At 50.2% G+C, this 917168-nt stretch overlaps 319 protein-coding genes and 5 non-coding genes across 324 annotated transcripts; 156 read left to right on the top strand and 168 right to left on the bottom strand.

Annotated features, from left to right (window-relative positions):
- Positions 1-1720: 1720 nt before the first annotated feature.
- BO88DRAFT_t154 lies at positions 1721-1832 on the top strand. The gene has a single exon. It is a non-coding gene; the product is annotated as a tRNA-Leu (tRNA).
- Positions 1833-2530: 698 nt separating this feature from the next.
- Positions 2531-2628, top strand: BO88DRAFT_t155. Its single transcript has one exon. It is a non-coding gene; the product is annotated as a tRNA-Gly (tRNA).
- A 37-nt stretch (positions 2629-2665) lies between these two features.
- BO88DRAFT_390046 (C6 transcription factor) lies at positions 2666-5031 on the bottom strand (the record flags this gene model as incomplete). The annotated part of the gene is made up of 6 exons (XM_025704940.1): positions 2666-3352; positions 3409-3756; positions 3805-3978; positions 4040-4191; positions 4266-4835; positions 4909-5031. The coding sequence occupies 6 exons, from the start codon at positions 5029-5031 to the stop codon at positions 2791-2793; spliced, it is 1929 nt and encodes a 642-aa protein (XP_025562509.1). The 3' UTR covers positions 2666-2790.
- A 1844-nt stretch (positions 5032-6875) lies between these two features.
- BO88DRAFT_444388 (2-heptaprenyl-1,4-naphthoquinone methyltransferase) lies at positions 6876-8654 on the bottom strand. Its single transcript, XM_025710102.1, has 5 exons — positions 8412-8654; positions 8293-8355; positions 7605-8225; positions 7265-7546; positions 6876-7211 (listed from the first exon to the last, which is right to left on the bottom strand). The coding sequence occupies exons 1-5, from the start codon at positions 8628-8630 to the stop codon at positions 7089-7091; spliced, it is 1308 nt and encodes a 435-aa protein (XP_025562508.1). The 5' UTR covers positions 8631-8654; the 3' UTR covers positions 6876-7088.
- A 1132-nt stretch (positions 8655-9786) lies between these two features.
- BO88DRAFT_405566 (bifunctional terpene synthase/polyprenyl synthetase family protein) lies at positions 9787-12465 on the top strand. The gene is made up of 8 exons (XM_025706915.1): positions 9787-10102; positions 10169-10197; positions 10274-10536; positions 10588-11188; positions 11237-11391; positions 11446-11609; positions 11663-11910; positions 11961-12465. Exons 1-8 carry the CDS (start codon positions 9814-9816, stop codon positions 12273-12275), a joined length of 2064 nt encoding a protein of 687 aa, XP_025562507.1. The 5' UTR covers positions 9787-9813; the 3' UTR covers positions 12276-12465.
- Positions 12466-12512: 47 nt separating this feature from the next.
- On the bottom strand, positions 12513-13652 carry BO88DRAFT_463993 (DODA-type extradiol aromatic ring-opening family dioxygenase; the record flags this gene model as incomplete). Its single annotated transcript, XM_025711291.1, has 5 exons — positions 12513-12876; positions 12956-13084; positions 13166-13352; positions 13415-13558; positions 13613-13652. 5 exons carry the CDS (start codon positions 13650-13652, stop codon positions 12513-12515), a joined length of 864 nt encoding a protein of 287 aa, XP_025562506.1.
- A 749-nt stretch (positions 13653-14401) lies between these two features.
- On the top strand, positions 14402-15934 carry BO88DRAFT_426202 (putative exo-polygalacturonase; the record flags this gene model as incomplete). The annotated part of the gene is made up of 5 exons (XM_025708887.1): positions 14402-14680; positions 14736-14992; positions 15059-15141; positions 15203-15514; positions 15576-15934. 5 exons carry the CDS (start codon positions 14402-14404, stop codon positions 15932-15934), a joined length of 1290 nt encoding a protein of 429 aa, XP_025562505.1.
- A 243-nt stretch (positions 15935-16177) lies between these two features.
- Positions 16178-17530, bottom strand: BO88DRAFT_463992 (FAD-dependent oxidoreductase; the record flags this gene model as incomplete). Its single annotated transcript, XM_025711290.1, has 3 exons — positions 16178-16431; positions 16481-17384; positions 17465-17530. 3 exons carry the CDS (start codon positions 17528-17530, stop codon positions 16178-16180), a joined length of 1224 nt encoding a protein of 407 aa, XP_025562504.1.
- Positions 17531-17851: 321 nt separating this feature from the next.
- BO88DRAFT_436008 (alpha/beta hydrolase) lies at positions 17852-19060 on the top strand (the record flags this gene model as incomplete). The annotated part of the gene is made up of 3 exons (XM_025709540.1): positions 17852-18177; positions 18252-18926; positions 18993-19060. Exons 1-3 carry the CDS (start codon positions 17883-17885, stop codon positions 19058-19060), a joined length of 1038 nt encoding a protein of 345 aa, XP_025562503.1. The 5' UTR covers positions 17852-17882.
- Positions 19061-19445: 385 nt separating this feature from the next.
- On the bottom strand, positions 19446-21191 carry BO88DRAFT_426199 (Zn(II)2Cys6 transcription factor; the record flags this gene model as incomplete). The annotated part of the gene is made up of 6 exons (XM_025708886.1): positions 19446-19597; positions 19647-19746; positions 19794-19903; positions 19947-20640; positions 20690-21126; positions 21164-21191. 6 exons carry the CDS (start codon positions 21189-21191, stop codon positions 19446-19448), a joined length of 1521 nt encoding a protein of 506 aa, XP_025562502.1.
- A 1809-nt stretch (positions 21192-23000) lies between these two features.
- Positions 23001-23417, bottom strand: BO88DRAFT_63621 (uncharacterized protein). Its single transcript, XM_025713028.1, has one exon. It carries the CDS (start codon positions 23323-23325, stop codon positions 23113-23115), a length of 213 nt encoding a protein of 70 aa, XP_025562501.1. The 5' UTR covers positions 23326-23417; the 3' UTR covers positions 23001-23112.
- A 1166-nt stretch (positions 23418-24583) lies between these two features.
- Positions 24584-26115, top strand: BO88DRAFT_341873 (putative RNA binding protein; the record flags this gene model as incomplete). Its single annotated transcript, XM_025703119.1, has 2 exons — positions 24584-25969; positions 26014-26115. 2 exons carry the CDS (start codon positions 24584-24586, stop codon positions 26113-26115), a joined length of 1488 nt encoding a protein of 495 aa, XP_025562500.1.
- A 405-nt stretch (positions 26116-26520) lies between these two features.
- On the top strand, positions 26521-28142 carry BO88DRAFT_405563 (thiolase family protein). Its single transcript, XM_025706914.1, has 3 exons — positions 26521-26775; positions 26825-27769; positions 27823-28142. The coding sequence occupies exons 1-3, from the start codon at positions 26641-26643 to the stop codon at positions 28021-28023; spliced, it is 1281 nt and encodes a 426-aa protein (XP_025562499.1). The 5' UTR covers positions 26521-26640; the 3' UTR covers positions 28024-28142.
- Positions 28053-29805, bottom strand: BO88DRAFT_390029 (NAD-dependent succinate-semialdehyde dehydrogenase). Its single transcript, XM_025704939.1, has 3 exons — positions 29717-29805; positions 29581-29668; positions 28053-29514 (listed from the first exon to the last, which is right to left on the bottom strand). Exons 1-3 carry the CDS (start codon positions 29741-29743, stop codon positions 28133-28135), a joined length of 1497 nt encoding a protein of 498 aa, XP_025562498.1. The 5' UTR covers positions 29744-29805; the 3' UTR covers positions 28053-28132.
- Positions 29806-29927: 122 nt separating this feature from the next.
- Positions 29928-31964, bottom strand: BO88DRAFT_405561 (putative alpha/beta hydrolase). The gene has a single exon (XM_025706913.1). The coding sequence runs from the start codon at positions 31637-31639 to the stop codon at positions 29999-30001; it is 1641 nt and encodes a 546-aa protein (XP_025562497.1). The 5' UTR covers positions 31640-31964; the 3' UTR covers positions 29928-29998.
- Positions 31965-32212: 248 nt separating this feature from the next.
- BO88DRAFT_405560 (CCDC90 family protein) lies at positions 32213-33761 on the top strand. Its single transcript, XM_025706912.1, has 3 exons — positions 32213-32871; positions 32939-33272; positions 33325-33761. Exons 1-3 carry the CDS (start codon positions 32337-32339, stop codon positions 33380-33382), a joined length of 927 nt encoding a protein of 308 aa, XP_025562496.1. The 5' UTR covers positions 32213-32336; the 3' UTR covers positions 33383-33761.
- An 863-nt stretch (positions 33762-34624) lies between these two features.
- BO88DRAFT_390020 (uncharacterized protein) lies at positions 34625-36435 on the top strand (the record flags this gene model as incomplete). Its single annotated transcript, XM_025704938.1, has 3 exons — positions 34625-34808; positions 34870-35690; positions 35829-36435. The coding sequence occupies 3 exons, from the start codon at positions 34625-34627 to the stop codon at positions 36369-36371; spliced, it is 1548 nt and encodes a 515-aa protein (XP_025562495.1). The 3' UTR covers positions 36372-36435.
- Positions 36436-37071: 636 nt separating this feature from the next.
- Positions 37072-39680, bottom strand: BO88DRAFT_367110 (putative FAD monooxygenase). The gene is made up of 3 exons (XM_025704061.1): positions 38638-39680; positions 38287-38580; positions 37072-38224 (listed from the first exon to the last, which is right to left on the bottom strand). The coding sequence occupies exons 1-3, from the start codon at positions 39289-39291 to the stop codon at positions 37262-37264; spliced, it is 1911 nt and encodes a 636-aa protein (XP_025562494.1). The 5' UTR covers positions 39292-39680; the 3' UTR covers positions 37072-37261.
- A 1070-nt stretch (positions 39681-40750) lies between these two features.
- BO88DRAFT_405558 (putative C6 finger domain protein) lies at positions 40751-43596 on the bottom strand. Its single transcript, XM_025706911.1, has 7 exons — positions 43154-43596; positions 42982-43094; positions 42063-42923; positions 41927-42013; positions 41573-41868; positions 41078-41513; positions 40751-41001 (listed from the first exon to the last, which is right to left on the bottom strand). Exons 1-7 carry the CDS (start codon positions 43310-43312, stop codon positions 40824-40826), a joined length of 2130 nt encoding a protein of 709 aa, XP_025562493.1. The 5' UTR covers positions 43313-43596; the 3' UTR covers positions 40751-40823.
- A 1050-nt stretch (positions 43597-44646) lies between these two features.
- On the top strand, positions 44647-46256 carry BO88DRAFT_405557 (carnitine:acyl carnitine antiporter). Its single transcript, XM_025706910.1, has 5 exons — positions 44647-45227; positions 45280-45328; positions 45391-45407; positions 45472-46085; positions 46145-46256. The coding sequence occupies exons 1-5, from the start codon at positions 44979-44981 to the stop codon at positions 46191-46193; spliced, it is 978 nt and encodes a 325-aa protein (XP_025562492.1). The 5' UTR covers positions 44647-44978; the 3' UTR covers positions 46194-46256.
- A 144-nt stretch (positions 46257-46400) lies between these two features.
- BO88DRAFT_63499 (D-arabinono-1,4-lactone oxidase) lies at positions 46401-48868 on the bottom strand. The gene has a single exon (XM_025713027.1). The coding sequence runs from the start codon at positions 48439-48441 to the stop codon at positions 46702-46704; it is 1740 nt and encodes a 579-aa protein (XP_025562491.1). The 5' UTR covers positions 48442-48868; the 3' UTR covers positions 46401-46701.
- A 210-nt stretch (positions 48869-49078) lies between these two features.
- On the bottom strand, positions 49079-51518 carry BO88DRAFT_405553 (putative ABC transporter). The gene has a single exon (XM_025706909.1). The coding sequence runs from the start codon at positions 51488-51490 to the stop codon at positions 49295-49297; it is 2196 nt and encodes a 731-aa protein (XP_025562490.1). The 5' UTR covers positions 51491-51518; the 3' UTR covers positions 49079-49294.
- Positions 51519-52666: 1148 nt separating this feature from the next.
- On the top strand, positions 52667-54826 carry ugd2 (putative UDP-glucose dehydrogenase Ugd1). The gene is made up of 4 exons (XM_025704060.1): positions 52667-53093; positions 53158-53477; positions 53526-53663; positions 53711-54826. Exons 1-4 carry the CDS (start codon positions 52880-52882, stop codon positions 54653-54655), a joined length of 1617 nt encoding a protein of 538 aa, XP_025562489.1. The 5' UTR covers positions 52667-52879; the 3' UTR covers positions 54656-54826.
- A 548-nt stretch (positions 54827-55374) lies between these two features.
- BO88DRAFT_488589 (DUF3632 domain-containing protein) lies at positions 55375-56381 on the top strand. The gene is made up of 2 exons (XM_025712623.1): positions 55375-55801; positions 55862-56381. Exons 1-2 carry the CDS (start codon positions 55408-55410, stop codon positions 56293-56295), a joined length of 828 nt encoding a protein of 275 aa, XP_025562488.1. The 5' UTR covers positions 55375-55407; the 3' UTR covers positions 56296-56381.
- Positions 56382-57209: 828 nt separating this feature from the next.
- On the bottom strand, positions 57210-58525 carry BO88DRAFT_63446 (uncharacterized protein). The gene has a single exon (XM_025713026.1). It carries the CDS (start codon positions 58331-58333, stop codon positions 57230-57232), a length of 1104 nt encoding a protein of 367 aa, XP_025562487.1. The 5' UTR covers positions 58334-58525; the 3' UTR covers positions 57210-57229.
- A 222-nt stretch (positions 58526-58747) lies between these two features.
- Positions 58748-60214, top strand: BO88DRAFT_341923 (TPR domain protein; the record flags this gene model as incomplete). The annotated part of the gene is made up of 1 exon (XM_025703121.1): positions 58748-60214. The coding sequence occupies one exon, from the start codon at positions 58748-58750 to the stop codon at positions 60212-60214; it is 1467 nt and encodes a 488-aa protein (XP_025562486.1).
- Positions 60215-61183: 969 nt separating this feature from the next.
- BO88DRAFT_405547 (uncharacterized protein) lies at positions 61184-62608 on the top strand. Its single transcript, XM_025706908.1, has one exon. The coding sequence runs from the start codon at positions 61223-61225 to the stop codon at positions 62504-62506; it is 1284 nt and encodes a 427-aa protein (XP_025562485.1). The 5' UTR covers positions 61184-61222; the 3' UTR covers positions 62507-62608.
- Positions 62609-62809: 201 nt separating this feature from the next.
- On the bottom strand, positions 62810-69369 carry sidD (nonribosomal peptide synthase SidD). The gene is made up of 2 exons (XM_025713025.1): positions 68763-69369; positions 62810-68691 (listed from the first exon to the last, which is right to left on the bottom strand). The coding sequence occupies exons 1-2, from the start codon at positions 69153-69155 to the stop codon at positions 62905-62907; spliced, it is 6180 nt and encodes a 2059-aa protein (XP_025562484.1). The 5' UTR covers positions 69156-69369; the 3' UTR covers positions 62810-62904.
- Positions 69370-71413: 2044 nt separating this feature from the next.
- Positions 71414-72984, top strand: sidJ (putative siderophore biosynthesis lipase/esterase). The gene is made up of 2 exons (XM_025706907.1): positions 71414-71479; positions 71550-72984. The coding sequence occupies exons 1-2, from the start codon at positions 71426-71428 to the stop codon at positions 72591-72593; spliced, it is 1098 nt and encodes a 365-aa protein (XP_025562483.1). The 5' UTR covers positions 71414-71425; the 3' UTR covers positions 72594-72984.
- A 338-nt stretch (positions 72985-73322) lies between these two features.
- Positions 73323-74990, bottom strand: BO88DRAFT_405544 (GNAT family N-acetyltransferase). Its single transcript, XM_025706906.1, has 2 exons — positions 73897-74990; positions 73323-73833 (listed from the first exon to the last, which is right to left on the bottom strand). The coding sequence occupies exons 1-2, from the start codon at positions 74863-74865 to the stop codon at positions 73462-73464; spliced, it is 1341 nt and encodes a 446-aa protein (XP_025562482.1). The 5' UTR covers positions 74866-74990; the 3' UTR covers positions 73323-73461.
- Positions 74991-75179: 189 nt separating this feature from the next.
- On the top strand, positions 75180-76378 carry sidH (enoyl-CoA hydratase/isomerase family protein). The gene is made up of 2 exons (XM_025706905.1): positions 75180-75469; positions 75541-76378. The coding sequence occupies exons 1-2, from the start codon at positions 75241-75243 to the stop codon at positions 76128-76130; spliced, it is 819 nt and encodes a 272-aa protein (XP_025562481.1). The 5' UTR covers positions 75180-75240; the 3' UTR covers positions 76131-76378.
- A 940-nt stretch (positions 76379-77318) lies between these two features.
- Positions 77319-79720, top strand: BO88DRAFT_405541 (MFS siderophore iron transporter). Its single transcript, XM_025706904.1, has 4 exons — positions 77319-77664; positions 77736-78006; positions 78072-78408; positions 78472-79720. The coding sequence occupies exons 1-4, from the start codon at positions 77405-77407 to the stop codon at positions 79401-79403; spliced, it is 1800 nt and encodes a 599-aa protein (XP_025562480.1). The 5' UTR covers positions 77319-77404; the 3' UTR covers positions 79404-79720.
- A 776-nt stretch (positions 79721-80496) lies between these two features.
- Positions 80497-81491, bottom strand: BO88DRAFT_405540 (uncharacterized protein). The gene is made up of 2 exons (XM_025706903.1): positions 81149-81491; positions 80497-81058 (listed from the first exon to the last, which is right to left on the bottom strand). The coding sequence occupies exons 1-2, from the start codon at positions 81426-81428 to the stop codon at positions 80664-80666; spliced, it is 675 nt and encodes a 224-aa protein (XP_025562479.1). The 5' UTR covers positions 81429-81491; the 3' UTR covers positions 80497-80663.
- Positions 81492-81683: 192 nt separating this feature from the next.
- BO88DRAFT_405538 (methyltransferase family protein) lies at positions 81684-82633 on the bottom strand. The gene has a single exon (XM_025706902.1). It carries the CDS (start codon positions 82431-82433, stop codon positions 81690-81692), a length of 744 nt encoding a protein of 247 aa, XP_025562478.1. The 5' UTR covers positions 82434-82633; the 3' UTR covers positions 81684-81689.
- Positions 82634-82950: 317 nt separating this feature from the next.
- Positions 82951-83863, top strand: BO88DRAFT_405537 (uncharacterized protein). The gene has a single exon (XM_025706901.1). The coding sequence runs from the start codon at positions 83096-83098 to the stop codon at positions 83669-83671; it is 576 nt and encodes a 191-aa protein (XP_025562477.1). The 5' UTR covers positions 82951-83095; the 3' UTR covers positions 83672-83863.
- Positions 83864-84510: 647 nt separating this feature from the next.
- On the bottom strand, positions 84511-86231 carry BO88DRAFT_341874 (putative histone acetyltransferase Spt10; the record flags this gene model as incomplete). The annotated part of the gene is made up of 2 exons (XM_025703120.1): positions 84511-85587; positions 85734-86231. The coding sequence occupies 2 exons, from the start codon at positions 86229-86231 to the stop codon at positions 84511-84513; spliced, it is 1575 nt and encodes a 524-aa protein (XP_025562476.1).
- An 823-nt stretch (positions 86232-87054) lies between these two features.
- Positions 87055-89616, top strand: BO88DRAFT_405535 (DEAD/DEAH box helicase). Its single transcript, XM_025706900.1, has one exon. The coding sequence runs from the start codon at positions 87123-87125 to the stop codon at positions 89157-89159; it is 2037 nt and encodes a 678-aa protein (XP_025562475.1). The 5' UTR covers positions 87055-87122; the 3' UTR covers positions 89160-89616.
- A 2151-nt stretch (positions 89617-91767) lies between these two features.
- On the bottom strand, positions 91768-96240 carry BO88DRAFT_367057 (ABC transporter ATP-binding protein). The gene is made up of 2 exons (XM_025704059.1): positions 94938-96240; positions 91768-94883 (listed from the first exon to the last, which is right to left on the bottom strand). Exons 1-2 carry the CDS (start codon positions 95869-95871, stop codon positions 91873-91875), a joined length of 3945 nt encoding a protein of 1314 aa, XP_025562474.1. The 5' UTR covers positions 95872-96240; the 3' UTR covers positions 91768-91872.
- Positions 96241-100323: 4083 nt separating this feature from the next.
- Positions 100324-100874, bottom strand: BO88DRAFT_415840 (uncharacterized protein; the record flags this gene model as incomplete). Its single annotated transcript, XM_025708224.1, has 2 exons — positions 100324-100563; positions 100605-100874. The coding sequence occupies 2 exons, from the start codon at positions 100872-100874 to the stop codon at positions 100324-100326; spliced, it is 510 nt and encodes a 169-aa protein (XP_025562473.1).
- Positions 100875-106719: 5845 nt separating this feature from the next.
- On the top strand, positions 106720-107478 carry BO88DRAFT_415837 (uncharacterized protein; the record flags this gene model as incomplete). The annotated part of the gene is made up of 3 exons (XM_025708223.1): positions 106720-106950; positions 107004-107070; positions 107111-107478. The coding sequence occupies 3 exons, from the start codon at positions 106720-106722 to the stop codon at positions 107476-107478; spliced, it is 666 nt and encodes a 221-aa protein (XP_025562472.1).
- A 2022-nt stretch (positions 107479-109500) lies between these two features.
- On the top strand, positions 109501-111086 carry BO88DRAFT_405533 (NAD(P)/FAD-dependent oxidoreductase). Its single transcript, XM_025706899.1, has one exon. The coding sequence runs from the start codon at positions 109675-109677 to the stop codon at positions 111010-111012; it is 1338 nt and encodes a 445-aa protein (XP_025562471.1). The 5' UTR covers positions 109501-109674; the 3' UTR covers positions 111013-111086.
- A 109-nt stretch (positions 111087-111195) lies between these two features.
- BO88DRAFT_405532 (uncharacterized protein) lies at positions 111196-112295 on the bottom strand. Its single transcript, XM_025706898.1, has 2 exons — positions 112068-112295; positions 111196-111987 (listed from the first exon to the last, which is right to left on the bottom strand). Exons 1-2 carry the CDS (start codon positions 112224-112226, stop codon positions 111298-111300), a joined length of 849 nt encoding a protein of 282 aa, XP_025562470.1. The 5' UTR covers positions 112227-112295; the 3' UTR covers positions 111196-111297.
- A 311-nt stretch (positions 112296-112606) lies between these two features.
- Positions 112607-114619, bottom strand: glr1 (glutathione-disulfide reductase GLR1). Its single transcript, XM_025706897.1, has 3 exons — positions 114104-114619; positions 113188-114020; positions 112607-113118 (listed from the first exon to the last, which is right to left on the bottom strand). Exons 1-3 carry the CDS (start codon positions 114523-114525, stop codon positions 112685-112687), a joined length of 1689 nt encoding a protein of 562 aa, XP_025562469.1. The 5' UTR covers positions 114526-114619; the 3' UTR covers positions 112607-112684.
- A 439-nt stretch (positions 114620-115058) lies between these two features.
- Positions 115059-117047, bottom strand: BO88DRAFT_444355 (uncharacterized protein; the record flags this gene model as incomplete). The annotated part of the gene is made up of 4 exons (XM_025710101.1): positions 115059-115920; positions 115991-116685; positions 116782-116895; positions 116960-117047. The coding sequence occupies 4 exons, from the start codon at positions 117045-117047 to the stop codon at positions 115147-115149; spliced, it is 1671 nt and encodes a 556-aa protein (XP_025562468.1). The 3' UTR covers positions 115059-115146.
- A 1449-nt stretch (positions 117048-118496) lies between these two features.
- BO88DRAFT_426167 (uncharacterized protein) lies at positions 118497-119642 on the top strand (the record flags this gene model as incomplete). The annotated part of the gene is made up of 4 exons (XM_025708885.1): positions 118497-118712; positions 118790-118860; positions 118921-119195; positions 119284-119642. 4 exons carry the CDS (start codon positions 118497-118499, stop codon positions 119640-119642), a joined length of 921 nt encoding a protein of 306 aa, XP_025562467.1.
- Positions 119643-120436: 794 nt separating this feature from the next.
- Positions 120437-121018, bottom strand: BO88DRAFT_415831 (uncharacterized protein; the record flags this gene model as incomplete). The annotated part of the gene is made up of 3 exons (XM_025708222.1): positions 120437-120576; positions 120669-120753; positions 120815-121018. 3 exons carry the CDS (start codon positions 121016-121018, stop codon positions 120437-120439), a joined length of 429 nt encoding a protein of 142 aa, XP_025562466.1.
- A 2132-nt stretch (positions 121019-123150) lies between these two features.
- BO88DRAFT_405530 (inositol monophosphatase family protein) lies at positions 123151-124856 on the top strand. Its single transcript, XM_025706896.1, has 6 exons — positions 123151-123478; positions 123544-123595; positions 123651-123739; positions 123806-124244; positions 124316-124447; positions 124503-124856. The coding sequence occupies exons 1-6, from the start codon at positions 123298-123300 to the stop codon at positions 124609-124611; spliced, it is 1002 nt and encodes a 333-aa protein (XP_025562465.1). The 5' UTR covers positions 123151-123297; the 3' UTR covers positions 124612-124856.
- On the bottom strand, positions 124723-126042 carry BO88DRAFT_405529 (shikimate dehydrogenase family protein). The gene has a single exon (XM_025706895.1). The coding sequence runs from the start codon at positions 125960-125962 to the stop codon at positions 124925-124927; it is 1038 nt and encodes a 345-aa protein (XP_025562464.1). The 5' UTR covers positions 125963-126042; the 3' UTR covers positions 124723-124924.
- Positions 126043-127229: 1187 nt separating this feature from the next.
- Positions 127230-128466, top strand: rad14 (DNA repair protein RAD14; the record flags this gene model as incomplete). The annotated part of the gene is made up of 3 exons (XM_025710800.1): positions 127230-127331; positions 127388-127973; positions 128051-128466. The coding sequence occupies 3 exons, from the start codon at positions 127230-127232 to the stop codon at positions 128464-128466; spliced, it is 1104 nt and encodes a 367-aa protein (XP_025562463.1).
- Positions 128467-129176: 710 nt separating this feature from the next.
- BO88DRAFT_63241 (carbonic anhydrase) lies at positions 129177-130293 on the bottom strand. The gene has a single exon (XM_025713023.1). It carries the CDS (start codon positions 130092-130094, stop codon positions 129294-129296), a length of 801 nt encoding a protein of 266 aa, XP_025562462.1. The 5' UTR covers positions 130095-130293; the 3' UTR covers positions 129177-129293.
- A 1107-nt stretch (positions 130294-131400) lies between these two features.
- Positions 131401-133579, bottom strand: BO88DRAFT_435972 (glycoside hydrolase family 1 protein; the record flags this gene model as incomplete). Its single annotated transcript, XM_025709539.1, has 5 exons — positions 133071-133579; positions 132798-132989; positions 132242-132714; positions 131605-132190; positions 131401-131542 (listed from the first exon to the last, which is right to left on the bottom strand). Exons 1-5 carry the CDS (start codon positions 133130-133132, stop codon positions 131401-131403), a joined length of 1455 nt encoding a protein of 484 aa, XP_025562461.1. The 5' UTR covers positions 133133-133579.
- Positions 133580-135734: 2155 nt separating this feature from the next.
- Positions 135735-138379, top strand: BO88DRAFT_444350 (L-ascorbate oxidase). The gene is made up of 3 exons (XM_025710100.1): positions 135735-136307; positions 136391-136874; positions 136977-138379. The coding sequence occupies exons 1-3, from the start codon at positions 136058-136060 to the stop codon at positions 138094-138096; spliced, it is 1854 nt and encodes a 617-aa protein (XP_025562460.1). The 5' UTR covers positions 135735-136057; the 3' UTR covers positions 138097-138379.
- Positions 138380-139376: 997 nt separating this feature from the next.
- Positions 139377-140295, top strand: BO88DRAFT_488566 (uncharacterized protein). The gene is made up of 4 exons (XM_025712622.1): positions 139377-139573; positions 139675-139748; positions 139878-139922; positions 140011-140295. Exons 1-4 carry the CDS (start codon positions 139496-139498, stop codon positions 140105-140107), a joined length of 294 nt encoding a protein of 97 aa, XP_025562459.1. The 5' UTR covers positions 139377-139495; the 3' UTR covers positions 140108-140295.
- BO88DRAFT_405524 (uncharacterized protein) lies at positions 140191-142602 on the bottom strand. Its single transcript, XM_025706894.1, has 2 exons — positions 142205-142602; positions 140191-142115 (listed from the first exon to the last, which is right to left on the bottom strand). Exons 1-2 carry the CDS (start codon positions 142381-142383, stop codon positions 140627-140629), a joined length of 1668 nt encoding a protein of 555 aa, XP_025562458.1. The 5' UTR covers positions 142384-142602; the 3' UTR covers positions 140191-140626.
- Positions 142603-143355: 753 nt separating this feature from the next.
- Positions 143356-145377, top strand: erg1 (squalene monooxygenase erg1). Its single transcript, XM_025706893.1, has 2 exons — positions 143356-144636; positions 144710-145377. The coding sequence occupies exons 1-2, from the start codon at positions 143469-143471 to the stop codon at positions 144976-144978; spliced, it is 1437 nt and encodes a 478-aa protein (XP_025562457.1). The 5' UTR covers positions 143356-143468; the 3' UTR covers positions 144979-145377.
- Positions 145378-146841: 1464 nt separating this feature from the next.
- BO88DRAFT_341435 (PAP/25A associated domain family) lies at positions 146842-150255 on the bottom strand (the record flags this gene model as incomplete). The annotated part of the gene is made up of 4 exons (XM_025703101.1): positions 146842-149255; positions 149324-149542; positions 149604-149675; positions 149730-150255. 4 exons carry the CDS (start codon positions 150253-150255, stop codon positions 146842-146844), a joined length of 3231 nt encoding a protein of 1076 aa, XP_025562456.1.
- Positions 150256-157811: 7556 nt separating this feature from the next.
- Positions 157812-159520, top strand: BO88DRAFT_341807 (uncharacterized protein; the record flags this gene model as incomplete). Its single annotated transcript, XM_025703115.1, has 5 exons — positions 157812-157896; positions 157970-158026; positions 158188-158292; positions 158347-158568; positions 158736-159520. 5 exons carry the CDS (start codon positions 157812-157814, stop codon positions 159518-159520), a joined length of 1254 nt encoding a protein of 417 aa, XP_025562455.1.
- Positions 159521-160289: 769 nt separating this feature from the next.
- On the bottom strand, positions 160290-161234 carry BO88DRAFT_488560 (alpha/beta hydrolase; the record flags this gene model as incomplete). The annotated part of the gene is made up of 1 exon (XM_025712621.1): positions 160290-161234. One exon carries the CDS (start codon positions 161232-161234, stop codon positions 160290-160292), a length of 945 nt encoding a protein of 314 aa, XP_025562454.1.
- Positions 161235-161708: 474 nt separating this feature from the next.
- On the bottom strand, positions 161709-163161 carry BO88DRAFT_405519 (DUF914 domain membrane protein). The gene is made up of 2 exons (XM_025706892.1): positions 162774-163161; positions 161709-162705 (listed from the first exon to the last, which is right to left on the bottom strand). The coding sequence occupies exons 1-2, from the start codon at positions 162982-162984 to the stop codon at positions 161846-161848; spliced, it is 1071 nt and encodes a 356-aa protein (XP_025562453.1). The 5' UTR covers positions 162985-163161; the 3' UTR covers positions 161709-161845.
- Positions 162835-163597, bottom strand: BO88DRAFT_62842 (uncharacterized protein). Its single transcript, XM_025713022.1, has 2 exons — positions 162994-163597; positions 162835-162931 (listed from the first exon to the last, which is right to left on the bottom strand). Exon 1 carries the CDS (start codon positions 163512-163514, stop codon positions 163026-163028), a length of 489 nt encoding a protein of 162 aa, XP_025562452.1. The 5' UTR covers positions 163515-163597; the 3' UTR covers positions 162835-162931; positions 162994-163025.
- A 2028-nt stretch (positions 163598-165625) lies between these two features.
- Positions 165626-166225, bottom strand: BO88DRAFT_405518 (uncharacterized protein). Its single transcript, XM_025706891.1, has one exon. It carries the CDS (start codon positions 166126-166128, stop codon positions 165886-165888), a length of 243 nt encoding a protein of 80 aa, XP_025562451.1. The 5' UTR covers positions 166129-166225; the 3' UTR covers positions 165626-165885.
- A 179-nt stretch (positions 166226-166404) lies between these two features.
- Positions 166405-170197, top strand: BO88DRAFT_62775 (SMEK family protein). The gene is made up of 9 exons (XM_025713021.1): positions 166405-166794; positions 166933-167029; positions 167117-167198; positions 167268-167317; positions 167398-167721; positions 167773-168573; positions 168639-168806; positions 168870-169303; positions 169360-170197. The coding sequence occupies exons 1-9, from the start codon at positions 166681-166683 to the stop codon at positions 169957-169959; spliced, it is 2670 nt and encodes an 889-aa protein (XP_025562450.1). The 5' UTR covers positions 166405-166680; the 3' UTR covers positions 169960-170197.
- A 726-nt stretch (positions 170198-170923) lies between these two features.
- Positions 170924-172336, top strand: BO88DRAFT_426154 (bifunctional triacylglycerol lipase/ester hydrolase; the record flags this gene model as incomplete). The annotated part of the gene is made up of 4 exons (XM_025708884.1): positions 170924-171517; positions 171595-171779; positions 171867-172198; positions 172275-172336. The coding sequence occupies 4 exons, from the start codon at positions 170924-170926 to the stop codon at positions 172334-172336; spliced, it is 1173 nt and encodes a 390-aa protein (XP_025562449.1).
- A 59-nt stretch (positions 172337-172395) lies between these two features.
- Positions 172396-173655, bottom strand: BO88DRAFT_405513 (Dcp1 family protein). Its single transcript, XM_025706890.1, has one exon. It carries the CDS (start codon positions 173535-173537, stop codon positions 172509-172511), a length of 1029 nt encoding a protein of 342 aa, XP_025562448.1. The 5' UTR covers positions 173538-173655; the 3' UTR covers positions 172396-172508.
- A 138-nt stretch (positions 173656-173793) lies between these two features.
- On the top strand, positions 173794-177674 carry BO88DRAFT_405512 (phosphatase family protein). The gene has a single exon (XM_025706889.1). The coding sequence runs from the start codon at positions 174236-174238 to the stop codon at positions 177410-177412; it is 3177 nt and encodes a 1058-aa protein (XP_025562447.1). The 5' UTR covers positions 173794-174235; the 3' UTR covers positions 177413-177674.
- A 154-nt stretch (positions 177675-177828) lies between these two features.
- On the bottom strand, positions 177829-179642 carry BO88DRAFT_488554 (uncharacterized protein). Its single transcript, XM_025712620.1, has 2 exons — positions 179091-179642; positions 177829-179033 (listed from the first exon to the last, which is right to left on the bottom strand). The coding sequence occupies exons 1-2, from the start codon at positions 179501-179503 to the stop codon at positions 177989-177991; spliced, it is 1458 nt and encodes a 485-aa protein (XP_025562446.1). The 5' UTR covers positions 179504-179642; the 3' UTR covers positions 177829-177988.
- On the top strand, positions 179643-180042 carry BO88DRAFT_405511 (uncharacterized protein; the record flags this gene model as incomplete). The annotated part of the gene is made up of 1 exon (XM_025706888.1): positions 179643-180042. A coding segment is annotated over exon 1 (220 nt), but the record flags the coding sequence as incomplete, so codon positions are not given.
- Positions 180043-181160: 1118 nt separating this feature from the next.
- On the top strand, positions 181161-182654 carry BO88DRAFT_435959 (pheromone receptor; the record flags this gene model as incomplete). Its single annotated transcript, XM_025709538.1, has 3 exons — positions 181161-181722; positions 181783-182266; positions 182327-182654. The coding sequence occupies 3 exons, from the start codon at positions 181161-181163 to the stop codon at positions 182652-182654; spliced, it is 1374 nt and encodes a 457-aa protein (XP_025562444.1).
- A 494-nt stretch (positions 182655-183148) lies between these two features.
- BO88DRAFT_405510 (single-stranded DNA-binding protein) lies at positions 183149-184406 on the bottom strand. Its single transcript, XM_025706887.1, has 3 exons — positions 184023-184406; positions 183781-183869; positions 183149-183682 (listed from the first exon to the last, which is right to left on the bottom strand). Exons 1-3 carry the CDS (start codon positions 184310-184312, stop codon positions 183603-183605), a joined length of 459 nt encoding a protein of 152 aa, XP_025562443.1. The 5' UTR covers positions 184313-184406; the 3' UTR covers positions 183149-183602.
- Positions 184407-186563: 2157 nt separating this feature from the next.
- Positions 186564-190364, top strand: BO88DRAFT_389910 (uncharacterized protein; the record flags this gene model as incomplete). Its single annotated transcript, XM_025704937.1, has 5 exons — positions 186564-186702; positions 186903-187032; positions 187086-187134; positions 187190-187577; positions 187634-190364. 5 exons carry the CDS (start codon positions 186564-186566, stop codon positions 190108-190110), a joined length of 3183 nt encoding a protein of 1060 aa, XP_025562442.1. The 3' UTR covers positions 190111-190364.
- A 175-nt stretch (positions 190365-190539) lies between these two features.
- On the bottom strand, positions 190540-195478 carry BO88DRAFT_435956 (putative leucine permease transcriptional regulator (SAC3)). The gene is made up of 6 exons (XM_025709537.1): positions 194490-195478; positions 194237-194416; positions 193220-194180; positions 192113-193075; positions 191713-192057; positions 190540-191653 (listed from the first exon to the last, which is right to left on the bottom strand). Exons 1-6 carry the CDS (start codon positions 195018-195020, stop codon positions 191007-191009), a joined length of 3627 nt encoding a protein of 1208 aa, XP_025562441.1. The 5' UTR covers positions 195021-195478; the 3' UTR covers positions 190540-191006.
- A 1000-nt stretch (positions 195479-196478) lies between these two features.
- On the bottom strand, positions 196479-198290 carry BO88DRAFT_426147 (uncharacterized protein; the record flags this gene model as incomplete). Its single annotated transcript, XM_025708882.1, has 5 exons — positions 196479-197215; positions 197276-197458; positions 197516-197938; positions 197997-198201; positions 198255-198290. 5 exons carry the CDS (start codon positions 198288-198290, stop codon positions 196479-196481), a joined length of 1584 nt encoding a protein of 527 aa, XP_025562440.1.
- Positions 198291-215790: 17500 nt separating this feature from the next.
- On the bottom strand, positions 215791-221350 carry BO88DRAFT_62429 (ATP-binding cassette glutathione S-conjugate transporter YCF1). The gene is made up of 9 exons (XM_025713020.1): positions 220971-221350; positions 218081-220897; positions 217917-218020; positions 217807-217852; positions 216969-217753; positions 216747-216901; positions 216616-216684; positions 216434-216525; positions 215791-216342 (listed from the first exon to the last, which is right to left on the bottom strand). The coding sequence occupies exons 1-9, from the start codon at positions 221262-221264 to the stop codon at positions 216079-216081; spliced, it is 4626 nt and encodes a 1541-aa protein (XP_025562439.1). The 5' UTR covers positions 221265-221350; the 3' UTR covers positions 215791-216078.
- A 1734-nt stretch (positions 221351-223084) lies between these two features.
- Positions 223085-225311, top strand: BO88DRAFT_405500 (putative C2H2 finger and ankyrin domain protein). Its single transcript, XM_025706886.1, has 2 exons — positions 223085-223179; positions 223271-225311. The coding sequence occupies exons 1-2, from the start codon at positions 223131-223133 to the stop codon at positions 225145-225147; spliced, it is 1926 nt and encodes a 641-aa protein (XP_025562438.1). The 5' UTR covers positions 223085-223130; the 3' UTR covers positions 225148-225311.
- A 237-nt stretch (positions 225312-225548) lies between these two features.
- On the top strand, positions 225549-227685 carry BO88DRAFT_435953 (serine/threonine protein kinase). Its single transcript, XM_025709536.1, has 6 exons — positions 225549-225769; positions 225817-226096; positions 226213-226476; positions 226528-226574; positions 226624-226908; positions 226956-227685. Exons 1-6 carry the CDS (start codon positions 225639-225641, stop codon positions 227566-227568), a joined length of 1620 nt encoding a protein of 539 aa, XP_025562437.1. The 5' UTR covers positions 225549-225638; the 3' UTR covers positions 227569-227685.
- Positions 227686-231417: 3732 nt separating this feature from the next.
- BO88DRAFT_426140 (uncharacterized protein) lies at positions 231418-232311 on the top strand (the record flags this gene model as incomplete). Its single annotated transcript, XM_025708881.1, has 1 exon — positions 231418-232311. The coding sequence occupies one exon, from the start codon at positions 231418-231420 to the stop codon at positions 232309-232311; it is 894 nt and encodes a 297-aa protein (XP_025562436.1).
- A 113-nt stretch (positions 232312-232424) lies between these two features.
- BO88DRAFT_62394 (uncharacterized protein) lies at positions 232425-232901 on the top strand. The gene has a single exon (XM_025713019.1). It carries the CDS (start codon positions 232537-232539, stop codon positions 232801-232803), a length of 267 nt encoding a protein of 88 aa, XP_025562435.1. The 5' UTR covers positions 232425-232536; the 3' UTR covers positions 232804-232901.
- Positions 232902-233366: 465 nt separating this feature from the next.
- On the bottom strand, positions 233367-235188 carry BO88DRAFT_435951 (AP-2 complex subunit mu). The gene is made up of 3 exons (XM_025709535.1): positions 234803-235188; positions 233751-234729; positions 233367-233674 (listed from the first exon to the last, which is right to left on the bottom strand). The coding sequence occupies exons 1-3, from the start codon at positions 235137-235139 to the stop codon at positions 233668-233670; spliced, it is 1323 nt and encodes a 440-aa protein (XP_025562434.1). The 5' UTR covers positions 235140-235188; the 3' UTR covers positions 233367-233667.
- A 147-nt stretch (positions 235189-235335) lies between these two features.
- Positions 235336-239247, bottom strand: BO88DRAFT_444330 (ERF4 family protein). The gene is made up of 8 exons (XM_025710099.1): positions 239091-239247; positions 238872-238934; positions 238640-238774; positions 238409-238484; positions 238210-238261; positions 237659-237995; positions 236546-237608; positions 235336-235797 (listed from the first exon to the last, which is right to left on the bottom strand). The coding sequence occupies exons 1-8, from the start codon at positions 239177-239179 to the stop codon at positions 235684-235686; spliced, it is 1929 nt and encodes a 642-aa protein (XP_025562433.1). The 5' UTR covers positions 239180-239247; the 3' UTR covers positions 235336-235683.
- Positions 239248-239279: 32 nt separating this feature from the next.
- On the top strand, positions 239280-240573 carry BO88DRAFT_341736 (putative protein N-terminal asparagine amidohydrolase; the record flags this gene model as incomplete). The annotated part of the gene is made up of 2 exons (XM_025703111.1): positions 239280-239451; positions 239627-240573. 2 exons carry the CDS (start codon positions 239280-239282, stop codon positions 240571-240573), a joined length of 1119 nt encoding a protein of 372 aa, XP_025562432.1.
- A 3230-nt stretch (positions 240574-243803) lies between these two features.
- On the top strand, positions 243804-245185 carry BO88DRAFT_62252 (putative HLH DNA binding protein (Penr2)). Its single transcript, XM_025713018.1, has 3 exons — positions 243804-243895; positions 243965-244522; positions 244581-245185. The coding sequence occupies exons 2-3, from the start codon at positions 243991-243993 to the stop codon at positions 244931-244933; spliced, it is 885 nt and encodes a 294-aa protein (XP_025562431.1). The 5' UTR covers positions 243804-243895; positions 243965-243990; the 3' UTR covers positions 244934-245185.
- A 1545-nt stretch (positions 245186-246730) lies between these two features.
- BO88DRAFT_341737 (putative extracellular cellulase CelA/allergen Asp F7-like) lies at positions 246731-248382 on the bottom strand (the record flags this gene model as incomplete). Its single annotated transcript, XM_025703112.1, has 3 exons — positions 246731-247144; positions 247210-247725; positions 248167-248382. 3 exons carry the CDS (start codon positions 248380-248382, stop codon positions 246731-246733), a joined length of 1146 nt encoding a protein of 381 aa, XP_025562430.1.
- A 1106-nt stretch (positions 248383-249488) lies between these two features.
- On the bottom strand, positions 249489-257146 carry BO88DRAFT_341839 (exocyst subunit SEC8; the record flags this gene model as incomplete). The annotated part of the gene is made up of 20 exons (XM_025703116.1): positions 249489-250472; positions 250529-250636; positions 250725-250870; positions 250926-251061; positions 251115-251555; positions 251605-251721; positions 251783-252771; positions 252822-252995; positions 253086-253501; positions 253895-253899; positions 254790-254950; positions 255036-255080; positions 255130-255214; positions 255279-256113; positions 256182-256227; positions 256283-256504; positions 256562-256623; positions 256677-256842; positions 256943-257002; positions 257071-257146. 20 exons carry the CDS (start codon positions 257144-257146, stop codon positions 249489-249491), a joined length of 5274 nt encoding a protein of 1757 aa, XP_025562429.1.
- A 1242-nt stretch (positions 257147-258388) lies between these two features.
- BO88DRAFT_341464 (putative importin 13) lies at positions 258389-261671 on the top strand (the record flags this gene model as incomplete). Its single annotated transcript, XM_025703103.1, has 4 exons — positions 258389-258451; positions 258514-258704; positions 258766-259252; positions 259317-261671. 4 exons carry the CDS (start codon positions 258389-258391, stop codon positions 261669-261671), a joined length of 3096 nt encoding a protein of 1031 aa, XP_025562428.1.
- A 335-nt stretch (positions 261672-262006) lies between these two features.
- BO88DRAFT_62088 (uncharacterized protein) lies at positions 262007-263638 on the top strand. The gene has a single exon (XM_025713015.1). It carries the CDS (start codon positions 262286-262288, stop codon positions 263507-263509), a length of 1224 nt encoding a protein of 407 aa, XP_025562427.1. The 5' UTR covers positions 262007-262285; the 3' UTR covers positions 263510-263638.
- Positions 263639-264141: 503 nt separating this feature from the next.
- On the bottom strand, positions 264142-264465 carry BO88DRAFT_488534 (seipin co-factor family protein; the record flags this gene model as incomplete). Its single annotated transcript, XM_025712619.1, has 1 exon — positions 264142-264465. One exon carries the CDS (start codon positions 264463-264465, stop codon positions 264142-264144), a length of 324 nt encoding a protein of 107 aa, XP_025562426.1.
- Positions 264466-265793: 1328 nt separating this feature from the next.
- BO88DRAFT_389871 (pyridoxal 5'-phosphate synthase subunit PdxS) lies at positions 265794-267042 on the bottom strand (the record flags this gene model as incomplete). Its single annotated transcript, XM_025704936.1, has 3 exons — positions 265794-266607; positions 266674-266856; positions 266926-267042. The coding sequence occupies 3 exons, from the start codon at positions 267040-267042 to the stop codon at positions 265978-265980; spliced, it is 930 nt and encodes a 309-aa protein (XP_025562425.1). The 3' UTR covers positions 265794-265977.
- Positions 267043-267475: 433 nt separating this feature from the next.
- Positions 267476-267937, top strand: BO88DRAFT_62038 (uncharacterized protein). Its single transcript, XM_025713013.1, has one exon. It carries the CDS (start codon positions 267539-267541, stop codon positions 267806-267808), a length of 270 nt encoding a protein of 89 aa, XP_025562424.1. The 5' UTR covers positions 267476-267538; the 3' UTR covers positions 267809-267937.
- BO88DRAFT_405489 (uncharacterized protein) lies at positions 267693-268816 on the top strand. Its single transcript, XM_025706885.1, has 2 exons — positions 267693-268443; positions 268529-268816. The coding sequence occupies exons 1-2, from the start codon at positions 268066-268068 to the stop codon at positions 268679-268681; spliced, it is 531 nt and encodes a 176-aa protein (XP_025562423.1). The 5' UTR covers positions 267693-268065; the 3' UTR covers positions 268682-268816.
- BO88DRAFT_62057 (origin recognition complex subunit 2) lies at positions 268684-270821 on the bottom strand. The gene is made up of 2 exons (XM_025713014.1): positions 270692-270821; positions 268684-270616 (listed from the first exon to the last, which is right to left on the bottom strand). Exons 1-2 carry the CDS (start codon positions 270692-270694, stop codon positions 268916-268918), a joined length of 1704 nt encoding a protein of 567 aa, XP_025562422.1. The 5' UTR covers positions 270695-270821; the 3' UTR covers positions 268684-268915.
- A 151-nt stretch (positions 270822-270972) lies between these two features.
- Positions 270973-272918, top strand: BO88DRAFT_62028 (bifunctional ornithine acetyltransferase/N-acetylglutamate synthase). Its single transcript, XM_025713012.1, has 3 exons — positions 270973-271106; positions 271278-271780; positions 271853-272918. The coding sequence occupies exons 2-3, from the start codon at positions 271293-271295 to the stop codon at positions 272769-272771; spliced, it is 1407 nt and encodes a 468-aa protein (XP_025562421.1). The 5' UTR covers positions 270973-271106; positions 271278-271292; the 3' UTR covers positions 272772-272918.
- A 7-nt stretch (positions 272919-272925) lies between these two features.
- On the bottom strand, positions 272926-275099 carry BO88DRAFT_405487 (translocon subunit SEC61). Its single transcript, XM_025706884.1, has 5 exons — positions 274904-275099; positions 274714-274814; positions 274488-274655; positions 273342-274417; positions 272926-273284 (listed from the first exon to the last, which is right to left on the bottom strand). Exons 1-5 carry the CDS (start codon positions 274911-274913, stop codon positions 273203-273205), a joined length of 1437 nt encoding a protein of 478 aa, XP_025562420.1. The 5' UTR covers positions 274914-275099; the 3' UTR covers positions 272926-273202.
- A 181-nt stretch (positions 275100-275280) lies between these two features.
- On the bottom strand, positions 275281-279441 carry BO88DRAFT_444320 (uncharacterized protein; the record flags this gene model as incomplete). Its single annotated transcript, XM_025710098.1, has 9 exons — positions 275281-277157; positions 277403-277483; positions 277831-278077; positions 278196-278284; positions 278325-278401; positions 278546-278550; positions 278844-278896; positions 278995-279307; positions 279383-279441. 9 exons carry the CDS (start codon positions 279439-279441, stop codon positions 275451-275453), a joined length of 2631 nt encoding a protein of 876 aa, XP_025562419.1. The 3' UTR covers positions 275281-275450.
- Positions 279442-280436: 995 nt separating this feature from the next.
- Positions 280437-282242, top strand: BO88DRAFT_405484 (ATG3/ATG10 family protein). Its single transcript, XM_025706883.1, has 2 exons — positions 280437-281252; positions 281327-282242. Exons 1-2 carry the CDS (start codon positions 280726-280728, stop codon positions 281877-281879), a joined length of 1080 nt encoding a protein of 359 aa, XP_025562418.1. The 5' UTR covers positions 280437-280725; the 3' UTR covers positions 281880-282242.
- Positions 282243-282666: 424 nt separating this feature from the next.
- Positions 282667-283775, bottom strand: BO88DRAFT_454312 (putative cell wall protein; the record flags this gene model as incomplete). Its single annotated transcript, XM_025710799.1, has 2 exons — positions 282667-283629; positions 283692-283775. The coding sequence occupies 2 exons, from the start codon at positions 283773-283775 to the stop codon at positions 282667-282669; spliced, it is 1047 nt and encodes a 348-aa protein (XP_025562417.1).
- A 772-nt stretch (positions 283776-284547) lies between these two features.
- BO88DRAFT_341996 (uncharacterized protein) lies at positions 284548-285834 on the bottom strand (the record flags this gene model as incomplete). Its single annotated transcript, XM_025703122.1, has 1 exon — positions 284548-285834. One exon carries the CDS (start codon positions 285832-285834, stop codon positions 284548-284550), a length of 1287 nt encoding a protein of 428 aa, XP_025562416.1.
- Positions 285835-287700: 1866 nt separating this feature from the next.
- Positions 287701-288447, bottom strand: BO88DRAFT_341536 (uncharacterized protein; the record flags this gene model as incomplete). Its single annotated transcript, XM_025703106.1, has 1 exon — positions 287701-288447. One exon carries the CDS (start codon positions 288445-288447, stop codon positions 287701-287703), a length of 747 nt encoding a protein of 248 aa, XP_025562415.1.
- Positions 288448-290074: 1627 nt separating this feature from the next.
- BO88DRAFT_405480 (dolichyl-phosphate beta-glucosyltransferase) lies at positions 290075-291962 on the bottom strand. Its single transcript, XM_025706882.1, has 3 exons — positions 291503-291962; positions 290577-291371; positions 290075-290516 (listed from the first exon to the last, which is right to left on the bottom strand). Exons 1-3 carry the CDS (start codon positions 291617-291619, stop codon positions 290172-290174), a joined length of 1257 nt encoding a protein of 418 aa, XP_025562414.1. The 5' UTR covers positions 291620-291962; the 3' UTR covers positions 290075-290171.
- Positions 291963-292741: 779 nt separating this feature from the next.
- Positions 292742-304104, bottom strand: BO88DRAFT_426123 (uncharacterized protein; the record flags this gene model as incomplete). Its single annotated transcript, XM_025708879.1, has 6 exons — positions 292742-292921; positions 292963-294449; positions 294507-295087; positions 295241-295400; positions 302786-303883; positions 303942-304104. The coding sequence occupies 6 exons, from the start codon at positions 304102-304104 to the stop codon at positions 292742-292744; spliced, it is 3669 nt and encodes a 1222-aa protein (XP_025562413.1).
- Positions 304105-306275: 2171 nt separating this feature from the next.
- BO88DRAFT_444314 (putative NUDIX family hydrolase) lies at positions 306276-307711 on the top strand (the record flags this gene model as incomplete). Its single annotated transcript, XM_025710097.1, has 2 exons — positions 306276-306701; positions 306778-307711. 2 exons carry the CDS (start codon positions 306276-306278, stop codon positions 307282-307284), a joined length of 933 nt encoding a protein of 310 aa, XP_025562412.1. The 3' UTR covers positions 307285-307711.
- Positions 307342-308632, bottom strand: BO88DRAFT_405475 (MutT/nudix family protein). Its single transcript, XM_025706881.1, has 4 exons — positions 308436-308632; positions 308243-308335; positions 307846-308086; positions 307342-307710 (listed from the first exon to the last, which is right to left on the bottom strand). The coding sequence occupies exons 1-4, from the start codon at positions 308484-308486 to the stop codon at positions 307472-307474; spliced, it is 624 nt and encodes a 207-aa protein (XP_025562411.1). The 5' UTR covers positions 308487-308632; the 3' UTR covers positions 307342-307471.
- Positions 308633-309021: 389 nt separating this feature from the next.
- Positions 309022-311368, bottom strand: BO88DRAFT_366923 (dihydroxy-acid dehydratase). Its single transcript, XM_025704058.1, has 3 exons — positions 311267-311368; positions 310894-311197; positions 309022-310825 (listed from the first exon to the last, which is right to left on the bottom strand). The coding sequence occupies exons 2-3, from the start codon at positions 310974-310976 to the stop codon at positions 309100-309102; spliced, it is 1809 nt and encodes a 602-aa protein (XP_025562410.1). The 5' UTR covers positions 310977-311197; positions 311267-311368; the 3' UTR covers positions 309022-309099.
- A 427-nt stretch (positions 311369-311795) lies between these two features.
- BO88DRAFT_61078 (HAD family hydrolase) lies at positions 311796-312960 on the bottom strand. Its single transcript, XM_025713010.1, has 2 exons — positions 312816-312960; positions 311796-312750 (listed from the first exon to the last, which is right to left on the bottom strand). The coding sequence occupies exons 1-2, from the start codon at positions 312822-312824 to the stop codon at positions 312025-312027; spliced, it is 735 nt and encodes a 244-aa protein (XP_025562409.1). The 5' UTR covers positions 312825-312960; the 3' UTR covers positions 311796-312024.
- Positions 312961-313457: 497 nt separating this feature from the next.
- On the top strand, positions 313458-314187 carry BO88DRAFT_61530 (uncharacterized protein). Its single transcript, XM_025713011.1, has 2 exons — positions 313458-313938; positions 314062-314187. The coding sequence occupies exon 1, from the start codon at positions 313594-313596 to the stop codon at positions 313936-313938; it is 345 nt and encodes a 114-aa protein (XP_025562408.1). The 5' UTR covers positions 313458-313593; the 3' UTR covers positions 314062-314187.
- A 461-nt stretch (positions 314188-314648) lies between these two features.
- Positions 314649-316520, top strand: BO88DRAFT_463895 (initiator tRNA phosphoribosyl transferase family protein; the record flags this gene model as incomplete). The annotated part of the gene is made up of 4 exons (XM_025711289.1): positions 314649-315001; positions 315095-315129; positions 315190-315362; positions 315423-316520. The coding sequence occupies 4 exons, from the start codon at positions 314649-314651 to the stop codon at positions 316317-316319; spliced, it is 1458 nt and encodes a 485-aa protein (XP_025562407.1). The 3' UTR covers positions 316320-316520.
- Positions 316120-317547, bottom strand: BO88DRAFT_405471 (aldo/keto reductase family protein). Its single transcript, XM_025706880.1, has 2 exons — positions 316795-317547; positions 316120-316712 (listed from the first exon to the last, which is right to left on the bottom strand). Exons 1-2 carry the CDS (start codon positions 317308-317310, stop codon positions 316377-316379), a joined length of 852 nt encoding a protein of 283 aa, XP_025562406.1. The 5' UTR covers positions 317311-317547; the 3' UTR covers positions 316120-316376.
- Positions 317548-319138: 1591 nt separating this feature from the next.
- On the top strand, positions 319139-321390 carry BO88DRAFT_341590 (alpha-actinin, sarcomeric (f-actin cross linking protein); the record flags this gene model as incomplete). Its single annotated transcript, XM_025703108.1, has 4 exons — positions 319139-319194; positions 319364-319430; positions 319527-321134; positions 321196-321390. 4 exons carry the CDS (start codon positions 319139-319141, stop codon positions 321388-321390), a joined length of 1926 nt encoding a protein of 641 aa, XP_025562405.1.
- A 605-nt stretch (positions 321391-321995) lies between these two features.
- Positions 321996-323890, top strand: BO88DRAFT_389819 (putative RNA binding protein). The gene is made up of 7 exons (XM_025704935.1): positions 321996-322120; positions 322215-322277; positions 322562-322593; positions 322677-322714; positions 322793-322853; positions 322900-322975; positions 323039-323890. The coding sequence occupies exons 1-7, from the start codon at positions 322082-322084 to the stop codon at positions 323732-323734; spliced, it is 1005 nt and encodes a 334-aa protein (XP_025562404.1). The 5' UTR covers positions 321996-322081; the 3' UTR covers positions 323735-323890.
- Positions 323891-323909: 19 nt separating this feature from the next.
- BO88DRAFT_405468 (WD40 repeat domain-containing protein) lies at positions 323910-325931 on the bottom strand. Its single transcript, XM_025706879.1, has 6 exons — positions 325486-325931; positions 325316-325429; positions 325227-325266; positions 325069-325164; positions 324364-324989; positions 323910-324276 (listed from the first exon to the last, which is right to left on the bottom strand). The coding sequence occupies exons 1-6, from the start codon at positions 325493-325495 to the stop codon at positions 324140-324142; spliced, it is 1023 nt and encodes a 340-aa protein (XP_025562403.1). The 5' UTR covers positions 325496-325931; the 3' UTR covers positions 323910-324139.
- Positions 325932-326733: 802 nt separating this feature from the next.
- On the top strand, positions 326734-329405 carry BO88DRAFT_435919 (WD repeat PLAP family protein; the record flags this gene model as incomplete). Its single annotated transcript, XM_025709534.1, has 3 exons — positions 326734-326781; positions 326871-327324; positions 327396-329405. The coding sequence occupies 3 exons, from the start codon at positions 326734-326736 to the stop codon at positions 329243-329245; spliced, it is 2352 nt and encodes a 783-aa protein (XP_025562402.1). The 3' UTR covers positions 329246-329405.
- Positions 329406-329471: 66 nt separating this feature from the next.
- On the bottom strand, positions 329472-330786 carry BO88DRAFT_366904 (NADHX epimerase). Its single transcript, XM_025704057.1, has 5 exons — positions 330603-330786; positions 330423-330531; positions 330301-330366; positions 330139-330233; positions 329472-329981 (listed from the first exon to the last, which is right to left on the bottom strand). The coding sequence occupies exons 1-5, from the start codon at positions 330684-330686 to the stop codon at positions 329550-329552; spliced, it is 786 nt and encodes a 261-aa protein (XP_025562401.1). The 5' UTR covers positions 330687-330786; the 3' UTR covers positions 329472-329549.
- A 231-nt stretch (positions 330787-331017) lies between these two features.
- Positions 331018-331545, top strand: BO88DRAFT_454295 (mitochondrial 37S ribosomal protein bS16m; the record flags this gene model as incomplete). Its single annotated transcript, XM_025710798.1, has 3 exons — positions 331018-331094; positions 331210-331405; positions 331507-331545. 3 exons carry the CDS (start codon positions 331018-331020, stop codon positions 331543-331545), a joined length of 312 nt encoding a protein of 103 aa, XP_025562400.1.
- Positions 331546-336558: 5013 nt separating this feature from the next.
- On the top strand, positions 336559-338582 carry BO88DRAFT_60829 (RNA binding protein). Its single transcript, XM_025713008.1, has one exon. The coding sequence runs from the start codon at positions 336703-336705 to the stop codon at positions 338530-338532; it is 1830 nt and encodes a 609-aa protein (XP_025562399.1). The 5' UTR covers positions 336559-336702; the 3' UTR covers positions 338533-338582.
- Positions 338583-338928: 346 nt separating this feature from the next.
- BO88DRAFT_60837 (uncharacterized protein) lies at positions 338929-339828 on the top strand. The gene has a single exon (XM_025713009.1). The coding sequence runs from the start codon at positions 339148-339150 to the stop codon at positions 339718-339720; it is 573 nt and encodes a 190-aa protein (XP_025562398.1). The 5' UTR covers positions 338929-339147; the 3' UTR covers positions 339721-339828.
- Positions 339829-340093: 265 nt separating this feature from the next.
- Positions 340094-341522, top strand: BO88DRAFT_454293 (mitochondrial 37S ribosomal protein mS45; the record flags this gene model as incomplete). The annotated part of the gene is made up of 2 exons (XM_025710797.1): positions 340094-340591; positions 340854-341522. The coding sequence occupies 2 exons, from the start codon at positions 340094-340096 to the stop codon at positions 341520-341522; spliced, it is 1167 nt and encodes a 388-aa protein (XP_025562397.1).
- Positions 341523-342539: 1017 nt separating this feature from the next.
- BO88DRAFT_60598 (response regulator) lies at positions 342540-345607 on the bottom strand. The gene is made up of 3 exons (XM_025713006.1): positions 343859-345607; positions 343105-343781; positions 342540-343040 (listed from the first exon to the last, which is right to left on the bottom strand). The coding sequence occupies exons 1-3, from the start codon at positions 345471-345473 to the stop codon at positions 342654-342656; spliced, it is 2679 nt and encodes an 892-aa protein (XP_025562396.1). The 5' UTR covers positions 345474-345607; the 3' UTR covers positions 342540-342653.
- A 796-nt stretch (positions 345608-346403) lies between these two features.
- On the bottom strand, positions 346404-348461 carry BO88DRAFT_405461 (PQ-loop repeat-containing protein). The gene is made up of 8 exons (XM_025706878.1): positions 348127-348461; positions 347981-348015; positions 347829-347914; positions 347652-347742; positions 347467-347596; positions 347357-347413; positions 347247-347295; positions 346404-347163 (listed from the first exon to the last, which is right to left on the bottom strand). Exons 1-8 carry the CDS (start codon positions 348296-348298, stop codon positions 346896-346898), a joined length of 888 nt encoding a protein of 295 aa, XP_025562395.1. The 5' UTR covers positions 348299-348461; the 3' UTR covers positions 346404-346895.
- Positions 348462-349079: 618 nt separating this feature from the next.
- sho1 (osmosensor SHO1) lies at positions 349080-350930 on the bottom strand. The gene is made up of 4 exons (XM_025713007.1): positions 350481-350930; positions 350259-350414; positions 350076-350198; positions 349080-350012 (listed from the first exon to the last, which is right to left on the bottom strand). The coding sequence occupies exons 1-4, from the start codon at positions 350616-350618 to the stop codon at positions 349494-349496; spliced, it is 936 nt and encodes a 311-aa protein (XP_025562394.1). The 5' UTR covers positions 350619-350930; the 3' UTR covers positions 349080-349493.
- Positions 350931-353536: 2606 nt separating this feature from the next.
- On the top strand, positions 353537-354233 carry BO88DRAFT_405457 (uncharacterized protein). Its single transcript, XM_025706877.1, has one exon. It carries the CDS (start codon positions 353858-353860, stop codon positions 354143-354145), a length of 288 nt encoding a protein of 95 aa, XP_025562393.1. The 5' UTR covers positions 353537-353857; the 3' UTR covers positions 354146-354233.
- BO88DRAFT_60556 (putative nuclear distribution protein RO10) lies at positions 354217-355198 on the bottom strand. The gene is made up of 3 exons (XM_025713005.1): positions 354764-355198; positions 354336-354694; positions 354217-354308 (listed from the first exon to the last, which is right to left on the bottom strand). The coding sequence occupies exons 1-3, from the start codon at positions 354993-354995 to the stop codon at positions 354288-354290; spliced, it is 612 nt and encodes a 203-aa protein (XP_025562392.1). The 5' UTR covers positions 354996-355198; the 3' UTR covers positions 354217-354287.
- Positions 355199-355351: 153 nt separating this feature from the next.
- Positions 355352-358087, bottom strand: BO88DRAFT_426107 (uncharacterized protein; the record flags this gene model as incomplete). The annotated part of the gene is made up of 8 exons (XM_025708878.1): positions 355352-355564; positions 355625-355726; positions 355789-356228; positions 356286-357500; positions 357559-357694; positions 357773-357806; positions 357870-357943; positions 358001-358087. 8 exons carry the CDS (start codon positions 358085-358087, stop codon positions 355352-355354), a joined length of 2301 nt encoding a protein of 766 aa, XP_025562391.1.
- A 1684-nt stretch (positions 358088-359771) lies between these two features.
- Positions 359772-362689, top strand: BO88DRAFT_463849 (carbon catabolite derepressing protein kinase Snf1; the record flags this gene model as incomplete). Its single annotated transcript, XM_025711288.1, has 4 exons — positions 359772-360449; positions 360536-361371; positions 361451-362083; positions 362142-362689. Exons 1-4 carry the CDS (start codon positions 360043-360045, stop codon positions 362687-362689), a joined length of 2424 nt encoding a protein of 807 aa, XP_025562390.1. The 5' UTR covers positions 359772-360042.
- Positions 362690-363062: 373 nt separating this feature from the next.
- BO88DRAFT_426105 (uncharacterized protein) lies at positions 363063-365183 on the top strand (the record flags this gene model as incomplete). Its single annotated transcript, XM_025708877.1, has 2 exons — positions 363063-363103; positions 363263-365183. 2 exons carry the CDS (start codon positions 363063-363065, stop codon positions 365181-365183), a joined length of 1962 nt encoding a protein of 653 aa, XP_025562389.1.
- Positions 365013-367339, bottom strand: BO88DRAFT_60444 (putative MFS transporter). Its single transcript, XM_025713004.1, has 6 exons — positions 367065-367339; positions 366878-366952; positions 366559-366811; positions 366449-366490; positions 365898-366381; positions 365013-365828 (listed from the first exon to the last, which is right to left on the bottom strand). Exons 1-6 carry the CDS (start codon positions 367086-367088, stop codon positions 365243-365245), a joined length of 1464 nt encoding a protein of 487 aa, XP_025562388.1. The 5' UTR covers positions 367089-367339; the 3' UTR covers positions 365013-365242.
- A 1337-nt stretch (positions 367340-368676) lies between these two features.
- Positions 368677-370483, top strand: BO88DRAFT_342025 (putative monooxygenase; the record flags this gene model as incomplete). Its single annotated transcript, XM_025703124.1, has 7 exons — positions 368677-368724; positions 368806-369596; positions 369658-369713; positions 369777-369825; positions 369884-370073; positions 370149-370252; positions 370342-370483. 7 exons carry the CDS (start codon positions 368677-368679, stop codon positions 370481-370483), a joined length of 1380 nt encoding a protein of 459 aa, XP_025562387.1.
- Positions 370484-370816: 333 nt separating this feature from the next.
- Positions 370817-375018, bottom strand: BO88DRAFT_426102 (RmlC-like cupin; the record flags this gene model as incomplete). Its single annotated transcript, XM_025708876.1, has 11 exons — positions 370817-370912; positions 370985-371315; positions 371379-371553; positions 371623-371954; positions 372070-372181; positions 372238-372271; positions 372320-373137; positions 373207-373244; positions 373347-373478; positions 373918-374633; positions 374716-375018. 11 exons carry the CDS (start codon positions 375016-375018, stop codon positions 370817-370819), a joined length of 3087 nt encoding a protein of 1028 aa, XP_025562386.1.
- A 4722-nt stretch (positions 375019-379740) lies between these two features.
- Positions 379741-382421, bottom strand: BO88DRAFT_389774 (FHA domain protein; the record flags this gene model as incomplete). Its single annotated transcript, XM_025704934.1, has 5 exons — positions 382214-382421; positions 382030-382112; positions 381754-381959; positions 381547-381679; positions 379741-381467 (listed from the first exon to the last, which is right to left on the bottom strand). Exons 2-5 carry the CDS (start codon positions 382043-382045, stop codon positions 379741-379743), a joined length of 2082 nt encoding a protein of 693 aa, XP_025562385.1. The 5' UTR covers positions 382046-382112; positions 382214-382421.
- A 1110-nt stretch (positions 382422-383531) lies between these two features.
- tom70 (putative mitochondrial outer membrane translocase receptor (TOM70)) lies at positions 383532-385966 on the bottom strand. The gene is made up of 6 exons (XM_025713003.1): positions 385913-385966; positions 385484-385843; positions 385330-385412; positions 384485-385256; positions 383958-384431; positions 383532-383896 (listed from the first exon to the last, which is right to left on the bottom strand). Exons 2-6 carry the CDS (start codon positions 385794-385796, stop codon positions 383649-383651), a joined length of 1890 nt encoding a protein of 629 aa, XP_025562384.1. The 5' UTR covers positions 385797-385843; positions 385913-385966; the 3' UTR covers positions 383532-383648.
- Positions 385967-386124: 158 nt separating this feature from the next.
- Positions 386125-387667, top strand: BO88DRAFT_389768 (aminotransferase class IV). The gene has a single exon (XM_025704933.1). It carries the CDS (start codon positions 386375-386377, stop codon positions 387185-387187), a length of 813 nt encoding a protein of 270 aa, XP_025562383.1. The 5' UTR covers positions 386125-386374; the 3' UTR covers positions 387188-387667.
- A 552-nt stretch (positions 387668-388219) lies between these two features.
- Positions 388220-389546, top strand: BO88DRAFT_405444 (MSF1 domain protein). The gene has a single exon (XM_025706876.1). It carries the CDS (start codon positions 388379-388381, stop codon positions 389186-389188), a length of 810 nt encoding a protein of 269 aa, XP_025562382.1. The 5' UTR covers positions 388220-388378; the 3' UTR covers positions 389189-389546.
- On the top strand, positions 389289-390002 carry BO88DRAFT_60034 (uncharacterized protein). The gene has a single exon (XM_025713002.1). The coding sequence runs from the start codon at positions 389389-389391 to the stop codon at positions 389857-389859; it is 471 nt and encodes a 156-aa protein (XP_025562381.1). The 5' UTR covers positions 389289-389388; the 3' UTR covers positions 389860-390002.
- On the top strand, positions 389697-390937 carry BO88DRAFT_60019 (uncharacterized protein). The gene has a single exon (XM_025713000.1). The coding sequence runs from the start codon at positions 390065-390067 to the stop codon at positions 390920-390922; it is 858 nt and encodes a 285-aa protein (XP_025562380.1). The 5' UTR covers positions 389697-390064; the 3' UTR covers positions 390923-390937.
- A 331-nt stretch (positions 390938-391268) lies between these two features.
- BO88DRAFT_60031 (uncharacterized protein) lies at positions 391269-391820 on the bottom strand. Its single transcript, XM_025713001.1, has one exon. It carries the CDS (start codon positions 391697-391699, stop codon positions 391418-391420), a length of 282 nt encoding a protein of 93 aa, XP_025562379.1. The 5' UTR covers positions 391700-391820; the 3' UTR covers positions 391269-391417.
- A 5251-nt stretch (positions 391821-397071) lies between these two features.
- Positions 397072-397935, top strand: BO88DRAFT_341581 (uncharacterized protein; the record flags this gene model as incomplete). Its single annotated transcript, XM_025703107.1, has 2 exons — positions 397072-397615; positions 397682-397935. 2 exons carry the CDS (start codon positions 397072-397074, stop codon positions 397933-397935), a joined length of 798 nt encoding a protein of 265 aa, XP_025562378.1.
- A 216-nt stretch (positions 397936-398151) lies between these two features.
- On the bottom strand, positions 398152-399315 carry BO88DRAFT_60014 (phenol acid carboxylase). The gene has a single exon (XM_025712999.1). The coding sequence runs from the start codon at positions 399146-399148 to the stop codon at positions 398630-398632; it is 519 nt and encodes a 172-aa protein (XP_025562377.1). The 5' UTR covers positions 399149-399315; the 3' UTR covers positions 398152-398629.
- Positions 399316-401644: 2329 nt separating this feature from the next.
- Positions 401645-403177, top strand: BO88DRAFT_389756 (MARVEL domain-containing protein). The gene is made up of 3 exons (XM_025704932.1): positions 401645-402036; positions 402142-402408; positions 402564-403177. Exons 1-3 carry the CDS (start codon positions 401995-401997, stop codon positions 402780-402782), a joined length of 528 nt encoding a protein of 175 aa, XP_025562376.1. The 5' UTR covers positions 401645-401994; the 3' UTR covers positions 402783-403177.
- Positions 403178-403464: 287 nt separating this feature from the next.
- BO88DRAFT_405439 (zinc-binding alcohol dehydrogenase family protein) lies at positions 403465-404636 on the top strand. Its single transcript, XM_025706875.1, has one exon. The coding sequence runs from the start codon at positions 403561-403563 to the stop codon at positions 404596-404598; it is 1038 nt and encodes a 345-aa protein (XP_025562375.1). The 5' UTR covers positions 403465-403560; the 3' UTR covers positions 404599-404636.
- A 529-nt stretch (positions 404637-405165) lies between these two features.
- Positions 405166-409782, top strand: BO88DRAFT_444282 (multidrug resistance protein MDR; the record flags this gene model as incomplete). The annotated part of the gene is made up of 6 exons (XM_025710096.1): positions 405166-405378; positions 405429-405954; positions 406004-406224; positions 406284-406797; positions 406864-408129; positions 408179-409782. The coding sequence occupies 6 exons, from the start codon at positions 405166-405168 to the stop codon at positions 409780-409782; spliced, it is 4344 nt and encodes a 1447-aa protein (XP_025562374.1).
- A 925-nt stretch (positions 409783-410707) lies between these two features.
- BO88DRAFT_341847 (terpene synthase family protein) lies at positions 410708-412312 on the bottom strand (the record flags this gene model as incomplete). The annotated part of the gene is made up of 10 exons (XM_025703118.1): positions 410708-410813; positions 410868-411085; positions 411144-411177; positions 411225-411314; positions 411370-411526; positions 411580-411592; positions 411650-411807; positions 411862-411880; positions 411950-412076; positions 412137-412312. 10 exons carry the CDS (start codon positions 412310-412312, stop codon positions 410708-410710), a joined length of 1098 nt encoding a protein of 365 aa, XP_025562373.1.
- A 1242-nt stretch (positions 412313-413554) lies between these two features.
- BO88DRAFT_454269 (oxygenase MpaB family protein) lies at positions 413555-415099 on the top strand (the record flags this gene model as incomplete). The annotated part of the gene is made up of 3 exons (XM_025710796.1): positions 413555-413956; positions 414016-414744; positions 414797-415099. 3 exons carry the CDS (start codon positions 413555-413557, stop codon positions 415097-415099), a joined length of 1434 nt encoding a protein of 477 aa, XP_025562372.1.
- Positions 415100-417825: 2726 nt separating this feature from the next.
- BO88DRAFT_435893 (uncharacterized protein) lies at positions 417826-418408 on the top strand (the record flags this gene model as incomplete). The annotated part of the gene is made up of 5 exons (XM_025709533.1): positions 417826-417907; positions 417933-418000; positions 418022-418036; positions 418103-418248; positions 418309-418408. Exons 1-5 carry the CDS (start codon positions 417862-417864, stop codon positions 418406-418408), a joined length of 375 nt encoding a protein of 124 aa, XP_025562371.1. The 5' UTR covers positions 417826-417861.
- A 341-nt stretch (positions 418409-418749) lies between these two features.
- On the top strand, positions 418750-419837 carry BO88DRAFT_405436 (AP-1 complex subunit sigma). Its single transcript, XM_025706874.1, has 5 exons — positions 418750-418820; positions 418880-418913; positions 418984-419101; positions 419202-419476; positions 419756-419837. Exons 1-5 carry the CDS (start codon positions 418810-418812, stop codon positions 419786-419788), a joined length of 471 nt encoding a protein of 156 aa, XP_025562370.1. The 5' UTR covers positions 418750-418809; the 3' UTR covers positions 419789-419837.
- Positions 419838-420583: 746 nt separating this feature from the next.
- On the top strand, positions 420584-421648 carry BO88DRAFT_415742 (RNA polymerase III-inhibiting protein MAF1; the record flags this gene model as incomplete). The annotated part of the gene is made up of 2 exons (XM_025708221.1): positions 420584-420589; positions 420668-421648. The coding sequence occupies 2 exons, from the start codon at positions 420584-420586 to the stop codon at positions 421646-421648; spliced, it is 987 nt and encodes a 328-aa protein (XP_025562369.1).
- A 560-nt stretch (positions 421649-422208) lies between these two features.
- BO88DRAFT_444280 (uncharacterized protein) lies at positions 422209-424978 on the top strand. Its single transcript, XM_025710095.1, has 3 exons — positions 422209-422340; positions 422469-423308; positions 423391-424978. Exons 1-3 carry the CDS (start codon positions 422284-422286, stop codon positions 424708-424710), a joined length of 2217 nt encoding a protein of 738 aa, XP_025562368.1. The 5' UTR covers positions 422209-422283; the 3' UTR covers positions 424711-424978.
- BO88DRAFT_405433 (COPII-coated vesicle protein) lies at positions 424949-426774 on the bottom strand. The gene is made up of 3 exons (XM_025706873.1): positions 426496-426774; positions 425757-426347; positions 424949-425679 (listed from the first exon to the last, which is right to left on the bottom strand). The coding sequence occupies exons 1-3, from the start codon at positions 426584-426586 to the stop codon at positions 425162-425164; spliced, it is 1200 nt and encodes a 399-aa protein (XP_025562367.1). The 5' UTR covers positions 426587-426774; the 3' UTR covers positions 424949-425161.
- A 180-nt stretch (positions 426775-426954) lies between these two features.
- BO88DRAFT_59770 (uncharacterized protein) lies at positions 426955-427809 on the top strand. The gene has a single exon (XM_025712998.1). The coding sequence runs from the start codon at positions 427149-427151 to the stop codon at positions 427674-427676; it is 528 nt and encodes a 175-aa protein (XP_025562366.1). The 5' UTR covers positions 426955-427148; the 3' UTR covers positions 427677-427809.
- BO88DRAFT_59764 (uncharacterized protein) lies at positions 427765-428293 on the bottom strand. The gene has a single exon (XM_025712997.1). The coding sequence runs from the start codon at positions 428148-428150 to the stop codon at positions 427854-427856; it is 297 nt and encodes a 98-aa protein (XP_025562365.1). The 5' UTR covers positions 428151-428293; the 3' UTR covers positions 427765-427853.
- BO88DRAFT_59763 (putative protein kinase) lies at positions 428294-433261 on the bottom strand. The gene is made up of 3 exons (XM_025712996.1): positions 432882-433261; positions 432617-432797; positions 428294-432479 (listed from the first exon to the last, which is right to left on the bottom strand). The coding sequence occupies exons 1-3, from the start codon at positions 432985-432987 to the stop codon at positions 428438-428440; spliced, it is 4329 nt and encodes a 1442-aa protein (XP_025562364.1). The 5' UTR covers positions 432988-433261; the 3' UTR covers positions 428294-428437.
- Positions 433262-433964: 703 nt separating this feature from the next.
- BO88DRAFT_444277 (putative ABC bile acid transporter) lies at positions 433965-441066 on the top strand. Its single transcript, XM_025710094.1, has 7 exons — positions 433965-434209; positions 434285-434425; positions 434481-435758; positions 436348-436468; positions 436551-436856; positions 436907-437417; positions 437469-441066. Exons 1-7 carry the CDS (start codon positions 434049-434051, stop codon positions 441038-441040), a joined length of 6090 nt encoding a protein of 2029 aa, XP_025562363.1. The 5' UTR covers positions 433965-434048; the 3' UTR covers positions 441041-441066.
- Positions 441067-441181: 115 nt separating this feature from the next.
- Positions 441182-442690, bottom strand: BO88DRAFT_463789 (uncharacterized protein; the record flags this gene model as incomplete). The annotated part of the gene is made up of 4 exons (XM_025711287.1): positions 441182-442259; positions 442313-442356; positions 442418-442549; positions 442620-442690. 4 exons carry the CDS (start codon positions 442688-442690, stop codon positions 441313-441315), a joined length of 1194 nt encoding a protein of 397 aa, XP_025562362.1. The 3' UTR covers positions 441182-441312.
- Positions 442691-442848: 158 nt separating this feature from the next.
- Positions 442849-444027, bottom strand: BO88DRAFT_366819 (nucleolar protein 16). Its single transcript, XM_025704056.1, has 2 exons — positions 443840-444027; positions 442849-443763 (listed from the first exon to the last, which is right to left on the bottom strand). The coding sequence occupies exons 1-2, from the start codon at positions 443968-443970 to the stop codon at positions 443175-443177; spliced, it is 720 nt and encodes a 239-aa protein (XP_025562361.1). The 5' UTR covers positions 443971-444027; the 3' UTR covers positions 442849-443174.
- Positions 444028-444193: 166 nt separating this feature from the next.
- Positions 444194-445933, top strand: BO88DRAFT_366815 (Zn(2+) transporter YKE4). Its single transcript, XM_025704055.1, has 4 exons — positions 444194-444420; positions 444521-444671; positions 444728-445673; positions 445764-445933. The coding sequence occupies exons 1-4, from the start codon at positions 444277-444279 to the stop codon at positions 445777-445779; spliced, it is 1257 nt and encodes a 418-aa protein (XP_025562360.1). The 5' UTR covers positions 444194-444276; the 3' UTR covers positions 445780-445933.
- A 132-nt stretch (positions 445934-446065) lies between these two features.
- BO88DRAFT_444273 (mannosyltransferase complex subunit MNN9) lies at positions 446066-449933 on the bottom strand. Its single transcript, XM_025710093.1, has 8 exons — positions 449456-449933; positions 449362-449371; positions 449104-449259; positions 448761-449034; positions 448288-448703; positions 447959-447962; positions 446429-447562; positions 446066-446372 (listed from the first exon to the last, which is right to left on the bottom strand). Exons 1-8 carry the CDS (start codon positions 449631-449633, stop codon positions 446352-446354), a joined length of 2193 nt encoding a protein of 730 aa, XP_025562359.1. The 5' UTR covers positions 449634-449933; the 3' UTR covers positions 446066-446351.
- Positions 449934-450700: 767 nt separating this feature from the next.
- Positions 450701-452106, bottom strand: BO88DRAFT_59529 (uncharacterized protein). The gene has a single exon (XM_025712995.1). It carries the CDS (start codon positions 451822-451824, stop codon positions 450820-450822), a length of 1005 nt encoding a protein of 334 aa, XP_025562358.1. The 5' UTR covers positions 451825-452106; the 3' UTR covers positions 450701-450819.
- A 1775-nt stretch (positions 452107-453881) lies between these two features.
- BO88DRAFT_405422 (uncharacterized protein) lies at positions 453882-454648 on the top strand. The gene has a single exon (XM_025706872.1). It carries the CDS (start codon positions 453965-453967, stop codon positions 454295-454297), a length of 333 nt encoding a protein of 110 aa, XP_025562357.1. The 5' UTR covers positions 453882-453964; the 3' UTR covers positions 454298-454648.
- A 2537-nt stretch (positions 454649-457185) lies between these two features.
- BO88DRAFT_341794 (SDR family NAD(P)-dependent oxidoreductase) lies at positions 457186-458034 on the bottom strand (the record flags this gene model as incomplete). Its single annotated transcript, XM_025703113.1, has 2 exons — positions 457186-457505; positions 457563-458034. 2 exons carry the CDS (start codon positions 458032-458034, stop codon positions 457186-457188), a joined length of 792 nt encoding a protein of 263 aa, XP_025562356.1.
- A 494-nt stretch (positions 458035-458528) lies between these two features.
- Positions 458529-459219, top strand: BO88DRAFT_405420 (uncharacterized protein). Its single transcript, XM_025706871.1, has one exon. It carries the CDS (start codon positions 458954-458956, stop codon positions 459200-459202), a length of 249 nt encoding a protein of 82 aa, XP_025562355.1. The 5' UTR covers positions 458529-458953; the 3' UTR covers positions 459203-459219.
- Positions 459220-459278: 59 nt separating this feature from the next.
- BO88DRAFT_389715 (putative GABA permease) lies at positions 459279-461104 on the top strand (the record flags this gene model as incomplete). The annotated part of the gene is made up of 5 exons (XM_025704931.1): positions 459279-459366; positions 459413-459473; positions 459526-459758; positions 459821-460663; positions 460731-461104. 5 exons carry the CDS (start codon positions 459279-459281, stop codon positions 461102-461104), a joined length of 1599 nt encoding a protein of 532 aa, XP_025562354.1.
- Positions 461105-461261: 157 nt separating this feature from the next.
- Positions 461262-463012, bottom strand: BO88DRAFT_59424 (agmatinase). Its single transcript, XM_025712993.1, has 8 exons — positions 462579-463012; positions 462322-462516; positions 462115-462268; positions 462029-462052; positions 461949-461970; positions 461852-461894; positions 461553-461778; positions 461262-461485 (listed from the first exon to the last, which is right to left on the bottom strand). The coding sequence occupies exons 1-8, from the start codon at positions 462837-462839 to the stop codon at positions 461274-461276; spliced, it is 1137 nt and encodes a 378-aa protein (XP_025562353.1). The 5' UTR covers positions 462840-463012; the 3' UTR covers positions 461262-461273.
- Positions 463013-463278: 266 nt separating this feature from the next.
- Positions 463279-464311, top strand: BO88DRAFT_389708 (GAF domain-containing protein). Its single transcript, XM_025704930.1, has 4 exons — positions 463279-463359; positions 463442-463551; positions 463714-464065; positions 464131-464311. Exons 1-4 carry the CDS (start codon positions 463357-463359, stop codon positions 464239-464241), a joined length of 576 nt encoding a protein of 191 aa, XP_025562352.1. The 5' UTR covers positions 463279-463356; the 3' UTR covers positions 464242-464311.
- Positions 464312-464702: 391 nt separating this feature from the next.
- On the bottom strand, positions 464703-467261 carry BO88DRAFT_59465 (putative NAD+ kinase Utr1). The gene is made up of 3 exons (XM_025712994.1): positions 467031-467261; positions 465371-466878; positions 464703-465314 (listed from the first exon to the last, which is right to left on the bottom strand). Exons 2-3 carry the CDS (start codon positions 466836-466838, stop codon positions 464803-464805), a joined length of 1980 nt encoding a protein of 659 aa, XP_025562351.1. The 5' UTR covers positions 466839-466878; positions 467031-467261; the 3' UTR covers positions 464703-464802.
- Positions 467262-468473: 1212 nt separating this feature from the next.
- On the bottom strand, positions 468474-469314 carry BO88DRAFT_341442 (putative exosome complex subunit Rrp46; the record flags this gene model as incomplete). The annotated part of the gene is made up of 2 exons (XM_025703102.1): positions 468474-468887; positions 468979-469314. The coding sequence occupies 2 exons, from the start codon at positions 469312-469314 to the stop codon at positions 468474-468476; spliced, it is 750 nt and encodes a 249-aa protein (XP_025562350.1).
- Positions 469315-470217: 903 nt separating this feature from the next.
- On the top strand, positions 470218-471589 carry BO88DRAFT_59320 (putative EF-hand calcium-binding domain protein). The gene is made up of 2 exons (XM_025712992.1): positions 470218-470668; positions 470732-471589. Exons 1-2 carry the CDS (start codon positions 470605-470607, stop codon positions 471457-471459), a joined length of 792 nt encoding a protein of 263 aa, XP_025562349.1. The 5' UTR covers positions 470218-470604; the 3' UTR covers positions 471460-471589.
- Positions 471590-471650: 61 nt separating this feature from the next.
- Positions 471651-475188, bottom strand: BO88DRAFT_366789 (uncharacterized protein). Its single transcript, XM_025704054.1, has 9 exons — positions 475149-475188; positions 475062-475089; positions 474890-474986; positions 474416-474830; positions 473306-473563; positions 473040-473246; positions 472556-472975; positions 472164-472531; positions 471651-472087 (listed from the first exon to the last, which is right to left on the bottom strand). The coding sequence occupies exons 1-9, from the start codon at positions 475160-475162 to the stop codon at positions 471720-471722; spliced, it is 2175 nt and encodes a 724-aa protein (XP_025562348.1). The 5' UTR covers positions 475163-475188; the 3' UTR covers positions 471651-471719.
- A 550-nt stretch (positions 475189-475738) lies between these two features.
- On the top strand, positions 475739-484212 carry BO88DRAFT_454246 (type I polyketide synthase; the record flags this gene model as incomplete). The annotated part of the gene is made up of 14 exons (XM_025710795.1): positions 475739-476374; positions 476438-476786; positions 476842-476926; positions 476975-477134; positions 477184-477717; positions 477766-477886; positions 477937-478096; positions 478158-480507; positions 480565-480900; positions 480947-481008; positions 481062-481150; positions 481197-482956; positions 483004-483324; positions 483388-484212. The coding sequence occupies 14 exons, from the start codon at positions 475739-475741 to the stop codon at positions 484210-484212; spliced, it is 7788 nt and encodes a 2595-aa protein (XP_025562347.1).
- A 264-nt stretch (positions 484213-484476) lies between these two features.
- On the top strand, positions 484477-485621 carry BO88DRAFT_341407 (D-mandelate dehydrogenase-like dehydrogenase; the record flags this gene model as incomplete). The annotated part of the gene is made up of 2 exons (XM_025703100.1): positions 484477-484789; positions 484891-485621. The coding sequence occupies 2 exons, from the start codon at positions 484477-484479 to the stop codon at positions 485619-485621; spliced, it is 1044 nt and encodes a 347-aa protein (XP_025562346.1).
- A 64-nt stretch (positions 485622-485685) lies between these two features.
- Positions 485686-487983, bottom strand: BO88DRAFT_59188 (ferric reductase family protein). Its single transcript, XM_025712991.1, has 6 exons — positions 487253-487983; positions 487139-487203; positions 486894-487079; positions 486402-486810; positions 486195-486356; positions 485686-486141 (listed from the first exon to the last, which is right to left on the bottom strand). Exons 1-6 carry the CDS (start codon positions 487869-487871, stop codon positions 485750-485752), a joined length of 1833 nt encoding a protein of 610 aa, XP_025562345.1. The 5' UTR covers positions 487872-487983; the 3' UTR covers positions 485686-485749.
- A 1852-nt stretch (positions 487984-489835) lies between these two features.
- BO88DRAFT_59184 (basic helix-loop-helix domain-containing protein) lies at positions 489836-493408 on the bottom strand. Its single transcript, XM_025712990.1, has 2 exons — positions 493236-493408; positions 489836-493131 (listed from the first exon to the last, which is right to left on the bottom strand). Exon 2 carries the CDS (start codon positions 493051-493053, stop codon positions 490093-490095), a length of 2961 nt encoding a protein of 986 aa, XP_025562344.1. The 5' UTR covers positions 493054-493131; positions 493236-493408; the 3' UTR covers positions 489836-490092.
- A 2658-nt stretch (positions 493409-496066) lies between these two features.
- BO88DRAFT_59135 (NAD(P)-dependent alcohol dehydrogenase) lies at positions 496067-497777 on the top strand. Its single transcript, XM_025712989.1, has 2 exons — positions 496067-496690; positions 496748-497777. Exons 1-2 carry the CDS (start codon positions 496536-496538, stop codon positions 497685-497687), a joined length of 1095 nt encoding a protein of 364 aa, XP_025562343.1. The 5' UTR covers positions 496067-496535; the 3' UTR covers positions 497688-497777.
- A 333-nt stretch (positions 497778-498110) lies between these two features.
- Positions 498111-500181, top strand: BO88DRAFT_366775 (serine carboxypeptidase). The gene is made up of 3 exons (XM_025704053.1): positions 498111-498474; positions 498525-499069; positions 499127-500181. Exons 1-3 carry the CDS (start codon positions 498198-498200, stop codon positions 500000-500002), a joined length of 1698 nt encoding a protein of 565 aa, XP_025562342.1. The 5' UTR covers positions 498111-498197; the 3' UTR covers positions 500003-500181.
- Positions 500182-500685: 504 nt separating this feature from the next.
- Positions 500686-502168, top strand: BO88DRAFT_389679 (FAD-binding oxidoreductase; the record flags this gene model as incomplete). The annotated part of the gene is made up of 2 exons (XM_025704929.1): positions 500686-500941; positions 501003-502168. 2 exons carry the CDS (start codon positions 500686-500688, stop codon positions 502166-502168), a joined length of 1422 nt encoding a protein of 473 aa, XP_025562341.1.
- Positions 502169-502285: 117 nt separating this feature from the next.
- On the bottom strand, positions 502286-503457 carry BO88DRAFT_454238 (oxidase ustYa family protein; the record flags this gene model as incomplete). Its single annotated transcript, XM_025710794.1, has 5 exons — positions 502286-502587; positions 502645-502714; positions 502779-502804; positions 502865-503083; positions 503148-503457. The coding sequence occupies 5 exons, from the start codon at positions 503455-503457 to the stop codon at positions 502286-502288; spliced, it is 927 nt and encodes a 308-aa protein (XP_025562340.1).
- Positions 503458-504275: 818 nt separating this feature from the next.
- On the top strand, positions 504276-504778 carry BO88DRAFT_463737 (uncharacterized protein; the record flags this gene model as incomplete). Its single annotated transcript, XM_025711286.1, has 2 exons — positions 504276-504415; positions 504465-504778. Exons 1-2 carry the CDS (start codon positions 504352-504354, stop codon positions 504776-504778), a joined length of 378 nt encoding a protein of 125 aa, XP_025562339.1. The 5' UTR covers positions 504276-504351.
- A 418-nt stretch (positions 504779-505196) lies between these two features.
- On the bottom strand, positions 505197-506491 carry BO88DRAFT_463734 (Gfo/Idh/MocA family protein; the record flags this gene model as incomplete). The annotated part of the gene is made up of 1 exon (XM_025711285.1): positions 505197-506491. The coding sequence occupies exon 1, from the start codon at positions 506472-506474 to the stop codon at positions 505197-505199; it is 1278 nt and encodes a 425-aa protein (XP_025562338.1). The 5' UTR covers positions 506475-506491.
- Positions 506492-506673: 182 nt separating this feature from the next.
- Positions 506674-508899, top strand: BO88DRAFT_463726 (putative MFS transporter; the record flags this gene model as incomplete). Its single annotated transcript, XM_025711284.1, has 8 exons — positions 506674-507350; positions 507397-507494; positions 507545-507607; positions 507660-507898; positions 507952-508213; positions 508284-508376; positions 508469-508569; positions 508656-508899. Exons 1-8 carry the CDS (start codon positions 506864-506866, stop codon positions 508897-508899), a joined length of 1587 nt encoding a protein of 528 aa, XP_025562337.1. The 5' UTR covers positions 506674-506863.
- A 154-nt stretch (positions 508900-509053) lies between these two features.
- BO88DRAFT_366768 (glycoside hydrolase family 75 protein) lies at positions 509054-510326 on the bottom strand (the record flags this gene model as incomplete). Its single annotated transcript, XM_025704052.1, has 5 exons — positions 509054-509228; positions 509284-509550; positions 509602-509750; positions 509801-510003; positions 510057-510326. 5 exons carry the CDS (start codon positions 510321-510323, stop codon positions 509056-509058), a joined length of 1059 nt encoding a protein of 352 aa, XP_025562336.1.
- Positions 510327-513323: 2997 nt separating this feature from the next.
- bgt2 (GPI-anchored beta-1,3-endoglucanase EglC) lies at positions 513324-514895 on the top strand (the record flags this gene model as incomplete). Its single annotated transcript, XM_025712618.1, has 2 exons — positions 513324-513675; positions 513741-514895. The coding sequence occupies exons 1-2, from the start codon at positions 513469-513471 to the stop codon at positions 514893-514895; spliced, it is 1362 nt and encodes a 453-aa protein (XP_025562335.1). The 5' UTR covers positions 513324-513468.
- A 2351-nt stretch (positions 514896-517246) lies between these two features.
- On the top strand, positions 517247-519347 carry BO88DRAFT_463720 (tannase). The gene has a single exon (XM_025711283.1). The coding sequence runs from the start codon at positions 517579-517581 to the stop codon at positions 519289-519291; it is 1713 nt and encodes a 570-aa protein (XP_025562334.1). The 5' UTR covers positions 517247-517578; the 3' UTR covers positions 519292-519347.
- Positions 519348-519501: 154 nt separating this feature from the next.
- BO88DRAFT_444260 (FAD-dependent oxidoreductase) lies at positions 519502-521512 on the top strand. The gene is made up of 3 exons (XM_025710092.1): positions 519502-520202; positions 520288-521027; positions 521078-521512. Exons 1-3 carry the CDS (start codon positions 519550-519552, stop codon positions 521170-521172), a joined length of 1488 nt encoding a protein of 495 aa, XP_025562333.1. The 5' UTR covers positions 519502-519549; the 3' UTR covers positions 521173-521512.
- BO88DRAFT_463712 (sugar transporter) lies at positions 520993-522946 on the bottom strand. Its single transcript, XM_025711282.1, has 2 exons — positions 521588-522946; positions 520993-521536 (listed from the first exon to the last, which is right to left on the bottom strand). The coding sequence occupies exons 1-2, from the start codon at positions 522799-522801 to the stop codon at positions 521194-521196; spliced, it is 1557 nt and encodes a 518-aa protein (XP_025562332.1). The 5' UTR covers positions 522802-522946; the 3' UTR covers positions 520993-521193.
- A 594-nt stretch (positions 522947-523540) lies between these two features.
- On the top strand, positions 523541-526256 carry BO88DRAFT_463707 (beta-glucosidase H; the record flags this gene model as incomplete). The annotated part of the gene is made up of 4 exons (XM_025711281.1): positions 523541-523658; positions 523717-524323; positions 524387-525653; positions 525708-526256. 4 exons carry the CDS (start codon positions 523541-523543, stop codon positions 526254-526256), a joined length of 2541 nt encoding a protein of 846 aa, XP_025562331.1.
- A 37-nt stretch (positions 526257-526293) lies between these two features.
- BO88DRAFT_463700 (beta-glucosidase) lies at positions 526294-528071 on the bottom strand (the record flags this gene model as incomplete). The annotated part of the gene is made up of 4 exons (XM_025711280.1): positions 527863-528071; positions 527325-527805; positions 527203-527249; positions 526294-527146 (listed from the first exon to the last, which is right to left on the bottom strand). Exons 1-4 carry the CDS (start codon positions 528036-528038, stop codon positions 526294-526296), a joined length of 1557 nt encoding a protein of 518 aa, XP_025562330.1. The 5' UTR covers positions 528039-528071.
- A 401-nt stretch (positions 528072-528472) lies between these two features.
- On the bottom strand, positions 528473-530628 carry BO88DRAFT_59008 (neutral amino acid permease). The gene is made up of 7 exons (XM_025712988.1): positions 530204-530628; positions 530127-530140; positions 530001-530073; positions 529612-529943; positions 529191-529549; positions 528938-529135; positions 528473-528877 (listed from the first exon to the last, which is right to left on the bottom strand). Exons 1-7 carry the CDS (start codon positions 530368-530370, stop codon positions 528647-528649), a joined length of 1374 nt encoding a protein of 457 aa, XP_025562329.1. The 5' UTR covers positions 530371-530628; the 3' UTR covers positions 528473-528646.
- A 3109-nt stretch (positions 530629-533737) lies between these two features.
- Positions 533738-535299, top strand: BO88DRAFT_463686 (uncharacterized protein; the record flags this gene model as incomplete). The annotated part of the gene is made up of 2 exons (XM_025711279.1): positions 533738-534786; positions 534855-535299. The coding sequence occupies 2 exons, from the start codon at positions 533738-533740 to the stop codon at positions 535270-535272; spliced, it is 1467 nt and encodes a 488-aa protein (XP_025562328.1). The 3' UTR covers positions 535273-535299.
- Positions 535300-536174: 875 nt separating this feature from the next.
- On the bottom strand, positions 536175-537461 carry BO88DRAFT_463682 (concanavalin A-like lectin/glucanase). Its single transcript, XM_025711278.1, has 4 exons — positions 537082-537461; positions 536892-537016; positions 536486-536816; positions 536175-536418 (listed from the first exon to the last, which is right to left on the bottom strand). Exons 1-4 carry the CDS (start codon positions 537360-537362, stop codon positions 536352-536354), a joined length of 804 nt encoding a protein of 267 aa, XP_025562327.1. The 5' UTR covers positions 537363-537461; the 3' UTR covers positions 536175-536351.
- A 1819-nt stretch (positions 537462-539280) lies between these two features.
- On the bottom strand, positions 539281-540883 carry BO88DRAFT_463678 (aminotransferase class-V; the record flags this gene model as incomplete). Its single annotated transcript, XM_025711277.1, has 1 exon — positions 539281-540883. Exon 1 carries the CDS (start codon positions 540760-540762, stop codon positions 539281-539283), a length of 1482 nt encoding a protein of 493 aa, XP_025562326.1. The 5' UTR covers positions 540763-540883.
- A 459-nt stretch (positions 540884-541342) lies between these two features.
- On the top strand, positions 541343-541988 carry BO88DRAFT_58988 (uncharacterized protein). Its single transcript, XM_025712987.1, has one exon. The coding sequence runs from the start codon at positions 541522-541524 to the stop codon at positions 541846-541848; it is 327 nt and encodes a 108-aa protein (XP_025562325.1). The 5' UTR covers positions 541343-541521; the 3' UTR covers positions 541849-541988.
- A 3786-nt stretch (positions 541989-545774) lies between these two features.
- Positions 545775-546707, top strand: BO88DRAFT_463677 (NmrA/HSCARG family protein; the record flags this gene model as incomplete). The annotated part of the gene is made up of 1 exon (XM_025711276.1): positions 545775-546707. One exon carries the CDS (start codon positions 545775-545777, stop codon positions 546705-546707), a length of 933 nt encoding a protein of 310 aa, XP_025562324.1.
- A 237-nt stretch (positions 546708-546944) lies between these two features.
- Positions 546945-548415, bottom strand: BO88DRAFT_435863 (O-methyltransferase; the record flags this gene model as incomplete). Its single annotated transcript, XM_025709532.1, has 4 exons — positions 546945-547122; positions 547184-547530; positions 547595-548119; positions 548179-548415. The coding sequence occupies 4 exons, from the start codon at positions 548413-548415 to the stop codon at positions 546945-546947; spliced, it is 1287 nt and encodes a 428-aa protein (XP_025562323.1).
- Positions 548416-548822: 407 nt separating this feature from the next.
- On the bottom strand, positions 548823-555488 carry BO88DRAFT_389664 (type I polyketide synthase; the record flags this gene model as incomplete). Its single annotated transcript, XM_025704928.1, has 7 exons — positions 548823-550400; positions 550449-551213; positions 551261-553503; positions 553551-553744; positions 553794-554794; positions 554841-555132; positions 555193-555488. 7 exons carry the CDS (start codon positions 555486-555488, stop codon positions 548823-548825), a joined length of 6369 nt encoding a protein of 2122 aa, XP_025562322.1.
- Positions 555489-556231: 743 nt separating this feature from the next.
- Positions 556232-556768, bottom strand: BO88DRAFT_435861 (EthD domain-containing protein). Its single transcript, XM_025709531.1, has 2 exons — positions 556584-556768; positions 556232-556534 (listed from the first exon to the last, which is right to left on the bottom strand). Exons 1-2 carry the CDS (start codon positions 556734-556736, stop codon positions 556283-556285), a joined length of 405 nt encoding a protein of 134 aa, XP_025562321.1. The 5' UTR covers positions 556737-556768; the 3' UTR covers positions 556232-556282.
- A 644-nt stretch (positions 556769-557412) lies between these two features.
- On the bottom strand, positions 557413-559198 carry BO88DRAFT_435860 (FAD-dependent oxidoreductase). The gene is made up of 4 exons (XM_025709530.1): positions 559049-559198; positions 558376-558970; positions 558039-558323; positions 557413-557973 (listed from the first exon to the last, which is right to left on the bottom strand). Exons 1-4 carry the CDS (start codon positions 559133-559135, stop codon positions 557672-557674), a joined length of 1269 nt encoding a protein of 422 aa, XP_025562320.1. The 5' UTR covers positions 559136-559198; the 3' UTR covers positions 557413-557671.
- Positions 559199-560044: 846 nt separating this feature from the next.
- Positions 560045-561659, top strand: BO88DRAFT_426051 (cytochrome P450; the record flags this gene model as incomplete). The annotated part of the gene is made up of 4 exons (XM_025708874.1): positions 560045-560077; positions 560122-560419; positions 560469-560654; positions 560704-561659. The coding sequence occupies 4 exons, from the start codon at positions 560045-560047 to the stop codon at positions 561657-561659; spliced, it is 1473 nt and encodes a 490-aa protein (XP_025562319.1).
- A 294-nt stretch (positions 561660-561953) lies between these two features.
- BO88DRAFT_435858 (cupin domain-containing protein) lies at positions 561954-562900 on the bottom strand (the record flags this gene model as incomplete). Its single annotated transcript, XM_025709529.1, has 3 exons — positions 562607-562900; positions 562413-562546; positions 561954-562340 (listed from the first exon to the last, which is right to left on the bottom strand). The coding sequence occupies exons 1-3, from the start codon at positions 562692-562694 to the stop codon at positions 561954-561956; spliced, it is 609 nt and encodes a 202-aa protein (XP_025562318.1). The 5' UTR covers positions 562695-562900.
- Positions 562901-563156: 256 nt separating this feature from the next.
- On the bottom strand, positions 563157-564739 carry BO88DRAFT_405393 (S-adenosyl-L-methionine-dependent methyltransferase). Its single transcript, XM_025706870.1, has 4 exons — positions 564223-564739; positions 564081-564176; positions 563945-564030; positions 563157-563888 (listed from the first exon to the last, which is right to left on the bottom strand). The coding sequence occupies exons 1-4, from the start codon at positions 564705-564707 to the stop codon at positions 563278-563280; spliced, it is 1278 nt and encodes a 425-aa protein (XP_025562317.1). The 5' UTR covers positions 564708-564739; the 3' UTR covers positions 563157-563277.
- Positions 564740-565012: 273 nt separating this feature from the next.
- Positions 565013-566164, bottom strand: BO88DRAFT_389648 (iron-containing alcohol dehydrogenase; the record flags this gene model as incomplete). The annotated part of the gene is made up of 1 exon (XM_025704927.1): positions 565013-566164. One exon carries the CDS (start codon positions 566162-566164, stop codon positions 565013-565015), a length of 1152 nt encoding a protein of 383 aa, XP_025562316.1.
- Positions 566165-566932: 768 nt separating this feature from the next.
- BO88DRAFT_488444 (uncharacterized protein) lies at positions 566933-569288 on the bottom strand (the record flags this gene model as incomplete). Its single annotated transcript, XM_025712617.1, has 4 exons — positions 566933-568219; positions 568275-569001; positions 569054-569217; positions 569274-569288. 4 exons carry the CDS (start codon positions 569286-569288, stop codon positions 566981-566983), a joined length of 2145 nt encoding a protein of 714 aa, XP_025562315.1. The 3' UTR covers positions 566933-566980.
- A 2092-nt stretch (positions 569289-571380) lies between these two features.
- BO88DRAFT_t156 lies at positions 571381-571452 on the top strand. Its single transcript has one exon. It is a non-coding gene; the product is annotated as a tRNA-Glu (tRNA).
- A 317-nt stretch (positions 571453-571769) lies between these two features.
- On the bottom strand, positions 571770-572695 carry BO88DRAFT_488443 (xyloglucan-specific endo-beta-1,4-glucanase A). Its single transcript, XM_025712616.1, has 2 exons — positions 572284-572695; positions 571770-572230 (listed from the first exon to the last, which is right to left on the bottom strand). The coding sequence occupies exons 1-2, from the start codon at positions 572622-572624 to the stop codon at positions 571825-571827; spliced, it is 747 nt and encodes a 248-aa protein (XP_025562314.1). The 5' UTR covers positions 572625-572695; the 3' UTR covers positions 571770-571824.
- A 969-nt stretch (positions 572696-573664) lies between these two features.
- On the top strand, positions 573665-575068 carry BO88DRAFT_405390 (glutathione S-transferase omega-like 2). Its single transcript, XM_025706869.1, has 3 exons — positions 573665-574124; positions 574192-574656; positions 574703-575068. Exons 1-3 carry the CDS (start codon positions 573741-573743, stop codon positions 574868-574870), a joined length of 1017 nt encoding a protein of 338 aa, XP_025562313.1. The 5' UTR covers positions 573665-573740; the 3' UTR covers positions 574871-575068.
- Positions 575069-576560: 1492 nt separating this feature from the next.
- Positions 576561-578224, bottom strand: BO88DRAFT_405389 (spherulation-specific family 4 protein). The gene is made up of 3 exons (XM_025706868.1): positions 577519-578224; positions 577111-577468; positions 576561-577027 (listed from the first exon to the last, which is right to left on the bottom strand). The coding sequence occupies exons 1-3, from the start codon at positions 577857-577859 to the stop codon at positions 576713-576715; spliced, it is 1014 nt and encodes a 337-aa protein (XP_025562312.1). The 5' UTR covers positions 577860-578224; the 3' UTR covers positions 576561-576712.
- Positions 578225-580150: 1926 nt separating this feature from the next.
- Positions 580151-582952, top strand: BO88DRAFT_426043 (uncharacterized protein; the record flags this gene model as incomplete). The annotated part of the gene is made up of 11 exons (XM_025708873.1): positions 580151-580165; positions 580333-580434; positions 580758-580779; positions 580808-580893; positions 580969-581118; positions 581176-581392; positions 581457-581802; positions 581858-582028; positions 582081-582400; positions 582459-582599; positions 582657-582952. The coding sequence occupies 11 exons, from the start codon at positions 580151-580153 to the stop codon at positions 582950-582952; spliced, it is 1866 nt and encodes a 621-aa protein (XP_025562311.1).
- A 340-nt stretch (positions 582953-583292) lies between these two features.
- BO88DRAFT_463650 (ankyrin) lies at positions 583293-584860 on the bottom strand (the record flags this gene model as incomplete). The annotated part of the gene is made up of 2 exons (XM_025711275.1): positions 583293-583560; positions 583767-584860. The coding sequence occupies 2 exons, from the start codon at positions 584858-584860 to the stop codon at positions 583293-583295; spliced, it is 1362 nt and encodes a 453-aa protein (XP_025562310.1).
- A 1145-nt stretch (positions 584861-586005) lies between these two features.
- Positions 586006-586988, bottom strand: BO88DRAFT_405386 (uncharacterized protein). Its single transcript, XM_025706867.1, has one exon. It carries the CDS (start codon positions 586972-586974, stop codon positions 586246-586248), a length of 729 nt encoding a protein of 242 aa, XP_025562309.1. The 5' UTR covers positions 586975-586988; the 3' UTR covers positions 586006-586245.
- A 282-nt stretch (positions 586989-587270) lies between these two features.
- Positions 587271-588578, bottom strand: BO88DRAFT_389630 (alpha/beta hydrolase; the record flags this gene model as incomplete). Its single annotated transcript, XM_025704926.1, has 2 exons — positions 587678-588578; positions 587271-587627 (listed from the first exon to the last, which is right to left on the bottom strand). Exons 1-2 carry the CDS (start codon positions 588086-588088, stop codon positions 587271-587273), a joined length of 768 nt encoding a protein of 255 aa, XP_025562308.1. The 5' UTR covers positions 588089-588578.
- Positions 588579-589791: 1213 nt separating this feature from the next.
- On the bottom strand, positions 589792-590481 carry BO88DRAFT_405383 (uncharacterized protein). Its single transcript, XM_025706866.1, has 4 exons — positions 590386-590481; positions 590258-590326; positions 590051-590204; positions 589792-589987 (listed from the first exon to the last, which is right to left on the bottom strand). The coding sequence occupies exons 1-4, from the start codon at positions 590438-590440 to the stop codon at positions 589870-589872; spliced, it is 396 nt and encodes a 131-aa protein (XP_025562307.1). The 5' UTR covers positions 590441-590481; the 3' UTR covers positions 589792-589869.
- Positions 590482-591612: 1131 nt separating this feature from the next.
- On the top strand, positions 591613-592285 carry BO88DRAFT_463643 (uncharacterized protein; the record flags this gene model as incomplete). Its single annotated transcript, XM_025711274.1, has 1 exon — positions 591613-592285. The coding sequence occupies exon 1, from the start codon at positions 591632-591634 to the stop codon at positions 592283-592285; it is 654 nt and encodes a 217-aa protein (XP_025562306.1). The 5' UTR covers positions 591613-591631.
- Positions 592286-593698: 1413 nt separating this feature from the next.
- Positions 593699-596399, bottom strand: BO88DRAFT_463637 (uncharacterized protein; the record flags this gene model as incomplete). Its single annotated transcript, XM_025711273.1, has 11 exons — positions 593699-594287; positions 594357-594478; positions 594551-594837; positions 594898-595303; positions 595332-595337; positions 595413-595566; positions 595607-595620; positions 595646-595936; positions 596026-596048; positions 596076-596261; positions 596324-596399. The coding sequence occupies 11 exons, from the start codon at positions 596397-596399 to the stop codon at positions 593699-593701; spliced, it is 2154 nt and encodes a 717-aa protein (XP_025562305.1).
- A 2035-nt stretch (positions 596400-598434) lies between these two features.
- On the bottom strand, positions 598435-600399 carry BO88DRAFT_389627 (catalase; the record flags this gene model as incomplete). Its single annotated transcript, XM_025704925.1, has 7 exons — positions 598435-598910; positions 599049-599133; positions 599210-599629; positions 599715-599807; positions 599887-600121; positions 600192-600321; positions 600369-600399. The coding sequence occupies 7 exons, from the start codon at positions 600397-600399 to the stop codon at positions 598435-598437; spliced, it is 1470 nt and encodes a 489-aa protein (XP_025562304.1).
- A 943-nt stretch (positions 600400-601342) lies between these two features.
- On the top strand, positions 601343-603451 carry BO88DRAFT_366716 (GMC family oxidoreductase). The gene is made up of 3 exons (XM_025704051.1): positions 601343-602961; positions 603020-603183; positions 603246-603451. The coding sequence occupies exons 1-3, from the start codon at positions 601425-601427 to the stop codon at positions 603324-603326; spliced, it is 1782 nt and encodes a 593-aa protein (XP_025562303.1). The 5' UTR covers positions 601343-601424; the 3' UTR covers positions 603327-603451.
- An 85-nt stretch (positions 603452-603536) lies between these two features.
- On the bottom strand, positions 603537-606560 carry BO88DRAFT_463632 (NRPS-like enzyme; the record flags this gene model as incomplete). The annotated part of the gene is made up of 1 exon (XM_025711272.1): positions 603537-606560. The coding sequence occupies one exon, from the start codon at positions 606558-606560 to the stop codon at positions 603537-603539; it is 3024 nt and encodes a 1007-aa protein (XP_025562302.1).
- Positions 606561-608084: 1524 nt separating this feature from the next.
- On the top strand, positions 608085-609665 carry BO88DRAFT_415676 (uncharacterized protein; the record flags this gene model as incomplete). The annotated part of the gene is made up of 1 exon (XM_025708220.1): positions 608085-609665. The coding sequence occupies one exon, from the start codon at positions 608085-608087 to the stop codon at positions 609663-609665; it is 1581 nt and encodes a 526-aa protein (XP_025562301.1).
- A 2833-nt stretch (positions 609666-612498) lies between these two features.
- On the bottom strand, positions 612499-614448 carry BO88DRAFT_463627 (uncharacterized protein; the record flags this gene model as incomplete). Its single annotated transcript, XM_025711271.1, has 3 exons — positions 612499-613071; positions 613131-614316; positions 614392-614448. 3 exons carry the CDS (start codon positions 614446-614448, stop codon positions 612539-612541), a joined length of 1776 nt encoding a protein of 591 aa, XP_025562300.1. The 3' UTR covers positions 612499-612538.
- Positions 614449-615461: 1013 nt separating this feature from the next.
- On the top strand, positions 615462-617887 carry BO88DRAFT_463618 (Hsp70 family protein; the record flags this gene model as incomplete). Its single annotated transcript, XM_025711270.1, has 9 exons — positions 615462-615560; positions 615632-616224; positions 616292-616336; positions 616439-616508; positions 616561-616928; positions 616995-617101; positions 617158-617362; positions 617425-617554; positions 617679-617887. The coding sequence occupies exons 1-9, from the start codon at positions 615494-615496 to the stop codon at positions 617885-617887; spliced, it is 1794 nt and encodes a 597-aa protein (XP_025562299.1). The 5' UTR covers positions 615462-615493.
- A 2305-nt stretch (positions 617888-620192) lies between these two features.
- BO88DRAFT_389620 (glycosyltransferase family 2 protein) lies at positions 620193-622671 on the top strand. Its single transcript, XM_025704924.1, has 3 exons — positions 620193-620625; positions 620715-621827; positions 622026-622671. Exons 1-3 carry the CDS (start codon positions 620412-620414, stop codon positions 622541-622543), a joined length of 1845 nt encoding a protein of 614 aa, XP_025562298.1. The 5' UTR covers positions 620193-620411; the 3' UTR covers positions 622544-622671.
- A 267-nt stretch (positions 622672-622938) lies between these two features.
- On the bottom strand, positions 622939-624266 carry BO88DRAFT_341727 (multidrug transporter; the record flags this gene model as incomplete). The annotated part of the gene is made up of 2 exons (XM_025703110.1): positions 622939-624149; positions 624203-624266. The coding sequence occupies 2 exons, from the start codon at positions 624264-624266 to the stop codon at positions 622939-622941; spliced, it is 1275 nt and encodes a 424-aa protein (XP_025562297.1).
- Positions 624267-625105: 839 nt separating this feature from the next.
- BO88DRAFT_488433 (methyltransferase family protein) lies at positions 625106-625846 on the top strand. Its single transcript, XM_025712615.1, has one exon. The coding sequence runs from the start codon at positions 625167-625169 to the stop codon at positions 625833-625835; it is 669 nt and encodes a 222-aa protein (XP_025562296.1). The 5' UTR covers positions 625106-625166; the 3' UTR covers positions 625836-625846.
- Positions 625847-627245: 1399 nt separating this feature from the next.
- BO88DRAFT_405379 (aquaporin) lies at positions 627246-628621 on the top strand. Its single transcript, XM_025706865.1, has 4 exons — positions 627246-627587; positions 627665-628219; positions 628270-628340; positions 628398-628621. The coding sequence occupies exons 1-4, from the start codon at positions 627329-627331 to the stop codon at positions 628476-628478; spliced, it is 966 nt and encodes a 321-aa protein (XP_025562295.1). The 5' UTR covers positions 627246-627328; the 3' UTR covers positions 628479-628621.
- A 45-nt stretch (positions 628622-628666) lies between these two features.
- Positions 628667-630438, bottom strand: BO88DRAFT_463610 (tetratricopeptide repeat domain protein; the record flags this gene model as incomplete). The annotated part of the gene is made up of 2 exons (XM_025711269.1): positions 628667-630386; positions 630431-630438. The coding sequence occupies 2 exons, from the start codon at positions 630436-630438 to the stop codon at positions 628667-628669; spliced, it is 1728 nt and encodes a 575-aa protein (XP_025562294.1).
- A 536-nt stretch (positions 630439-630974) lies between these two features.
- BO88DRAFT_463609 (o-methyltransferase) lies at positions 630975-632482 on the bottom strand (the record flags this gene model as incomplete). Its single annotated transcript, XM_025711268.1, has 5 exons — positions 630975-631288; positions 631337-631797; positions 631846-631969; positions 632016-632142; positions 632198-632482. 5 exons carry the CDS (start codon positions 632480-632482, stop codon positions 630975-630977), a joined length of 1311 nt encoding a protein of 436 aa, XP_025562293.1.
- Positions 632483-634042: 1560 nt separating this feature from the next.
- BO88DRAFT_389615 (uncharacterized protein) lies at positions 634043-635401 on the top strand (the record flags this gene model as incomplete). Its single annotated transcript, XM_025704923.1, has 6 exons — positions 634043-634213; positions 634258-634642; positions 634689-634806; positions 634852-634919; positions 634966-634996; positions 635053-635401. 6 exons carry the CDS (start codon positions 634043-634045, stop codon positions 635399-635401), a joined length of 1122 nt encoding a protein of 373 aa, XP_025562292.1.
- Positions 635402-636529: 1128 nt separating this feature from the next.
- BO88DRAFT_463601 (putative MFS transporter) lies at positions 636530-638462 on the bottom strand (the record flags this gene model as incomplete). Its single annotated transcript, XM_025711267.1, has 7 exons — positions 636530-636757; positions 636829-636933; positions 636992-637687; positions 637757-637828; positions 637875-638166; positions 638219-638289; positions 638337-638462. The coding sequence occupies 7 exons, from the start codon at positions 638460-638462 to the stop codon at positions 636530-636532; spliced, it is 1590 nt and encodes a 529-aa protein (XP_025562291.1).
- Positions 638463-639159: 697 nt separating this feature from the next.
- On the top strand, positions 639160-640127 carry BO88DRAFT_463598 (GNAT family N-acetyltransferase; the record flags this gene model as incomplete). Its single annotated transcript, XM_025711266.1, has 3 exons — positions 639160-639252; positions 639309-639742; positions 639801-640127. Exons 1-3 carry the CDS (start codon positions 639210-639212, stop codon positions 640125-640127), a joined length of 804 nt encoding a protein of 267 aa, XP_025562290.1. The 5' UTR covers positions 639160-639209.
- A 24-nt stretch (positions 640128-640151) lies between these two features.
- BO88DRAFT_444240 (Zn(II)2Cys6 transcription factor) lies at positions 640152-641876 on the bottom strand (the record flags this gene model as incomplete). Its single annotated transcript, XM_025710091.1, has 5 exons — positions 641832-641876; positions 641480-641769; positions 641355-641423; positions 641031-641302; positions 640152-640961 (listed from the first exon to the last, which is right to left on the bottom strand). Exons 1-5 carry the CDS (start codon positions 641864-641866, stop codon positions 640152-640154), a joined length of 1476 nt encoding a protein of 491 aa, XP_025562289.1. The 5' UTR covers positions 641867-641876.
- A 324-nt stretch (positions 641877-642200) lies between these two features.
- Positions 642201-643905, top strand: BO88DRAFT_463594 (acetylcholinesterase; the record flags this gene model as incomplete). The annotated part of the gene is made up of 2 exons (XM_025711265.1): positions 642201-642391; positions 642444-643905. 2 exons carry the CDS (start codon positions 642201-642203, stop codon positions 643903-643905), a joined length of 1653 nt encoding a protein of 550 aa, XP_025562288.1.
- Positions 643906-644026: 121 nt separating this feature from the next.
- Positions 644027-645580, bottom strand: BO88DRAFT_389609 (NAD(P)/FAD-dependent oxidoreductase; the record flags this gene model as incomplete). The annotated part of the gene is made up of 1 exon (XM_025704922.1): positions 644027-645580. One exon carries the CDS (start codon positions 645578-645580, stop codon positions 644027-644029), a length of 1554 nt encoding a protein of 517 aa, XP_025562287.1.
- A 537-nt stretch (positions 645581-646117) lies between these two features.
- Positions 646118-646764, top strand: BO88DRAFT_463591 (DUF3237 domain-containing protein; the record flags this gene model as incomplete). Its single annotated transcript, XM_025711264.1, has 2 exons — positions 646118-646378; positions 646432-646764. The coding sequence occupies 2 exons, from the start codon at positions 646118-646120 to the stop codon at positions 646762-646764; spliced, it is 594 nt and encodes a 197-aa protein (XP_025562286.1).
- Positions 646765-647161: 397 nt separating this feature from the next.
- On the top strand, positions 647162-649060 carry gmdB (general amidase GmdB; the record flags this gene model as incomplete). The annotated part of the gene is made up of 5 exons (XM_025711263.1): positions 647162-647467; positions 647529-647804; positions 647857-648732; positions 648794-648881; positions 648948-649060. The coding sequence occupies 5 exons, from the start codon at positions 647162-647164 to the stop codon at positions 649058-649060; spliced, it is 1659 nt and encodes a 552-aa protein (XP_025562285.1).
- Positions 649061-649295: 235 nt separating this feature from the next.
- On the bottom strand, positions 649296-651210 carry BO88DRAFT_444238 (MFS general substrate transporter; the record flags this gene model as incomplete). Its single annotated transcript, XM_025710090.1, has 9 exons — positions 649296-649560; positions 649621-649734; positions 649788-649977; positions 650031-650131; positions 650181-650454; positions 650499-650638; positions 650688-650754; positions 650800-650915; positions 650961-651210. 9 exons carry the CDS (start codon positions 651208-651210, stop codon positions 649328-649330), a joined length of 1485 nt encoding a protein of 494 aa, XP_025562284.1. The 3' UTR covers positions 649296-649327.
- A 1485-nt stretch (positions 651211-652695) lies between these two features.
- Positions 652696-655037, top strand: BO88DRAFT_389604 (C6 transcription factor; the record flags this gene model as incomplete). The annotated part of the gene is made up of 4 exons (XM_025704921.1): positions 652696-653073; positions 653139-653651; positions 653693-654024; positions 654521-655037. 4 exons carry the CDS (start codon positions 652696-652698, stop codon positions 655035-655037), a joined length of 1740 nt encoding a protein of 579 aa, XP_025562283.1.
- Positions 655038-655165: 128 nt separating this feature from the next.
- On the bottom strand, positions 655166-656362 carry BO88DRAFT_366695 (sulfurtransferase). Its single transcript, XM_025704050.1, has 2 exons — positions 656175-656362; positions 655166-656107 (listed from the first exon to the last, which is right to left on the bottom strand). Exons 1-2 carry the CDS (start codon positions 656327-656329, stop codon positions 655342-655344), a joined length of 921 nt encoding a protein of 306 aa, XP_025562282.1. The 5' UTR covers positions 656330-656362; the 3' UTR covers positions 655166-655341.
- Positions 656363-656860: 498 nt separating this feature from the next.
- BO88DRAFT_t153 lies at positions 656861-656944 on the bottom strand. Its single transcript has one exon. It is a non-coding gene; the product is annotated as a tRNA-Gln (tRNA).
- A 1027-nt stretch (positions 656945-657971) lies between these two features.
- On the top strand, positions 657972-659356 carry BO88DRAFT_366692 (putative histidine acid phosphatase; the record flags this gene model as incomplete). The annotated part of the gene is made up of 2 exons (XM_025704049.1): positions 657972-658571; positions 658633-659356. 2 exons carry the CDS (start codon positions 657972-657974, stop codon positions 659353-659355), a joined length of 1323 nt encoding a protein of 440 aa, XP_025562281.1.
- Positions 659357-659984: 628 nt separating this feature from the next.
- On the bottom strand, positions 659985-662125 carry BO88DRAFT_366688 (MFS transporter; the record flags this gene model as incomplete). Its single annotated transcript, XM_025704048.1, has 10 exons — positions 659985-660313; positions 660379-660474; positions 660529-660596; positions 660653-660859; positions 660917-660994; positions 661051-661226; positions 661278-661472; positions 661518-661681; positions 661734-661776; positions 661844-662125. 10 exons carry the CDS (start codon positions 662123-662125, stop codon positions 660099-660101), a joined length of 1524 nt encoding a protein of 507 aa, XP_025562280.1. The 3' UTR covers positions 659985-660098.
- Positions 662126-662699: 574 nt separating this feature from the next.
- BO88DRAFT_405375 (alpha/beta fold hydrolase) lies at positions 662700-663748 on the bottom strand. The gene has a single exon (XM_025706864.1). It carries the CDS (start codon positions 663632-663634, stop codon positions 662774-662776), a length of 861 nt encoding a protein of 286 aa, XP_025562279.1. The 5' UTR covers positions 663635-663748; the 3' UTR covers positions 662700-662773.
- A 1740-nt stretch (positions 663749-665488) lies between these two features.
- On the top strand, positions 665489-666705 carry BO88DRAFT_426014 (kinase-like protein; the record flags this gene model as incomplete). Its single annotated transcript, XM_025708872.1, has 5 exons — positions 665489-665619; positions 665672-666006; positions 666118-666290; positions 666322-666558; positions 666580-666705. The coding sequence occupies 5 exons, from the start codon at positions 665489-665491 to the stop codon at positions 666703-666705; spliced, it is 1002 nt and encodes a 333-aa protein (XP_025562278.1).
- Positions 666706-666937: 232 nt separating this feature from the next.
- BO88DRAFT_389589 (Zn(II)2Cys6 transcription factor) lies at positions 666938-669346 on the top strand. The gene is made up of 4 exons (XM_025704920.1): positions 666938-667083; positions 667141-667815; positions 667870-668701; positions 668779-669346. The coding sequence occupies exons 1-4, from the start codon at positions 666998-667000 to the stop codon at positions 669301-669303; spliced, it is 2118 nt and encodes a 705-aa protein (XP_025562277.1). The 5' UTR covers positions 666938-666997; the 3' UTR covers positions 669304-669346.
- A 444-nt stretch (positions 669347-669790) lies between these two features.
- BO88DRAFT_342054 (O-methyltransferase) lies at positions 669791-671278 on the bottom strand (the record flags this gene model as incomplete). The annotated part of the gene is made up of 5 exons (XM_025703125.1): positions 669791-670110; positions 670179-670633; positions 670703-670826; positions 670876-671005; positions 671054-671278. 5 exons carry the CDS (start codon positions 671276-671278, stop codon positions 669791-669793), a joined length of 1254 nt encoding a protein of 417 aa, XP_025562276.1.
- Positions 671279-671927: 649 nt separating this feature from the next.
- Positions 671928-673428, bottom strand: BO88DRAFT_415649 (FAD-binding oxidoreductase; the record flags this gene model as incomplete). Its single annotated transcript, XM_025708219.1, has 2 exons — positions 671928-673229; positions 673312-673428. 2 exons carry the CDS (start codon positions 673426-673428, stop codon positions 671928-671930), a joined length of 1419 nt encoding a protein of 472 aa, XP_025562275.1.
- A 911-nt stretch (positions 673429-674339) lies between these two features.
- Positions 674340-680351, top strand: BO88DRAFT_366681 (non-ribosomal peptide synthetase; the record flags this gene model as incomplete). The annotated part of the gene is made up of 1 exon (XM_025704047.1): positions 674340-680351. A coding segment is annotated over one exon (6012 nt), but the record flags the coding sequence as incomplete, so codon positions are not given.
- A 675-nt stretch (positions 680352-681026) lies between these two features.
- Positions 681027-683075, top strand: BO88DRAFT_488420 (uncharacterized protein; the record flags this gene model as incomplete). Its single annotated transcript, XM_025712614.1, has 4 exons — positions 681027-681300; positions 681363-681639; positions 681890-682396; positions 682463-683075. The coding sequence occupies 4 exons, from the start codon at positions 681027-681029 to the stop codon at positions 683073-683075; spliced, it is 1671 nt and encodes a 556-aa protein (XP_025562273.1).
- A 9961-nt stretch (positions 683076-693036) lies between these two features.
- Positions 693037-693422, bottom strand: BO88DRAFT_415646 (uncharacterized protein; the record flags this gene model as incomplete). The annotated part of the gene is made up of 2 exons (XM_025708218.1): positions 693037-693235; positions 693292-693422. 2 exons carry the CDS (start codon positions 693420-693422, stop codon positions 693037-693039), a joined length of 330 nt encoding a protein of 109 aa, XP_025562272.1.
- A 3543-nt stretch (positions 693423-696965) lies between these two features.
- BO88DRAFT_454173 (Zn(II)2Cys6 transcription factor) lies at positions 696966-698248 on the bottom strand (the record flags this gene model as incomplete). The annotated part of the gene is made up of 3 exons (XM_025710793.1): positions 696966-697389; positions 697439-698133; positions 698180-698248. The coding sequence occupies 3 exons, from the start codon at positions 698246-698248 to the stop codon at positions 696966-696968; spliced, it is 1188 nt and encodes a 395-aa protein (XP_025562271.1).
- Positions 698249-698832: 584 nt separating this feature from the next.
- Positions 698833-700003, top strand: BO88DRAFT_463564 (RTA1 domain-containing protein). The gene is made up of 3 exons (XM_025711262.1): positions 698833-699133; positions 699185-699427; positions 699481-700003. The coding sequence occupies exons 1-3, from the start codon at positions 698983-698985 to the stop codon at positions 699942-699944; spliced, it is 858 nt and encodes a 285-aa protein (XP_025562270.1). The 5' UTR covers positions 698833-698982; the 3' UTR covers positions 699945-700003.
- A 3608-nt stretch (positions 700004-703611) lies between these two features.
- Positions 703612-705190, bottom strand: BO88DRAFT_341481 (class I SAM-dependent methyltransferase; the record flags this gene model as incomplete). The annotated part of the gene is made up of 9 exons (XM_025703105.1): positions 703612-703845; positions 703894-704248; positions 704296-704326; positions 704378-704403; positions 704460-704578; positions 704630-704759; positions 704869-704922; positions 704987-705021; positions 705134-705190. The coding sequence occupies 9 exons, from the start codon at positions 705188-705190 to the stop codon at positions 703612-703614; spliced, it is 1041 nt and encodes a 346-aa protein (XP_025562269.1).
- Positions 705191-709086: 3896 nt separating this feature from the next.
- Positions 709087-709173, bottom strand: BO88DRAFT_t152. Its single transcript has one exon. It is a non-coding gene; the product is annotated as a tRNA-Gly (tRNA).
- Positions 709174-714867: 5694 nt separating this feature from the next.
- On the top strand, positions 714868-715786 carry BO88DRAFT_405368 (DUF2406 domain-containing protein). The gene is made up of 3 exons (XM_025706863.1): positions 714868-715311; positions 715364-715435; positions 715510-715786. The coding sequence occupies exons 1-3, from the start codon at positions 715182-715184 to the stop codon at positions 715614-715616; spliced, it is 309 nt and encodes a 102-aa protein (XP_025562268.1). The 5' UTR covers positions 714868-715181; the 3' UTR covers positions 715617-715786.
- Positions 715787-716335: 549 nt separating this feature from the next.
- BO88DRAFT_405366 (glycoside hydrolase family 72 protein) lies at positions 716336-718688 on the top strand. The gene is made up of 5 exons (XM_025706862.1): positions 716336-716450; positions 716501-716538; positions 716589-716614; positions 716666-717415; positions 717488-718688. The coding sequence occupies exons 1-5, from the start codon at positions 716373-716375 to the stop codon at positions 718201-718203; spliced, it is 1608 nt and encodes a 535-aa protein (XP_025562267.1). The 5' UTR covers positions 716336-716372; the 3' UTR covers positions 718204-718688.
- BO88DRAFT_488415 (gamma-glutamylcyclotransferase family protein) lies at positions 718299-719162 on the bottom strand (the record flags this gene model as incomplete). Its single annotated transcript, XM_025712613.1, has 1 exon — positions 718299-719162. Exon 1 carries the CDS (start codon positions 718848-718850, stop codon positions 718299-718301), a length of 552 nt encoding a protein of 183 aa, XP_025562266.1. The 5' UTR covers positions 718851-719162.
- A 274-nt stretch (positions 719163-719436) lies between these two features.
- BO88DRAFT_415640 (FAD-dependent oxidoreductase) lies at positions 719437-719790 on the top strand (the record flags this gene model as incomplete). Its single annotated transcript, XM_025708217.1, has 1 exon — positions 719437-719790. The coding sequence occupies one exon, from the start codon at positions 719437-719439 to the stop codon at positions 719788-719790; it is 354 nt and encodes a 117-aa protein (XP_025562265.1).
- Positions 719791-720063: 273 nt separating this feature from the next.
- On the bottom strand, positions 720064-721008 carry BO88DRAFT_435826 (aromatic alcohol reductase; the record flags this gene model as incomplete). The annotated part of the gene is made up of 2 exons (XM_025709528.1): positions 720064-720921; positions 720976-721008. The coding sequence occupies 2 exons, from the start codon at positions 721006-721008 to the stop codon at positions 720064-720066; spliced, it is 891 nt and encodes a 296-aa protein (XP_025562264.1).
- Positions 721009-721286: 278 nt separating this feature from the next.
- Positions 721287-723157, top strand: BO88DRAFT_58133 (uncharacterized protein). Its single transcript, XM_025712985.1, has 5 exons — positions 721287-721431; positions 721491-722096; positions 722150-722476; positions 722563-722879; positions 722939-723157. The coding sequence occupies exons 1-5, from the start codon at positions 721325-721327 to the stop codon at positions 723028-723030; spliced, it is 1449 nt and encodes a 482-aa protein (XP_025562263.1). The 5' UTR covers positions 721287-721324; the 3' UTR covers positions 723031-723157.
- Positions 723158-724494: 1337 nt separating this feature from the next.
- Positions 724495-728980, bottom strand: BO88DRAFT_488412 (uncharacterized protein; the record flags this gene model as incomplete). The annotated part of the gene is made up of 4 exons (XM_025712612.1): positions 724495-726021; positions 726078-727651; positions 727705-728075; positions 728127-728980. 4 exons carry the CDS (start codon positions 728978-728980, stop codon positions 724495-724497), a joined length of 4326 nt encoding a protein of 1441 aa, XP_025562262.1.
- Positions 728981-729747: 767 nt separating this feature from the next.
- On the top strand, positions 729748-730529 carry BO88DRAFT_405365 (uncharacterized protein). The gene has a single exon (XM_025706861.1). The coding sequence runs from the start codon at positions 729872-729874 to the stop codon at positions 730397-730399; it is 528 nt and encodes a 175-aa protein (XP_025562261.1). The 5' UTR covers positions 729748-729871; the 3' UTR covers positions 730400-730529.
- A 622-nt stretch (positions 730530-731151) lies between these two features.
- Positions 731152-733004, bottom strand: BO88DRAFT_366669 (FAD-dependent oxidoreductase). The gene is made up of 2 exons (XM_025704046.1): positions 732734-733004; positions 731152-732679 (listed from the first exon to the last, which is right to left on the bottom strand). Exons 1-2 carry the CDS (start codon positions 732994-732996, stop codon positions 731242-731244), a joined length of 1701 nt encoding a protein of 566 aa, XP_025562260.1. The 5' UTR covers positions 732997-733004; the 3' UTR covers positions 731152-731241.
- Positions 733005-733720: 716 nt separating this feature from the next.
- Positions 733721-735436, top strand: BO88DRAFT_444226 (uncharacterized protein; the record flags this gene model as incomplete). The annotated part of the gene is made up of 8 exons (XM_025710089.1): positions 733721-734058; positions 734108-734175; positions 734235-734420; positions 734468-734531; positions 734579-734587; positions 734645-734727; positions 734800-734940; positions 735008-735436. Exons 1-8 carry the CDS (start codon positions 733845-733847, stop codon positions 735434-735436), a joined length of 1194 nt encoding a protein of 397 aa, XP_025562259.1. The 5' UTR covers positions 733721-733844.
- Positions 735437-736868: 1432 nt separating this feature from the next.
- Positions 736869-737840, top strand: BO88DRAFT_415634 (purine and uridine phosphorylase; the record flags this gene model as incomplete). Its single annotated transcript, XM_025708216.1, has 1 exon — positions 736869-737840. The coding sequence occupies one exon, from the start codon at positions 736869-736871 to the stop codon at positions 737838-737840; it is 972 nt and encodes a 323-aa protein (XP_025562258.1).
- A 518-nt stretch (positions 737841-738358) lies between these two features.
- On the top strand, positions 738359-746032 carry BO88DRAFT_415633 (uncharacterized protein; the record flags this gene model as incomplete). The annotated part of the gene is made up of 1 exon (XM_025708215.1): positions 738359-746032. One exon carries the CDS (start codon positions 738359-738361, stop codon positions 746030-746032), a length of 7674 nt encoding a protein of 2557 aa, XP_025562257.1.
- Positions 746033-747060: 1028 nt separating this feature from the next.
- Positions 747061-748440, bottom strand: BO88DRAFT_342024 (uncharacterized protein; the record flags this gene model as incomplete). Its single annotated transcript, XM_025703123.1, has 1 exon — positions 747061-748440. The coding sequence occupies one exon, from the start codon at positions 748438-748440 to the stop codon at positions 747061-747063; it is 1380 nt and encodes a 459-aa protein (XP_025562256.1).
- A 6166-nt stretch (positions 748441-754606) lies between these two features.
- On the top strand, positions 754607-755925 carry BO88DRAFT_463518 (pectinesterase; the record flags this gene model as incomplete). The annotated part of the gene is made up of 7 exons (XM_025711261.1): positions 754607-754723; positions 754787-754923; positions 754974-755053; positions 755104-755250; positions 755301-755361; positions 755414-755607; positions 755666-755925. The coding sequence occupies 7 exons, from the start codon at positions 754607-754609 to the stop codon at positions 755923-755925; spliced, it is 996 nt and encodes a 331-aa protein (XP_025562255.1).
- A 379-nt stretch (positions 755926-756304) lies between these two features.
- BO88DRAFT_425998 (fumarylacetoacetate hydrolase family protein) lies at positions 756305-757292 on the bottom strand (the record flags this gene model as incomplete). Its single annotated transcript, XM_025708871.1, has 3 exons — positions 756305-756603; positions 756684-757053; positions 757107-757292. The coding sequence occupies 3 exons, from the start codon at positions 757290-757292 to the stop codon at positions 756305-756307; spliced, it is 855 nt and encodes a 284-aa protein (XP_025562254.1).
- A 412-nt stretch (positions 757293-757704) lies between these two features.
- On the bottom strand, positions 757705-758964 carry BO88DRAFT_444225 (2,4,5-trihydroxytoluene oxygenase; the record flags this gene model as incomplete). Its single annotated transcript, XM_025710088.1, has 5 exons — positions 757705-758184; positions 758231-758462; positions 758514-758661; positions 758714-758891; positions 758944-758964. 5 exons carry the CDS (start codon positions 758962-758964, stop codon positions 757705-757707), a joined length of 1059 nt encoding a protein of 352 aa, XP_025562253.1.
- Positions 758965-759442: 478 nt separating this feature from the next.
- On the bottom strand, positions 759443-759710 carry BO88DRAFT_454154 (uncharacterized protein; the record flags this gene model as incomplete). The annotated part of the gene is made up of 3 exons (XM_025710792.1): positions 759443-759478; positions 759536-759601; positions 759654-759710. The coding sequence occupies 3 exons, from the start codon at positions 759708-759710 to the stop codon at positions 759443-759445; spliced, it is 159 nt and encodes a 52-aa protein (XP_025562252.1).
- Positions 759711-760186: 476 nt separating this feature from the next.
- BO88DRAFT_415627 (uncharacterized protein) lies at positions 760187-760687 on the top strand (the record flags this gene model as incomplete). The annotated part of the gene is made up of 1 exon (XM_025708214.1): positions 760187-760687. The coding sequence occupies one exon, from the start codon at positions 760187-760189 to the stop codon at positions 760685-760687; it is 501 nt and encodes a 166-aa protein (XP_025562251.1).
- Positions 760688-760965: 278 nt separating this feature from the next.
- On the bottom strand, positions 760966-762218 carry BO88DRAFT_415626 (uncharacterized protein; the record flags this gene model as incomplete). Its single annotated transcript, XM_025708213.1, has 4 exons — positions 760966-761016; positions 761067-761573; positions 761626-761820; positions 761877-762218. 4 exons carry the CDS (start codon positions 762216-762218, stop codon positions 760966-760968), a joined length of 1095 nt encoding a protein of 364 aa, XP_025562250.1.
- A 676-nt stretch (positions 762219-762894) lies between these two features.
- Positions 762895-766113, top strand: BO88DRAFT_488407 (chitin synthase; the record flags this gene model as incomplete). Its single annotated transcript, XM_025712611.1, has 9 exons — positions 762895-762984; positions 763039-763393; positions 763445-763806; positions 763872-764535; positions 764590-764772; positions 764819-765002; positions 765054-765615; positions 765672-765693; positions 765751-766113. 9 exons carry the CDS (start codon positions 762895-762897, stop codon positions 765822-765824), a joined length of 2496 nt encoding a protein of 831 aa, XP_025562249.1. The 3' UTR covers positions 765825-766113.
- On the top strand, positions 765970-766536 carry BO88DRAFT_58086 (uncharacterized protein). The gene is made up of 2 exons (XM_025712984.1): positions 765970-766462; positions 766518-766536. Exon 1 carries the CDS (start codon positions 766050-766052, stop codon positions 766350-766352), a length of 303 nt encoding a protein of 100 aa, XP_025562248.1. The 5' UTR covers positions 765970-766049; the 3' UTR covers positions 766353-766462; positions 766518-766536.
- Positions 766537-766733: 197 nt separating this feature from the next.
- Positions 766734-768869, top strand: BO88DRAFT_341843 (fungal specific transcription factor domain-containing protein; the record flags this gene model as incomplete). Its single annotated transcript, XM_025703117.1, has 5 exons — positions 766734-767172; positions 767237-767553; positions 767606-768022; positions 768090-768316; positions 768392-768869. The coding sequence occupies 5 exons, from the start codon at positions 766734-766736 to the stop codon at positions 768867-768869; spliced, it is 1878 nt and encodes a 625-aa protein (XP_025562247.1).
- Positions 768870-770077: 1208 nt separating this feature from the next.
- Positions 770078-778354, top strand: BO88DRAFT_488405 (fatty acid synthase S-acetyltransferase; the record flags this gene model as incomplete). Its single annotated transcript, XM_025712610.1, has 13 exons — positions 770078-770700; positions 770781-771294; positions 771350-771473; positions 771527-771639; positions 771701-772133; positions 772189-772635; positions 772683-774935; positions 774986-775011; positions 775089-776222; positions 776277-776351; positions 776397-776737; positions 776797-777274; positions 777337-778354. 13 exons carry the CDS (start codon positions 770078-770080, stop codon positions 778237-778239), a joined length of 7464 nt encoding a protein of 2487 aa, XP_025562246.1. The 3' UTR covers positions 778240-778354.
- Positions 778355-778808: 454 nt separating this feature from the next.
- BO88DRAFT_405362 (putative monooxygenase) lies at positions 778809-781258 on the bottom strand. Its single transcript, XM_025706860.1, has 6 exons — positions 780787-781258; positions 780654-780733; positions 780322-780605; positions 779955-780272; positions 779766-779908; positions 778809-779710 (listed from the first exon to the last, which is right to left on the bottom strand). The coding sequence occupies exons 1-6, from the start codon at positions 781010-781012 to the stop codon at positions 778845-778847; spliced, it is 1917 nt and encodes a 638-aa protein (XP_025562245.1). The 5' UTR covers positions 781013-781258; the 3' UTR covers positions 778809-778844.
- Positions 781259-781533: 275 nt separating this feature from the next.
- On the top strand, positions 781534-784122 carry BO88DRAFT_425991 (C2H2-type zinc finger protein; the record flags this gene model as incomplete). The annotated part of the gene is made up of 7 exons (XM_025708870.1): positions 781534-781688; positions 781737-782529; positions 782575-782775; positions 782830-782919; positions 782970-783020; positions 783066-783187; positions 783234-784122. 7 exons carry the CDS (start codon positions 781534-781536, stop codon positions 784120-784122), a joined length of 2301 nt encoding a protein of 766 aa, XP_025562244.1.
- A 753-nt stretch (positions 784123-784875) lies between these two features.
- BO88DRAFT_454146 (sterol desaturase family protein) lies at positions 784876-785839 on the top strand (the record flags this gene model as incomplete). The annotated part of the gene is made up of 2 exons (XM_025710791.1): positions 784876-785737; positions 785787-785839. 2 exons carry the CDS (start codon positions 784876-784878, stop codon positions 785837-785839), a joined length of 915 nt encoding a protein of 304 aa, XP_025562243.1.
- A 715-nt stretch (positions 785840-786554) lies between these two features.
- On the top strand, positions 786555-787468 carry BO88DRAFT_463503 (GNAT family N-acetyltransferase; the record flags this gene model as incomplete). Its single annotated transcript, XM_025711260.1, has 2 exons — positions 786555-787098; positions 787212-787468. 2 exons carry the CDS (start codon positions 786555-786557, stop codon positions 787466-787468), a joined length of 801 nt encoding a protein of 266 aa, XP_025562242.1.
- A 1405-nt stretch (positions 787469-788873) lies between these two features.
- On the top strand, positions 788874-790061 carry BO88DRAFT_366649 (NAD(P)-dependent alcohol dehydrogenase; the record flags this gene model as incomplete). The annotated part of the gene is made up of 3 exons (XM_025704045.1): positions 788874-789047; positions 789099-789710; positions 789760-790061. The coding sequence occupies 3 exons, from the start codon at positions 788874-788876 to the stop codon at positions 790054-790056; spliced, it is 1083 nt and encodes a 360-aa protein (XP_025562241.1). The 3' UTR covers positions 790057-790061.
- Positions 790062-790114: 53 nt separating this feature from the next.
- BO88DRAFT_454143 (uncharacterized protein) lies at positions 790115-790928 on the bottom strand (the record flags this gene model as incomplete). Its single annotated transcript, XM_025710790.1, has 2 exons — positions 790115-790677; positions 790727-790928. The coding sequence occupies 2 exons, from the start codon at positions 790926-790928 to the stop codon at positions 790115-790117; spliced, it is 765 nt and encodes a 254-aa protein (XP_025562240.1).
- Positions 790929-791363: 435 nt separating this feature from the next.
- On the bottom strand, positions 791364-794304 carry BO88DRAFT_389551 (cytochrome P450; the record flags this gene model as incomplete). Its single annotated transcript, XM_025704919.1, has 10 exons — positions 793876-794304; positions 793799-793829; positions 793610-793750; positions 793430-793559; positions 792755-793385; positions 792596-792706; positions 791892-792133; positions 791626-791835; positions 791487-791554; positions 791364-791426 (listed from the first exon to the last, which is right to left on the bottom strand). The coding sequence occupies exons 1-10, from the start codon at positions 794187-794189 to the stop codon at positions 791364-791366; spliced, it is 1941 nt and encodes a 646-aa protein (XP_025562239.1). The 5' UTR covers positions 794190-794304.
- A 777-nt stretch (positions 794305-795081) lies between these two features.
- On the bottom strand, positions 795082-796135 carry BO88DRAFT_415614 (BTB/POZ domain-containing protein; the record flags this gene model as incomplete). The annotated part of the gene is made up of 5 exons (XM_025708212.1): positions 795082-795134; positions 795227-795345; positions 795406-795757; positions 795815-795917; positions 795971-796135. The coding sequence occupies 5 exons, from the start codon at positions 796133-796135 to the stop codon at positions 795082-795084; spliced, it is 792 nt and encodes a 263-aa protein (XP_025562238.1).
- A 499-nt stretch (positions 796136-796634) lies between these two features.
- On the bottom strand, positions 796635-797994 carry BO88DRAFT_405359 (MBL fold metallo-hydrolase). Its single transcript, XM_025706859.1, has 3 exons — positions 797624-797994; positions 797306-797566; positions 796635-797252 (listed from the first exon to the last, which is right to left on the bottom strand). Exons 1-3 carry the CDS (start codon positions 797940-797942, stop codon positions 796663-796665), a joined length of 1170 nt encoding a protein of 389 aa, XP_025562237.1. The 5' UTR covers positions 797943-797994; the 3' UTR covers positions 796635-796662.
- A 177-nt stretch (positions 797995-798171) lies between these two features.
- Positions 798172-800585, top strand: BO88DRAFT_435809 (flavin-containing monooxygenase). The gene is made up of 4 exons (XM_025709527.1): positions 798172-799104; positions 799157-799410; positions 799458-799594; positions 799645-800585. The coding sequence occupies exons 1-4, from the start codon at positions 798467-798469 to the stop codon at positions 800512-800514; spliced, it is 1899 nt and encodes a 632-aa protein (XP_025562236.1). The 5' UTR covers positions 798172-798466; the 3' UTR covers positions 800515-800585.
- Positions 800586-800640: 55 nt separating this feature from the next.
- Positions 800641-801889, bottom strand: BO88DRAFT_463498 (alpha/beta-hydrolase; the record flags this gene model as incomplete). The annotated part of the gene is made up of 3 exons (XM_025711259.1): positions 800641-800788; positions 800848-801595; positions 801670-801889. 3 exons carry the CDS (start codon positions 801887-801889, stop codon positions 800641-800643), a joined length of 1116 nt encoding a protein of 371 aa, XP_025562235.1.
- A 958-nt stretch (positions 801890-802847) lies between these two features.
- Positions 802848-804434, top strand: BO88DRAFT_463491 (FAD-dependent oxidoreductase). The gene is made up of 2 exons (XM_025711258.1): positions 802848-803659; positions 803699-804434. The coding sequence occupies exons 1-2, from the start codon at positions 802853-802855 to the stop codon at positions 804074-804076; spliced, it is 1185 nt and encodes a 394-aa protein (XP_025562234.1). The 5' UTR covers positions 802848-802852; the 3' UTR covers positions 804077-804434.
- A 272-nt stretch (positions 804435-804706) lies between these two features.
- Positions 804707-806470, top strand: BO88DRAFT_389544 (Zn(II)2Cys6 transcription factor). Its single transcript, XM_025704918.1, has 2 exons — positions 804707-804916; positions 804976-806470. Exons 1-2 carry the CDS (start codon positions 804877-804879, stop codon positions 806388-806390), a joined length of 1455 nt encoding a protein of 484 aa, XP_025562233.1. The 5' UTR covers positions 804707-804876; the 3' UTR covers positions 806391-806470.
- A 6136-nt stretch (positions 806471-812606) lies between these two features.
- BO88DRAFT_463482 (vitamin H transporter) lies at positions 812607-814443 on the bottom strand (the record flags this gene model as incomplete). The annotated part of the gene is made up of 7 exons (XM_025711257.1): positions 812607-812796; positions 812865-812930; positions 812991-813143; positions 813194-813590; positions 813645-813815; positions 813875-814212; positions 814283-814443. The coding sequence occupies 7 exons, from the start codon at positions 814441-814443 to the stop codon at positions 812607-812609; spliced, it is 1476 nt and encodes a 491-aa protein (XP_025562232.1).
- A 955-nt stretch (positions 814444-815398) lies between these two features.
- On the bottom strand, positions 815399-817558 carry BO88DRAFT_57837 (sulfatase family protein). The gene is made up of 5 exons (XM_025712983.1): positions 817088-817558; positions 816549-817027; positions 816007-816499; positions 815833-815954; positions 815399-815780 (listed from the first exon to the last, which is right to left on the bottom strand). Exons 1-5 carry the CDS (start codon positions 817401-817403, stop codon positions 815445-815447), a joined length of 1746 nt encoding a protein of 581 aa, XP_025562231.1. The 5' UTR covers positions 817404-817558; the 3' UTR covers positions 815399-815444.
- A 517-nt stretch (positions 817559-818075) lies between these two features.
- BO88DRAFT_389539 (putative glucan 1,4-alpha-glucosidase) lies at positions 818076-820760 on the bottom strand. Its single transcript, XM_025704917.1, has 5 exons — positions 820284-820760; positions 819925-820208; positions 819774-819870; positions 819075-819712; positions 818076-819016 (listed from the first exon to the last, which is right to left on the bottom strand). Exons 1-5 carry the CDS (start codon positions 820495-820497, stop codon positions 818330-818332), a joined length of 1920 nt encoding a protein of 639 aa, XP_025562230.1. The 5' UTR covers positions 820498-820760; the 3' UTR covers positions 818076-818329.
- A 425-nt stretch (positions 820761-821185) lies between these two features.
- Positions 821186-822865, bottom strand: BO88DRAFT_341476 (extracellular lipase; the record flags this gene model as incomplete). The annotated part of the gene is made up of 1 exon (XM_025703104.1): positions 821186-822865. One exon carries the CDS (start codon positions 822863-822865, stop codon positions 821186-821188), a length of 1680 nt encoding a protein of 559 aa, XP_025562229.1.
- A 746-nt stretch (positions 822866-823611) lies between these two features.
- On the bottom strand, positions 823612-824644 carry BO88DRAFT_57829 (UbiX family flavin prenyltransferase). Its single transcript, XM_025712982.1, has one exon. The coding sequence runs from the start codon at positions 824463-824465 to the stop codon at positions 823782-823784; it is 684 nt and encodes a 227-aa protein (XP_025562228.1). The 5' UTR covers positions 824466-824644; the 3' UTR covers positions 823612-823781.
- On the bottom strand, positions 824621-827082 carry BO88DRAFT_57820 (Zn(II)2Cys6 transcription factor). Its single transcript, XM_025712981.1, has 6 exons — positions 826414-827082; positions 826110-826366; positions 825828-826059; positions 824997-825779; positions 824864-824937; positions 824621-824817 (listed from the first exon to the last, which is right to left on the bottom strand). Exons 1-6 carry the CDS (start codon positions 826998-827000, stop codon positions 824777-824779), a joined length of 1974 nt encoding a protein of 657 aa, XP_025562227.1. The 5' UTR covers positions 827001-827082; the 3' UTR covers positions 824621-824776.
- A 457-nt stretch (positions 827083-827539) lies between these two features.
- Positions 827540-829186, bottom strand: BO88DRAFT_463475 (UbiD family decarboxylase; the record flags this gene model as incomplete). The annotated part of the gene is made up of 2 exons (XM_025711256.1): positions 827540-828165; positions 828218-829186. The coding sequence occupies 2 exons, from the start codon at positions 829184-829186 to the stop codon at positions 827632-827634; spliced, it is 1503 nt and encodes a 500-aa protein (XP_025562226.1). The 3' UTR covers positions 827540-827631.
- A 922-nt stretch (positions 829187-830108) lies between these two features.
- Positions 830109-831089, top strand: BO88DRAFT_463473 (BTB/POZ domain-containing protein; the record flags this gene model as incomplete). The annotated part of the gene is made up of 3 exons (XM_025711255.1): positions 830109-830289; positions 830336-830462; positions 830532-831089. The coding sequence occupies exons 1-3, from the start codon at positions 830234-830236 to the stop codon at positions 831087-831089; spliced, it is 741 nt and encodes a 246-aa protein (XP_025562225.1). The 5' UTR covers positions 830109-830233.
- Positions 831090-832082: 993 nt separating this feature from the next.
- Positions 832083-833065, top strand: BO88DRAFT_425973 (uncharacterized protein; the record flags this gene model as incomplete). The annotated part of the gene is made up of 2 exons (XM_025708869.1): positions 832083-832317; positions 832371-833065. The coding sequence occupies 2 exons, from the start codon at positions 832083-832085 to the stop codon at positions 833063-833065; spliced, it is 930 nt and encodes a 309-aa protein (XP_025562224.1).
- A 452-nt stretch (positions 833066-833517) lies between these two features.
- BO88DRAFT_405353 (flavin reductase family protein) lies at positions 833518-834552 on the top strand. The gene is made up of 2 exons (XM_025706858.1): positions 833518-833638; positions 833862-834552. Exons 1-2 carry the CDS (start codon positions 833585-833587, stop codon positions 834528-834530), a joined length of 723 nt encoding a protein of 240 aa, XP_025562223.1. The 5' UTR covers positions 833518-833584; the 3' UTR covers positions 834531-834552.
- Positions 834553-834609: 57 nt separating this feature from the next.
- Positions 834610-836473, bottom strand: BO88DRAFT_341682 (putative extracellular lipase; the record flags this gene model as incomplete). Its single annotated transcript, XM_025703109.1, has 7 exons — positions 834610-834941; positions 834992-835207; positions 835255-835552; positions 835601-835716; positions 835763-836077; positions 836135-836213; positions 836261-836473. The coding sequence occupies 7 exons, from the start codon at positions 836471-836473 to the stop codon at positions 834610-834612; spliced, it is 1569 nt and encodes a 522-aa protein (XP_025562222.1).
- A 612-nt stretch (positions 836474-837085) lies between these two features.
- BO88DRAFT_488388 (uncharacterized protein) lies at positions 837086-837843 on the bottom strand. The gene is made up of 3 exons (XM_025712609.1): positions 837515-837843; positions 837428-837467; positions 837086-837357 (listed from the first exon to the last, which is right to left on the bottom strand). The coding sequence occupies exons 1-3, from the start codon at positions 837653-837655 to the stop codon at positions 837245-837247; spliced, it is 294 nt and encodes a 97-aa protein (XP_025562221.1). The 5' UTR covers positions 837656-837843; the 3' UTR covers positions 837086-837244.
- Positions 837844-838806: 963 nt separating this feature from the next.
- Positions 838807-840480, top strand: BO88DRAFT_389524 (PI-PLC domain-containing protein). The gene is made up of 3 exons (XM_025704916.1): positions 838807-839427; positions 839476-840075; positions 840142-840480. The coding sequence occupies exons 1-3, from the start codon at positions 838863-838865 to the stop codon at positions 840366-840368; spliced, it is 1392 nt and encodes a 463-aa protein (XP_025562220.1). The 5' UTR covers positions 838807-838862; the 3' UTR covers positions 840369-840480.
- Positions 840481-842885: 2405 nt separating this feature from the next.
- On the top strand, positions 842886-845325 carry BO88DRAFT_366616 (putative MFS peptide transporter; the record flags this gene model as incomplete). Its single annotated transcript, XM_025704044.1, has 6 exons — positions 842886-843536; positions 843584-843706; positions 843751-843973; positions 844021-844389; positions 844437-844591; positions 844642-845325. Exons 1-6 carry the CDS (start codon positions 843203-843205, stop codon positions 845322-845324), a joined length of 1887 nt encoding a protein of 628 aa, XP_025562219.1. The 5' UTR covers positions 842886-843202.
- Positions 845326-845532: 207 nt separating this feature from the next.
- BO88DRAFT_435798 (NACHT domain protein) lies at positions 845533-852025 on the bottom strand (the record flags this gene model as incomplete). The annotated part of the gene is made up of 4 exons (XM_025709526.1): positions 845533-850790; positions 850846-851395; positions 851420-851521; positions 851576-852025. 4 exons carry the CDS (start codon positions 852023-852025, stop codon positions 845674-845676), a joined length of 6219 nt encoding a protein of 2072 aa, XP_025562218.1. The 3' UTR covers positions 845533-845673.
- A 306-nt stretch (positions 852026-852331) lies between these two features.
- On the top strand, positions 852332-853193 carry BO88DRAFT_405350 (uncharacterized protein). The gene has a single exon (XM_025706857.1). It carries the CDS (start codon positions 852783-852785, stop codon positions 853107-853109), a length of 327 nt encoding a protein of 108 aa, XP_025562217.1. The 5' UTR covers positions 852332-852782; the 3' UTR covers positions 853110-853193.
- A 1371-nt stretch (positions 853194-854564) lies between these two features.
- Positions 854565-855140, top strand: BO88DRAFT_405349 (uncharacterized protein). The gene has a single exon (XM_025706856.1). It carries the CDS (start codon positions 854654-854656, stop codon positions 854867-854869), a length of 216 nt encoding a protein of 71 aa, XP_025562216.1. The 5' UTR covers positions 854565-854653; the 3' UTR covers positions 854870-855140.
- On the top strand, positions 854978-855340 carry BO88DRAFT_57694 (uncharacterized protein). The gene has a single exon (XM_025712980.1). The coding sequence runs from the start codon at positions 855085-855087 to the stop codon at positions 855265-855267; it is 183 nt and encodes a 60-aa protein (XP_025562215.1). The 5' UTR covers positions 854978-855084; the 3' UTR covers positions 855268-855340.
- An 851-nt stretch (positions 855341-856191) lies between these two features.
- On the bottom strand, positions 856192-858031 carry BO88DRAFT_57681 (salicylate hydroxylase). Its single transcript, XM_025712979.1, has 3 exons — positions 857616-858031; positions 856628-857558; positions 856192-856550 (listed from the first exon to the last, which is right to left on the bottom strand). The coding sequence occupies exons 1-3, from the start codon at positions 857934-857936 to the stop codon at positions 856453-856455; spliced, it is 1350 nt and encodes a 449-aa protein (XP_025562214.1). The 5' UTR covers positions 857937-858031; the 3' UTR covers positions 856192-856452.
- Positions 858032-858734: 703 nt separating this feature from the next.
- BO88DRAFT_366607 (flavin-containing monooxygenase) lies at positions 858735-860224 on the bottom strand (the record flags this gene model as incomplete). Its single annotated transcript, XM_025704043.1, has 1 exon — positions 858735-860224. One exon carries the CDS (start codon positions 860222-860224, stop codon positions 858767-858769), a length of 1458 nt encoding a protein of 485 aa, XP_025562213.1. The 3' UTR covers positions 858735-858766.
- Positions 860225-860295: 71 nt separating this feature from the next.
- BO88DRAFT_444201 (lipase/thioesterase family protein) lies at positions 860296-861798 on the top strand (the record flags this gene model as incomplete). The annotated part of the gene is made up of 4 exons (XM_025710086.1): positions 860296-860339; positions 860360-860803; positions 860860-861005; positions 861077-861798. The coding sequence occupies 4 exons, from the start codon at positions 860296-860298 to the stop codon at positions 861796-861798; spliced, it is 1356 nt and encodes a 451-aa protein (XP_025562212.1).
- A 338-nt stretch (positions 861799-862136) lies between these two features.
- Positions 862137-863536, bottom strand: BO88DRAFT_389508 (SDR family oxidoreductase; the record flags this gene model as incomplete). The annotated part of the gene is made up of 5 exons (XM_025704915.1): positions 862137-862419; positions 862477-862870; positions 862921-863263; positions 863366-863398; positions 863462-863536. 5 exons carry the CDS (start codon positions 863534-863536, stop codon positions 862137-862139), a joined length of 1128 nt encoding a protein of 375 aa, XP_025562211.1.
- Positions 863537-863802: 266 nt separating this feature from the next.
- Positions 863803-865656, top strand: BO88DRAFT_463432 (cytochrome P450). The gene is made up of 4 exons (XM_025711254.1): positions 863803-864000; positions 864055-864470; positions 864541-864925; positions 864996-865656. Exons 1-4 carry the CDS (start codon positions 863809-863811, stop codon positions 865608-865610), a joined length of 1608 nt encoding a protein of 535 aa, XP_025562210.1. The 5' UTR covers positions 863803-863808; the 3' UTR covers positions 865611-865656.
- Positions 865657-865701: 45 nt separating this feature from the next.
- BO88DRAFT_444198 (CobW domain protein) lies at positions 865702-869699 on the bottom strand (the record flags this gene model as incomplete). Its single annotated transcript, XM_025710085.1, has 9 exons — positions 865702-866545; positions 866608-867057; positions 867130-867447; positions 867497-867585; positions 868158-868520; positions 868572-868817; positions 868881-869054; positions 869118-869285; positions 869358-869699. 9 exons carry the CDS (start codon positions 869697-869699, stop codon positions 865702-865704), a joined length of 2994 nt encoding a protein of 997 aa, XP_025562209.1.
- A 939-nt stretch (positions 869700-870638) lies between these two features.
- Positions 870639-871832, bottom strand: BO88DRAFT_405346 (MAPEG family protein). Its single transcript, XM_025706855.1, has 5 exons — positions 871772-871832; positions 871647-871724; positions 871330-871596; positions 870981-871273; positions 870639-870892 (listed from the first exon to the last, which is right to left on the bottom strand). Exons 3-5 carry the CDS (start codon positions 871332-871334, stop codon positions 870690-870692), a joined length of 501 nt encoding a protein of 166 aa, XP_025562208.1. The 5' UTR covers positions 871335-871596; positions 871647-871724; positions 871772-871832; the 3' UTR covers positions 870639-870689.
- On the bottom strand, positions 871519-874246 carry BO88DRAFT_57641 (putative C6 transcription factor). The gene is made up of 2 exons (XM_025712978.1): positions 873402-874246; positions 871519-873349 (listed from the first exon to the last, which is right to left on the bottom strand). The coding sequence occupies exons 1-2, from the start codon at positions 873951-873953 to the stop codon at positions 871703-871705; spliced, it is 2199 nt and encodes a 732-aa protein (XP_025562207.1). The 5' UTR covers positions 873954-874246; the 3' UTR covers positions 871519-871702.
- A 2393-nt stretch (positions 874247-876639) lies between these two features.
- BO88DRAFT_435788 (wax synthase family protein) lies at positions 876640-878520 on the top strand. The gene is made up of 3 exons (XM_025709525.1): positions 876640-877581; positions 877642-878382; positions 878466-878520. The coding sequence occupies exons 1-2, from the start codon at positions 876747-876749 to the stop codon at positions 878082-878084; spliced, it is 1278 nt and encodes a 425-aa protein (XP_025562206.1). The 5' UTR covers positions 876640-876746; the 3' UTR covers positions 878085-878382; positions 878466-878520.
- On the bottom strand, positions 878121-878577 carry BO88DRAFT_57635 (uncharacterized protein). The gene has a single exon (XM_025712977.1). The coding sequence runs from the start codon at positions 878421-878423 to the stop codon at positions 878157-878159; it is 267 nt and encodes an 88-aa protein (XP_025562205.1). The 5' UTR covers positions 878424-878577; the 3' UTR covers positions 878121-878156.
- A 54-nt stretch (positions 878578-878631) lies between these two features.
- Positions 878632-880362, bottom strand: BO88DRAFT_463418 (uncharacterized protein). The gene has a single exon (XM_025711253.1). The coding sequence runs from the start codon at positions 880108-880110 to the stop codon at positions 878692-878694; it is 1419 nt and encodes a 472-aa protein (XP_025562204.1). The 5' UTR covers positions 880111-880362; the 3' UTR covers positions 878632-878691.
- Positions 880363-880939: 577 nt separating this feature from the next.
- On the top strand, positions 880940-881344 carry BO88DRAFT_454107 (uncharacterized protein; the record flags this gene model as incomplete). The annotated part of the gene is made up of 1 exon (XM_025710789.1): positions 880940-881344. The coding sequence occupies one exon, from the start codon at positions 880940-880942 to the stop codon at positions 881342-881344; it is 405 nt and encodes a 134-aa protein (XP_025562203.1).
- A 306-nt stretch (positions 881345-881650) lies between these two features.
- BO88DRAFT_415582 (DUF1996 domain-containing protein) lies at positions 881651-882890 on the bottom strand (the record flags this gene model as incomplete). Its single annotated transcript, XM_025708211.1, has 4 exons — positions 881651-882067; positions 882119-882299; positions 882359-882480; positions 882561-882890. The coding sequence occupies 4 exons, from the start codon at positions 882888-882890 to the stop codon at positions 881651-881653; spliced, it is 1050 nt and encodes a 349-aa protein (XP_025562202.1).
- A 1550-nt stretch (positions 882891-884440) lies between these two features.
- On the bottom strand, positions 884441-887114 carry BO88DRAFT_57596 (repressor protein). The gene is made up of 2 exons (XM_025712976.1): positions 884855-887114; positions 884441-884799 (listed from the first exon to the last, which is right to left on the bottom strand). Exons 1-2 carry the CDS (start codon positions 887018-887020, stop codon positions 884548-884550), a joined length of 2418 nt encoding a protein of 805 aa, XP_025562201.1. The 5' UTR covers positions 887021-887114; the 3' UTR covers positions 884441-884547.
- Positions 887115-889966: 2852 nt separating this feature from the next.
- On the top strand, positions 889967-893767 carry BO88DRAFT_366588 (putative C6 transcription factor). Its single transcript, XM_025704042.1, has 2 exons — positions 889967-890351; positions 890770-893767. The coding sequence occupies exons 1-2, from the start codon at positions 890274-890276 to the stop codon at positions 893335-893337; spliced, it is 2646 nt and encodes an 881-aa protein (XP_025562200.1). The 5' UTR covers positions 889967-890273; the 3' UTR covers positions 893338-893767.
- A 604-nt stretch (positions 893768-894371) lies between these two features.
- On the top strand, positions 894372-895082 carry BO88DRAFT_57558 (uncharacterized protein). The gene has a single exon (XM_025712974.1). The coding sequence runs from the start codon at positions 894566-894568 to the stop codon at positions 894950-894952; it is 387 nt and encodes a 128-aa protein (XP_025562199.1). The 5' UTR covers positions 894372-894565; the 3' UTR covers positions 894953-895082.
- BO88DRAFT_57562 (protein phosphatase regulator REG1) lies at positions 895083-897432 on the bottom strand. The gene is made up of 2 exons (XM_025712975.1): positions 896360-897432; positions 895083-896303 (listed from the first exon to the last, which is right to left on the bottom strand). The coding sequence occupies exons 1-2, from the start codon at positions 896974-896976 to the stop codon at positions 895214-895216; spliced, it is 1707 nt and encodes a 568-aa protein (XP_025562198.1). The 5' UTR covers positions 896977-897432; the 3' UTR covers positions 895083-895213.
- A 5061-nt stretch (positions 897433-902493) lies between these two features.
- On the bottom strand, positions 902494-902954 carry BO88DRAFT_57512 (uncharacterized protein). The gene has a single exon (XM_025712973.1). The coding sequence runs from the start codon at positions 902899-902901 to the stop codon at positions 902671-902673; it is 231 nt and encodes a 76-aa protein (XP_025562197.1). The 5' UTR covers positions 902902-902954; the 3' UTR covers positions 902494-902670.
- A 192-nt stretch (positions 902955-903146) lies between these two features.
- On the top strand, positions 903147-904230 carry tma22 (putative RNA binding protein Tma22). Its single transcript, XM_025704041.1, has 4 exons — positions 903147-903256; positions 903342-903361; positions 903514-903601; positions 903688-904230. Exons 1-4 carry the CDS (start codon positions 903193-903195, stop codon positions 904107-904109), a joined length of 594 nt encoding a protein of 197 aa, XP_025562196.1. The 5' UTR covers positions 903147-903192; the 3' UTR covers positions 904110-904230.
- On the bottom strand, positions 904070-906171 carry BO88DRAFT_57441 (uncharacterized protein). Its single transcript, XM_025712972.1, has 2 exons — positions 905066-906171; positions 904070-905009 (listed from the first exon to the last, which is right to left on the bottom strand). The coding sequence occupies exons 1-2, from the start codon at positions 905680-905682 to the stop codon at positions 904283-904285; spliced, it is 1344 nt and encodes a 447-aa protein (XP_025562195.1). The 5' UTR covers positions 905683-906171; the 3' UTR covers positions 904070-904282.
- Positions 906172-906400: 229 nt separating this feature from the next.
- BO88DRAFT_454100 (CGR1 family protein) lies at positions 906401-906886 on the bottom strand (the record flags this gene model as incomplete). Its single annotated transcript, XM_025710788.1, has 3 exons — positions 906401-906541; positions 906605-906750; positions 906835-906886. 3 exons carry the CDS (start codon positions 906884-906886, stop codon positions 906401-906403), a joined length of 339 nt encoding a protein of 112 aa, XP_025562194.1.
- A 298-nt stretch (positions 906887-907184) lies between these two features.
- Positions 907185-909017, top strand: amcA (putative mitochondrial ornithine carrier protein AmcA/Ort1). Its single transcript, XM_025704914.1, has 2 exons — positions 907185-907678; positions 907746-909017. The coding sequence occupies exons 1-2, from the start codon at positions 907568-907570 to the stop codon at positions 908622-908624; spliced, it is 990 nt and encodes a 329-aa protein (XP_025562193.1). The 5' UTR covers positions 907185-907567; the 3' UTR covers positions 908625-909017.
- Positions 909018-909182: 165 nt separating this feature from the next.
- BO88DRAFT_405335 (cytidine deaminase) lies at positions 909183-910625 on the top strand. The gene is made up of 5 exons (XM_025706854.1): positions 909183-909522; positions 909602-909735; positions 909868-909953; positions 910195-910276; positions 910349-910625. Exons 1-5 carry the CDS (start codon positions 909438-909440, stop codon positions 910388-910390), a joined length of 429 nt encoding a protein of 142 aa, XP_025562192.1. The 5' UTR covers positions 909183-909437; the 3' UTR covers positions 910391-910625.
- A 416-nt stretch (positions 910626-911041) lies between these two features.
- On the bottom strand, positions 911042-915973 carry BO88DRAFT_389482 (vacuolar protein sorting/targeting protein 10). The gene is made up of 2 exons (XM_025704913.1): positions 911989-915973; positions 911042-911900 (listed from the first exon to the last, which is right to left on the bottom strand). Exons 1-2 carry the CDS (start codon positions 915798-915800, stop codon positions 911261-911263), a joined length of 4452 nt encoding a protein of 1483 aa, XP_025562191.1. The 5' UTR covers positions 915801-915973; the 3' UTR covers positions 911042-911260.
- Between the last annotated feature and the right edge of the window lie 1195 nt (positions 915974-917168).

Here is a 917168-nt window from a genome sequence, read left to right as displayed (position 1 = left end):
GCGGGCCTGTAATTTATCAGCCAGACGCATCCAAAGTCGCGACGAGCCTGGCGTTCGTCTTCGCAAGTCTCGTTACAGCAACAGACATCGAGGGAGTAACCAGTCTCGTAGGTACCGCTACTTGTTGCATGCCGGGAAATGCGACAACTGTAGCCCAAGTTGCAGCAGAGGTCGTCGCTACTCCCAACGGCCAAGGTTGACAGCACGGCATAGGAAAGGTCGGCCATGAGGCGCTCTCCGATGCGGATGGGGTCATTGGTACTCAGGGTTCGGCCCTTAAGGGGATTGTAGGCCTAAGTCGGATGCGTATGGAGGAACAGATTGCTCGAGTCAATGGGTTCGCAAACTGTGTGTTGCGGATCTTTTGACCGACAATACAGTTGAAGTTAGTATTGATTAGGCAGTTGTGCTGCAAAGAAGACAGTGATCCGATCATTATGGCTGTCCGCATCGTATAGCTAGTCCTTGATGGAGATACGTAGAGAAAGGCACAAGACATACCCGGTACCTCGGTAGATAGCGCCACCGTTGAGGTGACTTCTTTAAGGTCGGAAAGCTAGTAGACTTGGCCGATGGTAGGTATATCTCTTGGAAGGTGAAAAGAAGAAATAGATATTTCGTCGTGTGTGGAATCTTGTAGCCAGCTTTCTGATAATGGCCTCTCATTTCACCTGCAAGAAGCACGTATTTATAGCCGCATCTTACACTCAATGATGGCTTTCCGCCATCGATGTCGCCAAAACCTATCTTTAGTAGCAGTTGGGTATCTGGGACACGCAGTTCGGGTTGCCTCAATCACGCGAGTGGCTAATACCCGCCATCGGCGTGCATCCACTGTTTTCGATCATCTGTTCGCCACGAGTCTTTTAGGAAACCACCTCCAATAGTCCGTAAAGAATGCTCGTATCATCAACAATACCAACCCTGTCCGGTCGAATGCGGACAAACGGTACCTGCTGAATATGGGGCGAGAAGGTTTCAGTATTCCCACTGCCAAACGTCTGGACCTGCCTGAATCAAACGCCTTTGTGCGTGTCCTTCGGAGTCAGGTCTTCTGCATCTTCCACCGTAACCCGGCGGATCACAAACACGTCAACACTTTCCGCAGATGATTTTACCTTCCTCGAGCTTTCCACTCTTGAGGGCCTCCAAAAGCTCTTTCTTCAATCAGAAATTCAAATCTGCAATTTCAACAGTAGACTTCTCATTCGTCTTCGTGGGTTCACATCTCTAGCCCACATCATGATCAAATCCACCCAAAAGGGAGACTTCCGAGCCCATGACGAATATGGTCGAATCCTAGCCTAGCAGATGTCTACTCTGCTAATCAATCGGCTTTTCCTACTATCTGATAGTGCTCGGTTTAGACACTTGATAAGTGTGAATAATAATGAAAATGAAGTAAAGCCGATACCGGTTATATATATACTATCTTAACCAGAAGTTGTTTCTAGATAGACCGGGCATGATCATAGTAGTAGTACGGTGACTGAGTTAGCTACGAGATAACATCATAATCGTGCTGTTGCCTATACAAATAAAAGGATAGCAAGTTAATTCGAGTATCGTTCCTAGCTGAAAGCCATGATGGTATGCGTACGCTTATGCTGCATGCTCATCTGCGCCATCCCTCGCCGACGGCTGGATCAGAAAGGATTTAGGGTACTCCAGCATGGTTTCCTTTATTAGGCAAAATTTGTTGCGTTATTTATATAATCAAGGCAAGATGGCCGAGTTGGTCCAAGGCGTCAGGTTAAGGTCCACCTTAATACCCAGCTTCACAGCTTCCTGATCATCGTAAGATGGCGTGGGTTCGAATCCCACTCTTGTCATTACTTTTTTTCTTCGCCACCATTTGGTAACTAGAATTGTTTTTGTTTCTTCACTACATACAGGAAGGGATTCTTATTATTTCCCCCCCCCCCTAATCCTTTCCTCCGTCTCTCCTACAATCTCCACCTTTCAGTTAATTCCCTTCACTTCCTCATAGATAAACGCTAGACTACAAGCATTTCATCCAGCTTGCTCCGCCCCAGAAACAAACAATAACCTTTTTACTCATTCCCAGTGATATCCAACGAGTCCGATCCTAGCAAGATACGTCAACAAACGAATGAATGGCAAATGAATGTGCCAGCAATTCTCACTCAAGAAGACATCCAGCGTTCAAGATACTAGTATATATTGAAACATACGATCAACCTAGCACCCCGAGAAAAATATACTATTACTAGTACTACTAATAACTTCTAACACCGGGCATCCCACCCCAACATCAACACATGGATAAACCACATCACCCTTCCCATTAAAACCTACTCTACCATCCCTGTCAACCCACCCGCCTTCTCCTACCCTACCAACCACTCCCTAACCCTAACAACCCACCCTTGACAAATCTCACTCACCTCCCTCCTCCTCCTCCTCGCCCTCGGCGGCACCTCACCATACGTGGGCTACAGGTGTTTTAATAACGGGATAGTATCATGTTGCTTATGAAGCAAAGAGAACAATTTATTTTTCACCCCATGCGTTAGTGGTGTAACGGTAACATTCAACCCTTCCATGATCTCTTGCAATAGCAAAGATCGAAAGGTTGGGCCCTGGGTTTGACTCCTAGCTAACGCATTTTGAAGCGTATCTTTTTGCATTCTGCTCAAGGTGTCTGTTATTATTCTATCTGCTGATGTTATTTTTCTTTTGTGATGAGAATTCGTGTTCTTATCTCGCTAATGATACATGAATTTGATGGCGTGCTGCTTGCCTCAATCAATCGTACTCGTTGCTCACCTACAAGACCATTTCATCATCTTCCGCAAGGGCAAGAGTCTCCAGGTCATCCTCCTTCTCTAGAAACTTGTCCATTTCAACGGCTTCGTTTCGTAATGTTCCTGTCAAAACAGCAAAATTGGGATACAGGCTGCTGAGTCCATTGCGCCCCCTAGGTCCCCAAATCCCCTTTTCGAAATCTATGAACAGCGGATCTGTCTCAGGCGGAAGCCTTACCCCAAGCTTTTTCGCCGTGACTTGAACAGTCCGTAATGTGCCCCGTGCAAGAGGCCAGCGTCGAGAGGCTATTTTTGCCGCCACACAAAGATTGGTGAACGCCTCTTGGTTCGCTGGCACCTCAAGTCGTCCCAAGAGAGTGAACATGGCCACTGCAATCCAATGAATGTGACTTGCTGGAAATATATCAATACCCCAGGTAGATCGGTGTATTTCCATTAACCCGGCGATTTGGCGAGCAGATGAAAGAGACATTTCTTCCGGTCCCAAATGCTGATCTTGTGTGTCATGCTCTGCTTTCTTGGCGAGCTCGGTAATTGTGATAGAGATATCGTGATAATACATACTGCGATTGAGCGTTAAATGGAATCGATAATCCTGTCAAACATGAATTTGACATACTGTAGACATAATATGTGGGGGAGGACCACACGCCCAGTTTCGATCCTGAGACATGGCGTGAGGGTCTTTTCCCACACTACCAGACGTTTACGGACTTTTATTTCCATATCTTGAACCTCATCAGGCGTCGGATTCGTAAAGCCGTCGAAGAGCAACGTGCACCAATCGTCGACGATTGCTGTTAGCTCAGATAAGCCATTGAAATAGCACATGTAGTGCCCCTGGAGACCATCGCCGTCGTGCGGATAAGGGTGCCACAGCGGACCGTCATTGTCACGAGAACTAGGCGGACATGGACGGCTAGGCTTCTCGATTAACGGCGGCTTTTGGTAAGCGAAGGCGGTTGCGCTAGTAAAAGTCAGTTTGACCTCCCACACAATCACTGGTCTGACATACATTGTCATGTTGTACAAACCCCAAAGGGTGATATCGGTGACCCGTCGTATATCAGATGCCTCATTAGAATAACCGGAGGGTGCGGTGCGAAGGGTGCGTTGAAGCTCCTTCGCAGCAAAAGCGAGCTGGCCCTGGTATATCCATCCCCGTCTGTCTTTGCCCATCAAGCATGCACTAACCCTCATAATCAGCATCTTGTGAAGTCGTATAAGACGAAAGACATATTAAGTCATACCAAGTTGATAATACTGCGAGCCCTTGTACTGTGGCTAGAGTTGAATGCCCATCTTCTTGTTCGAAACATCTCTTCGCCTCGTTGTAAAAGTGTAATCCTCGCGTAGACGGATCGCTGGGGACTTCGTACGCCTCTGCGAAGTCTGAGTATGCCTGGATGAATGATTACATCAATTTAAATGTCTATCAAAAAAGAAGTCGTCTGAGAGAAGTTGTCGGCAGCTTACACAGGCATCAGCCAGGATGGCGTTAACCAGGAAGGGCGAGCAGAACTGGGAATTGAGCTTGGCTGTTTTCATGTCGCGTATGAATATGTCTTGATCGAGGCAGGGAAAGCAGGGATAGCGCCACGTAAAATACAAGGAGACAAGGTGCGAGACAAAGTGATCATCATCGGTTATTCTAGTCCAAGGTATTGCGGGTACACGAAAGACAGGTTGATCGGCGAGTCGCTTGATGTTGAGCACTCTCCGAGGGATTTTGACGATAACTTCATCTGACAACCGGACTTCATCTATTGAGGAATCGAGGGCACTGATATCTTTTAGCTTGTCCTCGACAAAGAGTTGAAGTTCTTCCAACGACGGATTGCTGCGAATCAACTGTAATAGGGAATGCACCCGTGTGACGCCACCATTTCGTAATATCTCCAGTACCTGCACGAACAGATCGCGGTCGCCTTCTAAGCTGTCAATTTTCCGTTTAAGGTGAATTTTGCGGCGGGAGTCCGTGGCCTCGTCGATATTGCATTCGAGATCGTGCTTGACACAGGAGTCGCATGGTGCTGTTCCGCTGCACTGGAAGAGATGCAGTGTTAACTTTGTGAACGGTCAAAGTACAGGCGATGTATGAGGAATCGTGGGAACAAACCCTCGCCTTCTTCAGGCGGCAATTTGAGCAAGCTGTAGAAACTTTTCTTGTCGAAGGTCGTGGCACGGGGTCCTTAACTGGGGCTGCAGGGGCCAAAATCCGCGGTTTTCTCTCCGAGGTCATAGATTGGATGTTTTACTGCCTTCGAGACTTGACAATAATGGACGTCCTAGGAGCTCCCAACTGTCCAAAGAAAATGAATCATGATGGATAGAGTAAGGTGGACAGTAATTAAAGCTTATAAAAGGACGGCAAGAGGGAGTGTGCCTGCCTTAGATACTTACTTCAATCCTCAGACGGTCAAGTGGTCACACTTGGCGGGGACGCTAGTAAATGGAAATGACTTCCAGCCAATCCCCCCGAGGCCCACAACAGTGCGGGAGGAACTGCCAGACCAATGATCGTCCACTTTCGTCTGCCTGTGACATCTTGTTGGTTTAACCCGGTTCCTCACCATTTCCTTTCTCGGGCAGTCCCGTAAAATGTACATCCGCACTGAAAAAGCCGTCCGCCTATCCGCCTATACATGCTGCGGGCGTTGCCTCTTGCGTCACCGCGAGCTATCCAATCTGGGACGGGATGCATGGAGAATACCGCCACCATCAGAGCTACGTAGTTTATCGATCGCACAATACTTGCCCAAAGGAGAAACATTCTAGAACTCCACTCGAACCTTTGTAGTCTGAGCTGCTCTTTGCGGGGCTTTCCACAGCTCGAAATTTTGGTTGGTAGATTCATACAGCTAGCTCATCCACCCCTGACTGTTCCTTATTCAGGAATTTCTGTTTGGTGGGTCCTTTTCGATGCAGTGGTCTCCGCGGACCGACTACGTACTACAGAAACGGCTTCTTGAATTGTAGCGACGAGTAGGGCTCAGGATCTGTCATTAGATAAGCCCGATGATATAATTCGGTGTTTTATCGGTCATCGACTTGCCACGACCACCTGACAGTCAAGCTTGCCTCTTGAACTGCGCCCTGTTTTTAGTCACTTGGTGATCAACTTCCTATTCGAACTACTTTTGTCGTGCGTTCCCTCAGGCTGGTCGCATCATTGGTGTGCATTAAATGACCGACGATCTCGTCGTCACAGGTTATTAAAGTCTAGACCACAGAGATAACCTAAGGGCTAGCTGTGATTAGTGCAGCCCTGTGGAGTTCATATCTTGATCATTATTCTGTACTGCTACTTTGTACGTATGGTGTCTGAAGGATGACCGACCGTGCTTGATTTTGCCACACTTTGTGCAGGTCTTTTCTTCCTTTCTTACTTTCTTTCTTTCTAGCTGAAGGTTTGACTGCCGGGAAAGTGGTCTGATAATCATCAACGAACATAAATCTCAGCTCTTGCCCCAGTCAATCGCTTTGGGGGTGCAATACTCCTTGATCATGCTTCTTCATCTGTTTTGTATACAAGATTTAGAGACTTTGTTCAGAAGAGGCGTCTTAAAGATATGATCCGGTAAATACCCTACCTCATGAATGGGATCTAAAAGGATGTATCGTCCCCGTGACCGAATTTATTACCAATAGCAGCAATACCGAGTATAAGCTCTCATTAAACTCGAACACCATCATTGTGTATACTCCCTATTTCTGATCCAAATTGCAGCTCATTCCTTCCCTCTTTTCAGCTGCTACTTTTCTCCTCACAGCAGCCCCCCGCTCGCCTCAGCCCTCCGTCCGCGATAGCAACCCAGCAGCGTCGGCTTCGTTGAGCAATGGGTAATTTCTCTCTCTCACCACTGGAACAGATCATATGACAAAGATATCTAAGAAGTCTACTCGGACAAATCTGTGTCTGCAACTCCAAGGACGGATCTTAGAAATCTGCTAATTCTGCAGTAGTCTGCACTAACCTCAAGTGTTGTAGTTCAAAGCAGAGACCTTCATTTGGTATGTGGTATTGGGGTTGGGAACCGTATCCTACAGGCTACCGAGTCAGGATGTGGTGAGTTGTACACACTTCGAAAATTAGCAGATTCTGGGGGCAAGTACTATATAACCTCGGGTAATTTGCTGGTGCTACCATGGCAGGGGCCAAAAGCTTAGCCGAACTCTCCCGATCCCAACCATACTATAAAGCCTACTTATCTGACCAACATCCAACGCTACCTCGGATAATAGAACTACGAAATCACAGCCACAAATTTGGACTCGGAATACTATGAGTAAACAACCCTAAGCATCTGCAATATCCAGATCCTCATACCCAACAACCGGCTCAGGGGCTCGAACTGCGCAAATCGTATAATTACCCAAGATGCGATTACGAAACCCGGCTTCGCAGTACTCGAAGTAATACTAAGTCATTAGCAACTCGTGATATTCTCAAAGTAACATTCGGGAAAGCTCACCAGCCAGCGTCGTCGATAAGCCTCAACCTCCTTTCCCGAAGCCTCAGGGTGCCGACTGTAAAAGTCTGATCTGATATCTTCCCAATTTGCGAGGAAGTTATCCCTCCATCCTAGTAAGGTCTTCCCGTAATGAGGGCCCGAACTGAGCACCGAAGTCACTTCCAATGATCCTTTGCTGCCGCGATGTAGAGAATCGAAGAGAATGTTCGGGGTGGGGAGGTACCCGCCTGGGAAGACGTAGCGGTCGATGTATTCACCCATTCGGGGGTTTGTTTCGTGGAACTGCCAGATCTAAGATAATCATTCTATGTGACGGAATCAAGACGGGGGAGTAGCATACTGGTTGTATCTTCGTTATCCCATCAATCACCAACACACCATCCTCCGGCGGCAGCAGTTGCGAGATTACTTCGAAATACTGATCCATATACTCAGCGCCGACGTGCTCAAACATCCCAATCGAGATAACACGGTCATAGTATCCACTCTCAGGTCGGGGTGCGTTGCGATAATCGCACAGTAAAACGCGAATGCGGTCCTGCAGGCCTGCCTCGCGGATCCGCTCATCGGCAAGACTCTTCTGTTCCTCGGAAAGAGTAATTCCCGTCGCTTTGCAGCCAGTGAGTCGTGCTGCTTCGATGATCAGATCTCCCCAGCCGCAGCCAATGTCCAGTAAGTGGTGCGTTGATTGAAGCCGCGCCTTTTTGATCATGTAGTGAACTTTCCTTCGCTGGGCTGTTTGAAGGGATTCTGCTGCATTACTCGAGAAATGTGCGCAGGAGTAGTTCAAGTCTGGAGACAGAAAGTTGGTGAATAGTCCGTTCGAGGTATCGTAGTGAGAAGCGATGTTGCTACGCGCATTCTCAATGTTGTTTTTCGGTCGCCACCATTGGGCTAGGCGGACGAGAAGGTGGAACGGTGAGCCTCCCGAGTCGAGCGTGGAGCGGTTTTGAATGTATAGCTGATTGACTTAAGTTTTAGTTTGACATGTTCTGCGGCATTGTTTCTGTGAGTAAGAGACGGCTTACGTCGAAGATCTTGGACACGTTATCACATTCTATTTCTTGGAACATGTAGGATTCTGCAAATCCCTTCAATGTATTAGTTGCTTATAGCCAATCTCGTTGGAAGCTCGCCAAATGCTTACCAGATCGAAATCTAGGAAGGCCCTCTTCCAAAAGTTCACATCCTTAACGCGGACAATTGCTTTCTCAGAATCGGGGATGGTCGGGTCATCATACAGAACTTCTTCCTCTTCACCAACATGGTCGGTCAATTTCACTGGGGCTGAAATTCGCCGCAGGGTGTCTTGTACCATGCGAAGAGCATAAAATTGGAATGACTGAGTGATAGCGGTTAGCACCATGTTCACGGAGTAGCAGGATTTCACAAAATGTGGAGTTTACCGTTCATTTCGCAGGGGTGAGCACTACTCTTTAAGCTCTTCAATACAGCAGACGAGTCCCTAACATACGGGCAACATAATACGGACACGATTTCTGCATTAGTTTCCTGCTCTAGTCAAACTATTTCTCGTAATTCTGCAAGCCAAGGATCATTTATAGTCAGAGACGGTGATTGAATAATAGAAGCCAATGGCATGTACTGCGCCTAAAATCTCCGTGGATGATAGCGGCTAGTGCTGCAGAAGCATAAGCAGCTCGACGTAAACGAGGGCAGGGACTGGTCCGATTGCCAACACGGGCGAGTTACATTGCCGGCTGGACAATTCGGGCTTAGCGTTTTCGCCCCTATCGGGTCCAAATGAGACGAGGATATTCGCAGCGTTTCGGTGTCCGCCCATGGGAAGAATGCATAGCAACCAATAGGGACAATCTGGAGTACCTGAGCGCCCTTAAGTGTAGCCCTTCAATACTTTTTAAATTTCGAGTGGCGTGGTGTCGCGATGATCGCAAATCCAGTTCCACAAAGGCGAGCCTCACACGACTTAGAAAGCTTTGGGTAAAATGACCTGTTAGAATCCTCTAGGTCGAACTGCAGATGTCTCCTGTTGTATTTCGATTAGCATAGTTGCAGTGATATATAACTACGTTGATTTCACTTGGTGTAGCCCATCCGAGAGTTAGGGTTCTCCCAGATTAAGGCCCCCGGGACACATTCGCCATAAGAGTTGTCTTTGAAGAGCTAGACAGCGTAGCAATTACATTCTGATGAGGAATCGTAGATTAGAGTCCTATTTGAGGTACAAATGCATATCGTTTTGGCAGTCTACTCGATTTGTCGTGGGGTGAGTCTGCAGGTAAGCTGGCCTAAAAGGGTTTAATTTCTCTGCAGGAAAAGGCAGGCGAGCAATTACCGATGGGATACGTGACCAGAAATGCATGCTGGTAATATATGCGGGAGTTGGAGTGTCCATTGGCTGAAACGCATCAAGCATGCAGGATGGAGAATCTCATCACTTCCACACTATTTCGGTGGGGAGGGGAAACGCTCGGACGCGTCACCGCTTATTTACCTGCATTAAGGCTACCCCCAACTTCCAGACGCTTCGTTTTCATAATCTGCAACGTCTCCAGCCACAGATCATCATGTCGGTCTTTAACGATTATTCCTTCCACCACTCGCGGCCGATCGAGGCTAGTGAGCTGCCGGAAGGCTATTTCCATATTATCCCTAGTCGCGTATCATCTTCGCCTGTTGACAGCGGTGTCATCGACCAGATAAGAGATGAATGGAGCCGAGCTTTAGGCAAGGAGTCGACTGTTCCCATTCTGGACAACAAAACCCTCTCTAGTTTCTTATATGTATACCCGGAATGTCCGCCAACCGAACGGGGTGCGATGTTCAAATTCGCTGCCATTGTCGCGCTGTGGAGCGGTAAGCACACTTCACGTGCCCTGGTATCTGAGAAGTGAGTGAGTTAACGTGAAGGGGAGAATACAGAAGAAATAGACAGATTTGACGCTGCAGAGGTGTGTTGTGTCTGTCTCTAATCTCTAGTCTATGACAATTCAGATCTATACCATTGTGTTTATTGACCTACGTCAGCGCAAAGTAATTGTTCATCATCTTGCCTGCCAAATTCTGACTAGAACCTACGGAGTAACCTCATTTGGAAGCGGGTACGAAATCAACGATCCGTATTATGACGCACTTACAGAAATACTTTGGCAGCCTGGGTGTCATGAACATGAGCAGAAAATTCTTCTGAAAAATATCTCGGCAATGCTGGAAACTCCGACGAGGCCCTCTCTAGACAAAATGACATTTGGTGCGTACAAAGAGCAGAGGAGTCAAAATAGTGCTGGAAAGTAAGTGCCCGATACTACGCGGGAAAGTAGCATAGCGCTGACATGGTAAAGGTTCGCTAGTTTGGTCATTCCTATCTTTCACGGTTTACATATCAGTGAGAGTGAACAGGCCTCAGTGGCGTCACTTATTAAGCTTGGTAGCTTAATTACCGGGCTAGCCAGCGATTTTGAGAGTTTTCATGTAGACTTCGAGAAGCATGCCACAAGTGACAGCCTTGACGTCATATCCAATGCAATGGCTGTCCTGATGGCCAACTATGGCTACACTGAAGAAGAAGCGAGCGACATCCTGAAGAGTGTGATACTGTTTTTTGAGCGACAGTTTCTTATTGATTACGATGATTGGGAAGCCTCTCCGGGCTCAAAGTCAACTGACCTGCGAGCTTACATGGCCCTCTGGGTCACAAGTGTTGGAGGGGCGTGTTATGCACAGGCCATCTCACCAAGATATCATGGACTCGAGCGAAAAACAACCGCAGAAGACAGAGCACAGCTTACAGGTCGCAATAAGATACGCTATAATCTCCATGGTTATCCTCCACCAGCTTCAAGCCAGAAAACTTCCAGTACACCCAGAAAAGATGTTACGATTTTCTCAGCGGGAGATCAACGGGACATTCTAGCACCATTTCAGAAGGCACCAGCAGAGCAGGTAAGACCATTTCCGGACCTACATCTGGCACACTACTGACAGCAGCAGCTATGCATGGCTCCGTACGAATACACGAAATCAACGGCCGGAAAGAAGATGATGTCTAAGTTCATCAAATGTCTACGGACTTGGCTCGATTTGCCAGATACTTCAGCCACAATTATAGAACACGTCACAGATATGATCTTCCAATCCACTCTCATGTTTGTACTCCCCTCGATAACCGTCCCTTGCATAAACTCAGACCAACCAACCAGGATTGACGACATCGAGGATGATTCAATGCTCCGTCGCGGGAAACCAGCTGCGCATCTCGTATTTGGCAAGTCACAGACTATCAACAGCGCAACCTACCTATTTGCGAAGGCGAGTCGTGATCTGGACCAGCTGCAACAGGAAGCGTGCAAAGCAGCCTTTCTCGGTCCGTAGCCACCAGAACCCAACCCTCTTCTAACCCGTTTCTAACGTCTACAGACGAACTGGAGACGCTAGCCCTCGGGCAAGCTCTTGATCTTCACTGGAAGTTTCAGAAGAAATGCCCAACAACCAGCGAATATCTTACTATGGTCGATAACAAAACCGGCGGGCTCTTCCGAATGGCATTACGCGTTATGGAGATTGAGTCAAAGACGGAGCCGTGCCCTGATCTTATGCACCTCATAACATTGATGGGGAGATACTACCAAATCCGAGATGACTACATGAATTTGACGTCAGATGAGGTATGTGCCTGGAATAGATTGGGATTAAAGAAGGTCCTGACATGGCATAGTATACCGAAACCAAAGGCTACTGCGAGGACCTCTCGGAGGGCAAACTGTCCTTCCCGCTTATTCATGCCTTGCAAAACAGCCCTGCGGCAGACATGATGCGAGGGCTATTGTTTCACCGAGAGAATGGTCAGGAGCTGTCGTCAGAAATGAAGAGATATGTTATCGATGAGATGAAAAAGGCTGGTAGTCTCGCATATGCTCGAGATACTGCAATGCAGCTTTTTGATGCAATGATGGAAACGCTGGAGCGAGTTGAGGCTAAACTCGGTCCGAATGAAGGGTTGAAGGCTTTATTGCGTTTGTTGAAGCTGTGATTGATGGTGGATAATCTTTCAGGTGTTGTAAAGGGAAAGTAGTGTGATGGGGGGAAAGTGCGCACAATCACGAGCAGGGAAATGGCTAAACTGAAAGTATTGATAGCTATCTGGATAATATGATGGAAGGAGATGAGGTTTAAAAGTCCGGGAGGCACACTCAGTCTGCGTTGAATGTGATGGTGCAGCGAATTATTGGTATCCTAAGAACTAGAACAAATTTCATAGTATTGGCCATCACAGACGCCCACTCAAACCCTCATCCGCTGAAGGCAGTTTTCCAAGACGGAACGACAGGTACGACTGCCCTATAATATACCGATCCTGATTCCAGACCTTATATTCCGACCAATCGCGCCCGACACCCAGAGTCATATATAACGGTAAAACATGTTCCTCTGTAGGGTGAGCGTCCAACCAATCCTCACGCTTTTGGAATGCTAGAAACTGCGCGTTTCTCTCTATGGGGGTCGGGGCAGACAAGGCCTTCAAAGCCGCTTGTTCTATTGATCTAGCCACTGTTGTGTCGGTCTTTCCTTCGCGGGTCGCTCGAAGGTTGTGAACGATCATGCCTGATCCAATGAGGAGAATGCGACCCGGTCTAGTGAGTGAATTAGCTTTGTGTCCATATACTGGCTTTCCAATGATTGTCGATGAACGAATGACGGTGGGGAACATACAATGACGAAAGTGCTTCGCCTAGCCGGACGTGTGCATTCAGATCGTTTCCTGCGTAGGTGGAAATCTGCAGGATGGGGATATCCAGTTCGTCCTCTCCTTCAGGAAACATGAGTTTGAAGGGTACCCATCTGGATATAGTTAGAGCACTTGTCTAAGTAGTTTGAGAGAGAGAATCTTGGCTTCTCAAAAGTGCAGTGAAGGCAACTCACATTCCGTGGTCAAGATCGCGTTCCACTCCCTCCGCTTTAATCCCTTGATCGAGGAGATGCTGCAATACCTTCTCTCCTAGGGCTCGAGAGGACTTATGCTCGTATTGATACTCGAAGACGTGTGGGAATGTCGTGTGCCAGGAAGAACCCAAGTCATGCCACACCTTGGTGGGCTCTTTAAGGTTCACTGTGGCAGAATGGTTTCAGATTTTTTGTCCAGTGGATGGATCCTGCTTCTATCCCATTTACCTTCAATAGCGTCACTTTCGCCTTGAAAGTGACCGCAAGTGACGACGATTGCTTCCGGTTTCAGGGCCTTGATTTCCTTCCCGATCTCGCGAAGATCTTGTTGAACGGGCCCATAGCCGGGTTTAAAGAGGATGCTAACTCCGCCTGGTGGTAGTCAGAAAAATGCTTTTACGCTTTAGCAACTATAGGCTCTCGAACCGTGGCCGATAAAGTATGTGGGGAGTTTCTCATCCGACATGGTGGACGTTGCTGTTGCTTCGGCGTCCCCGACGGCGCGCATATCCACTCAGAAAAGCCAAGCAAAATGAGGGGATACAAAACCTAACATAAAAGGCGGGGCTGAGGGTCGATTTTATATGCCGTTAGCCTTATTTGCCAGTATCATGGAAACGCACGTTAGCGTCCAGCAAAGCAACGAGATTGGCTCGACCAGGGCAAGAAGTGGAGAGGTCTTAATGATTTAGCCGCTAGCTAGATGGTGGACGATGGCGATTGATAGGTGAATATTGCATCATCAATATGGTTGTTCGTAGAGAGTATATGTAAGTGTATACTGATATGTAGAGTGTACAGGTTCAATGATGGGTGGTATACAGAGCCAAGGGTGCCTGCCCAAGCCTCGACTCGAGGTGGAGAAATTGTAAGTACTAGTACGCGCGGCCGCTTCCTTGAAGAACCTTGTTGGTATGGATGACAGCTAACGCAGACAATTAAAAACTCTGCATGATGAAAGCGCAATATATATTCGAGTACAATGATAGGCTCATACCCCTGGTAACTGTAGATCATGGAAAATTGCTCATGATGTTTCGCACCTATCACAGCTGGGCTTTGTGCACGTCGGGGTAAACCTACCCCGGGATGAGGGGTTGCATGTCAGGGTCCAGTCCTGCAGACTTGTATATTTACCTGCTTGATATTCAGTTACATTTCTGGTTCATGCGAGTTTAATTCTTAAAGACAGCTTCTATACTGATCAATCTAGTCATGGCGCTTGTAGTATTGAGATTTCTCTTTCTCGCCTCTCTCATCATCCCATCCATCGCGCTATCGGACCAAGCTAGGAACGGCAATGCAAGAGCCCAATGCGAAGTCAAACCAGGTGGTTCATCAGAAATAGATGATGTGCCTGCTATCCTCGATGCGCTGACAACGTGTGGTTCCGGTGGCCGGGTGACATTCACCAATCACACCTACTATATCAATTCCGTCATGAACACAACATGGCTAGATGATGTTGAGATTGATCTGCAAGGTACACTATTGGTAAATAGAGACTTTATGTAGCCCCGACCTCTTCTAGCTTGTTGACACTGGACAGTGGAGCACTAACATATCTTACTGGCTGAACCACTCCCTCCCTGTCGGATACCAAAACCAATCCACTGCCTGGATCCTGGGCGGGAAAGACATTGTCTTTGAAGGACATGGATATGGAACCTTCAATGGAAGCGGACAGACCTGGTATAAATATGTTGGATCGACATCGAATTACCCACGGCGACCGAACCAGTTGACGGTTTCGGGAGCAACAGGTGCAGTGTTCAAGGGATTGCGATTCGTGCAGAGTCAGATGTGGTATGTACCAACCGATGATATTGTGAGCCTTAAGATATCAGTCTATGAGCTGAAAAAGGAAACCAGGACGATGTCAATCATCTACACCTCGGACTCAGTGTTCGACTCCATCTACGTGAACAATCTGTACGATGACGGTGATTCAGCGCGTTAGTACCATACCTTGTATTGACCAAGGCAAAATCCACGCCTCTAACTTAATCTAAATAGAAAACACGGATGGCGCAAATACCATCTACAGCAAGAACATTACATTCACCAACTGGGAAGTTGTCAATGGCGATGATAGTATTAGCACGAAAGCCAACTCCACCGACATCACGATCGCCAACTCGACATTTACCAGCGGCCTCGGCATTGCCATTGGGAGCATTGGTCAATACAACGGTGCTTTTGAGACAGTCGAGGGTCTCAGAATCTCCAACATTACATACGACAAGACCACTCATGCCGTGTACTTCAAAACTTGGACAGGTGACCAGGTCGGATATCCGCCTAATGGAGGGGGCGGGGGTTTGGGATGTACATTCCACACATTGAATATCCAACCCCTGTGATAATACAAACCCTAACATGAGAGCAGATGCCTCCGACATTGTCGCAACCAACTTGAAAACCCACAATCTCAAAGGCGCTCCTTTTACAATTTCTCAGTGCACAACGTTCTCTGGCGCCTCAGGAAACTGCACCAATTCCAAATTTCAGATCCGCGATCTTGTTTTAACTGATATCTCGGGTACGGTCGATTCAGCGGAGGTTGCAAGTTTCCAGTGTAGTGCTGTTGCTCCGTGCGAAGATATCACTATTGAAAATGTGAGTTTGCGGATAGCGGGAAATACGACCCTTGCAGATGAGTATCTTTGTGGGAATGTGGATGGAACCGTTGGGTGGAATTGCACTGGGGTGGTGTGTGTTGGGTCAAGTGCTACTGGGGGATGTTAGCCCAGTAGTTGGGTTATATCTGGAACGGTTGATAATCTGATAGTCGTGTGTAACAATGTTAATGGAACTACATGGGATATATCACAGCGTGTAGGAAAGATATATCCGAAGGCATGGACTAAGGCCTTTCCAAGACCTGAGTTGATATATCTAACGTAACGAGAAATTAGAGAATAATCAAGTGTCATTTACCAGTTTTCATACATGCATCTATTCATAAACAACAATATCTCATTCAATGCACTATAAACGCTCAGCTTCGCCCGTGACAGCTCTTTTAGTCAAGATGGCCGAGTGTTCATTCAGCTGTTCCCAAGCATGTGCATCATGGCAGGCCTGTCGACTCAGCCGGACGGCGCGTCTAGTGCGCGACCGCATTTCTGCCTCATACTCATCCAATGCATCCTTGGCCCCTTTCTCACCCGAGTACACCTTCTTCAGCGCCTGAAAGAGATTAAAGGCGTCTAACAGCCCATGGTTCGCAGCTTCTCCCCGATCTGCTCGAGTCAGAACAACATCACCAGAAAGTCGCAAACAGAAACTTACACATTGTCATAGCGTGGGCCGCGTCTCCAGCCAGAGTGACTCGACCATCACAATTGTCCCAATCCAAACATTCCCAATCTGCCAGTTTAATTTCAACTACTGGCGTTCCTTCCGGGATGCCTTCCACAACCGATCGCAGAAACGGGACGAATCCCACTGAGCGTCGCTTCATATTCTCCAACCGCTCAGCATCAGTGGCAGCCACTTCGTCTACCTCACTTTTCACCGGCCATGACATACATATCTGGGCCCGATAATGCTCATCGGGTGTTCCCCGCGTGCCATTCCTGTCGGGAGTCTCAAGCATGGAGAACCAGAAGAACACGCCCGTGCTGGGATGACAACCCTGGAATAGCAATGGATCCATTGATCGCAGCGGCTTGATTTCCTGCGGGGACAAATCCACTGCTACCCCGGTGAATCTGATGGGAAGTACAGAGTTGCTGTATGCATCAGGTCGCAGGACTCGTCTCACCAATGATCGGCTTCCTTCGACGCCGATGACGAATCTTCCTGACACGCGGGTGCCATCTGCCAGGACCAGACACGGAGCAGCAGTAGAGTCACTTTTCACATCCACGTCAACCACTTGAGAATTCCAACTAACATGGTGTTCGATCCCCCGGAGCAAGGCTTGGCGCATCTTCTCCCGGTTGACCCGCCAGCGGGTACTAGGGGGAATCTTGAACTTGGGCTCACCGGTCGCGAGGTCAATGAAAAGGAAATTCCCATTGTCGTTCTTGGCCACTTGGGGGTCTACCTGTACCTCCTGGATAGCTTGTAATGTCTCCTCGGGCAACATCTTTTGAATGTACTCTAGGGCCCAGTGCAAAGTAATGGCCCAGCCTTGACCGCGGGCATCCGGTGACGCATCACGTTCGTAAATGCGGAAGGGGATGTTGGCCTAGACGTGTCTATTTAGCATTCATATATTACTGCTGATATTGCGAACAGCTTATACGGAGTATCATCATTTAATCATACCTTCTGAAGAGCCTGACCGAGAGTCAGTCCGACAATGCCGGCACCTACAATGAGAACGGGTTCCATGGTGATGATTCTGGGGTATAGTTGAGGATCTATCTGACCGGCATTTCCTCGCCTGAAAATAATTTACGCGTCATTTAGAACTATCTGGCCTGTAATATATCCTGCTGGTCAAGTGGCTTATCCGTCGGTTGATCGGATAGTACGTACCAGTGGCTGATGCTAGCGTCGTCGGACCGTCGCATAGATAAGCTGCAACTGCGGGGATGGCTGCAGATGCATATCAATAGCCGAGGAGGCGACATGCGACGGGCGTCGCCTATCTATTAATATATAAATAAGATAAGCCTCGCGAAAACCAATCCAACCAACTACCGACAAGAGGACAAGGACACCCCAATTCTCATATACCACCATGTCGCACGAAGCCCTCAACCCTATTCACCCGTCCGTGCTGCCGCATCTCGACCCTACCTTCATCGAACTCTATAATAAGCATGTAGCCAACACCCCCAGCGGGCCAATTGATCTCGCCGTCCTTCGATCCAAATATTCCGTTCTCTACTCCTACGGCACCGGTCCTGCGCCGGAGCCCGCTCGCGTATACGATGCCACTATCCCAGGCCACAACGGGGATTTAATCCCCTGCCGAGTCTACGAGCCCGATAGCCCGGGACCATGGCCCGTCCACATTGACTTTCACGGTGGTGGTCCGTCCCCCCACCCCCCGTCCCCGTCCACATCTTTCGTAAATCAAAGCTAATTCAGATTATATTATATGTAGGCTGGGGCCTCGGCGACCTAGACACCGAATCACACATCTGCAAGCACATCGCCGTGAAGGCCAAAGTCGCCGTGGTCGACATCGCCTACCGTCTCGTACCCGAGCACGCCTTCCCCATCGGCATCCAAGATTCATTCGCAGCACTCCAACACCTATCCTCTCCGGCCGGCCGCACCCAATTCCCAAACCTCGACACCACGCGCATTTCCCTCGGCGGAGTCTCCGCAGGAGGCAACATCGCCCTCATCCTCGCACACCTAGCCCGCGACCACCAAATCCCTCTCCGTCTAGTAGCGGTAGGAACACCCGTAATTGACGACATCTCCCAGTATACCACAGCGCACGACTCGCCCTTCCCCTCAATGCAGGAGATGGAGCACGCGCCGACTCTGAATTGGGCGCGCTTAAAATGGTTTGATCAGCTGAAGTGGCGCAGTCTCAGCAGCGAGGACGAAGATCTGCGTCAGAAGCAGTTGGCTGAGGTGAAGTGGTATGCTAATGCGCTGAATGCGCCGGATTTTACTCGTTTGCCGCGCACGGTTATCTATACGGCGGGGTGTGATCCGCTGCGTGATGAGGGTGAGGCGTATGCAAGGAAGTTGGTTGAGGGTGGGTGTGAGGTTACGGTGAGACGGTTTGAGGGCGTTCCTCATCCGTTTATGCATATGGATAAAGGTGAGTTTTGTTCTTTTTCCCCCGGGGGCACTTTTTTTTCGGGTGCGTGCTGATGAGAGGTACTAGATCTATGGCAGGCACGGCAGTTTATAGATTTGATCGCGGGTCATATTAAGGGAGCGTTGCATGATTAGATAGATGAATAGCGATGAATAGCCTCGCAGTGTGCATATTCAGTGTAGACTTTTAAGAAGTAAGCATTCACTGCAATCAGCTTCCCAAACATATTTGCCACCAAACAAAAACAATAGGCCAATAGTAGTAGTAGAAGAAGGCCCTGTAGGCAACTCAATGACTTGCCCGTTGGTCGTCTCTCCTCGCAACGTCGGATGATTTTCGACCAATTATTTATAACTCAATTTCGGCGGGTAAGCTGTATAATGGCTAAGTTGATGGCTTTATAATTGCAGGATATATTTATTCTTAACCAGACATGCGAATCATTTGAACCCTACCTAGACGACCCTGATACTCCATACTCCACACTCCACTCCATACCATGTATGGAGTATGTGAACATCAATCCCATCGATCCATCTCGGCTAATTCTCCCCATTGAGCCTCAAGCTCCCGGATCATCCAGTTCGTTCGCCACCCAACCGCCTTTTCTACCCGGCGGAGGAATTGCAGGGACCCTTGTTTCTCAGAGGGGTGGCGGAGGCAGTAGCCATCTAACTCTTATTAGCGACAGCCATGTGGGAATGGCATCTGTAGACTCACATCTATGTAACAAGTGGCACGCCATAAAGTATGCATTCTCCACAGTCTCGTTTGACATGGAAAGTCCTATCGTCCGGACCAGATGGAATGCTATGGTCCTCTGTATCCAGTTAGAATGGACATATTGTCACTTCTGACTGATCATACCTCTTCTGTTCGTCGCAGCCGCGCCAGCTCGTAATCGCTTGATACATTCCAGTGCCGGTGAGACGAGGTAAGAAGGATACACGATGCATGGTAGTATTGTAAACCGACGACTATATGGTCAGCGACGGCTACACATCAGGTGCCATTACATACCTGCTGATGGAGACATCATCCATAACTCAGGGAACGGTCGATTTTCTGCTGGATCTGAATCCTTGTATTGCAACGGTTGCCAGCTGATTGGTCGCCCACGATGCCACTGCTCCACGCTTTCAGATAAATGCTGCCACTCGCCCTCATCGACAAAGCTGCAGTGTGATCCCCAGCAGGACTGGATGATCTTCGCACACAAAAAGATAATTACGTTGGCATATGAAGCGTCATCGCGGCGCTGGAACACGGACGAGAGCTCGTAGTTGGCTAGATCCAGTTGCATCGGTTGATGTTGCACCAGGGAAGCATAGATTGCCTGGCGGAGGAATTGCCAACTGACTGCTTCGGCGAGACCGCCAGAGGAAGCGGACTTGGACATAGTATTTAGGAGCCTGTTTGACCCGACCCAGTGGCACTTTTCATCTGTTGCGCGCTCGAGCTCTTCATATATTCGCAGGGTGACTACAGTAATAAGCAGGTTATCATCATAAGTCTCCTCTGGCAACGCTAGAGCAGAAATGAGAAGCTCTAGACACTGTCCATGATATTCGGAGGCCTCCCAGTCGCTGGCGTTGGACATGATTGCATCGTGTCGGGCTGCGAGGCACAGTACGGCTTTCAGCACCATCGGGACTTGCAAGGCTCGACGAGGGACTTCGGTACTGAAATGGGAGCGAAGATCGCATATATCGGCCTAATAAAAGTATTAGACTAATAGATTTGTTTTCTACGAAGAAACTTACCCATGGTGCAATCTTCTGGATGAACAGCCGTAGTAGATGGGCTTCACGGGAGCTCAACGGCGGTGAGCTGCTCGGACGGGGACTCACCGAGCTTAGCGGTGACGCCGAGCTCGCCCATGTACTCGCAGACGCCAAAGGCGAGACAATATTCAAAAGAGAAGGAGACAAGCCGGCAGAGGATGCAACGATTGGGGGATCGTTGAAGACAGGGGACCCCACAGGGGGACTTGAGTCCGCATGTGGATGGCGGATATTCTCATCCTGAGAATAGAGGACTTCAGGAAAGGGCAAATGATTAAAAATGGATATTTGGTCGGAGATATCTCTCTGAGCCTCATCAGAAGCATCCTGATGATCGTCGTTATCCTGGGCATCAGGTTGAGCATCGGTGGTGTTACCCTCGTCCGACTCATCGGACGATTCCTGCACAAACTTTACTATACAACCAATCAGCATGCCAAGAGATTCACAAACAACCAACAGGGTCGGTTCCAGCATACATGACTGAGGGAGATTAACCCATGTCTGACACGGATCCCAGGCTAGCTCAAACTTAGAGGCTATGCCATTACTCTTCTGGTATACATGTCGGACGGCTTTGAAACGAAACGGCGGATCCAAGCGACAGACCCGTCCCAGACGAGTACAGGCATTACAAGCCGAGGCGCCCGCGCGAGTGGTGCATCGAATATGACGAACCCGACAACGTTCACATCCTCGTCCGATTCTCATGGCAGGCTGTGGGGCAAGAGGCCCTTAGCGTTCAGCGCTGCGGGGAAAGGGCAACAAACGGACAGGGACATCGGCGGGCTAAGGAGATTCATCCAGCCTACTGAACAGGAGGACGAGATTGACGGCGAGTGTGGCCTGATGGGGGGAGGGATGGGATGAGGACACGACAGAGGAGAGGAGGACGGGTATAGCTGCGAGGTGAAATGGCAGCTTGTCGGCTATTGATTTGTTGCCAATGCGGAGTCTGTCTCCCCCGCGGGGCCTGGGGCCAGCAATTTCCCGTTTAAGTCTAGCTCTGTTTTCCCCGCATTGTCCCTGTGGCTGATTCAGCATTTAGCTTTTGCATGCTTTCTGATTGGTGGATATACACCTATTCCTATGGGTGATGAGTTTATGGGACGGACTGTTGCTTACTATTTGATATGGATTGTTTGAATCAAAATGATGTCATTATCGGATTTTAGAAAAGTTTGGTTCTATATCTAGTAAAGAACTTTCCAGATCTGTAGAAGAAAGGAACTAAATTTAGATTATCTTACATATCTTGATGGTCAATTGAATGTCCGGTAAGCTTTTTCCCTTCCCTTCAACTTATATTGTTAGTTTCTTCTACTGATCCGGTTCCTTTCTGTAAATCCATGTGGTAACCGCATAATAAACCATGGGATCCGAGGTCTTACAGCTCCCCTGCAAGAGCAGACACCCTGCCAAGACGCAGCCATGACCAGAACCCACCTGTTCAATGACAGCTAGTTTGTAATCTGGGTAGTAGGGTCCCCGTTCTCCTTCCGGACAGCCATCTGTGACAGGTGTGGAACTCTGCAAGGTACAATTCCTGGTCTCATATTCCACGGGATCACTGCACACAAAAGAGGTGGAAGGAATGATGTTTCATGTGCTGTGTTGTAGCAGTTGATTCTTTTTGAATGTTAGATACAAAACGTAGGATAACAGGAAAACAGGAGAAGAGAGCGTAGGATAGTATGATGTTCTTCCTTAGAAGGAAGGATCGTGACGCTGCAAGTTGGTAGTATAATACAGGGCTGGGCTGGAATAATGAAGATAGTCTAGCTCATTTCAACCGTTTACAGTAAATTCCAGTGTACATAAGGCTAAGTGGTAAGAGCATGATACGCAGCTATGCCTCCAAGGTATATATTCAATCAGGGTCCCCACTAGAGAACGTTACTCCATGCTCCCAACAGACAAGCCTACATAGCCAGCATCTTATATAGCGGGCTCAATTATGTATAGGCATGAGAGTGGATTGCGGGGAACCCTACCGGCAAAATACATCAAGCGGGAAAGCACTTTTCCGGGCCTTCAACACCGCTTACCCGGTACAATATGCCAGGCATATCGCCTATCAAAGAGTACCCTCATAGACACAACCGCATTACTATGCACCGATATATGCATCATGATACATCGCCTCGATCAGGGACCACATTTACTCCGTTTGTGGTGAGTGATTGTGCGCCGTCGCCGTGAAATTCCGAGGTCGGGCAGGCGAGAATTCGATCCCCAAGGCGGGAAAGAGATGGGTAGGAGTGGGTTTTCTATAATTTGGGAAGTCGGGAGGGGGGGAAGGTCGAGCGTGCCGGATTCGAAGAGGCGGAGTTATGATGAGGCTGAAAGGTGTGGAGTGAGAAGTTGAAGGTGGACATGTATGAGGTCGATGAGGTGCGGCTTTATTTTCCGTTGAGGCAATTTGTGGGTGTATTAAATGGGATGGAGTGAGGCGGTAGTAGTAGAGGTTCGATTAGTCCAATGGAATGGGGATATTCTTTCGACGATATGTTGGTGCATGTGAATGAATGCCATTGTTTATCGCGCAATGAGGCTGTAGCGGAGCTAAGTGAGAATGGAATCATGGAATGATATGCGTCGGGTCGGTCCGTCATGTTTGTTGCGCCACTATATGATCTCCAAAAATCCAAAGATTTGCAACCAAGCCCTAATGGGACATGGATAACCCGTCACCAGTTAGGAAGGAAAACAGGCTGGCGCTAGGCAGAACGGACCAGGGGTCTCTGCCTGTCTCCGACCGCTAGTTTTCCTCGAGGACCATTGGCCATTCGAGTTACTCTCAGGTTGTTAGTTGTCTGTAGGCTCTGCGCGATCGCATCCAGACCAGTGAATAATGCAGACCCATTAGGCAGACATGCATGTCAACCGCGTCCCACGTTGCTTGCCGCATCCCACAGCCTCCCTGCGTCGAAGATCCATAGAGGCTCTGCTCTGCTGTGGTCCACTCGTTCAACATTTGTTTTCTTTTTCTCACTACTCATTATTGAATATTTAGAATGTTGGTCATGTAGTAGACAAACTGATGTCATCTGTCCTCAGGGGAATCCTCTTGACCTCGTCCCTGGTGCCCGGCTGACTGATTTCTTTGCTTGCCCTGTGACCGACCCGAGCAGCCACACTCCATCGCCACACTGCCTCTGCCTCTGCCTCTGCATTCAACCAAGTACGCACACAACATCCTGGCTGTTGGTAAGGCTGGAGAAAGCTCCAGCCGTGACACCTTGCTCAAGCAAACCGCAACCCTCCCCCTCGCAGCTGAGCCACAACAGTTGGTTCAATAAGACTAGCGAAAAGCAGCTATGCCCCGGCTGATCCTGACGTGCGGTCATTGTCGCCGCGATTTGCAATATCATTTAACTTTATAAGAATTCCACCGAGTCGCAACTCCCACCCGACCTGAATCTTCATCATCAGGAACGATCATCTTCTTAATGGGATCGTTTGCTATTTTAATTCTGCCCTTCCCTTCCTTCGTTCTGTGATTTCCTCCTTTCCGTCTGCCTTCTTCACCTGTGGACACACGCGCTGTTCACTCGTATTCACCTTCTCCTTCCTTTTCCCATCCTTCCCCCCTCCTTCACTTATCAGGCGCGGTGAACCCATGACTTCACCCACATGTCTTGGATCCATGACATCGTCGCAACGTGCTGTTTACTACAAATTTCTCAAATGAAAACAGTACCTTCGTCTGCTTTTGCACGCTGCCACAATGTGCCCTGTCCATCTATAGTAGTGAGCTCTACGGACCCTACCGCGCGAAAGCGGCTGTTGCCATACGTCTACGTCTACGCCTCATACCACCTACTACCGCAGATTCCGTGCCTGATCCAGCATCGCAGCGCAAGATAGGGCATGTGTATTGTCGAAGAGTATACCGCCTCGTACCCTGACGTCCGACGAAGGCGGGTCCTTCAGCGGTGCCTCTTGGGGAGATCGTTAGGGTACTGTTATCGCACCCAGGTGGTCAGCCCTGGCGAGCGCGTCCCTGAGCGCCCGGCCAGTCAAATTCAGTACGGGAAACCCAGAAGTACTTATCGACCGGCCATGCAGTCACTGCGCGATCTGATCGTCGATCCACGGGAGCCGGCACGGCGGAGAAAGTCCCCAAACTATCCGCGACGGATGCCCTCGCGACGAAGTGACCCTTTCCGAGTTTTCTTCCCCTTCCTTCGACGAGCATCCGACAGCGATGACGTGTGGAAGGACGACGAATATCGGCCGCGAGGTCGGGGACGGTCGCCTCGGCCAGTCAGTATGCCACGGGACGTACCTCCCATCAAACGTGAACCGCGGAGCGTTCCAAAAAGACGGCCTCTAAGTTCAAAAATCAGGGTGGTCACCCCACCACCAAAGCCTCTATACAAGGAGGAACCACTGCGACCACGGCCCGCAAGGTCACCTGCTTCGCCTTCTCTCTCACCCCGGGATCCAGGTACCTTCCGTCGTCCAGTCATTATTCATCAGGAGCCAAAGCCACGACCAAGCCCAATCCCTTCTTCAGGCTCATCTGGATATCGATTCAGGAATCCATGGCACAGTAGATCCCCATCTCCAGGCCCCTCCAACTGGCGTCGCAAGGAGCCACGACCGAGTCCATCAGTATCCCCAGGACCAGCAAGACCTCAGGGGCCACAGCCGCAACCATCTCCAGAAGGTGCACCAAGTACTAATGCTCCAGCAGCACCCGTCACCCCTCCCCAAAAGAAAGAGCGACGCCCCAGGGAGCGGTCCCCATCTGTTGAGCGTGTCCCAATCCGCAAGACACGTTCCACCCCAACCGTTCCGGTGGAGGTGCACAACCCTCCAGCTCCAGACCCTGGCCCCAAACCAGTTACAACGTCAAACACCACATCCCCAGGGAGTGGATCCCGCCACGTGCAGTTTTCTGACATAGTGGATCATCTCTCTATATCCGGAGAGAGCAATGCTCCCTCGTCTCCTACCGGCCCTCCGCGCTTCTATAAACAATTTGCCAGCGCAAGTCGCCGTAGGTCCCCAACTCCGGGGCCTACACCCAGAGTAAGACAAGGACGAGTTGATTCAAGCTCCCAAAGAATCCGATATGTGTATGCGTCTCCTGCTGCGAGTCGTTCATATCCCCGGGGCGTTGAGGTGCTGATTGTGACTCCGCGCAGGTATCGACCAGGAGGAATCACCCCACCAGTGAACCGGGAAGCCGTTGACATTCACGAAATTGAACCCGAGAGAAGCAGTTCATGGTCTGGACAGGCTGCTAGGGTGGGTTTAGAGGGGAGCGGTTGGCGGGTGGAACGTCGGCCCAGACGTGGGATGGGGAGGGAGGTGCTGGGAACAGGCGCGAGGCCGAGGATCGTATCACTTTCACCGCCGAGAGCGCGATGGAGACCCAGAATGCGCCAGACTGAGCGGTATGGGGGGTTCGATTCGGGCGATGAACGGGTAGTTAGGGATGGGAGTGGTTCGGGGCGAGTCTGGAGGTGGCTGTAAGAATTAGGGTCATGGTGGAAGTTGTAAGATGTGGTTAGTAGTGGACATTTTTTCGGGCTATTCCTTATGTTGACCGTGTTTGTTGTCTTGATAAGAAAAGAAGACCGTTATTTATTGTTTGAAAACGCTATAAGGATAGAAAATGATATATGTCGTTGAACTGAGAGATGAAGCAAGGAGCAGGTAAGATGTAAACTGGAGACAGTTCCCCACATGACTATCACCACGTGACTTCAAGGGGACCTCGGCAGCGGTTAGCGGCGGGCCGGCGGGCGGAGAAGAGGAGAAGCAGCAAGCATGCATGTGCATCTCATTCCATCTCTCATCATTCTCCTGTGCTACAAATCTACCTGTTTCTTGCTTCTTCCCACTATCTCATTGTCATCGCTACCTTATTCAAGCCTAGTTATTTCCCACTTTCTCTCCTACTACTGATACCCACAATGCTTGCCTCCCGTCTAACCCCGCGATCCATCCCCGCACGCCAATGGCGTCGACACTTCAGCGCCGCCCGACCGGCTCTGAAGGAGATCCAAGATGCCTACATTCTCAGTGCGGCGCGCACTCCAACCGCCAAGGTACGATTCTTTGCACCCAACGTCCACAGCCATACTAATCGGAATACAGTTCAACGGCTCCTTCGTGTCTGTCCCGGCTCCTCAACTCGGCGCCGTGGCCATCAAATCTGCAGTCAGCAAATCCAACCTCCCCGTCGAGAAGATCACAGACGTGTACATGGGCAATGTTCTCCAAGGCTCCGTGGGCCAAGCACCCGCGCGCCAAGCCTCCATCTTCGCCGGCCTCGCCCCCACCGTTGAAGCCCTGACCGTGAACAAAGTATGCGCATCAGGCCTGAAGGCCGTCGCTCTGGCGGCCCAGAACATCCAGCTCGGACTAGCGGAGGCACAGGTTGCCGGTGGTATGGAGAATATGTCGCGTGTGCCGTACTACATGGCACGGTCTAGTCAGCTGCCTCCTTTTGGAGAGATTAAGCTCGAAGATGGCCTAATCAAGGACGGGCTGTGGGACGTGTACAACCAAATTCATATGGGGATTTGCGCAGAGCAGACGGCAAAGAAGTATGAGGTGTCACGGGAAGAGCAGGATGATTATGCCATTCAGTCGTACGAGCGGGCACAGAAGGCGTGGGCGGAGGGATTATTCAGCGAGGAGATTGCCCCAGTGACGGTGAAGGGCAAGAAGGGGGATACGGTGGTGGAGAGGGATGAGGGCTTTGAGAACCTCAAGGCAGATAAGCTGCGCGGATTAAAGCCTGCGTTCTTGCGTGACGGCACTGGCACTGTCACGGCGGGTAACGCGTCCACGATGAATGATGGCGCGTCCGCCGTCGTGGTGGCTAGTTGTGAATTGGCGAGGGAGTTTGGCACGGGAAATCGTGCTCTGGCAAGGATTGTTTCTACTTCTGATGCCGCTATTGACCCTGTCGATTTCCCTGTGGCCCCGGCCAAGGCGGTCCCGATTGCGCTAGAGCGCGCGGGCATCAGCAAGGACCAGGTGGCGGTTTGGGAGTTCAACGAGGCATTTGCGGCGGTGATCAAGGCCAACGAGAAGGTGAGTGCTACACCTACGCCTTTGACATTCATTGAATATGGCTAACCAGACAGATTCTGGGACTGCAAAACGCGCGAGTCAACCCGCTGGGTGGAGCCATCTCGCTGGGTCATGCGCTGGGCAGCTCGGGCTCGCGCATCTTGGTGACCCTGCTGCACCAGCTACAGCCAGGCGAGTACGGTGTGGCAGCCATCTGCAATGGCGGCGGAGCAGCTAGCGCGATGGTCGTGCAGAAGCTGGACCGGGTGGATTAAACATCCTTGTACGGAGTACATATGAAGAAATTGATGCCAACATGTTCATACTAGCTAGCGGTCAATTTAGCCTCAGCCTTCCAAAAATCAAGCCAAGCCAAAGGCAACCCTAATAATGCCCCTGCACCGTCAACGTCCCCGTCTTGGTAACCAAATACTCATCCACAGCCACATCCTTCCCACTCTCCTTGCCATACCCACTCTCCTTCATGCCCCCAAACGGCGCCTCTGCAGCCGACATACTCCCCGTATTCAAGCCCACCATACCGGCCTCCAGCTTCTCAAACAACCTCCACAAGCGATCCGCATCCTTCGTAAACGCATAACTCGCCAGCCCCAAACTAGTATCATTGGCCCACTGCACGGCCTCATCCTCCGTATCAAACGCATACAACGCCGCCACCGGCGCAAACGTCTCTTCCCGACTAACCAACATCTCCTTCGTCATCTTCGTCAAAATCGTCGGCTGGAAGAAATACCCCTTTTTCCCCTCGACCCTCCCTCCACCCAAAATAACCTCAGCCCCCAACCTCCTCGCATCCTCAATCTGCATCTCCGCCTTCCCCAGCCCCCTCTCCGTCGTCAACGGCCCCATGCCCACCCCCTCCTCCATCCCATGCCCCACCACTAACTTCTCCGTCCTCTCCCTCAACAGCCCCGCAAACCTCTCATAAACCCCCCGCTGCACATACACCCTATTCGCCGTAATACACGCCTGGCCAGCATGCCTCCACTTCAAATTCATCAACGCCGCCACAGCGGCCTCCAAATCCGCATCCTCAAACACAATAAACGGACAATTCCCCCCCAACTCCAACGTCACCTTCTTCAACCCATCCGCACAAATCCCCGCAATCAACTTCCCCACCCTCGTCGACCCCGTAAACGTCACCTTCTTCACCAACTCATGACGACACAACGCCTCACTCAACCCAGGCGTATTCTCCATATCCGTCGTCAACACATTCACCACCCCCGCCGGGAACCCCGCCTGCATCGCTAACCCCGCAATCGCCAACGCAGACACAGGACTCTCCGGAGACGGCTTCACAATCATCGTACACCCCGCCGCGATCGCCGCCGCGACTTTCCGCAGCACCATCGCCACAGGGAAGTTCCACGGTACTAGCGCGGCCGCTACGCCGATGGGCTGCTTGATCGTCATGATGCGACGGCCCGGCACGGCGGAGGAGCTGATCGTGCCGGAGACGCGCTCGGCTTCGCCCGAGAACCAGCGGGTGAAGGAGGTTGCGTAGTCGATCTCGCCGAGCGCTTCGGAGAGAGGTTTGCCCGTCTCGTAGGTGATGATTTTGGCTAGGTCGGTTTTGTGCGTACGGATGAGGGAGTCCCAGGCTGTGAGGAGCTCCGAGCGGTAGCGCGCGGTGGTGTGGCGGAAGCTGAGGAATGCTGTGTGCGCGGAGGTTACGGCGTCGGGGACGTCGAGGGCCGTGCAAGTCGGGATTTGAGCCCAGGGGTGGGAGGTGCCGGGGTCTGTTGTTGGAGTAATTGGTTAGGATGGGGTGAAGAGGGAATGAGGGGGCATGGGATAGAGATTACCGATGACTTCGAAGTGCTGGTTGCTTTGGGATTTGATCCAGGTGTTGTGGACGAAGGCATCGAAGTGGAGGATGGAGGGGTCGGAGAGCTAGAAGTGTGAGTTAGGGGAATGGATATCCGGGTTGGGGAGGCCTACTTGGAATGGAAGCTCGTATTGGGCCATTGTAGCTTGAGTTATTTACTATCTGATGGATAATATAGAAAGTAGGGATTGAGGGATGAGACACCAGGGACATATCACAATATAAGGGATATGGATGAGAAGAGGGGAAGATAAGCTGACCCCGCACCTCGGATATCGGCAAGTTTCCTACAAAACAACTTTTAGAATACGATTGAGCAAATACCATGTATCAACTTTATCATTCGCTGATCATCTATATACATAACAGCTTTGTAGTCTGTACATCGGCTGCTTCTAGTGCAAGTACTCATTCACCACTTGCGTAAATGCCGTCGCATTTTCCAACATCGGCAGATGACCCGCCTTTGGCACCAACTTCAACTCGGACTGGCTCTTCAGGTCTGCCACCATCTGCTGCATCGTCTTGGGCAGCACACCGTCACTCTCGCCGGCCACAAACAGGCCTGGCACCTGTGCCTGTGCCATCCGGTCCCGCACGTCATACGCACACAGGGCCTGGACGCTCTGTCTGAATCCGGGGAGACTGTTCGTCCGCACCAATTCCTTGGCCTTAGCGGGCAGATGGGGCTGTGTCTCGTACGACTCAGCTGTGAACCAGCGCCGCACGGTGATTTCGGCCAGCTTCTCGCCGACAATCGCCTGCTGCGTGGTGGACGACACGGCACCCTCGCTGGCTGCCAGCTCGACACGCTCGTTCCAGGCCTTACGGTTCGTCTCGGGGCTGGAGCTGTTGGTGTCGCAGGAGATGAAGCGCTCCACGCGCTCCGGGTACAGCAGGGAGGTGTTCAGCACGGTCACACCACCCAGACTGACACCGATAAGGGTGGCCTTGGGAACGCGCAGAGCATCCAGCAGCGCGATAATATCCGAGGCGAGTAGATCGATGTTGACCGGCTTCTCGCCGCATTCTTGCTGGCGGCCACGGGTGCAGTACCGGACAATGCGGAAGTTTTGGTTGCGAGGGTCGGAGAGGAACTGGTCGACAAAGTCGTCCCAGATGGTGTAGTCCACCAGGATGGAGTTGCTGAGCACGATGACCGGGCTGTGGGGGTCGGTGCTACCCTCCAGGCGGTAAGGGAGCTCAACGCCGTCGGCGGTGGTGACGAAGGACTCGACGGCCGGGCGGGTGGGAGAGGGCAAGGTGCGGGTTTTGCCGTCAATGGACGACCAGGGACCGATAACATCCGGGGAGGTCAGGGAGGACAGCTCGCGGGGAGCGGGTCCGAAAGTGTAGGCCCACTGGTAGGTGCGACGGCGGGTCTTAGCCACGACGTCGGTCATGATGCGGGTGCGCCAGGGAGTGTCGGTGGCGGCCTTGTATTCGGGACCGCCCAGGCCATTCTGGGCAGCGTACTCGTGCACGGCGAGGTATTCGCGCGGGGCTTTGGGGTCGATGGTGGAGGTGACGAAGAGGCGGGAAGAGCGCCAGCCGGGCACGCGGGACAGCATGGGGATGTGCTCTTCGCGGTACCAGCGGGTGAACTCGTCCTCCTTAGCGGCGTCGGCGGAGGAGAGGGAGAGGGAGACGGCGACAAGGGCAGAGCCGGCAGCCTCGGTGTCGGGGGTGAGTTCGAGGGGTTTGTAATCAGCCGCCTTTTGCTCGATAACAGTATCGTAGAGCCGGCGATCGACGTCAATCTGGGCCATGGTCGCCTTTTCCCGGGGGGTCTTGATGGTGTCGCCGCGGAGGGCGAGGTAGGTCTCGCGCGTCAACTCAACCATATCAGTGATGTCGTAGAGTGCCACCCACTCGGGCTCCTCGCCGTCGGTTGCGCGATAGCGGAAGCCATTGGTGCAGAAGGGCAGACGCAGGCGCAGAGGACCGTGTTCGGTATTATACCAGTCGTGGAATTGGGCCTCAGGGAGAGAGGGACGAGGGTTCATCGTCACCCAGAGAAGGCCGGGAGTCGTCATTTTGAATATGATGTTAAGCAGGGACAGCTGACACCAAGAGAGAGATAGAGAGTAACTGCAACGAAATCAATGATGAGGGGCAGATGGCGGGGTGACCGGCGATAATAATCATTATAATGAGATTCCGACTGACTGCCGACCACACAGCCGATGGCGGCCGATGGTTGAAGTCATCGGCTATATCTTTAAGTTCCAGTCTTCATCTCCCAGGCACCGGTGGCGGGGAGCCACTGGGGAAGCCACTGGGGTTTACGGGGTAATTTGAATCCCAAGATGTCATGGTAGATAGACAGATGGGAGATCCTCCAAACATACTTGACTGGCGAGAGGAAGTTGTATAGAAGGAAGAAGGGCTCTCTCTATGAAATGCCTGGAAAATGTAATAATTCTGCAGCCTGGGAGTTCAGGCATGAATTTCGGTAGCCACAAACTGCCGAGTCACCTGATGCTATACTCCGATCATGATCACGTGTGACCCTCCAGATTCTGACCTGGGCGGTGAGGTGACTGGCAGAATGGGAAACCGGGCGGAGTTAGTCACTCTCAAGCCGAGATGCAACCCGACGATAAGATCATCGAACAACATCCAACTCAACTACAACTACTCGACCAGCTTGCCTGTTTTCACGGCTTCAGGCTAGACCTCTTCTCTCGTCATATCCCTCGCTGTCTGGCTCACGCATCTCGTAGCTGAGTCATGGCGCCTCAGAAATCGGTGGCAGAGGTGCCCCGTTCCCTGATTCCCCGTCTGACTTGGAACGGTTCCTCGACTCGCACTACTTTTACCTCTCCCCAGACTACCGCCCTGCCGGCGAAGCGCCAACAAAAGCAGTATATCGTACGGAGTCGGATTTCTGCTGGACGACAACTGCATACCTCGACTTCCCCGTCCACTGCCTCTTCAACATTCCCCGCAGCAGCCCGAGATCTAGGCACATCGATCGCAAGACGCTTCCCTTCCACAACCAAGCCGGCCAGCCAACCAGCCGCACCCCTTGGGAACCCCATCCGACATAATGGTGTCTATGTCGCTGCATTCAACCCAGCGCGGAGAGCTTTTCATGCGTCCGCTCCACGCCAGCGCGACCATCACTTTGATACATTGAAATTCGTCCAGCGATTGAAAGATGAGGGATTCAGCGAAGAGCAGGCTGTTGCCATGATGCGGGTCTTGAACGACGTCATTCAGGAGTCCATCCAGAACTTGACTCGGACAATGGTGCTTCGGGAAGGTTAGTCCTCCTGTGATTTATGCATACGATACCCAAGAGCATTTTCATTCTAAGTCCATTTCTACAGACACGGAACGATCCGCCTATACACAAAAAGTCGACTTTGCCAAACTCCGCTCCGAGCTCCTCAACGCCGATTCTACCGAAGCGCAGTTGACTCGCTCGTCGCACGAAAAGATCGCCGCTGATCTCGCCAAACTCAACTCTCGTCTACGCGACGAGATCGGTCGCACGCAGGCGTCAGTGCGACTGGATCTGAATCTGGAGAAAGGTCGCATCCGGGAAGAAGCCAATGGCCAAGAAATGCGTATAAAGGAGACGGAAACGAGAATTGAGCAGGAGGTGGCTGGATTGAGAGAGCGTGTAGAGGCTGTCAAGTTCTCCACGCTACAATGGCTCATGTAAGTGGTACCCGACATTCCACACAGTACAATGCTGACAGATCTTCTCTAGGGGTGTATGCACTGGTACCGCTGCTCTAATTCTTGGTGCCTGGCGTCTCTTCATGTGAACCCATCATTCTGTGGATTTCGGTCAAGTCAGCCGGATTAACATGCCTTGTCTGTTGCCTTCATATCAACTCCCCGCTTCTCCTTACCGCCGAAAAATGTGGCGGAATCAGGAACCGATGGCTAGTTTTCTCTTCTCTTTTGTTTAATTAGCGATGTGGTGGCTTCCGTAATCATTATATATATATACTATTGTTTTATTTATTATCTTCCGGGGGTGTGGTACATATATAGTGGGACGTGCTCCTATCCTGCCTGTGGCCGGCGGCCGTGATGCCGGCATGGAATGAAGCGAGCTGTGAAGTGATATGATGCAATTCCGCGACACTTATTATGTTACCACCACTAAGTGGCTCATTCTGCATTAGATGTCTGCTCGCCTAAACAACTGCTGCAGAAGAAAGGTGGGGGTATTGCGAACCATGCGATTTCAGTGATAAGGGAAATGAAGGGGCGGAGAATAGAGCGGTGCAGTGTCATACAAGCCATGTAATACTCAGGACCGACGGGGTCCGCCGGCCTCAAAAAGAGGGGGAAAACACGCTCATTTACAATCAGGCAATGATTGGCCCGGTATGCTCTTCGTTCCTGTCTTTGCCAGGTTCTTCTCGCTCCACTCTTCGGTAGTAGTACTAGTCAACTCCTCGCGTCTGCGCCGCTCCAATGGCATCCATATCTTTCTGCAGCTTATCATCGGCTCACAGCAAGAACAAGGGGTAATGGCGTCCTAGCTCGCCTGCCAGATAGCCAACGAACATGCTTTGTTCAAACTAGCACGTCTTCTTCAAGTGTGACTGACGATATATCACCGTATAGCACTATGCTTGGAACTGCCATGGTTTGATCCATCACAGTCGGGCTTAGTTGTACACTGTCAACAAGAAGCACGCTAAAGCAATCTCCGCATGCAGAGCACAGTCATTTCGGAAACTTATCACCCTACAAAACCCAGCTAGTTACTAATGTATCATGCACCATGGCCTCATACAAATACCCTTCCCGACCCCCTGGGGCGTCAACAATGGGCATTGTTCTGCACTCATTTACAGGCATCTTACCCTATCCGGCTGAGCCCTACTAGCACTTAGTGCTTCTCTCTTGCGCATTGGGACTTTCTCAGGGGCTTACACTTCATACTCGTGTCGCCCACGTGAAGTTTCCACATAGTCGCAACACCATACAGAGACATCCTTCTAGAACCGCACCGATCAGAGTAGATCCCATCCTGCAGGAAAGCCGCGATCATGATGGTCTCTTTCGGTGTCGCATTCTACCTAGTATCTCTACTGTTTACTCCAGCGCGGGCTCTGCTAGAGGTCTTCGAGGTATACCAGCCCGTCCCCACAGGCCATGGCAGCGTTGGGTGCAATGAGGAGATCCTCCTGATGGACCATGTCTTCGGCTATAGCTATGGGGAACCATACGTTGGTAGGATAGAAACAGTGTCTGATCCCACCAGTTTGTCCATAAGCTAAACTATATGAACCAGGGATCTACGAGCCACCAAACTGTACCTTTGACACCGTTCGCATCAACTTCACTGTCACCTCCAAGGGCAGACAGTATGATCGTCTGGCGCTCATGTACTTAGGGGACACAGAGGTGTTCCGAACATCAACTGCTGAACCAACGACCGACGGAATCATCTGGACCTATATCAAAGATATGTCTCAGTTCAACGTACTGTGGAAAGAAAAACAGAGATTGATCTTCGATCTTGGCAACATCATTACTGATATCTACACCGGCTCTTTCAACACCACCCTGACAGCCTACTTCTCATATGAGGGCAACGTCAGGACCCCAGATGTCATTCTCCCAATATCTGCTCGCAAATCCGCCCAGAACGCCTCGAGCGACTTTGAGCTTCCATCCGACAATGCCACAGTGCAATATCAGATCCCCCAGACAGCATCCCGTGCAGTCGTGTCCATTTCCGCATGTGGCCAGTCAGAGGAAGAATTCTGGTGGTCCAACGTCCTCTCCGCCGATGAGTACACCTTCGACAATACCATCGGCGAGCTGTACGGGTACTCTCCATTCCGTGAAGTCCAGCTCTATATCGACGGCGTCCTTGCGGGTGTGGACTGGCCATTCCCTATCATCTTCACCGGCGGTGTCGCGCCAGGATTCTGGCGTCCAATCGTAGGAATTGACGCTTTCGACCTACGCCAACCCGAGATCGATATCACGCCCTTCCTCCCCTTGCTCAAGGACAACAAGTCCCATTCGTTCGAGATCAGAGTTACGGGTCTGAGCGTTGCCGACGACGGAACAGTAACATTCGCCAACACCGTCAACTCCTACTGGGTAGTCACCGGCACTATCTTCCTCTACTTGGACTCCTCCTCCTCCTCCTCCTCCGAATCACACAGCATAACCACCGGCCAAGCGCCCGAAATATACGCCCCGGCGCCCACCCTCACCGTCACACGGGACCTCACCCAGAGTTCAAACGGGACCAACGAAACACTCTCATACTCAGTTACAGCCGAAAGAACATTCACCGTAAAGTCCTCCGAATACTCATGGAGCCAAAACCTCTCCTACTCAAACTACGGATACCTCAACCAGCAAGGACTAAGCCAGAAAAACAACCAACAGACCTCCGGCACTAACACCATCACTCAACTCACTGGGGACAACAAATCTACAAATGAGGTCACATTCCAGTACCCTCTAATCTGTAACACGACGTACGGACTGCAAGATGGCCTTTCCATCAGTGCCTGGATCCGCAGAGGCCTGGATATCAGTTCGACCGGTGGTGATGGTGAGCTCGGCGTCTCCACGTATACGTTTACCTCGGGGCCGTTGGATCTGCATACGGAACAATATGGAACGGCGTATTATTTCGAACCCGAGGATGATGAGAGTTCGGTCTCGTATGGTGAGACGGTTGATGTTTGGGGAAGTAATGCTGGGGGTGTGGAGTATTCGAGGAATGTTCGTGCGGTGAATGGGACGGTTGTTTCGGATAGTGAGAGCTAGATTATCATTATTTAGTTCAAATGTGTATGACAGGTGGGTATGATTAGGATAGATGAGGTTGAGGATATATCTACATATATATATATATATATATATATATAACTGGGGATTGGTCAGTTTTGTAATCTGAGAAAATACATTTATATGCTACATAAGTAGTAGTATTACATGGAACATAAATATAACAAACCCTGACTAGTAGACACTACTCACGCTGCGTTATCTCATGAAAATGAGGGATAGCACTCAGTTCATGAAACAATATCCCACCTCCCATGAATATGAATATATACATTTTCTCCTGCGAACTTGACTCTCCGCGAGATGATCGTAATCTCTCATTTCTGGTTAATTTGGCTCTACGATGAAATCTTCACCGGGCTGGGACAACGGGCTGACATTAAAGGAACATCGGCAATGAAATCCAATAGTTTAACAACCAAATATGGCAATGCTCGGATCGGCAAAGCTCCCTCCCCCCTCCCCACCGGATTACCGGCTTAGGTGACCGGTGTGAAAGAAGGTTGGATCCGGCTTGCCGGCTATCGAAACCTGAATAGGTAGTTAGTTATTGTGGATATAGTAGGTAAACCGAGATTGGTACTAGTGAGTCGGGTACTAAGAAGTTGGTCATCTCTGTAGTAAGTAGCACGGCCCTCTGTTTACGAATACTACAATATCTGAAGGCTATAATATCAGAGATTTGGATTGAATTCCTTTATTGAAGACAAATCAACTCCAACCATGCCGGTTCATAATCAGTCAGGCTGAACGAAGCTAGAAACCAAAATGTGAAACCAAAATGTGAAAAGACTATGTACAAAATCCACCCTCAAATCGAAGGGAAATAATTTTTACAAGACAAAAATTGTGCTTTGCGAGGTGGTCATTTACAAACGGCTTTGCTGGGAGTCCTGGCCAAGAGGCTTCGTCGTAAACGAGCCGAAGAAGGCATTGAGGGCGTCCACGGTGCCGCTGCCCTCGGACAGCTGCACGGTACAGGCGACGTGGCTGTCCGGGCGAGTAACGACAACACCACCCTTCTCCACGTCGAAGCCCAGCTTCTCGTGAGCGGCGTAGGTGGCCTGGGGAACGCGCACGTCGGGGATGTTGTCGGCGTAGAGGTGGTGGTGGTAGTCGCGGAGGATCTTGGGAATGGAGTCCACGTCGATCTGGTTCTTCTCACCAGCGTAGACCAGGCAGATGGAGAACAGCTTGGAATGAGGCAGGTGGTTTTCGAAGAACGACACGTCGGCAATGTCGGTGCGGCGGTACACGGAAAGGAACGAGCGTTCCTTCTCGAGGTTGGCAGCAAGATCGGTGATCGCCTTGCTGGTCTTGTCCTGCTTACCGGCGAAGATGAAGATCCGGAACGCACCGTTGGCAGGGATCTCCTGTTCCAGGTGCACGTGGTTGGAGTCTGCCAACCGGGTGACGGTGGTGGGCGTGAACGCGCGACCAGGGGTCAGGCGGACACCGGGGACGTCGAACAGCGGGGATTGAGCGGGGTGGCTAGCGTCCCAGGTGAACACATTAGGCTTGTAGGCAACACCGTATCCACTGGTGAATTCACAAGAGGACTTGAAGGTCTTGACGAATTCGTCTTCCTCGCCGCCAGCCGCAGCAGTAGTGTGGCTGGCCTCGCCGACCTCGCCGGCAGTAGGGCGACGCTTGGAGAACAAGGCGGCGTATTTGTTGTCGAAGCTCAGCAAAGTCTCAGCAATATCTTTGCGCTCAGTCTCGTAGGTGCTGAGGATGGAGCGCTTAGCCAAACCAGACTCAACGGCGTGGAGCTTCCAGGCCATGTTCAGCGCATCGTGGAAAGCAGTGTTCATTCCCTGACCAGCCTTGGGCTACAGCGTTTGTTAGAATGCATATTCAACTCGCAAGATATCTTGAAGACGGGCACACTTACACTGTGAGTGTGGCAAGCATCACCACCCATGAACACACGCTCATCGAGAGTGTACTTCTCGGAGATACCCTGACCGATCGGGTAGACGGAGTACCACTCGACGCGATCCCATTCCACCCAGTACGGCTGAAGAATCTTCCGAGCGGTGGCCTGAACATCCTCGGCGGTTGCTGTCTTTCTAGGGTCGAAGTCGGGGTCGTCCGACGAAGCGATCTGGACATACAGACGGACCATGTTGTCCTCACGGGGAATAACCATGATAGAACCGGCATCAGAGTGGATAGTGCACTTGGTCTGTTGGCAGATAATTAGCGACTGTTCGCATTGTGATTAAATTTTGAATTTGCTTACCTCAATGTCAGGGAAGTTGGTCCTCACGACACCATCCATGACACCCCAGACATAAGAAATGGGATCCTTGTACTGGATCTGAATACCAAGCTGCTGTCTGATGAAACTGCGAGCACCTTCACCGCTGAACAGATACTTGGTGCGAACAGTCTCGATCACGTTGGTGTCAATGCTCTTGAGCTGCACTTCGACGGGGTAGGTCTCGTCCAAGCCGTCGTTCTTGAAACCGACGATGGTCCACGGCCTCTCGACAGTGGTACCGGCCTTCTCGATCTCATCCAAGAAGACGCGCTCGATCTTACCCTGGTGAACCAGGGTAGTGAAGGGGTATCTTGTGTCGATAAAGCGGGGGCAGCTGGGCCAACTGCCAGTACGGTGGATACCTTGTCCACCCGGGAGAGGATCCCAGAAAGCAACATCGTACACCTTAGCGGGCTTGAAGGCCATGATTTGGCGCTTCAAGCCCAGGTTGCGAAGGATTTCCGTCGAACGAGGCTGGATACCATCGGCACGGCCGGTGGCGGTGGGCACCGGACGGTTGTCAATGTGCTTCACCTTGTAGCCCCAGCGGGACATGCAAAGCGACAAGACAATGCCAACCGGGCCAGCGCCCACGATGACAATGTCATACTTTTCTTGTTGTGAAGGGGCCATGGCGGCAGTGTGCAGGCGAGAGAGCGGGTCAAGCTTCGGGGTAGTGGTGGTGTGGGGAAGTCAATAGATACAGAGTGGGGATGGGGTATATTCACAAGAAAGAGACAGACTGAAGCATCACCCAAAGGTGGGAGAAGAAAGCAAATAAATAGAGAGAGATGAAGCTGATCTGGAAAGAGAAACCTTCATGATGAAAGGGAAGGGGAAATGGCGATATAAATACCATGTGGTGAGCTGGGGTGGTGGCCCGAAGGCACACGGCGAGACAGACATCGGGGAACCACAACGGCATTCATAGTCGGCTGGATCGTGGAGAGTTTGGGGGGAGAGCAGCATAATAGAGCGTGGGGACGAGCAGGAAGCACAGAGAGGGCTGAAAAACCCGCGGTGTCAGCCATGCAGGGGGGGACAGTACTGGCCAGAAATGGCCAAAGATGGCCAAAGAAGGGCCGTGGGTAACCAATACTGGGGGAGATCCACTGGGGCTGCGGGGACATGGGAGGCGCTGGGAGAGCGCTGATTGGTTCAGGCAGACTGCCGTTGCTCGATCCGAGCCCCCGGACTGACTTGGGATGAACTTGGGACGCTCTGCGGCTAAGCAGCTCGGCAGGTGGGATTGGTGGGAGTCACGTGGCTGGCCGTCGGTCTCCCGGTCAATCTTCCGATCCCGGGTTTGCCGGGCATTTTCATGTCATTTGCTACACTTTCTACACCTTGAGGTAACAGTCACTGACTCGGCTGTATGATGCCGATTAGCAATCTGAATTACGTTTGTGGTAACTCGAGTGGACTTACTAACAAAACACTCTACTCCTGGTCAGCTAGTTATACAATAACTTCCATGTTAGGTTAAAGTGGCTAAATGAATCGGTTGCATAAATTTATACCTGCCAGTCGACGCATATTGCATTTTCCCTAGCACCCAATGAAGGCTCGTGTAGTTCAGATGAATAAGACCCTTGAAGAGGCAATTTGCGTCACAATGTCATAGTATTATTATTCCTGTGATGGCGAGTGGCTCTTGAGATCACGTGCTTTGTTTGATCTGTTTTGCTTATTGGTCACGTGGCGCTCACTCAACGTAAGTAGTATAACCTGTAGTCTATGGGGAAGCCTGGGGAAGGAAGAGATCATGACTGAAGGCATATTCAGGAGGATCAATTTACCAGAAAAGGGCAGGTAGTTTTATTAAGATTGCTGGGGCTGTTTTTCCTATACTACTTGCCAATGGTGATTTACACGCCCAGATTGAGGACCAAGGTGTATATATATATCCAAACTATAGCTCATCTAGTAGGATATCAGTCTAGTACTTCTTACTACTAGTACTAGCCCATCTCAGCATTCCATCCGAGAAGTTAGCTGCTACTTACTACTACTAAGTTCCCAACGATAAGTAGGGCAGCAATGTTTGTATTCTTCGAGTTATATCAAGATATTTTGACCTCGAATGTTATTTATTGGGTTCATTCATAGACACATACAGACATACATACATACATCAAGACCATACATACACATATTGATTACAATTACAGTAACCGCAACAACTCCAAATCCTTCGCCACGGCCGGACTGGCCTGCGCACAATCTTCCAAAAACTGCATCATCTCCTGGTTCCATTGCTCCCATCCCGCCGGCAAAGTCTCCTGTAACCGTCTGTCCGAGGAGTGAGATATACAGTAGAAAAGGAGGATTTGGCCGAAGAACCTACAGAAACCTGGTAAGCACGTAACAACATCTTACGGGAGGGGAAATTGGAGTTGGGGATTGGTTGTTGACTTACTGAGAACAAAAAGCGAATTTAATCGGGATACAGCTCTTCATGCGCTGGAAGATGCCGCCCACGACAGGCCAATTCATTGCATTGAGCAAACCACTGTGAATCTGCTCGAGATCTTTGTCTGTTAGGGCGCCGGGCGTGTGGAGCGCCTTGTAGAGGTAAGGACGGCCGATGTGGAAATTGGCGATCATATACCGGCCACGAAGCATGGCTTCGGAGACGGCGATCGCGGGGGATAGGGCGTGGCGGTGGGACGGAGTGAAGGGAAGGTGTTGCTGGGAGGCTGGAGATGGTGGGATCGGGGTGCTTGGATTCGTGGTCAGGGCAGAGGTGGTGTGGTCGGGAAATTGGAGGGCGGCGGGGAGGTTGATACGCCATTGTTCTAGTTGGTGACGGAGTTCGGCGTTGACTGCTGGGTGGGGGAATGTGCCGGAGTCGGCTGGTAGGAACGGAGTGTTAGTTGGATGAAGATAGCTGGATGAGGGTAGGGTAACTCACAATGAAAGTAGAGCGAGTGTCGGATGCGGGTTAAGATGATTCGATGGGCGACCTGCGCGAGGAAATGATATTGGAAAAACGAATCGTCTATCTCTTCTAATGAGAGTGAGCGAGAAGCTGGAAAGCCCACGCTTTCGAAGGTGATGAACTTGGGAATTGGGACGTATTCTTCGAGTCGGGAGAGACCGCTGGGCGGGACGTGTAATTCTTGGACGAGAATGGTTTCGTTCATTAGGCAGTTCCAATATACTCGAGATTTCATATCGCCTTCCCATTCATCGAAGTGTACATCATGACTGGCTAGTGTCAGTTTTGCGAGGACCATTTATGCGATAATAGCCATGGATGGCTTACTTGGTGAGCATGGACAGACAGCAAGTGGCCGCTCGATGGATCATGGCCCACGAATCCATGGGGCGAAGAATTTGACTGTAGTAGATGCTTTACAAAGTTAGCATTCCATCAAGGATATTCAAGCGGAAAGCCTTACAATGACAAGAGGTAAAATTGGCAGCTTTGGAGATTGTTGTCACACATCAGAAATCCAATGCGCTGGCGAGCAGTGTTGAAGAAGCGCAATCCCGGGGGGTTCTCGTAGACCACCCCCATCCAGTCGGGAGGCTCGAAACGACCACTGCGCGTCCCTAGTAATGGGAAATCCCCTTCCTGGTAGGCGTGGACAGCGATGCAGCCCAGCGCCATGATATTGAGAACCACACAACTCTCGATGTTGTAGCCAAAGTTGCTCTCAATAGCCGCGCCCAGGGTGAAAGCATAATAATAGTTCTTGTCGATTATAGGGGTAAACAGGTTGAAAGTGGTGAAGTATGCGTCCGAAAGGCCTTTGACCATGGCCAACGGAAGTGCGTTCAGCCAGTTGTCCCCGGCCTGCGCTGGGAAAGGGCAGATGTACATAGGCAATTGGGGGCGCTTCATTTCAATGTCAATCACATAGTTTTTGCCCAGTTTTTCGTGTGCTGCAAGTAACCGTTGTGGAAGAATCTCTTGAGCACCTGCCCAGGAGATCACTCCATGCTGGCTGAATGAAATCGAGACTAATCCGTTTGCCTCCGTCGGATTGGGATGCAGGTGTTGGTCGTCATGCTCCACTTCGTTCAGTCTCATTGCCTCTGGCGTGAGAGCCTGAGAGGTCAAGCGTTCCAACCTACCCAAGCTGCTCGTGCTGCGAGAATGATGCGCGAGCGAGCCTATCGTCTCTGTGCCATCCAAACTACGGGGCATCTGACCCCGAAGGGATTGGATTTCCTTGGAAATGGCCGTGGGAACATTTTCCAGCTTGGTTTCCAGTCGATGCAACGTGCTCATTATCAAGCTGAGAGAATGATCTCGTCTACTCTGAGCATTAGCAACAATGAAGAAAGGGACTGGTGAAAGTGACTCGGTCTTACTTGGAGGTCTTGCGCTCATTGTAGACACACTCGAGGTTCAGCGACTTACACAAGCCGCACTTCGGTCGCGATTCATCACATCGCGTCTTCTTAAGCCTGCAATTCTCACATGCCTAAGAGAAGTGGTTACTACTACTATCGCGCACATTACTGGCAACGGGGAAGAACCAACCACTGTGGCTATAAAGTTTCGGGGCTTTTTGCTGGGCCCGGATGCATGATGCTGCTGCTCTGAATCCCCGGGCGAGAGACCCTGAGGGGTGTGATCCACCAGATCGGGGGACTGGGATGCAGGGCGTGGTGGGGACCCTTGATGAGGACGCTTGCTCATGGTTGAGATTGTACGCGATAACGCCCACGGCTCCCTACAATTAGTGGTGGGAATCGCACATTGTGATCCCGACTAGCTCTGCTTCCTGTTCGTGCTGTAAAGGGCTTCGACAGTCCCAATCGGCCGTTAGATTAATTGTTAGATCCGGAATCTCGTAGAATTTCTTCAGCAAAAGACTGGATAGACTCATTTATTATCTCCGATTAGTTATCAGATAGTCCCGGTGACTCAAAATGATGCCCGGAGAAGGTGCCCTTTTCCGGAGTCACCTGACTGGGCCCGTTCTCTTCCTCTTTAGCCTCGGATGCCTCTTTATTATGCTCACGTGACCCAAACCACTCCTAGGACTAGGAAAGACGAGAAGGATACCTGCTTTGAATAAAGCTGGCTAGATTTTTTCCATTGTAAAAATCTTCTTTTTTTCTTCAATCATCTAAAGTTTATTTTATGTCATTAAGTGAATGTACAAGCTTTCTGTGATATTAACGTCATAGTACTTTGGACATCATTCCTGGACTGTGAAACTTGGCCAATCAAGAATGATCTCCGTCTATAATGTACATACTCTTTGTATTACCGCACATGCTAGTCTACTTCATATTTATATGATAAGATATAGCGTTTTCAGATGAAGCTCATATATTTTTATGACGCAATCTGGTGTAGAGAAGCCATTTTAAGCTCAATCGAACTCCATTCCATCCAATGCTTATTCTTATGCTTGGTCGAGCCCGCAACTATGCAGTTGCTTCTGTAGGGAAGTAAATCCTTACAAAGAAGGGTATTACCCGCCTCCTCCCACGTGTATTTGAGTACGTATATAGGGGATTCTAGGGATCCGCAGAGTATCTGCTGGTAATGATGGCCCTATGGTCTTGTCTTGAACTTTGGCCCCTAGAAAGGTTGCTTAGAGCTTCACATTCAAACAAATGTCATAACTGGCTAACCAGTAGTCTGCGAGTCAGTATCCTCTCCGCTCTTCGTCATGTTGCATATTACATGCTTTTATCTTCAATTTTCTTATTCTTCCTTTTCTTTTGTGGTAACACATCTCATCTTGTATCACGTGCGGAGATCATCACTTTCTTATCAGAGATAAGTAACTAGTCACATGTTCGAGCTCATTATTCAGTATCAGCTGCATGATCATCACGTGAACGAGCTGATTCTGAATCAGGAATCCTGTAAATCTATCCAACCATTCGCCATCTCCAGTCAACCGCAAACTGTCGCACTAAGTTCCGGGCGGCCGGCCAAAACTTAAGGTACGTACCAGACTAGTACTTCGTATATATACCTAGCAGTTACCTATGTAGCATTTACCAGTCCGGGGAGCCTGTCTCGGATAAATACTTGATCCATACCGAGCCGAGGTCCGGGGTATGGGATTGCCATGCTGGTCGGCCGGATGGAGAGCGTGACCGTCGCAATCAATCAGTCGCGAGCTTCCTTTTTTCTTTTCTTAATTCCCCCTTTGCTTTTAATCCGTGTACGCAGCTTTTTTTGTAAACTATCCCATCTATAACTAACTGCTTTTTCTCCCCCCCCTCTTTCCAAAGTCGCCGCTTCTTGCTTCTCCTGCTACAGCGCTCAAGAAGACACGACTCCTCCCCGCTCCCTTCTCCCCACTTCTTATTCTCCCCGCTCATCCGCGCCAGCCACCACCATGACCGCTTCTCCGTCCGCCGCTGAATCAATTCCAGAGGAAGTCAGAGTTCCGGAGCCCAAGCCCGTTAACCAGACGATTGCTCAGATCCGCTCGCTTGCTGCTGGTGCTGCCGGTGGTGTGTGCGCCGTTGTTGTCGGACATCCTTTCGATCTGGTGAAGGTGCGCCTTCAGACCGCAGAGAAGGGCGTTTACTCTGGTGCTATCGATGTTGTGAAGAGGACTGTGGCCCGGGAGGGTCTCGCTCGAGTAAGTTATCTTGATAGCTGGCGTTGGACACGGTTGCTGATCATCGGAATAGGGACTGTATGCAGGTGTCTCTGCTCCCCTGGTGGGAGTCACACCAATGTGTAAGCTTCCCTCTACTTTTTCTATTTCCGTCGCAACTGCTAACAGATCGCGTGTATTCCAGTCGCTGTCAGTTTCTGGGTATGTCTACGAGTTTATGGAATGTGATCAATCTCTTTTCGCGCAGACGGCTGACAGCTGGTAGGGTTATGATGTGGGTAAAACGCTCGTCGGCAAAATGTCCGAAGTTCGCGTAGAGAACAACACCCCTCAATACACCATTGGCCAGATTTCAGCTGCTGGTTTCTTCTCTGCCATTCCCATGACCTTGATCACGGCACCCTTCGAGCGCGTCAAGGTGCTCCTTCAGATCCAGGGTCAGAACCCCCCGCCTCCCGGCCAGAAGCCCAAGTACTCCGGCGGTCTGGATGTGGTCCGGCAGCTATACCAGGAAGGTGGTATTCGCAGTGTGTTCCGTGGTAGTGCAATGACCCTTGCTCGTGACGGCCCTGGTTCTGCTGCGTACTTCGCCGCCTACGAGTACATCAAGCGCACTTTGACTCCCAAGGATGCGGAAGGAAATGTCACTGGCCAGTTATCCATGCCAGCCGTCCTGGCTGCCGGTGGTGCTGCTGGTATTGCCATGTGGATCCCTGTCTTCCCTGTCGATACCATCAAGTCTCGTCTGCAGAGCGCGCCTGGTCGTCCGACGATCGGCGGCACAATTCGCACCGTCTATGCCAACGGTGGCTTCAAGGCTTTCTTCCCTGGATTCGGACCTGCTTTGGCAAGAGCCGTTCCTGCCAATGCTGCTACTTTGTATGTTGTTCTAACCCTGACATGTTCTGGGGCTGTCGTTGCTAATATATGCCGAACAGTGCGGGTGTTGAGCTGGCTCATCAGTTCATGACAAAGCTCTTCGACTAGACGGATGCCTTGCGCGCTGCAGGTACGGTGGTGTAAGTCTATCGGTTATTTGATATTGTGGCGTTCGTTGTTTCGTCCTTTGTGAAAGCATTTTGCAAGCCTGGATATTCTTTTTTTTTTCATTTAGACTAGACGGTTTCTGGCTGTCTGTAGTGCTAGGAATCCAATACTATATCAGTAGAGAATCTGTCGCTGGTTTGACTAAGTAGTTAGTACGTTCGACTGTTAGACTGATAGTAGGCTATTGCCTGTCCAGAATCAGGATCACTGCTGTTGCTAAATGAATAGAATGATAGAGTATTGACGGAGATATTATGTAGAAAAGAAAAAGGAAACAAGAAGATAACGGAACAGTGAGGCAATAAAGTACAGGGTCTCTCGAAAAATCACCGAGTCGGCGATTTCAACCGACAACCCTCAAAAGCGGAAGGGGCGCGCGACCGGTTACTTTGTTGCTACTTGGCCAAACCTCCTTGTCCCGATTCCATCATTCCCTCACGCATCAAATTCAGGGAAGGACAACACTGGCCTCTCCCGCCGCGAGAAAATCGAAGCTCTCTTCGCTGGTTGCTGTTGTGGGAGGACTAAGACTAGTACCCTCAGACGAAACTTGAATTTTCTCGTTGCCTAGCGTGGACACGAACATTGCAGCCTGACGGCCCTGGTTCCCTTGCCATTGTTTGTGTCCAATCCACTCGACGCCGTCACCGGATCCCTGGATGTTTGCCTTGCGACGAGTCTTTTCGCGTTCGAGGAGCGGAAGGTCGACCGGCCCTGATGCATTCGACTCGTCCCCACTCCCTGGCAAGGGGAGGGTTCGGTAATGCCATTCACCAAGGAACATGCCGTCGGGGTCCACGTCCTGGCGGACCTTTAACCATTCCATCATATCATCTCCATAGAGAGACTTTAGCTCATCCCTCGTGGTCCGGAAATTCTTAGCCCAATGCGGTCTTGCACCCATTTCGCGCATAAGCCACTCAAATGCCTCGTAATACCGTTCCGTGCAAGGAGGATCCCGATGGTACGGGCGATAGAGCGTCGCATTGAGATACAGGGTCGGTCCGCTGGAAGAGGTAGGATCGAGGAACGGACGGGGTGTCTTGTTATAGGTAGAGTCCGCGACTCTGACTTCGATGGGGCAATGCACCCACAGGCCGTCGACGGAAAAAGGGATGCGCGCTGTTTCGTGATCGCCATTCAACCAGGCGGAGAGACGAGTGATGACTTCGGGGCCCTTCTCAAGCGGGAGTGCCCATTCATTGACAAACTGCGAGTACAGACAATTCATGAGGAGACCTGAGCGGGCTGGTTCTACCGCTTCCGTCACGACGGCTTCCGGTTTGAAACCATACTGCAAACCAAAGACCAGCCATTCCACCCACGGGAGAATACGGGGGAAGTAGTTGGCCAAGGCCAGCAGATTGTGGTAGATGTGGTAACCGAGTGTCTCTCCATAGAAGGACTTGGGCGGTTCCCGCAGCGGGAGATCGGTCTTGTCGGCGTGCCAGACAACGGCACTCTTCTCATAGGGCATCCACCATACCCGAACAAATTCATGCGATGTCCACAGTCCGGATGACCATTGGGCCAGCACAGTCGACAGTTTGCGCCGCGTCTGTCGCCAGGCCACCTTGAACGCGGGCTCCGCCTGCAGCGTGACCTCGACAATAATACCAAGTGCACCCAGAGAGATCAGCGCAGCCCGGAAGAGCGACGGGTTACTGGTCGCGCTACACCGCACCAGCTGCCCATTAGCCAGCATGAGAGTCAGTGATTGAATACACTCGGAGATCAAGCCATGCTGGAGAGAACTTCCATGGGTACCCGTGGAGATCACGCCGGCGATTGACTGTTCATCAATACTACCCAAGTTAGACAACATCAAACCATGTTTCTCCAGCTGTGCGCCCAAGTCTCTCAACCGAATTCCCGCCTGGACCGTCACAACCCCGGTCTCCGGCGAAACCTCCAACACGCGATTGAAATCATCCAAGTTTATCAGCCAAGCGGAGGTGCAGGTCAGATCGGAGGGGGAGTGGCCACTCCCCACGGTGACCAGACGACGGCGACAGTGGCGAGCGAGGTTGACGAGCCTCCGAATTTCCTCGATGGATTGCGGGCGTACGTAAAGTTCGGGACGCGAATAGAAGGTCTGCGCCCAAGTATGATGGAGATGATGGGTGGTTGCGCGAAAAGGAACCGCAGGGTCGACACGGGAGACCTCACGCAGGATGGCGGGGTCCATGATGGAGGGGGGAGGGGAGGGAGGATCCCGTCGCTGCACGATTGATTATCTGCACGATATGCAATATGACAGGTCGGATCAGCGGTTAGAGGGGCAGAATTCTCCGTGTGGCTGGAATTTTGATTTAAGAAACGATAAGGCGAAGAGGGACGATCGGGGATACGATCAATCACGGCATGATGAAGGAAAGGGGAGATGCACGAGATGCTAGGAAATCGTAAGTAGCAAATTGGTGAGTAGTAGTAGGAGGTTAAGTAGATTACTAGCAATTTCCCTTCCAGCAAAGCGGCGAACTTTGGCGTGAACCGGAACCAAACGGCAGACTCTGCCTGAGGCGATCATAAGGCAGCAGAATGCGGGACCGGGTCGGGACGGCGGTTTATCCGGCGGGACTGCATACCTTATATCTTAATAGATAATAGATGATTTAGATAAGTACAGAGGAATATCTTATACTACAATTGAGCACCGTCTTCGCATGTCTATCGTTGACATCGGGGGAAGCTATATGGCTATGGTCAATAAATACTAGTCTTACACAATTGCCTACGTCGGAGGTCTAAGGCTTACCCTTTCTTTCCTTTGTTCCTCAATCAGCAGCTAAATGAGCAACATGCTGTGCTAGTAGTAGTATAGGCTTCCCCAACTACCAGTAGTAAGTACTGAGTAGGCCACCTCAGCTCGCTCTCACCAATCAGTTTGAGTTCCCTCTTCCAAAGAACCCCCCCTCTCGCTCGAAGAGGTATACCAACTCAAGATCTAGAGAGGCCGTTCTTGAATCAGATCTATGTATGTGTTGTACATAATGAATAAATATATACTACTACTACTACTACTACTACTCTCCCACCGGTCATATAGAATACCACTCGAACTTTTCAAAATCCTCCCGCACAGTCTCCCCTTCCGGCACACCCTCAACCCCAGCACGTACCGCACCTTCCTGGAAGTTCGCTGCCCAGGCCTTATCCCAAACTGCAGGCTCACTCAGGGTACTCCCTGGCTTTAGGGTGCCGAATTTGAAATCCAAGTGTTCCCCCGCATCGGAAGGCAGGCGCATGAAATAGCGCACACTGGAAGGAATCTCCTCCTTCACGTGGGAAATCATGACCAAAGCTTGATCATCCGTGAGTCCACGGAACCGAGCATCTTCGGGGGCAGGGTGCACTTTAGTCACCCGCTTAGTGACGAACTCGCCGTGGTCGATGAAGTTGAGACACTTGTCCCGGATGGAGGCGGGCATGCCGGAGAAGGCTTCGTCTAGGATGACGATGTCGGGTCGGTGGACGAGAGCGCGGAGAAAGAGAACGAGGCGCTGCTGAGCAGTGCTCAATTCAGCGAAGCGAACTGTGTCGGCGTACTCGACTCCGTGGTCCGGGTTGTAGAAGTCGGTGTCGGATTTGACGAGGGTGGGGAAGAGATCGCGGGGAGTGGTGACTTTGGTGGGTTTTTGGGAGATGTTGGAGACATCGGGGTCGAGTTCGGCGCGGAAGAAGCGGAGGATGGCGCTGACGTCTAGGTCACGGTCATGATTGAGAGTGGGTTTGGCGAGGAAGGTTTCTGCGAAAGCGGATTCAATGGCTTGGCGGATGGTCAGTTGACGGGGGAAGAAGGCGTGGATTTCAGGAGACGAGTGGCCGAGGCGGGATTGGAGCTCGAAGATCGAGAGGCCTGGTTTCCCGGCTTCGGGGAGCCGGGTACGGCCGAAGAGGCGGATAGGGAGAGCGTAGGTTTGGGGATGATCCGAGGTGATGAGAGAGAGGAGAGTGGTTTTGCCGGAGCCGTTGGCACCTAGCACGGCCCAGCGCTGGCCGCGCCGGACTGTCCAGTGCAGGCCAGCTTGTGGTTTGTTGTGTACGTGCTGGGTCCAGTCGCCCAGGACGCATTTGTCACCGTATTGTACACGGACGCCGTCCATTTCAATCAGTGGTTCACCGCCCTTGATAGGGAAGGATGGGGTAGCGCGACCCTTTCCTTGTGGGGGAGCTAGTCGCATGTCCCATATCAATTGGCGATCAAGATAGCCCGCATCGATGGATTCCTTGGCCTGTTCGTACGTCTGGTGGACCCACTGGTTCTCCTTGGCTGTAGGCTTCTCATAACTGCCTAATTTCTTCCATACGTTGAACACCTTCTCCGCCTCCGCGCGGGGAGCTTGGAGCAGAACCCGGTGGGAGTTCCCCAACACCATGATATGCGTGATCCAGTCGGGCAGGGGGTCTTGGGGCCGGAGCGCGAGAACCAGTCGGGGGTCCGACTTGGCTGCCAGGCGCTGGAGGAGGCTTGAGATGCTTCTGACAGTAGCGGGATCAAGGCCCATGAACGGATCATCAAGGAGGAGCAACTCCGGCTTGCTGAGGAGGGCCTTGGCAATTCGAGTCCGTCTAGTCTGACCATTGCTCAAGTTGGCAACCGGCATATCGAGTAATTCCTCCAGCCGGAGCTCGGAAACGACCTGTGCCAGCAGCTGCTCATCGTGTATCTTTCCGTCTTGCTCGGATTCCAACGGGTTCAGAGAAGTCTGGCCTTTGAGATATTGGCGGACTGACCAGTCGGTTTCCTCGCGGAGACTCTCATATCGGGCACTCAGATAGGCGCCGCGAGTGCCCCCAATGGCGCCGGAACCTTCACCACTGAACCCGATATATTGTATTGCGTTCCCTGCAAACCGTAGGCGGTGATCTTTCTGGGCGATCTCGTCGCTGAGGAGGTACGGATAACTGCGCGCCGTGGGCGGTGTGCAGATGTATTGACCACGGAGTACGTCGAGCATCTGCGTTCTTCCCCCGGAGCCAATCACCGCCCAAGTCTGCGGAGTATCACCACCGTTGTCCCCGGTGAGGGTGGATTTCGCGGGTAAAACGAAGTTGAAGTCGGGAAAGAGGGGAGGATTGCGGCCTTTGGCGGCATCTTCGGGAGTAGGATAGTTCTCGTAGAATGTGGCATTCTGGATCCGAATTAACGGCGGCGCAACGGATGACACTGAGCGGGTGGCGCGAAGGAGAGGCGAAGACCGCAGTGGCCTTGTCCTGCAAGCTAGCCGGAACATGGCACTGCCGGAGAGAGTCTGTAGGTATTAAGTATATTTTTATATCGTATTTGTACATCCAAGGAAAGGAGAGAGTAGTTCGATTGGTCACTCACCGGATCAGCGTTAGTCCGGCTCCGATTAAGTCTTGGCATTGTTGATAATCCATAGATAAGAGAGATGGTATAATGATCTTAACTCGAGCTAATCAACTATATTCATTATGGTTTTTATAGGCGGCCCCCAGAAGCAAGCATGAGGTATCATGAGTGCAGTCATATTAGTATTGAGTGAACTTCTAGCTGCATATGTCCATCACACCAGCGATAAGGCGACCGAGGAGGATGCGAGGGTAAGTATTTCCTGGTCGTTTGGATAAGGCTGGATAAGATTACCCGCACCTGTTGTGGGGGTGCTGTGATTGTATAAAGTAATTCTATGTTTGGCTTCCGCAGAGTTTCCGGGCAGATATACTACTACTATTCTCACGATCTTGTTTCATCAGTCAAGTTCCATACTGACACCTAATGGAGCCCTAAAACACAGTAAAATCACGGGTAGCGAGATACTATAGTTCGATAGCAGCCATTCTTGCTCCCGCCATCCAACTCAACTAATCCATATCTCCTGTACTTAGTACCAGCACATCTGCATCCTAATCCCAGTGACTGTATGTTGTCCCTGTCCACTCTCATAGCCCCTTGTTAAAAACCACATCATTCCCATAATTTGGTGACGTATGTCGCTGTCGCATCTCATGCAGTCCAGTCCCACGTTGTTGCGCAATGCACGTTGAACCCGCTGTCTGATGAGTGTCATTGAAATTGTGCATCAAGAACAAAAACATTATTTTCCTGGAAAGCAGCACATGCAAATGCAATCCATACTAACTAAAAATAGTTTACTGACATGAACCCGTACCGCCAAGAAGAAACAAAGTGAGGCTGCTGCCTTACTAAAATAGGACAGCACCTCAATGAGAGAGTGGGTCCAGCAGGTAAATCAATCATCATCCAGACCCGCTGTTCCAATCAACTGTGGAATGCAGTTCAGTAGTGGTAGTTCAGAGTGGATTCTCGTTGCGCCACGAGCTTGTCCACGTAGATGGACACAACCCCCATGTCCAATGGTGCGACCGTGAATCCATTCGGATATTTTTTCGGGGCAATGAGGGCTCGCGATGAAGTGGCTAGTTTTGCGACCAGACCGCCCTTTTGGCCACGACACGCCCAAACCACCCACAACGCGTTCGCTCGCTGTCTCTTTGTTTTAATTCTTGCTGAATATGTGTCCCGGTCGGTGGTTAAGGGGTGAGAGAAAAAAGAGAAGTAGAGAGAGAAAGCGAGAGAGAGAGAGAAAGAGAGGGTGGTCAGTTAGTTGTTGATTAGTTGATGATACGGATGTGCCGCCATGATGCCATTCTTTCCACTACTCTTCGTCCTGGCGAGTATAACTTTGTTTTTTTCGCGACGTCGCTATAAGACAATCGAGAGTGCTGAGCCGCCGGTTGTCGTCAAGGGTCATACCTACTCTGATAGCGTGGATGAGACCGAGCTTCAGCCGTTGGAGAGTAAGAAAGTTGAGGATGTTCGGAGTGCTTGTATAATTGGCGCTGGACATGTGGGTAAGCGCGCTGCTATTGCCTTCCAGTCCAGTATCTTAGAAGAAGAATAACTAATGTCGGCCAGGTGCATTGACGGCGGTTGTACTCGCTTCCCAGAATCCCCACATCCAGTTCAGTGTCGTTGACAACGATGCGGATCTCATTAATGCGTGGAACTCCGATCGCCCCCCGGTGTTTGAGCCTGGGCTGGAGGAGATGTTGTTCGAGGAGATATCAAGTCTCAGTCTGGATGCGTCGGCTGTCCCGAATCAGTCTATAGCTTCAGATAGTGGTCAGCCTCGAAAAAGGAAACTGACGAACTTGACGTTTTCCACCAACATCCACGCTGGCGTGGCCGCAGCAGACCTGATCTTCCTATGTTCGGAGATATCCTCAACTATAACAGTAAGATGCCCGCTTACAAATGGAAGACAAAGCTGATGGTTGGTATAGATTGACGAAAAGGAGCGCTTAGATCTGTCCCAGTTGGAGTCTGCAATCCGAGCGATTGCTCAAGTCTCAACTGGCCACAAGATTATCGTACAAAAGAGCACAGCTCCATGTGGTGTCGTTCAGCGAATGAAGAAGATTGTTTGTGTGTCCTCCCCTATATAGCAATAACATTCTAACGAAAGCAGTTGCGAAAAACCGCATCTCCATCCGCTTCATTCGATGTGCTATCCAACCCCGACTTTCTAGTTCCAGGCACAGCCCTTCATGACCTCCTTTACCCTCCCCGCATTATCATCGGGCACATATTTTCGGAAGACATGTCCCCCGGAGCATTAAGCGCACTAAAGAAGCTTTACATCCCCTGGGTTCCAGAAGAGCGCATCATCACTATGGACGCATGGTCTTCTGAACTGGGCAAGATAGCCGCGAACGCATTCCTCGCCCAACAAATCAGCAGTCTTCATTCGCTCAGCGCTATTTGCGAATCCACCAACGCCAACATCAACCACATAACCCAGACCCTGGGGCTACCGCAACGAGTCGGTTTTGGATTCGGCAGCTCGCACTTGCAGACCGAGGTTCTCTGCCTAGTATATCTGGCCCGAGAGCTAGGACTACAGCAAGTAGCAGAGTACTGGCGCGCTGTCCTGCGCATGAACGATTCGCACAACCGACGTATCTCCCAACGCGTCCTGTCGCAGTTATCCGGCGATCTCACGGAGCAGAAGATTGCTATCCTGGGGTTTACCCCGAAGGAGAACAACAATCAGTATTCTGTGGCGCTGGGTCTGGTCCGGGACTTGTCGAGGAATGGGGTAAAAGTAGGAATTTATGACCCGTTTATACCCGCAGGCCAGTTGGAAAACACGCTGCGTGCGAGTAATGCGTCTCTTGAGTCGGTCACAGTGGCTGAATCAGTGGAGGCGGCATGCGCGGGATGCAGTGCTGTCATTCTTCACACGGATTGGGAGACATTCGGACATGAGAAGGTTCGATGGCAGGGCATTGCAGGCCAGATGCAGAGCCCGAAGGTGTTCTTGGATCCGTATGGTGTGTTTGACCAGTTCAAGATGCAGCAGTGGGGATTCAAGATGTTGCAGGTGGGTGTGAGGCAGGTAGAAGCAAAGTAACATTTGTGATGTCGTTACAACTTCTGTCTTTTTATGATCTGATTTGTTTGTTTTAGCATATGGCGCAGATGGAGAGGTTACTAGGTGTCATGATTGTGTGGTTGAGCGATTGATGTTTGATTTTTAGTCTCTTTGAGTGTTAGGGTCAGCGATTTAAATGTTATTGTTCAGTGCTTTCTGTTTTGGTTTAAGTGCTTCGAATTCTCTAGCTATTACTGTGTACAGCCCTGCGGGTGTGTTAAAACACAATGAGTCCAAGTGTGCTAATTGGCTGCCAGTTCCAGGGTACTCAGGTGCATTGGTGAAAGCCTTATAGGCAAGATTTTGTGATGAGTCGATATCGATCGGGTCGTATACTGTCTCATGCTATTATATTTCTCTTTATAGATTAGCAGGGCGAGCAGGTCCATAAGGAAAATGGGGGCCGGGCGATCTACGAGGTTGTGGCTAAGGTACAGGCCAGCGGCACCTCCCGCGCATCATGTCAGAATCCTTACTCCTTACGATATGAAATTCACCTGTCAGATGAGGAGACTTACTTTGCGTAGAGTGGGGCAGCCTTACATTCCATGCTCTTTTGCTGGACGGCGAAGGTGGCGTGTTGGAAATAGTTGTTGGCTGAACAATTCTTAGTGCTGGCCGCTTCTACACAGCCCCAACGCCCTTTATTTAAACCTCTCAAGTCATGTCTGGAACACTTATTCCCTTCAGCCTCCTAACTCCAACACCCTACTCTCAAGCCTTCCCTCCCCATGGAAGGCCTCAATGAAGATTCACTTCCCCGACCAGAATATCCAGTCATCGATGAGCTAGTTCAAAACCCTGCTGTCTCTCCCGCCGAGGCAGTCCAGCATCTCCTCCGCGTTCGCGAGGCTTTACATCAGGAGAGACAGGAATCCGAATCCCCCTCTGATATCGATGGTAATCATACATGGTATGCCATGACCAAAGTTGTGGACACGGCGAACATCACTCCAGCAGATCAGCAGGACAAACTTATCGACTTCATTTTCGAGCTACAACGTACCAAGGTTATTAACCCCGTCACAGGCGAAGAGCCAACCGCTGTTGATCTCAAGCTATGGATTGAGGTTCCATACCTGAGCATATATTTGACTGATTGCTATTATTTCAATTTCAAGCCTGGTATATCACCCCTTCACCCCTAATTCATTTTGTTGGTTAACACGTAACTAAATCCGTCAGATTATGCCCGCCAGATAGATGAGGATCCCCAGAAGGAGTATCCTCCAAGTGACCTTCAGGAGTGGGAGAACCGGAATGCCTTCATGGCGCACCTTACGAGAAGAGTAGAATACCTCTGCCATCTTTCAGACGCATCTCTGTATGCATTCTATTCGTGTCGATCAGCGTTCGAGGAAGGGCCGTTGATAGAGGAGGCTGTACGCACTGCATGTATCTGGTATATATACGCCGGTCAGCGCGTATGGGAGAACTGTCAGGTTGGACGGCTCTTTGGGGATGAGGACCAAACTCCGCGCCGAGATATGCACATGGATAGATGGCGCCTTTGGAAAGATGGATTGAAGGCGGCACAACGGGAGTTTCCTAGGGAAAGTACGCAGGAGATGATACGGAAGGCGTTGGAAGAGATTGAGAAAGCAGAACAAGGAAATTAATAAATCAATCAATAAGAATCATGGTAGAGAATCCACGGAGACGCAAAATGATAGTGATGACGGCTCAAGCCCAAGCTGTTAGCCGGACGATGGGCAGCAGCTGGTATTGTGCTGCATTTGTGCCATTGACTTCCATAGATATGGTATATGCTACTCTGGAGCTAACAGCCGTATTCTTATTGCTTTTATGTTTCGATCATCAGAAGAACAAGTGTGCAACTCATATTTCAAAACGGTCCAGTAAGCAGTACCTTCGCTCTTCAAGGCTATATACAGCCTTAAATACTCACGGTATACAACATACATTCTAGAGATAAGACCTGAATTGTGAAACGTTTCCACCACCCCCAAGAAAGGTCATCAACCATCCTCCTGCAAATCAACGCAGGCTAATCCCACTTTGTTTCCGCGGCGCCCGTCGCTGTAGTCAGCTGCAAGGTACCAAACCCGGTGCCCAGTTATGGGGGAGGCGGGACTCCCGTCCCGTCCGAATACTCCTACGCGATCGTCTTGGGTAGAGTTTTCTGGCACCGATAGTCAAGTGAAGTTGGCGGCTGCCAAAAGTCGATTGACGGAGTTGAGAGAGAGGAAAGCAAGGAATCGAATATCAGGGTGAAACGAATGTCCCGCTATCAAGGCAGTGTCACCGGAAGCCTGCGTCATCTATTGCCGTATAGAATTTGCCGCAGGTGTTGTCCTTGCCGGTGTCTTATTGGCAGTCCTTGCAGGCGTATGCCAGTGCATTATAGACGTAAAAGCAGGCTGGCACCCGCAATTCGGCTTATCTCATGGAGCGGAAGCGAGTTCGAAGAGATGAGTCAAATCGTATGCTTCGAGCGATTTCGAGGGCCTCGCTTCCCCAAGATCCCTGTAATAGATTGGATAGACAGATAGGAGGGAAGAAAGATACATATACGAAGCGGAGATGCAGTCACTAATCAAGCTGCTCGGTGAACTCCTCCAACCCACCCACATCCTCCCAGAACTTGGAGAAATCGACATCGTTTTCTTCGAAGAGCTGCTTTACCTGAAGCATGGCGGACTGTTGCCTTTCCGGCGTGAACCCGCCCGGCTGGGTACTCTCGTATTGGACCAACTCAACCCACCGGTAGAAAAGGTCCTCCTTGCCCATGGCGGTCAATTTGTCCTTAAACACCAAGATCTGGTCTCTTTGGGCAGATCGGGCCGGGTCGGCTGGGATATTGATTGTATCGGGGTTACTCCTTTCGTTCTCATCTCCGACATGCCAGATCAACCAGCCATGGGCATCCGTATTCACCAAAACTGCCGTGCGGAACTCTTCCAATGAGACCTTATCGTCCGATTTCCGATTGTCAACCATCTCGTGAGCCTTAATCATGGCGTTGTAATCGAGGTCGAAGTCCTGATCTATAAGCAGGTATCCCGTCTTTCTGATACGCTCCGGCGTGACCGCCGCAACGATCTTGTCTCGTGTTTCCTCGTCTTCACGGATCCAGCGATCACGTTTGAGGCCCTGAGTCATGTCAGGTTGGCTTCGCCGAACAATAATCTCGTATGGCTGGAAGCCGATGTTGCGTCGCCATCTGACTGCTCCGAAGAGGAAGCGGATAGGCCAGGCCAGGAACATAGTAAACAGGAAGTAATCAAAAAGAACTGTTCCTATGCGACGCAGAGCCACCATGAAAACTTCGGCCCAGTCCATTGTCGTTGTGTCCACCGTCATAGAGTTGTTCATCCCGACCAGCGCTGCTATCATGGCGGGATACATGTTGCGGACCATGTAGACTCGGAAAGCGAGGAGACCGACAACGATGGCATTAATTGCACAAGGAACGATGAAGGTTTGTTTCTTGACGTCCACCGGGCAGGTATCGACGTGGATAAGGTAGACTTCGCGCGGAGAAAGCGAGTCGAGGAGCGGTTTCAAAGATTCCGGTGCTCGAACGAACGGAGGGATAGGGCCACTTTGCGAGCTGGGAGTGGAAGTTCCCGACGAGGTTGCGGAGGAAGTAACTGAGGCCTTGCCCTTGGGGCCTCGCCTGGCGGATTTGGCCATCCTTATGCGGATACTCGGGGATGTACAGTCTTTCGCTTTGCAAAAGTTGGAGACGCGAGACAAATGGTGGCCGTTAAGGGGAAAAGGGGAGAGGGAATGGCAGAAGATTTCTTCAATAGGTCCACATGAAGGACTGGTCCTCTGACCCGGAGGCTCAGCAGTCGCGGCCAAAAATATGCCAATCAATACAAATGAATTGTAGGTCAAACGACCTCCGCGCGAGAGCTCAAATGACCCGACCCCTTTGCACGTGACTATGACGGCCATGAAGCTGGGATGATCTAATCGGACTATCCATTGTCCGTCCCGGCCCGCTTCCGCATTCCGCAGCTCCAGAGTCTCTCGTCTTGTCCGTACAACAACTAAGGAATAGCTCGATGCTATCAACCTGAAAGTTTTGATACACATCCCACAATGTTAGGCGCAGCATCCCGGCGCGCTGTCGCCATTCCAAGGACCCTTGCACATCGCCATCATCAACATGCATTCTCATCCTCGTCATTCTCGACACGCACAATACCCTCCATCCTCCGTTCACGGCCGACCGGTGCTGCTCCTACATCTCTCCTACGAACCGTCCAAGCCACCACCATGCAGACTCGTCCCCTCTCCTTCGCGCAGAAGATGAAGCGCGGTTACCAGGAAGCTTCCCGTGGCATTTGGCGCAATAACCCCATCCTCCTTCCCCTCGCACTCCTCTCCGTCGCCACCGCAACCGCTATCTTTAGCTACATTGCCTACAAGGAAGCCACAGAAGTCGGCCCGCAATACCACAAGTTCCCGCCACCGGTTGCAGAACGTCTCCGTACGGCAATCTACTATACCGACGTGAAGCTGAATCCCGTCAAGGCTATCGACGCATACAGCGAGGCAATCAAGTTAGCAGCGGAACTGCAAATGCACCCTTACTCGGACGAAGTGATGGGAATCAGGTTGCAGGTAACCAAGTGTCTAGAGATGGCGGGGCTAGTGCCAGCTGCTATCCAAGTCTTGGAAAAGACACGAGCAGATGCATATCACTGGGTGAAGACGAATATGGAAACAGAAGCATTCAAAAGGGGGGAAAGCGATTATTTCTTTGCCCGCGGGCCCTCCGCAGAGAAAGGCGAATTGGCCGCTGAGCCAATGAAGGTTGACCCCGCCATTGCAGAGTCATACGAGAAGATGAAGCAGGCGGAGATCTATGAGTATGAACAAGTAGAGAAGACTCTCGCCAAGGTTGTGGGTATGTCCGTAAAGCTCGCGGAACTATATAAGAGTGATTATGTCCAGGATGACAAAAAGGCCGAAGAGGCGCTCGAATTTGCCGTTCAACTATCTCTCGGCGAAGTGCAACGTCGACACCAAGCCAAGGTCCCCATCGGCGGTGGCAACTGGTTGACTCTAACGGAGATCGGAACTGCTCTATCCGAGTTGGGCCAACACTATGCCTCCAAGGGGAAGTTGGACCTTTCGTTGCCGCTGTATCTGCGCGCCTTTGACCTCATCAATGCCAATGAAGGCGGAGTTCCATCATGCAAGCAGGTCACCCTCATGTACAACATCAGTGGCTGTATCGGCTACCCAGCTCTAGACGGTGTCGCACCATCGTCGGACCCCGGTGTTTCGCGTGCTGAGGCTATCGAGGCCGCACGCAAGTGGGCTCAGGGCGCGATTGAGAGGGCTGAGAAGGTCGAACCCTCCGAAGATTCTGCGGAGTGCGATCACAGCTGTGCGTCGGCTAAGGTTATGCTGGGACAGTTGGCAGTGTTCCATAATAAACCAGAGGAGGCACTGAAGTATTATTATGAGGCCAAGGATCTTTACAACCGCCTAGAACTTAGTTCTGATGCGGAGGATGTCTTAAGGCTTATCAAGGATCTTGAAAAGAAGAAGAAATGATTGAACTGATGGATGCGAATCAGATTGGGAGGATTGTGTTGACGGGGCTGATCAAGACCAATATCCACCAGCATGCGGACGTAATGTCACTGCCTTCTTATTGGGGGTCGAAATGTGGCGTCGTCAACCACTACACCAGCCTACGCGGCAACATATCAGTGAGTCAGTAACCATTAAATTCATTGCGGACGTTTTGACCTGTTCGAGCCGCTGAATTAGGTGCAGGCGCTTCGTTGTCTTGAAGCAACGATATTGCGACGGGCTGTGATGGGATGACCTAGGGGCTACCCTACTCTCTTTCCTCTGGCATATTGGATCTTCCTGACACACGCCTCGAGCTATTCGTCACCCCCCGTAACCTTCACCAGCGATGTATTCTACTACCCTTATCTCAAACTTGTACATTCAATCTTGGTGGTGAAGCCATGTGATCACGTCCAGAATATACTCTCTTCTTCTCCCTGACCTCTCTGGTTACTTTCATCGCAGCCCAGTGGTCCCTGAGTTGCCATCCATGTGTGATACCAGTCACTTTTTGCAGTGCCGTCCCTTGGCACCGGTAGCTAGTGTGTCAACGAGCATTCCTGCCCAATTATATCATCGCACCGAGCCGCTAAAAATCAATCCATAGAAGAGATGGATAGCCGGATACCATGTACTCGATGTGCAGATAATAGAGGGAGAAGCTTACGGATCATGCCCAATTGTAGCTTGAAGCCATAAGGCGGTACCTGCACGGAGTATTTATCTTACTTCGGGAGGGGAATAGTCGGATCAAAGTAGGACCGGGGCCTCTTCCAGAACAATTTCCGATGCCTCGACTTTCCACGCTCTCTTCCATGCTTAAGCAATTCACTAAATATGGATGGATGAAGCACACCAAGCAGTCCAGCTGAAAATACTTAGCCGGGTATGCTCACGCCCATACGGGTTCGCGGTCGCAGGAGAAAATACCCTGATGATGGAGCCCCCAAACCAAAACCCACTGGACCCAAGGGTGGGCGACCCATGATATCTCACCAGACAAAGCTCGAATCATCTCAGGCGCGAAGCCACAAACGAGCTCGTCTACTCGTCGTCAAGCCCACCAAACCCCGGCAATCGATCCTGGAGTCTCTCCCCGTCGAGTTGATTGAAAAGATCTTCCTATACTCTCTCAATGTGAACTTCGCTCGCTGTTCCTCAGCCCTAAGCGCAACCGTTTCGAGTGAGCGCATATACAGAGCGTTGATCCTGTTGGCGTTTTGGGATGACTCGTCTGCTACTACAGGGGTAATAAATCAGGCCTCAGAGGCCGCAATATCCAGGATCCTCCGACCAGTCGATTACCACCCTCTCAGCCATGCGGAACGGAGACACCTCCAGGACACCATCCTTCGCTGTAAATGGTGCACGATACAGCGGCTTCTAGCGCAGCTGCCGGACCTTATGAACCTCACCATTCAAAGGCACTGGTTCGGTGCAGGAATCAGCATGGCCCCACATGATCAAGAATCATTGACCCGATTCCTCGCTCAGAAAGCAGACAATCGCGTCTTCGAAGGAATAGACACCAACGGAGCCAATCACTACACCCTTACTGTAGCACCCCTAGTTTCAGTAACAATCACCCACCATGAAACCAACCAATCAACGACCTACCCCGTCCTAGGCGTTCTTCTTATCCCCGATAAACTCGTCGAAGACCTCTCTACCCCCGATCACGTCACCTACCTCGAACTCCTCCGCATAGCCAGCGGTTTGAACCGCGCCGACCTCGTCAAACCGACTGTCTCTGTGTCCCATGAATCCCTGCAAATCGGCATCCATAATGCCCTCATCGAAAACAACTCAGCGGCCTTATCCACCCTCCTCAAGATCGATGAATACCACTTCCGCAGCGAGAACCAGTCCCTCAATCCAACTACTGCTGTCCCTTACGTCCTCCCCGCAGAACATTTTCGCACGGCTGTCCGGTTCGCCCGGCATGACACGACGTTCTTCCAGCTTCTTGTGCGTGCTAGTGCGGAGTCTGTTCCGGCCGATGATTCGGAGATTACAGAATGGGCTGTGGGCTTGAATAACGCATTTGGGCGCTGGCTGTTGATTTTGATGGAGCACTTGCCGCAGCAGATTCGGGCCGCACATGCGAACCCGGCGGAAGATGCAGTGTTTTACCTGGGCCGGGCGAACGGACAGAGAGAGCTGGCAAGACGGTACTTGAGAGAGGTGTTGGGGTTGGAAGAGTTGGGATGTTGGATGGAGGAGACGATATTCGATGCGTCAGCGTTGTGGAAGGTGGACGTCGACTGATTCTATTGCAAAAGCCTGCTCTAATTGTGGGACTATATGCCCTGTCAGGACGGGTCTTTTGACATAGCTTAGGACAGTCGAATAGTTCGTTAGAGGCCTGGGGGGTTTTAAGGGGGGGGGGGGGGGGGTGTATATATTATCAGTGGAACTCGAGTGACAGTTCGTCAACGAGGCTGAACGCTACAGTTGAGCATAGAAGTATATAACTTACCGACCTCGTAAATGGCCGCATCGTATACTTACTACGTAACCTCTTCCTCTCGTCTCCATATTACGGGCTAGAACAATAATCCAAATAATAAAGCCATTTTATTATCGTAGCTACTTTGCTAAAGACACAAACTCTAATCTAACTGATATACTATGCAACATTCAAACAAACGCAAATAACAAACACATCAAACCCTCACCTCACCACCACCCACCAGTTCCCCAACAACACCAACCAACTCATTCAAAACCTCATCCACAACAGTCTCCTCTCCCTCCCAACCAACAACACCAACATGCATGACACCTTCCTTAACAAACGAAACGACCTTCATCTGATCCGCCGCATCACCATCCGGATTCAAGATATCAACCTTGCACTTGCCTCCCGCAAACGGCATCTCATCGAAATCATCCCAGTCCTGATGATGAACCACAGACCCAACACTCTTATCCCAGTTCAGAGCATTGCCGATCTTGTCTAGACCCAGGAAATCATACTCGGCAGATTCCGCAGCCTGCGATTGCACGGCGCGCAGGAAGTCCATTGCCTGCCAGCTGGGTTGGATTTGGACCCGGGTGGGCGTGAGCTGGTAGCAGGCGCCGACGATAGAATCTGGGCTGGGGAGGGAAGAGAGGGTTCGGCCCGACGTGACGGTTGCGAAGGTGATGTCTTGAGTTTGGAGACGGCGGGCGAGGAGGAGTGCCCAGGAGGAGGTGAGGAGGGTGGCGGTTGTGATTCCTTCGAGGTTGAAGGGGAAGGGAAGGGGGATGGGAGCGGTGTGGAAAATGGATCTTGAGCCTTGTTGTTGTTGAGTTGGAAGAATGGAGGGGGTAGATCCTTGGAGGAGGTTCTTCCAGTAGGTGAGGGCTTTGTTCTGAGGTGTCGGCGAGAGGGTGTGTGAGATGTAGGAGGAGAAGGGAGTCGGGGTGGGGATTTGACCGGATGTGTAGAGGGTTTCGAGGTCGCGGAGGAGCAAGGGTAGAGAGACGCCGTCGTATTGGGCGTGCGAGAGACCGAGGATCAGGCAGGATTGCTGGGTCGGGGTGTGTTCGATATGGAGGAATTGGGTGAAAGAGGAGCCGAGTTGGAAGGCGGACTCGGAGTGTGTCTTACAGAGCGACTTGACTTCGTCTTCGAGAGCAGAAGTGGTTTCGTGAATCGCGATGGGGGCAGTGATATCATCGAGAACAACTTGGAGGAAGCTGGAGTCGTGCTCGATGAAGACGGTGCGCAGGATGTCGTGTGCCTTGACGAGCTCGTGGCAGGCCCGGTGCAATTGTTCGCGGTTGATGTCCTGGTCGAAGTATAACATCGTGTATTGGATGGAAGTGCGCGGTGCCTGGACAGTGCCGCGGACATCGAGGGCTTGGATATCGGTGACTGGGAGGACGTCGCGGATAGACCACTCAGGGTTCGCCAGCTTGGGACGGATCACCTCGGACAAGAAGGACTCCAGGTTGTTTTGCTGGCCAATAGTCGAGAAGGGATGGTAAGGCTGGACCTTCTCTTCCTTTGACACAACATCCACCCGCAGCGCCTTAGCAGCATCCCCGAGACGCATGCGCTGGAAAATATCGGCCACGGTCAGACCGTGTCCTTGGGCACGCAGGCTGGATACAAGCTTCATAGCAAGCACAGAGTCACCACCCAGGCGGAAGAAGTTGTCATCAACGTCGATTTGTTCGGGACTGAGCTTGAGGATAGCGGCCCAAGCGGACCGGAGGATGGCCTCGGAAGGTGTCAGGTTGGTCTGCGCGGCGGCCTTGGCCAATGCCTGCTTAAAGGCATCCCTCAGTTGAACGAGCATGTCGCGCGGAATGCTCGAGGCGAGTTGATTGAGGACATTATGGTTGGGCACCCGGTCCACCACAATGTAGGCAAAGGGCGCCATGTAGGATGGGAGTGAGTCGTGGATGAACTTGTCGAGCTTCTTCAATGCCACGGCCAGGCTGACGGAGATCGAGGCACAGACCGTTGCCTCGAAGCTTTGGGAGTCCGCATCGCAGCGGATCTCCTGTTGTGAAGGCAGCAGCTCCAGGCCATCTTGGATGGAGGCTGACTGCTCGATGAAGACGACCAACTCGGGCTCCAGCTCGGACGATGGCTGGGACACGGCCGCAGCGGCACGAACAGTAGAAGGAAGGTTTTTGGTGAACTGGGCTTCGACCTCCGCAACATTCACAGCGTGTCCCTTGACCGACACAACATTCTCCTTCCGACCCACAAACACCAGGCTACTATCCTCGCGCCACTGGACCAGGTCTCCGGTAGCCTGCACCCGTCCAGTACGACCAGAGTACCCAGAACTACCCGACACAAGCCACGCAGGGGAGTCTACCGTCTCGCCAGCAAGAATAGCTCCTTCCAGCCAGAGTTCACCAACGCAGCCAATGGGTGAGAGGAGGGATGGGTTGCGTGCATCACAAACCCAGGGGACCACAGCAGGAGGGTACTTAGACCCTTCCTTGATGCCCTCTTCGGCGCGAAGTCTTTTCGAAGACTCATTCAAGGACAGCGGGGCCATTTGGTTCCAATGCCAGATCTGGTTCAGTTCAGCCTCTGGGAGACAGGAGATTTCGTCAATCCTCCGAGTGAGACCTTGGCTCAACTGCGAGCAAGCAACTTCGATCTGCGCAAGGATGCGCTCCATCTGCGAAATCTCGACGAGACTGCTGTCAAAGCTGGCGCAGATGCGGAAGCCACCCTTCTTGATACCACAGCCCAGCATGAGCGGGTAAGGGTTGAAATGAAGGGCTTCGCGCACCACGTCCCCAACCTCGAAACCAAGCTCACTGCCCGCGTACTCGGGCTCCGGCTGCACAACTAATCCGGTGGGTGCTTCACAGGCATGCTGGGCATCATGGCTGACCTTACGAATATTCTGCATACCCATGTGCTGGTACTGGGTTCGAGACAATATACCTTGCTGCACGGCCTGGAGGTACGATTCAACGGTGCCAGCACGGTTGATATGGATCCGTACCGGAACCGTGGCAATCAAGGGACCGACAATGCTCTCAACACCCGCCAGCGGAATGTCTCGACCCGTGAGCGTCTCACCAAAGACAACGTCATCGTTGCCGGTGTACTGAGACGCCACGAGTGCCCAAGCAGCCCGGATAAGGGTAGCCATGGTGAAAGGGAATCCAGAATTTGTCTCCAAGTTGATGTGCCGTTCAATCAGACCATCTGGGATGGGCAGGTAGTCTCGCGAAGGCAGACGCGGGAACTGAGGTCCAACAGCGCCTTTCAGTTCGCGACGCCAGAACTCCTCCATAGCGGCTTCGTCGGTGTCACGCACATATTTGACGAAGTCCCGCATCTGAGCCTCCACCTTGGGCTGCTGGCGCTGCAGAACCTCGCTGACCTTCTTCAGCACGATGGGTTCAGACCAGCCATCGTAGAGAACATGGTGGACAGTCCAGACCATGTATCGCTTGCCATCAGCGGGGTGATCGATGATAGCATAACGAGCGAGATTCTCTCCGAGGTTCATCTTCTCATCACGATCTTCCTCGAGGTACCGGGCTAGATCAGTCGAGTGCTTCCAGGTGATTCCATCCTTGAGGACGACCTGCTGCAGGCCGGGTTCCTGGAGCTGAGCCAGACGGGTGCGCAGGATTGGAATGGCTGAGACGACCTCCTCCCAGGCGTGCTTCCAGGCGTCGAGATCCACGTCGGCTGGGATGCACGCCAGTCTCTGTGCAACATATGCCTTGACTGACTTGAGCGAGAAGGTAAACAGAGACTCCTGCGTTGGGGTGCAGGGATAAATATCCTCGATCGCTGCTTTGTCGAACCCGTATACTTGAGCAGCCTCCTCACAGGCGCTTTCGGCAGCTTGGGAGATCAACGAAAATGGTGGAATCTCGGTCTGGGTCTCGACATCGCAGATGAGGACCTTACTGGCCATAGCAGACAGAGTAGGATGTCCAAATGTGTTGGCGACTGACAGATCCAGACCTTGCGCCCGACAAACTGATGCCAATCTCATCGCAGCCAAAGAGTCACCACCCAGGGCAAAGAAGTTGTCGTCTGGCCGGATGGTTTCGGCGTCAACCTTCAAGGTCTGACTCCAGGCCTGTCGCAGACGCTGCTCCAGTTCAGTGAGCTCCCGATGGGCGGTGCTCGCCGCACCCTGGTCCAGCTCGCGCAGGTCCACAGTGGTGCCAAATTGACGCAGTCGTCGACGATCTGTCTTGCCGGAGATCAAGACCGGAACATGACTGACGGGAATGTATGCTGTAGGGACCATGTACCGGGGCAAGACCTTCTTTACCTCCGCATCAGCCTTAGACAGTGTCTTGCTCAGCTCCTCCGGAAGCTCTACCGAGGTGACTTCAGTGCTGTCGATGCCCTTACTGGCCTGAGAGGCAACAAAGGCTACCAGGGTCGCCTGGCCACCGGATCCCTGAGGCACAATCACTTCCGCAATGACTGTAGCTTCCGACGGCAGTCTGGCCTTGAGCTGACTCTCAATCTCTCCCAGTTCGACACGCTGTCCGCGCAGCTTAACCTGGGTATCCTTTCGTCCCGCAAAAACGATACCTCCAGATCCATCAGGATCATACATTCCGAGATCTCCAGTCTTGTACATCCTTCCGTGACGACCAGCGTAGCCCTGATGGCCGGCCACTAGCCACTTCGGGTCCTCAATAAACGCCGCCGCCGTCTTCTCGGGATCATTCAGGTAGCCCTGGCCAACAATTGGACCCTCCACCAGCAATTCACCCACCGCACCGACCGGCATCAGCTCATCATGGTCATTAGGGTTCACAATCCAGATAGCCGCACCATTGCCAGTTCCAATGGAGATATAGTCCCTCCCGGTGGCTGCGCTGCTATTCACCGTGCATCCAATCGTGCACTCACACGGCCCGTATCCAATAATAATCCTCGTCTCCTGACCCCAGACTGTCACGTCGCGGGCCGACGCAGCCTCACCTCCCAATCCCAGCCCGCTGAGCGACGCAATAACATCCGGTTCTAAGATGCGGGCCACGGACGGCGTGATACCCGCATAGTTGACGCGCATATTGCGAATAACGCCGTTAATATCGTTCAGTCGATCCTCATCGGATGGAATGCAAAGGCAGCCGTTGTTACCCAGCGTCAGCAGCATGCTGTCAATACTGACATCGAACGCGTACGATGCGAAATCAAGGACCCTCGAATTCTCATCATATCCGACAGCCTTGGCACGTGGGAACGCACTACTTGTGTAGCTACCATGGGAGACCTTGACGCCCTTGGGAGTTCCCGTGCTTCCCGAAGTGAAAATCAAGTACATGATGGTGGTTGAGGGAACCTTGGGTAAAACTGGAGTGTTTTCCAGCGGGGGAACATTCGGGAACGCACCCTCCTCCACAACAAACAAACCTCCATCTTGAATGATCTCTCTCGACAGGTCCTGCTGCATGGACGAGCAGATCATTGTTCGCGCATTTACTTGCTTCGCCATATTCTGTAGCCGAGCCAGTGGGAGAGTAGGGTCCATCATCGCGAACGTGCACCCAGCTTTCATGACAGCCAACACGGCAACAATGGTCCACCGCGACTTCTCAAAACACACCGGGATGAAGTCTTCCGGTTGCGTGCCCATCTCCTGGATCTTCATCGCGACATACGTCGAGTACCGCTCGATCACGCCGTAGGTGAGACTGCCGTCCCAGGAGTCAATTGCAACCTTGTCGGGAGTTTTGCGCGCTTGTTCCGAGATCACTTCGTGCATGCCAAAGTCGTATGCTGGGGGGAGTTTGTGGTTCCATGACCAAATATCAGAGATGTCGCTCGCGGTCGGACGGAGGCACTCTTCAATAGTGGCATCGGGGTTCGAGAGGACCAGTTGCACCGTGTCGATGAGGCTGTTGATGTGGCGGGTAAGGGTATAGGGGAGAATGACTTCGGAGTGCCAAACGGGCTTAATTTCGAGATTAGTGGCATTATAGCGCGCTTCCAGGTGGATGATGCCCTGTGCGTTCACCTCATTAGCTTGGCTCTCTTATAGTTGGTACGACGGTATAAGTTGCGGTCGCGGCTTACCTCGTTCGGCTCTTCAGTGGTCTGAGACAGCGCGCTGGTGCTGAGGAGCACCGCAAGGGATCTCGATGGCACTGTCTCGGGGGTAGTAGTGTGCTTGCGAGCAATTGCGGCAGCAGTCTGCCCCACACTGCTTCGCAAGTCGGCCATTACCTCTGTCGACAGACAGCGGTTGGCTGGACTGGGCTCGTCGCCCTTGTAGGCCCATTCAAAGGATGCCTGGCCATCTTCTCTCGTACGCAAGAGCACAATGAGCCACGAAACCAGGAGAAGCTCTTCCTTCATTCCTGAGGGGGTAGTGTCGGCACCCAGGCTGGCAGCCTCTAGTGTATATACTCCTGCCATATCGTGTGAATCTTCTTGTCCCTGCGGACTTGTAGTGTGTGTGTTGCCCATTCGGCAATTCAGTAAAATCCAGTCCAGCTGCGTGGGAGGAGAGAATGAGAGGCGAGAAGAGAGAGAGGGGGGAAAAGAGGGGCAAGTAGTTAGGAACCACTGAATGACTTCAATCTCAATGCAATTATTTCACCCAGGGTCAAGTTCAATAAGTGCCCAACGCACGGAAGGTGGACACCATGTAGTATATTATTATTATTATCTGATCCGAGGTCCCAGAAAACACAAACGGATCAGATTACTACTGACCCTCTTCCGAACATCCCGTGAAGTTTTACAACCCCCCCAGTCCTAAGATTATCATCATTTATTATGATACTACCGAGATCGGCGGTGGATTCCACCACGCCTGCGGGTATACTGCAGTTTGCAGCACTGGAACACGAGATCAAACGGGCATTAACGGACAGACCAGCCGGCTTGTGAAAGTTACCGGGCAAAAGAATTTTGCACAGACCACGTACGCCAAGCGTCTAGCCGAGAATTAGTGAGACACGGCATGACATGATTTAGCCCGCAGGCGTGAGAAGTGTAACTGGGAAAAAGTTATCTGATCTAAGTTGTTTGGTAGGATCCGGTCTTGTGCGAGGACTGGAACTTAGGTAAGGGTTATACTACGTAATTTGCAGCGATGAATTAAAATGAGTCATAGAATTCGTTAATTGTTTATTGTCTTCTTGACTAGCCTAGTTACTGTTTACTGTTACATAGGCCTGTCGGAAATGAGCGACCCGTGGGTCCAGTTATCAGGATATTTGTCGTTGAGTGGGGGTGATGGATAACAGGTCGTTTGTGGTGTATGTAAGAAATGTATCTGAACTAGTAAGTGTAAAGGGCGCTAGTAACAACGCTAGTATGTGACAAGTGGGGTTGGTGATTGATAAAACTAATCAGATCAGATAGCTGCAGGTCCACAAACAACCAGGAAGTTAGCTGGTTAAGGTATCCGAAACAGGTTAGTTTGGGTGAGGAGGTAGGATTGTCGTGATTAATCCCTCATACGAATTATTTCTCCGAGCCATGGGAGATGCATATGTTCTCATTCAATGGGATATCCTGATCAAGCTACAGCGCAGCTTGATGCAGGGGAGTGGCAACTGGGTTCTGCACAGTGCACACCATATTTCTTTTTTTTTTTTTCTTCCTTTCTTTTTTTACCCATTTTTGTTACTTTTTTTTCTTTCTTCAAGCTATACTGGGTAGCGACGTCTGAGACTATACATTTGGTATCTATATCATGCTACCATTGTCCGAGTCGTATGATAATCGCGCTGCCTAGCCCGATCGAGTGTTATCGCCGAGTATCTGATCTAATCTGATAATCCGTTGATTAACGGAGTATGGAGTTTGGAGTAGGAGAATCTATTGAGACTTCAAAGTAAGGAGTTTCGGCTCTGAGGAACCTCGAGTCCACAATCAGAGTCCACTCGTCTCGCACGTGGCATTTACTCGGATTCAGATACTGACTTGGGTTGGTGTCGCATGTAGGAAAGTTTCAGCTAATGTAGGATAACCAGGCAGCTATAGCTTGCAGATGGTGTCCAGCGACTACCCAATATTTGTATATTGGCCTCTGTTGTATCATTATAAAATTGGACCGAAGAAGAACAATCGTTAGTATACACATTAACATATCAAAGAAATCACTGTGTCAAGCTCAGGAGTAGCTGATGTAGTTCGGGCCTCCGTCTATGTCGCTTCCAGTATGCAGTCTAGCATCACGACAACTAAGGCATCACCGCATCTTGCATATACCGACGGCTACAACCGCCGGAGCCATCTCGCATTCTCTCAACTAATTTCTTTTATCCGCCGGTGGATCAAGAATACGACAAGCGCGTTAGGGTCTGTCTAGGTACCCACATACCATCCATTACCGCCTTTGAAATACTGCGTATTCAGAAACACCCCTTCAGTGTCCGACTGTCACCCGCTTACCATACATCCATGGCAAATTTGTCTCACTCATTATCTGATGAACCCCACCAGCACCCTCAACATCCCAAAATTCTTGAAACAGCCGAGGATTCCATTCCCGGGAGTACTTGGTTCCGGTGATAGCCACGCCGTCAACTGCCGTAAAGATAAGCGATTACAAAGTACATAAGCCAAGCCTAGCTGCAGTGATTGTTTCTGGAATTTTGGCTCAACCTTTTACACACACCTCCTACTCTACACACATTATTCTACTTGATTTTAACACAAGGCAACTTCATCTTACACACTATCATTAAACACATACACGTATAATCACTTCACAACAAGCAATTATGTACTCCAAATTCTGGCCCAAGGGCGGCCTCCCGGGAATCCTCCACCACTTCGTATGTCCAGCCAGTCCTAACCCCTCCGAATCCAGCCCACCAAACTAACACAACATTCCCTCAATAACAGACAGAAACCCTTGTAACCTTCGAATATACTACCACCACCCCCTCCCTCTCCCAACCTCACACCCTCCTCTTCGTCGGCGGCCTCGGCGATGGCCTCGCCACAACATCCTACATGGCCGACCTAGCCCGTGCCCTCCACTCCACCCCCTGGTCCCTCTTCACCCTGAACCTCACATCCTCCTACCAATCCTGGGGCCTGGGCCATCTGGACCGCGATACCGACGAAATTGCCCAATGTATCCGCTATATCAAAGACTACAAAGCGGATAAATACGGCTCTGCCTCTGCAGCTAGCAGCAAGATCGTCTTGATGGGACACTCCACCGGCAGCCAATGCGTCATGCATTACCTAACGCGGCCGAACCCCCATACCACCAAACCACCCTTTGATAAGTACTTGGAGCATGTGGAACGGTTGCCGCTGGACGGAGCTATCATGCAAGCACCTGTGTCGGATCGCGAGGCGATATTGTGGGTGTTGGAGAACGGGTTTGGAGGCAGATCTTCTGCGGAGTGTAAAGCGGTCTATGAGAAGCTGGTGAACATGGCAAAGGAGGCAGAGGAGAAGAGAATCAGAGAGGGTGGAGAGTTTGATGTGATTCTGCCGATTGAATTGACTAGCTTCGCCTATCCGGCTAACACACCGTTGTCGGCGAGGCGGTTGTTGAGTTTAGTGAGTCCAGATGCTCCGGGTAACCCTGGGGAGGACGACATGTTTAGTTCGGACTTGGGGCCGGAGCAGTTGCAGAAGACTTTCGGGAAGGTAAAGAGCGGCGGCTTATTGGCAGAGAAGGCGAAGTTGATGGTGCTATACTCGGGTAAGGATCAGAGTGTTCCTGACTGGGTGGATAAGGAGGCATTGTTGAGGAAATGGCGGGGGATCGCAAACGCTGGATGTGCAGAGGGCGAAGAGATCTGGGATGATGAGCACACTGCCGTCATTCCGAACGCGTCGCATGCCCTCAGTAACGATGATCAGGCAGAGCCAAGACGATTCCTTGTGGAAAAGGTCATGGGGCATTTGAAGACAGTGGTTAACGAGTAATACACCTTTTTTTCTTTCTTCGTGTACGATGATGTGTGTTGGGATTTTCTGACCTTCTGAAGTGGTACGTTCGATGAATCTTGTGCTTTGTCGGAGAAGCAGCAGATCCACGAGACATGGAATGCTGCCAATCAGCTTGAGACTGGGTATAGATATCCTACGCAGGACTCGACCGGCCTGCGGGCTCGACGGGACTGGGTGAAGTATGGCCTGGTAGCAACAGTTCTGTTGCTTGCCTCACCTTATGTCTATCCGCACTACGGGGGCAACTGAGCTGGTGATGCTTTGAGTTTGTTCTGCACAGGAAGCCTTTGTCCACATCGGATGTCTACGTTGATGTATATATGATGGTAGATAGTAATGGAGATATCAAGATACAACTTAAGCCAGGTACTCACGCAGACACTACTATGTTTGGAATGTTCAATCTCTGTTGAAAACAGTACGGTCAAAGCGCTCGTCAACTCTAAAGATATATATGGTTAGGCTTGTACACGAACAACCACACAACCCACCAGTGCCCCTTCAGTCAGTCTGACGACTGGTTGCCGTTTATTCCATACATCTATTTAAGGTCTCTCGAGCAGTGCTATCATGGTAGTGTGGATGTTGGCCAGCTTGCAGGGTGACTCCAATATTTCCTCCGGGGTGGTGTGGTCGATAGCGATGCGGCCGGATACGGCGGAAAAGTGACCGTTACGGAAGTGGGGACCAGAGCAAATGAATAATGTACAGTATGGTATTGAAAGATTGCTATCTAGGGTTAGATAGTGCGGCGGTGGGGCCCTCGCTTCCACTGGAGGACTAGTCTCCGTGCCATGTCCGGCCAGTACGTATTTTCATTTCTCGTTGATGCAGACCAAGCAGCTTACAGCTTGGCATTCCACGCCGCACGGTCGGCCGATTCCAACGGTCGCTCACGCCCATCCCAGAATATCGGGCACAGCTGGAACCACTTCTCGCGGCTGCAAATGGAATGAACTGACCGTTTGTGGCCCAGGTCGACGTACTTGCCGATCGTCAGACCCTGCGCATTCTCATACGACAGAATCGTTGCCCCTGTTGCGCGTGGCTCACCCACCACGTTCACCGTCCTTGGCTCATCCAGGAAGCAGTAATGGATGCAACTCGAATACCACGCGTTGACTCGCTTCGCGCCACGGAAGGACGCATCACCCACCAATGAATGCCTTCCGCGATCGTAGTCATGGGCGTCATAATGCGCACCATAATGGTCCTCCTATCCCAGTGTTAGCAGCTGTAAAGATCACGACCATGATACAATCAGTGGACAATGACATACCTTAGACCAATAGAGCTCGTAGTATGAGAATCTTGTCTCATTAAAGCGCCCAAACAAGCAAAGTACATGCGGATCAACATGCAACTTCCGGAGGTACTCGCGGTGTTCATCCAGTGTACCTGTCTCATTCCATCCCTTTGCCACACGGGGATCATTTTGCCAGGTGTTAAAGAGCTGTAAATGGCTTGGATTCTGCCAATCTACAACTTCCAGAGAGAAGTGCTCATCCAATTCAGGGATATAGCGACTGTAGGCAATCGAGCCAGGAGCTGGCTTGGGCCGTCGGATCGGGTGTCTGGCATAGATGGGCTCTTCGGGAAACTTCTGCGTGAAGTGATAGTTCTCCGGCATGGGTGGGTATTGCGACAAAGGCTCTCGCAGAGAGCCATCGGTGCCATCACCCACCACCCAGATGGGACGCGGGCCCATTGGCGACGCGGCGCCTTGCCAGAAAGAACTGCGGAGGATCAATAGGTCGGTAGAGGGTTGGACTGCGCGGTCATCAGGCCGTGTGGCCTTAGGATGCTCAATTCCAAGTCCGGTCGCGAGGAGCTCAGTGCGAAGGACATCCTGGCCTGCGCCGGACAGGGCCAGGCTGAAGTATTCATGGGTGGGATGGGCAAGGTATATAGCATGGACAACGTTCCAAATCTGCCCCAATGTCGGTGTGGTGTCAGTCCATTGGAATGTGGTTTTAGGTGCACGACGGGCTCGTGCCCAGGCGGTGTTGTTTGAAGGGGGAGGACAAGTCTTCGGGGAAGGGGTTGCTAATTCAAGCCACGAAAGAGAGTCGAGGTGTAGAGGTTGAGGGGGGGATCGGCCGGCTGGGGGCTGATCATGCAAAGTCAAGCTGAGTTTGGCTGGTGACGTTTCGGCTTCCGCAATGGTGCGCACGCGGTATGCGGTCAGAAAGGGATGGGGAAGCTTCACCAGTGGGTACTGGGAGCTGGCAGTGGTATTAGGACTCATCCTCGCTCGCTGTGAAGTGTCTAATGAAGACAATGTAGAGAGGAGAGACAGGGCGCGTTTTAAGAAAAAAGAAGGAAATGAAACAGGAGCGCTGCGACCGAGGCAAACGGTTATATAGAAAGCCGGGGCAATTTAGACAGAACAACCGAGGAAGACAGATAACGAGCTTGGAAGGTGTCTCAGGTGGGTGTCCGCCAATGGCCCGTCCTTGGTTGCTCTCGACCCCCCTTTGGCACGGTCTTGGGCCCACCGATATCGCATATTATGCCGCCTTCTGGACCCCAGCATAGTCCTTTACAAAAGTATAAAAGTAGCGCGAGCTGGTCCGGATGTCCCGCGATCAGATAAGCCTATCAATCATTCACACCCTCGACCATGTCGCTCCGATCGCATTCCATACAGCATCCAAATTTCCATGTCTCGTTTCCCCACGAGCGTGTGGTCCAGGTGACCTTAAATCGCCCCAAAAAGCTCAATTCTCTTGATCTGGGTACAAGTCGAGAGATTCAAAAAGTCTGGGAGCTGTTCGACCAAGATGAGAGCTTGTGGGTGGGTATTATTACTGGTACAGGGAGAGCGTTTTGCACTGGCGCGGATTTACAAGGTATAATTATTTCCTACGCTCTCGCATACTTCTGTACTTTGACATGATTGCTTACTTATTATTTTGGGTAGAGTGGAATGCTATGAACGAAGCTGGAGTTGTCAACGACATGTCCCCGCCCGGACTAGCAGGCCTGCCCCGACGAAGCGGCAAGAAACCCATCATTGCAGCGGTCAATGGTATTTGCATGGGGGGCGGATTTGAAATGGTAGCAAATTGCGACATCGTAATCGCTTCGGTGTCTGCCATCTTTGCGCTGCCAGAAGTCAAGCGAGGGATTGTACCTGTGGCCGGCTGCCTGCCACGCCTGACCCGGACATTGGGGTTGCAGCGCACGATGGACCTGGCCTTGACTGGCCGCAGCGTGGACGCAAGGACACTCTACGACTGGGGGCTGGTGACTCGGTTGGTGGATATTGGTGACGATGTTGCACAGGCAGCACTTCAGATCGCCCGCGTCATGTGCAATAACAGTCCGGACGCGCTCATTGTTGGCCGCGAGGGTATCCGGTTGAGCTGGGAGGCCGGTAGCGTGGAGGATGCGGTGTCGACGCTGGCGGAACACTCGTACCCGCGCCTGGTGGAGGGAGCTAATTTTGCCGAAGGTATTCGAGCGTTTGTAGAGAAACGTTCGCCACAATGGATCAACTCCAAGTTGTGAGACAGAAGAGGGGGTTTTCACGTACGGTCTGCAGATTACTCCGCAATCAGATAGCCAGCCGGCATTGTGTGCCTGTTCGGCAAGGGGCGTCCGGATCATCTGGCGTTGTACTTTGTAGCTCGCTCATTATTCGGCGGAAGAACCCGATGGAGCCACTCACGCTGCAGAATTTTCCAGCCGTGTCCTGGCCTCGAATTACTCGTGAGGAAAAATTCCTTCGACCTACTTGGAGACAAGAACCATGGAATAATAGTTTAATGTACCCCATCGCTTAATTTAGTATCCACTGGACTCATGAGAAAAGTGAAAACCCCTCAACAACGGGTGTTGATGGCATTCGCATCTTATCATGGATCAGATTAGATTTAGTCACGGACTAGCCGTATTTCGTCCACGGTCTCCAGGCTCGTTTTTCCCGGTGGCCGCCAGGGGAAATTGGATTGTGTGGTGAGAGTGGGTCCGTTAGTTAACATTTTCCCGGTGACCGCTGTGACCATACAGTAAGCAGTATCGTACGGTTCATACGAGTATTCTCTTAGTATCCATACCGCGAGTGGGCACCGAATTGGGATGTTGACCCGATCCAGCATCATCAGACGACTCAGCTCGACCCGGATGTGGGTGCCTCCCACTCCTTGACTCTGTCTAGCCTAGAGACCTTGGAGCTATCGATCAGGTAAAAAGACGCAGAGATTACTGGTGCCTTGAGTGGATCGCAGGAAAACATGCCAGTCATACAGTGCCCACTACTCATCTCCGGGTGGAGATCACGGATTTTTATCGTGCCTCACATCGTGTCTTCCGGACAAGTACACGCTGCGAATCAGCTAGTTAGACTACACACCATCGCCAGACTAACTGTTGGCGCTAACAATCTCTGCACCTGTGCTAGAATAGTTACGTAGACCTTGTAGGGCATCATCACCAGCTTACGACCGCCATTGGTTCGATCAGATAGGGGAATGCGCAGGACAGCGCCATCATCTGATTAGATTGGCTCGTCTCCAGGGATCCAGTGGTCTCCAGTTGCGCTCGAACCTAGCCACCCTTCGATTCAAGATTTCAGATGCGGCCGCTGCGGCCGCCGCAGCCGACTTCGGGGTTATCAATCTGTGCGTGGGCCTGTCAACACTAGTCCTCCGCCACTCGTAGCTAGCTGGGTTCGCCTGGGTATAAGGGCCAAGAAATCCCAGATTTCTTGTCCTTGTCTTGTCCTCCTTGGCTTTACCCGCTCGATCATCTCTTCTGCCTTCTCGATAGGTCGGTCTATCACTATGGCCGTGCTCGAAAAGTTTCGTGAGGCCTTTGGCCGTAGCCCTTCTATTACCGAAGAATCCGGCAACAATGTTACCATGAACACTGTCGAGGAAACCAAGCATGATCCCATTGCTGATGAGGCAGTCCGTGGTCCTGAAGACTCGGAGGAAACCGTTTCCGAGGATGCCTCTTCAGCGCACCTTCAGATTGGTGTTAACGACGTCGAGGCTATCACCAAGTCTTGGTCCAAATGGTCCCTGATCGCCGTTTTTGCCAAGTATGTGGTCTCTCTTGGTATCTGTTCTTCCATTGTATTCCTGCTAACTTTGTTTGCTTTTTCTCGATTAGCATCTGGCTCTTATACTTTGTGAATGCTTTTCAGTCCTCTATTCTTTACAACCTGCTCCCCTATGTCACCAGTTCCTGGGAGTCCCACTCCCTCCTGAACGTCATCTATGTCGTTGCCGACTGCATGTCGGCCGCCGTGTACATCCCTCTGGCAAAAATCATGGATGTGACTGGTCGTGCTGAAGGTTTCGCGACCATGGCTGTTTTTGCTACGCTGGGACTGATTTTGATGGCCACCTGCCACAACCTTCCCACCTTCTGTGCTGCCTATGTAAGAAATTCTTCCCTACCAATCGATTGAGAATTCTGTTTTGTGCTAATCAGTCCATTTACCAGGTATTCTACACCATTGGCTTCGGTGGCATGACCTACTGCGTGGATGTCATCACTGCTGATGCCTCCAAGCTGAAGAATCGAGGTCTGGCTTACGCCTTTACCTCCTCCCCTTACATCATCACGGCCTTTGCTGGCCCCAAGGCCTCGGATGACTTCCACCTTAGCTGGCGCTGGGGTTTCGGCATGTTCGCCATCATTTTCCCTGTCGTCGCTGCCCCGTTGTACTTCATCCTGAAGCACAACCTAAAGCGCGCGCAGCAGCAGGGTTTGGTCGCCGTTAACCGCGACGCCCGCACCTGGTACCAGCTTGTCTGGTTCTACTTCATCGAGTTTGACAGTACGCAATTATCCCCCCTAAATACCCCAAGAGTCTCGTCTCAACCTAACTAACCTCTTCCAGTTGTTGGTGTCCTTCTCTTCTCCACCGGTCTCTGTGTCTTCTTCCTTCCCTTCGATATCTCCTCCTACGCCCCCGACGGCTGGGCCTCGGGCTACATTATCGCGATGATCGTCGTCGGTGTCGTGATGCTGGTTCTCTTCTGCCTGTACGAATGGCTCGTTGCGCCCGTGCCTCTCTTCAAGTTCGGCTTCCTCTTCAACCGTACCGTTATCGGTGCTTGTCTGCTCGACGCCACCTACCAGCTCTCATACTACTGCTGGGACAACTACTTCACATCTTTCCTGCAAGTTGTCAACGACCTGACCGTTGCCGAAGCCGGTTACGTCAGTGACACTTTCGACGTCGTGTCCGGTGTTTTGCTCCTCTTCGTCGGTTGGTTGATCAGCAAGACCGGCCGCTTCAAGTGGCTTCTCTACATCTCCGTGCCCTTGTACATCTTCGCTCAGGGTCTGATGATCTACTTCCGTCGCCCCAACCAATCCGTCGGCTACCTCGTCATGTGCCAGATCTTTATCTCCATCGGAGGCAGTATCTTCATCATTATCGAGCAGCTCGCTATTCTGGCCGCCGTCGACCACCAGCACGTCGCTGCTGCCCTGGCCCTCCTCAACGTCGTCGGTACGATCGGTGACGCTATCGGTGCCACCATCTCCGGCGCTATTTGGGATAACACCTTCGAGAAGGCGCTTATTCGCTACCTGCCTGAATCTGCCATGTCCAACCTCGAGAACATCTACGAGGACCTGGAAACTCAGCTGAGTTACCCGACTGGTAGTGTTACCCGCACTGCTATCCAGCATGCCTATGGATATGCCCAGACGCGCATGTTGGCGGTTGGAACGGGTCTCATGGCTCTGTCCTTCATCTGGATCGTCATGATCAAGAACATTAATGTTGCCAAGGTCAAACAGGTCTCGGGTATGGTCTTCTAGACTGTCGATGGTTTGCGTGTACATTACCATATTACATACATACATACATCGGTTTGAATAGAACCTCTCATCCTGAATGCACCATTAGTTGCCTTGTCTTTTTTTGTTTGTTGATTAAGGAAACGGTGTATATGTGGGGGTTGGTGCATCATTCACCGCTCACTTTCGTCGTTTCTCTTCTCGCCCATATCATACCCATATTCCCCCTTTACATACCCCCTGTGTGCCTGCTGGTGCATGGACCTTTGCTTGATATATCCCCGCTACATTGTATTGCATTAGTATAAAAGTTATACTCCACTAATTAATAACCTTACATTATACTATTTTCTTCGATGTAGATCTGTGTAGTTGACGGAATAGAAAGATCCTGAAAGAACAAACAATTCTTGATCGTGGTCTTAACAACCATTTGCAAAATAAATTATTCCTATCGTCTCTCGCAATAGACAAGATATTGTCCGCTACCATGGCCTTTGAAGCTTATGGTATGCCCGATCACAATATAGTCCATCGAAACCATCATCTTCTACTACATATTTGACCTCCCACCAGGATACCACATCAGTCAATATACTTTCTGGGAAATTTGCAGGTGAAGATGGTCTCTCAGTAATATTACATGCAGAGTATCCGTCTACTGTAAATAAAAGAAGAAGACCAAATCTGTTCAATATATATATAGCGACCAGCAATCCTATGGTTCGCAAAATACTTCTAGTTATCCTTTGCGCCGGAGTCCTCTGAACCATCATGGAACGATTTCTTCATTAGGCATTCCTGATTTCTGGGCTCATGGGGCTCACTGCCTCGCGATAGTCTGTTGGGTGATATCCGTCCAAATAGAATCTCTTGGTTATGCTTCTTTTCTTGCTTCCTTTACTTTGGCGTTGGCACCGTGTCTTTGGGGAACGGTAAGCGGGGTTGCATACTTGACTAGTGTGATGTCCTGGTCAATGTATATTTGATAGCAATGGTGCCTCTCAGGCTTGGTGCTCAATCTCGCGGCCAAATCTATCGGTAAAGTTTAGATTGGTTGTGTAGCTCCTGTGACCCTTGCTCTTAGTATTTTTGTTGCTGCATAGTAATTCAGGTTCATGTTCAGTATGCACTACTTGGGTTTTAGGCTGCAGTAGCCTGGGCGTGACAGGTCAGTAGACAGCTAGGTGCGAGTCTCCATCGAATTAATATATGAGGCAACTGATCTATTAGATGCCCATCCAACACTACAAATACCTCCATCCCTCAGGTATAAATAAATCACCGCCAAATATTTCCCAACGCCGTCTCCAACCACAATTTCGTATACTGCTGATGCAACCAGACCACATGCGAGGGCATCGGCTCACTCTCCGCCTTCCCCTTGCCTTGGAAAAAGAGACTCTTGAGTCGGAACTCCGCAACTCCCTCCTGGGGCTTGACCTCCGTCGAAATCTCAAACAGTCCATCCGATTCCCGCACGTCCTTCTTGCGGGGGGAATCTCCGCACCGCACGACAATCCGCTCCGGCGTCTTTTCTACCACTTCGAAGTGATCTGTGATCAGCGTGCCCACGTCGTATGTCGCGGCGCGTAGATCCGCGCGCGTCCAGAGGTGAGATGCGGTTTCGGGGCCTTCGTATTTCTTAGAGAGGTAGCGGCGTTGGTAGGCGTATCCTGTTTGTTTAAATTCATTCGATCAAGGTGTTAGGTATGTTGTCCAGTTTATTATGCTGGTAATAGGCTGGGTGGGTGTATGTGACGCACCGAATCCACTCCACACACCGGCGCAAAACGCCTCGGTCAGTCGGCCTGGCTTTTCCAGCAAGGCGGGCTTGATGTCCTTGAGCGGTACGCGACGCACACAGAGGTCATGGGTTGTGGGGTTGTTGTTGGGATTGAGTTTCTGGTACAGTGGGTGCTGGAAGAGAGGGTCGCTTGTGGGCATCGGCACGAAGGTGTTGTGACGGACGGCTGCGAAGAAGAATGCCGTGCCGACGCCAGCGCCGATGGTGGTGATCTTGGCGACGCGTTTGAGAATACCCATGGTGTAGGTGGGAGCTGCAATTGAATGGTTGTTGGGGAGAGGGGGTGAGTGGGATGAAGGTAGAGAAGGGAAAGAGAAGAGAGCTGAGCTTGAGCCGGAGGATGAAGAGGTGAGATCATCGGGACTGGCGGAGATGCGGAGTCGGAGGGTCGGAGTTGTTCCGGTGGCTGGTTGTAGCATTGAATCCTGGGATTTATATAATATTCACATCTCTTGACTTCACTTTATATACATATATATACATATATCATACAGTATCTACTATATTAAATATGGGATGAATCGCGCCGTCCTCACATGCCATTCCTCCCAATCCCGCCCGAATTGGTCCCGCAACATCCCCTCTTCGTCTCGCACACGCATCACCGTTGAATAGATCAACCCTGTTACTATCACACTTACTACCCATCCTCCCCATCCAGATAGCCGCTCATGCACCGCTTCATCCATAGCACAGGCCACTGCGCCGTCCCATCGTGTCACCAATCCCAGATGTCCTACTGCGAGGAACCACAGCCCTGTGTAACTGGGATGCTGTACCAATCGGTACAACCCCCCAGTTACTAGGGTATTTGGTTGCGTCAACTGGAAGGTAAAGTTCTGACCTAGAAACTTGAATGCAGAGAGCCGAAGCAAAGCGCCCATGATGATGGAAACGAGGCAGAGTGTGGATGTGATAGTCCAGGTAAAGAGATGCGGCGCAAGGTTGGTCCGGTGGGGACAGATTGCTTGAAGGTACACTCCATCACCAGAATTGGTCAGCTCTTTAGCATTGTTGTTACTGCTATCTATATAGAACAGCGCAAGAAGAGCATGATAGATGGTGCAGGCCGTATTGAGATGTAGTGTGATGGTGGTGATCGGGCCGGCGATCAGACTAATGCGGTCTGGCGGCCCATTACCTTTGGATCTGGAAGGAAGATTTGGGGGTGTGAGACCGCGGAAGGTGAGGTATCCTGCGGTTAAGAGAGACGTGGACAGTGAAATTGATGAGGGGGAGGGCATATTGGGCTTGCAGCTGCTGGATATGCAAGGAGGTCAAGAATGCGGCGGATGATGTACTCTTTGACTGGTTGGCCAAGGATCCACTTTCTGCCTGAGGCGTCTATGTGTTTACACATGGATCATGTGCACCTTGTCTCCAAGAGTCCCACAGTTGACGGTCTGTTATTACTGCTTCATTGGCTTCTGACTGTAACATCACACATAGCCTCAATAGACAAAACAAGAATCGGTCATAGAACAGTGCATATCCCCTTACGCTTTATATAAGACACAAGGACAAAGCGTCAACGTGGAATAGTATCGATACAAACTGTCGAGATGGTACAAGAAAGAGAGAAACCAAAAAACAAGAAAATAAGAAAACATCGAACCCGATGATTCTAGGAATTCTTACTATAGATGGCTGGACGATGCTTGCCAGACAATGTCACGTGAGACTTTCATATGATTGATAGGTAAACGGTGTCACCTGACTGCGCCAACGGTCTGGATCACCTACCGTAAATTTCCTTCGAAGAAGATGCGATAATCGATCTACGATCACTACAATTACAATCGCAATAACGCCCTCACAGATCTACTTGAGTCTGCTGACTTCTTACCATAATAATCATCATTACGCAATACCACACCGGCTGAAGGAACAATCCGCTACCAACAAAATGACCACACCACCATCGACGGACGATCTCCAGTCACGCCGAGAAGCCGACTACGAGCGGTTCAAAACCGCGGCCGCATACACCTTTCTCATTGCATCGCCTGTTCTCATTGCCCTACCACCCAGAAAGCTTGATAACCTGACGGTTCTTCTCACCAGCGCCTTCTGTGTTTCCGCAAACCACCTCACACGCGAACACACCGGGCGGAGTATCGTGGATCGGATCGAGGCCCGGATCTCAAGGAACCCTATTACAGCTTTGTCGGATCTGCCAAGCCAACGGGCACAGGAGATACAGGCCAAGTTGAAGGCAGCGAGGGATGCACAGATCCGAGAGGGGTCAGCAGTCGGCGAGGAATTAGAGAGGCTGAAGGCTAGGCAAGCGCAGGAGAAGCCGGCGTTGGAGAAAATCTGGATGGGCGGTGAGACGGAGGGGTGGAAGGAGAGAAGAATAAGGGAGGAGCAAAAGGCCTTGGAGGAGGGGAAGGGATATGGTGACCTGATCAAGGAGCATATATGGGATGTATGGAATTGGGGCCAGAAGGGAGATGAAAACGAAAAGAAGGAGGGGAAATAATCGGGTTTTTGGGAAAGTGAAACCCTTTCGCAGGGCCTGTTGACGGCCTTTTCCTTTAGCGGGCTTGCATGATATAGGCGGCGTTGATGATAAGGGCTGGGTTTATGTGGTTTCTCGTTCTGTGTAGTTATAGTTGCCTGTCCTACCATATGTATAAAGGCATTGTATATTAGTGTATCATTGATCTGACTATCTCTTATCATTGCTATCCCGTAAAAGGTTGTGTTATATGATGCTGTCCAGCTGGTTCAGAGACTAGTGGAAAAGCTACGAATTCCTCAGGTGGTAGGTCCATTTGCTGTCCGTAGAACCACTCGTCAAGGGAGCGCATAGAATCACCAGGAACGACTGGAGTCGAAACAGAGATCTTCTCTGTAGCGTAAATCGCAAATCCTACTCCGTCAACGGCATTATAACAATCGAAACTGGACACTTGACCGTACGATTAATCAGCGCGAAAGCTTCGGCCCATAAGCGTTTGGTGCCTGAAATATCATGAAGCTTGAAGTCATATCTTGAATTGGTGTGTAGTGATCTTTAAACCAGGGAAGCGTAATCATGGCATGGCGTCATCATTGTTATTGATTAATATATGATACATTCATCTTTAGTTATATCGCGCTCCGTAAACCCTGACATTCAGTTCATGTCTAATATAATGGCTCAGCATTCCATAACAGACCAACTCCTTCCAACCTTAAACAACGCCGAGAAATATGCATAAAACCCTAACTTAGTACTGCCGAGAGTAGGTCCAGCAAGGAAAGGACCTGAGGAAAGATGTGAAAGAGAGATGGTGACGAAGTAAAAGGTAAAAGTAAAAGAGACAGGGATGTATGTTATGTAAAATCCAGGCCATCATCTGGCTGATCCACGTACTGATACTTCGCCAGAATCTGCTCGTGATGGACGTCGTGTGCCTGAGAATGTACCAGCCCCAATACTTCTTGATGAAGCGCCGCGGACGGATCAGGGTCGGTGGGATGATCAACCATCATATGATAGTCATGGGCTGCATGATGACGGACATCATTGTCGAAGCTTGATGCATGCAAACTATGTGCAGCGTGGGTATATGGATCGGCCATAGTATCATGAGGATGAAATCGAGGGAGCTGCTGATGTATGTCGATGATTTGTGGGTCGAGTGGTAAACCCGTGTAATCAGTAATGGAATCCACTGATCCTTGCACTACCGAATGGGCGGTCACAAATGGGTTCGTATTGTGAGCATCCATGGCGGCGTGGTCCATCAGCGCATGCGTACCCATAGGATCACTGGATGCCATGTCAACATCATTCTCCGCCAAGTCAGCCTCATCGATTCCCAGATCGTCATCATCATCTTCGGGGGTACCCTCGTGCATAATCCCATTAATTAAAGGCGGCTTAAGGATTTCTTTACACTGTGGACAGTCCCGGATCACCCGACTGACCGTTTCTTTAATCCGCACCCAATGGTATTTGACTGCAATGGCAGCTGTGGTCTTGTTGATACCTGCATGCTGCTGCATATGCATCTCCCGAGCAATATCGTACTGCTGCTGCGGGTCGGACACAACCTCCTTGTCTTTCAGCATCAATTTCTCACCGTCCCCATCTTTACCTCCGATCAACTTGTAGTGGGTAGCTGCACTCCGAAGCCGACTTTTCTCGGCCCGGTCAGCCCCCCTAGGATACTTGGAATGCTTGAGATAGTATCGGATCTTGTCAAACCGATCTTGTGTGACAGAATCTTCCCCTTCCGGGCCTAGATCCCGGCCGTAGATGATAGCATCTACGTACTGCCCGGGATTGGAAATGAGCCGACCACCCCCGGGGACCCTGCCAATTCGCTTAAACCCCAGAGCATCCCACAGGCGGCAAGATGCCACGTTACTCTCATAGACCAGGTTAAAGACCGCATATGTGTACCCCTGTTGAACGTTAGCCGGATGTCTACTAGGTCAAAGACCACAACGATGAGGTAGGGTAAGAAGTGGCTAAGGGGAGTACTAAGTAGTTATGATAGGCAACAGGAATAGTGGTTTGAGTCAAGATTACTGGTATTTGGTATACTAACCATCTTAGGAGCCCATTCGAGATACCCTTCCCCCATCAGTCGACCTACACCTTTGTTTCGGGCGGCGTCGGTGACCAGAAACATGCCATTGCAGACGTGACTACTACGACCGGGATAATTGGGACGGATATTGAAGCTGCCCAAGCAGATCTTGGACCAATTGGCGCGGTTCCGACCTAGTGCTTGAACCTCTTGCACACTCTTGATGTCCCCCATGAGCATGATCGCGCCAAAATTGGAGAACCAATACGGCCCAAACTGCTCCAAGGGAATGGGATCAATCATGGCATAGGTATCACCACCTTCAATCTCCTTGTTCAACTGATCGGATAGGTAAGCTAATAGAGATCGAGGGATCGCATCCGCTGAAGTAAAGGGGACCAGCGTGGCGACCGTGACTCGGTCCCTGAGTATGACCTGCCGCGGCACAATGTCAAGGGGCAACTCCTTCTCCGTGGGGACGACCGTGGTCATCAAGTCCCCGTGTACGGCAGGCATGATGATACCGTGAGCCGGATGCACCAGTCACGAGACTGCATGTTAGTGTTAGTTGGGTTACCAGCACAGTCCATCATGGCGACAATGATCGTGAGGGTGGTGGATAGTAAAGACAGTAAAGTGAAGGGACATGATAGTTCCACCTCGGATAGCCGTATATGGGGGAGTATGAGGTATGAAGTGTAAGGCGTCGATCCCGCCTGAGGCGAGAGTTGAATAGAGGGAGATTGGTGGAAAAGCAGGAGAATTACCAAAAAGGGAATCGGGGGGCAAAACAGGGCAGGAGTAGAAGCACTGACCGAATTTAGGGTATTCTAAGAGGGGGTGGGAATATAATTAGTTCGATAAGGCACTTGGGCTGGCGTGCAAGCAAGTGCTGGGTGAGAGCACTTCAAGGACCGCTGAGTATTCTCGAGTCCGGAATGGGTTGAACGCAGATGAGAAATTGTCGTCCCGCTTGCTTCCTGCTGACTCATCGAAGTATTGCTCACCGCCTGGGATTCTAGTCCCGAATTCTGCCGTAGGAAATGAGGGCGGCGAAGCAACCAGAGAAAAAAAAATATTTAGAGCTACGGAGTCAAGAAGTAGGGAATTAATGAGCGCTTTTGTTTAACAGTCATACATAACTAGGCACTTTATATACTCCGTACACAATACGGTGGACCTTTCAAAGAATTACTCTAGTATTACTGGATGGCCTGTGGGTCTTCCTGTTCGGGGAAATAACGTAAAAGCTACAGTCACATGATCGCGCGCGAGAGAGAGCCTCATCTCAAGCTTCTTCGGAACAATGACTTTCCGATGCCGAACAGCTTCCCATCACCATACTTGCATCGAGCCTGAAGTCACTCGCACGGCTCTCACGAACTGATTCTGCTTCATGGCATCTGAATGGATCGCCTTCGCCAGAAACTGGGGAGATTTCCCGTTTCCAGCGTCCTGAGGGCATTTAGAGGTCCGCAGTGGTCCCTTACGTCGATCCATTATCCGCACTTGCGCTTCCGCTCTACAGTAACATCCGACACCCTTCCCTCAGCAATTACAGCCCCAACAGAACCCCCGCTGATCGTTCTCCGCGACTACCAAGAAGAATGCATCCAGTCAGTGCTGGATCATCTGGCCCAGGGTCACAAACGTCTAGGTGTCTCACTTGCCACAGGCGCGGGGAAGACGGTCATCTTCACCCAATTAATCGGGCGAATACCGCCGCGGAATGGTGTCAATGACAAGACCCTTATCCTGGTTCACCGAAGAGAGCTAGTCGAGCAAGCTGCCCGACACTGCCGTCTTGCCTACCCTGATCGAGTTGTAGAGATTGAGATGGGCAATAGTGTCGCGTCTGGTTCTGGGGATATCATCATTGCTTCCATACGGAGTCTCACCTCCAAGGATAGGATCTCCAAATTTGATCCTAGACGTTTTAAGCTTGTCTTGGTGGATGAAGCACACCATATCGTTGCACCGACGTACCGGATTGCACTCGAGCATTTCGGCCTCAGTAACCCTTCGCCAGACTCGCCAGCTCTCGTCGGAGTCTCTGCCACGTTCTCACGCTTCGATGGACTCAAATTGGGTGCCGCAATCGACCATATAGTATACCATAAGGATTACATGGATATGATTGACGAAAAATGGCTGTCCAATGCCATCTTTACCACTGTTCGGTCAGAAGCAAATCTTTCACGCGTTAGGAAGGACAAATTCGGTGATTTCGCTATCAGCTCGCTCTCTGAAGCCGTCAATACCACGAGAACCAATGACATCACTGTACGCGCATGGCTGGCTAACGCACGCGATCGGAAGTCTACACTGGTATTTTGTGTGGACGTTGAACACACCAGACAGCTTACTGAGGCGTTCCGCGCATTGGGCTTTGACGCTCGGTATATCACGGCGGGAACTCCGAGGGATGTGCGCGATGAGCAGCTGCGCGCTTTCAGGAATCAGGAGTATCCCGTGCTTCTCAACTGTGGCTTATTCACAGAAGGCACAGATATCCCCAATATTGACTGCGTCCTGCTGGCGCGTCCGACACGGTCTCGGAATCTTCTCATACAGATGATCGGACGAGGCTTACGACTGCACCCTGGGAAGAAGGACTGCCATATAATTGACATGGTGGCTACCCTGGACACTGGTGTCCTTTCTACCCCTACACTCTTTGGACTACACCCAGACGAGCTTCTAGAAAGCGCGAGAGCAAAGGACCTGAGAGAGAAGAAGGATGCCTCAACGGGTGCCGAAGATCGCACCGATTATCCGCCAGAGACAAACACACCCACTGAGGAAGCCGACACAACCGACGACATCCAACTCACCTTCACCAAGTACGATACCATCTACGACCTCATTCATGATATGAAGTCTGAGAAACACATCCGCTCCCTCAGCCGCTACGCCTGGGTCCGCGTAGATGAGGACAAATATACACTGTCTGACTCAACAGGATGGATAACCCTTGAGAAGACTAAGAACACATCTAACAAGGGACAAAAAGGTGATCCGCCAGCTACATACACCGTTCACCATGTGATGAAGTTCAAGTCTGCTACGGAATCGACCCAGTACACTCGACCACGTCTGATCGCGACTGCCATGGACTTTGAATCCACAGTTCGTGCCGCCGATACCTTCGCAGCCTCTGAGTTTGATGAACGGTATATCTCCACCCGGCAGCCCTGGCGTCAGCATCCGGCCACTGCAGCACAGGTAACGATGCTAAATAAAGCTAAGATCCGGAACGGACGGATTGCGCCTGGCGATTTGACCCGCGGCCAGGCCGCAGACCTGATTACGAAGCTGAAGTTTGGTGGAAAGAAGCGGTTCGCGAGCAGGCAGAAAAAGCGACGGGCTGCCGATGAGAAAGCACAGGAGTTGGCCGAACTCCGGAGACGCGAACAGGTGAGGGTGGGACCTGTGGAGGGGTGAGTGCTCCAGCCACAGTACCAGTAAAATCCAGAATACAAGGAAACCCCGACATCTCCCTCTTCGACCTCCGAAGCGTCCGTACGACACGTCTCTTCGTCCTAACGACCCGCCAAAGAGACTAGGCGAATCGTGGGTACTTGCGGGCTTCTAAGCCTTAGTATATGGCAGCAAACAAGCGCAGCTGTGAGCAACACATTGCTACCGTCCGTCAGGACTTTTGCACCATCCGATTAACCATCTCGACAACACTGGGGGCCGCGTTTAGCGCGAAACATCAAAGACCCTTTCTGATGCAGGATAAGTCAGTTGCAACACCAGTAGTGTGGAGAAGGCCTGGCTAGCGTAGCGGCAGCGTAGCGGCAGCGTCTTCCAACCGCCAAGGTTCTGGGATAGAGCACCTGCACAAGACCAGTCGCGGACTTCATTCCACGAAATCCCCAATACAAAATATCTTGCAAATATATTACTCCTAGGCTTGTATCACATTGTAAATCATCAACAGTGGCCTTTATGCATACAAATTTCTTTGCTTTTCGGTATCACCTCTTACGGTTGTTGAACCCATCACTATAATGTATTTATTTCTAGAAAGGAGGCACATGACCAGTAAAAAGATATAAGCCTCCAATTAAAGCCCCCCGTCGATTTCCTTCAGGGTGCGATCATCGGACCAGTGAAATGACACAATACACATGTGCCCGATGGCGGCTTCCGAAATTCCCACCCTAAGCGCGATAAAATCCACTGGTCCGAGGCCGGGTAACATGTGACTGGACTGGACACAAAAGTTATCTGATCCGAGATAAGTTGCTTGGCAGGATCAGGTTTAGCGAGGACCAGCTGCTGTCCTTGGGTAATAGGTAAAGAATTTGCTCGGATAAAATAAAAATGAGTCATAGAATCTCCTAGTTTGACTTCATTCTCTTTATTCTTTTTATTATTGCTTTTGTAGGCAGGGGGTTATGGGATGGTGCGGATGCTGGTGGAGTCAATCAGATAACTTGTGTGAGACACGGTTGTTTTGGTGTGGGTGAGTGTATACGGTAAAGGGGTGACAGTCGGGTACTGAACTGACATTGTGGATTACAACTCATTTCAATACGGGTATTATATGGTACACGGTGTAACCCTAATGCACTTGCCGTAATCTTGGCCCCAGCTGCCGCCGGATAGGAGGATTTAGTTGGAGGAAGATCAGGTGCAAGGGAGGGGGACTAGATAGATGTTCGGAGGAATGACGGCCTCTTTTTGCAGCCTTACTAGGCAGGAAGCTGTCGTTAACACAGTGGCAATCCTTATGTGCGCGCCGAATGATCCATAAATAGGTTTAGTCTGGTGGAATGAAATCAAGCAATAGGTTCAATGAGGAATATAGAATGTTAATCATTTCAGCCAGTGCTGCTGCTGCGTTACAGTACTCCATCGCCAGCTACAGCTAGCTACACTCCAGCTACCCTGCATACTAAGCTCGAACCTTGTTGCATGCAAGACCAGCCCGAATAATCCCACGAAACCCACGTGCAAGCCGAATGGGCTCTCTCAATACAGTTTAGGTTCGATTCGTTTCAGAGCCCAAAACTTGACTCAAGTTTCAGGTTCCAGCTGAATTTCCTCCATCAATAAAGCAATCAGATTAGATTAGATACTCGTCGGTGGTAACTCTAGTTCGGGCTAGACTGCGCGATTATCATACGACTCGGACTGTGGACTAGACTATTGTATGGTGGCAAGAACCCCCCAAAAAACAGCCCAGCCCTGTTCCCAACAACATATTGGCAGGGGAAAAGAAAAAGTTGTCCAGAACTCGCTTGCAGCTGCTTGCACCAGCAAGCTGGTACACTCACCAAGAAATTCCTATTGGTCGAGGAATATGCATCTCCCATGGCTCAGGGAAGATGATATTAACCTTGAGGGATTAATCACGCCTACGTACCCTATCCATAGCTCCTTACGATTTATACGAGACTAAGATTCTTCCGGATACCTTGGTCGCACAATTTCTTGGACTTGCAGCTATCAGATCTGATTAGTGTTATCAATCAATATCCCCACTTGTTATGTACTAGTATTGTTACTAGCCGCGTACTAGGTGGTTTACTAGTGCAAACAGCGCCTTTACACACACACAATAAACGACCTCGCCCACATTCAGCTGATTGATAGTCTCTCGGGTCGCTCTTTTCCGACACACCTGCAAATATTTAGGCTACTGAGATAGCTAGCTGCCTGAGTAGCTATGGCATGGCACTGAAACAGCCCAAGACTCTGGTTTCGGAAATATATGGTTCCGGTGGTGAACACGATTCTGAAGATGGAAATTCTAAGGCTGTTTATGATGATTTGATGGCTATAGTAGTAAAGACCGAAAAGAAGATAGTCAATGTAGAGGAGAAGTCGAGATGAATGTATTCAATGGCAAGACAAATTGTTTATATATCCGGCTAATGCGCCATTGTTTTCGAGGAGGTTGTTGAGTAGACTATGGTTAGGGGAGCTTACTGCAAGCATGCTACTCATCTAGAGACTACGTGCTTGATGATTCCTACTACGACAACGGCTACAACAGGGTCAAAAATACTGTGAATGTCAAAGAAACACATGTGAATATCAAACGGCCTTTTTATGCAAACGAAATATAACAGAATGGTATATACAAGCATGCGAGGATTCTATATTAAAGTCTATTAAATAATCGAAAAGAATAACCGTAGGTTTACTCCACGGTTTGATGCAACACATTCTCCCTATAGCTCGCCGATCGCTCCATAAGCTCCTCGTGTGTTCCACGATCAACACAAACACCTGCTTCAATCAGACAGATAACATCCGCCTTGCGGATGGTCCTCAGTCGATGCGCAATTGCAACGACTGTGATACCCTGTGCTGCTCTCTCCAGGCCCTCCTCCAACAACCGCTCACTCTCTGCATCCAACGCACTCGTGGACTCATCCAGAATCAACAGGCGAGGCTTGCGCACCAAGGCCCGCGCAATCGACAACCGCTGCTTCTGTCCACCCGAGAACTGGTTGCCATTCGGTCCACACATTGTTTCATATCCATCTGGCAGTGCCATGATGGTATCGTGAATGTTAGCCAGCTTGCAGGCAGCTTCGATTTCTTCCTGCGTAGCAGTGTGGTTCGGGGGTGCACCGAGCCCGATGTTGAAGGCGATAGTGCCTTCGAAGAGAACACTTTCTTGAGGTACGAGAGAGATGGAGTCGCGGAAGCTGGGGGGTCGGTTCTTCAGGTCTGTGTGGTCGATGGCGATGCTGCCAGATTGCGGGGTGTAGAGGCGTTCGATGAGGGAGATGATAGTAGACTTTCCGGCTCCGGAGGGGCCAACTAGGGCGAAGAATTTACCGGGCTGGATGTCGAGGGTGAGGCCTTTGAGGACTTGGATGTCTGGCCGGGCAGGGTAGGCGAAGTGCACGTCACGGAGTTGGATACTGGCGGGGGTGGTGAGTTTAGGTTCAATAGTGGTGGAAGCTTCAGGATCGTGGGAAGAATTGCTATGGTCTGGCACTCGGCCTTGCATCTTGTCGGAACCGATCTCAATCAGACTAAGGATGCGGGCCATAGCAGAACGCGCGCTGGACAGTTCTGGAGCCAGTGCAAACATTTGACTCCAAAGTAGGGCGCTAACTAGCAAAGAGAACACCACAATCAGGAACTGTGTCTGCGTGTAGGTGCCATTGATGATCTGCTTTGCACCCCACCAGTAGGCGAGCGCGTTGACGAGGTTGCCCAGGAAGTAGGTCATGGCCTGCCAGAGACTGGCTTGGAGAGTTACCACGAGGGTCTCCATGCGGGGACCCTTGAGAGAGGCGCGGTAGGTTTGCAGGATATCTTGCTGGATAGACAGGGAGGAGATGGTCTTGATGGAGGTGATTGCTTCCACTCCAATATCCACCGACTTGGTGTAGGCAGTTTCGTGCTTTTCTTCAAATTTGCCGAGCACAAGCAGCTCCATGATACCAGCACCAAGGAGCAGCGGCACCAGGGCCAGACAAACAAGGGCAATCTTCCAGGCAATGATGTGCGTGAGAATGATTGCAGCGATGAGGTTGACTGTAATGGAGAAGAGCGTTCCGATGACCGAACCACTCAGTCCAGCCAGGGCATTGCCATCACGTGTAATGTACGACAGCAGTAGGGCAGGGCTGCGTCCATTGGACTGGTGCCAATGCAGGTCTTGCTCGAACAGCGAGCGGAATGAAAGAACACGAACAGTGTAAACGATCTTCTCGGACACCCAACCGAAGCCGGACCAGCTGACCACGTTGGCGAAGAACTCAATTATAGCAAGGATGAAAAACATCAGTCCGTAGAAGTCACCGCGGTTGCTGATACTGGAGGCGCTGTGGCAGATGCTCAGGCTACCGACGGTGTTACCGAAAATAACGGCCTCACCAGAAAAGGCTCCACCGACGATACTGGAACCAATCAAGGCGAGAAATATATACAGGAGGTGTGGCCGCAGTGAAGGGGCATATCCCTTAGCCAGTGCCCACAGTGACTTTTTAGGCGTCTCCAGCTCTTCCTCCTCAGCAGCCTCGTCGCCGGCTGGGGTTTCGGTTTCTGAGACCTTGGTCTCCTCCGCCTTTTCGAGGGTTTCCGGGGTGAGACTGGCCATTTCGTTCTCAGCTTCCGTCAGCGAGGTGTCGTCAGACTTGCTAATACTGTCCACGCTTGCGGAGGTGTCAGTCTTGGTGGACGAGGTTCCCAGCGTCTGCAATTTGACTAGGTCGAAATACGCCCCCTCCTTGGCCATTAGCTCAGTGTGAGTCCCTTGCTCCAAGATTCTGCCCTTGGACATGACGATGATGTTGTCCGCGCTGGTAATTGTTGACAGTCGGTGAGCAATTGTGATCATGGTCCTGCCACTGGCAATGCCGGCGATGGCCCGCTGGATGCGCTGTTCACTGCGAGAGTCCAACGACGCCGTGGCTTCGTCCAGAATGAGGACAGCAGGGTCTTTGATCAGGGCTCGAGCTAGGGAGACACGTTGCTTCTGACCACCACTGATGAGGCGTCCGCTAGATCCAACCATGGTGCCGTATCCATGCTGCAGTGCTGAAATGAAGGTATCCGCATCCGCCAATTTCGCAGCGTGACAGGCCATCTTGACGACCTCGACAATTTCCGCGCCGCGTTTCTCAGCGGCAGCCATAAGATCCTGGCCCTCGCGGACTTCGCGGGCAACGTCAGTCAGGTCAGAGCTCATCAGTGCCATCTTCAGGCGATCGTGATCAGGGTTACTCGAATTCATCAGGCCGTGGGCAATGTTCTCCAGCAGAGAGCGGTCGAGCAGGGAGGGTTCCTGCTGGACCAGACTGAGGTAGCTGCGCAAGTCGCGGACATTGACTTCACGCAGGTCGTGACCATCGAAGAGAATCTTTCCGTCCACTGGATCATACAACCTAGTGACAAGGCCGGCAATGGTAGACTTTCCGCTTCCTGACAAACCGACCAAAGCCGTGTGTTTGTTGGCGGGAATCGAAAGACTGATGTTGTCAAGAACGGTAACCTCGGGACGTGACGGATACTGGAAGGTGACATTTTGAAACTCAAATCCGCCCTCCGCTTGTGAGATACGGATGCCTGACTCGCCGGTGCTGTCGATCTGGGGTTCGCGATCCATATCTTCGCGCAGTTTCTCGTACGAAGCGGTAGCGGCAACAAACAAGTGGAGGAAGGGAGCGACCTGACTCAGCAGCAGAGTAGCTATGCATTATGGTCAGCATTAGCTAGGGCAACAGTACAAGTTAATCAACTCACCCTCGATCAGGACAAAAATGACAGTAAAAGTGGCACCAACAGTGACACCTCCCGTGCCATTTCTCACTGAATTGGCGATATGATGACTTCCCTTCCAGAAAGCCAGACCGTTGGCCGAATAGGCGATAAAGTACAAAACACCAGACTGGATACCCACAGCGGTGGCTTTCTTCAGACCCTCGGTTTCAGCTGACTTGAGCGCACCAGCAAACTTTTTCTCCAGGCGGTCATTGGCCCCGAAGGCCTGCACTACGACGATGTTTGACAGGGCTTCGGAAGCAATGGATGCTGCACTGGCGGCATAGTCTGACATGAGCCCAGAGTACTTCTCAATGTAATGACTGCCCACAAAGGACATCAGAAGGTAGGCTGGGATCAAGGAAAGCAGAATGGCAGCCAGCTCCCAATACTTGATAAAGGACACGATGTACGCCGTGACGAAGAAGGAGAAACTTGCGAGGGTGATGCCGACTTTCTCGGAAGTACCCGAGCGAATAGTCTGAATATCGCTGCTCAGTCGCGAGGCTACCTCACCAGGAGGCAGGTTATCGAAGAAGGAAGGTTCCTGGCGGAGGAGGTTCTTCAGGTAACGTTCACGGAGGCGCTGGGTCAGACGAGCGCCGTACAGGGTCCAGCACGTGAGGTGGCCATAGATGAGGACGAACTGGGCGATTGCCAGGTAAACGATCAGGAGAATCTCGTGGTTGATGCTGTTGGAATCGGAGGAGGTGCTACCTCCGCCGTTTTCTTCTGTACAGGTCACGTCATTGAAGTTGTCGAGGAGCTGACCGAAGACGATGGCGATGATGGGAAAGGGGACACCCGAACCGATGGCAAACACGATGGCGGAGACTAGGGTACCCAAATCGTACTTGGAGGGGTTACCGGCCAGCAGCAGGCGGGGATAACCCGCCAGCTTGGTGAAGAATGCCATGGCGACGAGGGTCGATGGTCGGAAAGCCTGGACAGCAGCAGAAATTCTGGCCGGCGCCGCGGTTGATTTATTGCTTCGACGACGCGGCGTTGTCAGTGCGTCATGGGCGAACAAGGCCGCTTTTCGGCTGCCAGAATACTGTGAGGGGGGTTCCACAGTGGACCAGCTTCAGTTCGAGAAAAACTCAACCAGGGGTCCTGCAGACGTCCGAATGGAGGAGGGGATCATCTGCGCCATCCGGGTGGGCTAGATAGATACTACGTATTGAAAGCTCTCGTCTAGGTGAGAAGAAGGCCCAGATTAGATGGCCGGTCTCGTTACGTTACTCAACTGGGATCGCGGACATCTTGGAGGCCAAGGCTACCATTATACGGGCAGATTAACAGTGGAAATAGGAGTGGAGAGAGAGCGAAAGAGGCAGAGAGAGGGGAGGGAGGGAGGGGGCGCAATTAGTGCGATGGCCACGATGAGCCAGAGGTGGGCATCAAATCAATCCATCAAAATCCACTGTAAGACATGATACTTGCCAAACGATGTAAATACGAGGGTGACGAACAGTAAGATTACTGTAGTGGAGCCTGTAACAGAAGCTAGAGTGTAAGATACATCAGTAATTGCGCCAAAGTGAAGTTGTCTGAGAAAAGTGTTAGGTAAATTGGGGTTGATGCAGGCTGAGGATTTAGCCCGTCAGTCTCCACCCGTAAGAGACAATGTGTGTGACCGGTATGCAGTTGTAGTGAAAGATGTATCGTATGTACCGTATGGTATTGAAAGATGGCTATCTATCTAGGGTTAGATCCTGCAGGGGATGTGGGGCCTTCGCTTCTTTTGGTCCCGCAAAAAGAAAAACAAAACTTTCCGGTATTTCTTCCCGCAACAGGAAAAGAAAAAAAGATGAAGACTGCAGCTTGGCGCTCCACGATGTTGCGCGGTCGGCCAATTCCAACGGAGCCACTGTTGAAGTCACAATTCCCAGCCGGTGATGGATTTAACGTGGTATTCCCCCTACATTGGCCATCCATGGTTGACCCAGGACCCAGTAAGCACATCCAGCCAATTGACTAAGTAGTGCGGTTGTCCCGCGATCAGATAAGCCCAACAACGGATCACTACCGCCCTTGAGGATGTCCACAAGAGTGCAATCCTCCTGATTTGGCTACGCGTCGGACCATCCCAAAAGTCTGGGAGCTGTTCGATTCGGCTACAGTGTTCCATATAGTCGGACATTTACCGTTCCGGTCAACTGTATACTGTGGGCAGATTTCGGTCAAAAATCTAAGATAGAATTTGTAACTTTCCCATTACTTGCAGTTAGCTTTGCCAGATTGGGCATAGTCGGCCGTTGTGCCGCCCTGTCACCAGTCACGCTATCTCAATGTTGCAATATTGACTTCGATCTCTCCATGATAGTCTGCAAACACTCGAGCTGTTCGACGCTTATCCTGCTCTCCAGAAAGTCAGAGAAATCCAGTACCGCACAAATGAGAGAACTCACCCGCGAGTAAATGATCTAATCTTGCTCGCTAGACGTAGAGACGCAGCAATAGCTGTTGTTGTATGCATGGTTCGCGCAGGATCCCAAGGTCTTAAACGCTGAATCAAACCATCCCCCTACACTTATTCTAAGAAATTCCACACACCCTTTAAGCAAGATCTACAGCTAGGAAAATAGCTCCCAACGCCATGAGCGTTCCGAAAAGCGCAATCAGCGAGGCCCAGTTGTTTGTGCGTCGACCAGAGCACCGGTGGCCGGAATGCCGACTAAAGCTCTGTAATTTCTTATTGTCTGCGAACAACAATATGGAGGGCAGAGAGGGAACATAGTAGACCGATGCAGAAGGTCAGCCAGCCAACCGCGTTGTGGTGTAGTCCCTTGCATTTGCTAACGGGCTTCTGAGCTACCTCATTGGGATCCGAGTTATCTGTGATGCTCTGCTATGGGGATACCTGAAGAGGAACCCTAGCTAATATTCTTCAAGCTAATTGCTGCAATACACTAAGGAGGAAATGATTCCTTAAACCGAAGACGGTGCACCAGGCTTTGAACCCGTCATTGGGGCGTTCAAAGTCAGTATGGACTAACTTGGCCTTGATGTCGGAAGAAATGATTGAATCAAAGGACGGCCGAAGACTTCGCAATCATCTATTTATCACTGTTTTGTGTCCCTTTCATATACTTCACATACTCTTTACAGCTCTGTGGAGTAGGGATTCTGAACCAGACAAACTCCGCAGACTGGCTCGGGATGTTCCCTCTTATCCCATCTGCTCTGAATAAAGCTGGGAAGTCATTGACAATGAATGCAACCATATAATACATACCAAGTCCTCTCCAATAACTCAGAATGACTATTCAGTCCGCAGAGACACCCCATCTCCCCCCAAGCTCCGCATCGCTCGGCCCTCACGTCTTCTATATGTCCCCTCACTGATACTACTATGGCTCACATTGTCCAAAAAAAATCCTGTTTTCCTATCTGAAGCAGTGGATCTTTGAGTCAGGAGTTCAGTCCGACCATCATCATGAACCGATGAGAGCTAGGTGTTTGTGAGTCTATGCAGAACGGTCTTGCAAGCAAGCAAGCGCACCACCTCAACCTTCTCTCTCTGTATCTCCTATCAATGTCTAAAGGGAATTGACTTCTCCCATACCGATTTCACCTAGGGATAGGCACGTTTTCAGGCCCTATGATGTGCTGTTCGAAGACGCTTTTCGTCGCCTTTTCCCGTCAATTTCATCCAAAGTGGGTCTTTTGGTCTAAGCTTTGCCTTTCCACGGAGTGTACACGTCTCTCATGTTGGCGAAGTCCGTCCCACGCCCCAGAAACGGCTTTCAGATCGCTCTCATCTCTCACAAAATGAACCAGATTTATCAGTGGGCCGTCGACCAACGATTCCTATACCGCTGCCTCCCATTCATTCATAATGCACGGCCACTCTTTGATCACACTGTATTCACATCATGCACCAGGACTTCGGCGTGCTACATATGTTGTCCACCCGCACCTTCGTGAAGAAAAGCTACATCGGGATGAAAAGCCATGGGGAGCTGTCTGTGGTTCTATACCTCACTATCTCCGTCAGCTCTACTGTCGTCTAGACCCCGGAGCTGCTGCTGCACTTGCAAGCCACCCTGCCCAAGCCAAGGACGCAGATGTAGCATAGCGTAAATTGGTACTCGAACTTTCAAATCATATTGCTACCCCCTCGATCACGGCCCTCGCCGTTATTAGTCTGCTCACATGCCCTCACACCAATGGCGACTGCCTTCCAAGCACAGTGCTGTTGCTACGTGCCTGCGGCCTACTGATGACATGAGTGATGCGCATCTACAGCCCATATTATCCGGGGGAATACGAGCGGCGGCGATTGAAGGAGTGTGCTGGAGTTGAGGCTGAAGTATAGCAGTGCATCTGGTGGCACATGGTCTCATTGATCTATTTATCTCGTCTTAATCCTCCACTGTTCCTAGAACGCCACAATAATTTCTGCAGGTTGCTGGCTTTCCCCGGTGGGCTACAAGAAGATACCACCGTCTTCCAACGCCGATATATGAGGCTCATACCCAAGTAATACGGATGGTCAAATTATTATCGACGCTGGCATGAGCTGTAAGTCCCCTTGAGAAGTGATAACGGCCATGTCAGCCTCGATCGCGCGAATCGAACTTACCTCGTTGTATGAGACTGTCAAACAATAGCCAGCGAGTAGATTTGATTCAAACAAGTGTGATTGCGAGGCTATTCTGAAGCTTGATGCCCGGTTCCTGTGAGGATCCAACATCCCTCACATTTAGTATTCACTACAGGTTTATAGGTGATGCGCGTCCTGAATCTGTTGACTCAGAATTTTAGTCTTCTACCGGATAGCCGAATAGTTAGTAGTCTGGATGAATCACACCTGAAGCGCACCAGGACTGGATCGTGACACTGTCTCTGCCGCCCAGAGACTATTCTGAGCCAACCGATAGCTTCATCTTGAAGTGCTGCTCGAGTCGAAGGTGCAGTGGCACTGGAAAGTGCCAGGTCCCTAGCATCCAATAAAAGATGGTCAACTCGACATGGCCCAAAAGTTACATGCCTTCAGGAATCAGGACCACTTCTCAAACATTGATAATTATAAATGAAATAAAAGGTTTGAGAGCCTAGCACTTTACGAGGGCAAAGTAATGCGTATCTTCGTTTCAAAAGCCTTGTATGTTGGTTCCTGGCTATTTTCCCTTACTACTGACTTGACTTGGTGGATTCTCTACGGAAACTTCGAGGTTAATTGAACTGGCTTTTATTTTGCAGCGTGGTGGGTTTGCTTTATAAGGTTCAAGATGAATACTTCCCTCTGCATTCGCATTATGATATAGGAAAAATACCCCAAATGAGCCAAAAACCTATATCGAGGTAAGGTAGACAGAAAGGAAAGGTCTCCCCAGAAAGTACATCCCTTGGAAAAGGTTCACTAATGGGCGGTAAGAAACTTAGGTATCCAATCGCCCTTGTCGTCCTCATATGCACACGCAAAACCATTATCTCCCTCCTTTTCCTTATAGTGCACATATACTCTCTTTTTCGACTCCACGTACCGGGCATCAATTCCACTACCAAGCATGGGCCGAAACTCGTTTCCCAAGGTCCATTTACTCCAGCCCTTGGTGAGTTCTTCCTGCCTGGTGTCCCATGTTATCTGCTCCAAGTACCCCTCCTTCACGTAGTAGATTCGAATCTATTTAGACAATTAACATCATACTGTCTATATTGATATAGGGAACCGCTTGCCTCGACTATGTTTTTTTGGTCTTTTTCGTCGTAACGTGGGAATGAGACTGCGGTAATCTGTGTGCCTTTGTCTGGCTTGATGTAGCGTTTCTCAAGCTGAATTCTGTGAGGACCCACAAAATTATCGGTGACTTCGGGGTCGCCACTTAGAATGGCCAGGTTTCCGTCTTGGTCCACGAAAATCTGATAAAGCTCACCCCCGTTGTATACCGCAGCAAGAGTCGAGCTTGACATTGCTTAAGAAGGGTTTGAGAAATTCACTGAATAGAGGTTTGAAACGCAGAATGACAAAATAGGCGATGATGATTTCGTACTTGATGCTATGGAAAATGACAGCACCAAAGCTATCACCCATGTGGGAGGTTGTCCTTTATAAGTTCCATGGAGCTTGTGGCCAAGGCCAGGCACGCTAATTGAAAGTATATAATGTATTCGGTGATTTCATCCTGCATTCTTGCTTTCACAAGCACCTATTATGTTAGATGCTCATAGGATCGTATGACTTGGGACAACCCATGTACGTGTACGAGCATAAAAGCGACTCTATGGAACAGAATTAAGGCAGCGATAATGGTCACAGAGCGTACGAAAATGATCATCCAACGCGGGTTTCCCAAATTGGCCATCCGATGCAGGCTGCCGAAAATGTAGCTGTACTTTACTGGTACCTACAGGGGATAATGCACTAAATGATGCATGACACATATGTCGAGCTTATCCGCTAGTTACTCGCCATATATTTCCCCCCCAATCAGGATGGGTTACCTGGAAAACCACCAACAACTCAAAGCCACATATATTGCAGGAGTACAAATGGGATATCGGCTGTCCCATGTGGAGCACCATGTTAGTTTTGTATATATCTACTTTGCTTCATCTTCTTGGCGGGGTTTGGCTCGGGGGTCAGAACCCAACGCGTGATTTCTTGAGGTCTAATAACAGCTATAAGATTTGCTACTACTGACTCGTTAGGGGCGAATTAGATTCGGACACAGAATGTCATAGCCACCACCTCACTTATCCTCGCTAGCCATCGGCATATCCGACACACGAGTAGGAGGCCTCTCTCAAAGACCCGCCAAGAATGGGTGTGAGTAGAACCCAAGCCCAACAAAGCAATAGTCCGCAGCCTTGCTCGTACATGACTTTGGGTTCCTGGGCCGCGCGCAAGACCATCCGTATGAACCTGTGGGTGCGACCTTGGAGTCCTTGGACGAGGTTGAAGACAGAGAAACTGACCCATTCAGTGTGTGTCTGGCATGAAAAATGATGCATTAGCCCCGCAAGATCATGTGTGCGCCAAAGACCACGTACTCCGTACAGCGTCAGGTGTCTAGGCAGAATGAGTTAATGCGACTAGCGACACCAGCATGTATGGCAACATGGGACGGACCAAACACCGGTCGTTACAGACCTGATCGACGGGCACTTACAGATCTAGAAGGAAACTAAACGAGTCAGGTAACCAGGTGACATGGCCTGTATTGGGAATCAAGTGCATGAGACGACATGCTCCCGTCTTTGCCATGTCCGGGCTTTGTTGATCTACATGAGTGAAAAGCAAGGCTGACAAAGAATCCAGGTGTGGCCGAATGTTCAAGTCCGACAGAAACCCAGTCATTGATTATATCAGCCGGGGACTGAACCCCCTGGAGCCGGCCGCTAGAGATGGCCCGTCCCCTCCCGCGATTGACAGCACATCCTCGCTCATACCACGGGGGAAAACTTAAACCTTAACTAAAAAGCAAAATCTCTTGTTCTTGGCATATGCCTCAAACGTTCAATCACGATCCACCTCAGATATTGGTACTCACAGCTCATGTATTGGTCGCATAGTGCGGCCCCGGGCTAACGCAATTGAGATATATACTATGTAGGGATTATCCTCTATTCAGGTATACCGGCTTTCGGAATAGTCATGGCAGCAACATGTCTATATTTCTGGTGGTGCAAATGTATTCCTATGAGAAGGATACCATGAAGAGACTTGTTATACTCTGCAAAATCCTAAGAGAATGGGGAACAGCTGGTGCGCAGGCGATCAATAAGTCTATGTTCCAAGTAGTTTGTTCCTACCTTACCAATACTAGACCTAGGGATATTGGATATAAATCAACACTAATGAAAGGACATTCATGGTCCTGCGCCATCACAGTCAATAAATTCGTATTCAGAAGATTGAGAAATTCCCAGTTACTTGGCACTTTCTACATGCGTTGTTCGAATGTCATTACTGTAAAGGGTTGTGATAAGGGGAAAATTCACTCTCATGTTTATCAATTTCTTCCCCTCCCACTGGCGAAGCAGAGAACGCACGGAGGTCAGCAAGGCAACTACAATGTCAAGGATTAGAGTCAGACAACACACCAACGACTGCGATATTGGCGGGGTCAGGGAGGGGGCCTTAGCGCCAGAGGAGAGCTGTCGGGTAACGCGGCATTATATCCATGTGGTGCCTATAGATGGTGACTAGCGATAGGACAACACTACTGCAACATTCGAATATCCAGCCTTAGCTGCTGTTGTTCCAGATGCATAGGCTCATGTAGAAGTTACCCAGTTCTTTAGGTCATCGGGGAACCAAGCGCCGAAGAGAACGAATCTATTTCAGAACAATGTAGATCACCAGATTACCAGAGTCTTGATCACGGAATTGGGAAGGGAGATTACCCGAGATAATTCCATTGTTCAGGGTTCTGACTATGCTACCGGATTTGACAAATTTTGGCTTGAGGTATTTTGGGGAGCGAACTTGCAAATAACTAAACTGAGAAATCTAGTATACATGGTTGTATTATGTACAGCTGTGACCGTAGTATCCTCTTGGCTGGACTTGCCAAAATTTTGAAGAAGTGCCTTACTAATTATATTGAATGCAAAAGATTCCCAGGTAATCGATGTCAAGGAATAGGTAACCAAAAGCCCGCCGTAAGCGCTGCATCTGATGTATAGCTATGCCACCTTTTAGGACTTGTCACCAATAGCAATGGTTGGGGGTAGCGGAAAGGCTATAAATTGATATGCTAGACTAAGTGAAGATGGTTGTCGATGGTGGAGAGTCAGGTCTCCAGCTATATATTGTCCGTTGTGATAACCGGGAAGCACGCTCAACTTGGATTTTTTCAAGCTCACCCATACTAAACAATGCCCGACTTCTCATCCTACTTTCGTGTTCACAACAAGCTCGGTGTACCCTTGGTACAGAAATCTCAGAATGTGTACTCCGGCAGTTGGCAAGTTTGGCCAGCAGATAAGATAGACGGCTATACTAAGAGTGACTGGTTCCAACTCAAAGATAATTACGGTAAACGGCCGTAAAATCTCAAAAAAAAAGAAAAAAATTTGGTTTACTCATCGTCACAGGATCATTCGGCTCAGATGGCGAAGTGCAATATGAAGCACATATTGATGGCGTAACCCACCGGATTCAGTTCAAAGTCAAATGTCCATTTACAGATCCAAATTATGCAGCTGTTTGGATTCTCAGTTCTGAGCACAATCCACCGCTGGTGACCGTGACGAGTGTACCGAAAGAAGGAAATCCTATGCGAGGTAGGTATATATGCACTTCCATTTGTTCAATAGCTAATATATCATCATACACAGCCGAGTTTGTAGTCATGTCTAGAGATTACTAGGTGAGCAAGAGCTAGATAATGTGAATCTCTACTAGTATTCTCTAAGCAGATTATGCGGTACACTGATTCTGAATGGACCCAATTCCTTCTTCAATATACGTTCTCATGCCTGGAAGGGTACGCAAAACTTAGCACAGTATGAATATTGCAACTCCTTGGATTATCGCTGGGCTTAAATAACGCGTATGACACACAGTTCAGGCGTAGACATCTTGAATGGTACTCCAGTAAGGAGAGTAATGAAAATTCATCATCAAATCGAGGGACTATATTTCCAAAAGGCCGTTGTTGAAGTATTGTATTTTTTTTTTTTTTTTTTTTTTTTTTTTTTTTTTGTGTAAAGAAAAACCCGGTATATGTTGAAGTTGTTCTCAAATTCAACACCATATTTACATTGGTGGTCAAGGGAGCTTTTCGCTATTTGCAAATGATGGGAAGGCGCAATAGCCACGTATTCAGATCCCTGTAACCCTTAATGCTAGAAGACTACTAACTTCAAGAGCTCGCGCGGTTGATCTACTATTGGAAGATGTCTCGGCTAAATCTCGACAGGGTTGATCTTTCTAGCCAGCAAATACCACTGCATGTTAGAAAAGTGTGTACAGTGCGCATTGGGATGAGGCTGGGGCCAGTGCGACAAATGCTGAGGCCGTCTCGATCAACGGTTAAGGGTAATGCCCGGGATGAAAAGATGCAACAAATTAAATTCTTCTGCGAGGCTTTAATTGCGGGAATGGATGGTAGTAATTGCTGCGGGCGGGCAGATGTCGCTTGGGTCGGATACGTTCCAGGGTAACGAAACTGAATATTTTCTCTCCATCTTAGATCGTGAATACCCAACCACGGCAAGACCATAAAGTCCAATCACACCTGAGGGAGGCTCTATGAACTTTCGGAACACGGTCTAACAGATGCTAATGCCCTGTAGGAGGGCACTACTAACATCCCAAATGGTGGCCTGCTCCGTGAGACAACACCTTAGAAGTAAGTGAAGACATCGGCGGACCAATAGATCTGTGCAGTGTCGCCTCAGCCAAAAACCGTACGTACATACAGGCGTTAGTGCGGCCGCCACAACTACTTAGTTTTCAGGTACTAAAGTCTGCTGTCAGCCCGACCATCATGTGAAGGCTCCGTCCAAACTATAAATCAACTAGCTCAAGAGATATTGCGGACAGGATACTGTATTATTAGTGCCCTATTTCCAATCAATGTTATTTTTGGTAAGATTGTCGAAATAGCAATCTAACGCTGTATGTGAATCTCCGCTCAATGCAACCCCATCACTTTGAGTCGTGAACCAGTAACGTAACTCCCGGCCGCATCGGCCACCCAGTACACCGCTCAACACGCTACTGCATGTAATCGCTCTTTCTATCAAACGCAGTGAATTAAAAATGAGTAGTACAATGATTTTAGGGCGGTGTACTGGGTGGCCGATGCGGCCGGGAGTTACGTTACTGGTTCACGACTCAAAGTGATGGGGTTGCATTGAGCGGAACTACGATGAAAACTATAGTAGTCATTAGGTTCATTGCTCTAGTAGGTACCCGAGGGAACTAAACAATAACTTCTTACCTGTACTTGAACATCTAGCCTTAACCGGAAGTCCCTATAACCATAGCATGCAACCAATTATAAGAAGACACATAACCATCCCCATTGATATCCCAAAGTAGATCTTGCCAAAATGAGGTCATTTGGCGTCAGATTGGCCTTCAATCCATAATAAGTGAGCTTGCTAGGATGTCAAGTGAGCTATGTTTTGATATATTAGGCTATTTTCTTATGATCAGGAGGACAATCTCTCGCAGGTCGTAGCGCAGGTTACAATAGGTCTTACCCCGCATCCTCGGGCGGCACATAATACTGCATTACTTGACGCAGGAGGCGTATAGGATCATTCGGAACTATAGTGCGTATCACCTGATGGTGGCGTGTTTTATTCTGCATGCATATAGTGGATGTCTTACCTGCACTGTGATACGATGCATAGATAACGATGTACCAACACAGTACATGTGAACCTGAATACCTTAGATGGCAGTTGGTATGGTTGTGGCCCACCATACAGATAAGAAAGTACGGGATATTTCTCCGTGGAACTTATGATGTTCTGTTAGTGTAGTAGCTTGCCTATCAGAAATTCATCCTAGCAGCAGGCTCGTAGCATGGCCGAGACCCGCATGCAGCAGGTTTGAGTTGTCAGTTACCTTGTTACTACAACAGCGGAGAATGTGATCAGGCCTTTTACATGACCTTCCCAAGTTGGTATAGTATGGCTACAGTCATTAGCGGCTATAAGTCCGGGATCTTCTCACCTTGCTGGTAAATAGGGCCGTGCAATAGTCAAAGGCCCTATTCTATCAATAGACTGCCTCCTCTTCAATTACATGATTTCTATTTACTTACCACACGACTTATACTACTTTATAGTCAAAATGAGTGGTTCTTTGGCATGTCTCTCTACTGTCTACGTTGGGGATCGAACTCATACATACTTTATAGACAGCACTGGAGCTCTGGCGGTTTTCCGAGGTACTCCAGTGATAACTGATAATGAAGAGGGTCCCATTCGGATTATAGTGAAGAAAAAGTACATCAAACCAGACCCCGGGACACAAATTGCTTCTATCTCTTTCCCAAGCCCTACGGTTCCAGACTATATTGAGGTATGTTCTATGTGAGCTCAGGGATAAGAATACAAGGCTAATTGTGTAATAAGGTCAGAGTATATTACATCAAAGAAGGTTACCTGCATGAAGTCTCCTGTGATTGTAGCAAAACCCTGAGTAAGTGGTCCGACACAGGGACAATGTCTACCCAACACAGACCAATGCAAGGAACTGGGATCGCCGCGAGATATGTACGGTCAAATGGGAACAAAGTGGTATATTACCGCGAACGCGAAGGGGATACTGGCTTACGAGTTTTGTACCAACACGTTAACGGTAGAACACCTTGGCAACTCAAGTATCTTACCCCTAATTAATTGTGTGGATTTATTATTTTCTCTATCCTACAATAATACTCATGGACCTCGAAAAATATGCACAAACCTGATCAATAACATGATAGCAAAGAAGAGAAAAGAAAAGCCTGGACCCCGATCTCCTCAGTCAGCAATTCGTCCTCAAACAGATGTAGTCGCATCGCACATCCACCATATCAACGGTGATCCTCGTAACGTCGCCATTTGAGGCCTATCCGCTGGCGGAGGATCCGTAGTCCCCCAAGTCCTCGCCAACGGCCGCCATGGGAACCCAAAGCTCTTCTCCAAAGCGCTCGCCAGCTCGCCCTTCTGGCCCAAAAACCTACCACTACGACGGCCCTGATCCCGAAGCCAACTACTCCCAGCTCCTTAATCTCACCGGATGCGCCACCGCCTCGGACTCTCTACGGATATAGGCGGCATTTGATGGGGCACGGCAGACAAATCAAAAGGTGAAACTGTGATGCCAACAAGCATAGACCCGTATTTGAAAGGTACCAGGAAACACTATTTACCGCTTTTGATAGTCATATTGTGACAAGCCAAGAAACGATGATAACTAAGAAAGCCAGAGAAAATCTGGCTTAGAACACATAACGAGTTCAATGATCTTGATTCAACTGATAATAGTAATAATGATAATAATACTAATACTAATACCGAGAAGACTAGATAGATATTTCTAGGAAAATTATATAACATATGAATAGATATCTTGCAGCAGTAGAAAATTAATGAAAGCTGAAATGTACCAAGCAAAACGAAATATTAAAACGGGGTGTCATGAAGTCCCGACCAGTATCCAACAGAGTAATATGATCTGCGAAGAGTGACCTACATGGCCTGGCAGCAGCTAATTTTGCACTTCAGCGCACATACACGGCTGTGCTTGCTGCACCGCCGGTTCCATTATGGAAGCATGGCATAGAATTGATATGACTATCCCAGAAAGCTAGGCTTCCCGACGACATGGGTAGTCCTAGATCTCCGGCTATTGGTGAATGATACATGTCCGTTAATGAGCGTGGACCCATCCCGACTGTGGTCAGTCAGTCATGGGGCATGTTTTTCATGCTGCAGTTCTGTTAGTCAGTGATGTGTCTTTATATTTGACTTTGGTGAATGCAGCAGTGTGTCCAGAAGAAGTGTAGGCAGCTCGTCAGCTACTGGAACAGTCGACATCTCATGTGAAGGGCGTTCCTTGGGTGTTACGGACTTTGCGGGTGACTCTGCAGGGACGGTGCTCGCTACCGGAGGCAGAGGAAAATACTGCATCGCCTGCAGAGGGCCAACTGGAGTCAGCTCTGGGCCAAATCGTCAATGCAGCCGCAATCGGACTTGCAATAGTGGACGTCACTTCTAATTGATATTGATGAGACACAAGGTGAGCCGTCCATAGAACCGTAAGGCACGAAGGCTTGTCTATACTGTCAATGTAGCTTCTAGGAGCAGTCATTGGGTCGATATGATGAATCGGCGAACATGCAAAGCGCTTACGAGCTGACGAACGCCGATGAACTCGGACTTCTCGCCCATCTGGTGCTATAGCATGATCAGATATAGATTCCTTCTGTTCCTCTTTCTGCTTCCCTGTTTTGTTCTAAAACCCACAGCCCGGAGGAACAGGCACTAATAGGGTTCTCGACAATGATTCGGGATACGAGAACCCCCTACAGTGAATAACAACTGTCGGTCAGCCAGCACACTATGGGCTAATGGCTTCAGATATATTTATCTACGTCGGAGAGGACGGGAATATTCGGCGGGGATGGATTGATATCTTGCATCAGATTGCACCCTCCAAGAAAACCAGCCGTCAAATGCCGCTCTCCTGCTTGAAGTATTTTAGACGCTTCTATGGCCGAGCCAAGAAACATACTGAATCATCAAAGATATTCAAGCCGCTACCTACACGAAGACCTGGGAGGAATAATGCCAGCGACGGCTACGAATGAAACCTTCCACTGCATCATAGGCCGGACCATCATTCTCGCTTTTCTCCACCCACAGCTCGTATTCCCAACACCATTCAGTACCAGAATGAGGTGAGTCCAATTGAAGGGTTCCTATATTATCTACCTTGAAATTAAATATCGGGGAGCCGGTCGGCGACCAGGGCAAACAATCGGCGACCGAGACGGGCCGAGCGTGATGACTAAGTCGGCGAGCAGTGATCACGCCATCGTACTTAAACAGTGGAGCCCCGAAAACTTTGGGGAATAAAGACTACTTTGTACTAGTGGCGTGGGCTATAGACTCTAGGAACGCGGGTCTCGTCCAGCTCGTGGTCCTTTCCCCAAATTTCTTTGCAAAGCTTCAATTTCTTTCCTGTGCATACAGTGTATATTACATCCCTTCATTGAACCCAATCAATCACACGCTAAAGATATACACACCAAAAATCATGTTCTGCCGCAACGTCACGTCGGCAGCATCCACGGCTGGCCGTGCAGCACAACGGACTTTCGCAACCGCCGCACCTGTGAGCCCCGTGGCACGCAGCCACAAGGTGGTTGTCGTCGGCGGAGGCACGGCCGGTCTGGCCATCAGCCATCAATTGATTCGGTCGGGCAAGTTCTCCCAAGATGACATTGCCGTCATCGATCCCTCCATGTGGCATCACTACCAGCCCGGCTGGACCCTCGTCGGTGGTGGTGTCAAGACCAAGGAGGATCTGCGCCGCCCAATGCACGATCTGATCGACCCCAAGTTCAAGTTCTACAACCAGAGCGTGGGCACCTTCCTGCCGGAGAACAACTCCATCACCCTGGGCAATGGCGACAAAGTCAACTACGAACACCTGGTCGTCGCCCCCGGCATCAACATCAACTACGGCAGCGTCAAGGGTCTGCCCGAGGCTCTCGCCAACCCGGACTCCCTAGTCTCCTCTATCTACGGCTACGACACCTGCGACAAGGTCTTCTCCACCATTCAAAAGCTGCAGAAGGGCAACGCCATCTTCACCCAACCCGCCGGTGTCATCAAGTGTGCCGGTGCCCCGCAGAAGATCCTCTGGATGGCCCTGGACTACTGGAAGCGCGCTGGTCTATACAACCCCAGTAACCCCGCCAGCTCGCCCATCAACATCAGCTTCGCCACCGGCATGCCCTCCATGTTCGCCGTCGCCAAGTACGGCGCTGCGCTCGAGGCGCTGCGCAAGGAGCGCGGCGTTGAAGGTCTCTTCCAGCACGATCTGGTCGCCATCGACGGCAACAAGGCCACTTTCGCCCTCCCCGATGGCCAGGAGCAGGTGACGAGACAGTTCGATCTCCTGCATGTCGTGCCTAAGATGGGTCCTCACGCGTTTGTCAAGGATAGTGCTTTGGCCAACGAGGCCGGCTATGTCGATGTGGACGCCGGCACTACCCGCCACACCAAGTACGCTAACGTCTGGTCCGCCGGTGATGCCTCCAGCTTGCCCACCTCTAAGACCGCGGCCGCTATTACATCCGAGGCCCCCGTCCTCGTGCACAACCTGCTGCGCTCTATGGAGGGTAAGCCAACTGATGCGGTTTATGATGGATATGCCTCTTGCCCGTTGGTTACGGAGTATGGAAAGGTCTTGCTTGCCGAGTTCAAGTATGGTGGTGAGCCTAAGGAGACTTTCGGTAACTGGTTCGGTATTGATCAGGCTGTTCCTCGTCGCTCGTTTTACCATCTCAAGAAGCATTTCTTCCCTTGGGTGTACTACCAGTCCTTGGTTAAGGGTACTTGGGCGGGACCTAAGGGATGGACGAACTAGGGTAGATGGAGGAGTTTAGATCTTATCATGTATAATACTAGTTAGCGTTATCATTAAATATTAGCGACGTGGGATTGTTAATTAGCGTGTTTTATACCGTAGAGGTGGCTCTGGATTCGGGAGTACTTGGTAGGTCATCATAAATATACTAGTACTCGGTAGATGTCATTGAAGGTAGTTGCTCTCTGAAGGATATCTCCAGGGTGTCACCCTTGAACTCTTGTTATATTTTCATCTAGGATGTAGTGACAATGGTTCCTTCTATAATACACGAGTATATACTATTTATATCTTCGCCGATCTAACAGGTGCAAAATTCGACCCCAACCCCTCACCAATACTCTCAACAATACTATCCACACTGCGTATAATCCAAGTATTCCCCTCATCACTAGCCAACCACTTCGCCCCCTCTTCATCCTCCACATCAGCCACCCACGTCCCATCCTCAACCGCCTTCCTCAGTCCAAACACATGTGACGTCACCTGCGGACCAACCCCCGTCTGCGCTCTCAAACAAGCGATCGCAACAACCGACGTGGCCAATCTGCCCACACTCGCCCCAGTAGTCCGCTTGGGATCAGACAACAACGCCCCATAATTAGCGTTCAGAATATGAACGGGTAAGTCCGGGTGCGAGTCCGCCAGCTTATTGTAGAGCTTCTTCTCGAAGGGTCGGTAGATGGAGTCCCAGAGATTCTGGCCCCTCGTACATATTTCCTGGATATTCTCGGGGTTGGGTGTGCGGGTGGGTGTTTGTGATAGTTGTGAACTGATGGATTCAGGGAGACTGGCTTTGAAAGCGTTGAGGCAGTTGATGGTCCGCGGGATGCCGTTGAAGCTGATGCATTTCAGGCCGACTTCGCGCATGAATTCTGCTGTTGCTAGGCTCTCTTTGGCCGATTGGGAGGTGCTGGCGAGTTGGTACAGCTCTGTGAGGGATTCGGGGGAGTTCATTGTCATCGTGGTGGCTGTCTATTGGTGGTAGAGGAGAGGTTAGCCACTGCTGCTGCTGCTGATGCGAGTTAAGGGGGGGATTGGGAAGAGAAACTGACCGATAGAGCTAGCCATGATGATTGGGATAGGTTCTGGGACTGCGCGCCTTGTTGGATCTTCCTGTATATAGATTGGATGTTTGACGGTGCGGGGACTGTGTTGGGGCGCGCTGCCGGAGCGTTGATTAGCGCCTTGAGTTGATGGGATAGTTTGGACATTCTCTTTCTTTTGCGACTGCCACCTGAAACGTTCATCGGGGTTGGGGGAGTTGAGAATAGAGGAGGTGCAGGCGGGACGGAGTGCATATGCAGGCCGATGCGCGCTTCCCTTGTCTTATCTACTGCCTCGGCTTCCAGAACTGGCCCCGAGCACTGCCGACAAGCCCCGCTTGGGATTATGATTGGCCAGCTGATGGTAAGGTGGTCGGAGCGGGTCAATGCCTCTTCCGGGGGGCCGCTAGGCCTGAAAGAGATATAGAGTAGCCATGCCAGTTGTTGGATGGAGAAATGATCAAGAGGATGGTTAGATAGTACTATTCATGTAGTAATACGAAAACAATCATGATTCGTACTAAGCATTACTGATGTCATAAGAACAATTCTAGTCTCATCGTATCTGTATATACTCTATACATCTGAACATAACCTATAAGAGTTTAGTGTACACCTTATCTAGTCTACCGCAACGTAACCAATTCCTCAGCGCTGGTAGGATGAATAGCCACACAGCTGTCAAAGTCCTTCTTGGTAGCGCCCATCTTCACAGCGACGCCAAATCCTTGGAGCATCTCGCCCACTCCCAGACCCAGGATGTGCAAGCCAACAACCTTCTCCTCCGGACCGGCGCAGACCAGCTTGAACTCGGTCGGGTTCTTCTTCTTCTCCTCGGCCGGCATCACGTCGTAGTACATGGCCGTGAACCGAGTGTGGTAAACCTTGATCTGGTCATCGCCGTAGCGCTCACGGGCTTCGGGCTCGGTGAGACCCACGGTACCAACCTCGGGGTGAGAGAAGACCACCGTGGGGATGTTGTCATAGGAAAGCTTGGAGTCACGGACTTCGTCGGGGCCGAAGAGACGGTTGCCGAGTTGGCGACCGGCGGCAATAGCAACTAGATTGGTATTAGTTTGGCCATAATACGAGAAGGGAGAGCAGGAACAGTATGGAGGGGGAAACATACCAGGAGTCAATTCGGCGTGACCAGTCACATCACCCAGAGCATAGACGCCGTCGACACTGGTGTTCTGGTATTCATCGACTTCGATATGGCCGGACTTGTTCAGCTTAACGCCGGGGACATCGAGGTTCAAGTCCTCAACCTCGGGCAAGCGACCCACGGCCCAGAGGAGCTCGTTGACCTCCATTTCCGAACCGTCGTTGGAGATAAGCTTGAGCAGCTTGTCCTTGCCCTTACCATCGCGGATGAGCTGCACCTCCTTGAGACCAGGGTGCTTCTTGTGGATGTGGATGCCAGAGGCCTCGTAGCGCTCCGTCATAGTGTTCTGGATCATGGGGTCGAACTTGCGCAGGAACGTCTCGCCACGGATGAACATGTGCGTCTCACATCCAACAGCGCCCATGACACCGGCCAACTCCACCGCAATGTAGCCCGCACCGACAACGGCAATCTTGGGAGGCAATTCCTCGATCTCGAAGAAGCCATCGCTGGTGATACCGTGCTCGGCGCCCTTGATGTCCGGGATGCTGGGCCGTCCACCGACCGCAATCAGAATGTGAGGGGCCGAGTACCGTGCCTTGGAGCCGTCCTCGAGCGTCACCTCGATGGTCTTGGGCTCGACGAAACCGGCGCGGCCGTGAACAAGATCAATGCCCTCGCGGCCCCAGTTGCGCTCGTAGATTCCGTTCAACCGCTTGATAGTGGAGTCGCGGATTTCCTTGAAGTGGCGGTAGTTCTTGTCGACATTCTCGGAGACGTCGTAGCCGTAGTGCTTGGCGACGTGGAGAGTCTCGTTGATGGAGGCGAAGTTCCAGGTCATTTTCTTGGGGACACAGCTGCACGGACAACACTGCGTTAACGACCAAATTGTCTCATATAGTAGGGGGAAAGGAAGGAAGGAAGAAAGAACGCATCTTACCCGACATTGACACAGGTACCTCCGGAGCGACCACTTTCCACGATCAAGGTCTTTGCGCCATACCAGCCGGCAGCTCTGCGTCCGCTACCGCTACCACCGCTACCACCACCGATGACAATGTAGTCATATTGCTTAACCTCAGTGGGGGCCATGTTGTTTGCGTCAGCAGCCGAGGAGGAGGATGAGAAATGTCTAGTGAGAGTAGAGAGACGGGATGCGACCGAAGAGGAGGAGCGGAGAGCCAGAGTGCTTTGTCGGGGAAGAATGGTCGACGGGGTGGCTGTAGCAATTCCTTTACCCTGGAGCAAAGGTGTCGCAACGATGGGAGATGAGCGGGCGCGGATGGTAGAAGTTGGGGAGAGAAGAAGCCGGTTCTTAAGAGCCTGGGCGGGACGATGACGGAGAGAGGGGCAGGAGAGCATGGAGTGCTGATGTGAGGGGAGAACAACAGCCACTGGCAGACAAGGGAACTTAAAGGTCGGAGGGACGGGGCGGAGGGGCTCTCAAGAAAAAAAGCTGAGGGAGAGGAAGACGGATTGATGATTAGCTGGCCGGGGAATGGCGTCAATGACGGAAGCCCGCAATTAGTCAGTCAATCACCTTCTTGAACTAATTCAACAATCAACCAATAACTATTTATTAACTCTGAATAACGACGCAACTATTTAGACTATGAGCGATATGTTGATCGGGAAATAATACTACCCGGAATAAGCAACTATTGGATCATCCACGCCGATTCTGACGCAATGGGCGAGTTGTAGGAATTACTACTTACTCTGTATATTCCCCGACTCTCGGGATGCACGTGACAGAAACGCCGGGGAAGTGATTGATAAGCAGCCAGTCAGTCTAGACTTATAGCAGAACTCGTGGGAGAAGCATCTAGTGAATTATATTATCAATCTAGTCGGGTTTCAGAGCCAGGATTTTATAGCTACTATCTTTAATGGGGCAGTGACTCGATTTGACATGATCCTTTGCAGTGCTCTCATTTTTCCTTCCATATCATCATAACCTAGTAGTAGTAATTTCACAAAGGATCAATCATAATCATAATTCGGCCCGCCTTCCACATGGAAGATAGCAAGACGGGTCACCGTAAAGCTTGTTTCACGTTCCTGCTGATCCCCATTCATGGCATCACATCCGTCATGCTTCCTAGTAGAAGTTGCCTCTTCATACAGTCCTGATACCCGATTTCTGGCCGGATTATTGCCCCGGAAAAAGGTAGCGTGACTTGTCGCAGGGTCAATCTTCACTCCAACCCTCGATTGAGTGAGTTCCCCCATGCAATTATGAGAGTCCGTCTTTTCTGTGTCACTTTCATTTACGGGCAGTAAAGCCCTGATGCGCTTTCCACCCAAGTGAAAGAGGTCGAGGCTTGGCTGAAGCTGGAAGAGAAGTCGCGGAAGGGCGATACTCTCCCTTTCCTCGTTTGCAGCAGGCGACTGCGTATCGCCAGAGAAGAATGCCCCCACAACTACTCTCGTTGAGTCCTGGCCTTGGTGTCCCAAGAGAAGAACAAGATGCGACCGATGCTTCGGATCGTCATGACGAATATGCTGTAGAACATGGCCCAGATCAAACCTGTCCGTCGAGTCATGACATTTGGAAAAGACGATCGGTTTAGTCTTTCGATGCAAATCGGTTCTTTGATGGAGCTCGGACGGTGGGACAAACAATGAGACTGCACGAAGGATTCCATTCCAAGTGGAGTCTGGGGATAATGCCGTCTCTAAAGTTGGCAACTCGGTGGACGGGGAAGGTTGGAAAAGTGTTGCCCAAAGCTGATGGAACCATTGCTCTAGATTTGGCTAATGTACGTGACATTGTTAGTCAATCTTGTAAGAGTAGTAGACAGATAGCAAATAAGATCATTATTACCAAGATTTCTAGAGCCCTGAGAACTAAGTCGGGGGACAGGGACTCGTCCTGGTCATGGCTGAATGATTGGGCCAGGACGTTAGCCAGTTCTTCCTTCTCTGGGCTAGGCTCTTCCAAGGAACCGTAGTGAAAGCCGCGGCCCCAAGTCGTTTTGTAGACTCTTAGTCTCATGATCAGGCAGATTATATGAGCCAAGTCTTTGACCTTCATCTGAAACTGGACGGTCCTCCCTTCGAGTAAGCGTTCCGCCAGCGGCGTCAGCTTCTCGGGGGTTGCAGACAATTTGGGATGGGAAGGACATATTGTAAGCATAGCATCGATGGCATCTTCGGTAACGAGGGTGTCGAAATTAGTGACGTGTGGATGTGAAGTTAGATGAGGACTACCAATGCTGATGCTTCGAAAGATCCGATTAATCCTAACTTTGCAGTTACATTTTTCCCGAAAAGGCCCCCAGCGACGACCGAAGCCGTCGTCTTCAATCCCGAGAAGCTCCGTGCCTTGAAGAGATAATAGGATCAGCGCACGCTCAAAGGCTGGCAGCTCTAGCTTTCTGTCGTCTGCTCCGATGAGTGGGAACGGGTGATAGGCGTAGAAGCAGAAGCAAGACCAGAGAACATCAATAGCTGTCTCTGGGATGGTGGTATCCGGATGATTCCTAGCAAGGCAACTTTGAAAGCTCTTTTTCGTCCAATCTGGAATAACATCCAAGTGTCTTCTTAGCTAGTGTCCAGTATGGAATATCCAATTCGCTCACTGGGGTGGACTCTCGTGTGGGTAAGAGTACGTACAAGGCTGCTCCTGGGACGAGTCTTGAATGCTATGTGTGTAGAAGATGGCCCGTGGTGTCAATGTGGTGCTTTCTTTTTGGAGTAGACAGGTATGTAGATGTGAAAGCACAGAGTCTGAACAATTCTAGTCAGCACCATTCTTTCAGCCCTCGAGAGTACCAGCCATTTACCGACTAACCCGGTGTGGTAGTGCGAAGGAATTGATCAAGCCTCTTCTTCTGATCTCTGAAGAGTATGTTGAAGGCTACCCTATCCAAGACGGCCATCATGACTGTTGTTCTGAATTTCCCTCAGGGGAAGAGGAAGCGGTTTATCCCAGGATTCTTTCTTCATACAACAAATCCGGATTTATGGATCTCCCTGCGGATATTGATTAATCGATGGGGCCAATGCGACATGGGGGCTACGGCTAAGGCGGCTGAGGCGGAGGAGTCAGCAGCTACAAATTAGATAGGTTAGTACCCAAGAGCCTCTCCACTGCGAAGGCTATTAGAGGAATTGGTGCCTATTCATTCCACTTACTGTCTACAGACCACTCATAATGTCTTATTTGCCGGCTAACCGGCTCAGCCTTGTTACTAGTAATGCACCTAGCTGGGATTCCGAGGGACGCTACCTCGCCTTAGCACCTTCTTAGTTCATTGCGGCTACTTCATGTCGCAAGGCGCAACGGACAGGGTTGGCCTGATATTGTATAGGAACAACCCTCGATGGATACTACTTTCGAGTAGTAAAAAGGACGATGATAAGACCTTCTACTGTTTCTAAGTACAACTTTAGATCGACTTGTCGGAGGTTCTCATTCATATGCTTCGATTATTGACAGGACATCAAAGAGCTTACCACAAAACTTTCCTCACGTCATCTTGGAAGGATCACAGAACCGCTGGGCTGTGCAGGCATACCAAGTAACGGTTGTTGAATATTACCGATTTGAGGAAATGATGAACGCAGTATCTTGAACCGCTAGGCGATCCTAATAGGGGCCAAAATTATCGGAATCCTGCGGATCATCCTTAATCCCTATGCAATAAAGGGAAACCCTGCGATCCTGTAACATGCCTGCTATCTAGTCTCACTATCTAATTCTAACGTAATCTGGTTCTGCATTGGGAATGATGATAGTCTACATGTACTCCTAGTCACGGTCAACGAAGTAATCAACAGCTTCAATTCCTGTGACCTCCAAGAAATATAGTAATGACACCAAAAGGATTCATAATGGAACAAGCGATATTTCAGAACTAAAGTGGACCTTGAAGCTGCCCGCCCCCAATGCTCGGTGGGACCTCGCCGCCTTAGACGCCTGTAGGGCTCTTCAATCCAGATTAATTCTGTTGGTCCAGGGTCCAGGTACAGAATGCTAGTTGATCTGACCCGCCCGAAGCCGAAGACATGACTTTACAGCCCCTGGTATTCGTTCAATATGTCACTGGATACACCAATGTAGCATGATACTACTCTTCTAGCTACTGAAATCGCCCCAATCCTTTCACTGCATTGCCTCGATACATAGGAGAGCGGCCAATGTATATAATTCCAGGTTGTCTGTTCCTCTTCGTTGTTCATCCATCCGTTCATTCTACTGTATAACACTCATTTACTATCAGTTATTGCCCTCATACGCTCATTCTATAGACATTTCGTTCCTTTCTTATATTGTTATTATTCATAAATTTTTATATATCGTTGCCGTTGAACCATTCCATGACAAGATGCGCTTCAACCCTACCACCACACAGAAGGCCTTCGCTTTGGCTTCTTTGCTCCTGACGCCCGGTGCCTTATCAGCTGCTATACCGCCAAGCGATATCAACTCTGAGTTGACGACGCCCTCATTTGTTGCTGATGTTCCGACGAACACACACGTCCCTACAACTGGAGCGGATGGAAGCCTAACCTCCGACCCAAATGTAGGTGTGACCTGTCGGGTGAGTACCAATGCTTTCTTCTATTCTCTTCTTATTTTCTTTTTGTCGCTGTTTAGGTCTGACCAATCCAATTCCAGACCTGTAATAAGGACGGTACCCCGGAGAGTATCTGGGAAATTATTTCTGCTCCGCCGGATACTACTCCCAGGTCCGTTGACGGGGACCCTTCCCTGACCGAGCGAGACGACGATGCGGAATCGATCACTAGCCCTCACAGCTACCAGCCTTCCACCTCTGTTGACGAAGCCTCGTCCCTGACAGAGCGATCCAACGTGGAAGGGAATGACATTACTTCCGAACTTCGAGAGGAGGACACCCTAAGCGGACCTTCAGATGATGACGTTGCTCCATCCAAAACTACACGCCAGCCGTCGACAGAGGTGAAACGGGCTGCAAAAGTCACCGGGGATGCCAAATACAAGAAGCTTAAGGAAGCCCTCGGGAAAACACCGGAAGTTGGCCAGGGCTATGCCATCAAAATCAGTATGTACCAACGATTTCCCGTTCCCAACTTGCCACACTCTCATCCCAGGTGCATGGTGCAGTAAATCTGATTGAAAAATCTCTCTAGGGAGTGAACGAGCTCGAGTCGCCGGCAAGAAGGTCCCCGACCATTACCTTTTAGCTGCAGGCTATGTGACCGAGCAAAAAGAAGGCGGCGTCACCTATCTCAAGTTTTCCTCTGGATGCTGGGACATCCAGCTCGAGGGCAAGAAGATTGTGTTCACGGACCGTGGTGCTAGCAGCTGGTATGATTGGAGCGAGACTAAAATGGAGGTGCTCGGTAAGATTAGGTCGGGCGTGGACAATACGGAGATCGAGAGATATGGGGAACAGATTGCCGCCAAGATGAATAAGAAGGGTTATAACACCCTTTTTAACAATTGTCGGGATTTTGTGCTTAAACTGTATGCCGAAATCAAGGCTTGATTGGAGGTTTTGGTGCTTGGGCTAGGGTTTCGGCCGGTTATACTATGTTAAGAGGTGTTCTATTATGCATTCAAGGAGCACTCTTGTTGAGTGTGATAGCTAGTGGTATCAAAGGTCAGGTCGCTTTGGGGTTACTCCCAGAAGTACGAACTTTCCAGCATTCATCATATATAGCCGAAAATTAGTCCATTGTTGGACATAACTTAGAATTTTTGATTCGTTACTGACCTGCGTTATTCGATTGAAGTAGGCCAATTGAGTCAGGGGGAGCGTTGCTGCCCAGGTGATTGACATTGAGGCCGGTTGCTAACCAGTAATCCCTAGTAGTACATGGGGGCCACGCCAAGGGTGGCCAGATGAGGGACGGAGCATTAACAATCTTAGCTTTCAGCGCTTGGTAGTGCTTATTTATATACAAGGGTTCTGAATGGGGGCCAGGGAATGCCACACACTCAACCACACATGTCCACTGTTATCTATTTCCTGTTGGTGAAGCTGGTCTTTTGCTGGTAAATGATGACTAGGCCATACTTCAATTAGTATCAAATTCAATATTCTGGGTCATTCCACTACACTGATGTCTGCGCTAGTGATCGAGAAACTGAAAAAAAAAAAATGAAGAGACAGTTTTCATCTTCGAGTATTCACTCAATTAACCATCCGTAATCAATAGAGCCTAGTAAACACAGATATTCTCCACGTGCTAGAAAGTACTATGTCCACTTAACCTTGATCTTTTTACCACCTCCAACTTGGCCTTGCGCCAATTGCATCCAGCTCTGCCAACGGAGCTACTACCCTAAATGCTGTAAGATATAAAGTATCTCGCAGGCCCCGGCCCCATGACACTTTTCGAGAGCTTCTTTTTGTATCTTCTTGGCTTTTTCCTCCTCGGCCTTTTGCTCCTCGGGAGTAAGCTTTTTAGAATCAGTTCCTGAAACAGATTTTCAGATTTTGTTAGCTTCGCAACAGGATATACCCAGAATAGTTTGAGGGGTAGGGAGCAATGGTTGAACCAATACATACTTGCTGCGATAGTGTCGCTCTCTCGTTTCATCTGCTTTGCAGATTCGTCGGTGATCTGTTCATTGTATTCGTCTTCACGGCAAGACTGGAGATGATTGGGTTAGAATTCAGCAAGACCGAAGTTAACGGGGGTCATTAGCACTTACCTGACAGTCTGGAACACCTTCGTAAGGGATGGGGGCTGGACTGACATCCCCTTGACCGGCAGGGACTTGCGTGTTTGTTGGCGCCACAGAGACCGATGCCGGATCAGGAATGCTCGCGGGGATAGCAGCTGCTGAGACCCCAGATGCCAGGAGCAAGGAAGCTAAAACAAAGGCTTTTTGCACATTGAGACGTTTGAAAGACATTTTGGCAATAGATATGTTAATGACGACAAAGTAACGATTGACACTTGAAATAAGAAAGAGTAATGGGTAAACTTGTGCAGTAGTAAAGGAGAGTGAGAGTAATGAGAGCAACAGCGGACAAACGCGAGATTCTAAATGAATGATTGCCTGGTGATAGTAGCATTGAGGAGGGCATAACAAGGCTATATATAATTACCTTGACCTCCTATATAAAACTAGTAAGATATTTCATGTAGTAGTTCCAGCACAGTAGTATTGGGGCGGTTTCAGAAACTACCAGGGTATATAGCTGCGCCAACTACTTACCCCGGCATAGAAGGTACACATCGAGTATGAGCAGGACTTGGGGGCCAGCACGTTTCCTCCAGTATATGACATGAAGCCGATGTAATCCGTTCACTTCTTGTGATTTGGCCCCCGACTGTGCAAGCCTAGCACCCAGTACTGCGTTATTTTCTCTGGAACCGAAGTGCTGTTGCACTGAAGGGGCGGCGACTAAGTCAAGCGGACAGGGATTGTAGTGACAAGGCTGATCCAAATGCAGCCGACAGACCTAGTGAACCCTGAGCAAGAATCACCTCTCGAAACGCATCTTCAGTCCTTTCTACTTAGAGTGTGAAATGTTGCTGTCAACTACTTAGTTGACTGTAATAGTAAAGCGAACGGAAATATATACGAGGTTTATGGTGCCAGCTGAGACAGAGAAGCTCGGATAACTTTCTACCATGTAGGATGAGATACACAGTACTAGTGGGGAGCAGAAAGGCTGGGGCGAAAATAACTAGCGGCTTTCCATCCATCCACCCACTAGATATGTACGCTGTACGTACTTTGAGTCTAATTAGGATGAACTCCGTGCGTTGCTCAGCCTCTCTCACAAGACCCACCCTATGGACCCGACGGGTCGTCCCACCATCATGATACTAGACACAGCCAGCAATTCTCAGGAGATACACTCAAGCGAGGTAGTCTAGATCTAATATCTTTACGGTAGAGGCTGATTGGTGGCATTGTGGTGTCAAAAGCCGATCTCCTGGGGGGTCTTTCCAGACATCCGGGGTATGAGAGCGGAGCGGGAAGATCACTTAGCCGCCAAGCATCCGTAGCCAACCGTCAAACCAAGAAGTCGAGGTCTTTAGTTCACGATATAGCAGCATCGCAAAACCAATAGCGGGTAATCAGCTGCAAAGAGCCTACTGGTCTTATCAGGCAGAGTTAGCGCCTGGGAGCTATGATCTGTGAAGTGTGAACTACCCGAATTTGCCGTTCTCTCCGCATCATCCATTTTAACCGTTTGCAGCAGCCTCGGCTGTTCTTCGCAGCATTCAGTAACCATTACCAGCCATGAAGGAAGGACACTCGCACATATCTGCAGGTTCTAATTCTCTCAGGGACTCGTTTGGCTACTGGCTTCTGTCTAAATGAACGAAGGCAGTTAATCTAGTTCATTGTAAACCAGTTGTGAAGATACTCACAAGTGCTTCTTCGATGCCAGGGGGTAGTTAGGGTAATCACCTAATCTAGGCATTGGTAGTACACCTGTGGTGCAACTTCATTGATAATTGTAGAATCTTCTCCAAAGAGCCAAAGACGGTATATTCGACTATATTTTCTTCATAGAGGGACAACAGGTAATGCCTGCCAGTGCTCTTCTACAGATTTACATGATCGCATCTACACATCCTTCAAAAACTTGGCTCTTCATATAAAGACTATTTCTGCCGATTGTTCATAGTCTACTGAATGTCATAAAAATAGAATTTTGACAGAGCCATGTGCGACACATAGAAGTTCTATAGTTATTGATTATACAGCCTCGCCTCGTAAACTCGTTTTCTAGCAGTCTTATAAAAGAAGTCATGTTCCCCTGTTGACTTTTGCCGGAGCTCAATACTGTGAGTACGAGCCCTAGAAGCCGTTGAAGACACCGGGCAAGAATTCTTGCCTCAGTACGTATCTCCTGTGCCCTGAAATAGTAGTTTATAGTTGAACCATAGGAATCCAGAGCAATCCGGAGTTTGAGGGGCAGCCCCACCGATAAGGGCCGGGCGGTTATCGGCGGCGTCTCCGGTGAGAGACTCCATGACTCTCTCTCTCTCTCTGTGTCTGACTCTTACACATCTCCCCTCTTCCTCTTCCTCTCTTTCTCGCTCTTTCTCACTTCCTTTCTTCCACTCCCTCCTACTCCCCGTTCTTCTCTGTAGCTCCCCTGCATCCCCTCCCCTAGAATAAACTAACACCATCCCCGCCTCGCCAACATTACAGACCCCGCCATAAAAATGGCTGCCGCGGAGCTGAGTCAAGAGCAGCTGGACCAGATCTACGCCTTTGCGGTCGATCTGGGCCGGAAGGCCGGTCAACTCCTGATGGACAGTGTTGAGAAGCGCATCGGCGGCGGAGCCACGCAGGAAGCTGAGGAGAAGGACAGCGCCGTTGACATTGTCACCCAAACCGATGAAGGTATGCTCTAACCCGCCCTCAGCCTGCCATCGACTTGCATCTCACCAATGGACTGCCCTGCACAGAAGTAGAAGTATTCATTAAGAACGCAATCCAATCCAAATACCCCACACATAAGTATGTCCCTAAGCCACTCCCCAGTTCACAAGCAACCCCCAGCTGACCTATCCAGGTTCCTCGGCGAAGAGTCCTACGCCAAAGGACAGTCGCGCGACTACTTGATCGACGAGCACCCAACATGGTGCATTGATCCCCTAGATGGTAATAACCACAGCCATACTCTTTCCCTGCCATCATGACATGAAATAACACTCCTCACCTGACCAGGAACCGTCAACTTCACACATATTTTCCCCATGTTCTGCGTCTCCATAGGCTTCATCGTCAACCACCGTCCCATCATTGGCGTGATCTACGCTCCTTTCCAAGACCAGCTTTTCTCATCCTGCCTGAACCGCGGCGCATGGTTAAACGAAAAGCGCCGTCTCCCGCTCATCCGCAATCCGACCATCCCACCCATGCCGCCCAATGCTCCCAGCAAGTGCATTCTATCCTGCGAATGGGGCAAGGACCGTCGCGACATCCCCGACGGGAACCTGTATCGCAAGATTGAGAGTTTTGTGAACCTAGCAGCAGAAGTAGGTAGTCGCGGTGGCAAGGGAGGTATGGTGCACGGAGTGAGGAGTCTGGGTAGCGCTACGTTAGATCTGGCGTATACGGCTATGGGGTCATTTGATATCTGGTGGGAGGGTGGTTGTTGGGAGTGGTATGTTCCGTTTGCCACGAATCTTTTCATATTTGAGAGTTGTGTTTGGCTAATCCGAGTGTGGTGGGTAGGGACGTCGCAGCGGGTATCGCCATTCTGTTGGAGGCAGGCGGCCTGGTCACAACCGCCAATCCCCCGGAGGACCCGGACACTGCGCCCATTGAAGATGTTCGACTCGGCAGCCGACTCTACCTTGCTATTAGGTATGTCACACTCATTTTCTGCCTTGTGGCTTAGTACGGCATCTAACTGTAGTAGACCGGCTGGTCCGTCGGCGACGGAGACCGGACGCCAGACGCAGGAGCGCACTGTGCGGGAAGTGTGGAAGCGCGTGCGACAGCTGGAATATACCCGTCCGGGCGCGTGAGCACCTCGGCTATAGATATACACCGTTATATACTACTGATAGAATATCCATAATAGTTACTATACAGGACAGAAGCGACAAGGAAGGAAAGGGATGAAGACATCATATTGCACTATATACAGCAGCCAGATCCACGTATGTACCTAATCAAACACACGTCATATCTATCATCGGGCTCTCTTCACTGAGCCCAGTTCCGTTATTTTTGGTCTTCCATAACAAGCAATGCACCGGGTATGCGAGAGTCTATACAGGAATGAATCATCATGAAACATATCGGATGTTCAGAAGGAGGGCGAAAGGAAGAAAACTTTTACAGAGTAGCCTTCTGCCTCTCAGCCAAATTCTTGGCCACAAGCTCCTTGACCATATCCAACAAGCCAGGAACAGCCACCACATCCTTTCCAGTCCAAAGCTTGGCCTGCTCCAGACCCTGCCAGAGCAGCGCCTCGGAGCCAACGATAACCTTCCACCCGGCGGCATCAGCCAACTCGGCAATCTCGGTCCAGATAACAGGGTGGTAGCACATCTCCAGAATAACGCCCTTGGGCTTGCCATCCTCCTTGGCGCCCAACAACGCCGTCAGGACATTCCGGGCACGAATCTCCTCCTCGGTCTTAGGCGGGTAGTTGGGGATACCCGAGACAATAGCAGCGGGGGTCTCCAGGGTCTTCGCAACCTCGGGATCCGTAACGTGAATCAAGGGCGCCTTGTCCGCGGACGGATTACGCTGCTGATCCTCCTCCATGATGGCCTGAACCTCACTAGCATCACGGTTCACAATGTAGATCTTGCTGGCGCCGAGCCACTTGCGCATGACATAGATGGCGGAGCGAGCGGTACCACCACCACCGACAACGAGGGCAGGCTTGCCAGCGAACCGCTCGGCCGCGTTAGCGGTGTTCTGGACGAGGGCTTCGCGGATACCGATGCAGTCGGTGTTGGTACCGACGTAGGAGCGGGAGCCGTCGGCATTGTCGCGCAGGAAGATGGTGTTGCAGGCGCCGGCTTGGCGGGCGTCTTCGGTGAGGTCATCCAGGTGCGGCATGATGGAGACCTTCCAGGGCATGGTGACGGAGGAGCCGACGAATTTCGGGTTGGCGCGGATGGAGGACAGGAAGGTGTCGATGGGCGGGGAGCGTGTGTACGGGGGAGGGTAGGTAGCGGAAGTGCCGCAGACGCTGGAGAGGGGGATCTGAATCCAGTTCAGCCCGAGGTGGTTGTAGATGGCGGCATGGAGGGGAGGAGAGAGCGAGTTGAGGAGGGGGTGACCGTAGAGGTAGGCGACGCCATCGCGGTCCTGGGGGATGGTGATGGGTTCTTCAGGTTGGGTGTTGTTGGAGGATGCCATGTTGGGCGGATTTGTATAGTTAGCGATTTGTGGAGGATCGCAAGGAACTGTTGTTTTTGTTTTCGGAGAGGAAGAATTGGAGGGAGGGAGGGGGGAAATTGAAATGGGGAAAGAGAGGGAGAAGTGGGAAATTCAAGGGAATGTTTTAAGGGCCCCGCGGGCCACCGATGGCGGAGAAACGTTCGACGAGCGATGGAAGCGGCAGGGTGAACCCTTTCCCGCGCTGAACTTTAGCCGGCCAAGTCCTTTCCCCAGCCTACTAAATCTCGTAGTTCAATCTCCCCCGGAATCCCCCCGAACTCAAAATCACGCGCATGACATTGAACCCATCACCAATGAGGTGCTGATCGGCTAAGTCCACTCCGTATTACTGCTGAGAATGCTCCGATGCTGCGGAACAATTGGATTTGTGTGCCCCTGGTTGGAAACTCAGCACCCCGCACTTGTAACGCTTGGACTTTTTGGTTCAATATCCCGGGGTTTGACTACTGACTTTGCCCATTCATACTGCTTCTATTACGGAATTTGAGTTCACGACCATGCACAAGCGCAACGTCAACACCGACTGCAAAGCATGAGCAAGGAAGTGATGCTGAGAGTGGACTTTTAGAGATCGCAGTTCTTCCACCAGCATGATAACTAACAAGAACCCTCTTGGAAATAATCAACAACAATGCCAATGGTGCATACACACACAGAGCACTGCAGAGTTGAGGAGATCAAACTCTCCACTCAACCTAGGGACCCACAGGTTTCATTCGTGACAAGAACTCCTTGGCACATGTTCCGCCGGTAAAGGGTTCATTTGCTTCTGCCCCGGGTATTCATCGCACGGGGTGTTCATATCCGGATTTTCTAGGAGTCTATCGAATTCTCCCCGTAGTTATAACATTGCGTACTTTGGGCAGGTTTGTAAGAGTTAAAATCCAGTTGGCAGCTATATCATGGACAACTGGTGGGTTACTGCACTTTGAGGCCGACAGTATCCGTGTCTACCTACTTAGTATGGAGGTAGAAGCAACTATGAAGCAGTACTACTGGTATGCCAGATTTGAGCTCTCCAGGGTGATGGCTTTCGAGGGATGCAACCTGCTGCCAGCTGGGAGTTGATGGATATGATAAAGTCACGTGATTAGTATGCGGTTATCGAACCGGCGATAAACGCGCCGACGATTTTCCCGCCTGATAACGCCACCCTTGCGATAGTCACCGTCTACCAGTTCGATTGTCAAGCTCGTCCTCTCCCAGTCACTCTTTCCAAGAAGAAATGGTGGCAGAGGAGCAATCAGCTCCCCCGCCCGAGGCGGCGATGGGCACCCCCGGTGGTCCGAAGCGGACTCCGCTGACTCCAGAGCAATTGCGGAGAATAGTACATACTATGATCACGGTTCCTCTAGTTCGGAGCTAACACGATACTGAAATTAGGAAAGCAACCGCCAGAAGGCCATAGCAATACGGGAGCAACGCGAAGCAGAACAGGCTCGGGCTGATCCTTCATCTACCAAAGGTGTCAAGCGAACCTACTCCTCCATGACTGCCTCCGATCCCCCGGCGACTCTGCGCGATGCGGCCTCTACAGATAATCGTCCACTAGATGGCATCAAGCCGGCGCGCAACTTTACCAAGTTCGTTGAATACGACTTCTCTAAGATTACCGACACGAAGGGTGGGTTCTTAACTGAAGAAGATGACCGGTTCAACAAAGCCCTTCACGTTCGGGATGAGAAGGCGGAGCAGAAGCCAGCGCACATGACGCAGAGGGAATGGGAGCGACAACAGCTGCTGAAGAACCTCCATCGAGATCGTGCGGGAATTTTTGAACCAGGGCTGAGTGTGTTGGATGAGCGGACGCAACAGAAATCATGTCGAGAATGTGGCAGCTTAGAAATCGACTGGAAATGGGAGGAAGCTTTCCGATGCTGTGTCTGCCATGCTTGCAAGGATAAATTTCCGGACAAATACAGTCTGCTTACCAAGACCGAGGCACGAGAGGACTATCTCTTGACCAATCGTGAGTATCCCCCCTGCACAGGTTTGTGACAGGTGTTGCCACTGAGCGTTTTTGCTGATTACGGGACAAAATTACAGCCGAGCTCCAAGATGAGGAGCTCCTCCCACATCTTGAGCGCCCGAATCCGCATAAATCAACGTGGAATAATATGATGCTGTATCTACGGTACCAGGTCGAAGAATACGCCTTTTCCGCCAAAAAATGGGGTTCGCCGGAAGCATTGGACGCGGAATTCGAGCGACGCGAGAATGAGAAGAAGCGCCGGCGGGAGGTCAAGTTTAAGAGCAAACTTGAAGACCTCAAGAAACGTACACGAGTCGACGCATACCGACGAAGCCGTCAAGGAGCAGCGGGTGGTAATTTTGGCGATGACTTGGGGGGTGGTGGACGACATGTACATCAGTGGGGTAGATCGGTTGAAGATCCCAAGACGGGGATTGGGGTCAAGAAATGTGTTGACTGCGGGATGGAAGTCGAAGAACTCGAATTTTAAAGCAACAATGAACATATTAATGTACATGGTACCGTCGCCCTGCTCCAATCTGAGTGTTGCACCTCCACTCGGTCGCCGATTACTGCCTCAGGTATTGATTGAAAAACGCCAAGCGGCGTGGCTCCGCGTACTCTTACCGGACAGACCCTCCGTAATCTACTCCTTCAATAGCCCTTGGTATCACCGATAATCTTGGCACTTGGAAAAAGAGTAGGAGAAAAAGAACCAAGTATCATGCCAAGGATGCTGAGTGAGAGTCACAAAGATCATCCCGAGTCAATGCCGCTTCGGCCGGGACTATACCATATCCAGCCGACCCGGGGATCCACCAAGGTCCCTCTACCTTCCCATCCAGGCAAAGAAGGGCTGTTACCTACATGCGGAGACAAGCAAACAGAATGAATGGTTCGCAGTCTTCGGGGCTGCTTTCCCTCCCAGGCTGCTATGTCAGCGTTTCTTCTGCTTCTCTTTCCTCCTCTTTCTTTCTCCTCCCCTCCTCATCTTCCCCGACATACACGGACCCTTCTGCCCACTCTTCATTTGCCTTCATCCGATTTCATTATTGCATCATCTTTTCCTTGCTTCCTTCATTGACTATTACTGGGACTGCAAAGTGTTCATCTGTTTGTTGTATGTCATGATGGATGGATGGCATGAACAGTGCCCGGTGATTTCACGCTCGCTGGAATGAATGTGAAGCATTAATGGGAGATGGATTATTCACTAGATGACGATACATCGACGTCTGCTAACACTCGCTGGTCGCTGAAAAGCAAAAGAAACAACAGGTAGAATCGAATCGAGAATATACAACCATGACCCCGCCCCTAGACGTCGGTCTTGAACGATGTTAGGCGCGCCTTGAGTTCCGCCTCCGACTCATCAATGTCCAGCTCTCGAAGAACACCGCTGCCAACATCATATATCAACCCATGAACCTGAAGACCCCGATCCTGTACGGCTTCCAGGATGACATTCTTCTCCTTCAACAGCTTGACCCCCTCCAGAACGTTCAATTCCACCAGCTTAAGGTTGGCTTCGTCGGTCGGCAGCGAGTTCAGCAGATCCAGGTGTCTCGCGCGGAGCTGGCGCAAAGGCAGCAGCCAGGGATCAAGAATACCCAGTTGTTTGTTACCCAGTGCTGCAGCAACACCACCGCAGCTGGTGTGGCCGCAGAGGACTACGTGCTTGACCTGCAGGTAGCGGACAGCATACTCGATCACGGCCGAAGAGCTGAGGTCGCCGGCATGGATGACATTGGCGATATTGCGGTGAACAAAAACGTCGCCCGGTTTGAGACCAAGCAGGGTGGTTTCAGGGCATCGAGAATCAGAGCAGCCAATCCAGAGGATCTCCGGGTGCTGGCCGACCGCGAGTGTGGGGAAGAGCGAAGGGTCCTCCTTGGCAATCTGCGCTGCCCAATCCTTGTTCTGATGCAGAGCAGAGGTGAAGCGATCTGAAGAGGCAATATTAGCACACGCTGGTGGCTTGGTGGCTGAAAAGCAAGCGATTTGTCGATATGGGTTTGTGACTGGGTGGAAAAGAAGACGAGGGGTATGAGAGAGTCCGACTCCGCAGCCCTTATACAGTTGTCGCGGTCGCAAAGCAAGCCTTGTGGAATTCATCATGGGGTGAAAGGGTTATGGGGAACAAGAAGGAAGGGTTTGCTCAACCAGAAAACAGCAGAAACGCAGTCAACGGAGGATGAGTCACTCTGCCTGTGGTACAAAGGGACCGGCCTTGTGGAATCACGGAGCCAAATCCAACACGCAAAATCTGGCTTTGGAGGTGTGCATACGCTCAGTGAAACACTGATACAGGAACAAGGATGCAAGAATACAACACAATTTCACAGGGCTCATAAAGTTGGGCAGGGTGGGAAAATCGCGGGTCGCGGCCGCTTTGCGAATCTGTCCAGGAACGTGTCCAGGAACGCCAAGAAAGCATGGCTCTTGAGTTTATGCTCACGTACCTGTGCTAGTGGTCGACGCCATGATAACTATTCTGGAGAGAAATGAGGGTTTGCGATGCTATTGCAGTCGGATAGTTGGTTTTGGATGCTATGGAGTTCTCTGAGCTGGCAAAGGGGCACTCCTTTCCCTCTCCCCGCCGGAATCCGGGGGAGATTCTCCTGCCACTTCCAGGCCTGCAAACAGTGCAAACACCCACCACGTGAGGGTCTCACCGGAGCCCGAAAGTGCCGTCGGTCATGCTATTATCATGCGATCACAGATAAGCGTCGATTATTTGTCTGATCGCTGTTTCTCTATCTCTTCATCGGTTCCACTTCCATACAAGCCACGTCGGAAGTCCGAGGGACTCGCAAACGTCGCATGACGCCGCTCGCGTATCCCAAGGTTTGTCCAGCTAAGACCATCGATATGGCTCAGTACACAGGCATGCGCGGCTCGTCTGATTTCCTGATGTCTTCTGAACCACACAACTCGATCTGCTTCCCTCCGCCCGGTCTTGCTCGATTCGACTCAAACTGACCGCGGTCTGGTCTGGCAATCCCACAGCCTGCAAATACGGTATGCCTGTGTCATAAGCAGAACGCGGCTCCCAATTACGCTTCACTCTGCATTGCCATTCCTATCGCCTCTAATGTCATTCATTCTTGCAGCGGTGTCATCGCATCGATGACAGGAAAATTGGCTCTCATTCTGAAACTTGCGGTGAGTGGGCCCTTTTGAGGTATAGGATCCTCAGGACCTAAACCCCGCGGGGTGTGTAGAGCTGTAGACCCCCACGTAAGAGTCGGTCTCACCCTGAGACTCGCAAAGTAGCATATTCCACTACGCCTATTCGGGGTAGAGAGTTTAATACTGTCCTACTAACTTAACGTTCCTACAACATAACGACCGTGAATTGCCATTCCCTTGTTGTATTCATGAATAGCTTGAATAACAATCGATGCACTCCGCAACGAGCCACTTATACTGTCTTCTCGATATACTGGCTGAATATCTGGCCGATCTGTTTCGCACTATCCTTCGGAATCCTCTTCTGTCCATGCTCATAGTCAACGTAGGTCGACCCAAACCGGGTCTCGTAACCTTCAGCCCATTCGAAGTTACTAGTCCAGTCAGTAAGCGCCACATAACAACATCCAGGGGATAAGTATATCGCAGTACTCACTCCATCAAACTCCAAGCCATATAAGCCCGCACATTCACCCCATCCAGCGTATAGGCATCCGCCATAGCAGCAATATAATCACGGAAATACTGCGTCCGAAACTCATCCTTCAGCAGCTCCTCCACCGGCAAGTCATTCTCGCCCTTCAAGCTCGTCCCATTCTCCGTAACATAGATCTTAGGCCGACCGTACCGATCACTCAGCCATTTCAACAGCTTCCGGAATCCAAGTGCGTACGGTCTCAGCCACGCAGACTGTGTCTCGGGGCCAATGAACTCGCCTTTCTTGTTCTTGAGCAAAATCTCCAGATTCCCAGCGGTATCGTCGGGATCCGCTTCGCCGGTTTTGGCTTTGATGTAGTTGGCGCAGTAGTGATTCATGCCGTAGAAATCATTGCTGCCGTGAACGAGAGCGATATCTTCTGCAGTCCAGCTCGGGAGTCGGTCCCCGAGCTGCTTCACCATGCTGTCTGGATACTTTCCGTGATAAATGGGGTCTGCGAACCATGAGATGGCAAATTCGATTTTGCGGTCGCAGGCTTCGACGTCCGCTGGGTTCTCGGGGTCCCAGGGCTCGGCCCAATCTCCTATATATACAAGGTAAGCAGAAGTAATCGAGAAGAAGTGTCCATACATACCGTTAAGCGTAATCCCTATCTCCCCACCATCCCTCCTCTTAAACTCCTCACGATAAATCTTCACCGCAGCCCCATGAGCCACAAGGATATTATGTCCCACGATCCAGCACTCCCTCGAGCTATCCCCCTCGGCGCTCTTACTCCGATCACTCGTCCGACCCGGAGCAAATTGCCCGACATTATACCCGAGAACGCTACTACACCACGGCTCATTGAATGTAATCCAATGCTTGACTTTCGATCCCAGAGCCTGGAACATGACTCGAGCGTAGTGTGCGAAATCCGCTACGAATTCCTCCTTGTTCAGGAGTCCACCGTACCGCTTGTCGAGTTCATCGGGCAGATCCCAATGGAAGAGTGTCACCAGGGGGGTGATCCCCGCTGCTAGGAGATCGTCGACGAATTTGACGTAGTGTTGGATTCCCTTTTCGTTGATGGGGTCGTTGCGGCCTCCCTGGGGGATGATGCGCGACCTAAATGGATGGATAGGTGAGAACGGCGTTCGGGGTTGTGATTGGAAGGCACGTTTGTCATAATGGTATGTTGTCATACTAACCATGAGATTGAAAAGCGGTAGGCTTGAGCACCGCATTCTTTTAACAGTGCGATGTCTTCCGCTGTGCGGTGGTATGAGTCGCATGCTATGTCTCCGTTGGCGCCTCCGGCTATCTTGCCCGGGATCTTGCAGAACGTGTCCCAGATGGATGGGCCACGGCCGTCTTCGGTTACGGCGCCTTCGATTTGATAGCTGTGAAGGAGTGATTTAGTACTCTACTGGATGACTAGTTGGAGTGTAGTATGGGCTGAGTTGGGAGGGGTGGAAGGATACCTGGCAGTCGCGAACCCCCAGAGAAAATCCGGAGGCAAGGTTGAGGTTGTTGCTGAACCCATGTTTTGAATTTATTCGGCAAGTTGAAGAAGGGGGATGGTCTTCTAGCTTGAGAAAGAGATTGATGTCAGACAGCAGCGATGATGGCAGGTTTATGGGATGTTTATATAGATCATGTTGGATGTCCGCCAAGAAGGATGAATACGCGCTAAAGAGAGTGGGGAAAGCGGGGAGGGTAGTACGGACATCAAGGAAAGAAATTATTCGGATCCTTCTTGACTTCAGAAATACCAACTGATTGAGGGGGATGAAAGAGTAATCATACTAGTAAGTATGATGGAGGGAGAGAAGATGCTGGGGAGGATAACGGCTGGACGGGCCGACCTCCGAAGTGTAACAGGCATAGCGTGGTCTACTATATACACTATCAACTAGTAAGTACTACTAACACTACCATGATGGAACCACCGATGGTCGGATTGCCAAGATATCTCAATGCTGTGACTACGCCCAGGTCCCATTATTATTCCATGCATCATCCTCCCCTCCCCTTAAGAACGAGGTGTGGTTGTGCGTTGAATATGAATTTCCGCTAGGGCATGAGAGTTGATTGATGCCTCTGCCAGGTTTGAAGGCGGGACTGAGTGACGTATTATTGTTCACCACGGAACTCTGATCCACTCTCATGGCAATATGAACACACTGACCTTGGTACATCATTAGATCCCTCCACTGCTATGCTCTTTTGTTTATTTTATTGTTCTTACTACTTGTTGTTGATGAACACGTTAGTGGTTGAGAAATAGCCGCAGCGATGGACCGCGGAAGCATCTGTTTGCATCCATCACTGCCAAGTCTAAAACTGGACCACCTTCAGCATTCAACACACGTGTGAGCCGGAGTGCTCGTGGATGGGGAAGAAGGCGGCCGCGGGTATTTCATGAATAAAATACCAAACGAATATGTTTGGCAGGCACGTCAGCCGAGTCAATTTTTGCAATGAAGCCCGATCGAATGCGACTCCGAAGGCGTCATCAACAGAGCTAAATAGTGGCAAGCTTGAACTGAGTCGCTGTTTCAGACACACAATTCCGAGTCAGAGCATCACCGGCAGGATCGGAACAAGATGAACGGAGCAAGAAGCTACCGACGGGCTCATGCATGACACTGAGCCGAGGAAGCAAGGGGCGATCTAACAATGCGCTTGCAGGAATTTTCCGAGACCCCCTAGATCGATGGCAGACACCCTATAGTGTGGAATCTCTCGTGCTCGATGAATGCCTACTCAAAAGTACTTGATGTATTTTGTGTAGGAGCTGAGGCATCTTAGGTACAGGCAGCCCGGTCATTCCTCTGGGGATAGACGCGTGCGGGGTGAATTTTGTCTTGAAGGTGCTAGTGCTTTCTGTCACGTACTATAGTACTACTATCCTCTTAACAGATCTTTCGGTGGTAACTTCTAATAGAGTAATAGAGGACATTCATAGACACTCTGATCGTTAGTTGTAGAATTCTGCGCAGTCAAACTTCCATTGCCTTGGTAAGAGGGAAAATGCAAGGATCTAATTTTGGCTACACACCCATGATAAGGCATCTAAGTACGGAGTAGAGTGAACGCTCCAAGAGCTGTAAAACGTCAGATAGCATGAGATAAACCGGTCTGTAAAGCAGACCTACACTGCCAGCATACCGTACGAGGAATAGTGTTATCATGAGTGCTAAAATGAACGGAGACGGACGGTCAGTTCCAAGGCAGTGTAGTGATTATGATGCTTATCTGTTAACTTCTGAATCCGAAGCATTCCCATTAGTAGGGTATACAGTTCAGTGAAAAGCATCCATCAGGATGGAATGAATTCTGGGGTGGTCTCCCTGCTGTGCCTTGTTTTGCAGGGAGAAGGGGATGGCCGAAACCGTCTCCGCCTCATGGTATCTGGGTCCTCTGCCATGGAGAAACAGGATAGGGAATCGGTACGAGCCGACCGCGGGAGATCCATACGTACCACGCACTATCCACAGCAAACTTGGGGAATTGTTTTGATATGAAAGTGGCTTGATGTTTGAGGATGATCACGGCGTGGCGTCCGATCGGAGCAAAGCTAAGGATGGGAGGGAGGGACGGATGCGGGCAGCTCTCGGTCAGCAAGGGCCTAGGCTAGACTAACCCTACTATGCGGGCCGGTCTCAGCGCATCGGTATGTCATTATCATAATTAACATCGCTGTTGTCAATTCTCTCAGTTAGACAAAATTTACTACTAATGCTGTCTAGAATGTTGGGCTTGGATGCAAGCACCGCGCTGCAATGATGACTGTCTGCATGGAGTTTAAGTAGTTAGTAAGTAGATTGATTCTCTTTAGGGTGCGATCGGGTTGGATCCTCCCGAAGAAGTGGGGAGTTGCAGTGGGGGAAGTGGATGTATAGTCAAAAGTAGTAGTATACTATCTAAAACACACTGGTATAGATAGAGATAACTAGTGTATACCACCTACTTTGGGGAGATGACCTTAAACAAGCCATAAACAATCCAATTGAGCAGATTATTTGTTTGCGGGAGGGTAGACCAAATCACGTGCAGCGAGAGCAGCCCCGGAAGCGAAAGCGATCGAGGATCGAGATCGGAGACGCCCCAATCCTCGCCTCATTCCACCCTTCCCATCCCTGCTGAGTAAAAATTAAAGAGATGCTTCCGAACACTATGAGCACCTTCGAGTCAATATTGCTACCGCTTTCCTCTGCATTCCACTCCTTAGGCCGACATTCTGTCCCGAGTTCGGTAAACCATATTCTATGCTCCAGCTCTGCCGAAACCTCCCCGATTCCTTCATAACAAGCACAATAACAAGTATGGCGCTCCAAACATATAAGTCCCGCCTCGACCGGCGTCGAGATCTCAGATCGTATCCATCGCACATCTCGATCCGCTCAGAGAGGGTTAGTCAACTCAATACGTATCCGCCGTTCCCTTTCCTGGCACTTCGCCCAACATGAAGTGGTCCCAGCTCAACACGCTGGTTCTGCCAGTCCTGTCATGCCTCATCCAACTCTCCTCTTCCCGCGTCGTGGATTTTAGACTCGACTTGACATGGGAGGATAGCAATGTCGCGGGTATTTCCCGTAAGGCAATCCACACCAATGGCCAAGTCCCAGCACCAAATATCCGCGTGAACCAAGGCGACCAGGTGAGAGTTCTGGTCAACAACTCCATGCCATTCGGCACCACAGTCCACTGGCACGGTAAGCTCATCGCAGCGCGGCAACACGCCTATCCAAGCCGCGGCCTTGTTCTCTCTTCTTTCAGATACTGACCCACGGACTAGGTATCCCTCAGTATGGCACCCCATGGTCAGACGGGGTCCCGGGCCTCAACCAAGAAATGATCAAGCCTGGTGAGCAATTCTACTATGAATGGACAGCCACCGATTACGGCTCCTACGCCTATCATGCCCACACCAGAGCCCAGATGGACGACGGTCTCTATGGTGCCATCTATGTAGAACCGCGTGCAGACGTGCAGAGACCGTTTAGCAAGATCAGCAGCATCCCGTATGAACTCCAAGCCATGCTGCAAGCTGAAAAGAACACCCATCCAATCATGCTCTCCGATTGGCGAGTTTTCACGTCCGAGGAGACTTTGCAAATCGAAGAAGACTCTGGAGTTCAGGCGACCTGTACTAATGCCATCCTGGTCAATGGTAAAGGGTCGGTTATCTGCCCCCCGCAGGACCACATTAACGACCTCACCCGATCGGGTGAATGGACTGCGCTTTCAAGCGCAGGAAATAAAACCATGTCTGATATGGGGTAGGTCTATTGTCTTCTTCGTTCTTGATCTCTTCATTCCTTTGCTTTCTTTCTTGTTGGTATTGTTTCATGCTATCGATCGGTTCACTTACCATGTATCAGCTGCATGCCACCCCTTAAAGCCCGTCTGGGCGGGTTCTCCTTCGACGAGAGCAAGATTCCGCCGGGGTACTACCAGGGTTGTGTACCGACCGTTGGGGAGCAGGAAGTGCTGTCCGTCGATGCGAGATCCCGATACGTCAGCTACGACCTCATCAGTCTACCTGGCACGTCCAACTTGGTTTTCTCCATCGATGAACATCCCATGTATCTCTATGCGGTCGATGGCCGCTATGTCGATCCCGTGGTGGTCGATGCTATCAACGTCTACGCCGGATCGCGGTACTCGGTCCTTGTGAAGCTAGACCAACCCATTAGCATATATACCGTCCGCGTTGCTAACAAGTTCGCAAACCAAATCATCAACGGCACCGCCCTGATGTCCTACACTGGCTCCGAACCAAGCCAGTTCAACACCTCCACACGTTACATCAACGAAGTCGGTACCGCGGCTGGTATCAATGGCACTATCATTCTCGACGAGGCCCAAATCGTCCCATTTGAACAGGAGGCACCTGCTCCCGAGCCAGACCAGACCCAGATCCTTCAAGTCAACCTCTATAACGCCTCCTATCGCTGGACCCTCGGCCAAGCCAGTTATCCCATGGCCAATGAGGATCTCACTCCTCCGGCACTTTTCAACTACTCCTCAATCCCCGCCGAATATACTGTCATGACTAAGAACAACACCTGGGTAGACATTATCTTCAATATGACCTCGATCGGGCAGCCGCAGCACCCGATCCACAAACACTCCAACAAATTCTTTGTCCTTGGGTGGGGCTCCGGGGTATGGAAGTGGTCTACTGTGGCTGAGGCAATGGAAGAAATCCCTGATAGTCTCAACTTGGTGAACCCTCAACTCCGCGACACCTTCCAGACGCCGGCATCGACACCGGACCATAGCTGGTTAGCGATCCGCTATCATGTGGTCAACCCCGGTCCGTTCTTCATGCACTGTCATCTGTCCATGCACGAGAGCGGCGGGCTAGCTGTGGCCCTGTTAGATGGGGTGGATGCGTGGCCGACGGTACCAGACCGGTACCAGTTGCCAGCGTTGTCGGACCCGGCGGAGAACACCCCAGCAACGCATGGATTGATGGATCATCCTGGGTTTGACTGATTGACCATCCGTTAGCTGACTGTTTTCTTCACTACCAATCATCATCTTGCATATAGCCGGCGTTCTCGCAATGTGTGAGCGGCTTAGGGCGTTGGGGTTATTATTGGGTTCTACTCTGTTCTTGCTTGACGAATCTTCATGCATTGTTCTTTTAGACTTACATGTTGCTTCCTGTTTTTGTTTCGATGTTCATTTGAGACTGAATTATCTGGCATATACTTTGAAGATGGACATGGTAATCAGTTGTCGTTAGCATGCATCTATTTTATATCATTTAAATATAGCGTATGCAATTCGCTTTACGTGACTCGTCAGAGGAGCACCTTTCAACATGCTCCGCCACCTATAATGATACTAGTAGTACCTGCTATATTTTTGTTTCGCGAGTGCAGCTATGACTTGGTAATTGAACTCATAGTGAACGTCATATGCAATACTACCCCTTTGCGCGATACACACTCACCCATACAGATGTATATATATATATATTTTCTTATATCACCGTTCCTCCCCTACGAAGTTACAATAAAGACAAACATCCAACAGAGATTGCACTAAATTAATAGACAGACTGCGACTAGTACATGAAGCATAAATATCCACGAGCCAGGCGCGGTAGATCAAGAATTAGATATCACTACTACTACCTTCTAAGTCCGATTCAGCGCCCTCTTGGTACAAACTGCATGCTACCACATGCCACTACATAATCTTCTATCTATGTTTAATTCAATTAAACAGGGGTTCTTCTAGCCGAATAATGATATGTATTGTGTTTCTCCCAATCCACCCCTTGTGTATGTAACACACCCGCAATCCCAAGCAGAGTTTATGAAAACGGACCTGGACACCAACCTTTTATGGAATATCCTTCTACGAGGTAAAAAAAAGGATTCACCAAATACAAAGAACGTCTACCCCAAGTCCCTCAATACTCCGCTATCACCACTCGACGACTACCATAAGCACGTATAGCCGCGAAAGAAAGAAGGTCAGCGCCACGCAACGCGCAGCCAGACACCCAACACAAACCTTAGATATTCTCTGCATGCATGCATTAATGTGAACCCTCCTAGCAATCCAATTATCGCGTGGCTGGTCGAAAGGAAAGGAACCTCAACCATCCATCCCCCTGGATTGGGATTGAACGCGATTTGCCTCCCCTCCCACCTCCCCAATGCAAGGGATGGATCGCCGGACGCGGAAAAGAAGAAGAGTTATGTAAGTGTACCTGGCATTTCGCCCTTGGAAATGGAAGGACGGACACATTCTTAAATATGCGCTAGTGCTGCTGCATGCGATTGAGTGTCTCTTTTTCTCTCCTCATTATTGTGGTTGACTCCTATACGTGAGATACGAAGAACATCATCATAATCATCCAGTTATCTATCTATCTATCATGCATTCCTTCAAAGCCATCACCCTATTGAGCACGCTGCTCCTGGCGGGGGTTGGGAGTGCGAGGTTGAGTACGACTGTACGTGTTCTTTCTTAATCACTTAGCGTGTCTGATTACAACCCTACAATGGATGAATAATGGACAAGGCCACTAACTAACTGATTGACTACTGTATCTAGATCGGTCTCGAGACAGACGAAGGCAGCCACTCGGTCCAGATCCCCTTCGATGACTGTACTCAAGTTGGGCAGTTGTAAGTTGAATCACCTACCAATACTATCGACTTCATTTGATATCACATTATTATATACTTGCGAAGAAAAAGAATGAGGGGAAAAAAAGGCCGGATTCAACTAACAACAGTTTTTATCACCTGTCACAGTGAAGTTCGAGGCGTGTTCCTCTCCAAGACGTGTCGTCTTTTCACGTAAGTGTGACTTTCTTTTTGCGCAAGATACTGTGTATGATGCATATCGGGGAATCTGAAGATGCTAACTCGAGATTGTATACAATAGTGGAGTAGGCTGCACCGGACGAAACACCCTCCTGCAGCCTGGTGAACATACCTCGTCGGAGCCAGTTTATGTTGATAGTGTGCTTTGCTATCCGTGAAGAATATACTTGGTTGTTCTTAGGGTGGTCTGATATCGGGTGGTTTGGGGGTGTATAATAGGAGTTGAGGGATGAGTGGATGAATGGATGGAATATTGTGTCATACTAGGTGAATGGTAATACTTGGAGGTGGAATTTGCCTAAGTTCATTCCATCGGAAGCCGGGTAGAAAATATGGAAAGTAGTGCACTGTTTACGACTCTCCTTTGAGATGGGATTTAGATTGATGGGGTGATTCTCAAGGTACCACGTCGGCCTTTCGTATTTGATGTTTATGTAGGTCGTGGGTAGTAGGTCGTAGATGATATGTGCAGATGAGCTCCTGTGGAAGGCGACCTACTGCACGTAGATTCGCCATAGCATGTCGCTTACTGCTCCTGAAGGAACTGAGTCCTAAGAATTACTTTCTGGTTTCCGGTAAGATGCAGGTGCGATAGCCGTGTTTACCAGGCATCTTGACTGGTTTCCTTTCCCAGGCACCACCCCTGATAACTCGTGTATAATCTGCTCATCTCAACATCACTCCTTTTTCCTCCCCTCCAGCACACGCATCACATCCGTCACACTATCCTTGTCGCCCTTCTTCTTCTTCGGCCCTCGTTTCCTCTTCTTCCCGCCGCGTCCCTCGTTCTCCAGCACCACTTCCTCGTCGTCCTCGTCATCGTCATTGCGACTTCCTCCAAAGCCCATGTCCATATCCATCGCATCCAGGGCTTCCCGCCGACGCGCCTCCTCCAGGAACCTCTTTCGTCGAAGCGCCGTCTCGTCGTCGACATCTCCGGCATCAGCATCAGCAGCACCAGCCTCCTCGGATTGTCGTAACGCAGCAGCCCGTTTCAGAGCCGCCAGTAGAGTAGGATCTTTAGCCAACGGGTTCGACCGGTCCACCTCAGGAACTTCATCCGTCGTAGATGTAGAAAAGTAATTTCGAGGCCGGCTGGTTGTCACGTCCGGTTTCTTTGTATCACCAGTAGCAGGAGCTGGTTCTGTAGCCTTTGGTGGCTTGTCGCCATCTTCACTCTCATCCGACGAATCGTCATCATCTGGTAGATCACCAAGCGGGTTATAGTCATCTCCAACGCCAGCAAAAATATCATCGTCGTCATCATCCTCCGCCGACGCGGGAGCCTTGGATGCAACCTCTGCTGGAACCTCCATGCCCAGCGGCTTCGCATCTTTGTCCGGCATCAATAATCCAGCAGGCCCATCACCACCACCAACCTCACCAGGCTTGTCTAGCCATCTCACCTTCCTCTTCGTCTTGCCCTCCGCATCCGTGATCTGCAGAATCTCCTTCCTTCGCCCATTCTCATCCTGCTCCACCCAACGCTTCTTTTCCGCCTTGGACTCTCCCCCGATCCTCTTGAATTTAGTCCCCAACGCAGGCTCAGCCGGCTTCGCCGCCTCAGCCGCAGCAGCAGCCCGACTAGCCTTCAACTCCCTGAGAATCTCGTCTCTTGATTTTCTCTGAGCCATGACGCCCTTCTTCTTCTCCTTATTCTCCTTCGGGGCGGCAGACAATGCATCCACCCCCTCACCCTTTTCTCCCAACACCCGATCCAGCTCCTCATCCACATCTGCTACATCTTCTTTCTCCTTCCCCTCACCCTTTTCCCCTTCCTTTTCCAACACATCAACATCCTCACCCCCCTTAACCCTCCTCAATAACTCCCAATCCAACCCCTTGACCATATGCGTACTCTTCAAATCCCCACCTACCCCCATTTCAGCACGCAGGTTCTCAAACGTCGCCTGGTCAATCTGTCCTAGCTTGACCATCTCCTCCAACGCCTTGACACGCTTCTCCAGATCCGACACATCGCCACCACCATCTCCCCCTTCTTCCGCTTCTTCCTTTTGGCGCAACAGCGCAGCCCGATCTTGATACCCGGACGGTAATTTCGTTCCCTTGGGGGCGGCGGAGGATTTGAATCTCTTGGAAGCGGGTTGGGCTTCGCGGCGGTATTCGGCTAGTTGGCGCGCAAAGTCGACATTTGTTAAGGCACGGCTGTGACGAAAATGGGTGTGGTTAGTGAGATCGACCATTTAGAATGAAAGGTTACAAGCGCAGGTGGTGTTTTGGGGGCATCAGCTCACGGTGTCATGGGGATGCTGGAGCGGAGGCGCGAGCCCAGAGCGCCGGCTGCGGGGGTCGCATTGCCGATGCTTTTGCGTGGTTGTTGTTGGGATGAAGAGGATGCATCTGGACTATTGGATTGGGCGGGTTTAGAGGAAGGGTTGTCGAGGACAAGGCGACGGAATTGGTCGTTGTTCATGGCTGGAAGCGATGCGATGCGGAGGGCGGAGGTTGTCTAACTGTGAGGTGGTTTTGCGAAAGGGGATCCTTTCCGGGGAGGGTTGAAGAAGATGACACTAATGGCACATGTCTCACAGTAAGATGCACGTAGTAGGAGAGATTATGTTTGTAGCGGGTTCAATCAAGATGGGGGAAAGTCGCGGCTTCATGCGAAAGATGTTCAGACGTCAGGTTCTTGGCATCGGCATCGGCGATAACTGAAGTGCCTGAGGCTGACTATCTAGACTAAATACAAAATTACCGCAATTTTGTGTAAGATCGCCTGATTGATTACTTCGCAAAATATAACGGTATGTAACTTCATAATATTATACGCCTTAAAAGGTACATGGTTTAAAGCGGCACCAGAAATGGGGAGAAGAGCGGCGGGAGATTGATACGACTAATAAGCCCTCCAACGGCCTCAAGGGAGGCTCCTAATTACTTTGTCCTACAGATGGCACTCAAGCTAACTATTAGTTAATTTTAGGTTAAAATACTTTGTGCCAGAGGATCTACAGAATGTTTGATTTATGTGTTATTTTATTTTATAATTATTTTTTTTCTCCAACTCAAGTGCCAATTGACTACTAAGATCAATTGTCCTAAATCATCATTGACAATAGAATGGTATAATATGAAACATCCAACATTAGACACAAATTACAAAAATAAAGAGAATTTCCGATGGTCTAGATTGATTACTATCAGAAACTAGTTTAGTCGCGGAGGATTGAACAGGAAGAAAGTATCATATCAGGCCATAAGCTCGCTCCTCTTTCCTCTTTCTCCCGCGCGCGCCCTTTTTGTCCCTTTTTCACATGTCACGCCACTCCCCTTGTGTCAATCCAAACTCTCCAACTTTCCTTCCAACACTTTTTCTTCCTCATCCCTGCCTCATTGCTGCCTGCTTGTTCTTCGCAGCATTATTTACCCTCTATCTCTCTCCTCCGATCCACCGCCATCGAAATATGCCCTTTGCATCCCGCCATTTTTCCTTGTCCGCTCCATTCTGACCTCCCTTGACCTTTCCACCTCCGCGACCCCCCCCCGTCTCCCGCAAAAATGGCCGCTGTTGTCGCCAACGGCCATACCACCCCCTCTGCCGATGTCGCCAAACAGCGCAGGCTAATTCACCACCATGCCGATGTCGTGATTGTGGGCGCCGGAATACTGGGATGTGCATTGGCTGTGGCACTTGGAAGACAAGGGCGTAGCGTCCTACTACTGGAGGCGTCCATGAAGGAGCCTGACCGGATCGTCGGAGAATTGCTACAGCCTGGCGGTGTCGAGGCGCTCGAGAAATTGGGTCTTGCCGATTGTCTGGAAGACATTGACGCCATCCCAGCCAAGGGCTACTATGTGTCGTACTTTGGGAAACCCGTCTCGTTCACCTACCCCAAGCCCTCCCCGTCGTCGCCCGCCCCGCAAGGGCGTTGTTTCCACCATGGCCGCTTCGTCATGAAGCTGCGGGCTGCCGCGCTGGCCTGTCCCAACGTCACGGTCGTAGAGACCAAGGCCACCGACTTGGTCACTTGCTCCCACACCAAGCAGGTTCTTGGTGTCGAGTGTGTGACCGGCGACATGAAGGATTGCTACTTTGGCCATCTGACGGTGGTGGCCGATGGCTACGCCTCCAAATTCCGCAAACAATACCACACCAATACCCCCAAGGTCCGGTCCAGGTTCTGGGGCTTGGAGTTGATCGATGCAGACCTTCCAAAGCTTTACCATGGCCACGTCCTCCTCAGCGACAATGCCCCTATCCTCGTCTACCAGATTGGCACCCACGAAACCCGCATCCTCATCGACATCCCAGAGAATCTCCCATCAGCCTCCGTCAAGAACGGCGGTGTCAAGAACCACCTTCGCAACGTCGTCCTCCCGTCCCTTCCCAAATCTATTCAGCCTTCATTCATTGCTGCGTTGGACAAGGGTCAGCTGCGCTCTATGCCAAATTCATATCTCCCTAGTGCTCCGAACAAGACTCCCGGTCTGGTCATTTTAGGAGATGCGCTCAACATGCGGCATCCGCTGACCGGTGGAGGAATGACCGTCGCATTCACCGACGTTGTGGTCCTGCGTGACCTGCTCAGTCCGGAGAAGGTCCCCACTCTCGCTAATCATGAACAAGTCCTGCGACAGCTGTCCTCCTTCCACTGGCGACGGAAGAAAGCATCCTCAGTCATCAACATCTTAGCGCAGGCTCTCTATGCCCTGTTCGCTGCCAATGGTTTGTCTATCCTCTCCCCCATTGCACCCAGAGTCCCAGCAGCTAACGCCAGACCCCTCTGGGGCAAATCTAGATGAAAATTTGCGTGCTCTTCAACGAGGCTGCTTCCGTTACTTCGAGCTAGGAATGACCAGCGGCCCCGTAGGTCTTCTAGGTGGACTGATTAAAAAGCCCGACGTTCTGTTCTGGCATTTCTTCAGTGTCGCCTTTCTCTCTCTCTGGCTCGTCATCACCGAGCATCCCTTCTACATGCTGCCTCTGGCCTTACTGAAATGCATCATGGTTTTCTGGACCGCATGTGTTGTGATTTTCCCCTACATGCTCATAGAGGCATTCTGCTAAGGGGGAATCGTCACTGCCGTCACCATTACTACCACCATCATCAGCAACATCATCCTCATTTACCCTACATGTCTTCCCCTAACTTCATCCTACGTCTTTATTTATACCTAATGAACCCACACCGGGTTAATTCATTTCAATGAGTTGCAAGTGCCGAAGAAGCCATGACCACCTATCCCGTACTTATGTATTTATCACACCAGATCTGATCACTTTTCTTGTCATATATACTTTGTGTTACCTTTTAATACCTCCCTCTCTTGCTTCTGGTCCTACATGTATTATTAGAAACACCTTTTGTCTTCTTGCTCCAATACAACTACCTGTATCTTCTAGATTCTGTATATACGATAGAATTGATCGCGTCTCATCTTGACGGAAGAATGGCAAGTGTTTGTACCTGTAAACCTCAAACCCATTTAGCCCTCGATGAATAAATTCATAAGGGCCGGATGCATAATCTGCACATATGTGACACCGGAGGTGATTCAGAATGAATTCTTCTGGGTATTGGGGTTGGTTGAAGGAACAATGTAGTTAGCTCCTTAGTCAATGTTAAGTGGTAAGTAACCACTGCATCTTTCTACTTTTCTACAGCAAAGAGACCTGATTGTAGAAATCACATGTATATGTAAATTCCAACGTCTACATTTGCACCTCTTCCAACCCAACTGCCCGAACCCATGACCGATGTGGATGAATACTATGTAACATAGGCAATGAAAGAACAAGAAGGAAAAAACGGAAGCAGCATCTCTGTCAAAAAATCGACACACGCAAACATGAATCTGTGTGAAAGTCAAACCATATGAACCCGCTCGCCCGGCTCCCTGCTATGATGGTATATTGACAATGACAATGATAATAATGATGATGATGATGATGATGTTGGGTGATGATGATGGACTATAATCTTCAAAAGCGGATGAAAAGAAAACAAAACAGAATGATGAAGAAACAAAACGGCGAGACCAATTCAGCCAGACGAAGGAAGAAAAATGGGCCATCTAGGCCATATGCTATTCCACTTCAAATTTGTGTCTTTCAAATCAGCTGACACTTCTTTTTTATCTTCCCCCTCGGAGCTCAATCGCACCCGCGGGGATATTTCATTTGGTCTGCGTATTTTTTTGCGTTTCGCTGCCCTCTAAGCAGCACCACTGCAGGGAGCAAGGGGAAAGATGATACAGCCGGTATGCAAAGTCGTATGGACCCAACAGCCTGGGGGGAAGCCCTCAATCACAACCCAAAGGAGTCAAATGTAAACTCCAAACCACATCAAAACAAAACCACAACGTATAAGATGAACCACGACATAGAGGATGGGGCAACATATATCATATGCAATTCTCACAAGTAATCCATGGTAACCAGCCAAACCCCCCTGACTTGCCAATTTTCCGTTATTTAACCTTGCAAAACGCCAATATTGAACATGAAAAGAGAAAAAAAAGACGGATGAAAAGTGTCATGTACTTCCATAACATGTAGCAAGAAAACAAGTGCAACCGAAATCATGTCATTTGCAAGAAGAGGACGCCGCCTCATTTATACAGTACCATGGAACATCCCTCCAGTTGATCGAAGGGTTCGATAGTATACTCAAGCACTCCCCCAAAAATAAAACGCACTTGTAAAATCGTAGCACAGGCTGTACAATAGCCATGCATGTAACTGGCTATATGGCCGCCAGGAAGCTCTCTACCCGATGCTGGTTCAGTAAACAGACCAACCCGGTAGGTGTTCAGCTATGGCACAGCTTGGCCGAAGGTATCGCGCGTGCGGCCTGTGCTAGATAAGACTGCTGGAGGCAACGCAACACGGACAACAGATAATGCTCACGATGATACATCATCTATATTTTCAACCCCCCTTTCTCAATGACTCATCTGCGGGGAGGGGCTCCGCACCACTATGCAAGCCATGCCTGTGTTCTGTTGAATGCCTGGCATTCTTCTTCGGCTTCCTTTTGGTCGTCTGCCAACCACTACCGGTATGGGCGACAGCCGAGTCTGGTGTCGAACTGACCCCGTTAGACTTGCGCGATTGAGCAATGGGATGACGTTTCTCGTTATCGATTGGTCCGGAAGGCGGATTGTGATTCTTCGATTTCGTTTTGTGTGAAACCCCATTGGCCCGTTCAGAAGCATCCACACCATTAGACCGCCGTTTCCCACTGGAAGAAAAGTGCGAGTCCGCCGCTGGCGACGGCCCTGTGGTCAGTGGCTTTTCCCCTGAGTTTACCTGTTTCGAGCGATGATTGTCTCTGTCCGCTGCTTCGTGGTTTGATTGCGGCACTTTCATCTTCTCGGTACTGTTCTTCAGCTGAGGCTCGGAGGTCTTTTCCGAGTTTGCGAGATGAAGGCTTTGCAACCGGCTCGAGAGCAGGCTCTGCTTTGCACCGTGCCCATTGACAAAGGAATCAGCGGCTTTCCCGGTTTGGTATATGTCAACTCCCTGGCGACCAAAGTAGGGCGGCTGATCAATATCGACCGAGCTATTGTCCTGGTATTCATGAGACACAGAGTCTGAGACGCTCGCTGGCGTATCCATATTCAGGTCATCTGAATTCGACGTACAGTGGCTCATAGCCGTGTACGGATCATAGCTTTCCGCCGATACTGAGAGACGCTGTTCACTAGGGGGTACCGAGCCGTCCACGATCAAGGGTCCGCTCCGATCGCCAGATGCAGCTGGTCGCGAAGTTGCACGCTGCGACGTCGACCCTGGTTTCGTTGGCAATGCAGAGCTGTTATCTGAGGCTTGACCGGTCGCTTCACTTGCCGGAATTGACGTCATATAATCCTGAGGGTTCGTAACAAATGGCACGACGCCGCCGTTCTGCAGTGCCAGTCCTACCGGAGACAGCGGCGATAGTAAAGCGTTTTGATGATACGTCTGTAGCTGCGGGGAAGTTGCAAGGTAATATCCCATATACTCATTCGGTCGGCATTCATCAAAATAGGTGGAACGGGACACGTTGGGAAGGCTGCTCGGCATAAAGGTGTTGTTCTCATCGCCCTGCGTACCGTCAGGTGAACCTGGAGCATTGCGCGCCTTCGACCCCGGCGAGCTGTCCGCCATTTGAGATATCGAATACAGCGGCGCAAAGCTCGGAAGGGAATTGACTGTTCGAGCCGGCTGTGAGTGTGCTCGGAGTGACCCACCCGGAGATCCGTTCGCAACAGATGATCGACGCGGACTACGCCGAAGGTCCGGCATGGCAGTAGTGGCTGAAGGCGACGGCGGATTTGTGTTACTCCCCTGCACGCCAGGGACTCCCACAGGGAGGTAGTGACTGTTGTAATACACATTCTGGCGGTGCGGTGTGCTGAGAGGCGGATGGTTCACGGTGCCCGACCTTGATCGAGAGTTATCGTCGCCAGAGGATTCTTGTTGCTGTGGCATTGGGAACTGAATGAACGGTTGGCGGATGAGAACGGGCGGCGGCCTCCCAGTGAGGAGCGCCTGGTTCTGCAACTGCAGCCGCAATTCTTGCTCTTGGGCCTGAAGGATCTGTATTTGCTGATAGAGATGGTCATGCAAGAGGTACTGTGCGTGTTGCGCTTGCAAAGAAAGCTCCGAGGCGGTCATGCCATTGGGTTGACGAAAGTTACCAGACTTATTCGGTATGTTGGAAGCTCTACGACCACCGGAGTGCCCTCCCCGGGAGAACTGATTCGAATGTCGTCCGCCACGACCACCGCCGCGACCTCCGCGGGACGGTGGCGGTGCTGCAGTGAGAACAGGACGCGGTTGGGGCGGTGGTCTCTCCCATGAGCGTTCTTCCTCCGGTGGATATTCGTATTGTTCGCAGCAGTGCTCCAGGTTCCCTTCGGAAACGGCTTGGAATGCCCGGCGCAGCTCCATATGGACTCCTCGAAACGATGTGTCGTCCGCTGTGTTTCCCAGATTCCGTGAAGTATTGAAAGGCTCTTCCACACATAAACGGTTGTTTTGTAGCAGGTGCCAGCCCTTCGCCTCCTTCGACAAGAGTTTCCCCTCACGGACCGATATCACATGCCGCTCGTAATCAAGTTCATGACCATAGTATTTGAAGAACTGAAAGAGAAGCTCTCCGAGACTCTGCTTGTTTTTTCGCCCATAGCCAACAAGGGAATCGAGGTCATCATCAAAAGAACAGACTATCCCGTCCGCAGACAATTTCTTCTTATGCGGCCGGGCTTGAAGGCTCGGCAAAACGGGCGGGTCTCGCGTTTGTAAGAAATTGATTATCAGGCAAATCCACGTGTAGGAGCTTAGTGTGCCTCCAAGGCCTGTGTGCGGACAGTCAGTCGAAAACTCGCTTCAGTTGTCTGTCCAAAATCGACGACTCGACACATACCGGCATCGTTGAGGATCCTCCGTTTCGTCCAATGCTTGATTATCATAGCCAAGGGTCGCACGCGTTCGTCAAGTTCCACATACGTCCGGACCATCCGCGTATTCTCCAGTGCCATAGTATTATTGACATTCATGTCGCATGCTAAGCGCAGCTCCGGATCCCAGATCTTCACGATAGGTACTTTGGCGTGCGATACGCAAACGACTCGTTCCATACCATCTGTACCCCAAATCATTGTTAGCGACTCTTCACGCAAGGAAGGCAATGGTGGTTCGCTTACGCCTGGCTAGTACCTCCGCCAAGAGGCATACGTGCTCAAGTTCCTTATAAGTGGTAGTTATACAGATGTCCACTGAAATCATCGTTAGAACAGACACAGAAAGTAAGCCGGGTTACCGAAACATACCGTCTGAGTCACTTGAACAGAGCTTGTTCCCCGACGAGCCGAAAACGTGAACCTTGATATTGCAGCCTGGCCACTGATCGTTGAAGAGCTTCTCCAACTTGCGGACTAATTGACGTCGCCGGTCGTCGCTTTCTGCTGACGGCAGGAGCTGATCGTATACCTCCAGCATATCTGCGCTGAGCCTCTTCTCCTCCTCCGGCTCCAACCGCTCCTTGAGGCCATCCTTTTCCTCCGGCAGCAGATCGGCACCTAATGAATACGGCATTCTTCGACGGAAGAAAGCCATGGCGGTTTCATATTTGCAGCCCGAGAACTGTTTTCGCAGCGAGGGGGGGAGATGGGTAGACTCGGAGTGGGTGGAGCGAGGGGAGGTGTTTCCTTGCGGGGGCGAAGGTGACCTGGAGTGGAAAGAAATTTTTCGCGCATGTTGGTATGGGGTGGAGGGTAGGGAATTGGACTGCTGCGAAGTCAATGGCGGCCGATTCTTTGCCTCCGGAGACGTTTCTGTGGATAACTTCCACGGCATGTTCGAGGCCTTCCGTGCTGCTACCGGCGACCTTCCACCTGGGATGGAAGATAGTTTAGCATTCCCATGGGTGTCTGGGATCATATAGCGACTCCAACGTTGATCGAACAACGTTGGCCTCTGGGGAAGAGTGGGACGAGGAAGGTCCGACGGTATTCGGACGCTGATGTCGAGGTCCACCTAAAATCCAACCTTGCGGGCGGAAAACAGTCCGCCACCAGCGAGTGCAGTATAATCCGTCAACGAGGGGAAGCACGGCGAGTGTCTTCGGACGGGGACAAAGGGTAACCGTAGGGAAAGTGAGAGCCGGGGACGAAGAAGGCAGTGGACTCTGTGCAGAACTCGGCCAGCGATATGTCAGCAAAATCGCCTTTTGTGCTGCTGTGCTGTGCTATGCGCGGGCAAAAGGTGTCGCAGTCCTCGATTTGAGGGGGGGGTGTGGGAGGGGAGGCAAAAGGCAACTCTCGCAATAGTGGACCCGCCAGAAAATGGATTGAATGGGAATCTGAAGCAGACCGGAGACAGGAGTGAATGAGGTATGGGGATTTCCAGCGCGAGGTAAATCGGGGTAGTGGGCAGAAGGTTCACTGAGTGGACGGACCGGGCGATCGTCAAACAGATAGACGGTGTTTTAAGGGGAGGGAGCGATGGCCTCTAGCCGGGAAGAAGGGCACACTGGAAAAAACCACACAAGGCGAGCGGAAGAGTCGTATCGCGGAAGAGCAACACCGAATTTGCTCCATGTAAGGACCAGCCAGGTGATTTGAGCGAACGAATATACGAAGAATTCCAACAGGTTGCTAGGCAGGTCAATCGACGAAGCAAGCACCAGGGTGAGGAGGGGGGGTGATCTGCTGGTGGTGGTAGTGGTAGTGGTAGTAGTAGTTGGTTGGTGTGGTTGCTTGGTGGTTTGCTGCAGAGGTAAGCCAAAAGCCAAAAGCCGGAGCCAGAGCCAGAGCCAGGGGGGGAGAACAACTGCAATTGCGTTCCAACGGCGGGAAACTCTGCCAGGCGTTCCGAGAAGTGGGCACGGCTGGGTAACCGCCGTTTATGCTTCCAGCCCAGAGGGAACTATTATCGCTCTATGAGAGATAGACCCCTCCACACAAAAACAGCCTGCGAACAACAAGAGACAGGGGGCAAAAAAAAAGGAAGAAAAGAAAAAAAGAACACAAATAATAAAATCTAAGTCACAGAGCACTGGAAAATGAAAAACAAAAACGGAATGGGAAGAAAAAAAAGTAAGAAAAAGAGGAAGCTATGTCCTTCCTTCCTTCTTTTTCCTTTACTTCGTTTTCCAATAAGGAAAGAAAGGAACTGAGAGAGAAACGACTTAGGGAAAGAATGACGGTTAAAGGAAGAGACCAAAGAGAAATTGAGTGTTTACAGAAAAGAAGAGAAACGGAAAATCACAAGGGAGTCCGTTGGAGGGGTTATTGCAGCAGAAAGGGTGAGATCCAAGAGAAAGAGAAGAATACTACCGAGCAATAGAAAGCGGGAGTTGAGGATGATCGAAGAACCAACATGTTTGGAAACAGAAGTCAACTCACCTAAGCACAAAAGCAAGGAAGGAAGTAATCCCAGGTAGATGACAGGTAGCCTGGTCAGTGTCCCTCCTGAAAGACTCGGGGGACTAGCCGGGGAAGGAGTAAACTACTACTAGTAAAAGTAGCAATAGCAACAACAATACTAGGAGTAGTAGTAGTTCTTGTACGGAGTCCGCGGTGGTAGTGGATGGTGGTGTTGGAGGTAGTAAATACTACTAGTAAGTAGTAGTACTTAGTAAGTGTACCCCGAGGCAGGAGTAATATCGGAAGCTATTGGTCTTTTGCCAAATTAATTGCGGCGGTTGCAAATGGGGAAAAGGGAAGAATGGAAGAATTTCCTATCAATAGGGCAAGTCATGTCATCCACGATGTCTGCTTTTGATTTGTTCCAGTTTCCCCTGTTCCCCTATTTAATTTCTGATTTTTTCCACCTCTGGATTATTTCTTCGTTTCCATCCGTAGTTTCTTTATTCCCCATCGAACCCACTTCTTTCCCCTTCACTGCCTCAGGCATACATACCCACTATAGGATCAAGAGGTCCTGAATATCGATTGCTTGACCCATTGATGATTGTTGAGTACTAGGCAGGGTTGTTTGGTATGTATTACTTCTCGTAAGTAGTATGGGGAGAGGGGAGGAGGGAGGGTAACAAATTACTACGTAGTATTGTTTGGCCTATGAGACTTGCTCTCCAATCTGGTGGTCCTGCTCATATCCATCTGAAACCAAACTCGCTCTTATTATTCACTATTCATGAGGCACTCAATGGGACGCGCCATTGCACACCCACAGCCAACGCTATGCTTATGCTGGTATTTGCTGCTACGAAATGGATATACTGAGTACCTCCATGGAACCTGCAGCAATTGTCATGTTAATCCCCGTCCATGGGCTGGCCAATTGACTAGCTCAGCAGGGTGACGTGCATTCTCCGACTACACTTATTACCACCGATGCATGCGACATCTAGTCCGGCTAAATGTCCTCCGTCCTGCTGGCTGGTTTAAAGTGCAGCCGTTCATCCCTCCCCATGATGTTAAGCAGTGAAGCGCTCCGCCAAAAGAGGGGCGGAGCGATAAAATAGTGAGAGGGGGGGAAAGGAAATCACGTCCCGATCGTGTCCGACGTTCGAAAGTGTCTAGATAAACCCATCTCCTCTGCTTCTTTGTGTGAACCTCAATCGCCGGTACGCGGTAGAGGTCATGTTACTCGACGCCTCAAGGTTTCCAATAGTCGGTTCCTGCCACTAAGATAGCCCGGCTGGGTTCATTGTTCTTCCCCCTTTTCTCTGCCCCGCGTTTCCCGTGCTCCTGTCAGGGAGAGTTTCAACTTTCGACTGTCTCGGCCCTTGGTCCGGTCAAATGCGTCTTGCTGGCGGCACGTGTGGCCGACGCCTCCAGTCAGCGTTCCAATGAACTAACTTTAGGCCAGTTGCCTTGGTCCACCACCTGTTTAAACACCTTCGGAAGCCCGCTTCTTCACGACGACGGTTTGTCTTGGATCAACTGTCTAGTCTACTGGCTTGCATATTATGTCTGAAACTCCTACTCCCTTCTCCGTTCTGAGGGCCAGAATGTTGTCCCACTCTCAGCCACAACACCAACACCTGCAGTGGTGATGGGGCCGATGTCCCTTGACGGATCCTTCTCACATAACGGTTTGAGTTTGTGTGGAGATGCGATAGAGCAGACTGCCACACACTCTTTCTTGGGGTGGGAAATATTCCCAGAAAATCGAATTTCATCCCAATATGCTAGTGAGTTACGATGTTTATAGATAGCTCATATCGCTATGTAAAGGTGGAAGTGAGCGTAGTATTGTCGCTGCCTCGAAGTTTCGTTCCGACTCTCCTAGCCAGTCATACAACGTTGGCGCTTGGCCTGTGTTTCAGTAGGTTAGGCTTTGCTTGTATGGTCTTAACCTCCCTTCGTTCAGGTGACGAAAGTTGCATGCGGGAGCTGGAGTTAGCTTAAGAGCTGGAAAATCGTAAACTGGGCACATAACGATCTCAGCAGCTATGCTGGACATCTCAACTTGATTGGCGAGATCAACTGATAATTTTGGCTGGTGAGTACGTAGTACTCAGTATCTGGTATCTCCTAGCTGGGGACCTCCCGAATCCAATCATCCGGGAGAAGAGGTTGATAAATTTGGTCGGGGTCGTCTGCTGGCCGAAATTGGATAAGAAGACCCAGGACCCCAGAGTGGCGTAGAAGCTATTGACTCGGGTTGAGTAGCGAGAACTAACATGCACGAAAGCCAGCACGGCCAGCCACAGAGGTCATATTTCTGCAGAGGCGCGCAGCAGCTGAGCGAAACATAATATGCTCTATGATGTAGATAGTAGACGTGCAGGTTGAGTGCACATCTCTTGGCACAATCATACTAGTACTGGGTAGGACAAGTTTTTTCCAACGGTCAATCGAGTCAATTTAAGTCCCCCCATCCGATGTCGGCCGATCAAAACGCCGTAAGGACCCTTGAAGTAGTAAATTGGGTTGATATTTCAGTATCAGGATTATCGCCACTGGAAAAGATCCATTTCTATCCCAATGGTTCCCCGATATGTTAGATGGTGGATGATGAATGACATGCTGATCCAAGCCACTGGCAGCATGATGACGACGGGCCAACCCATCTTGTGATTTGGATATGTTCCTACTTCCTACTCGGAGCGAGCCAGGGGGGGCGGCGGTCCGAGTGTTATCCGTGTTGAACTGGCCATGCCCCACCACCAGAGACCTCCTGGATTGCGCGCCCAGGCGATACGGAGTATTTATCCAACATTACTAAAGACGTAAGGTTGAACCGTGACAGATGCCGGACTTCCCACCACTTCTTATTGGAGACAAGCAAGACTAGACTAGTTAGCAGGTAAGAACCTCGCCGACCTTGTGATGCAGCTGCTGTCAAGGAGAGCCCGAACAGGATTACTATGATCACATGATGTGTATATTTCGGGACAGAGACACCTTGTTGGAGGTCACATTCAAGCCCAGCCGTGGAAGACTTGTCGCAACAACATGGAAGAAATATACGCAGTTTGTATACAGTTAGGGATGTGGAATGAGATGCTAATTCCCGGGGTGGATTTTCAAGACAAATCTGACTCGGGGGACCGATGGAGGTGAGATGGTGTACCCGCAAGGAGTGTGGCCGACCACCGCACGCTAGCCCCCTTTGGGATTGATTAGGAGCATACCAAGTTCCAAATTTATCCCCACGAGGACCAATGACTTTGCTGACGCTGTTCAAATTCCGTTTGATTCCAATGTCTTCGTTCTGTAGGAAGCTTTCAAGATCTCATTCAGGCCAGTGCAATCATATGAGAACCAATGTGTAGATTGGATCTGATCATCAAGTCATGCTAGTCTCAACTTACTACTTGATTAGTGGGATATAATACCATTTCGAAACCCGTACCAGTGTCGTACATGTATTGTTTCCTTGCAGGACAATAGTGGTACGATACATATCCCATGTCCCTGGTCTGGGTAGATAAAGACACAACTTCAAAAAAGGGGATGAATGACTGACAGGCTACTTCTGTATAAAATGTGATATCTGGTCAAGTGCTTGGATCAGAACAAGCAGGGAGAGACAAGACATACGGTGAAGACACCGAGGAACTTTCTGAAGTCTAAAAAGATAGTCGAGAGCCTCTTCCCATGGTCAGTCTGCACCTAACTACTATCTATCTACCTACTCACCAGGGTAGTCATCAAATGATGACAACTGAAAATAACATTCCAAGGCGGGTGGGACAATTCTTTGAGAAAAAAAGGTTGACGGGCCGACGCTAACAGAAGCATAGGAATACAAGGTCCTTGCCCAGTGCACGAAATTTCCGGCTTCCGGCTACCACGGAGGGGACTCCATAACTAACTGTTAAAAAGTCCGCGGTGGTGCAACTGGTTCACGGACTTTGTGTAGTGAGCATTCAAGGAAAGATATATTAGTTGGGCTAAATCATACTACAAATGAACAGATGTTCGCTGCAGAAGACATCTAAATCATCGATTTTCCTGCCTTGCCATCGGGTTTGATGCTGTCAGCAAGTCCACCTGCGAGGTCGAACGGGTATCATGAATGTAATCTCCAGTAATAGTTACCGGAAGTACATCGACAATACAAGTGGGACTCGAGGAAACAATACCACATGGATTCATACCTGTCACTTGAAAGAACAAATGATTCTATTGATAGCCAAAGTAGTAGACGGTAAATAAAAGAGGCGTAAAAAAAGGACCGTTTAATCTTCACTTATTTTGCCTGCAATTTAACTACCATCTATGAAGCAGTCAAACAGATTGGAAGGTAAGATATTAAGAGGGGGGGGGGAGGAAATAAAACCAAGAAAAAGCAAAGAGAATAAGAGGAGGACCCTCGGTCGACTAGCGATTCAACAAGCCGAATCTTCATTGCCAACCAGAACAATGCAAATCCGTCCGATGCCCACCCTTTTTTTTCTTGAACCTTTCCTAAACAGGCTGGAGACTGACGGGTTGTGTGTGCGTGTGCGGGTGGACTACTTGGGAAATACTAGCATGAGCTTGTGGTGGTGTGCGCTTTTTCTCCCAAGGTGGAGAGGACGGAGAACTCGATTCAAATTTTTTAATTTTTTTCCCCTCTTCGCACCTTTCCACCTTAAGGTTTCTTTTTGTTAATTTCCTTTTTGGACTCCGTCCCACGACCGCCATCTAATTTCTGGCCTCTGGTCGATGGGGGAAGGATACGTAGATAGATAAATAGATAGGATCTAGTACGGAGTATCTATCTAGTGATGGTGATGGTGGTGGTGATGGTGGTGTCCGTTCCGAATGGAAGTTTGCGGATGGATTGATTGATTGATTGATTGATTGATTAGTGATTAGTTTTGTAGTGAGTTGGTTAGGAGTGATAAATGGTTTCCATTATTATTACCTAGCAACTTTTTCTGGCTGGCTGTCTCTCTCCCTCTGAATCTGCGTTTCTTATCCCCGGGCCAGAAAAATCATAATATCCACGCATCTCGCTTCCCTTCCCTTGCCCCCTCTCTCACTCTCGCACCCTCTTACTCGCTCCTCTTCTTTTCTTGGTCCTCCCCTCTTCCACCCCCGGTCCTCCTCAATCTCCCTGGACGTTGCACCTCTGCTACCCGACGCCTTTCTCCTCTCCCTCCTCTCTCTTACTCACACTCTCACTCTCTCACTCTCTTCCTCGCCATTCTTCTTCCCTCCCTCTCCCCCTTCCCTGTCTTATTTCCCGCACCCACCCCCACGCCTTCTCCAAACCCTTTTTAAATCCCTCACGCCAGACTTTTTATTTGTCTGTCGTGCCTCCAAAGGGTGAGAAGCCGTTCGTCTCGTCCCTGTTCTGCCTCGTTCGCTCGTGGTAGAACCGTCCGGAATTTTTTTGCTCCAGGAGAACACCCATTTGCTTTGGTAAGTCTACAATTTTCTATGAATTTTACCGTCCCGAACCATTGTTATTTTTTTTTTTCTTTGGGCCCAACTCGACCATGAGACATCACCTCCATAACTTATAGAGGAACGCAAATTCACAACTCATCCATTATATCTCACTGCATCTACTTGGCTTTAATCGAAGTTGGTGTCTTGCATCAATTAAAGTTCGTTGCGTCCGCACCTCATTCCTGTCATGTGGAGAGCCCGGAAGGAAAGGGGACAAGATCGAAGGCAGGGAGAAAAAAAAAGTTCGATACCTAAGGAGTCAATTTGGGAGATCTAATAATAAGTCCGATCGATGTCATCGCTGGTCGCCATCCGCCATTTTGTCACTCCTGTGCGCTGACTCGGCCACCTGGCCCGTTTTATTTTCGGCCTCCACCTCGCTCTAGTCGCATCTTGCTTTTTGTCAATGCCGTTCAAGTTTGTTGTCGCACCTAAAACATTTACTCACCCGTCATATCCAGACAGGCCTCTCTCTATTGCCTTCGAGCGGATCCATCTCCATCGCTCCAAAGCTTGACTCCGTCCGTCATCGTACCACGTTCTCTACCGGTAAACATGTCATACTACGAGCCTCAGGGTTGGCAGGCACCGGCCGCGCGCCAGGCCTCTTGGGAGCAACCTGCTCCCCCATCGCGGTCAGGTATGGATGATAACAAACCGGTTCCAAATGCGTGTATCGCTGTTCTCATTACTTACGACAACTTTCTTTGCAGGATCGAGTTCCGTTTCCCAGCGTGACGAAATCCCAGCGTTCTCTTCTCAGTTTGATGGTACGAATAGCCGTCCCCTGCATTATTTCGCCTTCTCTGGTGCCACGACCGTCCAGTAGCGCGCAAGCATATACACTGTTAGCCGTGCCGGAATTCGTGGCCTCCTCCGTTCTGTGACAGACGTAAAAACAAAGACTGGGTTGGATGCTAACATCCATCAGAGGTCGACCGTGCTATTGATAACCTCGTCAAGAGTGGAAAGCTGTGGGCTGCACCCCGGAGGGATTCTATGCCCATGATGATGGGCCGTCCCTACCCCGACTATGGTATGATATTGCGAGACCACTTGATTACATTCGACACGTTCTAAACGTCAGTAGCAGATCCCCGCATGGTCAACTCAATGAGCCAGCGTCATCACTCGATCAGCGAGTTCGATTCCCGGATGCATCCCAGTCCCAATGTCCAGGGCTTCTATGCCTCTCAGCGTTTCCAGGGTCGCCCCAATGAAGTAGAGCAAATGATGCAAGCGAAGCGTCGGATGGCAGCACAGCGTGAGAGGGAGCTCCGCAACTATCACCAGGAGCAACAGTACAACCGAAGTACGTGGTAGCATCTGTCTTTGGAGCCTTTTTCTACACCTGCATCTTTCTTCCCCAATATTCCCCATACATACTTCTTGGCCCATGTGTATTTGTTGGCTTGTATATTACGTTGGGACATGGCTCCCGCTTCGAACATGGTTTTAATTCTTTTCTTCTTCTCAAAGGCCTGCTTGCCGAAATGTCTGGAAACAAGTCCGATCGCTCCCTCAGCCCGGCCGCCATGAGCGAAGAAAGCCGCCGGGAACTACTCGCTCGTCAGCATAGGGCTCTATACGGCAACGACAGCCCTGCCTTCTTCCCTCCCGCCGGTCTCGCCGACGACGGTACACGCTCCGAAAGCCAGGCAGGTGGCACGCCGACTTCCTCGACCGGCGTCCGTGGTGCCTCTCCCCGCAACGTTGATCCGTTCGGTCTCGCACAAACCCCCGTTCAGGGTGGCGCGGACAGTATCAGTCAGGCTGCCGCCGGCGCTGCCTCCCTGCAGTCGCCTTCTCGTGCCAACAGCACCTCCTCCCCCAGCTCTGCAATCAACCCTGTTTTTGGCAAATACGACGGTGCCGACCAGCCTGTAACCTCGACTTCGTCTCCCGGCGGTGCTGATTCTCCTTCCTCGAGACAAGCTCCTTCCAAGTCCATGGCTGGGCCGATTGGCTCTGTTGGCCCCATCGGAACCCGTCCTCTGCCCCAGCCTCATGCGGGACAGGTCTCCAACCCAGCGCTGAACAAGCGCTCCACGACTCCCCTGCCTTCTCCTCTGGGCTTCGGTTTCACTCCGGGTGATTCCGCCTCGGATCGGTCTGTTCCCTCCGTGTCGACCGCACCCAGTGCTGCGGCTGCGACCGCTGGTGTCAAGGATACATCTGGTGGAGTCGGCCTTGGCTGGGGCAACGGCAGCGGTGTCTGGGGTTCCAAGAACGGTCTCGGAGTTCAGGCATCGGTCTGGGGTTGAAGAGTGGGCGGATAATTAACATCACGCATTATTTGTTCGGCATGTGTTCGCTTCTGTGCAGTGGCGTTTTAAAGAGAGGGGTTTCGTTTTGATACTATTGGGAAAAGAGCATGGTACATATTCGGAAGAGGTGGTGGTGCAAGAGTACGTCTTTTGATTTTGTCTAGCGCTCCGTCACATGTGGACTGTTAATTTGGTACATGGCTGGTTTACTGACTAGGGGACTTGGTTGGCCTGTTGGTTTCTGGAGTCGGTATTCCCCATTTGGTGTGCTTTTGTGTGCTTGCATATGGGTTGACGCTGTGATTTTGGTTTACTTGTTTGTTTGATTTTCCATTGGTCTGCATCCTTTCCACTCTACTTTTTTTTCTTTCGTCATGACCAGCCACGACCTGCCAGGTTGGGGTTTGTATTTACCTTCAGGGAGGAGTGTACGTCTCGGGCTCTTGTTTCCCACTCATTCACGGGGGGTTCAGGTGTTATCTATCATCATTCGGGTCTGGTTGCGAGTTCGGCCGAAACATGCGGGTTTTAGTTCAGCAACTGGGCTTTTAGTTTGGGTATGGAAAAGGTTGATTGATTTTGTGACTTACTGCGCTTCATGTGTTTTGGGGACATTGGCAAAAAAAGGAACATTCGGGGATGCAGGCAAAACATCAAAGAGTTAACGGAGTCTGATCTCATGTTTTTATCAATGGTCATATACTATTTGCCATTTCCTATCATCTCTCTTCCATCCGTATCCTCCAGCACAGCACAGCACTAGGTATCAAGCCAAAGCCTCCCTAAAAAACCTCACCAGCTTCGGCCCCGACACCTCCAACCGATCATACAAATCAAAATGTCCCATCCCAGGCACAACAAACAACTCCTTGGGCTCCCTCGCCAACCGCACCGCCTCCTCACTATAATGCAACGTCTCCGCCTCCTCCCCAGCAATCATCAACACCGGCCTCGGCGCAATCAACCGCATGAACGCAAACGAGTCATACACCACCATCCGATCATAACTCTGCAGGGGCACTCGTTGCGTCGACCGTTCATGCTTCCCCCTGCTAGTTCCATAATACTCCGCCGCTGCTTTAAAGAACGAGTCCACATTCTCTCCTCCTTCCTGCAACACCTTCTCCGCATCAAACATCTTCGGCGCCTCTCCATCCCCCTCCCCATGAACGCGATTCCTATCCCCCCTCGCCCCCTCCAAAGCCATCGCAATCACCTCCCCATTCTCCTCCAAGTCCTTTCCCACCCCCCCACACCTACACATCCCCCCCACACAAGCCGCCGACACCGTCGCCACAGCCCTAATCCGCAAGTCACCCGCCGCAGCGAAACAGGCGTACCCGCCGGACGCGCAGATGCCCAGCACGCCGATCCGCGAGGTATCTACCCCCGGAACAGAGGTGGAGAGATACGTCACAGCGGACTTGATGTCCTCGACGCGCTGGAAGGGGTCTTCGAGGCCCCGGGGGTGGCCGGTGCTGGAGCCTTGGTATGCAGCGTCGAAGGTGAGGGTTGTGAAGCCGGCGGCGTGGAGGTGGGTGGCGTAGAGAGTCGTGGTTTGTTCCTTCACGCCGGTCATGGGGTGTGAGAGGATTATGGCGGGGGTGAGGGTGGAGGGCGTGGTTGGGGGGTGGTGGTAGAGGTGCGCGGAGAGGGTGTGTGTGGCGGAGGGGAAGGTTATGGGTGTTGGTGTTGGTGTCACGGTAGACATGTTTATTGAGGTGGGTGGGTAGTAAGTAGTAGGAAGTTGGTTGTAGTATGAGGTTTGTAGTGAATGATTGGGTTGGATTGGTGGTGGTGGTAGTTACTACGAGTAATTTATATAGTTTGGTCAAGTTGGTTGCTGCTTCGGAGGCTGTTCGGGAAGTCCGAAGATTTTCGGGGTTGGAGATTCTTGGTCGGTACGGGTGGATGACGACGGATATAGGAGTTAAGGGCGGGAGTAAGATGTTGATCATTGTTTGTGGGATTGTTGATGTATCTAGTGGTTGTTATTTTCTAGGTATTTGGGGATGGGAATAGGAAAGTTGTGCAGTTGTAGTGAAAAGGTGTTGGGATGATATCGGGAACAGTAGTAGTACTTGGTGAATTGGGTGTCACGACTTACTACTAGCGTTTTAGCTACATCAGGTCTTTACTGTGTCTGATAGTACTACTCTACTGACTGTTGTCATTGTTAAATGGTCAGAATACTAAATTAAAATTGAAGGTGTGTGTTGATACCAATCACTGATACTCCGCCTCGTATATATAATGTCGTAGTCTAAATATGATTGTATGCAAGCGCTCTTCATCATCATGTCGTCTACCAATTCTTCTAACTTAGTCTGTCACACTGGCAGGTAGCATAGGATCTCGCTCAGAACAAGTTGTAGATATAGAGTCGCTACGACTCCGGCCGGCAGCGGTCTCGATCTTTCTGCGTGCTGTAAACAGTCCCGACACGCCACGTTCCTGATTCCGTCCCAGCCAGGGTTTGCGCGCCTCTCCCAGAACGCGCCTCCCCAAGTAGTATATGAGCTGCCCGAGGATAATGAGGCCGAAAGCAATCGGGTACATCCAGTGGATTGTGTAGTGGAATAGCCCGACCCCAATGAGAACACCCCAGAAGTTCATCGTCAGCATTGAGATGTTGAAAAATGCCGCCGATGACAGCCGGAACAGCAGCGGTACCATACAATAGAAAGAAGCCAGACACAGCGTATATCCTGTCAAGTAGATACCAACCTGGCTATTCCAGGTCGCATTCTGAAACGAGCTGCGGTCGAAAACGCCGGCCTGGATGCCATTGATGACCATGCCGTACATGGCCATTTGACCCAGGACTTCGTACACCGGAGCCGTACTGACGAAAAACTCCTCACCCGTGTTGGCAAGTCCGTAGAATGTCGCACCCAGGAGCGCGAAGAGGTCGCCCTTGATCAGGTCCCCGCGCGAATAACCTCCTTCATCGGCACCAGTGATGCGGTCCGAAGCGATCAGGACGCCCATACCGCCAATACAGATCAGGATACCTAGCACCTGAGTGATATGATAACGCACGCGCAAGATCGTAAAGGACACGATGACCACGACCGCAATAGCCCAGAAATTTATCAACTGGGCGCTCAGCATAGTCGTATAGCGATAGGCCAGCACAATGAAATAGTTACCTTCCACGTCGCAGAAGGCCAAAAAGATATCTATTCAAGCCCGCAATTAGAGAGACCTTGGGGGAAGTGTCGGGTATTTACGTATCAGCAAGACTTACATTTCCAACCGTGCTGGAGCACCACTCGTGTCCAGCCATTCAGACCATAACGGTATATGGTATATGGGGTAAAGATAGCGTTGAGTAGAAAGTAGTTGAAGAATGTCTGAAAAGCCGGAATTGAGGTTCCCTCGCTGACTAGTAGTGTACTGAACGTGCTACAGGCAGTGTTGGTGATAGCCAGAACCTGTCTGTGTGACAAGTTAACCATCGAACTCACCTTGGTGCTCCAAGCAACTCCAACTGTAGCACTTACCCAAGAAAAAGGGTAATGTAGAACTCTTTCGTCGCAAGGTAAGCCAGGACATTGTCTTCTTTCTCAACATGCGTGGCAGTCACTTCTGGTAGGTAGTCGGCGCCCTGAGGAGCCTCTAATATTGGAGCAACCTGCTCGGGGGAATGAGCTACATGTATGTAATTAGCGGGTGGTGGAGAGGATCTCTGAGCGGCAAGCCGAGCAGCCCTGGTATCGGACATCTCTGATAAGAGATACAAAAAATTTGAGTTTTTGAGCCGGACAAAACTTGAGACCGACGTGATTACTAGAACCACCGGGTGACTTTGTGACCAAGACGAGCGCAAAGCCCCCAAAAGTCGCTCATCTATGGCGATGGCCTCCGGTGACAAGCCGAGAGAAGCGAAGAGGTATCGAGATATAGGTGCCAGGTAGAAGATACTGCTGAAGCTGGAAGTAGATCGATCCAATGTCAAGGGTAAAGCCGAGGTCAAGGCGGGGAACATTCCTTAGGTAAGACAACCGTGGATCGGATCTCGCCGCTATCCCATTTGAAGTATGATATGCCAGGTCTCTGCTGCAGCTATCTATACCCTGTGAATTTGTAATACTAGTGAGAGCGAGCCAAGACTGGTCACAGATGGCTCGGTATTCGATAATCGAAGCGTTGGATTCAGTGGTCCAAAGATAGACAGCTCACCTCAATGCCATAAGCACCTAATGTCTTAAAGTACTTGGTGGTCTGCAAGATAGTCCGGGCAGAGACAATAACTAGGAAGGCGCAATGGAATTCATAGCAAGGCATTCGCGAATCGATATGCATAGTAGACTGAGAGCCAGGGATATACACTTTGAAAACGAGGTTAGAAGTTATCGCCTGGTGAAGGCACAATTTGACTGAAAGAGGAAATAGATCAGGTGATACATGTCCTAAAAAGGAAAGAAGCGGAAGCAGCTTCTAGAAAAGTGCCCCTTTCAGTCACACCCCAGCAAGAATGGCAGCTGCTGCGCATCAAAGCTCCCCCGGATGCTGGTGCTTCAGATCCTGGGCCATTCTGGGCAGCCCTCGAGCTTGAAGCAGGCACTAAATCCGCGATGTGGGCTCGAATCAAAGCCAAGTGGAGACCCTCCGACCATTTCGTTCCATTGCAGTTTCAACTTTGACAGCTTGCATTGCGATATCCTAGTCATTTATGCGCATCATCATTGCGAGCGCTACTATTGGCAAAATCATCTTCATGTAGGTATTGACTACTTAAAGCATTTCGTTCGAAACGACTCTATGAAGGGTATACAATCATGATTCCGATCGAAGTACAAGCATAGGAGAAGTAATTGCATGGACAACCACCAATTGCCTTAAACCCATCTGACGCCACAGAAAAAGTAGCGTTACACATAGCAAGTGTAGAAAACCCACAAATAGCGGTCAATGGGTCATGGACTATAATATCTCTCCCAATGAAGCATTTCGATACACTTCTTGCATGGCCGATGCATACAAAGTGCTGCAAAACGGATAGAGTATTGTAAGATACGTGCGTTCTACTAGACTTACAGAAGAGCTAGTGGAAGAGGATGGAGGAGAACCTGAGAGAAGCTGTGCACAAACAAACACGGCAGATTTCAAGCAGACATCTAGGTATTAGCTACTGTGTGAAGTGATGTGCTCATCCCTTAATGCGTGACGACTCGATGCTTAGCCATCACATAGAATTCTCGAGATAGTAGGAACTAGGGACATACTATCATCATAATTTTTTTTTGCTGAATCAGAGGCATGATCGATAACTAGCTGTCGCCCAGGAATAGCGGGTACTGCAAAGCAGGTGACGAGCGCGTCGTTGCACAGATCAGGCAGGATTGGAAGTGGTTCGGTCGATGCCCAACATGGAGATGCTCTGACGTTCCGTGATTATTACTAGTTTCCATGAACTCTGATATCGGAGAGAGGTCTCATAAACGTTGCTGAGGAATTCTACTATGCGGGTTGTGGGAGGAGACGAACAAAAGCATTGTGATGTTCCATCAAAACGGTGATGCCCATTAGTTATTGTCCAGACATGGAGATTTTACATAGTTACAATCGGCGGTGGGACGGGCCCAGGCAAAAAGACAAGAGACGTGGAGACTGGAGACCGACTGGGCCAGACTTTGTTTGGTTCGGGAGGAAAAGGATTATAATTAGAAACTCCATGCTCCGATGGCCGGGGGAGGTATGACAACGATGGCTACTGAGGATCACTTGAGAGTTGAGACCCTCGGTGTATAGGCTGATTTGTATCTACACTGAGTACAGTAATTGTCCATGGATTAAATTGGTATTAGATTAGCCCTTTGTAGGGTACAAAATTGTCAGACAGAGTGGACCTGACATTTAACAACCCCTGAAACATTCTGAGATTTGTTAAGCTTTCTGGAATCCAACCAACTTTACCTGACAGATAGAAAGGCTATTTAAAAATCCTCTAGTAATAGTAGTATAGTGAGTACTCCGCAGATACTCCCCAGATATGTATACGGCGGGTGCACGTCATTTGTAACCAGATGACCCCCCTGGTTGACGCTGGTTCCCTTCGGTCGCTTCCCTGCAGATCCCCGTCTCGCGCGTCTTCGGCTCGTCTCCTTTCTTCAGCACATCTTTAACTACTATAAACTATAAGTTAGTAGTAGTGGCTGTGACTAACTATCATGAACAACTTTTGAATGATATGATCGCATTGCTTTGCCGAGTCACATCAGGTCCACACGTCTAGCTTTCCAGCTGGTTCGCAAGAATATCGTCCCAAACAAGTCCGATTCCTCCGAAAGCGCTGCTGGCTGGTGTCCCCGGCGTCCAAAGCAAGCAACAACCAAATCCTTCCTCCCAGTGGCTTCCTAATCTCCGGTCGCGTGTGCTGGGTGAATCTTGTAGCGCGTCGGCACCAAACGCAAAGAACGGATAAGAGACAGACAAAGTGCCAAAGAAGATAGAATAGAGACAGCAGCGCCAACCACAGCCGAGGCCGTCAGGTGGTCCCGACCCCAAAGTTCAGGATCATCATCCATCATTCTCATCCGCAAAAGCAGCGCCAGAGCAGAGCAGAAGCAAGAGCAAAAGCAGCCAAAAAGCACATCCATCCATCCATTGTGCTTTCCCTCGCACACCCAACATCACCCGAACTTATTTTTCATTATTATTATTATTCTTACCCTTGCCCCATCCATTCTCAGTTCAGTTCCCCCGTTCTTTTCCATCTCTTTCAACCTCTTTCCCCCTCCTAAAGCAGGGCCTCTTCGTCATCTTTGACTTAAGCTCTTCGCGCAAGTCTTTTACATCATTCTTCCCCTTCCCTCCGACCAAACTTCCGAACTTTCAAACTTCCAAACAACAACCCACCCCCCTCTACCTCCACCCTTCCCTTCCATTTCTTCTTCTTCCTCCCTTCTTCTATTCCTTTTTTTAATTTTAACCCTTTCCCTTTGTTCCCCACTTTCCTTCCCTTTCCGCCCCCGAAACCAAACCAAACCAAACCAACCTAACCTTTTCCCCCCCTCCTCCCTCATCCAATCTGGACCAAGCCGCGGTCCGTCTTATCATTCCGCCTTCTCGGGGCTCTCCTCGCGCCGGTGCACACTCGTTCCTGAGTTGTCCCGGAGTGACGAGACGCCACCTCGCCATACTGCCGGACCATGGCGTTGGAGGTGCAACCACCCAGCGATCGCAAGCGGGTGAAAGTTTACGAACTCAAAGATAATGACTGGTTTGATCGCGGGACGGGTTTTTGTACAGGGCAGATCCTCGATGTGAGTCCCGGTCGCCGCCCATGTGTCTGGCCGCAGCGCGATCTCCGTCGCCGCTCCTCGGGCGCAAACATTGCGGCTCTCAGGCGCGCGTGCCTCAATCCAGCTGACTGTCGCTAACACTCCCGTCTCTGTTCCCAGGATGAGCCGCGGATATTCGTCGAGTCGGAGGATGAGCCTAATCGTGTGCTTCTGGAGACAAAGATCTCCAAGGATGACGGCTATCAGAAACAACAAGGTCCGCTGCCCCTTACGCCTCTTGCTGCATCGCACGCAGCGAGCGAGATCGCAGAATGCGAGCTGACATTTCCGCGACGTGATCTAGAAACATTGATAGTATGGACAGAACCAAATGGGACGGATATGGCGCTGAGTTTCCAGGAAGCGGAAGGGTGCGCTGTGATCTGGTAAGACTGGCACATGCCATCAAGGAGCTTTGCGGCAATGAATCCAGTTCATCGCTGACGGCGATATAGGAACTTCGTGACTAGCGTACAGCAGCATCTATTGAACCTGGCGCCAGGAGGTTCGTCTCTTCCTATTACTCGCTTACATCGCTTGTCCGGTTGCCATTGCTGACCAATTTCACGTCTGGTGCTCTAGAAGATGCTCTGTCGGACGAGATCGAAAGCTACCAGTCAATCATGCTGCCTCCACCCGAGCTCGGAAACCTGCCCGAAATCGATCATGTTATGAGGGCCGCTAGCATTACCCAGGCCGGACGTGATGCGCTATCGAAATTCGTCATCCGAGAAGAGTACATCCCCAAGCTGATCCCGTTAGTCACGATGGCCGAGGATCTCGAAAGTCTCTCCGATCTACATCGCCTGTGCAATATCATGAAGTCGCTCATCCTTCTCAACGACAACACCATCATCGAGACAGTAGTTACCGATCCTATCATCCTTGGCGTGGTTGGAGCATTGGAATGTGCGTATACTGGTAACCTCCGGACTGACCCGTGTTGCTGACGGATTTCAGACGACCCTGAGTTTCCAACCCACAAAGCGAACCACCGGCAATACCTCGCAGACAAGTCGCGCTACAAGGAAGTTGTACCTATCAAGGATGCCTTAATCCGCCGCAAAATCAGCTACACATGGCGCCTGCAGTATCTCAAGGATGTGGTCTTGGCTCGCATTCTAGATGACCCGACTTTCTCGGTTCTCAACTCCTTGATCTTCTTCAATCAGGTCGAAATCGTCAACCACATCCAGGCAAATGGACCCTTTTTGAAGGAATTATTCTCGGTTTTCGACCCAAGAAGCGCGGACACCAAACGAAAGGAGGACGCAGTCCAGTTTCTCCACCAATGCGCTGTCATCGCGAAGAATTTGCAAGCGCCGGCGCGTGCCAATCTCTTTGCGAACTTTATAAACCATGGGCTGTTTGCCGTCATTGCTTTCGCCATCAAACACCCCAAGCCGGCTCTGCGTACGACTGGAATCGATATCCTAGTGGCGCTTCTTGATCATGACCCCGTGATGATGCGTGGCTATATGCTGAAAGCTGTCAACGAGAAGAAGACCCCCTTGACCGACACGTTGATTGACTTGCTGCATACCGAGTCCGACCTGGGGGTCAAGAACCAACTCGCAGATGCCGTCAAAGTTCTACTGGATCCCCAAATTCCTCTGCAAGATACCATGGGCCGGGCGGGGCCTGAGAATTACAACAAACCGCGTCCGAATATCCTCTCTGATGCCTTTGTTCAGAACCATTTTGATGAATCCGCGAGGCGGCTATTCTGGCCCCTGAAACGACTCGAACATGATGACCACCGTATGTTCTCACAGAAGATTCACCCAGGTATCTGACGATGACTAACTGCCTTGTAATCTCTTTAGTTCGGAACTTGAGCTTCCAGGAAGTGGCGCTGTACTCCCATCTCGTTGATATCTTAACATTCTTTGTCCGCCAACACCTATACCGGAGTCGGAATGTCATTCAAAACGAATCCCTTGCCCCTCGAATCGCTCAATTACTCACGGTGCCCCACAAGCATCTTAAGCTGAGTAAGTTGTCTCTGTAACCATATCATCATCAGGGGAAATGCTCTAACAGTACCGTGTTCTCAGCTGCGTTGAGATTTTTCCGTGCTTTGACTAGTCTTCAAGACACTTTCTACCAGGCTCTGATGACCCATAACAACATCTTCGGGCTCATTCTGGACATTGTTTATGAGACTATGCCCCGTGATAACCTCCTGAACTCGGCCTGTCTCGAATTATTCGAAGCGATCCGATGCGAGAACATGAAGCCGTTTGTTCTCCACGTAGTGGAGAAGTATGGCGAAAAAATCAGAAACATCACTTACGTGGACACATTCCAGAGCTTGATTCTACGCTACGAGCAAATGCAGGGCTACGGTGCTGAGCCGGAGTCATCCCTCATGTCGCACGAGGAGGCGATGCCTTCACGAAGGATGCAAGCCGGCGGCCAGCGTTGGCAAGGTGTCGGGGAGATGGATGCTGCCGAGGAGGAGTATTTCAACACCTCTGATGATGAAGAGGTAAGGCGCTTGGTCCAGCATGGTCCCCTTCGGAATCGGCTAACCATGGATATCAGTGGCAGCAGGAGAGTAGGCAGACCGCATCAGATGCTGCCCGAATGCAGAATGGCGCTGCGTCGCCCATCGTCAAACCGCTCGTCGATTACCCGGATGATGACGACGAGGACGATGCGATGGACACTAAGCCAGAACCCAGCGATGAACAAGCGCCACAGAACCAGGAACAACCGCAGCAAGATGGCCCGGATCACGATGCTGCTGCCGGTTCACCCGCAGACTCGCCGTCCACTCCGATCTCAACGCCTCAAACGCCACCCGAACGGTTGTCGGAAAAGCGTCGGCGCGAAGAGGAAGACGATGATGAGCTGATGAAGCTCACAGCTGGGCCTAAACGAAGAAGTTCCACCAGCGCCGGCCCTGGCACTGCCGGAATGGTGCGGAGGAAGCGAAGTGTGTCGATTGGCTCGCTTTCCGCCAACGACAAGGGGGCAGCGCTGGGGACCCTCAACAGCAGTGCACCACCGAAGAGAATCGCAATCAACCTTAGCTCGGCCACGATCAAGGCGTCTGACCCAGGTTCGACCGATTCTGGAGCTGACCATGCGAACAACGAGAAAGAAAATCGAGATGACAACCACAGCGGTGATGGTGGCTAACTGGAACCCACCACGTCTTTGTTTGATGCCTTGATGGCTCTTGTGTCGAGCAACCGTCTTTTACATTTGCTGCAAGCATCGTTCGCGTTTCGTCAGAGTAACAGGATCTTTCCTTGCTTGTTTTTACGACAGCCTCCTAGATACCAGATGAAGTGATGTGTTTTTCTTTTCCCTACCCCTGTGAGCCGGACGTATTTTGATGTACGATCGATCTCGTTGTGCTGTTCCTTCTGCATCCTTGCTGTTTTCATCTTTCCTTTTAGATATCATGTATTACGGACTCAGCTCTGCGGCGAGATCTTTTCTGTTCCGATTATACCTTTGCCCATTTATCTGATGGGCACGATGTACATCTACTCGCATTCTCTGCCACCTTTTTTATTTTTCTTGTACTGCTCGCTTGTCCCGGAGTTTCCGGTGCTGTTGCGGTTCTTACGCATATGATGGGGCGCTTTCAGCCGTACATTCAAGGGCCACTAGGGATCTCGTTTTACATGGACACTGTTATTTCGCGCGTGATAGCGATCGGTTGAGCTTGGTATTCGGGATGATTGATGATCGTGAAATGGCGCGAGCACACCGTTGTCTCCTTCAGCCTTGTGGTTCGAGGAGCCCTGGATAGATGCAAAATCTAGCTGGAGGACACTGAAATGCATTCTCGAGGAAACCGACTTGCACATACCTATGTTGCCGCAGTCTAATCTGACCCGATCTCTTCGATGTGAACATTCGAACTGATCAGCCCACTGTAGATAGCTGAGCATTTGTAGGGTAGCGATACTGTCCGTGCGTCTGGATAGAACGAATGATCGGCATGCGGGTCCCGAATCCACCGGGTGTTTTATCCCGGGAAACTCTCTTTTCTTTCACCCTGGATCGGCCAACTCAATATCTACTTACAACTATTCTCCCTAATCGTAAGTAACTACAGAGTAGACTACGCCCCGCATCGTGCAGACAGGCCATGGCCCCTTCAATGCAACCCCATGTCACCCCCGACAGCTTCTTCCACACTACCTCGCCGCCACGACCAACCCTATCTACCAATCCACCCCCAGCTCCAATTATAATCTATTTTATATCCGGAAACCCAGGTCTTATCTCCTACTACTACCCCTTCTTCACTTTCCTATCCGACAAACTCCAATCCCTCAGCAGCAGCAGCAGCAGCGAACAGAAGAAAGACCACCATCAATTCTACATCCACGGCCACAGCCTAGCAGGCTTCGAAGTCCAGTCTCCGTCTCCCCTTCCCACGCATTACCACAATGTGGAAGACCAGATCCAGTTCATCCAGCACAAGCTCGACTCCTTCGTGCAAGCCACTACTACTACGCAACCATCTAGTACCGTGAGGCGGCCCCGCGTCATCATCATGGGCCATTCTGTGGGCACCTATATCGCCATGGAAGTGATCCGGCGCCATCGCGAACGCCAATCGTCTGCCCACGCCAATACCACTAATAATACTACTACTGACTTCGACATTATCGGTGGTGTGATGCTCTTCCCGACTGTCATGGATATTGCCAGTTCGCCTTCGGGGAAGAAGTTAACTGTACGTATTCCAATCCCCGGAGACACAAACACTCACTCTCCTCTCTTTAATGAATCAATACTAATAAAAAGTCATAGACCCTATTATCACTCATCCCCCACCTCGCCCTAATCGTCTCCATCTTCGCCCGCATCCTCACCACCCTCCTCCCCGACTTCGCCCTCCGTGCCCTAATCAGACTCTTCATGGCCGATCCGCCATCCCAGGCTGTCGATACTACCTGCGCTTTCCTGAAGAGTAAGAGAGGCGTGAGGCAGGCTTTGTATGTTCCCCTTTCCCTTTCCCCTATCTCCCATAAAATAAGCCAATGATCAAAAGATCGCATATGTTAACGTTTTGAATTGGAAAGACACATGGCCGCTGATGAAATGCGCACCATCACGACGGATAAATGGAGTGATGATGTTTGGGGGATAGCCTCATCTTCCTCCTCCTCTTCTTCCTCCGGAGGAAATGCAGACGACAAGGTGAATAATGATGATAATGACGGCTCACCTTCTCGTTCTCGGATGTTCTTCTACTTTGGCCGGAATGATCATTGGGTTGCAGAGAAGACGAGGGAGGAGATTATCCAGGCTAAGGCTACGGCTAAGAGTAGTAGTATGGTGGACGGGGGGAAGGGAGGGACGAGTCCGACTATGGTGGTTTGTGAGGATGGGTTGCCGCATGCGTTTTGTTTACGTGAGTACTATACTTTTAACTATCGGTTCTTTTGCTGTTGGGGTGCTACGTATGCTAACCTGGGTGAATGCGGTAGGTCATAGCGAGGTTACGGCGGGGAAGGTTGCGGGGATGGTTATGGATATTGTTGATGGTTGACTAAGGTAGTTCTTGGTCTGTTGTTGATGGGGGGATAGTGTGGATATTTAAAGGTTTTGTGGATATGTATATTGTTATCATACTGTCAACTGAAGCGAAGGATGAATTATGGGTATCTAACGTGTCTAACATCTGAAGGGCGAAACAAAAGACAACGGCAAGTAGCCTCGCGCTATTGACCCCCCTGATACGCTAGTCCAGCCCTCCGGAACAAATCTCCAAGAACATCCTGCTGCGGAGGATTCGGATTTGCTCCCACGCCCGGCATCGCCGCAGCCGGCGGGTGTTGCTGCTGCTGCTGCTGCTGCTGCTGCTGCCACTCGTTCGGCGCAAACTGATGTGCACGGACACTCCATTCATCATCCTGTGTCCGTTGTTGTCCAAAGAGATCCTTGAGCGAGATCTGCCGACCCATCGGTACACTTGACTGCACCTCTTCCAGGGGAGGCGCAGTCGCCGACGCCACAGCAGCAGCGACATGCAGACCGTTCTGCTGTGCGGCTTCAAAACGTTCGCGCGCGAGTTTCATACTCTGTCCGGCGTGGCTTGCGCATTCACGAATCATCTGGGCGTTGATGGTGCGCGTCTCGGCGGTCGAGTTAGGCGGAGGCTCCGAGTAGATCCAGAGACCGTAGATGCGGACATTGGTGCCGTCGTTAGCACCTGGCTTGGTGGATCCGTTGGCGCCATTGATACCATTGCTGTTATTGGCTCCTACTCCTTCCGTCTCTGGGCTGTAGTCTGATTTCAGGATGATGTAGTCTTCGGTGATTTCGACGTTCTCGCCGTCAGTGAGGAGGAGATCGAAGTTATTCAGACCTCGTCGGTTGAGGACAAAGACACTGTACCGCTCCTCGCCTAGGGGGCCTTGAGTGAGTTGGCAGACGAAGAGGGAGCCTTCAATGCCGTTCTTTTCCCATTGTCGGGAGCTTGGGCTGAAGATGTAGACGACGGCGTATTGGGCGAGAGAGAGAATGTTGGTGATGGAGGGGTTATGGCGGCGTAGGACGGAGAGGTTGAGCTCCTCGTTGGAACGGAGCGGAGGAGGCATAGAAGGTTCTTGGGGATCCTGAAGTTGCTGGGTATCGGAGAGGTAGTTGTGAAAGTCGGAGTCGTAGTCGGAGGGTTGGGGGATGCCTTGGCTGGGATGACGACGATGGTTGTGATTGTTGTTTTGTCGGCGGGGCTTGCGGCCTGTCATTATGCAGGATGCCTAAACTCTGAGAGAAAAAGAGAGGATAGGATAGGGAAGAAGTAGGAGTAAAACTGAGGGAGATGGAGAGGACGGGGGTGGAGGGGAAGCTGAAGCGATAGCAAGCTGGAGGGGGAGAGAGAGAAGATGCAGGATAACGTCGAAGCACAGCTGGTGCTCTGTTCGGGAAGCGGTCGGGACCCCCGCGCGGTCTGGACTCGCCGTGCCAAACGACTGGAACTGTCCTCATCATCACCTCCATCACTACTTCCTCTGCTACTATTCCCCCTTATTACCATTCCAATTGATCGGTCGCCTTGTCTTGTACATGTCCCGCGGCGATTTCGCAATCAGTCGCCCCGCGCTTAAGCCTCACCAATTCCGGCGTCATACTATCCTCCGTCGGGACTCTTGCGTGCATCATCACCTCCCTCCGTTACATCCGATCGGCTTCTGGGATAGCAGGACCTCTACTACCTACAATACCTTCAACTTGTCCACTACGATAGTCCCAGCAAGGCAGATACTCAACTGCGCGACACAAACCCTCTCCTACCTTCTGCACCGCGTGACTGCCCCTCCAGGTGAATTCTTAGCCGCCGGTCTTCCTACCCCATAAGTCTATACGCACTTAGGGATATATTTATATAACGTCGAGATAGCTATTCTGGGTTTCTCGGTGTGCTACAGTCAGCGACTTCCCCAATATGGCTTCGGGCTCAGCGCAGCCCGCATCGCAGCCTTCGTCCTCCAGCGATTCCTCCAGTAGCAACGACCCCTCTCCGGACCCGTCGGTCGATCCCTCTTCGCTCCCGCAGGCTGTAAAGGCAAGGAAGGCTGAATATACCCATCAACAGACGATCCGTGTGAAAGTCGGCACCTGGAATGTCGCTGCCATTTCGGGCACCGAGAATGACATTGGGAAATGGTTCATACAGCGGGAAGGCGTATGCGAGCAAATATCAGGACTTCGGGTCTCCGACTCGCAACAGCAAGCTAGTGTGAGGAATAATGAATCTGGAAATGGTGGAAGTCTAGCCGAGTTTGCGCCGGACAAGATCGGCCTTTACGTCCTGGGGTTACAGGAGATCGTGGATGTCTCGTCGCCTGCGGAGGCCTTAAGACCCTTTGTTGACCCGGCACCGTCGAACCGGTGGAAAGCAGCGGTCCAGAAAGCACTGCCAGAAGGCTATAAGCTTATTGCAGAGACTCAGCTGGTGGGCTTGCTTCAATTGGTATATGCGGCACCTTTTCTCGCCGATCAAGTGTCGTTCGTTAGCTGCACCAGTGTGGGCACGGGCCTGTTGGGATATATGGGCAACAAAGGTGCTGTTACAACTCGATTAGTGTTGGGCGAAACGACATGCGTGGTCTTCGTGAACTGTCATTTGGCGGCTGGATCCGACAAGAATAGTCTAGAACGACGGAATTGGGATGCCTCACAAATTGTTGGTCGGACGAAGTTTGAGCCCATCGACCCAAATGTAGCGCTTCGAGAAGAACCCGTCGAGAGCATAGGGAAGGAGGACTTTGCATTTTGGTTTGGAGATCTCAACTATCGCCTGGAGGATATCCCAGGTGGTGACGTGCGACAAGTCCTAGCCCGGCATACAGCAAATGACTACGATGATAGACATCAATCCCAGACTGGACCTAAGGACAGCACTCCATCGCTGGAGGCCACGGATGAAGCGCAGAAGCAGGACACAGACAGCCCCCTCCCAGCTGTTTCGGACGAGGATGTGGATCCTCACACCGACCCAGCGTCTCTGCAAACCACCATATCGTCACTACTGCCCCATGACCAGCTTCGAATGCAGCAGGATAAGCGAAAAGCTTTCCATGATGGTTGGCGGGAGGGCCCGATCACTTTCCTACCCACGTACAAGTATGACGTGGGAAGTGTTGCTAGGTTTGACACAAGCGAGAAAAACCGAGGTCCCAGTTGGTGTGACCGGATACTGTATCGGACTCGCCAGGACAGGATGCGATACGAAAGATTGGCCAAAGAAGCTGCCGAGGCCAGAAAACGCGACGAAGAAATGAAAGCCCGGGGCTTGGATAAGGCAGTTGCGGACGATAGCGTCTTGTTTGATTATGACCCTGATGTCGACGGAGCGGACAGTGTGGAGGAATACGATCCAGACAAGGATTCCAACGGCGACGCCTCATTAGATCTGGACGACGATGCGGATAACTCACTGCAGCTTGAGTACTATGTATCGCATCAAGGCATCCTCTCCTCTGATCATAAGCCCTTAGCCGCAGCATTCACGTTGACGTACGACTCGGTGGATCCGCAATTGAAAGCCAAGGTACACCAGGAGGTGGTTCGGGAGCTGGATAAGGCGGAAAACGAATCTCGGCCTGGACTCACTGTTGTGGTGGACCACCACGGCAGTCAACCTACAAGTGAAGACCCCAATGCCGTGAACTTTGGTGACGTCCCTTTCGATGTGCCTGTCACCCGTACACTGACGGTCGCCAACACCAGCGGCGTGCCAGCAACTTTCACCCTAGAAAAGCCGGAACAAGATGTCTCCAACCACACACCATCCTGGCTGGAATACCGTATCGACCAACCACATCAGTCGGACTCAGAGTCCAGCTCAAACCAGAAGCTGCCGTCGCACGAGTGTACCCTGCATCCCGGGGAGATTGCCAACATTGAGGTCACAGCCTGCGTTCGAGACATCGAACTGACTCGTTTACTGAACAGCGGGAGACTGAGTCTAGAGGAAATCCTCGTCCTTCGGGTCGCGCGCGGCCGAGATCACTTCATCTCTGCTCACGGCAAATGGCTACCTACCTGTTTTGGCCGCTCACTACAGGAGCTAACCGTCATGCCTGAATCAGGTGCACGCAGCCTGGTCCCAGCCAAGGCACCCCAAGACCAGAAAGACACCCCGGGCGTGCCTTTGTCGGCTCCTCGGGAACTGTTTCGTTTGACGGAGGCCATATCCGAAATATCAGAACGTGCCATTGCAGAGTGGAGCATGACCAGGAGTGAGGCAGAAGAAGATACGCCACCATGGATGAGAGAGACCTCTGGGTTCGGATGGCCCTTTGAGCCCGAGTCCTGGACCCTCCGCGATCAAGATGAACGATCCCATCTATTATCCCGTGCGCGCGAAGCACTCGACACCAACAAGGATTTCAACTCCGTGTTTGCCCCAGAGGTAACTTCACTCCAACGTCTCGAAATCCTCAGCGAAACACTTCTCGCATTCCTCGGATCCCTGAAGGACGGCATTGTCACTGCCGCCGTCTGGCAAGACCTCGACCAACAACTCCTCACTCGCGAAAAAACCAAACAACCCCCCTTATCCTGGGAAGACTCGCAGGCCTGGGTCCTCGAAAGCCTCGCCTTCTCCCCCGTTCACAGCGTCTCCTTCACCTTCGTCACGTTCATGTTAGCCCGCATTGCCAACGAAGTCGCCCCTGCATCCTCCATCCCCAACAACACCAACACCAACACCCGCGGTTCCACACCCAACCTTCTAATCTCATCATCTGGCAACGAACCCCAACCAAAGCCAACCACCCAGAAGAACCCACCAGAAGATGCACCACAGCCCGGACCTGCCCCCGCCGCCTTCATCCGCCGTAAAACACGTACCTTCACCTCATCCATCTCAAGCATAGCCACCGAACAACCCTCTTCACTCAATTCTACTCCCAGTCCAATGGCCATCCGTCGTCAAGCCGTGGAAACCGCTCTTGCATCCATATTCTCATCCGTTCTCATATCATCGGACGTTACTGTGCCCGCAAAGGAGAAAGATCGGCGTGCGCTAGAGGAAAGGAAACGGGGAATCGTTGAGCCGTTTTTGAAGACTATTGGGGTTGATAATAAGGGGCCTTCTGGGGGTGGTGTTTCTTGAGAAAGGAGAGGAGTGGAGAGGAAAGATGATAGGATTATACTAAGTGGATGGTTGTTGTTGTTGTGTTTCTACTACTCGTTATTATATATATATATATGTAGGTGTGTGTGTATGTATAGAATTTTCCGCTTCGTATCGAACTTCTGCTTGTGGATGGGTTTAGTTTGTTTGTTTGTTTTACTAGTCAGTACGCTTGCTATCATATTCTACTGTCACTTTGGTCGGTGGTAGTGATTGAGATAGAGCTACGCAGATACTACTAGCCGTCTGAAGAACTGGCAACGGAGTTTAGTATGGTCAATGGCTGCATTAGAGAGATTGGTACCATCAGACAACTTGAGATACTAGTAGGTACTAGCTGATGTCATTAGTACTACGTAATATATAGTATCGGACCAAGCAGACGTGGTCGAAGGATTCGGAGACAATCAACAAAAAACAGCGCTCAAATTGCTTTTGACTACAAGCCATCAAGTTCCAAAGAGGGAAATCCAACGAAAAGCAGGACCCATCGCCCGTCTTCTATAATCTAGTTATATAGTTATGATCGGCCAGGTGAAACGCCGGTTGCAAAAGTTATTGAATTTCTTTGATCTGACCAAGGGCCCGGGCATCTGTTGGCTCCTCTTCCGAGGTTGGCCGTGCTGTCTTCTTCGCCAATCGTGGTTTGCCGCGTGGTGCTTTGTCCTTTGTTGGGTGAGATGTTGGAGAAGATTTTGAGAACAGTATGCCTCTAATATAACGCAAGCAGCTTCTCGACATGTGCAATGGGAGAGTGACAATGGACATGAAGGCCTGCACAGGCAGTAAAAAGGCAGCGTAAATGCCATTGACTATCATAAGAAAAGCTCCCTGTGGCCGTTGAATGCTTGTTCGATGGGCTGTTGCCGCTAAGGAGAAGGCGTCGTGCATCTGGGTCTCCAGGGCCTGGAGACGAGAATCCGTTTGGTAGGCAGAAACGGCGGTCCGTTTTTCATACCTTCGTACGGCCCGATTCAGCGCATCAATGTCTGTTTGGAAGGTCTTCCGCACTTCTGCAGCCGTTTGCGTGATTGCCGATTGAATTGTTTCCAGATCTTGCGTATGTGGCTGCGCCTGATCCACGGTACTGGCTGATAGACGTGCTGCAGCAGTCTCCGCTACGTGGGCTTCGAGCTCCTCAAGGCGCTTCGCAATATCATGCACATCTATTCTGTCTGATTCCTCTTCTGACGACAATGCGACAACTCGCTGGAGATGGAGCGTTCGCGCCTGCACCATTCTTAGAAGATGGGAGACAGGCCGGATCTCCGACGCCAGCAGGAATATCGTCAGGTTGTAGTTGGACACTAGCCCTTCCGAAGGGCGCGACAACTTGGATCTGATGGCGTGTAGAATCCATGTCCCAATTACTGGGAATACGAAGCAAGACACAAGAGCTATGATTTCGTGGATCTGTAGCTCCTTACTGGCTGCTGCCGCCGCAGCACTATCACGGAGCTTCTGGTCATCACTCTCAGTTGCATCTCCTTGGTGTGCCTGCGAGGATTGAGGGCCGTCGGCTTCTGATCGGAATGGCGAATCCGTGGCGTCAAAGAACCTATCTGCATGGCGGATAGCTTGTGCGGAGCGATACCAGTCCCTAGATTGAAATTGGCTTAGCATGTGCCGTATGGGGATAGGGAGCGCGTGCCCTTACCACGGCAATCGAACGGACCAATTCAGGAAGACCGCTGCGAGAATTAGAAGGGTGACGTCGGTGACCACGGCACTTCCGTTCTGGAAAAAGATTCCGGCAACCGCAGGCAATAAAGCGAGGCCCAAGGGTGCTGAATGCCAATGTGATTCTTCATTTGTCAGATTCACGTCATTCCTCTTGGCCGCACGTGGGAAAAGTATGTCGTCCGTGGATGACCGAATTGAGTTCCGCGCCTCAGATACTGTGTCGGACAAGGTGGAATTGCGACGTTGATTTCGCAGGTTGGCGGTACCCTCTGCAAAGGTTGCAGATCGGCCTGCACCGCGGTGACGGAGCGTCATGGACTCTCGGGGATGGACGCGGGGGCTGCGATCCTCGGAGGGAGACAGGGATGGATGAGCAAGCTCTGGCATGACACAACAAGCGCCTGACGTGATCCAGCTCTTTCACGAGTCGCTCATGCTCATGGAGAATCTGAACAGTGGAAGGCGAAGGGAAAAGAGGGTACGCGAAAGTTGAAGAATGAGGGAGGAAGAGAGAGGGGTGGGAGAATGAGAGTCAGTGAGGTGTGAGAGAGAACCACGGGAGATTTACCCTGTGCGATGCGCAGATCTCCCTTGCTCAGCTCCTCCTCAGCTCCCACTTCGTAGTACTACACTCACAGCGACGCAAGCCGGGTCCGCGGGGGCGATCCGCAGCCGGAACCCCAATGACGATCCCTCGGGCGCTATGTTTCCCTGCTAAATGGCCAGGCCGTGCGGAGGAAGTAACCGAAGCCGTGACGAGTGACGACAAGGGACCCACGCCTGGCAATGTGGTCGCTGGTTGCCGTTCCAAGGCTGCTTGCTGCAGGTGCCTGTTTGCTGCCTGCCCCTTTGCAATGAACACCCCCCGTACAGAGAGCACGTGGATCGATTTGGCTCTTGTAGAATGATTGGACACTAGACTGGCAAACTAAACATTTAAGCACTGGCCCTGGGAGGCTAGCTGAGGGCGATGTCGGTCCCTTTCCTCCAGCCTCATACCAATAGAGTCTTTCGCGCTGGTAACACCCGTTCGCAATTCCAGTTCTTGGCAAATGCTTTCTGGAGGCCGATGAGAGCCTAGTCTCTATGCTCATACGAATCTTGTGTGATGCGCTCTCCTAGCCGTAATGATTGAGGTGTCAGACATAGCGCTTCTTGTGATGAGCCTTGAAGGCGCTCAGAAGCACCTACTTGATTTAATTTCGTCCAGCAAGGGCCATATTAAACGAGAGAAGGAGAAGAACAGACAGTGGCGCTAGCACTAGTTCTGGCTTCTGCAAATGAGTCCCCGTGTTGGTCAGACAGGAGGATGTGAGTGAGTGAGTGAGTGAGTGAAGCCAGAGGCATGGTAGGAAGGAAGTGGGTAGGATGGCGCTGAGTCCTTTGATACCCAAAAGGGGAATGGCCGGAGGCAGCCCTGTTCCTGTTCTGCTCCTCCATCAACCCTCATTGCATCGCGCCATTCTCGATACTCCACCCCAATTCAGAGAGCCGTGTTCTGGTCTATTGGGGTCAATTCTTTGGTATACATCCATCGACAGGGGAAATTGTCACTCCAGAATCCCTTGACTGGACAACTCCCCTGGTCTATGCTGCTGGAACCCGTCGCAGTGTTTCCCAAGATGGCCACGACATATCACAGCACCCCTCGGTCCTTTTCGTAATTTGCTTCTTCTGTGTCGCTTCAGCTCTTACGAGAAATGTCTCAATTATGCCCCACCAGCATGTTAAGCTTGCCCTCGCATTAACTCTGTCTATTCAGGGTTTTGAACCTCAATAAGAAGGTCGCTGTTGCTCATGTGTCTGTCACTCGCTGTCTGGCTTGTGCTAGATCACCTGGTATTTCAGGATGGCATTTCTCCTCTTGGTAGGATAACGTTGGGTCATACATACCAGTCGCTGTTCAATCATCTCTCTCATCTTGACATCCGGCTATCGCAACGAGAGAGGTATCAAGCAGCAAGGTGCATGACCCAGATTTCAGCAGCTATCAGGCTCATATGCTCTGTTGATACGAACGCCCTTTCGATAAGGAAGACTCAGAATGGCATCTTCAGTGGCACCGGTTTCTTCGCAGGCGATACTCCTTCCGGTTACTGCATTTGTCTCCGTCCTTCTCAGTATCATTCCTCTAGTCCTGCACTGCAAAAACCGAAATGTTGCAGCGAGCAGCTTGATCTTATGGTATATCCTACTCAACATCTTCAATATCACCAACGCTCTGATATGGCCGACGGATGACATTGATTCGTGGTGGGACGGCAAGGGACTCTGCGATTTTGAGGTTAAAGTCATGATTGCCAGCTATGTTGCTATTCCCGGGACCTTGGTTTGCATTTTTCGCACCCTGGCACAGGTTTTGGACACGAGTCGCGCAAACCTCGTTCCAACCCAGTCGCAACGTTGGTGGAATCACGCAGTGGTCCTTTCGTTCTGTGCAATCGCCCCGGTGGTTGCGATGCTTACGCACTACGTCTATCAGTCAAACAGGTACATTCTGTATGCTATTGCTGGTTGCCTCAATAACTATGACCGGAGCTGGGTGACTCTCGTGCTCGCCTGGATCTGGCCACTTATCATCTGCTTGATTGCTGGATACTATTGCGGTTCGTCCACTGGCGTCTGATATCTCCCTTGCTTTGTTATGGATACTAACATTTTACTAGTCATCGTGCTACATCGCCTGACCAAGTACCGAAGCCAATTCGGGGACATCCTTCAATCCGCCAATAGTAACTTGACTAAGTCACGGTTCATGCGGCTGTTCCTGATCGCCTTTATCATGCTGTGGGCCATTATTCCAGTTCAAACATATGTTGTCGCATCGAACATCATCGTCACTCAGCCATGGCATTCATACTCGTGGAGCGTCGCTCACCCACCAGACTGGAACGAGGTGATCAAGGTCCCCGTGGAGGGCCATGTCTTTTACGACCGTTGGATACCGGTGGCTTCGGGTTATATGTTCTTTATTTTCTTCGGTAGTGGGAGAGATGCATTCGTGATGTACCGTGCGATTTTGGGTTTCCTAGGATTTGGCAACTGCTTTACATCTCTTCAGACATCCTCAGCAAACGGTTCCTCTGCGTCAGGATCCCTGGGTAGCCGGGCAAAGCTTCTATTCAATAGAAGATGGACAACCACCGCAAGGTAAGGGAGCCCGTACTCTTACGGATGCGCTGCTCGTGCCTAACTCTGAAGCTACTCTAGGGCATACTCTAACAATTCTGCCGACGCAAGCCGATCTCCTCATGATTATCATGATATCGAAAAGGATGCGGTGTCACCAGGCGAGCAATCAAAATGGAGGTCGCGATACGGACTGCGTTGGTTTTTGCGAGGTCGGCCTTCCGCCCCCAGTCGGGAAACAGCGATTCCTCTGCGCCATATGGCCGAGCAAACAACCACAATTCGTACCAATGCCTGGGCTGGAGTGAGTCAGAGTCGTGGAAGCAGTGATCATGGAGCCGCGCCACTTCCGGATGATTATATCCGGGTCAAGCAGGTAATCAAACAGGAGAGCGAGCTGCATGTGTAATAATATCGATCGCTGGGGTGGAAATTCTTTTCAAGCACTGGAAGGTCGTGCGGGATGGGGGGCTACAGTGTTTTATTTACGACTAATCCCCTTGGTACTTAATAACCTCTACTGTATGCTATCTGATCACCCTACCTTGAGAGACAGTTATTCAAACCCGTGAAACTCATCCAGGAGTTCCCCTACTCCACGTCAGCTACCGGAACTGCCTAGGCTGATCACCAACATCCGGAGAGTAGCCGACGATCAATCAATGTATTATAAATGGTACTACCAGACAGCTCAACGTGCGAGACGCGTAAAACGTGTACTAAGTTTCCGAATACTTGCCTTTGCCTTCTGATATCAATTTATTTTTATCAACAACGGCGGATTACGCGACACAGCCATTGCCTGAGCGGATCGTACGCGTCAACTTAACATGCAGCGGTGGTGCAGCAGATAGATAGAAAGCCGTAGTACGTATAGATAAGTAAGTAGTACGGAGTAGCAGCAGCAGCAGCAGCAGCAGCAGCACCTAGTATGGAGTGAGACCAGTCAGATTATAACACAACTATTTATAGCAACACGAGCCCCAAGCAAGCAGACAGACAGACAGACATACGTACGCGCAAAAATCATGCCGAGAAAAGATAGAGAGCATATCATATGAGGAAAGAAGAAAGAAAAAAGAGGATATTTTACACGAGAAGACTGCTAGACATGATACATATGGCCAAGGAAACTTTGGAGGAACCCAAATGAAAAAGAGTTTCTGATGGCAGGCTGGCTGGCCCATGGTGACCGATTTCACCGACTATTGGGAAGAAGCCTGCATCGAACACCTGAGGCCAGCAAAAGGAATAGGGTGATGTCTGACTTCAAGACAGCTGCATCATCCTGCCGCCCGGTATTATTTGAGAAATGCCAACTCTTACAGTATTATCCGATCAAAACATTTGTTCCCGTTTACTCCTCCTGCTGCTGGTGCTGCTGCTCCTCAGAGAAAGCTTCGGGGTTGTACGGACGCTTGAGAACCTCGAGGGCGCCTGCGGATTAAATAGAACATGTTAGTATTTCCGCAATACAGCATGAGAAAAGTATGTGGTTTGTTTCATCGTATCTAGGTTAAGGGAGGATGACGTACGCTGCGTGATGTTCAGGGCTGTCTGCTTCTTGCCCTCTGCGTTCTCCCACTGGCGCATGGTCGCGTCTCCCTCGACAAAGACGAGAGTTCTGTGATAGAAAAAGAGCAAGTTAGCGCAATGGACATTGGAACTGGAATTGGAAGGGACGTAAACGGCGCATCCGGAGGGGGTCAATGGAACAGCAGACACGGATATCTGCAGTATAAAGAAGAGATTGAAGTTGACGGGCAAGAGAACTTACCCCGTCTGCAGGTTGGTGATGAAATCGCGCTGGTTTCCCTCACTGAAGGCCGAAACCTTGAAGAAGCTCGGCGGGCGCTTATCCCTCGAGTTCTGGTTAGAGGCCACGGTGTATCTGATAACTTCCTGGCCAGAAGCGGTGGCCTGCACCTCGGGTTGGCCAGCCAGACGACCCGTGATCATGATACGAGCAATGGAACGCGACGAGGAAGAGCTGAAGGAACGCGTGGACAGGGCGGCGCCGGAGGAGGCGCGGAGGGTAGGGCGCAGCGCAGAGGCAATGGCCGACATGTTGGAATAGTGGGAGAAGGTTCGGGTTCTAGAAAAGAGAAAAATAAGGGCAGTAGATGCACAGTGACAGGAATGCTATAGCGAGGGTATGGCCTGTCTCCGAGTGGAGTTGAGAGAGCTCTCTTCCGCGGCGTCACCGATATGTCACGTGAAACTATATCCGCTATACCCCATTGGGCCCTCCACCTTCCATGTCTCTCTACTAAGTATCTCATTATCTATCTTGCACAAGATCCTTGTTTGTAGGTCGGCCGTGATTTATCCCTTCCTCTCCCTTGATCAATAGACTCCTCATATCTACGCACATTGCGTATCCAGAAGCATCAGTCTCCAGGCTGCTATCTGTTCAATCTTGCTTTGGCAAGCATGAAAAATAACTTTAGGTGATGCTTTGTGTGTTGCAGGTGCATGCATTTATCAATCATAAACTTTGAACCCTGGGAACATTAAGCGAGTCAACCGCTCAGTTACGAGGCAGTTGGCTTCAATGCAGCTGTAGCCTGTGAGATGTCATATTGTGAACCCATTGGGGAAGCAGCAAGGCACAGATGCGAGGTTTGGCCGTCAACAGTGCATGCCTTTTAAGACTTCCACTTGCCCATGAAACTCTGCTCACCGCACCTACCGTGCATTCTTTATTGGCATGTGCTGGCAGACATTGGATGGGATTCAAGTAACCTCCAAAGTTTCCGTCGGATGGTTTGACCACAAACGGCGCATTGCTCGACACCGCTCGACCTCGACGAAAGCCCTTGTTCACACATACTTTGCTTCCCGGCCGCTAAGTTTTAATGCACCTTATTTTAGCCATGGGCCGAGAATCCACTCGCATATATCTACAGTATACTTCCCAGGATCATGGATTCCGTGTGGCCCGGACTACTTTGTCAATAGTCACGGAGAACCCCTGGGAAATCAGGCCATGTCGGATATTAGACTAGCAGCACGGTCCATTGAGAGCACGGCGTTGTCTTTGTCAGAAACCCCAATGAGCATTGTCCTCCGAGCCGGGGGCACGATAGGCTGAAAACTCCGCGATTGAAATTAGATGTGTCTTGACCTGCAGCCGATCACACGAACAGCCTAACTATGGGCGGCTAGTAGTGCTAGTTCTGATCGCCAAATCGCGACGATCGGTCGTCGCGTCCCTGGATCGTTGCAAACCAAGTTACTCCGTAGCCTGCGCTCTATTGAAAATCTTAATCCGGACCGTAGCCCGCGACAAGGCAGGGCTAGAGCCAATCTTCTCTTACGCTCAATATGCCATCGCCCTTCCGTGGCCAAGTAGGCCAACGCGTTCAGCCGTCCTATTGAAGCCCGGCCATCGCACGCGTGCATTCGCTTCTATGCTTTTCCTTCCAGGTTCCCGAGACTTGCTAACATCTGATGAAATCTGGCCTGCGAAATACAAGTGGTTCTATTCCCACTGCTCTCAAATGAGAGGCTCTCAGTTTTCGAACCAATTAAGTAGGTGGATGTGTTGCGAATGGGGAGACAAAGATTCTTGTCCAGTTCGCTGCTCTTTATAGAAGATGATGGATGATGTCTAATCACGATGCATGGAGTACCCCATGCTTATTCGACAACTCCAAAGTCAATGGATTGCAGGGGCGGATCCTTGCCAAATAATTCCATTTAACATGCACAACCATGCGAAGGATATTGCTTTTTTGGGCGACAGGGAGTGGATCAGCCCGCATCTTTCGTGCAGGTAGTCTACTGCTACCATCGTTATTCTCCTCGAATTGCCGATGAAGCAGACCGTGGCTATCGGACCGGAATGGTTAGGTTTTAAGACGAAAAAAGAAGGAAAAGAAAAAGAAAAGCGGTCATTTTTAGATCACCTCCAACGTGAAGCCTGGGGACTTTTATTTCTTTTGCTCCCCTACTTTGCTTTCTTTTTCGTAGTCTCCTTTGCCCACTATTTCCCTCTCATTTCGCTCTCCCTCATGGCTACATATAGGTGGTATAGATGAAATCATTGTACTGTTGAGCAATCCGCCTGAATCACGCCACGCTTCCCCAAACCTCTCTGCCTATCTCGAGACTTGATCGTGCAAAAATAGGCCTACTCTTACAAGTGTCTGCGGCCTGCATGGGAATTATGTGAAAAAGTGGCCGTTGAGAACACCACAGGCAGCAATCCGAATCCCACTGCCATTGTACGGAGGCACAGACATCGTTTAGTCAGGAACCAGCCTATCGGTAACACTGATTATCTTGTGCGATTCGTCATCGATCTAAACTCGCCATGCGATTCTTAATTGTGTTTGCTCTGCTCGCCTGCCTTGCGCATGGCTTGTTTGTCGCGGCGCAAACTTCAGTTCCCGAACGCCATGAGCTTAACAGCCTTGAAGAAAGAGAGGCCACTCCGAGCACGACAGCTGCCAGTGAAACCTTCAGTGACACAGCATCACCAAGCGTGACAGAATCAGCGATAACACACAGCAATTCCACAGCATCGTCGAATGCAACTCTCCCAGCATCCACAACTATCACGTCCTTGAATACGTCTCAAGCATCGAAAGGCAAGGGAACCTGCAATCCAATGCCCCCATCTATTCCTCTTCGATACTGACCTGGCCCAAAGGTGGCAAGAACTCGACCAGCCCCGATGCCCTTCCTATCCAGCCCACAGTTACACCTGCCCTGGGAATTGGCGGTTTCATTCTCATCGTCACAGGCGCCATTCTCGCAGTGATTGGCATTCGCAATCTGAGGTTAGTTCTCTATATTTCATATGCTTCGATTCCGTGGCTTACGAGTGATCTAGGGTGCAAGTGTTCCTATCCACGGCTTTTCTGACTAGCCTTGGGGTGACGGTAGGTTTTCTCACAAACCTTGATAAGCCAGCTGTCTAATCACCCTATCTTGTAGGTTCTTATTGTCTATGTAATGAGCCCTCCTGTCCGAGTTGCCGTCCAGGGGGCGTATCTCGTTGCCGTATTCTTTACTGGCATTACATTTGGCGCGCTTGCGATCGTTTTCAAGGAATTAACCGAAGGCCTTGGATGCCTACTTGGAGGATTTTGTAGCAGCATGTGGTTGCTTTCTTTGAAACCGGGGGGTCTTCTCACCACAACCGATTCCAAAAGTGGGTTCATCGGCGCAATCTCAGTTGCTTTCTATGCCTTGTCATTCAGTCATCATACACGTCCTTACGGACTTATTGTGTCAACGGGTATTTCCGGGGGCACCGCCGTTGCACTTGGAATCGATTGTTTTAGTCGGGCAGGGTTGAAAGAATTTTGGCTCTACATATGGGGTAAGTCAGTCTCATCTCGGTCACGAATGAGGCAAAGCAACTGACACCTGTTCTAGGTCTGAACGACAATATCTTCCCGTTGAATACGACTACGTATCCAATCACCCGTAATATTCGTGTGGAGCTCGCTGCTACAGTTATTATTGCTATATTGGGCGTGGTCTCACAACTGCGGCTATGGAAAGTGGTTCGTGAACGTCGACGGAAGGAGAAAGAGAAGCGCGATGAAGAGCAGAAGAAGAAGGAAGAAGCCGAGGCCGAACTCGGACGAAAGCTGGAAGAGGATAATATGCAAGAGCGGAAGGAGTGGGAAGCGAGATATGGTGGTGGCGAGCCAGCCGCGGGCGTTTCGGAACTTGGAGATGACACCAAATGTCAGGCAGACGAGATGGATGCTATGGAGAAGGGAGACGTTTACGACATGAAAAGCATAGCTGAGACATCCGAAGGCTCCTACCGCTGTTCGGATTGCAGGGAAAGAGAGGCAAACAGCGATGCTGGGTCCGATGTGACGGGTGCGACTGAAGGAGACTTTGACCACGCACCGGCTGGAACGGCCAAAGAAATATCAGATAAGCTGAAGGAGGAAAGTGGCCCACTGCCGATCAAGGTCTTTGACGGTGCAGACGCAGCCAAGATAAAGGACGATAAAAGTTCTGACATGACGGCTGTCATCGGTTCAGATACTGCAACGATCCGCTCAAAGCGACTATCCGGGCCATCGTGCATGCCACGGACGTCTCGAAACGACGAATTACCCATGTCTCAGTCTAAGGAGGCCCTGGTGTCCGTTGATGATGGCACCTCATCCGTGCACGGCACCGTAGACGAGGGCGGCAACCTGGACTCAGATTGCCCTACTTTTCACAATGATAGTCCTGGACTTACGGAGAAAGTTCCGAAGTCGGATGAGAAGCCTCACGTCGATGAGAATGAGCAGCCGCAGGCAAAACCTAACCACCAGTCCCATGACAGAAAGTCACCAATTGATAGAGATGGTGGTGAAAGAAGCACTCAGCAAGGAAGCGAAGAGTCGCCCACTCTAGCCATCGAAGAGGGACCTGAGAAAGACGAGACCAAAGGGGCCCTCAACGCAGAATCACATACCACAGCTTCGGAGACCTCAATGACAATGGTCAACCGACAGAGTAATGGAAGTTCCGGACGTGCCTCAGAAATTGTCCAAGGAGAAGAAAAGCTTGAAGGACCTTCATCAAACCCCGCTGAATGTCTAGGGAAATCAGCTATTGAGGAAGGAAGACAACCGGGAGATGCCACCAAAGACACAGAGACTGCAGCAGCTGTCATGAAAGATCACGAATGCGATAAACCCCATTCCGACGGTCCCGAAAAGACCGACATCAGCGATAGCGAAGAGAAATCTCATGCAGAAGATCCATCGCCGCCGTCCCCTCAGAGCGGTAACGGAACCAAGAGAGCAGCTCTCCATGACAAACGAAAGTCTCCAGAGCCACTACCCAGAATCGAGCCAGAGCCGATCAAGCTTGAACATCCCAAGTTGAACGAAGAGACAGTGAAGGAACTGCCAAAGCGGACATCTAAAGTGGTACAATCCTATCGAACGAATGAGTGGGCAAAGCATCTGGCCGATGCTGAAGCTCCCGAGTTGGAACCCATCAAGCCGATCGAAGAAGAGCAACCAGAGTACTCCCCTGATACAGAGGAGGCTGCAGTACCCGTCAACGTCGAAGAACTACTGCAAACACCGTTCAACGCACAGCCTCCTCCAGCAGTAGAGCCCCGTGTCCAAGATACACCAAGCAGACGGGAGAGTCGACGGGTCTCCAACAATTCTCATATAGACCAGAACAAAAAGAAGTCACCCAATTCTCCCCCACCAGCTGCACAGCCGCGCTTCAGCAACGGATATCAAACGAACACGCTGCTCGGAAGCCCTGGGCTCACAGAACCACCTCCGGACGAAACCGAGGCTGCTAAACCGCAGTGGCGAGGTCCCGCGCCCCTGATAGCAGTACGAGAGGACATGATGCGAAACAGGCTATCATCATTCTCACTAACCATGGATCCATACTCACGAACCAGTCCCGGACAAGTACCAGTTGAAACCCTGCAGCGGTCGGCTTCATACCGAATCCACGACGGGGCAGATGACATGCCGCTATCGCAACGTCGCGCAATGTTATCTCAGCAGCAGCAAACAGTCATAACCCCACTTCCAGTACACACCCCCTATTCAACTCCCCGGCGAAATCATGCAAATGGTCCTTCCCCAACAAACACACCAGCGGCGATGGCCGCATGGCGGGAATCCGTCCAGGAGGATCTAAGAGATAGGCGTAACCCTCTCGGCAAACAAGGCATCCCTACAGGACCCCAGGACCGAAATAACCCGCCAGCTTATACTCAATCGCAACAGCGGACTCCCTCTGCAAGTCATAATATTGGGAATGCAATTGCCGAGGGTATGCAACGAGGCGATATGAGCGAGTTGCATCGCGAAGCCATGCGCCGGATGCAAGCCAAGGCAAATAAAACTGTGAAAGGGGCGTGATTGACGGGTCAGATCTTAACCACATTTTCAAATGCATTCAGACTTTGTTCGAAATATTCTATTCGGTTCGACAAATGTGTGGGAAAAGTATGAGCCAAGCAATTGCACGCATCGTTATCCAAAAGCTCAAGTCGTGCGTGCGTCTCTGATTCGATTTCAGTGTGTACATCGACGGAGGGTTTTAGTATATGTACAACTACTAGTTAGTGACTTTGCCGCTATACTATCCTCATTTAGAATAATAATAGTACAAGTAGATTAGTGATTAATTGACTTTCAATGATTCTCACTCTTCTCAACTACTAGTAGTCTTATTGGTACTAATATTCGGCTGAACCAATCGTATATTTCAATCACATTAACTCAGCTTGCACACCAACAATCCTGGAAGTAATAGTTAAATCTATAGCAAACTGGAAGACCTTCTTCCTCCATCAATGTCTGTCTCATAGAATATGAACCCCTTTCTCGATGTTATGATAGAGATATACAGGCATGATGTGAACATCTAAATAAGGCTCGGATACTGACTGAAGCATAAAGGGTATGTTCTGTATGGGTATAGAAAATTCTGGTTCTATTTCAATTCGCAGTGGAATACACAGCGCCAATTCCAACAAGATTCCGAGACATAGTGGAATCTCGAATCAAACAGTTTCAACCACAAGCCCGAAGAAAAGTAGACACAATAAAGGCGTACATGAACCTCAAAACGCCGATGCTGAATGCAGTGGTATAGGAGTGAATTGAATAGCCAGAATCACAGTAGGTCTCTTTAAGGTGAAATGGAATCAGATGAGATGAACGTCGCATATCGTGCAGATTGCATATGATTCAGAATCAGGGATAAGGAAAGAACAGGAAGAGGATGCGCAGGGCTAAGATCTACTGTCAGTCTAGCGAGATTTCCGTTTCTTGTCAGGAGTGAAATCCAACGGCTTGTACGCTAGACCCTTAGCTCCTGTCAGTCGGATCCGTTGCTCGGTTCGAGACAACGTACGGCCAAGTCCGAGATCGGTATCTGGGGCTAGCGAGACCTCATAGCCATTGATGTAGGATGATGATTGGGGGGACTGGCTTCTGGAGAATGCAACAGAAGATGATAAACTAGCCCCGGGACTGAAGGAAGAGCTTCGGGGTTCGTAGGATGTAGACCACCCATCGAGGAGCTTTGGTCCACTTCTTAATGATTCGGCGGCAATGCGGGCAGCAGACAAAAGCAGCTCATCTTCGTCAACTTGAACCGATTTCGGCGCCTCGGGCTTGGGCCCCACCGGCTTTCTGGCGGTCATCGATTCGATCTGTTCCAGAATCGGAAGCTTTGGTAAAGGTTTCGTAGATGCAAGTGCCATGGACTTCTTCTGCGGAGTGGGCACGTCGGCTTTTTGCAGTTTCTGCGCTTTGGGTACGCTTTCCACGAGTTTTGGTTCTTCTGGCTCCTCGTGGACTCGCTTACGTCCATTAGACACAGTTTCTCGTCGTCTGTCAGCAGCTCCTTTCAGAGCTGATAACCATGCAGAACGCCGCGAATCATTCGTAAGTTCTGTAGAAACATGAATTAGCGGCACAGTAGCGGTAAAAAGCTCGAGACCAGGGACTGACCGGCAGTTGGTTCTTCAATGGGCCTCTCAAGAGATACAGGCTCGTGTTCCTTTTCCACCTCAACTGGTTGGACTGAACGCTCTCCATCAATAAGGGCGTTCGTTGCCTCCGGTTCCTGAGCAGTCGATGAGTGCAGCGATTCAATGGGAACGTTATCGCTTGGGAGTGATATGTGCTCTTCTGCGACTGACGGTTCAGGTGAGGCCTCTTTCTCGAAAGGAACGGCGGTCTTCTCATCGGAGGGGGTCGATTGTTTCTCTTGAACTGACGGACTGCCCAGTTGAGTTTGGGGCGCGGTGTCGGATGGCACACGAGGCGGCGGAGAGAAGAACAGGCGGGATTGCTCTGAGAAGCGGTTTAGAAATAGATAACGACAAAGATGAAGCGGGAGAAGACATACCTTGCTTCTCCGAGGCAGACGTTTTCGTAAATGGCGATGATGCAGCTGCAAAAGCTTGTGGGGTTGATTGAGGTTGAGGGGGAATAGCGTCAGCAGAAGTTATGCTTTCGTTAGGAAAGCTGAAGATCGAGCTAGATGCCCCTGATGAGTAGGGCCCCTTTACTGTGCTGAAAGGCGTAGGTGTGGGCTGGCCAGCAGCCGCTACGTTGGCTTGGTCGGACTTTGGGGCGAAAGAAACTGCAGGGGTACTGAATGGTGATGTCGGGGCGGTAGTAGAGTTGACGGCATTCGCGAAGCTGAAAGGCGTGGTAGTAGAGAATACGGAAGGCTTTTCTGTGTCTTGTGTTGCGACTGGGCTCGGTGCAGGGGCAAAGAGGGTGTTCGACTGTTGATTTGCGGACGAAGGTGTGAAGGCTGCAATGCTTTCTTTCGGGGGGCTCTTCGATAGGGTGGATGACTGCATAACATTTGCGAAAGGGTTTGAAGGTACACTTGCAGGTGACCCAAAGGCATTGGCTGTGCTATTGGGCGGAAATGGCGACGAGAATGTCTGTTGCTGCGTACCAAAGGGCTGTGATGGTTGTGGAGTCGGATTAGGAGCAAACGCAAAAGCCGGTGGATTCGAAGTTTCAGGCTGTGAAAATCCCGCAAATGCGTTCTGAAGGCTAGATGCAGAGCTCGGCGAGTCGCGTGGACTCTCTTCTTGTGAAGGAGACCCAGCCGTTTTGAAGTTGAAAGGTTGGGAGGCGTTATCATCGTCGCTCACGAAAAGCGAGTCATCATTTGTACTCATGGGCGCGGGCAACGCAGGAATGCGCTCGGACAGATGAGATGAATCGACCATTCCGAGATTTGCAGCTTCTTTGATGTTGAGGCCAAGGATGATGGCAGCCAGTGTTCTGCCTGCACGCTTTGACTCAACATGCTGTTCCGAGAATGAGTGATCTGACGACGGTTGAAAGGCTGTGGCAGTGAACAGTTAGTCGAGTTTAAGTAGTAGCTTCCTATAGGACTGTCATGGGGAGATAGCAGCCATCCTCGGATGCTGATTCGGACGCCACTAGACGAAATCTCGGAAGCAGAAGCGCTGTCGAAAGCAAAACGTACCGACTGTATCAATTGGACGACTGCCCCAGTTAAGATAAAGATCACCATTGGCGTTCTCGGCAAATTCCAAGCCTTGCTCTTCACAGAACTTGATAGTCTGTTCGTGGTCATCAAAGCAAAGAACTGTCGTCAGCTCGTCAAGGGTCCATTCTTCGTTCTTGTGCTGTTGGGATGCAGGATAGCGACAATATCCTTTCCAGATGGAACGAATAGCGGTTTGACGCATGTGGTTGAAGTAGATCTCTGCAACGCAGGCTGTGAGATAGGAAACACCCGGCGAATCAATTATGTTAAAGAACCGTGCGTAGAAGCCTTGCGCGATCGCGTTTGGTCGCTTCGCATCGAGAGTACCCTGATACTCCCATGTATTCCCGGCAGCAGCAAACAATTCCAGGGCGATTTGAACTCGGGGTGAGTTCCTCAGCTCCGCGGGCCACTTCTGGACACGAGCTTCCAAATCAGGCCGTTGGTCATGAATCGAGAGAATTATATAGTAGGCCCTGAACTCGTCTTCGTTCGGAAAGGCGATCCGGCCTCTATTGTCATCATAGTAGTACATCAGTGACAACATCGTGTTGTTCAGCTGCTCGCGTTCCTGATGGCGATCAAAAGGCTCATCATTCGCAGGGCTCGACAGCAGATGTAGTGATATGATGTGGAACCGAGCAATTCTCTCCAGGCATGTTACCGCCATCTTCACATGGTCCTCCTGTGTGAGCTGCTGGACCGAGAAATCATTACGGATTGAGCGAGTTCGGTCCCATACGAACTTATGGATAAGTCCAAGAGGCTCGGGCCCATCAATGACGTGCCGTATGAGGTAGTTCATGGTCTGAAGGAGGGTCTTGGGTGTTCGAATGTCTGACGGAAGCTGTTCATCATAGCCGGCTGCGGATCTTCTGAACCGTTTTAGCATCTTCAGTTCCATATTCTGTAGCGAATTCGTTGCGGGATGCAGAAACTAGTCACTTGGGGTCAGTACCATGATAGCGACAGACTGGATACAACGAGACGTACCTTCTCGCTTTTGTCGACCATCTTTTGAACTATACGTTCCACTCTTTCGAATTCAGGGCACATGCTCGTACACGTGCCCACGGGTGTAATGGCTTGATTCAAGGAAGTCGGTTGATTTGGATCTGCCATCTGCCCCTCTCTAATGGCCTTTTCCCGTTCCTTGGTTCTAGCGAGTTTAAGCTGTTCGACATATGAGTATTGTTTGGAAACCCTTGCGCAATTTGTTCATCCGACTATTGTAATCATAACTGACCTGTTCGTAGCGCTCGGTATAGCTGCTCATATGCGACAGCTCTTCGACGGGAATGCTGGATCCGTTATCTGAAGGCGAGGGCTGCTGGGAGGGCCCTTGGCTGAAACCCGTACCGAAGCCGACGCCATTGCCATCGAAGTTGGGGGCACCAAACGGCACCGGCGAGGCCTTTCCAAACCCTGTAGGAGACGCCTTCTGCTGCAATGTCTGGCCGCCAAAGGGCGACGACGCAGGGGCCGTTTGCTTAAGTTGTGCGAAAGGCGAGGTAATCGGTCCTACAGACCCCGACGGGGAATCTGACTTGTTGCGCCAGGTATTGCTCGCTGAGCTAGCGCCCCTTCCTTGCCCCCGCCCAGACCTTGTTGCTGATGAAGCCCCTCGTCCCCGGCCTCGAACTTTGGTATCGCGTGACGTATTGGCGGCTTTGGGTTGATAAGGTCGGCCAGATGGTCCACCGCGTCCACGTCCTGCTGAACCGGCTGGCCCATCTTTCTGGCCGAGGCCAGCAAAGGGGTTTACAGGGCCGGCCATTTTGCCGTGTACAGCGGAAACGTGGACGAAACCAAATGTCCTCCAATAGTATGATCTTCAGAGCTTCTGAGTGGGGTCGTTAACCGTTAATCCGAGCGAGATGCGGACGAGGTCGTTCGCGAAACGGGCGTAGGTTGATAAATCGTAAAGCTATATAGCGCTATTGTCCAAGACCATTGACACGCGCGTAACGGAGAAGTCAGCTTTTGTAAAGACGGGACGACTTGTGAAACCACATGGCGATGATATCATTTAAGTCAAGGAAAATCGCGAAGGCACGAAAACCGTATGAAAAAGAAAGCGACAATGTTGAAAGAAGCGAAAGACGCGAGAGCAAGCAGCGAGTGATTCGGTACCTTTAGAGGTTCGTTGACAGAAAGTCGGAGGGCAGCAGTCGATGGATGAGAGAAGATGGAGTACGAGCTCCTGGACTCCCCGACCTCCAAAGGCGTGGAGTATTCCGATACAAAGCGAAGCGCTATCTTATAGGAACCGGGTGACGGTTGAGCGCACGATTGCGAATGCAACAAGCTCAGATGCCGGATAATGCAGGACGAGACAAGCCAGCGACGGACTACTGGCTGTTAGTAGTGATGGGAGGAGTGTCATGTCTTCAGTCCACCGCGCGAAGCTCCGATTCATCGGCGGGACAGCGTCAATGCACGCTAAGCCCGTTCAAGCGCAAGCGCCACTGCCGCGCGCCTGATCGGAGCTCCCCTAATTGGTACATTGTTGTCTAGTACTCTATGGTTATTGCATACACTCTAACATGTCCAGTGTCGGAAATTACCTGGATTTTACTAGACTGTCTGTATTGATCTTACGGCGTCTCCTACCAAACAGCTTGAGGAAACAAATTGCTCGAAGAAGTAGATGTATTTTTTGAGTCCACTGATAGAAAATCGTTACAAACGCTAAAACGCTGCTGTCACATGCCTCACAAAAATTTCCATAAACCAAAAGACTCGCTGCTCCCATGGTAGCATCCACCAACCTGGAATTTTTTTCTTTTCTCCATAAGCGCCCAAGCGCCTTTGCTTCCCAAAGTCTATTCATCCGCAAACATACAATAAACCCAAAACATAGATGTGCCTTGAACCCGTGAGAGGTCACCCGCAGTCGGATCTCGTCCATGGTCCTCTTGGACGCCTGGAGATCCGCGAGGCATACACTGTCGAATCGTGCTGATCAAAGTGAAACATGTATATATATTTAAAACATCTCGTAAAGCAGAAAACAAATGAGAAGTAAAGAGATGTTGAAACGAGGTGCCCACTCAGGCAATGAATGAGCAGACCCTCAATAGTATCGCACCTAGGCAAAAGCACGAGAAGAAGGGAAATGCTTGAAGATTCGAAGGAGAAAATCTCATCATGGTCGTACGTGTCGTGAAGTTGAGTTATCCCGCAGACTGTCTGGTTCTCAGACACAATGCGCGACTGCTGAATCCGCCGTTGATCAGCACTGGTGAGAATGAGTGAAGTGTGGATGGCTCAAAGAACCCGTACGGAATAGGGGTCCCCTCGAGCTCATCGGCTCCATATACGCATGCTGATCGCGAGTAAAATCGGGCATGCCATGTATCTCCTCAGGGTGGGTAGCAAATCCCAACGGATAGTGCACACGAGGCTCTGGGAGGCCATGGCCGGCCGCAGAACCATATTCCAAAGGGCTATACAACTCCTCCCTGAAGGATGGAGCCCAGTGGTCATATTGGCTGACGGAGTGCTGCATTGGCACTGTTGCTGCGTGGTGTTCGGCAGTGCTGGAGTCCGGGAAAGGGGCCTGCGTCAGGTATTCGAACGAGGCAGCCTCTTCGATAGGTGTGATCAATCCTTGAGTGGCGGGATCCTCAATAATCGCGCCGGAATAGTTACCGGAGTACTCGCCGGATGAGGTGAAGAATGTTTGATCCTGTCTCGCTGGCTCTCCAAAATTGTAAGACCCCGGCAAAGGGAAAAGCGGATCTTTTCCCTCTCTTAGAGGCATAGTTTGAGGCACTGGCATGTCGCTGGATTCCTTGATGAATGACGCATCAACTTCCTCTACTGAAGGGGTCGGGGTCGCGACCTCTTCCTCCGCGTCTGCTGGCTCCTCTGGCTCGACTTTTGCCTCCGGTCCAGCGACTGAGTCGGCGTCCTTGTCACCCTTAGGGTGTGCTTCACGATCCATCACGTATACGAGGGTTGAAGCATCTAGCACCAGTTCAGCCTCGATCGTCTTTGATGATTATGGGATTTGTGAGGGATACTTACCGATTTCACCTCGCTCATATCTTTCCTCCATTTTGCGTACCTTGAAAATTTCCTCAATAATCGTAAATTTCTCCTGTTCCTTGAGCTGTCTTCTACAGTCGAATGCGATTTCTAGCAGCTTATCGGCTGTGACTCCAATGCGACCAAGCTTGCGCACGATATGGACCAACAGGTCAACTCTCTCTGTTGTGCTTTGTAAGTACCGATGATCCGTAAAGAGACAATAGGCTAGCCACTTACCCTCTTTTTTCAGATGATCTGGCTCCCTATGCACTACACCAGCCGGCCACCACTCGGGCTTCGTCTTCTCTGGGTCGCCTTTGGTGCCAGGGGGCGCTCCGGGCTTAGGCCTGCCTCCGTTATAGGGATGTCTTACTTGCTTGCGCGGCTCGATGAACTTGATGAATGCCTTTGCGACAACGCGGCAGTTGACCTGCTGGAAGTGTCTCAGAGAGATCGTGTAGTACTGTTCCAGGCGATCGGTATCACCGACTTCAAGTGCGATCCGGTTTACTGCAGCGCCAGACGGCGAACTTGGGAATTCGGAACGAGGGTTCTGCGTAACTGGAACGGGACTTTCAACGTGGAGTCTACGTCTCTTGCCATGGCGGTGGCAAGACGCATCGTCGGAGCGGTCATAGCTCAGTGCAGCGGGGTTGATGCCTAAGATTCGCAAAGTCAGCTTTGCTATATACCAGCCTAATGGAGTGAATGTACTTACTCTGAAGTAGAGGCTTCTGATATCCGACTCTTGCTCCAAGGATTTCCAGGAAGTTTTCTCGCACTTCAGATGTGAAGATAGTGGCGTGATTGTCACGGATCGATGGCGACTCCGACACGCGGAGCCTACCCATGTGATCCAAGTATATCAAAGCATAATGTGCGTAGGGCAGATTGATCGATGTACGCGGGGGGGGTAGCATAGCCTTCGATCATCTAGAGTTAGTAAACGACTTCCACGTTGTATTTTGTTACTCACAGGAGCAGTCTCCCATCCAATACCGTCGCCTTTCATGGCGGACGAGGGTCTTTTCCCAAGCCCTGTCCTCGGAAGAGGAGAGTTGAATACCATAGTGGCCCTAGGGCAGAAGCTTGCACAAATGTCGGGATGTATGTATCGAGGCTGATGCGTTTGGAGATGAACCGGCTCTTAAGCACGAGTTCAAAGTGAATAGGAAGAGTCAAGTTTATGACTCTGCAGGATGAAAGAGAATAAGTCTCCGGAAGGTGGCGGGGAATGTGCTCGATTTGTAGGCGTTTCCCGATTCTGGAAATTTAGTGTATGGGTCAAAGAGCTGCTGCAATGCCCCAGATATAGCAATTATGGTGCACTGTCAACGTCTGCCAGCCAGTTAGTGTCTGTATTTGTTTTAAGTATCAGCCGTTGAGATGGCCTATTGGAAGGGAACAAGCATGCATATCCCAACCGATGTTGGAGGCATTTGTGTGCTAGGCAGGAAGTACTATCACGCAAACATCCTCCATGCTAAGGACATGTTGGGAAATGGTTGCATAGCAAGCAGCTACTACTCACCTAGCCGCAAGATCAAACACCACCGGATGGCTGGCAAACAGTAGCTGGACGTTCTATTGGTATAGTAGATTGCAGGGAAACTGCTGACAACCGGTACTGGTGCACTAGATAGTCGATCGAGACCCGGTACTCCCGTGAGGAACGCTGATCACCCAAAGTACTTCTGCCGTTGCGCCGAGATAGTGTGAAGAAGGACGGTGACACAAAGATGTGGATGTGGATGTAGGTTAGGTAGTACAAGGTGCCGAAGAGGATATAGTTAAGGCCGGCTACTAATAGTAACGGAAACGGTTGAGATGTGAAGCAAGCGAGGCCAGAACTATGCAGATCCGATCACGAATGAGAGAGAGGAGAGTGATGGAGGAAAAGTGAAGTCAGGAACAGGCAAAGGATCTGGATCTTGAGGCCCTTAAGTATAAGGAGGAGAGGAAGAACGGAAAAGGACTGGACTTTTTGACGACTGGGGACGTCTCAGGTTTTCCAGCCTGTCTGCTGTCTGCTAGATAGTAGTAACTGATGGATCGAGATTGCATCTGAACAAAAGAACCCAAATCCACTTTCGTTGTGCATCGGGGGGGCCCCTCCCCTCCCTTCGGGCCATCATCCTCTCGATCCCGATTTGGCATCGCACTGGGGACGTGTGGTGGGATCCCAGCAGCATGGATAATCCTTGAATGTATCAAGCCGAAACACTAACGGACAGCTGCTACTCTAGAAAAGCATGGATAGAATCTATTTTACCCATATGCCGCTGTGTGTTTTTGGTAAGGCCGTGCAGTAGTAGGGGGAAAATACTGCCCTTTTTTTTTTATTTCCTGTTGTGGTCGATTTTAGTTTATTTTATTTTATTATTTCACTATTTTTCTTTCGGTTATATTAGAATATTTTATTATCGTCGTCACTTATTTTAATTTATTCCTGAATTTTATTTTTATTTTTATTTTTCCCCCTCCGCATATTGTATTTTCCCGTTTGAGAAAGGTTTTATTTCTTGATTTCTTTTTCCCTTCGGCTGGGACATACCTCTTTACCCTCATTTTCCATCATTATCGTCCCGGCAGAAAAATAAATTGATTAAATAACTAAGATGGCATTTCCCACCCGTCCCACCACACGAAAATGTCCATCATCATATTGACAAAGCGATTCGATTCTTCTGAAGATAAACATCATTTAAAGCACGTACTTTAACTAACTACCTTGACCACTAACCTGACTAATACTACTATCTGTAGATCGACCACTCCGTCGGGGCTGTGGCAGCTGGCCCAGGGCTTTGTTCGGAGCGGGCCACTCACAAGGACACCCGGTGGCGCATCGATAATTTGATTGAACTCCACAACCCAGAGAACTACGAAACTGAGGAAGCTTGAGGTTCGTGCGAACTGACTCCATGATTGCTAAAAGATATCTTCAGTTGCGCAAGTAATACTACTTACCACTACTACACAATCCCCACCAGTCGTCCTCTTGAGCGGGTTGATGATCATCGAGGTTCGCTAGTGCTGGGGCAGCTGGCGGGAGGAGGGAGGGGGACCGAGAATTACCCACTACTATGGAGTACTACTTACTAGATGGTACTATTAGGTTACGGAAGGCGTATTCATACCATGGGCTTGGGCTGAAAGTACGGAGTACACTGTCCGAATAAGGGAAGAACGGGAATGGACTAGGGGAAAGCCTGCCAACCGTCACTCCGATCTTTCAAGACTATCTGTACAGAACGACTTGTGCTAGCAGGAATAATGATAACTTAGCCCGTTCACTAGCGTTGAAGTTGGCTCAGGAGAACTCCAACCGCCACCCAAAAGACATGAATGACTTAGTATCAATCGGATACTCTGACAGTGTACACTGTAACAAAATCCGCTGCCGTAAGTAAAGTACTTACTTTCAGGGATGGCGTTCCCGGCAGGCCGATTCAGCGCGGGACTTTTGGCACTCGCAAATAACTGTCATGATTGGCAGATCTCACACCCACCAAACTGGAACCGGTTTTCTTTCGCCAGCGACACGCGCTTCCCGTCATTTCAGTCCATGTACAGAGTACGAAAATTGGAAGTTTCTGTAAACAACCCAGTAATTACCATTTAAACCTCGGGAAACGTCTGCTCTCGCCTCTTATCCATGCCTGATTGCAGAGTTGTATGAAGAAATATCCAACTGCTGCGGTGATAGTGGCAAGGACTCATTGGTACAATGAAGTGTCCATCGCCAACACAGTGATTCAGAATACCACAGTTGGCGCAAAGTGGATGGAATCTATACCCCTGTACATAGGTAGTACCATGCGATACAGGCCATATTCGGCCCTACTGTAAATCACGGAAAATCCCCCTAATTAACCATTCTCCTCGAACGGTCTGCATGTTCTGTATGACAAGAACGTATTTGAGATAGGACTCAGCGGATGCTGGGGGTGGAAAAAAAAATCACAAGAAATCCCGATTACGCACAGGCCGCGCATATCATCAGGGCCGTTCCACCCAGCTCGCGCTTGGGCCAGACAGCAGGAGATCCTCTGGAGCACGGGAGTATACGGCGTAACCTACTACGTAGATACGAAGTCCATACTTATCCATCAAGTCTCCAGGTATACACCATGTGTGAATTGAATCTCGGTAAGACTGTTGAAGTCGAAGCGAGTGTCCGACAAGAATATACGAATTCACAAGCTAACTATTCCTGTCGGCCATGAATATCATATCCACGCGGCACCGTCGACCTCCTCTTCTCAGGGTCATCAGCAGGACTTCCAGGAGAATTTCGCTATCGATGTACTCCGCACATGTGTAACAACCTTCACAAGTGCGCTCATTCATGCGCATCTGAAACATTCGATCATGACTGCAACTGAGACTACTTCTTTGAAGTGGTGATCGATATCGGACTCGCCGAGTTGCCGCCACCACCAGCTGACTGCCCTTTGTGCAGAAAAGATATGCACCGGATGCATATAGGTCCTCATACTAAGCTGGTTAATCGAAAGATACAAATTCCGGAAGACGTCACATGAGTTGTATTTCCATGCCAGGGTCATCATTGTCACGCACAGAAGCTCTCGCTTGTCCTTGTTTGATTCAACTTAGAATAAGAGCCACGCCCATTATGGGTTATTCTGGTGTACATGGAGAAGTATGGTAATGTGGAAAAACACAGACTGGCAGACCAATATGACACGATACACAGAGCAATGAGGCAAAAAAATACACCAGTTACATGTACTGACAAATTACGATAGACGAAAATTGCGAAGAATCAAATAGCGGATCTAGAGAGATGTGCCCCGAACTAGTGCCGGTGGCAGGTGGACCAATAGCAGGTTACGGATACTATCCGTACCAGGACGATCTACCGTCTGGAGGAGCTTTGGCTTGCGCATGGCCCAAGGGACTGGAGACGGAAGAATGAGCTAACCTGAGACAGTACGAAGTAGTAATGCTTGGGGGGTGTGAAAGGGTGGATTGCTGTTAGTAGAGGAGCTTTCCCGAGCCGTCAGGATGTAAGGCAAAAGGTTCGGGAAACTAAGTACTTAGTTCCTACTGATGTGGGCTGTCGGGGTATAATACTACAGCAGAAGTAGAGGAAAGCAATATAACTATAACGCCTAGTGTGCAAGTACCTGTAGTAAATAATCTCCGATTGCTGGGGTAGATGGGGACCACAATGACAAAAGTATTTGGAATTCAAGGGTAGCTTAATGCTTTAGCACCACACAAGCACCACAGTACCCCGAAGATAGCCATTGGCATGCTTAGTATGGTATACCATGTTTCCACCATCAATCTATAGAGACCCTCTAGTATTATACAATTAAATCTTTCCTTTCCTCCACTGGCTCTCGATCATTCTTGCCGCGAGCTATGTTAGTAACACGCCATCACTTTGCCGGACAAAGAAAGCACCCATAGCAGACACAACGAACCAGATGGGCTGTGCAAATACCTCCCGAAGCGAAGACTTTCGCCCTTCCTAAAGTAAGTACGGTGTACATTAAGCGAATGTTCGGGCTGCTGATCTAACTTTCTATCTGCGACGCTCCCGCGCCCAGGTACCTGAACCGTGGAATTGGCGACGATGATAAGAGGACCCGATATAGTGGCTTCACGTCAGATCAGAGACCCAAACCCCCTATTAGGGCCAATCCAAGACCACGTCCACCCGAGACTTTAATCTAACTAATGGCGGGCGGTACTTTGCTACGAGGTTAAGATTGTCGTTCGTCTGTGCACTTTCCCTTCTGGGAAATCAGCAGTGTCAGTGCTAACAAGAACAGTGTCTAGTCGTGCGGAGTACCTCTAGGTCACGGTCAGTCAGTCAAGCAACATCACACAAACGCCTCGTGTAGCATCCAGTCGGTCTACGAAAGTACCTTTCTTTTGATTACGATGACTGCCTTCTCTTCAGCACCTAAGTTGACACTAATTCAAAAACTTGACGGCCATTTACGTACAGAATTCGCTATACGCACAAAAGAACCATGCCAGGGACATACAACTGCAGAAGAAAATTTCTTTTCCCTCATTGTTTGTTCCTTGACCAATGGGGAACAACTATGGATAGCAAAGTGAGCCGATATCCGAATTGAATACTCCGTCTCCCTGAAGGACGATCGTCGTGGACGGGCCCGAATATTCAGTCAATATGATAAGATAGTGTGACAGGAGGCAAGTTCACAGTCTGGCGAAACATGATGGCAGTATCATCAGTCCCCACAAAGAGTTCCTCACAACAACAGCAAGAGAGGCCGAAGTATGTCCGCTGTGTTTTGGGCGACATTCCCTTGTTCCCCGAACAATTGCCCGAAGTACTGGCTTCTAGTAGTCTGTTTGACTGCCTAACTACTAACACATCCTCTGACCAGAACCAACGAGCTGAGCACTAGCTAAAACATCACGAAAATAGTCACGCCAATTTTAGGGCGGAGGAGCTTGTCATCCCTGTCTGCCTGGTTCTCGGAAAGTGACCGCCAAGCGGGCAGGTGACCCCTTTCATTCCTCCTGGCCGGCTAACCCGAGTCTAGACCTTTTCATAATACCGATACCAACCTCAACAACCGTCTCACAAATATCCTGACTGTTTTGATGGGGTGCGCTGTGATGCAATGCCATCATATCAAGTCGCATTAGATGCTATCGCCGTTCGCAACGTGGCAGCGGCAATCGCACACGAGCCACGGCGCCTTGCATTGAACGGTGTGCTACACGGGCCATGATTACAGGCAGAACCGATGGGAGAGACTCACCGCCACGATATCGCCTCGGTCGTAGACGGCATAGATGCATATGGGCACACCAATGCTTTCTCAGTTGCAGGGCCTGGATCCGATGATTTGCCTTGACGGCTCTATGGTAGCAATCGGTCTTCTTCCCGCCTGGGTCAAACACCCCTCCCAGCTGGATATGCCTTGGACTCTCGCCATCGTTCCCAGTATGGTAGTATCGGTGACATAATTCCCGCACACCTGGGCGGCCATCCTGTCAGGAATATAAGCCGCAATTACCGCTACGCAGGCCGGTCTCCTTCACTAATCACTCGCGCTCTGCACCGAACAGAAAATGGAAGTGCCTAAGGTAGGTACTAAATAGTTACCATCCAGACGGGGTCGATCCTCCAGTCCCGATCTTTGGGACTCGTAGGATGTTTTGCACGCCTAGCGATGGAGGGTAGCAATGTGACGACAACAGTGGGGGGGGAAGAGGAGAGGGCACCAGGGAGGGGAGGAGGAGAGGGGTGGGGGGAGAAGGTCATGCTGGGGCAGGGGAGATTAAACATGAGATTAGCCCCGCTGATTGGCCAGTGGAGGACCTGTCAGACCTCGGAAATCCCTTACTCTGTTGTGCTGGTTGTCCACTCAGCATTTCAGCTACTGGGGCTTCGGAAGTGGCTGGAGCACACCATGCCCCAACAGGGGATAGACGAGGGGGCTAAGTATATTAACCCAGGAACCTCCTAGGTAAAGAGAGGCTAGGCTGCCTGTATCTGGCTGAATATTGAAGTTACACCATTATTGAGAATTTCGCGGGGCACTTCCTCGGAGAATTTCAGGACTGGTGCCCGGTAAGGCAATCTCTGCGATGATAACTGGAGACACAGCCGGTCAGTCTGACGGTCTACGAGGCGGTTGTTAGGAGCGGGGAGGGTCGGTTCCTGGAGCTAACTAGTAGTAGTCCGTCCACTTACTTTGTACAGAGTAGGATCCTTAGTACTTAGTAAGTCAGACGCCGACCTCCAAGCATTCAAAAAAAAAAAATTCACCCGCGATAAGCAGACCATCCCGCAACTACTTTGATACATTGGGCTGATGCCCGCTCACGCGGTATACCCGTATTTGGCATGATCAGTGAGACCTACGGCGCCTAATCCCGACAGGATAATTTGGGGCCTTTTTGGGGAGAGGGGGTGAGGAGGGACTGTGCGGTGGGTCCAGCAATACCTGAAGAAGATACTTGTCGTGATCATATGGACATGCCACTTACATATGATACCTAATGAACAGACCAATTTACACATGTATATCCAGTAGTAAAGTATGTATACTGAAAGTGGCTCTTATTGAGTAGTAGTCTCATGACAACGTTTTGCTGCAATGCAAGAATGAATAAGGAAACCTTGCAGCCGATGCTTGTCCCGCGGCGTGGATTCCAAGGCTGATGATGAAAGCAAAATCAAGTGAATTGCTACGTCATGATCCCTCCCTACACAGCAAGTGGGTGACGGCCTTCAAGAACGTCTAGCAAATAATAATATCAAGCGAGGGGCAGCGCCATGATAGACAAACAAAATAGTAACATACGTACAAAGGAAAGTCCGTCAAAAAGGTGCCCAGCCCACTTGGTGTCTTGAACTAGAACCCATCATTGAGGATTTGGGACCGAACTAATACCGCTAAAGGGTTAGGGCCGTATAGAAGGGGCCCCCACCCGAAATCCAACCCCGTACTTTGTTACCCTCTGGTTCCTTTCGGGAAACGAGATGATTGTCTGTTTGTCTGTCTGTCAGCGTGTGTGCTCAACTCACCAAATACTTATTTACTAGCTCGCTACTCTCTCGGTTAGTGACTAGGTGGTTTTCCTGGGTAAATGAATGCGCTTTGATCAACCTCCCTCCCGGTCGTGTACGTATTCCTCGATAGATGAGAAGTGTGCTTCGTTTCGCTCAACTTTCTTGGTATTGTAATCGCCCGAACAAGAAACTGACGATATTCACCAAAAAAAAAATATAGATAAATAAATAAATAAACCACCTGCTTTTCTATCACCATCAGCCACTCACCAAGCGCAACTCCAAACAGGGCGGGGGCGCGGCCCGGGGAGGGCGGATTGAAGGTCCCAACGCTCGTCATGAAAAAAGCAACTATAAGGATCGGCCGTCAAAAAGCCCTCGTAGGCTGACAGCAAGCAAATCCCTGCCATTGCTTCCTCCTATACGAAGTACGTATGTATTTTTTGTTGTAAGTTGTTGTTGTCGTCACTCCTCCGTAAAAGTACAACAACCACTTGCTGTCAGCACAATCTATCAATCAGCCCAAGGGCCGGTCCAGACTCCACTCGAACCGATCGATGCCCTCCCCCCGCCCTCGCTGACAGTCTTTTGTTTTCCCCTTGCTCGAGAGATCGTGCGTGATTATTGGAGGTTCGTCTGCAATCGTTCATGATCTTCCAAGAACCGATCCTGTTTCCGGGGGACCGAGACGTGACCAGGGCGTCAGTCTTCTTACAGGCTGTTTATATATAGACATGATGGTTAGTAGTACTTCGGGTATTACTACTACTAGTAGTAGTAGGATCGGAAACCACCGCTGCCAGACCTGACTAATGCTTGACAAGTTGCAAAACCGTTTGAAGAAAGGGTCCCTGAAAGCTGCCACATAGATGGTATTACGATTTACGCTGTAGTACTACTTAGTAGTAGTATAGTACTAATTCCCTCCCTACCATCGGTCTTTCGGGAAAACAGTCAAGGACTTTCTTTCGAGCAGCTTCAGCTCCTCTCCTCCCTTCCCGCCACTCCCCCTCCATTTCACTAACGCTAATCGCTTCCGGGAACCTTAACCCCCATCCCAGGACCGGTGTGTACCATGGGCCAGGTTGATGGGATAGAATCCTTGCTACGCCCACGGCCTGAGCGTTGAACAACTTATCCCATGGCACCAAAGCACCTCAGGCACTGGGAGATTAAAGTACAAATGACGCACAATGATTCACGACGTAATCCTAGTCCAAGATCGATGTTTCAAGGGGAGGGGGAGTGTAAGTTCCAGGCATAGTAAGTAGTGATACACACTACGACTTAGATCATCACCCTCTATCAATACTTACTGTGAGTATAGTGTGGTCCACGCACAAAAGCACCTATATACTACAATGCATGGCCCCCAAACAGCCGAATGGTAATTTTGAGTGCATACGCCACCACCCTTCATTCTTCTTCCTGGATTAGATAGCTACTAGTGGGTAGTGCATAGACTTTTCTGCCAGTGTTTCAACAAGCTCACAATCGATTGTCCTATTTGGAAAATAAAACTTTCTGTTTACACGATTCCTGGCACGCTGCGTACCATTTCTTTGCACGGGCATTACAGGTCATAGGGAGGCGGGAAGGGGAGGGGGCAAATCGCAATCATTACCCTCTGCGGGTGATCGAAAATGAGATCGAAGTATCGTGAGTCGCCATATTGCCCCCATCTCCAGGTTACTCGCAGTTGATGTCTCATAGATCATCTTTGTTTGAGGCATATCTCCCGACCGGGCCGAGCCTCTGCAGAGTAACTGCAGGTAAAGTGGTAGGTAGGTAAGGTAAGAAGTGGTGATTATGGAGATGATGGCAATTCCATCACGGGAAGGCCCGGCCGGACCCTCATCGGTAGATTGATCCGTTGTACTGCCGAATGTTGTACAACATCACTACTGTAGGTCTATTATGGAAGGGAAGGAAAAAGGAATGAAAGAAAAACGCCGTTACACAAGGGAAAGAAAAAATAAAAATAAAAGTGGATGACAGAAAACGTTAAGGAATATTTTCCGAACCCGGGAATCCCTATGAGAGTTGCTTGAGAAAGGGCGGCTGTCATTTGCCCCTACAAGAGCAGACAACCTTGTCACTACTAAGTAAGCTGTGGGGTAAATTTTCTCAGCAAGCCATATTGAGTGAGCTTGACAGTGATGATAGTACCTGTTGCATGCAGCACCGGGTTACACCCCAAGTGTTCCTACATAAATTATGATTTCATTTTATTCTAACCTAGTTTATTCTGGTATTTCTTCTCCTGCGCCGGAAAGATCCTCGCGCGAGGGCCATGGCAACGAGTGCAATAAGATGAGCGTGGTCATCTGAGGCCCGATAAACCCCGTGCACAGGTTCGATTTTGATTTTCGGATGTCTCCCACGGATCAAGGTCTGGAAGGTGTCTGACCTGCCTACCTGGGTCTAGTCGCAGTGTGTACAACTCATCGTTCAAGGTTGCGGGTATCTGCCGGAAGACCCTTCTGAACCATGGAACCGCCGACATAGTCGCCTGAACTATATCATAGCTCCTACACGCCAGGCATAGTAATTGTGCTATTTTGACTAGACCAATCGCGGTGGCATAAGACCTATGTCATCCGAGGGCTGGCATTTCCTATCTGGGGAGGCCTGTCATGCCCGGAAAAGAACAGGTGCAGGGCTGTGGATGTTGAGGAAACTACCATGATCCCAGTCCTTTCCCCACCAAAAAAACGACTTCTAGTAGTAGTACTAGAACTGTCATTATCGACGAGTCGTTTTGCCAGGTTTATCTTGTCAATCCGTGGTTCCGTTGGCACTACTATGAAGTACTAACCAGCCACGCCCACATTTTTTCAAAACCGGCCCCGATCGAAAACTCGCCGATTGGATTGTTTCGCGTCTAGCTGGGTAGATACTCCTCTGGCCATAGCATTCTGCAACTCTCTCCATGAGGCGTACGCCATGTGTTTGGCGCCACGCCTTGGAAGCCTAAGTAATTGACTTTGGAGACTTCGTGTTTCAAAACAGAGATGAAGAGACCCTACCGGGCTGTAATTGGTAGGATCTATCATCCAACCAGTCCGGGCCGGATGGATCCTCCAATGACTCGCGTGGGCGGAAGACCATCTGCAGCTGTTCGTTAGTCCCGAACCTATCTTTCTCAGGGGATCCCTGTCCCAGGCTGATGAGTGGCCGAGATGTCAACATGGTTTTCCGGGATGTGGACCCATTGCTGCAGCCATCATACAGCAGTTGACTTACTTACAGGCTGGGCACGGCCTACCCACTCTCTCGTCGCACAGTGGAGTCCTCCTGCTCACCTGGACTGGTCAGAATCATCCTGATGGATTCGTTCCCAAGACCTTCTCGACGAATGAGAGCCCAATCATGCCAATCGGGTGGGAAATCGTGTAGGGATGACCCAGGTAACTGGATGCACGGTGGAAGTTGCTGATCATGAATATCACACTTTGCCTATTTGGTTCGCACTGTACGGTGCCCGAAATGGACACTGGCCATCTATGGAGTAAGTACAGAATGATTGTCGCCGGATTATGACCGACCGATCAGAGGGATTTGCATGCTTTACCTGTCTCTCATCATGATCAATCATCACCACCACCATCACCAGCATCTACAGTAAGTGTGCAGTTATGTAGGTAGTACTCAACGTCAAACCCCCACACGCATGCCCCGATCATGTCCTGACAATCAGAAACAGCAGGGATGTTCGATCTGAGGCATCCGCGCGGCGTCTGGAACAAACTACTGCCTCATCATCTGATTTATCTCGCAACGAGCACCATTCCCAACCCCCCGATCTATTGCCGGCCTCGTCAATTTCCTCCACCCTTACTAATACCCACACGCGTAAGCAATCTAACACACACACTTACACTTGTGAACGGAGTACACCCTTAGGTATATCCGGTTTTCTCAAATCAGATCAACCGCGTAAAATTCGCTGGAAAATATATCCCCGGCGATGGGATTCGCGCAACCCCCTCCGATCGCAATGCCCACACATTACTGGCGCAGCACTAACGACGGATCCGATGGACTGAATGCGCCAATCTACGCAGGGATTTCAGAAGATAATTAGTGCATCTGTCGTCCCGTCCGCTTGCTGCCTCGCTCGCTTTTGTTCGGAGCTATGCACTAGATAGTCTACGTAACTAAGGACAACGACCACTCATTGTGCACGTCAACAATTAAATCCCGAGTTTAGTTAAGGAAGAGGAGGAGCTGAAACTTGACCGACTATTTGTCCGGGAGCGCGGTTGCTTTCGGATAATGAATCCGCAGGGGCCAATCCCCCGCCATGAGCCATCCTGTCATTCAATCGTCGCGGATGGAAAGTACCTACGGAGTGCTAGATGCTCAAGTTTGCGATGATGAACAATCTCGCTTGGTGAAATCAGGAAAATACTTGAATATTGGATAATCGGTCGCTTGCCTCGGGCTAAATGCTTACTAGTACTTTCTAACCTAACTCTCTAGGGTGTACTGTGTTTTGAAGAATCTTCACCGTCGTATCAATTGGACGCAATATGTTTGTTCTGAAGTGCTAGTACTCAAACACCGATCACTCAAACACCGCAAAATCCACAGAAAGATACTGTATACATCCGGTAGGTAGTGATTCGGCCGACAGTTCCGTCTCCCAATTGATCCGTTTCAGATAACCCCCTCTTGGCCATCCGTACCTTTTCTCCATTTAGAGCGACAATCACACCCACCAGCAGGGGTGCGATAGGTTGTGTGCGTGTGGGCACTGACAAACGAACGGAGCGGATCATGTTCCTTGAGGCGAGACAAGAACAACTTACACTAAGGAGACAGAAGACAGGGTTCTCTGGGATCCACAGGGTTCATTTCCTGGGACCCAAAGTCCTATGCAGCAAACTAACACCGGGGTTCCTGGTTCGTACCTTAGATAAGTGGCCGGGAAGGAAGAATTGACCGACAGATAGAAGGATGGGATGATTTGTTTTGTGCGTGCTGCAGCAAAATGATGGTTGTGGCTGGCGGGCGCGGGTTCTGGGTATGGGGTGTATCCCGGAATACTACTCACTATGATGACTACACTTCGTCGGTGGATGCTTATAATAGCGAGTATTATTGTGGTGTACCTAACATGGTTACTTCATTATTATCCATCTAGTTAATTTCCTTCCTTCGTGCTAACTAACTAAGTGCTGATGGATGATGAGGCCTCGCTGGGCACGGAGATATTGCTTGCTTGGGCAATTGGCATCCGGGTCAGGGGAATTCGGGGATTGGATTTGGGGATTCGGGGAGATCTGCAACGAACCAAATGATGATGCTGATGAGGAGGGCAATTGGCGATCAGTTGAAGGTTACTACCTAGTTAGTTAACCAGCTATTCAGTTAGTCAGTTACTGTCAGTCATCCTCTTAGGGAAATAATTTCAAAAATACCCTTATTCAATTAAGTGAGTATGGCCTATGGTCGCTCTACTCAGAGTCGTAATAAATTGATTACTATACCTAGGAGAAGTGATATTAACACACGTACCACAACTCAGTATACCACCATTACTCCACATCTCCAATATTGCGCTGCATACGGAATATTCGTATATATTCCTACGGAGTACTTTAGTATCATCATCACAGCTTCGTCTACTAAGCGAAGCCCCAAACCCTGAAAGGCACAACAACGCAACACAACGACCACCACAAACGGGCGTGTCAACAAACCACCACTACAAAACCTGGATAGTAAGTAACTCGCGGGGCGGGTTGGACAAATGAGCCATGGCCAGCTGTCAAGCTCCATTCCCGGTGGATGCTCTCCGGTAGGGATATCCTGGACAATGTAATTGTCTGGCCCCGTCGAAAACGGCAGGAAAAAACAAAAACTGAAGCAGGACAATCCCACACAACGCACAACAAGCCTGATTCTATCCACACGTACTGTTGTCCCTGCAGACACTTACTTACTTACCCATGGCGTCGAGAATGTTCAAGATGAATCCATCCGTATTCGTCTGGACTCTTGGTCGACTCGTCGGGAACTCCGCCCACCGTCGACTGCTGAACCATGGTTGGCGTCTCGGGGAAGTTGACTGAGTCTCCATAGATAGTCCTAACGGCCTGAGCGTTGAGCCATTGCGGCCAGCCACTGTCTCTACTCCTTACTCACTCTTTCTATATTTACACAGCCGTCATCCTGGCCTGCCATGAGTGTGTAGCCGCTGTCAAGCGCTCACCCCCAAATACTTAGCCAGCCACCCACAGCTGTCAAATATCCCGGAACACAATGTTTGACTATAGTCAATTATTTTCTCGGTTAGATACCGATTTAATTCCCCTCCTCCCAATTCATTTCAATCCAACACCTCTGGTTTTCGCCATCAACACCATTCTCGCTTATCGCTTGGCTAACTAGCTAGCTCTCTCACTGACTTTCCACTAACTCCAATTTAACACAATCCTCATAGTCTAGACACCTGGCCCCGTCGCCACACCCAAATCCCGCGACCACTCAATAACCAGTCGATCCGAAAAACTAGACCTCCTTCCTTCCCCTTTTGAGGTACAAGTCTCGAAACGAACTTGCCCGTCCCACGACCCAAAGCGAACTACCATCCAATCCGTTCGTTCGATTCCCATGCACGCCGCTCAAAGGGGTCATCTTGTGGATCGCGCCATGAGCTGAGTTCCGCGATCCCTCGACCCGACGACCAGGTCCAGCAAGCGGCGCGGCACTTGGCCCATGCAGAACATCATCGTCATCGTCATCATCCTCATCTCAGATCCGCCCTCGTCTAACCAGCTAGCTTAACTATCGCAGCGCTTCTCCTCTCGCGTCAAAGGGGGGCGTGCACTCATTGGCGCATTCAAACCCCGGAACAAAATACCGTGCCCACCCTGCTTCAACACCCTCAGATCTGAAGGGACTTCTGCGAAAGTTTACCAAGTGAGATATGCTTTGGTAGCTTGGTTTCGCGGAGTTTATTTCGCAGAGATGGTGTGGCTAGAGACGGTCTTCTCGCCGCGATGCTAAACTTCACTGGAAGGGTCTGATTGCCACCCCCCCCCTCCCCCTTTTACACGATGCGATCGGTATCTAGACTAGGCAGGAGTTCTGAAGGATGCTAATCGATCGATCGCGCCAGTACTCCGTAACCTCATCGACTAATCGCGACGACGATGATGACGGTGCGCGAAGCAAGGAGGGTAACTTTCTTTCACGATTCACCAGCAAGCTAGCTTATCATGTCACTTACAGTAGAGTGCATACAGATAGAAACTCGTACCCGACAAATATCCGCACAAGCCCCGGCCTATGGTAATCCTCAATGCCTTGTTCATCCTCAGCAGCGATTGCATCTTTCGTATCGAAGCGCTGCCCCTAAGCAGTGGGGTACACAGCATACCAGGCTTCCCTTCCAACCACGTAGACAGAGCGAAGTAAACTATCTAATGATGAAACTTGAAACCTGCAATCTGCAGACACATCGTCAAGGCGCCAATTAAGCGCCGCCACAACCACTCACTCAAGAAACCTAGTATTACTCTTCAGCAAAGTACGTAGACCGTCAAGCTGAAAAGCGCATATCCGGTCTGTCCATCAATTCAGGCTAAACCGCCATTCGCTATCTATCAGCCCTCACATACTCCCGTTATCTGAGTAGTACAGTACGTAAGTATAACTGTGGCAGTGCAAGAAACCAAAAGCCCCAGCCAGCCAGCGGCAAACGAAACCAAAAAATTCTCAGCTCCGCCCAATTCTTCTTCTGCCTCGGTAAGTAAATAGTTAAAGGACCAGGTTAGTCAGGTACCTGAAATTAGTGATTGACTATTCGTTGTTCCTTGGGTTCTTCGAAGTACGTACGTATAGTACTGTGGAATATCTAAGAACCTCTTGGACTCTCTGCTGTTTATTCTCACCGCCAGTTTGGAGAACCCCTCATTTTTACCCCAAGGACAACTAAGTATGTAACTAACTCGCTTATCGCCGTGGCTTAGTCGGTTGGCTAGTCAGTCAGTCAGTCAGTCAATGCTTGCAGTAGCAGGTAGTTACTACGTAGTTGTTATCATTTAGCTAGTACTTGGTTGTTCTAGACTTCGGGGGGAGGGTTGGGTTGGTGGTTACTTGAGCATGTTGAGTTTCGTAGATAGGAGGGTTAGGGAATACGGGCTTTTCGGAGGGGGAATATATATATATATATATATATATATATATATCTTTCTTCGATATACTAGTAGAGGAAAGTATAGTGTTAATTATATACTTGAGTCATAAACAGGATACATAGATATATATATATATTCTATCCCGCTCTATCCTCACATCAGCAGCAGCAGTCGCAGTAGTATTAACATCCCATGACATGAGAATCATATTCAAGTAACGCATAATATGCTGCTACTATACACCACCACGAGGTCATATACCCAAAGAGTAGTAATAAAGTATATGGTATTACCACGACATCTTGTCAGGCCTCAACAAACAAACTCTATCTCATCCACAAACTTGCTGGCATACCTACTATGACTATTACTACTACCTAGCACTGACCGGAAGTATATTTACTCATGACTAGATAGACATACTGCCAGCTTTGAACGCCACCATCACATATATACTTATCTCCCAATGACACACACACGAGGAGGAGGAGCCCAAGCACGAGCACGAGCAACTTAAGCACCATCGTGTGTCTATCTCACCGTCAATTCAGATCAGATAAAACCCTGCCCAGGACAGAAACGACGCCACCTCATGCAAAGCTGATTTCATAGGGCACTGGGCGCTGAACTACTATGAAGTGAGTGAACCACGTAGCAGATGTCATAATATATAGTACTAGTTACTAAGTATGAATGATCCAAAGTACTAGATAGAAAGAACCGGTACTTTGTTTTCCTACCAGACAATACGGTCCCTTCAATGTTGCAAATACTATCAATACCCAATATTCCCCTGAGTGTCAGTATATATACTAACTTACTAGATCGGATCATACCATACAGAGTAGAGAAACAAGTAAGTACTGAGTATGATGCAAAATTGGAAATAAAGGATACTTGGTAGTAAGTAAGTATTACTTACACATTCAAACAAAGAACAATATAAGACATTCAATCAACTACTACTATTAATCATCCCAAATGGGATACTAAAACTAAACAAGCCCACAAGGGCGAGACTTTCAACATAGTACCATACATAGTAAAGTACATATTCTAGGCACTTTTAACAAACCACGTAATGACATCTGATTTCATCGCATATAATTTACTTGTTTTACTTTCCTTACTATACTAGTTCCAAACCCTTCATACTAGTAAGGAAGTAGGTAGTGACTTCATCATCAGCATCAGCATCACATCACATCAGCATCGTGACACCACTGCAATAATCACAATAATAACATGACTGCATCAAAGCTGCTATGAGATTGGCGGAAATGCTATCAGTCAGCAACAAACAGAGCAAGTCCAGTTGTTTGTTCTGGTGTGTGTGTGTGTGGCGCTAGTACATGCATGCCATGCAATGCATCCTGCAGAGTCCGGGTTTTCTGTCTGGCAGGTGCCTGTCCTTTTTTCTACACCGCTACTATTGTTCGTAGCGCTGATTCTCCTCCTCTTTTTTTTTTTTTCTTTTGTCGCTTTGTGCGTGGAAAAGAAGGGAACCTCTTTCCCGGGGTGTGGTGGTTTGAGGGGTAAGAAAGGTTGCTACTAGGAAGTATGAGGAGAGGGTTGATAGTGGTGTGAGTACGGCAGTTGTAGCCACTACTTGTAGATGCTTAAGTCAAAACGCCAATATATATAATACTATGTGTGTGTGCGTATCTTCCAGCAAGATCATACTTTTTTTAGTCACATCCTGACAGAACAGACCTCCACTTCCTATCTAGACCCAGACAGACAAAACACCTCCGAGCAATCCGGAATTGCTAATCACATCTCGTATGATTCCACGCTCGAATCGAATACCTGGTTCCGCAGTGCAATACCGACACCCCTCCCACACCCCCTTTTTTCCCTTTCCATTTTATTTAACGTCCTCACTTTGCGTCCCAATCAGACGCACAGACTTGCTATGGACCCCCATGCAGCGCTCGAACAATAGCTCTGTCTATGTACGAAGTACAGACTAAGCCGAGCCTGTTCCACGGGGTACGCATGGTACGCACTCTCATAACGCAGCCCAGTGAGTCAGGTCGGGGGCGAGGGATCGGCCTGAAACCAGACAGGCTACCCTCCCGGTCATCTAGGAAGCGCCATGTTCGTCATAAGCGCTAGGATTGTTGCGTAACTCCAGGCCCGTCGCTGCTGTCAAGGAGTCCGGCCTCTTTGACCAGCTCATAAAACCGGCCTTCGCGCTTGATCAGCTCCGCAGGCGTGTCGAACTCGACCACCCGGCCCTTGTCGAGCACCACGATTCGATCAGAATCGATGATGGTATTGATACGATGTGCGATAGTAATGATCGTCCGGTCTTGGAAAATGCTGCTGCGCAACGTGCGTTGCAGCAATGCGTCCGTTTCCACATCCACTGCCGCCTAAAGCTAACTGTAAGTTTGGAGGCGAAATGAAAGAAAAACGGGGGTAAAGTAATGAAACAACCAAATTGCAATGCGATTGGCCACGTACCGTTGCCTCGTCCAGCACGAGAATATTACTAGGCGTCAACAGCGCTCGCGCCAGGGAAACCAGCTGTCGCTGCCCTTGACTGAGATTGGACCCTGCCAATAACTAGGTTAATCCAGATCCTTAATGTGGTAAAAACCGCGCAGAATGCACGAGAGAGAGGCCAAAACCAGCCACATGCTTACCTCCTTCCTGAATTTGGGCATCCAACTGACCGTCCATTTGCGCGATGTGATCTTTAAGTCGCGCATGTTCTGCAGCAATCACAGGTCAGTTAATCACGCCTAGCGTTCGTATGCAATGTAGCCCAACGTACCAAGCACGCTCCAGAGTTCGGTGTCATCATGCACATGTCGTGGGTCCAAATTATCCCGTACGGTTCCTTCAAACATGGCCGGATCTTGAGGAATGATGGCAAGGCGGCCCCGCAGGTCGAAAAGGCCAATGGTCGACACGTTCAGCCCGTCGATGCTACACACAGCGTTAGCCTTTGAACCTATTTCGCCATGATGAAATAACGTCGGGCAGCAGTCCTTACCTGATGCTGCCATTATCCGGTTCGATAATGCGGAACAGTGCCAGAGTCAGTGAACTCTTGCCTGCACCTGTGCGACCAACCACGCCGATCTTCTCGTGGGGCTTGATATCAAGATTGATATCTTTGAGCACGAGATCAAGCCCTGGGCGGTAACGTGTGCTGTAGTTGTTGAACGATACCGCGCCTTGCGCCGGCCAGCCAATAGCAGGACGATGCTTGAAAATCACCTCTGGTGCCTCGCTGGGCAGGCTTGCGTACTCTAGTACACGCTCAACCGACACAATGTTGGTCTCAACCTCGACCGTCTGGCGGACGATCCAGTTCAGGGATTGGGTAATCTGTAGAGCATAGGACATGGCTAGACCAACCATGCCAGCAGATATCCCACTGCCGGTCGCTACGGAAACGATAGAAAGTACCGCGGACGCCAGGATGATTACAGAGCCAATGAACTCGAGACGCACAGCCAGCCAACGGTTGGCACTGATGGATGGGAAGTATGCACGCACATTCGCATCCATTCGCCACTCGTTTTCCAGAGTAAATCGGTCTTCCTGTCTATAGGCACGGATCGTCGAAATACCGCCCAGAGACTCCTGGAAATGAGCATAGATAGGACTGCGCGTAACGCTGTCCAAGCGCTTCAGTTCACGCGATGTGCGGAGGTAGTACTTTTGGTAGCTGAAGTATACGTAGCTCAAGGGAATCACCAGAATGAGGAACGCCGGGGTTGAGGATGCGATAACAATCATGGTGAAAATGGCTTTGGCAGAGTTGCCGAAGAGCTATTGGCAGATGTAAGCAACAGTAGCCAATCAGAAGAGTATCTGAAACTCACCATGTTGAAGGTCCGCGCAAGCACTTCATCAATGCGATAGACATCGCTGAGCAAGTTAGCTTTCCCGATCAAATGTCATATCTCGATGATACCGGGAAAAAATAACTCACCTAGAGAATCGGTTAAGAATTCGGCCGGATGGTGTTGTCTCGAAGAAGCTCATGGGAGAACGGAAAATGGCAAATGCCATGCGTTCATGAAGTTTGCGGGAGGCCTAGCATATGGTTAAGCAATCGATCTGGAAGCCTCTTAGGCTACGGGAAATCTAGCATACCTCGATAGAACAGAAGATCCACAAAATCAAATTCTGGATGATGACCAGAAGGGACGATCCCAAACCAAAGGCCAAGTAGATACCAATGTATTTGCCGACAGGCACATCTGGCTGGGCTTCGGTAACTTCAGACCAGTGCTTAAGCCAAAAACTACCTAAGACCTGCGCAGTCTGGGCTCCCAGGAGGGCGGCCAGGTAAAAACAGACAGCAACGATGTTACTGTTCTTAGCGTACTCGCCATAAACGCTCCACTTGACTTTGCCTTGCTGCGATGTCTCTTGGGTCTGCTTGCTCTTCAGAACATTTTCTTCGTCCCCTAGCTTCCGCCTAGGGCCCTTCCAGCTGGCAGTGCTTGCACGTCGCAGAGTTACAGTGCTTGTTCTTCTACCACCACCAGCCCTGATCGGAGCAAGGGCACCAATCTCTCGTTCAGCATCCTCAGGATCCGAGTCAGACTCCGCATTGTCGATAACAGTGACAGATTCCGAGCTTTCAGGGCTCGCTAGGTCACGGCTATCAGTGCCAGACTCTTCGTCGTCGTCCGAGTCGTTCATCGTGGTACGAACCAGGTTCGCGACCTCACCCTTCATAGCCAGCAATTGTTCATAGGTTCCACTCTCGATAATGGTCTTGTTGCGCAGCAGGCCGATGTAATCAGCCTCCTTCAAAACAGGGATAGCATTTGTCGCAAGGATCCTAGTCTTGGTGCTCAGGATACCGTTCTGACCAAGAACTCTGTTGATGAGATGTCTTCCCACATGTTGATCGACTGCAGAGAGCACATCATCGAGAAGGTAGATGTCGGCACGAGCATAGACAGCTCTAGCGAGGGTCAACCGAGCCTTTTGTCCTCCAGATAGTGAGATTCCTCTTTCACCAACTTCAGTTTGATCACCATCCGGCAGATTCTTAAAATCATCCAGCAAAGCACATGCCTCGACGGTGAGGTCGTAGAATTGGGGGTCCCAGCGATGGCCAAAAACGATGTTTTCACGGACGCTTGCGTTCATGACCCAGGGCGATTGGGCAACATAGGCAATGCGACCTCGAACAACAACTTCACCTTCGGTCCTCCACAAATCACCCAGCAATGACTGAAGCAAAGACGATTTACCAGCTCCGACTCTCCCAACAATGCAGCTGAGCTCACCCTTACGGGCACTGAAGCTGATGTTTTCGATCACGTGCGTGCCTTCGTACCTGTTCCACGTGAAGGAAGCATCCTGGATTCTGACAGACTCGTCACCGATATGAGAAACGGTATCCTCAATCTTGACAGCGTCGGTTTGCAACTCCTCTGCGGTGAAATAATCCGTTAGACGCTTGACAGCCACCGACGCCTCAATGACAGCCGTGATGACCATTGGAAGGATAGAGAGCGGGAAAGTAAGCAGGTTGAAGAGCGTCAAGGCCGGAAACACCACATCGGTGGTAAGAGGCTTGTCTTGCGTCAAGGCGTAGACAGTGAACGTGGAGCAAGAGACAAGGAAAGGGGTGGACTGCCAAGTAAAGTTTGCAATGGACTGTGTCGCACCGATTTTGCGGAGCGTGTTCAATTCCAAGTCATTACGGATGTGGCTGAGCTTGTTCATGAACGCTGTGTTCCATGCATAAAGTTTGATACTCTTGATGTTGTTCAGAATCTCCGTCATCAATCGTGATCTTGAGTCCTTGTTCTTCATCTGAACAAGCTGCAGCTTCTTCATCATCCGAGCTATCACACCGTTCAACGGAATCATGAGTAGCATCACACCGATTCCCGCGAACATGCTGTATCCGACAAGCTGATAGAGAGAGAGCATGCAGAGGGTGATCTGGAACGGCGCGGACCATAGCTGAACACCGAACTGGGTGAGATCGGACAAGCGCTGCTGATCGACAGCCATATGATTGACAATGTCACCGGTTGTCTTCGTTGAGCGGCCCTCGCTGGAGAGTCTCAGCGACTTCGCGTAGATCAGGCCAGTCAGAGCAGACTTGACGCGCATACCGGTGTCAAAGGCCCTTTGGAAGTACTGGTGAAGACACATGGTCTGCGATACGGACACCAGAAACATGGCGAGAGCTATGGCCACACCCCGAATGACTGGTTGAGGCTCGTCGGTCCGGTAGGAATTGATGAAGTTGATCAGCAGACGCAGAAGCTGGGGCTGGACGAAGGCCAGCGTGTCGCTTCCGCATTTGATTATTCCACCACGCAAGAAAGAGCCACCGAATGATTTGATCAAAGCCAGCGATAGAGAAGGCTTGCTCTTCTTCAACTCATGTTCCCAGTTCTCCCTCAGTGTCGCTCCAGTCACGCCGGTTGTATCGCGACGGCGGAGGTTCCAGAGATCATCTTGGGTCAAAAAGTTTTTGTAGCCGAATTTCATCATCGGGGTCATCCAGCTGAAAGTAAGGACCGAGAAGATATCTGCATATTCATAAGGGCATTCATCCTCGTCGCCCAACGCATCGTAGGCGCTCTGTTTCTTGGGGACCAAGTACTCTAGAGCGAATTCTAAGAGCGCCAGCCCCAAGCTCACCGAGAAAGTAACGAAGTATGGAAGCTGATCCTGATATGCCTTTCGTGCCACAAGCGACCGCAATTTGATTCCGTAGACGATGGTAAAGAAGAGCCAGTAGAACAAGACGACGCCGTTGGGCTGCCTGCTGCGCCAGTGCTCATAATACTGCACTGCAAAGATGACGCCGAGAGAAGCAAGCACAAGGACTGAGCTCCAAAATTGAAAGTCGGCAAACCAAATATCCGGGTATGTTTCGATCTGAATGGCTGCCTGTAGGGCAGTAGCAAAGATTAAGGCGGACAAAACGACCTAAGCATAAGGGCAATGGGCGCCGGTCAGTCCATAGGCAGGGATGCTATAGGGGAAGGGATAGGATACTAACCAGCTTGGCATAAAAATGCCAGTTCTTCGACACAGGCTGAGGGATTCGCTTTTTAAGCAAATACCACACAGCACCTGTACCCATAAGCAGACCCCATGCTGCAACGACAGCCACTCCGGCATCTAGAAAGCATGGCGTCAAATCGAATCTGAACTTGCTAATCGGGCCCCAGCCCTCGACGTCGCCACAAAAGGGCTGCGACTTGGGGGACTGGAATGCTGTGTTCGGGTTTGACGATAGCAGGGATCCGGGGGTGGAATCCCCCAGAAACGTTTGGGAACTGCCTTCCAGCATTTTCCCCAAATGTAAGTATCCCAACCACTAGATCGCTCGTCCTTTCGGACATGCAACGGGGGAGAAGGGAGAAGCAGTGAAAAGCCCCGAGGTTGCCTTTTCACGCAAGGAAGGATTGCGATCGTGAAGGAAGAACGTTTCGTCGAGGGCGATAAACCACGGAGAACTACTGATTCGTTAGTGAGCTGCAAGCTGCTTACTAAAAGGCATCGGGCCCAAGCTTTTGCGGAAAAGATACAAGGCTAAGTAAGCAGTCATACAAGGGCGTTACCGTTTTGTCTGGCCTGATAAGCGGCATAAGCGCATGGCCCCCTTTTCCCTTTCCCTGCTGCAGTTGCGATGAATGCTAACCCTTTTGTAATCTGTATATAGAGCGTGGATGTAGACTATAAGTTGGAGCGTTGCAGTTGTCCTCCCGTCCTCCTGTACCTTTTCTGATCAAATTCGAGGCGGGAGGGATGTATTCCGACCTTATGACATAATTCGGTCTCTTTCCTCGTGGTAACGGTGCTTGGCAGGGTTGATCCAAGGTTCTCGACCGAAAGCAGCAGTATCCTCTATAACTGCCATTCAATCACTCTACGCGGTCTTACAAGTCCGCTGAACGTTCTATATCCGAGCTTCATACTGTGTCCCAGCAAAGGTTCGGGAATTGAGAAGCGCACAGTCCGACAGAGATGATAGACTGGATGAAGAGTAGGTGGAGGCAATAACCAATGATGTAATGAACGGCTGCTTATCTACGCAGTGCTAGTCTAGTACTAGTCTCACTTGAGTTAACTCCGGACTCGCCGGATCACCCCAGTCCAGCCTCAGAGGAATGGCCGAGTTTGGGTTATAGTCGCTTACACTTCTGGTAAATCATTATGTAACTGCCTGCAGCTTCAATCTGACAGTGTTTTTGGTTGTCTTACTAAGTCCTACAAATAAGGACCAGGACGCCTAGTAATAGAGGAAGTAATTTACTTTCAGAGCGGTGACTCGCCTTTAGATGACGCTAACCGATGTCGTGCTTACCCGCCGGAATGTGCTCAGCCTGATTGGATGTTTTAGAGGTTTCGGGGTCGGCGTTTAAGCCCAAGTTAGCACCGACTACCCCACCCGGAGATACCGCCTGTTCGGAGTAAACTTCCAGAATCTCTGCCCGCCCTCACGGTATCTACATCGGACACCAGACTGCGATCGTCCGTCTGCTCATCGCCTGCTCTATTTCTTGAGGCAGTCAGATGAATGCCATTGGACAACACCATTACTAGTCACTGGGTAGTCTATAAGCCCTGCTCCACTTGGAAAGAGTGCTATCTACCAGATATCCACAGTAGCCCGTGTGCTGATCACAACCTCTGTCATCGTCAAGCAAGCTTCATCGGGATTCTCAATGCGGCAAGACGTCACCATCTTTCCGCAAGGCAGTTTCACGTCTCGGATATCAAGGAAAATATTTAGATAGGAGTATAGAATATATGGACAGAGTATTGGAAGCATGCTCGCCTGACGATGTACAGAAATAGTGATAATAAATGCTTCTGGGCCTGCTTGGTACGGCGTGCCATACAACTTCCAACTTACAGCATGTTCACAACCAGTAGTCCTAGACTTTCTCGCCGGATCCATGAGTTTCAATTTCCTCGAGCTGGTGAAGCAGCAGATACTTAGTATACAATAGTAGATGGCCAGTCTGGGACGGAACAAACAGCTGCCTTCCAGAAGCACTTGGATTGAGGCTCGCGCCCCACCTCCGAGGCGGAAGGCGGTGAGTAGGCTTGCAAGAGGGGTTCCTGCAGCGTCATTCTTTTGGCGCGCAACATTCAAATCCCAGATCGCTCAGAGCTTCAACAACAGGTGTGCGTTTTCCGGGGCGTCAACATGGCTGCAGATACATCTCTTGAGGAACTTATCAAAAGGCCTCTATATGGTAAGAAATGGAGTTCGCTCGTCTCTGAATTGGGACTCTTATTTAATATTTCCATAGTGATAGATGGCTTGCTGACACATTACATCCAAAGTGTACAATCTTCCACAGGAACTCCTCTCAACGCTGACCACCAAGCATGAAAACCAATCGATATTACGGGCGGACACCCCTGAAGCTGTGTCAGACAAGACAGATGAAATAGTGTTGGATCACGCGGTGGCCTCGACGACAAGTTGTACACTCTGCAGGGTCTCGTATCTGAACGTCCAAGAACAACGGAGTCATGTTCGCTCGGACCATCATAGATACAACCTGAAGGCGCAGCTTAGGGGCGGTCCGACATTGGACGAGTCTCAATTTGCCAAGGCTATAGGAGAACTCGACGAGTCTATATCTGGGTCCGAGTCGTCAGAAGCAGAGGATGAGGAAGAGAATGATCAACTTTCAGCATTGCTGAAGAGACAGGCCAAAATCTCCCAGGTGACCGATGAGGATGAAGCACCGTCGAAGAAGATAGGTTCCGGCAGGCCACCTCTTTTCTGGCTCTCTAGCACACGACTGCCTTCCAACATGTCCTTAGGTGTCTACCGGGCCTTGTTCTCAAATGCTGAACAGGATGAGCCCAGACACCTCGTTGAATCCATAAGAAGAAAGCAACTTCCGCCTATCATGCAACCGAGAGCCAATGGAAATGCTCCAGAGGCACCGTCATCACCCAGCCCTCATGTTTTCATGTGCATGATTGGGGGCGGTCACTTCGCTGCAATGCTGGTCTCGCTGGCTCCTGAGATTCACCGGAGGCAGGGCGGTATTGAGGATAGACAAGCTCGAGTCATTGCGCACAAGACGTTTCATCGTTACACCACCAGACGAAAGCAAGGTGGCTCACAATCTGCTAATGATGCTGCCAAGGGAGCCGCACATTCAGCAGGGTCCAGTCTCAGAAGATACAACGAAGCTGCATTAGAGAAGGAGATCAGAGATTTATTGGCCGATTGGAAACAGATGATTGACGAGGCCGAATTATTGTTTGTTCGTGCCACGGGCAGTACGAATCGTCGAATCCTTTTCAGCCAGTACGAGGGCCAGGTTCTCAGGCAAAACGACCCGAGATTGAGAGGTTTCCCGTTCAGTACCCGTCGAGCAACCCAAAGCGAGCTGATGCGTTGCTTCAAGGAGCTCACCCGTGTGAAAGTAAGCCAAGTCGACGAAGCCGCGTTGGCGGCTGCAGAGGCCAAGCAACGGGACGAAGTGTCCAAGCCATCAACTCCACGGCCTCAACAGCAGAAGCCCAAGGTTTCCAAAGAAGATGAAGAGGCTATGCTTCACACAACCCAAATACAGGCCCTTATCCGTCGTTCTAAGATCCCAGCTTTGATGACCTATCTATCCAAGAACTCGATCCCTACATCCTTCATCTTTCGACCTTCCGACTCTCAGCAGAATTTCCGCTGTCCCACCCCCCTCCACTTCGCTGCCAATCTGAATTCACCATCCATGGTCCTTGCCCTTTTGACCAAAACTACAGCAGATCCAACCGCAACCAATGGCGAAGGAAGAACGCCATTCGAGCTTGCTGGGGATCGTGCGACGCGAGACGCTTTCCGCGTTGCGCGTCACGAGCTAGGCGAGTCAAAGTGGAATTGGGAGGCTACCAAAGTGCCGTCACCGATCTCTCGAGACGAGGCCCACAACCGCTCTGAGAGGGAGCGAAAAACCGCAGAAGAAGAAGAGACTAGTCGACGCAAGGCTGAAATGGATCGTTTGAAAAAGGAGGAAGCGGCTAGTGCGGCACAACGCGCCTCCAAGAAACCAGCTGGTCGAACGCTGGGCTCTGTCGAGAAGACGGCTTCTGAGAAGAGAGAAGAGGAGATGCGAGGTATGACGCCGGAAATGAGAATGCGATTGGAACGAGAGCGCCGCGCTAGAGCAGCTGAAGAACGCATTCGAAGAATGCAAGGGCAATGATGGGGTAAACCACTCAACTCTTCCACTCTTTGCTTTTCCCCAGATGTATGATGAAGCCATGGCCTGTAGTATTGCATTGTACGGAGCGTATTTATGTCCTTTGATGAATAGAGATGAATGATCACGGCAGCCAGCAGTCCATTTTCGGTTGTGCTCCGGCTGGCTAAGCCTTGTATCCTGCTTTGCGAACGTAAAAGTGCTGTCGACTAGTAGTTCAACGGCGAGCCCGATTCATCAGCAGCATACTAAATAAGGTGTTAGTGCATTGGATGGTTGTTGCTGCCTTGGAGCTTACCAAATAGGAAGGCAGGCACCTGACCCGTGACCTGCTGGCGCTGGAATTTCCAGCGTGAACAACTCTATACTAACTGTTCAGTTGTCCTATTCCTTGACTCATTAATATTCTCAATTAATCTCTATCTATATCCCACCTAGCAAGCATCCTAATTTATCGTTATCCCTGCAATTTCTCGATTACCCAAGCGCCTACCATGTCCTGGTCTCAGGCTCCCGATGCGGTAGGGATACTATCTAGATGGTATCCAGAGACCGGCCAAGCAGGTGAGCAGCTGATCATTCGGAGCCATCAGACGGTATATATCGGTAGAGACTCGGATAGATGGTATGCTTCTTGTCCCATCTTGCATGTGGAGGTTAACCGAAATAAAGCCATTTCGTCGTGGATGCTCCGTTTATTTCTCGTCAACACCTCCGCATCTACACCGTCCTGTTCGACCATGAGAACCCTGGGAACGTCTTGCCATTGGTTTACGCTGAGAATATCTCGGTAAACGGGGCCTTATGGAATATCTACCCCATGGTAGGCAGGGGTGGGTTTCTCCTTAGTGATGGCGATATACTCCAGCTGCCGAGGAGTATATTTCTCAAGTTCAGTTATCCGATGCATAAGCAAGAACGCCTAGGTGTCATCATGACTAAAGAGATTCAGGTAAGCAGTGTAACTCTATTCTACATTGAGATCTATATGCTTGCTAATTTTCGCGGATTTTCGACAACATGTACTGCGTCACACCACGTAAACTGGGTTCTGGTGCTTACGGACAGGTGTACATGGCCTACAACTCGATAAGTGGTCAGCAGCTTGCTTGCAAGGTTATAAACCTTCGACCTCTGAGGGAAAAGATATTCAGGGGATCATGGGCAGGTGACAATGATGACGACGATGGCGATACAACTGTCTCGCGAAAAGCCAAACTCTTCAGTGTGAAGTACGGGAAGAAGCTACGAAAGCCTGACCGTGAAGCAAAGCTTAAGAAAAGATTGGGAGTTTTCAGCCGCGAGGCCCTAATATTGAAAGATCTATGCCATGTAAGTTGGCGCATCAAATCTCGTTGTTCGCCATTGCTGACACCACAGTAGCCCAACATTATCAGCCTCGAGAAAGTGATACAAACTAATTTTCATGTGTAAGTGTGTCCATGGACCTGCACATGGGTCACCGCTAAAGAAACTTAGCTATCTCTTTCAGGAGCTGGTACCTGGTGGAGATCTGTTCTCTTATATCCAGTACAAAGGGGGAATGCTGACCAACATGGAGGCTGCAGTCATAATCAGGCAGCTGCTGATGGCTTTGGATTACTTGCATGGTCAGGATATCGTTCATCGGGACCTGAAACCAGACAATATACTCATGACATCCTTGGAGGACGGATGCAGGGTTGTGCTTTCTGACTTTGGGTGCGCCACCCGGAACCCTGGACGAATGTCGACAATGGTTGGCACATTCGAATATAGTGCTCCGTTAGTACTCTGATCGTTGCAGTTGTACGGCGCTAACTCCAGAACAGAGAAGTCATAAATCCTAGTCAAGAGGGTTATACGAAAGCTGCAGACATGTGGTCGCTAGGTTGCGTAACAGCGGTCTTACTCACAGGTAGTACTTCGTGTGATGGCTCAATGGCAACGTACGCGATTGACTTGACTAAAATCGGTGGGTATGAGAAGTTGGAAGCGAGTCTTACCAGACAATTTGCGCATCCCCGAGCAAAGGATTTCATTCAACGCCTCCTCAGAATTGTTGTAGAAGAACGCATGACTGCCAACCAAGGGTTGCAACATGAGTGGTTCAGCAATCCAGTCCATTCGTCCGAATTTCGAGAACTTTACTGTCGATCAATCAAAAACTGGACTCCATGCTCAGCACAAGCGCCAATAATTGTGGATATCACCAGCTTGAATTGCTTCAACGACAAAAAGATTGCTCGGGAAGCAGCGAGTAATGATTCCAACCTTGATGGGATTGAAAATATCCAAAAGCCGCTTTCAAGTATAGTGTTCGGAGCACACGGCCAAGCATCAAACAAGACAGGGAGCCCCAGCTCATCACTTGAAAATCTCTCCGGTCACAAGATTGCTTCTCCTACTTTGTCAGATCTCAACTTACCTCCACTCTCAGTCTGAGGGTTTAACAGCGAACGGTGAATTCATGGGACATGGAGGGGGGTTATTCCAGAGAGAGAGGCTAATCTCAACACGCTAGCTATAGCATAGATAGACCCATGGTAGCTTTGAAATGGCAAAACACTGAGTTTTTCAGTACCAAAGACCTAGAAGAAACAGTAAAAAGTAATCGAACAAACAGCATTGCCGTGTGTATCGCAATCTTGAGCAACCAGGCCAGACAACGAACAAGGGCGCACCCCGAGCGCCACCGAAAGGCACCATCTACCCTACACAGCCATGTCTCAACTCCTTCTATAAGTGATTAATAAGCCCCAATACGCTACTACTTACATAGTACCTCAATCCTACCGTCATCCTACTAGACCACGGGTTCCTTGAATTCAAATCGGTAGAACATGGGGTTTTCTTTTTGCAAAAGTCTATTCATTGCTGATGATAGCAGGAAGATCTTATCAAGGGGTGGGTTGGTGGGATGGGATGGGATGGGATGGGATGGGATGTCCCTTTGTCTGGTCTGAAGGCTTGAAGGGAGAGGGTAGGAGAGAGGGAAGGAGGTATTTAGAATACGTAAGTCTTCGTGTAATATAAGTTTTATATGGAAGTATTGTGTTTGATTCGGATGGGAGCTATAAGAAAGCAGGTTGGAGTGAGGCTGAGTTGAAAGTATTACAGACCCTGGCTGGATCCAGACTGTAAATATAAGGTTGCCTTTGTTATAGAATCAAGGATTACTACTGCGTAGGGGTGTTATATAGGGTGAGATGGGTGAGACTAGGTCGATACTCTGATTACTACTAATGGTATAGTCTATAGGTTGGATCAAGGTACCCCAAACTGTATCTATGGGTGTGGGGCCGACGATCTATGTCTTAAGGCTGTACCAAGTAGTGTAGTCGGTTATTACTAGAACTAGTAATACTAAAGACTCCTTTCACCGTAGAGTTCTATAGTAGACGCTTGATATACTTCCTATGTGACGCACGTTGACGTCGTGTGTTCGGACTACTGGTGCTGCGGAGGGACGTAACCAATAACAGTGCATCAAGGGGTAGCTGATGAAAAACCTCCTAGGTGGATCAAGAAACCCGTGCAGGTGTCAATCGCCCTGCACCTGCATGTGCTGTGATTCGCATAGGTAGTTAGTAGATTAGATTCCCCCGGGAACCGGTGGGAAAATTGTCCGATAGGGTGTGGTGTCCCTTGCGTGGATAGTGGATGCTGCGCAGAGGCTGGGGGAGAGTAGGGATGAACGAAAAGGTGAGTAGAGTTGGAGAAACAGGGCAATAGGTTTGAGCTGAGTTTCTCTCGTGCTGATGGTTTGCGCTTGTGGTGCTATTCTAGGGGATCTTCTGAGAGGGTTGCTAATCGTGGTACTGAGATCGTCAACCCTTGTCTGGGTTCTTCGGTTTGGTCTCAGGCTCTAGCTTTGTAGAGATAGGCTGGGGCTTTTTGATATATTTGTCTGGTTCTGGGCTCAGTGTAGGTGATGCCAAGTTGAAGAACGTATCTGTTGTTAGTCGTCCATGCTATGTCAGTCTGAATAGGGGTGTTTGTGGCAAATTCATTGGGGCAGTCGTAGAATATACCCGTCCGGAGATATCTTCAGCTGCGAGATAATGCGATGCAGCAGACCGTGGGCAATTTCTCCGAGTGCAACTCCAGGTTGCACCGATGAAGCAAGGACAAACAAAGGAGGGTAGGCAGAAAGAAACGATGGGCAACATCAACGTGCAGTTATCTGACGCATAATATCCCGAGGCGGCTGGGGAGCTACTAATAGTCGTAGGCACGATCTTTGAGACACGAGCCAAAATAACAGTGCATAGCCACCTGGAGTCACGATCCTGTGTGAAGGAGATCAAAACCTTGCCCTGAGCAAGAATGTGGACTTGAGAAAGGGAAGATCCGTGAGGGTCCGGGAAAGAAGCAAGGAGGGCAGGAGGAGGGGGGGCCCGATAAGCCGGAGCGATAGGAGGAAACAGTGGACGATTGACGATCTCTTGCTTTGCCAGCGAAACACAACTGGTTACCTGAGGGATGCTTGTCTTGTGTTCAAGACAACAACGGCCAGGATCATCAATCGTTGCGGTTCATCGGAAGCCCCGGCTAGAGGAAATTGGATGAATCCCATGAGTGCGATGACGGTGATGCTGATGACCGAGTCGGTCACTTGGAACTGAAGTCATCGAGACATTCGATGAGTCCAGCCGATTGGTCACCTGCGTTGCTCGCCACTGTTGATTGGTGAACGCGCTTCCGCCAGACGCGCTACTAACGCGACGCGACGCGCGACGCGATGGCGTTTCAATTTTACCTGTCTGGGAAGGTGCCCCAAAAAGATGTCCATGTAATTATTTTTTATTCGATGGAAACCAAAACTTCTTAGGGATTTAATCAATTCTACGGAGGGAAAAAGCGCTTCATATGTAGACATCTTGCGGTGATAGGGAGTAGCTGAGGGACTGAATCATTTACCCCCAAGTATCCAGGTTATCGAGGGTTGCCATCCCAACCAAAAACTATATGGACGTATCCGCTGTAAGAGGGATAGGATTCATGATCAATCAGTATCAGCCCAGCATCAGCTATCTATCTACCCCAATTATACCAAGCTGCATGGCGCATCATGGCTTCGTAAATAGGTATAGATCAACTTCATCCAGGCGTATACTCCGTAACACGCAATGCAAGCTGCAATGCAACAGCCTCCTGTCCCACACCGGTCCGGCCCATCCCAGTCCAGACGGATGATAGCTCCTCTCCTCTCCAGCTGGTGTCGAAGCATTTGACATCAAGTGGACACGGCGATGGGGAAATGCCGCAATGGGTGACCCTGCGAGGGGACGCCTTGCAGCGCGCATCCCCTCCGAAGTGGCTCCTGCACTCCTTGTCTCACTCCACCCTCCGGAGGGGCATTAAGAGAGAGGAGATATAGAGGGATGAAGGCAGTGTTCGACCTTCAAAAATAGGCCTTTCCCCTGTTCTCAGGGCAGGAATGAGAGGAGGAAGAAAGCAGAGACATGAGAGACAAAGAGTCAAAGAGACAAGAGACAAGAGAAAAGAACAGCCTGAGTCTAGGAGGCAACGAAAGGCAGCAGGCATGAGGGCTACCGACAACAAGTGTTACTGGTCATTCTTTGTACACGTTCGATGTCATCCATTCAGTTTGTGATATCACATTCAATTCCAGCTGAAGGCCGGTCAATCATTCCTATACCTGCCACCGCATTCAAACCTCTTCTTACTTCTACCCTCCTCCTTCACCGTCCATCGACACAGAGTGGCTTTGTTTAGTGTGTGTTTGGGAATTCTGCAGCCCGGATTTAGACTTTCCAAGAGCCATTGTTGCCGGTCATTGGGCCAGAAGCTGGGTCCCCCCCGTTTGCGGAACCGAACAAAAACGCCAGAAAAGCCCGCTGGCATCGGATCTCTCCTTTTTCGCCCATTTTCCCACCCATTTCCTTTCTCCGACATCATCCCATCATCATCTTCCTCTGATTTGCGCCGCTTGATATCCTCCCTTCGCCTCCCACACCCCCCAATCCTCTTCGCTGTCATTCCCTCGTCGCATTTCCCCGGACTTACTCCAAATCAAAGCGCTTGCTGTTAGCATTTCATTCAATCTCTTTCTTTCCCCCGATCTCTTGTTCTACTCCTCCAAACCTCTTCCGGCGCAAACCTGCATTCTTCGCGGGTTCCTCTTGATCCGCGCACAAACACTCCCGGCATCGACTGCCTCACCCCACCACCAACACCACCACTTCGCCAACTATCCAACTCATCTTCACTCCTTTGTCGTTTCATATGTCACTTATCCCTGGGGAATACTCATCTCCGTCGCGCAAGATGTTACTCCCATCTGCGCTTCCTAGCGACATGCCACAACAGTCGACTCAGTCGCATCTCGCGCCCAACCTACTATTCAACACTCCACCCCCCACCGAAGATGACCTCTTCCCTTCAGGCAATGGCCTACTGGGAACCAGTCGCGCCCTCCAATCTCTTCTTAATATCTCTCCTGCTTCGATCCCCCGTCGCAAGACTCCTCCGCGTCTCCTAAGTCCCCTCCAGCTACGATCCCCTCCTCCCTCCCGGTCGCAGAAGCGAGTGGCCCAGAAAGACTTGAACAACCTCACGCGCTCCTCCCCATCACCCTGCTCTCCCTCCAAACTTACGCGTCGTGCGAACAAGCGCAACCGATCTGCCTATGAAGTAGACCTCGACTCGGAAATTGAGGATCGCAAACCCTCCAAGAATGCCAAATCGCGCGATCGTTTCTCTACGCCCAAGCGTCGCAGACAAATCCCCAATGATCTACCACTAGGTCTTACTCAGGAAGACTTTTACTCGCTTTATTCACCCCCGATCACACAGTCGCCTCTGTCGCCGGCGCATCAACCGCAAGAAGACCTGAGCGCAAGTGAAATAAACCCTTTGCAAACCTCACTATACAATCCCGACGCGCCGCTGCCGTCCATTGAGACAAACGACGAGAGCACAGAGTCCGCGTCACATGAATCAACGCCGATCGATGCATCGCCTTCCTGGGTCGCAGAGGACGATCGACGGCTAGTGAACTTGGTCCTCGAAAGATATCAATTCTCCGAACAAGTCTTGGACGACTGCGCCAGAGAACTGGGCAGAAACCACGAGTCCATCAGACGTAGATGGCATACTCTCCTAGGCCAAGGGGAGATAGGCTTGCGACGAGGAGCTAAACCAGACCCGCTGGGTATCTAAAATGGCCTCTTTTCGTTTATTACTCCTTGTGTCTACCGATCAAACTTTCGTTCGTTTATCCTTGCTTACGATACCGACTCAACTCGCTTCTGAATTTGCGCCTTTTTCACCGCCAATACCCTGATAGCATCGCTACGCTACCTCCTGTATTATGACTTTGACTATTTGGCTCTCTTGTTTTACTACTTTCACAACTCACGGGCTCATGTACGATACGGGATATGGATGGATTTGCTTCTCTTCTTTTCGTCAGGTGTTACTTTCGGGGATTTCAGATTGTGTTACTACAACCCATTACCTTACCTTATTTTCACGGTGCTGTGTGTTTTTGTTTCTACATTTCCGGGGTTACTTACATTATGTTTGTCCCATCCATCCATCTATCCACATACATCAGACTTGATGGATGAACGGATAGATGTGATATGGACGACCTTACTTCGGGTTTCTTTTTCTTCTTCTTTTTCTTCTTCTTTTTCATGTATCATATGACTGACTATCTATGACCGACACACACTGGTTGTGTATGTACTTTATTCTACTGTACTATTTATCTATCTATTTATCTATCATCCTATCGATCCACCAATCTATCCCTGTATTCTTCCTATAAACAATGACAAAAGCGATATAGACCTGATTATTCTATCACATAATCGAGAATTACAGATGGTTCCTGCTCCGCACGTACATACATACATCATGTATGCTTTTCGGAAGCATGTGTGAAACCTTTAGACTCGCCTTCTATGGTTGGTAGATAGGTGAGTAGGTAAGTAGGTAGTACAACTAGTAAGCATATCATGGAAATGGGAGACTGCTACCGCGCTTTAGTAAGTGGAGAAGCTTTGATTATCGATGGTCGAGTCTTTCCATCATTTATTATTACATAGGATCAACCATAACTGGGTAATAAGTAAGCAGTGCTACTAAGCCGGTCCAGTCGTTGCTATGATTTAGTCAACTATGTAGGTATTGACGGGGGAGGGGCAAACGATAAGATCATTACTACTATAAGTATCAAGACGAAGCATGAATTTGAGCAGATGTAAGCAAGCAGTCAGTACTCCGGCTAAGTTGCAAATAAATAAACGAACTACCAATACCATCTAAGTATGTCCATGACCAAACCCAGTATGCCATTATGCCATGCATCAATCAGCCCCTATGTGCAAACAAGAGAACAGAACCTAGTAAGTATGAGTACAACAGTACACACCCAACATGAAAACATGCAATCGATCAGTCAACGCCAGACACCAAGCTCAAAGGTCGGGAAATTGGAATGGAAGCTATTGAGATATAGATAGGGGGGAATAGGACCATCGGCCACCCTGTCTGCACTATTATATCAAACTAAAATCTGTTTCGCTTGGAGTTAGCACAGTAATCATCACCACCCCACATTTATCTGCGCAAGAGGTTCACATCAAACGTACCGAATTTCATAACTGCCTGCGCGAGTCATGTACCGCACCCACTTGACACTGCTGTAATTGCTCTTCTCAAATACCTTCAGGTACCGCACCAATAGTCCACTGCTAGTGAACATGAGAAGACTGAATGACAGACTGAGCGGTGGCCGACTCCAAGCCTTGTGGTGCGTCATGCTCGTCAACGTCGCTTCTGCTGTCAGGACGTATTCGCTTCCACCGGAAAACCGCGCGATCTTCCACACAATGTTATTATGCTCCGGCTCGTACTTGGCCCGACCCTGGCTGGTCCGTTCGGTCGTCTTGGCCGTGTTTAGCGGTGTTGGAATGCGAATCACAACGTTCGTCGCGAAGAGTTTCGAGCTGTAGTTTGCTTTAATAGCAACGCTGTATTCCACCTTGGTAGTGCCGACTTCACGCACGATCGGATGAACCTTGAAGGGCAGGTTGACGTTTTCGGTAGCGCGGTAGCGCATGAGCTCAAACTCGCCATCGGGAGGCACAAAGGAAATAATACGATCGGCGTCGAAGCGGCCCAGCTTGACGCACTGGTGGAACTGGCAGTCTTCGAGTGTGACGGAGCCTGCGGCCGCGCGAGTAGCCTTCATAGTACCGTCGCGATTGCCCGGGGTGGAGGAGCCAGCAGCATCAGTATCGAGGAGCAAGCGGTCATTAAGGCCGAATTTACACTCGGGGGTGCCGGAGAGGTAAGCTCGCATAACGATTTGGCCGTTGACATCGGCGCGAAGGACAGTGCCTGTGGCGGACATGAGGAGGTTGACGTCTTCGATCACGTCGACAAAGGCCTCGTTCTTGCGATATTTGACGTCGGAACGGCGCCAGGAGAGAGCGCCAGTGGCTTGCATGGTGATACGGCTGGAGTCGGTCGCAGAGTTGGCAATGGCGGATTTTACGCCTTCGGTGGTGATGTACATTTTCAGGGTGTCGGTCTCGGTGTTTTGAGGGTATCCGAAATCGAGGATTTCTATGAAAGAGAAAACTGTGGTTTAGTTATCTTTCGATTTGGTAGTATTCTCGGAAACGCAGGTGAAGCGCACCGTCGAGCAATTCGTAGATCAGGACAAAGTTGTTCTTCACGGCCTCCTCATCGAGCTTCCCAAAATAGCTCTTTCCCAGCATAACCAATCGGTATAGAAACTCAAAGACCAGCGCGGCATTGGCATTGCTCTTGGTCACGGCGACCAGGTAGATGTTTTCGTGTTTAACATGACTGAAGGTCGTGGAGCCTAGGGTTAGGATGGGCGAGCGGACTTGAGGGTTGGAGATGACTTGGATGCGGAAGATGTCGGCGAGGCGCGGGCGGCAGTCGCTGCGGAAAGCGCGGAAAATCAGGTTCTCGCCCTTTTGGTTGAAAATGAGGATACCGGAGAGCATGGTGAAGGGGCGCTGCGGAGGATGAGGGGCGGGAGGGGGGTGGAAGGAGAAGTAAGTAGAAGAAGAAAGGAAAGGGGGGAACGGAGAGGAATGAGGGGGCCGCGGAGAGAGAAGGTGAAGTCGGTCTCGACCGGCGGAGGCGATGGATGCGGTTTGCCCGCCGACACTACTACTCCTACTACTACTCGAATTTACTACAGCTCTGTTCGATGCACACTTCAAGTGGCCGGCCAGTATATTGTTTACTCTATCCACTTATTCTGTCTATTTGGTGGATCACTTGGCGATCAATAAATCTATGTTCTAATGCGTGAATAATAGTCATGGCGAGACCACACTTACATACGGAATGTTTGCTCGAGCTGTCAAGGATGAGCATCGACAGCTTTGATCTATTTCTCCATGGAACTGTTGTATTCGCGTGTTGAGAGGAAACCGTCATTCAGCTTCTGGTTAGTATTTTGTTTTCGGGTGCAAAAGAGGTGAAGCAGTAAGAGGTATATAACTTAACAAAACACAGTAAGGATAGTTCTTTCGGCTTCTTCTAACGGCTGCGTCGAAGTAGGGCATATAATTTCTTTTGGAAGGTTAACAAATCCCCGATGGTGCCATGGCTCAAGTAGTATATTGAGGAGATGGTGTTATTTGATCGTATAGGCTACCGACTAGTATTATATGGTTTGATGCGTCTAAAGGGCTATAGGCAACTGATGTAGAGTCGGAGGAGCAATGTCAAAACACCAAAAGAGGACGCTTAGTACACCGTGTGCGGAGGCGCCTATGAAATACTACGTTCATGTATGTGCAGAATCAAACTTGACTAAGGAGGGCGTTGATCTCGAGATCAACCGTGGCAATTTGAAATAGGTATTATGTATGCTCGCATTATTCCCGATTACAGCTCTATTCTAAGCTGCATTCCAGGTCTTTGACGGTCGAGCATACTAGATGTATATATACACAGCTCATATAGGCACCTAAATACATACAGACAGTAACACACTGATGGTTGAGAGGTTGTGCTATGCTCATCTCATGTGCTGGCCGGATGTGCTGTCCACGAGTCGGCATGGAGCGACAGAATGCAACATGCCACTCCGTACTTTCGAAATCAGCAAAACCTCGTAGCGCTGGTTCACATTGCGATAACATGGACTGACGCCCACATGGCGGGTATCAAGGTTAGGGCATGGATATCATGACGGCGAGTCCAGTATCAAAAGAAATCACAAGAAAAAGAAATAGAGAGAATAAGATCTCGGAGATCGGAGTTCGAAAGCAGTCTCCCATCCCGACGAGACATATTAAAAGGCGTAGAGAATTAAAGGAAGTCGTAGAGAATGTAAAACGGGAGTCAAGACCGCAGATGGCGATTTGACGGAAACCCTGCGGGAATTCCATCAGACACCGCTGCTCGGCCGAGTCCCTGGAAGTGATGGAACTCCCTCACTGCGGATGATGCCAACCTTGGGATCCGGAATCTGGATGTCCAACGACATGTACGCCGTCCTGCGGAGACTCCAGATATGTACTCCGTCCTTGGCCCCGACCTCTCTGTTCCACCTCTCCAGCCAAGCTTCCACCCGTTTGAGATGGCTCTTGATTCCTGGAGCGCCTATGTCTTCCCAAATCCATCCCGTCAGAAGGCTCAGCGCACTGTCGATGAAATTGCGAAGGCTGAACGGATCGAACGCCTTAACGAGCTCATCATTTACTGTGGCGATGACCTTTCGAAACTCTTGTTCAGGTAATAGCGGGTCCAGAATCTCAGGGTACAGGTTGGAGAATGTAGGAGCTAGGTCTCCCTTGATCATCCAATCACGCCGGATTCGTATGATGCGGGTGGTCATGTACTCCTCGGACCCGATCGGAACATGTGGGTTGATGTGAGGATAACACGGATGCGCAGGGCCCCAGGCTAACTCCTCCGCCACATCAGCTTCGCCGCCATTTTGAGCGCCGGTAATGGATGGTACAGATGCGATGTGTGACTGCGATCGCAGCGAGGATTGCGACTGGATGTGGCGGGGCCGGTCGTCGTGAAGCGGCCCAGGTCCGTCTACCGCCAAATCGAGGCCCAGATGCGCCCGTTCCGGAGCGCGAGGGTTCTTTACCTCCGGAGCACCATTTGACACTCCCGACTCGGACATTTCTTGTAACACCAGCTGGTCGTCAAATGCGCCACTGCGCCTCTGGCCGCGAGGCACTGCGATGCTGGAGCGTCCACTCTCCGTTTCCCCTTGGCTGCGCTCCACCACCAGACTGTTCGGAGATGGGATCGGTCGACTGCGACGCCGTTCGGGAATAGTCAGCAAAGGGTAGGCGTCTCGGTGTGCGTCGAGTGGAAGGTTCTCGTCGGAGAGCTGCGACAGATGGGGTACCGTGACCGGAGTGTTGCGGGGAACGTAATTGACAGGGTTTGCGAGTCGCACTGACGGCGGGCGCAAGATCGTGGGAGGTATCCAGGAACTCTTTCGCCGATAAGAGAATCTTGCTTGGGAGGAGCTCGCTGCGGTGACCTGATCGGAGGATGTGGGGGGATGTGCCTCGAAGGAATGGCACCGAACGCGGAGGCCTCGCGGGGGATAAGGGGATGCTTCTTTAACCGGGGGCGATGATGTTGAAGGGTCCGTTTGTGAGGCGAGAGGGGACGTTTTCGATGAGGAAAACGACCGAGGGGGCCGCGAGGCGCGCTTAGATGGCGGAGAGGCCGTGGTGGATGAGGAGAGGAGAGACGTTGTGGTGGGAGGATTAGGAAATGATGTCGATGGCCCAAGGATAAGAATCGATCGCAGTGGGCGGCTTTGATTGGCGGGTGAGGATCGAAAAGGGGCGCGGCAAGGGACAGAAGATGATCTGAGCACGACATTCAACGATGGGAGATGGGAGTTGATGCTGGTCAAGATGATGTTAAGTTAAAAAGGAAAAGGACCTCGAATGGCCCTCTCTGAGATTCTGGTGGAACCAAGAGGGTTATAATGAATGATTGAATGGGAATGGAGTAAAGGAAAGTACCCAGTCACTAGATAGTCGGTAGTAGTTAGTATCTAGTACTCCCTATATACACAACTCTCTCTCACTACTAGGGAGGAGGATGATCTCGATGATGAAATGACTCCACCCTCAAAAGAATGAATGCAGTGGGATTGAAACGAGTGAGTATAGTTGACGGTTTCAAAGATTCAACTGCTAGGCCGAAAAAAGAGGATGGCCATGGCTCTTATTATTGTAGCGGAATGAGTTCGCCCAGAGGCCCATCCTTTATCCACCGGATCCCGACTCGAAACAATAAACGAGTCAATAGCCCAAGTAAGGCTCCAACCCAACGCGGGAACTGGACCAGAACTACCTCGATTTTCCAAAGTTAAAAATATTTCCCTAGTACGGAGTACTACCGAGTAGTATTGCATCCATCCATACTAGTACTATTCATTCATCCGTCCACCCAAAATATGGTTGTGCAGCAAATCAGGTACCGCCGACCCTTGGATCAGATGGACTGATTGGCAGGTCCCCTCACAGCACGGTCCAATGTTCTTTTTCTCTTAGACGGCCAAGGACAGGGCGAGCGATGAATGGCACCCTCATGGCCAAGGACAAAGGCAGTCCGAGTCTGAATTAGATTAAATACTGGCCTGGGATGGAATTAAAATGAAGCTTGATCGCCTTCCTTCCCCCGTGCCATGACGTCGCCCGGCAGTCTTTTTGGGGTTCTGGCCACGGGACTATCACGTGAACTCATTGCTTCTCCACCAATCAGCTCCCCTCTCCAGTCCAGTCAAGTCTCTCGCTTCACTCACTTCATCAACAACTCTCAATCAATTGTCTATACTTCGCTACTGCTCCCTTCAGCCACAACAAGGGGACCAAGTAGAAGCATTTTTCTTCGTTCAGCCCGTTTACTTCCCAAGCCAAGACGGGTGGGAAGTTCTGTGCATCATTCGTTTGTACCTCGCAGTCAAAGTGTTCGCACCCATCCATGTCGGACCCTTCCAACGCAGCTTCCGTCTCCTGCATTTGACGCGGCCTCCGCTCGCCATCTGCAATACCAGTATAACTTTGCGCGTTACAGGCAGCTGTGGCCCAGCTCATATTTATCGTCCTTCATATCTGCGTTTGTACCATCAACGGTGTCAAGGAATGAAAGTAGCAACGCTGCAGTTTGCCCCTCGTTTGGGCGATGTCGATGGCAACATCAAGAGAGCCAATGAGCTGCTCAAGGACGGGAAGGTAGTGCGGGGCGTTGGAATTGGGGTTGGACTTGATCTCCTGAAGCCGGATGTTTTGATTTTGCCCGAGTTGGCTTTGACGGGTAAGTGTTACTCTGTCCTCCCCACGAACGTCACACGACGCATGAGCTTCGGGATGTTTGTACTCGGTGGCTTGTTCAGTGCGTCTTAGCCTGGAGCTCTTACCTCTACCGATATCCATTGAGATTCCCTTCGCCCCCGGGATTTTCTACGCAGCACGGTCATTAATTCGGCCAGGATACAACTTCCCCTCGTTGGAGGCTATAAGACCCTTCCTGGAGCCCGTTGGACAAGGTCCCTCAGCGCAGTGGGCTCGAGAAACGGCCAAACGCTTACAATGCAAAGTCTGTGTGGGCTATCCGGAGATTTACACAGAAAATGGTGCCCAACAGGCTGATTCAACTAACTCCACGGAGACTTGCTACAACTCCCTGCTGGTGGTGGACGAAAGTGGTGACATCGTCCTAAACTACCGTAAATCGTTTCTATACTACACGGATGAGACGTGGGCGGCAGAGGGCAACCCACAGCAAGGCTTCCACCAGCTCTCCTTCCGAAACTCAAATCAAAGCTCAGTGGAGTCCCAGATAGCTACCTCTTTCGGCATCTGTATGGACATTAACCCATATCGATTCGAGGCTCCCTTTACTGCCTGGGAGTTTGCCAATCGGGTCCTGGATACGAAGTCTGAGCTGGTCATACTCTCGATGGCTTGGTTGACCTTGTTGGAGCGGGACGAGCTCGACTCGCTTGCTGATGAGCCGGACTTGGACACGTTCAACTATTGGATCCAGCGATTTATGCCGCTTATCAGGAAGGAGATGGGCCATGAGGCCAACTTCGATGGCGATGATGCTAATCGCGGAAAGAAGATCATCATTGTGTTTGCCAATAGAGCCGGAGAAGAGCCGGGTGCCGAAGGGACGAACCCAGCTCGGTATGCGGGCACGAGTGCTATCGTAGCAATCACACAGAAACCACCATCCCGTACATCAGGTAAGGAAACTTCTTCTAAAGAAGGAGACCCTGGTGACGATACGGATGCCGCTGAGACAGAAGCACCGTCATTTGATACGAAAATCCTGTGTTGGGATATGATGGGTGCGACGACGGAAGGTATTTGTTTTGCCGACACTACGGCAGACCCCAGCATGGTGTTTGGATTGGTCAAAGCTTCAAAATGACATTCCAACTGCACATGAGGCTAAAGCCACCTCGGAATTGGTGGGTTGCAGCCTGGAGTGGTGCCCTGCCTATCAATTCTATTTCAGATGGCGTCACTTGAGTCGGCGTTCGTAAATCACATAGATCGTATACTGGGGTTGCTTTGGACGTGGACAAAAACCGAATAAGAGTCGCAATGCATGTCCAAGGATCTATTGTCTGGCACGATAGGAAGTCGTGTATTCGCCCTTTCCCCTGCTGTGTAGGAAGCTTATCAGGGCACCAGTCTCTCGCTCACTTGTTCTGTTCCATGCGCTTTGGGCTCCCCACTCTGTCCTTTGACCTAGTGGGCTTCTTATCGGAGAGCGAAGTGCATATCGTCAACCGACCGACCGACAGACGGGCAGGTTCCAAAGTCCCGAGTTGCCACAGTGAGCCATGATCTATCATGTGAGGCACTTTCTGGCCCCAGTCAGACTCGACCATCATTCATGTGACAGGAGATGGCAACTCGTCATTGTCACTTGGCTGTTTATTCGCATTGGAGCGACCAAGGCGAATCTAGACTCATTTCTGCTCTCCGGAGAATACCCGCCTACTACACAGTAAATGTATACTATTCATCAAGGTCGATTGCGGCAAGAACCCCGGATGATCAGAGGGCTCCGGACAATGATCGCTACAGCAAGCTAAAGTACCTAATGATAGAGTATCCACTCCAGCATCTTATCTCATGACCAACTGATCAGCGAATCGCCCGTCAGATGGACTCCTACTTCCTCAGAGTCAACTGCTGAACCTTGGAAGGAGGCTTTTTTTCTCTTCCTGTCGGGTACCCCCCCCGTTTCTGCATGCAACCCTTGACGCGCATCCCTAGGCAAGGAAAGGTAGCATATTTCGGAGGATGCGCGACCATCTTAGTGAGGAGAAGGCTAGTAGAGATCGCGACGATGGATCTGATAGGTTGCATTGCGCACACATGTGACGGTTGTGAGTTATCGGACAGCCTTGGAAAGATTGAGAATTGACCCGGGTTGGTTCGAAAGAAAACAGAGTTGCTGCGCAATGGGGGAGGGCATGAAGGCCCATCGGGGCTTGATCATGCCAAATGGAGGGTGGATTGCGGGCCTCCCTACCACCAGTACTTTGTAGACTGACGATTGAAAGTCACTGATAGTATCTATGACCCGTTCGCAGAAAACAGGGGGCACAAAGGCAGGTGGACGACTGAACAGTCAGATCATGACGACATACATAGAAAGTTCAGACTGCAAGAGAGATCGGCGGCTAAGGGGAGGGGGATCAGAGACAAGCCACCACCGTAGTTGACTCTTTGAGACTTTGGTGCTGACTCGACACGAAATAACTCATTAGTAGGACTCCATACATAGTCACTAGTCTAGTTGTAACTACCGTCCAGTAACTGGTTGCTACTTGGAAGGGACGGGCCGACCGGGATGAGCAGGCACCCTCCACGGCGCAGCGACGTTTCCACTCCAATAATGGACTTCTGCAGGAATTAAACAGGACATTCCCCCATTCGATCAGTGCTACTGTATGTTCTTGAATAGACCGATCGCAGGACACACTAGAGAAGTCAGAAAGGACACCAATCAGTCCCCTTTTTCCCTTTCGAGCCAAGAGGGCTGCCGGATTCCACGTGATTCCGGGTGAACCCCTCCTCCGACCACCGGGACAGAGGAGGCCTGCCGACCAATCAGAATTGGTGATCGAGGAGTTGGGTGAGGAGGGGGCACGGGATGGCAGCACCTGACAATTTTGTGATGGAGAAGGAGGGAATGGGAAGAGGAAAACCGGTTGGAACGGAGGTGAAGGGGTGGGGGAAGGGAAAATAGGAAGATGATAATGTGCCAGGGTAAAAATAAAACTCAATGAAAATGATGTTTACAGAAAATGGTTGGTATTGGTGGTGGTATGATTCCGGGCTGGCCTCACTTGAACAAGAGAGACTGTTGCTTACTTACTACTAGTAAGTTTTAGTAGGTTTCTACTTTACTGTAAGTTGATTCTCAGAATAACCCCCCTTCTATTTTATTGTCTGTTTTGGATAAGGTACTACAGTAGCCCTGGTTTTGGAGGTAGATGTTGAGTTACTTACTATCTACATTGCAGAAAGTACCACGGGAGTATAACATTAACCAACTGGTTAGTTAGTTAGTTAGTTGCTATCAATACTCCGTGGCTTTTGACTTTTTAGGGAGGGTGGGGTCAGGTGATCGGCCTGGCGTTACATACTACTCACATTATCCTTTACTTTACACCTCGGGTCCATTTGGGTCACCGTAGCGGGCGGTTCTCCTCTCTTTGATTCTCGTCCTTCGTCCCTCGCCACGTGAGCAGTCCCTCTCTACTCGACTCTCTCTCTACTCCTCCATGTATCCCTTTTTTCCATTGTAAAATCCGCCACAACTTTTTGCTTGTTTTCAAAGCCGATCCGTCCGCTGTCTTTGATGTGGATGCTTCGATCCCGACCATTTCTTTCGTGAACAAATTTCGTTCTCCAGCTTCTGCGATCGAACCGGTGTCTTCCCTCTTGTTGTTGCCCGTGGCAGGTGACTTGCTGTCAGGTGATAGATAGACCATCCCAAGGTAATCAATCCAGCTCTCCCTCTCCCCTTCTTCGCTCGCGCTGTGCCCCTCTACTCTCTGTCGCCTCTTGTCTGCTCCGCGGTTCTGCCACGGCCATCAGCATCGCCATAGCATTATGGCTTCTGCTTTGGCAACCCCCCTTGTCCTCTCCTTCTCCGACATGGCCCGGTCGGGCGATGGCCGAGGATGATGATGCTGTTTTTTCCCGCTTCCATCGGTCGCAAAGACGTCTTCGCGACGCGTCGCCGATTTCGCTCCCATCTCAGGGGCTTGCTCTTCATCTCCTCATGTGCTCCTGTTACTGTCTTCACTTCAGTGCCATCTCTCGTTTGTAGTTGTATCTCTGCTGGTGGTCGCGCCGTTCATCTTGTGTTCGGTGCTTGTTGGTGCTTGGATGCGGAGGTGGGCGCGTCAGCAAACGCGTTACTAGCTCACAACCCGTTCAGATCTGGCTCACCTGTGCACCCCAGCAACTGTAGCCCTTCACTGGGACTATCCAATGGCTCCACCGCAATTCAATGAATGCTACCATTTCCCCCCCTTTGCAATAGTGTTGCTTTGTCTACCCGCCGGATCATTTCTTACACCATCTTGAACCGTACTGATCGTGCAAAAGCAACTTGGTTACTAACAGAACTTCTAGAGTTAACGGGAATCGCCTAATCTCTCCGATTAGGCCCCTAGAGCTGGAGCGAAACTCCGGTAACTTCACTGAATCCCTATCGTTAGCAGGTAAGTGCGCTTCGAAGGTGGTGGCTGGCTCCCTAAATGACGCACCGCGATACTAACTGTTACGCACAGGGCAGTCATATAATACATACCTAACGATGTCTGATCCGTCGTTGGGTGCTACCGATGGTAGTGTTACGGCCAAGCGAAAGCGCGACAGTACCGATAGCACCGGTCCAGATGCCCAGCGTCTGAATCGATCTTCCAATGGGAGCAACGGCAGCATTCCCGCCCCAGATACTCAGCCGAACTTCGCCCATAGCTCTCTTGGATCCTATGACACGCATCTTCCAAGTGCTACGACAGAACTCAACATCGACCAGCAAATTCTGCAGCATGTTGGTCCTCAAAACGGTATCTCAGATGATAACGCCCTCACTGCTAAGGCGGCACTCGCCGCCCACACCCCTCAGAACAAATACCCGCCTCCCCCTGATGCGACCTTTGACAACAACCTCGCCCATGGCTTGACGTTTGGAGACGATATGGGTCAGGCTATCGGCTCCGCACATGGTCACAATTCTACTGCTGCCGCCGTCTACGCTGCTCGCGAAGCGCAGAGCATGAACCAGAAGCCTTCTGTAGGTTCTCCCGAATGGCACCAAATTCGCAAAAACAATCACAAAGAAGGTACAGCAATATTTCTCCCCTCTCCACTTTCATAGTGCATCCACTAATGAAGACTTAGTGGAGCGGCGACGCCGTGAGGCGATCAATGAGGGCATCAATCAGATCGCTCGCCTTGTCCCCAACTGTGACAAGAACAAGGGTGCCATTCTGCAACGCGCAATCGAATATATATGCCAACTACACGAAGAAAAGAAAGCCATGAGTGAACGTTGGGATCAGAACAATATGACCACGAGCCATGCAATCAACGAAATCAGCTCGCAGAACTCCAAACTGAAGATCGAAGTCAACCGTCGCGGTGACATTGCGCTGAAGTGGTTGCAGCGCTGCCGCGACGCAGGTCTCGATTTCGAAGACTACGAAGACTCGAAGGAGCTGGAGCCCCTTGACATTGACCAAGGCCAGGTTTGATCTCGACTAACGTGCATTACTGCTCGTGCAGAGAAGTAGTGTGAGAATCACTGCATTATCTCGTTCCTTATATTCACATGTGCTACGACTTGTTTACCTTGGGAGGCATGAGACAGCATCGATCTTGTCGCTTGCTTTCCTCTTCCTTTTTCCCCCTCTTAACACTATCCTAACAGCTTCTCCCCTTTCATTGAACAGACCTTGCCTGATCTCTCCCTGTTTCCACTTTTATTTTCCATGTCAGTTATTTGCAAGGTACAGTCTTACGATGTCCGGTTTTTGTTGTGAGGGAGAACGATGTGGTTCTCCAATCTTTATTTTAATTGCCTAGCCTGGGGTGGGTATCCTGTTTCTATTTCCCCCGTATCTGCTTTTACCCCTGCTGTGATTCTTTCTGTATGCTATTCTTAAGGATGGGACGGCGAAACTATGGCTGGGAGTGGATGATCCGATGGCCATGTAGCCTAGGACACCACGGCGTGTTATCGGAATGCAAGCTCATTTCAAGTCTGATCTCGGTGTGATTCTAGTAATGATTTTGTGAACAGAGCAGATATCGGACGAGGAATCAAACATAAGAGTGATTTGTCCTGCCTGCACTGGAACCAATAGAGTAGTAGATTACATACAGCACATACATAAACGATCACTCTAGGATTCCCCGGTACTGGTGTTTCTTCTCCCCTTGTTCCATTACTCATAGATACACATTCCCCCAACCATTCACACCACACCCCATTTTCTTTTCTTTCTTCCAACTTCATCCCCTTCCCCATAGCATTACCATCAACCACATAAGCAGTAATTACAATTGTTCAACTCGATTCACCTAGTATTACATGAATGATTCCCCCACCATTAGCTACTAGTATCTAGTACTTATAATGTCCGAGCCTCCATTCTCATACACAATTAGTGGTAGTACTACTACGAAGAATATTCTTCTACCAGTCTTACCCCCAACCACACAACATCTGAGTAAGTGTCACAATTATTCATTCGAAATCGCATCGCATCGCTTACTACTAGCCGCACGTCCCATCCGGACTTTTGTAATTGCCCCGCTGTTCAAATCCATCAATCCATCACGTGGATTTACATACATACATTCTCATGCAAAACGATGTGTGTGTGTGTGTGTGATGAGTTCCAAGTTCCGCTGAATTGGGAATACAAATCGTCCAACCTTTTTTTGTTGGTGTTCTTTCTGGCCATCTAGATATCAATAAGTAGTGGCTCGAATTCAATAGTAGTAGGTAGTGGGTTTATAGCCTAAGTAGTAGGCTGAGAGTTGGGGCAGGCAGGCAGGCAGGCAGGCTGATCGGTTATTTGCTACTTGGATGTTTGTGTCTCTTTCTGCGCGGTGGAGGAAGGGGATGATGACTTTGTTTGGGAAGGGGGATATATATAGTGTGGTGGTTTAGAGACATGTTGTGTGTGCAGTGAGTTGGATTGAGTAGGGTTGTAGGTGGAAGTGTAGTATAGTCAAACAGACATAGCTAGGGAAGGAGAACCAGGTGGATGTGGTGCGGTGCGGTGCGATATGTGGCATGAACGGTGTCATTTCTTAGACATAAGTAGTAATAGTGGTAACCTAAGAGGTTTTCGAAATAAGTATATACAGGAAGTTTATAAGATTTGTGAAAAGAAGCCCCCAAGCAAAGCGCTAATACACCAAAGAAGCAGAAGCATGACCAATCCCGGCACACACACTTCTAGAGAATTAAAATTTTAAGAAGAGTACAACATCATATCCCGTCATCGCAAACACCCAGTCAGTCAGGTCAGATCACCAATTTACTCAAAGTTGGAGGAAGCAGTGACAGACGAGCCAGACGAGACGCTGACGTTCTTGACGGTGATCTGAGAACCACCCTCGGCAGTGACACGGACATCGACGGTGTCGGTACCGAAACCGCTCTGGTTCTCGAAGTAGTTGTAGGAGGAACGGGTGGTGGATTGCCAGGTGCTACCGCTGTCGGTGCTGACCTCGAGCTTGGTGACGGGCAGGTTGGAGTTGACGACCTGCATGGCGAACCAGTAGGCGGAGGTGCCGCTCTTGTTGACCAGTTCGATTGGGGAGGTGATACCACAGGCAACGTATTCCCAGTCGATGCTGATAACGCCCTTGGAGATGTCGGCCAGCTCGGAGAAGGCGCTCTCGAAGAGATCGAGGTGGTTGGAGTCGCATTCGGGACATTCATCGACAACCTTGAATTTGTTAGAGACAGGAACGAAAGCATGTAGGGAAGCAGGGCTTGGGAGGTAAGACTTACCATGGCCTTAATCTTGGTACCGCTAGGGCCAGTGACCTCAACACAAGAACCACATTCCGCTGCGTTGTCCCAGCGTTGGGAGGAGAGTGCCGTGCCGAAGAGGCCAGAGGGGATAGTATAGTCAGTGAACGAGCAAGTTCCACCCGAGACGTTACCGCCGTAGAAAGTTGCCTCACCCGAGTACTCGGAACTCAGGGCACTGCTAGAGGTGGAAGAGCTGGAGCTGGAGGCAGACGATGTCGCGGCGCTAGCAGCGGTTGAGCTAGAAGAAGTAGACTTGGATTCGACGGTAGTGGCTGCGGCCTGGGTAGCAGCAGCTTCGGTAGTGGCAGCCTCAGTGGTAGCGGCCTCAGGGGTAGACTGAACAACGGCTTCGGTGGTAGCAGCAGCCTGAGTAGTAGCAGCTTCGGTGGTAGCGGCAGCAGCAGCCTGGCTAGTGACAGCCTCGGTGGTAGCGGCTTCAGGGGTAGGCTGGGCAGCAGCTTCAGTGGTCGCGGCAGCTTCGGTAGTTGCAGCCTCAGTGGTAACAGCCTCGGAGGTAGGCTCAGCGGCAGCAGTGGTTGCGGCGGCATTAACAGCAGCATTGGTCGTCACCTCAACGACCGAGGAAGAGGAAGAGGAGGTAACTTCCACAGCAGCACTAGTCTCAGCAGCAGGGGAAGCTTCGGCAACGGAGGAGGTGGTGGCAACTGGTGCAGCGCTTTCGACCGCGGAGCTCGTGGTGGCGACCGCAGGGGTTGCAGTCACGACCTCAGTCACGATAACGGTTGAAGACGAGTGCAAAGTAGTGACCTGATCAACCGAGGTAGAGCTTGACTCGACAGCAGGGGTTGAGGTTGACTGAACAGCAGGAGCGGAGGTTGACTCAACAGCGGGAGCAGAGGTTGGCTCGACGGATGCAGTTGAAGTGGGCTGGAGAGTAATCGTCTTGTAGTAGACGCTCTGAGTGTAGCCAACAGGACATTGGCCTTCACCTACACTGGCGAGCGTAGAGGTTGGCGCGGTTGGCGCAGTAGAGGAGGGCTGGAGAGTGATAGTCTTGTAGTAGACGCTCTGGGTGTAGCCTTGGGGGCATTGACCCTCAGCTTCACGGTTCAGCAGTGGGTTGGCAGAGACCGTTGCAGCCGCACTCAGGGCAGTCAAGCCCAAAGAGGCGAGGCGTTGATACTTCATGTTTGGAAGATGGAGAAAAGTGTCTCAGACAAGGTGCCAAGAAATGAAATAAAGAATGGATGTCTTTCTCTCTTTGCCGGCCAAGAGATGGCGAGGAATCACAGTAAAGACAGGACGTGTAGTCAACACAATAATGGTCAGTAATAATGAATGGACAGGATTTCAAATCCCAGGGTGTAAAATCTGCTGTTCCAGACAGAATGGCAAAGGAGCGACAAAGAGAGAGGAAGCTGAGAAAAGAAGGAACTTCGCAGAATAATAAGAGGCGAGGGAAGGAGAACGAGCGTTCGGGGGCGTCTGGCCCCAGAGCCAGGATAGTGTGATCCATCAGCAACCATCAATCTAAGGAAATGAACAGTCGTAAAGTTTTTCCCTGATTAGCGCCTTAACTTTAATGACACATAAGCCCGAGGGAAGGCAGCAGCGATTTCGTTCGCGCACCGCGAAATGAGATCGCAATGTGAAACGCCGGGCGTGGATCACCACATTGAAAGACCAGGGAATTGGAGCAGAATGATGGAGAAGCGCCGCCGCTGGGTCTTCCCTTTGCTCCGCACGTCTTAGATGTTGACCAACATCAATGGCTTCTGATATTGAGTAATTAAACTACACGGGCCCGACCCACTGCTCGGAAATCACCTAACGGCCAGAGAAATTTGCCCGGCTAGTAAGCAGTCGGGGGCGATTGTCTCCCCTGCACCAAGCCGCCAATAGCCTGACCGAGAGCTCCAGGGGTGTTCAAGCCGGACTCACCTTTGGCTAGCCAGGTTCAGTCCAGGGTAAACAAAGGGAGTGGAAAATATGGGCTGATGGCGGCAAAAAGAACCATCACCCAACGGAGTGCTAGCAATGAACGGGGGATCCATCCGCTCCGCGGCATCCCGCAGTGGGTCGGGTCTCTGGAGCCGGGAGTTCGTTCACCAAAAATCTCAATAACAATCATTATCAAAAATATCTTAATCTCCGTTGGTATTGTTGAGAGTGTTGTCTAGCTTTCTAATCAGGTAGGGTCTTCAATCGGAAGACCACAAGCGTCCAGGCATGGCCTCCATTGCGGGCTGTGTCTCCAGCACAGTCCTGGTGTGAAGCCGCAAATAATCTATCCGTCACTTGGAATCCCACATTACCTCGTTTAACCTCAAGAGCGCATCAGCGCTGGCTTTCTTTGCTGCCATGAACTCCTCCCGATTCTCCGCACCTCGGGGGCCTAGTAGAATGTCTGAGAAGCAAAGGTCAATGAGGACCTTGAGTTCGTCGTACGTGAACGGTTCGCCATTACCAGCGGCCAGCGCTTGGTCTCCGTGGGTTGCGAACGATTCCTTCTCATCCTTTGCGTAGTCTAAGGCTTTCTCCGCACCTTCCAGGAACCAATCGAGGAATTTAGCGCTACGAGGCAAAGCAACCACCTCGGTGTGCTCACTGTTCTGCTGTGAGTTAGGACTGTCATCTTTCCGTCCATCATCTGTTGGGTCTATGATGATGTTCTTCAGATTCTGTTGCAGCACTAGCACGTCTAGCTGCAGTCGGAGCGCGCCATTTTCGTTCATAGCCCCAATATGACAGGTGTTCGCGACGAAAGTACGGTCGATGAACCGAGCAAGCCCAGACGTGATGAACCATCGCTCAGGTGGTCCAAGGTACGACGAGATGTTGGTGTCAAACGCGATCAAGTCATTGTTCAGCTCAAGCACTGTAGGAGACGCAGCAGTTGGTTGGTTTGAGAGAATGTGCCACCAATTGGCGAGCGAGCTTGGGGAAGGCGTAGCGGGTTCCGAGCTTCGTGTGTTCCGGGGCTTGGGGCCTTCCATTGTCCGCTTCAGCATATGGATGATGCCGCAGCGGATGTCGACATGCAGGGCGAAGAGAGCAGTGCATGCAAGATCACGGAGAGACTGAAGAGTAGTGTCGAACACAGTCGCTGTCTCTTGGTTCAAAGGAAGATAAACTGGTTGATTGATGCCCTCGCACTTCGGTTTCATGGCACCAATCAGAGTCCAGCGGCGATTGGCTGGTCGGGACTCAGCCTGTCGCGAGTCGGAGGCTGGTTGTGTGATTTGACGTAATTGAGCAAGATGGCTTGCGAACCATTGCTGTACCAATTAGCTTCTGTGATTGGAAAAAGCTGGACTTGGATTGTCTAACTAACCATGCTGTTGAAAAGAAGCGACAAGGATACGACTGTCTTGGGATCAGATATGATGTCGTATGGCTCCAATGGAACCTCATTAGTCGAATTGATAAGGATGTCGGTTTCCTGATAGTGTCAGCTGGAGCTTTCCAAGAAGAAAGCCTACCATAGGCCTCCGATAGGATGGAATGGCACGGGGAATTTTGTTAGCTACCTTGTCTACGAGCTCCCGCTTATTCTCGGTCACTCCGTTCCATAACTCTGTGATAATGTCATGAACGTCGCCTGATTCCGCATGACGCGCGGCAGCCTTGAGTCGGACTTCTCCATTGTCTCGGGGAGATGTTTTGGTCACGATCGCTGAGCGGTGCAAATTAGAAGAATGAAACAAGAATGCTGGCCACGGATGTCTCACCTTTGTACCATCCACAACACTTGTCGTAGTAAGTCACAATTTGTGAAAGGAGGAGCTGTGTGAAGGCTTGATCATGTGGGATGCTGGATAGCATTTTACTGAATTCTCGAATAATCGACATGAATTTGACCGTACCCTGCGCGACCAGCTGTTAGCAATACGTAAAGAGTTGCCTAGGACTTCATTTACCTTGAAAACCGGCCGGGGAGAGACCCCAGACCAGTGAGGGTCCTCTGTGAAAGCATCCGGCGAGATAAAGCTAAGAGTGCAGAGGTCTGTCACGGTTTCGTCTAGCTGAGGGAGGAAAACGTTGACCAAGAAGTCATCTAGGAAAGAAGTCAATGTACTCATGGCAATGTCGGAATCCACGGGTACAATCTCCTTCAGCCGCTGAATAAATGATAGCGAAGGAGGAAGAAGGAGGCTCATGTTGAAGACGCTTGGCTCTATGAGGATCTTATGCCCAGTTCCCGAGTTTCCTTGTCTGGTGTCGGATGCATCGATGACAGCGGCTTTCTGGCTTGATTTGGTGACCAAGCCAGGAACCGAAGACCTGAGAATCTCGTCCAACTCATTTTGTTCGGCTTGTATTTCGGAAGTATGGTCCGTTTCGGACAATTTGAACATTTTCTATGGCCAGTGAGCAACTAAATAAGCATGTCTTCGTCACAGCACGCACCTTGTTCTTATCTCTCTGCCCTGTATAAAGTTGTCGTTTCGCTTCAGCCTCTTCGTGCCGGGGCCGGAATGATGATTCTCCATCCGTTGCCAGGTAATCATGCATGAGGGACCGGATCTTGATTATTAGGTGTTAGAAAGACAGACGAAAAAGCCCACAGCAGAGTCCATTCACGCACCTCACTTTGATAAAGCTTCCAAAGTTCCTTGAACCCACCCGCGAGCGCACTTCCCTTGGGTATACCCTCGCGTTCCACGATAGCTGCAATAACATCATGAACAACACGATGGCCTTCAGCAATAGCCTCGAACTTAGCATACAAGGTCCAAAGAAACTCCGATAGCACATGTCCACGTTTTTCGATTATATCTGTCGGCAAATTTGACTTGCTGTCTTGTGAGGTAAAGCCGCGGGTATTGTTTGGATACCTTGCATCAATCTCGGCGTTAGTTTTATCAACAACGGCAAACAGTTCAACAGGCAGGCGTTGCTCTATCCTATCAACTGCGATGTCCAAATGACCCATCTTGTTCAGCGCTTCGATCAGCAATTGTATGTAGTAGAATGTGTCAGCCTCCGGGTTTCGCGAAGCGTCTTCGACCATAGGCGTGGATGCGTCCAACTTCCCAAGAAATGCATAAACGGGTCTCTCCCATGAGCTTGTTCCGGTCCAGCTGGATGGGTGGGCTCCATTTCCTTCACCATCAGCAGTTGGTGGTTTCCAACGGCCTGAACAGTAGGGAGATTTGAGGTAGAGGTGATCGTGCAGCTCCTCTATCAGTATGTCTGTAAGAGATGCTTCTTGGTTTCCAAAGTAGGCTCGAATATCTGCGAGAGCTCCAATATTCTCGAGTTCAGAGCGCCGCAACAGCCGCAAAGCGTTATGCAATACCTCCACAGCCGCAAGGAATCGTTTGTCCGATATACGTGACTCTAGCCTTTCGGGCAGAGATTGAATCTCTTGTATCTGGCTGAATAATTGAATAATGTCGTCATATTTCTGTGACGACGTAGCTAATCCCTTCAATTCGGGCTTAGTCGACAACAATCCGGATTTCGCCTCTTCCAGCGAGATCTTCAATGTGCGGACTCGGCTTTGTGAGCTCTGTATGCTTGACTGGATCTTATGATAAGTACCAATGGAACTATTGAAGCCCTGGTGATGTTCTGGATACTTCAGCATCGTGTGCAGGCAGATGAGGGGTATGGTGGCTTACCATTGACAACGGACTTCAATGTCCTCTGAATCTTATCATTGATTCTTATAAAATCCGGCTCGCGATCGGCTTTTCCCAAGGTACTGGTATCCATCAGCTGCAAAGCGACTTGCACAGGCACACAGTTCTCGGAGGCCACAAAGTCCCATTCTCGTTGAACCATTTGCAGTACGTCTGTGACGGGAGCCAGTGATGTTAGCATGCTTCTGCTCAATCAAACCTCCCCTGGCGAGAAGTAAGAGGAAGAAGAGGCACAATCCGAACCTTCGATGGCCTGAGGACCTGCCGCACGACCGGGAACATTCTCGCCGCTGCTATTATTTCCTAACCAGCTATTGTCTCCGCGAGAGCGACCATCTCGAGAACCGAGTGCCCTCCTATCAGCCTCTCCGTCCCTTGTGCGCGATCGCGACGATGAGTGGTCACCATCTCTTTCCCGTCTTTCCCGTCGTCGTTCGGGTGACTGTCCCGGTGACAAGGAAGATGATGCAGGCTCTGGATAGAAGCCACCGTATCCACCTGGGCGACGCTCTCTCTCCGCACTGCCTCCTCCGTAGCCGTTCATCCCAAGGCTGCTACTGCTTCCGCCATATCCACCATCACCGCGGTCATAGCGGCTGGTATCGGAATATCCGTATCCGTTTGCGTAAGGGTTACTGCCACTCATACCAGAGAATTGCCTTCGTCGGAGACTAATCCGTGGGGAAGCTGATAAATGGGAGTTGAGGCTTTGCTGGCGAAGCGAGGGTAACGGGCTGTTTCGAAACCCTAGGTGAAGTTATGATCATGTAATGTTGTTGTCGCAATTATTCAAGCTAAAAGCAATACTAGCATGATCGCCTGGGTTGAGTTCAAAGCTAGAGAAGAAACGACGCCAGTTCCAACTGCGGAGGGGGGAAACAATAATATTGGCGTTAGGTCGGGGATGCGATGCGGAGAAGGTGTCACCTTGTAGATAGGAGCGGCAGTTTGGGATTGGCGGTCTCAACCTTTACCGCCTTGCTTGTTCTATAGTATACTCCGCACTAAGCAAGCCTGACAAGGTTGCAGAAACAGTACTAATCTTTCTACACCCATTCTGTCTCATAAGTATGGAGGTAAGGATTTTGGAGCAAAGAGAGCCATGTATACTTTGCCTAATGCACGTCATACGATTGAGTTCGTGTTACTGAAAGTTCTCTCAACGCGCATCCGCCTGGTCATGGTTTTACAGTCCATCCAAGCCATATGTCCTATTTAATCCATACCGTACTTCTTCATCATCTTCTTAACTTCTGGGTATCACAAAAGCTTTTTGTGGAGAGCAACTCAGGTAGCTAATGCCCGAGTATCTATCTACGTGCTGGATGTATCTACCTCGCATGGCAGCAGTACAGCCACTTACAGTGATTGGCTTGTTAGCGGGCGCTAATGTCCCTCGACATCATGGAGGTTTGTGACCCACCTTCATGGGACACAGGTAAGCATTTATCTTATCTCGATAAAGTGAACATGTCATCTCCTCGGACTTTGCGTAGTTGGCTGGGGAAGAGATCCAGTCGGTCTTAATACGAGAAGCCATCCTTCTCTCATAGAATGCCAGTCGGAGTTTACAAGGCATTAGGCAACGATTAATCAAGAAGAATGCAGGCGATCATTACATGGGCTCCATGCCACGAAGCCTTAATTCTCGCCCTCATGAGGTTTTCTTCGGACTTGGTAGATTCTAAGACAAAACGGGCTCGCCCAACGGTTTAGATACATGATTATGTATGCTTGTCCTCCAACGCATCTATCAAGCCTAGTAGCGGAAGAGAGACGGGAGCATATGTATTACCAACAGCATAAGACGCCCTTCAATCTTCGTGCTGGTCGTTGTTTCTCACGGTATGTCGAACCAGTCTATTTGGATATAGGCTGGGTCTCGCGCTGGAGCCAACTGCGTGTGTAGTCGTCGGTTTCGAAGAAGCGGTGAGTCTTCTCCCATACCTCTGCATGATAGTCATTTACCCATTTGATCTCATGCTCACTGAGAAGGGATGCATTAATCAAATTGCGGCCCAGTGGAGCCATGGTGACGTGCTCGAATCCCAGCCATGGCTTTTCACCGAACTTATGAGTCGTTTGCACTTCACGCGCCATGATAACATCTGAGTATAGCATTAGTCAAAGCCAATCATTGTAGAACAGCCGCGAAAGAGGTGTGGGGTTGCTTTGGAGAAATCAGAAACATACTCTCAATACGGATGCCGAATTTTCCGTCCTCATAGAATCCGGGTTCTGGTGCTGTTAGCAAGCGGCCTTGTATCTGTATCCCAGCTATCCTTACCGTCAGAAATAACGTTGCCCGCGGCGATGGGAACTTCAGTATACTGAACACGAGTGCCGATACCCATGGGTCCCTCGTGCACATTCTGTCGATACTGTTAGCTAAACGGTGATGTGCATAAGCGGGGAGCTTTGTTTTGTAGTGCTGACCAGATAAGAGCCGATTCCGTGCCCTGTTCCGTGGAGGTAGTCGAGGCCTTCCTTCCACAGGAATTGTCTAGCGAGAGCATCAAGCGCAAATCCACTAGTGCCCTTGGGGAAAACAGCAGTGTCGATAGAAATGAGACCTTTGAGCACCAGTGTGAAAGCTTTCTTTTCCAGTTCGGTGGGTTTTCCGAAATGGAACGTCCGGGTTACATCGGTGGTGCCATCCAGATACTGGGCACCGGAATCGCAAAGGTAAATGGCTGTTGGGTCGATAATGGAACAACTTCCTTTCTCTGGCTTATAATGGATAACTGCTCCATTCGGGCCTGTGGAGGAGATAGTATCGAAGGACAAGCCAGCATACAGTTCATGCTTGGACCTGATCTGTTCCAGCTTGTCTGCCGCATCAACTTCATCCAAGGTAGTTTTCTTGTTGATCAACTCGTTCTCGAGCCAAGCGAAATATTCGATCAAGGCCGCACCATCACGCACGTGGCAAGCGCGCATTCCCGCGAGTTCCACATCATTCTTAACGGCTTTGGCATCAGCAATAGGGCTACGGACCTCCTCAACCTGCTCTTCACCTCCCAGGCTAAGGCTGAGGGCCCAAGAAGCCTTGTTTGACAGCAGGAACTTGGGGGCCGCTCCCGTCGCATCTTGCTTTCGTGCCTCGCTAAGCGCTTTGGCATCTGCGAAGATAGAGTCATACGGCTTGATGACGACATCCTGGCCTAGATGAGCTTTCACTTCCGGCGTTAACTTGTCCTCGTCAACGTAGAGATCGACGGTAGTAGGGGTTATAAGGGCGTATGAAAAGAACACTGGGTTGTATGGAATACTGAAAACCATTAGCACGAACCAAAGGGCGAACTCGAGAGCTAAGCAGACGCGGGGCTTTGGACTTACTCGGTGCCTCTCAGGTTGAACAGCCACGCAATCTCGTCAAGCATCGCTATTGTATTCGTTAGCCGCAACACAATGCAGGTTTGGAAAGCAACATAGCATACAGATAACAATCCCAGCCGCTTTCTTGTTTTCCAACTCCTTGCGCAGGTCGCCGATTTTCTCCTGGAAGCTCTTGCCCGCATACTGCGCAGGGTGCACTCTTACCGCTTCCCTTGGAGGGGCCGGTCGGTCCTTACCCCAAACCAAGTCAACCAGGTTCTGCTCGACGCCCACGAGTGATGAGCCATTCTTCTTGAGAGTTTCCGAGAGACTACGGGCGCCCGCTACAAGATCTTAGCGTTCGGATCGATTTTCGCCATAAGGTCCGTGACGTTGCTTACCAGGTGTAACCAGAGCTGGATCGACACCAACGACTTTTCCTCCCTCGGCTTGTTCTGTAGTCCTATACCCAATTCAGTTTGCGATCCTATGTGTCTTATGGTAGGTTTTCAATACCATTCCTGCCATGTCGGGAATCCCTCAACGCCCCGCTTCAGAAGCGCCCAATTGCTGTCCAGCTGCTTCGAAGCCTGGTTGAAGTAACGGCCATCTGTCGATAGTGCCGCCTTGGTCATGGAAACAATAGCAGTTCCTGCCGATCCGGAGAAACCCGAGATGAATTCTATCGGAAGAAAGCAAAGCGTAAGTTACATGGCGAGGGAGACAAGGCGCAAATGCGAATAATATCCGAATTAGGAAACTGCGGAAGGCGGGATTCTAACCTCGGCGGCCGTCACATGGAGCAATGTATTCGGACTGATGACTGTCTTCCGAAGGAACGACTTTGGCTTCAGTGAGTATATGATTTCCAACGAAGAAGAACAGTGAACAGGGTTCATTGATGCCATACTGTAAACGTCCACCTTACGCTCCTGCATCAACTGCCTTAACCTGGCCAGACGTTCTGACGTGTCCACAGTCTCCATATCGATGATGAAGCGCGGGGCGGAGCTGGAGAAGAGCCTTGAACGGGGTAGGGGTAACTTGCGAGCCGATTGGAAAGCTGAAGTCCAAGCAAGGCGAATTGGAGGGTGAGAAAAGAGCATCGACTGGCAAGGATGTGCAAGAAGAAGCTGCAGGTTTCCGAGCAGAAGGTGGCCTTGGTTCCAAAGACTCCAAGAACACAGCTCTCAAGGTTGCACGGAGCAAGCAAGGGCCAAGGTAGAGGGGGACGGAGGAGGGGGGCAAGGCGGAGGAAAGGTGGGGAGGGGCACCAAGCTAGTTATAGCTGGAATTTCCAACAGGGAGGTCGTGTGCGCAGGTAAAATTGAAGCTGGAAAAGATTTGGCGTGGAGAAAGCGACGACTTAGAAGAACGATAAGCACAATAGCAGTACAAAGTAGACTAGCAGCAGCAGTAGCCGAGCATTGAGACGTGGGAGAAACGCGGAAGTGGGTATTTCCCAAGAGCTGTCCGTTGGAGCTCCGGGTTTGGTGGGCGGTGGGACGGAGTTACTACTGGCAACAATCAACTGGCACCGTAGTAGCAGTAATAATAATTGCCACGGCTGGTACTAAGGAGACGGAAGTTACCATTCATTACCGTCATTAATCTCGCCATCCATTCCGGTCGGGTAGATAGGTCCCGGTGATAGGTCGAGCTAGCTAGCTGGGTTATTAGGCCTCAACACACCTGGAAACCTAGTAGGGAATAGTTGAAATATCAAAGAGTCAGTCATAACCAGTCCACTCGAGATGACTATCCCTACATGTTGCTCGGTCTGTTGCTGACCTTACTCGTCTAGAACTGAGCAGCTTTGTCTGTTGCGGTATTTTAATTTTTTATTTTTCAGTCGCTGTATGATCAGCCGAATGTAGTGGTGAAGCTATGACACCACACCACAGTTGATAACTAACTAGTTATCTTAGTGAATGACTACAGTATTTAGTACTAACCCAATTCATCAGTGTGAATCAAACTGTTGCCCCATTACCTTGGATCTCATTATTATTCACACCAGCCCACTATAGTTAGCTCTGGTATTCCTTTCTCTTGTTGCTGTCTCACTCTGAACCCATCATCACATCCCACCTTCCTCTTTTGCTTACCGCCTGCTACTTTCGTGATAGCATTATCAACACGTGACTCCCCTTTCACCATCTCTCACCAATCTATATTGTGCCAGTGACAGTTCCCCCAGCCTAAACAAGGCCCTCATTGTTTCGGCCATGTCTGTGGACATCCCAGGCCAAGCCATAGACGCGCAAGTCCTCATCAATGAGGCCAAATCGGTATGCTCGCTGCTTTATGTCTCCATATAGGAGAATAATCACTAAGGCATAGTTATCTCTAGCTCGTGTCCCAACTTTATGATCCGGGGAATACTGGGAACCCCGCCAAGATCAAAGCCATCCAAGAGCACCTGCAGAGTCTTCAAAAAAGTCCCCAGGCATGGCTAATCGCCAATCAGCTTCTCAGTGAGGCCAGCACAGACTTAAGGTTCTTTGGTGCTTTGACGTTCACGGTCAAGATTAACCATGATTGGTTCGTTCCGTACGAGCCCCAAATTCCACCAGTGACCGTGGCTAACAGACGACTCATCCAGGCAAAGTCTAAGCCCTGAGGAGGCTCAGGAACTTCTAGGGCGACTGATAGATCATTATGTCTTTCTCGTTAATGGGGGCGAGCGGCCCTTGGTCATACGGAAGTTGGCTTCAAGCCTCGCAACCATATTCCTGAAACCCAACGCTCCCTGGTCCAGAGCACTCTGTAACCTGGCAGCATCACTGGCAAACGGGAAACACGTCTCAGAAGAGCACTGCAAGTCCATTGATTTGCGGGGTGCGGTGCTTCCTGCTATGTCCGAGCGGCATGTAACCTCATTGCTCTACTTCTCCAATATCCTCGCCGAGGAGATTCACAGATGGAGTTCAGAACCACGACGAAGCAGAGAGGAACACCATACATACGTAAATGTCAAGGACGCCTTTGCTGTCGTTGACTATGTTCTTTCTCATATTATGCAGCAGCATGCCTCTGGGATTCCGGTATCAGATGAGGCCCTGGGCACTGAAGCTATCAATTCATATCAAGTAGGTTTCGTTTCTCAAACTATATTAGATTCTCAGTTGCACCTCGTATCTGACCCAATATCAGGCGTGGATGAATGTACGGAGCGCAATCCAGTTGCGTGATTCGTTGTCTGTCTTGGACCTAGCCTCTACGACGGCTTACATCATTCAGAGCATGAAAGTACCTGGACTTGCAAAATCTGCAACACAGGTTGTGGTCGAGCTGATAGACTGGCGTGACAGTATCTTTACCCAGGATCATCTCACTGCTATTATGGAGTATGTTGTCAGTGATTTGGGGGCTGCGCACGTCGCGTCACTTATTGAGGCGGATTTTGAGGACGAGAATATGACGTTCTTGGATCTCCTATTGGCTTACGCAACGTTGAAGCAGAGAGATCTCATGACCAAACAATTAGACCCACAGCATGCGAAAATGCTCACTCTTCTACACACGCTGTTCAAGGCTCCTGGCTATGCAGCGGTGGACGATCCGGCCTCGCCGCTTGTTCTTGAGTGGTGGACAGAAGTCGCCGACGACCTCCAGGATATATATTCGGACTCGGAAGATCAAACGAGTCTTGAGCCTGCTAAAAGGAATTTGGCCGAAGCGGCTTTGGACTGCTTTGAAAAACTAAAGTTTCCTAGCCCAGAAGAGCTGCAAGGTTGGGGTGATGATGACCGCAGCGAGTTCGGTTCGTTTCGGCGTGATGTGTGCGACTTCCTCCTAGCCATCTACCCAATGTTGGGGGTGGAGCTTGTCCGGGTCTTCCAAGAACGAGCAAGAATATCACTGGTACAGCAGGAATGGCGCACATTTGAGGCTGCGATTTTCTGCATTGCTCAGCTTTCGGAGGCTGTCGATGAGAACCAACACGCTGACGAGTGTCTCAATTCGATCTTCTTCTGTGACGAATTCGCTCGCCTGTGCGAAGGAAATGGAGTGCTAATCCCAGACAAACCACGTCAGACCTTGGTGGACATGCTGGGAAAGTATCAGTCGTACTTTGAACGCACACATGCCTTGCTACCTCGCGTCCTTACCTTTCTGTTCGCATCTCTCGATGTTAGCTCGTGTGCGCCAACAGCATCCAAGTCGATTGCATATCTTTGTAAATCATGCCGCAACGCGCTAACCTCAGAACTGCCAGCCTTCATTGACCAATTCGAACATTTCCGCTTCAAACCCACGGCCACTACTCATACCATGGAAAAGGTGTTAGAAGGAATCGCCGCCATCATCCAGACTTTGCCTACGGACGAAGCAAAGTCACAAGTCATTGAACGAATTCTCCGGTTTTTCCACGGGCAGGCAGAGGCGGCCCGTGATGAGGCGGTTGGTGGTTTAGTGGAGCAGGCTCAGACCCGTGGCCAGTTTGTGCTGCGCTGTGTCGCAAGTATTGGCAAGGGTTTGAGAACCGATGGTGAGGTGAATTTGGAGTCGAACGACCATGGAGATGGTGACCCCTACCCCCCCACATTCTGGAATACGGGCAGTGGCGCCGTGTCTCAGAACCTGATCATGCAATGCATGCAGCTGCTCATCACCGATTTCCCTGTCGATGTAACCATAATTGAAGCCGCATGCGACATATTGAAAGCTGGTTATATCGAAAGTACGGGACCATATGTCTTCCCACCAATGGTGACTGTCAACTTTGTCAAGAGCATACCTCTAGGCAGTGTTGGTACCGACATAGTGATGGGTACGGCTTCATCTTTCCTTGCATCTCATAGCTCACACTGTCAGCGAATCCGTGACGAAACGGTTGCGCTGATCGTGCATGTGTATGACACTTTCTGTTGGATGCATGAGAAACCTGAGTACTATGACCCCGAAGTCGCCAACAGTGGGATCGACTTCCTCACACGCTTACTACCCAAATACCACCCTTTCCTATTTGCACTCACGACGCCGCCCCAAGAAGCCAGCCAAATTCCTTCATCCAATGGGGGTGAGCTTCAACGGCCGTCAGTCCTTGAAGCTGTCTTGAATTTCACTCTCCTTTCATTGCGAGGGCCTGAACCACTTCCGCTCCGTTCTGCCTCGCAGTTCTGGGTGAATGTGCTAACGCTTCCAAACGACGGTGGGTCTATTCAAACTGCCATCATGCAGTGTCTTCCAGCCCTTTGTCGTATCCTGATCAATCAGGTGGCCGGGCGATGCGCGCGGTCGGACCTCGAACATCTCTGTGAGGTGCTTCGAAAGCTCATCTTCAAACAGCAAGGAGCTGCGCGCCCCCATCTCGCTGCAGCGCTGGCTGATCTAGGTAGCAATGACGCTTCCAATCAACATCAAGGCGCGTCTACGTCGCCCGAGGACAGGCAACGCTTCCTTGCGTCACTCCTAGCGGCAAGGGGTGCCAGAGCGCCAACTAGTCAGTTGATACGCACGTTCTGGGTCAAATGTCGGGGAGTGAGTTTCGACTACGTTGGGTAGATATTAACGTTATCTGGCTCCAGTTTGGAACAGTATGTGGACAGGCAAGGGAGGAATACAGTCAAGTCGCTAGCATTGGATCAACCAGAGTAAACAAGACCAAAAAAAAAAAGAAAAATGATGATTATTATATAAGTCCAAAGTGAGGCAGGCTGTAATGGGAATGATGCAGTGAATCGCCACCCGAAACGACAACAAGCGCTGCTCATGTGTATGTGTGAAAGCCCCATAGGACCATGGCCGTGAAACTGATGCAAGTTGCGCAGACACGATGACCTGGCAGTCAGCCTTCCTCAGCCACAGAGGCGGTGCATGCTTGGCCCTACGAAGTAAGGGGCAGCACGACGCTTTACTCCGTATGGGGCATCGGTTTCAGGTGTCGCCTCGATTTTTCGCCAGATGCTACTAATTTAGCTTGATCGGCTATGAATATAACGCGATGTGGGTCTCTGCTCCTTAGCCCATGGGCAAATAAAGTCCTTCAACCTCGGAATTCTGCCGCTGGTCTGCTTTTAAACATGCCTGGTGATATTGCCGCGCTCTTTCTTGCCTGTTCTTTCCCACACTTCCTCCATTCTACATACTCTTGTTGAAGCGGTGCACAATCGCCCGCCATGCCTATTATTGCAAATACTCCAGAAGCTGTATTGGGTCGCACGGACTCGCTTGATCCGGCCACAACTTGTCGCGGTGTCACCTCCAATGGGCGGCCATGTCGCCGGGCTCTGGCGTCTCCATCGCCATCAGATACACCGGCTTCAAAGACAGAACAGACCGACCTATCTGCGATGTACTGCTGGCAGCACAAAGATCAGGCAGCGTCGGTTCCGCAGACGAACAGCGGGGCCAACCCTTCGCGATTGAGGCCCCGTGGCAGTATCGACACTTTAATGGAGCGGTTAGGGTTGATGGATCTTAACGACGCAGGTACCTCAGACAAGCGCCGCAGACAGCGGAAACCAGCACCGAAGAAGCGTACCAGACGTACGATATGCTGCTGCTTCGAGGTCATCGAGGAGGAAGACATCCGGCCGTCGCGGCCGGTCAATGCCCCAACGGAGATGCAACAAATTCCCGCTGGGAAGCTGTCGTCACCGACCCCATCCCTGTCTCCTCACCAGGTTCCTGTTCGACCCAGTAAACCTGGCTCTTCCTCTTCAGGAACCGACGACGACATTCTCTCTTGGATTCCGTCTGGCCTTGCGCCGGAGACGACCTCCAACCTCACCGCGGAATTGGCCAAGCCTATTTCGGAAGCCGATGAGCCTGGCTACATTTACATGTTCTGGATGACACCGTCGACATCTGAGTCCAAAGAGCCGCCTTCTTTAGAGGTAGCCTCGAACCTCATGCCGCCAACATCCTCCCCAGGACGTGACCGCCGCGTAAGCGATGCAATTCGGACCGCCCGCGATCTCAATGCCTTGGCATCTGCACCAACTCATGACAGCCCCGGCACGCTCCGTCTAAAGATCGGGCGTGCTAACAATGTGCAGCGACGACTCAATGAGTGGAGCCGACAATGCGGCCACCATCTCACCTTGATCCGATACTACCCTTACACACCCTCCACCCCGCAACCATCGCCATCTCGACATGGCCGCGGCAATGATGACAGTACTGCAACTCTTGTCCCGGGACGCAAAGTGCCCCATGTCCACCGCGTGGAACGGCTCATTCATCTGGAGCTAGGTGACGTGCGGATCCGCGACCTAGGAAAATGTCCGGACTGCGGAAGGGAGCATCGCGAGTGGTTTGAAATCACAGCAGAGAAGTCGTCCCTGAAACGGGTGGACGATTGTATTCGCCGATGGGTGAAATGGGCAGAAACGCATTAGCTATCTACGTATTATTAACATTAATATACTCGTTAGAAACAATCTGCGAACGTCTCTATTATTGTTTCAGTCAAGTATCTGTTGTATGGCATGATAACGATAAGAACAGCAGCAACAATAATGACAACAACAACCTTTTCCTAAACCATTTGTAGTCCCTTCAATCATCCCCAAATTCTCACCAAATACTCTATGGGAAGTCACCGAATATGACCAGCGTACTGATCGAGAACCAGAACCCACCAGCAGCAATAATGATCATAGCTTGTGCTAAGACAACGGCTAGCGCTTGAGCAACAATTATTATACCACCAAGGACTAGGGTTGTTACGGGCATATTTGATAATCTCTCTTGGCTGAGTTCGGATAGTGAGACATTATATCATCATTGTGATGGAGCAGCATGAGAGTAACTGTGTAGACAGTTTACTAGTAATAACAATGACACAAGGACAAGAAACCATAACCAACTCCAACGCTAGTAGCAACTATGATATAAACCCATCATGCCCATAACCCATTCCTATAAACCCTCTCTCCCTCTCCCATCCCATCTCACCCCACACCCAAATTTCCAAACCTCCAACAACAACAACAACAAAAACCCCTCAACCAAAACTGCCCAGAGCAAATCAGTTAGCCCATCCATTCGGCAAAGGACCAGGAGGCCACAACCTATCAACCAGAAGACCAAAGAGAACCGTAAAGGCAAATCTGCACGCTCGATAGGTGAGAACGAAGAACCACGTTATAGCCGCCACCACCAGGATCACTGGACTGATGAAGAACATCGAGAACAGGCCGAACACGACAACCGCGATGACGCCGCATACGGCCACGCAGAAGAGGAAGATCCCAGTGGGGATGGCAGCTAGTATGAGTATAGGGATAAGGAAGATTCCGATGATGATGGTGAGGAGAATGGGGATGGCGGGGATCACGGCGAGGTTGTTCATTGCTGCTGTGTGGTATGATGCACTAGTAGTAGTGGTGGAAGACACGGTTGCAGGGGTTATGGTTGTATGGGGTAGAGTGTCAATGTATATAGTATGATTGAGTTGGGTAGATGAACGAGTGTGTGTAGTTATTAATGATTGTTCTTAGAAAGAGTGTGGTGTAGATGTGGGTGGATTGTGGGGAGTATAAGCTGTAACTACTTACTTCTATATGCTATGTAGCGGGCAGTAAGTAGTTGTGCCTTCCATATTCGGTAAACAAGATGTAAGGAAGTGGCGGCCTGGGGAACTATCAGGGTATACCATACGGAGTGCAGCTTAGCTATGTTAGGTTTATCATACAACCATAATCCCTAACATAGGAAGATTTGTATCTGTTGTACTTCCTCCATAGTGCCTCTGGAGGTGTCCCTGGGAGTAACTAGGCGTAGTAGTGCCCTGGTAGTGGCTCTCGGGAGACTCTTGGGGAGCTTCAGAAGCCTTGGTGCTTGCCCTAGTGGCCTCCCGGAGTGGTAGCCTTGGTAGGGCTCTCTAGGAGAGTAGTCCTAAAACTGCAGATTTTACACTATATATCCAAGCTAGCTATAGTATTCTAGTACCTGACTTTAGGGCCTTACATCCCGTAGCGGCCTCCGTAGTGCCCGAGAAGGTAGTAGTCTCGGGGGTGGGGAGCCCTGAAGGGTCGGTAGTAGCCTTAGTACAAAGTACGTAGCTGTCATAGACTGATTCCCCCCAAGCTCATAGTCACATGACCGTATCTGCTCGATCTGGAATAGCTTTCACGGCTGGAGTAGGAGCCGTATGCTTAACTAGCGGTATGGTAAGAGCTGTCATTGCAGATTACCCGTCTGCAAGGTGGTATGTCACGTACGGTAAGTTAAAGTAACTTTCTCGGCGCTGTCTCGGTGGATGATTTGATTACTCAATGTCAAGAGAGGGCGCAATGGGGTCCCTGTATTCAACTCAAAAACAGATAGTGGAATCTTCTTGGCGTGCTCTGGAGGTTCGAACACGAAGGTGAGTCAATTGTTCACCGGCGAGATGGGTCTTTTGCGCGAATTCATCGGCGGATCGGCGGCAAGCCGAGGGCGCCTTCCGGCCCGCCGCTAGCCTGGAAAACGGAGTTGGGCTGTTGCTCCGGACCCTCCATCGGTATGGGTATGATTGTTTATAGGTATGGGAGATCATTATATCAGAGGCGATATTTTTGGGAAAGATTTGTGAGATTACTGGCTAGCTATAGCTAGGTCAGACGATCAATCTATTATGGAACGCTTAAGTGCGCCAAGGAACCCGAGGTTAAGAAAGTTTAAATGAAAGAAAAAAAAGTCCGTCTAACCACCGCATTTCTATTATTCAAAGGATAGTAGATCATGTGCTCATGGCTCATATCAACAATGTACTAAGACAAATCGCCTTGACGGCAGCAAATGCAACACAAGTGTACAAAAACACAGTAGACCAGCTTTTCCAACGCCCGCGATGAAAATAAGTCTCTAGAATGCTTCTCGCTTACCATCCCCGCTTGGCCAGCTTGTCGGCCTCGGACATCTGCGCCACGTTGATGCCCACCATGGCCTCACCCAGATCCTCGCTCACCTCGGCCAGAACCTTGGGGTCGCGGAAGTGAGTGACAGCCTGCACGATGGCCTTGGCGCGCGCCTTCGCATCGCCGGACTTGAAGATACCGGAACCAACAAACACACCATCGCAGCCCAGCTGCATCATGAGCGCCGCATCGGCAGGGGTGGCAACGCCACCGGCAGCGAAGTTCACCACGGGCAGACGGCCCTTCTCGGCCGTCTCACGAAGCAACTCGTAGGGAACCTCCAGCTGGCGGGCAAACTGGCGCAGCTCGGGCTCGTAGTCGGCAGAGGACTGGTAGATGGCACGGGCACGGGCAATGTCCGAGCTGACCTGGCGCATGTGCTTGACAGCTTCCACAACGTCTCCGGTACCGGCCTCACCCTTGGTGCGGATCATGGCAGCACCCTCGGAGATACGGCGAAGAGCCTCACCCAAGTTACGGCAGCCACAGACGAAGGGAACCTTGAAGTTGTGCTTGGTGACGTGGTAGACGTCGTCGGCGGGGGTCAGGACTTCCGACTCGTCAATGTAGTCGACGCCAATGGCTTCGAGAATCTAGTGGACGGTGTGTTAGTTTGTGGCGAAACGGACATCCATGATAAGAGGTTGATTGTAGCTTACCTGGCACTCAACGAAGTGTCCAATACGAGCCTTGGCCATAACAGGGATGGTAACGGCCTTCTGGATCTCCTTGATCATGCCGGGATCGGACATGCGAGCCACGCCACCCGTAGCTCTGATGTCGGCGGGGACACGCTCGAGGGCCATGACAGCGGCGGCACCAGCCTCTTCAGCAATGCGAGCCTGTTGGCAAATTGAATGTTAGCAACGATTGACTGAGATTGAGTTTTATGATCCTATGTAGAGGCATACCTGTTCCGCGTTGACAACGTCCATGATCACGCCACCCTTCAACATCTGAGCCAAACCGGCCTTCAGAGTGAAGGTGTTGGCAGTGCCGTTGGAATCGCCATTCTGCTGGGAAGCCATTGTGGAGGAGAAGAAGGTTCAATGGGCTGAAGACCAAGAGTATGTATGAGAAGAGAAGTCCAGAAGGAAGAAGGCACCCTAGGGAATGGGGAGGAAGTGAGTAGGAGGATGTCGAGAGAAAGAAAAGCAGGAGTGAGTCAACGGCCGACGAGGAACAACTACTAAGTACTCCGTACTGAACTATCAGTAACGCCGCCCGTTCGCCTCCGCGGAGACGGGGGGCAGCATCTGGACCAACCACTGCCGGTTCCTGCTTTCTACCCCTCGATTTTTTCCCCGCGGCGGCCGACTTTTTCCTGCCGTCGTTCGCAGGGCGGCCGTGGCAACCAATCACTGTCCGTCCGTCCCTCCCTCGCTGCCTATAGAGTTAGTCACGTGATGCATGGCCTGGTGGATTTCCCGCGGTTTTCCACCTTGGCGTATCGTAATGTTGGTCACGTCTGGTCATGCAGGTCGTGTGTATGGTCACATCCGTATTCCTCGTAAACTACCCTTAATGCCTCAGGCATTAGGACTAACTGTCTCCAATCACCTTCCTATCCGAGGCATGCTTGCTTGGTTGCTTCATCTCCTCATTCTCATACTAGCACTGGTGCCCACCTCAACACCTTCTCTCTGTCCACAGCCATTGACTGCAAAAGCTATCCAATCTCTACTTCCTATCTCGCACAAACATCTCCTGCTTCTCTTCGTACAATACACCCTTCCTCCACAAACATCTTCCACCACAAATCACCCAGACCAGGGTATCTACCTCTCAGACTAACCCCCGTGACGTCACCGTACGCATACCGAGGGCGCAACTCCAGAACAGCTGAGAACCATAACCATAATAACCACAACCTGCAGCGCCCTTCCAGGCCCCTCTCATTCCATCTCATCCTTATAATTCATTCCTCCAAACCCATCCCATTACCGAACAACCAAGACGCTAATAACCACTCAATTGCCTCACCACCCTCCTCTCCCAAACAAACCCTCTCCTATCCTACCCATCGCAAACCACAATCGTCGCAACCAACAATGGCCTTCCTCCTGAGCCGCACAACAACCACTCTCCTAGGCACCGGCCTCGGTGTCGGCCTCTCCCTATCCCTCCACCCACTTTCCCCCTTCCGCGCACCCCCAATGCAATGCCAATACACCGCTCCCTACTACCGCCCCGAATCCCAAATCTCCCCGGACTCCGGCTGGGCCATGGACTCCCAGGACCCGTTGCTGCGTAAACAAGGCACTACCAGAAACTCGAGTCATAATACTGCTGGTGGCGGGATCCTGACGGCCTCGAACATGCGCCAGGTCAGTCTGGGCAGCGTGCTGGGGTTGGTTGTGGGTGTGGGGTTGAGGGCGTTTTCGAGAGTGTTGGTGGTGCTCTTGGGGATGGGGATTGTTGCTGTTGAGGTGGGTTGATTGATTGATCATTCCTTACTTCCCTTTCCTGTATTTGGTTTTTGGTGGGTTGTGGCTAATATTGATATTACTTTAGTGGGCTGCGGCGAGAGGATATAATCTGCTTCCGGTCAACACGGTGCAGAAGTACTTTAAGCGGGTGGATCTGCAAAAGACGGTGTCACGTCATATTCCCTTCAAGATTAGTTTCGGGGCTACGATGGGGTTGGCTGCGTTTGCGCAGTTCTAGGTAGACTATGTTGAAATATGCGGTATCAATGTGATTTGGTGGTATCGCATCTCGAAGAATCTATGTATCTTGTCTAGCGAATGAAGAAACACCGGGCTTACTACGCTCCAATTGCTGCAATAAGTATTCCGTGTTATACAGGGTATCATGGATTTATGCCATGCCGTGCAAGGCGCTATACTAGCCTATCTTATACTATACTATCTATCAACCTATCTTTCTGTCAGTCAGCAATCAACTCAATACCAGATCTTCCAAAACACCCTCCATCTCGTCACGCGCCAATGGGACTCCCAGGATCTCCATCCCACTCGTATCCATCCGCGAAGTAATCATCTGATGATCATGGAACTCCTTCAACAATGTCCGGAACATCATCTCTGATGAGGCAATAAACTCCTCCGCTGCTTTCTGATACAGCGTCCGGAACTCAATGCCCGTTTCCTCTCCTCGACCGTTGCTGCCATCCCCTCCATTACCCCCACCATCCATGTCATCATCCGACATATGTCCCTCATCCGCCATGGATAGCAGCTCCGTGAGAAGTAACCGATACAGATTCCTCGCGTTCTCAGGAAGACTCTTCAACACGAACTCAACACCCTCCTTACCACCGACCCGGCGGCCCTTTCTTCCCAGCAGAGTGCTGACCTCCTCAACGACATCAAACTCGGTATCAAACGGCGCGAAGGTCGTACAGTCATGAAAGACGAAGTTGAACTGGTCACGCAGGCTAAGATCCCACATCAGCAACAGATTCGGGGTATCCGCCGTCGCGAGAAGATGGATTTTCGGCGTAGCAGCTAAACGGGCAAGGAGGGCTTGGTTCGCCGCTCTCCGGAGGGCAGGCGCATCGATGGAGTTGATGAGAACGGTGATTGGTTTCTGGGATGATCGGGACTTGAGGACGGACTGAAGCAATTCGAGGACTTCTTGGGGCTGAGAGCCCATTTTGGAAGGAATATCGGCACCCAGGACGGCGGTGACGATCGTGGCGAAGATGGAACGGATGGACATGTTGGGCGTGTGTCCATTCACGATGACTACGGAGCTTGAGGCGGAACTGCTGTGGTGACGGTGGTAGAGCCAGTCTGCGAATTCTTGGAGGAGGCGGCGCTTGGAGCCGTAGCCGTACAGGCAGATATTGAAGCCTTGGTCGAATTCGAAGTCCCACTGGGGGAAGGACCGGCAGTGGAGGTCAAGAAGAAAGGACTTCTCTTGTTTGTATGGGTCTGCGTATTGTGACATTCGTTCGAAGTACTCCTCGTGCGTTAAGAGGTTTACTTTGCCTAAATTGTTGTTCGATGTACGGGGTGGTCCAGCGCGGTTTTGGAAAAAGTATCGCTCGTGAGCTGGGAGTTCTCCTTCCGGGGTGGGAGAACGCTTATTCTTTGCGCCTTTTGGTCGACCTGCACGACGCTTGGGTGTGGGTGCTCCTTCTGTCGCACCATTTGCGGCGGGTTGAGTAGATTCCTCCTCGATGGATTCTAATAGACCTTTCCCTGTCGCCGACGCCTTGCTGGGGGCTTCGTTGGTATCATCTTGTAGGATCTCCTCCGCAAGACGGTCAGCGCCGTCCCAAATGTCTTCGTCATCCTGTTCGAGGAGAAGACGAGCGCTCTTCTTCTTAGCGGACCGGTCGGCACGGGCTTTCGACGGAGTTGCAACAGTTGGCTTTTTTGTGGGCGTTGAGAATAGATTCTTCGCTTTGGCCTTCTGTGTTGGGGTCTTCAACCCCGAAGCTTTAAGAGCGGCTGGGGTGTTATCGGTCGTGGATTTTTGAGGTGTTGATTTCACTCGTTTCGTAGGGGTGGTGGTAGCTTCAGGGGTTCGTTCACGTTCACCGTTGGTGTGCCCATTCACGGTGCCATTGGTGGCCGTAGTCCTCTGCCTCTTGGGCGTAGAGATCGGAAATTGGTCATCGGATTCTGGATGCTTGCGTTTCATTTTAGTCAATGGGTCCGGGGAGGTAATCGAAGCAGCTTCGGGGGAATGGCGGAGAGCAAATACCATTCGGGGCACAACAAAGCTCTTCTGGAGGTCCAGAAGGAACGACGAGCACAACAGAGGACGCGAGGGATGAGCGCGCTTGCTGGGAATGCTGATCGCTGATAGATCTGGTCGGCTTCCTCGTGGCTACTTTTTTGCCCTGCGATGGGCGCGTCTGGAACGCGCAGCAAATCAATCAATCAATCAAAGGCAGGCCCGACGGTTTCTCCGATTCCGCGATATCGGAGCGGCATTTCATCGCCGCGAATCGCATCACTTCACCTTTCCTGTTTCCGGTGCTTTGCGCTTGTCGTGTTCTTATTTCTTCCATTGAGACTGCTCACTTGGTTTATCCGGCAGTGGTCTACACGTCCACTTTGCCTGATCGAATTAGTTGTGGTCGTTAGGCCCCTGACAAGTCGAGCGAGTCAATTCGGTGAGTCATTTATCTACTTCAACTTATCTCCGATCCTCTCTCCTGCAGGTATATATACCCAAGGACACTCTTGCAGCCCTGGAGAAGGCATCCACACCCATTGGATTCCCCCGATATAAATTCCCTCGATCGCAGGGAGCAGGTTTACTAACATCTGCTCATCTGCCCCAGAAAAAAGGAATTCCAATGGCTTTGCCTACCAACTCGGCGGCCTCTACCACCATGGCTACCTTCGCCCGCATGGTGAAGGGCCAGGTGCGTTACTACTCTGCGCCCTTGGATATGGCCATTCCCGCCTCCAAGCAGAAGTATATCCCTGCCTCCGGTACCTACCCTAAGGGCTTCTCCGTCTCCGGAACCCACGTCGGCGTGAAGGCATCCAACACCAGATTCCCGGACCTGGCCCTCATCTCCTCCGAGACGCCCTGCTCCGCCGCCGCCGTCTTCACCACCAACAAGTTCCAAGCCGCCCCGGTCCAAGCAAGCAAGAACACTCTGAAGACCACCCAAGGCGAAGGCATCCGGTCCGTGGTAATCAACTCAGGCTGCGCCAACGCCGTGACAGGTAAAGGCGGCCTGGAGGATGCCGTGAGCATGGGCAGCAAGGTAGACGAGTGCAATGGCCTCGCCCAGCCCAGCACTCTCGTCATGAGCACCGGTGTGATCGGACAACGGTAACAATCCCTTCCCTCCTCTCAATTCTCCCATCATCAGCTCATCACTAACAAATATAACCCTCACAACAGCCTCCCCATCTCCAAGATCCTCAACAAAATCCCCACTGCGCACTCGACCCTCTCCTCCACCCACGATGCCTGGCTCACAACCGCCCGCGCCATCTGCACAACAGACACCTTCCCCAAGCTCCTCTCCCAGACCTTCACCCTCCCCTCGTCCCCGGACCGCACGTACCGCCTCGCCGGAATGACCAAAGGTGCCGGCATGATCCACCCGAACATGGCCACCCTGCTGGGCGTCCTCTGCACCGACGCGCCCATTGCCCCCTCAGCCCTCCAGCCGCTCCTCAAGCACGCTGTATCCCGGTCCTTCAACTCCATCTCCGTAGACGGCGATACCAGCACCAACGACACCATCGCCATCCTGGCCAACGGCGCTGCCGGCGGTGCACCCATCACCTCGACCTCATCCGCAGACTACACGGCCATGCAGAACGTCCTGACCTCCTTCGCGCAATCCCTCTCGCAACTCGTTGTCCGGGACGGCGAAGGCGCCACCAAATTCGTCACGGTCCGTGTGCAGAACTCCCCCGACTACGAGTCCGCCCGACTGATCGCATCGACGATCGCGCGGTCCCCTCTCGTCAAGACTGCTTTGTATGGAAAGGACGCGAACTGGGGCCGGATCCTGTGCGCGATTGGCTACACGCAGGGCGTTGCGGAGGGTACGGTGGTGCCGGAACGGACTAGTGTGAGCTTCAAGCCTGTGGATGGCAGTGCGGAGCTGAAGTTGTTGGTGAACGGCGAGCCGGAGCAGGTGGATGAGGATCGCGCGTCGGTAATTCTGCAGGAGGAAGATTTGGAGATTGTGGTTGACCTGGGTGGTGGTGAGAAGGGCGAGAAGGGTCTTGGTGGAGAGGAGGCGGTTTATTGGTTCTGTGACTTCAGTCACGAGTATGTGACTATTAATGGTGATTACCGGACTTAGGTGAGTGTGAGTGAAAAAGTGAATACCGATGTTGCAGTGTAAGTAGTACTGCAGTTGATTGTGTATAAAGTGTGGTTTCGGTATATACCCGCAATTGTTACCTAGTTATAGATCTGCATCAGAGACCGCCCCCTTGCAGTTGAAGTAAAAAGGCACCCGAGATGGTCAAGCCAATTAAGTTAATTTTAGATCTTTTGTCAATATGGTTACAAACCAGGTAGGTGCTATGTACAGCTGTGGCGTGGACGTATCTTCGTGAAGAAGATCTTCCCCTCCTGCAAATTGTTAAAAACTAGCCATACATCCATCAAGAACTAAATAATCCAGATCCCAGCCACAACAGCACTCTACCCGAGAAGAAACAGAAAGTTGCAAGAACAAACATAAGCCCTCAAACTTCTTCTCATGCTTTCATCAAAAAAGGGGCCTTATTAGTTACCCGGAACAAGGCCCTTGAGGCCCGATCCAATGTCGCCCTCACGGGCGGCAATTTCGAAGTATCCGTATATAATTCTGAAAACAAAGGTTAGTATTCATTCCCAAAGAATAGAGATGAGAGTGAAGACTTACGTAACGGCAAGGAGGATACCAGTACCGCTGCCAAGAGCACCAAGGAGGTCAGAAGCGACGGACAGGGCACCAATGCAGGCACCACCGAAAGCAGCGGCAGTAGGGATGACACGCTTGAGCTCCTTGTACATGCTCTGCTCACGGTGACCAGCCATCACGAGACCCTGGTCCTTGAGCTGCTTAGCAACATCGCGGGGAGCAGAGCCGGAAACCTCGATCCAGGTCTTGGAGAAGAGAGCGCAAGCGACCAGCATGAAGGTGATGTAGACGGCGGTGTGGATGGGGTCAAGAAGGGCCTCCTTGAAGTTCAGGGGAGGAGACATGTAGTAGGCAATGCCGGAAGCAGCGTGGAGCTGGGCAGAACCCTCGCGAGGCTCCCAAACACCGAGAAGCTTGACAAGGAGGTTGTCAGAGAAGCGAGAGTACAGCATCTGACTGATGAGGAAGATGTTGGAGCACAGAGCAGACTGGAGCATGATGGGCATGTTGGAGGTGTAGAACAGGCGAACAGGGTAGGAACCACGCATGCCACGCTGGCGGGAGGACTTGACGGGGATCTCGACACGGAAGCCCTGGAGGTAGATCACAGCGGCGAAAACGAGGAGAGTGGCCAACAGGTTCATGATGTTGGGGAGGTTCTGGCGGTAGAAAGCCTCACGAAGAGCGCGCTGCTTGTCGGACCAGGTCAACAGAAGGTGGAAGAGAGCAATGATGGCACCCTCGAACTCGGGACCACGGCCAGTGTTGATGGTCGTGGGGGAGAAAGCCTTCCAGACGATGGACTCGCAGATGTTGGTCGCGATGAACAGAGAGATACCGCTACCAAGACCATAGCCCTTCTGGAGGAGCTCATCCAGCAGAATGACAACCAAGCCAGCAACGACCAGCTGAACAATCAGGAGGACACAGATACCGGCACCAAGGTCACTGGGCTGGCCGTAAAGACCAGTGAGGACGTAGACGCAGGCCTGACCGAAGGACAGGATGATAGCGAAGAGCTTCTGAGCGGTCTGATACAATTCACGGTCGGTCTTGAGGTCCAGGTTGACATCGATGAGGTGGGTACCAGCGAGGAGCTATCAGAAAAGCCACATATTAGCAAATGCCCAATATTCGAGTTCAAATTGCAATTTCCCCATTACATACCTGGAAAACCATGCCGGAGGAGATGATAGGGGTGATACCCAATTCCATCAGGGTACCCCGGTTACTGGCCAGCATCATACGGAGCCAGTACAGAGGGTCGGAGGTGTCAGAGGAGACAATTCCGTACAAGGGCATCTGACTCATGACCAGGAAGATCAGGAGAGTCAACTGCAGAAACAATCCATTAGCTTAGAAGCTCTTGTCGAGCTGGACAAGTATCACGTACCCCCGTCCACATCAACTTCTGGTTGAAGGGAACCTTGGTTTCCGGGGCGGCCACCTCCGGGAGGAGGGGCGTGAAAGGCTTGATGAGATCGAGAAACCGGACTAGAATTGAGTATCAGCATTTGCTGACCCATTGAGGTAAAAGATGGAACGCTGTCGCGAAAAGGGCAGCGATCGCGTGCAAGACTCACGTCCGCTCATTGTGACTGTTGCACCTCCCAGAGCTGCAGGATTACTCGAATAAAAGGGGAGGGGAAGAAAGAAAGGAAAGCTGGAGGCGAGAACCAGCTGAAGGAATGGAGGGGAATTACAAAAGAAGAAGGAGAAGAAGTGAAGACGACGGGAAGAGAGAGAGGATGGAGGAGGAGAAAGGGAGGAAGCGATGAGGTCGACGGGGATTGCGGGTGCGATCCAGAGTCGCCTCGCTGGCCACTTTGCGCCCACCCAGCCACGCTAACCCGTTGAGGCCACTTGGTCGCTTTCCTCCGCCCCTACAAGAATTATAGTGTTCACGATGCAGCACTATGAGCTGGAAAAGATCAATGATCTGCTTGTATGGTAGGGTATTCGACGATTCTAACAAAAAATAGTAAAAAGTATCTCTCTCAAAAAGTACTCTATCTAGGTATCTCAAGGTATCACTGTATAACGGTCATATTCGCCGTTTCCTCCCAATAAAGGCCGTGACTTTCTGGTATCCGTACGCTTCGGTCAACGTAGAGCAAGCATACCAAGCTGTCAGGGCCCAACAAGACAGAGACAATCATCAATCACGTTCTCCAACTCCCCGAGTCGCTCCTTCAGTCCTTTGTTCTCTTCCTTCAAGATCCCCATGACGCTCCAGGCTTCCGAGGAAGGAACCCCATGACAGATGTTACATTTGGAGCTGTTCGTCCACGAGCTGGCGATGCTCCTCGGTGTCAGCCCTTTTATAACCCGATCATAAGTAGATGGACGCGCAGGCGTTGGTGCTGGTGCAGGTGTTGGCGCTGGTTTGAGCTCTTTCTGGCTCTGTTGTGCAGGAGCAGCTGTACTGGGTGTAGACAAGGCAACCTGCGAGATATTGGGAGATGGCGCGACCGTCGACGCTGGAGACTCGAGCACTTCGCGGCGGGAGAAGACACTCTCTGCAAGGCTCTCATCTCCTGAATCGAAGCCCGAGTCGCTCGTAAATGTACCATTGCTGGCGCGTTTGAGGCTCCGCTTGGGGGTCTGAAGTTCAGCCCCGAGGTCAGAGGTACTCTCGTCGTCGCTAGATCGAACCAGCGTGATGCTGCGCAGGCGTGCCTCTTCCTCTCGGCGACGTAATTGCCGCTCATGCTCCAGCTCTTCGGCCATGGCCTTCATCGCTTTCTCTTGTTGGATGACTTTCTCGGCCATGCCATCTAACTGGATCTTGAGGTTCCCGATGCGTGTCCGAGTAACCTCCAGCTCCTCTTGCTTTTCATTCTTGTCGGCCAGGGCTTCATGCAAGGCGAACGTCCTCTGTTTGTATGCAGCCTGCAGCCGCCTAAGTACAGTATCTGCGTTTTGTCTTAGGGCGTCAAAGGCTTCCCGACCTTCCAGATTACTGAAACCAGTCGGGAATAAAGCGGCGTTGATATCGAGGTTCAAGAACTCGTCCTGGGCAGGTTCGGGCAGCTCCGGTCTGCTCTCCCCCTGTCTCTTTAATCCGAAGAACGAGAAGGGACTTGATGATGTAACCTGTTTCAGAGGCGATGGCGCAGTCATCCGCTTCTGAGTTCGGCTTGTCAGGCCCGTTGGGACGTTAGGCGACCCGTAGAATTCGCGACTGGCGCGCTTCTCCATATCGTCTGTGGCGGCCGAGTCCTGCTCTTCTGACTGATACACTACTCCTAAGTTGACCGGTTCCGACTTTCCTTGAAACCAGCCGGACAAGCGCTTTGCGCCTTCTTCGAATCTCTTTCTGGCAGTGTTCTCAACTGGTGGGTTCGAGGGAGTGGTGCCGGAGTCTAAGTCTTCGTAGGTTTTGGGTTGATCGGAGAAGAGCTTCCTGGACGGCAGAGGGGCTTGCCGCGGGATAATCTCGGTGTTCGCCCGACGGTGAGAGGGGTGTGAAGGATATTGTTTCGGCGGTAGTGGGGATAACGCATCCGAGCTCGGTGCTAAAGAAGTTACAGGGGTATTCTGGTGGGCAGGTTGATTGTCTGCGTAAGGCTGACAAGTCTCTTCGATTTCGGTCGATGCGACCGCTGTCGAGGACACTTCCGCAGTATTGCTACTCGCAGGCGTGGCTGTAGTTGACGGGTGCTCGGGGTCGCGGAGCATTGTTGAGGTCGAAGGTGACTGGACGGTAGGTGGGAAGGGATGGGGCTTGGAATGACGAAGGGTCGCGGTCGGTCGCACCACTTGGACACGGACTGGAATGCCACGTCGATTCGTCGTCCAATCCAATGCACGGTCACGTATGCCGCGGTCGGTCGTCTGCGAGGAAGCAAAAGGGGGGGAAGAGAGGGGAGGAGAAAGACGGAAATGAGTAGCTCCCGAAGCTGTCCCTCTAGATCTTCTCTTCTTTGGTGGATTGCGGGGCGATAAACAAGGAATTGATAGAGGATCAAGCGTGAAAACGGTTTAGCAATGGGCTGAAAGTCGACGGTGTATACGTTATGGACAATAGCCTAAGTGGAAACAGGACGCGATTGTAACAGATGTTCTTCAGGTTGATGAACTCGACCGCCAAGCGATAAGTGATCAGACGGCGTACCCGCACGTGCCCCTGTCAGCGACGAGTGCTGAGGATCCTGCACGATCTATCTAGGAGTGGATGGAGCGATCTTGGAGAATTCAGAGCCGGACTGTCTTAGTTGGTGTTCAGAATGTTCGATATGTGGTCAACAATCTGACGAGGAATCGCGATGGATCCTTTAGGTCAAGGAACCACGAAATATCGCGAGGTTGGGTATGTATTCTTAGAAGTCATGCTCCGCCAAACAGCAAAAAGCCGGTGGCTGAACAACCTTCTCTTTGCTCCACCACGAGGCCCTGCGCTAGATGAGTGGTGGATGAAGCGGCTGGTTACATGGCCTTTGAGTGATATTGTGCTGTCATGATCTTTTATTAGGCACAAATTCGCCCCATTCCCTCAGCTCCCCTGAACCGGGCAAGCAATGACTCCAGACGGCGCATGAATACCTTTCCATGACCCAACGACGTCATCTGTAGCACTGGCAGAGGCAATGGTCTCCTTGACGACTGGATAGTGGCATATACCATTGACGCCACGTCCTACGCAGTGACCAAAACGGTGATGCCCCTTTTCCGCTGTCATTGCTGGGCAGGCCCTGGGGTGCTTAGAGTCTGGACTCTTGGGGTCCCGTTTCATGCGGTTTAGTTCGCAGACGATCCTCTCCTCCGTGAGATTAAGCAATCTCGGGGTTAAGCAATCATTTGCGGAGGATAAGGGGGACACAGCAATGTCCACCTGTGTTCAATCGTTGTCAGTACTCCATCCTTCAACCCGACTGGATGAATGAGTCTGAAGACCAGGCCTCAAGGACGTCTGGCATGTACGGCTCGGAAATATGTACGTAGTCGGCATTATACCGTGGAACCTGCGAGGCATAGATAGATGTTAATGTGGGCTGCGTGCACTCGAGCTGCAGCGATACATCGTTTCTGGTTTACGAGACATGGTTGCCTAAGGCTTGTGGGGTCACATGCTCTAGTCTCTATCAACTGGTTATTTCATTGTCTAGAATGCTGATATGGAGGGTATGAAGTATACTATACGCATAGTACATCAGGGTCTACTTATTAGGATTAGAAATAACTGAAGCGTCTGCTCATCTGGCACTTCTATTAGTACTAAGTACCACTACTGTACTAATTAACTTCCGGTATATATTTCCAAATAGTAGGCGCTAGTATGTAGCCTTAGTAGTATACATGCCACCCCCCCTGGTCTACACCTCCTGAATACTAGTTATTATCAAGGATTACTAGAACCTGATTGCAATAAATCATGATATTACAACAATTTACTTCACAATGTCCATTGTGGGCTAGTACTAAGACTCTGAACCTGAGGATGCATGTCGATGTTGATCACTCCCACTTAACCGGGCGGTGAGCCTCAAATGGCCGCAGCTTTGCAGGAACAACAATCAAGACCAAGCTAACTTATGGATCGAAGCAACAAGATCCTCTTTGAAAAAACTAGCCAACTGCACATTAAGTATCCAGGGGCTTCCCTTTACTTGTGTTCATAATTGTGATTCTCCTCCTTGCAGATTCCTATACGAACTCCCCGGCATTCCCACACCAGCGACATGGCAAGCTCGGCCGCAAGCGGGTTGAAGTACCTTTCCAATGCGCTAGCAACACCAGAGCAGCTATCAAATTCATCATCATCTATCGACGGTGTGCCTCTTGATCTAGAAGCATCTGTCCGATTTGCGGGCGCGCAGCTCACACAAACAGCGGGGGTTCTGTTACGATTGTCGCAAGACATCATCGCGCAGGCCATTGTGACATTTACCCGGTTCTGGATAGGCTCGGAAGGTGGCAGTCTACGAATATACTCGGTGAAGGTAATCAGAGTCGCTAATTTCTCTTCGAACGAAGTAGCAAAGGTACTGACAGATCGTTTTCAACTAGGATGTATCCGCCGCAGCGCTGTACATGACTGCAAAGTTATCCTTCCAACCCACCTCTCCCCGCTCGGTGCTAAACGTCTACGCTTTTCTCCTGTCAAAAGATGCGTCGCCATTGTGGTTCATAAACCCCAAGGGGTTGCCAGACAAGGCAATGCCAGAAACCTATCACCTTACGGAAGGCGATTATCACGCACAGCGACTGGTTCTGCTGCGCATCGAGTCGATCATTCTACGCACGTTGGGATTCAATACGCATGTGGCTCTCCCTCACACTATCGCCTTGACCTACCTCCAGACCCTTGGCGTGCCATCCTCAGCCGTTGCTCACAGAGTATTCGAGCATCTCAACTCAGCGTTGCTGTCGCCGCAGCTGTTATACGTTACGCACCAACCGAACGCCCTTGCCGTTGCTTCGATCTACCTCGCAGCCCGGGAAGTGGGTGTTAAGCTCGTCGATGGCGACTGGTGGGAAGTATTCGACGTTGACCGTGAGGACCTTGGATTCTTGGTGGTGGGCATGAGAAGCATGGAGGGATTTGCGCGGGCGGAAATGGAAAAGTGGAAGGGCCGAGGAATACCCATGACGGTAGATGAGCTGGAGGGTGAGATAGAACATAGGAGAATGATGGAAGAGGGTGAGTGAGAGCTACGCAGCATGCAAGACAATTCTATCATGCGGGCGCAGCTTGCTTGAGGAAGACCCCGGTTACAGGCTACAAATGTTCCAGAACAAGCATCTGGAACAAGAAAGGGCCATGCTGGATCCGATGTGATCAGATATCGGAGATAGCAGCCAGCCTTCCCGAGGACCCGTGGGCGCAGAAACCCCCGCCACTCAAGTGACAGGGCCTCCTTTCCTTCGGAGGATGCCATAGCCAGTTATACTTCCAGGTCCTTCAAATGGCACAAGAAAGGGACCTACGTAATGGTACGCGGGTAAAACCGAGCCCGGCCCCTCTGCAGTCCGCAATCACCTACCAGAAACACTGAGTAAACCAGATGAATAAATGAAAGTCCAGTGACTGGCAAGCCACATGGTTAGCGAAGTAGTAGTATGATCTCCGGGAAGAAAGTGTCCCAGTCCAGTAAACCCATCTAAAAGTGTGTTGCTTTCTGGTGGATGACGGAGCCTCAGCCACCTGATGTACCCCGCGTGCATCGTCCAGGGACTCCGATAAGTTCGTCACCGCCACAGCCAAATCCCATTCCCTCCATCCCCATCATTCCCTCTCTCTCCTTTAAATCTTCCTGTAGATAAGCTTCCTTCCCCTCCATCTCATTTATATTTATCTCCTGACCTCATCCCAACCAACTCTACCAACAGCCCTTCTAAATAACCCAAGGAAGAAACGAAACACCAACAAGACAGACAAGCAAGCAAGCAAACAACTAAAGCAATGAACATCCTCCACTCCACCCTCTCCACCTGGCGAGACCGTCTCGCCCCCGTCTCCCGCACCTCGACCTTCCGAACAACCGGCCAGATCACCCCCGAAGAGTTTGTCCTCGCAGGCGACTACCTAGTCTACAAGTTCCCCTCCTGGTCCTGGGCTGATGCCGCAACCCCCGCAAAGCGTGTCTCCTACCTCCCGCCCGGAAAGCAGTTCCTGGTCACCCGCGGCGTGCCATGTCACCGACGGCTAAACGACAACTTCGCCGGGGACGCAGGCCACGAAGACGAGATTGTCCGGGGCATGCTAGCGGGTGAGGGAGACAACGATGACGATGGTTGGTTGCGGACGGGAGGCGGCGATAACGCAGCATCGTCGTCATCATCTGCTCGGATCGGAGATGTACGGACGGTCGACGAGGCCGGGAATATGGGCGAGGTAGAGGAACCAGAGGAAGATGAGATTCCGGATATGGAAGATGAGGATGATGATGAAGAGGCGATTATTCGGGAACCGGTGACGGGGACGACGCAGTAAGTTGGATCCCTCCTCTATCTGCAACATCAAAGACACCGCATCAACGAAGCTAACAAATAATCCCAAACAGACCAACCCGCACCTACAACCTCTACATAACCTACGCCAACTTCTACCGCACCCCGCGCCTCTACCTCTCCGGCTACCTCTCCGCATCTGAACCCCTCCCGCCCCAACTAATGATGGAAGACATAGTCGGCGACTACAAAGACAAAACCGTCACCCTCGAAGACTTCCCCTGGTTCGAAGGCAGCGTAAAGATGGCGACCGTGCATCCATGCCGGCACGCCTCCGTGATGAAAACCCTCCTGGATCGCGCCGACGCAGCGCTCAAAATCCGTCGCGATAAGCTCAAGGCCGCGGCCTCGGCGCACGCAGAGCCTGATGCGAAGGTCGCTGCTGGAGCGGGCGGGTTGGAAGGGTTAGTGGATGATGTTAAGGGATTGTCGGTGAGTGAGGGACATGGCGGCCAGGGGCAAGCAGGTGGTGATGAGTGGGAGATGCTGCAGCATGATGAGGAGGATCAGGTTGCCATTCGCGTGGATCAGTATCTCGTTGTGTTTTTGAAGTTTATTGCTAGTGTTACGCCGGGGATTGAGCATGATTTTACCATGGGGGTTTAAATAACTGCCTGATCTGAGAGGACCCGTCTCCCTCCCTCTTTCTCCCTTTTCTTCCGTTATTGGGTTGCTTTTCTTCATTGTTTTGTTCTGTTCTGTTGTCGTTGGTTTCGGGGTTTTCTTAATACGGGATCATGAGCTTGATGCCTTTCTGATTCTGCTTTCGTTGTCTATTATCCTGCTCTGTTGGTGGCCATGCAATAACTCTCCTCCTCCCCTCCCCCGAGGTCCCCATGCACTGGCGCTAGGAAACAATTATCGATGTTTATTATGAGACATGAATATGATATCACGAGACATTAATGCAAGATATTCTTATTATTTTCTTTTCTATGTATTCCTATTACACTCAGAATCCATGATAATTAGAAAATCAACTGTGAATAAAAATAGTAGTACTAATACAACCCAAAGAACATTACAAGGTCCATATGCTAACCACCCAGTGATTTAGGAAAGAAACAAGAAGAGAAGATGAATGAGAGGGAATGAACAGGGGGCAAAGAAAAAAAAAAAAACCATCCAGACGAAATCAACAAGCAATAGACACAATAGTGTTTCCAGTTAAACTAGACCCACTCTAGGAAAGAATTTGTATATCGAAGGGAAAGATAAAAACATGGGATTTGGGGGAAGGGAAGGGGTAGGGAATGATGGTGAGTGACAAAAGGAAACTTGGGGGGATGATGGGGCAGGGGCAGATGCAGGGGAAGGGAAATTCATGAATGAGAGTTATGGATAAGATAGAGGCAAAGAAAGTGAAGGGGATGATGGGAAACGTATGTCAAGCTCAAGCAGGGCATTGACAGGTGTATGCAGGCAATGCTGGAGCAGCTGGGGAAGGAGTGGGTATGATTCTGGGCTCGGATGCAGGCTCGGATGCAGGCTCGTGGTCAGGTTGGGGCTCAGGTTGGGGCTCAGGTTGGGGCTCTGGCTGGGGCTCTGGTTGAGGGCTTGGTGTAGGGTTGGGCTGAGGTGCAGGGGTAGGCTCGGGGGCAGGAGATGATTCCGGTTCAGGGGAAGGTTCATGTTCAGCTGGAGGCTCAGGAGATTGCTCAGGCTCAGGCTGTGGCTCTGGCTCTGGTGCTGGGCATTCTTGCACTGGCTCTTCAGGTTCTTCGGTCTCAGCAGGAGGAGCCGGCTCGGAGGGGGTAGACGGAGCTGGGGGTGCTGGAGGAGCAGTGGTAGGGGGAGCAGCTGGGGGAGTAGTGGTTGGAGGAGCAGGAGGAGCAGTAGTTGTAGGAGGAGCTGGTGGAGTAGTGGTTGGAGGAGCAGGAGGAGCAGTAGTGGTAGGAGGAGCAGGGGGAGCAGTGGTTGTAGGGGGAGGAGGAGGGGGCTGGGTAGTGGTGGTAGTTGTAGGAGGGGCAGGAGGGGCAGGAACAGAAGTCTCAATAGGAGGGTTGACTGGCGGAGGTGGAGGGGCCGTTGTAGACTCTGGAATAGTGGTAGTGGAAGTAGTCGAGGGCTTTCGCCGTGGCTCTTCAGATTCCTCATAGTTGTTACTGAAGTAGTTGCCCAAGTTGACGCTGGGACCACCCGGGATGCCGATATTCATCGAGTTCCCTGCGTTGGTGTTGCTGGACTCGCTTGAGCCCTCATCATCATCATCGCCCCCACGGTCTTCACGATAAGCGTTGGAGGCGAATTGGCCAGAGTTGTAGGATGGACCATCAGGGATAGAGAATCCCATGTTAGAGCCGGACTGGGTGTTGGTATTGAAATGGTGGCTCTGCCTTCGCACAACGGCTCCATCCTGCAGTATGTGTTAGCTTCGCTGATGTTTGAACTTGAATGCAAGATTGAGGTCTAACATACTCCAGAAGCGACAGGTGCAGACAGGACGGGAGTGACAGCCAGCACGAGGCATAGCAGTGCCGGAAGGCTCTTGAGGTTGTACATTGTAGAAGGAAAAGAATGTGACGTAATTATCAAGAGAAGGAAACTATGGGAGTTGAAGGAGCGAATAACCAAGTTAGAGACAGACAGGGCTGGAATGAGCTGTGAAAGAATGAATGCTGGAATCTGCAGCGGATGAATGCTCTGATGAAAAGAATGTCAGCATGAGATTTTGGCCTTCTTATACCGAAAGACAGACACTCCGTCCATTGCGGTATACAAGGGTTCCAAGACCCTATCTAGGACATTATCCCGCAGCATAGGGCCGGCCGAAGGGCCATGCAAGGCCCACGAGACAATGGCGCCGATAGTCACGGTGACCTCATGGCGAAGAGGACCTAGCCACTCTCCAGGAGATAGCCCCTCCGAAGGGTGACATCCCTGTAGCAGTTATTAAAGCAGTGTCGAGGTTGAAAGGGAACTGGGATGATAAGATAGGGAGGGATGGGGGCTTGACCGGGTCGGGGGCGGACGCAAGGAGAGCAGAGCGTGTTCGACCAGATGTACACAATACTGCAAAGAACCAAAATGAAAGAAAACACCTGTTCTCAGAAAGACTCCCGTAGCTTTAATATTTACACATAAGTGTCCGATGCATATGCAAAAAGATAAGTTCCGTCATATTCGTCAGTCATGGTATCCATCCAAAAAGATAATGGCCCATCCCGTAATCTGGGGTCCATCGTAACCATAGTCCAAATGTGGCTATGAGGTTATTGAGGTTAACATCCACAACAAAATATCTGCGACCACACGATAATCCCTCCCTTCTACCCTACACCTTCCCACAGTCCGAATTCCCAAAAGCCGTACCAAAGTTCGTCGTATTCTTGAACCTTAATTCGGGCTCATCACCCTGACTGGGGGGCTCGACTTCAGCCTGTTTCTGATCAGTGCTTCGGGGATAGCCAAGGGCCTGCTTGACCTGGTCCAGAAGCTTCTGATCAAGCTCCTTCAGAAACTCACTATCATGCTCTTCCTCATTCAGCAAGGTAAGTGGCCCCTTCAGGGCAGGGTCATCCGCCAAATCCCCAAAATACGAGTCGGAGTTTTCTGCAGGTTGCCGAGGCGCTTCCGAAGCGAGGGGTTCCTCCTCGTTCGCGGTCTCCTGGGGTGACGGCTGCTCCGTGTCGACGTCCCGATCGATCCTAGCCATGGGTGTGTGACCGGCGTTCCTGGTCAGGTTAAACTCTGGCGGGCCAAGTTCAGACAGTTTCAGTTTGAGGCTGTTGCGGTGCTCAGCAGAGGGTCTGGAAGAAAGTGATGGAGAGCCCTCGAGCGATGGTGGCGATGGTGGCGTAATCACACGAGCGACAATTTCTGGCGGCAAAGCTGAGGACTTGAGCGTGATCCCGTCAAGTTTGCTATCAAGCCTCTCAATTGGGACAGGCACGCATGCGCTTGAAGTCAAGTCAGTCGCATGGGACTTTGGTGAAAGGGCAGCGTCCAAGGATGGCGCAGAGACCGATGGATTGCCTCCTTGCTCCGGAAATAGGAGACCTGAGAAGTCTGTCTTCTCCGCGTTAGGGAATACCCTCGTGGGTTTGCTTCCAGGGCTAGAGCCTTCCCACACTTGGGTACTTGTCGGGTGAGAAGAATCAGTATGTTCTGCCGAAAATGGGTGGCTGAACTGGCTGTGAAATGCAGATGATGATGCATAATGTTGAAAAGTGCCGGTCGGGAGCGCGGCTGTACTAGTAGCGGCGGTCCCTGTGGATCCCCTACCCTTGAGCAGCGACTCTAATTCAGAGATCCTCTGGTTTAGTAGCGCACGCTCATTCTCCCATAAGTGTCGTTCCTCGTTGAATAGCTTCCTCTCATGCTCGAAGTTTGCCCGCTGGCGATCGAGGAGCGACCGTACTTGTCTCAGGTACTCGGCGCTTACAACTGAATAACTGGTTGCTTCTATATCTGGGCCGCCAGTATAGTTTGGCCTCGAGTCGAGATGGGTGTCTGGTACTGACTGTGTTCGACGGACGGGAGTTGGTGTAGGCGAAAAGCGAACCTCCTTGTAGAGGCTCCCACGACCATTGGGGGACTTTGTAGCGGTTGCTGGCTTCATTTTGAGACTATTGGAGTTGCTGAGACACTCCCGGGACAGTTTGGGTCGGGTGGATTCCCTTCATAAAGAGGCGAGAATGAGAGAGAGAGAAAAAAGAGAAAGAGAGGGGTAAGGGGAAAGCGAAAGGAGCGAACAATTGGCGAAATAGTCACAACGTGAATGAATTTAGTTCGGTACTAGCTAAAACATCAGCCGAGCTAGATACAGCAGCATCGCAGTGATGATCGCGCGTGGAGCGACTGAATGTCATTTAAACAGCGGTAGGAGAGTAGAGGGACTGAAAGAGGGACAAGTAAGAACCGGGGAACCACACCGACCGGGTAACCTACCAGTGGCAAATGAGATGGGGAACGGTGGGGGAGCTTAGCTACTTAGTTGTCCGGAGTGGGCAATCGAGCGTTGATAAGCCACCGGTGCCTGAAGCAGAGTTTCAATCCGCAGGGCGAGCAGCTTCGTGCGTCGTGGACCAAAGACGTTGTTGCTGGTAGCAGCCTGCGACCACAAGAGGATGGACAAGTGGACGATGCGCTTGACTGCAGACTGCAGCGTGAAAGGCACACAGCATTTATCAGGCGGCGGGAGAGCCTATGAGCAGAGCAACAGCCTGCAGGACGAAGAGATTAATCATTATGCCAATCTTCTCTCAAACCGACTGAGGTGAGAATTGATGACAGGATAGGAAGAAGATCCACCCAAATGCGGGGAGGGCCAAAAAGGAAAATGGAATGAATGGAAAGGATACTACTACTTACTTACTACTAACACTTATTACTCGATATACCAGGAGATCAAAGTGCTCACTGGTTCGATATCAGACGTGGGGGGTTTAATAGCAGGCTGATATCTTCCAGGACCAGACAGGGAAGGAAACCAGGGTAGGGAAACAAAACAGGAGGGAACAGAAGAAAGGGAACATAAGAGGGAAAAAAAAAAAAGAGGAAGAAGAATGGCAATCAAGACGAAGAAGAAGCGTGGGATTGAAATGTAATTTGGCTGCTTCTCTTCAACCACCAAAAGGAACTTGAGGCCGACGATCACGAGGCAGACCATGACGTTATTAGCTTGGATGCTCAACAGAAGCAACAGTCACTCTTTCTTTCCCTGGGGTTTCATCTCCATATTCGACTCATTTCTGCTTCATTCCCCCAGCCTTCACACCAAGTAGTCAGGTCCTCTTCTTCCTCTTCTTCTTCGTCTTCCCCCTCCTTCTAGGCTATGATTTCATGGTCCAGGCGGGTCAATGAATCCCCATCATCTGGTACGTCCAGCAGACGGACCGATCTGAAGCTAACCCACTACACTAACCGTGCGGGCGGCAACGGTTGCTGCTGCCCGCTGCAAGTCCCCCATGCATCTACCAACTATGATCATGCTACATTTCCTAGCTTGCAGGAATAAGAAAATGACCAGAAATGACGCTGATTCAAATAGCTCTATCCATAGTAGGAAACATGACGCTTGAAGACACAAACCTAAACGAAGAAAACCCTTCCAAGAATGCAAAACCTATCGCTTCCCGCCTGTTTGCGACCAAAACACCCATTCTCCGTGCTCATGCCCATCCCCCCACCCCCAAACCTCCAACGTGACATTCCGAGATGATTGGCAATCAAAGAGTGGAGTACCTCAAGACTAAGACAGTCTACTGCGCAGTGTGTGCGCATATTAAACTCTCTTCGCACCGATCTCCCTAAACGTCATCCTGCAGATAATAGTCCCAGTGGGTATCTGATCGGAAGGAGGAGGAAACCGCCCCCCCAGTCGGAAAAAGTAAATGGCAGGACAAGTGAGACAAAGTATTACTAATGTAGACAAATAGGAATAAGAGGAGATAATCCTGACCAAAAAATTCATAACACCCGGTTCCTATGCGATAGAGAGCTTCGTCTGTGACGCCTGCGTCTCAGCCTGAAGCGACTTCTTTGCATCGTCCATAACATGTCGATGCATCGACGGTAGTGGAAAGAAATGGAGATCCTTGTGCAAGGCTCCAAATATCGTCGCCAGATACCAGATACCCCGCGCAGACGATTCCAGATTCCCTACTGCAGCAGAAGGAAAGTAGAAGCGAGGATCTAAGTAAAACATGGTACTTGTCCAGTTCGGCAACATTTCCATCAACATGCGAGCGGCTGCTTTATACTCCTTCAAGGTCCGCTTCGGCACGCCTGTTTGCGAGTGGACAAAGAAGAAAATCTCAAACCCGACGCTGCGAATGTGCTGGCGCGCCGTGGGACTGATGGTGTCGAGGAAGGTGCCCAAACGGTCAAGATTGAACGAGTTCAGGAAGAAGAGGGTGTTCTGCGAATACACGAAATCCTCCACCTCATCGTGGATTTGCCGGTTCACGGAAAGTAAGCTGCGAACTCGACCGTTCTCACCCACCCAGCTGGGGCACATCGAGAGAGCTCGGTATCGGCCGCGGGCAGTGAAGACGTTCCCGCGGTCGTTGATCACGATCATCGGACGATCCGTGAATTCGTTTGGAACGACCAGTGCATATTCGTAGATCATGAGACGAAGCTCCAGAGGCAAATTGAGAAATGGCGATGGTTTGGTTGAATTCGTCTGGGGAGCATCCACCCAATGCTCCTGTGGTCGTGGGATACCCATTGTGAAGAGACAAGAAGTAGATAGTATGTACTAGCTCACGCTAGCTAGTGGGTTCGTTCGGGGTCCGTCGACGAAGCCAAACAGAGATCCACTCAGATCGAATCACTCATAGTACAACAGTAGCACATAGAATAGATCGGATGTGCAACACTGGGGTTCAGTAGCGTATTTGCCAACGCCGCAAGAGGAGTAAGTACTAGTATATAAAGCCACTCCACGACGTCAGCTCCGACCCAAGGAGAGTTCGAACCCCCAGTACGTAAGAAGTAGTAGTACTACTACTAGTAGTAGACAAGATCCAACGTGTCACCACAGCACCACTAGCCCAATAGTAGTATATTACCACCACAGGGCAAGCACAACCGAACAACTGATGATCAGGCTATCACTGCCAAGGACACGGATATTGCTCTAGATGTGTCTCACCATACCATGAGGTATGTAGTAAGGCCAGATTTGACTTCCGGAATCCTTCAAAGCAAGCCTTGTTAATAGCAAACCAAGCAGCACAGCAAAAAGCCACTCAGCAAGCAAGCAAGCACGTCAATAAGTACCAGTTAATGAGGGCAGTATTCCTCCGAGAACCGGTAGAGTATAACGGCTAAAAGCCCATGAGCTAGTAGCGTAGCTCAGTAACCTGCAGAATTGACCGGGGGGCTATAGATAGATAACCGAGGGTATAGGTGAGTCGAATGACTTGAAACCAACGCAATTGATGGGGGGTAAGGTGGGCGTGTGATGAGAAGAGGGAATGGAGCTGAGGGGAAGTTTTGAGAATCAAAAAAATATCAGACCACCTTTTTCAATTCCAAAGGATTGATCCCCTTTTTTTTTGTCTTTTCCATATTTTTATTTAAATATTCGCCTCATTTCGGCATGGATGCGAAGAAAAAAAAAACTTTTTTTTTCTTTACTTGAATGAAACAAACCACGTTACTTCGGACCGAGAGCCAGCCAAGTCGGAATGGAAAATTGACTTTTTTTTTACCACCTTTTCCTCTGTTTCTTTTTTAACTGACAAACTTTATCCTCTCTTCTTCGTTCAGGTTTCCCCTTTCTATGCTTTCGGGTAGGGCCGTTCGGGGTGGTTCCGTAGTACTAAGTAGTACTACTACTAACTATACCGTTGCCTGCCCTCTTACAAATAATGATTCTCTTATGTTTTATGCTAGTTGTTTACTATTGTGTAGTTAGTGATGTCATTAGATAGATACATAGTAGAAGAATATATATATATTGAAAGATATGTACTACTTTAAATGCTGGCTGGCATGATCCAGGAATTTACTGGTGATGCAATGACGGGATTGAGGAAGTGGTTTAGGCTTCTTCCGGGCCGGTTTTGGGATTCGCCACCGGGGCCTCGCATGACATACAATGCACATACGAATTCAGGATTTGAGTGAGGGTGAGCTGTCTGTATGTCTGGTGGTGTGTACTACTATTCAGTATGATTGAGGGTTATTTACTACTAATAGAGGTAGGACTTGCAGTTCCTATTACTACTGCTACTAAGTATAACCGGTCTGTGATCTGGAATATACTTTTGTTGGGAGGTACGGATACTAGGAGTAGTAATAGTAGTTAGTAGATGCTATTTCAACCCGGAATAGATGATTGTATGTATTATGTGACAAAACGATAATGATGATCCTGTTTGTTATCTGCTTCACTACTCTATTCGCTTCTCTTTGGTCTTCTAAATCAAGAACAGTATGTATATCTCAAGTACGCCGATAAACACCAAGTAACCATGCAGCTCGCAGGACAGCCAGTCCCCAAGCCATGCCGATGCTATCGCGAATTACATTCAACTTGCTGCCTTTGACCTCTCTCCATCCAACGGGCACCTCGGCCACGGGGATGTCGGCAAATTCGGCGAGCATAAGCATCTCCACGTCGAAGATCCATCCCTCAGAGTGCATGTAAGGAATGATGTACGGCAGCGACGCCCGGGAAAATAGCTTGAATCCACATTGCGTATCCTTGATAGTGGCCGTTTTGGAGGGTGTCAACAGCCACAGGATCAGATGGAATGAATGCATGAGGAAGTTGCGCAGCTTCGAGCGCTGTATGGGAATCATCGGTTAGTTACGTCGGGCATAGAGAAGGAATATGTTAGAGCATACCTTGACTACAGCTTCACTTCCCACCATGTGCGCCCGAGATCCAACGGCCACTCCGCGTCCTTTCGCGTCCTCGGTTTTCTGGCAGGCCGCGACAAGCTTTCCAAGATCCTCGAATTTGCTCGCTCCGTCGGCATCTGCAAATACAACATACTGGCCGCGGACATGTCGCATACCGTGGGTGACGGCTCCGCCTTTGCCCCTGTTCTCTGTCAGGCACACCACCCGGATAGTGCCTGGGGGAATGCGGACACCCTCATGCGTCCCCGGAGTCCAAGGGCCAGCGTAGCCCTTGGGGTGCAATGAGAGTTGATGATCACGAGCGAATGTGAACGCTATCTCTTCTGTTTTATCCTTGGAGCCATCAGAGACAATGATGATTTCCCAGCCCTTGTTGTCATGTACCGGACGATGAGTCGCAGAGCCATTGGTGTGCCCATTGGCCTGTTTCCGTTGACGCACTGCCTTTTCCGCCGTAACGGTCTCAGCGCCATTGGCGGAGTTTGTTACCGTGCCATAGACCTTTTCCAGGTAATCCACTGCCTCTTCCAGCATGCCCGCCAGGCGGTCTTCCTCATTGTATGCGGGTACTACCAATGACATGAACAAATCGGCTTCCTCCATCGAGGTGTGGTCGGGGACCCGACCGGGGTGTTTTTTAGCGTCTAGGGCATCTTGCCAGCAAGGTAAATCGAGGGGCTCGGTGATCGATCCATTCTTCAGGAGCGTACGATATTTCTTTTCTTCGGGAAACGGCTTCCGCGGGACCGGGGCGACGGTGTACAGAGTGATGTAGAACTAGACAGGGTGAAGGACCGCTAGTTAGCGCTACTGTTTTAAATCGCGTGGCCAACCAAGGGCATCCCCAGTCTACGGGGGAGCCAGAGGCGCAACAGTAAACCCGAGGATCAATGTAAATCTAAACATACCAGGACGGACAGTCCAGCGAGAGTTGCGACCAAGGTAACGAGGAGGACCGAGAGCGGAACGTTCGCCAGGAGCTCGGCGCAATGACCGCAGGTACCGAGGAAGGTACCTTCAGCCATGATGTTGAGATCTGAAAGAGCAGGGGGTGGTAGGGACGTCGGGCGAAGGGACAGATGGCCTCGAGCGGATGAAGATAATCGCGGACAGGCAGCGGATGGAGAGGGGAAGTGAGCTTCAAGGGCTCAACGGGACAGAGACGATCCGATCTTGGCCAGCCATGCGACACGGAAGCTGTCTTGAAGGATTGATCACCTAATTAACATGGAGGGACAAAGCAGCGATCCGGAGCAGAATGACGATGAACAACAATGGCCATCGTCCGGAACCGGGAGGAAGGACTGCAAGGTAATAATAAAGTAGGAGGAGGAGGCGGAGGAGGAGCAGCTCCGAAGGGGAAACGTGGTGAGATAAAGATAGGTTAGTAGAGCGGGCTTTAAGCCTTTAGCATCCAAGCATGAGACGCGTTGCAGACGCCAACTTGTCCTTTCAGTGGGTTTCATTCGTTCTGCAGGCTCCGCTCGGCTTCGGCTCCCCCACTCCTGGCTCGGTTCATCGCTCCGCTCTCTACGTAAGTATGTATGCTTAGGTATTAGTTAGTAGTTAGTCTACGCAGTGAAGATCTCTCCATCATCTGTTTTGTTGGTTCTCTTGATAGCTTCTTCGTTAATTACATACATACCAGTGACTTCGTTTTCTATTTCATGCCCACCCACCATGATGGGAGTAGTAGTATATCTAAATGCTCTCACGCCCGTCTTCTCCTCTCCCTATACCAGTAGGGATGATCTTACACTATTAATAGATTTTGTCGGAGGCCCAAGACAGGCTTGAGTGAGTAGCTGCTGGATAAAACCTGGATCGGGTGGAGGCTGACACTATCCTCCTCGACAGTCCTTTTCATGTCGCATGGCAATCTCATCTGTGATCGACATCCAGAGCGAATGCAGACAAAAGCTAGCTGCTAGGCTTGTGCCTCGACGGGACTCGCATCAATACTTATTTCACCACTCATATGGCTCTCCTTTTTAGAGCGCCCAGATACCGGGCCTTTATGTTATTTCAGCGAGGACTTTTGGTGGTATTGTAATCGATCGGGCCATCCAGATAGCGTCTCTCGCAATGTTCGATACTTCACAAACGTCCAAATTGCATGGCTCACAAGTGGGCCAGCCGGGCCGTCCTCATGTTTCGCGCGTATCGTTGCCTGCACTATCCTGACTGGCCTCACTCGGCGTGGAAAAGGGGTTGTGTTCTTCGGCAATTTTCTCAAGCTCCAGGGCGAATGAGGTAGCAGAGAACTTCCGCTCGTTGGGGTCATATGTGATCCAACGTCCAAACTGCTCGCTATTAGCATGACTCTTCTAACACGATCATAGTATCTTCCTATCCACAGGAAGCTTACCTTGGCAAGCCTGATTCCCAGCCATATGCACCTGTACATCCTTGTGATATCCCGTGACGGCGGCTCAATGTTCCTGCCCTCGCCGGCAGTAGGTGCGTTGTCGAAGAAAGATGCAGGATAGAGACGTTGGCTCCAGATCTGGCCACGGATAAGGAAGTCTTCCGCTACCCAGGTAGTCTCTTCCGAGACGGGAAAGTCTTCCCTCTCGGCGATCTCGGGCCTGATGTAGCTGCGAAACAGAGTATTGAGAAAAGACGCAAGTTTTCTCCACGGTACTGCAACTTCCAGGCGGGTCATACCTCGCGGTGTAAGTGACAAGCACCAGAGGAATGCTAGAGAGACATGGCATGCTGCGTATATGTTCCTGTCAGGGACCTGATTGACTTGTTCGAGCATCACGGACAAAGTGTGGTAAGCGAGGTAGGACCCGTAGAAGAGCAAAGGCGATGGATTTGGGGAGTCCCGAGATGCTAAAAACTCTGCTTGTATGGCCTCGAGGTCATTGACAGGAATCCAGGCCTTATCAGCAGAGTCGTAGACCTTGTCTAGTGACTCTACTTGCGACTGCTCCGCCTCCTGGAACTCGAGGCCCAGGTAAGCGTCGGGGCTGCCATATTCTAGCATGGCGGAAATATTACAAGCGCAAATGAAGAACCCTTGTAGCCTGAATGCAGCCCCCAGTTGGCTTATTGTCTGGTTCAGAAGCGATGCAAATGTGTCGATCGACTTGATAAAGCGATCTCCGACGTCTCTAGTGTACAAGTGGCCATGTGCCGCCACAAAAGCGCTTACTAGTGGCAGACGACCAAGTGCTCGGGGCCCTCTCAAGAAAGGATTGAATAGGAGAAAAATACTCTCCCGTGTGCCCGCGAACGGCTGAACACTGACCAGAGATCTCGTATAGTAAAACAATTGCTGGATGATATCCGGTCGGGCCAAAACCGCCAAATGATGCTGGATTCTGCCCACATGCGGGTTCCGGTCTGCAGCCTGGTTGTACCAGTATCGTGCCACGCCCGCCCAGGCTTCACGTTCGCGAAGGTCGGATTCCTCCACGGCCATCCGGTAGCGCGAGAGATCTCCCAGACACTCGATCCAGGTATCTTGGAAGGCGGGCACCGATTCGAGCATCAGTGTGATCATGGAATAGGCGTAGTAGATGAAGGCTAGCATGTGCTCTAAGGATTCAGGGAGCCGATGGCGCAGCAATTCCAGCAACGAATGGATTCCGTGGCGCCATAGTCGTGCGGGCATGGCATATTTCTCCGCTAGGCGTTTGAGCGCAGAGCTCGCGACAGGATGTTGGGAGCAAAGGAAGAAATCGTGATACTCTTGCAGCATAGTTCCGTGGATTCCAACCAAGCTTTGATATTGAACCTGCGTCATCGTGGGCCATTCTTGGACCCGCTTGTGCCACACCTCGCATCTATTTTCCGCCATCACCAACCCGGCATAGATTCCTCGAACATCCTGAATCAGTTTTTCTTCTGTGCAATAATCAGTTTCTACTAGCTGAAGTATAAGCCCATTTGATGCTGATGTACCTCCGGATGTCCCAGTGACCACGCCGGCGGGACTATGAGCATTGCTCAATTGTCTCGCGGACTCTTGGCCATAGCTCAGACCCTCCGCAGACTCCCGTGACACTTCGGAGAGGGAGGCCATCTCGTCTGGATTGGCGTTTGGGTGCATTGGCGGACGGCCGGCATTCATAATGGGACTGGAGCGAAATGCTTGCGAATGGAGCGGGGATGAGCCGCCGTTGCTGTCGCCTATGTCGTCCGCCGTGGGGGCGGCATCTCTAGGAAGGCGGGAATTGCTGTCAGCCGGACTAGCCTGCCCCATTCGACTTTCAGCTACTGCGCGGCTTGATGGGCGGACTAACTCGGTGTCAGACCGCCTCCATTGCTCCTGCCATGCTTGACGACACCCGTTCGGCACGTTGGAGGAAGCAAGGTCGGCCGCTTGTTCACTCACGCCATCCGAGGCAAAATCATCTGGGATGGCGCCCCCTGAGTCGCCTCTCTTATGCGAAAATGAGGCACTGGCAGAGTGAAACGCTCGATTGGTAGTAGATGATCCGGCAGGGGAGCCAGCATCCGACACCAACGGTGGTAGTGGCTTCCTATATAGGCTGTTAGAAACACCGCAGATGGTAGTTACCCGATAATAATTTGATGGACCAAAAACGCAGCAGACACAATATAAGAACGCGACACATGAACAAGTATTCTAGAATTGGTTCAAGAACCCGGTGTGTGGGGGGAACACTACTCACTTGGGGTGGGAGGAAGAATTCGGATGGATGTCCGGGTTGACGGGCTCTAGTAGGGCTGTTGCAGAAGAAGCTCGATCATGATATGAAACCAGTAGGGAGTCCTGGCCAGCATTTCCGTCACTCATCGTATTGGCTACCGTAGGGTTATGTAACACGTCATCTGATCCGTATCAGCGAGCCGTCCAACACCAGGTATTGATAAGACGATCAGTCCGATGATGGTGGAGCTAATGCGATAGGTGAAGGATGGTGTGGTGGCGGTAGTAGTGGCGGTGATGATATAACAGTAGTGGTCCTGGGGAAGAAGGACTGCAGAGACGAAAAGGAAAGAGGAAGACTGAACAAAAGAGGAGCGGGTGAATGTGCGCAAGTAGGGAGAAACTAATATATAGTAATCGCGGCGCAAGTGAAGTGATGTTGGCGATGACGGAGGAAGCCGAAAGGAAGACAGAACGAGAGACGGGGCAGTGGTTTAAGAGTAATAGATCAGATCAGATCTACAACGACATCAAGGCCTATGTGACAAGCAAAACTGGGAAACCTTGAACAGCACAGCGAATCACAGGGAGATAGTAGATCGAGAGAGCAAGGAAAGAGAAGGAGGAGGAATAGTAGTAGTGGTGGTGGTGGTAGTGATGGTGGAAGTGGTAATAGTAGCAGTAGAAGGCTTTTAAGTAAAAGAATAGTAGACATGGGCAGAAGGAGGTAAATAAACGACAGTCATAATAATATAGGGAACTGACGATAATAATCAAATAATAATGGTAATACTGACCTGGACACGTTGGAGGGACACGGCGGGATTATTTAAGAGGCAGATGACATTTAAGTTCTTTAGGCAACTAAAGTCATCTCTGCCTAGGAATCAGAGTGAGCAAACCGGTTAGGAAAATTGCGCACGAACACCGAAAGCAACGATTGATAGTCCAACCCACCTCGGCGTGATAGTAGGAAGGCTAATTTTCCCTTGAAGAATGGATAGATCGAAGGTCAAATCGCGGAGACAAAATGCGACTAAGAAGAAAGCGGAGAAGAAGAAGAGCGAACAGCAGCAACCAACGCAGCCAGCCAGTTTCCAGCAAGCGGCGGCAGCAGGAGCAGGAGCAGCAGCGGTAGCAGTACATTAGTTACTTACCGTAGGGGGAAAAGGGAAAAGGAAAGGAAAAGTAGTTAGTTAGTCTTCTTCATCCTCTTCTCTTCCTTTCTTTTCTTTCTACCTTTCAGTGTTTTTATTTTTCTTCTCTTGATTTTTCAATTTCTTTTTGGTTGCTCTACTAATGAAAACTAATTTTCACTTCCATTACTTACTTACTTATTACTACTGTACGACTGACTTAACTTTTTTGACTCTTACCGGTGATACTTGGATGGATGGTATTGATACCAGGGAGAGAGGGGCTGGTTGGCCTTTTGGCTGGCTGGAACTTGGCTTGACTGGCCCTTTCATACTAATCACCAAAAAACGGTTTCACCGCGGTAATTTCCCGGTATTGGGGTAAGGATGACTTGGCGGCAATGGCTGCCTGTAATTACCAGAATTACCACGAAAGTGACCAAACTCGGGTAAGGATACGGATGGGGGTTCGTAAGCCGCAGTTTTCGGTAGCCTGACGATTTGCGGGCAGTTGCCTCGTCGGCTTTGTCCCACTCGTTGTTCTCCCTCCAGTCTCTCTCAAGGGATCAACCTGGTAATGCTCTGGGATGATCATCTGGTGAACCTTGAAGATCGGTCCCGATCAGTCTTTTGCCTATATCATTCCCTTTTCACATTTCTGTCTCTCCCCCTCTCTCTCTTTTCCCCCCCAAACTCCGAATAGAACCGCATCGTGGCGAGGTTTTCTTTCTCGCTTCCCGGCCTTATGTGGCGCCGCTTTGCTACTACTATACTAAGAATAAGACTGCTACGTACTACTTCCTAACTATTGCTCCTGCTTCAATCCTATCTGCTTGTGATCACGGCTTGACAAGACACTTCGGCAAGCTCACTCTGGATGGTTCACAAGTCAATGGTCTGTGTCTCGACGGTTTGCTAGCAATAGCCGATCGACTTTCCTTCCCCTCGAGCGCCACATCCTTCCAGAAAGGGTAAATTGGATATCATAGTATACTACCGACTTGGTTACCACCAAAGCTGCCCACGCTCAACATTTCCCTTCTTATGCCTTCTTTCCTTGTTCCTTCCCACACTTGTTCTCTCTCCTAACCCCCTGTCCCCTAAATCTCCACGAGGGTCGTGGCAAACTTATCTGTCACCCCCTGTTTCAATAGTCTCTAATTGCCATCTATCTCTGACGGTCTTCCCGCAAGAATTGAGAGTTGGCAGACAAACCAAAACCTACTTTTAGCTGAATTGGCGTTGTTGATGCTAGGACCCGATGATTTGGGGAGGACCACATTTACCGGAGCTCCTTGCATGCAGCAGCCTGTGGGCATACTTGACTCGACCCTCATCGCCACTAAAACCAACAAGCTTAATTCCAGGAATGAGGATGCTGTTGCCCTTGCTTTATAAGGTGTGTTCCCCTCCCTTGACGAATCCACAGTTTCTCGAATTCGCGCCCACGCGGTGCTAGTATTCGATCTTCACCGAGACAACGGATGCTACTACTGCTGGTCGCCTGAGCGGCGTTTAACCTCCGACCTGTTTGATTTGCCGCACCAAGGCTGCGGTTGACAGCGTCGAACCACAACCCTGTTGGGAACCACTCTTAAAGGGAGTCGCTGCCTGATCTGACCATGGGCGAAATTGCCCGTGTTTTGCCATAGCCACAAGATCCCCCTCGCCCGCCAACAATGGATTTCACAAGCCTTGGCCTAAGGGGTCAGAAGATGACAACCGGCAATGGCCGGTTTTCAGTTCCGGTTGTTCCCCCTCTTCACCGGGTACGTACTGAGCAGACTAAATAATCGGGATTGCCCTTGCATGGACACCGCTACTCTGGTTCAGCTTCGAAACCTACATAGAGTTGGTGACACTTTGCAACAGCACAGCAACGCACTGTTTGCCTCTTGGACAGGAGCACATTTATGTAGGTCGGTTGTTATCAAGTAAGTGCACGAGCACGGCTACCGGCCGACTCCAAGTGCTGCCGAACCGCTTCATACCGACGGTAGCTAGTCAATAGTAGAAAGAACATGTCGCATGTGGGGACCGAATCGCGATCAGCGCGCCACGTTCAACGTCGGAAAGGCTTGAGCTTGAGAGATTGCCAGGTGTGATTCAGGGCTTGATCGACCTGCCGCCCCAGTGAGGCTGGTAGTTTATCAGCTAGTGGTGTGGATCAGTCGTATAAGAGTGGGACGGTCTGCCTTTAACCTCGAGGTGGTGTTGCTATACATATGGCTTCATATCTATCAACATCCCCAATCCTAACTAGAACAATCGGCGTCCGATTGAATATTTGTCAGTGTTGTCACCCTTGGACAAAACACAAGATTGCATTGACAGGCACCTCTAGCTTGTCGTGATACATATGTCTGACATAAGACAGGCAGACAGACAGACAGACACACCTACTACTAAATGAGCCAGGTACTGCAGATACCAGTGCCTAAAAGTAAGGACATTATGACAGGCCCGTCTTTCGATCGTTTGGGCGCTGCCCGCCTGACCGATATTGGGCCCAAGGGGGCCGTGCAGACACAGCCAGTCCAGCCTGTACGGAATTCGCAGTGTTCCCACAAGCCTTCTGAGATCACGCCTACCTATATCCGACGTTCCATGGTAGCACACCCCCTCTAACTTGCCACCCGGCGTGGAATGACCTGTCATGGCAAGGCTATCGTTTAAGAGTCACTGGTACCGCATGACGACTGGCAGGTACTATTGGGGCGGATACTTTCTCACAGGTTTCACGGCGTGGTGATGCTCCAGAAGTGTGAGACAAACTCCCTGCGCGCTAGATAGGAGGAAGAGGAGTCGGACAGCATCCCTTTTCGCAGGTATATATTTGGGTACTACGAGCCGCCAATGAGCTGAAAATAAGCGATTTACCGTTCACGCATCGATACGAACCAGATCAGTACAATTTGGTGACTACAATCAGTAATGACCCAAGACGGCCTAGGTGAAACCAGCAGAATACAAAGGCGAAGATAATGCTAATGCAGCTCAATGGTTACGAATACGGGATCGTCAAGGCTAAGTTGACAAGCCAAAGGAGGACTCCGAAGCTAGTCATTGACCACATAACATATCGTTTCCACTGCCTAGTCATGCCAGGTTAGGCTATGATATATCCCATTGGAGACCGAAAATTGAGTCACCCAAGGCTATCGATTTCTGTACCTTGGTAAACAATAAAGCTATTGGTATCAATCCAGACACGTCTGACATTATTATAACTCTAGGTAAGGGAAAGGATAGCTTATACTTGCAGTGATATGAATCTTCTTATGAGCATCAGCATCTGGAATAGGCCAACCAGGTAATGGTCTATCTGTGGTGCTGACCTATTCGATTATAATGACCAGGAAGGCGAAGTGGAATATGTTTCACTTATCTACAGGACTAATGGAAAGCTATCATTGCAGATGCCCCCTTCGTCAAGGGCGGTAATACAAGGATGATAATAAATCACAGCCATGATAAACGGCTGGTAAATCGTGTTTGAAACATAACCCTCAGACCTCCGTATTGAGCCACCAGCATGTATTCCTGCATTTAAACAACAGCTCACCATACCTGTTTGCTCAATCCCTACTAGCTACGATGCATGTCCTTCGACGAGCAATCGCCCCTACCATAACATGCAGGGAAGTGTTGCAACTTTTTAAGACAAACAGTTCAACGAGAGAGAGAGCGACCAACGGTCAATGCGCATACATACTACATAGTACCCACACCGGCACGAGCAGAGGAAGCAAAAAACAGGTTGATAGGCTCTGTATGGACTATCAAGTAGTAGTGTCTAAGAGGAAATTGCTAGACCCTGGCTGGCCTAAAGATAGTTTGTTTTAAAGTGACGGCTAGCTCGCTACCTCGACTAGGGCCTCCTTTCTCCTACCGTGGCTTGCAGACTGGCAAGCTCACTGGTCAGATACTTCCCCCAAGATCCAAACCATGAAAACAACGCCTCCCCGGTTCTTTGCTAGTGGTTGCCTTTTCCCATGCGGCCCATGCACGTTGCCGGGGGATGAAAACCCTGGCTTGGCAGTACCCATCCCAAGTCCTTGATCGGGCAATCGGTCCAGGGCTGGATGGAAGCCCTGCGATGCACCTCGCCGTGTTGGATCTCATCCCTCTGTCCTCTTGACCTTGAGGGGGTTTTCCTTTTACCCCTTTCCCTCCCACATGTTTAATTACTTGCTACTCTTGTAAACCTCATTGACGGAGTCAAGGTGAACTAACTATTCTTTTCAGACTCTTTCTCACACTAGACCTTCTTTTGTCCGTGATCACAGGACCACATTCCTTCCATTGGATATCTATTTCATTTCTTTCATCCAGAAAGCTTCCACTCACTTACCCATACACTATGCCTCCATACCAACAATCCCACTCTCTCAACCCGTCCGGATAACACTGAAAGACCAATCTTGACCCGCCGCTGAACTAATCTGTGGTGGTCCAGCTCACTGCCAAGTCAACTCCACAGTCTGCCAACTCCCGTCACGCCAAGCGGGTGCCCTCTTAAGCGCAGCAGTATCCCCGACGGGTCAATTAGCCACTTGTCAGCACCACTGCAAGTGATAGGAGCTCCCCAAAACGTTCATCCAAATGAGTGGACCGCAATTTTTCCTTGTTGATTTTCCAAGAGTTCCAGCGCATCAAGCAGAGCCAGCGCATGCACGCAGCTTTAAACACTCGTGCAGCACACGCACTGGGAGGTTCTGCAGAAAAACTGTCAGTCTCTGACATGGTCTAGTGAGGCTACTCGCAGCTCAGATTAAACATTCAGGTAATGCATATGAGCCCGATATTCTGCGACGATGAAATGCGTATGATTCGGGATTTCAGAAGAGCTGTGCGGTGGGAAACAATATCGGCTTCTGCGCCATCGTTGATGAAGGGTCAACTGCATCGGAATATAATATAGAATCTGTTCAGCTTTAAATTCTGCGATTGATTGATCAAAAGAAATCGTGGGTGCTGTATCCTACTTTGTCTACCACTAACTACTCTTTTTAGTCACAGAATCAATAACTATATCCGCATACTCTCTCTGCATGTCTCCCAAACAGCCCTCCGCATGGGTATACCCACCACGCGAACACAACGAAAGCCTTTAGTAAAAGGAACCCAAACACACAAAGAAAAATAATGCCTATTCATGCATTCACAACCACCTCACCAAGTGTCTACTGAAGCCAGTGTGACACTGCCCCAAAAATTCCAAGGAATAACCTAGTCACAAAACAACCAATGAACAAACAACCCTCAACTAATGATACACTTCAAATGCTCCACAGCACTGCCTCAGCCCAGAGATCCTTGCTTTCAAATTTCTAGTAAGAAATCTCCCTACAAAAAGAATATGCCCAAATTCTCTTTCTCATCTGTATCTGCATCTCTCTTTATCTTACCCCACCCACCTCTTCATTATACAAGCTACTACTAATACTACTACCTCTATCTCAAACAAAAACAAAGTCAACGAAACACACGAACCGAATGCTTATCCCCAAAAAGGAAGGAAACTTATAGTACCTTACACCTTAGGTATACTTCCAGTTTCCGTCCTTTCCAACCACGGTAACAGCCGAAACGCCACTCAAAATTATCAAAATCTCTTCCGTTGATCTATCCATTTCACAAGTTAAGTACGTTAATACAGTACCTTGGAATTAGGTAGGTAGACGGAATTACTATCTCGATTTCGATCTCGATCGTTAATTCTTTATCATTGATTGGTCGATCTATCTAATCACAAACCACCACCGACGTCCTACACGCGTCCCGAGTTTCAAATATCCGGTTTTTCATGAAGGAAACTTACATACCTAGTGTGCATAGGTAGTCATCTTTCCGGCTTTTTCTTTCTGCAGAAAATTCGCCTGATCGAGGCGTGGAATACGAGATTCTTTCTGTGTGGGTGTGCATGTAGTAGGTACTTATTCAATCTAAGGATCTAGATTGTGGCACTTTATCATACTATCTAGGTAGTACCAAAGTAGTCGTAATTGTGCGGATGATACATCATGCTATAGCATAACTAGATGATGATGATGATGCTGCATACTGGGTAGGCTCAACTCAATTTTTCATTTCTAGATCTGGACATGAGCTGTATTCTAATGCACTGAAAGAATCCTGATTTACTCCAAACCTGAAACTCCAGAGTATGCAAAGCCAGCCACATACTATATGTCTCTCAAGCGCACACACCAATAAAGTCAAGGCAGTAAGTAGCAACTAGTAGCAACTGACCAGCGATGTGTATCGGTACACCGAAGGTGCCATAGCACTGCAGCTATCAAGAAAGAAAGATCCGCATCTGTGTCCCCAAGTCAGTGTGAGTAATCTTAAGCATTTCCGGGAGTCTTAAATGTGGTCCTATACCTTTTGCCTCACAGGCGCTCGGCATATCACACACGGGGGCTGACCTCCAAGCACGCCTCGTTCCAGGACGCTGCTTGGAATCTGGATCTCGGCGCACCATCGACAGAGGACAGCATGGCCGCAAGGAAGCAGTACCGTATCAACGAGTTGGGTGAAGCAAACCTTGCATTCGAGTGATACTCGCATTTCGTGCGCCTCTTTTGGTTCGGGGCGGCCGTCTTTCGCATTATCAAGACTTGCGGCTGGCTTCGTGGGGTTGGTACCAAGCCCCTGGCGCTGACGGAGCAAGCGCTGGCGCTGCAGCTGCATATGAGCCTCCACGATGGCCTGCGCAGCCTGCTGGTTGTGTGGATGGGCGTGAAAATGTGCTCGCCGAGCAAGCTCTAGCCGCTGCGGAAGAGGGCGCCCATATCTGGGGTTTCCCGCATTCATCGAGCGTGAAGACGGCGTGCCGGTTGCTACAAAGTTGGCCGACGATGACTGTGCAGGCGTTGTAACTAGTGGAGTACTATAGGCGCCATTGTCACGTTCTTCAAGGTAGGGCGGCATATGAGAGAATGGACCAGATGCATGCGAATGTTGTTGAGCTTGCGACTGTTGATGATAACTTGACGACGTTGGCCCTGGAGAAGCAGCAGTAGGGGCTGGGTGCTGCGTTCCTTGCTGGGTCCTCGCCGATGGGGGCACGTAACCTCGAGGTCGAAGTGTTGGCGGAATCACTGCAGTGGATGATGTCGAATCGGCGTTGTTCGGTGACGCGTCGCCCGGTGAGATGCCAGATACTGGGTCCGGCGTCGTCATAGACATTGCTGGCCGGGTGTTGCTTGAGCGCGGGTCTCGCTGGGGGTAGGCAGGAAGGCCGCTGTGTTGATTCTGTGGAAGTGAGAGAGTTCGTGTATGAGGGTACGCGAATGAGCGACCTCGATCTCCACCAGGGATATAATCCAGTTGATGACCGATATTGCTCGGCTCCCCGTAGTACTGGTTCGGTGTGTAACGGGGCATTGTTATGACGCCATTGCTCAAATATGAGAAGTAGGTTCTCGGTGGTGTTTGCTGTGGAGTGAAAGAATCTGTTTGGTTTGATGCAGCATTGGCTGAGAAGGTGTTTGGAGCCCCAGACAGACTCACGACCGTAGGGACTGGAAAGCATTCTGTTATTTCACTAGCAAACAACATCACTCGCATCGTTGTACTAACCTTCTTGATGGTATGTCGGACGCGGCACGTCAGGAATGATGTCCATTACGTCTTGGGTGTTAGGCTGGGCTAAAGTGGCTGAAGTTGGGGTATTTTGGAAGTTGGTATCGTTGGGAATCGTCGCGGGAAGCCCTTCAAAAGCAGGCCGACTTGCAGAGTCCATGAGTAATGGTCACCCTGACGCAGGCGTAAGAGAAGTGTTCCCTGGATGCGGTACGCTAATGGCGCATGAGCTAGTAGCTACACGCTTCTAGCTTCTATCAAGCGAGAGTTGTATCTCACGAATAGAAGGCTCATGAACATGTACCGATGAAATCGCAATCGACAGCATACAGGGTTTAAAAGGCTGTGACAAACACAAGAAGCGTAAATGGAGATAGTATACTAAGGTGGAGATGTGTAGAAGCGGTTCGCTTCACTAGAGAGCAGAGTAACTAGGAATAGTGAGTGGTCATTCCAGTGGGTTTCCTGGCAGTGGACCACAACCCAGCAGTGAAAACAGGCAATCGGATTATGCCTCCTTCCGCTGCATCAGACGATATATCCAAAGCCCTATCACATTCACAGTGACTGGGGGATTCTTGCAGCTTCCTGAAATAAGTATCGGTAACAGTCCACACACATATAGACAATGGATAGGATATGTAGTCTCAATATGTCGAGATGGACAGAGTGCTTGTCAATGCAGACTGAGAAGTGATGACTGGATAAACATAACCCGCAACTAATAGCTTAATCCAGGCAGGGATAGGGAGTGAATGCATACATGCTGTTTGTATTTTGCCTTCCTGTTGTCCTACTACCACCGAATATCGGTCGGGTTGTTTGGCTGGTTATCGCGGTTATATTATATGCTGAAGGGAAAACCCATGAAAGCGGCACTTTCCAAAGTCGATAGAAGCGCCGGCGTCTCCGCAACAATCCTGCCAACAAGAGGCTGTGTCCAAGCCGTTCAATGTTTCGTACTGGCCACCAAATTCAGATTGTGTTTGAGATCATGATCTGGATGAGCCAACGATGTAATAAAGACACCACGAAGCAAGCGAGCAGGTGTGAGGCAGTTGTTGGGGAGAAGCAGGAATCCAAAACAGGAAACCTAAATGGCAGCTGAAGCTTAACGCCGATGGATTCCCGGTCTCTCCTTAGTCGGACCAACTCCCAGCCCAGTCTGAATTCTGGGTTCTTGGGTTCCTAGGGAAGTTGAACCAAAACCTCATCGAAACGCAAGAGGCTTGAGGGGAAGGAAGTCAAAACAAGAATAGCTTGAATCACTGGAAGACCAGGCGCACAGGCAATATGGAAGCTTTCTAGAACGACAGCAACAACGGATACGAAGGGGTAGAATGAACGATGGAAGGAGTTGCCAACAGGCAGACGACAAGCAGTAGTAGCACTTCGGGGACCAGATCACCGATCCAATCGGACTGGAAGGCGAGCTGCAGGGTAGATGGTAGTATGAGTGGGAAGAGAGGGAGAGAGACACGGAGAGAAGAGGCTACAAGATGGAGGACAAGCTTCCGAGAGTCTCACAAGAATAGGGAGGGAAAAAGGGAGGAGAGCAGAGGAGAGAAAGAAAAGAAGGAGAGAGAGAGAGGTTGGATTTGGGAGGGTGTCAGTGAGAGGTTGAAGAAGAGACAGTCAGTGTCACCGTCGGACCCCGCAAGACACGGCGATCCGTTGGATCCATTCCTGGAAAGCAATCGGGGACTGGTCAAGTGATATTTAGAGGAAGGAAAAAAAAACTTAGTTGATGGATTGGTTGGTTGGTTTGAATGGTACTTTGTACCTTGAAAAGAGAACGATTGGCAATAAGGATACTACTACAATGTCTTGGGTTGTTGATCCAATAGCCAGTCAAAGAAGATGCTCGGACTTGGACTTTGACGAAACAAGAGGCTGCTCCGGCGTTCAGTCCCCGTCCTTTTCCTTTGTTTGACCATCCATCGTCGGAGGTATCCCTAACCGATCAATCGATCAATCGATCCCTCCATCCATTCATCCTTAGTCGTTGGGAGGATCGGAGGAGCCACCGCGTCTAGACTTTGGCCCGACGAGGGCAGTTCGGACAATGCGGAAACAAGCTGCGAGCCGACGACGTCATGCTCTCTCCGTCTCTCCCCTGAACACTTTCTCCCTCATGTTCCCTTCAATCCATCCCAATAGCTCCAATAGCTTCAATAGCTCACCCCGACTACGTATTCCCACTGGAAGAAGACCCTTAAAATAAGGCTCACTTCTATATCGCCTGTCTTTACTACATGACTCCAACGCTCTCCGATTAACGTTAAGCGCCCGTCCCTCTTCCTCCGCCCGTTCCACACCTCGGCTCGGTTCATGACGCCCGCCCGGTGGCTATCGGCGTCTGTGCGACATACGCGACCAGCTCTTCTCCTTCGCTGTCTGCCTTTAACCTTCACAATGTCCTTCTCCACTTTTACCATTCCTCGCGATCTGGACCACAATGGCTCGGCCACTCTACCCGTCTCCTGTTCGGCAGACCTGTCTCGTGAAGATCTGCTGCGATTCCCAGCTTTCCGTATCTGGCTCACCACCTTGCAACACTCCTTGGGTCGCCAGCAACAACCCTCCCACGAGTTCTCCAAAGACCCCTACGTCCTGCGGAAAATCGATATCCAGAGTGTGGACCGCTTCGGTGGTGGCCGTCTAGGCTTCTTGAAATTCAAAGCGGAGGTGTCAAATGAGAATGGAGAGACCCTCCCGGGAAGCGTGTTCTTGCGCGGTGGCAGCGTAGGCATGTTGGTAAGCAGGCGACTCTACTCATTGCCTACGGACAACGCCGAGATATAATGCTAACGCTGCTTCTCTGTTCCCTTAGCTCATACTTCAACCAGACGATGTACCTCAATCGGCAGAAGACGAGAAGCGTGCCATTTTAACCATCCAACCTCGTATCCCCGCGGGTTCTCTTGCGTTTCCCGAAATCCCAGCCGGCATGCTTGATGACAGTGGATCGTTCGCTGGTGGTGCAGCAAAGGAAATTCAAGAGGAGACAGGCTTGACAATACCACAGGAGGAGCTAATTGACATGACATCGCTGGCTCTGCAGTCTGTGCCACAAGAGGGTGAGACGTTGCAAAAGGCAGTGTACCCTTCGGCCGGTGGGAGCGACGAGTTTATTCCCTTGTTCTTATGTCAGAAGCGCATGTCGCGCAAGGAAATCGACAGCCTGCAAGGACGGCTGACTGGGTTACGACAGCATGGTGAGAAGATCACGTTGAAGGTGGTACCGTTGCGCGATCTATGGAAAGAGGGTCTGCGGGATGGGAAGACCCTTGCCGCGTGGGCTTTATATAAAGGCCTCAAGGAGGAGGGGCTACTGTAGGCGGGTTTCACACTCCACAGCTGTTTGTGGGCTCTAATACCGGAAGCAGTAACACTCACACTAATGTAAATATATCGCATTCGACAGTATATCGACTCTAACGGCAATGTCGTCATCATACAATGGCATATGCAGATCCATGGTACGGGACGAAGACGGAGCCAAAGCTGGAACATCTACATACAGCTTAAAGCTTGAATCTCTTCGCAAGTTCGATACCCTCGGCTATTGTGCCCACCCGAGCATCAATAGCATATCCATCCCGCTCCAGCTTCTTCATGTCCTCAAATAACGAAGACAGAGGCACAGTGAAGCACTCAATGAACTCGTTATCTTCGAGCTGGGGCTTCGGGTTCTGGTTTTCCGGCAACGACATATCCACCCGGACATGCACCATATTGAGGTTGGTATTGCAGAACCCGGGGTCTGTAGACACCGTCAGTCAATACCCCAAACAACACAAGTTTAACCCATGCTCAAGTGGTACTGTAGGCTAGTCTAGTCTAATCCGAAGAGAAAGGAGAAGAAAAGAAAAGAAAAGAAAAGAATGTAAAAACTCACCATTATACATAACACTACTAGTCTGCTCCGCCACACCAACGTAACCCGTCTCCTCCTTAAGTTCCCGCACAGCGCACTCCTCCACCGTCTCATTAGGATCAATCAGCCCCGCGGGGACCTCAATGACCACCTTGTCGATAGGTGGACGGTACTGCTTCTGCAGGAGAAGTTCTGGTCCGGTTTCCTTGTTGAGGATGGTCACGATTCCAACGCCGTCGATCTCGCAGTTTGCGGGGCGGGTCTTGGAAGCAATTAGCAAGCATACAAGTAACTATAACACTCCTCATCGCAAGAAGTATCATTTCACATCCCCCAAAGAAAGAATTCTTCAATTGAAGTATACGGGCAGAAATGCCAACAAGAAGAAAGTTGCAGGGAGGAAAGTAACTATTCGTACCTGACGCTCCGCAGACTCCCACGTCCTCTCAACACCATTAGGATCCGTATACGACGACATGACCAGTCGAGTCCATTTGGCTTCTTTGGGGTCCTATCAGTATAACCCGTTAGTATCAATTCATTCTTCAGATATCAACCCCCATAGTATATAACATTATACGGTATTTAAAACACTATTCATATATACATACCAACGGACCCCTCGACAGCAACTTCGACCCGGCGTATTTGGGATCGGACATTTTGCACTTTACAAGCAAAGTTGGGGATAAATTGGTGGTAAAGATAGTGGGTGGAGCGGGTCTATGTCTAATGGGTTTATATGGAGAAGGTGTAAAAGATCAACAACTCTAGTTGTAGACAGGTAGGTAGGTAAAGAGTAAACAACTGGTCTCGGGTGACTGACGTAGCAGGAGGGGAAACTAAGCTGGTCACTGAGGGGGTCACCAACCGGATTGGGTTAGAGGGCTAGCCCTTATCTTATCGGGTTGGGGAGCTGGATCTGGATCTGGATTGAGAGGTTGGGGTTGGGGTGTGTGGATTATATTGAAGAGAGGTTGCGAGGGGTAGGAGGTTACTGGTATATTGGTAGTGGGAGAATAGGTTGTGTAAACGTGTAGTTGTAGTTTTAGGTCTTATGTGCGTGTTGTGGTGGTTGTAGTTGTTTGAGGAGCATCGATGCTGAATGTAGATAACAGCCATCTGGTTGTAGTACTATAGCAGCATGGCAACATGAAATTAGTATAGGAGCAGTGTTGGTCTACTATAGCCACAATGGAACACAATATGTTTGTAGAAGGAATAATCTGTCTGGCCCAATATGTTCTGCATCGAACTAGCTACATAAAGTCCAGCTTAGACTGGCCCATCCGTCACACACCCATGACTCGCGTCGCTCACCAGCTTCGCATACTTGCTTAATGTCCCCTTCTTCGCCCGAGGTGCCGGTGCCGTCCAAGAAGCCCTTCTCTTTTTCATCTCTTCCGGAGCAATCAGCAGATCAACCACTCTTTGCTCCGCATCAATCACGATCCGATCGCCGTCCTTCACCAGGGCAATGGGCCCGCCCTCCATAGCCTCAGGCACAATATGTCCAATCAAGAAGCCATGGCTACCTCCAGAGAATCTCCCATCAGTAAGGAGCGCAACGTCCTGACCTAATCCGGCACCCATGATGGCTGAGCTGGGCTTGAGCATCTCAGGCATACCGGGACCACCCTTGGGTCCTTCGTATCGAATAATGACGACGGTTTTCTCGCCCTTCTTGATCTCGCCTCGCTCGAGGGCCTCGATGAAAGCATCCTCATAGTCGTAGCATTTAGCGATACCTTCAAACCGAAGACCTTCTTTGCCAGTGATCTTGCCAACAGAGCCGCCAGGGGCCAATGACCCACGGAGGATCTGCAAGTGGCCGGTTGGCTTGATGGGATTGCTTAGGGGACGGATGATAGGCTGGTCAGGTGAGAACTCGGGCCATGAGGCTACATTCTCTTTCATGGTTTTGCCAGTCACGGTGATTCCGGAGCCGTCGATAAGGCCTTCCTTGAGCAGGAACTTCAGCAATGCTGGCGTGCCCCCGACATTATACAGGTCATGCATGACATACTTGCCGGAAGGCTTCAGATCAGCCAAGAAAGGTGTCTTGTCTGACACGGCCTGGAAGTCATCGATGGTCAACTTGATCCCGACAGAATCAGCGATGGCGATCAAGTGCAGTACTGCATTAGTACTGCCTCCGAGAATGTTCACAACAATCATGGCATTCTCAAAGGCCTGCCGCGTCATGACGTCCTTGGGCCGAATATCCTCCTTCAGCAGATTCTTCACTGTCTGACCAACATTCTCACACTCTGCCCGCTTACGTGGATCCTCTGCCGGCGTGCTGCTGCTTCCAGGGACAGTCATACCGAGGGTCTCGATAGCCGTTGCCAGAGTATTGGCAGTATACATGCCCCCACAAGCACCAGCACCAGGGCAAGCGTGTCGGATGATATCGAACCGTTCCTTCTCATCGATCTCGCCAGTGAGATACTGACCGTACGACTGAAAGGCGCTGACCAAATCAAGTGGCTTGCCCCCCGCACTGCAGCCGGGCTTGATACTACCACCATACACCATGATACTCGGGCGATTGACCCGGCCCATGGCCATCAGCACACCTGGCATGTTCTTATCACAGCCAGGCAACGAGATATTAGCATCGTACCACTGGGCGTTCATGACCGTTTCAATTCCATCGGCAATGATCTCTCGGCTCTGCAAACTGAAACGCATGCCAGATGTGCCCATACTAATGCCATCAGAGGCGCCAATGGAGTTGAAGCGCATGGGGACCAGGCCGGCTTTGGCTACCGAGTCACGGACCAGCGACGACAAATCCATCAAGTGCATATTACAGGGGTTCCCTTCAAACCACACTGATGAGATTCCAACCTGTGCCTTGGACATATCTTTCTCTGTCAGACCGGTCGCGTAAAGCATCGCCTGAGATGCACCCTGGGACTTGGGCTGTGTGATCTTGGAGGAGACTTTGTTCAGCGTTTCGTCGGAATAACGGTGTGCGGTTGAAGAGAGAAGACGACTGTATTGACATGACAAGATTCACCGTTAGTATAATGGGTATTTGTAGGAACTGTAGGGTATACAAACGAGGATGCTTTTCTTTGTGATGGCATTCGTCGACCGAACGCCAGAGCGCTGGCAGCTCGGGACGGAGTGGAAGATGTGATCATTTTCTAGCCTGTAAAACACGCCAGAAAGGAAATAGGACTTGCTCTTTCGGAGGGTAGGAGTGAGCCAAACGAAGCTGCAGGTCAGGTTATATACTATAGTCTCAAGGCCTTCAAAAAGCCTGGCTGAGAGTAACCATCAGTCAAATTGAGTCATTATACCCCTGTAATACCTGAGACATCAGCCATTACTTGCTTCGCCCATGCCGCCAAGTAGCACAGAGCTATTACAAAGTAAAATCAGCGGACTTGCGAAGAATTATGGTCATTGGACGGAAAAGGATAGGAACCACCTTCTTCTACTCCGCAATAGTCGAAGGATCAAATGGTTGCATGGGCGCATGTCCAATCAAGAAGAAGATAATGCAGCCGATTATCCGAATGCCAGACACTCACTTATATCTGGCAAGAAATAAGCCGGGTATGAGTCTGGGGAGAAGCAATAAAGTGATGGTCGAGGTCGTCTATAGATCCTTTGAGGCGATCCAGGCCCACCCGGCCGGAGTAGAGTCGCAGCTCCCCGGGCGGATACTCATCCCTGCGATCACACCTAGCAGTTCCGTAGGTTGCTACTATGCAGTGTGTTTACGTTAAGGATGCATGAAACTTTGAAAGTGTACTCTGGAATGGAACTTCTACTACTGTCGTTTTACTTGAAGGAACACAGTGATAGATAAGCTCTATTTCATTGTGCAGGCAGCAGGCGCCCAGAGAAGTACCTAAATCCATGATTACCTCTCTATTTAAGACCTTGAGTAACAATGTAGATATCCCGGTCTTGAAGCGACTCATGCAGATGAGACAAATAAGCCGCATGGGTTATCAGACGACGGCCCCCCGACAAGGTGAGTGATTGTTTTCTGCGCGATATACTAAGGGTACAAACTCGGTCGTGTAAAGGACCTGAGGCATAGAATAAGCGGCGTCTGAGATATCACCATGTGAAATGAAGGAAGTGACCCAAAACCCCGGAACGGCCAGCGCGCTTGCTATCGTGACTTCGTGCTCATAATCGTAACTGGCGTACAAAACGGCCCCATCTGCTAGAGATTCAGGACTCCTCGATTTCGGAGAGACATTTCTGGAATTCGCTCCAATCCTTCATGATAACCTTGGCACCCAGCCCTTGCAAAAGTTGGGACATTTCCAACTGCTTAGCGTCACCGTGGTAGCTTCCGACATAACCAATGACTGGGATTCCAGCACGAATGGCACTGAGTGCACCAGACTTGCTGTCCTCGACAGCGACCACCTCTTCGGGCTTCTTCTTGCGCACTTCGAGGGCATGGATGTAGATAGCCGGATCCGGCTTCGAAGTAGGCTTGGGAAGAGAGGTCGCTGCGCTGAACACAGCATCTTTGTCGAAATACTTGTCCTGTCCGACCTTCGTGATCGAAGCACGGACACGGCGCAAAGCAGACGAAGAGACCACTGCTAGACCATACTTCTTGGACTCGAGAAGCTTGTCAAGTTCAGCGTTAACACCCACACATGGCTGAGCTTTGTCAGTCAGCTTGGCGATGACCTTGTCCTCCTCCTTCTTCACATATTCCTCGAGCTCCTCCTGTGACAACTCGAACTTGTACTTGGCCTGGAGGGAGACCATCATTCCTCGAAAGTTCTGACCCACAAAATCTTGGATAAGCTGCTCTCCCGTGTAGCGATCCGGGATTTTCTGCTTCTCCAAGATTTCATTGGCGAGATCGGCACACGCCTCGAAGGCCAGCTCTTCCGAGAGGACGAGGGTGTTGTCGCAGTCGAAGAAGATCTCAGTAATCTACAATCAAGGTTCGTAAGCACATTGTGTTCATGCCAACCTCGCATGAAGAATTGATAGCTTACCTGCGGCATGATGTATGCAAGTCTAGTAGATCTTTTCTTAATTGAGATCAAGAATGTTGCACAGCAATGGCAGTAGAGGAACGTTTATGAAACGAAGCGAGATAGAAGTCGGGGTGGAGACCGATGTAAGGTAGAAGAGGATATGACAGGAAAGGAGACTGCCGTTTTTTTATAATTTGTAGAGGAAGGGGGGACACGAAAGGTCTGTGGGTAAGTTATCTGAGAAAAGTGACAGAAGAAGAGGGGCAAGGACGAGGGTATTCACTTTGTTTAAGTAGTATTGGAAGGGACCAATACAAAGGAAGCCAGCGGGTGAAAGGGGTACCTATTAGTTATGGGGAACTCAGCCACGGAATGAGTAGGCTTGAACCCACTGCCCGTAATAGAGATCCAGTAGAACCGAAGAATGACTAGAAACCCCCGAGGGAATCCCCAATTCCTGTTGTACACAGTCCCGGTATCCAAGGTAGGAGCGGGGTGCCGGCCCTGACTTCCCTGAGATCATACAGTTGAAAAAACACCCATGACGTTATCAACAGGCCGAATTCTAGTGCTAGTGAAAGATGCTAAACCGATTCAGGCAAGCACCCGCTGCCATTCGTCGTTCGAATCGCGCTCGGATGCCCCTCTTCCTTTCCCGTTGAGGCATAGCGGTATCACCCCATGGAAAGGCACCGAATCCTCTCTGCCCATTCTTGTCGCCTTCAATTTCCGGTTCCTTTTCTGTCGACGCCTCAAAAGCCCAATGATGAAGCGCAGAGCCAATCGATAGGATTCCATGGCATGTTTATCGACATCCCATGTGCTGGGGGCGCCATATTGCAGATGTGGAACCGTTTTGTTCCTCTACTTTCTTTGCTATTCACAACGATTCTTTCCCCTGTCAAGTAGGCAAGTTGTATCGGCAGAAGCGAAAGAGTTTTGTGCTCCTTACCGTTTGTTACCAACCTTCACTTACTACCCAGTACCGTATCATGCTAGGTTACCTTTCATACCAGTCAGTCACCGGGTGTGCTCATGCGAGGGGGGTATACTCGGTTACAATCTTAGAATAATGCCTGGAACCTCGTCCGTTGACTTTGTACGTCTCCCGGAGCACAGTAATCCATTCAGCTACTGCTAGGTCAGTTTGTTTCCTGCCTGGACTGAGCAATAATACATCGCCAAGGATCGGACCACGCATTACTCTCTGTACGCCAGGGCAATACCCGGGTACCCTCAATGATACTAAGCTGTAGTAAGATAGAGACGCCCTGCGGTCGGATGAAACCGTGCCATGAGGGAATTTTCATATACTAATGCAACTGGTCAAGCCAGTTGTTGCGAAGACAATACGATGAAAAATTAGTACAATACTCGAGAGTGCTCGGGCTTCATCCGTCATGAGTAAGATATCTACTATCTATGACTGCAACTAGTTACAAAAACTCCGAGATTAAAGCCGACAATACATAGTATTGTTTACTTCCACATGTTCCTGGAATCGCGCTCCTAAGCATGTATGTAGTCACCCCTGTAGGTACCATCGATGGCTCTGCTCCACCCCGCGTGATGGCGTTCGACTTGTCGGCGCCGGCCTTAAATGTGGGCCGATCGTTGGCCGGCGAGGAAATTCTAATGGCGCTTGCATTAGAGCCCCTCATTATTATCGATCGCATTTGATCCCGTTATTCTCATTACCACTAGGGACGTCAAAGCCTAGTCTGATATTGTTTCCTGCATCCCGAGGCATACTGTAACCTGTTTCGTGAATTTCAATTACCAGTCTCTGATTCCACTGCGAATACGACCCGACAGCTGGCCCTCAAGCCAATACAAAGCACTCCACGCAACATGGAATCTGCTTCTGGTTCCGATCCCTATCCCGTGTCTATTTCGTCCCTTCACTTCCCCTCAGCAGAGCAACAATCGATTTCTCAAACGCTATCTGCATTGCGACGATCAGCACTCTCCATCACCAACCGACTGCGTTCCATCGAGGCCGACGCGGCATTTGTCCATGAGGTTGCAGCCCATTACGACCTTCCTCTCATCGCCAACGAAAGATGCGGGAGCTGGTACATCCCGCCTGAAGTCAAGTCTGGCAGTGCGTACTTCAAGAGCACAGATGGTCACACGGGCCAGTGGGATTTCAGCTTTCGCAGACTAAACTTGCAGCTTCTACCAATTGCCAGGGAACATGGAGGGTCAGTGATACTGTCATCCATCTTTTCCTGCCAACCCTGCTGATCGTTCTGCTTCGGGCTAACTGAATGGCTGACCCTTATTCGTTGATACAGTTGCATTATCGTGGATTCCACACGCCGGGGTAAATGTAAGTAACCAGCTACCCCCTCCATGTCATTCGTGCACCCGTTAACGAGGTATGCGCCAGTGATGCCTGATGCCCTGTCTAAAACTGTTCCGATCTGGTGTGCCGTCATCAACAGGGCGCTATTTCCATCTGACACTGCATATCACGCGGTGAACTTTCCGCCAAATTATCTGGGCGCTTCTGAAGAGTCCCAGATTGAGCGGAGGATTGACGGCTTCGTCAAATCCCTCGAGGTAACTCTTGCTCTGCTGTGAAATGACCCATGACTCCCATATGTGCTGATAGGCTGCTAGGACCTGAAACTCGATCTAAATGAACTCAAGCAGCAACTTGGAAAACCTATTCGGGTAGCATGGGCCAATCGAGCCTATTTTCATCCGACGGACCTACATAAAGGGGATGACTACCGCCTGTTTGTTCTCTGTTCCGCATCGAAACGGGTCCATGGCGCAGAAATGTCCGAAGGCGGCTATATCCAAGGAGCAGGAGACGACAGCGAGAGTTGGGCCTATGGGCTAACTCCTCCTGTCTTCTGGGCTACTAAAGCGACCCTGTTCCAGCACTCAGAAGAAGATCTCCCGACCGTAATCGAGCAGCTGGTTGAGGATCACAGTAAAAAGAACGTCGATCAGAGAGCGATACGTATTGCGCCAACACGAAACTTATATCTCAGCCAAACACACCCTCAACTCAACGACGGCAGCATGTTTGATCTGGTCATAGATTGCAATGCGAGCGCAGAAGGAGCGGAAGATAATGCGAATCGCCTGAATCTCGGTTGCGGATCTTCTAAGCTTGGAAGCCGTGACCTGCGCAAACACATGGACAAGGTCCAGGATTTCGTGAAGTCCCGTCTGAGCTCAGACCCATCACGATCATTGCTGGTGACATGTGAGACTGGCAAGGATCTTTCGGTCGGTGCTCTACTTGCAATATTGTGTCTGTTCTATAATGAGGAAGGTAAGTCTCTCGTCGATATGTCAACCCGTCTCGTCTATTCTATAAGGTGTCTCTACAGCACTAATAATACACTAGGCAAGTTCACTGCTGTTCCCACCAACCAAATGATCGGCAAGCAGTTCATTCGTCAGCGGCTCGCTTGGATCACATCCTCCAAACATGACGTGAATCCTTCGCGGTCTACGCTTCAATCGGTCAATGCCTTCCTCATGCAACGCCCAGATTACTAATACCTTAAAGAAATGAACCTAAAAATTCGCAATTAATTATGTCTATAAATGGACGAACTATTCGTTCTCGACGGCCTCGACAATGGCGCCACTGCTTCCCTGGTCAAGAGCATTAAGCACCGCCATGTCCTCCTCGCTGATGTCGAAATCAAACACATCAGCGTTAGCCGCAATCCGGTCTGGGTTGTCGGTTTTAGGAAGTGGAACCCATTCCTTCTGCAGCGCGTAGCGTATCAGGACCTGCTGGGTCGTCTTGTTGTATTTCTTGGCCAAGTCCACGAGTGTAGGATCATTCGCTTTATAGTTTCGCACAATGGGGGCATAAGACTCGATAACGATTCCGTTCTTCTTGCAGTATGCATCGATCACGCGTTGTTGGCACCAAGGATGGAGCTGTGCGATTCAATGAGTCAGTCGGATTCTCTTTCCTATTGCACCGCAGCGAACCAACAGAAAGACAGTATGGAGTACTAACCTCGATCTGGTTAACATGGGGCGGCCAGACTTTCGCATACTCCTTCATCTCTTCAATGTGCTTCACTCCAAAGTTACTGACACCGATACTCTTAGCCTTGCCTTCCTCCAGCAGCCTCTCCAGGGCCTGCCATAAGTGCTTGCGACCCGACGAGCCAGACTTGGAGCTATGAATCAGGAACAGATCAACGTATCCGTCCGGACCACCGATCTTCTCGACGCTAGCCAGCAGTCTCTCGTAGGTTGCCTCAGGCGAGCCCGCTGGGCTGAGGATTTTGGTGGTCACGAAAATTTCATTGCGGGGCAGGCCAGAGGAACGGATGGCGTCGCCAACCTCTTTCTCATTTGCGTAGAACTGAGCGGTATCAATGTGCCGGTAGCCAACTTCGAGGGCCTTGAGGCAGGACTGCACGCATTGTGTGGAAGGTGACCGATAGACGCCGAAGCCGAGGCGGGGTATTTTGACGGCGGAGTTTGGCAGTGGTACCTCGTCCGCAAAGGAGTAGCTGGCCGACATTATGAAACAAAAGAATCGAGAATGGCAAAGCGAAACAAGCTTGGGGAATCTGAGATGTTCGGTATGAACAGGCGCAAGGTAATCAGTAGTCACGGAGTGAACCCGGAGAATGACTGACAGGGAGAGGGGAAGCCGATTAAGTTGAGCTGAATGTTTCGCGCGCGGGCCCCATCACGCCTCGGCGAATCCGATGATATCATCAGCCCACCCCTTTGCCGCTTGTGTCTCCGGCCTCATCTGTTTTGATCTCCGTATACTAATAAGAATAGCAGGAACTATCTACATACTATGATGGATGCAGCATACCTGAATGAATTGAGACAGTTACATCAATTCTCATTCTGGCGAGACATTCGGTCTTTGCGCCCCCGCACGGATAGGGAGCTTGTTGTTCAAGCTGGAAAGATGGCTAAAATTATGGGGCAACTGGTATCCTCGCCCTTGCATCGGGAAAGGTAAAATGCAGGTTTCTACCACGGTACTTTCTCGCGTGTGCCCTCCATGTTTATCCCGGCATTTTGAGACCTGTTTTACTGGGGTTGTCTTTGTACAACCATACTGCCAGGAAAACATCGTGCCCCGAATCGTGGATATGCCTCCGGCAGAGGAAGACGAACTAGACGTCCATCCATAGCCGGCAATGATCACGCCTTCAGTTGGGCGACAACATGAGAAACTAGTAACCCCTCAATCGTCTTGCAGTTCCATCGACATTGGTTGATTGAAGTCAGGTTGGTGGGTCACTCAAGAATTTGATCAGCGTCGCTTCGGAAAATTGAACATGGATCATCCTCCAGAGCCGTGCTATTCATATCGCAAGAAAGTCTACGAGTCAGACACCACTGAAGCCCGTCTCACCTGCATATCCCCTGGTTGGGTAACCCTTCTTCGGAACCATTGAAGCAGGACTGGAAGAGAACAAACGCCTGCAGAGTAATAGTGGATGAACGCCATGCGGGAAAACCTGAGTGCTACGGTGATTCTCTCGACTCTAAGTGGTCATCAAGCGCCATCCTTCCCCTGGACTACTAACTAGTACTATTAGGAGTGTACTATAAACAGAAACCGGGTCAACAGTTGATATGAAGGAATTCTCTTTACGGGTTGGACGGACATAAATCGACGCTAGATGATAATTCTTGGGCAAGCAATGCGAGAGAATGGGGCGAATTTGCTTTTAGAAATTCTCCGATGATAGAAGACTGCGTGGCTGAAGAATGGAGAATGGATGATGAATGAATGAATGAATGAACGACTGGACGGGGGGATGGGATCTGAACCTACCGGCAGCAGCCGACCGGGCAGGACCAGCGGCGGTTGCTGTGGGGGTGGAAGTTTGTTGACAGGCCCTTTTCCACTACGCGGGAGGAGACAGAGGGAGTGAGTGAGAGCCCCTTAAAAAGCAATGAATGGGGCCTACTTTTAAGTGCTTAACTGTACTAAGGCAAGGCTACTAACTAGTAGTCTCCCTCACGCTCCAGGCTCCAACTAGCAAATTAATCAACTAAATTTCCTAGTTTCCTACTCGATGATTATTCATTCTGCTTAGTTCTTTCTTTCAACTCTGCGCCCAACCGCCGACTATCTATCTAGGCGATTCGATCTCTTTGAAACCGGCGAATCGCAGCCCCCCCTTCCCACTCGTTCTAGTCACCTCCGTCCTGAAGATCCTGCCTTTTCTATTCAAGTCGGTCTCCGTCGGCTCCATCCATTAACTCACTGGATACCAGCCTCCAGATAGACAGCAAACGCTCCCTCAGTCCGTGCTTCAATCGCCCAATTTCTCCCCGCCCGCCCTGGATGTTCTCAACCACCCTCGCTATCCATCATGTTGACAGTTGAAAAGCAGTGGATTAATGTGCAACAGAAGACCTTCACCAAATGGTTGGTTCTTTTCCTCCTTCTACCCTAATCGCATGCTGGGGGAGAGGCCTTCTCCAATTTACCCCTCTTGCCCTCACATGCCCCAAAATATTTTTTTCGCTGTTTCTTTATTTTTCCCTCTTTATGCACTCTCCCGAAATTGAGTAAGCTGACCCTGGTTTGTCTGCAGGCTCAATGACAAGCTGAAGGTGCGGAAGATCTTCATCGATGACCTCGTGGTCGACCTTTCCGATGGTGTGAGTACACCCCTACTTTGGCCCTTGTTCGGGCGCCAACCCCTGCGGCGAACTGAGGGAAGCTCCGGTTGCTAATGATTCTTATCGGAACTTCAGGTTATCCTTATCCATCTACTCGAAATCCTGGGTGGAGAGTCACTCGGTCGATATGCCTCGAAGCCAAAGTTGCGGGTGCAGAAATTCGAAAATGTCAACAAGAGTCTCGATTTTATCAAGGGAAGGCGGATCCCGATGACGAACATTGGAGCGGAGGATGTTGTGGATGGAAATCGAAAGATCATCTTGGGCTTGATATGGACACTCATTCTGCGATTCACGATCAGCGACATCAACGCGGAGGGAATGACCGCGAAGGCGGGTCTCCTTCTGTGGTGTCAACGGAAGACTGCTTGTTACGAAGGAGTAGAAGTCCGGGACTTCTCCACTAGCTGGAATGATGGTCTGGCCTTCTGTGCCCTTCTGGATATCCATCGTCCAGACCTGATTGACTTCGATGCTCTGGACAAGAAGGACCACCGGGGTAACATGAAACTCGCCTTCGACATCGCAGCTAACGAAATAGGCATCCCTGACTTGCTCGATGTCGATGATGTTTGCGATCAAGCCAGACCTGATGAGAAGTCACTGATGACATACATCGCTTATTGGTTCCATGCATTCTCGCAGCTGGAGCGTGTCGAGAATGCCGGACGTCGGGTGGAGAAATTCATCAACAACATGCATGGTGCATGGGAGATGCAGAATTCCTACGAGCGGAGAATGAGGGAACTATTGCGCGTTATCAGAGTGCAACGTGAGGCATGGAAGAACTCTTCTTTTGAAGGTACATACAAGGACGCGAAAGAGCAAGCCCACCAGTTCTCCTTGTATAAAAGAAACCAGAAGCGCCAGTGGGTTGCAGAAAAGTCGGATCTCGCAGCCCTGCTCGGTAACATCAAGACCAAACTCAGCACATACCGATTGCGCCCTTACCAACCGCCAAAGGAACTAAGTCTGGAGGTTTGCGATGAGGAGTGGGAGGGCTTGACTCGTGACGAGCACGAACGTAGCCAGCTTATTAACGAGACCATTCGGGATATCAAGAATGCCCTCCGCCGATCGTTTGCAGACAAAGCCAACGATTTTGCGCTAACGTTGAAGACCCTGTCTCTGGCAATATCTGGTCTCGATGGTGATGTAGAAGACCAATTAGCACATGTCAAGAGACTCAATGACAACCTCCCTCCCCTCGATGCGTTCTTAGATACCATTGCGGCTCTGGACGAGCAATGTGCGGAGGCGAATATTGAGGAAAACGACTACACCACATATACTTTAGATGAACTCTCTTACGAGCTGAGCTTGGTCAAGTCCAGCATCTCCAAAAAGCTGGCATTCCTTGACAATCAACTCGTGGCTCGGAACATGACCAACCTGACACCAATTCAACTGGAGGAATTTGAGTCTGTCTTCAGGCATTTCGATCGCGACGCTTCCAATACTCTTCATGAGCTTGAATTTTCGGCAGCCCTCGCAAGTCTTGGCCTTGTATATGATGAAGAGGAGATGCATGATGTCTACGTGGAGACATGCGGACCAGCTCGACTTGCGCAAAATGCCGGTGTCAGCTTTGAGCAGTTCATCCGATTCATGGTCAGCGTCACTGAGGATCAAAACACGGCCGAGCAAGTCTACCAGAGTTTCCGCGAGGTTGCGGATGGCAAGGTATGTATCCCACAGAATTGCAAAGTGTTGCATTTCATTCAGAATCTGACTTTTGCATTAGCCTTATGTCACGGAGCTCGACCTTCGACACTCTCTCATTCCCGACGAGGTAATCGAACATCTAGTCCAGACTATGCCGCCGCACAACGGACCGGATCTTCAAGAAGACAGGGACCTTCCCAAATATGACTACATCAGCTTCATGGAGAAGATGATAGAGCATAACAACAGCGACCCTGTGAATGGTGGGAATTGATGGGCTAGTACGTTTGCATTGCACTGCCGGAGTTTTGTTTCCTTTCTGATTCGGTCCTCTTTCTCTTTTCATTTGCTTGCCACCTTTCTGAAGAGTCTTGCTGGAGGTTGCTTTTGGTGTTTTCTGGAGCAAAAAGGGAGGGTTGTGTCTTCGGTGAGCTTTCGACCATGCATACAGGACTATGAGCCGAGGCGTCGTTTCTCTTCCTTTTTGCATTACAGCCATGAGTTTCTCCTTGTCTGCGCCTCTCTTCCTGCCATTGGGCTCTCGACGGTTCTGAGCGGGCACGCTTAGCTTCCGGGGAAGAAGTAGTTTACATATACACACGTTCCCAACAAAGCACTCATTCCAATATAATGACAACTTTCCCTGTAAATAGAGTACGGTTCCATGTCAGTATGCCACCAATCTCTAACACATTCAGGTCACCCCACCAGTAATTAGAGGCAAGCAGATGGCCATCTGCTGTATACTACGGGCTTGGTCACGTGATAATGCTGCTTGGCCGGGCGGTCTGAGCAGGCACGGTCCGGCATGGGTCTATTCCAAGCTCATCTCCGACCTTCATTCAGCTTTCTACTGTCCATCCATCAATTCCCACTGCGCACCTGTCCACAGCGTGGATTTCAATAGTACTCGATTGTTATTTTCAATTCTCTATTCCGACAAACACCCTCCCCAACTGTTCAAGATGGACCGCAGTTTGGACGAGATTATCGCGGAGCGTCCTGTATGTCCCTGCTAACGCCTCCGGGATGACAAGTCTCAGATGGTCTGCTAGACATCACACCCTGCATGTGCGCTGACTTGCCTTCGTGTAGCAGAAGCAGAATCAGAACCGCGGCCGTCGCCCTCCTCAAGGTCGTCGCCGTGATGGCGTAAGAAAGGTATTTCCTCATCCCTGTCATCATCTCATTATGAGCTGCTGCTGTTTCTTGCGTCTGCTTTGCGCGTGTCGATGCTAACCCAGTGCATTGCTTCTCGCAGGTCCTCTCTCCTTGTCTCTTTTCGAACATTTCTCGCGCATCGTGATAAGCAAATTTCGCTGGCCTCGTAGCATCGTCTCTCGCACAGGCAGACCGCCGCGAAGAGCCGCAGAAAGATGGAGCTGTTTACGTGAATACCTAGTGTGACTTCGAGCTGACCTTCTCTCTCTATTCGACTGCAACAGCCTCACAGAGAAGAACGTCCTGATTTGGATCTGTAAATACCTTTCCCCTTATTGTTTTTCGTCCAGTGTTACAGCCTGAGTGATGGGATCGCTAATGCGTTGGCTCGACATACAGTGACTGGGTTCATGACAAGTACGAAGACGACAGAGATGGTGCGTTATACGACTCTCAAAATGGCAGATAGCCATGGGAATTCATCCATGTTGGGTCATTCTTAACACCTTACTCAGCACGCCCTTCTCGTGCCCCCCGACGTCCGCGTGGCGACCGCTACTCCCCCTCTCCCGAACAGTATGTTTATATAATGCGCTTCGGTGGACAAAGTTGACCTGTACAGACACAGCACTGCGTCTAGCGGAGCTAAACTTCGTGTTGAGAATATTCATTACGACATTACAGAAACCGACCTCGAGGTAGGCCTCGTTCCAGCCCCGACCGTTTCTTCTACTGGGCTCTAACATATGCGATCTGAAAAGGACCTGTTCACCCGCATCGGACCAATCAGCAATGTTTCTCTCGTTTACGACCGGGCAGGACGTTCCGAAGGAGTCGCTTTTGTGACCTACAGCCATATCAGCGATGCCCGATCCGCGATCAGGGAATTCGACGGCGCAAACGCCAAAGGCCAGCCTATCCGTCTGACACTCATCTCTACCGGCGCCGGAAGACGCGACCGCAACCCATTTGACAACGTGGAACGCTCGAAGGGAAGCCTATTCGACCGCGTCGAGAGACCCCGTGACCGCGACGCACGGAGTCTCAGCCCCGGTAGTAGAAGCGGCAGTCCAGATGGAGGTGCACGCCGTCGTCGGGGTCGTCGCGGTGGTGCTGGCGGCGGCGGGTACCGGCGCAGTGACGTTTCCAAACCTGCTCCCGAGCACATTGACAGATACATTCCCGGTCAGCGGTCGCCGACTCGCAACCGCGGCGCTACGAACGGGCGCCGCCAGGGCGGTGGAGGTGAGAACAGGGGCGACAGCCGCCGCACGGTCAACGGACGGCCCAGAAAGACACAGGAAGAGCTCGACCAAGAAATGGACGATTACTGGGGTGGCTCCGGAAACGCTGGTGCTGGCGCAGCCGATAAAGAAGTTGTCCCTGACGAGCCTCAGCAAATTGCGCCGGCGTCTGCGGCCGCTGCGGGTGATGATGATATCGACATGATTGAGTGAAAGGCTCGCTTTCGATTTTGAGTACTATCGCCTGACAATTCACATCCACTTGCGAGGGCTTGTGATTGCTCTGCTTTCTTTTCATTACATGTAACTAGTATCACTCCCGGTTGGAATACAAAAGACGTCTTGAATAAAAACCAAAGGAATTCGAAGGCATGCACTTGATCATAGCATAAGTATGGCGTATCGCCTGTTAATTGTTGCGGGTATAACAACATAGCCATGGTGTCTCTATTCCGAATATCTACATCAAGGTAATATGCCTGCAGCCGCAATTGCGTGGTGTATAAGTAGATCCATGCCACCACAGCTCGGCAAATGGGAAGGATCGCTTTCGTGTTATTTTCTCTTTTTTGTACATCTCAATATGTGAGTAGATTGGCTCCCCGCTCTATCGGTCCATCACCGCCAGAGACCATACGGCTCCCTGCAAGCCTTCCATAACTTGATCGTTCCGTCCTCGCTTCCTGTGCCGTAGAGTTTGCCGTCAGGCGAGAAACTGACGGACCAGATCGGACCGTGGTGACCTTTTTGGACCTCTGCGAGTGGATTGTTAGCCACATTGAAGCGAATTGTGATGAATGATGATGATGGGGGGTATAGAAGGTGGGGGGGATGGAACGTACCCAGCTCTTCCTCCGTGCGGACGTCGTATACTCTCGCCCAGGTATCCTCGGCACTACCCGTGACCAATCTGCTTGTTTCATTGTTGACTGCTGCGCTGGCGACCTCGTAGCGGAAATCGATCTTCTTCAGGAGACGACCGGGGCTTAGGCCGTCGAAGAGATAGACGGATCTGCCGGCCGCGACGGTAAGGATTCCGGCGTCGTTTGGTCTGACGGCGAGAGAGTTCAGTTCGCAACTTCCGATGGTACCTTCCACGGCGTATTCGACGACGGGGTGGCGCGAGCGAAGATCCCACCATCTGATCTTGCGGTCTTCCGCGGCGGTCGTGAGGATGTTGTAGTCCTGGTTCCAGACGATCGATTTGATGGTTCCGCCGTGAACTCCGGGGCCAATCTCGTAGCTTGTTACTGCGGAAGGACTGGCGTCGGTGTTGGGGGTGGCACTCGTCGGTGAGGAGCTGTTACTGCCCCCACTGCGAGTGAGGTCGAAGATGCGGAGCTTCTTCTCGAAACCACCTGTTGCGACGACCTGGGGGGAAGGCTGAATTGGAAACGCTACTGCGCGACAAATGTGCGAGTGCTGGAGGGTGTGTTTGCATTCGCCAGTGTGAGTGTCCCAAATTTTGCTGTTGTATGGGGAGAAAATTGGCAGGTTAGTGAGATGCGACGGCGACGTGCGTTGGAAGTGGGTAGGTAGTTACTCACGCGGAGAAGTCTGCAGCTGCGGTTGCTGCCAAATTCGCATCTGTCGAGAGCCGGGCTTGCCATACTGCGCCCTTGTGGCCGAGGAAGGTTCCAATCCTATATGACATTGATGGTAAGCATGTGCGGTGTGCGGAGTATTCAATGCGGGGAACACGCACCAGTCACCTGTTATGCCATCCCGCAACATGGGATTGTTGTCTAGTAGATGTCAGCACAGGGTGTTAACTACGGTTCTGAGAATATTCACCTTTGCAGGCAGAGATTAGGTAGTACTGATCATCCTCGACGGTGGATGAGAAGTTGATGTGCGGCACGGGACGTGAGTGTCCGTGGCAGGTCAACGGCACAACTTTGGGAATGTCTGGAATGTGTCAATAGCCAATTGCTTTGAAGAATGGGTCACTGTATCCACCGCACCTGACGCCATTGTATATAAACTTCACTTGAGGTAATGTACAAAGTCAATTGCAATGAGATGAGTGTCGCATGCGATAGTAGTGGCCGTTAGATGAAGTGACGATAAGGTGTTCAGTTGAAACTGAAAGAAACCGTCTCTGAACTGTCGCAGATGAAGCGCAGAGTAGCAGTGAAGTAGAAGTCACGAGAGATGAACACAGCGTAGAAGTACACAAGGAAATTCGTCAGTCTCGTCAAGTCATCAATCAGCCCGAGGTAGCGGGGTCGTTCTAGAATGATTGGAGGTGGAAGGAAGGAAAGGCAGGACAAGAATTAGGTAGAGAAGTCGGGTCTCCCAATTAAGACGGAACCCTCGAGCAGATGTATGAGCCACCGGCGCTTCTACAGACACGGTGGAGAGGGACTCAAGCCCGGAACAACGAGAACGATGGAGATGAAGCTGGTTGGGGGGAAGTTTGGGACTTTCTTTTTGATATTCACGCGAATCGTCGCCGGGCCGTTAGCCGCCCTAAGCCTATCGGGGACTAGTGTCAAACGGCACGTGAGGGGTAAATGTCCCTAATCGGTTCCCAAATAGGCAATCTGGATGCATTCATGGACTTCGATGGTTTGATACTACAACGACGCGCAGACGTGTGTTAGATCCAAAATAATGGCATTTGGGCTTCTGCACTCGCATCGACCCTGTGGATATTACACTACTAACATGCGATGAGGTCCCTGAGTGAGGAGGGCCATTTCAGCGCATCTTCGTAAGAAATCGTGGTATGGAACTCAGGATGGAAATCAGCATTTGTTCCTTATGGATACCCAATGCAAACTAAGACTAGTAGTGAATGCATCATGGCCACTAGTCGAGTACCCGGTCAAGCCAGGGTATAGCTCCATTCCCAACCCGATAGTACTAACTAGCTAAGAGTTACTTAGTAACATGGCTTATCAAGACTTGGATTCTAGCAACTTCTTCCCGGCGAATACACTGGTGAGCCACCGCCCACGTGATTGCCCCAGATGGTCCCATGGCCCTCCCTTTAGTCTCTAAGCAGCAGCTCCTCAGGTACTCCAGGTCAACTAGTACTACTAAGCAGGAACTCCCCCCTCCCTCTCTTCCCAAAGGTGCCTTGAAACCCTCCCGGCCATCTTTGGTGCCTCCATTTCATCCTTTTGGCTCTTGCCAGTTCCCCCTCTTCATCCTCAACCCCTTCTACTGGGATCTATATTTCCCTAATTCTCTCCACTGGTCTATGTATGCCTGAGTTCAAGATCTCCGCTTCTCTGGAGGGCCACGGCGATGATGTAAGAACGTCCCGGCTGTTAACGCTGGCCACCTTTCACCTTCCAACCCTCCATTGTCGCCCACTGACGCCTCTTTTTCTCACTCTCAGGTTCGCGCCGTGGCCTTTCCGAATCCCAATGCTATATTCTCGGCGTCCCGAGATGCAACAGTCCGACTTTGGAAACTAGTCTCTACCCCACCTCCGGCATATGACTACACCATCACCTCTCACGGCCAGGCCTTCATCAACGCCTTGGCATACTACCCACCTACCCCCCAGTTTCCTGATGGACTTGTCCTCTCCGGTGGTCAAGACACTATTATTGAAGCCAGACAACCAGGCAAAGCTGCCGATGATAACGCGGATGCTATGCTCTTGGGCCATACACATAATGTCTGTGCGCTGGATGTGTCACATGATGGCGGATGGGTAGTCAGTGGAAGCTGGGACTCGACAGCTAGGCTATGGAAGGTGGGTAAATGGGAAACTGATGTCGTGCTGGAGGGTCATCAAGGAAGTGTTTGGACGGTGCTCGCTTATGACAAGGATACTGTCATCACAGGTAAGCGCGCGCCTTACCCCTTGTATATATAACGGATTGGTCATTCGATGCATATGCTAATGACTCTCCAGGCTGCGCGGATAAGATGATACGCATCTTCAACACCTCCGGCACTCTGCTGAGAACGATCAAAGATTCCCAGGACGTTGTGAGAGCTCTTTGCAAGGTTCCCGCCTCCAACCCCACTGGCGCACACTTCGCTTCGGCGAGCAACGATGGAGTGATTCGTCTCTTTACCATACAAGGCCAACTCGTCGGGGAGGTGCATGGCCACGAGAGCTTTATTTATTCTCTGGCCGCTTTGCCCTCGGGTGAGTTGGTCAGTTCTGGAGAAGATCGGACGGTGAGGATCTGGAATGGTACGCAGTGCGTACAGACGATCACGCACCCTGCGATCTCTGTCTGGAGTGTTGCAGTATGCAAGGAGACCGGCGACATTGTCACAGGAGCCAGTGACCGAATTACACGCGTGTTTAGCAGGAGCCAGGAGCGCGTGGCAAGCGCTGAAGTAGTACAACAGTTTGAAAAGACTGTCAAGGAGTCGGCAATTCCGGAGCAGCAGGTTGGGAAGATCAACAAAGATCAGCTTCCGGGTACGGAATTTCTCAGGCAGAAATCGGGGACCAAGGATGGGCAGGTGCAGATGATCCGTGAGGACGATGGTAGCGTCACTGCTCACACTTGGTCAGCGGCATCACGGGAATGGGTTGCAGTTGGCACGGTAGTTGATTCCGCTGCCAGCAGTGGAAGGAAAACGGAGTATCTGGGTCAAGACTACGACTATGTCTTTGATGTCGACGTGGAAGACGGCAAACCCCCCCTCAAATTGCCATACAACGTTTCTCAAAACCCGTACGAGGCTGCGACCAAGTTCATCCAGGACAACGAACTGTCGATGAACTACCTTGATCAAGTCGCTCAGTTCATCGTTCAGAATACGCAAGGTGCAACTCTTGGGCAAAGCTCACAGGGGCCGACGCCTGCGGGGGCCGATCCTTGGGGTCAAGAGAGGCGTTATCGTCCCGAAGATGCGCAGTCACCCCCCGCTCCGGAGGCTCGACCGAAGGTCCTTCCACAAAAGAAATATCTTTCCATCAAATCTGCCAACCTCAAATTGATCGCCAAGAAGTTGCAAGAGCTGAATCAACACGTCATTTCCTCCGGATCCAAAGACCTGTCGCTCAGCCCTTCGGAGTTGGAGACGGTGGCAACCCTGTGTGGTCAGTTGGAGTCTTCAAATGTCGAGCAGTCTCCGGCAGTGGAGGCTGGTGTTGTTTTATTATACAAGGTTGCAACCGTCTGGCCTGTCGCAAGCAGACTGCCTGGTCTTGATCTTCTCCGCTTGTCCGCCGCTGCCACTCCCGTGACTGCCACGGCCGATTACAATGGCAAGGATCTCATCTCAGGCATCCAGTCTAGTGGGGTGTTTGACTCACCTTTCAATGTTAACAATGCGATGCTGTCAATACGCATGCTCGCCAACCTTTTCGAAACGGACGCGGGACGTGACCTTGCCACTAGCAGATTTGAGCAAATTTTGAGCGGCGTCAAGTCCGCTTTAAGCAATAGTGGGACGACGCCGAACCGAAATCTCACCATTGCCATTACAACCCTCTACATCAACTTTGCCGTTTACCTCACCTCTGCGGGCAGAGAATCGATGCCTGAGTCATCGGAACAGGCTCTGGTCCTTCTTAGCGAGCTAACGACAATGATCACCGGTGAAAAGGATTCTGAAGCAGTATACCGCGGTCTTGTGGCTCTAGGAACTTTGGTCAAGGGACTAGGGGAAGAAGTCAGGACTGCGGCCAAGGAAGTGTACGATGTTGGAGATGTTTTGAAGATGATTTCAAGCTCGGGTCTTGGTAAAGAACCAAGAATCAAGGGTATCATAGGCGAGATTAGGGAGTCGTTATCATGAAGGTATAGCATGTTAGGGCCCGGGTCTTAAGACATTGCATACCTCATGGAGCGTCTGTGTTCTGCTTCACTACTGCTGTCTATAGCACGTATACATCTCTAGTTCACGATAGCGATACACACTACACTGCATGAATTCCATATTGGACATATTCTCAAGATATTCATCGCTAATATTAAGTTTCGTGTAGCGCTATGCAGATGATGTAACAACAATGTAAACTCATCTTATTCTGACCTTCATCTACCATATACCTAAGCCTAGCAGATAGGCCATTTTATTCATCAATTACCCGCTCCACCCCTCAAAGCTTTCCCTCAGTATCAACCCCCACTTCGACGATCTGCTCGATACCCGGATACTCCGGCAGATCCAAGTTATACTTAACCGCAATACTCTTCGTCAGAAACCGTCCACCCAGGAAATGCCGTCCCTTGTAATACTTCACGCACGGCTTCGGCGCAGTCAGACTGATGAGTGCCTCCGGCATGAACTTCGATCCCGGGCCTTCCTTGGGTGGGCCGCTCTCAATGTCCCAGGAACTGGGCGCATCGACGCTCAGAACGGGGATACTGGCTGTTTCGATTTGGGAGATGATGGTTGGGAAGGGTTCGCGGAGGGGTCCGCCGAATGAGAAGCCGAAGATGGCGTCGACGAGGAAGTCGGCGGATTTGATGGCTACGGGGAGGTCGGAGATGAATGGGACGGAGAGGTTCTCGAGTTGTGTTTTGAGGCGCTGTGTTGTTTGGTGAGGTTAGGCTGGAGTGCCTGGCTTGAAAATAATGTGTGTAGGGATGGAGGATGCATGCATATATATATATTTGCAGGGTGGGGTCCCAGCTTCATGTTTCGGGTCATGCCAATGACATGTAGGGCGATTACTGAGGGCTTACCTGGTAGAGCTCGTTCTTGCCCTGCTTTGGATAGTAAATTGAGGGTTTGTACCCATAGTGAGCTAGATGGCGTGCGGCTACTAAGCCATCGCCGCCTGAGAGGAAGTCAGAATCGTTGTTTGTTCTGTGACTGATGAGGTTGAAGGGTCGGTTGAGGCCTACCGTTGTTTCCTGGGCCACAGATAACCAAAACATCCTTACCCGAGCTTGGTGGATGAATGCGGTAAACTGAGATGTCAGAGTGCCTGGTTTTAGATTGTTGCTGGAAGGTGTCGCATTCTCACCGGCTTGAGAGACAGAGAGGCCCGCTAGTTCCATTAACTGGTCCAATGACCAGCCACCTATTTCCATGAGGTCTTTATCGAGAGATGCGGCATCTTTTGATGAGATGGCCTGTTTGTTGGTTTCTCGTGAGCCTGAGGTACTCTTCTTCTTAGGCGGAAAATAGTGAAGTTATTGCACACCTTCAATGACATCTTGGCGGATCTACTATAGTACCGAAATAATGCCGGGATAGGGTTCCGCCTGGGGAGTGCGGCACGGAACATACAATGGTGCCTTTTAAGTGCAAGATTGAGTGTGAAGAGTATGAAGCAGTACTTCAGTATACTCAATACAATGGATAAGTGTAGGAAATATTGCTAGGAGGAGCGATTCTTTAAGGTGGTGTAAATGCCATTGCATCATTGTTATCGGGCCCTCCCCACTGACCGACGCTAATCCGAATTCCGCAGTATCGGCCCGACAGATCTCCCGACCAGGCTGGAAACTGCCGCGGAGTCGGAGACTCTGGCCTGCTTGAGCTTGATCAAGTTGCCCTTTTGCTGTGCAGTCGCTCATCCTATTTTTGCTTTCCAATTGCAGGAATTGCTCGTCAAGATGGTCGTTCGCATTCGCCTCTCCCGCTTTGGAAACCGGCACCAGCCGTTCTACAACATCGTTGTTGCTCAGGCCCGGTAGGTAAATTTTTTATGGATCCCGGGGATCTGTATATCGCGTTTCGCGAGCGATTCTTTTGGGGTTTTTTAAGAGGTGTATGTGATCCGATGCTAATGGGGATATATTCTATAGGTCGGCTCGCGACTCGAAACCTCTTGAAGTTATTGGTACCTTCAACCCTATCCCGCAGCGCCCTACAAACCTGTCCGAGAAGGAGGCCCGCACCGCCAAAGCATACAAGGAGATTTCGCTCGACCGATCTCGAGCCAAGTACTGGATCGGTGTTGGCGCACAGCCCAGTGATGGCGTTTGGAAGTTACTAAGCCTCGTACGTTGCCCTGCCGCTGTATACAAGCATGTCCGCTAGTAGGAAGGGGATATGGACCTGATTTACGACATTGATTGACTAATATTCGGTACCTACTACAGGCCGGGATTGTGAAAGAAAGCAAGAATGTGAAGAACTGAGGCGTGGGATATCTGTTCACTTCGACATCTGTATACTTGCACGGTGCACTCACCTTCCAGCTTCCGTTGCTCGGATAGGGCGAGGCGAATACTGTCATTTTGGGGGACGTTGGCGAGGGCTTTTCCGGAGTGGAAGAACTTTTCTTTTCTTTTTTTTTCCAATATCATGCTACTGGCATTTCTCATGGCGTTTACTGAGAGCTATTCTCCTGGAATTGATTTATGGGTCGAGAATTTTATGTACATTATGTGAGTCGATTACGTGCTGCCTGAGGCCTCTGCGCTTGTGTGATATACAATATACATTTTATCAGGCCTCTGTTTCCCCTTTTCTCGGTATAAGCGTTCCAACGTGCAGTCAGATGCCTCATATTAGGTATGGCGGTTATGACTGGCAGGGATGAGGTTTCCGCACTGCATGAGCAGGCATACTTTCCTTGAGCCTGCTAAAATAATGCTAAAAGCCATCTCCGGGATCAGGCAGGGTTCCCATCTAAGAGGCGGACACAGAGGCAGAGAAGGTGGTCAACATTTCTATGCTATGGTCATGTTGAAAATTCCAGATGCAGTCTGGTAAATCTATAGAGAGGCCTGATATACATCTTTTATGTGTTCCTTTTTGCTGAGCAACAGCGGGCTCAATATGATCGAATCATTCATTATCCTGCTTAGTTAATAAGGACAGGGGGTTCAGAAAGTCCCGAGCGACTCCGTACTTTGTGCATCACTGCATGGCTGCTCCCTTGCGCTCAAGGCTGGCAGGTGACCATGCAGGCATCACCACTTGGCTTTTCCGTTAGATCAGCACTGTCATGAAGCAACGCCCAGATCGCCCAATCCGAGCCAACCACATCTGCGACAATGAAAGGGCGTTTGATCCTTGATGCACGTCTTCAGTTTCGGTGAATAAGAATGTGGTGAGAGATTCATAATAATCAGACAAAAGGAAAGTGTATGAAAGTTAAAGAGGTGTGTGTACTTTAGGCACTAGCTATCGCGTCTTATCAGTCCAACTTACATCCACGTATCAGAACGACGAGTCCAACTTGAGAAAATGAATTTCCCACCCCTCTCGCAAACCTGGCGTATACATTACCTAACCTGCATATCGGCATATAGGTGAAATAGCGCGTTGCTGGCATCTAGTCCTATGCTCCTGCTATGATACCTTGTAAATCCCGAGTCATCGGTGCCACTCCCTCAGCCGTCATCCATCCCGGGATGAGCGGCAACCTGGTGCACGGAGACATGGTACTCCGCAAACACTAGGGAGAAGTAAATATGAGGGGGAGGGAAAAAAACATGACCATGCCTTGTTGGTTTTCTTCCTCACTACGAAATACCGTTCATCCCCAGCACCCACTGGACACCTGAAAGGATTCCCGTTCCCCTCTCTCTCATTGTCCCAAATCCCAATCATTGCCCGCGCAATGAGGGTCAGTCATGGACCAATCCCGTTCTGCGGGCAAGGCACAGAACGCACCAGTCCCGAGTCCAGACGTCTGACGGACCGTGATGATTGGCTGTCGTAGGGAATTTCAGGTGGGAAGATCAGCGTCAGAGTTTGTCCTTCCCATGGATCTCTGGCAGCCACACACACCAGGGCCCGCCTCTCCCACTCATCCCTACTGAGGTACGTGATGGTACCTATCGACGCTCATGTGTGTTCATATTAGTTCGTGTATGGGGAGGTCTCATCTCAGCTAGACGTACAGTAGGCATCATGCCCGATTGGTCAATATTGTGATTGGTTGACTGGCTTGTTTTGAGGCCAAAAAACACCCAGGAAGGACATCCTGGTTTGGTTCTGACTATCCAATACCCAGGATAACTGACTAGCTTGCTATGCGCGCTAATCGCTATTTGTGCAGATAATAAGAATAAGTCTTGATTTCAGCAGAAGAAGAGAAGGTGGTAAGCATTTGCGCTTCTGAAACTGCCACCGATTTTGTCAGAGTGATGATGAGTCTTGTTATTTTATTTTCCCTTCATACGGTCAGCTGAGAGCATCGCCTATACATTCCGTCCATGGTCCATGGTGCCGAGGCAGTTCACTCAATGAGCCTGTTGAGGGCAAGCAATTCGGAGGTTTTAACGTCATGTACCCAGAACCAAGCACATTGGGGCAAAGAAAAACATTGTGCCCTAGGCGACTAGATCTGTAGGCCTTTACAGCTAAGTACGAGTCTGGACTTTGACTCGAACGGTTACTTGTGGGCTTCGGAGTGGATCGCTCGATTCTGTTTGATTATGTGCAGTAAGCTAGGAAGCCTTCGGGCTGTAAGGCAGGATGGCTCTTTCGACATCCATGGGTATGCTCCGCGGGGTGGCTTTTGTGTCGTACAGAGCGATAACCCCCCCGTGATCAGGTGGATGGGGTAAATAGGGTTCCTATAAACACGGTTGGGATGATTTTGCCTTTATCACACGGGAAAGGTCTTCGTCATATATCTCGGGGGGGCCATGAGTCAAGAGGAGGACTACGACTCATGGTAGTATTCCAGGTAGGACTGGGAGGGAGGTGAAGGGGAAGGCTGCAGTATAGCCCCATAAGTGCAGGCATTAGATGATGGCCAACTGTATGGGAGGATTTATGCGAGAACCCCACCTGCGATTGGGGGAATAGTAATCGATTCTCAGCCGTTTGAGCTGACTGGTACAATCGGATAGATGCGTAGGTTGGTAGATGCTAGCTGGATCTGGATCTTCCTGACTACTGTAGGTTCTTGACATTGATGTTGTTCATCTTTATTGCTGTCCGCACCCTTGTGGTTCGATTGTAATATACAGGTAATAGTCGTTACTACTTAGACTACATGAGTTTACCTGAGCAGCCCCAAAATTGGATGAATGTATCATAACTATGGCCTCGGCAACTGAACTGAGGCAGGTTGGATGTCGTGTTGAACGTGAATCTCTCTGCCTTTGAGAGAGGGCTCCTGCCTCCCCTATTTGCCACGCCCTTTGGGGCGTTCAAGACACGCACCTGTGATGTCGCATCCGGATGCTTGTTCCCTCCTTTGTTTCGGTTGTTTGCGTGAAGGACTGCCGCAATCGGGTGGTCTTCCTTGGAGGGAGGGAGTTCGGATGGTCTGGATGCGAAGATAATCAATTCCCAATGACACCTAGATAGAAACAGGTGAATTCATCGTTCGACAACAGCGAAACCATGTAAATTTGGATATGACTAAACAGCAGTTGGTTGATCGATGCATGGATGAAGGAACAACTTTTCCAGGCACACACGGCCACCGGACAGATCCAAAGCACGCCAAAGCAAGCATCAGCACGGGATCGGCTGGCACTCCATTGATAGCGCGTCGTGTCATCTTAAACTGCCGGGTCGCGCTTCAGCTGCAAGCGCTCGTTGGACGGCGCATCTTAGTCACTTTTTCCTTTTTGGACCCGTTCTAGTTCGGGGATTAGTCGACAGGCCTCTGGCCTCAAGGGACTCCCGACTGGCCATCGCTTCATGGAACGGAGCCACTGTCTCGATCCGTGGACCAGACCAGACGAGACAGAAGACGGTCGGTCGGTCGGCCGTCCTCAGTCAACTTGCTTTCTCTCTACTGTCTCTCTGACGCTTTGGTTTCCTTCCCTCTTTCGCCCCCCTTCAACTTTACTCGATTTCCTAGTATTCTTCCACACCCCCCTAAAAGTCCAAAAGGACCGGCCAGTCCACTCCCTAAATGTAAAAATGGACCGTTCCGGAACTTGACGTTCATTCATCTTTCTCTTCACCTTATTATTAGTTAGTAGTAGTATTATTATTAATTTCCATTTATTTTTTTTTTTTAAATTTTTATTCTTATTTTGATTCGCATTATTATTAGTATTATTCTCACTACGCAGTACTACCAGATAACTACACCTACTCCTACGTACTACTATCTACTCCAGAGATACACCACTACCCATTTCGCCGGATCCTTTCTCTCCATTTCCAGTTTCAGTTCCTACGGTTCCTTACGCCGATTGCACGGCAGCCTTTCCTCTTCCTCTTCCTCTTTCCTTCTTCTCGTTCCCTTTCCATTTCCCTCTCTCCCCCATCTTCATCGTCATCATCGTCATCATCTATCCATTCCATACATTCATCCACCTAACCAAATCGATCTATCGATTTCTTTCTTCATTGATTACTACAGTCAGAAATAACTCGATCCCATTCGATTAACGGATTCTCGGGTACTACTACTACTACAAAACAATTTGGACATTGATTTGATTTGACTACATCGAGTCCTACTACTAAACAACTACTACTGCACTACACCACGAACTAAATCACTACCACCACGCATTCTACCAACGACTGCCTACGGCACTTACTTAACGCGCCTCCCCCTCCTTCTTTCTTCCCACCACCCACTCATTCCCTTCCCACCACTCACTCACTAAACCCACTAATACTACGACTTACTACTTGACTTGCTACCAATCTCTCTCCCTCCCCCCCTCCTCCCTCCCTCCCTCCTCCTCCCACCCCCAAAACTCAACCCAATCTAACTTTATCCTTCCCCCGAACGGTCTTGGTCGTCGCCGTCCTTCCCTTCCTCTCTTTCTTCTTCCTCTTCCCTTCTTCCTCACCCACCCTCCCCCAACTTTCTCCTCCTACTCCCCCCCTCCCAATCCTTCGCCATCTTCCCTTTCCGTTCCCGTTCGCGTCTTCCATTCTCCCCTATTCTACCTCTACCTCTACCTTCCCAACTTCTGCCTGTACCATTTACATTTTATTATATTTCTGAGTCGCATAATCATTCCTTTTGCATTTGATTATCAATTCATTTTTCCTTCTTCCATTCCCATCGTGTGTGGCCTACTTCTTGTCTCTCCCTCGGACACTCGGTCCGTCGCATCCTTACCTCCTTAAACACGCATACCGCGAGTTCAATTGCGCGTGTTGATCCATCGCACTTTTGCTTCCTCCCAACGAGATTGCGTCAGAATTCTGATCCTATAATCTGGTTGATATACCATTTTATATTTTCTACATTGTTCCTGACGCTCCTCTGGCTGAGCCCCTCCAGCCTCTGTCCCATCATCTGTCATCCGGTTGCCTCCCGCACTCCCTTACCTTCTTGGAGGAGCCCGTGCTCCCGTCCGCTCGTGGGGTTAATCGATCGAGTCAAACGCTTTTAGAATTTCGGTCCGTGAGGCATGAGTGGCAGTTCGAATCAGTCAACCCGTACGAGTCCAGGCTCCTACAGCACTACTCAGCGCACGCCCTCGGTCTCTTCGGGCGCGTCGCCTACCCACCAGCCGCTTTCGGCCTCTCAAGCGCCCGCGACGGCCCAGAATGCGATGTCGACCGACGTGTACAATACGCCCGCATCGCAGGCACCAACTTCGTTAGGTCCTTCGTTTACCTACCCTTTCTCCCCGATCGGCCCCTCTTCCACTTTTGACAACGTTTCCTCATCTGCTATGCGTCTGGGCGACTCGGATCGGTCGGCGCAGGGCCTGAATGGCTTTATCCGACCGACAAATGGAACAGGTGGCGGCGCGATCCTTATGCGCAAACTCCCGCGCAACACCAGTCGCGATGCTCTGCGCAGCATGCTACTCTTTGCCAAAGACTTTGTGGATGCCGACTTTGTGCCTTCCGACGCTCCGGAGGACAACGGATACTTGTGTGCGGTCGCGCGCTTCAGCACCCTGGCTGCTGCGGAAGAAGCACGAGCACTTCTCGACGGCAAACCGAATTCGAAGAACGACGCCACCATGATTGTGGAAATGTTTTACGGCTCAGTTGGTTCCTCCTTGGTGCCCAGACGAAACACGATCGACCACACCGCGACTCGGGGCTTACTGGGACATGTTAATGGAGGTTTACCGCGACAGTCGTCGCGCTTCAACGGGACTTTTCAGACCTTGGAGAAGTTGAACGCGACTACTGCTACCTCTGGCGATACCCTGCCCCCATCCGAACCTGGCTCCCGTCTCCACAGTCTCTTCTCCCCCCAGTCCCCGATCGGCAACGGCGTTCCCGAGCTTCCGCGAGTCAGTGGCAAATCGATGATTGATCAGGATATTGATGAAGATACTGGAGAGCTGCTCAAGGATCCCGTGGGCTATGCCGAAAACGGGCATTCGTCTTCTGTCTCTGTCCCTCGACGTTCCACGAACCCTCAGATTCTGGGTAACCAGTTTGCCAACATGTCTTTGACTGGCAATCTCAATTCCCCTCCACTACCGAATTACAACCAAGGAGGAAACGCGCACGTCGGCGTTCCAAACCCTCCATCGACCTTTCCCCAACCGATGAACAATAACATCGGCACGGGCCATGTGTTCCCTTATGGCAATCCGCATGTACCTCGCCATAGTCTTCCTGCAGCCAATCCGAACGACATGAACCCTCCATGCAATACATTATACGTGGGAAACTTACCTCCCGATACCTCAGAGGAAGAGCTGAAGGCTCTCTTCTCTAAGCAGCGTGGATACAAGCGTTTGTGCTTCCGAAACAAACAGAATGGGCCGATGTGCTTCGTGGAATTCGACGACGTGGGCACCGCTGGCAAAGCCCTGAACGAATTGTATGGCGTGAAGTTGTCCAACAGCATCAAGACCGGCATCCGTCTAAGCTTCTCGAAGAACCCTCTCGGGGTCCGATCAGGACAGCCCGGCTCCATGAGCGCGTCTAATGCCATGGCCTCTCAAGGTGGTGTGCCTGGGGGTAGTAGTCTTGGTGGAATACATAACCACATGTTTTCGACGGTCAGTGGACCGCCACCGGGCCTGTCTGCGCCTCCAGGCTTGGTCCCTCCCGTGGCAGTCAGGAACAACGGTGCCATGCATCCCTCCGGGAGTCCAAATGCACCATTGCCCAACAACGGTACTTTCAATGCCAATTCGGGACTTGGAATTCGGACAAATCCGATGAACGCAATGGTGTCCCCGCCACCTCAGCTCACCGGCGGAGCTTCGGGACCCAATGTGGGTGGCTACAATTCCTACTACCCGGATTATATGATGGGTCGGTAGGAAGGTGCACGTTTCTGTGGAGATAATGTCCGACATGCTTGATGATCACTGGGCTACCTGGCGCATTGGGGGTTGTTATTGTTTCTATTTCATGAGCTAGATCAGCATTTGGAGGCTCGCCTTCCTCCTGGGAGTAAGGACCACGGGGCTCTCGCTTTTTCAGCTTTGCTTTCTATGATTGTATTCCATTCGTTTGCTGTGCACTCCGATAGCATGGGATCAGGGGCGCTGTTACTATACATGTCGTGTTTGTTGTTTTTCTTTTCTTGGGTGGGAGACATTGCATTTGTGCGCGTATGGGTTTCTTCTTAATACGTCCAGGAGCCCGTGTGGATTTTCATTGCCAACTTCGCTTGTTTCACTTGCCCTGTCGTCATGTTTGCACTACCTTCATACCCTGTGCCGTGTTGTTGCGTTATCTATTCAGATGTTTTCCTAATAGTTGCTTTCTCTGCCTTTCCTTCCTATGAGAGGGGAGGCTTCGATTGCCTGTCCGTTCTTCTCTATTCTTCTGTGCGTGCTATCGTCTACATGTGGGAAATTGCCGATCGTTTTGCTTGATTAAACCTTTCAGCCCTTCGTTTGACCCCCTCAATCACGCAGGATGGGAGAAGGATGCGTTGGCCGAGACCAGAAAGCCAGGAAGCACGGAAATCCCGGAGGGAAATCCTTTGTACTGGATCTTGTTTGAGCTACCGACCACCCTCCCGTGTTGTATTACATTGTTTGCAGCCTTCATCTGGACAACAGCTAATCATTGTGCGGGGCGTTTACCTGGGTACCTATACACTTGAGATACATTTCTGGGACGTCATCTATCTGTCTTACTCTGATCATTGGGCAAGGGGTGTATCCCAAGGCATGTGTTGGCTGCTGCTGGCCGCCTGGGATTGTAGCGCATTGTTCCGTCCCTTATTCGCATCGTGTTTTGCAGCGTTGTTGCTCTTCCGTCATTGCTTGGGTTATATGGGAGTCATGGAGGCTATTACTACCCTATTTTATTTCTTCGTCACCTTTGCTAGTCTTGATTCTTCTATGTGTTCCCTTTGCCGGGGGGGATCTGTTGATGAGCGGGAAATTACCCTGGAAAAGAGGCGTGTTGAATTTGCTTCCCTTCTTTTAACTTCGCGGGAAATTGCTCTACATGTACCAGCTTCAACAATGGAATTGCACCGGTCATTCATTTAAAGAACGTTTGACAGTCATAAACCTGGAGGGAGAAAGTTCGTAGTTCCTGTTGGGAGCCCGTGGGGAATGAAGCCGAAGCCAATAGTAAGAATTGCCGGCGGAACCGTCCAAAGCTTCCTCCCCAATCGGGCCAAGCGCCGCACCACCGGTGGCTTCACGTGACCACCACCGCGCCGAAAAGTTTCTTCCTTTTCTTCCGTCGAGTTCGTGCCTTTCTTCCCATCCTGAACCTCCATATCATCCACCCTCCTCCTTCCCCTCCTCCACTAAACTCCCTATCCCGTCAATTGGATTGCTTCTGCTCGGAATCTGGTCCATTGACGTCGGAGATCCTTGTACACTAACCCACTCACCCCCTGTCCCCTTGAACAACATGGCACCCCGAATACAGAACTCGGTCGTCTCCAACTCTCTCCTCCCTTACCTTTCCACATCATCTACCTCATCCTCCTCCACATGTCTTCCCAGGCTAGCTACCACATACCCCTCATCACATGAGTCATGGCATTCGTGTCGGTCATTTTCTTCCACGCCGGCCCCTCAAACTACTAGACGTCGCAGAGAGATGTTTGCGTGGCTCAACACCGACGCAGCTAAGTTGAGAACCCATACTCCAGGCTCAACAAACTACCTCATTCGGACCAATCCCAAACTCAAGGATTCGCCGGTTGTCGAGAACAGAGTTTTCCCGGCAAATCCTGCCTACCGCTCAGAGAGCATTCTCAGTGAGGAGCTGCGGACGGAGATCTACAACCGGGTAGTAATAAATAAGAAGAGCGTGCGTGCTGTCAGTGTCGAGCTGAAGGTCGACATGAGGAGAGTCGCTGCTGTAGTCCGGCTGGTCGAGTTGGAAAAGCGGATGGAGAAACAGGTATGTTTACAGATCCTTCTAAGTCATCACCAATGCGTTCCCCCTCCTACCCTTATGCTTTTCAAAGCGGACATACCCGCGGTGTGCAATGATGAGAAAAATTATAAATTCGATTAGTCTTTATGACCCAGTTGACTGGGAATGGTTACAACGCCTATTTTTCTGATATACACCGATTCTCTCTTGTTGTTTTTACTATCACAAGCTCTGATCATGCTGCCTGTACTTTGGTCGAACGCAACTAACAGATTTGTTGTTTCAGGGTAAACCCTTGGCTGTGCCCTACGCTCGTGCCATTCATGAAATGATTCCCGTAACGCCTCCCGAGCAGGCCCATGAAGAAATCAACGACCTCCCCGTCCACCGCCTCACCAACCCTCAAATATTCTATCCCGTCTCAGAGTCCCGCCAATTCAACCGTGTTGACGCTGGCCGTGTCTTCTCCGCTGCCCCGGCTTTAGAACACGAGCAGCTTGCCAAGGATGTTGCTAATCCCTCTGAGGCCATCAGCCGGATTACACAGAATCCCTCGCGCATCGAGCTCGTCGGCAAGGGCGATGAGGAGCATCAGGTCCTCCAGGCGGCGGACGTGCGTATTCCGCACCCGCACATGGTCACAAGTACCCGTGACATAAACGAGGTGCCGAATGAGATTCGCCAACACCCCAAGCTCTACAAGGCTCGCCTCAGGACGCAAGACGCTGCCGATCAGGAGCGCAAGCGTCTCGTTCAGGAGCGTAAGGAGAAGCAGACGCAGCGTGTGCAGCCCGAGGATTCTCGCTTCGAGTTCCGTATCAACGACGTTGTCGTCAGCCAGGAAACCACCGGCAAGGATGGTCGCAACGCTCGGGCTCCTGGTCGCAGATACGGTGTCCCCAGCTACGACCGGAAGAAGGGCCAGGTCAAGATCCCCACCCGTGTGGAGGTCTAAGCTTGCTACAAATCTTGACCTTGGATTACACCCCCCTTCTTTCTTCGTCAATCATGTTTATTTCCTCCCCAATGACATGAAAGATCCCTGTATAGCCCGTCCATCTCGCAGTGCGGTATGGATGGTGGATGTATTTGTATGCCCCTCTTGGTTGCCTTGTATTTTCAGCTGTACGATACAGCCTTTTTCGACTGGTTGATCGATTGATATTCACCTTTTTGTCCGAAGAGCTTGTTCGGTTACTACCCCACCCATTCTTATCTCTTTATTTCCTCTTCTACTGGGAAGCCATGAATATGTATCTATAGCCCTTTTACTATTATCTATCACCTACCTACCTCTCTTCGGACCGGATTCTTCAATACTACACTACTTATATAAGAGTTGAACAAGATATATCTGTCTCTAATGTGTGTTTACTTTATTATATGATCAGTACACCGTCCCAGTGAGAAAAACATGATAAGAGAAAAATAAGTTACATGATGGTGATAGTATATAATTCAAGGAGGGCAAAACCACCCATCCAATCGACACAATGATCTATGTACATCAAGAGCAACTCTACGAAGCAGACACAAGACACAAGAGATAGAAGGCCAAGTCCCTTCAAAGGCGGCATACATGTAGATGTATAAAGATGATAAGAATGATAAGAGTGATAACAGAAAAACGACAAAAACGACATCTCGATTCGTATGCGTGAGTATGCCACCCTCTTCCTTCCCTTGCCCTTTTCCCAAAGCAACCAACAATGGAAAATCACATATCAGAGACGCCTGTGAAGCTGATCACGAACGAACAAACAAAGGGAATGAAGTGTATGACAACCGCGTAGGGGGGGGGGGGGGGGCCGCGGACGCCACGCCAGGAAGGCGAAGAAGTATAATAAGAAGAAAATAAGATCGACGATTGGCTATGCTGGGTATCCATTGGAAGACGCAAAATAGCGGAAAATGCGGTTTTGGAGATGAGATGAAATGAGAGAGAGAGAGAGGGAGGGAGAGGGAAAGAGATAGAAGATCAAACATGCACGTGATGTGCTCAATCACACAGGCGCGCAGCAGTCTGACATGTGGTCGATGTGATATTATCCCCGTTAGAAGGAAATTTGTATAGCATGAGGATCAATTAGAGTGCATCAAGATCTGCAGGCCCGTCTGGAACAGGGACTGATGTTACGGGACTGGCAGGTGAGTCCAAGCCCTCGCCGCTACCACTGCCGGAAGAGTCTTCGGGTGTAACGTCGATGGGTTTAGGGAAACTGGGGGTTTTGCGGTCCTTCTTGGTGGCTCCTTGACTCAAAGTAGAGGATGGGGAGAGTGGTATAACAGGGGACTGTTTCCGCGAAACCCCGTCTCCGCCAGTTTGCATGGGACTCGTATGGCCATCAGACGTGGGCGAAGGCTGAGTGTCATCGGCGTAACCGCGCCATTTGCGCCAGCCTTCAAAGTCGATCAAGGCTTGCATGCAGCCCCATTCTGTCACTTTCTGCTCCAGCCATTCAAAGCGAACCGGCTTCGCAAGATGTTAGCATGTTGCGATAGAAGCGCGAAAATGAATGATAGTCCTATATGCTTACCTTGGTCAAAAAGTCGTTGCAGCCAGCTGCAAGAGCCTCATGACGATCGCTCTGCAGACTGCTCGCGGTCAGGGCTACAATAATGACGGGACTTTTAAACAGAGACAGATCGTGTAATGTATCCTCTGCCTTCAGAGGTTCCCGACTGCCCGCAATTGCCGAGGGCGAGGCCGCATTGGCAGTGGCAGCGCTCGACCGCCCGTCCGCAGTCTTGGGAAACACACCGATACCGTTCAGGCGTTCGAGCCTGCGGATCTCCTTGGTCGCATCAAGGCCGTTCATGACGGGCAATTGGATATCCATCAAGACAAGATGAAAACCACCCTGGCGCCACTTGTTCACCGCCTCTTCACCGTTCGCCGCACACTTCCAGCGAACGCTGAGACGTTTCATAAAAGCTTCCAAGAGACGTTGGTTGATGTTGTTGTCCTCTACGATCAAGACGTTGATGGGCGGTACCGTGCCCTCGATGAGGCCTCCAAAGACCCCGCTCAATGCTTGTGCTGCGCTGGTCTTCTTCGGCTTCGCGGAGGATGTGGAGGGACGTGGACGCGGGGATGCCCCGCGTGCTGGAGGGGTGAGAGATTTGGCCTGAGGGGATTCTGGCGGCGGGCCTGGCGGAGTAGGGATGGACGGAGCAGGCTGCGGAGGGATACTGCTGGGGACGATCCCGGCGTCTACTCACAAAATTAGCAAACTTCTTAGCAGTTGCACACGACGTCTCGTAGCTCGTTAAAATTTAGAGTTGACCAACCTTTCGCTGTTGGCGCCTGATTGAGGATGGTGGGTGAGTTTGTGGCATGGCGAGTCAGGGGCGGCCGACGGGGATGTCGAGATCCGCGACTCCCTGGAGAGGGCAGCGGAGGGGCCATTCCTGTCGTCAGTATTGAGATTGATTGGGCGGGATGAGCATTAACACTGGCAGACGAGGTTGACGGATGCGTCGGCGGCGTGGGAACACTGGGATTCGCCGGCATGAGCGGAAAGTACTCGCCATGCTCGCCCGGCTCGGAATGATGGTGGTTGTAGTATACTGAATGGCGTGGAGAAGGTTTTGGAGTGCGACGCGAAGGGATATCGATAATCAAAGCTTCCTCGATAGCTTGACCACCGGGGTAATATGAGTCCACCACGCTTGCCAGCGGCTCCTCCGGGCTTAGCATCCGATCAGGAGTAGCCTGCCTGTTCGATCCATCTCGCGGAGTAATGCGAATGACAATATCGGGGGCATCGAAGGTTCTGCCAAGCGAGTTCGAGTACTTCAGGATCACCTGGTCCCGTAGCTCGTCCACCAAGCTATCGAGCGAGATGGGGACCAAGGTGGCCGACCCGCCTGGCCGCTTGACCCAGATCTTGCGAGACATGCCTGTACTGTAGGTGGCGGAGCGACCGTTACCGTTAGTCTCAGGCTCTGCGGTCAAACCGGGATCCAACAGGCTGTTGATCAGGTGTTGATGAGACGGGGCCAGCAGCGACTGACGACGGGAGCCTAGACTGGGACGCTTTGGGAAGGAAGGAGCGGGAGTATGGTTGGATGAGGACTGAAATTCTGGTTCGACCGACGGAATCTCCGTAACGACATCTAACACGGGCAACTGCGGCTCCGCGACCGTAGGCCCCAGGCGATCGGAGCCTTGAGTTTGGCCAAACGGAAAGGAGGCTGAAAGAACACCACGATCAGAGACAGGGGGAGGAGGGGTAGGAGAAGGCGAAGGGAGCAGATCTGGCGATAGAGTTGTCGGGGGTGGGGAAAGGACGTGCTCGGAAAAGGGACCGTGACTGTGACGCCTGCAGGGCGCGGGGCGAACACGATCGCAAGAAGTCGTCGCGTCCAATTGCTGACGCTGGGGGGAAGCACTGGGACCAGCACCGGCACCGGCACCTGGAGGAACGAGGAGCGAGTGCCGTTGTCCCTCACGTTGTTCCGCGACCGGTTCGGGGGGAGAGGAGGATTTCGATTTGAAGTTGCAGTTCTCCAACTTCTCGACCTGCTTTTCTTCCTCCTCCAACGATCCCCTCGACCGCCCGCCTTTCGAGCCAATCACCGATGTCCGCCTCCCTTCAGCTGCACTCGCCCGATCGTCCTCTTCTGGCCTCTCCTCCTTCTCCTCCTCCTTCTTCTTCAGCTTCAAGGCTTGGGGCACAGCCTGTAATGATACCGCGCGCCGGTTAGAACTGATGGGTCGCGCTGGGGGGCAATCCGCGATCGAATCGTCCAATTGTCCGGGGGCGCAACTCTGTTGGGCGTGAGCATCATGGGGATCGTTCTCGGCAATAATGTCGCTGGTGGCGGCGGGAACGGACGATGTTGACGACGATCGCCGCAATAACAGCTTTGCCTTGAGCTTGGCCCAGCGACGGTCTGGCATCGTGCAACTGCATAAAATTGTCCCTCAATTCCCCGTGTGACAGGTCGATGGTCCTTTTCAAGTCTGCCTCCTTTGCTACCGCAACGCAGAGGGGAGAAAAGAAGCGGACAATCAGCAGCTGACGAGATAGAAGCCCCAAGAAGAAAAGATAACGAGAAGCAAGAAAAAGCAAAAGATGATACACCCCAAAAATAAATATAAGATCGTGAAAGGAACGACACGCGGGAAAGGTCAGTGAACCCTCCGCCGGTCCAAATGGCATCCAAGCATGAAGGAGAGACGGGGGAAATGTGCAGCAAACAATGGGCCACTCGGCATGACTCGATCCAAAGGAGCAGTACTAAAGTATGGAGTAGATGGGGAAGAAGATGGTAGTAGATACGATATTGAAAAGAGGGAGGGGGCGAGACTAAAAAAAGTAAACTAAAAAATGAACGACGGCAGAGACGCGGCCGGATGGATGGGGGAGAAAAAGGAAAGGTGGATGAGAGAGACAAGGAGAGCGAGGGAGGGACAAGAGGACTGTGCTGTTGTGCAATACAGAAATAGTATAGCGACAGTAATCAAGATATGGAGAAGTGGATAGCTTAAAAGATGACCACAAGAGAGAGAGGGGGGTGGTGGAAGGGAAACAGCCGTTCTAGACTGGGATTGAGGAGAGGGGATGCGCTAACAGCCAAATAATCAAAGGCGAATAATCATGATAAAATAGATGATAATAATGACAAAATGACAATGACAATGGACAATAGACTACTATACCCAAGACAGCATCAGAATGATTATCATCATCCACAACCTTTAATATTACTTACTCCATCCGGTTCGAGAACTTTACAACAAAGTCAGGGGAACCCGGAATAGAATCCAAAAAAAGAGCTCGGTTTTCTTTTTATTTTTTTTAACCCACGCTTGGACCCGTAAGAGCACCGGGCTTCCCTCGCCATTTAAATAAGTGTCAATTTAAATAATAATCTCCAGCTCAAACCCTCAAGAAAGAACCTTTCAACGCAACCCAACGGCAGGCGCAAAGGTTTGTTGTCCGCGTTCAATTGCATGACTAGCGACATCCCAAAGGCAAACTAAGATCCCTTAGCACCGTTCAGCTGCCACGACGCACATGCATCTCTGTCCAGCGGCCTGTCCGCAACATTCTCGTTGCGTTTCAGGCCCAGAAAATGGGTCTCGATGCATGACTATCTATCTATCTATCCATCTATCCATTTCCTTTTTTTTTCTTATGTAGTAGTCGTAGTTGCCTCGCATCTTTCGGACCGTTGGGCGGGTCTCGGGTCGAGATGCGATATCTCAGATCTGTACTCCGTAGTGTAAGTTAAGTATAAGTAAAAGTACTAAATCGGCGAATGGCAGATGCACCCGCAACGCCTATCACCTGCCACCCATTTTCCGCTGCCACGGATTTCAGGCACCAGTAACATTTCCCTCCGAAATGCTTTGCGTTACTTTCGGCTCCGAAGGCTGCTGCTGCTGCTGCTGCTCAGGGCTGTTGTTCCCTCGGTGATGAGAATCGATCCCATCTTTCTTATTATCCTGGGTCGTTTCGACCCGATTTCGCTCCTCCAGCACTTCATCGATGCTTCTGCCAGATGCCTTGGCTTCCTTGCGTACTGCGCGATACCGAATCCGCCAGATGATATGGCTTGCATAGATCCCTGCTTCGAGGACAACCCTATGTGTCATACACCCGGGTCAGCCAGTCCACAATTAAGTAGAACTAACGTCACTGAAAGCCCGTATATCCAGCCAACTTACACGAGAATGTACATGATCCCTCCAAGAATATCGAACGATCCCTGGGCAGCTAGAAACTATCATTAGACCTCACATGATACAAATCAGGTCCCATGCCAGTGCAAGCGAACCTAGAGCGAACAGCGAGAACAGTCCTCCAAGGGTATCAATGGATAAGAACACCCAATCTGCGGACAATCAGTAATGTTTCAATCCCGACAAGACACAACTGAATACTCACTGAACCCAATTACCCGACCATCTCTTTTCCACATTTCAAAATACGGCGGCACAAGCCCAGATGCAAGTAGAATTGCCGCAACAACTCCTACCACCAGGTCCGGCCAGGTCACGCCCTTATTATAAGGTATCTGAACAACGACATAATCAGCCCCAGTTCGAACCCAGGAAGTAGCGGAAACAAACCCTCAAAGTGAGAATCAACAACGCCTCAATCCCACCGAACAACATCGCCGTACCCACAACTAACGACGTTGTCTTGAGACAAGTATAATTACTATAATCACACAGAAGAAACATTAACAACCTCCCAATCCAAACCTCATCCCACCAACAATAGCAGAAGAAACAAGGACCACATACTGATTATAGTATAATATCTGGCCCCAACTCACCAGCGAGAAAAAGCCAAAAATCTGCGGCTGAATCTGTAGCGGTAAATTGACCTCCTGCGAGCACCCTCATTAGCTCCCTCAAGTCAAACTGGATAGATCACCAAAAACAATGTTACTCACCTGCAAGACCATATAAGCACCCATCGGCACGGCACCTGTTCAACAAAGCATCAACTCATCAGGTTAATCTTCCAATCCCATACCATGCATGCTATACAATCACAGAAAAATACAAGAAACAACATGGATTATGTTCGAAAACGCACAAGAAGCCCACAAAAGCATCATCAAAGGCGGAAACCCATCGGTTTTCTTCTGTCGCCAATTATACCAGATCTGAGGGATCAGCTGGATGCACCAGAGGACGGTGCCAATCGTGCCTAGGACATAGGAGGCAACGGTGATGTTGCCGTCATCACTATCGCTACTAGCAGTCATAATGCAGTGGGTGGGTAGTGGTGCATAACAATTAGAGACCGATATCGGTGTGTATGTGCAAACGGCAGAAGTAGTAGTAGTATGGCGACTTCAATCCAGGATACTACAAGCAATGAGATATATATATATATATATATATACAAAAGAAGAAGAAGAAGAAGAGGTATCCTAAGGAAAAAAAGTTAAAGAATCACTACTGCCATCATCACCGCTTCCCTTGCAAACTTATCAAGCGAAACGATCGAGCGAAATAAAGCCTGAAGAATTGATGGTCCGGGGCAAGTTCCGCCGTCAGTACTTGTAGTGGGTGGGCATAGTACTATCCGCTGGGTCTGATAGCGGAGGGAATAGGAAAAGGGGCATATCATTGGACAGAGCGGGGAGATGGAGAAAGCAAGAAGCACCGAAACTAGGACGAGACGGGTAAACCAGAGGAGAATTCAGGGAGAAAAAGTTCTAGACGGGGACTGGGCTCGGGCGGAGTATTCGGGAACGGGTGGATGAATTCCAAGGAACACAACCTGTCTGGATGGGCCGCTCCACGATGCGGGACTGCGAGAGAGAATGGGTTTGGATGCAGCGGTTTTTCTGATACCTCATGTCGGCCAGCAGGAAAGTTAATCGCTCGACGCACGTGGTCGCGGAATAAGATCGGTCAATGGATGTTTACTTGATTTCAATATATCTATCCTGCTTATCTACGGATGCAGGAGATCGAATACGACCTGTCTAGATTGACTCGTGCGACGTATCGTTCATTTTTGATGAACAGTCAGGAGGTGAGAAGATAGCATAGCATTTAAACACGGACTCATTTCCAATAGTAACACGAAAGAGATATAACCGTCAAGGATGAGGGTGCTTCTGGGCACGATCAAAACAGATCCGAAGGCCATACATAACATATCAACAGCACAAATTCCCGCTGAAGGAGTCGGGGAGCACACATAATTCAAATATGCCAACACGCACAACAAAAACGAAGAGAAATGTCTCTAGTGAACGACAAATAAACCAACAGAATACACAGGGCCATCAAAACGTAACATGACTTCGCGAACCAGAATCACGCCGAGTGATACTACTCGAAGGGTATCAAAAACTGATTTTTCTCTCGCGAAAATAGCGAGAACCATGACAGACCAGAAAGACAGAAGAAGGAAAGGACGTGACACCGTGGGTTGCTCTGCATCGATCACAGCAAGATCAGGTAGTTGGATGGAGCAATACCGGTCTCTCCGGTGGCCTTCCTGGCCTGCCACCATCTACCGCTCACATCGGACACCTCCAAAATCTCATGCTTGGTGAAACTGATCTCATTGGCGTCTTCGGGGTTGGCCTCATACGAATAGATGGCCTTCGCACGGTACGGATATTCCGTTGGCTGGGGAACCTCATCTGGTGTGCCATTGTTAGGCAGGTTCGTGGCGGACGGGTTGCCGAAGCGGGGCTGCGAGGAGCTGCGGTGTTCGGAGCCAGGGGCTCCACCGGGGTAGCCCGACACGGGGGAAGAAGTCTCAAAGCCATTGAGTTGAGCGGACGTGTACATCTGCGGGGGCTGGCTGGATGTCGTCTCGGGTCTATTGCCGAAGGCGGTTGACATAGGCCTGCCATTTCCATACGAGCCAGCACCTTCCTTCTGAAGGGCGAACGAATCGATGAAGCCGCGATGCGAAGCCTGAGGGCTAGATCCGAAGTAGAAAATCCAAATGATCTGCATCAAAGGTAAGTCACGTACTGCCTAGTGGGGTCTGTGTCGGGGCTGTTTATCACTTACAATAACCATAGCCAAAAGAATGAACCCAGCACCAGCAGCTTGCGATGCGGCGCTGTTCGCATAGACCAACGAGTTGATGGAGATGGTTGTAATGACAAGACCAGCGGAAAGATACCCCACGATCTGCCATAAGTCAGTACGAAGGGTTGTCGAAAGATTGGGTTAGAAGCAATGGCGACATACCGCTATGTTGTAGACGGTACCAGTATCGGTGCCGAAGACAAGCGCCATACCAGCAATGCAGCAAAAGGAGTAAGCAACAGCCCACCACGAATAGGTGGGGTATCCGCCATGTACGCCAGTGACAATGGACGAGATGAATGCGATCAACCAAGCCAACTAAACGAAGAAAAGGTGATTAGCCGTGAACCCGAGCCATCGTACCAGAATGGATTGAAATCATACAATGGAGATGGATGTGGTCGCGAGCGCAAAAGGGTCGCCCAGAATATTGCTGGCTCTGAAGCGCGCCATTTTTCGTGGAGGCTCAGGATAGGTATATGGCTTCTGGAAGGAGGGGGAACGCGAAGAGTAAGCCACCATGAATGTGGTTCGAACGAGGTCGCGGAAAGTTATATAGAAGCGTCCGGAATGGGAGGATGCTGTTCAAGACGCGACGCGACGATGACTGTGAAGGCCCCGATGGTGTATATGGACAGTAGCAGAGAAGGTCCTTCTATGCTTTTAATTTGTCGAGTGAATGACGACTTAGGTCGGATGTGATCTGAGAATGGGAAACCCGTCGAGTGTGGCAATGAGCGTGAAATCCGACCAAGGTGGAAGAAAGTGTCCGACTACAGAGCAATTAGCCAGGTGCTCAGGTGGGCGAACGTGTATGATCAAGGAACATGCAAGTTGATCGACGGCGCACGGAGGACATCGTGAGGAACGACAACAACGCGATCCCCAAGGAGCCTCATGCAGGGAACAGGACAGAAAGGTAAAGCTAACGGGTGCGACCAAAACTCGAAATAAGATTTAGAGGAACAAGAACAAGGATCGACGCATCACATACTTCTGAGACAGACAGGTTAAATGAATGTGGAATGGCTGAGGGTCGGCGAAAGGGGAGGAAGAGAAGCAGTGGCACCGATCGTCTCAAACCGGCGGAGCAATCGAAGGAGGGATCGAGGAACAAGTGCTCGGAGAGGTTGGTTTGGGTTGGTGTTCAGACAAGCCCACGGAATGCCCCTTGCAGAAGCACGAAGAGAAACAGCAGCACCAGGCTGGAGAAGAACGGATAATGATGAAACGTTAGTGTCGAAAAGAGGCGGATGGAGAAGCAGAGGAATGAATCAAGAGAAGCGGGAGACGGAGGAGAAAAAAGAGGGGAAAAGAGGGAAAGAAACAAAAGGAGATAGATGAAATAGAGATAATAGAGAAGAGAAGATGGGGGGTGGAGGAGGGGTGAAACGAGTGAAATGAGTGGGAAAGAGAAAGAAAAGTCGATGGGGTAGACAAGCCGACCGGATAGAGGAGAAGGAAGGATGAGAGAGAGAGAAAGAGAGGAATGGGAACGGCTGGAGATGGAGAAAGGCGAGGCCCAAATCTGGAGGGAGCCGTGAGCGAGGCCTACTTAGTTCCAGGTTCGAGGTCCGGGAAAAGGAGATGATGGATGGGTGGGTGGATGGATGGATGGATAGTGGATGGGAATGGGGACAATTGGGTGGAAGGGGAAAGGGAAAACAAATGGGATCGAGTTTCAGAGCGACGGTGCCTGGCCCGAGTGGCCCACGCGAACCGCAGAAAGACAGTAATTAGTTACCCTCAGGCACTGTCTTTTTGGGGGCCCCCCTCTGGGTTTAGTGCGTGGCCTGCGACGTATGGCAGTTTGGCATACATCTATCTGTCTATCTATCTATCTAAACTAATAGTTCTATTTCTATTATTCTGTCTACCTAGTTCATCAGTCGATAGATAACTACTTAGTTAGTTTACCAGTTAACAATTGGGTACTACTAGGGTGGTTTTCTCTGCCGTTACTATTCTTATAGTAACTCGGAGGATGTTCCAGGGAAGGGGGGGAAAAGAACCGGGCTGTGAAGGATGACGACTGTCCTGTAGGTAACTAAGTATTTACTCCGGACTTACAGTAAGTACTGTAGTATCTATCTGCTGTCATCTCGTTAACCACAAGTTGGAATTATATTTTCTCAATTACGGTCACATTAATCTCAATGGGGTGAATACATTAAATGAAAGGATACTTAAGCTCAACTTTAGTACGTCGTCCCTTTCATTGAGATTTTCAAAAAGCCTAGACTTGACAATAACAATGATTATATTTTAATTAGCATGTGCACGTCAAACAATTTCAATTTTAATAATTCATCCCGTTAGACAAAAAAGTAAAATTAATTTCCACGGGCCTTCTCATTCCACTCTCACTACTACCACTTCGGTTACTAGTTAGTAGTACTAGGTAGTGTCAGTGTGTCTTCTTTTTATTTTTACCCAGAGAATACTACTAATGAGATCGATGCATTTTCCATATGAAAACTGGGTCCCGGCCTAACCCGCTTTGAGGCGGCACGACACGCAAACTCCGGCCATGATTGTTGTTTGATTAGTCGATTTCCCGGAGGGCCTCGTCGCCCCTCTTTTAGTGCCGGTAGTGGGTTCTCTTCGTCCATTCTGGCCCCTGGAAAGGCTGAGGCTGAGTTGTGGCTCTCGTGGCGACGTCGATGGCCTGTGGGTTGTCCACCGTTTTGAACAGTTGGTTTGGTCGCTGAGACCTGGGAAATTAGTATTTACTTAGTATGTACTGAGGGATCATTGGTAGCGATGTACTCCGTACAACATGGCTCAGCGAGGATGCACCCAACATTCTTATACCAGGCAACCAACGGTTTCTTTCTAGAAAAAAACCACTTTAAATTAAGCCTTACACTGACTGCCACGATACAACCCTGCTGATCATGTTGCTGTTGCTGCTGCTGCTGCTTACGCCCCAGGTGATCCTGGGAATAAATGGTGATAGTGTTCTCCCCCTTCGGTAGTTGGCTATTTTTGAGATAACATGACTCGTATGGAACACTGCTCCAATTATGGTTTAATTCTAGCATAGCGCTCATTATTCCTCACTACATAACTAATTAAGCAGGAATGAATTCATCACCGTAGTTGCAAAGGTACCAAATTATCATCATCATCATTCAAATTTCAGACTGCAAGGCTTAGGTTAGACCTGCAGATACCCCCTATCGGACTGTTGCTGACCAGCCAGCCCATCACAAGTAACCTTGTGTAAACACACAGTATTCATACCGTTTACAGTAAGCAGGTGAGACACACTGGCTGTGCCCGACACAGTAAGAATCACGAGTTACCTAGGTACGATTATAGCAATTCTTATACCTCGTATCACACATCCGATCACGAGTTCATCTTCTTGTGCTCTCTCCCCTCCGTCAAAACAATACCTCGTACACACACATATAAGGTAAGCCAAACAAAGAATATCCCACGACGTGTTCTCCTTCTCATCACAATCACAATCACAATCACAATCACGATGCACTTCCATGCTCCTCATGCAAGGATCGCGCTCATGAGACAGACATCAAAGTACCCGGTCGGGATTCTTCCCCGTGGGTCTCCTTCGTCTCTGATATGTACCATGTATGTACTCCGTAAGGTATAAGGTGACTTGTTGTGTCCTTGAAATGAGCCAGGTACCTTTGAGTCTACCATCAGCAGGTATTGTAGATACCCACTAACTACTACAGTAAGTATGGAGTACACACGGATCACAGTGACTATCTACTAGTAGATATAGGGACATGCGCCGTTCTTCCTTCCGGGTTTCGGCGTGGTCGATCAGTTCTGTCGGGAGTCCAGATCCTCTCCGTGCGTCGTCGGTATACTGTAACCCCGGCTGCCGGTCTTTGTTTGATGGACCCCCCGAAGGGAGCAAGATCAAAGGCCGGTCGGTCTGTTTCATACTCAGATGGATGAAAGAAAAGAAAGAATTGATGAGTTCCAACGGCTTTACCGTCCACTTAGTGGTCGTTGCCACACAAGACGGTGTCTCTCAATGGATGGATGGCTCGTTCGTCTACATACAGTAGAAGAATGATTTGCTTACTACACACCATTCTCCTTTATAACCATGACCAGGACAAACAAAGAGGTATCATATCATATCACAAGCCAAGCACGCTAAAAGAACATGGGAACCAGAACCCGAAGAAAAAAGCAACTGCCTCATTCTCACAACTCCTTCGCTCGCCGCTCCCTCACCACTTCCTCCCGTTTGACCTCCCTTTCCACATCCTCCAGTCTTCCTTCCCATTCGGCCCAGCATTCACCGCCACTAACCAGCGCCACTTCGTACCATCGCTGCAAGACTCGAGCAGACCGCACACGTAGCTCGGAGATTTGTTTGGCCTGGTCCTCCTGAGTTCGCGCCAACTGGTCCAGTCGTGGCTGGAGCTGGATTAGCGACGCTGAAGTCTCGGCGTCCGGGATAGGGAGGTCATTCAACGAAGTAAGTCGGGAAGCGGTTTCGGGGAACGCAGAAGCGTAGGATAGGACGATTGAGGCGAGGTTCTGTGTCGATAGATTCTCAGGAAGTGACTTGGAAGGTGTTTGACGGAAGAGGTCGGGGAAGCGGTCGTCTGGACGAAAGTATTAGTTTAGCTATTGACGCCTACATACACAGTTCAGATGTAAAAAGGTGATCATACGGAGACTTAGGACATCTCTGACGGCCGGGATGTTTCTGCTCAGCTTTTCCAGGTCCTTCTCTAGGCGAAGAAGACGGCGCGAGACGCTGTCGTCCAGAGATGCGGGCTTTGCGGGCGGCGTGGGATTGCCAGTCCAGTTTGCATCGCCGGTCAAGAGGTATGTGAGGCGCCGCAGACGGGTCTCGAGGAGCTCAATTGTGGCACCGGCGACCGCGTCGTTTTCGAGGGTCATTGTGTAGGTTGCTTAGTAGAGGGGGGTTAGTTACCCTGTTCGGACAATGTTGCTGGAACCACGGTTCTCGAATCTCGATGCTAAGGGGAGGCGGCGTCGTTGGGGTGTAGACAATGCAAACGTGACATACAACATCAACAAACGGCACGTGGGGGAGCCATTATTTAGTCCCAAACAATGGTCAAACAAAACCCTGTTGATCCTAATGCGTCGCTCAGCCTTAAGTTGCTTCTCATTTGACATTCCAAGCGCTATATTCGAATTATGCCAGGTTCTAGATCTCGATTGCGGGACGCCTAGGTATCTAGTCTAAATGACAATAATTACGGATCAACTTAAGACTTCAGCCCTGGGTGTCATGTCGCCTTGTCGTCGACTTGGTCCCACATCGCGTCGGCATTCTGCGAAGGTTGCACAGGTCCAGCTGTGCTACTCCGGCTGAGCAAAGGGCGTCCACCTCTTTCCTCCATTTCCTGCCCCCGGCCCACTCCCTCGTCAAATGATGGAACCTGGTAGTCAAACACGTTCACATTTGGCGTCGTACGACCTTCCTGTTGGTTGAGCGGTTCCTGTTAAATGCGTCAGCACATAATGTCCTGAGGTTTCAGCTATGCCTCCTGGGAACTGACAGAAGCACTCAATGCACGGTTCTGGCGGCCAGAATGGGTCCTAGTACTATCTGCTTCCTGACATTCGGCCTCAAATGCTTGATTGTCCAAGTGCACAAATTTCTAAAAAATTACTGCTGTTAGTCCCGATCACTCTTGCCGCCAATTGGTAGACGTTGCCTTACCTGAAGTTGACTGGGAGCTGGCTCTTCCGGCACGTTCATTGCATTGTTATTGGCGTAGACAAGCAAGACATTCTTAGATTCTTCGCGGGCCGCTCGAAGGACCTCAATTTCCCTGACCTTGCGAGCGGTATACCCAATGACGTCGGAGTTGTGCAGAGCTGCATCGCCTTCTGAGCTTGTTCCGGCCTGGCGATTCTTCGCATCGTCGGTTGAAAAGCTGATCCGCCACCATTGGTACTCGTCATCGGCTGAGGTAGCGCATCCGTTCGTGGAGCTTTCGGACACACGGCGCTTTAGGACATAAGTCACATGTGGCTCAGTACATACGCCCCGCAGTGTGTACTTGTGATGTGGTAATTCGCCCGAAGAAGAAGCTTCAGTGAGGATTTTAGAATAGCCCCGGAGGCTTTCCATGGCATCCTGCTTCTTACTCTCCAACTCTAATTCAGGGGCCAGTTAGCGCTGGGTGGCAATCAAAAGGGTCTTTGGGATGCTACCTTTGAGCTTGACTTTTATTTTACAGGATATCGCTTTCAGCTCATCAGCCACCCTCTGTGCCTCTGCATTCGCCGACTCTGGAGTAAAGGCAGTCGTTTCATTGGACAAGCTCTTGGGCAGTGTCGAGGAAACCGCAGCAGCAGCTTTTTCCAGCGTCTCTATAGAGGTCAGCCCTTGATGAATGACCGACTTAGATGTTGAGAAGCGATTTATCAAGCCCTCTAGTCTGAAAATTCTTTCGTATATCTGGAGCCTCTGTGCACGGAACTCCCGCGCGAGATCTCGGTTGGCCGCAAGATACCGATCAGGATAGAAAACTGCAGGGATCTTCACATCAACGGGTTTACTGGAGCCTTCCAGCTTGATTGTGAAGACCTCTGCGACATGTTCTAGCCATACGTCGTCAAGATCTTCGCCCGGCCTGTCGGACCACATGGTGTGGTCGATAACATCATAGAGAGTCTGGCCATGCTCTTGCTCCACGTAGGAATCTAGTAAGAAGAATTCTTTATCCAATGGTGTGTCATAAATCGAAAGAGGTCGCTTATATGCAGTTGACGAGAATATGGTCGCCAATTGATTGTCTGGGTCTGCCCGGACTGCAGCTTCTTGCCACGATTCCAAAAATCTAGCCGTGCTGCCCTCTGAGTCGTAACTGGACATGCTTTTCAGGTTGGCCAATGCATCAGCACTTCCAAAGGCGCGATCGGTAGAGTCCAAAAATGCTGCCACTCGCTGGGCTTCGTATATAATATCATCCCATTCAGTATCACCGTCCTGCGCGTCATCAATAGTGACAATCTTAGGAAGAGTAATAGACTGGCCGTTCCACCACTGTGGATCTTTTCCATAGTCCGTGAGAAGTCGGTTCCTGAGCAGAAGAGCTTCTCTCGCCAGAGGAATTGAATGAAGGATTGTCAATAGTCCACCCAGGTACATGTTGTCATGGGATGGTCGTATGAAGGCCGGTTCACCGTCTTTCCTCCTCCGCTCTGCTGGATCGGGGCTTATGATGATTTCACGAGAGGTAGAATTGAACAACGTCATTGCCCAGGCGCCTTCGTCATAGTGGTCACGAGTAGCTCGACCAAATTTCGCTTCATTCGTTGTGACGCCTGTCTCTTGCTGCCCGAGATTTTGATTTAAAGACATGGCCATAGCTTGTTGCAGTTCCCGCTCCTCTTGCTCGGCCAAGGTTAAGCCCTTATTGGCGTCTGCGTGAAGCGGGGTTAGCCTAGCAGGAAATCAGGCAGTCCCTCAGTGTGCCCTCACCGTTAGCAGTCTGTGTTGATGCAAGTGCGCTATGCTGATATTCAGAACCAGATGCCTGTTCACTCGAGTTTAGGGCCGATGGCGGGCGTGAAGGAGCGGTGATGGAGGAACCGGGGGCCGGGTCGGCGTGTTCAATCTGGAACGCTTCATCAAGGCACATGTGTCAGTACTAACTCAAATGCACATCACTCTGACTAAAGAAATACAATCATACCAGGAACGGTAGAATCATTTTGGTAACCGATATTCTATATCGACATATCTCTGACAATCAGTCGCTGCTCCCAACACATCGTGCGCAGTTTCAGGACGTCACCTGCGTCTGAGGGCCCGTGGGGTCTTCAAAGTAGGCATTTATGGCTTGGTTCGAGTTTAAGTTATTCGCCTGCGATCCAATCTAGTCAGTTAAACAGCAATGGTCCCAAATTGGGTCCAGGCTCACCTTGAGAAAGCTTATTGCCTGTTCGCGGGTTGAGCTGGTGAAGCTCACGAAGTTCGCAATAGCTTCCTCCGTTGGTTCGGAGGCCATGTCGGAGCCTCCCCGTCTCAATCCACCGGCTAGAGCAGGACGCCCTTGCAATAACCAAATAAGTAGAAGCGCCCAATAATAAATCCAACAGACCAAGTGAGGGCGACAACCAAAACCAGTCACAGTGCGAAAGCCAGATGTAGCTGATGGTGGAGGGATTGTTTGAACCGATCGGGAGAGCTTCCCCACCACATGACATGCGGCTGCCAAGCCCCGGATAGCCAGACGCATTATTGCCTGCAGCAAACATGCGTCACAAATTCACTAGATAAATCCTAAGCGAATGCTACACAATCCATCTACGTGAATATGATAAAATATCTGTCACAATCATGAACTACTACTAGGAACAGTGCTCAAGTGTAGATTGCAATTTTTTGACGGCGAATAAGCTAGGGTTTCGCCTAAGCCGACAGCAGTTTTCTTCTGACATCCTCGGTGGCACTGCAAATAGCGGACTGATTTGTGTACTTGTTCACTATTCAGTTATCGATGATGCTCGTTAATAGGCGTGTGTCATGCCTAAATAATCTGCGCAAGTTCTAAGCAGTCAAGTGATATTTCATGTAAAAGGGGTCATACACTTTGTCACGTTAGGTACTAGTATATATTATATATATTTAGGACAACGACCTCTTCTTAACTGGTAGTAATGTCTGCATGGTGATAATCTGGCTGCATCTGCTACTAGTAATTGTATGGTATAATGGTACTGTCTTGATTACAAGAGCTGGTATTACTAGTGGCAGTAGTAGTACTGGACAAAGTGAAAGACAGTGATGCCATGTATTCAATCAATATTGAGTACTAGTAAGTATAAACAGCTTGCGGCCTGGCTGAACAATGGTTACTAGTATATACTATGACTACTAGCATGATAACAACAATTTCCTTTTGGGGCCGAATACCAGTACAAACAGGAACCTGAACATAAGTAGTAGTCCGAAAGTACTAGAAGTACCAATCAGTATTCAGTATACCGCCTGCGTGAGACTTTACGTACGGAGTAGATTGAAGTTGATTATTTTATTTATATAATGGTAGAGATAATCTCGCAGTCCTAGTAATGATCGGTTCCATTCGAGTGATGGGAATTTTTGATATAATTGTATTCTAGAAGACAGGAATACCATGATTAACCTGAAAGGATGTTTATCTTGCTGGGTACATCAGTTAGTTGCTTCATTTTAGACCAATCCAATGCCCCGGCCAAACCCAGACACGAGCCAACCATCAGCAGGACAGAGTGTCTGTGCTAAATCTGCTAAATGGATTAGTCGCAGTTACTTTCCATCTAGCCTAAACCCGCCCCGTTTTTCCTCTCCATTCATCTGTCCCTTCCCCATTGTCAGCATTATTCCCACCACCGTTGAAGCTACTAGAGTCCATTTCGTTCGGGATCTTCTCCCCTCTCTCCAATAATAACAGAAGTTGCACTAGAGAGGTATGTTCAATAGTCCGCTCTGCTATCTATCTACTCTAACGAGACCGGCCAGCACATCAGGATCATCGTAACCACGGTTACCCAAACCCCCTCCCGCTCTCCTCAATAACCTCTCCGCCCCTCCGTCCGCCCCGCTAGCTGGTGCGTTGTTGATGGTTTTCGGTGTCGACCAGACCGATTCTTCTCCAAGCGCTCCACTTCCACCAAACCTGACCGGTTGTGGGGGAGACCCGATCCTCTATCCACAGCCCGCCCTTTTGATCATATTTTTATTGGGTTTTTCGAACCCAAGCTAGTGAGGCGTCGACCCGAATTCCACGAATCATTCTAGAGCTGCCATCAGGGCGAAAAAAGGGGAGGGAAAGAAAACTTAAGGAAGAGGGAGGTGAAAAAAAAAGGCAATCTGCCCAAGCGCGGGACCACCCCTCCGGCCAAAATCCATCACGTCACGTTGTCCTCCCCGTCCTTGCCGAACCGACGTCGGCCGTCAACCTCCAGTCTCCCCGTCAGGATGGCCGCTGCTTTCGACGACGAGGATCTCTCTGTCTCGCTCCCACCCATCAACAATTCCGATCGCTCTCGTGACCGTACCGCCGGGACTGAGCCTCCTTCCAATTCCAACATCCCCGCCATGGCGATGCCTCCGCCATCCCGCCCGATCGGAAAGGGCGGCGAGCCTCCGATGCAGTCACCAGCAACCACCCGGGACATGCAGCGCCTCGACCAGTACCAGACCATCAAGATATTGGGGGAGGGCTCCTTTGGCAAGGTGAAACTGGCCATTCACCAGCCCAGTGGTCGCCAGGTCGCTCTTAAGATCATCTCCCGTCGCAAATTGCTGTCTCGTGACATGGTTGGTCGTGTTGAACGTGAGATCCAATACCTTCAACTGCTGCGGCACCCGCACATCATCAAATTGTACTATTCCCTGTATCATGCCGCAATGGCAGACAGAATTCGATTCGAAAGCTTCAACAATGGCTAACTTGCTGTTTTCCCGACAGGTACACCGTCATTGCCACCAAAACCGACATCGTCATGGTGTTGGAATATGCCGAACGGGAACTTTTCGATTATCTAGTCAAGAGGGGCCGGTGTAATGACGCTGAAGCCCGCAAGTTCTTCCAGCAGATCATATGTGCTGTGGAGTACTGCCATCGTCATAAAATCGTACATCGTGACCTCAAACCGGAAAACCTTCTGATCGATAGCGAGAAGAATGTGAAGATCGCGGATTTTGGTCTGAGCAACATCATGACGGACGGAAACTTTCTAAAAACCAGCTGCGGAAGTCCTAACTATGCAGCGCCAGAGGTTATCTCCGGGAAGCTTTATGCGGGGCCGGAGGTAGATGTATGGAGCTGTGGTGTCATTCTCTACGTGCTGTTGGTTGGAAGGCTTCCGTTTGACGACGACTATATACCGGCCCTATTCAAGAAAATTGCCGCGGGCAACTTTCATATGCCTGGCTACATATCCCCCGGAGCTGCTCGGTTAATTAGGTCAATGCTGCAGGTACATCCTGTTCATAGGCTTACTATCCCTGAGATCCGTCAAGATCCCTGGTTCCTTCAAGACCTACCCAAATACCTACAGCCGCCGCCCGAAGAATTCATTGCTACCGGTGTCGATCCGAATAAGGCCATTGATCCCCGCAAGTTGGTCCCGGGGAAGCCCCTGTCAGTGCAGCACAAAATCCACCAAGTAGCTATCTCCAAGCTGGAGAGAAGTATGGGTTATGCCCGCGACGATATCGAGGATGCGCTCAAGAATCCGGAGCCCAGCGCCATCAAGGACGCTTTCTTTATCATCATGGAGAATGAGATGATGCAGACCAATTGTGAGTACTACAGAAGATCTCTTTCTATGGGCCTTTGTCATTGTCTCTGTCTCATGTGAAGCGTGCTGACCCTCTCCAGCGCCAACAGACGATAATATGTTGGTACCCCCGGTAACACCCTCGCCTCCTCCCGACAGGATACCTAAGCCTGCTGCAACGACTGGACGAGCAACTCCTGTTCCTGCTCCGGGAACCCCACCTGGTCCTCCAACAAGAACACGTAGTGGTTCGCAACGCCAGACCTATCAACCGCCTCAGCAGAGCGATGCCGACGATTTAAACGCACCTCGCGTGAGCCATGTTCGGATTTTACCAACGAGTTTACCTTATGTCCATGACCAACTCATGGAACAGCGCGAGCGCGAGCGCGAACGCGAACGTGAGCAAAGAATCCAGGCCACTGACCGGTTATTGGAGGAACAAGCGCAACGTGGTCCAGAATCCGAGGGAGACTCGCGCCGTGGTGGCCGCTCCCCGGAGGAGCAGGAGGCGACAGCAAGGGCTCTGAAGCCGCATTCTCGTAGTATTATAGACCTTGAGAAGTTGCGTTTGGAGCCGCCTGAAGGTCGGAGTGCCCCGCATCAACCCAAGAAATCCCGCAAATGGCAGTTTGGCATTCGTTCGCGCAATCAGCCATACGAGGCAATGCTCTACCTTTACAAGGCCATTGAAGCACAAGGCGGGATATGGGAAATCCAGCCAGCTGGTGCAGGTGAGTCCACAATAGATCTACTTCTCGACTCAAGCTAATTAATGTCTTTTATTTTCAGACGGGTTGCAGATCGGAGTCCAGCCGGCCGACGCAGGGCAGCCGCAACCGCTGCAGAGCAAGTATCCTGACCTACCATCGGACTACTACATCCCGAAAGAACCGTGGTTCATACGAGCCCGTCTTTTGAAAGAAGGCGTCAGAGCTCCAGGCCCGTCGACCAGTGTTCACAGCAGTCGAAGTGATCTAGAGGAACTTCGCCGCCGCGTCAACCTCTCAAGTGCGCCGGCTTCCTTGGATGACAGGAATTTAACCCCAGAGCATGCGAGCATGTCGGGTCCTTCATCTGCGACGCAGCATCAGTCCTTCTCGCGCATCTCTTATGGAGTCTGGGTGTTCGTCGACATCCAGCTGTACCAGCTCGAAGAGAATAATTACATGGTTGATTTCAAATGTGATGGATACCAGAATGTGATCCGTGGCGAAGGGGATGCCGATTGGCATCCCATCAGCAAGCGGTTCTGGAATAAGGAGAAAGAGGTTACTAGTCCCTATCCGTTCCTTGACGTGGCATCGGATTTGGTGGCTCAGCTTGCGGTTGCTAGCTGAGGTCTCAGCGAGTTGTTTCTAGATTTGTGAAGGCGTTTGCATGGGTGTTTTGGAGCATATAATAGGCAGCATTCGGCGTTACTTGATTGTCCAGCTATGCACCACTGTTTCTATGGGATGCATCTATTTAAGCTGGTAGCTGAGCATCATACCGACCAACCTTTATTTATAATATATTCCACATTTCCTCATATCAAATAGATCATGTCCAACTGCTTCTTCTGAGTCCGGTCTGAAAGGCGGTCACGCTAGATAGTCAACATGCTTGTCTCCGCATCCGAACTATTCCGCTCTCCACATTCCTTTTCTTTCCCCGCAAAGACCGAATAGCGTATTGTTCCTTGCTGGTTTATGCGCAAAGGACCTGAAACTGATGGATCGAGTCAAGAAGTTCAAGTGCCACCAATGCAATAGGTCATATACTAAATTTGAACACCTTTCAGTAAGTTTTGCACCCTTTCCTTTGCCTGAGAAACCTTGTTAACAAGGCCCAGAGACATGAGCGAACCCGTAGGTTTTGGGAATGACATTCATTATTGCACGAATCTCACGCTACATAGATACCAACACCAGGCCATTTCGATGTGATGAATGTGGCAGAAGCTTTGGACGAGGTGATGTCCTTGGCCGACACAAGAGGCTCCATGCCCGTTCTCGAGCAAATGCCTCCTCAGATGCAGCACAATCAGTGGGCGGCACCAACGAGGGCAATCTACCCAGTCCCAAAGGATCTGCACTGAGTCTTCTAGGCATGTCTTCATTCGAGCAGTCTCCATTGTCCGGGAATCAGCAACTGCTCGGCTCTGACAACCTATTGGATTGGTTTATGCCCGACTTTTGGGGCCCATCGGCCATCCCACTGCCATTTACAGAGCTTCCGAGTCAACCGCATCTGCAAATATCCAATGGTCCGAACATCCTATCGGCAGAGGACCCCGGAGCTTCTCAACAAGAACCTGGAAAGATAGCCATGCAGCAAAGCTACAATTTGATAGAAGATCTGTCAAAACGCTTGAACTCGGAATTGCATAGCTCGGGGATCACATCCGCCTTCCTCGACGCATGCTTGCAGCAATTCTTCGAGTGGCTTTCGCCATGCTTTCCCGTCATACATGAACCAACATTTTCAACACGTGAAACCATCCCACCGCTCCTGCTGAACATGGTAGCCCTCGGCTCCTTATTCGTATGCCAACCAGATTCATCTCAGAAAGGAGAGATGCTCTGGCGCCTCGGCCATACCGCGGTAGCTACCTCCTGGCAGACGCTAAGTAGCCTGCGGGGGCCGCGAGATGCTTGCGACGGTGTTCAATTGGTTATGACGGCGCTCCTAGGGCAATTATTTGCACTACTATCGAGCAACGAAAGCATCCGAACAACTGCATTTGTATGGCATGGACTTGGCTTCTACTGGGCGCGGACATCTGGCATGTACGCCGCAGAAGATATGCAACAATACGATATTCCAGGACGAGATGCCCCAGACTCGACAAAGCACGCGGCATGGTTGACATGGGCGGCCATTGAAACTAAACGACGCGCAATCCTAGGCCACTATATACTCGATGGCCTAATCTCACAAGCTTCAGGTTCCCCGGCCAGCACTCGTCACCTAATAAATTCCATCAAAACCGCTTGCCCTGATGCTGCCTTCCTCGCAAAGAGCGCAGACGACTGGATCATCGAAATGGAGAAATCAAGCCCAACTCAACGTCCCTTCAGCAAAGTGTTTGTCTCCGTCTTCTCACCAGATTACCCGAGTTCCTCCCCACCACGTCTTTCGGCCTTCTCAACCCTTGTCACCCTAGAGGGTCTACAATCCCTCATATCCGACCTGCACGAAACCACCGGACCAGTTTTCGGCGCAATCTCAGAAAGGCAAATCATCCAAGCTTTGCTGAACATATACGACACAAATATCAGTAAAGAATCACCCCTCCATGACAACAACTTCCAACTCACCCTAAGATGGCACACCATTTGTCTCGAACTAGCCGTTTCTTCAGCTTCCTTATGTCGAAGGATATGTCACGCATATGGTTTACAGCAGCCCCTCGGAGGAATGGCCACCAAGGAAGACCAGCTGTCATTTGATCTGAACCAATGGACTAGAAGCGCTAGTGCTGCCAGGGCAGTTCTACATGCACTTGCTATTACTCGAATCGTCAGTCAGATTCCGTTCAAGTCAGCTCATGCACCTCATATCCCAGCTGCTATATATGCGTCGGCAGTTGTGATGGGTGGATGGTGTTTATCCCGCGAAGAGACGATCCATGTCGGGCCAAACACTCCATGGCATGATATATGGCGTGAGGGACATGACATCAACCAGTTTCTCCGAAACGAAGATCCCGACGGGACCAAAGTTCAACTGCTCAACGAGATGAACTTTCTCCAGATCAGTCTGAAAACTATCACGTCGCGGTGGAGCGTGTCTCATTCAATGGCAGAAACAATTCAACAAATAGCCACCTTGGCTCGACAATATCATTGATTGATGGGGGAAAAAAGAATAGCTAATCGAGCTTATATATATACAAAGACTGATCATCGTTAGAAGTACTTGGAAGTTCTCTTCCTAATCCACGGGCCGAAGAAAAATAGTGGTAATCCCAAGGCGAGGACCGCCCATTGTACAGCGGCAAACTCATAGAACATCTTGTCCACCCCTTGGGTGGTCATCCAGTCCACTGATCCCTTGCTCAACCCGAAGGCAACGATGTTCTTGCTAGCATTCACCAACACTAGCGCCTCGCCGCTAGTCTGCGGGTATGAGTCGACAACATATGACAACATCACCGAAGGGACTAGCGTCAACCCTGCTGCAGACATGGCCGAGCCTACTGCTGGTATCACATACTGCATGTGGCTAGAGACGGTATATCCAAAGATAACCAGACCGAGTGGGGTGATGATGAAGGGAATAATGAGCGCGGGGACCCGATGCTCCGGCTTATGGACGCCATTATTGCGTTTGCGGAGATAGGTAGAGAGAGCGTCGGTCAGAGGGCCCGCGATAGGCCACACAACAAGAATGCCGACGAAGCTGCCAAGCGTCCAGAGGCCAAGAGCGGCAGAGGAGAAGTTATATGGCGGAGGGGAGAAGATGGTGGCGGAAAGGGTGGATATAGAGACAACACTGTCGGCATAGCATAGTCAGCGTGCTTGTTTCCATGAGATAATCATCCTGGAAAGGGGGTTAACCTACCCTCCTAATACAACACCGTACATCATCGCAGCTATCAAAACGCCCGGGACTAGCAGCATGGGCAACGGTAGCCAGAACAGCCGAGCCAGATGCTTGAAGACACCATTTTCTCTTGCTGCATCCGATAGGCCAACCTTGAACAAGCTCTTCCAATACCCTCCGTAGGAAAACTGCTGCTGCTGCTGCCGCCGCCAGGCGTTGACGTCGGGCACGGCTTCGACGTGGCTCTGGTAGGCCTCGGCCTTCTCTTTATCGTCCACATCCAGTTGCTCCTCAGGTCCAGGCTCGTAGAGCGTCTCTGGGAGAAAGAAGAAGGTGGTTACGAAATTGACTGCGGCAATGATGAGACACAGGATGAAGAACCAGCGCCAGCCACGGGCAGCAACGAGGTAACCAGCGATAAGGGGACCGACTTGCGAGCCAGCCGAGAGGAAGAGAGCGTAGATTGCCATTGCACTGGAGTAGTTGCGTTCGTAGAACATGTCTAGGCTTGTTAGTGAATATACTCGCTTCGCTTCATATGTATCTTGGATAGATGGAATAGTACGAACCAGCAAGGATACTAGGACCCAATGACTCGATCGATCCATAGCCTGTGGCTGTTAGCAAAAGACCCCTATTGATCACATGGACAAAGTCCCAGGAATGACATATATCATACCAAAACTAGCAAACACTCTAGCTCCCATTAAGCTATTGTAGTCCTTTGCGACGACCGTCCAGATTATCCCTGCGACAAACATAGCCATGGACACGAGTACAACCGGGCGCTTTCCGAAGCATAGTGCCAGAGGCATCCAGACTAGGTTGGCTAAACCCATGGACAAGACGGACCAGGAGACTAGGTCAGCGAGCTTTTGGTATCCGACGTGGAGATCGGCCGCGAGGGAGTCGAAGCCGGTCGCTATCCCTGACTAATGTGGAACATGCGTGTAAGTAGTGCTGGCCCGGGCAAACGGGGTAGATAGTAGGTATAATACCGAGTACATATTGCCCATGAAGACGAATACATTGACGGTGAGTAGAGCTGCATATCGGACTCTGCGTGGATAGAGCTGTAAATTCCCGATAGGAGGACATAGAGCAGATGGTCAGCGCTTGTTTCTAGTTTGTTTATTTTCCGATTCGATGAAGAGGAGCGAGGAAGATAGAAAGGGTGTAACACACCCTAGGATCTATTTGGGATGCCATATTGTACTATGATCGAAGTACTAGTACTACTAGTAGCAGTATTGGACAATTCTCAGGCCACTCAGGGTCCAACTGTCGCGAGGAACAGATGAAAGGTCATACGATGCCAAGTTCTATATATCTAGACAGGGAGCGGATCATATATCGGCAGTTGGGTAGTTGTCACTACTACCCCGGGTTTACCCCACACAATCTATGCCATCATCACATGGGCTAAAGCCACCGGAATCTCCCTGAACAGGGTAGTGACTGGTGTTGAAACGCCACTTCATCCCGGGATGTGGCCCTCGGGTTCCCCGAATATTCGGGACCACGTACGATCCTGCGCCGTAGATGGATTGTGATAGGAAGAGAGGGATAGAGTACACTAGTGGCGTAAAGCTACCGAATAATAGTGTCCCGTCCAGAGGCCCATGCTGCTCAATAGGAGAGCCTGTACGGCGACCGCTATATTAACGGCGGCTGGGGGACTGAGTCGAAGTGCCTCTGGGAGGCGTCGTATCTAGGCGTTATGGCCGTAAAGACTGCGTCTCCGCCCTGCGCGGGTTCTTCCCGACGTCATGACCTCAGACTCTGTTTGCTTTATGAAAAAACAAAGAGCTTTGCCTCTAAGTGCCTCTGATAGGGCCTTTCGAGCTCTGTACACGTGGGATACTGGTGCCTGGTAAGCGGGGAAGGTCATGCTTAGTATTCAGTGCTAGGAGAGCTTACCTCGGCGAATCAAGTAAAGCATAGACCGTGCTTAGAGTGTTCCCAACTTTTGGGTAAGCTTTCTGTGAGCTCGTCTATTCTTTGGCTGTCAGATGAGTCTAGCCTCTGGCAGGTCTGGTAGCGAGAATCCAACAGCGAAGCTAATCTCCAGTCGTACTTGTCAGCACTTGCGTGAGTGACTTCATCCCCAAAAGATTCCTGGCCGATTAACAATTCTTCGGTTAAGACAGATATGCTTTCGGATATTTCTGCCTACTTTCGGCGATACACTCCGCAGAGACGACATCAACCACGAGCATGAATTGGCTCTATTGATGGACCATGGAGTGAACCACGGATGGCAATTCGAACATGGTGTTGAGAAAGAAGCGCAAGAAATTCAGCAGGGCGAAAAGCAAAGGCCCCACGTGACGGAGTCACCTGCTCTGCCATCTTGACTTGTGGGGGCTCCTCTCTTTTCACTTTCTGCGATGGCTTCGTATCATAGCGCTCCACGGAATTTCCGTTCGCTATATTCCAACATACGTTGCCATTTCCGTGCCAGCCAAGGCACTAGACCCCGGATCCCCCGCAAGTTGCTCAAGATGAGGAATGGGGATGAACGTCAGCCACTGGAACCGTTGCATCACACCCCCCGGATATCCCGACCCTCGGGAAAGCCGGGGACTCCGGGGCAAATCCTACAAATCAGCCCCAGTTTGAGCTTGAGCTCAGGATTTCTCTCCTATCTGGACCAATTGACGATTTGTGATTGCGGAAAAGTGAAGCCCCGGCGGCAAAAGCGTGTCGTCGTGGATTTAAAGAGCAACAAACATCGCGATTGCCTCCTTACTTGCTATTCCGCATTGCCATTGTCATTTCAAGAGCCCCTGCCACCATGGGCATCTTCAACAGTGTTCTCGGGAGAAGTGAAGGATCCACAATGGTGAGTTCTATCCCTGAGTCGTACCAAAGTAACTTTTGGGGAAGTTGAGGTGATGAAGATAAATACTAAACCATCAAATAGAGCGATCAAGACTCACACCTTGACATCATCGTCGTTGGCGCAGGCCTCAGTGGCCTCGCCACCGCCATTTCCTGCGCCATGTCCGGCCACACCGTTACAGTTCTTGAGCAAGCGAAAGAGTTGGCAGAAGTTGGCGCTGGTCTTCAGATCACTCCCAATGCTTCCCGCTTGTTCTCACACTGGAAGCTCCCCGAGAAGCTATGGACCGACGCTGCAGAGCCCACTTCCTTAACAGTCCATCGCTACACAGGCGAAGTCCTCGCCCATGAAGAATCATTCGATCGGAATATCCGCTCCAAGTACTCCGCACCTTTCATCGACCTGCATCGTGTAGATCTGCAACAAGCACTATACGCGCGAGCCAAGGAGCTCGGCGTGACCTTCCATCTCGACGAGAGAGTCAACACCATTGACTTCGACACTACTACCGTCACCACCCTCAGCGGCAGAACTGTTTCCGGGGATCTAATCGTCGCTGCAGATGGCCTCTGGTCCCGCTGTCGGGAATGCTACTGCGGGAAAAAAGACGACCCCATCCCCACGGGAGATTTGGCGTATCGGATTGTCCTAACGGCAGACCAGATCTCAGACCCGGACCTGAAAGCTTGGGTTGAGAATCCGACGGTACATTTCTGGATCGGACCTGGGGCACACGCAGTAGGGTATTCCCTGCGTGGAGGGAAGATGATGAACATTGTACTCTTGGTGCCGGATGATCTACCCCCGGGAGTCTCTCGACAGACTGGCTCGCTGGACGAGATGATGCGCTTATTCGTGGGTTGGGATCCAGTGTACGTTTGCTTCCCCCACCATAAACACCTCAATGATCCCCAAGAAACTGATATAGTACAGCTTAACCCGCTTCCTGGGCTACGTGAACGGCGTCGACAAATGGAAACTTATGCACCGTAAGTGCATCACCACCGCAACACATCACTCCTGTCATTTACTAACCAGCTCGATCAACTCAGACGCCGAAATGGAATCCTGGATCAACGATAAATCCAACCTCGTCTTCATGTACGTACTCCATTCACCTCCACCCCAAACAAACCCACCAACTAACCAAACCCTCCAGCGGCGACGCCTGCCACCCAATGCTCCCCTACCTCGCGCAAGGCGCCAACTCATCCCTCGAAGACGGAGCCGTCCTCGGAGGTCTCCTCGGCCACATGAAACACAAATCCGACCTGCCCGCTATTCTCCGTCTATACGAGAAGCTGCGCAAGTCTCGAGGTGAAGCTATCGTGAGGGAAACGTTTAAGCAGGTTAGTCAGCCACATACAAGTTCCCCCAAGGAAAGCACAAATATACTAACCAGCGGTTGTTTGAAAAACAAACAGAGAAACGACTTCCACATGCACGACGGCCCCGAACAAGAGAAACGAGACCAGCTGTTCCTTTCTCAGCTGGGGAAGGAACTCAAGGGGGCTTTTCCGAGTCGGTGGTATGTATTATCCAACTTCTCCCTATTCTTATGATTTGAGAGATGGGTATTACAAGAAAGTAAGCATATGCTAATACGATGATGTGTAGGACGTGTCCTGAAGTACAACCATGGCTATATGGATATGATGCGATTAAGGAGGTGGAGAATGTGGTGGAGCAGAATCCGGGGTTGTTTGGTAGTGGTAGTACTGGTAGTAGTAAGAAGAAGGGGGTTACTTCGCATCTATAGAATGGTGTTTTAGTGGTTGGGCATAGATATAGTATGGAGTGGATCTATAATTTCATCTATCTAGGTTTTCTGATTGGTGGAGGAGCGTGAATTCGTTCTTGTCTTCTGTTGTTCTAATTACGTGCTCACTAGGTAGCTATCAATAGTAGTTTCTTTAGATCACTACTGGATCAGATCCAGGATGGTAGGCAAAGAAATAGTAGACTATGAAGTCATCTGTCAGTTCCACTAACTAGCTATTTACAAGTCAACCCCACTATACAAACCCCCAAGTCCCCAATACCCGCCGACTGAATCGCATAGCACATAGTAAAAAATAGTAGTAATACATGGTCACCCATCCAACATCGGCAACCCTCCCAAATCATCGAATAGCCTAGCGATCCCTTCAAAGGAACAATCCGGGAAGCCGAAGCCATATGCCCATTCCTATACCCCCTATATTAGCAATTCTGTTTTCCATTTGTACATGAAGCGGGTTGAAAAATTGAAACAACATACCGGAATATCAAACCCTGTCTGGGCAGTACCCGAAGCAGATGCAGCAGCAGCAGCTCCTGGGTCAGTAGTAAAGTCGGCAATTTTGGTTCCATCATTGCTACTGGATGGTGTAGTAGCAGATTGAACATCAATGGGCCGGAATTCTCGCAAATAGTGTTTGATAATTTCGACAGATTTACGCGCCACCACGGATTCGTCCATTGCTTCGAGGATCTCGACGGCCATTTCAACGGAGCGGCGGAGCGGGATGGTTTCGGCGCACATGCCTAGTTTTGACATGGGAAGGAGGAGGGTGGATGTGGCGAACATGACATATGTGGTGTTGTACCACCTAATTTTGGGTTAGATGGAATATAGAAGGGAGGGTGTAGGAAGAGGAATAAGGCAGGCGTACCAGCAGCGGAAGAATGTGTGAATTCGGTAGATATCGTAAATAACTTGGATGGTTTTCATTGCTGCGTCGAGACATTTGGCGATCGTTTCTTCTAGTTCCATAGGGGTATGTCGTAATTTGCGTGTGAAGTAGCTGAGGAATGGTCGGAACAGGAGCATCTTCACGTTGTAGTAGCCTGGTCGGGAAGGTTAAGTGGCTGTAACTGAAACAAATAACGAGGACGTGCAGGGGCGGGGTCACTTACGAATACCGAGCACTAAGCGTTGCCTTCGTGCCCATTTCGGATCTCTCAACGCCCCTCCTGTTGCTCGTTGAACGATGTCTGGTTTGATCCTGTCCGGCAGTCTCGCCATCCATCGGTCTAGCTCATTTTCGATTTGGAGGGCGAGATGCAGCTTCTCTTGTAGGGTGATACGCGAATGGTATATCTGCACAGACACCTTGCGGATGATGTATGCAAAATCCACCATCCATGGGATAACAGCGTACTCAGAGTCGTCTCTCTCAGGTAGCGCCCGGTTGTGGTACTCATCCATGCCTAGAGTATCCGGACGGCCTACCGAAAAGCTCATTTCACTGGTGTGGTTAGATTCATGTCTGAACCGGATGTCCAGAAAGACTTACATCTCCAAAGAGAACAGTCCCCTGCCAGGGTTAGCGTGAGCTCTATCCAAGCAGGGCACGAACTTACCACCACGTTTTTGAAATCCACTCCGAGCGTTGCTCTGTCGAACTGCGCACCTCACGATTGAACCCAGCAGCTAGACATGTGCGGATAGCCAGTCCCAGGTACATGTACGCCACTAAGCCATGTCAGCTTATCAGTCACAAAAGCAGGTAGCGAAAAATATTTCCTTACAGTTCGGATTCAGCTCGTTCTGACAGATTTTAGCCTAGTCAATGTCAGCCCGTATTTCGCCCAGGAAGAAAAGATCTCATACCATAAGGTATAGGCATTGCACCGTATCTAGAGTATTCGAAAACTGCAGATAGTTGAGGTACATCTGTGCTTCCCCGAACAACTTCCTGCTCCATTCAAATCGGGTCAGACCACCCAGCCTGTCCTCATCCCAGACCCGGACCAGGGCCCCGAACGACAGGATACTCAGATATAAAGCAACAAAACTCGGCTCCGGCTGAACGCCACGATTGAACCAGAGACTGTGCGCCCGAAGCAAAAAGTCCTCCTTATCAATAAGAGGATGAATGAAATGAATATTCTCAAAATAGCCGTTGATAAATGCATGAGCCTGCTCAAAGTAATAATTCTGTTCCCGTAAGGTCAAGGGCTGGGCGGAGCCCGTACCCGAGGGTGAAAAGCTGGAATTATGCAGCGTCGAGACGATCGAATATCCCGGATCCTCGAGACGTGCGTCCCGACGCTCCAAGGAACGTTGCGGTTCCCGGGCCTTTTGGAGATGACCGAGGAGGGCCGTTGAAGAAGTGCTGCCGTGGAATTCGATACCGTTGGTGTGGTGGTTCAGTTCGCTGATTTCGTCCCCTACCGACTCCCCAGCTTCGTCATGGTGCTCGTAAATGAAAGGCGCATCTTCTCTCGGCGTGGATGCAGCACGAGGCAGCGACAATGGAGTCGCCTCAACGCCCACTGGGGGAGGAGGAGCTTGCTTAGGTCCCGAGCTTGGTTGTACTACTACCTTCTGAGACCGTGAAGAATGCTGGGACGTAACGTCCGCCTCTGCCAACCTTAGTCGAGCCGTAAGCTCGTCTACTTTGCGCTCTAGATCAGCGACATATCTGTCTGATGTGTCAGCAAATACCAAGACACGAACTAGCTAGCTACTAAATAAACGAATAATGATATACATACCGTGCAGACCTGCTGCTTTCGCGTTGACGGTAATTCCCCTGATAGACGCAATTGAGTTGGCTTTCTAGAAAGGAGGTTAGTTAAAGATAGAATAGCTTATCGCGATAGTCGGCATACTTTTACAGTGCGCGCAGGGATACTGCTCGTCGCACTTGTACTTCTTGGCCCTGCAGCGGTCGCATGCTTGTGCAGCGCGAGGGCGTTTGGCCCGCGGCGGGGGAAGAGAATCATCACCCGTGGTGTGAATGGGGGGCGACTCATCCATCATCCATCTAGACGAAGGTAGACGACATAGGGAAAACTGGGGTATGTATCCGAAACGAACTATAGGGACAAGAGTGGAGGCAAATTGAAGATAAGGAGGAAGTAGTCGATCGTAGTAGTAGAGGCCGAAGTTAATCGCAAGGATGGAAGTTGGGAAGGGAGACTCGGCCGGGATTTCCGACCGTGAGCATCACGTGGGAACTCTCTGCGGGGTCCCCGCGGGGTGCAGGAGAAAAAAATAAATTAAATGAAATGGATACGATTCCTTTCCACTTTTCTATCTAACTAATACAAATAAGGTAGAGCATGACAAGTATCGCTAATAATTCCAGTCCCAATAGTCGTCACAAGGCTCAATTGAGCCACACTAAGTTCATGCATCCACGTCATCCACCCTTTCCCCCTTCCCCCTTCTCTCCCCTCTAGAGTTCAATGGTCACATTCAACTCTGACGCCACAGACCCAACCTCCGCCGGGTTCCACTCCGGCACTTGGTCAGGTAGAACGGCACCTTCGAATGGTGTGCCCAACCGATGGATCAAAGTCTCAATGCCGTCGCCATCGGTAAATGACCAAACCCGCACATACCGACTGGCAAATCTTAGAGCGAACGCCTGACCGGCCGGGATCACAACTGTCTCTCCTTCGCGGAAAGTTGACTCGGGGCCATCCTTCAGCTGGACGGTCAATGTCCCCTCCTGAACACATAAGCAGTGATCAACCGACTGGAAGGTCAAGAATTTGGAAAGTAGAGTTTCGCCGTATGTCTTAGAGGATTCAATGCTGGAAATGGCGCAGACCCCCTGGCTCTGACGGGTGGTGATAAACGGTCGGGACATGACACCTCCCAGCATCCATTTGGGACCCGTGTTGGCGCGCAGAAAATATGGTTGTGACGACTCGGGCAGCTTCTCCTCTTCTGCACTCCACTCCCCTAGCGCAGGAGGTTGGTAGTGTGGTTGGAACACGACGTCAAAGTCCTGCTTCGCAGCCATCACTTTGGGTATTAACAGAGCCTTGAGGTCACGATCGTCGTTCTCGGGAACCAGAATACCCTCATAAGGCTCGGACACGTAGCGGAAGAAGTCGACCCAGTCGCCAGGAGTGACAACGCCGTAGGTCTCGGTATGTGGTCCCAGCAGTTCCGGGTTATGAACCACAGTCTATAGTAGACATTGGAGAGTCAGTCATGAGCAAAGAAAGGGAGGACAGGAAATGCAGCATAGCAAATAGCATCTGACATACAGGAGGGACATAAGCGAAATCTCCAGGCCCCATTATCCGACATTTGTCTCCATTCCATAATTTCAGGAAGCCCTTGGTCACCAGGAAGACATCGTGGGCGTGGTTGTGATAGTGAAAGCCCGGGGCATCTGAAAGGACAGCCCCGCTCTGAAAGACAGCCATGAGGCCATTGGTCTGCTTAGAGGAAGCCAGGATGCGAAAGGCTCCTTTGCTCCCCGGAATCGTGATGCGTTCACCCTCCAATTGCGGGATCGCATAAGGAACCCTCCCCTGCGGGGGCTTTTCAGTGAAAGACAAGGCCATGTTGTAGGAAGATCAGAGCGTTACTTAATGAGTAAAGAAAGGACAAGCAGACTTTGAGTTCAGGGGCAGTCATGGTTCCTACATATAGGTTTCTGGCGGAAATAGCATTCGGAACCTGAGGTGGAGTGATCGTCCTCGCGTCTTGCCCCAAACTCCAGACTCTCATTGCCGGCTGTCGGATATGCCGTGGGATGAGCGGAGGTCGGGATATCCGGAGGGGGGGGGAGGTGTAGCGAAAATGGTACCTTGGTTTATTCCAGAGGAGAGTGGAGGGGGCGAATGAAATGTCCCTTGCACTTCTTCGCATCCGAGGCAAACCAACATAGAGAGAAGCTCGGGGAAACTCCCCCCGGGAGCTGACGTCACTCCATCCAAGCATCTGGCAATTCAATTTCCTATTGGTATCTGGCGTCAAACAGTAAGTACATCGAAACGAAGTGCGACGACGATAGACTATCGTGACATGGTGCGAAATAAAAAATCCTCAACGGGTTTCCTGCATGGAAGGCCATGCTTCTCTCTATTTCCTGATGCGCCTGCAGTTCGCCAACAAAGAAATCCCCGCAGACCCGTCCTTATGGTCCTTCATAAGTCAAAAAGGGTACGATAGCGCAACTCATGTAAGTCAAATGAGTGTCCGAAAGCCAACTGGGCACAGGGGCGGCCAGCGCCCTTTTTCCGACGTCCCTAAGAATCCTCTATACCGTCCGTGGTGAATTAGTCCCTGCTCCGACGTGTCCGCCTGAAGAGCTCTCATCGCTGTCCCCCGACCGCCTTCCGTTCCCGATGGGCCTGGTATCAGAGGATAGGGTGGACGAGCTCCTGCTCAGAGATGACGGCGAAGCAGGGACAGATGAATTCGGTGTGGTGCCTTGTGATGATCCAGAAGAACCCTTGAACGCTGCCGCCGCAGCGGCCGGATTGCAGTGAGGACATATGAAGACATTGAACCCACGGCCGTTGCAGCTACTACAAACGGAGTTTCTGATCCCGATTAGCATTGGCAACACGATCCAATAATGATTAGATGCATCGACTGACCGTGGTGCATTTCCCGCACAGCTTCGGCATGTCACCACTGTCCGCCCCCCAATGCAGGAGGTATGCCCCGGGTCTCGTTGATACATTAGTCCGGCTTGATGAGACATGTCTTCAGGAACGAGGACGAGATGGTAATATGTAGTCCAATAATAGGCTATGCTCAGAAACTGATTCCACAACCTTAGAGGGGGTTGATACTTTGATCGGACAGAGAGAAAGAATCAAGAGTCGGATATACTCCTTCCCATGACCAAACGCAGTATTTGTAGGGGGGCCACTGGGCTTATCAATCATCAAGATGAGACATAGAATCGGCGAAGATTCCCGGATAGGCAGGTAATGAGTAAGAAAAAGCAAAGGCGAATTGCTTCAGTCAAATCATCCCGCTCCCTGCTTAGTGCCAAGGGCAAGCTCGCGGGGGACGGGAATTGTAAGACTCATTCGGTCATTGATGTGTGCTACCAGCTCTCGAGTCAAGACCACTTCGTATCAGCAACGTCAAATTATCTGTCAAGATTTCATCTTCCGAGCAAAATTCAAGGCACAAAGACTCAGTCACATCCAGAGATTTTTTTTATTTTCGATATACCGCACCAATAACACGAGACCGGACGGTGCGGCATGGTCCCAGGATCACGAAGGGGCCGCAGAGACAGCCCCAGGCCACCTGAGGAGATGCAGGATGTGCCTGTCGGGCGTGTCAACACCTCCGATTCCTTTAAGAAAAGACTCCGCGCCCCAGTGGAGCCCTTTCTGCAATCTTGATCCATAGGGCCGGGTCCAGTTTATGGGCGTTGTGCCGGCCGTTGCCAACCAGACCAGGTGCCTAGATGCACGACTTGCCCAAGCGTATCGGACAATGGTGGATCTCGATTATCATTGATTGGGCGACCAAGTAGGTGATTACGGCTGCATGGTGCGCTTAGTCGAAAATACAGACGTCAGTCCAGGCTCGAGTAAGTGACCAAGCAGAAGCCGGAAATGTTATACTGCGGGATACAAGACTTAGAAGCATGGCAGCCACGGAGGATTGTGTTACGCGACTAACAAGAATCGCTAAGCTCGGCAAGCATCCCAGGTCAACTGCTTTCAATGCGACGTGGCCCTTTAAGCCTTTCGCTGACCTCCCATAACGGATAAGCGCAGTGCGACACGCACTTACACGATCATGGCTGGCAACATATCCTGATAACGCGGAATTTTGTTCCAGCGATGTGTTGTGGTCGCAGTGACACTGGACTAGCAGCCATACAGAGTCATCGACGTTCATCGATATGGTATGCCATGAGTTCACCCTGGGCTTCTCCCTATATGTTGGTATAGTCGTAGGGTGTTCCATGCACGAAGCTGCGTCTCAGGCGGGCTGTTCACCCAATCATTTCATGGCACATGAATAGGCTTCGGATAGACTTGACACTTTCTGCCTAACTCCGTGGCCCTGTAAGCTACGCCTCAGCTTATACTTTAGGCGAAATTCTCCTTAGGCCTTCCAAGGTGCCCGCAAGCGATGGAGCAACGGTCGTGCGGCGTTTAGGCCAATTTAGCGGCAGCGCCACTGCCCATGCGCTAAAAGTCATTTTCTCATCCACTGAAGTATAGGGCATATGGAGGCTGAGAAAGTCAAAGAAGAAATAGCGAGTCAAACCCGCAAAGAGTGAGGGAAGGGGAGGTTTATTCATGCGTGCCTGTGAACAATGGGTACACAGTGTGACGGAAGCCATGAAACCGCAGGGGCACGAGGACACGCGGACAAGCGCCCTCGAAAGAAAGAAAAAGAAAATAAATAAATAAATAGAATATAAAATAAGAATATAAACATAAAACGAGAAGGAATAATCACGGGGAGAGGGAACAAATGAGAATAGCAGATTACTGGACGATCAGATAGTGAGTGTTGCAGGCCGTAATTTCCGTGCCTCGCAAGTGGCAGTTCATTCCCGATTTCTGCAGGTATCCGGTTCTCACTTCTCAAGGGGGGGGGAAAGGAAAGGGAGATGGCGATTCCATCGCAACCGCAGTGCAGCGATGATTGCTCGGCTTTTGGGGCATTAATCTTGCGTCGTCCTCATTAAAAGGCAAAGGAAATTTTCTTGCCTGGACCAATGGCCGAAGATCCTGGAGGTTCTTGGAGTGGCCTGCGTCTGCGGATTGGTCACATGTTATAAGAATCCCTGTCCATATTATGGGATTCGAACTGCGGTTGGAACTCGCGCAGTTCATGGCGCGAAACTTGCTTGACTTTGATGCTCCTGCCGCAGGTACGGAGTACGGAACACCTACCTGAGCCCTAGTAGTAGTCTTAAAGAAACCAACCTGCCATTATTCAGGAATCCTAGACCGAGGCGAAGGATGGCTAAGATTTCCATTGACAATGCCATCCATGTGGTTCATTTCCGTCTCAGTCACGGGTGGATCCCACAACCAGGGAAACAGAAGTGACTTACGGACAAAGAAAAGAAAAGAAAAGAAAGCCAGAAAAGAATAAAACATGCAAGGGTGGGTGGCTTACAGGTAAGGTAGGAGTGGAGGACGGCAAATTCGGGTCTCAGTCAGATCACTGGTCGGTGAGCTGCAAGTATCCGGCAGGCATCACGCGCACGACTGAGGGCCCAACTTGGAATATTATTAGGGCACATTATAGTGGCCATTGTTAACCTGCCCGACTCACAGCAAAAGTGCTGGCCGGGATAGAGATCCCTGGAAAGAGAAAGCAAAAAAGCAGGGCAAGCGAAGGAGACCCAACCTTGAAACGCAAGGCAAGGCCACGGGACAGGGACACTACCGAGGGAAACTGGATGCGACTCGCGCGCTTGACGGAGAAACTGCTGCTGGAGGCACCGTTTGTCGTACAGAGAAAAGCAAAGCTGGGAGGAGAAAGAGTGACGTACGGCAACCCGGCCGGCCGAACGCTTAGACACCTTCAACGTAGTTAATACCCTTTGATGGTAAATTCTACTCCGGGTGCGCAAGGACCCGGACAATCGGGGGAGGAGGGACGTAACGAAGGGGAGGTGGGGGAAGAAGAAGCGGTGACTGCTCCTCTACGGCAGATCAGGATAAAGAGGGAAACGCAGAGATGGAAAGAGAGAGGGGGAGAGGGAGATAATGACGAACGAGAAGCCTTGATAGAGGCGCCGACGTGGTGGTCATGGTCGACTTCATGGCGGTCACCAAGCCAATAGGCCAATAAGCTCCGCTCAGCAGGAAGAACCAAGATGACCCCCCGGTCATAACTAAAAGCCGGCCCACCGATCATGAGAGCGAGAAGAGCCTGCCTTGCGGCCGTGGTTACATTGGCCCGTCTCATCCACCCCAGAACAACACTAACTAGTGTGCCATCGGAAGAACTGGCTGTATTATTTGCTAGAACAATAATTACATCCAGGTTTGCGGGGGCTGGCTGGTTGTACCTCGGTTCTGAAGAAGCCCATTAGAGCAGGAAGATAAGAAAACAGCGAGAAACACGCCCAAATACCAAACATAGGAAAGTGAAAGAAAGATAGATAGAAAGAAAAAGACAAGAGACAGAGAAGCAGTACCCGCCATATCCCAATTCGGAAAGGTATGAGAAGAGAACGCCGATAGCACCACGTACTCGGTGTGGTTCATAAGCACCGTGTTTCATAGCAGAAGCGCATGGTTTCCAAAGCGATTGGCCAATTCCGAGACAACTCCTGTTCTTTACTGAAAGTAATCTGGGGGGAGCGACGCCAACGCAGCGATAGTACCGAAAGCACCGATGGCTACCCCCAGAGCAGCACTTGCAGCATGGCTGGCAAACCTCCCCGCACTAGAAGTCTTTGCTCGCTTTGTAGGAGGTGCGGTCGTCTCGGCATCATCAATGGGGTCGTCAACTGACGGCAGCTCGTTCGCACTGTCTAAGACTGCCAACTGGGATGGAATTTCCTGTTGGTCCGTTGGCATCTGCGGCTGAGCATCTGGATAGCAAGTCTCTTGGTCAGACGATTGGCTATCGCTTGTCACAGCTGAGTCAACCCCGTCTCGATGATAAGTAGCAACGTCTAGCTCGGGGTTCCCAGACGGGCCATCAATGTCCTCCGCCTTCCTTTTCAGTGACTTGTTTGCCTGACCGCCATCTAATCCTGTCTCAGAACTTTGCATCTGTGGCAATGGCGTTGGAGTGGGATCTGGCTGTTTCTGAGGCATGGGTGTCTCCTGAATTTCTTGTCCGTCGCTCGAAGCTGCTTCCTGGCTTATAATTCCAGGGGTAGCCATAGACGCAATGACTGAATCAGTACCACGGTTACAAGCAGGATCGGTCTCACCAAGCAGGAACGACTCATTGTTGACAAAGGGTCCGTCAGCGTAAGGCACTTGCGGAGTTGGCGGGATATGCAGGGAGTACGAAGTGTTTGCAGTGGTTCGGGGATTCCACCAGTCCATGTGCATCATTGGAGGATTATTGTGGTAGCTAGGTAGCGAACGATCGACTGTCTTTCCGTATGGAGATGATAGAGTAGGCTGCAATAAGATTGGCGGCGGTGGAGCTTCAGTCGACATTATTCTGGAAGGGCCAGTGTTCTGAGAACGCAGATCTGATGTGGAATTACTAACGGCGAGCAACTCCGGCTCACACGTCTCAGTGTCACATGCCATGTCCTCCCCATGTCGATCGTTGAGTTCGGGCCTGGAAGTATCATTTCCGGATGGCAAGCGGGCATTTGTTTCCTCCACAGCATAGCTCGCCTCTGATGCTATCAGGTCGCGAATCCCCAGAACATGAAGGCTGCTCGATCTCACAGATTCCTCATCTTCATGGGACTGTTCCGCATTGGATCTGAACGAAGACTGGGAATCAACCTCGTCATCTTCGTCGTCATCCGAACCAGCATGGTCATCTTCACCCCAGCTGGAATCCTCGTCGTCAGAGGTACTCATCGCAGACGCACTGTCCGCCTCCTGGATGAAATTATCAAAATCATGAGCCGTATTACTTGGATCGTCGATAAGATCTATGACGGAGTGTGGGGTCATCCGGGGAGTTACCAGAGGCTGTTCATGTTGTCCATGCTCGAGATCAATAGGGCTCAGTTGGGATCCTTGCTGGTCATCATGTCTGCCCAGTTGATCTGTATCTGAGCAGGCATCCACGTGAGAATTTCTTGCGTCGTCCCTTTTCAGAGGGGATGTCAAAGGCGACGAAATCTCCATGACGGATTGGTCGTCTGAATCTGAATCGGGGGTGGAGTTGTCAATCTCGGAAGCACTGTCGGAAGCAACCACCATAGGAACGGAATCTTCTTTTGCATCACTGTCATCATCGTCAGGAACACAAAAGGTATTGGTTGCAAGGGCGGTTCTTTGGCTGTCCATGGTGTCAGCACTGCTCAAACTAGGCGGGACACATGGGGCATACAAAGGGTCAGGCCATTCGAATTCACAACGAACTTTGAGTGGAGGGAAGGTATCTTATATGACACGTCAATAACCCATCTGTACCTTTCTCCGTAGTCGGGCGAGACTCACCAGAGCCACGATACACTGTGGAGCCAAAGGTGACCACGTCATCATGTTTGACGACAGAGTCCTCCTCTGTTGGAATTTTCTTCCCATTTATCCAGGTACCATGCATCGACCCACCGTCACGAATGTAGACGAGCTAAACCAAGTTCAGCCTATTTTGGCCTGAAGCCCAACTACCTGTAGCTGAGATGACAGCCATATAGAACATACCTGCTTGTCGAAGCACACCCACAGCTTGGCATGGTTGCGTGACATGACCCGAGACTCAAATAATCCATTGTTTCTGGCGGGGATAAGATTCTTTGATTCACGCTTAGAAGCCCGACCAATGTTGACTTGGTTATTGGTAGAAGTGAACTCTAGGGATCGATATGGCAAATCATCGGATACGGACAAAGGGCGGAGAGTCACAATAGCTGCCCGAAGAACAGGTGTTAGTTCGATTTGGCTTCGGTGCGTATAGGCTAGTGCGGAGCAGACACTTACCCTGTGTGGCAGGCATGGTGATAAGTGGTGGTGCCGTCAGCACACAGAGATAGAGCGACAGTTATTTAGACGTGCAGTGCAGTCTGGACCGAACCAAGGTATCAGTGTCTTATATCTCAGACTCCCCAGCGCTTGAACAGCAAGACCGGATGCCAGAGACCTGACAGGCTGCCTGAGCGCTTACCTACTCAGCATCAACATCAACCAACAGGACGGCAGAGAATGAAAAACGGATCTGAGTGTAGCGTTTGGAGGTAGATGAAGACCACGATAGAGTCGAGAGGGGAAAAGAAGGGAAGTGATGAGGTGTTTACAGCAGGCTGACGAGGCGGCCAACGGGGGAAGCCAAGGAAGCTTTGGGTAGGAGGGGCAGGAGCATACGACCGACCCGATGGGATCAGCCTGAGGTCAATGGGCGGTCGCTGTCAGGCACCCGGGAAACGTAGTAGAAAAGTAAGTCACTGGCTATGTAAAGCGTACCAAAGTGTTAGTCCCAGTAGTGAATGTCACAGGCAGCCTAGACAGTCCTCAGATATTGCCTGCAGGGAAGGGTTTGACGGCGATCAGGCAGAGGGCGCTGATTCATAGTGTATTTGATAAGAAGAATACTAGGAAGGGGCCGTAGCTGCTAACTTACTACCACTCAGGTTTGGTTCACAAAACAAAAGTGAAAGAGGTAGTTTAACACACCTCGGAAGGGACTGAGACAAAGCCTCACTCACAAGAAAGATGGAGAAAGAAGTAGGAGAGGCATCACTCAGCAGACAAGCTGTTGAATGAGTGTCAGATAGAGAGTAGATGAGTCGAACGATAACATGTTCGGACAAGATGGATGACGCCGATGCGGGCGAGAGAGCGAGTGCTGATAGGCCGACGGGTGGGGGGGGGAATACCCGTCAGGTGGACCAGCACCTTTTTAGTCGGGCGGAGTACAGGAGAGGTAAGATTAAATAGTAGTGAATACTAGAAGTTACTCAAAATGGTGGTCCAGTGACTTGCCATCTATCTCCCCCATCACTCAACCCGACCTGTCACCATTACTTACTCTTTCTTGACTTGAAGTTATTCATCCCACACTTGGCTTACCCTATACTATGGTACATACATACATCGCTCGTGCTTGCCCCTCTTCCCAAACCAACATGCCGGATAGAAAGTATATGTGTATCTTCCGGTCCGCAGACCTCTCTCATCATGCCCGCATTTCTTCCTCGATAAAAGAGCCCAGTGTGCCCCTCCCAGAACCAATGGAGAGAGCTTGGAGACAAACAGGGAGGGGGGAGAGAAAAACCATCTCGCAAACAGAAAATGGAAACACGGTCGCAACAGGAGATAAAACAGTATATCGGCACAAAATGAAAATAAAAGATCCAGACGTCAAATAAATCGAGACATAAAAAAGAAAAAAGAAAAGAAAAAGAAGTCCTTATAGTAAATACACACAGATGAATGGTTCAGGCGCCCATGCACCTACCAGAGCAGACCAGGCATAAGCTACGGCCTGCAACGCTTCAACCACCGGAATTCCAAGACAGAAGAGAATGAGGGAAAATAGATTAGGTCGTACACGTCTTTTGGCGTCTTGACGGGTGTAAATGAAGATATATCAGGACTCAATCTTACAGAGAGGGAGGGGGGGCAAAGCCAGCACCCATGCCTTGCAGACGGGCAGCAAGCTGGGGGTACTTCTCCTGGACTTCCAGCTGCGTGCGGGTGGCCTCGGCATAGGAGATGGCATTGATGATCTCCGCCTCGGTACGAGCAAGCTCAGCGGCGCGCTCGAAGTACTTGAGGGCCTGCGAGACCTTGCCCTGCTGCAGCAGAAGCTGGGCCATCGTTCCTACGGCGATATCGCATTCGGGGTCGACTGCAAGCCAGTTAGTGTTCCAAGATCTCTCCACTTTACAGCGAACGTTCGCAAGACTTACTGATCAAAGCTTTCTGGCAGAGGTTCTCGGCCTCCTGGAAATCGTGCTTCCACTGGAACAAGGCAAGAGCCTTGTTGATCAGGGGCAGGACGTTAATACCCATAGGCTTGCTCTGCTTCTCCATCTCCACGGCCTTGTCGAACTTCTCAATTGCCTCCGAGAAGTTCTGCTGGTCGAGGAGAAGTTCACCGTAGTAGTTGTAGACATCAGGCACTTCTTCAAAGTTCTTCACGGATCTTCTGAAGGTGGCCATGGCGGACGCAACGGAGCCCATCTTGTACTGCGTAACACCAAGCTGAATGTGGGAGTAGATGAAAGTACGGTCGAGGTCGATAGACTTCTGGTAATCCTTAGCAGCCTCGGCGAACTCTCCGAGGATGAAGTGAAGCTGGGCGCGGTGGTAGTAGATGTCGGGGTCATCCTTGTTGTGGGTGATGGCGAGCTCGAAGTCGTCGGCAGCGGCGTCCTTGTTTCCTTTTGGACGTGTCAGCAAAGCATCTACCAAACGAAAGGGGCGTTTAACATACCGAGCTCGAGGTGCAAGCTAGCACGCTTGATGTAGCTCTGAACCAACGACGGCTGCAGCTCAACACTCTTGTTAAGATCCAACAAGGCGGCCTGAGCGTTACCCTCGAGATAGGTGAAGGTTGCTCTCAGGTTAAGAGCAAGGGCTTCGTATTCACCCAAGTCTCCGAGCTCCAGAGCCTTCTCAAAGGCGGAAGCAGCCTCCTCGTAGCCATCACCAGTCTTCAGGGCCATTGCAAGCAGACCCTTGCGGAGTTGACCCTTACCGGAGTCGTCGCTCAGATCCGCAGACTCATCGAGGCCTTCGGGCAGTGCCTGGGGGCGGAAGCTCTGGAGATAGTTCGAAACAAAGGTCGGGCTAGGGAGCTTCTTGCCCTTCGCCTCGATAATGGCCTTTCCTTTCCTCTCGGCAACCTTCTTCAGGAGTCTTTCCAGAGCAACACGGCTGATCTCGTTGGAGAAGCCGTCGATGATGCAGCTGGCAGTGAAGTCAAGAAGAGCCTCGCTGAACTTCTCCAGGTGTTCGTATGCAATGGCTCTCCGGTTCAAGGCCTTGACGTACTCACTGTCCATGGCGAGAGCGGCACTGGTATCTTCGACGACCTTCTCCCACTCCGACAGAACGTTATAGCAGGCGGCACGGTTCGAGTAGAAGACCGGATCGGGCTTGCAGAGAATGGCCTTTCCGTAGAGCTCAATGGCATTGTTGTAATCCTTGGAGCCATACGCCTTGTTTCCAGCAGCCTTGAGCTTGGCTGCGTAAGCCTTCCTTGTCTTTGAATCCGGTATTAGCATTTGCGGTATCGGCGCCCGGGGGTGTTTCCATCGTAAAAGGCCAAAAACTTACCTCTTCCGACAGCTGTGCAACGGATTCCTCGTCAACTTCTGGGAGTTCTTCGGAGGCTTCCTCCGTCTTCTTTGCGGCAGGCTCTAAGGAGATCGTCAGCCCGAATCGGATGCTTGTCGACGAGAGAGGCAGAGTGTGGTTCTCTTCAACATACCCTCTTGAACGGAGGCAGCCTTGGCCTTCTTCTCCTCTTCTGCCTTCTTCTTTTCCTTTCTCCTCTGGTTCTTGCTCTTCTTCTTCTCTGTGGAAGGGGCCGGGGTAGTCCGACCCGAGTCGGAGAGGTAGTAGACGACACCCGCGCTGGTCACGACCACAGCAACACCGGCAATGGTGTAAACAAGGGCCTTATTTTCCGACACCCATTTCGAGATACGATCCCAAACTGATGCTGATGAAGATGGGGGAAGAGAAGTCGTGTCAAGAACGACGTTCTTCGTAGGCTGAGGCAATGGCGACTGGCTTGACATGATGACCCGACAGAGGAACCCGTCTTCTTATCGCTTTTCCTATTAATCTACAAGGGAGCTCAGTCAGCATCGTGACAGCAAATGGGCCTGGGAGGGAATTGATAGGGAGCACGGACGGTCCTGAGTGCAGAGCAAGTGCTTGTCGGCAGGGCGGACAACTTGTCTTGGGGTTGGAAGAGAGCGAGGAGAGATGCGGCTTGAAAAGTTATGCGTTGCGATGTTCAGGTTCCGGCGACGCAGCGGGCTTTCCGAGCTGGTTTGGGCCAATCACACTCGCCGCAAGGGGATGGGCTCCGTCAGCTCCTGCTTTCTCCACAACATCATCATCCGTGATTCCAAGGCAAATGGGACCAATGTCTCGTCCTCTGTGCTGGATCATGACCATCTCACATAGCTCAGGCTGGCGCGAGTTAATCTTCTCAATTGCGCAAACCCCCTTTTTCTAGTGTGCGACCGTCTAATGTGCCGAGGTGCCAACAGCACGGCTATCACTTGCTAACAGCACGGTGCTCTGTCTAGCTCATACTTACAAGTGTCTTGTCTCCTACCCTCGGTCGCAATTGCCGCGACGGCAAAAAATGGCCTCGGAAGTGCTACCACAGGACTTCAAAATCATATCGTCTCTACGCTACGATCCTGCTCTTTCGACGATAGGCAAGCGGGCAGCGGCTAGAACAACACCCGATCCATTGACCACACCGTATTATCTCCTCCCTTACCACCAAGAACGCCTTCGAAATGCAGCGGCATGTTTCAGCTGGGGAAAGGCTCTCGCCTTCTTGAAACAAGACACGAATCAGTTCGTCGAGTTTCTTAACACCTTCATTCCGGACAACACCAAGCCATGGCGCCTCCGAATTCTCCTCGATAGCACGGGCACTTGCGAGGTTGAGGTCAACCCAACGACGTCAATGAATCCGCTGAATTATCTTACTCCAACCGAAACGAACCTTCAGACCACTGCCTGGCGTGTATATATTGATTCCGAACGCATATCCCCATCCGTGTTTACAACACACAAGACTACGGCTCGCGACTTCTACACGGCTGCACGACTCCGATCGGGAATAGTTTCTTTTGTAGAGCCTGCGGAAGTTCTTCTGGTAAACCCGGCGGGTGAGATCATGGAAGGAAGCATTACAACACCATACTTCAGGCGACGAGATACGACGGATGGGGAGGGAAAGCCAGCTTGGATTACACCGCCGCTTTCCAGCGGTGGCAATGCGGGTACAACGAGGCAATATGCTTTAGCACAGGGATTCTGCGCTGAGGATACAATTGCAGCTACTGACCTAGTGGATGGCGAAGAGTGCTGGCTCAGCAATGGTGTCCGAGGTTTCATCCGCGGTCAGATTGTACTAAGAGGAATCGACGAGCCACATGCCTGACGTCTATCTAAGCCAGACAATAGAAGGATTGCCGAGTAAAGTCGAGGATAACACCCGGATATCTCGGGCCCCGACCTTGTGAAAGACCAGGATTTCCCTATCGGTCATGTAGGCGTATGAGCTTGCAGACATGTGTCACACTTGTTGACATATCTTATGCATAAAAGCGCCAAATAGTGCTCCGCACCTATTGTCATTACATTGCAGGGCCACGTATGAGTCCAACTGTACCCTGCTATGACGAAAGGCTGTTATGAGATACAGCATATATAGTACAGGCAGAGCACTGTTGATTTCTGCTAGTACCTTTAGGGGGTCTGAACTGGGTGCTCACTACTACAGTAGTAGTACTACCAGCTTAGTAACTACCCCTCATGCTAGTATGCTATATAATGATTGAGTGTGACTAGCAGTGGGTACTAGTACTATTAAGTACTCTGCTGTTAGCCTTTCACTACTACTAATTATACTGGTACTAGGTCCAAAAAGCTTGGCTGCCATGGCTCCTCCGTTTCGTCACAACTCGGCACTAGTAGTAGTTATGGTTAGTGACTGAAATACTTAAAGTTATACTACTAGTAATACTAAACACTATTGCTGGAACTACAGTATTTGTGGGATAGTAGTAAGTAATTGGTGATGGTACTTACTATTACTACCAGTATTGTTATAACCCAGATATATAAAATGACGGAGAATGGCTGGTTAGTGGTTCCGTTGTCTTTTGAATACTACTACTATCACAAGCGGGGTGATAGTCCTGACGTCAGAAATTTGATATCTCAAGTATGATCATACGAGGATCAGCAAAGACTTTTGCTGTCTGCCACGCAGTCCTGGTCTATAGTAGTGCTTTGTAGCTGAAGAAAACCAAGAGGACTACTAAGTACTACACGATGATTGGCCAGCCGGGAGACAATCAGATGATGCACCGGCCCATCCCCGCATTACCAAAGAGGCTTAGCGGCGAGCGGCCAGAAGCTGACAGAAATTCTTCCCAGTCGGAGGCTCGGGCAGATTCGTCCGGCCACTGAGAAAGGCGATTGAGCAGGCGAGCACTGCAGTTCACTTTAAACCAAGCAGCATCCCCAACGCCACCCTGTGCTCCAGTTCCATCCTCTTTCTTCCCCAAGTTGGTGTGACTTCCTCATTCCAATTATCCGATCCACTCTGTATGCATCATTCGCAATTATGAAATTCTTCGAGAATGTCTTCACCTACGACTATTCCTTCCCGGCCGTGTCGCTGGCCTACTTCCTTCGCTATCCCAACCCGTATTCTCGCCATGTGCTGACCACCGATGTCATTGACCGTTATGTCGATCCGACGACTCAGCGTCTCCACACCACTCGCCTCCTCCTCAAGAAATCCAAGGTTCCCTCGGGAATCCTCAAACTCCTCCCCAAGGGGATTGGCGGCTCAGACAATTCCGGCCAGAGCTATATCCTCGAAACGACTGTTGTGGACGCCAAAGAGGGCTGGATGCAGACGGAATCCCGTAACATGGAGTGGACCGGGATATTGAGCGTGGTCGAGAAGCAATTCTACCAGCGTCAGCCCGAAGGTCCGCTCGGCACTCTGGAAGGGCTTTCCCTCGATGACAAGAAAAGCGAGCAGACTACGGTGCGCACTACAGTCACTTTCCGCTCTAAATTCGGGCAAGGAAAACTGCTAGGCAGAAGGAAGACGGAGCCGAGTAGCGATCACACTGGGGATTACGAAGAAGAAGCTCCAAAAAGAGGCCTTTTCACCTCCTTGTCCACTGCGGGAATCCAACGCACGATCGAGCTGATTGGATTGAATCGCACTCGGGATGCCGTGCTTAAGAGTAAGCAGGGTATGAACGTGGTCCTTGAGCGCTTGCGCAATGGCGGTATCGTGGGTGTTCTCGAAGGGATGCGTCAAGATCGGGAAGCAGCGTTCGGGCCTGAGGGCGGTCCCTGGAAGCGAGTTTGGCTATCCGGCCATGGGCACGCGTCTATTCAAGATGACGACAATTGATTTCGAGCTTCTCATCGAATTGGAGAAAAGGCGACTAACACGGGAAATATATGTGCGACATTCAAGCGTGGAGCTCTGGCGTTTTTGGGGGACTCTCATTTCTTTCTTGCTTTTGACGGAAACTCTCCTACCCTTCTGAAACCTTTTTTTTTTCCCTTTCATTCAGGGTCATACTCTGAGATTTCTGACTATTTTGACACATGCATATTATCTCACCATGTATACAACGAGAAACGTCACGGATCAAAACCTTGTGTATATTAGGAAAGGGCGGCCAGTCGGATACTCTTGCTAAATTCGGTTGCACCTCTGTACAATATCGATGCAATTCACATTTATTACTTCTTTCACTTGCTTCTATTTCCCGTAGTTGCATGTCTTCCAAGACGACCACATTGGCTTTCTTTGAAAGCCATGTTCGGTTTACACTTCCCTCACTGATACTTCATCTTGACTTCGACCGACCATCTTTCACGGAAGATTGTCTCTCACCCTTAGAAGATCCCCTGGCAACCCAGTACCTTGAGATATTCTGCCAGACGCCATCGAGGCTCGCCAGCAAGGACTACAATCAATTGATTGCAGGGAGACGACGGCCAATAATCAGAGACGAACGGTCAGGAAATTCACGTGACCACTACCTGACCCAGAACCTGGTATCCTTTCCGTGAGAAACTCCTTGAACAGCTGGATGACAGTTGGTGTGACCCCTGCGGACTGAACACGAGCCCATGAACTTTTTCTCAGGAACTAACATGAAACGATTTATTCCAGCTGGCTCATAAGCTGTTGTACTATCTCGGTTCCTGTCTCTTCAGACTGTCCGCATCCAAACACCCTAGGAATCCCTACATAGATTAGACCCGACACCGGAAGATGGAACGGCAACTACCGACGCGTGGGGTACGCGTTTATGATTCTCAGATAGCACCAGAACACCGTGGAGTGAAGCGTGAATATGAAGATCCGGTCACGCCTTTTGCGGACGGTACACAAGTAAGCGAGGGTTTCAAATTCCTACCTGTGCCTACCGAGACGGATGATCTTCAAACGACTTGCACGAAGCTTGAAGAGCTAGCTAAAATAGTCGAGCAAGGAAACAGTCTCGCACTATTCACGGGGCTAAAACTAGCAACATACCCATCGAAAAGCGACCCGGAGAGCGTGGCCATGAGCCAGCTGACACCGGAAGAGCTGTGGATGTATGAGACTTGGAAGGAGATGAAGACGAGACAAGACACCGAGTCTAAGAACGGTGACCGTTCCTGCAACGAAGGGGATAGCAATGGTATGAAGCTCCCGTACTTCGACTGGGAGCAGAACGTGGCGCCGGTGCCCCAGGGAGCTCATAGTCTCAAGAGATTTACGCAGCGGGCGGCGGCCATGGACGTGGTCTTTGGCCATCGAGGCGCTACACCTGAAAATGCTTCCTGGCTTACGTCGCACATGGTATTTATGTTACCCCTTGTAAAAGCTGTCACCAAGGTCACCAACATCACGAAGAACCTTAAGAACAGTCATCAGTCGCGCCAGACGCGTGGGCTGACAGACATGGAGGTGGCCGAGGTTGAAACGGCACGCAAATTGGTTTCTATTGCGAACAAGAATCGGGCTCGAGAAATGGAGAAGATTCGCCGGTCGATTAAATCGATCGAGAGAAATGCGTCAATACTCAGAGAGCGCGCTGAAGCACTGGAGAGACTGAGGCACACCTCGACTATGCAGCGTCGATGAAGGTATACAGTGGGATCTATTTCTATAGATCAGGCAGAAGAAACCCAGACAAAGGGAGAATAGGTCAAGGGGTTGTGAGAGACATCTCCAAGGCACGCGACCTCGTATAGAGGGCCTCTTGCCGATGGAACCCGTAAACTTGCGCTTGTTACCGTTCGTATGTGCTTATCAGGATACGAAGGGATAGCAACGATCATAGGAAGTTATAGTACCATAGTAGTATTTAGCACCAGCTAACTAGTTACGACTCCACAGCAAATATGAAATTGGGGCATGAGCTCCCCATCTCGTCTTCTTTGACTCCTTAGATGTCACACTGTCTCATCGATATATTCATAACCACTCAATTGACGTTGGAAGACAATCCGACAAAGGCAAAGCTCGAATCCACTGGCAACTCCAACCGAAGTAACGTGTATGGTCCAAGTGGTTTTTGGAAAAATACTCCAACTTGGCAGCATTAGGCAGCTGCTGAACTTAGTACCTATCTAGATGCTAAGCCCCGATTACGATATCACGATAAGAGGAGAGGAACTTAGAGGGGGAAGGTATTCCGGAATGAGTCCCTAGCCACCTACCCACCCACGCACATCCGAGAATCCCGAGGCTGAGTGAGTTCGTTCTTCGAACGAACCGGAAGCGAAAGGAAAGTGAGTGTGAAGAACAGGAGGAGTTTTCTAGTTCTTTCCCCTTTAGTATCCTAGGCAGCCAAGATCGGATGGATCTAACTGATGACCTAGGTATGTCCATGAATGGACTGGAAACGAACTGTTTCATGATAATAAAATGGAATAAATTAAATTTAGTTACTTAGTGATAGTATGGGTAGGGGGGTTCGCGATTGACTAGGCAGCAAGCAAGCAAGCAAGCAAGCATACCCGAGAGAGATCCCACTTGGTTTGGTTGGCCAAGCGAGCGAGTCAGTCAGATAGGCAGGCAGGCAGGCAGATGGATAGTTACTTAGTTGGAGAATGTGTATTATTTAGTACGTATCAGTAGTTACGTAGTAGACTAAGTAGTCATTTAGGGCATTCCGGATGGATGATGACCTCATAGGCATATTTAGTACTATTTAGTACTACATACATGGATGGCATTTCATTTAATTGATCCTGATCCTGGGAGACGGGATGAGATGAGATGGGATTATGAGGAGAGGGGTAAGGTAGGTGGTAAGTGAGTAAGTAGGTAGGACTCAGCTCGCAATGTGCATGCATGTAATGAATGCATGAATGGACCCTTCAATTCAATGATACTACTTACTACATTAACAAATAGATTGTCGGCTGACTGAAGTAAGTAGATTGTTGAGTACTGGCTATCTATCAGGTGGTTGGTTGCACATGGTATGGTAGTAAACCAACAGAGAGTGTGTGTGACTCCTACTGTGTAAGTATGTAGTACTCCGTACGTAGTAGTAGAAAGGATGCATTCAGACTATCCCTAAAAGAGAAGATCGCGGATGTTTGGAATGCGGGTTCGTGTTCGTGGGTGATCAGGGATGGACATCACTGATGTCATTGCATATTTTTTCTTCTACCCATCCCATCCCTTCGGTCCATGGGAAAAGGGAACTAACTAACTAGGGAAGGGGGAAAGAAAAGGGTTGAACAAATTCCCCAACCCCACCTCCTTCTATGGAAAGACATCATAGTTAGTTTACTTGAGAGAGGAAATTGGTACCCAGCAAATACGAAACAATAGTTCAAATTCTACGAAGTGACGGAGTAGTGCTGCTATCTACTTGGTATTTACTGGCCGCTTGGGCCCCTCGGGTTGGTGCCGGGTTGGTTGGTTAGTTAGTGGTAGACACTAAAGTAGTGAGTACTACCAAGTAGTGATGGTGGCTCTAAAAACCAGGGATCAATTTCAGTCCAAGATAGTGTTAGTCCAACCACTATCTAGTGGAAAAGGGAAAAAGGAAGTGTCACTGGTGACTGATTTGGCTTGGGGTTGATTCCACATGGGAAGTGTTCAAAAAAGCCGCCACCGAGGGTAACCCTTTTCTTTTTTCTTCCCAATTAGGGTAGGCTGAGACCCATCACAAGCTGCTTTGGGGAGGACGGAATGCTTGGAATAAGTTATTTCCCTGTTCTATTTCTCTCTGCCTGTTGTTCACTTGCAGTGAGATAAGCAGTGTCTGACCACTTCATACTGAAGTAGTAAGAAGTAGACATATCACACGCCTCTTCTTGACTGTACTGTACCGGGCGTGTGAGTGTGTGTACCAAGTATTGAATGAAGAATGAAAGAAGGTGAAAGTGGTATGCAATCGATCGCTACCCTACATACATGCATGCATACAAACAGAGACTTTTTCCGCAAGCGAAAGCGAACCCAAAAACCAAATCCTACCCACCTACCCACTGGTGGCAACAGCGGCAATAACCGACCCAACAACAACACATGATGAGCTATGAAGAGCAGAGTGAGGAGCCCGAGAGAGAAAGAGAGGTGGGGGTGTTGAGCGAAAAAGCAACAAACCCAAATGAATTAATTTCGGGGGTTCCATTCAAGGAACAGTGCTCATTGCTCGGAAATCTTCATAGCGGCCACTAGTGGCACTTGTTCCTTAGCTATGAAGGTCGAAAATAACCCCAAAAGTGCAACCCCGAAAAATTCACTAGTAAGTACCGCTTAGCTAACTAACCATTGGATGGAATTATTTTTGTCGGTCGAACCCCATCGCAACAGGGGGAAGGAGGGAAAAGCAGGGACTTTGCTGGCTAAGACGCTAAGTTGGGCAGGCTACTTTAGTACTGTTAGTTTAGTAGATGGTTACTAGTGTGGTGTGCCTGTGAGTTGAGTCGAGGGAGTGTATCAGGGACCACTAGTATTTACTGAAGGGAAAGTGGATCTCTCCGAGGGACCGCGCTAGTCGTATCGGTCAGGCTAACTAACGGTTCTCCGACAATTAACAATCCCCCTCTTTGAGCTTTTGCAATGGAAAACGGTCTACCGTTCCAGACATCGTCTCATCTATCGGATAGAGTGGATGATTGACATTGTAGTAGCATGTGATACAAAACTGATGTCTTGACTTGCTTGGTTCTGATAGCTGGTAACAACGGCAGCTACCGCTACAGTAGCTTTGGTAGGATCACCAGCCACGCTCAACCATCCTGTAGATCAAAAGGTAAATCTATAGCTCGTTGGCATTCATGATTATGCCGAGAATTTGGGAAAGCCATGATAGGTTATAGCTAGCCTCGGGTCAGCTTGTCTTACTGGCTAGCTGTATGGACACTTAACAACCTCACTTCACTTCATCTATTCCGATAATATCACTCTGATTAATTGGCCTATGGGCCATACCCCAATACCATTGGTGCGATATCTGGGCCTCTCCCTACCAGCGGCGTGCTTCAGAGTGACTCCTCCGATAATCCTCACACTTGACCTAAAGCATAACCAAGTCAAGGGTGTTCGGACATCCGACATTTATCCGTGTTGAGTCCGTGTCTCGTTACGACAAGACCCTGCGGGCATGGCCTGAGCTTTGGGCTGTATCGCTGAACTCACTAGATTCTAGCCATGCTTGTTCGAGTAGGTGTTTATCACCACGCGCTATGCAGCAAGAAACCTCCGAGACTGGGCGCATTGATTGGCAAAAGCAATACTATACTAGTAGTAGACGAGGGAAAGGCCAATATGCCGATACGCTAGCCACGTGCGGTTGGCATATAACCATTGAGTGCTCAGAAATTGGCAGACTCACCGTACTTGGCCAGACTGATCTGTCCCAGAAACATAGTAATCGAGGCGTGAGTGAGTGGGTTATTGGGAAATACCAGGTATCAGACTGAGAGCATCTAGTCTTTGGTAGTTTCGGGAACCGTTGTGTACGAAATGAGTAGGCGGATCCGAGGCAGAAAGAATCGGGAGACCTGAAAACACGCTGGTAGTCATCCACAATTGCTAGTGTAGCCTATCCAACAGCTCAGCAGGGTTCTGCAGAATTTTCCTATTAACTACTATCAGATGGATGAAAAAAGCTTGTTCGACGTTTACCGCAGAACACGAGGGATTGATGAAAGTAAGACCAGAAAAGTTCACGGGCGACAGGACCAAATTGGGTTAGTGGACAATTCGGCCGAAGTGTCAATAATAATTCACAAGCTGTCCACTGTAAAGTGTAGATTAAAGGTGCCGGTCCTTCAATATCCCCCTGCGAGCAGACTTTATCCGCTTCTACTGTACTGTACTGTTGTGCTCTCAGGGAATTGATTATTGGGGGTTGGTGAGACCAGTGTGTTGAGCCTTGACTGCTTCCTCGAAAAGTGGGAAATGGGGATGGACAAATCATCGAGCATATGTGTTCGGAAGGAGCTCCGAATAAGTTGAAAGGCAGGTCTTGAAGCATTCTCGATGTCACCGGAGGGTCCGGATGATGGTGGAAACAAGCCAAAAGCGTTTTAGTTAGTGTCCCAAAAAAAGAAATTGTATATTATCACCAGTTGGTGATTAGGACCCGCTACCGGCCACTATAGTCAGGTAGATATTAGATAAGTAATATTATTAGTCGGATTGAGTGACCAGACCCTGAAACCGGAAGATCATAGTGTTTCCCAAATCGTAAAGAATAAGGATAATAATCATAAAAATAATCAGAAGAAATCATCTCAAACGCTGGTTCCAATACGGGGCTTGGTATGAACTACCACACAATACCTGAGATACGAGATACCGACCGTACACAGAACAGCAGTCCGAGCAGGTTCACACCGACGCTGCTCATCAGCACTACAGATTAACTACTAGTATCTTGTTGGTTAGCTACTTATATGGAGACAACTTGGACCCTGAGTCAGAAAGGAAATCTCACCAGGCGCACAGCTAAATAATTAGTTACTCAGTAAGTATTTAACTAAAGACGCGTTTTCTGACTGTCACTGGGCGTGGGAAGAAAGAAAATAAAATACCACCTAACCTCCTAGTTACGATGGTGGCTGGAACATAAGCGAGTCTATTGGCCCCTGAGGAGAGAGGAGGAGCGGCGCCAGTCCCGAAATATGTGGTGAATGGGCCCTGTGACTGGCTCCCTGCTGCGACCCTGGGCGGGATTACCCTCCGGAATTACCGCTTTCGGCACAAGGTATGCGGGGGCTGCCAGTTAGCGTCGGTGACCGGGCAGCGCCAAGAATGCCTCGAGGATTCTGGGAAGTCAGGGAGTCACCGAAAGCCAGGCACCTTGGACCAATCCCCATGCGTATCCACACGCCTTGTTTCACGGGCAAGACAGTCCAACTCGCCCTGGCAAGAAAAGAATAATCTGTCCAGGACGGAGCAGCATCATACTACTACTACTCCTTCCGACTTAACCTCCAATTCCTCACTACTGCTAACTAATTCACTCACTCTCCCTCTCTCTACTGGGAATCACACCCTGATTACCTTATGCTTACCCCCCTCTCTCACTCTCACTCTCTGGCTAAATACCTCTGCTTGATTCCTTCTCCGCAACCGACCATCGGCCCCTGTCGCTCCGTACACACCCATCATTGACCGTCGCTCATCACCTCCCACCACCACCACCCCCTCCCTATCATTTCTAACAGAGACCCTGGCGCCAGGGACAATTTGAGCAGTCTTCCAACCGCCGGAACTCCCACGACCTGGTCTATTCTTCCAGCCTTGACTTGATAACTTTCAAGTATCCTTCAATTCTGAACGAACACCTCCTTTACCTCCCTACCATATCTACCGATAAGCCGTCAGCCTGCCGCCCTGTCTGTCGCGACTCCTGCACCCGATCGTCGCGGCTGCGAACGCGAATAACCCTACACATATCTACTGTCCATAACAAGCGAATAACCAAATTGAACTCGTCTTATACACTTTTGAGAATTTTACACGTCAGCTTTGGACCTTTGCGAATCCGTCTTGTTCCGCGCCTTTTATGCGTTTATAGCAAATCTAGTTCTGGCATGATTCAGGCGACCGCCTCCCGACCCTGACCATTTCCAAGCGACCACCTATCCCACCGACTGTTAATTGACCTTGATATACACCGAACCACGGTTATGAGCATGGTCTTCACCCGCTCAACGGATCTCATTGAATCATTATTGTGTCTGTGAAGCAGATCGGTCTCTCTTCTCAGCACGATTTCCGACCGTTCGTGGTACCAAATGGCCGGCTCTATTGGAATGGGGGCAATCCTCCGATCTTGTGTAAATGCCTTCGTTCTATTGCTTGTTTTTGGATCTCCCGCAATAGCTCAGTTCTGCTCATTTTGGAGCGGTAGCTGTCTCGATGCTCTAGCTCAGACTGCTGTCTCCTTCAACTTCCCGCCTCTGTTTGAGGAGAGCCTCAACCTCTACTATGGATTCGATGCCAACTCTCGAGGAAAAGGCCAGGAACCTATGACTAAAGTCAGCTTCTGGCTTGGATACAGTGCTCATCTCAATAACTCTGTTATCAACTCCAACCGCACCTCCGAGATTGCCTTGCGGGTGGGAAATCTTACCGGAACGCCGTCAGGTTCCAACAATGGCTGTGATGGCGTGTGGGGCGCACAGTGCTCGTACGACTTGATCACTATGTTGAAGCAGGCCTTGTTTGGACTCACCACCAGTGGAAGTTACTACGATGACCCTCTGGATACGGTTTTGAGTGAGATGCTCATCAACCAGCCCGTACTCTCCAATTGCCCTCCACCTCTATTCGACGTCGCTGCCATTCCCTCTATTTGTATGTTGGCTCCGGTGTTTGTTTTACCTCTTTATTATCGAGTCTCTTTTACTGACTAAAAAAAAGCTTTTGCTCAAGAAACCGATATCACTCGAATTGCAACACTCCAAACGTCCGGGTCTAGCAGTGAACCGTGGAAGACTTGGTTCATTGATAACATGACTGCCAATGATCAAGCAGCTCAAGTTGCAGTTGCCATTATTAGCAGAGCTCCATCCTACAACGGCCACCCACCCAAATATGTGGACGATATACAATTAGAGCTCGTTTGCACTCAGGCCCCGTCTTCGGGCAGTTCGTCGTCAAGTCAAGGTTCCTGACCTATGTTTCACCCTGCCTTTCTGGCAAATAAACCGACAAGAATGAACGCAAGGAATATGCCCGTCACAATTTTGGAGATCACCCACCAACTATCTTATTACACCAGAAATATCTCACATTGACTGAGATTTCTTGGCACGAGCTGTGCCTGACCTGGGTTGGTTTCGACGAACAGCAGGGTGCCCACCCTTACCCGACATTATATGACACAGCTCTGTGATGCACTTCGACAGGAAGAAATGAGGCACCCGAAGATTGGTGACATAATACTGCGACAGACGTGAATAATCCCGTCCGTCATTGAGAGGTCAGCTGCTGTGATATATGCCGCTGCGAAGGCATCTGAGGGAAAGGCCAACGGTTACGGATGATGACTCGGCTCCCGACACCTGATGTCATTTAGAATCCGACCGACTTCTTTCCCCTCCGTGAACCCCGGTGGATTAATACAGATGCACAAAAAGGGGTAATCCATCTACACCCAAACGAAAGAAAGACAAACGAGACAAGCATTGCATGTTTGCTAGTGAAACGTCAAGATTCTAAAGGGTATACTGGATATTTGTGAACTAAGTACAAAATAGAATACCATTTCAAATAACCACCATTAAGCCTTCTTCCTCCTATAAGCAATCCCTCATTGAACCGCATAACCCCACTTGCGATGCGTACGTTCCCGCGAACTCGCCTCGCCTATAATGTCGGCCATTCCATGTCAATCGGCTCCAAATCACCAGGGCCTCGGAAGTCCTCCAGGATGTCTGCTTGTTCGCTCAAGAGCTTCCGATCCGTTTGCTTGCCGATTGTGGCCAATCCTCTCCATCTTTCCATATCCTTTGCATTCCGCTTGTCGCCGTGAGCCGCCTCCGCTTCCTCCCAATGTCCCTTGGAGAAGCCCAGCAACGTGGTGATGCGCTTCCGCGGAATGTCATACACCAACGAGCATATAGTACCTGTCTCCTCAAGCCAATTGCACTGCCAAAGTTCGCCCGGTCGAATGCACTGGTACGTGGCCGTTTGAAAGTTCTTCCGGCCGGCCATGGGACCGCCATGGATGGCATAGACGATGCGGTCCTCGTTATAAAACCACATTTCATAGCGCCATTTCTCGGGGTTGCCTTGGGCGTCCTGCGCGGCGTAATCGTATATCAAATGACGGTCGCGAATGTCGGTGTCGAACGGGGTGTCTTTTAGCGATGGAACGACTGGCATGATTGATTTGGTTTGGATACTTTTGGATGTGGATGTGGGATGGGATGAGAGGTGGAATGGTGATAATTATGTTCTGTGGATGAGACAGTTCACCGTAATTCGGGATATTAGTTTATGGTTCCAAGTTGAACCTCAATGGCAGTTTATGCAGAAGAATGAATACAAATATTGACCACCACCACCACCACTCCCTTTATATATATAGTTCTTCCTCGTATAAATATACCCATAAGTTAACACAGTAGTAACTGCCATCCACCTTCCCGGTACCTTCATTCACTATTTTTGTTTTGCTTGCTTCAGTTTTGCCGGGGATCTCTCCCGAGTCGACAGCGATGACATCACGACCCAAGTGGGACGGAAGTCCCCATCCCTCCCCGGTTCGCTTTATTTTTTCCTTTAATCTTTTCTTTGGTAGGGGTGGTGTGTCCTTAGTATTCTCTTGCCGGTTTTGCCGTTTGGCTTCTTCTCTCTACCATTCGTTCCAAACTGCTTGTGTGGATTTCCATGCTTTGGTGAAGTATGGATCCACCTGCACTACTACTAGGACGACGGTCATCTTATGACAGTGGCGAATTGAGTAGTAGTCAAGGCGGGATAGATGATTCGGCAATTGGAAGCTTAACTTTCGGGCGTTTGAGCCTAGGCTCATTGAATGGGTTGAGTAGGGCCTAGGTAGTTTGATTGCTGCTGCCGGCTGTTTCGGTACCTGTGCGTGGGTTGTGTATTGGTAGTTGCGCTGGGAACATAAATCGTCTTATCAATGTCACTAGGGAGATTAATGGGTATGTGGCTGTTTGGTTGGTATTTAGATGCATTTCTTCAGGAATGGATGGTGCTTTATTCTAAGTGTGTTAGGGTGATGCAGTGGTATATGTGCATGTGCAGATATTGTACTACCCTACTAGATAGGTAGGCTCTGAAACATTGAGTGTATCTATTCATGAGTCTGAAGAACGCTCACGTGTGATGCTTGGTAATCCCTGAAAAGATGGGGAAGATGAAGAGTGCGTGGGGATCCTGTTGTTCATTCTGCATCTATCGTGCCTAGTATAGCGGAGTTGATCATTCATTCCTCTCTATTTCCCCTGTATTCGCTAATTGGAGGACATTGGACGATAGTATGCTAGCTGTCCTTGCTGTTGAAGCCTAGCCCGTTATTTTCTTATTAGCTGATGAACCGTTAGACTGACATCTTGGACTGTCAGGTGTACGAATGATGCTCCTTGTTCAATGCTACAAATGAGTCAAAATACCTAGTATGTCCAGGATACCTCTTGAATACCAGGAAGAACGACCCGAGCACAAATGCGCAGGAGAGGATGCGAATCGAAGATATGAAATGTATTATCGGCAATGTTCTCCGCTATACCAACATTGCCAGATGCTTCTATCATCAAGAGATTGGCTACCAGCAGGAAGGTGGGTATATAGATCTTTCGGCACTGGTGTGCCAAGCCTGTTGATCAATGCTTAAGTTGATCGTCTCTATGTCTTCTCATTGGGGTACTATATTGCCGGCTAGCATTATCCCCCCTATTACATTGATTGACTATTCGGCACATTGATTGACTATTCGGCAGAGAAATATGCGCTAACTGCTGCCCACATGCTAGATATATTAAGTGCTGGAGCATCTCCTACAATTACATCGGCGCCAATTGAGTTTTCGAGACACCAGAAGCCTTGTACACAGAACCAGGCAATTCGGCACACATTCCCAATGATCAATGATCGATTTTGGAACAGCCACAGGTGGATTTTAGATTGGGCTGGGCCTTTGGGCTGCCTGGTTGTGGGTGTCGTACCACCGGCCCCAAGTCGGCGGGCTATCCGTCATAGGAAGGTGGATATGGAAATGTTGCTCTCTTGCTTCTTTCACCTTTCCCGTGATTGTGACAGCTAGATATTCAATACTGAATTTTTTAACGGTCTTTACCTGGCATAGGCGCGGGGTTAAGCGTGTGAGTGTGTGGGTGGCATCCTTTCAGGGTTGCGGGAAGAGAATGAACAATTACACTTGCGGCACAAAGCAGATCATCCGGTCAAGGATATGTTGGCTCCTGTTTGCTGCATGTGTGGTTCATGGAAATCCAGCAAGCTCTATGGTTGGGCATCATACTGGCCAGTCGAGAAGCTAGAAGCTCTTTCAGCTACAACGTTTAAAGTTTGCGGGCCCACTGGTTGGAGAGCTTAATGGGGGATCGCATCCCACCACAAGCTTGAATGGCTCCGCCCATGGGTGACGGCATTAATGTTTCATGCTCGGATGACCTCGGAAGTGATGATAGTATAGCGGCGCTGTCTATGTATCAATCGAAGCGGTTGATTGCCTCGAGGAAAAATCTATAGAAAATAGCGTTAAGGAGTACTTTTTCAACGTGAACGGGGAATGCGTGGAGCAAACTGCAAAAGCGCCCAACAGCGGCAAGCTGGGCACCTTTGGGTTCATAAGGGAACTACGAGTCAGTGCTAAAAGACAAACACCTAGACCGCTGTCCCGCTCCATTCCACCAGCTGGACGATCTGTGGTGGAAAACTTCAATGGTGCAGCAGTGGTGGTGATTTCATGATTCGGGCCGGCGCATGACGTAGCAGATCCCTGGACCGGCGCATATCGTCATCGTTCGTGTTGCCCGATCATCCCGCACTGAAGATGATTATTCTTATAATTATCACTCCGTCTAACTAATGGCCCCTCGTCCCGATTTATTAATTTCCCGGTGCCGGATCTATTGAATCAGATCGATAATCTACAATCTGCACAACCCGCCAGACACGCTGCCCCCCCGTCAACTTTCAACCACCACAACCCATCACTCAGTATATTCAAATACACCACCAAGATGGTTGCCAAAGCTATCCAGCTCGGTCTACGGATCTGGGAGGTATGTCGACCTTTCTCGAGCCATGAGCACCTGCTCTAGCTGGACCTGCAAAGCAAGCAAGCGACGCAGTTGGAAAATCTGGACTAACGCTGAAAATGGCATCAGTTCCTCTGGACTCTGCTCGTCATGGCCCTGATCGGTAACATGATCGCTGAAGCATTCGCCGGGAACCCATCGACCATCAACTACACCATGTTTGTTGCAGCTTTTTCGATGTTCACACTCTTCTATCTATTCCCAGCGACAATCAATATCGACTGGGCCATCCACCCAATCTTCTTGATCGCTATCGACACGCTCAATGCGATCCTGTTCCTTACGGCCGCCATCGCTCTGGCTGCGAAATTGGAATGCCACAGCTGCAGCAACGATGTACGTATAGGTGCATGATTTTCTGCCTTATCAGTCGGGGAAACTATCCACTAAAAAGTGGAGAGTGGAGTTTTCGTCCCGCGAACTCCCCAAAAGATGATGCACCACAGTACTATAACCTTAGGGCAACGCTGACTTGTGGATACTTACTCTAGTCCTACACGCTCCACAACGAAATCACCAATGGTGCCCATAACCGCACGAAGCGTTGCCGTGAGGCTCAGGCCTCGACGGCATTCCTGTGGTTCGCCTGGGCTGGCTACACGGCCTCGATGATTCTGTCGATCATCATGTCCCGCCAGACAAGTGTCAACCTTCGTGGACGCACCGGTCCTGCTCGCGGTGTTACCCGCCCCAGCATGGCTCAAGTCTAAACAGTGGTCCATATTCGCTTCTCCGCCTGGGCTGGGATTACGTTTACCGAAGTTAATGTCGCTCCCAGGAATGGAATGAAACGAACGATGAAGCGCAACTGGACCAAATCTGCAATGAGATGCAATTGGACACAGAGCGCTGATTTCTGACTGATGAAACAACCTAACGATTCTCATCACGTTCACTACTAATATAAAGAAAAAAAAGCAGTCCTGGCAGTACTTGGCCAGGAACTATGGCTGGGGATAATTATAATCGGGGTGGGAAGGAGTTCTGTGTGTAATTCTAATTGTGTGTTCTATTGATATGTATTTGATAGTTTGTAATACCGATTGATCCAATGTATCGAGGCTGTTGGATACTGTCAAAATGTCAGATGATATTTATTCCCGTCATCAAGTGAAGTCAGATGCCTGTCCACAACGTACAACTCTTTAGTGACGCAGGTCTGGGGGTTACTGCTCTAGGTGAGAAGCTGTTAAAGATACTCCGAGGCGCGATGTGAGAGAAATTCATATGCCGACCGGGGAAGAAGCAATTAGATCGAGCAGCTTAGAAATCCAGGCAGGTCACTTCGGAGGCACGGGAAGCTGCATTTCAGCTCCTCACTAGTCGCCGCATGATTGATTCGGAGAAGACAAGTATTTCCCTCTTCCCCTCTCAACAGACATATACATAAGGCTCGATCATCTGCCATGCTCTTTATTACCTTTTAGATACAAAACCATTCTATAATCGCCCCGCCTCCGTACATTATTCTCCTTATATAACACCACCATGGTCAAAGCCGTTGCCGTCACTGCTCCCGAGACTATCTCCGTGGTGAGCGACTGGCCCAAACCTACCCTCCGTCATGACTGCATCCTCGTTAAAGTGGTGAGCGTCGCGCTTAACCCCACCGACTGGAAAAATGCCCTTCGAAGCACACCCATCGTCACTGTTGGCTGTGACTACGCCGGCATCGTAGTAGACGTCGGCTCTGCAGTCACGAAACCCTTTCGGGCTGGTGATCGCGTCTTTGGCGTCATTCGCGGCTGCAACCCCAACCTCCCCTACAATGGAGCATTCTCCGAGTACGTCCTCGCTCTAGGTGACCTGCAGTGCGCCATCCCGGAAAACCTCAGCTTCCAGGAAGCTGCAACCCTAGGTGTTGGCATGGGCACCGTTGCTCAATCTCTGTACCAAAGCTTGCAGCTCGCACCGTTTGATCATCCTCTGGCCCAGCCGGAACCGATTCTCGTCTACGGAGGTGCGACAGCCACAGGAACTCTGGCCATTCAGTTTGCGAAGCTGTCCGGGTACGAGGTGATTACGACGTGTTCGCCCGAGACTGAGGAGTTAGTGAAGAGCCGTGGTGCCGACCATGTGTTTGACTACAAGGACCCCGAGGCGGCTGACAAGATCCGCGACGTTACGCAGGATCGTCTGAAGTTGGTGTTGGATACCATCTCGACAGACGAGACGGCCGCATTTTGTGGACGGGCTATGAGCTCCCAGGGCGGTGATTATACTGCGATGATAGACAGCAAGGTGCCTCGTGCGGATGTACGCAGTCGCTGGACGCTGGGGTATACGGTATTCGGTGAGGAGTTGACGTTTCGGGGTGAGCGTATCCCTGCGAAGCCGGAGGATCGGACTTTTGCGGCAGAGTGGTTGGAAAATGCGACTAAGTTGTTGGCGGATGGCAAGGTTGTTCCTCATCCAGTGCAGCTTGGGTCTGGCGGCTTGCAGGGTGTCATTGAAGGACTGAAACTCTTGAAGGAAGGTAAGGTCAGGGGGTGTAAGTTGGTGTATAATGTGGATGAGACTGCTTGAATTGATGATCATATGCAAACATAACTGCGATGACTGCTACTACCTACGAGATGATGTGCTTCATATGAGTGCTCTACGCGTTATCGTTGGAGTTAATTCACCTATTTTGGCTGTACGGAGCCCCGACGGCTTAAAGACCTGTTAGGCGTCTCCTATAGGGATCGGTGAAGTTTAATTGTGCGTATCAGCCTTACAAGGGGGGCATCAGGCAGACTTGAATGAGTAGCTAGAGGCTAAGATCAGTCTAGAACCCAGGCTATCTCTACGCCGTGAATTAATGGGTTTGGAGGGGGGACTCAGTAGTCTTGCGACAGGGGTCTTTTCACCGAGTCACCTTATCGCAGCCTTCTAATTGCTGGATTTGCAAAACCATCCAGGCATAAAGTGTCGGATAGGCCAGCGAGATTAGCTCCTTAAAGGTACTGTCTGCTTCGATTCCACATGACACTCAGCCACCTCTCCATCTCAGCACCCCCTCGCCAACCTCAACTTTCTACCATACAATCCAAGTCTCATTGCCATCTAGCGTTCTCTCGTCACTTATCTGAGTATTGATATTACATCAGGATGGAGAACATCCATACTTGCGGAGACAATGGGTTCGGTCCTCGAGTGGTCCACTGTCGAGGGGACTTCGACTTCACCCTACTCTTTGAAGAATGCTTCTTCTCGATCGCTCCTTCAGCATTACTTCTACTTGTGATTCCATTGCGCTACAAACAGCTATGGAAACATCGGACCGCCATCGTCTCTCAAAGCTGGGCATACTGGGCTAAACTGGTACGTGCGTCTTGTCACTCAATGAGCAATCTTGATTAACCCCCGCGCAGGTTTCAGCTCAAGCTTTTGGTGCATTGCAGTTCTCTCTTCTAGTTCTATGGCTCCTCCCTCACACACCACGGACGCAGACGTCCCTGGTAGCTGCGGTCCTGACCTTTATCACATCTGTTGGGCTACTGTTCCTATCCCATTTGGAACACCTATATTCCGCGCAGCCCTCTTCACTTCTGAATATTTTCTTATCATGGACAATTGTCTTCGATGCTGTACGTGCAAGGAGTCTGTGGCTGGCTTCGTACACTGTTCTTGCTGCTCTCTATATAGCGAGCATTGCGGTCAAGTTGCTCTGGTTCTTTCTGGAGACAAAACCCAAACTGGCCTCTTTCATCAACAAAAATACGCAATATGGCGACGAGGAAACCAAAGGTTTTTATAACCGAGTCTTCTTTTGGTGGGTTAATCCCTTGCTCCTCCTCGGGTTCAAGCAGTCAATATCCCTCGAGGAATTGCCGTACCTTGATCGAGCTCTTTCTGCAAACGAATTACATCGAAAGTTCTCTGCGCACTGGGTTGCGAGTAAGTAGCAGCCAAGGTTGAATTTATTGAGTTCGCTGACCAGTTTCAGTGCCGAAAACGTATAAAAATGCATTAGCCTATTGCGCTGTCCGCACATTCAGAGCTTCGGTCTTCTACTCTTTCCTGTCGAGGCTGATCCAAATTGGCCTGGATTATACGCAACCTTTCTTGATATCCAGATTAACCATTTATGTTGGCCAGAAAAATCCTAGTAAAGACGATGGATATGGCCTAATCGGTGCGTTTGCGCTGGTCTTCATTCTTAAAGGGGTATGCAATTCACTCCCTCTTCTAAAATCTTTCATGATTTTATTCTGATATCCGCGCAGGTCATGAACTGTCTTTACGAGCACTATGTATTTCGTCTCATAACGCAAATACGCGGCGGTCTCGTGTCTGTCATCTATGATAAGACACTTGAGCTGAAATACGACGAGTACACTGACTCTGCAGCGCTGACTCTAATGAGTAATGATATAGATAACATTGCATCGGGCATCCAGAATGTGCATGAGGTCTGGGCGAGCCCCATAGAAGTGGGCATTGCACTATACCTGTTGCAGCGTCAGGTAGTTTGGGCTGCTACTGTTCCTGCCGTCCTTTCTATCATGGTCTTCTGCTGCACCCATTTGTTGTCGAAGTCCGCACCAGGAAGGCAAAAGATATGGATGCAAGCTGTCCGTGAAAGAGTTGCATTTGCTTCGAGTTATCTCGATGCGAGTGTAACTGTCAAGATGCTTGGCCTTCAGAATCATTTTACTAAAATGCTACAGCAACTCCGCATTGACGAGCTGAATCGACAGTCAAGATTTCGCCATCTGATGGTAAAGATGAACTTGCTCGGTAAGTTCAGTTTGAGCGGGAATATATTATGCCAAATTGAATTTATGAGACTTACTGTGTTTCTAGCCGGCACAACATCCAACCTCAGCCCTGTTCTCACGCTCAGCCTTTTTACCGGTGTTGCACTCCATACCGGAAAAAGTCCATTGACAGTGGCTCAGACGTTCTCATCTCTGTCAATAATTTCTCTATTAAGCGGCCCTTTGTCAAACCTGGTCTATTCAGGCCCCAAAGCTAGTGCAGCCTTGGAATGCTTTCAGAGAATCCAAGCTTACTTGCTGGCAAGCCCCAGGCTTGATGATCGAGTTATATCGCAAGGCCATCATAAATTCTCCAAGCATGAAAATTGGGCCGAAATTAACGCCGAGGGGACAGTGTCTATTGAGCTTCAGCCTCCAAAACCATCGGATCGAGGACTTCTGCACGGTTCCGTCGCAGCTGAGTCGGACTTGCTGCATATCCACCAGGCTGACTTTGGCTGGGATCGCAGTTCGCCAGCTATATTGCAGAGTATTGAGCTGAAATGCCCCCCTTCATCGCTTACCATGATTACTGGGGCCGTTGGATCAGGAAAGAGCACTCTGCTTCAAGCGATTCTCGGCGAGGTTCCCTGCATAAAGGGTTTCACTTACAGCAATGTTTGCGAAATATCTTTCTGTAGTACCAAGGTTTGGATCCGCAATAGATCCATCCGTGATAACATCTGCCAACCCTTGCCTTTTGATGAGCAATGGTATCGAACAGTGCTCTATTCCACTGCGCTTGACCAAGACATTGAGAGCTTTGCCCACAAAGATCACACAATAATTGGCAGTAATGGTATTGCAACTAGTGGCGGACAAAGACAACGGATTGCTATTGCCCGTGCTATCTATGCACGCAAGCAGTTGGCTCTTTTCGATGACGTCTTAAGTGCTCTAGATGCGAAAACTTCAGAGCAAGTCTTTCAGCGCGTTTTTGGGACACAGGGCATCTTGCGCCGTCATGGAGTTACTGCTATATTAGCCACTCATGACCAGAAACTTCTTGCCTTTGCTGATAATGCTGTCTTGCTTCAAAACGGAGTGATTACGGAACAAGGTCCTCCGCAATGGCTTCAATCACAAGACCCATCGGATGGATCAGCAGCCACTTCACACTCAACCGTCGAGCGACAAGTAGCATTGCTAAATATGGCGGCTCCAGGCATTGCGTCTTCGAATGCTGACGATATGAACAGGAAGACAGGCGACCTGAGCATATATGCATACTACCTCCGAGCTGCCGGCCCTTGGCATGTATCAATCTATTTTGTATCCTTGATTATAGGAGTGTTCTGCTCTCAATTCCCCAGTAAGTCTACCTGCTTTCATTGTCTACTTTCACTGATAAAGAAGCGTAGATATTTGGGTCCAATGGTGGGGAGAAGAAAATGCTCGGACGCCGTTCGGAAGGCTTGCCCTCTATATCAGCGTATATGCTGTTCTGGCCGCTGTAGGAGCTGCACTGTGGGCATGGTGCATGTGGCTAGTATTTTGCCGCATTGTCCCCACGTCCTCTAACAAGCTCCATGATTATCTGGTGATGAAGATTAACAAGGCTCCTTTGCACTGGCTCACCTCCACAGACAACGGTATCACCCTGAATCGCTTCAGTCAAGACATGACTCTAATTGACCGATCACTTCCCGCCGACTTTCTTAAAACATCGCGGAACTTCACACAATGCTTGATGAGCGCTGTATTTATCTGCGTTGGTGCTAAATATATGGCTCCTCTGATCCCCCTATCAGCCATTGTGGTTTACTCGATCCAGAAATTCTACCTCCGAACATCACGACAACTTCGCCATCTGGATCTCGAGAGCAAGTCACCACTGTACACCCAATTTACCGAGACGCTAAATGGACTTGTCACCATTCGCGCGTTTGGCTGGCAAGACAGCTTCCGTGAAGAGCACCAAGAACTGCTCCAAAGATCGCAACGGCCCTACTATATGCTGTTTGTCATACAGCGTTGGCTTATTCTTGTTCTAGATCTCTGTGTTGCCGGCATTGCAATCTTGCTAGTGATACTCGCTGTCTTTGTGCGCGAGATCGGGCCAATAGGTGTTTCGCTTATCTCTCTAATCACGTTCAGCCAGCAGCTGTCGGAACTGATCAATTTCTGGACATCGATGGAGACCAGTATTGGTGCGGTCACACGTATCCGCAGTTTTCAGAAGGTTCCCTCAGAGGATCTTCCTGGAGAGGAAGCAGTTCCTCGTGCAGATTGGCCATCAGCCGGCCATATAGCTTTCCAAAATGTCAGCGTAGGCTACAAGCTGGACTCTCAGCCTGGTCTTCAACAACTAACACTGACCGTCCCTGCTGGTTCCAAGCTAGGGATATGTGGGCGTTCTGGAAGTGGGAAAAGCTCTCTACTTTTAGCCATTCTCCGCATGGTTGAGATACAAAGTGGTGATATTAGTATTGATGCCGTGAGTCTACAGTCATGCCCTCGTGACTTCATCCGCAATCAGGTTACAGTGATACCTCAAGAGCCCGTCCTCTTCCGGGGTACTATCCGTGATAATGTCACCGGGTTCAGCCCCATGGATGATGAGAATGTTCTCAATGCACTACACAAAGTGCAACTGTACGAGCATGTCCAGAACTCCGGCGGTCTGGATGCTAAGATCGATCAACTCCCCTTGTCAGCAGGCCAGCGACAGCTCATTTGCCTCGCTCGAGCTATTGTTAAGAAGAGAAAGATCTTGCTCCTGGATGAGGTCACCAGTCGGGTGGATAATGAGACAGATTCTTTGATGCAAGAGGTAATCCGCACTGAGTTTGCAGGCTGCACTATTATTGCAATTGCGCATAGGGTTTCAACCCTTCTGGATTACGATCAGATTGCTGTCATTGATGGAGGTAAGATGGTTGAGCACGGCACACCTAGTGCGCTACTGGAAATATCGGGCTCGCTTTTTCGACAATTGTATGATCAGCAAATGTCCGGGGCGTGATGACGCTACAATCTTCAACTTTTGTAAGTGTTGCCAGTATGGGCTATGGCTACGCCGCTAGAGGCCATCAAGACATCGGAGACAGACTGGGAGGGTTGGGATCATCCTTTTCATTATTACCCAATACAAAGGGTTCGATTGTGTGTTCAATATCCGTAAGCGTAGACGTGAGGAGGAGGACAAGCATACAGTGTACCCCTGATGCTGAGCAGAATTGGCAAGGTAGTTTATGTATATCACTGTATTAGTAGCAACTCAGTACTTAATAAGTACAGACGCTGCTTCTTGAATGAACTTACTTATTCCCACTTTGCTCATATATCTTTGGGCCTAAATCTTCGATTATATATGAATTTAAGCGAAGGTCGCATACTGAGCTGTCGGGCTCCCACTTCATTTTCTGATAATGACACGGGTGGTACAATATATACAAAGCTCATGGGCCCACTTTAACAGACAAATGGCAGCATAATTGGGAGTTCAGGCTTCAGTGTAGCCAAAATAGTCACCAGGCATCAGGTGACAGTACTAGAGTACTAGTAGTAGTCGTTGTGCCCCCCTGCCAAATCAGGTAAAACCGCTGCCAACGTGACCGGGACTGTGCAACCTCCAGGACCTCTTGCTTCCCTTTGCCTTCCCACTCTTCACAGCAACATGGGAAACGATGCAAGTATCGACTACAGTGCAGCTTTCTCGAATTACGGCTCGTTAATACTTCTTCATTAATGGCTGAATTATCGCCCGTGCTATCCTGATTGCAAATAAACAAACAATTACCATGTCCATGTTGAGTACCCACGCTGAAAACAAAATACCCGCAACATAGACAAACGCCATTGGATAACCTGGGTAATAAGGGAAATGTCACCAGAAAACGCGCAAACACCTTGAAAGAACACAGACTCGATCAAGAAATTGCCGCCGTCTACGCCATGGACAGCTTAAAGTCAGCGTTATTGCTTCGCACCGTCACAATTCGAGTCTTTCGCACTTGGTCGTTTGCTTTGCCAAAGTATCGACCCGATCGGAAGCTATGGCATTATCGTGAGTATCCTGGGTACCAATGATCACTAATTAACACCTACCTCCAGTGAAGATTGGCGCGAACAACATTCTGCACGCCTCGGATATATTCTTGAACGTCTGAGTCGATTCGCTCCCCCCAGGTTGGTAGTGCTGCCAAAGCGAGGTACCAGTCTCGATAGCGCTCAATGAGCATTTCGCCCACATGGTTAAATGCCACCTGCGCTGGCATGCCATTATGACGGCAGATGGCCACTAAATTATGGCTTACGCCTTCTTTCTGTATCTCATTGTGAGCCATGCGCGTCAGAGCTTGTATTGACGTGTAGAAAACTAACCTCTTCCTTGCAGTATGAAAGTATGTCGTTTTGCCTGGGATGCATTAGTTCAGTCGGATGTGGGGGTTTGGGGCAGCTTACAGTAAAACGAGGTCAGTACCGATCCTCTCTATCTCCTGGATGCTCTTGCATTCAAAAACATGATCTGGGATGTCTAGTTTGTGGGCATATCTGCAATATCCATAGGTTTAGTGTTGATCACATGCCAGAAGAAGTGATAACATACTCTACTAAGGCGAAGAGGGGCGAAACGCCTGCAGACTGTCTGCGCAGAGACAGCATCTCTTCAAGAGAGGGCAATTCCCCCTTGGAGCATGAGCGTACTTGGGCCAAGCATCCGGTGCAGTAGTCATCCATGGCACGTGCAAACCTGCGACGAATTCCTTAGACAACGTTAGCATGTCCTAGAGTATGTGGAAAGCTCAGCGCTACATACCGACAGGTTGAGCCTACAATACCGTTAGACGTCAACGCGCATTTCGAGGACAGTATAATGATCAACGTACCTGAGTGATTCGATGCCATACTGAGTTGTGCACCTGTACTATGGGGTAGTCTGAGAGCACCGGTCTCTGCCCAGTTTCGTTGGCCATGCCTGCTCGCAAATCCTCAACAAGCACTTGGGCCCGTTCCGGATCATCCTTGAGGCTTCCATTATCGAAGACTAATATCAAAGCTCAGCTATCATAAACAGTCATTCCGAAAGGATGGTGCTTACGGTCATCAAAAGGGAACACCTGCTCGACAACATCGGTTAGATTTAGTCAGTGGACCTTTGTGGTGTCAGTCATGGGCAATGAACGCACCCAGTTTCCCCAATCGATAACAGTCCGCAACTCCTCGGGCTCAGCATCTGGAGCTGCTATGGAGCAGAAATAAGCGAAGTCCGTCTTTTGTAGTCGCCTCTGGGCTCTTTCATCGAAGTAGCATTCTCTATAATGACGGTGGTCTAGTTAGAGAAAGGTCATGCCGACATTGAGGGGTCATATGCACCTGGAGATCCATGCTTCTGACAGCTCTTTCACACACTTATAGTGTCGGTTTACTGTTGGTTCGCCTGACAAGAACAACACGAACATTTCGGGAAGGCGGATGGAGAGAGAAGTATCTCGCCGGGGTGTCTTGACCGTTGGCGAAGATACACTCTGCTGGACTCTTGTGACGGCCATGTTCAACTGACACGAACTGTGATGGTTTAGACGCAATATGGAGGAAAGCAATGAATCGATCGCTGTTTATATGAAAGCGATGTGGATCTGGACAGCACGTCTGCAGGTGCCAGTGCATGGTACTTTATATACAGACGAATGCTACGACCTAGTTTTGGAACCGTACGAATGGCCAGGATGATCCTACAACTGACCTCCCTGTTCAAGGCCCAGACTTCGGGCTTTGGTGACCACCTGGGCCCACAGGATCGTCCAGCCTCAGAATATCGTTTCCCGGTATTGGAATTTCAATGGCGCCAAACAAAAGGATTAAGGTTTCCAATTGATAACATGCAAACCCCGGAAGTCAGAAAAAATAATGGCCTCCGTTATACATCAATTTAGGTCTGCAAAAGTCTAGCGCTACTCAGCCCGAGGAGCTAGTGCCTGGGAGTTCTCCGCCGCCGGAGCTGAAGGCTTCTCAAGAGCAATGGCCAGTCGTCCACCAAAGCGCGGTATGAGTTTGACGATCCCTGCCCGAATGCGTCTAGAGCACCCATTTGGGGCTTCAGGATCTTGACTTTTGATCGGCCCGGAAGCCGGATCTCTCCCCGGTTTCCGGGATTTAGCACGGTCTCCCCATCTTATTCTTGGTAACCTTTCCCGGGAGATTGGCTAACCTGCATGCTAGGACGATTGGGCATCATGACAACGGGGCCCAAGAGCATTGATTAGCGCCTCCGGGTCTGAGAGCTGGTACAGCTTGTTGCTTTTTCCCTTGCCCTTGATTTTCTCGCCGGCCTGTCCATTGATTACCAGTCTGGCCATGGTGGGAACGAGCACATTCGATCGTGACCAAACCATTGGGCCACTCTGCTGGGGCGCCGCAGTGGGTCCCACGAGGTGTCTCGCCTCGCAGCCACGGGACTGGGCTCGAACATCCGCCCGGAGCACGATGCATCGTTAGTAGCTTTCACTAGACATCATGTCCCAAAAGGATGGGTGAACGTGAGGGGTGGCCCAGAACCCAATTGCTTTTGTCAGGTAACACTGGCGGAAGGCAGGTCCGATACATGGAGTGGCCACTGTTGTCGCTCAGCTCCATGAGCTCTATAGTTTGTCGATTCCTAGCTTGGTATCCTGGATTGCGGTATAAAATGCGGGTGAAAGGCGCAATGGACCGACTATCAATCTCTAGGCATTGGCCTATTAGACACCTTATTGCACTCAATATTTGCAAGTATTGCTCTTTGATTCTCCAATATGGTCTCCTCTCTACACCCACAGGCTGGTGACAGAATCAGTAGCTGGGGCTACTCCTTCTCCTGGACAAAAGACCATCTCTCCAAGGAAGAGTTAGAGCCGTTGCGCCAGCAGTATGATAGCTCTGCGGCTAACGCGCTGGAGAGGCTACAAGCAATTCGGGCTACCCTGATGGAAGAAAGCAGAACAAAGGGGACAAGCGCACCACCTGGTGATCTTTACATCCTCTTACGGGATCACCGTGGGGATGACGATATCCTGGCCAAGTTCTGGACCGAAGTGAACACTGTGCCTGAGTGGGTGGACTGGGAGCAGCTACAACGCGGCCAGCAATTCTTCTATCGCTATGCCATTGCCAATATTGTGGGGTTCGCTTTGCAAGGGTTTGTGGCGGAAAACTCGGTATGTTCTTAATCGCACAATTGTAGGCAAGAGACGAGGAAGCTAATGATGCTCATCAGGCGGCACCTGGGGTTGTCGAGGTCCTTGTCCGAACAGGAGGCTTCTCCACCCGTATGCTTCTGGGCAGATTGCTCGAGACCTTCCAGTGGCTCATCCAAGTCACCCATTGCCTTGAATCAATTCGCCCCGGAGGCGAAGGGCACATTGCCAGCGTCCGGGTCAGATTGCTCCATGCTTCCGTCCGCCAGCGCATCGTTCAGCTCTGTCGAACCAGGCCAGACTACTTTGACCTGGCTCGCTTTGGAGTACCTGTGAATACCCTGGACTCGGTCCACTCCATCAGCACCTTTTGTTGCAATCCTATGTGGCTTCAACTACCCAAGTTTGGCATCCAGCCTACTCCGGATGAGGTCAAGGACTATATTGCGCTCTTTCGGTACCTGGGCTTTCTCCTTGGAACGCCCACATCGTATTTTGAAACAGTGGAGCGGAGTAAATGCACTATGGAAAGCCTTCTGGCGCACGAGCTCCGTACCACTGATACGTCGCGAACGGTAGCGTTTAACTTTGTGGAATGCGTGACGAACTTGCCAGGGCCATTCAAGGTCTCCAAGGGATTCATCGAAGCGGGCAGTCGGTGGATCAATGGCGACGAGCTGTGTGATGAACTGGAACTTGGCAAACCAGGACTCCTGTTCTATCTGGCGTTTTGTGGGTATTGTGCACTAGTGATAGCTATGGCGTGGGTCCAGCGGCTATTTCTCGGTCTGGATGAACTACTGATTGCTGTAAGGTGGAATCTTATCTTTATCAGGGTGCACGGTTACTGACTCTGGACAGGGGTTCCGAAGTTTGCTGTATGGTGGAGTGGTCCAGCGAAAGTCACGCACTCGTTTCGAGTTCAGATATGTGCCCCGAATCGGGAAGCAGACAGGGAAAGAAGCATACAGGGGTGGTGATGCGGCTACGACAAAGGGTTCCTGGGTTGCCCACCCGATGTGGACGATACCCACGCAATGCCTGGGAATGGGCCTCTTTGAGATGGTGCTTCTCGTGATACTTGGTGTTTCTGGAGTGGTGATAGTGGGAGGTGCGCTCGGAGTCATGCAGGGGGTGCATAGGTATTACAAGGCGCATGCATAACATGCTGGACACAGTGATGACAGTGATGACGGGTTTATGCGAGATGATTTGACTGTGACTATGTTGATTTTGACGTTTATGAGAACAAGAACTATAATAACAATAACTATGATTATGGTATATACCCGGTTCATTCCTCCATTAAGTGTCCTACATGTAACGAAAAGATTAGTATGAGTGGTAAAAGCGAAGCTGCCGCGTGATTCTCAGGGATTTGGATCGAGGCAGATGATCAGACAAACTCCCAACAAAGGAACCGTGCCCTCAACAGGGCTGGAGAAATACCGAGCTAGATACTTTAGACCAAAACTAGTACTTACTTACTAAGTACTAAAGTTATTGATTGATTGATTGATCGCCGGCCCAAAGCTAAGGATGCGCTAAGAGAAAAAACCGTGGGGTAAGATCCCTGCTACTTGCATCTGGCGGTAGATCCTTTCGATGATGTCTCTGCTCCAAAAAGGGCAAGAAAAAGCAATTATAGCACTATGCGCCAGTCCTTCAGCGCTTCCCGGTTTTCGTCAGACTGAAGCGAGAAAAAAGAAATAAGATGGGAGGAAGAAGGAAAAAACAAGTCTACAATTCCTCCGGTAAATCGCCATCTCTTCCGCTCCCGAGATTAAAAATGAAAAAAAGACGATGTATCAAATCCCATCATCCTGGTTGTGCCCGATGGATACGTACTACGTACTTTTCCACCATCCCCATCATTTACGAAAGATACTACCACCACCCACCGGTCTATCTAGTAGTACTTACTTTACTTTATTTGGTTTGTTTTCTCGAGGGAAATGAGGCGCGCTAAAGAAGGCCCGATCCACTCGGAAACTTAATCCCCCTCGTGCTGCTGCTGTTGCTACTGTTTTGCGTGGTTTTGTGTCTGTTTCTGTTTGTGGTGTTTTTTCCTCTCCCACATCCACCCAAAAGTAAAAGTACAATCTGAGGGCTAGTTGGAGATTCCTCCCGGATTGACTATAATGGTGATGATGTATACTTTCAACAAGTACTACGACTGACTTCGCCTCAATTTCAGTCCTATTATTCAGTAAATGCATCTGTCACCGACTCCCGGAATAGGGATTGATATCATATAACTAGTACTAGTATACTATGTTGACAAAGTACTTACTCTCTACACCGGTACACTTCATCATCTCCTCTGTCTCCACTTTGTTTATCGGTCTGTCTGTGGCAATTCCTTTCTTGGAAACCAGATTTGCCCCCCAAAGTACGATGTACTTATTATTATCAGTTCTAGGCGTATGAAAGTAAGTAGTAGGTTCACTAAGTACCTATCTACCTAACTATATCGGAGGTGTTGCCTATCTTGGATAGTATGTAAATTCCTTCCTTCCATCCATCCATCCATCCATATGTTTAGTTAGTACTAGTTAGCCTCGGGTGGAGGCTTATCCCTCGTTAACCTTTCCTTTTCTATCCCGGATATCATCGTTGCCGAGATGAACTACGACGAACTATTTCCGGAGACTTGGGAGGGTCGGTGGGTGGCCCTAATCTGCCGCCCGCACGATTGAGTTATGGTGGCTGTGTGTGGCGCATTGGTGATCCTCGCCTTTCCTTTTTCTGTTAATGTCGTATGTCTTTTTGGTGTGGGAGGTGTAGGGGGGTGGTGTGTGGGAAGGTTGGTGATACGATCCGTGCGGTGTAGATGCTAGTCTAGTTGATGGATGATGATGATGATGATAAGATGGGATGAACCTTGTTGCTTTGTTGACTCGTTGAGTGGGGGTGTGATTGATCCCGAAGTTTAGAGAATATGAGTCTTACTATCATACTAGTATACTGCTAAGTAAGTCACAGGTCAAGCATGGATGGTGTGGTGGCTACAGGGGTTCATTGTAGACGGATGCGGAAACAAAGGATTTAGTTTGATGGCAAAGAGTATAGATGGGTGATGATTCATGCACGAGATAACCGATAACAGTATGATTCGGACAAAGGGAATTGAATGGAGACAGTAGCAAGTATAGGATGTGCCAAGTTGAGTGTTGACTTGGTTCAGACATATTTCCACCGTATTCCTTTATTTTCATATTATCTTAATGCAGTTCATTCAGTTCATAGCCTGGATACACCGCAGAAAACTCTCGGCACTGACTTACTTCCTTCAGTTCTGTCTACAACATCATGTATGTATCTCCTTATGGCAAGTCAGTTACTTTGCAAGTACTTGGATATCCCCTGTCAAGTTTCCCAAGTTTTAAGTCACAATAATATTGGGGGCGGCCAGAGCCAGAGAACGTGTCACTTTCATAATGATTGGGGGCTTTTCTTTTCTTGTTCGGCCATCTCGGGACCCATCATTCTAGTCCAGATTCCCCGTCCAGGATATCCCTGACAAAGAAGAGCATGTCGGAGGGATCAATTGATTACTGTCTTGGGACGCGTACAGATGTGGTCCCATTTTATCCTTTGATTTCTTTTTCTTTTCCTTTCTCTTTTTTTTTCCCCCTCTCTGTTTCTCTTTCGGTATTTTGTTCCGTGTGTTGCGTATGTGTGTGTGTGTGTCTAAACTATGCGACTTGCAGCTAGATACTACTAAAGCAGTAGTACTAGACTTTAGGGCGACAAAGAGAAGTTGCTGTGATCATGATCGTGATAGTGTAGTGTGATCTGACTGACAGCTGCCACTTGGCCTGAATGACTGATGGGTCGGGCCGAGTGGAGTCATTTCGTTCTTTGTTAGTATCTTTCTTTCTTTTTATCTTTCTTGCTTGCTTGCTTGGTCGTTATTGTGTGACATGCCTGGTTTGGGAATGTTGCAGGATTGCTTTTTCCCTTGTTGGGGTGAGTACATGTTTCTTTGTTCGAGTTGTGCAGGATTTTGGGGAGTGTGTTATACTAGATTGTTGTGGTTATGGTTATGGAATAGAATCAGTGGTATGTAGTAGTAGATAGTAGATGCCAGTTAAGGTGGTAAGTGTATTGGTGGATAAGGTGAGGCTGAAATATATGCTAGCATTGTTTGCTACGGATTAGTAGTTAGTGATAGTATACATTCCTGTCCCTACAAGGAAACAGAGAACTGCCAGTTACTATTTAGTAGTACTGGATGTGATTACCACACTACTAGAGGATGCTGAGATACCGAGCACAGTGTCTGTTTACCTTCTAGTCAATCCTCTACAGTAAGTTACGCTGAGAATCATGCCCCGAAGGTGTCCATATCGCTAATTACTGTTCCATAGGTGCTTGGGTACCTACCATTATCAAGACAATGTCCCTCTCGTTGACATCGCCGTTGATCTAGTGCAGCTTCTCAGATTCGGTCTTATTGCCTCGTCATGAGCATCAGTGACTCAATGTTTTGTTGCGAGCCTGAAGTACTTGAATACACAAGAGCTTGCTGACGGTTTGTTTGGAGTTCTCATCGGATGTGGTGGTCGAAATGGTTGATGCACGCGAAATTCTTGAAAGCCTAATCTGGAGTTAAAGACTCTTCTTCCATTTAGTCAATTATCTGGGTTTATCTCTCCCTCTCATGATTAATTTGTAGCAGTACATATCGAGTAGACAAACAAGAGGAAGAAGCAGTGAAGACGGCGGGGCAACAACACCAGGGCGGCCCGTGCAAAGAATTTCTCCAGAGCTCGGCCGGCTCTCCCTCTTCCTCCCACAACTTCCCTCGTGGCCTTTCTACCTCTCTACCCCCCTTTTCCCCATCCCCACTATCAAATATCTTTCGCACAATGGCAATCCAGTGAGTCCATCATCGGCTACTGAATTGGCCGGAAATGCGCTAACCTCTCATTCCCCCAGCTACTTGATTCTCCTGTCGAGGCAGGGCAAAGTGGTTCGTTTCGTGGCCCACCCAACTCTGTGACCTGGCTGGAAGCGGAGACTAACAAAACAAAATTTCCCAGCGCCTTGCCAAATGGTTCACCACTCTCTCCCCCAAGGAGAAGGCCAAGATCATCAAGGATGTAACCCAGCTGGTTCTGTCGCGTCGCACCCGCATGTGCAATTTCCTCGAATACAAAGGTTCGTCCGAATCATTTCCACCCCTCACTTGGATACTCCCCCGCAGCTCGCCCACTACCCCGACCGGACTGTACCTGACTTGCTTCTTCGTCGTCGCCAGACACCAAGGTCGTTTACCGTCGCTATGCCTCCCTCTTCTTCATCGCCGGTTGTGCGTCCACCGATAACGAGTTGATCACCCTCGAGGTCGTGCATCGTTACGTCGAGCAGATGGACAAGTACTACGGCAACGTGTGCGAGCTGGATATCATCTTCAACTTCCAAAAGGCATACTTCATCCTCGATGAGCTGTTGCTGGCGGGAGAAATGCAGGAGAGCAGCAAGAAGAATGTCTTGAGGTGCATCAGCCAGCAGGACAGTCTGGAAGACATGGAGGTGAGTCGACAGCGTCTATTGCTTCACAACACCCAGCCCCCCTATTTGGAACATGAGCACGGAATACCTGTCTTCGGAGCCTCCAATTGCTACGTTTCTTTTTCCGGCCCGCCCCTTTTTATACCTGCGAGGTCCCGACATCATAATCACTTCTTGCGACAACCTCCTTGTCCCCCTTCCCACATCATCGTTTCCTCCCGCCCTGCCCCCTCAACCAATTACTTCATCCCAGCGAGCCATACCATCATCTTCTGTCGACGTCAGCTAATGCCGCCTCAGGTTGAGGAAGACGTGGTCACGAAGATTATGTAGACGCCTCTCCGGCCCGCGAGCGTTTCTTTGTTGTTTATACTGTTTGGGATGTTCGTTTCTGTTTCTGGGGCAAGCTGGACTGCTATACATACTGGCGTTGGACGTACATAAGCGTTGTGTTCTACTGTCTCGCGACTTGTTGCCAAGAACTAATTAATACCACCATGACTACATTCAGGATTCCAAGGAAGTCGTCAATCATTTAGCCAAGGAAGGGCTCCTGTGAGGGGATTCACAGAATGGACGGATCATCCGGGAGAATAATGGATGATTCCACACTTTGCCTCATTATCTGGGCTGGTTGGCCATCCTTGGTTCAGTGCGCAACCCGTGAGGTGGGTGCGTGATATCACTGGCCCGACCTGCGCCACGTGACTGGGGGCCCCCCTCGGGGCGCAGCGCGCATCCCCCATCCCCCCCAAGACCAGTCGTCGCTCTATCGCGCTGTCCATCTCCCATTCCTTCCCTGAGTCTTCTTCCATCTCCTTCCGTCTCATCTGCATCTGCTATGGCGACTTGGCTCTCCATACTCACCTATTAACTCACCCATTCTTCGCTCCTGTGTTGCCACCGTAGCAACGGTTCCACTCGCCAGCTCATTCACTCTTATCGCCGGATTCGTGACGTCTCAGGAGACAACGGCCCCGGTTTATTTGAACCCAACTGCTGCGACAATTGCTTTGATCTGCTTGTCGCATCACCTTGTGTCTTGATCACCGACCACGGTGTTCTCCGCTTATCTATCATCACGCCTTATCGTAATCAGCGACGGCTACACCGCAACTCTGGCTGAAGATGAAGGTATGCAATATAGCCCTATTGCGCTGCAGCAGCCTCCCATAGAGTGGCCTGATACTTACCCATACCTTTTCCTTTTAGTTTCTTCCTTTGCCCGAGTTCGAAGACGTGACGAGTTCTCTCAATTTCGACACTGCCGATTGTCACATTGTTGGGGGATGCGATCTGTACACTACAAAGGCTGCTCGAGCCGATCGGAAACTGTACAAGAACATTGAACAGTCGCTCGAGTCTCAATATGAATCGGTTCTCCGTCTGTCAGCTTCGCTTTCACCTCCCAACGCATCGGACGCGGCCGCCTCGCTCAACCTGTCGCGGTCGAGTCCTTTCGGTCCCCTGAGCGACCACTCCAGTCGACGAACATTTGCCTATTTGATCGCGACATTAAACGCTAGTCATCCGGATTATGATTTCTCCCACGTGCTGCGCCCGTCAGACTTCCATCGTGAACGGAATTTGAAGAGGGTTATGAACACGATCGATTCAACACTGTTCAATCTTCGGCCACGCGAGGCCATTGATCTGACACCTCCATCCCCCGTGACGATATCGGGTTCCTATAATGCGGGCGCGTCTTCTACGTGGGGGCCGAGAATGTGGAGGGTGATCGATGAACATATGTCTCTTAAAGAGTGCTCCCTTTATTCGTTTTCGCCGGATGAGGATCCGTCAGATGCGGACGATGGAGCAATCTGGAGTCTTCATTACTTCTTCTTCAACCGACTACGGAAACGCGTCTGTTATCTGTATCTACGAGCGATCCCAATCCTTAGCCACACGCCCAGCGAGGGACTTGCCACGCCGACAACGAAGAGGACGTACGACGACGGATACTTGACACCGGAACTTGGCTCGAGCAAGCGGGCTCGCTACTGGCTGGGTGAGGGTATTGAACTCGAGAGCGAAAGCGACGAGGAAGCCAGTGGGTCGAAGCCCACGCATCCAGTCGTGGACGAATACGACCACTACCTGCTCAGCGATGAGGAGTTTCGCTCCCGATCGGGCAGCAAGGGCACCGTTCGGGCCATGAGCGAGGAAATCGCCGACTCAATGGAGGTCTAATCCTCCCCTCCCTTCTGCCTTACCTGTTTATTCTTCACTTTCAACCAACCCGGCCCTTCTTGTTGCCATTTACTTGGCTGTTTTGTTCAGTTGCTTGTTCTCGTTTGGTTCGACTGCTCGGCGTAATTGTGTTCTTGTCTGCTGCATTCAACCTGCATTTGCACCGGCTAGGGGCGTTATACTCGGCAACCGGAAGGAAGGGAAGGAAAGCCCCTAATTGTAATTGAACGGCTGTTGGTCTAATGATGATGATGACGACGAACGACGTGCTGCGTCACGGCAATCCGATGCGGCGCTCAAGGGCAGGTTCCACAACGGCGGGCGTTGTCATTCTTCTGTTCCTTCCTGTATTTATTACAAATTGACATTTTGACTCTCTTCATCTTATCCACTACGAGTAGACAGAAGAAATAGCTATTTATAGATCAGACCAGCTATTCAGTAATCAAACAGAACAAGTACTGTGAAGACAAGCGACTTGGTACTCCCCGATTGGTCCGTGCACCGCGGCGGCCAAAGCTGTCCTCCGATCCGACTATCACCAAGTAGACCATCTATCATCATCAACAAGCAACTCCCAGAACACACTACTCATTCCACTTCCCCCGCACGCGCATTTCCGCAGTTCTCACACAATGGCGGATGACGAAGAGCGCATCAAGGCTGAGAAGCTAGCTGCCGCGAAGAAAAGGGTACGCATCTCCGTTAAGTGCACACTAGCTACCTACCTACCCCGGTCCATGCATCTGTCCTCAGCGATACATTGAGACAACACGTTAAAGCGCAGCGCGAAAGTCATACTAACCGGATGGAATAATAGGTAGCCCAGCTCCAAAAACAGAAAAAGAAAGCAAACAAGAAAGCCGCCAGCGTCGATACTTCGAAAGATACCACCCCCGCTGCTGCTGCCGAGTCCTCAGAACCAGCCAAGGAAGATGCGCCCGCGGCGTCGACCCCGGAACCTACGCCTGAGCCGGCTACAGAGAAGGAGGGAGGGGAGGAAGGTGCTAGTGCTGCGCTGGAGGTAGAGGAGACGCAGACAGAGAAGGCGACAGAGCCAGAAACGAAGACAGAAGCTCCAGCCGAAACCACCACACCAGACGATAAAGCAGAGAAGAGCGAAGAAAAGGAACAAGAACAACCCCAGGAGGAGAAGAAAGAAACCGAAGCCCCAGCAGCAGCAGCAGAAGAAGAAGGGACCGAGCCTATGCCCGATGCACCCACGTCGCCTGGTCCTGAAACCCCCGCGCAACCTGCCATGAAGCCCGAGTCATCCGGAAGAGCGTCAGCGCACGGTCGACAGCCCTCTCTATCTATCCAGTCGAAGATGCGGTCATCGTCGTTCCGGAAGGGATCCGTGTCGCAGGGGAGCAGTGGGTCGCCGTCGCCGGCGGCGAGTGCGATGCTGAAGTCGCCTTCGTTGCCGCCGTTGAGTGCGGATGGCGAGGCGGTGCAGGAGGTGTATCGGAAGCAGTCGACGCGGATTGAGGAGTTGGAGAAGGATAATAAGCGGCTGGAGAAGGAGTTGGAGGAGGGGAAGGGACGGTGGAAGAAGACGGAGGAGCAGTTGGAGGATCTCCGGGAGGCTAGTGTGGATGTTGCGGAGTTGAAGGTGAAGTTGCAGGATGCGGAGGCGAAGGTGGGGGAGATTGAGGAGTTGGTGAGTTGACCTTTTATCTCTACATGGTCCTGAAAGGACTCTATCGGGGACTTTTAAGACTAACGGTCTACTGGGTGTATAGAAAGCAGAGATCGCATCCCTCCAGAGACAAAACTCGCATCTACAAACCCGCACGCATCGAAGCACCGCCAGCGTCTCTGTGCCAGGCCCCTCGGAGTCTCCGCCAGCGGACCTGGTGCAGCAATTAGAATCCAAGTCCGCGACGATCGAAGCGATGGAACTGGAGATCTCAAACCTGCGCGCACAGCTCGCATCGAGCAGCGCACACGAGGCCCAAATAGCAGCACTCGAGGAGAAGCTCTCCGGCAGTGAATCCGCGCTCGAGAAAGCCCAGCGCGAGCTAACCGACACCAAGAGCGCGCTGACCCGCGCCTCAGAAAAGGCCGTCAAAGAGGGCGTAGACAAGACCTCCACAGAAACCCTAATCAAGAACCTCCAGCGCGAGCTCGAAGAGCTCAAACAAGAGAAGACCACAACAGACAAGAAAGCCGAGACCCTCGAAAAGAAGCTCGAAGCCATGGGCAACCTACACAAGGAATCAGAAGCCCGGCATCAAACCCGACTCCGCGAGACCGAGAAGATCGAAAAAGAAGCCGCAGTACTCCGCAAACGACTCGCAGACGTAGAGAACGAGAACCTCCGCCTCAAAGAAGAACAAGAGTCCCTCCGTAAACGACACGCCACCGACCACGGCAGCGCCGGCGCCGACGACGACGCCCTCGACGAACTCGAAGACGAAGAACGCTCCCGTCTGCATCGCCGCATCCGCGATCTCGAAGGCGAAGTCTTCGACCTCCGTCGCGGTGTCTGGAAAGAACGTCGCGAGGAACTTGACCATGCCCATCACCTCCATTCCCCAGATACCTCCTTCCCCCATACATCCCCACCATCTGCTGCCGCTGCAGCAGCAAATACCTTCGACGACGTCGACCTCATCGGCGGAACTCCCGACCACGCCCGTCGCCGCAGCATGGCTGCCAACAACCACAAGTCCCAACAACAACATTCCTCCTTCTCCACAGTCCTATCCTCCGGACTCGCCGCCTTCACTGGCGGAAACACCTTCTACGGTGGAGGTAGCGGTAGCGGTAGTGGAAGTGGTGGTGCTACCCGCGGCCGCGCTTCCTCAAACCAGCAACACCATCAACCCGCCACACGGGGCAGTCTGGAGCTCCTTTCCGAGGAGAACTTCGATGATGAGTTCGACGAGGTGGAGTTTGCGCGCGCACAGGCTGAAGAGGAGGCGCGGAAGAGGGTCGAATGGGTGCGCGAGATCAAGAGGAAGCTTAGGGATTGGCATGGTTGGCGGTTGGATTTGGTGGATAGTAGGGCTGGCGCTGAGGGGGCGGGTGTGGGTATGGGGGAGATTTTTCAGATTTAGATTCTTTTCTTTTTGTTCTTCTCCCTCCCGGTTTAGTTTATTTTCTATTAGGTTTATTGAATGGGAATGATACCGTGGGTTGCGGGGATAGGGTGAAATGGACTTGTGTTTGATGACGGTTAGTTTGTTTGTTTGGTTCGTTCTCTTATAGTATACCGGAACGGGTCATGCACTGTGAGTATGGATGATACTTGTATAAGTGCTCCAATGTAGTAGGACGAGGTCACATGAACGGGTATTTCTCTCGACGTGCTAGTTTCCTGATAATAAGAGCAAGATGCAAAGCAAGGATACAAAATGCAACGCAAAACACATATCTCTTTATCTAACTATTCAGATTCCCTCGTATCCTCACAAGAGATGTACACAATCCGAGACAAGGACATAGGAATAGACAAAAGATGATAATGCTAATAACAAAATTGATGATAATGATGATAATGGAGATAATCTAATCTTCCGCATAATGCTTCCCCGTAAGCACACCCTCTGACTTTCCTCTGCCCCGTTTCCGGTTCACCAGTTCTCCAACCCACCCAGAGATCTGATACACCCAACCGCCGGTGACCATGACTCCCGAGACGGTATTGACGAGTCTGATCAGTAGCGAGAGGAAGCTCGTCCGCTCTTCGCTAATCATCAACAGGATCGGTTCGATGTTGTACTTGAAGAAGATGCCGGGGATGAAGTAGGGGTTCTCGGGCAGCTCTTGGGCTTGGGTGGTGGCAGCGTATTGGTTGGTGAAGACGAGGTTCCTGTTCCTGTTGGTGGAGATGAGATCCGGGTGGTTGGTGTAGGTGTCGAGGGCGCTGGCGCCCTTGGAGTAGAGGGTGGGGACGACGGAGAGGAAGTATTGGTACTTGTAGTAGTGGGTTTCGGTGGTGGCGATGGTTTTATCGAGCGGGTTCAAGAGAGTAGGGTAGTGGGGGCCGAAGGAGAGTTCGGTGACCATGTGGGAGAAGTTGAAGACTGGTGATGGGATTATGTTAATTAACTACGTTTGTTTCTTGAACGTGTGGGTAAGAGATGGGAGGGTGACAACGTACCTCCATGATCCAAATGTTCTCCGAAGTTCCTGTATCCATGTCCGCGAGCTGTGATATGGAAGTCACCCTGGACCTTGTTACCCTCCAGGCTGCCGTAGATGCGACATGAGTCGACTGTATCGCCGCGCCTCAGCCTGGGTCCCTTGGCGAACTTCCGGCGCGGGTTCTTCCTCACTTCACCGAGGACGTGGTGGACGTGTGCGTCGGCTTCGCGGGCGGAAATTCGGTCCGTGTCTTCCTGGCTAAGGGTTTGGTATTCATGGACGCCGCCGGAGGTTTCGCGGTTGCGCTTGTCCATCCAGAGCTTCCAGCTGGTGCGCTCGCGTTGGAGCAGGTCGCCGGCGAGGATGCGGTCGCCAGAGGCATCTTGGATGTTGACGTCGAGGGTGTCGCAGGGCATGCGAACAACGAGGTCGAGGTTCAGTTGTAGGTCATGGCCGACGCCCTTTTCGACACTGAAGTGGTGGTTCTCGGAGCCGCTGAGCCAGGTGCGGAATTCTGAGAAGGTGAAGACTGTGCAGATGACGAGAATGAGGACGGTCCATTGTCCTCCGCGGCGGGATGGGGCAGTGTATGAGGGTTTTGTCTTGGCTGGATAAATAATGCGATGTTAGTTCCGGGTGTAGCTGGTATGGACCGGCAGTATATCCATGCGCGGCTGTTTATTACAAGGCTTAGGCCATAGTAAATGGATGATTGTGGACATTGAAATGATCCATGGAGACAGAGCTCAACGTACGAAAAGCATCAAATGTCTTTAGGCCGCCCTGCAGCCCAGACTTCTCCCCGAATGCATCCTCGTCGAGGCCGTGCGATGCGAAGCCATTCATCACGAATGCGTGTCGCGAAGTGTATAACAATTCAACCGATCAAGGCATGAATAGGGGGAGGGTAGAAGAGAATGAAAGGAAGGACAGAGTGTAGGTTCGATGAGGAGATAGGGAGCGACAATCAATGGAGCTCAAAGCTCTCGTATGGAGGCTGAGGAAAGCAAGAGGAAGAGAGGGGAGCGGCGGAGGGATTGGCGAAAGGAAGCCGAAAGGCCAAGTAGTCCGGATTCCCTTTAGTTGTTGATTCTTTCTCCGCAATTCCCCTTCCCGCCCTTATCGATAAGCCTTGATCATCCTCCGTGAACCATAACTACTAACTAGTAACTAACTAACTATTTAGTTAATTAAAGTATTACCTCCTACAGTACCAATTTCTTCATAAAGAATCTGTGTATGCCAGATACAACTATTGTCGACTCAGGAAGTGTGTGCCTCTTTATATATCATTTTTTGAATAATCAAGGAAGTTAGTCACCACCAAAGAACTTCTCACAAGGCTGTCGATCTTGTGAGACCTTTAACCAGAAACGCAGTCTCATAGAACCATAACAGCATACTAGACATGCCAAACTTCCAAATCATCCACTTCATTCCCCCATCTCGCGAATCAGTTATCCTCAACAGCCCAGTGCATAGCATCACCGCAGTACCTGACACCCAGAATGCCGGCACTAACCACTGGTGTCTCTATCTCGCAACATCAGATACAACCTCCGTGTGCATCGATTGCCAGCCAAGTCATACAGTCCCGAGCACAGTCCTCCAGGGTGGCTCCAAAGGATTCATAGCTATTTCAGAGTTGCCATATCTATGGGCACCGGATGCTCAAGCCCAGTTCAGGCTCCATGTCACTCCGAACCTGAAGGTCAAGGACGTCTATAATGCCCTTATCCGAAATGACCGCCACAAATATGAATTCGACTCTGCAGGTGTCGGATGCAGGTATTGGGTTACGGACCAGCTTGGTCTGCTTCAGCATCAGGGGTTACTTGTCGATTCGGAGGAAGTAACGGCTGTGAAGCATGGGACTGTCCTGTTGTGGCCAGAACAGACACCTCTACCGCTTGATCAGGGGGCTTATTATCAGTGAGGGCTTGGCGATAGCCTGGATAGGCGAGTTCATATCAAGCATTACTGATAGCATCGTTTCCCGCTTCTTGAAGCTGGGAATAGACGACAGCGGGACTGTAACCAATACTAGTAGATAACATCATTACAGAAAACACAAATCCACAGGCGATATGCACGGTATATATGCCTATATGGTCTAAGTCATAACATCACGATCCTCCACCACTGGCACCATTCGTGTCACTGCCATATCTATGATGAGGCGAGGCCAAAGAATAAGAGACAACTGTACAGATGCTATCCACGCATCACCATCACATTTACCCAGACCCGCCCATGAACACGGAACACCGGCCATCAGGACCCGATCAGGACGTAAGAAAAGGAGATAGAAATAAGAAAGGCATATATGGGGGAAAGAGTGACAAAGGAAACAAATGCAGGAAGGGGAGTAGACAGCTCCCAGGGTCATGACAGGATTGGAGAACAACATGCTCGGAAAAGGGCTCTAAAATCGAAATGCAAATCATACGGAAGGCATGCAGATGCTCAATTAAGGGTATACCACGAACCCCTTGGACGTCCACCACACGGGGCCCATAACGGTTCAAAATCAATCATGACAACGGGAGACAGAACCGCCGATGCTTCCACCCGTTTATGCAACCTTAAAAACAAAAAAGTCAAACAATTATTATTACAGATATGCAAGAAGTGAAAAGGGGGAGAGATGCGAAGCTCTATGATACTGCCCGCTTCATTTCGTCCTCTGTATGCAAGTTAATGACCGGTGCGTGGCGTTTCGTCGGGCTCTTCGGCACTTACCAGGCTGGTCGCAGCCGCCGCCGTCGCGAGGTCTGGCTTGCCACTAATACTCCGGGCTGCAACGCGAGGTAGCGCTGAGCCAGGAGTACTGGTAGTGCTAATGCTAGTCCCTCGTTTGGCGGGCGTCGACGGTGGTAGTCCACTCACAGTCGAATGGCGTTTGCCTGCGGGTAGCTTGACTGGAGAGGTTCCCGAAGCATCCCGGTTGCGGATCAGCGTGCCGGATTTGAGGCTGGTCACAGGAGGTTCCGGCAGAGGCCGGCCGGCAGAAGGGTGAGAAGACGTCGTTGCCCGCTTCGCAGGAGATTGCGTCGTCAGTGTATAGGTTCTTGCTCGGGACGGCATCTTCACCCCCGTAATGAACTCGTGCCTCAATGCATCCTGTGGACTCATACGGCGGCTGGGATCCCATCGAAGACAACGGGAAATGAAGTCGAGAAATGCCTCATCATCACATTTTAGGACCTGCTTGAGCTCCTTGGAGCTGGGACGACGTCGTCGACCCTTGGAGGAGACCGTAAGTCTCGGCTTGCCCAGCGAGTCAAAGAAGAGTTTCTTCCGAGTGCTTTTCTCAATCAAGTGCTTCTCTGGAGGTCCGAAGACCTCCATGATGCAAGCAAGCTGTTCCTGCTCGTTCTCTCCCGGGAAGATGGGGTATCCGGTAAAAAGCTCTGCCAAAATACAACCAACACTCCACATATCGATGGGCATACCGTACGACATGCCAAGAATGACTTCCGGAGAACGGTAGAATCGACTCTGAATATAAGTGTACACCTTCTCATTCTCAAAGCAGCTGGATCCAAAATCGATGACTCGGATCTCAGAGCTCATTGGATGCACGAGGAGGATGTTTTCTGGCTTGAGATCACAGTGGATTACCTTCTTGTTGTGTAGAAGCACCAGTGTACCCAGCATCTGCTTCGTAAAGCGACGAATTAGTTTAAGAGAGAATCCCTTGAAGTCGTGTGCCTTGATAAACTCGTAGAGATTCATGCCGAGCAGCTCAGTCGAGATGCAAAGATGGCCGCGGAAGTAGAAGCTTTGGGTGAAGTTCACAACGCTGTGTTTACGATGAGGATCCCATTCCTTCAGCTTCTGGAGAAGATTGACCTCAATCAACGCTTGCTGATGGAACCTCTTCTTATTGCGGATAATCTTCACGGCAACCAAGCCGCCCGTCTTGTGATCGATGCATCTCACCACTTGACCAAAACTACCCTTGCCCAGAACATCGATAACCTCGTATCGGTAGGCCAAATGGTCCCCAATAACAATGTTGTAGTCGCCACGGTCGTCATCGTAGCCAAAGTTCGCTTGCGCAGTCAAATCACCAACATGCTTTTTCGCATTCTGGGTCCCGCAAAAGTAGATATCCTTGAAGTCGATGATCTCTCCACGCTCGAAGATGTTCAGACTAGCGACCCGCAGAGCCTGTGCCGGACTGACACGCTCCTTGGGACTGGCTTTGCGGCGCAAATCATCCAAGTTCCTAGCCGCAGTCTCAAAATCTTTACGCTTGCTGCCAAGCCGTCGCATTTCTTCATCAGCCACGCGTATATCGGCGTCCACATTAGACTCCGTGGGAACTGACGTGGCCCCGACACTCGACTTGGCCGAGCTTATAATCTTGTGTACAGGCGATAAGATCGACGCCGCTGAGCGGTGCGCTACCACATCACTATCGCCTGACTCGTTGGAAGGACTTGGCTCCAGCGCGAGGCTCTGGTCGCTGCTGAAGCTAGGGTTCCTCATCGGCTGGTTGGTAGCGGTAGACATCGATGCTTGTCGCCGTGATTTGAGATAGGACGGCTTGAGCGATGGGCTAGAGGTACTCGTTGTTGACATATTACTCCAAGTTGCAGAGGCTGGGAGCTTCGGTGGGGGCATCTTTTCATGTTTTATAGGGTCGCCATTTGGCTCGGGCCCCTGCTGAGGCTTGGAACTGCTGCGGTTCCGAGTGAAGGTGATCTTACTGCGGAGGGAGGAGCCCGACACGCTGTTGTTGTCGGGGTCAGAAGGAGTCGAAAGCTGACTGATGGTCTCGGCATTGGAAGAAAAGGCGGATGATCGTGTTTGGGGACGAGGCCCGGTGAGCTTGTGAGACTGAGTCACTTTGGGAGAGCAATCTTCGGTAGCTTTAGTGCGCAAAGCAGTATAGTCGCTAGTGCTTTTCGGCAAGCTGTACGCGATGTATGGCGAGACGGTTCTTGTGCCGACAAAAATGTTGTCAAAAGCCGCCAGCGCACTAGAGCTGCTGGCTGTCCGAAGAGCCGCACTGCCTGATGATGTACTCAAGGCGAAATGCGATGTGCTACTTCTAGCCTGGGTAAGGGGCACTGCATCCTCGTTATCCTGAGGTGAGAAAAAGTTTGCCTTGGAGGCGGTTAACGGAGTACTGGGGGTTTTGGACAAAGTCTGCGCTGAAGGCGTGTAGGATTTGACGTCATCATCCCGGTCCTTCAACGCCTCGATCTTCGTCGTCATTGGGGTACCCAGAGGAAGTAAATTCAACGGCGGTAACTTTAGGGGCTGTAAACTCTTTTTTGCCAGCCCGGCGGATGGCTTGGCTTTCGCATCCGGTGTTTTCAAAGCTCGCTCGTCATTGGCTCCAAGTGTATCATCTTCGGTCGCACTTGCTGTTTGATTCGTGTCTGAGTCTTGTTCTGCCTTAGGCTTGGGCTCGACGTCCAAGTATAGACTTGGCTTTCGGGGGGTAACATAATTTGGTGGGTCAAAATCGCCTTTGGGTGACTCGTACGCCTTTGGAATTGCAGGAACAGGCGGAACCTCCTCATCGGGCACAGCATGTTCCATACGAGGCTTGGGGGTAGGCAAACGTGACGTGGATGAAGACTGAGATAGCCTGGTCTGCAATGAACCCCCCGAGTTCCTTGCGGAGTTGTAGCTGGTGTTTGATGATAGAGATAAGCCAGAGCTATAAGATTTCCGATTTGGGTCAGGCGTAGTACGAGTAGACGAGGGGGTTACACTGCTCTTTCGAGGAATATGCGAAGGAGATTGTGCAGTGGACCTAGGACGAGTAGGCATGGGCTCTGTCTGAGTCGGAGGGGTAAACGGTGCTTGTTGCGCCGATGGCACCGTAGACATACGCTTAATTCGTCGCGCATCAGTGGGGCTTATGGTCCGAGCCCCTAGGCCAGTAGCATGTGGCGGCATGACCGAAACCCTTTTGGATGAAGATGATGGAGTTGCCATGGGAGCTGCCGCGTTCTTGACTGGAGTTCGAACAGCGTTTGTGGAACAAGAACGAGAATGCTCCGCAGGGCCAGATGCTGTCAGGTAGGTATCCTGGGGTTCCCTCAATGGCGGTTGCAGCGACTTGGCTTTAATGCTCCGGGAATTGCTAGAGAGTTTCGTGCCATCCTGTTGTCGGGCCGGTTCGAAATGCTGTGTCCTCGGACGCAGAAGGTTGCCTTGATCCATCCGTGTTGTGTCTGCACTGGCCTTTCGTGCTGACAGGCTTTGCCGTCTGCCTGTCCCAGTTGCCGAGAGAGAGCCAGGGCCGATGGACTTTCGAGGAGCGCGCGAAGTAGTTGTGGTTGTGGCTGTAGGTTGGGCAAGGCTCTGGCGACGGCTTCGAGCAGCCGTGGCTGAAGCTGGAGCTCTAGCCGAACCTGGATCAATAGAACCGTTGACCAGGCTTTTCCGCCGGACGGAGTTGCTCCTCGACCTAGTAGTCGTGCCATTATCGTTACCATTGTTCGGAAGCCTTGGCTCAAACCCAACCCCCGCCTGTCCAGGAGTGGGAAAGTGACTGAGACTCGGCTCTGTTATGCTGTTATGGAGATCGTCGAAATTAACGGGGGCGAGGAATTCTGTGCTGTCATGGGGAGTTGGTTTGTTGTATTCGATTTTTGAGAAGTTACTTATGCTGGTAGATCGGAGGCTGATGCGGGAGTTGTTGCTCTGCGTCGAATCGTTGGTGGAATCAATCGAAGAATGACCTGAATGAAAGAAGGAACCAGACATGTTGCTAAGACATCAAGATCAGCCCATCGTCACACATAGAGCTCTAGGAGTAAACTTGGCGCATAAACCAACAAGGAAAACGAATTGTCTTGGAAAGAGGGGCAACAATCCACCAGAAAGAGGAAAAGGAGGTCCAACTACCTTGTTCGTGAGGGATCCTGCGGTCGCGGGCCCTGTGGCACTTTCTGGTCTCGAATCGAGAGTCTCCTCTTGCTCATCACACCAGTTCGGGTTCCAGCAGCGACTTTAGGGGAATGGGAGGCAGTATCCGATAGGAACGGGGTTGAGGCGTGTTTGTGCAATCGTCTGCGCGTAGTACCATCTGCTTCATTGAGAGATAATGTTAATGTCTCGATATTTAACCACCCGCAAACAGCCTGGATTCCATTCCCAAGTCAAGACTTACCTGCCGAGCTTGTATCATCAATGTGAGATGGGCTAGATGGCCTTGATTGTACCCTGCGCGATTGCCCCTTTCCTGGAGTTTGCTGGAAAGCTAGATTTTCCGACATCCTCAACTCCGACCGAGAAACAGCATCCGACGAACAAACGGGCAGACAAGAGGATGGTAGCTCAGATTGGCGAAGGAATCGAAATGAGATCCCAATCGCAATGGCGTGTAGAAGTAAACGACTGCTTAGTATCTAAACCAAGCAGAACCTTTATCGACACCGTCGCGCGACCCATCGATAGTTGCTACCGGTCCATTGCGGGGATCAAGAACAGCGATCTCTGTTCCGGGATGTCGACGAGAAACCTGGGCAGCAAGTTAGACCGTCGAAAATCTCCCAAGAAGCTTTGACAGATGAGCCCAAGCGCCCTTCCCAGTTAAAAATATCAAAAGGAAGAACCAAGCGTGGGATTGCAAAGGAGAACTCTGGCCGAGGACAGGAGTTCTGGTAGACTTGGCGTTGGAGAGAAAGTTACGGGCGCATATACCTTAGCAACGGACGAAACCAGACAATAGGAACGGGGCGAGGGCAAATGTAGAAATACACCGAAGAGGTAAAATCGGCCGGTAGCAATCAGACAAAGAAATGAGTAACCCTCCCGGGGCCTGTCAGGAAGCGTAAGAGGATGAGAAAGTGGGAAGAGAAAATGGAGGAAGAAGACAAAGCGGTGGTAAACAACAATAATAATTCCTAGCCCAAAGCGCTGTTTAACGTATCGCGAAACCAGTTGTGCCCCCCTGCTCCTTTTTGCTTCTACAAAAATGGGGCCCGGTGGGTTTGCAAACCACTCAAACACTGCTGGTTTTGCTGCTTAATGTTCTGTCGATCTCGTAACGTACCGTGCGTATGAGACGTATCATCTTTACCAGTTTGATACAGGTGATACATAGTAGTTACTCAGATTACTGCAATTACTGCAAGTTTCTTACCCGCCAGCCATCTTGTCCATACCAGGCACTGACATGGTGAGGCCCGATAAGCTCCCGCGGCACTCTCTGCATGTGCTTCTCGGAGTTACCAACCAACCGAGCCACTGGCTTTCTTCTCTCCTGAGTTGAACCGTCTATCGTCAGACATGCACCTTCGCCTCATGCGACTCGCATCACCTTGGATGGGGCATCATGGAAGATCACAGTACGGACGCCCTCGTCAATCGTGACGAGCCGGTTCCGGTCATCGCCGCTGGGAAGCACAATGACGATGCCGAGCGATCAAAACCTGGGGTACTGAAGCGATCAGTGTCCAAGGCCGGTCGCTCCCTACAGGATAGGATTTTCTCCAAGTAGGTAAACTCTTAATAGATCCTTCTTATATCGATATCGCGTGAATTACCTTGGCTGACTGAGTTCGAAAACAGGATCTTGGAGCAAGTTATGCCCGTCGAAGATGTCGATGCTGAATCAGTGTCAGTCGGCGACAAGCCAATTGCCATCGATAGTAAACGGCCGGCGTTTAGTCTACCTCTGATGGCCAACAATTTCCGCCGATTCAATGCAAGGTAAAAGAGACTCTTCTCGTTATCTGGCTGATTCAAACGCTGATTCCTTTGGTAGAATTGGCATCGTTTTCCTGTTTCAAACCCGTGTGGAGCGCCTGCTCAGCTGGAAACAGACCTCCCACACAGTCTCCTTTCTCTTCATCTATTCCTTCATATGCCTAGATCCCCATCTTCTTGTTATTATTCCATTCGCCGTACTCTTGTTCTTTGTCATGGTGCCTGCATTCCTCGCACGCCACCCTCCACCTCCCTCGACATCCACTTCCAGCATCACTCCTTACTACTCATATGAAGGCCCAGCCCTTGCTCCTGCGAAAACCATTAAGCCAGCGTCGGAGACGTCTAAGGATTTCTTTCGGAATATGAGAGATTTGCAAAACTGCATGGCAGACTACTCCGATGTACATGATGCGACAGTTTCCGCGTTCGCGCCGTTGACGAACTTTTCCAATGAGAAACTTTCATCGACAGTATTTCTTACATGCACGCTAATGGCAGCTCTATTATTTTTAACCGCCCATTTACTCCCGTGGCGACTCATTCTCCTTGTTGGTGGCAATGCAGCCATTCTGTCAATGCACCCAAGCTTTCCAGACCTGGTACAGAGTCTTGCAGGGGATATGTTGGATCAGACAGCAGAAGAGGGTCCGGCAACGGAAAGAAAAGGCCAGGAATCATTCAACCTCGGCGGTGTGGCCATGCCTGCTTCGCCCTCAAGAGCCGTGTCATTGATGGAATCACTGGCCAATATCTCCTTGGACTCATCCCCAGAGGAGCGGGAGGTTGAGGTATTCGAGATCCAATATCGCTCCCTTGCTCCTTATTCTGAATCTCAGTGGGAGCATTTTCTGTTCAGTCCTATGCCTTACGACCCGCTCTCTCCCTCACGCATTGCCGGTGATCGTCCTAAGGGCTGTCGATTCTTCGAGGATGTCCAACCCCCGACTGGATGGGCGTGGAAAGGTAAGAAGTGGGAGTTGGATTTGGACTGTCGCGAATGGGTAGTGGAGCGCATGATCACAGGAGTTGGCTTCGAGGTCTCCGGCAGTCCATCGGAAAGTGGCATGACCAGTGGCGAGATTGGTGGTTGGGTCTGGGACCTGCCTCCAGCCTCCAACAGATATGAAGAGGCAGTATCTACGTTAGCATATGATGTCCTCGAGTCATTAAACCCATCAAAAGGACATGATTCTAAGGGCAGAAAGAAAGGGAAAGAAAGGGTCTCCCAAGATTACGAGGAGAAGGTGCACACCGGATCCCATGTAACGGGGGAATGGCGAAGGAGACGATGGATTCGCATTGTGCACCGTGTCAGTTTACCAGCTGCCGATAAGTATGATCAAGCAGCTGACGACGATACCCGCGATACATGATAACATGTACGATCGCTGAACGATACTGGCGATGAGATGTATCCATCAAATTGGGATAATATTCAGATCAACATCGTACATGCCCCGAAGGGCGTTAAGCAAGTGGACATGTATAATCCGACCCACGCAGACCAAGTTGCAATCAATAACAGTCTCAGGCCCACCCTGATACCGTACGATTACCAGGCCTGTGGCTAGCAAGAAGGCTCCACAGCGTTGATGGATTCGCTTCGGGCACTATCGGACACTTATCGATTGTTGTTTTTTTATTCTTTTACCCTACATACACAGTGCAGGTTAATAGTGGAGACACAAGGTAGACCTCTCCTTGTTGAAATATCATCTCACTATTTAGGATTAAATTTGGGTTCCTGTAAAGCCTTCTTTCATAGTAATAGTTGCCATGTGAAACCTGCCAGATGCTGGCACTAATGTGGGGAAACGCCCGCATCCGGTTAAGTTCTGCCTAAGGCAGCAGGGTGTGTTTCGGAGGCAACGCCGATGATCCGCCGTTGCGATAAGATTGAAGGCGGACTTGCGGGCTGACAGCTTCCAATACCTTGCTTCCTCTGGACAGTCCCAGTGTCCTAGGATACCCATCCCTCGATATCTTCCTCCAATGCCGGGTGAACAGCACTATGGAGCGGTCATCTCCTGCCAATGGATATGGGTAGGTCAGAAATCGGGAGCAACCACAATGACGATGTTGAAGTTACCAGTTGTGGTTCATTAACATATTTCTATGTTACTAGGACTCGCGCGGGGCGCGGCTATCCCCATGTGCTATGGGATACATGTCTACCATACCCGCAATTGTCGTCTCAATTGCTGTACTAGGCTATGTACTCCGTAAAATATCGATTGCAAAGCGTCCCCAATGGACCAAGCCTTTCGTTCCAGAGCAGCCTCTGACCTCTGACTTGCCAATTGATGGCTCAAAACAACGGATGGGTTGGGTGATAACCCTATTTGCTATCTCATTGGCAGGGCTATCATCTGAACTCATTAAACTAGTCCTTCTGGGGTGGTCGTCTAATTTTTCTCTCTTGATAGCCTGGGTAAGCCAAGGGTGTCCCTGCAGGGAGTCGTTACACTGACGCTCAAGTAGACGGCCGCAACTTGTTTGATCGCAATAAATCGTCCGAGGTCTTGCCCTTTTTCTTTATTCAGTTTCTTTATTAGCATATTGGCAGTAGAGATTGCCTTCATAACGATCTATGATGCGCATGAATCTACCCTCGCCCCTCATTATGTCGCAGCCGGTACTGCTTTGGTTGGATGTCTTGTAATCCTCGTGATGCCGCTTCGAGGTCCTTTACTTCCCTGCATGGATATTGGTGCTGTTGGCCAAACCCCATCCAGTAAATTCCGCAGCCCCGAGGACAATTTACGGCTCTGGCAATTTCTAAGCGTGTCATGGATGGCCCCGTTGATTTCAATAGGCAGGAAGAGGCAGTTACAAGAGGAAGATGTTTGGTTCTTAGGATTTGAATTTCAGCACCGCAAGCTACATGAGAAATTTCGCAGACTGAAAGGGTCTGTTATTGTCCGACTGCTACAGGCTAATGGAATCGATGTCCTGATCATTACCACCATTGCCATTGTGCAGATGATCTGCGGTCGGTCATTGATATAACAGACCTAATGTGATGATGCTGACGATGTAGTAGATTTTTCTACACCGGTATTACTCCAGCAGTTGCTACAAGCCATGACTGACCGTGGCTCGTCAAACCGTGTTGCCTTGACATATGCTTTGCTGTCTCTTGTCCTCCGCTTGATTGCCGCGCAGTCGCAAGTGCTAAGTCTGTGGTATGGGAGACGTAGCTACGAGAGAAGTCGAGGCGAAATGATTATGATGGTATATGAAAAAGCTCTTTCCAGAAAGAATGTGTTTGATCAGCAATTGGTCGACAAAGCAGAAGAGGTTGGGGTGCAAGATGAAGATAGCACTGCTTTGGATGCGCAGCCGGAACAGCGCAAGTGGTGGCAATTCTCCGTCTTTCGACGAGCCACGCGCAAAGCAAAGGCCAAAGAAACTGCATCTATGGGCAAGATATTCAACCTTTTGCGCGGAGATGTCTACGAAGTGGCCCAGCGTTTCTGGGAGATCGACACGTTGGTCGATAAGCCCCTAGGGCTAGTTATTGCGGTTGTGCTGGTCTGGAAACTGCTTGGCCCTTCATGCTTTTTGGGAATTGTGGCAGTTTTGATCGCGCAAGTTTTGAACGCGTTTGTCACTCGTGTCCTGCTCCAAAAAGAACGGGTTCGCCGGCTTGCAACGGATGGTCGACTACAGGTCTCTTCCCAGTTTGTGGAGGCGCTGCGTCATCTTCGGTGGTATGGATGGCAGAATCACTGGTTGCGCCAGGTTATGGACGCCAGACAATCTGAGCTAAACCTTCGCATTGTCACCATGCTGTGGGGTATCGTTATCCGGTTCATTAACACATTCGCCAGTGGCCTCTTCCCTGTAGTAGCGCTATACGCGTATACTCTTTTGGCGGGAAACCCATTACGCATCGACATTATCTTCCCTGCTCTACAACTCTTCACTATGCTCGAAACTCGTCTCAGGGACATACCAAGTCTCATAACGGTGCTGATCAATGCGTCCATCGCTATGGAGAGAATTGAGGATTTCATGGCTGAGCCCGATAAGGAGAAGAAGGAGGCCACCGAGGCCGAGCCAGCACCGATTCAGCTGGACCGTTGCTCTTTCGCCTGGCCTGGTAGACAGTTGCCAGTCCTCCGCGAGGTCGACCTGAGTGTACCACAAGGGCTGACTGTTGTGTATGGCAAAGTCGGAGCTGGTAAAACGGCTCTACTTCAAGCCTTGCTTGGCGAACTGGACAGACTCGCTGGTGTTTCATACGTGCCAAATGAAATGATTGGATACTGTGCCCAGACCCCCTGGCTGCAGAGCATGAGTATACGAGACAATATTCTGTTCTCTTCACCATATGATGCGCAACGTTACAGACGGGTGCTGGATGCGTGCGCCTTGTTACCCGATCTGTCTAACTTTAAGCATGGAGATCTAACCTTTGTGGGCGAAAACGGAGTCGGTCTCTCTGGTGGACAGAAGGCACGGGTGGCTCTTGCACGGGCGATGTACAGTACTGCCAGGATACTGTTCCTCGATGATCCCCTGTCAGCTCTGGACCACAACACGGCCGAGATAGTCGCTCGCAAATGCTTCTCCGGTCCCTTGATGCAGAATCGTACAATTGTGCTGGTCACTCATAGAATTCACCTGGTTCGACAGATGGCAGATCAGATTGTCCTCATACAGAAGGGCCGCGCAGTTGTCGAAGATAAGCATGAGCTCTCGTCTCCTGAGAGTGGTCAATCGGAATCCAGCTCGTCCGATAGTTCATCTAGTACTGAATCCGAGAGCGAAACGACACCCACCGACGAGACGGCTGCAGTGCCGACAAAGTTCATCGAAGAAGAGCATCGAGCAGAATGGGGTGTCAAGGCTAGAGTGTATTGGAAATACATCAGGGCCAGCAAGTACAGATGGTGGATAACCCTGATTCTCGTGCTCGCTGTGTACCGATTCACATCTGTGGGACAATCCTGGTTTTTGAAGGAGTGGGGAGAAGCGTATAATGAAACACTTCTGTTGTTCGGATACTCGGGTACGAACAAGAAGTCGTTCTCGGGGGACTGGATAACACCGTCGGCCATGGTGAAAATGCTCGACTGGAGACCTTCCAACCCAATTGACGAATTCCCGGCCCCAGTTGAAGATGTCCGTCCGTGGCTGTTGGCTTTCTTCATCATCACCACTTTCCAATCAGTCGTCCTCCTGGTTGCGCAACTTGTGATGCTTGTGATGGTCTACAGTGCAGGAAAGACGCTTTTCCAGGAAGTCATGGTGCGAGTGAGCCATGCTACGTTTCGGTTCTTCGATGTGACTCCCATTGGCCGATTGATGAATCGCTTGACCTCAGACATCGGCGTTGTTGATGGAAATATCAGCGAACAGTTCCAAATGATTGCCTTCCAGGCTATTACTTGGATCTCGTCTATTGTTGTGATCGCCTCAGTGACACCGACCTTTCTCGGATTCTCACTCGTACTAACGGCAGCATTTGTCATGGTCTTTCTGCGTTTTCTACCAGCATCGCAGAGCCTTCGGCGGTTAGAGATGGTATCACTCAGTCCATTGATATCTAATTTCGGTGAACTGCTTCACGGCCTGACCACCGTTCGCGCATTCCATGCCGAAGGGCGCTTCCAGGATCGCGTCATCGCAGTAGTGGATAAATTCCAAGGAATGGACCACTTCTACTGGTCTCTCCAGAGCTGGCTCATGTATCGATTCGAGAGCCTCTCCGCTCTCTCAACATTCTGCCTTACTGTCCTGGCCTTGTATACGAGCGTCTCGCCGGGTTTAGCGGCGTTCGTGCTCGTAGCAGCCAATAACTTCGTCGCGTCTACCCATGCCCTGTGCAAGCAATACGGCCAACTGCAAATGGATTTCGTATCTGTTGAGAGGGTAGACGAGCTGCTTCACGTCGAGCAAGAATCGCCGGGAACGATAGACCCCCCTGCATCGTGGCCTAAGTTCGGTCGTGACATCGTTTTCGAAGACGTGACCATCCGATATGCGCCTCACCTCGATCCGTCACTCAAAAATGTTTCTCTGCGCATACCAGGGGGCTCCACGACAGCTATAATCGGTCGAACCGGTAGCGGCAAGTCCACACTGGCCGTGTCCCTCCTAAGCGTCATCCGTCCCGACTCGGGACGCATCCTTATTGACGACCTGGACATCACACAAGTCAGCAAACAAGCTCTACGCACCCGAGTCACGTTCGTTGCGCAAGACCCAGTTCTCTTCCACGGAAGCATCCGCTTGAACCTAGACCCAGTAGGGGAGTACTCTGATGCAGAGTGTGCAGACGTCCTGAAACGAATCTGCAGTCGACACGGCTGGGGTCTAGAGACGCACGTCGAAGCAGGCGGACGGAACCTCAGCCAGGGAGAGCGCCAGCTAATCGGTCTCGCGAGAGCTGTGCTGCGCCGCAGCTCGATTGTCATCCTTGACGAAGCCACTGCCTCAATTGATCACGAAAGTTCGCTCGAGATCCAGCAAGTGTTACGAGAGGAGATGAGGGAGTCGACAGTAATCACCATCGCGCATCGACTGGAGGCCATCAAAGACGCAGACTACTACATCATGTTGGACAAGGGATGCGTGTCCAAGCAGGGGTTCGTGAAGGACATGTAAGCGTCCGATAGATAAGATACGTAGCGAGAAGAATCTTTTCCATTTCCATTGCCAGCGAATACATCACAGTAGAAGCCAAGGCAGAAGAAGAAACTTTTCCCTCCATTAACGCCCGCTATTCATCTCTTAACCGAAACTCGCCACAAACTCCTACGCTGAAACGCAGGCATAAACCAGGAGATCAACTCCGCATGAAAGAAAATAACAAACCCCACTAACATACCACCACTGACCGATATCCATCGATTCGAGTCATGAATACACCACCCCCATCACACGAAAATGTACGCAAAAACCACCCACATAACCCAGATGACAGCTAAATCCTGGAACACAATACTATCATCCATCGCACGCAGTTCCGACCCACTCTCAGAAGTATGACTAGCGTCACTTGTCTTGACCGGGGTAGTTTCTGTCTCAGGATTACCGTCCCCTACACCCGTAGATGATATCGGAGTGCCCGTTTTAGTAGCGATTATTGTGACGGTCTCCGGCGCTGTGACTGCTGTAAATCTACTGGCGTAGATAGTCGAGGTAAAGGTTGACAAAGGCCCGTCATAACCACCAGAAGGAGCGGCGGTAGGACTGTCCATGGTGGAAGTAGGATCAGAGGAAAGAGTAGAGAAACCCATATCCTGGATGGAAAAGGAGGATGGGGGTATTCTTCCCGGATCAGAGCATGCGCGTTTACGTAGAGCGCTTTTTTCTTCCTGTATGCTTGTAGTTTCGGTTGCAGATGGAGGAGTAGAAGTCATGCTCAGCAGCTTGATCAGTGTCAACGATGGTTTAGATGTAGATGAAGCCTTTCGCAGATGAGTAGCCGGCAGAAGAGGAGGAACAATGGGGAGCGTAGGGCCAGCGGATGTGTCTTCCACTGGAGTGAAGAGAGGATTGCCGCCTTTTTCTTGTTCATCGTTGTCAGGATAGTCTGCGTCAGAGTCGTCATTGACGTCTTCTTCGAATTCTTCGTCAAAGTACTCATCAGAGTATTCATCAGAGTATTCGTCAACGTCTTCATCCTCGACATCCTGGTCGAAAGCATCCTCTGCATCATAGGCATCGTCCAAACTCTGGCTGCTATCCTCATGTTCGTCACTGCAGAGAATAGTCTCCGGCACAGAGACAGGAACAACATCTCTGGACTTCTTAATGATGGCATAGCCGGTTCCATTGAAGGCGCAGAGAGCGTCACCAGCCGATGAGGTGGTTTCATAACCTGCTCTTTCATTAGTACTGGGTTATATATATACATATATGGGGTGTAAGTACAAGTAGCTTTCTCCTCATAGCCCTCAGGGAGCAGGTCCTTCAGACTATATATTGCATTACTGTGAGTATCGCGCCTATTCGTTAGGAGGAAGAAGCCCTGCGTACAAGAGGTTGCATGAACTGATCTCCACAGTGTGCTGAGATGCACAAGTGATGATAGTCGGGCCCTCAAGGGAGCCGGAGGCGCAGTAGCTGCCGCCAGGCTTGGAGCAGACGAGCGAGTTAGTCTCAGGGTCACTATTGCTTCGTTTCATTTTGGTTAGATATCTGGTTCTTTGTAGGATAGATAGGGAGAGGGTAGGCAGACTATGCTATCTGCGCAGCGGCAGTGAGCAGGAGTGCCAGTAAGGTGGTTAGGGCAAGGAAGTTGGGAGCCATGGTGATGGTCCCGGTCCTGGCGTTGGGATACTGGCGTTGTTTGGGATAGAGGAAATGAGACGGATTAGGGGGAGAGAAGGTGTAGAGATCTGAAGAACTACGCAGTTTGGATCTGTATGTTTCTATGTGAACGCGCCAGGCGTCTTCGACGCGTCTGTGGATAGCTTCGCGACTTGTGTTGCATATAATGCAGTGAATGGACATGCTAATGGCTCATGCTGCTTGTGCTTGAGCTCACGTGGTAGTACAAATAGTGTGATAATGTTCATAAGCAGGAACGGTAAGTTGGATGACCAAATCAAGTGTATTAGCATTTGCGACCTGTGCCAGACATGCACAGATGGAGTCTATAAGATGGTATAACCGCAAAAGCAGAGACAATTCGGACGTGGTCCAACAATCCAGCCGCAAGCAACTTTTATCCCAAATCAGCCCTGTCAGAACGCCATACTCGCCGATAGAAATGCATCAATTCAAATCCCAATCATGACCGGCTCTGCTGCAACTTGCGGATCCTCCGCTTCAAGTCTCCTTCCGTCTGCTGCATCGGGTTCAATTTCCGGTCGCGAGCCATGGCCGAGTAGTTGTCTCCGTGCTTCTCAATCAATCTCGTCACCCACTCTTGCTCCCTGGAGCTCTGATGGCGCGGCTTCTTCGCCCGGACGGCCACTCCCTCCTGCGCAGCCTGGCGCTCGAGTTGCTCAACAATACCATTTCCGGAGGCGTTTTGGCGGGGTTGTGTGACAATCTCGTTACTCGAAAGCTCGTTCAAGGGGTCATTCAGCGGGTTGTTGCGCTTGACCTTGCGTCCGGCGATTTCGACCTCTTCGTCGGCCGCACCGCGAATCACACGCAGAATCTTGCCGGTCTCGGGATCACGCTCAACCTTGATTTCGCTCGTGGCGGATTGCTTGGCGAGTGCCTCAGTGCTGCTCTTGATGTACAAGGAATCTTCGGGCTCTCCTTGGATACCGTCCGCGGTTGCGCGCTTCTGAGAACCACCAGAGGGAGCATTGAGGCGGTGGACAAGACCCAGGCGGCGGTAGTTTTGGGTGAGGGTTTGCTTGCGGTCCCTATCGAGAGATGTATTAGTATACAGTCCAAAGGTAATTCCTCTTCCTGATTTGTTCTGGCAGATCATAAACGTACCAGTTTTCCGCAATGATAGCATTTCCCAAGACATTGATCTTCTTCTTGCCGCTCTTGAGGAGACCGGCCCTCTTGGCCTTAGCCTTGGGCAAAGAAGATCTCTTCTTCTTGGCTTGTCTGATGTTAACCATTGTGCCAGATATGGAGTTGGAATATCAAAAGTGGGGTGATGTGTTCAAAGGACCGGAATTGAAGCTCAAAAAATTGCGGCGACAGAAAACGGATCTTATCGAGTTTGCATGTTTGCACTGATAGGGGCTTGGCGTGTTTGCTGCAGGGTCCCGATACGGCGATAACAAATCAAGCCGGGATTTGGAGATCCGAGAACGGCGCATCATATTTATCTCACCGGCAGCTATTCCCCTCTTGTTTCTCTCTTTCTGTCAAGTCCTCTTCTGTTATTTTTCGGGGTAGCCTACAATTGATCAATTGCTACTATGGCACCCTCTTTCCTGGCTCCGGCTCGGCGCGTGGGCCTTGCGCTCGCCGCGGGTCTTGTTCTCTTCTCCGCACTAGCTGTTGCGCATGATGCTATCTCTGTAGGAGACATGTCCGTGGGACAGATTGAGGAGGAGTTGCAGGTACGCCCGTGCCCCCTTGCATCCTAGATGTTCTGTCTGGGATAGAGTGGCCATCGATCTCCCCACGACTCCCTCAACATACCCAACTAATGCCATATAGAACTGCCCCCTCGTCGAGTCCCTCAATGAGCATAAGCGCGCCGCAGCCCCCCAAACAACCAGCTTGACGTCCAAAATCTTCTCCATCCTCTTCCCCAGCAGCCCTGCAGTCAATGCTATCCTGGCGACGATCTACATCTCCGGCCCACCCAGTATGTGACTTCTCGCATCAAACTCCAACAACCTTAACCATGTCCCCCCGCACTAGACTTCCTCCTGGCCCTATGCCCTCCAAACATCGACCCTTCCTCCCTGTCCGTCATGGTCGCCTTCGCCGTAGGCGGCCTCCTAGGCGATACCATCTTCCACCTGCTCCCTGAGATCTTCCTCGGCGAAGACTCCCCCGACCATGTCCGCTTCGTGATGGTCGAGCCCAACCGCAACCTCCTCCTAGGCCTCGGAATCATGGTGGGCTTCTTCACCTTCGTCGCAATGGACAAAACCCTACGTATCGCCACCGGAGGAGCAGGACACGACCACTCCCATGCCCACGCCAACAACGACGACCACAAACCCACCAGCACCACAACCGGTGCCTCCCCGCAACCCTCCACCTCGCTCAAACAGCGCAAGCCCGCAAGCAACAGCACCACCACTCCCCAACCCACCAACGAGGACAACGACGAGAAGGAAATCAACCCGAGCGTCAAACTCGGCGGCTACCTCAACCTAATCGCCGACTTCACCCACAACATCACCGACGGCCTCGCCATGTCCTCCTCCTTCTACGCCTCCCCCACCATCGGCGCAACCACCACCGTCGCCGTCTTCTTCCACGAAATCCCCCACGAGGTCGGCGACTTCGCCCTCCTCATCCAATCCGGCTTCTCGAAACGCAAAGCCATGGGTGCCCAATTCGTCACAGCCATCGGCGCCTTCCTCGGCACTTTCATCGGAATCGCCGTCCAAGAACTCGGCGGGAATAGCTCCTCAGCAGCAATCACCGATAGTAGCCTGCCCTCCTCTGGCCTCCTCGGAACAAGTCTCACCTGGGGCGATATGCTCCTCCCCTTCACAGCGGGAACATTCCTCTACGTGGGAACCGTCTCCGTTATCCCGGAACTGTTGGAAACGGGCAAGGATAAGCGCGTGGAGATCAAGAAGACCATTGTGCAGTTCTTGGCTGTTATGGTTGGGGCTGGTATTATGCTTGTGTATGTTTTTTTCCCCCCTCTTATCCCTTCCTTCTTCTTCTTCCCTTGGTACCACGCATCGTGATTTTGCATCGCTAACGATTGTAATAGCATTTCGTGGGATTAGACGACGAGTCTAATGTGATAGCTCGATTGATTGACGACTATGAGAAGAATGCATGTTGAAAGATGAGATGGGATGAGATGGCATATGGATATAGAATTAGTAAATAATGATGGTGTGTGGACCGTCAAAGAATAGACAATTTAATATTATCGAGGTTCATAGATTACTACTACTATACCATTGGTGGGTCAATTCGTCTATAATATAGCCCGGGTCAGTCCTACACATCCTTTGAAGTTATTGACGGTCTACTAGTAACTACGCATGTACATAATGGGCCAGTGTAGTGTATAGCAAATAGATATGAAACCTAAGGAACTATATATATAGTAGTAGTAGTAGTAGTTGTGAGACAGCTACTCAGCCAGAAACACCAGAACCACTAAGCGCCCAGCGCGCGGACGTAACATGAAACTAACTCCTCGGGTAGATGTAGATGAGTAGACGTGGATCGTTAACTAGTATAGTCTAATCAAAGCAAAGTAAAGTAAAGCAAAATACATTCTTTCATTCCGGTCTATTGTTTGGTGTTCGCTTCATGTGAACTCATCTCGTAATTGGAATCTATCGCATCACTCGTTATAGTGATACACCTGTGGGCATAGCGTTAGCGAGGTCAGTCGGATAAAAGAAGGAAGAGGGAACATACAAAGTAATCAGGCAAGCCGTAGACAGAATATCCCAGTCGCTTCGCCATCTTAGCGAAGCCCTCCGTCTCGACGAGGTGATAGAATGGGAAGGCGGGGAACATGGCGCCGTCGCGATGCACATCCGCCTTAACAAGGAGTGCGGTTCCACCGACGCCGTCAAGTTCCATTTCGCGGCTAGGACGGGGCGCCCCGGTATTTGCCATGTAGGCCATCAGGGTGCGGTAGGTGGGCATCTCGGCGTATCCCTCGAGGAGGATCTCATCTGGTCCCATCATTCCCGCCAGCTCTTCGGCGGTCGAACTGTCGATCCACGAGTTGAAGTCGTAAGGGCGGACGTCCATCTTCTTGGTATCCTTGTTATAGTAGCGCTGGAAGCAGTTCGGAACGATCACGGGTCGGTTGTGGGAAGTCAGGTCTTGGATAAGGCTGGCCGGGGTCTCGACAATGTCGGAGTCGAGCCAGAGTACCCAGGAGGTGCTGGGACCGAGGGTGGTGAAGAGGAGGCTGTTGCGGGCGCGACTCATGGACTCACGACGGGCTTTCTGGTTGGACATTTTGTGGCGCTCTTTCTCGTCCTGCGATTGAATGGGCGGGTCGAAGTCCTGACGGAGGATGCTGATGCTGGCGAAGCGGCTGTCAACCGGACCGGACTGAGTCTCGCTGATGGCCTGTTCCAGCGCGGTGACAGCGGCATCACCATCCTTGGTTTTGGGGACGATGAATCCGATCGAAATCAGCTCGTGTGGGTAGCTCAATTTCACGACATTATCCCAGAATTCTTGGTAGAAGCGGGCCAATGGGGTCAAAATCAGCACCCGTTCCCCTTTCTTGATGGATTCGCTGGTGCTGCTGAGCTCGTTGAGGTTGTAGTGCATCACGGGCGGGGGTGCTTTCTGGCCATCTTGACGGACGGCTTGAGATTTGAGGAAAGGTTTCGTCGGAGGAGAAAGGGGATGTTCGGCGGCATCTTCTCGTCGTAGTTGCGAGGAGGAATCGGTGACAGGAGCGGCGGCGGCGGACGAGGAAGGGGACAGTAAGAAGCAAAGGAATCCGAAAGCTAGCAGGGCAGCCAGGAAGACTGTAATGGGGCTTGTGCGACGCATCGAGCGTGCGACGGCCATCGTAGCCGTTTGCTGATCGAGGGAGAAGTAGGAAGTCCGCAATCAAGGTGGTGGTGGTTGTGGTTGAGCTGCGCAAATGGATAAGGCGGCGACGGCGGAATCGATCTGGCCCGGCGAGAAGTCGAGAGAGCTCTTTAGCCAGCAATCATAAGGGGAATGATCCGGGCCCCGGACATAGCGGAAGAGACTGTAGAAGGGAAAGAGGGGTAGAATGAAGAAGTTTGAGGTGGATGAGCGGAGGATGAGACGGGAGAGAAGGGAGGGCAGATTGAAGATGACGGGATGGAACGAACCATGGCCAGATGGAAGCTGGCCGGAAAAAGAACACGCGGAGCCCGAACTCTCCTCTCTCTCACACTCATTCACTCCTCTTTCCTGCTTACCACAACATTCTGCGTCTCCTCTCACCAATCTGAATTAGCCAAGCCTGATTCCTTCGTAGATAAGACTCCCAGAGATTTTGAACCATGGATCGTACAAGGTAGTGGAAGATGCCGCAGTGGCTGCATTGGGCAAGGCATCGCCGCATGCGGCCGTTGCACCAGTCTAGATTTGATGAATATCCCTGCTGTGAGACGCGCCACGATCGGGCCCGCTTAATGGGTTGGCTGAAAAATCCATTCTATTTCTATCGTCTATCACATTACAACGTAGCTTTTGTTCGGGATCGACTGGAGTCCCGTTCATCGTGCTCGTTCGGGTATACCGAGAGTTCTGTAGCTTCATCGTCGCCTCACGGCAGCCACCGCATCACACCCTCAAATGCAACCAAAGCCATAGCATTCGCCGGGAATGCTCGTAAGAAGCATGGCACAAATCCTCGCCAGTATCCTCTCCACCCTCGTTCCCGATAGACTGCCACTGCAGCATCCTTCCACCACTGGAACTTGCGCTGCCCGTCGCCCAGTGCGCCTCCCATCGGGTCCGTCATGAGGCGTTGCTTCACCACATCAGACGGATACGACGTGATCCAGAAAATTTGCGCGGAAATCCCCCCGGCCCAGAAGTTGATGGCAGGGGCAGACATGCTGGTCTTCTCCTTCATCAACCGGGTCAGGACGTCGTAGGAACCCCACCAGAAGAAGAAGAACGACCGAAATACCATGGTCGCGCAAAGTCCACGATATAATCCAGCAATGCCGTGGGTGCGAAGCTATAAATATCGAGTCAACCAACAAACTCGGACGCTTTGAAGGTGCGTCTTTCTTACCATCTTGCGAACGCAATCTATAGGTCCACTGTACAGACGTTTGTATTTATCCGCAGAGTACTGGATCTGAAGACGCGCCTTGACGTGTTCCACCGGTGCGGCAATGAAACTGACTGTCGTTCCGGCCATAATGCCTGCAATACCGTGACCGAAGCTAGGGAGCGTGTGAAGATCCGTCTGCTTGCCAATGAACGGCATGCTTGCACGAATCTCCGGTTTTGAAAACACGTTTTCCAGTAACAGTCGGCGATACAAGGTTAGGGAACCCAGCATACTGTGTTTGACCCATCAGTCCTTCTGTGTCTTTTTGATCAATTTCTAGCCGCCGGGCAACGCTACTCACACAGAGTCCATGACCATCCAACCGACCAGCGGCGGAGTGGCTCCCTTATAAAACCCACTAACACCCTCCTTGCGGACTGTTTGTAGCACGCAGTCCAATGGACCCCGGAAATGCCCATCATGGCTCGTCTGTAAGCGCACCTTGATTGTGTCGAACCTGCGAAATTCATCCATGGTCAATTTGTGACATTATAGGGGATTGTCCATAGAGAGGTGGTATAAGTGGTAGGGAAGAGGTAGTAGATGCGTGATCACGTACGGATGGCCAACTATGAATCAGAATCTGTTAGCGATAGTCACTTCAAGACGAGACGAAAGCTCGCGGTCTATGCTCAGCGCTGGCAGGGACATACCACTTAATTTGGCAATTCCGGAAAAGACTCCTGCTACAAAGCCTTTATAGTCATGCTTCGAACTTTGGGGCTTTGGCGGACTGTGCTTTGGTGTATCGGCCTCGGTCATGTTCCCGGAAGAACGTTGGTCTGGTATACCGGATGTTGAGGTCGGCAGCGGTGCGGACGTCGACGACATTGTCGACAGTGCAGTGCTCGTGTGTCGCAGAATCCGGTATTGTTGCTTCGTCTGTTCAAGGCTGTGTAGGAGTGTCAATTGGAATTCGGCTGCGTTGGACCGAGGATCAAAAATTCGTGAAGGTCTGTCGGGGTCCGCTATCGGACAGTGAATGGGTGGGATTAACGAGCGCACGAGAGGTCCATTGATGGTTGAGAGCCACCACTTCTGACAATAATAAGGAATGAGGGGAATAGTTCTCAAGGCATGTAGATGATGGGCAGTTGTAGGAGAGAAAAAGATGCCCCGGCGGAGTAAAAGGCGAAAGACGGGGGAAGAGGAACAAGCAGAGCAAGAAGATGATGCGCCCCGCAAAACCCGGCGGTTCGGGGAGCAGCAGCCCAGCTCCGACCGGATAGGCGGCCGATCGGGGGGGCAAATGGGTTGGGGGAGCCACTCACGTTGCTCCAATCCATTGCGACTAGTATAGACTAGTAGTACAGAGTAGTGGCCACTAGATACGTAGTAATCATCTACAATTGCACTTGATGAGCAGTCGGCAGGTCAGTGCGACATCAACCATGTGTTGTGTTCTATTGCTTTTTCTGAAGGTTGATCGAACCCAGTAAGTTCATTGCCTATTTCGCAACTAGCAATGACACACCTCCCACGTCTTCTATACTGCTTGTCGCTTTCTTTGACCGACTTCTTAGTATATAACAATCTGAGCGAAACGTCGCATTCCAGTCCCAACTCAAGGATGACAGGCTGTTTCTGTTCAATCCATGATGATACAATGCCCGAAATAACACAGTGGCGTAAGAAATGAAAAGGCGCAATACACAGTTCTGGAAACAAGGGAGCGTCGACCCCAGTGGGAAGAATAGCAGAACAGGACAGGAAATACAAAGATCCGGGAAAGCCCACGGATCAGCTGCGGGGTATAGTTGCATAATTTCATAATACATAGATGTGGTTTTATGGAAATGTGAAAAGAAGAAAAGAAAACAATTGGCACGAATGGCCTCGAAAGAGAGTCAAATCATATCATGCATTGAGCACACAATCGATGCTGTCCTGCAGGCCACCGATGGCACTCAATGTGACCCGGAGTCCGAAGTCCGAGGTCTGAGTCAGGTCCTAGTACATGACTGTGCTGACAACCAGATGCAAGAGGACGGTTGCCGCTGATGGCTGGACGACAGCTCTAGAAGCCTTTGAGAGGCTTCATGGCTTTCTGTCGGTTCCGTTCGGTCTCCCGAGCAATGAGCCTGTCCACCATATCTGGGGCCGGCCCAGAGTGCTCTCGAGAGGAAAAGTCGGAGGAGCTAGAGGGGCCCGAGGTCAGATAGCCACCGGCCTCTTCCAGCGCCAGCGGGGTTACCGGGCCAGGGCTGCGAAGAGGGTCCAGTCGCGGAGCGGATGGTCCCGGCGATAAGGTTCCAGGAGTCTTGGGCAGGGCAGCCCCATCCACAAAGTCTCGATACTGCCACATACCATCACGGGAGCCCGAAGACGTGCGATACCCGTGCTGTCGAGGCTGGCGTGGTGAAGAAGGCTGTGCTTGAGTGCTGCCTGAAGACTGATAGACTGCAGGATGGAATCGCGGCAAGCTTCCCAAGTGGAAGGCCGGCATGGACTTGGAGGTGCTTTGGCCCTGCGAGCGAGAGGGCTGCGGGGAGGAGGGGCGGCCAGCTGGAGACATGGCGGGGGAGATGGCGGACGGGTAGAAAGTTGAGCTGTCAGAACGCATTCTGGACGAGGGTGAACGATGAGGATGGTGATGACCAGGTCGACTGGTCTTGCGATGGATTTCCCTTTCTCGCTGCCCCTCGGGGGTATGGTCACGGTGAGCAAAATAATAGCCTTTATCAAAACGCCCTGTTAGAGGGGTGACGGGAAAGTCTTTATCGCGGAGGGTGGGAGACGGCTTGGGGATGGGAATGGGCCGGGAGGTTGACTGGGTGAGAGTGAGGGTCTCGAGGGAGTCTGATGTGTCTGAGGTCGACGAGTCGGGGGAAGGCGGGTTATATGTAGATGAGGTTGCGGTTAACTCCTGGAGCGATGACAGCGAAACTCGGGTGGGGTGACCGTGTCTGGCAATGAGACTTTCTAACTGGTCTCGGGCACAGAAGCTCGACGGCCGATAGGAGGGCGACCAGGAGGAGGAAGAGAGATTGGCTAGTGGCAGCACGCGATCAGCATGAATCATTGGGAATGTGCAGAGGTAGATGCCACACGTGTCAGGTGGGGATCAGTTTTTTGGATCAGTGCCAACAACTGAAACCGCAACAGCAAAGCAAGACTTTGACCAGGCAAAGAAGGCTAAAAAGTAAGAAGAATGCAGAGGGGCCAATCAGGATGTTGACGTTGGGAGGAGGGCAGGGTGAGATCTGCCTGAGAGGAGTGGGGAAGGCAAAGAGGCATGGTTGGACGGAAGGTTTAATGGAGGGGGGAAGGCAGATGAACTGGGTGATTGCAGAAGGAGAGGAGACTTGAGACTTACTGCTGAGCAATGGCGGAGAGTGGCAGGAACTGTGTGAGGAAGGATACAGGGAAGGCGAGGAGAATGAGGCGGACGGAGAAGAAGAGGGTGGAGAGGTAGCCATTGACGGGAGGGGGGGTTCCCTTTCCCTTATGAATGATTATTTTTTTTTTTTTCTCTCTTTCTCTGTCTTTCCTTTTGCTTTGTCTGTTGGCCCTTGTTTTTTTTTGTTACCCTCTTTTTTCAGGTCCCCAGTTGTCAGCACCGTAAGTGGATAAGCCGGATGGGACGATGCCAATCCAGGCACCCCCGGATGACTTCCAGTTCTCCCTGACAGTGACAGGTACAACTGTGTCTCTCCTCCGCGGATGCCGCCGTCGCCGTGATACTATGACTCAGGGGAAAAATCATGCAACTCCCCTCTTTCGGTCTTGCCTCACTCTTGATACTGCCGTCTTTAACCTCTCTCTTTTTTTGTCCCTTTTCTCCTCTGTTTTGATCCCGAACTCTACTTTGTCCTGAGCCAAATTTCTGTTTTTTTCTTTTCTCCTCCAGACTAAGAAATTCTAATGGATCGTCAGCTTGCGGGGAAACTCAAAACCGTCACAAACAGCAGCCGAACCCATGGCGTCATGGCGGGAGACGCGGGATCCAAAGCCTGGAGAGAGAGGGGCAAAGCGGAGCTCCCACGGTACGGTACGGTATGGTTACCGCTCATCCGGGCTCCACTCCACTCTGCTGCAACAAGAGAAAAGAAAAAAGAAAAGATGCCAAAAGTGTAGATGTAAGAGGGTGACGATCTGAGGTGATAGTACGTTGGGGAGGCAAAAAGAAGAAGAAAAGAGAGGAGAAACCATCCACTCACATAGAAGCAGCCTCCTTCTCACCACACCCTCCAAACTGCAATGTTGTCTCTATAGGCCGCACAGACAATCAAGACGAGTGTCGACTATCGTATTCCACGACGGGAAGGAGGGGTGATTGGTTCCTGAGGAACCGACGGGCACTAGTCGTGATCGGGGCTAGTAAGTACGTACTAGTAACTTACCGCCAGTGGGAGGGAAAGCGGTCACGCTGATGGGAGGAGGAGAAAACAGCAAGAGAACGAGGAATGAAACCTAGCCAAACAAGGCAAGAATGCAGACGGTGACAATGATATAGCAAGATAATGATTATCCGGCAGGTCACGTTGCAAGGTTAATGGAAGGAGTCCAAGGCAGGTAAATGCCAGCGAGTGGATGGTTTAACCAGCACGTTCTTGGCAGGTCTGTTTGGAATCCAGTAGGAGACACCAAAGGAATTATGCCTTGGTCCTTGTCATGCAGATGGATGAACAGGGAGTAATGGATAGTTGCTAGTCTAGCTATGAGTAACCCCGTTCGAGAAGTGAACGATGTCACTCACCTATCAGCCGCCCCATAAAAAGAAAGGCGAGAAAAGAAAAGAAGAAGTAGAGGTAACTACTCCGTACACTCGGAGAAATAATAAGCAGATGGATTCGGACAAAGAATGAAGTTTGTACAACATCAAAAAAGACGACCGCCAGATATCATCTCCTCTCCTCTGGCATGGACTCTGTGGTTGTTTATATTCACCTCCAGGCTCCTCAGCAACACTTCCCTCCGCCTGATACCCCTGTTCAGCCGATGAAACCTGTTGTAACCACACGCGGGAAACTCGGGTGACCCGGCCGGCTACCATCGCAAAGGCACCATGGAGTCAGAGCACACTTCTACTATAACAATACGCTCGAGAATAACGGACAAAGCCAGGATCGCCTGGGCTTAGACGGAATCCGAGCGAGACACTCCCCCTCCCCCCAAGTGAGTCCATTGTTGCCCGGATTTTTCTGTCGAAGCTGGTGGGAATGAATACTGAACGGAGACTGGCTATCGGTCTGGAGGGGATGGCGACACTATCGAGACGCTATCAGGGATTAATTGCTGCTAGCTGGAGAAGAATACTATTGCTGCGAGTCATCCACCCAGTAGCGCGTTGTAACCCCAGACCCAAACGACTCTCTACGCACAGTCGATCTGCAGCTGCCGGTGTCACAGAGCGCCCTGGCCATCCCCCTTCGAACTGCGGAGAGCAGAAACTAGGGCTGGGAACTTTTTTCATCCTTCCAGTCCACCCCTTCGATCGGTCCAGGCCACAACAACCGAGAAAATTCAAACATTGTCTAGATAGGACGGTCTAGGATGGTCTACCCACCATGCTGTTTAGCATCAACACTTGTCGATTTAGTGCCATTCAAGATGGCTGAAAACCATCACAAAGAATGTGAGAGGGCGAGAGCGTCATTCACGCCGTGCTGAGCGATCAGACGACTACCTCTAGTCTCCCCTCCATCACACTCGCTCGACCAAATGCCCCGCCCCAAAATTTTACCAGCGACACGTCTGGATTCATGATCGGATCTGCCTGGCTACTTGGGGTCTACTTTGCATTGACCTTTTCGCTTTGTGATTTCGGCCGTTTCAGGATCCAATGATGTTGGGTGGAACTCGATTCCCAGAGTGGCAAACGCGGTGTTCCTAAGGCAGGGAAACAGCCGTGAAGATACTACAGTTCATGTGGGCTCCATTTGCTCTACAGGATATTATTTGCTAGCCAGTCTGTCTTTACAGTCTGCCCAATAATCTCTGTTGCCGTATACTTTCGTGTCCGGTCCGTGAAGGCTCATTGTCCCGCCCTGCCGGATAAACCCTCGATCCATGGCGCAGGCACCAGCAATAGATCTTACACCAGGATGTCCTGACGAAATTTATTTGCTCGCGGGTCTGGAGGGTAGGCTTCGTCAGACGCAACGTTGCCCCCCCGGCAGATCGACTCGAGCTGATTTGTCCGTTGCCCTCGAGCCAGCTACATATTTAGTTACAGACTGGTGGTGGTGACTGGGATGCAGATCAATCACGCGTCACAATGGCTGATTCAATCAATCAATAACCCCACCATCCACTGTGACTGGAATAACCCCTGCAGGGCTGACTACCTAGGCCGCGCTGGTGCTTCACCTCCTCTGTCACTTGTTGCTCGTCACACCTTCCCCTCTTCTCTTCTATTGCCTTTCTTGGATTTGGCATCAATTTTGGATGGGGGCTATGCTAGACAACGTGCGCGTCCAAGACAACGTATCCCGTGCTACGGTCGCCCCTCCCATCTATCGATATTAAAGTCATGTCCTGACTTGCTTATTGGTTAGCATTGACGTCAAAAGTCTGAAAAAGGAAGCTGGTCTTTATGAAACCGAAACACCTGGCGGCGTCCTAACGTCCTGAGCAAACGATGCCGGGTGCGACTTGGGGACGAACAGCCGTTGATACCAAACCCATCCCTATCTCCGAGCGTGGTCTGGATCCATGGCTGGGAATGTCCCTCCGACACTAGTATAGACTCCGACATAGCGGCATCCAACAGTGAGTGCAGAAGCTTTCATGGGAGCTGCCAGGGCCGAGTCTGTGCGTATGCAGCCGTAATGCATCTGTCCCGAGCAGGATCTGGAAGTTCAGTACATTGTGTGAGCGATTTACCATCACCTTATGAAACGGTATATTATGAATCCACTTGGTGGATTATCGCAAAGCCTCGTTGACTCATTCGAAAACGGCCCGGCCATGTATAGCCCCCAGACAAGGCCCGGGCATGATGTGGATGTCTTGGTCTGGATTCTTACAGTCAGAACCTAAATATGAGCATGCCAACTAGAACAGCCACACCTACGGGACACCTGACACCAACTCGGCTGTAGGCACACCACTCCAATTCCCGAACCAACATCTTCCGGATGCCCTGATTTCGAGCGAGGGTAGCGTCGGATACCACAAGCCACCTATCTTTGACCAATCACTGCTTCAATTTCGGACCCGATAGCTTTGCTTCGACCTGACTGCGCTTGGAATCGGCAGCTTTGGCGCTCAGACAATAATAGCTTGACTGAGCTACAGCCAATCAAACGATACGCGGCGGTGATGACCAGACATTATACGTCCGTGCTAGAGTACATACATGTAAAAAGACGACGATCACTCAACATACAGGTGGTCTTTAATCGAGGTGTGTGAATCATCTAGAGCTGATAGCATCCTCTCGGTTAATACTGAGGACATTGCTCCAAACCCTGACAAGCGATCCCGGTAAAACAACAATATATCGAAGCTGCCAAGTAATATCCCGACTCCTCAACAGCGGACAAAACTATCTAAGTCTCACTATGTCCGGAGTAGCAGCCTACAGCAACACAGCTCGGAGAACGTCCGCGCCATATCTGGACCGATGCGTGGAATACCGTATTTGTAATCGACGTCCAAAATGCTCGTTGCTCGGATATCCCATATACCCCGACCCTGTTGAAGGATATCCTTTGCAGGGACCTTTGCTCGATGTATTGAAATAAAACATGACTGGTCGCTGGTCGCGTATTACCCGGCTGGTGACCAACCAATACTACTACTACTACTACTACTACTACTACTACTACTACTACTACTACTACTACTACTACTACTACTACTACTACTACTACTACTACTAAGTACTAAGTACCTTGCCAGGATTTCTATATCCACGGGTAAGCCAATAATGTGTGTCTTTGGGGGTGGGGGAAATTCTTCTTTCCTTCTAGGTACACTTTGAGAAATATCTCTTTAGTAGCGGAGGACAAGATACAGTAGTCAATGTATCTTGCAAAACCACTACCGTGTCTCTTATTACCAAATCCAAACAAGTCAAAGTCCATTCCCACATACAACACCCACCAAGTAGTCTGTCTCATGGCCATGATTCAAAGTCTTGTCTGCATTATGGGAAAGCCATCTTCTCCGATATAACGTGAGGTGCCACATTGTCATTACCAATTGCCAATTCTCGATATGTTATTTAGCCTGTTAATGGGTGTTGGGATGAGGTTAGGGTTGTGGAGGAATAAGGGTATTGCCCTTAATGGAGACGGGGAGGGGAGATCCGGGCGAAGACTACTAACATTGTTTATTGATGTTTTGGTGAGATGGAGGGGTTAGTGGGAGTAAAGTATTTACATTGAAGAGAAAATATACAGTCGGCTAAAAGCTATCTATATAAGCCGCAGAATCAACCCAACACTCCCGACATTCCATGATCAATCGGGATACATGTCCCGTTGATGATCTCTGCACCAGGACCACACGAGATAGACAGACACAGCTCAGCAACGCGGGTGATATCGCACATCGGTGCTGCAGCAGCAGTCATGAGAGCAACGGCCTTGTCCTTTCCTTCCAGGTTGATGTTGGACATGAATGCATCCGTGATGTTCGTCTCCATGCCGCCCATCATCAGCGCATTGCATCGGATGCCCTTGTTGCCGTAGTAGGAAGCCGTGTTCTTGGTCAAGCCAACGAGGCCGTGCTTACTAGCGGTGTATGCGGCACCTGTCACTTGTCAGTCAATCTATCCAGACATCGGGAATCATTCGGTAGAAAACATACCCGCCATCCAACCCGCCTTTCCTGCAATGGAGACGATGTTGACGATACTTCCGTTGACAACCTCCTGGGCAAGCATATTCCGAACAGCCAATTTGCTCAGCAGAAAAGGCGCAGTCAGATTCACAGCCATGACCTTGTCCCACAGCTTCTCGTCCAGGTCACCGACAGCATCGAATTCATCCATGATTCCGGCATTGTTGATGAGGATATCGAGCTTCTGGAATTGCGCGACGATTTCGTCGAACAGGGCTTGCACCTCTGTCGCTGAGGTGATGTCTGTCTTGATGACCTTGAGTCTTGCGTCGCCGCTGGGTCCGGCAAGATCCAGCGACGTCTGACGAAGTCGCTCCTCGTTGACATCGCAGATGACCACGTTGGCTCCGGCGGCGAAGAACCGGGTAGCGATAGCTTTGCCTAGGCCCCCGGCACCACCGGTAACGAGGCAGGTTTTTCCGGTGAGGTTGATGGACATGGTGATTGTTGGGCTCTCAGTTCGATGCTCTTGTTGGTAATGGTCAGGGGACATCCATGCCCTTTATAGTCCGGGCCTTGACAGCCATATCCGCATGGTCTGACCGCTGGAACGCAGGCAACCGTTTCGCCTCGAGAGACTATTCTGTGGGTGCGTATAGGCAAGAGCGTAAGGGTTCGGATACTGTGCTGTGGTACGGGGCAACCGACCGGACCGTTTGTCGTATTTGCGTATTCGGCGGGTTGTGTGGGGTCAGGGGACCATGGGAAATGCCGCGGCTTTCTTATATAGACATGTCTGCCGCCGTATATTGCGTATTTCGTATAGGGTACGATTAATTAGCTGTAGGAGTGTATTTGCGGTTTGTGGCCACGAGTGACGCGTCGTTGATCCGTCGGATGCGAGAGTCGTTTTAAGTTTCTCATGCCGTCCCGGAATATATCATAAGGGGGCTCCGGTCCTCAGAGAGTGAGAAGCTCGTCAATAAGTTCAATCGCTCAAGTCTGCCTTAATGTTCTACCTGGACATTTCATAAACTTTCGATTGCGACTATAGGACATGGTTAACTGATCACTAACCTTCAATGGCATGGTTCTGATCAATCTGGACCCAAACTCATGGGCTGGTGAGTTGACATGTCTGGGGCATGGGAAGCGAAGGGCAGGACATACAATTGAAAAAGACAGAGGGAGAGAACAGAAAGACCGAAAGAGAGGATGAGGCTGAAGGGTCACATGTCCATATCTCGTCGTCCTTCCCTTTTCTTTACCAACATTCCCACCTGCAACTAAATTTGACTTCAAACTACATCCTCCAATCGACACAATGACATTCCGAAATTTCCCACGGCACAAATCCTTATTACTCACAGCCCATTATCCCAGTTGCATTCGATAAGCTTATCAACTCGGGATGGCTTATGACAAATCGACATGACTGGAGACAGCTGCTCGTGCTGTCTCATCTGTGGTCTCCCCAGCTTTTTCTGGGCAAATGTGCTCCACCGGCCATCGCGCAGACCTTCTCGATCTGGCAATGCTCGCTGTCGGCTTATCTTATCGCTACCCCGGCTATCGCTTCCCCGGTTCCTCGATGCCTGCAGAATGCATCTATGACCCTATCGCTCATGGTCCGAGGCGCTCATCCCCCTCCTGTAGCATGGCAATAAATACCCCAACTGGTGGCGGCGGCCACGGTGAACTCAATTGTAGACGTGTCTTTGTATTCCCAACCTTGCCCCAACAATGGCGATATCAGAAGATGAGATCCAGCCTGTGGGCCCTTCTACGACAGGAGAGGATGTTCGGCTGGAGCATTTGGGCTATGAGCAGGGTATGTCAGCCAAATTAGGCGTGTGGAATTGTGTTGACGTCCGTAGAGCTCAAACGGTCATTCGGCCTCCTGGGTATGATCGGCTTCAGTTTCAGCGTCGTCACCTCGTAAGTCATTCGCTGGGAGATATAGAGCATATCATGCTGACTCTGTCTCAAGATGGACCGCATTAAGTGGTGTCTTCATTGTTGGCGTCACGTCGGGAGGTCCCCCGGTTATGGTCTTCAGTTTCATCGGTGTCAGCCTTCTCACCTTAGCCGTCGCCATTCCCATGGCTGAAATGTGTTCGATGTATCCAGTGGCTGGAGGTCAATACTCGTGGGTGGCTGCCTTGGCTCCCCCAAAGATCTCCCGCCAATTATCATACATAACCGGATGGTTCATGCTGATAGGTATGACCCAACAACAATACACCCATTGTAAGCGCAGAGCGGGACTCACCAGAACCCCTTAGGACTGCTCGCCATGGGCGCAACCAACAACTCCATTGCCGCACAATTCGTACTCGGAATGGCGAATCTCGTCTTCCCATCCTACGAGATCCTGCGTTGGCAAACCGTCTTAGTAGCCTACCTCGTGGCGATCCTCGCTGCTGCCATCAACATCTGGGGCCCGCATCTACTAAACCGGATCTCCCGCTTCATTCTTATCTGGAACATCACCGCCTTCTTCATCACCGTCGTCGTCCTGCTCGCCACAAACGACCACAAGCAATCTGCATCATTTGTCTTTGTCGAATTCCAAAACTTCACCGGCTGGGACCGAGCCATGGCCGCCATCGTAGGCATCCTACAAGCCTGCTTCGGGATGTGCTGCTACGACGCCCCGTCCCACATGACCGAGGAGATGAAATCCGCCTCGAAACAAGCACCACAAGCCATCATAATGTCAGTTGTCCTCGGCGCCATCACCGGCTTTGCCTTCCTTCTAGTCCTCTGCTTCTGCATCGGTGATATCACCACCACTCAGAACTCCCCTACCGGAGTCCCCGTCATCCAGATCTTCTACGACTCCACCGGTAGCAAAGTAGCAGCCTGCTTCCTAGCCAGTATGATTGCCGTGATCGTCATTGTCGCAGGGAACAACATCCTCGCCGAGGGCTCTCGCTGCGTCTACGCCTTCGCCCGCGACAACGGTCTCCCGTTCAGCCAATTCCTCGCTAAAGTTGACAAAAAGCGTCAGGTTCCTATCAATGCAGTTTTACTCACATTGATCGTTCAGCTCGCCCTGGATGCAATTGACTTTGGCACCTCGACGGGCTTTGAGACCGTCATTGCTATTTCCACTGAGGGTTTCTGTACGTCTCCCCCATTTATCCCTCCTAAAGTCAAACAGAGAACAACCATTGCTAACAGCAAAAATAGATCTCTCCTACGCCATGGCCCTCGGAAGTCGTCTCCTAGGCTACGTAACCAACCACCGACGAACCCTTACAGGTCCATTCGCCCTCCCCACCTCAATGTCGATTAGTCTGAACGTGCTGGGCCTGTTGTTCCTGCTTTTCGCGTCCATCACGTTCAACTTCCCGGAGTCTTATCCGGTGACGAAGGACTCGATGAACTATACCAGTGCTGCGATTGGAGTAATTGGAGTGATTAGTGTGGCGACGTGGGTAGTGACAGGGCGGAAGCATTTCACTGGCCCAGGGGCGTGGGATGGAAATGGGGGTAGGGTTACGGAGGGGAAAGTGGTTGAGTTGAACGAGGAGAAGGAAGTTGAGATGGAGAAGAGGGGATGAAATGATATCATCCTCTGGTATGGTTTCTCTTGTATGTAGATTATGTGCAGAATATAAGTACGCGTTATACCCATTCATGTACATACAGACCTTATTATATGAACACTAGATGCATACTTACACAAGGATTCATAAAGAATACCTAATAACCTGGAAAAAACACAAGAGGTTACTCATCACCCCCAACCGGCCTCGCAACCATCAACGCCAACAATGAGTTAGCCACCTCTGCCGCCGCAAGCGTGGTCGTCTCCCCGGCTGTATCATATATCGGAGCTACTTCTACCACGTCCGCGCCGATAACAGGCATCCCTCGCAGCGCGTCAAGAATAGTCAGGAGTTCGCGCGTAGTGAATCCACCTGGTTCCGCAGTGCCGGTTGCTAGAAATTCTCATCAGCCTCTCTCTATTGTCCCCTCATAGTAAAGGGGAAGCTGGGGTGGATTTACCAGGTGCATAAGCCGGATCCAGCACATCAATATCAACGGAGATATAGACTCGGCTGTCCCCAACGCGGGATTTGATTTGTTCTACGAGGCCGGAGACTCCGAGTCGGTCGAGGTCACGGGCGGTGATGATTTCGAAGCCGCAGCGGAGGTCGTTGCGGATGTCGCCTTTGGGTCGGACTACGGGGGCGCGGATTCCGACGTGGATGGAGGTGTTGCGGATTAGGCCCTACTTGATTTTTAGTTTGTTGTTGGGGTGGGGGGAGGGTGAGGTAGGTGGTGAGGGATGGTTGGTTATGTACCTCTTCGTGGGCGAGGTGGAGGAACGTGCCGTGGTTGACGCCGCTGTATAGGGGTAGGTGTTAGTATGATGGGGTTTATTGGGGATGGCTGGCATACGCATAGTGGGAGACTCCACCGCCTGTATAGAACATTTGTTAGTTAGATATAACAGTAAAGCTGGGAGAGACTTGGCATACCGAGCACTTTGGGGTCCCATGTATCTGAAAACATTCTATTAGCGTTGTTATACATGTATATCACATGAGGGGTGGAATTCGCATACCGATATGGCTATCAAAATGAATCACGGAAACAGGACCCCAATTCTCATACGTCGACCGCAGCGCCGACAAGGTCGTAGTATGGTCTCCACCTAGGGTAATGATACGGGGGATTTGGCTCAGATGCGTGGAATTGGCGCGACGAGACGAGACGACCTATACACCCCGTCATTAATTGCGCACTAATCCTGAAATGTAATTTCGTATACCTTATGTGCCATATCAAGCTGCTTCAACGCCACGGTATTATCCAACCAGGTCAATGGGGCGTCGCCGCAGTCAACAAGCTTCGCCCAGCTGGCAAAGGCATTTTCTCCTGTGTAGATGCTCCACCCGCCGAGACGACGAGAGCCGAGTCGAATACCTTTGGGACCGAATCGAGCTCCGGGGCGAGCTGTGACGCCCTACGTATGTGTCTATTAGTTGCGATCGATGGCAAGGTGAAGGAAGAGGAGGGACGGCTAACAGTGTCGAAGGGAGCGCCGAGGAAAGCAATGTCATAGTTATTGGTGGTTGATTCATCATCCACGAAGCAATTGAGGTAGGGCAGATTGGCGAAAGTAGTCAGACCGGAGAATTGGCTACCAGTGACGATGTCAATGGGGTCTTCGTGAGCGAGTGGATACTGATGGGAGGGATTATGGATGGCTGCGCCAGGAGGGAAGACGATATCCCTAGCGTAGACTGGGATAACAAGTAGCGAAGCAGCTACAATGAGATAATACATGATGTCTATCTAACTGCCAGACAAAGACCAGTTGAGCAAGTATGGACGACCCATAGTGGAGAGAGAGAGAGAGCAGCGTGGATGACAGGACGATCCGAGGAAGTTATTATAGTTTGCTGCTAGTTGAAGCTAGCCAAGGGCAGTAGTTCTTATCGGAACTGGACCCAAAAAAGCAGTTGCATGCGATGGGGGAAAAAGCTCCACAGCTGCAGCCAAGCGAAAGGTCCAGCATGACAGGGTTTGAGACTTTATCATTGATTGATTGACTGACTGAGTTGTGATTTGATTATTCATGGATAATGGTTGTCTCTTATGGAACCGGGATGGGTGGATGGGTGGATGATGAATGGCGATGAGGGGACGGCGGATGACGATCGCAGAATCTCGTGCGGAGATGAGGAACCCCACTTTGATTTTTCGCATCGCTGCTTTGCTTTCCTTTCGCGTCATCCATCCACTCCCCCATTCTCAATCGACTTCATCGCTTAATTCGAAGACTGCATATTACCATATTACAATGGTATAGTTTGATAACCTCGTTTGCCATCTGTGGCAATTGATCCCTTGAATTAGATACTAGCATACACTAACACCCCCACCAGCCTCACGCAGACTCCTCTTACTTCGGCGCCGGCAATGGCTCCAAATCCGAAGTCTACACTCAGGTCCTAGAGCAAGCTCGTGGTTTGGTATACGACCAGCGCAATTGGGTACGACTTTCTCCTCCTATCCTAACCCCCCTATTCCCCCCCGTTTCCAAGTCACCAGCTAACCACTTACCCCCCACCACGAACAGGTCAGGTAAGAACACAACCTAAGCCCCAACTATCGCGCCCACTTTCACCCAAATCTAACCCTCTCCAACCCAACCCAACAGCAACTTCTCCAACGTCGCCTCCCTCCTCTGGCACGCCTACGCCGCTCTCCCCGCCCCCTCCTCCTCCGTCAACTGGGCCGGCTTCTACATCCGCCAGGACAAGTTCCCCGTCCTCGGCGGCGCACCACCCTCCGAAGAGGACAGCAACAAGAAGCCCGTCCTCCTTCTCGGTCCATTCCAGGGCCGTCCGGCATGCCAGGAGATTCGCTTCGGACGGGGCGTGTGTGGAACGGCGGCGGAGAAGCGCGAGACGGTCGTCGTGCCGGATGTGGAGAACTTCCCGGGGCATATTGCTTGCGATGCGAGCAGTCGGAGTGAAATTGTGGTGCCGATTTTGAGTAAGGGGGAGGTGAGTATCTTCTGAATATCTGGTGGTTTGTTGAGGAGGTGGATGGCTGATGTGGACGTGAGCAGACTGTTGCGATTATCGATATTGATTGTGCGGAGCCCAATGGGTTTGATGATGAGGATAAGAAGTATTTGGAGGAGTTGGCTGCGTTGTTGGCGGAGTGCTGTGATTGGTAATTACTACCTAGTAGTTTGGTGTGATGTGTCTATAGATTAGTCGTTATGGGTATGATAATTTTGGTATGGTTTTATGATATATAGATTAAGTAGGTTGAGTAATGATGGAAATGGTAATCATGATGGCTTGTATATTCCCAGTGCGAGGTTGCATGATCCTGGGTATTCTGTTCTTCAGTTTCTATCATCGCAACGAGTGTGCCAAATGTAACCGTCTAACGCCTGTGCATCGCTGGGGTCTCACCGACCCGAATGTGTCTTCCCAAGATAGTAAACCAAATATAGCGTCTAAGTCAAGGCCCGCTATGGCAACCAAACATGTATCCAAAAATGTCTATCAGGCGTCGCTGTATCCCAAATAAAGAAAACGAAAGTGTATGTGTGCCGCTGTTCCATGGAACGAGAAAAGGATGCGCGTGCGCCAACCAGGGTCGCCCGTGGAATAAACAATATAAAAGGTGTATCCGAAAGGACGGGAACAATAGAAGAAAACTTAAGCATTACCCCAGAAGAATGGGGTGGGTGAGAATGGGGAGGACGGCATCCGGAACAATGATCGGCTTAGGTGCTGAACATGCTCATTTGCCGCTTCAAAGGACTGATAGACCCTGCATCGCCGTCTTCGCTGACCCCCAAGCCACTGTCCGTGCCAGTTAACCCGGCATCGGTATCGATGTCCCACTCCGTGTCTTCGTCATCCTCGGTGGCTTCGAGGCCGGCATCGGAAGAGCTGTGCCAGCTCTTTTGTACGGCACCGCGTGTATTCCATCGCAGCGCTCGCTGAACGCTCTGGAACCACTCTCCGCTACCCGCCACGACGGTCGGGAAGGGGTATTGACTTGCTTCGACGGTAACATAGTCGCCTTGGCGCAGTTCCACACGACCCTTCCCATCGAACGAGCAGTACGCGGTCGACCGGGACCCGGCCGGAACGGCAATACGAAGGAGCAGGGTATCGGAGAGAACCATGGGACGGAAGGAAAGTGTATGGGGACAGATGGGGGTTAGAAGAATGCCGGGAATAGAGGGGTGAATCAAGGAACCGCCAGCGGAAAGAGAGTATGCCGTGGAACCTGGAACCACATGTCAGTCGGCGATCAAATCAGTCTGTTTTGCGCGTCACACGTACCGGTAGGAGTAGAGAAAATGCACCCGTCCGCTTGCACCACGGTGAGCAGATCATTGTCTGCGTACAATTCAAGGTTTGACACGTATGGTGACGGCCCGCGATCAATCACGAGCTCGTTCAACACCTCGAACTGTTCCCCTTCCTCCACGGCACCCGCCTCGGCGCCCTTGCTGCGGTCTTTACGGAAGACCGTACAGGTGAAGCGCATCCGCAGGTTCACTCGCATCCCTACATCACCCATGACTGCATTCAAGTGAGACATGTAATTCTCAAATTCGAAATTCGTCAGGAACCCTAAGCTCCCTAGGGAAAAGCAGAGGACCGGTGGGACAATGCGTTGGAAGAGCCAGGATGTGAAAAGCACGGTCCCGTCCCCTCCTAATGTGAGGACCAAATCGAATTTCTCAGGGGCTGTCCAGCAGAGATCCGGAGTCCAGTAGTGTAACATCTCCTCAAACCGGGGCTCCTTGTCCAGAAGCCCCTGTGCATTGAATCTTCGTGAGTTGCGAAGTTTAGCGTCTACGTAGACATTCACACCCAGATCGTTGCCGTAGCGAGGGGTGGAGAGAAGCCACTCCGCCAATTCGCGGGTCAGATGCACCAGACTGTTATCCCGCGCCTTGGTGACGATCATAACATTCTTGACAGCGCGTTTGATTGGTCTTCGCTGCAATTGCTTCGACACTTCTCGGACGCCTGTCGCTGTCTGTACCAGACGGGAGTGCGATAGCCACTCGTCGTCCGCAATCTCCTCCAATACTTTCTGGATATTGACGGCGTCATCGAAACGCTGATGGAAGAAGCATGGTGATTGCATGACCAACCGTGCTGTCGCGGGAGAACGGTCCAGGTAGGTGCCTAACTGGATATTGGACAGAGCTGCCGAGAGCATCTGTGACGAGGAATTGCTGGAGGTGCGCTCCGTTTCTTCCGACGAGGTAGGGTTCGTGTTCAGAAGCCCCAAAGAGGCCGCCAGCGGCATTTTTGAACTTTGGTGATTGCACATGGATGGTCGTGATGCGAGAGCTTTGAGAAGAGTTTGGCGGGGGATTGAATCGTTAGATAACGCGTTCCGATGATGGCCCGCTAGAGAGGCCGACTGCCGGCGTGGCAGGAAGGACGTCGTGAAAGCGGGAACAGCGGCGCCCTCACGAGGATGATCGGGTTTCTGGAGGGTGCTGGGACCCAGATTGGGAGTCTCGGGAGCCGAGTCGGCCGCGTGGATATCGTTTGTAGAGTGAGAGGGATCTATGTGCGAGGCATAATCGCGGAGGAGCGACGCTCCCACAGTGGCCGAGCGATGAGGAGGAGGAGGGCGCACCGGAGGAACTGATAGTGGTGGGGCCGCGGAGGAGGGCGGTGGTGGTGGTGATGAGGGCAATGATGTTGAGGAAGACGGCAGAGGGCCAGTTGCGGACGAGGAAGAAGGGTGGTTCATCGAGCCATGGTCTAGCGGGGAGGACGCCATGGACAGATATAGAAATATGACAGATTGTGTGATGCAGGAGCTGGTTGGTTCAGTCAGACGGGAACACAGAAGAGAGAATTAAAATAAAAAAAAAATGATGGGCATTCGATAGGTAATGATGGAATATGCTGGAGACGGAATGGAAAAACGCCGGGGGGGAAATAATAATAATAATAATGGGAAGTAACGAACTCGGATGTAACGGGGTTTGGGCGGGCGCCTTTCCAGTGTAATCCACTTCAAGGTTCATGGCGGCCTTGACCATTGGTCAGGCTAAACACCTTCCTCTGGTCGCATCCACTGGCATCGCAGTCTAGTCTGCTGGTCGAACTTCGATAGGCTTCCACATCCTTAATAATGAGAGTCAGAGCGGGTGACTGTCATCATTGAACCCGGGGAGATTATTCCAGCGGCGGGTGGCAGTTAACTCCGCAACAGACACTCCGCAGGCCTGAGAAACCATTGAATGTACGGTAAACTCACTACTACCCACTCAGTAAGCTGACCCAGATCCCTAAAGGCCATGGAACGCGCACCGAATAGAAGAAACAGTAGTAAAGTAGCTGTCGGAAATGACGTGGGCTATTCCGAGGCTGACGGAAAAAGTAATGTGGGAATTCTTGGTGAAGCGTACAGTAAGTCAATCAAGAAGGTAGGGGGGGGGAAGAGGATGGAGAGAGGATGCATCGTCAGTCCTACTGGAGTTACTTAGTTACTACTTACTTAGTTAGTCTAGTGTGTGTAAAGTATGTATGTAACTGCTCTTGCCCGTATTGTCATGATTATTTACCGGGTGAATTCACCCCTCCCTCCATCCCTTCCCTCTTCTTGTTCCACCCACCCCCATTGCCCGAAGAGGCCGATCACACATATCACAGACATTGAAGAAGAACCTTCCCTTTCCCAGGTGCAAGGGAGTGTCATACTGTGCAATGCACTTGCGACATCTGCTTGATCCATCAGATTCTTTCAGCTACTACTCTATTCCATTCAACTGTGCCGGTCGGCGCATGCCTCGGTCGCTCTCCTTTTCACTGGATGTCTTGTCTTCATAGATTACGAGCCATTACACGTTGGAGAACGCAGGGATGGGGTGGTCTTCATCCCACAGATCCCTGAACTTTTGCCAACTCCACACACATACTTCTTAATTAGCTCTCTAGAACTAGTATGGTCACTTTCTATTAATATCCGGTATATTGCAGCACTCCCCATGTGGCTGGAGCTGGGGGGTTCGCTTTGCCTTATCGCTGAGAATCAACTCTTCCGAGACATCTAATTAATGGAGGTGGTTGGCTCCTTTCACGCACGTCCCTCGCCGTGATCCTGTTAGATGGCTTGTCGGTTCCTGCGACATAACCCTCCCTGCCATCCCCTGTGTCCTTCTCTTAGCCTGCCTATCAGCCAGTAGAATATCATCGATGACAATCCTTCTACACTTGCCCAGAAAGTCTCGTTCATGCACATGGGTCCGCGTGCGATGAAAAGCTTCCTTCGTGTGCAAGGGGCATGTGTAAAAGCCACCTAAGAATACTGGCGATAGAAGGGACGACAATTCATGGGAGCGACCGCTCGCTGGCTGTAATCGCCCGTCGCGACTGAATTTACTTAGCTGCCGTGGTATCCGCGGGGTAATCAAGCAGCATCGATCTTCCAGGCGTAGTCGCGGTGGATCTGATCCTCAATAGACTCGCGCATGATCCCCTCCAGGGGCTGGCCATCTACATCCTCCGCCATGGCAATGTCTCCATCGGTGCCAACAGCCGGTGTGCCGTGACAGATTGCCAGCGCGCGCTGGTGGACCTTTTCCCACGTCTCAAAGTCAAAAGCCCCTGAGCTCTCATTCAGCAGCAGATGACCCTTGGATGAGAACGCCAGGGCATGGAGGGATTTGGCAGTGGCTGCCTGTGCGGTTGACGGCTCCCGGGTGATTTCACCTGATGCATCGACAGCCAGAACAGTCGCCGAGAAGGTCATGGATAGGGGGACAGCGGCCGATAGCAAGGCAAGAAGGGCGGTATGAAGCAGCGCGGGCAGAAGAGTCAGATACTGTTATAGAATTTAAGAGAATGAGTTAGCCGCCAAGCGACGCAAGCTGGACAGAGGTTGTCCAAGTCTCGCCAATCCACAAAATACGTACCGGTTCTCCTCTTCCTACACTCCCACCTCCGACGATGGCTAGCGTGACCACGACACCACGCCGAGGGTAGCCCCTCTCGCGCCCCAAGATCAACCTTCCAAGGACTCCCTTGATGATTCCCTCGACGTACCGTTCGCCAACACCAGCAGGCGCAGTGCCCGGCTTCACAAACACTTCCACGGTCGCTTCTTCGGGCTTCAAGGCATCCCGGCGTCCGGGAAGCTCGACGGGGGCATTGACAGAGCCCAGGATATTGGATCCAGTGGAGGGACACAGATAGGAAGCCGAGCCATCGGCGCGAGCAAGAGGGGTCAGAGTTGCAGTGGGCCCGACCATGATGACGCACAATGTATAGGAAAGGTTGGAAAGTATTTAGAAAGGAAAACAATGAATGAAGGAATGAATGAATGGGGAAGAGCTGGTTAGAGTATGGCAATTTGATGAGCAGAGGTGATAGTATTCTGGACCCCAAGAGCTTCCAACGTCGCCTTGGGAAATTTTTGGCCGCGGAGCCTGCCGAGTGCGGGCCAGCTTGTGATTGGTGGACCGCCTCCCTGCCCACTCTATACCTTAAGGTACTCTTACTACTTACTACTAGTACTCTGAAGTGAACCAATGTATACCTCCCTACTATGAATATGCATGAAAGGCTTTCGTGTAGTAGGTTATGTATCTCACTTTCTGAACTCGTATCTGGCATGTGTGGCAGATTGAATAATTCGGGTTGTTCCATCAAACCACCCTTGATCCCGCATGGCAGCAATACAACTTTGATAACCCATCTACATCCGGCAATGCTACCACTTTTACTATCAACGAGATTGAATAGAATGCTGACATATTCAAAGTGAGCAATATTAGGGACAGACTCAACCCCCCATTCTCCAGAAGTTCTCTTGCTCTACGTTTATCAACGAGCTTGCTATTTGTATTTACGTTCAAGCCCCTCCGTCAGCCGGAAGGATTGCTTCGGATGCCGACTCGAAAGCCGGACCGTGTGCGACCGAGGGCTTTTCGGCCAAGGTTTCAAGTAGTGGCTGACTTTTGACACGCTTGGAGGATGCTATCGTGGCTTCGGTGATTAACCATTGCCGATGAATAGGATGTGAGGCAAGGGGCGGGATCAACGAATAACTTCCGTGTTGAACATTCCTTTTGCCTTTCTAATCGGGTATATCGCTGTTACACACCGATAGCATGCTCTCTGGTAAGTTGAGTACTGCTGTTCCGACAGGGGTAGCCCGAACCGCAGGCCAGAATCACAGGCCACGAGAGTACAAAAAGTAACTTCTCCGGTATTGCCCCCGCAGTGGATCTGGGATCATCTCTTCGCCGGGGCACTGACTGTATCCATGATGATGGTAACATATTCCAAGGATTGGAAGCCGAGACCATATAACCCGACCTCACAAAGATAGATACTCCGGGTCCGACAGTACCAGGGGTGGCATTTAGCATCAGCATGCCTTGCTTTAAAAGCTTGCGGTGCCCATCGGGCCTTGCTATGCTGGCATCTGCACCTGTAGTGGGGGCGGTCTTTTTACCAACGCTGCATGTTATTCCTCCTTGGATTTCATCTTCTCACATCTCCTCCTCGAAGCATTGTCTCTAGGAAATCCTGCAATCATGCCACGAATACTCTGCCTCCATGGGAAAGGCACCAGTGGTGCTATCTTCAAGTCCCAAACGTGTTGGTTCTGCGACCACTCCTCAGTTTAGTCACCTCTCAACTGACTTGGCTCGTTCTCGTTAGCTGCGCTGCGCGCTCGATTATCTGACCTACAAATCGACTTTGAATTCGTCGATGGGTTCTACTCCTCCGATCCGGCTCCAGGGATCGACCTCTTCTACCCACCCCCTTACTACTCCTTTTGGGAGCAAGACAACATCGAAGCCGTCTTCCACAGTCGCGACTGGCTCCTGAACTACATAAGAACCAATGGCCCGTACGATGCCCTCATGATGTTTTCGCAGGGATGCGCCGTCGGATCAGCCACCGCCCTCCTTCATTTGCTCGAAGAGCCAAATCAGCCCTTGCCCTTCAAAGCTGCCATCTTCATCTGCGCGGGAGTGCCACTCCGCGTGTTGGAAAAGGTGGGGTATAAGATCGCCCCTGAGGTCTGGGACAAGGATATTGTGACTCGGAAGGCACTGGCAGCACAGGCGGACTCTTCAGCGATCTTGTCGCAGGGCTCCATGCGTTGGCAGGGGGAAAAGGGGATTAGTGCGTCTGAAGCGGATATCCGGAAGGAAATTGCGCCTTCGAACGTCCGGATTGATATCCCGACGGTGCATATATACGGTGACAAGGACCCACGATGGTCTGCCGGCATTCAGTTATCCCAGACGTGTAATGCAACCAAGAGGAGAATGTATAATCATGGCGGAGGGCACGAAGTCCCTCGTACGAATGAGGTGACTACCGGTATGGCCGAGTTGGTGAGATGGGTACTGCGTGAGGCCGCGGTGATTGATGAGTAAACCACCTGCGCCAACTGTCGAGAATTCCCTTCCGATGACCGCTTTTCCATATAAACTGCTATAGATTCTCTCCTAATTTATCTGAATACACTGTCTTGCGTCCGGCAACGTGTGGGCCAATATATGGGGAGTATAGATGTCTAAACAGCAACAGGCGCATGCGAAATAATTTTCCGTAATGAAGTACTCGGCCTAGCAATTGAATGCTCTTATGCATACTGCATTCTTTCTTTCTTTGGAAATTCCCATTTCTTTACTATTCATACCTGATTGACCGAGTCGTCCAAGTTTCCGGAGTGTTGCTCGGTCTCGTGATCATAGACCCAGTTTGTCTTCGCTTGAGGATCGAAGCGGACTTGGTCTTTCTTCCACATCAGTGCGACCCCGAACAGCTGGACCACGCCGCAAGCCCCCACTGCGTACATCTGACGATTATAGCCATGTGCGTACGCAGTCCGGATTGCTTGCTGTACCCCCATCGGCAACCGGGTGAGGTGATTGGGGTCTGCAGCAGCCTCAGCGGGCGCGAGATGCCCCTTGACATAACTGGTCAAGATGCTATTAACAATAGCGATGCCTAATGAGGCACCCAACATGCGTGCCTGGAGGGTCAAGCCCATGACAATGGCTGAAAGGATGTCAGTTGGTATAGGTCGACACATGGAGCATAAGTACTGGATCCCCTTGTAATGTATCGGACTGACCTTGTTCACGATGTCTGACCACCAAGGGAACCGCCATGTATAGGGCCGCGATGGATGTCCCGGTGCCTAGACCAGTCACAACCATGTATCCATACTCACCCGGCCAGGCGTTCACGGTGGGAGGCACGGAAGACAGTAGGAAGGCCCCCACTATCTGTAGCACGGACCCAGCTAGCGTCAGATGCACAAACGGGGTTCTCAAGCGACCGGCGAGGACGCTGCAGAATAATGCCCCCGCTGGCGATCCCACCCCAAAGGCAAGGACTCTGAGACCCGCTTGTATGGGAGTGAAGTTATTAACCGTCTGGAATTTTTGGGGGAGCTCGATGTATAGTATAGTGATTGCAGGCCCGGTCGAAAAGAAGCCACTGCGCGACCGTCAGAGCTTCCACGTCCATGTTTGGCAACTACTACTAGATGGGCCATTACGGAGAGGGGAAGTAGCCACTAACATGATGATTCCCAACACCACCCTGTTTCTGAACAACCGCCATGGCAGCATTGGCTCCATCTGCACATGCTTCCGGCCACTGAGGATCCACTCCCACGTCAGAAAGGCCGCCAGAAGGACACCCGAACCGGTCAAACACCCGACAATGATCCCCGATGACCAGGCATAGCGAACGTTGGCTTCCTCCAGGGCGGCCACTAACAGCAGGGAAAATCCCAGAAGGAGCAGATATCCTAACAGGTCCGCCTGGGTTAGGAATTGATGCAATTTGCTCTGCGCAGAACGAGTTGCCAATCCTCGAGGAAAGTTCCTCGGAAAGGACAGGCAGAGCATAATCCACGCCCATCCTCCTGCAGGCACGCTAGAGACAATAATTAGGAATAGAGCGACACAACAGGAAGGAGTCTAGTTTGCAATGATCTCACTTGAAGAGAAAAACCCAGCGCCACGAGCTGGAGCTGCTAATGCCACCTCCGATCAGCGATCCTAAGATAAGGGCGAAAGTCAGCACGCCGGACCCCACGGCACTGGCAACCTCAAATCTGTTCGGAGGCACAATGCGCAGTAGCGTATATAGTCCAAGCGCGAAAAGCCCGGAGCCACCGATCCCTTGAAAAGCGCGGCAGATAATGCTTTGGTCTTGTCAGCAAGGTTCGATGCCCTCGAATCAAGATCGCCAAAGCCGGCTTACAGTTGGTTGATGCTTTGGGCGGCACCACAGCCCCCGGAAAAAGCAATGAATAGGAGCAGACAGCTCAACAAGGTTGGCTTAGCACCAAAAGCAACCCCACATTTAGCCCAAGGGGCGAGAAACCCCGTGAAGGTTAGAAGGTACGATGTGATGACCCAGCTGCTTTGATTGCCGCCTTCAAGGTGTTCGTTGATGGTGACAAGCGACGTGCTGATGACTGTAATCTCAGCGGTGGCTAAGAAGAGACTCAGCGCGACACTAGTTATCGCGCGATAATCTGACTTAGCATGCATTCGGCCAATTTTCGGTCGGAGAGACGATTGCGCCCGCTTACCTGATCCCTACAATCCATAGTCGAAGCCCTTGCAAATGATCTGGTGAACCAATCTGTGTCTGAGGCTCAGGTACCGACTGATTGGTATTGTCTTCGTGAGTAGCTTTGGGCCTTGACGATAATGATTCTGGGGTCACTGCTGGTAGATCTATCAACTCGGTTCTCGAGCCATGCAACTCAAAACTGCCCATGGTTCGGAGTTCGGAGTGAAGAGAGCCCCACTCAATCGACTAGAGAGACGCCAAAGCTGATCTGTCTTGATGCGATCAATAGTGGCTATGTGTCTTGTCATACAGATTCATTTGTACCTTCGGCCCCAATGCAATTATTCCTCGAATCTCATCGATACAGGACTAGAGGAGATCCGCAGGACTGGCTTTCTTTTTCGGGATTTTCATACGGTAAACAACACCTTTGTAGCTATGTTCATTGACTTCAGCCACCAATACAATATGCATACCTCGGCTGCTCCCTAGCCGGCGGAACTACAGATTATGTGGTTAATCAAGGAACTAGGAGGTATTTGGGTGGTGTGGGGAACAAACACGAAAAACCCTTAAAGTTTGCTTTGTCAAATGTTATGAACTCCTACATTCCCGGCCCCATCGATTAACTACATTGTGTAGAGATCAACATAGCGCTGCCCTCTTGGGGGCACCCAAGTGCATCAATAAGTGGATGCCGTCTCAACTGCCCTGCGAATAATATTGACAGCTTGGGTCACATCCTCCATTGACCCTCCGCCGGGAACTTCGTGCCCTCGACCGTGAACATACACCCATCTCACCTCAGCCTTGCAGACACTATTTGACGTGGCTACCCGGCTGGCTGGATCGTCTTGTGAGCCCCAAATGTGGGCCGTTGGGATTGGAATAATGCCTTTGGTAGCTTCGAGATCAACAGTCATCACACGACCTTTCTGAAGAGCTTCATAATCAAGAGGGGGATGGGTGATTGAAAGGATAATTGCAAACTTGAATGGCATCTCAGCCCGAGGATCCTGCTTGGCAAGATGAATCAGGTACGTGAGGATCATCGTGCCTGCTTGGCTGAATGCGATGACCCCGTCATAGGGCCCCTCTTCAAGAAGGTACTCTTCCAAATAGTGATAAGCCGCAAACCCAGTTTGGGGATTGTGCTCATCGAAGTAGGCATACACTGGTTCATCCTTCAAAGCCACCGCGTCAATACCTGTGCCTCATGCATTTAGCCGACTAGTTCGCGAGGGGTCTGTTCTCCGGCTACGGTACCTGGCTGCATCTTGGAAGGAACGGTTCCTTCAACAAAATCATAGATGTGATTATCGCCCAGTTCATACCGAATGGCAGCCGTCTGGATCTCGAAAATCTTTGATGTTGAAGTGTATCGGTTAGTTCAGAAGATCGCATGAAGCTGATATCGCTATCTAGGGCCAATACTCACTCGAGAATTGGTACCCGCCCCATGTAGACTATCGAGAGGTCAGCATCAAAAAAGAAAAGTTGACAGCAGATTCCACAGCAACTTTACCAGAGAATGCGCATTCTGAATGGTCTAAGACAATGTAAATAATGTTGACGGTTCTTACCTTCAGCAACTGGACTGGCACATCCATTTATCCCCGCGGGTTTGGGTGTCTGGCATTCTACGGAGGGTTACACACATTCCTCTGTGAGCAAGATTTCAGACTAACACTTAGCTGCATGAACCTAGTACTCCTATCATATTTTAGGACCTGACAAGTTCCAATAATGTTCCTTCAACAAATTGCTTTTGATGAATGGTCTTCAGGCTATGCAGGAATGCACGGCCATTTGTCAGACCTCACGGGCACACTGACAGACAGGCTTCCAGCCAAGAGCATTGATGGCGGGGCTATTGACTTCGCCTTGAGAGCTAAATATTCACTAGCCATCTTCTGACCTTGCTCATGGCGGCGATCGGTTATGTTCATCGGGAAATGGCCATTTGAGTAGGTAACCCCCGAGCTCCAGGATCTATTTCCGCATAAATGCCTATCATACCAGGCACTCCCTTGCTCAAATCTAGTCATATAATTTCGCATCAGACATGCGCTGTCGGTTGCTTTACATCTAGACGAGGTTTAACATATCGTTATCATGGCGACCTTTTCCGGAACCAGGGCCCACAATGCCACTGGAGGGAACCTCCTCGCTCCTTTAGCTGTTGTTGGGATGTCGCTAAAATTCCCAGAAAATGCGACATCCCCGGAAGCATTCTGGGAAATGCTGGTTGAAGGCCGATGTGTCTCTACGGAGTTTCCCAGCACTAGAATGAATATCGACGCCCATCACGACGCTGAACGAAGCCGACTTCACAGCGTCACATGCCGAGGAGCACACTTCATGAAGGAGGACCTTGGTCTTTTCGACGCCCCCTTTTTTGGAATCACCGATTCTGATGCGAAGGCTATGGATCCTCAACAGCGCCTTGCGTTAGAGACAGTTTACCGTGCGCTGGAGAATGCCGGGCTTCCGATTGAGCAAGTTGCAGGCTCGAAGACCAGCGTCTTTGCAGGCTCCTTCTGCAGCGATTACCATATGCTGCAGATTAAGGACCCACTCAATGTGCCTAAGAATGCTACTGCAGGAACTGGTCGGAATATGATTGCGAATCGCATCAGTTGGTTTTACGACTTCTTAGGTCCTAGCGCGACTGTTGATACCGCCTGCTCAAGCAGTCTGATGGCGGTGGATCTCACCTGTCAATCTATATGGGGCGGAGATGCTGCAATGGTTCTTCAACCCCGCCCCTTCTCGACGGTCGGCCTAGTATAGACTTGCTAATCTGAGGTATAGGGCGTGGCCATTGGCTGTAATATAATCCTGGCTCCAGAGATGACCATTGGTCTGGACAACCTTGGTCTGTTATCGAGAGATAGCCACTCTTATAGCTTCGATAAGAGAGCCAATGGATATGCCAGAGGAGAAGGTATCGGTGCTGTGGTCATCAAGCGGCTTGATGACGCTATAGCCAATGGTGATACAATAAGGGCTGTCATTCGATCGTCCAGCTCGAACCAGGATGGAAAGACGCCTGGAATCTTGCAGCCGAGCAAGGACGCGCAGGCTCGTTTGATCCGGGATACCTATCAGAAGGCTGGTCTGGACATGGGGGTCACTAGATATTTTGAAGCACATGGAACAGGTAAGAATTCACCCCACCTATCATCGAGGCAAACTAGTTGCTTAACGTCTGCCAGGAACACCCATCGGAGACCCCATTGAGGCTCGAGCTATTGGCATGGCATTTCGCTCGTATCGATCAGAGGAAACGCCCCTATATGTGTATGTATTGGAGCTTGAACAACATTATGGTGCCTAATTGTGTTATAGTGGTTCTGTCAAATCCAATATCGGTCATTTGGAAGGGGCAAGCGGAGTAGCTGGCTTTATCAAGGCGGTTCTTGTGTTAGAGAAGGGAGTTATTCCACCAAATAGCAGCAATCTGCAGAACACAAACCCTCAGATTGATGAAGATTATTTGAGGTTAAATGTAAGGGTACCAACGTCTATGATGGCTCTGTTGCTAATGGCCACGGCAGATAGTAAAAAGCGCCATTGTCTGGCCTACTACTGGACTACGACGCGCATCCGTGAGTTCATTCGGATTTGGTGGGGCCAATAGCCATATTGTGCTTGACGATGCTTACAATTCCCTTCGACTGAGTGGCTTCGAGCATGTTGGACACCATACTGTGATAGTGCCATCACTGAGACAGATCAATGGCGTGCCACAGCTAAATGATCACCACAGTGCCCATGGTGTAGACAAGTTCAACGACCCCACAATTGCCTGCAAAACAGTTCCGAGGCTGCTAGTCTGGTCAGCCGCAGACCAAGCAGGCATAAAACGTCTTGCAGAAAGCTGGAACACGTATCTATCCGATTTGTCGGTTGAAGAGACAGAAGAATACTTGAGAGATTTAGCGCATACCTTATGTGGCAGGCGAAGTCACTGGGCCTGGAGGTCGTTCGTCGTCGCTAAACCAGGGGTACTTCTACAAGATCTGACCAACCAGTTTTCCCCGGCTATCCAAAGCGTCCATTCGCCACACCTTGCATTCGTCTTCACTGGCGTAAGGATCCCTCAAAAAATGACTCTATGACATGCTGACATTGAACAGCAAGGCGCCCAATGGCACGCAATGGGCCGTGAGCTTATAGGTCATTATGAAGTTTTCACAAGAAGCATTACCGAATTAGGCGCGTATCTCAAAGAGCTTGGATGTACTTGGGACATTCTGGGTGAGTAGACTGACTATATATATTGCATCTCTCTGACCTTCATGCGATAGAGGAACTACAGAAACCAGGGCTGGATTCGAATGTGAATGACCCATCTTATGGTCAGCCACTATGCACGGCCTTGCAAATCGCACTGGTAGATCTTCTTGAAAGCTGGGGTATTTCACCTGCTGCAGTGGTTGGCCATTCCTCTGGTGAAATTGCCGCGGCGTAAGTCCCCCCTAGTGCTTTAATGCTCATTACATCTTACTAAGCCTTCTTGCAACTACAGATACTCTTGCGGGGCGTTAACGAAATGGTCTGCACTAAAGATTGCATACTTCAGAGGTTCTCTGGCAGGAGCCGTAGGAAGATCTAGCAGCATGAAAGGAGCTATGCTTGCTGTAGGTCTGTCTAGGGAAAATGCCCAGAAATACCTTGACAAACTTGAGCCCCAGTTCGAGAGGCTGGAAGTTGTTGTCGCTTGCGTGAATAGTCCTCAGAGTGTCACAATATCCGGGAAACTGGAGCAGATCAACGCACTGCATGACCTACTAAATGGGGACAGCGTGTTTTCCCGAAAGCTGGCAGTTAATGTTGCTTACCACTCTTTCCAGATGCGTGAGATAGCTGACCGATATTCCACCGCTCTCGGGGATTTGGAGGCACCATGCAAAAGAAAGAAAAGGGGACCATTGATGGTGTCCTCCGTCACTGGTACATTGATTTCCAGTGAGCGGCTAGTGGAGCCGGAGTATTGGGTCAACAACATGGTCTCGCCAGTGTTGTTCAACGATGCAGTAAGCTATCTATGCTCCCAATCTGGCAAGAAGTACAAGAAAATCGATGGAAGTCACCGCCATGCTGTCAAGATTGATCATCTCCTAGAAATTGGCCCACATTGTGCACTGCAGGGGCCGTGTCGAGATATTGTTAGTGTATTGAGAAAGAGCGACAAAGTATCATACGTTCCCTTCTTGGTACGCAACCGTTCCGCTGTGGAATGCGTCATGGAAGCTGCAGGTCGCCTCCACTGCAGTGGATATCCAATTAGATTGACATCGGTCAACGGAGATGGCGATGCGAAGGCTGGACGAAGACCGCGTGTGCTAGTTGATCTGCCTGAATATCCTTTTAATCACTCTACATCTTACTGGCATGAAAGCCGATTGAGCGAGGGATACAGATTCCGTCGATATGGCTACCTAGAGCTTCTCGGTGCCCCGGAGCCTAATGGAAATACAATGGAGGCCACCTGGAGGAACATAATCCGCGTCTCGGATATCCCCTGGGTGCAAGATCATAAGATCAACAACACTATTCTATATCCAGGTGCCGGTATGCTCGTCATGGCAATCGAAGCCATCAAGCAATTGGCTGATCCGGACCGACTCCTTACTGGATTCAATATACTGGATGCTGTATTCTCTACTGCTCTTCAGATTCCTACGCACGCGGAAGGAATAGAAGTCAATGTTCATCTGAAACGCACGAAGGAGGGGAGGTCTGACGCCACCGGATGGTTTGAATGGCGCATATATGCATACGACAGTGGCAACTGGGTGGAAAACAGCACAGGGTCCATCCAAGCTCTATATGAGAGCCGCAACACAGGCTTTGATGCTAACGTTAGAGAAGAAAGGGAATGGGAAATTCACCTTCTTGAGACCTACAACAGTGCGGTACGCTCATGTACTTCGACTGTTGATGCAAAGTCTTTCTATAAGCATCTCAACAGCTGTGGATATCAGTACGGACCTGCATTTGCCGCGATTCAAAATCTCAGTTACAGTGAGCCGGACTGCAAAGCGCTCGTCACAGACATCCGGACATTCCACCCCACCGGCGTTTACCCGAGTCATACTATACATCCTACAACACTGGACGCCATCATTCAGATGGCAGCTGGGCTGGTATCAACCACGGGCCAGAGTGCGACCAATGTGGCTGTACCTGTGCGGATTGACCGGCTCTGGTTGACCAACTCAGGTGGTCTCAGTCATCCGTTCGCAGATGCTGTCAGGGCTTGTGCTACCGTCAGTCAATCTGTGGTAGGATATAAAAGTTACTCAATGACAGCAGTAGACGGGGAAGTCTCTAAAGCACTACTGAATCTTGAAGGCTTAAAGCTGACGGCTGTTGCCGGCGGAGGGACGACCCCTGTCTCGGACCAATTCAAGACGGACAACCTATGCCACTACATAGCACATAAACCTGACATTGACCTCTTGACAAGTGAAGAGGCCCAGAGCCTTTATGGGGTCCACGAATCACAAGTCATAGAGCCACTGGAGTACTACACTGAGCTTGACTTTCTTGCAGCAACTTGTGTGAGCAGGTATGCAGCTTCGTTCCGCGAAGAGGAAAGAGACAACATGCCACCTCACTTGAACAAATACATCGACTGGGCCCTCGAAGTCAAAAGAACACTCGATCAGGGTTTATCCGAATTCAGCTCCAAGAGATGGTTAGATCGCATGCATGACGATGACTATATCAGCAAGCTACATAAACGAGTTGAGAATGGCAGTAAAAGGGGTCAGTTAACGAGTACCTTATGCCGAAATCTGGCTGATTTCGTGAACGATCCGCTTTCCCATCTGTTCGGCAACAATCTGCTCGCGGATGTGTATCGTGAAATGGTAAGCAAGTCTGAGAATGGATGTGGTCTGGTATCATTAACACATTAATATATATAGCTTTGCGCCGACTCAATAAAATCACGTCTGGATAGGGTCATCGGCGCACTGGGACACAAAAACCCACGGATGAAAATCCTAGAAGTGGGAGCTGGCACAGGAGCCATGACTGACTTCTGCATCAAAGCATTGAGCATGGACTCTCCAGCGGACCCAAATCTGCGTCGTTACGGTCAGTGGGACTTTACTGATATTTCGAGCTCCTTTTTCCCGGGGGCACAGGAAATGTTTGCGGCAGAAGGCCAGCGTATGCGATTCAAGGTTCTTGATATTGAAAATGATCCTGAAATGCAGGGTTTTGAGTGTGGCACTTATGATATGGTCGTAGCATTCATGGTAAGACAGAGTGCGGACAGGTATGGGTTCTCGCTAACGTTCCTAGGTAATACATGCCACGAAGGACTTGCTTGTTAGCTTGAGTAATGTGCGGAAACTATTGAAGAAGTACGTGAATTTGTCTTTACTTAAGAAAGGAATACCTGCTGATATGAGTCTAGGGGTGGGAGGCTTCTACTGTTCGAAATCACTCACCTTCACCCGCTCAGGATCAATCTTATCTTTGGTTTGCTTGATGGATGGTGGAGAAGTACGTCACTCTTTGTCCGCGTGCTAATCCCCATTGACCATAGTAGGTACGGAAACATACCGCCAGACGGGCCCCTGCATCAGTTCCGAGAAGTGGGGAGAGCTCCTAAAGGAGACGGGCTTCTCAGGGTGCGATGTCGTAATCGATGATTACGAGGCCGATATTTGCCGTGAAGGAAGCATGATTGTGTCAACAGCCGTAGCTCCAGCCCCTACCGATATCACGGCAGTGAGCATCATCATCAATCCGGAAGACCAGATACAGGCTGATCTGGCTGCAGCGATATCTGATCGGCTCCAGCAGCTTGGTATTTCAAGGATCACCGTGACATCCATGGCTGTCATCGCACAGCGAAAGCTATCAGCGAACTTGTTAGACATCAGCCTTCTGGAAGCGACAACCCCTTTCATATGCGACATGGATAGCTCGGAGTATGAAAGCTTGCAGGCGCTGGTAGCTTCCACCAAGAGCCTCATCTGGGTTGATGAGGGCGGAGGGCGGCAGCCTTATCCCAAATACCGACTAGTCGACGGGCTGTTTAGGGCTCTTAGTGGGGAGATGTACCGGGCTCGACTGGCGAACCTGAGTCTGGAGCGTCACTCCTCAAGGGACCACAAAGCAGCGCAGATTTGCAAGCTAGTCTTCTCTGTCATTGGCGATGTTGAAAGGGGTGCAGACACGGAATACACGGAAATAGATGGAGTGCTTCACGTCAGTCGCCTTGTAGATGCTAGGTCACTGTCTCAAGAGGTAGTCAGAAAGGCTCTTCCACAGCACGAGGAGCTGCTACCGTATGGTTCAGGACCATCGTTGAGACTCAAAATAGGATCACCTGGTCTCCTGAACACGCTGCATTTCATCGAGGACAGGTCCCTGGAAAACCCACTTGGTCCAAAAGACATACGAATCAAGGTCAAAGCCGCTGGTTTGAATTTCCGCGACGTGCTTGTTGCACTGGGAAGGTTGGAGAGTGATACCCTCGGGGCAGAATTTGCTGGTGAAGTTGTCCAGGTTGGAGATCAATGCCAGAAGTTCCGGCCCGGCGATAGAGTTGTTGCTTTCCACGCCTGCCGCTATGCTAATTATGTTACTTTACGAGAGGACATGCCCATCGTCGGGATCAGGGACGAGAAGATGCCGTTCACGACGGCTGCTGCTATCCCTGTAGCTTATGCAACGGCGTGGATAAGTCTTACCAAGATAGCAGCGCTTCAAGCAGGAGAATCCATACTGATTCACTCTGGGGCAGGCGGTACAGGACAGGCTGCTATACTGGTTGCCCAATACCTAGGAGCGACGGTCTTCACAACAGTTTCAACTGAAGAGAAGCGGCAGCTTCTGATGGACCGGTATAACATCCCAACGGAGCATATTTTCTCTAGCCGGAACACACTATTCGCGAAGGGTATCCGTCGGTTGACTGCCGACAGAGGTGTGGATGTTGTTTTGAATTCGCTGTCAGGTGATGGGCTTATTGCCTCGTGGGAATGCGTTGCACCGTACGGTCGGTTTGTGGAGATTGGCAAGAACGATATCCTGTCGAACTCCAAACTGCCAATGCTCCAATTTGAGCGAAACGTGAGCTTCACGGCTACTGACCTTGCTGGGATGTCGATCGACAGGCCGCATATAATCAGAGCGGCTTTGGAGACAGTGTTCTCCCTGCTTGAAGAAGGCAAACTAGGCCTTGTTCATCCTCTGCAGGTCCGAGGTATTGCAGATATTGAACAGGCTTTCAGGCAGATGCAGACTGGAAAGAACTCGGGCAAGACTGTGTTGGAGATGAGGGACACGGACGAAGTGATGGTAAGTCAGACGATCAAGGTAGGAACAGCATATGCTAATCCAAACAGACTGTTCTTGACACGAAGCCTACATACACATTCAAGCCAGATGCCACATACGTTGTTGCGGGTGGCCTGGGCGGCCTTGGTCGAAGCATTTCTCGTTGGCTTGTTGAGCGGGGAGCACGCAATTTGATACTGCTCTCGCGCTCTGGCCCGGCAAGCCTGCATGCCAGGAGCTTGGTTGAAGAGCTACACGCGCGAGGCGTACGAGTCATTACTCCTGCATGTGATATCACGAACAGAGAACTACTTAAGACAGTCCTCGAGGTCTGCAGCCAGCTGATGCCTCCCATTAAGGGCTGTGTGCAGGCATCAATGGTCATTCGCGTAAGCTCCCAGCAAGTTACCTTGCGCTAAACAACGCACCACAGCTAACTCTGCAATGTATAGGCCCATAACTTCGAAAGCTTACTCTACCAATCCTGGAAAGAAACCACAACCCCCAAGGTCCAGGGATCATGGAACCTCCACGAGCTCCTTCCACGAGGCATGGACTTTTTCGTTCTCATGTCCTCCGTCTCGGGCATCATGGGAGTAGTTAGTGACTCTGGCTACGCCGCAGGCAACACGTTCGAGGATGGACTAGCGAGATACCGCGTCGGAATCGGCGAAAAGGCGGTCTCACTCGACCTAGGACTCTTCCTAACAGCAGGATACCTAAAAGAGAACCCCGAGAGTCGAGAGCTATTCCTCTCTAAGACGGTCCTTGACGAAATACAAGAATCCCATCTACACGCCCTACTAGACACGTACTGCGACCCCACTCACGGCCCGATCTCCATGCAGGAAAGCCAAGTGGTCGTGGGCATCACCCCCAGCAGACAGAAACTGAAAACGCACAAGGCTGAATGGCTAGACCGCCCACTCTTCCGACATTTATCACTGACCGACGGCAGCACAGAGAGCGGGAACTCCGAAGATTCCTCCAACCTGGCAGCCCTGTTTGCGGGGGCGTCATCAACAGAGGAGGCCACGGCGATCGCCATGCGCGCAGCACGGGAGAAGCTCTCCATCATGATGGCGACGCCAGTGGACGAGATCGACACGGACAAGCCCATTCACCAATACGGAGTGGACTCGCTGGCGGGGGTGGAGCTGCGGAATTGGTTTGCGCGCGAGCTGCGGGCGGACCTGGCCATGTTTGACATTCTGGGTGGTGCAAGTCTTGCATCGGTGGTAACGTTGGCGGTGGGGAAGAGCGAATACCGACGATGATCGGGATGAGCTGTACGGAGTAGGCTTTGAGGATGCGGGGGGTTGGTTGCACTGCAGGAAATGGAATAGTCGGGTATTCAACTCTCGGATTTCTGCATCGGGCTTTGCCCCGACGGCAATTGACGGATATTGAGTTTCCGTTTTGGGAAGTATCCAGATCCAGTATATACATACCGCCAGTATAGAAGTAGCCCTGAATGAATCACCTATACTCCCCAGTTGCTTTCCAATCCCTCTTTCCCATATTCCAAAGAAACAGACAATATGTCCAAACCTAGAGTCCTCCACATCGGCGACCCGATCAAATACAACCACGACATCTACGCGCGCTTCGCCTCACAATTCGAAATCATCCGCCCCAGCACCGAAGAACGCGCCCGCGATGCCTTCAAACAAGCCCTAAAAGAGCGCCGCTGGGGCGACTTTGACGCCATCTTCCGGCCCTTCTGGAACACAGGCGGTGAAATGGGCCGCTGGGACGAGGAATTGATCTCGTTGCTGCCCTCGTCGGTTAAGATCGTTGCTTCGGCGGGTGCAGGCTACGATTGGGTGGATGTAGATGTTTTTGCTAGATATGGTAGATCCTTCCCCTTTCCCCTTCTTCTTCTTCCTCTTCCCTTCATTATCTCCCCAGCAGATATAAGCAGATATACTAATGCAAGTTTGATAATGATACAGGAATCCTCTACTGCAACGGCGCCGCCGCATCCTCCGAATCCGTCGCCGACATGGCCCTCCTCCTCATCCTCAGCGTATTCCGTAACCTACGATGGTCTCACTCCGCAGCACACAGCATCAACTCGACACAATTCCTTGACGCGCACACGAACTCGCCCCTGACGGCACGGAATCCCAGTACCCAGACCCTGGGGATCATCGGGCTGGGCCAGATCGGGTATACGATTGCAAGGAAGGTACACGCCGCGTTTGGGATGAAGATTTTGTATCATGATATAATCCGGAAGGAGCGCCGGGTTGAGGAAGAAGTCGGGGCAGAGTACGTGGGCAGTCTAGAGGAGATGTTGGGACGGGTGGATTGTGTGGTTGTGGCGACGCCGTTTGCGGGGAGGGTGTTGATGGATCGGGAGATGTTTGGGAAGATGAAGCGGGGGAGTCGGTTTGTGAATGTGGCTAGGGGGGGGCTTGTGGATGAGGAGGCGTTGGTGGAGGCCGTGGAGAGTGGGAGGTTGAGTGGAGTGGGGATGGATGTTCATGCTAATGAACCGTTTGTGCATCCGCGGTTGGCGGGCAATTCGAGGGTTATGATGATGAGTCATAATGCGGGGGGGACGGTGGATACGCATGTTGGGTTTGAGAGGTTGGCGATGGAGAATATTGAGGGGTTTTTGGTTAGAGGGAGGGCGTTGACGCCGGTTAATGCGCATTTGATTAGGGGGAGTAAGTTGTAGTTGGATGGAATATATTATGTGTATCAGTCTCGGGTAGTATAAGTAGTAGTTAAACATGAATCGGAATAACTTAGTATCAGACTTGGTGAAGGAAGGGTAAGCAAACACAAAAGTCAGCAGTAAGTAAACTACCATGAAAATGTCTCCTCGTAAAAGTCCACCTTCTTGTTCCCTTGCTTCGCCCTCACTACTTGACGCACATCGTCGCCCATCTCGCCAGGTCCGCAAACACTCACAGCCATTGCGCCGACCTGGTGCGCCATCTCGACATCCAGAGTGTCCCGGAAGGATGGCCTGCCGGTGTTGATGCTTATCGCCACTCCTGTCGGGGCGGAAATGGCCCATGGTGACTCTGGGGAGAAATCTTCGGGGCTGCTGTCGCGAGTGCTGAGGTAGATCTGGATCGACAGGGCGAGCTCGGGGAATTCAAAGTAGGACTCCTGTTTTGGCACGTTCGGCCCTTGCAGGGCTGGGTGGCTAAAGAGGGATACCATCCAGGGCTGAATCCAGGACAAGTGGTCTAACAAGGGGTAAGTCATGGCTGCTTGAACAAAGTTCTGCTGGTCGACTCACCTAAGCTGCGGACGACCCAGACGAGGGTCACTCGTCGGACAGCAGTTGACCGGGATGCGAACCCGTTCACGATCTCGAGGAGGTAGGCGACTGGGTGCGTGATACCAATGCCGCCCGCGACCAGAAGCACTGATCCATATGAATCAAGTGACTCCAGCCCCCCTGTTCTTGTCAGATACTATCTGAGCTATGCATGGGAAGGCTTACCGTATGGCCCTTCTGCAAGGGTGATCGCATTGAATGTCCGCTCGGGCGAGTTGCCCGCCTTTCGTACGAGCTTACTAGTGAGTCCATCGCGTCCTTTGACCAGGAAAGATACCGTCGTCTCCGGCGACCCTCCTACTGCACGATCGAGGGAGTCATTGGAGGAGTTGGTGGCATCCTTATCAATCACACTTGTTCCGTTTTTCGATGTCCAGGCTACCGAGAAGGGATGCGAAGTCCACAAACCCACTGATGGCATATACAAGTACGCATATTGGCCAGCTTTGAATCTCCATGGCCGTGCCAAGGTGACATTCACTCGCGCCACATCACCAGGGAGCATCTCCACGGTAGCCTTGGAGCATCGCGTGCCAATATTGCGCCAGATAACACATGCCAGTCGAATTGCTCTCTGAATGCTATTAGCCATACTCGATGAAATTTGACACGAGGAATGGACTATCTCTCATCCCTCTGAAGGAACAGAATGCTTACATCGAAGCCCCAGAGAACCACTGTAACCAGCATGGCATATTGATGCGACATGCCTTCCAAGTGGTACCATAAGCCCACGAATGCCATAATGGCCAAAGCGATATGGGAGTGAAGGAATGCTTCATAGAATGCATGTCTGACTGGCGACAAGGACTGAAAGAGGATCGCCGTGAACGCGAAGATGGCCTACATTCATCGAAGTCATCAGCGATGAGGCCCAAGCCTATTGCAGCGATAAAACATACAACCAAGCCGCAGATGAAGAATTTAGTATTCCAGATGAGATGTGTGGCCGCGACCAAGCCGCCCTCTGTCGACCGTCAGCTTTCCACATCGCCCAATCGCACAACCATACTTACCTTCGAACACTTTCATTTTAATAGCAGCAATCATATGGACAAGCGCCGAGAAGATGATGGTCCGTCCAACCCAACGGTGCATGAGATTGAAACAATCGAATTTGATGCCCAGAAGAGGTACCAAAGGGTTATTGCGGCCTGCTGCCAAAACCAGCGCGGGCAGGTTCAACACCGCCATACTACCTGCCGAATATTGAAACTCGAAGATCACTTCGTCCCAGTCTTTCCACCAGTCAACCATGACAAAGAAGAAGACAACGTTGATTGCTATGTAGACGGCGAGCAGAGCTGCTTCAAACCGCAGCGGAAGGATGCCCATGTGGATGTTGTTGCCGAGTTTCAAGTAGCGACTATGGCGTTTGGAGAGGATTGGCGCATGGAATACATGCTTGTATAAACTGGTCGAGATGGTGCTCCTTCGTTTGAATCGACCCTGCTTATCGGTTCGTAGAATTTCGCGTAAACGCCGGCGATGGTAAACTCGTATTAGTGTACGGCCAACAAACAGAACGAACAAGGCTCCAGCGAGAATGAACATGGGCGTGGCCAACGCTACATTCATTGGTGGATGGTAGTCTATCTGTCGGGCCTCCCCGGGCTGTAGATGATCTACCCCCATGATGTCTTTGCCTTGAGGCTACCTGCGTAGGCGTAAAGTGTGGGGCTGGGTTCAGTGTTGAGATCTATGTCGAGTCGACGGAGGCGCGCGTTCCCAGAAAATGAAATTTAAAGAAACCAAGTCACGCCAACAGGGTATTCTCCAGCTACATATATGACAAGTCGAGCTACCATGCATATGGTTCCGATCGTGGCGCCCCGAAGCGACTCCCGAGTATTTCTTCGATGCCGTCATGTAACCGGATCGGGGCTTCAGAGGCCATCTTGGATTGGGCTGACAGATCTCCAGTGTGTCGTGCTCTCAGGATATTGGCGCATCCAGACACTACATCTCAGCTTCCACATGTATCAGACGATTGCAACCTAGAAGAGTGGGGGGCTGGGAGGGTCCGCGGAAGCGTGCCTGGAAATTGTCTACTTCAGTGGGAAACAGGCACAAGAGCTCCTCTGGCTAGCATGGCAAGCTTCAATCTTGAGTATAATGGCCAAGGAAAAGCGGGTTCTTCAGATTTGGCTTCCGTTAAGCTTTCTTCAGCGTGTGGCCAATCAATTGTTGGTCTGCCGTGCAATGGAATGGCACCGCCGGAAACGGAAAGAAGGTGGATGTAGCTGCAGCGTCCACAGACCCGGATAGACTCCAATCATCCTCCTGTGGATAGCAGATTGTTGCATTCGCCCGTCTTTCTAACTGGTTTACAAATACATGACTTGATGGTGATGTAAGCTTCGGACGTGGGTGGTGTTGGATCCCAGCCTAAAACGAGAGTTGAGCAGCTCAATGGATGTACCGAGTAGGGTATCCAGGAATACGTCTACTTGCGCAACTAACAGAGAGTCTGTTGTCGAATGCATCTAAAACACATTTGGATGTTGAGTGGCTGGCCATGCTTGACAGAGACATGTTCAATTCCATCCTTCCCATATAGGAGGCAGTCAACAGGACTGACGTCATGGACTGGCTGGATTCCATGGAGAGCACACGATTAACAAGGAGGGACGGAAATCTATGATCGCTTGAATGCCTGGGGAACCCGAGATAATGGTTGCATCCCGACCGATAACCATCGGCCATTGAAGCTCGACCTGAGCCGGTTGCAACGGCGCAAGCTTGGGACTGTCTCACTCACTCAGGGCTCCCGCCGAAAGTACCTGATTAGCTCATCAACTGAGGCTTGTCGAGGCCCCGATCGACCATTCCAATGCCACCATATTTTCCACCATACCATGAGATTTTTTGTTCTAGCCAGGTCAACTGTCACCTGCCGTGAAAATATAGCCAACATCAGGCTCTCGGCCACTTTCAGGCACCATGCGACGTCATGAGGTGAAGACGCGGCGCAGTGCAGTCGTAAAATGCATCTTTGCCATATTAACAGACTGCCTTGTCTGAACCTTGACAGTGAAAGTTTGCTAGCTTGAATGCCGGCAAGCTTAATGTGCTTACAAAACTGGGTCAGGCACGGGACCAGAGGGTGCACGCCGCGTGGTCGGGGGACTGCCAAAGTCTATTCCACATGCCCAATGTTCGGAAGTGAAAGTTTTGGCCGAAAGCAAAATGATACTGATCGAGCCTGAGACATAGCCAGGGGTAAGTAACGGGCCTGAGACATGGCCCAGGAGAAACCCGACAACATGAGACATCCGCTACAGGAACCGCGACACAACTGAGACAGGCACCATCTTCAGTCATGGATACGCATGCATACATGAATGATAACTGAAGCAAAGCATGCGCTTAAGGAGAGGTTTCAGCCCTGGCCACATTCGATACGACTAACGCAAGACATTATTATAAATTACAGACAGATGAGGATGAAAGGTCTCAAACATCTATTTCCGTTCCATTCCGGAAGCTGAGGGAGGATAATTGAACAGACCAGTGTCACAATCCAGGAACGCCTTTGACCAGGGCAACAAGAAATGGGAGGGTGCAAATCAGCGATTGCGCAGCCCAGTCACACAACAATAAATCGCCTTTGAAGTAAAGCAAGGTGAAAAAATAAACGTACAAGGAAGACGATTCCGACTTTAGTCATATCATTAATGGGAACGTAACCGTGATATCTCTTAAAAATGTGTATCCGGGTGGGGGAATTTGTCACGAGATTATGGAACTGCTGGGCTCCAGGCGGCAGTCACTGTCATCGAGACCAGAAGCACCAAAAGTCGAAAAATCCGTCTTTGTTTTCTTCTCTATTTTTATCCGTCTAATCGACGAGTGATCACGACCTTCTTGGGTACTTTTTCTTCTTCTTGTCTTTCAGTTGTTTCGACTTGATCTTCTCCTCCTGAATGCAAGAATAATCGGTCACGTCGACCCCAGCACTATGGCATAGCGAGGTGCATTCTGTTTCAATAACCTTGACAAGCTGAGAAGTGAAACCGTAGAAGGCCGGATTGTATGCATTCCGCGCCCAGTACATGAGTTCAGATGCCACACGACCCAAATTCGGAATGGATTGCGGCAAAATCTCGGCCTTCTGTGACACCCGTGGCTTGTCATTCTCCTCTTCATCAGAGGAAAGCGAAGACGACGGGGTAGAACTGCGCGAGGCGGGAGAAGATGGTGAAGAGGACTCGGAGGACGACAGATAGTCGGTGTCAGAGGCTAAGACATGGAGCAGATGGTACACAGACGCGAACCCGAGAAGCGTCAGATCCACCGGGTCAAGCGGCAACTGATTGAACCATGTAACAGCTCGTTGGATAGTGAAGGAAGCGGGTAGAGAAGTGTCGCCTGTAGTCCTGGCCGTAAAAATAGCCGCAATCATTGCACAGCGAACCGAGATTGCAATTTCTTCCCGCACGGACACGGGAAGAGATGAGTCAAGAAAGTTAGATGCTTGGTTCTGTTTGCTCTTCCCTTTATCTTTCGGCAACGCGGCGAGGACCGTTCCGATATTCGCAGCGCGGTCTTGCTCAAAGAATACTGCCTTCATCACCAACGCTCGAGTATGGGCGGCGGAAGGCTGAGGAGCGACATCCAGGGCCAGTTTAATCTTCGCCTTGAATAGATCGCGACTCTTCTTCGCGTCAGGACCACCAGAGCTAGCTTCGAAGTATCTGAGCAGCGCCCGTTGCAAGAGATGGCTAGACCACCAAGCCGCAAGGGCATCCAGGGAAGATTGAATGGCAGGGTCTTCTTCCACCACATCCAGAAGAGCCTGGTCATCATCAGTGCCTTCTTGAGTGGGACGATTCCAAGTGAGGTTTGCCGCTCTTTGCACGATGCTATCAATCATGACTTCGTCGCAGTCCAGTTGCAACAACGCGGCTAGGTGGCTAGGCAAGGCATCAGGATGATCTTTCGGCATAACCTTGTGCATGGACCGAGCGAGGTCCCATTGATACCTTGCCAATGAACGAGCGACATCATTCGACAAGTCGAAGCTCCAAGAGCCGCGGTCCCCAACTCTCCAAAGTAGGATACGGCAATGGAGAGCTTTGAGCATCATCCTCATTGGACTCCTAGGCAGGGTACCTGCCGCAAAAATGGTAAGGACTAGACGACTCTTGCTGATTTCAGCGTCGCCACCAGCCAATTGGGCGTCAATTGCAATATCCCAGGTCTTGACTCGTCCCTTTTCGTCCTCCTCGGTAACCCCGGTAATCGAAGAATACAGTTTCCAACCCAGGAGACACCGCAGGACGTACTCAAAGCAGCGCGAGGTCACGACGTACCACTCGTGAAAAAAGCGGTGGCGCGGGACCCCGACTCGCTGTATACTTGTCAGCCAGGCCTGACGTCGGAAATTTGACGATGTATCAGACGGTGACGAAGTCTTCAGCGAAGAGGACTGTTCACCAGGGGTAGCGTTGAAGAGGTAAACGAAGACAATGAATGCACTGCCGACGACAAGGGTGGCGAGAATAAGAAAATGCGAGATGGCTCGTGCATGCCACGAGTACCAAAAGTTTCGAGCCATCACAAGCCAATATGCTGCTGTGGGGCTCTGGAGGCTAGCTTGCAGGTTTCCAAACAGGTTCATCGGCAATGCCAGCAGCCCCTTGGCGGTTGACTCCGTTTTCTTTTCGCTGCCCATACCCTCGACGATCATCAAACCAGCAAGGGCACCAAGCATGTACTTGTTGGGGTAATAAGAGCGCCTGGTACGACCACCACACGGGGATGAGACACTGTTATTGCTGCTGGGGTATTGGATGTATGACTGGGACCACGCGTTCTCTTTGGTGGTGGATTCCTCTCGCATGCGTTTGAAGGCATCGGGTACCTTCAGCAAACCTTCGGGAGGATAGAGAGAGGTCGGCGAGTGGTCACTAGGACTATCCTCGACATGCGAAAACACACTGGGGGATGAGCTCGCGCCAGACTCTGTGGAAACGGTGTAGTTGCTGGGTGAGGAGACGGATGCTGCGGAGGTCAGTGACTGATCAACGGCCTTTTCCGCTTGACGAAGTCGGTTCTTCAAGGCCATGTTTTCATCCTCAAGTCGCTTGTTCCGGATCTCCAGGTGACGAATGTACTCGGTGGCTTTTGAAAGGATAGAGGCCTTGTTCAACTTGTTGGCGGGAGTGACCCCTTCGTCATCGTCATCCATTAGACTGTCCGATGCATTCTTGGACGCTCGGAGACTGGGTACACTATCCCTCAACTCGGCAATCTTCTCATTGAGGTTGGCTCGATACCGTTTCTCAATAACGTTGTGCGCTCGCTTTTTGGCCGGCATCTTCTTACCGGTCGGGACAACTCCACTCACGGTTGACCCATCATCATCACTGCCCGACTTGCGTTTGCGAGCAGTTCCTTCTGAGGATAGCGGGGATCCGGACGTAGCGGACAGCGCTGACTGGAGGTCAGTCCCAATGGATCCGATCTTCGATTGGCACACGCCACTGTAGTTTTGGTCGAGCAAGGAATCGAAAGGAATATTGGTACAGTCCAGGTTGATGTCGGGAGAAAAGTCGGACTTCTGAAAGAGATCCGTGTTGCCAATTGACGCATTGGGTGAGGTGAAGGTAGTATCAAAAGGGGATTGGGAGACGTCTTTTGCCCCATCGGCGAAGCCCTTGTCGTCCCATCTCATCCACTGCGTCCAATCCTGACTCGAATCTTCCGTTGTAGACTGGGCGAAGGTCGTGGAATCGGCCTGTGAGTCTCTTCTGTCCGAAGACTGGAGAGGGGAGAAGAGCTGAAAGTCGCTCCCCATGGTGGGCAGTGCCATTCCGTCCAGCGGCCAAGGCCGGGACCACAATCGATGGCGTCAGTGCCCTGCGGCAGGTAGTACGGAGGTGAACTCCGGCTAGCGTTTAGTGATAGGTTAGTGACAAGGAGACGGATATGAGCAAGATAGCATTGATCGAACAAAGTCGTTGTGGTGAGTGTTCTATGAAGAGGCAGGCATACCTGAGGGGAAAGGGTCAGGAGCGATGCGGCTAGTTGCGGGTTGAAGTCACCGGCGAGGGTATCACCCACCCCAACCAGACGCGCTAACGAGACTAGATTATGAACAGTGGAGTCTGGCTCAGGGACAAGCAGACGGGCAGTAGTTGAGGGTATTTGTGGATGATTGAAACTGAGTTGGTTGCAATAATACAGCCTGGTAGATGATCTGTCCAGGCGATGCAGGTAGTAGGAAGAGAGAAAGAGAAGGTTTGACGCTGACAGGGTTGTGGTGGCTTCCGGAGACGACCGTGGCAGGGCAGGGCAGGCAAGGTACGTTTTAGATCTTATCGAACCGTTGGGCGGTTGAGGGCGCGGCCAGTGACTGGATAATGACTGGATCAGTGGCTCTCCGTCCCGGCGGAGCAGATTTTGACTTCTTGCTATGTTATGCTAAAGAGGCTAAAATGAGAAGAGGGGCGCATGTACTTTGCAAAGACACCCCCTCAATGTTGTCCCACGACGGCAAATGATTCAAAGATGATGATGTAGCAGAGGGAGAAAGGGTCCGAGGGAGAGTAGGTGGCCAGCCAGTCCAAATCACAAGCGACCGAGAAAGGAAAGGCGAGGCATGGACTGAAGTGAACTCCATCTCCAATTGCGCTGCCTGAAGGCAAAGGCGGGCGGTGATCCTCGGCCAAGATTCGGTGGTGGGCGTCGTATGATCGCGGGTGACGGCGCTTCCGGCAAACCGAGCCAGTCGTGGGAAGTGGCACCAGATGGAGCTGTTGTTTCGGTATTATTACCATCACGTGGGAGAAGCCGGTGCCTGCAATGAGTGCAACTCAGTGATGGAGCTGGTAAATATGTATGGTACGTATGGTTAGATGGTTAGATGGTGTATTAGTACCTTCCGCCTACGTAGTCAACCAATTATGTCGCGGAACTACTAAAAATAACATACCTCGGCGTCCCACTTACTCACTCTCCATGTCTTCGGTTACAGTAAGATACTCTGCTCGTATCCATCGCAATGCAGCTGATTGCAAGAGGTGCATACAGCTACTATACCTCTGCTTTCATTTCTGAGATCTCCTCCACATAGAAATTAAGCTTAATTGTTAGCTCGTTATCGTTTTAACTATGGTGATCTCTGATATTCTTGTCTATGGTACCGCTTGTCTGCCCTAGACGATGACTATTTGTCAACTATATATACTAACGCACGTTGCAGTGGTAGGTCTCTGCTTGGATGAAAAAAGACACTAAGAATCCATAAAGAGAGTATGCAACGGAGGCTTCAAGACGAGCTTCGATGCCACAAATACAATTCTAAAGTACATACTAATCCGCATCTTCTAGTTTTGTCGCAATATGTCTCTAGTGATTCGATGGCCGTCTTCGAAGGCACCTTAGATAAATCCGCGCCAGCCATCCACAAAGTCTGACCCACAGAAACACACCTGTCCGTGTGGCCTCCTGATCGCATCATGATACTTTTGCAAGAATCCAGGTCCCCGAATCGGCATGACGCCGCCGCCATTTGGATCCTCAGACCAGTGGTGGCCACATGCAAATTCAGCCTGTACGAAGTGTCTCCACCAGACGGATGTTCTCCTCTGAGCGGTTCAGATTGTTCCCTGGATGGGCAAGCAATGTGAGGAGGGAGTGTGTGTGCCGTGCTTTCCATCTGCAAACCCGCTTGCATAGGGCATATCGCCTCCCTCACAGCTAACATTGAACCCGTTTCTAAGATCGGTTGATGTGCATACAAGTAGCTCATTTCATTTTGCCGGGGTAACCCCGGTGGAGAAAGCTTCCCTTTGGGCGTAGGCAGAGGGGGATCGAAGGCGATGGAAAAAATCACATTGATGGGAAATGTCGAGATGACGAAGTTGGACACAGACTGGTTTCCATCCTTGAGGGTGACAGGGAAAACACCGCCTGTCTGAATATTGATGTCACAGGAGAACCAAAGATCCGGGCTACTTTGGAGTCATCAAGAATTGCGCGCACAAAGGTCGTGATGCCTCGTGCGATCTTATATCTCATGGTGACTATCTCCATCATGGCAGGATTAAAGGTGCATAATGCATGGGTATGAGGCACTTCGGCAAAGGAAACCTTCTACGACGATACACCATAAAAAGAAGCGGTATGTGCGCTAAGCATCAACATTCCCTCCTGGCTGCAACCATAGAGCTGCGCAATACGACCCGCAAGGCTGAGCTTATCCAGTTCGATATAGTCTGGATTGTGTTCGACACTCGAAGCCGTGCTAAACAGGACCTGGATTACACTGCGCCCGGCCTGTTCATCAACATGTAAAATTTCTCCCTCAGTTTTTCTAGTCACTTCATCACGACCCGTCTCTCAGCAGGTTCCTGCACTCTAGTAGGTCAAGACCGCGATTTCTTGACCATGGACTCACCATTCTCAGGAAATGCCGCAGTCTTCAAAGCCCTCAAAATTAGTGAATTCATATCGGTGCAGCTCGCCGAATACATGTGGTTGTTGCCAGTGCACCAAAGTGCCACCGATCTCCACCTCGGTGACCTCTCCCGTATCTGCAGTCCACAACAGATCTCGAGCTCCAACGAGGAGCACGCTTTTGCCTCTAAAGGCAAAGTCGCGGGCAGCAGTGAGACACTGTATACTTAGCCGAGTAACTAGAACGACTCTGTCGAGAAAAGTTACTACATACCATACTGGTGACCACCTTTTGCAGTCCAGGTGAATCCTTTTCTGATCTCTGCATTTTGACCGAAGAGAATAATATTCATTGTGGGCGAAGTGACAATAGCAGGTGAGTTGACTTTATCCAATGTAAAAAGGATGACGATCAGTTTCCGCGGTTTCGGTTATCTCCCAGCTTCCCCACTTCCATCAGTGGAGAAAGAGCATGATTGATCACTGTTACTACTAACTAGTAGTTATCAGATCATAACAGTATGACTATTGTGGCCTTTCTCCAAGCATAGATGCTGTTGGAGGTTTTCGATAGCCTCGCCCTATAATGATAAGGGTCTTGAACTTATACAGAAGAGATTCGGACCAAATTGTACCGCCACACATTGCCTGATTTGAGTAAATCATGCGAACTGCAGCATCGCGATCAACGATCATCCGGCAGGGGCAGTGGGGTTGCGCGCCCCCGCTCTTCCCAACCCCGCGTATATTTCCCCATACGTCGAGGGAGGTATGTAGCATTCGATCTATGAGTATGGCTTAAATATTCCTAAGACGACTCTATAATATCCTCATGAGCCAGTTAAGTTACTTCAAGATTCACAAGAAGTATTCAGAAACACGTCCACAGACAAAATGGAGTTGCAACTTCCTAACCGAGGGGTCTATACGGACCCAGAACATAATCTCTTTATCAAGGAGGCAGAACCTGCCCTCGAACATATAAACGATGGATCAAGCTTAGCAGAGGGAGAGGTCACAATAGCAATCAAGTTCAGTGGCATCTGCGGGTAAACCTGTCGTCCAAACCCATTCATTTATGATGAGAGCTAATCGTACCGATCAAGTTCGGACGTGCACTTCTGGAAACATGGCGGGATCGGTCCGTGGGTGGTAAATGAAGCACATATCTTGGGGCATGAGTCTGCAGGGCTCGTCGTCAAGGTCCACCCTTCGGTCACGACACTCGCAGTCGGAGATCGCGTCGCGGTTGAACCTCATATTGTCTGCAAGGCTTGCGAACCGTGCCTTACCGGGCGCTACAATGGGTGCAAGAATCTGCAGTTCCGCTCCAGTCCACCATCTCATGGTCTCCTGCGGACCTACGTGAACCATCCCGCCATCTGGTGCCACAAGATCGGCGATCTATCATTTCAGAAAGGCGCCTTGTTGGAGCCACTGAGTGTCGCACTCACCGCAGTGACTCGTTCGGGGGTCAAGATTGGAGACCCGGTGTTGATTTGTGGCGCAGGGCCAATTGGGTTGGTGGTGCTGCAATGCTGCCGCGCTGCTGGGGCGTATCCCATTGTGATTAGCGATGTTAACCCGGCGCGTCTCCAGTTCGCGCAACAGTTCGTGCCTGCTGCTCGAACACTGCAGGTTCGGCCGGAGGAGACGGACAAGGAATTCGCAGCTCGGGTGGTGCAGTTGATGGGTGGGGAGGATTGCGAGCCCGTGGTTGCCCAAGAATGCACGGGAGTCGAGAGTTCCATCGCCAATGCTATTCAGAGTGTCAAGTTTGGGGGCAAAGTGTTTGTGGTCGGCGTGGGCAAGGACAAGCTTCAGTTTCCATTCATGCGACTGAGCGAGCGCGAGATCGACCTGCAGTTCCAGCAGCGCTATGTCAACATGTGGCCTCGTGCCATCCGGGTGATGTCCAGCGGAGTGATTGATTTGGGCCCGATGATCACTCATGTCTATGCCTTTGAAGACGCTTCCAAGGCGTTTCAGACGGCGTCGGATGCGAGTAGCGGCTCAATCAAGGTGTTGATTGAGGGACCAAAATGATCGATGACAGAGCTTGGACAGTGAGTTATGAATGCCATAAGACATAGCTGAACAGGATATGCATCTTATGCAGAACATAATGACTATCCTACACTCTGTTAGTGAAATGATTGGTTCCAGCACGGAATGGCTCAAGACATGGAATCATTCCTTGACGGTGAGGCGTCAAGTGTGGATAAGTTAGTGTGAAGAAGATATATCCGTTAGCATGAGAGCTAAGCTCGAATGAAGAAGAAATGTGGAGTCATGATAATAATATCGAACATAGTAGAATGTCGAATGGTGTTTTTGTTGCTAACGGTGACTCGGACTCCGTCGGCTTTGCCAGCGATCGGCAGGTCACGCGTCTACTCAACTTGGTACTTATCTCCCCAGTCACCTAAGCATTGTTACTCCACACTTCTCTCTTGACGATAAGAGATAGCAAACTTTCTTGATAAAAGGGTGGAGAGCATGCTCTAATATCTTCACTTCGAGAGCTTTTTTCCCCATTTAATTCTGTTGTCCGCCATGTACTCCCTCTGGGCTGCTGCCTTGGTGGCCGCTTTGCCCGTCTCCAGGGCCCAGTTTGTGTCTCCGCCCACGGATCTCATTCCCACCAAGGGATATCTCGACATCCCCGTCCGCTACAAACAGGTCCCCACCGGCATTTGCGAGACCGATCCCAGCGTCAAGAGTTTCTCTGGTTATCTCGATGTCGCCGAGCATGAGCACATCTTCTTCTGGTTCTTTGAGGCACGCAATCAAGATCCCACCGAGGCTCCCTTGACCGTTTGGATCAATGGAGGCATGTCTGACCCCGGCCACCATTTCAGTCCAATTGCTAATCATTCGTAGGCCCTGGTTCCTCCTCCATGATCGGCTTGTTCCAAGAGCACGGCCCATGCGGCATTGACGCCAATGGCTCCGTCTACAACAACCCGTACTCTTGGAACAACGCCAGCAACATGCTCTACATTGACCAGCCTGTGCAGACTGGCTTCTCCTACAGCATTCCGGTCCCCGGCTATGTGGATCCCTCCACAGACAATGTAATTGCCCTGCCCTCCACTGTCTGCCCCGACTATGCAGCAGACATGTCCTGTGGCACCTACGCCTACCCAAACGTGAGCCTTACGGCAAACTCCACCGACAACGCCGCCCCCAACTTCTACCGCGCCCTGCAGGGTTTCATGGGCGCATTTCCCCAGTACTCGCGCGAAACCTTCCACTTCACCACGGAGAGCTATGGCGGGCACTACGGGCCTGTCTTCAATGAGTACATCGAGGAGCAGAACGCCCATCTCCAGCCGGGTGCCAAGAAGATCCAGCTGGGAAGTGTGATGATCGGCAATGGCTGGTATGACCCGATCATTCAATACCAGGCCTACTACAACTTTACGGTAACTACCTGATTTTGATCCTTGATTTCTACTACTTCGACACTAATGCATCCACAGGTATATCCGGGTAACACATACGACTACCTGCCATTCAACAAGTCTATCAGCTCGCTGATGTACAACAACCTTTACGGCCCCGGAAACTGCCTCGACCAGCTTTACGACTGCGCCGCCCGAGGCATTGACGAGGTCTGCAGTACGGCCGACAACTTTTGCGCCAACGAGGTCGAGGAGATCTACGACATCTACTCCGGTCGGGATGAGTACGACTTCCGCGAACTCACTCCGGACCCGTTCCCCTACGAATTCTACGTCGACTACCTGAACAAGGCGTCCGTGCAGGCCGCCATCGGCGCATACATTAATTACACGGAGAGCAACAACGCTGTCGGACTCGCCTTTTCATCCACCGGTGACGACGGGCGACTCATGAACACCATCCAAGATGTGGGCAAGCTGCTCAAGCAGGGCGTCACAGTGGTCATGTACGCCGGCGATGCTGACTTCAACTGCAACTGGCTGGGCGGGGAAGCCGTGTCACTGCAGGTCAAGGCTGCCAACTTCAGCAGTGCGGGTTACACCAACATTGTCACCTCGGATGGAGTGACGCACGGCCAGGTGCGCCAGGCAGGGCAGTTTGCCTTTGTGCGGGTGTATGAGAGTGGCCATGAGGTTCCCTTCTATCAGCCCTTGCTTGCGCTGGAGATGTTTGAGCGCGTCATTAGCGGCAAGGATGTGGCAACAGGGAAGATTCCCGTCACGCCGAGTCTGCAGACGGTGGGCACATTCAAGAGTACCTACCGCGAGGGCAACGGCACGATTCAGTGGGAGGTGTTGGACTCACTGGCGACGTACAACACGACCACTAATGCTCCGAACCCAGTGAGCCGGAGGCTGAAGCGGATGGGACCGGCTTTGAGATTTCAGATGTAGATCTGAAGTACTTGCAACTGTGCGTTGAAGGACATTGTTCAACGCGATGTAACGATCATGTCTAGCTGTGCCGCCAAAGGGCAAGCTACAGATCTCAATGCCTTTCTTTCGATGCAAACATCTTACGAGCCATGAATGCCATTTTATGATCAGGCTATCCCCTGCCAGTGAATCATTGTAGTGACGGAGATATTCTGTTCAATCGCAACCCAAAGGAATCAACTGTAAGAATACAACATGACTCGCTGGCGACAAACCGGGTGAAAATATTATGAGAAGCAAAGTTTAAAAATTCCAATCCACGGGTCTCATCTCAAGATTCTTCCAAACCATTGGTCTTAGCTGAAAAGACAAGGTAAGAATTCAGGGGTAAAATCAGACAAATTTGGGTCTGGCGGGGATTTGGTGGGGACCGGATCAAAGTTGCATTATTTTGAGGCATGATCGGCGCGCAACGAACAGGCAGTGGAGGCCGAGATCGCTATTTTGACTCAACTTTGCACCCAAACCAAGGAAGTTCGTATCCATCGATCAATAGTGCATCTCATCTGGCAAAGCATGGAATCTTCACCCCACTTCAGGCCGGCGCCTCCCGGCACAACAAAAGGAGCATGGCAGCCTTAATTTCTCTGCTTGAACTGTTAGTCAATTGATCTCCCTGTTCAAGAACAGTCTCTCCCAACATGGGCAATACAACCAGTATAGCAGGGCGTGACTGCCTGGTATCTGCCCTGGGAGGCAATTCAGCTCTTGCGGCTTTCCCAAACCAGCTTCTTTGGACTGCCGATGTCCACGAATACAACCTCAACCTCCCGGTTACTCCGGCCGCAATCACGTACCCGGAGACAGCAGAACAAATTGCCGGCATAGTCAAATGTGCCTCAGACTATGACTATAAAGTGCAGGCGCGCAGTGGAGGCCACAGCTTTGGGAACTATGGTAGCGTCCCCTCAGCCAAATAACCTCTAGGCCATCTTTCACTAACAAGTGCTCGACACAGGCCTCGGTGGAACAGACGGCGCGGTAGTAGTCGACATGAAACACTTCAACCAATTCTCCATGAACGACCAGACATACGAAGCAGTCATCGGACCGGGCACGACCCTGAACGACGTTGACATCGAACTCTACAACAACGGGAAACGAGCCATGGCGCACGGCGTTTGCCCAACCATCAAAACAGGCGGACACTTCACCATTGGCGGACTCGGCCCTACCGCGCGCCAATGGGGTCTTGCCTTGGACCACGTCGAAGAAGTCGAAGTGGTGCTGGCCAACTCTAGCATCGTTCGAGCCTCAAATACCCAGAACCAGGACGTATTCTTCGCTGTCAAAGGCGCCGCAGCCGACTTTGGCATCGTGACCGAGTTCAAAGTCCGCACTGAGCCGGCCCCGGGTCTGGCGGTCCAGTACTCGTATACCTTCAACCTGGGCAGCACTGCTGAAAAGGCCCAATTCGTCAAGGACTGGCAGTCTTTCATCTCAGCGAAGAACCTAACCCGCCAGTTCTACAACAACATGGTCATTTTCGACGGAGACATCATCCTCGAGGGATTATTCTTCGGATCCAAGGAACAATACGATGCCTTAGGTCTAGAAGACCACTTCGCACCTAAGAACCCAGGCAACATCCTAGTCCTAACCGACTGGCTCGGCATGGTCGGACACGCGCTGGAAGATACCATCCTCAAGCTGGTCGGCAACACCCCGACCTGGTTCTACGCCAAATCTCTCGGATTCAGACAAGACACGTTGATTCCATCTGCCGGAATCGACGAATTCTTCGAATACATCGCCAACCACACCGCCGGCACGCCAGCCTGGTTTGTCACTCTCAGTCTGGAAGGCGGAGCCATCAACGACGTCGCTGAAGACGCAACCGCGTACGCGCACAGAGACGTGCTATTCTGGGTTCAGCTCTTCATGGTCAATCCCCTAGGCCCGATATCGGAAACAACGTATGAGTTCACCGATGGATTATATGATGTGCTTGCGCGCGCGGTGCCAGAGAGCGTGGGACACGCGTATCTGGGCTGTCCGGACCCAAGGATGGAGAATGCGCCGCAGAAGTATTGGCGAACGAATCTACCCCGGCTGCAGGAGTTGAAGGAGGAGCTGGATCCGAAGAATACGTTTCATCATCCGCAGGGTGTTATTCCTGCTTGATACTCCTAAACGTAGATGTATATACCCAAAATAATATTTAGATTTCGTGCCATGCATAGTAAACCTCTCACTATACAACATCGTCTGCAGTTAACCCCCACATCATGATAATATCCCCTAACGATGATCCCCATGATACCCATTCGGATGAAAATCCGGATGTCCCGGGATCCTCCCCGTGGCCTTATACTCCTCCTCGGGGAACGAAGGGCCCAGAGTGGGATGAACCAGGGTAGTTTCATCAAAGATATCGAATCGATGTTCCTCGGCCCATTTATCCACTTTGTCCCAGTTAGCGCATTCGTGCTCGATCACGAAGTTGGGTTTCGGGGCGCGATCTGTGGAATCCCATGTGAAGGTTAGGAGAGAGATGTCGGCTTTGCACATGATGTTTTGGCGGAGGTTGTCGATGCAGTGTTCTTTTGCTTTGCTGTTAGTGACTCTATTCTACTGGGTATTTAAGATGGGGGATGTACCGATGTGAAGTGGAGTGGTGGGTTTCCCGATATGATAGTAGCTGTGGTAGACTACTTGGCGGAGGAATTTCTTGTACCGGTCATCAGTCACTACGTGATGAAGGATGAAAGTGGTAGAGCAGGGAGGGCCTTACCAGGCAATGCAGCTGGTGATATACATCTATTTCTGTCAGGGCCATCCGTCTATGGATCAGAGCTGCGCATAGGGTTTGAAACATACCCGGAATGGCATAATACCCCCCCTTCTCATCACTTATCGGGACTGATGTACGATTTATCTTCGCTAGGTCTTCAGCAGTAACTCGGATATTGGAGTTGATGAATAATTGGTGCCATGCGTGGTCCAGTTCTTCCGATGGAGCGCCTTTGAATGGATTCTCGCTCTCGATTGAGGCGTTGATGGTTTTGCGCTCGAGTTCTATGGCTTCCCATAATGGGGCTAGTGTGGATCTGTTAGTGGAGTTGTATTTTGGGGTTGAGCTTGATGGGATGGGTAGGCTTACATGCGATAAGATGCGCAGGTTTACTGTCTTGATGTCTGATACTGTTTGTTGATCGGTACGTTGCTGCTAGGAATGCTGCGCCGTAGATAAGGGCTAGGATGAGGTGGAAGCATAGACTGCTCCATCGAACGTGGGGTTGGCGTTGATGGTCCGTGTAATGGTGGCCTTCGGCGAAGTGGTCTTTGAAGGACTCATCGCGATAGTCTTCTGAACTGTCTGATAAGGGCAGTATCTCGGAGGAGGAAGAGGTGCTGTCGGTTCTGTCTCTTCTGAGAGCCATGTACATTGTGCTGAGTCTTGCGAGTGACATTTTTCTTTGGGGTGTAGGGTGGAATGGCTGTTGGGAGCGTAGATAGGAATGAGGGCTGAGGGATGAGTGATCGTCTACAAAGGGGGAAGTTGGAAGGGTCCCAAGTCGATGTGCTGAGGAAGAACCCATTATTGCCTGTTTCCATAGAGTAATTGTGAAACATCTCCACCATGACTGACTTCCCCGCAGGACTTACATGCAAGCATGGAGAGAGCGGGGGAGCTTGTAATACTCAAACCGCTGCTGCGAGCCTGAGGGTACACCGTTCAGAACATATGAAGCTTCATGTATGGTCGCCTACCCCGCGCGAAGAATCCTTCTGCACCTGCTTAGATGATGTGCAGATATTTCCAGGATGCTTAGACTAACGACATGTCAGTGGTCATGGGGTGGAGCTTCACCATGTAGCTCGATGATGTATGCATCCCCGCTGAACTATCGATGTCAAGCAGCATAGCTACACTAGATTCCTGGAAAGTTGGGGTCACGGCAGGCAAGCTATTGCCTCGCCAGTCGTTTCAGCAAAGTATGCCTCATGTCCTATCCTCGGTTGGGAAGGGAAAAGACGCAATAGAGCGAATGTTGCCACAACAATACTATCACCGTCGATCCAACCAGCAATGTAACTGGCATGGATGTACATCATCGTCATGCATGTGTTAGGAGGTGATGACGATGTTCGGTTACTCGCCACATTCGACGCTCATATGACCGACTTCGATGCAGTATTCTGACATGCCGTACAAGTAGCCGGCTGTGTTGATCTATATAAAGGCTTTGAAATTCCTGTTGATACCTTACCTACTAGACCAACCATATCAACCCACACACTGCTAGGTGTGAGAGAGCATACTTCTTCCATTCCAGGCGAAAAAAATATTCTAAGCCAGCACGATGCATACCCCCAAGATTATACTGTCCTTATGCCTCGCCATTGGTATGGCTGCGGCTTTGCCTGGTAAGTAGCTCACCAGTTCCATGAGAATATTCTGTATTGACATTCTCAGCCGTCAAATCTACCAACGAGCTAGACGGTGACTTGTACAACTACAAACGAGGTACTAGTGAGCTCGACGGAGATCTCTACAATTATAAGCGTGACAAGGCCGAGCTCGATGGTGATCTTTATAACTACAAGCGCAGCAATGCCGAACTCGACGGAGACCTCTACAACTACAAACGGGGCGGGTATAAACGTGACAACGCTGAACTCGATGGGGATCTCTACAACTACAAACGCAGCAAGGCTGAACTTGATGGAGACTTGTATAATTACAAGCGTGGCACTGCTGAGCTTGATGGTGACCTTTACAATCACTGAGTCTGCATTCGTCTTTGCGCGATCTTTGGCATGTTATTCGGGGGAGAATCAATGCAAATTAATCCGTTGACGCTAGGTCTGGGAGACGGGCTGAGTTTGAAGCGCTCCGATTTTGGAAATATTCTATCTCATAGCTGTTTGTGTAGCTCAATGACACCTCTTGCAGTGACTGTATTACAATACCAAAATTGTAGGTATTCAACTCCCAAATAAAATCAAGTAAACGCTTATACGTAACCTCTCTTTAAGTATGTGCTTGAGGTAGACAGTTCCGCTATGTAAAAGATGTACTTGTGACCTCTTAGCTGCACATCGACAAAAGCCAGTCATAGCTATCGTCAGTCTACGAATCTCTTCCTACCGTATGCCAGGTCCATCATGCTTTCTATTCTAGCCCTCAAAGCAACCAAACAGCAACTCACAACGGCATCAAATCCCTCACCCTCACTATCTCTCCCCTCCGCATAGACTCATTAGCCGCAATCCCCGTAGCAATAGACCACGCCCCATCAACATGCGTTGCAGCCCTACCCAGAGGATCCGCATCGGGAGTACCAAACAGATCTTTCAACAGCTGGGGATCTCCACCCCCATGCCCTCCCTGACCCGTCGGCACTTCAATCTCCACCGGCTTCTCAAACAAAGGCCTTAGAAGAATACTCTGTCGTTCAAGAGCGCCCTCCAAAGCCTGCTCACCCCCGGAGTTAACATACGACTGCTCGACAACCTCCACCTCCAGCCGACCTTTACTCCCAGTAAAGTTCACCCGGAAGCCCTCCCAAGGCGCATACGCCGTGAGACTATACGTCATCACAGCCCCGGACTCATACCGGACCATCACACCCATCGTGTCCTCAATGCTGATCCCATCCCCGAACACGCTCTGATCACGATAATACCCGTCTTCCCACTCTGCATCCGCGTACATCCCTTTCAATTTCTCATTACCCTCCAGATCCAGAGAGAATGGATCATCCCGAGCCACTTCACTCCCGCGAGAACGCGAGTAGAATCTCGTCTCGCCGCGCCGCTCGGCATTCTCCTTCCCGTAGAAGCGCAGATCTCCCATCGCAACGACAGTCTCAGGTCGAGTGCGGAGCCAGAAATTGACCAGGTCGAAATGATGCGTGGACTTATGCACTAGCAGACCCCCAGTATTTCTCTTATCGCGATGCCAGCGACGAAAGTAGTCCGCTCCATGGGAGGTGTTGAGCACCCACTCGAAATGCACGGCATTGATCTCGCCGATCGCCCCGCTGGCCAGCAGCTCCGCGATGCGCGTGTTATGCGGCGCATACCGGTAATTGAATGTCACTCGGACCTGGCGCTGGGTGCGATCCACGGCGTCGAAGATCTGTCGACAACGCGGCGCATCGATGGTCATGGGCTTCTCTGTGATGACGTTACAGCCCAGTTCCAAGGCACGGACGATGTACTGGTGGTGAGTACGGTCGATGGTGGTGACGATCACCACGTCCGGACGGGTCTCCTCGATCATTCGGTCAAAGTCCCGTGCATTGTAGGTCGGAATCGCAGCATGTCCTAGCGATTGGATCTGCGAGTTGGCGTATGCCAGACGAGTGGAGTTGGTGTCGCAGAAAGCGACAAGCTGGGCGGTGCTGGGGAAGTCGCGCACGATGGCCGTGTAGAAGAACATGGCACGGCCACCGGTGCCGATGAGGGCGTATTTCTTCATTGTGCTGGTGATTTTAGGTGACAATGTCTCATGAACTTCTTGATCTTGTTTATGAAGGGGATGATTGTAGCTAGTTTATATGCTGTCGGGAGACACTCACCCGAAGCGCAGATCTGGCATCTCGCACGGACATTCCACTTCCCCCACGCAGCTTAATTGCCAGAGTTTTTCCATCAACCGGAAACAGGCCGAGATGTGGGGAGACTGGGGTTGGAGAATCTGGGGTACATCAGCCGACGAGATTGATGATGAGATGGCCTCGGTAGTTATCTGATCTGGCTGTGATTGATGGAAGTGCTGTGGCTTTAGCCGGTTTATCCTGGCTGAGGGATATAAATCACATAGAGTCACCGAGTATCTAGTCTGTTATCTGCAAGCAGGTATTCACGATGGCTACCCGTGCAGAGGAATCCCACGATGCCATCACCGCCGTGGACGCCACGGCCCATGGCACAGGAAGAGAAAAGGCAGCGGACTTTCTAGCCACTGTCAAGGAGGAAGAGCGGACATTCAGCCCAGAAGAAGAAAAGCACGTCCTTAGACGCATTGATCTTCGTATCCTCCCTCTCTTGCTAGGAGCATACTTCTTCCAACAGCTGGACAAGTCGACGCTGTCTTATGTATCCATCTTTGGCCTCGTCGAGGATGCGCATCTACATGGCCAACAGTACTCATGGCTTGGATCGATTCTGTACCTTGCTCAATTAGTGGTGCAACCACTTGCAGCCTTGCTACTTGTGAAGGCTCCTACCGGCAAAGTCATCGGAACGGCAGTGCTGCTATGGGGAAGTTCGCTGGCCATCATGGCGGCGTGCACGGACTTTCCCAGTCTACTAGGGCTGCGGCTGACCTTGGGGACATTTGAGGCTATGATCGGTATGTTCTAGTTTCATACACAGCAATATGATTGCTAACAAAACAGCACCCTCATGTGTGGCCGTCACGCAAATGTGGTGGCGTCGAGGCGAGCAGACCCTCCGAACAGCGATATGGAACGCGATGAACGGGGTCACCTTTATAGTAATTCCCCTACTACCATCCTATCCAAGCTATTCTAACTATCCCAACAGGTCGGAAGTCTATTCACCTACGGACTCGGCCACATCCACAGCGACAACCTCTACTCCTACCAAGTACATCTCCCCACTTTCCCCAAAATACCCATAATAACCCTCAAAACCACAGATAATCTTCATGTTCTGCGGCCTCCTCACCGTCGCCTACTCAACCCTAGTCCTCCTCTTCATGCCCGACTCCCCAATGGAAGCCAAATTCCTCTCCGAACGCGAAAAAGTCATCGCCGTGGAACGTCTCCGGGCTAACCAAATGGGCATCATCTCGCGGGAGTGGCGATGGGATCACGTCTGGGAGACAGCATACGACGTGAAGACGTGGCTATGGTTTTTCCTCATCGTGACTATCTCGTGCGTACACCCCCCTCCCCCCTATTCCACCATTGTAACTAACCGTAATGCAGAATCCCCAGCGGCGGCATCAGCACATTCGGCAACCTAATCATCAAATCATTCGGCTACGGATCGTTCGAAACCATCCTATTCAACATCCCCTTTGGCGTGATTCAAGTCATCGCCATCCTAGGCGGGGGGTGGCTGGCTACACGGTTCCAGAGGAAGGGGCTCGTGATTGCCCTGTTCGCGGGCATTTCTGCCATTGGAACGTTGTTGATGATTGTTGTGCCGAGGGAGCAGAAGGGGGTACTTCTATTTGGGTATTACCTGGTATGACACCTTTCCTTCTTCCCTTTTCTCACGCATACTGGACTTAGCATATTCATGATAATATGTACAGGTCTCCTGCCTCGCAGCCATAACTCCCCTCGTATACGCCTGGGAAGCGCAAAACACCGCCGGCGATACGAAGAGGAAGTGTACGTCGGCTGTGGTGTTGATAGGGATGTGTGCGGGAAATGTAGGCCCCTTCCCCCCTTCTATACAAACAACACCTATGGGGAGTTAATGCATTAACCTAACTAGGTCATCGGCCCCCAACTCTACTCCACCTCCCAAGCACCGCTTTATCGACCGGGTCTTATATCGAATCTTATTCTGTTTGTGCTGGTAGCTGTTTTTGCTGTGTACGTACCAGCATCCTACCCCCCACCCCCCCTCTCTCTCTTGTTATTGTATGTGAAGTGAATTAAGGTCTAAATGACTCTGGCAGTCTCGCTAATCTATACCTCATCTACCTGAATCGGAAGCATTCACGACGGAGGACGGAATTGGGTAAGTCGGCTCGGATTGTGGATGAGTCTATGGTTAGGAAGAAGGCGGTGGAGCAGGGGAAGGTGGTGGAGGTGGAGGATGTGAATGTGAATGTGACGGGGGAGAGGGTGGGCGTGGATGGTGATAAGGGGTTTTCGGATACGACAGATTTGAAAAATGAGGATTCTATTTTTGTTTATTGAATAGGAGGGTTGTCTTGGGTGGTATTGTTTTCGAAAGTTGTTTGATTATAGGTAGTTTTATAAAATATATGGTTTGGTAAATAAGGGTTAAGAAGGGAAGGAGACTGTGGAGCTGAGATGGTGAGGATCTCCGATATGATTGTAGATAGATGTTGATTACTCGTCGTCCTCGTCGTCATCCTCATCGTCGTCCTCATCATCATCATCGTCACCCTCGTCTTCCACATCATCCTCATCATCATCCTCCTCATCAGCATCAGCAGCGCTGCACTTCCCACTATCACAGACCAAATCATCCGAGCAGTCATCCTCAGTAGAACAAATAGCGCCTACAAAAAATCAATATGAGCCATTGTATTCGTATCGACCGGAGCGTCCACGTACCTTCGCAATGTCCCTCCCAGGAACAAGTGGCCGTGGAGCCCGAAGGACTCGGCGTGCTGGAGGCACTCGTCGCCAAGGTGGTCTGGGAGGGTACGGTGGCGCTGGAGCTGGAGCCCGAACCAGAGCCGGACTTGGAGAGACCCAGGTTAGAAGCGAGAGCGCCGACCAGCTTGTCGCCCATTGAGCGCAGGGTGCTGAAGTTGGTGATGTAGTTCTTGTCCAGGGCACTGCTGGGGAGGACGGCGTCGTCGCCGGTGAAGACGATGTCTGTTTCTGTATTAGGTAGTCCGATTTTAGGTCAGTGGGAGTAGGGCTTACAGGTCACGTCTGCTTCGGCGTGTCCCTCGGCTCCGTTGAGATCGTCGTCCGGGAAGCAGGTGCGGGCCATAAGCCATGAGGCTTCGCCGGTTACCTCGGGGTCGTCGCCGTTGGAGTCACCTAGGATGCCGTAGTACATTTTGCCGTTGCTAAGGAGGTATGTTAGCATTACGATTTAGAAGGTCGAGGGCAGACTCACCAGATCACTGCGGCAATGTTGTTACCCGGGAGCAAGTCCTCGTTGGCCGTGAGGAACTGGTCTGGGATGACAATCCAGGGAACTTCATAAGCTGCCAGGGCTCCCCAGTTGGTCTCGGGCAGACCATCCCCGTTGCCCTTGCACTTGTAGTCTATGCCATCACAGTCGACATCCATGTCGGCTACCCAGCTGAGTGCGGCACCCTGTAGTCATTAGCGAGGGCTCTGCCACTAATCTGAGGGAGGTTGCAACATACCTGGTTGAACTTGACCCAATCGCTATGAATAGTCGACTTGGGAGAGTTTTTGTCCGTATTGACAGGATAGGTAGCCTTGGACGGTACAGAGCTCGCCTTGGCTGCAGCTGACTGCAAGGCCGCGACAGGCAGGTTCGTGGCCGCGGCAAAGTAGCTGGCCGGGGGACCATTAGTTGGGCTGTTGTACTTGGAGCCATCCACAGACTGGGCTTTGACGGAGCCCGCGAGAGCGAGGAGTGCAAGACCGGCGGTAGTTTTGAATGCCATGATGAGAAGGTGGTAGGTGTTGATAAAAGCGAAGGAGGTAGATAAGGAACGATGAAAGTGAAGATGATGGTGATGGTGATAACGGTTGAGGCGAGCAGGCAATTTATATCTCCATCGTCGAGCTAGATGGTCTCGCTTCCCATCATATCCATTCACTTGCTGTCGAAAGAGTTGAGGTCTGGTGGAGCTTGGCCCCCAAGTTGAGTCGGAGCGAGCTTGTCGAGAGATCCGATGTCTCGTCACAGTGTCATCAGCGGGGGGTTATTGTTGAGCATTGCGTTGAGAACTGTTGAGAAGAGATTCTTATTTTTCTTTTCATCTTCTCAGTACCAGCTTTTACGAGTGATGTATCTACAGTTAGAAACGAGCTATTCACAGAACATGTGGTGATTGCCCCTCTGAGCAGATGATGCTATCCCCGTTGACCTGCGACCGTTTCTCCTGCACTGTTAGAGCCCGACCCCATACCCTGCAGGGACCAAAGTCAAAACGAATCACTAATGACTAAAGAAGACCCTGAATGGTGTTTAGCGATCCAGGGACGAGATTGAAGAAGCGTTTCAGCCCGTTCAGCCCGCAGGAATTCGGGAAGGAATGGGAATACGAACTTGGGGCCTTGGGGGCGGCGACAGGCGAGGTTTTGATATGAAGTCGAATGCTCTCTGCAGATATTGGTATGTCATACAATGGGATTGTGAAGGTGGAGGATCGCCATAGGATCGCCAGTGACCGTTGTTGAGGCTAATTATAGGGATGGGTGGTTTGATAGTGAGACGGCCCCCGACCGGATCATCTTCAGTGCCCGAAGTGGAAGGTCAATTCACGGGTGACCTGTGTTCATTTCATATGGGGTCAACGAAGGGGTAAATTGCCATTCGATCACTGGTGAATACTCTGCGGATAATTCCGCGTCCCTTGAGGATCAAATACCATCGGACATTATGGCTGCCTTGCACCCACCCCTTCTCTGCTTCTAGGAGTCCAGTGAGAATGAACGTGCCATAGACGATAACAGAAAAACATCTTTGGACTGATTATTGATGTATCAGTCTTCAGAAGTGTACGGAAACAATTCCCGACCGTGAGATTGGAGAATGGTCCGACCGTTCGAGCTGACAAGATCGTGCAATGAGGGCTGACGGCCCTGAGGGGAGGGTATAAAGGCGGCCATCCGTCATGCCACGGGTTGAAAGGGACAGCCGCTAGTCCTCAGCCATTGGAGGTGTGAGGCACAGCTGGTACCAGAGAGACCAATGCTGACTTCCACTAGGGTTAAGTCAAGAAGCTACGGTTTCTGTGTGAGATGGACAGGCACGTCTGGGCTTGAACCGACTCCACGAGGCCATTTTCTACGACTAAAGGGCGACTTTGCACGGTCGCATGCTGTTTGTACTTTTTGAATCGCCTTGCATCAGGCACCATTCAGGGATAGGTGTAGACAACTCACGGGTGCCAACGCAGGTACATGGATTGAGCCCTGGCCGGAAGAGATGGGAAGATGGGAAGTGGAGGATGGACGATCTTTGCTGGATGCGTGCCTCTCAGGGACCGACGAGATCCGTTGTTTAGTCACAAAGTCAAGTAACCTCGGGTCAGATCTCGATCCCACCCAGCCATGTGCCTTGCCCTTGTCCACTTCAATTGTTACCCTCACAATGAGATTTCCACCATCGCAACCATGTTCCGAGGGTTGCAAGATCAATTCATGGAGTTAAAATAGGTAGATCTAAAATTTGTCAGGTTGCACCAGATCTGCCTGTACTCTTCCATTTCTCTGCAATCGGAAACACCAACACTACTACCATGATGACTATGTATGGCAGTGCAATAGTTGGGGTCGGGTTTCAGCTTCTACGGGACAAAACACAATCCTCCGGGGCCAAATAATCCCCCCCGGATTGATGCGGGATGGTAAGTTGGGATTGCCTTGATGTTGCATGCGTTGATGTGGTGTGATGATGGTGCAGGAAGAGATGCTCGGCAGATGACCTGTCTGGTGACAACCAGACGATGTGATCAGTGCGAGCAGGGGAGTTTACCCTGTAGATGAATCAATCCATAGTGACTAGTTAGCATTCACTACTGTAGGAACCCCTGGGTGTGCCTGGACCGTTCCTGCATGGATGTCCTGCCCGACCGCGTCAGCCGGTTGGGGCCAAACATGGAAACCCGTTCGTCCAAGAAGGAAAGGATTGCTGACTATTTTCCCGTTAACCAACACCAAAACCTAACTTGGTACTGTCAAAGCCCGGGCTGGATGTCACCCCCCAAAATCCAGAGAAAAGTGACCTCCCTGAAAGCCCCCGCTGAGGGGGGAAGAGGGGGAACCCGTGCCGGAATCCATCATGGACGCTGGCAAGGCAATATCCACAAAATGGATCAAAGGACAAGAAAAAGAGAATCAGGGGGGCATAAGGAGAAGGGCTAGAAGCAACTCTCCCCACTCCGCCAGTTACTATCCATTCAAACCAGTTAAATCAGTTAATTACCGTTGAAATGAAATGGGTGTTTATTTTTATGAAGAACAAGCATCGGCCCTAAGAATAGCTTGCTATTTTTATCCCGTTACTATTGGATGGTTAGTCGGGATTGTGCCTCTGTGATTTGCCACTCGGCTGCCGGGGTGTCAATTTCGTGGCTGTCCCTGGATCCAACCAGCATTCGCCAAGGTCACCACAGATCCACTGCGCTCTTTTGTCATCCCGGCGGGGACATTCCTGATTGGACCATGTGGCAGCCACAGCTCCACTCTCTCCCAGTGGTGGGGTGGAGTCCAACTCAGGCACGAGTCTCTCCTATTGGCTACAAGATTTACTGACGGGGCGGCCGAATTTCCGGGTTCAGGCCAATCTGGTCGGGCCTCGAGTCTAGAATGTCTCGGTTGCCTCCCTTAGTTTCCTTTCCCTTGTCGGCTCTCTCTTTTCCCCTCATACATCTTACTTCTTCTCCTCTTCTCCTCTTCCTTCCTCTCTTTTCTTCATCAATCCTCTCTCTCTCCAACTCAGAACTCGGTTTATCCTTGTTCATTCCATTCTTTCTCTTACATTCCCTCCCTCGCTCTCAGCTCTCTGTGTAGCGTCTCACTCTCTTTCTCACCTTACCCACTCTTTAATAATCCCTTACGTTCTTTTTCACGACCGTCACCATGCTCTCCAAGATGCAGCTCGCCCAGCTGGCCGCTTTCGCCATGACCCTGGCCACCTCCGAGGCCGCCTACCAGGGTTTCAACTACGGCAACAAGTTCTCCGATGAGAGCTCCAAGTTCCAGGCCGACTTCGAGGCCGAGTTCAAGGCCGCCAAGAACCTCAAGACCACCTCCGGCTTCACCTCTGCCCGTCTCTACACCATGATCGTACGTCCTTCCCAGATGACAATGCATCTTATATAATGACGGTACATGTGCTAACTGCTCTATAGCAAGCCTACTCCACCAGCGATGTCATCGAGGCCATCCCCGCCGCCATTGCCCAGGATACTTCCCTTCTGCTCGGTCTCTGGGCCTCCGGTGGTGGCATGGACAACGAAATCACCGCCCTGAAGACCGCCATCTCCCAGTACGGTGAGGAGCTCGGCAAGCTCGTCGTCGGTATCTCCGTCGGCAGTGAGGATCTCTACCGCAACTCCGTCGAGGGTGCCGAGGCCGATGCCGGTGTCGGTGTCAACCCCGACGAGCTCGTCTCCTACATCAAGGAGGTCCGCTCCGTCATCGCCGGTACTGCCCTCGCCGACGTCTCCATCGGTCACGTCGACACCTGGGACTCCTGGACCAACAGCTCCAACTCGGCCGTCGTCGAGGCCGTCGACTGGCTGGGCTTTGACGGCTACCCCTTCTTCCAGAGCAGCATGGCCAACTCCATCGACGACGCCAAGACCCTCTTCGAGGAATCCGTCGCCAAGACCAAGGCTGTCGCTGGTGACAAGGAGGTCTGGATCACCGAGACCGGTTGGCCCGTCAGCGGTGACTCTGAGGGTGAGGCCGTCGCCTCCATTGCCAATGCTAAGAGGTTCTGGGACGAGGTCGGCTGCCCTCTCTTCGGTAACGTCAACACCTGGTGGTACATCCTGCAGGATGCCTCTCCCGACACCCCCAACCCCAGCTTCGGTATCGTCGGCAGCGAGCTCTCCACCACTCCCCTGTTCGACCTGTCCTGCAAGAACTCCACCACTTCCTCCTCGTCCGCTGTTGTCTCTGCTGCTGCCTCTTCCGCCGCCGGTAGCAAGGCCGTCGGTTCTTCTTCCGGTGCCCAGGCCTCTGCTACCCCCAGCTTCACCGTTGGCCGCCCCGGTGTGAACGGCACTGTCTTCGGTAACGGCACCTACCCCCTCCGCCCCAGCGGTTCCGCCTCTGCTCGTCCCTCTGCCGGTGCCATCTCCAGCGGCTCTGGCTCCGGCTCCAGCGGTTCGGGCAGCTCTGGTAGCACCGGCACCTCGGCCACCTCCGGCCAGTCCTCCACCTCCGGCTCTGCGGCCGCTGGCTCTTCCTCCCCCGCTGCCTTCAGCGGTGCCAGCACCCTCTCCGGCTCCCTCTTCGGTGCCGTTGTGGCCGTCTTCATGACCCTGGCTGCTTTGTAAGGAAATGAACGGATGACACGGGTTTCCCTCCCCGCCACCCTCGTCTCTTGGTGATAGGAGTTCTCTCGTTTTTGGGTAGCCCCGATTTTGTGTTCCGGTGTTCTTTTCGGTCGACCTTCACTTCTTGATACATATTTTTTCCATCAAAACTATTTTTGCTTGCCATGGTTGGCCCGGATGATAGACAAATGTTAATTTAGACTTGAGCTCTTTCCATCCAGCTGCATGATCAAGCGCATTGCAATCGACCGAATTGTGGGTTTGTAGATATATATTATAACAGGTTACCAGCCTACCAGCCTACCAGCCTCAGTAATTTCCTCGACAGCCCGTATGCATCGTAGTTTCCAGCGTATTCCATAAGCGCAGTTACTGCAAGTGCATCTTTATCCCAATTGTTTCCATGAGGTGCCAGCATTGCATTCCGTATAGTATCAGGTGACCCTTCTTGGGGGCCCCCTTGCTGGTTTGCTTCCTTGCAGTGCTGCGGAAGACATCCTACTTAGAAAATGTTCGCTATATGCCTAAACTGACGAAATATTCGATAATGGACCGAAGGTCTTTACTGATTATCTTCTTTGACGACTAGATTGAACTGGATCTGGAGCTCCATTTGGCTTCAAATAGTAGTAGTTCACCTCGTACAGTAATTGCTAGTAACTTCGTGGTTTCATGATGCCGGATGTCATTGAATATATATATATATATATGTACATGATTTAAACAGCATCTTGCCTTTTCGAATTAGAAAATTCGTTACTCGTGGCACCTATCTGCAAATTATAACAATACATCAAGAATCAACTGCTAATATCTAGTCCAAGATCTTTGTATCAATATCCTCGAAGCAATAACTGGCCATTATTATGGTTCGAACCTCGCATTTTCTCAAGGTTCGCCCAGTGGCCCAATCGGGAATAGTCAGGTCGCAGGTTGCAGAAATGGTCTTTCCTAGTTGGGAGGCGGTGTGAGAGACATCTTCTCCATTTCCAGTGCAACATCTTCTTCAAAAGGTTGTCTGATTGCAACACTTGTTGCATCGGGCAAGTTCGGGGCCCGCTGGGTGATTCTACTCCATCGCATCCACTTGAATGGAATTGTAGTAGTGAAAGCAAAAGTGATGAAAATTCTGGCAAGGTACCATCATCCATCCATGGCTGTTCCATCCACGGTTCCCCGTAAAATGTCTGCCTGAGGCTACAAAATTGTCCGTTCGAGTCACGTGCTGACATTGTCTCCTCCAGTCATTCTCTGCCTTGCAGCTTTGTCCCCCCACAAGCACCCTTTTTATCAGACTAGACTATTCCAGAATACCCCTGTGGGCCTGGACACATCATCCCACCCTATCCCTACCATGTTGCAACTTGTACGCTATGGGAACCCTGCTTGCAAATGTCCTAAAGGGTGCAGACTGCAGATTCCACATCAGAACAAGGGATACCGCTTTCTGCTTTCGCTCGTCAATAATCTGAGGAGAATTGAGAACGTATTCTACGAGTGAATGAGTTCACCAGAAAGCATGGTGTTCTCCCTTTATCCCGTGATGCGGCATCTGAGTACCATTGTGGCCAGTCTGCAGCAGCAGCAGCGTTATCTGATCCAATAGTACGGATTTTGCTAAGGATCTACTGCAGCCAACGGACACAATGGATTGACTGTTTTCGAACCAGCATTGTCTGGTTCACAATACAATTGCAACGTGTTGCCCCACAACAGACCATGGTCTGGCTGCTACCTAGGCCTCCTGTAGCTGGTCTGGTCGTCATGCCCATTGCCATTGAATACATTCAGTCCGAGTAGGAATAGGTACACTGTCTAGGACATCTTCTGGGAGCCATGGCATGCAACAAGACTGCAGGATGGGCTCATCCTATGTACCCATTCCATCTCCGATAACCGGACCGTACCTAATTGCCTACTTTGCGCTCTTGCAACCTTCATTCTCGTACGACTGCGGTTCCTGACCTGCCCAATAATTTCTAACTCGTATAACCCAAACAGGGATGGATACTGCTTTAGTAATTGACCAGGAGCTTCAAGGTCTCCGATCAGCCCATTGATCACTGGATTGGCCGACTGTCTTTGTTGGGCAACCTCACCCGACCTGATTCGGAGATTAGAGTATAGGGCATGTTCTCAGTACCTGGAAACATGCAGTTCTGGAAGGAACCGAGCAGCGACTGCCGAGAATCTTCCTGATAAGCGGGAGGGTGCAGCGGAGACTTTCACCTTTTCGGAAGATGATCGCCGCCAGCCGCGTTAGTCCGTTTCAACGCTCTTTTCCTGGTGGACCAGCTTTAAGCTTAATCCCCCAGTCATGCCAACCGCTGAGACCTGATCTCTTATCATCAGTTGCAGAACCTGTACCTGCAGGGCCTCGTCATCCTTGCTCCATTCTTTATTTCCTTCTCGCCAGGCAGCACCCAAACCTTGCCATTTTCAGGTTCATCGGCCGGATTAGTTCTCTCGGTTGTAACCGAACCGGCGGACGACCGTATCCTCAATCAAGATGGTTGTTTCCAATGCTTCGTGGGTGGGGTGGATTACGTTGCTTGCAGTGGTTGCAGAACCATTCAAATATTCTCTCAGGCGTATATAATGGCTACGTATCCCTGCTGCAGTCAATCTTCTACTCAACCAGTCACTCCTTCAGTCTCTCTTTACCTTTGGTCAGTCGTTCATTATGTCCAAGTTCCTCCTTTGGACCGTCTCCGCGGCGGCCCTCGCGCGCGCCGCGACTCTCGAGCAGGTCTGTACCCCTGCTCATGCAAAGGCTGCTGTGCCCGCATCCGGCCTGGTGCAGGGTGTGGTCACCAACCCTTCCAGTGTCACTGCGGTTCCCGTCTACAATGAATCCACCTCTGGATCCGACTACTACCCGGCCGGAACCTATGATTACTGCAACATCACCATGACTTATTCTCATGCCGGCAAGGACGACAGCGTCCTGCTGCAATTCTGGATGCCCACTCCCGATGACTTCCAGAACCGCTGGGTGTCTACCGGTGGCTTTGGCTTTGCCATCAACGTTGCCTCCAACGTGCCTGCTGGTCTTCCCTACGGTGCCGTCGCCGGCCGGACCGACGGTGGCTTTGGCAGCTTCGACACCCAGTTCTCCTCTGTGTACCCCCTGGTGAATGGTACCGCCAACTACGATGCCCTGTACATGTTCGGCTACCAGGCTCACCACGAGATGTCCTCCATCGGCAAGGCGTTCACCAAGAACTTCTACAGCATGTCTGACAAGCTCTATGCCTACTACCAGGGCTGCTCCGAGGGTGGTCGTGAGGGCTGGAGTCAGGTGCAGCGCTTCCCCGAGGAGTGGGATGGTGCCGTCATTGGTGCTCCTGCCATCCGCTATGGTCAGCAGCAGGTCAACCACTTGGTGCCCCAGGTCGTGGAACAGACCCTCGACTACTACCCTGAGAACTGCGAGTTCTCCGAGATGGTGACTCTGATCATTGACGCCTGCGATGAACTCGATGGCCGCAAGGACGGCGTCATCGGCCGCACAGATCTGTGCCAGCTCAACTTCGACCTCAAGTCCACCATCGGTAAGCCTTACGCCTGCAACGCCACCACCAGCATGGGTGTGACCACCCCGGCCCAGAACGGCACCATCACGGCGGAGGGTGTGCGCGTCGCTCAGACCATCCTGGACGGATTGAAGGACTCTCAGGGTCGTCAGGCCTACTTCTGGTACCGCATTGGCTCGGAGTTCACCGATGCAGAGACCACCTACGACTCGACCACCGGCACCTACGGTATCGACATCTCCGAGCTGGGTGGTGAGTGGGTGACTCACGGACTGCAGCTGCTGGACCTCGACAACCTCTCCACTCTGGACAACGTCACCTACGACACCCTGCGTGACTGGATGCTCGAGGGTCTCCAGCGCTACGAGGATGTCCTGCAGACCACCTGGCCCGACCTGTCCCGCTTCCAGGCTGCAGGCGGTAAGGTCATCCACTACCACGGTGAATCGGACAACAGCATTCCTCCGGCGTCTTCGGTGCGCTACTTCGAGTCCGTCCGCGACACCATGTTCCCCAACAAGACCTACAACGCCTCGGTTGAAGCCCTGAACGAGTTCTACCGTCTCTACCTGGTTCCCGGTGCCTCCCACTGCAACACCAACTCTCTTCAGCCCAACGGACCCTACCCCCAGAACTCCCTCGGCGACCTGATGAACTGGGTCGAGAAGGGCATTGAGCCGGTGACTCTGAACGGCACGGTGCTGAGCGGCGATCTCGAGGGAGAGGAGCAGAAGATCTGCTCGTGGCCTCTGCGTCCTCTGTGGAAGAACAACGGCACGGAGATGGACTGCGTGTACGACCAGAAGTCGATTGACACTTGGTTGTATGATCTGGATGCGTATGACATCCCGATCTACTAGTGCCTTTTAAGTAAGGTCCATTCTGTACATTGTACATTAGTGAACATAATACCAACCACCACCCGATCCACCAAACTCTATACACAGACCAAACCAAAGTAGACCCCAACCAAGTAACAGGTAATAAACTTCCGACCATCGGCTCATCCCGTAGGCAACAACATCATAATGACTCCCCACCTCAAGCTTATCCCCACCTCAACCAACACCCTATCTACACCTACACCTACACCTCAAACCTCCAAAACAACAACCACCATGAAAATCATCATCATCGGCGCCGGCATCTCCGGCTGCACCGCATACCTCACCCTCCGAAAACACCTCCCCCCACCACCCCCCTCATCACCAACCCAAGACCACGAATACACCATCTACGAAGCCTACCCCTCCCCCAACTCCCCCAACCAACCCACCAACCCCACAAACAAAATAACCATAGGCGGCGGCCTCGGCATCTCCCCCAACGGCCTGCGCGTCCTCGAACGCCTCGACGAGACCATCCTCCACGACGCCGTCAGCAGCGGCTACATGCTCGACCACACCAACCTGAAAGATAAGCACGGGAAGACACTAATCCAACTGCCATCATCATCATCCTCGTCCAGCAGCGACTGCAGCGGAAGCAGTAGTGGAGGCAGTAATGGAAACAAAGCACTCCACCTCCTCGGCACAAGCCGGCACAACTTCTGGCTCGCTCTGCACAGCCGTATCCCGGAGAACATCATCGTGTATAATAAGCGCGTAGCCAGGGTGATATCCCACCCTACCCAGCGGAATACGGTCACGTTCGTGGATGGGAGTGAACCTGTGGATGCGGATTTGGTGATTGGGGCGGATGGGTTGAGGAGTGTGGTTCGACAGAGTTTACTTGATGGTGAGGGGGAGGGGTTGGGTGGGCCGAGATATGAGTGAGTATACACCTTACCCTATCCTACCCTATGTATCTATCTCATGAAGTGAAGTTTATATACTAATAATATATATAAATGAAAGAGGCCTTATCGGTATCGGCGGCTTCCTACCCACTTCCACCATCCCCCAAACCATCACCACCACCACCACAATCGGTGGTATAGAACCCGGCTCCCTAAACCTCCACTTCAGCGGCACAGGTTTCTTCGGCTACTTCTACGCCACCAGCTCACCCACCTCCCCGACTCGCTCTTCAGCCTATCATGTCTCTGAGCCGGGGGATACCTTAGTCTGGTGGACTACTTACTCAACACCTACATCTACATCTACCCCTCCCGATGGGAGGGATGTTGATGTAGATGATGTGAAGGCTCAACTGAAAGAGCGATTCTCCACCTGGACCGACCCCCTCGTGCGGCACATCATCAACTCCGTCGAGGTGCAGACCATGTGGCCTACCTTCACCACTCCTGAACTTCCGACGTGGGAGAGGGAGGGCGTGGTGCTGGTGGGGGATGCGGCGCATGCGTTGCCGTCGACGTCGGGCCAGGGGGCTAGTCAGGCGTTGGAGGATGTGGAGGCGTTGGCGAGGTTGGTGGGGCATGAGGTTGGGGTTTGGTATATGGAGCAGATGAGGGGATCTGGTGGTGGTGGGGTTGAGGGTGAGAAGAGGGCGATTCAGATGGCGTGTAAGAGGTATGTGGAGATGAGGATGCCGAGGGTGAAGCGGATTTTGGATACGGCGAGGGGGATGCAGAATAGTAAGAGGGATATGGGCGGGTGGGGGGAGTGGGTGATGTATTGGGTGATGTGGGTTATGGGTATGTTTATTCCTTGGGGTGTTGAGAGAGGATCGTGCTAATGTGGGCAGGGTTCTTTCCTGGGTTGGTTGCGAGGCAGCAGCAGGAGGTGTTTGGCTATGATTTGCCTGCGGAGGTGGAGCGGGTGTTGGATCAAGGATTGTAGTATCATTCGTCGTATATAGTATCAGGCCGCAACTCTCTCCTCATGAACACTATTCACCTTCTTCTCTTCGAACCGCTTCTCTTCATCCTCTTCCCTCTCTACCGGCCCATCGAAGATCACCGCCACCTGCTCCAGCGAGTATCCCTTTGTCTCTGGGTAGAAGAAGAATGCAGTCACTGCAAACAGCACCAGCACCACAATAAACACAATGTAATACCGCCACCCAATCGCATCCAGAGCAATCGGATTCACAAATGTATTGAAGAACATGCCGATAATCGTCGCCACCCAGGTCACGGTCAGACCGCGGGATCGCAGTCGGTAGGGCCAGATTTCGCAGGGGTACGAAGTTAAGAACGGGGTCCTAGATCATATTAGCATAAACAATAAGTTGTTCCTGTTGGAGTGGACTAACAAAGCAATGCAGTATCCTGAAAAGTAGATGAAAAGGAACGGGATCACAGCACCCCCCGTGGCCGCGTTGTTAGTGGTCTGGAAAGATCCTGAGAGCGCTGTCACCAGCACGTAGCTGACGAACATGATGCCCGCCGAGGAAAGGAACATTCGACGGCGACCAAAGTTATCAATCAGAAACGCTCCTAAAACAGCAAAGATGAGATCCCACATCTGCAGACAGGCCGAGATGAGCGTCTGGTCACGGACAGTGGTAATTCCGATCGAGTCCAAGATGAGCGACAGGTAATACGAGATCACTCCGTTGCCGGTCCACTGCGCGAATAGTCCCAAAGTAATAGAGATCATCAGGCGCCATCGGTTTCCCGGAGTCTTCACCATCTCTAAGTAGCTGCCACTGCTGTGGGCTTCTTGCTCCGCTTGGATGGTCGAAGTGATCTCGGAGAATTCATATGCCACAAGGGGAGAGCTCTCATCGCCAGCCGCGTGATAGCGTGTAAGGATTGCCCGAGCCTCCTCATTGCGGCCTACTGAGATCAGCCAGCGAGGGCTTTCCGGGGCCAGAAGGAACCCTGGTAATCCAACAACAGGCACTAGGGCCTGGAGGACAGAAGGGAGTCGCCAAGCCCAAGAGGAGCTGTAGGTACGAGACGAAAAGACGACCCAAGCAGCGACTGTCCCACCGACATACCACCCAGACATGAACAGCGAGTTGAAAATGCTGCGGTGACTCGGGTAGGCGACTTCGTTGATGAGCAGAGGAACGGCATTGCCGAACAGGGCAGACGCGCCTCCCAGAAAGAGACGAGCAAGCATAAACGCAGTTGCATTGGGGGCAGCAGTCTGGAGAGCACAGCCCAGCGTCAAGAAGACGTATCCAAGGTAGACGCCTGGCTTGCGCCCATATCGATTGGCAATCCAGGATGCACTTGGGTAGCCAATGCCGCAGCCAAGCCAGTAGATGGCATTCAGCCATCCCAGTTTTGCCCCGGTAGGATTGTTCATGAAAGATTTCCACTGGTCCAAGGCTTCAAGACCGTTCATGAGAGATCCGTCGAAGCCATTGGCGGATGAGAACATAACCAATGAAAGGATGATGAGATTGAGTCGCACCAAGTGAGGCTGCTTGTACCATGCAGGACCTGAAGGGAGGACCGCCGCGAGGTGATCTTCTCCTGCATGCTTGCTCGATGTGTCTGCTTTGCTGATGCCCATTGTGAGTTCCGACGTTTGATGAAGACAGTAAACTCGGCATAGGCAAACCGAGGAAGCGCAGGCTATTTCAAGGATGGCCTGAGAGGCGCCAATACGTCGGCGGTTTATTCCTTCGCACCCCGCTAGCTACGTCTCGTGTGGCTTTCCTGGAACACGACGACTGCTGAACGCTGATGCTATTAGCGAACTTTTACCCTGCGAATGATTCGGAACCAAGCCATGTTAAACCGCCAATCGTAGCGAGGCGGCTATACCCATATCCATGACGCGAGAGACGCTGGACGGCTCATCATTTTGCTTAATCCACAGACGCACGGTTATCTGAGAAACGGCAGGAAGGACAGTGTGGAGAACTGGGGGAAGTTGGGGTAGGGCAACGGCAAGGAGTCGGGGAAGAACAGACGGAGAAACGGAGAAAAGGAGAAACGGAGAATTAGAGGAACTCTGAAGCCAGTCAAATGGGAATGGATGGCTTTGAAGAATCAATCAGAACTCGCGGAGCTGGTGGAGCTGGCCCGTCGACCCAGAGATCACCCCATCCATGCTGGCCTCGGTCGGCACCATGCGAGCTCCTATGTACTCCGTAAGACACACTGCGATGTCCATCCGCGCGTTTGCGAGAACATAATTAGTTGGTGCGCCCAGGACTGCACAAGATGGAGGTGGAAATCTGTGAGCATTCTGTCTCAGCTCCCGACACACTATCCCCAACCACACGCTGTAGCAGACTGCACGCATCATGCCTTGCGTACATGCCGCCGCCGAGACGGACAAGTCCTTTGTTCAAATCGCAAACGCCGATATTGAGGAGCTCATCAAGCAACTGACCCTAGATGAGAAAGTTGCTCTGCTAACGGGTATGCCCACGACGCACAGCTTCCTAAACATGATCAAAAGCTGACTGCTTCTGGCTAGGTGACGATTTCTGGCACACCGTTCCAATCCCCCGGCTCGGGATCCCGTCAATTCGCCTGTCTGACGGCCCGAATGGCGTCCGTGGCACCCGCTTCTTTGGCAGCGTGCCAGCAGCTTGTCTGCCATGCGGTACGGCCATTGGAGCGACATTTGATAAAGATCTCGCTGTACAGGTTGGCCATCTGCTAGCAGCAGAGGCCAAGGCCAAAGGCGCCCATGTTGTCCTTGGCCCGACGATAAACATCCAGCGAGGTCCGCTGGGAGGCCGGGGGTTCGAGTCGTTCTCTGAGGACCCGCTGCTGTCAGGTATTATAGCAGGCCATTATTGCAAAGGCTTGAAGGAGGAGAACATCGTTGCAACGCTCAAACACTTCGTATGCAATGACCAGGAACATGAGCGAATGGCTGTCAATTCCATTCTCACCGACCGGGCGCTGAGGGAGATTTACCTTCTGCCATTCATGATTGCGATTTCCCTGGGAAAGCCCGAAGCCATCATGACGGCATACAACAAAGTGAACGGGCTTCATGCATCGGAGAGTCCAACGCTTCTTCAAGACATCTTACGTAAAGATTGGGGTTGGGAGGGTCTGTTGATGAGTGACTGGTAAGGTTTCCATAATCGCGATCACACCTGTTCCAACCCTTCTCGTCGCTGACTCGCTGGCAGGTTTGGAACATATAGCACATCCGAGGCCATCAACGCTGGACTCGATCTTGAAATGCCAGGACCGACAAGATGGCGCGGCAGTGCTCTGTCACATGCCATCACCGCAAACAAGATTCCCATGGCGACGGTAAATGCCCGTGTTCGTGCTGTGCTGCGTCTGGTCCAGCAAGCCAGCCGATCGGGTATTCCTGAGCGTGCCCCGGAATTGCAGCTGAACCGTGCCGAGGATAGACGGCTACTCAGGAAGATCGCCTCAGAGGCAGTTGTCCTCCTCAAGAACGATGACAGCATTCTGCCTCTGGACAAGTCAAAGAAAATAGCCATCATCGGCCCTAATTCCAAGATTGCCACCTACTGCGGAGGGGGCAGTGCAGCGCTCAATCCCTACCAAGCTGTAACTCCCTTTGAGGGGATTTCGAATTCAGCTTCCGGCGGCGTGGAGTTCGCTCAGGGGATATACGGACACCAAAACCAGCCCTTGCTGGGAAAGCGCCTGCGGACTCAGGACGGTATTACTGGATTTACCTTGAGAATCTTCAATGACCCTCCCAGCGTAGCCAACAGAGTACCACTCAAGGAACGACACGAGACGGACTCGATGGTATTCTTCCTTGATTACAATCACCCAGAGCTGCAACCCGTGTGGTTTGCAGACGCGGAGGGATATTTTGTCCCAGAGGAAACCGGCCTCTACGACTTTGGCCTTTGTGTGCAAGGGACGGGCAAGCTATATGTGGATGGAAACCTAGTAGTCAATAACGCTGATATACAAAGGCCGGGGTCTAGCTTCCTTGGGAGCGGCACCATGGAAGAAATAGGCACATTGAAGCTCACGGCCGGTCGACAGTACAAGATCCATGTGCAGTGGGGATGTGCTAAAACCAGCACGTTCAAGGTTCCCGGGGTAGTCGACTTTGGTCACGGTGGCTTCCGGTTCGGCGCCTGCAAGCAGCTCTCGCCTTCTACAGGTATCGAAGAGGCAGTGCAGCTGGCTGCATCGGTTGATCAGGTCGTACTCGTGGCTGGGCTGAGTGCGGAATGGGAATCAGAGGGCGAGGATCGCACGAACATGAGCCTGCCACCACATACAGATGAGCTGATATCTCGGGTACTTGAGGTGAACCCGGACACTGTTGTCATTCTGCAAAGCGGAACTCCCGTAGAGATGCCCTGGATTCAGAAGGCAAAGGCAGTGCTGCACGCTTGGTATGGCGGTAACGAAACTGGCAATGGCCTTGCGGATGTCATCTTCGGCGACGTGAACCCGGTAAGCTCTTCATTCCAACTGGCCTGGTGGTGCTAACTTATTCGGATGTCTTAGTCTGGCAAACTTCCACTCACGTTCCCCCGCCACGTCAAACACAACCCCACCTATTTCAATTATCGATCAGAGGGTGGTAGAGTCCTATATGGTGAGGACGTATATGTCGGTTACCGGTTCTATGACGAGGCTGAGATCGATCCGCTGTTCCCTTTCGGCCATGGTCTCTCGTACACAACATTCGAACTATCGGGGCTATCCCTCGAAAGGGAGGCATGTTCACTGCACGCCACCTGCACGTTGCGTAATACCGGATCCAGGGCTGGAGCGGAGGTGATACAGCTGTATGTCGCCCCGGTCTCGCCGCCAATCAAGCGGCCACTGAAGGAGCTAAAGGGTTTCCGAAAAGTCTGGTTAGAGCCAGGTGCAGAGGAGGTGGTGCAGATTCCGCTGGATCTTACCCGCGCGACAAGCTTCTGGGATGAGAAGAGCAGTAGCTGGTGCAGCCACAGTGGCACATATCAAATCATGCTTGGAACCAGTAGCCGTGGGACGTTCTTGGAGGACGCCATAGAATTGAGTGAGACCACCTTCTGGTCGGGACTCTGAGCGGGGCTTATATCAAAGAAATAGCACGCTGACACTATTATGAATTACCTTTCACTCGATCTGTATCTATCCAGGTTTGTAGATGCATCGTAACCATGCTTTCGCTACTGTCTATGCGAGACAGGATGTCGGTTGACTGCCGTAGGTACTCGGCTGCTCGCTCCGCTTCCGGGCCAGCTGGATGGAATGGGCATACCAGCAAGCCCGCCGCGATATCACGCACTTTGTGCGCCAAATGTAGACCATTCGCTTCCAGGTTGATCTGGGGCAGGCTGAATAGGATGCAGAATAGTTGACGACAAAGATCTTCCCTTTGAAGCCACAACGCTTTTGCATCAAGCATTGGTTGTGCATGGTCGGTAGATGTTAATGATAGCTCTGATTTGTGCGCTTGCGCCGCCTCCAGCTGATCAACAAGCAAGCTTTGTAGCCACAGGTGTGTGACATGTAGATTTACTCGCATAGAAGCAAAATGTGACTGCGTCATCTCTGTCACACCAGTGTTCCCACCGTTAGCGATAGTGTCGGTATCCGATGGCTGCCATGGCCGGAGGAGAGGTGGAATATCATCCAGTAAGAACCGTAAATTGTGAAGACGATCCTGGATGTAAGAAATTTGCACGGCTGGATCGCGGGCCCTCACACAGGGACACGGGCCAGCCGGTGATTCCGGACAGGTGCTCCTGATAGCAGCCCAGAACACCTTGGAGTGGAGGATAAAGCCCGTTACCAGGCATGCACTTTGGGACGGTGGCATAAGCACCTCGTTCTCGAAGATCATTTCGTCATCGACTTCGAGTGGCATGAGATCTTCCGGGTTGATAGAGTGAAGAAGGATGGGATCCAGGTATGACAATCGCTCTCCTAGCACATTCTGCAGTTGATTATGGCTGGATCAAATGAGCAAGACTGCAAGACAACTACTCTCCGGGTCATGCCCACTTACACGAATCCATAGAAAATCAACCAAAAGCCCTTCTTCCGCAGTTGAGTCTCAATGCAATTAAGTCCATCATATTCAGAGACGCGATGGAGGTTTAACAAGCGAGCAAGTTATGTTGCCTCCACATCTAACATACGGGACCAATTATGGTCACCCAACTGCCGAAATGCAGCATACATCAAGTACGAGATGGCAAACTTCTGGAAATTAATGTGGTCGAAGTAGGTCAAGTCCCTCAGCCGCAAAATTTTGTCATAGCAATGACGGACCATGTCCCTACGTGACGTGAACCTCAAGGGCGGGGTCGCACTTCGATATGAATGAAATCTGCTAGGCATAGTGGCGATGACCACCGCAGCGATGGCGGTGATGAGCCCAAGAAATCCGCTATCCTCGCGATCATGGTTCTCCTGCAAAGACTGTCGAAAAGACGGCCGATGCACTATTGGAATCAGAGGATACAGGTAATCCAGATAGTCCTGCATGATGCAGGAAAAAAGGTGTCGATCGCACAGATCATCCGTGGGATAATTGATGGCGCCCAAAACCCGGGCCTCCCCACTCTCTCCATCTGGCTGCGAGTGTGCCGGAGATCTTGTATGTGAGCTTGGAGTGTATGTTAGCAATGACCACTCACGGCAGAAGAAGATCGGATTAGCGTACCGTTTCTTTGGGCCTCGCGTCCGGGATGGAGATAGAAAGGTGCACGGCAGGTCTAATCTAGCACAGCGCCCACATCTGGAAGGGGCATCGGTCGATGATGAAGTCACATTGCATTTGACCTTGCGCTTCCGGCAGATGTCACAAGCCTGGGTGGCCAACTCTGCACGCGTGGTCATGGCAACATTTATTCTCAACAGCAGACGACCGAAAGGGAAGTACTGGAAGGTTGGATGGTTGGATATTGCCGGCTGCCAACGGTTGGTGGATTGCATGGTGCTGCTGTATGCCTGAGGCATGACAGCCAACACAAAATGTCTGTGTTTGTGCTAACTAGTTAGTCATGTAGATGGTGCTTAATCAGCACGCATAGTTAATCCCAGCTCGCCTCCCAGTCATACTCGCCAGCACTCAATCAACCGCCTGCTGTTAGTGTAGGATATTGAGACCTAGTACTCAATTTTCAATCATATACAAGGGAAGCTTAACCTCTAGCTTGGATTGTAGGCTCTCCTGAGCTTCAATCTTCAAACAGGCAGTTACATACCCACCGTGGATTAGGGTACAAGGGGTTGCGACCGGATAACTCCACTACAGAGGACAATCTTGAAGTAATAGATCGGAAGATAGATGGTAACATATTATGTACTCATGAAAAAATCATTAGCTAGTCCGTCATGCAAATAAACCCGTCACGCCGTCATCTGCCGCGGTCCCAGACACGCGGCAAAAGAATTCGCTCATAAACGCCATTAATGATGTAAAGTCTATATATATAGATGCACATTCAGCTGTCCGTGTTGGCACAGGTGAAGCTGTTGCTGTTGGCATCGTTGTGGATGGCTGTTCCCGAGGCATAGAGACCCAGGACACACAGCACCAAACCAAACACGGCGATACCGGCATTCAGCACGGTCAGGGCGATCTTGCGGGGGCTGGCAAACCACTGGCCGTAGTTAAGGTGGAGCCAGTAGATACCACTGAGACCATAACTGAACCAACTAGCGAAGAGCGCGCTCTGAATTATGACATTAGCGACGGCACGAGATGAAACTGTGCAGGGAAGTAGGTGACTTACAATCAGAGAGTTGAGGTCGCTGAAGACAGGGATGGCCTCGGCGATAATCCAGGCAACCAGCCAGCAGGCCAAGCCCAAGGCGATCCAGACAAGGACCGAGCGGCGGCTACGGCTGTGGATGAGACCCGACTTGGAGCAAGTGCGGAAGTAGATGTACTTCAAGCCAATGTGACCATTAACGACACCGGCACCGACAATCTGCGAAGATGTTAGTGTTCGTGCAACGAGGAAATTCATCAGTCGGTCTACTTACGGTGGGAATAGCAATTCCATATGCAACCTTCTTCAAAAGAGGACCAGCGGAACTGAGAGCGGGGGATTGCACATCCTTGCCGACGTAGTAGTAGATGACGCAGGCAGCAGTCACGTACAGACTGATTTCAAATGTCTGCAGCATGAACAGCGACTTCTTGAAGTCCTTGGGCTGCTCCATCTCGGCGATAAGACCGAAGAAGGCGACGTGCGCACAGTAGGCGAAGACAATGTTGGAGACCGCGGTGAAGGCCGTGTAGAGGGTGGTGTCAACAGTAGCCTCGATGATGCGACCGGGGTGCTTCTCAACACCCACACCGATCATGGTGATCATGACAGCACTGAAGATACTGAGGAAGGCTAAACAGCAAGATGTCGGTCAGATCATGATTCGTACGTAGGCCGAGGGGAAATGTACTCACAGGCAAAGGAAATCCAGGTCATGCCCTTCATGGTACGGGGAATGGAGAGGACCATGGAAATAACCATGCCAACCACACTGAAGACGATGGAGCAGGTGCCATGGTCGGTGATGGTGTTCATCATAACACGGAAGGTCAGGAGATGGCTGCCCATGACAAAGATGCAAAAGAGGAACTGGCCCAGGCCGAAGAGTTCACGGCCAAAAGGGCCCATCAAGATTTCTCCCGCATCGGCGAGGTTCTGAATGTGGGGGTAGCGTTCTCTGAACAATCCAATGTTGTAACCGGTGTAGGTTGCGAGAATTCCGAGACCAACGATGAGGATGATAGCCCTGAAGGATGGGAGTTAGCGGATTGTGAGGTTACATCGTCGATCCGGCTAGACTTACGGGACGAAACCCAGGGTTGCAACGGCGGCGGGTAGCGAGAGCACACCCAGCGAGACAGACTCGCAAATCATGACTGCGGAAGTATTAGAGTTTGTGATGCAGAGAAGAGGTAGGAAGAAAGCATACGCAGTCCACATTGCCTGTTGTGAATGTGTTAGCAGAAATTCCGTAGAATTGGTGGGAGGCGGGGAGCGGATACATACCACCACTTCAAAGTCTTGTACTTGATTTCGGCAAACTCCTCATTACCGAAAGCGTCGGACTCCTCCAGGCCCGGCTTGAGGTTTTGCTCCACCTGGCTGATATCCTCCTTCTTCTCGTCAATGCCTTCGGTGGCGTAGGGAGGGGGACTGTCGTGAACGGCCTCCATGGTGGTGAGGTGTAGGGTGTAGGCCGTGTTGAAAGGCGGAAGGTAAAGGGAGGAGTAGGAGGAGGGAGAGGAAGACGATGAGGTGAAGAGAGGAGGAGAAGAGGGAAGGAGGAGTAGAGTGGAGGCGAAGAAGGGGAGCTGGGGGGATGGGGGAGAATAAAAGGAAGATTCGGGAAAAGTCTGCGGATAATATACGGTGATTTGAAAGGCACAGACAGGATTGAGTTTCGGGCAGGCACGAGTTGACAAGCCTGGAATTCTGGGGACAACAAATTGACTGGAGAGCTGAACCTGAGAGGCAACGCTGATTCAGAGGCCGGACTTGTGGGGAAAACCTAAGCCAAAAAGCCCATCGTATGTTTCTACCGTTTTGAGACAAGCAACGGTTCTTCTCCTCACCGGACACTCGCTGATCGGACCGCATCCGAGGTTGATGACCATGAATAATTGGTCATCCCCCCGATGGCGGACTGTCCGCTCCAATCATGAAGGTTAAGATGACACAGGGAAACCATGGATGGGCTCCGCCAAGCACAGCGCCGTCGCTACCAGCGTCCCTCGGATCCCGCTTAGTCTACTTGTAGCGCCAGATGCGACGCGGTGCATCCCATCCCCGTCCGGACGTGTCTGCCGACAGAACGGCATCAGCCATCGACAGCTCCTGCCAGCTCCGATGGTCGCTTCCCCGCAGAAGAACCGCGTGGGTAACGAGGAGATACTCGGCAGATAGCTCGAGGGGTGGTGATATCTATCTATCAACCATGTGGTTTGACTAATTTTCGTTCCTCACTTGCTCGGCAGTCCATCCAGACTAGACCAAGGAGTATCTAGTGGCCATAGATTGCAATCCCTCACATCGCCCACTATCCGGAAGCTGGATCCGCTAGGCAGGTTGGGGCCTAGACAGCAGCCGGTCGCCTCACCGGTGCAGGAGCTTAAAGCTAAAGTGCAGCAAGCATTCCACTACCGTGCAGAAGATCGCCATATTGTCGCAGCTTCTGTCGATAAGCATTTTTGTCGATGGCTTTATCACGGTAGATAAAGACCGAATATGATTGATTAATTGCACTTTTATTCGAATCCTCCTCTAATGCCTTGATAATCATGTTGGTCATGACATTGCTGGGGGGCAATCTCGCTAGGAATGTGCCGTGGTGTGCGTGGCCACTTTCTGCAACACTTGAGAAGCGAGCGGGCGAACAATGAACCGGCCTGTGCTGCAGGTACCCGCCACCCCAACCAACAAATCACAGTGGCGGCATAGAATATCCTTCTTCTCTCTTCACCGGAGTAGCACCCTCCGAGTCCGAGCCGTCTTTTCTTTGATTATGATTTTTGTTGAGCCTCCCGGTAGGTGTTTCGGGCCCGATGGATCGTGTCCGCTTCTCATTACTGGATCCAGATTATTAGCCCTTGGCCGGAGGAATGGTTCTGGAAAGGAAGAACATCCCTAGGATCCATGATCCATACTTTAGCGGTAGTATCATGTATGAATGGTTAAGGCCTGCCAATTGAACGTGGCATATTAGATGCTAGAGTGTGGACATCATGATGAAGCCCATGGCTTAATGGAAGTGTTCACGCTTGGAATGAAGGACAGTAAAAGTGGTGTCAGAATGATTTCAGCTTTTGGTAATGTAAATGGGATGATCTTTTGGGCTACGAGAGGTGACGCACAGCCCAGCCCCATCGGAAACAGTCCCATATACAGAATGAAGCATCTCAGATGGGTGGGTGGCGAGGCAGAGGCAAGGGAATACGAGTAAAATTGAGTTGCGCGCATCGGAATGTGCCGAGACCGACTGTGTGACAAATTATCGCCGGCTGTTATCTCCGCCGCTTATGTTGCCGGTCGAGTCACGTGGACCAATTTCCGGGCGGAATCTCCCTCTTCCGCCCCGTTCCTTGTCCCTCATGTCCATATGGCCATTCAGCTGTCGCCTCGGATCGCATACTAAGTAGATGTCTCGCTTATCTCATTTCCATGGATCATGCTACCCGTGACAGATCCGATGCTCCTCTTGTGCCACTCCTGATGCTCGCCTAGTATTGTCGCGCCGTCAAGAAATGCGTGATCTCCGAATAACATCAGACATTCCCAATCTTCGAACCCAACGAATCACTCCTAGATGAGGTCCAATAAATGCACCGGTACCCCGGATGTCTCCAACGACACCAGATCAATGGTTGATCTGCAGATAATATTACAGGGGGTTTAAGGGCTATGATGTCATGAGCAGAGGGAGAATGAGGCTGTTCTGGTATTTCATTGGCTAGGAGTGTACGGATGCTCGGCGGATTGAATCCTTCCGGGCCAAAGAGATGGCTTGCGTGTCTTCTCTTGCTTGCGACCGAGCCCTCTTTCTGCTGGTAGGCCCACCACGTTTTGAACTCATGTCGCTAGCTTTGCTCTCGCAAGCTCCTCTTTTTCATGAGGCGAGACGTCAATTTACTAACACGCTTGCAGATTCTACAGCTTTATCACAGTGCAGCCTGGAGGCTGTGACTGGAGCAGATTGGAACCGAATCAAAAGCGCCACTGATTCGCAGACTAACCCAACGTTAGAGACAAATACGAATGGACAAGTTTGGGCGATCATCTCGCTTGTGGAATGAGCCATGATGCAGCTGCAACATCGATGGATTTAGCCGCCCTAGTGAGCCTGGGGTCTTGCTGGAATTTTGCTTCCCTCGAAGCGGGCCCCGCCCCAGCTTAACTTCCCTACATGCAATTGTATACTTCGGTCCGGCGGGTAGTAGATAGAAGCAGTTTAAAATCTCAAGTGACACGCATTCAGTCATGAGCTAAAAGCACACCGACATTGTTGTACAACATCCGAAACATTCTTACTGAGCAATGGGCATGAGCATGCGATAAAACTACAATCTGAGACACCACTGAAGCTCCCGTCAACAGACAAACCGAAGACGGGTCGTCGCCATGCATTGTATTTCATGTTATTCATTTCAGATGTGACCTCAGACAATGTATTATGCATGCTTAAACGATAATAAGTTGATGGGAACCCCCCGTTGAAACCGAAGACTGGATAAGGATAGTCCAATCATGACTGGCTGCATCAACATAACAAAGAAAACATTGTCGATCCAGTCATGATTGCAATCAGTAATGCAACAAATAAGTGTAGTTCTGCTCTTTGTTCATTTCGCAGTTTACCGTTGTTCCTCACCAATTTTGTCCTTGGGTGCCCTTTCTCTTTGCAAAGAAGATGTACTCATCCGTGTATAAGACGCGCGACCTTGCTCCACACACAGAGAGCAAAGTACAGGCTGACTTCACCCATCTGTCTGATTCATTGCTATCCATCAAGGTTTTCCGTCAACTATACACATCCTGTACATCACAATGGAGAGCCCATCGGTCAGCTCGATGACCATTTCGGCTCTACAAAAACTCAACGACTGTTTGCAACACGCGACACTTAGGAACTGGGCAGAACAGATGAAGACATACTTTGAGAAGAACTGGAGACATAAACTCCGAATTTGCGCCACCTCCAACGGGATTTATGATGACAGCGGGTTGCATTCAGACGAATTTGTCCGACCGCATGCTGTTCGACGTTTGAAACAGCTCATCGAGGGGCTGGATGAGTGTATTGAGACACTCACGAAGCCTGAGGAGTGTCTGTTTCGAGGCTGTGCTGACCAGTCCCATGAGAGCAAAGAAGATGTCAAGTCATCGGAACCCGGATGGGATGAGTTTGGCCCTAAAATTGAACGGCCGGTGAGGCCTGAAGGAGGCCCCAAACTCACTGAGATGCTAGAGAAAGCCCAGCAGAGTCTTGAAAAGCTTGCTTTACTCGCAGAAAGAATGGCGGATCTCTATAACGAGGCCCGGGACTATGAAGCCAAGGCCAAGTTCACGTACGTGGACTATCAAAAGCTGGATGACCCCGACTATAAGCATTACCGTGATATGGATGTTGAGGGCCTGCGCAGCTTGAAGAAGCATCTTATCCGGGAGTACCATCAAGGATACTCCATCGACTTCCCCGAGTACAAAGCCGGAGCTAGTGAAGGCTTACCCAGCGGTAAACCCGCACTGGCTTATCTCGAACAGGAACATCGACAGCAAGTCCACCGCTTAATCTACGTCATACTCCGCCGACACCACCGGCTGAGCCTGTCGCGAAAAGCAGCGGAGAAGCGGGCCACCGCGCGGGCTGCAGATAGTACTGGCGACGGCAACACCACGGATATTCTATCCGAGAACCCTCCAGCAAATGTATTCCAACCCCAGCTGCCATCCACCGATGAGATGAGGCAGTTGAAGCTTGCCTCTTGGTCGAACGCCTCTTCCTCAAAGTCCATCGAGGGGCAGGAGCGCACATTCCAATGTCCATACTGCGGTGACATGCTCCTGGAGGCCGACTCGGAGCGCACAGCCTGGTAGTAAGTTTCCAACGAACTCCTAGGACCTCACAACGACAGAAGAATCCTTCAACTAACTATTCGAATAGCGAACACGTAAACCACGATCTTCTACCATTCACCTGTCTCTGGTCATGTTGCAAGCAGGAAGACCCGAAGGAATTCGCAAACGTGGTTGAGCTAACAGCCCATCTTGAAGAGAATTTCGGGACCGTCGAGCACTGGGTGTGTGATACCTGCCTTTCTCAGGGAAAGTCCTGCAATAATTGCGAATTCACGAACAAGAGCGATCTTGACAAGCATCTTGCTTCGTTTCATCGGAACAAGAGTAAGAGTTCGACACCCACCACCCGGCTGGAAGTCCCCAGCCAATGCCCGCTGTGCCCTCGGAAGCTCATCTACAAGAATCGCGGTCCTGACTCGCTGTATCCCCACGTTGCAAATCATATGGAAAGGTTTACTACCCTTGCATTGCCGGAGATTGGGGGTGAGCGGTCGGGTCACTGAGAGGATAAGCTTGCAGCTTCCGTGTAGATTGGGAATAAAGTGGGTTGTAGTAGTTAGATGAATCGTGCTTTGGATGTTATGTCTATGCTATCAGAATGTGAATCGCAGTAATGACAACTATCATAATTCGCTACTCTACATGTAGACTGAGGATCAGCGTCCCCCTTCAGTAACCAATGATAAATAATCCAGCAACTCTCAAATCCAGAAATCAACCCCACGGCACGAAACGTAAGGGCATTTCCCCGCGAACTTTATCCCTTCAACCAAATCTGGTTCAACGCGGGGGCAAACCTTAGACACGGCCAATCCGAGTAACTTTCTGACATTCTGGAACGAACCGACCAAGTCAGCGTGGCCACGGATTTGTTCCGATGCTAGTCTACGGTCATAACACTCTTTGTTGGTTGGTTCTTCTTACCGTCTCATATATTCTTATAGGAATCCAATCCTTTCATGATCTAGATTAAAGTCGACTCTTTCACCCGCTGTTTGGTTTCATCTGAAGGAATCACACCGACGAGTTGGGTTGTGTCGACCTCTTATAACGAGATAACAGAGGTAATAATCCGTGACAACTTAAGATGGGTTGAAGATATATATTTCAGTTGGCTCTGGTGGATGTAAGTTCTCTTTGGAGACAAGTTTCTTGTTGAAATTCCTTGGGAAAGAGAGGATGATCTTATGTATGCGAATATATATTATGTGGTATCGGTTTACTACAAAGACTTGGTCGATCTTTGTTTATTCTCTTCGTCGTGTCCCTCTTTTGTTAGCCCTACTCATAATCAATAGCAAGATTAACCCAGAAACACAATACTTGATCTATCCAAATAACCCAGCAAAAACACCCGGTTGTTGAGCAAGTTGTAATTTTGTGTTACAATAAGCATCTTACGCAACAAGGTTAACGTTTAATTTTGACACTTCGGATTAGACTTATGTCAAGGGTAGATATGTGACAGCTGCAGTGTTACACAAGACTAGCCATAGGAATTTAATATCCAAGCCCAAACACTCTCACAAAAAGGAATAACATCCCGCAAGAGTTTCCCCCGAATACCGCTCTTGGATATGATTTAATCCAGGTTAATCTGCAATCCCAAGGTAGCATTCATAACGGAGTTACCGTAGAAGAACTCAGTACTACAAACTATCAGCATCTCTCCACCGAACCCAATATTCTCAAAAAGAAAAAGAGGTATAAACTCACCCTCCATTACCAACATTCACATACGCCTCTTTCGTAAACTTGCCCAACTGGACCAACTCCAACAACCACTCCTTGAGATCACCCTCAAAGGAGCCCTCGAACTGGGTATCAGGCAACAGCGAGCTGACAGTGACGCCCGAATCCTCATTCACGTCCTCGTACAGCTTCCAGGACGTGCCGAAGAGGTTATCGATGGTGGCGACGGCCCCGTTGGTCCAGCCGATAGGGAGCTGGCCGCCTTCGTATTGCAACCAGAGCATGAGTTCGTGGGCGGAGGTGGAGGTGGAGTCGCCCTTTGTGGGGGAGGTGATGAAGTCGAAGCAGACGTTGCCTGTACCATTTATTATTATTGTTAGTATATTGATTATCAGGATAGAGTTTGGGATAAGGAAAGGTAAGGTATTACCCTTAAAGGCAGTAGAATTCGTCCTCGACCAAGTATATTCCGCTGGGATGGACTCGATAGCCGAGATCTTGGTCTCCAGGTTCTCGGTTAGTCCGACGAAGGAGTATCCCTTGGGGACATTGTTACTGTACATCTATTAGATAACTTCGGGAACAAAGGGTTAAAGGAAGGAGGGAGGGATGTGGCTTACGTGCTCTCTACATATTCAATATCAGTCACACTACTCCAAACGACCTCCTTCGTGCCATTCGTGGAGGTAGTCATCTCGCCGTAGTCGGTGCACTGGGTACCGACGATCTCATCGGCATTGTAGAGCATGTTGTACACGATCCATGGCGAGTCCTGGAGGATGATGTAGTCGTAGTCGCCGCAGAGGGAGGTGGAGGCTTGGGTTTGGGCGCGGGTGGTGAGGGCGGGCAGCGCCAGCGCTGAGGAGGCGAGGAGGGGGAGGAGGGTGGTTGAGGTGAACATTTTTGACTATATGTTTTTCTGAAAGAGTGGACGAAGTTGAATAGTAAAGAATGTATGTATGTATGGTTGAATGAATGAAGAACACGCCAGGTGTGGAGGAATTTACAGTGTTGAAAAGAGTATGGGATCAGGATCAGGTTATAAAAGGTTAAGCTTAATATCGGGTGTTTCTAGGTGAAACCTTCTGAAACTGCGGTGGGGAACGGAGATGCTCCTTATACGATCTATCATCGAACGAGGGTCTACGGCATATTAGGATATTATGGATATGATATCTTTTTTATTGAGATGTAGTTGTTTGAGAAATGCATTATTGAGGGTGGGAAATGGGTATTGGCAATCTGAAAGGGTGTCCTCGCAAGCATATCGGGCGGGTTAGGGTACCATGTTCCGTCTGGCGGGCCACTCACTATGACCAAGATCGTAGAAGCATTAGCATTGGCATAATATCACTCAGGGATAGGAGTATAATAGACTATATTATAACTCTACCAGGGAGAATGTAGACACCTTACCCATGACAACATTACCCCAGAGGGCAAGAGATGCCGTCCCAGCCGCAGAAAGATTGCCACAGTACCTAGACCATGATCTCAGCCATCCACACGCGCACGAACCACCCATACCTCCAGGCTGACGCGTCGAGGCTACACGGATAGTTCGTATCCGAGGATCACGGCCTGCAAGCGAAGGCAATAAAGGCAATCTAGGTGTTAGGCAACGAAGGCAGCAAACTGCATAATTAGGCGCACGAGAGTATCTACTGGTTCACCATCAGAGAGCTGCATGTTCTACGGCTGACAGCTGATACCCGATGAACCCCCGAGACACCAGCAGGTTACATGCGAAGCGCTCGATCGGGGGATCGGAAACAGGCGCTCAGCAGGAGAAAAGGAAGCCATTGCCAGTCTTGGCAGGGACCGATGCCCTGTTTCGGTATGGTGGGTCAGGAGGGAAGTGAAAGGGCTGAGCTGATGGAGTGCTGGGCACCTGAGAGAGTTACTCCGTATAGATCATACTGGCTAAGCAAGCAAGCAAGCAAGTAAGGCATGTGTCAGGGCTAAAGATTAAAAAGTACAGGTTGGCAGCGGGACCGAGTAATTATCCCTGCATGAGCAAGATAGAGGAGGAGGGGATCATCCATACTCAGCACCGCCACAAAATATCCAATCTCAGATCCTTCGGGGGGCTCGGGGTTCAACCCCTCCCGATGATGGAAGAACCAGATCGAAACCGGTTCACTCAAGTGGGGAAGGGAAAGACACTGGTTCATGCAACGTAAAGTAAATCACATCATGGGTCGCAGCGGATGCGATCGAGAGGATCGGCAGCAGCAAAAAGCAACGCCCACGAGGCTGTGGCGCATGTCGATCAATATGTGGCTGTGCATTATAGAGGAGGGATGATGATAGAAAGTCACTTTTTCATCACATCAATAGCTTTGTTAAGGATCCTTGGCTTGATCTCAGCTAGCCCGGATATGCTAGATAGATGAGCTGATTGGATGGATCCCCAGACCGAAGGAGCACCATCGTGCCCTACTACTTGCTGCTGCTGCTGCCCCCCCGGTTCGAGGTGCCCTATATTCGTCTCGGCCCCGAGCCATCCGCGCCCCTCTTCGTTCGTCTGCATCAAGCATAGTGAGATCGCTAGTCCAGACCGGCCAGATAGCCGATCTAAGACAGATTCACATGCGTGGGGGGCGTTTAACCGGGTGAGACTAGGATGACCCAAATATTGGTCCCCGTCCTAGTAAGACGAACTCGCCCTAGCACGGAATACAATCAATAGTGCAGGAGTGCAAAGACCAATGAGAACACCTTTACTCTAAACACTTTAATTGGTATGACAGCTATACACAGAACATTACGACAACAGATGGCTCGATAAACATGTACACATCCACATTCATACCCCGCTAGCACCCATCACGCGGGCTAAGTCCACTCGTATCGGGCACCCGGTCCCGGTAAGTCTTGGTAGCAAACTCGAAAAATCGATCTACATCTGCTGTATTCGAGGCCACGCCAAACGATACCCGGATGGCCCCTCCCGACGGAAGACGACCAATGCTGATGTAGGTGTCCATCGGGATTAGGCCCTTGCGGAGACGACGTCGTACGCGCCTCAGCGGCCGCGTATCAATCCGCAAAGCCTTCTCTGCAGGCCCTGGATTGCAGAAACAGCCAGTGCGCAGAGAGATCGAGGCAGTTGCTGATTCCTGCCCCACAATCCGCTCATCCACAATATCTCCTTTGGCGTCCAGGAAGTTGAAGCAAATGGTGCCGCCACGACGCTTGAGGTCGGTGGGCCCGTAAACTTCGGCCATCGGGGAACCATCGCTGTGACGGAGTTCGAGCAGCCGCTGGAGGAACCAGCCCGTAAGGCAGCGCACTCGGGTGGAGATCAAAGACATGTTCACGCGCTCCAGCCATTCCAGACCCACTTGGACATCCGGAATAGACAGGAAGTTCAGGGTGCCATCCTCAAACCCGGCCTCGTCGGCGGCCATGACGTGCCAGGTCAGCGCTACCCCCACCGTCTTGACTGTCCCGCCGGAGAACCAGGGCCGTGAGAGGCGACTAAGAGCATCACGGCGGGCAATCAGACAGCCTAGACCGGTGGGGTAGCCGAAGAGTTTGTACCAGCTGACCATAACAAAGTCAGGCTGGGGGTTCTTGGGAGACAGATCCAACTTCTGGGTAGGCAGATATGCCGCAGCGTCTAGGAGCACATCAAAGCCACATTGTTGGGCTAATGTCACCCACTCGAGGGGATGGCGCACTCCACTAAAGTTGCTCTGGGCTGGATAGGCAAATAGTCCCCGATCACGGTTCGGACGGCCTCCTTTGGTCAATGCTAGTCGGTCTCGTCCCCACTCCCACCAGTGGCCGCCGAGAACTGATGCCAAAGTAGCCGGACTGACTCGGAGCTCCGGGGACTGCACAGGCACATAGACGGTGCGTGCATGCTTTGCTCGAGCGTACTCCCGGATTCCGTTTACAGAATTGTGGTTGTCTGCCGTCAAGATGAACTGCTTCTGCCGGGAGAAAGGGTAGGATTCTCCAACAAGACGTGCTGCTCCCGTAGCATTCTGAGTGAAGATGACGGTATATGTGTCGGGAGAGGCATTAAGGTAGGAAAGTACGTGGGCGCGCGCCTGCTCGACGAGTCGGGTGGAGTTTTCGCTAGTGGGACTGACGGAGTGCGGGTTGCCAAAGGCCTGCTCCGTGAGGCGTGCATTATGAGCATGATACTGTTCCTTGGCTGCGAGACCAGAACCGGTGTAGTCGAGGTATGTGTGACCCCGTTCGTCCAAGTAGCTATACTGGGTCTCTCGCAGATGATCCAGAGATGTCGTCTGGGCGTATTCAGGGAAGGTATCCAAAATGTTGCTCATCTTGTATAACTATATTATGTGGAGGATAGAAAAAGAATATTATGGCCAAATATCTGGACAGGTGGAAGGATGAGTATGGCCGAGGAAGTATAGGAGACAGAATCGGGATGCTCAATAGTCCAATTTATATGTTGTAGAGTGATGGGAATCACAGGAGTTATATAGACAAACGGGCACAAGTATTTGAGGGTGACGAGGAGGGGTGAAGATAGACAGATGAGGAAGGAGCATGCCAAATCATTATCTCAAAACCCTGTCCAACTCCAACATCAGCTTTCGTCTTGCTCAAACTGGAAACATGATGAATGGGGGCTAGGTGAAGGGCTCTACTGAGATACAGCTCTCGGTCTAGAGGAAGTGAAGGACAGAGCTGGCGCCGAGCGGTGCCTGAACGGGCCATTGCTGAGATGTGATGACTAGTGAGTGGTGCCCTACAGGCCAGACGGGTATTGTGGTCGAGAGCCACTAGGAAGCACTAGACACACTGATCGACCCCCATGATGCTGTCAGATGAACTCTCGTCCGTCAGCCTCAAGCTAACACGAACGGCCTGTTCACGCCCCATGGTTCGTGCTACCCTGTCCCTTTCTCTCCCCCAGTCAGGTCGCTGCAAGCCAACCTCACAGCAGATCAAAAAAGTTTCCCTTGCACGGCCTCTGCTGCAGGTCCCAGTCACATCCGCTGCGTAATCCCTGAACCCTCATCGCCCCATTTTCAACAACGGCCCCGTCATGGCATCTTACCCAAACCTGACGATCCATGGCTGGCGGCTACAACCGATCGTCTCTTCAAGCCAACAATGTTATCATCGGAGATGGTAACCCCGAATTCGCCACCAAAGGACTTCAGATAAGCAGGACTGGGCTGGCTGAAGGGCACCCTTCTTCGTGTCCCATCACACCAGTCTGCTCTCTACAAACCGGATCGACTAGACCAGCTGGATGCGATCGACAATGCCACGCGCTGATCAACGACCACAGTAACTTACTAGATCTGCGAACCGATCAAGTCCTACCTTTCGTGGTAAGACCTGGACATGGGATAGGGTTGTTCGTTCTCATGGAGGCCGAACAAAGGCATTATTGAATCTACGCACACTCCAGTGTGAGCTGCCAGCCAATAGGATTGGTAGATGCTGTTAGCGATCCGAAGTCAAGTTTCTCCGGAAGGCAGCATAGGCTACGCTATCTGCAACCGCGTGCACTCGAGCATACTAGTCAAACTTTGTCGCAGATAGCGCACGCGCAACGCACTGATTAATTTGGAGGGAGGGGGAGTGTGGCATCCCCTCACGGCGTCATCCCGAGGCTCAGCCATACTCCCTCGCGCTGGCTTGCCGTCCTGGAGGAAGAGCCAAGACAGAATCTTACATGCAAAGGCACCCGTCAACCTGATTATCTCCGTTCACATGTAAGAAGGTTCGGATGAGGCTCTGTCGCACCGGGGCATGGCTCATCAGTCTGACGGAGGATGCGACCGTCAAGCACCTCCCAGTAAGTAATCGCCTGGGTGGTTCCATCAGAGCCATCCACAATGACTCTTTTGTCGGCTAAATGCCATGATGACGGTTTCCCAACAACCAGCTATGTTCTCGGGAGAGGACAGGATTCGTCGTTGACATAGTAAGGACATCAGTTATCTGGACTGCATGTTGTAGGATCTGGAATCAATGGACGACCGTGCGCGCCTTGACCAACAGTGTTCGCGTTGGTGGAAAATGGGAGTGTGGCTGTCGCGAATGAAGTTGTTGGGACGAAGGATGGAAGGATGGGAGGGCAAAGATGGGAAGGGCAAGAGGGTAGGGGAGGATCACGCGGTGGAGAGGAAACAAGAGGGACACTCCGGCCCGACCCGTCCATCTGCCCGCACTGTCTTTTCTCTTTTTTTCTCGTTTTCTCCCATGAAGTCTATCCTAGCACTAATATGCCGTTCCTATCGCCTTGACGGATGGTAAAACAATCCTGAATGGATCATACTGATTCGAGTGTCCACTCAACTCTACAGAGTTACCCATTTAGCTCCAATTATAGGATGCTTTCTGTACCCCACCGGTTCCTTAGCATCGCGATTCTAAACCGAACCCTCTCCGATGCATCTTCTCCAAGACGCCTACGTCACTCGCAGTGGTTGGAGCAGCCCGGGTCACGAAAGTTGTCATGGATTCATTGGTGTATCTCATATGCGACCGTAGCTAGAGTCCGATGGTAGCGGTCAGTGATAGTCCATTCGAACCCGAAACGCCCATGCTCCCTAGACTGTCTCTATTTCCATGGCTAAGCTCATTCTTGTGATGAATAGGTTATCCCTCTATCACTCCATTATTTGTCAGTAACCCCGGTCGGATTGCAATCTGGGCTAATGTGCTGCAAGGAAGACGCGCCATTCAAATAACAACCACGTGGGTCAGGGTCAGAAAGGGATACGGGCATACTGCTAATGTCAGGGACAGTCATTCATCCAGCAGTCAAAAGGACATGTCTAGAAGCTATGCGTAACATCAAGCTAGGATACACAGTGTGACTGGTCTACATGTTCACACCAGTAGGTCAGGGCTGAAATTGCAACACGTACTGTAGGGACTAAAAGTTGCTACGAACGCACAACGCTAGCCACAGCAGCGACGATGATAACGTCGAGAACTTTAGATAAGCGCCCTATCAGACGTGCAGGTAGGTATGCTAGCGCAAAGTCTCTCGGTTGTCAACGGGCCTATCGAGATATCACGAGGACAATTCGCTGGACTGCATTAGCAACAATGGAAAAGGGGCGAGGCGGAGCATCCCCTGCCACCTGCACATTTCTGCAACTATTCAATCTGCCTTCTCCCCCCACGACAGACCGATCGTGGACGAAATAGTTGGGAGAGTGCTAGGCCAGGTTTACAACGACCGCACCAAGGGAAACCCCCATTTCATTCAATGGTCGGGAAATCCAAATAAGTCATGACCTAGACCGACTCCACCTGCAGTGCAAAAAATACCCAATGAGAGTAAAGGCCTATTTCTCTACACCTGGTCACTGAGCATTTCGGGAGATGCAGATATACCACTTTGACGAGCACCTAGTCCGTGTTACCGGTATCCAAGTTCGCCTAAAAGGAAAATCGGAAAGTATTTGCGTGCAACAGAACATGCTCAGTAATCTCTTGAGGGCGATTGATAACCCCTCTGAAGTAATACAGCAGAGAAATCCCCATAGAGCCTTAACGGGGCGGGATAACAGGCGCTCATGTTACGCATGCAGTAAGCCTCGCAGCCACACCGAAGGATCACAACAGGCGCACTCCACGAATCCATAAATGATATGTGCTTCATATGACAACCGGAAAAGGCTTGGAAGTCTGCCGCTTCGGGAAATTTTGAGCATCGCAGCTTATTGGTCAAGACGACAACACAATCACGGAAACTGACGTCGGATTATTGGCCACCAATCGGTGACTGACAGAGGGGCTGCGATAAATATAGGCTTGTAATGGTGTTGATTTGTCATTCCGCGATTGTCACTCCAGACTTGCAGGCGACTTAACACATATGTAGCATGTGAAAGTTGTCCTATTTGACATGAAAGTCTAGTCTAGCTCTAATTCCGCGCATGTTTATTTGCATACTAGCTTCAGCCTTTGTCGGGCGGAGGAAGCACTGAGATAGGCTAAACGTAAACGTTCCAGATAGATCCCATCGTTGTGCTGGAGTCGATGAGACTCGCTCTACTGACCAGAATTATGACGAAAGGTGGGTTACTTGCCGAAGCACACTAGCTACCAAATTCCATATATCTGGGATGTGAATACCGTAGCGCAGCCCACTGTGTTATATATTGGCTTGTACTTGTCTGAAAGTCCGGCAAGGCCTATCCTTATATATATTACCTTGCTTCTTTCCATTATCAGGCAGAAACGCCTCAAGACTCATTCAGATGTATATCAAACAAACCCTGCCCTATGTTATGTTCATTGTCGGTAGCGGATTATATTCATCCAGTCTATATATTTTTCTTCGCCCTGATAATACTCAGTTATGACTTCTTCACAAGTAGAAGGGGGCCTATGCCTTTCATGTTTCGAAAACCCTTTGCCTGGATATCGCGAAGATTTACAGTATACCAGGCCCTGTCATGTGGTATTCCGATAAACTAACATGCGCTGAGACAGCAGAAGAACAATAGCCAAGGAAATTAGAGGTCTGTCGCCTCTCGAAGTGGTTCAAGCGCACAGTATGAAGTTCAGGATGGGACGCCCTAATGCAATACGAATGCCAGCACGACTCTTTACCTGGTTTTTGTGGGCGGCCGAGTCTGTAATATATGGCAAGATCAGGATACAAGCTCCCGGGTCTAAATATAAACCGGATATCAATGCATGCAACCATACAACTCGACTACCTTACGCGCCTCCTTTCAGAGGCCTGAACGACATATTCCACAATCTTCTCGTTACTAACGGAATTATTCTCAGGCTCAGTGTTGTGAATGGCGGCACCAAACCGATTGATCATGCAGCAGATCCCTCTACGCATTGTGTCTACAGTGACATGACTATATGCGGACAGTATTTTCTTACTCCGAAGAAGCAAATCGATCAGATTTGCTTATCATAACGGTATCCCCAGACTTTCCAGATGACTACCCAAATGTAACCGTGGCAGCGAACCAAGGACAGCCAACGTCAATCGACAGCCATGAAATCTGCACAAAGAAAGGATTATGCTTTCGGGGAATATCAAGAATACGGCACTAAGGCCATCGCCATGATACCAGCGGTCGGACTTAAGGGTCGGACTTAACGAGCAAATCCTAAGATCCATAGTGTACAGGGATATTTGAATATCGCACACTCAACATCTTCGGACTCCGTTCTTTGTTCCGAGATGCAGAGTTTCGCTGCTCGGTCTCCGTGAGAATACGAGCGACTCCTTTGTCTCCTACAAATTGCAAGGCCTCGTGCGCCGCCACCTTGCAGCGACAACTCCCAGCAACAACAGAATCAAACCAAAGCCAGAACTACCTCAACCACAATGTCCAAGATTCTAGTGGTCGTAGGCGCCACCGGCCAACAAGGCAGCTCCATCGTCCACACTATCTTCTCCGACCCCAAACTAAGCCAGGAGTATACCATCCGAGGCACAACTCGCGACCCCAACAGTCCAAAAGCACAAGACCTAGCATCCAAAGGCATCGAAATCGTCGCAGCCAGCTTCGATGACCCCGAATCACTCCAACGCGCCTTTACAGGTGCACATGTCGTGTTTGCAAACACCCCAACAATCTACGACGGCCACACCTACGAGCACGAAGTCACGCATGGCCGCGCCCTAATCAACGCCGCGGTCGCAGTGGGCGTGCCCTACTACATCTACTCCACTCTGCCCAGCATTTCAAAAATCTCCCAAGGATGGCTAAAGAACGGCGGCCATTTCGACGGCAAAGAAGAAGTGGAGCAGTACATCCGTACGCAACCGATTCGAAGCGCCTTCGTCGCACCAGGCTCATTCATGTCGAATTTCCATGAGACCATGGCCCCGCGACGTATGGAAAATGGTGAATACGCTTTGCTTTTGCCTGTTCCGGCTCATGTGAAGCTCCCGTTGATTAATACGGAGGATGATCTGGGGAAGTGGGTGGCGGCCATTGTGGCGGATTTTGATCAGTATGAGGGAAAGGTGCTTTGCTGTGCTACCGCGATGTATAGTTTTGAGGAGATGGTAGAGACTATGAGCCGCGTGTCGGGGAAGACGGTGGTGTATCGTGAGGTGCCGGAGGAGACTTGGAAGGGGTTTCTGCCGGAGATGATGAGGGATCATATTGTGGATATGTTTACGCTCTTCAGGGTGTTTGGGTATTACGGGGATGGGACGGAGGAGAAGGTGAAGTGGTCGGCGGAGCAGGCGAGGGGGGAGTTGACTACGTTGGAGAGATACTTGAGGAAATATCCACTTAACCTTGAGTAGATGGATTGATAGTACATTGATTGCAGAATGTGATGGCAGACTGATGGCGATGAAATGACTATAACGTCTCCTGCGGAGCCTTTTCTTCATGTATATTTTTGTCTTTCGAAGACTATCATACCAAGATAACCTTGAAAGAAACAGCATCAAAAAAAAAAAAAAAAAAAAAAAAAAACAAAAAAAAAAAAAAAAAAAAAAAAAAAAAAAAAAAAAAAAAACCCAACCAGCGACATGCATCTAAGCATGTCCATTCGTCACCACAAATCCGATCTCAATAATCGAATCCCAACTCCCCTCCGGCCTATGAACCTCCAGAACCTTCAATCTCTTATCCGCCAAAGCGACCACACTCTCCCAATCCTCTTTACTCCTCTCCTGCGTATTCAGCATCTGCAACATAGTAACATCGACATTCCTGTCCAAGTCAGCAACCATCCTTAACATAACCAAGACGTAAATACAAGGAACTGACTAACCGCATATACCTCTCCTGCACCCGATTCACGACCCCCGGACGAACAGTCACAACCTCAACCAGCAAAATCCGACTACTGCTCTTCATAGCAGGGACCAGATTCCGCAGAATCCGCGCCGCCTTCTCATCAGACCAATTATGACAGACATGGCGAAGGAGGAACACATCACCGGTCACAGTCTGCGGAGCGAAGAAATCATGCGCTTGAAAGGATATCCGTACACTCAGATGAGAGGGTAGTGCCGCATGCCCTTCATCAACGGTATGTTTGTAGTCCTGCACCACGAAGGTCAAGTTCTTGTATGCGTTTGCCAGAGCAATGCTCAAGAAGCCCGAGGATCCTCCTACCTACAAATATCCAAATCATGATTAATTGTCGAAAGCAAAGAGACATAAGGAAGTGGTGACTTACATCCACAACGATCCCCCTCCCCAACTTCCCCCAATCAAACCCCCCAACCACAAACCCCAAATCATGGCCCCCATCCATACCCACCGCTTCCATAGCACCCCGAAAGCGTCTTTGCTTATCAGGCCTCTTCTCAAAGAACTCAAACACACTCTCCCCGTCACCAATAGCCAAACTAAATGCACTATCTTCCGCCCTCCCTCCCTCTATCCCTCTCCGACTACATTTCTCCAACGCTTCTGCAAGCTTCGCACTAGCGGGGAATACCTCCTCCACCGAATGCCCGAACCAGTCATAAAAAGGTGCATTCATCACAAGAGCAGCCGAAGACGCCGTGTGCGCGACACGGTCTGGTTCCGGTTCGTGGAAGATGCCATTTAGGAACGATTGGCGGAGGAGAAGTCGGAGAGTGCGCTCTGGAAGATTAGTTTGGGAGGATAATGTGGCGTAGCTGGTGCTGGACTTCAAGGGGATTAGGGTTGGGATGGAGAAGTGGTAGAGGAATTGTTGGACTGCTAGATCAATTGTCTATTGTTTATATGTTGTTGTTAGTAGGGTCGGTGTAAGTGGAATAGGATATAGCATACACTCCAACATAGTTCGCGGACGACCTGCGCTGGCCCGAGGGCGTAGTTGCGCAGAGTCTGGGTGTCTTCGAGAAGGGCTATGCGGGCTGATTCCACATTCGGGTCGTTGTCTGGGTTGGGGAAGTCGGGGGGTGTGCTGATAGATGTCGACGGGTATGGCAGGTTGTGTGACTGAAGATGGGCATCGAGGAGTTGGGCGTTGGCGGTGATTCGAGCTGCAAGGTCGGTGAGAGACATGATTCGTCTAAATGATGATTATTTCCAGTAGATGCTAATGTAGTCTGAGAAGTGTAAGTGCAAGTCATCGGAAATAAACAGCTACCGGCTTTATACTATAACCCCGAGTTACACAGCGCAGGCAGAATTGGCATCCATGGCAGGGCTTGCGCGCTCTCGGCATCCGAAGGAAATCACCAGATTGGATCAATGTCCCTGCCAATACGCAAGGACGTCCCGCTTAATTGGCGGTCTTTGTGCCATCAGCCCATGCCAAGTCAGCGACAGGGGTGAAACCAGCTTAAAGTATGCAGTGCGACAAAGAGCGGTTTGATTCAGAAGGTCACCGGATGTCATGACAACAGCGATGTAATTCCGTCAGCATTTTCCATGCCTATCTACTGCTATGAGACTCATAGGTGAGACTCCTACAGCAAAGCCCGGCGAAGAAACCCCTCAAACGCTTCCATATGCTTCCCTGGATCCATCATCGAGAAATGATTGACCTGGCTCAGGACCTCGATATGGAGGTCTGGCCTTCCTAACAGCGATGCCCACCCATCCCCACTAAAGTCCGTCCGATTCTCAATCAACCAGACCATCTCACGCGGGTCATCTGGCCGGCGCTCCGGCCGAGGGCTACCAGCATCCTTGCAGATTCCGTCGCGTGCGTACACTATGTGAGTCTCGATGGACGCTCCAAGTGGTTGGATCCGATATGCGTCCAGCAACCGGATAAAGGCATTGAAGTGCGGGATCAACCAATCAGGTGGTGGCTTGCCACTGGTCCCGAAGAGTCCGATGCTTTGGAAAAAGTCGTACATTCTCTTCGGGGGATTCTGCATACCGATTGGGTTAGGTGAGTCGATTAGAATTAGCTTGGCCGTAGTCTGACCGTCTTGCGCGAGCTGGCGGGCAGCTTCGTACGCGCAGATTCCTCCAGCGGACCAACCGCCCAAATAGTATGGACCGTTCGGCTGACGTCGACGTACTTCCAAAAGGTACTTTGCTGTCAGTTCCTCGAGGCTGACTGTCATCTGCTCCGGTGTCTTCATCCATGGGCAGTTCAGCCCATACGCAGCTGTGTCGTTGCCAAGCTTGGGAAGGGCAGAGTAGGATGTGGCTGATCCTGACCCATCCGGGAAGAGGAATAGTATCTTTTTAGCTGTCTTGGGCTTACCCCACAGCAAGATGGAAGTGGCTTGTGGACCAACAGATAGATCGAAAGCGGGCGTAGGAAGCATCAAATGCTGTGAGGAAGTCTTCGGGCTCACTTCAAGACCAAGTGCATTTCCGACCTCTTCCAGGTTCACCTTCTCCATTAACATATTTGAAGGCAGGGTTATGTCGTAGGTCTCTGACATGGTGCTCACAATGGTAAGGGCGAGTAATGAGTCCACGCCGATATCAGTAAACGCCGTGGTCGGTGTCAGCTCATCGGTTGATATGCCCGCTTCCTGGGCGATCGTTGTCCGGAGAATCTCCAATACAGACACATCCGACTCGTGCTCTGAAGTCGCAACCGTCTCGTAGCTTGATGTGTCGTCCTCGGTGCTTCCTTCCAAGGAGGATGTGTGCTGAGAAGAGTCATCCTCCACACCAAAGAAACCGACCAGATCCTTAGGAGTGGGATAGTCTACGAACAACGAAGATGGAACATCAACATCCAGCTCCTCTTGAATACGACCACAGATGGTCAGTGATAGCAACGAGTCAATCCCGTGGTTGGCGAACTCTTCATTAGCCCCCAAGTCTGATAGATCGACGCCCGCTTCTTTGGCAATGATGGCCATTACACGCTCTGCGATACCACCCGACGAACCTACCGGCGCCTTGGGCTGTGGAGCTGGAGCTAGTGGTACAGATGGAGAACCAGCTCTTCGGCATACCGGTTGATTGTTGACGGGTGCTGTTGTAGGGTGCACTTCCTGATTCCTCTCTGCGAGGCGCGACTGCGACTTGGGCGGCAGTAGTCGGTCGAGAAGTCGTCGAGGGACCCCTTGAAACTACAAACATTAGCCTTTTACACCATCTCAAAGTATGTGGTTACCTACTCGAATCCCTTGATACACTGCCACTACTGTCTCTCCCTCAAATATGTATGTGTCACCCACGTAGGTTGTCCCCGTCTCCAGCTGCATTCGGTTATACACTTGGTACTGCTTTCCTTTGTCAAACCGCACGGCGCATCGCATACGCTCCCAGCCATGGTTAATAAAGACCTGCTCTTTGGAAGGAGTAGCATCGCTGGCATTCATGATGAATCCAGCAATATGCCCAAGACTGTCTATCCAGCACGGATTGAACACGAAGCCGTTATCGTCGATCTGGAAGGATACCTTGGCAGTGCCTTCATGATTGTCACAGTCTAAAACAACCTCCTGCATCCCCTGGTAGCTTTTTTCATATTGCACGAGAGTGGCGAACAACTGGTATGCCAGGCGTCGCTTGAGTTTGTGCGCGTCGCCTTCTTCCGCGCTGCGATGTAGGGAGGCAATTCGACTCCGTACCAAATGTGCATGACGTTTCCATTCAGTCAACCATGTCTGAACCTGCTCGGTAATGTGCACCACAAATGCAGCGTGCTCGACAGTCTTTTTACCCCTGCCGTTGACACTGTACAATCGGAAGGAGATGCTATTTATTTTCCAGTCTGCCGATGCAGACACATGGAAGACTTGCGATTCAGTGTCTGGTCGAGAGATCAATGGGTTTTGCACCTGCATGTCAGTGACATCTAGTCCAACTGTATCGGTGAATTTTCCAATTTCCTCCAGCATGTGCTTCGAGATAGTTATACCAATATCGGCATAGAGTGACTGGGCCATGTCAGCATATAACAACCTAACGCTACATTTTTACCTACCGATGGACATAGCATCGCGCCATTAACAACATGACCTGCCAATATTGGCGCCAGCCTTGCCTCGTGAATATCTGACTCAGCTAAGAGGGTAGATATTTCTGGGCCGTCATTCTGCTCGAGAATTCTCTGGACAGATGGAGAAAGATACTGGGGAATGCGCGGAGACTCCATATGCGGCAACACTGCTTGCTGTTCCGCAGGAGCCAAGCCTTCACCTTTCAAGAGACAAAAGTTGTTCCTGTATTGAATCCAATAATTCTTCAGATCCCAATCATACCGCGGCAGTTGGAGGACCTCGCGAGCACCAACAACCCCGCGATGATACTCGGCCCACTGGATGTCAATACCATGGGAGTAAAGGACTTCTAGGCTTGCCAATAGCACACTCCAGGGATCTGAGCCTTTCCGGAGCGATGCAACTGTGACGCTTTTTGCACCCAGTATGCCCTTTACCATGCCTGAGCAGGCCGGGTGCGAGCCAATGTCCACCCATATGGTTTTCTCGTTGACTAGACCAGTCTTCTCTGCTGCTTCGACAGCACCCTGGAAGTTGACTGGCTCACGACATGCGTTTTTCAAATAGCAAGCTCCCAATATATTTGGCTGGCCAGTTGGAATGACCCTGCTCAGAAGAGGTGAGATGTATGGAATTGATGGAACGCAGTACTGAACACCCGCAGCGATCGCCATGAAGTCATCTAGGATCGGATCCACTTGTGCGGAGTGAAAGGCATATGGTATATCAAGCTGGACACTTTCAATGCCACGAGACGTGAGCCAGTCCTTCAACTGCATCAACGCTTTGATCGATCCGCTCACAACATTGCTAAAAGGTTGGTTCAGGCAAGCCAGAGCGCACCCAGTATTCTGTAGCTCGCCCTGGATACAATCTACGGACCCCTTCACCGCCAGCATGGCATGAGTCCGTGGGGTGGTCTTCTCCGCCAGCAAGGTAGCCCGAGCGCCCACCAAATATATTACACTCGAGGCTGTAAGAACACCCGAAGCATACAGTGCAGGGTATTCGCCGAGGCTGTGGCCAATGGTTGCCGATGGTATTATCCCTAGAGACTTCCAGTAGTTGTATAGTGCCATCTGAATGCAGACCAAGGCGAGGTGGGCTACGGTGGGCGATGCTTCCTGATGGTTGATCATGGTGCCATCAATAAGAGGCAAGAAGCTTGGAAAGCCCATTTGGCTTGCGATTTCATTGAACCTCGTGACGTCTGCCCTGAACGAGGGTACCGTGTCGTAGAACTGTTTGCCCATACCGACATAGAGGGTGCCCTGTCCGGTGAACGTCAGAATAATGTTTGGCAGCTTTCCCGGTGGAGGAACTGGTCTGTGGCTCTCCAATCCCGGCAAAATCTCTTGCATCCGGTGTAGGAATTCCCCTGTATCAGAGCCGGACACTATGATTCGATAGCTATGGTGGATACGTCGGGCAGTGGTGGTGTAGGATAAAGACGACAAGGATATACCCGGGTGTTGCTCCAAATATGCTATTAGAGTACTGATGTTCCCCTTGAGAGATTTGATGGTTTTCGCTGTCACTGTCACTAGGTGCTTGGAGCGAGGATCCGCAGCCAACTTGCTCTCTCGAATTGGTGCATCCTCGAGGAGCATGGCGGTATTACCTCCTGCTGCGCTGAAGTTATTCAAGAACACTGTTCGCTTGAATTGCGGCATCTGTTCACGAAGCCAAGGTGTGGGTTTGAATGGAATATGCACATTGCGCTGTTTTAGGTCATTTGGGTAGGTATGGTTTATCCGAGTCTTGATGCCACAGTGCGGTGGGATCATATCATTTCGCATCATCAGTAGCACTTTTATCAAGGAAGAAACTCCGGAAGCAGACTCAGCATGGCCCATATTAGCTTTTGCTGTACCCAAGTACAGAGCGTTCTGTCTGCGCACATGAGGCGCAAATACAGATAGCACCGACTTCATCTCAGTGGCATCCCCGGCCTGGGTTCCAGTGCCGTGCATTTCCACGTAACCCACGTCTTCGGGGTTGACTCCAGCATATCGCATGATCCGATTGAACACAGTCGCTTGGTCGCCTTCAAAAGGTCGGGTGATGGAGTCTGTTCGACCACAATGGTTGGTGTATGCACCACGGATGACTCCAAAGATGGGATCGTTATCCTCCAGAGCATCCTCTAGGCGTTTGAGAATAACGGTACCAACGGCGTCTGAGCGACAGTATCCGTCCGCTTCATCATCAAAAGCATTGCAATTGCCTGTCTTATCAGTCGAAAACTTCTCACACAGAATTGGTAAGACCAACCTTTAGCCGTCAGAAAGTGGCCCCTATCCAGTCCACAGAAGTTATCAGGGTTCGTCAACACATTCACGCCTCCAGCCAGGGCTGTGTCGCATTCACCTCGCCATAGGTAGGCACACGCTGTTTGAATAGCCGCGCAGCTGGATGAGCATGCCGTGTCGATACTCAGGCTAGGGCCACAGAACCGGAAGAAATAACTGTGCTGTCAGCAGAGTAGTACTTCAGTCATCAATCGAGATAACATACCTGATCCTTCCGGGAATGAAGGCACGATTTCCCCCCGGGATAAAGTATGTGTCAACATTTTGCCCGCTATTGACCTCACGCCAGTCATCACTCGTCACCCCATAAAACACCCCGATGCGATCCCCTTGGGTGGACGGTGTCGCATTTGGCACCAGCCCCGCCATCTCCATTGCCTCATATGCCGTAGTGATGGCCAATCGCTGTGCCGGATCTGCATTCTCGGCCTCCCGAGGAGACATATTGAAAAAGCGAGCATCGAACACCCCAGGCTCTTTGATAAAGCATCCATACTTCACGCGACTGGTATTTTTTGTCTTGCCAGTGGGATCGTAGTGGGCCTTCCAGTCGAACCGATCCTCGGGAATGGTGCGATGTACATCTCGACCAGCCAGAAGCATCTCCCAGAATTCCTCATTAGAGCCAGATTCCGGGAAGCGTCCAGAGAACCCAATAATGGCAATGCTTGATTGAGAGAATTTGCCAGTTGGGCTCGAGATAGGTGACACGGCAACATCTCCTATAGATTGCACGATTTTGACTCCGAGAAATGCTTCTTGTGATAAAGCTGAGCTGATGAGCGATCCGCTTCGCGATGAGACTTGGTTGATCACGCATTCTGTAAACTGGCCCTGCCTTAACTCCTGAGAAAGAGATGCAGTAATGCAATTCCACTGGAGAGGCTCACAGAGGGCTTCCTGGACAGCTCGATGCAGCAGACTGCGCAGGTCAGACGCTGCAACAACTTCGCCAGAAACGGCGCAAACAACCTTGGTCCGTTGCGTGTACTTCAGCAGTGAGAAGTCGTGGAATTCGCCCACAATAAATTCTGCATCGTCCTTCCGGAAGAGATGCGACGCGTGGTATGGCAGTTCAATAGGAAGTAACGAGTGCTTCCAGGCACATGATAAAAGGAACTGGCCCAGAAGGCGTGGAGGCCCGCTAATCGAAACATTCGTTCGACTGACTGAGCTGAGGTATAGACGAGCTACAGGAGGCAGCCCCTGTGGTTGTCAGCTTCTGTTTCCCTGGGCTGTGGATTCCACAAACCTTCTCAATGTTGAAGCTCCGGATTGCACTTGCTGCTTCAGGCTCACAGGCCCCTACAATAGCGGACCATGATTTCTGTGATTCATGTACAGTAGATTCAAGGTCAATTCGCAGGATCAGTGATCGCAGCGCTGTCCGTAACGCAACGGTGACGGCTTCAACCGCAGCAGGAACAAGCTCTGCCAAAGTTTGGGAAGTTGCAACTGCTGCTGCTGCAAAAGCCCCCGTGCAAGCCCCAATTAGAAAGGTACTTTCTGGTGCAAGGTATGTTCTTCCTGCTTGTCCATAATGCCTACATAAAGTTCAGAATCATGCATTGATGAGCATGTGGAAAAAGACCCCAACGGCTCACCTAATAAATTGGCCAAGCTCCGTCGCACATAACAGGGGCAACTTTAATGCTGGAGCCGCCTGGCAGTTTTGGTGCTGGGCTAGCAAGTCAATGAGGGTAGTAAAGTAAGGGAACCATTCTTGCTGATGCAAGGGGAGATTCCCGACATGTCGCCGCAACTGGTACGCAACGCGATCAAAGAAGTCAGTGAGAACTGCATCGTCCTTCACGTGCAGCAACATGTGTAGCGTCGACTCGAATGCTACCGTTTGATCACCGAAAATGAATACTTCGGCGACTGTCTCCATCTCGCTCATGGCTGAAGTATCGGTTTTTGTGCTCGAATGTTCCAGCATTGTCCTGACGACCATGATCATAAGATTGAAGGCTTAGTTCTATCAAGAGGTGTGAGATTCTTCCTTTCATGAGCTGACAGACATCTGGAGAAGAAATGTATTCATAATGTTCGAAAAGCTATTCATTTGGAATTAGGGAGTTGGTATCCTAGCATAACACGAGACGACAGGGGTTTATTCCCGAGTACTGCTGACACGCTAGATAATAGTGACCTATAAGAGTCTACACCCTGGCAGTTAATGCCAACTAATGATCGAATGATGTCCGAACATGTACTTCCAGCTCGGCCTTGGCCCACTGTTTCGCTTGAGGGGGCGTCGCTGACGACGCAGATACGGGTCGATTCTCGGAGAGTTCTGGAGAAAGGCGAACCTAGCGCACATTCCCGTTATGCCATGGCGACAATGAAAGGATTTGGATACTGCTGATGTACAAATGTTGTACAGATGGAGAGTCATGCAATAAACATGTTCCATAGCTGCATTGTCACACTTATTTGATCAGTCGCCACATGCAACATATGATGTAGGGACAAACACAAAGATCACAATATCATGCTTTCTTGGGCAAACTAAGGTTACTATCAACATAGGTGGTAGGAGTTCAAGAAGATAATCAAGAATCAATACTTGATATTGCATCTAGTCTACAGCCAACCACAGTCGACATCAGAGGATTTCAGCTGCCCGATTTCAAATATTGGCTGTAGCACTTTGCTTATCCATTCGCCACTATCACTCTAAATGAGATACTTCTAGACTATCTTCCCATCAACAATATGGCATTCCACCCAGCCAGTCACAAACTGGGTCTTGTTTGAGTCGGCAAAATTCTCATGATCGGGAAAAATGACTTCCTTGTAGTAAGGGTCATTCCGAGCGCGGACATAATCCTCCACATCACGAAAGATAATCTGGGCCAAGCAGTCGCAATCAGAGGTGTGGCCTTCGGGAAGGTTTCCAAAGATACGCTTCATCATCTCTTTTGTCTCGGACGTGTTGTGCGTCTAGCAGCGTCAGCAGCTTCTCCCACTCACAGTTTCTTAGCCAACCTACCAGAGTGTATCTGACAATACCCATCTTCACGAGATGGTGTCTCACCAAAACAGCATGGTGATCACTTAGATAACGATGATACTCATCCTCAGGCATACCTGGCTTGCGGTAGCCATAGATTGTCAAAGCGTAGAGGCGTTCAGAGGCCATCATTTAACACAGGCCCAATGAATAGTGGTAGGAGGAATGGCACAAAGCGGTGGAGCTACATTTCAACAAACGTGAGCATCTCCAACTTAAGGGTATTCCACCAAGAGTCGGAAGATAACATTCGGTCTCCGAGGCAATTCCACATGCTTCCGCGGAGCACAAGACATGACATGTGGAGCTGGAGAAGTTAAGTTTCGGTGTCCGGAACGCTTAGTGACTCCGATACGGAATATACAGTTCGGGGAATACAGATGCCATGATGTCGGAATCGTCGTCAGATGATCGGATCTCGTACAGATCTGTCAGGCATCTTGCCGCCACTGGTATTGACCGGAATAATCCCTGTCAGTTAGCCTTAACAGCACCCGACTGAGGGATGTCTTCCCATAGAAAGGCTTTCAGCCTTATGGGCTAGCTCTGGTATCACGACACATGCCCTGTGGTGCCCAGGTTCCCATATCTGGAAATGGCGCACGTGGCTTTGCTGGTATATCCCCGTCCTTTCTGTTGTCGAATGTTACCATCATAGGAGTCATATTATGGCTATCATATATTACTTTCTTAAGTAATCAAGTCGGTTGGATAGCAGTGCGATACAAGTTCTGGGCGAGTGGTTTTGGGCCGTAAGCAGGTCATGTACAAGGAGGCAGCCGACTAACGCTTACTTCGGAAGCTTTCACCTGTATTGGGATTTGATTCAGAAAGTCTACTGTATGTCGGCTAAATTTGAAGTGTACTTAGCAATGCTAGCTCAGTGCGGTACTCCGCAATTGCATGATATGGATATGTAACGACTGCGCCATTGTGTCGTACTAGATCCAATAGTACCCCAATAACAAGCCAGCGTTTTGCAGTACGACGTAAACAGCATCATTATCAATCGTAGTACTGATATCTCATAGCTCGCACGACAGATGCATGTGCCTCCCTTACCACACTCAATTAGCTACAATATCCTTTGGTTGCATCTTCTCATGTCCGTCAACAGACCCACGATCGTGACCACTCATAGGCCGAAACCCTTGTCGGAAAACAGGACTTTCACGGACTTGTTCCCAATCATGCAGCATATACCCGTTTTCTACCGAGCATTTGACCTCTTCGTGACCGCGGGGAATCATCTCTGCTTCGTACGCAGTAACCGCCTCCTCCAGAGTAGTCGTCCCAGCCACTACCTTCTGAATACCAGCCAAAAGATGAGATGTATCACATATGCAGTGATTGAGGCCCTGTCCTCTGTCTAATCATCGGAATCATAACACTATTAGTACATGATTATGTTCAGTTACTGTAGGGTTAACTTACACGGCGGCATCGGATGCGCCGCATCCCCAACCAACGTCAATCTTCCCTGTCGATTGTCCCAAGGCTGAGTGACCCAGTAGCTGATATCAGCTTTATGGACCTGCGTATCATCCGGGATCCAAGTAAACGAGGACCGAGCTGGCTCAGCGAGACTCTGGGCTTTCTCGCGGATCATGTCTAATCTTTCGCGGTAAGTTGCAGGTTGACCGTGGTCCATGAACCAGGCCATAGCCAAATGGAATATCCATGATTCAGGGTGATCGGGACCATCAGGCATGCTCGAAACTACACAGTCAGCAACTCACCCAAGTGACGAAAACAAGATATGGATACCTACTAGATTGGAATGCATGATACGACCTATCACTCAAAGCCAGATAACTCGTCGGAAAACGTTGCCTCACATATCTAGCTTTCTCGGCATCGTTGTAGGTAACGGTCATGTTAGTATGGAAAATAGGAAAGCGACTAACAGCCGCCTTTTCGGCCGAACCCATGGCAAACTCGCGGACCTTCGAGCGAGGCCCATCCGCACCGATGAGGATAGTTCCAGTAACCATGGTACCATCATCAAAGAATGCAACTACTCCTTTATGGCTTTCAGTGAACGCCACATCGATCAGATTCTTTCCATACTGGACGTCAATCCCCTTGCTACACAGATCCCGCATTTTACTGCGCGGAACCCGCAGACCTTTGGCATACGGCACACCGGCAATCAAGTGGCCAGTTTCCCCGTGGATGATGGGATAGTTTCCGCCCGCGTTCAGCGCAACGTCAGGGTTGCACGAGACGGATTCCATGTGTGCGAAACGGTCGGCGGGGAGGAGGTCGCGCAGACGGTCGAGAGACCAGTGAATAGCCATCGTCCATTCATTGCTGCGATAGTTCATGGACACCTCCTTTTCGAAGATGGAGTAGCGGATGCCGGCCTACGGCACGTTAGACAATTACTGTTACCCAGGGAGGGGTGTTTGGGGAAATCATGGCGGCGTGGGGGTCAAGTCTACCTTCTTGAGAGATTGTGCGAGGATAAGGCCTGTGATACCTGCACCGATGATAAGGACGTGTGTGTCCTCTGAGTTGGGGACGGTCATGTTGGATGTGAGTCTGTGTGCAGTGGTTCGATGGTTCAGTGATGAATGTGGCAGAGGGGAAGGAGCGGGGGTGGTATAGGAGTACCATAAGGCAAGGGTTTATTATTGTATCTCATCTAGATTTGGGTGTTATCACCTGATTCAGCCACATGCCATAGTCCATGCTTTCTGCTTGTGCATTGAAAGTAACAACATTTGCTGTATACGGGAACTTGCTGGCGATATTCCTGTCAGGGTTACTGTACGACAATCCCCAACCATACTTCGGTAAATTGATGGACTGTATACTTACGCGGCATTGCCCCTTATTACGGGATGACCGATGACTAGTACTTTCTTTTCCAACTTTCTAGATATACTTTTGGGTTCAAATTCGGGGTAAGATAAAGTTTCTCTGAAATTAACATTCTATTCGTCAATCGAACAAATCCCTTTTCCTTATGACTTGTTTCAGAGACCAATGTTGCAGTAAAAGCATAAAGGTTAATTGGCATTAGTTTGGCCTAATTAGCTAGTGGGGTTCATGTAGTAGTCCCTCCTGTATTTGCCAGTTTTCTCGTATGTCCGATATAGTAACAGTCTAGATCTTTGTAGGCGTCACCCCCTTGCGCCTAAACTCATACTCTGATAAACGCCCCACTCGCATTCCATTGCCTGATCGCAGTTTAAATTGCAATGCTGACTATTTATCAGGTCTCACAGAGTCTCGGGGTCCGATTGCACAGCTGACTACATCCACTTCGGGACTTGCTTTTCCTGGGAGAGGAGGAGACGAACTCCACGAGTTACTCAATTGGGCTGTTTCAGAATCTCGCCGATACACATGTCTTTCTAGCTCTCATTACACTAACACCATGTTTCCAAATATTCAGAGGAATGGCATGGACTCAGGTTGTCAGTTTAGCTCCTATGTTTGGACTTGGTGCAGTTGCCCTTGCTTTGGTAAGTCTTCGAGAGCGCGAGGCGGCTTGTACTGATGTCAACAGCTGCTCGCATGCATCGTTCTCTACGTATCCTACAATGCATTTTTGCATCCACTGAGACGGTATCCGGGCCCCAGTCTATGGGCCGCCACGCGGCTACCATGGTGCTGGTACCAGGCTCACGGCCGGCTAAACCAGAAGCTGCTCGAATTGCATCTACGATACGGCCACACCGTGCGAGTAGCTCCAAACGAACTATCCTATAATTCGGAGGAAGCATGGAGAGCTATCTACGGACCGCGATCAGATGAGATGGGCAAAGATCCTGTCTTTTCGCTGCGAACGCCAACTGGCGTACAAAGTATACTTCCGTTTCAAGGAGTGCCTCGGTCGAAACTGACAAAGAACAGATATCCTGACGGCAGACAGACAGACACATACGAGACAGAGACGGCTTCTATCGCATGCTTTTTCCGAAAAAGCATTACGTGAGCAAGAATGCATCATGCAGAGCTATGTAGATCAGCTCATGCGACAACTAGCCGCTCGAGCAAACGATGGCCCGCAGAACATGGTAGACTGGTTTACCTTCATTGGTATGTTAGCGGCTATCTGAACCTAATTCAACGATTCTCATATCAATAGCATATGATCTCATTCGAGACCTTTCCTTCGGCGAAAGGTTCCATTGCCTGAACACCGCGGAATACGATCCCTTTGTGAGATCTATCCGTGCAATTTCCAAAGAACTGATTTTTATCCAAATGTTCGCCTACTATAATCTACTGTCTTTTCAGCAGCTATTCATGCCCAAGTCCATTGCGGGAGCACGGGCACAGAACATGCAGCGAGTTATTGAAACCATTAATCGTCGCATAGGTCGAAACACCGACCGCAAGGACTTTCTGCACTACATCCTCGCTGCGATGGAGACGGAAAAAGGGATGTCACGGGCAGAGATAAATGTCAATGCTTTTTCCTTCAGCATAGCTGGGTCAGAGTCGTCAGCGACAGCATTAAGCGCGTTCACATACTACATTCTATCGCATGTGAGTGTGTACGACCGACTCATCGCTGAGATCCGTAGCGCATTCGAGAAGTACGAGCAGATAGATATATCTTCTGTCGCCCAGCTGCCATATCTAAACGCCGTACTTCAGGAAACGCTGCGTATCTACCCTCCTGTAGCTGTGACTCTACCCAGAATTGTCCCCGCCAACGGCGCAGTTATTGACGGTAAATTTGTACCCGCTGGAGTGACAGTGGGTGTCAATCACTTTTCATGCTACCACGACCCACGCAACTTCTACCGTCCACAAGAGTTCCTACCGGAGCGGTGGTTGCCAGAATGTCAGGAGAAGGGGCCATTTTCCATTGATCGCCCGAATAGCTGCCAACCTTTCTCTTTTGGGCCCAGGAACTGCCTTGGTAAGAACCTAGCGTGGGCTGAAATGAGATTGATTGGGGCGAAACTGCTGTTTCTATTTGATATGGAGCTGGTTGGGACAGGAAAGGGTTGGGCTGATAGACAGAAAGTCTTTGGGTTCTGGGTGAAACCGCCGTTGTTAGTGAGATTTGCACCGAGAGCTGGCCAACGATAATGTGTGAGACAAAATGCATATCCCATAGAGGATCCGGGGGTGAAGATGAGATTAGGTCAATACGTTTGGTCCAGAATCTCTGTCTGCAGCTGCTAATGCCAATTTAATCCCTTACCTCCCAGCTCACGCCAACCACACATTATCGTTAGTGGCATTCCAACGCTAATCCTCGATAACTTTAAATGCCTCTTTAAATGCCGGGTCTGCTGAACGGTCTGCATTCCATCCCTTGATAGCAACATATGCGTACGCTTAGGCCACCTGTGATGACTTCTCTTCGCAAACCTATCAACACTACGGCTCTTCACCCTTGTTCTCCTCGGCCAAAAAATCCACGAACTTCTCCCCCTCAGTCTCAGTCTCAATTTCAGCTACACTCTCACTCCTCATCCCCTCTTTCTCCAAACTTTCCACCTCCTCCTTACTTACCAGCACAGTCGCAAACCTTCTCAGCGCGGCCTTGTTGATTTCCGGCGTAAGCACCGTGCCCTCCCCAATCAAGTACTCAAGATACTCAAAGTACCTCACAAAGAATCCCGGCGTGGCTGTGTTCATAAAGACAGCTTCTTCGTCGAAAGGGTTACTGAATCGATGAGGCAGACGGATAGGTACGATGATCAGGTCGCCGGCTTTGGCATCAACGTCGGCACGGCCGGGGCTGTGGAAGCGGACGGTTCCTTTCTGCATGCCGTTCTTTATCAGCGGACCTTCACTCTCACAAAAAGGAAAAAATCATGATAGCGGAATAATCACGGTAACGTAAAACCCCTCATCATGCATTTCATGGAAATGGAACACCGGACCCTCGCTGTGAGGCGGAAGGAGACTTTCGATTGCGGCGAGACGATATTGAGTGTGCGTCCCGTCTTCCATAACGCGATAGAGGTCTTTTCTCGTTAGTGTGCTTTTGAGCACGGGTAAGGGAATATGCAGGAAAGCGGTAGTACATTGTCCCAGTCGACGCCATGGCGTCTTTTCTGGCTGGTAGTGATGGATGGGTAGGTTCTTTGTGTAGGCTGAGTCGACGCGATCCATGATCTTGATTAATACAGGCGCTCCAGCTAGGTTATGTCTACGGGAAGTAGCATTGGTAGTAGGAGGTATATAATTGCTTCGGTTGAGTAGGTCGGAACCCGATGAAGAGTACACTGGCTTGGCGCTGGGTTTCCTTCATGGCAGTTCGGGAGCTGACATGGTTTGCTTTCGGACTGGTTGTGAAACACTGCTTTGCAAAACAACGGATCACATTGTTATTACAGTGTGGCTGTCGGTGGTTATCGGCATAAGTATGGGCTGATGCTGCGATTGAGCAAGTGGTGGCCTAGGAGTGGTCTTTCCAGGATCAACCTTGAGTGTCTGAGAAGCGCCTTTTGACCGTCAGGCCACGTTTGGGTGATCAGTTGGAAAAGAGAAATAGCCTCGCTATTCCATCTGCTACAAGATGTGTTATTTTTGACAGCAAGGTTGAAATCTGTAAAATCAAGAGTGAGCACATTCACAGTATCTTCGAATCACGTGTGCGTTTTTGTGATCTACACGATCCTGTCGCCAATCTTTCACCTAATGTAGATTTCCCCTATCATGTATTCTAATTCCACCATCATCGTTATTATCATCATCATTCATCGACAAAGCTAATTTCCCACAGCCCCTTATAGACATGCGAACTTCTCCCAAACGTAGTCTTTACCCGTACACCCGGGGCAGCCTGCTTGAACACCCCCACCCATTCCTCCTGAGTCCTCTGCTTCACGTTATGCATACTCATAGTCGTAATATCCCTCCGTCGATACGCAATCTCCTCGTGTAGCGGAAACTGCCCAGACATGGGTGACACCCCATCGGTTACCAGGATGCGGATAGACGTGCCCGCGCCTTGTTTAATAGCTCTAAGAAGTCTGACGACATCCGCATCGGACCAGTTCCACAATAGATTCCTTATCACATATAGCCATACCGTATGTGTATCGCATGCAGGGGGTGAATCGAATACCGACTGGCAATGCGTGAAGGATATTCGTTCCCGATAAGAAGATGGAACTTGGGCGCCGCCGCGGTCGAGGAAGTCTTGAGAGTCGGAGCGGACTTCGAATGAGAGTTCTGGGTGGTTATGTACGAGGGAAACAGAGGCGAAGCCGTAGCGGCCTCCGATCTCGACGATCTTGGTTCTGGTGGTGGGAGTGTGCTGCTGGATATAGCTCTCAATTAGGGCGGCCGCGGGGTCGAGGGCTAGCATATCCATTTGTTCAATATATCATTATACAGGGACAGACTAAGGTACTAACCACGCGAAACACCCCTCATAGCACGACGGAATCGTTCTCCCTTGTCAGGATGGCAAGCGTGCCAGTCGTACATTTCCATGCCGAATCTATCATATCAGCACAAACCGATCACACAGTCCGATAGGGTCTTACCCACCCCTCCTTAAACGCCGACACCCCATCGGTATACCCATTTGGCTTGCGGGTTAAAGCATCCGCCAAGTGCGCACTCGCAATACGCGTCTCGAATAATCTATTTCATAAGCACTAACGCCCCCTAGCTCGCAGGTAATACGTACTGGAACTCCAAACACGCCCTTGAATCGCTATCTCTGACCAGTTCTTCCGATACCGCAGTCAACGTATAGACACCTTTTTCGGGCTCATCAACGATGTGCCGACACCGAAGTAGCCCAAGGATACGAACAAGCTTGTCTGCTGGGATACCAGATTGAGATTCGAGATCTTCAATAGAAGCGCGCCCCGAACTCGCTATATGCTCGAGGGTCTGCGAGTGGAGGAACGCATATAGCGCCCCATGGTCCCAGTGCGAGGCGACGAACTCATGTAAAAACTCCTGTGGCCCTTGGATAAGCACAGTTAGTTCCTCTAGCAAACCAATAGCTGTAGTTCGTGTAGCTGCTATCTCAGTATTAGACCAGAATGAACTTCTGGTGTCTGCGGAGAGTGACGGAGGGGGAATATCAGCTTCATTGCAGGTTTGTTCAAGCTGGGTGCAGAGGGCAAGGATTTGTGTAGCTAGTTCACGAATAGTTGAAGTCATTTTTCCGGCTGTTAAATTAGCTTTGTGAAAGCAGTTTATCCTGGTCTATGCCAAGGAGGTGTGGCCGTCGTTATAACTGATCCTACTGTATATACGAGCGAGTACATTCCGATGCGGCGTCCGGAATCCGAGCAGATTACATGTGTCAGCACACAGCTAACCCATAGTTAGCTGCCATAAACACAATAGCAATATTACGATAAAAGCAAAACACAATTGTCCAAATAATTTCGCCAAATAACACCATCTCCCCTAACCCTCTAAGTGGAAATACGAACAACTCAACTCCCCCTTGAATCCCTACCTCAAAAGAAAGACCTAACCAACCCCCCAACCCTGTCATAAAATTCCCCCTTATCAACTCCCCTCAACGCCCTCCTCACAATGACCGGAACCTCATCCCTACCCACACCCAAATCCTCCAAGGACCTTACCCCTAACTCCAAACTCTCGACGAACGCCACAATCCTCTCCCCGACAACCCTTGCATCGACCTCGTCATCACCCGTCCTAACGCCCCCTACCGCCTCGACCAACCTTGCAATGTCCGTCCCCTTCCCCTCACCCACCATAAACCCGACCACTTTCCCAAGCGTAACACAACTCGTAATTCCATGCGGAATCCCATACGGACTCCCCAGCGCATATCCCAGCGAATGCGATAATCCCATCCCAGCACCCAGATCCTCACCTTTAAGACCCGAGCTAGCAAATGCAGCTAGCATTAGTCTGACAGTTGTTGCGTCGTCGCTCATATCACCATCTTTCTTCGCCTTGGGCAAGCACTCGAATAATTCCCTCACTGCGTATATAGCAAGGATCTTCCAGGGCACTTCACTGGCGGTGGGATGGAACATCGCCTCGACAGCATGATCTAGGGCTCTGATTCCCGTGCTGAGCCAGAGATTCATCGGGGTGTATTTTGTATACACCGGGTCGTAGAAAATAGTGTGTACTGCCATCTTGGCATCTCGAACGCCGGTTTTAGTTCCATCGGGCTGCGTGGTGCTTCCAGCGGGGGTGGTCTCAGCGGCACTGAGGGTCGTGGGGATCGCGAGGTGGGTTAGGGTTCTATTGGTGGCTTGGTGGAATCTGAGGGCAAGGATTTTAGCGGCGTCGACGGGAGACCCGCCGCCTAGGGAGATGAGGGTGTCGATTGTGGGGTCTTCAGCGTGGAGGGTTAGTATGGTTTTGATGGCGTCATCGATGGCGCTGGATGGGGTGTGTTGTGCTATGGAGGAGATGGTGGCTGCGTGATGGATAGATAAGAGGGTTTGGAGGCGCTGAACGAGTGGAGTTCGGGTTGTCAGGGTCGCTCCAGTGATGATGATGGCTTTGGATGTAGATTTTGGGAGGGTATCGAGGAGGTGTTGGGAGACGCAGTCGGGACCGTAGTAGAGGTGCTGGAGGTGAGGATTGGGTTGCCAGTGGCCGGAGAAGAGGTGAGGTTGAGACATGATGGTAATAAATTTCTGTAGATAGAGATTTATATTGTGTGCGTATTCCGCTCGTATTTGGAATGAAGACACAGCCAAGTGAGTTGAAACTTATCGCTGTGTATTAAGGGCAGAAGAGTCCCCTAATTCTCAGAATTATGCTAATACGAGGAGAAATGGAAGGTCAGAAATAACCTATACGCCATGATGTTCGGTAAGGTTTTAAGGCTTTCACAGTCTTATATGCCATTCTACTAGTAGAGGTCTATCCCTCTTTATAAACATCCTCGACGATGGGGCAATGAGCGGCTTTGCCAGCGATGCATTACCTCCTCATAACCTATGGAAAACACAGCCAGGGTTCGCCGGATTTCGGGAACCGAGGTGTACCCCGGACCCCGGAGACACAGTGTAACAGACATCACAAGGTTCCCTATGATGGAAGATGAATGGTTGAGAGGGACAAAGTGAAGATACTAAGTAGTGGTATCGTGTAATGAGGTCAAGTGTAAACTCATCTGGTCAGCGTTCGGTTCTGACGAGAGGTTTCAGGTTGTCGCACACGAATTACCGATTACCACCTAGTCGGCTTTTGCAAGACATCCTACTATACTACGTATTGACACCCAATTTATCATTTAAGTCAGTTACTCTCCATAAGAGAATCAGAGATATGATTGCAGTCTACCCGAATCTATTAATGCCTAGACGATTCCTGGCCACGCCAGTTATGCTGAGCTGTCACTGCAAATCGTCATCTCCCATCTTTTCGAGAAACGTCCCTGGAAGCACCGACGCTCAGAGGACAAGCGGCAAACACGATCTCCAGTCATCGCCTTACAGTGCACCCCTATCGTCAGCACTACCTACGCGCTCATGATGTGAATTTGTCGGTGCCACAGGCGACAATCCGCTGGCTGTCGGCCACGGTATCAGCCTTCCACCATCAAAGGCCTGCGTGTTAGCGTTCCATGTTCCGAGCGGTGTCGCAGGACCAATAGGAGACAGTGCCAGCGATGATGCACCGCTAAGCCAACTCTCCCAATTTGGAGGGGCGGTTGCTTGATGAGCCGCTGGCCAGTATGGAGGACTGGGGAGGTCATTCTGGGTAGGGGCCCGAGGTGAGTCAATAAAATGACGGCCCAAACGCGCGTCCACAACAACGCGAACCAAGGACATCAATTGTGAAAATACCCATGCTATCTTTTGCTGGTAGCTATTTGCCGGTGTCTGACTAGCATGATCGGTAAGGCAAGCCGATACCATCCGCAGCAAATCCAAGTCGGATATCATGCCAGCTGGCTTTTCACACGGACGCGACATGAGGATATTCTGTAATAGAACGAAAAATGCGGGAACGGAGAAAGCGTCGAAAACACTCTTCAATGACACATTAGAGATGCAATGAATTTGATGATTACTTGTTGGAGTGGTCCTTTGTCCTGTTAACAAAGCATTGAAGCAGTATAGTACAGCCGGATCCTGGTCCCCGTGTGCAATCAGCAAAAGCAAGCAGCTCAACCGCGCATCTTGCTCAATTTGTCGCGTGTGATATGGTTCCTGTCCATGTTGAAACGCCATGATTCGCGTTGCCAAGAACTCCATCGTATCTATAGTATTGGATCCACAGCATTCTGACGGAACGTTTTGGCCGTGAAATAAATACAATGTTCGACCATACTCATCAAGCTGCTTTTCAATGCGCATCAGCAGTCCTTGGCTGTCCTGTGCGTTTGTGGAGATCGAGCCAGCTTGAGCCAGTCGGTATATGTTTTCCTGCACCATGGCTAGATGGAGCCGGGTTGAGTGCTTCCCTAACTCATTACTAGTTGCACGCAACCGAGTAGCGATGTTATTTTCATCACAAGGCATCCAAAGCACTGATCCACGAAGCGTATACAAACTTCTATCACGGATGTACAATGCTCGAAGCACCTTGGCTCGTTCGACCTGTACAATGTCGCCGTGATCTGGAGCTTGGCTGCAAGTCAAACCTAAGATTCGCGCCAGTGTGCACGCATGGGCGAATATCAACTCTGCCGATCCAAAATAGTTTAAAGCTTGTGCCGCGACACTCTACATATTCAATGTCAGTTCTGCACACCAGAAGATCCTGAGTCTATTACCATACGAGGAGAAGCAAAGCCTGCACGTTTATGAGTCTGGGCGTATTTAGCAGACCGGGGCAAACCACTACCGCCCGGCTGGGTACAAAGGAATGCACAAAGTTCTCAGCCAATCCCTGCGTAGCTTGGGATGTGACCCGGGCCAGCAGGGTAATGGTCTGGAAGCATATGCCCCACGCGGCATCATCGGGCTGCGGCTGATGCTGCGAGTGCAGGCGCTGGAGGTTGGCCCTTAGATTGTCCGGTACGAAGACATCGGTCTGGCAGTCTAGGTCCTGGAGGAACCGATCTATGGCGGCGGTAGCTTGCTGCCTAGGCAGCAGTGGAACGACTAGCCGGTCACTGTACGACGGGATAGGTTCGGATACTTTTGTGACCTCGCATAAATGCTGCAACATTTCGCAGAGCGGTCGCCATATAGGCCCTGTTGCGTGGGGTACCGACTGAGCCCTTACCTTGAGGTTTTCACACAGAGCAGCAACGCATGAGCGTCCGAAGTAATACTCTGACTGTTTAGGGGCAAATATTCCGGAAACCTCCTCCTTGTGCTCCTCTTCATCGTCAGTATCGCCGCAGCTACATGTTGCAGATACACCCTCTAGCAAGGTTCTTGGCTGTGATGATTCGTGGTCCCCTTCCAAACCCGGAGTCCGGGGGCCAGGACCTAGAAGTTGACTAAGGTGAGACTCGATTCTCGTCAATCGATCCTGCAGTCGTTCAATGCTACCGCACCTATAGCATGATTAGCAATCGATGTCCTTGCTAGCCAAAGAAGTTCACTGACAATAACTTGAGGTGATTTACGCGTTTGGCAGGAATCCGATACAGGCAAATAACACCTCCCTCTCTCTCGCAGTTACGACAATGAGGCCGTTCCCGGCCGCAGCGTATCTTGCGCTCTCGGCATCTGGTACACGCCAAGTCCGGCATGGCATCTTCACCATGGTTCTGGGATAGCGCCGTTAGTGCATAGTAGGACGATGTCAGTAAGGTGAGTGTCATACTTTCTTGTGCTTCATGAGTGTTTCAGCTAGGTTGCGCTTTCCCTCAAACTTCGATGTCCCTGTCCCTGAAATTCTACCACCTTCCGAGCCACCAACAATGTGTGCACCAAAAGAGCGAAGAAATTCTGGCTTGTGGAATGTACATGACAAAGGTCAATGAGGCAACACTATTATACTCCATCGTACCGAATCTTGCCATCAACAGATTGGCCAGGATATTCGATTACTCTGACAAGGGAGGTTACACTTGACACGCCCTCTGTCTCATTCCGTGGCAGAAGCGGTAGCTTCTCCTTGGCTTTCGCCCGGGGTTCGATTGGTAGCCCAATATACAGTTCCCATTTATTACCGCATTCCTATGGCTGCACATCCTCCTTTTGGGGTTGTAGGGTCCACTCAAATAACAGGCGCCGAGTTCTCAGGAGTGACTGAGCCAAAGGGAGGGGTAGTGATAAGGTGACGTAGGCCAACGACGACACGGATTTGAAATCAGACTGCGGTGATTCCAAGTGCATGAGTGGGTCGTTGCTTCTCGTAATAGCTAGATCCTCAGGCCTGTAATCCTATTTGGAAGGCCAGGAAACAGGCGAATGCCTGTGCTCAAATAGCATTAATATATGAGGGGTGTTGCCATTTCCGTCAGCAGATGGCCCCTGCTACTGCAGCATGCCTCGGCAGGCAGCAGCTACAACTTTACCACGCCCTTATCCGAGACTCCTCTTCGCAGCACGCCATGGATGGGCTGAATGGAGATGCAGCATTGTCTGTCAACTCTTGATTACCGCTGAGTCAGCGGCATACGGGCAGCTCAGCCAGCCATCCCGATGTCAAGGATGGATGCGCTTGCTGTCTCAATGCTATACGACACCATCTAACCTATCTCCGTGTCAGAATGGCGGTCGGGATGCCGGTATAGTATACCGAATGCTTTTACTCGAACGGTTCAACATAGCAATGACTTGTCGGGTGTGACTGACAGTGTCAGGTCGATGAACACGCAATTTTCTTTTGCAATCAAATCGACTTGTGAGAGTCCTGATTACTGATTCGTACATCCTCTGGTCGTCAAACTTGCAGTGCACGGTTTACTTGCATTCAACATTCAATCCCAGGGCTTTTGGTTGCTGGCCAGTGTCGAATGCTTGAGAACCGATGCGTTCATTGAAAGTGACCCATCTGTTGACATGAATCTGGTATCTTCCCGGTTCACTAGTTCGGTGTGCGCTCTAATTCCCTCAACGGAAAAGAAGAGCATATCTCATTGGTCTTATCCCAGTGTCAATGTCCGACAAATCCGAACCCGTCCGGGTTAGAGGCATGGGCCGCTCGTTGCTGAGGGTTGGGCTGACATTTGTGTAACAGAGCTGTCTAGGTGGGGAAGGTTGCTGAGTGTTAAACTTCAGGTTGGTGGCCTCTATTTCCAGCCCCTTTGTAATCCAATTTTGGCTGACATCTCATATGCTCTGCAGGTGGTATAGCTGCGAAGGTCGCAAATAGGCTACACACGCAGTCTTGAGCCCTGCCAGTCATTCGACGGGCTTGGCAGGTGGTATGTAAATACCAGCCATGGTTCGATTAAGGTACCTTCGGAAATCTTCTAGTTTCCGATCATATGTTGCTGCTCCAGCCTGCAGAAACGGTCCATTTTGTGCGATGCTGAATAACTCTCTGTAACTCGCAGGCAAAATGGTGTCGCCACAAAATGACCATACCCGTTGAATACTTTCCCTCGTAAGTCTGAACTTGAGCTAACTATACCAATTGTGGATATAGAACCCGATTTGTTCAATGGAGTTTGTGCTGGGCAATTTAGATCTCAAATTCCCGACGTACTATATATATGTTTGTAGCTTCACTAGGAGAAGGACTGCTACTGCACAGCGGTGGATTTGAACAGTTGCCATCGTAGTCCTCATACCAAACATATACTATAGGAACCTGTGAAGCAAATATGTAAGGAACCCACTTTAAATATGATGATGATGGGGTGGGTGAAAAGAGGAAACTACTACGGAGGGAAGGTGAGGAAGCAATGCGATCGGGAGGCACGTGACAACAATTTACCTTAGCCTTATAGAAACTTATAAGTACCGAAAACAACAAGTAATCCGATATGGTGTAGTGGCTAACATCGCCGTCTCTCACACGGCAGCCGGGGGTTCGATTCCCCCTATCGGAGCTCAAGATTCTTTTTGACTTTTTTTCTCTCGATCACCCGCTTATGATATGATGCACGCCCTTTCCAACTTTTCATTTAATTTTCTTTTGGTCTCTTACGCGGCAAATCTACAGCTGCCAGTGCAATAGGATAGCAGTCCCTTCATACCACAGGGAATCCGCAGCGACAGACTCCATCCTGACTTCTACCATTACAAGCAGTATAACTTCTGACTACTGTTGCTCCATTAACAATTTTCAATATTCATTATCGACGATATTAGTGCCTAACTGGTGATCAAACATCATCAACTTGGTCAATAATATCTCTAGTGCCTTCGCCATTTCTCTCCCTCCTAACAACTCTCCCGTAACTCTCAAAATACCTCAACCACTAAGTGTTGATGCTAATAGTGTACGGCGCAACGGTAAACCAAGCATCAGAGCCCGTCTTCGGCTCCGTACCCGCACCCAGGGTCTGCAGATACAAGCTCGACGAGACGCCCTCATTATCAACCAGATAAGTGAAGAACTCCATAAGATCCGCCGAGAAGTCCGTGATAGTCTCGCGGGCCACGAAACTATACACGGTCCAGTCGTTGGGTCCTTCGTAGAGATCCCAGGTGTAGCCACCAATAGTGGGACTGGCGATAGGACCGTCCGAGTTGCCGATGGGCTCGATGCCTCCGTAGGCGGCGAGCCAGATCATGATCTCGTACTCGTGGGTGGCCGTTGTGGAGTCCGTGGTGGCCAGGAAGGCATCGTAGGAGACGTCAGCGACGAGGTCATCGCCGGTGTAGCTGATATCATCATTAGACAGTAGCTTGATTGGTGATAAGGGAGATTAACTCACCTCCACTTCCAGGTAGAGGGAATCGTCGTGATCGTGCTCAGCTGCTTAGCACCGACGTTCAGGACGGCATTGGGATAGCTCTTGACGTAGTCGTCGCCGCCGGCCCAGGTCCATGATGTCTGCCACGAGATGGAGTTACCGCTGTCATAGTCGAGGTAGGTACACTCCGAGCCAGAGGTCGCATAGTCCTCACCCCAGAGATTGTTGTAGAGGATGAAGTCGTCGGTGGTGATGATGTTGTTCTTGGTGCAGATGGTGCCAATGGGGTCGCGGGCCGCCAGACCCGCTAGCGCAGGAACAGCGCTTGCCAAGCACAGGGGGATAGACAGGTACCGGTTCATGATGATAAAGGTTCAGTGAACTGGTCGAGATTGTGTGTGAGGAATTGTCAACCGGGTCGGTTATCTACCTGGTTTTATTTCCTCTGTTTTGTTGATTAAGGGGGAACTAGGTTTCGCCCCCAACTTGGACTGAGTGGGAATTGGATCATTCTCTTCAGCACAATCCTGCGAAAATGTTCATCATATGCCGCGTTGCGGTCGCAGTCGAGTGGCTTAGCGGGTGGCCTAGTCTGACAGCAGCTTAGCGGGGCCATATCGGGCATGCTTTACGGCGATCGATCGATCCTTGTTGGAGAAAGTTGGTGCGTGAAGCTTGCACTGCCCTCGGAGATAGTCTAAGCTGTGAGATTAATGGAGCTTGATAGCGCCCCACTGCTTGTGTCCGGGTAAGCCGGGTGTTGAGATTCAAGCGGTCAGCAGCAAAGTAGCTGGGGAGTGTAGCACCTGTGCTGTTGGTATTTAAACGCTAACAAAGCATATTATTCCTGATATATGTCTGCACTATATATTAGTTGGTCGTAGTCAAGAGTTGCTGTCAGGAGATCTTACATAAATATATTTACCTGTTGGCTTTCGGGCCCCTTACTGGTGCTTGTCAAGGATTGGAAAACAAATTCTGAAAAAGTAATATACAAACAAACTGTTGAGCGTGGTTTAGGGTATTGTTCATCTGAGTCAAATGATAATAAGTAATATCGGGACCCAGATGTTGCAGATCTTGCCAAGCATAGTACTATCAGCCCAGATGACGACACAATCCGAGCCAAGCATGAACCAGGTCTTTAAAGGTTAGTACTCAGGGGATAGTCGATATAGTTGCAAGTAAATAACTAGGATAAAATATCCTCACCACGTGGCCAGCCTTGGCACAGCATTAGATACATCAACACATGGTTGCATAGTTGCATAACTAATTACTTAGTTACTTCCAGAATGATGACGAATCCAGCATGACGCCAGTGCGGAATTGCTCCGGACCCCGCATAGTTGAGCCCTCAGATGATGGCATTGCCAACTGTCCCTGCAGCATTCCTAATACTCTCCTCTTCACCCTTCTTCTCCCTTTGAATCCCTAAACTACCGTCAATACCTCACAATATAAAGATCACCACCACAATGACCATCCACCAAGCGGGAACCGCCGACAGCTGGCACGGCATCATCCCGAGCACCGACTTCCCTGCCGAACCCGACCGCTACCACCTGTACATCGGTTACTTCTGCCCATTTGCTCACCGCGTCAACTTTGTCCGACACCTCAAGGGACTTACAGACATTATCAAAACCAGCGTTGTGCGAGCGTACCCAAAGGGAGATCTCAAGGGCTGGCCGGGATGGAAGTTCCCCGAATCGGACGACGAGTACCCCGGATCAACGGTGGATCATCTATACGGAGAGGATTACCTGCATAAGGTATATTTTCGGGCGGATCCCGAATATAAAGGACGATATTCGGTGCCGCTGTTATGGGATACGAAGACGGGGACGGCGGTTTGTAATGTATGCTACCTATCTTTGTGTTAAGATGGTGATTCATTACATTGACTGATGGATGTGCTGAATCTAGGAAAGTCTACAAATGCTCCGCTGGCTCCCCAAAGCATTCAACTCCCAGATCCCGTCATCGCTGGCGGAAATCGACCTCTACCCTAGCCATCTGCAAGCGAAAATCGACGCTATCAGCCCGTGGATGCAATCGGACGTGAACTCGGGTGTGTACAAGGCTGGATTCACAGACACGCAGGAGGAATACGACGCCAATGTGGTTCGGGTATTCGGGGCACTGAACAAGCTCGAGCGCATTATCGCGCAGAATGGAGGTCCGTTTGTGCTAGGGAAGGAGATGACGGAATTGGATGTGATGCTGTATGCGACGTTAATTCGATTCGACGTGGTGTATGTGGAACACTTTAAGTGTAATCTGGGGACCATCCGTCATGATTATCCGGTGCTGCATAACTGGCTCAAGGGGATGTATTGGGATGTGAAGGCTGCGAGGGAGACTACGGATTTCAAGCATATCAAGGAAAATGTGAGTCACCTAAATACGCCAAGAGAATATGTGCTGACTGCAATAGTATACGAAGAGCCACTGGCATATCAACCCTAGGGCGATCACACCGCTAGGCCCGTACCCGGACATCGAGGAGGGCGTGGAGAGAGATTGGGCAAAGTTGCGAGTTGGAGGTGTGAAGCACCCGGCTGTGTTGGAACATGAAGCCAGTATCCCCGATGTAAGCCAGTAGACCTATGTCCAGGAAGATGGGATCTACCGTTAGCCATAACCGCATTATTCTTCATGAACATTAACGCCAGCCAAGCCGGTCGGAAGTGTGCTCCGCAAGCTAGCCAGGATATGATCAGCGGATCTGCAGACTGAGAACGTTGTTTGAGCGACATGCCTTGATATGAGCGAGTTGTATTGAATTATGATATCTCCGATCGGTAATCTGCTATCAAAATTGAGATGAAGTCTGGTCCGTCCAGCCTCGTACGTGTCCTGAACCAACCATTGACAGAATGCATATAGACAAGAGTACCTCTCAACCAACCATAGCATCTGTCATAAAAATACGATTAGCCAGTACCTTGGTTTAATGGCAGGTCGAAAATGTAGTTGATCACGTAAACGCCTAGAACGTAGTCAAGTTCCCCTGATCCGGACGGAACCGTGGTTGAGATATAGGGACGCAGATGTAGTCGTGGCATAGCCGGTGGCTATCTTGAATTTAGGTGGAAAAGACAGCCGATGTGCCATCCATATTCGAATCAGGTCTAGGTGCACAACGTAATACTACAGCCTTCAGTATCTAAGATGTTGGACCTACAGTACACGGACAATCGCTGTTGAGCAGATGGGCGAGCTATTCTGCGTCATTTTTTTCCCCACCCAATCTGGCCTGATTACTTTGGCCTTAGCACCATCTCAAATAACATCGCATCTATAATATAATCAGAATACTAGATAGAATAGTAGACTATCACTAGTAAGTAGTAAAACACCCTGTTTCAATATATCTGAAGCAACCGCCAGATCGATCAACGGCTATCTCAACGGTCGGCCTCCCGGCCACCCGAGAAACCCCAAAAATGGGTCCCCGCAACCCCCCAAAAATGGTAGTTCTCCGATCGACTGGATCATAACCATGTATGTAGAGCATCCATCAATGACATGGTTCTAGACTTTCTTCTCACTGTTGAGTATTGTAGAGAATATCAGATTATGTGATGGTAAAGAAAGATATAAATTGACCTTCATGGTCTTTAGATTTATCTACCATCATTCTCATCTACTACCTCTCTACCTCTCATACCTACAAGACTTATCCAAACCACCCTATACCACTCTACCTACCACCACCGTATGTACCTCACCAATACATTATACTTGGCAAACATGCTGACTGCTTTTAACAGACACCAAAATGAAGTTCATCCTCCTCTCCGCCCTCTCCCTCCTGGCCGTCTTCGCCACCGCCAACCCAATTGACATTGATGTCGGCGCGGTGGTCTCGGGCGCTGCAGATGCAGCTGCCAGTGTTGGTGCGGATGTAGATGCCGCTGTTGGTGATATTATCTAATTTATTATTGCCTTCATTTCTGTATGTTGTGTCTTTCATAACATATCTGGGTTAGAATGAGGGCTGACTCTTGAATACAGATTAGATACTAAGTACACGGTGGGAGTTAGGCGATGGATTACTATACTATGTATATATTATATGTACATGAATTTATGGAAATGAAACAAACTAATATGTATCAAATACCTTTCCTTTGCTGGTTGTTGTCATGTTTCATCCCTATCCTACTGTAGGGATGAAACTGTTTCGGCCCAGCTGAAGAATTTCCACGGGTGGCGCCGCGGCCTACCTACACTGACTGTATCTTCAACCACAGCCTAATCTGTAGTCTACCAACATATAATAAACACCCTTGGGAAGAAAAATTTTGCACATTGTTCCACAACATACACATCTATATACATAAACGGTGAAAAAAACGAGAGACAAGAATTGAAACACACCATCATCTATCTAACCCATCGCCCTGCGACAGCGAGCCAGCCAGCCACTCCACTATCCACATCACGAAGAAGCAGGCAACAACAACGGAATCACCTGGTTCATGTACGAGTTATACACGGTATACGAACTCGTATTCCCCAGGAAGATCTGGTCGGAGATATTTCCAACTTGGCTAATGAGGGTCGGCAGATGCACGGTATCCGGGACCGAGTAGACCATCGTAGCCAGGGCACTGTGATTGCCGCCCCTGATGGCAGAGAAGGAGTCTTCTGACACGGCGCTCAGGAACGAGTCGTAGGGCGACTCGAAGACCACAGTGGAGTCGGGAATGGTGAGGTAGGCCGAGTCAGGGACTGTGCCGGGGTTGGTCACGACCTATACACATCATTCATTAGTTACTGCAAATGCAAGGTGGTGTACGAATGGGTTAGATGGGGGGCGGGGGGCGGGGTGCATACGAAGTTTTCCGGTCCCAGTCCGGAACTCTCCTTGATGAGATTGGCGAGTTGCTGGTAGTAAGAGACCAGCCCTTCGCTGTAGGCGTTGGGGGCTTCGTCGAGGAAGATGCCGTGCACGGCGAAGGAGGAATTACCGGAGGCGGAGGGCCAGCCGGCGTAGGTCTTGATGTCGCTTTCGACATCTGAAATGGCGCGGGTGCCCTTCTCTGTCGGGACGTAGCCGATGGCGAGAACATTGCTGTAGCTCGTGAGTCTGGGAACGGCGGTCAGGAAGTTGCTGTCAGGGAGACTGCTGGAGCCGGGACCGCTGTCGGGGTTGATGATGATGGTGAAGTGGACGTTGGGGAAAGCCGCGACGCTGGTGAGATTAGTAAGTGGGGATGTTATAGTCATTATATTACAACGTACAGCTCTTCCATGGGGGTCCAGGCGCCAGCTTCGGGATAGACGTAGAATGGGATGATGACCTTTGCGGTGATGTTGCTCTCGACTACCGCGGCGGCAGAGGCGGAGGCAGAGGCAATTACTGAGGATACTGCAGATGGGGCCCAGTAGCATGCGGAAGGGGCTTCAGTGGGAGCGCTGCCCTGAGCGATAGTGATGAGGGTGCTGGGCTGGGATTGCTGGGTGGGGTTGATAGGATGATGGTGACGGTGACCAACGTGCTGGTGTGCCGCCAAAGCCTGACTGGGCAGGAGGGCCACACAGCTGAGCATCCCCAGGATGAGGCGAGAAGTAGATCCGAGCATGGCGGTAAAGTCTTGAGATTCGATAAAGGAATGACAAAAAGTTGGGAAACGAAAGACGAGGCGACAGGCTTTCCAGAAGCTGGGAGTCAACACCAAACCATCCAAGACCAGCTGAATGGGGCCCTGAAGGGTTATATACTGGCCCCCGAAAGGAATGAATGAGGGACAATGAATGAAAGATGAGATGACAGGTTTTTGGCGCTGGAAATGATGGCGCCCCCCATCGGACAGTTTAGGTGAAACACCAGGCGGCGATCCGATTCGAGCACGAACCGGTGAGATGCTGGATCGGGTGGAGATTGCAGGGTATAGGCAGTTTGGCCATTAAGTGGCATTCGTGGTGGTGATTGGGCGATCTGGGGAATGACGGGGGCGTCGCTGGAAATTACACGATCCGCTCGGACTAAAAAGAACGCTCGGGGTTGCGGGTAGCAGATGGTTTCAGAATGGCCGTTTGCTAGTGATATATCATGTTTCTAGTTACATTGTGCTACTAACTATCCCGTATACTTTGATGTGATAGACAGGTCAACGGTGAATAAATACGTTGGAAATGAACAGTCCTTCTTGTCCCTCCTGGTTCTATCATCACTGGGCATACCGCTGGGAATGTTCCCCACCGCGTCGCGGATGGCCCCGTCCAATTTCCACACCTCGCTGCAGGATTCCAAACAGACCCAACATTTGGGCCATACGCGAGCGTGAATCGCTTCCTGTGGTTGGCGGACCCGTCGTTGCGTCATGAACTATGCCTACATTTGGGGTCCTTGAGCTTATATGAAATGAGTAGTAGGTCCAGGAGCAGAGAGGGACCGCCACTGTCAGCTGGTGGCTAACGCTGGTTCTTGCAGGTACTGTGTGTCCTGTCATGAGGGATTCATCGGAGTTTACGCGCTGCTCACCTACGTAAAGACGCAGGTTCAAAATTGATCTGCTTGAGGTGATATCTCCGAGGATATGCGGATGATCTTGTGAGGTGTAAATCTGGGGATTATCTAGTCAAGAAAGCAATGCAGAGACAGGATCATGGGGTCGGAAGTAGAGGTACCGGGAGTGACCACCAGGTACACACCGGGTTGCCGCCATCTAGACCCGGCGATGGAACAGGATCTATCACCACCCCCATGGCTAGTGCCGCCTCGTTTCGGGGAGCCTGTTGATCGGTATTTGACTATGGAGACACACAAAGAAATGTGTACTACATAATTATCGGCCATCCGAGGTGATGGACGTATCAATTCAGGTGGTCCAGGAGACATTAGGCAGCAGGATGATGGATGACTCCATCTGTATACATTCTGAGACTGGTGCAACAGGGCCAGAAACTCCTTGATCAGCTGAGTTCATCTCTGGGAGGGTTGAAGGCATTCCCGACCGGATACCTTAGTTCCTGGAAGGGGGGGCCCGGAAGGGTTCCTGGCGGCGTGCCCTGAGCGAACCCGAAGATGGACTAGTGGCGGGCACCGGAAAATTCTTTAATCCAGACATTCATTCATTCAATGCACTCTTTGATTTCTTGATCTTAAATATTCTCCGATCAAACCTTTTTCGATACAATGATTCCTTGGACAAAACAATGCAACAGACTGATGGTCCACATGTATTGACTGACAGTCTATGGGGAAACAGAGTTTGACTGTGCTTGGCATGAGGTCACGCCTCAGTCACAGCGCGTAAAAGTGCCTGAGCGCCCTCCTAAGCGAGTAACTTCACTGCTGATGCTGTAACGTTGCAGCAGATTAGCGTCGCCACTGTTGGCTCTGCCAGTCAGTCACTGTCTGCATTTACAGTCGGCAGTTATTACTAGATAAGGAGCATGACACCGAAAGAGATGCAATGAGCAGCAGTATTCTGAACCCAACAGCATCTGATTGACAGTAACAACTATACTGGGTTGTAGTGTTGACCGTTGTGTTGATATCGCGGCTGATATGATAACTGTCTGTGTGCAAACTGGCGATAGTCGGCGGTTATCCCGCCTGCCATCGGGAATGAATCCTCCGTCGTCCGCTCTAGGCTCCAGCCATTCATTGCATTGCTACTACTTTGGTCTGGTCCGGCAGATTTGACCGACAGCCTTTATAGCCACGGTGATTGGTGGACGAGAAACCAACCAATCCACCCATCCACATTGGCCAGTATTCCAAAATAACCTGGTGTTCCAGCAAGGCTTCGAGAGCTTCCATGCTCGACGCCGTTCATTGCTAGCTGCTGCTAGTATCTTGAACCGGTAGGTGTCACTCCAGATAGTATTTATCTCAACGTCAGCCGAGCCTATCACCGACCCCATCATGCCACTACTTTTAGTAGCCTGCAGCATGGCATGTTCTCATCCAGGTATGGCCGTTTTGCTTCGGCCATTCACCGAGGAACCAGCCCAACTGCTCCGTCCCCACTGGAATATTAAACTGTAGACCCACGACCGGGAGATCCTCGTTAAAAAGGAAAAGAAGGGCAAAGAAGGGAATGAAAGGGAAAAATTCGCAACAACGATGACCCGAACAGCCTCGTGAACGGGGCTGACACCTTCTTTAGGGATAGCGTCGGAGCATGGAGATGCCGTGATTGGACGAGGGTGACTAAGATAAACCCTCGAGACAAATAGGGTTACAACCTTACCCTCCCTTGCTATACTCTTTCCAGCAAAGGTTGGTTCCAGCCATCTCAGAGCTTATCACCAGCGGCGTGAAGGAGGGAAGGCATATAACCAATAAGATAGTTAAAAATAAGAATTCTCCACCACTATCTCTAGGCATTCCCCACTGGTTGCTGTTCTTATCACTTCACAGTTAAAGTGTGGGTGCAAATCTTTGCCCGCCGCGTGCTCAGGCGCCACGCCCCCCGCGCAATAAAATCCTGCAGCTGCCGTGCACCATGCGACCTCTTTTCAATCTTTAGGTGGCCGGGGTCGATACACTGCGTCCTCTGTCTTTCCTACTGGTCCATAGTTTCAACATCATGGCCAGGTTTGGCAGTCGGGTGGTCTCCGCCCTCGAGCTGGATTCCAGCCAGGACTCGCGCTGGTCCAACGAAGGTCGGCAAACCCTATCTAAGTAGCTATGAAAGCTGCTGCGCGCGGCACGCGACTTGGAACTTACCTTCTCTGCAGATCTGCTTCCCACTCCTCCGGAGCAGTGCAGTAAGTCTTGAACTTGACCCAGTGCCTGCTCATGCCAGTGCTAATGATGCAGCCTGGCGCTGGTGGAACTATGTCTCGTTCTACTGGTCCATCTCCTTTACCAACTGGACCTTGGGATCGGTATGCTTTTGGCCCTTTGTGCTAGGTTTTTATTTCGATGACATACTGATTCTGTAGACCATGGTCGGCATCGGTCTAAACTGGTGGCAGTCGATTGTCGTCATCTTCGTCTCCCAGCTCATTTCGTCCGTCGCCATGGCATTCAACTCGCGCGCCGCCAGTGTATATCATCTCGGATTTCCCTGCGTTGGGCGCAGCGTCTTTGGCATGTGGGGGAGCTACTACTTTGTCGGTGCACGAGCGGTGCTGGCCATCGTGTGGTTTGCCATTCAGAGTATGTGACAGTCGCTTGTCACAAATCGCTTGCAATGATGAACGCCTCATTCTGACCCTTGCAGTGGACTTTGGCGCCGAATACATGTACAACATCCTGCGGGCGATTTTCGGTCACCATTATACCGACATCCCCAACCACATCCCATCCAGTGCAGGTATCACCACGCAGAAGATGCTGGCTTTCTTCCTCTGCTGGCTGGTGCATCTGCCCTTCTGCCATTTCCGTCCGTACCAGCTGCGCAAGTTCTTCATTTTCAAGACCTTCATTTCCCTGCCCGCCATGTTCGGATTGTTCATTTTCGCCATGGCCAACACTAAGGGTCAGCTGGGGACGATGTACACGGCCGAGGCACGATCCACGACGGCAACTGCCTGGATGATTATTGCGGGTATCAACAGTGGCTTGGGGTAAGCCATTCCTCTCGGAAACCTTGGCACACCGACATAAGACTAACGAGACCAGTAATACGGCCACGTTGATCACCAACCAACCCGACTACTGCCGCTGGACTAAAACCCGCAACGCCCCGCTCTGGACCCAGTTGCTCTCGAACCCGATCGCGGTGACGCTCTCGGCGAGTCTGGGTATTCTGGCGACAGCCGCTATCAACAATAAATACGGCACCGATATCTGGTACGCCATACTGCCAAATACCCAATATTTCCGATCCTGGCTAATTATGTAGGAACCAATGGGACATGATGGAATTCATCCTGGACCACTACTGGTCCGGCACGACCCGATTTGCCGTGTTCCTCGTGGCCGTTGCCTGGCTGGTGCAGATCCTCGGAACCAACATCGCGGCCAACATGATCTCCTTCGGTGCGGATTCCTCCATGCTGTTCCCGCGATACATCAACATGCGTCGCGGACAGTACATCGTGCAGACGCTCGCGTGGGCCGTCGTGCCATGGGAGATTCTCACATCGGCGACGAAGTTCGAGGACTTCCTGTCCGGATACGCCTTGTTCATGGGTGCTGTTGTGGCCATCATGGTGTGCGAGTGTACGTCCCTCTTCCCTCCCTTTACACCAAATGACCAAAACATACTAATGGATTATAGACTTCTGCTTCGCTAAAGGCAACATTTTCCTCTCATCCCTGTATGACGGCACGAAACTCAACAAAAACTACCGATACTACGGCGGGTGGAACATCCAAGCCGTTATCGCGTACATCATTGCCATTGCGCTGCCATTCCCTGGTACGTCTATCCCTTCATCCCCCATAACACCCCCGCCATTAATAAATACTTGTATAGGCTTCGTCGGCTCCCTCGGCGCCAGCGTCTCCACCACCGCGACCCGCATGGGCGACCTCGGGTGGATTCTATCCTTCACGACCGCCTTCGTGATGTACTACATCATTTGCACATTCTGGCCCACGGAGAACCAGAAATTGATTAAGAAGCAGGGGTTGACGTGGGAGCAGACGGCCCAGGATACGGACCCGCAGGACTTTTATCTGACCGGGTCGGGACTTGGGGGTGCGGATGAGCCGGTGGCGGCTCATCAGCAGGTGGTTGTTGAGAAGGGGGTCGTGGAGAAGGATATATAGTTTGTACAAATGTGTGAGGTTTGATGGATATGATATGATATGTCTTGGGAGGTAATTACATAGGGAGGTATTACTCTGCTCTGAATTGAATATGAATATAGAACTTTTTTGTCATGATTGAGCCTGTTCTGAATAGTATCTACCGAAATGTAACAATGAACCATGCTGTCTGGAGTAGGGCAACGCCCACTCATAGAGCTAATAATACCATGCAATATCCCAATTCCAAACATAAAGGAAACACTACTTTTAGGTATCTCAAACGAATGACTTAAAACCAGCCTCTTCACATACCAGACCCGGACGAACAATGCATCCACCACCACCACCAACGCCCAACTCACAACTCCTCAATACTCTCCACCACCGTATCCATAACACCGAGCGTACCCTGTCCACTCCCACCCACACTGTTCAGAAACGTATCAACCTGGGCATCCAGACTCATAGCATCCGCCTCATTTTCGCCACCGTCCAGAGGATTACCAGTCCCCGGATTGGGTACAGTAGCGAAGGGATGAGCAGGAGCAGAGACATTCCCATCCCCATTCAAATTCTGCCACCCAACCTCACCAGACCGCTGCGGACGATGAGTATGAGCATGATCCCTCACGCTCCTAGCGCGTCTACTCCTCGACCTCCTAGTCTCAATCCCCCGGATGTTCATAATACTCGGGGTCAGAGTAGGCCGGGGACATGTAAGGAACGGGGATAAGCATGAGCGCCATGATCTACACACGGATAATATATCAATCAGTATAACCTACTTTTCTCATAATAAAGAGCACAAGAGGGGTGAAGGGTAACAACATACAATCCTAGATTCCGTCTAATCATATCCACAATCTCGGTATTACCCATGTACAGTGCGACGCGGACTGCAGCCTTGGCATCCGAAACCCACTTCTGCGGCGGATACGCGAAGAACGCCGTAGTAGATAGTAGTAATTTGACGACGCGACGCAGGCCCATACACGCTGCTAGGAACAGCTCGGTGCGGTCGTACCCGTGGCGCGTCTGCAGGCTCATATCGGCCGAGATGAGGAAGCAGGCTGTCAGCTCATTCCTCTCTAGGATCGCCATGTGCAGAGGCGTCACGTCCCAGTCTGTGTATATGGCGCGAAGGTGCGGAGCACGAGCAAGCAGCAAGTCGCATACCTCGGGGGTTCCGAACGCGGCGGCCGAGTGGAGGATGGTGTGGCCTGATTTGGAGCGTTCGTGGAGCACGTCCGGATGGTTCTTAATAAGGAGCTGAAGGAGCTCTGGGGCGTTCCCGGGGGAGTCGAAGAGGACGTTGAGAGTGGGGAATCGGCGTATTTGGGCGCCGTATCTGAGCAGCAGACGGAGGATGTCAACGCGCATGGAGCTGAGCTGGGGGGCAACGCGGTCGGGGCATTGGAAGAGTTGGTCGAGCTCAGGGACTTCCGGGTCGAAGCTATACTGGGGGCTGGCTCCACTCTCGAGGAGTAGATCGGCGATGCCCAAGTGGCCGGAGGTTAGGGCTAGGTGGAGGAGGGAGTTTCCCTCACGGTCGCAGGTGTTGAGGGGCATCCTGCGGGACGACAGGTGGTAGTCGACTTCGTCGATGTCGCCGAGTTGAATTGCGTGGGAGAGGTCCTCGGTGAAGGCGGAGACGTGAGGGTTACGAAGGTGCCATCTACCAGTGGGGTCCATTCGACCGGAACGGAGGCTTGCTGGGGTTTCGCAGATGGCGTCTGCCCAGCAGTTCTTGCGGACATTGGTATATAGATTGTCGATGAGGTTCTTCGTCGAGGTGGAGAGGGATCTGATGCCTTCTGCCGTGAGGAGTCTTCTGCTGCCGCTGGCGCGAAGCTTCTCGGCCACGGCTTCCAGAGCCGGGCTGGCGTTGGGCACGGGGGCTTTGAAGGGGCGAGGCGTGCAAGGCATGGTTGGCGACGGTGGTGGTGGTGGTGGTGGCTCCTAGACTGGTGATAGCAACGTTCGATGCTTGTGTTACCAGGAGGATTGAATTCATAGTGGTATATATACGGACAGGGATACTTTGATGAAGGTCATGGTTGCTGTGAAGGGGGGTATACAAGGTACTGAATGACGACTGGGATTGCTTGAGTATGAGGACTTTGTTCTGGGTGTCGCCGTGATGAAGGTATAGATGTGAAAGGGGAATTGCGCTGTTGCGTCTGGGGTTGGGAGTTTGAGAGCTGCCAAGTGTGATGATGGTACAGGGGGTGGGATAGCTTCGTCGTTGCATGAAGTAAGTGGACTGGGGTTAACTATTATTTGTGGGGTGGTTAATGGAGGTATCCGTGGCTTAACCCTGACTGAGTTCTGAGGGACCCAGGGCGATAGTAGCTGGGATTCTGAGACAGATATAGTCGGCAGTATCCAAGAGACACCGGCCATTTAGGGTTTGTTTCCGTGTAGAAGCATATCCTCGCTCTCAGATATTGTTATAGGTCGAATTCTCCTCGTGTTGTTGAGCTCTGAGTCTGCGAAATCTGTATCGGGGTGGTCATGTCGATCATGCATTGATAAAGGAACCTGCCGGTAACAAGGACCCATTTGGACCTCAGAGTAGGCCATTATTCATGATTTGAGTTGATTCCAGCTAATTTTGTATGATGTGTTGCTTCCAAGACATTGCGAGACATCCTCGTATTCAGAGTATGCCAAATTACCTCCTTTATAGTGTCATGGCAATTCCCATAAAGCAGGACCGCCAGAATAGCCGCGCTGATAGAGGGTACCGACCACTGATTTGAGCAGATATGTCTTTATACACCTCTGACGAAGGCTGGACATCTGATTCCCACAGGCCCAGTGCATCTTCATCATTCTCTTAGTAATATCTCCTGTTTTTATACTTTTTGATATACTCCACTTATAGAGCGAATGCCTTGTCCACACAAACTGATGAGTTACTCTTCATATATTTCAGATCTCATTGTCCGCCTCTTTGTCTTGCCGATGAGAACCTTCGAGTATACGTCTCCGACGAATGACAAATGTTATAACACCTCCTCTCCACACACAAGTCGTCGTCCGTTTCGAAGTAGTTCTCTGTTCGGCTTCCTCATTCCAAACCTTGTCTCGAGCGATACAGCATCAACGAAATGTGAGCACCTCATCTCCAAACACACAATGCGTCAGTTTCATCATGTTCTTATTTAGTTTCCTCTTGTCAACTCTTGTTTGCAGCTACACGCCCTCAATCAAGTGCGAATATCATATTTCCGCACGCAATGCATCTTCCTATTTCTTAATCACCCATTGCCTTCTCAGGTGTCAGATATACACTATCCAACATCCAACTATAACTCCCAAGTCCTCGCCACCTCACTCGAATACACCATAGCCTGACCCAGATCCAGACTGGACCACTTCCCCGGATTTTGCACCGCATCAACATAATGATTGAGCGCCAGGATCATCTGTCTGGCCCACTTCTCAGGCGAGACAAGCCCACACCCCGTCGCAAACGGGGTCATTAAGAGACTATCAATCCTCGTTGCCCCGTCTGCTGTTCTCTCAATATCCCAGTTATGTCTGTCAATAGCGCACAACAAGCTCCAGATACACTCATACACAATCTCCCGATCCCAGCGCACATTCTGTGGCACTCTCATGGTCGGACAAAGCGCCAAGTACCTTGTTCCCCAAACATTCTTTGACCGATGGTCAAACTCCTCCGGGATAGGGATGAGCGTACATGATCCCGGGGGCAGGTAGCCCCGATAATCGCGAAAGAGGATCCCCTGCGTGTGGCGGGTCAAGGCGAGGTAGTCTGTCGTTGGGGAGAAGGCACGTGAGATGGCGTCGTCGAAGCCACCGTCTAGCCGGCCGTAAGAGTTGGCAGGAGAGACGATCACATCGAATTGAATGTTCGGGGAAATATATGAGAGAGAACAATTGTGGAAGGTGATCTTGGGAAATTGGGGAGATGTGGTGGTTGTCGATAAGACAGATTCGAAGGCACGGATGTATTTTTCGTCCATGCAGAGGAGATGAATATGAGGAAGAGGGGATGCTGTAGGTGGCATCATGATTGTAGATGATGTGGTTCCAGACAGATAACAGTCTTGGATATTACTTTGGAGGATCTTTCTATATTTATATCTTTCCGAGCATTGCTGCAGCCTTGCCTTGGCGCCCCACGGAGGCTGAGTTAGTCGTGGTAGTGCTGATTGGGTTGATGAGGCATTGTGCAGGCAAATGACTCATGTGACTTGTGTCCTCTATATGTCTAAGATGGTGGTTCTGTGATTGAAATCTGAGACAGGCAGGTCTTACGTCCCATTTATAATGTTGCGAAAGAGTTATTCTAGAATTATGCAGTTCACAAATTGGCGGATATTCCCGCACCACTAGTCAAAGCCTTGCCCGAGAGTTCCTCCAGAATATCCGCCACCTTGTCTGGCATGCTCAGATACGGCGAATGGGAGCTCTTTAACTGATAGATCCACTTCGTGTTCAGCATTTCTGCCATCTGCTTCTGCACATGTGGCGGAAGTGCCCGATCTTCTTCGCAGATGATATAGGCGGTCGGCATGACATGCCAAGGCTCAAAGGTCGAGACACCGGAGAATACCGCAATAGAAGTGTGCGTCAACCGGGATGTCCATAGTTCTTGGTCGACAGGTGGGATGTCGTGGAAACCGTATTCAGGTCCTTCAAGGCAGTGCACGTAATCACCCTGAGTCATGTAAGGTGAAAGCCGCAAATTCGCGATGTTATTGAACTCACCTCTGCCTTCATGAACGGCAAGAACTGGCCTCCCAGCATATCCAGGAGACTCTTCCCCTTTGGTATGGCAAACGCACTCATGTACACGACCATGACAACTCCACCCGACTTCCCCTGTTGCGCGCGTTCTGCTTTGCCCAACCTTTCGACCGCCCCGGACCCGACAACTCCACCGTATGAATGTAGCACTAAGATGATGTCTTTCCCCTTGTCGATCATCGAGACTAGCTCGGACCGCAAGTGGGCAACATCATCGGCCAGAGTCTTCGAGGGTGGCTCCGCACCGATGGAGGGGTGGGCAATGGCCGTCGAAGGTAAACCACGCGAGGTTAGAGTAGCACGCAGAGCATCATAGACAATCGGGGTGCACCACGCCCCAGGAACCAGGACAATAGTTGGAACAGAAACCATTTTGCAAAGATAATTGCGATGTGCCAAAAGATCAACTACTTTGCGGATTCAAACAGCGGGGGAAGCCTCAAAAGAGGGCAAAGTTCCCACATACCGAGGTGTCCCGCGCCTCAGGTCTAATTTCCCTGTAACGGGGTGCGATCTTCAACGCGAATCACTCTGTTACAACGGCGTTCTATGCCATTATTGAGGTAGCCCATAATTGGGCCAGTCTGTTCGTAGCCCACCTGTCAGCCGTCTTAGCCCACTCGCTTGGACATTGGCAAAGCGAACGGTCCAATGCCGTTGCGTGCACGGGTGCGCTATACCACCAGTATCCGCAAACCGTTTTGTTAATGAAGTGGATCCAACCACTCGGAAATTCCGCCGGCCGAGGGAGGGTTATCGTTCTTCGACCCCTCGAGCAGAAGGGTGGTGTAAACCAGACATATAGGTAAAGTCGGGTATGCCGGACGCGACATTTAACTCCATACTGTGGCCTGTATGGGCCCAAGGCGTATGATAGGAATTGAGGGGTTGTAAAAATAACACACAAATTGAGCAGTAAGCGAAGACGGTTGCGCTTATGGTCTTGGCGAAATTGACTTTGCTGCTCCCTCTTGCCAATAGAGGGGTAAGAGAGTGCCTTGGTTGTTGTCAAGCTCACACTCGTCTCCAAGGGCATGGTCATTTTGACTTCCCGGAAAGATCGTGCCAATATGTTGACTGCCGTCTACGGGCTGATGTCTGAGCGATTATGCAGATATGGTGTATTGTAACTTGTGCGTCTGATAGGCCAGGCCCTTAGACGATGCTTCACAGCATCTGGCAGGCTAGATATCACTTTGTTGATGATTAGATCAGTGCTGCTCTCTAGTCATCAGTTGCAGCTACCCAGTAAATCTGACAGAAACAATTTCATTCCCTGTCAACTCAGTGTGGTGATGGGAACAAAGGTGGATGAAGCTAAGTTGAAGTTGAAGAGTGACCTTTTTGGGGCAAAATTGCTAGCCTGACTGTCCTAACTATTAGGTCGACCTCTGAACATTCGTCAACTTTTAACTGCTGTGCATGTGGTTTAATAAGGTCGCATCCGTACACCACACTTTCCAGCAGGCTTGATGAAGCTGTGGGGGATCTGGACTTCTCTGGGATTGTCACTGTCGTGGAACATGGTATGGTCATGCTGGTTAGTTGAAGACCTTGTTGTTTTGTGTAAATAATCATATCATGATGAGGATGCATCAACAGGTAATTAGATTAATGAAAGACCAAGAAATGTAGTATCGGGGGCACAACAGTAGAATCCAGAGAGTATTAGCAGCAGAGGAAGTTCTGAAATGGATTCCACATTGATGGACTCCTGAAGATATGCGTTGTCACCTGACTATTGGAACCCCTCGCCCTTACTATTCAATTTCCTGCACCGACTCATCGGAGCTTTCCTCGAAGGCAGATATTGACGGTGTCTATTGTTGGAACGACCCTGCTGAAGTGGGGATATATTCCAAGCATTCGACAGTAAGGGCGGATTTCGTCCAATTCCATGAGATCCAGGGTACGTAATCGGCTGAAGTTTCCATGCGGATTCCGTCCATTCCATCAAGATCTACGCGTAATCAGGGTGTGACAAGACGTTAGAAGTTTTTTTACAATCCCAGGGCTGACGTGGCCCATCAACGGGGTTACATAGAGATGTCCGGATTGCTACAGAGAACCGACGACGCAAAGATGACACCATTCGCTAATGTTTGGTAACTAACACAATGCACACTTGTTGCATTCACGGCAAAGTCCAACCCTCAGCTCGAGGCATTAGACCAACCTTCCAGGTTCACCGTGATAGGCTTTCGTCCTGCTCTGGTGATAACCCATTCGACATCATGGTCTGATTGGTTCATCTCCTGGTGCTCAGTGTAACTGCATACAGGTTGATCCCGGGTCAGTTCATGTCCTCGATCAAGTAGAGGCCGCACTACTTACGCAGGAATGATAGCAAAGTCACCCGGGGAGAGGTCTTTGCGCTGCTTTCCCCCATCGAATACAATGGAACCATGGCCCTTTGCGGCATAGACGATAGTATCTTGCTCACCGTGATGGTGAACAGCCGAGCAGGAATGGGGCTCAGCGCACATGACTGGCAGAAATCGTATCAGAAACAGTCCAGGTCCTGAAAGGGGCTCGACCAACCTAATGCACACAACTGATCCGACTTGTCGATAATAGCTCCCTTCCGAACCATTCCTTCAGTCCGGCCCCCTATCGTGTGTTTTGGTCATTAAACCATTCTTTGTTCCCTGGAGATGAGTTTGACATACCCGTTGCCTCATCCAACTCCGAGGATCTGGTGACATCAACCTTATTATTGGCCATTTTGAATACTTTTACTAATTGAAGGAAACACAGGATGCTCTCAGTAAACAGCCTGCATGAAGTTGCGACACGAGCTTAAAAGGGGATTGATGCAACCCCACCATGCTGAATAATGCCATGACATCACCGGCTGCCGATTTCGACGACCCAAGCAGGCTGCAGAAAAACAAGAGCCATGTATGTTGCTGCCTATGACTCGGCCGAGTAAAATTCACAATTAAGCTTATACTCATGTCAACACAAGGAATGGTTAAAAAAATCGGTGTTAGTGGTAGGGTTGTACGTCCCGAACTCGAAGTCTAAACCTACTGAACGCCAAGCTTTGATATGATGCTTGTCTGTACCATAATGGACTCGCAGGAGATTATGAATCGCTCAAATGAAACTGCCAAGAACCTCGGTTCGCATTGTGGGACCAAGGCAGGCACCCACCATGTGGAAGGCGATCCCACAAATACATACGAAGAAATGCAAAAAGTAGGTCAAGGCCCTTGCCCGGCTAGTGTGTGGCCTGAGGTTGAAATATATCTATTTCTGCCTGAGGCGATAGAACAGTTTATGCAATCATCATTATTGCTGAGTCAGTTGTACATATTTTCATCAGTTATGTCAACAGAACATGTTTTTGCCTGCGGTTCAAGTGAAGTCCAGAATTAGAGAGGCCAGACAAATAGCATGATGCTGCAGAAACGGCAAACCAGAGACTTACTATACAGGGAGACACCGCTGGAGTATACACAGCCTCAGCCCAGCAGACTCAGCAAGCCCAAAGTGAATGAGAGGCGAAGATGCATTATTTTGACGGCAGTGTTACTAGCAAGCATATTTTCCGCGAACTAGCAATTTTTGGAAATGCTTCATGAGTAGATGACAGTGAATGAGTCCATAGTTCTCATAGTTGAGGACAAAACTTAGTTCAGATCCTGCTCGCCACTACTCCCATCTTCCCTACCCCTTCTTCTACGCACTCTAATTCAGCATCAAATCCCTCAAATACTCCCTAGGGTTCATTCGAATTTCACGTTCCATCATGAGCAAACGCAGGCCTCCACCCGTCACCACAAAACGTTAAGGGACATCCGCAGAAGAAGGTGGTGATAAGAAGATCAAGCTTGGTCAGATAGCGTACCCCCTCGACGGGCCTGAATCCAAAAAAAAAATCCGTACGTTTTGCAACAAGATGGCTAACACATGAACCTCTTAGAATCTATACCCACTGGCACTTTTACGAACATCCTCCAAACCGATGTCATTGTTCTTGGCACAAAGGGCTCCGACTCAGAATTCAGAATCCACACAGGGCTCCTAAAGTCCAAGTGTTCTGCTCTCTACAAATCTCACATAGAAAAAGCAGTAGACGATTATGTCTGCATGGATACAGAGGCCAGCACACTCTCTGCTCTCGTCGGGTGGGTATATACCGGAGAATACCCCGAAAAGGCGGATCTTGAGAAGAGTGACATCGAATGCGCATCCAATCATGAAGAATCCGTCGAATGCAAAATAGCCGATTCGATTTCCGACAACATCCAGCTCTACGTGTTTTGCGACAGACATGGTGTCCCGGAATTAGCAAGCCTCGCAATCACACAGATGAAGAAGATCATGTCTGGGATGGGCGATAGTCGGATACATGTGTCAGTGGCTTTAATATCAGCTGCACGGTTCGCACTTTCCAAGCTCAAGGAAAATGACCCATTGTTCGCCTATCTTGCACATTTCGCAGCCTACCACATCGAGATCCTCAGATGCAGTGGCAGCTTTTGCGCGCTACTAAGCGACCATCCCAACTTTGCATTCAGCATTCTTCACTATGCAGGGCCCGCAAAGAAGAAGCCAGAGTAAGCTTTGTATCTAGAGGCCCCTGGCATCTTTGTACTTGTAATAAGGACTGGGCGTTGTTGTTGGACAGAGAAATCTGTTGAGATTGAGTTTTACACGGATCGATCGCATTGTGATTACTCCCACACGACCCGGATGGTCATCTGCATGTATTTCAATTGAGTCTATTCTAGTCCAATAATAACAATATATCCGTCTTGCCACCGAATAGCCCCTGTTCAGTATCCACCACAAGCGAAGCCAACCTCAAAACATCAGCCAAACGCGCAAGCCGTAAAAAAAAACACCTACTTCCCCACTACTATACTGAACCCCCTCCCTCCCCACCGACACACTCAAAAATCGGCCCTCATTTAGCTCTATATAAATACTCTATTTTAATATAAAATAAACTACACTAGATATAACTCTCCCACCCCCAAGTCAATCCTAGCCAATAATAAAAAGTGCGCGTTTTAGTGTCGGACACGGACACGGACACGGACACGGAACCGCAATCGGGAAACTTCGGAACGCCGTCGGGGTAAGCTCAGGAGTATATTCCGATCCTTACAATGGGCACATCCGAAGTAATCCTTCTGGTTTGGATTTACCTGCTGTTGCAGAGGATTGCGTATTGAGGAGTGTGTTCCAGGTGAAGATTGGGTACCGATTTTGTTATGTTATGCTATGCGCTTGTAGTTCTAGATTGAGAGGTTTACAGAAAGTTGGTATCAATCATATCAATCTTGAAGATCAATTATTTGATTGCACCGTTACTATGTACTAACTCGATGTATTACAAGCCTAACCATGCAATACTGGAATCTTGCGTTCCTGCATGCTTACCTCTCCTTACATGCATCGGTATGCGAGACTGAGTTTCTTGGCATTGATATTCGCCCATGATTGGAAAAGACCGGTTCGCCGGAGACATACATGTACACAAGCATTTCACAGAGATCGTGCGGACCCGAGGATAAGGGTCGATGTATGCAAGGCATGAGTAGTTTCTGTGGTATTTCAGAGGTTGATGTCATTGTGCATAGAGCAGGTTGTGTGGGGGATGTGGCGGGCTCGCCTTTGAAGGGATAAGTTCAGCTTTGGCTTCAAAGTAACAGAGTACGTGTGCGAGGGAGTTATTTGCTGCGATTATTGCTTATTAAGAAAACAATATGCTGTTGTTTGACTCGCAGGATGGCAATATCGGGGATATTCACTTATGAGGGCCTGTTGTTGCCTGAGTGATGTGTACGTCGATGTCATGGTTATGACGGCCTTACCTGGTGTGGAGTGAGATATGGATCGAAAGAATGTAACGAGAAGTTATCTGCTAGTCGCTGTCTATACTATGTAGTACAGGCATCACATTCATCGTGGTGCTGCTCGATAGCCTCCTAGATAGTACCATTGAGTGGCATATCGCTCGACTTATAATCAAAGCGTTCCATCACTTTGGAGGTTTGAATCAGCCTTCACGTCTTGGCTCTGCCAGAGAAGTTTATTGAGAAGGCATTTTGCGACAGCTGCCTGTGCAGACTCATTCAAATAAACCAGGTTTTGGGCCACCTTCGTGATGAAATTGCGAGCTGAGGGGCTGAGCAAGAGATTGAAATGATCCTCCATCAGAAACTCATATAGCTCCTGCGAGGAGCGTTTCCATAGACTCTTGCTCTTAGACAGAGCTTCGTTTAGTACTGGCAATTTGTTGGTGAAGGAGCGACCAAGTTCCGGCGATGATGAGTAGAGTGACTCTTGAAATATCACAGCAAGTACGAACAAGCAGAGGAGTGTGTGATCTTGGACATTGGGCGATGCGTTTGCCGATAAGTTTGAGGAACTCGCCAGAAACGTTATCGATTCATGGATATCAGGGTAGGCGATCAGCCCTTGGGAGGCCTCTGGGTTGACCTGGTGTACTCGAAGTTCGATTGCTGGATGCACGGTGGCGGGGGAAAAGTACTCTGAGATTTCCCAGACATGCGCTGAGGAGGGATTTCTTGACGGCTCTGCCAGAGAGAACGCCCTATGTATTCAAGATTTTAATTAGCACACAAAGGCTGTAGGTATTAGTATGGACATCATGAACACTCACAGGAAGAGAACCATATGAAGACGCCAACTTGACCGAAAATTCTCTACCCCACCCCTTGCATTAATGACGCTGACAAGGCCGTTTTTATGGGCACGCCATTGGTCATCAATGGCCCAGTATTTCTGAATCGCAGAGGATGAATTCAGATGAGTAACTTGAATGTTATAATGGAGGCCCTAATGTGAAAAACTCACCTCAAACATCAGGAGGCGGGCAATAGCCGTAATTGTATCATCCTGTGTCGATCTTCTTTCATCGGCCAGCCATTTCGCGATGATGCCCACAGCCAGGGTCCTGAACTTTTCCGATTCTATCGACTTTGTCTGGCCTTGACGGTGGGCGACATGAGCTGCCGCATGAGCCATCAATGCACAAAACGAGGCACTGTTCGATAAATCCAGAGGTAACCAGACATCACGTACAGGGTCGAACCCAGTACTCTGTGACAAGCCGGGGCCAAAGCTAGCATGTAAATCGAGCCCTTTATAGATTCCAACGTTAGTTGCCTGGGTAGTATCGGTTTTCTTTGTATTATACTCACATGAAGAGAAGATTTCTTGGTCTTTAGCCGACAGATCTATCGGGAACTTGGGGCCTGGCCCTTGAATGATCGAGGACTGATGCCCGTGATCGACGTTTGAAGCTGGACAATTCGCGTAGGCGGAGCCTGGTTGACCTTCGCCCTCTGGTGGATCGGGGGTCTGACCTTGTGATGCATCCTGCTGATATCCTCTGCTCTCTGAGCTATAGTCCTTCGGAAGTAGTGTCCTAAGCTGAGGTCGAGTGGTCTGGGGGGAACTTTGGAGGGCCTGGTGCCTCCGCCTCCAGAACTGTCGCATCGCATGGCTGCGGGCGCCTGGCTGGTCTGTACCGAATACAAACTGGTACTCGGTTGTTGCTGAGTCCGAGTCTTGGTCTTCGCTCATGGTGGCGCTATCGATGGGTATCTAGGTCATGCCGTGTGGAGCTGATAACGGGTGGCTGTAAGAACCAGATAAATCTAGGAGGCTGTTTCTGAAGGTCGCTTTCCCGGCATAATCGAGGTTGATAGGTGACTGGGAGTTGGCTTGAGGCTTTGACAAGGGGGTAGAGGCGGGATTGACGAATGCACGGGGTGACGTGGTTTGATCTGGATTTAACAGCAGTGAACGACACTACGTGCCCATCTCTCGTGGACCGGGGATCGGGTGCTGCCCGAATCCCTGTGCAGCTGAAACGGAAGTAAACATTATTAGGGTACCCTAAGGTACTGCTGCATGCTCTCCTGCCCTCGTTTTCCCGTAGTGGACACTGTCGTGGCTTGGGTGGCCGGGCTCAGATATGGCTGACAACCATCCCCCCGTTAGGTGGACGCGCTTAATGACCAAAATTAGTGCGGGATGGACACTTACTAGTCCTTCTTGGCCGGTAGATCGTCTGAGATTGGGAAAATGAAAGGTCGAAAAGATCATATTACATGCAGCTGTTGGGGTCTCACGATCAAGCTGACGGGGAGGGGGTCCCTTTGCAGCCTTAGAGAGGGGCTTCAAGAGTTCGCACCAGTCAACCCTCACCACTCGGACTAGTCCTAGAGCCATACACTGGGGCTCTGATTGGCCGAATACTGTTACCCTATTGGGTAATGGGATTTGGGTCCAGTGGACGGTCCGGTCCCGGATGCTTTTTGTACCTCCAGTTCCATTGCGTTGGGCCCTACCAGATCCAGATGTTAACTTCAACTGGGTCCCATGAGTCCGGCTCCGTAGATCATCTTGTCTCGGGCAGCATCTGGTATGTGTAAGGACCGCGTGCTCGAGTGTCTGACGCAGTGGTCAAGGAGTATATGACTGGAGAAGCATGGAGTTTGGAAGAGGTTGGGGTCTAGCGGTACCACGATTGCGTTCCATGCGCTTCCGTGGCCGCTATCTAGTTAGCAAAGGGCTGTATATGTACGCGAAAGAGCTATGTCTCTCCAAGCCAAGGCGAACCAAGGTCACACTGCTCATCCCCAAAAGCCTTCTGGCGGAAATGGTATCCGTAGCCCCAGATATTCGTTGTTGCCATCCATTCCACATGTTGTGTCGAATTTGCCGGGAAGTCGTGGCACGCGCTTATCGAAGGGCGCTGTTTCCTTCCAAGTCCAACAAACATTTGCAGTTAAAAGATCAAAGCCCATGTACGTATCTGTTATTTATTGGTTACTTAATCGCAATTATGTTCCGCCATCCCAGAGTTCCACAGAAGGCCTTTTATGTTGCAAAGAGTACGAGAGTTGACCGAGGGAATCCCGACTGCCTTCCGATACAGTCCCACCTTTTTCTTCTTCTTTCCAGCATTCCAGGATGATATTCAGCTCTCATCGCCAACTTTCCTGCCTCGTAAACACTTGAAAAAAAGGTTTCCTTCTATCGATTAGGGTCTTTTGCGGTGAAGCCATGGTATGCTAAAACGCATGAGCCTAAATGATTAGACTCCGAGCTATAGACAGCCCATCGCCAATAGCCGGAGATGGTGCACTGGCTACTCGGTTGTGAATCGTACTAGGGAGCTCGCTTAATCTAACCTGCGCCATTACTCCGATTTCCTCCAATTGCACGATTAATTGCGTGATTATGAGGCTGGGCGAATTTCCGATCGAAATGAGCTAACTCTTTGGCCCTAATTATATCTGCTGGTCTCTCATGAGCTGTCATATTCCAACCTTAATTGTTTCAACAATACCAGGGTCTTGTTATGGTTACTGCTCTTACCCAAGCCTATCCGGCATAGGTGTTTTGCAAAAGATTCTTCATACACGCTGTCTATGATGATCCATGCGTCAATGTGTATAGCATGATCTTTACATAAGTTCTTCCAGGGACAGTCTCAGAGCCAATACAGGAAAAAGACCCCAACAAGACAGATCACGCCTGATTCAGAGATTTTCTTCAGCTGGTTGACCGTTGTGCCACCGCCGTGTCATCAGTGGAACTCCAATGGCCCTAGACCCATGGTTCGCAAAACCACTAGTTGTAGTCGTGGGACCTGCCGTCATGGGAAAGGGTTCCGCTTATTTCACCTTCTCCAAATTCCTTTTCGTCTTCTATCAATGGCATTTTTGACTTGATGTAAATGACCAAATCTTCATACCCGAAAAGTTTGGGTCTGAAAGGATGCACATCAGTTCGATTTGAATCCTCCTATCTCAAGTACCTGGTCAAACCCAATTCAACGAAGGTCGACTCGCACGACAACCCAACAGTCAAACCCCGGCAGCAGCTTCGTTTTAGCATCTGCAAGAGAGTCCCTTGCTTTCCTCCGCCAGATTAGGCCCCATGATGCTCGAGCACTAATAATCGCCTGCAATCCTACCAGCAAAGCCAAATCCGGCTAAGTGTCGGTACCGGCGCGAAGATCACATCGGCTATCCTCGTCTCCAACATCTCCAGTCCCACCTCGCTTATCACCTCCATATGTATCCCCTAGATCACCAACCGAGCACGTATGAGTTCTGCGCCGACGGAACTGCGGATCTGGCCGTCGGACCTGTCACTTGAGCTTGCCCCGCAGTCCTGTTGGGGGCTTCGTGCACATTGCAATTTGGGCGCTGCCCGTGCCGTCCCTTGGGGGTCATCAGGCCAGAAAATATGCAACCAGGAAATCCATCAGACCACGTGGGCTGCTCACGGACACTCGCTGCTGAGTAACAGAGAAGCTCCAGAGTGGAATCCTTTCCCTTGACTTGGCAGACTCTATCCCAGTCGTTCGATGCCAAGTATTTGAGTTTGTTGAGCATCCACCCACGTATAACGAGAAGAAAGCTTTTCCGGGGCTTTCAAGGTGGCGCTGCCCCGGAAAAGCTTTCAAGATGGCTCTGAAGAACGTGGATCAACGGAAACCCTTTCCCGATTAACCGTGCTTAACCTCACAGACCAGTGGCAAGCTTCCAAGTGCAATTTTACTGCAGTTGGCCTCGGGCCAAGACCCTTACTTATCAGATTTCAGATTAGACGCTAACAAGGCTTTGGAAATAGGAATAGGTAGCCATCGAACATACAATTTCCCTTGCCCTGAATTCTCAGCAACCCATACATTCACAAGTATCACGACCCCTTCACCTCTACAGTCGCGAAATATCCCTGACCTTTGCCCCTAACATTTCCCTCAAGCGACCATCGACTCTCCCAAACATATTCACCACAGCCTCCTTCAGTGGCTCAGGAACCTCAGCCAGCGTCTCGGCAAGGTTTGCAACCCACTTTCGCCTTTCTGTCTCATCAAAGACCCTATTCCAGAGGTCCCGTGGCTGAACGAAATCTTCTTCATCCACTGGAATCTCATTCTGGCCCAACGCGAATGACAGAATCCGCTCATTGTGCCGTACCTGGGCGGCAGTTCGACTCACAACACCGGGAGAAAGCGAGCTGCGCACATAGTTCGGATCACCGCCATAATTCTTCGTCACTGTGGCAAAGCCATCCCTCTCAAACGGCGCGTAGACAGGACAAACAGCGCGATTGGGCGGGAGCTGGGTGTAATTGACCCCAAGGCGGTAACGCTGAGCGTCGGGGTAGGCAAACATGCGGGCTTGTAACACTACATAAAGCCAGGGATATCAGTGCATGTTACACAACTCCGCAAGATTGGTATGCATGAACCAAGGGAGAGAGACATGACCAACAAACCAGAAACACAATCAAGGAAATGCAAATCAGCAAGGCAATGAAAACTTACTGGGATCGGGTGTGGGAGCAATCCCAGGCACCATATTGGATGGCGAGAACGCCGCCTGTTCAATTTCGGCGAAGTAATTTCCGGGCTATTATTATGTTAGCACACGACAATCCACCCATTCCCAGAACTGTGCGACCAAATAGCAAACAGACATAACTCACATTCTTATTCAAGGTCATCTTACCTACTTCAATGAGTGGGAACTCCTTATGCGACCAAATCTTTGTAATATCAAACAGTCCCCGTCCGAATTCTTCCGCCCTCTCGGGCTCCATAACCTGCACATACAGCTTCCAAACAGGATACTCTCCCCGTGCAATAGCATCCCAAAGATCCAAGTTATGGAAATCAGCATCCACTCCGGCCATCCGGGCGGCTTCTTGTCCGGAGAAATATTTTCCGCCGAGCTCAGGCCGGAAATGGAACTTGCAGTACCGGAAGGTGCCATCGGGGGATACGAGCTTGAAGGTGTGTACGCCGAAGCCAGTGACCGATCTAATGGAGCCTGGAATGCCTCGCGAGCCGAAGAGATGGAGCAATGCGTGGACGCTTTCGGGTTGATTGGTGTGGAAGTCCCAGAACTGTGGTACCCCAGAAGGTGAGGTGGTTAGTATGTTATGTGGTAGGTAGAATAGTGAATATATGGCGTGAGGATGAGGAACATACCATGGTCCAATCCGGACGATTCGTGGCAGGGTGCCGTTTATGGCTTCTATTCAGGGAGGGGAAGCGGATAGGGTCTCGGACGAAGAAGACAGGCTATTGGCATCATTTAGCACACACACCCTCGAAGTCTTTCTTTCCAACACATCAAAAAACGGTAGGTGTGTATACATACGATATGGTTTCCCACAATATCATGGTTCCCCTCTTCGGTGAAGAACTTGACTGAAAATCCACGCACATCTCGCACAGTATCCGCACTGCCTTTTTCACCACCCGTCGTGCTGAGTCGAAACAAAACGGGGGTTTTCTTTCCGATACCGTTGAGGAACTTAGCGGAGGTTAGGGATGACACGTCGTTTGTCACTTCGAATTCTCCCCATGCGCCGGCTGCTTTCGCGTGGACGACCCTGCAGAGGTTTGGTTGGTTAGAAGATGGACTGGCAAGGGGGGTTGATGGTGGAGGAAGTGAACAGTTACCTTTCTGGGATTCGCTCACGGTTGAAATGAGCTAGAGTCTCGAGGAGAAGAGTGTCTCCTAGGGTTGTGATGCCTCCACCACCAATGGTCGGCAGCGTAGTGCTCACGGAGGGGTCAGGGATGGGTTGGCCTAGCAGGGTCAGATCATGGAATTGAGTGTAGGATCGAGAAACGGACCTTCTGCCAAGGTATAAACAGGTCTAGACATGGTGCAAAAGTGTTTGACAGAACAATATCTTTGAAGCTCGGATATAAAGGCTTATAATGATTCTTGAGATGCCTATTCTGTTTGACCAGCAGTTGCTGGTCAACCCGTATATATATTACCAGCAGCCGCAGATTGTGACGTCCATGGTGAATCAGCCAACATAGACATTTTTAATCGCTCAAAGTGAGTCAATTCTCCAAATCAATGCCACAGTATCTCGGTGTACACAGTGGTGAGGGGAAGTATATGACAAGGAATCTATTTCCGGTCAAACTGAGGAGTATTTTTTGCAGCTGGTGGTGACCGAGCCAATGCCGAATCCCGGACCGAGCCATTGCCGACCGGTGGCCGAGTTTCCCCTTCGCATGTGTTTGGTTTTCCCCTCAGAGGCTTTTCTTCCCCTCTCCTTGTTCTCCAATGCTGTCATTTCAATGAGGACCGCAGTGGCTGAGAGTTTCGAAGATGTCATTTGAATAATATTTCACCGTATAACCATGGATGGGAAGAATATGGCGTGGTGATGCCAGTTGACACCTTGACAGCTGCGTCCCGTGGATGCCGCATTGCCGGTCAGGGTTCACCTACTTTACCCTCATAGCAGAACTGTCCCTACTCAACTTTGCTTTGAATTGTCCCCGCATGAGGGGTAAAAAAAATATCGATCAAGCAACACACGATCCAACGACTAGACCTTTGGAGATCAGATCTACAATTCCATCGTAGCTTCAGTAGAACTGTGGGCCTCCCCTCACCGGGCGCTGCCGAATCCACTAAGCCATCTCAGGTACCAAAGCTGCATGTTTTTCGACTATACGGCGATGACTCGGATGTCGGCAGACATAGAAAAAGTCTCATCGATGAAAAGATCGAAGATGATGAATATAAATACGATAGATGCTTCGCTTGTTGATGCTCTCTTTCCGTCATCATCATCACAGTTCATCTCATCGCATCTCTACTACTCTTTCCTACAATCTCTCATCTAAACATCATCTATCTCATCTTTTAGATTCCAATCCATCATCATGGCAATGGTATCTAACGGCAACGAATACGACTTCATCGTCGTCGGTGGTGGCACGGCAGGCAATGCAGTAGCAGGTCGCCTGGCGGAAAACCCCAACGTCCGCGTCTTGGTCGTTGAAGCCGGTATTCCCAACCCTGACCAGGTTGACGAGATCACCACTCCCTCCAAGGCCTTCAACCTCCGAGGAAGTAAGTATGATTGGGCCTATAAGACCACCATGATCAAGCGCGACGACTACGAGCGTGTCGAAAAGCCCAACACCCGTGGCAAGGCTCTCGGTGGAAGTTCCTGTGCCAATTACTTCACCTGGATTCCCGGCTCCAAGCCCACCTTCGATGACTGGGAAGCCTTTGGCGGCCACGACTGGACTTGGGACAACTGCGTCGAGTATCTCCGCAAGTGCGCAACCTATCATGATGATGAGAAGCTCTACCCGGCCGAGCTAAGCAAGATCGGCACCGGAGGCCCCGTCCAGATCGCCCATGCCGACTTGGTCCCCGAAATGCAACCCTTCCGTGACGCACTGACCCAAGCGTGGGTCTCCAAGGGCGAGAAGCTGACCGAGGATATCTACTCCGGTGAGATGCGCGGTCTTACTCACTGCGTGGACACCATCTATAATGGCCAGCGCCAAGGCAGCTTCCTCTACCTGAAGGACAAGCCTAACGTGACCATCCTATACGGAGCCCACTCGAAGCAGCTGATCATCGACCCCGTCACTCGTGTCTGCTCCGGAGTGACCGTCGTCAGTGAAGCCTACAACACCGAGATCAGCGTCTACGCCAGTCGCGAAGTGATCCTCTCCCAGGGTGTATTCGAGACCCCCAAGCTCCTGATGCTGAGTGGTATCGGTCCCGCCGCAGAGCTAGCCAAACACAACATCACTCCCATCGTCGAATCTCCCCACGTCGGCCAGCATCTTCTCGACCACCCCATCGTACCCTTCGTCCTCCGCCTCAAGGACGGCTACGGTCTGGAAGACCACATTCTCCGCCCCGGCCCCACCAACAACGCAGCCATCGCCCAGTACAAGAAAGACAAGACCGGTCCCATCAGCTCCGGACTCTTGGAACTCGTCGGCTTCCCTCGCATTGACCAACGCCTCGAGAAATACCCCGCCTACCGCGAAGCCAAGGCGGCCAACGGCGGACTGGACCCCTTCGGACCCGCAGGACAACCTCACTTCGAGCTCGACTTCGTCGGCATGTTCAGCACCGCCTTCCAATGGCACTACCCCGTCCCGGAAGAGGGCAACCACATGACTGTGATTGTCGATTTGCTGCGCCCCTTGTCAGAGGGTGAGGTGACGCTCAACAACTCGAACCCATTGGTGCAACCTAACATCAACCTCAACTTCTTCGGCAATGACCTCGATATCCTGGCTATGCGCGAGGGCGTCAGATGGACTTATGATCTCCTGACCAGCGGTGCCGGCTTCAAGGATATTGTCCTGTCGGAGTACCCATGGAAGATGCCTCTTCAGTCGGATGACGAGATGAAGCGCGCTGTTTTGGATCGCAGCCAGACTGGATTCCGTAAGTCTCCACAGAACTCTCTTTTCATTACGAATGGATACTAATAATGGTATGATAGACCCATGCGGCACTGCCCGTCTCTCCAAGAGCATCCACCAGGGTGTAGTCGACTCGAAGCTCCGCGTGCACGGAGTGCGCAATCTCCGCATTGCAGATGCCTCCATCATCCCTGTGATTCCGGACTGTCGGATCCAGAACTCGGTGTACATGATTGGCGAAAAGGTTAGTAATATTTTCTCTCATGAAATAATTATTTAGTGATTTGAGGACTAACGAGTATCTAGGGAGCGGATATCATCAAGGCCGACCACAAGGATCTGTACGAGTCGAAGAACATCCCGTACTTCGTTCCGAGTCGGTTGTAAGTACTTATGAGTGGCTAAAATATGGTTTTGTTTTAGGGGTTTGGAAGATTGTATCGATGGATATTGGTGATTTGTTAGCTTTTTGCATTGCTCTTTAGTCCCTGCTTTTATGATTTCATCTCGTGCTGAATCAGTCTTTATGCACATGAACCATGCTCTACTCTATAAATCTAGAAATGTAAATAATGCATCTACAACGAAAAAGCATATTCACATCTGGTAAAACCCCTTTTGACTCCAAAAGCCCAGCAATTTGGTCAACATACCCACATCAAACGGCACATACTTAATCCCCGGCGCATCCCTCAACGCCGCAACCGTATTGGAACAATCATAACGCGTCGTATTCTTATGCATCTCCAACCACGACAATCCATCCTGCAACGTCTCCTGCATCAGCGACATCAACGGCATCAACGGATTATCCGGATCACCCCTTTCCTGCAGCAAACGCACCCAATCCCAGTATTCCACATGTTCAACCGGGTACCCCGCCTGGTTCATAATCCGCCACGTCTCTTCAAGATCGACCGAGTCCGCCTCATCAGGAGCAACGAGGTTGTACGTCTTTCCGAGATTTCCATTATTAGCAGCGATATGCAGCACCGCATCACACACATAATCCGCCGACACATACTCCATGCGCTGATTTAGTAGATGCGGAAACGCACCAACTTGAATACATCCCATGACGAAACGAGCGAAGAAATCATCCGGATTCCCACATCCCTGCTCGACATCGCCTAGAATTAACCCCGGGCGGAAAATCATAGCTGCCAGACCGTGCTCGCGCGCCCGACGCACCATCATCTCCGAGACCCATTTCGTAGCCGCATAGCCGAGCTCATATTTCAGTGCGTGGAGATGCGGCTCCAGCGGACCGTCCTCGAAGACCTTCTCTGTGCCGAGGACGTGGCCTGTTGGCCCGAAGACGTCAATACTAGACATGTACATGAACGCCTTGCGGCGACCGGAGGTAGCCACTTCCATGACGTGACGGGTTCCAAGGACATTAGCATCGTAGTGCGCGGCATATGGTTCCAGATAGTTGACTTTCGCCGCGAGGTGGAAGACCACGCTGGCCCAGTTGGTCAGCCAGGTGAACATGTCCTCGGTTAGACCGAGATGTCTCATGGTGATGTCGCCGTTAAGGACGGTGAGTTTGTGGATGCAGTGTGAGGTCTTGTCCCAGAGGTTGTAGCGTTCCAGGACTGATTGGACCCTTTCGCTGGCTGAGATGCCGAATTTTCCTCGCACTAGACAGACGACTTCCTTGACGGTGGGCATTGCGAGACAGCGGCTGAGGAAGTGGGCGCCTACGAACCCTGTCGCGCCTGTGAGAAAGATGCGGCCTTCTTCGGCGGCTTGCCAATTGGGGACGGTGTGGAGATCATCGGCTGTGTGGGCGTCTGTCATCCAGCGGTCGAGGTCGTTGGGGTTATTGTCCTGAATGGAGTTGTCGATGCGGTTGGCTAGGTCCGTTAGTCGAGGGTTTTCGTACAATGTGCGCATGGAGACGGTGTTTCCGAATTGCCTCCTGGTTCTGGAGATCATAGCAGCCGCTTGAAGGGACGATCCTCGAAGAGTGGAGAAGAAATTGTCTTCGTCGTTGATTTGCTGTTGGCCGAGAACGGAGGTCCAGATCTTTCGGAGGATGTTGGCTGTGGTAGTTGGGTCTTCATTCGTTGGTAGAATTTCCTGAATCTTGGTACAGTGACTGGCATACTGCCTCGCTAATGCCTTGCGATCAACCTTGCCATGGTCTGTTAGGGGGTAGTGCGGACAGAAGACAATATCCCGCGGCACAGCGTAAACTGGTGCCTTTTGCTTGATGAACTCGAGCATGTCTGTAGCTTGAATAGTACTAGCAACAGCCGGAATGAGAAATGCAACGAGGAAGGGTTCGTCTTCGGCAGTTTCTGGATGAATTTGACACACCGTCGCGGCTAGTAGCCGGTTACTACTGAGGAATGACTGCTCGATCTCGCCAAGTTCGACGCGAAAACCGCACTGCTTAACCTGCAGGTCTACACGACCGATAAACTCGAGCAAAGTTGGATCGTCGGGACGCCACTTGGCAAAGTCACCAGTTCGGTAAAGTCGGTACCCTGCTTTATCGACGAAAAATCGCTCCTCATTTTCTTTAGGGCGTCCGATATATCCTGCTGTCAGTCCAGGTCCGCCTAGGAGTATCTCGCCGATGCTTCCGGGCTCGGTTATGATATTGAGGTTTTTATCAGCAAGGAAAAGCCTTGTATTGCCGAATGGCGTACCGATGCTGATACTGTCGTAGCGCAAATCATCTGCCGTAACTGAATGCATTGTTGACACGATCGTCGTTTCAGTGGGGCCATATGCGTTCCACAGATGTTGAGGTGGATTAGGCGATTCAAGGACAGCTTTCATGCTGGCCATATTGGCTACTTCACCAGCAATGAGGACATGTCTCAAACCAGTAAACGCACTGGGACATGCTTGTGCAATTATTGAGAAGAGTGAAGTAGTTAGGAAAGATACAGAGATATTTTTCTGCGTGATGAAACTCTTAGCTTCCAACGGATCCGTGATCACCGGCCGGGGCACTGTGACCAGCGTGGAGCCTGACATTAGAGCGACGAATATTTCAAAAACTGACATATCAAAGCCCGGATTGTTAAATACGCTCACACGGTCCGATGGCAGAAGCGGCGTGGCAGGACTTTTAAACATAAGGTGGAGGATGCCACTCTCTGGAATCTGAACAGCTTTTGGCTTTCCACTGGACCCTGATGTATAGAGGATATGACTTCGATAATCATAGTTGGGCAGACCTTTCAGTTGCACCCGCTTAACACTGGCTGTCTCCGGTCGGACTGCCTTCGTAAGTGGGTGGTATTCGCCACTGATGGGGATAATGACCTTATCATTGTCAATGTCCAAAGTATGGTTAGATAGAATGTACTGTGTTCCGACATCTCTCAGGAGGTTCATCAAGCGACTAGTTGGAATCGAAGGCTCGAGGGGTACACATGTCAAGCCCGCCCGAATGACGGCGAGCTGGGCAATGATGGTTTCACTGCCCGCACCTTGCAAGATACAAATGGGCTCCTCTGGAGGTAGGTCCAGGGTCTTCAGAAGGGATGCGATACGCTGGACTTCACGGTCGAGGTCTGAATACGACCATTGATGTAATCCATCATCTATTGCCAGAGCTCCCGGATCGATAGCGACGTTATGAGAGAAAAGAGAGTCCATGACTTTGCCCGGTATGTCGGCCTCACAAAAGCCCTTTTGGACTTGAGGGGGAAGTCAGAAGATCTTGAATGTGCCTGTTGGATAGCTTTAGTGAAACATCTATTTCTTTCATGCAGTCCTGCCATATTTAAAACCTATCATCACTTGATTGATAGGTACAATCAAATGAAATCACCATGATGTTTTGCCATGCGCGCATCGTGACGATTTCCGAACGCCCGCCATATTTCAAAGTTGACTGGAATTAGTTCCAGCCTCTCAAAACAATATCGGTGCGCACAGATCGTGATTTCTCCAAGGCAGCTATCCCTATAACCGCCAGTTGTCGGACTGATAGGCGAGAACAATACCCCACGAGGAAGGTATGCATAAAAAAGAAGAATGATGTGGCTGAACTTTACTTGGTCGTTAATTCCGGTGACATATTCCCCTTTGTGGCTTTGTACGGATCCATGGTTGTGTTGCAGAAAATCATGAAACAGCAAGGATTGAGTTTCTCTTCCGGGAAAGAACCTGTCACGTAGCAACCACTTTGGGAAGCTGCATCGCAAATTCGCAAATTTAACGTTGGGTTGGAAGACTGTCTTCTGCTGTGTTCCTCAAGAAGATCAGTGCAGTGACCGGTTGTTCCCTTGTGATCTTGATTACCTGCGATGGGAGCAGGCCTCATGAAAGTTTACCAATTCATATTTAGTTGAGCAGTGAATGAGCAGTGAAAACTACTCACCACATCCAGGTTTGCAATTGTTGCGGCTCTTCCCCATAGATGCTGTTGCGGGTGATCTCTCCGTCATGAATTCCGGCCTAATGTGGCGTCAATTACGCCTCGGGATGGTCCATTGCCCGCGGAGCATGTCTCTATTTCACGTGAGTTCAGGTTGATGTCTCCGGGGCGCTGCTTCAGCCTGTTAATCTCTTTGTTCAAACTGACCATTGAACTATAGTAATGAGAGTGAGAGATGAGAGTAGTCTGGTACGGAGAGAACCATTTTCCTTTGATGTAAGGCGTGGCTGAGTCGGTCGATGAAGTGAACACACAGAAATTATGGACATGGGAAAGACGGGGCGTAATGGATGATCCATGCTACTCTTCTAAGCGCCAGTGCAAGAATAAATAGGTTTTTTCCCGGACAACGCCGTCAACAACACGCCATTTGGTGAACAAAGAAGTAGAATAATGCCTCTGTTGCCAAGATTACACTGCTTTTTCCACAAAAGTGTGAATGAGACGAGGCTTCTTCATTACATGGCTGCTAAGAGCACTCTGTTGTCTGCGGCTGCATGCTGTCCTATATTTTAAAGCAGGCTTCAAGATCTCTTTATTTCACTATTCATCATAGGTAATTTCCTCCATACAACATCTGCTCAAGCAAATAGTCAGGAGCAGGCCAATGTACATATAATGCGCTCTTATACTCTTCTTCTTACGTTCTCGTTAGCTGTTTTACTTGTGTTCTTCTTACCCAGACGCATCATCACAAGGATTTAACCTACTTCTTCGCATCAACCAAGTCTACCTTTACCATGCATGAAGCCAGCTGCCATCTGAGAATGCTTCCCCGCAAGATATTGTTGCGTCTTACTCAATGGCTGGACCCTATATCCGTCGTCTATTTATCAAGCACTTGCAAGGATTTCAAGGCGGTCCTACGAGAAAAGTATACCTTGGCAGCCCTGAACCATGCAACTACTGTATGCAAATATGTATATGTTTATAGGGGTTTGGATGAAAACATTTTCAGACGTGCTACATCCGAGGATACCGACAGAGACAACATGGCAAGGTTACCTCGACTAGACGCCCTTATCACAAATAATGACCGGAACCTTGTCGAGAAGTATATCGACGCAGGCATCGATCCCAATATGGAAATATGGGGACACGGATCGGGATCACTATTGCTACGAGCTGGCCGATGTACTAGGATTGATATTATCCAAATGCTACTCGGAAAGGGGGCCAAACCCCGGCGGACACTTTGGTCATCGCCATCGGAATGGTCTATACTGGACGAGCTGGCGAACTGGCATCAGTACAACTTATACTCGACGCATTGGAAAGAAACAACTCTACTCTTCCTTGGGCGTGGTGTCATCTTCTCAAGCCTGAAAATGGCCGAACAGCTATGTGGCATGCAAGATGCGCCACATGTCCTTGAGGTTGCGCTTGGACAGGGCCTGAGTATCCACCACACATTTACGGAAGTGGATACAAATCACGATGGCATAACTGTAGAGCGCGAAAATATATCTTGGTTGCACGCTGCTGTTCCTAAAGGCACTCCCGAGATGATAAAGCACATACTTGACCGAGCGCCAGAACAATTGACTGCTCTTGAGATTGTTCACACAACCAAGATACCTTGGTATATGCTCTGGCATCCAACAGGCAACCATATGCTATATCGATTTGACACTCATCGAAACCGATCGCCCCTAGATCTAGCAGTTGAAAGGGGCAAGGACAAGATTGTTGGGTATTTACTAGATCTGGGAATTAAACCTACTTTCGAAACCCTGGAAGGTGCAATTCAGCTGGCCAATAGGAAACAAGACAAGTTCTACTGGAATTGTCGACTTGACCCTATGGAATGGTTAGAATGGAAGCTCCAATGGGTTGATTTGGTGCAGATAATTGCAAGTAAGCTCGACATTGACGGCGCAGAGGCTACTTCGCTCTTTGAGCGAATCTTAGATTATGCCTCTTGGGCAGCTCGACCCGGTGGTGAAGATGATGGAAGATTATATCTGTCTGGTCTATTAAAGAAGCTGAGCCCCCGTACCCAGTTACTCTATGCAGACCGACTTGCGTTTGATGATTATGAAAATAGCTTGACTGAAGCGAGAAAGAAACTCGAAGAGCTAGCGGGAGAAATTGATCAATCGAACTCCGAGTGTTGGCAAGCTTGGAGGAATAAGGTATCGAGATATGGGTCTATCAACGATGGAGTGCTCAAGAGGTATTATGAAATGCTCGAGGACGTTGAGGACCATGTGGAAGAACTAGAGTTTGCTGAGAAAAAACTCCAGTATATTGCAAGGCAAGTGAAAGGGCTCGAAGAGATCCTGGAATTAAGGCGTGAGTCTACCTTGGGTTTGCCATAGAGACTTGCCGATGTCTGCGGTTGATCATGCAGTTAAAATCCGATGAAGTTCCACTTGCGCTTGTAGTGTACCGAGTGTCTTTGGACGAAATTAATATAGACAGGGTATAAATGTTTTTTTTTTTCTTCGATCCATTTTACGATTGTCACGTATATTAGTTGTCTTTATTCATCGTTTTCAATATTATATAGAACCTTCTATATAGAGTTAATTAATATGCAAGTAGCCTCCATCAAAGCAAACTACATGATGATGTCGAATGACAATGTATAATGTCTACTATTTTATGTTGAATGTAATATACGGACCCCCAGCTGTAAGCCTCATGGCCACATAAGCGGGCTTTGCAATAATGTGTACCCTGATAAAGAAGACTTATGAATGTCAGAGGCCCAGAAACAATGGATGGTACTTTGAGAACGTATTATCGGCTAGAAATACATGTTTTCTACCTATGTAATCCTGCTCACAGATCATCATTTACCATAATTTATGTATCCATCTTGTAATACAAGAAATTGTGATAGGTAGTTGTTGATGGCGGCAGCATCAGGGGCCGTATCACTTATAACGCTTTCGCGGGTGTCTCCGCCGCTTGGTATATCCATTTGTTGGATTGTAAGATATGAGCACTGAGTAGGGCAAAGGTTCGGTGTCTTGCCAACCAACATCTCCTTTGTAGATAACCCATTTGCCAGAATGTGGAAAGTAGCGTACACATGGACTTTTGTGCCATATGACTCACAGGAAGTAATGGGATCAGCCATGAGCAACAAAGAGAAGTGAGCTAGAAAGGTTTCGGACTAAGAGAACAGCGACCACATGATCAATCCATCTGAGTCGCTTTTGCGCCCGGGAGAAAAAGTGATGAAAGAGCATCATATCCTACAATAATACTCTTTTTACACTGTACAATGGAGATATCCTCATGCCCTAGAAGAGGGTGTAATGTGCAAAAAGGTGCTGCCCCCAGACTACCTTGCACCAGAGACAGCCCACCAGGTACCCTGGAAAGCCTTCTGGGCTGTAAATGGGAATTGTGTCCACTAACGGTAGACGCTCTTCTGGGTGCACGTGCCACAACCTCCTCTGTCTAACTCGTTACCCGGTTATGCGACATGGGCGGGTACTCGAGCGCGTTAACTGAGCTTGTAATGAACGAAAGTCTGGACGTTCACTGCACTTACCCGGGAAAGCTATTGTGCACAGATTATACTGACTCAAGACTACTATATATTGCTGCTTCTGTAGGAACCCCTGCGCTCCTGGAGGCGATGTTTACCCATGCACCTGACCAGCTTCACGTTAGTGTGACAGGGAAGAGCCTGTTATACGGATTCGTGCCTGCTTCCTGGTCCGCAACGTGTTTTGAATGGTCAGTGTGCGGAAGAATGGTATGCCTTATACCTATTGTTGAACCTGTCTATAGGGTTATATAGCTTGGCCTCTCCCACATATATACTCCACTATGGTAGCAAGACCGAGTTCGAGTTCGGCTCATTCGAACTTGCGTAGGAGGACTCCTTTCTGTTGCCTGCCGAATGTCTCGATGTTATGGATGTCATGGCAACTAGAAATGAACCTGATTCTCCAGAAGCTACTTCAACGATTCAAAGATGTATCGAACTTCTCTTTCGCGAGAGGACTACCTTGAAAGCGAGGCTTTTCCAGGCAGCCTGTTTGCCGTCCTTGCTGGGCAATATGGGTCTTCGTAGTCGTAGTTTGTACCTTGACAACCCTATACAGTAATTTATGAGGAGGATCTGGATGAATTGAGGTATATTATTGGCTGGTGTAAAGTCGCTCTCCAAAAGGAGATATAAATGGGGAAGGGGAGATTAAGAGTAGCGTAACAGATAAATCAAAGAACTGCCTTTCTTTGTTGTCATTTTTTACATAACATGAGAGGATACATCAAGGAATAGACGATCTTTGGAGAGGGGCGATGCTTAATTCTGAATCTCCGGAAACGTGTCAACGGGTTGGGTGACGGATACTAGTATGTCATGCTGAGGCGCGAAATTACGTATAGAGTAACGAACCAACGAAAAAGCAAGCGAGCGAACGAACGCGAATGCAGTATAAGAGTGTGTTGAACTAGCTATCTAGGTGCTTCTAGCAAAACAAAGCGAAGAGGTCCTTTGTGTGGGCGGTCTGAGCGCCAGGCACGTGACTACGCCTACACTACGGAGTAAGTTGCCTCAACATGTCATGTACATCAACCCATTAACTATCGCATCTTTCAAATACAGTCACTGCTAGATCTGTGGTCGGCATCTTGTATGGCTCCATCATGAATTTCCTTCCTCATCAATATAATGATACGAACAGGACTCCACCCATTGCACTTCAATCAACAGCTCGCTAGGCCATGATCAGGTCACATCGACATATAGCCAGGCTCTCTTGTATATTCGTAAAATAAGCCAGTATACTGAGCTTACATCAAGGGAAGCCAGACGCCGCCTCTGGGAATCACTTCCTGAAAGTCTGGACTTTCCGTACATCAGATAACGCCAAGCCACATGTAAAACAAATGTTAATGCTTCGATTCAGAGACACAGGTAGATGATGCAAGCCACAAGAACAAACACTTTTACTCTTTAGTGTCTGTTCACGGTGTAATACACTGCTTGATAGGTGTGTAGGTAAGAATTATAGCTCTGTTGGAAGGTTGTGGGACGGGCTTTGCCAAGGATGGTTTGAGTGCTCAGACTCGCCATGAGAATGGATATCTACGCTTGTTAGGGCCCTTGTAGTACCTCTATCTTTGTGGATTTGTTACTTCTCGTATAAGAAGGAAGATGAATGAATTAAACACCAATAAAACATGGGAACATGCGTGAAGATATTCGCAATGAAAACAGTTGCTATCATTCTGGGTTAGGTTCAGTCATCTCGACTGTTGTCTTATCCTCCACAAAGACATTCGCTTTAACGATAAGCTGGCGATAGTCAGGAGAGATAAAACCCCCACAGAAGTATACTGCTGGATACCTCATGCTCATAATCCGGTGGCCATTGAGGTGGACACTGTCAAAAGCTTGGGAAGAATCTGCATCCATATCTGGGTTCGACACATCGAAAACTCCTCCGAGCTCATGCAAGTTGCAAAATGCTACATGATGGTCGTCCTTTGATAGTCTCACAGAGAGTTCTGCGGCACGCTGATATGCTACTGTCAGACTCCGCTCTGTAAGCGCGACTGATTTCTCGTCCGGTGAAGTTTTTAAAAGGGGCTCCAGTAGTTCGTGAGACATCACTTGCTTGACCATAGTGTTGATCATGAGGTTTCGGCGGGCGATCATGCTCTTGGCGAAGTTGCTTTGATCAGCACGGACGTTGGTGCTGCAAAGACGGGCTGTCCATAGGCGCCATGATTGAGCTAGAAACCCTTCCTTGCCATCTGAAAATAACAGTAAGATATTACGGAATCGCAGCCTAACGGAGAGAAGGGTTACTTACCAGTGTCGAACTTTTTAAGTAGCTCATGAAGTCCGGTACCGAAGCGAGTAGCTCGTGGCAGAACTTCCTCGTCAAACTCGGTCCCTTCTCCTGGATGAGGCACAATGTACCAAAAGGGGTTCAGAAAGAAGCGTTCAAGACAGTCCTTGACAAGAAACATGGTCACGATCTCCGTTCCAAATATATCACCTAGTTCAAGAGCACCAAGGATTTCATTCAAGTCAAGTTGGGCACAGTAGCCATCCAAACTCTTGACGAGATCTTTCTTATAGTTCGCGGGAAGACCGTCCAAGACGGCCGTTTCCTCATGAGCGTGGAGTCTTGCCCAATTTCTTAGGAGGGCCCAAAGACCGAAGAACTCTTTCTCATAGTAGTCATGCGATCTGCATTCCCAGCCGCTAGGGTCAGCGGCCAAATACTGGTATTTGTGTAGTGCCTCAGCTGTCCAATCCTCCAGACAGTCTACCCGTTCTTTCATTCTTTCGTATTGTGCTTTCATATCCTGGCATTGCTCGTTCAGCCTAGCGGATTGCTCTGTACTGCGATGGTGTTCATCTTGCAGTAATTGGTGCTTCGTTTTGAGCTTTTGATGTTTTCTTTTCTCCCTCGATAATTGTTTATACGTCTTCAGATGCTGTTTGCTCATCTTTTGCTGTTGTCTGTTTATGTCTCGATAACGTCTGTTCAACTTCCGACCTTGTTTCTTTGATCTTCGATACACTTTTTGCTTGAGGTTTTGGTCTGGTTCCCTCGAAGAACCGACATCATCTGGTGGCAATTCCTCAACAGAGGGAACAAAATTTGATCGCTGTTCCTCCACGGTCTCTTCATTGTTCGTTGGCTGTTCCCCAGGAGACTGGACGTCGTCTGGTATCGGTCCCTCGGCAGACTCGTTATTGTCCGCGTGCTGTTCCTTAGGACTGGCGATATCAGTCGGTGGCCCTTCGATAGGACACTGCGTATCGTCCGGTGGCGGTTCCTTCACAGACTTGACATTATCTAACATTGGCAAGGCTTTAGATTTGGTACCATGACGGACTTCTGTTTTCGAATCGTTCATGGCTCGAATACGCTTCGATCTCCGAAATTCGACGGTGTCTAGATGTCCCTCGCCGTTTCCATCCTGTGTCCCACCCGAGGACGGCTTGTAGGATGAAGATGCTGATGGAGCAGGGGCAGAGGACTCCTGGATGTTAGATCTCGGGGGCCATTGGAGGGAGGACGAGATAGACAGATAGAGTCACGTGCTCAGTGTACGTACTTTTGCATTAGCCTTTGCGTTGTGTTTTGCCTTATTCCTTGCCATCTTGGCTGCCATTGTAGATAGAAGGTGATATGACCACCTCTCTAACTGAGCATTGGATAAGGCGGCGGCCTTGGGTGATGGTAGAGATAACTTGAGGATGAATGAAGGTGTGTAGAACTGTACTACCCGGGGAACGCGGAAGGGTTGGGAAATGAGGGGAAGGTGGAAGAGCGCACAGTGGTGCACAAATGTAAGACAAAAGAGAGGCTAGACCAGAATTTGACTGCATCGATGCACAGACTGTAATTCGTCCCACAGCGTTTGGCTCGATGGCACAGTCTGACATGGCGTCTCATTGTTGATCTTTTGTCTATGTGGTACAAAATTCGTCAGTTCCGGGCGCCTTTCTTTCAGCAGGCTGGGGCCGTGTTCTTTGTCAGGTTGGGGCGGAACGAGACGATAGTCTGAAGAAAAGAAGTAGGGGCAGCCAAGACGGTTTGGACGCCACGGACTTCATCGCGGCATCAATACAAGCTCCTATAGATTGAGTGCAAGAAAGGATGGCCTTCCTCATTGCTTATGTTTGCGATGGATAACGATATGGGAACGTTGAGGTCATATTGCCACTGCCCTGGATCAAGCACACACGCACTCTGTAACCCATCGGAACGGGACAAGCAAATACTACAAATACTTATGCGTGTATTGTATTCAGCAAACTTAATTCGTGCAACGAAGACGCATGAAACGAAGAAATGCCAGCGAAGATTATGGATTACAGAAATAACTGTTGTGCTGCCATCGAATAAGTGACTAGGATTGCTTGCAGTATAACCACCGACAAGATTTTCGTTTGGCGTGACCATCATGTGGAAGTGTCTAGGGTGATTGCACCACCTTGTCTAGATGAGTAGCTGCCAGTGCATCATCATATGATCCTGCACTCTGAATAGGAACTAACTGTGAAACCGCGAGCCACTATATAGGGAGGTCTTCGGGATATGTCTGCCTCTGACATCCTAACACTGGGAATCGAGAACAGCAAAAGGATAATTCGGTTAACTAGTACGCTTCACTGCGACAGTCTTTTATTCGGACGTACTTTTACATTCTCAAAATGCCACTGAGAGTAGCGGAAGATGGAAAAATCATGGTCGGTGTCGACTTCGGCACGACCTACACTGGCACGTTATCCTTTCCAAAAATGCCATTCTCTTCTGAAATATAACACGTTGCTGACACGCAATACTCACAGGGGTATCCTACTCCTTGAGGAGCCTTGAAGTGCGAGGAGGGGAAGATAATGATCACCTCATTGATGAGTGGCCCGCTGCCAATTCCAGGGAAATAACTGCAAGTAAAGTCCCCACGATCGTCCAGTACGAGCATAAAACCGTGAGAGGTATCAAGACACTAGAGGCGACCCGGTGGGGGGCCCAGGTACTGGCGAGCAAGGAAAACTGTTCATCTCTTTTCAAACCGTTGCTTGAACCTAACTTTGATCGAGATCATGATCCTTATGCGTTTTGGAATTCCACAGTCGGTCACGGGGGTTTTTTCTTACCGGAAGCCAAGGAGCCCTCCGATGTTATAAAAGACTACCTGGATTGTGTCTGGAAGTATTCAAGCAAAACTATTTTCAAAAATACCCGCCAAGGGCCTTCCTATCACCCGGTACACTACACTATCACTGTACCGGGAATCTGGGCAAGGGAAACCCGCAAGGCGCTGGAACGGATCGTCAAGGATGCCGGGCTAGCAACGAAAACAAATGACATACTGACTATGATTCCGGAGCCCATAGCGGCAGCAGTGGATATCTTTAGGAAAAAGGCGGATACATTCCAGGTACGCTATGGTAGATCCCACTGCTACGATGTCGGTAATGATAGTTGACAATTAGCTAATAAATTAGGGTGACGTCGTCATGCTCGTATGTGATATTGGCGGAGGAACTATCGTGAGCTTTACCCTTAATTTCGTCATGTCGTTCTTTATCATTGTTTACTATGTTTGGTGCCCCTATGATTATAAATCACGCCTGAAATCCTGGCATACATAGGATGTAGGATCGGTCTTCATCCGTCAAACTGAGTTTGGCCGCTATATTCGGCAGCTCGAGCCAACCCGAGGTATTCACATTTTGCATAACTCATTACCAACGAAGCTAATCCATCATACCAGGGGACCTTGGCATGTTATCAGTGGAGGCGGCTTTCTACAGAACAATGTATGAGAGGTTTAAGGACACATTCAAAAATCAGAACACGGAGTCCATAGGTCCAAGTAGTGCCTTGATTCGCGAGTTCCGGGATTGCTTTGAGAGATTCGCCCCCGAAAACCTAGAGGAGCACGGCTGGGAATGCCGTTTGCCGTTCTGGTCACTACTATCGTCTAATAACCCGGACTTTTACGACCGTCGCCGGAAGGAAATATTCCTGTCCGCTCGAGACATACAAGCGTTTCTCGACCCTGTCATTGATATGGCGGTAAGTCTGATCAGCGAACAGCACCATGCTGTAGCCACAGCCGGCTTTGGTGGTAAAAAGCAGGCAAGTATTTTCTGGAGCCTAGGCAGAAAACACAATGGAGACAATCGTAATTGACAATGGACGTAGCATGTTTACTTGGGCGGAGGTGGGGCAGAAAATGCCTACATCTTACGGTCAGTCAAGCGGAGGATAAAGGATAAACATGCGCTAGATGTCTACACTCCTGACAAGCCGTACGTTGATCAATTATTTGACGACGTTGGTGGAGATTGTAACTAATGTTTGTTAGGCAACTAGCCGTCGTCAATGGAGCCGGAGTTTACGGCCTCGATGACGTGCTATCTATCCACAAATGTCCCCAGCATATCGGGTTTGAATGTGCCCAGCAGTATGACGCAGACAGACATGGTCAGCCACGACCGGAGGTCCTTACACGAGACCCTGTGGACGGTAGAAACATGGTTACCGGGGCGGCGATCTGGGTGTTCGATATGGTAACTACAATTCCTCGCGTTCCGACTTTGGTGCGTGTCTGCTAATGATGTGATGAATAAAGGGGAGGACATATCATGACGGTGCAGTGGAAACAGAAAATGTTACGGAATACTTTCTTGACAGCGAATTTGGAGACCGCCATAAGAACATATTTGTGTCAAGGGATCCACGGCCACCGGCTTTTGTGACAGGTAAGTCTCCTTTTCTCCCCTTTTTTCCTTTCAGTTCTTTTTCTTTCTTTAATTTATTTATTCATTTTTTTTCTCTTTTTTTTTTGGCATTCGCGGCATTGTTCTGTTAACAATTTTCTTTGAGATTTGGAACCTCTTACTGCCATCGAGATTCGGTTTAGACAAGTCCCTGCAGGGAAAACTGAAGTCAGGGTAGTTGGTGGTCGGAGGCAGGTACGAATTCGTTACGATATTTCCACGACGTTTTTCCCTGTCGACAACAAGATTGAATTTGTGGCAAAGGTATGCAATCAAGTCATTGGACGTCAGGAGATCAGCATGCCCTTTCACTGAACTGCCTTACTTGGAGGATTTCTCTGCAGTAAAAGCTTTATTAACTGCCATCATCGTCGCCTTCGCTCATTTTTACCCCATTTTACTATGCCTTATCTTATCTCCTAACAAAATTGCACCTTTTCTTACCAACTTCATCATTTTTCTCCTTCTGATTTAGGCACTATCTCTTTCTCTTCCTCCTGCCTGTTTTGATTTACCAAGTATGAGCGATAGTATCAGCATTTTCCAGCTACTCTGAACGTAGGTGGTAGGAGGCATGCTCCCCAAGAGTAGTTACTATCCGCCTCCATCCAGCTAGATCGGGAGCTATGTAGACCATTACGAAATGTTGTGCAACACCGGGGAAGCGGAACTCTGCGGCGAATAAGCGGAGGGTACACAGACGTTCAATAGCGTTTTGAGAGACCTCGTGATGTCTCACACCTCGTTTCTGTAACCTACAATATTGATTGATCAAATCTCGGCCGATGACAGGATGGACTGTGTCAACTCGCAGGCTGGACATGTCGGTCGGGGTTATTGCGGATAGTTGCTGAAGCAGATGTCTTTACCGCGTCCGTGCATCGTTTGAGCAATGCACTGTATGTGAGGAACCCAATACTGCACTTGGGAACAGGCCTGTGAATACTTTCTTCTATATTCAGTGTAAATTTTCTTGGTACGTGGACAATCACAACCACGCGATGATCTGACTTGACACCAGCATGAATTTATTGATAATATACGAGCAACACCTGATAGCCTCTGCCTAGCTGTCATTTTCTTCTTTGTTTCTTTCTTTCTTTTTTTTATTTTATTTTATTTTATTTTTATTTTTTTTTTATTCATTTTTTCTTTACTGTGAATTTTGACTTTATCTGATCTCATTTTTCTGTTTTATTTATCTACTTGGTCGTGTTCTGTTCTTGTCTTTTCCCACCCCGTGCCGGAGTATATAGTCAACCTTAAAACTATTTTTATCACCGACGGAAGGACAGCTTACTGTAGGCTTATTCAGGATCCGAACGTAGCTCATCTACCTGTGGCTTGGGCTTGCGGCTACTGAGTAAATGCGCACTGCTTTATCTCCTCCGTGTTTACGATAGTCGTTGAGTGTTCTGTAATGAGACATAGCTATCCCTGTGTTGGGGCCATCCCATGGGGTGGCAGTGTAATTTACTTCCTCCACCATAGCAACATACTACACAGGGCGTTCAGTTAACAGCACCAGTCTTATGTTATGACCACGCCATATAGTGTCCCCGATGGAGCCATCTTTGAGGCCCTCGACGAGTAGAAAAAGGACTCGAGACCCCAGACATGTAAATCACGTGATTGGACGACATCCCAGATTGTCCACATCCCGATCCTTCCTTCTATTGGCTGGCGTGCTGCCGGATGTCCCCGGAACCTCAAAACTGAAGCAGCAGCCCTGAGGTGAACGAACCCCTGCAACGATTTCCCCCAGCCGTTCCAATTAAGCGGGGACTTGATCTGACAAGCAATTGACAGGAGATCGATCATCCAGCACATCCGCTCCATGGCAATCTTTTCTCGTTCCTGTTGTCTGGTGATGGGATCGAGTTACTGATCAGGTTTTTCCCTCCCGGTCCACCCTGCAGCCTGCGGGGTGCCGATGATGGGGAGAGTGGCGGCGAAAAGACCCTACCAGTCGCAGTCTAGACTAATTGAGGGCGAAGCCTCCTTCAACTCTGGATAGTGAGCTCTCCAGGGTCGGCCCGGAAGATGACAGGATGCCAGGCAATTGGTTGCAAAGAGGCGGTCTGGCCAATGCATCTCCCCCTCCCTGCCGAATGAACTGTGCGCCCCAATCACTGGCCTTCACAGCGGATTGCCGCCTAAAATTCACGGATACCTGCTGCTTCAACCTTTCACAACCACCACCACCACCACCTCTTTTCATTCACAACGCACTTGACTGCACCGGGCTGACCTGGATGGGCACGGTCCTCCTCTCCAGATGCTGGCTGCACTTTTATCCTCTCACTTATCGCTTAATGCAGCCCTGTTTTTTCCGTGCAAGTAAGAAGATCAAGGGGATAGATGAAAGGAGAATGGAAAGCGCATCATGTGAAAGTCGTCAATTAAGAATACTATTCAAGCCTCCAGTAACAAATCTAAGTGTACAAGATGAATCTCCTACTCCGCCGTCCAAGATCACCAGACATCCCGACTAGGGAATTAGTGGAGCACGTGTGGTAAATTCTAGAACCCCAAGGCAAAAGGGGGCGGCCGCACAAAAAGCCCGGCCTGTGATGCCCTTGGAGACTTTTCTCCTTTCTCTCATTTTTCTCGTCGACCATGCGCTGTGAGTGTGTTTGTATTTCACGGGTATTGTGTGCATAGTACCGGCCATTGCAGTGGTGTGGTGATCCATGCTCTGCTACTAAGCACCCTGGCCAGTTTCACGAGCAACAGAGTGTCAGACTCGGTGGAACACTCTAGCTGACCGCGCATCGTAAGCTGCTTTGGTTTTCAGGGTCTGCAGCTGACCGTGGCCTTCGTCACGCCGCTCCGACAAATGCTGTCTAAACTGCTCTACAACATTCAGGAGCTCCCGCCTGACCATCGCGTTATCGCGGGACAGCGGCACCGGCGCTTGCTCTGTTACGTAGCCCATCTGGCATCATGGACCTTCAACTTTTATCTCGTCCTTCGACTAGCTCTGTGTTTCTCTGCCGTGGAACAAGATTGGCGAGTATGGCTAACTCTGTTGGTCGAGATCGTCCTCGCCAGTATGTCTATACCACCGTGAACTGCCGTATTTCGGCATCCCGGCTCCCTTCCTGAGCGAACGAGGACGCACAAGCTAATATGTTGTCAGACATTTGGCGCCATGATCAGCTTCTTACCTTATTGGGTGGCTCGGCATCAGATGGCCAACCACGCCAAAGACTGCGATTACACGGCACCGACGATCTACCGCAGGTGGACATTCTGGTGCCCTGCTGTGGAGAGCCAGTCGACGTCATCCTAGACACCGTGCGCGCTGCCTGTACGATGGACTACCCAAATTCCAGCTTTCGGGTCCGCGTACTGGACGACGGTGCTTCCACAGAGCTCGAGTCTGCCATTGCATCACTGCGCACCGAATGGCCTCACCTCTTCTACCACACCCGGGGAAGGCAATCCGGTAAAGTCTTCGCCAAGGCTGGTAACATGAATTACGCCCTCTTCACCCTGCAAGCGAAGGCGCCACCTGAGTTCTGTGCCATCTTTGACGCAGACTCCATCCCCATGCCTCACTTTCTGAGGGCGACGTTGCCCCATCTCCTCCAGACCCCGGAAGCAGTGCTCCTCACCACCCGGCAGTACTTTTACAACCTCCCATCAGGTGACCCTCTGTCTCAATCACGCCTCCATTTCTACACATGTGAAAATGCAGAGCTCGATCGTCGGGGCCTTGCTCAGGATGCAGGCTCTGGGGCCCTTTTCCGGCGACAAGCCATCATCGATGCCGGCGGATATCCAACGTACTCCTTTTCCGAGGATTGGCAGCTCTCGCTTGTTCTGAAGGGTCTAGGCCACCGCACCATTCAAGTCCAGGAGCCACTACAGTATGGATTGGTTCCGACATCCTTGGATGGACACATTGCACAGCGCAACCGGTGGCACATTGGCCACTCCCAACAGCTTCGGGTGTTGATGCCGCCCACAAACAAGACGCTTCCCCGCTCACTGCAGTGGAGTATTGCATGGAATGGCGTCTTCATCATGGCTGGGGCAGTTGGTTGTTTAATCACGTTTGCAATGGTTCCATTGCTTCTGGTGTCGGGTCAGCTGGTCCCAGACGTTTCGCCACTGCTGGCCAAAGCACAGTTTTTCTTGGCTGTCCTCCATATTGCCTTGACCTGGGCGTATGGACTTTTGCAGAGTGCGCATACGGGATTCGAAAGCTTTCCGTTCTCTCGTTTTGAAAATATCTGGCTGGCTGGAGGTAAGATACACATCGTTTGTTTTTGTTTTTCTGCTTTACACCCGCGTATCGTCATTGCCCATTTTATGGTCATGACGGGGGTCTGGACTTCAATCCCACTACTTTTTTTATCATTACCCTCACATTTGCATCCCTCCATGAAGATGGAAGCTCTCTCTTGCCTTCGACTATGATTCAAGACATAACTAACAGCAACAGCACACATCCACGCTGTCGCTCGATTCCACCTTCTAGCCAGCCGACCAAAGGGCTCCTTCGTGACTGGCAGCAGCGCCAACTCATGGAATCGCAGCGCGACCCCGACATCCCTCCAAAAGCTCTACCACAATCTGTGGCACAACGGGATCGCATACAGCGTTGTGATTCTGCTTGCCACTATTGCATCCATCGTCTACTCGATTTACTCTGCCATCACAAGCACCGACGATAGTTTGCTATCCCGCTTGCTCACTACAATTGCCTGGCCCCCGATGCTTCACATCTGCTACCTCTCCATCGCCAGTTACTGGGCGCCCGTCTCCTATTTGCTGAACCCGCCGCGGTATCCGGAGCGGAAGGCTGGTCTGGCTCTGTCGGAGACAGGCGTTGTGCTTCCGAGTGCGGAGGTCCAGAAAGCTGCTTTGGTGCGTGGGGAAGCGCCGGTCGGATTCTATCGTCAGTGCGTGGTGGTTGTGTTGGTTCTGGGTGGGTTGTTGTTGGGTGGATTGGCGTTGTGAGTGATAGAGATGGATTGGATGCGCTGCTAGATTAGATTGTGGGTAGACGTGGTGGTGTTATGTTGTTTAAATATGAATATTCCTGCTCTTTATTTATGAATGATCTATGAAAGGGTTCAATGTGAGGCAAACACAACTAGTAGGATTGGCCTGTCCTAATCCTCGTTTTATACAATCTCCTTGATCGAAACAATCAATTTACATTTCATAAATATAGCCAAATAACTGGAGCTCGGCGTTCTAATCAATAAGACAGATTGACATTTCAATTCAACTTCATCTAAGTCATAACCGATCTAAGCACCCATCCAACCAGCCAGAGTATATGATACAATTCATACAATACAACATCTTTACCATCATTACCTCAATCCCTCATCCCATCACCAACATATCTACTCCACCAACCTCTCCACAAACCTCGACTTCGCTCTCAACCTCTCCCCAAAGTAATAAATTCCTAAGAGTCCCAAAACCCCCAGCACACTCACACCCCCCAGCACACTCGACCCCCTCGCCATGCCCAGATTCTTATACAAAGGAATACCGAAATGCACGGCCCCAGCAGCCAACGTACTCCGACAGAAGTCATTGGCCGCAAACAGACTCGCCGCGTACTCGGGATATATACTGGGTATATACATGGACAGACACTGCAGGATGATGAACACTGCGCCGGCGTACATTGTCACGCCGATGATGCTGACGATCCAGTGGATAGAGGGGCGGAGGGTCCAGCCGTAGAGGAAGAGGGAGACGGGGACGAGGAAGGTGGCTGGGATAGCGGGGATGAGGTGTCGTTCGTGTTTTGTAGGGGGTGTGTGGGTTAGGGTGGATTTGGGAGAAGTGTGGTGATGGTGTTTTCGGAGGTAGTTTGGGAGGGAGAGGTATGTGAAGTAGGCTGCTACAGCGAGGAGGCAGCCTACTAGGACGGAGAGGTAGAATAAGCTGAGGGTTGTAGTGGATACATTATAGACGGGCGGGTAACCGATGGGGAAGGCGTCGAAGAAGGTATAATACGTGCCGTAGATGAAGGAGGTGTAGATGTTGGCGAAGAGGATGGCAGGGTCTTGGAGGGTGATTTGGACGGGTTTGACGAGGTAGAATTTCAGTTTGGCCAGGGGGTTGTCACTTTGACTACTAGTATTGTTGTTGTTCTGGTTGCTGCTGGTATTGAACGCACTGCTGCGGTATCGTATGGTCGGGGCGTAAGTTTCAGGCAGGAGGAACAGCAGGATGCATACCGGGCCGGACATACAGGCGAGGAGCCACATGGTCCATTTCCAGGAAATGTTGTTGACCAGGCTGTTGGTGAGCAGGGGTCCGAGAGCCGGGCCGCAGTACGCTGCAGCTACCCATAGAGCGAGGGCGTAGGGGAACTGGGATTCGGGGTAGAGGTCGTGCATGGAGGCGCCGCCGTTGGCAAGGCACGGGCTGCCGAAGAGACCCTGCATGAAGCGAAGGAAGACGAATGCGCTGTAGTCGGATACTTCGGCGGCTCCGATCGTGACGAGGATGAATGCTACGAATGTGCCGAAGTAGACGACTGAGCGTCCGATTCGGGGGATTTCGCTGAGCGGGCCCCAGAGGAGGGGTCCGACACCGTCTGTTGAAGTGAGTATAGGTTTATGGGGTAGCATTGCATGGGGTGAGTCGTACACCCGAGCACGTAGATGGACAGCCCTAACATGGCGCGTTGCTCGGAGAGGTGCAGCTCCTGCATTACCAATGGGACGGCGGTAATTAACATGGATGACCCGGAATACACCACGAAACTGTACTTTTAGATAGGTACTTTTGTTCGAGGTGTGATTGGGTGGACTTACGTGTAGATGTATACTACGAGGGATGTGATGACTCTCTTTGCGAGAGGCCAATTATGTGGATTCTCGCGACTTGTTTCCCAGTCCTCGACTGTAAGTGTCTTTTCTGAGTCGGCTGAGTATTTTCGCCGATGGTTATGTTCGTCGATCTGCTTGGGTGTCTCTTGTCTAACATGGTGCTCTGTATGATCAACATTATCGGGTCTATGCAAAAAGGACCTCACAAAGACAATGCAAGGTATTTCTGGCGACATGGTGATAATTATTCACAGAACAAATAGTAGGTGGGGTAAAGAGACAGTCAGGTAAGCATTGCGGCGATACTGGAAATATAAAGTACCCGAAGATACATTTTATCGCCACGTCCGAGGTACAAGCATGCTTCGCAAAACTCAATCCAACAAAGTCGTGTAGCTTACCATTGAGGCACGGCATGTTCCACGTGTAGGAATGCGGTATGACATGTGTCTTTCCCGATGTGGTAATCGACCACCTGGCTGGAACAGTGCAACTGACCCTGGTACAATGAAGTCTATACAAGGTTTGCTGCATCATGGTGAGGAATGTGGGTCCCTGTCAGTGTGACCGGTTCACCTCGTTGTTAGTCTCGCAACACCTTCCACAGCAGTGGCACAGTGGCCTCGGATGCTTGCATGCGCATTGACAAGGCTAGAAAGCTTAGCAGAACGACATCTCCTACCGGATCTTACCTAGAGGGCGCTCGGCCCTTTGCCAATATATTTTGGGTGAAGACTTGCGGCCCCAGACTGAGATCGGCTTTATGAAATAGTCATCTCAGAATGCAGATCATCTTCTCACTTGTTTTAGCAGTAACTACCCTGCTGAACAGCCAAAGCCTGGAGTGCTCGAATACCTCATCACCAGTGGCGACCGACTCTCTGAAGAAGCATGGTGTGGTCACTGCGTCCTCAGTCTACCGAGTGTATTACCTCGCAGTGGGCCTTTTTCAAGCTGTACTCGTCACTCTTCCACAAACACAGCAGCAAGCACTTTGCCCGAACTTCGAGCGTGTTCGACATGATCACCTTGCTCTTACTTACAGAACCACAACTGCTCTCGCATTGATCTGCCTCGGTAGTTGCATTCGTATCTGCGCCTTCTGGCAACTAGGCTCATGCTTCACGTTCTCTCTCTCAAAGCCGGATCGTCTTGTCACTACGGGCATCTATCGCCACGTTCGTCATCCAGCATACGCTGGATTAGCCATCCAGGCCCCTGCAGTGTTGTATTTCTGGGCAAGAGATGATGGTGTATTTGCATGTTTAATGCCAGATCTACAACTATTGCACGTAGTGACCATCTTACACTGGTGCTTCTGGGCTATGGCGCTGCCAATGATTGGATGGGTGCGTATCAAGGAAGAGGAGAATTTGCTAGAGAAGACGTTCGGTCAACAGTGGAAGGTGTATCGTCGCACAACACGCATGTTGGTGCCGTTCCTCTTTTAAGTGGGCCGGAGTGGGTCATGCCATTTTAGAAGATGCTTGCATATGGTAGTGGTACACGCAACCACCGTGTTCCTCGGGAGTAGCGGTAGTCGGCTAGAAGCTCTTGCATGACAGTTTCATTATCGATGAAAGTAGTTTCTTAGCTATAATTAGTCCATGAATGTCAGAGGAACTATTACTTATCACGACTGCGATGCCGTGTTATAACTATCCTCCAATATATGTCCAGTAGCAATTTAGGCAACTTCTTTGCTTTCTACCACCACACATTGGTTGCTAGTTCTGTGAACATGCACATTCAACGAATTCAAAGGGTAGTATATGATACCCTGGTTCAGTTCTCCGGATCAAATTGGTCTGAAAACTCCGCTAGCAGTGGTTCTTAGGTGCTACCGCTTGCCGACTCAATATATATTTCGGGCTACGCGTCGCGAGATCATTCGAGTCAAAATAAAAAGGAAATGGATGCTACATTATTTCGTTGAATAATCGTGTTAGGACCGTGTCATCTCTAATAGTATTAACTGTGTTGAGCATGATCGACGTAACGCTAAGATCGCTGGCATGCGCTCCGGAGCAGGTGGCATGTTCTGACTATCCCGGTCTCATAGACTAAATTTTGAGATGTCAACCTCAACAGATCATCGAATACTAGTAGCAACCTGAGACACCTTGACTAACATCTACTCTACTCCCTCCCGTGCACAATAATGCAATGCCCCAGTTTCGGTCAACGGCCGAGGGCGCTTCCGAACCATCGGAATAAGAGTGCCACTCAAACTATGGAAATAGACTCCGGCACCCGACCGAGGCGAGACAGCTTCCGTGGTGCACAACCGTGCATTTAAATCCGAGCACAGAGACACGCACATACCATGTTGCACCATGCGGGCTCATAGATAACCTGTTCGGAGCCGGGCCAGCAGGGTCAAAATGCCGAGTGACATCACGGACACGAAAATGGCACCGCTACTCCGGACCCCAAGCTGACTTCGCTACCAAACTGTCACACCAATCATCGGGGTATTCCCGTCTCATATAGAGCAAGTGGTCGCAAGGGCACGATGGTAGCACAGACAAGCATCTCCACAATCAATGCGGTCGGTTGAAGGATGATCCCCACGGCCAGCCATCGGCCGTAGCTTATCTGGCAATTCGGCTTCCTCACTGGCCGATCAATTCAAGTCGACAGAAAGATTTTGCAAATAATTTCTAGAAGCCTTCTTTATCTCGGCTAAACGACCCACAATTCTGCGGCGCCCCCGAGTTTGCCGACCGACCATCACCATTTCTGCATCCCGTTTCATCCCGATCGCGCCTCTCCAGCCCTAGACCGGGGCCTCCCGATCACAAAAACGTCCCCTTCACCACGCGATCAATTGCATGCAATTCTTTCTTATCTTTTCCTATCTTTCTCTGACATGCTGCAGAAACAAACCACTTATCTTGATAGCAGCAGCAGCAGTCATCGCACCCCGTCACCCAAACGAACCATGGTGGTCACTTATCTCCCCGAATATGAAAGCGATGAAACACATCCCCAGCACCATGGGCTCGAGCCCGCCATCCCGCCGTTCGCGGGCCGCATGGGCGGAAACCAGGATTTCGTGGTTGACAGGACGGACCCTAAGAACTCAAAGGTGCTAGAGAAGGTGCCCGACGCAGCACCGTGCATGACACTAAAAGAGATATTCGACTTGCGGGGATTTTTGAGCGTGGATCTATGGAAGTTCGCTGTGCTAGAATGCATAGGTAATTCCCCCGCATCCTCCGAAGCCCTACCCCATACCATAAGATGAGCCCCGAGCTAATAAGTGTATAACCAACAGCAAGTATGATGAACGTTTTCATCACCTGCTGGGTAACAACTCACCCACTCTCCGCAACAACATCCCCCAAAGGCCAAGCCGGCGTCTATGGAACAGTCACATTCTTCTCCCCAACATTCGGCGGCCTCACCAACCTCCTTCTCACTCCACTCCTCATCTACACCTTCTCTCCCTCTAGCGGTGGCCACATTAGCCCCACAATCACTCTCGCCACCTTCTTCGCCCGCATTATCACTTTCCCGCGCATGATCCTCTATTTGGCCGGCCAAACATTGGGAGGCGCACTCGCCGGCTTCGCCATGCACTCCGCGTACGGCACGCGTGAGTTCACTGTGGGAGGATGCCACATCGACTCGACCATGGTGTCCGCAACAGATGGACTAGTCATTGAGTTCTTTGCGTGCCTAATTCTGATTTTCCTGGCTTTTGGTGTTGCCTTGGACCCTAGACAGGCCAAGGTGTTTGGTCATGCAGTATCGCCGTGGCTGGTGGGTGTTGTGTTGGGAGTTGTTACGTGGGGTACGGCGTTTACGAGGGAGGGGTATATTGGTGCTAGTGAGTATTCCACTTCTCGATATCGAAGTACGGTGACTGACAAGCTGCAGGCGTAAATCCGGCAAGATGTTTTGGCGCATATGTAGCCAGTGAATTTCCGACATATCATTGGATTCATTGGGTGAGTTTCATCCCTGGCAGCTCAATTGAATTCTTAACCACGTACTAATGATACTAGGTTGGTCCCCTCGCTGCAGCAGTGGCGCATGGGCTGGTCTATTTCGTTGATCCCCTTTGGAAGGATCCTCGCGCGGAGTAAATATTTTCTGGGTTTAGCTCCGGGGCGGAGTGTGGGCTTGTATATAGAAGTGACGGATTTGTACAAAGTGTATTATAGAACTGTGAATACTGCCAAGAAGGCTTTCCGAACATCCGCCATGTTGAAGTGACGGATGCGATGACCCATTCTGACTACATACTTGCTGTGCTGTTGTAGGAAACGTATCATCAAAGACGAGCACAGCAGCCCTTTCCATTAACCGCAGACAAGCGACAATAACACGAAGTCGAGATAGGCACATCAGCCGACCCCAACGCAATATCCAATTGCACCTGGACAACACGAGCCTCATCCATTTTCCCAGAAGCCAACAGACACTCATGCAGCCCATGCAATCCCCACACATTGTTCAACCTACCCTTACGCCGCGGAAACCCCTGTGCCATGCCCAGGTCCTCCCGAAAGACCTGCTCCGCCTCGGGGACCCGCTTCTGCTCTAGCAGCAACCCACCTAGGGCATGCCGCACGGGCTGCATCCACGCCGGCGGGTCACAGTACGCCAGGTCATCTTCTAGCTCGATCGCCCGACGCAGCGTCGCGAAAGCTAATCGAATATTCCCCTTGCGGTACTCCAACTCACCTGCTAACATCAAAGATGCTACGGCAAGGAAATCGACCTGCCGAACAGGCAAATTATTTATCCGGGACCTCGGCACCCGCTTGCGCGCCTCCTCGAACTCCTGCCGGGCGACTTCTGCCTCCTGGATACGTCCAAGGGCGCTGAAGGCGAGGCCCCTGGCGTATAGGATGTTAGCTGTCTTGCAGCAGTATAAGGCTCGGTCCTGTGGTGCTGGTAGTTCTAACTGGAGAATTTCTTGCCAGCGACCGAACCGCACCAGGACGTGCGCGTGACTGCGTAGAAAACTCTCCGTCCAGTCTGCCATTGGGGGAGACTTAGTAGCCAGTAATTTTGCATCGACGACCTCGTCCAATTTATCCGCAGCCAACATGGCCTCTCGCGACCGACCGGACATCAGAGCGCAGTACAGCTTCGTGACAATGTTATGCACCCGATAGGCCACATACAACGGCGATGCATCCAATGTGGCGAAGAACATATCATCGCCTACAATAGCATCGTCACTGGAATCAATTGCCCTGCGATAGTCCCCAACAGCCATATCAATGTGCGCAGGCATGTGCACCATATGCGACGCATCCGGAATCATACGACGCAGTCTGTCTGCAGCAGGCAGAGCCACCTCAGGCGTAGCCGACATCTCCATGAGATGAATATACAGATGGCACAGGGCAGGATGCTCTCGACCCTCCGGACGTGCCATTGCAGTATCGATTGCAGCCTTCGCCTCGAGGGTATGTGCGCTACTGGCTTCACCGGTGTTCATATCCCACAGCTCGCGCGGATTAACGCAGATAAGTGCCTCGATGAACAATGATGCTACGTCGAGATCATCTGGGTAGGCTTCATACACCACGCGCATAGCGTCTGCATAAGCCTGATTGTACTGTCTCATCTTTGTAGGAGCGGGGATGTTATCCGGGGCTGGGAACCGGGTGGCGATGGCTTTCAGCAGCATGTGGAACAGCGGAGAGGCATGCGTAGCATATTTCTGGGCGGCATTTAGCGCATCCCATGCCATTTGCACCGTTGCTAGGAGACTGGGTATATCGAAGAAGCCCCAGGCTATATTGTAGCTTGGTCCGATGGCATACGCGATGCCCCAGTAGGCTAGTGCGCAGGTGGGGTCGCATTCAACGGCTCGTTCAAAACATCGTGCTGCCTCGCTGTGGTTGAAGGAATAGGACCAGAGTAGACCGCGGTCAAACCATCGCTGGGCGGCTGGGGATGATGTGGCGATGGGTCGGTGGTAGGAGCCAAGGTTGAAGTTTGGGTAGTCGTCTGCCTGAGATGAAGGAGCTTCGTTTCTAGGAGTTGTTAGTGCGAGACTTTTGGGGTGGTAAAGGCTCACTTGTTCATTGTAAGTGTTGTTCTGGGTATGTGGTGTGGATGAAAGACGTGACACAGCGGAATGACAGAAATCGGAGGATTTTAAACTACTTCGGTAGGTGGAGATACATTATGGCTCCTGAGGGGTTATTGAGATACTCGGTGGGTAGGGAGTATGGGATGGGACGCAGAGAATCTGCCAGGCACCCAGATTGGATGTTATACGTCGTCTAGAGACCGTCTTATAGGCTGCATGGTTTTCATGATACCTCCTTGTGCCACATAAATGGTTGTAAATCAACCCCTTGCGCTTGATACTTGTAGCCGCCCGTTCGATGGGACTATGTCTTAAATACCTCTCTTTTTTATCGGATGTCCCAACAACATGCAAGGGAAGTTAGAGCATGTCATTACCTGTGTAAAGATAGAGTTGCTCCTCGAATCATAAGGTATACACGTATCACTTTAGATGTAAGATCAACGCAGCATGAAGCAAGACTCATAAGTAGAATAATATTACTACAAAGCAAACCCCTAGATGTTCTGTTGAAGAAGTGACAACATCATCAAGCCAGTTCGCACTCAATAAGGCTCTCCACTCCCCTCCGCACGGTCCATATCTTGGTGATCCTGAGACCGGCAGATTCCACCAGCGCCCGCCACTGCTTCTCCGTGCGTTCAGTTGACGCGAAGTCCGCCATCATAATAATGTCCAGACTGGTAGTTTCCCAGTATGCATTCGTGCTTGGGATAACATTCTCATTTAGCAAAAGCTTGCTATGCCCCCGCTTCATAGCGGGAATAACATTGGCCAATATGCGACGGCAGTCATCATCTGTCCAATCATGCAAAACAGAATGCATGTAATACGCACGGGCGCCTGCATACATGTTAGTTATAGCCCTAAAGGGCTTGATGCAGCACTTACCCTTGATCGGTTGTTCTGTAAAGAAGTCATGTGTCATGAGCTCGATAGCCGGATCCAGGTTCATGCTTCTGGCCTGTTCCACAACCTTGGGTAGATCTTGGAGAATAAGCCGACCTGGCACCTGTGGCCATTTGCGGCGAAATTCCGAAAGATCGTGTCCCAAGCTTCCCCCCATATCAACAAGCAAGGTGTCATGATCACTGATATTTGCCTCGGCAACTAGCGACAACACCGGATAGAAGCCAACATCCATCCAGCTCGGTCGTCCCTGATGGTATACAGACATGTGATTGTTAAATTGGACGGCATGAATAGGGTTCTCTGTAAGGAACTCGAAAAAGTGGAGCGGTGTCCTAAACCCACGCTGAAAGGCGCAATCTTTCCCGTCGCTGGGGTTTCGGTAGCCCGTTTTCTTGAGCTGAGCGGGAAGGGCCAGGACGCCATCAGTGATGCAACCAGTCCTAGGTCGTGTTAATATCCAACATAGCCAGGATGTGAGTGTACCTTACATGCATGGATAAGAGTCATTGTATCTATTGGACATCATTGACATGGAAAATCCCGTGCGACGGTATTCATCAGGACCAGTCTCCGTGATCACCCCCATGGCCGCGAGATGCTTCAAGATGCGGGCTAAGAAATTAATTCCCATAAACATGATACCAGTGTGGTTACTTACCAAGCATCGTTGGGTCGGCACCGGTAGCTGTGGCAAGTTGGCCAGCTGTCTTCGGTTTGTCATTCTGCGATAGGGCAGTAAAAAGCCCCAGGTCGACGCCGGTTTCCAAAGCTGCATATAGTGTGCTCTGCCATGACCCTTAGCATGCTTTCACTTTTGCTTATCTAGTTTTTATGGCTCACCTGGGACCAGCAGTGTCTGATGATGGCTTCTCGGGGAGTCTCAAGAGCGTAGACCAATGATCGTGCTGCATCGAGAATCTTCGTTCGCTCGTTCTCATCATTCTCTGTGAGGTAAGCCTCACCATGCAATGCTATACGCTTAAGAAGAGTGGGGACCTCCCCAGGGGCATTTGGAGATATGGCAACGTTGTCATCGACAAAGGCCTGCTGTGCATGATCCTCCATCCTGCCGTCCGGCTGGCAGCAGCTATTGCCATTGGGGTTGCCCTCTGCTGCACTTATCATGGTGACTTATGACGTATCTTGGGCAATGGATAGAGCAGATGAAGGGGAAATTCTGAACGACAGGTCATGTTTCGGACGACGGCTCTGTTATATCAATAGTGATTGGCCCTATGAACCATAACTTGGTACTAACGTGGCCTATCGGAAGGTACAATAAAGGACAAGGCTTGAAACTTGAAAGGATGGTCACGGTGGAAGAAACTAACCCGTAAAGAGTATTTTGTGGCTGCCCTTACCGTGCTCCATTCCAAGCATTACTCTCCTAGTTTAGGGGCTTTACCGTTAGTGACACAACGTGGCGGGAAAGTACCGACAGGAGGATCGTGATCATCATTGGACGCGTACACGTACCTCTTCTGAAGCCATTTCAAGGGGTGATTTAGAAACTGGGTACATGGACAGATTGGGAAAGATTTTTTGCTCGGGTATCTACCGGTAGACCGTGCCCTTCTGAATCAAGTATCAACACATGCCGCCTAGAAATTCATTCCATCCATATTAGATATGAGCTGATACAGTCAACAATAGGTATAACAATGTGCGACTTGGATCGAACTTCAGGAGAATCCAGTACTGCACAGTACCTGACATATTGAGCCTTGACACGGGAGCATAACAAACTATCACAATAGCTAGGACACACCATTGCTGTTGGTCTGACTCGGCGGTTGTCCATTCAGCCGGATGGGCCCAACGGCGTGACCCAGCCTGCTGGTGTAGCTTGGGAATTGGAGTCCTTAAAAGGTCCAATATTTCTTTGAGAACGAGCTAGCGATCCTTCGGCGTTTGAGTGCTCCATCCGGAACCTTTCGTGATCATACTGGCTGATTTGATAGTCTTCAAATATCTACACTTCATTCTAGATCGTTGTCTCCCGGTTCATAGCTCTGGAGCAAGGACCAGCAAAAAGTACCACCTCACTATTGTATTACCCTTGAGCAGTCTTATGACTAGTATATTGAATCAGACCCATCACAGTGGCTCGGGGTATAATGGTCTTGTTAAGCTTCCTCTCAACGGCGTGGCGGCCCCACTACCCGTCTGTCAACTGACCATATGGATCCTGTTCTGCCAACGGGACCTCCAGTTTGTCACTATTCGCCTTGTCTATCCACCGATGGCATGGATCTACTGCAAAGCTACCAAAATGGACGACCCAGGGCTAGCCAGACCAGTTAATCCCTGCCAGCATCAGCACCGTATTATGCCATAGCCGCCACACGGCATTGCGACCTTCCTTGCTCACCTTTAATCGAGAGAATTATTGGCTACCAATGCCAAAGAATGAAACGATTAATACAAGAAAGGAGAGGTTACTGGAAGTAAGGGATCTCTATCTGTCATCAAAATTCCCTTTCAAGGAGGATCTCATGTCACCCGCTCATCGAACAGATCGCCCACTGAAGGTGTAGGCTAAAATCCTTCGCTTGTCGGAATAATACTGTCTGTGGTTCCCTTGCGTACCCTGCAGGTGACCGTAGATATCGGAATTCTTATTCATGCTATGTTCTCCTCGGTCAATTGTGTGTCACGTCACGAATTCCTGTGCTACACACAACAATGGCTGCGACAGAAGATGGAAATGCCAGCGACAATAAAGGTCCGATGATTCTATCGGTCCTGTGGGCACTCACAGGTCTCACATCCGTTCTTGTCATAGCGCGCATGTACATCAGGACAAGTCTCTTGCACAACCTCGGACCGGATGACTGGTTGATCACAGCGTCTTTGGTATGTATGTGCCATGCGAGGGATACAACCGCTAACTTCAGCAGGTGATGGGGGTCGTCTACTGTGCCATCACGACAATAAATGTGGATATGGGATATGGGAAGCATGCATGGCTATTGAGCGAAAGAACTGTGGAGCGTGCCACATTCCTTAATTGCTTGAGCTTTCTTTTTGGGATAATCTCATTTGCGACTCCAAAGCTGGCGGTGACTGCGATGCTCAATCGGATACTTAACCCAAGTACAGTCCAGCGTATATGTCTGTGGACGTTGACTGGATTCGCTGCGGTTGTGTCAGGGATATGCATCATTGTGCTGTTCACGATGTGCGACCCGCCCGAGGCGCTGTGGAAGACACATCTGGTGACAGAAGGCAAGGCAACCTGCAAAGACGTCTGGATTTTGATTGACTACGCCATATTTACTGGAGGTTGGTTCATGCGACCGTTATCTTTTGGCAACAACTGACAGGCTAGCCCTATCCGCGTTTGTCGATCTGATGCTGGCTGTCTATCCGAGCACGGTGCTGATGAAACTCCACATGTCGTTACGCAAACGGCTCGCGTTGTGCGCAGCCTTAGGTCTGGGCTCGATGTGAGTATTTTCATATTCATGAGGAATCAGCGACTAACCTAGCAGTGCTTCCGCAATGGCCATCGTCAAGTGTACACAGTTGAAGGGGTTAGCCGACAAAACAGACTACACCTGTGAGCATACTCACCATCAGCCAAAGAGAAATACTAACATCAACAGACGGCACCGCCGAACTCGTCATGTGGACCAAGTAAGCCCATCTCTACGATGAATCTACGAAAATAGATACAGACCTAACAAATGCAGCATCGAGTCCAACGTCGTCATAATCGCCTCCTGCATCCCGACCCTCCAGCCCGTTCTCGAACTCATCCTCGGTAAACGCACCACAAGCTCTTATAACAACAGCCGCAACCGCTACAAGGGAAGTTCTCAGCTGCCTGATTCCTCCTATGACCATAGCAAGCTGTCGAAGCCACGAAAGCCCGACTACGAAATCACAACGGTGGGAAGTCAGGAGAGCATTCTCCGAGAGGAAGCCAATGGGCGCATTGAAAGCCATCCGATGGGAGCGATTCGACGAACGGATAATGTGACAGTGGAATACGAGAGTCGGTCTAGAGAGGATCCTGAGGAGCCACGGGTGTCGTGGTAGTTTCTTATCGCTCCATCCTTATGTATACTAGTATCTTAAAAGCGTTTTCTCTACGATCATATGGATATTTTGGTTGGTTGCGTGTTTGACCTGCTCGACTTTACTTGCTCGACACAATGAACCAGCACCATCAAATCAAAATGTCAGTTCATTAGCGACAAGAGTAAAACAGAAGATAGTATTCCAACATATTAAAGCATTCAACGAGACAAAGAATCTCAAACCCCTGCGATTCGATCTATCAACTACCACGATCAATTTCTGAACACCAATCAACGATCCCGCGCATAACTCACGGACCCAAAACCACGCCACAACAAAACCAAAGTCCCACCTTCAATTCCACCACATTAACACAAACGAAACAAGCAACAGCACAGAAAATAAAACTCCTTATTATATATCCATACAGCGCAGTATCCGATCCACAGCGTACGCATTCCTTGGAATAGAAACCTGGACGCCTGATGGACGGGTACTAATTCTGCTCCATAGTGGGCCCGGAATGGTCATCCGTCCAATAGTGCCATGTGGAATAGATTGAGTCTGTTGTGCTATGCTATATGAGGAAGTAGTTTTTTAATGAGGTTTAGACAGCCTAACAGTAGGGTACAGTAGTGGAAGAATTGGCGAGGTACTTTGGCAGATGTCAGTCGAAACTCATATTCCCCATATATCGCTGGGTCCTTTATCAACACACGATAATATTTATGAATCTATTGCAAGGGTTTGTAAGTGGAAATTACAAAGGGGGGCTTCTTTGTTCGCCGAGTCAGTCATCTAGAGCACTGTTTGGCCATGTGTAGATATATGCTTCAAGTTTGACCTATCTGTTCCCATTCCAGGGTAGTGTACAAATTTCCGGAGAAAAAGTGCCCCTGCGTACGGTGTGGACAGATGGTCTAGAAAGAAGTAAGTTGAACCCGAGAAGGATTCTACACACCGTCTCGAGTCTAATCCTTCGGGGATTTCTCGGGATTGGGGATTTCCAAAACACAGGTAGACTTGACTACTACATCTTTTGGCTTGCTTCACTACTGGCACCCAGCATTGACCACTTGTAAAGTACATTGGGTTCTCATTCTACATCCATCATGCCATGTACCTAAAGCAAACCTAATAGATCATCTACTTCCCAGCCATAATACGATACTTCTCCGCTGTTGCACTTCTCATCCGCTTGCCCCAAATTACCATAGGAATAATGGTCAAGGTGATGGCCAAGCTAATAAATCCACATGCAATAAACATGTTCTGTGCGCCTGATCGATCCAGCCAAGGACTTATTGCGAACGGGATGCCGATGCTGATGGCATTGCGCATGAAGGCGACTCCTGTGAAGGCGTCTCCAGTAATCTGTTCAAGGAAACTTCGTGAGAAGATGTATTCGGGTTTATTGAAAAATAGTCGCAAAGCGATATACTCACGTCACGGTAAGAGTCAATAACCAACGTCAGTGATGCATCGCTGATGCTGCCTAGTCCGAAGCCGAAAAGAGCACCACCAATACTGGGATAGATCCAGTGCATTCCCTTGAAGGGGCCCGTTAGCTTGTCCTTTAACGATTACAAGCGACGGTAAGAGGCTTACCCGTGCAATCGTGGCTCCAAACATTATCAATCCCCCAGCCATTGCAAGAGCCGGCAAATGGAGAATATACAATCGCATCTCTGGCTCATAGTATCCTTTGTTGCGTTTTGAAAAGAACAAGATGGACCAATCACCGAGGAAGCCACCATAGACAGACCCGATGAGGTTCCCGATAAACGGACCAACACTCATGAACCCGATCTGCTCAGAGGTGAAGAGATATGGTGGCAACGGGAATACCAGACTAAGTGTGGAGGATAGGATAGTCAGCCAGACCACGCCAAAGGCATACTGCAAGGCACAGAAGAAGACAGCAGGAAAGGAAGCCACGACGTAGAAGGGACGATAGAAGTAGGGCCAAATGGGTTCAGGGGTGTAGGTTATCAAGGCAAATCGCTGTCTCCATGTTCTCATTGGGATCCTATAGTCTAGCTCGTGGTGATCTGCTGGTATTGGACTCGATTCGGCTCGACTGGTAGGACACTCAATATCCCGTTTGCGATCGGCTTTGATGTTGTCGACTGTGTCTTCGCAAGATTCGTCGACTCCGGGGATGACTGGAGTGTATTTGGTTTCCTCGTAGAAAAGCACGAATAAGACAAATAGAACGGCGTTAGTGATACCAAGTGCTTGGTATGATGCTCGCCAGCCTTGATTTGTGGCTTGAGTCCCGGCCGCCATGGGAGTGAGAAAGCTCTGTCAAGGAATGAGTAACCGTGTCATGAGCAGGTAGATAATAGTTATTTCTCTAGAGGTTTGACATACACCTATCATGACCATAGTCATATACAAACCATTCATCCCCCCACGATGGTGCACGAAAAAGAGGTCGGATATCTGTAGAAGTCAGTAAAGGATAAATCAGCAGAAGGGGTATCACTACCGTAATCTGCACGATTGATTCATTTGTCGCTCCAGCAAGCCCCTGGAGCAAGTTAGTGGCATACAATTCCGCAAGAGTATGCAATTTCGACGTCCAGAAAGAAGTTGCCAACATGAGGGCCGTCGAAACGAGATACACGGGTCTTCGTCCGAATTTTTTCGCTAGGGGGATGAAGAACACGCAGCCCACTGCCAGGCCAACGAAGTTCACAGACATGGCGCGGTTCAGCTGGGCATATGTCACATCGAGGTCTACCACCATCAATTGCCAGAAAATTGCCTGGATCGAAAGCCTATCGACCACCATTAGCACAGCGCCATCTGTGACCGGTAGAAGTTACTAACGCTGTAAATATGAGTGCCGTCACAGCGAGAACGAGGGTAAAGTTGCATATTTTCCGCGTTGTACTCCAATTCTGCCATCGTCAGTAGTTCTCAATGCCACTAAACGCGGGATACCGACCAACGGTTCATTGGGATCGCTGGATGGGACAGGATTTAGCATAACCTGGCGGTTGCCATGTCCTCTTTCATCTTCGTCTGTATAATGGTGAGATTGATTTGCGATGACTTCAGCTAGCTTTTTCATACCCTGGATCAGACGGAATGTCCCTGGTGGCAGATTGTCGTGTGGGTCAGGAAATAGTGGGTCACAGGGCTGATTCTGTGCCATGTGGACTTGCTCCCAGGCGAACACGGTGAATTAGGAGAAAGATATTGACCAGTCAAGGGATAAACTGGGGCATTCGCTGTGATATCAAGCAGTCAAGACCCAAGGACGTTCGCGGGAGCCATAACGCTATATACTGTCCTGTGTATCAACTTCGGAGCACCGACACGTACACCATACAGATAGCTGATGTCTATCAAGTGGTAGGAAGTCAATTATTTGGCATCAAGCCAAATGCGGGGGTATGCACCCAGGCGAGATAAGAATTGGCGCCAAATGGAGCCGATCTGCCATCTGCTGAAGGATGAGACCAGTGCGGGATGGGGTCGACCTGCCTGAAAAGGAATGATGAATGCACATCCGCATATCGCACCCGGGAACAAGACAGGCTGATGAGTATGATCCCCACGACATTATTCGTCCAGCTGGCCGAGCAATTAGCGAACAGTCTCTCGTGTTGTTATCAATATGCATCAGATCAAACTTGGATCCAAGACCAAAAGAAGCAGGTTGACCCTGCAATCTAGTCACAGGCGTCTCTCCTCGGCACCAGGACATTTATCATCCCTACATTGAATCGAAGTATGCTTCGTTGACAACCTCCAAGCGACGATAAGAATAATTCGGCACCTGCGACTGATATGAAGGACACCGAAATCAATTGCAATGACCGCCAATCAAACGTTGCGACTCTTCCGTGTCCACGACGGTACGTCCAACCCAATCACCTCCTCGGTGCCTTTACTGAAACATATCGTCATAAAGAACGAAATCCAATAAGTGCAGTCGCAAATACAATTACTACTTCTTTTGCTCAGGATCCTCTAATCACATGGTTACGCCCTCGCACTCCACCCTGGACGAAACATAACATCGAAATATGCAACTGGCAATTTCGTCGGGTCCAGCGAGCTGTTGCAGAGGGCATAGTTCTGCAATCGGGACCGAGTTACCAGGTAGCCCGTTGCTTTCCTCCTAGGCCTTCTGGTTCGTGCCATGTTGGACCCGATGCGAAGGGTTCGGTGGCCGAAGAGAGATGGAGCGAGGATGGCGATGACGATAAGGATGCAGGTGTTGTGGCCCTCTTATTTCCTCCTCGAAGACATCAAAAATGGACTCTAGCAAAGTTGGTACTTCATTTCAAGCTGCTTCTTCTCGATATCTTTTGCGCCCGTCGTGAAAGTGGTACCAATGTACAGGTATGCCCCGAAAGCCGATTTGACAGGAGGGACGAAATATAACAAACGAGTTTATCAGAGACTAGAGATTATGATGAAGATCCATGACGACACAATTGCTCGAGTAAAGAAGCTGCAGCGGCTATCCGATCTGTGGTATCTAGAGGTTGTGGCTGTTCATCCCTCTCTCCAGGGGCGCGGCCTCGGCAAGAAGGCTATGACATGGGTGTTGGACCATATCAAGCACGAACCAATCTTACTGGAATGTACAAGTGAAAGTAACATCCAGTTCTACCAGAACCTGGGGTTTGAAGTTGTTGAAGAAGTCGAGTTGATGGAGGGTGGTGAAGCAGTCAAGTTGTGGTTCATGCTACGGCAAGTTTCTAAAAGCGAACACAGTAAATAGCAAATTAAAGATGGCAAATCCACATCAGAATAGGCCAAGTTCTATTCCTCGTGACTGCGCAATCTCATGTATATTGATATTGTTTTCAGGATAGGTCCAGTACTCTTCTAGTAAGTCCAGAAGTAGTCGATATTGCTTGTTCCAAAAAGGTCCCTCTGCGATTGCTATTAGGATCCTCCGGATAAAATCCCTTAATTCGGGGTCCTTGTTCAATGCATCCGATTGAAGACCAGCGACGAAGACGGGATAAGGAATGGCATTGATGATCAATGTCTCCTTTCCTTCGGCTTCTGAGGACGCTCGATATATAGCGTCCACGCAGCTCAGAAGTCGCGTGATGATCACCGCCGTTGTTGGAAGTGCTGATTGTCTCTGGCTTTGTTCTCGCTGTGCTGGGTTATCGTCCTGTTCGGATGGCAGCCGCAGTGCGCCATGACGGATCACTAGCATCCCAGCCAATCGATATGCTTCCCAAAGCTGGCACTGCAAAAAGCACCCTCTAGAACCAGGCCAGTCCCAGAAGTCTTGTTCTGTTGCCCCCTCATGAACACAAGAGAAAATGTCAACCAAGGATCGTGGTAAACCACTCATGACCTCCACATCATACTGTTCAAATGTGTCCGGCGTCGCTTGGTTGCGACAGTACTGCCGCCAGAACCCTAGATATGGGTGATTTCTACCGATCGCAAATGTGGGAAGATCCATGATTCCCATTACCTCTAACAAATGGGCCCGAAAGGGAGAGACCTGGTCATGCGACTGTGTCACACTCTGTGATTGTAGGATGTTATACATCCCTCGGAGGTGCATAGTCCACGGTATCCCTTGCATAATCTATGCCCACCTATCAGCTAACACTGTTTCATAACCAAGGAGATAGGGATGGCAAAAGATGAGACGTACGCCAATAGTACACAACAGCAATCCAGCAGTTAGAGTACCATCTTCTAGATAGGCTTCGCTCTGAGCTAACTCGCTACGGAACTTGTTCAGGGCCGCATCAAAGTACTCGAAGAATTGAGACTTTAAATCCGGACGTATAGAGACCTGTAGTGTGATGCATATTTGATACAGCGCTTCCGATTGTTGACACAGTCCTGGTAGTCGTACTTTGAGTGGTATTTCACCGTCGTGCATAGTTGTTGAGTGAAGGACATTGATGCCAGATGAGAGGACTATCGATATTAGATGATTTTACAGTCGGTAGTGTTCTTCTATCACGCTCACAGTCACTGAACAATTCTGCATAATGAGTCGGCTTCCAAGTCTCGGATAGTAATGGGCTGAGTAGCAACTCTAGTTCAGTGGAGTCAACAATCATCACGACGAGACGAGAGGCTACTACATCCTACCTTCAGTTCCCTCTCCTAAGATCCCAGATCCGGAAGATTCACGCACTTGATCAGCTACCTGCAACTGCCGCTTCCTCTCCCGAAGCAGATCTCTCTGTCGTCCTTGAAGCCTCGGCGGAATTGACGACTCGGCAGGCGCATCGGCGCCGGTAAATCTCCCTCGCGAGGCAATTCCGGTTCCCCAGCGGAGACGAACATCGTAACCCTCACATGCCACTCCGCGTTCAGCACAAACCTGACATGTCGGGCGCGCACGATCACACTTTCGCCGGCGGGCTTTGCAGGTCCAGCTGGACGGTAGAGTCAGTTTCACGGAATGTGGAGAAAAGTCAAAGATCGGGAGTGATCCTACCATCCCTGGTGGGTTCGGCGACCGGGGGTCGACATTCCTATTTTGAGTGGTGATCGGATAGTGATGAAGAACTTCGCATGCGAGCAGCGGATAGGAATTAGCTTTAAGCACAGATGCGGGGAAGATAACCGGACAGCAATCCACACTCGTCTTTAATTAGGTTTGGGGGTCGACCTGCCAATTCGAGTGTAGCTTGGAGATAGCTGACCTCTGGAGCTACCGTCTGGGGTCCGATAAGAAAAGCCGAGGTTCGGATATGCCCATAGAAGATGTCTCTGGTCCCTATGGCAGAATGCATATACCACGGTCAATTGACTGGCCCTATAATCTTATTCGGCATTGATTATAATCTTCAAATTAAGTGTCAACATGTCTTTTCATCCTCCTACTACCAAATGCACGACAGAAATTCCCACCCTTGGCCAACTTGAGGGTTTTCAATTTGCGAATGGTGTCCAACAATACTGTGGAATACCATATGCTGACCTGCCTAAACGGTGGACAAGATCGACTCTTAAGACTTCTTGGGCAGGCTCTAAACATGATGGAACAAAATTGGGGTAAAACTCTCTATATCTCATGTTCGCCGCATATGAACTAAAGCGCATACAGCAACGACTGTCCTCGGCCCTACTCCGAAGGCGACGACAGCGATGACCTCGTCCCAGTGCCACCACCTGCTCACTTCCCGGATACTCCGAAAACAGACGAACCAACTGGGCTTGTGATGAACATCGCTATTCCCTTCGCCCCAGCCTCCGACAGGCAAAGTCTTCCCGTCATGGTATACGTCCACGGAGGCTCCCTACTCTACGGAGGCGCTAATCTTCCCATCTTCGACGCTGTCAATCTCGTTTCACAGAGTATTGAGATGGGGAAGCCGATCATATGTGTAAATTTCAATTACCGCGTTGGACTCGGCGGCTTTCTCGCGAGCGACGCAATACGCCGTGAAATGCGAGATGACGGGTTCCAAGGCTGTGGGAACTTCGGCTTCACTGATCAGAAAGTTGCATTCGACTGGGTTCAACGGTATATCGCGACCCTCGGTGGAGATCCCGATAATGTCACTGCAGTGGGGGAGTCTGCCGGTGGGATATCGATCAGCAACCAGCTTACAGCTACTCATCCACCGAGATTCCGGCGCGCCGTCTGTATGTCTGGACTTTCTGTCTCCATTCCTCCTTGGACTATGGAGCAACACGAGGCTCTTTTTCAGGCCGTTTGTCGGTATTTCAAGATAGACGCTTCACAACCCGATGTATTGGATTGGCTCCGGCAGATTCCGCAGCAGGAAATGGCGAATGCGACCCCGGCCATCCAAGGCGTCCTTTCGGGTACAGGGAACCCTTGTCTCGATGGATGGTTCTATCAGACTGATCCCTGCGAGATACAGAAGGCACCAACATGGCTGGAAGCCTTGATGATTGGGGATACATACCATGAGGGAGTCATTTTCCATCTAAATCTTCTCGACGACGATTTTGCTTCCATTCGCCGGATATTGTTAGATCATATCAACAATGACGACGAGACGGATCAAATCCTGAGGGAATATGACATACACCAGGCGCTTTCACATGACATGCTTCTCGAGCGCGTGGAACACATGTGCGGAGACGCGGTTTTCAAAATTCCCAACTACGCTACTGCGCTAGAAAACACTATGCTTCGCGAGAAGGGTGGTCTATTCCTGTACCATTTTGATCAGCGTTCTCGCCTTAAGAATCCGCTGGAGGGGACGGCCTACCATGCCCATGAGCTATTGTATCTTTACAAAAACCTCGAGACAGAGATGGATGAGAGCGAAAGAGGAATGGCGGAAGGGTTTGCTGCTGCTTGGATTAGATTTTGCAATGGAGAGGCGCCATGGTCAGCACGCAAGGGAGAGTGGAAAGTATGGGGACCAGGCAGTGTTCAGTCTGTTAAGAACGAGGAAGAAGATGAAGAGGCCAGATCATATCAGCGGATGAAGCGTATTCTGGCCATGGGTAACGGAGAGACTTGGAAACGATGGCTTGCTGGGGTAGATGTGCTGGTTAATAAGAGGATGAATATGGGGAAGATAGCATAATATTTCTAACATACTATTTGACAACAGTAGACAAGAATACCTGTTGTTCTTGGAATATCACATTATCAGAAGCTCTGAATCAATCACCAAGCGCATTTCTAATCCATCTCTACCTATTGTACTACAAGTGTGAGCGCTCTTGCACATGACGCATCAGAACAGCCTTCTTGACCCTATCTTCCGTCACTAACATTTGCTCTGGAAACCATGAAAGATCCGTGGACTCAGTCTCGAGCAACGTCTCATCATTGATCAGCAACATCGTCGCCAAAGCTTTTCCGCACAGCCATGCCAGCACCATCCCCTCCCCTGAAAAAGCAGCAGATACCCATTCAGCACCCTGTCCTTCATTATGAGGTCCCCGCTGGGTTGTCGAGACAGGAAGCCGTCCTACCCAGGGAAGTCCATCTGCACTAAAACCCATATTTCCCGTCCACATCTGCTCCACGCTCTGTCGGGCAACTTTGCCCCAATTTTGACGGCCAAACACCGCACTTAGCGCACCCGATAGATGAATATCAGCATACAGACTGATTTCTGAGTCTGTTGCGACGCCCATATCGGCAATCCCACCTCCCCCTCCCTGAGCAAAACCCCCACCGAACATCATCATCTGTCCGGCCTCTGATTGCGGCAACTGGGTGAGATAGTCGAATCCACGATCGTAGTTGAAGATCCAGGAGTGCTCTTCTCCCTGACACCGGAAGTTCTGTCCCGGGTGTTGCGCCGACATCTGTCCACGTATAGGATAAATGCGACCTCTCAAACCAGGTACGAGGTGGCCAACATGAGCATTTGTACAATGAATGACATGACGAGTGCGAATAACGCCCCTGAACGTAGATACGAGGTATCGCAAACGCGAATTACCTTCCTCACTCACGTCCACCTCGATACCGGTCACAGGCGTATTCGTCTCAATCAGCAGATCTCGCGGGAACTCTTCCTTCAACTGGCCCAAAACACCAGTGACAAATCTATAAGGCCAAATGGCCCCTCCCGGGCCAGCAACAATCCCCAGCGCACGAGGAAGACAAAATTCCTCTGGAATCTCCTTTCTTTCATACATCTTCCACTCCTTCGTCTCGTCGGGCAACCCCGCCTTCAGCCGGCGTACCCGCTCCCGGGCATCTTCCCACCCATCCTCATCAAAATAAACGCTTAGAAATTGTACCCTTCGCGCTTGACAGTGCTCAGTAAGTCCATACTCCTCCGCGGTATCAAGCATCTCGCGTAAATGCGCTAAGCGAAATTTCATGATTTTCTTCGCTGCGTCAGTGCTGTGCATATCCTCAAGATCGGCGTATTCCTCCGCCGTCTCAAGAATATGTCCGCCATTTCGGCCGGTCGCACCACTGCAAACGTCGCGTGCTTCGAGGATGACCACAGCTGGTCTATTGCTGTCATTCTGGCTCTTCTCCTCCTTTCGGGATTTGAGAAGCGTCCTTGCGATAGAAGTTCCGGTTACTCCAGAGCCAATGATCACGACGTCCGCTTCTGAGGGTAGAGTCGCGGACTGGGCTTTTGCCAGGTCAGGGTGTGGAGAGCGCAACCAAAAGGATGATGTAGGGGTTGATGAGGGAAGACCTGGGTCGGCAAAGGCTCTGTCGAGGGCTTTTTGGCGGTCTTTAGCTGGGATTGCTGGATTAGAGAGTTGAGCTTGCACGAAGGCCATGATGGAACGCGATGATGCGGTGCTGTACTTGGTCTGGATATGATTGCAGTGGATTAATCGTGCTCCTCTTCAACGAAGCGGGGTCATCTACGGTAGATTGTATCGATCGTAGTAAGGCAGGATTGGCTTCTTAGCCTTCAAATCGGACTCCGCGGAGAGCGATGACTTCCTTGATAGCGCAAGGAGTTTGCAATCTGTCGCATGGACTTGATGGTTATGGTTAGAGAAAATTTTGTTCCGGAAGGTTGAACCGAAGGCTATCTTTGGCTATGATTCTCATTCTCGGGTATCTTGCAGCCTGCTTAATTGTCTTATCGAGGGTCGACCTACCAATTAGGGTAATAAGCTATCTAAACCCCACTATGAGGAAGCCCTGCGGGGTAAACACGGCAGCTGTTTTGTATTCAACAGGCTAGAAAATTAGTTATAAGTATCCCTGAGCAGAGGTTTGATACCATATCATCGTCAGCATTATAGAGATACCATTAATACACTAACTATAAGATTCATAGTACTCTATTGCATCACACTACCACAATGACTGCCAAATTCGCCGACTCCCCGGGAAACATCTACTATCCAAAGAGCCCCTCGATGCGTCGCCCAGGTCTAACATTCCTTTATCGACTTGAATGCACCATCGCCGCAGAAGAAATCAACGTTGGGGCACCCCACGGCGCAGGCATCATTCGCAGCATCGCAAACATTACTGGAGGTACCTTCAAAGGGCCAGAATTTGAAGGGACAATCCTCCCATTGGGAGGCGCAGACTGGGCAACAGTCATTGAGGGAACACACGTGAGTTCCTCCATCATTCCTGTATTATCTAAAGAATTAACTAACAAAACCAGTCCATGACCCTCGACGCCAGATACACTATCAAAACGACAGATGGTCACCACCTCTTTGTTCAGGCGCATGGGCTCTACCGTCCTGGACCGGGAACAGAATACGCGAAGCAGGTCGCGGATGATCCGGCGATGAGGCCTCCGCCCACCGTTACTCAGGATGATGTTGAATTTTTCTCCCATCTGCGAATCGAAGCGGGTGCAGGCAAATACAACTGGTTGAATGGGTTGGTTTGCGTTGGAGTGATGAGTTGCGAGAACGATAGGATTATTATTGATGCGTATTATTTGACGAACTTTGGGGGTGTGAGGCCGGATGATGTTGTTGTTAAGTAGTCATCTCTTTAATAAATTTGAATACTGCTTAATGGTGTTATCTCGAGTAATTCCAAAATCTATAAGACGACAGTATAGTTCTATTTGCTCCTTCAGTTCTGATCAGTATTATTGGCGGCACATGTCCCGAGGTTGATACCCCCGTCCTCATAATGGTAACCGATATTTAGAGCCGGATATGTCTGTATACGTCAGTGCGTCAAACTAGCCTATTCAGGAAGGTCGACGCACTTGTTCTGGGTTACCCTACACAATGGGTTGTTTCAATACTAGTCATGTTAACGACGTCCAAAGTGGAGTAACAGATATCTAGACTGAGGGGTTACAGATAACCATCCCCGCACTATATAACTCTAGGCTACATCAAGTACAATAACGCACATACATCAATCACAAGATGACCCAAACAACTTCTACAACAGACGACTGGCGCACCCTCGTGGCCCGAAAGCGCAAACAACTAAACGCACAAATTCCTTCCGAATGGCGTCTAACTGAGAAGTTTCTTGCAACAATCCCCGCCGACGGCCGCCTCATTGAAGCCGATGTCGTCCGTGGCAGTGGTATCTTGTCTGAGAAGGAGCTCAGTATTACAGAAAAATATTCCGCGACTAAGCTTCTAGCGGAGCTATCAAAAGGAGCTGTAAGCTCCGTTGAGGTGACAACTGCGTTCTGCAAGAGGGCAGCTATTGCCCAGCAGCTTGTATGTTTCTCCATTCTGAACATACCTAGTCTGTTTCGGATATTTTATTGATATAATATAGACCTCATGTTTGACCGAGCATTTCTTCCAACGGGCTATTGAGCGTGCTCAGTTCCTGGACGAATACCTCCAGCGAGAGAAGAAACCGTTCGGACCTCTGCACGGCCTTCCTATCAGCATCAAAGATAGTTTCTGCGTCGATGGAGTTCAGAGCACTGTCGGATATGTCAAGTTCCTTGAAAACAGCCCAGCTGCACACAACTCAGCCATCGTCGAAATGCTATTGAATCTCGGTGCTGTGCTTTACGTTAAGACAAATATCCCACAGACGATGATGGTCAGTTACCACCATTTCCTCTTCACTATCATCAACACTGACAGGACTTTAGACAGGAGACTCGGAGAATAACATCTTCGGTCGAGCCCTGAACCCCCACAACACGAACTTGACTGCCGGCGGCTCAAGCGGAGGAGAAGGAGCTCTAGTGGCATTCCGCGGCTCAATCCTAGGAATCGGCACAGACATTGCAGGATCGATCCGCATCCCATCCCTCTGCTGCGGTGTGTATGGCTTCAAACCTAGCATTGACCGCATTCCATGGGGCGGCCAAGTAGCCGATATAGCCATGGAGGGAACTCCCGGTCTTAAGCCATCTGCTGGACCACTTGCTCATAGCCTGAATGATATCGAACTATTTATGTCGACCATCATAACCGCCGAGCCCTGGAAATATGACAGTACCACAAGCGCAGCACCCTGGTCATATCCAAAAGCCTCAACTGATGAGCCCAGGCAACTAACCATCGGTATCCTCCCCGAGAGCAAGGACTTTCCCCTCCATCCACCCGTTAAAAGAGCACTGCAGACCGCCATATCCGCTCTGAAAACCAAAGGTCATCGTATAGTTTACCTTTCAGAAAACCCCGGTATTGACTTCGCATTTGCGAACCGTCTCGCCTTCCAATATTTCATCTACGGCCCACACACCGACCACATCGCAGCCAGCGGCGAATCACCCGTGGCATCTGTAGCAAAGATGTCTTCACCCATGTTCACGGGTCCATTCCCAGTAGACATGGAGTTACCGCCGTTCGAGAAGATAGACGCATTGCACAAGGCGCGCAAAGCATATGCCGAGGCGTGGAGAAAGACATGGGTTGAAAATAATCTAGATGTCCTTCTTGCGCCCGGGGCGCAGAATACGGCTGTTCCACATGATACATTTGGATGGCCGCCGTATACCGTGGTTTGGAACTTGCTTGATGTGAGTGTACCCTTATATCTCTTAGACAGTTTGGAGGACCGTGTGACTAATGATATTGTAGTACCCTGCTTGCATAATTCCATATGGCAAGGCTTCGAAGAGGCTTGATCCTGAGCCCATGGCTATTACTGATGGGGTTCAGCCTAGTTGTGAGTCATATATTCATCGAGAATGGCTCCACTGTGAGTATGTGTCAGCTAATTGTTGATGTCCAGATGACCCAGATGCTGTTGATAGAGCTCCATGCGCGATCCAGATTATTGCACCTCGGTTTCAGGATGAGAAGTGTCTTTCAGCTGCGAGAGTTATTGATCGGGATATTCGATAATAGAGCTAGCATATTGTCTTATAGTTTATTAGATTCTTTTGCCGACTTCCTATTCATACTCCAAGGTCTAATCCAGGTTATATCATGCCCATGCGCTAACCAGTAGACCCAAGATCTATCGCATCCATCAGGTCAGCCTACAGAGACATGATCAACATATTACTACTACCTATGATCAAGGACAGTAATCGCCCATAATAAACTGCTTTTATTTCTATTCGAACAAATAAACTCTATCACTCTATAAAAAAAAAACCTGCAAGTAGTCTAAAGCATATATCTGAAAGTAGGGGACTTATCCCCCATCTCACCAAGTTCCTGTGCCGAATATTCCGGCCGAAGCTCCACCAACTTATCCACGCGCTGTCGGTTGATGCGCACATATGCAAACCTCGTAATCACGATAGCCACCACGCCCATGATTCCAAAGGCAAGTTCCAGCGCATGGCCCATGATATATTGTGGGGAGTCGCGTGTGCGATAGAAATGAGAAGCCATGGCTAATATTTATTAGCACGTTCTGCCTAAAGGTCTTCATTAATGGGAAAGGGGGTATTTACCTCCTGCAAAGTTCCCAATGCCAATGTGTATCGCCATTCCTGCTGCTCGCTTATGTTCCGCGGCGAGATTGCTGCTTAGCCATGTTATGAGGGCGGGAATAGCGGGGTAGATTCCTTTTACTCATTAGAGTGGTAGACAATATGTGTGGGTTCACATGGGGGCTTACCTAGGATCGCAAGGAACACCCCAAAGTATACAAGTCCCGGGACCCATCTTTGCGATCCTGCCAGACAGACGAAAAATCCGGCGACGATGCAACCGATGTGAAATAGGAGAAGGGGCGAGCGCTCGCCATTGCGGTCAGCGAAATATGCTGCTAGAATGGCAGCCATGGAAGCTATGATGTACGGAGGTACCTAATCAGTCAGTCACGATACACGTTGCGGCTGTTGATGTCCAGGGCCATTACTGTAAGAAGCTGCGCAGTAGACGACGTATATCCGAGATCGCGGATTATGGTGGGTAGGAAGAACGAGATCCCGTATAGCGGACAGACGGCGGAGAAGTATACTGGATATGATTAGCAGAGGTCTCACCGCGGCCTGATGGAGGAGCATACTGAGAATGGCCATATAGACCTGCCAATCCTTGGCCGCATCCCACACATACTTCCACTTGAAGTCACCGGCCTCGGGAACCACATTGCCATTGTTGGAGAATTGTAGACTCAAGCGGCGCAGAATCCAAGCTCGTTCGTCTCGGGTCAGGAAGGATGCCGTATCAGGGTAGTCGTAGAGAAAGAAGTATGACATGACAGCCACGACAACTGTTGCGAGCCCTTCGATGATGAAGATCCAGCGCCAGCCGGAGTACCCGCCAACGCCGTTCATTTTCTGACTTGTTAGAATTGCACAGCAGATAAAGTTCCGGAACTTACACCGATCGCAAATGCAAGTAACCCCGAAAAGGCACCCGCAATACTCGCCGCGCTGAAGCATAAGGCTTGGCGGAACTGGGCTTCATGACGAGAGTACCACATCGTGATATAATAGGCCACCCCGGGATATATGCCCGCTTCTTCATGATGTTAGGATAGATCATTTCTGGTAGTTGGAGAAGATCTTACCTGTGGCACCGAGGAATATCCTCGCTATCAGAAGACCGTGATAGTTGGTCACGATACCCATTAGAGTCTACGGACAATTAGATTCGTACTAGCTCGGCGAACGGGAACGAACCATCACCGTCCCCCACGCCACCATCAGTGACGGGATCCATATTGAGGGCCTGACTTTCTGCAAAATAAGGTTCGATGGTAGCTCAAACACGGTGTATGTGAAGAAAAAGACGGTCACTAAACAATCAGAAATCCATCAACAATATGGTCGGCGCTACCTACGTGCCCAGTTGTACTGTGTCCCTCCGAGATGCAGATCTTCCTCCATGCCTTCAATTCTGGCGTTTCCGATATTACCCCGATCAAGGAATGAGAAGAGGTATAGGAGGGTTAACATCGGCATGAGACGGAGGTCCATCTTGCGCAGGAGCTTTCGCTCGTCGATGTGGTCGAGATTACCCTCGACATGATTGATGTCGCGGCATACTGTTTGGATTCCATTGCGTCGCTTGGACTGTTTCTCGGTCCTCATGTCGAGGTCGGACAACTGAGGTGCTTGCCTTGTGAAGCCACGGAGGTTCCTTGATGGCTTTGAGCCGTTGAAGGTCTCATGGGACAGCCCATGAGTTTTGATTGATGCAGGTCTATTATTGTGGCTGAGGAACTATGTAAGGGGCTAGGGAATGTGGGCAAGAAGATCATTATTCCATTCGTTCCTCACAGAAAGCTTCCGGCGATAGGTTAATTTCTTCAACGGGAATCATTTTTGCATTGGATATTCCGTATGCATGGGTTCGTACCCGCCATCCTAAATGCTAAGAGTAAATCATATGCCCAAGGCAAAGGCAGCAATAATGCATGGGTGAGTATGGTCATCATTTAGAAGTGAGACAAGTTACGTCTCCTCTGGTATCTCAGAAGGCAAATAGAGTGTTATGATCTGCGAGTAATGTTTGCTGATCGGCCGATCTTCCAGCGAGAGCTAAATGCATCTTTGCAATGGAAAAAGCTCATTACCGTTCATGATCCGAAGTTTAGCATCTGATGTACTTCAATGCCTATGAGACTTTATCGGTTCAACACTAATTATTGTCCATGTGCCAATGGGCAGTGCTCAATTATTAGTGGACACCTTGTGATTAGAGACTGATCAGCGTTCATTAGCGTTGCCTAGTATGGGCAGGGATTGATGACATATGAGATAATCCAGTCCCGATCAGTAGGGTAAGACAATGATCGTCCTTGCATCGAACCTTGCATATACTGATCGGGAGTGTCAAATGAGACCATTAGGGGCCGGGTGGCTGGCTATGGTCTACCAACCTTGACGTGTGTAGGTGAAATGAGCACATCGTAATCCCAGGTGTTGTGATCGCCTTACCTTTTCAGTAATGGTGGGAGGGAGTTGGGATACCGGGAGCTCCCATCATGCAAGGCTTTATTGGAAGCAGACGATGCAATCTGTGATGATGACAGACAGTCAAATGAAAGCATCAATCGCATCGACGTGAGCCTATAGACGAGTGAGCATTTTTGGTCGTGTTCGTGACTCATAATTAGGTCCTATTTCAGTATAAGTCTTCATACGTATATCCCAACGGATCGCGTAAGGTGCACTTTACGAAACGTACAATCCTATCCGTCATGTTGACAGAATTACAAAAGTACATACATGATGTCTCGATAATCAAGGAAGGAAAACGGACGAGAGTGAAATAGCAAGGTTGATGATTGACCTGGAGACGGTTTTTGTGTCATCCTGTCATCTCCCAGTCATGAAGCGCGTTAAGGGCCGTGCCCCCAAATCATTGACCGCCAGTTCGTGATGGGAGGCGCGATAAGATAGCAAGCCCCACCGCGGACCGAATACCAATGCGCTGGGATTTAGATTTTGTTCGATCCAGAACCCCTCCGCTTTGTCTGTTTGCCACCATTCCACAACCAATCGGTATTCTGACCAGAAACCATGACGAATTGCTAGAGCCCGCTTCATTCAAGCTTCTATCCACCAGAGGCCATGTCTGCGCGGAAGGGCCCTTCGCCCAGCCAGCCCACCAGTCTTGGCCCACCAGAGGCCGCGATTGCCGGGCGAACCGCCGGGAAGGTTCTGATTCCCCGGGATCGATCGAGGATCGTGGCTAGCCCTCAGATACGTACTTCTCGTGCTTGTGATCTTTGTCGGCAGCGCAAGGCCAAATGCAATGGGGGGAAACCGACATGTACCCAGTGCGAGAAGTTCGGGATCGAATGCAGGTACTCAGAGCAAAAGCGGACCCAGGAGAAAAGAGAACTTGACATGTTACGGGCAGCGATTAAGCGGCACGAGCGGATGCTGCAACTTATGTCGCTTCGCCCGTCTGGCGCTGCAGTTTCCACCAGTGGAGAGGGTCCATATGTGAGCTTCATTATTATACCACTGATCCCTGTCACTGACGACTAGCTACTAATCCAGTCATGTAGGTTGTGGCTTTGCCGCAAACAGAAGGGCTAGCTACCCAGCAAACGCTGTCTGGGAGCCTGGACCGCACGATGGAGCTTCTGCAAACCCAACTTCGTGAGCTGCATTATGTGTATCAAAATGTCCACGATTGTGACCCCACAATTCTTCCGGCTGTGGTGGACACGATCCGCAGGAGTTCCTCGGTGCACGAGGCAGCCAGTCTTCTGAGTCGGCAGATGACATCACAATCCCCGGGTATGACCCTGGAGAGAATGCAGAGGTCGTGGCTGACACGGCTATCGGGGAAACCGGAGCTGGTGAACCGAATACCCCCGTACAGCGTGAATTCTGCAGAGCGCTGGACGGCAATTGCAGATAACGCGGCCACTTCGCATCTCTTTTCTTTGTTCTTCGTTTGGGATAACCCAACATGGCATATTGTTGATCCAGTGTCATTCCTGAGTGATTTCCAGCGTGGAGGGACACACTTCTGCTCGTCGCTCTTAGTCCATACTATACTTTTCTATGCGTGTGTACGTATCCCATCCTCTTTATAACCGAGCTGACGGACTAGCACCTTTCATACGATTTTGAAAAGCCATGGGACCGGCGCATGGAGATGTCTACCGCCAGACGACTTCTGCGGGAGGTGGAATGCCTGTGGCAGTGCGATAAGATGAATATCTCTATTCCCACCATGCAATCTGCCCTTCTGTTAGGGTTATTCTTCTGTGCTTCTGGAAAAGACAAGATCGGTGTTCAGTATATCCGGTATGGCGCACAAATGGGGTTGCGGCTGGGCTTGCATACCTCGTCGCCTGAGACAGTCCAAACCAATCCAGCAGAGACAGCTCGCATTAGGCGAGCTCATAAACTCATAGCTAGTGCGGTCTATGAGGTGCAAACGTAAGTCACTAAAGAACAATATGCAAAGCAGTCACTGATTCAATAGTCTGTCTTTGCAATTGGCAAGGATACCGTCAGTATGGCCTGGGCCGTCTGAGCTTTTCTTATCTGAAGAAGAGGCAACGGCGGCAGATGTCAATCAGCAGTGGTCCCCATACCCATTTACCTATCCTGTTTACAAGCCCTTCTTCCACACGGGCCTATGGAGCAGGCGGGACCTATTTGTCATTATTAATGATGTGGCGGATTTGCAGCGGCAGCTCAGTAGACAAGTAGATCTCTCTGGATGGCAGCATGGTGCTGTACTGTATCAGAGACTTGTGAGCCTCGAGAGGAATCTTCCTGCTGTCCTAGGGGTACAGCGGAATAGGACTCCCCACAATCTGTGTTTTCAGTGAGTGGTCCGAATGCACTCACGGCTCCATGCTAACAAAAGAAGCATGTATTACCACATCACAACAGTCAACCTCTGCGGGATCTTCGTGACCCGTAATAGCACCGGACTGACAGAGGAGTTGATACGATCCACTAAGTTCGATCCACAGAGAGTACTAAGCGAAGCTATGGACTCGATTGCGACATTAATATTGCTCTATCGGGTGTGCCATGGCTGGAAGTCTGTCCCAGTAATGATGGTTCACTACTTTATGGTGGCAGGTGTACACGCAGCCTCGCACCTGGAGTCGTCAAAGTGGCGCGAAGTGTTGGTCAGCTGTGTCTCTGGTCTCTGGCATATGGGCCTGGTTTGGAGGGTCTGTCGACCGTTCCTGCGGACCATCCAGCTAGTACTCCAAAGCAAGGACGAGGCCTTAATTCCCATCGAAGCAGTGTCGATATTGAAGGAATTCAACGAGAAGGTGTGGAATCAGAACGAGGTAAACGCGCTGGCCGCCAACTACGTGGTGCAACACCATCCCACTCAGACACTTGCGCTGGACCACGACAGAAGTTTCCAGGGGAAAGGCCTCGAGAGCTTGATACGAGATTTCGAGAAACTGAGCACAGATGATTAAGACGAGGAAGGATGAAGACAGGGGGAGAATGAGAAGCGGAGGAAAAGTACCGGTCTGTATACGGATGACTGTAAAATAATGTTTTTTATGTTTGACGATACGATGCAATACACGAGCTATGAGAATATACGACTCAGACAGCAATATACCCTGTGACCTTACCACTTCCGTAAACTCGATTCCTGCGCTTTTAGTCTAGAATGGTGTATTTGAGCCCAGCTCTTCCATGTACAACACAGCCGTCCCATATATACAAGTAGTTCTATCATTTACATCCTCCACCCTATCCACCGAACAGCCGTCACTACGAAACCTCGATCAACTCGTCACCTACCCTCCTCGTCCACTCCATCCAGCTACCATCATACACCCTTCTGGGTCCCTTCGCCCCAACCAACCTCAAAGCTAGATCTAATGATGCAGCCGTAACCCCCGAATTGCACGTCAGGATGTACGGCACTCCCTCACCTTCTTCCGCCAACGCGCCAGCATCCGTCAAAACATCCCTCAGTTCTTTAGGAGCTAGTATCACGCCGGTCTCGTCCTCCAACAGGCTCGCCAATGGCACATTGACTGCTCCAGGGATGTGCCCAGACCTCAAACTTGGATCCATTTCGGGCTGCACACCTTGAAACCGACCAGGTATCCTCGCATCGACAATTCTCACCTTCTCCTGGTTTCTCCCAAGAACAACGTCCTTTACCTCCTCAAACGCTATTACCCTTCCGGTATCAGAATCCCTCTCTTCCACAACATACTCATCGCCCTGCTCTCCTCTCGTCCCAATCACTGGGACCTCTATTCCCGCAGACCCGGAATCTACGGGCAGCCGCATCTGCACATACCGCCTGAAGTTATTCAAGACATGCACATCCTTATGCCCAAAGATCTCACACATAAACGCCAGACGCGGGGCATGGTACGTGCCTATCTCGTCTGCATCGTAAATCACTAGAATATCATCCTTGCGAATACCGAGGGCAGTCATTGCAGCGGCGAAGAGGGAAGGTGAGGGAAGCATGGAAGGGTAGGGAGAGGTGGTGTCACGAATTTGGTCGAGGTTGAAGAACCTAATTGCCAATAAATATCTATTAGTATGTGGTGGTGGGGTATATAGGGAGCGCGGAGACGGAGTACTTTGAGCCTGGAAGGTGGAAGGATTCGAAGGACGAGTGGAGCGTGGGACGGTAGGCCGCTAAGGGGACAATTCGCCTAGGCTCGGTGGCATTGCATACTGCCGCATTGTCATAGTATTCGGCTGGAGTTATGAGAGGAGATTTGAAGGGGTTCATTGTTCGAGGTTGGAGAGTTGTCGATGGTGAGCGATGAGGGGAGGAGACATGAGGGGGATTGCCGTTATCGGGATATCAACTTAACCTATTCATTATGCAGTTATGCATATTTGTCAGCTATGCACTCAGGTACCGACACCGGTCGGATAGCAAGAGAAAGAGTGCGAGGTATGAGCTGATGAGGCAGTACTATAAGATACTGCTAGTGTTCTAGCTTTGGAACATAGTTTCGGTGAACCCCATTGTAGTGGTACGAGGTTTCCAAGTTGTTTTGCGATACCAACGATCGAGCATTTGACGTAGTACTACTACTACTTGTTGTAGGTAGTATGTCATCATGTGGATATATATTTCTGAGAATTAAAGATGGAGGACTCGATCACGTAGGGTTATCATTACTATCATACTCATTGTAGCACCTACTAGTTATACTATATATGTCTAAGTCACAATGGAGAAAAAAGAATTGGAGAGAAATAAAACTGAGGTGAGCAAAAAGTTTGAAGTGAAAAGGGGTGGGAGAAAAAAGAAAGGTCGTGCCCGGGATCGAACCGGGGTTGCCGGAAATCTGGTAAGATTCAAAATCCGGAGTGATAACCCCTACACTACACAACCAGGTGCTTGTGAAAAGTGAATTTGTTGATGGTATATAAGTGCCTTTAGATTGCAAAGCGAATTGTAACTGCCTTGGAATTCGACAAAACAATTGACCACACCAGCTGTGATGAACCACATCTACCAAATCCACAAGGCTATCCCTACGGTTAGAGAATCCTCCGCTATGCGAAGACAACATTTGATTCTTTTTTTAGTCGACATCCCGAAAGGCTCAACACATCCAGGTGCCCTCTAAACTGATGATTTGGCCAAGAATTACACCGAAAGGGCTAATAAAATTGTGGTGGTTATGGCTTTGATCTTGTACAGGCTCGGTGTCGACTCATATTGAATGTGTTTGGTTGTGCCTGAAAAAACACTCCGATGACGGCATTCCTTCGGGCCCAACAGCACAGCTGAGAGTGGCAATCCTTGACTGTTTAGGATAGGCAGTCAGCGCCGTCGATCCGCGCAATCTTGGGGCCAGATGGTGAGTTAACCTCACACATGACGGAATCTAGCTGGATTTAGGACGGAATAACTGCTTGATTATGCAGAGAACGCCGCACTCCCCGTAATATCGTGCTGTCCAAGCCCATTTACCTTGCATTTGAGTGTATATTGTGTATGTGTTTATCTGGGTAACATGCCCTTAAGGCTGCTGTGCCTGGTCCCTGGAGTATCCACATCCAGCCGCACTCCACTCACGCCAACAAATGGCCCTAAACCGCCCGGTCGATGGCTTTAATGACGTACTTACCAGGATTTAAGCAGCCCCCATTCTACCAGGACAGTCAGGTCCACTGTCCCTGAGCCACAACAATCTGCATCATATGGTGTTTGGCTTGCATAAAGCCAAGCACCCGGCCTAGAAGCTAGTGATGTAATCATGCACATACAGGATCTGGATGATCTCGCAGCAGGCGGATATATCTTACCGTGGCTTCCCTCCTAATCACGATGGTCGTAGCAATCCAGCACCTGCCACTTTTATCCGAGCCCAATTGACAGTTGCAGCCCGGGGGCTTCATCTCGGTCTTTCATCATGAGGTTTATTACGAGTCTCGTCGTTGCCACTTTATCCATTACCACCTCATCCTACCAGTTCGATCCTCTCCACCATCTTGCCGGTATCGCTCCTTACTTCAGCTCTTATGATCCCCAGATTAATCCAGCTCCCCCCGCTGGCTGCAACGTCACACGCGCAACTTATCTTGTCCGTCATGCTGCCATCTACGCCAACGACTTCGACTACGAGACCTACATCGAGCCGTTCGTCGAGAAGCTGCGCAACACAACACAAAGCTGGACAAACACCGACTCGCTCGCCTTCCTCGCCAATTGGACCGCGCCGATCACCGAGGACCACCTCGAAAAGCTGACTCGCGTCGGACTCCAAGAGGCAACAACTCTGGGCGTTAAATTCCGCCAGCGATACCCTGACTTGCACACCGACAAAGTTTGGGCCGCAACAGCTGAGCGGGCGACCAAATCTGCACAGGGCTTCATAACTGGCTACACCAACAATAAAACGCACGTAGACCTTGTCAGCGTCGCACAGAGTGACACGTCCGGCGCCGACTCCTTGACCCCTTACAAATCCTGCCCAGCATACAGCTCCAGCTATGGCAGCACATATGAAGATGTACGCCTATCGTCGCATCACCCCTTACCTCACCCGGCAAATTTGACTAACAATATCCTAGGAATTCATTGAAAACTACACAGGCCCCATAATCAAGCGACTTAACGCCCTCGCCCCTAAATTCAACTTCACTTCCTCCGATGTAACCGCCATGTTTGAGCTCTGCGGCTATGAGACCGTAATCCGAGGCTCCTCACCATTCTGCTCCTCCTCGCTCTTCACCAACAACGAATGGCTCTCCTTCGAATACGCCAACGACATCATGTACTTCCACAACACGGGCTACGGCCGTCCAGTGTCGCCGGTGATCGGCTTCCCCTGGGTCAACGCCAGCTACAACCTCCTCTCCGCAGAGACAACCGAGCAAGACATCTACGTCTCCTTCACACACCGCGAGGTACCGCCAACCATTGTCACAGCGCTGGGCTTGTTCAACAACAGTGCTTATTCGGGCGCGGATAATGTGAACGCTACTATGCCGACGAATGAGGTGAATTATGATCGGGCCTGGAAGAGCAGTAACATCTTGCCATTCTTGGGAAATATTGGAATCGAGCGAATGGAGTGCAGTGGTACTCAGAATGGATTTGACGAGGGTGTGTACTTCCGGGTGTTGGTCAATGAGGCTGTTAAGCCGCTGATCGGGTGTCGGGACGGGCCTGGGGAGAGCTGTAGCGCGGAAAAATTTGCCGATTTTATTAGCGGGAAAGAGAAGAGGTTTGGGGATTTTGGCAGGATATGTGGCAACTCTTCTGCTTTGGAGACTTTGGATATCTATAATTAGTAGTGGTGGTGGTACGCTGGTACTTTCACCGGTTAGTAATGCCTGCGATGTGATTAATGAAGCACGTTCATAAGCGAAAATGCGGTGAATATTTGTAACAATTTCTACATGCGTCTCTAGACACCCTTCCAGGACAGATGAATTTGACAAAAGCCCGAACACTCGATTCATCCCAAATTGCATAGTCTTATCGTGAGCGTTACAGTCATGCTACTACCTAAGCAGCTCATAGTCTGAAGCATGACACCTTCTGTCAAGTACCACCACTGCCTCGTAAAGCCTACTTGAAGCAATGCAAGAGTCCATAGTGCTGGATAACCCCTTAGCGCAGTAGGACTAGCGCACAAGTATATTACAGGAGAAATAAACGAGCCGACTAAGCAGCTAAATAGATCATAGTTTAACATCTTACGCATTCTTCAAAATCTGGAGTGGAAAAAACATCATGAAAATGGCCAATTATGATGATTTCATGGAGTGACATGACGCTCTTAAGGGCTGTAGAAGCTTTAACTATCCGTTATGGTCGATGAAAATAACAGGGCTACCTCCAACTCGAAGGATTGTTTCATTGTGCTTATAGTTCAGGAATTGACAGTCTGTACCAAAAGATGTTATTGTTCGAGTACGCAGTGAGCCATCTGTGGCCATTTTCAAGCCACGTGATACGACAGACAAACTATAGTGCGAAACAGGGAGAATCGGTCATAAGTCTGGATAAATGGCGTAAAGCTTTCCAACCACTAGAGCAAGAACCGGAATCCCTCTGCCACTGCCCGGCCAGGCAAGCCGTGTTCTTCATTCTCACGAGCCCGCGCGAGATCAACACCTTCTAATTCATCGAGCTGTTTATTCAATCTACCCAAATAAATGCGAAGGATGGTGGCGATTACGATGGTCATTGCAAGCAAAGCGATATTGACACTGAAGGCGGCGATGTAACGAGGAGAGGCGGAGTCTATGAATTCCAACAAAGTTTAGCAGGTTATTTGTGACTGGAGATAATGGAGGCTTTGAACGTACCAGGGTAAAGATATGGCATATAGATCTGGCAGACATTACTGAGACAATTGATTAAGGCCAAGGCAGCGGCCCGCTTTGTGGCTGGGCGCGGGAGGACTGCGATCGTCAGCAAATGTAACTAGTCTCTGAGCCTGCACCATAGATGCTTACTGTTTGAAATATATCCCAACGACACTACGTAACCTGCGTAAATGCCACCGAGCATTATGCACATTGCCCTAGACCATCTTGTGTTAGTCATCTCGATCGGGAGGACCTATTGTTTGAGACTTACACATATCGAGCGGCGAAGTTGTTGCCTGCCATTGATAATATGAATGCCACAATAGCAACGACAGGCGGGAGTGCTATATGAAGGTATCGCTCGCCTGTTCGGTCTGCATGCCAGGCATGCACCAACACAACAAGGGTAGCGATAAGATATGGAGGTGTTGTCAGAAGCAAGGTATCAATGTTGTTACGGCCAAGTCCGGCCATCACGCTAGATGATAACGGTAAGTATCTGTAGACTGCCGGAGGAACAGGATATAGCTATTACCTGGGAAAGAAGGTTGTTACGCATCCGGCAGACGTGCATCCGTAGATGACGCCTAGCATTAGCCAAGTCTTTATGTCCCTGTTGTGCGATGATGAGCTTGGTGACCAAAGCAAATGGAAGATTAAAATACTTACGTGACGGCGAGCTTTGCACCCTTGGTCATGCTCTGATGTTCATTATCCACCCAGTCATCTTCGCCAATGTCCTTTTCTAGTCTCCATGCCGCAAGGACTTTCTCGTCATCTGTTAGCCACGAAGTGGTCCGGGGTAGATCGGGAACAATGAAAAATGCGATCAAAGCCGCAAAGATCTAGGATGGTCAGTTACAATCGGTTTCAAGAATGAGAGAAATGGTACATACCGTTAGAGATCCCTCAATAATGAAAAGCCACCTCCATGCAGCGATGCCTCGTGCGCCGTTCAAGCCGCTCGTGATACCGGCGGCGATCAGACCGGAGAATGCACCCGAGATCAATGAACCTGCGTATAGCAACGCGGTCCGTTTCCCCAACTCTTTCCTGGTATACCAGGCTGATAGAAGATATAGACATCCGGGCTAAAACGTTAGCGAATATCCAAAAGCAAGTAGGTGGACTCTTACAAAGTATGCAGCCTCGACGAATCCGAGTAGAAACCGAACGACCAACAAGCCAGCAAAGTTGTGGGTGGCCGCAGTGCAACACGAAATGACACCCCACGCTACCATACAGCCAGGTAGATAGATTGAAGGCTTTCCGAGCTTGTTGAGGATCAGGTTCGAAGGAACTGCGCCAATTAGCTGGCCTGGCAACAAAGGGAACAGAACAGTAGTACTGACCCTGCATAAGAAGATAACCGACGAACAGGATACTAACACACACCTGTGGCGTGTTAATTGCTCGCATGCCTTGTATCTATTCATCCTTCATAGCTTGTTGACTATCATACCTGGTATTGGTCACCTCTAAGGTTTAGGTCCGCTTGCAAACCAGCCAATTTCGCTGCTGCAATGTTGTTGCGATCCAAATAGTTCAAGATGTACATGATCACCATCATGATGAGCAGCCTGATATCAATCTTCCTAACTAGCTTTGCCTCCCGTCGTTGTATCTCTTCTGGCGTCAGATCTTGCAACGATGTTGGCACAGCAACAGTGCCCGAGCCCTTTAATGTGTCCCCCATTTCGGGGAATTCGATGTGTTCGGCCCCTGAATTCTTGACATTATCCATAGAAGGCAATTGGTAGATGGAATGAGAGCACTTGAGAGTAGTAAACTGAGATGTGCAGGGGCGAGTATGTTTGCCGGACGAGAGCAATGGAAGCGAAGAGAACGGTTGTGGGTATTCAAGCTTGTCCTTAAATGCTGGAGGATTCTCGAGCTTGGACTATTTCTGCACCAAGCTACCCCGTGGGGTGGTGAACAACCAACCGGGTTCGAGGATGGGGTTCTCTTCGGATATCTCAGGCGGGGTTGACGCACTTGGCAGCGGGAGCAAACAACCTGCCATATCCAGTGCATATCCGATGATTTTCCGGACTGAAGGGTCTGAGGGCCAGGGGAAAATGGTTTGCTTCTACAACAAGCCTGAGCCATGGTAATGTATGCTAATTCTTTCATTATACATTCGACGTCAGAACTGAGATCACTGGCAAACTACCAGAATGCACGATGAGAAAAGAAGCATACTTCAATTATATTGTGCTGTATAGCAGATGTTACAACCTTTATCACTCTTCTATCTTGATTCTAGCATCGTTATCCCCTTTGCCAACTTTTAAGAACATTGTGTTTATACTGGAAGGGAGAAAGAGGGCTCTTCACCCCCTTTTAAAATGGGAAACTAATCACTTTACATGAATGGGTACACGGAAGAATCTCACTCCTTTTGGTTTGCGTCCAAAAATTCCAGCAGTCTTTGCGCAACAGCAGATGGTTGCTCTTCGGGGAGGAAGTGGCCACAATCGTGAATAGCGCCTCCGGAAACATTGGCCGCGAACTTCTGAACCAAATCGATCATACCCGCGCCAACCGAGCTCTCTCCACCCAGAGCTAAGACAGGAATATCAAGTGGTGTCTTTGCGAACTCCAGATTCTGCTTCGAGCTCGTCTCAAAGGACCGATAGTACTCGAATCCTCGACTCATGGCTCCTGGTCTCGAATAGGCTTGAATATAGCGTTCAAAATGATCTTTGTGCATACCATCGGGATGAACGGTCTTCAAATTGAAAAACCAGGTCAAGAGCTCCCTCTCACGACCGCTCGTCAGGATTTCAGGTAACTCGGGAAGCGCGTTGAAGGAGAATTGCCAAAGACGTAAGTTGGTCTGCTGAGACAATGGGAACTGAAACTGGGGCAAGAAGCCCGGCACTGATGCATCTAGGATACTGAGCGATTTGATTCTCGATTGGAACTGAGCGGCCCAGGGATACGCGATCCATCCGCCCACATCGTGGCCAATTAGATGATACGGTTGTTCTTTCAAAGCGTCGTGAATGGCTTCGGCCATGATCTTGCTCACGTTCGCGGTATCATAGCCATTGGCGGGAGGAAGAGAATCACCCAAGCCTGGGGGGTCGAGTGCAAAGAACCGGTAGTTTTTGGAAAGTGGCTCAAACATGTCACTCCACGCTTCTGCTGTCTGTGGCCAGCCGGGAATGAGCACCACAGGAGGACCTTGGCCGCCGACGATGGCTCGGACCCCGTGCAGGAGACGGGTAACTTGCCACTTTGTCGTCATTCTGTAGATGTTGGTCCGGTTAAGTGACGGAATTAAGATTTTAATGACTTGTATTTGTCGTCCAAGTCAATTCCACCGGCATTCAAATAGAAAATGATACCTGGCTACTGAAACGTGCTGGTTATATTGTGGCCATGAGTCACAGAGACTTCGATGAGTCAAGGGAAGGGGATGATGCTAAAATCCCATATCTACCGATACTAACTGTATTCAGGTTAGGGTATAGCGCAAGGCCAATATTGTATAATAGAGGACAGATCTCCGTTACATAACGATCCGATTTAAGCAAAGTCAGTAATAACCTAATGCTACTTGGAAAAAAGGATTATGAAACAAACAGTTTATTGAGTTATCATATACAATGTTTTTTTTCCTTTCACTGGTGTTGCCAGTATTTGGCGGAGCGGGTCCCACAACTTGCCTGTAACTTACCCCGCCGGCACATAAAGCTTAGCTGGTTAGCCTATTGCGATGCTCGGCAAGATGGGGCGAGGTAGGTCAAAAGCTATCCCCGCGAGAAAAATCAGTGTCTCGATTCTTTTCCCGACCCGCTCATTTCTGGCATCGGTAAAAACCCCGCAGAGCCGTAAACACTCCTCCACCAATTGCTCTATTTTTACTTGCTGTGGGCTTATCCACACAAATGGTCTTGCCTGAACATAACAAGGGCGTGAACATTCTAAGATATCATACTCAATGAACAAGGTGATGTAGTTATTGCTAAGCTTGATTGATCGACCCAAAGCTATAACGGGAGCCAATAGCAGTGAGCAGAACGCGTCAGCTCAGGAGGTACTGGATAATTTGCTACCTGCGATTTGGCTTCGTGAAGCAGTAGCATAAACTTGGTTAAGAATCCGATTCATTCGATGGGCTTTTCCGGCTGCTTTGGCACTTTTCCGAGATGTTTTGAACGAGGACCTCAAACCTAATGTGGGTGTTTGTGTCGGCCCCGGACGGATCAAGTAGGCCTTATTACCGGTCACGGTCCTCATAAATCGAAATATCCTTTTTGATTGCTATTGATCGCAGTCCGCCAATTTTTAAAGGAATATTGATGGTCGTGGATCACATACCAAAAATGTCGATGGATGTTTGCATGTATCCGTAGAGATATTTCTTGGAGTGACAAACAAGATCTCACGGGGCATTTGGCAGCACCGGCTTTACTAATTAAGCTCCATTATCTATCAGAGGATTGCACTTAAGATAGCAGCCTATCATCAGTGGCAATCGGACTGTAGCGACGACGAAGAGCGAGGAAACCATGGATACCATGTAGTACAGTTACCACATAACGATTCGTAAACCTGCTTGCGTCTGATTGATGGTTCGCCTACTTTCTTTGTGCTCAGATAGAGCCACGACTTGTAGTGAAAGGGGAGCGAAACTGAAAGAGCGTGTGTGTGTCAAATTTGGTGTTTTGAATCAAGAGCTTCAGTACGCTTTATGCTCGAGTACAATTTTAGCAACCAGACAATATCTAGGCAATATTTCCTTTGGACGTGGCGATAGATCACGAAGGGATCTCATTGGGGTTCTTTGGTCAACAGTAGGAAGGTTTTGTCACAGCTAGGTACTTATTGACAACTCGTTAATCATTGCTTGGTCGTCAAGATATGTAGCCGGCCAATTTGTTTGACTTCGCACTTTGCAAACATTTAGTTAGCAGCTACTGAGTAATATAGGAATTTAGCCTTGTTTGATCCAGGCAATGAAAGACTTTAAGACTGCGCGCATGTGACCTGTGTGACCAAGCATCAAATACGACTGATTCTCTTTCCACCCAAACTCTGAGGTCAGGTTCTCTGCCGTCCTCGAACAACACCTGTCAATTATAGTGTTATGGCTACTATGAGCGGTTCTTTCAGTGCCGACACCAATATAATTCTTGATATTGGAGAAGTCTTACACGAACGATATCGAGTAGTACAGAAACTGGGTGCTGGGCGCTACTCAGCTGTCTATCTAGCGCGGGACCAGAAGTACGCTTTTCCTACGCCGTGCAAAACACGTAGAAACTTACGTTTCTCATAGGGAACTGTCTTACAAGGCAATAAAACTATTGAGGGAAGATCGCTATGACGGAGAACATGATCTCTTTGAGTTAGAGATACTGAAGCACCTACGCGAGGCGGATCCTAATCATCCAGGCTATCAGCACATTACCATCCTTCTTGATGACTCCATTTACATTAGCCGGTCGGGTTCTCAACATGTCTGCCTCGTTATGGAGCCAATGGCAGAAGACATGAAGACCTTCCCCCTTTTCTTTGAGGGTGCCCGGATACCTAACCACATCATGAAGAAAGTAACGAAACAATTACTATCTGCCCTGGACTATGCACATGGTTGTGGTGTAATCCATACAGGTAAGTCAATATGCTATGTGATCTAACAGAACATTTCTGTTGACTCACCTGCCCAAACATCAAACAAAGTAACATTATGGTGAAAATCCGAAATCCAGCTATGATCGATAGGTATTTGGGAAGATTCCTTGTCAAACCCAGCTGCCGATCTTGGAGAGTACAACTTCGATGATGCTTCTGAGCTGGTTCAAGCGGATGTTGTACTAGGTGACTGGGGATCGGCGAGTTGGGTCGAGAAGCATCTGACAGACTTCATTCAGCCTACATTACTCCGCGCGCCCGAGGTTATACTCGGGGCACCCTGGGTGAACCAAGGTAGATATTTGGAACCTAGGCGCCCTTCTACCCGAGCTCCTGGAGGCCTTACGCATGTTCAGTGGTAGGGCGGATGTTACAGGTGGTGTTTACCTTACTAAGCATCACCTTGAGGAAATCGAAGCCCTGTTTGGCCCCGTTCCTCCCGAATTGTTGCAATCTGGAGAGCCACAAATTGTTCAACAGTTTTTCGACGAGGAGTTCAACTTCCGTGATTGGACCCAGAGATCACCAGCGGTACTGGAGTGATGGATTGAGAGTATTGATGGTCCCGAAAAAGCCAATTTCATTTCAATGATACGCTCTATGCTGGTTATCGATCCAAAACAGCGAATGGCCGCACTTTCTCTTCACGATGCGCCGTGGCTTAATCCGGAGAAGTAAAGTCATGATGCATACCTCAAATCAGGGATTAGGGTCAGATTTAATTGCAAGGCTTTATGTGTATTACTCAGTGATAAAGAGGAAAACCATATATAAGACAGCTACTATTGCGGATACTCGGCAAGCACTTGTAGCCTGGAAGGGGATAGTCCGAGGTTTACCCCGCAAACCTTCTGTTGCCGCTTCCTTTGCTGATCAACAGCTCCCTGTCAGTCGGATATGTAAAATGCCATTTCTCCCCCCGGAAATAGCGGTCGGATAACTCTTCGACCAGGCCTGATCAATATCCCAAATGGAGCTGCAAAACAGTCCAGCGAGCAAACGGCGGTTTCCTAAGAAGCGCGTCCGAGTTACGCGGGCTTGTGATGCCTGCAAAAGGTGAGCCAATGTTGGCTGCCTTCGCGCTGCAGGGCTTAGCTTACAGAATAAACCCAGGAAGAAGTTGCGCTGTAGTGGGACATTACCCTGTCCGACCTGCCTTAAAACTAACAAAGCGTGCGAGTACACAGCCGAGTATAACAGGGGCAAGCCCCCTCAGGTCCGCATCGCTCAGCCATCAGTACAGGGCAATGAACAGCAACAGGAAGCTTCAGCCGAGGGGGGCAGGCCACCTCCGTCACCATATGCGCAGATTCTGGAGCGCTATAACATGCCTGACAGCCAGGTAGACAATCCGCCCTCTCGCGCCTCGCCTGAGCACCAAACGGACTTGGAAGGTCATTATGTCGGTCCTTCGTCAGGGGTATCCTTTCTCCTCCGAGCGCAGCGGAGACTCCACAAATATGTCGCGTTGCCAATTAACACGCCGATATTTACGTTCGGAGACTCTCCACTCCCGGAGGTTGAGTCGACCTTCATGCTATTGCCTCCCCGGAACGAGGCTAATGCGCTCTTGGCCCGGTACTTTGACTTCGCTTTCCCCACACATCGGTTTCTCCATCAGCCCCAGGTTGAGGGCTGGGTGGAAGACTTCTATCGCGCTGTGCAAGACTCGGAGGCAGTCAGTCCCGGCATGCGGGGAAAAAGGGCAGTGGTGCTGATGGTCTTCGCTCAGGCAAGACAAGGCCAGCCTGACAGGGATCAATCGACCGTCCGATCTTTGATTAGTAGGTTCGCTGGCACAGAATCGTTTCTAACAGTTTCAATCAACTCACGAATGGCCAGTGCGGGCTACTTTACAGCCTCGGAGCAACAGCTCTCCGCCGAGACGGGACCCGTGCGAATAACCAGCGTCCAGGCACGGCTGGCCCAGTGCTTCTATCTTCTGTCTCAATCTCGCATCAACCACTGTTGGAGTTTGTTCGGAACCACTGCTCGGCTTGCCATGACCATCGGTTTGCACCGTGCAAGAAGACGTGAGTATGGTGCCAAGGTCGATCATATCGAAGCTGAATGTCGGAAGCGCGTCTTCTGGTGTGCCTACAGCTTGGATAACTATTTGAGTGCTGCTTTGGGCCGCCCTCGGATATTTCACGATGATGACATTGATCAAGACTTTCCTACTGTTGCTGATGACTCGTGGATCCTCAGAGACCGAATCCTCACCCCCGTGTCGACGACCCAGAGTATAATGCTTGCCCCACTTTACCATGCCAGGTTGTCTGTCATAATTGGTCGCATACTGCATGACATATATGGAGTTCGCAGAGGTGGCTTACAAGCGGAAGTATCTGCTGCCGCTCAACACGGTGCTGAACTTACCAGTTGGCGTCAAGAGATTTCCGGCTTCCTCGATACCCCGAATGTGGATCTTTTGATGTTGACGTACCAACGCCAATACACAGTGCTGAACTTGGCCTTCTATCACGCACAAATTCTACTCTACAGGCCTTTCATCTTGCGCAATTTTGGGCACATCAGTCGCGAAAGACCACGAGATGGCTCGTCCAATAAACCTGTCGACGATTACATTGAGAATTGTCTTGACGCGGCCATGCGAATTGCCGCGATCATCCGCGAACTTTGCGAGAAACAGCGGATGTATAACACGTTCTGGGTACGTAGCTACTTTTTTTTTTTTTTTTTTTTTTTTTTTTTTTTTTTTCGCTGGTAGTAAAAGCTGATTTCGGACAGTTTACACATTACTACGCGTTCTCAGCAATTATGATTCTGTATTTCCGGGTCATCCAGCTGTGTGCTCAGAGAGGCAATGTTGAGGAAGTATGCCTTAAATATCTGCGGACAGGGGAGTGCGCCCAGCAAGATCTCGCTAGCTGTAGCTCCCACTCGTCTTTTGTACAGCGCTACGTCGTCATTCTCGAGGAGCTTCGCCAAGAGGCGCGAACGGCCGTCAATCAGCCTGTACCTCATGATCATAGGATCCCACACATTGGGGCCCCAGGCTACGAGGAAACAATCATCCCAGGTGAACCTGCACTGAATCACACCGAAATAGGTGACGGACCACAGAGTAGCAGCCTGATATCTCCAACAATGGAGTACAATCCTTCTCAATGGGAACGAGATTTAACTGAGGATGGCTTTACTGTGTCTGGCTTGTCAGGACCTGCAGACTGGGAAGGGATCGACTCCTTAGCTATCGCAGGACTGGGGGAGTTAGACTACCTGTTCCCTCATATAGACCCTTCCGGAAAATAGCACTCCTAGTCCTCGCTCATATATTGACAGAATCGAGTTGATGGGAATTTTGGTAATAGCCCCGCAGTGCCTTTTCATATATATTCATCCAGAGCTATGTACTTTGAAAGACATGATATCAGAGAGCCATCCCAGTAGTCACAGAAGATTTATCTATTCAAAAATATTTGCCAAGGCTATCGTCTTTCACATTTCCGACTACAGCTCTGTGGCTGACTTTTCCGTGTGGCTCCATTTCCGCCCGAGAGTCCGGAAAAGAAAACTCGGATAAGTCTACTGGGCCGAGGCAGTACCCCTTATAATCTCATCGAAAGATCTTGACCAGTGCTCGCAGTTCTATACTGAAGACTCTGCATGATATCTTACCATCCAATTTTGCTTTCATGATGCCCAACATGCAAAATTCACCATCCTTCATTTTGTTTGAAGCGTCGGTCGCATAACCAAAATGATAGTTTCGGTGGGTTTCATGTCATGCTTCTCCCTCTTAATCAGTTAATTCGCACTCAATCACGCTTTCCACCCCAGCACCGGCACTCCAGATATGAACAATCTTCAGACCCACCCTCCTCTCGATCAAATCAAACCACGCTGCCCGAGTGCGCTGCTCAGAGGAGAACAGCCCCAACATCATCATGTCAAGCCCAGTAGTTTCCCAGTGGGCCCCGGTCTCAGGAACAACAAATTCATTTATCAAGAGCCTGCTATACCCAGGCTTCATAGCTTCCTTGACACGCTTTAGTAGTGTTTCACATACATCGTCACACCAGTTATGTAGCGTTGAGTGTATGTAGTAGGCTCGAGCGCCTGGATATATATAAACCAAGCATTAGCCCAAACCTGATATACGAAGAAGTGGAGAAGACTGAACGCACCTTTAACTGGCTGCTCATCATGAAAATCATACTCCATACGCACAATCGATGAATGCAAATCCTTTATTTGGCCGATCATCATGGGCAAGTCTTGGAGGATGAGCTTCCCGGGCACATCTGGAAATGCAGCGCGGAATCTTTCCAGATCATGTCCTACGTTACCACCGATGTCCACGAGAAAAGGCGAGTCCAGACTAGGATCAGCGCCGTTGATGAGCCTCTCCTTCACAGGATACACATCAGGATGGATCCACCATCGGCGACCGAGATTGTAACCACTTAAGTAATCATTCAGGTGTTTTCCATAACCTAACTCATTTACCCAGGTGAAGAGGTCCTTGTCAGTGCCATAAGCATTCATCAAAGATGTGTCCTCAGGGTTAGTTGGGTTTGTCCAACCACGCTTGCGAGAGAATTCATGGAATTTCAGGCAGCCAGCACTGGTACATGCAGTTCTAGTGTGCAATGGAATAGCTATATTAGCTGTTACATGATAAAGGGCTATAAGTGTAGAGTATACTCACAGGCCGAGATATCCATTTCCAATCTGAGGGAGACTGAGGGCTTTGGTGTAATTAGTGGGCTGGTACTCGTCCTCACCGACTTCATTTAGAAGGCCCATGGCGCTGAGGTGACGCATAAGACGACCTGGTGATAAGTTAGCAAGGTCCGGGAAACTAATTAATGTGGCACATACTGAGAAGGTTCGGTTCGATTTGTAGTCTCGACGCCAGGTCTGCGACTCTCTGCGGTTTATCTCCATTTTGGGCCATTAAGATCCATAATCCTGAGTCCACGCCAAATCCTACTGCCATCATAGCTCCGATCTATTGTGGTTAGTGTACTCTGGATTCATTGTGACCGAAGGTACATACATGTCCCCAGCAGTGATCAGCCATGATCTCTCGAGGGGTCGATAGAGCTAGAAATAGCTGTCGACATTTGAATATAGCATCTTTGCGAATGTCATCGGAATCAGTTCCCAAGCGTTTAACATCTTCTGCAATTTCATTCAATAGCTTGAGAGCCTCATGAAGATTGCTTGGAGATGAAGCGACAGAAATATCTACAGTAGCCCTCACTCTGTTTTCCGCGTCCATTCTTAACGATACGGCTCAATAATGGAAAGCACACACGATAAGGGGCTTATATGAAGAGGGGTTAATGCAAGGGTCTGCTTGCCCCCTTTGAAGTAGCTAGTGCATGTAGGAAAGCAAAGAGAGAAGGCGTCGTCCTTGAGATCACCTGTCCTGTTTGATGGAAATCCTGGCCGAATTTGGCCATCCCATGCAGCATCCTACATATCCTGGATGTGAACCAACTATACACTCCTATTACAACAGCAACCGTGGCATTCCTAGGTCCGATTGCGGGTCACCTCTCACTTACCTTAACATGTAAACATACCGATGTTATAGATGCTATTCCGTTTCAAGGGAAAGTCATCTTGCTCGTAAGAAGTCTGTGGGTCAGTCTGACAACGCTTGACAGGTGCCAAATGCTCGGAATACCATTATTTCCCGTCCAAGGTCTCCAACTCGTATTGGTCTTATGACCTAGCATTATCGGACAAACCTCGTACTATTGCCTTGATATACTGTTCTAAATTGCAGGGATTCGCCTGCGGACTGGTGACAAGTATTCTCACCCCACGCGCAATTACCATTACAGGCAAGTCTCAATATGCCGAAAAAAGAAAATACTAGGTCACCGACTCATGAATTGATACCGAGAATGTCCAGCAGTCCGTCATTTCTCATAACGTCCACTAACCACGCCATGCCACTTATGAAACATGTTCTCCGGATCATACCTACTCTTCACCCTCCTTAGCCTCTCCAAATTGTCTCCGTATGCGTCAGTAGGCTTTACCTGCTCGTTCTCCATATTCAGATAACGCCCCACTGGTCCTGTCCCGAGATGGTCCCCTTCACCGTGACGTTGACGCTCATATCCGTTGACATTCCGTATTGTCGCGCATAAATTTGCATTAAATCGACGAACAGTCGCATCAAGATTGGGGTCAGTCCATCCAAAGATGGTGACAACATCATAATAAGCCCCGCGGTTGGCGTACGCAGTAGCATCTTGGGGAACCTCACGCAGCTTGCGGGTTGAGAAAAGCTCCACTGCCATGGAGCAGACAGTAACGTTCGGATGGTCATCATGAAACGACCAGACCATATTTGCCATTTGCTGGAAGGCTTCCATTTGCAGGGGCATCGTGACATTCGCGGAGCCTTGGTGACGGCGTATCCCGTATTCGCACAATGGGTTCTGTAAGGTGTTGACCTCAGCGATGGACATAGTTCTCGTCGAGTTTATGATAGGTTTCATGTCAAGTAGTCCTGAGAAGTAGCCCTTGGCTTCCTCATCCGAACCCTGATAAAGTGGGACAGCAGTGAGGATACGGGTTTTTCCATCCAGCGTGTGGCCCACGCCGATAGTCAAGCAATGACCTTCGCGATTATCTCGATTGTGGAACTCATTGGCGAATGCCACAAGTTCAGGTAGGGAATCCGGTACAAAGCCGAGGATCCCGCTCCATACTTCTTCTTGGTGATGGACACGGTACAGAAATCGCGTTACGACGCCAAGCTGCGCCCCAGCTCCGCGAACGGCCCAAAACAGGTCTGCATTCTCTGTTTCAGAAGCTTCAAGGATGCACCCATCGGCTGTAACGATCTGGACTGCTAAGAGGTTGTCGATCGCGAGGCCATGCTTCGCTGTCAGCCATCCATGGCCACCACCTAGGATTAGCCCCCCAACCCCGGTATGGTTGACTGCACCCCCGACGACAGCTAATCCGCGGGCCTCTAATGGTTTGTCAATGTCGGCCCACAGGCATCCGCCCTCAAACGACACAGTGATGTTAGTCTCATCCAGTTCGACTCTTCGCATATTTCCGAGATGTACGAGCATGCCTTCTGATGATGATGCACCGCTAGTCGAGTGACCACCGCCACAAACAGCCAGGGAGAGCTTGCTTGCGAAGGCAAACTTCACCGCCGCAGCTACCTCTTCAGCACAGGTCGGCTTGACTACCACGGCCTAGAAGTCAGTCAGTATGATTCTAAATGAATATGATGAAAGTTCGGCTTGTGGTGAGTAGGAGATCGGGGGCTTGACTGACAGAATTCACTTCAGCCGCCTTACTCCATCTCCTAAGACTGGCAGCATATCCATCATCATCTGGCGTCAATACTTCACCATGTGAAATGGTAGTGTATAATTCGTTCCATTCAGGCATAACTGAGAAAACCGTAGTGTAACTCGAATGTTGAGCTTGAAGGAGTTAGTAGGCATGCTAGTGCGACCTTTAGTGCTTTTTGTGGGGTGGGTGTGTGAGCCAACTGAAGCCTGCCAGAATATGTCATCGGAATCTTCTGCGAGTCCATCCCTGGCATCCGTTAGATGCACGCGTAACCGTTCTGGTAAACTCCTTGCTCCTGAGTATTAATCTTCCAAGCCAGCCGAGTCAGCCTGTACAATCGAATTTCCATCTTGGACTGGTGGCATGATTTTCCATGACAAAGGACATATACTGTGCACCCTCGCTGCTTAATTTACTGACAATGGAATTGACGAAAAGCAAGGACGAACAACCCCTTTCTATTTGGGTTTTTTTTTGAAATGCTAGGAGAGGATCATTTAGCAAATACTCAGGTGAACTTGTCATTGGACAAGACGATAAAGGCTGCAGTAGTCAGATTTGTTGATCTTTCTTCCTTGATACCTTTTAAGTAGAAATTGCGACTTTCTCGCTCACGAACAGCTATGCAGTGGTTTGCGCCTGCTCTTTGGTCATGTACGTTCGGCTTTTGTAATACCCACCCATTCTTCGAGAGAGCCAATCCTATTAATTGCTGATACAAGGGGCAGCCAAATCTGTTGTAGTACTCAACTTGATAGTTACTCCATTTGCATCACAGAATCTCATTGTGCGCTTGTTCTGGATAAAACTGGTACTTATTTACTGTGGGTCAATCTGATGAAAACATCAAAGTGCTTGTTATGCAGCTTTACCTGCCACATCGGTATCGACCTGCGAACCCAAGTGAGACAGGAATCATAGAAACATTCATTCTAATTTTTTGAGACCCAGAAAACAGACAGCGAGAAATTCCCCAATCTACTTACGGCTTCACCACCATTACCGCCATGTCAACCACGACACGAAAAAACGATAAGGCAGATACCGCCGCATCGAGCTTCCAGGGCATACCGGAAGGGGATCTGAGAAAGATCTGGCAATGGGACAAGATATGCCCACCACCAATCATGAGATGTGTCCACGAAATATGCGAAGAAAGGGCACGGGGGCAAGTTGATGCACTGGCTATTTCAGCTTGGGATGGCAAATTGCACTACGGAGAGTTGATACAGCTCGCCACAAAACTAGCAAAATGGCTCGTTCTTTCTGGAATACGACCTGGCATGGTTGTGCCTCTCTGCTTTGAGAAATCATTGTGGACAACTGTAGCTATGCTGGGTGTGCTCAAGGCTGGTGCGGCATTTGTTATGCTTGATACATCATTCCCCAAACAGCGTCTTCGGGCTATTGTCGAAAGCGTAAACGCAGATATGATCTTATCGTCTGTTCCAAGCAACACCATCGCGGCATCATTGGCTGAAACTGTAATTGCCATAGATTCGACCTTCTTGTCGACGTTGAATAACCTGGAAGGACAAGACCCGCCACCGGTCGACCCATCGTCACTCATGTACTTAGCCTTTACATCAGGTTCCACAGGCACACCAAAGGGATTAGTAATAACACATAGCAATTATGCATCATCTCTCCACTACCAACTGCCACTCCTGGGGTTCACTGAGGAAACCAGACTCTACGACTTCTCTTCCTATGGTTTTGATGCTTCACTCAGCCACACGTTTACGATCCTTGCCGCAGGGGGCTGTTTATGCGTGCCATCCGAGGAAGACCGGAAAAATAGATTGGCTGAAAGCATAAAGTCTCTCCGTGCAAATGCTGTCGGGCTTACCCCGTCAGTTGCCAGGTTGTTGAATCCTGCTGACACCCAAACTATAGCAACGATCTTGTTTCTCGGCGAGGCTTTGCGTCCTAGCGAAGTTCAACGCTGGTGGGGTAAAGTGAGCATCAGCAACATATACGGACCTAGCGAGTGCACGCCCTACGCTGTCATCAACAACAGCGCGGCGAGTCCGCAGGAGACCACTCGACTAGGCAAAGGTGCAGGACTGGTGACATGGATCGTTGATCCAGATAACCACGACCGCTTACTACCTCTTGGGGAGACCGGTGAGCTGCTTCTAGAAGGGCCACTAGTGGGCAAAGGGTATTTGAATGATGAAGAAAGAACGGCACAAGTGTTTATCCAGGATCCAGCATGGCTACGACAAGGTGGACCCAATTATCCAGGACGCTGCGGACAACATTTGTACAAAACAGGGGATCTTGTCCACTACAACATCGATGGAAGCCTGACCTATGTCGGTCGCAAGGACACGCAGATTAAGATTCACGGGCAGCGAGCGGAACTCGGAGAAATAGAGTTTTTCTTGGAGCAGCACATGCCAGAAGCCAAACAGGTTATAGTAGAGACGATTACAGTCAAACAGGAGGAATCAAGCGCAGTGTTGGCAGCTTTCATTCAGCCACGTCAGACCTCGACCAATACCGAGGGACCGGGAATAGCTCCCATGAAGATATACCATGTGCCACTTAATGTCATACGGGTGCTAGCTGAGACCCTGCCAGCCTATATGATACCGTCTTATTTCCTGTCCATACGTGAATTCCCCAGAACCTTATCAGACAAGTTAGACCGGAAGAAGCTCCGGGATATAGGTACTTTGTGGTTCCAGCGATGGGTTAAGGAGCAAAACCACGTGGCCAAGACAAAACCAACTTCTCATGTGGGAATTGAGCTGCAAAGGATCTGGGGGGATGTTCTAGGTATTGAGTCGATATCAGTCGGGCTTCAAGATAATTTCTTTCGGTTAGGAGGTGACTCGATTTCAGCAATGAAGGTCGTGTCCAAGGCTCAACAGGCTGGTCTCGGGCTGACGTTTTCCGAAGTGTTCCAGTATCCCACACTTGGTGGTCTGGAAGGTCGGTGTCGCCTTGAGCGTGCGAACCCTGTTGAAATGATTCCACCTTACTCTCTTTTGGGAAATGGATGGAATGAAGCACTTCTCCAGGACATTGTGGCCTATCATCAGCTGGATCCCGATACAGTGGAGGACGCATATCCTTGTACACCCCTACAAGAAGGCCTCTTGTATCTATCATTGCAAACTCCAGGCACATACACGATGCAGCGAGTTTTGAAATTGAGTCCGGATATAGATGCAACAGAAATCTGTTGTGCATGGGACAAAATGGCCCAGAATACGCCCATCTTACGGACCAGGATCATACAACATAGCGACATGGGCTTTTTGCAGGTGGTCTTAAGGGGGGGCATCCAATGGATCCATGCAAAAAACCTACAGAATTATCTTAAAAAAGACAATACAACTCCCATGGGCCTCGGAAAGCCTCTTGTACGCCATGCAATTGTCACAGACAACACAACCAATCACCGATGGTTTGTGTTGACCCTTCATCATGCTCTATACGATGGCTGGACAATACCACTCATGCTGCAAAGGCTGAGCAATGCGTATAATGGCATACCCAAGAGACACAATCAACCAGAGTTCAAGGACTTCATCAAATACATCCAGGGCCAGAGCCACGAACGCGCTGCTGAATACTGGAGGGATAACCTTGCCGATTGTGACTGCGAACCATTTCCAGCTCTTCCGTCGTCGGTACAGCAGGTTGAGACTGATAGTGAGATCACACATAAGTTATCATCCATAAAATTACATACACCAGAAGTTACGCCCGCTATACTTATCCGTTCCGCCTGCGCCCTCCTCCTCAGTCACAGGACCAGCTCACACAAAGTAGTGTTTGGGATCACCACATCAGGCCGAAGCGCTCCTATTACTGGTATTGAGGAGATAGTAGGCCCAACAATTGCGACGATCCCACTCTACGTCAACATACAGCAGTCACAAACCGTTATGGAATACCTTGAAAGCATTCAGCAGCAAATGATGACCATGATCCCTTTCGAGCAGTTCGGTTTGCACAACATTGCCAAAGCCAGCGCCGATGCTCGTCAGGCTTGCATGTTCCAGACTCTTCTCATTGTTCAACCCGAGGAATTTGCAAATGCCGATAATACTTTCGGGGAGTGGGAAGGGTGGCAAGAGCCGGAGTGGGACAACACGTACGCCCTTGTCCTGGAGGTGCAGCTTGGGACTGGGCGCGTCAACGCTAGATTTGATTCCAATATCATTAAATCGTGGATAGTTCAGGACCTACTGGAAGGACTCGACTTTGTGATAGGGCAGCTCCGCACAGCACAATCCGACAAGAGAATAACAGATATTGATCTTGTGACGCCTCAGAGTCTCGAGCACATATGGGGATGGAATAGGCTCGTCCCATCACCGGTCAAAGCAACAATCAACGAGCTTGTTGAGGAGCAGGTGGAGCAACAGCCGACTGGAATGGCAATACACGCGTGGGATGGAGACCTAACATACGTTGAGCTTGACCACCTCGCCACGAGCCTGGCAACCGAGCTCGCCAGACTTGGAGTCAGCCCATCCCTACTGGGGTCGAACAATGTGATTCCACTTTACTTTGAGAAATCGAAGTGGGCCATAGTATCCATCCTGGCAGTTCTGAAGACGGGTGCAGGCTTTGTGTTGCTCGACCCGTCTCAACCGGAGTCCCGATTGCGCTCAATCATTGAAACAGTCGGAGCCAAGATACTGCTCTCCTCCGAAGCCAACATGGATCTAAGCCGCCAGCTATCCAAGATAGTGATACAAGTTGGTCCAGAGTTGTCCAGAATTCCGAGTGATATGAAAAATCATTTTGACGGTGTCACGGGACAACCGCCACTACCCTCCAGCCTACTATATACAGTGTTTACCTCTGGTAGCACCGGAACACCGAAAGGAGTCATGGTATCACACGAAAGCTTCTGCTCTGCTCTACATCATCAATCAAAGCATTTAAACTTCACAGCAAGGTCCAGAGCCTTGGATGGTGCATCATATTCGTTCGATGCCGCAATCCATAACATTCTGACGACACTTGCGGTCGGAGCATGTCTGTGCATACCCTCGCAAGAAAGCTACAAGGGTGACATCGGCAGTGCTATAGCCGATATGCGTCCTACCATCTGTAATCTAACCCCAACGGTAGCCCGTCTGTTAGACCCGGAGAGGGCATACGACCTGGAGACGTTGATACTACTGGGCGAGCCTGTTATAAGGAGCGATATTGACCGATGGCGGTCAAGCGATGTCCAGGTCATAAACGCCTACGGACCTGCTGAGTGCACACCAATAAGCACTATCAACGCTAATCCGTCTATTACAGACGAAGCAATTCGGATTGGAAAAGGTGCAGGTGTGACAACCTGGATTGTACATCCCGAGAACCATAATCGGCTGGTACCGCTAGGATGCACCGGTGAATTACTTCTTGAGGGGCCCCTTGTTGGCTTAGGCTATATGAACGACCCAGGAAAGACTGGAGAAGCATTTGTGGAAGACCCCGAATGGCTGCTCACAGGCTCAACAAGTCATCCCGGTCGCCGTGGTCGTCTTTATAAAACCGGTGATTTGGTGCAGTACAACGAGGATGGAAGCTTATCATTCATGGGGCGCAAGGACAACCAAGTCAAAATACGTGGTCAGCGGGTAGAGCTCGGAGATATTGAGTACCATGTTTCAGCTTCCTTGCCAACGAAAGCGATTCAGGTCGTGGCAGAAGTCGTTGTACTGGAGGATGACGGGGAGCCGAAACCGGTACTGGTAGCTTTTATCCACACGGATAACAAGGACATGTCTGCCAGGGAGGATACAACAATGTCTGCTAAGCCATACCGGATGACCGAAAAGGTCATGAAACGGATTTCACACCGTTTGTCTATTGTCCCCGACGTCTTTGTTTCCATGCGGAAACTTCCTCTGACACCAACGGGGAAGATTGATCGGAAACAGCTTCGTGAGATAGGCCGGTCGCTTCTCTTGAGTGAAGGACACGTCTTCGATGGCACCTCCGATCCCTCTCATAACGATGACGACTCTCAAAGCAGATTGATTCTCCAGAATGATCATCCTGCATACACCATCGCCCAGAAGGTGTATTCCATGCGCCCTTCATGGATGAAGAATGGAGTTCCAAGCGCACGAACGGGATACAAAGATATTTCTTTACACTCCTCTGGTCTGGACTCCGTCAATATGATGGAACTCACCTCATTCGTTTCACGCCACTTCAACGTCCAAGTCGACATGCAATATGTAATGGCCAAGGCCACTACTATCAGAAGTCTAGCCGACTACGTGCTCCACTACCAAAAGAACGGTACTACCTCTTCCTCCGCCGAGCATACCTCAACTGGTGTTGACCTAATGAGAGAGATCAACCGACATGACTCAAGGATTCGGGCTGCTCAACTCACATTTTCGGGAAGCAATAATCCAACACTCAAACATCCCTCAGTCTGTAGGGACAAGGGGTCATTCACCGTCTTCTTGACTGGTGCAAACGGTTTCCTGGGTACTCAAATTCTCCGCCAACTCCTGTCCACCCCTAAGGTGAGCCGCGTCATCTGTCTCGTACGTGGTGATACAGATGATGCTGCGAGACAGCGCACCATCAGCCTGGCCAAGGAGGCCCTCTGGTGGACGGGCCACCACGCAGAAAAGCTCGAGGTTTGGCGGGGAGATCTAACATCACCCAAACTCGGACTTGACCCAGACCGCTGGGAAACTCTCAGCTGTGGTGAAAAAGTTGATTGTATCATACACAACGCCGCCACAGTGCATTGGATGAAGGGCTACGACGTTCTAGAGGCTGCCAACGTCGGATCGACCATGGAATTGTTGGAAGTCGCACTGAGATGCCCCTCTATGAGGTTCGTCTATATCACAGGCGGCCGCCCATGGAAGGCCCACGAAGAGGAAGATGTTGTGGCGGAGCTGTCCGCTCCCGATGCCATCCCCTATAGCCAGACGAAGTTGGTCTCTGAAGTCGTCGTCCGACGCGCTGCAACACGCAAAATACCGGGAAGCAGTACCCCTACTCCAGCAGGAAATATTGCTGTCATAAACGTGATGCACCGTTCGACCAACGTCACCGTATAAACGCCAGTAGTGGATCAATGTGGTCAATTTTGGAAACTGTGTTGATTGTGGAAGGGTTGATTCGTATTCGGGCAAGACCGATGATTCTTGGAATGCCTCCAACTCCTTCAGCACCGGGTCAACCAGTGCCTCGACTTCAGCGGCCCATTCCGGGGAGGGACTTTGGCGAGGTACAAGATACTGATTTAGAAGAAGGCAACATGCATTGAGATGACCAAAAAATACCCGCAGCTCTCGATATTCAAAGTCTCCAAAGTAGTCTGCAACAGCGCGAAACGGCTCGAGGCAATCACGAAGAAGGTGGATGGTCTTCTCAAACACCCCCAGAGTTAGACAAAGCTCCCTGAGCCAAAGGTCACAGCGTGTAATGGACTCCTCACCTGGATTGCCATCATTAAAAGCCCGATTATATGCCACAATCCATAACCAAGGAACGCCTTCCAGAGCATATAGTAGTGCCAGTCGTAGGGGGAGATGAAAGGAATAAAGAAGGTTGACGGTGAAGTGAGACTAGTTGATGCGGTGCGGGGTAGGGCAACTACTAGTGCAGCTCAGCCTCGCGCGTCCCCAACTCACCAGCTTCTTTCCTTCCTAGACTCCAAAATCACCGCTAGACTTCTCTTTCCTTCTCTGTCGGCCGCAATGGGTACAGAGTCCTGGACGACTGTAACACTTGCGGAATCTGCGAACCTCTGTCTAGAGTCTTTCACCAAGTGTCTCGCTCGGGTTGGCCATCTCACCGTACGGGAGCAATCAGCAATCGAAGACCAACTTGGACAATTCTCGATCTGGTCTTCAAACATAGGGATCTTTGCAGCAGCGAAGAACTCCCTTGATTACCGTCTTCGCGATGCGTTTCGTGTTCAACGACTGCTTCGCCGCTTGCTCCGGATACTGAACGACCATATCCAGCGACGTAACATCAACCCTATGCCATATCGTGTAAGAGAATGTTTGGCTAACGCAAGAACGCTACAGTTTTGTCAGCTATAAACAGCCCACCAGAAGTACGAACGACTCTTTCCAGGCCCTCTTCCTCTTTATCTGAGGCTACTGAGCTGGATCCTATCATCCGGGAATTAGCAGACGAAATCGACCTGATCCACAAGCTTTCCAGAGCAATACGCATTGTGAGCAAAGAGTCCCAGTATTTAGGCACTTCAGCCTCTAAACTGAGTGATAATGTCAGCGGTGATGTCAAGGGCTCACGCATTAATCAATCTGACTTGGAGGTCATTCAAGATGAGTTTCCAAAGTGTGATTACTCACTCCAAAGGAGGCTGGCAGCTACCATGCTGCTACGTCGAAGGGAACAGGTGATTCTCTACTGGAGCTCCCGAAACTGGAATCTCTCCTCTCGATATTCTACTATTCCAAAACGGGCCGTCTCTATCCCAGAATTATCTCCAAGTCGCACCCATAGGGAATCCCCTCCAGTACTGCCAACATCTGAGGCCATAGAAGAAGATTTTAGTGGCACCTCTTTGTTGAGACCGATGTCTCAGCTGGGCAAACACATCATCCCGGAGAGACAGCGATCTCCTCGAGTTTCCTCCAGCACAGCCAGCATCTGAGGCCAAACAAGACAATTCTAGTAGCTCCTCTTTGTTGAGCCCGATTGTGCTAACGTTCGAGAAACCCAAAGCACAACACACCCTGTCTCGTCTCAGCTGGGCAGACACATCATCCAGGAGAGACGCCGAACACCTCGCGTTTCCTCCCGCACCCATCGAATCAATTCTTCAGAGATTACAGACCCTCAACGATAATCATATAGCGACAGAAAAGGCGTTCCTACGGGGGAACACCAGCTACTCTCGTGGCGTTACACCACCTATGCCTTCAATGTTTAGCAAAGGCCAGCGTGATCGGCGCGGGATCAGCCTAATGGAATCAAAGCGGGATCTGGAACGCGAGTGGTCAATCTGTATGGAAGGCGCAAGAAATGTCATCTGTCCTTATTGTTACTGTGATCTTCCTAGTTCAGTTGCCATGAACCAGAAGAAGTGGAGGTAAGTCACGATGCATGGATTGATGTCAGCCCTGTTACATGAGACATTGTGTTAAGAAAACCCAAGTGATCATGTCAAGGGTGACCTCGACCTCTACATTTGTTTGTTCGACCGCTGTGACTCTCCCTACAAGTTATACAATACCAAAGACGAATGGTTAAACCATATGCGTCAACATAGGCCGCGATGGCGTTGTGCCGCACGGGCGCACGGTGTCCTTGTCTTCTATGAGAAAAGCGAGTACGAAGAGCACATGCGCCGAAAGCACAAAAGCACCCAACCACAACTAGCCATACTCGCTGAGAGAAGTAGTCGACCCTCTGGCCCTGTCTTTCAGTCCTGCCCGTTATGTGGTGAAGGAAATCGGGCTGATCTCGAGGAGCACATTGCTGACCATCTTACATACCTTGCATTGATGTCAATCCCCTTGCCTAAGAGCCAATCGACCGATGATCACATGAAGATGGCTGCAAATTTGGATACCGATCATCTCCGGGCCGGAGGCGCTGGACGGACCGATTCCTATCACTCTTTTGACGAAAGTGAAATGAAAAAGGCAGGAGATCCCTCCAGGCTCCCTGAATCCCCCTTTGCCGGATTGAAAGAGTCAAAACAAAAACAGACAAAGGGAAAGGCACCAGTGAAGGACCGTAATCAGGAAGAAACTCACAGGAGGTAATTACAACAAGCCCTGTCTTTATGTAGTTTCCGAAAGGCTAATTCATCCCAAGGTGAAAACACCGGGTTCTTTCCCGGTCGGTGTCAATGGATGGGCTGTACTGAGTCATAAGAGTTTAAGGGAGAGGAGGATCTCCTCCGTCATATCTTCGCCACCCTTATGGAATATCCTTCTTCCTGTCCTGTGGAGGGTTGCGGGCAACCATTTTCCGATAGACAGGATTCTCAGAAACATCTGAGGACTGACCACAACAAGGATTTGCGGACTGACCGCGACAAAGGTCTTTCTAGAGGAGAGTAAGCCATGCTCCTCAAATTTATGTCCTCTATACCAGCAGTAAGACTAACACATTTTTAAGACATGGACTGAGATATCCTCCGACACGTTACCAATGGGCCGGCTGCACTGTAAAGGATAGTTTCAAACTACGCAGTAACCTCTATCAACATATCCGGATATGCATTTATAGCATCTTTGGTCTTTAATTCAAGAATGGGAGCCTGAGTATCTTTACATCCTTGCTGTCTGGAAGGAGTATTCACTAGAACCCCCGTCTCAATCAACCCGCGATTTGATGAGACGTCGAAGAAAGACCCCGGCTTATCCAGTTTAGGAACAACCCCTCCAAGGCTCAGGACCCGCTCGTGAATGATCCATCTGCATTTGTGAGGCTGATAAGACGCAATAAACTCTACTAGTCCAAACTCAAACAATACGCGCACAATGATTTGGGACGTTAGACTTCCTGTGATTCCCACTGCCAAGTTAGGGGCGCTGATCTTAGTCTGATTGAGAGAGTTCTGCAGGGTTTGAGGGAGCACAAACTACGTAATATAGTGAGAACACTGAATGTCACCAGTGATGAGAGAAGATATATTTCTAACTTGTCATGCTACTCCTCCATCCTCAAGAAGTATTACAATCTTTCATCCCTCTCCTTTTTCCAGTCCTCTGAGACCACACCATGACCAAGAACACCGAGCTCAACCACCTCCACGAAACCCTCTTCGAACAGGGTATAAAACTCCGCTGAACCATCGTCGGTAATACCTACGTAGATAGAGCCTTATCCCAAGGATCCAGCGACTTTTCGCGTCCCGGCCAGGAACTGGCCACCACATGGTGCTGGGGTCATATTTGGACGAGACCTGGACTTGAGCTGAAGCAACGAAACCTACTGAGTAACTGAGATAAACTTCCTCTACGGAATAATAACATGGTCAAAGTAGATTCAGACCTGGGTATGTTGATCGCGTTGAATCATACTCGTGGCGCTATCATCACGGCTTTACCGAGAAAGAAATTAGCCAGGCGGTTCTGCAGGCTACCGTTTACTGTGGAGGTCCTTCGGGGATTGAAGCTACGGATATTACGGAGAGGGCTATTAATGAGACGATTGCGAATGGGGAGTATAAGCGGGAATAGACTGTGTGTTGTTGGCTTTTGTGACTAGAATATTAGAGGATTTTAGTGCGTTTAGAATGATGGATGGCTTTGATTTGCTGATGATTAAGATGAAATAGAAAGGTTAGAGTAAAATACTAGAATTACAGGGCGCAGACTACTCCTTAGAAGCTGCATCAAAACAATACTCTTAATATTTAATCTTGTTAGTCAGGAATATTTTAGGTATCTGCTGAAAGGCACAAAGAATTATCAACTTCTTATTTCACTGTTTGTCTTTGAGTGGAGGTAGAATAAGATGTGCGAAAGTGAGTGTTGCCTCGAACAGGGTTTGAATGCTGAGGAGGTGTACCCAATCGAGCATGTATCAGACAATCATACATCTTGAAATCTGTCTGGGATGCGTAAATCGAGATGTGTATATCAGTCAACAGAACACCCAGATCATATCCTTCTTATAACATCATCAACGCAGCTAGAACCATCATATTGCCGCCTATATATTCCTTCCCACAATGGTAGACAGTAGAAAGAGATGTCATTCCATACCATCATAACCCTTCAGTTTCTCTGTTTCTTTTCCGTGATACCCTCCCATCCTTTCCATCTAGAGATTCCCGCAGGTGTGTCCCGAACCCTAGTCATAGTAGGAACATCACCCAGACAATTCCATGAGAAGGCATTCGTGTCCAATATGAACGGGCTGCTTCACAGCCCACGCAACGTGGGAAATCGGGAGAGCAATAACGGTGACAACAAGACGAATGCCACCTCCTTCTGCATACTCCTTCCAAGTTCATAAAAATTTCACCATGACAGTGATAGCCACAATATCCTCATCCACTGAGGCGTAGACACTCTCGGATGTTTAAATCATCCCACTTATTAATCGGGAGATTGTGTACTCAATGTACCAATTGAGGAAGACATGCCGCCTCAAGTAGACCTTATCATCACTCACAAAAGATATATGATGATCATGCACTAAAGCCCGTGCTCTCGGATGAAAATCTTAGCAGCACGCGTATCAGAAAAACTTGGAAACGCTGCCACTTCTTCCTCGTGTTCGATCCCTTCCGCAGTGTGTAGGGAAGCCAGCCGTTTTTTGCGATCTTTAATTATTGTTTGGTCAACTTCATGATCCGGTGATGAGTGGCTTATGCGATCGGTAATGTCTCTGACTGCATACACGCCGGGAAGTGTCAAGAGACTGTTTTCAGTTACCAGGGCTGACCACGCTTCATCTGGGATGAGGTCACCTGTGTCGAAGCGCACTTTGATAGCTTTATGTCTTTGAAGGTGCGTTATCCCCGTATCAGGTAGACGGACGATTTATGACGCATTGATATGGAGATTTCATGTCTCTTATATAATTGGTAAAAAGTCCGGTCTTTCACGAATCCACCAAGCATGGCATCCACTCTGAGCAATCTTCATAGACGTGGCCCATGGATTCTCAAAGCCAGCTTCACCGAAAGTATCAGGAGACGTTCGACAGAGGCAGAAGGTCTGATTTGTAGCGCCTTACTACCTGCGAGTGTGATATTTGCCTGTGGCTCTCGGTGGTATTCTTCGGGAGTTAGGAGATCAGCAAGGCAAGTCATTTGGCGCAAGGTGTTCACCAGGTGAACTGACCAGCCCGCCACTGATGTTTAGAGCGACATGTTGCGCAGATACTCAACCCCAAATATCCCATATGTCCCTGCATTTCTTTTGTAAAGCATCCAGGGAGACATATTGCGACAATGGATATTTTTGGAAGTGGCCGCTGGATGAAAAGTGCTCCAGTTGAGACAAGCTATCAGATGCTTTCTATATGTTTCCTCATCACTCCTTGACACCACCACCCATGGGGTGGAAGTAAGACTAGCTAGCGAGTAGGCTCTCCACACCAGAGCTCAGAGCGGGTATATCAACGGAATACTTCTTGAGTAAGGCCCATGCAAGAGAGGGCTGATCGAGGTAGAAGCCTAAATAGGCAATATATAGCTCGTCAGATCTCGAGCACACCTTCATCCACGTAAAAGTTGTAGTGCTGATCAAAGTCGAATGTAATGCGGCCAGAGACACAGCAATGGGACGTTGTGCCCGTGTTATCCGTAGTAGTTTGTTATAACACTGTTTGTTGGTCGAGGAATCTTAGAATGTCGCCGTGGCTCTCGATGAATGTAATAGCGTGTGGATAGACCTGTGGAACATGGGCATAGACATCAGACCGAGAGTGTGGCCTACGATGCTTGGATATCGCCATACATTTGCTGATACCATTCAACACGTTCGACTGTCAAATGGGTGTCACAGATAAACGCGAGGTCGATAGGTAGGTCCTTCAGAAAAACTGTGGCATTAAGGAGATTGGCGATGACTCCTAACCCCTTTCCGTTCAGCGATGCGATCGACAATGTTCGACTGGCTAATATTACTAAGGAAGAAAGCAGTCGACTCAGGGTCGTCTATCGTTCAAAGGTTGCTCAGCACACCGCAGAATCCGACGTGGGACTCCTGCTCGATTATAGGACAGGAGCTGATGCGTGGTATGGATCAGGTGTAGTGAGCTCTTGATATCGATGTTTATAGAAAGGCAAAGAGCCCGACCCATCGTATGGGTAGAATGTGACCACCCAGCGTTTTCCTGAAACTTAAGGTAGATGACAGTATGATATGAGTCGTCATAAATCCGGTAGTCGTCCATGGCATAATATTGCAGCCCGCTATGCTTGTGACTCTGCCGATAGATGATCATTTCTGCCGCATCCGAAGCATTTCAGATGGGAAAGTGATGGAAAGAACCATATCTAGCAAGAAAGTGGTGCTTGACCGGCATTCAGATCAGTGGAAATCCCAAGAGAGTCGGAAAGTCGCAGATGTTCCTGCATTTCTATGGAGGCTCCACCACAGGATAACCACAATTATAAATAGTGTGTTCCGACAATCACGACACACCAGGTAGACCTCCGTTATTGAGGTTGGATTGACAGGAGCAATTTCCAACAAGTCGACGAAATTAGCCTCAGAGCGTGAGTCGTATGAGCATGTCCGAATAGGCCTCAATGGGTTAGGCGCCAGCCGGATCATCGTGTCGATATCTATAGAGTCGAAGACGGCCGACCATATCTCTTAGACGCTAGCGTAGTAACCTTTTCTAGCGACCTTGCGGATGTCGACCGATGGAGTTCTGCTCGACTTGGCAGTAGATATCGGTCTTTCCGGAGCTGCCGTGACTGCAGAATTTTGCAGTATATATATAAATCGATTGACACTTGTCTGCCTTTCGAGAAAGTTTTTTTCTGCCAATATTCGAGCTGCTGCGCCAACGCGGCTAGCATAATATAACCGGAGGCTGTAAATAAGTGGTAAGAGTAGTAGGGCGAGAGTGTCGTTCAACCCGCTCAATCTGAGCCTACCCCTGGTTGCCATCAACATCTGAAGCAATTTGTTGAAGGCGTACGAAGGATTCTCACTAAGAGAACACTGATGTTCATGACCATCCCAGGCGCCGCGGAAGAAACCGGACGCGATGATGCATTTAGCAAAAGGACCTTTGCTTTCACGGCAGCAAGAACATACGGCAAAACCAATATGTTCAAATCCACGCGCTTGGAGAAGCGCAGTTTGACGTGTCTGATCGTTCGCAACGTCAGAAGAAACGACGATCTCTCCGAAATGATACGCCAAGTAAGACGGCGGACGGAAGCAGTAACATCGCAATAGTGTTTGACAGCGAAGTCCAGAAGATTGGGAAGAAGTTGGTATTCCGAGTCCAAGTCCCAGGGGCATCGACAACACCGTCACTAACGTGAACATTGCCCTTGTCATTGCTGTCGCTCAGATATTAACCCCTAAATGTCATGAAGATTGGTGTGCCTGAGGGACTTCGCTGGAAGTGACAGAAGAAAGGGTATTATCAGTGCGATTGTCCCCATATAGATAGCTAGCCATCCATCATCTTTCTTCACCACTCATAGTGTTGCCTAGGAATGAGGCACTTGTTGGCTCGGTGTATCTCGACGTGCTGAGCAGGACGTAGCGCATGGTCTGTCACCACAACCATCGGATAAGAGGAGTGGAGAAATAGTTCATGTCCAGCGTCTCCCAGATGTAGCCATGTATTTCCCGAACAGATTGAGGGTGGTGAGTCTGACCTCTCGGATGGATGAGTGGAAAGAGTAAGGCGTGCCCAACACGAGATAATGGTGTGAAGTAGCCCGCAGCCATTTCAGATATTGGAGCTTGTCAATGTTTAACTCAACCATCGAGTTCGCCACAATCCTCAGCGCAATTTATGATGACGCTATTTACCTTTCATCAAAGTCAGGTGCTTGTAGATTCGTCAAAGAACCCCAAAGCTGGCAAACTTTCGTCGTCAGTTTGACCTTATAGACCAGATTTTACTCTGAGGCATAATCCAGGCCACTGTTTCCCAGCAGGTATACGCGGGAAAGACATGTCCTTACTTCAACGTCTCGAGGACGTCGGCAGTAAGCTATAATGTGAGGTATTTCTTGGACTCTTAGTTCCTCGTCGCAGTCGTACTTCTGTCGACGGTTATTTTCCATGGTGGTTGTTGAACTGGTCTGATAATGTTGAACTCCTTGCGGTCTCCTTGTACCGAAATGGATACAGATAGGCTTTTCCGGGGCCTCAGAGCCCACCAATGCTGTTGGATGGTTTGGACTGTCGAGAAGACTGGACGTATCCTTTCAGAATATAATCACTGACTGCCCATGGATGTGGAAAAGCTCATTGTCGTTCTTTCATCGGACGTTAGGTAATGGCTCGTAGATTCGGTATTATCTTCACATTGTGTTCTGGAACCAAGCACCCATGTCTGCCTCCTTGCCGGCCCATGCAAGTCTCAGAACTCTGGGACTCGTTTTATGTTTGGTCAACCATCCATTTGCTTTTAGGATTGCTCACATGATCTTCTGACTGTGCGTCATGTCACTCCCGAGCACGCCATGTACTCAGCGTGTTCAGGTACCTGTGCACTTGCTGAGCTGAGCATGTTGGGTTTTGTACCGACAGCCCCGCTGGCAGATGGCAAATAGCCTGAACCCATCAGGCTTAAAAGCCGACCGACAGAAACCATATTGTCTCGTCTGCGTCATTATAAGAGTCTCCTGACTGCTTCTTCATCTCCTTGATCGATGATGATCAGGATTCCAATGGGGATAAATACATGTTAGCTGGATGACACCTGCGTGTGTATGTCTTTGAAAGAGTATGGAACTATATGAATGCTCTCCGGAACTGTCTGAAGGGTGTCATTATACCGGAAGGCTTTCTTTTTGGCCCATGTTCGTGTCCATGAGCGAAGGCGACCGAGAATGGAGTTGGTGTACGTATGGAAGATATTCGCAGAGGAGGACTCCAGTCACACTGCTCGAGCTGTTGTTGAGTTATTATCAGCAGCTCATCGCTAAAACGTGCGGCACTTGCGGACCAGTAGAATGCATTGTTCCCAGGACCTTGAGGCTGTCTGCAGTCCGGGATAGGGTGGGGAATTGTGAAAATGGAGAAATCCTGTCCATCACCAGTGTGGAATAGTAATTGTCCGAGGTCCAAGATATGAAGCCCACTTCGTGGGGTATTCGTGCAACTTCGTCCGATGACATTCTCTAGAATAATCAATTGCCCCTGGAATCTAGTTGACCGAATTAGTATCCGATGTCTCGCACCACGTAGAAATGCTGGCTGACGACTCACCTGAGAAGGATCTCCGTGAGGGATGTCCTAAAGTCCATCCAAGTACCATCCATTCTCGCCGTTATTGAAAGACCGTCTCGTAGTTTCTCTACCTTCTGGTCCCGTATCTCTGAAGCATGAGATGGAGAGGATGCTTCAGCTCATAGCCATTTCCTGGAAGTGGATCAGCCAAATGTTTGGACTGCACCAGATGTCATCCATTATCCGCACCCTAGACACATTCATCGTCGTTGTTGACAGACCCGGTCCGGCTTTCACATCCTTCACAGCCGATTTCCTGGGATGAAGGATGATCTCGATGTGCCGAATAGTTCTGCTTGGACGCCGACCGTGAAGCGTTCACACTCTCGCCTGTTCTGCAAGTACGGTGCACACCAAAATAGCACTTGAACCAACAAGATCTCTTGTTTATTATAAGGGATTGTCGAGGTATCTGGTGAGGTGTGTCTTGAAATATTCCCGCATGTTTTCTGGCAAATGATCCCCTCGAGGGATCGCGGTGTCCTCGATCACTAGTCGGAGCTCAGCAGCGAAACTAGGAGGATTGACGTTCGCAGTAAGGGAATTTGGAGCATTCCCCATCTTCTGCGGCCAAATCTCCTATCGAAATCTTGTACGCAACGTTCTTCATAAACATTTGCACCCCGTCGCGATGAGGATTTAGCTTTGGAACCCCAGGTGCAGGTTATCAACGCAGTGAGGCTGGCGACCGGCATAAAGGGAATTGAGCCACTGGTAGATGAGACGAATTCACCAGTCTTCAAGATCACATTGCAGGCTGAATGTCGACGATAAGATTGAGGCCTCTGCATCGCACCATCTTCAGGGACATGCGCCGCTCGCCCATCAATAAGACCATGCATAACCTCAACCACACGCAAGGGATAGACTGCCTCGTTGCCTGTAGGATGGATTACTAGAGTTTCACGACCTGGAGGTTTTGTTCGGCGATGTATCGGCACATCATACCCACGCGGTCGTCAGACGACGTGGGTCAGAAAGGGAACGCAGGACGATGCGCTCATGTCTCTACTGGAAAGACCGTCGCTCTCGTTTGTATGGGTCAAGCAGTAGAGACTCAAACAAACCACCTGTTATTCTGGTTCCGAAGTGAGAGGTGAGGATTGATGTAAATACATCGTCCCGGCAGCTAAAGCGTCCAGTGCAAGGTCCCATTTCAACTTTTCGGGGTAATTTCGAAGAATGGCCTGAGAGGCAGAAGTCGTGATTGGCCGATTGCAAATGTGTGTCATACAGGAGTAAGGCCGTGGACACAACGGTATCGTCGGCCCATGGTCAGATATATTGAAGCAAATATACCGCTATAGTGGTTTCGGAGAAGATCTCTTGTTGCTTCGATCCAGGCAATGGTGCGGCCGAAGCTGTGCTGTTTTCTCCATCCTTGTTGGCCAAATCCTCGGGAGTGATAGACCGCACCACGATCCAAGCCACAAGCTTCCATTCAGTTTTATAGACGTTCGAGATAGAGGGAAAAGGATATAGAAATGAAAAAAATAAAAACATACAACAGAAGGGATTCGCTGGTGGTCACCCACCCAACTACTAACCTCCCGGCGTGTGGCTTAAGTACGGCTGAGCGGACGGGAAGCCCTGTTTTCCACACCCTGTGGTCGTATGTGCTTGATTGCTCTTGCGACAAGTTTACATCGTGTGGAGTTGAATGACCGGTCGCTGGATGATTGGTGACTGCGATCCCAAACGGATCTCTCAAGAGTTGGTGATAGTATATGGAAGGATTCCGACATGATTGATAAGATACGGGAATATCGCAGTGATACATCCAACGCTCCTAGAATTTTTCATCATATTTGGATGCGGTCACACCTCGCCAATACGATAAGGCGGGAACGGTAATGCTTTATACCCATGTGCAATCTGTTGCCTCGAGTATATTGAGCCGAACGTAATGCCAACTCGAAACCTGGCTGCCGAATAGACTTTCTATACTTTGCGGCGTAAGCCGGTACCCGGTCCATTTGTAAAGATAGGAGGTGGCAGCTCCAGATATCTCATTTTGGTATTTCACTGCCGCGTGGTACCCTTCCCTCAATATCGCGACCATATTATATATGCTTCGATGATTATCGGGCGTGATACAGTAGGCGCAATGTCTCTCACTGGTGCAGAGAAATTGGTGTGAACGAATGCTTTCTTGGTCTGCTGGATAGTGGAAACCGAGACGTGGATAATCTTCCTCAGATGTGCCATGGACCGAGGCGCTTGGATCTGATCCCTCATCAGAAACTGTTCTTTCGTCTGGGGGTCGCACATAGCCTCCGCTTTGCGGCGCCTGGCCTTTCAAAGATATCAAAATAGTCGATTTCGAAAGAAAAAACATGTTGCCAAGTACATGTTAGCTAGCGAACCACACCATGCTGAGAGTCAGCTTAATCGCATCAAGGTCGCAAGCCGCTTCGGAGCAAGTAGCGCTTGACCCCTTCAAGCCGGCCTCTGCGCCGAGGAAGATGACCCCAGATTTCGAAAATGAAAGCCAGAACTAGAACCCATTACACCTCAGGTGAGGGATGAGCTGACGGGCATCCATAGTGCTGGATAAAGTAGTATCGGATGGTTCTTCCTTCTTGATAAGCAGGAAGCAGATTGTCTGTAGGAACACTGCATAGTCCAATGTCGGACTGTGCTACGAATATTCCAGACCCGGACTTCGTGTGTGTCACGGATTTGCGGATGGCTGTGGCTTGATCACTTCCTGGAGGCATTCGATTAGCCCAATCCAAATCTCCCACCAGAGCATGGTACACACCGATTATGTCATGGATGGAAAATCCCGCTTTATAGTGCATGTGCATATACCTTGTTTTCGACCATACTAATCGCGTCTTCGTATGTGTTCATGTTCGCGGCGTTCGGGTGGATTCTTGGGAATCTTTGATCCAACACCGAAAGATTCTGATCGACGCTTGGAAGACGGCACGTATCCCTTGGGATAAGGGGCAAAAGCCAATGCGTCCGGTTGATGGTACCTACAATTGGTACCGGGGAGAAACATTTGCTTAGACCCATCATTGCTGCAGTAGTGTATATGTAGTAGGGGCCTTTGTGTCGACGTCCATGGCACACATACCATTGCTTTGGGCGAATAGGAAACTCAAGTGCGAATGTGGGTCTGACTTCTCGTTCATTGGTAAAAGCGATTGGTTTCTCTTGTGCACGGCATATGATGAGCCAAACCATCAAGTAAGTAAATGACCCCATTGTGTTCCAGGAATTCGATCGCGGATGAAACCAAGCTGATCAGCGCCCTGTCTGTTGGTCTGCGTAGCTCTGTGGGTAGACCATGTATTGTGACACGTTGGCTCTTGCTTCCTCAATCTCCTGTAGGGTAACTTGCCGACCGCATAGGATGAGCAGCGCTTCCTCCATCTGCATCAAGGAATATGCGATCGAGGTGGTAATCGGAAATATGAAGTCAAGTCCCGCTCGTGGAAGGGACATGAAGCATGGCTGGGGAGGGTGTAACCGAGTTGCGTGGCCGTAGTTGTCAATGAAATAGTTGAGGCCGGAGCCTTCTCGAGTGCTTCCTTCGACCTTTCTTTCGCTCTGTGACACAAGGCCAACCCCATGGGACTCAAAGATGTGGCCATATATTTGGCTTCGGATCTCTGGTGGGGGTATGTATATAAGATATTATTTATTGTTCGATAGTGGTGCGCTCATCGTCCAAGACCATTGAGCCTTCGGAAATTTATATCGTTGGTTCGGATTTCTTTATACTGTCCATGATGAAATGTCGACGGGACGATAGATCAGATCGTCAACTGGTTTTTGTTCTTGGTCTTGTCCGCATGGGAATGGATACCAAGATTGTTGCAGTATGGCTGTTTCGATCGACGGATAGAAGAACGCATAGATGTAGACTGCTGGATCTGCAGTTTATAATTGACTTGCAAGACCCGACATTGAGATGTTTAGTGTATCAGGCATATTATATCAGACATAGTAGTGGCCGGTAACGATCCGGGGAACACATGAGCTGGTTCAATTGCTCGAACCGGTGGCCAAAGCCGATAACACAGTCACAGAAAGGTAGGAAGTATCTAGGTCCGGGAGGTACTTCAAAAGCGATACTGTGTAGTAGTGGCCCCAAGCCGATTCGTAGTCCTCAGTCTGACTGGATCTTATCCTTCGAGGTTGCCGAGAAAGGAGCAACATGACGGTTTGTTTTCGGACCGCAGGACTGGCAATGCGTCACCTAATTCTATCCGAGCAACGCGTGATGCTTGGTCGATGCTTGGAAGATGCCACAGATATTCTCGAATGAAGCGTTAGGCAATAACAGACAGTCATACCACAGGTGGTTGGGTTCGCTCAGTTTCAACTATCAGAACGAGGTTTGGTAGCAGAAAAGCCGGCCGACCCAGCACAGTGGCTTAATGGTGCTGACGATGCTCTAGCGAGGCAGCCAGATTGACTAAATCGATGCCTTCAGTCCTGCCATGTAGACCTGGCTCGGGTGATCCGCAATCTTTGGCCGATAGCTCAGTGATAACCAGCGTGTATGATTGCCTGACGTCTGATAGCGTAGAACATGCTGGATGATTCTGGAAGCTATGAATCATGCCTTGTTTAGAATGGACTTTGCAATAAATGCAGATTGTTTGCATATGCTCTTGCCAAGTCGGTGAGCCATCGGCAGCAACAGCGAGACAACAACTTGTCGTCTCTGGCAAGCTGAATACCGAAGCGGTTTCCGTAACAAGATTTATCTGAATTTCTGAGTTGACCGGATGGCCACCTTAGAGGGAGGCAGCATTGCGAATCTTGCTCAGCATTCTGAGCAATGTATAGCAGATCTCCAAGTTCTGTCGGCGTTGTATGCCGCTTCTTCTGCCCTGACTTGTGCTGACTGGAGAGTAATATCATCAGAAATTGATCACTCATGAGACTTTCGTGAATAGATGCTTACCTGTCCAACTGTTCAGTTGACCATGACATTGAGCCACGTCACGATTATATTGTGACCTCTCCTGAGTATAGGAACCGGAAAAGCCATGTGACGATCCTCTGCTCGATCGTAGTATAGAAGGACACTCATCAGGGTAACAGATCCTGTTCGACTCTGCGTGGCACGCGACTAGCTGAGAGATAATCGTCAACACGAAGCACGAAGCAAGATGCAGTAGCTTGTTTCTGGGTGAGAATCATACTGTATGGTCCAGATCTATGTGTGTTCGGCTCAAAAGCAGCCCCATCAGGGGGAACAATAGCCAGAGAAGCAAAGAGGAAGAAGTGATAGAGAGATGGAACGAGACAGCGTGTGAAAATATCAACAACACGCAGGTCAAATCTGAACCAGCAACACGTATTAAAGCGGGTCCTGTTCAAAGTAGTTGCTGCGACAGCCCGCCGTGTGAACAGGCAAAACACTCAGATATGGTCAAGCGTGTGAGTCTTTTGTGAGAGAGGCAAGAAGCATGACCTGGTGGTGTACATATGCAGCGATGAAGAGGTAAGCTGCCTTGCGCCTTTAGCCATGATATATAAAGTGATAATTGTTAAGAGAAGAAGCATACTTTGGGAGGTGTCATGATGCCCTCCATGTCCCATCGACCTAAGGTGTTGTTTCTTGCTTGTGCTTCTGACTATCCGAGGGTGGACTCAAGAGTATATATAAGAAGAATTATAAGGAAGTTGAGCTGCTTGAGAGAGATAGAGGAGGGAGAGAGAAAGGAAGGGAGGGAGGTAGAATGAGAGAAATTTATACCCAGACAAGAAGCCCTCTTCAATGACCAGGCGGTCACTGAATATAGCTTCGTGAATCAGCACATGCGAATTTGTCAGATACGTTACTGAGATATCTACGTGACTGGGGTATCCGTGAAGTAGGCTTAAGAACCGTCACTATAAATGCGTCACTAAAGACGGGATGTTCCGCCAGATTCACGAAAAAGCACGAATTCATCTAGGATACGTCACCACGAAAAGCCACGTGAGCACAAGTCACAGAATCGATAGAGGATGTCAAATCAGTTCCAATCATTCTTTCCATTTGGCCCATGGCCGATTGGTTCAAGAGATGTATATCGCGATACTGAGGATAGATCTATATTCTGCCTTTTCGACCCTGAAACTTGGAAGATGCCAAGTACACTTTACAATAGTCCTCAATACGGACAATCGGACATATAACCAGGATAATATTATTTATTTACAGGCTTGGATGGCCCTACAGGCCTCATATGGACTATCAAGGTGCGACATGGAAATCGCTGGTTTCTCAAGAAACCTGCGTCGATACTGCAGACATCGACCGGTAATCAGGACCCGACCTCGACACGATTTATCGAGTGCGTAACGAAAGAACTGCGAGTTGGCCCAAGCTCCAGGAGTTTTCTGGAACATCGTATTGACATCTCTGACATAGCCTAAGCAATCCGCACAGAATGCCACATTTTCACCGGAGCCTGTCCAGGACTTAGATAGTGCGGCTAACTCGTCATTAGCGTACTGGTTGGACGATGAGAAAACGAACATACCCCAGCTCAATATAAATATGCCGACAGCCACCAGGGCGACTGGAATTAAACGGACCCTCATTGTGAGGCACGGACAGGCGTGGATCCGGAAAATTGAAAAGGAGGAGCGATGGATGTCGCTGCCTGGTGGCCGGCACTTGTGCCTGAGGGTCAGGGGGAGTTCTAACCGCTTTGGGCTAGTCCATCGCTGGTCCAGGCTATGGCCATGGATGCAGTTTGTGAGGAGACAAATTGAAGGGCCAAGAGACAAGGCAATATAGCATCACTCAGGAAGGCTACCGCTGGAGCAAAACTGCCTTGGCCAGTCTAACCAGTGTGCAAGCCGTGACGGTAGGGCAGCAGCTACTGCAGACAGCAACTCCTGGGCGCGGTCTTCTACGAACCAGTACCCACGAAACAGGTATAACTGGGCACAATATTGCGCCAACAGAATAAGACCGATCGGGCTCTTGTCCAGCAGAAAGCCTACGAATTCATCCCGCACGCTAATCGGCCACATGTAGATGATGCCACATTGGGCAGGCTTCTCACAAACCTGCAAACGCCAAAATGCCTTTTCCAGACACGCAGTGGCCTGCTGATAGATGAGTCTCTCCTGCTCACTAAGAGGTTCTGATGCGATTAATTGTCTGATTGCATCTAATTGATCGCCCAATCCTGGGAAGTGCAGAGACTGGACATGGTCCCTGTTTGTCGGTTAGCATGCGCCAGATTACAGTATGCGGCAGAGCTTACTCGGGTGGGCCAGGGTCGGATCGAAAGTCTTTCAGAAATAACGGCGCCAGAGGACCGTTTTCAACGTGGGACATAAATGGTTGAAGGGTCATGATTCCTCTGCACAGGTTGAAAAGGCGGATTATACTTTCCAAGGGGCGGCTATCACCTAGATCGGTCGGAGCTCCACAAGTCCATACCATGATCAGACTTGAGAAGCAGAAGAGTGCCTCGCAATTCTGTTTGGTTGGGTTTTGTAGGATAATGCGAAATGTTTGCAGGCCCAGCGCCATGTGGAAGTTGGAGCTGTTCAGATAGTGGCTGTATCGTTCGGGTCTAGTGTATGCCAAGTGCAGGGCCGACAACGACAAGATGCCATGCATCAGGAACTCATACGAATAGGCAATCTTCGGCACTTCGATCTGCCAGACATCACGGATCACCTCCCGATCAGACAGAGTCTTTGAGGCATAGATGCAATAATGGTGCATCAATTCGGGGTCCTGCGCGCCCCACTCGCGGAGAAAAGCAGATGCATCGGCGACTTGATGCTGAAAGGCGGCAATGGCATCGTCGGTTCGTGATGAAACGGTCGGCGACTCGGACAATTTGCCCGACTGCGTACTGGGATACGGCTCGGGTTTGGGTGGGCGACGTTCAAACGTGCACGTCAGATGTCGTTTCACGCAGTTGGCACATGGCTGAGCTTCATCGCACTGTGGGGATCAGCGGAAATTCCAGCCTGGGGAGCGGAGAACGCACTTTGACTCGGCGAGATTTGCACTGGTCGCATCCGTTCCGCGACTTCGTATGGGCTCGTCGCGGAGGCATATCGAATGAAGTCTAGACTAGATTGACTTCCACACAATCCCGAGAGGAGTGGTATAAGCATCGGAAGTTACTGCGAGGAACAGGAAATATACGACAGACGAGAGCGGAAGCGAGAACGAGAACGAGGAACGCGTGCCGGCGATGAAGTTTTCGATCGAGTGGAGAGGCGGTGGATCCTTTAGTCTCCGCCCACCCCAAAGATAGACTCGGACGGCCCTTAGTCTACCACAATGCAGTGTCGATGTTCACTTGTCCTTATTTTCCTACTTATGAACGTTATGCTGTCCAATTTCAACTGCTCAACTGCTGTCAAAGTATCAGCCTAACCAGGAATACGTATTGTCCCCACCACACTCCGATCCCTAATGCCAGGCACACCAAGATTAAAATAAACTTGCTGGGGAGCACTCGGCAACCAACGAATGCCCTTCACGCAGGGAAGCGAGAGCGAGAACGAGTCAATTATTTAAGGGCTAGTGCCATTTGCTTCGTGTATACTATCCTAGGCAGATGAAAATAGTATTAGATCTGAAATGGCGGTTATTAAGTTTAACGACATAAATTATTCCTATTCCTTGAAGATATGCCAAGTTACACCAAACAGGCTGACATGAGTCGAGAAAAGAACTGGACGAGCAGTCATTTAGTCCATCGCATAGCATCTGCCTCACCAAGGTTCTTGGAACACTTCCTAGAGCACCAGTTTTCTTCAAAGCCCGTGATCTGCATTCCCGATGTCTTCATACGAGCTTTATCGCTACACCCCGTCATTGGCGGCAGCACTTCTCTTCATAGCATTGTTCATCTTTATAACAGCATACCATGCTTATCAAATGGCCCGGGCGCGAGCCTGGTACTTTACCTGCTTTGTGCTGGGCGGAATATGTTCGTGAAGCCGCATACTGACTTGCCGACTTACACTAACCTACACCATAGTCCAAATCATCGGATACATTGCGCGTGCATTAGCACATAGCAACACCCAAAGCATACCCATATATGCTATGCAAGCCATCCTAATTCTACTCGCGCCTCCTCTCTACGCTGCAACGATCTACATGACACTCGGGCGGCTTATCACTCTCCTCGATGCGGAAAGACTGAGTCTTGTACCAATCAGATGGCTTACAGCGGTCTTCGTGACAGGAGATGTACTATCTTTCCTTCTTCAGGGAGCTGGTATGTGGTATCCGCTCAATATATGTGTCTCGTATTAACTAATATAACTTCAGGTGGCGGCATCATGGCCAGCGGCACTCTCAGCGGAATGACCACCGGTGAAAACGTAATCATGGGCGGACTAGCAGTCCAGCTGATTTTCTTCAGTGTTTTTGTGATAGTCGCGACACTTTTCCACTATCGCATCCATCAAAACCCTACGGAAAAGTCGATGTCTACGTGTATTGCACGCAGTGGTTGGCGCACCCCTAATTGGGAGACAACTATGGTAGGATTATACATCGCCAGTATACTTATCTTGATACGGTCGGTCTTTCGGATGATCGAGTATGCTGGCGGGAATGATGGATATTTGATGAGTCATGAAGCCTTTAGTTATGTTTTTGATGCGATGCTGATGTTCTTTGCGATGGTTGTGATGAGCGTGCTTCATCCGTCTAAAGTATTGGGTTCGGGCAAGGCGGAGAAGGTGGATAAGAGGGAGAGTGTGCAGTTGCAGAGATTGTATTCTGCTTGAGATACACTTATCCACTGGAATATATATCTGAATTGTAGACGTTTAGGGCTCGTTCGTTCTTTTTCCCCTCCCATGTGTATTGTGCTCTGCACTTTTTTCTTTGAAACTACTACAACGACTGGTCAGGAATCTCCCCATGGAATGGCCAATCCATTCAATACAGCCACATTCCTCATCCATCTTCATCATGAATTGCTAGCACGTAGAAATTCCCCTTTGCTTCCCGATCGTAGTGAAATCCTTCTGTCCGCCGATGCATCTTTGACAAATATTACCATCCTCAAATTCAATCCAGGTAGTCACTTGACATCGTATTCCATGCAGTGTACATATTTTGTCTTCTTCCATTTCTTCGATTGCAATTATTCTTTACTTTCTACACGACACAGCAAGTAAGCAATGACTGCACCGGTAATACCACCTCTATGCTTAAGTAACTTAATGTATTTGTGTATGTTGTGTCATGGGACGCACTACCTCTGAGTCATTATTTCGAAACACACCCACGATCAAGTATACATTCTACTGATCTCGTCCGTTGCTGATAAACTGATCACAAAAACAAGCCCCGATATCGAAATAGTCTCATGGCTGTTATGGAGAAATACAATGCCCATCCAACGCTTTGCTCTTGAACTGGATATGCTCGCATTGCTTCCTTACTGTGATCAGTTAAGCCACAGAGCAACTACTAAAGAAGTGAGAGACGAAGCACACATTTAAAAGCAAAAGAGCACCGATAAGTATCTCCCACAGGAAGCTTCCAACCGGTTATTCTCAAGCCTGAGCTAGGATATACAATATTCATTCAAACCCAGAGCTGCGATGACACGAACATCACGGAAGAAGCTCTGCACGTACCAGAGTACAGATCGAAGTATACAAAATCTGGCTTAGCTCATACGAATCCTCCGCAGTACCGATTTGACTTGCTCAACCCACAGCAAGATGCGGAGAACAAGATGAAAGCTTCTCAGGAAGATAACATACTATGGGAATGAGACTTCGGATGTCCGATATGAGTATACTAACTGTTAAGGTCGGGAGTATTATTCTCAAGGCTTTATAAGGAGGAAAGAGTACTGCAATAGTGTATCTATGGATGAAACCTTACGAGAGGTTCTTTTTAAGGAGACCTGAATAACTTAAAAACCTACGACACCCTAAACCTACTATCCCGTCCAAGCAACAGGGTTCCTCCACGCAACCCTTTCTATTGATTCCGATGTACACTAGCACATAATCGGACGTCATTCACGACGTGGCTCATAAGCAACATCCCCTATTTCTTGAAGAATACGATATGCGGCAATCAGACTGACAATATATTAATCGATTGATCAGCTCCTCTACCACACATGGCTTGCTTCTTCTTACAACTCATCATAGCGGGGATAACAACGGACTGTAAGTCTAATAATACATTTTGCATTTATCCAAGTCAAAGTGATAGTCAGGTTACACCATTCCAATGACACTCTGGTCCGAAACCATCTCATCAAGGGCGTTATCGGTAAAATGATTGAGGATTATCTCCGTCAGTGACTAATAATCACTGCCTTACGCTGCCAGATTAACTGCGCAGCTGATAATAAATACCGCCACCTCGCAATTGGCGGGGAACCAGGCTACACACTTCTTGCATGGTATAAATTATATTGGGGGTTCCAGCGGGTGCCGGCAATACCCTAAGATAGTGGTCCACTACACGGATCAATCGACGACAGATTGTCTAAAATACTGACTGTAGGACTGAAGATCGAACCACCGATTCACCCCTGCATCGATACATCCTCTAATAATATCATGTTGACACAAATGACCCATTGTACAAAGTTTTCCTGACTAAACTGTCCCGGGCTTGCGGAGCTGCCAACCAGGACGCCATAACTGCAGATCACGGGCGCGAGACTCTGTTCTGGAGACATTATTGTCACCTTCAAGACCAGTAACCCGGTAGGCCCTCCCCTTCCATCTATGGAGCTTCTCAACATACAGTGGATTCTCCATCGAGTTCTTGCTCTCAGTAGTGCCGCTAACGCGACCGATGATGAACTTTTCCCCGACCCAGACATGTCTCTGGGACGTGGTTCCGCGTTTGGGGTATATGGAGGGGATACCGACTAAATTAGCGAGGTGGAAGCGGAGAAAGAAGCCCACGAAGAGGTTCTATAATCGGTTGGTTGTGTAAGGCTGCAGGAAATTGGCATGATACTGTGGCTGCAAACTGGTGGGCTGGCGCCAGGAGTAGTAAGTGCTAAGCCTCCTGATCAGGGCAGTGAGGACACGAGTTATAGGTAGTCAAAATCGGAACCGACAACAGTCGTTGTTACATCATTCTCGGTATTTTCGGGGATATCGAATGACCACTTTGTTTTGGTCTCAAAATGAAATACGGGACAAGATACTAGCTTACTAAGTAGTCTATTTGCGTGCGACAAGTGACGATAAACATCGGACTGTTGTGATGGAGGATCCAATCCCACTGGCGGAGCAAAGTTGAAAAGAGAAGAGACTGATGATATTATTGGGGCAAGTATAGCAGTGGTCGATAGTCAGAGGAGGATACTTATAATGATAATAGTATGGCCCTGTATCTGTTGAGATCTGCACATCATACTGTTATTAAGAACCATCCGTGTGCTTGTCATTTGTGCCCTCTGGGTACATCAAATATGACGAAGATAATCAAGAGCTCGAAGGCAACAAATAAGATGAAGCAGTTACAAGCAGAATCAAGATGAGTAGGAGTGCGAGAACATCAATAACAAGGGAATCAATGAAAAGATACATCGATTAAATATGTCAGGGGATATACAACATCCCTTCAGCTAGTAGGAAATTAGCGAATCAACTTTCGTTTGGTTCTATAGCAGTAACGAACAGCACCCTCAGCCAATTTATAACAACTCCCGTAGACCACTTATACAGTCAAAACGTAGGTACTATTTCCTCCAATCCAATGATAATGGTATGCATGATTCGAATCCCTGCCATTAACTATGACAGAAGTGGGATTGTCAGGATTCACCGCATCAGTCTACATTATTGCCCTAGTCCAAATCCACCTAACATAGTACTACTTACTTGATGTGTCAACCTCCCCAGCATCAATACTAATTGATAAAGAACAGCTTATCAGACCCCGCAAGTCGACTATGTGACGAGACCTGCCTATCACTCCACACCAGCTACCCCTCATGCTCATGCGAGCAACTCACGATCGAGACCCAAATGGCAAAGTCGCCCCGATACCAAAACCCGACGCAGACAACAACATCGTGCCACGACATACCCGATGTGATATGTTTACAGGGGGAGGGGTTTTCCAGTTAGAGACTGGGAAGAGGTTAGTAGGGAATGTGTGGCTTGAATCAAGAGGAGATAGGGATGGTTATGGGTGATGACTATAGAGGTATGCAGCATCAGAGTCAAAAGTATAGTGTTTGGTGAATTCCCACAAGCATATTGGAGGGGGATAAAGCATGGTGGTGTATTCATTGTAGGTCACCCTACATCGTATTCAACAAGCATTATGATAGTAGTACTGGACATGACGTGAAAAGACGCTTAATGAATGGGCTCATATCACATGATCCGAAGGAGAAAAGCCCCGATAATCAAAACAGCCGACACCAGACACAATGAGAGATGCTCACACCACATGTCATTCCGGCCGCTGCCCGTACACAATGTGCACTTTTGTGTACAAGTGGTTATTCAAGTCGCGCAACTCCTGTTTCATGCCGGCAACAAAAACTTCGATCTCCGTTCTTTCCCAGCCCATCACGCGCGTGAAGAGCGCGTAGCAGTACGGGCCCAGCGCCTCGAACATGTTGACTTGGTGATAGCGACCAAGATCTTTCATCTTGGGGTCCTTCGGCCAGGGGCTTTGGGGGAGCTGCGACCGTCAGTATAAATATTAAGCCACAATGTGTCGGAATAATACCTTGAAGATCTCTTCCCGGACATTGACGAAACCGGCCTTTTCCATCTTCTCCTTCCAGCTGTGCACACTGGTCATATCTTTTCCATACTCCCGAGCGCAGTCATGCATATAGACTATACCCTCCAGCAGATTCTTGGCCCTTAAATGTGTATCGTCGTCCGAGTATGTGTTGACCTCCATCGAGGCCATTTCCATCCATCCTCCCGGCTTCAGATTCTCGAGTGCTTGGCGATAGAGGTTGTCGATATCGCGAACGCAGCCTTCTAGCTCCCGACCGTGAATATAATCGAAAGGTTTGCTGTAGGACCATGGTTGCTCAAAATCATCGACTTCGAAACGGCAATTCGGTGGAATCCTGAACGGTCAGCGGCGTGGACCTCAACGGCAGCTGGCAACACCTACCAAGACGGTTGAATGGGACTGAGATCGTTTCCTGCGTCAACCTGTCAGTGATCATCATTCCTAGTCGTGTCGCTCATCGTACCGATCACTTCTGCTTCGGGATGCTCGCTGCCAGCACGCATTAGCGCTATTGATTGTCAGAGGTATCACATATCCCCGCTTACTCGGCATAGTCGATCGCCCAGATTCCCGTGCCGGTTCCAATGTCTAGTACGCGCGCGGGATTCTTGATGGGTGCTCTGTTCAGCTCTCCCTTGAAGAGCATGCGATAGATGTGGTGGCTCTGTTCCGGTCAACGCTGGACTCGCCCGTCGGTTCAGAATGCGCCACTAACCAGGTCGAGACGATCTTGTTCTTGTTCATCATTGGGCTGTGAGATCAGTAGGGGCGATGCGATGTGGATGATCGGAAGGGCATACCAGGACGTATTCTCCCTCGTGGTAGGAATGGTATCTGCGACCGTTCTGCGACACTTAGCCGAGGCTCGAAGGGTGGGTGCGGAGGGATTCCTGTACCTCATATCTGGATGGGTTAGTCGTCGCAAAGAGGAGTGACGGGACAGGGAGAACCTACGCATAGTTCATGGCACTGGACGTGATGCTGGTGGTGTAGCTGGCGTCGCCCAGCCTGGATTGCGGTCAGCGCGAACCGTTGGAACCTGACGTCGGGAAGGTCGCGGGTAGGAACTTACGAGCCGGGATAGGTGGAGTCATTGTCGCTGAAGTTCTGTGGTGGGGGGAGGTGAGAGAAGGTTAGCGGGAAAGAAGGGTCAATAAAGTTAGAGCTGACAAGAGAGCAGAGTCAAATTGAAGTTTGGGGGGGATGGAGAGATACGCACATCAGGTTCAATGACGCTGGATTCCGGGGGAGGAGGAGGAGCGCGGTCGGAACACATGGTGGATTGAGTAAAGAGGGCGATGACGGGCGGGCGATGCGGGAAGGGAATGGGAAAAATAAGTTAAGAGGGTCGTCGACTCGCTCTCTAATGATATCGTAATAATAAGCAATGGTGATCGGATCCCCCACTAATTAAGTTTCAATTCCCCAGAATAATATAAAAAATAAATAAGATTTGTCGAACAAGGAAACAAGGTGCGAGTTTCCAGAACACAAGAATAAAGGGGAGGGATGGGGGCAAGCCGGTGGAAGTGATTTCCCCAGGGCTAGACTGACGAGGGACTAGAAGCCACGAGAAAACAAGGAAGAAGTACAGTACCGAAAAGTAACTATTTCCACCGCACGATCAGATCGAGATTAGCACACCGGGGAAGACCCAATATGCGACCGGGGGGTGATAAGGAGTGTCTTTACCCAGTTGAGTAAAGTAGAAGGGATTTAAGGTATGACTTTGACTCGTAAGTGGTGGGATACGCCGTGATGGAATGAATGCTGGTAGAAGAGCAGAGCATTCGAGGGATAAAGTAAGACAAGGAATAAATGCCAATGGATGAGAATAGGGTGATGAAAGAATTGAAAAACAGAAAAATAAAAAAGGACGTGCCTGCAGCCAACACCTTTAGATTAATTGAAGAAGCGATGAACCAGGCCCGAGGTCAAGCTGGTCAAAAAAAACCCATGCGCGATGACCGTTTTAACCCTCAATCATTCGTCCATCGGTGTTCAGGGCCTGTAAGTAGTAAGTACGTAGGACTAGTAAGGACTAGTAGTGAGTACAGTAGTGCCCGAGAGGACTAAAACTATCGGGCTTCATTTCATCTCCCACCCTCCTGACCCAGTCAGTCTTGGCCGACTGGCGGTCGCTTACGGAGATGCAGCAGGGCATCTGCCGGCGAAGCAACAGAACAACAGATACTGTTGGTCCGTTCGGTTGGCGCTGAACGACAGTATCCATCCCACTAACTCTCCTCGTCCGCCTATCGGGGCCAGCCGGATTCTTCTCCGCCTGCATCTACTTTTACTTTCTACGGGGAGGTGTTCTAGTGGCATTAAGAAGATTATTATATATATTTATATATTTATATATATCATTTATTGGCTAATTCAATCTCTCGATTTTTATCATATATTATATTATATATTCTGTGGATATCCCAGTGTATGCACGCATTTCTCAAATCTGCCCTAAGCAGTCTCAAGAAAAAAGGGGAGAGACACATGGCTATCCGCACTAGTAGTAACCGACCTTGACTCCTCCCCCCCCCCCCCATAATTGACTGGGTAAAAGTCCCGCGCAGAGAAGAAGAAAATGATCAAAGACAGCATCGATCATCATGACTGCACCTGGACTAGATCGACATTGGACCTGTTCTGCACACTCCCCTGCAGCGAATCGCCATTGCAGCTCCAGCGGACCCAGAGTCTTTGCCCAGAGTCTATTTCTTGCCATGTGCCATGACCCTCGGGCTAAAGAACCACGTCAAATCCTGAAGAATCCCTTGATGGGCAACTTGCCATTCGGAGGCAAGTTTCTCCTGCTGCTGCTGCTGCTGTTGCATACACAAGTACTACGGTGTACTTTTTTGCACTTCAGCCTGCAGCTTCCCTGCCAGTGCCAGCTCTCCACGCATCCTCTACAATCCCTTCATCGGGTTTAGTCGATCGCACGGCCATCCGTCGCTGCCACGATAGGGGAATCCATTCATTAATTAATTATTATGTCGGCCGAATGGAGACAAGAGTGGCGGGCAGCAAATTCGATGGATCGCGCACATCACATCCCCTCCAGAGGTGAACTAGTAGAAAACTATTAGATATAACTATCCAGCTCAAACCCCCCTCGGCTGCCTTCGTATGCCTTGCTTCTCTCCCGCCCTGCGTGGTTGATCCATTCCTCGCCCCTGGGTAGTCGATTTCCTCCCTCTTCCTCGACCAACTGACCATGATTGTCCCTTTCTCTTCGTCTTGGATAATAGAAAAACCCTGCTGCCCACCGGGCCCCTCAGACCCTCCAGCGGCTGTGGAGTTGCCTCCATGCCTCCACTCCACTAGATCCGGATTCTCACCAATAAGCCCCCTTTGAGAAGTTCTTCGTGCCGTCTGTCCATTTCGCCATGTCACCGTCGATTCTTCAGGCTTAGCAGTTGGGTCCACTCCCTTCGGCTCGTCCCATGCTCTACGATCCTTCACCGTTATGCCTGCGAGTCTACGTTTTGAGTAACCACCCACAGCACCTCGCCTGTCGCTGATCGCCCGAGAAAACTGTTCGCGCTGTTACCCTGCAACAGTGGCATGACAATGTCATCATCATCATCGGTGCATTGATCTTGAATCCGCCTCTATATACTACCGACCGTTCCTGGTTTTTCCAAACGTCGATCTACCAGGCAATAGACAATCACACGTGGTTCGCAATGTCGCAAAAGTCATGCTGGACGACTGGAAAAGATTTCCGATCGAAGAAAAGAACAATTCCACGTCAGCCATGACGTTGTCGAGTTCTTCAGCAATCGCCACCCATGCCGATTCATCCCCGGGGACTAAGAATTTTCGTGCTAGTTTCTGCCCGGCACACATCCTGGTCGAATGAACGTTGGTCTGGCGGAGATGGAGGGACCAGCTGGTTAGTACTTTGTGTGCTAGCTACAAAGTACCTCCGAGCCCTCCCCGCCCGAATGCCAAACCGACTTTCTCCGTATTTCCGTGCGAAATAAGCGCAAAAATGGTTTATGTGAGGTTAACACGCCTACATACAACAGCAAACGGCCAGGGATCGCTCTTGCCTAATCTGGCATTGTGCTGGCTGCGTATCCAGTCACATGCCACGACACTCTTTGGCCGCTCGGGGTCACGCAATGGCTGTCGGTCCATCTCTTGTCCGCGCTTTACCATCTATCCCTATAAGGATTGAGCTGCATCGCAGTTCTTGATTTCTCACAGCCAAATAGGAGACACGATAGCCAGAACTGATAGCCACAGGTATCTGCTAGCACCTTACCGGCGGTCTCTTTGTCAGGGACGTGAAACGGCCCGAACCACTGATCGTGATGGGCCTGACCTTAACATTCGTTGATATACTTTCATTTGCGGACTCGGAATTAGTGCAAGGCATCACATCAGCTGATTGGACCTCCCAGCTGGCTCTCCTCATTTCAATAATTCACTGAGGTATAATTGTGCCCAGCCTAGATGCTCCATCAAGTCATTGCTCCGAGGTCTAAAGCGCGCACGCATCTGTGCGAATACGCCCGTCCTCAGGTAAAATCAGTACACCTGCCGGGATATTTCTGGCCAAATGTCTGGGCTTGGGCTCGGCAAGGCTAATGTCTGACTTGTCGTGTCAACGACATGCAACGGATTGCGCAAAAGTAGTCGGAGATTTTGTCGGCTCTACTACCCTTTCCATCAGTAGTAGTATTGTATTCAATGGCCGGCGGTGACGCCGTTCCACGTCTAATCTAAAGACGCTAGTACTTGAGACCTTGACAAAGCAATGGCAGTGTTGTGTTGATTTTTCGTGTCGTGTACTCCGGATCACATGAGCAAAAGCGCTCTTCTAGACCGAGAACAGTCGATGACAGTTCAAAATCTCCTGACCAGTGTGTATGCCGCCAAGCGCAATTCCAATGACAAATGGTTTACAATCCACATTGCAAAAAGCATTGCAGGTGACAACTCGTGCCATTCACCGATAAAGGAAAGAGACAAGCAAGGGATCCTGCTGGTTCCTTGGTTGAACGACGATCGTTCAGCTACCCGCACCCCACGAACCAGTCGGCCAACCGTGCATGTTGTGCAGCTGGTCGCATCACATACTAATTCATCACGCATACTAAGTACATCCCGGCATTTGCGCTCGAAGAAAAAAAAAAATTAAAAAAGATAAAACACATATGCGTTAGCTGGGAGTCGAACCCAGGGCCCAACCTCACGATAATCAAATCATGGAAGGGTTGAATGTTACCGTTACACCACTAACGCTGGCAATAGTACATCTTTTGCACTTATGATACTATAACGTTATGGATATAGTTAAGAACAAAGCAATGAGTAGCTTTCGGCAATTGCTCAGGAGTATCCCCGGGATCCATGGATCAATCGAATTTAGACTATCCGATCACCCAGCGGTCAATCACTGAGCGGATGCCACGTCACCCGACGAACCGCCAGGGATTCATTGAAGTGTGTGAAACCCGAGACTGACAGACAGACAAGAGCTAGTCTAAGTACTGTACAGAGTAGACTCCTACCCTTTTGAACAAAGATCAAATGCAAGTACACACGGAGTCGTATGACATTCTCCGAACAAACCCTCCCCAGGAAACCATCACTCAACCACACCACCCCAACCAAACCAAACCTCACGGACGGCACGGCTCCTATCCCGTGTCTTTCCCTGCAAGAGCCTATCCATGTGGTTGACAGCCTGTGGAGACAAGACGGGCTACTCTGTGCCCTCGCTACGTACACTAGATACTACCGTGTACACCGTTCGAGTTGATGGAGAACGAGACGACGCTCATTGCCCAAAGCGGTAACAGGTGTCTGGGCGGACTTTTGTCTTCCTTCCTCTTCCCGTGTTCGACTGATCCTTCCTTCCCTCCATCCCTGCTGATTGGGGGGTATATCACTCTCGGCTTATTACGGTCAGATACTGCATGTTAAGCATGTTGCAGCTGCGGGTGACTAACAGACAGCCCGTGATAGTTAGTTAACTAACTACAGTTTGTGATGAGTGAACTTTGAACAGACTGTCGAAGGTTAACACCACAGTAAGTTAACTAGCCTCGGATAGCTGCTAGTTACCGTTGGATACCTCAACTTCTGTTGGATGGACCAAAAGTTCCTACCAATTACACCTACATCATCTAGCACCGTCGACTGTCAGCAGCATACGCATCAAACTGAAAATAATCATAACAGTCCGTGCACCTGCTTATCCCACAGACAGGATTCATTATCTCGCAGATTAATGCAGTACGTACTTTCATTAGTTCTGTGTGGCACGGACCAAAGAGAAATCTGCCGGTCAAGTCACGAGACTAACTCGACACGACACGACTCACTCTTATGTGATGGAGGCTGCAGCCCGCAGGATTCGAGATGCCGCGGGCGCGGACTTCTTCCGGTCTCACTTTTCTCTTCTTTTCTCTGCTTCTGTTGAGATGGTGACTGGATGGGACTGGTCTGCTGTACCGCGCGGGGTATAGTGAGCTCTTGGCGTCCAGTAAACTTGGTTTGAATACGAGATGTAGGAGAGTAGTCTGTCTAGTTGTGCTGTTCACCGGTTTTTGGCTGGGCAGTGTCTTCCACTTACAACTGATGGTTGGGATCTTCTTTTTTTTTGTTCTTGATGGGGTGTGGTGAGTGCAGTGGTGCTTGATATCATCTTGGATAAATGTGTATCGGACTTTAGTCATAGATTTAGTACTTTGCTGCAATGAACCGTAGTCTAGTTATAAATTTTTTATTCTCAAACATAACCAATCCTGAGCATGTTTACCAACAATCATCACAAGACATATTTTATACATGCTTAATCGTAGGATATTCTCCGAGAAACAACACACTTAGCAGTTCGCTGTCGCCCAGGACTCCTCGACGCATATCTGCGAGGCGATCTTAGAGCCTTAACCTTGAAGAGATACATGATCTGGGTCAATTAAGAGAGCTATCGATATCCTGATCTACCTACATAAGCATGGTTGAACTATGTCCTCTGACTATTCACTGTTATGGTATAGATTTGCTGTAGACTTCATGTCGCCCCTCGAAGCATAGTTAGCAACAAACACATCGATACTTATATAGTCACTTACCGAGCACATATCGCACGAATATGTATATCAATTAATCAAGCTCAGTACTAGTTGTCTGAAAGATAAATCATCTTTATCATGCTATAGGGAATTTCGTCTCAATCGACCACAATTCACCCATCACTACTTCTCAATCCGCGCATGGGGACTTAACATAGCACCTCATTGATAATGTATCCTGAAATAGCAATCACGAACTTCGAGTGATGTTTCTGGAGATATTGCAGACATGTTCAATGATATTATTAGTATGCTAACTGCGATTGATTACTGAGTTCAGAAAGAATACACTGGTATGATGCGGATGGTTGGACGAGTTGCTCGATTCCAGTGTGCACGTACACAGCAAGAATCAGTATTCTTTCACTGAAAAGCCGGAAGAACATGTGCAGTGTCGGAAATGAACAGAGTATTTTTAATGAACCTTGCCCGTCATGTATAGACTGAAAACATATCTTGATTCACGACTGTCATCGCTCCCGTCCCTCTGTGCGAAGAACCAGATCGCTCACAAGCAAGGTGCATCTTTAGAGAAACTTTGTGAAAACCACTATGCTTGCTCGTTGGGATGTCTCTTGGATGTATGCAGAGTGTACATGACTACACGTGAACAATCGGAGTCACATTGTTACATTTGATTGTCAATCATTGCAAGCTATCTTCTACATCACAGTCGCCGTCTTGTGGCCTTCTACCACTTGTCCCAAACCTTATCGCAGTATTTTGAGAACGTGCGTCTCATAGCTGCCATTCACTTATCCTTAATAAGGCCATTGCTTAGTGCCATGGAAATGTATTCAAGAACCATGTTGAAAGATGGGTATCGCCGGTCGAGGATATGCTCAGGTACGCACAACATTTGTCCTCACCAAGCTGCGTGCATCAATATATACTGAGACAAGTGATTTCAACATATGATAAAGTTTGCACTGGCCGATGATTTTACAAAGACGATAGATGTGTCGCACTCCTCTTTTCTATCCATCGTGGAATGTAGAATATTGTTGCCTGTTTCTTGATCCACCCAACGGGAAAATATATATTTCCCCCATCGAGGCCCCATAACCCATCGAAGGCCTTTATCAACTGCAACGTCATTGGTGCCTCCAATGTCCAGTTCCTCACTCCATGGTGCCCAAAGCTCGCAACCAAAGGCGTAGAGAACCCCTTTGGCTGGACTAGCAGCATTGGCGTTTTCCAAGCCTATTATTCAGAGCACCAGCTCATCTCCAGAAATTACACTTACTAGCATCTAGTACTAGTGTATCCATACTACTCTGAGTTGTAATTTTACTGTTTATATCTAAGTTCTCTTGTAAGTGATGTTGATGCCTGGACGGTTTCACTCAATTGCGCATCCGTAAATGTGTGTCCATTTCAAGGAAGTCTGGGAGAATGTCTTGAAACATCTATCAATGAAAATATATTTTCGTTCTACGGCTTCTCGACATTATCAATTTTTGGGAGGTAGCTCTCAGGTGCAAATAGCATGCGAATCCACATTGTTGTAGATGCGCTTTCGGCTTCCTTTGATGGCTCTCAAGAGCGGAAAACATACTCGTGACACATATATTCGTACTTCACATGGCCGATGTGAGCATCTGATCTCACATCTACCTAAGCTTATAAGAGATGCGCGTTCTGAGTGTGTCAGCTCAGGATCCTAGTCTTTGACCGGATAGACAAGCGGTTTTGGATTTCAAAAAAATCACTCCTGCAGCGCACCAGGAGCGGATTCTGACAACTGAGGCAGAAATTGTGCGCATTACTTTCAATTGGAGCAGTCTGGGGCTTCAGCTCGTGACGCTTATTTCTAGCTAGAGAATCTGATTCAAAGCACGCCAGAATATTGAGACATTTGTCGACTATGTTTGGGAGTCCAGCTCCATTTGGATAATGATTAGGAGGTAGTAGTCAGTCTATAATTAGGTGCCAATTGAATGATGAGAGACAGTTGACGGTAGTATCCTGCACAACTATACTTCTGTAATACTAGTACAAGCTTCAAAGACTGGCATTGTTGGTGCTTGGGGGCCAGCAGGCATACGTATATCCACAAAATATGACGAGAGGGGAATTCCACCCACCAATGTAGGACTTCGATCGCGTTGGCAAGATGTAAACCTGTAAATGCTTTATAATTCATAAGATCTGGATAATCCCTGTCGAAATCGTACCGGGGTTACAAATCAGGTCCCATTCTAGGAACAGCAGAAATCATGGCTCAATGTAAGCTTAAAGGTTATCCAAAGATGAACCACACCTACCATGTGAAAGCAGAACAGGCACAGCCAGAGTAGAATAAACTCTGTATGTTTCCGTGGTTCATCAGACGATTCAGCAGACAATCACTGAGCTCACTCCACCCCACCCCAGTGTGTTTGCTATTGAACAAGGCTGACGGAGCAGCTTACGTACCACAGCGGAAGTGTCAACCTCGTGCCATCGCACGTCAGGAAGCTATTGCTGCAGATTGAATTACACAATTGCTCCTTGTGGAAGTCAATCCCGTTGATCATTGGAAGAGGACGCTTAAATCCGAAGACTTCAACTCTGACCCACCTTTCTGGAAGCTGGAAGAACGCGCAGCTGACGTTGACATTTAACACTCCATGAGTAGAGAGTTGGTAGTATGTAATATCAAGTTTCATCCCTATGGGGCCGAAAACTAGCAATGCTTAATGCTCATGCAGAAAAAAGCACACCGGGAATGCGAGGAACCGACATCCTGCATAATTGTGCCTCGGAAGTTTTATTTCCCTCCTCTGAGACAGCCCCATTGATCCCTCTGAATATTTATCCGATGGGATTTTCACAGCACGGTGTGCTGCCTATCATCAATGCTCGGGCGGAAGTTTCTATATCCTGATTGTTGAGCAGAAGCATGTTCTACATTTATCATGCATGGCTGAGCTGCTCTTAGACATATCAATCACACTAAAATGGCGATCGAGTTGAGCGACGGCGATCGAAGCAACACTTAACAATGCCCGCGATATCGATTCGCCGCCTGATTTTTGAGTAACTTTGTCTATTTTCACTCGGTGAAACCGCGTCTCAGCCAGGAACCGTTACGACACAGCCAACACGGGCCATAACGCGGCGAGCCCCTGATCCTCGGGGCCCCCGTCGTTCACGAGCCGAGGTGATCGCTTGGCGGGACTCGCGGATCAACAGGCGCGACCGTGTTTCAGATGTCACCATGACAAGGTGGCTATGAGTAATTCCAGGCGATGTGCCGTGTGTTAGTGTCATCCGGCAATGATGGGCCGCCAAGAGCGGTTGGGGTGTAGTGGAGAGAGACAACTCACTGACAGAGCATCTCATACCTACCGTGATTCATTACTACGTACAGATCGACCCTATTCCGACCGAGTCGTGGTTCTAGACCTGCGGGCTTGGCGACGGCAACACGACTTTTGCGTACATTCCAGAGGATGAAACACTGCATCAGGCACGGGCATGCCGGATCGAGGGAGACCCTGACAGAATTTGGGGCGGCCCCTGATGATGTGCGGACTCAAAGCGTCATCAACCATCAGACCTGCCAGGAACAGCAACGTTGGAGCCAATCGCGGATGCAAATCTGGCTGCCTAGAATAGCAATTGCCACGGCCTCAGCCCCCGTGATTGCGCGGCCCATCTTTTTTGCGGCCAGGAGATTAGGCACTTCTATTGGCTGAAACCCCGGATAAGCCTTGGGTTTTGTGCAGTAGTGGAAGCTTGGCAGGCTATTGAACCAATAACATCTGTCGATTACCTCAGAGGAGGGTGGGGGCCTGCTAACGTCACGGACCTGCTTCCATTGCCCCCCCCCTCCGCTCATCCTTCCATCCCAGCCCGGGCGGCCGCGTCACAGACCCGGCTGGAAAGGCAACAAGGCTCGCAACATCATGCCCATCATTGGCCGGTCTTGCGTGATGCTGCAGGTCAGCTTCCAAAATCAGTCGCCCATGCTGACCATTTTTATGCAGCCGGGCTGCTTCTTTCATTTATAGGCCCCGTCTGGCATGTGTCTTCCCACCTCATCCGACTCACTCCACCTTTTCCATCTGTCATCTCTACCTAGATTCTTTCTTATATCTTATCCGTGGTTCCTTCTTCTCTGGCCAAGATCTTAGCCATCTACCAACACGAGAAAAAAACTCATTCCCATCCTATCACATCACAATGTCTGCTGCTGCTGCTCCTCCTGCTCCCCCGGTTAACCCTGACCGGCCCGAGACGGGTCACTCGGCTGGCAAGAGTTCCTTGTCCAGCAAGTCGGACCCGAACCAGGCGTTGAGAGGTGAAGAGGCTGGTATGTAAATAGAGTAGTGGCTGGTCTGATCTCTTGCTAATGTGGTGAATAGTGTACAGCGTTGGATCGAGTGGATTCTCTCTGCGCTCAATGCAGCATCGCGATCGCGAGGGCAAAGTCATCAGTATGTATCTACCACAATATAATCTCATCGGTTGGGAGAGAAAAAGAATTGTGGCTAACTTGATGTCTGCACAGCTGAACCCGACTTGTCCAACCCTACCCGTTACCGATTCGAGCGGCCGCTGGACACCATTCGATCGTTCGAGGCAGCCATCGAGCGACGTCGTCGTGAGGCCATGTGAGATCACACATGGCGTGTGAAAATACTGCGAATGATGTTTGATTCTTGTCATTATGTTTGGGTTCGGCGCTGGACGACGTATGGATATGGACATGGATATGATTTGGTTTGATTGAGCGTGTATATTACTTTACTGGGTATGCTTCTGGAATATTACCTGCTATCTTATCACATACTCTTCATGCGATGTTCGCAATGAAACCTAACTACAGTTCGCACTGATCGACAACTACTTGACTGCATCGACCTCTTTCCAAGACTCTTCTCGCTTCCGGACAAATGAACAACAGCCTCGCAGCTTCCGCCACTCTTGGCACGCTCATATTCTCTGACCGACCAGCCAGGCGAGGTCTTGGCCGTACATATAGTTTATCCGGTCCTCGACTCCGACCCACTGCTTGCCTCTATCCGGAGATAAGCATCCACTTCACCAAGACGCTATCCGACACTACACCATGTTTTGGGATAACGTCCCACCCAATGGCCACTCCTACTCACCGTATAGGTCTTGTTTGCTTGGCTTAATATTGGACTTTTCAGGCAGCTATACTTGGCTTGATCTTGGCGTGTCGCAAAGGTCATGGCAGGGGCGTCGGTTACAGGGTGATTGAGTCGTGGGTGGACAGAGGAGAAGAATTGGCTGCTGTTTAAATGTCTGGTGAAATCCCGGGGGTGTTTGAGTTTGGAGCTCCGTCATTATAGTCACTCTTTTGATACTAGTCGCTCTTTTATACATCCATTTTGTTTGTTCCTTACCATGAAACTGTCTCTGGCTGTTGGAGCAGCCCTGATGGGCTCTGCTCTTGCAGTGGACATTGATCCCATCGTCATCAAGGTAAACCAGTTCAGCTGGCATGTTTAACACTCTGGCTAACGACATTGGAGGGTTCCAAATTCTTCTACAGCAGCAACAACACCCAATTGTACTCTCCCAACCCCCATACAACCCAGTCAATCAAACTAACCATACCAGCTACATCCGCGGTGTCGCCTACCAAGGCACGTCCCCTAACCATCACCCCAACCACACCATCTAATATATTTTCTCAGAGGACTACACCGGCAACTCATCCTCCAGCTACACCGACCCGCTCGCCAACCCCACCCTCTGCAAACGCGACGTCCCCATCCTGCAAGAACTCAACACCAACGTAATCCGCGTCTACGCCATTGACCCCACCAAAGACCATAGCACATGCATGAACCTGCTCGCCGCCGCCGGCATCTACGTGATCTCAGATCTCTCCAACCCAACCCAATCCATCGACCGCTCCGACCCGGCCTGGGAAACCAGCCTCTACACGCGGTACACGAACGTCATCGACGAGCTCATCCAATACAACAACACATTGGGCTTCTTCGCCGGCAACGAAGTCTCCAATGACGTTGCTACCACGGACGCCAGCGCCTTCGTCAAAGCCGCCGTCCGGGATACCAAAGCCTACATCAAGAGCCAGGGGTATCGGTCCATTGGTGTCGGGTATGCGACTAACGATGACTCCGACATTAGGGACAACATGGCAGATTACTTCAACTGTGGGAGTGAGGACGAGAGTATTGATTTCTGGGGATATAACATCTACTCCTGGTGCGGGGAGTCGAGTTATACTAAGTCAGGGTTTGATAAGCGGACGGAAGAGTTTAGGAATTACTCCGTGCCGGTGTTCTTCTCCGAGTATGGATGTAATGAGGTCCAGCCGAGGAAGTTCACAGAGATCGAGACGCTCTTTGGGGAGAAGATGAATGATGTCTGGTCCGGGGGCATTGTGTATATGTATTTCCAGACGGATAACGATTACGGTAATCCCAACACCCTCTATTGCCCTGCTTCACTACAACAACTGAAGCACCATCAACTAATCACATGAATAGGCCTCGTCTCCGCCATCGACAGCACCAGCGTCTCCAAACTCGCCGACTTCACCTACTACTCCTCCCAAATGGCCAGCGCCACACCCACCGGCACAAACAAAGCATCCTACACCCCCACCAACACCGCCCTAGAATCCTGCCCAGCTGTATCCTCTAACTCCTGGCTCGCGACCTCCTCCCCACTCCCCCCTACCCCCAACGACCAACTCTGCACCTGCATGGACAACGCCTCCGGATGCGTGGTCAAAGACTCCGTCTCGTCCAGTGACTACGCAGACCTATTCAGCACCGTGTGCGGAATGACCTCCTGCGATGGCATCTTGCATAACGGTACTACGGGTAAGTATGGCGCGTATAGCATGTGCGGCGCGAAGGAGCAATTGAACTTCGTTCTCGATAAGTATTGGACGGAGCAGGGGAAGAAGGCGAATGCGTGTGGGTTTGGGGGCTCTGCGACCACGACTGCTACGGTGAAGGCGACGGGGACGTGTAGCGCGTTGATGAAGGAGGCTGGGACGGAGGGGACGGGGACGGTTACGAGTAAGCCGTCGGCGACAGCGGCGGCGAGTGGAACGGCGGGCGTGAGTGCTGTTGGGTCGGTAGGGAGTGCGGGTTTGGGAAGGGGAAGTGTGATGATGGTTCGTGTTGGGGCGTGGCAGGTGGGTGTGTATGTTGTTACGGGTGTTGTGGCGGGGTTGGGGATGGTTTTGCTGTAGATGTATGTTTGGACAGGTGCATAGTGGATAAGTATTGTTTAAGAGACAAGCAGCGAGAGCGAATCCATACCTCCAACCAAACGAAGACTATCAAATCATAACCCTACCCTCCCACCCATCTGCCTCCCCCAAAGCATCCGATCAAACCGCCTCTCAACCAGCGCCTGCGCATCCCCCGCATACACAAACACCTTCCCCTCAGCCTCGTCCGGCTGCTCCCCATCCTTGAAAAAGATCAAACAATTCACAACTTCATACGCATTCGTCTCATAACGTGCTAGTTTCTCTGCCTCTTCCTCGGATTTAACGAGGTACGCAGACCCCAATACCACTTGTCCTCCGTTCCCATTGATAAGGGCAGGATAATCGCCCCATTCCGCAATGGTGTAGCCTGTTACTTCTGCTTTGCGGAGGGCTGGCTCCTCGGGTAGGTCGAGGATTCGTGCAGCTTGGGTTGGGGAGGTTAGGGTTCCGTAGAAGAAGTAGTAGATTGGGAAGGTGGGTGGGGGGTGGGGTGGTTTGTTGTTCTGGCTGAAGGGGAGTAGTGGGGTGGGTGGGGGTTTTCTGGTTAGAAATGGTTCTGGGGGTGGAGGAGGAGGAAGTGGTGGTTTGGCGTGTTCTTGGGTGTGGGGTGTTTTGTTCTGCATGAGATGTATGAGATGGAAGTGATATTGATTGATATTAAGGTTTATGGTTTAGATGTAGAACGAGTGCAGGAGTGAATTGCTGCGTGTGAGCTACAACAGGCAACAATGATGGTAGTTTAGGCGGTGAAGGAGACGTAGTACCAGAGATCGGCCACATAAAGGTGCACGGAATCTCAGATAGCGAGGGTGGGCAGATTGCTGCGCAAGTTGACTGTGCATGGTTGGCTTCTTAGGTATGCACCTGTTTTGAATACGCCGAAGGGGGAGAAGATTGCTAAGCAGTTGTGGATGAGTTGATGGAAGAGTTGGCGCTTGCAGGAGTAGAAGATATTTCCAAGGATTTGAGCCGGGATTGGAGTCATGCTCCCCCCAAGGGCAATCTGTACTATGGACATAATCATGTGAAAATAATAACTATGTCGTTCGATACAAATCAAGTTAACGCCGCTTCATTGATACCGACTTGCAATCAGCACAGTATGGTGGCCCGAAGGCGCACGTTCTCCATTTCCCCGTCGCGAAGCAAAAACTGCTCAATATCGTTGCGTTTGTCATTGATCCTACAGACTGGCCGCTCGGACAGCCAATGTCGGAGCCTACGACAAAGGACGAAGTTGCGGTCGTGTTTTCAGACTGGAGCCCGACAGTGAGGTCGATCATCGACCTTTTGACGTCGGAATTGGACAAATGGGCCGTGTTCGATGCGATGGACCATCGGGCCCCTTCCTATTCCCGTGAGAGAATCTGTATCACGGGTGATGCTGCCCACGCTTCTTCTCCGCACCATGGTGCAGGTGCAGGGATCGGGATTGAAGATGCCCTCGCTCTATGTGAACTCTTGGACCGGATTCAGAAGGACCGCATAGCTCACGGCCGGAGCGATCGATGGGCTCTGCTAGAGACAGCCTTCTCCGTCTTCAGTGATGTGCGTGCGATATGAGCGATCTCATTGGCTTGTTCGTAGTCGTCGCGAAGCATGCGTCATTTACGAGTGGATCGATCCGGCCTGTGGCCAGGATATGACCGAAGGCCATGAAGAAATCACCCGCAGGTCGCACAAGATCTGGTACTTTGATGTCGGGGGTATGTTGAAGGAGTTGGAGCATGGGTACGCACGGTCTCTTGCTAGGTCCTGAGTAGTACTCAAGCTTTTTTCCCTCTAGAAACATGTATGGATTCAGCCTAGCTATCACCTAAATCTTCAATAGTCCTCCTAGATCTTCTCAACAATCAATTTCTTGATCTGGTCGGAAGTCAACTCCTTCACCCCCAGTAACTCATTGTCATTCACGTCATACGCGCCGCCGTAGGCGTCGCCAGCCAGAGCAGTCCCTCTAAGGAGCTTCAAGATAACTGGCATGGTATGGTCACCCGCAGCAAGCTGCTCCAGGCTTTCTGCCAAAACCGCACTTGTTTGCTCCTTGGTCACATCCCACTCAGTTCCAGGCTTGAGTTCCTTTGCATATCTCAACCACTCATTCTGAGTCACGATTGCCTCGGACGTGAAAACAGCCCTATTCTTTGTAGCCTCGAAGTTCGTCAAGATTGCAGCCACGGCCTTTCCAACCGTTGACAATGAGGTTGTGCTGAGCCTGTTATCGCCATCGTCCAGCAGAGTGACAGTGTGCTTCGCAAAGTCCAGGAAAACCGAAGTGGTCAAGAGGAAGTCCAAAAAGGCGCCGCATCCGAGGACCGTCCAAGTGATATCGCCGCCCGCGCTCTTTTCCCGGAGATACTTCTGGATCTTGGCCATGGAACTATACAACGGATAACCCTCGACTTTGGGGTTGGTGGTAACCGTGCCAAAATCAGACGGAATGAAGCGCTTCACCCCGGCCGTAATGGCGGCATCAATCAAAGTAGTTTGGCCCTCGATTGCTTCGGCGCTGACGGTTGAGACGACGGCATCGATACCTTGGAGCGCAGCGGTTAAGGAGCGGTGGGAGGTATAGTCGACTTCGAGGACTTTGACGTTCGAATCATAGGATTTCTTCGCACGTGCGAGTACAGTGACATCAAAACCGGCATCGAAGAGTGCTTTGAGAACATGAGGCCCGAGAGTACCTGATGCCTAGGAAGGCGTTAGTACCCTATACACTTGTTGTGTTTGGTCGGGATTTCTTACTCCGGCTATCGCGACGGTTTTGATTTCCGGCATTGTGCTTGGAGAGAGAGCTTTGACAATTAGATAGATTTGATACGTGAGAAAGAATTGATGGTACAGAAGAGTCACATTTGACCAGGAAACAGCCTCTATTTATGCCTTTCTATCATCTCGGGCAAAAGTGGTTGTCGGCATGGCCTGCGGATCCCCGATGCGGACTTCCGCAAGAAAAGTCCGCACCGCTCTCCGCATCTCCGCACTCCCCCTCGCCTCTTCCGCTGGCCTCCGCACGCAGCGGACGCTCTCTTCTACACCTCTCTATCGCGCGATACCTGGCATTTGTGCCGTGATTCGAGCAGAGAAAATTAGAATGAGCTCGTTTGATCGTGGAAGCATCGCGAAGAAAGCGTGTACCCGATGTCGGCGCCAAAAAAGGCGATGCGATAGGGCTCTTCCAGAGTGCGGACTCTGCCAGAGGTGGTGATATCCACGTACCCCCCCAAGGTATCGCAGCATCTGTGCTAATACACTCTCAGACTCCACAAATCATGCACGTATGATACAGTGGAGCTCAACACCCCGGAAATCACACCATCACCTGCTTCTGAGACAACACCTTTCGGCTGGGAGCCGTTGACACCGGCGCAAATCAAACATGCCATCATCGAAAGGCTCGATTCTGCCACGCCGGACAGCGTTCTTGCCCGATACATCCGATCAATCAATCCTTGGTTTCCTTTCCTCTTTCACTTGGCACAAAGCCAGCTCCCATCGTCATGGCATGATGCCTCCCTCAGCTTTGCGATGCTATCTTTCTGCATCGTGATGCTGGATACCAGACCGCCACTCTCCGAAGGGAGCAAATGCAAGTCGTTGTATTTATTGGCAAAGAGCTGGACATCATTAATCGAGGGACTCGGAATCCACTCCCTCGAGCTTGTCCAAGCGAGAATGCTGATAACGTTGTTCGAAGTCGTACATGGGCTATACCCAGCGGCTTACATCTCCGTCGGAGCCACAGCCAGAGCCACCGATGCACTCAACATTCATTCTAGATATCTATCATCGCCAGACCCTTTAAATAATGGAACACCGACACCAGAAGTGGCCTTTATCTGGTGTGGCATCTATACACTTGACAGGTCAGTCATCCAACCATGAAGGACTTTGAACTATCCTCCGCTGACCCTCGCAGATACATAGCAATCGAATCCGGCTCGCGATTTTCGCTTACCGACTCAGTCACCCCCGACATCCACGATGGTCTTAGAAAACTAATCTGTCCCAGTCTCTACGATGAGGATCACACCAGTGCCTTCTATAAAGTCTCGAGGCTCTATGGGGCCGCTGATATCCTGGATAAAATGCATACTGCGCTCAACAACCCTACCGGAGATAGCGCTGCCGACGCACAACACATAATGCTACTACTGGAGACCGCCAGCAATCTCCAGGCAATAGTCACCAAGGACATTGGGTATACGGACGAGGTATATTCCGGTGCATTGAGTCTCTGCAATACGTGAGTCAATCTTTTCCCTCTTGTCTCGCAGATTCCTCCCAGTGGCAAGGCACGCGCTTGTCTGTCGCAATCTGACACCAGTATAGTGGACTCTTTCTCGCATACGAAAATGCCAGTAAACTCACCTTCATTGATGAAATCATTACGACGTGTAATACCATCGGTACGATGTCTCTGAACGACCTTCTGGCGACGTTAGCCGCCACACTGGATCCCTTTGTCAACGGCACCACAATAGCAGACTTTGACCGTCTTTCCCCGTTTACCATGCTCATGGTCTATCGCGCCGCGGCACTCGTGACGCAAAGGCTGTTGGTTGAGAATACATGTCAAGACAATCTGAGGATGTTGCGGATCTTTAGAGGATTTCTACGCACAGTCAGCGAGAGGTGGCTATGTTGTGGTAAGTTGAGCAAGAAGCTCCGTGGTGTCGTTGGTTGCACGCTGACAGGACCTACACAGAGCGTTATCTCGAACTCCTTGATGAGAATACAACCCCGCGGCTCTTGAAATTCATCGAGCAGGGGCAGAGTACGGATTCCGGTAATACGTAATTATGTAGTGGCTTGTATGATAGTCTTCTCATGATGGTTACTTTAATTTATATGGCAAGCTTGTAGGAGAGGCTGTGAAGACGGCATCATGTTAGCTTTCAGAGGCACAAATTCCTAGAATAGAGACGAGCATTTGGGTCTGTCGGATATTTGTCACTCGATAAGTTGTAGCGCGCACCGTGTTCTATGGGGTTCGCACCTCAAAGGTACATTTTCCTTGAGGTGGCCAGTGGGGGTTGACGCGACAGATGGGGATCTTATCGGCCCGTCTCCATCATCTCAAGGGACCACCCTATGCCATATCAAGCATTAGCAAGGCAGGAGATGGCTTCATTATCGACGATGGCTAGAAGCCGCAGGCTCGATGAAGCATACAACCTACGATTAGCAGGTAAGCTTAACAGGCCTGTTCCACTGCCCTCCAAAAAAAGCTGGTACGATAGCCCTCTCTCCCTTCTGTGTGAAGCGGGGGATCAAACTGCATCGAGCCTTAACTTCCCCTTAAGTAGCCCCCACGCCCAAAATGAAACGACGACCAAGATCTCGACAAAGGAGAACACTAGGCTACCCCCAAATACCAGGCTGTGGTATGTCCACGCATTTTCCGGGTTGAGATGAACGACCTGACACACGATAGCCCACGGAAGCACATAGAGCATGTTGGAGATCAAGGACTGCGCAAGATACCATGATATACAAGTTGCAAGAAGTATTGCGACAAATTGAATTGATAAGCCGTAAAGAATATAGCACCTACTCAACAACATTAGAAGTTCAATAATCCGTAAGTAAAGGGAAAAAAGACGGACGCACCAATCTATAATGCGCCACAAGTGACCGACAATGTTCCAGACATGTGCAGAGTTGCTAAGCCACAACGCGAGAGACTCACATCCGTATAGAGACATGAAGATTAGCAAGAGAATCTCGATCGCGAGAATTGTAGCGGCGGAGAAAGGGACTGGCCGTACGACCACTACAGACATGAGCGCCCCATAACTATGTGGGACGGAGATAGATCATACTGCACAAACTACTCCACGACTATCTTGGGAGGTAGGGTCTCTGCTTGAGCAGGCCCCAGGCATGTCCCATAAACTTAAGCGTCGTAGCCTCGGCTGCCTGAACGGGTACCATAATTAAACCCCATCAAATCATGCTAAACACGCCCTACGCCGTCATATAGTCCGCTGACATGGAAACGACACCGCTCACTAGCCAGAGATAGAGTGGATTCCGGTTGCCGACATGAAGCGTAGATATAAGAAGGAGATCAAGGACGATATTTATTGCGACTTTGATCGAACTGATAAGAAGCGGGACGTCCGGTTTATCCAGGGCTCGCGTAGCATTTGATACGGCGACTTCAACGGCAGAGCTGAAGGCTGAGAAGGCGCTGATACGAATATAGGTTATGCTTGCTGCGCGAACATCACAAGGTACGAATGCGACTTTTGACATCCCTCAAACAGTGGCAACAAAAACACCCTTGATACTCCCCTGGATTAAATCCAATTTACCGTCCATCACTCTTGCCGGCTTTCCCCAGGTCCAGTACTCGAACTTGATCGAATTGTCTGTCGCATTAATTTGAGGCTTACTGGTAAGGCCAATGATATGCGTCGTACCCTTCACGTCGCCGCTTCCCAGTACTTTTGAATCAACCAACAGAGCAACACTCTTGGTAGACGACACATCCAAATTTCGCAGAGTGTCAATAGACGGGCCCGCCTCATAGTACGGATTCCAAGTAACATTCGTGAAGAACCCCGTTGCATTATACCAGGTCTCCAACTCAGATGCTGCCGTGTCCAGAGCCACGGTTCCAGACCCGTCCGATGCACCTTCATAGTCGATAAACCAATCCCGGCTGTCGCGAAGACTACACATCATCATCCAGTCTGTCTCCGGCGGAACCAGCTCGAGCGCTACGTTCCTCGAAACAATATCCACATAGTTTGTTCTGCGTAAGTCATCGCTTGGCCGCACGCGAAGCGCTCCCAACGTCGCCTGTCCAAGTCCGTACAAGTCTTTGGCAAATTGCGCTGTCTCGGTCGGCTTGAGTTTAAAAATGTGGTAGAAGAACATCCCAGGTGTGCATAGGGGTACTGTGCCCTGGTTGAAATCACCAGGACTTTCGCTGAGCTTGCTGATTCGCGGTAGTACCTCGTCCGGATCCAGTCTTGGCCATGCGCGCCGGGTTGTGAGCAGTCCACTACTATCTTCTTCTTGCAAGATGGTACTGGTTCCAGCTATTCTGTCTGCCATGTCTGTCGCCTTAGAGATGACATCCGAAAGTGTGGTGTCCCTGCCAATGGCGCTTCGCGCTGCTGGATTTTGTGAAAAGCCTGCTGCACTTGGGCCAGGGCCACTTCCACTACTAGGAGGGGAGTGTCCAGCCGCGCCGGGACCAGCGCCAGAGGGACTAGGGCCACCAGGAGCAGGAGCAGGGGCAGGGGCAGGGGCAGGCTGTGGTCCCGCGGCGGGCTTATTCTCCGTAGCACCTGGAGAGCCTTCTTTTGTCTTATCGAAATAATTGATCAAAGCACCTTTACTGGAGTTTGCTGATGGTCCGCCGTTGGACGAGGCGGATGCCGGGGGCGGTATACCAGTGTAGGCAGAAGCAGCAGTTCTAGCAAGATCTGTAATCATATTTGCAGCCGTCTTCTGTCGCTCTGTGGTCGCTTGGAGCTGAGATTGCAGATTCTGACTTGCTGCTTGGCCTGCACTCGCTGCTCCTGACTGGGTTGCCTGCAGCGCTGCCTGAGTCAGACCAATCGTGGCAGCCAGACCGCTCTGGTCACGGAACATAGCTCCATTTTGCAATGCCGTTAGGAGGGCTGCAGTGCCCGCTGGGTCTGGGAGAGATGATGGTGCTTGTTGACTGATTAGAGAAGTAGACAACTCGCCCGGTTTGAGGTCGGGTTGGGATGCGCGAGAGTTAGTCTGAACGGCTGCGATCTCCGTTGCCGTTAGAGGAATTTGGGAATCCTTGTTGCTTGTTAGCCGGTATACCTTCAATTTTTTGGATTCCTTGCCTAACGTACCTTCCAATTCCAGAATCTCGTGATGTCGAGCTTCTCAGCACAGTTTGACCGACCCAAAACAGCCTCGGCAAACACCCCTCCTGTGCCGAGTGGGACTATATCATTTGTTGACTGTCCAACTTGGATATTGTGAGTCTCCAAAAATTCTATCCACTGGGGATCAGGGTCCGGTCCTACTGTTGAAAGGCCGGGAATATCGGCTTTGCGTTCAGCTTCAACCTCTTCAGAGTGACTGGGCTTATTATCTGCGGTCTCCGAGGGCTCCGTGGATTCATTGTGCTCCGAGTCGTCGCTGTGCAAGCCATCAACAGACTCAATATTGGGAGACTCATCAGGGGAATGAGGTTGCTCCGGTACGTTATCAGGTTGGCCCTTTTCTGTATCCTTCTTTCCCGGCTGGATATTCGTCGTAAAGGCGACATAATTCCCGACATATCGGACCGGCCGCGGGTTGATAATTTCAATGATTGGCACTTGCTTTCCATTGAGGTTATACGAATACCCCGAAAGCAAAAATGCCAAGTCTGTCGCGTCCAGTGAGCGGAATAGTACTTGTCCGTAGTACATGCGATTTGCCATGAGATGCTTTGTTACTTCTGTCCCAACACCTGAAGCACGAACATTGACAATTGTCGTCCGGACGGCACCCCGCGGTACGACTACAGACGGTAGTTTCACCGGGACCGTAATGCCACCACGATTGACGCTCAGTGTGACATCGATGCTATTGTAGTCTCGGTCAGGGTGGCTTCCTTGCACACTGATTACCGCAACGTCGCGGAAGCTGATGGACTCGATATCCTGGCCTGGTCCGAAGCTGGTGATGACTCGTCCGGTATGGGTGGTGAAGGCAGCTATGACTGGTGCGCTTCCATCGGTCCCTTCGACAATTGCTCCTTCAATGACTGCGTCAGCAGGTAAGGAGATAGCCGTGCTGGTTGGTCGAAGGACATTGACGTTGAAGAGACTTGAGAGGCGAGATACCAAGTCTTGGTCCCAGAGGACTCGATTGGTTTGTGAAATTACAGGCAAGGCTGTGTGTAGTTCAGCAGGAATACTGAATACACGCATTGGGAAGGCAAGTTCTGCGGCACTAATGACAGGCCGCAGCGGAGCTGTGTTCCGGCCGGTGGGTTGACCAGCTGGTGGCCCCGGAGTTGTCTCTGTTGCATCTGCACCGGGGGTGTCTTCTCGTCTTGCTGCATGTGTCGATGGGCTTGACTTTATCTTCTCCAAAATGGGAGTTCCCGCTGCCAAACTTGACCTCGTTCGCAGCGCTTCCTCAAGTATAGCACCGAGAGGTCGTGCAAAGACAGTAAATGAGGTCTTTTTCTCAGGCTCAAGTTCAATTCGGTCCATGTTAATCAGACTTTGTTGAATCTGCGGCGTAAGAGCGGCTCTGGCGAGTGGGATCTGAAAGCGCCGGATCAGATTAACGTTGGTGAAGTCAGGCATTGCCAGTGGAACAAATATGACTTGTTCGGCCTTGACCAGCCGGACCTCGACGCGAAATACTTGGACTATTTCATAATAGTTTATTGATAGTGCATGCGCATGGTTGTAGTTGGCGATTACTGCAGTAATCCTGTTAGTCGCTCAAATTTATTTGTAGGATTGCGGGACATACCCCGTGTGCTGACATTCTCGTGCTCAGACTGCGATACTTCCCTGACAACAGAGGCACGTCTATTCCGGCTAGAGTGAGCGTGCTGCTGGGTTCGTTCATTAATCTTCTGCAGGGTCTGTGCAGAGACGTTTCTGTTTCCCCATGTTGTAGAATACGAGTCCGAGTATGCTGCTGATCCCGAAATGCCCAGGGAACCAGCTGTTGTGGAGCTTATCCCACCATAGATAGCGCCCATAAGCCCTCCATTCCTATCTTCTGACCCAGAAAGGCCAAGAGAGATCGTGGCGGCGTCTGAATTAGTTTTGGAGAACCCGCCCTGAGCTTCTTCAGCCACTCCCCTCGTTACTTCGGCCACAGCGCGAGCATGATTACTTCAAACATCACGTCAGTTTTCGACTATGTGGTTGTGGCAAGGTACTCACACGTTATTGACAAGATCGTCTTTCTCTAATACAGCCTCGGTATTTGTCCCTCGTTCCCTGCGACTCCAATCAATGAGGGCCACTCGTGTGCTTTCACCCGGAGCAAGGGTCACCGAGTGCAGCAGGTGCCCCAGTGTGGTTCCTTGGACAAACCATGACTGACTAAACGTCAGAAGAGCACCTGTGGCTATGACCTTGAATCCGGTGCGCTCATTGTCGATGACATCGTCCAAGCCCGGCGGTTTAAACTCAGGCCCCGACACGTCTATGAATTTGTCGCTGGGATTTTTCTTGATCTCGCCGATGTGCAGGGTCGAATACTGAACCTTCTCAATTGGGTATTCGCCAGACTTAGGAATGAGGTCTGCTGGTCTTTCGGGGTCGAATCCTTCATCTGTCCCTGGAAAGTACAAATATTTCAGAATTCTGAGGGCGGCTAGATAAGGTGGATAGAGAGCCAGATCCCGGACAGTCCCAACGTCGAGTGCCTCAGATATAGTATCAGCACTTGATTCTGGAACTGCAGAGAGAATAGAAATTGGCTCTGAGGAGAGTTCCTGCAGGGACTTTCCTGTAGTCCGAGACGTGCGTATCAGATCAGCTGGCGGCTTGCCATGTCGAGAAAAGATGCTGTTTGGGTCTGTTGCGGCAGTAAAGATTTTTACAGCACTGTCAAAGACAATAGACGTTGCCAAGTCAAATACAGTATTAACTTTTATGACTTTAAGGGAGGATGTGGCAGCATTGTCAATACCAAGCAAGGCACTAACTGGCTGCTGGAGAAGTTCAACGAGGGACACATTCGGTGCAGAAGTCTTGAACAAAGAAACAATGTCTGCTGAGGTGAAAGCCATGTCGGTTGTTAGGCTGCCACTTCCTGGCTTATGTCCCCATTCACAGTTTGATCACATTGTAAGGGAGTTAGAGTAGATATTTGTATTATCCTCCTATTATTGATAAGGTAAATTTATAGGCGTCCCAGATCACGCGCAGACTCTGTTTGACAGCTACATAACCGTGTAGCCTAACGACAGCTGCGATGAGATCTACAATGTAATAATGATATGACGCATCGTATGGCCAGATTGATGGATTAATATTTGGTAGCAGCCACTTCACAGGTCGTCGTGTTCCAGCCATAGCCACTTACTGTGACCCAAGTTGATGGCACTCGCCTCGTATCAGCATAAGGTTCAAGTCTTGGCAGAGAGGTGTCCAGGTGTGCGATGTAGATTAGGCCACCAGCACCACATAAATTAAGCTCTATGGTACCCTGGTACATGCCATCTGGACCACATCTGGGCTGCTAGCTTCGTATTACCCCAAATATGCTTAAAAGGTTAACCTTATAACAGAAATATGTTCCAATAATGTTGATCGGTTCCGGCGTTCGTGATCAAGGTTATCGTATCGATAGCAACAACTTGAACTTTGCTTGACTTCGTATAGCACTCCAATAATGTAGCTTGCACCATGTTATACTTCGTATTCTATCTCATCCTATATTATGAACTGGAGCCTGTGGTATGGTGCGGTAATGAGGTGGAAGAAAGGCTTGTGAGAATCCCGCACTCGGGTTTTCGCGCATCCTGCTACGAATATATAACAGCGGGCATCAGCCCAACCAATGTCCAACAAGTAACTTGAACTTGATCACCATAGCACCATAGCGGAAACAGCTGATTACTCCCTAAATAACTTCTACTCCTAACTCACACATTATCCAGATATATCATCTTCGCACTATGACCGACTTCGCCCAACCCCTCAGCAAAGTCATGGAGACGACCTCTCCCCCACCACCCCCCATGACCCTCCCTGACATGCCCACTCCCGCCCAATCCATCCCCACCATCCTCGAATTCGCACCCCATGCCCTAGCCACCACCCCACCGATCTCCTCCATCGCCGCATATTGGAATAACAGCTGCGCCGGCGGCGACGTGCAATCCAACAACTGCGCACACTACCTCTCCGACGCATTTATCCGCGCCGGCTACACCGAACTGAGTCAACCAAACCAGCACATCAACGCGCGGTGTCAGACTACTGCTCGTCGGCCGATCCGTGCCCGCGACATGTGGAGCTGGTTTCGGTCCAAGTCTCAGGTGAGTAGTCGCAGTGTGCAGAGGAATACAGGCTGGTGGGCGGTGTTTCAGTTGAACGAGAGCCAGTATTGGGGTGGGCATGTGGCGGTATTGGATTCGAATGCTTGGGTTTATTATGGAACGGGGTGGTATCCTGATTGGGACCAGTATTGCTATCAGTGGTAGATGAGTAGGTCGTTTGTTGGTTGTGGGGAAAGATGTGCGAAGCATATTTGCAGGACTTAAGGGGAAATGCTGTATTTGAGACCGTGGGCGTTTAGCAGCAGATTGATTGGTGTCTTGGAATATGGTCCAGTCTTGGTAACTATGAAAATGAATCATTCGTCTGTTGAGTGCTCCAGTTAAATTGCTTTTATACCCTTTGGTATTTATCCTGTAGCATTGCTGCCCAGTGTCATCCTGCGATGCCGAACGTCATAATCACGTATCCTGTCATGACAATAATGATGATCTGCTTATGCAGTAACCCATCCATATACAAGATGAGATGTAACGTGGAGGGGAAAGGAGGTGTTCGTATCCTGTAAACACGATGCTGATAGCTAGTCAGTGTTTTCTAGCGCTAATCCTCTGACATCCCATCATAATTCAAGCCATAATGGGTAAAACCCACTTGAGGCGCCATGTAAAGTGGAGACATCAGCACGCAATATCCTTTCGGACTCTTAGTATTCATTGCAGGGATAACATCAGCACTAGTATGTCCCAAAGCTTGTTGGAGATAACGTTGAGACAAGGGAGATCATGGCGCGGTAAGGCAGATCCTGGCTAACTATGATCTCACATCATCCACGTAGATATCGCAGGGGTAGGTATGGACCCTGTTGCATCCGATATATTGTCTATGCTCGGAGTTCAGAACTAAGATCCTTATTTTATAATGTGGAGGCAAGTATTAAGAGATACAAATCACTTTTCGACTCTAACTATGTACATACAACATGCCTTCAAAACACCATCAACACATCTTTATATACAATCTATCATACAGTCAAATGAAAAAATTCCTAGGCGCGGCACAACCGACCATCTTCCAACTGGGTCCAAGCATCCGAGCCAACCGCCTTAAGAGCATAAAACAGTCCGTTGGGATCATACTTGTTCTTGACCTGCAGCAAACGATCATAGTTGGCGCCGTAGAAGGCCTTCTTCCAGTTGGGCTGCTGGAAGTTGCCTTCGTTCATGTACGCTCCAGAGTTAGGAGCAAGGGCTTCGAGCAAGGGAATGTAATCGTATGTCATCTTGTTCTGCTCGACGATCATCTCGGCGCGGGCATCCCACTCCCAGGGAGTCGTCAGAGTAGTATCAATGAGGGCCTCACGCCAGGCAGGTAGGACAGCGTTGTCAACGTCGCCGGCAATAGAGCGGTTGACATTCAAGCCGACTCCGATAAAGGTGGCTCCGTCAGACACAATCTGGCGGTACGCGTCCGTCAGGGCCGTGGTGTTCTGCACCACAACCTCGCGAGGGATCAACCAACCGCCATACTGGGCCTTGCCGACGGCGATCTCGGCCTCCATGGTGTTGAACTCCTCGAGGTAGGTGTCGAACATCTTGGCCTCGAGAGTGTAATTGATGCCCAGCTTGGCCAGACCGGCTTCGAAGGGCGCAACCAAGGAGCGGAGGGTGGCAACCGGGACACCCGGTCCGGTGAGGGGAGAGATGTAGAAGGAGGTATTGGTGAAGTACCAAACACTCATGACGCCAGCGTCAACAATGCTAGGCAGAAGAGTGTGGTACAGAGTGACAGCCTCGAAGAAGGTATCCTGAGTGATGTTGGAGTTGGTGAAGGTCAGGCTCAGACCGGAAGTAGGGGTAGAAGTGTGAAGCTTGGAGGTCATAGCCACAACAACACCATAAGTACCACCGCCACCACCACTGAGCGCCCAGTAAAGATCCTTGTACTCATTATCACGGGTAGCAGTCACAAACTCGCCAGTACCGGTAACAACCTCCCAGGCGAGGACCTGGTCAGCTGCCAGTCCGTAGCGCGACGAGAGCGCAGAGTGTCCACCACCCTGGGAGTATCCACCAGCAATACCCACTGAGGAGCACTCTCCGCCTACGATCTGGTAGCCGTGGGCATCAGCGAACTCGTATGCCTCAAAGCCCTGCACACCTGCGCCCAGCCGCACTGCAGCGCCAGTGTAGTGCGAGTCCGTGTAGTTACTGATCAGCGTCCTGGACTTCAGGTTATGCGTCCACACACCCAGACCACCTGCACCAGTGGACTTGCCATTGTAGTCGTGGGCGGTGTTGCGAATCACCAGCCGGATATTGTGGGTGTCGGCAAAGCGGAGGGTCGCCGAGATATGCGCAGGAGTGGAGACGTTTACGGCGTAGTCGATGTAATTGCCCATTGTGCAGGGCTTGTCAATCGAGTGGAAGGGGTCACAGCTGCCATTGGCGAACCATGGGGCCATGACAGAGCTGCTGGAGGTGTAGCTAGTGGGCGAAGATATTAGCAAAGGGGATGTGACATTGGGCAGTGCACCTTACTGAAGCTCAGGCTCCGTCCATTGTTCCTTCAGTGAGGAACAGACTGAGGCGTTGTAGTAGGGAGCGTGGCATGGCTTGCCCAAGGGGATGGTCTTGATGAGGCGACCGTCAACAGTTTTGTTGAATTGCGCCCATTCGCTCTGGGAGGGCCAGCAGGCATCTCCAGGGAAGCAGCGGCAGCTGGAAGAGTTGCTGCTAATGGCCGAAGCCGAGGCTGAGGCCGTGAGGGCCAGCAAGCTAGTCCAGAGGGATGTGGCCAACATGATTGAGGGATAACAAGCTCTGCCCGGGAATCCCTCCGGAGTGACCGGGGATGACCGATTTATATCCCTGTCGATAATGCTGAAACTCCTATGCCACTACCGGCATCTGTCGGCTCCTAGAATTGCACTTACAGTAGGTGAAGTGGGCCAAGTCATTTCCGTTGCCAGTGAAGATATTAATTAGATTGCATGATCCCTGTTGGGTTCGGAAAACACATTTCGTGCATTCTACACACGTTTAGGCAGAGAAGTTTCATGGCAACTTCGACGCTATTCTTCCTGTTCGCCCACATGGTCAGCTGCATGGCATTTTATTTGCTCAAACCACCGCGCCGCTTGGATCTAGTTTCCAACGGTCTCGGCCAAGGTCCTCGAAATATACAGGCTCCTCCACCCTCTTCGTCGTCCTATCATGCGAGCTGATCGATATTGGCCCAGGCTTTTAGTCTCTCCGCTTATTGACCGGACAGGGTTTGCCCCGCTTGGGGTCTACGCGGCGCGATTCCCCCGTTCCTGGCGGATGCTTAGGGCATCTCCACAGCGGGTCATTAGTGTCTGTGTGGCGGCGACGGTTTCGGGCACGGTTTCCAGTCCAGCGATGTCTTACCTTTAGCTTCATTTCGCTTGCCAGGATTCGATCCATCGCGTAATCGCCAAGTTCTCGCAATTTCCTCGGCTTTTCCATATGGCGGACAGGGATCATGCCTGCAGAAGTGTGATTAATTAAAATCTCACCTGAAGATGCTTGGTATCTAGGGTTGGGGGATCTCACCCTGCACCGTGTGTGTTGGGCAGAATAATTTCTGTTTTCATGTCTTCCCAGTTTCTACGATCAACTGCGGAATGCCATGGGTTGGGTCCATAATCTTGCCCACCCTGATGCCCACAGCCATGTGGCGCGAGTGATCGCGATCTGCTTGACATTCAGTATCAGTGCGGTGATCGCCCTTTTGCTACGGTTTTATATCCGCTTGCATTCGAAACGTGCCCTTTGGCTAGACGACTACTCGGCGGCATGCAGTGCAGTGTTGGGATTAGCTTACGCGGGGATCGCAGTGGCCCGTACGCTGCCCTTGGACACCCCGAATGACCAGTGCAACTGACATTTTAGAAACACGGTATGGCTTAGGACTGGATGCAGCTTCGTTCCCAGATGCGAACGTGGTGATGTTCAGTAAGGTCGGCAAACCTCTGTTTCCGCTCTGTGCCGTAGATTTCTGACACTGGTGACAATTCAGATCCAATACGCCGGCGGCCCCACGTATATCCTCGCTATCCTCTGCTTCAAGGTTTCGCTCCTGACGTCTTATCTGCGGATCGGAGGTTTCGTGGCAACCTATCGATGGAGTATCATTGGCGTGGTGATAGCAGTGGTGTGCAACCAGGTTATTTTCACTTTTCTCTTAACACTGGCGTGCAATCCGGTCAGTATATTCCGGTTCACTGCGGGATCTATCTAACAAAAGATTAGGTCGCGAAGCAATGGGACGCGAGTCTTCCAGGAACATGTATTGACACGGTTGCTTCATATTATGGTATGCGCCCACGACTATCGTCATATTTCATACTGACAAAATAACAGCATTGGCTGGTACATCCATCCCCTCCTCTACCCCAATAAGAAAGTAATTCATGACCGAAACAACAGGAACAAGCCTGGGCTTCGACATAGTCATTATTGCCCTCCCCCTCCCAGTCCTATGGTCCTTACAACTCCGACAAGCGCAAAAGGTTTCATCCGGTCCTCGCCCTCCCTTCCCTCCCCATTCAACGTACACTAACAAGTCAATCAAACAATAAAAGATCGCTCTAATGGCCCTATTCGCACTCGGATTCTTCATAACCATCATCCAAATTATCCGCATCTTCACCATCAAGCATCTCAAAACCTACACTGACAGTCAACCGATCGTCTTATGGTCGCAAGTGGAAATAAGCCTGGGAGTAAGCAAGATTTCCGTTAACACCACATCCCCATGCCGCACCACTAACAAAACCTCCCAAAAACCAGGTAATAATCGCATGCGTCCCCACCTATGGCCCCTACTTCCACGCCTTCGCCTCGACCCTCACGTCAAGCTATAACACCCGCCGCCAACGCCGCCAACACGCCTCGCAAAGCCAGACCATGGATGCCGGCCGCTCGTACGCGCTGAGTGGGGTGCGTCGAACGCAGCGCAACCAGAGTCGCATGCTACCGTCTGAGACGGATGATCAGGCTGAGATCCTGGAGTTGGGGGAGGCAAGTGCTGGAAGAAACAGGCCGTGGGATAATTCGGTTGCGGTGACTACAACAATTGGACACGGTGATGGGGATAGTAGTGGCGGAGAGAGGAGTTCGCTGGGAAGTGGCAGGGGGAGAGGAAGTGGAGAAGGAAAGGATGGTGAGGGACCGTTGCAGATTCAGAGGGTCGTGGAGGTAGAGGTTAGGGTTGATTAGGTTTCTTTGGGGTTAGGGAGTAATCCGTGTATAGAGAAAAGTAGCAAGGTAGTAATAATAATGAAATTTCGTATGTTCTATTTGGGCACAGCTTCACTGAGCAGAAGTAATGGTGGTTTGGGCTTATCTTTAGTACAATTGGATGCATATATCCATCAGGAAAGAATGAATCGAATTAGGGTATGCCATCAACCGGAGGTGAAACAGAGAAAAAGGTCTACTGTACTAAATTAGTAGAAAATACCTATCTCCTGCACAGAAAGCTATGAAAGCCACGGGACGTCATTCCGGGTTGAGAATGCCCGTCAAAGAATAGATATGATTGTCGAGATTGATCCTTTCAAGATGTTGGGTGCGGTGTTGTTCACGAGAACGACTTTTGTATCAAGTCTATCTCACATCAGTGAATATGTCAATACTAGCGCACAACGTAAAATGCTTTTTCGAAATTGAACCGTAAATGAATGGGTTAGTGGCGGTGATCTTACATCGTGTTTTAATGTGTGCCTAGGCAAGGAGAGCCTTCGAAACTTTTACTGATCTAAGCATTGACTACTATCAAATGCGATCATATCAACGGAGAGGGAGGGAGTGAGAGACAGGAGAACTGGTAAAGTGATAGACAGACAAGAGAAGCTAGTTGTTAGTAAGGAAAATGGAAGAAAAGACGACTGTCCCTCAGATAAAGTTCTGAGCCAGTCATTCTAGATTTTCCATATATATATACTCCATTGTCGCTGCGAGTGATCTACACAGCCCCTGCTTAAATCGCCTGATACTCCACAGGAGTGAAAGATGGCAGTCAAGGTACCATACTTCAGTCTCAACGGGATGTGCTGCTTATGGCGTTAAGAGTACAACTCGTTAATAGGTCTGTTCGCCTATGCCAAGCCGCATGGACTATGTATTGATAACACTGGGAGCGTTATTTCACAAAATCGCTAACATTTGTTTCCGAGAAAGGTATGGGTGAAAATTTCCCTCTGCGGTGGACACAGTCTGCGACAGTATAGAAGGATGTTAAGTCCACAATACTTGGGTCTAGTTATAGTCACATCTAAACTCTGGCAAAAAATGTACGACAAACGTGCGAGAACACAAGGGCGCCCATGGCTTCTCAGCCGACCACCGGAAAGAGGAGGTCGAGGGTTGAAAATAAATCCTCACAGGTACAAAAAAGCAAATATGCAAGAGGAAGGCCGCTCTCAGACGGTACCCTGGTCGTAGTATCATGCATTGGCTCAGCCTGTTGGCGCTAAAATGATGATGAACTGGCTTACCCCACCAAACCGTTCGCCGTCGCCCTGCTGTTCGGCCTGTTCTCCCCATCTCCACCTTTCTCTGCCTTTGCAATATCGTTGTCAAACTCTACCTTCTGATATTCGCTTACAGACAAAAGGAAGTGTTGGATTGGCAACGTTAGCAGACCAACATGACTGCTCGTCGTTGGACGAGCAGTGACGACTACATCGTCGGCTGGATATGCGCCCTGCCATGTGGACTGGATGCTGCCCGACGAGCCCTGGACCAGGAATACGACTGCCAGCTGAAACTATCTGAGAATGATCAGAATGTATACGTCTATGGAGAGATCAATGGCTTTAACATTGTAATCGCATGTCCACCGTTCGCTGAGTACGGAACAACGCCAGCAACAATCACAGCCCAACACATGAAGGCGAGCTTCAAGTCATTGCGGTACAGGTTCCTGGTTGGGGTTGGAGGGGGTGCCCCCAGTGAATCAAACGACATACGCCTAGGTGATGTAGTAGTCAGCACTCCTGTGGGAAACGACTCAGGGATTATACCGTATGACTGGGGAAAGAGATTGCCCTCGGGTCAGTTCCAGCAAATTGGGACGCTTAACAAACCGCCTCAGCCGCTCCGCAGAGCGATATCTTGCTTGCAAACAGATCACAACTTCAACACTCACTTAGCCGGATCCCTGGCCCCCATCCTGACATATAGCAAACGTATTGAGTGTCCGGCACACGATAAAGACCGTCTTTTTGCGTCAAGCTACACTCAGCCCGACCCAGAGGCACCATGTGCCAGTTGTGATCAGGCACAGGTTATTCCACGGAAAAAGAGACTTTCGGATTGCCCTCGCGTGCATTATGGGCTGATCGCCTCAGGAAATCAAGTGATGAAGGACGCAGTAACCCGGGATGAACTAGCAAATTCTCGAGGTATTCTATGCTTTGAGATGGAAGCTGCTGGATTGATGGACGACTTCGAATGTCTGGTCGTCCGCGGAATATGTGATTATTCAGACTCGCACAAAAACAAGGATTGGCAGCCTTATGCGGCAGCTTCGGCGGCGGCATATGTCAAAACACTCTTGAAATATTTGCCCCGGCCCATTAAAAAGATACCAGAAGATCAAGGTAGGACTATCCCATGACCCTTTCATATATGCCTATCTCTAATTTTGATGATGAAGTGGGGGTATCTCCCGCCCTGGAAGAAATCCTACGGAAACTATTTGTTACAGACCCTAACGAGGACAGACGGAGCCTAATGGCACGTAGAGGTGGGCCCTCTAAAGACACCTGCCAATGGATATTCCAAACAGATGAGCTAAAAAACTGGTTGGATGCGAATACGAACACGCATAACCCCAAAAATAGTATTCTTTGGCTGAATGGGCTCCCCGGAAGTGGGAAGTCAACGATGGCAATGTGTCTCACAGAGGGCCTAGAGCAACAGTTCAACACGGACCGCAAAGATGGCTCATTTGCATTCTTCTTTTGCGAGGCAAACCACGACACGCAGAACACCGCTACAGCCATTCTCAGAGGGATCTGATGGCAGCTAATTCGCCAAAATCCAATACTGCAGGACTGGCTGATTGGGAGGTTTCGCGAACGCAACGACACTCTCCTTCAATCTTTCGAGGGACTCTGGACTATATTAACCGAAATGGCTACAGACCCACGTTGTAAGATCTCATACTGTATCGTTGACGCGTTGGATGAATGTGACTCGGGGTCGCAGACGAGAATTCTCGAGCAATTAAAACTCAGTTTCTTTGATCACCCTTCGAAGCGGTTCACATCGAAAATTCGAATACTGATTACTAGTCGGCCTTACTACGAGATTGCCTCATGCCTAGGTTTCTTTCCTTCGAGAGATATTACTACCTTCGTTGAGGAAAGGAAGACGGATATCCAGTTATTCATTCGACAGAAGGTTGGCGATCTCAGCACGCGGAAAGGGTATCATGTCAAGATGAAGGATCAAATCCAGGAAATACTAGAAGCAAAGGCTGATGGAACTTTCCTATGGATTGGGTTGACATGCGATGAGTTGAAGAATGTCGACCTACAAGACACTCTGGCCTTTCTCAATAATCTCGCCCCTGGTCTGAACGCAATTTATACGAAACTGATGGAGAAGGCGATTGAGAATGAACAAAAGCGGGAGAGGGTTTATGCCATTCTTGCTGTTGTTGCCGTGGCACGACAGGCATTGACCTTATCCCAACTGTGCACTGCCTGCTCTCTATATACTGGCGAGGATAAAGAGGCACAGATCGCCTTCATCAGAGCAGACATCAAAGATTGTCGTCTGATGGTAGTAGAGATTGAGGGCTTTGTAAACCTCCTTCACAAGTCAGTCCAGGACTTTCTATTTGGAGCTGACATGAGATATATTCCATCCAAGGAAGAGTCACACGCTCTTCTAGCATATGCGTGCATCAATCACACTGCAAGGCACTTCCGAAATAGAGCTGGTCGTTTTGAAAAGTTGCTCGATGAGTATCTCCACGAGCTCAAGAAGAAGAACGATGAATATGACGTGATGAAGAAGAAGGCAGCACATATGAGACTCAGAGAGGAGATTTCTACATGGGGCGACTTCATACCATACTGTTCTCAATTCTGGATGGAGCACGCTCACCTGAGTGGGATGGTCTTTGATCCCGCCAAAGTCACAGAAACCTATTTCCTTACGCTCGAATCTCCATCCCGAGATTTATGGCTGCGGTATTACGGTTTGGATCCTTGTCATGCTGCATACAACATGGGGATATTGCATATTGCAGCACAATGGGGAATACCGAGCTTGGTGGATTTTGCGCTCGGTAAGAATTTGGCAACCGAAGGTGGCTTCTACATCGACACAGACTCTTTCACATCCCACGGGGGCACTCCGCTTCTATGGGCTGCCATTTTTGGAAACATAGCTGTGTTTACCGAATTAGTATCCCGGACTGATCCGACAAGACCTCTCACAAGTAGCGTTCTCACGGCCCTTGTTGAGCATAACTCCAACCGTGAAAACTTCATCACGAGCCTGCTCCAGCAAATGGGAAGTCAGATTGTTGTAACCGAGGAACTTGAGATTGCAGCAGTGAAAAACACTCGAGAAGGGTCCGAAATCTTGAAAACATTGTTGTTACATCGAGACCAGATGTCAAGGAAGAGGCCCCATATCGCTACCAATGTACTTGTTGAGGCTGCTCGAAATGAATCTCAGGGCATACGGACCATGAAGATGATATTCACATACCTCCAAAATAATGTTTTAATCACTGAAGAGGTCTTGGGGGCAGCTGCAAGAAATGCCAAATGTGCCAGCGCACTTCTGGATATGTTATTTGAGCATTGGACCGAGGAAACCATCCCAGAATCGGTTGTCGCTGCAGCGGCGGCTCATCCTACAGACGGCCCGCATATCATTCGAATACTCCAGGCAAAATCCCAGAACGCAATTCCAGTTACGGATGATATACTTGCGAGCGCATTCGGAAACATAGACAGCGGTGTTGCATGTCTTGAACAGTTATGGAAAGAATGGCCATACCTCACCATCGTCGGAGGCTCAGCAATTCCATACAATTCTGGCGGAGCGGGGCACGAAGGGGTCTTGTGCTGGACTCTTTCACAGCCACGCCAACGCGTGGTATTTTTCAAAGACGCTTTTCGGAGTATTCTTGCAAGACGGAGCGTGTCAGTGTTGGAGCAGATCATGATCGAGTGGCCGGGTCTACATCTATCACATGATTCACTGCAGGCAGCGGCAAGTAACAGCAAACATGGCGCATCTATATTCACATTCCTCTTTATTTCTTGCCCGGAACAAATACAGGTAACCGAAGACCTGGTGACAGAGGCGGTAGGATCAGACCAAGAGACGTTAGAAATCATTCTGTCGCACAGGCCAGCAGATCATGACGTGGTCAACAGAGAAGCCCTTCGGAAGGCCGCTGAGATGTACAATGCCTTAGAGATCTTACCAATTCTTTTGAATGCCAAGACAGGGCCATTTTCTCTAGTCGGCACACGTGATACGCCGGACGTCATGAAGTTCTGCCTGGACCAACCAAATGTTATGGTTAACGTCGATGAGGACATGATGTATGAGCTGGAATACCTCGACGAGAAGGAAGATTTGTTGAAATGTATATTGAGTCTGCCAGACAACCAAGTTCAAGTTTCGGGCGCAGCTGCTGAGACGATAATTCATGACTATGGGCGATCCAATACCCAGCTTCTTCTTCACCACAGCAATGTACAACTCACGAACGAGGGTTTTAATTCTATTGTGGAGCACCAGGATCCGGATACAGTGTCCTTGATGTTAAACCATCATGCGATCGAAGTCGATTGCCATCTCCAGGACGCCTCATGTCGGAACGTCGACGCTGGACAAGTGTTGGCCATCATAATAGAGAGCACTTCTGGAGACATGTCTGTGAATGAGAGAGTACTGGAAATCGTTCTACGCGAATGCAAGTCACATATCATTGAGAAGTATATCCGACGTCTACCACCTCGTACATGGAGAAGGGAATTGATTCGTCTTCTGGTATCCCACCAGTCGAATTCTCAGTACACCCAATCCTTAGTACAACTGTTGCTACAGTGCCATCAACAGGCTGTGATTGACCATTCCCTGATAGAAGCGATTGCTGAGTATTGTGATGAATCTGTCATGATGACGGCTATTCAGAGAAGCAGCATGTTTACCCAAGAAACAGTGACAGCAGCTATGAAAAATACAATGCACGGAAGGAAGAGCTTGGGATTGCTAATTGGCGATGTTTTACCGAACGTACCCATGGATACAGAGTTCATTCACAATCTGGCACGCATATCAGACCCGGAGACCATACATCGTGTTTTTCAGCAGGCATCTGGCGCCCCACTTTGTCTGAGTAGATTCTTGCTTTGCTGGGCGGCAGCTGAGAACCGCAATTTTGGTTGTAGGGCGATTGAGTCAATCCTCAATATTAATGATGATGATCTGCTGCAAGATGGTCGAGCGACTCAGCGATCTTCATTGTGCTCTTTTAACCCTCATTGGAGACTTATACCACTCACAGGAGCGATAATCGATGCCCTCGGCAGGGACGAGCAATCTGGGCCGAGCTTTGTCCAAACCTTTCTTCACACATGCGCCACTAAAGTCTGGATCACTGGAACTGGCCTGAGAACAATAATTAGAAGTTTTGATGTTATATTCATACGCGAACTGTTCTCACACAAGATTCTCCCGTCAGAGGTCGATGATTGCACTATCCAAGCAGGCGCTGCCAACCGAAGAGATGGCCCAAGAGTTCTTGACTTTTTGCTTTCACAGGGAACAGAGAAACTCGAGATTACAGGACACACAGTATCTGCTGCTTTGGCGAATACGGAACATCGGAAAGCTATAATGTCACGGTTAATAGCCAGTGAGAGGACTATCTTCGGACAGTCTGCCGTTGCTGAAATCATGAAAACCCTGGATCCCACCATGATGGCGGATGTATTTCTCTGTACATCTAAAAAGATTGAGATCGGTGAGGCGTGCATAACAGAAGCGATCCGCGGGATGGGTGGATCTATCCCCCGTATTTTCACTTTGTTGCAACATCTACTGAGCCTCAACTTGCCTCTTATTGTAACGGCAGACATGATACAGGAAATACCCGATTCTGCCGCTGACCAATTGTGGCCCCATGACATCATGGAAAAGATCCAGGAAATGTTCAATGACCCGAAGAATAACGTACATATCACAGAAAAAGCGATCGTCGAGTTCATTAGACGATGCTTTTTCGGTCTAGATGTGTGGAAGCCAAGGGCCTCTGAGCGTCTGAGCCAGCGGTATGCCATATTGGCTATGTACTGCAAGCAGCTTCCTGGACAAGAACTCATCGATGAGGAGGTGATTGTGGAACTTTTACATGTAGAAATCCATGATTTCAATGCCCCCACTGTCCTCCCAGATACCTTCCAGCTTGCAATACCTGTCACCGAAGATGGGATGTGTCCCATTATGATGTCAGGCTGGAGTTTGTCTGCGAGGAAAGCTGGCAGGATGTTTGAATTTCTAGAACGAGTCCGCCCGCCATTAGCCATAACAACAGGGGGTGCCCTGAGTATCTTGAAATCAGGTGACCAGGAGGAAGCACGATCAATCGCCCAGCTCTTAGGCGACCGATTGAGGATGTCTCAAGAAAATTTTGTAGCACTGGTCAGCGTCGCAGACGAAACCACAATTGCGTACCTCTTCAACCATGGGGACAATGATATCAAGGTCACAGAAGACATGCTCCTTGCCGTGGTGGGAAACCCACAAAGTACATTGAATGCCCTCAACTATGTTGCTTCCTTTTCACCGCATATCATTACCGCCGAGATTGTCATGGTGTTGACTGAAACGCAACATTGCGATGCGGAAACGCTCAACTCACTCCTCCAGCGACTACCTGCCAAGGCCCTCCTCTCTGAGGATTTTTTGATCACGATATCAGAGAGTAAGCGTCACGGAGAGGAAGTGTTCGAATGCTTGAAAAACTGTGTGGACACATCAAATTTCCGAAGCTACGTCAGCGAAGAAGTATTTGTTGAAACGGCGAAAAACGAAGATTGCGGTGGCCCCCTCATGGACACTTTGCTGAAAGTTCCTGGTTCATTGCCAATTACAGAAGAGGTCATTGTTTTGGCTGCCCTTTCGATCCCTACCGAGCCCCCGTTGTTTGGCCATCCCGTAACTGAGGCACATGTTAAGGATCTCTTGTGTCGAGTTGCTAACCCGAAATTCCCAAGCCTTGATTTCCTTGAAACTGCGTTCTCACTATTCGGATCTTCTTTGTTGGCCTTTATGACGGACATTTACAAACAAGTCGGCGAGCTTAATCCGGGCTTGATTCAACAATGTCCCGTTAGAAGAGAGTTTCGTGAGTTTCAAGAGAGTCTAACGAAAAGGGGCCTTCTGCAAGTTATCGATGGTCGTTGGCTTCTTGGGCCTGTGGCCCATGAAGCTATTCATAGGGGCGATGCGAGTAACATCAGGAAATTGACCCTCGAAACGGCTGATCCGGTGCTGACAGATATATTCATCACGGCGGAGATGGTCGAAGATGAGTTAGAAAGTCACGATGGCCCCAAGGACATCATCAAATCGCTTCTAGAACAGAAGGCTGGCAGAGCCATAGTGACAGCTGAAGGCTTTCTCGCAATCATTAAGTCATACAGCCTGTCTACAATAGAGCTTATGGCTACCAAGAGTGAAGCCATCGTCATCCCTTCAACATTGTTTGTTTCGTCGCCGAGCCCTGGAGTCGAGGACATGAAACACACATTTATGGGGTCCAAGTCACGATCGGACTTGATGGAGACACTCATCATGACCGTAGTAATTAATAATAGCGGTCAGAACGTGGCTATCTTGAGATATCTGTTTGTTCGCTTTGGTTGTCCCGCAGTTATATCCAGCAACGCATTGAGGGCTGCTGCCAGCTCACCTTACAACCCTACAGACATTCTCGAGTTGTTACTCTGTTGTAATAATGGCATGATTACCGAGATTGATACAATCGTTCTCGCTGCAGCGGCAAATCCAATTGAAGGGGGCCGTCTCATAGCACTAGTCTTTGATCACCTGGGTGACCAAATCCTAGTGTCTGAGCCTATGCTTGTTGCCGCGGCGGGGAACAAGGGCTCCAAATATGCTTTCTCAAAATTTCTGTCGCTGTGGAAAGGCCAGGTAGCAGTCCGTGTATTTGTGGCAGCATCGGCGAATCCCGTGTTTGCAGTCGAGATTATGGAGCTCCTGTTGAAGAAATATGAAACACCAATCACGGAGGATGTGTTGATTGAAGCTGCTCGCAACCAAGCCCAAGGAGACAAACTTCTTGATCTGATATTTCGCGAAAGGCACTCTCAGTTCAGTCTGACTAGCAATATCGTTCAAGCAGCATTAGGAAGAGTGTCCCATAAGTACCGTGCGACAGGACATTGTAGGGTCCCAGAGCTTTTCCTTGACCCAACACTCTATGTGAACCCACATTCCGTTCAGGTCACCGCAATCCTATCCAGGTCACTTTCCTACACCCAATTTAAGATTTATCTGTCCAAAGTCAATCTACTCAATCCCCAGGACCTGGTATTGGAGCTTGCCCAGGAATGTAACGATGTCACACTTCGCATGGTTCTTGAGCGATATGGTTCGGAAATTGCCCTTTCTGAGGAACTGCTGACGAAGGCGGCCCGTAACACCCATTGGCGAACGAACATTTTCAAGGTTTTCATCTATACCGGAGACGATAATGGTCAGGCTATAACTGTGACGCCAGATATGGTAGTTGCTGCTGCAGCAAACCCGAGGTATGGATATGAATCTGTTCAGATGTTGCGAACAAGACACACAGGGGGTCCCTTCGTCAACTTGGACTCGTTACTGGCCACCGTCTCTAATGAGGGGGACTTCTCCCTAGGGTTGCTAAGGTTACTCTACCGTTGTTCGCAAGGCCCACTACCGATCACTACCAAACTTCTTTCTGCCGCTGCCAGAAACCCTGCTCATGGAATGGAAATGCTAAGGCTGCTGCTTAGCCGCCTTGAGAAACAGGACGATAATGACATTGCGTATGAGGAAGTCGCAGAAGCTGCGGCTTCCAATACAGCAACCATCGCCGGCAAATGGGGTGAAGCTTCTAATAAATGGGCGGACACTGACTACATCTGGTGTTCTCCTCTAGGGCTCCTCATCCGCAGAAGGCGCCACTGCATAAAGTTCACCGAAAGTCTCCTAACTGCCGCTGCATCTAACCCCAAGATGGGAAGACGTTTCGTCCTTCTTCTGATTAAGTGCGCCGGGTCAGAGCTTACCATCACTGAGAATGTTCTTTGTAAAGCGGCTAAGAACCCCCAACAAGGATATGATGTATTAATGCTCCTTCTCCATCACCCGAGATTCAAACACGGTATTTCAGAGAATGTAATTGCAGCAGTGGCAGCAAATGACCACCACAAGAACTGGAAAGGAGTTCTCGGGCTCCTTCTCGCTCATCACGGGGCACCATTTCAAGTTTCAGAAGGCTTGGTCCTCGCTATGGTTCAAAGTGAAGAATATCGTGATGAGAAACTGAAGGTTCTTTTGGAGCAACATCAAGGACCTATCTGCATTTCGGATGAAGTCATGCAGAATGTGTCGGCAGGAGTAGGAAACTCCGTTCGCCGAAAGCTAGAGATTTACCGAACTTACCCTGTGACCAGGGAGAGGGCCGTATGGAGTACTTTTTGGAAGCTGTTTGTCCTTTTTATGTCTTGCTGCCTGTCCCCATTTTTCTTTCGGCATCGAGTCAATCCCCGTCATTGAAGATGTACTAGTTGTGAGTCTTTAGAAAGAACGACGTTGTTTCATGAAATGATGATTTCACTCCGGGTGTCCAATGATTCTGTCAGTGAGTCTGATATGTTAAATCTTTTCGTCGGCAATGCAACGCCGGAGTATTCGCTATCAAAAATGCGAACACCGTCGATGGGCAATTCTCACATCTACCACAAGTCACCCATGATGCTACAGTGTCTTCCCTTTGTTTCTTTCACTGTTTTGCCCTTTGTTTACCTCTCTCTTCTTTTCTCTAGAATATTACTACGAATTTTGTTCTAGCAACCTAACAGCTTATCCACCACACTAAGTTCCGGTATTTCATATACTGGTAATGGAAAAATTCATATTATGATAACATCTTGAAGCCCATTGCACTCTTTGTGTAAACTGACACTGTCTGAAGATATATAGATGCAATCGAGCGTCAGAGCATATCCGCTGCTAGTAGTTCCACGCATGACTACCTCAACTAGCGAACCTCCACAAACTTTCGAACTCAAACTTAAGTTTACTAGGAAATAATATCATATTTTGAAAAAAGTAAAACCAACAATGCCGATAATCTCGTCGTTGAGATTATCATTGCTACATCCGGACCCTTTGCACCCCGCACGGCGGTTGCGGAGACTAAACTGGTTTTGGTATGGATGGGCGGAACGTGGGGACGGCAAGCAAGGATAGGGATGTTGAGGGCTGAGATCTCGGACGAAGATACCGCGTTCAGTTTGGCGGTGATGGCCTTGGACTTAGCCTGCTGCTTGATGATGTACTATGTATTGGGATAGAATAAAGACGGGTTTGGTTTGTTGCCTGGGGAGGATGCGGACAATAAGTCTACGGCTCTTCACGGGAACGAGACAAAACGAGGGACGAGAAAATATGTAAAAGAATGCCAGAATTTTATTTGAGGAGTGACGGAATTGAGTGAATTAATCCGAAGCTAGCTATTCACATACAGTGACTATACAAGATACAGGATAGATAATCTATCGTACACCATGTCGGCGAAATATCTACAAGAAGCGACCCTCCTTGCTCAACCACTCCGCCATGTAGTTGTAAGCAGTGTAAAGAGTGTTACCATACTCCCCGGGGTACGTCTCACACTCAGTGCAAGTGACAATAGTGTGCTGAGCACCCTCGACAAAAGCAATCTCAGCGTCCTTGCTACCAGCGGCAAGGTGGAGCTTCTCAGCGTTCAGGTACTCGTAGTGGCCGGTGTTGCCCATGTTCAGCAAAGGCACGGTAACACCGCCGATATTGCCGAGTGGAGCAGTCTGACTAGAGTTCCAGACAATCCCCTCGAAACCATCCACCTTGTACTCGAAGTCGTCGGTGACGCGGATAGCCAGAGTGGAGAGGTAACGCTTGATGGTGGTCTTGAGGGCGCCACCCTCGAAGTTGTCGGCGAAACTCTCGAAGTTAGCGGGCACGCGAACAGAGGGAACAATCTGCGTGGTGATCGATCCGTTGCGGTGAAGAAGGGGCCAGGGGTGGGTGGTGTGGTGGATCCAGCGGGTGTCCTGGGCGAAGAACTTGTTGTTGAAGCCGACGTACATGGAGTCGACGATGTAGAAGGGCTCATCGTCGCTGAAGATGCCGCTGCCGTTGTTGATAGCGGCAAGGCGGGACTCAGCGTGCTTCAGGATACGGTTGTTGCGAGCAACGACACCCTTCTCGAAGGCTTTCTTGAAGGACTGGGTGTAGTTGGCGCCGGACTCGGAGAAGCCGTTGGCGGTGTTGTAGAGGTTCAGTGACTGATCGATCTTGGCACCTGAGTGCTCGTCAACAATGGCGGGATTAAGACTCAGGAGAGCCATGGTGGAGAGTCCGTAGTTGGCGTCAATGAGAATAAGGCCGTCGGCGGCAGGCAGGTCGGCCATGGCGTCTGAGCAAGGGTAGATACGTTCGGGACCATTGCAGGCCTTGACACCGTTCTCGGCGATATTTTGGTAGGCAGTCATCATGGCACCGCCACCACTGTGGCCAAAGATGACAACCTTGTCGATCTCAGTCAGGTTGCGCAAGTAGCTCATGCCCTGGCCGACGTTGGTCATCATATCTTCGAAGTTAATGTCGGTCATGTAGCCGCTCTTGCTGGCATCATTGTTTGCGCAGAAGGTAGTAAAGCCGCGGCGTGGGAGCTCGTGGCAGGCTGAGAAGTTCAGGTAATCCTGCTCAGCGTGCATCACGTAGACACCGATACGGGACAGAGGGCTCGTGGTGTTGGGCCGGTAGAGGCCACCAACAACTCCGTCATCATCAAAGTCAATCATAACGGGTTCAGGAAGTCCATAGGGATCGGCAACAGCATAGTTGTAGGTGGCAGCGACTCCAGAAAGAGCGCTGAAGGCCATGAAGCCCGCGAAGGCAGCGGTCTTGGAAGAAAACATGGTGACCGGCTGAATTGGAGGAATGACAGGAATGATGTCCAGAATATAGGTGGTGGACGGGGTTTATATAGTTCCCTATGGAGCAGACAAGACATGATTATGTCGGCCGAAGTAGCTTCTCATGTTTGAAGTAGAGAGGGTGGGACTGGATGACGAGTGCTGCAGTAGATCGCTTCTCTGTCAAGCAGCCGTTGAAGTCCTGGTATGGACAGCCAGTAACGATCGAAGTTGAGATGGGTCCTGCATTGTGCAGAGGACTGGTCGTACGATGGGACGGCACAGATGAGTCCGTGAATCCTAAGCCAAGGCAGAAGCGAAAGCTAGCAGAGGCTAGAAATGTCTATTTGTTGACGTTCAACACTGTTCCTGTTCTGAGGAATGCGATATCGGTCGGCTGGCACCTGCAGAGGCGTTCTGCAGCAGGAGTAGTCCTAATTCGCCCTGAGGTCCGAGCTACTGCAGCAGTAACATAAGCTGCAGAAACATGTCAGGCACGTTCTCTGCATGTTCTCAACGTCTGGGGATGTTTCCATGAATTGTGGTTCGACCTGGTCGTATCTCCGAGGGGCCTCCGCGTTTGGCAACTCCCGCCGAACGATCGTCCCAACCCTAAATTACAACATCTGGAGCCATGCCCACTTATCAGGCATCTAAGTTTACAAATTGGATGTTCGGGAAGTAGAAACATAGTTCCTGGCATTATCTTTGGATCAGTATATCTAGTATCCACTGATCGTCGGGTACCGTCCTTATCAATTCAATCGCGTGAAACCGCCATGAAAAGTTCCCGCATTTAAGCACCGCTCACTGACCAATTCCTCTCCCATTGGCTGCTTGCAGGCCAGCATGGTACGCGTATTCTGTAGAGTGCATGAATAGCTACGTCGATACCGTAGTCAGCGTGGTCACTAGCAACGACGTAGCCCGTCTGTGCCATCCTACATGAACTGGGCATCGTATGCTTGGTTCGCACGGAAATGTAGCTTCCAGTATTGATGGCGGAATCTAGACCTAATCAAGTATGATCCATACGGGATATACCCCGCTCATTCATATGCCTATATATATCTCTAGGTAGCTGCATATCTAATGATTGTAAAGGTGGATATGTTCCATGATTCCATGAACTATGTCTTTCGAAACACGACGGATAGAGGTCCGAACAGTATCGGAGTTTGATATATCCAGCAGTTTTTCCGGCAAAGGATTACGTTCTTCTGTTGCTTTTTCTCATGCGAACGTATGGGTTGCAATTTATTTTCATGTCAAGGATGAATTCCTCTATGCTTCTATTCGGAAGATGTCTGAGTTGTACTGTTCCCACAAGAACGTCCTATTGACCTTCAACCGCCGTATGGACTCTTTTTCTCGTATCATTGTGGTAAGCGATCATGGTGAACATTCGGTACCTGGTATCCCCGGAAGTACATATGTGACAGGTGCAAGGCAGTCAAAAGAATTGAGTGAAAAGTGATATCATGATGGAACACGTTTTTGCGTTCATAATTCAGATAAATGTGTTCCTTCATTTTGTGTTGGCTCTTCAGCGTCTTTACTGCATCCTTGTAATGCCCAGGGTAGAAAGGACTAAGAGGCGACCACAGGAGACATAGACCCAGGGCAGCGACGCCGGGGAAATGCAGAAGGAAGAAGTATATTGGGAGCCGGGTAAGGGACGAAGAATGGAGAGGATGGTAAGTCGCAGACAGCCAGGCGGCTGCGACACTCTTTTATAGCTCTACTGTTGTATGACTACGCTTTTGCTTTTGTCATTTAGTTGTGTTAGCTACGACGATGGCCTTCCTGCGCCGTGGAATGCGTTGCTTTGTGAGTACTGCAGAATGTTTGGGCTTAATGGTGTTCCGGGCCATATTCTTGCTTCAAGAGGTAAAACACCTGCATAGGTAGGATCTAAATAGTGGGGTCGGTCGGTATAAGTATACGAGTTGAATCGAATTAAACTGAAATGGATTGCAGTTGGCCAAGCCGGGCGCCAGGTATAATAGTGCTCTCTTCTACTAGAACATATTTTACGGTGATGAGTTAGTGTGTTGATTCGACTCACTGCGCCCATAGCTGTGGTTGATTGCAACATATTCCCACAAGTCCCTGTCTCATGGGTATATAGGTTCAACTGCTGGCTTATGAGAATGCCTTGACCGTGCACTTTATAAAATTTGTATCGGAAACGCGTTGCAGCGATTTTTAACAGAGTCAATACATCACGTTCAAGCCCACGATTCTGAGCACAAACTTACCCGAAACTCATGGCGCAACTGGAAACCTCACTCATCAGGACGAAAAGCACTGCAGACACTATCAATAGATATACTTGCAACGGCAAAGGACAAATTCGCCGATATTCGATGTCAAGGTCGAGTAGCCCATGGCCTTGTGTCCCCCAGTCAGGCTTATTCTAACTAAATTGCCTAAACATCGTGCTCATGTGTGTCTCGATGCATCATGACACTGACCAAATATGGTGGCCGCCCTTCCTGGGAAGGAGATGCCTCCAAAATAGTAAACTTAAATAGTAATCTTCCTCTACTCCACTTAACCAATCGCTGCAGAAGTTTTTCTGGGATGCGATGCGTAGGAGTCAAAAATATCATTTCCCCTTCCGGTCCTGTACTGGGGTATCCCTTCATCAGTGATCGATTTCGGCTCTCCCCGCATTCCTCGGAGATTGCGTATTGCTTCTCAAGGCTTATTTCCAGGATCGAGCGTAATCTGTTGATGAAACATATAAGACAGTGTTTAGTGGTGGCTTTCCGATAATACTCGAATGGTACCACAGACCCCATATTATGTCAATGTCCACCAAATCAGCTCATAGTATGGCGAAATATGAAAGACATAACTGGCATGAGCGATTACTTGAAGCATAATAACAACATGATAAGCATGTCCACACGCAATTTCCACGCCTACTCAGCACTCATTTCTATCATTATGTCGTCCGTATGGACGAGAAGTAGGTTCATAAGACGAGGGCACAAGGTTATATAGCATGTTAGTGTCTGGGACCCAAATAGCTTAAAGTATGCATCATGCTCCTTTCAAGAAACCCAGGCAGCAGCTGCAGGATTTCTGGAGAATGATTGGAAGCATGGCAATGCGAGCGATTAACATCCTCGGCATGTAGTTTAGTTGCTTTGGACGACTAGAAGATGCACACCAGATTCATGATCAAACTGAATGAGCTACTCATTATATTTGGATTCACCAACGGCCTTATTCAAGGGATGGTGGACGAACCAACGTATTTGAGCCTATCCTCGCCTTAGCTCAAGAATCTAGGTCGGACACAAGACATGCCATGGTGGTCGGCCTAAGCCATTCGCCATTTTGAGATGCATCTGCCCCGTAACGGCAGTGTCCACAATCGCGTTTCCAATCAAGTCCCAGGCACGGCCCAACATAAGTGGGTGGAAGACGGCCTGAAGTATGTGATGAAGTCAAGCACATCCCACGGCATATTTATTGTTCTTTTGAATCTCCCCGTGGGCCATAGTACACTGCAGCAAGAGACAGGGATATTATAGACCAGCAGCATCCACGCGGATTATGCAAAGAGAATGACATTCGATGTAACACGGACGAGCGGGATGGGGGAATGGGAGACATCTAGCAAGTCAACAGGAAGGCATTTCGGAGATGAAGAGGCTGATAAACCGGAATTCTGACCAGGAAAGGATGTATCAAGGGAAAACATCCATCAACCATCCGGTCCCACGCTTATTCTTGTCCACAGCAACATCAAGATTCTGTCGGCACTCATATTCTAACGCATCGTTCGATAGGTAGTAGTGCCTAAGTTATGTCGTAAGTGGCAGCAGAAGTACCAAATGAATGTTCGAGGAAACTGCATAATAGAAATCGACTAACAGAAGTCCATCAAAAAGAAGGTGGGTAATCGGGAGCCTAGCTTCTATCTTTTTGGGACGTTAGCCAGCTTCACCCGCTCAAGACGAAAGCCACGACAAGCGAGAGATATCGTACTAATCAAACGAGGCAGGGGAGAAGTTTCATTAAGCAATGCCTTTCGGCTTCTAGATAAACTTGATATCAGCTATTAGGCATTGACAATTATATGGGCGAGGTTTATGTTCAAGAAAAAAGGTATCTACCTCGCATTCTATGCTGAAGGATGTTTCATCACCGTGTGAGGTGAGGGAACGTAAAGTGTGATCTGGGCACTGTTCATCCATTTCAGCAGTAATGTACAACGGCACCAACTCAGACTGTGGGCGGGAAAATGCAGGAGATGTGCAAAGTCTTTCTGCACTCGAAGCAAGGAAATCTGCCGTATCGGAGTGATTAGGCTCTGTTCTTTCAATACCTTCATCACCTCAGAGCCCCAATTCGACGGTCCACAAACACCCTTGGTCAGGTGGTGCTCGCAACTCAATCCTTATTTCTGATCTTGGAACGAGCATCATCAAGTACACTTCTTTTTTTTCGGGCGCTTATCAGATACCCCTGAACTCCAATGATTGTCAATATACTCAAGAGGTACTAAATAGCTCGTTGCGATACGGTAAGCCTTGGCAAATTTGGTGGTGGCCTATTAGCAACTCAAGCTAATGTGTGCTTCACTGCGCTTACTCGTCACGCAATATATAGTATGTCGGCAATCGTAATACCGATTTCACTATTACCAAGAGGGGTAGGCTGTGAAATACAATGCAGCAACCACTGTGCCAGTTTACACACCTTGTATTTTCCTGAGGCTTAAAGATTTTTCCTGTTGGAAAGTGAGGGTTGAAGCAACTGCTGGCATACCTGACAGGATGCTCACAAGCCCGGGATCGAGGTTCCGACAGCGACACCACACTGATCAAACAGATCAGTGAGCGCTGCGTAATCTACATAAATTTCCACCTCCAAATTAACTTCTTCTAGGCTCAAGCCGCTTCTTAATCACTACACCATTATGGGCACCCCAGCGAATACGAATGAGCGGACTCCACCCAGTCTACCGGATCATCGCCGAAAAGTGCTGCAGTAGACATGCGTGACACGCAATCAGAACAGGCTTCATAAATGCTTCCGAGCTCCGACGGTCATCCTTATTCGGTATACCCCATACCGTATATTCAGGTCCTGCTAAGGTTCGACCACGAAGCTTGGTTCGCCGGGAAGCATGTACGGCAGAGTTCTTCCGAGAAGGGGGTGTTTCGTGATTTTTAAGATCCCACCAATAATCACACCGACGCGGGTGGAGGGCGAAAAGAGGAAGAACCATTTGCGACTCAGTGTCGGAATCTTGTTAGGCCTTGTAGACTCAAGAGGGGAAACAGAAGAGGATGGGGTCATCCGAACGGAAAGCTTCCAAGGATTGGCGACCCTCTTTCCGTAACGGGCTACCAAGAGACACCGTGCGGTTTCATCCGTTCCTTCCGTCCATTGAGTGCCAATACAGGAGATAACGATGTGCGAATGTCAGCTGCAGTTGCTTAGTTTCGCCAATCAACGGGAGGAAATCGGCCCTTTTCTACCGTGTATGATTCAGGCCATCATGTGGTCGAATTTTTGCACGCACAGAACTGAGACGGTTGAGCGAAACTGCAAGTACGTACAGTATAGGGTTTGGATCCGTCGCGCACCCCACAGGGCCCAAACAATGGAACGCGATTCTGGAATCCGGCAGCCAAGGGATTCTGGAATGGGAATGGGACTGCCAAGAAGCCCCTGTCTCACAGCTTGGAGCTTGGCGAAATCCAGCATTCATTTGTTCCTGCCAAGCCGTGGAAATCACCTGGGCTAATAATGAATATTCTGATATAGGCCCAGGGTCTTCTGTCATTCGATCATTTATATTGCCTATAAATTAAGAATCCCCAGGCTCAATGCAATTGGTGGAAGACCCGGTTCCACTAGCCCTAAGAAGCTTCTTTGAACGCCTCCACATTATCAACGGCCGGCCCAATTGCCTCACTCCTCCTAGCCTTCTCAGATATAGTTGTTCAGGCTGTGACAGAACCCCGCCGGCGTCTCCACACGGAGGTCCTGAACCTTATGAGGCATATACTGACCGATAACAAGAGCTCATGATGACTGGATGGCATGCGGTTCCTATAAGAACCAGGTCTCGCAGCGTTCTCTGGTTCCTCCATCAGCAGCAAAGTTAAAATCGCCGATCAGTCGATCCTTAACAGCAATCATGGTTAAGTCAATTCTTGCATCTGTCCTCTTTGCGGCGACAGCGCTGGCCGCGAGCCGCATGACGGCTCCTTCCGGTGCGATTGTCGTTGCCAAGTCCGGAGGTGACTACGACACGGTAAGCATCTCGATTGTCGATCGCATGTTGCAGATATGTGGCTGATAGTGTTTGCTTGGACAGATCAGCGCTGCCGTTGATGCTCTCAGCACGACTTCGACCGAGACCCAGACCATCTTCATTGAGGAGGGATCCTACGACGAGCAGGTGTACATTCCTGCTCTCAGTGGAAAGCTGATCGTCTACGGTCAGACTGAGGAGTACGTTCGTCGCTGTCCTTACGAAGTCGACGATACTGATTAGGCGTTAGCACTACCACCTACACCAGCAACCTGGTCAACATCACCCATGCCATCGCCTTGGCCGATGTTGACAATGACGATGAGACTGGTCAGTCCGCCAGACGGGAAGATGTCCATAATCTCGCTAACATTACGCAGCAACCCTCCGTAACTACGCTGAGGGCTCAGCCATCTACAACCTCAACATCGCCAACACCTGCGGTCAGGCCTGCCACCAAGCTCTCGCCGTGAGCGCCTATGCCAGCGAGCAGGGATACTACGCCTGCCAGTTCACCGGATACCAGGGTACGACCAACCTCAGATATGCCAACCAACAGTGCTAATCCCAACAACAGACACCCTTCTGGCCGAGACCGGCTACCAGGTTTACGCCGGAACCTACATCGAGGGTGCCGTGTATGTCTTCCATCATACCTTTATAAAAGGTGAACACAGCTAACATCACCAGTGACTTCATCTTCGGACAGCACGCCCGCGCCTGGTTCCACGAGTGCGACATCCGCGTCCTCGAGGGCCCCAGCTCCGCCTCCATCACCGCCAACGGCCGCTCCTCCGAGTCGGACGACTCTTACTACGTGATCCACAAGTCCACCGTCGCTGCTGCTGATGGCAACGATGTTTCCTCCGGCACCTACTACCTCGGTATGCCACTAGCCTAGATTCGCTCAAAAAGCTACTAGCCCACTAACAGATGGTTTAGGCCGCCCCTGGTCCCAGTACGCTCGCGTCTGCTTCCAGAAGACCTCCATGACCGATGTGATCAACCACCTCGGCTGGACTGAGTGGTCGACCTCCACCCCTAACACCGAGAACGTCACCTTTGTTGAATACGGCAACACCGGCACTGGCGCTGAGGGTCCCCGTGCTAACTTCTCTTCTGAGCTGACTGAACCCATCACTATCTCTTGGCTTCTCGGATCTGACTGGGAGGACTGGGTTGATACTAGCTACATCAACTAAACTTCTGTGAAAGTTAGTAAAGGTTGGAGAAGGGTCGTATATAGTGTTGTGGATATGTATATATGTGATATGGAGTATATAGCTAATTGTGGCTAGTTAATCACTGCTCAATTCATTTCGAAGCAATTTTTGATTGGTGGACTTTTGTGCCGTGATTGGGGAAGGGACTCGACGGCAATTGGAGTAATGCGAACTATCACGAAGAGCGTTAGCGTGCGTATTCGCCATAAGCTAACCAGCCACCACTCCTAATATGGAGCAGCACGGCATAACTCTGCATCCTGTCATCCAAACTATCTTCCTCTTCATAAATCGTGTACTATTATTTACTCTTCATTCATTCCACCTCCCACCGATCTAATAACATATTTTGATAAGCCTACTCATACCGAACCTTATTAACCAACGTCCCAACACCCCCAATCCTAACCCGAATATCATCCCCATCCCTGAGCACCACCCTCGGCTCTTTAAAGAACCCAATTCCCGCTGGCGTCCCGGTAAGAATAATAGTCCCGGCCTCCAACGTCGTACCTTGTGACAGGTACGCGATCGTCTTCTTCACCGAGAAAATCATATTCTCGGTATGTCCATCCTGGCATACTACACCATTATGGATAGCCTGGACAGACAGGGTCTGGGGGTCTGTGATCGCAGACGTAGAGACTAGCACAGGCCCTATTCATAGATAAATATATCATTAGCCAGCCATTACAACACCCAACCACAACCAATAGAGAAAATAAAGGAATACATACCAATCGGACAACTCCCATCTAACCCCTTCGAGAACCCCCACTGGGAAGTAACAAACTGCAACCCCCGCGCAGAGACATCATTCGAGGCCGTATACCCCAGAACGTAATCCAGCGCCTCTGACTCAGGGATATCGCGACCTGTCTTCCCGATGACGAAACACAGCTCCGCTTCGTAGTCACTTGTTCCATCCTGGGCGCATTTCGGGACGTTGATTGTGGCCGGGTACGGGCCGTTCAGGGCCGTCCGGGGCTTCGAGAAGATGGTCGGTGCGGTGGGGAGGGAGAGGTTCGCTTCTTTGGCGTGGTCGGTGTAGTTGAGGCCTAGGCAGCGGATGTAGGTGCATGTTGAGGGGGGGAGGGGGGAGAGAAGCTAGTGTTAGATATTAGATTTTGTTCTGTTGGAAGGAGGAAGGGGTGACGTGCCTGTTTAACGTGCATTATCTGGCTGGTTACGCGGCCATTGAAAATGTCGCCGTTGATTAGGTAGGCTGCGATGTCGATGCCATTGACGCTGTCTTCGCCGACATCGCGGGTTGGGTCGACGAGTTGGCCGAGGTGCGTTTGGCTGTCTTCGACGGCGATGAAGCGGATGAGGTGTGTCCAGGACATGATTGAGGGTTTACTTTGAGGTGTTGAGTGTGTAAATGGGTGGTTAGAGTATATTGGATGTATATTGTGGTTGATCTTGGTGGTTTTGTATGAGGGGTTGGTCCCACATTGTAGTTTTGCGGGGCTATTTGAGATGTGGGATCTTTTCCGCATTGCCGACCAAGCGGTTGACAGCGAGATACTCCGTCAGAAGATGACTTTATTGAGTCAATGGTTTATGAAATGCGGGGTAAGATCTGGTGTTAATCATTTCTGCGATAAGAGCTGCAGATGGGAGGAAAGGCTGACCCAAGCGTTTGCATCCGTATTAACGCCAGGTAGAAAGACCAGTAGCGAAGTTGTCATTGAATCAAAAATTGCGCGGAGTAAAGTATAAAATTTGACATATTACGAAGAGCTAATTGTTATACAATCATTTCAAAAACGTAGGCGGCACATCGGGGCCCCAAACTGCTAACGATTCATCTCCAGCGGGACCGTACCCAATTGGAGTTTCGTCAGTCACCAAGTCTCCGTCTGCATAATGCTCGACCATGTTGCCAGTCGTGTCCCACCAGTAGTCGAAGATCTGCGAACCGAGGATATGCCGTCCCACTCCCCACACCGACTTGTACCCCTTTCCTGCCAGCCAGTAGTGACCCAATTGCTGGGTATCGAAGTCATGAACTTCAAAAGAGCAATGGTGCACATGAGAGGTCTCGTTCGTGCTCATGAAGAAGGAGTGGTGGTCAACGGGATCGCTTCCCCGATCGATGTGGGCAAACACTGCTACGTTCACTTTCTGGCCGTCCTTTTCCACGTAGAGGAAGTCACTCGGGACGAGGTTGAAATTCCGGGTGTAGAAGTCAAGCATGGTTGGGAAGTCCTGTACACAGTATCCAAAGTGGCCAAGCTATTGCTGTTAGACTATGAGTTTTGCTAGTTGAAATGCTGCATACCTTGTGCACGGGTGCAGGTCCGACATCGAATCGGTGAAACTTCCGCAGACGAGGTTTCTCTGCCTCGTAGTTTACGATCAATCTTTCCGGATACTCTCCTGCCTCCCGTGGCGCCTGTCCATGGATCAGGTTGACAAGGTATCCTTCCGGATCAGTGAAGCTGACCAAGTGACCACCGCCGGGATGGTTGACCAGTTCCTTGATTCCACTGGCGTTCGGAAGCTGCAGTGCCCTGCTTTAATTAGCATACTTAACTAAGCTAGCAGAAAAGGGGATTACTTACTTCTCCAAATCTTGATAAGTTTCGACCTCGAAAGTAGCCCCCAGGAATTGTTTGGGTCCTTTCCTAGCATAGTAAACATAAGGGTCCGGTCCATAGCCGCGATACCAGATCTGGTCGTCTGTTTGCTTGACAATCTGCATGCCAAAGTCTGGGTGAGTTAGCAAGCGTGCTGCTAAGTCAGAACTTACGTATCCACGAACCTTTTAGGAAAACAGTAATCTGATCCAGATCCGGATGTTGGTACCGCATATGCGACAGCTTCACCAGGCGGATCTGCGCATCGGTGTTGATACCAACCCGCTCTCTCCAGGAAGTGATGGACTCGAACTCCGACCCCTTGGTGGTTATGTCCGGAACAGACGCGCCATGGCACACGGCCTGTATGTAGCAATTAGTGTGGTATGCTAGCAGAAGGGGATCGGAGTCATACTGTTTCTCCAACGCTGCCCATCTTAACTATCACTATGTGTTATGCACCTGTAAATAATGTCAATGTCGCTAGAGCAGTAGGATGCAATTACCAAGTAGTTAGATCTAGGCAGAAAGAGGTTCATGTCTATTGAAAAGGCGGAACTGCGGTGAGGCCCCCCTTCCACGTGTGGGGTCACAGCGGGGGTGGGGCTGCAATGTGGAGCTACAGGGGGGCTCGGATTTATGCATGTCGGCTCAGATCAGCGCGAAGGTTACATATTACTTCTTCAGATTATTGGGGAAAAGACAGGATTCAACTTGTAGATGACTCAAGGTGTCAATATGCTAACGAACGGCACGACCATTGCCCGCAATACGGGGGGGTCGGAACTAGGTACAAGAGACATAGATGGCGAACATTTTGGAATCAACCATACATAGCTCGATTAGCTACGGCCGATACTTCCGACAAATGCTCACACGGCCTTTATTCTCACAATAGGTATTACGAGGGTGAATCATTTGCACACACCCTGTGCCTGGCTAGGGGTTTGCTATACAATGACAGTCAGTCTTCAGCCGAGCCTGCTCGAGATACGGATGTCACATACCACACACAGGTTCGATTCACAAACACCCATACTTCCATCTTGCTTGCAAGGAGCACCAGCAGGGAGCTGTTGTTCTGTTAGCACCGCATTTTTGTGCAGCTAAATGGGATTTGCGGACCTGGACGGCAAAGGCAGTGCCAATGAAGGTGATGATAGTGATTGCAGAGAAACGCATCTTGAAAGAGACCTTTTGAGTATAGTAAATCTTGTTTAACTAATGAATTTTCCTTGATTTGTTTGTTCCATATCAGGATGTTGCTTCCAATTTATATCTATGATTCTCCGTCTCCTGATAACTGATGCTGATCTATATCCCGGGAGAGGGCCCCCCTATCCCGAATTGAAGCAGCAACAGCCATGTATGATCGACATCGTGGATTTACGCAGATTCTGCCTTGTGAGCCACATTTTAGCAATCATGCACACTATTCATCATCTCCTAGGAGTATGTCTCAGGCGGCATGCTTATGCCGGTTATTTTTAGCCGGCGAGAGACAGGCAATTCTCGGTCATTCTTGGCATTGTCGGACCCTATCCTCACTAATCTGGCGCCAAAAATCAAATATATAAATTTCATAAATGAACGGAGTGAGCATAATGACTTAATTGTCTAATCCATATCATATTTCCTCACAATTTGAATCACCCACAATGACATCCACAACCACCACCTCAGCAGCAGCAGCATCAACCACCTGCGGCGGCTCCGGCCAATACGAACTTCCCGTCAAAGACGCAGCATGTGGCGTGCCAAATATCAAAAGCTACCAATCTCTCTTCGATAACTGTGCGAAGCCCGCCGGTTCCCGATCATACTATCACGATTGTGCTCTGTGGAGTTATGCCATAGATCAATCTGTCCAAGACCTCACCGACTGTCTTTATAAGGCCGGGGTAGCGTGGGAGGATGTTTGGTGCACAGGAAATACCAACGCAACTGCAACGGTCACTTCGTATCCAACTGCCACGGCTACGGGTACATCAGAGACAAAGAGTAAGGGAGCGACTAAGACAGGAAGTTCGACTTCTTCTGCTGCTTCTGAGACAGGATCGGAGAGGAACGCAGCATATTCTTGCCGCAATCAGGTTTCTACTAAGCTTGCATTGGGAATATTGGGGCTCGTTGTGACGGGGGTTATAGGTTGGAGTTAAGGGGGATTGTCTGGCTAGATGGCGATGTTGAAGTAATCTTTAGTCATTGTTTGCATTGTACTTATATAAAGATCTTCTTATTCTGTAATTATGGTTCCCCTCACCCAAGTAGAGTATGTGCCTAGAATCAGACCTTCACTCAGGCTTGGGAGCCTTAAAAGTAGTGGCCAAATGCTCCTGCACTAGTACACCTTGGACATCATGGATATATTCAACCCAGCTGTTATGAAAGTTTTATATTGATGCTAAGGTTTTATATTGATGCTGATATATTTAAGCTATGATGGAGACAAAACGCGAACTGGGAAGAGAAACTCTAATATCCTTGACTGAAACCAGTGTTAGCTCACAATTCCAAGAGGCACTTTTGATAACTCACATTGTTTCGCCCGAATTCAATGCCAAGTCTGATCTCCAACTTGTAGCTCCGAGTGACATTGCATGTTTCAAATGTAGGTGTCAGGCAATGTGGTAGACGATGCCTACTCCATACCGCATCGTCTAGAGTCATGAGCATCCCAGACGCTGGCATTGCACTTGAAAATGGTTGTCCCAAGTTTGTCATCGTCTGTATAATCCACGAGCGGGTAGCGCTTTGCATAATCCCATGTGCCCGGATATCTGTTGTTTCGATAAGCATGGATTGGAAGTCCCTTAGTGATACATCAGGTTTCTCGTCATTGATGTTGGTGACCTTTACACTCAGTGCTATTGGGTGTCCCAGCAGAACGAACGGCCCGTTCACCAGTTCGGCTTGGATCTCATACGTTAGTGGTGGACATAGTAGCCCCGCTGCCTTCTTATTGCATGTCACAGTCTTTCGGACTACTACACTCTGTGATGGCTTGGGAATAGCAGACACCGGATGAAAGGATATTTGGCGGGTCTATTCGATGCTGTTAGCACAGGCTATAGCTGCCCAAGGTGGTATACTCAACGGCTCTGTGAGTTCTGTACATGAGGCCATTCTGTGTGATGATAGCTTCCAGAGAATATCTGATCTCCTCAGGAGTGTTGAAATTTCCACTGGACGGTGGAAGCTTTCGTAAGAGATGGTGTGGTGGACGGTCTGCTGATCGCTTGCGAACGGCATCTCTAGTGCTACCCTTGTAGCATTCGGAGACCTGAGGAAACTAAGATATGTTAGATGCTGTATTCAACAAATTTGAGCGCAGATGCAAACACGAACCATAATCGAGAATGGAAACGAGTGTTCTCCCGGGGGAATCGTGACGGCCGCCGAAGTGAACCATCCGGCACAGTTGACGGGCGGAAATATTTGTTCATTGCGTTGGAAGAGCTTTTTCATTTGAGTTAGTCTAATCGTATTCAGAGCTGTAGTGGCAGAACATGCCTTGTGTGTTTCATTCAGCTTCCCTGACTCTAGCCTCGATGTTGCCTGACCAGATAGATTGATTGCTATCGTGGCAATGTCAAGTTCGGTATCACTGCGAAGGACGACATGGCCGGACACCTGGTCCTCACTTGTGTAATGCAATACCTTTTTATCGAGTTTGATTTGAACTTCCATCTTTGCAGGACATCCAAACAGCCGTGTCACTCTTGACAGCATGAAGCTATGGTGATGCGAAGGTTGAACTTGATACGGCATGCACATGCTCAATAATGCGGAACACGCCTGTTTGATTTAGAAAGTGTAGATATAGAAGTCGCAGGATCTCCAATCAATAGTAAGACAATAGGGATAGCTGTACTCATAAATAAGAAAAAATTATTGTTGCATTTGCACTCGGTCTTGGTATCGCTGTCATCGCGCCGAGAAACATGACCGGCAGTCTTCCAGCGCTGCACCACACGTTCTTTCTTAGCATCTCTCACCCGCAAAGAACAACCATGGACTAAACTGGGTCTTGAGACTTTCGCTACCCAAAGGCAAAACTCTTACTGAACCAAATCTTTGAATATTTGGATAGAAGGCTGGTCCAAATTCCCGACTATATTTAAATGTTGATTTAGAGGCCGCTAATTGGCTCGGCATAAGGGCGGGTCATTGGCGATCCAATCAGAACATGTGCCGCTGCTGAGACACTCACTTGTGGGGGGTAGTAGTAGTAGTATACTGTAGATTTGACAGTATCTGGGAGGAAATAGTGAGTCCATCTCCAGCCGTCGAAAAGGCGCGCCTCATTCAACGCGTACTACGCTTTCTCCATCATATTCTTGAAAGCTCTGGTCATCAAAACAACATGGATAATGCCCACGATCAGTCGTCACGCCCTCTCTCATTCGAGTTGGAGAGTAACCACCACTCACTTCGCCAGCTAACGCCTCCCATTGTAGGCTTCTCCGCGAAAGCAGCATGGAGAATTACTGGCTAAATTCCAATCTAGGCCAGTTCATATTCGTTCAACGAGAATGAAGATGCCTCCCACTCGCTGCTTCCTGCGCCACTTGACAACCATCATCCTTCTACCAGCTCGCAAGGGCCTCCTGTTATCATACAGTATAACCCTTACGAAGATCCACACCAGCAAAGTGAATCCGAAGTGGCCAGTCAGACATCCTGGCAGCGACGACAGAAATCGGGCTCAGGCCTACGCCGCTACCCAACTCGCAGGATCAATCTAGTCCAGGGATCCGTTCTCAGTGTCGACTATCCTGTTCCTAGCGCCATTCGCAACTCGGTTGAAGCAAAATACCGCGACTCAAGTGAGGCTACAGCTGAGGAATTCACTCACCTACGATGTAAACCAAGGGGACCTGCTCATTCGAACTCCAGCTGACACTGTATCTTAGACACGGCTGCAACTTGCGACCCCGATGATTTCAATTTACGCAACGGCTATAATTTGCGGGCCGCCATGTTCAATCGACATACCGAGATTCTGATCGCAATCACCTATTATAACGAGGATAAAGTTCTTACCTCTCGGACTCTCCACGGAGTCATGCAGAATATTCGAGATATTGTCAATTTAAAAAAGACTCAATTCTGGGACAAGGGAGGACCTGCCTGGCAAAAGATTGTTGTCTGTCTTGTGTTCGATGGTATTGGTCCTTGCGATAAGAACACTCTTGATGTCTTGGCCACGGTCGGCATATATCAGGATGGAATCATGAAACATGATGTCGATGGGAAGGAGACAGTGGCTCATATCGTATTGTGCCCTCCTCTACCGCCACAAAAGACATATTCAGAGGCTGACTAAAGTCATTGACATAGTTCGAATATACCACACAGCTATCGATAACCCCTTCCCAGCAGCTAGTCCGCCCGCGGAGCGACAGTCCTGAGAACCTGCCGCCCGTACAGATGATCTTTTGCTTGAAACAAACGAATAGCAAGAAGATCAACTCACATCGTTGGTTATTCAATGCATTTGGAAGGATTCTAAACCCGGAAGTCTGTATATTGATTGATGCAGGAACGAAGCCGGGTCACAAATCCCTTCTTGCGCTCTGGGAGGCATTCTACAACAACAAGAATCTGGGAGGCGCCTGTGGCGAAATCCATGCTCTACTCGGCCCAGGATGGAAAAAGCTAGTCAATCCCTTGGTAGCTGCGCAGAACTTCGAGTACAAGATATCCAACATATTGGACAAACCTTTGGAGAGTGCCTTTGGGTACGTCAGTGTTCTCCCGGGGGCATTTTCTGCCTACCGCTACCGTGCTATCATGGGTCGGCCGTTAGAACAGTATTTCCATGGCGACCATACTTTATCAAAGAAACTTGGTAGAAAGGGGATAGAAGGCATGAATATCTTTAAGAAAAACATGTTTCTTGCTGAGGACCGTATCCTGTGCTTCGAGCTCGTTGCAAAAGCGGGATACAAATGGACGCTCAGTTATGTGAAGGCCTCGAAGGGAGAGACAGACGTTCCAGAAGGTAAGATGTTCCACCCTTAACTTTAACCCATCCAAACTAATGCAAGCAACGCAGCACCCCCAGAGTTTCTTAGTCAAAGGCGCCGATGGTTGAATGGATCCTTCGCAGCCAGCCTCTATTCGGTCATGCACTTCAACCGCATCTACAAAAGTGGCCATAATATACTCCGGCTCATTTTCCTGCATGTGCAGCTCGTCTATAACATCTGTCAACTTACTATGACTTGGTTCTCTCTCGGTACGTCTTCTGCGTATGGCTAAGCGATTGACGCTAATCAAGACAGCTTCCTACTGGCTTACTACTTCGGTCATCATGGACATCGTTGGAACTCCAAGTGCGACGAATAAAAACAAGGGATGGCCATTTGGAAACGATGCATCACCTGTCGTCAATAATATCATCAAGGCTTTATATCTGGCATTCTTAATGCAGCAGTTCTTCCTTGCGCTAGGAAATCGACCTAAAGGGTAAGTGCTCCGGGCCTGCCATGTAGTTCCTAGACTAACAACAAATTGCAGGTCCCAAACTTCCTATATTCTAACCTTTCTCTACTTTGCTATTGTTCAACTTTACATCCTCGTACTATCATTTTACCTTGTAGCCCAGGCATTCGCCGGCGGCAATATAGATCTCGATTTCGATAATGGGGCTGGAGGATTCGTGGGTTCTTTTTTCACTTCGACTACAGGTCTAGTGTTGATCGCGCTGGTCTCAACGTACGGAACTTACATCATAGCTAGCATACTCTATTGCGATCCCTGGCATCTTCTGACATCATCCTGGGCGTATTTTCTCGGGATGCCTTCGACAATCAATGTTCTTAACGTCTACGCGTTCTGCAACTGGCATGATGTCTCGTGGGGGACGAAAGGCTCAGATGACACGGCCTCCCTTCCATCCGCCAAGACGAAGAAATCAGAAACGCAGAAAAGCTTCGTTGAGGAGGTTGACAAACCACAGGCCGATATCGATATCGACTTCGAGTTAACTGTCCGACGCGCCCTTTCACCCTGGCAGGAACCGATGGAGAAAAAGGAGGTGCAGTTGGAGGACTCATACAAAACCTTCCGAACCAATCTGGTGTTACTGTGGACGTTATGCAATGGCTTATTGGCATTGCTGATCAACAATGATAGTGTGAGGAATCTATGCTTGACGGTATGTTCATTCCAACTAATCTTAGGTCACGAAAGTTTGCTGACAAGGTGCATCCAGACTACGTCGACGGATCGTACGGCTTGGTATTTCAAGGTTATCCTATGGGCTACGTCGGGCCTATCTGTCTTTAGATTTCTGGGTGCTCTTTGGTTTTTGGGAAAGACGGGGCTATTGTGTTGTTTCTCCCGGCGCTAGCCAACATATTAAACAGTACTTTGTGCTCTATTTTCTGACCCCGAAAGTTGGTATTAGTATACCCGCGACGTAGTCCTCTAATATTCACTCTGTGTGGCTGTCTTCGCCCTATTATCCAGCGTAGCAGTAGACGACTAGATATCCACTTGGCCTCACCAAGAATGCAGAGGATTTTTCACTCAATTTCTTGGCATTCGGGATCCGTGGAACCCGCCCCTATCGAGCTTGACTTTTCAACACAGCGGAAATCACTCCTTACGCCAAATAAAGCAACCCAGTTGGCTGAAAAATGCAAGAACCGGCAAAGGTTAAGAATAGTATTCTTTAATATACTTGTCCTCTATTGGCGAGCCCTATTCGTAGAGTGGCGCAGTGGTGCCCTTCGCCATGTTCCTGGCCTTGGCAACTTATTTTTGTCGCCTTCTTGGCTCGAGCGAGCGCTTCCGCCCGCACTCGTGGCTTGAGATGGCAGTTGGGTCGTAATTTATAATTGTCACCGGAGAGGCCTTGAATACGATACTTGATAGTGGAACGGTGACTACGTTCATCTCTCACAATGCTGCGGCGTCGTGTGGTGTGTAACCCCTCTTTAAGATTATAAAAGACGCCGTCTAACTTATATCCCACAGTGTGATGCATGCCATGCGCGCAAGGTACAAATTTGCATCTCAGATAGCATTAAGATGCCTTTTCCTCTCCACAGATGAACAGTATTAGTAACATGGTATCAGGTTCGGTGCGATAAGGAAGACCCATGCGGAAACTGTCAGGATCAAATGACCGCTTGCACTCGGACCCGGGGTATGAAACGACTTCCCAAGCGAGAAGCAGTTCAGAAGCGAATTATGGGGATCGGCAGTCCAAGTAATGGGGCTCTTGTTGCTCAGTCATCGATTGCAGGCCGACGCTCAAGACAAGTCTCTGCCGAACGGTCAAGTGAGGGTTTCATATTCAATGACCTCTCACCCCACATGCACCATGATGTCTTGAATATGCTTGATGATAGATATTCTGCGTTTCTCGGTAGAATTGACATGGACCACGAATTGCCTGGCTGGATGTCGCTTGTTCCTCTTACGGACTCCCAGATGATCAAACCAACCCAATCGGGACAAGCGATGGATGTAATTCGTGACAGGCACCAGACTCTGGAGTTTGCTCTGTTCATCGCAAGCCAACTGCTAGGTGGCAAAAATCAATGTACAGGCATGCTGTTTGAGGGACCTAAGGATGAGGACTTGCGCAACTTTCCCTCCATCGAGCTGTTATATTGGATGCTAAACGGTATGTATAAAATCTATCTTCTCTCGCCGAATACAGTTCTCACTTATCTTCCAAGATCTCCCAGACATCGAAACCAACAAATTTGGGTCCTACGTCAAGGACTATTTTAGACATGTCAGCAAAGAAACCCTCAAGCATATGGGGCTTTCCATTCTGTTGGGTACTGCTACGCCCCCCGAGGCTTTGCTGTATACTATCTGTATCAATTCGGTGGCCTACAAGTTTCTCAATACAGTAGCTGCAATTGAGAGCGATGGTCTCTTGGCTCAGAGTCTGCGGAATAGCGCCTTACTCTACCGTGAGACTGCTCAACGATGTTTGAGAAGGATACCCCTTTTTACAGAGTCTTCGCTTTCCTTGCTACAGGCTATATTATGTGGAGTAAGCCGCTTATCATCCGATTTGCGTCCTCGTTTCTAACGGATTGTGACAGATATTTCTATATCAAGGATCAGGTGACGCTAGCACGTGCCAAGAGTTGACCAAAACTGCATGCAGAGTATGCATGGATATCGGTCTTTATCCTGGTTCAAGTGACTTGCACGACTCAAGTGAAGAGGAATATTACTGCTTCATGTGGTGCTACATTCTGGACAGGAACTACGCATGGAAACTTGGCAGACCGAGAATGCTAACAGTGGAATCTGATCTGAGGGTGGATCCTGCGACATCAAGAGTTACGATTTCATCGCTCCTTCTAATATACCTGCAATTGGCCAAGGTTCAGGACACGATGATACCCTTCTTGGTCAACTGTTCCATAGGAGATAACACAGTCTTCCTGTCTTTCACTAGCATAGGCGCGCAGCTTCTGCGGGACATGGATGCCATACGCAGAAATATTGATCAGGTAGATCCACTACCTTTTCGAATATATCCTTCGGATCCCGATGAGAACTGACAAACGTGGCATCCAGATCAATTCTCCATCCCCCAGCTGGACTGGCCTAGACGTCAACAGCGAAATAGCAACCCTCAATTTCTCCTACCACTCCATAATGACCAGCATCCTATACCTCCACCAAATCGCCCCGGGAGAAGCCACCATAGAGACGTGCCTCACATCAGCACGGCAGGAATTACAGGCCCTAATAACAATCTGCGAGTCAAGTGACACACAAAAAACGGTTGCTTATCTACATTGGTTAGTTTCCCGCCCGTGAATCCAAAACAGCATGTACCGAACAGTGCTAATTAATATTCATCCAACTGAAAACAGGACCCTTCTATACTACCCTATCACAGCATGCTTTGCACTATTCTGCAACGCCGTAGCAACATGTCATAGCGGCGATTTCCAGATCCTTAAGGCTGTGGCGAATTGTCTCGCGCACAGTGGGACAATGAGTCAGCCTATCGCCACGATGCAAAATCTTTTCCAGCAGTTTGTGGCACTGTCTAAATGCTTCTTCGTTGATGAGAGCTTGAGTTTGGATATCCCGGATGGGAATATGAGTGCTTTGCAGTCGCAGATGCAGTTGGGATTCCAACCGCTGGACGGTGGGATTCCTCATTACTCTCGGGTTCAGTTACACTCGCCTTCCGGGTTTGATTCATCGTTTACCCATGGACCTTTACTAGATTCTATTGGCGAGGTTGTTGGGAGTGTCGCTTTCTCACCGCCTCAGGAAACCCTTCAAGGCCATGGTGGCCTATATGACAACTTCCTCGTTTCCAACCAACCGGGGTCTGAGTAAGGTCTAATTCAGGTACACCTGTGGTCCTTGCAGCGGCATTGTTACCCTGGGGATGGCGTTTTTCTTACTAGACATTGTACTCATACACATACTCAATTATCTGTACAGTGTATGTATGGAAAGTTCACATCTTAAGCACCACTGGAGCAACCGGCATTTTGCTGAAACGTATTATATGGCACACTTTGGGTTGTACCCAAACATCGAACCCCGAAGCTTAGTTTGGCTTGGGAACACACATGCATGTCACCAATGAGAATATCTCCTACACTACGCCCATCTATGAAGAGAAACCACTGCCTAGCAATGTGACAGTCGACAAGCGATAAAGTCTTTGTGGTAGACATGTGTCAATTCGGGCTGGCGGATCATAAAGGCCCGATGAAAAGCCCCGAGAAGTAGATGCCGGGTGTACAAGGACGTACATGCACAAGTCGGCGCTGTCCACTCATAAGGGCGTTCAGGTGCCTTTGCAAGCTGACCTTCACTGATCCAGAAAGTAACGAGGAACCTGGCAGTAGAATCTTCTGAATTCTCAGTGCAATCAGGCTCGCATTCTTGAGAAATTGTTGTGGAGTATACTTCTCTTTTTGCTATCAACTCAAACAAGGGTTGTTTCGGTATTTTTCTGCGGTCCTCCCTTGACCGGGGCACTGATCACATTTATCGAATTCCAGATCCCTCAAGATTCCACGTCTTGTAGTCCTAAACATTGATTACTCGGTCGCTAATCAGCACTTCTCTTGTTATGACATGTGTGATGCTTTTGAGCTCTTTTGCACATTAGATTCTAGGGTCTAGAATGCGAATTTGTCTCAGATATCTCCGGCGTTGGTGACCATGTTCCTGTCTAATTCTCTGATGGATCTCGGTTGTCCTGTCGCTGCTCAAGCAGGTTATGATCTCAGTGGGACGTTTCGCAAGGTTAATTCTGTTCCCACCAATGATCTGGTTGTGAATATATACTGCATCATGCATATGCAAATGCAGACCCATGGTGTTCTGGTCTGGTTATTATACGGCGACTTTCTTGCCGGGGAGTTAAGCAGAACCGGAGTTTTTGCACCCCAGGACTCGAAACAGGATAGCTAACGTATATGATCAACATTGTATGGTGATAATATTAGCAATGCACCTGTAGAGTATTTTGTGGGTTTCAGCAGATTTCGCCGCCTGGGCTTCCTACGCTGCGAGTACAGCTCAGTCACATGGCCATAAACAATGGAAGCGAGCACGTGGTGGAGGCCTCTGCGATCCACATCGAGGATGTCCAAGAACAACCTCATCCCGAGCAACCTCCCACCACGCCATGGAGTCAGCTCGACGATCTGCCAAGCGGCTCCCTACCACCCATTGCCATTGTGGGCATGGGGATGAGGTTCCCTGCTAATATCCGAACTGCAGAGGAGTTTTGGTCGCTGCTAGTGGAGAAAAGAAGCGCCCTAGGCGAAGTCCCTCCAGGCAGGTACCATGGAGACTCGTTCTATCACCCAACCAGACCTCATGAAATCAAAACTAAACATGGGTACTTCTTGCAGGAAGAGTATCTTGGCAAAGTTGACAAGGATTTTGTCGGAAAACCTTCAGAAGCTGGAAGCTTGGATCCTCAACAACGACTTCTCCTCGAGGTTGTGTGGGAGTGTATGGAGAATGCCGGCCAGATAGACTGGAGAGGCCGCGACATCGGCTGTTTCGTGGGTAGTTTTGGGGAGGACTGGCTCGAAATCACCAGCAAAGATACTCAGTACATCGACCGGTTTAGAGCCATGGGGACGGGCGACTTTGCGTTTGCCAACCGAATCTCATTCGAATTTGACCTGAAAGGCCCGAGGTACGTTGAATCCACTGGTTTCCCCTCAGAGTGTATCCAACTACATTTTCCGTCTTGTCGAACTGACAACGCGTGAATAGTATCACATATAAAACGGCATGCTCGTCCTCTCTGGTCGCATTACATCAAGCTTGTCAGGCAATATACTCCGGCGACTGCTCCGCGGCTATTGTCGGTGGCAGCAGTATCATATTCTCTCCTACAATGTCTGTGACAATGTCCGATAACCTGGTCCTGGCTCCCGATGGCAGATGCAAAACCTTCGATGCCTCAGCAGACGGATACGGGCGCGGAGAAGGCATCAATGCTATATTCATTAAACCGTTGGATGCTGCCATACGGAACGGCGATCCTATCAGGGCAATTATTCGCTCGACAGCAACCAATAGTGACGGGAAGACTCCGAATATTTCGACGCCGGACCGGGAAAGCCAAGAGATCCTTATCCGCAAAGCATACAGCAGGGCGGGGATCAGCGATCCTTGTCAGACGGCATTGTTTGAGTGCCATGGAACGGGAACAACTATAGGTGATGTGACAGAAACTCAGGCTGTGACTAGCATTTTCGGAGAGAAAGGAATATTAATTGGTGCGGTACGTTCCCTATGCATAAGCCTTCTTTGACTTGCCTCAACTAATATGCGAAAAGGTAAAACCGAATGTTGGCCACATGGAAGGCGCATCTGGCTTGACCAGTGTGATCAAAGCCGTTCTTTCCTTAGAACATAGACTAATACCCCCAAACATATATTTTGAGACTCCTCACCCAGATAGTGAGTTGTTTAAATTGAGCAGCTATGCCAGTTTCCCAAACTAACCCACGTAGTTCCATTTCAGGAGGGCAAATTAGAGGTACCAATAGACACATTACCATGGCCGGAGGACAAAGAGGCGAGAGTGAGTGTGAACAGTTTTGGGATCGGAGGAGCAAATGCGCATGTAAGTCTCCTTAAACAAGCCCTCTCACCCTCTGTACGACGGTGCTCTGATGTGATACCAGGTTATACTAGACGCCTTTCAACAGCACGACACAATCTCGGCACCAAGAAAACAACCAAATCAGATACTAGCTTTGTCTGCATGGGGAGCAAATGCCCTAAATAAGAAAATTGAACAACTCCAATCATATATCGACCAACACCCTCACAATTTGGGAGACGTTGCCTTCACATTTGGTTCTAGGAGGGATCATCTATCTCATCGTGCTTTTGTGGTCACAGACGGCGATCCAGTAAAAGCCGATGCGTTCCAAAGAAGGCAATTACCCGAGCTGCAAGCATCGGAGTTGATATTCGCCTTCACCGGTCAAGGTGCACAGTGGTCTGGAATGGCAAGGGGCCTCATTGAAGGATATTCCCAATTCTCCTGTGATTTACAGATAATGGATAATACCCTTAAAGACCTTCCAATCCCGCCAAAGTGGCTCTTACATGGTATTGAGTTCCCTTTCACCCACAGCAAACATGGCAATGTGCTAATAGACTACAGACACCTTAATGAACGGCGACCAGACTACAATGGACCGCGCTGAGTGTTCCCAACCACTATGCACCGCAATTCAGTTGGCTATGGTCAATCTTCTCGCGTCATGCAATATACACCCATCTAAAGTGATTGGCCATTCTAGCGGGGAGATTGCTGCTGCATATGCTTCGGGAGCTATCTCAATGGAGACAGCTATAATCCTAGCATACTATCGTGGTCAAGTATCTTCTCAATGCGAGGGGAAGGGGGCTATGATGGCAGTTGGTATGAATCCAAAACAAGTCAGTTCTTACATTGCAGGTGGTGTCGTTGTCGCCTGCTATAATAGCCCCGAAAGTGTAACTTTATCGGGAGACAAGGCATCGCTGGAAGACGTGGCATCAAAAATACGCAGCGACACACCGGATACACTAATGAAAATGCTCCCTGTCCAAGTTGCCTATCACTCTAGTAAGTTGCACTGTCTCGATTCGAGGATCAGCATTAATACATGATAGGCCACATGATGTTCGCAGCAGCCCACTATGAAGAACTAATCCGTCCGTATGTGGCCTGCAGGCCGAAGTTGGCAGCCCGAATGTTTTCGACCATGACTGGCCAGGAAATCCAGAATACAAGCCAGCTGGATGCAGCTTACTGGAGGGCGAACTTGGAATCACCAGTCCAGTTCACTGCTGCCATGGGTGCAGCGTTGAAGTCGGCGTCTGAACTACTGCAGCCCCTTGTCCTAGAGATTGGGCCACACTCAGCACTTTCGGGGCCTATCCGTCAGATCTCCAAGGATATGGAAACAACGAACACCTACTGTCCGACCTTAGTGCGAGGGGAGGGCTCCACTTCCACCTTTCTGGAAGCAGTGGGTCAGGCGTACCTTCACGGCTCACGGGTTCGTTTTGCGGCCGTCAACGGTTCTGGAACTTGTCTAAACGATCTTTCACCTTATCCCTGGCAATACGACGACTTAGGCTGGTCCGAAAGTCGACCTCCTCGACAGTGGCGTTTGCGCAAATTTCCACATCATGAATTGCTTGGTTCACGCACCTTGGAATCGGGTGACTTAGAGCCTTGTTGGAGAAACATTCTCCGCCTGGATGAGGTTCCATGGATTTGGGACCACAATGTTGGCGGTCAAATAGTGTTTCCTTGTGCTGGCTACATAGCCATGGTGGCCGAGGCCGCCAGACAACTCACCGGTTCGGATACGATCTTATTGCGAAACATATTGATCAGGAATGCCTTGCTTTTGGAGCCGAGTCTTGAATACGAGCTTCTAACAAGCATGCGACCAGTCACAGTAAATGACCTAGTGGAATCCTCATGGTACGACTTCACGGTTAGTTCGTATGATGGTAACTCGTGGAAAAAGCACTGCTCTGGCCAAGTTAAGTCTGGTACGCCGAGCGATCCACCGCCGCCGACAAGGGCCGCTGTATTCCCAAGACCTCTCTCGTCGCCTTATTTATATCGACAGCTGAAGAAGGCAGGACTAAAATACGGGACTTCCTTCCAAGGTCTGCATGACATCACAGCTAGTCCTTCATCTTATGAAGCCGCGGCGACTGTTGAGGACGATCCAAGCCTGCATAGTGGCCGCTATCTAATTCATCCTACCGCCATCGACCAGTGCTTGCAATTACACTGTGTTGCAGCATGTCGCGGTATTGCACCAGGGGTGGGTGTAGTTGGTGTTCCCTCGTATATTGGTGAGGTGTACCTAACGCACAGCAGCGAGACCATGTCATTGGTGGTCAGTCCTACATCGTCTGGGCCTATGTCTGGTAGTTTAGGAGGAGATTCCCGCCTAATACGCAGTGATAGCAGCATCGCCCTATTCATGAGGGACGCCCGTTTCTTTGCGCTAGAAAGTGAAGGAGCGATCGTACGTGAAGAGCCGTTTCTCTGCTCTCACATGGACTACAAACCAGATATCCGTCTCAATCGTACAAAAGGCTCAATCAGGCGCGCTGGTGTGGATACAGGACTAGAAACAACAGCTAGGCTTGCTGTTTTGGCAATTCTAGACTTTGATGTTTTGGTCCGTAATCTAACACCAACCGTGCCTCATATGACAAAGTATCAGCAGTGGATTCAATCCGAGGCTCTTCGGATAAGAACTGAAGACTATCACAGCATTGAAGAGGCACGGGAATGGGCACGTATGAGTCCTGGTGAACGCCTCAGTCTATGGAAAGGTCTACTTAACAAAGTTCCCGATCCGAGACTGTCGGGATTCTTTGCAGATGCGCGATACTGTCTTGAATCAGAGATGGAGTCCCTGATGGTCGGGAATCAATCCGCCGCACAGTTACTGGCTCCACGTGACTCCTGGAAAGACATATATGCCTATGCAGTGGATATTTTCAATTGGAACCGACTTTTCCGCCTCGTCGCACATTCCAGTCCTCAACTGCGAATCCTTGAAATCGGCGTTGGAACGGGATCCGCTACGGTGGCTGCTTTGAGAGCACTGGTCGATGCCAGTGGGGAACGGTCCTTCGCCAGATATGTTGTGACGGACGTCACGCCTGGGTTTCTAATACCTTTGCAGGAGAAGCATGGAAGTCAATTAGAGTACGCGGTTCTTGATATATCGCTGTCGCCTGCAGAGCAGGGTTTCGAAGTTGGAGGCTTCGATCTGGTTATCGCATCCAACGTAATACACGCTACACCGAGTTTGAACAGGACTCTTATAAATGTGAAGACACTACTGAGGCCTGGTGGCTGGTTTGTTCTCCATGAGCTGTCTGCTGGTACGATGAATGCAACCCTATCCCAAGCATCTGCTAACCTCAGTGGCCAGACGTACCTTATATTGACTGGGTTATGGTATGTATACTTTATCTCATTCTTTCTACACGGCACCTGGGTCCGTTATAAGTGGGAATGATTAACTTCTTGAACAGGGCACCCTCCCTGGGTGGTGGTTAGGAGATTCAGACCAGCGTGTCGATCGACCTTATGTCAAGGCAGATAGGTGGAACAACGAACTCATCAAGGCAGGCTTCCTGGAAATGGAAGATTTTGTAGATGACGAAGACTTTCCATTCCAAATGTCTGCCACTATGATAGCAAGGAACGCGCCGTCCAAGCCGTCGATGCCTGTGATCAGCCTTCTCGGAACGCTTCAAACCCAAAAGCACCCATGGGCAACGGTCATTGAAAAGAAGCTTTTTAATTGTGGGCATACTGTGGAGTGGTGTTTATTCGGCGAAGATGTTAAAGAAAGTGTTGTTATTTCACTTCTTGATCTTGATGGTCCTTTCCTTTACGACTTGTCGGAAGAGTCTTTCTCGAACTTTAGGAGTTATCTTTCTATTGCCCGCCGGACACTCTGGGTCACCCGGCTTTCTCAGAAGACGTGCTCGGATCCTCGCTATGGACTTATACAGGGATTTGGCCGTACCATCCGAGCTGAGACTGGCATGGATTTCAGGACCCTTGAAATTGACGATTTTAATGATACTACTGCGGACCTTCTAGTCCGCGTGTTGGACGAGTTTCTCGATGAGAAGGCCAATCCGTCTGGCAGAGATTATGAATACACCATTGAAGACAGCATTGTATATACAACAAGGTGCAACGGCCTATCAAAAGAGAAGCAGCTGGAAGTTGAGGGCAACTGTGGACCCCTCCGCCTCCATCCTGGAGTACGTGGTGTTCTAGACACGCTCCAGTGGGTGGAAGAAGAACGACAGATGAGCCTGAAGCAAAATGAGGTCGAAGTAGAGATGAGATTTCTTAGCTTGAACTTCAAGGATCTCATGTTCGCCTTGGGCCTACTCGTGACCGATCTTCCTCTAGGTCTAGAGGGCAGCGGAGTTGTCCGCAGAGTAGGATCGGAAGTGGTTGACTTGCACGCGGGAGACGCCGTGATCGTCATTCAGCAGGGCACGTTCAAGACTCAATTGATCACGCAGGAAACGAACTGCATGCGTATCCCAGACGACATATCGCTCGAGCAGGCCTCTGCGATGCCCTGTGTCTACACAACAGCGATCTACTCCCTTTTGACTATCGGCAATCTAAACAAAGGACAGGTGAGATGATCATCAATACTCTGAAAAAGAGGTTTTCTAATATTCGACTCGCAGACTGTGCTCATTCATTCAGCTTGCGGTGGTGTTGGGCTGGCAGCGATCGACATATGCCGCATGGTTGGTGCTGAGGTATGTCTCTATCCTCGTCAACAGACCAACTCTCATCGATTCTAGATCTATGCCACTGTTAGCAGCGAAGAAAAGGTCCAGTTCCTCATCAGGAACTTAAATATTTCACGAGATCGAATATTCGATTCTCGAAGTGTCTCATTTCGCAGTGGTGTCCTGGCTGCTACAAACGGACGCGGTGTAGACCTTGTCCTGAACTCACTGGCAGGCGAACTTCTGCATGCATCTTGGGACTGCGTGGCCCCAATGGGCAAGATGATTGAGATTGGTAAACGTGACATGCTGGAGCATGGAAAGCTGGAGATGGTGCACTTTGCAAATAACCGCTCGTTCTTCGGTGTTGACTTGAGTGAGATGCTCGATGACTACCCAGATCTTGTTCGGGGGTATGTTTCCAATCTCATACTGACACTAATCATGAATCATGGGGGCTAATGTTCTACAGGTCGATCAATGATATGTTTACCTACTGTCAAGAAGGGCGTCTGCAGGCGCAATTGTTTCCACGGATGTTCGAGGCAGATGATATCGCAAGTGCATTCCGACATATGCAGACAGGCCGGCACATTGGTAAGATAGTTGTGAAAATGCCAGAAGTGCCTCACGGTCTCAAATATAAACCGATCGAGAAGAGATACATCTTCTCTCCTACAAGATCGTACCTGCTCGTAGGTGGATTTGGCGGCATCGGCCGAGTACTAGCGACATGGATGGTCACCAACGGCGCCAGACATTTGGTTATAATGTCACGGTCAGCAGGTCAATCCGAGTCTGATCAAGCCTACGTCAAGGAATTAAAGAGCCAGGGCTGCACCGTGTCTGTAGTCCACGGCAGTGTCGAAGACGCAGATAGTGTCAAGCAAGCAGTGTCTGCCAGTGAGCACGAACTCGCAGGAGTCGTCAATCTCTCCTTAGTACTACAGGTAAACCTCACAAGTTACCAACCAATCCCGAAAAACGTGCTGAAACTGCCCAACTACAAAAGGACGAACTCTTCGCGAACATGTCATACGCGCAATGGATCGCACCCCAAGGCCCGAAGATCCGTGGCACATGGAACCTACACAACGTCTGTTCTGGAAAACCCCTCGACTTCTTCGTCCTCTTCAGCTCCGTCGTAGGAACATCCGGCAACCCAGGCCAATCCAACTACGGCGCCGCGAACACCTTCGTCGACGCCTTCGTAACCTACCGTCGCTCTCTAGACCTTCCAGCAACCCGCGTCACTCTCGGCGCCGTCGAAGAAGTCGGCAACTTCAGTCGCAACACCCGACTAGTCGAGCTCTTCCAAACACAGTCCCGCTTCTCCCTCTCAGAGCAAGAAGTCATCGACGCATTCCGTCTCGCCCTACCACACACCAACACCACCACCGATCCTCTCTCCCTGATCTCCTCCCCACTAGACATAATGGTCGGCGTAACCTCCTTCCTCAACCCCGACCAAATGGAAATAAACAACAGCAAAGCCTCCTTCGAACAAGATGTGCGCTTCAACATCCCATCCCTAATGCGAACCAGCAAAGCCGAAGCGCACAATCAAGAAGCCGACATCCTCCTCCGCCTCTTCGAAGCCATCGCCAACGACCCGTCCTTCCTAAACGACCCGAAATGCGAAAGCACCATTATCCGCGAACTCGGGAAACGCGTCGGCAATTTCTCGGCGCAGGCCGGACTCGACGAGAAGCAGATTGCTAGTTTCCCTATCGACTCGCTCATGGGACTGGAAGTTAAGTATTGGATTCGGCGTAGTTTGGATCTGGAGACGTCTGTTCTTGAGATCTCGCAGGCGAAGACGGTCGCTGGTGTGGCGGCGCTGGTTATGAAGGGGCTACGGACGAAGTATGGGATTAGTGTTGAGGATGCAGTTGCGGATAGTGGAACTGGCTAGACCGCTTCAACAATGTTAGGCGTGGGACGATATGAGGACAAAAAGGCGGTGGGTGGGTGAAGGTGGTGTGGTGTGGTGCTCGTGGGGCCATGGGGCAGTTGTTTCCAGAATGTGGGGCCAATTTGCTGTTTGTTTGCTTTGTTTGGCTTGGGAAGGGAAGGGAAGGGAAGCGCTCACTCAACAAGTACACGGTCGCTGAGTGTGGTGTGATTTCTTATTGTCTTATCCCTTACTTACTTAGTTACTTACTCCCTCGTTTGGAATAGTTTCGTTAGAAAGAAATGAGACTGCTTTGTTCTGCTGGAATGCTGCTCTTCTCCGGTCTCTATTCCGTACAAGAATCCTTCGTCTAATCTGGTTGGCGTAGATGCGACCGGTCTATGTATCGGTCAGGTGACCTTTTCGGAGCACGATTTGTGTCGGTGTTCCTTTATCCCGCAACCCAACCAAGGATCACATCAATGTAGACTTTTGTGAGACTTTTGGCAATGTTTACTATAGATGTAGAAAATAGTTTTAGTGGTTATTTGTGTTTACATGTGCAAAATGAATAGAAGAGTAGAGATCTGGTTCAGTACTATCAGACAATGCTTTCCTCAACCCGTCTACATCCTACTATATATCTTCGCCGAGTACTCAGCAGAAGTATCACCGTAGAGATAACCCAACATCGTCTGCACAGCACCCCTTAATTGATCCATGTTCGCACAGGATGCGAACACGGTTCGGTCCATCCGCACAATGATATATTTCCCATGCACTTTATTTCCCAAAAGAAAAGGATCGTAATCCGAGGGCCTGGGCCGATCGCTGCACAAGGGAGAATTGGCAAATTCGTCTGCGGTAGCGACGTGGAAGATGTTTCTTCCTTTAGTTGAGCTCGTTGAGTCAATATCGCCCTTCTCCAGAATAAAGGGTATGTCAGTTGCACTGAACTCGCCACGGGACCAATTTTCTATTCCCTCTAGGGCGTGCTTGATAGCTGGGATCTCGGACGAGTCCTGCACGTATACAAATAAGCGGAAGAGAGAGGTGGTATTATCTGAACCGTAGATGGCATCGTCTGTGAAAAGTATCTCATCGTCCTCTGTGCGACGACAATATACCTGCGGAAGATATAGACCACCGTTTAGATCTGGGATAAAAGGCATTCCGGTGGAGTGTTTGTATCGGAATATCGCAGCATTTCTCCGACCGTGCTGCAATTGGCGTCTCCAGCTGGGAATGAACTGGAGGAACCAGATGTACCAATCTCGGAGAAAGATCTTCAGCGGATGAGTTTCGCATACCATAACTCCGTTTGCGACCGTTGTTGCTAGCGAAAGCTTGAGCTGTTGCTTACGTTCGTCATACCAAGCCTTTAGGACATCATGATGAGTTTTCTTGTTAGACTGGTAGCGACAGAGCATAGCTAGGCGCCAGGAGAGTGATATTGCGTCGCGGAAACCGGAGACGATACCTTGCCCGCCAACTGCAATAATACTTTATGAGAACACAGGTCGTACAGGGAGAGGAATATGACTTACAGGGCGGAAATACGTGAGCTGCATCGCCACATAGCATCACTCGATCCTTCGCCCATATGTTGCAGGTCCGCGACGAAAATGTGAACGGGCGACAGCGGAGTACTTCGATGCAGTCTTCAGGAAACTGTACGTCACCAGAAAGCCTGCGCGGTCAGCTATTGCCCCCGGGCAATAGGAAGATAGACATACTGGTATCGACTGCCCCTATGTGTGATGTAGGGATAAACAACGCGTCGCATTTCTTCTGGACTAGCCATCACATATCCGTCTTCTCCTTTATGGATGATATACTCGAACCGCCACAGTCTGTCAGCTGGGAGGCCAAAGCGCCCAGCAACTGCTGGTCTGTCCGGATTGCAAAGAAATCGAAACTCAGGTGGAAAGAATAAGTCATACACCTGCTCTGGTGAGTAACCTCGTTCCCACAGAGGGAAGCTGGGATGCGACTGGGGTGTTGGTAAGGTGATTCGCCAGTTCAATGCTACCCAAGTTTCCTCATAGAAGGACCTAATTTAGAGTCAGGAACGGCAACTCCCAGAAGAGTGGGTTAACTGACTCGTGAAATTTCTCTAAGATGACGCCGCGCGGTTCCAAGTATTGCTTGCGCGTGTAACCCGTCTTTCCGTCTGCACCAACAAAGAATCTTGCTCGAAGACCGTGCTCTTCTCCGGTCGCGGTACGGTATGTACAATAAGTCCAGTCTTCGTCTTCTTCCAGATGAATGACAGTCGCGTTGCATCGTAAGGAGCAATGGGATGAAGGCATGCAGTCCCTGATGTGGCTCTCGAGGACGGGTTGTTTATGGCCTATGAAGCCGACATGGCCTGTCGCTCCTGCGATCTTCACATGGTCAGTGGGTACACATCAAAGCGAATTGATAGAGCCCACTATGTTGTAGTCCATTGCCAGAATCGGAGCCCTGTGCATATCGCAATCGGTCCCACTGACGAAATTGAATCTTCCCATGGCTGATTGATCGGCTTGTTAGTCTCCCGAGTATGGCGGCGGTAGGAAGACTCACAGGTGCCTATCTTAGTATAAATAGAGTCGTACAGACCAAGGCCCTGTAAGTAACGGATTCCATCGTCATCCAAGGCTATCCCACGGGGATCCGTGGTAATTGTCGGTTCCTTCTCCAGTACCACGTTGTTGACACCGGCGCGACCGAGATAAGCGGATAACATGGCGCCCGTAGGACCACATCCACATATAACGACATCAGTCGTTTCCCAGTCTTTCTGATCCATTATGTTTAGATATCTGTTTGCCCCAGGTCTCACTGTGGATTAAGATAAAGCTGTCGAACAGGGGTTGATAAAGCCGTGGCAAGGGGCGGAGGCCGCTTATGGGGGAGGAACAGCTGGTGCCGGCGGGACCTGGCGTTGAAGGTAGACCTGCATCACCTGTTGTACTCTGTATGAGAGGAAGCAATAAGCCCCAAATAGGCTGCTTTGAAACTCTTATGCCATGTTGGCATAAATGTTGATCTCCCGAGATGTCGGTGGGGAAATGAAGAGAAGATGAGGGGAAAGCCGTAAAGCCGGTGGGACCAGCGGGACGCCGAGGAGAACCTCAGGCAGCGGCAGCTTGGTGCCTACGTCGATCACGAGTATCCGGCTAATTAGGCGTCTCCCAACCCCCCAACACCATTAGCAGCGGTTGATAATGGCCCCTCCCCACCCCCAGACACTCCAGCCATGCTTTCCACACTAGGCGTGGGACAACCGATCGATAACGAGTGAAGTTTGGTTCACAATCGGCTGCCAACATGCCCCCAAGTCGATATCGCAACAGAAAAGAGCGGAGCTGTCCTTGGTGCTCTCAGTCCTTCACCAAGGAGGATCATCTCTCGCGCCATATCAGAACCCACACAAAGGAGAGACCCTTTCGTTGTTCTGTTTGTGGTAAACCTTTCAGTCGCCAGTATGCTATCATCAGTATGGGGTAATGGCTCTTAGACTGACCATCCAGTGACTCCCTTCTGCGACATGCACGTAATCACGGACAGGCTAGTCTCCAGCAGCCCAGTCTTCCAGAGCAACCAACGTCTGCCCAGAATTCTCCAGCTGATAATACCCTCTGTGCCGCGCCCAGGTTAGATGAAGGCATTGCTTTGGATCCACTGCGAACGTCGTTCATATTACTAGATACGCCGCCTTTGTCAACGGCTGACCATCCAGAACCCGGAAATGTATCTACGTTCCCTTCTTCTTCACGTGCTGGAAAAGGCGAGTGTCTTACGATGCTAGAAGCCAATGGCAATAGCTCGACAGTTGACAAGGCATACGAACGGGTTTCTCAGCAGCCGGGGCCGGCAGCCAGCTCTCACAGTGGCTGTCCAAGTTCCCTAAGTCCACCGGACAATGCATTGAATGAGAACTTACAGTACCAGGCCTATGATTGGACACTTGAGAGTATGACACAGATTCCCACTTGGCTCGCTACTGATGACTTTGATATCAATGAACTGAATGCTGCCATTATTGCATCAACCAACATACCAGCGTTATTGCAAAACTCGGCAGACATGGGCCCGATAAGCGACCCGCTCCTGCAGACAGGTGAAAGTCTATCAAATGGCACTGATAAGTTCGAAGACATAGTTTGTCGTCACTGGTTCACACACCCCGAGGCGCCAGGTACAGAGCATGGATTGCCAGATCGAGAATCACGAGCAACCGTTGATGAGCCATACCGAAAAGGTTTAACTGAGCGTCTACAATATCGCGTTCCAACAGACCCCTTGCCATCGACGGACTTCCTAGTATGTGCTTGATGACGCATTTCTCTGCGTAGCTGACCTTTCCAGAATATGTGCATACAGATGTACTTTGCTAGATTCCATCCCATATTCCCCGTAGTCCATGCGCCAACATTCCGACCTTCAACTGCGAACGCTTTGCTGTTACTTTCAATTTGCTCAATCGGTAGTCTGTTTCTAGGCTCCAGACATGGTATTTCTTGTGGCACCAGGATTTTTGAAACACTCAACAAAGCTATACTAGCATCCGTAAGTTATGTTGTTCCTTGGTGAAAGAAAAGTGCCTTGTATTAATGTTCCCAGTGGGAAACATACATTGGAAAAGGAGAGCCTGAAGTACGGTCCATGTCTCAGGCGGCTTTGATAGGTCAAGTGTTTGGTTATTTGAGCGGAGTAAGTATGTCAACATCAACCAATTGGTCTTATCATCTGACAAAGAGAAGAAGCCTAGACATCTCCTGCTGATCCAGGTTTTTCATGGTACCATACTTACGGTATGCTTGCCCTGTGGTAGACTTTCGAAAAACTAATTTAGCCAGTGGGTCCGGAGAATTCGGGTGCTTCGCAGTCACCAGTCGACTTGCGAGATTGAAAGAGAGGAAATCGAACGCGACCCAGAGGGAGCGTGGACTAAATGGGTTGCCAAAGAGGAGCAACGCCGGTTAGACTATCCAAGCGTTCACCGAGTCCCGACTGACCGCGTCTAGCCTCGTAGCAGGATTGGCCATACTCGATAGTGAGATTGCGGATTTGTTTCTTTCAGAACCCTACATGAGACGCCCGTCGCTGAGGTCCTCTATCTCTGACGATGAAATCTGGACCGCGCCAACAGCAGCAGACTGGAGTCGTAGTTTTACCCGACAACTAAGTTCCCATGTGCGTTCGGACTCGATGGCCAAACAAAACAGCTTTAAAGAATATTTTGCCCTGGAGGAGATTGCAGGATCTGTATGTGATGCCCGTATGTCCGATGATTACTCCGCGTTACCTTCACAGCAAAGTGTGCTCGAGAAGTTCCACTGCAATAATATTACCCAGAGAAGTTCTTCCGCTGGCCCTGATAACTTCTGCCTGAGGGCGCTGTGGCACGTTACATTTCTCTCCTCGCTGGTGGATTTTGATCGCTTGGAACTTGCAGTTGGGCGTGAGGGGCATGAAGAGTCACAGAGGCACGTGTGTTACGCTCGAGCCTGGGCTAATTCGCGAGATGGCTGCCGGTGCGTTGTCCATGCAGTCCTGACATTCCGCTGTCTGGAGAGTCTGCCTATAGCGAAGGAGCCACCAATTCACGCGCCTCGGTCTCTACATCGAGCTATATTGGTAATGTATTGCTATCTTCAGTTCAAGGTCATATCCGATCGCACAGATGTCTCACAGCAACCTCTGAACTTTCCAGACCTTAAGCACGCGGGTATTGATTGTGAGAGGATACTTGCGGAGCTCAATGGTCCCGGAATGTGGGGACCGAAGCCCATGCATTCTAGCATGCTGTGTCATTGTATTGACCTATTAAGACGTCTTGGACACTGGGGCCTGGCGCGACAACAGGCTGCAATGTGGGAAGTTGTCGTGTATGGACTGTCGCCAAGCCAATAAGATTTTGATTGAGACACGATCCTGCTGTTAGCTGGCGCTGATTTCTATGCATGTGACTGCTAGGCACCAGAGAGGCTTGCAGGTATAGAGCGGTCGCTGTTATTGGCCTTACAACGAGCCTAAAGGTGTCCGGTAAGACTGATCTCTTGATCCATGACTCTCGAGTGTCACGATTTCGCTAGTCATTAACTTCATTTACGACAGTGGCAATGAGGGATTTTGAGAGATTAAGAAAGAGCTCACCTGGAACAAAGCCTGGGGTGCATACCGGAATCTTCTGTTGCCGATCTCGTACGGAAGGTGCCTTCTAGCTTACTGGACCGTCATCCGGGGATCCAGGCATCCGGCGTCGTTCGACCTCACCCCTGAGGTCTGTGCCTGATGCTGCGTGGCGTTGAGGTCAAAGGCACCACTAGCGGCTAGCCAACACGGCAGCCTACAAATCCAGATCCCGGCTAGTATGGTATGAGATTTGTCTCAAAGGATTAACGAGGGCTTAGCCAAATCTGGGGAGCCAGTCAGCGGGGCGGAAATTGAATTGTTGGATGATTAATTAGCCCGGGGTCTGGTCAGTCGATCGAGCCCGGCATCCGAGTGGTGTGGCCGATCAGACCATCCGGATAGTACCCACCAGGGCTGGAAGTCACCAACAGTACTCAGAGTACATATACTGGATTTTAAAAGCGCTTATTTTTATTGTCAAGCGCGGATGAGGGCATGTACTCAAGCTTGTACACTAATATGGAGTTCAACATGAACTCGACCTTTGCGCCACCGGCGGCGGCAACATATCCCGAGCTCTATGCCCTGGCGAGTCAAAACCCGAAACTGTCTTTTCTGGAGAAGGCGTGGTGGCACACTATGCTTACTGGGATAATGACATTATCGCAACTGGTACGCCCCCCAATGTATTTTCTCTGTCACCTACTAACTTCGATAGGCATCATCACCTTCCTTGCTCACGAAATCCTCTACTTCGCCCGCTGCATCCCGTGGATAATCGCCGACGCTCTACCTACACTCTTTCACCGTTTCAAGATTCAGGACAAGAAGGCACCCCCATCAGCAAAAGAACAATGGAGCTGTGTGAAGTATATCCTTGCTATCCACTTCATTGTCGAAATGCCTATGATAGTCCTGTTCCACCCGATGATGGAGCTCTTTGGCCTCAAATACGCCCTTCCATTCCCAGACCTTAAAACCCTCGCCATTCAGATCACCATCTTCTTCTTCGTCGAAGATACATATCACTACTGGCTACATCGTGCCTTTCACTGGGGCCCTCTTTATCGTGCCATCCACCGGGTGCACCATCAATATGCCGCGCCGTTTGGTCTGACGGCCGAGTACGCCAGCCCATGGGAGACCATGCTTCTTGGCCTGGGCACAATTGGACCCCCTTTGGTTCTTGGTTCCTTCACCGGCGAGGTGCATTTGATGACTGTGCTGGCTTGGGTAGCTCTGCGGCAGTTTCAGGCCATTGACGCGCATTCTGGATACGATTTCCCTTGGAGTCTGAGACGGATCTTTCCACTGTGGGGAGGATCGGACTGGCATGACGATCACCATCGGTACTTCCGGGGTAATTACTCAAGCTCGTTTAAGCATTGGGATAGTGAGTTCCCTTTTAATCCTTGTCGGTGTTCTTGACTAACGAGTTGTAGTCTTGATGGGAACGGTTGCCGGTCCCCGAGGGAAGAAGATGCGGCAGGAGTGATGCATTCAAGTTTCGTTTATTGTTAGTCTCTGTACAGTAATACATAATACTCTAATATAACCTTATGACTCAGAAATTACCTAGCTACCTATGCGTAGATTCTGGATGGACAGTCTGTAGAGCCTACACCGAGTCTCCAACGGATCACGTGTACGTTTCAAGCAATGCTCATCGGCTCTTATCTCGAGCTTAGCGTCATCAGACTCACTCCACATTGACGATATCTACGACACCATTGGTAGCCATAGAAATAAGCACTAGCCAGATTACAAATGGCAATAAAGTTAGATTTCCTCTGCCACTTGGCACATGGCTCGATGCATAAACAATTAACCAGAGTCACAAGTAGTAGGGTGTACAACTGATGTAAATATCTTGCAGGTGAACTATCTACCACTGGACCCCAAGTAATAGTAACTACTGCAAAGATTAATACTTATTTACTATCAAAGTAACCATCTCTACACCCACAACCCTCATCTCATAGATCATGCTTGAAATAAGCACTACCATGACAACTAAACCACACCGACATTCCTGCAATATCACCACCCGATAAGCATCATCATCGTATCCCAAAGACCACCTGTCTTCATCCCAAACCCTTCCTATACAAACCACTCTGTACCACAACCACCACCACCACCACCCACCTCACCACAACCACATCACAACACACCCACACCACCACCACCACAACAACAAACCCACCACAATGCCACCAAAACAATACACCCTCCACCCCGCGCACCCCTCCCACTCCCCCACCCTAGCAGAAACCATGATCCTCTCTCGCCTCACAGACCCACACTGGGCCTTCCTCTTCACGCCCTCCACCACTCCATCAACCATCATCTCCTCGACTATGTCCCGTCTCCCTCATACGCTGACTACAGCGCGGGATGTCCGGAGACATGAAGTCGTCACTACCAGTGGCATAGCATCTACCCCTAGACCCGGGACCGAGGACGCGGAGCACACTACTCTGGAAGATAAAGAGCGAGTAATCGGCTACGCGCGATGGACTCTCCCTCCATCTCTCTCCAACCGAGACGACGTATGGCCGTCCGCACAAGTACCCGAGCCATCTGCCCAGGAGAAAGAACAATTCAAAAAGAGGTATGATCTCGGAAGCGACGAGAAGGGCAGAGTCAAGGGAATGAAAAGCGACGGGTTGTTAGAATATCGAGGGACTCCGTTAGAGGAGGTTGAGGAGAGGGTGTTGAGGGATGTGGTGGGGGGTGGGGAGGAAGTTTTGAGTATGATTTCTGTCCCCCTTTCATATTTATTAACCCCATCTGTGTGGATAATGATATATCTTTGATCATGGGTATGGGTATGGGTATTGCTGATGCTGATATGATCTATATAGCTTTGGAATACCTCACCACCCACCCCGATTACTGGAGACAAGGGGTGGGAAGTATGCTTGTGCAGAGTGGACTACGGGTGGCGGATCAGTACGGCATCAAGACGTATGTGATGTCTGAACCGGCGGGGTTGAAGGTGTATTTAAATCATGGGTTCAGGGTTGTGGATGAGATTACGGTGGAGTATGCGCAGTTTGGAGGGACTGAGCCGACGACGCATTATTTTTTGGTGAGGGAGGCGGTAGTGGTTGTGAATTGAGTACGCAGGCTGTTGGTGACGATCTATTGTATTGTGTGGTGAGTTTACTGTTCATGGAATGAGGGTTAAGGTAATGGTTTGATGATGGATTTCATTGGGCAATAATGCGTGGTGGACGTATGTGCAGACATACTGGCCTTGTAGCAGCAGAGTTATATTATTACTATTGATGTCCTCCAAAACAGCTACCCACAGCTTAGCATCGGCCATTGTCTAGAACCTACTGGCATGTAGCTACAGAACATCCAGTCTGTCATCAGTCAATAGTAGACTGCTACCCCCGGACTCGGCTCGTAGCTGACGCTGTCAGCCGTCAGCTTGACGGACTCCATCTGGAGTGCGACGGATATCTCCGGCCCAGCACGTATCGGACGAGAATGATGTCACGGAGCATTCAAATCCGCCTCAAGTCCAAACTAAAGTTTTCAGTGGCTAGTTACCAATGAATAGGCACAACAAGCTTTTCAGTCATACCACAAATACACTATTATTGGAGAACACAGGGGAAGAGCATGTGGCGGGCCGCCCACTGCAATCCCACGGGCTGACCGCTCGGGTGGCTCAGGCTCTAGAAGTTTCGAACGTGGGATTGGAAGTCCGGGATCCGAGGATGTCGCGGCTGGCTCACCTTCCGTGGCCGGAGAAAGATCGGCACTAGCCCAACGTTTTGTTAACACCGGCGGGTGTAAGCGCCGGAGATATCGTCGGTCACCAGCGCGTCTAGAAAGCCATTGATGCCATTTTCACGGTCGGAAAGGCGGAAATTCGAGATATGTTGGAATTGTAATCACATACAGAAGATGTATAACGAGATCCTTTAGATAATCGAAGATCTCATCGTTGTATGGTTGTAAAGGAAGACCTGTCAGCATCTTATGCTTAACTCCGCTGCACACGAGTGGGCCGTAAGCAGACTGCCGTTAGCGCACCAGGTCCATGGAACCCCATCCCGAACATTGGAACTCATCACCATGCGATGGGTCCCTTGCTAACTTGATCCAATGAAACCCCTCAACCAAGTTCCATGCCGTCGCCCCGTGGCAGGAAGCTTCATACTGAAAACTCTTCGATTGCGGCGAACTGCGCCAGCTGTATGATTGCTGGTAAGCTTCCAGGTACGCTTACCGGCCATTAAGGGGCGCGTAAATCCGATGTCGTAACCCATCCAGGGTCGATCCAAGATCACTGTCGTATGTCATCGAATGGGCTTCGGACGGAACATGTCTCCACCCTCGTCACGCATGAATCAAAAGTGGACCAGAGTCTGCTCGATTTCTAATCTTGTCCCGTTGTCCCGTTGTCCTGGTTGCAAGTGATCCGTATATAAGGGCCAAGAGTACCCCTGGGGAATCGACAATCATACTCCGTGGATAATCATAATCTCCATACCCAAACACTCAACAAAATGGCTGCTTCCGATTACAAGTTTGAGGGCTGGATGGGCCTTGACAAGAACTCCGTCGGCAACATGGTCTGGCAGGAGTTCGAGCCCAAGCCCTGGGAGGAGTCCGATGTCGACATCAAGGTCACCCACTGCGGTATCTGCGGATCTGACTTGCACACTCTCAGAAGCGGTTGGGTATGCATGCTCTTTCACTCCATCCTTTGATTGCCAGCTAACAAGATGTAGGGCCCCACCATGTACCCCTGCTGTGTCGGTCACGAAATCGTCGGTGTCGCTGTTCGCGTTGGTTCCCAGGCCGAGGGTGATATCAAGGTTGGAGACCGTGTTGGTGTTGGTGCTCAGAGCGACTCTTGCCGCGGCCGCAACGGTGACTGCGAGGAGTGCGCCTCTGGTCTTGAGCAGTACTGCCGCCACTCCATGGTTGGCACCTACAACGGCGTCTACCAGAACGGCGGCAAGTCCTATGGCGGTTACTCCCTGTACCACCGCTCTCCCTCTCGTTTCGTTGTCAAGATCCCCGACGCCATCCCCTCCGCCCAGGCTGCGCCCATGCTTTGCGGTGGTATCACCGTGTACTCTCCCCTGAGACACTACGGCTGCGCTCCCGGCAAGCGTGTCGGTATCATCGGTGTTGGTGGTCTCGGTCACTTCGGTATCATGTTCGCCAAGGCCCTTGGCGCCGACAAGGTCGTTGCCATCTCTCGCAAGAACAACAAGAAGGAGGATGCTCTGAAGCTCGGTGCTGACGCCTACATCGCCACTGATGACGATGCCGACTGGGCCAAGAACAACGCCCGCTCCCTTGACCTCATTGTCTCTACCGTCTCTTCCTCCAAGGTATGTCTCTTCAATGCATCTGTATCGTACTCAAATCTAACATTTGCAGATGCCCATGGTGGACTACGCAACTCTGCTCGACCTCGACGGTTGCTTCGTCCAGGTCGGTGCTCCCGAGGACGGTGCCCTTGAGATCCCTGCCTTCGCTCTGATCGGCAAGCGTGCCAAGCTGGGAGGTTCCCTCATCGGAGGCCCCAACGAGATCCGTGAGATGCTTGCCCTGGCTGCCGAGAAGAAGGTCCAACCCTGGATTGAGGAGCGCTCCATGAAGGACGCCAACAAGGCCGTTGTGGAGATGGATGCTGGCAAGGCCCGCTACCGCTACGTCCTGAGCAACGAGCTGTAAGCAACCATCACTTGTATATAATATAGAGTAATGAGTATATAGACGAACGTGACGCACCTTAGACTATTCTTTCGAATCCTCTGACGATGTATTCTTTTCCTGCAAGTATAATTGTCTGGCCAGTTCGCCACGAGCTATCCCCGAGAAGTTGGGTCGTAGATGGTAGCTGAGCTCCGGCGGGACCGATGGAGTATTTGAGCTGCCAACCGGAAGCAGAGTCCCATTCTTCCCTCCTAGCACTGACTTCCCGTCCCGATTTAACGACTGTTGTAGATGAACCTCTGGGACGAGAATGTGTCTGAACCTGGTGCAGAGCCAGGTACGTACCCCAAACTCTCCCAAGGAAAGTCTTTTCCACTTCAACCTCCTCCCCTTCCTCCAGGGGTTTCTGCTTCGACTCGAGAACCCACGAAACACCCGTATTGGGGCCCTCGGGGCCCTCCCGGAATTTCAACTCACGCCAGACCTCCTCATACTCTGCGATCGGGGCACCAGGCAGGTCGGCACGGGGCATTTCGCCCTTCTCAAGATCATCGCCGTTAGGAAGAGCGGAGAATGTACCGCAATCGACGGCGTCAAACGAGTTCCTAGAGTCGAGTTCATGCGTGAACGACACTCGACCTATAACCGTTAGCCTCTCAATGAAAGAATCAGCTGGAAGTGGTCATACTGGAATCTGCATCATCGACAACTCGCTGGCCCGCAATAGCCCAGTCGATATCCCCGGAGGTTTTGTCAACGCGAAGGTCGACGTACCAGCCTGCGACCGACATGACTATTGTGTCGGTGTTCTCGAAGGCGGGCTCGGGGACCCAGCGGATAGAAATCCGCGTCGAGAGACGGCTCTGTGAAGGAGGGTTTTCAGCAGCCATTGTAGGAATTTAGTGATGAATAGTAAAAGGTAGAACTTCAGGAGCAAGAGGGTGCAGTTAACGAAGGAAAAGAATGACACATATGAGGACCTTGGTTGAGTGTGTCGGCTAGACTGAGTAGTTCGACGCTATCGTTGGCTTACCCCGCACGGCGTCGGCCGAGCAGCGCCGAATTCGGCGACACCGCCATATCAGCTCCACGGCGGAGAGTATTCCAGATTTACGTGTAAATACAGCATCTTATTGCACATAATAGGTAGCTGGTTTGAAGTAATGGTTTGAGATTATCGAAGTTCCGTGTACTTCACTTCTTATAGGTATACAGCCAAATTCGAGCATGGCATTAAGCCTTCTTCGGTTGACCTTATCTCCCCAGCAGGCTCAACAATAATACCAGAAACCCCGTAATATATCGACCGATCTATTCGGACTCTTTCAACCAGAAGTAGTAGTCGTAGTTGGATTCACAAAACTCGTCGAGTTCCAATCCGTAGCCATCTGAATTCAACCCTCGTCAGTATCAACACAACCAACCAAGAATAAAGCCAGTCCACTCACATTCCAAGCATCAATTCTGAGCAGGCTAGTATTAGCCGTTTCCGCCACATTGGTTAATATACCGATAGCTATTCATCATATTAGCGTACCCCATCCATCAAAATACCTCCCTCTCCAAAGACTGCAGAACCCAACATACCAACAACATTATTCAACCAGTAATACTTCCGACTACCCGTCTCAAAAACCAGTCTCAGATGTAGCTGTCCACTGGGCGACTTCGGCCCAGATGTCTGAAGGAAAATATCCTCTCCATCATCGGTCCGGAAGTTGTATCGGGTGTCTGCGCTGAAGATGCCAGTTTGGGGATCGACTAGGCCCCAGTCGGCGCCGACGTCGAGAATCTTGCCTGTTAAAGGATGTTAGTAACTGATGTGAAGGTATGGGATATGGGATATAGGTTACCAGATAAATTAGGACCAGTGAAGTTTCCACCCACGATTGGAATTGTACGTCGCACGCCGTGAGGGCCAGGAGAGCTCATGAGACTTGATTCACATTCGACGTAGGCCGTGTATAGGAATGATAGTTCTGGGGGAGATGGTGAGGAGGTAGCTACAGGAATGTTGGGAGAAAGTAGAAGAAGGGCCTGGAGGGCTACTGTGGCCCAGTTTGAGAGGGAGGACATGTGCATGGTATGAATGGGACTCTTATCCGGTTATAATAGGAGATAATATCAAATGATTCCAATCGACAGCCATTGTGTCGGACTGATATCGATGATTTAGCTGGTACTTATAGAAGATGCAGACGTCTGCTTTTTGGAGGCCAAACCTCGGTTCTCTGAGCTCTGTATTTGGTACCAATTACCAACGAAACAGTGGACACAAAGTTTATAGTGTTTTAGAAAGAAATGCCGGTCCAAACAGCCGATAATTTAATTCATGGATGGCTACTTCTGACTTCATCTTCTAGCGCTCGCCCCTGATCTACTTACCCCGCATCAAAAGCGGACCGGATATCTCCACCCCTCACGGCTGTCCGGGCCTGCGTTGGAATAAATCCCGATGATGTGCTGATGCCAATATTCATGGTGCGTTCGGGCGAATGGATCTCATACTTCACGAGGAGTAAAAATAAGCTTGCACTTCTGTCCCTTCGGTCGAGACGAGATGATTTGGTCGTCGATCTCCATGGAGCTAGTCATGTCCGGAGCCACCGTCGTCTGGAACCGGGAATAAACTTCTTGGAGAAGGATCTTCATCTCAACAGTCGCCAGGCTTTCAAGAGTTAGATCCGAAGTCACGAAGATACTAAATGCAACTTACTTTCTTCCAGTGCACCCTCTCCCTCCGGTGCTAAAAGCAAAAAACAATCGGTTACGCTCGTTGATGCCATCTTCCTCCATCCAGCGATCCGGATTGAAAGTATCTGGATCCGGGAATACCTTTGTGTCGAGGCGATGTACACTATACGGCTGGCAGCTGACGATGGTTCCCTCGGGGATGAAGGTCCCATCAATTGTTCTACCACCGCTGGGTACATAACGAGGGAATGACATGGGAATTGGCGGCGCACAGCGCAAGGCCTCCTTGATTACAGCATCGAGGTACGGCAATCGATCAATCTGCGTACCTTCTGGTGCTGAGCGAAGCTCCTCATAAAGACGGTCTTGAAATCGAAAGTTGTGCGGTTGCGACAACTCCCACATCAAAAAGCACAAGCCATCGCCTGTTGTGTCGATTCCTGCCGCCATATGGTCTTTGCATTCTGCTGCTGCTTGTGACCTGGAAATGGACGAATCCTTTCGCAAGAGACGAGCAAGGAGACTGTACTCGTCTGGACTTGTTTGGGCTGTGACTCTATGGACGTATGCGTTGGATTTAGGGGCCCGACGGGGTAGCAGCCAAGAAGGGAAGTATGGAGCTAGATGTGGCAGGTAGTAAGGAAGTAGGTTTTCTGTATCCATTAGTAGTTCCTTTATCGCACAGAAAGCAACATACTCTGTAAGCTGTTATGGTAGGTCATTTCCTCCATCAGCTCGAAATCATTTTCATCGGTGAGAGATTTCAATCCGCTAGGACTGAACATGAAGTGTGTTACGCAGTCAAGTGCGTAGCAATGTAGATAAACCTAATGAAGTTAGTATGACAAGTCAAGTATGATCTGGATTCCTTACATACATAGACATCCACACTCTTCGCCACAGCAGCACACTTGGATATGAATGCTTTAGCGCTATCTCGGATTGCCGACACATGATGTTCTCGCAGTATGTTTGACATGGCATATCGATCGGCTAATTGTCGCTTTCGTTCGCTGTGCTTTGGACGGTCAGCTAATGAGTCTCAATTCCACCGTGAGAAACCTACCGTCTGCTTGTCGAGTGTAGAGAACATTGTCCTGGAAATGATTAGTATCCGGAGAAGATCAAATATGCGCGACCTACTTGATCCCAAACTGGCGAAAGAGGTTATATAACTCCGTCTTATCATAGCCACTGCCGCCTGAAGCGTAAATCTCTCGAATGGCATCCAAAGATGCAAATGAGACCTCGTTGGGTGCTATCCGCACCACAGTGCCATACCGCTTATGTAGCTGATGGATGAACATCCGACGGCTAGCCGAGAACTCATGGTACTTGATAACCAGGCTTGTAAACTTGGTATACCAAGGACCAGGAAGTTTAGAAATGGAACTCGAGAGCCGCTGATAAAGAAAGACAAGAAGAATGACAATAGCAGCACACCAGAATCCTAACATCGTTCCTGATAAACCGATCCTTGAGTGAAGTCGGTACAGTATTCGAAAAGCGTGCTAGTAGAGATATCTATAGACAGAATTGAAGGACGATAAGGCAAGCAGCAGTCAGTGCGCTATCCTCAAAGGGAAACAGTAGGAGATCAAATCACACCAGCGGGATAGATAATCCTCGCACCCTATTGTAGTCATGGATTTGTGCGGCGCTAATTTAGGGAAAACACTAACAACTCCTGGGTTGCATTATCGTGCGGGGTGGTAGCGATCGGGGGTGGCCAGCTGATAAGATTTCCTCAACCATCACATTACTGTTGGCTTGGACCGTAGAGTGGATGGTTATTCCATGGACCAGCTAAAATTTCAAGAAACATCTCGTTGATAATGAGATATAGAGCTCCTGGTCCAATGAACTACCTAATCAAGGAAATCTTAACTAAATATTGAGGTTTGGTTAATTCGAAAGACAGTGCTAAGGTTCCATTTCCCTATGCTCAATCTGTGAAGACAATTCAGAGGCTGCCGTGTACTGATAAGAAGGTTTCCACAATCATCCCCCCATCCATGTCGTTCTCTATCAGAATCATGCTATCCTCGCCGGTGGTCTTCATTTGCTTTGCAAAACGCCCGCTTTAGTAACTTTTGAAGTGACGAATAATGCTAACGTGCCATACCGATACACTATCCATTTCGCTGCAATGTATGGCCTGGCGATACGAATGATGATGATAGCCGTCAGCACCGGTGCGTCCTGCCTTCTCACAACTACATCTGACACGCGCCAGATGGCTGCTCGTGATCGGGCAGGAAGAAAGTACTGGCTCTAGAGAAGTTGAAGGTGATAGGCGTCAGGGGCATCTGGGGCATGTTTGCAAATAAGACTCATTGTCTGTTTCTCCTAGACGTTAGCAACAATGATTCTGTAAGCTAGGATTAAGTCAGTGGGCCAATCTAATGATGTTTGGTTCGGCATCGACTGCAACGAAGAAAATAGCCATCTTCAAAAGCACCCTTGCATACAAGATTGCCAAGGAACATCATACCGCAATGACGGCAAGTCTTTGTGTTATAAAGCAGATTGTGGCCTTGCTCTACACCAGCCTTCATACTACAGATCTTCTTCTGCAGCACCTCGACCTGTGCTTTCAAACTCTCCACTGTTCTGTTTGTTGTAGTCAGGCATTCCTGAGTAACCATCAATTGTGGCTGCGTCCACTCATACCTTGCCTTCATGGCCATGATCACGCATCTGCTCAAATCGTCATCGATGAGCTTCTCCAGCACTTCGGTCTGGCCAAAGTCGTCAATATGATCACTAATGAGTTTAGATAGCTTCTGGCGTATTGTTGTATCAGCTTGTTCGAACACTTCCTTGACAAACTCAACAAATCCTTTCGGATTCCAAGCCATTTTAGTCGCGGTCTCTATGTGATTTGCTGCCTTGTTTTTCAGGTCTTGCAAGTGATATTCGTCCGCAATATAGTAGACGTAGATATGGGGGCGCAGTCTTTCCGCTGTAGTGGGCTTCTTTGAAGCGTCTGCCGAGATGCTTAGCTCACTCTCTTGAGGTAGTTCTAGTCAATCGTGTGTTAGCAGAGCTAAATGACCGAGGAATGTACGTGTCCTCGTACCTTTATCAGGAATCGCATAATCTCCGAAGTATAGGAACTCAATCATCAGTTTCACTGTTGCTGTATCATATCCCTCGATCTGAATGACTGCCTCAGGAGCACCCTGTAGGATTATTATTGGCTCCGTATGGAGGCGTAATAGAAGTATCGCCTCACCTCAGACGCGTCTTTGTATTTATGAGATAGGATCTCAGACTGGGAACAGACGATGGCTTTGTGCACATGGAATGCTTCTCCTTCACACTCAATCTTGAGGTCACTGTACTGTCCAGAGTCTTTGAGATTGTGGAGGAACAGAGGAAGGGTCTCTTTCGATGACATATCTGACAAATGGGCTTTGCAATAGCTTCGGATACAAGTGAAGTCTAATATAAACTATTAACAGCGATAATAGACGATTTTGAAGTGAAAGTGAGGATTGATATAAAGGAATTGAGGATAAAAGGGATGAAGAGGAAGTGAATAAATAGTGTTAGCGACGTGGACTTGAGGGCCCGCCATGGCTGATTTTGTTGACCTTCGGGTAATGCAAACGTATATGCTCAAAGTTTGTCTTCGAACCATTTTCAATTTCAAAAGGAAAGAACACTCAAATTGTGTTTCTCCACCACATATCTGAACAGCCCGATCAGTATGGAAATGGGAAGCGCGTTATCTATGTAAATACGTACTTAATGTGCTTCTCGCGGCCTACAAGTGCTATGTGAGAAACGCGATATGAAAGTTTCGGCTCTAATACTTGGAAGAGGTAGTATTGTGGAAGCTCTTAATTCATCATTCTTCTCTTATATAATCTATCATAGAGAGCCTTGGTGTCTGAAGGGGGGTTTCCATTTGTGATCGAACCTCTACGTTTCTGCCTTGCGACGAAGCGTCTGCACCGCCTCTTCCCATAATTTGCCATCGCGCCAGTACCCTTCAACAAGTGGCTTCCTGCCAGGACGACCAGCACGCGGCAGCTCGTTGAGCCATCCCCAGCGCAGCTTCTCCTTCCAGCCCTTCTCTTTCCAAGGATTGAGGTCAGAGGACGGTGAGTCATTGAAAGTGGGGAGATGCAATAGCAAATCAGAATCATGGGCTATGCATATCAGAACGTTTTCAGATGCCTCAAAGTCTAACAGTTTAGTGACAGACTTCTGTGCAACCTCCGCGTCGAAAAAGGCGCTCCCTTCGTAACCAGAAACCTCATAGAAGGGTTCTTGTCTCGGGTCAACCTTGGCTATCGGGTGGCTATTTGTGAAAATGCTGCATGGGCATGGACTTGGAAAGAAAGAATCTTTGTCCAAAGCCTCTGACGGGATGTTGTCGGGGAATGGAAGCCTGGCGTTCGGTCTTATGACGCCCGGAAAGTGGCAGATGTCCCCACCAAGAAAGACGAAGGTGTCAGCCGTTGTCCGGGCAAGGCCGCATAAGTGACCGACGCAGTGCCCAGGCGTGTCTAGTCATACAGTAAGCAGCTCCAGCTTTTCACAGGAAGATCGATTGACTTACCCAGCAAGTAGAATGAACCATCCCCAAAGAAATCTTGTGCACGAAACCCTCCGATCGTCAATCCGTCTTCGAAGTCAGGCTCAACCACGTCTCTCCCAACGAAGGCATCCGCTGACACTGGAGACTCAGCGTCTTCTGGGAAGCCAGGCAACAGATGAGGGTGTGATTTGAACCCAGGGCCTACAACCAAGGTGGTTGTTGGGGGAAACAGAGCCACGTTTCCTATATGATCCCAGTGGTAGTGAGACCATATGACAGACCCTACACAGTCAGCACTTGTTAGAAGAGAACGCATGGATATAAACCGAAGCTTCTTACCAATGTCGCGCAGTTCGATGCCCTTCTCACAAAGGATTTCAGTGACATCCTTGTCTACTCTCGCGGCCTTCATGGCTTGATCAAAAGGCTGGCGAACGACTGGAGGGAGGTTCCAGTAGTCCTTTCGCGTGCCGAGGTCGAACATGACCTTCTGATTTGATGCCTCATGTTCTATAAGAAAGGCAACATCGGTGAGGTTCAAAATCTCATGGCCCGGCTGCACTGGTTGTATGAGGAATCCGGTGTTGACAGTCATCAAAGTGGTGGTATCGACCATTCGCACCCGAACGGTACGGTCGGACTTTGGAAATTCGAGCATTTCGCGGTTGGCCTCGGATGGCTTGAGCAATCAAGTAACAGATATGTCTGCAGCGTGCATATTCTAGCGATGGATTTGCGACCGTGTCTGGAATTGTGCGCTCTATATATGCAAAGAATGGGGTGGTTTCACCGAGAATAGCCAGTGTGTAACGCGTATTGGCTCACGCGTATCCATCCACCCACTTGGTCCAAAATTGTGCCATCCACCCCCTCACTTGCCCCTCCCACTAATTCGCAGCATCAAACCCCACGCTTGGTTCAAGTCCACTGATAACCATCAAGTACACACAGTAAGGAACAGTCTAATGCACCCTATCGCGACAGTCCAGGCTTCGGCCATTTTCCCACATGATAGGCCTTACTGAGTGACAGGGATGATGATAGCTGAGTGCCAAATGGCAGATTATATATTGGATCGTCGGTGCGCCCGCATCTACGTCCTCCAGCTAAGTTTGGCTCACTGTCTCCACCTCTAACTTAATCGATTCAAGCCTCGAGTATTTTGTAACTCACCCCACAAACATGGGCTCCATTGATCAGACCGCGCATACCAATCCGGTGTTCGAGAAATATGGCCTACCCGGGGATAGTCGCCTTGGGAGTAATACCCCGGGGCCTCATCCTGCCTCAGTAACTAGACCCGTCCAACATGCGGAACTCAACAAACCATCCGACCGGGGCTATACGGTTCACAGTCATCTGATCAACGAGCCGCCACTGGGGAAACCGTTCAAGATAATCATGATGGGTGCGGGAGCATCGGGGATCGACTTTCTCCATTATGCCCCATCGGCGCTAGCTGGACTGGGTGTGGAGATCGTGTGCTACGGGAAGAACGCAGATATCGGGGGTACTTGGTATGAGAATCGATACCCGGGATGTGCATGCGATGTGCCTAGCATCGCCTATTCGTTTCCGTGGCGTCCAAACCCAAACTGGTCGAGTTTCTATTCGAGTGCAAAGGAGATATGGGAGTATCTGAAGCAGATCGTCGTGGAAGAAGGCATGATGAAGTATATCACACTAAACACCCGCGTCGTATCGGCAATTTGGAACGAGGAAAAGAGTAAATGGGTGGTCAAGCTGCAACAAGATACGCCGTGTGTGAAGGAGTGGGAGGATGAGTGTGATGTCTTAATAAACGGAGCTGGATTTCTCAAGTGCGTCTTATCCCCTTCCATCGTCGCATTCACCCTCCTGACCTCAGAGTAGTTCCTGGAAATGGCCTGACACTCCGGGACTGCACTCTTTCCAAGGAACCCTGTGCCACACAGCAGCCTACCCCGAGGGACTGGATCTGAAGGACAAGCGTGTAGCAGTGATCGGATCGGGCAGTTCAGGGGTTCAAGTCGTTCCCTCAATCCTCAACGACGTCTCACACCTCTACACCTGGGTGCGAACCCCAATCTGGATCACGGCTGCTTTTGCGCAACGCTACGCTGGAAAGGACGGCCGCAATTTTGACTGTACGTGGCATTCCCTGCCACAAAAGATAAACACTAATGCCATCCAGATACCCCAGAGCAGAAGAGCGAATTCAACAAAGACCCCGAGATGTACCACCGATACCACAAATCAGTCGAGCATGAGCTCAACCAACGCGCCAAACTTACACTCCGCAACACCGCTGAGTCGGACGAAGCGAACGCTGTACGTGCTTTTACAAACCTAACAACCCCAGATACTTACCCGCACATTAGTCCTCCTACAAGAGCATGTCCGACAAGCTCGCACCAAAACCCTACGTCAAGGACGCCCTAATCCCCAAAACCTTCAACGTAGGCTGCCGACGCCCAACACCAGGCACAGGCTACCTAGAAGCACTCGCATCCGACAAGACGACCGTGTTCACAGAACGAATCCAATCGATCACACCGAAAGGGTTCATTGACTCCGCAACAGGAACCGAACATGAGGTAGACGTCATCATTTGCGCCACCGGATTCGACACATCGTTCCGACCCCGATACCCTATCATCGGGCTGGACGGCGTTAACCTTGCCGACAAATGGAAAGATGCTCCGACCAGTTACTTGACAGTTAGCATCGACGGATTCCCGAACTACTTCATGTATGGAGGTCCCTTTACGCCTGCGGCACATGGGTCCATTCTCCCCATTATCTCCCACGTGACGAATCACTTCATCCAGATCGTCAAGCGTATGCGGAGAGAGCATATCCGGCGACTCAGTCCTAAGGAGTCCGCAGTGCGAGATTTTGTCGAGCACGCTCGGACATACTTCCCCAGGACGTGTTGGTCTGATCCCTGTTCTAGCTGGTTCAAGCAGGGCAGGGTTGATGGCCCGATTACCATCTGGCCTGGCTCTCGATTGGCATTCTTCGAAGCACTGAAAACACCTACTCTGAGCGACTACGAGATCGAATATTGGAGTGGAAATAGATTTGGATACTTGGGATGTGGGTTCGTGGATGCGGAATTTTCCGGGGGTAACATCACCTGGTATCTGGATCGGTATTCGGACAATGAGGAATGGAGGAAACATGGCGTTTGGTACGACAAAGAGCAGAAGGAATTTGCGCATATCAGCGAGAAGGCAGGTTCTAGCTAATGAAGCTAGTTGTATCATACAATTGGTGTAACGACCGTTTCATAAACACTCAACGCAAAGGTCATCCCCGGTAGTCCACATAGCAATCAAAAGATTAAACCCAGGCTATCACAACTTATGATTAACTTAGTCGGTATACAAACGCTCAGGCATTCTGAGAATCCACCTAATATTATCCTCGACCATAGCATTTGCGACTCCAGTCTGCGGTAAGACATAGATGCGACGAAACTCATGAGGCATGCCGGAGAATATTTCGATGGAAAGTTGAACACTAGTAGACCATCAGTACAGCCCCCGTAAGTGAAGAAGGTAAGAAAAACAAAGCCCTACCCAGCTTCTTCCATGCATTGCGCAAGTCTCAACGCCTGATCCCTCAACAAGCTCTGTCCCGCAACCAGCATAAAAGTCCTCGGTAATCCCGAGAAATTCGAACATTCCCCAACAGTGAAATGCGACAAATTGGACGCCTCCATTTCGAGCATGTCTCTATACATGTGGTGGACAGCCATCGGCAGAAACGGCGCGTTCCAACACTGATACCTCGAAAACTCGGTCTGCGCGCTCTTCTCCACATCCATATGCGGAAACCACGGGGTAGTCAAGTTCAACCCTACAATGTTAAGTCTTTGCGTCTTGGATACTACCTCCGTCTTCTTCGCGAACATGGCAACCCATAGTGCCAGCGCAGCGCCAGAGTCCTCCCCGCCGAGGATGACGCGTTTCGGATCCCCGCCGTAACCTCTAATTCGATCCTGGATGAACTCGAATGCCTCCCAGGCGTCATGATACATGGCTGGAAAGGGTTCTTCCACGGTACTTCGGTAGTCGATGCTAATGACGATGATGGGGCAGGTAGGCGTCAGGCTACTGACCATTTCGGCGCAGATGGCATCCTCGGTGTCCAGATCTCCGCAGAGGAATCCGCCCCCGCGAAAGTGGATGTATAGGGGGAGCGGATCCGCGGTGCCTCGTTGCCCAAAGAAGGCTATGGGATAGTAGAGTCGGATGGAGATGGGGTTGTTGGGCTCTTTGACTCGGGGGATGGTGGAGTTGCAAATCTTGACTCTGGATTCGTAGCCTGGTTATTGACTTCACGTTAGCGGGGGATCATAGCAGGTATCTAAGGGGGTAAGTATATCAGACCTTTCCTACGCTTTTCATGCTGAGCGCTTGACGCCCATTGATAGGTGATCTTGGCATCAAAATCCTCTTGGTAGGGAAACTCGTCGTCCGGAGAAGTCAGCCCGCACCAGGGGATCCCGTTTTCATGACAGAAATCTATCCATTGACTGGATGGCTCGTGAAGGTGCCAAGGGTCGTAATTACGGGCTTCAGCGACTCGGCCTTGAGAAGGAATTTGATGAAATGTCATGTTGCGTCAATAGCAGAAGAGGACGTAGATGGGCGATGGGATATGGATGCACCGCTTAAGTACCCTTTTATATTGACTTTATCTGAGGATAAAAGGGAGATCTGGAGCTGCGAGTGCGGGAAGACTATTTTTGAATAATCGAGGGAATTTCTTTGTTGCGGTCTTTTGCGAGGGTGACACAAAGACGGATGGATGCTCCCGAGTTCTTTAATGTTGGCTTTGTCGAACAACCTTTCTTTGGGATTAGCGATGCTAATGTGTGTCTCTGGAAGATCTCCATTCATCAAGCTATAGTATGCTTAGGTGTTGATCCATCACCTCTTGAGCCCTTCCTTCCTGATATGGTTATAGACAAACGCAATGTGTCGACCCCACAAACACTACATAGTGTCTTCTGTATCATGCTGAAATGGGTTCCTGCCTTTCCATAGGCAGCATACAGTATGGAGATTAGTAGTAGTAGTAGGTTACAATCAATACATAGTCCCTTTTATCCACTAATCGTAACTATTATTTCCACCGATCGTTGTATAACTAGTGCCTATCAGCACACCTCGGAGATCCCCCCACGTAGATGAACCCCCAAGATAATCGATTGATCAATCTTGTACAGGGAAACCCCTCACCAGGTCCCAATGGTACACATCACTACCCTAGGAGGTAAAGGCACGACTATATTTGCAACAGATGCTGGACTAGCGGAGCGAGCGTAGACATTTCGGGTTTTGGGAAGCTGTTGTGCCGGGTGAAAAGACCCTGCGGAACATAAAGTAGCCTTGGAAATTCCGCTTTCCGCTGAGTAAGCAGTCATATACAATCGTGTTTATAGATATTTGATCGCACGGTGCGTTATGAAGGTGTTGCCTTTGAATTCCATACTGCTCAACTCATTTCCACTACTCTCATTATTTTTTTTCCCACTCGTTAGGCTCGTTTTTCTTTCTTTGATCTGGAACCGTCGAAATGTCCACCTGGCGCCCCGGCAAACGAGTCGCTATCGCAGGCGGTGGACCCGGTGCTATATCCACAGCGCTGGCATTCATCAAGCGTGGCTACGACGTGCGGGTATTTGAGCGACAAACCGAATGCCGTGCCATCGGAGGCGCGGTTCTCCTTTCCATCCCTGTGCTTGCGATTTTGCGCTCCTACGGAATTAGCCTCGAGAACTTCGGATCCTATACCTCGACCTACTTCAAGAACAAATGGGGCAAGGAACGGGCCCTGCTGCCATTTAATGAAGAAGTCGAAAGACGGATGGGCATCAAGGGTTGGCAATATGGCGTCTTGCGTTCATCTGCTTTTCAGAAAATGCTCGATCTTGTCCCCGATGGCGTCATTTTCTGCAGTCACGAAGTGACGGGATACGAGGAGGTCGAAGGTGAGGTGGAAGTCAAGTTCAAGGATAGCAACATCACACCCATAAAGGCCGATATCCTAATTGCAGGAGATGGTATTCGGTCCGCCGTTTCGCGTCAGGCATTTGGTGACCCGCATCTGTTCCACACAGGCATCCGGCTTTGGCTCGCGTGGTGTGATCACATCCCTGGGATTCCTGCCAACACTGGTGTCATCTCACACGACTGGCAAAACCAAGCGAGCTTCTTTCCTATGTTACATGACGGCAAGCCGGGATTCGAGTGGTGGGTTGTCGAGCCGGGGTGGGAAGGAAAGCCGCTTCCTGAGGATCGCAAGACCTACGTAGAGAATATTCTGCAGGGCTGGTCGGACCCCATGCGGCAGCTGGTGGAGGCCACTGATTTCGATACGCAAGTATATCGGTGAGACATTTACAATCGGCCATCGATGAAGACGTGGTCTACTGGGAGGATCGTGGGTGTGGGAGATGCGGTGCATCCTGTTTCGCCATATGCGGCGTACGGAATGGGGATGGCTGTCGAGGATGGGTATTATCTTGCCAAGGCGCTCGAAGGAGTTGATCTACGGGATTCGAGGGCTGTCAGTGCAGGCTTTGAGTTGTTTGAACGACAACGTGTGGACTATGTAAATCATCACATGGAGTTTGCTCGGTTTTTGAGTTATGTGTTCCATAATTTACCTTGGCCATTGGCGAAGCTGAGAGACTTGGTGTTTGATTATACACCATTTTTGAGAATATTGCTGCAAAAAGAATATTTGAAAAGATCGGAGGATGAGACAATGGATCTGAAGGAGCTTCATGTCGTTTAAGTGTGTCAGTGTACTATGGATTCTTCTCTACTGGTAGTAGACCAGTAGGCTTTGTGTATAATGAAGTGTTCTATTAATGATGGAGCCAGAAGCCTCGGCAGAAGCATACTTGGTACTTAACAGACATGATAAGCCATGATATGCTCTTTGTCTTCAAGAGTTCAGACTAATCCGCGCAGGTCTCTCTATTCTTCGACATCCACAATGCGAGGACTGGCCTGGTTCGGTGCGTGGAAATAGCGGCCACACGGAGATCACTGACCCACCCAGAAAAAAGGTTACTGACTCTTTTGTACTATTCAATCTTTGCAAGAGCTTCAAGATGGACACGTCTACCGAGAAGGATCAACAAGGTGTCCACTACATGGAAATCGGGAGAATATAAATCATCGAATGTGCTGATATCCAGACTGGCAACAACTGGACCCTCGTCACGGGTACCTAACCCCACTAAAAGTCTAATCTCACATCTTGGCTTCCTTTATGGGTTTAGACTAGGCCGGTCTGGGGTTCGAACCACACATCGTGACACCAAACAGTGGTGACAAAGCAATGTGGCAACGGTGTGTGCCTTTTTCGCTTCGCCGATGTTCAAACTCTGCTATACATCTGTCTCATCATCATGTGCATCCGCTGATGAAGCCCTGCTTGATGGTTGTTGGCCTTTCACTCCGCTCACCCTAACCTCAAGTCTGTGAGCTTTGTCGCTAAATTCGCAGCATGGTCCTCATTGGAGAATATACCATAAAATTTTGGCTGGACGATCTATCGAAGTCACTCTATTGCGCTTCCCGATACACATGACCTCCGATCGGACGTCTCCAGAAGTCCCAGCTAAAGGTATTTTACCCCAATCAACTACCGAGGTAGATTCTCGAATTAACTTCTCAACCTTCTAGACTGCCAAGTCTGCAGAACGCGTCGTATCTCCTGTGATAGAACGCTCCCCCATTGTCGAAAGTGTGCTTCACGGAAACTTCAGTGTCCTGGATATGGGATCAATCTACGATGGGGCCAAGGTGTCGCAAGCAGGGGTAAATTGACGGGACAGGCAATACCGGTCCAAAAGAATTCCCAGACATCGCAGGTCTCTCATCGCCGAGTAGACATCGCTGTACCCAATGTGGACCTTCAACTACCGGCCCGATGGCCCGGCTTGCCCTTCGACAGCCTTACTGCTCAATTGCTCGACCACTTCGATCGAGGCGTTGCTACAAGGCTAGCATGGGTGGATGACCTCCACAATCCTTGGAGAAGCGTAGTATTACCTCTGTCGCACGACTCATCAACCGTACGATATTCAGTGCTTGCTCTCGCATCGAAGGACCTTGCGGCCAAGTATCCAGCAGACCATCATTGGGCACAGTCGCTCCAAGCCATCTCCCGTCACAACCAAAACGTGGCCCTGACCTGGTTATCAAGAGACATGAGACACCTACTTCAGGATCCGACCGCGGCTCAAAGCAAAGATCAAGCGAGACATATCCTCGCTTCTGCTCTCCTTCTCTACAACCTTGAGCTACTAACAGCACCGGCTGCCCAATGGCGAATACACATACAATGCGCCCGGGAAATCATTCAGTGGAACCTACAATCCGCCAGCAGTGCACTATACACAAATGTGGCCGATGTATTCCTATTCTACGAGTACTACTACACGTCTGTCTACATCGGATTAACCACATTCGATCCAATCGACCAGCTACAAGATGACTTCCCGACACATGACAACGTCACAGTATTCAGTGACTTCATTCGAATCATGCATAGCGTGACCCGCGCCGAGCGACAAACATACACTACGCAGCCCATCTCGCACCCCGTCCCGATCGAATCCACACTCCTAGACATTGAAATCGCCAAAGCTCGAATGATGCAGATGAGCCACACAATCAAGTTCAAATCAGACCAAGCACGACAGGATTTTGAATGCCTAGTAGACATGTTCTATCATGCCACGCTTATCTACACTTACCGTGTCTTTCCCAACACCATATCTCCCGACAAATGCATACAATCTTCGCTCGATGTGCTTCTCGACCACGCGCTACCCCTATCATGCAGCCCCGCCGTCGCGCAGGACCTAGTATGGCCACTCTTCATCACAGGTACAGAATCTAGAGGCAACCCACAGATGCAGAACCTTGTCGAGACGGCCATGATGAACGTGATCCGAATGAGTGGGAACCTTGATCGGAGCCGCGTTCTTTCTTTCCTCAAGACCTTCTGGTCGTTGGATCTCGAACCTGGTACTACCTGGATTCAGTATGCTCGGGACAGGTGTATCGACTTTAGCTTTTTGGTGATACTTTGAACATCATTGTGGGTTTGTTCAATGCTATTCCTGTTCTGTATATATTTATGATCGAAATAATATGAGAATAAATACCAATGAAACCGATAGTTGCAAAATATATCCTGTCATATGTGCTGATCCTACTAACAGCCTGGCTACATATATCTGCGAAGACTGATGTTAATGACAGTGATTACATAGGAGATAGGTTGTTCTAGATGAGTAGTGTAAATTACCTTCCTCTTACAGCTTAGCTTGTCTTGGTAGGAGGGTAGACATATCATTACGACGGAAGACGCGGTATCTTATACTATGGCTATTGGCAGTATCCATTTAAGCAGCTTTCATCCTGATTATCAGGCTACGCGTGATTGACGGATGCGGGTGCAAGGCTTTTACTGGGTTTGATATTGGTAATGAGTTTGAATTTTACGAGATTCGATTTATTCTTTGGTACTCTTCAAGATAGATAATTGGATCTTTCTAATATTGCCGCAACATGGAGTCCTTGTACTCAATCATGGATTGCTTCATTGTCTGCTTCATTGGTCCTATCCTTGGCTTTGGTCTTGTATAATATCCCCAATTATAAGAAAGGGAACCATGACATAACCGGAATCGGAATATATCGAAGCAAAGAAACCGAGAATATACTATATCGGAAGAAGTAGTAAGGATGTATAGGGCTCGTTCGAAACTGCAGTGACTGACTTCTGCAGAGCCATCACGAACACAAACATAAAATTGCACCAATTGGCCCATTACAAGATCACCGTAGACTCCTCTGCTGCTTCACAGTCGACCATAAACTGAAGCCGGTTGGTTCGAACCGGGCAGAGGTTTCGCAGAAGAGGGGGGAGAAGAAGGTGAGGACTGCTGGGACTTGACTCCGTTGACTCCGAAAAGAAAAATCACATGAGAAAATAAGGAACGGACTACTACTCCGATCGCCAATAGTCTCGGTGCCGTATTTCAATCAACTAACTAGCCTCTTGCTGTAGCAGAGACCTGTCAAGGAAGAGAGAGATAGAAAATACTTGCTTGGAGCTTCTCATTTCTCGCTGTTCGTGAAGTTCAGTTTTTCCGAAGCTTGCGGGTGAGATACTCCATGCAAGATAGTCCGGATCAAACTATCGGTATGGGAGAGCGAAACTGTTATTTTTGACAAAGTAAGCAATGTCGAGACTAGAATCGTTGTCAGTCAGTTTGAATGCTTTGGTCATCCTAGTGAAGCAGGAAAAGCATTTACAGTCTCTCATTCTTTTCGCGGACTCCGCACAAACGTCCCTGCAACTCGAAGTTGTTCTTCGCCAACCAATCTCGGACCCAACTCTTTGACTGACGTTCTTCGGGAATGTAGGTAAATGTAAAGATCAGTCGAGCAAACTCGCGACGTCCTCCCAGACTGTACCCACTAAGGCCAGTGTGGTAAAAATCATGTCTGGACGAAAGGCGGGGGCGGTCGCTTCATCTTTGGGGGTATGCGAGGTTGACTTGGAGATTGCGGTCGCCATAGTAATTCCTCCTCGCAAACATAAACCCTGGTGTAAAAGAGATCCAGTGGCGCAGACCAGTTGAAGCCCGCATAAAGGGGCCTGTGCGTTGCAGCCGGTGGCATTTCATTACCAACATAAGTTGAAGCTGACATGATCGCAGGGAATGACGTATCTGCGCTATATTCGGTGTAAGAAAAATTGGACGTAACCGACTGAACATAGAGAGGAGGCCGACCATAAGGCTGTACTTGCGCTCTCCTTGGCCTGCTAGAAACAGCCTGCTTTTGGCGTTGCGCTTGAGGCCGCGCTTGATGATGCATCCGGCTTAGAGAAATGGAATGTATGTCATCTTACGGCTCAATGTAAGTGTGACCTCATCAACATCATCCGCCTTACTCGGAGCAAAGTAATATTCAACCTATTCAGCAGGTAGTCGTAATGTTGCCTTGCTTCCATATAAGATGCGGCTCTTGAAGTTGCCTGAACGCTCGCCCACACAAAGAACGAACTGGGCTTGATTCCTCTACCAGAGCGCCATAGACTGCTCTCCGGCTCCTGAAATTCGCCACAGGTATCCCTATGCGCAATCACTCAAGCTTGTAATAAAGGCTCGACGAAGCAATTGCGGAAGCTCTCCAGAGAAAACTCCAGCGGATTCTCAATGGGCTCTTCAACATCAGCTAGTGTTACCGGCTTGGTACTTGAACAATTTATAATCACTAGGCACGAAATGTTACCATACTGCCCCCCGCCGCTCATAGATGTCGTTCGATTATACTGCGAAGTCGATATTGAAAGTTTAGCTGTTCTTATATACATGATCGCTACTCCGTATTCGATCACCTTTGGCCGATAAGACGCATATCTCTGCGACGTGCTTGTCCAAGACGTTTTGCGTCGCAAACCCTTGGTAATGATGCTGGCCTTCAAGGACACTACACTTGAAAGCCCTACCCAAGGCTGCACCGGTCATCCGTGCATTGGCCATTTTCCTGCCTGCGCCTTGGAAATTGGCGTGACAGAAACGGGTGTAACACCAGCTTTGGGACTGCTTGCGTTTCTTCGCGATAGAAAGTTTCGATTTCTCCGGAAGGATACTACCCGGGCCATAAGAATGGGGGACACCTTGAGGCCGCTAGCAACATACACCGACGTCCTCATCGCAATGTCCGTGATCCCTTTCTTCCCCGTCCTGCTGTTGTTCATCCGTCATGACGAACTATATAATTTCTCGTTGCCACCACTCTGATATTGCAACCGCAAAGACCGCGATGTGACATAGGAAGTCAATCAAAACACATAAGAGGCTTGTGCAGCTGCTCCCGGTTACACGTGCGACTCCGATAGACACCGTACATGCCAGACTCGTTGAGAGATACAAGGGAATTAGTCGAGATACAGTACTGCTCCTTCGGTGCGGAAGCTAGCTGTGGGTTCATGGAATCATCTTTGCGGACGATTCGATTGCAGGAGCGACTTATCATAAATGCCATGGCGCCAGCAGAGTCACATGAACGCTGTGGAAGAGGTACCAGCAGTAGCCACTATAACATTCATCATTTCATGAATTGGTATCAAATGGTCAGAAATATGCTGATATATATGATAGATGAGAAGGGGTTGTTTATCGGTGGACGACGTTATCGACACTCGCTGCTGTCTTGATGTGACATGAGGTAAATAGCCGTCTCATTGCAGATGACAGACATGTATATATGAATGGGTCGTAGCCGTAGCTGTGTATTCGCCGCCACGGATTGGAAGGATCGGACGCTGAATTAGCCCACTAGAGCTGGCGGAAGACCAACTTGTTTGGCTTCATCATGTTATTCGGCAACATCAAACTGCCAGGTTACTTCCCTTTAGCAGCTTCAAAGGTGTTTTCAGTATCGAGAATAGTTGGTGGCCCAGCCTCTTATAGGTAGTACATTGCAATTAATACCAACATAGTTACAAGCTAACGTTGCAGCGAATAGCATCATTCTGACCGCTCAGGCAAGGCAGATTGCTATAGTTTTGGTAAAACTGAAGACCGACCTCCACGATGTTGGGAGATCATATATACCTGCTTATTGCGTTGGTGTCATGTGAGCAACAATCACCGGTAGTATAAGAGCTTTGATAGATGCTTTTGTTTCGAATTCCGCGCACGGTAAGGCGCATTATGTAACGGAGCAGAAGACACAGCACAAGTAGTAGCTGATTCTTGGAATGACGCAGTAAAGAGGCCTGCTACTTAGAGTCGAGGAGACCGCACCCTGAAGATATGCGATTGCTTCAGGGTATTGAAGCGGTTGTACTTGAACGTTGCTGCCTGGAGGTGCCATTAAATTGGAATATACCCTTCAGACATTGCGGTAAAGCAGAATAGAAACTCTTCAGGGTCGAGTAGGGCATTGAATTCTCGGGTCTACCAGGCGGACATGAGTAGGAGCTTGGTCTGGCTAAGAGGTGAGTCGGTGTACCGTGCTATTACCGGAGAAGTTATTGGTTTGGATGGAGTTTTGAACTCATGGATATATAGTAAGCCGAAGTGACTGTATAAGACTAATTGCGTAGAAAGATTGTATTCGCAACACTCTGCCTTCCTAGAACAGAATATATAATGGGTTACCTGCCAATAACCGGAGGCCAAGGAATGGCGGGCGGGCAGATGTTTGTGCTGAGTGACTGCACATCTTATTTTTTTGTGAAAAAGATGATTGGGTGAGTTTTGGTGTTCGAACCTCGGAGAGGCTTGGAAAAGAAGCGTTGGACTCGAAAAGCTCCGGATGTGCTCGATGATACGAATAATGCGATCTTTGTAGATTGTGCTGAAGGAGACTCTGTGCCCTTTGTTCTTTGCCAGAGCCCCAGACAGTCTGGAAGCGCTGGAACATATAGTTGCCAGATGGCGGGGTGTGATGACGTTATTTAACAGCACCCGGCCAACCAATGTGAACGACAGTATATAGCGCCCAGCATGTGGTTCTTGATATTCTTGATATAATTAAAAGATTGTCGGACTTTGCGTTTGACAAAAGCAATGGAGCGGTTTTATTGCGGGAGTCCATATATCGAGCCCCAATGTTATTCTCCATCCATTGATGAAAGAACGATTGGGGTTTCGAGGGTTTATAGCGATAGTCGGGTAGCCTGATCAACCACAACCACCAAGACCAAGCTGATATGTGGGAATCTTCAGCTATAGTTGCTGAAGGATAAGCTCACCATGGGAGGCAGGTTCAAGCATGTCGCTAACCGCACTCATGGCTCCTTGGAGCCCGCCAACACTCGGGACCCACTCGTAGAAGAGCAAGGGTATCATTGCCCTGTCCCTCCAGCAATCCTCGGGAACTCTGTCCATTCTGCTGTGTGGGGAACTTATGACCAGCGATCCAACATGATATCGGAAGTAGTAGCAGAGCGACAAAGCAAAGTGAGAGTCAAATCCATTACCAGAAGTCAACTGCTCCAAACCCAAGGCACAGTCAAAGATCGTGAATGGAGAAAGTAATCACCATGGTGGGAAGACGACCGCAGCAGTCTGATGAGTGTGTCCTCGTCAAACTATCAGGTGATTCAAGGACTCAGGAAGGGTATATAGGAGATGAACAGCGAGACTTTTATGTGTGTAGAAGGCAACAGTAGAGAGAGGTGAGTAGTAGCAATATATATAGAACACATATCGCACAAGATAGTCCGCAAAATGAATGATGGGATCGTAATGTGGAACCCTCGATCATATATGCAAAGCATATATCAAACATGACATTGTGTCGGACTTGTGACACAGCGATAATGAAGGAGGTTTGTCTGTGATTAAGGAAACCGCACATCGATGATGCAGGAGCCGAAGAACCAAGAATAACATCAGTGGCAAGTAATCCGATACCACACACAATACATAGTAGAACTTATGAAAAAGTGAAGTGATATAACAACATCCATCATGCATGAGTGAGATGCAAACACCATTCAGTAGGAGAAGAAGTGAGAAGTGGTCAGATATGATAGTGTTGCAGTAGTAGCGAGGGCAATTTTGACTGTATGTGGAAACTCTCACAACCACTACCCGCCGCCATCACCACACACCACAAGCACAGACATGCACATGTGACATATAAAGGAAGATGTAGTATAATAATATAAGAAAGATTGAAATAAGAAAGGAGGACAAAAGGTCACCGACCCAATAAATGTAACGGGCGGCTGCCGGCAAACCCGGATTGTTAGCGTTACCGTCGTACACTTCGCCTGGATACTTGATCTTGATCCAGGATATGTGCCCCATCAATCAGTTCCTGATCATGCTCGAGGTTCAGAGTATGTTTGTTGTCTTCGAAAATGGAAAGACATAGTTGAGCTGAATATATAAGGGATGACTAACCCCCTCCCGGGGGTGGTGATCAGGAGGGCAGATGCATGAGAGAGAGTGAAAAAGGGAAAAACTTCCAGCAGGGTGCAGGGAGATTATATAGCTTTCCAGGAGGACCCTGAGCCACGTTACAGGAGGCAAATCCAGGACTTCTTCGACGGAATTGGCCAGGTGATGACGCAGGCTCCGGCTCCCGGGGGAGGGGGACAGGGTTCAATTACAGGTTTGCCTCCCAGACAAAAGGAAAGGACCGAAGAAATAGATCGGAGAGGGGGGGTGGAGCAGCTAGTATGAAGAGAAGAGCCTATCATTAAGTGTTTCTATCTCGTAGCATCATTAAATCCAGGGATACATGGTCCGGCATCACCCCAGATGACCATCTTAGACGGTTCCAGCCTGCGTCTTCTTCCTCCGGAAGAGATACTGTAGGTTCAAGACCAAGGTCTGGACCCATGACGCGGCTGCCAACGCACAGATGGCTGTGAGGCCATGGATGTAAAGGGGGGCGTCCGAGGATCGAAAGATCTGGGCTCCAGAGATACCCGACAGGTTGGCGGACATGACGATCAACCTATTTTTTGCCACCACATTAGCAAGTATTACCTTTATGAAATTAATGAGGGTAAGTGTAACACGTACGCCATGGATATACTCCGCTCTTGTGGTGTTTTGCAGTAGAAGGAAAGCCACCCAACGTTGAGAACACTATCCACATTAGCATATAAGCATCCAACGGGATACCTGAAGGAGACCAAGGGTACATACTGCATACTACAGTAGGCTACATTAGCAATAGCAATGACAGCATATTTGTGCCAGCTTGATGCATCTGTAGGACTAGTGCGTAGACACGCATACGAAATGACGTTCCACGTGATACAGAGGAGGACGAAGGGCCCCCGATGCCCGATTTTGTCCCTGCAGCAGTCAGCATCCAACTTCCCCCACCACAGGACCGTGTCACATACGAGGAATAAGCCAAAATCGTCGTCCAGACAATGCTAGCATACACTGGTACTGATGCCAGTGCATTTGCTCTGACGGCACTGAATCCGAAGGACTTGATCATGCTGGGAGTGTAAGTGTTCAGACCCTGGAAGCCGGACATGGCCACCAATGTGATGAACATGTGCTGAAGCGTCGTAGGTTGTGTGACCGTCTTCCAGATATCCCGGCCAGTGATTTTGATATGTTCTCGCGTCTTTAGAGGGTCGTCCAGCAGAACACGGTCGATGATGATGCGCTTCTCACGAGGGGAGAAGTAGCTCCAGCGACCCATGCTGATGAGAGGACTTCCATCACCTGCCCTCTTGGGAATGAACATAATGAACAGGATAGCAGCGAAGATGGTAATCAGGCCCTCAACTACACACTGTTAGCTCTCCTCATTTACTCATGCCGAAGTATAGGGACACTTACCCAGGAAGATCCACCTCCACCCAGCAAGCCCACACTTTCCATCCAGCTTCAACAAACCAGCCGAGATCAGACTCGACGTCGCTCCTGCAAACATCTGCCCATAGAAGAACAGAGTCGTCCGGAAACTCGTCTCAGGACGCTTATACCAGGTCGAGAGATAGTACAGGGCGCCTATACCAAGCCCATCGTTAGCCCTAGCACCACAGACCGAACAGGGCGACCAGACAAACCAGGAATGAACCCTCCCTCCAACAGTCCCAACAACAGCCTCGTGGCCAGAAACGCCGGGTACGACTGCACAAAAGCCTGAAACGTGCCAACCAAACCCCAAGCGACCAGCTGTGTCGACAACCAGACCTGGGGACCGATACGCTGAAGTATAATATTCGATGGGATCTCCGTGATGACAATACCAGCCGAAAGCAACTGTGTTCCGATATTGATTTGGTTCGTGGTGACGCCTAGGTCGTCGGTGATAGTAGAGGTAAGAGCAGCGCTGATATTGCCGCGATCGATCTGGAGGCCGAAGAAAGCGAGAGCGAGGATGGGTATAAGGATGATATCGATCCTATACAAGTCAGTATATGCTTATACGGTTATAGCTATATAGCAGTGAATGAACGACAGGGACGACTCACTTCCTCCGCAGCTTGCCCTCCTCCTTATCATCCCAGTCCTTGACAATCTCCTCCGACGCAACATCATTATCGGTGTAGACCTCATCGACGACCTTCTTTTCCTCGAAAGGAGGCAAAACACCATCCTTCGGGTCCTCGAACTCGAACTGTTTCCCCACCATCACGACAACGACGACACAAGACAGAGGTTGAGCAACACTTCAGTGACACAAGCCAACCACCCTGAGTCAAGCAATTCACCGACCGTATGCAAGGGACGTCCAAGACAATCAATAATAAGAAAAAGAAAAGCAAACACAAGAAAAGAAAAGTATATTCCTTTTTACCCGCTCGACAACACAACGCATAAAATCTCCGAGTCAGTCACAAGAAAATTTTGAGAAAGCTACGGTGCCTACATCCAATCTACTTATATTTAAAAAATCCCAGACTCGGCACAAGAGCCCAAGTCCACGGTCTGGGCACAGACAGCATAGCGTATGTGTGGGTGAGTGTGTGTGTCTAGACAGAACAGTCAATCACTGAGAGAGTTGACCCGCAATTCCACTATGAAGTGAGACGGGGGCTTGATGGCGCAATCGCCGCTGGCTTTGATGTCAGGGTTAGTTTGAATCGATGGCCGCGCGTGCTAGATAGATTCTCATATCAATTTCTATTCTAATTGCCTTTTTTTTATCCTTTAAGCGATATTGCTATAGTCATGAACTTACTTAGGCTGAAGGATTCGATGGTGTCATTTTTGACTGTTTTCATTGATCCCGTTGTGGTTGTCGTTCCCGTAGGATTGATCTATGGATTGGATAAGGAACGAACTGGCTTCGGGCCCGACCCAGGGTTTATCTACCGGGTGTGCCTTTTCTTGTTCCATGTGTCTTTGTGTCTGGTTCTCTTTGTTTCTCGGCTATTTAAACTTCCCTGGTTTCATGGTATTATTATCTATCTATGGTGTGATCGGTGTTATCTGATTTCTAGTGCTATTCTTGGCTACTGTGTATCCATCCGCCCACTTCGCCTACTATGACTGACTATCGTGATCTACACTCGCCCCATGTCATGCATTCATTTCCATGACTCTTGTGATTTTCGTCATGATATACAAATGACCCATCTCTATATATATACATAACAATAACGCTCATAACTCATATCTATACTCGTATCATCAAGTCCACGCCTCCCAACTCAATCCATCTCTATACTGTAATCCCACCTGCGGGCCTTCAGCCGCAATGATATACCCGGGTTCACACACAGAGTACGACACCTTGGGCTGATTCGTGTAAAAAGAATCGTACTTCACCTGCAGTGCATCTTTCAGACTCTCCACAGACCCATCGGGATGGAGGACCCGCCACGGCTGGATGCACGTGTTACCCTTGCAGGATTTCAAGACTAAAAGAAGGGCGTCGATGCGATCGATCACGCTGGAAAGAGGTCTGTTGAGGAGCTTGACGCTGTCCTGTTTGGCGTAGATGTTGTTCATCTGGTAGGGGTCCGTCTGGGGCTGTTAGTTTATCTTCGATAAAGATAGTGAAGGGAATAGTGCTTACCGAGAGATCGTACAGCTCGTGGTCGCCGTCGCACCAGACGGAGTAGTACAGATTATATTCTTCCGAGAGGATTCTCGCGGATTTGTAGGTGTTGTTTCCCATGATGGATGCGCCTCCGGGTCCTGGTTACGTCAGCCATGTTTACCCGGCGGTAACTACGAGAGGGTTACTTACCGATAGAGCCGTACTCGCCCTCAAGCACGGCATGGCCCCAAAATTCGACCGTGACATGCTCGTGCAAGATCGACTGAGTCTTCTTGTTAGTCGACACGGGCATCGGAGTCCCGTCAAAGTCCTCTCGCAAGGGAACTCCAGCCAGCTCGAACAGCGTGGGGGCGATATCAATGTGCGTGGTTACGCGGTCAACGCTCTTTCCTTCGGGGATGCCAGGGCCGCGAATGTAGAACGGGACTCGAATGTCCTCCTCATAGCCGGTTGTCTTGCCCGGAGGCAGACGATGATGGCCAATGTGGTAGCCGTTATCAGCACTGTAAATGATGTAGGTATTGTCGATCTGCCCGCTTTCTTCCAGCTGCGTGATCAGCGCATCCACCATCTCATCAACGGCTTGCAAGGCGCGCAGACGCTGGCGATAAAGATGGTCTTCGTAGTCGATGACGGTCTGGTTCTGGAGTTCCATAGTTTGGATCCACCCCGCACCGGAGTCCTATCCTCGTCAGCGGCCATCCCCACCATAGGACCACAATATCACATACCTTGTCCGGATTGAAGTTAGGCGTCCGCGGCACCTTCGCATCAGCAAACAAATGTGCATGTCTCGGTGCCGGCAGCGGCTCCGTCATCTTCGGACCCCCAGAACCACTCAGTCCTTCCACATCAATGTTCGTGTGCGGCGCGATCGGCGCGACCGTCAGGAAGAACGGCGCGTCGCTGTCCAGCGCATCTGCCAACAACCCCGATGCCTTCTCCCGCATCACATCTGTTGTGTATTGTCCCTCGTAGCTCCGCGGCGGCTCATGGTTCCGCTGGTACGTCGCATTCCAGTACGAATAGGTATGGGGGTCGAGGAGGAAATCGGAGCCATTGAAGCCGTTCACAAACGGCGCGTTGTAGGTAGCGACACTGTGCGAGTTGAACAATTTCCCTGTGTAGAAGGTATTGTAACCGGCGGACTGAAGCCAAACGGGAAGGAAGTTTTCGTTGAAGCCTTGGGCGACGAATTTGGGGTATCCGCCTATGCTGCATTAGCAATCCCGCACCGAAGAATCACGACCGATTGGAAAGTTGTGCATACCATACGGCGGATTCACATCCGTCACATTAGTGTTATGAGCCTGTCTTCCCGTCCAAAGACTCACGCGCGACGGACAGCAAAGCGCAGTAGTGACAAAGTGATTCAAGAACTCAGTACCCTTGTCCTTGATTCTCGCCTGCGTATACGGCATATACGCCGGGCTATTCATCCGCAGGTCCTGATCATCCGTAAGAATGAAGAGAAAGTTGGGCTTGCGCGCGGAGACCGACGGCTCATCATCCAGCAGTACCTGCTGCTGCACGGCCAGGGCATCGCATCCCACGAAAAGGGCCAACAAAGCCGGCAAGAACATCATGGCGGGAGCAACAATCCAAATCCTGAATGAATTTACCCCCTGCACGATGTTGTTGTCTGTCACTCACCGACACTCGGTCACCAAGAACAACTATTAAAACAAGAAATGAGTTGGAGCTCGCGATCAAGATAGCGATGGCGCAGCAACGGCACGGGATAACGCCATAGCTCTGATGGAGCCGATCAGACCAGTAGGTAGAATAGACTAGTTAGTCAGTCAGCACTGGACTGGAGCTGCAGAGACTCGAGAGAGGGTGTGTGTGAACCTGGACGCAGCGCAAAAGCAAAGACGCGCCTCGTGGGCGGTGGGATCAATGATCGGATTTAGTGGCAGATGGCATCACAGCCGGCCAATGACCTCCGGTCCAACTGGCCCCGTCATTCCGGCAATACTGTCTACTTTGGACTCCACCACGCATCTCGGCTATATTTTGAATTGGCATTGATGGATGGGGACCCTCTTGGACTCGGGAAGTGTCAAGGACATTGAAGCGAAGATGATTCATTGGCTGGTTGAGACGTACTCCAGGTTTAGTCGTTGAGAGGCCCCTGGGGGAAAGCAATGATGGGTGCTGCTGCTGCTCCACTGTGGACCTCGGCTATGGAATTACGTGCTTGGATCTAAGATGAGCTCATGGCTATGCTTTGAGGGACAGTGATATCAGTAGAGCGAAAAGAGAAGGGGGTCATGTCAATTGCCTAATGCTTTGTGCAAGAGTAAATTAGGGACTGTCTGGTCCTTCATATGAAGACAACGGCTTTCGCTGAGTCCTTATCTCCGCATATCCTCCATTCCGTCGGTCGCAATACAATCACATGACTAGCCCTCCATTTCATGCTATGCTATTGTGCATATCCACTACATACAAATGATTATGTAACTAATTACCTTCATGCTCATCCTTCATATCAATAGGAATGAATTGTCTACCGCCAGGTGTCAGTCACCGTCGCGGTCGACTCTCCGCACGCCTGAGGAACCGTGTATTCCCGGTTCGGGTCACTCTCCCACTCCACGGAGTCATCGCTCTCAATGCGAATGAATTTGTACTCAAACGACTCACCAGCCGGCAGAGTCACAGTTACATACCAGAGCGGGTTGCTGGAAGTGTACTTGTCAGCGCTCAGAGCTATGCCGTCGCTGGTGTCCCAGTCACCGAGCTGAGAGATCGACCCGACCAGGTAGATGTTCTCGCCGTAGGTGGTGGTGGCCGTCAGATCAAAGGTCACAGCTACGGCGGTGGGAGTGGTGCAGGAGGTCGAGGACGTAGTGGTGCTGGTCTTACTAGCAGTTGTGGTGGCCTTGCTGGTCGAGGTCACGCCGCCGGATCCAGTGGTGGTAGCCGTCGTAGTGGTGCCACCAGTAGCCACAATGCTCGGCCACGAGGTGACGGTCACACTGCTGTAGGTACCAGAGGCAGAGGTAGCCGCACAGGTGCCGGGCACGCTGCTGGCAGAGGTCTCGCCCCAGGATGGGGGCACAACAGAGTTACGACGGTTGTTGGCGGTCAGCAGAGCAGCGTAAGACCAGGTCAGGTCGCGAGCAGAAAGCTCGTCGCCATCAGACTTGTCGTATTGCTCGGAAAGAGAGCCGTTGCTTGCGGCGTGAGTTTCCTAATCCTGTTAGTACGCACCCTCTGTAAATATGAGCCCTCGTCTAGCGTAGACTTACCACAATAGAAACGAAACCATCAGCGAAAGTCTTCACGGCATCCACAATGCTGCTATAGGTCGAGCTGGACGATGAGTACGTGCCGGTGGCAGCATCACTGTACAGAGCCTGGAAGAAGTCAAGTGACACGTCTGTGATCTCCAAGGACCCCTGCTTGTCCCACTGGTACAGAGCATCGTACAGCTGCTCCGCGGCAGCCAAGGTGCACAGGAACCACGGGTTGCCGTTGTAGTACGTATCCTCGGGGTACCGACCGACTGCAACCGCCTCACTGTCACTGAGACCATCGTTGAGAGTATAAATCGAGCGGAAAGAGTCTACAACCTCCTTGTGGTTGGCAAGCGCACGCGGGGAGCAGGGCTGGAAGGTGGAATCATCGCATCCAGCCTCAGGATCAAAGGTGTGGATGCTTCCCAGGAGGGTGTTGGTGTCCTTGCCGGAACGGCTGCTATCAAAGTTGGCCAGGATGTAGTCGCCGGTCCAGAAGGACTGCAGGTAGCAGAGAATCTGAGGTGCCTGCGAATCACACCAGGAGCAGGACGAGCCGACGGCCGTCGCGAAGGCACTACCTTCGACGAGGGCGCGGTGCTGCACAGCAATAGTGAAGAAAGACGAGCCATTAACTTCTTCCCAGAGATCTGCGACCGCGAGTTAGCTCCGATGCACAAACACCCTTGAACACCGATTAATCAAACACACCATATCCCGTCTGGTTCCAGTACTGAGCCACATACGACAGGTCGTTCCTAACGAGGGGCCAAACAATCTCCGTTGCAGCGCTGGTGTAGCCATTGTCCTGACCAGTCAGCTACAATGTTGCAGATCAGACGCAAGGGGGTGGAGAACATACAAGCAGCCACTGCCCAAAGCCGATCATAGCAGTTGCTCTCAGGGCAGGACCATCACGCTGCGGCCGTCCCCAAGACCCAGTGTAGGCAGTCTCATCGACATTGAACTTGGGCTCACCAAGACCGCCGCTGGACAGATCACCAGAGGGGTTACTGATACCCTGAACAATTGCCTGAGAGGAGATGTAGTTCTCAATGGTGGAAAGGAGATCAGTATCTCCATTGCGGAAGAGATCGACGAGGGTCTTGATGACGAGACCCGAGTCGCGAGTCCAAGTGTAGAAGTCTACAATCATAAGAAGACACGCCAGTCAGCATCAATCAACCAAGAACACACTCATAATCCGAGCTCAAAACATACAGTCCGGGTTATCGGTGCTGGGACTGGCAACGACAATGCCCGAGTCCGCGCCCGACACCCAAGCACCGTCCGCCCCGATGTTATTCAGGATCGCAGTACGAGCCACGGTCGCTTCGTTGCTCAACCACGAATCCAAGGTCGCGCGCTTAGAAATAACACTTGCCAACCCCGAGCAGACGAGGCCGCTCAGGGCAAGAAGAGATCGGAACGACATTGCAGGGGGGGAGTAACGATGTTGAGGATGAAGCTCAGTCACTCAGTTGTCGCGTCTGAGGGGAAGGAAGCTACTTACTTCAACCCCTCACGGACCCCTGACCGACCACTTCAATTTATAGCCAAACCAACATCTGCACGAGGGGGGTCAAGCTGAAGGAAGAAGCACATGCATCAACACACAACATAAATTGCAATGCAATATCGCTTAGCATCTAGCTTGGAATTCCTGCAGAGTCATCTCGCCACTTCAGCTCTTCAGCTTGTGAACGGACGAGGCCCCAGAACGACGAATCTCCGGTGGCGTGGAAGAAGCAGCCTATCGCGGTGTCGGGCCGGCCCGGGGGAAATTGCACTGAATCCACCGGCACTGCAGAATGGCCTTGTGCCTTGGAGATGTGTCCAATCGCTGGCCTCACTGACCTGAATAGCAATTTATTTCAATTCCCGGGGATTCGCCGTCCCCGGTCGTGCGTGGTGGCTTGATTGGCTCCTATAACAATGGTGATTATACCTAACGGGAAGCTATAATGCAGGTCCAAACGTCCAACGCGTGGTATATACCCTTCCATTAATATAACTAGTACTACTTATTATGACCCTATATATCCTTTGCCGAGGCTAGACACTTCCATCATTACTCTCATAAGGCTAGGTCCCTGACCCTCCGGACCCCTCCGCCAATGGCATCAGATGTGGAACGCCGCGGTATTCTGCAGGATGAACTCATATGTCCCGTTGCGGAAATCATCCGTAAGGAGACTGGCGCTGTTCGCTCCGAAATTCATCAACTGTCGTGATTCCTTCCACTGGGGCCATTCGATGTACTCCCCCCGATTGGAGTTCGGATCCAGCGTATACACGAAACTCAGATAATACGTGTGGCTGGAACTTGCTGCATAATTGGGCTTGATCCCATAGAACACCTGCAGCAGGTCACTTCCATGGAAGGTCCCCAGAACTGGCGTGCCATAGTCGTAGGTCGCCAGGTACGACCAATTCGGAAGGTCAGGGCTGAGCTGCTCTGCATACGTGAGGAATGCCCGCCGCGTAATGGTGAAGACCAAGTCGCCGAGAATGGCGGCCAATCGCTTAAATTGCGGATACCAGTTGTTGGCCGTGCCCGTCCTGAAGGGAGACCCATATGTGGTGGTGTCCGGGTACAGGGCCACTAATTCTTCAAGCTGCTCCTGGCTAGCGTCATAGAAGAAGTAGGTGCCCAGATAGTCGACTACCTCGTCGATCGTCGTAATATTGGACTGAAACAAGGCGAACAAAGTGCCCTCATCCTCTTGGTCGCCCACGATGAATGGGACCCGGGCATATTTCCCTGCTTTACCCAAAACGTCTGGCGACGCTGTCAATGCCGTCCCGTCTGGTCGAGGCACATATGATAGCGCCACGGAGTGGTAGCCTATGATTCCCGGCACGGAGTTTGCCGCATTGAGATAGTCGGTGTAGTCTAGCTCACGCAGACAAGCCAGGGTGTCGTTGGCAGAGGAACAGCCTGCAGAGTCCACGACCGCATCATACACTTGCTGTCCCTTGACCCCGTCGACGGGGTCTGCGGGAACAACACTACCGGAGTCCATGATGGCTCCCCGGAACAAGGGCTTGTCTTTGTAAGTGATGTTTCCGTCGTACAATATCATCTGATCAAAGACGGAAATAGCCCCTGCTGATTCTCCCCAGATTGTCACCTTGTCCGGGTCTCCACCAAAGGCCTCGATGTTGTCGGCCACCCACTGCAGGGCGAGGCGTTGGTCAAGTAGACCTAAGTTGGCGGACCCGTCCTCCAGAATCTCCTTTCCGGGCAAAAACCCGAAGCCCCCTATGCGATAGTTCATCGCTACAAACACGATAGGCATGTTCTTGTCTATCGACGATGAAACCATCGTTGTACCGTCATACATCGCTTTTGAACCGAGTTCAAAGCCTCCGCCAAAGATCCAGACCAGAACGGGCAGCTTCGCGTCCGCGGTGGTCCCGGCTGGGCGCCGAATGTCAATGTTCAGACAATCCTCGAGGGCATTGGTAGCCGACTGTACCAAAGGGAGATCCGCAAGGAGGCCAATGACCGATGTCGGGAATTCGCTCTCATCCGTGGTGAAGTACATCTGCGGACAAGACTGCGAGGCACCGGTTGCTTGAACGGTACCGAGGGCGATCTCCAAAGGCTGTGGAGGCTTCAGACGCAGCGAGCCTGTGGGGGCCTGCGCGAAGGGGATATTGTTGAAGCTCTCAACATCGCCAGATTTGCCAATGATGGTGGCCGATGGATGCGCAATAGTGACAGTAGGAGCTGCATCCCGTTGGACTGGAGTGGCCCAAACGGCGAGGGGAAGGGAGAGCCAAAGAAGGGCCTTCATGATGGCCATGATCTGTACCGCTATGGGTCACAGGCTCTCCATACGGGCTGTGACGAACCCTATATACAGTTCCATTTTTCCCACCTTCGTTTCAAGTGCCAGAAATCCATCTATGTCTTGGAGCATAGTCCGAGAACCGAAAAACCAGCTCCCAAGGGATTTTCGACATATCCATGTGCCTCCTCGGCTGTGGATCCAGTTATGAGACCTGCATTTTAGGCATCAAGACAGCAAAAACCCCTATGCCCCTAGCCAGCTGGCCTGACGATCGCTGATCCGAAAGGTTCTCTATCATGGAGGAAAGGCAGCGTGGGCGGAGAATATCACGCCAACCGGGTGGCCCAGGAACGGTCGAACCCGTTCCCATGCGCAAACCGAGGCTGGTACAAGGGGGAGACCGTATCAGCAGATCAGTGAGAATATATTAGGCCAGCATTGCTAGCATCCTGTTGGTCACTTCATGAGGATTGAGTTGATCAAATGCCGCTTCCCCCGCAGTTCGAAGGCTGCAGAATGACTGCCTCTGCGGGGAAAGGAGCCTCGACCGCTGCGCTTTGGTTCGCCAACTCGGACATTTCGCCTACTTTGTCGAATTCTTCCGATTCGCATGCCTGGTGGTACAACTCAGTTGGGCGGCTTGCATGGTTCAGCAATATTGAGGAACTCAATGTAGCAAACACAACGTGCTTGTGGTTGTGTTGGGGTTGGAAAGCGGGTTGGAACTCCGACCAAAAATGAAGGAAAGAGGAATCATATGCAAATCCGGTTCGTGGGTCGGCCGATCGTCGGCTATCAAACCACACCCAAACTATGTACAGTCAAAGCTAAGAATAAATCCCCAAGTACCAAAATCCAGCCAACGCCCCTTTAATCTTATACAAGACAAGCCCGCCAAAATTCAGTCCCAACGAAAATCTTATTTCTCCCATCCATTCCAACGCTCAAAATCCCCGGTGTCGAGGTCAAATAAATCCAACATCCGTCCAACACTCTGATCAATGAGGTCCTCGATACTTGCGGCCTTGATGTAGAACGCAGGCACTGGGGGAAAGATAACTGCCCCAGCTCGTGTGACCTCTAACATGTTTCGCAGATGGATCTCGCTTAATGGCGTCTCCCGCGCTACTAGCACCAACCGCCTGCGCTCCTTGAGCATCACATCGGCTGTCCTTGAGATGAGATCGTCGCAGAAGCCCGAGTGGATAGCAGCCAATGTTTTCATGCTGCACGGTACCACAATCATTCCGTCTGCGCGGAAGGAGCCGCTGGACACTGGGGCAGCCATGTCATTGATGTTGTGTACGTGGTCGGCCAGCGCTTTCACGTTTGAGGGATGGTAGTCGGTCTCGTATTTGATCGTAGCCTCCGCCCACTTGCTCATCACCAGATGTGTCTCCACGTTGAGACGGCGCAGGGCAATTAGGACTTTGATGCCGAGCATAGCTCCAGTAGCACCCGTCATAGCCACTACAATGCGGCGGCGACGGGGCGCTGGACGGGCAACGGCCACGTGATCATTATCGACGGGCATTTCGCTGGCGGGAGGAGATGCACGACCGGAGTTTGGGGTAGTAGTACCGGACAGAAGTGAGTTGAACATATGTGTTGATGCGGGATATATAGTGTTGTAGTAGGCTCAATTGTGTAGATTGAATGTTCCCGTTGTGGGGTGATTTGTCTGAATGGATGGACTACAATGGTAGCTGTCAGGAAGTTGAGCTGTCAAGTATATATATAGCCCAGTGGCAACCAGGTAGCTACAGTAAACCTTTAGTTGAAAGCTTTTTTTGCTGAGTTCGATTTCTTCGGACGCTTTCCTGCCTTACGGTCAATCTCGGTTTTGCCATTGAGTCCGAGATCCCCGAACCACCGAGGGGCCGTTCCCGAGGGCGGCATAACGTCATGGATGGCTCAGAGAAAACCCAGCTCTTTAGATAAGTCAAACATGGGTACTGCGACGGTTAGCTCGGTCAATTTTAGTCGGCAATCTCGGCATACCATTCATTATGGAATCCAGATAACTGGCCGGTGAGAAGTCTTGACCGAAGTCATCCGGGATCCCGTTCGGCATACTGTAAAATCAGCACCCACCACACAGCTCCACAAATCAGACAATAGTGGGCGCACATACCCATAGACAGGAAAAAATGGCTGGGGCTGTTCCGCGCGTTCTGTCCCAACATTTGCTTCCCCCTTTTCACGTTCAACTGCCGTTCGAACCGCATTGCGCAGAGTGATTAACGCCCGTATATGCCGTTCCGATAGCCATTGCCCGTTCTCCGATGTTGTGTTCTCCACTGTGCCCACTGAACCTGCGGCAGAGAAGACCTCAATCACCTTTTGCTGTAAATCACGGCACTCGGGATCATTTCGGGTCTCCTCCCAAATGCAGAGAAGTAAAGTGGAACTAAGGACTGTGTGCACCATTGACCAGCTTCGGAGGGGAACCGCACTAAGAGCCTGAAAATCCAAAAAGGCCCTAGAAGCGTCGATCAGGCTCAATTTGGCGCGGGTACGCAAGATGTCATAGGACGCGTCTTGCACAACAGTGCGCTTCAGGGCTGGACGTGTCAGGACAGAAATGGCTAGAGACATGTGCATTCGCAGAGCCAGATGCTCCAGGTTGTGTTGGAGGCTTTTGCATTCCTGGCGGTCACGCAAATGTGGCTGAGTGCGTTGGTTGAGGCTATCAATCGTGGCCAAAATGTCAAGCTGTCGCGCATTTTCCGGTATTTCGGGGCCATCTGTTGTGATCATGTTCAACGCGATTTGGCATAGAAAATACATAGCTTCCGTAAAAGAAAGTTCGTTGCTGGAGAGAATCGAATAATCTGGAGCCCACCCAGTCATGGAGACTACACGAGGCCGGTCGTAACATAAACAGAGCAGGCAATCTTGCCAAACAACAGTGTACCTGTAACCGCGTCAGTTTGTGTCGCTATCTGTAGCATGGCTTATGTACCATAGCTTTCGTGCTTTGTATTTGACATGGTCCGGTAGGTGTGCTACACTCTTTTCGGTGTGAAGACCCAATGTCTGTGCAAGACGGACTGTTGTCCCTAGCAAAGCCCATGCTGCATCAGACTGGCCATTGTTTTGTAAAGTGTTCCCTATAATTAAGAGTGCTTGTATGATGTCCATCGTCGGACGGAAGAGAAAATTGGCTAGTCGAAGAGCTTGAAAGGATCGTTTGGCTTCTTCTTGTTAGTCCATCATGCATAGACAATCATCCTGGGTGACGTACCGAAGTCCTGGTATAGCTCGGTTCTTTGCATGTAATCCAGGTCAGAATAATGCGCACCAGACGCCAAGGCCGCGAGTAGCAGGCTAATCATCCCGACAGACCGATCAGTGGCCCAACGTTCACAAATCTGTGAAGTGTTCTGCAGCTCTCCTGCCGCAAGAGCATTGAGGTACGAACACACATCCTGCTCAAATCTCTCAATGTCAAGTATGATAGGATTGAAAGGGTAGGCTGATATTCTATAGAAATGGAAGAACCTGCCCTCTGTTAGTGGTTGCTGTGATCAACAACAAGGTGTGCTTACTTCAAGAGTTCCGTTCGCTGTGGGATGATTCGTAGAAGTTCCCTCCACCGGTCCTGAGGCGTTCGGAAGTCCATAAACGGATAGCTGCCGTAAGTATTTTGCAGACCTAAAACAGAGCCCACCTCACGGGTCATGGAGCCATTGGTATCTTGCGTGCGATTACGCAAATAAGATAATACCGAGTTGTCGCCCGAGTAGACAATGTCATTATCGGGACCATCGGAAGATGGGATACGAGTATTATAGTACTGCCTTGTCTCCGTCTGAACCTCTGGTAAACTGCGTGCTGAGGGCAGACTTTGTGACTCGGCATCGAGTCCCTGTTCAGCGACTGATGTCTGATTTGGTCCGCGAGGAGCAGCTGAGGAACGTCTTTGGCTGGTATTACGGGACTTTTTAGACCCAGAGGAATCTTGATCATACACACATATTTGGGGGTGGCCCCGTCGACGGCATGTTCGACAGGGCTGAGTGCTGTCGCATTTCACCTTGCGCTGGCGGCAAGGATAACACGCTCGAGCCTCGCGCTGATTGCGTTTCTGTCGCAGCACGCGGTCGATCTCTTCACGATTTATCGGGGTGCCCATAATTCTACTACTGCTGCGTCGGCACCTCAAGAGTGCATATTTTCCGGAAGGTTTTTGCGGAATTGTATTGCTTCTTTCTCGGGGTATTAGTCGATATAGTCGCGGTGGTCGTGCAAAGCGTCGAAGTGGCGGATCTGATCGGCACCTCGGCTCCGAGATGAGTCAGCAATGGGTAGAAAGCCAATTCGAAGTACAAACTCAATTAGAATGGCAATGTGGATGGAAAACATACTATCGGACTGGGGATGGCCTACTGCGCACGAACTCAAGACTGTGAGGTGAAAGATCCTTTGCACGCTGACATTTAAAGGATGGTGATCGAATATATATATTTGGAGACATAGCCGACGCGGAAGATGATAGTACTACTAGTAGTAGTGACACACTAGCCCACAGGGGTTACTTAGTGTGAAATGATTTACAGCTAGTAGTCCCACTCACTAAATGAGTGGGTCATACGTATCCGGAGGTCTTGAATATGATTTGATGTTATATCACCTCTCTATCGCTTACGAGCAGTAGCGGGGATGATATAAAGATTGAGAAGAAAAAGTATATAAATCTATGCTCTATGTGCTCTATATCTATGCACCTGCCATATCAATTCGAAATAGTATCAAGACAAATATGGTTAGTTGCTAAAACCCATCTTGGTCCAGTTGTCCAAGACCTTCTGCTTCAGATCCTCCGGATAAGATTGATTGAAGTCAGCAGCCTCCCAGTTGCGACCAGTGGTGTATTCAGTTGGCATGAGAGCATCGGACACAATCTTTCCGCCGCGGTGGGCGGGCCCATTTCCGTGTCCCATGTACGGGATCAAGGGGAATCCACGAACATCCTCAAACAAAGTCTCATCCATTCCAGGACGGCAGCGGGTGGAGAATGCCCAAAGTACATCCTTTCCTTCATAGACATCAATGTCGTCGCCGACCAAAACCAGGCGATGAATAGTGTATCCGGCCTTGTGGTTGAAGACAACATCTCCCACTCTCTTGCGGAATTCCTCAGATGTCGTCTTCATCGCACGTAGCTTCTCAGTATCGACCCGCAGAGCAACCCAGGTGACTTGTGACTCGAAAGGAGCGAAGGCATCAGTGATGGGAAGGTCATTCTGCTGGCAGAGCTTACGGATCTCCGCCGCAGCCAGAGAGCCGATCAAGGTGTGCTATACAGTGTTAGTTCTTGGCCATGGACGGCACAGCGGGGACTAAACTTACTGTTTCATCCGTCAAGCGGCCACAAGAAGACATCGGCATGATGGCGTTGTTGCGATAGGTGATCCGGTTGACCTTGTATTTGGCGCCAAGATGGGTATCCCCAGGGAAGATGTAACCATGCATCTCACCAAAAGGTCCTTCTGGACCAGTCTCGCTGATCGACAGAGTACCTTCGAGGACGATTTCTGAGGTAGCGGGGACGTATAGATCATTCGTATCACATTTGACGAGCTCTAGGGAAGATCCCGTCATAGCGCCCACGTACCCAGCTTCTGTGACACCATCAGGGATGGGCATGCTGGAAGCCATAATGGCAGCGGGTGGGACACCAAAAGCCAAAGCCCAGGGAACGTCACTCCGACCCTCCTTTTTCCACATCTGATGAATCTGCCAGATGTGCTGAGGGGGAATAACCAGGCCAGTCAGATGGTTCTTGTCATGGACCATCGCGCGGGCAATAGACCAGTTGGTCCAGGTTCCATCAGGAGACTGCACGATGTGCATACCATAGGTTTGGATGTATTTACCACCATCCGATTTGTGAATAAGAGGAACGGGGAGTTCGGTGAGGTCGAACTCGGAGTCATTTAAGCTGTTCTCCTTGCATGGCCCGGTGGGAACAATGGTTGGAGGAATGGGAGGCATTTCGCTGGCGGAGAGCATCTTGTCCAGAATCTCACGCATTGAAGCTGTAGGCGGGAGGGCTAGGTGACGAGCAAGGCGGCCGTAGCGATCAGCAGACGACTTCCTGAGAGAGCCAGGGGCCCCAAGTATACGGAAGAGGCCATTTTTCATGCCGATGAGGTTGTTGAAGAGAGGAGCCTTGTCGTTGGTCTCACATACTCGGCGGGTGATAGCAGCAGCTTCGAGATTGGGGTCGATGGGGGTATCGATTTCCACAAGGTCGTTGTCAGCCTTGAGGGCTTCAACGAAGGAGCGGAAACACAGGTGAGCGGGTTGTGCAGACATATTGATAAATGGTACTAGTGTGATGATGTTTTAGAGGGGTTGGACGGACTGTTCACAAAACAGCCTTCCGGTTCGAGGGCATTTATAGCCAGACATGATGATACTTGGCCGGCTAAATCGGGTTTGCCTCAAAGCTCTGACAGTAGCCTCATGATCTGGAACTTTCGCATCTAGACTTGGTTCGGTGTTCGGGTTCGGGGCTCGGGACTCGGTATCTCGCCATGTGGATATGTTCTCTGCAGGGATTGGCAGTACGGATCAACCGAGTTAATGAACGTTGAATAATGTGCCCCACAGTGTTTTAAGGGATGCATCATGCGACCCGGAAGCAAGTCTAGGAGAGTAACGGTCGATCAAATTGCTTGTAGCTGTGTGTATGGCTGCATTAGTGATGTTATTGTCGGATCCGGAATCACCTTTTTCCGGCAACACAGGCTGGTTTCTAAACAGAGAATGTTTTAAAGTGCATGATACCTGGTTCATAGCATGTATATAGAAGCATGTGTGAGGCTTTTGCTTCACATGCATGCCACAGTCCCTCGGATAATTACCAAAAATGACAGAAGTGAAGTTTATGTCCAACTATACTAGTGTCAAGCAGAAGCTTGGACTGCTTGATTGAAACGGCGTTGGTCATTCAAAATTTCCTCACTACAAAAGGGAGGACGACAGATTTTGTGTTATGAGGCTTTTGCACAAATGTTTTGACCCTAATTGACAAGTCAATGTTGCTGGGGTGAACATAGGACCAATAGATAGCTTGCTACAAAATAGGAGGGAGAACAGTTCAATTTGTCCTTAACTGTATCTGTACAAGGAGACGTCTAAGAGGTTGATTCTTGCCTTGTCATGTGAATGAGGGAACTCGGCCAGCTCAATCTGGTTTCTTTGTGTTCTAGTACTATTGCCTTCACTGACTATTCACGCGTACCTGTACCTCGCTTTCATCCGATTTTGTGCTCAACTCTTCCTCATCCCTTCCTCATACATCGGTCTACCACTGGAAGCAAATCCGACAATTAGCGGCAAGTTCCATTCCTCTACAAAATGTCATCGTCAAGCATTGATGCAAGGCCACGAGGGCCGACTAAGGTCATCTCAGAGTAAGCCTATCTCATGTCCTTATCAACAGCTTCTCACGCTTAGTAGCCTCTTCCTAAGCTCTACATGGAGCGACTTGTCCATCCTTTGCGGAGATGTTGTCTTCCCAGCTCATAAATGCGTCGTGTGTCCTCAATCTGGTTACTTTTCACGCGCGTGTAATAGCAGTTTTCTTGTAAGTCACTGCTACATATCAATTTAACATTGAATGTGAACCAAAGTAACACATGCGTGTCATACTCAGGAGTCTTCTGGAAAGATTGTGATAGAGGAGCTCGAGCCCATCTATCTCGAGAAGACGCTGCAGTTTCTCTATAGGGGGGATTACACCAGATTAAGCGACATGAACACCTCTACCGCAGTAGAATTTGGTCATCCCAGTCCCATCCCTAGTCCGATTGTTCGAAGCCTCCCGTATACTACCTTGTCATCCGTGGAAAATGGCGGGCTTTCGAAATTCCATGTTCATATGTATGAGCAAGGAGAATATTTTCAGATCCACGATCTCAAAGAGAAGGCAAAAGAGCACTTCCAAGAGTGCTTCCTGCGCGACTTGGACAGACTGTTCTTCCGTTCAACTGTAAACGAGGTCTACTGTTCGACGATTGAGACCGATCGCGGGCTTCGAGACATCGTCATTGAGACCGTCCTGAATGATCTGCCAACGCTGATTGATGGGACCTCAACGTATCTCGACAAGGAAGATCTGCAAGAGATGCCTGAGTTTACGGTTGACCTGTGCATGGCTAGCCTTGTTCAGAATGCGTACCTCATGGGCATCATCTCGGAATGTACACGATAATCTAGGTGGTGAGTTGGTCATCTTTACTTTCCTGCACGGGCTATGATGAACAGGGATAGGTGGAGACAACGAACTGTGTCTGATATCGAAGGGAGACATGCAGATCAACGAGCTACCCGAATACTGCCTATAAGTTGCATCATCCTAGCCCTGACAGACGAGGATCCCGCGGGCTGCAACTACAACTATATTCCTCCACCATGTGGCCTATACTTTAAATCAAACTAGCGACCCGTACGGATCTCAATCAGGCCTTGCAAGACCATGGATCAAGAAATCTTATCCAAAGACCCAAAGGATCAAAAGGGTGCAATCATGCATGCTCAACGTTAAAGTGTGCAATGGGCGATTCCAGGGAAGTGCCGTGGACAATAGGGTTTATGGTTAATGACATGACGACTAAGCCAGGGAACTTTACTTGCAGTTGACAAACTGTCTCACTGTCGGTATAAGGTTTAGTGCTTATTTTTGCACATGGGTAATGGCTGCACTTCTTTGGCCTGATCCGGATGGAGTTCCGAGGTCTGGGAAGAACAAAGCTGTTTGAGCCGAGATGAACAGATAATAGATTGCATCGAACGTCAGAATAGCGTTTGCTCTTTCAATAAACTCTCTTATCTACTGTTATAGCTGAAACTCCCGACAGAGCCTTCTATACACTATGTGTTCATTCTCATTGATAGCTACGGTGTCTAATCTGCCATACTGTTCAACCACTCCTCTCTCTGCCCCCTCCGTTCATATCTCACATTTGTTCATCAACCACAGTTGGAGATGAACATTACTTCAAGCATGACGGGATATGCCAATAACCACAATCATGCTTCAACACCGTCCTGCTTATGATGCCATTTGACTGAGTAATATATAACCAACGTGCTCCTCTTCTGAATCATCATTCCGTCCCATGGTTCAGTCTTATTCCTGCTCTCTTCAAGTTCCCAACTGCTCCAAAGAGCATAGACCCGTGCCCTCCCACGCTCATAGTACACAATGTTGTGCTACTATATCTCCTTTTTCAGAAGCCTTTGGCCCCTGGTGACTAGGGAAGACTTCGACGATGCGCGAGAAGTCGCCCGATACATGATCTACCACTACAATGAGGTCAATAAAGGGTTTGGTAGACCGCTTAGACTCTATGACAAGAAACAAGGTGTCGACCCCAGAAACTGGACCCTGGACATCAACCCAAACAATTCTATGTTTGAACCGAGAACGGATGTTTTCTGTAAGTTAACTCCACCTACCCTCTCATATGCCCAGATACTAACCCCCAATCAGGGAGAACCAAAATTACAAGCCCCATCATGAGTGACGAAGATGCTTGGGAATACATGGGATACTTCTTCGAGACAATTGATAGAATGTTCAAGGTGGAGAGCGACAACATGGACACGCTGCAAATCTACTTCATGCCAGCCAAGGGTATGTGGACGTTGCAGGAACTCAAGGGCGTTGTTCGTGCCATCATCCATTTCAAGGACGTTATCGAGGACCTCGTGGACCCATACTTACACAATGCGGATCGTGATTGTGAGGCAACAAAGGTGATGGATCCAAAAGTCAAAGAGGCCCTGATCAATGGCTTGGAACTAGCCACTGACTTCGATCGACTCAATCAGTTTTTGAGCTCGTCTTCAGGCCTGGAGAACTTCCGTAACTGGAAGTTCTGGCAGTGGCCTGCTTCCGAGTCCAATACTCTGGTGTTTGTGCGAGAATACGTCAAGATCCACCGCAACGAGGATATCAAGAATTGGTATATTTTCGTTGATACGTTTGTCCGTGCAGGTATGAATGCGCACAGTGCAATTATTTACAATTTCAATACAGATATGGAGGGCCTGCAGCAGTTCATGTTGCGTTATAATGAGGACACTGATATTAATTGGTTGTGTGCCTTTACGGCTCCGCCGCCCTTGGACATGGTTTTGAGTAGCCAGGCGTTGACCAATACCAAGGGGAAGCATAGACGCTGAGAACAACTAGACCGTTACAAATCTGAATATGTGTTTGGATTGAAATGCAATTGCTTTACATGAAGTATTCAGTGTTTTCCTAGTAGACTTTACCTAAATCGTACTTAGCAGACTGCCACCAGTCTCAATGCACTGAGCACCACCACCCATTGAGCACATAAATCAACCACGTACCATAAAGAATAATAAATCAATAACCAATACACCAATGCGAACTAATGTCAACCCAGTAATGGATCTACCACCCAATCTCGGCAGTCGGGCGTCTCGGGGATCCCCCATCGCCCTCAGCCCCAGCAAAGCTGCAACCCCCACATCTCTCGGAAGCCGAGTCAGGCCCTAACAGCCGTACAAAGTACCACCTCGTTTTGCCGTGCCGTCTTCCCGGGGGTGCCCTTAGTTATAAATGATATCAATTGCCCACTAGATTACACCTTGCAATCAAAGCACCACAGAATCATAATTACATTCCAACCCAGCTGGACCCTCTAGAAACAATACAGAAGAAGACTAAAGAAAATGTTCTACCAACCCGGCAAAACCGACCACGGCCTGCCTCATGATCCATTCAAGGTACGTACTGATTGATTTCCCCAACTTCAAACTCCAAACCCCAATTGAATCAAATGATTCATCCCCAATGATCTACCCCGCATGTGCAACTTGCTCCCCTCACACTCGCCAATGACCTCTCGCACCACACCACCACATATTCATTCAAACTTTCTATCTCACCTCCCAAACTCACAAATTAAATACTAACAACGATCTTAATTTAATTGACAAAAACATATAGGCATGCGTCGTCCCCCGCCCTATCGGCTGGATCAGCACAACTTCCCCAACGGGAACCCCCAACCTCGCGCCCTACAGCCAATTCACAAACCTAACCTTCGACCCGCCCTACGTTCTCTTCAGCAGCAACCAAACCGTGACCGGAGACCGAAAGGACACCGTCGTGAACGCAGAATCTACCGGCTCCTTTGTGTGGAACCTCGCGACCTGGGACCTGCGCGAAGCGATGAACATTACGGCGCAACAGTTTCCCTACGGAGTGAATGAGTTCGAGAAAGCTGGGCTGACTGTTGAGCCATCTACTGTTCTTCCGGTGGAGGTGCCGATGGTGAAGGAGTCGCCGGTGCGGTTTGAGTGCGTGTATCATTCTACGATGAGGTTGCCGGGAAACCCGCCTATGGGGACGGTGGATGTGGTTGTGGGACGGGTGGTGGGCGTGCATATTGATGAGGGGGTGCTTACGGATGGGATTCTGGATGTGAAGAAAACGAAGCCGATTGCTAGGTGTGGGTATTTCCAGTATGCGGTGGTGGAGGATACGTTTGAAATGGTGATTCCGGGAATGTCGAAGGATGTGCTTTATGGGTTGGAGGGAAGTGCGAGGATCAATGGGGAGAAGGCGAGGGAGATGGAGGCTAAGGAGGCGAGGAAGGAGAGGGGGTTGTTGTAGATCAGATTGGGGATAGAATGTATATAGGTGGTGTTGGATGTGTGATGTATGTATATACTCTGGTGATAGTGTGTATAGGTTACCCCCAGATTCTGAATGGGATAGATGAATTGTAGCAGCCCGCGTCAAGCCAGTCGCCTGTGACGGTGCGTACCGCTGTCTCGTTGCCGAATTCCAGGATGAGGCCCCCGTTGCTCTCATTGCCTAGGTATACTGGCCATCCGACCGTCTCACTGACGGTTGACGAGTCCTTGAGGAAGGCAAGCAGGTAGTCTTGCATCGTAGCGGAGGTGTCGATTTCCAACTGTGAGATCTCGCCGACATCGAGGTTGTATGTGCCGAAGATCATCAGCAGGTCAGTCCAGTGGAATGCTCCTAGCCACGGGACGGGACTGATGTTGGAGAAGTTGCCTGTCTATGTTAGCACGACCATCAGTATAGGAAGTAGGCGTGGGACTTACCAGCCCAGTAGTAGCGATAGGTCTCGAGTCCAATTGACGCACGCAGCGCAAGATCAGTCACTGCCAGACAGTCTGATTCGCCCTCTTCAATATTCACCGAAGTCGTGTTTGTGCTGGGGAATTCTCGTGCCGTGTCAGATCGAATTGATGGGCCTCGGGCCACCTTGCGCTCAAGGTATCGCTGTCTTTCGTCGGAGAAAATGTATCGCTCATCGGCTGGTGCTGTTAGTAGGAACAGGCATACAAGCCGGATTGGGACATACGGATATAGTTGGTGAAAGCGATAGAAGGAGAGCTATTGTAGCGGTTGATATACTCCTCGATCTGGACCCAGGAGATTTCACGCATACACTCCAGCTCGGCCTCGGCATCATCACCGTAATTACACCCTAGTCCCTTGGCCACGATGTCAAAGTCTTGGTACACGTCGGGCGAGGTGGAGAGGTTGAGTGTGGCAGATGCTCCTTGGGAGATGACGCCGAACTTGGCGGCAAGAGGCTCTTCTGGCCATGCGAGGGTGTACAGATGTGTCAGCAGGGCACCCTGTGACTGTCCCCATAGCTGCTTATCATTAGCTCTAGTCATGTGAGGAGAGGCTTAACGTCTGACCATGATATTTTCGGGATTGCCACCAAACGCTTCAATATTCTCGTATACCCACTCCACGGCAGCGCGCACATCCATCAGTGTTAGCGACGTCTCATTCAACGCGCGTGACTTGGGATCTATACATGTTAAATTGATCCATGCAAATATGAGTCAAATACTCACTGCCGAAAATGTTGACTCGATAATTGATGGTAACAACGATATGCTCCTGAGAGCGCGATACCCAAGCAGAGGGCAGCTGGGACGGGATGTTAATACCCCCGGTGATGCCACCACCTCCCGTGACAAACAGCGCAACTGGCAGTTTGGAGGTCTCATTAGCATACGATGGAGTCCACACCGCTAGAGACAGGCAATCCTCCGAGGAGGACCATGCCGTGGATCCCTGGTTGAGCCTTTCACCGACGGAGAGCAGCAGATTCTCCGGTTCGTATTCATTCCAGAAATCACTCTCTGCTGACACATACTGCGGACAGGCTGCCCTCAGGTCAGTTAGTCGTGCTAATGACCATGTGGAAAGTTACTCACCTGGACCGTAGAAGGTGGAATCAATCTTCTTGCTTGAGTTATCAAGCCGATGAGGAGGAAGCCATCTCAGATCCCCAACAGGGGGCTGGTCATGTCAGAGACAGTACAAGATCCACACAATGAAGGCATTACCTTGGCATAAGGAACTCTAAGAAACTGTCGAACATCCGGATAAGTGTCATTCAGCATGCCGATGAACGTCCCTGTCCGTGTCTCCACGGTAAGGTTGGACCAGTTAGACAGAGTCCGCGGTTGCTCCCACGTCAGGTTCGCATAGTAGGGTGCATAAGTGCCCAAAGCAGAGGCAGCCAGCCCGAGCAGTCCAAAAGCGATAGCCTGCACCATGATTCTATCGATTCGCCGTTGTTGTTGTCCCATCTACAAGAGCATGGGTTTTACGAACCTTATATAGCCATAACGCGGGGTACATTCGGCTTCCGGCTATACAAAAAATCTAGACAAATTCACCGTACGGCATGCACCTACATCTTTCAGCTAGTTGGTAAACCCGACCAACAAACTTCGATGGCATGATGTAGAGACCTCTGAGGGTATAGTATCTGCGCACAGGATGGAAGCTAAGGAAAAAGTGCCAACCACAGCCAAGGTTGTGGGGGAAAATCCGGGGTCCCACCCCCACGCTCCGCGTCTGGGCGTTGAACCAGCTTCGATTGGGAAACTAAGACCGAAGATGAAGCCATTTCAACCTGCGCGGATTTAAATCTACTTCAAGTGTCGGACCACTGGTCTCCGTTGCTGGTCAGAATTTGTTGAGCTGATGATGCTGAATGGCAGTCGTGACTGTCATCGACCCCACTTTGGATGGTCGAAAGGTGTCGGTTGGGATACAAAATCGGCCCATCCCGTGTGTAAAACCGGTCTGGATGACTTCACAACAGCTTCATGGTTCTGAAATAGAAATAAAGGCAACAAGAGGTAAGTTCATATTTAAACAGTGCTGACGAAGGGTATAAATTGATAATCACTATTCACACCCGGCGAGAAATAGTCACCCCGGGCGGACAACATGTTTGTCACAGAGAACTCCTTGGCCGAACTATCAACCACATAGACCGATTCCTATGCGAACCAACGTTCTCCGAGTCTATCCATTGTTCACTCATGGAGGTCCGGGTGGGCCGGGAGGAGGGGGAGGACCATCCGGCCCGTCGTCGCCGCAACAATCGCAGCAGCACTCGCAGCATTCAAAGCAGCAGACACCAGCACAGCTAGGCTAGTTAGCACCATCCCCTCGTCGGACGTAGAAGACTTACATTCCACAGCACACTTCTCCTTCACCACCACCGCGGATCTGCAGCTGCATGGACTCTCCAGTGCGCTGTTCTTGTTAGTACCTTGGCCGACCTTACAGGTGACTTAGCATACCGGTTGCTCAGTAACAACGTGCTCCATGGAGGGACCGGACGGGCTAGCAGGCTGCTCCATCGTCAGGGTCTCAGGGTCCCATTTGCTTTCGGGCACGGCCTCGGAGGGCCTCAGCCACGACATCAAGCCACTGCCGAACATTCTGTCTCTCTGTCTGACAAGTACAGGACGTGCAGGTATCAGGAGAAGGGACTATACGGGTAGGGGGCATTGCCCCTTAAAAGGAGATCTCAAATGAAGCTACTTCGCCAGGGGCCACAAGGGACGAGCCGCCGTCGAGCTGACCCACCTGCAATTGGGGCGATAATATGGTGTTCTCGAAGCGACGCCCTCGTAATTGGACCCTCAGTAACTAATCCAGCTGCCTGACTTTGACGGCTTCATCTTCAGCCGGGTTATCCGGGACGCATTTGACCTGTCGTGTCCTTCAGGTGTGGCTTAGCATCACAATGCGATAGGTGCTTCGTGACGCCATTGGCTTCTTTAATTCCCGGCGCATAGATGCGATAGTACCTGGGATGGTAATTGGACGCCACTTGTAGCACAATCGATTCATGAAACGAATTCGCCGTTGGCAAGCGTTACGAAAACAATGTGTCGTGTCTGGACACGAAAGATGGGGCCGGAAGTCAGGAGTAGATGATTATTTGCACCGGTTGACTTGGCACGACCGATCGCCGATGGGTGCCACGCCACGCCTTCAAGCATTGCTGTTCCTGAACGTGTCGCACAGTGATGACGAGTGGCTTAGCAGCACAGCGAGTCACTTGACATTATCAATTATTGGAACTTAGTTTCTGCCAGTATAGAACAATGCCTAACTAGTTCGCATTATGACCATGCTTCCTTCTGTCAGCCTCGCATTGCGCAAAGAAGGATTGGTGGTTGGTCCCACCGGAAAAAGACTCTGCAGCAAACGCGGACTAACCGTGGACCACATCCCCTAGGCAGAAAGATTCGCAGCCAGGTCCCCTCACCATGCTGAATAGTTGAAGCCAGGCATAGGGGCTAATAACAATTCGGGTTAACTAATTCGGATGATGTCAGACACGTAGAAAGACTGCCAGCGATTTGCAAATGACTCGCAAATGCTGGGATGGATTTGTGCTGCGCGGAAGAATAAGGAAGAACCAAGCCAGCCAAGCTTTTTGTGCCCAGCACCGCCGACGTCACGCGGAGACTCACTTTTGGACTCTCCGCGATCTGGGGATGCGCAAGCGGTGGATTGGCCAAGAGATCGGCTCCGAGACAGCCTCAGTGGCAAAGAAGATCCTTCAATAAAATCTCGTGAAGCCGCAATGTTTGAGGATTGATCCGATTTCTCATCCGCGCACCCTTCACCATCACGATGCTCGTGGTCGCATATCTTTGGATTCTCCTGCTGCTGCGGGGAATCCACGTGGGCGCCAAGAGCACGACAAGCACGAGGGAAGCCGAAGTCACCACCATCACCGATGATGCCTCTACAGCCTCTGCATCGTCCACTCATTCAGGAACCGACAGTGAGTCTTTCAGCGTCGTGACCACCGAAACTGCCGCCGCTGTTCCTACCGGCAGTTATCTCAGCTACACCACTACGATTACGGTCGCGGATAGCGTCTCCCAAACGACCTTCACCACCACCACCGCGGCCAATACAACCATTTCTACTAATGGCACCACCACTGCCACCACAACCACGGATACAAATGTTGTCGTCACCGGCACGCGAAACTCCAGTAGCACTGCGACGTCCACTGCGACCACGCCAGCCAACTCGCAGCCTTGCAATGGCTACACTGAGTTCTGCAGCCGACAATACTCGAATATTACCATGGTCACGGCACACAACAGTCCCTTCGTGAAGAAGAACAATATTGCAGCGAATCAGATGTACAAGGTGAAGACTCAGCTCGAGGACGGAGTGCGCATGCGTAAGTCCACTCTTCAACATTAGCACTCCACTGCTAATATCAGCGCAGTATCCTTCGAAGCCCACTACTACGAAGACGATATCTACCTCTGCCATAGCTCTTGCGACCTCCTGAACATGGGCACCCTAGAAGACTACCTCACGACTGTGACCGACTGGATTAAGGACAACCCATATGATGTCGTTACTATCCTGATCGTCAACTCCGATTACGTCTCCCCTTGGAACTTTACCGCTCCCATCGAGAACTCCGGTCTCATCGACTACGTCTACGAGCCGTGGAAAATACCTATGAGTCTGGACGACTGGCCTACACTATCCGAGATGATCTTGGACGGTAAACGCGCTGTCGTCTTCATGGACTACCAGGCCAATCAGACTGCTATTCCGTACATTCTAGACGAGTTCACGCAAATGTGGGAGACGCCATTCTCGCCGCTAAATACCTCATTTCCCTGCACAGTGCAGCGCCCCCCTGGGATTACATCTGCGCAGGCAGAGGAGAGGATGTACATGATCAATCATAATCTTAATCTTGAGATTGTGTTCGAGGGTATTGATATCTTGGTGCCGGATTCCGCTCAGATCAACGAGACGAACGCAGTGTCGGGATATGGAAGCCTAGGATTGATGGCCAACAATTGTCGAGGTAAGTTACCATCATCAGCATAGAATATACATCGGCGAATGATATACTAACATCAATCAATAACAGCAAAATGGGACCGTCCGCCCAACTTCCTCCTCGTCGATTACTACAATGACGGCAACTTCCAAGGCTCCGTTTTCGAAGTCGCGGCGCAAATGAATAACGTTACGTACAATGGTAAATGTTGTGGCGGGTCGAGCAGTGCGGCGTCGAGAATTGTTGATGTTTCATATACTTGGCTTTCTGCATTTGTTGCCATGGGTGTTGGTTTGTTTACTCTGTTTGGATTATGATGCAATACCTATATACCGCTGGATTGATCGCATGTAGATAGCATATTATACCATTTTCTTGTAATTAGTTGCTTTCAGTTATGTGACAATGGATCCTTCCCATATTCAGAAGAAGTTCATTATGTATTTCCCAGGACCGGCAAATGCGGTATACCCAGGCCAAGCTAAGTTTAGAGAGTAAATTGGTTTCCAATCAATCATTCCAGGGTTGCTTCTTCTTCCGCCTCAACCTCAAACAATATCATCAGTGCAACAAACATTCGTTTACACCAGCTCAATGCGGGTAATCTATAGCGTTGTGCAGATTAAGTGGTATCGGACATTGAGTTCCATTCTAGAAATCATTTTCAAGTCCTTACTCCTGTATATGGTCTCTGTGTCTGCGCCAAAGGTCAATGAGAGACACATCGACCGAACTGACGATGCGTTCTCTGACCTGATAATATCGTATTGTTTGTGCTTATTAGTGTCCACACAAGGGACATTCATCCTTCAGCGTATGCTAGGAATACAGCGGTTCAGCTTCGCCTATATCTTTTCATGTCTCGATGTCCTTTCATTCCTTTGCTACGCCACACCATCGAGTAATCAGGGGGAAACCTTTCGTACAATTTCAAGCTCGTAAGCAAGATGACTAGTCATTGGGACTTTGTAGTCAGACGCACATTTCCTATAGGCTGCTATTGTCGTGCTATTTCTAATCCATGGCCATGGAGGATAGATAGAGATTCTCAATGTATTGCACAGAGTACCCGATGCGACATGGTTAAGTGTAATAAACAGTGGCATATAGACTCCCAGCTTTATTGGTGAGAGTATCAAAACTGGATTCTATCGACTTCACTAGTTGGAGTAGTTTTGTCTGTTTCACATCCCAATGGTGAGTATTGGAGAAAGTGTCGGTGTTCTTAACTTATGTATATTTTAGCCGATAAGTGGATACCCTGCAGACCGCGTCATGTCGGATGGCGTGCCTGCCAGAGAGTATGGTATATCGAACAATGTAGTTCTTACTAGCATTGTAAGAGGGGTCGTTCTTGAATTAATGTCAATAGTTCTGTAATTTATACAGATACATATATATAACTTTGTCCTTTGATTAGACACAACGAATAGATTCTCCAATCTCGGTGTTGAATTTTAATAGATTTCAGAACATCCATATGTGATTGCTTTGATCTTTCTAGACACTTGTAGTGGGGAAGAATACGAAATGAGATTGGAGGAGGGCCGGTGGATGGTTTTATAAAGCTGGAGAATGATCTACTTAGTGAAGGAACTTCATCAGAGCGAGGAATATCGATTGGTATGCATTGAATAGGTTGAATGGACATGCATTTGGTGGATTGCCTCAATGCTTATCTACATGTCACCCCATATGCACTACACTACAGACTAAATTCACCCACTTCATTGGTCGGTTCGCTAATGAGCTGGATAATCATACACTCCTCTATCGCTGAGGGTACTGATAGTTCTACATCAAATGGCAGGTCTGGAACCATTGAGGGATCTTCACGATGCATCGAGCTTTGGCCACATGGACTCCGAGAGGGGTGTGATCAGGTGCGAACAGAGATGGAGATATTTTCACGTTGTGGCTCGTTGCAGACTGCTACGTTGTGGGTAGTCTAGAACGTGTCTCACCCCACAGGCCAGATTGGGTTGAGAAAGCATCCCTGGTCGGCAATGATCATCGGTTGGTATGCGGGGAAGCAAGGAGCTACCCCATATTTTTCACCTCATCATCTCGCTTATGTTCTGTATTTCAATTCGTCTCTATCCTCTGGACCGTTTAAATAATGGTACAGTCAGACCAACAATAACAATTCTCTTTCAGCGTGACCAAAAAGATGGCAGACGTAGGGAGTGTACGCTATCTTAGACAGCATTAAATTTTCACTGGCACATGATCGCTTGGCCGGACGACCCCTCCAGCGTATCATCTCATGGAAGGATGTTACCAAGAACTACAGTGGCGGGAACAGGTATATGTCCACGTTTATGACTAGCATCTTCCGTCGGGATCCCGTTCTTACTTTTTCCTTCTTTGGCTCCTTTGAGGTTAAAGTCCGGAATGGTGTAACAACGGCCCTCCATGAGTCAAGGCAAGGGACTGTCGGGCTGCTCCGATAGGATCGCGTGGTGGTACCATGACCCTGAAATCCTAATCTTGAGGACTGGTTCAGGGTCAATTCCCTCAAGTGATCATTGGTGCCCCCGGTCGAGCCAAGCCGTGAGGTTGCACCCCAGCCTGCCAGCCAAGCCCAACATTCCGCCAGTGCCACATTAACAGCTTCCTTTCCCAAGACCTGCCAAGCCACCCCCAAATTTCACGCACCAATCCGCTTGTTCTGCCGGGCTTATCGCGGTGGCCATTAGGGAGGGTGCCCAGCTCGAGCTGAGACAAATGCCTCGGCCTCGTTGGCTGACATCCCGGAAAACATGACCGAGCGAGTGCCCGGGTCACTGAGGAGACATGAATAATTGCGCTTTGTTGCACAACCGGCGATAAGGCAGAATCTTGGCACCATATGGCGTAGAGGAACCCTCACTTCCTCCGACTGTGTCGAGGGCGGCCAGCCGATAGGCTCTTCCACCCAAACTCAGCTTGCAATCACTTCCTTCCATGATTGGAGGTGACACAAAACAAGCGATAATGGTCGGTCACCTCGCGCTCAGACGGGACTTCTCCTTCACTGCACAACCGATCGGCTGTCCAACCTTGGCCTGTCCATTTTAAAGTCGTCCATTCCCCTGGACGTCTTACCCCTCCCCAACCGCAATCTATCGTTTCCTCCTCCCTCTGCGCGTCTGTTCCTGCTGCGCCCGTCATGAATCCCTCAGACACTGCTGAAGTGGCAGAGATTGCGAAGTCTGCAGCCTTTGTTCATGATGCGCATCAAGGCGAGAAGAGGGATCGAATCTCAGCCGAGCTACGTCCCGCCACCTCACCTGAGATCGAGGAGGTTCGTGAAACTGCTGAGAAAGGCGGGTTCAGTTCGTCGGCCGCATATGAAGACGATGCAGCTCTACAGAAAGACTTCCCTTCTCCGGATGAACTGAGGACTCTACGTCGCGTCTCCGGCAAAATCCCCTGGACAGCCTATACTGTAGCCTTTGTGGAATTGTGCGAGCGCTTTTCTTACTATGGAACCACAGCAGTTTGTACGTCCGTCACTACCCCCCGCTCTATTCCCTGCTAACATTGACAGTCGTCAACTTCATCCAACGTCCGCTTCCTGAAGGTTCATCTACCGGTGCGACTCATGGCCTAGACAATCTGGTACCCGGTGCTTTGGGCATGGGACAGCAAGCTTCCACTGGATTGACCTTGTGTAAGTTGCCACATCTGCAGAATGACCATCTGCTGACCCGTCAGTCAATTCTTTCTGGTCTTATATTATGCCCCTCATGGGCGCCTTCATGGCCGACCAGTACTGGGGTCGCTTCCGCACCATCATGTTCTCGATCGGAGTCGCTTTGCTGGGTCATACAATCCTCGTCATCTCAGCCATCCCGCCGGTTATCAAAAATCCACACGGTGCAATTGCTTGCTTCTCAATCGGTCTGGTTATCATGGGAGTGGGAACAGGTGGTTTCAAGTGAGATCGTTATCACTTCCATCGTGGCCATTATCTGACTGGGTTAGATCAAATATCTCACCATTGATCGCGGAGCAATATCGGGAGAGCAGACCGTACATCAAGACCCTCCCGTCAGGAGAACGCGTCATTGTCGACCATGCTGCCACCGTCGCGCGCATCTACCTGTATTTCTACATGATGATTAACATCGGCTCCATCCTAGGCCAAGTTAGCATGGTGTATGCGGAGCGCTACGTTGGCTTCTGGCTCTCATATCTCCTGCCCACAATCATGTTCACTTTCTGCCCTACCGTGTTGTTCATCTGCCGCAACAAGTACTATCTGGTTAAGCCAACTGGGTCCGTGTACCTGCAGGCTTTCAGGCTGTGGAAGCTGGCTATGGAGGGGCGCTGGTCGCTGAATCCTGCAAAGATGTATGTTTCTCCCTATACACCCTGAACCTTGTTCTAACACATGTTAGGTTCAAGAAGAACCCTACCCCATTTTGGGATTCGGTCAAGCCCAGTGCTCTCGGTGCCAGTCGTCCCCAATGGATGACCTTCGATGATGAATGGGTGGATGAGGTAGCACGAGGTCTGAAAGCATGCAAGGTGTTTCTGTGGTATCCTTTGTATTGTACGTTCAGCACCTCCGATCTCTCTTTGCAGCTTATACTAACTGTCCAGGGCTGGCCTACAACCAAATGTTAAACAACCTGACCTCTCAGGCGGCCACCATGCGTCTCGGCGGTGTCCCCAACGACATCATCAACAACCTCAACCCGCTTTCACTCATCATCTTCATCCCCATCATGGACCAGCTAGTATACCCAGGCCTCCGAAAAGTCGGCATTCAATTCACCCCTCTCAAGCGCATCACAGCTGGCTTCATCGCCGCCGGCTTGTCCATGATTGCCGCCACCGTTACCCAATACTACATCTACCAAAAAGGCGAATGCGGAAAAGAGGCCAACTACTGCTTGGATGAATACAACTCGCACTCACCCATATCCGTCTGGGTCCAAGCGCTAGTCTACATTTTAGGCGGCATTTCCGAGATCTTCGCATCCGTAACCTCGCTTGAATACGCCTTCACCAAAGCACCGCGCAACATGCGCTCCCTCGTGCAAGCAGTGGCTTTATTCATGAACGCATTCTCGTCTGCCATCGGACAAGCCCTGGTGGGACTATCCAATGACCCACTCCTGGTGTGGAACTACGCCGTCGTAGCAATTCTGGCCTTTGTTGGCGCTGCAGGATTCTGGTTGACGAACTACAAGCTCGATCGTCAAGAGGATGAGTTGAACCATCTGCCACAGAGTCACTATGAAGGTCGGCCCGAGGGACATGCTGATGAAGAGCAGCGATAAGAGGCGTGTCGTTTGAAAGAATTGACGTACTAGGTAGTTAACAAATAATTCAAATCCAGTATATCTTTACCACCACTTATATAAATTAATACTGTATCTTCGTTCATAGTCTCCTTCTAAAAACCTCTATCTTCATTCACATACGCCTTATTTATGCCTACGAGATGCATTTACAGATGTTACGCACTACGCAAGAAACATATTAAGCGTCGCACAAGCAGTCAATTAGGTGTCAGGCAAGTAAGTGAAAAAGCAAACTAATAGAGGGAATCAACCAAAGCCAAGTAAATCCAAAACAGGAAAATCACAACATGAACCACTCATCAAAAAATCCATGCAAACATGATCATTACAATTCCTCCTCCGGCTCAACGACAGGGCTAGCCTGGGTATCAATTATATCCCAAGACTGGAGGTCCAGGTTCAACACATCCTCGTTGCTCGAAGCTTTGCCAGAGCCAAACGCCTTCAGGTTCCACTTCTCGACTCCCTCAACTCCATTCAGGTCCTCGAGGTATGCTGCGAACACATCACGGTTCATACGCACGTAATCCTGGTAGTCACCGGGCCAGTCACCCAGACGCTCAACGGCCAGCTTGAAGAGCTGCAGGTGCTGGCGAACACGCTGGGCCTCGGGAACAGTATCAGGGGTGCTGTCCTGCGCATCGCCGTACATAGAGCCATCAATGCTCAGACTGGCCTCAAGGTTATCCTCGTAGTCGGCATAGTAGGGGTCGCTGAAGGCACGAAGAATGCTCTCGTGCACCTGGGCGCACTTCTTGTAGTAGCGGTTGGCCAGCTCCTTGTGGTTCTGGTGGCTGGTAGCCACCTTAGTGTACAGCTGCGTCAGCAGAGTCGACATCTCCAAAGTGCTGGGGTGACGAGGTCCGTGCACGCGTCGGCAGTTGTAAGTGATGTCCTCGGCCAGACGAATAGCGTCCTTGTACTTGCCAATCTGGAAGCGAGCGATGATGAGACGGTGGCCGAGAGACAGGGTGTAGGATGGCCAGTTGCGGTGCGCCTCACGGCTGTCCCACAGAATGGTGAGGAGCCATGCCAGGTTGCCATAGTCCTTCAGGTCTCCAAGCAATCCAATCAACTTACTGAGCTGCTCGAAGTTGACGCCGCCCATGTCGAGCTTCAGACCCTTGATGACGGTGAGCGCTTCCTTGATGATAACGGAGGAGACGCCCAGCATCTTCTTGCGAGAGGCTTCATCGGGGCGAGCGGCAAGGTCACGACCCGCAATAGTCATACCAAGAGCGAAGATGAACTTGACGATGCCGACAGAGCGGTAGACCTCCTGGTGGGACTTGATGTAGTGGAACGAAGCCAGGGCAAGGTCGCAAGCGCTGCCCCATCTCTGGCTCTTCAGCAGCTGGTCCACGTAGTCATTGCTAGTGATACCGATGGAACGGATGAAATCATCCGAGCGGTGGGTGCTGAAGTGACGCAGGATGGTCTCAGCGAAGATGCGTACCTGTGCAGGCTCGGTCAGCTTCACCCGCTTGCCCTCCGTAGCGACGAAGTAGTCCACGAATTCATCGAAAACGCGGGCCGCAGCGGTCTGACGGTTGTTGGACAGTAGGAAGTGGTACAGGCGCGCGGTGGACACAGAGACAGTGTGAATGGAGCTCGTCTTGGACTTAGTCAGGCTTCTGAATTCTTCGAAGTAAACATATTCGGTCGTCAGAGCGGCCAAGATCTCGGTGATCGTAACCGATGTGCTACGGCGCAGACTGTACTCAAGCTGTGCCAGGAAACTGAGGCTCTGACGCTCCTTCGAAGCAAGGTCGAACTGCACGGACTTGACGTTGGAGGTATCCTTCATGACAATCTGACGGTAGATCTCCTGAGTAAGCTCGGTCGCCTTCTGGATCTGGTTGGACGCAATGTAGCTGGACGCGATAGTGGAGGCAGCGGCAATCAACCGGGTGGTAGAAGTCTCAGACTTCAAAATTTCCACGGTCGCTTGCTTGAGCTCGCTCAAAACAGTCTCGGTTTCCTTGCGTTCGGCGTGGAAAGAGATCATCTGCTTCATCCGGGTGAGGGATTCCTCGTGGGCCCAACCGTGAGTTTTCCGCACGGTCGATGTGCGCTTCTTCAAGACCTTCAGAGCGCGGTCGGCCTGCTGCGTAGTCACAGACTCGGCATTCTCCGTCACCAGCGCTGCCTGCTCTTCATAGATAGCGTCCAGGGTATTGGAGATCTCTCCAAGATCGATGTCTTGAGACTTTGTCGCAAGCAGCTCTTCGTAGATGCTGATGGCCTGGACCTCATACGACTTGGACTCCTGGCACAGCTTTGCGAGGGTCAGAGAGGCTTGCAGACTGATGGTAGCAGTAACACCGAACACTGCCTTAACCTTGGTCTGGTATTCAACAGTGACCTGGTGCAGGGCAGTAAACTCAGTGCGGACGCTGCGCAAGCAGTGAGTGTACCGGTTAAAGATTGTCTGCACGAAGGTCTGGTCCTGGAACCTGGGGCTGAGCTTGGGGTTGCTGATGAAGGAGGTGAATAGGATCTTGAAGTGCTGCACAGCATCGGAGTACCGGCCTTGATTCCATAGCTCAGTCGCGACAATGACCAGTGGCTGGAATGCCTCGGGGTGGCAAGTAGGAGAGTCCTTGTTCAGAGTGCGAACGATCTGCAGGTAGTAATCAACAAAGATGGGGCGAGGGTGCGTCAGCTCGGCCAAAGTCCACAAGGTCTTGATCACAATTGCATCGCCCGGGCCATAGTGGCCGACGTAGTCGTTCAGCAACTCCTGGTGAAGGTTGATGATCTTGTCGGTCTGAGAGTTGCGCTTCAGCAAACGAAGCAGCTCATCCGTGTTGTGTTGCCTGAGCTTGTCGTCGACCTTGCGACCACCCCGCAACGCGCGGTAGATACGGACGCGGATATCTTCCTCCTTGCTCAAACGACGACGGGAGTAGTAGCACTTGCTGAGACGCTCCGCAAGGTCTATGCAGCTCTCTACATGCTTGGACGGAAGGGTGACATCTTGCAAGTTCGGGGCGAAGAGTGCAGGCCAAACACCGTGGAGGACCTTCTTGATCAGCCGAGTGGCGGCTTGCCAGCGGTGCTGTTCAACATATTGGGCATAGAGCTCTGTCGTCGCAGTGAACGACATCTGAGACATGGTGGTAATGGAGCTCGATGCCTCGTAAACCATTTCCTCAACCGTGGTCTCGGACATGACCGTTTCAGAACTGAAGGACTGCATGACCTCCTTCGATGTGGACTCGATGCTTTGCTGTACCTCTTTGAAGCTCGACGTCTGGGTGCGGTTTGTGCTCTTGTAGTATTCAGAGCAGTGCTTGAAGACGGTCAGAGCCAAGGTGGAAATGCCGACCACCTTCATCATCTTTGCGATTTCCTGGAAGTAAGAGACTGAGGTATCAGAGATGGTAAGACTAGTCTGCTCATGCTCCTGCCAAGCACTGGACAGAATTGAAGCGGCTTGGTATTCTTTCTTCTGAGACTTCAAGAAGTGGGAGTAAGCAAGGACAGACGCCAGCTTCCTCTCTTCCCACAAGGCAGTCATGTTGGTGCGGCATTCCTTGTTCACGCGCTGCCAGATTTCGACGTAGATGCGCTCCGCGAGGTCAAACTTGCCCTGCGCAGTATACTGCTCGGCCTCCTTGATCATGGCTTCAAAATCGAAGGACTCGGACCGTTCAATCAGAAGGTCATGTTCTTCAATCTCCAAGAAGTCGTTGATTCTGGTCTGCACAACCTTGCCGCGATGTCCCCTGACGCGCACTCCCCAGTCACCATGGTATTCACGTGACTCAATGCCCTGCTCTCCGACAGTGAGGATCTTGATGTGCTTGCTGATTTCCTCAGCCTTATGGAAATCCTTGATTGTTTGATAGTGCTTGACCAACTGCTCCCGGGTGGAGATGACCATCTTGTGGGATTCGCCGTACAGCTTTGTGTAGCAAGTGACAAGGAGATTGAGAGTCTCTTCGCGCATGGTCATAATCTCCGTCTTGCTCTCCGTAACACGGCTCACGGTCAGCTCTAGGAAAATGTTGATTAACTGTGCCGTGAAAGACGGGCTGTTGACCAGCAGTTCGCTGCTCAGGCGGGTAGCCTCGAACAACAGGGGTGTCGCCTCCGGAATATATTCAACGTCGCGGAAAAATAGCGCGAGGTTGATGATGGACTGAAGAGTAACCCTATCCTTCGGGTTCAAAATTTGGCGGCAAATAGTAGTCACCGTGGTCTGGTAGGTCAACAGCTCAGGAGTGGGCCTGTTCGCCCAGAGAGCCCTCTGAAGCAGGAGCACGGTGATCGAAGTCGGCAACACCTTGGCAAACTCCTTCGCGGCACCAGTCTCACCCTGGTTTACAAAGACGGTCGTTTGTCTCAGATGAGACACCCAGTATTGAACCGCAAATTCAAGGAGAGGGTACCTGCTGACCAGCGAATCCGTTTCGTGGCCGATAAGAGGGGAGAGAGACGGCTCCTTGCCCTGCGGCTCAGTCACATACGACTTAATATAGATCAACAACCTAGTCACAAAGTCGGCGTGACGGTCCTTGACGTTGGGGATCAACTTTCCTTTGGAGAAGACGTCCAAGACCGCTTCGCGAATGAGACCATGACGAAGATAGACCTGCCCGTCCTGGAAAAATACCAAAGAACTGACAGGCCTAAGGACCTTGCGTGGTTCGATCTGGTAGCCCTCGGCAATTGCCAATTTGTCGATCTGGATAGAGGCCAGAGTCTGCAGTTCCTTAAACAGAAGAGGGCGGTCAGCTGTTGCGAGCCACAGCAACATCAGGCGAGCCTCGTCGGTTACGCCCTTATGCTGCACTGTTTCGAGGACGAGGTTGGTGATGGTCATCTTAGCGTTCACGACATCATCCACCGCCTTGTTCAAGTTATCGGCATTATCCGCGCCGCGAACGCGCTTCGAGGCAAGCTTGGCCCACAGGAATGAGCCCTTTGAGGCTTCGGTGATGCGATCCACAATTGACTCCTGCTCAATGTCATCAAGCTCAGGGAAAACAACGCTGTCCTTGGCCTTAAGGAACTGGCTCCGCACAACGGTAGCAATGTCTTCGAAAATTCGCTCATCAGTGACCGGCACGGTGTGATGGCCTGGTGCCTTGGCTGGCGTCTCGGCTCCCAGGGTGATCAACTTCACGTTTGTGCCCTTCATTGTGGCAGCGCTCAGCTTCTGCAGCAGTGCAGATTCACCGCAGGAAGCCTCGTCGATGCCATCAACAACAATGACAAGATCCTTAGCACCTTGAAGTGCAGCGCCCAACGCATTCTCCAAAGCATTCCAGAGGATGTTATCGTAATCATTATCATTCGTAGCCTTTTTGCTGCGTTGGAAGGCATCGGTCAGAATTTGGAGCAGCTCGACGTTTCCGATGCGCTTCTCGAATAGCTGCGATAGAATGGCCTTGACGATAGCCCGGGGCCTAGTCCCGGCAGGAAGACGAGCATCTACATTATGTTAGTAAAATATGGATCAGAAAGATTAACCTCTGATTGGACTTACTGATGGGGACAAACAGAGTCTTGTAGGGGACTCCGCGGATCGCGTGTTGCAGATTGTCAACAAGAACAGATGCCAGAACGGTTTTACCAGAGCCTGGCTTGCCCACGATGGACAGGACCTTGTTTTCACTTGTTACGAAGTCAAATAGAGCTTGCTTGACCCAACGGCAGGTGTTCTCCTCGCGGTCATGGGCAAGGTGTGAGACAGTTTCGGCAACGTTGGAGAGGACACGGTCTTCGGGGTTGAGCCAGGATCTGACAGCTCTAACATCGGCGACTGGAGGTTCGGACAATGTCAGTTTATGTTTTGATATCAGAAAGAGGGAAGAAAGCTTGCCTTTGGTCTCATCACCGCGTTCCTTCACAAGCTGGTGCTTCCACATGGACTCGCTAATCTCTTCGCAAGCACGGCGGAATTTGTGGATTTGCTCCGGGAAAGCCTCGTAGATGTTGATGTATTCCCACTCATCCCCTAGACGGAGAACGGCTTTGTGGAAGTGCATGGCCACACTGGCGACCAGGTGCACCAAGTCCTCCAGCGCCTGGACCAGCTGCCGGCGGATATCACTACTCACACTAAAAAGCCCAGTCCGTTCAAGAAGGTTTCCAAGGGCTGTGGAGTTGCTGTAGAAAAAGCCAAAGGATGTCATCAAAGCGGAGGCATTCTCGTCACCAAGCTAGAATGAACTACCATCAGCGTGATCCTCATATTTGAGATCAGGCGAGCATACCTTGAGAAGGAGAAGGCAGTATCCGTAAGCCATCTGGAAGGCAAGGCCGCTGACGTTGGTGAAGCCCTCAATAGCCTCTTCAAAAGACCGGAGTCTAGTAACGAAGAGCTGTGCCCAGCCGAGGACCTTGTCATAGTCGCTTCCATCGGGGGGCACAAGGGTCATACGCTCGTCCTGGATCCAGGACAGGACCATCTCATAGGAGTCACCCGAGATGGTCAAGCCCAGCTCATCACCGGTTTGGCGCTGAAGGATAGACAGTTTCCTGGAGAATTCCGTCTCCTGAGGGTCGAGCCTGCGGGAGGACACCCTTCTGGAAGTAATTGAGCGAGACATGCCATTGTTGGACATTGTGTCACTCTCTGCGAATCCCGAGATACGTCTGGGCATCTTGGGGGAGAGGGGGGAAGCAAAGCTGCTAGGGACGGGGGACAGGATAGATGGGGCCATTGTGATTGTTTGAGTATCAGCAAGATCTGGTGTTTCTGTGGGCCTCGAAGGTGGTGTTTTCTTCACGGGAGAAGGAGTGCGAGTGAGTTGTGGCGACTGCTTGGGGTATCTGGAGGGGGTGACTGTAGGCCGTGGAGGAAGGTCAGGCTCAGCAGAGGTCTCTCCGGAGAAGCAGCGGCAACAACTCACTATACAAGAAAAATAGCGACGCAAAACGGCAACCTAACACATTGAAGAATAAAGGCTTTGATTAAGAGGTTAATCCTCGTATCAGTCTGAGGGAGAGGAAGACCGTACTATGTGGGAGGCAAGATCGCTTAAATAAGTAGGAAAAGCAAAGACAAAAACCCTAGACAGGGGGGCTGGATTGGGTTACCGGGGGCTGATGCAATGAGGTGGGCTGGCGTGTGAGCACGATTCATGAGCGAGCAATAGTGGCAAGCTTAACCCCCCATCCACGATGATACCTCTTGCAGCATAGCGTGGCTGAGAAGAGTCTGATCCCGATGGGTCCCTCTGTATCTTTGGCCTCTCAGCACCACCAGAACGGCTGAGAATTCCAAATCAAAGTTTCTTTCGGAGAGGACCAATAGAGAAATGGCTGTCAATGGGGTTGCAAAACCCATGTCTTTGACTCTTTGCATCCCCTCTGCTGATCAAAGTTTGGTCTCCATGGCATTGACATCACGAATGCAGGGTATTCGCCGCTGGGCACCTGCAAAGGGAGATGGAGGGGGGACAGCTTCGTGATGACACGATGAGCGTATCAGAAAGGAAGGTGAACCCTCTGCGCAGTGCATCCCAGCCTACTGTGTACCGACTACTGTCCCAATTCTTGACCATGCGGACGGGATGGGCAGTGGAGCAGCACAGGCCATTCTGGACGAGTGCGATGCCCCCCTCCACATTAGCACCGGTGTCTCGGGACTTTCTGTCATTCAACACGGGCCATATCCCGTATGGTGCCCACACCCACGAGCAGCGGCAGGGGCAGGCGAATAGAGCTCACATTGGGTCTCGTGAATTGCTCGTGGCGGCCGTTTCCAGCTACGTTGACCAGCACTCGGAGTCTCCGCTGGAATAGAGCTGAGCTCCTGCTTGTGTTAGTTACCCCTTCTTGCTGCATAGTCTATTGAACAGCTATGATCCTTGCTAGGGCGAGAGTTCAGCTGTGGCTGCCTGAGGGTAGAGAGAGGACGTGATCTCCCGACTGGGGCGGAGGGGGGCTGGATGGGCCCAGCTCTTCGATCGGAGCCAATGGCAATGAACGAAAGTCGGATAGTGGGCAAACCCGCATTGTCCTGACGAACTGCCGATCGAGGGGACGGACGCGGATTGGATGAATCCGTCTCGGCTGGCAGGACTCGATGTGATCATCGTGGTATGTAAAGTCAATACCTTGCCAGTAGTATTCTGTATGTTAGAATTAGTTCGGCTACTAAGCAGGCAGAGAGGGTTCCACCGGGCTGAAGACGGGATGGATGGTTGCCTACCTCGGACAGACAATCGGTTTAATCGTCAAACTGAACCCAGGTAAATACATTTGCTTAGATTTCCTGTCTAGCGGAGTAACTATGTTGATACACGATCTGGTCCTCCATCCGAAACCAGTGCCAACACCATTGCCGTGCGCTGGACGACTGGGAGAACCATGGTTGGCAAGCACACACAGACTCCCGGCTGAGGAACCGCCCCGGCCCGCTTAGCGCGGTGGGTGCACGATCCGGAACCTCCGCAGCAGCCAGTGCTGAACCTGTATGTAATTTTGGTTGATGACCAGACAGAGCTGTTTTAGCTCAGGAGAGGGAGGAAGCGTCTGATCCTGACCAAGTTGGGATTGACGTTCCTGATTTGGCCAATGTGCAGGCCGCGTAGTCCCCGACGCACCAGGATGGAACCCCGAAAATTGCAGGCAGGAGTCATGATTAGACGGATCAAGAGGGATACATTAGTTTCATGGAGCCCGTGGGATCTCGGGGCAATAAGCGGATCTGATTCAGCCAGGAGGCATGGCGGGTGGGTCGGTATGGATGGACGGAAGAATCTCGTCATTCAGCTGGAAAGAGAGATCGGAGATTCACGATGGCTGCAACCCGCGCCGGTGGATAATTTTGGCTCCCACGTGACGGTTCAGCGAGAAGGCTCAATCCAGTATCGGTAAGGGACACGGCGCCATTGCCGGTGTCTCGGGGAGAAAAGCGGACGCAATTGACTAAAGGAGAATATTGCAAAACCTTCACCAAAGGGTGACAGGCACTTGAAGTTGCCAAGTGGTGGATTCATGACCTAAAGTTTACTCCATAGTTCGTGCCTTGTTCTGTCAAAAGGGGAGGTGTTCGAATCGTCATGGCGAAGCGACCGAGGACGGACCAAGGAACGAAAGCACGGGATCCATCCCTGGCGGAAGCGATCGATCCTCGTCGTGCCTGTTGCAGTCTAGCGTCCGAGTGGTTCCAGTAATGCGGGAACCAACACTGACCCTGACAGGCCCAGCCTGTCCTGTCCGCATGTTCATCCAACTTTCAAAGTGGAGATGATTTTTTTTATGAGCGCAGGATGGGGTATACACTATACAGAATCTTCTTGCCACACTTTGTTCCCAGGACTCCGGCACTCACCAGGTCCTTGATGTCGATCATGCCGGAAGAACGGAAATCTCTCCTGCTAGCTACAGCAAAGCGCCCCAACTCACCTCACGTCTGCGTCGTCTACCATTCCCTACAGTACCTACGGACGGGATACCACCAACAGCAAGGGGTCCACTTACTTGCAGATGCTCCAGTGCTCGAGCAAAATTCAATCATTAACTCATCTCAGCTACCCCACTCGCAAAACTCCGGCTGAACAGGAGGACGCCATGCTCGTGGCTACTGTGGGAGGTACTCTCGAGTACTGCTGTGGTTCGCAGACAGACAGACATACACGGTATGCAAAATTTGGGTGTCAATGATTGCATTCAACCATCAATTGCATGCAACCACATTGGATTAGTTTGACGGTTGGTGTTCTGCATAGAATGTGTCAACCGTCAGTTCGTAGAGTCGGGTTACGCAAAGATCATGTCGAGTGACTGCTGCTGCAGCCGGTGCAGACAGAATGCAGATGGAAATGGAGGTCACGCGTGGTATTTGCTTGCACTGGAGTGTCCGGCAGAAATCACGGCAAGTATGGATTCAGCATTCCAATTGACCCGCCCTCTAGACTATCACACACTATCTGAAGATCATCCAAGGTGCAACTAGAATTTCATAGTGAGGCAAAGGCTCAATCTACGCCTACTGTGAAAGATCATTGTTCGTCTATCAGTAATACCCCGTATTCGGAGAGAAAATAATGTGCGATCAATATTTCGGAGTCTCCGTATACCGATTTTGTATATATATCTCTACCTCAAAATACAATGTATGCATCGTCGTAATGCTCGGCTAACCCCCCAACTTGATCCGAAGTTCCAGCAACTTTCTCTAAAAAAAAGCAATATATCCTATCAAAAGCATTATGCTGTTTTCACAAATCCATAGTAGTGAGTATCCGCGATCGGTCATCCAAAGGAATGCAACCTACTACAGTACGGAGTACATCCGCTGCAGACAAGCACCAGTTTTACACAGTAGTACTAGACAATGGTATATATCAGAAGTACCCTACGAATAGACATACAATACTACTCACGTATCAAATACACCACAATGATCCTATACTTCCGTAACTATTAGCTATTTCCATCTCGGATCCTGTCACATCCTTCCCCATCAGAAGAAGCAAAACTTCGCGACGACGCTAAACCATCGCCGTTTCAACGCTACTGCTGGACCAACACTATCTATGCAACCCCAAAACACTGCCTCCACAGTCAGACGCACAAGTCAGAAAGTAGCCTTCAGTCCAGCATGGCACAAATCCTAGCACTGTCCCATAAATGGGTCAGACTACCGTAGCTAGTAGATTAATATAATATCTGACTGATCGCCCCAATAGATTGAAGTAGATTAAGCTGAGTCTACCCCTTACTTAGTCACCTTTTCCGTCCACTATCCGGTATTACTTCGGAATTCGAATCCATTCAGCATCAGAAGTATGCGATTCTCAGTTTTTCGCCGTGTAGCAGTGTTGTGCTTGGTGGCTGCCTTTGACGTGTCACTCTGACCGGCATCACCGCGGGAGGCGCAATCAGCTGGATGGGGATGGTTGGACCTTCGGGGCACCAAGGTGCTTGGAATGGATGCTGTGGGTGTGATGCTAAACCCCGGCTTGGTTGGCTGGCTGATCGCCGGGTCTAGAATGCCGACAAGCTCGTTTGCTTCTTTACTAGGCGTATAATTGTTGTCGCTGGAAGTACAATTCCACGGAGTCGCCGGATCTCACAATATCCACCATTATTATTATTGACAGGTCCCTCGGTCGGATATATCACAAAAAGAAGCATTCTAATAAGCCACCGCATTCAACGCATGTGGATGGTATCCATGACTGCGAGCAACCAAGTCGTCGAAGTTATCGACCGTCTCCTTCATGACATCCGTACCTACAAGTAACATAACAACCAGCCGTCAGTATCGCATCTTCAGAACCACCGCATTAATCAGAATGGCACAAACTCACCCCACATGAAATCCTGCCAGGATTTATCCGCCCAAAGATCCGGATTCTTCCCAGGGCCGCGGATAGCCTCGTCGCGCTTGCGCTGTTCCTCGCCATCCGGCAAATGCAGCGCTTTCCGTGTCACTGCCGCACTCTTCTGAATCTGTTCGGCGCGATCCTTTCGTACCCGCTCATAAACCGCCAATGCGCTATCGATATTGTCCGTTAAGGCCAACACACACCCGAGCACCCCAGCATCTTCGATCGCCTGCGCCGCTCCCTGCGCCACATACGGCAGCATAGGATGGCACGCATCGCCCATTAAAACCACGCGATTCTCAATCCAAGTCGGCAGCGGGAAATGCGAGTTCAGCGTCCACTCCATCACCTCTCCGTCAGGAACATAACTCAACAAATCGCGAACGAGTCCATTCCATTCGGAATAAAATTCCTCCATCTCCCGTTTATCTCCCTTGTTCGTCCAGCTTTCCTCCGTCTCCGCGCCTTCTTTCTGCGGATGCAACAATACCATATTATACACAGTATTGTTCTTCATCGGATACGCCATAATATGGCCTCCCGGTCCCATCCACCGCATCCCGACATTCTTTTTCAGTAACTCCCGCGCCCGCGGATCCCCTTTCATTTTATCCTCTGGGATCTGGATCCGGTACGCCGCATCTCCGGTCGGCTGACAAATATCCTGAATGCCATGTTGCGCCGCCATCTGGTGTCGCAGATCGGACTTGATCCCATCCGCCCCGATAACAACATCCCCGGATACCCATTCCCCGGTATGAAGTTGCACGCGCGCAGAGAAATCGGGCGCCGCACAGACAACCCGCGAGTCAGTTCGAATGGGGATATTTTCCGACCGTACCGCCTCAAGCAGAATGCTTTGCAAGTCGCCGCGATGGATGACTGCAAGGGGAGCGTGATACTTTTCTCCAACCTACACACATTAGCCAACCCCCCGCAATGATCAAAGGTAAGATATGGTATAACATACAGAAGGCATCAACTCCGCCTTCCCCAGCTCCTCATCATTCTTATACCGTCGGAGAGAATTCATCTCCAACACATTCGCCTTCTCCATGACCTTCTCCAATAGACCCAAGCGACCGAGAATCCGCGCTGCATTCGGCGCCATCTGGATGCCCGCCCCGACCTCTGCGATTTCCCGTACCCGCTCGAGGATGGTCACGTTGTGGCCAGTTTTATGTATCGCCAGGGCGGCGGAAAGGCCTGCGATGCCGGCGCCAACGATGAGGACATGCAGGGGTTGGCCCTTGATGTGAGGCAGCTGGAAGGTGTCTTTGTAGGTATCCATGACGAGTTCGTAGTATTGTGTATTGTGCAGGTAAGTAGGGTTTCGAAGTTATCGTAAAGCGAGGTAAGTGAGTGTACTTATACAGACCCGAAGCAGTGACATCATGGCTACCAATACAATCCTACTACCCCTTGTGCAACATCAGTCGGTTAATAGATCGGTAGTAGTACTTCCCAAAATATCTTCTATCTATGACACCGCACCTAACTGAGATTCCTCACTCGGAACACATCTCGGGAGTCACTCTGACAATAATCCCCCCCAACATAGCCCCACAGCTTCATAACAAGCAAGGACTCCCATCTTCAAGCATCGTCATCCAGAACCTGACAGTATCTAGATGTGGAGATGCGGATCGCCCGGAAGGAATTTGACTTCTGACTTTCCATAGAGTTATCGGCACCCGAGTTCGGGATGTATGTTTGCTGTTTTTGGGTATGATGTCATTTCCGTATTTCAGCATCTTGCATCTATGATTTAGTACTGTGAGTGATATTCGAACTACAATCCGAATGGGATAGAAAAGAATCAATATATAAATGAAATTGCCCGAAGATGAACTTGTTATCTTCACATATGTTGAAAAATAGAAAAGCGGGTCCCTGATATAGTAAATTAGAAATGAAGGAATTATCTTCCTAGGAAGGTGACAATATGTATGACTTGAACAGGAGATGTATCTTGCATTGAAATGTAGTAGTATCTTCGAAATGAATAAAACAAAACGAACAAGGATATATATACGCCAGTCGTAATACATGAACATAAAGCCAATATCAACCAATCACTCCGCCGAACGTCCTCCATGATCTAATCTACTAATCACAGCATCACAACTGCTTCTTTCCCCCCTCAAACACCAACCCATCCAAATCCCCATGTTCCGCAAACCACACATCCTTCAAGTAGTTTCCCCTTGACACCCACGGCCCCCGATCTGCCGCCTTGGGCAACGCCCCCGACGCCCGAGTGATATACGTCGAATTCAAATTCAACAGCGGCCGCTCCTTCAAGCTTCCCGCCTCTCCCGGCTGCAACCGTGGAACAGCCGCCTTCACACCAGCCGCCTCCAAGTGCTTCAACAGCCGACAGATAAACAACGCCGTAGCGTCGGCGCCCAGCGTCCACGACGCATTGGTGTACCCGATCACGAACGCTGCATTGGGCAGATCCTGCATCATCATGCCATGCCAGAGGAACTTGCTGGAGATTTGAATGGGCTCGCCGTCGACAGTGACAGAGGCGCCGCCGGCAATAAGCAATCTCAGTCCTGTGGCTGTGACGATGATGTCCGCGTTGAGGGAGTCACCGGAGGAGAGCTCGACGCCGGATTCAGTGACGGTGGAGATGGTGTCGGTTTTCACGTCGGCGTGGCCGGTGTGCAGGGCGCGGAAGAAGTCGCCGTCCGGGCAGATGCAGAGACGCTGATCCCAGGGGTTGTAGCGGGGTTTGAAATGCGGGGAGTGGGAGACGTGGGCGGGGAGTTGGCTGGAGACGGAGAGACGGAGAAGGAAGCGCGCGACTGTAGGGAAGGTCCGGCAGAAGAGGAAGAAGAGGTGGCCGCTGATGAACCAGGTGATGCGCTGGATGCGGCGCGAGATGGCGGCGGGTAAGATGTAGCTGTACCACGAGCGGCTGCTGTTGGGCAGGGAGAGGATATAGGTTGGGCTGCGCTGCAGCATGGTTACTTGCGCGGCCTTCTCGGCCAGCTTGGGAATCAGAGTGATAGCTGTGGCACCGGAGCCGACGACTACGATCTTCTTGTTGCTGTAGTCAAGGTCTTCCGGCCAGAATTGAGGATGGATGACTTCCCCGGAGAAGCGGGAGAGGTTCGGGATATCGGCTTCGAGAGGTTGTCTGTAGTCGTAGTAGCCGGTGCCAAAGATGACGAACCGTGCAGTCAGGGCGCGTGATTGCCCATCATGATCGACGGCCAGGGACCAGAGCTGGTCGGAGGAGGACCAGTCGGCGCCGAGTAGGCGGTGCTGGTAGCGAATTTTCTTGTCGATGCCAAATTTGCGAGTGGCGCGGTGCATATATGAGCGGATGGAGGAGGCCTCGGCGATGGGGCTGTTACCATCCCAGGGAAACCACGAAAAGCCGAAGGAAAAAAGATCGGAGTCGGAGCGGATGCCGGGATATTTGAAGAAATCCCAGGTGCCGCCAAGAGCATCGCGGGCCTCTAGAATAGTGTAACGATAGTTGGGGAATTGAGATTGAATGCGATATGCCGCGTTGATACCAGAGATGCCGGCACCGACAATAACAACGTCCCAGTCAGTCTCCATGATGGAATAAGAGCGGTATGATGATGGTGGATGATGAAATGAGCGGTCGTACAGGCTACTTATAACGAGGCATGCAGCTCACATGGCCTCGGCTGCAGGTGCAGCGCAATGATGAGTCCGAGGCTATCCTGATAGATCGCAAACCGCCGGCCGTTGGGGCATCAAAAAATGGACCTGGCGATCAGCGGCCAATCGCTCCCAAAACGGAAACCCTTGCGACCCTCACATGCGATTGAACCGAATCGGCCTCTTGGATCTTTTGCAAATCAGACTGAGTGACACAGTGGCCCGTGAAGACTTAAACTCGCTGTCGCACAGCCAGGATGTTGCCATTACTGTAAACAGTACTTGCTACCTTGAGATAGGCATCCAACCCGATATGATTGCTCCCAAAATCTCGCTCTCTTTGGCGGAGAAACTGGACTTGGTGCCAGCTCTTGCGTCAATCACTTTGACAGTTTTCTGGGCTCTCCTAACCTCCCTTTGGCGTTCGGCCGCATATCCCAAGACGCTGGTGCTTCATATTGGCTATGCGGCATTCCGCAAAGCCACGGCCCGCTTGACAGTGGCCCAGATGCAGTATGTTACTCGACCGCAACCAACCCCGACAATGCCCATGTCCACTAACAATGCAGATATGCTCTCCCAACTACGGACCAAAACTACGAACGTTACGTCCGGAAGCACAAGCTACCCTCCAAGACAGTAGACTTGGGTGACGGGGCTCTGGGACATTGGATCGGGGACCCGAAAGCGGACAATATCTTGATTTGGTATCACGGTACATTCATCCCCCTCCTTCCCCCTTCCATCATCCCTTCTCTACAACCTTCACTCACAAAACAAATATAGGAGGCGGCTTCGCCCTCCCCGCCAACAGAGGCTATTTCCAGTTCTTTTTGAACCTCATAACTCATCTGCGGAAATATCACAACAAATCGCTCTCCATCTTCACACTAACCTACACTCTCGCTCCGGGGGCCACTTACCCAACCCAACTCCGCCAAGCAACCTCCGCCCTCCGCCACATCCTGACCACTCACTCCCCTTCCCAGATCCTCCTCGGCGGGGACTCCGCAGGCGGGAATCTCGTCGGTGGAGTCCTCTCCCACCTCGCTCATCCCCACCCTCAGATCGCCCCCATTCCTTGTGAAGGATCCCTCCGCGGAGCCATCATGATCGCTCCCTGGACTAGTCTAGCCTCGGACTACACCGACCAGGAAATTGATTCGCGCGGGGACCTGATTACCCCCGCTGTTGCGGGGCCGTGGGCGCAGGCCTATCTTGGGACCGGGGAACGGGACCATTATACGGATCTGTCGAGCGCGCCGGCGGAGTGGTTTGAGTCTTTCCCCGTGGAGAAGGTGTTGGTTTGTGGTGGCGGGAGGGAGATTCTGTTGCCGGTGATTGAGGGGTTTGTGGAGAAGTTGAGGGAGGGATTCAAGGGGGAGATGGAGTTTTGTGTTGGAGAGGGAGAGGGACATGTGGCGCCGATCTATAATCTGTATATTGGCGAGAAGGAAGAGACGGGGCAGGGGATGAGGGTGAGAGGATGGTTGGGTGAGACTTTGTGATGGCTGCGGGATAGATGTGTATGGCTGGCATGGAGTATATATTGCTGGCAGGGGCGAGTAGCTTTACCGTTTGGGATTAAATTTGTCAATAGTTGAATAGTACATATGCAATGAGACATGAAATTGGTATATTCTGAGATAGGTCAAGACGAGATGCCACGTAGCAGGCAGTATGTGCCTTCAATGAAGTCTGACATATCACATACACTTTAATCAAGTAGCTACACCGTTTCTTTTTCTAACTCCATCAATAAACTCGACTCATGCATTGCATCTTACACAAATCATTATATTAACATTATACATGAATAACCTAAACTCCAAAGTCGTATAAGCCACTATTTACTAACATCATTCTCTTTCTGCCACGCCCTCAACTTGACCAAATCCTTGGACGCCAACCCCCTCGCCGTCTCCTGCAACCACGTCGGCCACGCCCGCACCAAACTAATCCACCACAATGATTCAGGTAAAACAAGCTGTCCACTCTTTCCTGAGATAATCTGCTTCGCGATAGTGCTGCCCACCCTCTCCACCGTCAAAACAGGCTGCTTGAATTCCTTCCCAGCATCTGTGAGCTGCTGAATCATGGGTGTGCGCACCCACAGCGGATGAACCACACTATGCACTATTAGCCCTCTTCCCTGCATCGAATAAACAAAAGAGGAGGAAACTTACCTCGTCTTCACCCCCGTAGTCTTATGCCAATACTTCAACTCCTGCCCCAGCCCCTCATGGAATGCCAACGCACTCGCCTTCGAACAGCTATAATCCACAATCTCTCCGAGCGACATGAAACTAGCCTGACTAGCCACTGTCACCACGTGGCCATGGTTTCGCTCGATCATGGCGGGGAGGAACTCCTTCACGGTGAGAAAGTGCGAAATCGTGTTCACTTCGAAGGTTTGTCTGATCTTGGCCTCCGGTTCGTCGAGGATGGTCGCGTCGTTGGCGACACCTGCATTGTTCACGAGGACTGTGGGATGGCCGTGTTCGCGCCGGATTTGTTCTGCTACGGGGTGCAGTGCAGCGGAGGAGGTGATGTCTGCTTTGTAGAAATGGACGTTGGGTGCTGATTATCATTAGTAGCTGAAGTTTTGTGTTATAGGGAAGGGTGCGTACGGAGTTTGAAGGTGGGTTCACTAATGTCGAGAATGATCACTTTCGCGCCATGCGCGGATAGTTCTGTCATGACTTGCTTGCCGATGCCACTGCATCCGCCGGTTAGGAGGACGAGTTCGCGGGCATTGTCCCATTTCCGGGTGCTGATATTGCTAAGGGATAGCGAGTTGAGGACGCGGTTGGTTTGGCGCAGAGCAGTAAAAGCCAAGATAGCAGCGAGAGCTTTAGGGACCAGTGGGTGCAGCAATGCCTGCTGTGCTGGAGGGGGCAGATTGGCCAGGGCAGTTTGAGTCCATTCGTGGACAACAGGAGGGATGAATGACATGATGGTGGGTATACAATTCTATTGGTGGTGAATTATTCAAGGTACCTTGATCAAGCTAAGATAAGGTAAAAGTGTGGCAGCCCTTGCTATATATCTCTTCTATTGATGGCCGAGGCTCACATGGCTGAAGATTGTGGCATGAAATGCGGCATTCTGTACATTCCACAAACTGAGACTCCCCAAACGGGAAATCGTTGCGATTGATCCGCGGTTAACTTTCGGACAACAACAAATTGCGGAGATGTTGATCCACTGGTTTGCATTGACGCCGATCAACGGTGCCGATCCCATGTGATTTGTTCCTATCCCCCATAAATAAGGTATTGGGGTAGAATATACTCCATACTATCTACTCCGTACTAGCCTATCTGATAATGTTGAGCAATGAGGGGTTAACTAGGGCTGATCATCGGCCCATGGCAACCGAGGCAAGACAGACGCATCTCGGTTGACCCTGGTTAATGTCGATCCTCATACCCTTTTTCCAACTGCAATATTTCTCTCAACATGACTTTCATCTTGGAAGTATTCTTTGCGATGTCTGTCCAACACTGTATCACACCATGGACTCTCTCGTGCTGCTGGCAGCGTCTCTCGTAGAGGGCTACCTGCTTCAACACAGTTTACTCGCCGACTGGGCCTTTCGCAGTGTGACGCTGCTCGCACTGGCAGGCAATCTTATTCTCCGATTTGTCTGGGGGTTCATTATCTATCCATACTGGGTGAATCCATTGCGTCATCTGCCTACCCTACCGGTATACTTTTGTACTCTAGCTTCTCATTGCAATAACAGTCACTAACAGTTCCAGGGCAACCTCAATCATGCGCGCGTCCTCTTCGATGACCCCCGCGGCCGTCTTCCACTGCAATGGATGAAAACCATCCCCAACAATGGCCTCATTCATTTCCGCGACATTCTCAACCGCAGCTTCTTGATCGCCACGAACCACCAGGCCCTGCTGGACATCATGAGCTCCAACACGTATGACTTCGAGAAGCCCTGGCGCACTCGCGAATTTCTAGCACGGATCATTGGCTTCGGGCTGATTCTGTCCGAAGGGAGTGCACATAAGAAGCAGCGTCGGGCCCTGACGCCATCGTTCAACGTGCGGCATATTCGTGCGCTTTATGGGCTGATGTGGGAGAAGACGAGGTTATTGATGGACGAGCTGCAGAAAGAGATGGATGCGAATGAGTCGTGTGTGGAGATGAGTGTTTGGGCGAGGTACACCATCCCTTTTACTTTTTAGCAGCCAACATCCCACCTTCAAAATACAATACTAAGCTTTGAATAGTCGTCTAACACTAGATATCATTGGCCCCGCCGCCATGGGCCGCGACTTTCGTTCGCTCCACAACCCCGAGAACAAAGTCGCCGACAGCTTCCTCGCCATTTTGGAGCCAACCCGCGAGAAGATCGCCTTCTTGGCTGTCAACGTTCTCCTCCCGCAGTGGTTTGCCCGGAAACTGCCATGGCGCATGAACAAGGTCATCGACACAGAGACAGGCTTCCTCCGCGACCTGTGCAAGGACATTGTATCAGAGAAGAGAGCCGCGATGCTCCAGACGAAAGCCACGGCCGCAGAACTGGAAGCGGACATTCTCGGCACGATGATGCTAGGCGGTGACTTTAGTGATGATGAGCTGGTTGATCAGATGCTGACGTTCCTTGCCGCTGGTGTATGTCTTGACCCAACCCCCATACTGATTCTTAAATCTGTGAAGGGCATATATACTAAATAGAAGACAGCACGAAACCACCGCCAGCGCCTTCACCTGGGCCTGCTACCTTCTCACCCTACACCCGACATACCAGCCCCGTCTGCGAGACGAGATCCGCTCCCGTATCCCAACAGGATCGTCACCTATTACCCACGCAGACCTCGAATCCCTGCCCCTACTCAACGGCATCGTCCAGGAGGTCCTCCGCCTGTATCCCACCGTCCCTCTGACTCTGCGTGAATCCATCCGCGACACTACTGTCGCCAATACCGCGATCCCGAAAGGAACGAGGATCCTCCTCTGCCCGTATGCTATTAATCGCAGTCCAGAGTTCTGGGGCGAGGACGCGGATGTGTTCAGGCCAGAGCGATGGGTGGACACGGATAAAGAGGGGAATCAGGTGGTAAATGGACATGGAGGAGCCGGAACTAATTATGCCCAGATAACGTTTTTACATGGACAGAGAGCGTGTATTGGGAAGGACTTTGCTAAAGCGGAGTTGAGGTGTGCGTTGGCGGGAGTGTTGGCGAGGTATGAGGTGGAGATGAAGGATCCAAACCAGGTTATTCATATTGCTGGAGCGGTTACGACGAAGCCGGTTGAGGGGATGCATTTGAGGATGAGGAGGGTGGACAGGTGGTAAATACTTGGGAATTTGGGATGGAGCGTATATAAATTTTATGATTTATGCAAATAGTTACTTTTGTTGATACCAGTATAATCTTAGCAAAGCATCACTTCTTGACCACCGGTCGACTCTTATGCCCCGGTCCATGTGCATGAGAATGCCCATGAGCATGGCCATGGCCATGACCATTCAACAGCTCACTCGCCTTCCTCTTCCCACTCTTCTCCCCCTTCACATCCTCCTCCTCATCTTTGATATCATCATCCTCCAAATCAGGCCAATCCTCCCATCCATCCTCCCAAATCCCCGCCATGATCTCCTGCTTCTCCGCCCTCTTTACCCCGTTCGTCCGCATCACCTTCTCCCATTTCTTCATCTCCTTTTTGTCCAATAGACACTCATCAAGTAGCTTTCTAATCGCCGTCGTGTCAATACCCTCACCAATAAACACAATCTCCTGACGCCTATCGCCCCATTCTCCCTTGAAGTCGTCTTCAATGGACTTGCGCACGTCCGCATCCTCCGGCCATGCTTCGTCAGGTAGTTCGGCGAACCACCCTCCACCACAGCCTAATGTGAGCATAGCGCCGGCTTGACTCCATTCGCCGAATTGGTATGGGCGGGTAGCTAGCCAGAAGAAACCTTTGGAGCGGAGAATGGGGGCGAGGATGGGGTCGGAGCGTTTGTTGGAGAGGATAGTTTCGGGGGCAATGGAGGTGATGTCTTCATCATCATCTTCATCTTCTTCTTCCTCGTCTTCTGTGTTGTCTTCATCTTCATCTTTCATCTCTTCATCATTATCGTCATCTTCCTCCTCATCTTCATCGTCGTCATCATCATCCGCCCCAGCCGCATTTTGCAAGATAATAAATTTGTCATGCAGCAACTTGAACAGCCTGCGCGGATGAAACGGCCGTCTAGCCGTATACACAAAGTTATTTATTCCATACCTGTCCACATTAGCCAACGAACCTAACCACGACACAGAGAATTAGAAAAGGGGCAAACATACTCAACCGTCTCCGGCCTCGGCGCCACCCTCTCCCCATTCCCCGTACTCAACCGACTCATCTCATGCAGACTCCTCAACCAGCCGGCGCCACTCGCCGCCTTAACGAAATCAAACCTCCCCGTGTCCAGAATCTCTCTCACATCAATCTTGGAGTACTTTGCCTCCAAGACCTTCGCAGCAGGATTAAGCAATTTAATCAACGTGTGGATCTTGTCCTTGGCAACCTTATCAACAAGATCAATCTTATTGATGATAATCACATCCGCAAACTCAATCTGATCGACCATCAGATCGGAGATGGTTCTCTCATCTTCCGGGATGACTTCCCCGGAGGTGTATCTATCGGAGAGGAACTCCGCGGTATCGAGGTTCGAGTAGAGATTGAATGCGTCGATGACGGTTACTGTGGTGTCGAGGGTGGTGAGGGTGTGTAGACCGCCTTGTTTGACACTATACATTTCCATCATATTAGCACACATCACTTGTATAATGAAAAGATGATTGGGGAAGGGAGATATATACATATCCTCAATAACCCTCCTCTCCTCCACACTCAACACCTGCTGCTGTCCATCAGCTCCACTCCCATCCCCATCCGCCTCCAACATCGCGGCCCCAAACTCCGCCGTGAACGTCTCAGCCACCTGCATCGGCTCACTAATCCCCGTACTCTCAATAACAACGTACTCGACCCCATCTTGCGATGCAAGTCGTGCTAGCTCGGCGAGTAAATCCCCGCGAAGAGTGCAGCATATACAGCCGTTTTGCAGCTGGATGAGGGATTCCTTTGTGTGAGAGACGGTGTGGTGGTGTTTAATTAAGGTTGCGTCGATGTTGAGACTATCTCTTTCGTTAGATGATGTGGTAGACAAGGGGATGGGTAATATACCTGCTCATGTCATTGACTATGACTGCGATGCGGAGGCCATGGTCAGGCGAGAGGAGGATATGTTCGAGGAGGGTGGTTTTGCCGCTTCCCTATTTAGTGGCCATTATATTAGTTTTCTGTGAATTTAAGAACGAAGGGAGGTGGGAGAAGTACTAAGAATCCAGAAAGGAGAGTAACAGGCAACTTTCTCCTCTTGAGTGTAGGAGATGGGCTCTCCAATGCATTGTTGGGGATTGCTGGGTGGAGGGATTCTTTGCCGGAGTCGATCATTTTCTTGAATTCTTTGTTACTTTCTGAGAAAATGAGAAGAATCAGAATCAGATGGAGGTTTAGAGTAATATTGTCTGCTTCATATGTGTTATATACTTGTCACCCCCAAGGTGTATATACTAAATGTGTACTACTTAGGGTTGGTTAGTTTCATCGACTTTGTGATTGGTTTGCACCCAAGGTCCTCTTGTCTACAAGGTAGTACTAGTAGATATTATGGTTTACCAAGGTACTCAATGTCGTACCACATTGCATGCTTTACTAATAAGAGGAATGTAATGAGTAAATAAACTTATTTCTATTTGTTTTACTACCATATGTGACGTATTCATCAACGGTAGACCCTAATGGACCACCCCAGTATCTACCGCGTAACACTATCATCACTCACACAATCCACCCCAATTCCACCCTGGATATCATCACACACAATCTCCGCAGTTCCCTTGGGGCTCGTTATATTGACATTTGACAGGGTAATGTTCGTGCACACCGCATCTGGCGAACAGACCAGATCCGCCACAATCTTGCCATCTTTACCCGAGGAAGAACCCCAAATATTCTCAAACAAGATGTTGGTAATGTTCACAGCAGACGGGTACTCGGCACATTCTGTAGCGTTGATATCAAAGTAGCACTGGTCCAACACGATCGGCGCATCCGTGTTCTGGATCTGGATGTTCTTGTACGTGACGTTGTTGATGCGGCCGTAGCCGACGTCTTGGCCGGCCCAGGCCTTGAGACGGGCGCCGTTCTATTTCACATCAGTCTTGTAAAATGGGTCAGTGGGCGACGAGAGACGTACCTGTCCATTCAGCAACGTCACATTCTCAATGTACACGTTCTCAATGATATCCATCTCACCAGCGTACTGGCCAATACTACCCATACTCACGCCGTGCGTGTTGTTGCACCACATGTTCTGGACGAAGATGTTGGTCGTGTTCGGCTTCGGCGAGAAGCAGTCATCTCCGACATCGATGCGCATATTGGTGAAACTGACACCGTCGACTTCGAGAGAGTCCATACCGTCGGTGTTGGCGGGGTCGGACTGTCATCAGTTAGCATTGATACCATTGGAATCAAACTAGACGCCAGAGGAGATAGAACGGACCGAAGCATTAGTCGAAAACGCATGAATGTACACATTATCAAACGAGACATCATTAGTGCGAACGAAAAAGTTCGTCCAGCACGGCGAGTTCAGCTGCGTGATGCCCTCGACCGAGACGCGGGTTGCGTTATCGGTGAGGAAGAGGATGGGGCGGTAGAATGTGTTGTCCGAGTCCTATTATTATTGTCATTATCAGCATATTCGTTCCTTGCAGGAATGTATGTGGATGTGGCATACCAAAATTTGCTTTCCAGCAAACTCATCATACCATTTCTGCCCATTGCCGTTCAGCACACCACTCCCGAAGATCTTGATGTCCTGACCACCCCAGCGCCAGAAGGTGATGGATTTCTGGAAGTCGTAGTAGAAGTTGTTGGCCTGCCAGTAGGTGATGTTGTTTGTGAACTAAGCGGTAGCAACAATATCAGTATCATGTTTCCTAAACCATTACCGAAGAAGGTGAAAGGAGGGATATACCTGAATCTCCCCTTCAAGCTGCACCTCAATATTATCCAAGAAGGTCAAATCCAACTTCTTCCCGATCACATAGGTCTCCCCCCGCTTCAACAATAACCGACCACCATGGTTCGCCTGCTTCAAGCCCCAGAGGAAGTCACTGGACACATCGTCCAGTTCATTCCTTGAGGGCCGAATAGTAACTGTCTCACGGTCTGGATACTTAGGATATTGAGCTCCAATGGCATGTAGATGTGCTTTGTTAGTCGCGGGGATGATTTGTGCGCCGGGGATGAGGGGAGATCTGGGGACGGAGACGCCGAAAGCGGCGGTGAGGAAGAGGGTTAAGGGGAGGAGGTGCATTTTGCAGGCCAATTTCTTTCTGCCGCTTGTTTTTATTTTGGTCTGGGTGAAAACAAACAGGCATTGATCGTCTATTATATATGAATTCTCTATAGGGGTCTATCTGTATGTACCCCAGATACTAACGATCGATAACATCATAGCAATCTCGATAATCTGGGGAAGAATTGGGGTAAACCCCACGGGGAAACCAGGGAGAACAATTTCCCACCTGTCATGGTGATCTTGGCTGGTGCACGGGGCCGGCCTGTGCTGGCACAATTTCCCCGGATTGTCTGTGAGGCAGCTGGTGGAATTTCCCACCAATCGAGGGTGACTCACGGTGATTTAGGTATAGGTGAGAAATGGGGTGATGTGTTGGATGTTGTGGAGAGACAAGCGAGTTGTGGGGATATTAACTGAACATGGTATACTAGAATATGTAGAGTGAACTGGAAATGTTGTTTTTGGGGGTTTGCTGGTGGGATGATATCCTCCGTGGTGTAGGTATTCGCATAGAGGATTGCCGTAGTACAGAATAGCATGACTCAACTGTTCTGACAGCACAACTGTAATCCATATATTATTGCAGGAATAACTGGTTTAGATTCTCACTAATATCTTTATTTCATCATAACCATTGTAGTGCGTACCTGCCTGTCAAACAGCTCAGTGGATGATGCACATATCTTCTATACAATTATCCACAATAACCTAACTAATGAAATAATCAAACAACGTTAATAAGCAACCATAACACAACTCCCAGCCTTATGCATACCCATTTCAAATCTAAAAGTATACTACAAATTCCAATAAAACTCATAAATCAGCTCCCCCAAAAAACAAGTCTACCTCGGTCCAAACATGCATCTCCCCACTAAACCCCCGCAGATCATTCCCAACAGGCGATCCCAATCTCCGACTTATCCCCACACACACATCCACCCCCATCATCCATCCATCATTCCCATCCCAAAATCAGAAAAACCTCACAATCCAGACAACTAATCAATTCAATTTCCTCCCTCCCAACACCAAAGCAGTAATACAACTGATATTCCCAGACCACCACAACACCGACCGCGAAAAGCTCAACGTCTCCGATTCAATAAACACATATGCAAGTCCAAACAGGATCCTGGATATCGTGTACCATGCCCCGATACCGTTGATCACGTCGTTGGGGAGGCCTGTGTGCAATGCTACTACCACTATATTTCCCCAGATACATAATTAGCGGTTGATCTATGATGCCAAAGAGAAACATTGGGAGTTGGGATAATGGGTATGGTCACGCACCAGCCGCCACGAATAACGGAAAGCCCTCGACGGCATTGGCATGCGCTGCCTCCTGCCGCTTGAGTCGATCCAACTGTCTGCGGGAGATCTTCCCCGCTTGCACGGCTGCCTCGCCGTAGACTTTCAGGTCATCTCTGGGAGCGACGTTATGGTCGATTCGGAGGAGACGTTTCGCAGGCCGGGTGCTGAGGATGCCGTAGGCGTAGAACCAGTTGAAGAGGAGATAGGGGATAGCGCGGTTGGGAAGGTCGAGGCCTTCTGGGGCTGTGAGGCCGAGGATTGTGAGGAGGGAACTAATATTGGTCATTTAGTAGGATGTACTGTAGTGTAAAGTGACGGGGTGACTTACGACATGGTTGTGGTGCTTAGTTGGGAGATGTTCGTGCTGTTGAGATGGGAGAGATTATATACTAACTATATCTATGGAATGATCGGCAGTCATATCGTACATCATAGCCTGTCGGCTTCACATGAAACTTTTATCCTTGATCGCAATAATTCGCTGTCCCAACGCCTCGGTACTACCAACCCTTATCTACAATAGCGCCAGAAAGTCCTGATCCCACATATCGGGGATCGCAAAGTCGTTGAGGTCAAATAGTGTCCCGAATTCAGACTGCGTCCATTAGCATTATCTCCATCATATGGTCAAACAAGAAAACTTACCGTATCTAACCCATACGACGCAGGGTCGAATTGCATTTCCGGCGTCGTCGCGAGATTCAACGATGGTGTAGAAACCGGCTACATCTGTTAGCAGATATCAATAAAAACACGAACTGTACACCTACTGTCGACGTAGCCTTGGCTCGGACCGTCTCCCAACTTGCTCCCTGCAACATCTGCTCGCTCATCTGCATACATTGCATTGCAGCCTGCTCCAATGCCTTCTGCGGATCTTCCCCTCGGAGTCGCGCCTTCACCGATGACAAAGCGAGCGTCGGAAAAAAGAAAGCCTTCCCTCCCTTGCCGTTTGGCGTGATTCGGCTTCCAAATGTTTCAATCGTTCGCTCGACTGCCCCAATCATGACCTCCTGCTGCGACCGTACCAAATCATTCAACGATGTCAACGCGCTGGACTGCATTGTCGATGTGTTCTGTGTGTTGAACTCGCCTGCCTGCAGGTACAGTTCAACGCATACTGTCAAAGCAGCGTGCAAGAATTCATCGCGGAACATTCCTCCGCTCAGTTGCCCCAGATGCGGGCTCACCTGCGAGCTCGTCGGGGGCTCGTGGTGAGAGAGGATCTCCAATGCGGACTCAAGGCAGACCTTCCGCGAGTAAGAGAATTTGGGCGACCGGATAATGCTCAACGCAAAAGGCCGATTCAGAACCAAAATCGACCGCCGCAACAGGAATACCAACATTGACTGCGCGAATGACGGGCCCGGTCCGGCCTTTCGGAAGATCTCCAAGCCGAAGTGCATGAGTTGGATCAGCTCTTCGCTCAGCCGCAAGGCCTCATCATATGATATCGTAAGTTTCAGACTGTTAATGGCTTTGGCGATGCGGATTCGCAGGGGCAGCGACTGCATAAGCAAAACCTGAAAGGTGCTTTGTGTGTATACCCCTATATCTTTGGGAACGGGGTCATCGACCATATTTTCCGTCAGCTGGGAATCGTCCAGGTTAGAGGGCGCCTCGCAATCGTATTCGTCCAGGTCGATCGTGGGCGGCATACCGCCATCCAAGGACGACTGCAAGTCAAGCTCCAAAATGGTTGCCCACAGCCGCCGACGCATCTCGGCCCAGAATTTGGTCATCTTACCAAATCGATGAGGATCACGATGCAGTCCCATGGTCATGGCAGTCCGTATGAGCGAGCCCGAGGAAATCCACACAATGTCCCCGTCAATAGCATCGGCCTGCCGTGCAATCATCAATAGACACTCGATTTGCAAAATGTTGAAATCGATGGTCGAGCTGACCATCGTGAATGCAATCCACGACCGAACACCGGCAATCCATTCAGCGGCTGCCTGATACACCCTGCTCTCCCCATTGATCTTAGTGTTCGGGCTCAAAAAACAGCAACTGGCTGCCATCAATGCCAGAAGCTTCGCCACAAAAGACGGTTCTTTCGGCTGCACTCCCGACCAGAAGTTTTCGTACTGCTCCAGGAAGGTTGGGATATGCAAAATACGGTGTGTCGTCTCAAATGTGGTCAGATACAAGTTGAGTAGTTCGTCAGCAACTTGTCGAGGCGGAATCATCTCCTCAAGCGAGGGAGACTTTTGTTGATAGGCACGCTGGTGCTCCTGTCGCTCTCGAGCCCATATCTCCCCCTTGAAGTTCTTGAACTTCTTGTAATCGGGGATTCTCTTCATCGTACTGCGGCGGCCCCGCATGAATTTGCCAACATCATCAAACTGCGGACATTAGCACCATCCACGAATCAGCCATGGCGCAACACACACTTACAAAAGACAAAGAGACGGACGCATGGCTCCGTCCAACGAATCGCGTGCGGATTTTCTTCCCCCGAAAACAACACCGATCGGGAAGATCTTTCACATTGTCAATGAGATTCTGCGACTCCGGACCCGAACGATGCCCGATGTCTACCGAGTCACCACCCAGACTTTCTGGGGTGTGCATCGACCCAGTTTTGGAGAGAGCGCTTTCCAGGAACTGGATGCGACTGCGCAGTTCGTGCAACTCATCTGACCGTGCTTTGGGCTTGGTGACCCTGTTGGTGGACTGGTGCTTGGAATCGAAGACGTAGAGGCCCCCGTGCGCTGGACTGGCTCGACTGCTGGAGACACGCACGCGTTCTGGCGGGGTGCGGGAAGCGCTCCCCGACCCCGGCGCCTGAGGGCCAACGTAGATGCATTGATCTGGTGTTTTGGACTTCGTGCATTGCCCACATGGCAGAGAGCGGTCGCATTTTAACTTGCGACGCCTGCAAATGGTACAAGATAGGGGTGGTCTGCGCCGTCGCGGCGGAGACTTTGGTGAGTGGTCTTCGTCCATGGCCTTGGTGGATAGAGCGACGTTCTTGTTTGAAGGCGATGATGTGACTGATAGTGGTGGGTTGGACCGACCGTGCCAAGTCACCTGATGCAGTTCTACCGGTGGTGGAGTGTCGTGAAGTTGAAGATGAAGCGGAGGGCAGCGACCGGCAACATCAAAGTCTTATCTGATCTGTGAGCTTACGGCCGAGCCCCACGGGCTTCGCTGCCTAATTTAGTTCAGGAGGAAGGTGTGGTCATTCAGGGAGCGTGACACTTGGTGGGCTTTAGTGGTTAGTGGCAGCCTGGGGGTACTTTTGATTCTTAGTAGTATCTAGTTAGTCGATGGTTTAGTCGGCCTCTTTCAGGAGTCATCCGGGATTACGCATCGGACTTTCTTGATTTGGATGTCCGAGTAATCGGAGTTACGCTTTTGGACTAGCATATATGACATAAGCAAGTTTGTCAATGATCCACAACATCAAAAGGCAATGAACTAGGGGGAACTTTGCTTGTCGAGAAGCCATCCCGGGCAGTGCCTTTATATATGGATTGATACAAGTCAAGTTCTATTTATACTGTATCTAGCATATAGAAGGGCGTCTCTTCTGGTAAAAATAGTGGAGGGAACGGCAAGCATGACAACATCAGATGCCGGCTCTAGCTGAATCTGGTCTAGCTCCATTTCCCATAAGGCTGAACGCGCCCAAGTGCTTGTATCTCACGCTCTTTTCCCACAGATTAATAGTAAATCAATTAGGATCGAAACAAGAGACGAAACTGGATTTCAGGCATTGACTGGCACAGCGTCATCCCCATCACAGGGCATCAAACTTGTCCTCCTGGCTATAGAAGCGTCGATGGATTCCTTGAACAATGGAGCTGCTAATCTAAAACAATCTGGTTCATCTCGGCCTTCGGGCCTAGCTAACCCCGAGCATAATCAATACTCTAAGAATAGTCCTGGGATTTTCTGCACTGGTCTTATCTGGGTGCTGTGCCTAAAAATTAATATTTCACGACGTATCAGACTCGTGCTGGTGTCCTCTCCTATCAAAGTCATCCATTCCGGAGCAAGACCACGTAGATACGCCATATATAATGGGAGAACAGCGATGGGATTTTGAACAGCTTCCATGTGAAAGAATATCCTCCATTTCAGGAGTGGGGACCGACTAGCCTCTTGATGTTAGCTTGGCGATCCGGTTTCAACGTAGCATGTTTCTTACGTGATAGTCTGAGCCCACCTGTCGAACATCTTGTCCACTTCCATGCTCCCTTCCACTCTATTGCCGACAAGTTCCGACCACTTCATTCTTATCACCATATTGACTTGATCTGTTCCTTCCATCCGCAAGACTCTGTCGGCTCCTAAGCAGGACTACAATTTGCTATGTCTTTTACAAAAGACCACTAAAGGAACAGTAACTGAATCAAACCCCTAAACAGGTCTGGCTTCTCCTAGAATCAGAATAGGGCCTAGTGTAGGTATGAAACCCTGTCGGTACTTAGTAGTATACCAGAGTAAGTGTCTAAGCCGCCCATGAAAGAAGCGGATGGTGACGAGGGCATGGGTAGTCAGTCCTACTGATCGTGCCCCCTTCTACCTACCCCCCTGCTTGTTCTTTCATATGCCTCTCATCAACCTCCTCCGAGCTAGCATCAAATAGGATCTTGAAGCAAACTGGTACCAACGAGCACCGCTATCTTCTAGCCATACCCTGAGTCCGTGAGGTACTCTATCGAGCCTAATATCTCCTTTGCGAATGAGATCAGCTGCCCAACTCTGTCCAAGCAGCCACCATGTCGTGCACGATAGTGCAATCCCGAGCGTCTGATAGATGCGCGTTCCATGGGGGCGTTGTTCGCATTTTTACGCCTGGCCTGCTCTCACTTCGTGTTCCGCTCTGTGGGTCAGAACTCAGCTGATCGGTGTAAAACACTTCGTCTCTAACCTTTCTGATATGCTTTCAGCATTTCTGTTATATCGCCTTTGACATTGTCAAGTGGTTCCCATGTTACCTCTCCATTCTTCCAGCGAATCAACATATCGTCTGCTTTGATCAGATGTATACGGTCTACCTCGTATTCTTCCTGGCCGTCTACCATTACTGGCGGCGCGTGAGCAATATCTGGTTAATATTTACCATACTCATCATTGTGCGCTTGCTCTAAGTGGGCTATGCTAACAACGAGATGAGTCGTCCAGTCAGGTGGCAGGTGCAGCTTAATAATATTATAGAGGCCGTAAAGGTAGATTATCATAGGGCTACGAAAATTTAGGCAGTGCAAAATGAGCAAAAAATGCAAGACAGCGAGACAATACCATGTCGCCTGCGCACTGCAGCTTGAAGAATGGTCATTCAAAACAGTCAGCCCTGGCATTCGCGCTAATCCACGGAGTTTCTCGCCAATTGTCACCGGCCGGGAACAGGCGGATTTGAAAGCCGACTTCGTTGGAGAGGGGTATAACTGCCTCGTGCGCAACATTATGAGAGTCCCACTATTTCCGAGGCACAGTTCATCGCTCCCCATCACGATGATCTGGCACACAGTCCAACAAGTTGTCCGATATCCCCGAAAGTGGGAAACCGGAGTGGATATCAGATTCCGATACCGCTGATTAATGCGGGCCCGCGCGGATGATCAGCCGCGCCAAAAGACACCCAATCGCCGCCACTCCAACCATGTTATTTGAATACCTTCAACACCTCTTCACCTCAGCTTAGATTGCGTTGCTTTATTTTCCTTGACTTTTCCGCATGCGGGTGCTATCTCCTGGAGTTTCCGCTCTGAAACTCACCTTTTCCGCAACATGTACACCCTGCCGGTCTTGCTTGCGGCCTTATTTCTACATGTCAAGTTCCCCTTGCTTCCGGGTCTGAGAGACACCCTCTATGGCATCATCGTCCTCAGCGCCTGCTGCGCCATTTTCTACCCGCCCGACACCAGGGACTTTATAAGATATACCAATGCATTTCTCTCTACCTCCTTTGTCATTCGCGCTGTGGAGCTCCTCCTGGTCCATGATCTGAGTCACTTGAAGCGCCTACAAAGAGTGTCTTACCTATCCTCTTCACCCGTATATACCTGGGAACCCATATCTCCCACGCTAGGGTGGAAGCGTTTTGTTCAAATCTGCGATCTAATCATCAACCCGCGCGCTGTGGGTTGGAGCTACGGCTCTCCCAAGTACCAGCCTCCCGTCCGGAAGCTCGAAGCTGTCCCGGACGGCGCAAATGGGTGCGTTCCTAAACGCGAGGACATCGTCCTGGTGGCAGATGACGACCGCTTCTCGTTCTTGAGAGGCAAGGTCGTCCGGGCTCTGGTAGCCTACTTTATCATCGACTCGTATCAGTCAGCTATTGGACGGAACTACCCCAGCGTCAGCAACTTCGTAGAAACATTCCTGACCAATGTGCTGAAAATCCACGCATCCCCTGCCACAACTGAAGGCGTGATCCGGTTGTTCATCCTCCCGCCAGTACACTGGATGGCCTCTTACGCCTTCGTAGACGGAATCCACGCCGCCACCGGCGTAATTTCCGTCGGTGTGCTTCGGATCATCTCTCCACAGCTCGCAGCGGAACCATGGATGTATCCCCCTGTCTTCGGGGCGATCCGATACATGTTTACCTTTAGCCTACGAGGCAAGTCACCTACCCCCCTTACCTTTCCAAGGACAGCAGAATAATAAAGTAACAATCCAGACATTTGGGGCAAAATGTGGCACGACCTCTGCCGTCGCCCATTCCTGGCCCTCTCCCTCTCCCTCATCCCGGACTCATGGCCCCTAGGCCTCAGACGCCTTCTCGTCGTCTGCCTCTCCTTCATGGTATCTGGCGTCGTTCACGCAGCAGGGACCTACGCCGTCTCGAAGGACTGGTTCGCTGCGTCCATGATGATGTTCTTCTTCTGCGTTCTGCCAGCATGTGTGGTCGTGCAGCAGATCATTTCCGATCAGATTCTGCCGCGTGTCCTTCCCGCGAAGAGTAACATCTCTCGAGTCGTTATCTGGCTTGTGGATGCGGCGTTCGTGGCCGCGTGGGGCTATTATACTAGTCCGTGGTTTTTGAATTATAGTAAGCTGCCGGAGGCGATTGAATCCATTCCGATGCCGGTTAGTTTCTGGGGGGTGGTGCTTGGGGCTTAGGTTTGGTTTCGTATTGGTGGTTGTTATATAGTATAGACTATGTCTTCACTACAGGGGGGGAAGGGTGTTATGTTATGTGGGTTGGTGAACGTTTCTTGATTTGTTGTTTCCTTGTTTTGGCATAGCGATATGATACCATCTTATAAATTGGTTTTTTATAGGGTTTGGATAGATTATTGATAGGATTTCGGTTGCTAGCGAGGATCCGAATACGAATACCATAGTGTATGTCCAGCTGGGACTACTGATCCAACAATAACGGGCATTATATAGTGCTATGTTCAGGTCGGCCATCATGGTAAGTAACTGCCACGCTACAAGTCCCCAAAGTATGGCCATATTTGTACAGATTTTGGCATGAATTAATCGTTACTGCTACAGGTACAAATGATTCATCATATCCCCTCACTCAGCAATGATACTAGTGAAACATCCGAAAGCCAAACCTACATGAAGGGATTGTCGCATAGCTGTTAAGGAAGGAAACCACGTAGCAACGCAAGTAATTTATTAAGATTACGTACCACTAAATCAAGACAAATTGACTCCTCCATCTTGCACACGTATATACCTATACTCCTTCCCAAATATGGCAAAACGAGTTTGCCTATGCGGTGTTGTCCACCACAACGCTCCCGTTGTTGGTCTTCTGTTCAGCGACGTATCTATCCCAGGCTGAGCAGTCGACAATCTCGACTGAGAAGTCCGCCTTCTTGATGAGATTGTCCAAGCGTCGGCATGCCTCCATCATTGCTGCTTTACCTTCCGCAGTCTGATCCAACTCATAAGTAGGCTCAATCCCGAGAATCCAATTTTGGTCCTTACAGCGGTATTCCCACTTTTCGGATATCCGGACGTATTTCAGAGATAACCGATCGCTTTTGCTCTTCGATATCAGGCTAGCCAGAAACATATACACAGGGCGGTCACATTCAACTATCCTCAGACTCTCTAGAGAGTTCGGGAGATCTGGGACATCTCGCAAGCCACTTTGCTCCACTTGAAGGACTTTGAGGCTTATGAAGGACGTAAACGAGCCATAGTGACTCCAATCTGGACCTCCAGGATTGGGCGCGCAGTCATTAAAGTTGAGTTCGAGTTTTAGAAGGCTATATTTATGGGCCTCCAAGACCGATAATATATTTGATCTTTTGACCCGGGAAGCATGTCGACACTTTCTGTCTATTACTGCCTCACTGATACAGAAAACCTTCAAACACTTGCATGCACGAACAATTTGGCGCAATAGGGGGGGAGTAAACGTAGATGCTCCTAGGTCTAGCATCGTAATGCTGAGAGACTCGGGTTGGAGGAGGTTAAAAGGTGGACAGCCAGGGTCATGCTCGTCAGCGCCACATATAGAAAGCTCATTCAGTGTGGGTAGGTGCATGAGATGAATTAGATTTCTTAATGATTCGTGGGACATGATTTCCAGAACAATAACAAGTTTCTTCAAGTTGGGGAGATAATCATAGCGGCGTATGCCCTGAGAATCTCGTTCCCAGAGCAGCTCCAATCCACCCAATCCTGTCTCGATATAACTGAGTCCCAATTCTTGCAAGTTGGGCGTCAGGGATATTAGAAGCATGAACAACGGAAGTGGATGGATTCCCGCATTGCCTGTCAGGTGTCGCTGCTTCCAGTCCGCTGGAAAATGGTTATAGGCTCTCATCAGTGTCTCCATTGAGACCTTCCGGGGCCCAAATGGCAGGTTCTGCAGTGAACTAAATCTCGGAAAGAACAATATATCCATATCCAATTTGCGTACAAAGGTGCCCAATTCAGGCCGTTCAACAACAGCCTCTATGAAGCGCATAAGAGTAACCATTTGAACCTTGTACGGAGGTACCCTTCCATCGCTATAGATAAGCCATTGTGGGCCTTGACGGAACAATTCGGGCTGGACAAGGGCACAAACTGTCTTGCAAGTTTGGCAAAGCTTTGCGATGGCCCCAAAATTGTTTGCATAACGCAGTTCAGCTATTATGAGCAGCAAGATCTCTTGGGGGAGATTTGGAAGACTCATTGTGGCCGTCGAAGGATTCAAAGGTGGCGAGAGTTGCTTTGGCCAAATGCTATCGAGCAGGGATGGAATGACGAGTGGAATACAGATGGCTATTGTCAGCTGTCACCAGTAATAGAAGGGTATGTGGACACCAGATCCAGAGCTCCAGATAAGCCTGGGCACTTGACATCCTTTTTATAGACCAGCATCTGTTATGGGTTACGAACTTGGTGAGGTGAGTCTCGGTATTCCCCAACCCTGAAACATTGTCTGGTCTATAGCTATAACTGAAGCATTGGGACATAAAGGCCTACTAGTAATCGCAGAGATCCAAGAACAAAGGCTTCATATTAAGGTAATTCGTTGTACTCTAGCCCAGCAGCGGAAAACAAGGCACAAGCCTGACTATACACCATTGAAGATCATGTTAAGTTTAATGAGTAAGTACTAGTAGTAGAGTCAACAAAGGGTTGCTCAGCCGCGGTCATCTGACTGGGCGTTCCCGCACTGGCAGAAGCCGAGATCTCAAGTTGTGGCTGCCCTTCCATCCTCCACCTCCTTTCACCTTCTCTTTACACTTCAAAGAATTGGCAGGGTATTGAAATAGCTCACTCAGGTCACGCGATTGCCGCCCATAGCACGTCCAGGCCCAGACCCAGCCGGTTAACCCCAAAGTATTTCCGTATAATCCCTCTCTTCACCAATCACCTTCCGAGCAAGCATCACCACCACACTTACGGTCGGCTACCAGCTCTTTCACCACAAAAAATCTTGCTACCTGTCCGTCGCAGAAATGCCACATATCAATCATAATTTAATGGCTTGACCCGAATAACTCGAACAAAGAACGATGTTCTACAACGCCCTCATCCGAACCCACCATATCACCTCCCGCAAAAAGGTGTCTGCGCTGAAACGCGCAGCCGATATACACAATTGCTTCGTGCTTCTACGCTCCGGTGGTTGTCCAGGGATAATGTATGTCGAGGCGAGAGACCAAACCGCTGTTGAGTCTTGGGTGACTGTCGTTCGAAAACTTCGGTACAAGGATTTTCAACTAGCCACGCGACCAGGACCCCTCAACGACGAGAATCAGACAGACCTTCGTGATCAGAAGCAGTCACACCACCAGACAAGAATGAGGGATATACGAGCCGGTGTATCTGAGGTAGAAACCGTCAAGGAGTTTGGGAGTTTAATGGAACAACGAGGTGTCTGGAAATGGTGGAGAAAGGGGATGGGATACGTTGGTTGATTTTGCGATCGCTGCAAGTGCATACGCAATTTATGGGCTGGGCTCTCTTGATGGCTACCCATGTCTGTGATTATCGTCCAGTCCGGCTCTCTGCAAGATCTGAGACCCTGGACTCGCGGTCCTGAAACCAGCATACTAGTCACCACAATTGGAAGCCTCATGCAAAGCAGCTGTTTCCCTCGCGTGCCAGGTCATCCAAATATCGGCAATTTACAGCCACGGAAATGTGTGCAATCTAATGTCGATACTACGTCACCTCATCGAAGCTATATACACGAACTCGATGTCGACGTATGCAGGCCTAGCTCACCCATGCAATGTCGAATTGTTATGCTTAGTCGCCCAGTTACGGTGACCGGGCAATCTATTGACAGGGCCATGTTGACCGATATTGTCTTTCGGTGCAGGAACATCCAATGGCTGCGGCATTGGGGCCAAGTCTCTTGTTTGGTTCCTCGTTATTGAGCAGTCTGGGTCGGCCAATCCTTGCGGACCGGTACAGGTGTCTATAGCTTGCTGCAAGGCGACCTGGTCTGTCCAACCGTACATGAAATCTCCGTGCAAGCCGTATCCGGTTTTATCACCTGTCGCATATATCCAGTTCTTGTAATCTGGATGGGGTGCTGTGTTGAAAAAGAATTCCAGAAAGATGGAATATATCGCAACGGGATGAGACTTGGGACAAACACCCTTGTTATAGTCTCCAGCGTCGGGATACGCCATCTACAAGTACTGTCAGAAAAGCCCCAAGTGCTCGCAGACAACGACACCTACATGACTCTTATGATCTGAGCTGTCCAGGTTCTCTCCATCCCAGCAGGAGGGCATAAAAACCTGCGACCTCAACATTTCACAAGGCTGCTGAGGCAAGCCTTTTGTCTCATTCGAGCTTCCATCTTTGCCAATGCACATATGACTGATGGCACGCTGGGACCAGTTCGAATCATTATAGGTCCTGTTCCCATTCTGATATCAGCACTGTCAGACATCGGTATAGAGAATAGGCGAACAAACCGAAGACTCGGATCCCCAGCAAGCATGCGCAGACCTTTCGGCGGCGCCAGCGGAACCAGCTTCTCATCACAATCCGTAGCACCGGCCGTATAATTACACGCTCGATCAAAGTAATAAATACTCTATCTAACTCATTAGCCAATTCCTCTCGACCCTCAACCGAGCTTTAAGGACTCTCAACGAAGTCCAAAGCAATACTTACACTGGACTGATACTCCACGAGCTCAAACGACCCGTTCCTCATGCGATGATAAAGCTGCGGAACCCAATAATTGCTCCTATCAATATCCACTTCACACGTCGTCCCCTTTGCGTTCTGCGCCGTGCTCTCATTCATTGTTCGCTGGAATGCTGTCCCCCCAGTAACAACATGTGTATGCGTAGATGGCTTCCCTGGCGCGACTATCGGATCGGATAGTTGAGTCGTCAACGGATCGCAGCTGAAAGTAAACTCGTCTGTCGTGCGCTGCTTCGCGAGGACATTGCTACCGCTGCTGAGCAGAAGTAGCGCTGCGATGTAGCAATTCCGCATGATGCTGTTCGTTCTTATCCGCATTCAACAGACAGAGGCACCATTTGCTTCATTCACATAGCAAGCAGCGTAGCAATTGCACTTGCAATCCGCGAAAGCAGTATCTCAGGACACAAGAGTAAAAAGCGATTGAAGAAGCAAGACCAGAAAATTCATATAAAGACAAAAACAAAACCTAGCCAAACTCAATATATTCCGTCCATCATTCCTCACGTCCATTTAACCTCCACCTTCAGCGCCTCCTGGGTGCTTGTTTTCCGCCCCGGGCATCTCTGTAGATTAAACATTCCAAGCACCACCGCAAATATCTCAACCACTGTGAATATCTCCGAGGAATGCTATGTTATGTGGATGCCCGTAGGACACGTGTCCCTTGTGTATTGTATGTACCGTGTAGAGCACTGATGGTGGTGGTTTGGGTGTAGATGCTTTGCAGGGGCTGTGTTTATTCATTTTTTCTTGTGCTCAGGAAGGGTCCTACATATTTCATGCCAATGCCTCGGTCAGATTACCCACCAAGCCCATGCAACTTGACCTGTGAACTATAGACTTGGAACTGTATCATAAACTATTATCTATAGCATCTATGAATAGTAATTCAAGACATCACAGACCCTCCACCAAAACGGTCAATCCATCACCCATATCCTACTAGCACCCTCGGTTGTTTTGCTACTGGGGTGCAATTCTGGATAGAGAGGAGCTGAAGTAGTCGTAGTATCATTTATACATTAGTAGATTTTCCCGCTCTATCTAGCACTAGTGTTACATATACATCATTACTTCATTACCATTTGACTGCATCTCTATATGTGATTTCAAGAAAAGTCATGACTATAACAAACTGCAAAGGAAACTACCTCAACTGAAAAGACGTCGTTGCGCAGAGCTAGTCGAGAAGAGCCAGTGAGAGGACCTTTATTATCTACAAACTCTCTAGGAATGTAACTGGGAGTCGCTTAGGTTATAGTATTCAAGAGCAACGCTATCTCATCAATTAGAACGTGTCATTGCATATGAAATCTCCCTCTGCTTAATTCTGATCGCATAATGCAAATACAGACGTAATCTCGCCCGCCAAACACCGAAGACACCCGGCCTTAAGCGCCGCTAACAACATTAAGCTCCCCATTTGCCCAGTCAGTTCTGGGCCGTGGTTTGTGGCGGCCTGGCCATGCATGCATGTACTACCGAAGTAACATTTGCATAAGCAGCTAGGATCACACCTGATGTCACGCCATTAGCATCCGTCGGACCGGGCACAGAAGTGGATCATTGGTGACCAGGGGCTATCCCAGTGACCAGTGAAATCCCACTTCCAGATGCAGTAATATCAGCCCATTGAACTCCAGTAATGCGCTGGATGAGCGGACTCTTATATCCTGGCTTAGTCGTAGCCTCGCATTGCAGAACCCACCTCATGCCTCGCATAATGGTGCCCATCTCAATTTCTCTCTAACGTAGAATACCCCAGACATATCCCTGATACCCCTGGTTTGGGTTCCTTCAGACGCAGCAGCGGCTGCGTCGAGGACACCCTAAAAAAGGCCCTGAACCGGCTCAGGGTCGTGATTACACGCAGCAACCAAATGGAGCATCAATACCTTCGTAAGCGATGTAATGCAGCTATGCTCTTTAACACACCAGTCCGGTATTGTTACCTAACATGATCGAGCCTGGCTTGGATCGTCTTGTCATCGAAGTGACCTTCTTCGCCGACGTAGTTGTGAAGGGCTTCTGAAAACATCAAGCGACGGGGTGCCTTTCGTCCCGTCATGAGCTCAAACTGGGGTATCGCTTGCTCGACCACATTGTCAAGTCCATCGACTAATACCCAAGGGCGCCCGGTTTCAGTCCGAATACGACGCATCTGGCGCAGCAGTGGTGTGTCCAGTGGCTTGTAAGCGAACTAGCATGAAAAGGTTAGTCAGGGCCCACCTGTGCACTTCATTTAAAGAACTTACCTCAAGGACTACACCGCCAGTGGGGCTTCCCAGCCATTGCATAGGCATTTCAAAGTTGGCTGGCGGTTCATCGCGGTCGCGGTCCGCAGGCACACAAGATGCGATCATGCAAGGCGGACAGGCATCCTCAGGCCATTCATCCTTCAATGACTTGAGCACATACACAACTTCCGTCGAGTCCACTTGTGAGGCTGCCCATGAATTGAAATGGCCAGCGACACTTTCCGCTCGTGACAAAGTTCTGTTGTAGATGAAGATCTTACGGCATCCGAGCCGCAGCATAGCATAGACAGCGGCGCGGGCCATACCGCCCGCTCCTATCACCAGCCCAGTAGTCTTCGATGGGCTGATGGCATTGCGTGGAGAGAGGTTGCGGTTGATGCAGTTCATAATGCCAACCCAGTCCGTATTCTCACCGTACCACCCTAGCACAGGTCCAGCCTGGTTACGCCGACTCGCCTGCTCTTGTAGAGGATACATGGATCCATCAGGGCCGGCGCGCAGTGGTACAATCGTGTTGATGGCACCGATTGCCTCCACATGTCGGCTTTTCGCCGCGAGCTTATGTGATAGTTGTACTCTCCAAGGCTGAACCACACTTGACCCTCCAAAATGCGAATCTCTGCCCAACCGGTCCATGATTGCAAGCGATGGCGAGTCCGGTATGGTATAGGTATGGCTCATGCCACAGTGGCGGAAAGCGGCATTGTGCATTGCAGGGGAAAGACTGTATGCGACATTGCCTCCGAGAATGAAGAACTGGAGCGGGTCCAGCACGTAACTCTGAAACAAGGCCTGAACTGCATCACGAGACGTAATCTGCGGATCTCGCTCGTTGTCGGAGGACCTTTCGATTGCTGGGTGGGTTACAGATGTGAGGATGGAATTGAACACTTGCGAGGTGCGGCCAAGACGGCCAATGTTGTATGCGATAACCGGTGGATGTTCGCCAGGCAAAGCATGAATCTTGTTTGTGAATTTAGCAACCGCTGCATTATCCTCACGCGACGCAGCCACTCGAAGAAAGCGAACGAGCTGACACCCCAGCTTTTCGGCTTCGGAATAGAGGGCAAGGCATTCTTCGCTCTCCCATGTCTCTGGCGCAGAAGGTTCGAATATGCGTTGACCAATAATCTTTGTGTTTCCTCTGGTGCGGATTGCCTCCTCCACTCTAGACCTTTCCTGGCTCAAGTCCACGGCCAAATATTCAACCGCCAGCCGTAAAGCATGTTCCACAATAGCGAAGTATAGATTGTTCACCTTTGTGGCAGACAGATCATCTCTGGCAATTCCTGTGGAGGATTTATCTATTGAGATTATGATGGGCGTGCGAGCATTCCTCCGGAGTAGAGCGACCTGCTTGCTGAGAGTTGCTGTCAATCCCGCGCTCCAGCGGTCAACACACAGCTCAATGGCATCACCTCCTGACTCAAGCTCCTGTAGTTTGACATTGCCTTCTGCCAGGTCGGAAGATCGTACAAAAATGGCATGGGTGAAGGACCGGAGTTCTGGGGGGGTCTCTAGCAGGACAAAAGGCGAGTCATAACTGGTGTGTCCTACATCGGTGCCAGTCACGAAACGCACGAAGCGCGTGAAGTCCTCTTTCGCTTCTTTCAACTTGAAGGAATAATCAACGCATCGTCGGTCCGGCGATCCCTCATCCGTCTGGGAAGCGATACTGGAATGATCTTCAACATTGTAGAACTCGAAATTCGAGCATGTTCTGTGTAGGGGATCGCCCTCGGCAAGGAGTTTGACCGACTGCTCCTCCAGGCCTAATAGGCTTTGAATGCGATCCATGTCGCGAACTATGTATACAATGGGATTGGTAGCAGAATAGTGACGAAGGTGCTCTTGAACCGGACGGGTAAGACTGCCGAGACCGCATTCAATCACACAACGGGAGCGGTGGTTGTCAAGCATTGACTTGAGGACTTCGACATCGCGTTGCTGGAATTCCTGACTTCCATAGCGCTTGAGATACTCATGCCTGGTATGTCCGGTCACTTCCTTAAAGTAGTGGTCTTCCGTGATGAACCGCCGTTTCAACGCAGTGGCAGCGACAAATCCCAGAGACCGCTTTCCGCACCCCCGGATGCCCACAAGCACCAGAGAGGCATCAGGATCGAATCTCCGGCGCTTATCTACCGGGGATATTTTGTGCATTGTGGACGTTTACGTGGATCAGTGGGACGGAGGTCTTGTGTGGTCGGTGCGCGGGAAGCAAGACCGTCCGCTGCAGAAAGTCTAAGTTGCTTAGAGCAACGATAAATCAAGATGATATCAGCAGTGTATCCGAAGCAATCCAATGAGGACCAATCATCTGCACTCCGTCATATTCGAAGTGGCCATGCTTCAATTGAGGGAGGATAGCGTTGTCGAGGGCCGCTCTTGATTTTTTTTTCTTTTCTGTGACTGAAGCGGAGAAGCTAGTAGACCGGGGAAGATGGCGGGGGTGAGGAAATGGTGACTAGCTTTGCTAGCTATCGGGCGGAGGCGGACTGCAGTAAGTGCGGCAGGGACAAAGGCGGTCAATCGTCGCAGCAGCTGGCATGCCTGCGAGGGCAGCAATGGGACGGAAACGTGTTGAAGCAAGGCTGGGCAAGCAGGCGTGATTGGTTTGCTGGGTAAAGCCAACCGGGGGGCGCTGGAGAAAGTGTGATTATAACAGAACCAAAGGATGACAGTCGGGGGACCATGGCAAGAATGCTCGGTTGCGGCCATCAGCCACCGGAGTCCCAAAGGGTTCGCGGGTTCAGCATCTCCAGCCGCATTGCCGGACCATCGCATCTGCCACGAGTGACCGCCTGCCCTCCAGGCTGTTTGCGGATAAGGCAATACCCGGATAGACGATCTCCATCCGCGGAACTCTCCGTATACGACATAGATTGGCCTGGGTGTCACCCCCGATCCATCGGTAGCCACCTACTCAATTAGTCTCTTCAACCGCATGCTAGTATTTATCATTAATCAATAAGCATGCATCCCTGATAAGTAAACCGACCCCATTCTCCAGGCAGAAACAAAACGCCTGTTTAGCGGGCGTGTGATGGGCTAATAGGTGGGTAGCCAGCACCTGCGAAAACGATGGTAATCCAATCGATAGAGAAAATCGTTCTGTCAATTCGGGTCAATCTGCGCCTACATCACTCTAAGCTCTAGCACGTCGGCCCATTAGCCCAGTAGCATTGAATCAAATGTATATGCTTAAAATTAAATGGAGTATAGTGAGTGGTACTACTGTATCACTTCGCGTCCCGGGGTAAGGACCCTGCACGATTATTCGGACCCGATGGGTATACCGACGCCCGGAGGCCTGGGACTGATGAACCCTTGAAGATGTACATCTCCTCCATCTGCATGACTACCGAGTCGGGATGCCGGATCGTTTGCCGGATCCGCGAACGATCTGAAGGTCATTATTCATAAGCCGAGTCAAGAGCTTGACACGGACAGTGAGCATGCTGAAGAGGAGGACGTACCAGGAAGGGTGTCGGACCCCTGGAACCGGCGAATCAGGAGTGATAATGGGTCGGTTAGTTCGGAGTGCCACAATAGACAGTAAACTAGTCATGGTTTGGATTCTTCTTGGGCTCGACGCCTTTGTGGGGTGAAATTTACGGTTGGTCCCCGCCGACAGCAGAGCGGCCGGTTTTCGGCGGTTCCTATCTGCTCAGTCACCAGTGATTGGGCTAGTGGGTTTCGAGTTTGATAATTAGGAAGACGGTTAGGCGCCCTTTTCGTCTATCCATTAGTTGATAGTAGATAGCCACAGACAATGGAGGTTTGAAGTCAGCATTGAGGACCCATGATTCGTAACTAGTCAGGACATAATGATGGCCACAGTTGGGGGAACTAGGAAAGCAGGAACATTATCGGTTGGAAAGCTTAGATGCACGCTATTCTTGTCCTCTAGACTTATTGTGATTAGTTCCCTCGGACGCGAAAGATAATAATAGGAACTGGTAGGTGGTTGGTTACGCGGATTATTGCTGCGAAGAATTCTTGGCTGATTGACACGGTTCAAGAGAATGCTATTTTTGTGAGTCGCTAGGAACAGAGGAGGCTGAGCCTGAGGAAGTTATTATTATCAGACAACACTAAGTATTTGGGGGGGTGTGATGGAGTATGAATTATGGAGAGAGAGCGAGCACGAATCCCACCGAGCCAAGACGGCGAAGGACGGCGGAAGTCTCGGTTTTTCCTGCAGCCAAAAGGTGCAGGGACTGTGTAGGGGAAAGTAGTTGGGAGGAAAGTCTCCCACACCGCGTCGTGGAGAAGCCGTGGGGATCCGGTGTGGGGTGCTAGCCTCAGGCACAACATGGCCCTCCGTTGTGAGGAGAATCTCACCACACGAAAAGTGGGAATTTTCTGGTAAAAAAAACCTTTTTTGGCACTATTATCTAGATTATCTTGATTTTCTTACTATTTAAGAATAGAAAAAGATTTTTTTGTTTTCTTTTTATTTGGTTTACTATCATTAATTATTATTACTTTTTTTTTCCTTAGCATCGAATTCTGGAAAATCGTTGCAGCTGCCAATCTCAGTCCCGACGGAACCCAAAACTCACCCGGAAAAGGCGACTAAACCCAACCATCATCCACTAAGTAACTCACTAAAGACAGAGTAAACTAGTAGTCAACTTTTTTCGAATTGATTTATTTTATTTATTATTCTATTTTATTTTTCCAATTTTTTTCCTCATCCCGAAGTTTTTGCCCCGATCTTTCCCTTCCCCCTCCTTCTCCCGTCCCTTGTATTTTCCCCCGTTGCGGTCCCTTCAACTTGCATCTCGTAGTGTATTTTTTTTTCTTTTACACTTTCCCGGATCCCTTTCTAAACTTGGTTGCCTCAGGATGGGTCTGGGCCGATGCACAACTCCATATTGGATTGGATGGACCAAGGAGATTCAACAGCGAGACCCTGAGGTGGCTGTGGTAGCTATCATCCATCTTTAGACTCATTGGATTCTTGCGTAATACTACTTGCCATCGCTTTTCTTGACAAGTTCTTTTCCGATTGCGTCTGGGGGACCCGAGGGTCTTGTTTTATAACAGACGGGCATGCACTGCGGGATAACCTTTTCGGCTTGCTCCAATCCCTCCGCCGCGGTCCCTTTCTCGGCTTGCCTGGCGACTACTATTACTACTACTACGACTACTTACTTACTTACCTACAACTATTACCTTAAACCTTTCCAGTTTACTTGAACTTTACACTTCCGATTCCTATTATTCCCTACTAAACTGAACTGAAAACTGCCTTTTCCGTCCACGCCTTTTTTTACCTTCCCCCTTCTGGTCGGTGTCATTTCTGGGAGGCCCGACCACCTTTCGCTCGCTACCTTCTCTTCTCTTCTTTCCTCTCTTTTTTCCTGCTTTCATGACATGCCATATCTTTTCTAATTAACCCTCTCCCATGGACGAGGGTTCCGATTCTAAAGCCCCTCGACGGAAGAGGGTGTCGAGAGCCTGTGATCGCTGTCGAAGTAAAAAGGTCAGTTAGAATCAATCAATTAATTAATACCTTTTCTTTTGGCTTCTCTGCTTCTTCCCTCTCCCCACTCTTTTATAGATTTCCCCCTTCCTTTCTCCATCTTCATCTTTCTCCTGCTTTTAACCCGATCGGTGCAATTCAACCCCGAACTGCAGGTGGTTTTCCATTCTGTACTCGGTAATGTTCGGGGCGGCGTTCTTGCGTCACGTCACGTACTTGCCCGTTTTCGGTGCTTGTTATCGCCTCGGAGCTGCAGCTCAGCTGCCCACTGCCGTCTCAATTGGCGATCTACTCCTACTCCTTCTTTCCTACTTCATTAACTCCATCCTGGATCTGCTTGCCCCTTCAGTCTCTATCTACTCCTCCACCATGTCTCTAATTTCCACCCGCCATGCTGACAACGACCTCCCACTTCTAGGACAAGTGCGATGGACTACGTCCCGCTTGTTCGGCCTGCCAGGCTTCAGGCCAGACCTGCTCATATGATCCTCATGCAAAGAAGCGCGGGTTACCAGAGGGCTATGTTCGTGGCCTGGAGAAGCTTTGGGCCTTGTCCATCTGCAACATCGATGGCTTTGAAGACACAATGCTAACTCTACTGGGGACCACCGCCGAATCAGCTGGTCGGAGACAGAAGCTCATGTCCTTATGGACGGATGATGGCGCGTCAGAGACACTGCATGAATCTTGGAAAACCAGTCGCCTATATGGTGCGCTCGAGAAGATGCTGTCTAACTCTGAGCCAGTCACTGAGAGCTCAGGAAAGCGCTCCCGGGAAGACCATGATGACGGCACCGGAAGTGAATGGGGATTCCGCATCGACCGTAGTTCGACTCCTCTCGCTCATGATGCTCCGCGTGTTGTTGAGCCTTCCACCTCTCCCCGTGCTAAAAGGCCCCGGCTGGCCGCTCCCACAGACAGCAGGATCACGTCGTATACCGCCAGCGCTACGAATGCCCTACAATTACCCCCGCAGACCTCGCAGCTGTTGGACGTCTATTTCGCAGTCACTCACTCATGGTTCCCAATCGTCGCAAAACACAACATCTTACGAGCATCGTACCTGTATGCAAGCGCGCCGCTATCTGTCGCAAAAATGGCCCCAGGTTCGGGCGACCACGCCGCATTGTGGGCCTTGCTCAGTTATACCATTTCGCAATCTCGGGTTAACCCGCAGGACGGGGCGTTGGAAGCGCTTTCGAAGACCAAGGAGTATTACTCGGTAGCTCGAAGCTTGATTCCTTCTGAAACGGAGCGGTTCGAGCTTGGACATGTGCAGGCACTGTTGCTGCTGACGTTGGTGAACATCGGCCTGGAGGACTGGACTGCTGCCTGGCTGCTGAGTGGCCAGGCTGTTCGCATGGCCATTTCGATGGACCTTGGAGCCTTCATGGACGTTCGACGATCGGACGAGTTGAGGCAAGGAAAAGCGGTTTTCCTTGGGTGTTTCGTGATTGACTCGCTGCTTTCGTTCCGTTTGTCGAGGAGACCGTGCATGCATCCTCGTGATCTCACCATGGTCGGGCTGTTGGAAGAAGATGGCTTGGAAGAGTGGAACTCGTGGTCGGATGTCTTGCCACCTACGGGGGCTGGACAAGGGAAGAGCCCTCCTCGACGGGGTCCGCTGCTCGCTCTAAGCTGCTTCAATCGACTAGTCGAGTTGGCCGGTGTATTGAATAAGATTGCTCGCGACTCCACGGCTGGACCAAACGCACCCTTATTTGCACAACAACTGGTCATGGAGCTTAAGCAATGGGATGATCGTCTTCCGCTTGGATGTCGCTTGATTGGTCCGGAAAGTATCTATCCGGAACGACACTCAGCCTTGCTCCCGCACCAGAGCTACCTTGGCTTAACATATGTGGCTACCCTTCTGTGGCTTTATCTGCGCATTGCGCCTCAGGAGCTTGGGCTGCACCGCTCTCAACGGCCGGCTATCGAAGGAGCCAAGAAACTCCTTTATAGGGCTCTCCCAATGGTGTCCCAGCACCTCGATAACTTTCAGGTTTGCGGTTTGCCGCCGATATTCGAGCTTTCTTTGCGCACTATCGCCGAACAAGCGTTCACTCTGCGCAATAAAATCGAATCCGACATGTTCCCTTTCGGACGATGGACTGAAGCGCTCCTTCAGCGAACCACGGAGCTTAGTTCAACTTGGCCAGTGTATCGCTCATTGTCTGCTTCTATCGATCACTGGTACCGTTCTAAGGATCTCCCCGGAAACCCTGCTCTATCCTATCAACCACCAGAGGCAGGATCAGCACCCGGAATGGCTAGCGGTATGACCAGTACTGCACTACCCCCTGGGTCTATGGCAACATCGGCGGCAGGGTATCCGAACATAATGGGCGAGCCTACGATGAACCCTCACATGAGAAGGACTGCACCTGGAATGGGGGATTCCGATTATACATCTGCCATCATGGGCATCACTATCCCTGTGGACGGACAGTACATGACACCAAAAGATCCCACGGTGGAAAATCCTGATTTATCCATGATGGACGTGTCCTTCCAACAAACCTTGGACGGGCGAACGGCACACATGGACAAGTCCGAGCCTGCTGCTGCTCTGAATGCAGCATTACCGCGGGGCACGCGCCCCCATCCGTCTACACCCGACTCTGGCGTGTCGAGTTCGATGATGTCGGTCACCGGCCCGGGCGTTATACACGAACGTTCTGTACCTTCTGGGGATAGGAGCTCGGATACGACAGAGCGTATCGGGTCAACCGGCGACATCGACGCCATCTTCAAGGATCTTGCATATCTCGACACCACAGAGTGGGCTAACAATCGCGAGGCTGCGTTGAAGGATTTCGGCTTTATTGACGAGAGTACATTCCAGGCTTTCTGCCATGACCCAGACCGACTTGCTGGGACTCAGCCGTTGGTACATCCCCCGTCGATTGCCGATATTTGGCCGCCACCGGGCTTTTTCCCGGAGACGTTTCGTGACACTGCGGAAGATGCGATGGAGGGTTGAGTTGCCGTTTTCTCTTCTTCTTTACATCTTGCTTTTGACCGAGCAGAGGTCAAGGGACTTTGACAGGGACTTATCCCTATTTCTGATATATATGGAAAACTTTGACGAATCTGTGTTTTCCGCTATATATGATGGTGATGCTATCAACGCTCGCATCACCCTTTTTTTTGCCATCTCTCTTGTTCCTTGTTGATGATACCCAATGTAAGTAACACATTACGAATAAGATCGATGTCGACTAGCGAATTTCAATCATGGTGCTGATAGTCCTCGTTACAGTCCAGAAAACCTCGAATGCAACAGGGAGTTAGGATATTAGGTATCTAGGAGTTGGTTGTTGCTATTGGTCCATGCATATATGTCGTCGCAAATCCTGATATTGGGGATCTGTGGCTCGTGAGCCCACATTTACAATGAAATGGTCTCTTTCAATCATCGTTCAACATTCTCCACCACCCCTGACTATGCTCGACCTCCAAGGTGAGCCAGCCAGCCCAGTCCACTTCTAGCCGCCCTGACGTAACATTGAGCACGGCGTGATCTGGCTTCAGACCCGCTCTGTCTAACTAAAAAGCACGGTCTTCCTTGAAACAGTGCCTAGACTAGTAGATATCAAGTAGCTACTCCGTAGGAGCAAAGTAGCTTGTTAGTTTTGTACTAATCCCCACCAGCGATTAGGCACCGATGCTTATTCCTTCCCATCTGCCCTCCTCCCCTTATAGCACCTCCTGCTATTAATCAATCCACCGCGACCCAGCCAACCACTTTTCCCTGTTTACAAAGTACATGCATTAGTAGTTGACTAGTTACCTCGTTCCAAGATTCAGTCCTGACTCTCATTCCATCCTAATATCGTCTCGGCCCCCCACCTTCCAAGCAAATTACACAGTAAACCTATCTGCCTTCTTTCGCCGCTCTTCCGATTGGTACTTGGTCATTGGTGTTCTTCATTTTTTTTAAATGAGATTACTTGCAAAAATACCTTGCTTTCTATAGGTTCAGGCTTCAATTTTCTTCCTAGAGACGGGAAAGAGGTACCTGGTTCTCACAAATACGAAACCACTTGTGGTTAGTAGTTGAACAGATGTGATCACTTTTGTTCTCTGTTCATATGCATATTATGTATCTTTATTGCTGGAATGTGGTAGAGAGTCCTTCCTGTCTATGGTTGATGTCTTCGATGGGTTGCAGGTGGTTAGTGAGTAGGTACCAATTCTTTATTTGGTAGATGGAATCTAATGAAATTGATACCCATGTACTGCCTGTGCATGAGCTGGTAGGTAGCTATGGTTTTAAGGTTGTGGTAGCATACTTGGTGTTTGTTTATGGAACTACTAAATGGAGTTGGGCGGGAAATGTGATAATCCAATATGTATTGAGAGATATTCTGGGATGTAACATGTCGTACACTACTTTAATGGAATTTCATCTGCTGTATGTTGGATCATCATATGTCTCATTGGGTCATAAGGAGTCAACGCTACCTCGCGTGGTGATATCTGGGGGTAAAAGAAAAATAAAATGCAGGAAATTAAAGCCGTCATGGACAGCCAGCCCATCGAGAAACGCCCCCAGGCAGAACCCAAAACCAAACATGAACTACGCCAAAACATGATCCGGAGATTCCGGCTTCCTCCAGGCACATACAACCCCACGGAAGATGGGAAAAAGAAAATAGAAAATCCCTCCTTTAACCCCTTTTATCGTCGACCAGCAGCCAGCAACATCAATTGGTGAAAGCTCAGAACGCCGCAACCCGTCTTCCTGGTCGTTTATTGTATGAGAAAGATGCATGAGAAATTGATGGCTAGGAAATTAAGTGTATTAAGTCGTAAAGCCCGCTCTGCGACCTTGTGGATGCTCCACGGAGAGGGAATCACCGCCTCCAGCCGACGTTCCATATCACATGTGCAATGTCCTTGGCTGTGTTTACGGTGTCTGCCACACGGTCAAAAATGCTTGCACTCAATGGTTCGTCGTCTTCGTTGGGTGTCATTCCTCCCGGAGACATCGAATGGAAGTAGTAATCGAGCTCCTCATCATCTTCTGGATTCACAAACCAGGGACGGCTTAGACTTCCTAGGCCATATGAGTTGCGGCTTGGCTCCCAGTCGAATTCCACATCATTCTCTTCTTCGTCGAGAAGGAAATTAGCAGACGGCGTGATATTCCTGCCAGATCGTGCGTTTTTCCGCGTCGAATTCTCGGCTCCGGACGAAGTAGGCGACGTAGAATTCGAGAAGTAGCTGGACCACCGACCCATTATTGAGGATGCTGGTGATTCTGATGTGGTTTGTCCGTTCCCACGGGCATCCCCTCGGCAATCTGGCAGGTCATCCGCATGGTCCGACGCATCCCATCGGTACTTGAGTGTAGTAGAAGGAAGCGGGGCAATGGTTTTGTTTTCACCACTAACGCTACCACGAGGCGTACCTTTGTCGCTGAGCGACGAGTCAGAATGAATGTGTTTCATCATGACGATACCATCCTCTGATGACTCATCCCCGAAATGGGCAGGCCATCCATCGTCTTCCTCTTTCGCCTCAACAGCAATACATTGTACCACCTCGTTGTTGAAGTGGATATGCCGTCGTTCGCTAGGGGTGGCCGATGTTGACGTATTGGTGGCGGTACCCTTAGCAGTAACCCCCACGGGAGTGGTGGACGACTTGCTGAGCATATGTCCAAACTCCGAGGAGGCCCTCTGTAATGGGGGACGGTTACGGTTTATCTCGGCCTCCTGTGCTTTTAGGATGGCTCCCGCATGTTGCAAGAGCGTATGCTGGGAGAGAGAACGCTGCAAGATAGTCTCAGAAGCTGTTCTCTTCTTCAATATCGGTTTCCTATCCGGGTACAAGGTCGGTGTCTCCAAGCGGCTGGGAGGAGGAGAGCCATTGAATGCTTTCTCCCGCTTATTGCACGTCTTCAAGGGTCCGTACAACCACGTCACATCGCAGTCCTTCAGCCTATTGGGGGTGTTAGCAAAGAGCCAAAGCCTAAGGGACTCTGTCCAAAAACTGACCAGTTGAGGGCTTCTGGCGATACCGTACCCAGATTGAGTTTCAGCTTGGCCCACGTCCTCCACGAGGCATTCTCTAGCCTTTTCCCGTTTTCGTATATGTTCCTCCGGGCGACGACGTAACGCCACGACGCCCAAATATCCTCCTGTCTCCATTCATGAGATAGGTAATCCACGTGCCTCGATGGCTCATCCTCGATTGTACTATCATCAGCAGCCGGTGCCTGCGTCAGGCGTGGGTAGTCCGCCGAGGAGTCCACAGACACATCACTGAGGGCTTCAGGCTCCTTCTGTCCAAATTGGCTGGAATCGTACGACGGCAGGACCAACTCGTCATCATCATGGCCCTCACTCATAAGAGATAGACTGCTCAGAGTCGCAGGCGTGGGAGGGAGATTCCCCACGGCTGTAATAGTGAAATCCGGGGATGGAGACGCTGACCGCGACGGGGAGGACACCAGAGCATCAGAACGATCCTTGCAATGATATGCGGGCAGATTGAATTTGGCTGTGGCAACATTGGGCTCTTCGAGGAAGTAGGTTTGGGTGATTGGACTTCGCAAAGGGTCCGGAGAAAAGCGTGATCGCCCCTCGTTCGAGGCGGGAAGTATGGCCGTCATCCTAGCAGTTCAATCAGGTACATAAGGGCAGTCTGCGAATGGGATGGCCGTTGCAAGGGCTGGAGTTGAAGAAGAAAAGGTGGGACAATTGATTGAGATAGAGATGTTTCGTCTTCAATGGAAAGGCGCAAGAGGCGTCGAGGAAAGGCCCGCTATCTAGGAATGGCGACAAAGTGCTGAGATCATGGTACAATATGGGGTGGGCCAGAATAGGAATTGATCTTGATTGGCAGCATATATGAAGGGGCAGCTAAGGCACCTCGGAGATGTTATAGGGCGAGAGAGCTAGTAAGATGTATCTTGAGGAGCCATCAAGGTGTCAGGGAGTGAGTGATATGCGAGAGTTATTAACGGCTCCAAACAAGCCCCTCGGAGGGGGGTGGAGAAGGCCTTTTTGCTCGGTCGCACGAAAGGATCGGAAACTTGGATGGGGTCGAAGCTAGATTAAGATGAAAGGTCGGGAATAAACCAGCGTGTGTATGAGAGTCGCAGGGTGAAAGGCAAGAGTCGTAAAGTAACGTTGACGGGAAGCGGCGGGAAACCGGAAATACCTGTCTCTCTCTCTCTCTTCTTTTGCGAGTGCGAGTTTAGTGATAGTGGCGAGTGGAGATGCGATAATGCACGGGGGGTTCGACCGTTAATTTTTCTTCTTTTCGGTATTATTATTTTTATTTCTTGACTTCGTTTTGATAAAAAGGAAAAACTCTTAATTCTTCCCAGGTACTAGACCAGGTTCAGGACGTTGGATGATCTAAAGAGTCTAGATACCCGATGGTAGGGGGGCGAAGGGGGGAGGAAGCGTTGATGTCGCGCGGATCAAGTGAGGTTTGGTAGATAAACCAACGAGAAGGATCAGAGACGCAGGGTACCGCGTCGATGGCTTGGCGGAAGGAGGATTTGTTGGAGAATGAATTACGATTGACGTACGCGTGGGTTAAGAAAGAAGTACGAGGATATTCCCACCCCCCTTCCCCCTCTCCTTCGTATCAAGCAGTGCACAGTACCTAGGAACGGGTACCTCCCAAGGAGGGCATCAAACAAGGTTGAACCAGCACAGAAGAATCTGTTCGGTGCTTTTTTCGATCTTGTTTGCCACCAAAGAACCAAAATGCTCCCAAAGTGAATCATGACGACGGTACCTCGAATGGAAAACCGGCCGGGTGGGGATGAAGCAGTTGCGCTAAGACATGTCGGTCTAGTCTCCAGCAACTTTTACTCTTTCCCGTCTAGTGCATGTATTCTGGCCCATTGCTGATTGGTCGGCACTGGAATGGTGTAACTCTCGTGGTGCATGAGTGTGGGTCACATTAAGCATTTCGCAGCCCGCCATTGGCTCTCATTGAGGTGGGGGTTAGACCAGTCTTGACACCCGAACATCGACGATCCAGAGCCAGCCTCATGAAGCAATGTCACTTCTTTCGGACTTACTGAAGGTTTTACCTGTCGTCCATAGTACACTCTCCCTCGTTTTACTACTATATATCCATACTGAGCTACCTAGCTAGCTAAATTACTACCTTGCTATCAGGAACCGAGCTATGTATCTAGACAAAGCCTCCGATCTATACCTTAGCCGCATACCAATCATCGACGGACTTTACGTACTGCGACCGGAGTCTAGAAGGACTCCGAAACCCCCCAAGACGCGCTAATTATGCACTGTAGTGAGGTCTCTTCCTAACATCCGGTTTGGAGCTGTGCGGGAGGGACGTGCGATAAATTACTTACTAACTACTACCTCCCCATGCCCCAGGATGACAGATCAATGGCCTTACCCAGTCACTAAACTAGAGTAAACGGGGCATGGGCAGCTAGCGTGAACATCATCATAATCTCATTCCCAGGCCAGAAACACGGAGCAGAGTAGTCAGGGATCAGATTGTTTCCCTCCCTTAGCGAAACCCCTCCCCGATGCGTCCAGTATCAGACCCACCGGCTTTTCATTCCCGCAGTATCCCTTGGGAGAGAATGATGTGATATTGATAAGGAGAAGCAGAACAAAGAACCCGAGAGTTTGTCAGTCACTCTCCTCCTGCCTGTTTGGATTTCTGGGGAAACCTCCGCACGGTCTGTCGAAGTCCAGATCCCAGATCCTCGGCAAGCCAATGCGCGACCGTTGCTTCGTTCATTCCGGGGCACCCGCAAAATAGGAGAGGATCCATTTCTCCCTTCTCCTCTCCCGATGAATGACCGATCCACCCAGAACTGTATCTACTTTTTTTTCTACTAATCATAATCTTCACATTAGAAGTCGACCTTAAGCTATGTCTCCTCTTCACTGATTACAATTCTTACAAATGTATACTGCTTGAGTCTGCAAAGTGAGGACTGCCCTGTGGCCGCCAATCAAATTCCCAGCCGACAAGTACGTAGTCCTCGGGATAACACGGGATGCTGGAAGCTTCCGGGTAGTCGTACCTTCTTCCATTGTCTTAACGGGATGCACGGATGTTTTGGTGCGGTTGCTTTGCATACGCTTTGAACGAGCACTGCGCACCTACCACGCTGACAGCAATGTTTGTTCTCCAAATTATGGTTCAGTTTCCAGTTTCAAGTTAGTGCCCTGTACTACCACTGTCCGATCATTGCCACTATATCTCTAGAGGACAAAGTGGATGATGCTCTTGCTAACCATCTTGACACGTTAAGCCCAATCCGTCAGGTCACACCTCTGTCATATGTATGTTTGCTCTCGAAGTATAGTAGGACACAGACTGGACTAGACTAGACTAGGTAGATAGCTAGGTAGGCTGCTAGTCAGAGAGAGGGCTGGACAAAACACTAAGCACGCAGGTCTCTCCTGTCTGCGGCGGAGCACGTGGATCCGAGCGTCTGGCATAAACGCTCACCGGAGCTATTGCTATTATACGGGTTTTGTCTCGATCTATGTCCTCGTTCCCTTCGTCTTGCCATCCTCGATAAGATTTTGGAAGGAATGGGAAGTTTTCTAAGCCTAGTGATTCATGATGTCATGCTGGTTTTCCGTTCAATTGGCTTGCTTATCAAAGCCACCAGAAGCTTCGGATCTAGTTAAATATCGCTGAATGCTGACTGACAAAACGCCAGAGCTAACTAACTAATTAGATGGCCAAAGTACTTCCTTTGTCGCGTCAACCTCTCAGGAGTCAGGACAACATCCACTTGGGTCCGTTGATCCGCCCTTAGTGCCCGTTTCCGGACACTCAAATGTGCACTAGGAATATCTACAAGACTAGCTACGGTCTCGTTTCCAGACACTCGTCCGCAGCCTCCTTCTGACTAGCGTCCCAGCCATGTCCGTCCCTACCTGCGCATCTCCCCTGTGGCGTGGTCGAACGTGCAAGCGAATAGCCCCTCATCTCTCAAAATCAAGTGGGGGTGAAACAATCTTGTAAATTAAGATTGGCGTCAAAAAGAAACCCGTAAGGCGGCTCGATGCATGTCAGACAACTGATGGCTAGGATAGCAGATCGTGGTACGTACGTCGTGAGCGCAAGGACCTTCCCACGAGGGGTATTTGGGCGTTTCTCTTTGGTCAACCGCCGCATGCGGTACTCAGCGATCAAGCAACAATCAGCCACGCTTGCATATGGAACATGTTGGACTCCCTAGGTACTACTACTGCATAGACCGTCCCCCGTTGTCCGCATGCCATCATCTACGTACGGTACGATTGGCTAGACATCCTTGTCCTACTCATCATGGACCTCTGTGTACCATCTTCCCCTTATCAACACTTACGTCGCTTGAGAACCTAAAGAGCTGACAGGCCCAATCTAGATGATCGAGATTGGCTTGGACCCAGGGAACCGAACTGGAGGGATTAAATCGCCTATCAGGGCCTATCAGGGCCTATCAGGGCCTATCAGGGCCTATCAGGGCCTATCAGAACAGCTATATTTAGGCCAATACTCACAGGAGGAGCCACGGACAACCCCGACTATCCAACACCAACCGGAAAGATACGTTCAGGCCAGGCCACCGTCGATCATTCTAGCCCGCTTTCAAACGCGGGGTCCCATACAGAGGCGAAACCCAGCGATCTCCTATCCCCCAGGTCTGCTTCCCGTATGCTTTCGCTTTCTTTACTTCTCACACGTTTTGGCAGCTTTACAGCAGAAATTATTTCAACGTGGCATTTAGCTCGGCGGGTGCGCTGCCCCGGGAGTTTCTCGGACGCGAGTCTGGCGTAACCGAAGCGATATACCTGCTCTGTGAAGGCGCTGATGGTATTAGCGACGAGGCAATTTCACTGACGTGTCCCGAAAGCAGCCGGTGCCCGTGCACCCGCATGGCCCTGGTATGACCGTCGGGCCCTTTCGTGGGCTCCGAGGCTACTGGATCGGCCGCATCTGCTCATTGGAAGAGGATATGAGGGGCAGAGTATCAAACCGATTGGGCCCGTTAGCTCATTCCTTGACAGACGGTCTGATCTATCTGTCCCTGCGCAAACCTCACTAGTTCTTCGCTAAGTCGGAGAGACAGCGTCTAGCTACGGACGAAGTGACTTTGCTCGCGCGGACTGCCATCCTGCTGGATAACCAAATACGCTAGCGACTGTTAGGTTTAGGTTCAAATCAGTGCGACATCTCGGTGGTCTAGAACGAGGAGCAACGGAGCATTAGTCTTAGTATCAGGCAAGTAGATTTCGTTCCCGCTAGCATTCGCTTGGTGTGCGAGCACCATAGCTATTGCGCACTATATGTCGACTGTCACGCCAGTCAGCCATCGACGCTGCTTCTCACCAGGGCACTAATACGCCATACCTTTTTGTTTCGGTTTGGCGTACATTGCTTCTCTGCTCCTCTCTCCTTCACTTCATTATCTTAAGCTGACATGATGGAATGATACGTGAGGTGGCGTCTGCAATCACACGCTCGTCATATTACGATGGACTTGACGCGGGAAAACATGGTAAACGCCACTACCGGTTCGCTCACAACTTGCTTGACTGAATTGCCTTTCGAGACCTGGCCTCTGCAGGCCCGCAGTATGAAACGCGGCAAAAGCAGCCACTCTAATCTTCCATTCCAACAATTGACGGAAATGTGGCCATGCCAAGTCACTCATGCATAAACTATGCTGGCCAGTCCGGCCTCATGAAGCTCTTCGATCACCAATCGTCGTCCAGACATGGAGCATGTCTTCAGATCCAGTCCCTGCTTTGTTATCTGCATGCGTGTGCGTTAGCAATGCTTTGCCTTGCCTTCGAAACTTCCCAATACACATTGTTTGCCTCTTACATTTGAGTATATTGGAATTAGACGCCGCATGCCCGAAGGCTGAAATGTGTCGTTCTCGAAGGTCTATCGTGTTTTCGACTGCTCAAAGGTTGCATGCAGCGTCACTTCAGTGGCGTTAACATCGAGCGTCATGACAGGGGGCATGTTTGCTTGACGGCACTTGATCGCCACTGTCAGTTCCCAATTCATACCGAGTTGGTGCACGATAGAGTTGACGAGATGGACAACTTCAACCCGTGTGGCAAAACACCATGCAAAAGATGCCAGGTTCAACTGACTGCAGCTTCTAGACTGGCCTAACATAAGCAAGCCTAAGAGGTACTCACTTACGATATCAGCGTACACGTACGCCCCTCTGCTACAGCGCGTGAACTGAAATATCTGAAGAATAGCCTACCAACCGCTCCATCCAAAAGTATTCAAATGAGTCCAGTCCTCATACAGACATCACATCAAACAATACGAGAAGATTCTAGCCAGAGAATAATGCATCATAACCAAGCTTCAGTCTTCCACTACGAGGCATAACATACCAGGTCCCGCCAGCCCAGCCAATTAGTATAGTAGCCATGACACCGAAACGTAGCCAACGCAACTCTGCTCCCAAATGAACAGAAGCAATAATTCCATCCTCCCGTATTGAACCCTGTCCAATAACCCCCACAACAAAACCAAACCTATCTTCTTCATACAATATGAACATAGCATGAATCACATGATAGAGAAATGCGTAGATAGGTAACTACCCAAAACAGCCTAGCTTCAAAAACCAAACCGCAACCCAGCGGGAAATACGTACATCCAGACCCGACCCCGCGCTCATTCAGAGGGCGGTCGACAGCGGCGGCGGGAGGGGCCTACCTAATACCGCGAAAACGAGATTTTGTGTCCAGATATATCGATCCATAATATCTTGAATCTCTACCTCTCATACCTCTATCTTCGAAACGAAAATCCAAAAATCGTCTATCTTTAGATTCCTGGATATATCACAATGGCCGAAGTCGCCCAATCGGTTCCTGCTGAATCGCAGGCTAAGCATGTTGTTTACTGTGGAGGTAAGTCGTCTCTTCTTCGTCTCTGCCATCGGTGATTGTAAAGGAAAAGATCTAATAGCTAACTGAATCTTCTACTATGGATTAGTTTGCACATTGCCTCCGGAGGTACGCATACATATACACACCCACATGCACTCGAACCCAAGCTTCCATCTTCGTCTTCGAGGATAAACCACCCCCAACTGCACTATTAAATTTATACCACCCAAAAAGGCGTGTGTGGTATCCAGCTGACATGTAATTTTCAAATCGCTCAGTACTGTGAATTCGGCGGCACGGCCAAGAAATGCGAGGACTGGTTGAAGGAAGCCCATCCGGACATGTACCAGTCGTTATATTCTGAGGGTTCGTCATTTTTCTTCTCCCCCCTTGGCCCACCTCCCGGATCTTTGAGATCAGTCGCTAACTTGCGACCCATTTGTGCCATGTAGAGGCCCTCAACTCCAACCTCGCTACATTGTCGGTATCGGCTCGGGAGCGCGCAGCTAAGGATGCGGCGAAGAAGGAGGCCAAGGCTGCTGCGGCCGAGGCGCGCGATGCTGAGCGGAAGGCGGCGTCCAAGGTACAGATTAAGCGGGTTGAGCGGAACAAGCGGAAACATGTTACCGTTATCACGGGCTTGGATATATATGGGTTGGAGAATAAAAAGATCGCTAAGGACCTGGGCAAGAAGTTTGCCACTGGCTCTTCGATGACTAGGTCTGCTGGTGGAACTGAGGAGATTACCGTGCAGGGCGATGTGAGTGAGGATGTTAAGGAATGGCTGCTCGAAGTGTACGGGAAGGAGATCCCGGAGGCCAATATTGAGCTCATCGAGGATAAGAAGAAGAAGAAGGCGGCTGAAGCGCCCTGAGGTATATTTAATGGGCCGATGAATGCATAATGTACAAAAATACTATGCTTGGGGGACACTATGGGTATCATGACATTATTTATGGTTTACATATTAGATCAACGGAGATACGACAGTCTCGAGGCTGGCCTTGAATGTTGTCCTGAGTCTCGGAAATAGAAAATCCAGCGCGCTCATAGCTCGTCAAATATTGCCAGTGGGTCTGGATCAGTAGTCCTGACGTTGGTTTCATCTCTAGTAGCCGTGGCTACGACGGGAACTGATCCCCCAGAGGGCCGATTATGATGACGAGAAGGGAGATTCCGCAGCGATTGTGGCCATGCTTCCCTCGGGCTATCTGAGACTACTTCATGGCCATTCTCTGGAGGTAGAGCATGCGACGAATTTGTGAGGAACAATGCTTGCGAAGGTAATCCAGAAGAGTCTGGACCCATCATAGTTGGCCAATTTTGGATCGCAATGGCGAGAAGAACTGCGAGCATGCCAGCTACCACCACAGTCCAGAAGATCCGAAGGCGCCGATTAACTCGTGACTGCCATTCTAGTTCTTTCTTGTCCCAACGATCAATTTCACGGCGCATTGCCTCGAGTCGACTGTTAAGCCCCTCAGCCCTTTGTCGCCCCGTCTTCATGCGATCTTCCAATGTCTTAATTCTTTCTAATTGGGGTTGGAACTCTTTCAATTCCCCCATCTGTTTCCGGATTTCCTTATCCAAGCCCGATGTCTCCCGCTGGAAGTCGTCAAAAAGGGCAGAAGTAGAACTGGAAAGCTCCTGGAATGAGGCGATGGTCGAATTTAATGCGGCAATCTTCTCCAGAAGGTTGTAGTACGTATAATCCAGTCTACGGGTGATATCCGTTGCAAGGGTCCCGATCATTGACAGGGCAGACCGTAAATATCTATCATCAAACCAGTCAAAACCATCCCAAATGTGAACAGACTAGAATCGACTTACTCCTCCCCTTGTTTTCTCTTACTCTTTACTTGCTCCAGGTCTTCCATCGAGCGTATCTCTTGACGCCTGATGGGACCAAGCTTGTTGCTCGGGTCAATGACATCAAGTAGACTGCCCTTTCGGCTCCCACTACCCAAAGCTGCGGTGGAATCGGAGCTCCAGCGCGACCAGGTTGTCTCCTGCGTTATGGGTCTAAGCAAACCATCGTCGGCATCGTTATCCTTTTCCTTGCTACCAGACCATGTTGGCAAAAGACCTCGGGAACCAGCGGACGAGGCGAGGTTGTTCATTCTTCGGGGAAACCGAAAGTCGCCGGATTTACTGTGCTTGTGCTTGTGCTTCGAACGGGATTTAGACTTAACGCGATCTGGACGGGGAACGTCGAAGATCAGATGTTGGTGGTGATGCTTCTCTCCAGTCAGACCGGAAGGTTGAGATACTTCGCGACCATGATGATTCTGGCCGAGTTGGAGACTTCCGCTATAGTCGCTGGTGGCACTGGTGGCACTGGAGGGCTGCAAGCTGGGTGGTGGTGCTGGTTTCTGGCTTCCGGCGGCTCCAGAGCCATGGGCCGGTGGGTAAGTCGCGGACAGCTGTTTGGACGGTTGGGAAACCATGGCGGGCAGGAAGGATCCAGGTCAGTGAACCCTCTCCACTTTCCTTAGCACGCCCTGACCCGGATAACACTGCTCAACGCGTTGGTCAACCTGGGCGGTCGGTTTCTGAAGATGTTTACCATCGGTCGTACGACTCGCTAGCAGAGGTGAAACACAACGTGGTTGAACGTGATGCCAAGCGCTGATCCATGCGCTGGCCGATCGAAAGGTATCGGCCCCTGATCCCGCAAAGGATCAGCAGGCCTCGGAATATATACTTCCATTGGGATTTGACTACATCCGAGCATTCTGATGTATAAAAGTACAAGGACAGTCTGTGCTTTTCCTTTGATGTGTAAAGCAATGTGGCTTTCAGTTTCTGTACATTATTGTGATGTGTTGTCATGGATAGGTCAGGAACCATGTAGATAGTTCGGTGTATCCATTGTATAGTATATACTATTCTGAAAGGTTGAATTCTAACTCCACGGTCGCCAGCGAACTCCACTTGTCATGAAACAGTAGCCATCAATCGGCCGTAATTCCCAAACCCGGTAAGAAAGGAAACATGGTGTGAAGGTGAATGATACAGAAAGTTTACGGCGTGGGGGTACATCAGCCACCACTCGAACGAGATGTAGACGGGTTAGTGATCAACAGCAAAGGCGAAATAAAAAGGTAGAAAAAGAAAAGAAGCTGGGAGAATAATGAAGGGAAGAAGGACCAGAGCCGACGGCAATCAAGAGTTCAGCAACTTGTTGCGCTTTTCGCGGCGCTTCAGGCGCTCGACTCGCTTGCGGTGCATTTTCTCGGCCATCTTCTCATAACGTTCCTTCTCCTCCTTAGCGGCTCGACGATCCTTGATTCTTTGAATATGCGCCTAGATGATTGTCAGCAAGATTGACAACCTCTTTTGTAAGACATGTCATAGGCTGAATCCCACCTGTCTCTCTGCCTCCTTTTCTTCCTTCAACTCCTTCTCGTGTTCCTTCACGGCTTCATGGTGCTTGCGTGCTTCCAGTCGCTTAGCGTAGGAGGTCATGCCCGCAGTAGGGCGGAACGGCTTCTTGGTGTCATGCCAGTTTTTTCCTGCGGGTCCGAGAAGCGAAAGGCATTAGCAACAGTTATTTTCGAAGGCCAGGGAAAAAAAAAGTGGGGTAGCTAATTTCATACCATTTTTCCGCATGCCCTTAATGGGGGCAGCAGCTGAAGGTGCGGTAGACATGATCGGACCGAGAGTAGGCAGAGCCAAACGAGCCGATCGACCAAAAGGGGGGTTTGTGTTGGGATGTGAAAGAAGAGAGAAAAGAAAGAGAGATTCCAGACGGGATGATGATGGAATTCTCTTAGCTCTCCGCTGCCCTCTTTTTTTTTCGGGGCCTCCGAGTTTTGAGGAAAAAGTTATCTTAGACCGATCAGATAACCGGATCTCGGCAGAAGTGGTGCGCCGGGCCCCGTCTGGCATGGAATTGAGGGATTTGTCGGCGAGAAGTCTGACGGATCACACTCAACTAGTTGCAGCACTCGCCGCAATCAGCCAACCGCCGCGAGGTCTACCCACCCCACCCATCGCTCATATCCCGATTTCCCCTGCCCCCTTGGCCTTTTGGGCTCGTGTTCCGTTTTACTGGCAAGCGATGTTCGCTCTCTCTTAATTTATCGCGCGTGGTTCGGGCACACCTCCAAGCAAAACCCCTCGTCGAGTCACCACACCGCCCCATCACTCTGAAAGTCTTTAAATACCCTTTAGACCGTTCTCTCCCTCGAACAGCTCGCGAAACTACAATGCTCTCTCGATAAGACTCGTCTATCCTTTTACCCCCCACTGTGTCTCTCTCCTTGCATACACACCCGTCAAAGTCGTGTCGTGTAACCCGAGCTCGACTGCTCATTCACCTTTTCCCTGATGGCGGCCGCCGAACATGCGATAGCAATCAATGATGATATTTCAATGGAGTTACCTACACTTCCGCCCAACCAGGGCCTTGAGGCCTTCAAAGATATCGTGTTTGGGTCGGTAAGTTATCACCGTCGTGCCCAACCCTTGTGGACGTGAACATGATACTGACGTTTGACCCCACTAGGCTGCAGGAATGGCAGGCAAAGTGATCGAGTACCCTTTTGATACAGTCAAAGTGCGGCTCCAATCTCAACCGGATCATCTTCCTCTCAGATATAAAGGCCCCTTGGATTGTTTCCGTCAATCCTTTCAAGCAGATGGCCTACGCGGGCTCTACCGGGGCATTAGCGCTCCCATGGCAGGTGCTGCCATTGAGAACAGCTGCTTGTTCTTCAGCTACCGTCTGATCCAGGATATATTGAAGGCCACTGTCTACTCCCCTGCCGATGACCTCCCTTTCTCGGCACTGGTGTTCAGCGGCGCTGCGTCAGGATCTATTACCTCCCTTGCACTTACCCCGGTTGAGCTCATCAAGTGCAAGATGCAAGTTCCCGTTACGGCGTCTGGCGGAACGCCCCCTGGTCCATTGACTCTGATAGCCACTGTCTTCCGTCAAGACGGTCTCCTTGGCTTTTGGCGCGGACAGTTGGGCACACTTATTCGCGAGACTGGTGGCGGCGCTGCATGGTTCGGTGGCTATGAGGGAGTATCTGCACTGTTCCGCGCATACCGTGCCCCATCTGCAGAGCTCAAGGAAGATGGAACATCCTCTGATTCCATTCCTATCTACCAGAAGATGATTGCAGGTGCCGCAGCAGGCGTCAGCTACAACTTTCTCTTCTATCCTGCCGATACGATCAAATCGCGCATGCAAACAGAGGATGTTACGCGAGGAGCATACAACGGCAAACGACAGACATTCTGGGGAGTTGCAAAAGCCTTGTGGAGACAGCAAGGACTAAGGGCTCTGTACCGAGGCTGTGGCATCACCTGCGCTCGATCTGCCCCCAGCTCCGCCTTCATCTTCACCGTCTATGAGGGACTACGGAATCATTTTGCCTGATTTTCGGCTTCCTTCTACCCCACATTCTCTTTTCTCTTCCAGCTCTTGCCCTACACCTTTCTACTCTCTCACATCCCGGTTTTTATTTTTTATTTTTTTTTCCCTTGCCCCCGACGCTCGTCGGATGCTTCTTGTTTATACACTTTCCGGTTGAGGCGCTTTCGTATGATACCTACAGTCATGTTCCGAGTTAGATTTCAACATCGTCTTTTGAGACCATCAATCTGGTATTGGTGCAAAGAAGAAATAGAGTGTTGATCTATTTACATTTTTTTTTTATATTTGCTGTCCATTATTATCTCATGTTTATGAATCTTATTTATCTTGTTTATCTTCATTTTGTTGGATCTTTTTTTTTTCTACTTTATTGTTGATATAGACGACTGTGCGGGGATCCCGAAAAGGCAATTGGCGATTATTTGAGTGATGACATCATGGATAATATCGGGTGGGAGTCGATACAACCTTGAAACACAGGCAGCCGAGGTTACAGAAAAGCATCTAGATTAGATATAAATTGAAGATTTAATATAGATAATTCTTGGTTATCCGTGTTATCATCATTATCGTGAGTCACACTGAGACAAGTCAATTCTTGCGATAAGAGAGGGGTTGTGGAAACATGAACAACAACCACAACGGGCGTTTCTTCCGGTCCAGATGACCTCTTCCCCGCGCAGTAACTACTACTACTTACTACTACTTACTACTACGTCCATCCGTATATCTATCTACCCGCTACCTGTCAACTTCATTTGACTTTGATTCTTGGGAATAGACCCATCCAGCCATCCAGCTAGACAAGGAGAAAACATGGTTCACGCCGCCGACCATCTCTCTGCCCAAGAGCTCGAAACGCTCTCCACCAAGGCCATCGCCGCCAAGGACACCGCATACTGTAAGTCCACCTGTCTCCTAACCCAAAAGCCGCCATAGCATATCTCAAGAATTAACTAATGCGACACCAACACCAACAGGCCCCTACTCAAAGTTCCGTGTTGGCGCATGCATTCTGACCGAGTCGGGCGAATTCGTGCAAGGCGCCAATGTTGAAAATGCCTCTTATCCCGTTGGAACTTGTGCGGAGCGAGTAGCGTTTGGAAATGCGATTGTAAGCTGTCAACTCTACACCTCTTTCCTTTCTATTTTATCTCCGTGTCTACTTGCTGTACCTTGCACATGTCGAAAATGAACTGAAGAAAATCACTCATGCATTTGCTTACTTCGTCGGACTGCTTTGCAGGTGGCCGGGCATCGCAACTTCAAAGCCATTGCTGTCGCGAGTGACATCAAACCTCCCGCTTCGCCATGCGGCATGTGTAGACAGTTGTACGTACCCTCTCTTTCTCTCTCTAACCCCCCTGGCCCTGGTTTTTCGATACTCGTGCTGTACCCGCCACTAGCTTGCCAAAGAAAAAAAAGAAAGAAAAAGAAAAAAAAAAAGGCAAGCAATTAACTGATTGGCTACCCGGAAAGTTCTATAATTCCCTCATCACAATAATGCGACAACAACAAACCACGCATGCACGTACGTACTTACTTGCTAACTACAATGATTCGTGTCTCTCAGTATGAGTGAATTCACCACCTCCGAATTCCCCATTTTTATGTACGACGGCGAGGGGAATTATACTCTTACTACAATGGGAGAGGTAATATATCTGACCAATCCATCCATTCTGTTCTGAATCAGTGGCTGACAGCTATTTTCACTCGCATTGCAGCTCCTGCCGAACTCGTTCGGCCCGAGTGATTTCACTCATTGAGCATTGAATCATGTCCCCATATTCGATTTGCTTGATTACTCGTTGGTTGCTATTGTGGAGTAAAGCAGGGCGATTGGCATGTGTAAGCGGGTGGGTGATTCTTTCTTTCTTTCAAAGTTGTGTTTGTTGTTGTTGTTGTTGTTGCTGTTGCCTGTTGACGCTGCTGTGCTCGGTGCGTCCGCTGAAAGGCACCGCGGAAAAGGGTGTTTGTTGGTTGGTGGTTGGGTTACCCAGGGTAGTTGGTTCCTGAGAGAGATCGATGATGATTATGATGCTGAGCTACGCTCTCTTTCTGTTAAAATTGAGTATCCAGAATAAACGGAGCTCCTCTTTTCAAGCAAATGTACACGTAGGACAAGGTAATATAATATGCTCATATGAATTTAAGGGGCTATTCAGGCTTCCATCATATACAATCGCCTTCTAATTAGAGAATCGTCGTGAATCAGCGCCTCTCGTATGAGGGGAAGCAGATTCATATTAGACTCTTCTCTGAGGGGTCGATGTCTCAGTTTGTACCATGACATGCGGTCTTTCAAACTCCCTGCACGGCTTTATGGGTAAAGCTGTCTCCGTAGATTATCATGTTATTACTACGTCTAAAATGTTGTGGCTCGAGTTGTTTGGGTAGTTCCCGAACTGGTATGACTTCGTAAACTCCAGAAAATTGCAAGATACCCATTAGCACTGATTCTACTTCACCTCTATGGCACGCACATTATATAGGCGATTAGAATAAAGAAAATAAAGACGGGAGACGCGAAAAACGCGTACATAGAGACACATTTCAATACATGACGTTCTCATAATAAAACATAACCTCATGGGCCCGACACGGTTGACATACAGGTGTCAGGACGAGCCATAGTATTACAGCTCTTCCTCTTCATCCGCTTCGAGATCTTCCACACCAAGAAGCTCATCCTCGTCGTCAACAACACCAGTATAGTCGCCGCGCCTGGCGGCAAATGATCCGCGAGACGCATAAGGCCTTGAGTACCCCCGGTGGCGTCCTAGGCGCACATATCCACTCGCGCTTCGCCAGAGACTTGTAGCTAACAGTGGGAGCGCCTTTATGACGGCCACCGCACCCGCAATTATGGCAACCGGGACGGTGATGAGAAGAGAATCCCGCGAAAGCAGACCCTGGGAGGTACCAACATTCTCTCCGAGCCGAATCTGGCCAAACTTGCCGTCCCACCTAGTATAGCCATAATAACCGACAGCACTTGCTACAGCAATAGGGATGACGATCGCGAAGAAAAGACCAACTCCGCTAATCCCATGCTTCTTCTTGTACTCTTCCTCTCTGTTGGGGCAAGGCTTGGAAACAATATGGTCCATTTCACGTCCACCCTGACACGTTGATTGAGGGAGACGCCGATATCCTGAGGGTTCCCAGTATTGATATGCGTCAGGGTCTTCTCTGCATACAGCCATGGTATCAGGAGGAGCGAGTCCTTGAACAAGAGCACAGCTGCCATCACTCTGAGGCTCGTAGTTGTAGTCACTGCCTCCGAATCAGCAATTAGACCATTTACAGGTAAGAAGTAGCGCTGATGAAAGATAAGGGAGGGCGGTAGATGAAGACTACTTACCATTCAAAGTCAGCCCTCGTGCAGGGACAGTTCTCTCCGATGCTGTGAACATGAGGCTCACGCCAGTCGTTCCAACATTGAGCTGACGGTTTCTTCCGATGATACTGTTCAACATGGCCAAACAGGCAATTGTCGTCCTGGAACGGATGTTTTGGTTCCCAGAGGTAATAATCATGGCTCTCAGCTTTACTTTCGTCCAACTTGCACGAAGAGGAACGGAGTCCACTGAAGTCAACGCTTACTGTCGCGAGCTTATCTCGGTAATCCGATTTCAGCTCTTTGCCCCAGAGAAGAAAGCTCTTGGAAGTGTCGGATGGTACGGTGGAGATATCATCGATCTGCATCTCCACGTCCGAGAAGATAAATTCTAACCACGTGTCACCCTCGTCAAGACTGTAGTAAAGAGCTTTGGTCGGCTTCGACTCAGGCACGATTACAATCAAGGAGCCGGCATCACCAAATTCCCAGATGTACCTGCCCTTCTTGACCGACTTCCATGTGAAGCCAGCATCCCTGGTTATGAACGTATCGGCCTCGTCTTCGCCACCGAGGTGGTCACCAACATTGCCGACTCCGAGCATTAAGCCGATTGCTGAGCTAGACGAGAAAGTGTCCCGCTCATCCCTGCGTTCTGTATAGCCGTGAAGGTGGAGCGAACAGCCAGGAACGCCTTCTCCTTCAACAGAACACCCAAAGTCCTTGCCCTCTGCATCCTTACTTGGGGGCGAAAGCAAGGTCCATTGCCCTCCATCGTTGTGGGTAATCATCGTTCTTAACTTTTTCGGCTCCCCATTTGACAGTTTGTTCACGTTACTGACAACATTTGCAACTGCCACGCCTTCTATGCCTTGCATCTTCTCAAAGTCAACATACCCCCGGAAATTTCGATTCACCGCACCAAGGCTGAGCACATAGGAAGTACCGTTGCTATTACTCTTGATAATCGATCCGTACTCGGCGCCTTCCGAGTTACTTACGGTAACATGCAGGAAAACGGCGTGAGTAGAACTTTCCAGCACGGTATATGCCGTCTGGACAGGGACGTTGACATTGGGAGGAAACTTTGCCTCCGCAAATGTCTTACCATCGACGCTGCTGCTCGCCACCAAAGAGTCGGGCTTTTCTGTATCTCTAGAAGCCACAACAATGAACTCGGACATGGTGGCATAGTTGATGACATCTTTGAAATGGACCTTCGAGTCTGAAAACCAGTTCTCACTGGATATCAGTTGTAGTCGGTTGTTCCTGTTCTCATTCTCAAATTGCTCGCAGAATATGAGGTTCGTGCTATCTTCTCGGCCTTCCCTGCTTTCGAATTCACACTTTTGAACATAGCGTTGCAGCAGCTCCCAATTGTCTCCGCGGTTTTTACTGATGTAGGCGTTGGAGTGACAATCACCAGATCCGCAATCAACGGCCCCTGTCCAGATCAACCAGTCTTGGTACTGAGGATGGAAGGTAAGGGTTGGAAGGCGTTCCTCAGTTGGAGGCGCTGGTGCATCGAAAGGCTTGAATGACTGGCCACGGTCAACAGTCCAGAAGCCTTCAGCACCGTCCGTCAAGAGGAAAGCACCATCACTGTTATATGGGTGAGGAACGATTCTGTTGATTGCTTCTCCTTTCAGTGGCTGCTTCCATGTCTTCCCATGATCATGTGATACATAGAGCGCACGTTCACTGGTGAGCATAACAATTGTCTCGTCGTTACCAGAACTGCTTGACTGGCGTTCTAGGTAATAGTAGGCACTGAATTGCCTTGCGTCGAAGTATTGTTTTTCCACGCTGATTTCGCCAGATGTGGGCACATTGCCTGCATCCTTGCAACGCCACTCAATATCGTGATCCAGATTCTTGCCGCCATCACGGATGCAAGTGTCACCTGGTATCAGTCTCCAACCAGAGGGTCCCATGAAGGTATCATCGGGGTTTTTGCACCCTTCTGGGGGCGTTGGCAGTAAGGCCGGGATACAACTCTTTCCGTCCTCGCTGCCTTTGAACTCGCATTCGAAGTCTTCTGCCGTACATTTGCATGGCTCCATAATCGGCTGAGGATCTTTGAACTCCTCATCCACGAAGCAGTCAGCATTCGCCTTCCTGCGGCGGAAAAATTGTTTGTGACCCATCAAGCAGTCTGGCTCGCCATTTTCGTCTAGTCTAGCTGGCCACTTCTCAAAGTCATCTTCTTCGCATTTCCGCTCATGCAATCCCTTGAAGTCAATGGAATAGACAATGTACCCGCTTTCCTCGTTTTGCTTGCCGACTAGTAGAAACCTTAGGCTTGTGGAGTCGGGTGTCGTAGTGACCATAGTAGGATATATTTTATGTTCAATCTCCACCGATTCCCATTCCTTGCCATGGTCAAGAGAAAAGCTAATCTTGTTGGATTTGCCCTTATCGCTGATTGCCATAACCACGGCTCCTTGGTCGCCGAACTCGTACTTATGCGGCCCGTCAAGAGCATGACGCCAAGTCACACCAGCATCATCTGAAATATAAAGATCGCCGTCGGTGTATTTCTGAAGGTGATCACCTGTATTGCCGATTCCCATGACTAATCCTGGTGCTGGACTGGAAAATACCCGGCCGATATTGGCGAAAGTAGTCACGGAATGTAGATGTAGATTCTTTTCACCAACCTTGAGAGGTTGAAAACTTCGCCCATCGTCGAAACTTATTCTACTGATGACCTTTTTCGCTTGCCCTGATTCAACCTCTTTCGGGTTTTTCACCGTATTGACCAAAACTATGCCTTGAATGCCAGCAATCTTTTCGAAGTCGACGGTTCCTTCCATATCGCGATTGGTGTGTTCGATATTGCGGCTGAAGAATGTGCCGTTCGAATTGGAAGTAAATAGGACGCCCATGTTGCTGGATGGGCTAGTCAGGACGTCTACCTGCAGGCTATAGTTGGTGCTCTCCAACATTGTATACGCGTCCTGCTCTACCCGATGTCCATCGAATTCGGCTCGATGCCAGGTATTCGTATCCGTTGTCACAAACAAGGCAAGCTCTTCTGTTCCCTTGGATTTGACGGCGGCCACGATGAACTTCTTTACAGCGGCTGTGCTAATAACCCCGGAGACAGGCCGGCCCTCGTGTAAGTTCACCTCCGTGCCTTCGATGTTACTGACGAAGTAATCATCCGAGTATACCAAGCGGTTGGCGTGTCCAAAGGGCACCTTCAACCCAGGAACGACGCACAGTGATCTGTCCTTCAACTCCTGGTTCATGTTCAGATCTTCGGCGAAGTTAGGGTGCCCAACTGCCCAGGAGCACCCCGCCGCACTCTCCCGCAACAGCCTAACGGTCTTGAAATCATCAGTCGTGTAGTACGACCTCACAATGCAGAAAAACCCGGCACACTCTTCGCTTTGGTATATTACTTTATTCGAGTCCCAACCATGAAAAACAAGGGGCGGGTGCTGTAAGGCCGGCTGGTCGCCTATATCGAACGATCTCCACGTCTTGGCCTGATCCGTTGTGACCAAGTGATGTCCGTTAAACCCGAGAGCATAAGCCTTATTCTTGTCGAATGGGTGCTGTCGTATGAAAATCACCGGTTGTGCCACACTACCATCCTCGCTGCTAACCACGTCTTCCCAGTCCTCCCCTCCGTTGAAAGACTGTTTGAAATCTCCATTCTTCAGGCTCATAAGAACAGTTTCTGAGTCCTCAAAGTAGAAGAGAGAAAAGGGTTCGTGTTCAAGCTTGGTTGCCGTGACCTTCGGTTGATCGGCTTTCTTCGCAGAGCTTTGCTGGGGAATAAGAGCCACCATAAGGCAGCTCACCAGCACGAGCCATCGAAAGATCATGGCCGTAAAGTACGACACATTTGAAGGGCGTAAGAGCTGATAGCCGGCAAATGTGGCCGGATGGTTGCTGTGAGTTAAAGATTCTGTTGAAAACACAGTTGATGCAAGTCAAGTATATAATGATTCCTTTGTGAATAGGTAGTCTGAGGCCGAGGACGTTCCGGTTGATGAACAAGCAGGGAATAATGTTTCGGTGATCACTGCAGCTGCGTGGCCGCAGGGAAGCTCCCACGGTCACGTGGTCAGCATGCTTATCGCAGCACGTCTAGACCTCGGTTTCAGCCGGGCGCGCGCGCTTGACGTATGGAGTAGATGAACCCTGACCCAGAATGGGCCGGATCCGGGGCCTTTCGAAAACGTTAATTCATTTCCTCGAACCATGCGACACTTGACCCCCATTCCTACACTAGAATACAATATAAATTGACTTTAGCCATTTAGTGGCCTTCCTAATGTCACCGTATCTAAACACTCTCTTTAGAACAAGTAATCGATTGAAACTATCATGAGGTCCTAGCTTCTAGCGGTCCTCTTCTCACTTTGTGTAAAGCAGGTCGTAGTTCCTAATCTGGGGAGCAAAGTATAGCAAAGGCTTCATCGCAGCGATGATCTCCGAGTCTGCTCGTGCAACCAGAATTTGGCAGTAAGCCAAATTTCGATCATATTCAAATACCAAGGTACAACTAATCAGGTTTTTCTTATGAGATAATATTTGTGCTATAGGGAACCAAGAACTGCATACAGTCAGACAATCCCTAGTGACTCAATTCTTGAAATCAAAATTAAATTTTAAAAATCAAAATAAGATAAAATAAAACCTGTTAAGTTTATTACGCTTAAGAGCACATTGCTTTTCTGCCCTTTAATCATTGGGATGTGCTATAATGAGTCAATAACCCACTGTCTTGGCCTATAATTTACGTTGTTATTAGCCTGACACCAGTACTATGTTAGGGTGCGAGATAGTTCGCGTACACCTCGTACAAGCAGGGATATGGATATACCGAATCGATGTGGGATGTACTGGTACAAGGAGGGTAAGTCTCATACATTAACGAGCATAACGAGCATAACGAGCATAACGAGCAGAAATACGAAATTCTCGAAACAATGTGGAGAAGAGTTTGGCGGCCAGGCACAACAGTAATAGTATCTTAAACTATGCTTGTTGATATAGGCGAGCAGTACCTTGCATCATAGTAACCCGTGTAAGGGCCGTAGCAAACAATGTTTTAAAGCCTTAAGTCTATATATATGAAAGGATAGCCATACGCCAATGCTAATGGTACTCGCGAAAGGAGGCAGCAGTAGCTCACCAAGCAAACTGGATGAAACAAAACATATTATAGAGCACATTGAAAAGGGAAG

The sequence above is a fragment of the Aspergillus vadensis genome (genome assembly GCF_003184925.1).
Source record: "Aspergillus vadensis CBS 113365 unplaced genomic scaffold BO88scaffold_13, whole genome shotgun sequence".
Taxonomy (NCBI): Eukaryota; Fungi; Ascomycota; class Eurotiomycetes; order Eurotiales; family Aspergillaceae; genus Aspergillus; species Aspergillus vadensis.
This window is presented reverse-complemented; position numbering and strand designations above follow the sequence as displayed.

What these genes read in the sequence shown, in the direction of transcription:
- BO88DRAFT_405529 (XM_025706895.1), bottom strand. Translation starts at nt 125,962, where the DNA reads ATGGCATCCTCCAACAACACCCAACCTGAAGAACCCATCACCATCCCC.
- BO88DRAFT_405487 (XM_025706884.1), bottom strand. An exon ending in AGAAGTTGATGTGGACGGGG is followed by an intron (nt 274,656 to 274,713) that starts GTACGTGATACT and finishes TTGTTTCTGCAG; the next exon opens with TTGACTCTCCTGATCTTCCT. An exon ending in CCTCCGGCATGGTTTTCCAG is followed by an intron (nt 274,418 to 274,487) that starts GTATGTAATGGG and finishes CTTTTCTGATAG; the next exon opens with CTCCTCGCTGGTACCCACCT.
- BO88DRAFT_59424 (XM_025712993.1), bottom strand. Translation starts at nt 462,839, where the DNA reads ATGTATTATCTCATTGTAGCTGCTTCGCTACTTGTTATCCCAGTCTAC. An exon ending in GGTGGAGTCTCCCACTATGC is followed by an intron (nt 461,895 to 461,948) that starts GTATGCCAGCCA and finishes ACCCCTATACAG; the next exon opens with CGGCGTCAACCACGGCACGT. An exon ending in GGATCCGGCTTATGCACCTG is followed by an intron (nt 461,486 to 461,552) that starts GTAAATCCACCC and finishes GAGAATTTCTAG; the next exon opens with CAACCGGCACTGCGGAACCA.
- BO88DRAFT_405538 (XM_025706902.1), bottom strand. Translation starts at nt 82,433, where the DNA reads ATGCCCTCCCCCTCATCAATTTCACTGTCCACGTCTCTCTTAACCGCA.
- BO88DRAFT_463712 (XM_025711282.1), bottom strand. Translation starts at nt 522,801, where the DNA reads ATGGGCATCAGCAAAGCAGACACATCGAGCAAGCATGCAGGAGAAGAT. An exon ending in TCAGGATACTGCATTGCTTT is followed by an intron (nt 521,537 to 521,587) that starts GTTAGTCCACTC and finishes AATATGATCTAG; the next exon opens with GACCCCGTTCTTAACTTCGT.
- BO88DRAFT_405365 (XM_025706861.1), top strand. Translation starts at nt 729,872, where the DNA reads ATGACCGACTTCGCCCAACCCCTCAGCAAAGTCATGGAGACGACCTCT.
- BO88DRAFT_488443 (XM_025712616.1), bottom strand. Translation starts at nt 572,624, where the DNA reads ATGAACCGGTACCTGTCTATCCCCCTGTGCTTGGCAAGCGCTGTTCCT. An exon ending in CCCTCTACCTGGAAGTGGAG is followed by an intron (nt 572,231 to 572,283) that starts GTGAGTTAATCT and finishes TGATGATATCAG; the next exon opens with CTACACCGGCGATGACCTCG.
- BO88DRAFT_463432 (XM_025711254.1), top strand. Translation starts at nt 863,809, where the DNA reads ATGGACTCTCTCGTGCTGCTGGCAGCGTCTCTCGTAGAGGGCTACCTG. An exon ending in GTCATCTGCCTACCCTACCG is followed by an intron (nt 864,001 to 864,054) that starts GTATACTTTTGT and finishes TAACAGTTCCAG; the next exon opens with GGCAACCTCAATCATGCGCG. An exon ending in GAGATGAGTGTTTGGGCGAG is followed by an intron (nt 864,471 to 864,540) that starts GTACACCATCCC and finishes AGCTTTGAATAG; the next exon opens with TCGTCTAACACTAGATATCA.
- BO88DRAFT_63446 (XM_025713026.1), bottom strand. Translation starts at nt 58,333, where the DNA reads ATGGCCAAATCCGCCAGGCGAGGCCCCAAGGGCAAGGCCTCAGTTACT.
- BO88DRAFT_444280 (XM_025710095.1), top strand. Translation starts at nt 422,284, where the DNA reads ATGGCGGATGACGAAGAGCGCATCAAGGCTGAGAAGCTAGCTGCCGCG. An exon ending in TAGCTGCCGCGAAGAAAAGG is followed by an intron (nt 422,341 to 422,468) that starts GTACGCATCTCC and finishes ATGGAATAATAG; the next exon opens with GTAGCCCAGCTCCAAAAACA. An exon ending in TGGGGGAGATTGAGGAGTTG is followed by an intron (nt 423,309 to 423,390) that starts GTGAGTTGACCT and finishes CTGGGTGTATAG; the next exon opens with AAAGCAGAGATCGCATCCCT.
- BO88DRAFT_389708 (XM_025704930.1), top strand. An exon ending in TACGACCAGCGCAATTGGGT is followed by an intron (nt 463,552 to 463,713) that starts ACGACTTTCTCC and finishes AACCCAACCCAA; the next exon opens with CAGCAACTTCTCCAACGTCG. An exon ending in CGATTTTGAGTAAGGGGGAG is followed by an intron (nt 464,066 to 464,130) that starts GTGAGTATCTTC and finishes GGACGTGAGCAG; the next exon opens with ACTGTTGCGATTATCGATAT.
- BO88DRAFT_405359 (XM_025706859.1), bottom strand. Translation starts at nt 797,942, where the DNA reads ATGCTCGAATTTCCAAAGTCCGACCGTACCGTTCGGGTGCGAATGGTC. An exon ending in CATCGAACTGCGCGACATTG is followed by an intron (nt 797,567 to 797,623) that starts GTAAGAAGCTTC and finishes CTGACTGTGTAG; the next exon opens with GGTCTGTCATATGGTCTCAC. An exon ending in TGGTTCATTCTACTTGCTGG is followed by an intron (nt 797,253 to 797,305) that starts GTAAGTCAATCG and finishes CTGTATGACTAG; the next exon opens with ACACGCCTGGGCACTGCGTC.
- BO88DRAFT_435951 (XM_025709535.1), bottom strand. Translation starts at nt 235,139, where the DNA reads ATGCTCTCCGGTATCCTCATTTTCAACCAAAAGGGCGAGAACCTGATT. An exon ending in GATCTACGAATTGCTCGACG is followed by an intron (nt 234,730 to 234,802) that starts GTGCGCTTCACC and finishes TCTCTTTCATAG; the next exon opens with AAATCCTCGATTTCGGATAC.
- BO88DRAFT_405379 (XM_025706865.1), top strand. Translation starts at nt 627,329, where the DNA reads ATGGTGGTCACTTATCTCCCCGAATATGAAAGCGATGAAACACATCCC. An exon ending in GGAGGGGTATATTGGTGCTA is followed by an intron (nt 628,220 to 628,269) that starts GTGAGTATTCCA and finishes GACAAGCTGCAG; the next exon opens with GCGTAAATCCGGCAAGATGT. An exon ending in CATATCATTGGATTCATTGG is followed by an intron (nt 628,341 to 628,397) that starts GTGAGTTTCATC and finishes TAATGATACTAG; the next exon opens with GTTGGTCCCCTCGCTGCAGC.
- BO88DRAFT_389544 (XM_025704918.1), top strand. Translation starts at nt 804,877, where the DNA reads ATGACCTCCGATCGGACGTCTCCAGAAGTCCCAGCTAAAG. An exon ending in TCCAGAAGTCCCAGCTAAAG is followed by an intron (nt 804,917 to 804,975) that starts GTATTTTACCCC and finishes TCAACCTTCTAG; the next exon opens with ACTGCCAAGTCTGCAGAACG.
- BO88DRAFT_405353 (XM_025706858.1), top strand. Translation starts at nt 833,585, where the DNA reads ATGTTCTACCAACCCGGCAAAACCGACCACGGCCTGCCTCATGATCCA. An exon ending in TGCCTCATGATCCATTCAAG is followed by an intron (nt 833,639 to 833,861) that starts GTACGTACTGAT and finishes AAAAACATATAG; the next exon opens with GCATGCGTCGTCCCCCGCCC.
- BO88DRAFT_59764 (XM_025712997.1), bottom strand. Translation starts at nt 428,150, where the DNA reads ATGTTGTTCTCCAATCCTGTCATGACCCTGGGAGCTGTCTACTCCCCT.
- BO88DRAFT_435788 (XM_025709525.1), top strand. Translation starts at nt 876,747, where the DNA reads ATGTACACCCTGCCGGTCTTGCTTGCGGCCTTATTTCTACATGTCAAG. An exon ending in GTTTACCTTTAGCCTACGAG is followed by an intron (nt 877,582 to 877,641) that starts GCAAGTCACCTA and finishes GTAACAATCCAG; the next exon opens with ACATTTGGGGCAAAATGTGG.
- BO88DRAFT_405489 (XM_025706885.1), top strand. Translation starts at nt 268,066, where the DNA reads ATGGCCTTCCTCCTGAGCCGCACAACAACCACTCTCCTAGGCACCGGC. An exon ending in TGGGGATTGTTGCTGTTGAG is followed by an intron (nt 268,444 to 268,528) that starts GTGGGTTGATTG and finishes ATATTACTTTAG; the next exon opens with TGGGCTGCGGCGAGAGGATA.
- BO88DRAFT_389589 (XM_025704920.1), top strand. Translation starts at nt 666,998, where the DNA reads ATGGAGCTGCAAAACAGTCCAGCGAGCAAACGGCGGTTTCCTAAGAAG. An exon ending in GCTTGTGATGCCTGCAAAAG is followed by an intron (nt 667,084 to 667,140) that starts GTGAGCCAATGT and finishes GAATAAACCCAG; the next exon opens with GAAGAAGTTGCGCTGTAGTG. An exon ending in GTCCGATCTTTGATTAGTAG is followed by an intron (nt 667,816 to 667,869) that starts GTTCGCTGGCAC and finishes ACGAATGGCCAG; the next exon opens with TGCGGGCTACTTTACAGCCT.
- BO88DRAFT_435956 (XM_025709537.1), bottom strand. Translation starts at nt 195,020, where the DNA reads ATGGCCGGCCCTGTAAACCCCTTTGCTGGCCTCGGCCAGAAAGATGGG. An exon ending in TGGTCGACAAAAGCGAGAAG is followed by an intron (nt 194,181 to 194,236) that starts GTACGTCTCGTT and finishes CCAAGTGACTAG; the next exon opens with TTTCTGCATCCCGCAACGAA. An exon ending in CATTGAAGAACCAACTGCCG is followed by an intron (nt 191,654 to 191,712) that starts GTCAGTCCCTGG and finishes ATGTTTCTACAG; the next exon opens with AACTTACGAATGATTCGCGG.
- tom70 (XM_025713003.1), bottom strand. Translation starts at nt 385,796, where the DNA reads ATGTCAAGCCAGTCGCCATTGCCTCAGCCTACGAAGAACGTCGTTCTT. An exon ending in TTGCACAGCTGTCGGAAGAG is followed by an intron (nt 385,257 to 385,329) that starts GTAAGTTTTTGG and finishes CCGGATTCAAAG; the next exon opens with ACAAGGAAGGCTTACGCAGC. An exon ending in TAGCTTGCACCTCGAGCTCG is followed by an intron (nt 384,432 to 384,484) that starts GTATGTTAAACG and finishes CACGTCCAAAAG; the next exon opens with GAAACAAGGACGCCGCTGCC.
- BO88DRAFT_59465 (XM_025712994.1), bottom strand. Translation starts at nt 466,838, where the DNA reads ATGGCGTCCTCCCCGCTAGACCATGGCTCGATGAACCACCCTTCTTCC. An exon ending in CATTTTCTCTACTCCTACCG is followed by an intron (nt 465,315 to 465,370) that starts GTACGTGTGACG and finishes ATGTGGTTCCAG; the next exon opens with GTTCCACGGCATACTCTCTT.
- BO88DRAFT_405475 (XM_025706881.1), bottom strand. Translation starts at nt 308,486, where the DNA reads ATGTCCGATCCCAAATACGCCGGGTCGAAGTTGCTGTCGAGGGGTCCG. An exon ending in TGCTGTCGAGGGGTCCGTTG is followed by an intron (nt 308,336 to 308,435) that starts GTATGTATATAT and finishes TTATACTGATAG; the next exon opens with GACCCCAAAGAAGCCAAATG. An exon ending in TAGTAGTGTTATGTATAATG is followed by an intron (nt 307,711 to 307,845) that starts GTGAGTTTTTAC and finishes CGGTGTCTACAG; the next exon opens with ACCCCGGGTTCTGCAATACC.
- BO88DRAFT_405350 (XM_025706857.1), top strand. Translation starts at nt 852,783, where the DNA reads ATGAGCGTATCAGAAAGGAAGGTGAACCCTCTGCGCAGTGCATCCCAG.
- BO88DRAFT_57512 (XM_025712973.1), bottom strand. Translation starts at nt 902,901, where the DNA reads ATGTTCATATTGTATGAAGAAGATAGGTTTGGTTTTGTTGTGGGGGTT.
- BO88DRAFT_405561 (XM_025706913.1), bottom strand. Translation starts at nt 31,639, where the DNA reads ATGACGACTCCCGGCCTTCTCTGGGTGACGATGAACCCTCGTCCCTCT.
- BO88DRAFT_435809 (XM_025709527.1), top strand. Translation starts at nt 798,467, where the DNA reads ATGGGCTCCATTGATCAGACCGCGCATACCAATCCGGTGTTCGAGAAA. An exon ending in AACGGAGCTGGATTTCTCAA is followed by an intron (nt 799,105 to 799,156) that starts GTGCGTCTTATC and finishes ACCTCAGAGTAG; the next exon opens with TTCCTGGAAATGGCCTGACA. An exon ending in AGTCGGACGAAGCGAACGCT is followed by an intron (nt 799,595 to 799,644) that starts GTACGTGCTTTT and finishes CCCGCACATTAG; the next exon opens with TCCTCCTACAAGAGCATGTC.
- BO88DRAFT_444350 (XM_025710100.1), top strand. Translation starts at nt 136,058, where the DNA reads ATGAAGTGGTCCCAGCTCAACACGCTGGTTCTGCCAGTCCTGTCATGC. An exon ending in CACCACAGTCCACTGGCACG is followed by an intron (nt 136,308 to 136,390) that starts GTAAGCTCATCG and finishes CCCACGGACTAG; the next exon opens with GTATCCCTCAGTATGGCACC. An exon ending in AAAACCATGTCTGATATGGG is followed by an intron (nt 136,875 to 136,976) that starts GTAGGTCTATTG and finishes ACCATGTATCAG; the next exon opens with CTGCATGCCACCCCTTAAAG.
- BO88DRAFT_405422 (XM_025706872.1), top strand. Translation starts at nt 453,965, where the DNA reads ATGAATACTGAACGGAGACTGGCTATCGGTCTGGAGGGGATGGCGACA.
- BO88DRAFT_60556 (XM_025713005.1), bottom strand. Translation starts at nt 354,995, where the DNA reads ATGACCCTCGAAAACGACGCGGTCGCCGGTGCCACAATTGAGCTCCTC. An exon ending in CAGAGATGTCCTAAGTCTCC is followed by an intron (nt 354,695 to 354,763) that starts GTATGATCACCT and finishes ACTTTCGTCCAG; the next exon opens with ACGACCGCTTCCCCGACCTC. An exon ending in TGGAGGATGTGGAAAGGGAG is followed by an intron (nt 354,309 to 354,335) that starts GTCAAACGGGAG and finishes GTGGTGAGGGAG; the next exon opens with CGGCGAGCGAAGGAGTTGTG.
- BO88DRAFT_62028 (XM_025713012.1), top strand. Translation starts at nt 271,293, where the DNA reads ATGGCTTTGCCTACCAACTCGGCGGCCTCTACCACCATGGCTACCTTC. An exon ending in ACCGGTGTGATCGGACAACG is followed by an intron (nt 271,781 to 271,852) that starts GTAACAATCCCT and finishes CCCTCACAACAG; the next exon opens with CCTCCCCATCTCCAAGATCC.
- BO88DRAFT_60598 (XM_025713006.1), bottom strand. Translation starts at nt 345,473, where the DNA reads ATGCCAGACCGTCGCTGGGCCAAGCTCAAGGCAAAGCTGTTATTGCGG. An exon ending in TCAGGCGCCAACAGCGAAAG is followed by an intron (nt 343,782 to 343,858) that starts GTTGGTCAACTC and finishes TTTTGTGAGTAG; the next exon opens with ACGCCGGGATCGTCCCCAGC. An exon ending in GCAACGACTTTTTGACCAAG is followed by an intron (nt 343,041 to 343,104) that starts GTAAGCATATAG and finishes CATCTTGCGAAG; the next exon opens with CCGGTTCGCTTTGAATGGCT.
- BO88DRAFT_405510 (XM_025706887.1), bottom strand. Translation starts at nt 184,312, where the DNA reads ATGTCGGCCATTGCCTCTGCGCTGCGCCCTACCCTCCGCGCCTCCTCC. An exon ending in ATCACCAACCTGCAGACGGG is followed by an intron (nt 183,870 to 184,022) that starts GTAAGTTCTCTT and finishes TTTCTATCACAG; the next exon opens with AACTCTCGTCTTTGTCGAGG. An exon ending in AGCCCTGAACATCACGCAGC is followed by an intron (nt 183,683 to 183,780) that starts GTACGTCATCCT and finishes TTTAATCCGCAG; the next exon opens with GCGCCCTCGAGGTTCTCAAG.
- BO88DRAFT_62429 (XM_025713020.1), bottom strand. Translation starts at nt 221,264, where the DNA reads ATGCTGGAAGGCAGTTCCCAAACGTTTCTGGGGGATTCCACCCCCGGA. An exon ending in GGCATTTTTATGCCAAGCTG is followed by an intron (nt 220,898 to 220,970) that starts GTTAGTATCCTA and finishes CCTTATGCTTAG; the next exon opens with GTCGTTTTGTCCGCCTTAAT. An exon ending in ATTCTTAACCGATTCTCTAG is followed by an intron (nt 217,853 to 217,916) that starts GTGAGTTATTTT and finishes TAACTTGCTCAG; the next exon opens with CGATGTCTATCGCATTGATG.
- BO88DRAFT_405513 (XM_025706890.1), bottom strand. Translation starts at nt 173,537, where the DNA reads ATGACAGGCCGCAAGCCCCGCCGACAAAACAACAATCACAACCATCGT.
- BO88DRAFT_366815 (XM_025704055.1), top strand. Translation starts at nt 444,277, where the DNA reads ATGGCACCCTCTTTCCTGGCTCCGGCTCGGCGCGTGGGCCTTGCGCTC. An exon ending in AGATTGAGGAGGAGTTGCAG is followed by an intron (nt 444,421 to 444,520) that starts GTACGCCCGTGC and finishes AATGCCATATAG; the next exon opens with AACTGCCCCCTCGTCGAGTC. An exon ending in CTACATCTCCGGCCCACCCA is followed by an intron (nt 444,672 to 444,727) that starts GTATGTGACTTC and finishes CCCCCGCACTAG; the next exon opens with ACTTCCTCCTGGCCCTATGC.
- BO88DRAFT_57694 (XM_025712980.1), top strand. Translation starts at nt 855,085, where the DNA reads ATGTCGAGTGACTGCTGCTGCAGCCGGTGCAGACAGAATGCAGATGGA.
- sidH (XM_025706905.1), top strand. Translation starts at nt 75,241, where the DNA reads ATGTCGCTCCGATCGCATTCCATACAGCATCCAAATTTCCATGTCTCG. An exon ending in CACTGGCGCGGATTTACAAG is followed by an intron (nt 75,470 to 75,540) that starts GTATAATTATTT and finishes TATTTTGGGTAG; the next exon opens with AGTGGAATGCTATGAACGAA.
- BO88DRAFT_389539 (XM_025704917.1), bottom strand. Translation starts at nt 820,497, where the DNA reads ATGTCGTTCCGATCTCTTCTTGCCCTGAGCGGCCTCGTCTGCTCGGGG. An exon ending in CAGCACCGATAACCCGGACT is followed by an intron (nt 820,209 to 820,283) that starts GTATGTTTTGAG and finishes TTATGATTGTAG; the next exon opens with ACTTCTACACTTGGACTCGC. An exon ending in CTGGAACCAGACGGGATATG is followed by an intron (nt 819,713 to 819,773) that starts GTGTGTTTGATT and finishes TCGCGGTCGCAG; the next exon opens with ATCTCTGGGAAGAAGTTAAT.
- BO88DRAFT_62038 (XM_025713013.1), top strand. Translation starts at nt 267,539, where the DNA reads ATGCCTCAGGCATTAGGACTAACTGTCTCCAATCACCTTCCTATCCGA.
- BO88DRAFT_405524 (XM_025706894.1), bottom strand. Translation starts at nt 142,383, where the DNA reads ATGAACAACGACCAATTCCGTCGCCTTGTCCTCGACAACCCTTCCTCT. An exon ending in TCCAGCATCCCCATGACACC is followed by an intron (nt 142,116 to 142,204) that starts GTGAGCTGATGC and finishes TTTTCGTCACAG; the next exon opens with CCGTGCCTTAACAAATGTCG.
- BO88DRAFT_57681 (XM_025712979.1), bottom strand. Translation starts at nt 857,936, where the DNA reads ATGGATACCTACAAAGACACCTTCCAGCTGCCTCACATCAAGGGCCAA. An exon ending in AGGCGGAGTTGATGCCTTCT is followed by an intron (nt 857,559 to 857,615) that starts GTATGTTATACC and finishes TAATGTGTGTAG; the next exon opens with GTTGGAGAAAAGTATCACGC. An exon ending in CTGGCAGGATTTCATGTGGG is followed by an intron (nt 856,551 to 856,627) that starts GTGAGTTTGTGC and finishes TGTTACTTGTAG; the next exon opens with GTACGGATGTCATGAAGGAG.
- BO88DRAFT_405362 (XM_025706860.1), bottom strand. Translation starts at nt 781,012, where the DNA reads ATGGATCAGAAAGACTGGGAAACGACTGATGTCGTTATATGTGGATGT. An exon ending in CATAGGGGCAGTCGATACCA is followed by an intron (nt 779,909 to 779,954) that starts GTATGTCTATCT and finishes CTGACCGCGCAG; the next exon opens with GCTTTCTGGTGACGTACAGT. An exon ending in AGCTCACGTATTTCCGCCCT is followed by an intron (nt 779,711 to 779,765) that starts GTAAGTCATATT and finishes GTATTATTGCAG; the next exon opens with TTGGCGGGCAAGGTATCGTC.
- BO88DRAFT_57558 (XM_025712974.1), top strand. Translation starts at nt 894,566, where the DNA reads ATGGAATCTAATGAAATTGATACCCATGTACTGCCTGTGCATGAGCTG.
- BO88DRAFT_405433 (XM_025706873.1), bottom strand. Translation starts at nt 426,586, where the DNA reads ATGAATGGCTTCGCATCGCACGGCCTCGACGAGGATGCATTCGGGGAG. An exon ending in AAAGACATTTGATGCTTTTC is followed by an intron (nt 426,348 to 426,495) that starts GTACGTTGAGCT and finishes TTATTTATCCAG; the next exon opens with CCAAGACAAAACCCTCATAC. An exon ending in AGAACATTTGGATCATGGAG is followed by an intron (nt 425,680 to 425,756) that starts GTACGTTGTCAC and finishes TCCCATCACCAG; the next exon opens with TCTTCAACTTCTCCCACATG.
- BO88DRAFT_488589 (XM_025712623.1), top strand. Translation starts at nt 55,408, where the DNA reads ATGGAAGGCCTCAATGAAGATTCACTTCCCCGACCAGAATATCCAGTC. An exon ending in TTATTTCAATTTCAAGCCTG is followed by an intron (nt 55,802 to 55,861) that starts GTATATCACCCC and finishes TAAATCCGTCAG; the next exon opens with ATTATGCCCGCCAGATAGAT.
- BO88DRAFT_405389 (XM_025706868.1), bottom strand. Translation starts at nt 577,859, where the DNA reads ATGCTCGGATCTACTTCTCGCCTCATCCTGGGGATGCTCAGCTGTGTG. An exon ending in TGGACCCCCATGGAAGAGCT is followed by an intron (nt 577,469 to 577,518) that starts GTACGTTGTAAT and finishes TAATCTCACCAG; the next exon opens with CGTCGCGGCTTTCCCCAACG. An exon ending in GACTGGGACCGGAAAACTTC is followed by an intron (nt 577,028 to 577,110) that starts GTATGCACCCCG and finishes TGATGTGTATAG; the next exon opens with GTCGTGACCAACCCCGGCAC.
- BO88DRAFT_366695 (XM_025704050.1), bottom strand. Translation starts at nt 656,329, where the DNA reads ATGAACCCCTTCAAATCTCCTCTCATAACTCCAGCCGAATACTATGAC. An exon ending in TTCCACCTTCCAGGCTCAAA is followed by an intron (nt 656,108 to 656,174) that starts GTACTCCGTCTC and finishes ATTGGCAATTAG; the next exon opens with GTTCTTCAACCTCGACCAAA.
- BO88DRAFT_405444 (XM_025706876.1), top strand. Translation starts at nt 388,379, where the DNA reads ATGAAATTCTTCGAGAATGTCTTCACCTACGACTATTCCTTCCCGGCC.
- BO88DRAFT_63241 (XM_025713023.1), bottom strand. Translation starts at nt 130,094, where the DNA reads ATGATGAATTCCACAAGGCTTGCTTTGCGACCGCGACAACTGTATAAG.
- BO88DRAFT_389524 (XM_025704916.1), top strand. Translation starts at nt 838,863, where the DNA reads ATGCTCGTGGTCGCATATCTTTGGATTCTCCTGCTGCTGCGGGGAATC. An exon ending in CGAGGACGGAGTGCGCATGC is followed by an intron (nt 839,428 to 839,475) that starts GTAAGTCCACTC and finishes ATATCAGCGCAG; the next exon opens with TATCCTTCGAAGCCCACTAC. An exon ending in GATGGCCAACAATTGTCGAG is followed by an intron (nt 840,076 to 840,141) that starts GTAAGTTACCAT and finishes AATCAATAACAG; the next exon opens with CAAAATGGGACCGTCCGCCC.
- BO88DRAFT_62842 (XM_025713022.1), bottom strand. Translation starts at nt 163,514, where the DNA reads ATGTTCCCCGCCTTGACCTCGGCTTTACCCTTGACATTGGATCGATCT.
- BO88DRAFT_63621 (XM_025713028.1), bottom strand. Translation starts at nt 23,325, where the DNA reads ATGACGGACCGACCCGACGCATATCATTCCATGATTCCATTCTCACTT.
- BO88DRAFT_366923 (XM_025704058.1), bottom strand. Translation starts at nt 310,976, where the DNA reads ATGATCACATCTTCCACTCCGTCCCGAGCTGCCAGCGCTCTGGCGTTC. An exon ending in TCACAAAGAAAAGCATCCTC is followed by an intron (nt 310,826 to 310,893) that starts GTTTGTATACCC and finishes ATGTCAATACAG; the next exon opens with TCGTCTTCTCTCTTCAACCG.
- glr1 (XM_025706897.1), bottom strand. Translation starts at nt 114,525, where the DNA reads ATGCTCTCCTGCCCCTCTCTCCGTCATCGTCCCGCCCAGGCTCTTAAG. An exon ending in GGTACCTGTGTCAATGTCGG is followed by an intron (nt 114,021 to 114,103) that starts GTAAGATGCGTT and finishes TTGTCCGTGCAG; the next exon opens with CTGTGTCCCCAAGAAAATGA. An exon ending in TCACGCCGAATTGACTCCTG is followed by an intron (nt 113,119 to 113,187) that starts GTATGTTTCCCC and finishes ATACCAATCTAG; the next exon opens with TTGCTATTGCCGCCGGTCGC.
- BO88DRAFT_435953 (XM_025709536.1), top strand. Translation starts at nt 225,639, where the DNA reads ATGTCCTGGTCTCAGGCTCCCGATGCGGTAGGGATACTATCTAGATGG. An exon ending in TCATGACTAAAGAGATTCAG is followed by an intron (nt 226,097 to 226,212) that starts GTAAGCAGTGTA and finishes GCTTACGGACAG; the next exon opens with GTGTACATGGCCTACAACTC. An exon ending in TATTGAAAGATCTATGCCAT is followed by an intron (nt 226,477 to 226,527) that starts GTAAGTTGGCGC and finishes ACACCACAGTAG; the next exon opens with CCCAACATTATCAGCCTCGA.
- BO88DRAFT_57635 (XM_025712977.1), bottom strand. Translation starts at nt 878,423, where the DNA reads ATGGCCATACTTTGGGGACTTGTAGCGTGGCAGTTACTTACCATGATG.
- BO88DRAFT_58133 (XM_025712985.1), top strand. Translation starts at nt 721,325, where the DNA reads ATGAGCTCGTTTGATCGTGGAAGCATCGCGAAGAAAGCGTGTACCCGA. An exon ending in GGCATCTATACACTTGACAG is followed by an intron (nt 722,097 to 722,149) that starts GTCAGTCATCCA and finishes TGACCCTCGCAG; the next exon opens with ATACATAGCAATCGAATCCG. An exon ending in GCATTGAGTCTCTGCAATAC is followed by an intron (nt 722,477 to 722,562) that starts GTGAGTCAATCT and finishes ACACCAGTATAG; the next exon opens with TGGACTCTTTCTCGCATACG.
- BO88DRAFT_405461 (XM_025706878.1), bottom strand. Translation starts at nt 348,298, where the DNA reads ATGACTGCTAGTAGCGATAGTGATGACGGCAACATCACCGTTGCCTCC. An exon ending in TGGTCGGGTAATTGGGTTCA is followed by an intron (nt 347,414 to 347,466) that starts GTGAGTATTCAG and finishes GATTGTCCGCAG; the next exon opens with ATTGGGTGTTCTTATCCATT. An exon ending in GGGATCATGTACATTCTCGT is followed by an intron (nt 347,164 to 347,246) that starts GTAAGTTGGCTG and finishes TATGACACATAG; the next exon opens with GGTTGTCCTCGAAGCAGGGA.
- BO88DRAFT_488388 (XM_025712609.1), bottom strand. Translation starts at nt 837,655, where the DNA reads ATGTTCGGCAGTGGCTTGATGTCGTGGCTGAGGCCCTCCGAGGCCGTG. An exon ending in ACGTTGTTACTGAGCAACCG is followed by an intron (nt 837,468 to 837,514) that starts GTATGCTAAGTC and finishes TAACAAGAACAG; the next exon opens with CGCACTGGAGAGTCCATGCA. An exon ending in GCTGCAGATCCGCGGTGGTG is followed by an intron (nt 837,358 to 837,427) that starts GTGAAGGAGAAG and finishes TAACTAGCCTAG; the next exon opens with CTGTGCTGGTGTCTGCTGCT.
- BO88DRAFT_463682 (XM_025711278.1), bottom strand. Translation starts at nt 537,362, where the DNA reads ATGTTCACCTCAACCACCCTCCTCCCCCTCCTCGCCTCCTCAGCGCTG. An exon ending in GAATTCTACTGCCTTTAAGG is followed by an intron (nt 536,817 to 536,891) that starts GTAATACCTTAC and finishes TAAATGGTACAG; the next exon opens with GCAACGTCTGCTTCGACTTC. An exon ending in GTGAATGTTGGTAATGGAGG is followed by an intron (nt 536,419 to 536,485) that starts GTGAGTTTATAC and finishes GATAGTTTGTAG; the next exon opens with TACTGAGTTCTTCTACGGTA.
- BO88DRAFT_389756 (XM_025704932.1), top strand. Translation starts at nt 401,995, where the DNA reads ATGGTTGCCAAAGCTATCCAGCTCGGTCTACGGATCTGGGAG. An exon ending in TCGGTCTACGGATCTGGGAG is followed by an intron (nt 402,037 to 402,141) that starts GTATGTCGACCT and finishes AAATGGCATCAG; the next exon opens with TTCCTCTGGACTCTGCTCGT. An exon ending in GCCACAGCTGCAGCAACGAT is followed by an intron (nt 402,409 to 402,563) that starts GTACGTATAGGT and finishes TACTTACTCTAG; the next exon opens with TCCTACACGCTCCACAACGA.
- BO88DRAFT_57820 (XM_025712981.1), bottom strand. Translation starts at nt 827,000, where the DNA reads ATGGGCACCCCGATAAATCGTGAAGAGATCGACCGCGTGCTGCGACAG. An exon ending in CGAGCTATACCAGGACTTCG is followed by an intron (nt 826,060 to 826,109) that starts GTACGTCACCCA and finishes AACAAGAAGAAG; the next exon opens with CCAAACGATCCTTTCAAGCT. An exon ending in TCTGGATTCCATAATGAATG is followed by an intron (nt 824,818 to 824,863) that starts GTATGCCGAGAT and finishes TAACCGTCGCAG; the next exon opens with TACCCATGTTTGACTTATCT.
- BO88DRAFT_60444 (XM_025713004.1), bottom strand. Translation starts at nt 367,088, where the DNA reads ATGGCATCCCAAATAGATCCTAGG. An exon ending in CATCCCAAATAGATCCTAGG is followed by an intron (nt 366,953 to 367,064) that starts GTGTGTTACACC and finishes GGGAATTTACAG; the next exon opens with CTCTATCCACGCAGAGTCCG. An exon ending in TAGAGTGTTTGCTAGTTTTG is followed by an intron (nt 366,491 to 366,558) that starts GTATGATATATG and finishes TAACAGCCACAG; the next exon opens with GCTATGGATCGATCGAGTCA.
- BO88DRAFT_59529 (XM_025712995.1), bottom strand. Translation starts at nt 451,824, where the DNA reads ATGATTCATGCTGATCGCGTGCTGCCACTAGCCAATCTCTCTTCCTCC.
- ugd2 (XM_025704060.1), top strand. Translation starts at nt 52,880, where the DNA reads ATGATGCCATTCTTTCCACTACTCTTCGTCCTGGCGAGTATAACTTTG. An exon ending in AATTGGCGCTGGACATGTGG is followed by an intron (nt 53,094 to 53,157) that starts GTAAGCGCGCTG and finishes AATGTCGGCCAG; the next exon opens with GTGCATTGACGGCGGTTGTA. An exon ending in AGATATCCTCAACTATAACA is followed by an intron (nt 53,478 to 53,525) that starts GTAAGATGCCCG and finishes TGGTTGGTATAG; the next exon opens with ATTGACGAAAAGGAGCGCTT.
- BO88DRAFT_62775 (XM_025713021.1), top strand. Translation starts at nt 166,681, where the DNA reads ATGGCGTTGGAGGTGCAACCACCCAGCGATCGCAAGCGGGTGAAAGTT. An exon ending in CGTGGTTGGAGCATTGGAAT is followed by an intron (nt 167,722 to 167,772) that starts GTGCGTATACTG and finishes GACGGATTTCAG; the next exon opens with ACGACCCTGAGTTTCCAACC. An exon ending in CCACAAGCATCTTAAGCTGA is followed by an intron (nt 168,807 to 168,869) that starts GTAAGTTGTCTC and finishes CCGTGTTCTCAG; the next exon opens with CTGCGTTGAGATTTTTCCGT.
- BO88DRAFT_488566 (XM_025712622.1), top strand. Translation starts at nt 139,496, where the DNA reads ATGCATTCCTTCAAAGCCATCACCCTATTGAGCACGCTGCTCCTGGCG. An exon ending in GTGCGAGGTTGAGTACGACT is followed by an intron (nt 139,574 to 139,674) that starts GTACGTGTTCTT and finishes TACTGTATCTAG; the next exon opens with ATCGGTCTCGAGACAGACGA. An exon ending in TGTACTCAAGTTGGGCAGTT is followed by an intron (nt 139,749 to 139,877) that starts GTAAGTTGAATC and finishes CACCTGTCACAG; the next exon opens with TGAAGTTCGAGGCGTGTTCC.
- BO88DRAFT_405518 (XM_025706891.1), bottom strand. Translation starts at nt 166,128, where the DNA reads ATGGATGTGCTTTTTGGCTGCTTTTGCTCTTGCTTCTGCTCTGCTCTG.
- BO88DRAFT_405439 (XM_025706875.1), top strand. Translation starts at nt 403,561, where the DNA reads ATGGTCAAAGCCGTTGCCGTCACTGCTCCCGAGACTATCTCCGTGGTG.
- BO88DRAFT_405540 (XM_025706903.1), bottom strand. Translation starts at nt 81,428, where the DNA reads ATGGGTATTCTCAAACGCGTCGCCAAGATCACCACCATCGGCGCTGGC. An exon ending in CGGTGTGTGGAGTGGATTCG is followed by an intron (nt 81,059 to 81,148) that starts GTGCGTCACATA and finishes TTAAACAAACAG; the next exon opens with GATACGCCTACCAACGCCGC.
- BO88DRAFT_463564 (XM_025711262.1), top strand. Translation starts at nt 698,983, where the DNA reads ATGTCTTCATACGAGCTTTATCGCTACACCCCGTCATTGGCGGCAGCA. An exon ending in CTTTGTGCTGGGCGGAATAT is followed by an intron (nt 699,134 to 699,184) that starts GTTCGTGAAGCC and finishes CCTACACCATAG; the next exon opens with TCCAAATCATCGGATACATT. An exon ending in TTTCCTTCTTCAGGGAGCTG is followed by an intron (nt 699,428 to 699,480) that starts GTATGTGGTATC and finishes ATATAACTTCAG; the next exon opens with GTGGCGGCATCATGGCCAGC.
- BO88DRAFT_62252 (XM_025713018.1), top strand. Translation starts at nt 243,991, where the DNA reads ATGTCTGATCCGTCGTTGGGTGCTACCGATGGTAGTGTTACGGCCAAG. An exon ending in CAAAAACAATCACAAAGAAG is followed by an intron (nt 244,523 to 244,580) that starts GTACAGCAATAT and finishes ATGAAGACTTAG; the next exon opens with TGGAGCGGCGACGCCGTGAG.
- BO88DRAFT_57641 (XM_025712978.1), bottom strand. Translation starts at nt 873,953, where the DNA reads ATGGACGAAGACCACTCACCAAAGTCTCCGCCGCGACGGCGCAGACCA. An exon ending in CGTCCGTCTCTTTGTCTTTT is followed by an intron (nt 873,350 to 873,401) that starts GTAAGTGTGTGT and finishes TAATGTCCGCAG; the next exon opens with TTTGATGATGTTGGCAAATT.
- BO88DRAFT_59763 (XM_025712996.1), bottom strand. Translation starts at nt 432,987, where the DNA reads ATGTCGGAAAATCTAGCTTTCCAGCAAACTCCAGGAAAGGGGCAATCG. An exon ending in TGATGATACAAGCTCGGCAG is followed by an intron (nt 432,798 to 432,881) that starts GTAAGTCTTGAC and finishes TCAATGAAGCAG; the next exon opens with ATGGTACTACGCGCAGACGA. An exon ending in CAGGATCCCTCACGAACAAG is followed by an intron (nt 432,480 to 432,616) that starts GTAGTTGGACCT and finishes TTGATGTCTTAG; the next exon opens with CAACATGTCTGGTTCCTTCT.
- BO88DRAFT_60014 (XM_025712999.1), bottom strand. Translation starts at nt 399,148, where the DNA reads ATGCCAGTCGTTCCATCGCTAAAAGACACCCCGTTCGACACCGACATT.
- BO88DRAFT_405512 (XM_025706889.1), top strand. Translation starts at nt 174,236, where the DNA reads ATGGCTTCGGGCTCAGCGCAGCCCGCATCGCAGCCTTCGTCCTCCAGC.
- BO88DRAFT_60837 (XM_025713009.1), top strand. Translation starts at nt 339,148, where the DNA reads ATGCGTTGGCCGAGACCAGAAAGCCAGGAAGCACGGAAATCCCGGAGG.
- sidD (XM_025713025.1), bottom strand. Translation starts at nt 69,155, where the DNA reads ATGGGCAACACACACACTACAAGTCCGCAGGGACAAGAAGATTCACAC. An exon ending in CCACTGAAGAGCCGAACGAG is followed by an intron (nt 68,692 to 68,762) that starts GTAAGCCGCGAC and finishes GTGAACGCACAG; the next exon opens with GGCATCATCCACCTGGAAGC.
- BO88DRAFT_58988 (XM_025712987.1), top strand. Translation starts at nt 541,522, where the DNA reads ATGGCTGGCGGCTACAACCGATCGTCTCTTCAAGCCAACAATGTTATC.
- tma22 (XM_025704041.1), top strand. Translation starts at nt 903,193, where the DNA reads ATGGCCGAAGTCGCCCAATCGGTTCCTGCTGAATCGCAGGCTAAGCAT. An exon ending in GCATGTTGTTTACTGTGGAG is followed by an intron (nt 903,257 to 903,341) that starts GTAAGTCGTCTC and finishes ACTATGGATTAG; the next exon opens with TTTGCACATTGCCTCCGGAG. An exon ending in CCAGTCGTTATATTCTGAGG is followed by an intron (nt 903,602 to 903,687) that starts GTTCGTCATTTT and finishes TGTGCCATGTAG; the next exon opens with AGGCCCTCAACTCCAACCTC.
- BO88DRAFT_389768 (XM_025704933.1), top strand. Translation starts at nt 386,375, where the DNA reads ATGGCCTCGGAAGTGCTACCACAGGACTTCAAAATCATATCGTCTCTA.
- BO88DRAFT_405335 (XM_025706854.1), top strand. Translation starts at nt 909,438, where the DNA reads ATGGTTCACGCCGCCGACCATCTCTCTGCCCAAGAGCTCGAAACGCTC. An exon ending in CGCCAAGGACACCGCATACT is followed by an intron (nt 909,523 to 909,601) that starts GTAAGTCCACCT and finishes CAACACCAACAG; the next exon opens with GCCCCTACTCAAAGTTCCGT. An exon ending in TAGCGTTTGGAAATGCGATT is followed by an intron (nt 909,736 to 909,867) that starts GTAAGCTGTCAA and finishes ACTGCTTTGCAG; the next exon opens with GTGGCCGGGCATCGCAACTT.
- BO88DRAFT_405533 (XM_025706899.1), top strand. Translation starts at nt 109,675, where the DNA reads ATGTTCTGCCGCAACGTCACGTCGGCAGCATCCACGGCTGGCCGTGCA.
- BO88DRAFT_57562 (XM_025712975.1), bottom strand. Translation starts at nt 896,976, where the DNA reads ATGACGGCCATACTTCCCGCCTCGAACGAGGGGCGATCACGCTTTTCT. An exon ending in TCGCCAGAAGCCCTCAACTG is followed by an intron (nt 896,304 to 896,359) that starts GTCAGTTTTTGG and finishes CACCCCCAATAG; the next exon opens with GCTGAAGGACTGCGATGTGA.
- BO88DRAFT_405480 (XM_025706882.1), bottom strand. Translation starts at nt 291,619, where the DNA reads ATGGCTGAAGGTACCTTCCTCGGTACCTGCGGTCATTGCGCCGAGCTC. An exon ending in TCGCTGGACTGTCCGTCCTG is followed by an intron (nt 291,372 to 291,502) that starts GTATGTTTAGAT and finishes CACCCTGTCTAG; the next exon opens with TTCTACATCACTCTGTACAC. An exon ending in GAAGTGAAGCTGTAGTCAAG is followed by an intron (nt 290,517 to 290,576) that starts GTATGCTCTAAC and finishes ATTCCCATACAG; the next exon opens with CGCTCGAAGCTGCGCAACTT.
- BO88DRAFT_405500 (XM_025706886.1), top strand. Translation starts at nt 223,131, where the DNA reads ATGGCTGCAGATACATCTCTTGAGGAACTTATCAAAAGGCCTCTATAT. An exon ending in TATCAAAAGGCCTCTATATG is followed by an intron (nt 223,180 to 223,270) that starts GTAAGAAATGGA and finishes TTACATCCAAAG; the next exon opens with TGTACAATCTTCCACAGGAA.
- BO88DRAFT_58086 (XM_025712984.1), top strand. Translation starts at nt 766,050, where the DNA reads ATGCAGAGGATTTTTCACTCAATTTCTTGGCATTCGGGATCCGTGGAA.
- BO88DRAFT_435861 (XM_025709531.1), bottom strand. Translation starts at nt 556,736, where the DNA reads ATGATGGCCTCTGAACGCCTCTACGCTTTGACAATCTATGGCTACCGC. An exon ending in GTATTGTCAGATACACTCTG is followed by an intron (nt 556,535 to 556,583) that starts GTAGGTTGGCTA and finishes TGACGCTGCTAG; the next exon opens with ACGCACAACACGTCCGAGAC.
- BO88DRAFT_57837 (XM_025712983.1), bottom strand. Translation starts at nt 817,403, where the DNA reads ATGATGTTCTTGCCGGCTTTGTTGGCCCTTTTCGTGGGATGCGATGCC. An exon ending in CTAACTTCAATCCGGACAAG is followed by an intron (nt 816,500 to 816,548) that starts GTATGTGATATT and finishes TGACGAGGATAG; the next exon opens with GACTCCGGTGCGGGGTGGAT. An exon ending in ACGAGCTGTACGATCTCTCG is followed by an intron (nt 815,781 to 815,832) that starts GTAAGCACTATT and finishes TAACAGCCCCAG; the next exon opens with ACGGACCCCTACCAGATGAA.
- BO88DRAFT_389819 (XM_025704935.1), top strand. Translation starts at nt 322,082, where the DNA reads ATGGACCGCAGTTTGGACGAGATTATCGCGGAGCGTCCT. An exon ending in AGATTATCGCGGAGCGTCCT is followed by an intron (nt 322,121 to 322,214) that starts GTATGTCCCTGC and finishes TTCGTGTAGCAG; the next exon opens with AAGCAGAATCAGAACCGCGG. An exon ending in GAACGTCCTGATTTGGATCT is followed by an intron (nt 322,594 to 322,676) that starts GTAAATACCTTT and finishes CTCGACATACAG; the next exon opens with TGACTGGGTTCATGACAAGT.
- BO88DRAFT_444277 (XM_025710094.1), top strand. Translation starts at nt 434,049, where the DNA reads ATGGAAGATCACAGTACGGACGCCCTCGTCAATCGTGACGAGCCGGTT. An exon ending in CAGGATAGGATTTTCTCCAA is followed by an intron (nt 434,210 to 434,284) that starts GTAGGTAAACTC and finishes GTTCGAAAACAG; the next exon opens with GATCTTGGAGCAAGTTATGC. An exon ending in AGTTTACCAGCTGCCGATAA is followed by an intron (nt 435,759 to 436,347) that starts GTATGATCAAGC and finishes GCGGGCTGACAG; the next exon opens with CTTCCAATACCTTGCTTCCT.
- amcA (XM_025704914.1), top strand. Translation starts at nt 907,568, where the DNA reads ATGGCGGCCGCCGAACATGCGATAGCAATCAATGATGATATTTCAATG. An exon ending in AAGATATCGTGTTTGGGTCG is followed by an intron (nt 907,679 to 907,745) that starts GTAAGTTATCAC and finishes TGACCCCACTAG; the next exon opens with GCTGCAGGAATGGCAGGCAA.
- BO88DRAFT_405468 (XM_025706879.1), bottom strand. An exon ending in GCAGCTGCAGACTTCTCCGC is followed by an intron (nt 324,990 to 325,068) that starts GTGAGTAACTAC and finishes CCCATACAACAG; the next exon opens with CAAAATTTGGGACACTCACA. An exon ending in CCGCACGGAGGAAGAGCTGG is followed by an intron (nt 324,277 to 324,363) that starts GTACGTTCCATC and finishes ATCCACTCGCAG; the next exon opens with AGGTCCAAAAAGGTCACCAC.
- BO88DRAFT_405346 (XM_025706855.1), bottom strand. An exon ending in TCCGTTATTCGTGGCGGCTG is followed by an intron (nt 870,893 to 870,980) that starts GTGCGTGACCAT and finishes GGGGAAATATAG; the next exon opens with TGGTAGTAGCATTGCACACA.
- BO88DRAFT_405366 (XM_025706862.1), top strand. Translation starts at nt 716,373, where the DNA reads ATGAAACTGTCTCTGGCTGTTGGAGCAGCCCTGATGGGCTCTGCTCTT. An exon ending in TTGATCCCATCGTCATCAAG is followed by an intron (nt 716,451 to 716,500) that starts GTAAACCAGTTC and finishes ACGACATTGGAG; the next exon opens with GGTTCCAAATTCTTCTACAG. An exon ending in CCGCGGTGTCGCCTACCAAG is followed by an intron (nt 716,615 to 716,665) that starts GCACGTCCCCTA and finishes ATATTTTCTCAG; the next exon opens with AGGACTACACCGGCAACTCA.
- BO88DRAFT_59184 (XM_025712990.1), bottom strand. Translation starts at nt 493,053, where the DNA reads ATGGCACTGCCCACCATGGGGAGCGACTTTCAGCTCTTCTCCCCTCTC.
- BO88DRAFT_405544 (XM_025706906.1), bottom strand. Translation starts at nt 74,865, where the DNA reads ATGAGTCCTAATACCACTGCCAGCTCCCAGTACCCACTGGTGAAGCTT. An exon ending in ACGAGCTCTATTGGTCTAAG is followed by an intron (nt 73,834 to 73,896) that starts GTATGTCATTGT and finishes ACACTGGGATAG; the next exon opens with GAGGACCATTATGGTGCGCA.
- BO88DRAFT_59770 (XM_025712998.1), top strand. Translation starts at nt 427,149, where the DNA reads ATGCCAAACTTCCAAATCATCCACTTCATTCCCCCATCTCGCGAATCA.
- BO88DRAFT_405386 (XM_025706867.1), bottom strand. Translation starts at nt 586,974, where the DNA reads ATGCCACCTACAGCATCCCCTCTTCCTCATATTCATCTCCTCTGCATG.
- BO88DRAFT_63499 (XM_025713027.1), bottom strand. Translation starts at nt 48,441, where the DNA reads ATGGACCCCGCCATCCTGCGTGAGGTCTCCCGTGTCGACCCTGCGGTT.
- BO88DRAFT_405393 (XM_025706870.1), bottom strand. Translation starts at nt 564,707, where the DNA reads ATGACTTCAACTATTCGTGAACTAGCTACACAAATCCTTGCCCTCTGC. An exon ending in GTGTCGGCGTTTAAGGAGGG is followed by an intron (nt 564,031 to 564,080) that starts GTGGGTAAGACC and finishes CTGATATGATAG; the next exon opens with ATTCGGCATGGAAATGTACG. An exon ending in TATGAGGGGTGTTTCGCGTG is followed by an intron (nt 563,889 to 563,944) that starts GTTAGTACCTTA and finishes TGGATATGCTAG; the next exon opens with CCCTCGACCCCGCGGCCGCC.
- BO88DRAFT_60829 (XM_025713008.1), top strand. Translation starts at nt 336,703, where the DNA reads ATGAGTGGCAGTTCGAATCAGTCAACCCGTACGAGTCCAGGCTCCTAC.
- BO88DRAFT_463491 (XM_025711258.1), top strand. Translation starts at nt 802,853, where the DNA reads ATGTCCACCTGGCGCCCCGGCAAACGAGTCGCTATCGCAGGCGGTGGA. An exon ending in CCACTGATTTCGATACGCAA is followed by an intron (nt 803,660 to 803,698) that starts GTATATCGGTGA and finishes CCATCGATGAAG; the next exon opens with ACGTGGTCTACTGGGAGGAT.
- BO88DRAFT_444273 (XM_025710093.1), bottom strand. Translation starts at nt 449,633, where the DNA reads ATGTCGTCGACGTCCGCACCGCTGCCGACCTCAACATCCGGTATACCA. An exon ending in TAGATTGCGTTCGCAAGATG is followed by an intron (nt 448,704 to 448,760) that starts GTAAGAAAGACG and finishes CGATATTTATAG; the next exon opens with CTTCGCACCCACGGCATTGC. An exon ending in ACGGCTTGCCTGATTACTTT is followed by an intron (nt 446,373 to 446,428) that starts GTATGTTCCCTC and finishes CTATGCCCACAG; the next exon opens with GTGTATCACTATAACGAGTG.
- BO88DRAFT_389620 (XM_025704924.1), top strand. Translation starts at nt 620,412, where the DNA reads ATGCTGTCTAAACTGCTCTACAACATTCAGGAGCTCCCGCCTGACCAT. An exon ending in GGTCGAGATCGTCCTCGCCA is followed by an intron (nt 620,626 to 620,714) that starts GTATGTCTATAC and finishes ATATGTTGTCAG; the next exon opens with ACATTTGGCGCCATGATCAG. An exon ending in AAATATCTGGCTGGCTGGAG is followed by an intron (nt 621,828 to 622,025) that starts GTAAGATACACA and finishes TAACAGCAACAG; the next exon opens with CACACATCCACGCTGTCGCT.
- BO88DRAFT_367110 (XM_025704061.1), bottom strand. Translation starts at nt 39,291, where the DNA reads ATGGCCCCTTCACAACAAGAAAAGTATGACATTGTCATCGTGGGCGCT. An exon ending in CCAACTTCCCTGACATTGAG is followed by an intron (nt 38,581 to 38,637) that starts GTAAGCAAATTC and finishes ATCTGCCAACAG; the next exon opens with ACCAAGTGCACTATCCACTC. An exon ending in ATGCTTGCCACACTCACAGT is followed by an intron (nt 38,225 to 38,286) that starts GTAAGTGTGCCC and finishes CAAACGCTGTAG; the next exon opens with CCCAAGGCTGGTCAGGGAAT.
- BO88DRAFT_367057 (XM_025704059.1), bottom strand. Translation starts at nt 95,871, where the DNA reads ATGGCATTCTTCACCAAGCTGGCGGGTTATCCCCGCCTGCTGCTGGCC. An exon ending in CATTTTTGTCCTGATCGAGG is followed by an intron (nt 94,884 to 94,937) that starts GTGAGTTGATTA and finishes CATAATGCATAG; the next exon opens with CTACTCTGCTGCTGAGTCAG.
- BO88DRAFT_405547 (XM_025706908.1), top strand. Translation starts at nt 61,223, where the DNA reads ATGATATCTCACCAGACAAAGCTCGAATCATCTCAGGCGCGAAGCCAC.
- BO88DRAFT_444388 (XM_025710102.1), bottom strand. Translation starts at nt 8,630, where the DNA reads ATGGTGCTAACCGCTATCACTCAGTCATTCCAATTTTATGCTCTTCGC. An exon ending in GGATAACGAAGATACAACCA is followed by an intron (nt 7,547 to 7,604) that starts GTATGCTACTCC and finishes TAGATCTGGCAG; the next exon opens with TTCCACGAAACAAACCCCCG. An exon ending in CTTATCGACGACGCTGGCTG is followed by an intron (nt 7,212 to 7,264) that starts GTGAGCTTTCCC and finishes CTAATGACTTAG; the next exon opens with TATTACTTCGAGTACTGCGA.
- BO88DRAFT_405368 (XM_025706863.1), top strand. Translation starts at nt 715,182, where the DNA reads ATGTCTGCTGCTGCTGCTCCTCCTGCTCCCCCGGTTAACCCTGACCGG. An exon ending in GTTGAGAGGTGAAGAGGCTG is followed by an intron (nt 715,312 to 715,363) that starts GTATGTAAATAG and finishes TGTGGTGAATAG; the next exon opens with TGTACAGCGTTGGATCGAGT. An exon ending in TCGCGAGGGCAAAGTCATCA is followed by an intron (nt 715,436 to 715,509) that starts GTATGTATCTAC and finishes ATGTCTGCACAG; the next exon opens with CTGAACCCGACTTGTCCAAC.
- BO88DRAFT_405519 (XM_025706892.1), bottom strand. Translation starts at nt 162,984, where the DNA reads ATGGTTAACTTGTCACACAGACAGGTTCTGGCTATCACCAACACTGCC. An exon ending in GCTCCAGCACGGTTGGAAAT is followed by an intron (nt 162,706 to 162,773) that starts GTAAGTCTTGCT and finishes GGGCTTGAATAG; the next exon opens with ATATCTTTTTGGCCTTCTGC.
- BO88DRAFT_405530 (XM_025706896.1), top strand. Translation starts at nt 123,298, where the DNA reads ATGGCTGCCGCGGAGCTGAGTCAAGAGCAGCTGGACCAGATCTACGCC. An exon ending in TGTCACCCAAACCGATGAAG is followed by an intron (nt 123,479 to 123,543) that starts GTATGCTCTAAC and finishes TGCCCTGCACAG; the next exon opens with AAGTAGAAGTATTCATTAAG. An exon ending in CGACTCTACCTTGCTATTAG is followed by an intron (nt 124,448 to 124,502) that starts GTATGTCACACT and finishes TAACTGTAGTAG; the next exon opens with ACCGGCTGGTCCGTCGGCGA.
- BO88DRAFT_60031 (XM_025713001.1), bottom strand. Translation starts at nt 391,699, where the DNA reads ATGAAACAGTTCGTTTCCAGTCCATTCATGGACATACCTAGGTCATCA.
- BO88DRAFT_366819 (XM_025704056.1), bottom strand. Translation starts at nt 443,970, where the DNA reads ATGGTTAACATCAGACAAGCCAAGAAGAAGAGATCTTCTTTGCCCAAG. An exon ending in GCTATCATTGCGGAAAACTG is followed by an intron (nt 443,764 to 443,839) that starts GTACGTTTATGA and finishes ATCTCTCGATAG; the next exon opens with GGACCGCAAGCAAACCCTCA.
- BO88DRAFT_488554 (XM_025712620.1), bottom strand. Translation starts at nt 179,503, where the DNA reads ATGCCAGAGCTTGCTCATCCATCCCTGTCTCCCTCCGAGGATCGCAGC. An exon ending in TGGTCCGTTCGATTGCCGTG is followed by an intron (nt 179,034 to 179,090) that starts GTAAGGGCACGC and finishes ATTTCAATCTAG; the next exon opens with GGACTGGTATCGCTCCGCAC.
- BO88DRAFT_389482 (XM_025704913.1), bottom strand. Translation starts at nt 915,800, where the DNA reads ATGATCTTTCGATGGCTCGTGCTGGTGAGCTGCCTTATGGTGGCTCTT. An exon ending in ACGAGGGCTGACTTTGAATG is followed by an intron (nt 911,901 to 911,988) that starts GTAAGTAGTCTT and finishes ATTCGGAGGCAG; the next exon opens with TGACTACAACTACGAGCCTC.
- BO88DRAFT_57596 (XM_025712976.1), bottom strand. Translation starts at nt 887,020, where the DNA reads ATGCACAAAATATCCCCGGTAGATAAGCGCCGGAGATTCGATCCTGAT. An exon ending in CTGGCGGTGTAGTCCTTGAG is followed by an intron (nt 884,800 to 884,854) that starts GTAAGTTCTTTA and finishes TTTTCATGCTAG; the next exon opens with TTCGCTTACAAGCCACTGGA.
- BO88DRAFT_405471 (XM_025706880.1), bottom strand. Translation starts at nt 317,310, where the DNA reads ATGTCGGCCAGCTACTCCTTTGCGGACGAGGTACCACTGCCAAACTCC. An exon ending in CCCATGTTAACCAGATCGAG is followed by an intron (nt 316,713 to 316,794) that starts GTTAGTACTCCA and finishes TGAATCGCACAG; the next exon opens with CTCCATCCTTGGTGCCAACA.
- BO88DRAFT_405436 (XM_025706874.1), top strand. An exon ending in TGTCGAGGCAGGGCAAAGTG is followed by an intron (nt 418,914 to 418,983) that starts GTTCGTTTCGTG and finishes AAAATTTCCCAG; the next exon opens with CGCCTTGCCAAATGGTTCAC. An exon ending in CAATTTCCTCGAATACAAAG is followed by an intron (nt 419,102 to 419,201) that starts GTTCGTCCGAAT and finishes CGTCGTCGCCAG; the next exon opens with ACACCAAGGTCGTTTACCGT.
- BO88DRAFT_463720 (XM_025711283.1), top strand. Translation starts at nt 517,579, where the DNA reads ATGTCCAAGTTCCTCCTTTGGACCGTCTCCGCGGCGGCCCTCGCGCGC.
- BO88DRAFT_405383 (XM_025706866.1), bottom strand. Translation starts at nt 590,440, where the DNA reads ATGGCCAATAATAAGGTTGATGTCACCAGATCCTCGGAGTTGGATGAG. An exon ending in GGAGTTGGATGAGGCAACGG is followed by an intron (nt 590,327 to 590,385) that starts GTATGTCAAACT and finishes AACACACGATAG; the next exon opens with GGGGCCGGACTGAAGGAATG. An exon ending in GGATCAGTTGTGTGCATTAG is followed by an intron (nt 590,205 to 590,257) that starts GTTGGTCGAGCC and finishes GATTTCTGCCAG; the next exon opens with TCATGTGCGCTGAGCCCCAT.
- BO88DRAFT_366789 (XM_025704054.1), bottom strand. An exon ending in GGGCGGGTACCAATTCTCGA is followed by an intron (nt 474,987 to 475,061) that starts GTGAGTATTGGC and finishes TCAACATCAAAG; the next exon opens with ATTTTCGAGATCCAGACGGC. An exon ending in TCCTTCCAAGATGCAGCCAG is followed by an intron (nt 474,831 to 474,889) that starts GTACCGTAGCCG and finishes CATGAGGCACAG; the next exon opens with GTATTGACGCGGTGGCTTTG.
- BO88DRAFT_405349 (XM_025706856.1), top strand. Translation starts at nt 854,654, where the DNA reads ATGTCGATCATGCCGGAAGAACGGAAATCTCTCCTGCTAGCTACAGCA.
- BO88DRAFT_405541 (XM_025706904.1), top strand. Translation starts at nt 77,405, where the DNA reads ATGGCCGTGCTCGAAAAGTTTCGTGAGGCCTTTGGCCGTAGCCCTTCT. An exon ending in CCACCTTCTGTGCTGCCTAT is followed by an intron (nt 78,007 to 78,071) that starts GTAAGAAATTCT and finishes TCCATTTACCAG; the next exon opens with GTATTCTACACCATTGGCTT. An exon ending in CTACTTCATCGAGTTTGACA is followed by an intron (nt 78,409 to 78,471) that starts GTACGCAATTAT and finishes AACCTCTTCCAG; the next exon opens with TTGTTGGTGTCCTTCTCTTC.
- BO88DRAFT_366775 (XM_025704053.1), top strand. Translation starts at nt 498,198, where the DNA reads ATGTACTCCCTCTGGGCTGCTGCCTTGGTGGCCGCTTTGCCCGTCTCC. An exon ending in GACCGTTTGGATCAATGGAG is followed by an intron (nt 498,475 to 498,524) that starts GCATGTCTGACC and finishes AATCATTCGTAG; the next exon opens with GCCCTGGTTCCTCCTCCATG. An exon ending in AGGCCTACTACAACTTTACG is followed by an intron (nt 499,070 to 499,126) that starts GTAACTACCTGA and finishes ATGCATCCACAG; the next exon opens with GTATATCCGGGTAACACATA.
- BO88DRAFT_61530 (XM_025713011.1), top strand. Translation starts at nt 313,594, where the DNA reads ATGGCATGTTTATCGACATCCCATGTGCTGGGGGCGCCATATTGCAGA.
- BO88DRAFT_405484 (XM_025706883.1), top strand. Translation starts at nt 280,726, where the DNA reads ATGAACATCCTCCACTCCACCCTCTCCACCTGGCGAGACCGTCTCGCC. An exon ending in CCGGTGACGGGGACGACGCA is followed by an intron (nt 281,253 to 281,326) that starts GTAAGTTGGATC and finishes AATCCCAAACAG; the next exon opens with ACCAACCCGCACCTACAACC.
- BO88DRAFT_60019 (XM_025713000.1), top strand. Translation starts at nt 390,065, where the DNA reads ATGGAACGGCAACTACCGACGCGTGGGGTACGCGTTTATGATTCTCAG.
- BO88DRAFT_405563 (XM_025706914.1), top strand. Translation starts at nt 26,641, where the DNA reads ATGCTTGCCTCCCGTCTAACCCCGCGATCCATCCCCGCACGCCAATGG. An exon ending in CGCGCACTCCAACCGCCAAG is followed by an intron (nt 26,776 to 26,824) that starts GTACGATTCTTT and finishes ATCGGAATACAG; the next exon opens with TTCAACGGCTCCTTCGTGTC. An exon ending in TGATCAAGGCCAACGAGAAG is followed by an intron (nt 27,770 to 27,822) that starts GTGAGTGCTACA and finishes CTAACCAGACAG; the next exon opens with ATTCTGGGACTGCAAAACGC.
- BO88DRAFT_366904 (XM_025704057.1), bottom strand. Translation starts at nt 330,686, where the DNA reads ATGTTCCGTGCCGCACTCCCCAGGCGGAACCCTATCCCGGCATTATTT. An exon ending in CCTCTCTGTCTCTCAAGCCG is followed by an intron (nt 330,367 to 330,422) that starts GTGAGAATGCGA and finishes CTGACATCTCAG; the next exon opens with TTTACCGCATTCATCCACCA. An exon ending in CTGTGGCCCAGGAAACAACG is followed by an intron (nt 330,234 to 330,300) that starts GTAGGCCTCAAC and finishes ACTTCCTCTCAG; the next exon opens with GCGGCGATGGCTTAGTAGCC.
- BO88DRAFT_366588 (XM_025704042.1), top strand. Translation starts at nt 890,274, where the DNA reads ATGGACGAGGGTTCCGATTCTAAAGCCCCTCGACGGAAGAGGGTGTCG. An exon ending in ATCGCTGTCGAAGTAAAAAG is followed by an intron (nt 890,352 to 890,769) that starts GTCAGTTAGAAT and finishes TCCCACTTCTAG; the next exon opens with GACAAGTGCGATGGACTACG.
- BO88DRAFT_463418 (XM_025711253.1), bottom strand. Translation starts at nt 880,110, where the DNA reads ATGAGTCTTCCAAATCTCCCCCAAGAGATCTTGCTGCTCATAATAGCT.
- BO88DRAFT_405390 (XM_025706869.1), top strand. Translation starts at nt 573,741, where the DNA reads ATGACCATCCACCAAGCGGGAACCGCCGACAGCTGGCACGGCATCATC. An exon ending in CGGGGACGGCGGTTTGTAAT is followed by an intron (nt 574,125 to 574,191) that starts GTATGCTACCTA and finishes TGCTGAATCTAG; the next exon opens with GAAAGTCTACAAATGCTCCG. An exon ending in TCAAGCATATCAAGGAAAAT is followed by an intron (nt 574,657 to 574,702) that starts GTGAGTCACCTA and finishes TGACTGCAATAG; the next exon opens with TATACGAAGAGCCACTGGCA.
- BO88DRAFT_366716 (XM_025704051.1), top strand. Translation starts at nt 601,425, where the DNA reads ATGGCAATGGTATCTAACGGCAACGAATACGACTTCATCGTCGTCGGT. An exon ending in TCGCAGCCAGACTGGATTCC is followed by an intron (nt 602,962 to 603,019) that starts GTAAGTCTCCAC and finishes ATGGTATGATAG; the next exon opens with ACCCATGCGGCACTGCCCGT. An exon ending in TGTACATGATTGGCGAAAAG is followed by an intron (nt 603,184 to 603,245) that starts GTTAGTAATATT and finishes ACGAGTATCTAG; the next exon opens with GGAGCGGATATCATCAAGGC.
- BO88DRAFT_62088 (XM_025713015.1), top strand. Translation starts at nt 262,286, where the DNA reads ATGCCTATTATTGCAAATACTCCAGAAGCTGTATTGGGTCGCACGGAC.
- BO88DRAFT_405375 (XM_025706864.1), bottom strand. Translation starts at nt 663,634, where the DNA reads ATGACGACAAAGTGGCAAGTTACCCGTCTCCTGCACGGGGTCCGAGCC.
- BO88DRAFT_390029 (XM_025704939.1), bottom strand. Translation starts at nt 29,743, where the DNA reads ATGGCCCAATACGAGCTTCCATTCCAA. An exon ending in AATACGAGCTTCCATTCCAA is followed by an intron (nt 29,669 to 29,716) that starts GTAGGCCTCCCC and finishes TCACACTTCTAG; the next exon opens with CTCTCCGACCCCTCCATCCT. An exon ending in CCAGCACTTCGAAGTCATCG is followed by an intron (nt 29,515 to 29,580) that starts GTAATCTCTATC and finishes CTCCAACAACAG; the next exon opens with ACCCCGGCACCTCCCACCCC.
- erg1 (XM_025706893.1), top strand. Translation starts at nt 143,469, where the DNA reads ATGGCCGCTGTTGTCGCCAACGGCCATACCACCCCCTCTGCCGATGTC. An exon ending in TGCCCTGTTCGCTGCCAATG is followed by an intron (nt 144,637 to 144,709) that starts GTTTGTCTATCC and finishes GGGCAAATCTAG; the next exon opens with ATGAAAATTTGCGTGCTCTT.
- BO88DRAFT_444330 (XM_025710099.1), bottom strand. Translation starts at nt 239,179, where the DNA reads ATGGCGAGCGGAGGCCGCGTCAAATGCAGGAGACGGAAGCTGCGTTGG. An exon ending in TGGAGAAGCAATGAGTTCAC is followed by an intron (nt 238,775 to 238,871) that starts GTGATAGTCCCG and finishes ATTCCATCCCAG; the next exon opens with GCCAGTATTTAATCTAATTC. An exon ending in CTCCCTAGTAGTGAGAGAGA is followed by an intron (nt 237,996 to 238,209) that starts GTTGTGTATATA and finishes TGTCGTGCTCAG; the next exon opens with ATCATCTTCTGTCCCTTGCC.
- BO88DRAFT_405537 (XM_025706901.1), top strand. Translation starts at nt 83,096, where the DNA reads ATGACCACACCACCATCGACGGACGATCTCCAGTCACGCCGAGAAGCC.
- BO88DRAFT_405457 (XM_025706877.1), top strand. Translation starts at nt 353,858, where the DNA reads ATGCGCCGTTCTTCCTTCCGGGTTTCGGCGTGGTCGATCAGTTCTGTC.
- BO88DRAFT_60034 (XM_025713002.1), top strand. Translation starts at nt 389,389, where the DNA reads ATGCATATTATCTCACCATGTATACAACGAGAAACGTCACGGATCAAA.
- BO88DRAFT_405532 (XM_025706898.1), bottom strand. Translation starts at nt 112,226, where the DNA reads ATGTCCAAACTATCCCATCAACTCAAGGCGCTAATCAACGCTCCGGCA. An exon ending in CATCATGGCTAGCTCTATCG is followed by an intron (nt 111,988 to 112,067) that starts GTCAGTTTCTCT and finishes TACCACCAATAG; the next exon opens with ACAGCCACCACGATGACAAT.
- BO88DRAFT_405535 (XM_025706900.1), top strand. Translation starts at nt 87,123, where the DNA reads ATGGATCGCCTTCGCCAGAAACTGGGGAGATTTCCCGTTTCCAGCGTC.
- BO88DRAFT_405558 (XM_025706911.1), bottom strand. Translation starts at nt 43,312, where the DNA reads ATGAGCAAGCGTCCTCATCAAGGGTCCCCACCACGCCCTGCATCCCAG. An exon ending in ACACTCGCTCTACTTTCATT is followed by an intron (nt 41,514 to 41,572) that starts GTGAGTTACCCT and finishes CGTTCCTACCAG; the next exon opens with CCGACTCCGGCACATTCCCC. An exon ending in AAATTCGCTTTTTGTTCTCA is followed by an intron (nt 41,002 to 41,077) that starts GTAAGTCAACAA and finishes AGGTTTCTGTAG; the next exon opens with GTTCTTCGGCCAAATCCTCC.
- BO88DRAFT_435860 (XM_025709530.1), bottom strand. Translation starts at nt 559,135, where the DNA reads ATGACCGTCCCCAACTCAGAGGACACACACGTCCTTATCATCGGTGCA. An exon ending in TCGCACAATCTCTCAAGAAG is followed by an intron (nt 558,971 to 559,048) that starts GTAGACTTGACC and finishes AACGTGCCGTAG; the next exon opens with GCCGGCATCCGCTACTCCAT. An exon ending in GGCGCATCCGATGCCGCCGT is followed by an intron (nt 557,974 to 558,038) that starts GTAAGTTAACCC and finishes TCCGATGATTAG; the next exon opens with ACAGAGGACAGGGCCTCAAT.
- BO88DRAFT_62394 (XM_025713019.1), top strand. Translation starts at nt 232,537, where the DNA reads ATGGATTTGCTTCTCTTCTTTTCGTCAGGTGTTACTTTCGGGGATTTC.
- BO88DRAFT_57441 (XM_025712972.1), bottom strand. Translation starts at nt 905,682, where the DNA reads ATGGTTTCCCAACCGTCCAAACAGCTGTCCGCGACTTACCCACCGGCC. An exon ending in AAGAGAAAACAAGGGGAGGA is followed by an intron (nt 905,010 to 905,065) that starts GTAAGTCGATTC and finishes GTTTGATGATAG; the next exon opens with ATATTTACGGTCTGCCCTGT.
- BO88DRAFT_405553 (XM_025706909.1), bottom strand. Translation starts at nt 51,490, where the DNA reads ATGTTCCGGCTAGCTTGCAGGACAAGGCCACTGCGGTCTTCGCCTCTC.
- BO88DRAFT_488433 (XM_025712615.1), top strand. Translation starts at nt 625,167, where the DNA reads ATGCAGATCATCTTCTCACTTGTTTTAGCAGTAACTACCCTGCTGAAC.
- BO88DRAFT_59320 (XM_025712992.1), top strand. Translation starts at nt 470,605, where the DNA reads ATGCCACGAATACTCTGCCTCCATGGGAAAGGCACCAGTGGTGCTATC. An exon ending in TATCTTCAAGTCCCAAACGT is followed by an intron (nt 470,669 to 470,731) that starts GTTGGTTCTGCG and finishes CGTTCTCGTTAG; the next exon opens with CTGCGCTGCGCGCTCGATTA.
- BO88DRAFT_405560 (XM_025706912.1), top strand. Translation starts at nt 32,337, where the DNA reads ATGGCGCCTCAGAAATCGGTGGCAGAGGTGCCCCGTTCCCTGATTCCC. An exon ending in GACAATGGTGCTTCGGGAAG is followed by an intron (nt 32,872 to 32,938) that starts GTTAGTCCTCCT and finishes CCATTTCTACAG; the next exon opens with ACACGGAACGATCCGCCTAT. An exon ending in TCCACGCTACAATGGCTCAT is followed by an intron (nt 33,273 to 33,324) that starts GTAAGTGGTACC and finishes GATCTTCTCTAG; the next exon opens with GGGTGTATGCACTGGTACCG.
- BO88DRAFT_59188 (XM_025712991.1), bottom strand. Translation starts at nt 487,871, where the DNA reads ATGGGGGTAGATCATCTACAGCCCGGGGAGGCCCGACAGATAGACTAC. An exon ending in TCTTCATCTGCGGCTTGGTT is followed by an intron (nt 487,080 to 487,138) that starts GTATGTTTTATC and finishes CGATGAATGTAG; the next exon opens with GCCATCTTCGCGTTCACGGC. An exon ending in CTGGGTCGTCCGCAGCTTAG is followed by an intron (nt 486,142 to 486,194) that starts GTGAGTCGACCA and finishes ACCCCTTGTTAG; the next exon opens with ACCACTTGTCCTGGATTCAG.
- BO88DRAFT_444260 (XM_025710092.1), top strand. Translation starts at nt 519,550, where the DNA reads ATGAAAATCATCATCATCGGCGCCGGCATCTCCGGCTGCACCGCATAC. An exon ending in TTGGGTGGGCCGAGATATGA is followed by an intron (nt 520,203 to 520,287) that starts GTGAGTATACAC and finishes TATAAATGAAAG; the next exon opens with AGGCCTTATCGGTATCGGCG. An exon ending in TTGGGTGATGTGGGTTATGG is followed by an intron (nt 521,028 to 521,077) that starts GTATGTTTATTC and finishes TAATGTGGGCAG; the next exon opens with GGTTCTTTCCTGGGTTGGTT.
- sho1 (XM_025713007.1), bottom strand. Translation starts at nt 350,618, where the DNA reads ATGGTGGCTTACTCTTCGCGTTCCCCCTCCTTCCAGAAGCCATATACC. An exon ending in CGACCACATCCATCTCCATT is followed by an intron (nt 350,415 to 350,480) that starts GTATGATTTCAA and finishes TTCTTCGTTTAG; the next exon opens with TTGGCTTGGTTGATCGCATT. An exon ending in GTACCGTCTACAACATAGCG is followed by an intron (nt 350,199 to 350,258) that starts GTATGTCGCCAT and finishes GACTTATGGCAG; the next exon opens with ATCGTGGGGTATCTTTCCGC.
- sidJ (XM_025706907.1), top strand. Translation starts at nt 71,426, where the DNA reads ATGTACTCCAAATTCTGGCCCAAGGGCGGCCTCCCGGGAATCCTCCAC. An exon ending in CGGGAATCCTCCACCACTTC is followed by an intron (nt 71,480 to 71,549) that starts GTATGTCCAGCC and finishes CCTCAATAACAG; the next exon opens with ACAGAAACCCTTGTAACCTT.
- BO88DRAFT_59008 (XM_025712988.1), bottom strand. Translation starts at nt 530,370, where the DNA reads ATGGAGGCCGTTCACGACAGTCCCCCTCCCTACGCCACCGAAGGCATT. An exon ending in GACCTGGATTTCCTTTGCCT is followed by an intron (nt 529,550 to 529,611) that starts GTGAGTACATTT and finishes CTTGCTGTTTAG; the next exon opens with CCTTCCTCAGTATCTTCAGT. An exon ending in ATGGAATTGCTATTCCCACC is followed by an intron (nt 529,136 to 529,190) that starts GTAAGTAGACCG and finishes ACATCTTCGCAG; the next exon opens with ATTGTCGGTGCCGGTGTCGT.
- BO88DRAFT_405557 (XM_025706910.1), top strand. Translation starts at nt 44,979, where the DNA reads ATGACCGCTTCTCCGTCCGCCGCTGAATCAATTCCAGAGGAAGTCAGA. An exon ending in CCCGGGAGGGTCTCGCTCGA is followed by an intron (nt 45,228 to 45,279) that starts GTAAGTTATCTT and finishes TCATCGGAATAG; the next exon opens with GGACTGTATGCAGGTGTCTC. An exon ending in CCTGCCAATGCTGCTACTTT is followed by an intron (nt 46,086 to 46,144) that starts GTATGTTGTTCT and finishes TATGCCGAACAG; the next exon opens with TGCGGGTGTTGAGCTGGCTC.
- BO88DRAFT_57829 (XM_025712982.1), bottom strand. Translation starts at nt 824,465, where the DNA reads ATGTTCAACTCACTTCTGTCCGGTACTACTACCCCAAACTCCGGTCGT.
- BO88DRAFT_59135 (XM_025712989.1), top strand. Translation starts at nt 496,536, where the DNA reads ATGGAGTTGCAACTTCCTAACCGAGGGGTCTATACGGACCCAGAACAT. An exon ending in AAGTTCAGTGGCATCTGCGG is followed by an intron (nt 496,691 to 496,747) that starts GTAAACCTGTCG and finishes GTACCGATCAAG; the next exon opens with TTCGGACGTGCACTTCTGGA.
- BO88DRAFT_405566 (XM_025706915.1), top strand. Translation starts at nt 9,814, where the DNA reads ATGTCGGTCTTTAACGATTATTCCTTCCACCACTCGCGGCCGATCGAG. An exon ending in CATTGTCGCGCTGTGGAGCG is followed by an intron (nt 10,103 to 10,168) that starts GTAAGCACACTT and finishes GGGAGAATACAG; the next exon opens with AAGAAATAGACAGATTTGAC. An exon ending in GTGCAAAGCAGCCTTTCTCG is followed by an intron (nt 11,610 to 11,662) that starts GTCCGTAGCCAC and finishes TAACGTCTACAG; the next exon opens with ACGAACTGGAGACGCTAGCC.
- BO88DRAFT_366669 (XM_025704046.1), bottom strand. Translation starts at nt 732,996, where the DNA reads ATGTTGGCCACATCCCTCTGGACTAGCTTGCTGGCCCTCACGGCCTCA. An exon ending in TGGACGGAGCCTGAGCTTCA is followed by an intron (nt 732,680 to 732,733) that starts GTAAGGTGCACT and finishes TTCGCCCACTAG; the next exon opens with CTACACCTCCAGCAGCTCTG.
- BO88DRAFT_405420 (XM_025706871.1), top strand. Translation starts at nt 458,954, where the DNA reads ATGACAAATCGACATGACTGGAGACAGCTGCTCGTGCTGTCTCATCTG.